General features: G+C 42.2%; 3 protein-coding genes and 1 pseudogene across 6 annotated transcripts; 3 read left to right on the forward strand and 1 right to left on the reverse strand.

Moving 5' to 3' along the window:
- Positions 1 to 34,805: 34,805 nt before the first annotated feature.
- Positions 34,806 to 59,489, forward strand: HACD4 (3-hydroxyacyl-CoA dehydratase 4). The gene is given in 9 exon segments (XM_082243190.1): positions 34,806 to 34,872; positions 34,875 to 34,942; positions 34,945 to 34,976; positions 40,694 to 40,797; positions 54,543 to 54,670; positions 56,012 to 56,124; positions 58,259 to 58,365; positions 59,166 to 59,297; positions 59,374 to 59,489. Coding segments are annotated over 9 exon segments (837 nt in total). The 5' UTR covers positions 34,806 to 34,820; the 3' UTR covers positions 59,475 to 59,489.
- On the forward strand, positions 41,067 to 41,891 carry LOC309544392 (ADP/ATP translocase 2-like; annotated as a pseudogene). Its single transcript has one exon. The product of its transcript is annotated as an ADP/ATP translocase 2-like (transcript).
- Positions 59,490 to 72,695: 13,206 nt separating the features above from the next.
- On the reverse strand, positions 72,696 to 405,860 carry FOCAD (focadhesin). The gene is made up of 44 exons (XM_082243972.1): positions 405,762 to 405,860; positions 384,862 to 384,930; positions 379,520 to 379,594; positions 372,429 to 372,583; positions 369,476 to 369,580; positions 357,005 to 357,106; positions 340,769 to 340,973; positions 301,891 to 302,097; positions 298,139 to 298,226; positions 291,594 to 291,802; positions 290,075 to 290,335; positions 250,427 to 250,531; positions 241,528 to 241,629; positions 227,582 to 227,712; positions 221,980 to 222,106; positions 217,915 to 218,049; positions 217,736 to 217,786; positions 216,569 to 216,652; positions 197,584 to 197,716; positions 195,690 to 195,878; positions 189,135 to 189,256; positions 182,924 to 183,016; positions 181,064 to 181,152; positions 180,380 to 180,421; positions 179,232 to 179,340; positions 162,562 to 162,678; positions 133,405 to 133,643; positions 132,703 to 132,792; positions 125,210 to 125,357; positions 122,010 to 122,129; positions 120,695 to 120,817; positions 120,538 to 120,615; positions 102,177 to 102,248; positions 101,143 to 101,245; positions 99,432 to 99,512; positions 94,948 to 95,076; positions 93,032 to 93,147; positions 92,258 to 92,518; positions 90,633 to 90,722; positions 90,329 to 90,506; positions 76,813 to 76,910; positions 76,482 to 76,724; positions 75,291 to 75,366; positions 72,696 to 73,047 (listed from the first exon to the last, which is right to left on the reverse strand). The coding sequence occupies exons 2-44, from the start codon at positions 384,916 to 384,918 to the stop codon at positions 72,974 to 72,976; spliced, it is 5,412 nt and encodes a 1,803-aa protein (XP_082100098.1). The 5' UTR covers positions 384,919 to 384,930; positions 405,762 to 405,860; the 3' UTR covers positions 72,696 to 72,973.
- Positions 385,222 to 848,034, forward strand: MLLT3 (MLLT3 super elongation complex subunit). 3 transcript variants are annotated; one of them, XM_082243975.1, is made up of 12 exons: positions 385,222 to 385,332; positions 473,206 to 473,386; positions 659,127 to 659,209; positions 678,581 to 678,724; positions 706,879 to 706,995; positions 712,990 to 713,589; positions 775,204 to 775,279; positions 794,637 to 794,781; positions 804,272 to 804,368; positions 824,152 to 824,223; positions 829,553 to 829,624; positions 846,363 to 848,034. In XM_082243975.1, exons 2-12 carry the CDS (start codon positions 473,290 to 473,292, stop codon positions 846,492 to 846,494), a joined length of 1,635 nt encoding a protein of 544 aa, XP_082100101.1. In that variant the 5' UTR covers positions 385,222 to 385,332; positions 473,206 to 473,289; the 3' UTR covers positions 846,495 to 848,034. The 3 variants fall into 3 exon arrangements, with proteins under 3 accessions (XP_082100101.1, XP_082100099.1, XP_082100100.1); XM_082243973.1 differs by lacking the exon at positions 385,222 to 385,332 and adding an exon at positions 460,603 to 460,636; XM_082243974.1 differs by lacking the exon at positions 385,222 to 385,332 and adding an exon at positions 460,603 to 460,636 and having other exon boundaries at positions 794,658 to 794,781.
- The last annotated feature ends 305,399 nt before the right edge of the window (positions 848,035 to 1,153,433 follow it).

Below are 1,153,433 nucleotides of genomic sequence, written 5' to 3' on the forward strand. Positions count from 1 at the left end.
GAAACATCACTTTAGACACTTGGCTCAGACAATGAACAGTCCAGGGGATTTGGTTTTTGTGTTTTATTGTAGAACTTGGATGGGAGAAGGGATGAGTGCGATATTCCAACTATGAACTATGCACAATTTCTGAGGACAATAACTGTAATGAATGTGGCAAGGCCGCTGCTTCACCTTGCCACTGAAGTGAAGTAGAAGATAGGCTCTTGAATGAATTTCTTTTCAGGGTCCTGACTTGGCACCCCCTTTCTCACTTCCCGTGCATGCTGGCCCCTGTCCACTGACTCTCGAATGGAGTGGTCCCTTTCCTGGGCAGACCCCTGGCAAGCTCCCCGGTACTCACGGACACTGTTTTTCCCTGGGTTGCTCTGCCTTCAACTCCACTTGTCAGTATCCTGGACCTCCTGGCTCAGCATCACACACTCGGTCCACTAGGTCGACTGCTTATGACCACCTTCCTTGCTGACAGGAGGAGAGACAGCCGTCACCCTCCTCCTGGGACCTGGCTTCCCGCCCAAAGGCGTCCTGTCACATGTGCCCCTGACTTTTATGACCTATTCCAGGATGCACCACTGTTGTGCCCTCCCACTGGGACAGTCACAAAAGTCTGTGTGTCACTTGCTGGGTTTCCTCCACTGTCCAACAGGCTCCCCTATTGAATACAGTGGGGACACTCCCTCAGACCAAGTGAATCACACATGGACACATGTAACATGCATAACTACTGATCAGGCTCCCCTGATAAGCAAATGGAGCAAACAATGCTTTTACCTAGCACCTACCTAGGAGGGTGCTACAATCAACATAGAGAAATAGGAATAATGTAAATTAAAAACAGTGTGTGTTTAGTATCACTTTACCCGCTTCCGGACCGCCTACGTACATATACTGCAGCTGGGCAGATCTTCAGCACGTAATCACGTCCTGTATGTCATTTTTTGTTTGGACAATTTGTGATTGGACACAGCATAAACCAATCAGCGGGTCAGGCAGACCCAATGTTTGCCAGCAACCGACGATCGTTTCCGAAAGAGGTAGAATGGCGGTCTGCCTCTGTAAACAAGGCAGATTGCCGTTCTGTCAGAGGGGAAGATGGAGATCCTGTGTTTCTGCTAAGCACGAACACGGATCTCTGCCTTCCCCCAGTCAAAGCACATCCCCCACACAGTTAGCAAGCATTCTTAGGGAACACATTTAACCCTTTGATCGCCCCTGATGTTAACCCCTTCCCTGCCAGTGTCATTGGTACAGTAACAGTGCATTTTTTTAAGCACTGATCACTGTATTGATGTTACTGCTCCCCAAAAAGTGTCACTTAGTGTCAGATTTGTCCGCCGCAATGTTGCAGTCCCACTAAAAATCGCTGATTGCCGCCGTTACTAGTAAAACATTTTTAAAAAATTCCATAAATCTATCCCATAGTTTGTAGATACTATAACTTTTGCACAAACCAATCAATATACGCCGATTGGGATTTTTTTTTTTACCAAAAATATGTAATATATGTAATAATTTTTTTATTTTTTTTTTATTGGATAGGTTTTATAGCAGAATGTAAAAAAATATTGTTTTTTTCAAAATTGTCCATCTTTTTTTTGTTTATAGCGCAAAAAATAAAAACCACAGAGGTGACCTAATATCACCAAAAGAAAGCTCAATTTGTGGGGGGGAAGGCATCAATTTTTTTGGGTACAGCGTCGCACAGCGCAATTGTCAGTTAAATTAACGCAGTGCTGTATCGCAAAAAATGGCCTGGTCATGAAGGGGGGTAAACCTTTCGGGGCTGAAGTGGTTAAAACATTTTATTGTTATTTTTCTTCTTTTTAGTCTGTAATCCAATAGCTGTTTTTTTTTTTTTTTTTTTTTTATTGTGAAAATGTGACCAGCAGAAGAGGACTAGAAGCTCCTCCTGCTTATGTTTCCCTGCAGAGACAGGCTGGGAAAGATCTGGGTTATAGCTGTATATTGATTACGAAAAGGTAATTAGATGTTTTTTTATTTTTTATTTAAATAATTACAGTGCCATCATCCTCGTACAAAAATTGAAGGGATAATGTAAATTAAACAGTGTGTGTTTAGTATCACTTTCTAGATTCTGCATCAAACACTGCTTGTGTTACAGTTGTCTTACTGTGTAATTACTTGTAGGATTTTCTGGACAACTATGCCATCTGGTGGATAAAAGGTAAAGTACATACATTCAGCCACATAAAGCATGCTATCATATTTGTTATAGTAGATCTATGGACTCCCATTGAAAAAAAAGCACATAATTATCAGCACATCTGCACTCTGCAAAAATCTCACAAATACCTGTTAAACCTGCCCATGAATGCAGGTTCCTCGGATGAGGTGGTAATGTCTGCTGTGCTACCCCTGCATTCACTAGAAGATTTGCCACTCTCATGTAGGCTGTGGCTACAGTGGGATGAAAAAAATGTTATAGGGCACATATTTACCAGCATTGCCACTGCGGATTCTCAAACTTGTAGCTAATCAATCAATCCTGTACTGACAGCACTGCTTCTGTTGCTGAAACTCTTCCACTGTGCGCTGCATTGCCTGAGAGGGGGAGTACATGAGATACAAATAAAGGAAGATTTGGATCAGTCAAAGAAGGTTTTATAATTTACCTTAAAAAGAATTTCAGTTATGGATATTTTTGAATAGTTACATTGTTTTCAACTTGGACCAATGTAACTATGTACATTTTTTCCTGCTATTGAAGGAAACTCTCAAACAATGATGCAGACAGTCAATGAAGGTGAGGAGCCGCATAACGGCTATCAGACAAGTCGTCATGTATAGTTTAGTTATATAGGGGAGTGTTTGAACCGTTATCAGTTTTTTTTTATTGTTGTTGGTTTCCCTGTTGCAGATTTGTCCTCATTTCCTGTATGTCTAAAAACATTTAGTAATTGTACACAAATACATGTATTGTGGCTAATGAATAAATTACACAAAGCAAAGCTACCAACATATTAACAACCCATGTGACCTGTGAAAAGTCGCTGCGATTGTCATATAGGAACCATGATAGCACAGTGAGTGTTTCTGGCTCACTGTGCTATCATGGTTTCTATAGGAACGTTTTTTGACATTCTTTGTTGAATAAAATATGTAATTTTATACTGTCTATTAGATTTTTTCATCAGACTGGCCATTAAAGTCCTTTTCGGGGGGTCCCTCCCAAGATATGTCCAGCTGTTTAGGATGTAGGCCATGCAATCCAATCTATCAACCTACGCTTCTTAACCTTTTGAGATGGGAACAAGGGACACCTATTAGCAAAAGCATGTAGACATAGGACACAACTCCTGCCACATTCCCTTAAAGGAGAATTATACACACAAATGGTTAGGTAAACCCTCAAGTGCTTTTTTTTTTTATCACCGCTATTCCTTTATACTGGCTTTTGAAGTTCTCAGATACAGCAATTTAGAATTTGGATGAAAGTTTTAGCACTGGGAAACACTTTTTGAAAGATAAAAAGTGAATTTTATATCCAACTATATAGATCAGACCAAAATGAGGGACAAATGAGGAGGAAAGAGGGACTTTGTTCCTAATGAGGGACAGCCCCTCGAAATCAGGGACGGTTGGGAACTATGCCAATGTAGCACACTTGTTTTTTTTCTTTTTGGTTTCTATTTGTTCTATACTTTTCACTCTCTCATGGGGCACAAAGCTGTTTGCTAAACAAATGAAAAAGATGGGGACAGAGAGGTGATAAGAGACCTCTTTACTTGTGGTTATTTACCTGAATGGTACTATCCATCAAATATAATAGGTAATAAGGTAAAAACAGCAGAGCAGGAAAAAGTATGGGACCCAATTAAGGGACTGCATAAACGGGAACCGAGGGGTCCCTATCTATAATAAAAATAGAAAAGTATGTTTGTAGTGACCATAAAGTCACAAGCAAAATATGATTAAAAAGAGGAGAAAAAGATATGAGAAGGGGGGGGGGGGGGGGAAGGAGAAAACGGGGAAGAAGGGGAGGCTACCTCATAAGATGAGAAATAGGCAATCCTGAGAGGCCGGTTGTAGGAACAATTTTAAATATATATAATGTGTAGTTCATGGTTAACGGGTAGGCCAACAGCGGGCCAGTTCCCGGGCAAGCCCGTAGAGACTCAAAACGATATCCAGACGGCAATGCCACGGTAAGGATATATCTAATGTATAAAACAAAATGAAATTGGAATATCAAACGGGGCAAGTAATCCAAGCACAATAGCATAGAGATATAGTCCCGATAGACACTTACCAAAGGATATCCAAGCAAAAGGAATGGCCATCTCGCATCTAATGCCGCCAAGGGTCCTTCCTAAATACTTCCTCAACCCGGCGCCTAGTGCACGTCATAGACGTGCGCCTCAGGCGCGGGTCAGATCCTCAACTGCGCGCGCAATTGAGTGCGTGCGCAGTGCTACACTGAATTCAGCCACAATGCGCAGCTGCGTGCAGCCACAGAGAACGGAAATGGAGGTGAAAAGACCTCGGAATTACGTGACTCTGTCCGAGGATCACACATCTGTGGGAGACTACAGGGGACACGACTCCCCCCCTCCCTCTGTAGGGGCAAAACGGGGACAAATTGTGTAGGGTACACGAAGTGCACAGTGAGCGGGGGATACAGCCACAAGCATGCAGGACCGTAGGCATAACGGCAATAACATAATACAAAATTTAAATAAACAACATTTAATAAATACACCTATTACAGCAATTAATGCACAATATTAATTAATATATATACATTATAACATGGCGGTGTGTCGTGGGAAAAAGGGAGAAAAAACCCCCACGCTCATGGCCATACTTATATATTCTGGTACTGCATATAAAGTCCAATGGGCAAATAAATTGCCCATGGATGATGCAAGGGAGTCCATGTAATGGGTATAAAAATTGTTAAACAATTTCAGAATAATGTTCCTCAATGTATGATTGCAAACACTTTAAGAATATCATAATTTACAGCACATAATATCATAAAAAGATTTAGAGATTTTGGAGAAATCTCTGTGCGCAAGGGACAAGGCCAAACACAATATTGGATGACTGTAATCTTTGGGCCCTCAGACAGCACTGCATTAAAAAACAGGCATGATTCTGTTATGGAAATCACTGCATGGGCTCAGAAATACTTCCAAAAATCGCTGTCTGTGAACACAGTTTGCTGTACCATCCAAAAATGCAAAGTAAAGCTCTATCATGCAAAGAAGAAGCCATATCTGAACATGATCCAGAAATGCAGCTGTCTTCTCTGGGCCAACGCTCATTTAAAATGGTCTGTTGCAAAGTGGAAAACTGTTCTGTGATTAGACGAATCAAAATTTAACATTCTTTTTGGCAACCATTTGTGCTGTATCCTCGACTCAGATTGAAGAGAAGAGGAACCTTCTGGATAAACGCTCAGTTCAAAAGCCTGCATCTCTGATGATATAGGGCTGTATTAGTGGAATGGGCAGCTTGCACATCTGGAAATGCACCATCAATGCTAAAATATATATCCAGGTTTTAGAGCAACATATGCTCCCATCCAGCATGCGCTAAACCTCATACTGCATCTATGACAAAAGCATGGCTCCATAGTGGAAGAGCCCAGGTGCTTAATTAGCCTGCCTGCAGTCCAGACCTTTCACCATTTGAAAATATTTGGTGCATCTTGAAATGATAAATACAACAAAGAAGACCCAGGGCTGTTGAGCAGACAGAATCCCATATCAGGCGATAATTGAACAACATTCCTCTCCTGAAACTCCAGCAGCTGGTCTCCTCAGTTCCCAAATATTCACAGGGGACTGCCCTTAATGTTAAACTTTCCTTATTTTTTTCTAAAAATTGTATATTTTTTCATACATTAATACATACATTTAAACATTTGGTATTTTTTTCTATTGTGAATAAAATAGGGCTTTATGAGATTTGCAAATCATTGCATTCTGTTTTTATGTAGATTTTATACAGTGTCCCAACTTATTTGGAATTTGGGTTGTAGTACACATATCTCATATAATGCACAACAGCAGTGCCACAACTCGACCTTCTCTGGCTAGCTGCTCCATGGCATCTGGCACAAATATCTATATAATGCACAACAACTATCCCACAACTCAACCTTTCCTGTTTAGCCCCTCAGTTGCATCTGGCACACGTAACTTATATAATGTACAACAACTGTCCTGCAACTCTTTCATTTCTTTACAAGTTCTCTCAAATGCATTTTAGCACTGGGAATACCCTGTTGGTGCTTCAGAAAAAGCCCACAGATTTCACAAAATGCTGTTTGTGTTCCCTCAGCAGCACTGCACACAACAAAATGATAAATTATGTAACTTGTCCATCTGGCTTTTTATTAATAAATATAGGAACACAGTTTCGTAACTGACACAGACTGACAGACTTTCCTCAGGGTCTGCTTGTTGAAGGGAAGGAAGCAGGAGCTCTTTTGTGGTGTTTTTCAGCTCCAATATAGTATAGAACCCATTTAGTTGCATAACTAGCAACTACCCCTGATCTAGCAGCTGGTAATCTGGTTCATCTGTCCTTTACCCGCAATGATCAAACTAGTGCAAAACCCATCACCACACTTTGTGGGGTTTGACGGGTTTTATTAAATGGCAAAAGTTTTCCAAAGGTAAAACAAATGATGAATAAACATATGAATATGCAGAGACAAGGCTAACAAGCACATTGAATAATAATAATAATAATAATAGTTCGGCCCAATTTCTGAGAATGCTAACACACTGAAATGTGATGGGCAATGATGTAACAAAGCTTATCAGAAATGTAACACTTTATACCATGATCAGACAGGAAGGCACAATTATCGAATATGAGGACACCAAACCAGCCCCTTCCCAATGACTCTGGGTTAACCAGTGTCTCTCACACTAAAACAGGGACCTAATTCTAGGGTATATTGCCTCACTAGTCCCCTGGTCAGTGGGTTACTAACTGAGGTCTGCATGCGTTAGGGTCCAAAGTCTTTTGTTGGAACACTCAGATAAATCCGTAATCCCAAAAGGGAAACATAGTCCAGCAGAACAGGCAATGAAGGAAGTCTGTGGCCAAGATGCCCCTTACTGGTCCCGTCATCTTCAGGCTGCCCATCGTTGTAGCAAGAAGTTTAGGGGATCCACCTCCAAAGCCAATAATGATGGATATATGACTTTTCCTTCACAGGTAACAGGTCCGGGGCCAGGTCTGGAACATAATACTCTGGATCCACAAGAGCTGGACATAGCATGCTGTGGTCTGCACTCAGTGCAGCAACTCATGCAGCAGAACCAGACAGAGATCCGCCTAACTATGCTACCCAAATGGGACTGTCCAAAATCTTTTCTCTTTTTACGCCCATCATATGTGTACTCTTTTTGCTATATTATTATCTGCATACATGCATCTATCTATATTTTTTGGTGATTTATAGAAAGATTCTTTCTTTTCTTTCTTTGTTTATTGATTTTACATGTATTGTTGATACAATGTCTGTTTGTTCTTTTATTGAATGTTGTGGATTTTTCATACACATGCAATCTATATGCTGCTTATGGGGACACTCTTTAAATGAACTTGTTTGCATATATATGAACACCTGTTAAAATTAGAGCATTGCATGTGTATGGTTAGCATTATATTATATTCTTTTGTTGGAGCGGGGCGTTCACGTCCTGGAAGCTATTCTTTGATTGGATAAGGTGATTTTCCCCGGTCCATAAAGGAAGACACATATCTAATTACAATTAGCAATGATTAAGCACATGGTGTGAAACGCGTCTGCTGATCCAGTTTGTCTTGTACAATAAACTCGAGTTTCAAGTTTCCTACAACTGGAGGTGCCGCTTTCTTTCTACAAAACATATGAACTGTCCATTTGCAGCCTACTGCTAGCAGCACTCTTCTTCCATGGCCCCCTAGGAGCTTTAGTCCTGCTCCCTTTCACTGCCAGCACCATGCCAGTTCAGGCTACATTTCCCAACATTCTTTGCACTCTGCTCAGTCTCTGGGTGCAGTGCAAGGGGTTTCCTTACACAGAGTAGGCAGCAAGTACTGTACATTCTTTTTTTTCAGCTGTGCAGCAGCACCTGCCCCCCCCCCCCCTCCTCCCTTTAAAGGCTAAGGTACAAACTGTGCTCTACATATGTATACAAGTACCACAAAGGTCAGTTAAAAGTGTATATTTATGGCACTTTTCCACTGCAACTACCGGCTCGGCTCCACTTGGCCCAGCTTGGCTCAGTTTGCTTTTCCACTGCGTGGTACGAGTCGGCACCTTTCAGCACTGTATAGGCTCTACTCGGCTTGGTTTGCTTTTCCACTGTTGTAGTACCTAGTACTAAGTGGGTGGGATTACAACGATTCTCTGACCAATCAGTGGCTAGTACTGACAAACAATCAATGCTGCATGCAAAGGATTGTGAGATTTGGTATCGGTACGGCCTGCTTGGAACCCCAACCGAGGTGGTACTGTTTAAGCGAGCCGTACCATGTAGTGGAAAAGCGCCGCTGTACCAAACTGTACCGAGCCGTTCTAACCCGTACCATGCGGTACCATGCATTGGAAAAGCGCCAAACCGAGCCAAAACGGTCCGTACCATGCAGTGGAAAAGTGCCTTTAGGCTGTGTTCACACTGATGCGAATTGGATGCGGGTTTCTCCGCATTCCAATTCGCATGACAGGAGAGTTAGACGTCTCTCAACGGAGCCGGTTCACAAACCTCCGGGCGGCTGCAGTCTGAATTGCAAATGGGTCATGTGCATCTTCTGGTCTATTTCAGGTGCGACTTCAGCCAAAAATTCAAACCTGATTCGCACCGTAAACAGTGAACAGACACGCACTGGACACCCTGCTGTTAGCCGCAGCGGCAGCTAGTATGAACTCAGCCTTACTGTCAGTGCCTCTTTGTTATAAATGTTTCCAGTCTTATGAGCTTAATAAAAATAATGATTCATAGAGTCAGTTTGACCGGACCAACTGTTATAGACCAATTGCACAACATCCCTATTTTAGATTAGAAAAATGGGCAATGGGACTTTTCAGCTGCTGTTTCATTTGGATTCACACAGAGATTTAAAAAAAAAAAAAAAAAGTAAATTTATGAAACATGCAAGAAATCCATAAAAATGCATGACAAAACTTTTATACACTATTTAAATATATAGAAGAACTTAATTCAAGATTAAACAATTAGACAAAGGCATAGACATGTTTTAAAGCCCAAGTTAAGTTCATTTTTTTTAAATCATCACAAGAGACTATACTTACATTTAATAAGAAGTGCCCCTTGTGCCATCAATGAAAAGGTTTCTTTGAATGGAGAATAGGGAGATGAATGAAAGGTTCACTTCCTCCATTAGAGTGCTTTTCACTGATGGAAGCTATAGCACAACATCTTGTATGAAGGAGGAGGGCAAATCCCCCCTGCTGTCCAGGCCACCCTGTGTGCCAGGGTCCCCTACAGGGGGCTCGGTAGCGCACCCCTATTTTTGATGAGTGTATATGAAATGTCCAGCGGCTGTATTCAGAGCCGCCGATAGGAGGATACCACCAGGCCTCCTATGGGGGGCCTGGGAACCCAGGGGGACTTGGACAGCAGGGGGGATCAGTGCGGCGCAATGGGAGGGCGATTACAGAATGATGCACTGTGTCTCCTTCTCCAGCAGCTGAAAGCCAGTTTCTCCCCCTCTCCCTCCCGCTGGCTTTCAGCTGCTTGAACTATGCACAGTGCATAGTTCCTGTAATTGTCCTCCCATCCCACCACACTGATCACCCTTACTGTGCTGCCCAAATCTGATTCCCCCCTGTACCCCCCTCCCACAGCGCTGCCAGCTTTCCTGTCTAGCCGGCTGCTGTGGGAACACCCGCTGGCTGCTGCGGGAACACAGGCAGATGGAGAGTGGGGCAAGGGGCCAGAAAGAAGAAAGGAACTAAACAATACGTGCTCTCAATTCCTGTCAGGAGTCTGATATTTTATCCAACCCTCCCCAACAGCATTGTAAAAAAATAAAAAAATAAAAAATTTTTAGATTAAAAATGTTTTAAATTGTGGAATTTCAGCTGAAACCACGCAATTTCAAAGCTGCATCTCAGTGCGACTCCGGGGGTGACATTGAAGACATCTGGGCGGCTTCATGAACAAATGTCTACTGAAGTTACACCATAAATCGCCAAAAGTAGTCCATGTATTACTTTTTCAAATCGATGCGGCACAACAAAGTTGGTGCTGCATCAATTTAAACACTGCCATTGCTGGCAATTGGAAGCGACTTGTCATGCGATTTGACCTGGTGCTGAACAGGTGCTTAATGTAAGTATTTTGCTTTGTGCTGATTTTTTTTTTTTCCTAAACTTGCATGTTTACTAACTTATTGTATGTTTATTAAAAAATGTTTTTTTTAGGCTTTTTAAAAATACTCTCTGTGTAAACCTTATTGAAGAAGTAAATGAAAAGTCAGACTGCCTTTTTTTTTAAATATTACAATTTACATACAGGATTCCTTATTTGGAAAAAAAAAAACAAGCTGTTATGATAGATTTCCTTTAGGCCCAAGGTCCACTTAAAGAAAATACCTCCAGGGTAATGTCGAGGTTGTGAATCCATGCTCTGTTAAGAATTGTTATATAGCAGGCTTTCTTGCTTTGCTTCATTGTAAGATTATCCCTTTCCGCCATAAAACAATTGTTAATTTGAAATGGGTTTACAATATAATGCACTAGCTAAAACCAACCCATATAATTAGTCATTTTATGGTGCTGCATATCATTCCTTCCGTATGAATGTGTAGGAAATCACCTTATCAATTTCAGCACATAGTCTAAATTCTTATCTAGCTCCGCATTCCTTCCTTTCGCTTTATAAAAAATAGTGGTTACTTGGTTACCAATACAGAGTATAGCCATTCTGAATATCCTGTACTTTAAACAAAGGCTTATTTTCGTGTTACTTCTTTGGATAATTATTTGTCTTTCTTTAGGCCTTTGAAACAAATCACTAAAAGGAAAATACAAGGCAGTTAAAAAAAAGTTAGGACATAAAAAGAGATAAACCAAAACTGTGAGGAAAGACCTCAGTACTGCAGAGAGGAAGGAAAAAATACAGCAACGGCTTTTACTTATTACATTCATTATGCCTTATAAATAATCCAAGCTGGGATAGCAGCAGTTTTTGTGCTGATTATAGGTGGATATTGGTGGGCTGACCTCTTATACTCTAAGTAAGATCTCCCTGCTATTATTACCAACTCTGTTCCTGTCTTCACGGTAGCCTAACCCCCTTCCCTTACAGCCATATTTTGATTATAGCTGAGGTCCCACCATCCCTAGACCCTGGCTCAGAGTAGAGACACACATGTAGCACATCAAACTGGGGGCTGGCTGTTTTCCATGCACCTCTTTTAGTCCCCTCTATCTTCAGTTTTTTCATATGCAGGGATGGAGACGCAAAGCATTACCTGCTTGTGCCTCATTTAAAGTCCCAAACTGTCTATATTTTTCACATGTAGCGCTACCTCCATGGTAGTTGCTTGTAGTTGTATGTTCTTCTGTGCCACTTTGACCCTGTGAACTGTCCAGCCCTCCTAGATTCGGACATGTTGTGTATTCCTTTAAATGACACACTGACACATAGCAAATCTGTATTAACTCTTTAGATTTACTTTATTCAAAAAGAAGGCTTAAAGGAGGTATTATTCAAGTAGGCCCTATATAAACCGCCAAGGCTCAGTTTAACTAATACTAAGAGAACAGTTAAATAACCAGTTATAGTAACAAGCAAATAACATCAATATACACAGTAATTGACAGTAAGTGAATGAATCTCAGGATACCAGGATATTACTGCACCCACTCAGGTCAGGTTCTAGACACAAGAAATCAATGCACACCAGTTCCATTGGCCCTTGACTTCGTACATGGCCCATTGGGGCAGCCTTGCTGGGCAAAGTCTTTCTTTGGATGCACCGAATACAAGACAATAACTTTCAACTTCCGTCCTCATGGATGGCCAAAAGAAACGATCCCTAACTAGCTTAAGGGTTTTATCTGGTCCCAGGTATCCATGATCATCATGAAGAGCTGTCAACAGTATCAACCTGTGCTTTTCAGGAAGAAACAATTGTCGAACACATTCTGGTTCTTCAGATGGACACTTTCGATATACAAGCCCATCTTCTAACTGCATTAGGTCTCATTCTTTGTAAACTACTTTAGCACCATCAACCAAACTTTACAGCAGCATCTGAGAGTTTTGAGCTACTTGACAAGGTCACATAGTTGATCTTCCTGCTGATCTTCCCGCTGATCCCTTCTCAGATCCTTGGCGATTCTTGACTGCATACTTGAGTCATGTCACAGTAGTACTGAGGTACTCCAGCAGGGGTAACTCCCACAACTTCAGCTCTCATGGCTCCCTTATGACGATGTTCTACCCCCTGACACACTGCATGAACTTCTTCGGAAGTCAAGTGTATCCAATTCCTGGCTCAGTCATCTGAAACATACGGTCTTCGGGATAAAGCATCTGCATCCTGATTCCCTTTCCCCAGCCGATACTTCAGACTGAATTGAAATTCAGACAGTGCAGTCCAGCTTAGCAGAAGACAACAGATAGGTCAAGGGATTGTTATCCATTTCAACCACAAATGAAGCTCCATACAAGTAGTCTCACAGCTTGTCTACTACTGCCCACTTGAGGGCCAGAAACTCTACCTTGTGCACAGAGTAGTTCTTCTCAGACGGAGTAAGACCTTTGACTCACATCAGACGAAGCTTTCCTGCCATCTCTTGATACAAAACTCTTCTGAGCCCATGTCGGCTAGTGCCCACACGCAACTCGTAAGGCCAGAAGTGAGGCTTCCGTAAGGCTCTCCTTCAGGCGTCGAAAAGCCTTTTCACACTTCGAAGTCCATTGATCCTGAACAGACTCATGCAGTCTTCCGGGCCCCAATGACAATTTCAGCCCCTCTGCATGAAGCCTCTGGAAGACCTTTCTGAGTTGTGCCATGTGTTCCTCTAGGGTCTTGCCAAACACGATGATATCATCCAGGTGCACAAGCACCTCTATCAAATTCATATCTCCCACTGTGTTCTCCATTAACCTCTGAAAGGTGACTGGGGCTCCTGCCAATCCCCGTGGCATGAGATCAAACTCAAAGAATGCCAATGGATGATGAAGGCCGTCTTTTCTCGGTCATCAGGTTGCATTGGCATCTGCTAATATCCGCTCTTCAGATTTAACTCACTGAATCACTTCACTCCAGACAGGCACCGCAAAGCATCTTCTATCCGAGGGGTGGTGTACTGATCAGGTATTGTTCTTCAATTTAGCATTCTATAATCGATACACATCCGAATGATTCCATTTTTCTTGCGCACCACCCCATTGGGGGACACATAAGGGCTTCTGGATGTCTAATGAACCTAGACTTCTTCAGCCCTGCTAATTGCTCCCGAAGGTCTTCATTGTCACTTAGAGGGATCCGCCGAGCTCTCTCCCGGAAAGGTTTGTCTTCACTCACCTGAATTCGGTGTTGGGCACTCTTGGCACAACCCACATCAAAGTCATTCTTAGAAAACACCTCTTCCCATCTTGCTAGCTGGGCTTTGATCCTTTCCTTCTACTTAAGAGGCATAGCAGGACGTTGAACTTGAAATTCACCTTCCTTGTCCTCACCGGTGGCCTTCTGAACCAAATCATCCAACCGCACCCACCCATCCTAGCACCATTCGAGGCTACATGCTGACAGGTTGACCTGTAACATTTCATACACTGACCGGGACTCTCCCCCCCCCCCCCCCGGTATTCAACATCTTTGTAGGCATGATTTCTGGGACCAATTCTATCCCTGTCTCTTCTCCCAATGGGTCAGCTTCCAGGACCACGAATAGACTTGGCTGGTTCAAACACAACTTGACAATAGCTTTCATACATACTCTCTCTCCAGGCAGCAACACCTTCTCTTGAGTGTCCAATCGTCACAGCCTTCCTACTCCTTCAGCTGGTGCCCTTTGTTCCTGGACCACACGCTGAAAGGCTTGTCTCAACTGTGGGTGTATCCCTTCTGCAACCAAGCCCTTTGCAACTAACAGGGTGAGTAGTCTTCGCACTAGGTCAGTGTTGGTTCCTATCAACAAGGAATTCTGTCCTGCTCCCGGAGACCAAGAACAAACAACCGCTAGTGTATGTCTATGGCTTCCCAGCCAACAAAGGGTCGAATGTTATCTTGATAGGTATGTATCCATCATGTGGAAATTTTTGGGTTCCAATGCCCCAAGTCTCTAGCTCTTCCAGCTTGCACAGAGGGATATGTTTCAAGTGCTTGTCATAGAAATCCCTGTACAATAGTGTCACTTGGGCTCCGGTATCAAGCAGAGCTTTAGTGTAGATTCCCTTCCACTTGCAGTGAAACTATTGGAGAGGGCCTTACCAAGTTCTTCGGCACGTTTCTGGCATGTGCACCCATAGGCTGGGTCCTAACTAGTTTCCTTTGTGGCGATAGAGTCCGTTATACAACTTTTTTCGGCACATTTCTAACTTTTGACTCCGTAGCCTGAGCCCTAACTAACTTCCTCAATGGTAATAGAGTCCTTTTTATTTCACTCGTTTAGGAGAGGGTGCATTGACCTCTTGTGTGTATTTTCCCCCCAACCAGGGTGACTCATTTTTAGATACAGGCAAAGAGGTAGAAGGACAAACAGAAGACTTCATCCTCTGCTTTTTCTTCAATGCTGATGCTGGAGCTCTGTTTGGTTTTGGGACGCTCATTGGCTCCTTCACTGAGGTCCCCGGAAGTTTCCCTCCTTCTTTTAAAAGAGTATCTTCTATAAGGCTTTCAACACTTTAGCAACCCTGGACTGACTTCCTTTTTGGGGCATTTAGCCTTGAAATGCCCAACTTCTCCACATTTAAAACATCTCCTTTCTCTGATTGGAAATAGCCCTGATCCTCCAAAGTTGAATTTTTTGTTCATGCATTTTCCCTTCAGTTCTCATCACTGGCATCAGAGTCTGATATATCTGAGTTTGAACTTAACCACTCTACTACCGCTCACAGTAATACTACTGCGGCAGAGTGGCTCGTTCCCGTCCAGTCACGTAGTATTAACGTGACTGGACTCCTCCCCTTCTGGGCGGCGCTTGCGCGCCGCCGGAGGCTCGCTCCCGCTGTTTTCATTCACAGCGGGAGTCGGGCCAGGGGAGGAGCAGCGGCGATCGCCGCTGCTCTTACCCGATCGTCGGGGATCGAGTCTGGAGATCCGCCCGCTGTGTGTAAACACAGCGGGCGGATCTCCATAGTGACAGGGAGTGACAGATCGGACTGTTCAGCATAGCTGGACATCCGATCTGTCCATGAATCACATAGTCACCTCCCCCCCTACACGTCAGTAAGCACCAGGCATACATTAACCCCTCCCTCTCCAATAAAATTAACCCCTTCCCTGCCAGTGTCATTTTTACAGTAACAGTGCATATATATAGCACTGATTACTGCAGTAATGTCACTGGTACCCCCAAAAGTGTCAAAAATGTCAGTCAGGGGTCCGGTCTGTCCGCCGCAATGTCGCAGTCCCGCAAAAAAAATCGCAGATCGCCGCCATTACGCGTTAAAAAAAAAACACCAAAAATGACAGAAATCTTTCCCTTTGTTAGTAAACGCAATAACTTTTGCGCAAACCAATCAAAATACGCTTATTGCGATTTTTTTTACCAAACATATGTAGCATAAAACAAATTGGCCAAAAACTTTTAAAAAAATTGGTTTTTACATCTTTTTTGGGGGGAATTTCATATAAAAAAATGTGAAAAATATTGTTATTTTTTCAAAATAAACGCTCTTTTTTTGTTTATAGCGCAAAAAGTAAAAATCGCACAGGTGATCAAATACCACCAAAAGAAAGCTCTGTTTGTGGGAAAAAAAGGACGTAAATTTCGTTTGGGTACGGCGTCGCACGACCGCGCAATTGTCAGTTGAAGTCGCACAGCGCCGAATCGCAAAAAGTGGCCTGGACGGAAGACAGCAAAATCCTCCGGTTGTAAAGTGGTTAAGCAACTTGAGTCATCAATTCTGTCGGTTTCGGAGCGTCACCTGACTTCTTGCTGTTTGGACTTTCACGCCCTTCCTGATCTGCTTTGGTCTCATTATCCTCATCTGAGAAACTAGGTTCCGCATGGACAACTCAGGCAGAAGATTTCTCCTTCTTCTCCCCTCCTACAACCAGCTCTTTCGCCCCTTGACTCTTTTCTTCCAACAAAGCTTCTTCCTCCCTTACTTCTCTCATCAGTTCCGGGTAGGTAGCGACTGTCCGTGCTCCTTTCAGTAGTAACTTGAACACTAGTTGAGATGATTTGGTTGGGCCCTTTGCAAGACCTGATCCAGTTGAGCCTGGTCTGCATCCTTGTCCCTCTTGAGGATGATCTGGTGTAACATCCTATCCACTCAAGAAATGTATTCAGAAAGTCTCTCCCCTCTTTGTTGGTGGGTGTAGTTGAACTTGTACAAAAGAGCCGGGGGTCTTCTCTACCTATCCAAAAACAGCATACAAAGCATCTTTGTAATCCATAGCTACACAGTCCGTTTTTTCCCATCCGCAAATTATAGATCACTTTGGCCACTGGACCTATGAGGCTAAGCCGCTGTCTCTTCACAGCCTCTGGCACACTCCATTCTTCTACTGCCTGAGTGGCCTGACCCATCCATTCTCAAATTCCTCTTTTCCAAACGGACCTCGCAATTGCCCTGAGAAGAACTGGAGTTTCCTATATCCATGGTTCGCATTATCGGAACCATTCTTCACCAAACTCTCAACTAGCTGACTCATGTACGTATAGAATGAAACGGGGGGCACTGGCCCCACAGGAGTCTGCACCAACTCGCCCTGTTATCACCGCACTGGCTTGCTGTGGTGATAGCCCCTCTGTGGTCTCTTCCCTCTCTTGCAGTGAGACCACCCGAGCAATTACCCCTTCTGTCAAGGATACCTCTTCTTCCCAGAAACAGACAGGTATATCTTCCTGCCACTCCATCAACACCCACACATAGTCCAGAGTAAACGCTGCCTTCATATCCAAGATGTAGGCCCTCTGCTCTGGCACAAAGGCCTGCACCCACTGTCGGATCTCCTTCTCTGTACACTCACTTCCTGAGATCTCTAGAACAGTGCTTCACTCCATCCAAGCTCCTTGAGCCCTCCCCCAGGTGGCTTCAGCAACTGGGTCCATCTCTTTCTCTCTCAATGGCTCGTAACTGGGCTGACTAGGGCCTGCAGCAGAAAAGAACATCCCAGACGAGCCCCCAAAAGTAGCACTGCCCCTTTTGGGAGTTGTTTGTAGTGGTATGTTCTTCTGTGCCACTATGACCCTGTGAACTGTCCAGCCCTCCTGACACTCTAGGTTAAGACATGTTGTTTACACCTTTAGATGACACACTGACACAATGCAAATCTGTATTAACTCTTTAGATTTACTTTACTCAAAAAGAAAGCTTAAAGGAGGTATTAATCAACTAGGCCAAGATCCTAGGTAAACCACCAAGGCTCAGTTGAGATAATACTAACAGAGCAGTTAAATAACCAGTTATAGTAACAAGCAAATAACACCAATATACACAGAATGACAGTAAGTGAATGAATCTCTCAGAAAGCTATAAATTGCTATATGAAATACTCCAACTGAAGGGGAATCCCAGGCCGGCCTATAGTACCCATATCCTAAAGAGAGATGAGGTAATCTAGATACCAGTAGTGTGTCCCCCTTTAAAAGCAATAAGATAGCAGTGATGTCCCTCTTATAACTTCTGGAAGAACAAGCAAAGTCAACTCTCCATGCTGTGAGACACTGAGATGGCTGTGCTCTGTTGATTCAGTGAGTCCCACTGACTCCAATTCGATCAGCGATGCTGCAGGGATGTCCATGAGGTAGCGAGTATCATCTGTCCCGCCTGGGCTGAGTCTGCAGACAGCTGGATGGCGTGCAGAAGGCCGCAGTCCTCCCTCTCTGCTGCAGACCGATGCACATACAATAGATCCTGGGAAGCATGAGAGCATGGGCCTGGTCAGCAGATCCCTTTATAGTCTCTCCTACAATTCTCCCCTGGAGCTAATGGCCTGCACGGTGGTGTAGTTTAAAAATAGTTCAGCACTGCATTAATATTATTCCAGAAGACTACAGTTCCCACAATTCATTCTTCCAGTATCAGGAGTGTGATGCATGAAATACGAGACCAACACTAGGGGAGCACAGGGACAGTCTGATAGAGCAGAGAATAAGTCTGCAGTGTCAGATAATTGTAGTCCGCTCCCAGCTACACATACTATATTGCCAAAAGTATTGGAACACCTGCATTTACACGCACACGAACTTTAATGGCTTCCCAGTCTTAATCCCTAGGGTTCAATATCAAGTAGGCCCATCCTTTGCAGCTATAACAGCTTTACTTCTTCTGGGAAGGCTGTCCACAAGGTTTAGGAGTGTGTCGATAGGAATGTTTAACCATTCTTCCAGAAGCGCATTTCTGAAGTCAGGCACTGATGTGGAAGAGAAGGCCTGGCTCGCAGTGTCTACTCCAATTCATCGGGTTGAGAAAAGGACTCTGTGCAGGCCAGTAAAGTTCCTACACCCCAAACTCGCTCATCCATGTATTTATAGACCTTGATTTGTGCACTGGTGCGCAGTCATGTTGGAACAGATAGGGGCCATAGCCAAACTGTTCCCACAAAGTTGGGAGCATGAAATTGTCCAAAATGTCTTAGTATGCTGACGCCTTAAGAGTTCACAGGAACCAAGGGGCCAAGTCCAACCCCTGAAAAACAACACCACATCATAATCCCCCCCATCCATTAAATGATTTGGACCAGTGCACAAAGCAAGGTCCATAAAGACATGGATGAGTGAGTTTGGGGTGGAGGAACTTGACTGGCCTGCACAAAGTCCTGACCTCAACCCAATAGAACACCTTTGGAATGAATTAGAGCGCAGATTGCGAGCCAGGCCTTCTTGTCCAACATCAGTGCCTGACTTTACAAATGCGCTTCTGGAAGAATGGTCAAACATTCCCATAGACACACTCCTAAACCTTGTGGGCAGCCTTCCCAGAAGAGTTGAAGCTATTGTAGCTGCAAAGGGTGGGCCAACTCAATATTAAAACCTACAGACTAAGACTGGGGTTCCATTAAAGTTCATGTGTGTAAAGGCAGGTGTCCCAATACTTTTGGTAATAAAGTGTAGCTTGACATCCACTGCAGCCTCCCGGCCTGAGCAGGAAGACCTATGGCCCATACACATGACCAGAAAATGGTATGAAAAATACTGCTTTTGAAGAGATCGTACGATAATCCAATTGATAGTACAGAGCTTTCGAGAGCTGATCACACCAGCTCATCTGATATTATTCAATGGGTCAAACACAAGGGCATGTAGAAAAAAAAAGTTTTCTATGTGTCCTGTTCACGCTACAATGCTGCAGTGATATTCAGGGCAAAGAAATGTAGACATGCTGCGTTTAGTGCATCAATCAAATGCCACCGCAGTTCACTACAGGGTATTGCCCTGTACTGCGGTGTACATTTATACACTCTCAATAAAGTTTTAAAGAAATAGGAGAAAGAGCAATGCACTAAAACAGCTCATCACAACGGCCCCTCCCTGCCAGGCAAAATAGACACCAGCCTACACACTAAAATGGAGCAGTTTAGCGTACGGGTAGTGTAAATGTAGTGTAAATGTGTCTGAAGGCTTCATTTGCACTAATGTGATTCCTTTCTGTGGGTTTAACATACACATGGTAAGGCCTAAGTGCAGCCAAAAGAAGGCACAAGAGACTTTACTTACAGTCAGTAGGATGTATCCCTTGTGCTGATGCGTTCCTCTGTCAGACAAAATCTTCTTCCATCCACACCCCCACTCCCACGCCAGCTTTTGTAATCTTCCAATGCCGTAGGGGCTAATACAACTAAGGGGCTGTCACAGGCTCTCATCAAGAGATCCCAACTATGCCCATCCTTCTCCCCCAGCTGCTCCATTCATAGAAGACATACTACAGCTTGTATGAATAAAACATGATCTATGAATGGACGATGAAGAGCTATCTGCCCATGCTTCATTCTTAGGCTTGGTTAACACCTATGCAGTTTGCTTTTGATCCATTTCTGCAGTTGTTTTTGTGGTGCATTTTGCGTTTTTGCACAAGCGTTTTTGATGCATTTTTCACACGTTTTTTGATGCTTTTTTTTTCCTTTTTGACCAATTTGTTCTTAGGCAGATTAAAAAACGCAAACTGCAAATCGTGGCAAAGTTGCGGAAAAAAACAGCTGAAAAAAGCATAGATGTGAATGTATCCCATAGGAAACAATGTTAAATGGACTGTAGCGCGTTTCTGCAAAAAGCACCTAAAAAGCAGGTGGTACAGTATGTGTGAACCAAGCCTGAGATCCTCTTTCATTCATAAAAGCTGTAGGGCTGTATGGCTTCTGTGAATGGAGCAGCTGGGTGCAAAGGGTGGGCATAGTCGGCCTCTCCTGATCAGTGGCGCCCCCTGCCCCTAAAAAAAAAAAAAAAAATCAAAACAAAACGAACAAATAAAGTTGTACAATAAAAAAATTGGGTTCGCCGGCCTCGCCTGAAGGAACTGGTGGCTAGGGGGGGGGGGGGGGGAGGGTGGGGTTACGTCCCAGAAGAGGCGCCGATTGGCTGCCTTCTGGGGGGTAGGGGGGTAACCTGGGCGCAAGTCTTTGCGATTAGACACCCACACTTTATGATATCCCCGCTGTGATTGGTCCAGTCTACAGCCTGGACCAATCATCATCTAGGATATCGCTGACGTCGCAATGGGGGCGGTGCCGGTGCGTGCGTCAGTCACTCACCGTCACCGCCGTTTAGAGAAGAGGAGAGGCCGCCCGCCGGTTCCCGCCGCCGAGACGAGGGAGAAGGACCCGCCGCAGAAGAGGAGGAAGAAGCTGAGCCGTGCCGCTGCCAGGTAAGTTTGAAGGGAGCACGCACGCTGGTCTCTGCATCGATTGGGGTACAATGCTGTGGGCACTCTGCAATAATTGGGGTACAATGCTGGCACTCTGCAATCATTGGGGTACAATGCTGGCACTCTGCAATCATTGGGGGACAATGCTGGCACTCTGCAATAATTGGGGGACAAAGCTGTGGCGCTCTGCAATCATTGGGGGACAATGCTGGCGCTCTGCAATCATTGGGGGACAATGCTGGCACTCTGCAATAATTGGGGGACAATGCTGTGGCGCTCTGCAATCATTGGGGGACAATGCTGTGGCGCTCTGCAATCGTTGGGGGACAATGCTGTGGCGCTCTGCAATAATTTGGGGACAATGCTGGCACTCTGCAATAATTGGGGGACAATGCTGTGGCGCTCTGCAATCATTGGGGGACAATGCTGTGGCGCTCTGCAATCATTGGGGGACAATGCTGTGGCGCTCTGCAATCATTGGGGAACAATGCTGTGGCACTCTGCAGTCATTGGGGGACAATGCTGTGGCGCTCTGCAATAATTGGGGGACAATGCTGTGGCACTCTGCAATAATTGGGGGACAAAGCTGTGGCGCTCTGCAATAATTGGGGTACAATGCTGTGGCGCTCTGCAATCATTGGGGGACAATGCTGTGGCACTCTGCAATAATTGGGGGACAAAGCTGTGGCGCTCTGCAATAATTGGGGTACAATGCTGTGGCGCTCTGCAATCATTGGGGGACAATGCTGTGGCGCTCTGCAATCATTGGGGGACAATGCTGTGGGGCTCTTCAATAATTGGGGGACAATGCTGTGGCACTCTGCAATCATTGGGGGACAATGCTGTGGCGCTCTGCAACCATTGGGGTACAATGCTGTGGGCACTCTGCAATCATTGGGGGACAATGCTGTGGCGCTCTGCAATCATTGGGGGACAATGCTGTGGCGCTCTGCAATCATTGGGGGACAATGCTGTGGTGCTCTGCAATTATTGGGGGACAATGCTGTGGCGCTCTGCAATCATTGGGGGACAATGCTGTGGCCCTCTGCAATCATTGGGGTACAATGCTGTGGCACTCTGCAGTGATTGGGGTACAATGCTGTGGCGCTCTGCAATCATTGGGGTACAATGCTGTGGCACTCTGCAATCATTGGGGTACAATGCTGTGGCGCACTCTGCAATCATTGGGGACAATGCTGTGGCGCTCTGCAGTGATTGGGGACAATGCTGTGGCACTCTGCATTGAAAGGGGCTCGCACGCTGAACTCTGCATTGATGGGGGCACGGAACAGTTGCATTGAAGGGGGCACGCACGCTGAACTCTCTGCACAGTGTTTATTGCATTGAAGGGGGCACAGCACAGTTGCATTGAAGGGGGCATGCACGCTGAACTCTGCATTGTTGGGGCACAGCACAGAGTTCATTGCATTGAAGGGGGCACAGAACAGTGTTTATTGCATTGAAGGGGGCACAGCACAGTGTTCATTGCATTGTGGGGGCACAGCACAGTGTTCATTGCATTGAAGGGGGCACAGCACAGTGTTTATTGCATTGAAGGGGGCATAGCACAGTGTTCATTGCATTGAAGGGGGCACAGAACAGTGTTTATTGCATTGAAGGGGGCACAGCACAGTGTTTATTGCATTGAAGGGGGCATGCACGCTGGACTCTGCATTGTTGGGGCACAGCACAGTGTTCATTGCATTGAAGGGGGCATAGCACAGTGTTCATTGCATTGAAGGGGGCACAGAACAGTGTTTATTGCATTGAAGGGGGCACAGCACAGTGTTTATTGCATTGAAGGGGGCACAGCACATTGTTCATTGCATTGAAGGGGGCACAGCACAGTTGCATTGAAGGGGGCATGCACGCTGAACTCTGCATTGTGGGGGCACAGCACAGTGTTTATTGCATTGAAGGGGGCATAGCACAGTGTTCATTGCATTGAAGGGGGCACGCACGCTGAACTCTGCATTGAAGGGGGCATGTACGCTGGTCACTGCATTGAAAGGGGGCATATACCATCTCCTGTACCATGACCTGTGACATGCCTATACCATATCTGTGCCATGCCTATACCATCACCTGTGCCATGCCTGTACCATCACCTATGCCATGCCTATACCATCACATGTGCCATGCCTGTACCATGACTTCAAAGTCACGCAATTTTTTACTGCGTTTTTTGACGCGAAGCAATACCTATTACATTTTTCTTTTTGCGCCCCCCCAAAAATTTTGAGCACCAGCCGCCACTAATCCTGATAGTGATGGCACCAGGGATGTTTGCTTGCCAGGGACTGACACCTCAAAATGGGGACTGTCTCCAGCAACTTTGGATGAATGGCAAACTTACTTTACAGTGCAAAGCCCTTCCATGTGCACCTTAGTCTAAAAGCTAGTTATAAAATCGATGCTGTTGGTATTATTGTTTACCTTGCTGGATATGGCACCTGGGCACATTGGAGGTCTCTAGCTGCTATTGTACTCTGCTTGGCTTCTGGTGTGTCCCTGTGCATTTAAAGAGGAATGAGCTGCCTCCAGGCACATCTGCCCGCATTTTATCCATTGCCATATATGGTGCAACATAGACTTAGGACCATGCTATACAGAGGAGCCTTGACAAGACAGTGCGGCTTCCACATACAGTATATTTGCAAATGTTGTGCAACTAAAACCTCCAGCTGGGAAAGTTGTTTGGATATGCTCTGTGCAAAGCCCTTCTATCTGCACCTAAACCTGCATTCACACTTGGGCAGAGCACATTCCTACTGATTATAAAGCATGCCTATCAGTCTTTTTTCAAGCAAATTACAGAAGTTTTTGCATGTGTATGAAGCTTCGGGAGTTTCCTGGGCTTGACAAGAGGATGAGAACAGTTCAATTGGAATTCTTCAGGTGTAAAAATGTGCATATTGCTTGTTTACAGGCATTTTCATTGAAGTTTATAGGATCAAAAACGTCTAAATAAGTTAAAAAAAAAAACTCATGTTTTTGGAACATAGCGTGTAGTGCAACCGAACGTACAAGTTTGAACAGGCAAAATTAGAAAGAATAGGATTCTGTGTAGTCAGGTGCAGGAAAACCAGCAGAAAAACTAATAGGAGCTAATTCTAGAACAGGGTTTCTCAACCAGGGTTCTATAGAACCCTGGGGTTCCTCCAGCGGTGCTAGGGGTTCCTTGAGCAATGGGCAATTTCTGCCTCTCAGATTAGTTCCCACTGAAACCATTGATCTTTTTAGCTATCTGTAAGGTGGTAATTTTTCCCAGTGACCTTAAGTGTAAGGAGCATTCTTCCCACTGACTGTCACACTAATGTATCATGAGTTGTAGATATATTCATTTTTAGCAGGGGTTCCCTGAGACCAAAACGTTATTTAAAGGGTTCTTCTGAGAGGTGAAGGGGTAGAAAGGCTGCTCCAGAAGCTGTTTATCAATTGGGATGGGTACCATTTTCTTTAGCTTACTTATGAGAGAAATGCAAGTGTAGCGCCCTCCTGGGTGGGTGCTAGGCAAAGCATATACAGTGCCTTGCAAAAGTATTCGGCCCCCTTGAACTTTGCGACCTTTTGCCACATTTCAGGCTTCAAACATAAAGATATAAAACTGTAATTTTTTGTGAAGAATCAACAACAAGTGGGACACAATCATGAAGTGGAACAAAATGTATTGGATATTTCAAACTTTTTTAACAAATAAAAAACTGAAAAATTGGGCATGCAAAATTATTCAGCCCCCTTAAGTTAATACTTTGTAGCGCCACCTTTTGCTGCGATTACAGCTGTAAGTCGCTTGAGGTATGTCTCTATCAGTTTTGCACATCAAGAGACTGAAATTTTTGCCCATTCCTCCTTGCAAAACAGCTCGAGCTCAGTGAGGTTGGATGGAGAGCGTTTGTGAACAGCGGTTTTCAGTTCTTTCCACAGATTCTCTATTGGATTATGGTCTGGACTTTGACTTGCCCATTCTAACACCTGGATATGTTTATTTGTGAACCATTCCATTGTAGATTTTGCTTTATGTTTTGGATCATTGTCTTGTTGGAAGACAAATCTCTGTCCCAGTCTCAGGTCTTTTGCAGACTCCATCAGGTTTTCTTCCAGAATGATCCTGTATTTGGCTCCATCCATCTTCCCATCAATTTTAACCATCTTCCCTGTCCCTGCTGAAGAAAAGCAGGCCCAAACCATGATGCTGCCACCACCATGTTTGACAGTGGGGATGGTGTGTTCAGGGTGATGAGCTGTGTTGCTTTTACGCCAAACATAACGTTTTGCATTGTTGCCAAAAAGTTTGATTTTGGTTTCATCTGACCAGAGCACCTTCTTCCACATGTTTGGTGTGTCTCCCAGGTGGCTTGTGGCAAACTTTAAACGACACTTTTATGTATATCTTTAAGAAATGGCTTTCTTCTTGCCATTCTTCCATAAAGGCCAGATTTGTGCAGTATACGACTGATTGTTGTCCTATGGACAGAGTCTCCCACCTCAGCTGTAGATCTCTGCAGTTCATCCAGAGTGATCATGGGCCTCTTGGCTGCATCTCTGATCAGTCTTCTCCTTGTATGAGCTGAAAGTTTAGAGATACGGCCAGGTCTTCGTAGATTTGCAGTGGTCTGATACTCCTTCCATTTCAATATTATCGCTTGCACAGTGCTCCTTGGGATGTTTAAAGCTTGGGAAATCTTTTTGTATCCAAATCCGGCTTTAAACTTCTCCACAACAGTATCTCGGACCTGCCTGATGTGTTCCTTGTTCTTCATGATGCTCTCTGCGCTTTAAACAAACCCCTGAGACTATCACAGTGCAGGTGAATTGATACGGAGACTTGATTACACACAGGTGGATTCTATTTATCATCATTAGTCATTTAGGTCAACATTGGATCATTCAGAGATCCTCACTGAACTTCTGGAGAGAGTTTGCTGCACTGAAAGTAAAGGGGCTGAATAATTTTGCTCGCCCAATTTTTCAGTTTTTTATTTGTTAAAGAAGTTTGAAATATCCAATAAATTTCATTCCACTTCATGATTGTATCCCACTTGTTGTTGAGTCTTCAAGAAAAATTACAGTTTTATATCTTTAGGTTTGGAGCCTGAAATGTGGCTAAAGGTCGAAAAGTTCAAGGGGGCCAAATACTTTCGCAAGGCACTGTATGTGGCTCTAGTCTGCTTATCAGGAGGGCCTGATCTGTTAGTTAGCCTGGCACATGCTTACAGGTGTGACCTGTTGAGTCTGGGGAGTCTCCCTACTGTATCCAATGAGGGACCTTGTTGGACAGTGGAGGAAACCTAGCCAATAGCACACCAGGGTTTTTGACTGTCCCAGTGGGTGGGCATTGCTGCAATGTATCCTGGGATTGGGAATAAATCAGAGGGGGGCATGTGAGAGGGTGTCTTTTGGCAGGAGCAAAGTCCCAGGAGGAGGTGGACGGCTGTCTCTCCTCCTGCTGAAGTTAGGAAGGTGGCCCAGGCAGTCGGCCTAGGGACCAGGGGTTAAACTGAGCTTACAGGATCCGGTGTGCTGACCGAGTGGAGCTGCTGGGCAGAGGACTTCAAGAAAAACAGTGTCGTGAGTACTCAAGGATCTGCCCAGGGGTCTGCCTAAGAGAGGGGACCACTCCAGAGAGGTCAAAGGGATCAAGGAGCCACTTAACCCAGAGTGTTACAGTAAAGGGGGTGCCAAGTTGTTGAGCCCTGAAGATTAGGGATAAAGGGGGGTGCCAGGAAGGGCCCTGAAGTTATACAGTACAGTCTACCTCAAGTAATAGCTTGCCTTAGGACAGAATTACCTCAGGAAGCTTAAAGAGAACCTTTCATAGCCAAGGGCAAAGTGACGCAGCCGCCTAGCTGTGGCTAGCTCAATTTCAGTGTATTCAGCATTACTTAGGGTTAACCAGCATCCTGTACCATGCCCGCAGCCCCGCATTCTCCTGTACCATGCCCGCAGCCCCGCATTCTCCTGTACCATGCCCGTAGCACTGCATTCTCCTGTACCATGCCAGCAGCCCCGCATTCTCCTGTACCATGCCCGTAGCACTGCATTCTCCTGTACCATGCCCGCAGCACTGAATTCTCCTGTACCATGCCCGCAGCACTGCATTCTCCTGTACCATGCCCGCAGCCCTGCATTCTCCTGTACAATGCCCACAGCCCTGCATTCTCTTGTACCATGCCCGCAGCCCTGCATTCTCCTGTACCATGCCCGCAGCACTGCATCCTTCTGTACCATGTCCACAGCACTGCATTCTCCTGTACCATGCCCGCAGCCCTGCATTCTCCTGTACCTTTCCCCGCAGCACTGCATTCTTCTGTACCATGCCCGCAGCACTGCATTCTCCTATACCATGCCCACAGCACTGCATTCTCCTGTAATATGTCCGCAGCCCTGCATTCTCCTGTACCATGCCCGCAGCCCTGCATTCTCCTGTACCATGCCTACAGCCCTGCATTCTTCTGTACCATGCCCGCAGCCCTGCATTCTCCTGTACCATGCCCGCAGCCCTGCAGGGCACTGTGGCACTATAGACAGTAGAAAGCCCGGTGCGCTCATCTGCCCAGTGTCTACTGCTCTGTCCTGCTCCTGCTGTCACTCCATACACACTCACACTCCTCTGACTGCTTTCATAGTCCTATAGAATGTGGGGGCCTCTTGGAGGGCGTGAATTTTTTTTTTTTTTTTGCTGGGGGGGGGGGGGGGGGCAGCATTTCATTCTCGGACCCAGGTAGCACAATGTCTTGGGCCAGCCCTAGTGGCAACAGTGCTGACTACATGTAGCAAAGACTACTACAATAAAATTCTGCATCCCCAGCGACCCTCTGGATGTGAGATATGTAAAATTTGATGTAACTGAGTGGGATCTTTGTAAGATTTAAAAGATCATTTCTGTAGTTCAGCTTTAAGGGGTGTGGTTTAAAAAGGGAATTTATAAAAATGCAAAATAAAAAGGAGATGTTTAGCAGACATAGGAAGTTGTGCAGCAACTAAGAACAGATGCCAAGGATTACTTTCAGCATGTGAAAGAAGTTCTATGCTGTGGCCATGTATAGATGATCAGGTTGATTTACTAAAGTATTAGCATGTTTACTTTCCAAAATTAATTTATACTTAGGTTAGTGAATGAGGAGAAGCTAAGTGATAACTGACTGTACAAAGAATACCCAATTGTGCTAGGAAAATTAAAAAAAACAGGACTTTTGCTTGCACATGATTGGATGATTGAAGTCACAGCATCACCCCATTTACAGCAGAACACAGAACCCTGCATGAGTTGCCATGCATTGACGTTAAATGGATCAGCTGAAATACTGCTGGTGCTGGTACACGGCATTTCTGCACATATAGTTCATTATTTGTGTTGATTAGCGCTGTACTTTTGTTTGTATATATAATTTTTTGGGTTTATCTATCGGCCTGTGCTAGTAGCTGTCAAATAATTATTTTTTACGTATTTAGCACAGATCTTGCACAATTTTTATGGTCTTAAAATACTCTTTAACCACTTAAGCCCTGTAAGGTTTTACTCCTTTAATGACCAGGCTATTTTTTTGTGATTCGGCACTGAGTTGCTTTAACAAACTGTGCAGTTTTTGGGTGCCGTACCCATATACAGTTGATGTCCTTTTTTCCCCACCAATAGAACTTTATTTTGGTGGTATTTGATCACCTCTGCGGTTTTTAGATTTTGCGCTATAACCAAAAAAAGAGCGACAATTAAAAAAAATATATATATATATATATTTTTTACTTTCTGCTATAACACATTCCCAATAAAATAAATTAGAAAATATAATTTTTTTTATCAGTTTAGGCCAATTTGTATTCTGCTACATTTTTTTTGGTAAAAAAAAAATCACAAAAAGCATATATTAATTGGTTTGCGCAAAAGTTATAATGTTTACAAACTATGGGAATATTTTTGGACTTTTTATTTTGTTGTTTTTATTAGTAATGGTGGCAATTAGCAATTTTTAGCAGGACTGCGACATTGCGGCGGACACTTTTTGGGGACCAGTGACACCAGTACAGTGATCAGTGCTAAATAATATGCACCGTTACTGTATAAATGACACTGGCAGTGAAGGGGTTAATATTGGGGGTTGATCAAGGGGTTAAGTGTGCTCCTAAACTGTGCTTGCTAACTGTGGGGGGGGCTCTGTGACAGGCACACAGAGATCGGTGTTTTAGCTTAGCTCAGACACACAATCTCATTGTGCCTGTCTGATAGGAGAGTCGCCTGCCTTGTTTACATAGGCAGGCAGCTCTTCTGTCAATTTCCCCAAAGATTGCGGGAGGCCAGTGGCGATCGCGCCCGCTAATCCTGTGGTCTTGCTTGCTCTGTGTCTAATCACAGTGGGAGTGCGGCTCCGGTGGCGCGCGCATGCCGCCGAGATCACATGCACATAATCACGTAGCCGACCCGCCACAGTAAATCTGCATGGGGAGGTCGGCAAGTGGTAAATGCATGAGAATCAGGCACAGGCTGCTTTTTTTTTTTTTTATGCACACATGGATACCGTGTGTTGTGTTGCACTGCATTGTAGCACATGCACATTTTGGAGGTATGCTGGGGTGTCATTTCCGATGAGGGGCATTGCAGCATACCAACAAATGTAATTTGCCCTGCAGCAAAGACCTGGTGTGAATGAGCCCTGGTATGGACAGAGTCTCCCACCTCAGCTGTAGATCTCTGCAGTTCATCCAGAGTGATCATGGGCCTCTTGGCTGCATCTCTGATCAGTCTTCTCCTTTTATAAGCTGAAAGTTTAGAGGGACGGTACAATCTACTGTGTTTCCAAGTGTGACGTTGCTCTGTACTGCTTCCCCAAACTTCTGTTTGATGAGTGTGCAGTCATGACTGTATAGAAAGCCCCATGTAGTTTCGCTTCCAGGAGCATGCACAAAACCATGGTTCAATAGGACTCCAAAAGAAAATTTAGCCATCTGAGAAGAGGAAACTTGCAGCAGGGATCCTTTGATTGGCTCAATGAAGAAGAAAGGCACGCTTTTAAAGAAGACGCAGTACTTAGATAAGGTAAGTGCCCAGGTAAGCTGTTATAACTGCTACTAAAATGTTAGGGTCCATCTATGCAGTAACTTGAGTCCATCTATGCAGTCAAGAAATTAGCATTTTCATCAGCAATGGTAGCTTTCATTTGTCTCATAAGACAAGTCTCTTTTAAAGTTATGTTGTTATATCAGATATTAACACAGCAATCAATGGTATCATATAGGGCCCTTCTGAAATGAGCCTGCATACAGTAAGGGTCACTGTTGCTTCTCTGCATTTTTCATCATGCTTTGCCCCTTGGCATTGGGCATACGGATATAAGTGGCCTCTCAGCAATTGGGCCTTGATGTCAAATCTGTATTCCGGTATTGCTCCCTACGTGCTCCCAGCACGGTAGCCGGTGGGGATTGTGAGCTTTCTACTCATGTGACCACTGTGAAAGCCAATCACTGTGGTCACACGAATGCCCACCTCCCGGCTTTTAAAACTTTTACAGGGCACAGGATGCGGTTGGCAGGAAGGGGTTAAAGAATGTTGCCCCAACAATTCATATTCCCGATATGTGTCTGTTGTACCATGTACTTCTATTAACCACTTCTGGATCGGAAGGATTTGCCCCCTTAATGACCAGGCTATTTTTTGCGATTCGGCACTGCGTTACTTTAACGGACAATTGCGCGGTCATGCGACACTGTACCTAAATAAAATTGATGTCCTTTTTTTTCCCAAAAAAGAGCTTTCTTTTGGTGGTATTTGATCACCTCTGCGATTTTTTTTTTTTGCGCTATAAACAAAAATAGAGCGTCAATTCTGAAAAAAAAAAAAAATAATTATTTTCACATTCTGCTATTCCCCAAAATAAAATTTTTAAATCAAAATGTTTTTTTAACATTTTAGGCCAATTTGTTTTCTGCTACATATTTTTGGTAAAAAAATGCAATAAGTGTATTTTGATTGGTTTGCACAAAAGTTATCTCGTCTACTAACTACGGGAAAGATTTATGTAATTTTTATTTTTTTTTACTAGTAATTGCGGCGATCTGCAATTTTTTTGTGGGACTGTGACATTGCGGCGGACAGATCGGACCCCTAACTGACATTTTTGACACTTTTGGGGGTACCAGTGACATTACTACAGTAATCAATGCTAAAAAATATGCACCGTTACTGTAATAATGACACTGGCAGGGAAGGGGTTAACCTAGGGGAGATCAAAAGGTTAAATGTGTACCTAGGGGGTTGTTTCTAACTGTATGGGGATGGGGCTTGTGAAATGATCACAGAGACCTGTGATCCTATATAGAAGGATCACAGGAGCTCTGTGATCACTCCAGAGAGAAGAACGTTTAGCTGTTTTTACAGCAGCTGACTGTTGATCTCTCTCAGCGGGGAACGATCGCGGGTGTCAGGCGGCAATCGGGGGCACCTGACCCCATGCATCGGAGTCCCCGCTGCCCAGTGGGGGGGGAGCACGCCAGCGGCGGCACTCGCGCTCGCACCCTAGCTGCAGGCACGCGACCGATGTATACCTATGCCAGTTTGCGCAGGAGGGCCAACCTGCAGCGGTATTTCTGCGGCGGGTGGTCCGAAAGTGGTTAAAAGCATCCTACTCTCTTTGGTCCTTTTTGTGAAATACATGGCCAATCCTGACAGTCCACCTGCTTTCCTATTGCTAACTGACCACACTAGGCTTGGAGCTCTTCCTTTCAAAATGTAGTCAGTTTTCTGGCTGTGCTGGGAACCTTTTCTTCAATAGCCATTGGTTCTGCCGACATAACCCCCTGCATTGCCATTCACTGGGAAGATTTGTAAACTGCTGTTTCTCCACCCCAACCTCTCTAAGCCCCTTATACAGCTGAAAACAGAAGTTATGTGATCATTTATAAAGAAAAAAAGGTATTTATATATCATTCTTAGATCCTGTTGCATTCATACAAGCTGTTTGCTGTACAGGTTCTATGAATGAAGTAGCTGGGTTGAAAAGGATGGGCATAGTTGGGCTCTCCTGATGGTGACAGCACCAGGGTTGTTTGTTTTCCAGGGACTGACACCTCAAAACGGGGCCTGCCCCAAACAACCTGGGGTGAATGGCAAACTTACTTTGAAGTGCAAAGCTCCTCCATGTGTGCACCTTATTCTAAAAGCTATAAATTGGGAAAGAGAGAAAGAGAAAAAGTAAGAAAAAGAGATAGAGAGATAGAAAGAAATGTATAATGTAAATATATATATATATATATATATACACATACACAAATGTTTTGCCTTTTTCTATTTTGCACTAAATGAGTTGTTTTACAAGGCAAGAGTTCACATACTGTATACTTTAAGGGTCCATTCACACTAGCACAACTTGACAGGCGACTTGGTCGCCTGACAAGTCCCGGTCGGTCGCTCGCCATTGAATAGCACAGGACCCGTTCTAATAGGAGCGAAACAAGTCGCTCTGACATAGAAAAAGGGTCCTGTACTACTTTGGGGCGACCTGGAGGAGACTTGCATTGACTTCAATTATATGAAGTCCGTGCAAGTCACGCCGAGGTCGCGGTGCACGCTGTGCACCGTGACTTCACAGGTCGCCCCACAAAATCCTGTCGCGGCAGTGTGAATGGGCTGTTAAGCAGTATGAAATCCCAAAAACAAAAATTTTACATACTGCAGCTTACCAATCCTTAAATGTGGTGGCTGCATTCGTTTTCTTTTTTAACCACTTAAGCCCCGGAGGATTTGGCTGCTAAAAGACCAGGGTTTTTTTTGCGATTTTTTACTGCGTGACTTTAACGGATAATTGCGCGGTCGTGCGACGCTGTACCTAAACGAATTTGACATCCTTTTTTTCGCACAAACAGAGCTTTCTTTTGGTGGTATTTGATCACCTGTGCGATTTTTTGATCATGCACTATAAAAAAAAAAAAGAGCGTAAATTTTGCAAAAATAACAATATTTTTCACATTTTTTTATATGAAATTCCCCCAAAAAAAAAAATGTAAAAATCAAAATTTTTTAACATTTTCGGCCAATTTGTTTTATGCTACATATTTTTGGTAAAAAAAATCGCAAAAAGCGTATTTTGATTGGTTTGCGCAAAAGTTATCGCGTTTACTAACAAAGGGAAAGATTTTTGTCATTTTTGGTGTTTTTTTTTTTAACGTGTAATGGCAGCGATCTGCGATTTTTTTTCGGTACTGCGACATTGCGGCGGACAGATCAGACCCTTGACTGACATTTTTGACACTTTTGGGGGTACCAGTGACATTACTGCAGTAATCAGTGCTATACATATGCACTGTTACTGCAAAAATGACACTGGCAGGGAAGGGGTTAACTTTATTGGAGAGGGAGGGGTTAAGTGTGTCCTAGGGGCGTGTTTCTAACTGTGCAGGGACATTGCTATTGGTGTAAAAGCAAAGATCCACGGTTCTACATAGTAGAACGGTCAGATCTTCACTTTTACACAGGGAGAACTGACAGGCGGCTTGTTTACATAAGCCGCTCTGTCTTTCTCCCTTCACAGGAGCGATCGCAGTGTGACTGGCGGACATCGAGTCCGCCGGTCACACGCACTGACTTGTCTGTGAACGAGCTGCGGCGGGCGCGCGCCCGGCCGCAATTGGCTCGCAAGTCAGTGACAGGCGAGTGACGTACCGATACGTCACTCTGCCTGGCCGGGGCTGACCGCCGCAGTATATAGTCGTGCGGCGGTCGGCAACCGGTTAATGCCCCGTACACACGTGCAGATTATCTGAAGACTTTTGTCTGCAGACTTACCTTTTCTATGTAGTGCAAGGGCCTGCCGGATTGCATACAAATTGAAAGTGTTTAGGTTTGACCTCATATTATATGGTTTTGGTAAGTCTGCAGACAAAAGTCTGCAGATAATCTGCACGTGTGTACGGGGCATAAGGCTGTTTTCACCTTGTTATGTAGCCAGTAACACACCACCTGTATTAGAACCCCCACTTTGAATGAGAGAGCAACAGAGACACCTTTGGACATTAGTATTGTCTGTCGGGGGTAAGGGTAGCGTTAGATGGACTAATCGTTGTAGGTACACTAACAAAATGAAGGTAAAGTACAATTCTTTCTAAGCAGTTACAGCAACAGGTTTTTTTTTCCTTTTTGATAAATGTTTTACAAAAATAATAAAACAACTAAATAATAAACAATAAAACAACAGACTTATTGGCCAGATCATCAGGTGAAAATAAAAGAAAGAAAGCCTACAAAAGAAAATGAATGGAGCCACTACAGAATTGATAAGCTGCAATACAGTATAATGTTTGTTTTTGAGTTTAATACCACTTTAATTTGTAGTCGTTTTAGTGCACTTGCAACATCACAGTTAAGTACTGTCCGTGATACTTTTTTACTTTTTTTAGTTTTTTAGTTTATTTTATGTATGCATAGTTTGAGTAGAAAAACACAAATGAGTCCGTTGTACTTTTTTGTTTATTAGCATAAACAGTTACATTTTTAAGACAAGCTTCTGAGATGTTCCCCCTTGAAGTCCAAGCAATCTTTTCAAATATTTTGCTTTTGTGTATCATTACTGTTTAAATCTTTGAAACCTGCTTGTCCTGAAAATGTAACTGTTAGTTTAAATGAAAAAAAAAAAAAAGTACAACGGACTCATTGGTGTTTTTCTACTCAAACTATGCATAAAGCTGCCAAAACTCTGGGAGAAGAGGAAAGTAGGAGGGAGGGAAGGAGGTGGTACAGATTTTAGCTGCTCTTCCTCCTCCTCCTCCTCCTCTGTCTCCTTCATTGCACTGTATAGATCTGCATGGCCTTGTGTCGAGTACTCTATACTAATCTCTGATCACCTCCACTGTATGCTGCTCTACCACCCAGAATGGCGAGGAGGACATCTCCTGGAGTGTGAGGAATGCTGAGCTGCCTGCAGGCTGTATCTGAGAAGACTGGACACACAAGTGAGGCCAGAACTACACAGCTTATGTCTGGGCAATCACCTGTTATAGGGGTAACATGTGAGTCCACATTTCTGTCTGCGCTAAACTATTACCTAGGGGTTACGAGGGGCATTACTTCTGGTGCTCCTCACTAGCGATGACCAACATGTTAGGGTCCTAGTCCGAACCCACCTGTGTGATCCCATCAGGAAGTGGTCATTTGTACTGGGCTGATCATATGTGGCAGGGGCATTCCCTGCCCTAGAGCCTCAATATTACAAGAGGTGGGCAATGCCTTGGCCACTTATGGTTGCCACCAGGGCTTTTTTTCAGCGGGAACGTGGGGGAACGTAGTTCCGGCACCTCCAGCACTTAATGTATGTAATGGCAAGGGGTGCTGTGATGTGCTACAGTGTCTATTGATGCTGGCTGCTGAGGGACCTATTATTGCTGTGTGGGATCTATTTCTGCAGGAGGGTTTACTGCAGCCGAGGGAAGTCTATTGTTGCTGCTGGAGTACATATTGTCCCTTTAAGGGATCTAGTTTTGCATTGCGTGGTCTATTGTTGCTGGTGGGGATCTATTGTTGCTGGGGGATCTACTCTTGAGGGAGCAGTATGTTGTTGCTGCTGGAGGGTCTATTGATGCTGTCTGCAGGGAGATCTGTTGTTGTTGCCAGGGGTCTATTTTTGCTAGGGGGGTGTATTGTCACTGGTAGGTTATTGTTGTTGGCTGCAGGGGATCTATTTCCTGCTTTTCTTGTTATCGTTAACAAATTCCATACAAAATACTTAACACCAAAAATGTTACTTGGTTCTGTATTCTCTAAAAGGGGCCATACTGGGAGGTGGGTAAGGGTGGAGCGAAGGAACGGTGCTCGGAGGTTGGTAGTGGTGGAGACAGAATAGGTGCAGGAGCTCCCGAAAGGGAGAGTTCCTGCACCTATTCTCTGAGAAAAAAAGCCCTGGTTGCCACAGAACAGATGAAAGCTTTTAGTGGGTCTGGACCAGGATCCAAACACAACTGATCTCTTCCCTAGTCATCACACGATGGCAAGGCAGCTGAGGCTTGGCTTCAATCCAAGGCTCATGTAAGGCTACATTCGCATGGCGACTAGCCATGGTGCAAATTATCACTGGCTTTGTGGACAGCCACAGATAGCTCTGACTGCCGCCGACCTGTCATTGAAGTGTACAGGGCTCGGAGACCACAGCTAGCCTTTCCCCAGGTGGCAAAAGCAGCTGAAAGAATCAGCGGACTCCTGCTGCTGTCAGTCGCCCATGCGAATGTACTTTTACAGTCTGCCTGCACAATCTTTGTACAATCAACTTTAGATTTTCCAGAACAATGTAATATAAGGACAGACCTAATCTATCCGATTGATTTTTATCCATTTAGGTAGGCCCTTGCACTCTATGTTGTTGGTATATCTTAGGGTCAACATGTTACAAACTAACCATATAATCTTTGTACAATCAACTTTGGATTTACTATAACTATGTAGTATGAAGATCTACCTAATCTATCCAATCCATTTTTATGCAGTCAGATTGCACAAAATACTTTTTGAAAGATCTAAAGCAGATTGTACAATTATTACAATTGTAACGTGTGTGGTGCACGTTAAAGCGGCGATCCACCCAAAAGTGGAACTTCTGCTCTTTTGTTTCCTCCCCCCTCCAGTGCCACATTTGGCACCTTTCAGGGGGGAGGGAGGAATGGGTACCTGTTTTTGACAGACACCCTTCCCCACTTCAGGGATACGGCGCCATCCCTCGGAAGTTTGCCCCCCTCCTCTGCCACCGAGCCAATAGGATTGCGCAGCATGCTTCACGCATGCGCAATAGGGACCCGCCCGTGAAGCCGCAAGGCTTCACTGCCGGGTTCCCTTACCGGCAATGGCGGCAGCACCCGACAACCGATGGATACATCGGCTGCGGTGCCGACATCGCTGGACTCCAGGACAGGTAAGTGTCCTAATATTAGAAGTCAGCAGCTACAGTATGTGTAGTTGATGACTTTTAATTTTTGGAGGGGGAGGCGGAACTCCGCTTTAAGAATCAGACTTTATAAATGAGTAATACCACTTTTCACTTTATGATGACAATCATAGAGGAATACTAGAGTGTGTAATCAGAGGATACCAACAGTCAGTGTAGGAAGATCAACAGTTCAGGTACATGACATGCTGCACGAAGCAGAGACAATACCAAGTGTATCAATATCCAAAACATCCTTTCTCTTTTAGTTTTGTATTTAGCAGGGAAGGGTCGGAACCCCTGTTAAGTTTTACTGCTGTCTGGGACTCCAATAGACAGATTTTACACTCTTTTAGGGCCCATTCACACGCACTGCTGGTGTGTGATGTGAAGGATCCATGGGATGCATATATAACACTTTGGGACTGTACTGGGCAAACACTGCCCAGCACAGCCCAGAGCATATATTGTGAAATGGCCCTTACTGTCACAGTGACATTTTCACTAAACAGGAAATGAGGGAAAACCTCCAAAAGCAATACAGAAAGGAATATTTCTATTTTTTTTTTTTTTTTATAGACCAAGGTTAGACTAGAACCCCTGTTAACGTTTTATTGTTTGTAACCCTGGTGCAGATTTCCCAATCCCTGTCTGGTAACAAAATCAAAAGACAAGGAAAGTGAGGGTAAAACTCACAAACAGCGCCCTGAGCTGCAGTAAGAACTTGACAGAGGTTCTAATCCTTCCCTACTCCATCTGAAACTAAAAAGAAAAAAACGTTTTGGCAGACCAGTATTGTGGCTGCTCAGTGTAATTTTTTTCTATTGAAAAATGCGTTTGTTTCTTGAGGATATGTATAGAAAGCCTAAATACCGTGTTTCCCCGAAAATAATATATACCCTGAAAATAAGACCTAGCGTTATTTTCGGAGAGGGCTGCAATATAATCCCTACCCCAAAAATAAGCCCTAGTTTAGTGTTTCTAAAATCCTGGAATCCACTTTATTTCTGTTTTAAATAATGTCCAGTGTGTGTTTCTGTGATATAATAGTGTGAAATACCTTCAGTACAGCGCTGCTCGGCGCTCAGCTGATCTCCCGCTCTGCTCTCCTTCTCTTCTCATAGCTGTCAGCAGGGGATCTCAGCCCCTCCCCTCTGCAGTGGTCAGAACGGGTCACAGAAGCGCCGAGTATTAGATTAGAATTGTGTGAAATACCTTCAGTAGAGCGCCGCTCTGCGTTTCCATGACCCCCAACTGTCAGCGGGAGGAGAGGAGAAGGACAACAGTGGGAAATCAGCTGAGCGCCGAGCAGTGCTATACCGAAGGTATTTCACACTATTATAATATATTACTCAGCACTTCTGTGACCGCTCTGAACACTGCAGAGGGGAGGGGCTGAGATCCCCCACTGACAGCTATGAGAGGAGAAGGACAGCAGAGCAGGAGATCAGCTACCAAAGGAATTTCACACTATTCTATTACAGAAACACGCATTGGACATTATATAAAACACTAATAAAGTGGATGCTAGGATTTTATAAACACTAAACTAGGTTCACACAGGAGATTCCTGATAGGCAGGGACGGAGAGAAGACAGCACATTACACATAAGACCTACCCCGAAAATAAGCCCTACTGTGTCCTTTGGTGCCAAAATTAATATAAGACCCAGGCTTATTTTCGGAGTAATACATTAGGAATATTATAATATGTAGCCTGAGGATACTAATGGCATAGGAAGACCAGCAGTTCACGTATACAGCATGTTGCACAAAGCAGAGATTCAGAACACAAGTAGGAGGAATTCAATAAAGCATTTGCTCCACTTTTGGCCCTTTAAAATGTCCTTTATCAGTATTCTAAAAATCCTACTGCCAGTTTTGGTAGCTTTACTGAAACGTGCAACAGCTTCAGGAAGTTCTTAATAGTGCCACTTTTACAAAGTAGAACTATGGCTGCACCAAATTTAAAAAGAGTTTTCTCCAGTTCTTAGATAATGAAATTGGAGGTAATTAAATAAGTTCATCTTTAGCAGGTAAAAAAAATGTGCATTTTTTTTTTTTTTTCTAAAGGAGCCTGCAGAGCATTGCAGCCTGATCAGCAGATCAAATGTGCAATTTCACCTGCAGACTCTCAGCATAGCTGTCTGCTTGTACCTCATACAGGCGGCCAGTTACCTGAGAGCAGGAAGATCAGTGGACTATGAGGACGCTCACCGGCACCCTCGTAGTTCATTGAGAACTGCAAGCCATTACCCACAATGGCTGACAGTACTGATAGGTATTCAGTCACAGGAAACTGTAAATGAATAATGCAGTCATGTAGGCGGAGATCCACTCAGCCATGCTGTTTTTTACATCGTGACAGCGGCTGTGGGGAGAAGATTTCCCGCCTGCAATCACAGGGAGGGGGATCAGGAAAGAGAGGCTTCAGATGCTGGAACATGTTACATGTTCCACCCTAAAAACGGGAACATGTTTCAAAGGTGAGCTTTTCTTTTTAGACCAACTCTATCTTGGCGTACAGAGATAGGCACTGCATCATTCCCAATTACATTTTTTTCAGGGCATGTTAAAGAAATGGGCATGATCAGTAGGGTGTCCCTAGATTTCATTTTAAAAATCTGGTAACCTTTGTGTATGGTGACCCAACTCAATGAAAACTGTGACAGGAATAAAGTAGTATTCAGATGCTGGGAATGGTGGCCACATAGAGGCATGTGGATGACATCACAATCTATGCCACAGCCAATCAGAGGATGCTTATTTTCATTTGTCAAATACAAAGCTCCTTGTGAATGGCTGAGCAGTACACACACTAACTTAATTTTGTTCCGGGAACTGGACTGAAAGTCCCCTTTCTGCTGCCAAAACACAGGGCTGTATACTGTACATAGCTGAGGCTACTTACAGTTCATGCAGTGCTGACAGCTGATGCATTTGTTAACAAAGGAAATACAGGCGGTTCCCGGGTTAAACAAGATAGGGACTGTAGGTTTGTTCTTAAGTCGAATTTGTTTGTAAGTTGGAAAAGCTACGTTTTTTTTAAGTTTAGCTTCAGCCAAAAGAATAATTTTTAAGTTTTTTGGATAGCATAGGCAGGGGCAGACTGGTAACTTTCAGGCCAGGGGGCACATACAAACCAGAGGCCCATGGTGCAGCAACTCGGCCCCCCTCCCACTTTCCCTCTTCCCATCCTCCTCCTGACCCCCATTCCAAGCTGAAGCCCTGCTCCAGGTACTCTCTTTTCACTGGCTGAATCCGGGATCCCAGCCTGGCCAGCAGGGTTTGGGGGAGCTGGTATAGCTCGAGTGGGGCTGGCCAGGGGAGGAGAGTCTCCAGTGGGGCATGGAACTGGCCTCTGCTCAGACACAGTTTACACCATCCATGCTGGGGAGGGAGGCCTGGGCTCTGTCCTTGTCTTCAACCCACACTCAGCACTAAAGTTTCAGTGGAGATACCTTTTTCCCATGATATTTTTCCTCTCTTCCTGTTGCCTCTCTCCATTTGCAAGTAGGAGTAGTTTGTAAGTCGGATGTTTGTAAACCGGGGACCACCTGTAGTTCACCAGCGTGGTCCAAATTAAGTTCACCAAAACATGGAGTTGGGCTTTAATATCTTGCGTTGTACAATTTAATTTTTCGTAAAATTATCACTTTAAAATCTATTACTACTTTCAGATTAAGGTCAAGGTCTTTGCTATGGAAGCTCACAATAAAAATTTTCAGTGTGTTTATATTAAGACATTTTACCATATTTATTAAGGGCCAGGCCAGCTATGAATGGATGGTTATGTTTTACTGTTTGCCTTTGCAGATCCAAGATGAAGAACTATATTTCCTTTTATTATTTTTTACAATTTTGTGGTCATTCCTGGATCTTTACCAATATGACAGCTAGGCTTCTTTTCTTTGGAAAAGGTAAGCATTTTGTATGCATTTAGGAATCATAAAAATATGACAATATTTATCTGTTTTTGCCAAATTTCTCTCATTCACCTACACTTATACCTACTAACATGCCAAATGTATCACCTATGCAGCTCTAAAGTTTATTTATTCAGTGATAATTTCAGAGTTTACATGTTTGTCAGATGTGACAAGCTTTAGTGCGGTTCCATCTCAAAAAAGGTAATGAAAACAGCAACAGTTTAGTGATCCAAAAAAAGCCCAGCCCAGCCCTTGGATGCTCAGTGCTGCAGCAAAAGCCACTCTCCCCAAACACAGACCGCCATCATGACCGACGCAGCAATCTCCATTGCCAAGGACTTCTTGACCGGCGGTGTGGCTGCTGCTATCTCCAAGACTGTAGCATCTATTGAATGAGTCAAGCTTTTGCTGCAAGTCCAACATGCAAGCAAACAAATCACATCTGACAAGCAATACAAAGGAATCATGGACCGCATTGTTAGCATCCCCAACGAACGTGGTTTCTTGTCCTTCTGGTGTGGTAACCTCGCCAATGTGATCAGGTATTTCCCAACCCAGGCCCTCAACTTCAAAGTTTACCTTCAAAGATAAGAACAAGAAGAACGTTGACCCAGTTCTGGCTTTACTTTGCTGGAAACCTGGCCTTGGTGATTGCCTTGCCAAGATTTTCAGATTGGATGGGCTTAAGGGTCTCTACTAAGATTGTGTCAATGTGTCTGTCCAGGGAATCATAATTTACAGAGCTGCTTATTTTGGAATCTACGACACAGCTAAAGGTATGGCTCCAGATCCCAAGAACACACACATAATCTTCAGCTGGATGATTGCTCAGACAGTAACAGCAGTGGCTGGCTTTGCCTCTTGCCCATTTGACACATGCCGCCGTCGTATAATGATGCAGTTTGGAAGAAAAGAAGCTGAGATCATTTACAGTGGTACAACGGACTGCTGGAAGAAGATTGCAAGAGATGGGGGTAGCAGGGCTTTCTTCAAGGGTGCCTGGTCCAACATGCTGAGAAATGGGTGGTGCTTTTGCCTTGGTCTTGTACAATGAGCTCAAGAAATACAAGTTTATCCTTGTTTAGTTGTCTGTGACCTGGCATGCTGTATTACGTAACAAACCCTGAATGGACTTTCTATTTTTTTTTTTTTTTTGGCAAGCACACCTTTTATTTATAAAATGTAATTGGTAATTTTACTGGCTGATATTTGGGGAAACAAGTTTATTCCATTTCACCAGCTTTCCACATCAACATAAATCATTCCCTTATACCCACCAAATACCAATGGGGCCTGCATTGGTAGTGCACATTTGATAGTAGGTGGGCTTACCTGATGGGACTCAATTCAACATTCCTTTATTTTTTATTTCAGTCATTTATGTTTTTGAATAACCAAGGTTGGAGGAAATAATAAATATGGATCCAAAAAAAGAGATTATTTTAAAACAGACATCTACAATACATTTTAACCATTACCAGTCTTTCTGAGATTACCCGAAAATACTCTGACCAGTGAAATATGATTTATTGTATTTTGTGACTTTCTGCACTTTGAAAAGTGCTCTTTTTTCCAATTTAAGTGAACTCAATGTAGCGCTACTCTTGCAGGAGCCGCTTGGATATTGTTGGTTCCTTACTCTGCCTTTTCAATCCCAAGAACAGACTCAACCCCACTGGCACACCTGGCAACAATATTAGTGTATATACTGAAGAAAATGGACACAGGTTGTGGTGAACCCAGAAATTATCTTTCCGGTGAACTTGCTTAAGGAGGGAAATAAAACAACAGTAACAATAATATTGAGTAATAAGCAGATATGTATGGGTGAAACAAAGAATAAAGGGCTATTAAAGGAGCCTCAAAGATCAAATCCATCTTCCTTCAGGGGACTCCTTTTAGGGAAATAACCCCAAGAGCAGAAGTAAACACACAAAAATACCCAATTATAGTAGGGATATTACTTCTGTGAAATAACTGCCAACTCTACTTACATTGGGCTATATGAGTCCAGGTGTAATGTTCTGGTACCTCTGGTACCCTTGTTTCCATATTTCTCCTCTGCTAACTGCGTCCCATCTTGTGTAACAAGAGACGCATATACCTTTAAGACCGGATGACATCATTGCCGAGCGCTGCTATGAGCGGCTATTTCAATCGCCGGCTTGCTCTCACTCATAGCTCGTTCAACCGCCATGGTTGGAGCGTCCCGCTCTCTGAAGTCAACATACCAGATCTACACGTTCCTGTATCTCGCTACCTGAACCTGTTTTCGGATCCTGTGTCTCGCCACCCGATCACCCCTGGCATGCTGTTTTCACCTTCACCCTTTCAGACCACATGTTCACCGCACCTACTCCTGTGAAGTCGGAGCTGCTGACATTTCCCCTTGCTGAACTGAAGCCGGAACCTCGCTGGTGATCCGTATCTCGCTACGGGATCACCTCTCTCTAATAGACACTGTTACTACTAACCTATCTAAGTGATAAGTACCCCACAGGGGATTCTTACTAACCAATCTCCTACTGTCATCTACTGCAATTACCAAGACTATCTGTATCTATCTATTCACTATCATCTGCATAGACTGTTAGCTCTTGGGACTACCTTCAACTATCCTTGCACTAGGTTACTCTGTCTAAGTATACTCCATCTGTGTCCTCTTACCATCTGCACTATACTTGACATCAGAACCTATCTGCTTTACCATCACCTGCAACTCTCCTAATACTACTTCTAGTGCTCACCATACAATAGCCTGTCTCTCATCTATACATCCTCATATATTCTATCCCTCCATTAAACATCTAATTAAGTATATATATGGTATATAACAGGCTGTGCACGGTGATGAAGTCCTGAGAGTTGGATATGTTTGTTCAACAGAATCTCTACAAGGCTACTGAGTGTAATAATTCTGCAGCTGTAAATCCATCCACTAACAAAAACGCATGAACGTTACACCAGGCATGCGGAGGGCAAAGAAATGACCTTGTTCTCCATATCAGTTCTCTCCCTTTTTCACTTCAGCACCACAGTCCCAACAGACCTGTTTAAACAGGTTTTACCTGATTCAGTGCACTGAATTAACCCACAACCTGAACCTGCTCATATGATGACTAGAGTCCTCAGTGTAGATAGGGCCATCAGACTTTAGAAGATTTTTTGGTGGTGCACTTGCTGAGATTTTTTTAATGGAGAGAACAAAGTACATCCAAAGAGGGCTTGGTAGATAGAAAGGACTCGAATGGTGTTGGTACTCTTCAGGTAAATCAGGCAGGTACTATCACTTCCAAACAGAGTGTAACAGCATCACAGATTCTCTAAATTAAGTAACAGCAGTTCAGTGTTTTGGCTTAGGGAAGATTGGGCAAGCGCCTTCTCACCAATCCTGTGTCCAGGGACCCAAGGGGGAAATATCCTAGGATCGATCCCCCAGATTTTCCCAACTGGCCAGCTCCACATGGAAATGTCACACACTGACAGGGACACCTGAAGATGCATTCTCTCTGTAGCCCTGGATTTCTACCGCCGACCTCGGAGCAGTAGCAGGAACAATCACACGGACTCAGGACCCCAGCACCCTTCTCCAGCGTCCAGTCCGCCTTACCCTTTGTGGTAAATTTGCCTTCTCCCAGGGGGTAAGATTCCTCCTGTCCAGCAATGGCTGCTGGGATGTGTAGTTCTCCCTAAATGGATTACAACGAAGCAGCCTGTGTTAAGGACTACATGTCCCAGAGTTCCTTGCTGTTCCTCCAGTCCTCCCTTGATTGGCCAGCTTCCCTCCTGCCAATGAAAAAACCGGAGAAAGAGCAGAGTGGGTGGCCATATCTGTGAATATGGTTCTTCCTCACTGCACAGTGAGAGGAGAGGGAAGGGGGGAAATTCCCCCACAGTTGCTGACATGCCGATTATGTCTATGTTAGCTTGTTGGTTTCCTTTATTGCAAATCCATTAAAAATAGAGAAGGACAATGCACAAATCGCTCCCAAGAGGTTAGCAAACACGTTTCACACTGCTGTGCTTAAACATTGCCCCAATGATTAAGCACACCATTATAAAATGTGTTTGCTTACCTCTTGGGAGCGATTTGTGTATTGTCGTTCTCTATTTTTAATGGATTTGCAATAAATGATTATATTTTTTATGCTGGAAGTGCCGCCACTTTGTCTTCACCTGGTTGCTATGCCTTCAGTACTTTCTGCGTCACGGACTAGGAAAAAGCATGTATATCGGTAAGGTCACATCATGGCCAAAAATATTGGCACCCCTGCATTTCTGTCAGAAACAGCACCAGATCGCCCAGAAAATTTTTGCAATTACAAATGTTTAGGCATTCTCATATTTATTTCTTTTGTTTGTATTGGTATGACACAAAAAAGTGGAGAAACAAAAAGCTAAATCTGACACATTTCACGCAAAACTCCAAAAACGGACTGGACAAAATTATTGGCACTGTTAATTTAATATTTGATAGCACACCCCTTGGGGGAAAAAAAACTGAAATCAGTCGCTTACTGTAACCATTAATGAGTTTCTTACACCTCTCTTCTGGAATTTTTGACCACTCTTCTTTCGCCAACTGCTCCAGGTCATTCATATTGGTAGGGTTTCTTTTCCCAACTGCTGTTCTGAGATCTCTCCATAGGTGTTCTATGGGATTTAGATCTTGATTTATTGCTGGCCACTTTAGTACTCTCCAGTGCTTTGTCTTAAACCCTTTCTGGCTGCTTTCTGATGTGTGCTTTGGGTCATTGTCCTGCTGTATGACACATGACAGAAACCCAACTTTCTGACACCGGGCCCTACATTGCACCCCAGAATTCTTAGGCAGTCTTCAGATTTAATTAGAAAAAAGGGAACTGTGAGGAATTGTGGGTTGGAAAACCAAACGGCAGTTGATTCTTTTCACATATGACTGGACTTTCTAAGGCACACCATAGAATGAATCATAGCGAATCATATGATTAAAAAAGAATATGTTTATTGATTACAACCAAAATAAAAAATGAGGAGAAATGGACATATTTTCCTCATATGGACATACAACACATATAACTAGCAACTAGGCAGATTTAAAATCGAATAACCCAAGACTATTTTTTACCCATACATAGTCAAGAGAGCATGGGAAAAATGTGTGGGTTATTAGTAATTTCACAATATTGAATATAGTATATATATGTATAGTTTATATCTGATCTTTGGGTCGACGCGTTTCGCAGCGTGCTTCTTCAGGACCACAATTTTACATCAGAGATTTCTGTAACTGGGTGTAGCCAATGTCTCCCGGGTGGACATAGAGGGTGCGAGAGAAGATATGTGAGGCAGAGCAGACAGATATAATAGATCTTTTCACTTTTATGCAACTATTTGTGTGAAAAAGTTAGTTAGATAGGGTTAAACAGGTAAGTCGAACCCGGATCAGTAAATCATGAATCCTCAAAATATCTGCAATAGTGGATATGATGGTGAACAGGACAGCCTATTTATCGTTCGCAATCCAAGGAGGGGAGTAATATTGTAGGTCTCTTAGGAGTTGCCAGACCTTTTAGGTACATGAAGTATGTATTTTGGCCAGCATCTTGGGCTTTAATTAGTATAGAAAACGAAATGGCGGCGAGACACGAGGCAGATGCTTTCTCACAGGACTTAACATCTAGCCTTGCATCCAGGCTAGTGGGGAATACCCTCCACGGATATATTACATCTATTGGGCTTGACCAGACATATATACTTTGACAAGTCCGGTTGCTCTAGGGGGGACTAAACCGGAAGGTCAATCAAACCAGTTTTCTATACTAATTAAAGCCCAAGATGCTGGCCAAAATACATACTTCATGTACCTAAAAGGTCTGGCAACTCCTAAGAGACCTACAATATTACTCCCCTCCTTGGATTGCGAAAGATAAATAGGCTGTCCTGTTCACCATCATATCCACTATTGCAGATATTTTGAGGATTAATGATTTACTGATCCGGGTTTGACTTACCTGTTTAACCCTATCTAACTAACTTTTTCACACGAATAGTTGCATAAAAGTGAAAAGATCTATTAGATCTGTCTGCTCTGCCTCACATATCTTCTCTCGCGCCCTCTATGTCCGCCCGGGAGACATTGGCTACACCCAGTTACAGAAATCTCTGATGTAAAATTGTGGTCCTGAAGAAGCATGCTGCGAAACGCGTCGACCCAAAGATCAGATATAAACTATACACATATATATACAGTGGGTACGGAAAGTATTCAGACCCCCTTAAATTTTTCACTCTTTGTTATATTGCAGCCATTTGCTAAAATCATTTAAGTTCATTCTTCTTCCTCATGAATGTATACATAGCACCCCATACTGACAGAAAAACACAGAATTGTTGACATTGTTGCAGATTTATTAAAAAAGAAAAACTGAAATATCACATGGTCCTAAGTATTCAGACCCTTTGCTGTGACACTCATATATTTAACTCAGGTGCTTTCCATTTCTTCTGATCATCCTTGAGATGGTTCTACACCTTCATTTGAGTCCAGCTGTGTTTGATTATACTGATTGGACTTGATTAGGAAAGCCACACACCTGTCTATATAAGACCTTCCAGATCACAATGCATGTCAGAGCAAATGAGAATCATGAGGTCAAAGGAACTGCCTGAAGAGCTCAGAGACAGAATTGTGGCAAGGCACAGATCTGGCCAAGGTTACAAAAAGATTTCTGCTGCACTTAAGGTTCCTAAGAGCACAGTGGCCTCCATAATCCTCAAATGGAAGACGTTTGGGACGACCAGAACCCTTCCTAGAGCTGGCCGTCCGGCCAAACTGAGCTATCGGGGGAGAAGAGCCTTGGTGAGAGAGGTAAAGAAGAACCCAAAGATCACTGTGGCTGAGCTCCAGAGATGCAGTCAGGAGATGGGAGAAAGTTGTAGAAAGTCAACCATCACTACAGCCCTCCACCAGTCGGGGCTTTATGGCAGAGTGGCCCGACGGAAGCCTCTCCTCAGTGTAAGACACATGAAAGCCCGCATGGAGTTTGCTAAAAAACACCTGAAGGACTCCAAGATAGTGAGAAATAAGATTCTCTGGTCTGATGAGACCAAAATAGAACTTTTTGGCCTTAATTCTAAGCGGTATGTGTGGAGAAAACCAGGCACTGCTCATCACCTGTCCAATACAGTCCCAACAGTGAAGCATGGTGGTGGCAGCATCATGCTGTGGGGGTGTTTTTCAGCTGCAGGGACAGGACGACTGGTTGCAATCGAGGGAAAGATGAATGCGGCCAAGTACAGGGATATCCTGGACAAAAACCTTCTCCAGAGTGCTCTGGACCTCAGACTGGGCCAAAGGTTTACCTTCCAACAAGACAATGACCCTAAGCACACAGCTAAAATAACGAAGGAGTGGCTTCACAACAACTCCGTGACTGTTCTTGAATGGCTCAGCCAGAGCCCTGACTTAAACCCAATTGAGCATCTCTGGAGAGACCTAAAAATGGCTGTCCACCAACGTTTACCATCCAACCTGACAGAACTGGAGAGGATCTGCAAGGAGGAATGGCAGAGGATCCCCAAATCCAGGTGTGAAAGACTTGTTGCATCTATCCCAAAAAGACTCCTGGCTGTATTAGATCAAAAGGGGGCTTCTACTAAATACTGAGTAAAGGGTCTGAATACTTAGGACCATGTGATATTTCAGTTTTTCTTTTTTAATAAATCTGCAACAATGTCAGCAATTCTGTGTTTTTCTGTCAGTATGGGGTGCTATGTGTACATTCACGAGGAAGAAGAATGAACTTAAATGATTTTAGCAAATGGCTGCAATATAACAAAGAGTGAAAAATGTAAGGGGGTCTGAATACTTTCCGTACCCACTGTATATATATATATATATATATATACACTATATTCAATATTGTGAAATTACTAATAACCCACACATTTTTCCCATGGTCTCTTGACTAAATATGGGTAAAAAATAGTCTTGGGTTATTCGATTTTAAATCTGTCTAGTTGCTAGTTATATGTGTTGTATGTCCATATGAGGAAAATATGTCCATTTGTCCTCATTTTTTATTTTGGTTGTAATCAATAAACATATTATTTTTTAATCATATGATTCGCTATGATTCATTCTATGGTGTGCCTTAGAAAGTCCAGTCATATGTTATTGTGAAAAGAATCAACTGCGGTTTTGTTTTCCAACCCACGATTCCTCACAGTTCCCTTTTTTCTACTTAACTTTGGATGATGGCACAACATGGGTAGTTCAATTTCTTTAATCTTCATATTTAATAATGCCATGTACACGGTCAAGACATCTAGTGCCTAAAGCAGCAAAGCAACCCCAAAACATCAGTGACTCTCCACCATGTTTGACTATAGGGACAGTATTATTTAATTTAACCCTTTTGCTGCCAGTCCCTGTGCTCCAGTTTTAAACTCAGCTGACCAGGCCATTTTTGCAATTTTTCCATTGTTTTTTATTTTTCACTTACAGCTTTCAGAGTTTGTAATAGAACCCCAAAACCATATATTTTCTGAAAGCACCACCAGTAGAATAAAAATAAGGTGCTACTAATTTTTAGGGCTTCGTGATATTTGCGCAAGTGTTTCTCAAATCAATATTTTTGCTAAAAATACACAAAAATCATTAGTAGCAGATACAAACACAGCAATTTAAAAAAAAATCCTACTAAATATAAAAGTTTAACCTGTATTGAGTTAATAAATAACAAATATTTGTAAAATTTAAACTGCCTTTTTACGAAATGGTGAAAATCGAAAAACTGTAAATAACCAAATTTCTCTAAATATCAAGAGGTTTTAATTTTTCACTTACAGCTTTTAGAGATTTTAAAAGACCCCCCAAACCATATGTTTTCTGAAAGCACATGATCAGTAGAATAAAAGGAAGGTGCTACTGTAGGGGCACAATAGTTGCGCAACACAAATGTTTATCAAATTGCTGTTTTAACTCAGAAAACATTAATATCTTTATTAGCATACAAAATACAACATTTCTTACAAATTTCCTGCTACATTCCAATTAAGTCATTGTTCACATGGGGTGTACTAAAGTGTATGTCCATGGAGAGCCATATGGAGAGCCGTGTTTACCTGTACAGGGATGCAGAGGCGCTCTGTGCATCCCTGTGCAGGCAGTCCCATTCATGTCATTTGGGATGCAGCGGCTGTAAGGACAGATCTGACATCTATTCAGGTGTAGGTGTATGGTCCTAAACGCAGACAGTGTGAGTTCAGGGACATTCCCCCCCCCCCACGGATTTCAAGTTGGGAGCAGTGGCTGTGTCCATACTAATTGGGGGTAATGGTGCAAACGGATTACCAGTAGAGAGAGAAGTGGCTCTGTCATGAAACACAAGGCGAGAGAACCAGAAGGGCCAATATGAGTGTATTATAAAAGCACTTTAATATGTGGTAAAATCAATGTTACTCACAAGAGTAGCATAAAAACAGGCATCAAACATGAGTGGGAGGTCCTGGGCATCAGGCATCTAGGGGGTCCCTCTGTGACCGGGTGAAGCTTGTGCAGGGGAGCGGAGGTCTCCTGTATGCTGAGAGGAGGCTATCCTGGTCCGTGGGCTGCTGTAGCTTCGATCGTCCGAAGGGCCGTGACTTCACTTCCTGAATGCCGAGCTTACAAACAAACTAGGACGCGTTGCGGAGCATGCCCTCCTTCTTTAGGCCGTCCGCAATGCGTCGCCGTTTGTCTGTAAGCTCGGCATCCCGGAAGTGCCGTCACGGCCCTAGAATCAGTGCTGTAGGTCTGTACGCCATATGGACCTGGCAGTGAAAGGGGTAAAGGCCTAATTTATTTTTCTGAAAACAGTAGAATAATATCCTTCACCAAAAAGCTGTCATTTTGTTTCATCTGTCCACAGCACATTCTCTCAAAAGGATTTTGGCTTCCTGAGGTAAGTTTTGGCAAACTCCAATCTGGCTTTTTTATGTTTCTGTGTCAGCAGTGGGGTCCTCATGGGTCTCCTACCATAGCGTCCTTTTCATTCAGATGGCGATGTATAGTGCAAGCTGACACAGTTGAACCCAGTGCCTGAAGGTCAGCTTGAATTTCTCTGGAAGTTATTTAGTTTTCTTTATCCATCATTCAAACAATAATTTTTGCAATCTTTGATCAATTTTTCTCTTTTGTAAACGTCCAGGGAGATTAGCTACAGTGCCATGGGGCATAAACTTCTTGACAAAGCTTGGCACAGTGGATGCAGGAACATTAGGATCTCTGGAGATAGACGTGTAACCTTGAGATTGTCCATGCTTTTCCACAATCTTTGTTCTCAAATCCTCAGACAATTCTTTGCTGTTCTTTCTCTTCTCCATGCTCTGTGTGGCACACAGAGACACTCAACAGAAAGGCAGAGTCAATTTTTTACCATTTTAACTGGTTGCCGGTGTGATTTCTATATTGTCAGCTCCTGTTAATTGATACAGGTGAATTTGATTGCAAATTACAGGAGCATCACAACTTGGAATGCAATTGTTTCTTACAACGTTGAGAAGGTGCCAATAATTTGTCCAGTCCGTTTTTGGAGCTTTGCATGGAATGTGTCAGATTTGGCTTTTTGTTTCTCCACTTTTTTGTGTCATACCAATACAAATAAAAGAAACACAAATGAGAATGCCTAAACATTTGTAAATTGCCACATTTTTCTGGGCAAAGTGGTACATTATCTGACAGAAATGCAGGGATGCCAATATGTTTGCCCATGACTGTATGAGTTAGATCAGAACCCTTTATTTGCATACTTGTGCCAAGTCAATGATTGAAAAAGCTGAGCATGACTACCAGGGAACTTGCATGTTTGGGAGAACTCAGTAATTAACCACTTTACCACCGGAGGATTTTCCTGCTTTACGTCCTGGCCACTTTTTTCAACTTGGCGCTGTGCGAATTTAACTGACAATTGCGCGGTCATGCAATGCCGTACCCAAACAAAATTGACGTCCTTTTTTCCCCACAAACAGAGCTTTCTTTTGGTGGTATTTGATCACCTCTGTGCTTTTCATTTTTTGCGATATTAATAAAAAAAGAGCGACAATTTTGAAAAAATAACAATATTTTTCTACTTTGACAGTTAAAAAATATCCAATATATTAAATTTTTGTCATATATTTAGGCCAAAATGTATTAAGCTACATATCTTTGACAAAAAAATTCTCAATGAGCGTATTTTTAACCACTTTAAGACCGGAAGATTTTACCCCATTCCTGACCAGGCCATATTTTGCGATTCGGCACTGCATTACTTTGCAACGGTCGTGCAACGCTGTACCCAAATTAAATTTATGTCCTTTTTTCCCCACAAATAGAGCTTTCTTTTGGTGACCTGTGCGATTTTTTACTTTTTGCGCTATAAACAAAAAAGCAACAATTTTGAAAAAATAACAATATTTTTCACATTTTTTTATATGAAATTCCCCCCAAAAAAACGTAAAAATAATTTTTTTAACATTTTAGGCCAATTTGTTTTCTGCTACATATATTTGGTAAAAAAAAAATCGCAATAAGCGTATTTTGATTGGTTTGCGCAAAAGTTATCGCAGCTACTAACTACGGGAAAGATTTATGTAATTTTTATTGTTTTTTTTTTTAAACTAGTAATGGCGGCGATCTGCGATTTTTTTTTGTGGGACTGCGACATTGCGGCAGACATATCGGACCCTTGACTGACATTTTTGACACTTTTGGGGGGACCAGTGACATAACTACAGTAATCAGTGCTATAAATATGCACTGTTACTGTAATAATGACACTGGCAGGGAAGGGGTTAACTTTATTGGTGATCAAGGGGTTAAATGTATGCCTGGTGCTTACTGACGTGTGTGGGGGAGGGGATTGTGTGACACAGACAGAGATCGCAGGTTCAGCTATGCTGAATCCTGTAATCTGTGACTGCCTGTCACATAGGAGATCCGCCCGCTTTGTTTACACAAGCAGGCGGATTTCCTCACTCGATCCCCGACGATCGGGGAAGAGCGGCGGTGATCACCGCCTCTCCTCCCCTGGCCTGACTCCCGCTGTGTCTGAATTCAGCGGGAGCGAGCCTCCGGCAGCGCACGCTTGCCGCCCAGAAGGGGAGGAGTCCAGCGACATAGGTCTACGTCGCTGGATGGAATCGAGCCACTTTGCCGCAGTACCCTCAATGTGAGCGGTCGGCAAGTGGTTAAAGTCTCAGTGTTTCTCATGATGGATGTCCATTAAATAGGGCCTCTGCCTGTGCATACACTGGCTAGGTTCTCCTTTTACCATCTTGGAATTGAAGATAGGTCAGGAGAAGACCCAGTAACTTATGTGCACATTATTTTATGTTTATTGTTTTAGCAAATAAACCATTACAAAAAATGGGTCAGGAAGAGACCACAGAACATACACTAAATCTTATATGAACTGTTTCTTCTCCTTTCTTTAAAGCAGAAAGACAGTCCTTTCCCCTTTGATACTAAGGATGTAAGGGTTACGCCAGAGAACAACCACTTCCAGTTGGCTAGCTCAACATTATGTCATTTACACTTCCTTCTGCTATAAGCTCATGGTCGCTTCAGTGACCATGACCCTTTGACAGAAGGGTTCCCTGAACTCTGCTGATTAAATAAATGCTGTGATTAGAGCACTCTAGTGTCCAATCCTAAATTTAGAGATTGTAAACATGCCATTTACATTACCTATCTCTGTTTGTGAATTAACAGTAAGGATTCTTTACAGAACATTTTCTGTTTAGTGAGTGCCAGGTTTGCAGAGAAGGAATTTGACAGTAAGTAAAAGATTTAAAATAGAATTAAATACGGTAAATGAAACAGTGCCTAGGAAAACCTTTACCATTTGCAGTGTATGAAAAGACCCATCTTGTCATCTCAGCCACCCAGGTACATACTAGAAAGGGTGGTAGATACACTATTATCAAAAGTATTGTGACACCTGCTTTTACATGTACACAAACTTTAATGGCATCCCATTCTTAGTCTATAGGGTTCAATATTGAGTTGGCCCATCCTTTGCAGCTATAACCGCTTAAACTCCTCTTAGAGGAAGGCTGTCCACAAGGTTTAGGAGTGTGTCTATGTTTGACCATTCTTCCAGAAGTGCATTTGTGAGGTTAGGCACTGATGTTGGACAAGGAAGCTTTGCTTGCATTGCAGTCTCCCAAAGGTTTTCTATCGGGTTAAGGTCAGGACTCTGTCCAGGCCAGTCAAGTTCCTCCACCCCAAAAGCGCCCATCCATGTCTTTATGGACCTTGCTTAATGCACTGGTCCAAATCATTTGGTGGAGGGGGGATTATGGTGTGGGACTGTTTTTCAGGGGTTGGGCTTGGTCCCTCAGTTCCAGTGAAGGGTGCTTTTAAGGCGTCAGCATACCAAGACATTGATATTATGGGGATTATGGTGTGGTTTCTTTTTTTCAGGGATTGGGCTTGGCCTCACAAATGCGCTTCTGGAAGAATGGTCAAACATTCCCATGTACACACTCCTAAACCTTGTGGACAGCCTTCCCAGAAAAGTAGAAGCTGTTACAGCTGTAAGGGTGGACCAACTCAATATCGAACCCTATGGACTAAGACTGGGATGCCATTAAAGTTTATGTGCGTGAACAGGCAGGCATCCCAATGCTTGACAATATAGTGTACATTTACCCAATGATTGTACTGTATAAGTGCTAAATACGATAACTCTTTAACCATATCAGGAAATGTGTTGTGTTTTTGTGTGCAGATTCTTTTGCTGATACTTTTTATACGATTGGGCTGGTGATGCAGGTCTGCCAGTTACTGTCTGTCTTGGAGCTGTTACACATTTTGCTGGGCATAGAACAACAACCTTTCATGCCAAAGTTTTTACAGGTAAGGGATATAATAGGCAGGTCATTTAGGTCTTACATCTGTAGGGTCCTGTATAAAACAATATTGGTACCCAGGTAATTTCTGATGGTCCAGAAACAAACATGGAATCCTCTTGCTATCCATTTTTTATTTGCTGGATTATCAGAAAAACTGAATTTTTGTAAAATCTTACCGTAAAATTCCTTTCTCTGAGTCCTCCGACAGTCGCTGCCTAGCTACTCCTGCGGAGCGGAAGTCAATACCCAATAGTGATGACTTAGAGGTGGCGGCGACTGTCGGAGGACGTAAGAGAAACATAAAACTGCTTTGTGTAGATATGTTTCATAATACTATTGTAGAGTAGGGAAATAAAAGATGTGTGATACAGCCTGATTTCCTGAAAGTTGTTCCTTATTCATTTAGTAGCTTAAAAAAGCTTACAGCTTTTTTTTTTTTTTTCATCTCGGCACAGAAGTGTCACATTTATTAAGTCAAAGGAATGCACACATTTCCCTTTAAGAATGGAATTTGTTTTTGAACCCTTATTGTCCATTTTCTTCAAATCATCAGCCTACAACCCTGTGCTACCCAACTCTCTAACGGAAGACTAAAGCGGTCTGAAAACGACATTATCAGGGACAGAACATTTACTGACCGACTTGATCTTTAGAATATATTATGAATTCTTTCACAAGATACGAAGCGGAAGAAACCTGAAAGCATTTTAAACCATAGATTTCCTCTTGTCTTTCAAATGGAGAAGTACTCTTAGAACATTAAAACTTTCGTTTTTGGTGCTAATAATATAAGTAACATGCACAAGTCTGAAATATTGCCACACTCCTTGATATCTTTATCGAAGCTTTAAAATGACATCACAAGTATGACAGGAACAGTAAAAGGTGACGCGTTTCACACTAAATTCAGTGCTTACTCAAACCTCATGAGGTTTGAGTAAGCGCTGAATTTGCGCGAAGCGCGTCACCTTTTACTGTTATAGTTGTGATACCATTTTAATGCTTTAATAAAGATACCAAGGAGTGAAACAAAATTCCGGATTGTGCATTTTACTAAATTTTATAGATAGCTGTGCAGCACCCTGGGTTCAAGTTCACAACATGGGGGAGTCAGTCACTCACCTAGAGTGGCATCATTTTTGCTTTGCGAATACTATTACATGTCACAAAATGTATCCAGCACATGTAGAAAAAAGAACAGATGACCTTTAGCCTGCAAATGCTTGCTATATCCCAGGATTAATACCTCCAATGCTAAATTAGTAGCACAAATAAGTTACTTTACTCGCAGACAGATATCAGGCTGTGTATGACTATTACTAATACTATTCATATTGCTTTACAGATAACAGAAAGGTTTGTTATCCTGTTTGTGGTCATCAGCAGCCAGGAAGAAATGCAGAGCAAATGCATAGTGTGTTTTCTCTTCTTTCTGTGGAACCTTTGGGATGCCATAAGGTAACACTATTTTGTATCCTATGCTAATAATTTCCTAATCATATTTAACAGCTATAACATCAGGCAACAATACGTTGCTATTCTGATCATATTGCAAAGACTAAACACTTAATTTAGTAACTATTGGACCAGTCTTTTTCAACCAGGGTGCCCAGGCACTCTGAGTGCCTTGAGGTTTCCTCATAGGTGCCTTGGCAAAATGCCTAAAAATAGTTTTTTTAAAAGGTTTTCATTGTACATCATTACAACCTTCTAGCTGCCAACTTCCTAATGACCAATGAAATCATCAGTTGATAAGAAGGATGTCAGTTGCCTGCATACCATCCTTGTTTGACCCTCCCTTGTCTCTCTTCTTCAGCTTTGGGGTCTCATTAGCCAAATGATGGAGAAAAACTGAGGGAGAAGAGAAACATTGGAATACTAGTCAGTACCAGCTTGCAAAAGTGTATTTGCTTTGGAAGAATAAATCACCGTTGACGTTAGGTGTCTTAAGTGTATTGATGTTGTTGCATTATGTAAAACTTATGCAAAAAATAAGTTGCTCTGAACGTGAAAACAAAATAGATATTTTGCCAAAAAACTACAAAAATTAAACTAATAATAAAGGACAAATATATCAATGAAAACAAACACCCAAACTGTGATAAAAAAACAAACAGTGAACGTCCAAAAGTTGATTAGGTATAAGTCCAACGATAGGATATTCAAATTCAGGTTGAAACCGTGAAAAGGTAAAATTCCACCACCAGTAAACCGTATCCGCCACCACTCAGAGGACCTGAGTGGTCAAGGGACCACAAGGGTCAGCAACGCTGGGGATATTCTATGATACGCTGTAGTGTCCTATAGCACAAACTAACCTCTCCTCCGTAATTCTCCAAGTAATGGGCAGCTTGTCAAAGGGTAACGATCCCCAAAAGATATAACAAGGGATGCTCCATAGTGTGATAATGTGGTGCCCCAGGATGACGTCATCTGTGATGAAATGCGTCGGATTTGCGATGTTCTAACGTCACGGTGTGTGACAGATCCTGGAAGGACGGGCGTTGTGTTTTCAGCCGGCCGGCTTTTTTTTATGCCTGTGACTACTATTGTTTTGTAAGTGCAACCCAATTCTGTTTTCAATAAATTACCATACGTTATCACACTATGGCACATCTCTTGTTATGTCTTTTGGGGATCGTTACCCTTTGAAAAGCTGCCCATTACTTGGAGAATTACGGAGGAGAGGTCCATTTGTGCCATATGACACCACAGCATATCATAGTATATACCCAGCATTGTTGACCCTTGTGGTCCCTTCATTCTGGTAAGCAGATCCTCTGAGTGGTGGCGGATACGGTTTACTGGTGGTGGAATTTTACCTTTTCACGGTTTCAACTTGAATTTGAATATCCTATGGTTGGACTTTCACTGTTGTTTGATTTTTTTTATTACAGTTTGGTGTTTGTTTTCATTAATAGATTTGTCCTTTATTATCAGTTTTAATTTTTGTAAATTTTTGGTAAAATATCAATTTTGTTGTCATGTTCAGTGCAACCTATTTTTTTTGCATATGTTTGAACAGTGTATATCTCACTTTTAACTTGCAGCTTTAATTTTTTTATTGAGCGCAGTTTACTTGTGTGATCATTATGTAAAACTATCAGAGTAATTTTTACATTTCAGATTGGGGCACCTCAAGACTGTCCATAATTTTGGAGGGTGCCTTGAGATTGTTTATAATTTTAAAGGATGCCTTTGCAGAAAAAAATGTTGAGAAACACTGTATTAGACAACAATGGATATATACCAAAAATAAGTCTATAATACTGTTATGTGCCCTGTTAAATGTGTATGGATTATGTGGTCCAAAAAACAAGATGGTGGTAGCAACACATTAATGCATACCTGTGTTGCACAAGTATGTACACCCCATGTAGAAGCCATGATCAAGAACTGCTCCAGAGCAGAATCAGTGCTCTGCACATACATTTCTGGGGGATCCCCCATGGCATCATGAACAACCAGTTCTATTGAATAATTTTTGATATTTTGTGGATGACAACAATCAATACAATCATTGTATTAATTTAGTTCATGGCAGGTAAACTCATACTGAAAAGTTTGCTGGTTATTGCTTGTGTCTTTACAGATACCCATACCATCTGTTATTAGCTCTTGGAACAGATTACCCGGCTCTTACTTGGCTCAACCACACATTATGGATCATAGTTTATCCATTGTCATTTCTGGCTGAAGGTAACCCCTTTTTACTGGGCTTACAACTTGTTCTAGAAGTGGCTTTAATAAATCTCAACAATGTCTGCTTTGTTTAATTTCTTCGAAATGGGGGAAATACGGCTTCCTGTAGTTTCTAATGATACAGAAGACAACAGGAAGAGACAGTTTCTTATTATTAAAGTAAACCTGTCACAAGAAAAATATGGCAATAATGCCATTGCTAAATTTCTCCTTTTGAACATGATAGTTGTCTAGCTGTTGGTACAAATGTTTTAATACTGAGTCACTGACATGGAACAAGCTTACAGCAAGAAGAGTCAGAGGAAAGCCAGAAATCCTGATTTGCATATTTATTCCAGCTCTTTGTTAATTCAAAAGTTTCAATAGGCTTTGGGTTAGCCAGACAATTTGCATTTTTAAAATGAAAGTCAGTAATGGCAGCCTGTATTTTTTTCTCAGTAAAGGCCCCATGTACCACCCCTTTCTTAATGGAGTAAATCTATCTAAAGAGGGGCTGTGGGAGGTGGGAAACCTTTTATGTTATCATATGGAAGACTTAGCCACAGAGGACTTCATTTTTCTTGGAAGTCCCATTTAAACATATTTGTTACAGTTTTCACATTCATCATAGATTTTAAGTTTATGTTGTACATTTTTTTTTTTTTTTAAATGACAACTGTGCTTGAAATCTATACAAATTTCAATTTTAAGCATCTAAGGAGGACTAGAGGGCAACCAAGTAAACAAAAAAAAAATGTACAAATCCCATTTAAGGGTGCAAGTGAAATGACTAAAGCAAAAACATATTTGTCTTGCAGTGTACACAGTCTATGAATCGTTGCCTTATTTTGAATCCCTTGGCACATTTTCCTACAATCTAGTGTTGCCATTTGCTGTATCTATTCATTTCCCATATATTTTAAAGGCATACTTGGCTCTTCTACCCGCAGGTAAAGTAACTGGGTAATAACAAAGTTTTAATATACGCTCCATAAACCAGTTGACTAAAATGTACATATTATTTAGGCGTGCTGTACACATGCAGTCATCTCTTTTTGGAAAGAAGGCTTTATCTCAAAGTACAGAATGAAAAAAATGAAAATAATATAATATTAAAAGGTAAGTAACATGATTCCACAAAGGTATTTGAATATTGTTGATTTATCGTTTTTTAGCCATTGCAAAAGAGACAATTTCCTACTTACTGTTTAACAGTGCAGACATTAAACCAAAATCCATAAAAGAGGTCAAATGCACCACAGAAACAGTTGTCAAGAGACAACTTGTGTCTAACTGGAGGAAAGAGAAAGCAGCCCTCCTATATGGGCCATGCCACTACAGTTGTCAAGATAAAAATGTCAGTTAGGACCCTTTCACACGGGTGGGCCGATCCGATCAGGTCTGCCTAAAAACTGTCAAGCAGACCCAATGGGCCCATCCCTTGCCCTCTATGGCACGGAAGATGTAAACGGACATGTATCCGCTGATACCCGCCAACATCCAATCCTATCCACCAAAAACAGATGGATGGGGATCCGATTGGATGACAGTCGGAGGGACAAGGAACAGGCAGTCCGTTTACATCTGACCACCCAAAAAGGAAAGCAAGTTGTGTCTGTGTCCGCTCTGTAGAAGGGGAGCGGACACAGACACAGACCTGTGATCCACCTGCTCTGCAGGGATCAGTGGACAGATTCCCCACTAAGCAGGCGGATCCACTGGCAGAGTCCCCCCTTCTGAAAGGGGCCTTACATAATGAATAGTAACATTAATTCTGTTGGAAAAGCATCAGGATTTAGCATGCACTTTACAAAATTATATTCCAAATCCTATATTTTCAAACACATCTGCTTTAGAGGGTTAAAAAGGTTAACACATTCTAAAAACCATATTTCAGTTAGAGGTGGACTAAGGCTATAGATTATGCCAACCACAGGTTGAAGGAAAGAAAATTGCTTGATTCCCCAATCAACACAGTCAGTATTGATGGGGGAATCTCTCCCCCTGTGTTATTGTATTCTGACAGCATGAGGTCTCCCTGACGTTAGAATACAATGATTACCACTAATGGCTATAGCCGGCAGCAGTGATCATGCAAAAAAAAAAAAAAAAAAAACCAGACAGGCTGGTTGTTCTGAGGTTGATCAGTTGACCAGCCTGTCCATAGATGGATCAAAATTCCACTGGTTGCTGCTGAAGCATCCAAATTTTGATTTGTCTAATTCTATCTTCTGCTATAGTTCTTACTCTGTTCCCACTCCTCCTGTTGTATTTTCCCTAATATAAAGGCAGCATATGGTTGTCACATGTGTGGATATGGGGACTAAAGTACAGGAATGTTACCCTGAGAAACATAAAACTATCCAGATTTAGACTTAAAAAAAAGTACCAAAAATTATAATACTAACTATGGTTGGTGCGAACCTTTCAAATTTTTGAGATGTCTAAATGTGTTTTCTGTTTAGGGTTTTTCTTCCTGACACAAAAATCTGTAGATGACTTAATACATCTAATAACTCCTCAATAAGAAGTATTGCAAGAAAGAACCCGTCACGATAAAGACAATGCAAGAGCCAAGGATTTAGGTCAAAATAGCCTTGTTTCTTGCACCTAAAAAAAAAAATAGTGCCAAAGAAAGTATTACATTTATCTTTGGTACATTGTCCTTGCCTGGGTGCCTATACTTGACCTTTTTCATGTATGAATTAGTCATTAAAAGGTTATTTCTACCTATTACAGAAAAATAATAAATTACATATATCTGCATGAAAAAAAATGTGCAAATGTGCAATTATTTTTTGGCACTGGAGCTAACACAGCATTGCACCTGCAATCAGTGGATCATGGGTGCAATGCCAGGCTCCTGCAGACTCTTCCTCCAGTTTTATATCCGTATCAAGCTGCAGAGCTGGAGGAAGTATTCCATTAAGAACTAAAAGTTCATCTGCTGTGGTGGAAGAGGGACTTCATTCATTCACAGATCTCTGTAAATTAATTAAATGGCCTCATGAGTGGAGAAACTCACAGCCGTTTTGATTATAAAAGTGACAGCTGCTGCTGGATTGGTCCCATTTGCTCATGGTTAAACCCTAAAAACGAGGGCAACATGTAACATTATGAAAAACTTGGACCAGTTTTTTATTGTTAAACTTGGTGGTCTGTTTTAAGTTTATCTTACGCGTTTCTTTTGTGTTCCAGCTCCATTAAAAAAAAAACTGTAAAGACAGTACAGACTGAAGTTTCATCGCTAACCATGTGACTACTTTTGAACTACAACTTCCAGCAGGCATTGCACAAGTTCTGCGTTGAGTGACAGATAAGGTGGAAGAGAGGATGCTGAAATAGGCTAGGAAAGTCCCTTGCATGTCCCTTCTTTTCTACCGTTGGTGAGACAGATACTTATACAGTAATACCTTGGTTTGTGAGTAACGTGGTATATGAGCATTTTGCAAGACGAGCGACATTTTTAAAAAATAGTAACTTGACAGTTTTATTGTAAAACAAAAGTGGATTTACACTCACAATGTATATCCCGCGTTAAGGAGTCTGGTGCTCATCCATGTAAAGCTGCTGGTGTATACAGTACTGTATGTGGCCAGAGGTCCAGGGGCACTGGTGGCACCCAGCACTTCCTGGGGAACTCGAAGACACTCCCAGCTGGGTGGGGTGGGCGTAACGTGCGTACGGAAGCACCTGGAAGTGTTAACAGTTCCCGAGTGTGTCCGAGTCCCTCAAGAAGCACTGGGAGTCACCAGCGCCCCCCGACCTCTGGCCACATTCAGTAATGTATACACCAGCAGCTTTACATGGATGAGCACCAGACTTCTTAATAAGGGATATTGTTTTTAACATTGTGAGTGTAATTACACTTTGTTTTTTTTACATTAAAACTGGGGTCCTTCTACAGCTCGTATTGCCCCTTGACCTCTAGGCCACATACTGTATACACCATACACTTTATACTGTACTGTATTTTGTATTTCTGTAATCATTTTTATATGAATAAATGGTCGTGGAAGGAATCATCTGAGTTTCCATTATTTTTTATAGGAAAATTTGCTTGGATATACAAGTGCTTTGGATTACAAACATGTTTCTGGAACAAATTATGCTCACAATCCAAGGTATTACAGAATTATAAGTGGGGTTTTATGTATTAAAGGTCAGGAGCCAAGAAAATCATTGGATATTTGTAAAAATGTAATTTACTGACCAACAATTATTTGTTTAGCTATGATTTTTGAACATATGGGCTCAAGGCCTCATTTGTAATGGTTTACATGTTATTCAGTTAGTGATAAAAGTAACTTTATTCACAAACATATTACAACGCCATTGTAAAATCTTTAGATTTACCATGCTTCGCTTTTTTAGTCTAAGAGTTCTGCTTTAACACTCAACAGCATGACTGATGAGGATTATAGATAAAAGTAGAGACATACATTAAATGTTTCAATTTGACAGAAGCATTATTATAGAATTTCAGAAATAAAAACACATTAACAACACGTCTCAGCCAGTAGCTTGCAGTATGCCTTGTGTCCCATTCTGACTGAATAAAACATTTTCAAAAGAGACTATAAGGCTTGATTCACACCTATGCATGTTGCTTGGTTTCAGTAGTGTTCTTTGCCACAATTTTACCATGATTTTGCCGCAAATTCCTGTGATTTTCTTTTTTCTTGTTTTTGGAAAATTTGTTGCTGGGCAGATTTAAAAACTCAAAAGGTGGCACAATCACGGTAAAAACACACTGCATGCTTTTCTGCAGCTCCTTCATTAAAGTCTATTGATCCAAAAAAAAAAAATCTAAATAAAAAAGCACAGTTTTGCGTTTAAAAAAGTCCCTGATCCTTTCCAAAAACACAGAGGTACAAAAATGCATTGATGTGAACGTGTTCCATAGGAAACCATGTTAACAAAATTGTCCTGTATTTCTGCAAAAAGCATGAAAAAACGCATTGGTATGAATGGAGCCTTTTAAGGCCCGTACACACGATAAGAAAATCGGAAGTAAAATTATGTCCGACGAACGATCTGCTGATTTTCGGATTGTTGGTATAGTGCTTTCGACAGCCGATTACGAATTTTCGTACAACAAAAACTGGATGTGCAGGCTATAAAATATTTATCGTACGTCAACATAACGTCCGATTTTCTTTTAATTAGTACAATTTTCATCCAAAAAAAAATCATAAGATCAAGACTAGGCATGCTCGGAAATGAAAGAACACATACAAAGCAATTCAACACATGACATCAATTCTGAAGTTGAATTCTGTCGTACGAGAATTTTCATATGAAAGTATCCTCTTCACTTTCCATATGAGACTAGCATGCAACAAAAAACGAAAGAAAATTTGTCTGATAATCTGATTGTGTGTACGAGGCTAAGTCCATACCTTACAACTTTCTGAGATGAGGACACACCCTTGCACCAATCTCTCAGCTAGATTTAATATGCAAAAAATATTGGTTAAAACCAAAAATTGTTTTTCACCACTCTATTTCCAGGTTCGGGTAACAGTTTAAAGTGTTACTAAACTTCCCTCATAAAAAATTACCATATTGAAGATTACCAGTCTTATGTATTGGCTGCAATAATTGTATTTTTTTATTGCTTGTGTTACTCCTCCACTGTATCTATAGAGAGAACCATGGATGTCACACAGGCTGGACTTCAAGCATGTCTGCCTTTGTTCATTTTCATTACATGGTGGATTGATGAGACTAGTAGTCAACACAATAAAGATGAGGTCCCATCTGGTTTCTTTTTAGCTCACAGGAAGTGACAAGCACACTGCATTTCTGGCAAGATCAATAGGTACTTTCTGTACGTGCTAAAAATTGTCTTAGTATTATTTAAAAAAAAAAAAAAAAAAACACGCTGCCACAAGTTCTAAAACCTGGTAAGCTGCAATGAATTAAATTTTTTGGGAAATTTAGATATGCTTTCATTTAGTATAACACAAATGTACAATTTATTTTTTAGAATATAGTGTCATATTCATAACTTTAGAAAATTATTTGTTACCCTTACAATTATTTGTTACCCTTACAATAAAACAATTTCAAACAAATTATTTTATTAATTTTCTGCGTCCTGCAATAACAACGTGATCTTCTTTAACCACTTGCCAACAACTCATGTTGCTGCTACTGCAGCAGAGCCGCTTCGCTGGGTCTGGCGACGTAGACCTATCTGTCTGTTAACTGTCAGTAACTGTAGTATGTCACTGGTCCACCCAAAAGTGTCAAAAATGTCAGTTAGGGGTCCGATCCGTCCGCCGCAATGTCGCAGTCCCGCAAAAAAAATCGCAGACAAAAATTGAATATATTGGATATTTTTTAACTGTCAAAGTAGAAAATGTAAATTTTTCGCAAAATATTCGCTCTTTTTTTATTAATATCGTAAAAAATTAAAAGCACAGAGGTGATCATATACCACCAAAAGAAAGCTCTGTTTGTGGGAAAAAAAGGACGTAAATTTTGCTTGGGTACAGCGTTGCATGACCGCGCAATTGTCAGTTAAAGTCACGCAGTGCCAAGTTGAAAAATGAGGCCTGGACGTTAAGCAGGAAAATCCTCCGGTCTTGAAGTGGTTAAATATACAAAGATGTAAATATACGACATCCAAACAAACAAGAGTAGGGTCTTTAAGGTGTGTGTGTGTGTATACAGTATTTGACACCCCTCACATTTTTGTAAATATTTTATTATTATTTTCATGTGACAACACTGAAGAAATGACACTTTGCTACAATGTAAACTAGTGAGTGTACAGCTTGTATAACAGTGTAAATTTGCTGTCCTCTCAAAATAACTCAACACACAGCCATTAATGTCTAACCTGCTGGCAACAGCAGTGAGTATACTCCTAAGTGAAAATGTCCAAATGGGGCCCAAAGTGTCAATATTTTGTGTGGCCACCATTATTTTCCAGCACTGCCTTAACCCTCTTGGGCATGGAGTTCACCAGAGCTTCACAGGTTGCCACTGGAGTCCTCCTCTACTCCTCCGTGAGGACATCACAGAGCTGGTGGATGTTAGAGACTGCGCTCATCCACCTTCTATTTGAGGATGCCCCACAAATGCTCAATAGGGTTTAGGTCTGGAGACATGCTCAGCCAGTCCATCACCTTTACCCTCGACTTCTTTAGCAAGACAGTGGTCGTCTTGGAGATGTGTTTGGGGTCGTTATCATGTTGGAATACTGCCCTGTGACCCAGTCTCCAAATGGAGGGGGATCATGCTCTGCTTCAGTATGTCACAGTACATGTTGGCATTCATGGTTCCCTCAATGAACTGTAGCTCCCCAGTGCCGGCAGCACTCATGCAGCCCTAGACCATGGCACTCCCACCACCATGCTTGACTGTAGGCAAGACACACCTAACCTGGTTGCCGCCACACAAGCTTGACACTATCTGAACAGCATAAGTTTATCTTGATCTCATCAGACCACAGGACATGGTTCCAGTAATCCATGTCCATAGTCTGCTTGTCTTCAGCAAACTCTTTGCGGGCTTTCTTGTGCATCATCTTTAGGAGAGGCTTCCTTCTGGGACGACAGCCATGCAGACCAATTTGATGCAGTGTGCGGTGTATGGAGCACTGACAGGCTGACCCCCCACCCCTTCAACCTCTGCAGCAATGCTGGCAGTGCTCATACGTCTATTTCCCAAAGACAACCTCTAGATATGACGCTGAGCACGTGCACTCCAACTTTTTTGGTCGACCATGGCAAGACCTGTTCTGAGTGGAACCTATCCTGTTAAACCTCTTTATGGTCTTGACCACCGTGCAGCAGCTCAGTTTCAGGATCATGGTAATTTTCTTATAGCCTAGGCCATCTTTATGTAGAGCAACAATTCTTTTTTTCAGATCCTCAGAGAGTTCTTCGCCATGAGGTACCATGTTGAACTTCCAGTGACCAGTGTGAATGCTCCCCATTCATACCTGAGACCTTGTAACACTAACGAGTCACATGACACGGGGAGGGAAAATGGCTAATTGGGCCCGATTTGGGCATTTTCACTTAGGGGTGTACTCACTTCTGTTGCCAGCAGTTTAGACAGGAATGGCTATGGGTTATTTTGAGGGGAAAGCAAATGTACACTGTTATACAAGCTGTACACTCACTACTTTACATTGTAGCAAAGTGTAATTTCTTCAGTGTGGTCACATGAAAAGATATAATAAAATATTTACAAAAATGTGAGGGGTGTACTATTTATTTATTTTTTCAAAATTGTCAGTCTTTTTTTATTTATAGCGCAAAAAATAGAAATCGCAGAGGTGATCACATACTGCCAAAAGAAAGCTCTATTTATGGGAAAAAAAAAGGTCATCAATTTTTTTTCGGGTACAGCGTTGCATGACCGCGCAATTGTCAGTTAAAATAACACAGTGCTGTATCGCAAAAAATGGTCTGGTCATTAAGGGGGTAAAACCTTCCGGGGCTGAAGTGGTGAATATAAACTGTACAGGATTCTGATAGCTACAGTTCTGATAGCTCAGTTCCTAGCTACACCTCATTGTTTTAAAGCGTAGACTGTAGGCTAACCTCGAAAACAAGATCTGTATAGCCCTACACATATTTTTGAGTCCTTTTAGGATTCTAAACAGGAAATACCATGAATGACAATCCACAGTTACAAATGCAGCTACAGTTTGCAAAAAAAGTTTAAAAAAGATATAAAACAATTTTTAAAAACACAACTTACCAGCTGAAGAATATGCATTTTACATTAGATACAATAATGGCTAGTTAAATACAGTTTTAAGTAAAAAAATGTTTATGGTATATTTTTACAAATCTGTCAGATATATGCCCAGCTGTATAATGTACAGTGATCTGAGCACAACTGTATACCTGTAGTCTCTCATGTCTTTCCTTACACCTCCAACACATTTGTGGATTCAAGATGCATGGTAACATGTTATAACAGGAATTCATTCTGGCAAGCAGATTTTTGTACCATTCCTGTTCTAACATACCATGCTGTAGAAGTATCAATTTGGAAACATTCTTGGCAAGACATACAGTAAGACCGCATTCACACTGCAGCGACACGACTTCTGCACGACTTCAGGGGTGACCTGTGAAGTCCTGTGCAAGTCGCTCCGAGGTCGCCCCGAAGTAGTACAGGACTTGTGTCGCTCCTATTAGAATGGGTCCTGTAGCACTGCATGGACCGCGACTTGTCAGGCTAACAAGTCGCCTGACAAGTCGCGGTAGTGTGAATGGAGCCTAATACAATATTTTCAAAAGCATCATTTTTATTTTACTGTGAGATGATTGGACCCACAACTATAGGCCTGACATTAACTGCCACGCTAAATTATTATTGAGGGCTGACATAATGATCACCCCTCAATATCAGCATTTAAAAGAGAAAATAGTCCTATCGTAATGTGGGTGCGGCCAGGAGGAAACGCTGCGACTCAGACCGAAACCAGTTCATATGCGCCCTCGCAAGACGTTTAACTCGCATGCCAGCCACCCGTCCAGTGGGGCTATGTCGCGGGCCCACCTAGCACGGAGCTGCGGTCTGCATGCGCTCACTGGCCCGGACTGGGGGGACCCTAAGGATCTAGATTATCCAGTTTGTCACCCATTTCAGCACTTGATTGTAGCTCTCACAGGAAAAAAAAAATGAAATAGGAAAAAATTCCATGTAAAAAGAAACAATTGCCAGGACCAGAGATCCTAGCAAGGAACTAGGTCCTTACTCCTTACTAGGCCAAAAAAAAAAACTGAATACCTATAGCAGGAAGTGGGAGAATACCCCCAGGGACTGCCCATAGGTGTGTTCAAGCTTTTTCTCTGCCTAGTGTACTCCTCCTGTAGGAGGCAGTAAAGCTCTACGGTCAAGAAGATGGAAGAGCTGTGTCCATCAATGAACGAAAGAGAAATAACTTTTTTTTAAAAGTACTGTGTAACTAAAGGCAAGTTTTGAACAGAGTGGAGATGGATTAGAACACCTGTCAGGTATTTTTTTTCTGTCTGTGCCCCTATTAGGAAGACTCACCCTTTCTATTTGTCATGTTTACCATTATCATTGAAAGTAAAAGAAAATACCAAATTTAGGTTGCCCCTAGAAAAGTAATAGCAGGGAAATATTCCAATGAGCACACTAGTTCTGGGCCCCAATGGATTCTCTTAATTAGCAGGGGTATCCTCTCACTTCCTTTTTTGGCTATGGAACAGAACGTGAAGGTAAATCTTCCTAATGGGACACAGATGGCAAAACAATTTGACAGGGGTTATAACACTCTCTTACTCTATCCAAATTGAAAAAAAAGTTTTGCCTATAATCCTACTTTACATATTATTACAATATACATACATGCCTATTAACCATAGAAATGTTTACATTTCTGCTATGGGTTTGTTTATCACATCTGCTCCCTGTGTTTCCACATATATAAGATATGCACAAATAATGTAATTTAATAGTATAATTTTAAAAGAAAATGTGGTGCTGTGCTATTAGAGTGATTTAGGGTCCTTTCACACAGCCGCTCCGTGTGTCCGCAAATCATCCAATCCGTTTGCGGATGACTTGCGGACATAATGTAAGTGAATGGCACTGCGGATGTCAGCGGAATACCATCCGCTGACATCCGATTTTCCTCCTTTCAGTTCTGTTCCGTTTTTACGAACGGAACAGAACCCCATTTTTCCTTCCGTGTAAAAAACGGAAAGGAAGGAAAATCGGATGTCAGCGGTGTCATCCGCTGACATCCGCAGTGCCATATACTTACATTATGTCCGCATATCATCCGCAAACGGATGGGATGATATGCGGGCACACGGAGCGGATGACAGAAATGTCATCCGCTCCGTGGAAAAAAAAAAAAAAAGTCCCGCAGCGGACCTTTCACACGGAGCGGCCGTGTGAAAGGAGCCTTACAGTGAATATATATGCAAACAAATAATACTAATAATCATATAACATAAATCCAAACTGCTCAAAATAATACAGTATACATAAACACCCAGTGAAACAAGTAAAAATATATTCAAGTGACAGAAATTCAAAAAATCTAAAATCCCTCTATATGTTTTAACGTAAACAATAGTGCTAATGGTGCCACCTACAAAAAAGCAAATAAAAATCAGAATAAAAAAAAAGTCCTTTGGAATGTCTGTATTTTATCAATTGTGTCCCTTGACCATGTGATGTGGATGGTTGCTACACAGTGAAACAAACATATATTTAGTGTAGTAACACCTCTGTGCTCACATGCCGCTCACCTTACTGCTGTAAGGTAACAGCATTGGGTCTGTGTGTCTTTAAATGTGAGTCCTTGTATCTACGCTCTCATCTAGGGGGTCTTTGCTCTTTTTTGCTGGTTTCAGAGCCTCTAAAATTGATATATCATCTCTGCAGCCCTCCCTTAATTCCTTCTCAGATTGCTCCATTGAATGCGTGGGTATAAAAAGGGGTCTCCATAGTGTATTATTGTTTTTAAACCGATTTATTAGTTAAAATAACTTGTATACTCACTTCTTACAAAATACAAACAATCGCATAATCCATGAGCACCGAGCTTGTCAAATGGCACTTCCAGGATGCCTCTGCCTTACGCGTTGCGTCACGCCCATGTGACTTTATCCCCTGAAGATGAGAGCCCCCCCTTCCCCTCTACCCTGCTGATAGGATGACAATGTCAGGCAGGCGGGGGAGCTGGGAGAGGACACAGACTGAGCACAGCTTTTAGTCCTGTGCAGGGGAGGCAGAGGTTAGAATGAAGTAAGAGATGAAAGGGGGGGGGGGGGCAGACTGCAGGAGAAATGTAAGGGGGCATCAGTATCTCAACAGTACTGCATAGAAACCTAAATATGGAAAAACACAGAATCATCGAGGTTCATTTAAACTAAAGGCAAAACGTTTTTTTCGTTTTGGATAGAAGGGGGATTTATAGGGATTTCCTCTGACTTACTGAATGGGAAATCTCCCCCAATGACAACGTTGTCTTTTTGATTGGTGAAAGAAAGGTATTTATATATGTGTGTGATTTTTTTTTCATACTATTTTCATGTAATATTTTACATTTATAAAGATATTTTGTATTTACCTAATTTAGCTTAGCTGTTTTTCATATACCACGTGTGTCGTTTGAAAGCAGCTTCCCTTTGAATGGTATTCTAATCACTTTTTTTCTTTTGTATTAAAGTAGTTGTAAAGTCACATCAATAAGGCCCCTTTCACACGGGGGGGGGGGGGGGGCGGATCCGATTTGACAGACTCCGCTTGCTCAGCAGGGTTCGCTCTGCTGATCCCCGCTGAGCAGGAGGATGACAGGTCCGTGTCCGCTCACTGTGCAGATACAGACCTGTCAGAGTCCCACTCTCCTCTATGGCGAGATTGGATGAAAACAGACAGCCTGTCTGTTTTCATCCGATCGGACCCGCTGGATGGATGGAAAACATATCCCCATCCATCTGTTTTCAGTGGATCTTGTTGGATCGTATGCCAGGTGGGTGTGAGCAGACATATGTCTGCTGACATCCACCTCCCCATAGAAGAGAATGGGTGACCCGATCGGCCCCGCCTGATAAACGGACAGATCATGTAAAAGCCTAAAATCCTCTGATCCTCTTTTTTGTAAGACAATAGTAAGTGTGGTTATTTGTTTATAATCACTGCTAAGTACCTTTTTCTTTAAGAGCCGATCCATAATAGCGTGACTTGTCAGGTGACTTGTCAGCCTGACAAGTCGCGCTCCCTCGCGGTCCATTGACCGCTACAGGACCCATTCTAATAGGAGCGACACAAGTCGCTCCGACTTATAAAAAGGGTCCTGTACTATTTCTGGGCGACCTCGGAGCGACTTGCATAGACTTCCATTATGTGAAGTCCATGCAAGTCGCTCCGAAGTCGTGGTGCATGGCAATGCACAAGTCGCCCCCGATGTAGTACAGAGTCGTGTCGCCTTAGTGTGAACCGACTCTAAGAGTGCTTTCTTAGTCACATGGTGTCCTCTCCTCTCATTGACGATCACAGGGAGTCCAGTGGGAGGGGCGGATACTCCTCTCTGCGCACATCACTGTGACCTTGTGTCTGCACATCTCAGGGAAACACGGCAGTTTTTACACAGAGGAGGGGAAGATTCCAGCTGCACAGGAATGCTCAGTCATTGAAGGCAGGAGGGGAGGGGCTGGGAGGAGAGCTGCTTCACAAACAGACCACAGAAATGAGGGAGGGGGGGAGAGAAGGAGATGCAGGCGCTTCACAGAGAACCTGATGACAGACCCTAGCGTGCCTTAAAGAGACAGGGACATTATCTATATATTTTTTTTAGGTTTACAAACACTTTAACCTGTTGGCACCAGCCAAATGCAAAAATGCGGCCTCTTGCAGGTGGGCCTTGGCGCAGAGCGGTCGAAAATTTAATAAATTAGTGAAATACAGATGTGCCGAGAGCGCGTGCCCCGCTCCAGTGAAAGGAACACTTAAGGCGTCAGCATACCAATGTCTTGGTATGCTGACGCCTTAAGATTTCCCTTCACTGGAACTAAGAGACCAAGCCCAACCCCTGAAAGACAACCCCACACCATAAACCCTCCCTCCACCAAATGATTTGGACCAGTGCACAAAGCAAGGTCCATAAAGACATTGATGAGTGAGTTTGGGGTGGAGGAACTTGACTTGCCTGCACAGCGTCCTGACCTCAACCTGATAGAACACCTTTGGGATGAAATAGAGCGGAGACAGTGAGCCAGGCCTTCTCGCCCAACATCAGTGCCTGACCTCACAAATGCGCTTCTGGAAAAATGGTCAAACATTCCCAAATACACACTCTTAAAGCTTGTGGGCAGCCTTCCCAGAAGAGTTGAAGCTGTTATAGCTGAAAAGAGTGGGCCAACTTAATATTAACCCTACGGACTAAGACTGGGATGCCATTAAAGTTCATGTGCGTGTTCATAGTTTGTATCTAAAAACCTACCATGGCAGGCAGAAGAGGTTTGTACACATGCCACAGTTGTGATGCTTTGCTTCGTGGATGTGGCAAATTTAACTCAGCATTTCAAGTTTGACAGCTGCCACAACCATATAGTATTTAAATGCAAAATCCCACTTCAGCTGAAAAAAAAAAAAAAACAGGCATTCAGGAGATGACAGCATCACTTCCTCAAACCTCTGGAAGCTTCTGCTGATCCCATGATGGATCACTTTGCAGAAGGGCGATGGAGACTGCTGCTTGTGTAAATGAGGCAACACAGACACAATATCAGCCTGCCAGGGGTTCTAACCCTTCCATACTCCATCCAATTCTAAAAATGAATACTGAAATAATAAATTACATCGTTTTCACAGTTAAAGTGAATTGACACAAGTAGTAGTAAATGCTTTAATAAACTAAGATTTTAGATAACACTACAGAGGCAATGTGGAAAGTAAATGTAAACATGCTTTTAAATAAGCAAGGTTTTCCTGACCAGAGAAGATGTGCCCTTGGTCAGTGTAACAGTTTAATCATTGTAACTTTTTAGTTGAAAAATCCAACAGTCTTCACTGGTATTTAGCTCAACCAACTAGATGTGCATTATAGACATTTATTATGGAACTCCACTGTATTGTTCCTGGCCCAACAGTTCTGTGACAAAGGAATCCATTACCATCCGAAGGCTCTTGTCCACACTGCTTTCCTTTTAAACTCTGGAAGGCCCCTTAGGTTAACAAGTGTAGCTAAAAAGAAAAAAAATCCAAGCTCAGAAGCAACACATACAGTAATCATTGTGATATCCATTACAAGGAAAAACAAGGATCAATCAGAATATCCAAATTTTTCCAGGCTACGTTCATATAACAGAGATGAGTGCACCAATCTAAACTGATCTGCCTATGACCAATTACAGTGATCCACTGATTGGTCCATATAACTCCACTTTTTTACACAAAATATATAATTGTAGCCATAAAACAACTAGATTCAAATGTGTGGAAAGCATCAACATGAACTGATCCTAAGGGCCCCTTCACACTGAGGAGTTTTTCAAACGCTTTTGTGTTTGAAAAAAAAAAAAAAAAAAGCGCCTGAAAAGTTCAAGAAAAATGCTTCCCTTTAAATAAATAAACGTTTTCACACTGGGGCGGGGCGCTTTTGTTTTGGTGAAAAAAATCGTGCTTGCAGCATGTGTGGGGAGTAAAAAAAAAAGCACACCAAAAACACTCCTCTCCACCAAAAACGCCCCCACTAAGCATTTTTGGTGCAGCTTTTGAGTCACATGTCCTTTAAAAACTGCACCAAAAGCGCTCCATTAACGCATAGGAGTTTTACTGGCAGTTTTGAAGCAAACCAGTGTGAAAGTGCCCTACGCGTTTTTGTTGTCCATGTGTAAAATATGATATCATGGGGTTGATGTACTAAAACTGCAGTGCGCAAAATCTGATGCAGCTCTGTATAGAAACAAAATCAGCTTCCAGGTTTTTTTTTCATTTTTTTTTTTTTTTTTTTAAAACAAGCTGAGTTTATAAGCAGATTGGCTACCATGCACAGCTGCACCAGATTTTGCACTCTCCACTTTTAATAAATCAACCCGCATGTGTAATAAATTATTCAACTTCATATGTAAACATAAAATGTTCTGGATTACTGGCATGTAAGAGTCATGGGGGAAGATTTATTAAAACTGGAGCACTCAGAATTTGGTGCAGCTGTGCACTGTAGCCAATCAGCTTCTAACTTCAGCCTGTTCAATTAAAGTGGTTCTAAAGGTTTTTTTTTTTACTTAATGCAATCTATGCATTAAGATAAAAAGCATTTAGTGTGCCCCAGCTCCCCTTAATACTTACCCAAGCCCCATCTTGATCCAGCAACGTTGCACGAGAACCTCGGCTGCCTGGGACTCACCTTCCTTATTGACTGAGACACAGCAGCGGGCACCATTAGCTCCTGCTGCTGTCAAAGTCAGTAAGCCACAGAGGAAAGAAAGGTTTTATTAGATCATCAAATAATAAGCTCCAGAGGAGCTATGCATCCTGATACATACCAATGAATGTATACAACCCTAAGAAATGCCTCCGATCCCAAGTGCTCCCCACCTTTGGCCTCATAAACCTTTAATCTTACACTGACACTTAGTGGTTGTAAATTCAGAAGTTTTTTTTTTATCTTAATGCATAAAAAGCCTTCTATGTTTAGCAGCCCCTTTTAGACCCCCTAATACTTACCTGAGCCCATCTTGTTCCAGCGATGTTGCAGGAGTATTTCGGCTGCCCGAGACTCTCCCTCTTCATTGGCTGAGATGGCAGCGTGGCGCCACTGGCTCCCGCTGCTGTCAGTCATTTTCAGTGAGGCAATGAGGAGAGAGAGGAGGCGTGGCCGGGCCGCGGCTCCGTATCTGAATAGACACAGGGAGTTGCAGCTTGACCCAGGTGCCCCCATAGCAAGCTGCTTGCTGTGGGGGCACTCAACAAGAGGGAGGGGCCAGGAACGCAGAAGAGGGACCTGAGAAGAGGAGAGGAGTATCTGGGCAAAACAAACTGCACAGAGCAGAGAAATATAATAGGTTTGTTTTTTTTAAACAAAGAAAAACATAATATTACTTTGCCAATAAAACCTGGAAGCTGATTGGTTCTAGGTAGAGCTGCACTAGATTTTGCACTCTCCAGTTTTAGTAACCCCCCCCCCTTTTTACAGTAAAAGTAAACGAAAAAAAAAAAACAAAACAGATAATATCCACTTGGCTTCCATGCAACACTAACTAATTCACGTTTGATCACAATGTTTATAACCATTGTGCTTATAGAAACACTGATTGCACATATTATAATCTTTGTGTTCAGAACTTGCAGAAATATGGATGAGTATTGATAACTGCATTTACTGTAGCCCCTAATAAACATCTGATGGAATATCCATACAAGTGCACTCACGTTAAATCACAATGTATTCCAGCCATACTAATAATAAGTAACATATACTAAACCTTTCAATGTTGTTCTTGAAGAATTTGACAATGCTCCCTCTGGACTTTCTAGAAGAGTCATTAGCCAGTCTACAAACTTCAGAAACAAAAAATAGGAAAAATAAAAGTTAAAATAATATTATCTTAGCACTTTCTTATTTTAACATGTAGTGTGACGCGGAAGTGGCGGTAAAGAGCGCGACCCATTTTGAGATGTAACATCTGTTGATCCATCTGACACCAAATTCTATATAGCTGAGTTTTTGCACCAAGTTTTAAATGTTAACACTGTATGTATAAATTAATATATTCAAAACATAGCTAGATAAAACAAATTGTATTCAAAAACAAAAAACTTTTTACTTGTAAGATTGCTTTAACAGACATCATATGCAGTTCATAGGTTACCCCTTTGATCTGCATATCAATGAAACATTGTTCCTACATTGTATTTCTAAACCAGCAAGATTGCTGCTGCAATAGACATCAAGTCCTGGTAGCAGGCATAAGGAACAGGACATGTGATGTTCCCCCTGTGTACATGTAAGAATTTTTTTTGGGCATACGTCAAATGCACAAAATCCAGAATTGATTATTTGGAAGCAGACCCAGAACAAACAAACACCAAGTGGAACAGAAAATCACGTCTGGTTTTTTTTTTTTTTTTTTTAAACTATGCTCTAGGATAGTGAACTCTGTTCTTGGTTAATACCAACTTTGTCCACTTCCACTTGAAGCAAAATTAATAATGTATAGTAAACCTTTGAAAGGTTGTATTTTCTTTCAGGTTAGGTTCCCATTAGTGCAGGCTGTGCATCCCATGTTTGCTTGGGCACGGCAGCCTAATAATTGGAATTGGCTGCTGTGCCACGTGAACCGCACAAAACAGGTACATGCACCTTTTTAAAAACATAGCTGCAGGAAAACCGCGTGATCTTTTTGGCCATATGGTTTCCCTGCGGTTCCCACAGCCATGTTTAAAATAAATGTCAGCCCCGTGTGTCTAGCAAGAGTAGTGCGATTTGGCTGCAGGTGGTTGCGGATGCAGGAATCAATGCGATTCCTGCACCTGCAACTGGAATGCACAGTGCGAGCTAGTGTGAACCTATAGTACTAAAATAAGGGCACGTTTCACCATTTCAGAAAATGATTTCCAGACACAAATAAACTATAAAATCGTTTTTTATCAGATTGAGTAACTGGAAATAATACCTTCTGTGTGTGTTCCTTCCAGGGCTCTTTGGCTAACAATAACTGTAAACTTAATGGAAGGGCAGTTAAACACTCATGTACAGTCACAATGTCCAGGGATTGATTTCCTAAACAGCCAGGGGTAAGTGTGGCTTCATTTTTACATGGAATCCAGCTACCACGTACTCCAAGTAGTAAAGGAGTTGCATGATCAGCCCAGGCCACTACAGATGCTGCAAAAACTTGCAGAAAAAAGTCCAATGCCTGCAAAAGAAATAAAGTAAAAATGTTAAGTAAACAGAAAAGTAACATTTTATTACTCTTTTGTCCTAACCCAGAGACATTCGTGTACCTCACTGAGTGGAACATTGTGCACTTGGGTGGACTGATAGGCTATATTTCTTATGTGACTAATGAGGTCAATCAGCCATTCCATCCTCTTTAGGACACCTGTAAAACAGTTGAAGCAAAAGAACATATATCAAAACTCAAAAGTGCACAAACTGATTCAACAAAATGCATTTGTGAATCTATATGAATCAAGCCAGCAGCATGCAGTGTTACATTTCATTTGACACATACAGGGACATAAAAAGACACTGATTTGCTCTATTCCTGCACACATTTTCTGAATGCATTCAGGTCATCAACTGCAATTTAAAAATGGGCTTTCAACTTGAAAAAGGAAAAACAATACCAAACACCTACAAGCACTGAATTAAAAGGTGGCTGCCCCCTAGTTACATCAACCCATTCAAAAGACAGTGATGACAAAACACATCCAGCCTTGCTCAATATCCACCTCATATCCATCCCATTTTGGTATTTGCCTTCAGGATAATGTTATAAATATTACATTAACTAATCACAAAATGTGGATATTAAACTCCAAAAAGAGATACAACGCCATTTTTAGCCTCTGGACCTCACCAAGAGTAATACATTTCAAATGAATAAAATTTAGAACAGAGGTTAAACTTTCCAGGATCGGGCAGTGTGCCAGGTGCATCCAGAAAGTCACAAAGGATCCTTAATATCCAAAACTCTATAGGTTTTTATTTATTTCAGTAAAGATTAAGGTCTATAACTATACAATCAAAGAAAAAAAATTGGGCTTTATTAAGTTGTGCCAAGGAAAAAAACAACATGCTAAGTTGCTAACCACAGCCCTAAATGTTTTTTTCTCATTTGCCTAGAGGCATCTGTATGATCGCAAAGCCTTTCACTTGCCATACACGATTTGTTTCTTTTCATTCATTCATTCATTCAGTGGGCTGAATGAAAAAAATATAGCAGATTCCTCCATCTACACAAACAAGGTGGATGAAGGAATTCCCTCCCTGCCACGACATTGCTTTCTGACAGCGGCACATGCTGCTGTCAGAATAATCAGTGGCTGCAGCTGCCAATTGTCTGAACATTTTCTGACAAGTCCCTTCAAAAGAAATTAATTAAATAATCAACTTCTATTGAGCAGAGGAGGCTAGACACTGATCAAAATTTTGCTCAGTATATAGCCTGCATTTGGCAAATTGTCGTGTGGACATATAAGACAATAGTGGAACCTATAGGGGTGAAGCAGACACAGCGTAATAAGATCATCATATTAATACGGCAGCGACGTGATGGTGTGAGAGTGTCATTACCTAGGCAACTTGACATCATAGGAAGCTTACATTCAGTTCTGAATCTGAAAATATTAGACAATCCGTACAAGAGCTTAAAGCAGCAATAAACCCAAAACCAAACGTTATATATTGCAGCTTGCCAATAGTTAGATGTGGTGGCTGCATCAGTTTTCTTTTCTTAGGCTTTTTTCCTTTTTCACCTGATGACCTGGCCAATAATGCACCACCTGTACTACAGTGCCCCCACTCTGGATCAAGGAGCACCTTTGGAAAGCAGCATTGTCAGTCTGACGAGTGTGTTTGATAGACTAACAAATTTAACCAGTTCCCATCCAGCCTATAGACAAATCACCAGCGAGATATTGTTTAGCGTTCCGAGTGGACGTCATATCCTGACACAGTGGATGTCTGACCAGTGTACAGGCCGCTGCCAGAACCATGTGATGTGATTGCTGTGACCAATCACAGCAGATCACATGTTAATTGTACACAATGGATGGCTTTCATTCATGTCATCTATTGTGTTGATTTATGTGATTGGTCACAGTGATCACATGGTACAGACAGGTCCAATCACAGCCCATCTGTACCATGTGATAAACTGTGGCCTAGTACAGCTAACCACAATTGTTAACACTGACTGAACCAAATTAATTCCGTAAAAATGGTTGCTTTTTACAGTGAAATTTACTGGTACAGTATAAGCAATCATAATGTGTAAAAAATAAAATAAAAATGACGATGATCACTTCCCCAGAATAGTACAATGTTACCATGGTAACACTGTATTGCTCTGGTCACTGTGTGTTAAAAAAAAAAATCGTAAAATAAAAGAAAAGAAAATTGAAAAAATAATTTACTTTTTTTTGTTTTGTTATTTTACATACTGTCACCAGTCAGTGTCCCTGATCACCACCACACCAGTTATATGGTGATGCTGTTCAGCACTGGTGACAGTAGGTGTAAAAAATAAAATAAAAGTGAAAAAACAATTTTTTTTATATTATTCATTTTTCCAAAGAATTGTGACAAAAAAATGACAACTTAAAAAACTTGCTATCCCTCTTACTAAATACCTCAGGCAGTCTAATTCCCAAAAAGCAGTAATTTGTTCTGTCCTGGTGTTTTCGGGCCTCAAGAAATTAGATAGGCCATCAGTACATCAGGATTAATCAATTTTCAGGTATATATACCATCGTTTGTGGACATAAAAGAGATCTTACCACTGCTGCAGTTGATCACTTGGCTGTAAAACACATGAAGAAAACGAGATTGATTTACTAAAAGCAAAAAGAATGTTCATTTTGCAAGGGAATTTTCCCTGTAGCTTACTGAAGAAGACGAAGCTCTGCTCACTTCCATTATCCAATCAAGTGCAGGCAAAAAATTGGATTTTTGTCTTACTGTAAAATCCTTTTCTCTGATGTTCATTGACTGACACAGCTCCAGAATCTTCCTAATCATTGGGTTATGCTGCCCCTTACAGGAGTAGTACACTAGGCAGGAAAAGCTTTACCACGCCTATACGGCAGTCCCAGTCCCAATATACTCCCACACTCTGCTATAGTCATTCAGCTTTGTTGCAAGCAGTATCAGAAGAAAAATAACCAAAGTCAAGAAATCCTAAGAAGGGTGGGTGCTGTGTCAGTCAATGAATGTCAGAGAAAAGGATTTTACGGAAAGACAAAACTTCAATTTTCTCTTTCGTTCATTGACGGACACAGCTCCAGAATCTTTTTAACCATTGGACATCCCAAAGCAGTGTTAAACATGAGGGGTAGAAAAAATACAGCAGAAAAAAATCCCAAAAGGCTAAACCTAGCCAACCAGGTAACATGGAGCTCAACTAGGAACAACTGGAGCTCACCTGAAAACAATACACCCTCAAAGAGGACCAGGTCCTCCCAAACAGCAACCTGCAAAACCTTGAGGTCAAAAGCAGCATCCGCAGATGCCAGTACATCCACTTTATAAAATGTTGTAAAAGTGTGCACAGACGACCAGGTGCCTGCCTTGCAAACCTGTATCACTGACGCCTGATGGTGGAAAGCCCAAGAGGCACTACGCGCTCACGTAGAAAGCGCCTTAACAGGGAAAGGAGGAACCCGACCCTTGATGGAATAGGCCTGCACTACCGTCTATCTTGTCCATCTAGAAATGGTCACGGCAGACGCGACCAACCCTTTGTGAGGTCCATCCGTAAGGACAAACAGTAAAGCTGACTTCCTAAAAGACTCAGTTGCCACAAGTTACACCCTGAGCGCCCGACCCACAGCCAGAGAGTGCAAGGTGATCTCCCTAGGATGTTTAAGCTTGAAACACAGGGAAGGCAACACAATGTCTTCATTTAGATGGAAACCAGAAACAACCTTAGGAAGGAAAGACTGACAAGGGCGAAGCACCACTTTATCTCTGTGATCCACCAGGTAAGGTGAACGACAAGATAACGCCGCCAGCTCCGACACCCTGCGTGCAGAAGTAATAGCCACCAAGAAGGCTACCTTCTGGGACAATTTAAGTACAGAAAGCTTGTGAATATCTTTGAAAGGCGGTTACTGGAGAACCGACAGCACACAATTTGAGATCTCACGGAAACCATACTGGGGAGCCAAGTGATGAACCCCATGAATAAAGGTGCGAACCAAAGAATGCGTAGCCAAATAACAGTAAAAGAAGACCGCCAAGGCCGAAAAACCTGGCCCTTGACGGTACCCAAGGCCAAACGCTGCTCAACACCACGTTGGAGGAATGCCAAAATCTGAGCCACTGAAAGGGAACGGGGATGACCTCCAAGAGACTCACACCACGCAATGTGTGTCTTTCAGTCGAGAAGGTAAATCTTCCTATTGGTAGGGATCACTGATTCAGACAACCCCCTATCCTTCAGCACATCTGGCTTTCAATAGCCAAGCCATTAAAGCCAGCGACTGTAAAGCAGGATGCTTGGGATCCCGGCTAATAGATCTTCTCCGAGAGGAAGTCTCCAAGAAGCAGCGGCGACCAGCCATACCAGATCAGAGTACCAAGACTGGCGAGGGCAGTCTGGAGCCACTAGAATGACCGAGATCCCTTCTGCCTCTATCGTGTTCAGGAGGCTTGGCAGAAGATTAAGAGGGGAGAAGGCATAATCAGACTGACCCCAGGGAGCCACTAGTGCGTCTGTGGCGTCGGCTAGAGGATCCCGAGACCGTACCTCTGTACCTTACTGTTAAGACGAGAGGCCAACAGGCCCACCTCCGGACTACTCCACCGGAGATACAACTTAAGAACACCTTCGGATGAAGTGGCCATTCCCCCTGGTCCAACACCTGTGGACTGAGGTAATCTGCCATTTTTCCCCTCCTGGAGAGTGTACAGCAGAGAGGGCTGGAACAAACATTCTGCCCACCTTAGCATGTCGGCTACTTCCCGAGCCGCCAGGAAAAATGGATTTTTGTAAGAACTTACCGTAAAATCCTTTTCTCTTAAGCTCATTGACAGACGTAGTCTTCTTGATTCTCAAGAGCTGGGTTATGTTGTCTCCGCAGGAGTAGGACTAGGCAGAATGACAAAACGTTCTGGCTCCACCCTAGGGGGCAGTCCCTGAGGGTATATCCTCCCTCTCTCTGCTACAGGGAATCAGTTCTGTTTAAAGCAGTACAGAGAAATTAACCCAACCCAACTCAATGATAGAGGGGCGGGTACTACGTCTGTCAATGAGCTTAAGAGAAAAGGATTTTACGGTAAGTTCTTACAAAAATCCATTTTTCTCTATCGCTCATTGACAGACGTAGTCTTCTTGATTCTCAAGAGCTGGGACATCCAGAAGCAGTGCCACAAATGAGGGGTGGGATTGACAAATCAAATCCAATCTAGTAGGCCCAACCGGTGCCAAACTAGAAGTTTTAAAGGCTCATTATAAACAAAGAATGAGACTAAAGAAAAAAATTTCCAACGGAAAAAAACCCTCGAGGTAGACCACTGGTCTCCTCAAATTGCGGCCTGCAAAACCTTGCGGCCAAATGAGGCATCAGACGATGCCATTACATCAACCTTATAATGTTTTGAGAAGGTATGCACCGACGACCAGGTAGCCGCCTTGCACACCTGGACCACTGACGCCTGATGGCGAAAGGCCCATGACGCACTAAGTGCCCGAGTGGAGTGCGCCTTAACAGGGAACGGGGGCTCCCGACCCTTAATAGAATAAGCCTGCACTACCGTCTGTCTGATCCATCTGGAAATGGTCGCGGCAGATGCAGGCAACCCCTTTTTTGGGTCCATCTGGGATCACAAAAAGTGAATCCGTCTTGCGAAACGAGTCTGTCGTTTTCAAGTATACCCTGATCGCCCGGACCACATCCAAGGAGTGCAAAGCAAATTCCCGAGGATGACTGGGCTTAGGACACAGGGAAGGTAATACAATTTCTTCATTCAGATGAAATTCTGAAACTACTTTTGGTAGGAAGGATGGATTCGGACGAAGAACCACCTTATCTCTATGAACCACCAGATATGGTGAACGACAAGATAATGCGGCCAGTTCTGACACCCTGCGTGCAGAAGTAATAGCCACCAAGAAGGCCACCTTCTGGGACAACGTGGGTAGAGGAATCTCCCTAATATCTTCAAAGGGAGGTTTCTGAAGAACCGACAACACTAAATTAAGATCCCAGGGGGGTAACGGCGCGTGCACTGGCGGAGCCAGATGTCGCACCCCCTGGATGAAATTCCGCACCAAGGAATGAGTAGCCAAAGGCTTCTGAAAGAAGATGGCTAATGCTGAGACCTGACCCTTGATAGTACTCAAGGCCAGTTTCTGCTCAACCCCTTGTTGCAGAAAAGCCAATATTCGACTAATCGAATAAGACCGAGGACGGAACCCCAAAGGTTCACACCATGCAATGTAGGACTTCCATGTGCGATGATAAATCTTTCTGGAAGTCGCTTTCCTTGCTTCAACTAGAGTAGGAATAACTGAAGCTGACAAACCTTTGTCCTTCAGCACCTGGGTCTCAATAGCCAGGCCGTTAAAGCCAGCGATCGTAAAGCAGGATGGAAGATCGGTCCCTGAGACAGTAGATCCTCTCTGAGAGGAAGTCTCCACGGGACGTCCGCCACCAGTCTGACCATGTCGGCGTACCAAGCTCGACGAGGCCAGTCCGGAGCTACCAGGATTACTGGGATTCCTTCCTCCTCTACCCTGCGAAGAAGTCTTGGCAGTAACGCGAGAGGAGGGAAGGCATATATTAGCTGGTATTGCCCCCACGGGGCGATCAGTGCGTCTGCGGTTTCTGCTAGAGGATCGCGGGAGCGAGCCACGAATCTCTGAACTTTCCTGTTGAATCGTGATGCCAACAGATCCACATCCGGGGTGCCCCACCGTAGGCACAATTGGTGGAAAACGTCTGGATGGAGGGACCATTCCCCCTGATCCAGGGTCTGACGGCTGAGATAATCTGCCTGCCAATTCTCCACCCCCGGAATGAACACCGCAGAGATTGCTGGAACAAATCGTTCCGCCCAGCGAAGAATGCAAGCCACTTCCTTGGCCGCTCGGACACTCTTGGTGCCCCCCTGGTGATTGACATAAGCCACGGCCGTGGCATTGTCCGACTGGATCCGAACCGGGCTGCCCTGGAGCTGCTCGGTCCAGTGAATCAGACAAAGTCTGATCGCTCTCAGTTCCAATACATTTATCGGTAATCTGGATTCTTCCGGGGACCAAAGTCCCTGGGCAGATAATTGACCGAGAATTCCTCCCCATCCGGATAGACTGGCATCCGTGGTCACTATCGTCCAATATATTGGCAGAAATGACTTTCCCTGGCTGAGCATTGGAGACCGAAGCCACCAAACCAGAGACTCTCTGGTCTGTTTGCTCAATCGTATCTGATTGTCCAGGGATTCCGGATTCCGATTCCATCTGAGGAGAATCTCTTGCTGAAGAATTCGGGTATGGGACTGGGCAAATGGGACTGCTTCGAAGGAAGCCACCATCAACCCCAGAACCCTCATGCAAGTCCGAAGGGAAGACCAGTTGTTGGACAGTAACAACTGGACTGCTGATTGAATCTTTCGAAGTTTCCCTACCGGAAGAAACACTCTTGTCCTGACTGTGTCTAGAATTAGACCCAGATATTCGAGCCTCTGGGTGGGAACCAGAAAAGACTTTTGCTGGTTCACCAGCCACCCGAATTCCTGTAAAGAAATCATAGTAATTTCTATGTTTTGTAGCAAGGTCTGAGGAGACTCTGCATGAAGCAGAAGATCGTCTAGGTAACCTAGAATCGATATACCTCTTTGGCGCAGAAGTGCCAACATTGGGGCCAACACTTTTGTGAAGACCCGCGGAGCCGTGGCGAGACCGAAAGGTAACGCCACAAACTGATAGTGGTTCTCCTCTACGGAAAAGCGTAGAAAACGCTGATGTCCTGCGAAAATGGGAATGTGAAGATAGGCGTCCTTGATGTCTATGGACGCTAGGACATCCCCTGGATGCAGGAAGGCTGCTACCGTGCGAATGGACTCCATTCTGAATCTTCTTATGTTGACGAAAGAATTGAGTGCTCTTAAGTCCAGAATTGGACGCACTTTGCCCTCTTTCCTGGGTATTGTAAACAGGTTTGAATAAAACCCTTGAAACCGTTCTGTCCAAGGAACGTGGACTACCACTCCTTGTTGTAGTAGATCTGTGACTGCTCTCCGCAGATCTTCTAGACGATCCGGAGATAGTCGGATATTGGAAGGGAAGAATCGCGCCGGTGGGAGAGATCGAAACTCGATCTTGTACCCTGACTTTATGACTTCGCAAACCCATTTGTCCGGGATTCTGGAAAGCCATGGATCCGGGAACCGGCGAAGACGTCCCCCCACCCCAGTTATGGGTGGGGGCGCACCTTCAGGCTTTGGATGGTTTATCTTCAGGTCTGGAGGGGGCGGGCTTTTGCTTGCCCGACCAACGACCCCTGACGCCTCCTGTAGGAACCTTGGAGGACTTCGTTTTTTCACCCGCTGGACGAAAAAACCTCTTGTGAGCAGAAAAAGAAGGCCCTCGTCTTTGACGAGTTCCTCTACCTTTAAAATTTTGCGGTAAAAAGGTGCTTTTTCCACCGGTGAGATCCTTAATGATCTCATCTAAGTTGGCTCCAAATAGACGTTCTCCTGAAAAGGGGATATTAGCCAATGCTTTTTTGGAACCTTGGTCGGCTATCCAACCTTTTAGCCACAGTGTACGCCTGAGAACCACTGCTGAGACTGATGCTCGCGCCATTAATGGAGTGGCGTCTAACGCCGCATCACATACAAACTGTAACCCCTGTATCATTTGTTCCAACAAATCTGATACCGCCTGAGGGACTTCTTCTAAGTCCCGGCGTAACCACTTGGTCCATTCAGTTACAGCCTGCGAAACCAGACCAATAGCAATTATTGGCCTGAAAGCTGATCCAATCAAGGAAAACATGGTGCGAGACATAGCTTCTATCTTGCGATCCACTGGATCTTTAAAAGACGGAGCGTCTTCTAAAGGAATAACCGTGGCTTTATTCAATCTAGCAATTGGTGAATCCACCACAGGTGGTTCTGTCCATTTCTTAATAAGGGTTTCCTCAAACGGATAACGCCTGTCAATGCGTTTGGAAATATTAAAAGTGCGTTTTGGCAGACGCCATTCTTCATCGATTGGATTGCCAAAACATTTGGGCAATGGAAAAACCTTTGCCACTTTGATGCGCTTTTTAGTCCCAAAAGGGATCTCAGTTTCAGCTATTTCTGATGGAATACCCTGTAACCTTAAAGTCTCTTGAACAGATACAATGAGTGCGTTTACCAACGCTTCCTCTCGGGCTATGGCAGATGCCGAAACATCCTCCTCACTGTCTGAAGAGACAGGACCCGAGACACCAATACCAGATGAAGTACCTGCAACTGCAGAAATAGGCTCAGAGTCTGAATCCGAGGTTTCAGATAATAAGGGGTTAGGCGGGGGTCGCTTTCTTGCGCCCTGTCCCTGACAAGCCACTTCCACCCGGGACACAAAAGTTTCCATAATGGCTGACAAAGATTCAATTGTCAATGGGGTGCTGGAGGATCCCGCAGACCCCTCGAGGGGATCCGGAGGAGATACATGAGTGGCAGGGTCCATGTTAATACAGGACACTTTTTGCCAGCAATAAACAAAAAAACTCTTTTTTTTTTTTTTTGTGTGTCTCCCCCTAGCGCAATAGCGCCCCTCAGAGTACCTGCTTCTCGATCCCAGAGAGAGAGAGAGGGACCCCCAAGGCTCACCAACCGATGCAGTGCAGTTTCCAACAAACTGCAGCCAGCGTCTGTCTTACACAGACTGGAAGGAGCTGTTTGCTTTTTCCCGGGCAGAAGGCGTGGCTCCGCCCCCTGTGTACGCCTTCGGGCGTTCCCAGCCCTCCACGAGGAAGCTGGGCTCACAAAACATGGCCGCCCCCATAGAAGAGACATAAGACTCCAAAAACATGGCGGCCGGCGTGACCTGGGGACATACATACATTCGGTCTATGGCAAAATGGCGGCGGACCGCCGATATCGTCTTCCCAGCACATCCACCTGCACTCGCTGAGAGGTGACATATGGATCTACAGAGATACACTGCACATAAGGTAGGATTATACCTCCTATGTTTGCTGTAATGTTACAGTCTGCTGGGTAGAGTGTTAGCTCTTGAACCAAGTCCACTTCCCACAAACACATGCTGTATTACAAGGGGGACTTGTAAGTGTCAGATATATACTGATCATATATGGAGGGGCCCATAATATATACTGCCTCATAAATGAGGAAAAAAAGGGAACGTTTTACTCACCATACCGAACCGACAGGCACCCTCTCTTCATAATACCCTCTCCACCGAGGTGGGGGTTTGTGGACGCCTCGACTCTCTGGTCCTGGCGTCCAAGCGAGCTTTTAACTCGCAAAGTCAGTCCCTTTACTGGGACTCCGTCGCGGCCGACTCAGCGCACTGGTCTGCACGCGCTTTTAGGCAGAAACCGGGGTGACCACTGGATCTCACATCCAGCCCGTCGCCCGGCCCCGCATACTTACTTGAATATGTCGCGGCCGACCAAGCGCAATGCCTGGTCTGCACGCGCTCGTAGGCCGGCTGGGGTGACCACAAGTGTCGCCCAGTCCGGCATTTTTGCTTGAAGATCTCACAGGAAAAAAACACTGGAGAAAACTACCTAAAAAAATGTCTTTTTCTTAAAGAAAAAAAGTCTTGCCAGGACCAAAAGATCCCAGCAAGGAACTTAGGTCCTTACTCCTGACTAGACAGAAAAAAACTGATTCCCTGTAGCAGAGAGAGGGAGGATATACCCTCAGGGACTGCCCCCTAGGGTGGAGCCAGAACGTTTTGTCATTCTGCCTAGTCCTACTCCTGCGGAGACAACATAACCCAGCTCTTGAGAATCAAGAAGACTACGTCTGTCAATGAGCGATAGAGAAATATAATGTGCCCCTTTGGTGATTGACATAGGCCACAGCCGAGGCATTGGCAGATTGGATTCACCTAAGACGATTGTCAAAAGATCCAGACAAGGTCTGAACACTTGAAGATCTAGTACATTGATTGGCAGTCTGCATTTATCCAGACTCCCTGAGCACAATCTGTGCCAAGAACGTCTCCCCACCCGGACAGGCTGGCATCCGAGATGACCACTGTCCAGTATAAAGGAAGGAAAGAACAGCCCTGTCAATGTGCCGGACAATGAAGCCACCAATGCAGGGACCCTCTTGTACCCCAGCCCAACAGGATCAGGTTTTCTAGAGACTGTGGACCTTGTCCCATTTGACAGAAATCCCTTTGCAGAGATCTCACATGGAACTGTGCAACAGAACCGCCTCAAAGGTAGAAACCATCAGGCCCATGAATATAGGTCTAGAAAGACGACCGTCTGATGAACAACAGCAGCAGAACTACATCCTGCAATTTGAAGTTTGTCCAGAGGCAAGACACTCTAGCTGAGGTCAAGACCAGAGACAGGCCCAGACAGTCCAACTTGGTGGAAGGAACCAGAACAGACTTCTGAAAATCAGAATCCCACCAGACCCCTTCAGAGTTCTCAGAATACTTTCCCTGTAGTCCATCAGAACTGTCAGGGACACTGTTCACAGAAGAAGATCATCCAGGTACCCCAGTACTGCAATCCCCTGCTGACGCAACAAGGCCAGCACATGGGCCAACACTGTTGTGAAGGCCCGAAAAGCGTAAATGAGGCCAAGAGCTAATGCCTCAAACAGATAATGCTCCTTGCCAATGGCAAAACAGAGGAAACGCTAATGACCGGTGTATATCGGAATATGATGGTAAGCATCCTTGATATCGGTAGAAGCGAGAAGATCTCCCTGAGATAGGGACGCAACTACCGTACGAATGGATCCCATTCGGAACTCCTGTACCCGCACAAAGCGGTTAAAGCCTTGAGGTCCAGGATTGGACATACCTTGCCTACCTCCCTGGGGACTGTAAACAGGTTGAATAAAACCCCTGAAATCGTTCCAAAATCAGAAACGGATAAACACCCCTTGCAGTAACAAGTCTTGCAGTGCCCCAAAAGACCCCAGTAAGTGGTCTGGGGACAAAGCAGGTCAGGGGGAAGGAACCTTTTGGGAAGAAGAGACCGAAACTTGATCTTGTAGCCGGAACGAAGAACTTCGTGGACCCCTTGTCCTAGACTAGGGGGTCCACGAATCCGGGGCCAGTGGTCGACATCCCCTCCAGCCAAGATATGGGTGAGGGCACCCCTTCAAGCCCGTCAACAGGTCTGGAGAGCCCGCTCATGGCTAGCCAGACAAGGTCCTGGAACCTCAGGTAGAGGCCCAGAAGGGCCTTTTGTCTTGAGATCCTAAGAGATGACAAACAGACGTCTTATGAGCCGAGAAGAATGGGCCACGTCTATGATGGGGCTCCTTATCTTTGTTGCCTGCGGAAGGAAATAATTCTACCCCCCTGAGAAATCCTTAATGATGTCATTCAGGGCCACTCCAAACAGGTGACCCCCACAAAGGGATATGAGATAAGGCCTTATAAGAAGTCTGGCCAGAAAACAAGCATTTCAGCCAAAACAACACGCCGAAAGACCGCTGCAGATACATACAGCCTAAGACCAAGGGAGCCAGAGCAAAAGGGGATCACAGAAAAAAAAAACAACTGCAGCCCCTGGACCAACCGGTCCACCAGCTCCGCAAAGGCAAGGAAAATTACTCCCCATCCAGGTCCCGGAGTAAACGTTTAGGCCACTCTTTACAGTTTATGACACCAGAGCAATAGTAATTACCGGCCTAAGTGCCAAACCAGCCACAATGAAATTCGGAGGGCTGGGGACTTCGCGCTCCTATCAGCCAGGCTGTAAAAGGGGAAAGTTTAACAACCGGGCATAAGATTCAAGCAAGCTGGAAACCGGCGAGTCCATTATAGATTGGACCGCCCACTTGCAAGCAGGGAATCTTCTGAAGGACACCGCATAACCATGACGAGTGTGTTTTGGATAACCCCACTGTTTTGCAACTGTCTTGTCAAGTAGCGGAAGAAGGGGAACACCTTTGCTGCCTTGGAGGGCCTGTAGTACTAAAAAAGGACCGACACGAACTCCATTCGCAAGATTTTTTTTTTATACATAGACCCAAAACAGGCAGGTGAGGGTCGCCGACTGCGATCCCGCAAGAGGACGCCGGCCCAGGGCCCACGAATGGACCACCTACTGGACTTTATTATGAAAATAAATGGCCCCTTAAAAGGGGCCGTGCAGGCAAGGTACCCAGATGGTCCGCAGCACTAAAAGGCCTTCTTTTCACATGTTCTCTAAGTTCTACCAGGCAGACGTTGCCACCTACAGGGTAAGGTCCTTCTGGTGGCTCTTTGACAGTCCCCAGTTTTCTGTTTTTATTGGGCCTAGCAGTATTTGTTTGCTGTATTGCTCATTCTTCAGTCGGATTGATTATGGACATCCCAAAGACAAAAGGCTTTCTGTGTCCCTAATGTATAAAAAAGGATTTTTGTACTCAGTTTTTTGCAGTTCATTGACAGACATATGTCCTATCCCTCTGTGTTTATTATCATGCTGTCAGTACTGCTTGCTACAACAATGACTCATGCTGGCAGTGGGTGAGACCATATAAGTGGCAGACTATATTAAGATATTATAATCAATTCTCCACATATTCCCTGTATAGAAAAGTAACTTAGTGTTTGTAAAATTTTTCGGAGTGAAAATAACAGCACAGTCTACCTACCTGTATTCTGGTGGCTTATAAGGCGTGCTTGATAGAAAGCCTGCAGTAACATCCAGAAAATGGTATGCTTATCTTTGTTTTCTGCAGCTACATTAATTATATCACCCAAGTATGACAATGGCAGACGTCCCTGAGAAATCAGATTTAAACGCACAAATGTAGATTTCCTAATATTCTCCTGTACATTAAAAACAGAAGTTGAACAAAAGGCAAGAAAAAAATGTTAAGTGGAGCCATTTTAGCAAAAGAATACTGCATATCAATATAGGCAGACTCCCTCTAGAAGCCTGGGATATCATTTTACCTGGGAGATGCAGATTATTCGATCAATTTCACTATCAGCCATTTCTGAGATGCATTTTGTAACTTCAATATACAGGTCCAAGTTTGTTTTCTATATCCACAAAAAAAAAAAAATTTATACATAAGAATTGCCATTATACAGAAGTGAATTAGGGGAATTCATAAGAGTGTCTAAAGCTGGCCATAGATGATACGATTGATAAGAAAATTTCTTGATTCCTCCATCAACACAGGCAGTCCCTGTCCCTAAAACACATGCTAGCATCATAAAAACCTAACATGCTGGTTGTACCAAAAGTTGATCGATGGATCAGCTTCCTGAATCTGACGTACGGGTTTGTAAACAAACTAAAACGAGCAGCAAGGATTTGAATCTGCCACAGGGTAATTTCAAGGGCCGTAGATGCCAGAGAAGTGTTGGTAAGGATTTATTGAATTCCCTACAATATGTATATTATTAGGGAATTGTTCATAAAAAAAATAAATAAAAAAAAAAAGACCTTTGAGAGAAGTCGCATATGAAAGCTATATATATATATATATATATATATATATATATACTGTATATATATATATGTGTGTGGCAATATATGTATCAAGAAAAAAAAAAGGCCAAATTTTGTTCCATGTATGGCCATCTCTGTTTGTAAGGAGTTGATCTAGTCCAAACAGGACTGTCGGTATGTTTTGACTTGAACAGCACTTGCAGCCAATCGGCTGCAGCGCTGATCCGTGTATTCTAGCAGTGGAGTAATCCCTCTGCGAGAATAGAGTAGTGCAGCTGAGGGATTCCCCTATCAACCTCGAATGTGTGGATGGGGAAATCAGTTTGTTATTTTTATTGATCAGCTGGCTGGTCAAAAAATAAAAACAATCCATCTATGACATACTAGTTCTGGGCCAGAGCTTACAATAAAGGTAATTACTTTTTACTACATTTCCCTGGAACTATTGTTCCAACACTCATTTAATTGCAGCTTTCAGCCGAAGATTCCCACTAATATTTTGCTTCCAAGCAGATTCCCTTTAAAAAAATCTGGTCTAAAAATGTCAAAGAAAGCCATGCTTTGTCCTTGTTTATCCCACCACTGGCATCTGCAGTATGCTTAGGAAGAAAGGGGCCAAAACCAGTTTCTATATTTTTTCATTCAACATTTGCTACAAGTATTATAAGCAAACTAACGCATTGATTTTTTAGAATAATGTAACCTGCACCTCTACTTTTGAGTCCTCTAACACCACAAAAGAGAGCCTAACCTACATATCTCGCTTTGGCTCAGAGCATAATCAAGATTGTATCTGCAGTGCTACCTTATATTTGTATATGATGACACATTATAAGAATAGTTACAGTACATATTTATGTCACAGTTTATTTGCTTGCAAAGAGGACGCAGAGGACACAAACCATTTTTATTCAGGAGTAAAATCTTCCCTAATCCTATAAAGAGAGTGAACATTCTCCATTGTCCTGGAAAATGCCTTTCTTACAGCTGGAAATAAAGATCAATTGCCTTCCTTTGATGTACATGTGTTTCAAGGGTTGAACTTATATTTTTGCATTTAGTTGGTTTATAAAGCTAAAAGCAGCTGGAATATAAATGCACCAAATAGAGCTGTGTGTACCTGGATAACATCTGGTAACAGCTGATAGATCCTCTCTGTGGTTTTACACAGAAAACTCCAGCAGGCCTGAGAGGGGTTGGGGAGCTTCATAGCCTGGCTCAGACCCAGCAGAATATTCCTGGACATCTCTTCATTGTAGGTCTTTTTTTGTGTCTCAAACTGTGCAATCATGAATACATCTGCAAAGGATTGTAGCTTATCTTCAGAGACATGCTTCATCCACAGAGATAGTGAGGTAAGCAGGTAGGAACAGGTTTGCACCTATAATGCAAATTGATCCCACATTAGGGACACAAGCACAAATTCAAGTACAACAATATTTCCATTAGAGTGCTCTATTTACTAGTTTTTAGGATTGAAAATGATGTTTCCAATTCACTAAATGTTTTATTACACAGTGCAGTTAGGTTTGTGCTCATATTATTGATTTTTGTGTTATCTGTATGTAATGGGGCAGTTAACAAAAATTATCACATAGGCTCCTATTCGTTCAAATATAAACTGGGGATAACCAAACCTTTTTGAAGAATTCCATATGTAGCAAAACATGCTGTGTACATGTGTATAACTATGCCGTTAATATGTGCAAATATACTGTGGTAAATTCATTTCAAATATGTAGTAATTAATTTATTATATGTATTTCTACCATATGTTTGGCAGTTTGTCTGGAGTTTATCTTTAAATTAAAATATTTTAGGCCATGGGCACAATAATATCACTGCGATACAGGGTCCTATCATGTCTATGAGTAAACAGAAAGGAAAAACTTACGGTAAGACTGTAAACTAAAGGTGGAACCAGCCACATTCCTAGGAGCACAGCTGCATTCTGGGAGGACTGGGCCTGAGTCACTGCTATCTGCACACATAGTTTCTGAATGTCTTCGCCTGGTAAAAAATACAGTAAAACAAACTCAGTACAAAAGGTCTCTCAGATCATGGTTGGTATATTTTGCCACCATCCCTTGTTAAATATAGGAATAAAAAGATTTTCTCCTCTGAGTGGGATTTTGTGGGCAAGAAAGAATTAAACATGTATATATAAAAATGTCTTAATTTTATTCAAAAATACATATACTAATTACAACATGATAAAAACTAGTTCTATGTTTAAAACGCGTTGGATTGGATCCTTACTCTACTAAGGGGTTCTATATTGTGTGCAATATTGTTCATTCATGTGTGGGAGCTCCTTCCAGTGCCCCACTACATGCATTTTTTATCATGTTGTAATTAGTATATGTATTTTTGAATAAAATTAAGACATTTTTATATATACATGTTAAATTCTTTTTTGCCCACAAAATCCCACTCAGAGGAGAAAATCTTTTTATTCCTAAAAACAAACTCAGTAAACCACTCAAGAATCAGCAACAAAGGCACTTTGTAAGAAAATAAGTTGTAACAGATGTTTGCGCAAAATACATTTTCACTAAAATTAACAACACGATTACTAGCATATCTAACTAATAATGTACAAGTCTACCTATTTCTTAAAACATTTTTTTTTTTAGCTTAACAAATATCACACTGCCCCATGGTCATGAAACTATAAATTAGACAGTGCTACAGACATGGGACCCACATTCAGGTAAAACAGCAATGTACAGCCTAATGTGTCTGTAAACAGTATTTTTATTTGCATAAATCCTTCAAAAGGTAGGAACTTGTTCAATCAGCTCATTTATGTATACCTGCCTGGCACAGTGAAGCCTTTTTAGAACAGGTAGTATTCACATGTCTCATTACATTACATATCCCCAAAATAAGAGGGTGTCCGCATCTTATTTTTTACCTACTATTTTATTAAACTTGTTTTTTTTTTTATTTAGAATGCCTGGTTGAATTGAATACCTCTGGTTTGGACTCTGTGAACATATACCATAAATCAACGTTCTAGTCACGTTAAACTACACCTGCCATTAGGATCAAATGATGTGGGCGTGTCTAAGCTATCAGATCTTACTGCATTTCAATATCATATTCCTTTTTTTATTAGTGATTGAAAATCATTGTGAATATAACTTGGAATCTTTACGATGTGAATGATTATTGTTCAAGCCTAATTACCTTGATGCACAATATTGTGTTTTCCACTGAATCAGGCATACTGTATTTCATTTTTTTTAATTAACACACTAGCTGAATATATATATATATATATATATATATATATATATATATATATATATATATATATATATATATTTGTATATTGACAGAAGGAGACTTTACAAAAAATGGCACCGCAACCCTAATAACATTATTTACAAAAATAACCAAAAATTGGGTTTTTAAAGGTGCTATATAACATAATTTGTTTTGAAAGATTATACATTTTTATTCACATCAAGTTAAAATTACATTAAAAATGTTTTTTTGAACATCAAAGTTACAGTAATGAGTTTGTTATCGCTCCATAACAGCTGAAGTCTTTCCTCGACATGTTTCCCCGACAACGGCTTCATCAGGAGGAGGGTTGCTGGTAATTAATATGCTGCATACAAAATAATACATAAGTATAATATATTCTCACTTTTATTACCCTTTCTATATTAGAACCACAATCCATGCTTACCCCATCTACCACCAATTTTAATTACACTAACCGATTAATTAATCTGGGTTACTTCAGGCAGCATGGGCAATATTCTATCAGAAATGTTCTATCTGTAAATTCTAAATTACCAAAATTGAGCCTCATTAGTGGAGCAAGAATGGATGCCCAGTTGATAGGAGGATACTGATATTCATCAGCTGCTGCAGCGATTGAAGACATGCACACCTTGACCAGAGAAGTAGGGATCAGTTCAGGACCTACAATGAGTAATACAAAAAGTGACATAACATACCAAAGATTTCTTTCTTATTTGAAAACAGACAGAGAAAGCAGAGTGACAGGGAGATGAGCACATTACTGTTCTGCCTCTCTTTGAACAGTCCAGTCATAGACTGGAGCAGTTCCAAGGTGACCTTCACTCAGAAAAAGTGGAATGATCGACGTTGTTGGCCAAAAGACTGAGGGTATCTAGTGGCAAAAAAAAGTACTACTAGGGAAATTTTTGGAATGCAGGTGAATATTGCAGAAAAAGCTAATTTTGTTATTTTATCATTTTAGCTTATTCTTGGCTGGAGTTCTGCTTTAACTTGGATACACTGTACACTGCTAATGCAGTATACTGGTCTTCTCAGGAAGTCTATGTTCCTGGCACTTTTTGATAAGCTAGCATGGAAACCTAGCTAAACATCTTGCAAAAATGTATGACCCCCTTCGCCGACTTTAACAGGAAGCTACCATAAGATTGCTTTCCTGAAGGACTGATTCACCCGTTACACTAGAATTCATTTATTAGCTTAAAGCGGTAGTAAACTGGAAAATTAAAAAAAAAAAAAAAAATCTCATTTTCCCCTGCAAGGCAACTTACCTTAAGGGCCAGTTTACACCAGATGCAGTCCAGCGCATTTTTTTTTTTCAGCATTAAAAATGCATGGAAAGTAGATTATATGGTTTCCAATGGCATAGTCCCCACCAGTGCGTAGTAAAACATGCTGCATTGTTCCTGCACTGGACCGTAACACAGTAAAACGCATCAAAAATGCACCTGAATGCACTGGAACACATAAGAAACGCACCAGACCGCAGTACAAAAAAAAAAAACAGGAAAAAAGAAGAAAAAAAGCATCTGGAATGCATCTAGAAATGCATCAAAAAAGCATAAAAATGTGCATGCAGAAATGCATCCAGAATGGATCTAGAGTGCGTTTTTGTAGTGTGAGCCAACCTAAAAAATGAATCCCTCCAGTGGCATAATGTCACCACTAAAAGGGCTTCAATTTTCACCTGGTCTTCTTTCTGGGTTGAGGGCTCCGGTCCTTTTATTGGCTGAGCCATGGTGACGTCACTGGCACGGTTTACGCCACAGAGCTCTGAAGGAACAGCACTGGTATGCCGTTCCTTCAAAGCGCATGCACTGGTGACGTCACTGGCTGCTACACAAGTAAATATCTCCTAAACAGTGCGTGTTTAGGACATATTTACTGTACTTACAGGTAAGCCTTATTATAGGCTTACCTGTAGATAAAACAAACAAATGGACATTTTAACTAAGGGTCTTCAACACTGGAAATGTTTTTATGACTTCATGTAAATGTACTTATGGCATCTACTGGCATTACAGTGACAATAATGACTAAGAATTCATTATAAAGTTCACAAAATTTACTATGAAAAGCAACCTACTGACCTTACAGTTAAAGGTACTAGCAAATGATCATTACATAGTTATCACTTAAAGAAGATGTACAGCCAAAGCTCGTTTGGCTGTAAATCTATTATGGATTACAGGAGTGCAGATCGTTCGGCACTTCTGTGACCTGTTTTCAGCAGAGAGCGGTCCGAAGTCAACTTTCTACTGACGTCACAGATGTAGGTCCAGGCACTGCGTCATCGCGACCATGGAGTCAGGATCTTCAAGGTGCCTGGACCGACACCTGGCTCAGCCTCTCAGTGAGCCGCTGAGAAGCTAAATCGGCCGCTCCCCGCCCCTCCACAGCCCAGCACTCCGATAGGAGAGGTCAGGGCGGGGAGCTGCTAACTGACAGTCAGCAGCTCTCTGCTCGGGGAGCTGTCAGAACCGAGTGATCGGTGGTGTTAGATCGCTCAGTTCTCAGTGCAGAGGCGCCGGGGGACCGATGCTGCAGCCACCTAGGTAAGTATAAATATGCAATAACCCCAAACCCAATACCTCTCTTTAAAATTAATAAGCACAACAAATAGTAAAGCGGTTACTGTGCAGGCAGATTGGCTACATCTGTAACAGATATGACCACCTACATCTTGGAGGTACAGACTGTATGCTACATTGCAATATTAAACAGTGAAAAAAAGAGATGCATGCAAGTCTTTGTTGGGCTTTCCTAATTGACCACATCTTCCATCCTAGCCATTTGATACCTGAGACACCACACAGGCTGATTATTGTTAAAAGGAAAAATCAACTAGTATTTTGCAAAAAAAAAAAAATGCTGTGCACTGGAACTTTAAATTTAGAAAAGACTAATGCTGAGCAATAAAATAAAGCATTTTGGCTCCGTTTCAAAAATTGCTCCTAGAGCATGCCTGCAGTGACTTATCAAGTACCGTTGGTAAACTGTGGTCAGGTCAAAGGAAACCATACTGACTTCCGTCACTGTCAACTTAAACATTCTAGAAAACAAAGTGTGTGGCTTAAACATGAAAAGCTGCTTGACCATTATTAACTGTACTTAAATACCTAAAGAGTTTTTTACACTGTCACAAACCCAAAATAACAGACACGCCACATAAAAAAGCAATTTACCTTTGTGACACTTTATGATAATTGTGATACAGCAACAAATTGCACAAATAAGTCATAATTTAAAAAAATAATTTTAGAGTAGTTCAACTGTAACATGACAGGAATACTTCTGAACAATTCAATAGTAACATTTTATATGCTTCTAGCACCCATTTTTTTGTGAAAAGTCATTGTGAATCTGGTGTTTAAACTGCAAATGGAACAAGCCCAAATGTATATTACAACCAAAAAGTATAAGACTATTTACAGACCGTGTCTCACAAAAACTGTTACCTTTGCAGCAGGATGATAATACCCCCAATACACACTGCTAAACACATTTAAAAGCATTAAAAAAAAAAAAAAAAACAATCATGGCCTTTTCAACTCCCTAGTTTAAATGCAATGTCAAATAGATGATTTTTTAGAAGTGCTTCCTTGCGGCTACAAATCAACAGTGATGAGAATGGGTGTGTTCAGATCCTAGTCCGAACCCGTGAGAGCAAGCCCACCATGAAGCTGTCACTGTACTGGGTCAATCCCTTCCCCGCTGCCGCACATTCACAAGGGGCGAGTATAATTGTGGCTGTGGGCCATGCCTCTGCCACTTATGATTGGGACAGTAAAATAACAGCTTCCTGGCAGGCTCCCTTACATGGGTTCAGGCTAGAATCCAAACACCCCCAAAACTAATTCCGAAATACCGATGCCAGTGATTACCATTAATTTGTAGTTAGTGACTTCATTGCTGCAGTCGCTGGTGACTTGCCAAGAAACAATATGTTGCTGCTACAAGTTAGACCAGTGCTACAAACTGTAGAAAGGCATAGCTGAATAGCTATACTGAGCGACTCAGCTACAAACTGCTGAAAAATGATCAAGTTTCTACAGAAAATACATATGATTTCCTTAACAAGAATCGCTTAAAAAAAAAAAAATACATAAAGAGAATGCCCACTATTAAATCACCTTTCTGACATGGTCCTAAACATTACTGAACATTTACAGTAAATTCTGGAAAGCAGTAGCAAATCCTTGATATTAATTAAGGATTTCTGTTATTTTTCCACTCCCTGTATGACCAAGAAGTTTCTTTATTTTTAAAAGTATGTAGGTCTCTTTATGTATTATATACATCATATAATTGTATCTCCTCCATGCTGCTGAGAGCAGAGGTACAGATACTTTGGGTACACAATGGTCTATGTTAACCATTTTTTTCTCAGAAAATATGTGCATGAACTCTCCTCCACCAAGTCCCCTATTGTCTCCGACCCTTCCCACCTCCAAGCACCGTACCTCGTTTCCACCTCCTACCCGAATCCCAGTACCTCCTTTTTTAGAGAAAACAGAACTAAGTATAATTTTGTTCTGCTAAGCAATCTGTATGAAATTTGGCAGTTATAATAGGAAAAACAGTAAAATGTTATTTTTTAAAAAAATAATAGATTACCCCCATAATAATAGACCGCTTGCAACAAATTACCGCCTCAAAAACAACAGATCCACCCCAGCAACAAAGACCCCACCAGTAACAATAGACCCCTCCCTCAGCAACAGATCCCCCAGCAACAGTGGGTTCTCCAGCAGCCAGCAATATTAGATACTCCAGCAGCCAGCAACAATAGACCCCTCCTTTAACAGAAGATCCCTCCCAGCAACAAGTGACCCCACAGCAGCTGGCATCATTGGACCCTTCAGCACAACCAACTACCCCCCTTGACACTGCATACATTTAGTGCTGGAGTAGCCGAAACTGCATTACCCCGCGTTCCTGCTGAAAAAAAAGCCCTGATGTTAACATAGGAAAGAACAGGTGTAGGAAAAGAAGGTTGTAGGGGAGATGTACTGTACCTTTCTTGCCAGCTGAAATGAGAAAATCTACAATAACTCGTATTAAGCTTCTTTCAGGCAAGTAGCTGAAATCTGGAGGAACTATAAGAGAATTAAAGAAAATGCAAATATGAAAGATGCTATGCTACAATTCGCAAAATGAAATCTTCTTTTCAAGTGGAAATGTATGCAAATATTAAATATGCTACACTACAATTAAGTGGAACTTCAACCAACACTTTTTTTTTTTTTTTTTACACTTTTAATAGTTTTGAAGTCTAGGGGTAATTTAAAACTTTTGTGTCTAGACTAAAAGTTTTTGACACATTTTAGTATAATTTTTAGCACATGTAGGACATTCAGTGAGTATTGTTTTTAAAGCCTAAAATTTGGTTAAAAAAAAAAATCAGCACAAGGGACTGTTCTTACAATTAATGAGAATGGTCCCTTGTGCTGGCACCGGCTGTCCTAGTTGAAATCGTTTAGGTTCTAAGCGCTAACAAGCAGGCCCCCCCCCCCCCCCCCCCCGATTCCACTTGTATTGAATTGTATTGTAACTATACTGCCGCCCTTCATTTTGCAAAGTGCTGCGCAAACTGTTGCCACTAAATACATCCTGTATATTAATAGTAATCTCTTTCAATCAAAGAAGCTGTATTATAGCTTCCATTAATGAAAAGTGATCTATAAAAAGAAGGGAACTCCACCAGTCACAGAGCACTTTTCATTCATGGAATCTATAGTACAACTATTAATTGAGGAGGGGGGCTGAAAGGGTGGGTATGGTCGGCACTCTTGACAAGTGCCTGTGACAAGAAGATTATGGCCATGGGGGTATGGGGGAAAAGGGGGGACAGTGGACTCCAAGTTTCAACTAAAGGAGCAGCCATCAGCATAAGGAACATTTTGCATTAACCTCCCTGGCGGTCTGATTATTGAAGGATTTCTGTGCTAAAAGCGGTACATTGTTTTGCATGGAAATCTGTTGTTTTATATCTTAAAACTCACCATCCTTCAGCCATACTCCTGCTGTTTGCTTGACAGATGCCAGCACCTGTCTTCCGGTTCCCTTCCCTGCGAACGTTGCGACGAAGGGGGGTGGAACCGACGCAAATTCAAAAATGTAGATACACTAAATGTCATGATACAAAGGTGTGATCCTAACGGATTAAACTGTATCATGCCATTTCACCACAGAATTTCACCTGGCTTTTCCAGTGCCCTGCCTGTGCTTTTCCAGTTCTTTGTGACTAGAAAATAGAAAACGACCATGGCGTCCAAAAAGCGTTCTTTTTGCGCAAAAGCGATTTTAGACAAACTGGAAAACAGCAACAGCGAAACTGTGTTACTTGAAGAACTGAGCGATAGCGATTCGTGGGAAAATTCGTCATCAGGTACGGAAAGTGACGACAGCAACGATTCTGAGGTCTCTTTCTGGCACATCGCTCTGTTGGAAATTCTGAAGAATCATTTGATATACTTCCCAAATTCCACAAGCTATGTGCCAGAAAGAGACATCAGAATTGTCGCTGTCGTCTTTCCATACCTGATGACAAATTTTCCCATGTCACATGAAAAGATATACAAAAATATTTACAAAAATGTGAGGGGTGTACTCACATTTTTGAGATACTGTATGCGCTAAATTAAGATATACTATACATAAAAATTGGACTGATTTATATAGTTAAGCATTCTCATGTCAGCCTTAAGTAGCAAATTCTCTGCTCACCAGACGTTCTGCTCTGAGATGAAGAAAGGCTGGATAAGTGAAGGTGGCCCAGAATCCAGGCAGCATTGGTCTGCAGGCCAGTCACTCCAGAAAAGGTAATGATCTGTAGGAACAAAGTGACTTTATGTTCACATAGTGGTATATTCATTTTAACAGCCACCTCTAACAGCTGCTATAAAACTGACCTGGGCCCCCAAGAACAATTTTTAGGAGTTGCACATTTTTCTCTAACCTCACCATTAATCCTGACTACCTACTCCCAGCACATGAGAATTGCCTGCTTTGTCCAGCTGCTCACAGCACATAGTGATTCTTAGCCCTGCCTAACTTCTCTCAGAACCATAGTCCATAGCTTAGGCATTGTTCATTAACGGGCCATGATGCCATCAGTTCAAAAATATGCCTGGCAAAGGTGATAACCACAAGGAAAGCCACCTTGTGGGCCAATGAAGAAAGAGGAATATATATGATGCAGTCAAAGGGAGAAGATTGGAGCAGTTAAATAACCAAATTGAAATCCTAGGGGTGAATACAGGGAATAACATAAGTGACCCCCAAAATGAAGGTCTTAAAGTGATTGTAAAGTCTCATTTATTTTCCCTATAAAAATAACAAACATGTTATACTTACCTCCTTTGTGCAGTTGGTTTTGCACAGAATAGCCTCGATCCTCCTCTTCTCAGGTCCCTCTTCTGTGATCCTGGCCTCTCCTTCCTGTTCAGTGCCTCCACAGCAAGCAGCTTGCTATGGGGGCACCCGAGCTGAGTCAAAGCTCCCTGTGTCCATTCAGACACGGAGCCCTGACCCGGCCCCACCTCCTCTCTAATGATTGGTTGGCTGGCTTTGATTGAGTCTCAGCCAATCAGGAGGGAGAATCTCGGATTTCTGAGACACTCGTGGACATTGCTGGACAGAGAGGGACCTCATGCAAGTATATTTGTGACAAGTCCAAATACAGTATTTGTGACAAGTGACAAGATCAATCTCCATATAATAACATACAAAAACATAACAACATTGTAATCCTTTCTTACCTGAGTAATTGCTTTGATGACTTCATTAAGTTTGCTTTGGAACAAGGATGACTGGATAGCTTCAGATTTCAGCTGTAAAAAGAGAGTCAGTAAACAATAATTTATGAATCAAGGGTATGTCAAATACACCTATATTGAACATCCATACTATCAACTAACAGTGACTGGATATATAAAACTCCAGTGTTTGTGCTAACCTCTGATAATCTCCCAAAAATCCTAAACAATCAGTTCATAATAGCTAAGGCACACCATCTGCTGCATGCCACAGTGCTTTGTGTTCTGACCCACCTAAATGGCAGTATACAAGTGGTAGTAGCCCCACCTACTTCTGCACACACGAGCAGTGCATAGCTATAAAGAGTTAAACACCCACACAACAGCCCATTCCTTTTTTGTTGCAGTACTTGACCTGGAATTCGAAATGATCGGATAATGCAGGAAGCCCCTTCTGTGGATCTTTTGGGGTGAAAAATCGGGTGCTAACTAGCCCCACATACAGCAGTGCAGCTAGGACTGTTTCCCAGAAGAGCTGTCAGTGTCTGGACTCTGGAGCCTGCCTCCCAGTAGTGAGCGGATCCATGGAACTGTGACAAAGCATTTCCAAAACAAGTATGTTTTTCTCATTTTTTGGAATTTGTCTGTGAATGGCCTCATACGTTGTGTGTTACATCTCCTCTCCTTCAAAGTAGACAAGGTGAGAAGATTGCCAGGAGTGGAAGGCAGGCAGAAGAGTTGAGAGACATGGGTTTAAAGACACAGCGGTTTACAGATAGGGTATTCACAGAATAGGACTGCATGCCAGCACGGCCGTAGATGCAAACCCTGTGTCAAGGGCCATTTCCTGCTACCTAGTGTGGCATTATTATTATACCTAACTAAATGTCAGTGTTCTAGCTGGCCTGCCATATGAGCTGGCTGCATAACAAAGATCCACATAGGTAAGGTAAGTATTTTGCTGCCTAAAGAGTGCATTCAGGTACTAACTGGTATCTCCCTTGGCTAAAGAGCCCAGCCTGTACCACTGATAGGAATATGCGTGAGAAGAGCATCAGAAATCCAGTCCAAGGTATAGAAAAATACTCTTCTTTACTGCAAATGCCAACACTATGGTCTGAAGGGTGCATCGGGACTGCTTTAAAGAGGCAGACAGAAGATCTTCAGCCCATTAAGCTTAGCCACAAGGACTTGCTGTAAATCCTAGGTGAAGCAACATTTACAAAGTAAATAATGTGTAAGGTTTGCTTTAAAAAGAGGGGGACAGAAGCTCTTCTACCACTATTCATAGCTGCAAAGGATTGCTGTGAGCCTGGGTGAAATTACTATATCCAAGTTATTGTAAATAACTTAAGCTGCAGTCCAATACTGTTGCTAGCAACTGCATAAATCCTCCCTCAGCAGAGAGCAGGTCAACTGCTGATAAGGAAGAACAGAGAGAATAAGCTGGTACTTTACATTCGGCCAGAGGCTTTGCTCCTGTTGGCCATTTTCCTTTAAGGTAGGTAAGTTTACCATGAGTGGAAAAGAGCCATAGGAGCCAGGTAAAAAACCAGAGGAGGCTCTAGGTAAGAAACTTGCTACAGCATTTCCTCAGTTGGAAGAAGTAGCCTGCATGGCCTTCCAGGGACAGGTTCTCTTTGAGACAGCCGAGGTCAACAGCATTAGCAATGTGGCTGAAGTTGAACACCTGTCATTACAGGCTATGGTACAGATTGCAGGGTCTTTTTCTCCTTCTAATGGTTAAGAAGGATCTTTTCTCCACTTGTGGCCTCTGGATATCCTCTGAAGGCTTTCTGGGTTAAGGTGTTTCTGCCTCAGTTGTGGTGGCAAACAGTTCACTATCCAAAATTCCATGGTGGCATTACCTGCTATGCATCTTGTAGCTTTAAGGGGCTGGGTTCAGATTAGTGATCGACCGATATTGTTTTTTTTATTGCCGATAACTATATTTTGGTCATCGGATATCGGAATTGGCCGATATTTTCGGACATTTAAAAAAATAGCTTTTTTTTTCCACAGGTACTCTGGTGGAGGTAACTGGGGATTTAAATGACCCCACACCCCTCCTCTGCATTTAAAAGCATTCAAAATGCCAAGTTTGGCTGTTTTGAATGCTCACATTTTTTTTGAATTTGCCGCAGAGTACCCGGAAGTGATGTCATGAGGTAACCCGATCAGAGCCGAATGTGGCTTTGATCGGGTCTTCTCTTCGGCGGCTGTGCAGGTAGGATGCCCGGGTAAAAAAAAACGTAAAAAAAACGAAGAGATTTACCATGCTGTCCCAGGGGGTATACTCCCACTTCCTGCTATAGGCATTCAGTTTAGTTGCAAGCAGTGTCAGAAAAAAAAATAACCCAACTCAATAGAGGGGTGGGTGCTGTGTCCGTCAATGAACATCAGAGAAAATGATTTTTGGTAAGACAAAAATCAAATTTTCTCTTTCGTTCATTGACGGACACAGCTCCAGAATCTTCTTGACCATTGGGACATCCCAAAGCAGTGTTAAACATGAGGGGTGGGAAAAAAACACACCAGAAAAAATTCCCAAAAGGCAAAACCTAGCCAACCAGGTAACATGGAGCTCAACCAGGAACAACTGGAGCTCTCCTGAAAAAACATACACCCTCAAAGAGGACTAGTCCTCTCAAACAGTGGCCTGCAAAACCTTGTGGCCAAAAGCAGCATCCGCAGATGCCAGCACTTCTAATTTATAACATTTTGTGAAAATGTGCACAGACGACCAGCTGGCCGCCTTGCAAACCTGCATCACCGATGCCTGATGGCGGAAGCCCCAGGAGGCACTAAGCGCCCCTGTAGAATGCGCCTAACAGGGAAAGGAGGAACCTGACAGTTGTTTGAATAGGCCTGCACTACCGTCTGTCTGATACATCTGAAAATGGTCACAGCAGACACGGCCAACCCCTTGCGAGGTCAATCCGTAAGGACGAAAAGTGAGTCTGATTTCCTAAATGACTCGGTTGCCACCAAGTACACCCTGTTCACCCGACCCACATCCAGAGAGGGCAAGGCAATCTCCCTAGGATGTTTAGGCTTAGGACACAGGGAAGGCAACAAAATGTCTTCATTCAGATGGCAAACAGAAACACCCTTAGGGAGGAAAGACAAGGGCGAAGCACCACTTTATCTCTGTGAGCCACCAAATAAAGTGAACGACAAGACAACGCTGCCAGCTCTGACACCCTGCGTGCAGAAGTAATAGCCACCAAGAAGGCTAACTTCTGGGACAATGTAAGCAGAGGAAGCGCGTAAATATCTTTGAAAGGCGGTTACTGGAGAACCTACAGCACCAAATTGAGATCCCACGGAGGCAACAGAGACCGTACTGGGGGAGCCAAGTGGCGAACCCCCTGAATAAAGGTGTGAACCAAAGAATGCGTAGCCAAAGGAAGGACAGTAAATGAAGACCGCCAAGGCCGAAAAAACCTTGCCCTTACCCAAGGTCAGGCGCCGCTCAACACCCCGTTGGAGGAATGCAAAAAATCCGAGCCTCACATCATGCAATGTACATCTTCCAGGCGCGATAGTACATCGTCCTAGAGGTAGATTTTCTAGCCTTAAACAGCGTGGGAATCCCCGATTTAGACAAACCCCTATCCTTCAGCACCTGGCTTTCAACAGCCAAGCTGTTAAAGCCAGTGACTGAAAAGCAGCCATACCGTCCAGCCATACCGGTTTAGAGTACCAAGACAGGCGAGGCCAGTCTGGAGCCAATAAAATTACCCCGGACTCCCTTCTGCCTCAATCCTGTGCAGGAGGCTTGGCAGAAGCTTGAGAGGGAAGAAGGCGTAATCTGAAAATACTGACGCCAGGGAGCCACTTGTGCGTCTGTGGCATTGGCTAGAGGTTTCCGAGACTGTACCTCTGTACCTTTCTGTTAGGATTAGAGGGCAACAGGCCCACCTCAGGAATACTCCACCGGAGACACAATTAAAGAACACCATCGGATGAAGTGACCATACCCCCTGGTCCAACGCCTGTCGACTGAGGTAACCTGCCAAATTTCCCCACCTGGATAATGTACACCAAAGAGGGCTGGAATGAATGTTCTGCCCATCATAGAATGCCAGCTACTTCCCGAGCCGCCAGGACATTTATTGTGTGATGATTGACATAGGCCACAGCCAAGGCATTGGCTGATTGAATTTGTCTAAGACAATTGTCCAAAGATTCAGACAAGGTCTGAACACTCGAAGTTCCAGTACATTGATCGGCATCCTGGACTCCTCCAGAATCCAGACCCCCTGAGCACAAATGTGCCGAGAATGCCTCTCCATCCGGACAGGCTGGCATCCAGGATGACCATCGTCCAGTATAAAGGAAGGAAAGAACAGCCCTGTCGACGTCCTGGAGAATGAAGCCACCAATGCAGGGATCCTCTTGTACCTCAGCTCAACAGGATCAGGTTTTCTAGAGACTGTGGACCTTGTCCCATTTGACTATAATACCTTTACAGAAACCTTGAATGGAACTGTGCAACAGAGCCACCTGAAAGGTAGAAACCGTCAGACCCACGCATGTAGGTCTAGAAAGACGACCGTCTGCTTAACAACAGCAGCAGAATTGCATCCTGCAATTTCTGAAGTTTGTCCAGAGGCAAGACACTCTGGCTGAGGTAGAGACCAGAGACAGGCCCAGAAAGTCCAAATTGGTGGACAGAACCAGAACAGACTTCTAAAAATCAGAATCCCACCAAACTCCTTCAGAGTTTGCAGAATAATTTCCTTGCAGCCCATCGGAACCGTCAGGGACACTTTTTGCAGAAGATCATCCAGGTACCCCAATACCACGATCCCCTGCTGACACAACAAGGTCAGCACCTGGGCCAACACTGTCGTGAATGCCCGAAAAGCGGAAGTGAGGCCAAGGGCTAACGCCACAAACTGATAATGCTCCTTGCCAATGGCAAAACAGAGGAAACGCTTATGACCGGCATATATTGGAATATGAAGGTAAGCATCCTTGATATCTATAGAAGCGGGACAACTACCGTACAAATGGAGTCCATTTCAGACTTCTCTACCCGCACAAAGCCTTGAGGTCTAGGATTGGACGTACCTTGTCTACCTTCCTTGGTAATGTAAACAGGTTGAATAAAACCCCTGAAATCGTTCGAAAGTCAGAACCGGGATTATTACCTCTTGCAGTAACAAGTCTTGCACTGCCCCAAGAGACCCCTTAAGTGGTCTGGGGACAAAGCAGGTCGGGGGAAAGAACCTTTCTGGAAGATAAGACCAAAGTCGATCTTGTTGACGGAATGAAAGACTTTGTGGACCCCTTGCTGAGGGAGCCCGTCCACAGGTGTGGAGAACTCGCTCATGGCTAGCCAGACAAGGTCCTCTTGGTACCTCTGGTAGAGGCACAGAAGGGCAGTTTTTCATCGCTTAGGATCTCAAGACAAACAGACGTCTTATGAGCCGAGAAGAATGGACCTCGTCTATGACAGGGCACCTTGTCTTTGTTGCCTGCGGAAGGAAAGAATTCTACCCCCCCTGAGAAATCCATAATGATGTCATTCAGGGCCGCTCCAAACAGGTGATTCCCACAAAGGGATATCAGATAAGAAGTCTGGTCAGCAGACCAGCATTTCAGAAAAAACAATACGCTGAAAGACCGCTGCTGATACATACAGCCTAAGACCAAGGGAACAACAGGAAAAGGGGGATCAAAGGAAAAAAACAACTGTAGCCCCTGGACCAACTGGCCAAACAGCTCTGCAAAGGCAGGGAAAATTACTCCCCCTCAAGGTCCTGGCACAAAAGTTTAGCCCACTCCTTAGAGTTTGCGACACCAGGGCAATAGTAAATACTGGCCTAAGTGCCGAACCAGCCACAATGAACATTTGACGGGCCGGAGCCTTCGTCCTCCTATCAGCCGGAGCTGTAAAAGGCGAGGACTCAACAACCAGGCGTTTGGGAGATTCAGGAAACCTGGAAACTGGCGAGTCTATTAAAGATGGGGCCACCCACTTGCAAGCAGATAATCCTCTGAAGGACACCGCATAACCAAGACAAGTGAGTTTTGGACAACCCCACTGTTTTGCAACATTCTTGTCAAGTAGCAGAAGAAGAACACCCTTGTCGACTGTGGAACTAAAAAAGGACCGACAACTCATAGACACAAAACAGGCAGGTGAGGGTCGCTGACTGCAATCCCGCAAGGGGAGGCCGACCCAGGGTCCACGAATGGGCCACCTACTGGACCCCGCGAAAAAAAAAAAAAGGGGGGTCGCCCTCCAAGCCCGCATGAAAATAAATGGTCTCCTTAAAAAATGTATGCTTTCCACGTACAATGGTATATCTTGCTGAAAGAGGACTTCCTCACCTTCATCATAGTAGGGATCACTTATCCAGACAAACCACTATCCCTCAGTACCTGGCTTTCAATAACTAGGGCCATTAAAACCAGCGACTGTAAAGCAGGATGGTAGATTAGCCCTTAGGACAACTGGTCTTCTCTAAGAGGAAGCCCCCAAGGAACGTTTACGGCCACCAGAATAATTGGAAGATCCTCACTTTTGATTCCCCGCAGGAACTGCGGAAGAAGCCTGAGCCGAGGATGATACTGGCCTTACCGTGGCCCTTGGACGCCTGCGGCATCTGCCAGAGAAACCCTTGATCTCGCCACGAACTTCAGTATATTCCTGTGGAGCTGAACCTGCTAAAGGAGCTGCATGTAGGACTGTGCAAACAGAACTGTCTTGAAGGTGGATACCACCAGACTCAGAACCTATATGCAAATTGGGAGAGAGAACTGTTTGTGTGACAGCAGCCGGTGAATCACAACCTGTGGTTCCTGAAACTTGTCCAGAGGAAGGACCACCCTGGTCAGAATTAAAATCAGACCTAGGTAATTCAATTCCCTGGACAGGGATGGGGGGACCCTATGTAGTTCGGACATAACCTGAACCTTTCCAGGAATTAAATTCACATAAGGAGACTCGGAATTAAAGATATTTTTTTTTTTTACATAATGTGATATACTGTGACCAGAGCACTATTACCATAGTAATACTGTACTACGCTGGACAGGTGATCGGGATTTTTTTTTTTTTAAACAAACTATGATTGCTTATGACAGTGAATTTCACTATCATAAGCAACCATTCAATCAGTGTTTAATATTGTGATTAGCTGGGATTGTCTCCAGCAAATAACATGGTACAGATAGGCTATGATTGGCCCTGTATGTACCAAGTGATCACTGTGACCAATCACAGAGCTTAACACAACAGTATACATAGTACAATAGTACTGCTGATACCCCGCTCCATAGCAACCTCCAGCTCTGCTGATCCCTCTCTCAATAATAACCCCAAACTCTGCCGATCCTCCTCCTCTCCAGTCCTTGCTTATCTCCTGCTATATTGCTCCCATGCTGCACACCACATATGTCATCTGCTAGTTTGCCCCCCCCTGGTCCCCCAGCTCTGCTGATCCTCCACCGCTCAGTCCTATCTCTCCAGTCCCAGCTCAACTTCCACTATAGCGTTCCCATGTTGCGCACCACATGTGCCGCATGCTCCACTCTGGTTCGGACTCCGCTTACCTTGCTGCTGCTTCACACTACACATCAGATGTGATGTCTGTAGCAGACACTCTCATAATATATACACATAAACCGGAAGTGACTGCTGATGATGTCTTTCTGGTTCACTTGTTGGTTTCCCAGTGTGTCCTGGGATATCTCATACCTCCAAAACAAAGTGAAGCTAACTCTGAATAAATGCCCCTCAAATGCTGCAGGTAAAAGTTACCAACCGTTGTGATAGATTTCTATGGAACTTTAAAGCACAAAGAAAGCAACATGGGCTATCATTTTTGAAGCGGGGCAAAGCAAACACATCGAAACACAGTCTGAACAGGAGTGTAAGGTAACCATTTTATTTAGTGAGAAGTGCTTTGATTGGCATTCAGAGAGCTTTAAAAAAGGGTGTCAAATGCCACATTTTAAAGCAAGTCTAAACAAGCCCTTACTGCCTCATTCACAACAAACCACATCCTATCAATAAGTGTCATGCGTTCAAAGGTCCTTTGAAGAACTCAAGGAGTTTTTAAGGAGCCGTGACATTTTATTCACGTTGTGCATCCAGAGGTCACTTCACCAGAGACTGCAAGGCTACAGTTAAGTGCTTTAAATACAACAGCAACATCTATGCATTAGCCTTACACCAAGAACCCTTTAATTAAGACTTTGCATCCACCAAAGATTTTTCACTTGTGTCAGGCCATGGCTGGGAGAGCCATGAGCAGTCACCTCCAACATATCTAAATATAGTGAACTACATCACAAAAGAGAAAAACAGTGTTAAGTGTTTTCACAAGGACAACCTAGGAAAGTGGTAAGAGTGTATGCTGTTTAAGACTTATCAAATGTCAAATGAAAGAGGGAAAATTCCTGTACGGGAAGATGCACATTACATGTATGACTTTAACATTTCAAGACACGTCTATATACCACCCTTTGTAGATAACACCAAAATCATGCTACTGGAAACAAACATCTCAGGAGTCCACAAGGCACAATAGCAGTGTACTGGTGATCTTTAGATCTATCCCTATGCTCAAAAGACCAAACTATGTTGGGTCCATTATCGGCATTCTTATTCTAGTTCACTCAGTGTACGCACTTATAAAACAATTGTTGAGAGAGTTCAAGAGATTTTTTTTCATCTGGCATAACTTATGCGAAAGGGACCCAAAAGAGAAAACCACTCCAACAACGAGACTAGTGTTTGAGTCTACCTCAGAGATTCACCTCACAGCAGCGTCAGTAACACATCTCAAGCTACTTGTTGACAACAAAACAGAACTTTCAATAGGCGTCCAGGAATCTACTGATGCTGGGATCCTGCAACCAAATACTGATGTTCATCAGTTCATGGACTGATGTTTACCTTCAACCCGTTTTGCTGACATCTAGTGGCCATTTTGGGCCACTGCTACTTGTTTTCTACAGGTTGGGATTTGGCATCTCCCTCCTGCCTCCCATAGTACTGACTAGTTCAGTTGTAGGCCCTCCATGTTTCTTCCATGTACCCTCAGTCAGTGTCAATTCTTCACAGGGACAAGGCTTAGGAAAGTTATTGTTCACATAAACTTCAAAACACTGGAAAACATCCTCTGAACTGCAATTATATTAAGTAAAATTGTGTTGGATTCAACCTATGTACCTTATTGAAGAGTTTACCTACCTGTGGATGGTGCCAAGCCAGTAGGTGATCATACTGTCCATAAAGACTGGGTCTATGGAAGTATATTAATGCATAAAGCAGCATTTGAATCAGAACACTCTGACCTGGTGCGGCTGAAACTGGAGGCATAATCTTGCACCTTTTTGGGCTGATTTCACAGAGCTAATCTGTTTACAACATGGTTCTTAACCACTTCCACCCCCCTTTATTACCAGGCCGTTTTTCGCTGTACCGCACTGCATTACTTTAACAGAGGATTGTGCGATCATGCAGAGCTATATATACATTTGGCAATTTTTTCCCCACAAATAGAGCTATATTTTGGTGGTATTTGATCACCACTGTTTTTATTTTTTTTTTTTTTTTGTGCTATAAACATAAAAAGACCGATCATTTTGAAAAGAAATAAAATATTTTCTACTTTCTGCTATAAAACCTATCCAATAAAAATGTAAAAATTCTAATTTCTTCATAAATTTAGGCCAATATGTATGCTGCTACAAATTTTTGGTAAAAAAAAAATCCCAAGAAGCGTATACTGATTGGTTTGCACAAAAGTTATAGCATCTACAAATTATGGTATATTTACTGGAGTTTTTATTCATCTTTTTAAACTAGTAATAGCGGCAATCAGCAACTTAAAGCAGGATTAAAATATTGTGGCGGACACTTTTGACACTTTGCCGGAACCAGTCACAAGAATACAGTGATCAGTGCTGAAAACATGCATGGCCACTGTAGTCATGACACTGCCTGGGAAGGGGTTAAATATCTAGGGCAGTTAAACAGTTAAATGTGTGCCTAGCCAGTGTTTTCGTGTGTACAGTGCGCTGCTTTCACCAAGGGATGTGCTGGATTTTATAAACAAAATCCAGCACATCCCCGCTGACACGACAGAGCTCTGCATTGTTTATATATATATATATATAGCTCCACCCAGTGTGTCTTTTCACCGATCAGCGGGTGCTGGCACCCTCTGATCGGCTTCTGCCTTGACTAATCGCAGCAGAGGCGGCGTGCACCCCAAACTCAGAAGAGCAGAATCATGAGTATATATATATATATATATATATATATATATATATATTGTGAGGGATTAGCTCGGTGGCGGGTGTGGATGACCCCTTTGGGGGTGCGTTTTCACAGAAAGATAGCCGATTAGAGGTTGAAAACAAGACTGATTTATTCATGCAATTTACTTAACACAATTGCAAGCATCAAAACAGCCAAAATAAAATAAAAGACAAAATAAATCCTTGCCTCTGTGGGCGGCTACCTTCTCACGCTGGAACCTACCTAAGAAGTCTTCCCAACCTACTGTTGGGCCGACACTGCTGATCCTACAGCAGACACTCAAATGTCCATTTGTTTGCTTTTCACACAGCACAAACATTGTCCATTGAACATGTCCCTTTGTTTTCTTTCACACAGCACATGTTCATTTATAACAGGATCCTTTACTCTTCAGATTCTTCATATTGAACACAGTTCATTTAACAGGTCCCTTTACTCTTCACACTCTTCACATGGAACACTTTGTCTTCTCACCTTTGAGACGTCTTCACTCGTGGTTACCCTCCTTAGCTTCACATCGCTGTAGGGGGTCTTCTCCCATGCTCACCAGCTTGTCGGGAGGCACACATCCGACTGTCCCCCTCTCCCAGCCCACACGGCGACAGGCGGCAGCAGTCCTTCTCCCATGCCCACACGGCGTCGGGAGGTACACGTATGTCTGTCCTCCTCTTCCCAGCTCACACAGCGACAGGAGGCAGCACTCAATAGATTTTCTCTGGACAAATTATAGAGTCCTTGATCTCCTCATTCTGAACAGCTGAATGGTTTTCAACTTCCTGCTGGCTCTCTCTGCAGCCAACACCCTATAGTATCAGTGAACTTTCAAAGCAGGTGGGAATGTGTCTCCTCTCAGTGACTACATTCCCAGATTTACCTGACTTCCTGTCACATACCCCCCCCCTCTTGTTTCAACCCTAGGGTTGGGACACATATTTCCAGGCACGCATGTGTCAGGCACTGCTGACTCACTGATAAGCCTCCTATTATCCTCAAGCTTCCGGATGAAACTGTTTTGTCATCTTCATTGACAGATTTCTCATAAATGCCACACAGTTTGTCTCTCATCTCATATACACATTCTTCAACTGCATTTTTGGCATCATTTTGCTCCTTCTCGTTTCTGTCATCTTCATTGACAGCTTTCTCATAAATGTCAGACAGCTTGTCCCTCATAACCGTCTGTCCAATCCACCATGGAGGACCGTGATCCATAGGCAACTCAATTGGGCTAGTCTTAATGTCTTCAACATTCTTAAGACGCCTCTCTCTGCAATCCATAAATGTTTTCCACAAAACTTTGAGAACCTTTGCTTCACTAAGCTTTGTTCCAAGTAGGGACTCTTGACATCCCTCTGTGACTTGAGTTGCCTCTCCATACATCTGTACACAATCATTGACTTTTTGTTGTAAAAGGGAATGATCTTCCTTCTTGAGCTTTGCTTGCTCTAAGATGCTGTGCAGAGGATTTTCCAATTGAGACAACAGGCTGTCACACATTTCTTCAAAGTGACCCCTGTTCCTTTTCCCAGAGATATCAATATCATTCACCAAACATTTCATATTCATAGGCAGATCGGAAGCATTTGCACTCATCAACTTCTTAAACTTTTCGCCCTCCTGAGCGAGTCGCAGTAAAGGCCTACTATTTGATTTGATATTCAGTTTATATTTCTTGCCAAACTCTTCACAGAAGTAGTCAACCAGAACATCATCAACTTTCCTTACACCAACATAGGGGTTAAAGGCAACAACACAGTTGAACCCAGCGATCTGGGTGGTATCCATTATAGACCTCCTCTTTGCATCAGTGAAGAAGCATGGAACTGCAACACATTCTTTTACAGGTTTCTTCAATGCACTTTCTGCTGAACTATTTGACCGCTCAAGGTCACCTAGTTCTTTTTCTCTATCTGAATTCCACATGGAATGCATCTCAAGATCACGATCAAACTTCTGCCACCCGTCTTTCACCAGTTCCATTTTGGAAACACTCCCTGAAAGGCACTTATTCATTTGCTTCACGTTTTCACCAACAGCCTTAGTTTTCCCCACTAGGTTTTCAGCCTGAACTGAGAAATCATCACATTTCTTACTCAGCTCCTTTGTTTGCTGAAGCTCTAATGATACATTTTCCAATGCTTGAAGTTTTTGAAGGAACGGTTTATTCCAAAGGGGTGATTCAAGCCACATGTCATCACATTTCTGAGGCTCACTCAGGACAGACCCCAAAACACTGATCCTTTTAAAAACTGCATCAGGCACACTATCCCCTCTTTGGGACAGATCCTCTGTTGCCTGGAATTCCTCTTCCAGTTCCTGCAACGGAATCTTCATCTCTTCTACTTGCTGTTCTAAGGCTCGCTTAGACTTTTCTAGCTCCTGAACTCTTTTCACAACATCATCCTTGGAGCTGACCAATTCTTCCATTTCTGTACGCAGCTGTTTGTTAACACTTTCTAGTTCAGCCTTACACTCTAGAGCTTCCTCCAAAGAGCGAGCCAAGAACAGGGCTTTGCTCTCGTTATCACGCACCTCCGTTTCTGCACGGGCGCGTTCTTCTGCATATTTTGCAGACACAGTCTTCTCTTCACCAAGCATCTGATCAAACTTCTTTTTCACATCTTCAACACCCTGTAATGAACCAACGCTTTCTTCCATGCGTTTTTTCATATCCGCTATCTGAGCTTGCAATGTTGCGACTTGCTCTGATAGGTTTTTCTTTGCTTCCGCCTCCTCTTCTAATTGTTCCAGGAAGCCATTTTTCTCATCTTCCATTTGTTTGAGCTTTGTGCTAAAACTCAGCCTTTGACACCTCTCTTCCTGTAAGAGTTCCTGCGTGTCTTGCAGCTGCGATTCCAAGATAGAAAAATCTTCCGCAATTTCTCTAGATTTGCTGTCTGCTTGAGAAAGCTGATTTGTAACATTGTCCAACTCAACCTGCAGTCGGTTTGCCTTCTCTGACAGCTTAGCACACAATCGGTCACCTTCTGACACCTTGACTTGCGATTCCAGAAGCTGTGCCTCTACTTTTTCCCTCTTATGTTCACAATCTTCTTTTCCCTGCATAAGAGCCTTCACCTCATTGGCTAGCATCTGGGAATAAGAATGTAATTCTGCCACACAGGCTTCTTTCTCCTTTAACTGCTGCTGGACACGTTGGGCTTCCCCTTTCCAACTTTCACAGTCCGCACGCCATTCATTTACCACATTGCTTAAAGTAGTGAGCTCATACACAGTACTCAGTAATTTAGCCTCTCTTTCACTTTTCTCTTTGTCGCTGAGAGACAATGTCGCTTTCAGAGCAACATTCTGTTCCTGCGACTCCTGCAGGTCTATTTTTGTAACTTCCAAACACTGAAGACTTTTTTCCAGCTGATTACGCAACTCCAACATATCAGCCATACTTTGCTTCTGCAAAGTCTGAATTTCACTTTCCTTTTCCATGAGGATGGTATCTTTCTCCATTATAGTCTCTCTGCGTTTTTGCAACTCGACCAAAAGAAGAGCAGTGGATTCTTCCCACTGTAACACATGAGACTTGAGTAGTTCATTCATTTCCTGCAAGTTTCTATGCTCCATTTTAAGCAATTCCAAGGCTTGTTCCTTTTCTTCCATTTTCCGTTGCAAGGCATCCAACTCAGCCCTGCACACATACTCGGTTTCCTCCAAACCGATGGCCTCCATTGGCTGCTGGCGTCTCTGTTTCCAGCCTGCCATGCTCTCTTGATGAGCCTTTTGTTGAGCTGCAAAGCTCTGCTGAAAATCCGCATTTGCCTGCTGTTGAGCTGCATTTGCTTGCTGTTGAGCTGCATTTGATATAATCAGATGTTTCAACATCTCCTCCATTTTGAGTTTACTTTTCATCTGAGCACACTGCGTCTCCATAGCAGTTTCATCAGTGTTGCTAGGGACAACAACCTTCCTCTTTAGTAGACTCTCTTTAGGCATGGATGGGGCTGGTTCAGACGGCAACATCCCCTCCATCCAAAGAATCCGGTCTCTCATTTCATCTATCTTTGCATTTTTCAGGCGTTTGGACCGCCCCATCTTCAATAACTCCACAAACAAATTTTTCACAGTCCAGCAAACAATTTTCAGACCACTGTCTCTTCAACACATGTAGTTTTTCTCTCTCTTGCAGGATCTCTTTTCCTGCGCACACAGTTTGTGCAGTCACTTGCACCAGACACAACAAAGTTCATCAAAAAAAATTTTGAGACCCCTGTCTCTTTAAAACACTTTTTTTTTTTTTTTTTTTTTTTTTCTGTCAGGATCTTCTCTCCTGCACACATAGATTGTGCAATCTCATGCACCAGACAAAGTTCATCAAACATTTGCACTTCCTTGCAGGGATCTTGCTGCTTCTGCCCACTGCATACCTCCACCATATGTGAGGGATTAGCTCGGTGGCGGGTGTGGATGACCCCTTTGGGGGTGCGTTTTCACAGAGAGATAGCCGATTAGAGGTTGAAAACAAGACTGATTTATTCATGCAATTTACTTAACACAATTGCAAGCATCAAAACAGCCAAAATAAAATAAAAGACAAAATAAATCCTTGCCTCTGTGGGCGGCTACCTTCTCACGCTGGAACCTACCTAAGAAGTCTTCCCAACCTACTGTTGGGCCGACACTGCTGATCCTACAGCAGACACTCAAATGTCCATTTGTTTGCTTTTCACACAGCACAAACATTGTCCATTGAACATGTCCCTTTGTTTTCTTTCACACAGCACATGTTCATTTATAACAGGATCCTTTACTCTTCAGATTCTTCATATTGAACACAGTTCATTTAACAGGTCCCTTTACTCTTCACACTCTTCACATGGAACACTTTGTCTTCTCACCTTTGAGACGTCTTCACTCGTGGTTACCCTCCTTAGCTTCACATCGCTGTAGGGGGTCTTCTCCCATGCTCACCAGCTTGTCGGGAGGCACACATCCGACTGTCCCCCTCTCCCAGCCCACACGGCGACAGGCGGCAGCAGTCCTTCTCCCATGCCCACACGGCGTCGGGAGGTACACGTATGTCTGTCCTCCTCTTCCCAGCTCACACAGCGACAGGAGGCAGCACTCAATAGATTTTCTCTGGACAAATTATAGAGTCCTTGATCTCCTCATTCTGAACAGCTGAATGGTTTTCAACTTCCTGCTGGCTCTCTCTGCAGCCAACACCCTATAGTATCAGTGAACTTTCAAAGCAGGTGGGAATGTGTCTCCTCTCAGTGACTACATTCCCAGATTTACCTGACTTCCTGTCACAATATATATATATGATTCTGCACAGCGTGGCCGTCCTGTAGCAGTAAATCTACCATGGGGCGATCAGCAACTAGAACTGCAGCCAAAGATAACAAGATAAAAAAATGAACAGGCCATAAAAGCATGGCCCCTATTATCAGTCTGACGGCCAGTACCATTCAACCCACTTTCTTTGATCCCAGGCTGTAATGGAACCACCTCAGCGTCTTTGTCTGAACAGTAAGGCAGGAACCCATGCTGCGGAGTGGCTCACAACAGGGGGTCCGGCGCGTCCCTGTTCTCAGTTTCATGGGAGAAAGAATCAGCTCCGAATTTTTGCCTGAATTCAGACCCGAAAAGGAGCCAAAGACACACAGGACTTTTCTGCAAACCGGACCATGGCCGACACGAAGCTGTGTGAACCGGCTTCTTTGAGAGCCAGTCACACTCTCCTGTTATGCAAATTGGATGCAAATTGGATGTGGTGAAAGCCATATCCGATTCTCATCAGTGTGAACCTAGCCTTAAAGGAGAAGCAGAACAGGGATATGTGTATTAATACATAAAGGGCAGCATTAACTTAGCCAAAATTAAACAAGATAAAAATGAATAGCCTGTTAAAAGGTAAAATAAGAAAACTATCTTTTTCTGCAATATTCACCTTTAATCCAGAGATTTCCCCCACAATTAAAGCTTCTGCCACTATTCTCCTCATTCTTAAAGCTAGCTTGATTTGACACACATTTTCGGGGCCCAAGTTGTCCTAGACCTGTCTTTGTCTTTCTGTGTTTGGGCAGAGGAAGGAGAAGCAGTACAGCGATAAACTTATCTCTCTATCATTCTGATTTTATCTCCTATTAGTATGCTTCCTCTCAGCACATGAACTGACTGGCTTCTTGATTACAGAGCCACCATAATTTGTGTCTTTTATATTTGCCTAGTGTTCAGCTTAATGTACAAGACTTCTTCAAATTTGTTGCTCACAAAATTGAGTACACCCTTCACATTTTTGTAAATATTTTATTATATCTTTACATGTGACAACACTAAAGAATTAAGACTGTGCTACAATGTAAAGTAGTGAGTGTACAGCTTGTATAACAGTGTAAATTTGCTGTCCCCTCAAAATAACGCAACATACAGTCATTAATGTCTAAACTGCTGGCAACAAAAATGAGTACACCCCTAAGTGAAAATGTCCAAATTGGGCTCAATTAGCCATTTTCCCTCCCCAGTGTCATGTGACTCATTAGTGTCAATATTTTGTGTGGCCACCATTATTTTCCAGCACTGCCTTAACCCTCTTGGGCATGGAGTTCACCAGAGCTTCACAGATTGCCTCTGGAGTCCTCTTTCACTCCTCCATGACAACACCACAGAGCTGGTGGATGTTAGAGACCTTGCGCTCCTCTACCTTCCATTTGAGGATGCCCCACAGATGCTTAATAGGGTTTAGGTCTGGAGACATGCTTGGTCAGTCTATCACCTTTACCCTCAGCTTCTTTAGCAAGGCAGTGGTCGTCTTGGAGGCATGTTTGGGATCGTTATGTTGGAATACTGCCCTGCGGCCCAGTCTCTGAAGGGAAGGGTTAATGCTCTGCTTCAGTATGTCACAGTTTTATGTTGGCATTCATGTTTCCCTCAATGAACTGTAGCTCCCCAGTGCCAGCAGCACTCATGCAGCCCCAGACCATGACACTCCCACCACCATGCTTGACTGTAGGCAAGACACACTTGTCTTTGTACTCCTCACCTGGTTGCCGTCACACACGCTTGACACCATCTGAACTAAATAAGTTTATCTTGGTCTCATCAGACCACAGGACATGGTTCTATTAATCCATGTCCTTAGTCTGCTTATCTTCAGCGAACTGTTTGCGGACTTTCTTTGCATCATCTTTAGAAGAGGCTTCCTTCTGGGATGACAGCCATGCAGACCAACTTGATGCAGTGCAGCGTATGGTCTGAGCACTAGCAGACTGAGTCCCCACCCCTTCAACCTCTGCAGCAATGCTGGCAGCACTCATACATCTATTTCCCAAAGACAACCTCTGGATATGACGCTGAGTATGTGCACTCAACTTCTTTGGTCAACCATGGCGAATCTGTTAAAGTGGAATCTGTCCTGTTAAACCGTTGTATGGTCTTGGCCACCGTGCTGCAGCTCAGTTTCAGGGACTTGGCAATCTTCTTATAGCCTAGGTCATCTTTATGTAGAGCAACAATTCTTTTTTTCAGATCCTCAGAGTTGTTTGCCATGAGGTGCTATGTTGAACTTCCAGTGACCAGTATGAGAGAGTGATAACATCAAATTTAACACACCTGCTCACCAGTCACACCTGAGACCTTGTAATACTAACGAGTCACATGATACCGGGGAGGGAAAATGGCAAATTGGGCACCATTTTTGACATTTTTACTTAGGAGTGTACTCACTTTTGTTGCCAGCGGTTTAGACATTAATGGCTGTGTGTTGAGTTATTTTGAGGGGACAGCAAATTTACACTGTTATACAAGCTGTACACTCACTACTTTACATTGTAGCAAAGTGTAATTTCTTCAGTGTTGTCACATGAAAAGATATAATAAAGTATTTACATAAATGTGAGGGGCGTACTCACTTTTGCGAGATACTGTATATCACACTGCATGTATTATTTAACATATTTTCTAAGTTCAATAAACATATTCACATAATAATTTCAAAGTTTGAACACAAGTATTTATGCTGTTTTTTTTTTTTTTATCAAACACATTTTTTACCCTTTTGTACATTTCCACAATTCAGTGAACTGACCTGCTTCAGTTCGTTGCCTAAATTTCATTACTTACTTGTATGAGTGCAGATTCAGAGCCTACCAATGCCACAAGTCCATTAAGAGCAGCTAAGCGTTGCATAGTAGGACAACCCTGAAAGACAATAGAAAGCTTATGTAGACAGCAATTTATCATGATTTTTGAGTTTACAGAATAGCAAACTAGCACTTACCTCTGTAAGTAGGATCTTAATCCAGGCAGGTAGCAAACGGTTGTTCAGGTCCTCTGCCTTCCCATGACCACATACAGACAAGCCATGAACAATAGCTCCCAGCGCAAGAGCTAAACCAGGTGTCTGTAGGAGTTTAAGGGTTACAGATACAATTTTAGGACACACTTAATAATAATCTAAAAAAAAAAAATCTTCAATACAAACAAATCTATGTCTATAAAATACTAAACAGGATTACATATTTGCATAGATATGCACTCACCGGCCACTTTATTAGGTACACTTTGCTAGTGCTGGGTTGGAACCCCTTTTGCCTTCAGAATTACCTTAATTCTTTAGGCATAGTTTCAACAAGGTGTTGGAAACATTCCTCAGAGATTTTGGTCCATACTGACATGATAGCATCACGCAGTTGCCGCAGATTTGTCGGCTGCTCATCTATGATGCGAATCTCCCATTCCACCACATTCCAAAGGTGCTCTACTAGATTGAGATCTGGTCACTGTGGACACCATTGGAGTACAGTGACCTCATTGTCATGCTCAAGAAACCAGATTGAGATGATTTAAGCTTTGTGACATGGTGCATTATCCTGCTGGAAGTAACCATCAGCAGATGGGTACACTGTAGCCATAAAAGACATGGTCAGCAACAATACTCAGGTAGGCCATGGCACTTTAAGCGATGCTCAAGTGTTACTAAGGGGCAAAAAGTGTGCCAAGAAAATATTCCCCACACCATTACACCACCACCAGCCTGAACCATTGATACAAGGCAAGATGGATTCATGCTTTCATGTTGTTTACGCCAGATTCTAACTCTACTATCTGAATGTTGTAGCTAAAAATCGAGACTCATTCTGATGAGTCAACGGCAACGGTTTTCCAATCTTCTGTTGTCCAATTTTGTTGGGCCTGTGTGAATTGTAGCCTCAGTTTCTTGTTCTTAGCTGACAGGAGTGACACCTGGTGTGGTCTTAGGCTGCTGTAGCCCATCTGCTTCAAGGTTTGATGTGTTGTGCATTCAGGGATTTATTCTGCATACCTAGGTTGTAACTAGTGGTTATTTGCATTACTGTGGCCTTTCTATCATCTCAAATCAGTCTGCCCATTCTCCTCTGACCTCTGACATCAACAAGGCATTATCCTTCACACAACTGCTGCTCACTGGAATTTTTCTCTTTTTTCGGACCATTCTCTGTAAACCCTAGAGATGGTTGTGTGTAAAATTCCAGCAGTTTTTGAAATATTTAGAGCAGCCCATCTAATAAAGTAGCAGGTGAGTGTATATTCAAATACACAGGGTATAAACTAACCTGCTGGTTTTGTTCAGTCAGTGTTCTTAGTTTATTCATGTGTTCCTCGGCTTCATCTGCACCAACAATTCCAGCACTAAAAGCGGACACTGAGACACAGGCAAGAGAGTATGACAGCACCTAGAATATGTAAAAATAACAATGTAAACCCAGTCACTAAAATCATTAACATGGTATTAATATTAAAAATCACACTTTTTTAAGTTTGCACCTTTTATTAAAACAGACCTAGAAATCTTGTACTATAAGGTCTTTGATTAGGTACTTCCTGCAATAGGGTGACAACCCTCTGTCACAGTTTCTCAATTGTTCTACAGGGATGTCACGCTTTCACAAGCTCACGATGGAGATTACAAGTGACTGTTTCAAAGCACATCAGACAGGTATTGTCCACTGTTGTCACCATCAGGAAACTTGCCCTAAGAAAATGTCATCACTGCAATGCATACTTCATGTGTAGAGAAAATGTGATGCTGAAGAAGTGCATAAGTAGTATCACAATGCAAACAGAAGGGAGTGATTTGTAGATTCTGGGAAAAAGGCTGCAGACAGGGGGAACGAAAAGAAAGTGTTGATAATAAAAGGCCAGGTCTAAGGGGAAAGAACTGCTAAAGATGCAGCCAATCCTAGTAGGAAAGTTGCAAAGCTTGCACTGACAGTTGGGAGAAACCTAAAGTAGCCCATACACTATTCAGAAGAAACCGAAGCCAGAAACTCCAGAATCCAGTAAAACGAAGAACATTTATTGCTACATATAAGGGGACAAAAACAGCTTACATGTTTCGGCACAAAGCCTTGATCACAGTATGTTTTTACAAATGAAAGACAAACATGTAGAGACACTATGTGCAAAAGGGAAAAATAACTGCGCTAAACTTGATAAAATAATATTAGAACAAGCTGCAACTATACAGTGAGATATCCCCCAACCAAAACAAAAATACAAATAATAGTTGCGCTAAAAAAATGAAATATGTGTACACATGACAGTCACAAATTGCTAAGTGAGCAATATAGAGAACCACAGTGAATTAAACAACAGTGATAGTCCAAATGTAGAATCCTCAGTGTGAATCTTGATTAAAAACTGTGAACTGGTATTTATCCACCACCGGGTGCAATAATCCTCCAGCAGTAAGTGAATCAGCTTACCGGAACCACTCGACCTCAAGGGTCAGTCACACTCAATGTATCCAATAGGGCACCAATTGCAGGTAAGGGGATTACTGGTCACTCATCCCAACACATCAAACGATACCTTGCAGCATGGCAGAATATGGATATACCATAGGAAGTAACAGAGAGCATACCATAGTGTAAAACATGGCACCTGACACCTTATCTGGCTGCATCAAAGTCCAGTCATCCTCCTCCAAGAACAATTTTCTATCTGCTATAGAATGATTGCGATCTTGAATGGCATTTCATGTGCAAACAGCCCAGTCTGTATAGGAAAATGTTGACCTGCAAGCCCCTGCCTTCTTTATTGCTTTGCTCTCTTCAGCTTTTTATCCCATTTACAGAGTCACTGACATTGTACTGCCATGTTCTTGTACTGCCATGTGGATGTATAGACACTACACTCCTCATTTGAGGGTGGATAATACAATAAAAGAATGAATCAATAACATAAAATCAAGTCTAATCAGTGGACAGAGAAAAAAGCAGCACTAGATAGTAATAACATGCTATGTGACCCATTCTGGGGAAAGGAAGTACCAAAAAATGCGAAACATCACCCATCCAGAAAACATTATATTGTGCCGAAACATGTAAGCTGTTTTTATCCACCTATATGTGGCAGCAAAGACTATTCATTTTACTGGTTTCTGGAGCTGCCGGATACCTTTTCTTCTGAATACCTGTTACAACAGATGGAGATCCTCTAAGCTTGTGCACCCAGTGAAAAGACTCCACTTCAGATTTGTCAGGAGTCTCCTTTGTTGTGAACGCTGCTCTTGTGTGTCGCTAGCCCATACACTAGGCATTGTTTTTTTTTGCTTAACCATGGAGTTGAACTAAAGAAATTGCTTCAATTCCCCCGTCCACACATTCGATGTGGATGGCAGAATCCCTCCCACTGTGGTAATGTATTCTGACAGCAAGGAAGCCTTTCCGTGCCATCAGAATACAATGATCAGCGTTGCCAGCTACAGCTGGCGGCACTGATCATTTGGAGGAAAAAAAATGAAAGGCTGGTTGTACACAAGTCAATCAACAGATTAACTTGTGTACACAACTAGCCTGCCCATATATGGATTCAAATTTGTCTGCTTTCTGCTGAATTGAGCAAATTTAGATCCATGTTTGGCCAGGTCATTTCTGCGTATAAGTTGTGGCGCATGTATAAATGGTAATTCCCCCAATGTGTCTGAAAGAAAACGATTACTATGTTCTCTTCAGAAAAAAAAAATACATTTTGTTGCAAATTGGATAACTAAAAAGATGTTACAAATGTGCTTAGTCTGGGAAATACACGTGATTTGGTAATTTACTGTATATTTGCCTGAGATTTAACACACTAAGTGAAGGTTCACATTTGTGCGATGCGGGAACGCTGCGAATATACAGCGTGTTCCCGTTTCGCATCCGGACCCCTGGCAGTTCACACTGCCATATGCGATAGGCTGGGGGTGTCAATTAAAAGTTAACGACACCCCCAGATCAGATCGCATATCGCAGTGCGATCTGAAAGTTCGCACAGAATCGGATCGCACTAGTGTGAACCACCACGCTATCCAATTCTGCTCCGGACCAAAAAAAGGGTCATGTGCGATTGCGGTGCAAATTCAGCTATACAAACTGTGTGGCTGAGTTTGCACCGCACAGAGATCGCATGTAATTTTAGGAGCAGTGGGCTCCGAATTACATATGATCTCTGTGATCACACTAATGTGAACCGGCACTAAAGCTAAGCAAGGTGAAACAAGGATTACACAGTCTGTTTGGGAATCTCTTCTTCTGCATCACAGGCAAATGTCCTCAGATCATTAGATTACGCACAAATGGCAGCAGGGTGGATTATTGCTCCACAGCAATGCCTAGATGAAAATCTGAAGTACTCACCAGGTACAGGAAGTAGGCTGTGCTTCCTGCACTGTATGCATTTCAGGACTTTATGTTCAAATTTGACTGCACTGTAACTTTAACACATTTATTGGCCAGAGACAAACTTCTGTATCCCAGTGATAGTGTCATACCTCTTGTACAGATCGGCTCTGGTCACCACTGTTCTCCAGACATTCATACATCTTACGGAGTGTGGCTGAGACATGGACACGATTATCTGTCTGGCTGCTCTGACTCATGAAGCAAAGAACAAGGCCCACTCCAAGAATGCAGCCAATGCTGTTGACAAATACATAATTTACAGTACAATCATCACAAGAGAATATACTTCTGAAAATGTTAGTTGCTTGGCTGCCTCTGGTAAAGATACTGAACCGCCATACTGTAAGTGAAGTCCCACAACAAGTTTTCAAAAGAAGAGGTAGGGACATGACAGATTTTCTTCAAAAAAGAGAAAATATTTTGGGCTAAAACTGTTTTTTTTTTTTTTGCTCATGCATGAAATATTTCATAAAAGTATTATGTAGCACCTCTATCCAGTTAGGAAAGCCATTTGTTGTATATAAAAAAAAAAAAAAGAAGAAGAAGAAGTTTACACAGTTCAATAACTCACCCATCTCCCACTTAAAGGATTTGTAAATTCAGGAAGGTTTTTTTTTTATCTTCTGGTATTCTATTCATGAAGATAAAAAAGCCTTCTGTGTGTAGCAGCCCCCCCCCCCCAGCACCTCTAATACTTACCTGAGCCCCCTCTCTGTCCAGTGGTGTACACGAGTCCCTCGTCCATCCTGGGACTCTACCTCCTGATTGGCTGAGATACAGCCGTGGCGCCACTGGCTCCCGTAGCTGTCAAAGTCAGTAAGCCAATCAGGAGAGAGGGTGAGTGGGGCTAATCAGCAGCTCCGTGTTTGAATGGACACACGGAGCTGAAGCTCGGCTCGGGTGCCATCATAGCAACCTGCATGCTGTGGGGGCACTCGATAGGAGGGGGGACCAGGAGCAGAGAAGAGGGACCCGAGAAGAGGAGGATCTGGGCTGCTCTGTGCAAATCCACTTCACAGAGGAGGTAAGTATAACAGGTTGGTTTTTTTTCTTTAAAAAAACAAGACTTTACAATCACTTTAAGGAAGGCAGGTAGCTTCTGCTATTCTATTCCTTTAACCCAGAGTGTTCTGAGAATAATTTGATCTGTAGTAAATTGTTTTACAAATAAGCAAACATTGTTTGTTTATAGTATAATAATGATAAAACATCAGCCTAAAAACATATAACCTTTAAAGCCTAAACCATATTAAAGGAGATGTACAGCAAAAGCTTGTTTGGCTGTACATCTCCTATGGGTGACAGAAGTGCAGATCGTTCTGCACTCCTATGACCCGTTTTCAGCTGAGACATCACAGATGTCAGTCCAGGCACCACGTCATCACGACCACGGAGTCGGGACCGACACCCGGGTCAGTCTCTCAGCAAGCCGCCCGCTCTTAGCCCTCCCACAGCCCAGAGCTCCAATGAGCGAGGAGGGAGCAGAGCGGAGAGCTGCTGACTGACAGTCACCAGCTCTCTGCTCGGGGAGCTGTCAGAACTGAGCGATCGGCAGTGTTCAATCGCTCAGTTCTCAGTGCAGAGGCGCTGATAATAATAATAATAATAATAATATATATATATATATATATATATATATATGTGTGTGTGTGTGTGTGTGTGTGTTCTTAAATTTTTTTTGGTTTTGTTTTTGTTTACTGGCAAAAGCCTTTAAGCCAAATCTTAAGCATATATGAGTTCTATAAAAATTGTGGTTTTATAAAGAAAAGATGCACTACTCAATCCTAATTATTACTTTTTGCAGTAGAACTTCTTCTATACAACATCACCTTATTTGACTAGTGTAGCATATAGATCATTTTAAATCTGGAAACAAATAAATATTACCAGGCAGTGAACAAAGAAACAAACTTAATGCGACCATTCAGGAAATGACCAGAAGAGGGCAGTACAGCAGAGCCTAACAGAGCAAGAATGGTAAAAAATTTATCAGCCAGTTATTAGGTATACATTTAAAAGAAAACATTATGTCCTTTATTAAAGCAAAGACCAGTATAAAGGAGCTTCCAAGCAGATTAGAACAAAAAAAAAAAAAGAAGCAACTACACTGTATAGAAAATAACTTCACTGACTGTACAAAAAGGCCCCTTTCACACTTGTGCGACTTGTCCTGTGATTTGGGACTGCAAAGTCGCATGACAAGTTGTACTCCATGATTTCTAATGGGTACCGTTCGTATCTGTATGACTTCAAGTCGCAACGACTTCAAAGTAGTCCCTGCACTACTTTGGGCTGATTTTAATGCATTATGAGGTCCACAGACATAGACATGCCATCAAGTCCAGTCAAAATTACGGCAAAAAAAAAAAAAAAAAAAATCGCAGCAAAATCGCACAACTTTTAGGTTGCACAAGTGTGAAAGGGGCCTTAGGCCCCTTTCATACCTCAGCGTTTTGTAGCTTAAGGCTCAAAGCCCCAAAACCCTGGAGGAGAAAAAAAAAAAAAAAAAACAAGTTATTCTCTATGAAGTTGGTTCCCATCTTGCCTGAAGCCAAATGCCCGAAGCTCAAAAAAAGTTCTCAAGCTCTTTTTGTAGCTTGAATCGGGCAGATTTGAGCCTTTTTTGGCTCATTTGTATGCCCAAAGAAATCAATAGAAACATGCCATTTGCCCGTTTTTGTGCGCATTTGCATGCTTTGTCACGCATTTGTGCGCGATTTTCTGCTCAAATTAAAAATTCTAAAACATAAAATAGCAATAATATATGAATAAATGTAAACGAAATTTACAAATAACTAAAAATCAGCATTAATAAATAAAATAAATTAATAATATGTAATAACACATAAATAAATGATAATTAACCCAGAAACTTAAATAAATTATTATAAATAATAATAATCACCCAACCCGGAACAAGAAAAATAAATATGAATAATATTAATAATAAGATTATTAGGAATTTATTTAGTTGTTGTTAGGGTGCTTAGTTATTACTTTTTTTTTTTTTTTAAGGGTTAGGGGTAATTTTTTTATTTACTACTTAGTATTTATTTATTGAATTTATTATTTATGATTATTTTTATTTGTGTATTTAATTTACATTTATTTATTCATGTATTATTATTATTAGTAGCTGTATTAGTATTAACAAATTAATGAATAAGGTGATAAACACGCCCACACTTGCGCAGAGGATTAATTTCAAAATCACAGTAATTAAACTATTATAATGTGGCAGCACGTCATAAAGCATAAGAGCCGGTTCACATTAGCGCGACTTGTCAGGCGACTTGTCACCCTGACAAGTCGCGCTCCCTCGCGGTCCATTGACAGGACCCATTCTAATAGGAGCGACAAGTCGCTCCGACTTAGAAAAAGGGTCCTGTACTATTTCGGGGCGACTTGCATAGACTTCCATTATGTGAAGTCCCTGCAAGTCGCTCCGAAGTCGTGGTGCATTGTAATGCACAAGTCGCCCCCGAAGTAGTAAGGAGTCGTGTCGCGCTAATGTGAACCGGCTCTAAAAGTTTAGCAAACAAAATATATAAGTAAAATTGACTGCGCTCACAGAGGACAATGCTAAATAAATAATAAAAAGTGACACAGTGCTCAACAAATCCCACAACACAATCCCAAAAATGTAATCAAGCTCTTCCAGGATGTTTCCCACCAAGAAGTCACCCGTAAACTTGTAAATCCCTTCTCCACCGACATTAGCATGCACGTCCTGATCGCCTCACCAGATCGGTATGACCCCCATTACAGGTAGTCTAACACAGCAGAGGTAATATTCCACAATCCTCCAGGGAGAGCCTTTCAGTACGGGTGCATATACTCAGGGTATAGTATGGTTAAAAAAAGTAGAGATAGGCCTCTCATGGCCTCTCATAGCGTAATATATCAAAACGGTTTATTAAAGTAATTAATATTCCACTTACAATAAATGAATGTTCTTAGGCATTTTAAAAAAGCAGGGGACGCCGCTCTGTGCTCCACCTGCCTTCCAAACAACGTAAGTGACGTATCGCGTCCTGGTCCCACCCTGAGCGTTCCTCGGTAAATGTCTGACGTCATCAGGGTCACATGATCACGTATGCCACCTCAGCATGACTTATATACACGACCGCTGCATGATGATCCAATCTACTTCAATCCTTCAGGACCAATCGGCATTGTTATATATAAACGAACCATACGGACTTCTCAATTATGGCTCTATTTTTATTACAACATATTGATTAAATTAGTTAAATTATAAGCCAAATTATAGATTTATATTTAGCCAAAGGCCCCTAGCAGTGAGCTATGGTAGTGTAGTACACCCAAAAGCTTACCATCTATTGTAATAGGCAACTCACTAATTAATTAAACCTAAGGCCAGAATATTGCCCTCTAGTGATTAGGTCATGTATTAACGTGTTACCACACAATACCAGACCATCCCATGGGAATGAATCTAACTGGACTATTTCCAATAAAAATATAATATGTATAATAAACTAAATAAATATATGACAACAAATAAAATTAAATTAAAAACATTATAAATGTGAAGCGTAATACATTAAAAATGTAATGATTCAAAATAAAACAATTTAAATCGATGTCTATATTCATACTCCTAGGATATACTGTATTCATCTCAAAAATCCATTCCTTTTCGTTTTAGGGTCATATTTCCCCCCTCCAATGCTGCTCTATCCTATCCATACCATAGAAGACCATGTGGCTAGGGTCTCTATTATGATGAATCCTAAAATGATTAGATATTAGTTTTTGGAAAACCCTTAATTATGTTGTTTACATGTTCACTTAGCTTGATCCCCAATTTCCTAGTGGTAGGACCAATGTACTGTAACCCACATGGACAGATAATTAGGCAAGTTACATGGGTAGACCGCCATGTGATACATTTCTTTATCTTATAGGTTTTCCGTGTGCTACTGGACGCAAGTGAAGTTACCTTCCTGGTTTTATTTTTCATAGTACTACATGCTTTACATCTTATACAATAAAAAAAAGCCAGTTTAGTCGAAAAACATTGCTTTTTTCTTCGGTGGATCAGGAATATTAGGAGCTAGACTGTTTCTCAAATTATTGGCCCAACAATATATGAATTGTGTTTTCTCTTAAGACAGTGTTCAGAGTTTTGTCACTCAACATAATTGGCCAGTGTTTACGAATAATATGTTCGAATGGCTTGTAATCACGATTAAAATTAGTGAGAAAGGCAACTTGTCCTATATTACCAACCTTTTTGGCCTTTTTGGCTATCAATTCCTTTCTATCAATCCTTTTTGCCCTTATTTTGAATGGCCACCAGAGTATTATGGTCATAGCCTTTTTCTTTGAACCTATTCACTAATATATTGGATTGTTCAACATAATCTTCTATGCATTTACAATTTCGCCTGATACGCATTCATTGGCCTTTTGGCGTACCCCCCACCCATTTAGGATGGTGGCAACTAGCAGTTGGGATATAGCTATTCCTATTTGTCTCTTTGAAGAATGTTTTTGTGTTAATAGAACCATCCTGTTTGGCCAACACCAAATCAAGGAAATTAACTACATGTTTGTCCCTATTTGTTGTAAACTTGAGACCATATATGTTATTGATCCTTTCTATGAAATGGGTCAGACTCTCTTCCGACCCAGTCCATAGAATTGTGAGATCATCAACATAACTTTTGTAGAGAATCATCTCAGGTTGCTGTCTCCGAAAAATCTAATTTTCCTCCCACTAGCTCAACAATATATTTGCGGTGCTGGGTGCATATTTTGCACCCATTGCCATGGCCCTTATTTGTTTAAAATAGGAGACATCGTGCCAAAAGTAATTGTTTACTGACAAAACGCATTGGGTGGGAACAGGACGCGATATGTCACTTCTGCTGTTTGGAACACAGGTGGAGCGCAGATCGGCGTCCCCTGCTATTTTAAAATGCCTGATAACGTTCATTCATTGTGAGTGGAATTCTAATTACTTTAATAAACCGTTTTGATATATTACGCTATGAGAGGCCTATCTCTGCTTTTTTTAACCATACTATACCCCAAGTATATGCACCTGTACTGAGAGGCTCTCCCAGGACTGTGGAATTTTACCTCTGCTGTGTTAGACTACCTGTAATGGGGGTCATACCGATCTGGTGAGTGTCCTGTGCATGTGAATGTCGGTGGAGAAGGGATTCACAAGTTCACAGATGACTTCTTGGTGGGAAACATCCTGGAAGAGATCGATTCATTTTTTGGGATTGTGTTGTGGGATTTGTTGAGCACTGTGTCACTTTTTATTATCTACTATTTATTTAGTATTGTTCACTGTGATACACTTTACTTATATATTTTGTTAGAATAACACCCTAACCCTAATAAAAAAAATAAAAATAACCCCATGTCAGGAAGCTAGTTCAGCTAATACTAATTCTCATACAGCTAATGCTAATTCTTTTGCAGCTACAGTAATGCTCATTTCCAAATAGCTAATGCTCGTGCATGTTTACCCACACACAGACGAGCTCAGGCTAATATCCAGTGTGCACTGACACGTAGGCGCCTCCTTACCACCCTGTTGTCTTACCTTGAATGACTGCAGCTCATCTTGTCTATGTCCCTGACTGTGGAAGTCACCTGCTATCAAGCTATTGACACTTGTGCTTCTTTGAGCCTTGTAACTCTGTGCTCAGGGGTGCTCGGACCAGAGCCACAGGGAAAGCCCTGTCCTTAACTCAGCCTCCAACCAAGATATGTGACAGCCTAAGCCCGAATCCTAACCGCAACTCCTAATCCTAACCCTAACCTAACATTAACTCTAACCCCTTACCCAAATGAAAATAAAAAAATAATAATAAATGAATAATAATATTTAAAAAAAGAAATAAAAGCGAAGGGAAAAGCTAAAAAAGCTAAAATACCTAGCAACAAATGATGCAACAGATGATAGTTTTCTCCATTGGCGCAGTGGCGCTCTGAACTAAGGTATTTAGTGGCATCATTTTTAAAAAACATTAGCACTGTGTATTATACATTATTTAATCAATCAGAGGGGCTTGCAGTAATGCTATTCACTGACTTTAGAACCACTTTAAATTGTGTGCAAACTTAACCCTGAAAGTCAGAGTTTCGGAAGACTTTAATAGGTTAAATAGGGGAATGAGGCCAGTATGGGGGTACTTGGCCTCGCCTCCCAAAAGTGACGGTATTCAGTGTTCAAGAAATCAATAGCGAGGCCTTAGCACTGTCCAAAGGGATGAAAATATGTGAATTTTGAATTTCCTAAAGATGGCATTTGCATAGGAACCTTTATGGCAGCATAGTAAAGCAGGGGACAGTTAACATACAGGTAGCATCTGTCACTCTATGGTGCTTATTATCAATTACTAATAACATTGACTTCTTTTTGTCATTATCTTGGAACAGTTCACACTTCTATATTATTTATATTATAATATGCAATTCATTAATGTTGATGCTACAATTGTACAATTTTTGTCTGTCAACAGAAAAACAATACTCTGATGCTTTACAATCAGTGAACTAAATCCACAAATCTACATACATTGTACCTATTACATACTTATAATCCAGGCTGGCATCAAAACAACAGCTTTCCAAAGCATCCAAAGATTTCATGATTATTAAGTTCATTTGCTGACCAGAAGTGTCACTGTAAAAAAACAAATAGAAGCACATAATATCTCATACATAGAAACAGATAAGATTCAACTATAAGTATTTGCTCAAGTGATATCCAAGTTAATGATAGTAACATACTGTAATTGTTCTTATGTGACATGTATGATTTCTATGGTGATTGGTCATTGTTTACTATGGTTTTTGCCTTTGAAGGTTACCAAATTTCTTTTTTAGAACTGGCAACCAATATCTACTCTAAACGATCACTATAATGATAACATATCTTGAAAAGGACTGCCTTGACTGCAAAAGAATCATTTTCCAACCAAGTCCATTTTCAATTTCTATTAGTTGTCAAATCTCATTATTGAAAGTAACATTTCAATAGTTTTATTGGGAACATTTTGTTGAATCATTTTTTTAAATCTGTGTATGGCTTTATGTTGTATGTAACAACATATAGACAAATACTACACAGACATTTCTGGGAACACATACCAACTGGCTTATTTTGCATAATCATGGCTGTCATGTTACAGATAAAGAATTCTATACCTGACATCCATTCTTCCTTCTTCACAAAACCCCAGAATTCCGTGTTCATTGTGGGTATGTACTAGTGTATGAGCATAACAATTAATACCTGACTTTCTCTTCACATAAACGAGAGATGAACATTCCCAGTGCCAGTCCCATGTGAATTTGGAGAGGCTGCGACTCATCTGCTTCTGGCCTTCCAGGTAATCTGGCAGTCAGGATACTGAGAATTTCCTCCACCTTCCCCTTAAAAGATACAACAAGTACTGGGACCAGCAGAGAAAGGGCTGTGGCAGCACAGGAACGGGCAATGACACTGGCTGTGTTCTCCCCAGAATAGGATTTCTAAAAAAAAAAAAAAAAACACAAGTGTCATAGTCATTCAATAGCATACATGGGTTGAATTCCAAAATAATTTTCCTTCAAAAATTGTAACTAAGAATTTTCATTTGAATTTTGCACCATTAGTGAGCTGCAGCAATGGCTGGTTTTCGTGCGGCCATCTAACTTTAGTGATCGGGCATGTTGGAAATTTTTGGAAAAATGAACGAATTTCTAATTAATAATGGGAGAATCATGCAAGAAATCTAATCGGAAAATACATGTGAAAGAGAAGAAGATTCCCAGCTGCGAAAATTATTTTCTGTAGCAACACGAGATGAAATTAAAGGCTTGGTTGGTTGAAATCAATGGTGGCACCATCGGATCACAAAATGCACAAACTTTCTGATTTTCTTAAGAAAAATAGTATATATTTTTATAGTATATAGTATAGTATATAGTCTGCATTACTCTTAAACTTATATCAAAGCAAATTAGCAGTATTTAAAATAAAAAAAATGTAATGAATAAATACTATTGTTTTACTTTTAATATATGCCTGTAGCTAACCTTTAAATATCTGATTAATTCAATGACATAACCCAGTTCTAAAAGCTATGTTGCCAATTATATAGTCTATGAGTGGGGTATTCAGAATGTGACTTTATATATTGGAGGAAGACACAGGTGTGCAACAAAAAAAAACCTTAATAAGACATCTTTTTTTAATATCACCTTTCCCAGTATTGCCGCCCAAACCTCAAGTTGCTTATAGAGGACTACCCTCATTTAGGTTATACGTTGCTCCGAGTGTCATTAATCCCCCCAAAAATGTTTCTTTTTTTCATGACAGAGGGGGTTTTTATCAGTGTAAAAAATGATCTATTTGTAAATTCAACGCTGATAAAAGGAGGAAATTAGATTCATTTGAATCAAATGCCACACATCAACGCTTTGACATTAAACCCTTCATTACGTGCACCACCAAGCACGTGGTGTACCTTTTACGGTGCCCCTGTGGGTTTGATCACATTGGCCGCACCATACGGATGCTCCATGTGAGGCTGAAAGAGCATGTGGCGAATATCCTTAAGGGATTTCCAAAACACAGCGTCTCCCGCCACTATGACCAATGCCACAATAGAGATCCAACTGGTACTATTTTTATGGGCATAGACAGGTACACTAGTAGTTGGAGGGGTAGCAACATGGGGGGTGTCCCAGTTGGAAACCCAATGAAACTATAAAGTCAAATCCTATAGTCCCCATGGAATGAACATTGATTGGGACATCAACTCTTTTATTAACAATGCCTAGTTGATGCCCCATCATTGTCCATAGATATTTTTATCTTATCTTTTACCGTATTGATTTTATTATTGTGTTCTTAGTCTTGTATTCTATAGGACATTTTTATTGCATGATTTATCTTATCCTATTGTATTCCATTTATATGATTTATGTTTTATTTTAGTGCTATTTGTATGAAGATATCCTGGGAGGTGTTCTCTGTGATTTGTTTGGAGGTTTTTAGCTGAACTCCATTCAGCCTGATTTTTCTTAATATCTTGAGTTGATATTTTCTAATTATTGTTTTCTGCCTTTGGTCATCCACAGCTTTGCTATTATCAGCATGGCTAGTTATAATTTTTATATTTTTGATAAACGTTCTATGCATATATTGTTTAAACATGTGGGATTTTTCCCTGTGTTTGTGTTTAGAAGGACCATTCCTATTGAATCAAATTTTCCTTCTTTTTCTCCCTTCTGGTAGTCTAACTTATACCGCTGCATTCATCGTCTGACCGTTTCTCTGGTTTTCATTTTTCCGGATGATTGGTTGACTCTGTCTGCAGCTGTGTTTGATCCGGAATATGTCTTTATGGGTTGATTGGCTCTCTGAACGGCTCCATTTAACCTTTGGGGACATTTCCTGGATCTTGTTACTATGTGGATAGCATTTCTGGGTGAGGTGGAGCCGGCTGGAACGCATGCCGCCCCTCCTCTTCTGCATCCTTTAAGCCATTAATAGCGAGAGACGGCGGCGGTAAGCCACGCCCCCTGATGTCAACATCTGACGAAACTGTTAGGGGAACCGGCACCGTACGCATCCCGTGCGTCTCTCCATGTTTTCACTTAGATTGGCATTTCAGCTATCCACTTCCATATATCTCTGAAGGGAACACCTCTGCAGGACGTGACTTATGCGCATCTTGTCTGTGAATAACGTGAGTGCAATATTTTTCAAGTTAATAAATTTATATGTTGCTGCTTACTTCACCATGAGGAGTTCTCTTTTTTTCTATCCTTGCTTACTCCATGATATACCTGCTCTGATGATAATATCTATGAGGGTGTAACATTATCGGTCCGGTTATTATCCATGGATTATATACGGTTTTGATGCCAGGATCCATTACCCATTCTGCTGCTGTGTCTGAGACTACGTTTACTGGAGCGAAAGTGAATCTCTGTAACAGGGATCTACTCAGTCTGGTAAGAGGCCACACTTATTGGTGTTTGGTGGAGGTTTCGCCGTCATAATCAACGTATGGTGAATGGGGTCGTCCCTGAGGGGTTTATTTCTATGGACTTTTTTACAACATTAATTACTATATTGGTTTAATGGTGTTCATTTCATTTGGGATCCATTGTTTTCCCACATTCCTTAGTCTTATTGACCTAAATTAGTTTATTTTGCCTTATTAAGCGCTGCACACCCTGTTTCACATTTCCATTAGATCAGTAGCTGTAAATGATTATTGCAAGTTTCTTTATTTAAAAGAAGATAGAAAGATGTAAGATGACATTTAAACTGAAAAAAAAAATGTTTTTTGGATAAGGCTGCGCAATGCCAAACAAACAGTTGCCCATTCAGCATCTTCAGAGCAGATAGAAAGCAGTGCTTCTCCTGGGACTCTAAAAGAAAATGCAGCTTGTTCATGAATACGTGATAACAACAACAGTATAATATGAAATCAATGTGCATGACAAAGTAACTGAGCAGCAGACATTAGCTTTGTAATCTCAGCAGACTCTGAGCCTAACACACAGCTCATGGCAGGGCAGGAGGTAACATTGTGCTGAGTCGCCTGCATTCATGATGCATCATCCTCGGAGATTTTCAGCACAGTTTAAGAATACTTCCGCTGTGTTGCTATTTTTTTGTATTCATTTTATTTAACATGGAGGTAATACAATACAGCTGAGGCATAACAGGATCTTTGTACTGGCTATAAAATCTGTTTGTTGGAATTCATTAAAGTGAACCCTCTCCAAACCTAAAAACTACAAATGCATGCTGATCAACACATACCATGCAAATGTAAAGTAAAAGATTGTTAAGTGAACTTACATTTTAATTAATTAAATATGGTTTTCTTAGGCAATGGTGATGTAGCCAGTGTCTTCCAGCTGTCCCCTGAGCAGGCTACATGAATAACACCTTCTAAGGAGAACTGTTATGTAAAATACGCAGTGGCTAAGTAGTTAGCACTTCCGCCTAGCAGCACTAGGGTAGTCGGTTTGAATCCCAACCATGACATTACCTGCCTTGAGTTAATCAGGAACTGTTCACCAGTACCTTTAGCAGGTTTACCTTGGACAGGACAGTCTATTCCCTACCCCTTACAGAAACATCTGCTCATTTGCTATACGCTATGTGAAATGGACAAATACTTTTCTATTGTCAATTTCTGGAGCGTTCACTCCCAGAATACCACAATCCTCAGCCATTCCAAATTGACCCCGACTCACACTAAAAACGACCTTTCACATATTGGTAGACAGAGGGTGATAAGGGCAAAATAATTTCTAACTGGAACCACTTAGGGTGATGTTGGAACGCTTTCCTTGACCCATAAGGTTTCCACACTTATTACCTGGCATAAATGCCAACTGTCTAACTTTTTACATTCCCTTCCTAAATTTGAACATTTTGTATGAGACTTGACGCCTTATGAAAAGCTTTGTATTTCCACCCTGTCCCTGTCCTACTACTTCCTGGTGGATGCTAAATCATGAGATGACCCAGGATTTCTTTGTTAGTGTAGGAAAGACCTATGGCTTATTCTTATAGAAGAACAGGGTACCCTTTTCACTCATAGGGCCTCTATTAGTAACAAAATAGTAACTAGATGGTACAGGACACTAATACTGGCCAAACAATTTCCTCAATAAAGTGTCCTGTCTTTGCATTGTAACACATACACCAGATCTTTCTTACATTCTTTAGGGAGTGCCCTACGTAACAAGCCAACTGGAAACCAGAGATGGGTAATGGAGCATTCAGCATCTCACAGGTTTCTCCCTGTTCAATAAACCATTAGATTTATTTATTAATCTTACACCCATGTCCCAAAGGAGATACAAGAAACCTATACGGATTCATCTATTAAAACGCAGCCAGGGTTTTGAGCCTAGTTCCATGGTTTTCCCAAGTGAATGACATCCAAGAGATGGAAGACCTTAAAACGGGCCCTCAGAGAACAGATTTCCCACTAAAACAAAAAATGTTACTATTGGGAAAAATATAAATGCTCCTCCCAGTACAAGCGAATGTCATAGAGCTTAAACTCCCTTCTTTCAGACCATGCCTAATGTCTTCTCACTTTGGTCCCCAATAAGGGGATACCTACAACAGAAAGTACTTTGCTAGTTTAAGCATGCACTCTATATCCCCCGGTCAATCCCCTAGGTGGGAGCCTGTACTTTCTTTTCCTTCTTTCTATTCTGTGACCTTACATGTTTACTGTTGGTTATGGAAATAAAATTTTTAGGAAAAATATTCTAAATCAATTGGAAAATTTTGATCAATACAGCAAGAAAAAGAATGTAAACCTATTGGAATTAACAGTTTTTCTGCAGGAATTTGTCATAAAATGTAATCTGATATTTATCTGAGTCACGACAATAGAAAAACACAATGTACTTAAGCTGATAACTTACAACCAATTCCATTTTCTTGTGTTTTATTTAACACATCCATTAAACAGTCACAGTGCAGGCAGAGAAAATAAGTGAACCCATACACTAATTACTTCAACCAAAGCTAATTGGAGTCAGTAGCTTGCACACCTGGAGTCCAATTCATGAAATTAGTTTGGAAGTGTGGTTTAGAGCTACTTTGATTGAGAAGACACTCAAACATTTTAGGATTGCTATTCATAAGAAGCATCCACCGATGGCCGATGCGAACCATGCCTTGCAAAAAGGAGATCCCTAAAGACATATGATCAAGAGTAGTTGACCTGCTTAAGGCTGGAAAGGTATACAGAGCAATCTCAAATTATTTAGGCATCCATTAGTCGACAGTTAGACACATTGTCTATAAATGGAGGCAGTTTAGTATTGTAGCTACTCCTTGTTTTATGTGTCAAAGGGATTTTATATAGTAATAAAGATGAAACACAATGAGTTCTTCTCTGTGGTCTCTTTATACATATAACTGATGCATTTGGGGCTGAGATACTTGGAGTGCAGCCAGGGGGCCAGAGTCAGTGGAATACTGGGACAGAGGTAGTACATGCATATTAAAGCGATATTTGACCCTAAATTATGGGGTCATATTTTTGGTGAACGCATGGTGTGAAGGGGGTGTGAGTCACCATCACTTTGTTGGAGCACTGGATGGTTTGTCACTTACAGGCACAAGCACAAGGAGGACTTGATTTATATTGTTAGAGTCATTTAGTTGTTTCACAAGCACACTATAAAGATCACACTAATATATAGGACTTTTTCTTGTTTTTTTATGGACTTTTGGATTGCACAATACGTTTATTACATTTTGTATTAGTACATGGATTGTATATAATTTGGCACAATTGCACTTATTAGCTTGTTTTAAGCTAAATGTTCATAGTGCACCTTTGTATGTTCTTTACACCATAGGCTTGCTTTTTGTTCTTTCTTTCCCTGAGATGAGGTCTGGCTTGTTTGGAAGAGGCCAAAGCTTTTCCACCAGGAGTCAGAATATGTCAGGGTACCAAGTTCTCCTGAGCCATTTTGGGGTGATGAGGATCACTAGAACTTGTTTCCCCAATGGAGGAAGTGTATATACCAGACTGAACGGGGTCCAGGAAATGCAAAAGGTAAAAATTCCTCTGTATGTATCTCATCCTACCCAATATCCCCCTCAAAGAGGTTAGGAAGATCAGGGTCTTTCTCCTGAATAGATTCAGGTGGTGGAGAGGCAGAAGAATGCTTTGGGCCCAGGAGACTGAAGGCTCCAGAAGGAAAAACCATTTCCTACAGAAATCAGACATAGCTATGCTAAAATCTACCCTAGTCACATAGGCCATCTGTAGCAAACCAGAGAGGGGGCTAGAATTAGAAGAAGGACGCAGTGTCATTATAAGACCTTGCTCTGGTGCAGAAAAACAGCTATTATCCTGAGAGTTTAGCTAGTTTTCCTCAAAGCCAACTATAGCCCGAGTGCTATTTGGCCCTTTTTCTAAGCTCCTTTATACCTTGTATCCACTTTTGCTAAATGAGGAAATCTCCTGTGAGATAGTCATAAAAAGGGGTATTTGCATGTCTGTGAAAAAAGCCACTAAAACCCAAGAGCTGACGGATGTCCTGTGTCTTTGGAGAAACAGGAATTCGAGGAGCAGACATGCTTCTTGAATTGTCAGTCAGCCATCCTTAATTATTATGAGTGTGCCTCACAATTGCCTGCTAAGTCTAAACACTGCATCATGGAAGGAGGTTACATACTTCCCATATACACAGAGGCACTGGGTATTTTGCAGTGGAAGCCACAGATTAGGGACCTGTAAAGGAGCACTGAAGAGGTGATTATAAGGTGGTTGGGGTGGGATTTAAACAGACTAAATGAGCAAGGTGACAGTGTCTCCTTTTTAAAGGTTTATGTGAAAGTTATCTACTTAATGTGAATAGTCTTATAAAATCACGTGAATGCTTTGAAAAACTTTTATTATGTATGATTTACTATATGTATATTGGGATAGCCATATTAACTCATACTGTACATATGTAAGCTCTACTTGTTTTGTAGTGTGGTACAATGCTAAGTCTTGCTAATACTTTTTTAACTCACTGCATGTCTACCAGACAGACTTTGGGGTTGATTTACTAAAGCTGGAGAAACTCAGAATCTAGTGCAGCTGTGCATGGTAGCCAATCAGCTTCTAACTTCAGCATATTCAATTAAGTTTTGGCAATAAAACCTGCAAACTGATTGGTTTCTACGTTTCAGTTTTTTCTATGTTTCAGCAGATTTTGCACTCTTCAGTTTTACTGAATAACCCCCTATGTCTGAAAGCAATACATTCTCAACAGTCTCTATAGACATGAAACACTCACAATGCTCCTAAAAGTCAGAGTTGTGTTGCTTAGGCTTTAATTCACATGAAAGGAGCTTGGAAGCAGCAATGTCTTAATTTTACTCCTAATATTAATTTGATTTGGATTGGTTGATCCCTCTCATTTGTGAATTTTTTTCATAGACAGTTTAAGTAGGCCTATAATGAAAATTGCCCATCATTAGGAAAAGGGTCATCAGACATAATATCTGGCTTCTTGTATCCACATATATGTGAACTTACTGACATAAAATACTAATAACTAATGGGAGTGAGCATTTTGAGGCCTTGGTGACAATTGCATTTCAATTTCCTATATTACAGGCACGTGACACAAAAAAAACAGGATCTTTTTCCAGCCATATTTACCATAAAATACACAACAGACATTATTTTGCAATAAAAGATCCAATGGTCTAAAAAAATAAATAATATTTCTTTTTAAAAATATGCAGCTGTTACAGGAGACATTAGTTGGCATCTGGCCAGCCCTATTATGGGAAAGAGGCATCCAGGCAGATGGATTATTTCCAGAGGGATAAAATAATCTGGAGTAGTAATCTGTTTTATGAAGAGGAAAATTAATTGACATTTTACAATGATAGTTATTGTGGCAATTAACCTTTTCGCTTCCCAAGCAACAAATAAATAGGGATTGTGCATTGGTTGGGAAATGAACAAGCATAGCTATTTTTTTTTTCGCTGATGAGTTTAGAGACACAGATTTATAGTAAGTACAAAAAAAGTTTTATTGAACCCACAACAGTAAAATCAGTGTGTATATGCAGTAAAGCATGCTTGTTATACTCACCGTGGAACCTAAGGGGTTAATCCTCTGCATTGTGTAAAAAGGCTATTTGATCCGGTCTTCTATGATCCTCTCCTTCTTCCACTGACTCCAATATAAATCCTGATATTTACAGAGCCAGGGGACATGCTAAACATGATCAGTTTGGTGTGTATTGCTGGAGAGTTTTTTTTTTTCTTAGGAGAATGCATGTGATCAGCACAGGGCCAATCGGCACTGTCCAAACAGAGGGTCAGGAGTCCTGCATTCTGACAGGACAGTCAGAGGAGAATGAAAATGACAACCTTTAACCAGACGCTCATAGAAGTCACAAGGCTGCTCTAACTGCTGGTGAAAAAAAGGTACTTAGCAGTTTATATTTACTAAAATAATTGCATTTCTACATTTTGTGTACTGTGGAAGACCAGATATAGTGAATGCAGGGTCCTGGGTTTAGTAACACTTTAAACAAGATTTCCAGTTTAAACAGAAACCCCCTATATGCTTCGGATACCCTATGACCCCTCCACTTTTTGCTGGTGAAGTCTGCTAGTGAGGCATAACCACACAAATGTAGTTCAATTAAAAGAGAACCATTTTACCACTCCATTTGGAGTCTCACTACTGATTACGATAGGATTGTGGAAAAAGCCACTAATAAGGAAACAGAAGATTTCCATTAAAAATTGATTTACCATAATATGCTATAATGTAATTTATAGTAATGTATTACACCCCCCAATGCACAATTATCATCTGCTGCTATACTGTAAGGAAACTCACAAGCAGATTCTCACTGAGGAATTTAAAGATGAGAATTTCCAGTTTAAACAGAAATACCCTCTCCCATACTTCTGAAGGTATGTCGGCCACAGCCCGCAACAACAAGATTCTAAGTTAAGACTCAAAAAAACCTATTCAGAAATAATAGAACTATGAGAACAGCTTTGAGTGAGAGTGGCCTGCCATAATACACTTCACCAAGAAATGATACCTGTACCCACAGCATATTTTTTTAGGATAGCATATCCTTGCCTAGCATCAAGTAAAGCACAAAGGCCAGGGCAGAATATGGCCCTCCAGGCCATTTCATGTTGCCCTGGCACCTCTCCTGCAGCTGTGGCAACCCCCTCGTTGTTGCCCCCACCTTGTCTCAGCAGAGAGGGTGACAGAACTCCTCCACCAGATCTTGCATTTCTCTATGAAGCCATGGAGAGGCTTGTATCCCCCCCCCCTTCCCAGTAGTCGGTGGCAGAGAGGAAGACAGAACTCCTCCTACAGATCCTATGTCTCTTTGTGCAGTGACAGCACCCCCTCCTCTCCTCTTCCTCTAGTCTCAACATTGAGTAGACTTCAGCCTTCCTTCGCTTGACCTTGGACTACCTGCTTCCTAGCTCTGCTCCTAGCTTCTTCCTGGCAGCAGCATAAGGTAAGGGGGTGCACTGTGATGTAAGGGAGGGTGGGGGGCCTGTTGACTTCTGATGGTGGTGGGGGCTCTTGATATCTGATGTAAGGGGGCAGGGTTACTCTGGACATCTAGTCTCACGGATACAATTGGCCCTTTGAGGGCAACCATAATGCTGATGGTACCCGCAATGAAATTGAGTTTGACACTCCTGATGTAAAGTATGCTTTCCAAGTGGGATGGTAGACCTTGTGAGAGGTGGAATGTATTGCTTTTGGAGCTTAGGAATAATTGAATCGAGTGGGCCTTATCGCATAGAGCCTGGGACTCAGTAGGCATGCTGTTAAAGCCAGCAACCCTGAAGGAGGGTGTTAAACTGGTCCTTGGGACAACAGAACTGGGCAATCTGGAACAGCCCACAGGGAGTCTTTCAAAAGTCCGATGAGGTTTGAGTTCCACATCTGCTTGGGCCACCTTGGTGCAATAAAAATCAGTTGAATGGCCTCCATTTTGATCCTGCCGAGCAGACATGGAAAGTGTTTATAGGAGGAAAGGAAAGTGATCCCACAGAGTCACCAGAACATCCACAGTTATGGCTAGCTGGAAATAAACTTGCTTCACTTGGCTTTCCACACCTGTGCAGAGGTATTTAAACCCTTAATACTGGACACTTTCACCCCTTTCCCATCCAGTCCCGTCATGCAAAACTGTACCCATATGAAATTTTTATCATTTTTTTTACACACAAGAAAAAAAGATTTTGTATGGCGGTATTTGATCACCACTGCTTTCTTCCTGATGTACTGATGGCTCTCATTTCTTGAGGTCTGAAAATGCCAGGACAGTACAAAAACCCCCCCAACTGGCTCCTTTTCGGGAAAGTAGACAGTCCAAGGTATTTAAGTAAGAGGCGAGGTGAGTTTTTCGAAGTTGTAATTTTTTTGTCATAAATGTTTTTCACAATTTCTTTTTTTCTTACATACGGTCACCAGTACAGCACCAACATAACTGGTGTTGAAGGGTCATGGACACTGGTTGGTGACCGTATGAAAAAAAAAAATAAATAAATACATTTTTTCTTTCTTTTTAAACATTTTCCTTATTTTTTTTTTTACATACTGTGACCAGAGCAGTTCAGTGTTACCATAGTGACACTGTACTACTCTGGGGAGGTGATCTGTATTTTCCTTTTTGCACACTATGATTGTTTACAACAGTGATAATAAATGTTATAAGTGATCATTTTTTATGAATTGCATGCATTCATCCAGTGTGTACTATTGTAAAGCTGTGATTGGCCACATGGTACAGATGCACTGTGAATGGTCCTGTCTGTACCATGGGATCACTGTGACCAATAACAGAGATCAACACAATACTACACAATGAATGGTATGGATGGAAGCCATTCATGGTGTACAATTGCCACGTGATGTGCTGTGATTGGTCAGAGCAATCACATGGTACCAGCAGTGGCCCAATACACTGATTTGTCATCTGCTGTGTCCGGTTGACACAGAGGGTGACAGATCATTCCGGAGTGTGTCCCACTTGGCCTTCATTGTATTATAGGCCAATTGGGAAGCAGTTAAACACCTCCGGAATGAAGAGATCTAGACTTTGCTGACTGAGGAAGTCTGCCTGCCAGTTTTATGCTACTTGCAATGTGGACAGCAGACAGGGCTTCAATGCAAAGTGTCACTCAAGCCAAAATCTGGTCAGCTTTTACTCGAGCTGCGAGACTTCTGATTCATTCCTAAATGCTGATGGCACTGTCCAACTAAATCTGGGTCCAATGATCTTACAGTTGAGAGATCCAACTTTGAAGGAATAACTGAATCTCCTTTTGTAATTTCTGTCAGGACTTCACCAGCCTGTCAGCCTGGCATCCATTGTGAGAATCTAAAACAATGAAATAAAGGATTTCCTTGACTCCATGGCTGAATCTGTGAGCTACAAGGCAATAAGTCCACCTGGCCCTGAGTGTCAGGCAAATCAATGAATGCAGAGACCTTCTTGCATGGTGCTGCAAGAATGTTGAGTTGCAATGGTCTGGAGTGGAACTGAGCATTCTGGACTGCATATAAGAAAGTTACAATCAAGCCCAAAACCCTCATGAAAAAGGAGGGGGTTTGGACAGCTTCTGAATTGCACAGTCCAACCATGAAAGCAGAGTGTCAGGACTTGTGGAGTGAAAACCCTGGACTAAAAGTCCGTTCCAGAGTTGACTTCTTGATAGTTTGCTGGATATTAACTGATAATCAGTACAAACTGTTTCCTCAGTGGGAGGTCATCCAGGTAACTTCCAGGGATAGTTCTGCAATTGTACCCTACCGCTACCAGCAACTTAGTAAATACTTGAAATGGAGTGGACAGATTAAAAGGAAGGGCAAGAAAATGGTAATCAAGACAAGTAAATATCCCCTGCGCTCAGAAAGTGCATGTAGGCCAGAGAGGCAATGGCTGTACCATGAGCATCAAAAGTCTTACTGATGATGGGTATCCACACAAAGAGCAAGAAGAGGGTTCTCCCCCGAAACGCGTTAGCCATATGGACACCTTCAAGTCTGCCTGTCACAACTAAGCATCACGGTCCTGTGGTCTCTGGACAGCTGAAGGGACTCTCTTTTTCGCTTGTATATAGCGTATTCTTGTGAGTAGAATTTATGTCGTGTTAACAATTTGTCAATAAATATTTTATGGTATTGCACTAGATCGGTGCACCCTTCTCATGTCTTTTTGCAATGAAATGGTAATGTCACATGCTCACAGAAAAATGCAGGTAGCCTTGATGTGCTGGAAAAAAAAATAGGATTTTTGTACTTCCGCTCCTTGGAGTTTTGATGTTTCTGATAGTGCTGCTTATTAAACTGAGCAGCTATATAGCAGAGAGGGGGATGTATACCAGCTAGGACTGCCGATAGCTGTAGCCAAGTGTTTTTTCTGCCTAGTCTCCAACTTCTGTAGAAAACAAACAGGCGAAGCACCTCTAAGTGCAGGAAGTTTTTAATTCAACAGGCACACAAGATATAACAACTCACATGGGGTACAAATGGTAGGCTCGATCTGATGCCAGGAATTGGTGGTAGAGTCCAAAGTCCGGGAGAAGAGGTGACCGAAGCCGGTAGATGGAATCGGAGGACAGAACAAGCCAGCTGCTGTCTTCCGGGACCGGCTCATCTCCGCGTGTCAAGCTGGAACGCAGCGTCTGCCACGTGACGTCACCAAGACCAGAGGAATTGCATGACGCGTTTCAGAGCATGCGCCAACCTCATAGTGAGCATGCGCGCTCTTTTTTCAAGTGTTAGTGCCAGGCACGCGGAGATCAGCCGGTCCCGTAAGACAGCAGCCGGCTTGTTCTGTCCTCCGATTCCATCTACCGGCTTCGGTCACCTCTTCTCCCGGACTTTGGACTCTACCACCAATTCCTGGCATCAGATCGAGCCTACCATTTGTACCCCATGTGAGTTGTTATATCTTGTGTGCCTGTTGGATTAAAAACTTACTGCACTTAGAGGCGCTTCGCCTGTTTGTTTTTTGCATCTTCCACAGAACCGACTTCCCTGTGCGGTGGAGCCGGCCCTTTGTTGCAGACTGACACTCCAGCTATATTGGCCCACCTATCTTCGTTGGTTCACTTACATGATGGACTTGATTATTTCCCATGATAACATGTCATGCACATAAAGGTATTTTGCCTTACAATGTATGTCTTTTTAACATTTTAGCCATTGATACACCTATCACACCGACTTCTCTACAGTAGACCAGAGCGCCAGCTGTTCATTTTCTTTTCTTTCCTACTTCTGTAGAGGGCAATATAACCCTATGGTTCTGAACATGGAGCGCTGTGTCCAGCAATGAATGAAAGAGAAATGGATTACATGGTAAGTACAAAAATCCTATTTTTCTTTAGTTTATTGACGGACATAGAGCTCCATATTCAGAACCACAGGGACGTCCGCAAGCAATGCCAAATCATGAGGGGTGGGACAAAAAACCCAAGGCTAAACACAAAAAGCCAACTAGGTACAGGAGCTCAACAAAAAGCAACAGGAGCCCAACCTGAACAATACACACCCAAAGAGGCAACAGACCCTGTAAAACCTTCTGACAAAAAAAGCATCCACAGTTGCCAAAACATCCACTTCTGAGAATTTTGTAAAAGTGTGCACCGATGATCAAGTGGCCGCCTTGCAAACCTGTGCCACTGACGCCTGATAACGGAAGGCCAGAAGCACTAAGCACCTGAGTAGAGTGCGCCGTTACAGGGAAAGGAGGAACCTGACCCTTAACAGAGTAGGCAACTTCAAGTGTGGAGTCAGAAACTGTGGTACTTGCAGCTTTATGTGGCATAGTAAACAGGAGATTCTAGGAACAGATGGCAAAATACACAGTTTCAAAAATTTCATCAACTGTGGGACCTCATTTGTCATATACGGTATTTTATGCCCTTGTGGCTTATTATTATATGTTGGCCGGACATCACACCCACTTGATTCGCATTAGCAAACACAAAAGCAGCAGAATCCACGGGAGAGACAAATATTCTGTCCCCTGACATTTCAAAGAAAAACACAATAAGGATTCCACAGGTATGAGAATTTTGGGTATTGAGACCATCACCGATGAACTGGACAAGAGTAGAAGATATTAGAAGCTATGTAAGAGAGAAAGTTTCTGGATTTGCACCCTAGGCAGTCCAAAGGAATTAATGAAGATATACAGTAGAAGTACACAATTTAGTCAACTAATGTTGGTCTTACATGTTGATAATCATTTCCTTTAATGCCATGATTTAAGGACCTTGCGCCCTCCCCCCCCCCCCTCCTTTTTATTTATTTATTTATTTTTTGATGCAGTAGGGCGCACCCTTGTCCACTATATCTTCCTATCCATTTTTCCCATCTTTGCTCATTTATTTTTCCCAGTCCCATAATGTCAATATAAACCTCAGTCGGACGTTCATGCATACATTCATCAAATAACCTGTATATAAACGACTAAAACCTACTATGTATAGATTTATACATATAGGTATACCAATTTTTAATGTTTTTTTTTTTCGTATAATTTTACGTAATTTTATGAGCCTCCAGCACTTTCTAAGCGCGCTAATAGAAGTGTTTATTTCACTCTTTCTCTGTTATGAACCAGGGAAACAATTTTAGTGTATAACAATATAGATTTTTTTAACAATATTATTTTTCTTTTTCTTTCTAAAAAAAACATAGAGTTTTAACTTAATCCACGTAGTGACACCTCTAGAAGTAGTTGGCCCTCTTTAGCATATTAGTTTAGCATACCATTTTAATATTTTATTAACATTAATCACATGTTCATTCAATTCAGTCTACTATTCTATATTCTTTTGAGCACATCTCCCAGTCGGTCTTTAGGCAAATGAGTAAGAGAGTGGCTTCAGGAATGGCCGAGGACAGGAAGTGCCATTTGCGCTCAACCGCGTATGCCTTCCACCTCACTTCCTGTTCCTCTATTGAGCCTGATGACGCAGATGAGCACCACCGGAAGTGACATCTTGGGTGCGTCATCAGGCCAGTGCCTGGATTGCACATCGCGGCCCTCACTAGAGCCTTCTGGCTGGCGTGTGTTCCAGAAAGGAAGCAAGGCCAACTTCCCCATTAGCCACTTTAGACCTTCAGCAACAGCATTATGGAAGTTTTGTACATCGAGCACAGTTTCAATATTGGGTGAATACAGGAACTCCACACACACTACATTGTAATCGGACTTGATATGCACCCTGAGACTGGGAGACAGCATACAGGGTAATGCATTATCAATCTAGGATTAGGTTTATGGTTCTGAATTTTTTTAAATTTAAATTTTACTCAATTTTATGTGATATCTACAGTAGATTTAACCACTTAAGGACCAGGCCTATTTCTGACACTTGTTGTTTACAAGTTAAAATCAGTATTTTTTGCTAGAAAATTACTTAGAACCCCAAACATTATATATATATCTTTAGCAAAGACTCTGGAGAATAAAATGGCGGTCGTTGCAATACTTTTTACGTGGTATTTGTGTAGCGGTCTTTCAAACGCTTACATATGTGGGTGCGAGTTGCGAATCCGTTCTCTTCTGTGCGCAAGCTTGGAGGGACGGGCGCTTTAAAATGTTTTTTTCTGATATATTTTACCTTTTATTTTTTACATTGTCTCTGTAAAATAATTTTCTGATCACATTTATTCCTATTACAAGGAATGTAAACACCCCTTGTAAAAGAAATAAGCTGTACAGGTCCTCTTTATTTTGAGATCTGGGGTCAAAAAGACCTCAGATCTCACATCAACACTAAAAAGCAAACAAAAAAAAAAGGTCATATTTATGAAAAATAAATGGGCCCCTAAGGCAGTTGGGAGGAAGCGACGTATGACTTTGCTCCGGTCCTCCAAGGTCATAGAGTCGAGTAGGGGCCAGCTTACTTGGCGGTCAGTAAGTGGTTAACTGTACTTGGTGTGCCTACTTGTGCTGGACCCTATAGGTGAATAGTCATGGTCCCAATTGCACTGTTTAGTGTTGGATGAGACACGAGCATTTGCAATTCTAATTATAGATATACCCCCATTTTTCATAATAATAATTAAAAAAAAAATAAAAAAAATATATATATATATATATATATATATATATATATATATATATATATATAGATTAAAATACAATTTTATCCTTCTGATTCATGTTTCTTTTATTTGATGTTATGGTGAAAATCTTATTGTAGTAGATTCATGGCTGTTATTGGGGTGGATGTGTGTGTGCATCTACATCGAGATACACCTAATCATGTGACCAGTCTTGATTAGCCCGCCCATGGTGGGAGGGGTCGTTGCCAGATGTCATGTGACATTCTGATTATTTATGGACCAACTACCTGCAGTCCAAATCCAGCTCTGAAGAAGAGGGGACATAGGTGTGCGCAGCCTATTGCATTAGGGTGTGCACCCCAAAGCTCAAACACGCATGCGTGTATATATTATATTATATTATATATATATATATATATATACACACACACACTTTGTACACATACACACACACTATATATATATATATATATATATATATATATATATATATATATATACACATATACATACACACACTTGTCAAAAGTATTGGGACACCTGCCTTTACACACACATGAACTTTAATGGCATCCCAGTCTTAGTCCGTACGGTTCAATATTGAGTTGACCCACCCTTTGCAATTATGCCAGCATCAATTCTTCTGAGAAGGCTGTCCACAAGGTTTAGGAGTGTGTTTATGGGAATGTTTGACCATTCTTCCAGAAGCAAATTAGTGACGTCAGGCACAGATGTTGGACGAGAAGGTCTGGCTCGCAGTCTTTGCTCTAATTCATCCCAAAGGTTTTCTATCGGGTTGAGGTCAGGACTCTGTGCAGGCCAGTCAAGTTCCTCCACCTCAAACTCGCTCATCCATGTCTTTATGGACCTTGCTTTGTGCACTGGTCCACATCATTTGGTTTGCGGGGGGATTATAGTGTGGGGTGTTTTTCAGGGGTTGAGCTTGGCCCCTTAGACTCTTAGGGCGTCAGCATACCAAGACATTTTGGACAATTTCATGCTCCCAAATTTGTGGGATGGCCCCTTCCTGTTCCAACGTGAATGCGCACCAGTGCACAAAGCAAGGTCCATAAAGACATGGACTTAGCATGGTTGGTGGAAAATTAACTTCAAGTGCAATCATTTACATTATAATAGTAACTAAAACATATAAAATTAAGTGTAGCAATCTAAAAAATAAAAATTCCAAAGTGCTCTACTGGTGTGAACCTTCCAACTAAAAAGTTTTTGCACTTAAGTTAAATTGTATGGCAAATATCTGTAGAGGGGTTCCACCATCACTGCTAAGTTTTGAAAAAGATGTATGCCTTATTTTCCTTTTGATGTGTATTACAGGTGAAATTACATGTGAGGCACTGATATGGACTGATAGGCAGCACTAATAGGCACTTGTTCTCAGCACTGACTGGCACTGATGAGACTGCACTGATGGGCACTGATTGGCAGCACTGAGAGGTGGCACTTATTGGCAGCACTGATGGGTACTGATAGGTGGCACTGATAGGCAGCACTTCTGGGCACTAATAGACATCACTGATGGCTACTGATAGGCGGCTTTGGTGGGCACTGATTGGTGGCACTGATAGGAAGCACTGATAGGCACTGTTAGATGTCACTGATGAGCACTGATGAGGCGGCACTGGTGGGCACTGATAGGTGGCACTGATGAGGCGGCACTGCTGGGCACTGATAGGCACTGATGAGGCGGCACTGCTGGGCACTGATAGGCACTATTAGGTGATACTGATGGGCACTGATGAGGTGGCACTGGTGGGCACTGATAGGTGGCCCTGATGAGGCGGCACTACTGGGCACTGATAGGTGGCACTGATGAGGCGGCACTGCTGGGCACTGATAGGCACTATTAGGTGACACTGATGGGCACTGATGAGGCGGCACTGGTGGGCACTGATAGGTGGCACTGGTGGGCACTGATAGGTGGCACTACTGGGCACTGATAGGTGGCACTACTGGGCACCACTTATGGACACTAACAGGGGAGAGGGGGAGTTTCACATTCAGCAGACAGTGAGACTTGCAAGAAGCGCTCAGTCTGCCTGCAGAAAGAATAGGGAAATATGAATTCCTCTATATGCAGCTTCCCCATCCCCCTCCTATCCAGCGCACACACTTGGGCAATGGGCACGCACTCACCTTCTTCCCGCCGAGGCTCCACCCCCTTCTTCCCGCAGAGGCTCCGCCCCTTCTTCCCACTGAGGCTCCGCCCCCTTCTTCCCATCGCGGCTCCGCCCCCCCGCTAGCAGCACGGACTGAAGGAGCTGCCACTGCAGCTGCCTTCATGCTGCGATGCGGGATCTCAGAGCACGCCGGCTGACACCCCACAGGGCTTGTCCCCCCCATTGATACCCCACTGTGTGTGTGACACTTTCATGTATGTGCTGCTTTCAGGGAGAAAGACCAGCTGTCAAAACTCAGCGGTGATGTCAGGGGTGGGCGGGATGAGCAGCTGTCAAACACCAGCCAATGATTGGGCTGCTTAAGAAAGGGGCGGAGCCACATAAACAAAGCGGCCGCCCAGACCCCATCCCATTGGCTGGTGTTCGATAGCTGTTCGGTCCCGCCCACCCCCGACATCACCCCTGAGTTTTGACAGCTCGTCTTTCCCCCTGCAAGCAGTAACATTACCTGACAGTGTCACACACACTGAGCGGCTCTGGCAAGCCTCACTGTCTGCTGGAGCCAACAGCACAGGCGCCTCTCCACCAAGTATCTCACTACCCTCAGTGGCAGAGATGGAGATCTGGCCCTACACTAACAGACACAGGGTGATTAGGGTGTGCCCAGGCACACCCCGCAAACCCCATGCGCACGCCTATGAGAGGGGACACCCTTAAAACGTGTCAGCTATTGTTGGAGTTCTTCTTTCCAGGACTATTTTTAACCATTAGATCATGCTGAATGGAGAACTCGGTGGACTTGTACTTTTTACCTAGCTTGTAATTTCTTGGTTTGTGAGAATGATGTACATAATTTTTTAATAAAAAATCGTTGCAAAGGATAATGCGCTAGGCTGGTGCACCCTCTATATTCTTTTCTTTTTAGACCTTTATAAAGTAGGCCTGAGTCACCGTCTGTCTGATCCATCTGGAAATGGTCTCAGAAGAAGTGAACAGCCCTTTTCTATGCCCATCCGTGATCACAAACAGTGAGTCTGACCTCTGAAAAGACTCCTTGGCTGCCAGATACACCCAAATCGCCCAAACCACATTCAGAACATGCAACGCAAATTTCTTGGGATGAGCCAGCCTGGGACACAAAGAAGGAAACACAATGTCCGAGAGACCACCTTAAGTAGGAACGTGGACGAAGAACCTTTGTGGACCACCAAATGGGGGGTACGACAAGATAACGCCGCCAGTTCTGACACCCTTTGAGCAGAGGCGATAATCAACAAAAAAAGCCACCTTCTGAGACAGCGTAAGCAGGGGAATCTCCAGAATATTTTCAAAGGGAGGCTTCTGGAGAACAGAGCATCAAGTTCAAATCCCACGGCAGTAGAGGAGACCGCACTGAGTCAGGTGTCGAACCCCTTGAATGAAAGCACGCACTAAGGAATGCTGAAAGAAGACGGCCAAGGCAGACACACCTGGCCCTTGATAGTACTCAAGGCCAACTTCTGCTCAAAACCTCCTTGAAAGAGGATCAAAATCCGAGCCACCGAAAAGGAATGAGGGTGAACATCAATCGACTCACACCATGAAATTTACGCTTTCCATGTACAATGGTAAATCTTTCTAAAAGGTAGACTTCCTAGCCTTCAGCATTGTCGGAATCACCAACCCAGGCAAACCTCTATCCCTTTCAATAGCCAGGCCCTCACAGCCAGCAACTGTAAAGCAGGATGGAAGATCAGCCCTTGGGACAGCTGGTCCTCCCTGAGAGGCAGCCTCCAAGGGACATCAGTGACCAATCGCACTAGGTCGGCGTACCAAGACCGGCGAGGCCAGTCCGTGGCCACTAGAGTGACTAAAATCCCTTTGGCCTCGATCCTGCGCAGAAGCCGTAGAAGAAACTTGAGAGGAGAGAAGGCGTAGATCAGAAGACACTGACCCCATGGGGCCACCAGAGTGTCTGTGGGGTCCGCCAGAGGATCCCGTGACCTTGCCACAAACCTTGGTACCTTTCTGTTGAGCCAAGATGCCAACAGGTCCACCTCGGGGGTACCCCACTTCAGACATATCAGATGAAACACTCCCCTTGGTCCAACGCCTGCCAACTGAGATAGTCTGCCCTCCAATTTTCCATGGCGGAGAGGGCCGGAATGAAGCGTTCAGCCCACCACAGAATGCCGGCTATCTCCAGAGCCGCCAACACACTTTTTGGTCCACCCTGGTTATAGACCTAATCCATCGCCCGAAGTCCCAAGACATTGATTGGTAGTCTGTCCAACAACCCTGCCGAAGACTCGGAGAGCAAAGCCACCAGACCAGGGAACCCCTGGTTTCCCAGCTCAGCCAAATCCGTTTGTCCAGAGACTTTGGACATTAGTATCATTTTACCAGGATCTCGCTCTGGAGGGACCTCAAATGGAACTGTGCAAATGGGACCCCCTCGAAGGTAGACACCATCAGGCCCAGCATTCGCATGCAAGTCCGGAGGGAGGACCTCCTGCGGGACAGCAACAGATGATTTGCAGCATGCAACTTCTGGAGTTTGTCCAGAGGAAGAAACACACTGGCCAGAGCTGAATCCAGAGTCAGACCAAGATAATCCAATTTCCTGGACGGGATCAGGTCAGACTTCTGGTAGTTCAGAAGCTAACCGAACTCCTTCAAGGTCTGGATCATAATTTCCATGTCGTTCATCAATGTAGATGAGGACTCTGCTCGCAAGAGGAGGTCATCCAAGTAGCCCAGCACAGCAATCCCCAGCTGACGTAGCAACGCCAGAACCGTGGCCAACGTCTTCGTGAAGACCCAAGAAGCGGAGGTGAGACCAAACGGTAATGCCACGAACGGATAGTGCTTCTCTCCCACAGCAAAGTGGAGGAAACGCTGGTGGCGGGCACATATTGTAATGTGCAAGTAAGCATGATGCTTTGATGTTGATAGAAGCTAGGAAATCTCTCTGATGTAGGGATGCCACCACCGTGTGAATGGACTTAATTCTGAATTTCTGTACCCGCACAAAACAATTCAGGGCCTTGAGGTTTAGAATCGGATAAGCCTTGCCCTCCTTCTTTGGGACCCTAAACAGCTTTAAATAAAAACCTTAAAACTATTCAGATTCTGGAACTGGGACAATCACTCCCTGGAGCAATAGGTCACGGCCTCAAGGAGGGCTTGCAGCTATTTCAGAGACAGACGCATGTTGGGAGGGAAAGAACCTTTCCGGAGGGCAAGAAGGAAACTATCTTGTACTCAGACAGAATCACTTTGTGGACCCATTTTCATTTACCAAGGAGGTTCACGGGCCTGGAAACCCCACCCCAGGTATGAGTGAGGGCGCACCTTCATATGCCGAAGGGGCCTTGTCCGCCGGTCTAAAGAATCCCGCTTTCAGCTTGCCAGAACAGGGCCACTTGGAACCTCCCGAGGACGGCTTGAAAGGTTTTGAACCCTTGTCAGTGGACCCTGAGGGATGAAAAAACGTTGTATGTGCAGAGAAGGAAGGGCCACATGTGTGAAGAGGCTCTTTTCCCTTCACAGACTGTGGAAGAAAAGTGCTCTCCCCCCCGTGAGACTCCTAATTATGTCACCCAGGGTAGCCCCACCACAGGCAATCACCTTGAAAAGGCATATCAGTTAGAGCTTTTTTTAGAGGTTTGGTCCGCAGACCAAGACTTAAGCCATAACACACGCCCAAGCACAACTGCCGAAACAGACAGCTTCTAAATCAAGGGGACCGCGTCCATAACGGCACGGCTTGCTCCCTCTACACATCGCGGTCCGTTCTGCAGGCGGCCACGATCTTCTTAAAGAGCTACTGCCTACGTGTGTGATCAAGATTTGCTATAAGTGTCTGTCTTTTACATTAAAGTTAATTTCAAGGATAATGCACTATCAGCGTTTATTTTTTAATTTGGGATCCATCTGTTGGTAAGCTTGCCATTGACTCAAATGAGATCCACACCTGTATGAAGCGGACAGGTTTGGGAGATCCATACATTGGGAGTCCAGTCTATGCATCCTCTGCCACAGGGTATCTGCTCACCAGTTTAAAGCTCAACCTCCCAATGACTTGGTAAGAAGTAATCGCTACTTTTGGGTGTCACTGGCCAAGTTTCACTGTCACTTTGAGTGAGAAACATATCCGTCACTTGATTCCATTGTGGTAAGGGGCCACTCATATGCACAGGATTGTCACGGGGTGCACACCTAATTTGAACTTTTGAAAACATCACTTCATCACTTTATTACAGGGCTTTATTACAACACCTCAGAAGCTGAAGAAGTCACTGGATTTGTTTATCTGAGAGACTTTATCTGTCATTTTCTTATTACTTTACCATTTCAGTGATTTGTGTATGATTATTTAACATCACGTGTATTTTGCTCACGTATATGTTTGTTTACTCATATTTATGTATTTTTTAGAAGCGCACTACTTTTTTATTAGTTTACCCATTTATTGTTTCTAGTGCTGCCTCTATCTTTTTTGTGGTTAGTGCACCCTTTTTTCTTATTTTAAAAGGAAAAATTGCCAGAACCAAAGATCCTGGCAGAAAGCCAGGTCCTTACTCCTGACTAGTCAGAAAAAAACGGAAGGCCTATAGCGGAGAGGGGGATGTATACCAGCTAGGACTGTCCATAGACATGGCCAAGTGCTTTTTTTGCCTAGTGTCCTACTCCTGTAGGGGGAGATATAACCCTATGGTTCTGGATATGAAGCGCTGTGTCCGTCAATGAACAAAAGAGAAATGCAGACAGTTCATTAGGGCCAGAAAGTGCACCAGATGGAGGGAAGCAATGACTGAACAGGTAGATTCCATGCTGAATTTTTGCACTCAAAAGAAGATATTGGGTGCTTTCAGATCCAAAATGAGGTGTATGCCCCCTGATTTGCTTTGGGAACTGTGAAGTTTGAGTAGACACCTGGAAACCTTTTCAATGGCATAACCTCCCTGAGAGTGAAGTTGTTTCAGATCCATTTAAAGATCAGATAGTCTTTTCACAGACATTGGCAGGTTTGACAACATGAAACAGGGTCTAGGTAGCAATTGAAATTCTAGCTTATATTCCTTGGACACAACTTTTTTGGCCACGCATCAAAGAGTCTTTTGGTCCAAGAGGTTGCAAAGGCTAAAAGGCATCCTGAATGATTCCGAAATAAGAGTATATTTCAACAAAACGTTTGGGGGAAGAAAAAAAAAAAAGGTTGTCTGGAGTTAACCTCTTACATACAAAACAGGTTGTAGTGCATGTACTGGGAACGTTTAGCTCCATATCTAGACATGTATATACTGGGCCAATAAGGAGGTTCAGCAGACTGACCTTTGCGCTACAAGAGAGTGGTGCATTACAAAAACGGAGGGCATGTGACATGTGTTAAAAACAGTGACAGCCCAGTACCAGAGATTGTCTGCAACACAATGAAGAATGAAGCATTAACCCCCTACTGGAGGAATAGCAGGGGAATGGAACACACACCAGTTCTGTGAAAAGGAGAAGAAGCCCCAATAATTTATTGCAGTCTTGGTCTGGAGCGTGACCTACAGCAGCAAACATAGCAAATAAATATAGAGAGGGTGAATGCAGGACCCAGTGAAGCATATCTCATTCCAGACAGTCTCCTCACCTCACCTTAGGTGGGCATACTACTCAGAGAATCTTTAGGGACTTACAGGATTATGCCAATGGGTGAATCACAACTCTAGATACTGCATCTAGCTGTTAGGCCCGCCCCCTTCCCTCATTAGTGAATGGGTTGAAGTTCGGGGAGCCCAGTGTCTGCTAGGATATGAACGTCACATATCCCAGGAGGCACTGGGGGCACCAACATCATTCGCCAAGGTGAATGACTAAGAATGGGCGGAGCGGGCCAAAAACAAAAAACATAAAGAGAAAAAAAAGCAGCGGAGGGTGGGCTGGTTGCAGAGCAGCCAAGTCATCCCAATGGATAAAGATCTGTTTAAAGGCTATTTTCTCATAGGAGAAAATGTTAGGGATAATAATATTCAATCTGCAAATGGCAACAAATAGAAGCTGACATTTAATATGAAAGGACCCCTGTGTGTCTGGAGAGTGCAGAGCCCAGTCCCTGAATTACAGGCAGGCCCGCCATCTTTATCATGGCATGTTCCTTCCAGGTATAGAACCTCCATGGCTATGCAGAGGATCAGCCAATGTGAAAAATGACAAAATGAGCTGTCATGGCGCAGTTAATTAAGAATCTGGAGGGAAGAAAAATATATCTTGATGTAAACTAAAAATTGTCTAGTAAAATGGGTCTGCATTTCTCGGAGGAGAAAAGACCTCCATTGTTCTAAGACACTAGCAAGAAACTGAATCATGATGGAGCAGAAGGGGTTACATCTGGCTGATTAACAGTTGTTATTGTTTGCCAGTTTCCAATCTCCTGTATGCCTGATCACAAATCTCTCTAACTTGCTGTTGAACCTGGATGCCAACAGATCTACGTCTGGGACCCCCCAGCGTAGGCAGATCAGTTAAAAAATCCCGGAATGTAATGACCATTCCCCCGGAAACATCTGTTGACAGCTCCAAAAATCTGCCTGCCAGTTCTCTATTCCTAAAATGAACACTGCTGTCAGGCATGGCACAAACTTCTCTGCCCAGGACAGTATAATATCCACCTCTTTCTGGACTGATCGACACCTTGTGCCTCCTTGATGGTGGACATAAGCCATGGCTGTGGCATTGTCAGATTGCACCCTAAAAGGTGACCCCGTAGTCTGTGCTTCCAGAATTTCAGAGCCCAACTGACTGCACGAATTTCCAAATTGTTGATGGGGAGATGACTCTCTACCCAAGACCATTTCCCCTGGACAGTAGCTTCCTCCAGAACCTCACCCCAGCCGGTGAGACTGGCATCTGTAGTCTTTGAAACATAACAAACATGTGGAGCACCTCTCCACAGCGCTCTTTACATTTTAGACACAAACGAAAAAACTGAGGTACTTCCTGTGTGGGAGGGGTTATATAGGGGGTAATCATTTCTGATTGGTTGCCACTGTCCTTCACCTATAGGTGGCTATATAAACCATATGTTATGATTTATGGCTCTGTGTTCTGTGATGTACGAAAATAAATGCTTGTTTTGCTTCCGCCTTCATTCACTGCAGAGGAGATTGGGGAATGGATATTTCCTGAGCTCCTCCCACTTGGCATCCTGAAGCACATCCTGAAGCACGTTAAAGTGGCCCTTCGCTTCCCGGAGGAACAGGAGAGCATGGGACCCACTGCAGTCATCAGCAGGGGGAACCCAATTCTCAATACCTTAAAAGTGACTGAGTGGCTCTAAAGACAATTGCTGGCTTTAAAAAAAGGCACCAAGCTCATGGCTGTAGCCTTAAACTTGTTTTAACCATTTGAAGTCCCCTCCATCTAAATACAGTGGGGAAAATAAATCATGGGTGCAGGGCTTTTTTTCAGCCCTGAACGGGGCAGGTTCAAGAAGAAGCCCATTAAGTTCATTGAGTGGCCTATTCAGTCTCCAGACCTTTATCCTATAGAAACTTTGAAGTGCCAAGCAATAGCCAAGAAACCTTAAGGATTTAGAGAAGATCTGTAAAGAGTGAACCAAAATCCCTCCTGAGATGTGTGCAAACCTCGTCACCAACTACAAGAAATGTCTTACTTCTGTGCTGGTCAACAAGGGTTTCTCCACCAAGTACTAACTCATATTTTGCTTGGGGATCAAATACTCATTTTACTCATTGAATTGCAACCTAATGTATAGCATTTGTTTTATGTGTTTTTTTTTTCTGGATGTTTGATTAATATTCTGTCTCTATCATTTAAAATACATCTATGATAAAACATTTTAGAACCTTTATTTCTTTGTAAGTGGACAAACTTACAAAACCTGCAGGAGATCCAAAAGATATTTTCCCCACTGTACAGCGGCAGCAAGTGGTAATAAATTAGTAGGAAATAAAATAGGTACTCATTTTTTAAAAAACTTGATTATTTTGATGTCCTGGCTTAAAATATTAGCCTAGTCAAAGAGTGTTTACAAAGTGTAGTTTCCCTTTAACTGTAGTTTAATGGCTTAAAGTGTTACTACACCCACAACATTAAAATCAGTCTGTATATGCTGTAAAGCATGCTTGTTACACTCACTGTGGAACCTAGGGGTTAATCCTCTGCATTGCGTAAAAAGACTGTTTGATCCGACCCTCTCTGATCCACCCCCTCTTCTTCCACGTTCCCCAATCCATCTCCTGATAGAGCAAAGGCTAGAGGACAAGCTGCACATGCTAAGTTCGGTGTGTATTTCTAGAGCGTTTTTTTTTTTTTTCTTGGGAGTGCGCATGTGATCAACACAGCACAGGACCAATCAGCACTGTCCAGACAGAGGGTCCGGGGTCCTGCAGCCTCATAGGAAAATCAGGGGAGAATAAAAACTCCTTCTACAAGCTTTAACCAGACACTGACAGAAGTCCCAAGACTGCTATATACTTCTGATGAGAAAAGGGATTTAGGAGTTTATATTTACCAAAACTATTGCATTTCCATGTTCTGTGTACTGTGGGAGACCAGATATAGTGAATGCAGGGTCCTGGGTTTAGTAACACTTTAAAGTCATGTTTCCAGACTATCTGTACTGTGCTGTGCTGTGCTTCAGAGCTGCTGTGTACATTTCAGAACTACATAGACAACAATACAAATCTTTTGACAATTAAAAATGATCCTATTTATGCACTTCAATTATACATTTAGCCATTTTCCTGGCCTTCAGCTTCAACTTAAAGCAGGCAGCTAAATATATATATATATATATATATATATATATATATATATATATATATACATACACACACACACACACACACATACACAGTATGTGAAAAATAATGTAAATGAACTGTTTCACCAGCCAAAGAATCTGTAAATCTGTGCAGCCAATTTTGTGATGCAAGCCCTCCTGCCAGCATAATCCGATCCCTGATCTCTACTACAGAAACACAGCTTGGTCAAAACACACACCCAGCCAACTACATTGCCAATGAGGGATGAGGGAGTAGTAGCACAATAATGAAGTCATCTCTGTCCACTTTCCCGTCAGTCCATATTCATGGAGCAGAGTCTCACATACTAATAGACAGTAATGAAATTTTGAAATCTCTCATTCAAGCTGTGCGGCTTATTTCTTGTGATTGTGATCCATTGATACTCAACAACGGTCAAAGGTTTCCCCCAATAACCATGCTTATTTCCCATTAATGCACATGCCTATGTGTAATACAAAGACCAACAGTGTATCACTGTTATCTTGGGTGAACAAGTTATCAGGTGACAAATTTCAGACTAGCTAATAACCTTTTCCCTTGGCAGCACAGATACCTATGCTTCAGATAGTTTGGTCATGTGTGACAGTTCACTGATCATAGCATTAAATAAAAAAAGTACTAATTTTTCCTTTTCAAATTCTTTAAAATGAACAACATGCAGGAACAAACGATATGATTATGGTTTGAGGAAATAATCGCAGGAAAGAGGATCAGGAAATTACCACTGAGGCTTTCTGGATTAAATATGATCATAATTGTAAAATAGTGTTGAATGAAATCCAGCCCAGCACTAGAATAAATGTGCTTTTTGATTGTAGGAAATACGAACCTCTTGGTGCTTAGTGTCTTGATGTTTTTGAACCAGAGAGCCCTGGGACTTGTCTTCCTTGTTATTTATGTCTGGGTATTGTTCATTAAAATGAATTAACCCCCTATAGGAAATAAGCCATCTGCTTCTACGTTCTCCCACCAGAGCCTAGTGGAAAGCTGCCAACTCATTTTCTGCAAACCACACTTCTCAGACTGGCAAGGCATCAAATTAGGCATTAAAGGGGTAGTCTAAATTCTAAAAGTATAGCTAATGCTGAGTATCATGAAAAAGCCTTTGCAGTACATTAAGATGCATGTAAATTGAATAAGTTAACAACTGCTTTGCTATATTATGTTATTTCATTCAAATTACAGTGGCCACCCAAAGTCTAAATCTAAAATCAATTCTTGGTTTCTTGGTTTTAGTAAAAACTGAAATAGGACTGGAGCCACTAGATTGTGTACAGACGCCAATAATATTGCAGACTTCCTATTTAACTTTATCAGACACAAAGCTGCCTGCCACCTGATTGGATGCTATGGGTAACATCTACATTTTTTTTAGTTAAAGTAGTGATGATCTGGATTGATTTTGATATACAGGTATGTTTTAATTGCTGGTTTTAAATGTGTACATCTTAGACCTGGTCAGGGGTATGTTTTAAACTGCTGCCATGCTAATGCAGTCCACTAACGGAAAGATTTACCAATCAAGATGCATATAATAAAAGTCTATCTCAGATAATGCCTCCTCTTTCAATTCATTATAGCTTTCCTAATAAATTAATCCCAAGTTGTTATTCAGTCTGAATCATAAAGTATTGCAAGACTAATACTCCATACAATTTATCAAAGAAGGTTTACATAGACACAACATTTAGAAAATATTTGTGCAAATTTGCCCTTTTGCCAGGTACAAAAAGACAAACTTCTATGGAACTTTGAAATTTAGCTGCTACAGAAAATGAAAATGCTTTATGATTAACATACAAAAGTTAGTGAAAACAGAAGCAGTAAAATGGTGGGCACACTTTGATTTTTTTTTTTCAAAATATACAGCAAACTTACCTGTTGGAACCAAGGAAAGATTCTGCCCTTAGGATAATAATGACTGTTGACAATAATAAGAAGAGTGTCCAGCACCATACAAATCCAAGCTTGGGTGGGAAGGATATCAGGTCCAATCTGCAGGTAAACAGAAACCAGTTCATCCTAGAAGAGTCTTAATATTTAGAAAGCGAATGCATGCAACCTAAGACACGACATACACTATGCGAATTTCAAATGAAAATACAAATCAAAAGTAAAATTGCTCGTCTTTCATATCGTTAGTGTGATATGTGCGACACAAGATTTGCGTACGACTGCCAAAATTAACTGTTGGGTTTTTTTGCGAAAAATGGCCACATTTCGTATCATTAATGGGAGAGTTGTATGATTTCACCTAACAAAACACATGATTCCCAAAAAGTTTGAACCGGAAGGAAAAGATAGCGAAATAAACACAGGAACGATTGTTCGTCTACAACATATAATGATAATAATGCAGGAAATACTATAGGTTACAGCAAAGTCTGCTGAGGTGCCAACATGTCTGCAAGAAAAGTAGAATAAACACAAATGTATGTGCATGTATAATGGACCTTTCACACCTTTTAAGCAATGGCAGGAAAAAAAAAGAAAGCAGCCAATAATGACCTACTGCAGTGTTTTACACCTCATTCACTGCAGAAAAAAGGGTACAGCAAGTCTGCTTCATACAGGAGGTGCAGACATGTCTGCAAGTAAAGTGGAATAAACACAAATGTCTGTGCATGTTAAATGGACCTTTCTAAATAATCTATTACATAAGAAACCTGTTGTGAATACAGTTGGTATCACAGTAGAGGTGTGGTTAAAAGGTCAAAACAACATTGCATCATTTCCCATACTGGCATAAAAAATAGTGTTTGGAAGTACGATTTTCGAATCTCATTGATGGTACACTCACATGCTGTATGTGAGCGCCGCTTTTGTTTATCGATCGACAGATCCTTTGAGATTTGCATCATGTATGGCCTGCCTAAGGCAGGCCTTTGACTGAGCCAAACTTACATGCACATTACCGTCTGCTCTATGACCTATATAGTTTGAAGTTTCCACTTCACCTTTACTGTGTATGTTACATGTCCAAAACGAAACATTTCGACTTTACTAAATAATTCCACAGTGCTTTTCCACCTTGTCATCAAGTAGTGGTGTATAAATGCTTCATTCAGGTTTATCAGGGGGCCCAATGTAACCCAGTAGGATCATAACTTTGGAGAAGATATAGCTTTATTTACCCATACTCCTTGCCATGCGCAGGAGATAGAACTTTTGTATACATTTTCCAGAGAAATAAAACTGAACGTCAGCCAAAAGAAACAAAGGGGGGAAAAAAAGATGGCCAAGAACTATCAGATACTTTTAATGAAGATACCATTAAATTTGGCTCAGAAAAGAAAGAAATGTCACAAAAACAACATCCAAACCATACTATCAATGTACCAAGACCATTGTAAGCACTGCTTTATGGCTCAGGTTAAGTTACATAGTTAATCCAGTTGAAAAAAAGACACAAAATCCATCTGGTTCAACCAATAAAAAGGGGAAACAAAACAAAACTTTTTTTTACAATTCTATATACACAATCCTATACCCACAGTTGATTCAGAAGAAGGCAAAAAAACCCAGCAAAGCATGATCCAATCCGTGAAAGCAGGGGTAAATTTCCTTCCTGATCTGATCCCCCAAGAGGCAATTAAATGATCCCCGGATCAACTTTACCTATAAATGTTAGTAACCAGTTATGTTATGTACATTTAGTAAAGAATCCAGGCCTTTTTCAAACCAATCTACTGAACTGGACAGAACCAGCTCTTAACAAAGTCTATTCAACATTTTCACAGTTCTTACTGTAAAGAAGCCTTTCCGTATTTGGAGAAAAAATAGCCGTTCCTCCAGATGTAAAGAGTGCCACTTGTTCTCTGTGATGATCTTAAAGTGAATAACTCAACACCAAGTTAACTATGTAGACCACTTTTTTTTTTTTTTATACATGTTGATCATATCCCCCACTTAATCACCTCTTCTCAAGACAGAGTAAATTCAGTTCCTCTAATCGTTCCCCATAGCCGAGTTCCTCCATGCCTCTTATCAGTTTGGCTGCCCTTCTCTGCACTCTCTCAAGTTCCCTGATAGCCTTTTTGGGAACTGGTGCCCAAAACTGAACATCTTATTCCAGATGAGGTCTTACTAATGATCTGTACAGGGGAAACATTATTATCTCTCTCTCTGGAGTCTATGCTTCTCTTAATACAAGAAAGGACTTTGCTTGCTTTAGAAACCACAGCTTGGCATTGCATGCATTAAGCTTATGATCTACCAGAACACCCAGATCCTTCTCCACCACTGATTCCCCCGTTGTATTCCCCCCTAGTATGTATGCCGCATGCATATTCCTAGCCCTCAAGTGCATAACTTACATTTATCAACATTAATCCTCATTTGCCACATAGTTGCCCAATTAAACAGTGCATTGAGGTCGGCTTGTAAGTTGGAGGCATCCTGTAAGGACGTTATTCCACTGCAAAGCTTGGCGTCATCTGCAACGACTGAAATGGTACTTTTAATCCCAGACCCTATATCATATTTATATTTATAAATGTAAAAAAGGAAGGGTCCCAACACTAAACCTTGGGGTACACCACTAATAACCTTAGACCATTCAGAGTATGCATCATTAACCACTACTATCTGAATTTGGTCTTCTATCTTTTTCCAAGCCTGTAGACTTTATATTACACACTAGCAGTGTGTAGGGAACTGTGTCAAATGATTTTGCAAAATCCAAGTATGCTACGTCCACAGCCACTCCTTTGTCTAAGGTTTTATTTACCTCCTCATAAAAAGAAATCAGATTTGTCTGACAACTTCTGTTTTTCATAAATCCATGCTGTCTGTTGGCTATTTTCTTTTCCAGCAAGGGGAAACTCATCTATGTAAACTTTTATTAAACTCTCCAGTATCTTCCCAACTATGGAAGTTAAACTAACAGATCTAAAGTTACTTGGTAAAGACTTTGATCCCTTTTTAAATATAGGCACCACATTTTACTCCAGTCCAGTTGTACTATTCCAGTCCTTAAAAAGCCCCTACAGTTTACCAGTTGACAGAAGGTGACCTGGACAAATAGACATACTTTAATATAAGTCTTGGAAGGTCTCCTGTATCTTAAATGGAAAAATTGTACTTTAAGATCAAGTAGAGGACACCACATGCTGAAGTATATGAAAGATCCAACTAGCAAACCTGCACTTGCCTTAAAATTATGATATTCTGAAGGGGTGGTCATTACAGCACTTCACACATTTAAGGGGTACAGTCACATGATTATCCAAAGACAAGCAGAAGTGGAAGTCATTTGTCAATACCCTACATGATAAGGATGTACAAGTGATGTAACAAGTGAGGCTTAAGAACAATATGCTACACTTTTCAAAGTTAGAGGCTTCCATGACCTACAGTGCTTGCGAAAGTATTCGGCCCCCTTGAACTTTTCAACCTTTTGCCACATTTCAGGTTTCAAACATAAAGATATAAAACTGTAATTTTTTGTGAAGAATCAACAACAAGTGGGACACAATCATCAAGTGGAACGAAATTTATTGGATATTTCAAACTTTTTTAACAAATAAAAAACTGAAAAATTGGGCGTGCAAAATTATTCAGCCTCTTTACTTTCAGTGCAACAAACTCTCTCCAGGAGTTCAGTGATGATCTCTGAATGATCCAATGCTGACCTAAATGACTAATGATGATAAATAGAATCCACCTGTGTGTAATCAAGTCTCCGTATAAATGCACCTGCACTGTGATAGTCTCAGAGGTCCGTTTAACCACTTTACCACCGGAGGATTTTGCTGTCTTACGTCCAGGCCACTTTTTGCGATTCGGCGCTGTGCGACTTTAACTGACAATTGCGCGGTCGTGCGACGCCGTACCCAAACGAAATTTACGTCCTTTTTTTACCACAAATAGAGCTTTCTTTTGGTGGTATTTGATCACCTGTGCAATATTTACTTTTTGCGCTATAAACAAAAAAAAGAGCTTTTATTTTGAAAAAAATAACAATATTTTTAACATTTTTTTATATGAAATTCCTCCCAAAAAATATGTAAAAATATTTACTATAGTTAATTTTTGGCCAATTTGTTTTCTGCTACCTATGTTTGGTAAAAGAAATCACAATAAGCATATTTTGATTGGTTTGCACAAAAGTTATTGCGTTTACTAACTAAGGGAAAGATTTCTGTCATTTTTGGTGTTTTTTTTTTTAACGAGTAATGGCGGCGATCTGCAATTTTTTTTTTTGCGGGACTGCGACATTGCGGCGGACAGATCGTACCCTTGACTGACATTTTTGATACTTTTGGGGGTACCAGTGACATTACTACAGTAATCAGTGCTATAAATATGCACTGTTACTGTAAAAATGACACTGGCAGGGAAGGGGTTAATTTTATTGGAGAGGGAGGGGTTAATGTATGCCTGGTGCTTACTAACCTGTGGGGGGGAGGTGACTGAGTGAGCCAGGGACAGATCGGATGTTCAGCTATGCTGAACACTCCGATCTGTCACTCCCTGTCACTTACGAGATCCGCCTGCTCTGTTTACACAGGCGGGCGGATCTCCAAACTAGATTCCCCAACGATCTGGGAAGAGCGGCGGCGATCGCCGCCGCTCCTCCCCTGGCCCGACTCCCGCTGTGAATGAAAACAGCGAGAGCGCGCCTCCGGCGGCGCACGAGCGCCGCCTACAGGGGGAGGAGTCCAGCGACATAGGTCTACGCCGCTGGACGATAACGAGCCACTGTGCCGCAGTAGCAGCACAGTGGCTGGAGGTAAAGTGGTTAAAGCACAGAGAGCATCATGAAGAACAAGGAACACACCAGGCAGGTCCGAGATACTGTTGTGGAGAAGTTTAAAGCCGGATTTGGATACAAAAAGATTTCCCAAGCTTTAAACATCCCAAGGAGCATTGTGCAAGCGATAATATTGAAATGGAAGGAGTATCAGACCACTGCAAATCTACGAAGACCTGGCTGTCCCTCTAAACTTTCAGCTCATACAAGGAGAAGACTGATCAGAGATGCAGCCAAGAGGCCCATGATCACTCTGGATGAACTGCAGAGAGCTACAGCTGAGGTGGGAGACTGTCCATAGGACAACAATCAGTCGTATACTGCACAAATCTGGCCTTTATGGAAGAGTGGCAAGAAAAAAACAATTTCTTAAAGATATCCATAAAAAGTGTCGTTTAAAGTTTGCCACAAGCCACCTGGGAGACACACCAAACATGTGGAAGAAGGTGCTCTGGTCAGATGAAACCAAAATCAAACTTTTTGGCAACAATGCAAAACGTTATGTTTGGCGTAAAAGCAACACAGCTCATCACCCTGAACACACCATCCCCACTGTCAAACATGGTGGTGGCAGCATCATGGTTTGGGCCTGCTTTTCTTCAGCAGGGACAGGGAAGATGGTTAAAATTGAGGGGAAGATGGATGGAGTCAAATACAGGACCATTCTGGAAAAAAACCTGATGGAGTCTGCAAAAGACCTGAGACTGGAATGGAGATTTGTCTTCCAACAAGACAATGATCCAAAACATAAAGCAAAATCTACAATGGAATGGTTCACAAATAAACATATCCAGGTGTTAGAATGGCCAAGTCAAAGTCCAGACCTGAATCCAATCGAGAATCTGTGGAAAGAACTGAAAACTGCTGTTCACAAACGCTCTCCATCCAACATCACTGAGCTCGAGCTGTTTTGCAAGGAGAAATGGGCAAAAATGTCAGTCTCTCGATGTGCAAAACTGATAGAGACATACCCCAAGCGACTTACAGCTGTATTCGCAGCAAAAGGTGGCGCTACAAAGTATTAACTTAAGTGGGCTGAATAATTTTGCACGCCCAATTTTTCAGTTTTTTATTTGTTAAAGAAGTTTGAAATATCCAATACATTTCATTCCACTTCATGATTGTGTCCCACTTGTTGATTCTTCACAAAAAATTAAAGTTTTATATCTTTATGTTTGAAGCCTGAAATGTGGCAAAAGGTCGCAAAGTTCAAGGGGGCAGAATACTTTCGCAAGGCACCGTATGTCAGAGATCTTAAAAGCATTTTGTTTGAATCTAAATTGATAAACCTAATATTGCCTACTTAAAGCTGGAGATTTTAATGTAATGGTTCAATTAGTATTTTTAGCTCTAAACTCCGTAAAAAAAAACTTCTTACATCTTCACAAATTATGTCTGCCTATTAATGCTCCTTCATACCAAATGATTCTACATTGATCTCTGACATAAGCCATTTTAGTTCTGTCATCTGTTTTTACCTCAAATGATCTGTTATTTATTGCATTTTGGCCCCACCATACTTTGCTTTTTTCGCTTTGTAGAAAACTCCACATTTGAAGAACAGGCCCATTAGATGTGCTTTACAAATTTAATACTGTGTTAAAACTGTCTTTCCTTTATCCACTAGCCTATTTATGACACTTGTTGTTTACAAGTTAAAATCAGTATTTTTGCTAGAAAATTACTTAGAATCCCCAAAAATTATATATATTTTTTTATAGCAAAGACTCTGGAGAATAAAATGGTGGTCGTTTAAATATTTTTTGTCACTCGGTATTTGCGTAGTGGTCTTTCAAACGCAATTTTTTCACTAAATTTAAAAAAAACGTAACAGTAAAGTTAGCCCAGTTTTTTTTTCTATACTGTGAAAGATGATGTCACGCTGAGTAAATAGATACCCAACATGTTACTGCTTAAAATTGCGCACACTCGTGGAATGGCAACAAACTGCGGAACTTAAAAATTTCCATAGGCGACCTTTTAAAAATTTTAAACAGTTACCAGTTTAGAGTTACAGAGGTGGTCTTTTGCTAGAATTATTGCTCTTGCTCTGATGATCGCGGTGATACCTCACATGTGTGATTTGAACACCATTTACACTTGCGGGTGGGACTTACGTATGCATTTTTTTTGGAGCGCAAGGTCACAGGAATGGGGGCGCTTTAACCACTTTACGACCGGCGCACGACGATCTACGTCGGCACTCAGCCCCGGCCAGGCAAACTGACGTAGGCCTACGTCAGCACTTTTTGCCGGCCCTGTGCACGCTCCCGCGCGCCCCCGCCGCCACCGATGGCTCGATTGGGTTCAGAACCGATCAGTCATCAGGTCCAGGCCAATCATTTTTGGTCTGGACCTGTTGATCGGTCCTGCCCAATCAGATCACCCTCTAAGCCTGTGAAATGTAAACACAGGCTTAGAGGAGATGTGCCCTCCCCCCACAACGGTCTTTTTGGATCCAGCGTGAGAGGAGAGCACATCTTACTGTGAGTAATTGCACCAAGCACCCACACACAGCTAGATAGGCACATTTCACCCCAGATCGCCCCCCCAAATTAACCCCTACAGCACCTGACACAACACACACTATATACAGCATATAGCAGTTACCTATATACCTGTATAAGTGTGATTTGTGAACAGGTGTAGCACTTGCGACCCCCCCTTTTCCACTCAAATTACCCCCCACCCCCCCTAATAAAGATTTAACCCACTGTTCTCCCCTGACCCCCCCCCCCCCCTGATCACCGCCGTTAACCCCTACACCCTCTGTCACATCAGCACTAATACAAACGCAATATACGGTGTTATTGTATTTTTGTATTAGTGTCATTGTGATCAGAATTAGCGCAGGCGACTAAGTTTCTGTCCCAAAAAGGTTTAGGGTCCCCGCCACCCGCCCAATAAAGATTTAAGCCCCTGACCCCCCCCCTGATCACCCCTACACCCCCTGCCATAACACACACCGTATACAGTATATAGCATTTTGCTATATACCCGTAAAAGTGTGATTTGTGGTCAGGTCTAGCGCTTGCGACCCCCCTTTTTCCACTTGAATTACCCCCCACCCCCCCCTAATAAAGATTTAAGCCCTTGATCCCCCCTGATCCCCTCCTGATCACCGCTAGTTAACCCCTACACCCTCTGTCACATCAGCACTAATACAAACGTAATATACAGTGTTTTTGTATATTTGTATTAGTGTCATTGTGATCAGAATTAGCGCAGGCGACTAAGTTTGTGTCCCAAGGAGGTTTAGGGTCCCCGCCACCCGCCCAATAAAGATTTAATCCCCTGATCCCCCCCTGATCACCCCTACACCCCCTGCCACAACACACACTGTATACAGTATATAGCATTTTCTATATACCCGTATAAGTGTGACTTGTGACCAGGTTTAGCGCTTGCCACCGTTCCTTTTATCCTTAGGATACCCGCCAGTCCCTTCCAATAAAGATTTAAACCCCTGATCCCCCCCTGATCACATCCCGTTAACCCCTACACCCTCTGTCACATTAGCACTAATACACACATAATATACTGTTTTTACTGTATTTTGTATTGGTGTCATTGTGACTTGAGGTTGCGCTAGCGAGCTAGTTTCTTTCCCAAAGGAGGTTTAGGGTCCCCGCCACCCCCCCCAGATCCCCGGCGCATAGTTTAGAAGTAACCCCTTGATTACCACACACGCACGCACGCACGCACATACACTTCCATTTCTAGTATAATGTTTGAACAGATCAATATCTGATCTGATCAGAACTATACTAGCGCCCCCATAGTTTAGGGTTCCCAAAACGCGGTGTTTGCACGATCAGTACTGATTCCGGCCAGCACCTGCGTTTAACCCTTTCACCCAGGCAAGTGTAGTAATCAATAGATTACTGTCACTTGCAAAAAAACACAAGACACAAAACCGCTGTGTTAGCAGAGTCAGGCCTGATCCCTGCTAGCATTAGCAGTTTTTTTTGTAGCGCTTGAAATAATCTTCGACAACCAGGTGCTTTTATTACCTGTGAGTCGCATCACTGTACGGGTAAATTTAGTTACCAAAATGTCTAAACGTTCGTACAGTGATGAAGAGCTTCTCAGTTATATGCTGACCGGGTCATCTGATAGCGAAGGGGAAGCTACAATGACCGAATTAGTGTCAGTATATAAACCTGATGACAGCAGCGGCTCCCTGACAGATAGCTCCGACGACAGATGGGTCCCTGTTAGACCCAGGCGTACCCGACCCCATTCTGAAGTTGTTGAGATGCAGGAATCGCAGGGTGCTCGTATGGAGCAGAGTGTGGGTACTAGTGCCGCTCATCCTTCTGACGACCTGGCAAGCGCCAGCGGCCTAGTACAACCTGGACCTAGTACAACCAGCACTGCAGTAAGACCTGGTGACGTGGCGAGTCCCCTAAGTGCAGTTGAAGCTGGTGCGGTGGCTAGCACAAGTAGTGGCCCGCAGCCACCGCGTATTCGAAGACAGGCCCGTAGAGCCCATAGTGCCCTCCCTGATGCGCTGGCATTTCCTAATTGGCAACCCACTGATACTACAGCGCCAGTACTTCCACCATTCACCGCCCAACCTGGAATCCACGTGGAGACAGCTGGTTTTACGCCCCTGAACTTTTTTGAGCTGTTCTTCACGGAAGATCTTTACAGATCTATTGTGGATCAATCAAATTTATATGCACAACAATTCATCGCCGCCAACCCAAATTCACACCTTGCCAGACAATTCGGCTGGAAACCTATAACGGTTTCCGAATTTAAAATCTTTCTGGGCCTTTCCCTCCACATGGGCATAACTAAACAGAGTGAATTGCGGCTATATTGGTCCACTAGCCCAGTTCACCATATGCGCATGTGCTCTGCCTCTATGTCCAGGACGAGATATGAGCAAATTCTGCGATTTATGCATTTCATCGACAATGAAATCTGTCGTCCTCGGGGAGACCCTGCATACGATCGGCTCCACAAAATTCGGCCCCTCATAGACCACTTCAATCAGCGGTTTGCAGCCTTGTTTACCCCCGAACAAGTTGTCTGCGTTGACGAGTCCCTGATTAAATTTACTGGCTGCCTTGCTATGAAACAGTACCTCCCCAGCAAGCGTGCCAAGTACGGGGTCAAACTGTATAAATTGTGTGACAGGGCCACAGGCTATACAGTTAGTTTCTGGGTCTATGAGGGAAAAGATAGCTGTGTGGAGCCCCCCAACTGCCCAGACTACATAGGGAGCAGCGGTAAGATCGTTTGGGACTTGGTGTCACCCTTATCCGGAAAGGGGTACCATTTGTACGTGGACAACTTTTACACAAGCGTGCCACTATTTAGTCACCTTCTCGATTTACAAATTGGCGCATGTGGCACCGTGCGACCTAATCGCCGGGGCTTCCCCCAACGGCTTGTAGATTCCCGTCTTAGTCGGGGGGCGAGAGCCTGCTTGAAAACGGACAAATTGCTTGCGGTGAAGTGGAAGGATACACGGGATGTTTATGTTCTGTCCTCCCTTCACCCAGACACGACGATCCAAATTCCTACGGCAACTGGCGTTATGGAGAAACCCCTCTGTGTCCACGAATATAACCTTAATATGGGAGGGGTGGACCTTAACGACCAGCTTTTGGCGCCGTATTTAGTTGCCCGTAAAGCCAGACGCTGGTACAAAAAAGTGTCTGTTTACCTATACCAATTGGCTATGCTGAACGCCTTTGTCCTATACAGGGCGTCAGGACGAACTGGATCTTTCCGGGAATTCCAGGAAGAGATCATCCTTGCCTACCTGTACCCAGGAGGCATGCCTGCCCAACTTCCCCTTCCAGATGCAGTGAGCCGGCTGCATGAGAGGCATTTTTCACATGTCCTCCCGAGTACCCCTACCCAAAGATGGCCCCAAAGAAGATGTCGTGTCTGTAGCAAGCGCGGATTTAGGCGTGACACCTGCTATTATTGTCCCAAATGTCCTGACCAACCTGGTCTCTGCATCGGGGAATGTTTCGAGCGCTACCATACACTAGTGGATTATTAGCGTAGGGTACAGCACGACACAGTGTAGGGCACACAAACACAGGGTCTCGAAGGATGTTGGATGTCCATCGACATTTTGAGAGACCCAAGCTGGAAGAGAAGATCGCAGAAGATCGCAGTCCCAAATCAAGAAATAAAGGAACAGTTAGAAAGAAAAATAAAAGAATCCAAAAACTGTTGTGGTGTCAGTAATTTTATATGTCCTTCTACTCCTTCCTACTATACTTTTTTCAATGTCCTTTGTTTGTTTTTTCATTCTTTTGTGACCTGTTTCTCTTGCAGGTACTCGTCGGCTACCACGCATTGATTTTATATATTCTGACACAAACAGCGTTTGCGCTCAGCATATATGGATACCTTTGCTGATAGCAGCTGTGGTGATTTTCTGATTTCAGCACTGCAGTTAAAATCCTATTTTGGTATACGTGGATAGTGTCGTGTATACCCATCATTAAATTCAGTGGGTGGTTGTTTGGGCGGTTAATGATGAGTAATACTACGCATTATTCCTGTGCTGATTTCTGATAGGTTCTCTTTTTTTCCGTTCAGCCCACAGGCTGCATGAAAAAAAAAAAAAACCTATATGCCATATGCCAAACAAGGACCAGCAATGTACTGGTACGTTGCTGGACTTTGAGTGGTTATACCAGGATGATGCCTGCAGATTTAGGCATCATCTTGGTATCGTTTTTTACAGCCAGCGGTCGGCTTACATGTAAAAGCAATCCTAGCAGGTAATTGGCCGCTAGACTGCTTTTACATGCAGTGGGAGGGGCCTCCCCCCCCCCACCGCCGCCTTCCGCAGCCTTCCGTGGTTTTTCTCGGGCTCTCCTGTCCCACCGGTTAACCCGAGAGTGCAGCCGGTGGTTCAATTATCTAACCATAGAGCTAATTGGAGATGAGAATGGCTCCAATCATCTCTATGGCCTAAGATGCCGGAGGCTACGAGCATTTTATGACTTCTGTTTCGCCAGAAATAAACAGGGCCATTGGGAAATTGGGAAAGTATTTTATCACACCAATTTTGGTGTGGTCAGATGCGTTAAGGTCAGAGGAGAGATCTAGAGTCTAAAAGACCCCAATTTTTTTAAAAAAGAGTACCTGTCACCACAGATTGCTATCATAGGGGATATTTAAATTCACTATGATAACAATAAAAATGATTTAAAAAAAAAAAATAATTAAAGGAAAGGTGTCAAAATAACATAAAAAAGCAAAAGAAAAAAAAAAAAAATTGAGCCCCCCCCCTTCCCCCGGTGCTTGCGCGCAATGGCGCACGCAAGCGGTGGTCTAGTGTCATATGTAAGCCGCAATTGCAGCATGCATGTGAGGTATCGCCGCAATCGCCAGATCGAGTGCAGTAATTCTTGCAGTAGACCTCCTCTGTAAGTCTAAAGTGGTAACCTGTAGAGACTTTTAAAGGTTTTTAAAAATGTACGTATGTTTTTGCCGCTGCGCAGGCATGCGCAATTTTTAAAGCATGTCATGTTAGGTGTCTATGAACTCGGCATAAGATCATCTTTTAAATTTTACCAAAAAATTGGAATTATATAGTGTATTTGTGCAATAAATTAAAAAAAAATGTATTTTTTTCGCAAAAATTGCGTTTGGAAAATCTGTGCGCAAATACCGTGTGACAAAAAAATTTGCAACATCCACCATTTTATTCTATAGGGCCTCTGCTTTAAAAAAATATATAATGTTTGGGGGTTCAAAGTAATTTTCTAGTAAAAATATTTTTTCATGTAAACAAAAAGGCACAGAAAAGGCTTGGTTTTCAAGTGGTTAGAAGAGTGGGTGATGTGTGGCTAAGATTGAGCAAAAAAAGGCGGGACTGTTCAAACACCCCCCAAATGACCCCTTTTTGAAAAGTAGACACCCAAAGCTTTTTTCTGAGAGGCATGGTGAGTCCATGGAGTATTTTATATTTTGCCACAAGTTTCGGGAAAATTATTATTTTTGTTTTGTTTTTTTACAGAAAGTTGTCACTAAATGATATATTGCTCATGCATGCCATGGGAATATGTGAAATGACACCCCAAAATACATTCTTTTGCTTCTCCTGAGTACAGGGATACCACATGTGTGAGACTTTTTGGGAGCCTAGCTGTGTACGGGACCCCGAAAACCAATCCACATCTTCAGGTTTTCTAATGGCGTAAATTGCTGATTTTACCCCTGACTACCTGTCACAGTTTCAGAGGCCCTGAAATTTCAAGATAGCACAAAACCCCCCCAAATGACCCCATTTTGCAAAGTAGACACTCCAAGCTACTGGCTGAGAAGCATGGTGAGTCCATGGAATAGTTTATATTTTGCCACAAGTTTCGGGAAAATGTTTTATTTTTTTACACAAAGTTGTCAGTAAATGATATATTGCTCACACAGGCCATGGGTATATGTGAAATGACACCCCAAAATACATTCTGCTGCTTCTCCTGAGTAAAATGATACCCCATGTGTGAGACTTTTTGCCAGTCTAGCCGCGTACAGGACCCGGAAAACCAATGCGCACCTTTTGGCTTTCTAAGGGCGTAATTGTTGATCTCACTCCTTACTACCTATCACACTTTTGAAGTCCATAAAAAGCCAAGATTGCACAAACCCCCCCCAAATGACCCCATTTTGCAAAGTAGACACTCCAATCTATTTGCTGAGAGGCATGGTGAGTATTTTGCAGCTCTCATTTTTTTTTGGAAAATGAAGAAAAAAAAGGAAAATGCATTTTTTTTCCTCTTTTTTCAATTTCCAAAACTTTGTGACAAAAAGTGAGATCTGCAAAACACTCAACATGCCTCTCTGCAAATAGCTCAGGGTGTCTACTTTCCGAAAAGGGGTCATTTTGGGGGGGGGTTGTGCTGTCTTGGCATTTCATGGCCTCCAAAACTGTGATAGGTAGTCAGGAGTGAAATCAACAATTTACGCCCTTGGAAAGCCTGAAGGCGATGATTGGTTTTCGGGGTCCTGTACTCGGTTAGACTGCAAAAAAGTCTCACACATGGGGTATCCCTATACTCACGAGAAGCAGCAGAATGTATTTTGGGGTGTCAGTTCACATATACCCATGGCATGTGTGAGCAATATATCATTTACTGACAACTTTGTGTAAAAAAAAAAAAATATATATATATCCCGGAACTTGTGGCAAAATATAAAATATTCCATGGACTCACCATGCCTCTCAGCAAATAGCTTGGGGTGTCTACTTTCCAAAATGGGGTCATTTGGGGGGGTTTTGTGCTATCTTGGTATTTTAGGGCCTCCGAAACTGTGATAGGTAGTCAGGAGTGAAATCAACAATTTACGCCCTTGGAAAGCCTGAAAGCGGGGACTGGTTTTCGGGGACCTGTACTCGGCTAGACTGCAAAAAAGTCTCACACATGGGGTATCCCTGTACTCAGGAGAAGCAGCAGAATGTATTTTGGGGTGTCATTTCACATATACCCATGGCATGTGTGAGCAATATTTCATTTACTGACAACTTTGTGAAAAAAAAAATATATATATATATATATGTATTTCCCAGAACTTGTGGCAGAATATAAAATATTCCATGGACTCACCATGCCTCTCAGCAAATAGCTTGGGGTGTCTACTTTCCAAAATGGGGTCATTTGGGGGGGGTTTGTGCTATCTTGGAATTTTAGGGCCTCCGAAACTGTGACAGGTAGTGCAGAGGTGACATGCACAATTTACGCCATTAGAAAACCTGGGAGTGTTGATTGGTTTTCGCGGTCCTGTACACAGCTAGGCTCCCAAAAAGTCTCACACGTGGGGCATCCCCATACTCAGGAGAAGTGACAGCATGTATTTTGGGGTGTCATTCCACATATACCCATGTCATGTGTGAGAATTTTATCTTTTAGTGACAACGTTGTGTAAAAAAAATAAATAAAAAAAAAAATAGTAATTTTCCCAAAAGTTGTGGTAAAATATAAAATATTCCATGGACTCACCATGCCTCTCAGCAAACAGCTCGGGGGGTCTACTTTCCAAAATGGGGTCATTTGGGGGGGTTTGTGGTATCTTGACATTTCAGGGCCTCCTAAACCGTTAGAGGTAGTGAGAAAATGCAATGAAAAATGTACGCCCTTTGAAATTCTGATGGTGGGGATTTGTTTTTGTGGTCCCGTACACAGCTAGGCTCCCAAAAAGTCCCACATATGTGGTATCCCTGTACTCAGGAGAAGCAGCAGAATATATTTTGGGGTGTAATTACACATATACCCATGGCATGTGTGAGCAATATATCATTTCAATGACAACTTTGTGTAAAAAAATTTTTTCAAACACCTGTGACAAAAAAATGAAATATTCAATGAGCTCAACATGCCTCTCAGAACATTCCTTAGGATGTCTACTTTACAAAAAGTGGTAGTTTGGGGGGGTTTTGTACTGCCCTGCCATTTTAGCACTTCATGAAATGAGATAGGCAGTCAAAAATTAAAGCTGCGTAGATTTCAGTATTTACACCATAGTTTGTAGACGCTATAACTTTTGCGCAAACCAATAAAAATACGCTCATTGAATTTTTTTTGTCAAAGACATGTAGCTAAATATATTTTGGCCAAAAAAAAATACATAAATTGAGTATATTGGATATTTTTTAAAAGACAAAGTTGAAAATGTAATTTTTTTGCAAAATTTTCGCTATTTTTTTATTAATATCGCAAAAAATAAAAAGCGCAGAGGTGATCAAATACCACCAAAAGAAAGCTCTGTTTGTGGGAAAAAAAAGGACGTAAATTTTGTTTGGGTACCACATTGCATGACCGCACAATTGTCAGTTAAAGTCACGCAGTGCCGAGTCGTAAAATACCCCCTGGTCGGAATGGGGGTAAAATCTTCCGGGGCTTAAGTGGTTAAATTTATTTTATTTTTTTCCTATTAATTATTTTTTAACAATGTTCCTTAAAAAAAAATCTGAGTACTTTTACTGCTGTCACAAGGGATGTTTACATTAATAGGCAGTCAAAGTATTCAAAACACCGAAATCAGCATTTTTGAATACTGTCAGTTTTTTTAAATGAACGCCGTTAGCAGCCGAGTAAACAGGAAGTGACGTTGTGACTTCGCTCCCGAATTACTTGATCAGAGACCCGATCAAAGCCGAATCAAAGCAGGTTGGTTACTGGTAGCACGTCCGCCGACTGGTTGCTCGGGCAGAGCGGCGGAAGGCGGCGGGAGGGGGACGTTGGCTCACTGAATTTGATTGACCGCAGCGGGAGCCAATGGCGCCATGCTGCCATCTAAGCCAATGAAGAGGGAAATTCTCGGCCAGCCGAGACACTTCTGCAACATCGCTGGATCGAGATGGGCACAGGTAACTATTAGGGGGGCTGCTGCACACAGAAGGTTTTTTTTATCTTGATGCATTCTGACTTCACAACCACTTTAAGTGTCAGTGTAACATTAAAGGTTTATGAGGCCAAAGGTGGGAAGTACTTGGGATCGGAGGCATTTCTTGGGTTTTTTACATGATATGTATCAGGATGCATAGCTCCTCTGGAGCTTATTATTTGGTGATCTAAAATAATTAATCACTTCTGCAAACAACATGTGCTTATGTACTTAAAGCCTAAGTTCACACATATATGTTGGTCAGAGAACACATGCTAATTGCACATGTTTCCACATATGTGTGAATCAAAGGCTTGTCCACACCAGGTGTTGTTAATAGTACTTCAGACCCTGGAAACTCCAGGGAATTGTTCCTAATAAAACATATAGAACAAAAAGAAGGCATAAAAACAAAGACACAAACACGCACCTCTGGGGCACCTTCAGTTTCTGATGGAAGACTACTTTCATATTTGGAGACTGTAACAGCTAGGCCAGTGAGAGCTAGGAGTGCATTCCCCTTTACCACAGGGCTGTCTCTGTAAAAAGAAAGAGATGGGAACAATGCTAACTTTAGCATGAAATCTCTTTGTTTAGAACTCACTTAAGCACTCCCTAAAATCTTAATTGCCCTGCTTTCATGGCAAATAAAACTGCACCATTTAAGAGTAAAATGTAAACTTCTATGGGTTGTATTTAAACTTGCATTTTTAAAGACCTTTAAACTGTTAATTGTGATATGTCCACTGATAACCGTTTGTACACCAATGGACCATCCAACATTATACACTGTCCATGAACACCTGAAAGTCCTGGAATCAGGATTTTTTTTTATATGGAAGCCCATGTTAATATTGTAGGAGTTATCACCTTAAAGGGGAAGTTCTGCTTTATGTAGTTAAAGGAAAGCCGGCAGCTCGATCTTCTGCAATGAACACATTTATTAATCCATGAAACACGTCAGCCCTGTATTATTTTGTACCACACTTGGATTATTAAATGTATTTATTGCGGAAGATCAAGCTGCCGGCTTTCCTTTACCTACATGTTTTCTTGAGTGCTGGGAAGACACTACAGGCCAGGCACCGACCGTTCACCGCCTCGGGGAATTGCTGCAGGTGCTTTCTATTATATTGAAATTCGGCTTTATGCCCTCCTCGCCCCTTCCTCTTTTATTTTTAGCACTTTTTTTTTTTGGAGGGGGGAGCGGGTACTTGGTTTTGACAGACACCCTTTCCCAGTTCCTTTCAGATCGCCACAATGATCCACCAGAAGTTCTCCATTGTAGCTGCTGACTTTTTACAAATAGGGCAAAGAACCGCTTTGGGAGCATCTGCATTGCTTTTAGGCATTAGTCAGATGTTATGAGGCAGGCTGTTAAAAGAAAATGTGCCCTCTAAGCAGTGGTACCCCTGGAGTTACTCAGCAGTGATGCTTAAACAGTAGATAACTGGAGAGATGCCTAGTTGTTAGACCCTGCCCATTAACTGCAAACAAGAGTTTAGCCTGCCTCCCCTGTAAGTGGATACATGAGGATTAACAAGTTAGTAGCTCATTTTAAAGAGGTACATAGCTTACTTTATAGCAGATCTTATTACATCAGTCAGCGCATCTCTTACCCTGAAATACAAAATTACAAACTGTCATGAAACACAAAATGTTCAAAAGAAAAAAAAAAATGTCTAAGCCTCTACTCCAGCAAAAAAAAATGTTTGTTTATTTTGGATTGCAAGTTTTTAGGATTTAGAGTGGGGAAGGGTTGCAACATTCATTGGGTTTTTATTGTTGTCTCTATTGATTTGGGGATATATGCCCTTAGTTCCTGTTCTTTCTGATAGCTTGATAGGAATTTGGGGATGGATCCAGAAAGCAATAAATTCCCCACAGAGGTTCTAACCCTTCACTAACCTACTAAAAATAAAGTTATTGTGGTCTATGTAACTGTTGGGAAGTTTCCCCTTAGTCCTTGTTTTTTTACGACCCTTGTCAAACAGGAGGTGAAGAGAAATCTCTCTAACAAAGACACACATAGCAATATAAACTGGAGAGAGCTACTAAGTACTCTCCCCGCACTTATCAAACACTAGAACAAAGTGACAGCAAAAAGACTGTCTGGGCTCCATACGAAGGAGTGATGCTATTTGCATGACATCAAGAAAAAAGGTGCGGGTCTGAAAATGTTGTATTTGCCAACTTCTAGAATTACAACAATAACTGGACTATCTTGTTAGGTGACATAAGAACCCATAACCTGCTCCATACCAGAGCCATGCTGTGTGAGCTTTATACTGGAGTTCTTGTGGGTCGTCCTTTCCATGTTTCAGCTGCATCTCTAGCTCAGCCTGCCTACCCTAGAAAAAAATAAAAATAAACAGCAAAATCACGATAAAGATAATAGTATGGGGCTACCTGCTCTACCTCTTTGGAAAATGTTACCTGCCTGGCATCAACACTTTTCAGTCACTGACCCAGAATAGGTATGCTGTAAGTGAGTGTCGGAAAAGTATCAAAATTCCTAATCTCTATACTTGTACCAGGTCACAGACTCGGAAAGCAACAGAACTAAAACTTCAGCAGGACAGCCTTACAACTAGCATTTTCAAAGAGGTCAGCAGTGGCACCCCCAATTCATGATAAAGTATATTTGAGCACACAAAAGAATGAACTACCAATTATAAGGCAAACTTTTCAAAACTCCTAATCTTGCAATGTTATTCAACTTAATATAAAAGGCAAACAGGCTACGACAAAAGAGCTCCTAGTAACAAAATATCAGATTCCAAGGCAAAAATAAACTCGTGCACTCAACTGCATCTAAACAGTCAAGGTACAGTTCTCTATTTACTTTTAAAAATAAGTATCAGTAATGTAATTACTGGAGTATCAACCTGCATGAAAATGTCATGCCTTCCTGAAGTTGGTTATAGAGGTTACACAAATTCATTTCGATTTATCTACTGCCACATAGTGCAAGGGCCTAACTGACCGGATAATAATTGAATATATTGCTTGGGTAGGCCCCTGAACTACACCGTTAATTGGTAAATCTAAAGGACATTGTACATTCAGCCTGTAAGTTGTATGTATGTATGTATGTATGTATGTATATATATATACATACATACACACACAACCACACACACACACACACATATTACCAGAAATATTGGAATCCCTGCCTTTACACGCACATGAACTTTAATGGCATCCCAGTCTTAGTCCGTAGGGTGCAATATTGAGTTGGCCCACCCTTTCCAGCTATAACAGCTTCAACTCTTCTGCGAAGGCTGTCCACAAGATGTGGGAGTGTGTCTATGGGAATATGTGAACATTCTTCCGGAAGTGCATTTGTGAGGTCAGGCACTGATGTGGACGAGAAAGCCTAGCTTGCAGTCCCCGCTCTAATTTATTCCAAAGGTATTCTATCAGGTTGCAGTCAGGACTCTGTGCAGGCCAGCCAAGTTTCTCCACCCCAAACTCTCTCATCCATGTCTTTATGAAACTTGCTTTTTTCACAGGTCCAAATCATTTGATGGAGGGGGGGAATTATGGTGTGGGGTTGTTTTTCAGGGGATGAGCTTGGCCCCTTAATTTCAGTGAAGGGAACTCCTACGCTGTCAGCATACCAAGACATTTTGGACAATTTCATGCTCCCAACTTTGTGGGAACATTTTGGGGATGGCCCCTTCCTGTTTCAACATGACTGCGCACAAGTGCAGAAAGAAAGGTCCATAAAGACATCAATGACGGAGTTAGGGGTGAAGGAACTTTATTGGCCTGCACAGAGTCCTGACCTCAACAGGATAGAACACCTTTAGGAAGAATTAGAGAACAGAGTAAAAGCCAGGCCTTCTCTCTAACATCAGTGCATAACTTCACCAATTTCACTTCTGGAAGAATGGTCAAAAATTCCCATAGACACACCCCTAAACCTTGCGGACAGCCTTCCCAGAAGAGTTGAAGCTGTTATAGCGGCAAAGGGTAGAATAACTTAATATTGAACCCTACAGACTAAGACTGGGATACCATTAAAGTTCATGTGTGCGTAAAGGCAGGCATCCCAATACTTTTGGTAATATGGTGTATATACACACACAGCATTTTCTTTTGACATAAACATACCTGAAGCACAGCATGATATGTCCTTCCCATGAAGCCAAGCCATGACTGAGGCAACAGAATAGAGCGATGCCATTCCGAGGACTGGATATTTACCTACAGGAAACAAATGTGCAGTTGGTAAGTTGTCAAAACAATCAGTGTATCTTGTGATACAGGCACTGAAGTTATATGCAAAGTTGAACTTTTTCTGTAAAATAGCTTCATTATATGCACAGTCTGAACTGCTGAGGTCTGTAACAGGTTTGTCTTCAAGAGACACAGTTGTTAGGAAACATGTATCGTTTGACAAAACATGCAATATATTTACAATTAGCGCCTCTGGTAAATTCAAACTTCAATGTCTTGAATGCTAATGCTGTCAGAAAAATTTTCAGCATTCAATACTTCTGGGTGTGTTGGATACTTGCATCTCCCTGTGGCAGGCTGTGGCTCCCCTGGCTAGCTGTTACATCATCAGTGTAACCATACATTTCTGAAGTGGCACACTAGTTATATAGTGGCTAATAGGTGGAATCACAGCGGGCAAACATCTGACACAACCAGAAGTGAAGAATCTAGCTCTGCAAGAGAACAAAGATTGGATAAACTAAGGCAAGGCTGATAAATATAGTACAAGTGTAATAAAGAGACCTTATTGTAAGAATAAATGTATACTAACAACAATGTCTCTTTAAAGATCATATCAATCATACTATGAATAACTTGATTTTTGTCTTACGGTAAAACCCTTTCTCTGATGTTCATTGATGGACAAAGCACCAGCTCCATATCTTCTTGACCGATGGGTTTATGCTGCTCTCCATAGGAGTAGGACACTAGGCAGGAAAAAATTTGACCACGCCTATAGGGCAGTCCCAGGGGGTATACTCCCTCTTCCTGCTATAGGACTTCAGTTTTGTAACAAGCAGTGTCAGAAGAACATAAAAACCAACTCAATAAAGGGGCGGGGTGCTGTGTTCATCAATGAACATCACAGAAAAGGATTTTACGGTAAGACAAAAATCCAGTTTTCTCTTTCGTTCATTGATAGACACAGCTCCATATCTTCTTGACCGATGGAACGTCCCAAAGCAGTGTCAATTTGAGGGGTGGGAATAACACAGCAAGAAAAAACACACTTCCCAAAGGCTAAACATAGCCAACCAGGCAAAACAGGTGGAGAAGGTGGAGACCATCAGCCCCAGCCCATGCATGCAAGTCCTGAGGGATGATCGCCAGTTGGATAGCAGGAGCCATCTTGCATCCTGCAACTTCTTGAGTTTCACCTTCAGGAGGAAACACCCAGGATAAAGTCGTGTCCAGGGTCAGGCCCAGATAGTCCAGTTTTGTGGATGGAACCAGAACAGATTTTTGGAAATTCCGTTTCCATCTGAACTCTTGCAAAGTTCGCACTAAACTGTCCAGATTGTCTTCAGGACATTCGGAGACTCGGCTTGCAAAAGGAGATCATCCAGGTACCCCAGCAATCCCCTCCTACCTCAGTAAAGCCAAAACCGGGGTCAACACTTTTGTAAACACCTGAGGAGCAGAGGCGAGACCAAAGGGTAATGCCATGAATTGATAGTGCTCCTCGCCCACTGCAAAGCAAATGCTGGAGGCAAGGACCGAAACTCGATCTTGAACCCAGACCGAATCAACTCCTGGACCCATTTGTCTTGAATCCAGGAGGTTCATGGATCCGTAAAGAAGCAAAGACATCCCCCCAACCAAAGTACGGGTGAGTGTGCCCCTTCAGGCAGAACCAAGCTTGTCTGCCATCCCAGAGGGGCCCGCTTTTGACTTACCCAGCCAGGGCCTCTTAGAACCCGCTGCGGCTTTACGGGTGGATTTTGATCCCTGGTGTTTAGATCCCGAAGGACAAAAGGACCACTTATGGGCCGAGAAGTAAGGACCACACTTACGACGAGTCTCTATATTCCTGGCAGACTGTGGAAGCAGAGTACTCTTACCTCCTGTTAGATCCTTAATGATCTCCTCCATGGAAGCTCCAAACAAGCGGTCTCATACAAAAGGGAGATCAGTCAATACCTTCTTGGAGGCCTGGTTCGCAGACCAGTATTGCTGCCATATCATGCGGCGTAAAGTCACTGCTGAGAGGGACACCCTTGCAGGCTAAGGGGGCCCCATCCAGAGATCCTGCAACCCCTGGACCAACTGGTCTGCCAGCTCCGTCAGGTCAGGAGGAGGTTGTACACCTTCCAAAACCTGGCGCAGGAGCTTAGCCCATTCCGTTAAAGTCTGTGAAACCAAGGGTATGGCAAACACGGGCCACAGAATGGAACGGGCCATAGTGAAAAGGTATCGTACCAGATATTCAGCTCTCTTGTCAAATAAGTCCTAAAGGATGGAGAGTCCTCCACAGGAAGGAGCGTGGCTTTATTCAACCTGGAAACCTGAGAGTCCACCATGGGTGGTACTGTCAGTTTCTTTAGCAGGGACTCTATAAACAGACACCTTCTAGCAAAGCGCTTAGGGACCCCCGACAGTGTGTTTGGGGGAACCTCACTGACTTGTGACAATGTTGTAGAAATAGGCGGGAAAGAGATATACCTTTGCCGCCTTGGAGATTCTGTGGGTACCAAACTGCACCGTCACAACTGATGCAGTAGTAGCTGCGTCCTCCAATTTTAAAGTTTCCCACACTGATACAATCAATGCATTCACCAGTGCCTTTTCATGCGTGACTGTAGTGGAAGAGGAATTATCCTCACTATCAGAGTACTCAGGGTGCGTGGACGCAGACCCAGTAGGGTGACTCACATCCGCGGCGGCCAAATCCACCTCAGAATCTGGGGAGGCAGAAGATGCAGGTGAAGGCGGAGGATGCTTTTTACTTGTTGTATTTTGGAGGGTCAAATCTACTTTAGACACCCGTGACTGCAAGACCGCTGTCATAGCAGACAAAGCATAATGGGACCCGCAGGTCCCGCAGCCTCAGAGAGGGGCTCAGGTGGTGACGTGCTCCAGGGACTCCATGGGTTAACCTGGAACTGCCAACAAAATGTGTAAAATTGCTGTGAAAAAAATACCAACCCACCACTGCACCAGCAGTACTACAAGTCCCAGCGCATCAAAATCGCTATAGCAGCAAGACAGAGAAAAATAACCTCAGCAGGGACACACCACCCCCTTCTCAGATGCGGATGCACAGTGTCAGGCTGCACGCCGTGTGATGATCAGAGAGGAAGAGGAAGTTCATAGAAACTGCTACTAGAGGCCCACCACCAAATCACCTCCCCAAAGACATCAAAAATATGGCCGCCGATTAAAAGACATAGGAAACTACAAGAAAATGGGCTCCGGGCTACAAAAACATGGCCGCTGATGGATAAAGCAGCCATCCATAACAAAATGGCGGCTGCACACAGCTCCCGGGACCCTCCAAGGACCACCAGGTACATTTGGACAGCAAGGGTGTGGCACCCGCTAGGGACCCCCACCAGGACACATCCGGTCCAAAAAAGTGATGTGTTTGTGCCCCCGGCTGTGTGCCCCCCCAGCACCCGCTCGATACCCCCACCATGGGGTATGGGTGAATGGGGGGGTGGTCCGCAGAGGGAACCCGATATTGAGGAGTGTAAAAGTGGGAAGGATGGGCACTCGGGGGTCTGACTAACCCATGGGGGCTCACTTCCCCCTCCGAGGGGCCACCAGAGGGTGGGGGGACACCTCTTACCGCACCATGGGACCAGGCGGGCACCACTCCAGGCAGACCACCCAACATCTTGACATGGGGGTTCTGCGGGCCAGAGGTACGTTGCGACTCAGGTCAGGACTAGGATTGTGACCAGGGCTATGCGTCCTCGCAAGATATTTAACTTGCTGGCAAGCCTCCGTCCAGTGGGGCTATGTCGCGGCCAACCCAGCACGGAGCTAAGGTCAGGTCACATTCGCTGGCCAGACTGGGAAGACCGTAAGGATCTAGGATATCCAGTCCATCGCCCAGTCCAGCAGTTGACTGTAGTTCTCACAGGAACATAATTAATTGTAGTTCTCACAGAAACAAAAAATAATAAAAAGAAAAAAATTTGTTTAAAAATGAAAAAATGCTAGAACCAGAGATCCCAGCAAGGAACTAGATCCTTACTGCTGACTAGGCAGAAAAAAACTGAAGTCCTATAGCAGGAAGTGGGAGTATACCCCCTGGGACTGCCCTATAGGCATGGTCAAATTTTATTTCCACCTAGTGTCCTACTCCTATGGAGAGCAGCATAAACACATTGGTCAAGAAGATATGGAGCTCTTTCTGTCAATGAACAAAAGAGAAAATGGGATTTTTGCACTTACCATAAAATCCATTTCTCTTTCGTTCATTAATGGACACAGCTCTCCATTATTCAGAACCATAGGGTTATATTACCCCCTATAGGAGTAGGACACTAGGCAGAAAAAAGACCTGGCTACGCCTATGGACAGTCCCAGGTGGTATATTCCCCCTCTGCGATAGGTCTTCAGTTTAGTAACAAGCAGTGTCAGAAGAATTACAACTTCATAGAGGGGTGGGTGCTGTGTCCATCAATCAACTCAGAGAAATGGATTTTACGTCGTGCCAGTAGCACCGCCGGGTCACCAGCAAGCAGAGCACCCCACAACCTGCACCAGAGAAAGGGAGGGACCCCACCAGACTCGCCACCACATTATCAGAGTAGCACCGGTCTGCGCTAGGAAGCACTGCTCCACTTGCGGTGTCCAAGGGGAAGGAAAAAACCCAGGAGTAAACTCCAGGGGAAAGGAGGAGCCCCAGAGGCTCCCTTGTCATTGCCACCACCAATTAGCAAGCTGGACCAGCTAAAAATGGCCGCTGGACTACACAAACACGGCCACCGGCCACTTAAAAACATAGGCTACGACAAAATGGGCACTGTACGTGGCTCCAGGAGATCTAGCATTTACCCAGCAAGGAGAGGCACAGGACCCCAGTAGCAGCCAGTTCCCCTCCCAGCCAAAAAGCCGCGCCACCAGCGGAATCCCCCCCCCTGCCTCCCCCCCCCACGGTCAGTGCAGCCACCAGCCCCAGTCACTATCTCAAACCACCACGCTAACACAGATAGGGGGTGGGGTACCAGATAGCCCACAGGGGCCACCAAAAACCAAGGGGGGGGGGGTCTGAGGGAAAGGAGAGGAACCCACAGGTCTGACATACCAGGGAAGGGCACACATCCACACGAAGACCCTCCAGGGGAGAGGGGGGATAGCTACACCATACCAGGAACCAGGTGGGCACCGCTCCAGACCGAACCTTCACGCCATTGAATTGGGGGGCTGTCGGCCAGGAAGAACTCTATGAAGCAGGCCGAAACATGGTCGTATGCGACCTTGCGAGGCGTTTAACTCGCAGGCCAGCCCCCGTCCAGTGGGGCTATGTTGCGGCCGACCTAGCATGGAGCTGTGGTCTGTACGTGCTCAATGGCCAGACTGGGGTGACCATTGGATATAGATCATCCAGCCCATTGCCCAGTCCGGCAGTTAATTGTAGATCTCACAGGGAAAAAAACAGGAGAAAAAAAGCCATTTAAAAAGGAAAAAATTGCAAGGACCAGAGATCCCAGCAGAGAACTAGGTCCTTACTCTACTCCTGACTAGGCAGAAAAAAACTGAAGGCCTATAGCAGAGAGGGGGAGTATACCATGTGGGACTGCCCATAGGCGTAGCCAAGTCTTTTTTCTGCCTAGTGTGCTACTCCTGTAGGGGGCAATATAACCCTATGGTTCTGAATAATGGAGAGCTGTGTCCACAAATAACGAAAGAAAATATTTTTCAGCTTTTGAGAAAAATGTAAAAAGTGGCTTTATGTCAATCAGCTGCATAGAAAAATGGTTTGGCAATTCCTATCCTATTTCTTCTCTTATAACTAAGCAAAGATAACTCAATGCTCATTAATCAGAAAAGTGCTTGTTTGAGAAGCTGAGCATAGGAGAAGGAAAAAACAATTTTAAGTAGTGTGAGTGAATTGCTCAGAAGCTCTCATTAATTACATCTTAACAAAATAATTAGATATTACCATGCAAATAAAATATTACAAAGGATTCAACATTTGTTTTTTATTTCAAAATGAATAAAAATCCCCAAATTATTTTTCCTCTTCCTAAAACACAAAATGTGTTAATAACAGTAACACAGCAGTAGCGTGGTGCACATTATAACCGTGTGACCATATAAATCAGTCAAAGCCAGATCAGTATTGCCATCATTAGAAGTTCTTAACACATACCTCATGTATAAGGGCTGTTAACATCTGCTGGTAACTGCGGCCCCTGCTGGCAAGGAAGCGATTGATAGGTCTGCCATCTCTGTCCGTCTGAACAGGCAGGTCATAGCACAGCAGCATGCCGGCTGTAAAATGTTACACTCGGTGAGAAAACCCATAAAGCATGTATGATGTCTACATGACAGAAAAGCTTTCTTCATACAATGAATGCATTTTTTTTTTTTTTTTTTAATGAGTAAATGCAGATTTGGACAGATAAGTATCATGGTAATAAATTATGTTTATGCTCATTACATCTGTTTGATATAAAAATCATAAGAAACTGGATATAATCACTGTTTTCTTGGAAGAGTGGGAAATCAGCGGGATGTTTATACCGTATGATTCATTCACAGTTGTTTTCTCATGTCTGTTTTACCATGACCACTGCCAGTAATATAGTGAAATCATCTCTTTGTACTGACCTTATTAAATTAACAGAATACATTCAACATAAAACAAAGGACATGAGAAACCTACTAAAATGTGCATAATATAGTGTCTTATTTTAATAGGCGCTACTAAGGCTACATCATTAAAAAATGTAATCCAACCCTTTTCACAACTGCACATATCCTAGCACAAATGGGTGAGATCATTAGTAGATAGCAGGTATCTTTTATTGTGTTATGGTGGAACTGGAATGTCTTTTATGTTCATTGGGACATCCTCCAAGTTTACGGTTATTACTATTGTCTGTCTGCAGTGGCTTACAATTATCCACAGTTGACCATGGAATTATTTCACAGATATACTGGGCTTTAGGCATAAACATAACAAGATAAGTTAGTCATAATCTTCCTCTCAGTCCTACATAATAAACTAGAAACATAGAACTAGGGCCAATGCATTAAAACTGGTAAAAAATGCATAAGCACAAAATTGAACTGGAGTTCCCGTTATGGGAAAAAAAATACCAAGAATTCTAGTTGGTTGTTATGGTTAACAACTCCAATTTTGTGTTCATTTGCCTTCCTCCAGTTTTTATTAAATCAGCCCCATTACATTCATGTGGTTATTTAGCTGTCAACGGTTCAAGTAGATTAACAGTAGACCATATGCTAACAGACTGCAGGATCAGGTTGAGCATAAAAGTATAACGGAAAGCTAAATTGTGTTAATCATTATCTACCCTGCCTTACATCATCTGAAATACAGAGAAAAATTGGATTTTTGACTTACTGTAAAATCCATTTCTCTGATGTTCATTCATGGACACAGATCCTAATCTTCATAACCATTGGGTTATACTGCCCCCTACATGAGTAGGACACTGGGCAGAAAAAAAATCTGGCTACTCCTATGGGCAGTCCCAGGGGGTATTCACCCTCTCCCTGTAATAGGTACTCATTTTTGTTACAAGCAGTGTCAGAAGAATTACAACATCACAGAGGGATGGGTGCTAAGTCCGTCAATGAACATCAAAGCAATGGATTTTAGTAAGTAAAAAATCCCATTTTCTCTTTCTTTTATTGATGGACACAGCTCCTGATCTTCATAACCATTGGTTCGTCCCAAAAGCAGTGTTAAACATGAGGGGTGGGAACAGCAAAAAAATTCCCAAGGCTAAACAGTAGCCAACCAGGCAACAGGAGCTCAACCAAAACAACTAGAGCCCATCTGAAAAAAACAATACACCCTCAATGAGGATCAAGTCCTTTAAACAGCAGCCTGCAAAACCTTGTGCCAAAAGAAGCATCCGCAGATGCCAACACATCCACATATATATGTATACATATATATGTATATATATATATATATATATATATATATATATATATATATATATATATAGATGATACATATAGATGATACTATATATATATATATATATATATATATATATATATATATATATAACTTTGTGAAAGTGATACCGACGAGCAGGTGGCCTCCTTGCAAACCTGCGTCACTGACGCCTGATGACGGAAGGCCCAAGAGGCACTGAGTGCCTGAGTAGAGTTCGCCTTGACAGGGAAAGGAGGAACCTGATCCTTGATGGAATAGGCCTGAATCACCGTCTGTCTGATCCATCTTAAAATGGTCGCAGAGGAAGCGGACAACCCTTTCCAAGGCCCATCCGTGAGCACAAATAGTAAGTCTGACTTCCTAAAAGACTCCGCAGCTGCCAGGTACATCCTAAATTGCCTGGACCACATCCAAGGCATGCAATGCCATTTCATTCGGGTTGTTTCGGCCTGGGATACAGGGAAGGCAACACAATGCCGTCATTCAAATTAAAGGAAGGAACGACAGACAGGGACAAAGAACCACCTTAACTTTGTGAATCACCAAGTAAGGTGAACGACAGGATAACGCCGCCAATTCAGACACCCTGCGAGCAGAGGTGATCGCTACCAAAAATGCCACCTTCTGAGACAGCGTAAGCAAGGGAATCTCCCGAAGATTCTCAAAGCAGGCTTCTGGAGGACCAAAAGCACCAAATTAAGGTCCCAAGGCAGCAACAGAGACCGCATTGGAGGAACCAAAATTCAGACACCCTGAAGAAAGGTACGCACAGGGGAGTGTATTGCCAAGGGTCATTGGAAAAAGACCGCCAAGGCCAACACCTGGTCTTTGATGGTACTTAAGGCAAATTACCGTTCAACCCCCCCCCCCCCATTGAAGGAGCGAGGATGAACCCCAAGAAACTCACACCATGCAATGTACGTCTTCCACATACAGCGGTAGATCTTCCTAGAAGTAGATTTCCTAGCTTTTACCAATGTTGGAATCACTGACTCAGATAAACCTCTATCCATCAGCACCTGGCGTTCAACAGCCAAGCCAGCGATTGTAAAGCAGGATGGAAGATTGGTCCTTGGGACAGCAGATCCTCCCTGAGAGGAAGGTTCCAATTAACGTTGACGACAAGTCGCAACAAGATCGGCGTACAAAGCCCAACGAGGCCAGTCCGGAGCCACTAAGATGGCTGGAATCCCTTCTGCCTCGATCCTGCGTAGAAGTCTTGGCTGAAGCTTGAGAGGAGGGAAGGCATAAATCAGACGATACTGACCCCATGGGGCCACCAGCACGCCTGTGGCATCTGCCAGAAGATACCGTGACTGAGCCACAAACCCCTGCATCTTTCTTGAGACGCCAACAGATCCACCTCGGGGATGCCCCACTTAAGACACAACTGATGAAACACCTCTGGATGAAGGGACCACTCCCCGTGGTCCAACGCCTGCCGACTGAGGTAATCCGCCTGCCAGTTTTCCACCCCGGGAAATTACACGACGAAGAGGGCTGGAACTAACCACTTTGCCCAGCTTAGAATGCCAGCTACCTCTCAAGCTGCCAGGACACTTTTTGTGCCCTCTTAGTGATTGACCTAAGCCACGGCCGTGGCATTGTCCGATTGAATGCGCACTGGGCATCCCTGAAGACGATCCGTCCAATGGTCCAGGCACAGTCTGAGCGCTCAGAGTTTCAAGACATTGATCAATAGTCTGGACTCTTCCAGTGTCTAGATCCAATGAGCAGAATTCTTGCCAGGGACGGCTCCCAAGCCGGACAGGCTGGCATCCATGGTGATCACTGTCCAACACAAGGGGGAAAGGATTTGCCAAGCCGAAGTGCTGGAGAACGAAGCCACCATCTCAGGGACTCCTTCGTTCTCCAGAATCTTTCTTTGCAGGGACCTCGTATGGAACTGTGCAAACAGAACCACCTCAAAAAGGTAGACACCATCAGGCCCAGCACCCGCATGCAAATCCGGAGGAATGACCATCTGCTGGACAGCAGGAGACAAATTGCACCCTTCCATTTTCTGGAGTTTGTCCAGAGGAAGGAGCACTCTGGCTAAGGCCGAGTCCAGAGTCAGACCCAGATAGTCTAGCTTTGTGGACGGAACCAGAGCAGACTTCTGAAAATTCAGAATCCAGCCAAACTTTCCAGGTTTTCCATCAGAGCAGTAGGGGACTCTGCTCGCAGAAAGAGGTCGTCCAAGTAGCCCAGTACCACGATCCCCCATTAGCGTAAAAACGCTAGCACAGGGGCTAACACTTTTGTGAAGACCCGAGGAGCTAAGGCGAGATCAAAGGGTAATGCCACAAACTAATAATGCTCCTCTCCCACGGCAAAGTGGAGGAAGCGCTGGTGACCAGCACATATTGGAATGTGATACAAATGAGGGCGCAGCTTCATGCTGAAGGAGCCTTGTCCCCGTGTCTGGAGAAGCCTGCTCTTGGCTTGCCTGAGCAGATTAGTTTGGATCCTCCAGAAGAGGCCCTGAAAGGCTTTGAGCCCTCGTCAGTCGACCTTGAGGGACGAAAAAAACTTCTTATGAGCCGAGAAGGAGGGCCCACGTCTAAGATGAGGTTCCTTGCCCTTAGTAGCCTGCGTAAGTAAAGTACTCTTTCCCCCTGTGAGACCTTTAATGATGTCATCCAGGGTAGCCCCAAACAGGCAATCCCCTTGAAAGGGGAGATCAGTCAAGGTCTTTTTAGAGGTTTGATCCGCAGACCAGAATTTAAGCCAAAAGACACGAAGAAGGAACACTGCCGAAACAGAGAGCCGAGCCACTAGGGGAGCCCCATCCAAAGAGGCATCACAGATAAAATGCAGCCCCTGGACAAGCTGGTCCGCCAGCTCAACAAAGGCAGGGGGGAGTTGTTCTCCCTCTAGGTCACAGCGTAAAAGCTTAGCCCAGTCGGTCAGAGTTTGCAACACGAGGGCAATAGTGAATACCGGCCTCAGTGCCGAACCAGCCAGAGTGTACATATTGCGGGCCACAGCCTCCGCTATTCCTGTCAGGCCAGGGACTCTTCAATTGGAATCATGGTTGCCTTGTTCAATCTGGAAACCGGAGGGTCCACCACTGGTGGCACAGTCAACTTCCTAATAAGGGACTCCTCATAGGTGTAACGCCTATTGAATTGCTTAGGGGCCCAAAAGGATGCTTTGGTCGTCCCAACACTTTAGCAACAATTCTGTCAAAATAAGCAGGGAATGAAACACCTTTGCCGCTCTGGGTGGCTTGTGAGTGCCAAAGGGACCATGCACCTCTGCCGCAGCTGCAGCTGTGTCCTCAATCTTCAAGGTCTCACACACAGAAAAAAAACAGTGCTTCCACCAGCTTCCGGTGTTTAGGAAGTGAAAAGATCCAGGAGTCCGCACCAGGGGATGAGGAGGGGCTCCCCACCGTTGAAATCGCCACCCACAGGGCTCCACTGTTATGGCCGCCGCTATTTCCAATGGCAAACCACTGCAAAATGGCTGCCAGACTACACAAACATGGCCGCCATGCATAGAAACACAGGCATAGAAACACAGGCAGGACGAAGGGCCCTGGCCCCCACACACCCATTCGTCCGGTCGCTGGCTGCACATCCCCTTGGCCCCCATCGCCAGCACAGCGCCCTGCCTCCACACCAAGAGGTGGACTAGACCACCTATACAGCCCCAGCATAAGTGGAGTGGGTGGTAGGGGACAGTAGAAAGGGGAGGTGCCTGATGGGAAGGAGGGGAACCCAGGGGTCCAACCGTCCCAAGGAGGGGCCCACGTCCACCCCAAAACCCTCCAGGGGGTGAGGGGGGACAACTACTCCCTATATTAGGAACCAGAGGGGAACCGCCCCAGACAGAAAACCTTGCCATCGAAATAGGGGGCTGTCGGACAGGAGGAACGCTGCAACTCAGGCCGAGACCCTGTCAGATGTGACCTCGCGAGGCATTTAACTCGCAGGCCAGCCCCCGTCCAGTGGGGCTTTGTAGCGGTAGACCTAGCGTGGAGCTGAGGTCTGTGTGTGATCGCTGACCAGACTGGGGTGACCATTGAATCTGGAATATCCAGCTCGTCGCCCAGTCCGGCAGTTGATTGTAGATCTCACAGGAAAAAAACAGGAGAAAATTTCTATCTAAAAAAGATGTTTGCCAGGACCAGAGATCCCAGCAAAGAACTAGGTCCTTACTCCTGACTAGGCAGAAAAAAAACTGAGTACCTATAGCAGGGAGAGGGAGTATACCGCTCCAAACAAAATAAGGTGAAAGAACCACCTTTCTCCTGCGCTCAGAAAACGAGGCTCCCCGACTGCTCTTCCCACAGGACTTTGCAAAAGGCGTCTCGGATGGATATGGTCTTGCTGCCCTAAAGGACTGGGGCAGTCCAACAATACTGCAAACAAAAAACACAAAAAAGGGCGCACCGACCTAGCGCATTATCCTCAATAATGGCTTTATTGTTGTAACATAAAAATGGCTACTCACAAACGCAGATGAAATCAATCATATCGGACTCAGAAACCTGAGTGTCAGAAGTAGTCCATACGAATGTCCATTGTCCTATTAGGATGACGGCTGACCTCAGAGGAGGCGTATGCCTCGAAAACGCGTTTTTTGTTTGCAGAGGGAGTATACCACCTGGGACTGCCCGTAGGCGTAGCCAGATTATTTTTCTGCCTAGTGTCCTAATCCTGTAGGGGGCAGTATAACCCAATGGTTATGAAGATCAGGAGCGGTGTCCGTCAATGAACGAAAGAGAAGATAAATGATGAGGCAGACTAAGAACATCATTACCTGCAAGTCCTGGTTTCAGACCAGGCTGTTTGTTCTTCTCATACATCCTCAGCATAAAGCTAGGAATTCCTGCAACTGTTTTGCCCTGGTCAGAACGCATTGTTCCACCCCGGAGGGCATTATGATATATGCCACGAGGCATACGACTCATTTCTTGCTTCACCAGAGACAAGAGGAACTCTTCATAGGCTAAAAAAAAAAAAAAAAAAGATTACATGCATCATTAGGAAAAGCAGTGGCTCTGAAGTGGGCCTTATACCATTAAAAGCTGTAAAAGAATATTCTTACTTTATTAATGTGATTTATAGATTAATCCGAATATTCAAATTGTTATTCAAAGCGCATTGAGCTTTTTTTCTTATTTAAATAAAAAGTGCAATGACCTCAGGGAATTTTTGTCATTTTTAAAAATGTAGGTCAATGGTAGTGGTAGGTTCTCTTTAAAGCTAGTGATACCAACCCCTCCTGAGACTGCTGGCAGAGGTGTCCTGGAATGTCTGTTTGTTTTTTTTTGGCTTTGGGCAGCCACAAATGTTCCCTTAACTATGCCAAGCTGCCCAACATTTGAGATGGTGAACTTTTAAACTCTTTTAGTCAGGTCCTGTGGCAAGTATAAACCTGGGATAATACTACAATTACTCTAGATAAAGAAGATTTCACAATTCTTCAATATGATTTGTTGATCAAGGTTAGCAGAATATGTTTGGAAATTTAAAGTGGTTGTAAATCCCAGACCTTAAGTATGAACAAAGCAAATACCTCTATAGTGTGTACGTGTCTCAATTAAGAGCAATAAGTGTAATTTCTGCCTGCTGCCTCCTTCCTCTACTATCTGAATGAATCACTTCTGACAAGTTTTCCCGACACCAAAAAAAATGGTCACAGGGGAGGGATCTCCAGCAGACTGACTGCCTCAGTTCTATTCCGGTTCGCTGCGTGAAGGGGGGTGTGTCTCTCCCATTCAATCAGCTCTAAGAAATCTCCACCCCCTTTTTTCTTATACAAGCTTTAAAATTCAGGACTTTGGATGTAGTGAAGAGAAGACTGTAGATAGATAGATAGATAGATAGATAGATAGATAGATAGATAGATAGATAGATAGATAGATAGATAGATAGATAGATAGATAGATAGACAGACAGACAGATCGACCGACCGACCGACCGACCGACAGACAGAAAGCAACTTCAACACATTTTTCTTGTATCTTTTTTTTCAAAAGGGAACGCTAACTGTGTTAAAGAATCAAAACAAAAGATATCATTACTATACAAGCCATTTCGTAATTTAAAATAATGAAAATGACCATTCAAGTGTAATCTGCAGCCAGCTGTGATTTCCTAAAACACGGGTACCTTGTATTGCAAAGATCTATACAATATTCATGTACAGAGCTCCCTTTGAAATATATTTTTCTGCTCAGCAGTTTTACTCTCATTACAACAATGGGACATCTCCTGTGACTTCTGAAGAAAGACAATCCCACTCAGGACACAAGAAGCTGCAGGAAGTAGAACGTAAGTAGAATCCATGTATGTTCTTCAATACAAATGGCTACAGGTTAGACTGCCATAGACCCTGCTAAAATTTTAGCAAAGCATATAGCTGACCAGTGGAAGACTGCTCTATTTTAAGCACAAGTGGAGTTATATTTTAATTTTAAACAGAACGAAAAGGCATTTTAAGGTTAGATGCAGCCCTCATTTTCCTATGTATCACTGCCTACAATAAAGTCAGTTTTAATGTGACTGTGATTCAATGGGCTGCGATGAACCCCCATGGGGATTGCTATGTGACCTCTGCAACTGTCAGAACAGTTTAAGAAATGGAATGCAAATTAGGGTAGATGAATTTATTTTTATTCCTTTGAATTAAGCAGAGAGACATTTCTTACCTGGTAACACAGGTGAAGGCGTTAGTGCCATTAGTTTTATATATGAGGAGCCAGGTACAGAAAGGTCCACTTCCTTTTCCTCTTCTTCTCCAGCCAAATCCGACTCATCTGGTGGGATTATCTCTGGCCTAGCCTAATTCAAACCAAATGAAGTGAATTGAAATGATGATCTGAACATATAAATGGATTTATTTTGTGTGAAAAGGAAACAGCTCTATGTTTTAAAGTTCAATCAATACAGTATTTAAAGTGTAAAAATTAAACCAAATAAAATGTGGTAAACATTTAACTAAAGTATGAATGTAAACATGCAAACACAAAGGTAATTAATCATCATGGAAACAGTGCCTAGGCATGCAGCAGTACAGTAATTAATAGCATGTTAGCACCATGGCTATCGCTGAATTCATTCCACAATGTGGTTGAATATAGATGCTGCCATATTGAATAATTATATACACAAAACCCCATCCAGACTGCCTGATTGTCTGCAACAGAAAAGCAAGCCTGGGCTTTGCTTACTTCCAGTGGATGATTGCAGTGGTGGTAGAGCAAGCAAAAGGAAGACAAATATAAAAGGGTCAGTGGAGTCCTGCATTTAAAAGGAACCTGCTGCTTTGCCCTACATGGGCAAAATATTGCTTCACTAAAAGCCATCAAGTCACAAGATTTATATGGAAGAAGTCAAAATTAATGGTTGCTCTGAAGTGCGACAACAAAATGGCAATATTTCTGCAATTTTTTAGCCTACTCTGCAACATTGTGGGTCTTGTTTCACACGTCACAGAATTATTTTGTACAAATAATGCAAACAGGCAGAAACATCATATAGAAAAGTATCTAAAGTGTCTGAAAATGTACTAGAAAATTGGCTACAGTAAGTCATTTTTAAAGGTAAATATACAATGGTACCAACTATATGGTGTATGGGAATCTTCTGCATAGCAGTGGCTTCATGATCAAGCAGAAGAAATACTGTATATCTTGGGTTCAAAGCATAACCAGGCACATGACAATATCTCTCCCCCACCAATCCTTGAACTCAGGACCAGAAGTTATTCATTATTTTTTAGCCATAGCTGTAATTGTAAAGCTCTACCCAAAAAGTGGAGACATTTTCCTAGAGGAAGTGAGAGTAAATCAGCCAAACAGGAGCAGAGTACTAACCCTTCCCCTCCATGTAACCACATTCAACATGAAGAGGAATCTTTCCAATGAGGACACAGACAACAATAAAACATCTAACACAGGCTTTAACACTTCCCTACTCTAACCTAAATAAATCAAAACGATCTGGCCAAAGTTGGGCTTTAGAGGCTTTTTCACACCAGATCTCCATGCTTCTCTCAGGAAAGGTTTTAAAGCACCCTCGGGATTTGGCACCTAAATCCATAGTAACAATCAATGCATTTTTGTACAAGTTACACATTGCAAGAATTGATTTGAACTATTTTACCTTCCCAAACTTTTAACTAAACTAGGGATGCACCGATCTGACTTTTTTGGTCCCGATCCCGATGCCGATCTTTTGCTTTGTGAAATCGCCGATCCCGAGTCCGATCCGGAAGTACTGTTTTGTGAGCTTATAACAAAATAATACTTCCGGATCGGTATCGGCAGATACCTTATAACATTGTGCATTTAAGAGGTTAAACTTCCCTCCTCTGGCAGACGAAACGAAAAGATACATTGTATGCATTGTGTTTACTTAATTGGGAGACTGACAGGCATTTGCAGGAGGCTCTTTTTTTTTTTCTCTTCTCCCTCACAGCTATGTAAAGAGCAAAACCGGATCGGCCCGTGGATCTGTTAATTTTATCGATCACCCGATCCAGCTATTATGGCCATATCGGCGCCGGTATCCGATCCTAATATCGGATCAGTGCATCCCTAAACTAAACATTCTACACGTCACACTCAGTGGCCTTCCTATAAAGAAAGTGTAAAACTGACCATACATTATACAATTTTCTTGTTCATTTTCCTTTAGATTTACCTTCAACTATGTAGTGCAAGGGCCTGTCTGATTACATACAAATTGAAAGTGTTTAGGTTTGACCTTACTTTATACGGTTTTGGTAAATCTAAAGAAAAGTTATACAAGAAAATTTTATAATGTATGGCCAGCCTAAGATTAATGACTTCACACAAAAGTCAGCATCTACAAAAAAAAAAACACAACTCCAATATCATGCTACACAGTACATGATGAAATAGTGACTAAACATATGGTAAGCACTCTTACAGTACTATCAGCATATGCTTTCATCAAAGGTGTACTTTAAAACCTGGACTTCTCATTAGATATGCATCACCTATAACATGCACACACAGATCCTAACCCAGCACTAACCTAGCTCAATTCTCCATCTGCATGCAATGAAAACTACTAGCAAAACCCATTTAGCATAACTGTATTTGGAAAAGTACTCTTTTATGAATACCACATGTAGGTTCTTCTCCATGTAATCATTTAATGTGTCAGTTATTTCTGAATTCAGCATACACATGTGCCAAGGAGAGCCTCACATAACATATTATATTACAGAATGCAGGGCTCCAAATGTGTTCCCACTGTGGTTTCCCTGGTAAAATGTGAACAGAACAAGTATATTTTGAAGATGATTTTATTTTGCTGCCTGCGTGTGGCTAAATGTTGACTGAACTATGGACTCATCTAGAATTTCTCTTATAGCCGAACAAAAGCCAAAAGAAACAACAGAGGAGCGTTAGTTATAAAACCCGCACCATAATGTACACTAGGAGAAACACTATAGCCACTTAATTAAGAGACATGTGATAAACCTGGTGCCCTGAACTAAACAATCTATGCAAAACAAAAATGCATGCAGTATAGCTTTGGGAAACACACTGGGAAATTCATAAAGAGTGTCAGACACTCTTTATACAGTTGTGCACCTAGGTTTACATACCCTGGCAGAATTTATGATTTCTTGGCAATTTGGAGAATATGAATGATAACAAAAATTTTTCCTTCACTCGTGGTTAGTGCTTGGCTAAAGCCATTTATTATTAATCAACTGTGTTTACTCTTTTTAAATTATAAGGACAACAGAAACTACCCAAATGACTGATCAAAAGTTTACATACCCTGGTGATTTTGGCGTGATAACATGCACACAAGTTGACATAAAGGGGTTTGAATGGCCATTAACCACTTCAATACAGGGCACTTTCACCCCCTTCCTGCCCAGGCCAATTTTCAGTTTTTAGCACTGTTGCATTTTGAATGACAATTGCGCGGTCATGCAACACTGTACCTAAACCAAATTTATGTCATTTTTTTCCACAAATAGAGCTTTCTTTTGGTAGTATTTGATCACTGCAAGGTTTTTCCTTTTTTGCTAAACAAATAAAAAAAAAGACCGAAAAGTTTGAAAAAAAAAAAAGTTTTTTTGTTAATGTTATACAATTTTGTGAATAGATACGTTTTTTCCTGCACTGATGAGGCTGCACTGACAGGCACTGATGGGGTGGCACTAATATACGGCGCTGATAGGCACTAATGTGGCACTGATATGCAGCATTGGTGGGCACTGATAGGCAGCACTACTGGGCACTGATAGGCGGCACTGATGGGTACTGATAGGTGGCACTGGTGGGCAATAATGGGCACTGGTGGGCGGCACTGATAGATGGCAATGATGGGCACTGGTGGGCAGCACTGATGGGGAGGGCACTGGCGGGCAGCACTGATGGGGAGGGCACTGGCAGGCTCCCTGAGCCCTGATGCCATCCCTGGTGGCCATGGTGGGCATCCCTGGAGTCATGGGTGGGCATCCCTGGTGGTTCTAGTGGCACCCCCCCCCCCGAGGGTCTGCACTGGTAATTAATGATCTGATTACCAGCACAGCCCCCCCCCCCGTCAGGAGAGCCGCAGATCGGCTCTCCTCTACTCGTGTCAGGCACGACCTAAGGAAAGCCGATCAACAGGTCTTACTGTGTACTATGTGACCAGCTGTGATTGGACACAGCTGGTCACATGGTAAAGAGTCTACGTCAAATTTCCGGTCCCTTCCCACCCCCCTCCTGCGGCCTTCAGGAACACTCACAGGTCCCAGAAGACAGCAGGACCATTCAGAAAGCTCAGCACGACTTGAGCATGCGCAGTAGGAAAGCGGCTGTGAAGCCTGAATGCTTCACTGTCGTTTCCCTTACTTACAATGCTGGCATCTGCACCTGAAGCCAATTGACAAATCGGGTCGGGGTTCCGACATCGCAGGATTCCTGGACAGGAAAGTGTCCTTATATTGAAAGTCAGCAGCTACAGTATATTTGTAGCTGCTGACTTTTCTTTTATTTTATTTATTTTACAGACTGGAGTTCCTCTTCAAGCTTAGATTAACGTTATACTTCATTTAAGGTGTATATACTGACAAAGTTGTTTTTTCCTAGCTTTGGATAGAGTGGGGAAGCAATAACACAACTGCTGGATGTTTATTGCTATCTGGTTCCCTGATGGGTAATTAACCCTCTTGATTTTACCTGGTGACCACTGTCCACATGAGTAATAGTGATGGGAAATCCAATGTTTTGTCACCAGAGCAGGAGGTGAGAGGAAATGTTCCAAAAGAGCCATCTGTTTGGGTGAAACTTTCTAAGAAAGAAACTCCACTAAAATTGGATAGGCTTCATCTTAATTCCTTTTGCATCTTCGGGACATGAAGTGAAGGGAAATCTCCCCAACCGAACAGACAGAAAAAATAAAATGACACAGGTTTCCTTACCTAAAACTAGAAAAAAATGGCTATACCAAAAACATTCAGAGCACATATTCTTTATTCTCCTAGCTGTTCATTACCTGGATTTACATTGCCACCAATTACAAAATTCTTTGTATTTCTGGCTATATTTTTCAAACGGCTTTGAGTTTTAGATCCTCCCGGAGCAACAAAGATGAGATCTGACAGTAACTGCAGTCGGATAAAAGGCAATGTCAGATGTAGTTTTTCATGTTCGTTCTGTTTATATGAGAAAATCGCTGTCAGGATTATCACTATACTGGTGTTCCAGAAGAGGAGAAGAGTAATAATGTCAGAGTTGAAGGACAATAACAAGAATAGAAAGTCAAGCTAAGTATCATGCCCAGATCTAGGGGGGTGGTGGGGTGGGCTGCACCCCACAAGATTTCAGTTGTACCCCCACCTTACCTTCCCCTTTCCCTCCATCTGGGACACTGTGCCCAGCCTCTGAGCCCATCCCTGCACTGCACATAGCCAGGACCGCCGATATCAGAAGTGTACAGGGAGGGTGATTGAGGTGGCGGGGCGGGCAATTACAGAACCAATTCTCGATCTCTCTCTAGCAAGTAAAAGCCAGCTTCTCCTCTGCTCCCTTTAGCTGGCTTTTAGCTGCTGCAGGGAAAGCCACACAGAGGATAAGAGGATACTCTATGAGGACAGAGTAGCTGTATGAACAAAGCCACAGTTCCAAATTTGATAGGTATGCAAGTGTGGGTGAGTGACTTTGAATGCACAGTGTCTGTATTTGGGATCATACACCTGCATTTACACACCTGTCAGATCAGGATCTGTGGCTGTGTTTGTAGGCAGTAGGGATGAGCTTCGAGTTTGAGTCGAAGCCAAGTTCGACTCGAACATCGGCCGTTCGATTGTTCGTCGAATGACGAAAAATGCGCTTCTTTGCCGGAAATTTGAGTGCCCATAAAGCACTGCATGTGCGCAGAGCGTGCAGTACGTTATGGGATTGGCCAAAGCATGCAACCTGACCTCCATGCTTTGGCCAATGAAATCATCTGTGCCACGATTGGACAAAAGGCAGGCTGCCTTTAGCCAATCATGGCTCAGGGGCTAAGTACATGCCCCACACTATATAAGGCTGCTCGCGCAGCCGCAGCGTGTAGTGTGATTGTGCAGGCAAGGGGACAGGGAGAGGAACGGGTTTGAGGCGCACTGGGTAACTCTGCTGGCAGCTGGGAAGGATGCAGGACAGGGTTCAGTGTTGCAGCTTGTTTTGCCACCATGCCTCCAAAAAGCTGGTGCTGGTTCTGCCACATCTGGCTACTCCCCCACCTCCTCCATGTCATCTTCTGCTCAATTGTCCTCTGAGGCAGCAGTGCTCCCTAAGCATTCAAGGGCCTACGCAAGCAGTCAGGTAAAAAGATGCCATGCAGTGCTTCAGTTGGTCTGTCTAGGGGATAGGAGACATACCGGGGCAGAAATTCTGTCAGCTCTGCCGGGGCAGGCTCAGAGATGGTTGACCCCACTACAGCTTGAGCCAGGAATGGTTGTATGCGACAATGGCACCAACCTTCTCTCTGCCCTCCGTCAGGGACACTTGACACATGTTCCATGCTTGGCACATGTCCTGAATCTGGTGGTGCAGCGTTTCTTGACCAGATACCCGGGCTTCCAAGATCTCCTGAGGCAGGCTAGAAAAGTCTGTGGCCATTTCCGGTGTTCATACAATGCCAGTGCTCACTTATCTGACGTTCAACGAGAATTCAACCTGCCCTCCAACCGCCTCATTTGTGACATGCCCACCAGGTGGAACTCAACCCTGGCAATGCTGCAGCGGCTGCACGTGCAGCAGAGGGCCATTAATGAGTACCTGTTTGAGTATGGCACAAGGACAGGGTCAGGGGAACTTGGCTTTGTTTTGCCACGCCAAAGGCTTTTGATAAAGGATGCATGCATCGTCCTCTCACCATTTGAAGAGGCAACAACAGGGTTCATACACATTTTTACCAATAAAATTCCATGACCTTTCCATGACTTCACGTAAATATTCATGACCTAAAGTTTCATGAAATGTCTATGTATACATGTTAAATAAGAAGAAAATCCATGTCACACCCAGCATATTTTTACTAAAATAAATGACAATCTTTGTAATGTACAGTACCTCTGCAGTTAGGGTTTCATTTCTGGATACAGCGCGACTCAAAATGGTGCCTTGTTTTACAGTGGATGAGATGGAAGCACCACTGCCGCAGCTGGGAGCGGGTGTCACTTCAGGCGCACGGGTGAAAAAGCTGAGAACTCTGATGTAGGGGGGACTCTGGTGACAAGAGACCACTTTCCACACAGTGAATGCACTAAGGAAGGGAGGGGGGGGTCCTGATATAAGGAGGAACCTTTATAACAGTGCCCGATTACATCAGTGACCCCCCCCCCCTCAGACTGGCCGGGCAGCACTGTCACTGACCTCCTCTTAGGTGCACCATGCTCTGGTTTTATCCTGTAGTCTCCTCTCCCCAGTCCACACATGTCTGACTTCTCCTGTGATCCCCATCCCGACAGCACTCCCACTTTTGACTCCTCTCCAGAACCCCTCAGAGACTGCAGACATGATAAAAGACAAGAGATGGTCAGAGATTACGGACATGATAGAAGAGATGGTTAGAGGCTGTGGACATGGTACAGGAGGTGGTCAGAGGCTGTGGACAAGGTACAGGAGATTTTAAAAGGCTGTGGACATGGTACAGGAGGTGGTTGGAGGCTGCGGACATGGTACAGGAGGTGGTTGGAGGCTGCAGACATGATACAGGAGGTGGTAAAAGGCTGTGGACATGGTACAGGAGGTGGTCAGAGGATGCGGACATGGTACAAGAGATTTTCAAAGGCTGCAGACATGGTACAGGAGATGGTCAAAGGCTGCGGACATGGTAGAAGAGAAGGTCAGAGACTGCGGACATGGTAGAAGAGATGGTCAGAGACTGCGGACATGGGGGATGGAGAGCACAGGGGGAGGGGGGGAACTGGAGAGCACTGTCTGGGGGGAACAGGAAATCACTGAGGGGGGAGCCAGGGAGGTGGAGAGCACTGGGGGAGCCAGACTAAGAGCACGGAGGGGGCTAAGAGCAGGGGGGAGGTAAAGAGCACTGGGGGGGGGGGTTAATAGCACTGAGGGGGGCCAGCAAAGGAAGTTGTATAGGAGGGGGATGGGGCAGCTGCATATAGATGAATTGAACTTTCCATATTCCTAGTGCAGCTTCTGAGGAGGAGGCGTAACAAGCATTCAGCGACATGAGGCATGAGGAATATGGAAAGTTCAATTCATCTCTATGCAGCTGTCCCATCCCATCCCCCTCCTCAGGCACTCTCACTGACCTTCTTCCTGCCACTGCAGCTGCCTTATTCACACGGAGATGCGGGCGGCCCGACGGACACCAGCCTGACACCCCCCCCCCCGTGCCGAGATGCGGGCGGCTCGGCCCTGACACCCCCCAGTGTACGCACCCCCCCCCCCCCGCTGGTACGCCCCTGAGAGCGGGACAGTAGGTGCACTATTTCTCAGTTTCAGGTTTCAGCGGATCAATCCGCCGCAGAGTTCCCAGCCTGTCACAGTCTATTCATATTGAAGAGACCAGTGACCAGGCTTCAGCTGTGCAGTGCACTGCGGTAGATTTATCTGCCTAAACCCGAAACAGAGAAAAAACAGTCCACTTACTGTCCCCCGCTCCCACAGAATACAGGGGGCCCGGAGACAAAATTAAATAGTTGCACAACACAATTCCATGACTTTTCCAAAACTTAGTGGGTTTACTCATTTTCCAGGACTTTTCCAGGCCTGGAAAGTGTCATGTCAAAATCCCATGACTTTTCCAGGATTTTCATGACCGTACGAACCCTGTCAACAAGGATGGTGAGCCGGGATGATGCATGCATCAGTGACACTATCCCTCTAGTCTACCTGCTGGAGCACAGGCAGGACAGGGCACTTGAGCAGAACAGCGGGAGGAAGAGGAGGACTTCTTTTACTCACTTCCTTTACTGCCGCCTTTATGCAGATATCATCCCTGCAGGGACACAAAACACACAGGAGGAAGAGGAGGATTGCAGCAACATGGATGTAGAGGATAGCATACAGCAGTCTTCAAGGGACAGTTTTGATTCTCCAGAAACCCCAGGAATTGTAAGTGGTTGGGGAGAGGTTGCTCCTGCTGACAATGTCATCCTTAGTAACCCAGAGGGCTCAGAAGCTCATGCCTCCTCCAACTTACATTGTATGGGCTCCCTAATTCTGCAAAGCCTGCAAAAGGACCCGAGGATTTGTGCTATCAAAGAGAGGGATAATTACTGGTTGGCAAGCCTTCTTGATCCATGTTACAAGGGTAAAGTTGTAGAGCTCATCCTGCCTTCACAGAGGGAGCAGAGGATGAAACATCTTGAGAAGGCCTTTAAAAAAAAATTGTGTACCACCTTTGCAGACACTGGGAGGTTGACATTCTCTGGACGTGTTTCTGAGGCATCTTCCAGCCAAAGGATGAGCGGCGGAGAAGGCGGCCGGCTGACCGATGCCTTTAAACAGTTCTTTAATCCTCAGCAGCACCCAGGGCTGTTAGGTTTAAGCAACCATCGGCAGCATCTCCATCATATGGTGCGTGGTTATCTAAGCGCAAGAGCAGATTTGGAGACCTTTCCAGCTAAGCATCTACTGGGTTATTGTGTCTTGAGGATGGACCACTGGCCAGAACTAGCTCAATATGCAATGGAGCTACTGGCCCGTCCTGTTCACAGCGTGCTTTCCGAACGGACGTTCATTGCTGCTGGAGGTTTTGTGATGGACAAAAGAGTGCGTCTGTCCACAGACTCTGTTGACCAGCTGACTTTTATCAGAATGAAAACAACAAGAGAAGGGCGCAACGACCTTGTGCATTACCACTTAAAGGTTTATTAAAATCAAAGAAGGGTAGCGTACAATATACTCACAAACGTAGCATATGAACAAGCATATAGGAAATGGGCACCGCTCGCTTTCAGGACACTTCTCTACTGCTGGATAGCGTGATGGCGTCCTCAAAACCTGATGTAGCTTACGCGTTTCGAGGGAGGACCCTCTTCCTCAGAGTGGCGATTTTTGGCTCTGAGGAAGAGGGTCCCATCTCGAAACGCGTAAGCCACATCAGGTTTTGAGGACGTCATCACGCTATCCAGCAGTAGAGAAGTGTCCAGGAAGCGAGCGGTGCCCATTTCCTATATGCTTGTTCATATGCTACGTTTGTGAGTATATTGTACGCTACCCTTCTTTGATTTTAATAAACTTTTAAGTGCACAAGGTCGGTGCGCCCTTCTCTTGTTGTTTTCGTGTAGTGCCTTTTGGATACCCTTGGTCCTGATGGGGGCAGCAAGACCACTTCATTTGTGTCATAAAACCGCCTAGAAGATTCACCTTCCCGCATACCACTTGAGCGCAGGAGAGATATTGTTGTTTTTTTATCAAAATGAACCAGTCCTGGATCAACAAGAGCTATCAAGCCCCTGATGCTGATGTAACTGATTGTATTTGCTAGGGGTCTGCAATCCCTTGAAGACTGCATATGCTGCCTATCCTATTCCTCTACCTTGATTCTGCTATCTTCCAACAATGTTTTTGGTTTAGGTTATCACCAACCCCCAATGCCAAATTTTTCTGCACTTGTATGACGGGTGCATACAATTTAAATGTCGTATGTAATTTTTAACAGCAGGCCCTGTCCCTGTGCCCTGTGCCCAGCAAGAGTAACAGTAAAGGTTACGGTGTTCAGGCACAACCAAAGGCACAATTTTTGGCACCTGTATGACAAGTACATGCGATTTCAAAATTGTATGGAATTCTTACCAGCACTTGATCTTTGCCAATTTCAAATTGCCGTTCCTGCGCCCAGCAAGAGTAACTGCGAGGGGTTGCGGTGTTCAGGCACCACCAACACCCAATTTTTTTTGCACCTCTATGACAACTGACAAGTACATGCGATTTCAAATTTGTATGGAATTCTTACCAGCAGGTCCCGTTCCTGCGCCCAGCAAGAGTAACTGTGAGGGGTTGGTTATGGTGTTAAGGCATCACCAACAGCAAAGGCCCAATTTTTGGCACCTGTATGACAAGTACATGCAATTTCAAATGTATGGAATTCTTACCAGCAGGTCCCGTTCCTGCGCCCAGCAAGAGTAACTGTGAAGGGTTGGTTATGGTGTTCAGGCACCTCCAACAACAAAGGCCAAATTTTTGGCACCTGTATGACTAGTACATGCGATTTCAAATTTGTTTGGAATTCTTTCCAGCATGTCCCCTTCCTGCACCTAGCAAGAGTAACTGTGAGGGGTTACGGTGTTTAGGCACCACCAACACCAAAAGGCACAATTTCAGTTTCAGTTCCTGCTGATACTAACCTTCAAGGTCGCCATCACTCCAGCTGGTTTGCATAGCCACCACCCAAACTTGGCCACGTCAGATGACAGCACAGCGATAAGAACACTGACAAGAACACATACAACACTTGATGTTTGCCAATTTCAAATCTGTATGGAATTCTTACCAGCATGTCCAGTTCCTGCCCCCAGCAAGTGTAACTGTGAGGGGTTACGGTGTTCAGGCACCACCAACACCAAAAGCCCAATATTTATGCACCTGTATGACAAGTACATGCGATTTAAAAATTTGTATGCATTTTTTTAGCAGCCGGGCCCATTCCTGCGCCCAGCAATAGTAACTGTAAGGGGTTACAGTATTCAGGCACCAACAACAACCAAGGCCCAATTTTTCTGCACCTGTATGACAAGTACATGCCATTTGAAATTTGTATGTATACACCCTGTTCCAAATTATTATGCAAATGATATTTTTCTCATTTACCTAAATTATTGTTGTAAATAACAGTCAGCATAATTCTCATGGTTTGAACTATTAAGAGTACAATTCACATTTTTTTGAACAAACCTCCTTATGATAACAGTATTTTTTTAAATTAAAAACTTACAATGCACTGTTCCAAATTATTACGCACAGTAAGTTTCAAAACACTTTATCGGTTGTAAAGAACTGAAAATTGTCATTTGTTGTGTTTGCCGCATATTTACTGAAATCAAAAGCTATTTCAATCAAACTTATAACACAATTTTAACAGGTCACGTTACATGTAACATGGGACCCCTTATTTGATAGCAGCTTCACAAGTCTTGCATCCATTGAACTTGTGAGTTTTTGGACAGTTTCTGCTTGAATTTGTTTGCAAGATGTCAGAATAGCCTCCCAGAGCTGCTGTTTGGATGTAAACTGCCTCCCACCCTCATAGATCTTTTGCTTGAGGATGCTCCAAAGGTTCTCAATAGAATTGAGGTCAGGGGAGGATGGAGGCAACACCATGACTTTCTCTCCTTTTATCCCCATAGCAGCCATTGATGCAGAGGTATTCTTTGCAGCATGAGATGGTGCATTGTCATGCATGAAGATGATTTTATTACGGAAAGCATAGTTCTTCCTTCTGTACCAGGGAAGAAAGTGGTCAGTCAGAAACTCCACATACTTTGCAGAGGTCATCTTTACACCTTCAGGGGCCCACCAGCTCTCTTCCCATGATTCCAGCCCAAAACATGACTCCACCACTGCCTTGCTGACGTTGCAGCCTTGTTGGAACAGGGTGGCCGTTCACCAACCATCCACTACTCCATCCATCTGGACCATCCAGGGTTGCACGGCACTCATCAGTGAACAGGACTGTTTGAAAATTAGTCTTCATGTATTTTTCTGCCTAATGCAGCCGTTTCTGCTTGTGAGCATTGGTTAGTGTTGGCCGAATAGAAAGTTTATGCACAGTTGCAAGACTCTGGAAGACTCTACAGAGGCACCAGCAGCTTCAAATATATGTTTCCTGCTATGTAATGGTATTTTAGCAGCTGCTCTCTTGATCCAATGCACCAGGCACATTCAGGGGACCCCACAGGCACGATATTTGAAGAAATTTTTCATTTTTATAGTTTCACTTTAAGCCTCCTTAAAATCAGTAAATCACTTATACACCAGACTCACTGACTCCCCCGACCGTACTCCTCCCACGTTTACTACTAAGTGGGAACAAGATCTAGGGTCCGCCACAGATGTTGAAGATTGGTCCAAAATCTGGCAATCAACGAAGACGGCCTCACAAAATATAGTAGCCTCGGAAACGAACTACAAAGTGCTGATGCAATGGTATTTAGTACCCGCACGCATTGCAAAATCTTCACCCTCCTACTCTGCAACATGCTTTCGGGGTTGCCTGGAGACGGGCACACACTTGCACATTTGGTGGACTTGTCCATTGGTGCAAAAGTTTTGGCAGGCCGTCTTCCATATTCTCTCCACCCTGATGGACGTTCCGATCTCGTCTGACCCCCTACTGGCTCTCTTGAATGTAAAACCGGATAATGTGTCCAAATTCCGCCACAAACTGTTCCTACAGGTCACAACAGCGGCTAAAGAAACAATTGCGAAAGCGTGGAAATCCCCACACCTGCCGTTGACTGAAGTGAAACACCGAATCACCAACGCTATGATTCACGCCAAAATCTATGCTGTTTTGACGGATACAGTCGAGAAGTATGATAGAATCTGGCAACCTTGGGTTGACAATTTTCTTCCCCCCAATTTTGATAGCTCCCTATTGCTGCCCTGAACCAAACCTGGGGACCCAATACCCCCACTCCTTATGTACTGTCCCCCCCCCCCCCCGGCGATCCTTCCCCTTCCTCCCTCTTTCTACCCCTCCCCCTTTTATCCTTGTCCCCTCTTGTTACCCCCTTCTCCCTGTTCCCCCCCCCCCCCTGCCCTGCTTCCTTCCTTCTGCATACATATGTTGTAGCACCTACAACGTCTGAGTTTATTCTACCTTGTCATTTTAACTACAGTTTAAAGGTTACCCGTTCGACTTGTTCCCTCATTCTGGCTGACTGTAGCCCATGTTTTTCCTGTTTGGTAGATACCCGTGAGGTTCCTATCATCCCCATGCCTCTTCCCACACGATACGGTAGACTTGGGTACTGTTCCCTTTTAGTTTAACAATTGGTTGGTTTTGCCTCCCCACCTAGGCACAGTGTGCTCCCTATATGGGGTGCCAGTGGGTTGGTGATACCACTACTCTCTCATGACCACCCATTTTACCGCCCCTTGTCTACTAATCCTCACGATTTGCTGTAGTTAGTTATTGGTCATGCTCTGTTACCAAGCTTTGTTTACATTACCTTCAGTATCAGTAAATCACTGCTCATTTAACCACTTAAGGACCAAGCCCATTTCTGACATGTTGTTTACAAGTTAAAATCATTATTTTTTGCTAGAACATTACTTAGAACCCCCAATCATTATATATATATATATATATATATATATATATTTTTTTTTTTTATTTTTAGCAAAGACTCTTTCAAACGCCATATTTTTTGAAAAATTAAGTTTCACTAAACAGTAAAGTTAGCCTATTTTTTTGTATACTGTGAAAGATTATGTCACGCCAAGTAAATAGATACCTAACATGTTACGGTAAAAATCGCGCACACCCGCGGAATGGCGACAAACTACGGTCAATAAAAATCTCCATAGGCGATGCTTTAAAAGATTTTAACGGTTACCAGTTTAGAGTTACAGAGTAACTCTTTTACTTACATTATTGCTCTTGTTTTGGCGATCGCAGCGATACCTTACGTGTGGTTTGAACAGCGATTTTCTTTTGAGGGCGCGACTTCTGTATACATTTTCTTTCGTGCGTGAGCTCACAGCGATATGGGTGGTTGAATTTTTTTTTTTCCTATTTATTTTATTTATTTTTTACATTTTAGCACAGTTTAAAAAACCTGATCACTTTTATTGTTAATGTAAACATCCCTTGTGACAGCAATAGGCAGTGACAGGTACTCTTTATGGAGGGATAGGGGGTCTAAAAGACCCTAGACCCCTCCGCTGCACTTCAATGTATTCAAAATGTCAAAAACTGCCTTTTGGAATACAGTCACTTTTTAAATTTGGCGCCTTTACCCGCCGAGGAACCCGGACATGACGTCATGGACGCTGTCTCCAGGTTACATCATAGGAGACCCGATCAAAGCCTCTTTAAACGAGATGCCAACCAGCCATCGGAGGTGCTGGCTGGCTGCTCGTGTCTCCCGGTGGGACGGGAGACCCGGGGAGAGCCTCGGAAGGCGGCCGGAGGCGCCCCCTCCCGCTCGCTAGGGTAACGATCGAGCGGCTCCCGAGACGCATCGGTTGTTACCGCCTGAAAGCCAACTGCCGGCTCTAAAAAAATGGTACCAGGATGATGCCTCTAGCTGCAGGCATCACCCCGGTACAGCCACTTATTGCAGCCGACGTAGAGCTACGTCGATTTGCGGTAAGTGGTCAAAAACGATCGCTTTTGAAATTTTTTTTTGCATTGCTACATGTTCCCCAGGTCAGTACCCGCACCCCAATACACTTTTTTGGGGCAATAACTTGCATTTAAGCCTTCAAAATGAGGCCATTTGATTGTTGATGTTCGAGTCCCATAGACTTCAATGCAGTTCGTTTGTTCGAACAAACTTTTCCTCTGTTCGCGGTGTTCTGGTGCGAACCGAACCGGGGGGGTGTTCGGCTCATCACTAGTAGGCATGCTATGTTACACTATGGGAATACAGCGACTGTACAAACAGCCCCAGCCACATACAAAATAAACACTGATTCACATTGAACAGTCCACAGCACCCATGTGCATGAGCCTCAAAATCTCATTCACACATGGAGCTTTATTTATTAACTCAAGTTTTTATCTTCTATTTTTAGCAGAAAAATTGTAAGTTAAGTTGTGTTTGTGCCCATTAATATTTTAGTGTATTTTTAGCAAAATGGTTTTGAGATTTTGGGGGGTGGGGGGGGGGGGGGCCTGTCAAACGAATAACCTCTGTACACTGCTGTACTAAGTGCTAACCTCATCCTTTGCCCTGTACAACCTGTACACTGCCCAGCTGATCTCCCATCCTCTTCCCCTCTGACATTTATTTACGGCACCCACACATCAGACAGGCTAGATGAGGCCCTGCTGAGTATATAAGTATCGAACCAGTTTAGCAGTAAGATAAATTTCGATGTGTGTACCCCTGCCTGTTTAACAGAAGCTGGTCAAATGGTCCTGCTAGAAAACCAGCAATTGGTCAGCACTTGCAGCCAATGGCTGCAGAGCAGATCAGTGTATTCTGACGGGAGGTGGGGGGAAAACAATAGTGTCGCACATCGCTTGTGTAGATGCAGAGATCTGTCTTTTTTTTTTAATTCATTATTTGAAAATGTATAAGTAAAATAGTACTAAAATATATTTTCACAAATTAAAATAGGTATAAAATGCTAGTCTATTTTCCATTCAATGGCTAAATGGATTGTACAACACTATGAGAATGACAAGTGCAATGAAGCCTATAAGCAAAAATGCTCACTCCCCACTTACATGACTCTGCAGATCCTATTAAAATTGTTAGAAGGCATGTTACAGAGTGAACTCTTCAACTCTATTAAGTCCTCCTCACTCAGTCTATAGAAGGTGTGCGCTATGTGGCAAGGTTAACATTCTGGTAATTAGAAAGGAATTATGATGGAGTAGGCTGTTGAGATAATCAGTCTGAGTGATTCATTTACTACTAGACCTTGTGAAAAGCTTCCTTTGGTCTGTAAGCAGCAAACACATTTCCCCAATTAAGGATGCTATTGTTGGTGAACACAGGCTTGCTGACAGCAGCTGAAGATGTGTTTACACGAGACGAAAAAGGAAAAAAAAACCTGCACTTTTTAATGGCAAGAAATTTCAGCACCTTCCTCAGCCATTGTACTTGCAAGACTTCCCATGCAGTCAGAATTCTCAATTGTAAGATTCAGGTTTTTCTAGTATTCCTTGGATAGAAATATAGGCATGAGCAAACACAAATATTTGTTGAAATCTTATACAATGAAAAATGGCAAAAGCCTCTACCACAGACCAATGTTTCAGAGGCAGCTTCTAAAATTCATCACTAATGTGAAGGCGTTTTTAACATATCCAAAAAAAAAAAAAATCAATCATAAAACCAGACTGCCTTAGGTCCTAAGATCTGCGGAGGCCACAATCTCTAAATCAGATTTGAAAAATTGGGCTACTGTGCAATATTCCACTGGACTGCTTAAACAAACATTTTTAGCATGATGGAAAAGGGTCAAATAAAACCAGTAATGCACAAATGTTCTTGGTGCATTACTATTACCATTCGGGGCAGAATGATAGGGTATCTTTAAAGGCCTCACCTCCACACATACTAACCATACTTATTTTTCACAGTGTTTTTCACAGTGTTCCACCACCACTCTGTTCACCTTGCAGAACCCTGAGATATACCTTTTATTTAGGAGTATAGCAACATGTGATCTTCGTTGATTCACAAAATGCAGTGCTTGGGCCTGAACAGGCAACTGCAAGGCTTAAACACTGTCATATGAAGGATAAGGAAAGAATAAGAAAAGACTCTGTCACAAAACTTACACAGGGTTGAAACTCAAGGCTCTTGCAGGTGAATGGTTTGGAGGGGGAGCATTGGGAAGGTAAGTATCTGTAGGCATAGAAAAGGGGTGCCCAATCAAAGGGAACCTATCAATTTTCCCCCGCATAGGCAAATAAAACCACTTAAAATTATATCAGGGGTTGCACATTTTTCCGTAAATAATTACAGAACTCACTGAAAAATGTAAGAATGTGCACATTCAGGTTATATATGTTTTTACGTTCAATTGTTTTTATTGAATATTTCACATAAACACATCAGAAAACAAGGTACAAACAAGAAAAAAAAGCAGAAAAATAAGAACAGTAAGGTTGGAACATGGGCTTAAAATTGTCGGTTCCAAATGACCACACATAGGGGCCTCAGCCCACATCTGGAAACAATGAATCAGTAATAGTAAGGTTAGGAAGTTGTAGCCGAGCTCCAACCAACGTAAGGAGAAGGAAATAACAGGAGTCAAAATTACCATTAACCATCCATATCTTGATGAGTATATAAATGTGTTGATACGTTCTTAACAAATCGTCTTGCCATTAAAGTGTAAGGTTATATATGTTTTAAATGAAAGCTTTATTTTAAAATTTGTTTAACTGTTTAATAGTTTAGATTAGAAACAAGGGTAATTTTTAAACACCTTTAACAGAGCAGTCAGGTAAGTTACCTTTGCCTAACCCCTGCTATCCCTTACAGATCAGATTGAAAACAATAATGGCCCAATTATTTCAGATTTCTTCAATTTAATGGTAACACATCAGGCCCATGCGAAGGAGGATGATATGGTAGCTCCTGGACCTTAAAGTGGTTGTATACTCAAAAAAAAACAAACAAACCCTGCAGAACAAAGGCATAATGAGCTAGTATGCATCGCATACTAGCTCATTATGAAATATTTACCTTAGAACGAAGCCCTGGCACGGTCCTCTGGACAACGCTGAGGGAGCTAACATGCTCCCTCTGCGTCTCTTCCTGGTTCGGCTGCTCCGGCGCTGTGAGTGGCCGGAGTAGCGATGACGTTTCACTTTCCGGCAAAATCCGGCAAGGAGCTCTGAAGGTCCGCCGGACCTTCAGAGCGCATGCGCCACAGACGTCAGCCTTATTATAGGCTTACCTGTAGGTAAAAGTCATATAGCAGAGTATACTATCGCTTTAAGTCTCGTACATACTATAAGAAAATGGGGCAAACATTTTAATTTAAGGAACTTTCACACCATTTTTGTATAATGTGTGCACAACTTTCGACAGCCAGATCGGACTTTTGATACGAAAAGGGACAAACTCCAAAATTTTTCTCGCACGGGAACAGAATGAACAATTTACATTTAATGTGTACCGTTTTCAAGAAAAATCAGAAAAGAAAGACATGATCAGAAACAATAAACAAAAAAAAAAGGCCTTTGTCGTACGAGAATTTTCGTACAAATTTTCATTCATCGGTTCTGATTTTCTGTGAAACAGCGAGGAAAATCGGACAAATATTCGCTTAATTTTCTTATAGTGTGTACCCCACTTAAGGGTTCGAATGTGGGAGTGAAGAGACTGAAGCATTCCTTGGAAAAGAAAGACCCTGAGGGCCTGAAGGACAAGGTCAAGATACTACAAATGACAAGTAGGTTTTGTAGGTTCTGGTTATGGTTGAAAATTCATTATTATATCTTAATTTTTTTTGCAATAAAAGCTTTAATTCACGCACAAACAGAAACAGATCGGCAACTGACCTGCTCAGGCAGATGAAGGATACTGTGATCATCAGAGTTAAACTGGCACAGGGACTTGTATGCTGAAGAGGACACAACGACATCCTAACAGAAAAATTTATTAACATATCTTGAAACAGTAAAACTTTATCTCAAATTATCTTTCAATTTAATAGACTGATTAACCACTTAGCGACCGCCCCCCCGCAGATATACTGCGGCAGGCAGCCACTGCTGGGCAAAGTGACATATGGGTACGTCATTCGCTCAGCCGCCTGTTGGGGGCGCCCCCGCTCGTTCACAGGCATCCCCGCACGAGTGACCGGCGGCTCCGACGTCCGCCGGTCACTCGTGATCTCCCGCTGGAGAGGGAGAAAGGCAGGCGGCTGATGTAAACACAGCCGTCTGTCATTCTCCCTGGTGTAACTGCAGAGACTGTACGATCCTGCTATGTAGGATCGTATGTCTCTGTGGTTACATCACAAGCCACGCCCCCCACAGTAAGAATCATGCCCCTAGGGATACATTTAACCCACTTTTTACCAATAAAGTTAACCCCTTCCCTGCAAGTGTCATTTTTACAGTAACAGTGCATATGTATAGCACTGATTACTGTAGTAATGTCACTGGTACCCCCAAAAGTGTCAAAAATGTCAGTCAAGGGTCCGATCTGTCCGCCGCAATGTCGCAGTCCTGCAAAAAAAAAAATCCAAAAATATGTAGCAGAAAACAAATTGGCCTAAAATTTTAAAAAAATTAGATTTTTACATTTTTTTTTTGGGGGGGGGGGATTTCATATAAAAAATTTTTTAAAAATATTGTTATTTTTTTAAAATTGTCGCTGTTTTTTTGTTTATAACGCAAAAAGTAAAAATCGCACAGGTGATCAAATACCTCCAAAAGAAAGCTCTGTTTGTGGGAAAAAAAGGACGTCAATTTCATTTGAGTACAGCGTCGCACGACCGCGCAATTGTCCGTTAAATTCACGCAGTGCCGAATCGAAAAATAGGCCCTGGTCTTTGAGCAGCCAAATCCTCTGGGGCTTAAGTGGTTAAAGGACTGGTTACATATATCTTATCTACAAAGACCCGTCACATATTATGTCCATACCTGTACAACAATTTAGAAATTATATACCCGAATAACATTTTCAAAGTATATAAAATATAGGCATCTGATATTTCTCACCTTACTCTGAGTGTGACTCCAGAGAATGCTGATCACTTCAGCTTTAAATTTCTGGAGAAAAACAAAAAAAGAAGGCAAAACAAAATATTTTCAAATTTATATGGCAAATAAAATACGAAATGACAGAAATAAATAAGTACAAAGCAGTAACTTAAAAAGATTATGAAAGATGTGTATACCTCATAGTCTTCTGTGTTAACAATTAACGAGGGAACCAAGGCAAAGAGTTCATGTAATACTTTAAGAACATGATGCCGCTTCTCACATGCTAGCTTAGGAGATAAAGCATTCCAGGTAGAACGAATGTCCACTATCTGAGGATAATATGCAAAAAGAATAATAAATAAAATGACAATTTACCTATATTCAACAATAAACAGTTTTTTAAATAATATTAGCAAAAAGTACAACAATATAAAAATAAGGGTAAACTCATGTTTTAATGGTTGTCTCTTTTTAGAAATTCAAATCAGCTAACTTTATATAATCCTATGAATCCTACCTAAGTACAGTACAGGACACAGGCAACGTATTCATAGACCCTGGGTTAGGCTCATATCTTCAGGTGATTTGACACTTGCAAAGCTTTTGAGGACACACCCCCTAGGTGATTCCCATATAACCCTACCCCACTCCGTGGGTCCTCCGTTTTTTAGTTTTAGCAAGCAATGCGGAATAACCAAGGAATGGAAAGAAGGCAAGCCTGTGACCTGTACTGTACTCCAAGATATGGAAATTACTGGTAAATCACAACTTATCTTATCTGAGGCCTTGTTCACATATGGGCAATTTGAAATCCTGGGCAGAACCTCTGTGATTTTGTCAATGATTCTAAATTGCATCAAAATGCGCAACACGTGTTTGAGTGCCATCCATGGTGAATAGCACCCCAAACGCAGTGTGATTTTGCAGCAATTGCTTGAGCGACAAAAAGCATGAAAGTGGAGGCAAAACGAGAGTGCAAAATCGCTTCTGACTCAGGGACAAAATTTGGTCCCTGAGCTTCTTTGGAGCTACAATCACGTATAGGGCAGCCCATTCAAGTGAGGTGCTTTTAGCTGTTTTTCCAAAACTCTGTTTTAACCCAAGGCAACAACCAATTTATATTGCACAAAACTAATGTAAGCTACTGTATACAGTCATTAATGTCAAATGTGGCATTGATGGAGGTCTCCCAAAACTAATTTAATCATGACAAATATATTGCATGTTTTTAAAAATATATACTGTATAATGCTGGATTCATGCAGAAGTCATTGTCATGTTCAGTTATATAGTTTAAGTTAAATATATTAGAGTTACTTAAAAAAAAAAATTTAAGAGCATGAATGTGTATGGAGGGTACACTGCATCCAATGAATGCCACCTGTTATATCTTAAAACTGAAGGGTAATCAACCCAAATATTAATATGCACAGAAAAAGAAAAAGAGGATTGGGCGTTGAAGGATAACCCTTTAGTGCAGTCATATCCACGCATAACATATGTAGTAGAGCTGCACGATTCTGGCCAAAATGAGAATCACGATTTTTTTCCTTGGAATAAAGATTCTCTGTGTAACATCTTTTACATTATAAAAAAAATTGGGATAACTTTATGGTTTTGTTTTATTTTTTTTATTTTTTTTATTCATTAAAGTGTATTAATTGCGTTTGAAAGACTGCTGCGCAAATACAGTGTGACATAAAAATTTACAACAATCACCATTTTATTCTGCAGGGTCTCTGCTAAAAAAAAAAATTATATAAATGTTTGGGGGTTCTAACTACTTTTCTAGGAAAAATAAACTGATTTAACTTGCAAGCAACAAGTGTAGGAAAAAGGTTTAGTCTTTAAGAGGTTAAACTTCCTTCCTCCGGCAGAGGGAAAGAAAAGATACAATGTAATCATTTGTGTTTACAGTTCAGTGGGAGACTAATGCTGATAGGCTTTTGCGGGAGGCTCTTTTTTTTTTGACAGCTGCTTCCTCACATCTATGTAAAGAATCGAGCAAGTGTCATGTTAAGAACGTCAGGGGGAGTGAATCGCGATCTCGATTCTGTTACGATTAATCGTGCAGCTCTAATATGTAGTAAAAAAAAATGTCAAAACTTTATTACAACACATCAAAAATTAGACATTCTACAAATATTAAAAAAATGTTTCCATAAGGTAATGGTACAATAAAAACCATCAGAGGCCAATACAGTCTATCCTACGCGTTTCACGGTCACAGACACTTCTTATGACTTAGAGAATTCTTTATCTGATATAATGTCTGGTATTACCAGCTTCAATCTATAAATACAACATACAGGTACATATTAGATGCATATAAATTTTATATTAAATGGTACAATGGTATTTATATCTCCTCTCTCACAGGGCACAGAGGAAGTCGTGAAAAAAAAAAAAAAAAAAACTCAACACCACTAGTAAAATAATCTAAACATTCCAGATCAAGTTAACATGTTTGTCTGCACTATGGGGGGAGGGGGGGGTAGGCAAAAAGGAAAGATGTCTGGTAGTAGAAACTTCAACCAAGATAGTTAAATCTCCACATCAAGGGAAAAGGGCACACAACACAGAACATGGAGCATTGGCTAAGGTTCAAAAATGGAAGGTACATACCATAAGATAAAAGTATAAGGTGTATATCCACACAGCTGCTTTAAGGGCTTCCCAGTCTCTATATTGCCTTAATATAAACGATAGGAAAAAATATACCTAGTGTGTGGCCAAACAGATACTCTGATCTCTTAACCACTTAAGGATCAGAAGGTTTTACCCCCTTAATCACCAGGCCATTTTTGGTGATACGGCACTGCATTACTTTAACGGACAATTGTGCGGCCGTGCGACAGTGTAACCAAAAAAATTGATGTTCTTTTTTCCCACAAATAGAGATTTATTTTGGTGGTATTTTGATCCAATTCTGGAAAAAAACTTTCTGCTATAAAACATTCCCAATTAAAAAAAAAAAAATGTAAAAAAATCAAGTTTTTTCATCATTTTAGGCCAATATGTATTTTGCTACATATTTTTGGTAAAAAAAATCCCAATAAGTGAATATTGATTGATTTGCGCAAAAGTTATTGCATCTACAAACTAGGGGAAAGATTTGTCATTTTTATTTATTTATTGTTTACTAGTAGTGACGGCGATCAGTGATTTTTAGTGGGACTGCAACATTGCGGCAGGCAGATCGGACACCTGACACTTTTGGGTACCAGTGACATTACAGCAGTAATCAGTGCTAAAAATATGCACGTTACTGTACTGACGCTGGCAGGGAAGTGGGTTTACACCAGGGGCGATCAAAGGGTTAAATTTGTTCCTAGGGGGTGCTTTCTAACTGTGTGGGGGATTTACTTACTGGAAGAACACAGAGACCTGTGTCCCTAAATAGGAGGAACACAGGATCCGCAGAAAAGCGGTCTGCTGTTCTGTCTCCATGGGGAGCAATCGCGGGTGCCCAGCGGACAGAGTGTGCCGGACCCACTGATTGGCTCCCCCTCTAGCCAATTGGCACATGCGTGCCCCCACTAGCTGCTACATGAGATGACATACAAGTACATTGTTTCACGTAACAGAGCCAACCTGCCGCAGTATACCTACGGCGACTGGTCGGCAAATGATTAATCTAACTTTTTTGATCAGTTGCTGATAGGGCATTTGCCTGTTTAGCAACATAGTGTTGCAGTTATGAGGAGATCAGAGTGTCTGCTTGGCCGTTCACTAGGTAAATTTGTTGACTTGATCCAGCATGTTTAGATTATTTTATTAGTGGTGTTGTGTTTTGTTTTGTTTTTTCACAACTTCCTCTGTGCTCTATGAGAGAGGAGATATAAATACCATGTGTAATTTATATGTATCTAATATGTACCTGTATGTTGTGTTTATAGATTGAAGCTGGTGTAAGCAGACATTATATCAGATAAGGAATTTTCGAACCCTGAAAAAACGGCTGTGACCACGAAACACGTAGGATAGACCGTACTGGTTTATGATTACTGTCTGATTGTTTCTATTGTATTATTAGCCAATGGAAACTAATTTTTAATATTTCTACAAGGTCTTATTTTTGATGTGTTGTAATAAAGTTTTGAAATTTTTATACTACATATGGTATTCGTCAATAGAAATGAGCTGAAAGATCATCCTTGAACACCCAATCCTCTTTTCTTTTTCTGTGTAACAAAAAAAATATTATACTTAGCAACTACAAAGGTTCCTGTTTAGAGAAGAAATTCACTTTCACTGACCTCAGCTTGGCAAAGAGCATGGAGTCCCTGCATTACCAGGGCAACTGGAGTGGCTTGATCAGGTTTTGGGCATTCATTCAAAACTTGAGTGATAGCAGCGAGCATGTCTGCCCCGTGTTGGTAAGGCCTGTGGAAACAGAAACCCATAATAAACTGTACGACCAATAGGCCAATAAGTATTATTTAAATGATTGAATATATTATAAACAAGAGGCGATCAATAAGTCACACGATAAATTCTAGCAACTTGTGGGTGTTGCCTTATATTTCTTGGTTATAAAGGATAATCCTGCCTCAGAAGAGATTTAGAATGCATTGGAAAATATTTAGTTTGCTTGTTATAGGCCAACAAGTAAATTAAGTTGTTATGGGTACAGTGGTTACCTGGAATGTTAAAGTTACTGTGTTTTAAGAATTCTGGCTGCAGTTGTTGGTTCTCTTTTGAAAATGCTAGCTGCCTGGTTGTATCTGGTTTCAGCACTTTTGGGTCAAATACCCAGAACAAGCATGCTGTAAGTGAATGTCAAACAATTATCTGATTTTAAAAAGTCAAATTTATCTGTAAAATGGTTAGAAAATGTATCAGAGATTTAGACAGCATTGAAGCGAACACATCAACAAGAGAGATGAAAAATTAACATTCTAATATTCTCAAAGGAGAGGTCAGCAATGGCAAATTCCCCTTACAACGCTACTTTTAAGGAGAGGGCATAGGGATTTTAACTGACCATCTGCAGCAAATGTTTGGCATAACAAGGGGGGGGGGATACATTTGGTGCAATACCTTTACCACGGCTGAAAGATCACGATAAATGTTTCTTTTTAAATGCGATTTCTAAACTGGCTGAACTAATACACTCAGGTACAGGCGATGTAGAAACATAGGTTTACATAACGTAAAATTGCCTTTGTGTCGCTCTATGTAAGGTTTCAAAGCTCCTTGTATACTAGCACAAACAGAATTTGTGCTTACCAAGTGACAGCGCTGTGAACAATTAATACTATTATCAGAAGTCTAATTAGTGCATGTCACATCTATGTGTGAACGTGCTTTATAAATCTTTTACAAATTGGTGCATGAACCTAAATAGTATGTCCCATCTGTGTATTACAAAGGAATATGGTGTGAAAATGATTAAATAAATAAGCTTATATAAATCTATCACACTGATAAAGTGCTAAAGTGCTGTGCAACAAAAATCACTAATAGCATGCAATGTTATAAACCATATAAAGTGCTAATGTAGTGCAAAAAAGCCACAATTACAGGTCCAGCATAGCGTAATAGCAGCACAGAAGGGCGAGGTTTGATGTGCTGCCATCACGCTACAGTGGACTTGTGTTCGTGAAAATCTGCTTTATTGAAGAAATAGTGTTGTTTAAATGGACTACACATATTATCCCTGACAGAAAAAAAAAAAATGTGGGGACTGTTTGAAATTGCTTTGTTCACCCAGTGATGTTTTTATTTTTTATTATTAATATGTTTTTATTAAATTTTTTTTCGACAATACATGAAATGAAAAAAAAAAAAAGAAACAACAAATAACAACAAGTAAAATTAGGTTTATACCTCTATACATCTGTGTCAAATACCAGCTTTACTGCACCTTAATAGTTCCTAAACCAAAGGGAAGGAAAAAAAAAAAAAAAAAAGGCCCCAAGAGGGTCTCTCTTGTGATATTATTATCAAAACATTTTGTGAAAAATTTCCCAAGAAGTCAAAAAATGATTGTGAAGGATGAAGGAAAAACTTGTGAAAAAGGAAAAAATAAATAAATAAAAAAAAGGGGTAAGGAGGTCTCTCATCACCCAGTGATGTCAAATTATTTTCCTTTTTTTTTACTTTTTTTGCGACTTTTTTGCACTAGATTAGAACTTTATATGGTTTATAACATTGCATGTTATAAGTGAATTTTGTTGCACAGCACTTTAATACTGTGATAGATTTATATAAGCTTATTTATTTCATAATTTTCACACATCATTTTTGCATACATAATTTGCGTTAGTAAAAATAATAGGGTTTTTGTACTTTGTACTGCAGATTTAACTGTTAGCTAACTGTAAATGTCCTTGGAGTTCATTGAGGGACACAGGAAGTTATTACTGTCGGGTTATACTGTCACTTACAAAAAGGATTAAACATTGGCAAAAAAAAAAAAAGACAAGCTCTGGATGACCCCACCCACCTCAGCATGCCTCAGTTTTGTATGAACATGTACTAAGAAATGATCATAAACACAGAGAAGTGAAACCTGTGTCTCTCAATATGAAAATAATTTTACAGTTAGTAGAAAAATCCTATTTTCTTGCTTGTCTATAGAAGAGGCACGAAGTTAGTAGTGTCAAGGCATCCAAAGCAGATAAACTGAGGGGTGAGTGACAGCAAAAAACTAACAGGCCATTGAAAAAAAAAAAAAAAAAACAGATTTGGGGACTGCCTAAATTTCAGAAAGCCTCCTGAAGAAACGTATGCCCCCAGTTGGCCTAAGAGAAGGCCTGCATCTAGTAGAGTGAGTCTTGACAATAAAAGTAGTAATTCAATCCTTGAATATTGATCTGCTTAAACCACCAAGAGATAGTGAAATGAGAAGCAGGGACCATCTGGAATGACTAAGAGAATGTGTTTTTATGAAGGAACCAGTGGCTGAGAGAGAAACTTTCCCAGCCAAAACTACATCCATGCAATGGAGGAAAATATCCTTCTGATAAACTGAAGCTGGAAAAATAGAAAGAACACCAATATCCTGATTAAGGAAAAACTACCTTAGGTAGGAAGGATGTTCTGGCCTCAACCCCCCTTGTCCTTGTGCTAGCTCAGACACTAATTATTTTAATCACAGAATTAATTCTAGCAACCTCTGACCTTTGCCTTATGTTTTATAGTTATGCAGGACAATCCTGTTTCAGAAGAGATTTAAAATGTCATGGAAATGGTCAGTGTGCTTGTTATAGGGCAACAAATGGTTGCAATTGCTGCCTCTTATTTGAAAATACTCGCTGCCTGGTTGTACCCAGCTGCAGTACTTTTCAGTCACAGACCCAGGAAAAAGCATGATCTAAATGAGTGTCTAAAAAGTGTTTTATTTCTGTATAAGGTAATTGCTGTAAGGAACACTGCCTTAACAGTAAGGTTGAACAGGAGAACATCCCTGATGAGTTCAAAAGATGGTTAATGAAGTGCTAAGAGAACCACATTCAGAATCCAAGGAGTAACAGGGAAACAAACAATAAGAGCCACATGGAAAACCCTGAACTAAGGTTTTTAGTTGAAGAATGAGAAGCCAGTGGTCTCCTGAACAAGATAGCCAGAGCAGAGGCCTGACCCTTGTTAATGCCAGATGATGGTCACGACCCAACTGTAGGGATAAGAGGATTTGTTCCAAGGAAAACTTCCTAGGGTGAGAGCCTTGCGCCTCACACCATGTGTAGTATGCCTACCACATTCAGTGAAAGACCTTACTAGAAGTAAACTTCTAGCTTTAAGCATCGTGGGAATGACCATTTTACAGATGCCCCTGTTTTTTAAAACCTGGGCTTCAACAGCCATGCCAATAAAGCCATTGACCATGAAGAAGGATGGCAAGTCAGCATTTGAGACAGACTATCCAGGTGATCTAAAAGAGCCCATGGAGTGTTCACCAACAGTCTGACCAGGTCAGAGTACTTCTGTCTGGGCCAATCTGGAGCAGTAAGGAAAACTGAAATTCCCTCAGTCTAAATCCTTTGAAACAGATGAGAAGTTTCGAGGGAGGAAAGGCAGAGATAAAGTTGCACTGATCCTATGGAACCACCAGAGCATCCACCAAAGGATCCCTGTACCTGAAGACAAACCTGTCCAGTTTGATGTTGAACCTAGAGGGCCAGGTGTAGAGATCTCTTCTCTCGATCAAGGCTCTCCCAGAAGAGAAAGTCTGGAAGCCAATTGTTCACAGCTGGAATGTGAATGGCAGACCAGGCTGAAATGTTTAGAATCTGATCAACCTCATTTGCTGCAGGGAGACTTTTGGTTCCCTAATGGTTAATGTATACTACTTCTGTAGCATTGTCTGGATCCAGATCAATCTGGTCCAGTGCTGCAGAGACAGCCAAATAGCCACAAACTCCAAGAAGTTGATCTGAAGACGAGATTCCGCCAATGTCCAAGTACCCTGTATCCATATTAGGCCCAGGACTCCTCTACAGCTAAACAGGCTGTTGTCTGTCATGAAGAACTTTTAAAAGATTGGAAAGAAAGACTTTTGTTCCTGACCCACCAGGCCTGACACAACCTGTGTCCTCAGTGCTAGACGAATCCACGTGTCCAGAGGCTAGACTGACTTGTCCCACATAAAATAAAGATTATGCTGAAAGGGTCAGGGCAAAATGAACTGCTTCAAAGGGGACCACCATCAGACCTAGAACTTTCATGCAAAAGCGGAAAGTCAGATTACTCCCGGACTAGAGAGTAAGAGTGTAAAGTGTCCTATGGAGGAACTCTGGCTTAAGTTGTGTTTAGGACTAGACCCAAATAATCCAAGCAATTAGTTGTTTCCTGTTCCTTCTGGAGGTTCAGGATCCATCTGAACCTCTGCATGGTCTGGACAGCCAGGACTATGCTTGTCTGCCAAAACCGGAGGTCATCTAAATTTCCCACAAATGGAATGCTCAAAAGCACAAGACCAGTACTGAGGCCAGCACGTTGGTGAACACCTTGAGGTGCAGAGGAAAGAGGAAAGGGCAGAGGACCCACAGCAAAGCGCAGGGATCGCTGATGCATTGAAAAGAAGGGAAAATGTAGGTGTACAGTATGGTGGTCATTGTCACTGAAAAAGAATAAGTGTAGGGAATCCAAAATTTAACAGCTGTCATTGTTTTTTTCTGTTTTTGTGGCACTGAAACATAGGAACGGTCAACTTTAAGGATACAGATAGCAGTAAAAAAACGGACAAAGGTTCTACTCAAAATCTCCAATTCCTTAAATGTATTTTATTTACACAGAAAATCAGAAATAAATTATATTATGAAAGATCATAAATTATATTTGTTTTGTATACTTTAATTTGTTTTTCAGCAAAGTAAACCTAAAAAGTAAAAAAAAAAAAAAATTAGCAAATGCCCAAGGCAACACATTTTTTTAGGATCAATAGCAAATAAGGGTATGAAGACCCCCAAAGCAAATTCAGCATGCTTTCAGGTGCAAAGATTTGTTTGAGATGCTTTTGAGTGGCTTTGGCTTGCTTTTTTTATATACTTGTTGACTTCTTAGGGGGTGGAGAACCAGCTCAAAGACAGTAGAAAAGAACATGGTGCATTTAACATAAACAGAGTAAAGTGAGACAAAGTCAATGCAGCAATAAACCCAAGTAAACATTGCTCCATCAGATCCAATGTAAAAGTCAAACACTACATGCCAAGTCCTTTGAAAGTGCAACCAAAGCACTTGTCATACACAGAAAACAGTGATTCCTGTAAACATGCTCTAAAGGCTTCTATTTCCACTTTGCTAACACAACCTCACACCAAAGGAACAAATGCACAACTGAACTCTAGGTAGGTCTTGCTATAACTTTGGAAATTTTTTTGGCTGCTCACAATAAGCAGCTAAGAACACGTTTACCTCTGTCTGCATATATCTCGGATAGTGGCTGCTTTTGCAACAGTTTTCTCCCATTGGGTTTCTTTGCTAGTTGATAAACACTGGGAATCAGCAACAGCAATTAGCTTCTGGAGCTCTGGATAGACTCTGTCCTGGAACAAAATTTGCACAGAAGATTACTCTAGACTTCAATTACCAAAGTGCCAGAGGGAAGAAATATCAAAGAAAATTTGTATTACCCCACAGAAAACGGATTCTACCGTCAATTTTCTCATCACTTCATGAGAAAATGGAAGAGAGAATAATGGCAACACAGACTGTTTGAGACTACAAAAACCACAATTCATGTCTAAAACATGAACATCTGAATTATTTTATCACAAATTGTTAATTACACAGAATAGTTTTAGGTTACAACTTAGTAATGGGTTACATCTGGTTGGCTTTAAATATACTCAAATTTTACTGGAGAGTTCGAAGCAGTGGAAGGAAGGACCAACCCACAAAGAAATGGAAGAGTACAAAAAGGCACAGAGTTTAGGGGGACATGGCTACGAGTTCAATTGTATCCAAAGGAAATTTGTGTCCATGAACTTATACCGGTTGTGTGCTTAGTTGAGGTAGGAGGTAGAGAAGAAAATATTAGTCAGTTAAAGGCCGTACACGGGGTGAATGTCGGGCAGGATCGGCCAGTTCAATAGAAACCAGCTGACATTCGGCCTGTGTGTATGGTAACCAATCCGGCAGACGCCATGATAGAAAAAAAACCGGCTGACCAGTGTGTTCTGGCGGGGGGGGGGGGGGGCATCCTCCTGTCTGAAGACAATTACTCAGCTGGGGAGATCGCTGTATTAACATTGGATAGTTAGTACAGCGGCTTCCCCCGAGCTCTTCAGTTTTTTTGTTCAGCCCACTGGGTTGAAGAAAAAAAAAAAAAAACTTAAGCTTGTACTAGGCCGAAGGATTATATTTCCCCCCACACGTTGTATAAGAGTGTAAAGAGATTACAGCACGTCTTTATGATAAAAAACAGTCTCTGCCAGATGTACCAAGTATGGTAGATTAGTATAGTTAATAGATGGTATGTAAAAATGGACCCAACAGGATTGATGTGGTTCTGCTGGTTTTCCACCTGTGTACTCCACTCAGTGCTCTCAGGCTTTATGCTCACTGGACTTAACAAATGTTGCTTATACAGGCATTTGGTGTTTTTTTTCTTTCAGTCTGAAGAAGCAACTCTGTTAGCCTATGTGTCCATGCATATTTGAGCACTGATAAGAATATTGTAGGAGGAGTGTTTACAGGGTTAAAAAATAAAAAATAAAACCCCATCAAACACGTTTTTGAGAAAAGCTTTCAGGCAGAAAAAAACATTGTGCCGTTTAGGTGCGTTCAGCGTTTTTAAGTGTATATTGAGTATAGTGAAAAATGAGCAGAGTAGAATGTTTTGGAAAGAATACATATAAAGGCAAATGTGCATAAACACATGTGCAATACAAGCCATTATGAGCATTTTCTCTGCTGCTTTTTTTCTGCTAGAGGTTCTGGCATTTTTTCAGTTGCCTAGTGTACATGGACCCTCATGTTCCAGATGCCAGATTGCACATTCCAGGCAGTCGTGCCTCCCACCTAAGCACAAGCAGTCCCTGACTAACTATCCAGGAGTGTATGGACTGGATTTGTAAGATTAGATATCTCTTGCTCTATATACAGGTGCGTAGTTACATTGAGCTGCTGAGTTCTGTAAAAAGTCTTTCCTCCACAGATGACTAGGAGAAAGCAGAAAACCTGAAACCGAGCCCAAAGATCAACCTGCTAGATGCACAAAAGATCAACCGAAATCATAAGCATTATTTAATATATATATATTATATATATATATATATATTAGAGCTGCACAATTAATCGTATGATAATCGCAATCTCGATTCAACCCCCTGCGATCTCAATCCCCAATTTTCCTGATACTCGGTGCAGTGGGTTAAGTGTTATGAGTCTGGGTACGACACATAGCCAGACATCCCAAGTCTCCGGCATGGGGGCTGCAGCTGCCTGACACCCGAGCGATATCCCAGTTGTCTGTGTCAGAGTTCAGCTGTCAGAATGGAGCCGATGCTTCCTGTGTAGTTGCGGCTCCGTTCTGTCACAGGCGGAGTGATATCAAATGCACTCCGCCTGTGAGAGGAAACCGAGGAGAGCTACAGGAAGCATCGGCTCTGCACCGCTCCTCACACTCACTCTTCACCAGCAGTAAAAAGAAAAGAGAAGGCGCCTGGCCCTTTAAATAAAAGATTGTTGAACCTGCTGCCCTTTTAATTGTAATAAAACAATAAATAGGTATATATCATAGGTAAAAAGGCGCTGGTAATCTTAATATATCACGTGTTATAAAAATTAATAAGTGATTTAAAGTGTAATATATGTGATTAAAAATTGCTACAAATATATATATGATCTACTATTGGTGCAATTAGCAAAGAAAAGTGCATACCAGTGCAATTTCAATTCAGAAGTGTTTGTGCTTCTCAAAGTAAATTAATCCACAAAGGTGTGGATCAGTGAACCAATAAATAAATATATAAAGAATTCCATACAAAAATCACATAAGGATATATAAAAAAATCACATAAGAATATATAAAAAAATAAATATATAAATGTGCTCCAAGCAGTGTTTAAAAGTCCAAGCAATAGCATGCAATCAAAATTGTGCTTGGTGAATTCTTATTAATCCATTCACAGTGCTCCAGGTGCTGGGATGTGACAACCGTGGCCTCTTACCAGCTAGCAGCAGGTCACAAGGACCCCCAACGCCTGTGATCCCTTTATTGGGTGGATCAAACCTCTCCTCGATTGCTTGGATCTCTGGCTCCTATATTACTCGAGTTGGACCATGTAGTCCCCTATTTGTTGTGCCCTCCTGGCACTGGGCAATTCGGCAGTACAAAATCGTTTTTTTGGGTCTTAGGAAGATATTCTCCGGGGATCTGCAGCACCCTGTATCTCCTTTCCCCCTTCTTTGTATTACGGCGGTGGATGTGTATCCCAGCCTCTGTTCCGAATGCCTCTGTGTGTTACTTCCGGGTTAGCATTGACCACAATGCATTTCGCTTAACGAGCGTCCTCAGGCAGTCTATGCTGGCCCTGTCAGTCACATCTTAAGTATCGCTATCTCTATTATGATTGGCCGGTGTTTAGTTTTGCTTTTGTAGCGCCATTCATTTATTTTTATTGACATTAAGTGCCGATCTGTATATTTAACAGGATGGTATCGATTTATTACGTGACCCTTTTATTTTATGTGTATTTGACATTTGCTGCAAATCGCCCGGGTATATTCCTATTCCCCGCATTATACAAACAGCAATTCACATCCAATAATTCTTAAAAACACATAATATATTTCCCACAATTATAAAACTATTTATATCTAGTATTAAATCTTTATTAATAAAACATTATAAATTAAAATTAAAATTAGACATTATAAAATAAAAAAATAAAAAAATATATATCTTTAATTGACGCCATCTAGTGGTCATCTAATTTTTCCTACATTCTTTTTAGTGTAATTCGGGACTAGAACTCCATCTAGTGGCCATATATAGGAACAATTATTTTTTATTTTATCATTCTTATGGATATAGATATTAATTTATAGGGACATATACTTATTAAAAGGTACAGTGTACATTATACATTTTTTTAAAATAATATTATCTATATAAAAATCCATAATTTGTATTAAAAAATATATATATAAAATGGATATATAAAATATAAATATGAGATATATTATCTAAAGGCAAGGGATATATTCAATGAAATTCCTAAAAATTATTTAAAAAGCAATTAAGGTCTATGTCTGCATTTAACCCCATGGGTTTTAATGTTTTTAGTCTATGGATCCATGCGGTTTCGTTCTGCGATATCATTTTTCGCATATCTGAGCCTCTCCAATGACTGAATATTTTGTCAATTCCACAGAACCAAAGGAGGGAGGGATCTTGGTTGTGGAAAATTCTGAAGTGATTGGACAGGCTGTGCTTTTTGAAGCCTTTCTTTATGTTATCGACATGTTCTCCTATCCTAATTGCTAAAGTGCGGGTCGTGCGTCCGATGTATTTTAATCCGCAAGGGCAAGTACACATGTATGTAACAAATCTAGTATCACAGGTGATGAATTTTTTAATCTCAAATTCCCGATTATCCGCGGAGAAGAACTTGTGTTCAATCCTTTTCTTAAATCTGCTTGTCCTGCATGCTTTACATCTTCTGCACCTATAAAAGCCATTTTTGCGAAAAACATTTGTGGTTTTTTTGGTGGGTCTGGAACATTTTTTGATAGGATATTCCGTAGTCCCGGGGCTCTTTTATAAATAAATTTTGGATTCTTTGGGAGGAGTGTTTTTAAAGTGTCATCCCTTAATAGGATGTGCCAATTTTTCTTTATGCATTTTTCAACCTCTTTGTATTGGGTGATGAATCCCGTAATAAAAGCTAGTTCAAAGTTTGGGTTTTCTTTCTTCTTTTTCTTCTTATTCTTTAGGAGGTCTTCTCTCTTCAATTCGGATATTTTCTTTTGTGTGATTCTCAGGTCTTTCTCTTTGTATCCCTTTTCTCTGAATCTTTCTATTAATTTATCTGTCTGTGTATTGTAGTCTTTTAAATCTGTACAATTCCTTCTAATTCGGGTGAATTGCCCTTTTGGAATCGCTTGTATCCAAGCCGGGTGATGGAAACTCCTCTTAGAGATGTAGCCATTAGTATCCACCTTTTTAAAGAAGGTTCTGGTGTTTAAAGTGCCGTTGTGCTTAAAGATCTCCAAGTCGAGAAATTGCACTGTATTTTTGTCCATATTACCAGTAAATTTGATCTGATATTTGTTTTTATTCATTTTCTTGAAGAAATGTTCCAGGGATTCTTGCGATTCTTCCCACACAACCAAGATATCATCAAGATATCGGCGGTAATACTTCAGTTGTTGTGGAAGTTTTGAGTAGATATCCTCCTCTTCCCATTTGGCTAAAAATATATTTGCTACGCTGGGAGCATAACGTGCTCCCATAGCTACACCCTTTATTTGGTTATAGTACTCATTCTTATACCAAAAATGGTGATTTGACATAGCCATATTCAGGCCTTCCAATAGGAAATCTCTTTGTGGTTCCTTTAAATTGGTGTATTTTTCTAAGGCCCATTTGATAGCCCTTGATGCATCCTTCTGTCTGATGTTCGTATATAATGATTCCACATCGATCGATGCCAATATTGTGTTTTCGGTGATATTTATGTCCACTAGTGAGGTTAATGTTTCCTTGGTATCCTTTAAAAAGGATTTTCCAATAGCAGCTATAGGCTGAAAAAATGTATCCAAATATTCACCCATCCTAGCATATAAAGATTCTATGCCACTGATTATGGGTCTTCCCGGTGGCTGCTGTAGATTTTTATGAATCTTGGGGATTTGATATATCACCGGCATACGAGGGGCTTTAATATTCAGGTATTTTCCTTCTTTTTTCTTCAGGAGGCCCTTTTTCATCCCTTTATTAATCCACTGTATCATTTTGGCTTTCAATTTATTTGTAGGATTTCCAGGTAATTTAACATATGTATCTTCATCATTTACAATACGATCCAGTTCCTTGATATAATCTTCTTTTTTGAGAATCACTAGACCCCCTCCTTTATCAGCTGCTCTAATAATGATATTCTTCTTTTCTTCCAAACTTCTGATGGCTTCCCAAACTTCCTTTGTATTTTTAGTTGGCTTCCTTTTCATCATCTGTACCTCTTTTTGAACAATATTCCTGAACACTTGGATATATTGGTAGGTACTGGATTTAGGATTAAAAACTGATTTATTCCGAAGTTGGGTATGTTGGTATTCTGTTTCTTCCTCTCCTCCTATCCCTTTCTTGTGTTGTTCCGCAAAAAATTTCTTAATATTAAGTTTTCGTGTAAACTTTTCTAGATCGATAAAAGTCTCAAAATGATCTAGAGATTTAGCAGGGGCAAATTTCAGTCCCTCTTGTAATATTTTCAATTCTGATGGTGTAAGTTCCACCCCTGCTAAATTGAATATCCCTTGCTCTAGACGTCCCTTTTCCGTTTTCTTTCTCCCTCCTCTTTTTTTGCGTTTTCCCGCATGTTGGCCCAATAATTGTCTTTCCAAGACCTCTCTTCCCCCTGTTGCTTGAATTGTCCCGAGGGACCTGGCTTTTGTCCATCATTGGGATGGGGGTAGATATAGTGTTCTGAAGGTCCTGGTCTTTGGCCATCTGAGGGGTATGGGTAATGATGTTGGTTGTTCCTATATTCCTGATGGGAAGGGAGTCGTTCTCTCTCTCTATACATTCCCGAGGGTTCCTGTCTTAATCTGCCCGGCGGTTGATAATATTCTTGGTCATTTCTATATTTTGTCTGTCTTTCTCCTCCTCTTTGTTGTTGGTAATTGTTATAATTATCATATTGATAGTTATTTTTCTTATATCCTCTCCCTCTTCCCCGTCCTCTTCCTCTCCCTCTGCCTCTCCCTCTCACCGGCTTAAATTGGGGTTGTTGGAAGGTATGTTGGGGTGTATAGGGTGTAGAGTTGGAGTTCCTCCGTTCATAGTTATGATTTTCCCTTATTTTTGGGTGTTCCATATATCTAGGAGTAGAGAATTCTTCTCTATTCCTTAAGGGTGAGAATCTATTACTTGTGGGTATCAAGATGGTATTGGCAGTAGTGTCCCCCTCGTCATCTTCACAAATGATGGGAGTCATCTCTTCTCTCCTTATATTTCTATGTGGTGTTACCCTGAAGTCTTTCATAAGGTTGTATCTTATGTCCAGGCTATTAGGTTCCCTTTCTGGGGATGATTCCCTTGAATTAGTACCTATTACTTCTTGCCATTTGTAAACCACACCCTTTTTGTAATCTTCTATGTCACGTTGGTATTTCTTTATTTTTTTCCTTTTTATCTCAATGTCATATTGTGCGATATGTTTTTGCATCATTGTTATTTTATCTTTATATTCTTGGGTCTCGTTGAGTGGAGCTAGTTTTTCTTTAATATTCTGTATTTTTGATTCTATAATACTGAGTATGGTTTTCCTCCTTTTAGTTAGGAGTTCCATTAGTTGTTTCTCTTTATTATTGAAAAATTTGAACCATTCCTCCATAGAGGTTTTGTCCTCTATTCCATCATTGGGATTGACATCCCATCTAAGGCGTCTGGGGGTAATATCTTCCTCTATGTACCTATCAAAGGGAATCCCTGGAACATTTCTTCAAGAAAATGAATAAAAACAAATATCAGATCAAATTTACAGGTAATATGGACAAAAATACAGTGCAATTTCTCGACTTGGAGATCTTTAAGCACAACGGCACTTTAAACACCAGAACCTTCTTTAAAAAGGTGGATACTAATAGCTACATCTCTAAGAGGAGTTTCCATCACCCGGCTTGGATACAAGCGATTCCAAAAGGGCAATTCACCCGAATTAGAAGGAATTGTACAGATTTAAAAGACTACAATACACAGACAGATAAATTAATAGAAAGATTCAGAGAAAAGGGATACAAAGAGAAAGACCTGAGAATCACACAAAAGAAAATATCCGAATTGAAGAGAGAAGACCTCCTAAAGAATAAGAAGAAAAAGAAGAAAGAAAACCCAAACTTTGAACTAGCTTTTATTACGGGATTCAACACCCAATACAAAGAGGTTGAAAAATGCATAAAGAAAAATTGGCACATCCTATTAAGGGATGACACTTTAAAAACACTCCTCCCAAAGAATCCAAAATTTATTTATAAAAGAGCCCCGGGACTACGGAATATCCTATCAAAAAATGTTCCAGACCCACCAAAAAAAATGTTTTTCGCAAAAAATGGCTTTTATAGGTGCAGAAGATGTAAAGCATGCAGGACAAGCAGATTTAAGAAAAGGATTGAACACAAGTTCTTCTCCGCGGATAATCGGGAATTTGAGATTAAAAAATTCATCACCTGTGATACTAGATTTGTTACATACATGTGTACTTGCCCTTGCGGATTAAAATACATCGGACGCACGACCCGCACTTTAGCAATTAGGATAGGAGAACATGTCGAAAACATAAAGAAAGGCTTCAAAAAGCACAGCCTGTCCAATCACTTCAGAATTTTCCACAACCAAGATCCCTCCCTCCTTTGGTTCTGTGGAATTGACAAAATATTCAGTCATTGGAGAGGCTCAGATATGCGAAAAATGATATCGCAGAACGAAACCGCATGGATCCATAGACTAAAAACATTAAAACCCATGGGGTTAAATGCAGACATAGACCTTAATTGCTTTTTAAATAATTTTTAGGAATTTAATTGAATATATCCCTTGCCTTTAGATAATATATCTCATATTTATATTTTATATATCCATTTTATATATATATTTTTTAATACAAATTATGGATTTTTATATAGATAATATTATTTTAAAAAAATGTATAATGTACACTGTACCTTTTAATAAGTATATGTCCCTATAAATTAATATCTATATCCATAAGAATGATAAAATAAAAAATAATTGTTCCTATATATGGCCACTAGATGGAGTTCTAGTCCCGAATTACACTAAAAAGAATGTAGGAAAAATTAGATGACCACTAGATGGCGTCAATTAAAGATATATATTTTTTTATTTTTTTATTTTATAATGTCTAATTTCAATTTTAATTTATGTTTTATTAATAAAGATTTAATACTAGATATAAATAGTTTTATAATTGTGGGAAATATATTATGTGTTTTTAAGAATTATTGGATGTGAATTGCTGTTTGTATAATGCGGGGAATAGGAATATACCCGGGCGATTTGCAGCAAATGTCAAATACACATAAAATAAAAGGGTCACGTAATAAATCGATACCATCCTGTTAAATATACAGATCGGCACTTAATGTCAATAAAAATAAATGAATGGCGCTACAAAAGCAAAACTAAACACCGGCCAATCATAATAGAGATAGCGATACTTAAGATGTGACTGACAGGGCCAGCATAGACTGCCTGAGGACGCTCGTTAAGCGAAATGCATTGTGGTCAATGCTAACCCGGAAGTAACACACAGAGGCATTCGGAACAGAGGCTGGGATACACATCCACCGCCATAATACAAAGAAGGGGGAAAGGAGATACAGGGTGCTGCAGATCCCCGGAGAATATCTTCCTAAGACCCAAAAAAACGATTTTGTACTGCCGAATTGCCCAGTGCCAGGAGGGCACAACAAATAGGGGACTACATGGTCCAACTCGAGTAATATAGGAGCCAGAGATCCAAGCAATCGAGGAGAGGTTTGATCCACCCAATAAAGGGATCACAGGCGTTGGGGGTCCTTGTGACCTGCTGCTAGCTGGTAAGAGGCCACGGTTGTCACATCCCAGCACCTGGAGCACTGTGAATGGATTAATAAGAATTCACCAAGCACAATTTTGATTGCATGCTATTGCTTGGACTTTTAAACACTACTTGGAGCACGTTTATATATTTATTTTTTTATATATTCTTATGTGATTTTTTTATATATCCTTATGTGATTTTTGTATGGAATTCTTTATATATTTATTTATTGGTTCACTGATCCACACCTTTGTGGATTAATTTACTTTGAGAAGCACAAGCACTTCCTAATTGACGGTTGTCACATCCCAGCACCTGGAGCACTGTGAAGGGATTAATAAGAATTCACCAAGCACAATTTTGATTGCATGCTATTGCCTGGACTTTTAAACACTACTTGGAGCACATTTTATATATTTATTTTTTTATATATTCTTATGTGATTTTTGTATGGAATTCTTTATATATCTATTTATTGGTTCACTGATCCACACCTTTGTGGATTAATTTACTTTGAGAAGCACAAACACTTCTGAATTGAAATTGCACTGGTATGCACTTTTCTTTGCTAATTGCACCAATAGTAGATCATATATATATTTGTAGCAATTTTTAATCACATATATTACACTTTAAATCACTTATTAATTTTTATAACACGTGATATATTAAGATTACCAGCGCCTTTTTACCTATGATATATATCTTCACCAGCAGTACCCGCAGCAGTACCCAGCAGCAATGCTCACAGCAGTACCAGCCAGCAGTACCCAGGGGTAATCCATGACAGAGGAGTCACAGCTTTATTTCAAGTGGTTAAAAAAAAAAAAAAAAATATTTATTTATTTATTTATTTTTTAAATAAAAAAGATTTTGAGAATCGAGAGAGAATTTATTCCATTTTTGCCAGAATCGTGCAGCTCTAGAATCGTTTTGCCAGAATCGTGCAGCTCTAGAATCGTGTAGCTCTAAAATATATACAGTATCTCACAAAAAGGAGTACACCCCTCACATTTTTGTAAATAGTTAATTATATCTTTTCATGTGACAACACTGAAGAAATGACACTTTGCTACAATGTAAAGTCGTGAGTGTACAGCTTGAATAACAGTGTAAATTTGCTGTCCCCTCAAAATAACTCAACACACAGCCATTAATGTCTAAACTGCTGGCAACAAAAGTGAGTACACCCCTAAGTGAAAATGTCAAAATTGGGCCCAATTAGCCATTTTCCCTTCCCGGTGTCATGCGACTCATTAGCGTTACAAGGTCTCAGGTGTGAATGGGGAGCAGGTGTGTTAAATTTGGTGTTACCGCTCTCATTCTCTTATACTGGTCACTGGAAGTTCAACATGGCACCTCATGGCAAATAACTGAGGATCTGAAAAAAAGAATTGTTGCTCTACATAAAGATGGCCTAGGCTATAAAAAGATTGCCAAGAACCTGAAACTGAGCTGCAGCATGGTGGCCAAGACCATATAGAAGCTTAACAGGACGGGTTCCACTCTGAACAGGCCTCGCCATGATCGACCAAAGAAGTTGAGTGCACGTGCTCAGCGTCATATCCAGAAGTTGACTTTGGGAAATAGACATATGAGTGCTGCCATCATTTCTGCAGAGGTTAGGGTGGGGGGGGGGGTCAGCTTGTCAGTCCTCAGACTATACGCTGCACACTGCATCAAATTAGTCTGCATGGCTGTCATCCCAGAAGGAAGCCTCTTCTTAAGATGATGCACAAGAAAGCCCGCAAACAGTTTGCTTAAGACAAGCAGACTAAGGACATGGATTGCTGGAACCATCTCCTGTGGTCTTAAAGACCAAGATAAACTTATTTGGTTCAGATGGTGTCAAGTGTGTGTGGTGGCAACCAAATGGGGAGTACAAAGACAAAAGTGTCTTGCCTACAGTCAAGCATGGTGGTGGGAGTGTCATGGTCTGGGGCTGCATGAGTGCTGCTGGCACTGGGGAGCAACAGTTCATTGAGGGAACCATGAATGCTAACATGTACTGTGACATACTGAAGCAGAGCAGGATCCCCCTCCCTTCAGAGACTAGGCCGTAGGGCAGTATTCCAATATAACGACCCCAAACACACCTCCAAGATGACCACTGCCTTGCTAAAGAAGCTGAGGGTAAAGTTTATGGACTGCCAAACAAGTCTCCAGACCTAAACCCTATTGAGCATCTGTGGGGCATCCTCAAACGGAAGGTGGAGGAGCGCAAGGTCTCTAACATCCACCAGCTCTGTGATGTTGTCATGGAGGAGTGGAAGAGGACTCCAGTAGCAACCTGTGAAGCTCTGGTGAACTCCATGCCCAATAGGGTTAAGGAAGTGCTGGAACATAATGGTGCCCACACAAAATATTTACATTTTCACTTAGGGATGTACTCACTTTTGTTGCCAGCGGTTTAGACATTAATGGCTGTGTGTTGAGTTATTTTGAGGGGACAGCAAATTTACAGTTATACAAGCTGTACACTCACTACTTTACATTGTAGCAAAGTGTAATTTCTTCAATGTTGTCACATGAAAAGATATAATAAAATATTTACAAAAATGTGAGGGGTGTACTCACATTTGTGAGAAACTGTGTGAATATATATATATGAAAAATCATGTGAACCCCTTGGAATGAACTGGTTTTCTCCATTAATTTGCAATATAATGCGATCTGATCCACAAGTCACAAGAATAGAGAAATACAATATACTTAAGCTGATAACGCACAAACTATTCAAATTTCCTACGTCTTTATTAAACACACCCATTAAACATCCACAGCGCTTGCAGAAAATGTAAGTGAACTTTTGGAGTGAATAGCTGGTTGAATCTCCTTTGGCAACAATGACTTCCAGCACTTCAAGTACATTTTGTGAAAATATTTTTGTCATGTTGAATATCTTTGTAATAAAATGATTTTGATTTTATATGGTCTGACATTATTGGCACCAAGAAAATCCTCCTCCCCTCTTTTTGCATTTGCAATGACTTCAAGCAAGTGCTTTTGGTAGCTCTGGATCAGACCTGCACTATGTTGGGAGGACTTTTTGACCATTACTCTTTATAAAGCTGTTCTGGTTCAAACACATTTGTAGGATGTCTAGTATGAATGGCTCTCTTGAGGGCATTCGCAGCATCTCTATGAAATAACAGTCTGGGTTCTGACTGGACAGCTCCAAAAGGAGTATTTTCTTTTTCTGAAGTCAGTGTGTGGTGGATTTACTTTGATGTTTAGGGTTATTGTCCTGCTGCACCTGCCAACATCTGCTAAGCTTCATCTGGTGGACAGCTACCCTGTCATTATCCTGTAAGATATTTGGGTAAACTTGGGAATTCATTTTCCCCTCGATGATGGCAAGTGGCCCTGGCCCTGAGGCAGCAAAGCAAGCCCAAATCAAGATGATCCCCCACCCTACCTTAACATTGGTATGATGTTTTATCAGTTCACAAAACATTTTCCCAGTAGCGTTGTGGTTTGCCAAGGTGCTTTTCGGCAAACTACAGGTGCACAGCAATGCTTTTTTTTTTTTTTTTAGTGAGCAGTGACTTCCTTCATGGTGTTCTGCCATGGACACCCTGTCATTTAAAAAAAACATATGTATGGAAGACTCATGAACAGGGATGTTTGCCAGTTCCAGTGATTTCTTCAAGCCTTTAGCTGTTACTTGTTGGGTTCCTCTATACCTCACTTAACCTCATTGAGGATTCTGTATTATACCTTGGGAGTCATCTTTTAAAAATCAAAGGGAAAAATAATGGGCTTCATAGGAACGTAGATATAGAAAATTTAAACAACTTATTGGTCTGCATTGGGAGTCATCTTGGCTGGGCACCCACTTTTAAGAAAAGTAGCCACAGTACTAAACTGTTTTCATTTATAGACAATGTGTCCAACTGTCAACTGATGGATGTGTAAACACTTTGATATTGCATTGTATTTCTTTCCAGCCTTATGCAGATCAACTCTTGATCACATAGCTTTAAAGAGCTAATTTTTGCAAGGCATGGTTCACATCAGCTGATGCTTCTGAACAACAATCTTAAAATGTTTAAGTCTTTTATCAATCAATGTAGCTGTAAACCACACCTCCAAACTATTTTCATTAATTAGGCTCCAGGTGTGCAAAATACTTGCTCCAATTAACTTTTGTTGAAGTAATTATTCTATGGGTTCGCATAATTTTTCCCCCAGCAATGGGAATTCCATGGGGTTCACATACTTTTTCTTGCCTACAAACAAAATATTTTTTAACCCACACCGGTCCAATGATTGCCAAAATTGTTTGCAATGTTCAGATTTTTGCTGTTCTTTAAACCAAGTGTTATACATTAGCCAAGTTGTATATTGTGGCAGCCACATAGCTAATATTTATCCTGGAACATAACATTGAGAAAGAAGAAAAGAAAAGAAAACCGATCACATGTAGAGCCAGTCCAATCAGAATGTGTAAATGCCCCAGAATATTAGCATATCAAAAAGGATGTATTATCTATACCACAAGCTGCCTGATATTTATTTTGATTAGTAAAATGAACAGATTAATGAAAGTTATAGCCTCCTTAATGTACATCAGCATACTCTTAATACCTGTTTCTCCCACAAAGATGTCATAAGGCGCATGACAACTGGTTGAAGCTTTGATGTGCTGCCAATCATCTGCAAGGATCGAAGGATTTGAGGCACACATACCTATGGGTTAAGAATGATACTGTATTATTATGCCATGTCATTTTGGAATGTCAATTTACTGTGAGACTTTGGGTTCATTTAATAAACCTACCACCCAGGTGATTTGCATAACTGTTGTTAGAGCATTACCTTTGTGCCCGACTTGTTTTATTCTTGTGCTATTTTTTTTTAATAAAAACTGCTTGTCAAGTTCTGAAATCGACAAGATTTACAGGAAATCTGATCTGTGGGCATTTTCCGCACCGCATGCAAATCACACTGCAGTCTTCTGCAAAAGCAGGTCACAAACACAGTGTGCTTGCCTGCAACGTATTGTATGGTACAAACCAATCCAGTTGCAGTGCTGCTCAAAAAAAGGTGCATGCACTTCTTTGGAGCGATGCAGTGCAATTTGAGCCCATTAAAAACTGCACTGAATCGCATTTGACTTGAACAGGAAGGCGGTGTAGTTTCTGTGCAATTCACATGCAGTTCCCAGTGTGAACCGAGCCAAAGTCTACCAAACCTAAAGAATATAAGTGGCACAAATGAATATCTGTTTCAAAAGTAACTAAACCGTGGCAACAGTGGTTGGCAGTTTCTTTTTTAATTTTGTGATTTGTATTTATGATGATTTTAGAGAATATGATACAAACAAAGAACATAGAGATGACGAGTGGCATGGACCACCATGTAAAGAATACATAACAATGGCATGCATGTGTAACATGCAACATATTAAATAGTCCGTTCTACTTCATGGTTGGATTATTCTGGCATCTTTCTATTTAAATTGTGGGTCTCTGGTATTTTGGAAGTTCATGTTTATTCCGAAATGGTAAAGATGCGGTATGGTATTTTAAGGGTGCTAGGACAAGCTTTTAAGGGTCCATATAGCTAAATGGACACAAGATCTTACTGGGGTGAGTGGCAATAGGAAAACTGAACGTTAATGGAGTGATGGGGACATGGAGACAGGGATATATGTATGTAATCACTTAAGAGGTAGCGCTGCATCTTTCTCCTATTTGTTTATGGTTTTATTGATTGGCTGAACACCATTCGATGCAAGCTACAACCCATCATTAATGTCACATTCATTTGTATGTATATGCAATATGTTTTAAATTAGAGCACTAGTGGTAGCACAGGAGTTTTACACCATTACACATCTTCCGGAGACACAGATAGGTGTTGCTTGACAATCATCACAAAGTTAGACCAGTATTTCTTGATCCCGATCACTAGGTCAGAAACCTGTATAGAGGAACGCGATATCCTTTTCCATGATCATTTGGGAACAGATGATCGCTCTCACTGTAGAATAATTTTTTGGCCCTCCAAGCCCTTTAGATCCAGTACACTAACTTCGTGGGTTACCCATGCCAAAAACAGCTAAACTCAGTACCAAGCTGATAAACCATGTTTTGACTGCAGCTAGATGCCTGACAGTGTAAAAATTAAAACAACCACTACTACCCTCCTCAGCAGATCTCTACAAACTTATTTATGATGCTTATAACATGCGATATTTGACAGCTCGACTCAACAGGACCATTCCTAAATGTAATAAAATATGGCAGTCCTAGCATATTATAGACTTGCTCTAACACTAAATGCAGTGCTGTACCATCTGTTACTTCCTCTCTTTTTTTTTCTTTGTTCTGTCAGGATTATTGGGGGTAATTAAATAAAAGAAAAAAAATTGAATTATTAAAAGCTACATATCACATTGCATTTATTGGTTGAAGTTTGTATTTTATGTAAAGTTATCTTTTTATTAGGGATGCACCGAAATGAAAATTCTGGGCCGAAACCGAAACCCGAAAATGCAGGATGCCCTTGGCGGAAAACCGAAACCGAAACTGACTTTTTTCCCCCAAATAATTTTAAAATAGATAGAACAGGGGCATACAACAAAAACAGGCAGGTGTACACTTGTAGCTGCCACCCTGTCGCAGTATAGTGGTTAATTTAATTACCAATGGTATTTGTATTATGCAGCATGAGGGGGTTAATGTATTGCCACTGCTGGTCACTGATGAATTAGTGACCGACCAGTGGCAGTTAATTAACCCCTTTGTGCTGCATTAGTGCAACCAGTATCAGTGTTAATTAACACTGGTTGCACTGATACTGGTTGCACTAATGCAGCACAAAGGGGTTAATTAACTGCCACTGGTCGGTCGCTAATTCATCAGTGACCAGCATTGGCAATACATTAACACAAATACCATTGGTAAGCTCGCCTCAGCGTACCCCCCCCCCCCCCACCTCAGCGTCCCTGCCGCCCCTGCCTCAGCATCCCTCCCCCCCCTGCCTCAGCAACCCTCCCCCCCCACCTAAGCGTCCCTCACCATCCCAATGCAATCTCCTTACTTTCACTCGGCTCCTCCGGTGTCCTTCCTTTCAAAAAACCCGCCTCTGGCCGGCGGTCCGCCTCCCGGTGATGTCACTACTACTACGATCTGTGCATGAATGAACTAACACACCGGGCGGGCGGGCGAGCGGCTGCTAATAGCTATAACTATGTGATCGCTTCACTTCCCTGTCAGCGGAGATACATGCCTGACAGGGAAGTGAAGCGCTCACATAGTTATAGCTATTAGCGGCCACTCGCCCGCCCGGTGTGTTAATTCATTCATGCACAGATCGTAGTAGTAGTGACCTCACCGGGAGGCAGGTTTTTTGAAACACACTTTTCTGATGTACTTTGACAGGGGAGAATTCCCCCAGCACCTGGCAGACAGTTCACTTAGCAGTCACTGAGAGTCTCCAGTACAAGCTATCAGATGTTAGATCTCACTAGTGTAGGCAGGCATGTATCTCCGCTGACAGGGAAGTGAAGCGATCACATAGTTATAGCTATTAGCGGCCGCTCGCCCGCCTGCTCAGTGTGTTAATTCATTCATGCACAGATCGCAGTAGTAGTGACATCACCGGGAGGCGGGCCGCCGGCCAGAGGCTGTTTTTTTTAAACCTGCGCTGTGCCCGCGGCAGCCATCTTTAGTATCGGCATATTTAACCCATTTTCGGCCGAAATGGAATAAGCCCATTTTCGGTCGAAATTTCGGTGCATCACTACTTTTTATGTTACCTCCATTTTGATCATTTATTGTGAATACATGTCTTGTGAATAAATATGCTTATATATATATTCCTTACTGTAGACTGTTTTCACTAAGATTGGTATATGCTTTTAAAAAGACATTAATCAATTAAAAAGAATTCGCTACATATTGATTTGTGGAAATAAGTTGAGATTCTCCTACCTTACAGATCTTTGCTTATTGACATAAATAGACACTGTTATATTCAGAGCAGTATAAATATTCTGACATAATGGAGGCCCCAGCGAGATATTATTAATTTCCTACATATGCCAATCATAATTTTGATCATGGTGACATAATTAATAACTTTTTTTTTTTTATTAATTGTGAATATTGATAGAAATGCCTTAAAAATGTCTACAGCAGGTAAAGTTCACGCTGCCAACTCTGGCAAGGTGTGAGTCCCTAGTGGTAATGCCACAACCCCATTAGATTTGGCACAGATCAAAAATGTGTGGAAACACCTCTCTGAGTCTGGAATGGTGGAATATGTAAAAGCTGGTTAGAGTCATTATATCAAAATCCTCAGAAGTCAGGACGAAAATGGGCACCTGACATGGGTAGAGGAAAACCCGATGTATGAACTCATCAATAGCTTCTTTAAAGCGGAGTTCCGGCCACAAAATCGACATAATCGATTTTGTGGTCATCCGCTTGCTTTTCTTCACCTGAAAAGGAAATGGATAATTAGGATTTTTTTTTTTAACTTACCTGGTTATTGTAGAAAGAAATACTCACCTTTCTTCCACTTCCTCCCTCGGCGGCCGCGGGATTTGCAATGATTCCTGGGAGCTGAACGTCATCGCTCACAGGAATCAATGCGACGGCACCAGCCCCGCTCGACACTTCCGGGTCGATGCCGCATTCGCTGCTAAACAGCTTTTGGGCATGCCCAGAAGCTGTGGAGGAATGCGGCGCCGCACCGGAAGTGACGAGAGGGGCCTGTGCAGGCGCATTCTGGGAGAAGAAGACACGGAAGAAGACGCAGAAGAGGATCACGCTGGCTTCAGCTGCCCACACCAGAGATGGCAACGCTGGAGAAGAAATTTTAAAAGTGAGTATTTCTTCTTGCAGATAAGTGCGAACCGGGACAGATCAGAGGCTAGCCATTGTGGAATTTACTAGCCCTGACTGTCCCGGGGGTATGTTCATTGAAATTTTTTTTGTGGCCGGAACTCCGCTTTAACACCAAAGACGTCAGGAAGTGTGATCACATACTTTTAGAGTCATGGCCAATCTTACTGTATCTCTGTGAGGAACTGCACCAGAAGGCTCAGCAAAGAGGAATTTAGTAAAGTTCCAATCTCAACTGCAAATAAAAGAGTGTGAGATTAGGAACCTCCTTGAGCGGGTGAAGGAAGCCTCTATTGGGACACATCAGTTAAGAGACTGTAGCGTGAAACTGCAGAATGAAGTAGAACTGTGGCAGAAGTCTTATCAAGAAAGCTGTAATGAAAGCAATCATTTGTAAGAGTAATGTAAATGCTTAATGCAAGAATTAGGAAGTTTTGAGCAAGGAAAAATGTTTTCTAGCGAAAGTTGCCGAGTAACCAGCAGTGGAAAAAAAAAAGTGTAACAGTTCAAATCAGAACAGGAACTCATTAGTAAACAAACATGAGAGTTCCAAAAGGTCATGGTGTACATGCAAAAGGGTAATGCTAATTAGTTCTGCATTAAATATGAAATAATTATTCATATGACTGAGTCTGCAATGAAGAGAGAGGACTCCCAGTCTGATGGTTATGACCCAGACAAAGGGGGGGAGTCAGGCAGAGAGTCCATGTCCCACCGCAGCCATCTTCCAAAAATAGGAGGGCAGAAATTGGGCAGCCAAGCGTATATAGGTATGAGTCATATCAAAGACACTGCAAAAAGACTAGCACCCCTAAAAAGATACCATACACCTCCAGAATTAAAAGTTTTAAAAAGAGTACTGTCCCGATTTTTTTTAAGAAAGGGTCCTTAGACATTACTGATCATCTTGAGGCCTTGAAAAACACCCTTTCTGTGTTGGGCCTGTAGGATGTCATTTAAAATTCAGCCCATACAAAAACCTCACCGCTGCTATCTACAATCTAAAATGTACACAGCACCAAAGCCCCATTGAATTTTTTTGGCTGTACTCAAAAGTGCCCCACACCCTTCAATGAAGGAGCCTGAGTACAACCACCCGGAATTTAAATACCTGTGCTTTGAGGCATTGCCCATGTACATAAAAATAAGTTTGGCAAAGGAGCAAGACTTATACTAAGGTAGTCAAAGGAGACACGCCACCTAGGCCCCAAGGGGAACACCGGATACCTCAAGGAGGACACCGTACACCCCACCAAAAAGGGGTGGGACTCCCACAGATAAATAGGGATTTGCCCCATCTTAGGGCTCCCCAAAATCCTCGGGAAGATCGAGAGCCATTAAGGCCCAGACCTCACACCAGAACCGAGTAAGTGGTTCTGATGGGGATCTGTCCCATCTGTCTGAACCCGAGAGACATAGGCACCGCAGGAGGCGGAGCCAACAATCTAATTCTGAAAAGGTTTTCAGCAGAGTAGATGCCAAGTTGGATCAGATGATCACTTGGTTCACTCTGGGCGCTGCAGCCCAGAACCAAAATAAGCCATCTTTAGGGACAAATCCTGTGGCCAGCCAAGGGCCACAAAATCCTTAAATGCCCAAGTGGTCAGGAATCAGAGGGATACACTGAATGGAGGTATAAGACATAGAGGTTCTAACACCATTTTATCACCAAGTTACAGTATCGAGGATTCTGAAATCCCTGCCAGGGGATCTTGGTTGTTAGATACTAACTACCCTCCTATTTTTCAGTGGTCACTTCATCCCTCTGACTAAAACAGGTCGCTCAAAGTGGACACATTTTGAAAAATCGCCAATGACGGTGATACCAAGGAGGATCAAACTCTAATGATGTAATGAAGTCAAGAGGTTAAAGGTTGTATACGGTAACCAAGAAGGAATCCTCAATGCCAGGTAGTTTTGTTGCCTACAATAAATTGCATTGATGCCCCATAGGGGGAGATATTATATTTTTCCTCCCAAGTAGAAGGTACATTTTAACAAAATATTGTATCATTGTTCAATTGTTCAATGCCTAGTATCCATGGCGATAAATACAGTCCCCATGTTAGTGAGCCCCAGAAGTCAGTCGCCCCTAGGAAAGGTTGCATATATAGTCTCACCTTCCATGATGATCATATAAAAGGCTGATCATACGGTGGACTAAAGGAGAACTCTGAGAAAGCTTAGGGTACCAACATCACATTGAAATGTCAATTGATAAGAATATATATTCATACTGTATGTTTCATCTAATAGAGGGAGATCAACCTTCCATGCCAGGTCGTTGATTGGTACAGACGATGATGTTTACCAAAAATGCAGCGATCGGATGAGTCATCTCACTCCTTGGAGCCCAGCTCAAGAAGGAACCCCTCATTGAATCGGGTCCTTCTTCAGGAATCATGCTGCGAGATGCCCCAGATTCTTGTTAACGGAGAGGAAGATTTGTTTCAACAGAACTTTGTGCATTTGATCCGAGGAAATCCATTAAGAGGAATCACACTACCTCCTGTTTTCAGTTGAAGGAGATGTGAGAATGGTGCAGTGCATATGTGAGCAAAAGTGTATGACACTCTAGACCATGCTGAAACCATTCATTATTCAACCAACGTCCAAAAGAGATTTCTCGGATTTCTGATTGCCACATTGTTTTACTGCACTTTGAATGGTAGTGCCATTGCAGCAGTTAATTTCTGTCTCTATCAAGACTTTGCAAACAAGAGATTGAGATTTCAAGGAAAATTTTAGTTTCTTTACTAGGAGATCGAAATTCAAGAGACTAATAAGGAACAGTTTGTGACATAGCTAACACTAGCAAAGTCGCTACGAACTGACATTTGGAACTGACCTTTTTCATTTTCACCTCTTTACTTAATAGTTGAACAATTCCCAATATGAACTATTCTCTTATAAAAAGAGGACAAGACATTTTTTTTCTTTTCTGTTTCTTCTGACCCTCTTCCCAGATATGTCTAGGCTGTTTACCTGCATACTGGGAAGAAGGGGGGGGGGGGTATGTCAGGATTTTTGGGGGTAAATAACTAAAAGAAAAAAAATTGAATTATTAAAAGCTACATATCACATTGCATTTATTGGTTGAAGTTTGTATTTTATGTAAAGTTATCTTTTTATGTTACCTCCATTTTGATCATTTATTGTGAATACACGTCTAGTGAATAAATATTCTTATATATATTCCTTACTGTAGACTGTTTTCACTAGGATTGGTATATGCTTTTAAAAAGACATTAATCAATTAAAAAGAATTCGTTACATATTGATTTGTGGAAATAAGTTGAGATTCTCCTACCTTACAGATCTTTGCTTATTGACATAAATAGACACTGTTATATTCAGAGCAGTATAAATATTCTGAGAGTTCTCTATCTTATCTTTCCTTTTCTAATATTCCTTTAAGTTTTAATTATACTAGTTCTGTTATAGTACTAACTGGGGTTCACCAGAGTTCCTGAAGGTGGAGATGGATTTTGCTGCATGTTAGCACCAGGTCGCGGTGCTCAGTATCGCTCCACCAGGAGGTGAGCAAGCCAGGGTCCAATAGAAGATATAGCCGGTACGGATCAAGCAGAAGCGTAGTCAAGGAATAGCCAAGGTCGGTAACGAGTAGTTGCAGGTTGGGATTAGGGAGAAGTGAAGTCGAGGAACAAGCCAAATGTCGATAACGAATGGTAGCAACGGACGGCAGCAGGAGAGAAGCGAGATATTAGCTGGAGAAGGTACAATTTTCTGGCGACCAGGAAGTGTAGAGACATGGCTTAAATCAGGCAGTTCATGGGAGGAGCAAAGGGTTCAGGGTTCAAGGTTCAAGGTAATGAAGATTTAAAGCAGGATCATTCAAGGATTTGTCCAGTGAAATGTCCAGCATTCCAGGTGGCTCAGCAAGCAGAGACATTGGCAGTTCTTTTGGTAATAACTTTATATACCCAGGTATATATATATATATATATGCAATTACACCGGGACTCTTATTGGGTTCATTTGGGTTCATGTTACATGCTTGTATATTGCTTGTCAGAGCCCTGACTTAAACCCAATTGAGTATCTCTGGAGAGACCTAAAAATGGCTGTCCACCAACGTTTACCATCCAACCTGACAGAACTGGAGAGGATCTGCAAGGAGGAATGGCAGAGGATCCCCAAATCCAGGTGTGAAAGACTTGTTGCATCTTTCCCAAAAAGACTCCTGGCTGTATTAGATCAAAAGGGGGCTTCTACTAAATACTGAGCAAAGGGTCTGAATACTTAGGACCATGTGATATTTCAGTTTTTCTTTTTAATACATCTGCAACAATGTCAACAATTCTGTGTTTTTCTGTCAGTATGGGGTGCTATGTGTACATTCATGAGGAAGAAGAATGAACTTAAATGATTTTTGCAAATGGCTGCAATATAACAAAGAGTGAAAAATTTAAGGGGGTCTGAATACTTTCCGTACCCACTGTATATAGAAAAAAAATGGTTCTCCCATAAATAGACAAATACTGCATTTAAAACCATATATTTTGATTTAACTATGAAACCTCAATATAAAAAAAAAACACAGTATAAATATGTTCATGCACTTCATGAAATCTTGGCGGATAACATATAAACAGAAATTACATAGGCACCTTGTTTGTTCCCAGCGTAGGAAGAGTGTATAAAATTTCTCGTAATAATTCAGGTTTCAATGGATGCCCAAGTCTAAACATCAAAACTGGCACCAAGTAAGGAACCTAAAATAAAGCATGATAAATTAGAAACCCAGAATACTGTACTACTAAAGGCAGATACTATATATACAATTATATAACTCATGAAAGAGATAAAAGAAAAAACATGAAAAAGAGGGCATGTGGATTGTCAAATACTAATCAGATCATGTACAGTATCTCGCTAAAGTGAGTACACCCCTCACATTTTTGTAAATATTGTAACATATCTTTTCATGGGACAACACTGAAGAAATGACACTTTGCTACAATGTAAAATAGTGAGTGTACAGCTTGTATAACAGTGTAAATTTGCTGTACCCTCAAAATAACTCAACACACAGTCAATAATGTCTAAACCGCTGGCAACAAAAGTGAGTACACCCCTAATGTGAAAATGTACAAATTGGGCCCAATTAGCTATTTTCCCCTCCTCCATGACAACATCACAGAGCTGTGGATGTTGGAGACCTTGCGCACCTCCACCCTCCGTTTGAGGATGCCCCACAGAGGCTCAATAGGGTTTAGGTCTGGAGACATGCTTGGACAGTCCATCACCTTTACCCTCAGCTTATTTAGCAAGGCAGTGGTCGTCTTGGAGTGTGTTTGGAGTTGTTATGTTGGAATACCGCCCTCCAAAGAGAAGGGATCATGCTCTGCTTCAGTACGTCACAGTACATGTTGGCATTCACGGTTCCCTCAATGAATTGTAGCTCCCCAGTGCCGGCAGTACTCATGCAGCCCCAGACCATGACACTCCCACCACCATGCTTGACTGTAGGCAAGACACACTTGTTTTTGTACTCCTCACTTGGTTGCCGCAACACGCGCTTGACACCACCTGAACCAAATAAGTGTATATTGGTCTTATCAGACCACAGGAGATGGTTCCAGTAATCCATGTCCTTAGTCTGCTTGTCTTAAGCAAACTGTTTCGGGCTTTCTTGTGCATCATCTTTAGAAGAGGCTTCCTTCTGGGATGACAGCCATGCAGACTAATTTGATGCAGTGTGCGGCGTATAGTCTGAGCACTGACAGGCTGACCCCACTGATTCAACCTCTGCAGCAATACTGGCAGCACTCATACGTCTATTTCCCAAAGACAACCTCTGGATAAGACGCTGAACACGTGCACTCAAATTCTTTGGTCGACCATGGCGAGGCCTGTTCAGAGTGCAACCTGTCCTGTTAAACCGCTGTATGGTCTTGGCCACCATGCTGCAGCTCAGTTTCAGGATCTTGGCAATCTTCTTATAGCCTAAGCCATCTTTATGTAGAGCAACAATTCTTTTTCTCTTACGTCCTCCGACAGTCGCCGCCATCTTCATATTCGTCACAATGGGGTATTAGACTTTGCTCCGAAGGAGTAGCTAGGCAACAGAATATGTTAACATTAAAGCTTTTAACATATCCCACCCCCAGGGGGTGGTCCCCTCAGTCAATACCCTCCTACTTCCTGCATCCATATCTCAGTTTCAATGTCTAGCTTGTCAGGAGTAGCTGGATCTCTCTATGCTGGGGCTTTTTGCCTCAGCCTTTCTCTTCTTTTTGATTTTTTGTTTGAGTTTTTTCTCTCTCTTTATTTAGCTGTTCTTTTTGTCAGCATTAGTTAGTTCTTCTTATGAAGAGGATTCGTGCGGGCTGGGTCTCGGGCTGATCCCCCTGGTCGCAGGTCGTGGGTCAGTGGCTTCCCAGCCTGCCTTCGAGCGTTCAGCCAGGTAACGCTCCTGGCACAGTGAACGACCCATCCCTGTTCGGTGCAGGGATGATTGGTGAGGTGGCTACCTCACTGGACGCTGTGCGGTTTCTTAACCCCGATTTTGTGAGTCCTGGATGCGACTCTCCCTGCCTCATGTGCAGCGGCTTGTTCGCATGTGCGGGTTCCCCACGCCATTAAGAGGTAAGTGTATCTATGTGGGGACCTGTCTGTCGGGGAGGGTGTCAGTCTGGGACTGTGTAACCTGCCTCTGTTCACACCGTTTGGCTCCCTATCGCTCTGGCTGCACGCTGTGGGCTGCAGGGGGGGGGGGCTGTGTGACACTGTCTGTGTCAGCCTGTGTGAGGTGTGAAGGGCTGTGTGCTGTGGGGCATGTTTTGTCATGTTTGGGGCACGATACAGCGATCGCTGCGGCGATCCGCCATGTTTTCTACATGTGTGGTGTTATATGCATCACAGTAGTGGGGGAGCGGCGGTTTCGGCGCCAAACGGCGCCATTTTGACTGCGCTCGCTCCGGCCGCATGTTTTCACTGCGGGCGGCCATTTTCTTGTAGCCTTCCATAGGCTTTAATAGAGCGCCCTGATTTCATCACTTCCTCTTTCCTGGGTGCACCGATCGAGGCGGCAGCAGCAGCAGTGGTCTCTTCAGGTTTTATCCTTCTGTTCTTCCTATATCCATTGCCTGTGTTCAGTTTTGTCCCTGTGGGGGTCTCATTGTGCTTGTGTGTGTGTGCGGTGGGCTGCGCTCGCCACGCTTGTTAAAGGGGCAATTAACCCTTTATTCTCCGGCATATTTTTTTTTGGGGCAATGGATTCTCAGGAGGGCAAATTTCCTGCCACCTTGGTGGGAAGCCAGGGGACTGCTGTTTCCCCCCCAGGGGGGATTTAGCAAAAGTGGTGGCTAACCTTGCTGCTCAGGTGCAGATGCTGGTGGCTGCTCAATCCACTAAAAGACCCAGAGTTTTCTGTTTCCTCTGATTATGAGGGTGATGGGACTGCTATGGCTGGGGTCTCCTTATCGGGGTCCCGTTCCTCCCTGGATCTCGTGGGGTCCGAGGTGGAGGCTGAGGTTGAGGGGGTTGATAACTCTCCCCCTGGCTCGCCTGAAGAGCTTGCAATCATGGATGAATTGGTTGCTTCTATAAAACAAACGCTGCGTTTGCAGGATGAACTGTGTCCTCCTGCTGCCCTGGCGGCTTATGGGACGCAGAAAAGACGCAAGACATCGCAGGTCTTTCCCTGCACTGATGATTTTCAGCGCGCTGTTAAGGAACAATGGCGCAATTTACGCAAGCCTTTTGCTGTGCCAAGTAGGTTCAGGCTGTGTTATCTTTTCACGCCTGCCACTGATGAACGGTGGTGTGTGCCACCCCCGGTGGATCACGCGATTGTGGTTTTGAATAAATCCACTGCGATTCCTGCAGAGGATACTCCGGTGGTCCGAGATGCCACGGATAGGAGAATGGAGTCTCTTGCCCGTCATACTTATTCTGTTACGGGTTCGATGCTGAAAGCTCTGTTTGCCTCTCTTATGGCAGCCCAGGCTGTCGCAAGTTGGACGCAGGTGCTTAGGCGCGTCCTAGTGGCTGATTCGGCCTCACCGGCGACATTGGATATGGTGGATCAAATCCATCAGGGTGTCATGTATCTGTGTGATGCGGACTTGGATTTGGTGCCGTTGGCTGCATGTGTACAAAGCGTGGCGGTGTTGTCTCGCCGCCTGGTTTGGTTAAAGTGTTGGTCTGTGGACCAATCTTCGCGCAAGACCTTAGCCAATCTGCCTTATGATGGATCTCGCCTTTTTGGTAAAATCCTTGGATACGTTGATAAAGGGGATCACGGGCGGTAAGAGCACTCTCTTGCCCCACTTCCCCAAGGCTAAGGGGGCTCCTGGTAAGAATCATACTAATTTTCGGCCTCCTCAAGGGTCCTTTCGTGCCTTTCGGTTGCACTACAAGGGCAAACCATTCAAGGGTCAAGGCTCCCAAAAGAAGCCGTGGTCTGGTAAACAGAAGTCCGGTCAGTCCGGACCCGCTGCCCATAACAATGCGGCCTGAAGGGGCGCCCTCACCCAGTTCTGGGGTGGGGGGACGCTTGCTCGGTTTTCTTCAACCCTGGCTGGCCCACGTGCGGGACCGGTGGGTTCAGGAAATCGTTCGATCTGGCTACAAGATCGAGTTTCTCTCTCTGCCAGAGAGCAGATTCTTTCCCTCAAATCTTCAACTGTCTCCGGAGCGTTTGCGGGATCTGCACCTAGCGGTGCGGGACCTGAGGGCTCAGGGAGTGGTGGTTCCGGTGCCTCATCGGGACAGATTTCGGGGGTTTTATTCAAATCTGTTCACCGTGCCCAGGAGGGCAAGGTTCGTCCAATTCTGGACTTGAAGGCTCTGAACCGCTTTGTGCGGGTTCGCAAGTTCCGCATGGAATCCCTGCGGTCGGTGGTGGCTGCCCTGGTTCCGGGGGAATTCATGGCCTCCATCGATTTGAAGGATGCGTACCTTCACATCCCGATTTTCGAGGGTCACCAGAGGTACCTTCGATTCGCCATTGCGGAGGATCATTACCAATTCGTGGCGTTACCTTTTGGTCTCGCCTCGGCTCCACGGGTTTTCACCAAGGTGCTTGCACCGTTCTGGCTTTGTTGAGAGCCCAGGGCATCTCTGTCCTGGGGTATCTGGACGACATTCTGGTTCGGTCTGCGACCAGCCGGGGTCTGGAAAAGAACCTGTCCGTCACGATGCAAACTCTGCAGGAGTTTGGTTGGACGATAAATTTTGCAAAGTCGACGCTGAGCCAGTCGGTTCGTCTTCCCTACCTGGGAATGATCCTGGACTCGGTCCAGGCGAAGGTCTTCCTGCCGGAAGACAAGCTCAGGACTCTTCAGGAGGAAGTCAGGTCCCTCAGGGACGTTCCACACTCGTCTCTGCGGACGAGCATGAGATGTCTGGGATTGATGGTCTCGGCCTTCGAGGCAATTCCCTTCGCACAGTTTCACACGCGGGGTCTCCAAGCGGAGATCCTGTCCAGGTGGGACGGGCGACCTCAATCTCTGGATCTTCAGATCTCGTTGAGCCATTGCACCAGAAGGGATCTTCTGTGGTGGCTCCAGTCCCCGATGGTATCGGGGGGCAAGTCCTTTCGTCCTATCTCATGGACAGTGATCACCACGGATGCCAGCCTGTCGGGCTGGAGTGGCGTTCTGTCCGCCCAGGGAACTTGGACGGAGGGGGAGTCCTCCCTTCCGATCAACATTCTGGAATTGCGTGCGATAAATCTCTGCCTTCGTCGCTGGACGGACAGGCTGCAGGGCTGTCCGGTTCGGGTGCAGACGGACAATGCCACGGCGGTGGCCTACATCAACCACCAAGGGGGCACCAGGAGTGCCCGAGCGGCTCGGGAAGTGGCCGACATTCTGTCTTGGGCCGAGACTCATGTCCCGGCGATAACGGCAGTTCACATTCCGGGGGTGGAGAACTGGCAGGCGGACTATCTGAGTCGCCAGACCCTGGATCAGGGGGAATGGTCTCTCCACCCAGCTGTCTTCCAGATGTTGTGCGCGAAGTGGGGTCTTCCAGATGTGGACCTGTTCGCGTCTCGTCTGAACAACAAGGTGAGAAGGTTCGTGGCAAGGACGCGCGACCCTCGGGCAGACGCGTCAGACGCGTTGGTGGTCCCGTGGCATCAGTACAGACTGATGTATGCGTTTCCACCGATTCAATTGCTGTCCAGGTTCCTTCGCAGGTTGCAATCGGAATGCAGCACAGTGATTCTTGTAGCGCCGGACTGGCCTCGCCGGTCCTGGTACGCAGACCTTGTGAATCTGGCGGTCGACGCCCCATGGCGTCTGCCTCTTCGAGAAGATCTCCTGTCTCAAGGGCCGATATTCCATCCTGCTTTACAGTCGCTGGCTTTGACGGCCTGGCTGTTGAGACCGAGTTCCTGAAGGCTAGGGGTCTCTCCCCTGAGGTCATTCGCACTTTGATCAACGCGAGGAAGCCTTCCTCAGGGAAGGTCTATTACCGTACTTGGAAGGCCTATTTTGCCTGGTGTGAGTCCAGGGGGTTTTCACCTTGCACGTACTCGGTTTCTCGAGTGTTGTCCTTCCTTCAAACGGGTGTCGACCAGCGTTTGGCGCTGGCTACGATCAAGGGTCAGGTGTCTGCGCTGGCCGTTCTTTTTCAATGTCCTGTGGCTTCTAACTCCTTGGTTGGCACCTTTGTTCAAGGGGTGCGGCATCTGGTCCCTCCTAGGAGGGAACCTCTGCCTCCTTGGGACTTCAATCTCATTCTATCTGTGTTACAACGTGCTCCTTTTGAACAGATCAGGGAGATCTCGTTGTCTATGTTGTCCAAAAAGGTCGCCTTTTTGGTGGCGATCACTTCAGCTCGCAGAGTGTCGGAGCTGGCGGCTTTGTCCTGCAAGTCTCCGTATCACGTCATTCACTTGGATAAGGTGGTCTTGCGACCTAATCCTTCTTTTCTTCCGAAGCGAGTTTCGGAATTTCATCTCAATGAGGATATTGTCTTGCCTTCGCTTTGCGCGAAGCCTAAACATCCGAAGGAGGTGAGGTTGCACTCTTTGGATGTTGTTCGGGCGATAAGGGTTTACCTTAAATCGACTGAGTCTTTTCGCAAGACGGATTCTTTGTTTGTTCTTCCGGAAGGTCCTCGGAAGGGCTTGGCGGCGTCGGCTTCCACCATCGCCAAATGGATCAGACAGACCATTGAACAGGCATATGCTTTGCAGGGAAAAGTTCCCCCTATGCCTGTGAGGGCGCACTCTACTAGATCTCTGAGTACGTCTTGGGCATGTCGTCATGGGGCTTCTGTGGCCCAGGTGTGTAAGGCGGCGACCTGGTCGACTGTACACACTTTCACAAAATTCTACAGAGTGGATGTTCAGGCATCGGCAGATGCTTCCTTTGGCCGCAAGGTTCTTAGTGCGGCAGTTCCTTAGGGTCCCTTGTTTTGGACCCCTGGCGTTTTGGGATATGTTTTTTATCCCTGGGTTATTTGCTTTTCCTGGGTTGTTGCTCCTGTTGAGCAAGTTTTTTTCATGTTGCCCAGCTGGTTTCCTTTCTTTGGTAAGGTTCCTTTCTTTGATGTGGAGACTGCGTTGCCTTACGGCGCGGCTGCGTTTCCCACCCCTCATGTTTGCACTGCTTTGGGACGTCCCCATTGTGACGAATATGAAGATGGCGGCGACTGTCGGAGGACGTAAGAGAAAACGGAATTTTTGAAAAATCTTACCTGTAAAATTCCTTTCTCTGAGTCCTCCGACAGTCGCCGCCCCCGCCCCTCTTTTGGGGTTTGGTTGTATACTCTACTGCTATTCCACTGAAACTGAGATATGGATGCAGGAAGTAGGAGGGTATTGACTGAGGGGACCACCCCCTGGGGGTGGGATATGTTAAAAGCTTTAATGTTAACATATTCTGTTGCCTAGCTACTCCTTCGGAGTAAAGTCTAATACCCCATTGTGACGAATATGAAGATGGCGGCGACTGTCGGAGGACTCAGAGAAAGGAATTTTACAGGTAAGATTTTACAAAAATTCAGTTTTTTCAGATCCTCAGAGAGTTTTTGCCATGAGGTGCCATGTTGAACTTCCAGTGACCAGTATGAGAGAATGAGAGTGATAACACCAAATTTAACACACCTGCTCACCATTCACACCTGAGACCTTGTAACACTAATGAGTCACATGACAACGGGGAGGGAAAATGGCTAATTGGGCCCAATTTGTACATTTTAACTTAGGGGTGTACTCACTTTTGTTGCCAGCGGTTTAGACATTAATGGCTGTGTGTTGTTATTTTGAGGGGAACGCAAATTTACACTGTTATACAAGCTGTACACTCTCTACTTTACATTGTAGCAAAGTGTCATTTCTTCAGTGTTGTCACATGAAAAGATATAATAAAATATTTACAAAAAACGTGAGGGGTGTACTCACTTTTGTGAGATACTGTATATATTAAGGGCCCATGCACACTGGCTTAAAAATCGCCGCTTCTACAGATGTTTTGCCTGTAGAAGCAGCTTGAAGTTATCTTATATGTCCTTGCACATTAGGATGATTAAAAGGCATATTTTAAGCTCAGTGTTTAGGGGTAGGAAAAAATCTTTTTGATTGGAGCTTTCTGGCAGAAAAAAATTATAAACTCTCCTAAATTGTGTACAAAAACAATCTATATGAGCGTTTTTTTCTGCCAAGGGAACTGGCAGTTTTTTAAGCCTGGTGTGCATGGAGACCTTAAAGAACAAAACTTTCTGAAAAGTGACTGTGTCTGTTAAACACACACGAAAAAGATTGGTATCTATATTCAGGCTCGGGCAAGATGGCGACAATGGAGTCGTGATCCACCCACATTCCTAGACGGGCACCAGCTTAGCCTCTCAGCAAGCCGCTGAGAGCCTGAGCTGGCCGCTTCCACCCCCTGACTAACGGTTAGCAGCTCTCCGCTAAGGGAGCTGTGACAACCAAGAGATCTGTGGTTTTAAAATGCTCGGTTCTCATTGACAGAGGCGTCAGGGGACAGATGCAGCATCAGACCGATGCTTCATCCACCTAGGTAAGTATGATCCTTAAAACACAAAACAAACTCATACTTTTCTTTTAACAAGACAACCAATGCTGTTACGTTTTTATTATTTTGTTTATGACTGCTGTGTAGGTTATATTTGAGTATCAGGTTCTGATGGTTTGCCTAAATTCAGAGTGGAAGAAACGTGTTGACTGTGGGGTATCCACGGGGTTCCCGAGTGCCTCTGTTGACATACAGTGAGGCAGCTGAGTGTTCAACATTACCGCCAGTAGATTACGGTGAAACACCTACTGTGCATGTGAAGACAGGCAGGCTGAGACAATGAGGCAGAGGTTCTGTGAATTGGAGACAGATGAAGACACCAGCCATGGTCTGTGATGGCCACTGGGAGAATTGGGGCTCTAGGGACACCTCAACCTATATCCTGAACCATGAGTCTCAGTACAGCAATGACTGGATTTAGCTACTCTGACAATTATATGTCAATATCAGCCATCTAGACTTTACTTATGGTATATCTGCAGCACGGTAGTGTTTACTTGTGTTTTCAGTAGTTGCAACAGATGGATTCATATTCACTTGGATTGAGTATTAACTTTGATCACTACCGATCCCTGAGTGAAAGTATCCTAAAGTAGATGCTTTATTAAATCAAATACATTGGAATACATTTCTGGGATATCTCTCAATGACATTTGATATATGAGTGTACAATAGTCCACTATAGACACTCAGTCTTCGCTCTCCAATCTACTGGCAAGTTTATAGCTTGCTTGTCCTCAGAAATATTTAGGATCCACACTGCTCAGTAAGTTGGTACCTCTCTGTCATTTTGATACTGCATTGATCCTTACATTATATAGCTCAGTTGAGCTTTTTACATTGATTAGGCACTTAGTCTGAGTGGCAACATATTTATGTACAGTTAGGTCTATGCGAGTCTGAGCCCTGTGTTGCTTTTCTAGTGTCGAGTTGAGGTTTTTCAATTTTCATATATTATTTTTTAAGTCCAATAAAGCTTACTCTTTTGTGTTTTCGCATACCTTCTGGGGTCGCTTTATACCTACTTTTTTGTTGAATCTTCCCCACTTCCTTTTGCTATATTATTTTTGGTATGCTGACCAACACCCACATGGTGGAATGACAGATGATTATCATCTCAGTTTCTTGATGCCTACTGTCATTTAGCAGCATCCCCCTCCCTTTCCTTTTGCTTTATATTGGAGTATCCTTTGGGTAACGGAGTATCCATGCCCTATGAGTGCGCTCAGGCTATCAGCTGGTATATCTGCAGAAACATTATCCTGGGCTGCAGGACTCCAGTAAGCACCACATACAGAGGAGAATTTTGATGCAAACACAATCATTTTGCTTAGTGCTTTTTTTTTTCAGTTGATTGTCGGTTCACCAAGAAGCCCCTTGAATCATTAAGAATATATCCTAAATTTTAATTATACTTGCATGGGCTCCTCTAAGGCATTTTAAGGATGTGCAATTGCAGTTGAATTGAAATGCAAATTAATTCTGTAAGACAACACTAGAATATTCCAGCAGCCGGGGAGCTGTAATACCAATTCTAGTCTGAAAGTCAGGGACTGGGATGTTGCAGGGTCCAGTTATTTAAGATAATTGCAGAGAAAGGGAAAAAATTTACTCTGCACTGTAATGTATAGCAATCACCAGCATTCAGTGTGCTTTACTGTTCCCCTTAACTAGTGATTTACCCCAAATGACTGGCTGATTTTATCTCAGTTGTTCAGCAAGGATGATGATAGTATTGCCTGAAAAACAGGTAGGCACTATATAGAGAATCCAGGCAATAAAAATCCATACATTTCTGATATAAAAAACATGTTGAGTTCCAACAAGAATCTACAGATCTTGATATAAAACACCATAATTAAGTAGGACAGACCTAGCACACTTCACCTTAAAAAGATGACATTAAAAAGATGACACCTAACCAATACCAATCAGTAAAGATTACCAACAGTGATTCAAAAACAGGTAAAATTATACATTTCCTTTTAAAATGAACAGATGCCAGTGAATATTTATGAAGTAAAAAAAATATTTTCCAGGGCCACTTTCATTTAGTAATTTATAAAACTGGTAATTCCAACATAGAGGACTTTCATGGCTATGCTCTTCCTTGAAACTGCTTGGATTTCCCCATATTTTCCCCTGTTATTCTAACTTTCATGGATTTTCGAGTGTAAGCTATGTGCACAGGTACGGTGAGGGAAAAAAGTATTTGATCCCCTGCTGATTTTGTACGTTTGCCCACTGACAAAGAAGTGATCAATATATAATTATAATGGTGGATTTATATTAATAGAGAGAGACAAAATTAACAACCGACAGTCGCCGCCCACTCATACAGTCTTCACCAATGGGGTATTGACTTCATCTCCTTAGGAGTAGCTAGGCAAAAGACTTGTTAAAACAAAAGCATTTACATAAACACACCCATGGGGGCTGTCCCACTGGTCCATTACCCCCCCCTGCAATAGCCATCCCAACTCAGTTATGTAGCAAGCAGTTAAGTGTATAAGAACCCCAAAAGAGGGGCGGGGGCGGCGACTGTCGGAGGACTCAGAGAAAGGAATTTTACGGTAAGATTTTACAAAAATTAAGTTTTCTCTTACGCCCTCCGACAGTCGCCGCCCACTCATACAGTCTTCACCAATGGGGATGTCCCAAAGCAGTGTAGACATGAGGAGTGGGAAACGCAACCATCAGAAAAGGCAACGCAGTACCCATATCAGAGAAAGGAACCTTACATGAACAGCAAGGGAACCTTCTGGGCAACAAAAAAGGTCAACAGGAGCAATAACCCAGGAAAGCAAAAAACCAAGGGGATAAACAAACCCAACAGCCAGGGACCCACTTTGCGGACAAAGGAGGCATCAGCTGATGCCAGAACATAAATTTTGTAGAATTTTGAAAAAGTGTGCACCGACGACCAAGTTGCAGCCTTGCACCCCTGGGCCACCGAAACCTGATGCCGGAGGGGCACAGGACATACTCACCGACCTGGTAGAGTGCGCCTTGACAGGGAAAGGTGGTACCCGTTCCCTTTAACGAATAGGCCTGAACAATTGTCTGTCTGATCCATTTTGAAATGGTCGCCGCAGACGTAGCCATACCCTTCCGAGGTCCCTCAGGAAGGACAAAGAGAGAATCTGATTTTCAAAAGGATTCAGTCGACGACAGGTAAACCCTGATCGCCCTGACAACATCCAAAGAATGCAACGCAATCTCTTTAGGATGCTTAGGATTCGCACAGAGCAAAGGTAAGACAATGTCCTCTTTGAGGTGAAAATCCGAAACCACCTTTGGAAGAAAGGACGGGTTAGGTCGCAAGACCACCGTATCCCTATGAACCACCAGGTAAAGGGAAGCGGCAAGACAACGCCGCCAACTCCGACACTTTGCAAGCAGAAGTGATCGCTACCAGAAAGGCAACCTTTTTAGATAGCAGAGGTAATGAAATTTCCCTGATGTTTTCATACGGGGAATGTTGTAACACGGACAGAACCAAGTTCAAGTCCCATGGAGGTAGAGGCTCCCTTCCAGGAGGGGCCAAGTGACGCACACCTTGAATAAAGGTGCGAATCAAAGAATCAGACGCCACAGGGCGCTGGAAAAGAACAGCCAGTGCAGATACCTGACCCTTAATCGTGGCCAACGCAAGGCGCTGGTCCACACCAGACTGGAGGAAAGCCAACACTCTCGCCACCGAGTAAGAACGAGGAGAGAAACCCCTGGACTCACACCAGGCAAAATAAGCTTTCCATGTACGGTAATAGATCTTACCAGACGAGGCTTTTCAAGCCTTGAGTAAAGTAGGAATGACCTCTGAGGAGAGACCCTTCTCTCAGGACCTGGCTTTCAACAGCCATGGCGTTAAAGCCAGCGACTGTAAAGCAGGATGGAAGATCGGTCCCTGAGACAGCAGATCTTCCCGCATCGGCAGCCGCCATGGAGGTTCGACGGCCAGGTGAATGATGTCTGCGTACCAGGACCGGCGTGGCCAGTCCGGCGCCACCAGATTCACCAGTGTTTGATCCGAGGCCAACCTGCGAAGGAACCTGGACAACAACTGAATAGGAGGAAAGGCATAGATCAGACTATACTGATGCCAAGGCATCACCAGCGCATTCGAGGTGTCTGCCAGAGGATCGCAGGTTCTTGCCACGAACCTTTCCACCTTGTGGTTTAGCCAAGATGTGAACAGATCCACATCCGGGGATCCCCACTTCGCACACAGCATCTGAAATACCTCCAGGTGCAGGGACCATTCCCCCTGGTCAAGGGTCTGGCGGCTCAGATAATCTGCCTGCCAATTCTCCACACCCGGAATGTGAACTGCCGATATCGCCGGGACATGAGTCTCGGCCCAAGACAGAATACTGGTCACTTCCTGGGCCGCCTGGGCACTTCTGGTGCCCCCTTGGTGGTTGATGTACGCCACCGCAGTGGCATTGTCTGTCTGCACCCGTACAGGATGGCCCTGAAGACGATCCGACCAATGGAGCAGGCACAGCCTGATCGTTCTCAATTCCAATATGTTTATCGGAAGGGAGGATTCCTCCTCCGACCAAGTGCCCTGGGCAGATAGGTTACCCAGGATGCCACCCCAGCCCGACAGGCTGACATCTGTGGTAATCACCGTCTACAGTAACGGCCGGAAGGACTTCCCGTCCGAAACAGCCGGGTACTGAAGCCACCACAAGAGATCCATTCTGGTTTGGCGACTCAGAGACACTCTCACGTCCAGGGACTGAGGTAGTCTGTCCCACCTGGCCAGGATCTCCGCTTGGAGAGATCGCGTTTGAAACTGTGAAAATGGTATCGCCTCGAAGGCTGATAACATCAACCCCAGAGACCGCATACAGGTCCTGAGTGACGAGGATTCGTTGTCCCTGAGGGACCTGACCTCGGACTGCAGGGTCCGGAGCTTGTCCTCTGGCAAGAACACCTTTGCTTGAGCAGAGTCCAGAACCATTCCCAAATACGGGAGACGAACCGAAGGAGACAAGGTCGACTTCTGAAAGTTGATGGTCCAACCGATCTCCTGGAGCGTCTGAACCGTAGTGGACAGATCGCGCAGTAGGCTCTGACTGGCACTCGATCTTAACAGGAGATCGTCCAGATATCCCAAGACCGCAATGCCCTGTGCCCGTAACAGGCGCCAACACTTTGGTAAAGACCCTTGGAGCCGAAGCAAGACCAAAGGGTAATGCCACAAACTGATAATGATCCTCCGCGATAGCAAACCGAAGACATCTCTGATGACCCTCGAAAATGGGGATGTGTAGATACGCATCCTTCAGGTCGATAGAGGCCAGGAATTCTCCCGGACTCAGAGAGGCCACCACCGAGCGGAGCGATTCCATGCGGAACTTTCGAACGCGCACAAAGCGGTTCAGAGCTTTCAAGTCCAGAATCGGACGCACTTTGCCCTCCTTTCTGGGCACAGTGAACAGATTAGAGTAAAACCCCCGAAACCTGTCCCGATGAGGCACCGGGACGATTACCCCCTGAGCGAGGAGATCTTGTACCGCTTGATGCAGGTCTTGTAACCGCCCTGGGGTCAAATGAAGATTGGAGGGAAAGAATCTGTCTGCCAGCCGTGAAAGAAATTCGATCTTGTACCCTGATCGAATGATTTCCTGAACACACCTATCCTGAACTCGGAGCAGCCAAGGTTGGAGGAAACCGCGCAAACGTCCCCCCACCCCTGAAATGGGTGAGGGTGCCCCTTCAGGCAGAGGCGGACTGAGCCACCGCACCAGCTTGGCCGGATTTTTGTTTGCCGGCCCAGGGCTTTTTCTGGCCACCCTGGCCCTTGAAGGGTTTCCCCTTGTACTGTGTCTTGAAGGCACGAAAGGACCCCTGATTAGGCTTGCCGCGGAAAAACTTGCCCTTAGGATTCTGGGGCAGCAGAGTGCTCTTGCCCCCAGTGACCAATTCATCCAGGGCAGGGATTCTCCAAAAAGGCGAGACCCCGCATAGGGAATGTCAGCCACCGCCTTTCTAGATTTCTGGTCAGCCGACCAGCTCTTCAACCATATCAGCCGACGGTTAAGCACCGCGACACTGGACAGGCGCACAGCCAAAGGGGCCTCATTTAAGGCCGCATCGCACAAATATATGACCCCTTGATAAATCTGGTCCACCATCTCCACGGTAGTGGGGGGGGCAGAATCAGCCACGAGTGTGCGTCTGAGCACCTTGGTCCAGTCCGCCACAGCCTGAGCCGCCATGACAGAGGCGAAAATAGGCTTGAGCATGGAACCCGTCACCACATAGGTGTGGCGGGCAAGTGATTCCAGCCTCCTATCCGTAGAATCCCTAAATACCGGAGAATCTTCGGTGGGAACCAGGGTAGACTTGTTCAATCTGGCTACAGTGTGATCCACTTGAGGAGCAACACACCAGCGTGCAACCGTAGTAGACGCAAAAGGATAGAGAAGTTGAAACCTTTTAGGCACCGTGAAGGTGTGTTTCAAATTGCGCCATTGCTCATTCACAGTGTGATGAAACTCAGCGGGGCAGAGAAAAACCTGCGCTGTCTTGCGGGTTCTGTGTGTATCAAAAAATGACACAATGCCCGGAGGATTGGGCTCATCCTCTAAATGTAGTGTTTCTTTGATGGCAGAAATCAGCGCATCCATAGCTGCGCGTTCCTCTGGCGTCCCAGGGGGGGAATCATCTACCCCTTAACCTCCGACTCCCCCTCAGACTCTTGCGGGTCCTGAGAAGAGCGAGACCTTGAAAGCAACCATGTCACATTCAGAATCAGAAGAAAAATAAATCCTAGGCCTTTTTCTAGCAGCACGTTCAGACATCAGCACATCCATTTTGGACACCAAAGTCGCCACAACAGCAGCCAAATTAGTCAGAGTAGAGGATTCAGAAGAACTTGAATCCCCCACCAAGGCTGGAGGGAATTTGCTGTCCTGGAATTCCATTGCAAAAAAAGTTTTTTTTTTTTTAAGGTACTGGCCCTTTAAGTGCGCCGCGGACCCCGCAGCACACCGCTACAATGACTGTGGAACACAGACCCCCCGCAGGGACAAACTGAAGCCAGGAAGATTGCACAATGGAGGAAAAGAAAGGACAGCAGGACAGAGCCCCACAAGTGTGTTACCAGCTCCTTCGGTCGCTCCTGAGTAAAAGAAGGAAGTGGTGGCACCGCAGAGACTGAACTGAGGCTGCAGGCTAAGGAAACATGGATGCCTATGCAAAGCAATGGGAGGCTTCGGCAAAATGGCCACTGACATGTGCTCGGAACGATCGTTGCCACACACAAGATGGTGCCGCAAGGCGCCAAAATACACTACATACAATGCTGTATAAGCGCCCACAGTGAAGCCAGAAATGCTGCCCACACCTAAAATGGCGGACCGGCGTTTTTTAACCCCGCAGCGGTCGCCGCACTTGTCTGTACCTCCGAGCACCCTTAGGGACACAGGAGAGGGATCCCCCAAACCCTAAACAGCGCTGGCTGTGAGAAAATCCCCACAGGGACCGGGATCAGGGAGCCCAAAACGCACAGACATAGGGGACACCACAGACACACAGGACTGCCGACCCCAGACAGAGGCCCCACACAGAGTGTACTTTCCTGTACCCAATGGCGTGGGGTGCCTGGTATCAAACGGAAAACCGCCCACCCTCAGATGGCAGGGGAGTGCCACCAGCCAAAAACGCAGGACACCAGGAGTGCACGGACGAACCGTGCATGTGTCCAGTGAGGTAGCCACCTCACAAGGCTGCATCCCTGAGGACAGGGATGGGTCGTTTGTGAGGCCAGGGCGAACACATAGCCTGCGAAACGCTCGATGGCGGGCTGGGATTCCATCTGATCCTCTGTCCTGGATAACCAGGACGACCAGTCTGATTCCCAGTTCCGCAAACTCCATCTTCATCCGAAGATCCGACTAACTAAAAGCTGACAAAATAAACAGCTAGTAATGTAAAGAAAAAATGACATTTCCAGAAAATAAAATCATAAAATAGAAGAAGAAGGCTGAGACTGTAGCCCCAGCACAGGGAAGCCTGACTACTCCTGAACTAGGCAGAAGACAAACTGAGTTGGGATGGCTATTGCAGGGGGGGTATTGGACAAGTGGGGCAGCCCCCATGGGTGTGTCTGTAAATGCTGTTGTTTTAACAAGTCTTTTGCCTAGCTACTCCTAAGGAGAGGAAGTCAATACCCCATTGGTGAAGACTGTATGAGTGGGCGGAGACTGTCGGAGGACGTAAGAGAAAAAGCATTTAAAAAAAGTTATAAACTGAATTGCATTTTACATTCAATAATTTTTTATTGAAATTTTCAAAAAGATAACAGAAGATCAATAACAAACGAGGCATAGTAATAACTTGCTTACATATGAACTGTTGTGCAGAACAGTACAAGAACTAATAGACATGGCAAGAAAACAAGGCCAGCAAGTGCTGGAAAAACTGCTGATCAATAAAAAACATTCTCATTATGGCTGAATTCCAAGATAGATAGAGAGCCGATCGCCCCGGGGCACCCCTAATGGGCTCATACTGTGCCCCAAAGAGAAGTGGCTAAAGACAGCTGAGAGAAAACCGCCTTTGTCTCTGAAAACCTAAAGGGAGGAAAGGCAACATCCGCCAAACCCCAATGAAAAACATGTATTAGTCAATAACTACTAGTGTAATTATGGTACGAGGTACCACATATGCCTCATAAACAGACTTAAACGTGGAACAGGATAGAACAAGTGGTAGGAAGAAGAAGAGTAGAAAGAGAGATATCAGAGGGGGAAGGAGAAAAGAAGGGGATGAAAGGGAGAGAGTAAAGAAAGAGTTGAGGAGAACAATCCCATGGTCCGACCCCACCCAACCCATAGATGAGTATCAAAACGGAAAGAAAAGGGGGAAACCCCAAGGAAAAAGGCGTCCTTCCGACCGAGCCCATCTTAGAGTGTTACATTCACAAATGTCGCCCAGGGTTCCCAGACTGACTCAAATATAGCCCTAGAATCATTCAAGATACTGTACATCTTTTCTTGTGTCATCATCCATGAAATTTTACGCTTCGCAACCAGGAAGGGGACCTTAGACTGTTTCCAATGCTTAGCTATTGTGATTCTAGCTCCTAGGAATATATAAGAAATGAGAGTCCGAGTGTGCTTGGGGACCCTGGGAGGATGGTGACCTAGGAGGGCATATAAAGGTGATTGCTCAAGGGAAACCCCCGTAACGCGTCGTATTGTGTGGAACATCCGATTCCAAAAAGAACGGATTTTTGGGCATTCCCAAAAAACGTGTAACAGGCTCCCCATAAGATCACAGCCTCTGAAGCAGACCGGGGACGAGCTAGGGAAAATTGTCGCCAAGCGAGAAGGGACCATGTACCATCGCAGCAAAATTTTAACATTAGCCTCCATGAGGCCCACCATGTGGATCCCACGAAAGGCTCTTCCGACACAGGTATGCCAAGCATCCAGGTCCCAGTCTACATTCAGGTCTTGTTCCCATTTCAGCATGTAGGAGGTTTTATTTTCGGGAGAAATTAAAGAGGCATAAATGAGGGAAATCCCTCCCTTGATGTCTTGAATTTTGGAGCACCATTGTTCGTAGGGGGTTACTGTGAGGGGGCCCGAAGATCCCCTCTGGAGCATGCGCAAAAAGTGTGAGATCTGAGAGAAGCGAAATCGCTCCGCAGGCGGCATCTTCAGATTAGCTAAACAATGTGAGTAGGAAAGAGGACCTCTGGCATCAAAAAAGTGTCCAATTCTATAAAGGCCTTTATCCGTCCACCATTTGAAAGCCTCAATGTTAGTTCCAGGAGGGAAGTCAGGGTTATGAAAAATATGTTTGAGAGGACCCCAGGGGGAGGAAATCTTTATGGACTTATGAATAAGGTCACAAAGAGCAAATGAATGTGAAAGAGTAGGAGCCAGGATTGGGGGGCGGGAGGCAGGAGGGCTCCAAAGTAAGAAGTCCACAGTATGGAGAGGGATGGCCTGTCTTTCCATGTAATACCAATCAGGTTTTTCTCCTTTAACATATATAACAGAAAATTGTGCCAGTTGGGCCGCTAAGTAATACTTCCAAATGTCCGGTACCCCGAGACCCCCATTTTTACGAGACCTAAAAAGCGTGGATTTGTTGATCCTATGACCCTTCCTGCCCCAAATAAATTTAAATATGTGTGATTGAAGGGAAGTAACTTGTGACTTCACTAGCGGAATGGGGAGAGCGCGAAATAGATATAAGAGACGCGGGAGCAGGGTCATCTCGACTGCGTTGATTCTTCCCAGCCAAGAAATGTTAAATTTTGACCAGTCCTCTAGGTCCTTTTTCAGTTTATTAATAAGTGGTGGAAAATTGGCTGAATGCAGATCAGAAATCGAGGCAGTGATATGTACCCCCAGGTAGGGTATTGAGTCGGAATGCCAGGAAAAAGGAAAATGTTCTTTTAGGCGAGTGACCAGGGATTGTGGAAGGTTGACGTTCAGAGCCAGGGATTTGCTCATATTCACCCTCAGTCCCGAGACCGCCCCAAAGCTATGGAGGAGTGATATGATGTTGGGGAGCGAGATCAGGGGGGACGTGACAAACAGCATAAGGTCGTCGGCGAACAAAGCGCATTTATGCACTGTATTGCCGCAGTGTATGCCACGTATATCAGGATGGTGACGGATGGCAATAGCTAGGGATTCCAAGGCAATAGCAAAAATAAGGGGTGAAAGAGGGCACCCCTGCCGTGTACCCCTGTGGATGGAAAAGGAATCAGAATAAAGGCCTTGCAGCCTGACTCGTGCTGAGGGGTGGGAGTACAAGGCCCGGAGAATGGCCAAAAAGGAGGGGCCAAAACCCCATCTCTCCAATGTGGAGAAGAGAAACGGCCAAGAGAGCGAGTCAAAGGCCTTGTGTAGGTCTAAGGATAGTAGGAAGCCCTCTTGGGGAGGGGCTCCATCCCAGCCCGAACGCAAGAGAGTAGCCGCATCAATCACTCTTCTAATTTGGTCGGTCCCTTGTCGGCCTGGGATGAAGCCTACCTGGTCCTTGTGAATATAAGAATGAATGAAGCTGGAGAGGCGAGTAGCTAAAATTTTCGTTAGGAGCTTGAGATCATTATTAATAAGGGAAATGGGTCTGTAATTACTAACGTCTGTGTGATCCTTACCCGGTTTTGGGATGACCGATATAAAAGCTGCATTCATGGATTGGTCCAGAGGTTCCGTGCCTCTGAGGGAGTTAAAGAATCTTGCCAGGTAAGGGGCAAGTGTATCAGCATATGTCTTATAATATATGTTAGAGAAGCCATCGGGACCCGGGGCGGAATTGGTGCGTAGAGCTTTAATGGCGATTAGAATTTCCTGCTCGGAAAAAGGTTCTTCTAGCAGGGAGCGTGCTTTCTTGCTAAGTTGTGGAAGAGGGACCCGTCCCAGAAAGGACTCGATATCATGTTCCTGGGAAGGCTTAGGGTCAGCATACAGGGTAGAATAAAAGGATTGGAAAGTAGCCATAATCGAGGCAGGATTCCTCGTGAGTTCCCCGGACCTAGCCTTAATTTTGGGCATAGAAATAATCCTATATTTCGGAGTCAATTTAGAAGCAAGCCTAGGTCCTATTTTATCCTGCGTGGCCAGCAGGCGTGCATTTTGCCACTGTAAACTCTTAGCTGCCTTGGTGGTTAGAGCCAAATTAAGGGAAAGCTTAACCGCATCGAGTTTGCCCAGAGAAGTCAAGGTCGGGTTACGTTTATGCTCCCCACTCAGCCTTTTAAATTCCCGTTCCAGCTCAGTAATTTCGAACTGTCGTTCGCGCTTGAGTTTAGCCCCCACTTGAATGAGATGGCCCCTGATGACAGCCTTGTGGGCTCCCCAAAGGGAGGAGGGAGTTATGTCTTGTGAGTCGTTAAGGGCGAAATATTCTAGGATCATTTTTCCTATAGTGGATTTCCACACCGGTTCGTGGAGAAGAGATTCGTTCAGTCGCCATGGGGACTGGCCAGTACGCAAGGGTGTGCTCTTGAGTTTAAGGAACACTAAAGAATGGTCAGACCAGGGTATGTCTCTAATTACCGAAGAAAGTGCTGAGGGGATGTCCATGGTAGGGACAAAAATATGATCAATTCTGGCGAGTGTATTGTGAGGAGCTGAGAAGTGGGTGTAGTCCTGAGCGGAGGGGTTAAGTTCTCGCCAGATGTCCACTAAACCCAAGGAATGGAGAAGCTTGGCTACTCGAAGACTTTGCTTAGGGGGTCTGCGCAAGCGTTGAGGTCCTCGTTTAGATTTATCTAGAGCTTGGTCGAAAGCTAAATTGGAGTCACCTCCCAAAATGAGTCTACCTTCGAAATGGGTGGAGAGAAGAGGGAGCACCCTAGAAAAAAAAGCCGCCTGACCCTTGTTAGGAGCATAGAAGGAAACAAAGGTGTATAAAACACTGCCAATGTAACCCTTCACCAAAATGTACCTCCCCTGGGGGTCCGCTATGGTATGAGTATGAGAAAAGGCCACAGTTTTTGAAAAAAAAATTGCTACTCCCTTCTGTTTAGAGGGTGCATTAGCCAGGAAAAAGACTGGATATTTATGGTGGACGTATTTAGGCCTATAAGACTCCGGGAAATGGGTTTCCTGAAGCAGGAGAACCTCAAGTCCCTGGGAATGGTAATGTTGGAATGCCTTTCGCCTTTTCACTGGAGAATTGAGGCCCTGAACATTGTGTGATGCCACCTGTAGAGAGAAATCGGTACTCACGGTTGCCGTCATTGGAGAAGCGAGGTTCGGGCGCCGCGGTGTACAGCTGCGGAACAGTAGTCGGTGGAATCGGACTGGAGTCTAGAAGGCTGCGACAAGAACAGAGAGCTCAATTGAACGATGGGATCAGACCATGTGATGCTGAAAAAGAGAAGGAGAATTAGAAAAGAAGGAAAAGGGATAGTAAGGATGGGAGAGAAAGGCAAAAAACATGCCAGGACAGAGCCTAGCATGGTGTTAGGGAGGCAGGGGATAAGTCCCATGCCCCCTAACCAAAATCGTAAAGGCACCCTATACCAGATAGGGTGCTGTCCTGTAGGGGCCAGGAAAAAAAAAGAAATTTTCCAAGCTCCTACTGGGGTGTGTGCACTAAAACCTCTCCGGGCATGGAGCCCCCACCCGGACAATTATAAGAAAAAAGAACAAACATGGTGGTCACCCCGACCTGAGGCAGAGCAAAAGCGCATAAAGGGGAAAGGGGAGGGAGGAGCAAGGGGGAGGGAGGGAGAAGGTAAGGGAGGGAGGAGGGAAGGGGGGGACTAAGGAAGGGGGGGAGGGAAGAGGAAGGGGGAAGGGAGAAACAGGGAAAGGAAAAGAACACGGGGAGGGGGAGGCCTCTGCCACCATAGTATGTCAAAGGGAAAAGTGAAGGCAAGACATGCGATCACGGCACAATAACTTGGGACCGGTCAATATGAAAAAAGAGTAACAAACATAAATCGGTACCCCCAAACTGTAAGGTAATACACAAATGAAAATCAGGCACAGGATAAAAATTCCGACAGACAATGTCCAGCGAGAGAGAGAAAAAAAAAAAAAAAAAAAGGGGGGAGATGAGCAAAAAAAAAAAAAAAAAAGGGGGGGGGGGAGAAGGGGCTGAATGGTCAACTCATTCCAGCGGGGAGTGACAAATCCACTAAGGATGGTTGGAGTAACAATCTGGATCAATCAGGAACATCAGGGAGGCTTGACATCACGGTGGCGTTTATGTTGTTGCTTGTTCCAAACAGATGATGAAGGACTGATTGGCGGAGGTCGCTTGGAGGATTCCCGTGTCGGGTGAGAGGAGGAGGGGGAAGGATCTCCGGAAATGAGTCCCAATTGAAGAAGCAGGCGTTCCCCATCTTGAAGGGACGAAAAGCCGTAGGTTTTGTTCTGTAAGAGAAAGTTCAGTCGGAAGGGAAAGGACCACCAATATTTCAAAGATTTTGCAGAGAGAATTGACAACAGCGGTTTCAGGGCTCTGCGACGCTGAATGGTCATAGGAGACAGGTCTGCAAAAAGTTGAATCTTGTGACCCTGGATGGAGAGGTTTTCCTTGTCCCGGCTCTTCCTCATGAGCTCCTCTTTAACCCCATAGTAGTGGGTTTTCACAATGACATCCCTGGGAAGACCGTCCTTACGGGGCAATTGGAGTGCTCTGTGTGCTCTGTCAAGCTCCAAGCGGTGGTCCGGAATATCTGGGAGAACGTCTCTGATAAATGTTTTAACTGTATCGGGGATATCTTTGACAGACTCAGGGATCCCCCTTATTCTGAAATTTAAACGGCGACTCCTGTTCTCCAAATCATCCAATTTGGATAAAGCAGTGTCCAATTGTTCCTGAAGAGTCTGGATACAAGCAGTGTTTTGATTGGTTCTTGTCATGGCATGGTCGACAGTATTCTCTATGGCCTCAATCCTGGAGCCTAAATTTTGTAGGTCAGCTTTGATAGATCCTGTGATCTGCGCGGCATTATGAGCCAGTCCAGTAGCCAGCATCTCAGAAAATCTATGCATGAGCATGGAAATGTCAGGGAAGTGGCTCTGAGAGTGGAGGCCTAGCTGATGCTGTAGAGCCAGGGCCTCAGGTGATACTGTGCCAGGCTGCCCAGGGGATTGTTCCATGGCTCCGCTCAGCAGGGATGCAGTGGAGGCTGGTGAGAGGAGCTGTGCTTGAGGGAGACTGGTGGGGGTCGCTGGGGAGGGCCAGGGCTCTGGGGTGGCTGGTCTGATAGCAAAAGGAGTATTGGAAGTGTCCCCTACCTCCTGGTCACTGCGGATGGCTGAGGGAAGAGAGGAGACGGCCGCCATCTTGTCCGGATCCCCCTGTGAGGAATTGAACAGCAGCCGGCGGGAGACCTCCCTGCGGGGTTCCGCAGACATGCAGGGCCGGATCGCTGATCGTAGCTGCGGTGGTGGTGTAAGTGGCGGGGCGACCGAGCGCAGTGTGCCGGAGTAGGGGCTGACACTGTCCGGAGAGGCGCGGAGCTCCGGGACTAAGCCGCCATCTCGGAGCTCCTGCGCATGCGCACTCCTGAATTGCATTTTAAAGAGTAAAATAGGTATTTGATCCCCTATCAATCAACAAGATTTCTGTCTCACACTTGTCTTCTATACAAGTCTTAATGGGAGTGCTCCTAATCTCATCTTGTTACCTGTATAAAAGACACCTGTTCACAGAAGCAATCAATCAATCAGATTCCAATCTCTCCACCATGGCCAAGACCAAAGAGCTGTCCAAGGATGTCAGGGGAAAGATTGTAGACCTACACAAGGCTAGAATGGGCTACAAGACCATCGCCAAGCAGCTTGGTGAGAGGGTGACAATAGTTGGTGCGAATATTCGCAAATAGAAGAAAAACAAAATAACGGTTAATCTCCCTCGGTCTGGGGCTCCATGCAAGATCTCACCTCGTGGAGTTTCAATGATAATGAGAACGGTGAGGAATCAGACAAGAACTACACAGGAGAATCTTGTCAATGATCTCAAGGCAGCTGGGGCCATAGTCACCAAGAAAACAATTGGTGACACACAACGCCGTGAAGGATTGAAATCCTGCAGCACCTGCAAGTTCCCCCTGCTCAAGAAAGCACATGTACTGTGTTTCCCCAAAAAGAAGATGGGGTCTTATATTAATTTTGGCTACAAAAAACACACTAGGGCTTATTTTCAGGGGATGTCTTATTTATTTACGGAATGTAAAATATTCTACATTTATTTAAATACAGCTATGTCATGACGATCTTAAAGTGGTTGCAACCTCTAAAATATAAAAAAAAAATATCCTGAGCCTTTAAATCATGATAGACAGCATGGCTCTTGCGCTGTGTCATTTAACCCTTTTCTAAAAAATCAGAAATAAAAAAAATAAAATATTTTTTAAAAAGTTCCTGTGTCCCCTGCCTTCTCTCCCCCTCTCCCCTTGTCAGCTCAGGAGTCTGCATTATGACATTCTGTAATCCCAAAAATAAACCTTGGTTAACGCATTGTAAAATCATGTAATCTGTTTTGTAAAAAGATTATATAATGTGCAATGTGTCCTTTTGTAACATTATAGTGGAAAATACCTTATTTACAGCGCCACTGTGCACTCACGTGACCCGCTGGAGATATTCTTCCCGACACTGAGCACTGTAGAGGGAGGGGCCGCTGATGTCAGCGGGGAGCCGTCGGGTCATGTGAGGGCCCAACTGCACTGTAAAACGGAATTTTTGTAAAATCTTACCTGTAAAATTCCTTTCTCTGAGTCCTCCGACAGTCGCCGCCCACTTCATATTCATCACCAATGGGGTTATGTCCTTTATTCCGTAGGAGTAGCTAGGCAATAGAATATGTTAATACAAAGATTTTTAACATATCCCACCCCCAGGGGGTGGTCCCCTCAGTACATAACCCTCCACTTCCTGTATCCAACTCAGTTTCAGTGGAATAGCAGTAGAGAGTACATCAAAACCCCAAAAGAGGGGCGGGGGCGGCGACTGTCGGAGGACTCAGAGAAAGGAATTTTACAGGTAAGATTTTACAAAAATTCCGTTTTCTCTTACGTCCTCCGACAGTCGCCGCCCACTTCATATTCATCACCAATGGGGAAGTCCCAAAGCAGTGTAAACATGAGGGGTGGGAAGAACACAGCCGCGCCCAAGGCAACGCCGTCTCCCCATCAGAGAAAGGAACCTTACCAAAGGAAGGAAACCAGTTGGGCATAAGAACAAAACACTCGCTCAACAGGAGCAAGAGAACCCAGGGAAAAAAACAAAAATCCCAAAAAGCCAAAGAACCCGTAACAAGGGCTCTAGGGAACTGCCGCACTAAGAACCTTGCGGCCAAAGGAAGCATCAGCCGATGCCTGAACATCTACTCTGTAGAATATCGTGAAAGTGTGTACGGTCGACCAAGTCGCCGCCTCACACACCTGGGCCACAGAGGCCCCATGACGACAGGCCCAAGACGTACTCAGAGATCTGGTAGAGTGCGCCTTCACAGGTACAGGGGGAACTTTTCCCCTCAAAGCATAGGCCTGATCAATGGTCTGTCTGATCCATTTGGCGATTGTAGAAGCCGACGCCGCCATGCCCTTCCGAGGACCTCCCGGAAGGACAAACAAGGCATCCGACTTGCGAGAAGACTCAGTCGATGTGAAATAGACTCTAATCGCCCGGACAACATCCAAGGAGTGAAGCAACACCTCCGTCGGATGCTTCGGCTTCGAGCAAAGCGAAGGTTTGACAATGTCCACATTGAGATGAAAGTCCGAAACCCTTTTTGGAAGAAAAGAAGGGTTAGATCGCAAGACCACCTTGTCCAAATGCACAACCAGACACGGAGACTTGTAGGACAAGGCTGCCAGCCCCGACACTCGTCGAGTCGAGGTGATAGCCACCAAAAAGGCGACCTTCCTGGACAACAAAGACAGCGAGATCTCCCTGAACCTTTCAAAAAGGAGCACGCTGCAATACTGACAGAACCAGATTCAAGTCCCAAGGGGTAAGAGGTTCCCTCCTAGGAGGGATCAGATGACGTACCCCCCGCACAAAAGTGCTAACCAAAGAATCAGATGCCACAGGCCGCCGAAAAAGAACGGCCAAAGCAGACACCTGACCCTTGATCGTGGCCAGCGCCAGACGCTGGTCAACACCCGTCTGAAGGAAGGGCAACACCCTAGACACCGAATAAGTGTCAGGAGAGAAACCCCTGGATACGCACCAGGCAAAATACGCCTTCCAAGTACGGTAATAAACCTTCCGAGGAAGACTCCCTCGCATTTATTAAGGTGTAAATGAACTCAGGGGAAAGACCCCTGTTCTTCAGGACCTCGGTTTTAACCGCCAGGCCGTCAAGGCCAGCGACTGTAAAACAGGATGGAAGATCGGTCCTTGCGACAGAAGATCTTCTCGAAAAGGCAGACGCCACGGGGCGTCGATTGTCAGATTTACGAAGTCTGCGTCCCAGGACCGGCGAGGACAGTCCGGTGTCACAAGAATCACCGTGGTCGGTTCCGCGAAGGAACCTGGACAGCAATTGAATCGGCGGGAACGCATACATCAGATGGTACTGATGCCACGGGGCAACCAACGCGTCCGACGCGTCTGCCCGAGGATCGCACTCCTTGCCACGAACCGTGGTACTTTGTAGTTCAGACGAGACGCGAACAGGTCTACCTCCGGAAGACCCCACCGCGCGCACAACATCTGGAAGACAGCCGGGTGAAAGGACCATTCTCCCTGGTCCAGGGTTCGACGGCTCAGAAAAAACCGCCTGCCAAATTTTCACCCCCGGAATGTGACCTGCCGATATTGCCGGGACATGCGTCTCGGCCCAAGACAGAATCGCGGACACTTCTCGAGCCGCCCGGGCACTCCTGGTGCCCCCTTGGTGATTGATGTAAGTCACCGCCGTGGCATTGACCGTCTGCACCCGAACCGGGTTCCAACGACGAAGACAGAGGAGTATCGCTCGCAGTTCCAGAACGTTGATCGGAAGGGAGGATTCCTCCGTCGACCAAACACCCTGGGCGGACAGAACGCCCAGAACACCACCCCAGCCCGACAGGCTGGCGTCCGTGGCGATCATCGTCCACGAAAGGGGACGAAAAGACTTGCCCCCCCGATACTGAGGGGGATAGAAGCCACCACAGAAGATCCCTTCTGGTCTGAGAACTCAATGACATCTGGAGATCCAGAGACTGCGGACGCCCGTCCCACCTGGACAATATCTCCGCTTGGAGATCCCGCGTGTGAAACTGGGCGAAGGGAAATCGCCTCGAAAGCCGAGACCATCAATCCCAGACACCGCATGCACGTCCGAAAGGACGAAGATGGAACGTCCCTGAGGGACCTGACTGCTTCCTAAAGAGCTGCGAGTTTTTCTTCCGGCAGGAAGACCTACGCCTGGACAGAGTCCAGAATCATACCCAGGTAAGAAAACCGAACCGATGGGCACAATGTCAACTTTGGAAAATTGATCGTCCAACCAAACTCCTGCAGAGTCTGTAACGTGAAGGACAGATCCTCCTCCAGACCCTGGCTGGTCGCAGACACCAGATATCCCAGGACCGAGATGCCCTGGGCTCTCAACAAAGCCAGAACAGGCGCCAGCACCTTGGTGAACACCCGCGGAGCCGAGGCGAGGCCAAAAGGCAATGCCACAAACTGGGCATGATCTTCCGCTATGGCGAATCGAAGGTACCTCTGGTGCCCCTCGAAAATCGGGATGTGAAGATACGCATCCTTCAAGTTGATGGAGGCCATGAACTCCCCTGGAATCAGGGCAGCCACCACCGACCGCAGAGATTCCATGCGAAACTTGCGCACCCGCACAAAGCGGTTCAGAGCTTTCAAGTCCAGAATCGGACGTACCTTGCTCTCCTTCCTGGGCACGGTGAACAGAATGGAATAGAACCCCCGAAACTGTCCCGATGAGGCACCGGGACCACCACTCCCCGAGCCCTCAGGTTCTGCACCGCTAGATGCAGGTCCCGCAAACGCTCCGGGGATAGCAGAAGATTTGAGGGAAAAAATCTGCTCTCCGGCCGAGAGAGAAACTCGATCTTGTACCCAGATCAAACGATTTTCTGAACCCACCTGTCCCGAACCCGGGACAGCCATGGCTGAGCGAAAACCGAGCAAGCGTCCCCCCCACCCCTGAGTCGGGTGAGGGCGCCCCTTTAGGCCGCACTGTTGTGGGCCGCGGAATCGGTGTGTTAGCCTCGACCTTTGGACGGCTTGCCCCTATAGTGTGACCGAAAGGCACGAAAAAAGACCCCTGAGGGGGCCGAAAGGAGACATGCTTCTTACCAGGAGCCGTCTTAGTCTTGTGGGATCGAGGCAAGAGCGTGCTCTTACCACCCGTGACCCCCTAAATTAGGGCATCAAGGGATTCACCAAGAAGGCGAGAACCACCAAAAGGCAGAGTAGCTAAGGTCTTACGCGAAGATTGGCCACCGACCAACACTTCAACCAAACCAGGCGGCGAGACAACACCGCCAAACCATGTACACGTGCAGCCAACGGAACCATATCCAGGTCCGAATCACACAAATACATGACACCCTGGTGGATTTGATCCACCATATCCCAAGTCGCCTGGAGGGCAGAATCAGCCACCAGGACACGTCTAATCACCTGCGTCCAGCTCGCGACCACCTGGGCCGCCATAAGTGAAGCAATAAGGCTTTAAACATAGAACCCATAATAGAATAGGTATGACAGACAAGGGACTCCATCCTCTTGTCCGTGGCATCCCGGAACACCGGGGTGTCTTCAGCAGGAATCGCAGTGGACTTGTTCAAAACTGCTATCGCGTGGTCCACCGGAGGGGGGACACACCAACGCTCATCAGTAGCGGTCGTAAAAGGATAGCGTAGCTTAAACCTACTCGGTACAGCAAAAGGTTTGCGTATATTACGCCAATGTTCATTCACAGCGCGTTAAAAACATCAGTGCAGGGAAACACCTGCGACATTTTGCGCCTTTTCTGCGTCCCATAAGCCACCAAGGCAGCAGGGGGACATTGTTCATCCTCTAAACGCAGTGTTTGCTTGATAGAAGCAACCAATACATCCATGAGTGCAAGCTCTTCAGACGAGCCAGGGGAAGAATTATCAACCCCCTCTACCTCAGCCTCCACCTCTGACCCTACAAGGTCCAGGGAGGAACGGGACCCCGATAGGGAGACCCCAGCCACAGCAGCCCCATCACCATCCCCCTCCGAACCAGAGGAAATTAAAACTCTGGGCCATGTGTGGATTGAGCAGCCACCAGCAGGTGCACCTGAGCAGCAAGATTAGCCACAAACGCAGCCAAAACCCCCCCCCTGGAGGGGGGGGGGGAGAGAGACAGCAGTCCCTTGTGAGCCCACCAAGGTGGCAGGAATTTTGCTTTCCTGAGAATCCATTGCCCCCAGAGCAGATCGGAAAAGAAAGGGTTAACAGCCCCCACAACAAGCGCGGCGAGCGCTGCCCACCGCACACACCAGTTAGCCCAATATGAGACCCCCACAGGGAGAAAAGGCTAAACTTAGGTAATGACACAGAGATAAATAAAACCTGTAAGGTCCAATGCTGCTGCTGCTGCTCCGATCGGTGCGCCCAGGGATGTGATGCAATACAGGGCGCTTCTGTGTAAGCCTATGCAAGGCTACAAGAAAATGGCCGCCAGCAGTGTTACCATGCGGCCGGAGCGAGCGCTGACAAAATGGCGTCGTTTGGCGCCGAAAACTCCGCTCCCTCACACAGTGAAAAGCACAGTAAACATGGCGGACCGCCGCAGCGGTCTTAGAAATGTGCCCCAACACGATACATGCATGTTATACAGCACACAGTCTGACACACAGATCCAGTCTGACACAGAAGTGCAGCACAGCCCCCCTCCTTGCAGCCCACAGCATGCACCAGAGAGATAGGGAACATTTACAGTGTGACAGAGGCAGGGTAACACAGTCCCAGACTGACAGCCCTCAGACAGACAGGTCCCCACATAGATTTACACTTACCTCATAGGTGGCGTGGGGAACCCGCACAGGCGAACAAGCCGCTGTACATGAGACAGGGAGAGTCGCATCCAGGACGCAGCAATGGTGGGTTGAGAAACCGCACAGCGTCCAGTGAGGTAGCCACCTCACCATAGCATCCCTGCACCGAACAGGGATGGGTCGTTCAGAAACTTCAGGAGCGGTACCTGACTGAACGCTCGATGGCGGGCTGAGAAACCACTGACCCACAACCTGCGACCAGGGGGGTCAGCCCGAGACGCAACCCGCATGATCCTCTTCATCAGAAGAACTAAACTAATGCTGGTAAAAAATAACAGCTAAGTAAAGAAAGAGAAAAAAACTCAAATAAAATCAAAAGAAAAGAAAAGGCTGAGACAAAAGTCCTAGCATAGAGACATGCAGCCACTCCTGACAAGCTAGACATTGAAACTGAGTTGGATACAGGAAGTGGAGGGTTATGTACTGAGGGGACCACCCCCTGGGGGTGGGATATGTTAAAAATCTTTGTATTAACATATTCTATTGCCTAGCTACTCCTACGGAATAAAGGACATAACCCCATTGGTGATGAATATGAAGTGGGCGGCGACTGTCGGAGGACGTAAGAGAAATAAGGTATTTTCCACAATAAAGTTAAAAAAGGAGACACACTGCACATTATATAATCCTTTTACAAAACTGATTACATGTTTTTACGACGACTTTAGGGCTTATTTTCAGGGTAGGGCTTATATTGCAGCCATCCCCGAAAAGAACGCTAGATCTTATTTTTGGGATAGGGCTTATTTTTGGAGAATCAGGGTACAAGCCAGTCTGAAGTTTGCTAATGAACATCTAAATGATTCAGAGGAGAACTGAGTGAAAGTGTTGTGGTCAGATGAGACCAAAATCAAGCTCTTTGACATCAACTCAACTCCCTGTATTTGGAAGAGGAGGAATGCTGCCTATGAATTCCAGAGAACACCACCCCCACTGTAAAACATGGAGGAAGAAACATTATGCTTTTGGGGCTTTTTTCTGCTATGGGAACAGGACAACTTCACCGCATCAAAGGGATGATGGATGGGGGCATGTACCGTCAAATCTTCGGTGAGAACCTCCTTCCCTCAGCCAGGGCTTTAAAAAAGGGTCATGGATGGGTATGCAAGCATGACAATGACCCAAAACACACGGCCAAGGAAACAAAGGAGTGGCTAAAGAAGAAGCACATTAAGGTCCTGGAGGGCCTAGCCAGTCTCCAGACCTTAATCCCAAAGAAAATATGTGGAGGGGGCTGAAGGTTTGAGTTACCAAACATCAGCCTCGAGACCTTTAAGGGGTTGTAAAGTAAGAAGGTTTTTTATCCTAATGCATTTTATGCATTAGGATAAAAAGCCTTCTGTGTGCAGCAGCCCCCCTCCCCCCCAATACTTATCTTAGCCCCCTCTCTAACTAGCAATGTCCACAACAGGCTCAGTCATCCGGGACTCTCTCGGCTGCTGCCAATCAAACTAAGCCAATCAGGTGAGAGGGGGAGCGGGGGCTGAACGGCGGCTCCATGTCTGAAAGGATACATGGAGCTCAAGCTCGACTCGGGTGTCCCCATAGAAAGCTGCTTGCTGTGGGGGCACTCAACAGGAGGAAGGGGCCAGGAGCTACAGCCAGGGACACAAGAAAAGGAGGATCGGGGCTGCTCTGTGCAAAACCAACTGCACAGAGCAGGTACAGTGGGTACGGAAAGTATTCAGACCCCCTTAAATTTTTCACTCTTTGTTATATTGCAGCCATTTGCTAAAATCATTTAGGTTCATTCTTCTTCCTCATGAAATGTACACATAGCACCCCATACTGACAGAAAAACACAGAATTGTTGACATTGTTGCAGATTTATAAAAAAATAAAAACTGAAATATCACATGGTCCTAAGTATTCAGACCCTTTGCTGTGACACTCATATATTTAACTCAGGTGCTTTCCATTTCTTCTGATCATCCTTGAGATGGTTCTACACCTTCATTTGAGTCCAGCTGTGTTTGATTATACTGATTGGACTTGATTAGGAAAGCCACACACCTGTCTATATAAGACCTTCCAGATCACAATGCATGTCAGAGCAAATGAGAATCATGAGGTCAAAGGAACTGCCTGAAGAGCTCAGAGACAGAATTGTGGCAAGGCACAGATCTGGCCAAGGTTACAAAAAGATTTCTGCTGCACTTAAGGTTCCTAAGAGCACAGTGGCCTCCATAATCCTCAAATGGAAGACGTTTGGGATGACCAGAACCCTTCCTAGAGCTGGCCGTCCGGCCAAACTGAGCTATCGGGGGAGAAGAGCCTTATTGAGAGAGGTAAAGAAGAACCCAAAGATCACTGTGGCTGAGCTCCAGAGATGCAGTCAGGAGATGGGAGAAAGTTGTAGAAAGTCAACCATCACTGCAGCCCTCCACCAGTTGGGGCTTTATGGCAGAGTGGCCCGACGGAAGCCTCTCCTCAGTGTAAGACACATGAAAGCCCGCATGGAGTTTGCTAAAAAAACACCTGAAGGACTCCAAGATGGTGAGAAATAAGATTCTCTGGTCTGATGAGACCAAAATAGAACTTTTTGGCCTTAATTCTAAGCGGTATGTGTGGAGAAAACCAGGCACTGCTCATCACCTGTCCAATACAGTCCCAACAGTGAAGCATGGTGGTGGCAGCATCATGCTGTGGGGGTGTTTTTCAGCTGCAGGAACAGGACGACTGATTGCAATCGAGGGAAAGATGAATGCGGCCAAGTACAGGGATATCCTGGACAAAAACCTTCTCCAGAGTCCTCTGGACCTCAGACTGGGCCGAAGGTTTACCTTCCAACAAGACAATGACCCTAAGCACACAGCTAAAATAACGAAGGAGTGGCTTCACAACAACTCCGTGACTGTTCTTGAATGGCCCAGCCAGAGCCCTGACTTAAACCCAATTGAGCATCTCTGGAGAGACCTAAAAATGGCTGTCCACCAACGTTTACCATCCAACCTGACAGAACTCGAGAGGATCTGCAAGGAGGAATGGCAGAGGATCCCCAAATCCAGGTGTGAAAGACTTGTTGCATCTTTCCCAAAAAGACTCCTGGCTGTATTAGATCAAAAGGGGGCTTCTACTAAATACTGAGCAAAGGGTCTGAATACTTAGGACCATGTGATATTTCAGTTTTTCTTTTTTAATAAATCTGCAAAAATGTCAACAAATCTGTGTTTTTCTGTCAGTATGGGGTGCTATGTGTACATTCATGAGGAAGAAGAATGAACCTAAATAATTTTAGCAAATGGCTGCAATATAACAAAGAGTGAAAAATTTAAGGGGGTCTGAATACTTTCCGTACCCACTGTAAGTATAACAGGTTTGTTATTTTAAAAAGACGAGACTTTACAATCACTTTAATGACTTGGAGAGGATCTGTAAGGAGGAGTGGGACAATATCCCTCCAGAGATGTGTGCAAACCTGGGGGCCAAGTACAAGAAACGTCTGACCTCTGTGATTGCCAACAAGGGTTTTGCCACCAAGTACTAAGTCATGTTTTGCGAAGAGGTCAAATACTTCTTTCACTCATTAAATTGCAAATCAATTTAGTAATTTTTTGAAATGCGATTTTCTGGATTTTTTTTTTGGTTATTCGGTCTCTCATAGTTAAAATAAACCTATTTTTAAAATTATAGACTGATCATTTCTTTGTCAGTAGGCAAACATACAAAATCAGCAGGGGATCAAATACTTTTTTCCCCTCACTGTATGCTGGCGGGCTCCATTTCACTCTAATCTAAAAATAAGAGGTAGTGCTCACCAAATGAAGGTTATATATGAAATATAGCTGTTGCACTGTCAAATCCTTGTCCCAGAGCAAACACACATAAAATAAGGCAGCATTGGACATTGTGGGATTTATGGCTAAATTGTAAAGACAGTTTTGTTGCCACTTTTTTAATTTTATTTAATATAGTGAACGTTTAACTAGAAAGGTTGTGATGAAATGGGCTAAAAGGGAACAAAAAGCCCCCACTAAATCAGCCTTTCTGGATACACAGTTGGCCCGGGGGGACACAAAAGCAATGATTTGCATGCCTCTACCCACTATACTAATAAAATGAGTAAGCCCTTTCTTTTTGTGATATGTTACAAAAGTGAGACATGCAGATACCTTCTGTTTGAGGACAGCTCTACATTTCTTTGTACTAAAGTAGCACCCTCCTAGGTAGGTGCGTGAGAAAGTATAGTTTAAGCTCTGTCTGCTTACCAGAGGGGCTGCAGGTAAATCTATGTTGTTCTCTGCCTACCAGAGAGCAGGATCTGTTAGTGAGGTCTGCTCACTGTGCCCAGAGTGTAACTCATTCTGTCTAGAGAGTGTTTCACACTGGTCCAATAGGGAGGCATGTTGAACAGTGGGAGGAAACCTGACGAATGTGTGCATGGGCTTTTGATACAGTTCTGATGATTGGCAGAGGGCAGGTCGCCTCGGTGCATGTTGGGATACTGTATAAAAGCCAGGAGCACATGTGCTTAAGGTCTTTCCTTGGAAAGCGGAGGGAGCGGCTGCCGCCTCCTCTGTAGAAGTGCCATGCAGCCTCAGGGGGGTCGTCCTGAGGGCCAGAAGAGTAGCAGAGAGGAGCTGACTTCAGAGGTCCAGGGAAGCTGGCTGAGAGGGGAGACACTGGAGGTCCTGTTTCTGCAGTATTGGGAGTACAGGAACTCGTGTCAAGGGGCCTGACCTGAGGGGGGCCACCCCTGCTCCTAGGACAGTCAGTGGAGGGGTGTCAACTGAGAGGGGATGCTAGTGAGAGTGTCCTGAAGAGACTTAACCTCATCTACACTTGTGGCAGTGTGGATTAACAGCCTGGTTGTTCCTAAGGATTAAAGAAGTCCTGAAGGTAGAAGTCCTCATCTATGTGAATAGTTCAAATGGAGTATCCCCTTCCCACTATTGCCTTCTCTTATCCCAATCAACAATAAACAACCAAAAAAAAACAAACCAACACCCCTAGAATGTTTATTTTTGTGAAGAGCCAACAGGAGCAAGGAGGGATTCAGGAACTTTATCTAATTATAACCATGTGCTGGTAACCAGGGAAGCCCGCAAAGTCAATATCCATAAGTTCCTGCGAGGGCAGTGCTTCACTGATTTAGTGGAGGGGTTTGTTGTTTTCTTTAGCCCATCACAACCTGTCAATTTATACTTGTTGGTCTCCAAGACCAACTGCATTGAAAATCTGGTTTGCACACACTGCACTGATGATGGGCAACAAATCTGAAACCGTGTTATCTGAACTATTGATTTCATTATATTCTATCTGTGGTGTACACCAAGGAATATGGATGCACAGATGACCCAAGGGCATAAAGGAATGATGTGAATGGCTTCATCCACTATAATAAAATGAGGAATAAACCTTCTATTTTGGGGTTTTATTGGAAGGGGGACATACGGACATCTTCTGCTTTACAAAGACTACTTTGCTTAGTTCAGGATTGTCTACTTCTATGGAGAATTTCATTGTTTGCTATAGAAACTGGAACAAGTTTTTCACAATTTGAAGCTAGAGGGTCACTGTAACCATATTCACTAACAAAGGTGTGCACCAAAAGCACAATTCCATCAAAACTGTGACAGAGAGTTCTGTTTGGCATTAAAAACAACAGTATACATTCCAGCAAGGCAGAGGTAGTCATGGATGAGAAAGGGTAAACTGCAAACACTTGCAAACCCTGAATCATCCAACAGCTGGATAAGTGCACAGGACGAATCATTAGGTTTAGACATAAGTGGACCACTCAGGAGATGGTAAAACATGTTGCTAAGCAACTAGGGGCATTTTGCGTCCCATCTCATCCCTAAATATTCAGCAGCTAGGTCATCGGTCTAATTAATATCATGAAAGTGTGTTTTATCCTCACATCCTCCCCTCTGTCTTTTAACTGCATGTCATTTTCCACTGCCCATTGCTTCAGACAATGTGTGTGAAAATGCAGTCCCTGGGAAGAAAAATAATAACATAAATGCTGAGTGCGAATTGTGTGTGCTGACTATTGTGACACATTTGCTGAAGAGCACAGAATAGGTGGTAGGGAATTTTCATGGCATAGGGAGAAAATAAACTCCACACACACAATTTAATTCAATGCCTCCCAAGCAGTGGTGTACCTAGACTATCTGGCACCCAAAGCCTATCATTTTTTTACCTCCATCTGCCTCATCAAATTATATTTTATGGTGCAATAAGGTACAGCAAGATGAGGTGCAAAGTCAAAACAAATATACAGTACTGTGCAAAAGTTTTAGTCAGGTGTAAAGAAATGCTGCAAATTAAGAATGCTTTCAGAAATAGGTGTTAATAGTTTATGTTTATCAATTATTAAAATGGAAAGTAAAAATCCAAATAAAATCACAATTTGGTGCAACGACCCTTTGACTTCAAAACATCATCAATTCTTAATTTTTCTAGGTACACTTACACAGTTTCTGAAGGAACTCAACAAGTGGCTTGTTCCAAACATCCTGGAGAACTAATCACAGATCTTCTGTGGATGTAGGCTGCCTCCATTTCTTCTGTCTCTTCATGTAATCCCAGACAGACTCAATAAGATCAGGGCTCTGTGGGGGCCAAACTATCACTTTCAGGACTCCTTGTTCTTCTTTTAAGCTAAAGATAGTTCTTAATGATATTGGCTGTATGTTTGGGGTCGTTGTCCTGCTGAAATATACATTTGGGGCCAATCACATGCCTCCCTGATGATATGGCATGATAAAGAAGTATCTGCCTGCATTTATCATCATTGAGGACACCATTGATCCTGACCTAATCTCCAAAACCATTTGCAAAAATACAGCTGAAAACTTGCAAGGAACCTCCACCATGCTTCACTGTTGCCTGTGGACACTCATTATTGGACCGCTCTCCAGCCCGTGTGTGAACAAACTGCTTTTTGCTACAGCCAAGTATTTTACATTTTAACTTATCAATCCTGATCACCTGCTGCCATTTTTCTTTTTCTTGGACCCCAGTACCTATGTTTTTGTGCATGGTACATGGAAACGAGGCTAAATGACTCAAATATGCATGAAAACATAGGAATGCGGGTGCAGAAAAATGGCAGCATGTGCTGTGGACTGATTAGTCAAAACATCTGAAGTGTAAGGAGTCCTGGAAGAAATAGTTTGGCTCCCACAGAACCTGTGATCCATGAGTCGAATTTGAGGCAGCCTATATCCACAGAAGATGTGTGGTCAGTTCTTCAAGATGTTGGAACAACCTACCTGTTAAGTTCCTTCAAAAACTGTGTGCAAGTGTACCTAGAATAATTGATGCTGTTTTGAAGGCAAAGGGTGGTCACACCAAATCTTCATTTGATTTGAGTATTTCTTCAGTTCATTTACTTTCCATATTTTTAATTGATAAAAATAATCTATTGACACTTCTATTTATTTCTAAAAGCATTCCTAATTAACAGCATTTTTTCACACCTGCACAAGACTTTTGCACAGTACTGTACATCCAACAATTTATGCAAATACCCATATAAAATAAGCGCTTCAAAAAATACCACGTGTTTAAGCAACCAAATATCAACATTAATTATAAATACACTTTCCTTGCATCTGTGTGCGGTGCTTCTTCTCACTTTCTGACAATAGTGCTTAACACCAGGTCCCATCTTGAGCAGATCTACTTAGAACACCCTTAATTTTAATTTCTGCTTTGCCCTGTTACAGTGTCCCCTGACAGAAGCCATGGGTTCTAAGGGACAGTTGATCCCGACCAGAGCACATTGCAAGAGATGTTGGGGCTGGAGAACCTAGTGGTTATTGGTTTTCTTTGCTGCAAACTGATCACCCCACCAAAGGGAGGCTGAAACAGGAAGTCTACAATGTGGAGACTGTTGGGAAGATGTTAGAGCGAGAGCAGTCAGAGCAGAAATTACTCTGTAAGCTTCCAAACCTCCCTATTTCCCCTCCACTTCCATTTGTTTGTAACAAGTAGTGCGCATTCATTGTGGACATGTGCACTGCTCTATGCTACAAATCCCATTGTCCATGAGTCCCTTTTAAGGAGTGAAAAGGAGATGGTGGCTATGGTCCTACATAAAATGGGACCATGGAGAATAAACATAGCCACCCTCCAACAGGAAGTGTGATCGCAGCATAAAAAAAAAAAAAAGGTATTTGGAGGAGACTGAGAGCAACAGTAGGTACTCTACGTTAAGTATACATACTTGAATCAAATTTTTTTTTTTTTTTTTAAACCAGAGTTTAGTGTAACTTTAATGGCGGAAACCTGAACCAGTTGGATGGGTAGTGCATAAGCCTTGAAACTGAGCGGAAAGCCTAACTGATGGGCAAGAGACTTGTCCAGAAAGCAGGTGAAAGCACCCAAATCAATGGTGACCAGAACTTTAGTGGCGATTTCCTTACTCTAAAGGGACAAAGGCCATGTAACATGAGTAGGGAAAGTCAATGGGGCCAGGGTAAGCTGGGAGGGGATGATTCCTTCCTTACCTGATGGGGCAATTGTGAAAGAAATGACACAGTGATGGCAGGTGTGGCAAGCTGGCAAGTTATTTTGTTGATAAAGCAGCCACTCTTTGGGGGTCAAAACTGGTCTGGCTAGGTACAGCTGCATTGGTTCAGGTATGTCTGTAAGCAACGAGGACATTGAAATGATTGTTGCCTCAGGCGGAGGAAAATGGGCAACCCTTCAGGATGAGAATACCCCCCCCCTTCCTTTTCCTGTTTCCACTCTCCAGGGCAACTGTCATTTTGAGTAGCAAGTCAGGCAAGCTCCTACAGCAGGTCAGGGATTTTTCAACTCTAACTCGCCTTTTTTGTAGCTGTTCCGAGAGTCCGAGGTGAAACTGATGCTTGAGGGCAGCAATGTTCAATTAATTGTACCACTCCATCTATGAAGTCAAAGATATGCTCCTTGACTGGGCTGGGGTCTCTTGCCAAGAACAGGGTTGGGATACGCTGGTCAGAACCTCATTTCCCTGTTCAATGGGACCGAAAGTTCATGGTTTTGAAGTGTTTTGGCTGCAGTGTACGTTGCTACATCATACTCTAATAGCATCAGTTACATACACTATGGTGGTGCTGTTTTCCTTCTATTTACTAATTAAAGTTAGTCATTCAGGAGAAGCCTTCCCCAGACTGGGCTGAGGTGGAAATTATAAAGCCATCTGCCTGCCTCTTCACCTCAGCCATTCAGAGGAAGCGTTGTACTTTTTTAATCAAAAAAAGCAAGGCTTCTTCTGAATGGAAGAGAAGCATTTAGGCTGACTACATTTCGCTCTGGCAGCATCATCATCATCATCTGTATTGCTGTGGAACACAGTGCTGCATACTAGCTGTACTACAATATGATACAGCACACACATAGTGGCCAAATCACTTAGTAATGGGAAAACTTTGTTTGGTCCAGCTTGGCCTAAACAAACTATTTACCACTTTAATACTGGGAATTTTCACACCCTTCCTGCCCAGGCCAATTTTCAGCTTATAGTACTGTTGCACTTTGAATGACAATTGCGTGGTAATGACAAACTGTACCCAAATGAAACTTTTATATTTTTTTAAGAACGGAGAGAGCTTTCTTTTGGCGATATTTAATCACTACTGGGTTTTTTATTTTTTGCTAAACAAACGAATTAAGGAGCCCTGGATAGCAGTAAACTCTAGAGGAGTTCTGATACTTCCTCACGCTATCCAAAACTAGAAAAAAAGTTTTGGACTTGGGTTTCAGTTGCAAACCTTAACATCAATCATATATCACATTATTTAAGGTATGATTATTTACCTGAGAAGAGTCAGCCTTGGCAACATCACTGGTGACTTTAAGTGCTTTGCTCAGACCATGTCCTGACTCATGAATCAGAAGATATCCCAGCAGCAGTGATATATGCGCAGGGACACATGTAGTGAATGGCAGTATCGATGACAAAGAGGACAACCAGTCAAAGGAAGCACTACTATCTTCTTTAAATTTCTTTAACATGGTCAAAGTAACAGTTATTGTATAGTGCCAACTTGATACAGGCAAAGACAGCATTTCTACGGCCTAGAATGAAAAGAAAGGAAAAAAGAAAAAAAAGAAAATATTGAAAAAGCAATCTAAGCCTGGCTCTACAAAATCAAGTACTTTTAGTACCTGGTTGTCTTACCTATATATAAAATAGGTGCTGTGAGACCTCCAGTGAGGTGTCCCAGGAGGCTGTGGGCAGGGTACAGGAAGGGCTAAACATTCTAGTTGTAAAACATTCAGGCGAGTATGGAGGAAGTGGGAGTGGGTACCTGCCCCCCCCCCCCCCAAAAAAAAAACTCTGAAAATCTGTTGGTGGGGAGGAGGGGAGAACAAAGGGTGAGTGATACTTTCACTTTTGAGTGAGGGTCTGCTTCTACTCTTATCCACATGACAAGTTTTATCTGGCCGTTGGGTAATCAGGACTGAGTAAGAAGAGAAGGTCAAAGATTCCCCCGTACCTGGAAGTACTAGGTATATTTAGGACTCCAACAGAGCTGCCAACAGGAGAAGAAAAGCTATCAGCTGGGAGTAGAGGGTGTTCTTAAAATAATTTGTCACTTTGCCATGATTTGGCAAAGTGCCAGTTTCGTCTGAAGCAGAGTGGCATTGCTGGTGCCATGTATTTGTATATACAAGGTACAGAAGGTAAAGAAGAAAACAAAAGCATGTACATACAGCAAAGGAAGCAATTCTTAGGAAAAGATTTTGAGCTACTTCTTCATGCACTGGCTGGCTATGATGTCCTAATTGCATTAAGCCAGTGCTTCTCAAAGAACAATCTAAGGACTTTATCATCTCTTGGTGCCAAAGATGCTGATGCATCTCTGATCATTATTAAACATATGCCCAGCATGTACACTAGGAGCTAAACGTAGTGAGCTCCGAATATCACTTTCTTGGCACCTTCATCACTATGAGATTTTTATTGGTGTCTTTATGAGATAAAGAAAATAAACAGTTAGTAATCTTAGGAATATAGAAGCAAACAAAAATAGATAAATCCAGCTAATTTAAAGCATGATGTGAGGTTTATTTAGCCCATCTGCAAAGTATACAACTTTATTTGTAAAAATTAGATCGACTGTATTAGTCATATGCTGGCAATGGGGATGTGACCAGAGAGTATAAACCGTTTTGCAGTTAGAAATAGGCAAATAACTATGTAAGCATAGGAATGCATGTGGTACCTACAATGTTTTGTGTATTTGTATGCCAACAATTGTGCATACACCAGCTAATTTACTATAATTTCAGAGCTGAATATATATATACAGTATATATAAATATATATTACCAGTTTCTCTGTCACCATCTCCTTGTTGTCTACATTTTGTATTTTTTCCAAGATTGTTAGGGCCAGTTGCTGTAAAGAAGATCCTCCATCCTTCACGCTAAAGCAGTCTGCCAAGCCTGAAGATGAAACTACCAGCAATACTGGCATGACTAACAGTTGGCCTAGGTGTACCATTTTCTTTTCGGCTGGCGTTTCCAAAATTTTAAGAGCTATGAAGAAATAAATGACAATAATACATTAACTGTCATACAGTATGTGGAATGCAAAAATCAACATGAACACATTAATGAGGCAAGCAATCAATGAGCATGGAGTTATTACAGCAGTTACCTTTACGAACACTATGTTTATTCGTTGCTGCAAACATCTGTTTTGCTCCTGTGTATAGGTATTCTCTGCTTCTCTTATTTTTAACTAGCCCAGTAACAATAGTAGGTCTGAGCTATTTGCTGAGAGGCATGTTGAGTATTATGCAGATCTCGCTTTTTGTCACAAAGTTTTGAAAATTGAAAAAAGAAAAAAATTTCCTTTTCTTTCTTAATTTTCCAAAACAAAATGAGAGCTGAAAAATACTCACCATGCCTCTTAGCAAATACTTTAAACCTGAAGGCGGTGATTGGTTTTCTGGGTCCTGTACGTGGCTAGACTGCCAAAAAGTCTCACACATGGGGTATTCCCTTACTAAGGAGAAGCAGTAGAATGGATTTTGAGGTGTAATTCCACATATACTCAGGGCATGTGTGAGTGATAACTTTGTGTAAAAGAAAAAACATTTTTAAAAAGATTGTAATTTTCCAGAAATTTGTGGCAAAATTTAAAATATTCCATGGACTCAACAAGCCTCTGAGAAAATAGCTTGGGGTGTCTACTTTCCAAAAAGGGGTCATTTGGGGCGTGTTTGAACTGTCCTGGCATTTTATGCCCCATATTAGAAGCTTATGCCACACATCATCCACTCTTCCAACCACTTGGGAGACCAAACCTTTTCTGACACTTTTTGTTTACATGAAACATTTTTTTTTTTTTTTTTACTAGAAAATTACTTTGAACCTCCAAACAGTATATATTTTTTTAGAGCAGAGGCCCTACAGAATAAAATGGCGAGTGTTGCAATTTTTTTTTTTTGTCATTTGTCACACAGTACTTGCGCAGAGATTTTCCAAACGCAATTTTTTTGGGAAACAAAAACCTTTTTGAACTTTAATACACAAATACACTATATATTGCCCAATTGTTTGGTAAAATATAAAAGATGATCTTATGCAGAGCACATTGATACCAAACATGACATGCTTTAAAATTGGGCACGCCTGTGCAGCGACAACAAACTACGTACATTTTTAAAAGCCTTTACTAGGTCACCACTTTAAATTTATCTAGAATTACTGCCCTAGATTTGACGTTCGTGGTGATCCCTCACATGCATGGTGCAATTGCTGTTTACATATGACACGAGACCGATGCTTGCGTTCGCCTTTGCACACAAACCCAGGGAGACAGGGGTGCTTTAATTTTTTTTTTTATTATTATTTATTTTGCTTTTTTATTTTATTTTGACACCTTCCCTTTCATTTTTTTAATCATTTTTATTGTTATCACAGGGAATGTAAATATCCCCTATGATAGAAAAAAAGTAGCGACAGGTACTCTTTTTTGAAAAAATTGGGGTCTATTGGATGGACTCTAGATCTCTCCTCTGTCCTTAAGCACCTCAAGATTGGTGTGATAATATGCTTTCCCAATGGCGCGGTTTATATCCAGCAAAACAGAAGTCATGAATTGCTCATAGCTTAGGTAGCATAGGTATCTTAGCCAATAGAGATGATTGGAGCCATTCTGGTCTCCAATCCGCTATATGGCAAGCTGAAGGAACCACCGGCTTCCGTCTCGGGTTAGCCGGTAGGATAGGAGAGCCGGAGAAAACCGTAGAAGGCGGCGGCAGGGGGGGGGGGGGGGTTCCCATCCCACTGCTTGTTAAAGCAGTCTAGCGGCTAATTAGCCACTGATTGCTTTTACATGAAAGCCGACCGCCAGCTGTAAAAAATGATAGCAAGATGATGCCTAAACCTGCAGGCATCATCCCGGTATGACCACTCAAAGTCCAGCGACGTACCAGTACGTTGCTGGTCCTTTTTGGGCATATATTGTAATGTTCTTTTATTTTCATGCAGCCTGTGGGCTGAACGAAAAAAGAGAACCTAACAGATTCCTCCATTCACATTGATCATATCGATCAATGTGAATGTAGAAATCTCTGCCAAGAAAAGTGTTAAAAAATATATGGCGAAGCATAGGGTAGATCTGAGTCCAACCCATCCCCTATGCTTCGCCATATATGGTCTTTTTTTTTTAACTGCGGTGTTGAATTTACCTCCTACAGCGCTGCAATCATTGATTTATGTATATGCTGAGAGCAAACGCTGCTGCTGTCAGGATAAACAAATCAGTGCTGCAGCTGTTGGGCATACCTGCAAAGCAAACAATGGTTAATAATAAAACACAGTAACAATAAAACATTACAATATAATAGTATACAGTACAGAAAAACAGTATAATGGCAGTATCTGCAATACAAACTATGGTTAACAATTAAAAACACAGTAACAATAAAACATTACATTATAATAGTACGCAGTACAGTAAATCAGTAGAATGGCGGCATCTGCAAAGCAAAGCATGGTTACAATGACAAACCCTAACAATAAAACATTGCAGTGTAGCAGTGTATTATAAAATGTACAACAGTGTACTAAAACATGAAAAGAAACAGAAAATTACCTCAATAAAACAACAATGATTTTTGGCTTTTTTTTTTTTACACTTTTTTGGTAACTAAAAAAAATTTGAACGCTCCAGGCTAGGGTCTCTCAAAATGCAATAGCCATTTAACATCTTTCCAGACCCTGTGTGCCCTAGACTGTGCCATGATGTACCCTATACTATAGTTTGCGGTAGCGACGGAAACAGTCCCTGATGCAGAGACCAGGTTGGCCAGAACAGGAGGGACAAAAAAAACAACGGGTGTCACTCTTATATCCGTGTTTTCCACAGGCACGGCATCTTCTTTGGGGTGTTCTTTGGGTAGAGGTACCAGGGAGGGCATCTGGGAAATGCCTCTGATGCAGCTAGCTCACTGCATCAGGATTGTGAATTTGGGCCACAGCACCTTCTGGATACAGAAGGATTGTGATGATCTCTTCCTGGAATTTTAAGAAGGATCCACTTCTTCCTGACGCTTTGTATAGCAAATAAGCGTTCAGCAGAGCCCTATGGAATAAGTATACAGACACTTTTTTGTACCAGCATCTGGCCTTGCGGGCAATTAAGTACAGCGCCATCATCTGCTCATTGAATTGCACTCCTCCCATGTTAAGGTTGTATTCGTGGACACAGAGGGGCTTCTCAACAACACCAGCCGCCGTTGTAAGTTGGACAGTCATATCTGCCTGAATGGAAAACAGACGAAAAACATTCCACGTGTCCCTCCACTTCCCTGCAAGCAATTTATTACACTTCAAGCAGGCTCTCTCCAGGGTCCCCCGAGAACAAAAGAGTTCATGGTCATTGCAATGTATGAACTGCAAGATTTGCTTGTATCTAGTCTTGGCCATGGCAGCAGAGAACATGGGCATATGATGAATTGGGTCAGTGGACCAATATGACCGCAACTCGCTAGTTTTAGTAATGCCCATGATGAGGGATACGTTTCCATACATATTGTCTGGCAAGGGTCAAATTTGGGTTTGCGGCGATAAATTGACCGGCATATAAATTGCTTTGGTCCACAATAGATCTGTACAGGATTTGCAAGAACATCAGGAAGGACACTATGGGCTCTATGGGTTTGTCTTCCAATTCTTGGTGGCTGGGGACACTACTTGTGCTAGCCACCCCACCAGCTTGAACTGCATTTATGGGACTCGCCATGTCACCAAGTGTTACTGATGTGCGGGTTTGTCTATGACCAGGGTGTACTAGGCCACTGGTGCTTGCCAGTTCACCAAAAGGTTGAGCGGCGCTAGACACTCTGCTGCATATGAGAACTATGCAATTGTTGCAACTCAGCAACAGAAGAATGGGGTCAGGTACGGCTGACCTTAGCAGGAACCACTACTCTGTCGTCAGTTCTATCTGTCAGGGTGTCTCTGCTCTCTACAGGTTTGAATACTTAGCCGGATTCTGACAGTGAGGCTTACCCATTGCTCTCATCTTTCATTCTCAGCATCGTGTAGGCCTCTTCATAAGTGTACCTCTGTTTGGACATTTTGGCAAATAAATTTTTAGGTACCTAATGTGACTCACAGGTAAAAAGCACCTGGTTGCCAATGACTGTTTGAACAGCTACCAAAAAATGTAACTGACTCAGGCCGATCAGGCCTGACTCTGCTAATGCTGCGGTTTTGTATGCTGTGTATTGGAAGTGACAGTAATCACTGTACTAAACTATTGGGGATGCTAGTATAGTTCTGATCAAAGATATTGATCCGTTCAGACACTATACTAGTAATGGAGGTGTTTAGTGTATGTGTGTGTGTCACTGGAAAACAAAGGGTTAAAATGCATTACTAAATATGCGGCGGGCAATTTGACACTATGCTGGATTGACGCTAACGGTAGTGCTAAATGATGTCATGCGTGACACTAATACAGTGATCAGAAAAAAGATATGTAAACTATAATAGTGACACTGTGACAAGGCAGTGAAGGGGTTAACTGGGGGTGATCAGGGGGTTAAATCTTTAATAGGGGAATATATAGCGGGTACCCTAAACCTATCTGGGACTGACGCTACCACTACTTGCTGCTCACACTAACTGCTGTCACCAGTGACTCAAATACATTCTGTGAATCGCCAGAACTGATCAGCAGGTCCAGGCCATAAATAATTGGCCTGGACCTGACGAGTGATCGGTTCTGGAGCGAATCCGATCACCGCCTGGTCGGCGGGTGTGCGCCCCCTACCCACCGACCAGGCGGTGATCGGATTCGCTCCCCTACCCTACGTCGATTTGCACAGCTGAGCCACCTTGTCACAGTAAATCTGCGGCGAGTGGTCGGCAACAGGTTAAATAACAATATAGAGCATAACAGGAGACACAGGTCATGCTCATTACATTTTACAATACACAGGTATTAGGTAACGGAGTGACTCAAAGGGTATGTAACATTTTCGAGAGGGAATGACCGGCCATAAATTTTTCTTTAATTTAAGTGGAACTTTAGTCAGAAAATTAAGTCCCACTAGGTGACTTCAGGCTGGCCCCTTTTGCAGGTATAGCTATGTAAAACATTAAAAAATAAGTGTCTATACTGTTTAAAATCCAGTAATACACTGTCTCACCCTGCTCCGCACATACTCAGTTGCTCTGTATTTTTAGGTAATGTGCCAAATTTGTAAAGACCGATCTGCTGACAGCCTTAAGATTTACTGCTGCTCGGGGACTCTGGGCTTTAGCAAAATGGCAGCCTCCAGCAAGAAGAAACAGGAACAATGCTGGAGGCAATTTACTGCACACACTAATTTTGGTAGCATTATTATTAATGTGGAATGTATGTGTCTTACTAAAAAACATTTTTATCAAGTTGTAATGAGTTCCCTATCAGAAAATATAAGATAGCCATGAATGAACCTGGACACTAGGGCAACCTGGGAAGCTTAACACAGTTAAAGGGAAGATTTGAAAATAAAAATATGGGAGCTGCCATTGTTGAATTGATTTCAAAGGTACAAGACTTTGCGACTATCATTCATAATTTGACATCAATATATTGTAAGTCAACGAAGTTGAAGAAGCACACAGCCAGTAAAACCGGAAATTGACTGGACTCCTTTCTTGTATGTTTGGTTAAAGCTGGTGAATCATTTGGTATTGAAGTCAAGATCAGGATAACCACCACAAAGCCTTCCCCAAAGGAATGATTTGTATTGCATACTTACGTTGGTTAAGCATGGCACAATATAAGTATGCATTACTCATACCTGACAAACCAATGGGGAAGAAAATTCACTGTAGTACTCGGTGCTACTACAGTGACAACTGCAATCTTTAGGGTCCTGCTGATGTTCTATACAAGTGGCTGCTCAAATGCACACTGGCCACATTTAAAGAACCAAAAAGGAACCAGGTGTTCTCTGAGTGGACAAGGTTGAGAGGAGGGCTATTCGGCATGAGCAATGCATATTACATTGTACCACACTGGACAAATGTAAGTATGCAATAAAAATAATTCCTGTAGTTCAGGTTTAAGATTAAAAAAGATATTACTAAACATGGAAGAAGCAAACAGGCACTAGAAAAAATATGTATGACAGACACTGCAAGTTACATAAACAAGAAGATTGACAGATCAGGCTAATCTAGACCGAATCTGGTCATATCATCTGGTGATCCCTGTAACAGGGACAAGAAATGAGGGGAATCTGCACAATGAGGACCCAATAAAAACCTGACAGAGGCCCCAACTCAATGTCAACCTATTAAAAAAAAATGTTTCACTAGATTTGCGATTTAATAAGAAAAACACCCCATCTGAAAGAATCCTACCTAGTTTCATCATCTGTCTTTGCTGACTGGTAGGAGCCTGTAGTAAAAGCAGACTGAGTCCAACTAAAGTCTGCTCTATTGGAAAACTCTGGAAGAGAAAACAAAGGCAACATGTGATACAATATAGTAGGTAAGCCAAAAGGAGCTTTTGCAATCTATGCAATAGTGAAACACACACTTGAATTACAAAAGTCTAAAAGTGTACCAGGAACTGGACTCATTGTTGGACTCATTGGGCCGCTTCGTATTTTTACACTGTACATTTTAACGCTAATCCTAGCTTATGTTTTTATTCCTCCTCCATTCTCCAGGGAAATCCTGTGATTGCTGCTGTGGTATCTGGCTAACAAACCTGACATACCAGTTCTGACCATGGGAGATTAAAATTATCGTCTCAATCCTCAGTTGGATAGGCACCCTCCAATTCCAGCTACCTCTCGGGGGAGGGGCATTACCCTCTGTAGTCTCTTGGTGGAGGTGGGCTGGCTTGACATCTGGTGTCTTCGGAACCCTAACACCCGGCAGTTTTCCTGCTTTTCCAAGACATTCGGATCGCTCGCACGCATAGACCTCTGCTTGGGCACGAACCACATACCCAATTACACCTCTAAGATAGAGTACTTCCCCTGTGGGGTATCGGATCACCCCTCTTTAATATGGCAGAACACCAGGCCTCCATCCACTATGTGTAGGGCCCCTGTTGAAGCTAAATGCTTTCTGGCTTAAGGAGTTTCCCACTCATGACCGCATAACCCAGCAAATTGACCAATTTTTCAGTACACACATGCAAAGTGAAGATGTCCTGTTGAGGTGGGAAACCTTTAAGGCCTTAGAGGTACATTCATCACGGAAATGAATGTTATTAAATGCAATTCCTCCATACTCCTTGAACAAGTGGAAAGCCAGGTACGAGGGTTGGAATTATCATACGTGTTGGACCCATCTGATTCCGCAAGGGAGGCATGAATGTCGGCCCAGGACTCTCTGGATCGCCTGAGATCCTCCGCCCCAGAACGGAAAGGTTTTTTCACAAAAATGGCGTTCTATGAAGAGGGGGAGAAAACAGACCGCCAGCTAGCAAAAATTGCTAGGTTACAACAATCCTCACCAACTATTGGAGCCTTTCCCTCCTCCACTGGGCGGGTGGTCAGTGACCCAGATCAAATCATTTCTGAGCTATCATCCTTTCATTCAGACCTATACTGTATGGTTCCCGAGATGATTATTCTTCTGAGTCACTGACAAGTTACCTTAATGACCTGACCATGCCCACTTTATCCCCTGCAGACCGTCTAGCATTGGACGCCCCGCTCATTCTTGATGAGCTACAAATGGCGACCTGTTCCATCCCCACATGTAAGGCCCCTCAGGATGATGGTATTCCCATGGAGGTATACACCACCTAAAGGCAGATAACATGGGATGGAGGGCACTCCTTTCCCTGGATGCAAATAAAGTGTTTGACAGTGTTAGTTGGCTATAGCTCTGGCAGGTACTGTCTAAGTTTGGTTTTGGTGCTCGGTCGTGGGTACGCCTTTTATACAGCTCATCGCAAGCAGCGATTAGGGTGCCCGACAGAGTCCAGACAGGGTTGTCCCCTGACACCCCTGCTCTTTGCCATAACCATTGAGCCTCTGGCTACCTTAGTGCATAATAGCCCACATATTAATGGGTTTCAGTATGGTGACTTACATGAGAAGATCATGCTATACGCTGATGATATGTTGCTATTTCTAGGTGACACTTCCTCATCCTTGACCAGTGCTATGTCTACAATTTTGGAGTTTGGGTGGCTCTCTGGTCTCACTATTAATTGGATCAAATCTGCATTAATGCTTTTAGATAACGTGCCTGGACAGGCAGCATCTATCCCCTGCTCCATCCCCTTAGTGACCTCTTTCAGATACCTGGGTATCCAAATCTCCCCCTGTCATTACGCACTACTGCCGTCTTAATGTGCACCCCCTGATGGCCCGGTTCAAAGATAAAATAAATATCTGGAATAGGCTCAAAATGTCCCTGGACAGGAAAACTGATCTAATTAAGATGATACTTATGCCCAAACTTTTATATGCCCTTCATAATTCCCCCGTGGTAGTTCCCTTGAAAACATTTCGGGTGGTTAATTCTCTTTTTAAGCTGTTACTTTGGGGTGCCGTCCTCCCAGAATTAAGTTGGAACAGCTGCAATTTCCTAAGGATGGTTGAGGCTTTGTCCTCCCAAACCCCTGGATTTACTACATAGCTGCCCAACTCCAACACTTTATAGGTTCCATGTCTCCCGCCCCCGAAGGTTCTTCTGCTTGCCTCTTACTTATTGGCACTGGTGCGGACTCCATCACGGAGTCAAGCCCAATAAGCAAAAGCCTACCTATGTACTAATCCAAAAATTTGAAATAAATCAAAGCAACTGTAGCGAGTGACAGGTTATACTGCAGTCTGCTTTGGGGAAATAATACTTATGCTGAACTGGCCAAAATCCAGCAGGGGCCCAGATGGCGTGTCTGTGGGGTAACTCTCCTCTCCAGGTGTTCCAAAATGGGAGGTTAATGCCTTTTCTGGACCTCCAACACAAATTTGCCCTACCGGCTTACATGCCTTATTTTTACAGCTATCCCATGCATTTAAGGCTCAGAAATATGCAATGGATTGGTCACTTTCACCCACCCCCATTTTTCATCTACTCCAGTTTTCGACCGAAACAAAAGGTTTCATATCCCAGTGTTATCATATTCTCTTGATGGAGTACCTAAGGGCTTATCCAAACAGGGCAATGTCCCAATGGGAGGAGGACATGGGAACTTTGACAGGAGACCAGTGGGAGGAGGCTTTTCAGTCGCCTAACATGTGCTCGCCTAATGTCTCACAGAAGGTGTTACAACTTTATATCTTACTCAGAGTACATTATGACCCAGTGAAACTCCACAGGATGGGTAGACTTCCCGACCCCTATGCGGTAGAGATGCAGTTGAACATCTGTGGATCTTATTAATCTCTGGCGATGCCCTAAGTTACATTGCTACTGGAGTGAGGATCTCTCTACGCTCAATAGAGTCTTCCAGGTTAATGTTCCCTTGAACTCTATCCACTGTTTACTTGGAATCCTCTAAGAGGTTATACCTGAGGAAACGACAAGAGTGGCTTTCTCCAGGGCCTTATTTCAGGCTAGGAAGGAAATTCTTTTAGGCTGGAAGTCTATAACTCCCCCATGGTTAAAATGTGGTCCATATGGGGCACATGCTCCTCTTGGAGAGATATATATATATCAACATGGGAACTGACTCAATAAATATGAGAAACTCTAGTCTCCATGGCTTAATGTCCCTTGGTTATCCCCAAGGGAGCTTGTTCTGATAAAGGTATTGCAGTGTCCCACGGGCTTCGTACACTCTGGGTGATCACCGGAAATGTAGGTGTGATGTAGGTGAGACATATAGCCTCACACAGGTTCTACAAACCACTTACTCAATTCCTATCTGTTTGGGAGTATGGACAGGGTAGGTCTAAGGGGAGGTGATTTGTTTAATGTTGCAGGATAGAGATGCCGCTTATTATTGTACCTTATTTGCCTGGACTGTGAGTTGTTTACAGCTGTATTTACTGGTATACTGGAATGGAAAAAGTTTTTGTACCTGTTCCTTTTTCTTTTTGTACCTGGCGTTCTAAATACAAACCAATTCTGATTCCAAAAAAAAAAAAAAAGTTTAAAAGTGGCAGATAAATAGAAAACTACATAAAATAATTTTGACTTACATCTTTCAGCAGGTCCAAGTTTTGTTCCAGTATGTGTATGAGTGTGGAGCAGTCTCCTGTGGTCTTCAAACTGACATCACATGCACACAAGATTTGAAGAGATAACAGATAGAGCTCTTTTTTAAAGAAATCAGAATGTAGCTGGAAGTTGGCACACACATCCTTCATGTACATGGTCAACTCTGTGATCTGGGTCCAGTCTGCAAGCTGTGTAATAGAAAGCATGGATTTGGTGCAAGACATATAAAAGCCAAATTCATATATCCGTAAAAAGAGGAAACAAAACACCACCAAATGTGTGTGAGTATAAAATATATATTTATCTCTATTTTTTCCTTTTACACAATATAAATAAAACACTTTAAAAATGTACTCTATTCTTAGCAACTGTTTTACCAATTTAGAAAAAAAAAAAAAACCCTTGGTGAAGCAAAATTTTCCAACTGCGTTATTTGACCAGTAAAGAATCCTGCCAAGCAGATTATGTATATTTACTGACCATGCCAGCTCTGTTTTATCTCTGGCCTGCTTCCTCCTACCCTTTCTGACTGGACATTTGTTTATTTAATTTGATATCGGATATGGAAGCGTCAGGACAGACCATGGTTTCACTTGTCTTTAAAGTATTCACATAATGGAGCACCCTGATCAGGAACAAGATCAGGTTCAATGTATCGAAGGATACATGTATATCCAGTTGGTGGCCACTATATTGGTGGCCACTATACCTTCTCTACAGCATGTAGCAGAGAAAGTCTGAATCAGGATCAGATACAATGATGATATAAAAGTCTTTCCAGCCTGATGAAGTGGAGAAGGGAAAGAAAGATGGGACAACTTATAAAAAGGCATGTGAACTCATCACCTCTAAACACTGAACATTTACTAATTAACAATATACCAAGGAAATGACAAGGGTTAATCAATGACACCATAATAATGTCATTATATCCAAGAAGCAATCACGACATTGTCCTTGTTTAAAGAAGATATCATTTCATGCTAAAGCTCATAAAAGTATGACTGTACCTAAACACCTATGTTTTTTTCCATTTTAAAATACTGTGACAAGTTAGTGTCAGGGATACCACATGCAGGCATCCAGCAAGGGTGATCAGATCAGTTGGCTGCACCAAGGAATCAGGACCCAGATGGATAAAGATGTAAATAAGTTTATTAAGCAAAATGACACACTCCAATACCAACACCAGTGACCATAAACAAGTAAACAAAATATAAATGATAACAGTACAAAACCCCAATAGAACCTAACAAACTATATACAAAGGGATGGAGCAAACAATAGCAGGACAGGACAGGGACAGGAGACAAGGAAAGCAGGGAGCCAGGTACAGGAAGCAGGATGCAGGGAACAGGACTCAGGATCAGGATACAGGTTTCAGGATACAGGTTTCAGGATACAGGTTTCAGGATACAGGTTCAGACAGGGACACGGCTAGCAGAGAAAATACTGAAGCACTGAGCCTCAGTGAAGGGCGGGCTTATATTCCCTCAGCAGTCCTCCTCAGGTGCAGCTTAATTAAAAGAACAGTCCAGCTGCTGGGAGACACCCGCTGGTGGGCCCTGGAACTGCTCCCCTCAGTTCCAGGAACAACAGTGCCACCAGCAGGTGACCCATGTAATGACACAGATCCTGACAGTTCCCCCCCTTTAAGGAGCGGCCTCCGGACGCTCCATTGTGCTTCTACCCCAAAAGTCCAAAAAGGTCTCCCCTCCATGTCTGCGGGTCTTCTAGCACTCTCTAGGCCAAAGTCCTATAACTTGCCGGAAGGCGTGCCACCAGAGTCCAGCAATTGATCATGCGCCCCACCACCAGGGTCTGGAAGCCGTCTTGGCACCCCACAGGTCAAGTTCCTGAAGAGGCGTAACATTAGGGATACACCTGCCCTCATTGCAACACATGTCCCAACACTGGGACTGAAGGCAAGCTGGACATCAAGCAGGGGAGCGCCAGCGGCATGCAGGATATCCGGCAGTGGCACACCAGGCTGGGCAACAGACAGTGGCACATCAAACAGGGCGGCAGACCGTGGCTCAGCAGGCACTGGATCAGCAAACACTGGGTCAGCAGGCACCGGAACAGCAAGCACTGGGTCAGCGGGCACTGGAACAGCAAGCACTGGGTCAGCAGGCACAGTAGGAGGCACCGGATCAGTGGGCACTGGAACAACAGGCATCAGAACAGCGGGCACTGGATCAGCAGGCTCAGTAGAAGGCACCGGATCAAAGGGCACTGGATCAGCAGGCTCAGTAGGAGGCACTGGATCAGAGGGCACCGGAATAGAAGGCACTGGATCAGCGGGCTCAGTAGGAGGCACCAGATCAGCGGGCACTGGAACAGCAGGCATCAGAACAGTGGGCACTGGATCAGCAGGCTCAGTAGGAGGCACCGGATCAGTGGGCACTGGATCAGCGGGCACTGGAACAACAGGCATCAGAACAGCGAGTACTGGATCAGCAGGCTCAGTAGGAGGCACCGGATCAGTGGGCACTGGATCAACAGGCTCATTAAGAGGCACCAGATCAGCGGGCACTGGATCAGCAGGCATCAGAACAGCAGGCACTGGATCAGCAGGCTCAGTCGGAGGCACCAGACAAGCGGGCACTGTAACAGCAGGCATCAGAACAGTGGGCACTGGATCAGCAGGCTCAGTAGGAGGCACCGGATCAGTGGGCACTGGAACAACAGGCGTCAGAACAGTGGGCACTGGATCAGCAGGCTCAGTAGAAGGTACCGGATCAGTGGGCACTGGGTCAGCAGGCTCAGTAGGAGGCACTGGATCAGCGGGCACCGGAACAGCAGGCACTGGATCAGCGGGCTCAGTAGGAGGCACCAGATCAGCGGGCACTGGAACAGCAGGCATCAGAACAGTGGGCACTGGATCAGCAGGCTCAGTAGGAGGCACCGGATCAGTGGGCACTGGATCAGCAGGCACTGGAACAACAGGCATCAGAACAGCGGGCACTGGATCAGCAGGCTCAGTAGGAGGCACCGGATCAGTGGGCACTGGATCAACAGGCTCAGTAAGAGGCACCAGATCAGCGGGCACTGGATCAGCAGGCATCAGAACAGCAGGCACTGGATCAACAGGCTCAGTAAGAGGCACCAGATCAGCGGGCACTGGATCAGAAGGCATCAGAACAGCAGGCACTGGATCAGCAGGCTCAGTAGGAGGCACCAGATCAGCGGGCACTGTAACAGCAGGCATCAGAACAGTGGGCACTGGATCAGCAGGCTCAGTAGGAGGCACCAGATCAGTGGGCACTGGATCAGCGGGCACTGGAACAACAGGCATCAGAACAGCGGGCACTGGATCAGCAGGCTCAGTAGAAGGCAACGGATCAGTGGGCACTGGATCAGCAGGCTCAGTAGGAGGCACCAGATCAGCGGGCACTGGATCAGCAGGCTGGGTAACAGGTATAATTGTATGTGTTGGGAAAAATCTCCTTTTCTTTTTAGGTTTAGATACAGAAATCTTGCTAGTGGTTGCAGGGCTATGAATAGATTGTGAAGTAGATGGAAGCGAAATGGCAGTATTGGGAGATGGTGGAAAAGGAGAGACAGTTACAGAGGAGAATTTCTGAGAGGTTGCTAGAGGCAACAGAGTAGTAGAGGAAGTTTTCACAGAGTTAAATGCAGGAAAAGTGCAACTCGTTAAACCAGGATATGAACAAGCAGTGGAAAGCAAACCATACCTAACTGCAGCTGTGGTTGCTACGGGTAACGGAGAGGATAAACTTTGAGAAAACTGGTGTCCAGAGGCAGAAGTGGATTGGTGTGAGTTAGCTGATGCTAAATTGGAAAGATCTGACCAGGTTTGCAATAAGGCCTGAACAAAACTCAATTTACAACCCCCTTGTCTGATTAGAGAATATACAGCATTCATGCAATCCAACAGGGCCTCTGGAGAATACACTGAATAATGTTCAATAAAATAGGGTTTATCATCTTCCAAGAGCCACACAAGAGATACCACCTGAGAGACACTAAAAGGAGGAGAATAATCATCACCACCCTTAGGGGTATTAGATAAAGCCAACTCTGCACAGAGCTGAATAAGTGGCTGAATCTCTTTGAACAAAACTCTGCCTTTGTCAACAAACGAGTGGGCCAGACGGATGCATTCCAACAACTGCTCGCTAGTGTAAGTTTTCAAAATTTGGCGACAATATTCCCTGTCTTCTGTTACAAGCAAAGAAAAATAAAAGACCTCCTCTGACTGCATCTTGCAACAACCAGAAAATTCCTAATTCCCAGGTGCAACCGATCTGATCGTTAGTGGCTTCAGTATTCTGTCAGGGATACCACATGCAGGCATCCAGCAAGGGTGATCAGATCAGTTGGCTGCACCAAGGAATCAGGACCCAGATGGATAAAGATGTAAATAAGTTTATTAAGCAAAATGACACACTCCAATACCAACACCAGTGACCATAAACAAGTAAACAAAATATAAATGATAACAGTACAAAACCCCAATAGAACCTAACAAACTATATACAAAGGGATGGAGCAAACAATAGCAGGACAGGACAGGGACAGGAGACAAGGAAAGCAGGGAGCCAGGTACAGGAAGCAGGATGCAGGGAACAGGACTCAGGATCAGGATACAGGTTTCAGGATACAGGTTTCAGGATACAGGTTTCAGGATACAGGTTTCAGGATACAGGTTCAGACAGGGACACGGCTAGCAGAGAAAATACTGAAGCACTGAGCCTCAGTGAAGGGCGGGCTTATATTCCCTCAGCAGTCCTCCTCAGGTGCAGCTTAATTAAAAGAACAGTCCAGCTGCTGGGAGACACCCGCTGGTGGGCCCTGGAACTGCTCCCCTCAGTTCCAGGAACAACAGTGCCACCAGCAGGTGACCCATGTAATGACACAGATCCTGACAGTTAGGGAATTTGCAGCTTATTGGTAGCGCCAAACAGTGAGTTTACTTAATTCCTAAAGTATGTTTCAGGGCTTTATTCTGCCCACTTTTATTTAAAACAAAGCAAAAAGTTCACTCTTGAATAGTTTCCCATGCAGGGCGTTCTCACCATCAGTGCAACAAAACACAGAATTCAGCCTCATGGCTCTCTTTGCAGCTTCACTGCTCAGGCCTCATGCCTTGGTCCTCCAGATCATCAAACACACAGTCCCAGTTCTTGTGCACAAAACGATGTACCTCTGTCAGCTTGACTGTTTCTCCTGCAGCTCCCAACTGCTACATCCTCACAGGCTCGGGCCTTTGTCTGTCCTGACCTGGACCGTACGGTGCAACGTGCACCTCATTTGTGACCTTTCACACACTGACCAGCTTGGGAGGGTGGTGACACTGACCTCTAAATATGGCTCTAACATGAATGCAGCACACACCTGCATCATTAGTGTACTTGCTTCCCAGAAAACCTGGCCCAGACTGCCATTTTAAACAGTGGCACGGGCTTGCCCTGCAACAATACATACTAGGTCACATTAGGTCGCTCCGACTTCGGGGGCGACCTGTGAAGTCGCGTGCACCGCGACTTCGGCGCGACTTGCACGGACTTCATCTAATGAATGTCTATGCAAGTCGCTTCCAGGTCTCCCCAAAGTAGTACAGGACCCTTTTTCTAAGTCGGAGCGGCTTGTGTCGCTCCTATTAGAACCGGTCCTGTACTACTCCATGGACCCGACGGTGCGCGACTTGCCAGGCTGACCAAGTCGCCTGGCAAGTCGAAATAGTGTGAACCGGCTTAGGGGATTCAAAATATCAAAACAACAAAACACACTTACATTGCTACATCAATCTTTTCGGACATTACATACATGGTTAATAAGACCGCCAAAGTAGGGACAGGGCTCTCAGGAGGTTAGTGTCTTCAAATTCCCCCATCTACATGAATTATGTATTGAATATTTTTTTATATAAATCTTTTTATTAAATTTTCATCACAGAAACATTGACAACAGGGGAATACAATTCCCAAGATAAACAAGGAATGCAAGTAATACTGTATCACATAACAGATGCAAACATAGAATTAGTTGAATTAATAACAATGAGTAGAAACGTAACTATATTCACGAACCCTGTAGTCATAGGACTTCTTCCAAGGGAACCAGATAACACACAAAGTAAAAATCATCCTAGCTGCCACTATATGTCGTCAAAAGCATATCACAGTAAAAGTATACCCCTTTGTTAGATCAAACACTTCCGAAACCCCTACGACCCAGGAAAGGACACCCCCATTGGGATCCATACTGTGTCCAAGCCTGGGCCGCCAGGGCCCGGCCTGCTAGACTCGAAATTCTTCAGTAGATTCGGGGCGGGTTTATGATCTATTAAGCCAAGAAATCCAAGGTTGCCAGAGCTTAGTCATACGGGCAGTGGATTGATTTTTCAGTGATAGAGATCTCTCGTAGGAGAAATTGGTAGAAACCATGTCAATCACTCCCTTGATTGGTGGCGTCTCTGCCTGTCTCCAAGATCGAGCTATTAGTAGTCTTGCCGCAAGTAAGCAGTGGGTCACAGTATGTCGCAGATCATAGTGAAGGTGCTCACCTCCTATGGATAGGAGGGCCATACCCGGGTCTGGGTTGATACGAGTGTTAGTCACGTCTGAGATTAATGAGAAGGTGGCCTGCCAAAATGGTTGTATATGGGGACATTGCCAGAAGATGTGGAAGAGAGTACCTACTCCTCCACATGCTCGCCAACATTTACCGTCATTATTCACGTCAAATTTATGAAGCCTGTCTGGTGTGAGATACCAACGAAGCGAGAGTTTCAGAGTCAGTTCCCACAGGTTGGAGTTACAAGTCGATGAATATATTAATCTCAGTGCCTCTGTCCATTGTTTGTCCGTGAATTCCATCCCCAAGTCCCTCTCCCATTGAACATGGGGGAGTGACCTGGAGAAAACCGATTTTTGTTGTAGAATATTGTAGAAAGTAGTGATGCCCTTGACCCTTGGGGGTGAGACAGAGGAAAGAAAGTTCCAAGCCTGAGTCTGGATTTTTAATGGCCATTGTGGAATAGAAGACAAGAAATGGCGTGTTCTAAGGTGTAGGAAGAAGTCAGCATCGGGGAGGTGATATTTAGCTTGCAGGATAGGGAAAGGGAGAGCTATACCGTTGTCATAGAGATCATTGATACTGTTTATGCCTCGGGATTGCCAAGATTTGAAACAGGAATCCGGTATTAATGAATGGAGGGCCGATATAGGTATTGGAAGGTCTACAGTATCTAGGCCTACTTCGTTTTGGGATACCAATATTTTCCAAGCGGTAGCCGAAGCCACCATAGGGGGAGGAAAATGGGAAGGAATTTTTGTCCCCAAGGACGTAGCCATCAGCCACGCCGGGAGGTCCGATCTGCTACAGTAAGAGGCCTCCATAGTCCGCCATAAAGTATGAGATGAGGGATCAAACTATTCATGGAGCTGAGTCAGGATAGAGGCTAAATAGTAGTCGTAAATATCCACCATTCCAGCCCCCCCCTGAGATCGATGTTTAACGAGTCTAACATGAGCGCATCTAGGTCTCCTACTCTGCCAAATATAAGAGGAGATAAGTGATTGAACTGAGCGAAAAAACGTTTTTGGGACTGGGATCGTCACGGTCCTGAAAATGTAAAGGAGTTGTGGAAGGTACATCATCTTAAACGCTGCTAGCCTCCCTAGCCACGAGAAACAATGAGATTGCAAATGTTTAAGGTCAGCTTGAAGTCGGTCACGAGCAGGGATGTAGTTATGTAGGAAGAGTGTTTTCGGGTTCGCTGTTAGTTTAATACCGAGGTATGTGATAGTGTGTTCTGCCCACAAGTAAGGGAACTGAAGTTGCAACAGTGCACTAGTAGAAGCATCCACACCAACATTAAGAATATGCGACTTGGTTTCGTTGACCTTATACAAGGATACTTCCCCAAACCATTGCAGGATCTTTTGGATTTCAGGCAGGGAACCAGTAGGATTAGCGATCATGAGGATAACATCGTCTGCAAATAGACTTATTTTATGTTGAACACCCGCTACATCAATCCCCGATATACGAGAGTTTGATCGAATGTGTTCAGCTAAGGGTTCCATAACCATATTAAATATTAGGGGCGATAGCGGGCACCCTTGCCTAGTGCCGTTGGTGATTGTAAAAGGGGTGGAGATCGCATCCGGAGTGCGGACCATTGCCGAAGGTTTCGAGTATAAGGCCATTATGGCGCCATACAGGAAGCCATGAAATCCAAATTTGCGCAGGACCGCTGATAAAAAGCCCCAGTGGACCCTGTCGAACGCCTTCTCTGCATCCAAAGACAGGAGCAGAGAAGGTGTTCCGTTGTTCCGAGCGTGGTGAATGGCATTGATAACCCTCCTTGTTGCGTCAGAAGCTTGGCGACCCCTAGTAAAACCTGATTGGTCTTTGTGAATAATTGTCGGGAGGATATGAAGTAACCTGGTAGCAATAATTTTAGCGTACAATTTTGCATCCATGTTCAGGAGTGAGATTGGCCTAAAATTTTGTGTCTGAGTGGGTTCTTTCCCAGGTTTAGGTAAAGTCACTATCATGGCGCTAAGCATTTCCTTTGGGAAGGAGGAGGAGGTAGCAGCAGAGTTGAATACTTTAGTCAAAAGTGGCGTGAGTAGATGAGAGAATTGTTTGTAATATTCCGCCGTGTACCCGTCCGGGCCAGGGGATTTCAGGTTGGGAAGGGATGAAATTGCTGTACCAATTTCCAGCTCAGTGAATGGCTGATTAAGGACCTCCAGTTTGTCGGGGGGAACTGTGGGAAGATCTATAGTACCAAGAAAGGCGGCAATATCTGCCGGACAAGGTTGGTGACTACCCGGATCAGCCTGGATATTGTAGAGGGTTTCATAGTACGCGCTAAATGCGTTAGCGATAAGATTGGGCTTAAGAAGCTTTTCTTTAGAGTGGGGATGGTAAACGAATGGTATTATAGCTTTAATCCTCTGTCCCTTAATCCGAAGGGCCATGGCTTTAGAAGCCTTTTGCCCAGTGGAGTAAGAAGTCGTTTTCCATTTCTTAAGGGAGTCGCTATATTTTTCTAAAAGCATGGTTCTTATTTCCTGTCTAAGTGAGAAGATTTTATTGGTGAGGTACCCTGAGGGGTTTTGCTGGTTTTGGGAATCAAGGGAAGAGAGTTGTTTTGTCAACTCGTCCATACGCTGCAACCTCCTTCTCCTTTCTCTAGCACCTATTTGCATAAGCACCCCCCTCAAAACTGCCTTGTGGGCATTCCACACTACCAGCGGGTCTGAGTCATCCAGTAAATTATCCGATAGGTAATTCTGCAAGTGTTGCTGCACTTCTGACAAGTAGGTGGGGTTTTTTAGTAGATGATTATGCAGCCTCCAAACAAATGGAGATTGGGCATGCTGACCTAGGGTCAGCGTGGTAGTCAAAGGTGAGTGGTCAGACCAGGTAGCAGTGTGAAGTTCCACCGAGGACACATATTCCAACATTTTTCTGTCTGTTATACACAAATCTATACGTGAGTATGTGCCGTGACGCGGGGACAGGAACGAAAAGTCCCTCTCCGACGCATGACAGCACCTCCACACGTCATACATTTCCTGAGACCAAAGATATTTCGACAGAGAAGCATTAGGACGTTTAGGTTTGGCCGTTGAGTCCATGTTGCTGTCAGGAGTGAGATTAAAATCACCACATATAAGGAGATTCCCAAAATCAAGGGCCTTAGCTTTGGCCACTACTGATCTAATGAACGAAAGTTGGTGTTGATTCGGGGCATATAAGTTCACGATGGTAAAACGTTTACCCAAGATCGTGCACTGAAGTATGATGTATCTCCCCTTGGGGTCAAGTATATCGGCATGGTGGTGAAAGTCTATGGAGTCTTGACCGCAATAAGAACACCCTTCCGCTTCCTCTTGCAAGATGCTAGGTACATGTATGGATAATTTTTATGGGTGCACTTCGGTGTAGCATCCTGTGCAAAATGGGTTTCTTGAATACAAAGTATGTCCCCCTTCAGAGATGAGGCCGTAGCCCATAGAGATGACCTTTTGGCAGGGTGGTTCAGACCACGCACATTCAGTGATACTATGTTAATGGACATGGTAAGTGATGAGGTTGCAATAAGACTTCAGTGTGAGAAAGGCACCAGTGAGCACGTTATGTGGAGAGGGTGATCTCCAAAGAATTGACAGTACCTGAAGGTCCAATGCTCATGTAGAGGCGGCAATCTATTTGGATGTGAACTTTTTGCGGTCCAGGAAAAAAGCAGACACTGGCGGGTTTCACAGAGGTTCGGTATCTCTGGGTTATCTGGTGACGATAGAAAATGTCTCAGATGTAACGACCAGCAGGAACTTCCGATATGTTCAGATGAGGGTGGAAGATGTCTCTACTCTGCAATAAAACACGTAGGGAGAGAAAACAACAGAACAAGTGGAAAAAATGTGAGCTTGCGTTCAAAAATGACAAACGGGTAACAGGTGAGAATCAGCAAGTGGTATCCTGGGTCAGGCTTGCTGATATAAACAGGGGGTAAATCCACCTCTGGTGGAAACAAAGGTGCACAGAAATCATTCAAAAGTGGGCCGGCCGGGCCATGTGTTGCTCAGTATGGGAAACTCAGTAGAGTCACAGTGTGAACCTTTGCCTGGAGCTGCTATGATGATGCCCCTGGGATGGAGGCGGGGTACGATGTGGGAAATCCGGAGGGCCCCTCGGAGGGTCGGGGATAATACCCCAGGAATGGAGCAGTTTCATCCCTCCTTCCATCGTGGAAATAGTGTGAGGTATCCCATTGTACGTGACCAGAAGGGTAGCTGGGTGGCGCCATTTATATGTAACTTTGTGGTTCGCCAGGGCCTTGGTAAGTGTTTTAAGCTGCCTGCGTTGTTGCAGCGTGTGCTGGGATAAATCAGCGAACAATTGTATTTGCGAGTAGGGGGCTGGGAGAGTGCCCAGTGCTCGGGACGCTTGCAGGATTTGCTCTTTTGCAGGATAGAAATGAACTCTTAAGAGGACATCCCTGGGAACTGAGGCTTCCAGAAACTTGGGGTTAGGCAGTCTATGTATCCTGTCAATAGTGAGCTCAATAGGGGTTAATGCAGGCACTAGAGAGGAGAACAGGGCGGTAGCATATTGCTGCAACTCTGCTGGAGGAATATCTTCAGGAACGCCCCGTATTTTAACATTATTGCGGCGAGAGCGATCTTCTAGATCTGCCAGCTTGTTTTTGATCCATATATTGTCATCTTTCTGTTCAGTATATGCGTCCACAAGATCGTTAATAGTATCTGTACAGTCCTCCATTCTCTGTTCCATGTAGTGCACCCTGCTCCCCACACTCTTCATTTCCAGTGTAAATCTATCCATGATAGAGGATAGGTTAGTCATCATTGAGGATTGAAAAGAGATAAGCATGCTCTTTAGGGTAGTGTCCATGACAGGTTGCCCTGTAGTAGGGAAAGCTGATATGGAGGACTGCAGGGATGACAGGGAGTGAATGGAGTAAAGGCTGTTACTCACTGTGGATCCTGAGCTGCCATGATCATCAATCCGCATCCTCGTTTTGGCAGGACTCCCCGAGATCGGCGTCGCTGTGGCGGAATCCGGAGGGGAAGGAGGTGGGGGTCCATCTGCCGATGAAGTGGGGTCAGCATCAGGGAGATCTGTGTACGCCGCCGGATCGTTGCGGCCTGCTGGCGCGGCGGCGCCATCTTGGATCCTTCCTGCCTGTGAGGGCGGCCTGGAGAAGAAGGCCGTGAGCTTCGTGGGGCCCCGATTTTCTTTCCTCTTTCTGGTGGACATTGTCCCAGGGCTTCGGGGTATCAGAGGAGGTAAGTGGTAGCGCTGTGGCGATCGATAAATCCCCGTTTTTTAACGAGTTCCCGGCCGGTCCCAGAGAGCTATCGGCTCAAGCAGCCATTCAGCAATGAGCGCAAGCCACGCCCCCTATTGAATATTTTTTGACACAAACTGTCAAAGGTATTCAAAAGTATTTTGAAAGACTGTATATTACTATAGCCATTAATATCAGCCATTGTAGCTGACACTTTTGTTTATAAAAGTGTGAACATTACCATTTGTCTGTACTAAACCACCCTGGGTGATAAACATTTTCTCATAAACATGTAAGGTATTCTAGCGCACAGCATTACACAAATGCGCATTTTAGCCACAGATCCTACATGTATATCCCACCGCGACTTTGAAGAGGGTAATAAGCAATATAGATTTCACACATCCTTTTCACCTCCACAATAATCCCTTTCTACGTTAAAGCAGGCTGGCTTTTTAATCTTCTTTTTTAAATAAGCCTAATTGTGGATAAAATGTAAAACTTAAAAGGACATCTTTTTTAAGCAGTCAATCTAACATTTTCCAAACGTTCACTGCAGGTGAATCTTTCTAGACATGTGTTTTGACCTTTTCAGCTCCTTGTGTTTGTCTAGTATGTTGAAAGTCTGAGCTCGCAACTTCAATTTTGCTCAACAGATTCTAGGCTTTAATGTGAAGTGATCGGAGAATTTATACAACCACCTGATCATTTTTATGTGCTTGCGGGTTGCTGCACCTACCCCACCAGCCCTCATCCTTGGTGGCTCCGGGGCTCTCCCTCTTCTCTTGGGACCATAACAAATGACAGGATGGAGAGCAAAAAGGAGATTGGGGAACATCCGTTCATCCATCGCCTGATCTCCTCTGACTGTGAACCTAGAAGCGCTCAGCTCTAAAAAATTTTGGGTTCAGAGCTGTCAACTTCCCAGCGGAAAAGCCAAAAGCCAGGTGCACAGTGAACAAAGCTGTCACCTGCCCAATGCTATCACAATGTTAATAGAAAAAGAAAAAAAAAATGTGTTACATGTTCAATGTAATATAATAAAACATTTTTTTTTAAAAGCACTCCTGTCGCTCCTCCCACATACAAATGCAAGCTCAAATGTATATATAAGCAATTTTGCCACACGTTATATAGGTTACCACACACGCCGGGTGAAAGGAATAAATTATAGATTCCGCATTTAAGATGAGCTACAAAGGCAATAAAACCATCACCTATTGATAATTTTGAGTACTGTTACTTCTTTGCCATTTCTCAGGAGCATACAGTTTTAAGAATTAACATATTTGTTACCTATTTACTTGACACAACTGTACGTATAAGTTTAACCACTTGCCAACCATATACTGTATATATACAGTGGCAAGGTGGCTCTCCTGCGCAGGATCACATACCTATACGTGATCCTACACTTCCAGGGCCTAGGGCGCGCACGAGCACAACCAGCAACCCGCTACTGTTGTGATTGAACACAATGGAAGCCAATCAGCAGGTCCAGCGGACTCGATGTTGGCTGTGATCCGTCGATCATTCATGAAAGAAGCAGAATGGCGGTCTGCCCAAGTAAACAAAGATCGCCTTTCTGTCAGGGGAAGGTACTGATCCTGTGTTTCTGCTAAGTAGGAACATAGATCTTTGCCTTCCCCTAATAAAAACACCTCCCCCACAGTTAGTAAGCAAAACTTAGGCATACATGTAACCCTTTGATCGTCCCTGATGTTAACACCTTCCCTGCCAGTGTCATTAGTACAGTGACAGTGCATCTTTTTTAGCATTGATCACTGTATTAGCGTCACTGGTCCCCAAAAAGTGTCAGTTAGGTGTCCATGTTTTCCGCCACCATATTGAGTCCTGCTATAAGTCGCTAATCGCCGCCATTACTAGTAGAAAAAAAAAATATCCCATAGTTTGTAGACGCTTTACCTTTTGTGCAAACTAATCAATGTACCCTTTTTGGGATTTTTTTTTTTTTTAACAAAAATAAGTAGCAGAATAGATATTGGCCTAAATGAAGAAATTAGATTTTTTACATTTTTATTGGGTATGTACTATAGCAGAAAGTAAAAAATTTTGTTTTGTTTTATTTTTTTTGTTTATAGCGCAAAAAATAGAAACTGCAGAGTTGATCAAATACCACCAAAAGAAAGCTCTATTCGTGGGGTACACACAACCTCGCGATTGTCAGTTAAAGAGTAACGCAGTGCCGTATGGCAAAAAAAGGCCTGGTCATGAAGGGGGGAGGGAACTTTCCGGAGCTAAAGTGGTTAGTAGGGTAAAACAGTTGCCGATTAAGCTTTCCGCCGAATACATTCATTGACTACTTAACAGAAATTGTCTGTAATCCTGAGTGCACAAAATCCATCCAATAGTACCATGTGTTTTGAAATGTTTCAGCTCTATGGTATAATGTTGTTGAAAGTCTTTAATAAGTTCATTTTAACATGTGTGTGAAAAACTAAACATTTGCCCCAACGGGGAATCGATTGACAGAACCACCACCAGTGAATGTTTAGTGAAAGTCACATTTACTGCTTTATAAATATGCCCCAAAAGGTATGTATTGCTAAAAGCAGAAGTGAGTGGCCAGGTTACACTTTTCTGACTATGAACTACTGTTTCCCTAAGACAAAGTAGGCACCAGGAGGGTCTGCTCAGTGTGAAATCGTTCGTGTTTAACCAATAACAACATACATGTTTATGCCATTATCATTCCAAAGAGCAACCTTTTAACAACTGCATCTTCCAGCAACTAGGCCCCTTTCACACATGCTGTCCGTTTGTCCATTTTTCATCCATCTGTTGACAGCTGAAAAATGGACATCAATGCATCTCAATGGGAAAACGGATGTATATGGATGATCATCAGTTTACATCTGCATTCGTTTATGAAAACCTATCAAAGCTCTATTTTTCTTCCGTTCTGATTGGATGAAAAATGGTTGTAAACTGACTAATGGTCAGTTTTTCATCCATTTTGCATTGGTAGCGGATGTAAAAAAAAGCAAAAAAAAAACTTATAAAAACAGATGAAAAAAGGATAAAAAACTGATGAGCACTGATGAAAAACTGATAAATACTTCATCCATTTAGACGCGACTGAACTGATAAAATGAACGGAGCGTTGTGTGAAAGGGGCCTCTTTTATAAACATTTTGATAAAGTAAATTGTACGCAGCTTTTGTTATTTCATATAGTTAATGGTTCATAAAAGCAATTAACTGCCATAATGGAGAAGAAGTTATATATTGCCTAAAGATGCTAATTAACCCAATTGAATTCCCAAACCTACCGGTATCTACAGAGCTAATCAATATCGATATGAAAATGATTATGTTTGAATAAGAAGTAAGCAAACGTCATGAGGGAGGTGTAAATGATGGTTGAGAGTGCAAATGTATTAAAAAAAAGTTGCAGAAGTTAGTAGGTTGTTGCAGTGCTAGATGTCTGCAGGAGGAGGATGAGAGAAAGAATTACATGTTTCTCATTCAAAGAACAACATTTTATAACATTGCAGCTTTTCAATCACTCTATATGGTGGTTGCATAAGCTTTCCTTTTTTTCCATTTTCACCTGGGAATCTTGCCAGTAACACACTCCTATCCAAAGGTAGGGATGCACCGATCCGATATTCGGATCGGATATCAGCCCCGATACTGGCAAAATAGCTGGATCTGGGATCGGTAAAATTTACCAGACCCATGGGCCGATCCGGGGCGTCGCTACTCTCCAGGCTTCTGACCCTCCCTCAAATCACTTCAATAGGATAAAAAAAAGCTTTTACTCATCTAAATCTACAGTTGCAGGCATTCTTCTTCTGTTTATGGGGGGGGGGGGGGGTCGTCTTTCTTTCGGTATCCACATCAATGGCTGTGTGATGTGGACATTTCCTAGGTATCTGCAGATCCCGATACCGATCCGGAAGTATTATTTTGTTATAAGCTCACAAAACAGTACTTCCGGATCGGAATCGGGATCGGCGATTTCACAAAGCAAAAGATCGGGATTGGGACCAAAAAAGGGTGACAACACTCAACATAAAGAGGAGCAGCATTACCATCCATGACACCTACATTTAGCATAAGTGTCTTTAATCCTCCCTCTTCCCCATTCCAACACACTTATACCCACAATCCCTGCACTCCCCAATACCCTGTTCCTCTGCAGCCCTAACCCCATGGAAGCTTTGCGTCAGATGTTATCAAAGTTTCCAAAGTAGATAATGTAATACCCTATTTCATGTGAGTGTTCAGGCTTTGCAAAAGACTGAATTGGCAAAGAGACTGAGTCACTGAACCTTTCCCTAAAATGTAATCAAGCACACATGAACCTTAAAAACCTGGTCCTTTGATCCCAACACTAACCTAATGAAATACCTAATCATTTTTTAACCCCTACACTAGTACTTCCCATATGGGATAGTTGTTCACAAAAGTATTAAAACCTACCAGTCCGTCATTAAGAGCCGACAGGTCCAATATCAGCGCCTATCTTGGAGCAAAGCACACGTGGTAGAAAGCAAACAATAACTGGTATTAGTAATACATAGTAAGCGAAAGTGTTACTAAACCCAGGACCCTGCATTCACTATATCTGGCCTCCCACAGTACACACAACATGGAAATTCAGTTATTTTAGCAAATATAAACTGCTAAATACTTTTTCTAATCAGCAATATATAACAGTTTTGTGACTTCTCTCAGTGTCTGGTTAAACCTTTTCATTCTACTCTTGACTGTCCTATGAGGCTGCAGGACCCCTGTCCCTCTGTTTGGACTGTGCTGATTGGCCCTGTGCTGATCACACGCACCCTCCCAAGAAAGAAAAAAACTCTCTAGAAATACACACCCAACTGAGCATGTGCAGAGTGACTCCAAAGGCACTGTATTATCAGGAGATGGATTGGGGACAGTGGAAGAAGGGAAGGATCAGAGAAGCCAGGGTGAAACAGCCTTTTTTATACAACGTGCAGGACCACCCCTTAGGTTCCACAGTAAGTATACCAAGCATGCTTTACTGCATATACAGACTGATTTTACTGTTGTGGGTTTAGTAACACTTTAAGTTAGAATTTTGGCAGCTTCTGCAAGTGATTCACAGTTTTAGAAGAAATATCAAAGAGTCTGGAAAATGATAGCAGAAGCATTAAAAAAAACCATTAAACTATCAAGACATGGGAGTGATCTCCTAAAAGGCCAGCTGCAGCCAGAACACTAAACCATGAGACAAAAGCTATTTACAGCGACCTGTTAAAGCAGATGTGATGTGTCATGACCATACCAGACAGATGTTAAAGAAGCAACACTAATGTCTGTTAAATGCAGAGACTCTTTTTTTTTTTTTGCACTTGGATTACAGATCTATTAAAAGTTATCATCTATGCTTTACTAGCTGGGCTAGTAAAGTGGAAAGTAAAAGTAAAGTAGGAAAACAGCTCCATCATTGGGATACAGCACCTGAACAATGATGGGATTTTACATTAGCAAGACCCAGACAAACCAGCTGACTTGTGAACTTTAGTGTGAAATAGCTGGAAGTCAGTTATTTAGAATCAAAGTGAAAGTACCCTTTTAACAAGGTTCTCGCCATTTTTCCCCCCACCACAATTACCATGGATGAGGCCTATGTATAGTTTTACCCCTCTCTGCTGCTTAAGGTATGCAGAAACACTGCATTGCTGGTAATTGCAAATTAAATTGTTAAAAAATAGTTGTCTTTGATGCAAAACAGTCAGCCTAAAGCCTCGTACACACGCGTCGAAAATCGGCCGGGAATTTTCGTCCGACGACCGATCTGCCGATTTTCGGCTTGTTAGTATGATGCTTCCGACAACCGACTCCGACTTTTCGGCCGAAAAAAGTCTGGTGTGCAGGCTATAAAATTTTTGTTGGCCGTCAAAACACGGCCGATTTTCATGCAGTCAGTACAGATTTCGACAGGGAAAAATCTGATGAGCAAGTCTGGGCATGCTCAGAGAAGAAAGAACACAAAGAAAGCAAACCAACACATGACATCACTTCTGAAGTAGAATTTGGTCGGGCGAGAAAAGTTGTGTGCAGTCTAGGCACATTCCAACCAACAAAACACCACTCTGGACAAAAGATGGACGATCGGTCGGCCGATAATCGTTGCGTGTGTACTAGGCTTTAAACATATCAATTGACAGGATGTGCCATTGACATAGGAAGCAGACAAAGCATAACATTGCTTTTCCCATCGAGCGACTTGGTCCCCTTCCACTACTCCCGTGTCAGACACCGAGCAGCGGTCACCATTTGGAGACGCTATGTTTTATCAAGTTCCAAGCTGATTTGTAAGTCCCTTTTTAGAACATCAATATATAAGGTGGTGGCACCCCCCGCCTTTCTAGGGAGTGCGTTAATACAATTTATGCATCTGTTTTTTAGTACAGAGTCCTGTTGTTGGAGGCATCTACTCCTAAAGAAGTGAAAGTATTCACAAAAAAGTGTTGAATCACAAGATGCATTCCTCTCCCATATTGCAATCATGCTGGTTATGTAAGGCGTGTACTTAAAAATATACCAGCTTGATCTACATTATATATTGTTATGTGTATCCCATTGGCTTGGTATGCCAAACATTTGTTATGTGTACTTAATACATTTATGTGTCAAATATTTGTACAATAATTTGATATTTTATGACTTTTGTACTAAGCCTCATTTAAAGTCCCATGGGCGAATATTAGTTGTGTGTATGTTATACAGTAAATGGGATGATAAGTTAGGCACCTGGTCACACTTCTTTTCTACATTCTGAAACTAACTGGGATTAAGTAATAAACAATTCCATAAATAGAGGAGAAAAAAAAAACACAAATAGTGAATGTGTGCGGGTTTGTGCAATGCTTGTTTTAAATTAACCACTTCTGGACCAGAAGGATTTTCCCCCTTAATGACCAGGCCGTTTTTTGTGATTCGGCACTGCGTTAATTTAATGGACAATTGCGCTGTCGTGCGACGATGTACCCAAATAAAATTGATGCCCTTTTTACCCACAAATAGAGCTTTCTTTTGGTGGTATTTGATCACCTCTGTGATTTTTATTTTTTGCGCTATAAACAAACAAAAAGAGCGACAATTCTGAAAAAAAAAACAATATTTTTCACTTTCTGCTATACAACTTTCCCAAAAAAAAAAAGAATTAAAAAATCTACATTTTTTAACACTTTAGGCCAATTTGTTTTCTGCTACATATTTTTGGTAAAAAAAAAAAAATCGCAATAAGCATATTTTGATTGGTGTGTGCAAAAGTTATCTACGGGAAAGATTTATGCCATTTTTTGTGTTTTTTTTTGTTTTTTTGCTAGTAATGGCGGCGATCTGCGATTTTTAGTGGGACTGCGACATTGCGGCGGACAGATCGGACCCCTAACTGACATTTTTGACACTTTTGGGGGGGACCAGTGACATTACTACAGTAATCAGTGCTAAAAACATGCATTGTTACTGTAATAATTACACTGGCAGGGAAGGGGGTTAATCCTGTGGGTGATCAAGGGGTTAAAAGTGAGCCTAGGGGAGTGATTCTAACTGTGGGGGCAGAGCTTGTGAAATGATCACAGAGACCTGTAATCCTACATAGAAGGATCACAGGCGCTCTGTGATGATTCCAGAGAGAAGAACGGTCAGCTGTGTTTACAATAGCTGACCGTCCTCCTCTCTCAGCGGTGAACGATCGCGGGTGTCAGGCGGCAATCGGAGCCACCTGCCCCATGCATCTGAGTTCCCGCTGCCGAGTGGGGGCTGGAGCAGGCTGTCGGCGGCGTGTGCTCACCCCCTAGCTGCAGGCGCGCGATCGACGTATACCTACGTTGGTTTGCGCAGGAGGGGCTGCCTGCCGCAGTATAAATGTGGCGGGCGGTCCTTAAGTGGTTAATAAATGTTTTTGATGATCATGTGCTTTTTTTCTCAGAATAGGTGAAGAAACTCAACAAGGTCCCCCTCTCCCGCATTAAATGGTGGGTGTGGCCAAATTGCAACAATGAGAGGAACGTAAAGGGGCAATAAACATCAGGAGTATGTTATGTGCAGCGTTCAGGAGACCAATACGTCCACAGAGCAGTGTTAAGGGGTACGCTATGTACAGAAGGCAGTTTCTGGCATGCCCTATGTGTAGAATTCAGGGATGTGCTATGTACAAAGTTCAGGGGTGCACTGTGTAAAGAGTGCAGGGTTGAGAAGTGCGCTACATAGAGCAGAGTTTAGGGGGTGCAGGGTTCAGCTCTCTTTTGCAGGCTGTTCACATCTCACTTCCACCTCTATTCAGCTCTGACCTCTGCTCCACTCTTCCCCATCCCCAATCTACCTAGCGTGGCTCCAGTACCTCCCAGCAGTGTAGGCGGATCCGCCTCTATCTCACTTGCAGGGAGATCATTGGTCAGCATCTATGCACAGAGATCACAGTGCAGCTTGCCACGTTACGCCCCATTCCACACTGCACCTGCATCTCCCTTGTCCCCACCATGAGTGCAGGGCAGGCAGGCATCTGTGGGATCTGCTACAAGGAAAGTTGTTCTCGCAAAATACAGAAGGCTTCTGTGTTTACCAGTAACACTGCTGAGTGCAGAGCAGAGAGCGGGAGGTGGCGAAACGGCTGAGAAAAAAAAAAAAGCCTCGAGTGTGAGGACCACATGAAATGGCCTGGCAGGCCGCATATGTCCCGTGGGCCTTATGTTTGACACATGTGTGCTAGGTCTTTTACACCTAATTTTTATGTTTACATTTTTTTTAATGACCACTTGCAATGTACCCTGAGCTATGAGGACTACACCACACTCATAAAGCTTGATGCATTAACTTTTTGCATTTTTACATCAATATTATACTATGTTACACCTTATATGTGTGTAACATGTAACATGGTGAGTACTACCACACCTGTAGACATTTCCTTCAGATTAATAACTTAAAGTCAGCATATCGGCACGGGCATGGAGCTAGAGAAAAAATACTGGAACTTGTGCATTGCATCTGTGATCCATGGATCATAGTTACTATGCATTGCAGGCTCATATATATTAAAAAAGAATAGCGCACACATGCAAAAGAAATGACTATCAAATATGGAGACAATCCATAAATAAAAATGGGGATTTAGTCCCACCATATGGCCATATCGTGCTCAAGCTCACCACTACGTCAAAGTACCCCATTATCAGTGGGTCCTACACTATCCATAAAAAAGGGGTGAATCCAGCCTCTCTAACCCTTGGAGACAACATTTCTTGCTGGGATAGATGTGCTAATGCACTACAAGGAACTCCTCCTATATCTACTTGATAGTGGACACTGATAGAGTACAGGCGTGTGTGGGGGGTGGGGTGCTCAACCTCAGAAGTCTGGTCAGACCGAATACATAATAAACAAGCAAAAAATTGGGGGAGCAAACCCTAAACATGTATATCTAAAGCCGGTGCAGCTATGAACCAAGCGACATATATATTAAAAAAGAATAGCGCAACCATGCAAAAGAAATGACTATCAAATATGGAGACAATCCATAAATAAAAATGGGGATTTAGTCCCACCATATGGCCATATCGTGCTCAAGCCCACCACTACGTCAAAGTTCCCATTATCAGTGGGTCCTGGTGGGACTAAATCCCCATTTTTATTTATGGATTGTCTCCATATTTGATAGTCATTTCTTTTGCATGTGTGCGCTATTCTTTTTTAATATACATGTCGCTTGGTCCATAGCTGCACCGGCTTTAGATATACATGTTCAGGGTCTGCTCCCCCTATTTTTTGCTTGTTTATTATGTATTCGGTCTGACCAGACTTCTGTGGTTGAGCATCCCTCCCCCCACACACACCTGTACTCTATCAGAGTCCACCATCAAGTAGATATAGGAGGAGTCCTTTGTAGTGCATTAGCACATCCATCCCAGCAAGGAGTGTTGTCTCCAAGGGTTGGAGAGGCTGGATTCACCCCTTTTTTATGGATAGTGTAGGACCCACTGATAATGGGGTGCTCTGACTTAGTGGTGGGCTTGAGCACGATATGGCCATATGGTGGGACTAAATCCCCATTTTTATTTACGGATTGTCTACATATTTGATGGTCATTTCTTTTGCATGTGTGCGCTATTCTTTTTTAATATACATGTCGCTTGGTTCATAGCTGCACCGGCTTTAGATATACATGTTCAGGGTTTGCTCCCCCAATTTTTTGCTCGTTTATTGCAGGCTCATATGCAAAAAAAATAATACATGCACTTTTTTTCTGCAAGTGTGAGTGCATTTACTTTTTTTTGCAAAAGCATTAGCCAAATGGAAAGAGGATCCAGTTGTATCTGATAAAGCCAAGGAGGCCTTTGAAGACAGGAGACATTAACTTCAGAGAACAACATGATTTAAAGGATGCACTAGGAGTGTTAAAAGCATTCCCCAACCTGTTAGTATAAAATGAGGTGGATATAACTGGTTCAGTGGGACTGTCGTTTCCCCCCCCCCCCCCCCCCATGTCTAAAATCATGCGTGCTGTGACCGCAAAGCAAATAGACAATATGCAGGCTCAGGGTAAGAGGCTATATCTCAGGTACTCTTGAAATTCAGACAGCTAGTAGCAGGTGAGGGTTAATGACCGAAAGCTTGGATTGTTGGTGACCAAAGTCATTGTAAGCAGGTGGCAGGAACGGTTGAAAAGTTTAAGTCCCACATGGCTCTTTGCAACATGAGCATCAGGGAAGAGATGCATTCCCTATACTGTATGACTAGAAAGAAAGCAAGAAGGGTGTACCTGCAATGCGTCCCCTGGCATATGAGGTCAGGGTTCAGTCCCACAGCACAAAACCCCTTCCACAGCAAAGTCGGCAAGAAGCAGGGACATATGCCGCTCAGCGCCCACAGCATTTAGGAAGCACCAGTAACCCAGTCCAATTAGCCTGCTTACTAAGTGAGTTTCCAGACACAGTGTAAGCTCAAGTGTATTTCCAGCAGCTCTGGACCTGAAAAGTGCTCCACAGCTAGCTTTTACAAGATCAGTATTTAGAAAGCTCCCAATGTGGAATACAATGTCTGAAGGGCATTTTCAGGCTAGCCCTGCATTGTCCAATACAGTGGGGTACAGTGGGGATGACTACCCCAAAGAGCTGCAAAGTGAAGAAGAAACCTTCAGCTGCAATATAGAGAAGATTAAAAAATATTGTAAAAAATATTGCTGGAAAAAAAATAAATAGTTACGACTGAAGAGCTAAAGAAATGATGTCCATCCCCCAGGACACTAGTAAAACCGTAGGCATGCTGGAAGTAGGAGGGGTTATACCCTGGTAAGGCCTACCATTTTTTTTTTTTGCCAGTGTCCAATTCTCCTGTAGGTGACAGTATACCCCAAAGGGTTAAAGTCTTTGTGTCCCTAAATGGACCAGAACATTGTTTTTATGATTACATAACTGAAGCAGGAAGATCTAGGAATGTAGACCAGATAAAATTATAATAAACCTAATCACTAAAACCTCATACAAGTCTTTAACATGTTAATGTAATTTCAAAAGATTCTATCAATCTTTTTAAATAGGCAGATTTAATAAAGAGGTCAAAATAATACACGGTGATCCTGCCTTTAAAGGTACTTCTTAGGTACTATTGGTTATTGGGTGATGCGTTTCCCAACTGTGTTTCTGTGTTGTCATCCTATGTCACGATCTGGAGTCAGGCTCGAAGACCAGCAGCTAAAGCAGCTTACACGGGAGCCAGCTCTATAAGAACACAAGCAGGTCACTCTGGCAGATGACACAGGCTCATCTGAGGTGCAGAATCTAAGTACTAACCGGTGTTCACCAGGGCTTCTACTGGTGGAGATGGATTTTGCTGCATGTTAGTACCAGGTCACGGTCCTCAGGATCGCCCAACAGGAGGCGAGCAAGCCAGGTTCTAGGAGTAGCCAAAGGTCGGTAACGAGTAGTTGCAGGTTGTGATTAGGCAGAAGCTTAGTCGAGGAACAAGCCAAGTGTTGATAACGAATGGTAGCAAAGATATGGACGGCAGCAGGAGAGAAAAGCGAGATATTGGCTGGTGAAGGCACAATATTCTGGCAATCAGGAAGTGCAGAGACATGGCTTAAATCAGGAAGTTCATGGGAGGAGCAAAGGGTTCAAGGTTAAAGGCAATTAGGATTCACGGCAGGATCATTTAAGGATTTGTCCAGGTAACTGTCCAGCATTTCAGGTGGCTTAGCAAGCGAGTCATTGACAGACACAGAGGTCCCAGGTTCAAGTCTGAGTCCTGACACCCTATCACACAAGCCTTTGGTTGAGACTACAAAAGACTGTGCAAACACTGAACAGTATATGTGCCTCCATTTTACCTTTTACCTGATTTGGATGTAAATACCCTCAAATTAAAGCTGAAAGTCTACAGTTAAAGCACATCTTGTTTGTTTCATTTCAAATCTATCGTAGTGGTGTATAGCGCCAAAAATATTAGAATTGTGTCAATGTCCCAATATTTATGGACCTGACTGTAAGTCAATTAGCATTTTAGAAAAAAAAAAAAAACCTGACAGCTCAGGTTGGAGGCACTGTACTAATGATCAGATGTTAGTACAGTTATATCCCCTCCTGAGCTATTGTGTTCCGACATCCCCCTGCCAGAACACTCCACTCAGCGGTGATCAGAAGCCGGTCGGATGCTGGTTTTCCGTCATTTTCGTCTGACAGAAGCCGACCGGCCACCATACACACAGACCGAATGTTGGACGTTTTTTTTTTTGAACCAGCCGATGCTGCCTGATATTCAGCCGGCGTGTACTAGGCTTTAACTGCTTTAGTGAAATGTGTAATTGAACAGCTATTATTACACTCGAAATATCAATGACAATGAACACAAATCACGTTGCAACCGTAAATTATACGTGGGGAAAATCATTTTAATTTGTAGAAGATCTAAGCACATTCTTTGTGAAAATAATCCACACATTACCCTCTTGAAAAACAGAGTTTTGAAGAGAACTAAACAAACATTCACAAATTCATTGGATGTCTAGATTTCGTTTATGTACTGCATGCTTATACTCATCCATCATTTCTACATAGTGGTACAAGTCACACACAGCTAATAGCCATATCTAGAGTGACCAGCTGAAGCTAAAATGGCTGACAATGCCATGCATACCCTGTTCTGGCGCTGTTTATTATGATCAGAGTGCTTTCCCATTATGCTACAAACATGCCAGTCTCTGCAAAACAGTTGCTTTGTCTACAATGGTGCATGTTTCACGTGCAGCTGGCAACGAAACACAGCAGCCAAAGAGATGTATGCCAATGACAGCCATCTGACCGATATGCCGGATGGCGAGAATTCCCGCCATCCAAGTTGGACTGCTCTGTGTGGACCAGCTGCTCTGTTGGGAAATCTGGAATCAATGCTATGCATACGCTACCCAACATCCCTGTGGCCCCTGCAAACATTAACCCTTGCACAGCCACAATGTATAAAACAAAGAAGAAATTAACGAAAGTCTGCAAACTGGTTTACTTGTTCCATGCACTATGCTAAAGCTGTGTCAATCAATTAGTCTTAAGAACTGTAACACAGAAGCAATGTTAATATGGGGTAACTAGAACCATTCACTGTTCTGATGACACAGAATGGCAGCCAATAAGTAGTTCTATGCTAACTAGGCGAGGAATGAACATGTTTCTAAAGTCACCACCAGCTGTGGGCTGATGTTTAATGTGTATTTCCCCTGATAACATTACAGTAGACAGGATAAAGGCTGCGTTATGGTATCACTATGCATTTTAGAAAAAAAAATGATAGACTGAACATGATCACACTGAACAAATAAATAAAGCATGTTTTAAAAATGACCTTGTGGAAAAGTATACCTATCCCCTGTAAGTGCAGCTCCAGTGAAGTGTGTTAGGAAATGCAGTGAGTGACACAGTATGTAAGAATTATTCATTGACAATTGTATTCAGAAAAAGAAGTGCAGGTTCTTGAAGCATTCAATATGTACTTGGGAAATGTTTCAAGTTTTTACCTTTCAGTGAGTGATGTAGGGGAAGATATCAATGATCTGTTTGCATACACATAGGTATAAGTACATCCCCAGATGTCAGATAAAAATTAAAATATAGATGCAATTTGACTTTCGTGTATTCTGTATATTTGACTTTTGCATAAACATATGCCATCTTTAGACAGATTCATGACTAAGGTTGCATTTCTTGCAAATGCATGTCCACAGCAGAAGGACATGCCTAGTAGAAGATCCTACATCATTACCTTAGATGACAAATCTAAAAATACGTAGTAGAACATATATCCTATCAATCAATTTTCTTTTTTATCTGAACCTGTTTCACAGGCATCCCGATACATACCCCCCCCCCCCCCCCTGCTCAAACTCGGGTGGTTGGGCACCTTATGGAAAAAAAAAACTGTACACTCTGGAGAGGGCATCAACGTTAGCTTGTTGGCTACCTGGTCTATGTCTGGTAACTTGCATTTTTCTCCTTTTGGGCCATCCATTTGAGAGGGGCATCATCAGTTAAGAGCCTGAACTGTCGCCCTAACAGATAGTATTTTAAACTCTCCAGAGCCCATTCGATAGTAAGACATTCCCGTTCCACAATAGCGTATCTTTTTTATACTTTGGAATGCTATGGGGTGTTCCTCTCCATTCACCACTTGAGACAACACTGCACCTAATCCCACTTCTGACGCATCCGTCTGCACTAGAAATTTCTGTGTAAAATCTGGGGTAATTAAGACAGGGCTATTACACAGTGCTGTCTTTAAGTCCTGGAAAGGTTTCTCAGCTTCTGGGGTCCAAGTTACCGCTGTGAATTTCCAGCCCTTGGTAAGATCTGTAAGGGGAGCAGCCAATGTAGCAACATTGGAGACAAACCTATAATAGCCTATTAACCCCAAAAAGGCCCTCACCTGTTTTTTTTGAGGGGTCTTGGCCAACTTTGGATGGCATGGATTTTTGTAAACTGGGGTTTTACTATCCCCCGGCCAATAATGTACCCCAAATATCGGGGCCTCCTCTAATCTCACAGCACACTTCTTAGGATTAGCAGTCAAACCCTCACCACGGAAGGCATTAATAATAGGCTGCACTTTAGGTAAGTGACTCTCCCCCAGGTATGCACTAAAAATTACCACATCATCTAAATATGCAGATGCATAGGCTCGTGGGGTTTAAAGGAGTTGTAAAGTCAGAAGGTTTTTTATCTTAATGCAATCTTTGCATTAAGATAAAAAGCCTTCTGTGTGTAGCAGCCGCCCCAGCACCCCCTAATACTCATCTGAGCCCCATCTCTCTGCTGCGATGTCCACAAGTCCCTCAGCCGTCTGGGACTCTCCCTCCTGATTGGCTGGGACACAGCCATGACACTATTGGCTCCCACGGCTGTCAAAATCAGTTAGCCAATAAGGAGAGAGAGGGGCGGGCCGAATGCCATCTCTGTGTCTGAATGGACACACGGAGCTGCAGCTCGGCTCGGGTGCCCCCATAGCAAGCTGCTTGCTGTGGGGGCACTTGACAGGAGGGAGGGGCTAGGAGCAGCAAAGAGGGAACCAAGAAGAGCAGGTTCTTGGGCTGCTCTGTGCAAAATCAACTGCACAGAGGAGGTAAGTATAACATGTTTTTTATTTATAAATAAAAAAGAGACTTTACAATCACTTTAAGGACACTATCCATCATCCGCTGAAAAGTGGCAGGTGCCCCATGTAGGCCAAATGGCATTTTCTTATAGAGCCAGTGCCCCTCAAGGGTAGAAAATGCTGTCTTCTCTTTAGCACGATCTATAAGTGATATTTGCCAATGCCCTTTCCTAAGATCCAGGGTGGTGATATATCAAGCATGTCCTAGACGCTCAGTTAGCTCATCTACCCTGGGCATTAGATGAGCATCAAATTTTGACACCTCATTTAGCTTTCGGAATTATTACAAAATCGGATGCTGCCATCCGGCTTGGGAATAAGGATGATTGGACTACACAACTCACTATGGGATTCTTCTATTACATCAAGATCCAACATCCTCCTTATTTCCTCTGAGACTACTTGGCGCCAAACTTCTGGGATATCGTAGGGCTTTAAGTTAACTTTCACCCCTGGCTCGGTCACAATATCATGCTTTATCATTGAAGCTACCCCAGGAAGATCAGAAAAGAACTCCCCTATTTCTTAGCAGAAATTCCAGGGTCTCTTGTTTTTGGCTTACTGACAGTGCCACAGTGATCTCTACACCAGGCACCATAGAAGGACCTGTGGTAGTCATGGCCAAGGGTGCTTGGCATATAAGAGATTCTCTGTCTTTCCAGGGCTTCAATAAATTGACATGGTAGATTTGGAAGGGCTTCCTTTTCCCAGGCTGGCATACTATATAGTTAACTTCCCCCACCCGTTTTACAACCTCGTATGGCTCTTGACATTTCGCCAGAAATGTACTCTCCACCGTAGGTACCAACACAAGAACCCTGTCACCAGGGTTAAAGGTTCGGATATTGGCTGAACGGTTACAGACTTTAGCCTAAGCCTGCTGAGCATGTTGCAAGTGGGATTTAACAATGGGCATGACTTTTCCAATACGGTCTTGCATTTGAGCAATATGCTCCACTACCCTTTTGAGCAGGGTTGCCTTTTGTTCCCAGGTCTCTTTTGCTTTATCCAATAGGCCCCTCGGATGTTGGCCATAGAGCAACTCAAAAGGAGAAAAGCCGGTGGAGGCCTGCGGTACCTCCTGCACAGCAAACATGAGGTAGGGCAGGAGGCAGTCCCAGTCCCTGCCATCTGCTGCTACCACTTGCTTTAACATTTGTTTCAAGGTTTTGTTGAACCTTTCCACTGGACCATCCGTTTGCGGGTGGTACACAGAAATGCGTAAGTGATTAATAGTAAACAATTTACACAATTTTTTAGTAACCTTTGACATGAAAGGTGTGCCCTGGTCAGTTAACAGCCCCCCAGGTATACCCACACATGAAAATATAAGAGAAAGTTCTTTAGCAATACTCTTAGTTGAGGGGGGTACCGGGCAGCATAGTCCAAGACAACCAGGATATACTGGTGCCCCCTAGTGGACTTAACCAAGGGACCTACGATATCCATGGCAATCCTGTCAAAGGGCAACTCAATGATGGGAAAGGGTGCCAGTGGACTCTGGAAATGTGAGGCCTGGAGCAGTGAGCTGACAAACTGGGCATGATTCACAATACAATTTGACATCTTTGTGCAAGCCTGGCCAATAAAACAGTTGCAATAGTTTCTTTCCTTTTATCCACACCCAGATGCCCCCCTAGAACATGAGAATGTGCAAAGTCTAGTACCACGCATCTAGGAGGTTGAGGTACTAGCAACTGTTCCTTTCTCTCTCCCCATATCTCATCCACTGTATAACAGGTCATTTTCCATAGAAAAATGTGGGAATATAACCTCTTCCCCTGGCTCTAGGAGTACCCCATTTACCACTTTTACCTGTTCCCTGGCCCTGGCTAAAGTGGGATCCCTAAGCTGGGCCATGCCAAACTTTTCCCGGGTGGTGGGCAGGTCTGGAAGGTCTATCTCCAGAGGGTGGTTCTCTGTGTCACCTACGAGGAACTTTGGAGACTCTTTCTCCTCATTTTGCTTCTCCAGCGGTTCCGGGCAGCAGGAGACAGATCCAGCTGGGGGCCTTGCTCCCTTGACATTTTCCAATAAATCCCAGAAAAAAGGGAAGTCCAGACCAAGGACAGCATTAAACACTAGTTCTGAGACCACTCCCACTTTATGGTTCCAGGTGCCACAGGGAGATTCGATAGACACAATGACCGTGGGGGTAGCACTTGGTATCCTCATGAATACAAACAGCCCCCATTAGCTGTCGCTGCAACTTATGGGGGTTCAATAGACTGGCGTAAACTAGAGTGACTAGATTGCCGGAGTGCAGCAAGGCAGTCATCTGACAACCATCCACTTTACCAACACAAATATGTTTCTCTGTGCCGCCTGGCTGTTGTGGGGCACACCCTTGGTGTAGTAACAAAGGAGATTTTCTTGGTCAAACTGCAATTCATAGGTTCCTGGTTTAGGGGACAACTGGCGGCCAGGTGTCCTGGTTCTTGGCAATGCCAGCATACTATAGATCCTATGGTCCTGTTGGGTACCCCACACTTTGCGCATCAGTGTCTTCAATGTCCTCAATCGCATTTACCTCCTTTATCCCCACTTTGGGGCGGGAGGGCTTTTTCCCAGGTTGGTGGGCTTCTGTCTTTTGGAGAAGGATTCTTTGGGTGCTACACCATGAAGAAAGCCCTCAGTACACGCGTATCCCTTCACAAGGGCCAGCAACTCATTGGCATCTTTAGGATCTGCTCTCCGGCATATTGCTGAATAGGGATTGGAAAGGCTTTCACAAATTGCTTCACTACCAGTCTCTCCATGATCTGCACTGGGGTGGTGACCTCTGTTTGTAACCACATCCATGTGAGGTGAGTGAGGTCATACATCTGGGAACTTGCAGGATGGTCCACCTAAAATTGGCAAGCATGGATGCGCTGGGCTCTCAAGGCCATTGTTACCCCATTTGTGCACTGGTGCGCAGTCATGTTTGAACAGGAAAGAGCAATGTAACGGAACCACGATAGATATAGATATCAGATATTCTAGCCTCCTTACATACAAAGCTAGCCGACAACTTAGCTTGTATAAGTTCTGGAACCATCAACTCCTTTATTGAACAAGAAACATACTTTTTATACACTTGAGAGGTATGTCTGTCACTACATGGACAATGACCCAAATATTTACCCAAAACATCCCACAATGATTAGATAACGAGGTACAGCAGACTCATGGCTAATCCCATCTAGACAATGTTATCATTGACATGCTAATTAACTCAGCGCACTTAAACCAGCCTGGGTGACCAGACTGCTGGCAACACGGCTAAAACAAAAACCAAAATGACACATTATCCAAAGAATAAACACAGAACACCTTATTATACAGACAATAGCAAGAGACCTCCGTAGCAGTCTGTCCGTTTCCTACATTGAAGCACATGGAATACACATGTAAGCATTGCTTTGATTATTTAGGAGTCACAAACTTCATGGCAACAGTCAATAACTGGCTATAGGTCTCACAGTGTAAAGTGGAATTAAATCTTCATATTTATTGAGAGATATTGTTGATAAATATTACTGTCCCATTTTAAGTGATCCAAGCCATATTCTAAGGGTCCATTAAGTACCTGTCCATCATTTCTTTGGTCACCCTGTGTCCCTAATAGACACAGGGTGACTTACACATAAGAGGGGCTAGGGGGCTGTGTTCCATGGGCCCCCCAACCAAAGTGACTCCCATCACAGGAGCCATCCCTAAACTGTTCCCACAAAGTTGGGAGCATGAAATTGTCAAAAAATGTCTTAATATGCGGACACGTTAAGAGTTCACTTCACTGGAACTAAGGGGACAAGCCCAAACCCTGAAAAACAACCCCACACCATAATCCCCCTCCACCAAATGATTTGGACCAGTACATAAAGCAAGGTCCATAAAGACATGGATGACCGAGTTTTGAGTGGAGGAACTTGACTGGCCTGCACATAGTCCTGACCTCAAACCGAAAGAACACCTTTGGGATGAATTTGAGAGGAGAATGTGAGCCAGGCCTTCTCGTCCAACATCCGAGCCTGACCTTACCAATGCGCTTCTGGAAGAATGGTGACAGATTTCCATAGACACACTCCTAAACCTTGTGGACAGCCTTCCCAGAAGAGTTGAAGCTGTTATAGCTGCAAAGGGTGGGCCAACTCAATATTAAACCCTACAGACTAAGACTGGAATGTGCGTGTAAATGCAGGCATTCCAAAACGTTTGACAATATAGTGAGTGTGTGTGTGTACATATATATATACCCCTCACATTTTTGTAAATATTTTATTAAATCTTTTCATGTGACAACACTGAAGAGATGACACTTTGCTACATTGTAAAGTAGTGAGTGTACAACTTGTATAACAGGGAAAATGTGCTGCCCCCTCAAAATAACTCAGCACACAGACATTAATATTTAAACCGCTGGCAACAAAAGCGAGTACACACCTAAGAAAAAAAAGCCCAAATTGGGCCCAATTAGCCATTTTACCTCCCAGATGTAATGGGACTCACTAGTGTTACAAGGTCTCAGGTGTGAATGAGGAGCAGGTGTGTTAAATGTGGTGTTATCGCTCTCTCACTCTCCCATACTGGTCACTGGAAGTTCAACATGGCACCACATGGCACCTCATGGCAAAGAATCTGAAAAAAAATTATTGTTGCTCTACATAAAGATGGCCTAGGCTATAAGAAGATTGCCAAGACCCTGAAAATGAGCTGCAGCACAGTGGCCAAGACTATACAGCGGTTGAACAGGACAGGTTCTACTCAGAACAGGCCTCGCCATGGTCGACCAAAGAGGTTGAGTGCACGTGCTTAGCGTCATATCCAGAAATTGTGTTTAGGAAATAGACGTATGAGTGCTGCCAGCATTGCTGCAGGTTGAAGAGGTTGAAGGGGTGGGGTCAGTCGGTCAGTGCTCAAACCATACGCATCAAATTGGTCTACATGGTCCCAGAAGGAAGCCTCTTCCAAAGATTATGCACAAGAAATCCGCAAACAGTTTGCTGAAGACAAGCAGACTAAGGATATGGATTACTGGAACCCCGTCTTGTGGTCTGATGAGATCAAGATAAACTTATTTGGTTTAGATGGTGTTAAGCGTGTGTGGCGGCAACCAGGTGAGGAGTACAAGGACAAGTGTGTCTTGCCTACAGCCAAACATGGTGGTGGGACTGTCATGATCTGGTGCTGCATGAGTGCCGCGGGCACTGGGGAGATACAGTTCACTGAGGGAACCATGAATGCTAACATGTACTGTGACATACTGAAGCAGAGCATGATCCCCTCTTTTCCGAGACTGGGCCACAGGGCAGTAGTCCAACATGATAACGACTCCAAACACACCTCCAAGACGACCACTGCCTTGCTAAAGAAGCTGAGGGTAAAGGTGATGGACTGGCCAAGCATGTCTCCAGACCTAAACCCTATTGAGAATCTGTGGGGCATCCTCAAATGGAAGGTGGAGGAGCGAAAGGCCTCTAACATCCACCAGCTCCGTGATGTCATCATGGAGGAGTGGAAGAGGACCCCAGTGGCAACCTGTGAAGCTCTGACGAACTCCATGCCCAAAAGGGTTAAGGCAGTGCTGAAAAATAATGGTGGTCACACAAAATATTGACACTTAGGGTCCAATTTGAACATTTGCATTTAGGGGCATACTCCCTTTTGTTGCCAGAGGTTTAGACAATAATGGCTGTGTGTTGAGGTATTTTGAGCAGACCACAAATTTACACTGTTATACAAGCTGTACCCTCACTACTTTACAATGTAGCAAATTGTCATTTCTTCAATGTTGTCAAAAGATATAATAAAATATTTACAAAAATGTGAGGGGTGTATAAATACACACTTTTTAATCAGAGTATAGCATCAAGTTAAGTAAACTCCTGGGATATTGATCTGGTCAGTTAAGTAGCAGAGGGGGCTGTTAATCTGTTAATCAGTTTCAGCTGCTTTGGTGGTAATGCAATTAACAGGTGCCCTAGATGGGCAACAATGAGACGACCTCCGTAACAGAAATAGTTTTACAGATGAAGGCCACTGACTGTTTTATCCCTACTCATCTTTTCTGACTGTTTTTCACTAGTTTTGCATTTGGCTAGGGTTAGTGTCCGCTAATGGTAGCATGAGGCAATGCTTGGACCCTATAGAGGTTCACAGGTAGTCCAACTCCTCCAGGATGGCATATCAATACGTGCCATTGCCAGAAGGTTTGCTTTGTTTCCCAGCACAGTCTCAAGAGCATGGAGGAGATCCCAGGAGACAGGCAGTTAGGGGCATATATGTGATTATATGATTTAAAAGTCAGTGATAAAGTCCATATATAAGCACGTCAGGTGAAATAACTGTGCAGGTACCGCTTACCGGAAACAAATATTGTAAAGGCCAAAGTAAAACAGGTGACTCCAGAAGTCCTCAGATTGGTTTCTGCTGTAAGTATTTACAGCAGAACCAGGCTGCTGGCAGTGCGCAAGCCCCTGGGTGGAAGTGCAGATTTACGCGCGCACGCCCTGCAGCAGTAAATCTGCTATGGGGTGGTCCTTTAGCAGTTAATGTGTTCTCCCAATTGTGTATCCTTCCAGGGATATTGTTTCTCTCTCACTCCAGAGTGGATGTAGAAAATACCCAAAAAGTACAAAAACCTAATATAGTGTAATACTGCTCACAAACAAACGCTATTGGAAAGAATGTAAACCTCACTTAATATGGCTGTCACAGCACTTCTCAATGTGTGTGATGATGTCACTTCTGGCGTCTGATATCACTGCCGATGCATTTCCTCAAATGGGTTTCTTCCAAGGATAGAGTTTGTTTGTGAGCTCATTTTTAATGGAATAAATATTGTTTTTCTTTTTATGGAAATGACTACACCATGGAGTTATTATAATATCTTTTTCCTGAGGGAGCTTGCTCTAAGCATAAGATGAAGAAATGAACCCATAGTTTTTGGAAGAAATGGAGAAAAAAAATACTGATATTTATATATGTTTGGTAAGGTACATGGAGTGTTTCTTGGTTGGATACTGGGACCTGATGTTCACAACACAGGGTTTAAGGGATATGCACTGCGTTGCATGGTTTAATGTGAGTGTTTAGGTAATCTGGCTGAGTCAACTAATTAAATTGGGCCATTTGGATGGATCAATGCCTAGGAGTGATGGAGTCATAAAGCTCAATGTTTTGAATCTGGTAAGGAGCATGGGGTGAGAGTGGGGAGAACATTCACATGCAATGGATATTTTATCTGGTATAAGGGATAAGCACATTATAATATACTTTAATGTGAGTAGCGGAATATCAGAGTGAGTTTTCAATATTTAAAGCAATTTTATACTTGATTAGGTTTTTGTTCTTTTTGGGTATTTTTTACATCCACTCTGGAGTGAAAGATGAAGAATATCCCTAAAAGGATACACAATTGGGAGAACACATTAGGGAAGAATTACCAGCATTGTTACACAGAAGGCTCTATTATGATGTTGGAGGGGTAGTATATAGGAAGTGACTGCAGTAGAATATACAGAAAGGTTTTTGAACATATTTCAATGTGAGCACATAGAGGATAATTTTGAGGGTTGATTTCTGAGGACACATACTACACTATTTAGTTTTCTGGGGGGTTTTTGGAGATTTTTACCTGGAGAAGGAGCAATCATCTTGCAAAAGTGGGGCTCCATTTAAAGAAACAAGAGACATTTTGAACTTGCATGCATACACTTTATTGGATTAAAAAATACATTGATTTATGTTAAAGGGGTTATGCCTTATTGACTATACATACTATTGGTAAGCGCTGGTTTTGAACGTATAACTGATTTCATGGGGGTAGCGGATTGGTTCGAGCTGCTCAGAGCGCTCCAGTCACGTGACCTTCCCAGCAGCCCGCTTCAGGGGAGAGCAGAGAGCAGCGATGACATCACCCACAGGCTTAATATGGGGCATCTGTTGTCGGCTATCTCTCCTGTACCCTTAGAATAAAGAAATATATGCATCTTTCTTCTACAGTGTAGTTAGTAGAGGTGTTAGAAGTGGGGTGGCAGCAGTTTTAAGCTTCGTTAGTTGTAGCCTGGAATTCCACTTTAAATACAAGTCAGTAATGGCAGTTTTAAGGACTGTTGATATAAACTCTATCATGTAAACATGTCTATCACTCCTCCTTTAACCACTTAAAAACCATTGTGTTAAACCTCCATTCCTGTCTAGGCCATTTCCAGTTTTTAGCACTGTGATACTTTGACGGACAATTACTCAGTCACTTAACACTGTATCCAAATAAATGTTACATAATTTCTTTGAGAAATATCATTTATTTGTAAACAAATAGTATCACTGCATAAATCCAGGCTGAGATGTATTCTTCTACTTTTATTTCAGGAAAAACAAATACGTGTATAATACTTAGAAAGTTGTGTGAAAGTTGTAGAGTCTACAAATTATGGTAGGTACAATATATTTGAAATTTGTCAGCTCTAAAATGCCACAGCAGTACAATCCCATCCCCTTTTTGTAAAGTATACACCACAGTAAGGATCGACTGATTATCGGCAAAGCCGATATATCGAGGGCCGTTATGCACTTTCCCCGATATATAGGAATCGGCCGGTGGCCGATATTACCGATTTTTCGGGAAAGTGCTTGTGCTGGAGTGATGCCTGCAGCTAGAGGCATCACCCCAGTACGGGCCTCCATAGCCGACGGTCGGCTGTCTTGTAATGAGAACCAATGCGGCTGAGAAGCCGCTCGGCTGTCATTACAAGGAGAGGGAGAGGACTGCAATCTTGGTGTTTTAAATGCTTTTAAGTGCAGAGACCCCCAGATCCCTCAAAAAATGTACCTGTAAAAAAAAAAAAAATTTAAATGTACAAAAATATCAGCCAATACCGATATGGATTGGCTAAAATATCAGTATCGGCAACCACAGTATTTAAAAACAGGCATGGTTAAAGTTTTCAAAGTTGTATTTTTGCTACACTTATAAGAAGAAAGTGACTAAAGTAAATATAATGTGGTTTTCTTTTCACATAGTTGTAATTTTATTCATTTATGCATAGTTTTGTATTTTACAGTATATATTTGCATATTATAATTCAGCAGACTCTCCTTTAACCCCCTCCCATCCGCGCTACAGCCTATATACGGCTGCAGCGCGGACTTGAATTTTCGGGAGGCCGTTTTTAAACGGCCTCCAGTGACACGCCCCCCCCCGCGCGCTCCCGCGAGCGCACATCGGGGAGAATCTGTGTCGGCCATGTCACCACAGATCGTGGTGAATGGCCAATCACAGCGGCCATTCACCACGTGATCAAGCCGTCCAATGAGAGATGATCTCATATGTAAACATATGAGATCATCTCTCATCGCCGGCGCTCCTTCCTCACACAGACACTGCAGTGTGAGGAAGGAGGGGGAGCCGACAGCCGCTGGGGACACAGACAAATGTAATCAGGGCACTGATCACCAGTGCCCTGATTACTGAAGGTAAAAAAAACACACACATTGCCCCCCCATCAGTGCCCGCCATCAGTGCCCCCATCAATGCCCACAATCAGTGCCCATAGTGCTGGCAGTCAGTGCCCATCAGTGCCTGCTCATCTAGGCAATGATGAGCACTGACTGGCAGCACTATGGGCACTGAGTGTGGGCACTGATGGTGCTGCCCATCAGTGCTCATCAGTGCCGCCCATCAGTGCTCATCAGTGCCACCCGTCAGTGTCCATCAGTGCCATCCGCCAGTGCCCATCAGTGCCGCCTATCAGTGCCCATCAGTGCCGCCCGTCAGTGCCACCTCTCAGTGCCCAGCAGTGCCACCTCTCAGTGCCCAGCAGTGCCGCCTCTCAGTGCCCCCTATCAGTACCGCCTATCAGTGCTCATCAGTGTGGCATATTAGTACCTCCTCATCAGTGCCCATAAGTGCCACCTCATCAGTGCCCATAAGTGCCACCTCATCAGTGCCCATCAGTGCAGCCTATCAGTGCCCATCAGTGCCGCCTCATCAGCACACATCAGTGAGGGAGAAAAATTTATTTTCAAAATTTACTCGCAGAAAATAAGAAAAACTTTTTTTTTTTTCAAAATTTTCTGTCTTTTTTCTTTTTTTTTTGTAAAAAATAAAAAACACAGAGGTGATTAAATACCACCAAAAGAAAGCTCTGTTTGTGTGAAAAAAATGATAAAAAATTTCATATGGGTACAGTGTAGCATGACCGCGCAATTGTCATTCAAAGTGTGCGAGCGCTGAAAGCTGAAAATTGGCCTGGATGGGAAGGGTGTTTAAGTGCACAGTAGGCAAGTGGTTAATGCCACTTTTATAAATCATATCAACATTTCCGGATGACCATATTTTACAGTCCAACAACCAACATAATAGTAAACAATATTAAATTACTATTAAAAGACCAAATATAATGTCTGTAAAGGTTTCCATTTATCCAAGTCATGGTATATCTAGTAGTCACATTCAACTGGGGTCTAAACAGATCTGATGTTCCACCTTTGAGACAGAGAAAGGAGATTGAGGACATAGCCGTAAATCTCCTCTGCGGCCCAAACTGCACTAAATGCATGAATAGGAATAGCTCTGTACAGAGCTTCCCCTTCATTCACAAACTGAAACATATTAAACACAATTCACTATATCAGTTAATAATGGACAAAGCCAGTGATCAGTATGGATCGCCGACTCTTCATTTGGAAAAACAAGGGACCAGTAAATTATACATTTACTGGCCCCTTCCCCACTCTTCATCCTGACAGATAAGACAGATCCCTTGTGGCAGCAGTCAGAGGGGGAGAGAGGAGGGGGGAACCCGGCAGAGCTGTGGGGATCATGCCCCCTAACCAGCAATGGAGAATGGGTTATTGCATGAGGATTGATGGAGGCTTCACCTCTCTCTTATTCTAAGACACAGGCTGGAGGAGCGTGACACAGCCTGTGGTTGGCAGAAATCTGTCCACACCATGTTATTTCCACAAAATAATAAAGATTTGGTTTCAAATATATATTTTAAATAACAATTTTAATCATATTATTTATTTACTTTTAATCTGTATTCCAAAGAATTTTTTATTTTTTATTATGAAGTGGCCAGCAGCAGAGGACTAGAAGCTCCTCCTGCTAACGTTTCCCTGCTGACAGGTTAGGAAAGATCTGGGTCATTTGACAGCTGTATATCAATTAGGAAAAAAGGTACTTAAAATGTTTTTTCTTTTCATAAAATCACAGTGCCATCAGCCATATACACAAACAGAAAGGGCAATGTAAAATAAATAGTGTGCGTTTAGTATTACTTTAATTTAAAGTTGATAACAGATACATTATAAAGTTTTTAACAGTCTGTATACACAAAGCATGCAGAGTTAAAATTAGCATGCACTGGTAAAATGGCTATGCTTTCAATATTCAACTATCAATAAACTGGGATCAAAATTACAAGCACTTACTTGCATGTAGCTTATCATGTCAAGGAACAGGCGGAGGATTTGCTCTTCTAATTCTGAAGGTCTCTGGGTGCTACAACCACTTTTTGATTGTAGAAGGGCTTTCCAGATTCCCAACCGGAAGGTAGAGTACTCTCGTAGTTGTGATGGCTCACAATACAAATACCTCAGAAACGGTGTCAAAATATAAACACTGGAGGGCTCGTCCCTGCAATAAAATAGATGCTTAAAGTCAGTTCATTTATGAAATTTTTAACATACATGCTGTTTTCACTGGGTGTTATTTTGTGTCTATATAATAAAATGCAGCAATAAGATATTTTGTTTGTTTAGTGAAAAATGCTCTATAAATCAATACTTCAAGAAAAGCAGGGTTTATAGATATTCTAGATAATTTGCTATCACCAAAGTCTTATGAAGTTTAACATCAATATTTAACCACTTGCTGACCTGCCTTTTTCTGACATTTGTTGCTTACAAGTTAAAATCTCTATTTTTTGCTAGACAATTACTTAGATGCATACACAGTTTATGTATGTGGGCGTGACAGGGGCACTTTACATTTTTTTTTTTTTTTTTACACTGTCCCTTTAAAAAAAAAAATGTGATCACTTTTATTGCTATCGCAAGGAATTTAAACATTCCTTGTGATAATACAGCATGACAGGTGCTCTTTATTGAGAGATCTGGGGTCTAAAATACCCCAAATCTTTCCTCTACCCTTAAAAGCACAAGATAAAAAAAAAAAAAAAAATTATCTTTTGCTTTAACCACTTCCCGACCGCTCACGTTGAGGGTACTGCGGCAAAGTGGCTTGTTATCGTCCAGCGACGTAGACCTACGTCGCTGGACAACGCCCCCTCTCGGAGGCTCGAAAAATACGTAGCAGAAAACAAATTGGCCTAAAATGTTAAAAAATTTAGACTTTTAAATTTTTTTGGGAATGTTATATATCAGAATGTATAAAATATTGTTTTTTTTTTTTCAAAAGTGTTGCTCTTTTTTTAAAAAATGTAAAAATCGCACAGGTGATCAAATACCACCAAAAGAAAGCTCTATTTGTGGGGAAAAAAAGACATAAATTTAATTTGGGTACAGCGTCGCATGACCGCGCAATTGTCCGTTAAAGTAACGCAGTGCCGAATCGCAAAATATGGCCTGGTCAGGAATGGGGTAAAATCTTCTGGTCTTAAAGTGGTTAAAAATATGCTCATTGAGGATTTTTTTTGTCAAAGACATGTAGCTAAATACATTTTGGCCTAAATATATGACAAAAATTGAATATATTGGATATTTTTTAACTGTTAAAGTAGAAAATGTCAATTTTTTCGCAAAATTTTCGCTCTTTTTTTATTAAAATCGCAAAAAATGAAAAGCGCAGAGGTGATCAAATACCACCAAAAGGAAGCTCTGTTTGTGGGGAAAAAAAGGACGTAAATTTAGTTTGGGTGCAGGGTTACATGACCACGCAATTGTCAGTTAAAGTTGCGCAGTGCCAAGTTGCAAAAAGTGGCCTGGACGTAAAGCAGGAAAATCCTCCGGTGGTAAAGTGGTTAACAAAAAAGAAAAAAAAAAAAAACACTGTAAAGCAGAGTGCCACCCAAAAGTGGAACTTCCACTCATCTGCTTCCTCCCCCCGTCTGGCGCCACATTTGGCACCTTTCAAGGGGGAACCTGTTTTTGACAGGTACCTTTCCCCACTTTCAGGAGACAGCGCTAAGCAGCGTTCCTTTAGGAGTTCAGCTCCCTCCTTCCTCCCCCGCTGCTGGGCCAATTAGAAAGCACAGCACGTTTCGCGCATGTGCAACAGGGATCCGGCTGTGAAGCCGAAAGGTTTCACTGCCGGTTTCCCTTAGAATGAATGGCGGCGGAAGCACCTGGCAGCTGATCTCAAAATCACTTGGGGTGCTGACATCATGGGCTCCCTGGACAGCTAAGTGTCTTTATATTAGGAGTTAGCAGCTACAGTATTTGTAGCTGCTAACTTTTAATTTTTTTCTCCCCAGCTGGAACACCTCTTTAACATGGCTCAAGAAGTCGAAGTGACGTCAACATATCTCTTGCCTTCCAAGGGCATTGAGATGAGCGGTGGCCATCTAGCCATCGCTCATCTCTATGGAAAAACCCTGGCGACGCCAGAAGGTTCCCTGATCTACCGATCGGTAAAGTTAGCCCGGAAACCACCGGGAAGCCTGTCTCTCCCCCCCCCCCCCCCCCGTCTAAAAGTGATCTTGCGGGGAATCAGGAGCTGGGATCACTTTTGTCGGAAAGCCAGCCACCTATGTAAAAAAAAAAAAAAAAGGACACTAGGATTATGGCATCTAGCTGCAGCCACAACCCTGGTATTTAACACCAAAATAATGATGTATATTTACAGTTAGGCTGACGGCAAGCGGATAATATAATTTCAAAAGACATTTTAAATATCTTTAAATCTTCGACTTTCATTACAATACCCAATAGTCCTATGATACAAAGTTCCTTGTACAGGCACTTACTCTTATAATGTTAAAATGCATAGGCACCATCTTCCAATTGTACTCCTGCATTGTTATACTGTCACACAGGTTTCGATGAAGACTACAAGTGACCATTTCAATGCAATTACACATGGTCCACTGTTGTCACCATTAGGAAAGCTGCCCTGAGAGCTGCATTACAGCCATCAGTGGAGTACATGCATGTAGACAGGAGATGGCTGCAAAAAGCTGCACATAAATTTAAAAATGTACAAAACAAAAAAAAAAAAAAAAACTTTGTTTCTTCTTTCCACAAACTCCTTCTGCAAGCAGAAAACAATGAAACTTGATGGATTTATCATGTTTGTGAAGATCTAAGACCACCACTTTCCTCCAGCTATACATGTCATGTGGAGAGGTAAGATCCCTAGGCAGAACTCAGCCTGCTTTGTAGTGTGTGCCAATTTGTAGACTGTATGTGGAGTTGATTTTGGCAGCTTCGGACAACAACAGTGGAGCTGCTTCTAGAGACCCCTCCCCTTGATAATCCCTGACTGTGTACATTGGGCTTGATGTCATTCTAAACTGCATATGGGAAGCCTCCAAGAAAGGAAAATGAAACCTGGCCAAAAACAGAAACAGGGTGGTTTAGAACTTACAACCAAAATTCACACTTCCCTGGAAAATAAGCTTCAGCTATATATATATATATATATATATATATATATATATATATATATATATACACACACACACAGTATATAAAAAGTATTATGAATGATTAATGGCAATAGGTTCAGTTAAAACAAACAATATGACTTTACTAGGTTTACAAAAAAAGACTGATAATGCAAAGCAAAGGGTATTATACTAAATGAAGGTCACATAAAATAAGAGTGCTAAATTTGGTAGATTAAAATACAATTCCTAATTATTCCTATATGATTTATAATAATCCTCCATGAAACATCACCATAGAGAAAAATATACTGTTACGTATGAAAGCAAAAAGAGGAAGAGAAGAAAAATAGGAAGGAAAAAATGATATAACAAATGGTCTGACACCAGGTCACCATGAACAGCCATCTATTCCTGAATACATTGTACCCGTGCTGATGGTGACACAAATAATTCAAAGGAAAAACCCAAATTCAAATTATTTGTGAAGAATAGCTAGTTGTTAAAGCGGAGTTCCACCCTGGTTATACATTTTTTTACAAAAATACCCCCGGGACAGTCAGGGCTAGCACATTCCACAATGGCTAGCCTCTGATCTGTCCCGGGTTGCACTTACCTTTCAGGATAAATACTTACCTTGAAATTGTCTTCTCCAGCGCTGCCATCTCAGGTGTGGGCAGCTTGAAGCCAGCACGATCCTCTTCCGCGTCCTCTTCGGTCCTCTTCCTCCTTCTTCGGTCCCACGATGCACTGCACCGGCCCCGACGTCACTTCCGGGTCGCGCGCGTCATCCCTCCACAGCTTCTGGGCATGCCCAGAAGCTGTTTAGAAGGGAATGACGCGCGCGCCCCGGAACTGACGTCGGGGCCGGTGCAGGCGCAATGATTCCTGGGAGCGATGACGTTCAGCTCCCAGGAATCATTGCAAAATCCAGGAAGTGACGAATCGCCGTGGCCGCCGAGGGGAGGAAGAAGGAAGTAAGGTGAGTATATTTTCTCTAAAAGGTAAGTGAAAAAAAAAAAAAAATTGCGATTATCCATTTGTTTTTCAGGTGACCGGGAGCGAGAAGATGGAGGTAAGTATAAATTTCGGGTGGAACTCCGCTTTAAGGAGCGGGCTGGGAAGAAGGCCGCCAAGTCCTTAACAACCGATGACTTATCAGCTGTCAGTAAGTTTCCCCAGTGACAGCTAATAGTAAAAAAAAAAAAAAAAAAAAAGAAGAGGAATGCCGGCAATTTAAAAAAAAAAAAAAATGAAATTTTTGGAGTGGGGTTCTTCCCAAAATCCATACCCGACCATTATCAGAGCATGCAGGCCAGATCAGGAAAGGTCAGTTTTTGTTTTTTTTTCGGTGCGGTAAGCAGCGTGATTGATGATGGATCTTCTTCAGGGGACATTGTTTTTTGTATTTTTTTAATAAATAATTGTTCAAAAGGAAAAAAGAAAGAGGAAAAGGTGGGGTTTTAATGGCCAAATGAAGGAATGGTCACAATTACATGACACTCAATTTGATAAAAAATGAATTTATTATTCAACAATTGATAAAACAATGTACACAAACATACATATAAAAAATAAGAAAAAACAAGAAAATAGTAAGCATATGTAAAGGATTACTCCTCTAAGGGAGTGCTGGTGTCTAGACCATCTTTGAGACCATTATTGCCATTGGTCTAGACACCAGCACTCCCTTAGAGGAGTAATCCTATACATATGCTTATTATTTTCTTGTTTTTTCTTATTTTTTATATGTATGTTTGTGTACATTGTTTTATCAATTGTTGAATAATAAATTCATTTTTTATCAAATTGAGTGTCATGTAATTGTGACCATCCTTTCATTTGGCCATTAAAACCATTTTTTATTTATTTATTTTTTTATTTCCGGCATTCTTTTTTTTACATTCAGCTGTCAGTGGGGAAACTCACTGACAGCTGATGAGTCATTGGTTGCTAAGGATGTGGCGGCTCCTTCTTTACCAGCTATTCTTTACACAGAATTTGAATCGGTTGATCAATTGTTGACCGATTCTAATCCCGATCCTTCTGAAAATTTGGAATTTAGAAAATAAAAAATCAACAAATTTTTAATTTCTGCACAAATCGCTCTTATCCCAAGTCGCACGTCAAATTCACAAAGGAAATCACACCGATTTTAAAGTTGCGCATATGTGAATGGAGCCCTAAGCTCAATATGCAGAAAGTAGGTCACCTGTCTAGAAGGTTCCCTCTAGTGGTGGTCAAAAACAGCTTGATGGATGCAAACATAGAACTAGGCTATAATGCTGAATATGCATGGCCTGGCATGCATTTATATTCTGCAGAGACAAGTAAAAATTAATAGTCTTTAGTCAATGTGCCACTGTACTGTAAATGTATTTTTGATGTAAGTAACTGATTACCTGATTCTTTTAATCCCCTAATAGTACACAGATTGGAGGGATTGCCAGCACTAGGAACCAATCAAATATGCTGCTGGTGCGGATGCAATGAAAATCAAACATCTGGTGGTGCGATCTAGCAAGATTCTTGTAACATAATAATGTCTGCACATATGTACAAATCCTTTGGCAGGTACAACAGTTCCCATAGATGTACAGTATCTAAAAAGATCTATTAAGTTGTTGGAATACAGCTTTAATAAACAAATGCTTGCATATCTTCCTTACATAAACCCAATATGGAAACTAATGCTACTCTAAAAGTTTATATCTCACTTCTTAAAAAAAAAAAAAAAAAAGTACATGCGCTCTTTAATTTGCCATTCGGACTTAGGCCTTGATGAGCATTTTTCAATCAACAGGATGGTTAATTTTCTGTGTAGTTTATTGTGTCATATGGTTTTTGTGTTTCCCAATGTTAAGGTAGTGATCGAACGATATCGTTTTTGTAATGCCGATACTGATACCGATATTTTGGTCATCGGTATCGGCCGATATTTTCGGACATGTAAAAAAATTTTTTTTTTCCCCAGGTACTCCTTGTGGAGGGATCTGGGGGTGCAAAAGACCCCAACCCCCTCCTCGGCACTGAAAACCATTCAAAACGCCAAGTTTGGCTGTTTTCAATGCCATCCGTTTTTTTTAATGTGGCGCCGAGTACCCGGAAGTGATGTCACAGGATTCAGCATAGCTGAACCTGCGATCTCTGTCTCTGTCACAGAACCCCCCACACACGTCAGTAAGCATGAGGCACACATTTAACCCCTTGATCCCCAACAGTGTTAGCCCCTTCCCTGCCAGTGTCATTATTACAGTAACAGTGCATATTTTTAGCACTGATTACTGAAGTAATGTCACTGGTCCCCCCAAAAGTGTCAAAAATGTCAGTTAGGGGTCTGATCTGTCCGCCTCAATGTGACAGTCCCGCAAAAAATCGCAGTAGTAAACGCGATAACTTTTGCGCAAATCAATCAAAATATGCTTATAGCGATTTTTTTTACCAAAAATATGTAGCAGAAAACAAATTGGCCTAAAATGTTAAAAAAAATTTGATTTTTAGATTTTTTTTGGGAATGTTATATAGCAGAATGTGAAAAATATGTTTTTTTTTTTCAAAATTGTCGCTCTTTTTTTCAAAAATTTAAAAATCGCACAGGTGATCAAATACCACCAAAAGAAAGCTCTATTTGTGGGGGGGGGGGGAAAGGACATAAATTTCATTTGGGTACAGCGTCGCATGACCGCGCAATTGTCCTTTATAGTAATGCAGTGCCAAATCGCAAAATATGGCCTGGTCAGGAAGGGGGTAAAATCTTCCGGTCAAAGAATCATAAACACTTAGAGTTGCAGTTAAAAAATTATGAGCTGGAGCCAGCAAACAAACCGCCGATGCGGTGTACACAGAGAAGCCAGGTGACGTCACTTCCGGCCTACGGCAGAGACCGGAAGCATCTGTGTACACCGCATCGGCGGTTTGTTTGCTGGCTCCAGCTCATAATTTTTAACTGCAACTGTAAGTGTTTATGATTCTTTGCTATATTATAAACTTACCTACTACACTATGAGAGCCCTCTCTTGTCATTTGGATGATTGAGTGGCATAGGAACACGCCAAAATACAGGTCCTTAGGAGGAGAGGGAATATCCACTGCAGACATCCATCTAAGGTCTGAGGAGACAACCACATTCCAATTACATCTATACTTCGTAGGATAACCCCCTGATGTCCTTAATGGTGATTAAATACAGCAAAACGCTCATTTGAGTGTTAATGGAGGTGAGCGGCCATTGCACTTAATTTAGGATAAAAGCTCACGAATTAATCGCACACGATTGCCACTGGATGTGATTTTCAGTTCATTCACCAGATCACCTTTAAATTTTCCCTTTTCTGCCACTTTATTTATTATTGTGCACATTGCTTAGTGGCACATGGACTCCTGCACTCCTTTGAATAATTGCTGCTAGCATTGTCACAGTTTTCTTGTGCTGTTTCATTGCACTATTTGCACCTTTATTATTGATTGTTTATTGATCACTTTATAAGCACTCCAGCACTTTTTTGCCTATTTATATATCTTGGTAATTATTTGATTACTCTACCAGCACTGCAGCACTTGTTTTACTATTTATTATATGTTGAATTTGTAATATTGTTTATCGAATATTATACACACATATTTTTATTGTAATTTCCCATTTGTTTGGGATACTTTTCACCTATCAAATTATTCAATTTTCTTGTGGCCCACCATTTTTAGTAATTGAGCGCTGATTCCCCCCTCTTATTTTTGGCATTTATCGATGTTAGAGCATTTTTATAGCTGAAAAACGCCACTCAAAAAACAGTTTTAGTTTTTTTTTTTACAGCCAGAAAATGCCCCCGCCAAAAACTGCTGATAAAAGCCTATGCGTGCATGGACACATAGGCTAACATGCTGGGGCGTTTATTGGCTGCAGAAAAAAATGTCTGACGCAAAAAACAGCAGCTGTAAAAACGTCCAGTGTGCATGAGGCCTAATACTTACCTGAGATCCATCTAGCTCCAGCAATGTTGTAGGAATGTCTCGGCCGTCCGGGACTCCCCTCCTCATTGGCTAAGACAGCAGCACGGCGCCATTGGCTCCTGCTGCTGTCAAAGTCAGTCAGCCAATAAGAATAAAGAATAGAAAGGGAATGGGGCCGGGCCACAACTCCGTTTCTGAATGGACACACGGAGCAGTGACTCGGCTCAGGAGCCCCCATAGTAAGCTGCTTGCTGTGGGGGCACTCAACAGGAGAGAGGGGCCTGAAGAGCCGATGAGGGACCAGAGAAGAGGAGGATCCGGGCTGCACTTTGCAAAACCAACTGCACAGAGGAGGTAAGTATAACATGTTTGTTTTTTGTTTTTTTGTTTTTTTTTTAAACAAAAAAAACAAGACTTTGGGCTACATTCACACCTGAGCGTAGCGTTTTCGCGTGTTTTTTACCGTGATTTTACCGCGATTTACAGGCGTTTTTTGTGCAGGCGTTTTTTGATTGAATAGATACCAATGGAAAACGCCTGTAATCTGCCCAAAAAGAAGCTCATGTACTTTTTTGAGCGTTGGGCGTTTTGCTTACAGCGTCAAAACGCTCAGATGTTAACAGGGGCCATTGAAATGAATAGGATTTGTCTTGTTGGGCGTTTTGAGAGCTGATCCTAGAGCAGAAAAACTCCCCAAAAACGCCCCAAAACGCCTAGATGTGAACGGAGCCTTACAATTACTTTAAGTTTGTATTTGACCATTCAGTAATCTTATCTGTTTCTGTAGGTTAAAAAAAAAAAAAAAGCAATATAAATGTGGCAAGCACATAAAGCAAATTATAGCATAACCTCCAATCATAATTGCTGAGGGCAAATAAGGATTGAGATGGCTTCACTACTCAAAAAGCTTTGAGACTATTATTGAGGCTATTAGAAGACAGTTTTTGTTGCCTTCTTCTGGAGCCGCTACATTGGTTCTTGTCAATACAATTCAATAAAACTTTTGAACAAGAAATAATCATATTTTGCTTCTGGGGTCTGAGTGCCCACTTGAGGAATTTCCAATTATTTTAAAATATGGGCTGTAGCCTTCATCTCCTTCATTTGACAGCAGATACGTTTTGGTTTAGTTAGCCGTTTTCCTCTTATTCATACACCATTCTCACTTTTTACCAGATAACATCTAAGAGCTTGTAACTTGACAACCATGTTTTTGGTTCTTTAAATGGTCTTTGAACAAGAATAAATGTTATTTATAGGCACTTTTCAAAACACCCAAGGTCACCTTAAAAAAAGATCACAATGATCTTGCAGTCCCGTTTTAAAATGGTTGTAAAGTCAGGTTTTTTTTATCTTAATGCATTCTATGCATTAAGATAAAAAGCCTTCAGTGTGCAGCAGCCTCCCTAATACTAATCTGAGCCCCATCCTAGATCAAGTCATATCGAAGATGGAGTGTCTCGGCTGCCCGGTACACTCCACCTTATTGGCTAAGACAGCAGCGTGGTGGCATTTGCTCTCGCTGCTGTCAAAGTCAGTTAGCCAATAAAGAGAGAAAGGGGCGGGGCCAGGCCACAGCTCCATGTCTGAATAAACACAGGAAGCTGCAACTCAGCTTTAGTGCCGCCATAGCAAGCTGCTTGCTGTGGGGGCACTCAACAGGAAGGAGGGGCCAGCAGCACCATAGAGGGGCCCAAGAAGAGGAGGATCCAGGCTGCTCTATGCAAATCAACTGCACTGAGCAGGTAAATATAACATGTTTGTTTTTTATTTAACTTAAAAAAACAAGACTTTACAATCACTTTAATTTTTAGCTAGTAGTTCGACCAGGGAAGGCCGAATGTCCTTGAGTTGCCTCTGGTTTCTTGTCATAGAGGAACAAAATGCTTACTCCTGAACAACTAAAACAGTAATCCTATGCCATTAGAAGGTTTTCTACTCGAGCATTGTAATGTAAAGATCTCCACTTTGATTTGCCTTTGATAGATGTTTGACAACCTTCTTAATTAGCACAGTACATGTAGTTAGAGATAATTAGAACTCAAAGCCATATTCAGAAAAAGTAATGGCTTTAATTGTGCCATATTGAAAAAAATGTAAAGACTTTCGAATTCTGTTGAATAAAATGCATGGCAAGCATCTAATATGAACTCATTTGGAATTCAAGTCTAGAGAAAAACTGCTTTCCATTTCTTAGTTAACAAGGCATTTATGCAGTTTTATTAAAAGGTACTATTAAAAAAAACTCCCCTGACAATCCACAGCCAGAATATTTGCATAATATGGCATAACTTTTATGTGATCCTAAAACTGTTGCATGGGGATCACACATTCTCTAGCACCATGCTGCAAGAAAAAATAGACATTTTTTTCCTAAATTACCACAATCATTTTTGGCCAGGAGTATACTTTCTGCTACATTGGAGCATTTATATCAACAATTCACTTAACATGGCTTAGGAATAACTATCATTCCTATCTGCAGATTAAGCATTAAAACAACTTTATAGCAAAACCAAAGCTCCAAAGCACTGCGATCGGAGAGGACTAGGATTCAGCCAAGGTAGCTGCTTTGACCCCCTTACCCGCGTTCCTTCAAATGACATTGATAAGGAGGCACAGAAAAGCTGCCTCTTTTGCACTAAGTGTACTGGAATGGTCCCATTAGACATCACAGGTCTAAAATTGCATCCTCCCTTGTAAAGTGACAGACAGGTGCACAGCTTTAACCAAGTGCTCTGTCCCTATGGTTTATTTCAGGAGAAGGAGTGTTGTAGTTGGGCCCCATGAACATTGACCAGTTTCTAGGATCCTGTCTAGGTTGCCGTTGGATGATCTGGCTCTGACTGCTACTCTTATGGGGCATGCTTTACCTTTGGCCAACCATTTAGCATAATATTTTCAGAGCTAAAAGTTGAAGGACATCAAATGCGTGACACTTATTTTGTCTCATTTCAAAAACTGATATGAAAAAGATGGAAATAATACCTGGAAAACTTTACTTTTGCTATTGATAAAAATGTTACTAATGGGAACACTAAACTCTGTGCTGCTACCTTCTTATCCCCTCTCCCCTGTTCAGTCCAGTAAACCACTAGATTGGCTTGTCTAAACCTTGTAACTATATTGCAATTACTGTTACGCATGTATGATGTATTTTAGTGAACAGATATGTTCCCCCTATTTGAAATGTATGCCATTGCACTGTACCCCATTTTGGACAAACAAAATAAAAAAAAAAACTTGTGAAACAGTTAAAAACTATACACAGTTAAGCTTCTTTCACATGGGCGGTGCGCCGGACGGAGTCCATTCAGCTCAAAGGGGGATTGATCCGCCAATGCCCGCTGAGCAGGTGGATGACAGCCTCATCTCAGCTCTGTGTGCAGAGACAGAGCTGTCAGATCCCCGCTCTCCTCTATGGGGAGATCATATGAGAACGGACCGCCTGTCCATTCTCATTCGATCCTATCCAATCCAATCCTCCAGACGGATGGAAAATAGGGTTTCCATCCACTGGGATTACACGGACAGGACAGGATCAGATCGGACCAGATAGCAGCGGGTGTCAGCGGGGATGTCTCCGCTGACACCCGCTGCTCAATAGGGCTGCATGGAGCATCCGATCCGGTCCGCCTGAAAAACTGACAGGCGGATCGGATTGTAAAGCCCATGTAAAGGGGCCTAAGGTATCTAGTGGCAGGGGGATAGAAATAAACTTCCTTGCAGTGTGTAAAATGTTGTAAGCACAGAACTACCAATATTTAGTTTTTTTTACCAATATCGTAACTCACAATGAAAGGCCCTGTTCACACCTGACCATTTTTCAGCTCGTAAAAACGCTCATCTCTGAAGTCTCAAAATGCCCAACAAGAAAAATCCCATTAATTTCAATAGCTGCTGTCCACATATGAGTGTTTTGTCGCCTGAAGCTCAAAAAAGAACATGAGCTTCTTTTTTGGCAGATTACAAGCGTTTTCCTTAGAGGTCAATGCCTGCCTCCAAACACCTGTAAAAAAACACATTAAAAAATGCCTGATAAATTCCCAGAAAAGTACCTGAAAATGCTCAGGTGTGAATGGAGCCTAAGGCTCTGTTCACATCTAAGCATTTTTGGGCGATTTTCTGCTCTAAGCCTCAGCTCTAAAAATGCCCAACAAGACAACTCCCATTCATTTCAATGGCCCCTGTTCACATCTGAGCCTTCTTAAGCAAAACGCCCATCGCTCAAAAAAAAGTACATGAGCTTTTTTTTTTTGGCAGATTAGACGTTTTTATTTTTTTTCATTGGTTACTTGGCAAGCTAAAAACCTCCTCACGAAAACGCCTGAAAAAACGCCCACAAAAACGCCTGTAAAATGCCTGTAAAAATAGCAACGCCTAGATGTGAATGTAGCCTAAAACAGCTTGCTAGTTAGGTGTTCCAATATATATACATTTTATTTTTTATTTGCCCCTACTTTATACATTCTTCTAAAGTGTCTGGGGTCCAAACAAATCTGAAGTTTGCCTGTACATGGTTTTTCAAGTATCACCATTTCATTTTTTTTCATTATAAAGTTTTATTGAGCCCTTTGGCAATGAACAAATACCATGAAATTAGGGAAACAATTTGAATAAATTGACAGGAAATTTGCAAATAAAGGTCATGAAAACAAAGTAACAATACCACGAGTTATTTCTCAAAAGCACTGTAGCCTGCCTTTCCATCTACTTCCCAAAGAATGACTGAAATGGTAAATACATCCAAAAATTACAAAAACAAAGAAAGGGGACTTCAAACTAATACTAGGCTAAATACAAAGATGCTGGGCGGCTATATATCAAAGTCAACCAACATTTTGTGGTATGAAGGACTCCAAAAGGACCTTCTTTTTTCATTTTATGTAGAAGAATATGCTAGATGACAAGTAGAAAAAAACAGTAAAATGTAGAAGAGCCCAGTGGGGATAAGCTCTGCAAAATAAAGACTGAAGAAATGAGAAAAAGAATAAAAAAGGAGGGGGGGGGTTAAACAATTTTAACTAAAACACTAACAAGCAGGATGTACCTATAGTGCCCATGATACACCTTTTATACCACTGAATTTTTTTAATCTTGGTCTTGTCATCTGTTGCATCAAATGTAGATTTTTAGACTGTCAAGTTCGTTTGCAAGTCTTCCTTTCCAGGCTACATTTTCCATGTACTGTAGATTATCCATTGATGGACTAACTGTTTTATCCACCAGAAATTTGTATTTTCTAGGGATGTATCCAAAGAAATACATCCCTGTTACCAAGAATGTAAGTTATTCTATACTTTATTAGTTTTAAGGGGAGTCAAGCTCTTAGCCCCATACCGGTGTTTACATTGTAATGCTTAAACTTTTCTCTGTGGAGTCTATACACAGAAGTCAAAGTGTACATCTTCAACATATAATGCTAACAAACTATTTGGCAGAAGAAACAATTGACTGCTGTCCGTGATACTTTATTTATTTGCACTAACATACAGCTTTTCAGGACAAGCTTTTAGGGTATTCCCCGTCTTCAAGGTCCAAGCAGTACTACATGGATCTTGAAGAATGGGACATACACTGAAAGCTTGTTCGGAAAAGTTGTATGCTAGTGCAATTGGTGCACAAATATGGCTACAATCACCTCATGCTTTTTGGCAGAAACAAAGATTTCTGCATGTTCATTCAGATAAAACATATTCAAAAGTATCCTCTTAACCACTTTACCACCGGAGGATTTTGCTGTCTTACGTCCAGGCCACTTTTTGCGATTCGGCGCTGTGCTACTTTAACTGACAATTGCGCGGTCGTGCGACGCCGTACCCAAACGAAATTTACGTCCTTTTTCTCCCACAAACAGAGCTTTCTTTTGGTGGTATTTGATCCCCTGTGCGATTTTTACTTTTTGCGCTATAAACAAAAAAAGAGCGTTTATTTTGAAAAAATAACAATATTTTTAACATTTTTTTATATGAAATTCCCCCCAAAAAAGATGTAAAAAACAATTTTTTTAAAAATTTTTGGCCAATTTGTTGTTTTCTGCTACCTATGTTTGGTAAAAAAAATTACAATAAGCGTATTTTGATTGGTTTGCGCAAAAGTTATTGCGTTTACTAACTACGGGAAAGATTTCTGTCATTTTTGGTGGTTTTTTTTTAACGCGTAATGGCGGCGATCTGCGATTTTTTTTGCGGTACTGCGACATTGCGGCGGACAGATCGGACCCTTGACTGACATTTTTGACACTTTTGGGGGTACCAGTGACATTACTGCAGTAATCAGTGCTATAAATATGCACTGTTACTGTAAAAATGACACTGGCAGGGAAGGGGTTAATTTTATTGGAGAGGGAGGGGTTAATGTATGCCTGGTGCTTACTAACATGTGGGGGGGGGGGAGGTGACTGTGTGAGAAAGGGACAGATCGGATGTCCAGCTATGCTGAACACTCCGATCTGTCACTGTCTGTCACTTGGGAGATCCGCCCGCTTGTGTTTACACAGGCGGGCGGATCTCCACACTAGATCCCCGACGATCGGGGAAGAGCTGCGGCGATCGCCGCTGCTCCTCCCCTGGCCCGACTCCCGCTGTGACCGAAAACAGCGGGAGCGAGCCTCCGGCGGCGCGCAAGCGCCGCCCAGAAGGGGGAGTGTCTGACGACGTAGTACTACGTCGTCAGACGATAACGAGCCACTCTGCCGCAGTAATATTACTGTGGGCGGTGGTAAAGTGGTTAAAGTATATACCAGTGCAGTATGAACATGATTCACTTTGCTTTTTTCCTCCTTGCACACCTTTGGGTCAACTTATCTTATCTTCATAATTACTCTTTGACTATGACGCATCTGACCTTTTACAGGTCTGTCTAGGAGCAGTAGGTGCCTTACCAACCCCATGCATTTTGTCTAAATAAGCCATTTGTTTTGGAACAGAAGAGAATGAGTTTTTTGCAGTAACAAAGGGTTAAAATCATCACCATAATTTTCCATGATATAGTGAAGAAACAGAATGGCTGAATTGATATACAATTCCTTTTTGATATAAAAAGGTAATATGTATGTATGTATGTATGTATGTATGTATATATATATATATATATATATATACAAACCCACGCACATTTTTTTTTTTTAGCAGGTTATGAGAAGTTAAACTATAACCTACAATATGCACACCTTTAAAGGGTAACCCCACTTTTGTGGGGGAAAAAAGTTGAAAAAAATAATAATAATAATATATCATATACCAGTGATGGCGAACCTTGGCACTCCAGATGTTTCGGAACTATATTTCCCATGATGCTCAACTACACTGCAGAGTGCATGAGCATCATGGAAAATGTAGTTCCAAAACATCTGGGGTGCCAAGGTTCGCCATTACTGGCATATACAATTGTGACTCAACTCATATTGTAATTGAATGTTATTAAAAAGGACCTTTCCTTTTTAATCTGCATCTCTGTAATTTTTAGTAACATGCAATGCAATATGGTCACCTGGACAATGTGTATAGAACACCCACCAACAAACATTATTTCCTGCTTCTGTGACTGGCTTACTGATTCTGCACGAAGATACAAATCAGATTTTAGGCATCCCCTGTAGCAAAAATGTCATTTTTGTTGCGATACTCCCAATAGGTAATCATATCTAAAAGGGAAGCAGACCCTGCAATTTTGCTCATTAGAGCCCTGCAAGTGCAGCAGCTGGCTGATAAATATGAAACCACTCCCATTAGATCCACTTTCCACGTGGACACGGACAAACCCACAGGGATTTCTTCAGAATAACAAAAGGTAGGAATATGCAAAAAAGTTTGTTAAAATCCTTGTAATGTACATAAATCACCTAGAGGAGAATGTATTTTTCTCAACTAAAGTGTAGTTACTCTTTAACTTGCAAACAAAATTCACTATATACACTCACTTACATTTTTACATACACAATCTTATTTGAATTACAGTTGGTTTCCTTTTCTAATATTGCTTATATTGTACTTCAAACCTGAACGTCATTAGGTCTATTTGCTTGCTCAAAAATTATCCACCAAATTGTTGTTTTTTTCTCCCCACAATCATTATTCTTTTTCCACTGGATATTATCTATCTAGATTTCATATTTTTGTGAAGTGAGGATAACTGCTGCTATAGATGGTATTACCGATCTGAACACTGTGAAGAGATAGCAGACATCTGCTGCAGGAGGGCAGGCCAGCAATCAGGTCTGTTTTCCAACATGCTGATGAATGGATGAGGAGGATTCCTGGAAAGAAAGAAACAATAGAAATCTAAGCCAATAAAAATGAAGCGGAGACCTAAAATTAAAGTAGCTGGTTACATTTTTAGATACCAGTGTAAGAGCCCTTTAGAGACCTTACCATGACCACAGCAATTATCAATAGCCACAGCAATAAGAAAGTGCATGTTCACAAGGTCTTGTATATGTCCAAAAACAAAAAGATAAATTATATATTGTCTAGAAACAAAGAAAAATGTATTGAAAATGTATGGATTTACGCAGTTATAGAATACTTGATGTCACTTACTACTCCATTTTCCTTTAAATTATGGTTTAAACTAAACTTAAAAGTAACATTCCTTACACTTGACAAGATAAGGATGTCTACCCATAAAAAAAAAATTAAGAAACGATTTCCTATACCCTCAGGGTTTTGTCTAAATCCAGGTTGTCCCAAAAAAGAAAAAAAAAAACTGAATGTTCTAGACCATGGGTCTTCAAACTTTATAATAAAGGGCCAGTTTACTGTACTTCATTTAGACTTAAAGTAGAACTAAAGGCAATTTGTTTTTTCATTTTGGATAGAGTAAGGGAAGGCTATATCCCCTTTCAGGTTTTTGTTTAGCTATCTGTGTCCTTTTGCAATGATTTCTCTTCACTTCCTGTCCCATAGCCAAACAGGAAGTGAGCAGAAATCCCTGCAAATTAAGGGAATTCTTTAGGGACCCCCACGTCACCAGAACTAGTGTCCCCATTGGATGATTTATCCTCTATTATTTTTTTGGAGACAACCCCAAATTTGGGATTTTCTTTTACTTTCAATGATAATGGTAAACAGGACAAAAAGAGAGAGTGAATCGCACAGACAGTAGTAAAAACTGCCAAGCATTCTAATCCATCTCCAATCATAAAAAAAAGGTTTTGCCTTTAGTTATACCTTAAGGGGGGCCTGACTGTGGTCAGTGGGAATAGATTTTTTTTTTTTTTTTTTTTTTGCTTCAGTGGGAATAAACAGTGCACTAGCTTTTGTGTTCAGGGGAGGATTAGTACCCCATTGTTGGTGTCAGCAGAAGAAATAGCACCCCAATGCTGTCGTCAGTGGCAGGAATTATGCCCCATTGACAAGCAAAGGGCAGCTTCTGGCCTAAAGGCCACAGTTTGCAGACCCCTGTTCTAGACAAAATTTTAATTTATCAAAAACTACAGAAATACAAAAAAGGAATAAGCAAAACACCTACACAAAAAGGAGAAATAAAGGGAGGAAAATTAGGTCTTCATCATGGAACCATACTATAAGTTATTTCATTTGGTAACACAGGTCCTGAACACTGAAGAGAAGTCAATGTAGAGAATGAAGAGAATATCTCTGCTCTTGCCAAGGAAACACAATACTACTCTGTAGTGAAATAGAAGCAATGGAATACACACATTTTAAGGGTTCTGCCCGTTTGTCATAACAGTAATCTTCATCATTTCAAATTCATTTTACTACCTAATGAATTTTCTGAAATGCCACAAACACAATAAATAGGAATTTTAAAAAATTCAATGTCAGATTAGCCACCCTACTATAAGCCTACATAGGTTGGAATAAGTATGGGATTTTAAATGGTGATAGCCAAGACACTTGCCAGTGCTGCAGTCAGATGGAGCTCTTGTGATCTTTTAAAATCTGTATCTTTTGTTTGGTGTAAATTAACCATACACAGCACAAAAAAAATGTAACCTCACCGTGTAAAGGTAACAAAGGAGAATCTCAAGAGACTGGCATTACACAGAACATCAATCCAGAAAAAAAATTCTGGCATATTCTACATTTTCCTTTCACATCTGTGCTTAGACAGCCTACACTGCAGCAACAGGTTAAAACGTTTAAGGCCAATTCCAGTTTTATTTAAACTATACACAGTGAATCCGGAAAGTATTCACAGCGCTTAACTTTTTCCACATTTTGTAATGTTACAGCCTTATTCCAAAATGGATTACATTCATTCTTTTTTTCAACATTCTATAAACAATACCCCATAATGGCAATGTGAAAGATGTTTGTTTGAAATCTTTTCAAATTTATTGAAAAAAAAAAAAAAAAAAAAAATCACATGTACATGAGCATTCACACCCTTTGCCGTGACACTCAAAATTGAGCTCAGGTGCATCCTGATTCCACTGATCATCTTTGAGATGTTTCTACAATTTGATTAGAGTCCATCTGTGGTAAATTCAGTTGATTGGACATGATTTGGAAAGGCACACCCCTGTCTATATAAGGGTCCCACAGTTACCAGGGCTTTTCAGAGCTAAAACCAAGCCATGAAGTCCAAGGAATTGTCTGTACTCCGAGACAGGATTGTATGGAGGCCCTGATCCAGAAAAATTTCTGCAGCATTAAAGGTCCCAATGAGCACAGTGGCCTCCATCACCCGTAAAAGGGAGAAGTTTGAAACCACCAGGACTCTTGCTATAGTGGGCCACCCGGCCAAACTAAGTGTTCAGGGGAGAAGAGCCTTAGTCAGGGAGAGGACCAGGATCCCAAAAGTCACTCTGACACATCTCCAGCATTTCCCTGTGGAGAGAGGAGAACCTTCCAGAAGAACAACCATCTCTGCAGCACTCCACTAATCAGGCCTGTATGGTAGAGTGGCCAGAAGGAAGCCACTCCTCCATATAAGGCACATGGCAGCCCGCTTAGAGATTGCCAAAAGGAACCCGAAGGACTCTTAGACCATGAGAAACAAAATTCTCTGGACTGATGAAACAAAGATTGAACTTTTTGGCCTGAATGGCAAGCGTCATGTTTGGAGGAAACCAGGCACCGCTCATCACCTGGTCAATACCATCCCTACAGTGAAGCATGGCGTTGGCAGCATCATGCTGTGGGGATGTTTTTCAGTGGCAAGAACTGGGAGACTAGTCACAATTGAGGCAAAGATGAATGCAGCCATCCTTGACAAAAACCTGCTCCAGAGTGCTCTGGACCTCAGACTGGGGCACAGGTTCATCTTCCAACAGGACAATGACCCTAAGCACACAGGCAAGATAACAAAGGAGTGGCTACAGGACAACTCTCTGATTGTCCTTGATTGCCCCATTTAGAGCCCAGACTTGAACCAGATAGAATATCTCTGGAGACATCTGAAAATGGCTGTGCACCGATGCTCCCCATCCAACCTGATGGAGCTTGAGAGGTCCTGAAAAGAAGAATGGAAGAAACTGCCCAAAAATAGGTGTGCCAAGCTTGTAGCATCACACTCAACAAGACTTGAGGCTGTAATTGGTGCCAAAGGTGCTTTAACAAAGTATTGGGCAAAGGTTGTTAATACTTATATGTGATTTTTGTTTTTTTTTTTAATAAATTTGCAAAGATTTTAAACAAATTTCTTTCACATTGTCATTATGGAGAAGTGTTTGTAGAATTTTGAGGAAAATAATGTTTATTCCATTTTTGAATAAAGCTGGATTCACTGTAGATATATTGAGTGCAATTAAAAAAGAACTTTATAAATATTTTTTTGGCCTGCAAATCAGATTTAGTCAAAGTACAAAGTCCTTTCCTCCATGCAACAGTCTACCAATAAGACCATGCTGCAGCAGTAAAAAACCCCAACTGAGTCAAAGCTAGAACTCTGCAATTAACATGCTAATAATCCCTGCTGACTGGAGAGCTCTAGATGTGACTCTGCAGGGGTGTGTCAGATCACTGCAGTAACTGTTGCACTCAGAGCTCACATATGCAGAGTGCTGACTGGGAAAAAATACTATTTCCAGATGAAAAAAGTAGTCAAACGTCACAAAGTCACGTATACAGTAGATAAAAGTTCCGCGAATAGAGATTATCCAAAAAATGGATTGATTTAAAAAAAAAAAAAGTCCATAAGTGATAAGATGAGGAATCCTTAATGTGATCAACACCGCTATCTGTCACCATAGGTAAGCTGAGATGACAACCACCAATGGCTGAAATGGTCTCTTACAAACTCCTATTGACCCTGTTTTATGAGGTCAATGGCGCTTGTGGCTTAATATCCAGCTGGGGCCTTTATAAAGTCCAGGGTCCTCTTACATCTCCACACACCGATAATCAAATGGTAACCTGATAGAGATACCCAAAAACATAAAGAGCTCCTCTGCAACCACTTCCAGCAACGTACCACATGGAACTACCTGGCTGTGCTTTTGACAGGGTAGCTCTATGATCTCTATGATATTGCCATTTGATTATCAGCGTGTGGAGAAATAAGAGGACCCTGGACTTAATAAAGGCCGCGGCTGGGAATTAAGCTACAAGCGTCATTGACCTCTTCATACGGGGTCAAAAGTAGCTGGTAAGAGACCAATTTCAGCCTTTGATGGTGGAGTCATCTCAGCTTACCTATGGTGATGGATAGTGGTGTTTATTAAATCAAGGTTTCCTCATTTTAACCATTAATGGACTTTTTTAGATATCAATTATTTTTTATGGATACTCACTATTAGCGCAACTTTTATCTACTGTATTTTTGTATTGTGTAAATCTTACAAAATAGTTGCAGCTCACTTAGTTTCATTGTTTTTGCACTAGGGCGGTTTTTCCTTTTTGTATTTTACAAAGTCATGTATGCTGCTACAATAGGACTCCAAGTATACAACCCACTGCACTGCCAACTTTTGTAGTCTAGAAAAGTGCAGGAGGTGTGGCCATAGCTGCCTATGCACAGAAGGAAATGGATAACGCTGAGAGACATTTAACATGTAATTGTAAGGTCTCGTGTTTTTTTCTAATAAAATAAAATGTTATACTTACCTGCTGTGTGTAGTGGTTTTGCACAGGGAAGCCCGGATCCTCCTTTTCTTGGGTCCCTCTTCGCTGCTCCTGGCCCCTCCCTCCTGTCAAGTGCCCCCACAGAAAGCAGCTTGCTATGGGGGCTGAGCTGCAGCTCGGTGTGTCCATTCAGACACAGAGCTCACATTCAGCCCCACCCATTCTCTCTCCTAATTGGCTGACTTTGATTGACAGCAGCGAGAGCCAATGGCGCCGCTGCTGTGTCTCAGCCAATAAGGAGGGAGAGTTCCGGATGCCAAAGGACTCGTGGACATCGTTGGGGCTCAGGTAAGTATTAGGGGTACTGGGGTGGCTGCTACACACAGAAGGCTTTTTATCTTAATGCATAAAATGCATTAAGATAAAAAAAACCTTATGCCTTTACAATTCCTTTAACCTAGAGTTAGAACAATGGATAGACATTCACAAAGAATCACGCAGCTAGGGAAAAATGGGTAGTTCAAGTTGTCATTCTTGAAGGACTGGAAAACAGCTGCTGAGGCTGGAGTTGGGCTCCATTACTTATAATGCAGTTCCATCCAAGTGTGTTCTGCCCCATAAATAACTTGAGACTAAAGCCTGGTCCACACAATATGTTTTTTTTTTCGTTCAACCCAGCATGCTGAAAGAAAAAAAAAAACCTAAGACAGGCAATGCGAGTACAGCGATCTTCACACAGTGCTTTCGTGTTCGGACAGGGGAATACCCGAAGGATGCCCCCCACCCCCTGCCCAGCCAGAACACACAGGTCACCACTCGCAGCCATTGGTGGTCAGTGCTGATTGGATGCTGGTTCTCCAGCATGCCCATTTGACAGAGAGACCAGCTTCTGTTAGACAGGAAACTGTACACAGGGGTCGAACATCTGCCGGTTTCCTCTTTACCAGCTGATTTGGGCCGAATCTTGCCCCATGTGTATAAAATAATAATATATTATATAAAATTATTTTTGCACAAATGTCATTACATTATTAATTGTTGCACAAATGGCACTTTTTGCACCTTGTCACTTTATTGATGTTTTCAGCTGATTTTTTACATATCCTGTTATCTTAACACTGCTTATCATCTATGATTATTCATTTTTACACTATTTGTTGCACTTTATTTCTTTAGTCATATTGATTGGTGAGACATATTTATTTTTCATTCATTTTTCATTGGTTCCCACTCCTTCTTGGATCAGGCAGCGTCATTTACCTCCTTTCTTCCTTAAAGAGGTTGTAAACCCACCTCACAAACTTTTACCTATAGGTAAGCCTATATTAAGGCTTACCTATAGGTGCTATAAATATCTCCCAAACTTGCACCGTTTAGGAGATATTTAGAGTGCATACTGCCGATGACGTCATCGGCGCATGCGCTCTGAAGGAACGGCCACCCGTGCCGTTCCTTCAGAGCTCACCGCCGTGAGCGGCGTCTCCCGCGCGCAGGCGCGGGAGTGATGTAATCGCGCCTCCGGCCAATCAGATGGCCGGAGGACGCGAATCCGGAAGCAGGACGGCCGGACATGTCGGCCGTCCTGTCGCTGAGCGACAGGACTTAGTTTTAAGGTAAGTACTTCATAATGAGCTACTATGTGATGCATACTAGCTCATTATGCCTTTCTCTTTACATGGCTTTTTTCTTCTCATTTTTTTTGGGACTTTACTTCCTCTTAAAATAGTTGTATCTCTTTGTTGGGATTACATATGAGGTAGGCTGCAGCTGGGTAGGCACACTATAGCGTGGATTTTTTACATACATTTTAAAACTCCCCTCCCCCCAGACTGACAATGCTGCTGTCTGATGTGCCCCCTGTGTTCATTCATCCAGAGTGGGGGCACTCAAACACAGGAAGTGTGTTACTGGCCAGGTAACCAGGTGGAAAAAAAGGAAAGAAAGCCTAAGAAAAGAAAAAACGGATGTAGCCACCACATCTAATGGTTGGTAAGCTGTAAAATGTTACATTTTTAGTTTTGGGTTTAATACCACTTGAATGAAACTGAAAAAGCACACAAAAGCAAACAATTGAAGAACAGCTAAATAGTTAGTCTCATTAAAATGGCTGCCAGTTCTTATGGGCCAAATTAGACAGCAATCACTTGGCTGGAGCTGCAAAGATAGCGAGCATTAAACTGCATGGCACAGGGATAATTTAGTAGGCGAGCCAGTCTCTTTGTCCAGCAGATAAAGCATTTCACATGGAAAAATGGGACTATGCTGTGCAGCGAAAGGAAGAAAAAAAATAAAGCAGCAAGGAAACAGGATGTTACACTTGATTAGCGACTTAAGTTAATAGCAGACCTTCTAGTTATGTGCTGTAAATTGGGACAAAGGTTTGTGTACTGTCATGCTTGACTTCAGAAGGCTTCAGGACACACTGAGCTAGTCTGTAATTCATTTTACCTTTATTCTTTACAGAAGTAATGTACATAAAACTGAAGTGAATTGATTGTGGCCTCAGGCTGTGATAAACACGTAATAACCTTGAAGAGGTAACGCTGGCAGAAATTGCAGTTTTAGCTAATTTCACTTTTCAGCTGAATACATGTTCTCATAATACACATCGGACAAGAAAGGACACTACAGAGAAAGGTGCACTACCCCAGCTCCTCTTTGTGTCTGCTTTCAGCTTGATGCCTCTTTACTGCACCCTGCTCCAGCAACAGTCTCCTGTGAGGTTTGCATATTGTATGGGAGCGGTTACATTGCCTCCTTCTATACTGTTGCCTTTGACAAAGCTTCAGACAGAAATTGCGTATCTGCTAATCTCCACGTATTGCGCCACCTTTTTTGACAATGTACACTGCTCAAAACAATTTAAGGAACATCAGAGTATAGCCTCAATTCATCAAACTCCTGGGATATCCTGAGACTCCTAGTCAGTTAGGTAGCAGAGGGGGTTGTTAATCAGTTTCATCTGCTTTGCTGTTAATGAAATTAACAGGTGCACTAGATGGGCAACAATGAGACGACCTTTCAAAACAGAAATGGTTTTACAGGTGGAGGCCACCGACATTTTTTTCCCAACTCATCTTTTCTGACTGTTATTTACTAGTTTTGCATTTGGCCAGGGTCAGTGTCACTACTGCTAGCATGAGGGGATACCTGGACCCTATAGAGGTTGCACAGACAGTCCAACTCCTCCAGGATGGTACATCAATACATGCCATTACCAGACGGTTTGCTGTGTCTCCCTAAAGACCATGGAGGAGATTCCAGAAGACAGGCAGTTACACTAGGAGAGCAGGACAGGCCTGTAGAAGGTCCTTAAGCCATTAGCAGGACTGGTATCTGCTCCTTCGTGCAAGGAGGAACATAATGAGCACTGCCACAGCCCTACAAAATGACCTCCAGCAAGCCACTGGAGTGAATGTCTCTGACCAAACAATCAGAAACAGACATTGTAAGGGTGGCCTGAGGGCCCAATGTCCTCTAGTGAGCCCCATGCTCACTACCCGGCACCGTGGAGCTCAATTGGCTTTAGCCATTAAACACCAGAATTAGCAGGTGTGCCACTGGCGCCCTGTTCTTTTCACAGATGTGAGCAGGTTCACCCTGAGCACGTGACAGACATGCAAGGGTCTAGAGAAGGTTATGCTGCCTGTAACATTGTTCAGCATGACTGGTTTGGTGGTGGGTCAGTGATGGTCTGGGGAGGCATATCCATAGAGTGAAGTACATACCTCTACAGGCTAGACAATGACACCCTGACTGCCATTAGGTATTGGGACAAAATCCTTGGATGCATTGTCAGACCCTTTGCTGGTGCAGTGGGTCCTCAGTTTCTCCTGGTGCGCGACAATGCTTGGTCTCATGTGGCCAGAGTATGCATCCAGTTCCTGGTGGATGAAAAAATGTATACCACTGAACGGCCCTCACGCTCGTCTGATACAAATAGAACCTAAATCCAATAGAACACCTCTGGGACATTATGTTTTGGGCCATCCGACACGGCCAGGTTGCAGGAGCTCAGTGATGCCCTGGTCCAGATCTGGGAAAGAATACCCCAGGACACCATCCGTCGTCTCATTAGGAGCTTGCCCCGATGCTGTCAGTCATGCATACAAGCACATGGGAGCCATGCAAACTACTAAGTACCGATTTGAGTTTCTGCAGTGAAATTTCAGCAAAATGGACTAGCCTGCTGCATCATTTTTTCACTTTGATTGTCAGGGTGTCTTTGAATTCAGCTCTCTGTAGGTTAATAATTTTCATTTCCATCAAACAATGTGGCATCCTTTTGCTCCTAACACATTACCCAGTCTATATCAGTATAGATATCCAGTATGATATTTTTCCCCACTGAGATCTGATGTGTTTTTAAAGTGTTCCTTTCATTTTTTTGAGCAGTGTATTATAAAGCAGAGCAATGAGAATGCCTTTTGTAAGCAACCTGTTCTGTTTAGTAGCCTATATAGGCTACTAAACAGAACATGAACCGTGGAAGCTCCGGACAAAAAAAGGCAAGCAGAGGACAAAGGGCTAGTAATCCACATTACCTGTAGTCTCCCTGCAGCTGAGCTTCTTCCCATCACTGACTTTTCATGGCTTGTTCTACATAGTTATCTGCGTGGTGGTGGCCATTCTGGTAAAGGTAGGCCTTGCTTTCTCATATCAGAGCTCACCCCTGAGGACTGGTGGGGAAATGATTAAGAAGCAGCAGGAGAGAAGGAGAAGTCACAGATCCACATAATGAATAAAGCACAAGTAGGAAGATGCATGCATTGCAGATCCTTAGCTACAACCTTCTCTTTGGCAACATTGAGCAGCACACTAGCGATATCCTCAAATCTCACTTAACCACTTCTCACCAGCCATATGCATATATGCGGCCTTTCAGCACCGAGAGGCCACATGTATGTGGCCCTAAGAAAACACATCACTGTGCTGAGCACACGCTCCCAGCACAGTACCTCCCGGGTACCAGAAAGCTTTCGGATCATGTGATCGCAGTGAAAGCTAGTCACAGCCATCGAATGTTCGCAATGCCAGCCTCCCGGCATTTAGAACCTCTTTTAGAAAGGCAGGAAAGGGGTGCAGTCACAGGCACCCTGCCTTCGATAATATTACACTGTAGAGATACAGCAATGAGGCCAAAAACAGGAATTTTTTTTGAGACAAAAGGTACTTGAGAAAAAAGGTAGATTTGACAGGCAAAATTTACATCTCTACATGTTCTCTTTAAAGTGGAGTTCCAGCCTGTATTAAAAAAAAAAATAAAAGTCAGCAGCTATAAATACTGTACCTGCTGACTTTTACTTTAAGGACACTTACCTGTCCAGGTATCCTGCGATGTCGGCACCCCTAGCCGATGCATCCATTGGCTTTGGGTGCAGGCGCCAGCATTCTTACTAAGGTAAAAAGAAGTGAAGCCATGCAGCTTCACAGCCTGTTTGCTACTGGGCATGTGCAAGTTGCTCTGCACTTTCTGAATGGTCCTGCTGTCTTCTGGGACCCATGTCTCCCAGAAGACAGCAGGGGGGAAGGAGGAGGGGCCAAAAATTACGTAGATCGCCGTGGGGACCTTACACGGAAGTGAGAGCGGGTACCTGTTTTTGACAAGTATCCGCTCCCCCCTCCCCCTCCCCCTCCCCCTCCCGAAAGCTGCCAAATGTGGCACCGGAGGGAGGAAGCAGATAAGCGGAGCTTCCTTTTTTGGATAGAACTCTGCTTTAAGTCAACAAGTTTGAACTTTTTAAGTTCAAGTCCAAGTTCAAAGTTTATAGTATCTACTGTGTCCATTGCAAAATGCTTAACTCATTATTCTCCCCTAGGGTGGTAGGCCTATGTTAAATTTATGAAAACTATGGAAAGCTTGCATTAAAGCAGCACAGCATGCGTCTATGGATCAAACATAGCAGTAAATAAAACCTGAATAATTTTTCAGAGGTTAGTTCAAAAATCTGTTCGGTAAGATGCTTAGGGGCTGATTTGCTAAAGGCAAATAAGATCTTCACTTTGCAAGGGAAATACACTTTGACAGGCATTTTCCTTTAGCTTACTGAATGTGGAGCAAATAAAATAAAATAATGTGCAAGGTAAATCAAAAACAAATTGCTTGTACAGTGGAAAAATAATTATTTGATCCCCTGTAGATCTTGTGTTTGCCCACTTACAAAGAAATTAAGGGTCTATAATTTTTTATTATAGGTGTATTTTAAATGATAGAGACATAATATCAACAAAAATCCAGAAAAAACACGATACAATTGGTATAAATTGAGTTGCAGTTCAGTGAGTAAAATAAGTATTTTATCCCCAAGCAAAACATAACTTAGTACTTGGTAGAGAAACCCTTGTTGGCAAGCACACAGGTAAGATGTTTTTTGTAGTTGGTTATCAGGTTTGCACACATCTCAGAATGGATTTTGGTTCCCATCTTCTTTATAGACCTTCTCTAAATCCTTAAGATTTCCTTGCTGTCACTTGGCAACTCAAAGTTTCAGCTCCCTCCATACATTTTCTATAGGGTTAAGGTGTGGAGACTGGCTAGGCCACTCCATGACCTTAATGTGCTTCTTTCTGAGCCGCTCCTTTGTTGCCTTGGCGGTATGTTTTGGTCATTGTCATGCTGGAAGGCCCATCCAGGACCCATCTTCAGTGTTCTAAGATTTTTAATTACATGGCCCTGTCCATTGGCCCCTCAATGCGGCAAAGTCGGCCTGTACCTTTAGCAGAGAAAAAGTCCCAAAGCATAATGCTTCCAATGCTTCTGGGCATGCCCAGAAGCGGTTTAGCAGTGAATGCCACGCCTGCACCAGAAGTGACGAGCGGGGCCGGTGCAGGCGCATTGATTCCTGGGAGCGATGACGTTCAGCTCCCAGGAGTCATCGCAAGCCGGAAGTGATGGCGTGGGCCGCGGCCGCCGAGGGAGGAAGTGGAAGGAAGGTGAGTATATTTTCTTCAATATCAAGGTAAGTGACCAAAAAGAAATATTGGGAGCATCCATTTCTTTTTCAGGTTGCCCTTAGCAAGCGGATGGCCCAAAATCGATTTTTTCGATTTTGAGGCAGAAACTCTGCTTTAAGTACAGGATTACAGTACATGGGATGAAAAAGATAACAGAACAAAATAAGGAAAGTAGATTTTAGGAAGGTAAAACTAACTTAAGCAGGGAAATAAGTTAAAAGAAAGTGAGATAACGATATGCATGTGTTGTGTACAATTCCCTCTATCCCCCATCTTGGATTTAGAAACAACTACACATGGGCATAACATACTCAAGCCAGGCTGGTCGGCCCCAAATTGATACCTAGCTGTTCTAAAGTGTCTTTAGGCTAGAAGCCAGGGAAGGCCCAAAATAACATGATCACAGATGATAGGACTAAGAAGGAGAAAATGGTTCTAATCGCACAGTAAAAAAAACAAAAAAACAAACAAGTGCAATACTATTAAGTGATTGAAAGGTAAGCTCACATTATTCCATGTTTTGCTAAACTTTTTCCACAGGTTTTCATAGGTCATTGAAAAATGAATTATTTTATTTTATTTGGCCTTTATTGACAGACTCTAAATATAATTACATTTTATTTATTACAGTACAGATCTCCCACTGATAAAAGGTGCTCTAGTCCATCCATCCATGATTCAGTAAAAAAAGAAACTCTTACCAGATTTTGTAAATGCTTTTCTGTATATGATCCTTGCTTTTCTCTGCATTCTTGGCTTCACTGTGATGCAGTTGCCAAATGCATTTTACCAATCCCTGGACATTTCTGTAACAAAAGATATAAATTATATATACAAAAAAAAGAAGATGCAGAAGAGCTTTGTCTACATAGGCTTTTTCCTAGGTAGACAAGACTTTTTTTTTTTTTTTTAAACATAACTTTGTCTTTAATTAGGTCAAATACATAAAAAAAAAAAAAACAAAAAAAAAAAAAAAAAAACACTGGCTTTCTATGATTTTTATCTTTTTAAGCTAATATAATACAAATATTTCAAAGTAAACGTAATCCTAGACACCCCCCCTTATGACTGTAGCATAATATGTTATATCAGGTTGACAAGTTCTAAGGACAAAAGGTCTTCATTATATATATAGAACAGTCTGAACAGATCCAAGATCCAAACTATACTTAAAGTGGAACTTAAAGTGGAGTTCCACCCTATTTTTATACTTACCTCCATCTTCTCGCTCCGGGTCACCTGAAAAAGAAATGGATAATCGCATATTTTTTTTTTTTTTACTTACCTCGTAGCGAACAAAATATACTTACCTTACTTCCTTCTTCCTCCTTCCTCGGCCGCGGCCCGTCGTCACTTCCTGGCTCTGCAATGATTCCTGGGAGCTGGACGTCATAGCTCCCAGGAATCATTGCGCCTGCACCGGCCCCGACGTCAGTTCCGGGTCGCGCGCGTCATCCCCTTCTAAACAGCTTCTGGGCATGCCCAGAAGCTGTGGAGGGGTGACGCGCGCGACCCGGAAGTGACGTCGGGGCCGGCGCAGAGCATCGTGGGACCACAGAAGGCGGAAGAAGACGCCGAAGAGGACGCGCTGGCTTCAAGCTGCCCACATCTGAGATGGCAGCGCTGGACAAGACGTTTGCAAGGTAAGTATTTCGTCTTGCAGGTAAGTGCAACCCGGGACAGATCAGAGGCTAGCCATTGTGGAATGCACTAGCCCTGACTGTCCCGGGGGTATTAAAAAAAAAAAAAACAAATCCAGGGTGGAACTCCGCTTTAAGTAGAAAATTATTTCCTGCTAGTTTACTTAAGACTGGCCCCTTTTGCAGGTATAGCTATGTGAAACAGTAAAAATAAGTGCCTATACTGTTTAAAATCCAGTAATACACGATCTCACTCTGCTCTGCACATGCTCAATTGCTCTCCATTTTTAACCACCTCAATACTGGGCACTTAAACCCCCTTCCTTCCCAGACCAATTTTCAGCTTTTAGCGCTGTTACATTTTGAATGACAATTGCGCGGTCATGCAACACTGTACCTAAACCAAATTTATGTCATTTTTTCCCCACAAATAGAGCTTTCTTTTGGTTGTATTTGATCACCGCCAGGTTTTTTCTTTTTTGGTGCACAAATAAAAAAAGACCGAAAAGTTTGAAAAAAAAAAAAAGTTTTTTTGTTTAGGTTATAAAATTTTGTAAATAGGTATGTTTTTTCCTGCACTGATGAGCACTGATGACGCCGCACTGACAGGCACTGATGAGGAGACACTGATGGGGTGGCACTGATATGCAGCACTGATGGGCACTGATAGATAGCACTGATATGCAGCACTGATATGTGGCACTGATAGATAGCACTGATATGCAGTATTGGTGGGCACTGATAGGCAGCGCTGATGGGCACTGATAGGCAGCACTAATGGGCACTGATGGGCACTGATAGGTGGCACTGATCGGCACTGATGGGGAGCACTGATAGGCAGCACTGGTGGGCAATAATGGGCACTGGTGGGCGGCACTGATAGATGGCAATAACGGGCACTGGGGGGCAGCACTGATAGATGGCATTGGTGGGCAGCACTAATAGGGGGGCACCACTGGCAGGCTCTCTGAGCCCTGTTTGCCATCCCTGGTGGCCATGGTGGGCATCCCTGGTGGTCATGGGTGGGCATCCCTGGTGGCTCTAGTGGCACCCCCTCCCCCCCAGGGCTGCACTGGTAATCAATCATCTGATTACCAGCACAGACCCCCCCTGTGATCAGTGAGTAATTAGAAATACTCACTGATCACCCCAGCTGCAGAATCGATCCTCTGCTCTTCTCCTCACTGACAGGATCTGTCAGGAGGAGAAGAGAAGAGATCGAAGCCGTTACAACGGCTGTATTGACATTACATGACGGCTGTGATTGGACACAGCCATCATGTGATCAGGAGGGCCAATCACAGGGCCCTCCTGCCGAGGCTTGTTGCTTTGTGTCCTAGGGACACAGGCACATCGGCGGCGCGATCTCTCTCCTTCTGAAGGACGTTCCGGAACGTTCGATCAGAAGGAGGAGACTCCCAAACAGCCGTATATTTACAATGGTCCGGGTGGGAGGTGGTTAAACACTGCTGAATTTGTAGAGGCAGTTTTGCGGACAGCCTTGAAGTGGAATTAAACCCTCCTATCCTTTACAAGTAAGCAGTTTCTGTTTGATCTGCAACTGCCATGGTGCAGCACGTGTGGTCAGTTATGACAGTTTGGTTGAGGACGCAAGCAGATGTGACAGTTCGCAATCCTGGCATTCCAGGAATAGAATTGATTTTTAAACCAATAAATCAGTGAGTTTAGCTCGGTTTTATGATTTACTGCTGTTCAGGGGCTCTGGGATTCAGTAAAACGGCAGCCTCCAGCAAGCAGAAACAGGAGCAATGCTGGAGGCAATTTACAGCACACGCTAATGTTGGCGGCATAATTATTAATATGGAATGTATGTTCATTGCTAAAAAACATTATTTTGTACCAAGTGGTTATGGGTAAAGTTCCGCTTTAAGCCACATTTCAAAAAGATCACAGATGTAATGGACCAAGATTGCTGTAGGGGAAAAAAGGGGAAAGGTTGTGGGAAACACAAAAAAGAGCATTCTACCACAGGTGATACTCATTTCAAACCTACTTTGCGGAAGGGAAGAGGTTCAGAATTCCATTGAAGACATAGGTGAAGTCTGCATGTTTCTGCTCTACCAGGGTCACCAAGGCTTCACAACATGCTGTTCTCACAACCACATCATCACAGCAGCATTTTTCCCAGAGAACATTTAGGGCAGGAGTCTGCAATTAGAACCATCACATAGAAACCATCACACATCTGAAATGTCAATGTATGTGAAAAATCACTTTTGTAGCCTTTGAATTGCTCCAAGAGGGTGCTAAATGCAACAACATTAAGAATCTGTTCACATATTGGCGTCTCCAATCATGGCGATTCTGCCTGCGATCCCGAATCATTGCAACTTGCAGGACGTCCGTGCAATTCGCGTGACTTGTAATGGCACCCCAAATGAGGCGCGATTTTGCCGCAATGGTCGCCCAACGAATCACGGAAAAATAGTGCAAACAGAATCACGGGACGCCTGTTGCATAAAAGAAGTTCTTGTACTGTTTTTTGGGTGACAGGCGTTCCGCAATTCTGTTTACGCAATTTTACCGCGATTCGTTGGGACAATTGCAGCAAAATCGCACCTCGTTTGGAGTGCCATTTCAAGTCAGGGGAAATCGCACAGGTGTCCTGCAATTTTCAATAATTTGGGATCGCAGGTAGAATCGCTGAGAATTCTACCCGCAATCCGTGATGCCAATATGTGAATGGAGCCTTATACTAAAGAATGGAGCAAATGTAAAGATTATAAGCATCTTACAAAACTCGAAATAGATTGTGTGGGCGTAAACTTTTAAGATACACCTAGCATCAAATGTCTTTTTTTTTATCTTAGGTGCATGCATGTTATGTAATGTGTAGTTGTAACACAGGTATTTACTATTTACTATGCCTCACAAAGATCACAACACTCCTACTGACAATGCTTTTATCTTCTGTACTCTCTGATTACAGTGTAATCTTTATTTGGGCATCATCACAAATGTCTATCCTAATTTATTTTTATGGGCTAGCTGGCTGATACTCATTGGCCATAGGTTTTCACAGTGGGGGTTTGCACACTGGGTCCCCGCTGGCAGTCAAATACAGTGACCTCTTGTGGGTTTGACTGTGGGGACACTTGGTCTGGGAGATGCTCTTTGGCAACATGGGAGAGCACTACCTCTTAAATATAAGTTAGATGACTCTGCAAGTGCAGAAATACTGTGTATGATATATAGCATTGTACTATTTTCCTGATATAATTTTTTGTACATGTTTCTTATTGTCTTATATTGTTTTGTAGAATTATCACCCGTTACCCCAGAGGAAGACTAAAAAGCTTAAAGCGGTAGTATCCCGATTTTTGACACTTTTACCTACAGGTAAGCCTATAATAAGGCTTACCTGTAGGTACAAATAATATCTCCTAAACCGGCATGGTTTAGGAGATATTTGCAGTGCATGCAGCCGCTCGCGACCGGTTTTAATAGGAGCGACACAAGTCGCTCCGACTTAGAAAAAGGGTCCTGTACTACTTCGGGGCGACCTGGAGGCGACTTGCATAGACATTCATTTTATGAAGTCCGTGCAAGTCGCGCCGAAGTCGCGCTGCATGCTACTTCACAGGTCGCCTCGAAGTCGGATCCGACATAGTGTGAACGGAGACTTAATGTTTTGTACAATAACATTTTTTTTTTTTTAATAAATACTGTGTTGCTGCATTAACTTCCCATGGGAGAAAATTCTTGCTTCATCACAAATGTCTGGCACATGTCTGACACAGGATCATCTGCTGATCCTCCTGCATTTACAAAGTGACAATGTCGCAATCGGATTACTGGGGAACTGGTGACTGAAGAAATGCTTCCTCCTGCCTGCAGCACAGATTGCATCATCTCAGCTTAGACAAAGTTGCATGAGTGGAGTTTAAGGACTTGTATTTATTGATAAAATGAACCACAAATATACTGTTGCTGTCAATCGTAACATGTCACAAATTCATTCAAACAGATAAAAAATTATTAACCAGATCTGAAGAGAACAGAAATATGAGAAGCGAAGATTGCTAGAAAAACATTAACAATTACATAGATAATACAGCTACAATATAATCATTTCACTGAACTCAATAGGTTGAATGGGTAATAAATTCCTCTTTCTACATTAAAGCGGGAAAAAAATTAAATAAATAACACCGGCATATAAGAGCTCATACTTAAAAGTGCCAGGATAAAGCACTGTTTTAGTTCTCCCGTCATTCCACTGCACTCTGTGAATTTTAAGCAGGGACTTTTGAATGGGGAAACTTAAGCACCCTCACCCCACAAATGCAGTGTGTGGTGCCTGAGTAAACCTACCTACAGGCAGATCCAGGCAGTGCCACATGGAAGGAGGGTCATGTATACTTAACAGCCATGTCACAGTCCTGACAATCAGTGGCTGAAACAACATTCTGCAATGTTTTTACAGACAAGGAAACCATGCCCATTGTAATGGTTTTGTTGGTAGCGAGCAGTTGTCAGTGTCAGAACTGCTAATCTGCAATGGCCCTATGTCTGTACAAACAATTGAGGAAAATTTGTATTTTCACCGGATTTTTCTGAGGTTCTTGGCGGTATGTAGAACATAGCTATAAGTATTTCTTGACAGGCTTCTCTACCCCATAAATGTTTCCCAGTAAAGGGAGTTCTATTGGTTTTACATCCACTTGCAGTCAGAGCAGGTTTCCTAATGCACCATTGATTAGAATACTTTATGACCCATGCGTTAACAGCTTCTTCCACATGTTGGTTTAGCCCCATAGAGCTTATTTATTGGTATTACACCCTGACCCATTAACTGAATTAAACTGACATCAGTGGATATTACTGTAATCAGTTATCAGTAGCCCATACTCAACTTTGCTTTACCTGTAAAGGGTAAAATAGCAGACAAGAAGCATGTTCAAAAGACATGTTGGAGGTTCTGTTAACATCTTAATTTTCAGGATTTTCTGAATTTTTATTTAAGCAGACACACCACAATTAAACATGCAGACCAGGCATTACTCACTTGTCTCTGACTCATATTTTCTGTGCTATGGGTTTACCTAAACAACTGGCAATTGTCTGAAAACCTTAAAGTGATAATGGTAGCCTACTAGCAACACTGAAAAGCAGGCAACTAGATATAACAACACATACTTCTATATAGTTTGCAAGGTTTCCAAACGTCACTTCTGCCAATAAGATTGGCTTTTGCCTTGCCATCTGATAGATGGGGTGTTCAGGCCTCATAGCTAAATATGAGATTTACTTAATTGGGTTTATGGGCTCCTGACACTCCTTGACATGTCTAAAGACAATTACTAGTTGTGTGCTTCCTTTTAAATTAGCCTAGTGCTATCTTATATATGCACTCCAATACGGAGTGAGGTTGTAAAGCATGGCGATGGACCCCAGAGATGGGGCACACATGAAATCACCAGGGATCTGAATGTCTCACCTGGTAAGTGAGATCATAGACTATAAGGGTCCGGTGATAACTTCTAAGAGAGACAGTATGTCATTGCATGAATGAATGACGAGGGTTACCAAATACAGTCTATATATGCATGTTGTTGGCTGACATGGATATCTCTTGGCCCCGCCCAGTGCACACGGAAGAGCGGGAGGGATTTGTGGAAGTATAAATTTGTGCCTGGTGAAAGATGGACCTTGTTTTGAGGAAGGGAGTGTGTCTTCCGAAACACATTAGTGGTCCTAATACAGGGACATGTCCCTTTCCAGATGTGGTGGACTCATTCCATTCTATTTTTGCTCTTCATGTCTGTGAGTATGTTTTTGGCATTTTAATAAACATTTTAAAGGTGTCCAAGGGTAATCATCCACTAGGTGCTTGCACCTCCTTTTTTTTTCATGTCACAAAGTAATCCACACTAACATTCTTTGTGTTAATGAACTGCAAAGGTGGGTACATGGCCTAAGGCAAGATTGTAACTTCCTGTTAGTCTGAAAGATGAGCACATATTTTTTATATATATATATATATATATATATATATATATATATATATATATATATATATATATATATATATATATACATACATACACACACACACACACACACACACACGACACACGTTAACTATTTGGATTTGAGCTCCGATATATCTTCTCTATTTCTTTTGCACATTGCATGTCAGTGACCCGACCCGAGTCTGTAGCGCTCCTCCAACTGTGTTTGTCTATAGATATACATATTGGCACTATATGTTCATTAAAGTATACGACTAGCAAGTATTTGCCATTTTGCACAGTAGGGATTACTTTTACTGGCCAGTTTGAACAGTAATGTCATAGATCTGAGTCATATATCTGAATCATAAAAACAATGCATTTATGAAAAAGTTTACTAAAAATATGTAAAGGTGCATATTAATGTGCAAATGATTATTTCAGAAAAGTCTAACGCCGCCACCTCTACACACCTGACCAGACTGCCAGCAAATTAAGTGCTTTTCCTATTTGGCTTTACGTATGGGCCATCCCCCTTCTCTCTAATCCAGCTAGTGAATTTGTGTGTGAGAACACGGCCCCCCCCCTTTTTTGGGGTGACTTTTGCCTGATGGTTGATACTCCCTTCCCCTACTTGAATTTAAAATACGCTGATTTAAAGTGGTTGCTACCTTTCAAACCCCTTTCACTGGCAGCACCTCTGTTTTTCCCAGGGATAATTCACTGATTAAGTGTTTTTTTTATAAACGATGCCTCTAAATACTTTTTTTGCAGCTACATTCAGGCCAGTCATGTGACTCCCAGCTGCTCTGCTACTCCAATCCAGGGCTACAGCGGGAGGGGCCGAGATCTCCCTTCGACGTCAGCCGGGGAGGTCACATGGCCACTTGGCTCCTCCCACTCACTAACTAGGGTGCCTAGGACGCAACGCGTTTGGGGAATAGGAGCCATACCCTTGAATGTCTTCCTGCAGCCACTGCTAACTACTAGAAGCACGCTGGGATGGAGCTTTTTAGCCTATGTACTGGCACGGTTTAGAGCCATATATGCGAGTTCCCATCTCATATTTTACTTGTTTTTAATAAAGTATATACAGAAGTGGAGGATATACTGAAGATTTCTTAACACTATATGCTGAAAGGAGCACAAGAACTGCGGCTCTGGAGCAGCTCATGACTGTATAACATTGTTTAAATTTTTTTGGACACTGACTTATTTTATTGGACACATTGTTTATCGTTTAATCATTTTTTACACTTTGTATTTTTTGGTCATTACATATCACAATGCAATTTTTGTTACCATTTGCGCTGAGGTTTGTGTTATAGATAAGGGAGTGAAACACTTATTAGTGCGAGCAGCAGTTGGGGTATTTATTGCTAATTGGGCGAGTTTATTATTGATAATAAGGTGAGAAAGGGCTGCGCTGGTTTATTTTGTTATTTTGGTTAATAAATATTGTTGATTTTACTTCACTTTTGCTTTTGTATAAAATCATATTTTTTTTGTTTTTGGCACACTAAAATCCCCTTTCTCCCCATACCTATCTCTTTCTGAGATTTGGGTTGACCTCATTCTTTGCCATAAAAATAAATGTATTGCATTATCTTGTAACAAAATCAGGATTCACAAATTCTGAGTGCCATATGTGACAAACGGGGCTTTATAATTTTAGTGAAAAATAAAAAGTCTCGTAGTCTATTTAAAAAAGATTCATGTCTTGGTGAACAATGACTGCATGTGTATTATAAATCAGGAAAATGACTCATTAGCTAAAGTGTATCTAAAGCCAAAACTATTTTTAGTTTTGGAATTTGGTATAGCATGGTTAGAACCTGTGTGGTCTTTATTGCCATTTGTGTCCCTGCTTGGGAGATGCACTCCTTCTGTATTCAGATGACCAATGTCTTCTGAATAGAAAATTATGGGATATACATTTTACAGTTTTCACTGGAACAAGAGAGGAACTGTTGCAAGGGGAACACTAGTGACCACAACCATTAAGACATGTTTTGCCTTTTGGTACACTTTAAAACAGTTTAGACTATAGGCAATCTGACATTGGACTATTTAGAAAGAGATTTAAGATTTAAGACCTTAGGATCCTTTAGAAAAACAGCAGTATGGCCTTCCAAAAAAAAAAAAAAAAACCGCACAGCGTTATAATATGGCATCAAAATGCTAGTGGTTAGACTGCTTGTGCCACATCTCTTTTGGACTATGCAAAATAAGGTTTACCCCAAATGTTTGGGAGTTTTTGGCACTTTATATTTATTTAGTTATGCAAGTAGAGCAATATTTGCACTTTTTATTTATGTAACAATTTACATTTTTAAATACGTAAAAATAAAATATATCGTTTCTTTTTCAAATATTTCTCTTCTTGCATAACTAAATATAAATGGACAAAAAAAGTCCCAAACATTCAGGGGAAAGCATCTTTTGCATAGCCTTACAATATAGAAATCTGCTTAGGGCATTGCTGGCTTTAGGGCTAGCTAGTGGAGTGCTTTAAAAACGGACAAGTAAAAAAAATAAAAAAATTGGCCACCTTGTGCCTGCCTCTTCTTTAAATATAGATTTTTACAGACTTTTCCCTGCTGCGTTAAGCACACAGAACTCAGTAGCACATTGCTGACTGCAGACTCTATACAGTGCCCTGAATTTTAAGAATGGGGCTCAAAGTGCAGGCCCCCCAGTGTGAAGCAACACTGTGGAATTTGGCATTTATGTTTTTTTTAATGTGTACAGTGCTTTTTCATTGAATAAATAGCAGCTTTACAACTTCTAATTATAATCATCAAAGCCCAAAATTGATATGATCTACATGTGTTTACTTGCTTGCTTTTTCCAAACTGCACTTTTTTTAGTCTATAATTATCAGAAGAGAAAAAAAAAAAAACAATGTAGTATAAAATGGAAGTATAAAAGCCCGGATCAGTTGAAGTTGTTTTCTGTTACAATAAAAGGAAAATGGAAAATGGAACAGGCCATAATTGCATTAAAAAAGGATATACTACAGAAAAGAACAGGTCATCATCACATACAAAAAAGGATGTACTAGATCTAAGTTTTTTTTCTTGGAACACGATTGAAATCTTTTCTGCAACCCAAAGGATATTATTCTTACCTGATTTGACGATTGTCTTATAATGGCCAAGGAAACATTTTCTTTAAGCACAGAAGCAATTAAATGACCGACAGCCTGCAATAAAAAGGACAAGAAATACTTATCTCCTGTTAACACAAATATAAAGCAAACTGCACTGTAATATCTGCAGAAAATGTACTTTTAACAGCAAATTACACCTTGCAGGTATTTTTGTGTCATACAATATAATGATTGTGAGGTACTGGCTGGCAGTATAGTAGATAGTGTAAATGAGTCAACTAGGTTTCTCACCTACATATGGTGAGGGGCTCCAGGGTTTATGCTTGATAAAGTTGGAAAAAGTTTTCTAAGATTCTTAAATCCTATTCTGTGTCCTGGAGCTGAATGCTTTGTAGAACTTTGGGTGGGAAAAACTGATAGGCTGGTAGAACAGTTCAATAAACTGATCAGCTGGTAGAACAGCTCAATAGTACCCTAAAATGTATGCTAAAAAAAGTGGCTAAAGACAGAAAAGATTGGAACTACCCATTACCATACCAGAAAAGACTAGGACTACCTATTATCATACCAAAAAAATAAAAATATACTGAATTTCCCTTTTAAGAATCATACTCCTCTAGGTGGATACAGTATCGGTACGATGCTGCATCGGTCCCCCCGCCTGCTCCAAGAATAAGAACCGAGCAATAAAACACCACTGATCCCTCAGTTCTCAGAGCTTTGTCAGCAGAAAGCTGGTGGAGCATTGGGCTGTGGAGGTGGGCGAGAGCAACTGGCTTAGCTTCTCAGCGGCTCGCAGCCTGACTTCTGGTGCCCCCTTTATAGCTTATGTAGGCTACTGCTGTGGCACTGTCCAACTGCACCCTGACTGACCTAGCAGAAGCGAGGTCCATTATTGTAAAGCTAATTAGATGGCTCTCAGTTCCAAAGGGTTGATGGAAATTTTCAAATCCTGTGGGGGTCCCCTGGACAGTCAAAGAATTGTAAATTCAGCCCCAGAGTTTAGGGTGGCATCTGTTAGCACCACCTTTCAGGGCATATGAAGGAAAGCCTTTTACAAATCCAGACTGTGTGATGACTGGTGACTGTTGAATTGGAAAATTGATTATCCAGCCAAAAGATTTAAAGAACTGAATTGTCCATGAAAGTTGGCAGACAAGGTTGTGGCTGAAGAGTCCTTCAGTAAGAGATCATCCAAGTAACCTGTGATGGGAATGCCCTGGGTTCGCAGAATAGCCAGAAGCAGGGCCAGCACTTTTTTGAACACTTGGGGTGCAGAGGAAAGCCTGAATAGTAGTGCTACATTTTGGAAGTGTTGGGCTCCCACAGGAAAACATAGAAAGCATTGATGTGAGGAGAAGATGGTAATAGGTGTCTTGAATGTCAACTGATGACAGAAATTCCCTTTGTCTGGGACAAACAAAGACAGATCACGTTGATTTCATCTGGTATTATGGTACACAGCAAAATCTGTTTACAGATTTTTTGTCAAGTATTAGAGGGATACCTCCATTTGGTCTCACGGTCTGAGTAGAAACTTTGAAATTGTTGTTTGAAAGGAATGGGTAAAACCGCTACTTGTACCTGAAGTTGGTGTAAGTCAGTCATTAAATCTGCCTTCTTTTGTTTTGAAGCTGGCAGACTAAAAGGAAAAAAGCAAGAAGGGGCAAAGATAGAAATTATTTTGTATCTCTCTGAAATAACAGATTGGACCAAGAGGTCCAGGACAACATAGATCCAGACTGGCGCAAATGCCAACAGATGTCCCTCCATTCTGAAGAGTGGTGGTTCCCCTTCACTGTGAGGAGAGATTCTGGGCAGGCTTGGTGTACTTGGGAGTCCAAGGCTTGTGACAAAAGGAGATTGTAAACCTTGGTTTGGAAGTTAATGCCTGGGGAGAGTGAAAAGATCTGCTGAGCAGAAGTTGTACTCATAGGAGGAGTAAGAGACCCAGGATTTTTCTTCTGGGACAGGAGTACTCTACCCTAGTGATTTCCTCAATGGGTTTCCCCAAAATACGTGTTCACTGTGAAAAGGCATGCATAGTATAAATCAGAGCAGGTTTTTAACCACAAAATCCTACGCATATGTACAAAGATAAGGGACATTCCAGAGACCTGTCGAATTACATTCTCTAGAGCAGCGGTCCCCAACCTTTTTGGCATCAGGGACCACCTTTGATGTAGCCAATTTTTCCAGGGACCGGGGGGGGGGGAAACCTTTACATCACAGTTCCCCCTTTAAAGCAGTCCCGCAGTCCCAAGGTGACTGCACTGTAATGATTATAATTCAGTGTTCTTTATATCACAGTGCCCCTTGCAGTCATGCTCCCCCCCCCCCCGCCAATCAGTGTGCCCCTTGCAGTCAGGGCCTTCCCTCCTCCCCATCACAGTGCCCCTTGCAGTCATGTCCCCCCCTCCCCATTACAGTGCCCCTTGCAGTCATGGCCACTCGCTTATTAACAGGCCACAAACCGGCACCGGCCCACAGCCTGGAGGTATGGGACCCCTGCTCTAGAGAATAAACCCAAAACGAAAATGCTGAGGGCATCAGCAGTAATTGTTCTATGAGAGTAGGGTCCTCAAAGACATCCTGGTCCCTAATAATGTGTCTTGTCCAGTAAGCAAATCATCTGGCAAATAGGAATGGCAACAATAGCCAGCTACAGGGCATGATCTACAAAAGGCAAAGAAGGGCTTTAAAGGGCATGTGTAGCAATGTTGGCCTCTGGAAACCAAAGGATCTCAAAGTGCCAAGAGTTTTCCAAAGAATTTAGACAAAGTGGCATACAAATCTGCATTTTTCAGACAGGCTGCATACTGCATGCCTGAGTGGGAACTAAAGCAAGAGAAGGAGAGTGGTGTCAAATTAGGACATTGCTCCAGGACAAGGGAACCGCTATCACCCTGAGCAGTTGTCTGAGCTTCCTGTAGGATGCGTTCTATTTGGCTCGTTTGTCCCAGCTTCCTTGTGCCTGTGATCTCCCATTACTAAGTGAGGGAATCCTCATTGGGGTCGTAGGTCAGATTGGATGGAGTTTTAAGTGTCCACATACAGGAGGCTCGAAAACCTAGGTGCTGATCGTGCTGCTGTGGCTGTGTCTCTGTAGAAGATGGTAACAGGAGTACATCAGCCTTTGTCACCATGGAAATTGGGCCAGGTCCCTCCATAAGCATGGCAACAGCTGGATCCCTTTGTCACCAAAACAGAGAGGTTACCTCCAACACTGCTCCATGCAGAAACATGTCCTTGGCCCAATTCCTTCACTATGGGAACAGATCCCTCTATCAGAATAGCAAGGGCCAGATCTCTTCATCACTATGGGAACTGGGCAGATCGTGATGGACCCATGTCTTCAACTAGATCTCTCCTTTTCCATGAAGTATACACATAATTCAGTCCCCATGGATATGAGGCCAAATATTTAATTATAGGACAGAGTTAACAATCCCTCCTTCACCATGGCAATCCCTCTGTCAGCATTGTATAGGACAGATCCTTCTATTGTCATAGCAATGGGGAGATTATCCCCAAAGCATTGGCAGTGGAACCAATCTTTGGGCCAATTCCTTCCTTGCCATGGCAACAAAGCCAGATCATGACATCACCATGGCAACAAGGCCAGATCCTGCTGTCCGTATGGAAACAAGGTCAGTCTTTCCATCACCATGGCTCCTGGGTATCCATTGCAGAGGGAACAGATTTCTTGTTTATCATTTAATTTTTTTTTTTCAGTGATGACTTGGTTCCACACATTATAACCTTAGGTGTTTCTAGTTTACCCAACTTATTATACATTGTTCCTTTTTATTTATTTATTTTTATTTTTTTTTGGGGGGGGGGAGACCATAGACCTTTAATTTGGCAGCAGATTTGGATACATATATTTTTATTTCCCTGTTTGTTTTTTTAAATAAATATAAAAAAACTGCTTTTCCTGTCATTTCTCCCACTGCAATGTTTAGGTAATTTGCATACCCCCATAAATTTTCCTTCACAATATTTAACAAAATCTGCTGATGAAAATAACATCACATTAGTGCAACTTTTATGTAATGTAGAGGAATTGTAAAGCTTAAAGTGAACTTACGCTTGTGATAAGGGAGCAGAGGTGGGGTCAAGCCACGCTGTCTGTGTCTATTGACACAGGCAGCGTGGCTTGGTATCGAGCCTGAATAGGAAGAAGCTTTTTATGGTGGCACACCGAAAAGAGGAGGAGCAAGGAGCGCCAAAGGGGGACCGGAGAAGAGACGTTTAGGCTGCACTGAGCAATTCTTTTGGCAAGTATAAAATGTTTGTTATTTTTTTATTTTTTATGTGTTTACAAAGTATATGTGTATAACCTATTTTTGTGCAGGGAAATGTAAGAATGCCTGTCAAGATTTGTTTGCTGTCTGTGTCCCTGCAACTTAAGTTTACCCTGTTTATCCTGATGAGTAACGGCGACAACTATCTAGAATGGGAGTCACCCTGGTTTTGTAGGGACTTTCTCCTACTTCTTGTTGTATCTCCTGAACAGGAAATGAAGGAAAATCCCCTAGGCCACAGACCATAAAAAATCAACCGATAGGAGTTATAACTATTCCCAACTCTCAAGGTCCATGCATAACGGCTTAAAAATCGTGTTTAGTGTTCTGCCTGTAGGAGCAGCGAAATGTTATCCTATGTGTCCATGCACATATTTTAATTTCAGCGTTTAGAGGCAGGAAAAAAAAAAACCCTTCTGGTTTGCATTACTGATTGGAGCTTTCTGGCAGAAAAAGTGCTAAACTCTCCTAAGCTTTGTACAAATATGCTCCACATAAGCATTCTTTTTCTGCCAAGGGAACTGGCATTTTTTAAGCCCAGTGTGAAAGTAGCCTAAAACTTCAACAATATACATGCATACACTATAGCAGTGATGGCGAACCTTGGCACCCCGGATGTTTTGGAACTACATTTCCCATAGAGCTTAACTACACTGCAGAGTGCATGAGCATCATGGGAAATGTAGTTCCAAAACATCTGGGGTGCCAAGGTTTGCCATCACAGGCCTAGGCCTATAAGAAGATTGCCAAGACCCTGAAACTGAGCTGCAGCACGGTGACAAAGACCATACAGCGGTTTAACAGGACAGGTTCCACTCAGAACAGACCTCGCCATGGTCAAGCAAGGAAGTTGAGTGCACGTGCTCCAAAACCTCTAGGGTGCCAAGGTTCGCCATTACTGCACTATAGCAACAGGTAAATACTGTATAAGCAATAAAGGAAACATAACAGTGGCAAAAATTCGAACTCTGATTTCCAGGGGAAAAAATTAAATTCTCTACTCCCATAACCAAATAGGTATAATGAAGAAAAAGCACTAAATAAAATACATACCTGAGTCTGAATAAGTGAGTTTGGAAACTCTAATCTTTTCTTCAAATCTTCTGACATTTTCGGATGGTACTAAAAAAATAAAACAAAGTACATGCTTTTGTTAAATGTCAAATAATGCAGATGAAAAAATGGACAGCTGATAAAGGTATCCAAACAAGCTGCTTAACAGAAGCATTTGTCAATTAAACTGTAAGGATAATAGTTAGATCAAAAGTAAGCTGGGTGTGTTCATGAGGCGCATGAAGAAGGAAACACTCCCTCTCCAAGCGCTTATCTAATAGTAGCAGTATGGGTGTTTTCGCTTTCATGTAAGTTGCTAGCTGACAACAGAGGAGTTAATAAGCAGAGACAATCCGCTGGCCACAAGGTGTGGATGTGAACCAAACTCATGTCACTTACTGAACAGTATGTTTGAAGCAAAAGCTGCTGGCTTGCCAAATTGCATGCAAGAGAACAGGAATTCTATCAAATGTGAGTTACTTATTCAAATGTATTCACTGCAAAAATTATATATGGCAACTATGTATGGGAAATATTCAATCTAAAAAGGTTTATGCATGCTCTTTCATTTTTTTATTTTTTTCTACATTTCTAGGAGTGTGAAAATATTCCTCTGAATTCTATTTTAAAGATAAATTTTGCCTGAGTAGAAAAGGCTTTCCTTGCATTTCTGGCTGGCACTCTCTCATCCTAAAGCTGGCATAGATCGTAATTTTCAATGAACGCATGTCAAAAAAGGAAGTGTCCTCAAGGTGTATTTCAGCCATATTTCCTCCATTCTTTGAATTTTAAAATGTAACATTTTTTAAATCTAATCTTTAAAAGAAGTGCTCTAGGTTTGTATAAAAACCATGCCCTGCACTGGGTATTTAAATAACCAGTTTTAAATAAATTACTTTAAATATGATTTTATTTATTACATTTTTTCCTAACATAATTTTCCTAGATTTTACCCCCTTCCTGACCAGGGGTTTTTTTGCGATTTTTTACTGCGTGACTTTAACAGGCAATTGCGCGGTTGTGTGACGCTGTACCTAAACGAATTTCACGTCCTTTTTTACCCACAAACAGAGCTTTCTTTTGGTGGTATTTGATCACCTGTGCGATTTTTTGATCATGCGCTATAAACAAAAAAAGAGCGTAAACAATATTTTTAACTTTTTTTTAATATGAAATTCCCCCAAAAAAAAAAAAATTTAAAAATCAAAATTTTTTTAACATTTTCGGCCAATTTGTTTTATGCTACATATGTTTGGTAAAAAAAAAAAAAAAATTGCAAAAAGCGTATTTTGATTGGTTTGTGCAAAAGTTATCGCGTTTACTAACAAAGGGAAAGATTTTTGTCATTTTTGGTGTTTTTTTTTTAACGTGTAATGGCGGCGATCTGCGATTTTTTTTGCGGTACTGCGACATTGCGGCGGACAGATCGGACCCTTGACTGACATTTTTGACACTTTTGGGGGTACCAGTGACATTACTGCAGTAATCAGTGCTATACATATGCACTGTTACTGTAAAAATGACACTGGCAGGGAAGGGGTTAACTGTATTGGAGAGGGAGGGGTTAAGTGTGTCCTAGGTGCGTGTTTCTAACTGTGATGGGACAGGTCTCCTATTGTAAAAACAGAGATCAATGGTTCTACACTTTTACACAGGGGAGAATGACAGGCGGCTTGTTTACATAAGCCGCCCGCCTTTCTCCTGCTCTACCGACGATCGTAGTGTGACCAGCGGACATCGGGTCCGCCGGTCACACGCCTGGACTCCTCTGTGAACGAGCCGAGGCGGGCACGCACCTCAGTGGGCGCGCGCTCGCCCGCTATTGGCTCAAACCCCGGTGACAGGCTAGCGATGTAGATCTACGTCACTCTGCCTGGCCGGGGCTGACTGCCGCAGTAAATATACTGTGCGTAGTCGGCAAGCGGTTAACAGAGCATTTTTTCCTTCTTTTTTTTTTTTATTCATCTTCTTTGCTGTATGAAAAGCATTGAGAGGAACAAGCAAATAATTCAGTATAAAGTTGATAGCCAATGTACAGTAACCCCAATGCAAGCATTCTTTGGAGATCCACAATTAGATGTGTATACAGTTGGTTGCCAGTCCACTTCAGTGTAAAAAAATACACTGCCCAGCAAAAAAAAAAAGTTGCCACCTGGAATTACCTAAGCAACTAACTAAACTAAGCATGTAGTAACTATCCTATTGGATAGTTACTGCATGTGCCCAAAGAATTAGGGTCAGCTGACTACCTGAATGACCAGGTTATTCAATCAATGATTTTTTCTTCCCGATGGCACGGGCATATTCCGAGATGACAATGCCAGGATTCATTGGGCTCAAATTGTGAAAGTAGGAGCAGTAGGTGGGCAAAACGCGTTGACGCACTTCCGGTACGGCTCTGACGCATCGTCATTTCCGGCTACACTTCCTGGATCGGCCGTGAACAGCGGCGTTCACAAGAATTTGTATATTAAACACTGCTCATTTTTTAACCCCGTTTGTGGGTATGTTTTCTCCACTTGGAGGATTCTAATTAATTATTTTAAAACGTACTACACCATATGCGGCCGTTCTTTGTCAATTTGGGGTACATGAAGGTGATTAGGACCAGCTCTATATAAGGAAATACCTGGTACTACACAGCATCCTACAGGAGAATTCCATGTGCAATATCTTGATCTCAAGCCATTTATATCTGCAGTTCTGGTGAGTGGGGAACCGAGAGGGGTCACCGTCACCTGGAGCACCTTATATATATTTTATAATTTCTGCACTGGAGCACTTTGGATTTTATTGATCACTTTAATGAAAGGACTTTATTTATTTATTTAAATTGATTTACACACTTGCATATATTTATAGAACTATTTGCACATTATAAATATCAATGTTTTAGAGTTTTTGTATATATGCTAGCGCTGTTTTAATTTTACTACCTATCTAAGTTTTTACTTAGCGCAACAGCAGCTGCATCACATTTTGATTACACATTTTAATTTATCACTTTTATTCCTTGATAAAAAGCACGGGTTTAAATTAATATTTTTATAATCAAATTGTGAAAAGAGTGGCTCAGGGAGCATGAAACATCATGTTCACACATGAATTGGCCACCACAGAGTCCAGAACCTAACCCCATTGAGAATCTTTGGGATGTGCTGGAAAAGGCTTTGCACAGTGGCCCGACTCTCCCATCATTTGGTGATAAATGAATGCAACACTGGACGGAAATAAATCTTGTGACATTGCAGAAGCTTATCGAAACAATGCCACAGTGAATGCACGCCGTAATCAAAGCTAAAGGCTGTCCAACAAAATATTAGAGTGTGTGACCTTTTTTTTGGTGGGGACTTATTTTTGGCCGGGCAGTGTAGGTAATGATCTATCCATACATAGTCTGCTATTGTGCTAGTTTGCAGGTTTTGCTAATGTCTATCTAGTGCAGGGGTGTCAAACTCAGTTTTATCGTGGGCCACATCAGCATTATGGTTGCCCCCGTAGAGCCAGTTGTATCTGTAAGACTATTTATTGGAAACTAGTCAGACAGAACACCATGGCAGAATCATGTTCTGTCTGAGCAGCCTCCAATATTGTTTCTTGTGGATAATCCAAGTGGTGTGCAATCCTCCTTTTGAACTGGCATAGAATTGTATTATTCGTATATTAATTAGAAGTAGATGTTCAGAGCCCCTTCCCCCTTACATTAGGTATCAAGAGCCACCCCACCATCAGAAGTCAAAAGTCCTTCACCCTCCTTTACATCACAGTGCACCCACATATGCTGCTGCCAAGAAGAAGCATGGGGCAGAGCTGAGCAGCAGAATGTGCAGGGTCTGAAGCAGGACCAGAGGAAGGCTGAAGTCAGCTGCCAGAGTCTGCTGAATGCTGAGACCAGGGGAAGCGGAGACAAAGTGGTTTTGGGGTTTCACAGAGAGGAGCTGGATCTGTAAGAAGAGTTCTGTCACCCTCTCTGCTGCCGACTGCAGAGGCAGAGGGGTGGTGGGTTCAAAGATGAGTCTCTCCTCATCTGCACAGAGAAGTACAGAATCTGTTGAAGGAGTTCTTTCCTCCTCTCTGCTGTCGACTGCTGAGACAATGTAGGGGATCAGAAACAAGGGGGGTGCCCCAATTGCAGGAAAGGTGCGAGGACCACATGAAATGGCCTAAAGGGCAAAATTTTGACCGCAGGCCTTGTGTTTGACACGTGTGATCTAGTGTGATTAGACCTAAAACTGTAATGCAAGTGTGCCCCATCTAGTAGCTGGGTTCATTTACTCTAAGGCAACACTGACATACAGTATCTCACAAAAGTGAGTACACCCCTCACATTTTTGTAAATATTTTATTATATCTTTTCATGTGACAACACGGAAGAAATGACACTTTGCTACAATGTAAAATAGTACAGCTTGTATAACAGTGTAAATTTGATGTCCCCTCAAAATAACTCAACACACAGCCATTAATGTCTAAACCGCTGGCAACAAAAGAAAAAAAAACATTTTTACTTAGGGGTGTACTCCCCCTAAGTAAAAATGTCCAAATTGGGCCCAATATGCCATTTTTCCTCCCCAATGTCATGTGACTCCTTAGTGTTACAAGGTCTCAAGTGTGAATGGGGAGCAAGTGTGTTAAATTTGGCGTTATCGCTCTCACTCTCTCATGCTGGTCACTGGAAGTTCAACATGGCACCTCATGGCAAAGAACTCTCGGAGGATCGGAAAAAAAGAATTGTTGCTTAACATAAAGATGGCCTAGGCCAGTGATGGCGAACCTTGGCACCCCAGATGTTTTGGAACTACATTTCCCATGATGCTCAACTACACTGCAGAGTGCACGAGCATCATGGGAAATGTAGTTCCAAAACATCTGGGGTGCCAAGGTTCGCCATCACAGGCCTAGGCCTATAAGAAGATTGCCAAGACCCTGAAACTGAGCTGCAGAACGGTGGCCAAGACCATACAGCGGTTTAACAGGACATGTTCCACTCAGAACAGGCCTCGCCATGGTCAAGCAAGGAAGTTGAGTGCACGTGCTCAGCGTCATATTCAGAGGTTGTCTTTGGGAAATAGACATATGAGTGCTGCCAGCATTGCTGCAGAGGTCGAAGGGGTGTGTGGGGGGGGGGTCAGCCTGTCAGTGCTCAGACCATACCACACTGCATCAAATTGGTCTGCATGGCTGTCATCCCAGAAGGTAGCCTCTTCAAAAGATACACAAGAAAGCCCACAAACAGTTTGCTGAAGACAAGCAGAGTAAGGACATGGATTACTGGAACCATGTCCTATGGTCTGATGAGACCAAGATAAACTTATTTGGTTCAAATGGTGTCAAGTGTGTGTGGTGGCAAACAGGTGAGGAGTACAAAGACAAGTTTGTCTTGCCTACAGTCAAGCAAGGTGGTGGGAGCATCATGTTCTGGGGCTGCATGAGTGCTGCCGGCACTGGGGAGCTACAGTTCTTTGAGGGAACCATGAATGCCAACATGTACTGTGATATACTGAAGCAGAGCATGATCCCCTCTCTTCAGGGACTGGGCCGCAGGGCAGTATTCCAACATGATAAGGAACCCAAACACACCTACAAGACGACCACTGCCTTGCTAAAGAAGCTGAGGGTAAAGGTGATGGACTGGCCAAGCATGTCTCCTGACCTAAACCCTATTGAGCATCTGTGGGGCATCCTCAAACTGAAGGTGGAGGAGCACAAGGTCTCTAACATCCACCAGCTTGGTGATGTCATCATGGAGGAGTGAAAGAGGACTCCAGTGGCAACCTGTGAAGCTCTGGTGAAGTCCATGCCCAAGAGGGTTAGGGCAGTGCTGAAAAAATAATGGTGGCCACACAAAATATTGACACTTTGGGCCCAATTTGGACATTTTTACTTAGGGGTGTACCTTTGTTGCCAGCCGTTTACACATTAATGGCTGTGTGTTGAGTTATTTTGAGAGACAGCAAATTTACACTGTTATACACAGGGCTCGACAATTCCCGGCGCCAGGTCGCATTGACGACTAGAAACTTAGCCCGGGCGCCTAGGATTTCAGTCATCTGCTGTCAGGCATCGGGACGCCGCTCTGTGATGCAGAGATTTGAAATCCCCGCGGCTCCTATCCATAATTCTCTGTGTCCTGACAAGGCATTTTAATTGGTCAGGACCGTCACATGGACGGCGCTGACCAATCAGAACCGGCTGCCTCTTCTCCACTTTCAGCACATCCATAGGACGCACTGCTCGACTTCTGCCACTGTCAGCCCTCCTCGTTGCGGTCACCCTGGCACACATCCATCTGACACCAGGTAAGAGTGCTGGGTCCGCGGCTCAGCGGTGTGTGAGGTGGGGAAATGGTGCACCAGGTCTTGGCTCTGCACTGAATTTCATGTGTCAGCCGCTCCCCATCCCACTGCTCCAGCCTGCCTGTGCTTCACTGCATCCTCAGCCCCTGGGGGAGGTGGGAATGCAGACTGAGCCCATCCTGCCGTGGCTAAGGGAAGGGAACCACCTACAATTAGTTGGGGGGCACAGTTTACCTTTTATTGGCCAGGTGTGGGAGCCCCCCCCATAGACAAGTGTGTGGGGGAGCAGAGCAGGCCATTTTCTGAGTGTATAGGAGGAAGGTGGAGGTGGGGGAATGCCACACTTCTGGAGAATTCTTCTGTACACACCATAGAGCTGTACATATACACATCTGCCTGAGACTTTCACTCTCTCCCACCCTCTATCTCCCTCCCTCTCACCCCCCCCCCACCTCCCCTTCTTTCTTTCTGCGCGGGGCAGCTTTTTTTAAAAAAAACTGGCTCCTAACTTTTTTAGCTGGCTCCTAGATTCAAAGAAAATTTGTCAACCCCTGGTTATATAAGCTTTATACTCACTAATTTACATTGTAGTAAACATGTCAAACTTACCTGCACTGTGAAGTGGATTTGCACAGAGAAGCCCAGATCTTCCTCATTTGGAGTCACTCCTGGCCCCTTCCACCAGCCGAGTGCGCCCACAGCAAGCAGCTTGCTATGGGGGCACCCGAGCCGAGCCGCTGCTCTTTGTGTCCATTCAGACACGGAGCTGCAATTTGCACTGCCCCTCTCTCTCCTCATTGGCCCACTGCCTTTGATTGACAGGGCCATTGGCTCCCACTGCCATGTATCAGCAAATCAGGAAGGAGAGTCTCGGACAGCCAAATCTCTCCTGCAACATCGCTGGATCGCGATGGGGCTCAGGTATGTATTGGGGGGGGGGGGGCTTATGCATAGAATGATAAAAAAAAACCTTATGACTTTTCAACCACTTTAAAAAATGTAACCTGTTCCAAATTACATACAAATTAAACTTAACTCCTTTACTACCGCTTGCAGCCGCTCCTGGGCGAATCGCCGTACATTTACAGGGTCTGATCTGTCCGCCGCAATGTCGCAGTCCCGCAAAAAAAAATGCAAATCGCCACCATTACTAGTAAAAAAAAAAAAAAAATCAATAAAAATGACATAAATCTTTCCTGTTAGTAGGCGCGATAACTTTTGCGCAAACCAATCAAAATACACTTATTGCGATTTTATTTTACCAAAAATATGTAGCAGAAAACAAATTGGCCTAAAATGTTAAAAAAATTTGATTTTTACATTTTTTTTTTGGGAATGTCATATAGCAGAATGTGAAAAATATTGTTTTTTTTTTTTTTTTTTCCAAAATTGTCGCTCTTTTCTTGTTTATAGCGCAAAAAAAAAAAAAAAAAAAAAAATCGCACAGGTGATCAAATACCACCAAAAGAAAGCTCTATTTGTGGGGGAAAAAGGATGTCAATTTTATTTGGGTACAGTGTCGCACAACCGCACAATTGTCCATTAAAATAACGCAGTGCCGAATTGCAAAATAGGGCCTGGTCAGGAAGGGGGTAAAATCTTCCAGGGCTGAAGTGGTTAAGAAAAAAAACCTAGTAACCCAGGGACTGCCTGTATTTTATATGTCTCTGGCCTGCTGGACAGCTTTCTGAGGTTTTTACTTTAAAGAGTAACTCTACTTTTGTTGAGAAAAAAACATTCCTTTCTGTGGGGGGATCTATGTACTTTGCAAGGATTTTAACAAACGTTTTAGCAGATTGTTACCTTTTGGTATTCTGAATAAATAGCTTTTTGTTAGTCTGTGTCCATGTGCAAAGTTAATATGAATGGGAGTGACCTTAAAATTATAAATCAGTAGCTGCATTTGCAGGGCTACACTGAGGAAGGTGGCAGGGTCTGCATCCTTTTAGATGTGATTTCCTTTTGGGAGTATCTCACCAAAAAATGACATTTTTGTTGCAGTGGACCCCCAAAATCTGACTTGTATCTTAGTGTAGATTTTTAATAAATCAGTAAGCCAATCACACAAGCAAGAAATTCCTTTTCTGGCAGACGTTCTGTATACCATCTGTGTACAGAACCCTTTCAGGTTACTATATTGCATTTTACAGAAAATGACAGCATTACAGATTAAAAAGGAAAGTTAATTTTTTTATAACATTTAATCACAATATGACTTGTGTAGCAATTGTATTTGCTATGTATTTTTTTTCCCATGAAAGTGGAGTTACACTTTTAAAGGATAAGCTCACCTTTTACCTAACCACTTGCCGACCAGCCGCCGCCTATATACGGCGGCAGGTTCCCGTGAATCACCGTATCTGTACGGCGGTTTGCGGGAGTGATCTAAGGGGCGCGTGCGCCCACTCGCCAGCGAGAAAGCAGATCCACGGAGTCTCGATTGGTGACCCATGTGAAGAGAGAACAGCGGTCTGCTGTTGTAAACACAGCAGACCGTTGTTCTCTCAGGAATCAATGCAGAGCTTCTGTATTCCTCCTATTTAGGAACACAGGTCTCTGTGTTGATTTCACAAGCCCAACCCCCTCACAGTTAGAAAACACCCCCTAGGCTCACATTTAACCCTTTGATCACCCCTGGGTTAACCCCTTCCCTCCCAATGTCAATATTATAGGAACTGTGCATATAGTTAGCACTGATTACTGTAGTAATGTCACTAAGTGTCAAAAATGTCAGTTTGGGGTCACAGTCGCACTAAAAATGGCAGATCACTGCCATTACTAGTAAAATGCATACATTTTATATTTATATATCAACATAGGTTGAACTGGATGGACTGATGTCTTTTTTCAACCTTACTAACTATGTAACTATATATATATATAATATAAAAAAGGACATAAATATTTCCCCTAGTTTGTAGTTTGTACACACGCAACGAATTTCCGCCGACTGGTCGTCCGTCTTTTGTCCAGAGTGGTGTCTGTTGGTTGGAATGTGCTCTAGACTGCACACGAATTTTCCCGCACGACAGAATTCTACTTCAGAAGTGATGTCATGTGTTGGATTGCTTTCTTTGTGTTATTTCATCTCTGAGCATGCCTAGTCTTGCTCATAAGATTTTTCCCCATCGAAATCTGTACTAATGAGATGAAAAATCGGACGTGTTTTGTCGGAAGCACCATACTAACAAGCCGAAAATTGGCAGATCGGTCGTCGGACAAAATTTCCCGGCCGAATTTCTTCTCGTGTGTACGGGGCTTTAATGGAATTTTTTTTTTACCAAAAATTTATAGCGGAATACAAATTGGCCTAAAATGATGAAAAAATTTCATTTTTAAATTTTTTTTTTGGGTCGTCGGACGAAATTTCCCGGCCGAATTTCTTCTCATGTGTACGGGGCTTTAATGGAATTTTTTTTTTTACCAAAAATTTATAGCGGAATACAAATTGGCCTAAAATGATGAAAAAATTTCATTTTTAAATTTTTTTTTTGGGAATGTTATATATCAGAAAGTGAAAAATATTAGGTTTTTTTTCAGAATTGTCGCTTTTTTTTGTTTATAGCGCCAAAAAAATCGCACATGTGATCAAATACCACCAAAAGAAAGCTCAATTCGTGGGAAAAAAGAACATCAAATTTATTAGGGTACAGCAAAAAAATGGCCTTGTCATTAAGGGGGAAAATCTTCCGGTCCAGAAGTGGCTAAAAAATATAAAAATGCACATATTTTTGCAGGTTAAAAAAGGTGCATTTATTATTTTTTTAACAGGAGTCTGTATAGTATTGCTCCAGTGATTAGAAATGTACTACAAACATGTTAAGCAGTGCGCTCGAGGCTCCTTTAAACTACAAGTTCTCCTGCACATGATGGCAGAAGGGACTTGTGGATTTCACATTCACAGATTCCTGTGAATGAATGATGCAGCTGTGTGAGCAGTGGGTGTGGGGAAAAGATCCCCCACTGTCACAGGATGGGCGGGGATCGGGGGTGCCAAGGGTTGCTGAATATGTTGTTACATGTAACATGGACAGAAGGTAAACCCAGCATTTGAAGACCCACTCAGGGACAATCTTCACATATCAACTAACAACGTAAGAAACACAGAAAGGGAGATGGCTACCTCACATGTGAAGGGCAATTACAAATTTATCCCCAATTATCCAGTTACTAGGATAATACATACTGCAGATTGTCACTCCACCAAAGACCTGATCACTTCTTATATATGGCTCCAGATGTAAGATCTCCGTGCTTGAGTTCTAAGGCCTAAACAACTGCCAATATGAGGGGGGGGGGGGGGGGGCAATTCTCTTTGCTGGAATTTTATTTCATATTATACAGCGAAGAATGCAGCAGGAGGAACTGGAACCCACAAAACCTAGGGATTTCCCAAATGCACTAAATCTTTTATACATGCTTTGACCTGGATTATGCGGTCAACAGGAGGAGTTTAAGACCCCGTTCACACTGGGGCGATCCGACTTGCCGGGGCGACCTCACAGGTCACGGCGCGCAGCTCGCACCGCGACCTCGGAGCGGCCGGCACAGACTTCATAACATTGAAGTCAATGCAGGTCGCTCCGGGTCGCCCCAAAGAAGCTCCGGACCCTTTTTCTAAGTTGGAGCGACTTGTGTCGCTCCTATTAGAACGGGTCCACAGCTTCTCTATGGCAGGCGACCAGGTCGCCCCAGTGTGAACGGGGTCTATGAGTGACAGTGTTTTGGGCAGTGGCAGTAATCAGAGCAAGGGGGGGAATCTTTAGAGCAGTGATTCTTAAAAGGAGAAGTACAGCCAAAACATGTTTGGCTGTACTCCTCCTATGGATCACAGGAGTACAGTTCCTTCGGCATTCCCGTGACCCATTTTCAGGAGACAGCGGGCTGAAATCCGCTGTCGGCTGACATCACAGAGCCAGGCCAGGCCAGGCTCGGGCAAAATCGTGACAATGGTGTCATGATCTACCCACATGCCTGGACCGGCACCCGACTCAGCCTCTCAGCAAGCTGCTGAGAGCCTGAGCTGGCCACCCCCACTCCCTCCACAGCTCAGCGCTCCAGTGTGCGCAGAGGGGGGGGGGGGCAGAGAAGAGAGCTTCTGACTGACAGTCACCAGCTCTCTGGTCACGGAGCCATAAGAACCGAGCGTTCAGTGGTGTTTGAACGCTCAGTTCCCAGTGTTAGAGCCAGTAGGGGACAGATGCAGCATTGGACCAATGCTGCATCCACCTAGGCTTCTGATAAAAAAAAAAAAAAAAAAAAATCCCATGCATCCCTTTTAACCTTTTTTGAGTCACGGACCCCTTTAAGAATCTGATGAAAGCTATAGACCCCCTCCCCAGAAATATTCACATAAAAACAACTTTGCATGCAATTAATATACGTACTTTATTTTATTGAAAGTTGATTGCCACATACATATATGACATAAACAAAGTTTTAATAAAGTAAACGTCCTCCTTTTCTTAAAGAAGTAATGGTCAATCATTAAAAAAATTAAATACAATCATTCTGTGCAAATGAAACAAAGCAATTGTAATCCTTCTCAAATCTCCTACTAGTACTAGAAAATTAGAATTAGGACTTGCTATTATGAAGTGGCACAAGATGGCAGTTGTGCAGAGACCGATGATACAAATTTAGAAATGGTAACATGGGCCAACAACGAGTCAAGGGATGCTTAGCAGGTGGTGATATAAGCAGCGGCAAGGTGAGTTTTCTTTCATTTTTTTTTTCCAATAACTCAATAACTGTACTTCTAATCTCTAGAAGTGTCCAGGGGCCCTAAAAAAAAGAAGCCATCTACTACCTACTCCATGGGTCCTTTAGGACCCACAGACAATAGGTTTCTTATTCTGAGCACAATGTGGCCCTGTCAGTACTGCAGGGATTCACTTACATCAATACAGTAAACCCCCCTCCATTGCGGGCAGGGCCGGTTTTAGACAAAGTGTGGCCCTGGGCAAACCTAAAAGTGGGGCCCCAAATTTTTTTATATTCTTCCAAAAATATTGGCGCATTTAATCAATTTAGCCAAATAAAACATACAACTACATAAAAATATGCTTTAATTAAATAACATTAAATTAATTATAATCATAATCATTATAATTACAACAATTATAATATTCTATTATGTTTACTGCTCCTCACCCAGATCTATTATAAGTAGGCCTGGGTGAGGAGCAGCAGAGCCATATAAAGAACATACACAGCTCTGCACATAGCGCTACTCATTTACACTAAATAGAAAGCCCCAGGGCAACAAATATAGAATAAAAACTCTAATACTATCACCATTGACGGATTACACTGTAAAAAAATTGCGTGACCAAACAATCATTAGGTTGGTTCAAAAATGACCAGCGTGTCCCCATTCAATGCCCAGTGACCAGCATGTCCCCATCAATGCCCAGTGACCAGCATGTCCCCCATCAATGCCCAGTGACCAGCATGTCCCCCATCAATGCACAGTGACCAGCATGTCCCCCATCAATGCACAGTGACCAGCATGTCCCCCATCAATGCACAGTGACCAGCATGTCCCCCACCAAAGCACAGTGTCCAGAATTCCCCCATTCAATGCACAGTGTCCAGCATGTCCCCCATTAATGCACAGTGACCAGCATGTCCCCCATCAATGCACAGTGTCCAGAATGCCCCCATCAATGCACAGTGACCAGCATGTCCCCCACCAATGCACAGTGTCCAGAATTCCCCCATTCAATGCACAGTGTCCAGCATGTCCCCCATTCAATGCACAGTGTCCAGCATGTCCCCCATCGATGCACAGTGTCCAGCATGTCCCCCATCAATGCACAGTGTCCAGCATGTCCCCCATCAATGCACAGTGACCAGCATGTCCCCCACCAATGCACAGTGTCCAGAATGCCCCCATTCAATGCACAGTGTCCAGCATGTTCCCCATCAATGCAGTGACCAGCATGTCCCCCATCAATGCACAGTGTCCAGCATGTCCCCCATCAATGCACAGTGACCAGCATGTCCCCCATCAATGCACAGTGACCAGCATGTCCCCCATCAATGCACAGTGACCAGCATGTCCCCCACCAATGCACAGTGTCCAGAATGCCCCCATCAATGCACAGTGACCAGCATGTCCCCCACCAATGCACAGTGTCCAGAATGCCCCCATCAATGCACAGTGACCAGCATGTCCCCCATCAATGCACAGTGACCAGCATGTTCCCATTCAATGCAAAGTGACCAGCACAGCATGTCCCCCATCAATGCGCAGTGACCTGACCAGCATGTCCCCCATCAATGCACAGTGACCTGACCAGCATGTCCCCCATCAATGCACAGTGACCTGACCAGCATGTCCCGACTCCCTGGTGACCATGCTGCTCGGGAGTCGACTTCTTCCTCCTCCATGGCGTCGCGACTCGGTCGGACTGGTGTCCTTCGACTGGACACTGGACTATTCTTCCTCCATGCGCGCCGCCCACTGCCTCTTCTCTGACGGCGGGTGGGAAGGTGACGTCGGGACGGGGGGGGGGGGGGATAGGTAGTAGTGAATGATCAGGTCTGAAGGGGATCGCATATTGGGATGGGGGGGATCACAGTGTTGTGTTGAATTTGGGGGGAGATCATATATTGGTGGGGGGGGGGGGGGGCAGTGCTGAATCATCAGCCCCGAGTGTCAGTGGTGAATTGTGTGTTGGGGAATGAGAGCAGTATTGAATTTGGGGGAGATCACATTTTGTGGGGTGTAAGGGGGGGGGGTGACACAGCAGTGGTGAATTTGGTGGGGGATCACATATTAGGGTGGGGGGTGTCAGTGGTGAATTGTGTGGTTTTGGGGGGGCTACACCACCATTGTATCATACCCCCCCCCCCGCACACAATTCACCGCTGATCTCCTCACCAAATTCACCACTACTTTGTCATTCCCTCCGAATGACAAAGCAGTGGTGAATTTGGTGAGGAGATCAGCGGTGAATTGTGTGTGGGGGGGTATGATACAATGGTGGTGATTGGTGAATTTGGTGGGGAGATCACATGTTGGGGTGGGGGGGGGGGTGTCAGTGGTGAAATGTGTGGGGTATGACAAAGCAGTGGTGAATTTGGTGAGGAGATCAGCGGTGAATTGTGTGTGGGGGGGTATGATACAATGGTAGTGATTGGTGAATTTGGTGGGGAGATCACATGTTGGGGTGGGGGGGGGGGGTGTCAGTGGTGAAATGTGTGGGGTATGACACAGCAGTGGTGAATTTGGTGAGATCACATATTGGTGGGGGTGTCAGTGGTGGTAAGGGGGGGGGGGGATGACACAGCAGTGGTGAATTTTGTGGGGAAATCACATATTGGTAGGGGGTTTGTGCCACAGACCCCCTACCAATATGTGATTTCCCCACAAAATTCACCACTGCTGTGTCATCCCCCCCCCTTACCACCACTGACACCCCCACCAATATGTGATCTCACCAAATTCACCACTGCTGTGTCACGCCCCCACCCCCGACACCACACAATTCACCACAGAGTCTGAGTCTAAAAAAAAAAGCAATTCCAGAGAGAGAGAGGTTGGAATTGCTTTGACAAAATTTGTTTCCCACCATATTAAGGGCTGCTTCCAAAGCCTATGTAGCACACTGACACCCCCTCCCCCCTCCCCTTGCTACTGTGCTTCAGAATCGGAACTTACACAGATAAGCACAGTAGCAGAGCAGCAGACTCTTAATCTCCATTCTCCTGCACGAACTTCACAGAAGCACAGTAGCAGCCAGCAGAGCAGACTAGAAATCTCCACGTACCTGTCACAACCTGTGGGTGGCTGCCGGCTGGGCTGGCTGAGAGATGTCTTCCGCTCTCTTCTCTCTGCACTCTGGCTGCCCCCCGCAGCGGGAACGTGTGGCCCCGCCCCTCAGCTGAGCAAGATTGTGTAGGCACCTCCAGGGACAGACTGCAGTGCCGCCCGACTGCCCGAATGATCAGTCTTCCCCTTGCCCGCCTGCATATAGTGTCACGCTGCCTCCGCTCCGCTGACAGGGGGCGGCTGGGGGCCCCTGGACACTCGGGGCCCTGGGCAGCTGCCCAGTTTGCCCCCCCCCCTAACGCCGGCCCTGATTGCGGGGGTTACGTTCCGGACCCAGCCGCGAAAAGTGAAAATCCGCGAAATAGAAAAACCCTATTAAAATGCATTGTAGGCATGGTTTTTTTACTGTCACTGTACGTGTAAAAGCATTTTAAGGTCTTTAAACACACTTTTAAAACAATAGAAACTCATTTAAACACATAAAAGATACTTAGAGACAGAGCAAGAGCTATGAAAAACACAAAAATCTTTCATTTTTAATGATTTATATAGTAAAATAAGATTACAAAAAAAACCGTGAATTACCGGGACCGCAAAAACTGAACCGCGATGTAGCGGGGGATTACTGTACTTCCTGAATCATTTATTTTTTGTCAGAGCAAAGTCAAAGGTTCCTATCTGCATGCAAAGTTTTGGGCTACTTGGCATTTGCTGGGAGATCTCCCAAAGGATGCTGACATTACCCCCGCAGCATTGATGCTATGGGCTGAAGCAGGGTAAAGAAAGTTAATTCTGCACTCCTGTGAGAGAGCGTTTTAAGCAGACAGCGAGCTGAAGCCCCCTGTTTGCTCACGTCACAGAGTCGTGCCAAGCTCGAGCAAGATCGTGGCAATAAAGTCAGGATCCCCCCACATGCCTGGACCGCCACCTGCCTCAACCTCTCAGCAGACCGATGAGAGCCTGAGCCAGCCGGCTTCCACCCCCTCCACAGCCCAGCGCTTCAGTGAGCATGGGGGGCAGAGCAGAGACCAGTGACTGACAGTAACCAACTCGCTGCTCAGGGAGCTCTGAGAAGTGACTGACAGTCACCAGCTCGCTGCTCAGGGAGCTCTCAGCAGGGACTGACAGTCACCAGCTCGCTGCTCAGGGAGCTCTCAGCAGGGACTGACAGTCACCAGCTCGCTGCTCAGGGAGCTCTGAGAACAGAGCAATCAGCAGTCTTGGCATGCTCAGTTCTCAGTCTTAGAGCCGGCTGAGGACTTATGATGCATCCACCTAAGTAATTTTGCTCAGCGGGGATCGATCCGCCGATCCCTGCTGAGCAGGCGGATGTCAGCTCCATCTATGCTTACTGTGAAGCTATGGGAAATCAAATGAAAATGGACCGCCTGTTGGATGAAACCAGGTTTGCCTATCAGTAGCAGGGTTTTCTCTTTCTAAATGATTTGTATACCATATAACTAACTATAACTTTTGAAAAAAGATAAGGCATATCTAGTACAGTATGAGGTTTGCTACACCAAGTAAGGACAGTCAGTCCTGGCAATTCTTAAAATGACATTAGTCATCAGAGTTGCTGTAGCAGAATAAGTCACTTGAATCATGTTAAAGATTACATTTTCGCTCCTTATATTTTGCCTTGTTTCATTCCTCCTGCTCCCATCAACTTGTGGAACTTTATGCTAGATAATGAAAATGGGCAGACAAGCAGGATTTGTAATGCTTTATCTCTTCTGCATTAAAGCTACTTACTTGCCTGTGCCCCCCTGTACAGTGAGCTACACACATACAACTCACTGCACAAATTTGGCAATGCTGAAGCTGACAGAACTTCTGCATGACGTCATCTCAGCCTGGCCAATGACAGCGGCTGGTGATCGAGAACCAAAAGCTGTCAGTGGCCAGCGGGGAGTTCCAGGACAGCTGTATTGAAGGGAAGTATAGTCCTGCTTAAACTGGAGTTTCCCCCAAAGGGGGAGTTCTGGTTTAAGTCTTCCTCTCACCCTCCTCTAATGTGGCAGGCCTTTTTTTCAGGGGGGTAGGAGCGGATAACTAGTTTTGACAGCCCAGGCAATCTGAGCGGAAGTTCTCCTCTCCCTCTCCCTTTCTGCAGGCTTCAGAGCACATCACCGGTCCCAGAAGACTGCGGGACCATTCACAAAGCACAGGGTGGCTCGCGCAGTAGGCAACCAGCTGTGGAGTCACAAGCAGCAAAGCCAGCTGCTCACAGATAAAATGCTGGCACCAGGAACCTAAAGGCTAGTGAAGAACCTGCATGGGTTAGGATGACGCTGGCTCTTTGGATAGGTAAGTGTCCTGTTATTAAAGTGGTAGTAAACCACAGTTAAAGCGGAGTTCCGGCCACAAAATCGACATAATCGATTTTCGGCCATCCGCTTGCTATTGGTCACCTGAAAAAGAAATGTTACGATTTATTTTTTTTTGTTTACTTACCTTGTTTTAGAAGAAAATATACTCACCTTACTTCCTCTTCCTCCCTCTGCGGCCGCGGCCTGCTCCGTCACTTCCTCTTTGCATTGATTCCTGGGAGCTGAACGTCATCGCTCCCAGGAATCAATGCACCTGCACCGGCCCCGCTCGTCAGTTCCAGTGCGGCGCCTCATTCCCTGCTAAACAGCTTCTGGGCATGCCCAGAAGTTGTGGAGGGATGACGCGCCCCCACCGGAAGTGACGAGCGGGGCCCGGTGCAGGCGCATTCTGGGAGAAGAGGACACGATGGCTTCAGCTGCCCACATCCGAGATGGCAGCGCTGGAGAAGAAATTTTCAAGGTAAGTATTTCTTCTAAAAAGGTAAGTGTGACCCGGGACAGTACAGAGACTATCCATTGTGGAATGTACTAGCCGTGACTGTCCCGGGGGAATTTTATTGAAAAAACAATTTTGTGGCCGGAACTCCGCTTTAAGGAAAAAAATTAATAATAATAATCCCCTGCAAAGCAATGTCATAATGTGCTAGTTTGCATGCTGTCACCGCTGAGAGGGCTTCCAACTTTTCCTGGTCTTCCTTGTGAGTTTGTGGCCCCTGGGTACATGAGTGGCCAGGGGCACGATGATGCAAGCATGGGAGCCCCCGTTTACGGCACAGGCTCTGAATATCTGTATGTCAGACCTTCACAGCTCATGCGCTGGTAACATCACCAGCTGCATGCACTTTGAATATCTACTAAACAGTGCAAGTTTAGGTAAAAGATAAAAAAAGTGGGTTTACTACCAGTTTAAAAGTCAGCAGCTACTGGATTTGAAGCTGCTGACTTTTATTTATTTTTTTGCCAGAGTGGAGAACCGCTTTAAGGAGATTTTTAAATAAAACCTGTTATCATTACATACTATATTTTACACCTAGTGTTGTCATCACTGAGTCTCTGTGCTTCCAAATAAAGGCTGGTGGGAGGGGCAGTCAAGAGTTCCTATCTGCATGCAAGTTCTGAGCTGATCTGCATTCACCCATGGATACCAACATCACTGTCATTTACTGTTAAGCTGTGAAGCCTTCATGAAGGAAAGAATTGAAATCTAATGAATAAAAGAGGCATGCGAGGAAAAGTCAGGCTAGGGAGGAAAGACTAGATATAGCTGCATGTCCTACAGCCAGGAAATTAGGAGGGCTCTACGGGACTTGCTGCAGCTTCTAATGCACACTGTGAGAAGCTCAGAGGGTGCAGTAAAATCAGGGAAAGCCATTTTAGTACAGGAGAGGAGTCTGTACAACTGTGCAAGACTGAAGGGAAAGCTGAGGTCAACTTTAACCCCTAGCCGCCGAAAGTATGCGGCCTCTCAGCAGGTGGGCCTTGGCACTGAGCGGCCGCATTTTTGTGTGCCAACTAGCAGACACGGCTATACCAAGAGAGCACACCCTGTACGCTCCCGCCACCGTTAACAGAAAGCTTTCCAATCATGTGGTCACATGATCATAAACCCCACCTCCCAGCATCTTAAACCTCTTAAAAGGCGTGAAGGCGCCAGCGCAAAGAGGTTTGTTGCTACTACTGTCCTAACTTTTTGCTGCCAACACACTGCAATTGTTTTTGTTCTTCATTACAAGTGTAGCACCCTCCTAAGTAGGTCCTAGGAAAAAGCATATATGTGGCCCGGTCTGCTTATCAGGGGGGGCCTGATCATTTAGTTAGGCTGTCACATGTTTCCAGGTGTGATCTGTTGAGCCTTGGGCAGGGGTCTTCAAACTATGGCCCTCCAGTTGTTCAGGAACTACAATTCCCATCATGTCTGTCAAAGTTTACAATGCCTCATTGGATGTGTAGTTCCACAACAGCTGGAGGGCCGTAGTTTGAGGATCTCTGGCCTAGGGAGTCTCCCCACTGTTTCCAATGAGGGCTCTTATTGGACAGTGGAGGAAACCTAGCCAATAGCACACCAGGGCTTATAGCTGTCTAAGTGGGTGGAGTTAGCCACAATGCACCCTGGGATGAGTTATAAGTCTGAGGGGAGCATGTGACAGAGCGTCTTGGGCAGGAAGCAGAGTCCCAGGAGGAGGCTGTCTCTCCTATCAGAGCAAGCGAGGGTGTCCTGGGCAGTCGGCCTAGAGGACCGGAGGTTGAGCTGGGCTGCAAAGAGGGATCCAGAGTGCTGTGGACCGAGTGGAGCTGCTGGGCAGAAGTTTCAGGGAAAAACAGTGTTGTGAGTACTTGAAACTGCCCAGGGGGTCTGCCTAGGAGAGGGGACCACTCCAGAAGGACAAAGGGATCCGGGAGCAAGCTAACCAGTAGAGAGGTTTAGAGAAAGGGGGTGCGAAAGTCTAAGCCCTGAAGATAAGAGAGTGAAAGGGGGTTCCGGTGAGGGCCCTGAAGTGTTGAGCAGTGTATACAGATAGCTACCTCAGCAAGGAGTGCTTAGAGGAGCTTAAAGAGGACTTCTTCATTCAGGAAAGCAGTCACAAGTCAGTTCAGTGTTAACAGGCAACAGGCCAGAGTAAACCGGTGTTGACTGGCATCCAGCCAGCGACAAGTCAGCGCCAAACGGCATTTTTCAATTGTCCCTAGCAAGTTGTACATAGTTGAGCCAAAGGAGTATGCCACTCATCCCTTGCCCTATCCAAGTTACCAAATACATACAAAAAAAAAACAAAGATACTGGACTGGTCATTGTCTCAGTGCTCACACTTGGAGAAACATGCACAAAGGTACTTTTGTTGCACCCGGTGTCCCAGGGGGACCCATATCAAGTAAAACGGCATGGAATTGTGCTACACAAGCATAGAAACAGACCATTAGTACTAAAGCTGGCCATACACTGTTATGTAAGCGAGGTAAAGGGATCCCCCCTATCAGGGTAACGTATTCTGACATCAACACCCGCAGCTGTCAGAATGCAATGATCAGCAGCTGTCAGAATGCAATGATCAGCAGCTGTCAGAATGCAATGATCAGCAGCTGTCAAAACGCAATGATCAGCAGCTCTCAGAACGCAATGATCAGCAGCTCTCAGAACGCAATGATCAGCAGCTCTCAGAACGCAATGATCAGCAGCTGCAAATCTTCAACATTTCCTATAGACAGAAGTTGATCACAGCCTGAAACAGAAATCTAGAAATGACACGTGCATCTGCTACACTGTTCTGTACTAAATGAGCCGCTGATATGAAAATTACACAGCTCCCGCTCTGCTAAGCTGACCTATGAACTCTGGCTCTGCAAACTAATGAGACTTGGGCACATGATGTCATTGGAGTCTAGCATCTGCTTGCAAAAATAGCATACTATAGGGAGCAACCCACTAAACACACTGCACCAATCAACAACATCCACAAATCAGCAGTATTCGTTGTTCTCCTTCATCACAGACACTACCTGAAAAGCAGTTCACTCTTCCACTGCTTCCAGACTGACTTCACACTGAATTCTCCCACGATGCCACTCTGTCAGCTCCTTCCTGAAAGCCAAGCCTCGCTTTCATTTCCCCCACACTGCCTGGAGCGCAGACTTCCTTCCTGTTGCTTGGCAACCATCACTAACAGGAACAGAGATGACTCTCAATGTAATCTAAATCAACCAACTTTATTTAAAACCAAACCAAACGTACATTTGAGTTGCCTGAGTCCAGCATCGTGTGCTAAGATGATAACCACTTTTATCGCGATCACTGACTGACAGTGCTGGTTCAACTAGTGTGATTTTAGATATAACTTGAGTTGCACAGAATTGCAAGACCAAGGAAATCATATTATTTTCACTGCTTGTTCACATCTGTGCGACTCCAGGCAGTGAAATTTTTGGAAAAGGTTCCTATACTACTTTTGTGCAATTTAAAATGCAACTTATCCCCATAAATTATGCAAAATGCAAACAAGTTGCATCAGAGTCGCATTACATAATTGCACTGCAAATCGCATCACAGAGTAGTGTGAACTGAACCTCAGTCTAGTAGTTTGTACCATGTCATCCCTCTCCCCAACGTGTCCAGAACTATGGATGACTAGGAAGAGAGATATACATTATACACAAATCATATATATATATATAGTGTCTTAAAAAAATTCCGCATTTTTTTTTAAATTAAAAAAACTGCAGAAATCTTTTGAAGAACATATATACACATACACACACATATATATATATATATATATATATATATATATATATATATATATACACATACACTGTTAAAAAAAATGACAGTTAAGTAGCAGAGAGGGTTGTTAATTTGATAATAAGTTTCAGCTGTTTTGGTGTTAATGAAATTAACAACAGGTGCACTAGATGGGCAACAATGAGACAATCTCCAAAACAGGAATGTTTTTGCAGGCGGAGGCCACTAACTGGTTTTTCCCTACTCCTCTTTTCTGACTATTTTTTACTATTTTTGCATTTGGCCAGGGTCAGTGTCACTACTGGTAGCATGAGGCGATACCTGGACCCTATAGAGGTTACACAGGTAGTCCAACTCCTCCATGATGGCACATCAATACGTGCCATTGCCAGAAGGTTTGCTGTGTCTCCCAGCACAATCTCAAGATTTTACATTTTACAGATGAGATCAGGTTCACCCTGAGCATATGTAAAAGACATGAAAGGGTCAGGAGAAACCGTGGAGAAGGTTATGCTGCCTGTAACATCTTTTAGCATGACATTTTTGGTAGAGGGTCAGTGATGGTCTGGGGAGGCATATCCATAGAGTGAAGTACAGACCTCTACAGGCTAGACAATGGCGCCCTGAGCGGAAGTTCTCCTCTCTCCCTCCCTCCCTGCAATCTTCTGGGACATGTCAGAGGTCCCAGAAGATTGCCGGCCAATCACGACGCATAGCGCAACTCGCGCATTGCGCAGTGCGTACCCGGCTGTGAAGCCACAAACTGTCACAGCCGGGTGCCTACATCAGTGATGCCGGCGCCGCGGAGCAGAGAGGGAGAAGACGGCGCATCGCTGGACCGTGGGACAGGTGAGTGTGCGGTTAGGCTGGAACTCCGCTTTAAGGCCACAGTAGCAGAGTTGGAATAATTCGCCCATTCAGCTGCACTACTTCTGCGTAACATTTATGGGCAGCCCGATTAACAAGCGCTTCCAGGGACAATATAAATTACCTGGGACAGGCTCCTATTTCCAAGGACTGTCCCTGGAAAAAAGGGACAGTTGGCAAGTATGGTGTGTGTGTGTATCACCAAAAGATTATGAATTTTCTGAAAACAGAGACCCTGGAGGATGAAATGGTAGCAGTGGCAATTTTTCACGTGACACGATATTTGTGCTACCGTTTTTCTGTTTACTATTTTTAAATCCATAAAAAATACACTAAATTTAAAGTGGTATGAAAGGGTAACTCCACTTTCATGGGGAAAAAAGTAAAATAAAAAAGGTAGCATATGCATAGCCTTTTCAATTGTGACACAAGCCATACTGTATTTGAGTCCCTGTTCACACTGGTGCAATGTGGGAAACCCTGCGATTTAGTGCCGGTTCCCACATCGCATCAGAATCACACAGTGGTTCACACTGAGATCTGCGAATTGCTGGGGGTGTCAATGTAAAGTTAATGACACCCCCAGATCGAAGTGTGAACTGTGAAATGGTGCAGGAATCCGATCACATAGGTGTTGACACCCATGCCATCTGATTCCAGTGTGGACCAAAAAAAAGGGTCCTGCACCAAATTACCTTTCCTTTCCAATATGCAGTGGTGTCGTTTTCTGTAAAATGCAATGCAATGTGGCTACCTGGAGCCCTTCTGTACACAGATGGTGTACAGAACACCCCCAGAAATGTCATTTGTGTGATTGGCTCACTGATTTTCCCAGAAGTCTGCCCTAAGATACAAGTCAGATTTTTGGCATCCCCTGCAACAAAAATTAAATTTGCGTTGAGATACTCCCAAAGGGAAATCACATCTAAAGGGATACAGAGCCTGCCCTTTCTGCATTAGAGCCACGCAGGTGCAACAGCTGATTAATCATTTTAAAACTACTTTTTAAAACAATGTTTTTTTTTTTCTCAACAAAGGTGAAGTTACTCTATAAACCAAGAAGCAAACATTTGTTATACTGCAGCTAACCAATTCTTAAATTTAGTGACTGCATTCATTTTCTTTTTTAGGCTTTCTGTATTCTATTTTGATCTACTGATCTGGCCAGCAAGTCTATTGTTTTTCAAAAGACAGAGCTCTACAGCAGATGTAGCAGTTGGAGGGTTGGGACAAACCATTTACCACTGACAAGGGTGCTTACAACAGTCAAATGTTATTAATTTGTATAAAACCTTTACAAGGTGCGGGATATTAAAAATAATAAACATCTATACTCACCTATGTGATTGCAGCTCTGATCCAATGCTGCAGCTGTGCCCCACTGGCTCTAAGACTGAGAACCAATCGATCACATTACCACTGTTCGATCATTTCTCGGCCTTAGTGAGCAGAGAGGCGGTAACTGTCAATCATTGGCTCTTTGCTCTGCCCCTCCAGTGCTCACTGGATTGCCCGACTGTGTAGGGGAAGCGAGCAGCTGGCTCAGACTCTCAGCGGTGCACTGAAAAGCTGACCCAACTGCTGGTCAGGCATCTGGGTGTATTATGTCATTTTTGTAAAGATCCCTGCAGAGCCTGACCTGGGTCTGGAACGTCTGCCAACAGTAGACTTTAGCCTACTGTATCTGGGTCACAGGACTTCCGAACTAAGTCTACTACTGTGACCCAGAAAAGAAGTAGGGCCAAAGGAGCTTTGACCAGACTTCTCTTTATCCCCAAAGGTAAAAAAAAAAACAATGTTTGCTGTAACTGCTTATGTAGCACCCTCCTAGGTAGGTGCTAGGCAAACCATAGTTGTGCCCCTGTTCTGCTTATCAGGAGGGTCTGATCTGTTAGTTAGCCTGTCACATGCTTCCAGGTGTGACCTGTTGAGTCTGGGGAGTCTCCCCACTGTATCCAATGAGGGCTCATGTTGGACAGTGGAGGAAACCTAGCCAATAGCAGACCAGGGTTTATGACTGTCCCAGTGGGTGGGTATTGCTGCAATGCATCCTGGGATTGGAAATAAATCCTGAGGGAGCAGCATGTGACAGAGTGTCTTTTGGTGGGGAGTAAAGTCCAGAGAGGAGGAGGATGGCTTTCTCTCCTCCTACTGAAGCAAGGAAGGTGGTCCAGACAGCTGGCCTAGGGACCAGGGGTTGAGCTGTGCTGCAAAGGATCCAGTGTGTGCTGACCGAGTGGAACTGCTGGGCAGACTGATTCTGGAAAAACAGTATGGTGAGTACCTAAGCATCTGCCCAGGGGTCTGCCTAAGAGAGGGTACCACTCCAGAGAGGTCAAGGGGATAAAGGAGCCAGTTAACCCAGTGTGTTACTGTAAAGGGGGTGCCAAGTTGTAAACCCTGAAGATTAGGGACAAAAGGGGGCCCCAGGAAGGGCCCTGAAATTGCTCAGCAGTACAGTCTACTAAAGTAAAGCTACCTGAGGAAAGGAATACCTTAAGAAGTTTTCAGGACTCTGTTACAGTCTAAGGAAAAGTAAAGTAAGCGGCCTAGCATCAGTCAGCTTTAACCAGCGTCAGCCAGCATTTTTGTATCATCCCTGCCTATTGTGCATAGTTCAGTTTGTTTGGAGTATCCCACTCATCCCTTCCCCTACCCAAGTTCTCAATAACACTTAAAAAAACAAAGAAACTGGACTGGTCCTTGTCTGAGGTGAAACACTTGGAAATACTGTATACCTGAATGTTCTACTGTTGCTAATGGTAACCCAGGGGAACCCATGCACAGCAGCTCCCATGGGAGTAGTGCTACACTTATAAGGTGTGAGCTGGAGTTTGGCTTTAATTTGTTATTGTATTTAACCACTTTACCACCGGAGGATTTTGCTGTCTTCCGTCCAGGCCACTTTTTGCGATTCGGCGCTGTGCGACTTCAACTGACAATTGCGCGGTCATGCGATGCCGTACCCAAACGAAATTTACGTCCTTTTTTTCCCACAAGCAGAGCATTCTTTTGGTGGTATTTGATCACCTATGCGATTTTTACTTTTTGTGAGGAAAGGGGAGGTAATATGGCGCTGTCAGGCTAATAAATAGGAAAAAATAAATAAATATGTCTTAAAGTGCACTGGTGATAGGTGAATAAGAACCAGAATATATAAAACTTCATATGGTGAATCCTTAAAAAGTGTAAATAAGTTTGAATAAATTGGTAAAAAATGTGTATCTATATAATGATAAATAGATAGAAAAATTTAAGATATAGGTGATACAAAATCAATGTGTAATCTTAAAAATATATGTATAACTATATAAAAGATTTAAAGTGATGTTATAAATATCTTCCATATATACTTAAAGTGCTAATCAATCAGATATATATTGTGCTAATGGGCCAAACGGTAAATAACTTTGTATAAATCTGTGCACATACAAATCATAAATAGTGTCCAACAAATTAGATAGCATAAATAAATAAATAAATATAAAGCGAATATATAGGAAAATTGTCCATATAAATAGCCAAATATTAAATGATGCTACAAATATAATTGAGTCCCAAAAAGGGTGATGAAGTAGGGATTTGACAGGATAAAATGGATTACAGGACTTCCAGACTGATGGGGGTGCTCAATACAGGAATCAGTGCTCCCCTCCTATTATTCCCGCACTCACCAGATGGTGGTACCCCCACAGGGGTAATCAGCGTTTGGGGTGACTCTTGGAGGTCCCTCCGAAGGTTGGCTAGTAATCCACTTAATCCCGACTTCGTATCCTACTCCAGGGAAATTTGATGAAAAATCCCTCCTCTTAGAGTACTCCAAAAAAGTTTGAGAGATCCGGATGAGGAAAGAAAGAAGGGCTCCAATAGTGAAGTATTGTAAAAAATTGGTGCTTTATTAATATAAAATAACAATACTCACATTAAATAGAAAAAACAGTGCATGTATGTCCTAGGGACCGCAACACCCTCGTGTGGCGGTAGTTCCGGGACGCGGTGCGTTCCACCGGCCGGATGTGCGTCTCAGTCAACAGGAAGCGGAACTGACGTAACCACGCTCTACGCGTTTCGTCATCAATGACGTCATCAGGAGCAGCGTATGGTCACGTCAGGTCCGCCTAGTGTTATACTTCCTGGTTGCCAGGCAACGTTAATAGCAAATACATGACCGCCAATAGGAAAAAACCTCTTCGGCGCGTCATGAGTTGCCGGGCAAGGACATATTTGAACATTTAGAGAAAAAGAATTAAAACAGACATAAATTCTATTGGTTAAAAAATAAATAAAGCATCATCTGTTACTAAGTGGAATTGAAGTGTCTAACAATGGTAAAATAGGATACGGTGTATAAGTGTCGACGGAACTATTATATATTTAAAAGGATTAATGGAATATAAGCGATAAATACTAGAAATTTATAAAAGTGTATGTAAATTAAATATAAAAGCAACTTCATTATTGATTACTAATTGGAGATATCTTAACACTAAGTAAATGGATACTAGAAATAAATAAATGTAACTGGACCAAAGTCCATTAAAGGTGCGTCCGTGCAGTTATAAGGTAATAAGACAAAAATCTATAAATTCAATTAACGGGAGGAATATATTATAGAAAATAGCTTATAAATTAACATAACTAATATTATTTAAATATGTTTTTAGAGGAGGCATGTTTATATCGCATCTATACAGTGGGAACTACATATTAATCATCTTTATATATAAATTTGGACCAACTACAGAGATCATTTATAGTACTACAGCCTATTATATAAGTGTGGTGTTTTGCATATTAGCTTAGATTTCTTCCCAATTTTAAATAGATATATTGTACTCCAAATGGCATGTGAGATGATAAATATAGTTAATAGGAAAATTAATATCGAGTTAATAAATTATGTGATTCCTAAATTTGAGGGAGGATAAAAATACATATCTAACATGTGTATATGATTAAGGGAGCTATGAGGTACAAAGAATTAAGAAGGTCTTAATATAAGCTTATGTATCTGATATAAAGCAGTTTAAGTCTATATCCAGATTGAGTCCCCCCGGCTGGAGGGACTCAAGCTGGTATATCCAGCGTGTTTCATTTTGTGAGATCTTACGGGTTTTGTTCTCCCCCCTCCAATGTTCTTTAATGGAGTCGATAGCATAAAAGATAAGACCCTTTGGATTTTTTCCATGTACATCACGGAAGTGCCTTGACAAGCTATGTTTCGGGAAACCTCTTTTTATGTTTCCTATATGTTCCCTGATTCTCACTAGTAGAGGCCTTGTGGTTCTGCCCACATACTGAAGTTTACACGGACATTCGATCACGTAAGTGACGTGCGTGGTATGGCACGTGATTAGGTCCCTTATTTGGAAAGTTCTTCTGTTTACCGTAGACTTAAAATGTGTGGTTTTTTTCTTTTGTGCAGGGTTATTTTTACAGGCTAGGCATTTCCGACATCGAACAAACCCCTTCAATTCAGGGAATATTTTAACTTGTTTAGGTGGATCTACCACATTATGTACAAGTTTATTTCTTAAAGTGGGTGCTTTTCGGTAAATAAATCTCGGTTTTTTTGGTAAAATCTTCGTTAAAACTTTGTCAGATTTTAAAATAGGCCAGTATTTCCTAAAAATCTTCTCCACTGACCTGTATTGTTTATTAAAACCGGTAATAAAAGCACAATTAAAATCCTCATCTTTATTCTTGTCCTTTTTTCTTAATAAATTCTCCCTTGGTAAATCTCTGATTTTATTTTTAGTTGTCTCTAATACTGTTTTATTATATCCTTTCTCCTCAAATCTTTTGGTGAGCTTTTCTGCTTGTGTCTCATAGTCTTCTAATTCTGTGCAGTTCCTTCTGATCCTCATATACTGCCCTTTTGGTATATTCTGGATCCATTTTGGGTGATGGCAGCTAGCCGTGGGAATGTACCCGTTCTTATCCGTTGGCTTGAAAAAAGTCTTTGTATGTACATCATCCTTAACTTTAAAAATCTCCAGGTCTAAAAATTCAATTTTTTCTGTATTAAAATTTGCAGTAAAATTAATTCCATAAGGATTGCTATTTAGTTGGTGTATAAACAATTCCAGATTTTCCAATGGTCCATCCCATACCATAATCAGGTCATCAATGTAACGACGGTAGAATACCAACTCTGGTGGATTTTTATTATATATCATTCTTTCCTCTAACATATTCATGAAGATGTTAGCAACACTGGGGGCATACCTAGCCCCCATGGCAACACCTTTTGTCTGTACGTAGAAGGTCTTGTCGTACCAGAAATAATTTTTTGCCATGGCTAGTTGTAGGCCTTCTAAAATATAATTTATTTGGACATTTTTAAGGTCAGTCTCTTCATGTAACGCCTTTCTGACACTGTCCAGACCGTCCTTTTGGTCTATACTTGTATATAATGAGTTTGCATCGATTGTTGCAAGAATACATGACTCCCTGATTTTTACTTGTTGTAACTCTGTTAGTAGCTGTGTGCTATCTTTCAGGTAAGATTTACCTTTGCATACCAGGGGCTGAAGAAATTTATCTAGGTATTCACCTAGTCTAGAGAAGAGGGATCCAATCCCACTAATAATAGGTCTTCCTGGGGGTTTCTCTACTCTTTTATGTATTTTTGGAAGGTGGTAAATCACTGGGGTTTTTGTTGATTTTGGTAACAAGTACCTGGCTTCCTTTTCAGTGAGTATTCCTAGATCTTGGCCTTTTTTGATATACATCTCTAGTTTCTTGCGATATTCTTTCCTAGGGTTTTTCTTCAGCTTTTTATATGTGTCTGGAACACTTAAAAGATTTTTCATTTCTTCTTCATAGTCACGTTTATTTAAAATAACCAGACCTCCACCCTTGTCAGCTGGGCGTATTACAACTTCTTTCTTCTTTTCAATGCTCTCGATAGTTTCCCATATCTTGTTTTCTTTATTATTACGTATTTTCAGATTTTTCAAATCATATTCTACCATCTTTTTAAAAGCCTGAATACATTCATTGTTTGGTGTTTTCGGATTAAAAATAGATTTGTTCCTTAGTTCCGTATGTCTAAAATGGGTATCCTTTGTAGATTTGGAATGTCCTTTTATGTTAAAAAACTTCTTTACATTCAGTTTCCTTAAAAACTTTTGAAGGTCTATGTATGCCTCAAACTTATCAAGGTTTTTGTTGGGGGCATATTTGAGTCCTAAATCCAAAACCGCTAATTCTTCTGGTGTAAAATCAATTCCACTTAGATTAAAAATTCCCGTATTTAAAACTCTCTCCTTCTTTTTCTTCCTCCCGCCCCGTTTACCTCTCCTCCGTTTCCTTCGTCCCATCGGTTGTTCCATGTGTATGGCCTCCCAGTAGTCTGTTGATACCTGTAGGGGTTCCTCCAGTTCCTCTGATAGGGGGTATTCTGGTCGTAATCTGTTGGTCTTTGGAAATGCATTGATCTTGGGGGTCCTCCCCATCCTCCTCCTCTCGGGGGGTTGAACCATCTTCCCTGTCTGGGGGGTCTCCCTCGGTTCATTCCCTGAAAAAAACTATTATCCCTATGGTCTTGGAATCTATCGTTCCTTCTAAATTCCCGTGGGGGATAGACTCTCCTATTATCCATTAATGGAGAGAACCGATTAGAGATGCTAATTGGATATCTGGGGGATTCATATCTCGAAGGTGGTGGTCTTCTAGGTCTGATGTTTCGGGGGCTTCTTGGTGGGAGTTCATAGTTGTCTGTTCTCCTTGGTGTCTCTTCTTCCATCTGTATGTTTTCTCTTGTTGGCCTGAATGAAAAATTCCTAGCTAGACTAGGAGTAGGAGTTTCAGCTTCTTCCTCTTGTTCATCTTCATCTGGTGTGGTCTCTCTTGATGTATGTATCGGAGTATTAAGTGCTGGTATTTCCATAGCTTCATCTCTTATGGAATCCTGCCATTTATATACTTTATCATTCTTATAGTCAAGAATATCCCTATTGAATTTCTTTTGTTTCTTTAGTTGTAAATCCTTATCATATTTAGATATGATTAGGGATAATTCTCTTTCTTTCTCATTGTATTCATTGGTGGTTGAGAAGGGAGTAAGGAGTGTTTTCAAACGAGTAATATTAGTTTCAACCTCCTTTAATTTATGTTTCCTCCTCCCGATAATTTGTCTGAGGAGTTCTGATTCGCATCTATTAAACAATTTAAACCAATCTTCCATGAGTCCTTGGTCAGTTATACCATCATTAGGATGTAATTCCCATCTTAGTTTGCGTGGGGTCATTTTTTCTTTTATATACATCTCTAAAGTGGAGATATCCCACCATACTCTTAATTGCTTTTCAAGATCGTGTCTAAGTTGTCTAAATAGACTATTAAGATCATGATTAGTGGTGGCCCTCTCTTGATTGAATACATCTTCTATATTAATTTCTCTATTTCCTATATAGCTAAAAATCTCCATAGCAGCAGAAAAAACACCTTTTCAGGGGTGTCAAATAAATATAGGGGGAAAGTTTCCGCGCTATTGGAGAAAATTAAGTAAATAAATGACTGCAGCCTACCTCAAAAATATAGATAACTATATTTGGTAAATGTGAGGAAAGGGGAGGTAATATGGCGCTGTCAGGCTAATAAATAGGAAAAAATAAATAAATATGTCTTAAAGTGCACTGGTGATAGGTGAATAAGAACCAGAATATATAAAACTTCATATGGTGAATCCTTAAAAAGTGTAAATAAGTTTGAATAAATTGGTAAAAAATGTGTATCTATATAATGATAAATAGATAGAAAAATTTAAGATATAGGTGATACAAAATCAATGTGTAATCTTAAAAATATATGTATAACTATATAAAAGATTTAAAGTGATGTTATAAATATCTTCCATATATACTTAAAGTGCTAATCAATCAGATATATATTGTGCTAATGGGCCAAACGGTAAATAACTTTGTATAAATCTGTGCACATACAAATCATAAATAGTGTCCAACAAATTAGATAGCATAAATAAATAAATAAATATAAAGCGAATATATAGGAAAATTGTCCATATAAATAGCCAAATATTAAATGATGCTACAAATATAATTGAGTCCCAAAAAGGGTGATGAAGTAGGGATTTGACAGGATAAAATGGATTACAGGACTTCCAGACTGATGGGGGTGCTCAATACAGGAATCAGTGCTCCCCTCCTATTATTCCCGCACTCACCAGATGGTGGTACCCCCACAGGGGTAATCAGCGTTTGGGGTGACTCTTGGAGGTCCCTCCGAAGGTTGGCTAGTAATCCACTTAATCCCGACTTCGTATCCTACTCCAGGGAAATTTGATGAAAAATCCCTCCTCTTAGAGTACTCCAAAAAAGTTTGAGAGATCCGGATGAGGAAAGAAAGAAGGGCTCCAATAGTGAAGTATTGTAAAAAATTGGTGCTTTATTAATATAAAATAACAATACTCACATTAAATAGAAAAAACAGTGCATGTATGTCCTAGGGACCGCAACACCCTCGTGTGGCGGTAGTTCCGGGACGCGGTGCGTTCCACCGGCCGGATGTGCGTCTCAGTCAACAGGAAGCGGAACTGACGTAACCACGCTCTACGCGTTTCGTCATCAATGACGTCATCAGGAGCAGCGTATGGTCACGTCAGGTCCGCCTAGTGTTATACTTCCTGGTTGCCAGGCAACGTTAATTGCAAATACATGACCGCCAATAGGAAAAAACCTCTTCGGCGCGTCATGAGTTGCCGGGCAAGGACATATTTGAACATTTAGAGAAAAAGAATTAAAACAGACATAAATTCTATTGGTTAAAAAATAAATAAAGCATCATCTGTTACTAAGTGGAATTGAAGTGTCTAACAATGGTAAAATAGGATACGGTGTATAAGTGTCGACGGAACTATTATATATTTAAAAGGATTAATGGAATATAAGCGATAAATACTAGAAATTTATAAAAGTGTATGTAAATTAAATATAAAAGCAACTTCATTATTGATTACTAATTGGAGATATCTTAACACTAAGTAAATGGATACTAGAAATAAATAAATGTAACTGGACCAAAGTCCAGTATTAGAGACAACTAAAAATAAAATCAGAGATTTACGAAGGGAGAATTTATTAAGAAAAAAGGACAAGAATAAAGATGAGGATTTTAATTGTGCTTTTATTACCGGTTTTAATAAACAATACAGGTCAGTGGAGAAGATTTTTAGGAAATACTGGCCTATTTTAAAATCTGACAAAGTTTTAACGAAGATTTTACCAAAAAAACCGAGATTTATTTACCGAAAAGCACCCACTTTAAGAAATAAACTTGTACATAATGTGGTAGATCCACCTAAACAAGTTAAAATATTCCCTGAATTGAAGGGGTTTGTTCGATGTCGGAAATGCCTAGCCTGTAAAAATAACCCTGCACAAAAGAAAAAAACCACACATTTTAAGTCTACGGTAAACAGAAGAACTTTCCAAATAAGGGACCTAATCACGTGCCATACCACGCACGTCACTTACGTGATCGAATGTCCGTGTAAACTTCAGTATGTGGGCAGAACCACAAGGCCTCTACTAGTGAGAATCAGGGAACATATAGGAAACATAAAAAGAGGTTTCCCGAAACATAGCTTGTCAAGGCACTTCCGTGATGTACATGGAAAAAATCCAAAGGGTCTTATCTTTTATGCTATCGACTCCATTAAAGAACATTGGAGGGGGGAGAACAAAACCCGTAAGATCTCACAAAATGAAACACGCTGGATATACCAGCTTGAGTCCCTCCAGCCGGGGGGACTCAATCTGGATATAGACTTAAACTGCTTTATATCAGATACATAAGCTTATATTAAGACCTTCTTAATTCTTTGTACCTCATAGCTCCCTTAATCATATACACATGTTAGATATGTATTTTTATCCTCCCTCAAATTTAGGAATCACATAATTTATTAACTCGATATTAATTTTCCTATTAACTATATTTATCATCTCACATGCCATTTGGAGTACAATATATCTATTTAAAATTGGGAAGAAATCTAAGCTAATATGCAAAACACCACACTTATATAATAGGCTGTAGTACTATAAATGATCTCTGTAGTTGGTCCAAATTTATATATAAAGATGATTAATATGTAGTTCCCACTGTATAGATGCGATATAAACATGCCTCCTCTAAAAACATATTTAAATAATATTAGTTATGTTAATTTATAAGCTATTTTCTATAATATATTCCTCCCGTTAATTGAATTTATAGATTTTTGTCTTATTACCTTATAACTGCACGGACGCACCTTTAATGGACTTTGGTCCAGTTACATTTATTTATTTCTAGTATCCATTTACTTAGTGTTAAGATATCTCCAATTAGTAATCAATAATGAAGTTGCTTTTATATTTAATTTACATACACTTTTATAAATTTCTAGTATTTATCGCTTATATTCCATTAATCCTTTTAAATATATAATAGTTCCGTCGACACTTATACACCGTATCCTATTTTACCATTGTTAGACACTTCAATTCCACTTAGTAACAGATGATGCTTTATTTATTTTTTAACCAATAGAATTTATGTCTGTTTTAATTCTTTTTCTCTAAATGTTCAAATATGTCCTTGCCCGGCAACTCATGACGCGCCGAAGAGGTTTTTTCCTATTGGCGGTCATGTATTTGCAATTAACGTTGCCTGGCAACCAGGAAGTATAACACTAGGCGGACCTGACGTGACCATACGCTGCTCCTGATGACGTCATTGATGACGAAACGCGTAGAGCGTGGTTACGTCAGTTCCGCTTCCTGTTGACTGAGACGCACATCCGGCCGGTGGAACGCACCGCGTCCCGGAACTACCGCCACACGAGGGTGTTGCGGTCCCTAGGACATACATGCACTGTTTTTTCTATTTAATGTGAGTATTGTTATTTTATATTAATAAAGCACCAATTTTTTACAATACTTCACTATTGGAGCCCTTCTTTCTTTCCTCATCCGGATCTCTCAAACTTTTTTGGAGTACTCTAAGAGGAGGGATTTTTCATCAAATTTCCCTGGAGTAGGATACGAAGTCGGGATTAAGTGGATTACTAGCCAACCTTCGGAGGGACCTCCAAGAGTCACCCCAAACGCTGATTACCCCTGTGGGGGTACCACCATCTGGTGAGTGCGGGAATAATAGGAGGGGAGCACTGATTCCTGTATTGAGCACCCCCATCAGTCTGGAAGTCCTGTAATCCATTTTATCCTGTCAAATCCCTACTTCATCACCCTTTTTGGGACTCAATTATATTTGTAGCATCATTTAATATTTGGCTATTTATATGGACAATTTTCCTATATATTCGCTTTATATTTATTTATTTATTTATGCTATCTAATTTGTTGGACACTATTTATGATTTGTATGTGCACAGATTTATACAAAGTTATTTACCGTTTGGCCCATTAGCACAATATATATCTGATTGATTAGCACTTTAAGTATATATGGAAGATATTTATAACATCACTTTAAATCTTTTATATAGTTATACATATATTTTTAAGATTACACATTGATTTTGTATCACCTATATCTTAAATTTTTCTATCTATTTATCATTATATAGATACACATTTTTTACCAATTTATTCAAACTTATTTACACTTTTTAAGGATTCACCATATGAAGTTTTATATATTCTGGTTCTTATTCACCTATCACCAGTGCACTTTAAGACATATTTATTTATTTTTTCCTATTTATTAGCCTGACAGCGCCATATTACCTCCCCTTTCCTCACATTTACCAAATATAGTTATCTATATTTTTGAGGTAGGCTGCAGTCATTTATTTACTTAATTTTCTCCAATAGCGCGGAAACTTTCCCCCTATATTTATTTGACACCCCTGAAAAGGTGTTTTTTCTGCTGCTATGGAGATTTTTAGCTATATAGGAAATAGAGAAATTAATATAGAAGATGTATTCAATCAAGAGAGGGCCACCACTAATCATGATCTTAATAGTCTATTTAGACAACTTAGACACGATCTTGAAAAGCAATTAAGAGTATGGTGGGATATCTCCACTTTAGAGATGTATATAAAAGAAAAAATGACCCCACGCAAACTAAGATGGGAATTACATCCTAATGATGGTATAACTGACCAAGGACTCATGGAAGATTGGTTTAAATTGTTTAATAGATGCGAATCAGAACTCCTCAGACAAATTATCGGGAGGAGGAAACATAAATTAAAGGAGGTTGAAACTAATATTACTCGTTTGAAAACACTCCTTACTCCCTTCTCAACCACCAATGAATACAATGAGAAAGAAAGAGAATTATCCCTAATCATATCTAAATATGATAAGGATTTACAACTAAAGAAACAAAAGAAATTCAATAGGGATATTCTTGACTATAAGAATGATAAAGTATATAAATGGCAGGATTCCATAAGAGATGAAGCTATGGAAATACCAGCACTTAATACTCCGATACATACATCAAGAGAGACCACACCAGATGAAGATGAACAAGAGGAAGAAGCTGAAACTCCTACTCCTAGTCTAGCTAGGAATTTTTCATTCAGGCCAACAAGAGAAAACATACAGATGGAAGAAGAGACACCAAGGAGAACAGACAACTATGAACTCCCACCAAGAAGCCCCCGAAACATCAGACCTAGAAGACCACCACCTTCGAGATATGAATCCCCCAGATATCCAATTAGCATCTCTAATCGGTTCTCTCCATTAATGGATAATAGGAGAGTCTATCCCCCACGGGAATTTAGAAGGAACGATAGATTCCAAGACCATAGGGATAATAGTTTTTTTCAGGGAATGAACCGAGGGAGACCCCCCAGACAGGGAAGATGGTTCAACCCCCCGAGAGGAGGAGGATGGGGAGGACCCCCAAGATCAATGCATTTCCAAAGACCAACAGATTACGACCAGAATACCCCCTATCAGAGGAACTGGAGGAACCCCTACAGGTATCAACAGACTACTGGGAGGCCATACACATGGAACAACCGATGGGACGAAGGAAACGGAGGAGAGGTAAACGGGGCGGGAGGAAGAAAAAGAAGGAGAGAGTTTTAAATACGGGAATTTTTAATCTAAGTGGAATTGATTTTACACCAGAAGAATTAGCGGTTTTGGATTTAGGACTCAAATATGCCCCCAACAAAAACCTTGATAAGTTTGAGGCATACATAGACCTTCAAAAGTTTTTAAGGAAACTGAATGTAAAGAAGTTTTTTAACATAAAAGGACATTCCAAATCTACAAAGGATACCCATTTTAGACATACGGAACTAAGGAACAAATCTATTTTTAATCCGAAAACACCAAACAATGAATGTATTCAGGCTTTTAAAAAGATGGTAGAATATGATTTGAAAAATCTGAAAATACGTAATAATAAAGAAAACAAGATATGGGAAACTATCGAGAGCATTGAAAAGAAGAAAGAAGTTGTAATACGCCCAGCTGACAAGGGTGGAGGTCTGGTTATTTTAAATAAACGTGACTATGAAGAAGAAATGAAAAATCTTTTAAGTGTTCCAGACACATATAAAAAGCTGAAGAAAAACCCTAGGAAAGAATATCGCAAGAAACTAGAGATGTATATCAAAAAAGGCCAAGATCTAGGAATACTCACTGAAAAGGAAGCCAGGTACTTGTTACCAAAATCAACAAAAACCCCAGTGATTTACCACCTTCCAAAAATACATAAAAGAGTAGAGAAACCCCCAGGAAGACCTATTATTAGTGGGATTGGATCCCTCTTCTCTAGACTAGGTGAATACCTAGATAAATTTCTTCAGCCCCTGGTATGCAAAGGTAAATCTTACCTGAAAGATAGCACACAGCTACTAACAGAGTTACAACAAGTAAAAATCAGGGAGTCATGTATTCTTGCAACAATCGATGCAAACTCATTATATACAAGTATAGACCAAAAGGACGGTCTGGACAGTGTCAGAAAGGCGTTACATGAAGAGACTGACCTTAAAAATGTCCAAATAAATTATATTTTAGAAGGCCTACAACTAGCCATGGCAAAAAATTATTTCTGGTACGACAAGACCTTCTACGTACAGACAAAAGGTGTTGCCATGGGGGCTAGGTATGCCCCCAGTGTTGCTAACATCTTCATGAATATGTTAGAGGAAAGAATGATATATAATAAAAATCCACCAGAGTTGGTATTCTACCGTCGTTACATTGATGACCTGATTATGGTATGGGATGGACCATTGGAAAATCTGGAATTGTTTATACACCAACTAAATAGCAATCCTTATGGAATTAATTTTACTGCAAATTTTAATACAGAAAAAATTGAATTTTTAGACCTGGAGATTTTTAAAGTTAAGGATGATGTACATACAAAGACTTTTTTCAAGCCAACGGATAAGAACGGGTACATTCCCACGGCTAGCTGCCATCACCCAAAATGGATCCAGAATATACCAAAAGGGCAGTATATGAGGATCAGAAGGAACTGCACAGAATTAGAAGACTATGAGACACAAGCAGAAAAGCTCACCAAAAGATTTGAGGAGAAAGGATATAATAAAACAGTATTAGAGACAACTAAAAATAAAATCAGAGATTTACCAAGGGAGAATTTATTAAGAAAAAAGGACAAGAATAAAGATGAGGATTTTAATTGTGCTTTTATTACCGGTTTTAATAAACAATACAGGTCAGTGGAGAAGATTTTTAGGAAATACTGGCCTATTTTAAAATCTGACAAAGTTTTAACGAAGATTTTACCAAAAAAACCGAGATTTATTTACCGAAAAGCACCCACTTTAAGAAATAAACTTGTACATAATGTGGTAGATCCACCTAAACAAGTTAAAATATTCCCTGAATTGAAGGGGTTTGTTCGATGTCGGAAATGCCTAGCCTGTAAAAATAACCCTGCACAAAAGAAAAAAACCACACATTTTAAGTCTACGGTAAACAGAAGAACTTTCCAAATAAGGGACCTAATCACGTGCCATACCACGCACGTCACTTACGTGATCGAATGTCCGTGTAAACTTCAGTATGTGGGCAGAACCACAAGGCCTCTACTAGTGAGAATCAGGGAACATATAGGAAACATAAAAAGAGGTTTCCCGAAACATAGCTTGTCAAGGCACTTCCGTGATGTACATGGAAAAAATCCAAAGGGTCTTATCTTTTATGCTATCGACTCCATTAAAGAACATTGGAGGGGGGAGAACAAAACCCGTAAGATCTCACAAAATGAAACACGCTGGATATACCAGCTTGAGTCCCTCCAGCCGGGGGGACTCAATCTGGATATAGACTTAAACTGCTTTATATCAGATACATAAGCTTATATTAAGACCTTCTTAATTCTTTGTACCTCATAGCTCCCTTAATCATATACACATGTTAGATATGTATTTTTATCCTCCCTCAAATTTAGGAATCACATAATTTATTAACTCGATATTAATTTTCCTATTAACTATATTTATCATCTCACATGCCATTTGGAGTACAATATATCTATTTAAAATTGGGAAGAAATCTAAGCTAATATGCAAAACACCACACTTATATAATAGGCTGTAGTACTATAAATGATCTCTGTAGTTGGTCCAAATTTATATATAAAGATGATTAATATGTAGTTCCCACTGTATAGATGCGATATAAACATGCCTCCTCTAAAAACATATTTAAATAATATTAGTTATGTTAATTTATAAGCTATTTTCTATAATATATTCCTCCCGTTAATTGAATTTATAGATTTTTGTCTTATTACCTTATAACTGCACGGACGCACCTTTAATGGACTTTGGTCCAGTTACATTTATTTATTTCTAGTATCCATTTACTTAGTGTTAAGATATCTCCAATTAGTAATCAATAATGAAGTTGCTTTTATATTTAATTTACATACACTTTTATAAATTTCTAGTATCTATCGCTTATATTCCATTGATCCTTTTAAATATATAATAGTTCCGTCGACACTTATACACCGTATCCTATTTTACCATTGTTAGACACTTCAATTCCACTTAGTAACAGATGATGCTTTATTTATTTTTTAACCAATAGAATTTATGTCTGTTTTAATTCTTTTTCTCTAAATGTTCAAATATGTCCTTGCCCGGCAACTCATGACGCGCCGAAGAGGTTTTTTCCTATTGGCGGTCATGTATTTGCAATTAACGTTGCCTGGCAACCAGGAAGTATAACACTAGGCGGACCTGACGTGACCATACGCTGCTCCTGATGACGTCATTGATGACGAAACGCGTAGAGCGTGGTTACGTCAGTTCCGCTTCCTGTTGACTGAGACGCACATCCGGCCGGTGGAACGCACCGCGTCCCGGAACTACCGCCACACGAGGGTGTTGCGGTCCCTAGGACATACATGCACTGTTTTTTCTATTTAATGTGAGTATTGTTATTTTATATTAATAAAGCACCAATTTTTTACAATACTTCACTATTGGAGCCCTTCTTTCTTTCCTCATCCGGATCTCTCAAACTTTTTTGGAGTACTCTAAGAGGAGGGATTTTTCATCAAATTTCCCTGGAGTAGGATACGAAGTCGGGATTAAGTGGATTACTAGCCAACCTTCGGAGGGACCTCCAAGAGTCACCCCAAACGCTGATTACCCCTGTGGGGGTACCACCATCTGGTGAGTGCGGGAATAATAGGAGGGGAGCACTGATTCCTGTATTGAGCACCCCCATCAGTCTGGAAGTCCTGTAATCCATTTTATCCTGTCAAATCCCTACTTCATCACCCTTTTTGGGACTCAATTATATTTGTAGCATCATTTAATATTTGGCTATTTATATGGACAATTTTCCTATATATTCGCTTTATATTTATTTATTTATTTATGCTATCTAATTTGTTGGACACTATTTATGATTTGTATGTGCACAGATTTATACAAAGTTATTTACCGTTTGGCCCATTAGCACAATATATATCTGATTGATTAGCACTTTAAGTATATATGGAAGATATTTATAACATCACTTTAAATCTTTTATATAGTTATACATATATTTTTAAGATTACACATTGATTTTGTATCACCTATATCTTAAATTTTTCTATCTATTTATCATTATATAGATACACATTTTTTACCAATTTATTCAAACTTATTTACACTTTTTAAGGATTCACCATATGAAGTTTTATATATTCTGGTTCTTATTCACCTATCACCAGTGCACTTTAAGACATATTTATTTATTTTTTCCTATTTATTAGCCTGACAGCGCCATATTACCTCCCCTTTCCTCACATTTACCAAATATAGTTATCTATATTTTTGAGGTAGGCTGCAGTCATTTATTTACTTAATTTTCTCCAATAGCGCGGAAACTTTCCCCCTAGATTTTTACTTTTTGTGCTATAAACAAAAAAAGAGCGTTTATTTTGAAAAAACAACAATATTTTTAATATTTTTTTATATGAAATTCCCCCCAAAAAAGATGTAAAAACCAATTTTTTTTTAATTTTTTGGCCAATTTGTTTTCTGCTACCTATGTTTGGTAAAAAAAAAATCGCAATAAGCGTATTTTGATTGGTTTGCGCAAAAGTTATTGCGTTTACTAACAAAGGGAAAGATTTCTGTCATTTTTGGTGTTTTTTTTTTTAACGCATAATGGCGGCGATCTGCGATTTTTTTTTTTTTTGCGGGACTGCGACATTGCGGGGGATAGATCGGACCCTTGACTGACATTTTTGACACTTTTGGGGGTACCAGTGACATTACTGCAGTAATCAGTGCTATATATATATGCACTGTTACTGTAAAAATGACACTGGCAGGGAAGGGGTTAATTTTATTGGAGAGGGAGGGGTTAATGTATGCCTGGTGCTTACTGACGTGTAGGGGGGGAGGTGACTGAGTGAGTCATGGACAGATTGGATGTCCAGCTATGCTGAACAGTCCGATCTGTCACTCCCTGTCACTATGGAGATCCGCCCGCTGTGTTTACACACAGCGGGCGGATCTCCAGACTCGATCCCCGACGATCGGGTAAGAGCAGCGGCGATCGCCGCTGCTCCTCCCCTGGCCCGACTCCCGCTGTGAATGAAATCAGCGGGAGCGAGCCTCCGGCGGTGCGCAAGCGCCGCCCAGAAGGGGGAGTGTCTGACGACGTAGTACTACGTCGTCAGACGATAACGAGCCACTCTGCCGCAGTAATATTACTGTGAGCAGAGGTAAAGTGGTTAAATCTGCTAATACATCTAACAATCCCCTCCCCCAAGACTGACAATGCTGCTGTCCAAAGGTGTCTATGTTTCTCCTTCATCCAGAGTAGGGACACTCTTATACAGGAGGTGTGTTATCGGCCAGATCACCAGGGGAAAACAGAGAGGAAAAAATAAAATAAAGAAAACTGAGGCAGCCACCACATCTAATGATATATTACATTTTTGGTTTTAGGTTTGATGCCGCTTTGGTTTATTACCACTGCTGTGGTAATTGCATCCAGCAGAGATCGCCACAGGTAGTCGTTGGCAGTGTGAACAGCCACGAATAGCTGCGACTGCCAACAACCTATTATTGAAATGTATGGGCACAGCAGCTGCACCTAGGTGACCACACTTGTCAAAAACAGAAGCAGGAATCAGTAGATTCTTATCACTGCAGAATGCCTGTGTGAACGCAGCCTAAGAGATAAATACCACATTCATTTTTGCCTTTATTCATGTGATACGGTATATAACAAATTCATATGTATATTTATATACTGTACAATATCTCACAAAAGTGAGTACACCCCTGACATTTTTATAAATAGTTAATTCTATCTTTTCATGTGACAACATTGAAGAAATGACACTTTGCTACAATGTAAAGTAGTGAGTGTACAGCTTGTATAACAGTGTAAAATTGCTGTCCCCTCAAAATAACTCCACACAAAGCCATTAATGTCTAAACCGCTGGCAACAAAAGTGAGTACACCCCTAAGTGAAAATGTCCAAATTGGGCGCAGTTATCCATTTCTCCTCCCCGGTGTCATGTGACTAAGGTCTCAGGTGTGAATGGGGACCAGGTGTGTTAAATTTGGTTTTATCATTCTCACTCTCTCATACTGGTCACTAGAAGTTCAACATGGCACCTTGTGGCAAAGAACTCTCTTAGGATCAGAAAAAAAGAATTGTTGCTCTATATAGATGGCCTAGACCAGTGATGGCGAACCTTGGCACCCCAGATGTTTTGGAACTACATTTCCCATGATGTTTATGCATCATTATGCATATTGTGCATGCATCATTATGGAAGGTTCCTTTCTCCACTTGTGGTGGATTAAAAGATTTTGGGACGATATCTACCCCTGGATACAAAAATTAACCCTACGCCCTCTGGAATTTACACCCCTCAGGTATCTCTTCCACGACATGCCCTCTTCCCTGAAGCCGTACAAACAGAGTGTGATCCCCTATCTACTATATGCAGCCAAGGGCCTCATTCCTCGCTATTGAAGGCAGATAACTTGCCCTACTTTGGAGGACTGGAAGAGGGAGGTGGACAGGATTATGGAGGCAGAACATTGGGTATATATTAGCCAAGGCAGGGAACAACAATTCTTAGACGCCTGGTCCAGTTGGATGTGCTACTCACTGAAAATGGATAAAACCTGCTGATGCCTGACACCGGGGAAGGGGGAGTAGCGTTGGCAGGGATCATGTTAATGGTGTAGGTCAGGAGGTGTGCTGACACTGTTCAACTCTAGTTACTCCCTCACCCATGGGGGATGCCAGGAATCCATGCTTCAGTACAGAATGGATCCACCCAGCTTAGTGCCACTTTGTTCTAGTTTATTTTTCTTTCCTTTCTCCCCCCCCCCCCTTTTTTTTTTTTTTTTGGACGGGTCCTCATACAGGAACACTTTAAGAGTTGGGAGATGTCTACTAATACGCAATCTCGCAGTGTAACGTAGAGCCAGTGACCGGTGTCCTGCATCATATATGGGTATGTTGCGGCCCTTCGCTCTGGGGGGCAGTGGGAGAGCTCCCTTGGGAGAGGTGGGCCTACAGGTGTCAGTGTACTAGTCTCTTGCAACCAAGTATTAGAAATCTGGGTCATGACCCAGGTAAACATAGCCAATGGGACCTGTCCAGGGGGGGTTTGGAGTCTCTCTTTCTCTTTCCTCCTTTCTCTCACCATCTTGTTGATACTCTTGTCTTTTCTTCTGTCCACGAAGTCTTCTTCTTTTTATTATTTTAATTATTTGCATGTTGTTTGAAATTGCCTTCAACCTCATGTGATATCTGATTTTGCACCACACATTGTTCTTGGTACACAAACCTTATTGCATTGTTGTATTGTGGTTGTTTGTCTGTTGAAAATTAATAAAAATGATTATACAAAAAATAACAGGACAGGTTACACTCAGAACAGCCCTCGCCATGGTCAACCAAAGTAGTTGAGTGCACGTGCTCAGCGTCATATCCAGATGTTGTCTTTGGGAAATAGACGTATGAGTACTGCCAGCATTGCTGCATTGGTTGAAGGGGTGGGGGGTCAGCCTGTCAGTGCTCCGACCATTTACCGCACACTGCATCAAATTGGTCTGCATGGCTGTCGTCCCAGAAGGAAGCCTCTTCTAAAGATGATGCACAAGAAAGCCCGCAAACAGTTTGCTGAAGACAAGCAGAGTAAGGATAAGAATTACTGGAACCATGTCCTGTAGTCTGATGAGACCAAGATAAACTTATTTGGTTCAGATGGTGTCAAGCGTGTGTGGCGACAACCAGGTGAGGAGTACAAAGACGAGTGTGTCTTGCCTACAGTCAAGCATGGTGGTGGGAGTGTCATGGTCTGGGGCTGCATGAGTGCTGCCGGGACTGGGGAGCTACAGTTCATTGAGGGAACCATGAATGCCAACATGTACTGTGACATACTGAAGCAGCATGATCCCCTCCCTTCGGAGACTGGGCTGCAGGCAGTGCAGTATCTTGGCCTAGGCCAACAAGGCCCAGGCCTAGGGCAGCACTTTGCAGGGGGGGGGGGCAGCAAAAAAGCAGCACCCCACACGGAAAAAAAAAAAACAGCCTTCTCCTGGCTCCCGCACGAAAAGGGTCCCCACCGGCTTGCCTTACACTTTTAGTATAGTGCCAGTCCTATAGGGCAAATCAGTCTGGCACCCCCATAAAGCGGTCACATGGCTACCTGCCAGTACTGATGGGCACTAATAAGCTGCACTGATGGCTACACTGATGGGCACTGATAGGCTGCACTGATGGCCACTGATTGGGCTCTACAGATGAGGCCGCACTGATATGCTGCACTGATGAGGCTGCACTGATGGGAACTGATATACTGGTTGTGGTCTGTGGTTTACAGATGACAGGGCGGGTCATAAACAGGAAGGGGTCTGGCCTTTAGAGAAGAGGTGGTTCATATTTAAATTAGGGGGTGCACAAGTTTAGTCCGGCCTAGGGCAGCACAAAACCTAAATACACCACTGGCTGCAGGGCAGTATTCCAACATGAGAACGACCCCAAACACACCTCCAAGATGACCACTGCCGTACTAAAGAAGCTGAGGGTAAAGGTGATGGACTGGCCAAGCATGTCTCCAGACCTAAACCCTATTGAGCATCTGTGGGGCATCCTCAAACAGAAGGTGGAGGAGCGCAAGGTCTCTAACATCCACCAGCTCTGTGATGTCGTCATTGAGGAGTGGAAGAGGACACCAGTGGCAACCTGTGAAGCTTTGGTGAACTCCATGCCCAAGAGGGTTAAGACAGTGCTGGAAAATAATGGTCACACAAAATATTGACAATTTGGGCCCAATTTGGACGTTGTCACTTAGGGGTGTACTCACTTTTGTTGCCAGTGGTTTAGACATTAATGGCTGTGTGTTGAGTTATTTTGAGAGAACAGCAAATTTACACTGTTATACAAGCGGTACACTCACTACTTTACATTGTAGCAAAGTGTCATTTCTTCAGTGTTGTCACATGAAAAGATATAATAAAATATTTACAAAAATGTGAGGGGTGTACTCACTTTTTTGTGAGATACTGTATATAAAATATTTTACATAATAAATAATATATTATACATTTATATACCTTATATAAATAATTCATGTGATACTGTATATAACTCAAAAGTAGTCAATTCACTAAAAAAACGCGCCCTATTTAACAAACGCTGTAAATATTTATGCCTTGTGATATTTAGCTTGTGTTATTTTTACAATATTATATTGCAGTTTTTTTTTTCTCAGGCTAACACTTTAGTAGAGGGAAATTGTTCTATGAATGAAGGCACACAGAAATATTGTGAAATTATGAAAAAAACATCCTGAGGCCTCTTACAAACTATAGAAAAGGATTACCCCCCTTTACATTCTGTTGCTTTGCAGCCTGAAATGAAGACAGATACACTTTTTGTTTTATCCTTATAAGAGTTGCCTGTCAGTATTTTTAAATGCAAATACACATGTGCACATGTAAAATGGTGATTTTAAGAGCTTAAAAGTCCACTCTGAGAGCTAGAATTTATTTTACACGTCTACACACAAATATGCACACAAATACATGCAAGAAATTTTTTATCAGGAATACCGATGTTCAAATATCTGTACTGTGTGCAAGTGCTAGTGTGTCATAATTTACAAAAAGACCTCCTTCTGGTGAAATGTTACAATGTATTTACATTCCTGAGCTCCAGGCAGAACACTTAATGATACATTGTATATTTTTTCCTTACTAATCAGTACAGAGTTCCTCTATTGTACATTCTGAAACTCACAGCAGTAAAATCAGTCCTTATATGCAGTAAAATATGTTTGTTATACTCACTGTGGACCCTAAGGGGTTAATCCTCTGCATTGTGTAAAAAGGCTGTTTGATCCTGTCTTCTCTAATTCTCCCTTTTTTTTCACTGTCCCCAAATCTATCTCCTGATAAGACAGAGCCTTTGGGGTCACTCTGCACACGCTCAGTTTGGTATATATTGCTAGATAGTTTTTTTTTTTTTCTTGAGGGGGTGCATGTGATCAGCACAGGGCCAATCAGAATTGTCCAGACAGAGGGTTAAGGGTCCTGCAGTCTCATAGGACAGTCCGACGAGAATTAACACTCCTCCTACAAGCTTTAACCAGACACTGATAGAAAAGGTGTTTAGTTTATATTGACTAAAATAATTGCATTTCCGTGTTCTGTGTACTGTGGGAAACGGTGAATGCAGGGTCCTGGGTTTAGTAACCCTTTAAGCCGTGGTGCCACTGATGCGATTTCGGATGCAAGAATGCATTGAGCCACATGAGAAAATGAGATAACATGTATCGCTATAGAGGCCATTCACGTATATGCAGTCTGAAGGCGATGCGGTTTCAAAAAGGGTCCTGTGCATGTGTGATGCAATGTGGTGCGATTCGTAGCTCTATGTAGATGAATGGAAACTGCATTGAAAATGCATAGGTATTCAAAAACAGTGTGATTTCGCTGTGTTTTCTAGTACTCAGTGCTGTGTTTCCATAGTGCTTGAGAGAGAGAGAGTAAAAATCGCTGCTGCAGCCAAATTGCATGGGAATCGCAGATGAACTCACAAAAGGTTGCACTGGGGTTAATTTGCTAAAACTGGAGCGTGCGTGCAAATTCTAGTGCAGCTCTGCATAGAAACCAATAAGCTTCCAGTTTTCTTTCAAAGCCTAAAGTGATATTAAAATCTCCTTTTTGTTTCTATAAAAATACCAAACATGTTATACTTACCTGCTCTGTGCAGTGGTTTTGCACAGAGCACCCCCCCCCCCCCCATCCTCCTCTTCTCAGGTCACTCATTGGCTCTCCTGGCCCCTCCCTCCTGCCGAGACCCCCACAGCAAACAGCTTGCTATGGGGGCACCCAAGCCGAGCCGCTGCTCTGTGTGTCCATTCATACATTGAGTCGCTGTTCAGCCCCACCCCTTCTCCTCATTGGCTAGCTGACTTTATATAACAGCAACGGGTGCCAATGGCACCACTGCTGTGTCTCAGCCAATCAGGAAGGAGATTCCCAGACAGCCAAAGCATAGAATGCATTAAGATAAAAAAAAATCTTCTGCCTTTACAACCACTTTAATTGAACAAGCTTAAGTTAGAAGCTGATTGGCTACCATTTAAAGCTGCACCAGATTTTCCACTCTCCAGTTTTAGAAAATTAACCCCACTAGCTGTGATCCTTCAAATTGCACAACACAACTTAATAAAAATGCACCGAATCAATGTGAACCTAGCCTGAAATATTAACTGCCTGGTTCATAAGATAAATTAAGAATGTGTGTTTTTTTCTTTTTTTTTTTTAGTGAATTTATTTTAATGATTTTTCTACTTTTTTTATTTTTTATTTTTTTGTTTTGTTTTGCGGTATTTACCTCAGATTTTTATTAAATTTGTGGTATTTACCTCAATTTCTTTATTTTACTTTGATGAATTGACTTTTATTATTGCATGCTATAGGCTCAATTCAGATATTGCATGTGATATTTGTGTTTTTTGTATCTATTTTGAAAATACTGCATGAGATAATAAAAGACTAAGGCCTCTTTCACACGGAGCGGACCGTATTGCGATCCGCTCCGGCACTTTTTTTTTTTACGGACACGGATGACACTTGTGCCATCCGGTCCGTATGTCCGCATATCACCCCAATCCGTTTGCGGATGATATTCGGACATAATGTATGTCTATGGGATTGCGGATGTCAGCGGATGACACCGCTGACATCCGATTTTGCGTCCTTTCCATTTTTTAAACGAAAGAAAAATAGGGTTCTGTTCCGTTCCAAAAAACGGAAAAGAACTGAAAGGACGCAAATCAGATTTCAGCTGATGGTCATCCGCTGACATCCGCAATCCCATCGACAGACATGCATTATGTCCGTATATCATCCGCAAACGGATGGGGTGATATACGGACATACGGAACGCCCGTGTGAAAGAGGCCTAATGCTGGGCATAAACTCAACAAAATGATATGTTGGATTTAATTAACTTTTTTATGTTAACAAGTTGCACATAACTGGGTACTTAGGTTTACTGAAATAGACCATGTTACTTAAATTCAACGTAACCCAGTTATGTGCAACTTGTTAACATAAAAAAGTTAATTAAATCCAACATATCATTTTGTTTAGTGTACACGTGTAGATTTTCATTCGGAAATTTTTGTTTTAAGAAAATTCGTTTGATTTTTTTAATTGTTAGTGGGGTCAAATCAATGTCTGTTTTTGACTGCAGTGATGGGAAAATTCAAGAGGGCAGGAGTGAAAACTTTTCTCGGTTATCGCTCAGAAATGACATTCATTTTAAAATTGAATGTTAAAAGCAAAAGACAATTTTCGAACGACATTTGTCCATTCATCGAATGTTCAAAGAATCTTTGTACAAATGTTCTATGAACATTCTCGTCCAAAAATCTATATGTGTATGGCCAACATAAATTCAAAGTAAAATATCGAATGTGAGTTAAGCACCGCACATTTGTTAAAATGTGAAGTAAATACTGCAAAAAAATATATAAATTAGATAAATCATTAAAGTAAAAAAAAAAACACATTTAATATTCATCTCATGGTACAGGCAATTAATATTTTAGTAATATACAAAATAATGATAAAGAGATCTCTGCACCAACAAGTAAGGTAAAAGTATAACCAACCAAGCGCTATAATAATAAAGCCAACTCTGATGAAGTCCTGTAATGATGCAACTCATCAGTTAGAGCTATGCCACTGACGTCATCATGCTGATGAGGAGTTAGCAGAGTCTTATCATTACAGAGTGATAGAGTGCTTCTTCCACATCACATCTATTTATATCTATGATGTGATTTTACTCTTTACCTTATATAAGTGTTTTTAATCAGCTGATGACAGTGAGCCAGAGAGTTAATCCTTTATGGGAATCATACAGTTTAGACCTCATTTAAGAGGTCTGATTGTGAAGGTGAGCAGAATTGTTTACCACTGGGTGGAGAGCCTGTGCACCTCACAAAAAGCATGAACAGTACAGCATGAGAAGATCACATGGAAGAGCACTGGAGTAGAACTGAGTTTACATGGACATTCAATGCAGGGCCGGAACAAGGGGTGGGCAGGAGGGAGGGGGATTGCCCTGGGCGCAAGTGTTTATTGCAGGGATGGGGGGCACCTTGACCCTAACCCTAAGGGAAGGGGGGGTGCAGTGTGGCATCCTTGCCCTGGGTGCTGGATGACCTTGTCCTGACACTGATTCAATGGGCTATTTCTTTTTCACAATTTTTTCATATTTGCTTTAGCTTTTTGTTTGGTTGTTACACAGAATTGCATTTGTTTAATATATATTACATCTGAGATATACACAACTTTTTCACATATTGCACATTGGAAAGGTATATTAGTGTATTACCGAGTGTTATTGCACTGTTGAGATGTCACATTATAATTAATGTAGTGGATTTTTATTTGGGTTTATTCCTATAGCGCTGCACTGGTTAGTTATTTGTAGCATTGGTGTGAAAAACGTAACAAACAGGTTTATACTTAGCTGCTCTGAAAAATGGAATTGCACAGAGAGGCTTGGAGTAAACCAGGCCTTAGCCTGTAAAACAAATTGTGAAAAAAAAGGAAATAATAATATAAATGCTAAATTTGGGTGTTAAAGTGTTACTAAACCCAGGACCCTGCATTCACTATATCTGGTCTCCCACAGTACACAAAACATGGAAATGCAATTATTTTAGTAAATATAAACTGCTAAATACCTTTTCTCATCAGCAGTATATAGCAGTCTTGTGATTTGTATCAGTTCCTAGTAAAGCTTGTAGGAGGAGTTTTCATTCTCCCCTGATCCTCTGTCTGGACAGTGCTGATTGGCCTTGTGCTTATCACATGCACTCTCCCAAAGAAAAATAAAAAACTCTCTAGTAATACACACCAAACTGATCATGTGCAGCCCTTCCCCTGGCTGTGTAAATATCCGGTCATTTTTTGGAGACAGTAAAAGAAGAGGAGGATCAGAGATGATACATGATCAAACAGCCTTTTTACATGTAGCAAGGTTTCCAGGCCTATGGGCTGATGTGGGTCTGCCATTAGTACCGGTAATCTCTCCAGCCCATGTGAGCTGAGTCCCCAGGTGTGACAACTGAAACAGCAACAACTCCGGCATCTTTGTTTGTAGTTTTTATTGGAATAAAGGGGATATGAGAAGGGAATGAGTGGGATACTGCATTAGGCTTAAACTAATTACAATTAGGACTTTTCTCCTAAAATGCCCGTTGGCGCTTCCCTGACGCCAGCCAACGCTCACTGACTCTGAGAACACTCTGTATAACAGAAGAAGTGTTGAATCCCCGACTTATAGTCCTGTAGATCCAGGACTGAGAACTGTAGAACTCCTGACACTGTTGAGCACTGAATACTTTCCCCCGCCTGGCACAGCTTGAGGAAGTATTTTGTAGAACTCGGTATAACTGTCACTGTAACTGGTACGCTCTGTACAATTCAGGGCCCAAGCTAGAGGTGTCCCCTTTAACCTTGAACTCTTCAGGGTCTACTGACTATGTACCCCCTTTACAACTTCAGGGTCCTCAACCTAGGTCTCCCTTTACAGCTAGCTGACACTGGATCCCAAAACCTGTTCCGGAGTGGTCCCCTCTGACTTTAGGCAGACCCACAGGGGCAATCCACAGTACTCGCGACCTGTGTAGGCTTTCCTGGGACTGGACCCCTCTCTCTCTCTCCACAGGCTCTCGGCACACCGGATCCCCTCAGTTCAACTCAGCACTCTCTGGATTCTCAGGCGACACCCCGACACATCCACCTTCCTCAGACAGGAGGAGAGACAGCCGCACTTTCCCTCCTGGGACTCTGCTCCCGCCAAAGACCCCGTGCCACGCACTTACCCCCCAAACTTATACCCACTCCCAGAATCCTTTGCAGTCTAATGTCTTCTGGGGTAGTTACAAGCTGGGATGTGTCCCCTGATTGGGCTTCCCACACTGCCCTATGAGAAGCCTCTCCCAGGAGCCAGTGGGGATACTTCTCCCCTCAGCAGGCACATCTGGAAGCCCTGATACCCTAACTGAGTAAATCACAGCCCTGCTGTTAGGCAGACAAGGCCCACTTTACATTTACCTAGCACCTACCTGTAGGGTGCTACATACACAATATATATAAAGTATTAACCTTTCTATAATATATAAAGGATTAACACCTTAGGTTCCACAGTGAGTATAGCAATCATGCTTTACTGTATATGCAGACTGATTTTACTGTTGTGGATTTAGTAACACTTTAAATATCACAAAATATTAATATTTATTGCATTTGCTAAATAACATTTTTTTAAGGCTGGGTTCAAACTGGGGCGGCTTTAAAGTCGCCCGACTCTGAAGCCGCCCCATGCAGTGCGATTTCAGCGTGGCTTGCAAAAGACTTCTCTAAAAAATTCAGTGCAAAAGTCGCCCCCAAAGTAGTGCAGGAACCTTTTTCTAAGTCGGAGCGATTTGAGTTGCTCCGATTAGAATGGTTCCATTGCACTGACTGGAGGGCGACTTGTCAGGCGGCTAAGTCGTCTGAATAGTTGCCCCAGTGTGAACCGGGACTAAATTGATTCATGCAGTATTTATCTTAGTGAATTGACACCATTGGTCAAAATCAAGTAGGAGCTTCATTTAATGGACAGCAAATTGAAGATTGTCTGCCACGTTCTCCAAGTTCTCTGTCATTTTTTTCAGGCAGCCTCAGTTTTTAATAAGTAAACATTTTATTAATCTCTGCTTTCCAGCTTGGGTTCACTCCTTAGCCATCAGCAGTAAACAATAACTCATGCAAAAACATGCCCAGATAAATGTCTAATTCTGAAGACCCAGGAGGTCCCAACAAGCATAGCCGAGGGTCTAGTTGTACTGGAGGACCCTGGAGATCATGCAAAAAGGTTTTCATATGCTACCAGTAAGTCTGTATCTGTGGGCAGGACCAGAGCAGGTAGAAAAATGAGCCATGGACCTTGTGGCACTCAGGGCATATTGGGTGATAGGGAAGTTTATATCTTTCTAACCAAATTGGCATTAAATAGGTGCAATAAATATAAATAGATGATAGATCGATAGAAATAGATAGAGGTATAAATAGATGAGCGTGTGTATTAGTGTAGTTCAGAATTCGTAATATAGAGCGTACCTGTAAACGTAACATGTGAGCATGCTACTATGCATATGTTATAATCTAACTATTTACATTAGGCTATTATATTTTTACTTTTTTTTTTTTTTTTTAATACATAAATTTACAATACAGTAAAGTGCAGATGCTGTGCACTGTCAATAAGTAGTAAAATAATAAGAAATACTGCTAGCTCCACCAAATGCAATCCCACACCTCCAAAAATCTAAGCTAAATAAATATTGTGGTCGCGCTGCTAGTACATACACACCATTCAAATGCAAGTGAAAAGAAAAAATACCAAGGAGTATAAAAAAATCTCTTATCAAGTGTCAACTAATATATATAACATGCTTTTTATTCCCACAAATATATGTGTATAATTGATAAATATATTATTATATGTATAAATATACATTCCTATCTACCAATATAAAATCCTAAAAATGCAATAAATTTCAAAGATCCATATAAAGTGCAAAAAAGGGTGATACTTCTCATTTAAACAAACATAAATACAATCACCACAAATATAAAGAGAATCATGAGGCCCCGTTCACATAGGGGCGATCCGACTTCGTGGGGCGACCTCAGAGGTCATGGTGCGAGCAGTGTGCCGCAACCTCGGAGCGGCCGCCACGGACTTCATAACATTGAAGTCTATGGCGGTCGCCTCCGGGTCGCCCCAAAGAAGCTCCGGACCCTTTTTCTAAGTCGGAGCGACTTGTGTCGCTCCTATTAGAACGGGTCTGCAGCTTCCCTATGGAAGGCGACCTACGGCGACCTGTGAGGCGACCAGGTCACCTCACAGGTTGCCTTAGTGTGAACCGGGGCTAAGAGAAAATGAGTCCTGCAAATATTTACAATTTGCACTTTTAATTTATAGACTTTTGGGACTCACTTTCTCTTATGATTCTCTTTATATTTGTGGGTATTGTATTTACGATCAATTAAATGAGAAGAATCACCCGCTTTATATGGATCTTTAGGATTTATTGCATTTTAAGGATTTTAAATTGGGGGATAAGAATGTATATTTATAATAACACCATTTTATCTGCAATACTGAGTAGAAATTTTGCAGACTACATTGTGCTGTGTGCATGCACTTATGATTTTAGTGTATTTATTTTATTGAAATATTAATGTTGATAAACATTTTTTCCAGCTATCATGAGCCATATAAAACAAAAAATTCTCCAGATTCTTTGCTGTCTGAAACTATTCAGTCTTTGAAGCCCCGTACACACGATAAGAAAATCTGTAGGGAAAATTCGCCCGACGAACGATCTGCCGATTTTCGGATTGTTAGTATGGTGCTTTCGACAGCCGACTCCGACTTTTCGGCTGACAAAATCCTGATGTGCAGGCTATAAAATTTTTGTTGTCCGTAATACAACGTCCGATTTTCGTCTCATTAGTACAGATTTCGACAGAAAAAAATCTTAAGAGCAAGACTAGGCATGCTCAGACGAAAGAACACATACAAAGCAATCCAACACATGACATCACTTCTGAAGTAGAATTCTGTCGTACGGGAAAATTCGTATGAAAACCTCTTCACTTTCCACATCAGACTAGCATGCCACAAAAAACGGACGACAGATCGTTCGATAATCTGATCGTGTGTATGGGGCTTTACTGGTATGTGAATTTTGTTGGTGGATATATTAAACAAAAATTCAGTAAAATTATAGATGTAAAATTGGAGGCAGCCCTTAACAGTGAAAGTGTAAATTGTAACTTCCAAGACTATGAAGTGACCTTTTCCATTTATTAGCATATTCTTTCAGATGTTTGTGTATAGGCATATGTTTAATTGTGGGTCCTTACTGAGCTCACAACAGGAAATCAAGCATCTTTTTCTGTGCTTAGCAAAGTTCATAGCACACATTGCAGGAGCCCTTGATTTGCCCTATTTAACTCTTCTTTAATTCAAAGCAGATGAATGCTCTGCAGGCAAGAAAAACAAAACTAGCATTCTAAAATATGGTCAGAATTCAACAATAAACATAAATTAAAAAAATAAAAAATTAAGAGGCAGCCAACACACTTTTTTTTGTTTTTAAGTTCTATATCTAGCATTTCATGTACTTATAGTAATGGATGCCGACAGCGCATTTGTAATGGCTAAATTTCAGACATTAATGCTGCCCATTCGGCTTGTAAACCAGCTTTATACATCTATTATCACTCTGCAGTGTTTATGATACTTTTGCCAGGGTTACATTTTGCACTTAGTTTTTGGCTTTGGCCATGATCCCTGACATTACAAGTCAGGCATTTATCAAATTATAGAGGCTAACGTTCTTATATTTCCAAAATAAATAGAAAATGTGTAGACATCCATGTACAAATGCTGGGATATATTCATATACACTCACCCCATGATAACTGAATTAGGTTATACCGCTGTAACACATCATTAAACAACTAATGATGTCACCAATGTTAGGTGCCCGTCATTGTTCCTATTGTTTGTTTCATTCATCTAATGACTAGCAGAGTGTATGTGCAAAGCCTAGAAGGCACTCTTCCCCAGATTATTAAAAAAAAAAATGAGCTCTTTTATGACAAGGTCAAATAAGGACATTTCTACAGGACTTAATGTGCCCTCTAGTGGTCAAAGAGTCACTTTAAATCAGAAATAAACTGCATCTGACATCACACACCAAAAACACTATTTAATTCATTTTAATATTCAAAGCAAACTCACCCATCCATCCCTCCATGCTTTATATCAACGAGAATTCAATTTAAGAAACACTCCCTAGCATTTCTGGCTGTGACCATCATGAGTAAGGGCAGATGATTCATGTAGCATTTACATCCAGAATCTGTCTGCCCTTAGTTCAGTCATACAGACTCCCCTATTCCTCTCCTGAAGACTCCTGAGGTTTATGACATCATTTGCCTAGGCCTGGAAACCAGAAAGTAATTGAAGAAATGTAAAAAAAAGGTTTAACCAGTTCTGGACCGGAAGGATTAGCCCCTTAATGATCAGGCCATTTTTTGCGATTCGGCACTTCATTATTTTAACTACTTCCGGTCCGCGCTATAGCCGAAGTACGGCTACAGCGTGGACTCGAATTTCCGGGAGGCCGTCTTTAAACGGAATAAAAATTTTGAAGTTATGTATTGTGTTGTAATGTATTTGTATTGCATTTTCGAATGACAACGGCACTGATTAAACAAAAATCGTATGATTTGGTATTATACGAGAAACATTTTTGTGCTTGTCCCATCAGATATTATCCGATGAACTGTCGTGATCAGCTCTCAAAAGCACTGTACCAACAATCAGATTATCACATGATCGCTTTGAAAGCAGTATTTTTTGTATGATTGTCTGATTGGGTGTCTGGGCCATAACGCTCATAACATTAACACTGTACGTTACAGTGTTCAATCAAAAATCAACCGTTTTCTTGTTATATTATTCGAATGTGCTAGTGAAAAAGACAGCTTTATTATAATCACTTTCATTTTATCTATTTTTTATGAAGTGGGTATATTGTGTACACCAGTGTTTTTCAACCTTTTTTTCAGTCAAGGCACCCTTTAAAAATATGGACAGTCTTGAGGCACCCAATTCCAAAATGTAAAAAACTATTCTAATAGTTTTATAGAATACATCAACATTCACACATAGACACCCAACGTTAGCGATGATTTATTCTTCCAAATCCAATACACTTTTTCCCACTGGTACTGACTAGTATCCCAACGTTTCTCTTCTCCCTCAGTGTGTCTCCATCACTCAGCTAATGTGACCCCAGTGCTGACAGAGAAGGTCATTGGTTGTTAGGATGCAGACGGCTAGAAGGTCTTAATAATGCGCAATGAAAACCTGTGGCTTTGTGTAACTAAAAGGCTTCATCCACCCTCTGGCTTGTATACAATTTTGGGGCAATTTTTAGGCATTTTGCCAAGGCACCCCTGAAGAAATCTCAAGGCACCCCAGTGTGCCTGGGCACCCTGGTTGAAAAAGGCTGGTGTACACTCCTTTTATCGTGTATGTAACATTGCTTGGTGTAGGCCAAGTGTATCATTATTGTAGCCTTTATAAGCTATTTTGTTGAAGTGCAGAATTGGTAAAAAAACATGCTTGTCCAACTTCCTTAAAATGACTACAATCAAATTAAGGGGTGTATTTATAATAAAAAAATCATACAGGGAAAGTGAAATTCGTTTTGTGCAAATGAGACAAAAAAAAAAAAATGAATGTTAGGCTATTTCAAGTGCTAGATAAATGTTTAAATTAATTGAAGATGGAACATTTGGCCACTAGATGGAGCTAAATATTATAGGAATTTCCTATGAAGCTTAGCACCATCCAGTGGCCTTTCATGATATTTTCAGTTTTAAATCAATGAAACACGTGTCCAATACAGGATTCATTTTTTGCCCCATTCGCACAGAATGAATGCATATGCACTTTCACTAGATGAATCGCTATGCAATTTTTTTAATACACCCCTAACAGTGATGCAGCTTAAAAATGTAATGCTTAGTGCAGGGCCATCTTACCGAATGGGCACGCTGGGCAGTTGCCCAGGGGCCCCACTTGTCCGAGGGGCCCCACCTGCTCAGCCCCAGCCAAGCATTAGTCCCGATTCCCGTGTTCATCCCGCCTCCGAACTTAGCAGGTGGCAAGCGCCAATCGGCCCTGCACTGCTGTCTGGCCACAACTGCAGGAATTCCTGTCCGCCTCCACGGGAACAGGCACACACGGGACAGTTGACTGACTCCTGTCCATGTGTGTGTGTTCACTGGACCCAGCTGCCTAACTTGGAGGCTGTCATTAGCCTGGCACTGCTGTACCAATAAACATTGCCTTATCGATAACTTGCATTTTTATTCTCATGGTTAATTGTGTAGGCAGGGCCCTAGTGCACTGCATTGCCTAATGCTCTTAAGATGGCACTGGCTTGGTGCACATTTAGGCAATCCACCCAGTTACAATGCTGCGGGGCCTCCAACATTAGCAGTGTATATAAAATGTAATAGCTGCCCCCTATTAGTTTAAATAGGACCAAAAAGTATATCCCATGTGCATTACATGTACAACCAATGTCATCAAAGTAGAATGTTAGGACACAGTAGTTTGTATGTACCTTTAGGGCTCAGTCACACCATTTCTGTTTAGCTGCACTGATCTGCATGGATCAGTTGTTTTCTATGTGCCCTGTACACACCATAAGGCCGCTTTCACATGGGCGGTTGTTCTGCCGCTGGTAAAAGCATGTTTTGTTATTTTGAAATTCCAACACTCCTGGCACAAAGATTATTCACATTTGTACATTACGATTATGTGCGACTACTTGCGTTTAAATGCGGCTGCGTTTAGCTGCAGTAGTAAATTTTGTATAGCAACCGTTTACTTATTTTTTCTTTGTACTGCGATTAACTGAGATTATATACAGATAGCTGCGGTACATCGCCCCTGGACGCTGTCAACTTTAATTTTTCTAAATGCACAAAAAAGTATGTTATGAAAACGTTGCTAAACGCAATGTGTGAATGGGGCAATAGGGATGCATTTAGCTGCGGTAAATAAGTTCCTCTTTCCGCTGCTAAAAGCTAAATTCTAACCGTTGGTGTGAAAGGGGCCTAATGCTACATAGAGGTGTGTTGTGGTAAAATGCAGGATGTTTACATTTTTGCACAATACACCTCACTGCATAGCACTTCTCCATGTTGCAACATGATGGGGTGCATAGAGTTGAATGAGGTGTCATTTTGTTATACTTCAATAAAGTTTAAAAAAATGTCAACAATGCAATACGATTTAACAACACATCGCGCATCAGCATGCACGTGGTTAACCATTTGCCTACTGGCCACCTAAACCCCCCTCCTGCCCAGGACAATTTTCAGCTTTCAGCGCTGTCGCACTGTGAATGTCAATTGGGCGGTCATGCAATGCTGTACCCAAATGAAATTTTTATCTTTTTTTTTCAAACAAATAGAGCTTTCTTTTGGTGGTATTTAATCACTACTGGGGTTTTTATTTTTTGCTGAACAAACAAAAAAAGTCTGAAAATTTTGAAAAAAAAAACAAAAAACAGTTTTTATAGTTTGTTATAAAATTTTGCAAACAGGTAATTTTTCTCCTTTATTGATGTGCGCTGATGAGGGAGGACTGATGGGCACTGATAGGCGACACTGATGGGCACTGATAAGGCAGCACTGATGGGCACTGATAAGGCAGCACTGATGGGTGGCACTGATGGGCAATGATGGGTGGCACTGAAGGGCACTGGTAGGTGGCGCTGAAAGGCACTAATATGCGGCACTCATGGACACCAATGTGTGGCACTGATGGGTGGTACTGATGGGCAATGATAGGCACTGGTAAGGGACACATAATGGGGCACTGATAGGTGGCACTGGGGAGCACTGATAGGTGACACTGGTAGGTGGCGCTGGTGGGCACTGGTAAGTGGCACTAGTGGGCACTGGTGGGCACTGGTAGGTGGTGCTGGTGGGCACTGGTAGGTGGCACTAGTGGGCACTGGTAAGTGGCACTGGGGGCACAAATTATCCCTCTCCTCTTCAGGACTGATGTCCCTCTGACAGCAGCCAGCGATCGTTGTTTTTTTCTCCTCACACTGACAGTGTGAGGAGAAAAAAACAGCTGATCGCTGGCTGCTGTTTACTTTGGCTGACAGCTGATCACGTGGTAAGGGGGCAGGATCACCCCCGATCACCGATCTGTGATCAGGCAAGTCTCATGGACTCACTGATCACAGAGCGAGCCGGGCTGCTCCTCAGGAAGCGCGCAGGCCGCTTGTTGCAGAGAGAACGTCATTGTACGCCCTCCCGGCAATTCAGGTCCGCGCTGTAGCCGTCATTCGGCTATAGCGCGAACGTCAAGTAGTTAAAAAAAAATGTCTAATTTTAAAAAGGGCATCGCTAGTTTAACATTTCTTTTTAGCTGTGGATAGAGTACATGAGCTTTTTTTTTCTTTTGGGCTCTTTCAGACGGCCGCTCCGCTGCGGGACTTTTTTTTTTTCACGGAGCGGATCACATTTGTGTCATCCGCTCCGTATGTCCGCATATCATCCCATCCGTTTGCGGATGATATACGGACCTAATGTAAGTCTATGGGGATTGCGGATGTCAGCGGATGACACCGCTGACATCCGATTTTCCTTCCTTTCCGTTTTTTGAACGGAGGAAAAATAGGGTTCTGTTCCGTTCCAAAAAACGGAACAGAACTGAAAGGAAGAAAATCGGATGTCAGCGGATGGTATTCCGCTGACATCCGCAGTGCCATTCATTTACATTATGTCCACAAATCATCCACAAAAAAATAGGATGATTAGCGGACAAGCGGAGCGTCCGTGTGAAAGAGCCCTTTGTCATGTCTTGTTGAGGATATTTTTTGTCACTTCCTGTCCCAGACACATAACAGGAAGGGAATGGTAATCTCCCCAAAAGGAGAGGAAATTCCTTCATAGACAGAACAGGTGTCCCCATTGGAAGATTTTGCCTCACCACCAGTCTAGTGACAACAGTAAACTTTTGCATTTCCCCCGACTTTCTGTTCAGGTGACTAAGGTCACAGAAAGCATTAAATACCTGACAGAGGTTCTGTCTCTTGTCTCAATCCAAACCTAAAAATAAATGTTTTGACTATTTATAAAGTTTAACTGTCATTTGCCCTGAGCGCCCTTTAGTTGCCAGTTCCCAAGCAGTCATGGAGGTCCTGCTAAGGCTCCATTCACAGTTTGGTGTGTATTCTTAGAGAGTTTTTTTTTTTTTCTTGGGAGAGTGCATGTGATCAGCACAGGGCCAATCAGTACTGTCCAGATAGAGGGTCAGGAGTCCTGGATCCTAATAGGACAGCCTGTGCGGTATGAAAACTCCTCCTACAAGCTTCACCAGGCACTGACAGAAGTCACAAGACTGCTATATACTACTGATAAGAAAAGGTATTTAGCAGTTTATATTTACTAAAATAATTGCATTTCCATGCTCTGTGTACTGTGGGAGACCAGATATAGTGAATGCAGGGTCCTGGGTTTAGTAACACTTACTTTTCTGACAGCCAGTGAACCCTCATTTTCAAGAACAACATTTTCCAACAGAAACTTTACATCCCATACCTCCCAGGAAAGTTGGATGCCTGCCCCTCCCCTTGTTGGGCTCTGTGGTTCCTCTAACTCATGCCACTTTTGCCTCGACAAAACCCAGGTTCCAGGTTGCAATGGCGACTGGAAATCGCGGCCTGGAGCCTGGGTTACACCGCAGCAGTGGCTGGGATCCTCCCATGTGGCCCATCCACGGGTGATCGGACTAGTGTCTTGCTGGCCGATAATTGAGGCCGTGGCTTTGCGGTCTGCTGGAGCGGGATACACGCTCCTATGTGTAAACAGGCGCCCTCTGGTGGATGGTGTTGTGATGAGCACGGCCTGCTCTCGCTGCCTGTCCCCCTCCAACATCATCTTCCCAGGTTGACAGCTAGGCTTGATTGGGAGTGTGTCAGTACCACATCATCAGTGCTTATCAGTGCCACCTGTCAGTGCCCATTAGTGCCACCTGTCAGTGCAACTTATCAGTGCCACCTATCAGTGCTCATTGGTGCCACCTGTCAGTGCAGCTTATCAGTGCCACCTAATAAATGCAGCCTAATCAGTGCCCATCAGTGCTGCCTGTCTGTGCCCATCTGTGCTGCCTATCAGTGCCCATCCGTGCAGCCTATCAGTGCTTATCAGCGCAGCCTCATCAGTGTAGCCTGCCAGTGCCACCTCATCATTGCCCATCAGCGCAGGCTCATCAGTGCCCCCTTTTTTTTTTTTTTATCACTTGGCACCAGGCACGATCAATTCTTTCTGCCTGACACCCCGGACATGCAGTTCTGGGCGCTCCTAACTTTTTTTTAGCTTACTCCTAGATTCTAAGGAAATTTGTCTAACCCTGCTCTAGCTGATGTAATAAAGCCACAGCACACAGAGGAAGGCCATGCATCTTACACAACCAGAAGTGTAAAGATTCTACTGGAAGGCTCTATCTAAGTAAGAAACCAAGTTGTGGCTAGCTGCCCGCTGAGATGTGTTAGGAGCCTTTTTGTTTTTTTTTTGTTTTTTAGGCTGCCTTTACATTTTCAACTCTTAAACCCCACTTCAGACTGCTGTTAAATTTAGCAATGCAGTTGGGGGCCCCCCTGGGCCCTGCACTACATGGGTAAAGTGGGGAAAATAAATACATTAAAATACTTAAAGCCCAGCTCCAGGCAAAAAAAAAAAAAAAGTTTTCCCTCGTGCTGGGGCTGTGATCGCACTGCATTAACCACTTCAATACCGGGCACTTTCACCCTCTTCCTGCCCAGGCCAATTTTCATCTTTTAGCGCTGTTGCATTTTGAATGGCAATTGCGTGGCCATGCAACACTGTACCCAAACTACATTTTTAACCCTTTTTTCTCACAAATAGAGCTTTCTTTTGGTGGTATTTGATCACCACTGGGTTTTTCTTTTTTTCTAAACAAATAAAAAAAGATAGAACATTTTGGAAAAAAAAATTTTTTTCTTCGTTTTATGTTATAAAATTTTGTAAATAAGTATGTTTTCTTCTGCATTGATGAGCACTGATGGGCACTGATGAGGCGGCACTAATATGCAACACTGATGGGCACTGATAGGCAGCACTGATATGCAGACCTGATGGGCACTGATAGGTGGCACTGATAGGCAGCACTGATGGGCACTGATAGGCTGCACTGATGGGCAATGATAGGTGGCACTGATAGGCAGCACTGATATGCAGACCTGATGGTCACTGATAGGTGGCACTGATAGGCAGCACTGATGGGCACTCATAGGCCACACTGATGGGCACTGATAGGCTGCACTGATGGGCAATGATAGGTGGCACTGATGGGCAATGATAGGTGGCACTGATGAGCAGCACTGATGGGCAGTGATAGATGGCACTAATAGGCAGCACTGATGAGGAGACACTGACAGGCATTACTAATGGGCACTGATTGGCATCCGTAATAGGCACTGAGTGGCATCTTTGATAAGCAATGATTGTCATTCCTGGTAGCCTAGGGTTGGCATCCCTAGTGGCATGGGTTGGCATCCCTGGTGGGGCTCTAGTGGACATCTCTGAGGGGTCAATGTGCTGATTATCAATGCACACCCCCTGTCAGGAGAGCCACCAATCAGCTCTCCTCTACTCACGCCTTGTCAGCGCGAACTGAGGAAAGCTGATAAATGGCACTTCCTGGTTATCATGTGATCAGCTGTGATTGGACACAGCTGATCACATGGTAAAGAGCCTACGTCATGGGCTCTTTACCAGGATCGGAGATGCGGTGTGTCAGAGCTACAGGATAACTTAACCACTTTGCGTCCGTCATTCTGTTATATGGCAGGTGGGAAGTGGTTAAGCCTAGTACACACAGGCTGAATGTCAGGCAGCATTGACCGGTTCAAGAGAAACCAGCTGACATTCAGCCCGTGTGTACTGCAGTCAGGCTGAGTTTGGCCGGCTTCTGTCAAAGGGCCATGACCAAAAAATGTTCTGCTGTTCTGGTTCCCAATTAATGTTCACAGTGTTTACAAGGCTTTAGAGAAGGGAGATATACCTACCTAAGCCTCTGATCCTCTCTGCACAAGACCAGTCCCTGTGGCTCCTGCTCGGCAACACCCCCCCCCCCCCCTTAGTCTAGCAGTCTTGAGCGGTGGACTGTTCCTGACATCATCAAGCCCATAGACCTGCTCTGGACATTAAGGCGTCAGGAACAGTCCCCCTCTGGATTGTGGGGGAGCGCTGTTTGTCACTGAAACAGAGGATAGATTCTGTATCTTTCTGGTCCTCCTGCACAAGCCAAGCAGAAAACCGTAAATGCATGCAGTGCGAGCAAAGCCCCACTGCATGGGAGTTGGGCTTTAAACCTACTGCTATGCATGGCTCACATTTTGGCTAATTCCTACTGAATTGACTCAGATTTGAGCCATAGGTGACCCTGTCCGCACCACGCAGAGTGACTAAAGTCAATGTTTGTCAGCTAAACAGTGCCTACATCCAATCAGATGCAGCCAATATTCAGGTATTTGGCAGTCGCAGGTGCTGGCTGTCAGGGAAGATTCCCACATCTACACTGTTTAGCATTGATGGAGGAATCCCTTAAGTCTAGTACAAACAATCAGAAATTTGGATGAAAAATACGGCTTTTGAATCAAGATAGTTAATGCAAAATTATCTTAACGGATAAACAACATTTTTTTCTCCTATGATACCAGATCGTAAGATTTTTGTTTAATCAGTACAGTGTTCGTCCAAAAATCTGAAGACCAAGACTTTGCATGCTCAGAAACGAAAGAATTCATTACAATACAATACAACACATTATATCACTTCCAAAGTTGTATTCAGTCATACGGGAATTTTTGTAACTTAAATCCCCGTACACACGTACCGATTGTCGGCCGATTGTAGGCTTGTTAGTATGATGCTTCCGACAGCCGACAGCGCACTTTCGGCCGAAAAGAATCTGTCATGTAGGCATTAAAATTTTTGTTGGCCAACACCAGAACGGCTGATTGTTTGCCAGTCACTACAGAATTCGGCCGACAATCAGCAGATTTGCAAGACTGGGCATGCTCAGAAAGAAAAAAGACAAGGAAAGTTAACCATCACATGACATCACTTCTGCAGTCGGCTGTTGTTGGCCGACAAAATTTGTGTGCAGTCTTTTGCAGTTTTCAACAGACACGACAGCCCTGGACAAAAGACGGCCGATCGTTCGGCCGACGATCGGTACGTGTGTACGGGGCTTTAGTAACCTCTTCATTTTCGATATGAGACTAGCATGCAAAAAAAGAGAAGATCATTCATCCAATATTATCATCATGTGTCAGGCTTTAGGTTTCTCTTGTTCAACCTGTGTTTTACTTGCTCAAAAAATCCTAAATTCTCCTTGCTTTGCAATGTTAAGGAGGGGTCTTTGGAGTAATGTTTAACATTTTTATCCTTGTCTATACTGTGCTGGCATATCTCATTATCAGTTGTACCTGAACACCATCTGTCCTAACAAATGGTTACAATTTGGAAATGCACCTCTTGCATTGTACTGTATGTTAATTGGGGACTGCTCAGTGAGACCCTCCAGAAACACTTACTACCTACCATGAGGCCTTTACCTCAGGAACATCTGAAAGGTAGGAAGTAATTCATTTTTTTGCTGGTATGCTGTGTAAATAAGAACACACAACAAATATATAGTAGGGGTTGACTGCAAAAGTGTAAACAGATGGAACAGATATCCAAAAAATGGTTAGGAGCAGCTTAGACATTTAGCAGTTTTTAACGGAGGCTGAAGAACCCACCTTGGATTACTTTTTAAAGTGGTTGTAAACTGCTGGGTGTTTTTTTTTTTTTTCCAGACCTGCAAGGTAAACCCATGCATACTAGCACATTATGTGAAACTTGCCTGAAAACGAACACCTAACTGACATGTTTGACACTTTTGGGGAAAGCAGTGATTTTACTAAATACTAAATATGCACTGTTACTATACTAATGACACTGGCAGGGAAGGGGAAATCAAAATGTGTGCCTATGGGGTGATTTATAACTGTGTGGGGGATGAACTTATGGAATGAACACAGAGACCCCTTAGGATCCCTGTGTTCATTTCTAACAGAACAGCTGTCTGCCATGTTTTTCAATGGCAGACCGCCGTTCTGTCTCCATGGGGAGCGATCGCAGGTGCACGATGGACATCGCGGCCGCCGGACCCGCTGATTGACTCCGCCTCTAGCCAATCAGTGTGTGCGTTCCCCCACACTAACTCCTACTTGAACTGAAATACATGTATGTCATTTCGTGTAACAAAGCCGATCTGTCACAGTAAAACTATGGCAGCTGCTCGGCAAGTGGTTGAAGAGGCTGTAAACTGCAGGGTGTTTTTTGTTTTTTCTCAGACCTTCAAGGTAAAGCCATGCATACCAGCACCTTATGTGAAACTTACCTGAAAATAAAGCATTCGCTGGAGGCCGCTTCCATCTTCCTGCCGCGATGATGTCACTCCTGCACATGCATGGGGGAGCCGCCATTTATGGCAAGCGACGTAGTACTACGCTCACCCAGGAGCCTCTAGGCTCCTAGCCTCTAGGAGCCTGAGGCGCGCTCCCGCCCCCGCTCATTCACGGGCATCCCCGCGCGAGTGACCGGCGGCTCCGATGTCCGCCGGTCACTCGTGATCTCCCACTGGAGAGGGAGAAAGGCAGGCGGCTGATGTAAACAAAGCTGCCTGTCATTCTCCCTGGTGTAACAGCAGAGATAATACGATCCTACTATGTAGGATCGTATGTCTCTGTGGTTACATCACAAGCCACGCCCCCCACAGCTAGAATCACGCCCCTAGGGATACATTTAATCCACAGATCACCAATAAAGTTAACCCCTTCCCTGCCAGTGTCATTTTTACAGTAATTTTTGCAAATTTTTAGCACTGATTACTGTAGTATTGTCACTGGTACCCCCAAAAGTGTCAAAAATGTCAGTCAAGGGTCCGATCTGTCCGCCGCAATGTCGCAGTCCCAAAAAACAAAAAAATCGCAGATCGCCGGCATTACTAGTTAAAAAAAAACCCAATAAAAATGACATAAATCGTTCCCGTAGTTAGTAAACGCAATAACTTTTGCGCAAACCAATCAAAATACGCTTATCGCGATTTTTTTCACCAAAAATATGTAGCAGAAAACAAATTGGCCTAAAATGTTAAAAAATTTTGATTTTTAAATTTTCTTTTTTGGGAATTATATATAACAAAAATGTGAAAAATATTGTTATTTTTTCAAAATTGTCGCTATTTTTTTGTTTATAGCGCAAAAAATAAAAATCACACCGGTGATCAAATACCACCAAAAGAAAGCTGTGTCTGTGAGGAAAAAAGGACGTCAATTTCATTTGGGTACAGCGTCGCACGCCTGCGCAATTGTCCGTTAAAGTCACACAGTGCCGAATCGCAAAATAGGCCCTGGTCTTTGAGCAGCCAAATCCTCCGGGGTTTAAGTGGTTAAGGAATGACATTGGCTACATATATAGTAAATATTAATAAAGATTATTACAGTACCTATAGGTAAGCCTTATTATAGGGTTACCTATAGGTACAAGTACAAGATTGAGGTTTAAAACCACTTTAAGCAAGACATACTGTACATTATACAATTTTCTTTCCTTTAACCATGGGTTAAAGGAAAGAAAATTACTTGATTCCCCCATCAATGCAATTGGTGTTGATGGAGGAATCCCTCCCTCTGCGTTATTGTATTCTAACAGTAGAAAGTTTCCTTGCTGTCAGAAAACAATGATCACTGATGGCAGCTATAGCCGCTGGCAGTGATTGCATGAGGAAACTCAAACAGGCGCCTGTACTGAAGTTGATCGATAGATCAATGCAACCAGCCTGCCTATAAATGGATCAAAATTCAGCCAGTTTCTACTTAACAAGCTGAATTTGATCCGTCTATGGCTGGCATTAGAGGGGTGGTAGAAAAGTGGCTTGCAGGTGTTCAGGAATTGAACGGTTTTTACTTTTAGGTGAACTGTAATTTTTAATGGGATTACCGCTCCATAACTTTGAGCTGAGTGTTTGACTTGCAGTTACAATGACTTCTATAGGCAACTTTGACAGGTAGTTACAGCAAGTCAGGGTACATTTGCCCCAGCCATGTGTACAGCCACCTTTTGCTATATTATCTTTTGGAGGGGCGGCTGGGGAGCTGTAAAACTGTGGCTTAAACACCTGTTTTTTCTGCCCATCTCAATCAGCCCTTAACCACTTAAGCCCCGGAGGATTTGGCTGCTAAACGACCAGGGGGTATTTTGCGATTCGGCACTGCGTGAATTTAACGGACAATTGCCCGGTCGTGCGACACTGTACCTAAACGAATTTGGCGTCCTTTTTTTCCCACAAACAGAGCTTTCTTTTGGTGGTATTTGATCACCTGTGCGATTTTTTGATCACGCGCTATAAACAAAAAAAGAGCGTCAATTTTGAAAAAATAACAATATTTTTCACATTTTTTTTATATGAAATTCCCCCAAAAAAAAATGTAAAAATCAAAATTTTTTAACATTTTCGGCCAATTTGTTTTATGCTACATATGTTTGGTAAAAAAAATCGCAAAAAGCGTATTTTTATTGGTTTGCGCAAAAGTTATCGTGTTTACTAACAAAGGGAAAGATTTTTGTCATTTTTGTTGTTTTTTTTTTTTTTAACGCGTAATGGCGGCGATCTGCGATTTTTTTTGTGGTACTGCGACATTGGGGCAGACAGATCGGACCCTTGACTGACATTTTTGACACTTTTGGGGTTACCAGTGACATTTCTACCGTAATCAGTGCTATACATATGCACTGTTACTGTAAAAATACACTGGCAGTGAAGGGGTTAACTTTATTTGGGAGGGAGGGGCTGTGTGTGTCCCTAGGGGCGTGCTTTCTACTGTGATTGGCTGTGGCTTGAGCTGTAAGGACACTGATCAACGGATCTACATACTAGATCCGTGTGATCAGTGTCTTTACACCGAGGAGAATGACAGGCAGCTTGTTTACACAAGCTGCCTGACTTTCTCCCTCTCCCCCGCCGATCGCAGAGTGGCCGGCGGACATCGGGTCCGCCGGTCACACGCGCAGGGGGGTCCGTGACCACGCGGGAGCGCGCCGCCGGCGGCGCGCGCTCGCTCCCCAGACCCTCCCAGGCTAGTGACGTACCGCTACGTCACTCTGCCTGTGAGGGGCTGACCGCCGCAGTATATAGTCGTGCGGCGGTCGGCAAGCGGTTAAAGCTGTATTAAACCCAAAAGCAAACATTTATTATATTGCAGCATACCAATTCTTAGATGTGATGGCTTCATTAGTTTCCTTTTTTAGGCTTTCTCACTGCTATTTTTTCTGGTAATCCAGCCAGCAAGTCTGTTTTTTTTTTTTTTTTTTTCAAAAGCACAAATTCTCCAGCAGAATGTATCAGTTTAAATGGATGAGACAAATAAAAAGCACAAATTCTCCAGCAGAATGTATCAGTTTACATGGATGAGACAAATAAAAAGCACAAATTCTCCAGCACAATGTATCAGTTTACATGGTTGAGACAAATAAAAAGCACAAATTCTCCAGCACAATGTATCAGTTTACATGGATGAGACAAACAATTTAACATTGACAATGGTGAATAAGATGATCAGCTTTTATTTATTCATGCAAAATATTTATCTGAAAAGGAAAAAAACTGTTGGCTGTAACAAATTATAAAGTGTGAGCTACAGTTTGGCTGTGGTTTGTCAGTGTATCTAAATCTGCTAATACATCTAACACTCCCCTCTCACCCAGACTGACAATGCTGCTGTGTCTCCTGTGCTCATTCCTCCAGAGTTGTGTCTCACTATCATAGGAGGTGTGTTATGATCAGATCACCAGGTGAAAACAGAGGGAAAAAAGCCTAAGATAAGAAAACTGATGCAGTCACCACATCTAATGATTGGTAAGCTGAAATATTATACATTTTATGTTTTGGGTTAATTACTGCTTTAAAGTGGAGCTAAAGTTAGAATCATTTTAGTTCCAACATTCTAATGGCAGCAAATTCCCTCATTGGCATCTTCTACCGGGCTTCTCCTGGGTGCTGGCCTTCACCTGCCTAAATTGACCAGTGTGGCAAGAGGTCGCTATTACACATGGGCAGAAATGCAGTCATCCTGACACACAGGATGCCTCCAGCAGCTGAAAGCGTTTTCTCTCCCTTCTGCCAGCTGTCAGCTGCTGGAGGGAGAGACACAGACACAGTGCATAGTTCTGCACTTGTCCTCCCCTGTCCTGCCGCACCAATCCCCCTCCCTGTGCTGCCCACATTCCCCCCTGTGTGCCTGGGCCCATTCTCGTCACTCTGCAGTGCTGCCAGCTTCTCTCTCCTGCCGGGTGAACAGGCAGATGGAGAGTGGGGAAAGGAGCTGGTAAATATGTCATATGTCATTTACCAGACCCTCCTCTTTTCTGAACTGGACAAGGTGAGTGATTGGTACAGATCACTTCTATGCCCATTCATAACTGAGCATAGTAAACTCTGTTTACTATGTTTCAGTGTATGAATGAACATGAGCCTCTGTCTCCTGTTCATTCATCTTCAGTGCAACTGGGGCTGCAGGGAAAGGAACTGGGGCATCTGTGTCCTCAATTCCTTTCTCTGTCTCAAAGGTGAGATGTCAGGGATAGGGATTGACCGATTATCGGCAGGGCCGATATTGACTTTTGCCGATATGTCTGTATCAGCCCCGGAACTGGCCGATATTGCCAATATTCCAAATATTGCTCATGTAAGGGTAAAATTATGTCACATAGCATAATTCTGTTTACAAATGTTATTGAATATGCCACTCACATATGTACAAATTAAAGATATAAGCAATTCCACATTAGCAGATCTGCTGGCAGATCGGTATCTCTCACCCACTTGCCGTAAATAATACTCCGGTGATACCGCTCCGTTCGTCACCTGCTCGATACCGATCCGTCTCTCACCCACTTGCCGTAAGTGACACCCGGGTGATACCGCTCCGTCCGGCATACGATTTCGGAGGTCACTTGGTCACGCCATATATCTTTAAATTTGTACATATGTGAGTGGCATATTCAATAACTTTTTTAAATGCAACTATGCTATGTGACATCATTTTACTCTTACATGAGCATCACCACCTAATGGCTCTAAAGAAGAGTCTTGGACCCTGACATATGATGTACAAAATATCGGCCCATATCGATATGCGATGGCCAAAATATCGGTATCGGCAACGAAAAACCGATATCGGTTGATCCCTAGTCAGGGGTCCTGATATTTCATCCAACTACTATGTAGTACTCATGACCATCATCCGTGTTGTATATTTGTAGAGGCCAGACAAGGAGTGAGCAAATTCTCTATAAAAGCAAAGCAATATGTATCCTGATAGTTAAAAACAGTTATACAACAGTGCCAATGGAATACATTATGTGTGTTTATACAAAAAGATGTCACAAATATTAGTGCTGGTGGTGAAGGTCTTCATTTTCTGATGCGTTTCGCCAGATATAGCTTCATAAGGGATGTTCTGTCCAACAGACTTCTATTCTGATTACTTGTGTTTATGTTGCTTAAAATAACATGGGGTTTCTTGATTCACACAAGTTAGTTATATGAAGAGCACAGGTGCCATCTACTGTTCTTTTTTGGTATAGCTTCAGCTGTTTCTGCAATAACTGTAAACTCAGAATGTGTTTAAATACATCCGGACCACCCGCCACAGTTTTACTGCGGCAGGCATTCCCTCCTGCGCGAACCGAGGTAGCTCTATGTCGGACGCGCGCCTGCAGCTAGGGGGTGAGCACACGCCGGCAGCGGCGCGCTCCCGCCCCCACTCGGCAGTGGGGATTCCAATGCACGGGGCAGGTGGCTCCGATTGCTGCCTATCACCCCTGATCGCTCCTAGCTGAGAGAGAAGGACGGTCAGCTATTGTAAACACAGCTGACCGTTCTTCTCTCTGGAATTATCACAGAGCGCCTGTGATCCTTCTATATAGGATCACAGGTCTCTGTGATCATTTCACAAGCCCCACCTTCATACAGTTAGAAACACACCCCTAGGTACACATTTAACCCCTTGATCACCCACTGTGTTAACCCCTTCCCTGCCAGTGTCATTATTGCAGTAACAGTGCATATTTTTAGCACTGATTACTGTAGTAATGTCACTGGTCCCACCCAAAAGTGTCAAAAATGTCAGTTAGGGGTCCAATTTGTCCGCCGCAATGTCGCAGTACCGCTAAAAAAATCGCAGATCGCCGCCATTACTAGTAAAAAAAAAATTGCATAAATCTTTCCTGTAGTTAGTAGACGAGATAAGTTTTGCGCAAACCAATCAAAATACGCTTATTGCGATTTTTTTTTTTTTTACCAAAAATATGTAGCACACAACAAATTGGCCTAAAATGTTAAAAAATTTCGATTTTTAAATTTTTTTATTTGGAAATGTTATATAGCAGAATGTGAAAAATATTGTTGTTTTTTTTTTTTTCAGAATTGTCACTGTATTTTTGTTTATAGCCCATATAAAAAAAAAAAAAAAAAAAAAAAACAGAGGTGATTAAATACCACCAAAAGAAAGCTCTATTTGTGGGAAAAAAAGGACATCAATTGTATTTAGGTACAGCGTCGCACGACCACCCAATTGTCTGTTAAATGAACGCAGTGCAGAATCGCAAAAAATGGCCTGGTCATTAAGGGGGCAAATTCTTCTGGTCCAGAAGTGGTTAATAAACTTGTTAGGATCCAGGTGCATTATGGGTAGAATTTCTACAGGAAGTGAATCCGCCACCATTTTGAGAAGATACAGCAAGGCAGCAAGACGTGTTTTTCCTCCAATCTCTCGCCATCACCCCTGAGAGAGCTTGATCATTGTTTCTTTATTGTATGCAATATTGTACTGATTGATGTTATTTTTATCTATTTGTAGTTTCACCTGGCTTGTTCTAATAAATTTTAGATCAAAGAAATATGGTATCTGACGTTTATGGAGCAGGAAGGTTTAGCTCTCTGTCCTGGAGACAAAACAAGGGCTTATGAAACCAAAATGGCACTTATCTACAAAAGACCGCAACATTCAAATCATATTGTTGGTGCCTTTTGGTTGACAGGGTATGTGCCACATAATATATGCACAGATATTTTGTAATAATATGTATATAGATATTATTTGGATAGTATTGTCTTTTGTAAAGAGGTGCCATTTTGGTTTCATGAGCCCTGATGAAGCTAAGTCTGGCGAAACGTGCCGGCACATGAGACCTTTACCATCAGCACTAATGTTTGTGACATCTTTTTGTATAAACACATATAATGTATTCCATTGGCATTGTTGTATAACAGTTTTTACCTATCAGGATGCATAATACAATGTATGAATTTTAATATTTGGTAAAGAATAAAAATATATGCTTTTATAGTGAAGTTGCTCAGTGCTTGTCTGGCCTGTACAGTCTGAATTTTTCTTTAGGTATTTCAAATATACAACACGGATGATGGCCATGAGTACTACATAGTAATTGGATGCAAATATTAGTGCTGGTGATGAAGGTCTTCATGTGTTGGTGTGTTTCGCCAGATTTTGCAAAAGACAATAACATTCAAATAATATCTATATACATATTATTACAAAATTCAAAAATCTGTGCATATATTATGTGGGACATATCCTGGCACCAACTTTATTTGAATGGTATTGTCTTTTATAGATAAGTGCCATTTTGTTTTCATGAGCCCTGATGAAGATAAGTCTGGCGAAAAAAGCTAGCCCATGAAGACCTTCACCACCAGCACTTATATTTGTGACATCTTTTTGTATAAACACATATAATGTATTCTATTGGCACTGTTGTATAATTACCAGGATGCATCTTAACTAACAGCTTCTGCCCCCACTAGGCAGTGGGGATGCCATTGCGCGGGGTCGGCTGCCGTGTGTAATGTTCCGGTGCCTCTGGTACCCTTGTCTCCATATTTCTCCTCTCCTAATTGCGTCCCATCTTGTGTAACAAAGGACGCATATACCTTTAAGACCGGATGACATCATTGCCGAGTGCCGCTATGAGCGGCTATTTCAATCGCCGGTTTGCTCTCACTCATCGCTTGTTCAACCCACATGTTCATCGCACCTACGCCTGAGAAGTCGGAGCTGCCGACATACCTCCCTTGCTGAACTGAAGCCGGAAACCTCGCTGGTGATCCGTATCTCGCTACGGGATCACCCCTCTCCAATGGACACTGTTATTCCTAAACCTATCTAAGTGATAAGTACCCCGCAGGGGATTCTTGCTAACCAAACTCCTACTGTCATCTACTGCAATTACCAAAACTATCTGTATCTATCTATTCACTATCATCTGCATAGACTGTTAGCTCTTGGGACTACCTCAACTATCCTTGCACTAGGTTACTCTGTCTAAGTATACTCCATCTGTGTCCTCTTACCATCTGCACTATACTTGACATCAGAACCTATCTGCTTTACCATCACCTGCAACTCTCCTATACTACTTCTAGTGCTCACCATACAATAGCCTGTCTCTCATCTATATATCCTCATATACTCTATCCCTCCATTAAACATCTATTAATATATATATAGTATATAACAGGCTGTACGCGATGATGAAGTCCTGAGAGTTGGATATGTTGTTCAACACATTCTCTACAAGGCTACTGAGTGTAATAATTCTGCAGCTGTAAATCCATCCACTAACAAAAACGCATGAACGTTACACCGTGATTGCCATGAGCGCCCGCAATCGCTCCCCGCTGAGACAGAAGAACGGTCAGCTGACAACTATTAGTGCTGGTGATGAAGGTCTTCATGTGTCGGTGCGTTTTTGCCAGACTTTGCTTCATCAGGGCTCATGAAACCAAAAATGGCACTTATCTACAAAAGACAATAACAGTCAATTAATATCATACTATAACAAACTACAAAAATCTGTGCATAAACAGTATTATGTGGGACATACCCTGGCATCAGCAATATTAATTGAATGTTATTGTCATTGTAAATTGCTGCGCAAACTGTTGGTGCTATATAAATCCTGTATAATAATAATAATAATAATAGATAGGTGCCATTTTGGTTTCATGAGCCCTGATGAAGCTAAGTCTGGCGAAACGTGCTGGCACATGAAGACCTTCATCACCAGCACTAATACTTGCATCCATCTACTATGTAGTACTCATGCCCATCATCTGTTGTTGTATATTTGAAATACCTAAAGAAAAATTTGGACTGTACAGGCCAGACAAGGAGTGAGCAACTTCTCTATAAAAACATATATTTTTATTCTTTACCAAATATTAAAATTCCTATATAATTGAATATGCATTCTAATAATTAAAAACTGTTATACGACAGTGCCAATTGCCATGTTTTTTTTTTTTTTTGCATAAACACATCTAATGTATTCCATTGGCACTGTTATATGACAGATTTTAATTATCAGAATGCATATTAAGTTATATAGGAATTTTAATATTTGGTAAATAAAATTTTTTTTAGAGAAGTTGCTTACTCCTTGTACAGTCCGAATTGTTTTGTCTCTTTACCTGATATTTCATCTGAACCCCCCCACAGCTTTTAAAAAAACAAAAAAATTGTAAAAATAAAGAAAAATTTAAAAAATGAAAATGAAATTTTTAGAATTGTAAAAAAAAAAACCATTTTTAATAATTGTAAAAAATAAAAATGTTGAATGTTTGTGATATGTGCATAGACCCAGTCCCCCCAGTACAGGTGAGCAGTCTCTTGTTCTCTAGGATCCATTACTGCTGTCTGTCTGCTTCTTCCTCCTCCATTGATGCTGGTTATCACTCTCTCCATTCCATGCCCTGCTCTCACTTCCTCTGCACTCTCCCCTTCTAAGAAAAAAAAAAATGCACGCTGCGGCTTTGTTACTTTCCAGTGTGCCTTCCCAAACCTGCACAGCCCTATAAACCCCCCTTTTTTTTACCCCCTTCTTCTATTCTTCTCTCCCTCCCTCCTGCGCCGTGCTCTGTATGGCAGCGCGCTGGAGTGCGCATGCGCGGCCCCACTGCCAGCCGCCGGGTCTAGTGTAGAGCCGCAGACTGATAGAGAAGGCATTGCTGGCTGGCATCGTCTTGTTGCCCTCTACCTCCTTGTGATTCTCCTTCTCTGTTGGTGAGGGCAGCATAGACCCATCTTAAAGGAGGAGGAATAGAAAAAATAGCGAGGAGGCTGCCCCGTCCCTCCTAGGCATGGTGAGTAGAGGAGGTGAATAGAGACCGGCGGCGCTGCTGCCATCTCTGTAGAGGAGTGCCGTCCGAGCAATGGGATCCCCCGGAGGACTAGAGGGCTCCATAGAGCGTCATAGGAGGGGCCCCGCACCTGAGGGCGGCATGGAGATGGATGATTAGAGCTGCACACGTATCGGGACTTCTACCTGTACTCATAGGGATGACCCGGCCATTGTAATTACCGCACCTGCCGGCCGGCCGCTACGGACACAGGAGCTTCTACATCACAATAGAGGACAACACGAGCTGTGCTGGAGCCCTACGAGGCGCCGCTAGTATGGTGTGTATTCTCATCATCTCTATGTGTGTGTGCGGGCATCCGGGGGTTAAACCTTGCCACCCCCTCTTCATCATTACTAACCATACCTGTGTGAGCTGGGTATCCAGGGGGTTAAACCTCACCAATGACAGACACCTCCCCTGCTCTTCATCATTACTAACCATACATGTGTGAGCTGGGCATCCAGGGGTTAAACCTTGCCAATGACAGACACCCACCCCCTCTTCATCACTAACCATACCTGTGTGAGCTGGGTATCCAGGGGGTTAAACCTCGCCAATGACAGCTACCTGCCATCCCTTATCATTAATAACCATACACGTGTGAGCTGGGCATCAGGGGGTTAAACCTTTCCAATGACAGACACCCACCCCTCTTCATCATTACTAACCATACCTGTGTGAGCTTGGCATTGTGGAGTTAAACCTTGCCAATGACAGATACCTCCACCCCTTCTTCATCACATGTGTGAGCTGGGCATCAGGGGGTTAAACCTTGCCAATGACAGATACCTCCCCCCCTTCTTCATCACATGTGTGAGCTGGGCATCAGGGGGTTAAACCTTGCCAATGACAGACACCCGCCCCCTCTTCATCATTACTAACCATACATGTGTGAGCTGGGCATTGTGGAGTTAAACCTTGCCAATGACAGACACCCCCCTTCTTCATCACATGTGTGAGCTGGGCATCAGGGGGTTAAACCTTGCCAATGACAGACACCCACCCCCTCTTCATCATTACTAACCATACATGTGTGAGCTGGGCATTGGGACCTGGCCAATGACAGACACCTTCCCCCAATTCATAATTACTAACCATACATGTGTGAGCTGGCATCGGGGGGGGGGGGGGGGTTAAACCTTGCCAATGACAGACCTTCCCCCCTTCCTATCATTACTAACCATATATTTGAGCCAGCAATCGGGGGGTTAAACCCTGCCAATGACAGACACCGCCCCCTTTTTTTCATTACTAACCATACATGTGTGAGCTGGGCATTGGGGGGTTAAATCTTGCCAATGACAGACACCTTCCCCCCTTCTTCATCATTACTAACCATACATGTGTGAGCTGGGCATCAAGGGTTAAACCTTGCCAATGACAGACACCTCCCCCCCCCATCCCTTCGTCATTACTAACCATACATGTGTGAGCCGGGCATCGGGGGGTTAAACCCTGCCAATGACAGACACCCCCCCCCCCCATCCCTTCATCATTACTAACCATACTTGTGTGTGTGAGTGTGTGAGAGAGTGAGTGTGTGAGTGCTGTGGAATCAGGGGGGGTGGGTGGGACCTGCAGCGTGTCTATCTATAATATTTATGTATATGTGTATGTGTATATATATATATATAGGTGCGTGTACCTATGAACCCTCCTATTAATGTCTACACATGATCTTGATTAAACCATGAATTATTGGGATGTATGTCAATCACTACTTCCACAAGCAGATGCAAATTCTATTCAATAATCTTCATCTTAAAAAAAAAAAAAAAAAAAAAAAAAAAAAATGAAAATGTGTACTGTATAGATACAGTATATAGATAGTGTGTGAAATGGTGTGTGTACTTGTCAACTCCTGTCCTACAGATGTCTTGATGATCCTGATTAAACCATGAATTATTGGGATGTATGTCAATTACTACTTCCATAAGCAGTTGTAAATTCCATTCAACAATCTTAATAAAAAAATAAATAAAGTATGTGTGTGTATATATATATATATATATATATGTGTATTTATATATATATATATATATATATATATATATATATACACACACACACACTGTATATAGTATGTGAAATGGTGTGGATTAAACCATGAATTGTTGCAATGTATGTCAATCCCTACTTCCATAAGGAGATGCAAATTGCATTCAATAAGCTTAATTTAAAAAATAAAATAAATATGTGGATATATAGATTGTATGTATACAGTATATAGTTTGTGAAATAGTGTGTGTGTACTTGTCATCTCCAGTCGTATGGATGTCTTCCTGATGATCTTGAGTAAACCATGAATTGTTGATGTGTCAATCATTACTTCCATAAGGAGATGCAAATTCCATTCAATAGGCTTCATCTTGGGGGAAAAATATATAATGTGTCTATCTGCCAGCTCCTGTCCTATAGATGTCTTGATTAAACCATGTTTGTTTGTTTGTTTGTTTTACTGTTAAAAAAAAGAACCATGTTTGTTTGTTTTACTGTTAAAAAAAAGAACCATGTTTGTTTGTTTTACTGTTAAAAAAAAAGAACCATGTTTGTTTGGATGTATGGCATTCACTTCTTCAATAAGGACTTTCAAGTTTCTTTCAAAGCACTCAATCTAAAAGAAAGAAACTAACGTATGTAATGTATAGTAGGTGTACCTGTAGACCCCCATCCTACACAGTTAGGGCTCTTTCACACACTCCGTCCGCTGGACGGAGTCCGTTTTTCTTAGCGGGGGATCGAGCCGCCGATCCCCCGATGAGCAGCAGGAGGACAGCTGTGTCTCCGCGCTGTGTGCAGAGACACAGCTGACAGTTCCCCATGCATCTCTATGGGGGAAATCGGATGTCAAAGGACCGTCAGTCCGTTCTCACCCGATCCCATCCGATCCGCTGGACGGATGGAAAATAGGGTTTCCATCCGTCCAGATTTGACGGATCGGATCGGGTCGGATGTCAGCGGACATGTCTCCGCTGACATCCGATGCCCCATAGGAATGCATGGGGGGACCGTTCAGATCCGCCAAAAAAACGGACAGGCGGATCTGAACGGTCCGCCTGTGTGAAAGGGGCCTTAGGCCCCGTTCACACCTGATCGTTTTTCAGCTCATAAAACGCTCATCTGAAGTCTCAAAACGCCCAACAAGCAAAATCCTATTCATTTCAATTCAATGGCCCCTGTTCACATATGAGCTTTTTATCACCTTAAGCAAAACACTTGAAACGCAAAAAAGTACATGAGCTTCTTTTTTTGGCAGATTACAATGCCTGCCTCTAAACACCTGTAAAAAATGCCTGAAAATGATACACTCAGGTGTGAATGGAGCCTTAAGGTTAACAAGCTTGGTGTTAAACTATGTATTGTAATGTCGTAGGTTAGTCACTCCTTCCATAAGGACGTTAATCTTTATCCAAGTTTGTATTATACATTTGTGTGTGTAGATGTATTAAAGTGGTGGATGTACTTGTGAATCCCTGTCCTGATAGAGATATAGATGTTCAGAGATTAGGTTGATGATCTTAGTTTCTTAGTAAAACCCTGAATTGTTGGGGTGTATTTTTATTCAGGAGCTTAATCAAATGTGTATGTATGTATGTATGTATGTATTTATGTGTGTGTGTGTATATAATATGTTTGTGTGTCTTTATGAAATTATTTATATACCTGTGACCCCTTCTGTCCTATAAATGTCTAGAGATTAGGTTGACATTCTTGGCTCAACCATCATTTTTTGGGGTGTATATCAGTCACTTCATAAGAGTGAGCCTAGTGTGCGTTTATAGATAAAATATATATATCTCAGACACACATATATTGTGTGTGTGTGTGTGTGTGTGTGTGAACCCCCTGACCTATGGATATCTAGCAATAGGGTTTGTGAAACCATGAATTGTTGAGGTGCATAGTCAGTCACTTAATGTGTGCATGTATGTATAAAATGTAAAATGAGAATCCCCTGGCCCATGACTATCTTAAAAACAAGGTGGATGATCTTGGTTAAACCACAGATTGTTGAGGTGTATTTTCAATCACTAATTCCATAGGGAGATGCAGTTTCCATCCAGTGAAGCTTAATCCAATGTTACTCTTCTGTATCTGCAGTAGAAATCACATCAATGCCTCTGGGGTATAATGTAACAGTGTGTTTTTTTTAAACACTGAATTGCATCACAGTCTATATTTCATAGGTATTATCCCTAATCTCATTGTGTTAAGTGTTTGCTTTCTTTACACAACCAATTCGGTACTGTTTGGTGACAGTTGGGCAGAAACAATGTGTGAAAACAGCTGCGAGTTAATAGATGGCAGGATTGACTAGGTCTAGTTAAACCAAGCATTTTTAATTGTGTGTGTGCGTGTGTGTATATATATATATATATATATATATATATATATATATATATATATATATATATATATATATATATATGTGAGTGTTGTGTGTGATGCATGTATATGGTGTGTGTGTGTGTGTGTGTGTGTGTGTGGATATATATATATAATATACATTGTGTGTGTGTGTGTGTGGATATATATATATGTGTGTGTGTATGTATGTATGTGTATATATATATATATAATATGTGTGTATAGATATATGATGTGTGTATATGTATAGATATGTGTATATATAATATACACCTCAGGCTGTTGCTGCCTATGTAGCCTTTAACACCAAAAAAAACCAAACAAACCCTACCTCATAGCACATAGAGTGCCGGGTCACACTTGTGCGATGCGGGAAGGCTGCATGTTTGCAGCCTGTTCCCGCATCGCATCCGCACATCTGGCAGTTCACACTGCCATATGCGATACGCAGGGGGTGTCAATTAAATGTTAACGAAACCCCCAGTTTGATCGCATATTGCAGTGCGATCTGACAGTTTGCACAGGATCAGATCGCACAAGTGTGATCCACTGTGCGATCCAATCCTGATGCGGCTGAAAAAAAGGGTCATGTGCGAGTTTGGTGCGGATACAGTGCGAATTCAGCCATACAAAGTGTATGGCTGAACTCGCACCGCACAGCCGATCACATGTAATGAAAGAGCAGTGCGCTCCGAATTACATGCGATCGCCGCAGCTGCAATAATGTGAACTGGCGCAGAGAGTCTTCAATGATATTGTTTTTATTTTCCATTTGCTGATTAGGAAGGATCAGCGCTCCATGTGATATGCATATATGGCAATGCACATAGCTGCAGAAAGTACATTTGGAAATGCAGATTTAAAACCATTGAAAGATGGAAATGTAAAATATACATGAAATCATCCTCACAAACGCACTGTAAAAATGCATGCTGTATGGGTCCTTCTTGTTGATTATGTCAGCACAGTTCTTTTTTTTTCTTCTCTGTACAAAGTCCTGCACAGCATATGTTCTTTGAAGGGTTCTTGAATGTGTTTTAAATATTAAAACACTGGGGAACAATTGAAAGAAGGTTTGCACAAGCTCTGTTACTAGAAACGTACTAAAAATGTCTTGTGCAGATGTAATCTGCATTGCTGAGAAGAGTAGTTTGTAGGTTTTTATCAATGAAATTAGGAATATAAATGCTTCCTGTGTGCACTGCCCCCACAGTTCACAATACTAACTGTCATGTATCATGTCGTGAAATGTGATAGAGATACTCAGCAGTATGGTATAAACGTTAAGTAGGCTGTTATGATCTTTTTCCGGGTGATATTTTCTGGATAAGGACCATAAATCAAGAGAATTTGGCCAATAACTGCTCTCCACTTCCTCATTGCTAAGCATTTAAAGATACACATAAATGTATTTTCCAGTTGGATTTTGCCCTGTAGAGTTGTGCTTGTCAACCCTTTTCATATTGATTCCCAGAAGGGTTCAAGTTAGCTCTACATAGATGGCATTCCTCCACCTTCCCAAATGCTACAGAGGGGGTCCCTAGCACACTTACAAGCTAGCCAGCAAAAAAACAACTAATCTGTCTCAACTACTCAGCTTTTTTGATCCACCTTCCAGACACTAGTCGTGTTTGTTTTGCTATTAATGGCTTATTTGCTTTGGGGCTGCCTGTGCTTGTCAAGCAGCATTTAGTTTGCATATTAAAGTTGTAACTGATGCCCTCTCTTTGTTTTTGTTAGGTCTGCACTTAAGTACAAAAGAGCCATTCAGTAAGAGAGTAGAAAGTGTGGTGATAATAGGGAGAATACACAATTGTTTAAAGCCCCCGAGGCTTTTAATCAGCTATTATGACAATTAGGATAGCACACGGCTAATGCGTTAACCTACCACCATGACTTGTGGTAATCACCTTGAACTCGTATGCGGCATTTGCAGTTGACTTAAATAACTCGTGCGATTTCTTATTAAAGGCGATATTTCAATTATTTTAGTTTAATGTTTTAAAATCAAATTTTTATAGCAAATCATAAAGTAGATTTTTTGCAAATGTATCAGACATTTTCTAAGAATTAGAAGAAAATGGCCAAAAGAGCAATAAATAAAATGCAATATTAATTAAAAAAAAATTATGTATAATCCTTAATGCAATTATTTACCACAGGAGTCTGTATATTTTTTTCCCACACAAGCTCTCCCACTTATTTCACATATTTTCTTTTTCAATTCCATTGGAAAAATGTGTTAGTTATGGGTAAATGTTGTGGAAAAAAAAATAATAAACCTACTCCCTAAGTATACATTTGAAATGAACGAGAAAATAATCAGTGATCTCATCAGGTTTAGAAATTGTTAATTTTTAATATATGTTTTATATATTTTTTTTTTCTTTTGCACTTTTTACATTTTCCTGAAGGCCTAAGTGCAGGCAAAATATTAAACAGAAAAATCAGCACAAGGGACATGACTTATAGTCAGTACAATGTGTTCCTTTGTGCTGATGCCTCTTCTGTTAGCTGAAATCCTTCTCTGTACATGTCCCCCCATAGCTTACAGTCAGTTCAATGTGTCCCTTGTGCTGATGCCTCTTCTGTTAGCTGAAATCCTTCTCTGAACTGACTGTAAGCTATGGGGGGACATGTACAGAGAAGGATTTCAGCTAACAGAAGAGGCATCAGCACAAGGGACACATTGAACTGACTGTAAGCTATGGGGGGACATGTACAGAGAAGGATTTCAGTTAACAGAAGAGGCATTAGCACAAGGGACACATTGAACTGACTGTAAGCTATGGGGGGGACATGTACAGAGAAGGATTTCAGCTAACAGAAGAGGCATCAGCACAAGGGACACATTGAACTGACTGTAAGCTATGGGGGGACATGTACAATGTGTCCCTTGTGCTGATGCCTCTTCTGTTAGCTGAAATCCTTCTCTGTACATGTCCCCCCATAGCTTACAGTCAGTTCAATGTGTCCCTTGTGCTGATGCCTCTTCTGTTAGCTGAAATCCCCCTCCCTCCATGCTCCACCCCCCTCCCCCTACCCAAATAACCTAGTCAGCACAATGTGTCCCTTGTACTGATGACTTTCTTTAACTGAACTCCTCTTCCATCTATGCTCCCCCCCCCCTCCCAGCCGACAAAATCTTCTGGTGTGGTAGGTGTTAATACAACTGATTAATTGTTAAAAACCTTTAGGTCCCTCTCACTTATTTTCACTCCAAATTAGGACTCCAGATCACACATAAAAACTTGGTTTATACACAATACCCCATCAAACATCCAATATGAATCTGTCCCAAGTACTTAAAGTAAAACTAAAGGCAAAACCCCCCTTTTTTTTTTTTTTTTTTTTTCTTTTTTTTTTTAGTTTTGGATAGAGTGGAGATGGATCAGAACACCTGTCAGTTTCTATTGCTGTCTGTGTCCCCGTTAGGGAGATTCCCCCTCTCTGCTTACTTTTATCATTGAAACTGAAAATAAAGAAAATCCCAATTTCTGGGGTGTCCCCAGAAAAGCAATGGAGGGGAAATCTTCCAATGGGGTCACTAGCTCTTGTGAATTGGGAGTCCCCAATGGATTCCCTTAATTTGCAGAGATTTCCTCTCACTTCCTGTTTTTGGCTATGGGACTGGAAGTGAAGGGAAATGTTCCCAATGGGACACATGGCAAAAAATGAATTGACAGGGGTTATAACCATCCATCAGGCCCCTTTCACACATACGGTCCGTTTTTCATCCATCCGTTGACGGATGAAAAACGGACATCAATGTATCTCTATGTAAAAACGGATGACAACGGATGATCATCCGTTAACATCCGTTTTCATCCGCTTCCGTCAAGGTCTGTTTTTAACGGATGAGTGCCCTATTTTTCATCCGTCAAACGGATCGGACAAAAAACGGATGTAAACGGACAAACGGTCCATTTTTCATCTGTTTTTGCATTGGTAGTGGATGTAAAAAAAAAATGGATGAAAACGGATGAAAAACGAATGGAAAACTGATACATTTGATGTGACTGAACTGATTAACTGAATGGACCGTATGTGTGAAAGGGGCCTTACTCTATCCAACTCTATCTTAACATGTATATACATGTAGTCTATATGAATCAATAATGGTAATACAACTAATCAATAAGAGAGTCCTCCTGTGCCTGCCCTTGTCACCCAGCTGCTCCATTCATAGAATCAGCACAATGACACATCCTGCCCTTTATAATATATGCCCCTTCTGCTGATTTTTTTTTTTTTTTTTTGCTGCTCTTAGGCTAAAAAGTACTTATTTTGAATGACACTAAACCATATCCTTCTTCCCCCAAAAACAATCCATACACATCCACTACTTAATGGTCCTGTAATCTATTTGTAATTAAATTGTTTCTCACTGAGTTTTTCTGCCACTTTGTAACATCTTCTGTGAGCTCCTGAACCTCTTCTTTTCCTACCTCACATTTGTTTGGAATGAACAATGCATGGTAATTGTGGCCATGTGCACCATTCTACAAATCCAAAAGTCCATCTTGGGAGCAAGTAAGAGGGTAGATATGTTCCTACATACAGTGTAACCATGTAGAACAGGAGTGTCAAACTTAATCATGGGCCGCATCGGCATTATGGTTGTACCTAAAAGGCTAGATGTCCAGAGCGTCCTCACCATCAGAAGTCAAGTCCCTAACCTTCCCTTACATCTCAGTGCTTACCTGCTGCCTGGAGGAAGCTGGGGCAGAAAGTGCAGGGCCTGGAGGAGGACCAGAGGAGGCCAGGAATTCCCTACCTGAGTGTACTGAATGCTGAGACCAGGGGCGGTGGAGACAAAGGGGTGCTGTGGCTGCACACAGATGAGCAGGATCTGTAGGAGATCTGTTCTCCTTTCTGCTGCAAACTGCTGAGATGGGAGCAGATAGAACCCTCTCCGCAGCTGCACAGGGAAGCGCAGGATCTGGCGGAGAAGTTCTGCACTCCTCTGTACTGCCATGCTGAGACAAGGTGGGGGGCAGAAATGATGGGGGTGCTGCAGGATGTGCTAGGACCACATAAAATAGCCTGGAGGGCCAGATTCGGCGTGCGGGCCTTGTGTTTGACACACGTGATGTAGAACAAACACACCAACATCTAACAGGAAGTCAGATCACGGTATAATCTTTTGGGAAAAGTAATGAGGCTTTAGTTGCTTCATAAGGACAGCACAGTCCCATTCATCCAGATTGTTTAAAATGAAGCTATACATTTTTACATCAGATCTTACAAGGAACAGACAAATAGACACAATGATGAGTGGCAGTTGCTAAGAAAAAAGTAATTTTGCATGCTTTGTAAATGAAATGATCATCTGCAAACATTTGGTACATGCCTAACTATGAACAGTGAACAATAATCATGTTGTGATGTAAAATTCACCATTTTAAATCAAAATATAACATGAAGATAGAAGCTTTAAAGCCTACATAGGCACAATTTAAATCCCTGAAATAACCTAAAAAAGAGTACTGTGCAAAGCTTCCTTTACAAAATGTTTAAAAATCCAAATAGTTACACTCACAAATATCATGCACCTCAGAGGCTGATGAAGGGGATGTTGCCTGAAACACGTCCTTAACAACAGTACTCCCATGATCAACGATGGATGGTTCCAGAACAGCTCTGCGATCCCTGTGCGCTCCAATCAGCTGGAGCCATTTTTTTTACCATTCCCCCTTGGATGACCCCCAACCAGGAGGAGAGAGAGAAAATTAGTGCAAGTTAAACAAGTATTTGTAGCTACAACCCCAATTCCAAAAAAGTTGGGATGCTGTGTAAAATCTACATAGAAGCAGAATGCAATGATTTGCAAACCTCATAAACTCGTATTTTATTCACAATAGAAAATATATTAAATGTTTAAACTGAGAAAATGTACAATTTAAAAAAATTTGATTTTTATGGCCCTATCCCAACTTTTTTTGAGATGTGTTGCTGCCAACTGTTTCAAAATTACCTTATTGATTTCTTAAAATGGTACATTTTTTCAGTTATAACATTTGATATGTTTTCTATTGTGAATAAAATATGAGTTTGAGATTTGAAAATCATTGCATTCTGTTTTTAGGTTGATTTTTACACAGGGTCCCAACTTTTTTGGAAATAGAGTTTTTTATTTGGGGTGGTCAATGTCCTTTCTAGAGGTTGGTTGGGGTATGTAAAATCTAGATATGATAAAGATTCTCTTTTCCTGCTGGCCAGAAGGAATGTTGCAGATCTTTCTGGATAAAAAGCCACCAACTAGAAGTGTAATGGGACAGTAGGCAGGAGATTCAAAACTATAGCCTAAATAACGCAGACACCCCACTTCTTTTGGAAAATAATTGACCGCGGCCGTTTATTTTATTGGTTTCAACATTTTATTAATAAATCACAAACAGTGATTGAGTTTGAGGGTTTTGTTTAGGGGATAATTTGAGAAGAGGCAGAAATGAATCAAGCAATAATAGGACAGGAATAAAGAAGAGGAGAAAAGAAGCTAATTGAAAAGTATGGAATGTTAGAGATTCACAATTGTTGAAATAAGAATGTGGGTTATTTATATTGCAGAAAAATGATTGGGTTTTTTCTTTTATGTTTTTTGATTATCTATTGTAACATAAACTAAATACCTTATGACTAAAGAGAGAAAATGTCAAAAGAAATGACCTGTATTATGGAGATAATGTATGAGACCCATATTTCGAACCTCTGTTTTAAACTGTTGGATAAAAAACTAATAAAATGATATTTGAAAATAAATCACAAACAAAACACACTATAAAATTCATAACTCCCAACTTAGTAAACTTGACACAACTTAATAATAGCAAAGCCCCCCCTTTGTTTAAATACAAAGATGACCCACCACATAACAACAGCCACAACATAAAGGGAGGGAGGGATAGGGGAACACCACAGCTATGCCTTCTGAGGCGAATGAGCCCCGCTAGGACGGAACCCCCTCTATATGCCCCTAAGGCAGTTCCAGAAGCTTCTCTAGCTGTCACGTGTCCCTGCAGGTGATCCCAGTCACCTGCAAAGCCACATGACGGTCTACTTCACAGCTGACTGCCCCGGGGGACTAACACTTCTCTTCCCGCTCTTTTTCCCTGAAGAAAAAAGGAGGGAATCTGCCTGACCTAAACTTGACCTCCCTCCATTCTAGAGTGTTCAAAATACACTGAACAAAATATAAACTCAACACTTTTATTTTTGCCCCCATTTAGAGCTGAACTCAAAGAGCTAAGACTTTTTCTATGTAAACTAAAGGCCTATTTCTCTCGACTATTGTACACAAATCTTTCTAAATCTGTGTTAGTGAGCACTTCTGCTTTGCTGAGATAATCCATCCACCTCACAGGTGTGGCATATTAAGATGCTGATTAGACAGCATTATTATTGCACAGGTGTGCCTTAGGCCACATGTATCAAACACAAGGCTCCAGGGCCAAATGTGGCCCTCCATGCCATTTCATGTGGCCCTCGTATCTCTCCTGCAGCTTTGACCCCAGTTTCTTCCCAGCAGCAGCACCCCCAGGTAAGGGGGTGCACTGTGATGTAAGGGAGGGTGGAGGACTCTTGACTTCTGATGGTGGGGGGGCTCTTGACATTTGATGTAAGGGGGGTGGGGTGCTCTAGACATCTGCTTATAAGTATTATGAGAATACTACGATTCTATGCCAGTTGAAAAGGAGGGTCGCACACCGCTGGTATCATCCACAAGAAACTTTATTGGAGACTTCAGACAGAACATCATGGCAGAACCATGTTCTCTCTAAGCAGTCTCCAGTAAAGGTTCTTGTGGATGATACCAGCGGCGTGTGACCATCCTTTTCAGACTTGTAGTACATATATTTATATAGTCTTACAAATACAACCGGCCCTTTGAGAGCAACCATAATGCTAATGCGGCCCGCAATGAAATTGAGTTTGACACCCCTGCCTTAGGCTGACTACAATAAAAGGCCACTCTAAAATGTGCAGTTTTATCACACAGCACAATGCCACAGATGTCTCAGGTTTTGAGGGAGCGTGCAATCGGCATGCTCACTGCAGGAATGTTCACCAGAGCTGTTGCCCGTGAATTGAATGTTCATTTCTCTACCATAAGCCGTCTTCAAAGGCGTTTCAGAGAATTTGGCAGTACATCCAACCGGCCTCACATCCGCAGATTTATAATTTTGTTCAGTGTACATTGGGGCCCATAACTTTTACTCCGTCATGGTCATTAAATAATACACTCTAGAACTGTGGTCCCATCTAAAAAATAAAAAATGTTGTTGCTTACATCATAAGTAGATGAAAATTCCACTGATACCCCTTCCTAGTGGCTATGGTGCTTGGGGGGGGGGGGGGAGGACTTGTTGGGATGCCTGAAAAATATAAGAAATTGTTGAAACCCACACAGACCTAACCACCTCTTTTTCTTAAGTAAGGGACTTTCTGGTATATTCATGGTTTGTTCTTGTTTTGCAGTGTGCTGTACAAGTAAAGCTGGAACTGGGTCATCGAGCCCAGGTTAGGAAGAAACCAACACTTGAGGGTTTTACCCATGATTGGATGGTATTTGTCAGAGGACCAGAGCACAGTAACATTCAGCACTTTGTGGAAAAAGTTGTATTTCACTTGCATGAAAGCTTTCCAAGGCCCAAGCGAGGTAAGGACCATTGGCTTTTACCTTACATTAAACTGCGCTATAATATCTCATTTTTCACTGTTAAATGTTGGTGAAAAATTTGGATGCTGAAATTATGGTGTAGGATTTCAATTTGTTTTTGGTTTACCTCCCTTCTGTATATGTTTTGAAACATTTTGCGGACAAACAGTGGTCACTATGTTGCCTCCAGGAATGCTAGAGTAGAAACCCCATGGTCAACCCAGGTAAAATAACTAGAATTCTTGCTTGTTTAATGCCTTGTTTCCACTGAGTGGTACGGTTCGGTACGGTACGCAATTTTTGCTATTTCCATTGTCAAAAGTTGTAAATGGTACCCTAATTCCGAACCGTACCATTTTTTTGGTACCCTTTAGTTCGGGTATCAAGCACCTTAGTACCGTACCAACAGGGTGGAGCAATACTGTTGAGGTACTGTTGGCAGTGGAAGCGCAAGCCTGATCAAGGTGTACCGAACCGTACTGAACTGTACTGAACCGTACCGTACCGCTCAGTGGAAATGAGGCATTAGTAATTATAATTAGAAGCTTATCTAACTAGGGTTTATGTTGATCTCCTTGAACAGGACAGATATCAAGGCATCAGTTATATGGTTGGATTTGGTCACACTAATTTGCTAAACCCACTTGCCGTTGATGCAGAGCAACAGTGCCAAATTATGTGGCTAGATGTATGCTTGTGTTTTTTTTGTGCTTTTACTGCAGGGTATTACTTGGGGTTATTGAAGTACATTGGTGAAAGAAGTAACAATTTTGTTTCTTGACCTGTTTTGACCATTTATCCTGTGGGACATTTGAAAAATGCAAATTGTACTTGAAGAGCCTTCTAGGGAGACTTGTTCTATAGCTTTCTCAGGTGGAACAGTAGTATAAATTTTAGTATAGTATCTGAAAACATGGATAACTGTGATGTGATGTCATTTTTTTTGTCATGCTAAATATTTTCCATATGTCTTGATACCAATTTTTTAATTGATTTTTTTTCATTGTGTTGCTGGTAAGTGTATTTGCATCATAGGCATACATCTAACATCGTTGGTGTTTCCAAGAGTTGAAAATATCTGCCACGTCGAGTTGGACTTTTGGCTTTTTTTGTAACCCAACTCTATTTGTTTATATACTGATAGGCCTATTGGGCATGGTTGATTCCTGTGTCTACCCATATTGCTTGTACTGATTGGGACTTTTTGGTACCTTGAGTTGTAAATTCACCAGCAGTTTCATTTTTTCTTATTTGGGTATGTAACTGAGATGTGCATTTCGACATTTCGACTTTATATCTGCATATTCTATTATACTTGCTGTATTTTTGGTCTCTCATTATGTACCGTGTTTCATGCCTTTTGTTTATAAAACGTAATAATGATACTGTTAGAAAATATCTGCCTCAAAAGGTTTAAAGTGGCTAGTATAATTTAGTAAGGGCTTGGCATCTAAAAGGAGAACAAGACTGAACTCATTAACATTATTTCTGGACCCTATTTTATATACTTGTGCATTTTAACTGCTTAATTGCTTTTAAAATAGTAAGCATATTTTCTTTTATGAGTGTATATTTACTCCAAAAACCACCATACACAAGAAGTAGCCTGGTTATTTAAACATTGGCCCAAACGTGTATTCTACCATATTGTCTGGTGGAGAAAAGTGTTTTAATTAATTGGCTATTATGGGAAATGGGGGTGCATGGTAGGTAATGTGCCCCAGACACCATGTCCTCCAAGAATGCTTTAAAGTATGAAAGTCCCTATTACAAGTGGAACCATGGGTTTGTTACAAAATTCAAATGTGATTTTAAAAAGTACGTACATCCAAAAATATCAGCACAAGAAGTTGTATTCCATTTTTCTGTCAATGTTGTGTTTGGTAGCCATGCCTTTTCTGCCTCCATAACCACCTTACTGGCCATTGAGGCTGCCCATCACCTTACATGCCCTAATAGGGAGGCTTGGTGGGTTAAAGAGAACAGGACCAAGTTTAACTTTTTTTCTACTAAGATTTGCTATGCCTTTAGCTATAGTATTTATGTCTTCAGATTGGCTGATCAGTTTCATATTTTAAAAAGGACATCCTTGGTAGATGTATTTTTCATCATATGCTCAGTTTATTTTGTCAAGTTTTGTGATGGGCTTGCTCTAACCTTCAACCTTGGTTCTTAGTTTGATGCATCTCTTTTGGTTGCTTTATTTTTTTATATTTTTTGAGATGTTCCAAATAAGCGAAATCTGTTCTTTGTGTCTCAAAGCAATTCTCTCATCTTCTCTGTTTACTGAATGATGATACTGTTAGGCCATTGACTGCTGGCTAGTTTTGCAGAAGGAGCCTGATGAAGACATTTGAAGCTCACATATGGAACGTTTAAGCAGAAAACTGTTTATTTTTAAGAGTTGTGGAGAAAAGACCTCCTGTCCTGATTTAATGTATACATTGTGCATTTCAGTCTTTGATTTGAGTCTCTGTGTAAATAGATATCACTAAAGCCTCCATTTGTGGGAAGTACATTAGTCTCTTAGTGGTTTGTATATGTTTCTGTTGCTCCCTTCTAACCTTTTTCGCTAGCGACTGATGCAATTGATTCCTGTGATTTATAGGTGTGTATATGTGTATTTTATCTTTTGTCTGGCTCTAAAGTGAATCTGACACTTCTAAAGCAAAAAGCCACAGCAGAATTCAATTTTTACTAAAAATTCTACTTTATATTCAGCAGTGGGAATTCCACATGCTAATAGTTTTTAATCTTTACTACTTTTGCAAAAAGCTAAATGAAGTTAGGAGCTCTGCACAATGCTTAAAATTTGCAAATAATGTTGATGGCCAAAATGAGATGTTGTATTTAGTTGTAAGAAAAATCCATGCACTTACATTATTGTTAAACAGATGTTGGTGTAGCATCACCATGTTTTACAATCAGCCTGTGGGTTTGGGTTTGTGCTGGGGGTTAGGATCAAGTTGAGAGCTACGTATAAGGAGGTGCGATGAAGTTAACTTTGTGGGTTTCATTTAAGCTAAGAGTATATAAGTAAATAACTATCAATATTTCAGTATAAAGAATGTTCCTAAAGTTTTTTTTTTTTTTTTTTTTTTATCTTAAAGTGGTTGTAAACCCCATTCATGAAATTTGAGTTAAGCACATATATCTGTAGTGTTTACTTGTATCTCTCCAAAGCTGTAAATGCCATGTCTTTCTGACTGCTTTGTTCCTCTGTTATCAGCAGAGTCACTTCTGATAAGTTCTCCAACACACAAGATAATAGCAGCTAAGAATTTGTGTCGGGAGGGATCTTGGAGGTAGATTAGCAGAGAGCTGGTCTATTCATAATACAGTTCTGCATGTTCCTTCGTTCCTCTGCCTATGTGGAGGGGGGTGTGTTCCTTTCCTCCAATCAGATCTCACACAGTGTAAGCCCAGACTACAACCACTGCTGAAACCGGAATAAAGAGTTTCATCAATTATCTGCAATTTCTAAAGAGTGTAGAAAAAGAGACAGCAGATATACAAGTAAAACTTATGTAGGGAGATTTGTTTCATCTCTGTGTATCACCTGAGGCTGTATAGAAGAGGGTGTACAACCACTTTAAGTTTCTTCAAATGCTAACCAAAATGGATACATGTGTTATGTAACCAATGATCTACTGCAGATCCTCAATGGTTTGTTACAAAACACTCTTTCCATTAAATAGTGATAATGATACTCGCGTATTTGATAAGCTACTATATGTGAAAAATTGCTGGTTAAATTCTGATTTCATAGTCGCTAGAATACCTGTTATGTGGTTATGTGTTAATAAATACAGAGCTGCAAAATTTGCGTCTTCTACGTCTGCATGGAGTTAAAGTGATTGTAAACGATCACCTTGTAAAACAACCCATTCAGTATAAAATAGAAATGAAATGCAACATTTTTTTTATATAGGTATAAAAGAACATAACATACTGTTTTTTCCTTTTTTATAAGTGATCACATTCTCTCTGTTCTCAGCTGCATAAGAGCTGGGGGGAGGGGAAGCAGCAGCACACTGAGCTTCCCAGTAAATTGCTGTGCAGTGGGGGCATGTCAGGACAAGTCCAATCATTGGAGGAGAGTAGGCTGAGTTCCCAGCATAGCTAGAGAACTGATCACGTTGTGCTCTCCTGCATAGTGTGGTCAGTTTTTAAAAGGAAAGTAGAGGGACTTGCAGGATCACCAGGGATTTCACACAAAATAAGCAATACAAAGAGTACAGGATACTTATTCATACAAGTACATACATGGTACTGCAAGCACATATTAGGAATATGAAGTGTTGGGGTAACAAATGCTTTAAGCTTTAAAGAGTAAAGTCAGCTATACATGGATATTTCAGCTGGTTCAGCAGTGGTCAGCCAAAAATTCAATCCAGGAACATGCACCCTAATTGTATAGGAGTCAATCTACTGGTCAACGTCTGAACAACCAGCCTGTTGGGTTTTCCCTAATGGCAGCACTGGTAATTGTATTCTGATGGCAGGGAATTCTCCCTGCTTTTAAAACACAATAGCACAGCGGAAGTGATTCCTAGGAATTGGATTTTTTTGTTTTTCATTTAACCTGCTGGTTGAACGACAAAAAATGATTAGTGTATGGGCTGCTGAACTCTGTTTTTCCTGAGAAAAACAATCCCCTCTGGGTGATCTTTGTACACCTGTTTCTGTTTACACACTATAACTAAAGATACATTTTTTTTTTTTAGTTTTCGATACATTGTAGAGGCTATGGGACAGGAAGTTAAGGTAAATCTCCGCAATGGGACACAGATGGCGAAAAAAAAAAATCTGACGGGGTATAACCCTCCCTTGCTGTATCCAAAATTAAAAAAAAAAAAGTTTTGCCTTTAGTTCTACTTTAAGAAAAAGCTGTATGTTCTACTTGTAAGTCTGATTCCTGAATGGGAGTGTCTGTGTTCAATCTAATCAGCTGATAAACTTTTTTTTTTTCTCCAGCAAAAGTTAGAGTAAGTAAAGCCTAAAGAATAATTTGTACCTATAGTTAAGCCTATAATAAGGCTTACCTATAGGTACTGTAAATATCTCATAAACTTGTACGGTTTAGGAGGTATTTACATTGCATGCCGCCAATTGACATCATTGGCACATGCGCTCTGAAGGAATGGCCACCCGTGCTGTTCATTCACATACCTGTGCCGTGAATGGCGGCTCCCCTGCGCATGCGCGGGAGTGACGTCATCGCGTCTCTGGCCTATCACCCAGAAGGAAAACCCGGTGAAAATGGACGCCGTCTCCAGCGACTACATCGCATCACTGGAGGGCTTCGTTTTCAGGTAAGTTCCACATAATGTGCTAGTATGCGATACATACTAGCACATTATGCCTTTACATTGCAGGTGGAAAAAAAAAAAGTAGCCAGTGTTTTACAACCACTTTAATGTAATGGTCAAAAAGATCTTGAAAATATTTTTTTAGTGTCTAATTTTTACTTGACTTACTACAAGCCTTTTATTTAAATGTATTCCTTTTGAAAATAAATACATATTGGTGACATTTTTCAGAAATCAAGATTTTATATAGAAATTGTTCTTCTGTCTGGGGTCCTACTCTGATTAGTTCAGGTAGTAGTTCTGACACAAAGCATCTCATTGTTATTGTGGAGAGGGTTTATTTGTCTTAGCACAGCTCACAATGGATATGTCTCAGTCTTCCATTTGATCGGTAATCTTTATTGGCATCTTGAACTCCTGCAGTTCCTTAGAACAACATTATAATAAATCCATTCTGCTCATAGCTATGTGGGAATACTTGGATCCATCAGTGAATGAAAACGGGCTATTGCTTGGGCCACAGCTAGGATTAAAGTTGTTACAGATAAAAGCTCCACATCTAAATCTGATGCTCTTCAGGCTTCTATCAGACAGGGTATTTCCTAAGCGTTTTCTCTTCTTTCTAGTAAAGTACGTGCACAGTTTAGGAATGTGTATATAATAGGTATGATTTAGGGATTTCTATACCTCACCTTATGCATTGGCAGTAGCTCTAGGCCAGTAGAAGCAGTGGAGTACTAATTATTGCAATGGTTTTCAAAGAAAAAGACCCTTATGGGATTATCGTGTCAAGGATCCTATTCTGAATTTCATCTCTGTATTGTATACTCTCAATGCCTTGTTTGTTCTTTATTGCTCTTCAGTGTGACTTAATGGGGATTGCGCCTGACTCTATCATTTCCATTAAGGTAAAGCCCCAGCTCTAAATGCTGAAAATAGGCCACGGAAATACCTCTTTACTAGTTTGCTGAGTAATTCTTTGTCTTTTCTGCATGCGTGGAGGTGGATATCAAACAATGTGGTTGTAAAGCTGATAAATAGAATGTTTTCTGGAAAATCCCACAGCAGTGACAAAATGTGACAAGCCCCTTGACTTTTCAGTATTTTACATATTGCCTGTGTGGCTTTTAAGTGCAAAATACTAGTGTGAGATCAGTTTGAACACCATACATGGTTAGAGGGTATTGATTAGCAACTTCACTTCACACACTCTTTGATATACTTCTCTGCAGGCAGCGCCAATCACTTCACCTCTTTTCTATTTATTTATTATATAACCCTTTTTAGGGCTATATCCTGAAGTGGGCTGCAGCCTTTTTTTCACTTCTATTCCCGAGCGCGGATTTCCCCCTTTTCTCTGTGTGGCTTTTGGTCGGCAATAGCATTTTTCGTGATTGACTAGAATATGATGCTTCATATTTACGTTTCCTAGTGGAGATAATAGTGCTGTGCTTTTGGTATGAATTTGTGGCAAAAGCTGAATTTTCGTCTAGATTATCTTCATCTGCTTATGATCGATCTTTCATTCTTTGTTTTCCTTTTTTTTCTTTCATCTGTAATATTTAGTGTCTCTGCATGTATATATGATGATTCTATTTATTACTGTGTATTATGTCTATACAATGCTTGACCTAATACGGATACATGTGTAGATGTTACCCTATTCATTTATTATTATCATTTTATTATATACACATGAAATTGGGTACTTTATATTTTCAGCTATCTGCCAGATGTTCTTTGATCTTTTTTTCTTTTCTTCTTTCTTTTCCTTATTTCTTGTCTTTTTCTTTCTTTTTTTTTCTTTTTCTTTCTTTTCTTTTTTCCTTTTTGGATTGTTTTTTATTATTTTTTGTTTTTATTTGTATTCTTTTTTGTTTTTTCTTCCATGTGTGAAAAAGATTTTTGTCAGAAGCCAATGTTACAATTAGCTCTCATGGTTAGCAGCCTTTCATTTATCCAATTAACGTTGATTGGTTTTTCCGTTTTTTTTGGCTGCAGTTTCATTATTTAGTTGGCATCTCCACATGTATCCACATGGTTATGACTAAGCGAACATAGTTTCGTGAAACGCGTCAACTGTTTTTTACCCTCCTGTCCCTGGTTTGTTGTTTTGGATTTTATGGATTTCAAATAAAAGGTTTTTTTTATCATCAATTATCACTCTCAAGTTTGTGTGCAGTTGCCTTCTTCTAATTGGACAGCTGTCGGGACTACGGACCTAACCTGCACCCTTCTGATTGTGAGGACATTCTAACACCAGGTCTCTGTTCTCTCATATCTATTTGGCTGCAATTTAGTTTACAGAGTCAACTGTAATTGTATGTGTAGAACAGTGAAAGTAGAACTCTGGACCAAACAACACAATAGCAATGAAATTTGTACAGCTGTGCTCAAAAGTTTGCATGGTTTGCTTCCATCTTGCTCCTTGCATGTGTACGCGCTCAGTGCCGCGGCTTCCTGGAGGCCTTTAAAGCCGCTGAGTGTCCACACATACCCGCCTGCAAGCTGCGGAAGATGAAAGAAACAGTCGTGAATCAAGAAAAGTTAGCCAAACTGCAAGCACAAGTGTGCATTGGTGGAAAGCATGTTTATGAGTATCAAGAAGTGGATTTAAGGTGACATCTGGTTGTGGATCCTGATTCGGTTAATCTGGTCAGAGTTAGTTGTTTGCAAGGCCTGATACCCTCCAGAGGGGACTGAGCTCTGGTAAATGAGGGACCATAAGTGGAAGCATGGCTTGCGGAGCACCACCAATGTCATGGATTTTACTTGGAGCACTTTGAAGAGCACTTACCTTATATTTTAGAGCACTTTTCCTGCATATGATACTGTTTACATTTTGACATAGCCTTCTGAGGTTTTGTGGAGCACTTTAATATAGCACTTGTTACTTTATAACCTTATTTGTACATGATATTGTTTGTCATATAGTCATGGTCTTGTGATTTTTGAGGGTTTTGAGCACTTTTTACAGCACCTGTCACTTTATACATTTTTATACATTTCAAATCATTCAAAGTATTTCCATCACATGGATTTAATGTTGTAAAGCACTCAACACTGGATCATAGCACAAAACTTTACATATATTTTTACATATATTTTTATTTTTTACATATTTTCACGTTTGATTTTTATACCTCAATTACGGTATGGCTGTTAATACACCATGTACTTGGCCAGGTGTAGTATTTTATTCACATACACTTATAGCTATTAACACTTTTTTCCTATTGCACTATAGACACTTATTATTACATTACTATTTATTTTTTGCATTCACATGGTGATCACACCATTAATCAGTTATTAGCATGTTGTCTTATTAAGGTGCAATACCTAGCAGCTCCAGACAGAGCATTCATCTTCAAAAGTTTGTATACCCTGGCTGAAATCATGACATTTTGGCATTAATATTCAAAATATGACAGATCATGCCAAAAAACTTTTATTTAAGGGTAGTGATCATATCAAGCCAAGTTGTTTTTGGCTTCTTTATATTGGTTATTAAATGCCCAATGACCTTTGCACTGCTTACCAGGGTTTTTTGTGGCATTGATGCAGTAAAGGATTCTTTCTGGCAACTTGACCACGCAGCTCATTTTTGTTCAAGTATCATCGTATTGTGCTCCTTAAAAACAACCACACCTTTTTTTGTTTTTTGTTTTCCCCAGAACAGCCTGTATTTCTCTTGAGGTTACCTGAGAGTTTTTCTTTGTATCCTGATAAACTTTTATGGCATTTGTGGCTACAATGTTTCTTGGTCTACCTGACCTTGGCTTGGTATCAAGATATCCTCAAATTTTCCAATATTGATTGAATATAGTGATTGAATTGTACTAAACGGCACATTCAATCCTTTTCCATCTTTATAAAGTTTACTTTGTTACGCAGGTCTTTTGACAGTTCTTTTCTGCTCCCCATGTCTCAGTATCTAGCCTGCTCAGTGAATCCATGTGCGAGCAAACAAACTCACTATTTTTAAATAAGTAAAGTTCTGAGAGAAGGAGTTACACCACTATTTTCCAGTCTGTCTATGCTGCAGTACACATGCTGACAATGAACACACAGGCCAGGGGAGAGTGTGCAGAAGCAATACTTCATTACCATGTTGTTGTGTTTTTTATGCATAATCAGCAAACTGTAATTTGTTTTTACTAGGGTCACACTGATATCGGTACTGCTACTAAGCATTTGCACCTAACCCACTATTTTATATTTTGCATCTCTAAATTGAGCATACTTTTTCTCCCCTATGTTTTGGGGTTAGATTGATATATCTCTAAAAAAAAATGCTTTAATCTTTGTATAATAAAAACAATTGATTTCTTTATCTACTATATCTCCGTTCTGTAGCCGCTATAGTTCGCTAATGTAGGATACTGGGGTTCCAGTCTGGTATTTACCTAACATAACTTTAAGCATTTGCACAAATATTGGTAATCGTGCTCTGACACCTGAAAACTATAAAAAAAAATTGAATGTGGGGATGCCAGCACCTACCAACAAACTCATAGCCTGTGAGGGAGGTGTATAGGCATAAACCCACCAAGGTTTGGGACTTTATAGGCAAGGACATAGATAATATGGACCAAAATGTAATAAAAACTATACTTTCAGACCCGATTTTTTTTTTTTTTTTTTTCAGCTGTCAGCGGGATTCACCCACTGACAGCCAAAATGTAGAAAACTAAAGTCTGCAATTATCGGTTGTTAAGGTGCTGGGCAGTTGCATCCTTAACAAATGATTCAGCTGTCAGTGGGGTTCACCTGATAACAGCTGAAGTGTAAATGAAGTCCCAGAAATTGGAGCTGTTTAAAAAAAAAAAAAAAAAGGCGCTGGGCAATGTTTATCAACAACATTACTCAGCCGCTGAGACCCCGTTCACACTGGGGCGACCTGTCAGGCGACCTGGTCGCCTGACAGGTCGCCTTAGGTCACCTGCCATAGAGAAGCTGTGGACCCGTTCTAATAGGAGCGACACAAGTCGCTCCGACTTAGAAAAAGGGTCCGAGCTTCTTTGGGGCGACCTGGAGCGACCTGCATTGACTTCAATGTTATGAAGTCCGTGCTGGCCGCTCCGAGGTCGTGGTGCGAGCTGCGCACCGCGACCTGTGAGGTCGCCCCGGCAAGTCGGATCGCCCCAGTGTGAACGGGGTCTTAAAGAGAAAGTTCTAAAAAAGAAACCTTGTTTCTTTTTGTATCTTTCTGTTTGTTCATCTACAGATCAAATGGATGAACTTCGATCTGCAAATGAAGTCAGTTTAAAGCAACCTGTTAAGTTAAAAAAAAAGTTTTTGTTTTTTATTAAATGTTCCTCTGTTTAACCCCTTCTTAACCCTTCATTTACTTTAATCAGCCTTAACTCCTTATTCTCCTTCTCCATTTATATTTTTCCTTTTGATTTTTTTTTTTTTTTTTTACTTCTAAACTTAATAATTACAACTTTTTTTGTTTGCTGTGTTCGTTAATATTTTTACACCTTTAGCATATATTTACATGTTTCACATTAAAAAAAATAAATTTATTTGTAAATAACTTTTCAATGCTTTGTCCCATTGCTGACTGTTGAAGTATAAACAAAACAGTTGCAGTAGGTGTCGATAATTGGTATCGGTGAGTACTAAAAAAAATATCAATACTTGTAAAAAAATGGTATCTGTGCATCCCTAGTTTTCACCCTGCGTTGTTTACTAATCTGTGTTTCTGTGGGGAGGTTGAAGACCTGGCAATACTAACTAATCCAGGGGGTGCCTGAACCATATGTTTGGCTCCTCAGAATTAAAAATAATTGTATATATTTCAATAATGTCTTTTTTTTTTTTTTTTGTTTTGTTTTGTTTTTTTTGCACTAAGCAGCAACCCTCTATCCCAGGTAAACCGTAGTAACTGGTTGGGCAATCCAACTCAACTGCTAAACTGTTTGCAGGGGATGCCATTTGGGGAAGGAGTTAGAACCTCTTTCAGTTTGTGTTCCTTAACTTGAAATGTAACCATAACAACCTGTCATAGAAATGTTTTTATTTATTTCAGGTAATTGTATAGCACCGTCCATTTTTCGCAGCGCTTTACATATACAGTGGGTACGGAAAGTATTCAGACCCCCTTAAATTTTTCACTCTTTGTTATATTGCAGCCATTTGCTAAAATCATTTAAGTTCATTCTTCTTCCTCATGAATGTACACATAGCACCCCATACTGACAGAAAAACACAGAATTGTTGACATTGTTGCAGATTTATTAAAAAAGAAAAACTGAAATATCACATGGTCCTAAGTATTCAGACCCTTTGCTGTGACACTCATATATTTAACTCAGGTGCTTTCCATTTCTTCTGATCATCCTTGAGATGGTTCTACACCTTCATTTGAGTCCAGCTGTGTTTGATTATACTGATTGGACTTGATTAGGAAAGCCACACACCTGTCTATATAAGACCTTCCAGATCACAATGCATGTCAGAGCAAATGAGAATCATGAGGTCAAAGGAACTGCCTGAAGAGCTCAGAGACAGAATTGTGGCAAGGCACAGATCTGGCCAAGGTTAAAAAAAGATTTCTGCTGCACTTAAGGTTCCTAAGAGCACAGTGGCCTCCATAATCCTCAAATGGAAGACGTTTGGGACGACCAGAACCCTTCCTAGAGCTAGCCGTCCGGCCAAACTGAGCTATCGGGGGAGAAGAGCCTTGGTGAGAGAGGTAAAGAAGAACCAAAAGATCACTGTGGCTGAGCTCCAGAGATGCAGTCAGGAGATGGGAGAAAGTTGTAGAAAGTCAACCATCACTGCAGCCCTCCACCAGTCGGGGCTTTATGGCAGAGTGGCCGACGGAAGCCTCTCCTCAGTGTAAGACACATGAAAGCCCGCATGGAGTTTGCTAAAAAACACCTGAAGGACTCCAAGATGGTGAGAAATAAGATTCTCTGGTCTGATGAGACCAAAATAGAACTTTTTGGCCTTAATTCTAAGCGGTATGTGTGGAGAAAACCAGGCACTGCTCATCACCTGTCCAATACAGTCCCAACAGTGAAGCATGGTGGTGGCAGCATCATGCTGTGGGGGTGTTTTTCAGCTGCAGGGACAGGACGACTGGTTGCAATCGAGGGAAAGATGAATGCGGCCAAATACAGGGATATCCTGGACAAAAACCTTCTCCAGAGTGCTCTGGATCTCAGACTGGGCCGAAGGTTTACCTTCCACCAAGACAATGACCCTAAGCACACAGCTAAAATAACGAAGAAGTGGCTTCACAACAACTCCGTGACTGTTCTTGAACGGCCCAGCCAGAGCCCTGACTTAAACCCAATTGAGCATCTCTGGAGAGACCTAAAAATGGCTGTCCACCAACGTTTACCATCCAACCTGACAGAACTGGAGAGGATCTGCAAGGAGGAATGGCAGAGGATCCCCAAATCCAGGTGTGAAAGACTTGTTGCATCTTTCCCAAAAAGACTCCTGGCTGTATTAGATCAAAAGGGGGCTTCTACTAAATACTGAGCAAAGGGTCTGAATACTTAGGACCATGTGATATTTCAGTTTTTCTTTTTTAATAAATCTGCAACAATGTCAACAATTCTGTGTTTTTCTGTCAGTATGGGGTGCTATGTGTACATTCATGAGGAAGAAGAATGAACTTAAATGATTTTAGCAAATGGCTGCAATATAACAAAGAGTGAAAAATTTAAGGGGGTCTGAATACTTTCCGTACCCACTGTATATTGTACATTCACATCAGTCCCTGCCCTTATGGAGCTTACAATCTAAGGTCCCTAACTCACATTCATACATACGTCTAGTAATTTAGACAGGGTCCATTTAGCCGACCAGCCTGTCTTTGGAGTGTGGGAGGAAACCTTAGTACGCGGAGGAAACCCACGCAGGCACAGGCAGAACATGCAAACTCCAGGCAAGTAGTGTCATTGGTGGGATTTGAACCGATGAGCCTAGTGCTGCTAGACTGAAGTGCTAACCACTTAGCCACTGAAATAAATAAAAAAAAAAAAAAACTGGCGCTTTGTCACACCACTAAAAAAAAAGTTAGTATCTGCTCTTCTATAAGTGAGAGTTTGCACACTTCCTGTCTTAGAGACTGACTGGGAAATGGGGAAAAATCTCCTCAATGGCTGTATATAAATGCCTGATGGGGGATCTACCGCTGGTCATACATTAGGCTGAACAAAAAAACAAACAGTTTCCTCCATTCACACAAATGAGGTAGATGGGAGGGACCCATCCATCCTTTCCCCACTGGGACAATGTATTCTGACAGAGGCACCTAGGGCCTCTTTTTCACACGGTCGCACCGCCCGAAGGAGTCCGTTCTGCTCAGCAGGGGATTGATCCGCCAATCCCCGCTGAGCAGGCGGATGACAGCTCCGTCTCCGCTCTGAGTGCAGAGATGGAGCTATCAGATCCCCGCTCTCCTCTATGGGGAGATCGGATGAAGACGGATTGTCCGCCTGTCCGTTCTCATCCGATCCCATCTGATCCGATCTTCCTGACGGTTGGAAAATAGGGTTTCCATCCATCCGGATTTCACAGGATCAGATCGGAGAGCAGCGGGTGTCAGCGAAGATATCACCGCTGACACCTGCTGCCCCATAGGGATGCATGGAGCATCCGATCCGGTCCCCCTGAAAAACTGACAGGCGGATTGGATCGGATCCCCCATGTGAAAGGGGCCTAAGGCTGTCAGAATATACCGTTTAGTGGCTGCAGCTGCTGACTGAAAAAAAATGGTTAAACATGTCCCTTTGCCAGAAGACGTTAAAACGATTGACTTGTGTTAAATGGGAACAGCCACACACTGATGGAAATTCGGCTGCTCCCTGCTACATTGGCCAAATTTCAGTCCGTGTATGGCTAGCTTAATTCTTCCATGCATTGTCTAAATTTTGAATTTAAAAAGGTTTTGGCTTGATTTGTACATTAGAGGTCTTTAATAAACCTTTTATCCAGATAAAGCTGAATAAATCCATTTATCTAAGTAGCCAAAGTAAAAATTAGTCCATGCTAATATTCTGAAAGGTGCCATATGTTCCCTGACTCACAAAACTGTAAGACTAAACTAAAACAATTCAACTCCTAACCATGGTTTTACCAGCCTGGACCAGAAGGTTTTACCCCCTTAATGATCAGGCCATTTTTTGCGATTTGGCACTGCGTTATTTAACTGATCGTGTGATGCTGTACCCAAATAAAATTGGTGTCCTTTTTTTTCACACAAATAGAGCTTTCTTTTGGTGATATTTGATCACCTCTGCTGTTTTTTTTTTTGGGGGGGCTATAAACAAAACAATTAAAAAAAGAAAAGAAAAAGAAAAACAAGACTTTACAATCACTTTAAGATAAAAAAACCTGGGTGCAGCAGCCCCCCAATACTTACCTGAGCCCCATCTTGATTCAGCAATGTTGTATGAGAGCCCCGGCTGTCCGGGACTCTTCCTCCTCATTGGCTGAGACACGAGCAGGCGCTGCTGTTAATCAAAGTCATTGAGCCAATGATTAGAGGGTGGGTGGGTGGGCTGAGTCACAAGTCAGTGTCTGAATGGACACACAGCAGCGGATCAGGTCAGGGTGGATAAAAATTGATTATTTAAAAAAAAAAAAAAAAAAAATCTGAATTAGTTTTTTTATTTTCAAACTGATTTTTTTTTGGGTGTAAAAATCTATCTAAAGATAGTTTTCTACTTAAAGCGGAGTTCCACCCTGGTTATACATTTTTTTTATAAAAATACACCCGGGACAGTCAGGGCTAGCACATTCCACAATGGCTAGCCTCTGATCTGTCCCGGGTTGCACTTACCTTTCAGGAGAAATACTTACCTTGAAATTGTCTTGTCCAGCGCTGCCATCTCAGGTGTGGGCAGCTTGAAGCCAGTGCGATCCTCTTCCGCGTCCTCTTCGGTCCTCTTCCTTCTTCTTCGGTCCCACGATGCACTGCACCGGCCCCGACGTCACTTCCGGGTCGCGCGCGTCATCCCTCCACAGCTTCTGGGCATGCCCAGAAGCTGTTTAGAAGGGAATGACGCGCGCGCCCCGGAACTGACGTCGGGGCCGGTGCAGGCGCAATGATTCCTGGGAGCAATGACGTTCAGCTCCCAGGAATCATTGCAAAAGCCAGGAAGTGACGAATCGCCGTGGCCGCCAAGGGGAGGAAGAAGGAAGTAAGGTGAGTATATTTTCTCTAAAAGGTAAGTGAAAAAAAAAAAAATTGCGATTGGAGATGGAGGTAAGTATAAATTTCGGGTGGAACTCTGCTTTAAGATACTTCCTATTTTAGTTTACTTAGCATTAAATGGAGCTTAGTTATGTTGTGTATGTATATATATATATATATATGTATATGTGTGTGTGTGTGTGTGTGTGTGTGTGTGTGTGTGTGTATGTGTATGTATATATATATATATATATATATATATATACACACACACCTTTGCTGCCTATGTGCTTGCTTTGTCCATGGCACCCCCTCCCCCTTTTGGGGGAGAACTGGGCTACCTCCAGGCCCACCTGCCCCTCATCTATCTATTGGAATGCATGTGCTTCCACTGTGAGACTCCCATAAATTAGTAGGAGTTAGGACTGCAAGTAATACAGGGTGCTGTAAAGGGGCCTTGCAGCTTATGCATGCATTTGCAAATGTGTGCTAACTAAACCCCTGTTTTTAATGCATACTGTTGGACAGGTTCATTTGGTTGGTAAGCAGACTGGTTGGTGAGTTGAGCTGGGAATTTCCTCTGTTTTTGTCTTTCATGTGTTTGCCCGTCCATGTGCTCCTTGCTGTGAAGGCCAGTTATAGATGGGGGCAGGGGCCATTTCTTTGTTACTGGAGTATGTGTGTGTATGTATGTATATATATATATATATATATATATATATTTTTTTTTTTTTCATCTTGGGTAAACTCATTCAATGAATCCAAGCTCTGCTAGCTGAGATAACATGCACTGCATTGATGTATTCACACAGTTTCATAGTACCTGCCAGCAAGAATGAGTCCTTACATCTAAAGAGCACCTGTCATCAGATCTATCATGGCAGCGCCTGTTAGCAGGCATCCACTCACCTGCTGCCGCCACGTCCCTCACCTTGCTGTGTCACTGCCGCATCACCGGCCGTCCCATTAAAGTGAATGGGACTGTCGATGAGTCAACAGCGGGTCGGAGGAGGAGTTGCTGCGGGACAGAGGTGACAGTTGCTCTTTAAAAATTATGATTTAAATCAAGCTTTTTTACTGGTGATTTAAATCCTAATTGAAATCAAATCCACCCTGGCTCAGGTGCCCCCATAGCAAGCTGTTTGCTGCACGGGCAAGAAGGAGGGCCAGGAGCACCGGTGAGAGACCAGAGAAGAGGAGGTTCGGGGTCACTCTGTGCAAAAGCACTGCACTGAGCAGGTAAGTATAACGTTTATTTTTGTAGGAAGAAAATGCAGGACCTTAATATCACTTGAAGTTACAAAGTTCCTTAGAACTGTTTTTGTAAAATCCCTTATTGATGTATTAAGTCACATTGCTCCCTGCTTTCCCTATGTCAACGTTGTTCCAGTCATTCCGTTTTCCATCCTCAGGGGATGAATTACTAGGCAGACTTGGGAATGGTTGCTAGGTGGGGTGAAGCTGCATGTGAAGTAAAGTATGGCGCTTTCCTTTTGTCCCACAAGCTTCTGTTTCTCCTGGAAAGAAAACTAGTTGATCGTTTCTTTTCTTTTGCCATGTTATTTGGGAGTTGAAGTTTTTCTGCTGTGTGTTTCCACAAAGTGACAAGTGCTGGGAAATGTGCCAACTTACATGGCCCCACAGAGACCTTGTCATATTATAATTACACATGACTCAGAGCATTTTCTGTTTGCTAGGAGCTATTGCATGCTGAAGTTCAGGTTACATTAAACATGTCGCTTGCTTCTGATTCATTTCATCTAACAGATTTACAGTAATGAAGCCAGGGCAGACACCTTCACCATCCCCTAATCGTTGTGAACCTTGTAGAGGCTGCGGTTTAGCCCAGAAGTGTTAGTAAGCTTATAGGTCCATCCAGAGCACTTGTTTGTATAGACAAGTTAACGTGAAGTCAAGGAGCTGGTCGGCTCACACTAGAAACCAGTGGGTGTAAATTTAGAGTTCACGTGAAGGATGCATGTTGTGTTTGTGGCAGCTCAGGAAGGCTGAAGCAGTGTCTTAAAGGAAACATTCTATGTTAAATTCATAGAGGTTTCCATTACTGCCCATTCCTTTGAAAATGTTGATTGCCTTGCTGTCATGCTGATGTATAAGCTTCCATTTTTTGAGTAGCCAACCTAAAAAAAGTGTAGTAATAAATAATTCTGACACATTTATAGCATGCATGTTTTAGGTCTGTGACAACCGTAACTTCAGACGTAGCCAGTTGACAAGCTTTTTCAGATGGAGCTCAGAAATAGCAGTCCGTAGTGGTTTAGATGGAATGCAATGCCAAAGACTGACTTTATTTACTATTCGTCACCAATATATCATTAAGCCTGACAGTTCTAAATGTGAGGTGTGGGATGGGCACACTACCCATGGTAAAATAAAATTATGCTGGTCTTCCTCTACCCCCCCTTTTTTTATCCCCAAACTATTTAGAGAAATGTTGTTGAGATCTTGGGGAACCCCTGAAAAAATGTTCTCATCTACAGCTTGCAGTACATTAGAAATAGCAATAAATATGTATATGTAACAAACACCGGAGTCACTTTGGTTGGGGGACCCGTGGAATCCAGCTTACCTTTGAGAGGTTGAGAAATCCCTCTCTCCGCTCCCTAGGCCCCTCTTATGTGTAAGTCACCCTGTGTCTATTAGGGGCACAGGGTGACCTAGAAAATGATGGACAACTACTCAGTGGACACTGAGAATATGGATTGGATTACTTCAAATGGGACAATAATATTGATCAACAATATCTCTCAAGAAATATATGAAGATTTAATCCACTTTACACTGTGAGACCTATAGCCAGTTATAGAGCGTTGCCATGAAGTCTAACTCCTATATATAAAGCATTGTTTAGATGTGGATTCCATGTACTTCATTGTAGGAGCCGGACAGTCTGCTACTGGGGTCTCCTGCTATTGTCTGTTTAATAAGGTGTTCTGTGTTTATACTTAAGATAATGTGTAATGTATTTTGTTTTATCCTTGTTGCAGTGCTGAGTTAATTAACATGAATTATAACATTGTCTAGATGTGGATTCCCATTCACCTATTGTTTCTGTCCAGATGGCTAGGTAATTAGTTCAGGTTTATTCTATTTCTCTACACAATTTCATCTGCATAGGATAATGTAAGCAGGCACCTGACCTTGTGGGGTAATCCTATCAGGAGGGGGATGTCCTCCTGTGTGGTATATATTGTGTGTGAGTTTGTTCAATAAAGGTTCCCGATCTACAGGATACAGGATGTGTTGAAGCTCTCTTCCCCATCACTGTTTTTTTCTTGGTGTCTAGAAAATTTGTCAGAAGTGACTCCTGCTGATAGAACTAGACAGCAGAGAGTAAACACTCTTTGGATTGAGGCAAATATACAGTATAAAAGGATATGTTTTTTTCATATATCCTGTCTGAGGTTTACAACCACTTTAATTTTATGTTCAGGGCCAGCCATACACTGGCAGGTAGTCCATCAGATAAGGCTGGCTGGAGTTGTGGATTTACAGTCTGAATAAATCAATCCTCCTTGGGCTATCTTTTGCTGAAAAGATGGATGAAATATAGATCTTAAGCTGGCCATACGCGGTTAGATTTTTGGTTGAACCTTCGTAGAATCCTTGTTTGTCAGAACAAGGTTTTCATTGAGTCAACATATTTAGGCCTACAATTCTGTCCAGACATGCTATTTAACCACTTGCCTTCTGTGCACTTAAACACCCTTCCCATCCAGGCCAATTTTCAGCTTTCAGCGCTGTCACACTTTGAATGACAATTGCGCGGTCATGCTACACCGTACCCATATGAAATTTTTATCATTTTTTTCACACAAATAGAGCTTTCTTTTGGTGGTATTTAATCATCTCTGGGTTTTTTATTTTTTACAAAAAAAAAGAATAAAGACAAAAAATTTTGAAAAAAAAAAAGTTTTTCTTATTTTCTGCGAGTAAATTTTGAAAATAAATTTTTCTCCTTCACTGATGGGCACTGATAGGCTGCACTGATGGGCACTGATGAGGTGGCACTTATGGGCACTGATGAGGTGGCACTTATGGGCACTGATGAGGAGGTACTAATATGCCGCACTGATGAGCACTGAGAGGCGGCACTGAGAGGCAGCACTGAGAGGCGGCACTGATGAGCACTGATAGGCGGCACTGCTGGGCACTGATAGGCGGCACTGCTGGGCACTGAGAGGCGGCACTGCTGGGCACTGAGAGGCGGCACTGCTGGGCACTGAGAGGTGGCACTGCTGGGCACTGACAGGTGGCACTGCTGGGCACTGAGAGGCGGCACTGATGGGCACTGATAGGCGGCACTGATGGGCACTGGCGGATGGCACTGGACACTGACGGGTGGCACTGATGAGCGGCACTGATGGGCAGCACCATCAGTGCCCACACTCAGTGCCCATAGTGCTGCCAGTCAGTGCTCATCAGTGCCTAGATGAGCAGGCACTGATGGGCACTGACTAGCAGCACTATGGGCACTGATTGTGGGCATTGATGGGGGCACTGATGGCGGGCACTGTGGGCACTGATGTGGGGGCACTGTGTGTGTGTTTTTACCTTTTAGTAATCAGGGCACTGGGGATCGGTGCCCTGATTACATTCTCCTGTGTCCACAGCGGCTGTCGGCTCCCCCTCCTTCCTCACACTGCAGGCTCCGTGTGAGGAAGGAGCGCCGGCGATGAGAGATGATCTCATATGTTTACATATGAGATCATCGCTCATTGGACGGCCAGATCACGTGGTGAATGGCCGCTGTGATTGGCCATTCACCACGATCTGTGATCGGCTGTGTCCAAGGGACACGGCCGACACAGATTTTCCCCGCAGCGCGCTCGCGGGAGCGCGCTGGGGGCGTGTCACTGGGAGGCCGTTTAAAAACGGCCTCCCGAAAATTCGAGTCCGCGCTGCAGCCGTATATAGGCTGTAGCGCGGACGGGGGGAGGTTAAGTATAATCGCACATGTGTTAAACAGGTTTCAGTACAATATGTGCAATTTTCCTGACCAAGAATTTAATTTGTTCAAGAAATATTTTCTATCCTGCTCCTTAAAATTTTCTCATCCCTTTGTTTGAAAATAAATATCAATTTCACCTCAATACCTATTAGAAAATTAAATTCTCAGAAAGCAAAAATTCTGATACCAGGTTTTGCCGGTATATGGTCAGTTTTATTTTCATGTAAAATATTGAAAAATACTTGTCCTTCACATCATATTCTCCTTTTACATGTTTCTGTAATTCACAACAAACCGGAGAATGGTTTAAAGCATGGGTGTCCAACCTTTTGGCTTCTCTGGGCCACATTGAGTGTAGAGAAATTTTCTCGGGCCGCAGATAAAATATATACTATAGTTAAGGTATACAAGTAATAAAACGCCGCTGTGCCCTTCCTGTGCTGCTGCCCCCCCAGCACTAATTTAACACAACTAGAGGGTGATCCCTTCCGAGGCAGCCTCTGCCTACAGTTAGCTGGAAGCCGCTGTGGCCGTGCTCCCGACCCAAATTCCTTCTACCCCATGAAAAAAAAAAAATTGTCAGGGGGCAGTGGGCCGCATTACATGGGGCTCTGGGCCACAGGTTGGACATGCCTGGTTTAAAGGAACTCCTAGTAACCAACACATACGGTTCTTCCCACTGCCTGGGTTCGGAAAAAGAGAGAGAGGCAGCGGTTGGATGTCAGAGGAATGGAGACAATTGGCGTGACATCATCAGAGAGCTGGAACTTTAAGCCTGTGATTGCGAGTCTGTCTCTTTGGTGATGTCATGCCACGTGTCCCATCACTCTGACAGGCAACAACTGTCTAAAGTCTGCGCACCCTTAGGGGAAAGGGAAGCCACTTGTTGGGTGGTTATAAATCTGCAGCAACAGCAGCCTAATCACTGAGCACCTCTCGTCGAACCCAAATGTTTCATGGAACCCTGGTTGAGAAAACCTGATCTATACCCTTGCACCATGTGGTTGTTTCTTCATCTAATAATTTACATTTCTTCTACTAAAGGTCTACTTTAATTCCTCACTAAGCTTTAAATCCGCCCATTCCAAAATAACTAGTAGCTCTTTCTTATTGTAACGTTAGGGACTCTCATGTATGTGTTAAATGATAATAGAAAGTGGCTGGAAACTGTAGCCATGAAACAATTGTATAAAGTATGTGTAACTGAATGACAGCACATGCTGAATGGATTATGGGCAGACATGTCTAGGGAGGTGAACTGGCCTGATCTCTGAAAACAGCAATGTAAAAATGTTAACTTGTCCAAACACCTCATTCAGCTTCTCTGATCCTGGAAAGCCAGATACCTTATCTCCTCCTCTCCAAACCCTGAGCAAAGGAATTACATTTGGGAATGCTCTGTTTTTACAATCACTTTGTAGACTTGGTTTCACAAAGCAGATCACCACATTTAAATCAAATTTTATTACCTTTTTGTAATGATTTGTTTAGGAAGAATATCCTCCTCTGTTTGCCTTGAGATAAGAACCAACAGCAAACATACCAAAACAAAGGTCCTTATGGTCTTCTTTTTTTATATTAAGGTGCTCTGTGATCTGAATCAGCAGACAATGTCTGCTATTACGTAACTCCCTCCTTACCAGGCCATAGTCAAAAGGCATCCTCAGTAGGAGGTGAAATACTGGGGTAATGGCTGCAGCAATATGCCATAACCCCAAGATTGTTTGTTTGTTTTTTGTTTTTTTCAGCTGGCGATTCTCTAAAAGTGGTTCCGACGCTTCCCAGAGTTTTTTGGGCTTACCTGGTGGATCAGGAAGCCCGAAAACCGATCTGGTGTTTGTGGGGATGATGGTTACAGAGTTGAGCTGAGGAAAGATGGCTTCTGCTCATCTCTATGCCCCAGGAGGACTGGAGCGAAGTCTGGTTCGGGCCCAAAGTAAACGAGTCCATGCATTAGAACAATGTTTTTTTTTAATCCAATGCTTTACATTGTAGAGGATCTGTCGCTGCTTATTTCTATCACAAAGAATGTTTACATTCCTTGTGATAGGAATAAAAATGATAAAAACAACAGTGACTGTGTAGAAATACAAAAAATTTATTAAAATAAATAGTAAAAAAAAAAACAACTTTTTTTTGGAAACTGCCCCCAATGCTCGTGCGTATTGGTGAACGCATTGATAGGTCATGTCCTCATATGTAAACGGTGTTCAAACTACACTTGTGAGGTATCGCCACGAACGTCAGAGTAAGAGCAATAATTTTAACACTAGATATCTGTAACTCTAAACAGTTAACGTGTAAAAAAATTTGAAAACGTCGTCTATGGAGATTAGGTACCATCGTTTGGTACCATTCCTCGAGTGTGCGTATTTTTAAAGCATGACATGTTGAGTAACTATTTACTTGGTGTAACATCATCTTTCATATTTTACAAAAAAAATTGGGTTATATATTGTTTTTTGTATTGTTTTTTTAATTCATTGTTCATCAGCATTCAAGTGTATTTTTATTTTTTTTTAAATTGTATTTGAAAAATTGCTGTGCAAATACAGTGTTATATAAAAAATTGCAAAGACCGCTATTTTATTCTCTAGGGCCTATTCTTAATTTATATATATATATATATATATATATATATATATATATATATATATATATAATTTTTGGGGTTCTAAGTAATTTTCTAGCAAAAGACACTGAAGAGAAGTGCCATAATTGGCCTAGTTAAAGCAACATCCCAGAATAAGCAAATATTGTCCAACTACAAGAGCCATGTGCATTCCTACATTAGACTTGGTGCATTTTGTGTATTTCAGATCTGTGCAGTAAACCTTTTGTCTCTGTGAAGAAGCTTCCTGTAATAAAGACTGCTCACTGCTGCTCTCTGACTGTGCAGAATGACTGGTCTTGTCTCCGCCCCCTCTCGTAGTTATTTGTAGGCAGCCTGTAGTAGGTGAAGCTGCTGGTTCTCTCCCACAGTTCTCTCTGCACAGGCTCGCACAGCTCAGTCATTATATCACCACGACTACCACAATGTAATACCTTGACTTGCAAAGGCAGCTGGTGCATGCAAAGTACATTTCTATCCTTGTGCCTATTAATAAATATATTTAAATGAAAGTTTTTTTAATGCCTGGAGCTCAGCTTTAATATAGATATATCGTGTATGATCCAAAATACTCCCACAACCTTTCTGTTATAAGCTGCATTTTCAGGTGGTGTGTTTTGTTGGCTTGTAGTCTAAAATGCAACTGATAAGATTTTTTTTTTTTGTTCCTCTTTTGAGGCAAGTGTTTTTATCTATTTCTTTTTATTTATACCTCCAGCTTTTATTCTATACCTTCTTTACATTCCATTATTCTTAGGTGAAATTTCTATACTGGAGGCGAGCTCTCAGAGGCTCGCACAAAAAGGTGACACATCAACCTTATAATAAAAATAAACCAAAACATTGTGCAGCGCTTCAATGTAAAATGTATGAAAATATGATTTGAATAGAATAATAAAGTGCAAAAAAAATTACAGAAACATTAAATTGCCTCAATCTATCGCCATATATAGCAATATACAGAAAACACATAATGTGCAAACAAAGTAACTATAAAGTGCCAGTACTCTTCAAATATCCAAAATTCCAAGTCCCAGGATCATATAAAACCTTCAGTGATAGTGATTTCAAATGTAGTAATTTGTTCACTGTGCCACCAAAGGGCAATATGTGCACTCACCAGAGAGCTAATGGGCATTCAGCCATTCATACTAGCAAATGAAATCCACTCTCAGATCCCCACTCCAGATGGTTTCACTCCAAAAGGGGTCCTATGCAGAAAATGCTTACCACACGGAGCCCAAAGATAAGGTATATATTACAGTATTTATTTTATAAAATGAGCCAAAAAATATATTATAGAATGAAAGAAAAAGGGGCATTTTATATACCCCCCTTTTTCTCATGGGATAAGTGGCAGGTCAGATTATTTCCAGTCAGATTTAGGTGGGTAAATAGCAGGTAGAATTTACCTCAGGGAACCTGCCTGGAGATATTGTGGTTAAGGGTGGAGTTTAGGCAGTCTGTCAGGTGATGGGTCAGTTAGATAAAAAGTGGGAAGGTATCTCAGGATTTTCTAGAACATTCCAATAGGTTATATAAGGAGCTTGCATTACCTGAGGGGCTCATTCACCTCAGAGCACTCAACATTGGAGTTTCCCAACCCCCCCTCCCCTTATGTCGTGGCTGTTTGTTAGGCCCCATTCACACTAGTGCGACTTGTCCCGCGATTTTGGACCGCAAAATCGCATGACAAGTCGTTTTCCATTATTTTCAATGAGCCCCATTCATATCAGTGCGTTTTGAAGTCGCACCGACTTCAAAGTAGTTCCTGCACTACTTTGCCACGATTTTAATGTGTTTTGAGGCATATAGCCTTGCCATTGCTTTCAAAATCGCGGCAAAAATCGTGCCGCGAAATCGCGGTAAAATTGCATCGCAATAGTGTGAAAGGGGCCTTATGTGGAAGGTCACTCTTGCAACTATGCAAGGGGGGACAAGTATGTTATTGAGTATGGGAGTTGTCTTTTGAAAAAGAGTTGTTTTATTTATTGATGCAGCCTGAGCTGTAATGGCTGGGTTGTCTGGAGTTTTTAATAAAATTGATTAATTCGTTATCATTGAATTTTAACCAGTAATAAACGGCCGCGGCCGATTTTTAAGCCAATTTTCTGAGTCTTTGTCTTTTTTATAAAGTAGAAGCATGTATATAAGTTTTTATGCTAAATTTTAGAGGGTATATCAAGATCCTGACTACTGTCCCATCGATATGGAAACAAACACAATAGAAAACATCCGGACTTACTAAGATGGCCGCCGACCTGGAACCTGAAAGTGGCAGTGTGATATTAGTACATAAGGCCTCACCTAATGTGTTTCGTGCACACACAGATCCTCAGGGGATACACCTACACTTATAACCTGTACTCCTTATCTAAGACTTGGTTCACATATCTGCATGTTGGGAACATGCACAAAACCAATGAGCTTCTCATGTGGTTTGGTATGGCGCAGCTTTCCAAAAGGGTGGGGGTCTTCATTACCTACCTTTCTCGCTGATCAAAATGAATGGGCTGCCCTACATGCAGCACAGAATGTGAAACAAGGCTAAGGCAAACATCAGTGATCTTGGTCTGCCCAGTTGAGACCACCCTTTTCCCAACAGTAGATGGCTAGGCAGTGTTGGGAGCTTCTCGTCACATGATCCATTTGGATTGGCTCTTCACATGACTAGAAGTAGCTTTACAAAGCAGGAGCACCTACAATGAACCCGCCTGGGCAGGGCTGAAGAAGTCCTACAGAGGGTACTGGTAGGTATTAGAAAATAAACCGTGGCCTGTACAACTTTCCTTGAAACAGTTCTCAATAGAATGCTAAAAGCAAGGAAATGGATTGGTGTTTATGGTTTGTGTTTTACCATCCTATATTATGCTGTTGAAGCTTAAGTTTAGTTAATTTTCTTTATAATTGCTGTTGCAGTCACACAATTTACCTGTAATAAAGTATACATCATGTTCTTCAGGTTGATGGTTCCTATTGAAATACTTTCTCCAGTGATGACTGGTCCTCTTCAAAGGGCTGAAGCACTGCAGGGGTTAGCTTTGCCAGTCTGTGAAAACATTTGAAGGGACCATGGTAGATCGTTGTCTATGGTAGATCAGGGAGGAAGAGATGGGTAACCGGAATAGACACCTGCAAAGGTAGTGTAACCTGAAGAAATTCAGCAATATGAAGAGGACTGGGCATCACTAGAGAGAAGATGTCTATAGGAATCATTAGCCTGCAAGGATGTAGGATATTCTTCATAATATTCTCCATTATAGGTAAAGTATGTGAATGCAGCTGTAGCCAGAAAAAAGAAGAATAAAGCTCCACTTTATTAAGGAACTCCAGACAGAAATATGTATTTGCTTCACGGGATATGTACGTATCCTTCTCAGTAGATGAGAGCAACTCCCTTGGGTCCATAATGAAAAATGTTTTGAAAATTAAACCCTTCTCAACAATGTAACATTTAATTTTTTTTTTTTTTTGTACAGATGGAACAGTATATTCTGCTTTTTTTTTTTCAACTCAAATCTGGATCTGGTAAACCTCTGTGTTATATCCTTAACAGCGTGCTATAAAACGTATCTAACTTTGTGTTGCCTTTTAACCTGGAATTCTGTCTGTCTAGGGCATCCAAGCTGTGGATGCCTTATTCTACTGTCCAGGTTGTGGTGATTGTTCTGCAGCAGCCTCTCCTCAGACATGCATACATGCTCATTTCTAGGGGGCCTGCAGTGTTCACATTCTTTCTGAAGGAGAGCCCATAAAACAAAATTGAGTTACGGTTGACTGGATGCCTGTGACCCTTTCACACACTCATCTCCCAGTGTTTCCACATAACCTTGGTATACCACAACGAGCAACCCCAGCCAGGATTTTCACAGTGGTACCCGCAGACATTTCCCATTTTTGTAATCCGCTTTTCCATAAGGGTAAACTTGTATATTGAAAGCACATAACGTGTTTATTACAACCTGTTTTTTTTTTTTGTTTTGTTATTTTTTAGTAAAAATGATATTAATGATAGACATGGATCAGCAGTCTGTCTCGCTTCCCCACTTATTTAACTGAATCCATTTTCTGTCTAGGCAAATATGTTTTAAATGCACGCAGGAATAAACTCTGCTTCTACAAATCTGCCTCTGATAGTAAAGTAATACTAACAGAGGCAATTTCAGACCGTACTCCTAAGCAAGCATTCGGCTTAATTTGTATAGTAAACCCAACAAGGAAGAGAACCTAAAGGCTGCTTTCACACTACTCCATTGTAAAAATGCATTAAAAACACACACACACATATATATGTATGTGTGTGTGTGTGTGTGTGTGTATATATATATATATATATATATATATATATATAGATATGTATTTTATATACGCGGCAAAAAATACATATTTTTGCAGCGTTAATACATTTTTCGCTAAATTTCCGGTTCATTTTGCACCTGTAAAAAAATGACGTGTGACTCCAAAAACGCACCTGTGGGTGTGTTATTGCCATGTTTGATGCATTTTCCATTCATTTCAATAGGGAAGTGCATTTTTTTTGCATGTTTTTTTTTCGGAACCAAAAATGCAGCACGCAGGACTTTTAAAAACGCAACAGACCCAGTGAAGGGCTTTATAGGGTTTAATGGTGATACATTTTTTTCTGCTTTTCATAAGGCAAAAATGGTAAAAAAAAATAAATAATAAATTATTTGTGTGAAAGCAGCCAAAGTGGAAGCTGCGGTCAGCGAAGGCAAGGGAGTAATCAATAGTTTTGCCTGTGGTCTCCTTGTAGCTGATCTTTCCCTATTACTGATGTACCATGTCTTGTTTCAAATTGTGATTTTGTGTGGAGGCTGCCATCTTGGTAAAGGAGCAAGGCTTTGAATCCTCATGTCAGAACTGCTGCTGATGACTGGTGATCTGATGATTGGTGGGGTATTAATTATCAAGAAGCAGAAGTCACAGAATGAATGAGGCAGATGCTGGGAGATACTTGCATTCGATGTCCTTAAACCGCTTTCTCTCCAGCAAGGAGAACAAAGAGCAGCACAGTAATAACATCACTAGATTTCACACTTTTTTTTTTTTTTTTTTTGAGAGGCTAGCAGTCCCTGCTGAAGTGGAATAATTTTGATCTATCTGTGCCCAGCTTTAGATGATTTCACACTGCAGATATACAGCTATTAGGATCAAGAGCAAAAAACATTTTGTGTTCTCATGAGATTTCCTTAAAGTTCATATGCAAAATAGGCTCATGTGCAAAAAAAGTTTATAATAATGTGACTTCTTAGTGATGAAAGTTCAAAATAAAGTGCACAGTGAATAGTGCTTAGTGCTTCATAATAGGTGAATCCACTCTCTCCCTGGTGTTCCACCGTGACAAGATAGATGAATTTCACACTCACCAGATTACGTGGGTCCTATGTGCCTTATGACACTAGGACCGTATGAGCTTTAGTGACCCACCAGGGTCGGAATGCGTTCCCTCCAGACAGGTACTTTTTCCTGCAGCAACACTCCTCCTGTTATCCACCTCCAATAAGGGATGTATGAAAAGGAAAAATCCAGATAGTGCAGACCTCTGAAGACGTCTAGCCAATGACGAAACGCGTTAGAAGTAACGCACGTCGTGACGTGACATGAGCTTGGTGGAACGCAAGCCAGAAGTGCCGCTCTCCACATCGTAGCTCACATGTGTGATGGCGTTTTATTGGTTTTATTCCTGATTACATTTGTTTTATTTTTTATTGGGACTTGTTATGGATTATCTGGACTGTGTGCATTAAAAATATCAGTTTTAAACGGTACTGCACTATCTGGATTTTTCCTTTTCATACATCCCTTATTGGAGGTGGATAACAGGAGGAGAGTTGCTGCAGAAAAAGGTACCTGTCTGGAGGGAACGCATTCCGACCCTGGTGGGTCACTAAAGCTCGTACGTGTCATAAGGCTCATAGGACCCACGTAATCTGGTGAGTGTGAAATTCATCTATCTTGTCACGGTGGAACACAAGGAGGAACACCAGGGAGAGAGTGGATTCACCTATTATGAAGCACTAAGCACTATTCACTGAGCAGGTGTAAAAGTTGTGGATTGTAAAGGTTCTATTTTTCGTAGTGAATTGTTTAAGCCCGTGTTAAACGTGCTTGCAGGTGATGCATTTGGAACATTCCCTTCATATTGGAGTTGGTATATTTCATTTTGCTGGGGACTATCATACTTTTGATGTTTCGTGCCTTTCTATATGTGATCTTGGAAACCTCTGAGATGGATTCTTTTAGATGGGGGTCTTGGCGGAGTATCCCCCAATGTCTTCGGAAAATACATTCCATCTTCTTGTATTGGCTGTGGAATTTTGTAACTAATCTAACTGGTTGGGATTTGGTGGTGTTGGAATTTTTATTGTACGGTTCTTCTGTCAGGAAGGTAGAGAAAGCATTTTCAACCAAGGAAGCTGGATATCCTTTTTCATCAAATTTCTTTTGTAGTAAATGTCCTTGTGATGTGATATATATATATATATATATATATATATATATATATATATATATATATATATAATATAGTCTTCAATGTGTATACAGTTGTGTTGAAGGTGACAGAAATTACTTTTATGGATATTTGTGATCCACCTGGGGGGCGATTGGTAGCTGTGAAAATTAAGGAAGGAGTATCCCGCAGTTGGCTTGACTTAATGTTTGGCAAATATTTCGATTTCTGTATGGCATAATTATAGGTCTAGGAATGCAAGATGTTTGGGGTCACAGGCAGATGTAAAAGATAGGCCAAGAGTGTTGGAGTTGCAGTAGGTAACAGTCCTCTACCAGTGTATGTGGGCTGTCCCAGATGACAAGAATGTCATCAATGTATCTGCCAAAATATACCAGGTTTCTGAAGAATGCACTGTTGTACCAGATAGACTGATGTTCCCACAGGCCCATGGTTAAGTTTGCCCCATAACCGTGCCCTGAATCTGCAGGTAATAATGGTCATGAAAAAGGAAGGACTTGTGATTGAGACAGGAGTGTGTGGCATCAAGTATGAATTGGGCCTGTCCAAGGTTGATGAGTGGATCCTGGGTGAGGAAATGTTGTACTGCCTGCAGGGCTACCTCATGGTGGATGGAGGTATATAGCAAATTTAAATCCAGGGATACCCATAGGTAAGTGGGTTCCCAAGTGTAATTCTTCAGGGTGTTTATAAGCTGTATATCATGCTTTATGTACCGTATCAGCCGACTTTTCCAGCATTTTTTGTTATGTTAAAAAAGCCCCTCTCTCGGCTTATACTCGAGTCACCTACCTGTTCTCCCTGAGGCTGACCGAATGGCGGCCGGCCGACATGTACACTGCGCATGCCCCGCCGCGGCTCGGGAAAGCCCGTACGCACTTGGCCATTCTCGGGCAGAGGGCGCATGGGCAATGAAGTGTGGCGCCGGGTGGCGCCATTTTTAAATGTAAGGCACCTCGGGGATGGGTAAGTAAGACCCCCCCTCTGCATCTCCTGCACCATGCCCTCAGCCCTGCATCTCCTGCACCATGCCCTCAGCCCTGCATCTCCTGCACCATGCCCTCAGCCCTGCATCTCTTGCACCATGCCCTCAGCTCTGCATCTCCTGCACCATGTCCTCAGCCCTGCATGTTCTGCACCATGCCCTCAGTCCTGCATCTCCTGCACCATGCCCTCAGCCCTGCATCTCCTGCACCATGCCCTCAGCCCTGCATCTCCTGCACCATGCCCTCAGCCCAGCATCTTCTGCACCATGCCCTCAGCCCTGCATCACCTGCACCATGCCCGCAGCCTCTGCATCTCCTGCGCCATGCCCGCAGCCTCTGCATCTCCTGCACCATGCCCGCAGCCTCTGCATCTCTTGCACCATGCCCTCAGCCTCTGCATCTCTTGCACCATGCCCGCAGCTTATTCCTCTCCTGTACAATGCCCGCATCCTCTGGTATCTATTTTTATTTTTGAAATTTATCAGTAGCTGCTGCATTTCCCACTCTAGGCTTAAACTCGAGTCAATACGTTTTCCCAGTTTTTTGTGGTAAAATTAGGTGCCTCGGCTTATACTGGAGTATATACGGTATGCCGGTAGCTGTTGGACTAGGGGTTGGAGAAAGTGGTCTATGTACAATAAAATAAAGTTTGTGATGCTCTCCATGGCTGCCACGATGGGGCGTCCAGGAGGATTATCAAGGCTCTTTTGGATCTGGGCAAATGATAGAAGTAGGACGTACAGTAGTAATCTCTATGGAGAAAAGAGGCCTCTGCATTATTAATGCATCTGTTGGCTAGGGTGTGGGTAACCAATAGTTTGGCTTCTTTGCTGAATTGGGGTAGGGGATCCTTGGGTAGTCGCGAATAGGTGTTGGTATCCCGATCAAAGTCTGTAGACCTCTTTCAGATATTGGTCCTTGTCTTGTACTGTGATTTTTCTGCCCTTGTCAGCTGGTTTTATGGTGATGTTGGAGGAGTTGGAGAGTTTGAGGGCTTCTTTTTTCTTTTATAGTGAGGTTAGAGCATATGGGAGATGACCAGGAGTGGATTTGCCCATGCATAGATGACTGGATAAAAACTTTTGTATGTATGGGCCTTTAACATGGGTGGGATTGAACACGTACTTGGGCTTGAAGTGAGTGTGTTGCACCGGGGCTGGGGAAGGTGGGTAAGTGTGGCGTGAGTAAGGTAGTGTATGTGTCGTCATCGTACAAGTACATTTCTTCCAAGAGGTCTAGAGCTACAGAGTCCATAGTGTGATGTGTAGGGCTGGGTTTGTTCGTACTAGTGACGTCCAAGGTGGTTTGGGTTTCTTTTGCCTCTTTGATGCTGATGTATCATTTTAACAGTGAGGTTTCTGACAAACTTGTTCAGGTCTACAAAAAAGGGTTAAGAAATTGGGACGGGCTGAGATGGTGAAGTTTAGGCCTTTACTCACGCAGAGTCCTTTTAAATTAGAATAGAAGGCTTGCTATGATCTTCTGAACATGCCTTATGTCTGTTTAAATTTTCATATTGCTTAAAGGGTAACTAAAAAGAACAAAAGTATAACCGTGCTAGTGAACAAAATACAAAAGCAGCAACTTCCAGTGAGATAACACAATTAGACAAATATATAATACAAGCTGCGCTAGAAAATTTGATACATAAACTGCGAATAGAATTGAGTCACAGAAAAACATGCATATAAATGTAACTGAATGTCTATGCATATAATAAATTATAATACAATAAACTGAATATCAGTGTCAACAATAATTATTCCAAAAGTCCCAAAACATGATGAAATAGTCTTAAAGTGAAATACACCAATATTGTATAATGAATAAGTGCTATGTAGTCATCCACCGCTAGTGCATTGATCCACCACCGCATGCAAATCTGCTTACCAGAAAGCATAAGTAATGGAGCCAAAACAACCGCTAGGGATAAATCGATGTCTGATCTCTGCAGGTGTGTGATCAAAAATCGGAATTCCTGTTTTTTTGCTTTTTTCACCTTTTTAACTAAAAATATGTATGCACAGAAAGAATCTTGTGCCTGCAAAGGAGTAGATTTATGGTCAAAATGTAAAATCTTATATATTTCATTTCTCATTGAATTTCACTTATTTCCGGTCTGCTCCTACTTATCTGAGTGAGTTTACAATTGTACTTTTATGACGTTCCCCACACATTTCTCTTTTTGAATTCTGTGACATGTAATCTCTATGCCCTGTGAGTACACACTGCTGTGTCACACATTTCAGTGCTGGGAAGAGAGTTTCAGGAGGTGGAGTCAGTACAGGAATCACATCTTGCAGGCAGCAAGGTACCATGGGATATGTAGTCGTTAGAAATTAAAAGTAAACCGCACAAGAAAAGCTGCAAAGCATGCAGGTGATTTGGAAAGTTGTGGAAAGAGATGACCAGCAGACAAGCAGTAATCACAACGTGAAAGGAGATTTTGTTTTAAGTAAGCTTATATTGGATCGTCAAAAGTTGCCTGGGGTTCTATGTTACTTCAGCTCTTTACACAATTTGGTATATAAAAAATGACTATGTTTTACATTGTATTACAACATACTGTTACTAATAGTAACTGGTGGTTAGATTAAAAGATGGTTAGATTAGACATTACCTGTAAATTAGACCTACCAATAAAATAAATCTTTATGTGAAGCAGTAGGGTACATGCTGGCTTTTGTAAATGATGATATTAAATAAAAAAGGAAGTATTTAATGCTTTAAAGGCTCACATGTGCCTTTTCATATGTACTAAATTGTACATTGGTAGTTCATGTGGAGTGATCCCTTGAGTGCCACATCCCGAATATATAATCAAAAAACCGGTTGGTTCCCCTGTGGGTGGGACTTTTTAGGCACTTAAAATTCAGAAATTGAACATAGGTATAGATAAAAAGATATCACTTTATTGACATTGTTTATACAAAAAGATAAAAACAAGGGCAAGCAAATTCATACGTCACATTACAAGGTTGAACATCCACCATAGGACCCCCGGGTAAACACCCGACGCGTTTCGGAGATACACTCCTTCTTCAGGGGTGCCCTGGGAGGGTGGTCTGTAAATAATTGGTATATATACACATGTTATAGATATTGCATATCCAATCTAATTGACAGAAAAGATTAAATCAGAAAAAACACACTTGCATAGTTCACTGTAATGGTTGAAGGAAGAATGCCTGCCTGCGAGGCTAAAAACAGGACATCAACAGTGCCGATATACATCTATGGTATGCTGTTTGCAAGTAGTAGATTTTGCTTCATGCAAAATGAGATTCTGATTTGTACAGTTTAAATTTAGTCGAGATTGCTTGCTACCAGACACTTGCATGCGTCTGGGTGGGAACAGCTGAAATCCTAGAAGTGGCAATCCTGCTGGACAAAAAGCCAGAGAAAAAGGGAAGGGTTCATGATATATATCATGTACAAAGGTAAGAGTGCCAAAAGCAATCATGAACCCTTCCCTTTTTCTCTGTCTTTTTGTCCAGCAGGATTGCCACTTCTAGGATTTCAGCTGTTCCCACCCAGACGCATGCAAGTGTCTGGTAGCAAGCAATCTCGACTAAATTTAAACTCTACAAATCAGAATCTCATTTTGCATGAAGCAAAATCTACTACTTCCAAACGGCATACCATAGATCTATATCGGCACTGTTGATGTCCTGTTTTTAGCCTCGCAGGCAGGCATTCTTCCTTCAACCATTACAGTGAACTATGTAAGTGTGTTTTTTCTGATTTAATCTTTTCTGTCAATTAGATTGGATATGCAATATCTATAACATGTGCATATATACCAATTATTTACAGACCACCCTCCCAGGGCACCCCTGAAGAAGGAGTGTATCTCCGAAATGCGTCGGGTGTTTACCCGGGGGTCCTATGGTGGATGTTCAACCTTGTAATGTGACGTATGAATTTGCTTGCCCTTGTTTTTATCTTTTTGTATAAACAATTTCAATAAAGTGATATCTTTTTATCTATACCTATGTGCAATTTCTGAATTTTAAGTGCCTAAAAAGTCCCACCCACAGGGGAACCAACCGGTTTTTTGATTTCATATGTACTAACACCAAAATCCACAGCTGTGTTGCAATTAAGCATGATTTGTAATTCATTGTATACAGTATTTCAGAAAAGTCAGTACACCCCTCACATTTTTGTAAATATTTTATTATATCTTTTCATGTGACAACACTGAAGAAATTAGTAGTGAGTGTACAGCTTGTATAACAGTGTAAATTTGCTGTCCCCTCAAAATAACTCAACACACAGCCAAATAATGTCTAAACCGCTGGGAACAAAAGTGAGTACACCCCTAAGTGAAAATGTCCAAATTGGGCCCAATTAGCTATTTTCCTTCCCCGATGTCATGCGACTCGTTAGTGTTACAAGGTCTCAGGTATGAATGGGGAGCAGGTGTGTTAAGTGTCATTTCTTCAGTGTTGTCACATGAAAAATATATAATAAAATATTTACAGAAATATGAGGGGTGTACTCACTTTTGTGAGATACTGTATATCAACGTATCTCAAGTTTCTGAATAAAAATATTAACCAAGAAAAAAGGAAATATCAGGCTGATCCTATTAATGAGCTTAGAGGATAAACCAAGCCTGTGTATGTAATGAGCAAATCTAACTACCCTCACAGAATGACAAACTATATACTAGAAACAAGATTTATTTAAACATTACCACTGCCAATTGAAGTGTACATAACATATGGGACTGAGATTTTACCCCGGCTACTTCAGGGTAAATGAAAGATACAAAGACAAATCGATGCCTTCCCCAGACTATGACTAAAGCTACTATTATCCTTTGAAGCCTGGGAAGGATCCATTGGATCCAGGATCCTATAGACCCGTTTCGCTTTTTACAGAGTGACATTAAAATATTTGCGAAAACCCTGGCTCTCGGGGTAAACAAGGTATAGCATCTATTATAGGTGCCGATCAAGTCAGCTTCATGCCCCAAAAATCTACATCTATGAACCTACGTAGGTTGTTCTTAATCTACAATCTCCAGGGGATAATGATGGAGATAGGGTGGAGACAGGGTGTTGCTGTCACTTGATGCCCATAAAGCTTTTGATAGCATTGAATGGAAATATATGTAGACAGTAATGCGTAAATTTGGCTGTGGAGAGGGTTTCATTTCATGGATCCATTTACTTTACCAAGCTCCAAAGGCAGTCATTAGGGAAGTGGGTAGGATCTCATCCAGTTTTGATCTACACAGGGGAAGAAGACAGGGCTGCCCCTTATCCCCGCTCCTTTTGCCCTTGCTATTGGGCCCATGGCAGCACTTATTCGATCCACTGCGAATATTTGTGTTTTTTTAATATGGGAGTCTACAAGAGAAAATAGTGTTATATGCAGACGATACCATGCTCATGCTAGGTGATACCACATCTTCTCTTAAAGAGGTAATGACAGTAATTACTAATTTTGGCACATACTCGGGCCAATTTTTTAATTGGTCTAAGTCCTCCCTGATGCCTCTGGATGTGGAGACAGACTTGCTTTCTCAGGTAACAGCGAATAAACCTATTTCCTCTGCATTCAAATACCTGGGTATTCAGGTGACACCTCGCCCCTTAGACTATATAGGCCTAAACTTAACACCACTTACTGTGTAGGTTCCGGGACAGAGTTAAGGTATAGGCAAAACTTAAAATGTCTCTGGTTGGTCGGACCAACCTTATTAAAATGATCCTCATGCCCCCACTATCCTCCACAATTCCACGGTGGTTATCTTGCTGAAAATGTTTTGTAATATAAATGCCATTTTTAGATCCCTGTCCAAAAGCCCAAGGGTGAAATTGGAGCAATTTCAGAGACCCAAAGATGCTGGGTCTGGCTCTCCCCAACCCCTGGCTTCCTAAATGCAACATATAGCACGTTCTATGCACTCCACTAATGGGATAATTGAGAGGAAGGGGGACCCTTCCACTAGACTACTTACACATATAGTCAGTGTGGAAAGAATTTAAAGTGGATTAGAGGGACATGCCTTTTGCAAATCAAATAAGTTGTACCCCCAATACGCCCTAATGCAAAAAACCTGTAATAAGGTTAAACAGTTGTACAGTTAAGTAGTACAGGCTGTAGCGAGGGCACTGTTCCAAGCCCGCAAGTTAATACTTAGGCCACTCTTAAGTCCCGGTTCACATTTGTGCGATGCGGGAACGCTGCGAATATGCAGCGTGATCCCGCATCGCATCCGCACCCCTGGCAGTTCACACTGCTATATGCGATACGCAGGGGGTGTCAATTTAAAGTTAACGACACCCCCAGTTGCAATCGCATATCGCAGTGCGATCTGCAAGTTCGCACAGAATCGGATCGCACTAGTGTGAAGCACTATGCGATCCGATTCTGCTGCGGATAAAAAAAGGGTCAGGCGTGAGTTTAGTGCGGATGCGTTGCGAATTCAGCCATACAAAGTGTATGGCTGAATTTGCACTGCACATGAGATCGCATGTAATTTAGGAGCAGTGCGCTCCAAATTACATGCAATCTCCACGATCGCACTAATGTGATCCGGGGCTCAGGGAATGGATAGCCCAAATAGAAGATACCTTCCAACTGACAAAAATATCTTTCAACATTGGGGCAACTTTGGAAAATTTGATAAGCTATGGACTCCTTGGTTAGACACACCAGGCTTCGCGCCTTTTGACCTTATTATTGGTTCGCCTGATAATTTTCTGGGGATGATAACGATCCTGGTATGATGGTATCCTTGGGCAATGAAGTATATAGATATACACATGATTTACTAAGTATGCTTTCTTTCATTTATGTTTTAATCTCTTTATAAGTTGACTGTTGCACTATAACATTTACTGCTGAGATGCATTTATGCTTTGAAAACAGTAAGTTCTATTGTGATGTATTTGTTATCAATTCTGTACTGCTGGCACGATCTGTTTAATAAGGCCCCTTTCACACTATTGCAACGCAATTTTACCGCGATTGTGCGGCGCGATTTTTGCCGCGATTTTGAAAGCAATGGCAAGGCTATATGCCTCAAAATGCATTAAAATCGTGGCAAAGTAGTGCAGTGTAGTGGTCATAGATGTATCAAAGCTGTGCAGGCTGAGCAGGGATGGGCCGACATTTGATCTATTTATGGGCAGGCAGGTTGTACTGAGGTCAAACCATCACTCGACTTCAGTACAACCAGTCTGTCAGATTTTTTTCATGCGATCACTGCTGGCGGCTGTAGCTGCCAAGAGCGACCAATGTGTATTGCTGGCCAGCAGAACACAATAGTGCTGCCAGAGGGATTTCCCCCATCTGGCACTAAATGTGTTGATGGGGGAATCGAGCAATTTTCTCAACTTCCACCGCAGTTGGAAGGAAAGAAAATTCCATAATTTATGGGCTGCTTTAATGTAGCCCAGAAAGCCTGCCTATGCACTTAATAGATATGCATGCCTCCTTATACATATGTGAAGCCTGGTTCACATCTACGTGTTGTCCTTAAGTGTGTTGCGTTTTAGGTACATCCCCATTGAGCTCTATATAAAGTATGTTATGAAAGCAGACCTAAAACGCACAGGTGTGAATAGGGCCTTTGTTCTAACAATATATCAAAGCAAGTAATTCAGATATTAACGTATTGAGAAACTCATTATTTTCATTGAAAATGGGGTTTTCCTTTGATTAAAATCTGAATTTTCTTGGGTTCTAAAACAAAATGTTTAGTTTTGAATGTTTTTATTTAAAAACAGTTAGGTTTTGGAAAACCTATTATTCTAATGGGATGCTTTAGTCTTTATTTAGAAGCAGAGATTTAACCAAACAAGCAGATTTTAATTAACAGATCGTTTGTTTCCTTGAGCAGGACAATCCTTTAAGCTGACGATGAAAGCACACATCATATTCTTCCAGGCCCGCTGCAAGGTTTACGCTATTCCTTTGAGTGCATTGGGAAATGATTTTTAAATTGAGCATTATTAATGTGCCGCTGTTCCGGGCTGTCATACATCAAAGTGAGATGGAGTTGGAGAAAGCAGGAGGGTGATTCACTTGCTGCTTTTGTCACTTTTCTCCGTACCCGTTATCTCCATCTTGTTCTGACAACAACTGTGCCTTTTAGAGAGGTCACTGTACACCATAGGTTATTTGATGGGGTTATGCACGCAGTAAACACACCAGTTCTGCGTTCTTGTGAGATGCCTGATAAATCCATTTCAGAAGTCTTTACGCTGTCATTATTAAGCCGAAGATTGATTGTCTCTGCTATGGAATCTGCTAGGGACGTCATTTTTGTAATGCTAATGTGCCTAAACGTTATCTGCCAGCTGCAATATTCATTCATTCCTTTTAAATGCTCATTTGGTTAAAATTTCCACAGTTCTTTCAAAGACTGGCTGCCTTTTTATACTAGTCTAGTGCAGCAGGGATCATATGTTAGGAATTGTTTCTGGATTAGCTTAGTGGTGTACTTTTTGAGGGTGCCCTTATTGGACATGGAGGCACTCTTGTTGGACATTGGAATAGCAGTTTTTTGAGCTTAGCCATGAACTGAGGTAGTCTGGGCTCCAGAAACAAAGTGAAAACTTAATTCGATACAGGAAGAGAAGAAACCTTTCTGGCTAGTTAAGGCATCATTTGGTGTCTGGCCTTTGGCTCCTTTTCCACTGGCGGAAGGGGTGGTAGGATGCAAGCGGACTTGGGTCTGCCTTTATCTGCCTTCCTCCAGGTTTGTTCAGGTCCATTTTACTAATACTTGGATTTATGAAAAACTTTACTATGGCAGGACCACAGATGAGAAGCATTGTTGGCTAGCTCTCAACCTCTTGTCACTGTTTTCAGATGATCACAAAAAACCCAAAACCAAAAATCTAATACATTGCAACTTACCAGTCTGTAAGTGTTGTGGCTGTATTCATTTTAAAGTGACATTAAAGGTTCATAAAAAAAAATTAAAAATAAGAACAATGAATATGTTATACTTACCTGCTCTGTAAATTGTTTTTGGACAGAGCAGCCCCGATCCTCCTCTTTTTATGGTCCCCCGCCAGCTCTCCTGGCTTTTCCTTGACCAGTGCCTCCAATACCAGGCCGCTTGTTCTGGGGGCACTGGTGCATGCTTGCTCCCGAGACCCACTCTATGTGTCCATAAGACACACAGAGCCGTGGCTCTGCCCAGCCCCACCCCTGGTCTCTCTCGTCATTGGCACACTGGCTGTGATTGATAGTAGGAGCTGGTGGCTCCCACAGCTATTGTAGCCAATGAGGAATGAGATCCGGGAGAAGCTCAGCTCTCATGCACATGGCTGGACCTCTGCATACAGAAGGTTTTTTTTAATCTTCATGCATAGAATGCATGACGCTAAAATACCTTGAGTCTTTAAAATTGCTTTAAGCTGGCCTTAGATGCATCTAAAATCTGCCATTTCAGCAGGGAAATGCCAATCTTTGCTCCATCTATGGTTCAAGAGAAGTCAATTTAATGCTCCGTTTTTCTCAAACAGAAATGTTGGAAAATTGACATTCGTTCAGCACGTGCAGCCAATCCACTGCAGCACTGATCATTGTAGTCTGACAGCGGTGGAGCCCACACTGTCAAAATACAATAGCACAGGAATTTATGGCTGATCAAAAAAAAAAAATGTATCTATGGCCAGCCTTGATTTAGATTTGTTTTCTTTTTGGTTGATCCTGACAGTAAAGACCCATTCATACTAGGAACTACATGCAGTTCTGTGTGGTGCAATTTCAGCCCATTTCTTTTAAATAGGCGGAAATCGCACTGCACCAAAAGTAGTGCATGAACTACTTTTAGAAATGCACTGCAACTGGATCACATGGTATATTTGTACTATGCGTACTCCTGCATTTGGAGTATCGTTAACTTTCCATTGACGCGTATTTCAGATCGCAAGGGCAGCGCAATTTGAATGCAGTGTGGCAAACTGACATGGAGTGTGGGTTTACCACATGGCATTCTAGTGTGAATGGGCCCTTACCCTTTCTGCCCTGGGGTGACCACGCTTACTGCACTGGATCTATAGAGCAGAATAGTCACTCTAGGCTGCTCTTCCGATCTGGACTACAAAGCCCTCCTCTTCCCTTTACCTATGGTAGAGGTATTCTGTAGTTCATAGATGTATGGGAAAGCTGATAGTGTTTTTAGATAATTTCAGTGCTGTGGTTAAGCCCTTGTGGCATGGTGGACATTTTACACTTTCCTTGTATGTGTTGTGTGTGTCTTTGTGTGTGTTAATATGGAGTATATGTTTATGTCTGTATTTTTTACTTCTAATTCATTGGGCAGTAGTTGCCATTGCTGCTACAAAATCTACAGTGGAATGAAGTAGTATTTCACACAGTTTCACCCACTGTTAATGCTGGCAATATCAAGATTGTATGTCAAAGTAAGCAATCAAGAAAAAAGCTCTGCGAGGAGCTCGGAGGACAAGTATAAAACGTATAATAAGACATACTCTGCTTTTAGAATTCTGAAGACTGTGCAATAATCTGCACAGTAATACTGGAAAGGTGCTTGTTAGACTTGGCTTTGTAGCTCCAATCCACAGAGCACTCCTAATCGCTCACCTTCAGGAGAAAACACAATAAATAAATGATACAATGTCAGGGTAGGAGGAAACGACAAACAAAGGGAAATCTATTTGTGAGCATGTAGCTTTTCCAGATTCCAAATGTAAGGCACAAAGCATTGTGCCGTGTCCTTTCTTTTCCCCATGGTGTAAATAGTCTACATGCTGATAAGTAAATGCTTCCTACTCAGTGGGAGTCTATGTACATTGAAATGGAAATCAACAGTGAAAGTACATTACATTTTGGGTCTTGCTTCAGTTTTTCTTCCTATTTTTTTTTTTTTCTTTGTCTGGATGGTTCGTTTTTTTTTTTTTTTTTTTTTTTTTTTTTTATTATGTGTCTGTGCATATGAAATTCAGTTTAAATTTATTTATTTTAATAAGGGCGAGAGTTTAGGTGTAACTCGGGAGCTCACACATGGGTACCTGTGTTTTTATCTACCACTGTGCAGGAATAAAAAGCAAATCTGAAAACGTGCAGCAAAAAGCAATCCAGATATGTGCGTGTCAGAATTGTGTTTAGACGCCATATTTATTTTTATATTGGGTAATGCATATTTGTTTTACTCAGGTAAATAGCATACTGTTATTGTATAATGTTTATATGGGCAGGCAGTGCACAGATGTCATCCTATTAACAATGAACAGGAAGGCTACTACTGCATTTTACTCATAGTTCCATGATTACTACGGTTTCTTACACCAAAGTCATGTATTTCTTCTCATTGAGGCAAATATAAAGGGTATGCCAAGTGAAATAGGTGACGACAAACATGCTCCTTCTTGAGATATTATTTTTACCTCAAAACTATGTTCTCTGCCCAAGCACTACATTGGATCATTGTATTAAAGTGACTCTAGTATGAGAGAAGTATGGGGGCTGCCACTGCAGGCCACCTTCTCAACATGCTAGATGCATGGCTGCATCTCACTTATGTATAATTCAGTCACAGTTCCAGAGCAAGCATGATGTAAATGAGGTCAAAGTAGCCGAATGACAGCCAGATAACTAGCGTTTAGCCCCCGTTCACATCATGTTGTTTTGACATGCAATATACCATGTTACATAGTTACATAGTAGATGAGGTTGAATAAAGACAATAGTCCATCCAGTTCAACCTGTGTAGGTGTGTGTGGCTGTAATCATCTCACATAGCCCTGAATGTTCTGATCCTTGAGATGTGCGTCTAAGAGTCTTTTGAAAGCCACCATACTTCCCGCAGAAACCACCTCTTGTGGTAGAGAATTCCACAATCTTGTAGCCCTCACAGTAAAGAACCCCCCACGTTGCCTGAGGTTAAAACGCTTCTCCTCTACTCGCATTGTATGCCCTCAAGTCCTCGTGCAATCCCTTCGATTGAACAGCTTTTTTTCTAAGCTGAGATCCCCATTGAGATATTTGTAAATTGCTATCATGTCCCCCTTCAGGCATCTCTTCTCCAGGGAGAATAAATCAAGCGATTGCAGACGCTCTTCATAATTAATGTGATCCGGTTGCAGTCCATACAAAGTGCATAAGAAAACATGAAGCACATAAACTTACATAGTATGCCACCAAACTGACTTCAGAATGGAGGAAAGACCTCTGGCATAGAATTCAAGCTTAACATCTTTTTATTTTTTATTTTTTGAGTTTAGTAAAAGATGCCTCCACTAATCACTTAAAGTGGGAGTTGACTCCGATGTATGATTTTTACCTATAGGTAACCCTATAATAAGGCTTACCTATAGGTGCTGTAAATATCTGCTAAACATGCACCGTTTAAGAGATATTTACTTTTAGATGCAGACGGTGACATCACCAGCGCTTGCGCTCTGTAGGATCGGCATGCCCGTGCCATTCCTTCAGAGCTGTGCCGTAATCAGTGACTCTCACGCGCATGCATATGAGAGTGACATCATTACCGGCTTTGCCATTCATATTGCTGAAGACTGGGTGAAGGTGGAAGCTGGAGGTCTTCCTTTTCAAGTAAGTCTGTCATAATGTACTAGTATGCAATGCAATACTAGTACATTATGAATTTTTTGATGCGGTTTACTAGTGCTTTAACAACCGCCACATAGCAGATTTACTGCTACAGGGTGGCTGTTCTCTGTGCCAAATTGTGTGTGTGTGTGTGTGTGTGTGTGTATATATATATATATATATATATGTGTGTGTACACTGTGTGTATATATATAAATATAATTCTGCACTTCTGCCTAAGGGACATGTGCCGCTTCTGCTGTGATCAAGTCACAGTAGAAGCCGACTAGCGGGTATTTATAAAGAAATATGATTTTTTACTTTTTTTTTTTTTATTGGATGTTTTTTAGCAGAAAATCATTTTTTGGTTTCCAAATTCTTTTTTTTTTTCTTTTTTTTTTATAGTGGTGATCAAATATGACTAAAAGAAAGCTCTATTTATTTGATAAAAATTGACTGCGCACTTTTCAGTTTAACAAACACTGTGCCATATCATGGCAATGAAGGGGGTAAATCTTCCAGAGGTCAAGCAGGTAATCCCTCTGACCATTTCTCTTGGTATTGAGCGGTTGGTCCTCCTATCTCATAATATTTGAAATAACACAACATTTAGGCTCCGTTCACATGTAGGCGTTTTGGGGCGTTTTTGGGGAGTTTTTCTGCTCTAGGATCAGCTCTCAAAATGCCCGACAAGACAAATCCTATTCATTTCCATGGCCCTTGTTCACATCTGAGCGTTTTGACGCTGTGAGCAAAACGCCCAACGCTCAAAAAAGTACAGGCGTTTTCCATTGGTCTCTATTCAATCTAAAAACGCCTGCACAAAAAACGCCTGTAAAAACGCCTGTAAATCGCGGTAAAAATCGCGGTAAAAAAACGCGCGAAAACGCTCTGCTCTGGTGTGAATGTAGCCTTAAGATTTGAGAATACGGTAGTCAAATAATACATTGAATTTGTTGCTATAGATTAGTACACTTTTGCACATTGTCTTTTATGATTACATAATATGAAATGGTATGTTTCTCTGTTGGAAGTCCAGACTGTATTTGTAAATTAACGTAATCTGGCTACTAATGCAGACGTCAAGCAAAATGAGAAGTTTGGGGCTTGGCATTTGCAATAGGTTCATGTGACTAGGTTACTCATTATAGCCATTAACTTGAGTAGGGGCAATTGATCCCCTGTGTCTTTATGACTGGCACCCAACTGCACATCCTTTTTCTCTGAAGTCCTCTCATTTCCTCTTCTCATCAGTCTTCAGAAGCACATGAATAGTAAGGCCCCATAAAGCTATGATTGCTTTCTGCAGGTGCCAGACAAACAAGAAAACCTGATTCTCACAGAAAAAGAAAACCAGTTTATAGGGTCTTGTCGCTGGCTAGCTGGAAAATGTAATGGCCACTTAGGATTCTGAAGTGACATGACATAACGATGATGAATTTACATGGCTTCTGCCTTTGCAGTTCAGTAGGTCTGAGCCTTAGGCCTCATGCACACAGGACGTTTATTTAAATCTTCTTAAAGCCAGCAGCGTTTTTGCAGAAAAAATGCCTGACACATTATAAAGCTTTTACAAGCCTTTAGGAACTTTTACAGGCGTCAAGCCCTTGGGCGTTATTAAATTTATTCAGGACTTTGAAATGGATAAATGCTTGAAGTGGTTGTTAAGCCACTGAGTCTTCTTGCTACAATCTTGTCTGCTATAGCAAATTATGTGCCCCAATGTATGTGTTTTGTAAAAAATAAGACTCTATATACCTCCTTTTAAAGCTTAAGTTACCGTTCGCCTCTCTAAATCTGAGAGCTACAGCGGAGCGGGGCTGACATCATCCAGGAGGAGGAAAGGAAAGGAGGAGACCGGTGGCTGGTCATGTGAGCGGTGCTACAAAATAAGGTATGCAGGTATTTTAGCAGCAGGAGGGGAGGGCCGGGGAGCGGATGACGAAGGCACATAAACTGACCATGGTGTCAGGGCTCAGCAGCCATGATAAACCATGGTCACTTTACAGAGGGGAGGGCAGAACAGGCAGGATCAGCCAGGTATTTCAGGTTATACAGGGGGCCAAATTACATAGCACAAGCACAGTGCTGTATAACATGCTTTAAAGGAACAGGATCTTTTTTCTTATTTTAGGGCTAAGCACTTCAAGCATTAAACAGGCGAGTTTAGCAGCTTTTAGTAGCGTCAAGTGTTTTTTTCTGCCCAAATTCTGCTGCTTCTGGACGCACTAGCAATGGGTTTTTTTTCCGCCTCTAAAAGCCCTTGTCACTAAATGCTGCTAAAAGCCTGTGTGCATGCACACATAAGCCAGCATGCAGGGGGGTTAAAGGCAGGGGAAAAAATGTAAGATGTTCCTAGGAGCAGCTTTAAAAATGTCCTTTGTGCATGAGGCCTTATAGACACAATATAATTGACATTCAATATTACAAAATCTATAGTATATATGGTTAAATTCAGGCCTGTACATGCTGTATGTGCATGTGCTGTGCATGCTGTATATGAACACAGAAATACATTATAAAGGCACAAAATATGCCTAATGTATAAGAAAAAAAAAAATCTCTGCATTTTGCTCTGACTGTGTGTTAGCAGCTGGAGTGTACAGTTGGTCATAGAAGTGAATGGCTGTACACCCCTGTAATCCTATAAACGCTGATGATCTTTTGCATCAGCATTTACAGTGCCTTGAAAAAGTATTCATACCCCTTGACATTTTCACATTTTGTCATGTTACAACCAAAAACATAAATGTATTTTATTGAGATTTTATGTTATAGACCAACACAAAGTGGCACATAACAGTGAAGTGGAAGGAAAATGATAAATGGTTTTTAACATTTTTTCCAAAAATCTGAAAAGTGGGGCATGCATTTGTATTCAGCCCCCTAATTCAATAATTTGTAGAACCACCTGTTGCTGCAATTACAGCTGCAAGTCTTTTTGGGTACAGTATCTCACAAAAGTGAGTACACCCCTTACGTTTTTATAAATATTTTATTATATCTTTTCATGTGACAACACTGAAGAAATTACATTTTGCTACAATGTAACATAGTGAGTGAACAGCTTTTATAACCGTGTAAATTTGCTGCCCCCTCAAAATAACTCAACACACACCCATTAATGTCTAAACCGCTGACAAGAAAAGTGAGTACACCCCTAAGTGAAAAAGTCCTAAAGTGTCAATATTTTGTGTGGCCACCATTATTTTCCAGCACTGTCTTAACCCTCTTGGGCATGGAGTTCACCAGAGCTTCACAGGTTGCCCCTGAAGTCCTCTTCCACTCCTCCATGACAACATCACAGAGCTGGTGGATGTTAGAGACCTTGCACTCCTCCACCTTCTGTTTGAAGATGCCCCACAGATGCTCAATATATCTTTTTTACCTTCAGCTTCTTTAGCAAGGCAGTGGTCATCTTGGAGGTGTGTTTGCGGTTATGTTGGAATACTGACCTGCGGCCCAGTCTCCGAAGGTTCTGCTTCAGTATTTCACAGTACTTGTTAGCATTCATGGTTCCCTCAATGAACTGTAGCTCCCCAGTGCCGGCTGTACTTATGTAGCCCCAGACCATGACATTCCCACCACCATGCTTGACTGTAGGCAAGACACACTTGTCTTTGTACTCCTTACCTGGTTGCCGCCATACACACTTGACACCATCTGAACCAAATAAGTTTATCTTGGTCTCATCAGACCACAAGACATGGTTCCAGTAATCTATGTCCTTAGTTTGCTTGTCTTCAGCAAACTGTTAGTGGGCTTTCTTGTGCATCATCTTTAGAAGAGGCTTCCTTCTGAGACGACAGCCATGCAGACCAATTTGATGCAGTGTGCTGCGTATGGTCTGAGCACTGACAGGCTGACCCCCTACCTCTTTAACCTCAGCAGCAATGCTGGTAGTACTCATACGTCTGTTTCCCAAAGACAACTTCTGGATATGATGCTGAGCACATGCACACTTCTTTGGTCGACCGTGGTGAGACCTGTTCTGAGTGGAACCTGTTCTGTTAAACCACTGTATGGTCTTGGTCACCGTGCTGCAGCTCAGTTTCAGGGTCTTGGCAAATTATTTATAGCCTAGGCTATCTTTTTATATAGAGCAACAATTCTTTTTTTAAGATCCTCAGAGAGTTCTTTGCCATGAGGTGCCATGTTGAACTTCCAGTGACCAGTATGAGAGAGTGAGAGCGATAACACCAAATTTAACACACCTGCTCCCCATTCACACCCGAGACATTGTAAAGCTAATGAGTCACATGACACTTTTGTTGCCAGTGGTTTAGACATAAATGGCTGTGTGTTGAGTTATTTTGAGGGGGCAGCAAATTTACACTGTTATACAAGCTGTACACTCACTACTTTACATTGTAGCAAAATGTAATTTCTTCGGTGTTATCACATGAAAAGATAGAATTAAATATTTACAAAAATGTGAGGGGTATACTCACTTTTGTGAGATACTGTATGTCTCTACCAGCTTTGCACTTGTAGAGATTGAAATTTTTGCTTATTCTTCTTTGCAAAATAGCTCAAGCTTTGTCAGATTGGATGGAGAACACTTGTAAACAGCAATTGTCAAGTCTTGCCACAGATTCTCAATTGGATTTAGGTCTGGACTTTGAGTGGGCTATTCAAACACATGAATATGCTTTGATCGAACCCATTCTGTTGTAGCTCTGGCTGTATGTTTAAGGTCGTTGTGCTGCTGGAAGGTGAACCTCCTCCCCAGTCTCAAGTCTTTTGCAGACCCTAACAGGTTTTCTTCTAAGATTGCCCTGTATTTGGTTCCATCCATCTTCCCATCAACTCTGACCAGCTTCCCTGTCCCTGCTGAAGAAAAGCATCCCCACAACATAATGCTGCCACCACCATGTTTCACAGTGGGGATGGTGTGTTCAACTTGATGTGCATTGTTAGTTTTCCGCCACACATAGCGTTTTGCTTTTAGGCCAAAAAGTTTCATTTTGGTCTCATCTGACCAGAGCACCTTCTTCCACATGTTTGCTGTGTCTCCCACATGGCATCTCGCAAACGGGACTTCTTATGGCTTTCTTTTAACAATGGCTTTCTTCTTGCCACTCTTCCCTAAAGGCCAGATTGGTGGAATGCAGAACTAATAGTTGTCCTGTGGACAGATTCTCCCACCTGAGCTGTGGATCTCTGCAGCTCCTCCAGAGTTACCATGGGCCTCATGACTGCTTCTCTGATTAATGCTCTCCTTGCCTAACCTGTCAGATTAGGTGGACGGCCATGTCTTGGTTGGTTTGCATTTTTGCCATACTCCTTCAATTTTTGGATGATGGATTGAACAGTGCTCTGTGAGATGTTCAAAGCTTGCCATATTTTTTTTTATAACCTAACCCTGCTTCAATCTTCTCCGCAACTTCATCCCGGACCTGTCTGGTGTGTTCCTTGGCCTTCATGATGCTGTCTGTTCACTAAGGTTTTCTAACAAATCTCTTGAGGGCTTCACAGAACAGCTACTAATACTGAGATTAAATTTTACACAGGTGGTCTCTATTTACTAATTAGGTGACTTCTGAAGGTAGTTGTTTCCACTAGATTTTAGCTAGGGGTATCAGAGTAAAGGGGGCTGAATACAAATGCACGCCACACTTTTCACATATTTATTTGTAAAAGATGTTAAAAACCATTTATCATTTTCCTTCCACTTCACAATTATGTGCCACTTTGTGTTGGTCTATCACATAAAATCCCAATAAAATACATTTACATTTTTGGTTGTTACATGGGAAAATGTGAAAAATTTCATGGGGTGTGAATACTTTTTCAAGGCACTGTACTTGCACAAGGTCGTAGCAGTTCTGCATTCTGAAAAATGTTGTTGAAGGCACATGTGTGGGTTGACACTGGTGCATTTAAAGTGGCGTTCCACCCAAAAGTGGAACTTCCGCTGTAAGTTCTCCTGACCCCCTGACATGCAACATTTGGCATGTCATTTTTTTTTGGGGGGGGGCGGTTACCTAGATTTGAGAGGTTTTACCAGCTCCCACTTCCACTCTGTGTGCTGTCAGATCCCTGCTGTCCTCTACGGGGGAATCGGATTGGAACGGACCGCCTGTCCTTTCTCATCCGATCCGCTGGACGGATGGAAAATAGGCTTTCCATTTGTCCGGATTTCACGGACAGGAGCGGAAGTGGATAGCAGCGGGTGTCAGTGGAGATGTCTCTGCTGACACCCGCTGCCCCATAGGAATGCTTTGTGCATCCGATCAGGTCCGCCTGAAAAACTGACAGGCGGATCTGATCGGATCGCCCGTGTGAAAGGACCCTTAACCTGTAAAAACGCCTGACGCTGCTAAAGGCTGCTTAACGCCCCATACAGCGTTAGGTCACGTCAGACCTTTTTAAGCTGTAGTAGTTGAGGTTGGAAAATAGAAGAGGGTAGAGAGAGGCTGCTAAACGCTAGCGTGGCTAAAACATGCATTAACGCCAATACAAAACGCTTCTAAAAACATGTTTTTACAGCTGCTTTTTCTCGCGTCAGTACTGGCTTTGCAGCTCGTTTTTCAAACGCCCTGTGTAAAAAAAAAAAATAATACCATGTTTCCCTGAAAATAAGCCCTACTCTGAAAATAAGACCTAGTAAAATCCTTGATCTCAGCCCCTCCCTCTGCAGTATTCAGAGAGGGAAAGTAGAGCTCCAGAGGGTCACGTGAGCGCCCAGCGGCGCTGTAAATAAGATATTTTCCACAATAAAGTTACAAAAGGAGACACACTGCACATTATATAATCTTTTGACAAAATTGATTACATAATTTTACAATGACTTTATCCAAGGTTTATTTTTGGGAATGAATAAACATAAGCATTGGACAGAATGTCATAATGCTGATTTCTGAGCTGACCGGGGTAGAGAACTTTTTTTTTAACATTATATTGTTTTATTCTAGGCTTTTTAGAACATAGAGAGGGCTAAATAACACAGCACAAGCACTGTGCTGTCTATCATGCTTTAAAGGATCAGGATATTTATTTAAGCCCCCATTCACACTGGGGCGACGCTACTTCGCACCGCGACCTCCGAGGTTGCGGTGCGAGCAGCGCGCCGCAACCTCGGAGCGGCCGCCACGGACTTCGTAACATTGAAGTCTATGGCGGTCGCCTCCTGGTCGCCCCAAAGAAGCTCCGGACCCTTTTTCTGAGTCGGAGCGACTTGTGTCGCTCCTATCAGAACGGGTCCGCAGCTTCCCTATGGGAGGCGACCTGCGGCGACCTGTGAGACGACCAGGTCGCCTCACAGGTCGCCCCAGTGTGAACGGGGGCTTAGGGTTACAATCATTTGAAGATAGTCATTGTACATACCGTAAATAAGACATCCCCTGAAAATAAGCCCTAGTGTGGTTTTTGAAGCCAAAATTAATATAAGACCCGGTCTTATTTTCAGGGAAACACGGTACTTAAGGGTTGCATAATATGTCACTTTGAAACCAATACAGAAAATAAATAAGCATGCTTGCTTGTCCCTGTGATCAAGAATTCACCCTGCTAGAGGAAAAAGGAAAAACTTTTTGTGCTTACTGTAACTTTGTGCCTAATGTAACTTTTACTTGCTTACTTTTGAATGAGTCAGTGTATGTGCGCTCATCACATAGCAGTTTTCCATCAGATGTGTTTTCTCAGGTGAAGGTGGGTATCATATTTATGTTGCCAACACCCATCCATTGCCTGTGTCACATCCCAAACGAACCATTTGGATTATCAGTGTTCTGTAGCATGGGGATTGGGGTGTTTTTGCACTAACTGTAGGTTCAGCAGGGAAATAGGAGGCCCATGAAGGAGTGACAAGTGTGCAGCCAGTCTGGAAGATTTCTAATAGGCTGTTGATCCACTGAGAGAGCCGAGTTGCGCTTTTAAGGTGCCCATACGCATGGTAATTCATTGAACGTTTAAACTTTCCATTTCATTTTTGGCAAAATGGCAAAGCAGTTGAAAACCTAAAATGGTAGTTTTAATTGACTGCAAGGAGATGAGATTGAAATTTCACTGATAAAAGCCAGTGGAAAAATCAAGCAGATTTTGATGGTAATTGATCTGAAACACTGCTAATGTACTGCTATTGCCTTCAATCAGATCTAAGATTCCCAGTAGATCGAAAGTGGTTGAAATGAACTAAAAATCCTATGACCTACTTTAGTGTCTGCAAAGGAATATTTGTGGCATGCTAGCTTGCATGTTTTTGTTGATATTTATAGGAAGGCTAATGGCACTTTTCCACTGCAAGTACCGGCTCAGCTCTACTCGGCCCTGCTTGGCCCGGTTTGCTTTTCCACTGCTGGTACCGCATGGTACGGTGTTGGAACGGTTTGTTACGGTACGGTATGGTTTGCTTTTCCACTAAAGTAGTACTAAAGTTAAGTGGGTGGGATAACAACGGGGTGGGTGGGATTCTCTGACCAATCAGTGGCTAGTAGTGACTGCATGCAAAGGATTGTGGGATATGGTACCGGTATGGTACCTCTTGGAACCACAATTGAGGTGGTACTGTTTTTGAGAGCCGTACCGTTCAGTTCCATGCAGCGGAAAAGCGCCGCCGTACCGTACCGTACCGAACCGTTCCTACACCGTACCATGCGGTACCAGCAGTGGAAAAGCACAAAAGCGAGCCGAACAATTCGGTTCCAGGCAGTGGAAAAGCGCCATAATAGTGTGCTGCCCGTTTTCATGTAAGTCACAGTAATAATGAAATATAATATGAAGAATTCTAGAAACATTTTTGTGGATACTGTATGTAATGACCTGAATACAGGTGGGGAAATACTTTTATTAATGTCACAACAGTTATGGTCTGGTACGGTTTACCATGGTCTGGTAAATATACAGTTGAAAGTGTTTTTTGTTATATTGTTCCTAGTTCTCACTGAACTACATAACACCTCCCTCATATTTTATGCAGAATAGATGAGAGGGTGAAGTGTTTTGTAGTTCTAACACAATGGAGTATGTATGTATAAAACAGTACAGTCACATTTTAAAGTTATTTATTTACCAGAGTAGAGGTTAAAGCACCTTGGGCTTGGAATGATAAACTGGCTTGGCTGGCACTAGTAGGATTGCCTCTAGCAGTGCCAAGCATCTGCCACCTGCTGTTTTAGTGTCATGCTGTTTAATATCTATGCACAGAAAAGAGTGTTTCAGAAGCTGGGCAGACTGCCCAATACATGGATAATTTTAGTCAGTTCATGCTCTTGAGACAGGCATTTCTAGCCTTTTTGGAAGATTTTTGCTTGCTCATAATTGTTTTTAATATTATCTACAAAGACTTGAATCTAAATGTTCAGACTGGTGCAGGAAAACCATTCTTGCTCTAGAAAGTAGGGCTGGCAATGAACAGAATTATTTTGTGGCACCAATATCATTTGGAAAAACAGTAGCTGGAGGTACCTGCTCTATTCAGTAAGTGCTAATAGATACAGTGGATATAAAAAGTCTACACACCCCTGTTAAATGATCAGGTTTCTGTGATGTAAGAAAATGAGACCAAGTTTTCAGAACTTTTTCCACCTTTGTTACCTATAAAGTCTACAACTCAGTTGAACAACAAACTGAAATCTTTTATAGTCGGTTCACACTGGGGCGACAGGACTCCTTACTACTTCAGAAGGCGACTTGTCAGTCCCGTGCACCACGACTTCGGAGCGACTTGCAGGGACTTCACATAATGAAAGTCTATGCAAGTCGCTCCGAGGTCGCCCCGAAGTAGTACAGGACCCTTTTTCTAAGTCGGAGCGACTTGTGTCGCTCCTATTAGAACGGGTCCTGTAGCGGTCAATGGACCGCAAGGGAGCGTGACTTGTCAGGCTGACAAGTCGCGCTAATGTGAACCGAGTCTAAGATACTAAAATAATATGGTTACATAAGTTGCATAAGTGTGCACACCCTTAAACGTATACTTTGTTGAAACACCCTTTGATTTTATTACAGCACTTACTTAGATCTTACTTAGGTCTGAGCTCTGGCTGGGCCATTCCAAAATGTTATTCTTCTTCTGGTGAAGCCATTGCTTTGTTGATTTGCAGGTATGCTTTGTGTTGTTGTCTTACTGAAAGATGAAGTGCCTCTTCATGTTCAGCTTTCTAGCAGAAGCCTGAGGTTTTCTGCCAATGTTGACTGGTATTTGGAACTGTTGACACCCCTGACGACGTCACTGTATGACGAAACACATCGGGATTGGCTTAAGCATGCGCAGACGAGGGACGCGGCGGCCATCTTGTTGGTGGGGAAACCAACGAATGTCTGTTAACTTGCTGTGAACTTGTTATAACAGAACACTGAAACTCGGCTACATAAATGTAAGCTGCTTTCTCTATTTATTTAATAAATGATGATTAAGACTTTCTATACTATGAGGGGCATCTCTGTTTTTCTTATGAGTGGCGAGGCTACCAAGGATTAACATCGATTACCATAGCAGGAAGTTGTGGGGGAGAAGTGGAGTTTACCTGCATTCCAGTATACCTGTATTGTTGGCGCTGCATTACCCCTTTTGGGTCTGGGTTGATGGTAAGAGTATTTAGTTACTCCATTTGGTGGCGGATTCTTTTTCTCTCCCTGCACTTCTGATCGGCTGGTGTGGACACAATCCCTCACGTGGACTCTCATATTGACGGACTGGTCTGCTTACATTTAGGATTAGCGCGACACCTCCCCTATAACATTACCTATAAAGTCTACAACTCAGTTGAACAACAAACTGAAATCTTTTACATACTAAAATAATATGGTTACATAAGTTGCATAAGTGTGCACACCCTTAAACGGATACTTTGTTGAAACACCCTTTGATTTTATTACAGCACTTACTTAGATCTGGCTGGGCCATTCCAAAACTTTTTTTCTTCTTCTGGTGAAGCCATTCCTTGTGTTGTTGTCTTACTGAAAGATGAAGTTCCTCTTCATGTTCAGCTTTCTAGCAGAAGCCTGAAGGTTTTGTGCCAATATTGACTGGTATTTGGAACTGTTAATAATTCCCACAACCTTGATTAAGGCCCCTGTTCCAGCTAAAGAAAAACGGCCCCAAAGCATGATGCTGCCACCACTAGGGCTGCACTATATTGAAAAAAAATCACATTGCGATATTTTTTTCCCCAACGATATATATTGCGATAATTTTTTGTGACGGATCCTCTTCATTGTGCATTTTTAGTAGTGCAGAGTTACTACAGCGTGCCCCCATTCGATGCAGAGTTATTACAGCATGCCCCCATCAATGCAATGACCAGCGTGCCCCCCCCATCAATGTATTGACCAGCGTGCCCCCCCATCAGTGTAGTGACCAGCGTGCCCCCCCATCAGTGTAGTGACCAGCGTGCCCCCCCATCAGTGTAGTGACCAGCGTGCCCCCCCATCAGTGTAGTGACCAGCGTGCCCCCCCCCATCAATGTAGTGACCGGCATGCCGTGTCCCCTTCAATGCAGGGAGACTTACCTAAGGTAGAAGAACACAGCCTGACGTCCATCCCACATGTTCAGTCTGCCCCACAGCTAGTTCTCTTGACCGAGCGGTGAGCGCGGCACAGCGAACCAATCACGTCGTGAGTAGCGGCACAGTGAACCAATCAGGTGTGCAGGCACCCTTTTTTTTTTTTTTTTTGCCGGATTGCGGCGGGCAAATCAGACCCCTGACTGACATTTTTGACACTTTAGGGGTACCAGTGACATTACTACAGTAATCAGTGCTATAAATATGCACTGTTACTGTAAAAATTACACTGGCAGGGAAGGGGTTAACTTTATTAGTGATCAAGGAGGTTAAGTGTGTCCCTAGGGGCGTGATTCTAACTGTCAAGGGGCGTGGCTTGTGATGTAACCACAGAGACATACGATCCTACATAGCAGGATCATATAGTCTCTGCAGTAACACCAGGGAGAATGACAGACGGCTTTGTTTACATCAGCCGCCTGCCTTTCTCCCTCTCCAGCGGGAGATCGCGAGTGGCCGGACATCGGAGCCGCCAGTCACTCGTGCGGGGATGTCAGAGAATGAGCGGGGGCGGGAGGGCGCCTCCGGCGGCGCGCGCTCGTCCCCTAGAGGCTCGTGGGCGAGCGACGTACTGATACGTCGCTTTGCCCAGGAGGGGCTGACCGCCGCAGTATATGTACTTGCAGCGGTCGGCAAGTGGTTAATGTATAGAACCTTGTGCCTCAGTTTAAATAAATGAGATGTGCGAATCTCCGCAAATCCTGTGCGTTTCTTACACTGCATGTTAAATAAAGACACCCTAAAACTGCTTGCAAAACGAAGTGCGTTTGCCTTAATCGAATCCGATGAATGAATGGTTTAGATCACACCACACAGACATCACATGTTATTTGCACAGGAATGCAGTGTGATTCCTGTGTGAATCACATGCGATGTGCTGCATTGCGGCAGTATGAACCTAGGCTGAGCCTTCAGAGCCACTTTCTAACATTTTCAGAAAATGTCAACATTGGCAACCTCCATACTTCCTCAGTCCAAGTTTCCTTTTAAGTAGTGGTGCAATGCAATCTAAATTCCAGTACTGAAATCGAAAATTCAGTATGCACTTTGCCGAAAACCGAAATTGACTGTTTTTTTTTTTTTTTCTTTAATGTTTTTTATGTGTATTTGTATTGTATTCGACTTTTAATTCAATATAAATTTAAGTGAATATTAATTTCTTTTTGGCCATTATTGGCACCGATAACCCTATTTTCGTCCATTTTCTGCACTGATAATGCTACTTTCGGCCATTCCTAGCACCAATAACCCTATTTTCGGCCGATGGTTTTCAAACAAAAATGATCGACACCTTTTTTTATAGTGCCAAACCGTAGATAACCCTATTTTGGCCGATTATTTATTTATTTTTTTTAATCGGTGCATCCCTACTTTTAAGTTTATTTGTTTTACATCTTTCTGGTATTTAGGCTCTGCTGGGAATCACAGGTAATGTAGCCGAAGATGATAATTGCAATACATAATGCTGCAGCACAAGTATATGCGCATCCTATTTTCCATCCGTCCTGGGGATCAGATCAGATGGGATCGGATGAGAGTGGACAGGCGGTCCGTTCTCACCTGATTCCCCATCGAGAGCAGCGGGGCTCTGACACCTCCCTCTCCGCACACAGAGCTGTCATCCGCCTGCTCAGCAGGGATCGGCGAATCGATCCCTGCTGAACAGAGAACGGTCCGCAACCGAATGCGGACCGTGTGATAGGAGCCTTAAAAAAAATAATTTAAAACAAGTAAATATGATATACTTTACTATCTGCTTACTAATGATTGAGAGAGTGAAGTTCCACTTTATGTAGTATAGGTTTGTGCAATGCAGCAATTTCTGTTAATTAAAAAATAAAAAAAAGTCAACCATTAGGCTATGGTTCCTGCATGCAGTGCAAGAGATCATTTTCCATTTTGCCTAACATATACCTTTTACTTGCCATTAATGTAATAAACGGGGCCCTCTGATTCCTCCTGTATTCAATTGTATTGTAACTTTACTGTCTGCCCTCATGTTGTAAAGCTCTGGGCAATCTGATGGCGCTATATAAATCCTGTATAATATTAATAAAAGCCTGGCAATTAAAAAAAGGAAAAAAAAAAAAGTCAGAATGACAACCAAATGAAGAAATCTGGTGGTGTAGTATTTGTTTGAAAACAGATGCATCACAACCTGTCATTCATAGTGAGACTTCAGGTGGCCATAAATGAACTGACTCCTAACGATCAATTTATGTAGTACAGGGATGTTGGGAAAGGTTTCTTGGCTGCAGCACTGATCACTATATCCTGACAGAGGAGGAGTCTCAGCGTCAATAGCACAGTATTTCTCTATCCATCTCACTTGTTTGATGGGGAAATCCATTTATTTATTTGATCAGCTTGCTGGTTGATCAAAAAAAATGAATGATCTATAACCAGCTCTATACTTATCTCTGGCTAACTTAAAATGAGGGCACATTCTAAACCTTAATTGTGTATGTTTGGAGGATGTAAATTTTACTGAAGTGGGCTCTAACTGTATTTTTTAAATCTATCCCTCTGCAGTTATTAAAACATACTAAGAGGCCTATTAATCAATGTTTTCACCAAGTTTTCTTGTACCTTTTACCATATTAATTGAATCTGTAAATCTTAGATGAAAACATTGATAAACTGAGCGCTACATGTCATTTTTCAGGGGGATTCTTGCAGCAACAGTGTTTTTTTTTATTTCTTTTTTATTTTTTAAAGTGGAAGTTATCTTCCATCACTGACTTTTACGTAAAGGTAAGCCTATAATAAGGCTTACCCTACAGGTATAGCTGTACGATTCTGGATAAAATGAGAATCACTTGCTTTGAATAAAGACCACGGTTCTTGGTGAAACATTATACAAAAAAATTGGGCTAACTTTACAGTTTTGTTTAATTAGAAGTATATAGATAGCTTACACACAACCCGAAACCAACACTAGTTTGCAAGCAACCAAGCGCTTAAAGAGGATACCTACCTCTAATATAGTGTGATAACAAATGCTGCTACTTGATAAAATAACATGAAATAAGAGAATATATGTAAATACAAGCAATATGTAGATACAAAAAATTCTAGTAGCGCAAAAAAGAATGATAAGCTCACTCCCCAATCACATTCACTGAAAACTTGTAAAGACTGTAGACATAAATATAAAAATATAAAAAATATATATATAAAAAATAGTCCCAGCATGAATCAGTCCACCAAAGCAGCGTTGAAAAACATATGACAAATAGCGATATTCACACTGATGTATCCCTTGAAAGATCCTAATCGGTGCAGAAATAAAGGATCACCTTGACCACCACCACTGTGCTCTGAAGGGGGGAAGGTAATGCACACTCACCGACTTCACTGGCCCAGTGATTCTCACCACTGAGCAAACAAGCCACAATACAGCCACTACCACTCGGGCTTCCGGATTGGGATCAATCAGACCAATGACAGGCTCTGCTGCATCCACTTGGGGTTCCGGGATGGGGCCGATAATGGGCTCAATCAAGTAAATGGACTCCCGCCAGCCGCACTCACAACCTCCATATAGTCTCTGCAGTAACACCAGGGAGAATACACAAATTAGAAGTGTATTTTTTCTCAAAAAATTGCTTTTGAAAGACCACTGCGCAAGTATGTTGTTTAAATGATTTATTACAACAGTTGCCGCTTTATTCTCTAGGGTCTTTGCTAAAAAATAAATAATTTTTTAGCAAAAAAATATTGATTTTAACTTGTAGGCAACAAGTGTCAGAAAAATGCTTAGTCTTTAAAGAGGTTGTACACCGAGAAATTTTTTTTTTCTCTTCTTTAAATCCTGAAAGAGAAACCCATAATGAGCTAGTATGCATCGCATACTAGCTCATTATGAAATACTTACCTTAGAACGAGCCCCCGCCGTGCCGTCCGCTTACCTGTATGACGGGCGACATGTATAGTCGCCCGTCTTCCGGGATCGCGGCATCCGGCCATCTGATTGGCCGGAGCCGCGGTGACGTCACTCCCGCGCACGCGCGCAGGAGCCGACGGTCACGGCACGGGGCTCTGAAGGAACGGCACGATCTGCCGTTCCTTCAGAGCGCATGCGCCAGTGACGTCACTGGCTGCATTAAAGGTAAATATCTCCTAAACGGTACATGTTTAGGAGATATTTACAGTACCTATAGGTAAGCCTTAATATAGGCTTACCTATAGGTACAACTTCCTGAGGAGGGTTTACTTCCTCTTTAACCACTTCAGCTCCGGAAACCCCTTTAATGACCAGGCCATTTTTTGCAATTTGGCACTGCATATTTTAACGAAAAATTGCACGATCGTGCGACGCTGTACCCAAATACAATTGATTTCCTTTTTTTCCCAATCTCAAGCTTTCTTTTGGTGGCATTTGATCACCTCTGCGGTTTTTAGATTTTGCGCTATAAACGAAAAAAGTGCGACAATTTTGAAAAAAACTAACAATATTTTTTACTTTCTGCTATAAAACATTCCCAATAAAAAAAAAATTAAAAAAATTAAATTTTTTTATCAGATTTGGCCAATTTGTATTCTGCTACATATTTTTGGTAAAAAAAAAATTCCAAAAAGCGTATTTTAATTGGTTTTGTGCAAAAGTTATAGCGTTTACAAACTACGGGATAGATTCTTGGACTTTTTATTTATTTAGAAATGGCGGCGATCAGGGATTTTTAGCGGGACTGCGACATTGCGGCGGACCCCTAACTGACATTTACTGTTACTGTATAAATGACACTGGCAGGGAAGGGGTTAACTCTGGGGGTGTTCAAAGGGGTTAAATGTGTGCCCTATTTGTGCTTACTGACACTGGGTGTGATTAAAGGGGTTAATGTATGCCTAATAATGCTTCCTGACTGTGGGGGAAGGGCTCTGTGACAGGCACACAGAGATCGGGAGGGGGAAGGGGGGTTTCAGCTGAAACTCCTGATCTCTCTCTGCCTGTGTGACAGAAGACTCACCTGTTTTGTTTACATAAGTAGGTGGGTCTTCTGTCAGTTTCTATAAGAATGTCGGGAGTCCGGCGGCGATTGCCGCCGCTCCTCCCGCTGCCTGACTCCTGCTGTGTCTAATCACAGTGGGAGCGCGGTGTCGGCCGCGCGCACACAATAATTGCGTAGATCTATGTGATTATGCGCAGCCGAGCCGCCCTTCCGCAGTAAATCTGCGCGGGGCGGTCGGCAAGTGGTTAAATGCTTAAACTGACCGAATTTTCAGACCGATGTTTATCCCTTTTGATCTAAAAGAACCAAATGATACAATGTTTCTTTTTATCTCAGAGCTGAGCAGTGTTGTGATGAACTTTGCTGGTTGCCTTTTCTTTGACAACTCTGAGCAGAGAACGGCTCTGCACTTGTTTAACATGAATTGCAGATTTCCCGGATTAAGATTGTGAGGGGGGGTTGAATTGAGATTGTGATTTTTTACTGATCGTGCAGCTCTACCTATAGGTAGTGTAAATATCTCCTAATCTTGCACTGTTTAGGAGATATTTACTGTACATGCAGCTGTTCCTTCAGAGCCTGCTCCGGCCGGTCATAGAGCCAGAGTCCTCGAACCCAGAAGAAAGACGGGTGAAGATGGAAGCGGCCTCCAGCTTTGATATCTCAGCACTTGAGGGCTTCATTTTTAGGGTAAGTTTAACATAATGTGCTACAATGTGATGCATACTAGCACATTATGGCTTTACTTTGCAGGGTTAAAAAACATCCATTGGCAAACGACAATAATCTGTGTTTATTACACAACACTGGGAATTCTCTGTGAATATATGTGCAAACTTTAGTATCCACCTACAGGATTCGCTACAAAAAGAAACTTTAGTGGTTCAATGCAGTAATTTTAGAAGTACGACTTTGACCGAACCAACTTTCTCAGAAGAACACGTAGTGGTGAGTAATTTTGAGATCTGTAGGAGGTTGTTTTTAGTTCCTTTCTTGCGATGAGCATGTTTAACCTGATTCCTATAAATTGAAGTCTGTTAGAAAATAAAATGAGGGGTATCAGTCCTGGTTCACACTGGTGCGATGCGGGAAACCCTGCAAATCATCGCACCAGAATCGCACACTGGTTCACACTGAGATCTGCAAATCGCTGGGGGGTGTCAATGTAACTTTAATGAAACTCGCAGATTGGTTTGCAGATCGCAGTGCAGGAATCTGATCGCATAGGTGTGAACATCCATGTGATCCGATTCCAGTCCAAACCAAAAAAAGGGTCCTGCACCATTTTGTATGGCTGAAATCGCATCACACAAACATTGCATGTGATCTGCACAGCAATGTGGTGCTAATCACATGCGATGTCTGGCATTGCACTAGTGTGAACCGGCACTGTTTAATTGCTGTTGCACTATAGTAGAGGAATGTCTTTCATCACCTTTTGCTGTCTATTCTGGATTATATAAGTTTTGAGTAAATGCTTGTAGTATGAATTTTCATGTGTTTCATCCAGGTTCACTCACCTGACTCTGCTATATAATCGGGGGTTCACTCTCCCTCCCTTCCTTTAACTACAACCTTGCTAGAGCAAGAAGACGACTTTATGGGGCAAACCAGAATTAGAGCCACTCACCCAATTTTTTTTTTTTTTTTTTAGCTTTAGGGCACTTTCACACTGTTCTGTAGCAAAATCGTTTTTACCACAATTTTTCTGTGTTTCATATGCGTTTACTGTGCGTTTCTGGTGCGTTTTTGAGTAGCCTGCACCTGTCAAAAATGAAGATGTGAATTAAAAAATGCACAAAAAACGCAAATCGCAGTGCATTTCTAATGCGATTTTGCCTTGATTTCCATTCATTTCAATGGAAAGGTGCATCAAAGCATGCAGGACTTTTTAAAACGAACTGCTCCCACAGTGCAGTGATGTGAAATGTCCTCTAGGATTTAAAGGGAAATATTTTTCTTGCAGAGAAAATACGCAGGAAAAACGTATCGGTGTAAAAGGGGCCTAAGTCTTTTAGCATCAACCCGTAACACAATGAGTTTTGGGTCGATAAACCCTTTAATGTTTGTAGTGCAGGAGGATTGTTCCCACCACGCATACCCTTGGGTCCCTTTTCACGTATAAGTTTTTCCTGCGTCTTTACTCTGCAAGAAAAACGTTTCCATTTAAATCCTATGGGACTTTTCAAACTACTGCGCTGTGGGTGAGGTGCGTTTTGAAAAATCTTGCATACTGCATCTTTTTTGCGGCGTTAAACGCACCAAAAACGCAGCTTCCAATTGAAATGAATGGAAATCGCAGTAAAATCGCACCCCGATTTGCATTTTGGTGTGTTTGAGTGGCATCCATTTTTACAGGTGTAGGCAACCCAAAAAAGCCCCAAAAACGCATAGGAAATGCATATGAAACACAGCAAAATTGCAGTAAAAAGGCATTTGGGATTTTAGCGCAATTTTGCTACAGAGCAGTGTGAAAGGGCTCTTACAAGTGCTGTCAGTCATTGCAGATATACTGCCTTCATATGTGAAAAATTAGACTGTAAAGAACAGAGCTGCCATTTTTTTTTGGTTTTCATTAGAAGTCCTTTGTGATGGGGAAATGAAATTAAAACAATCTGTGGAGTAAATCATAGAGCTGTAGTGAGGTCACTTCCTCCAGCTTTAACACATTTGCCTTTTCTCAGGCTATAGAAATGTTCAACAGGGTTTTCAATTTTTTAGCATTTGTGTTTAGAATTTCTTTTTTAAATGATTATCTTTTTATTCCTTTTTTTTTTTTTTTTTTCATTTTTAGTTGTTTAATTTAGGAGCCATATTAGAGAGTCACCTTCTGTAGCTGTAAATGAAAACTATACACAATTAAAATACTTTTTTTTTTCTTAATTACTTCTGGACTGGAAGATTTTCCCCCCATTTTTTGCAATTCGGCACTGTGTTACTTTAACAGACAATTGCGCGGTCGTGCGACACTGTACCCAAATAAAATTGATGTCCTTTTTTTCCCACAAATAGAGCATTCTTTTGGTGGTATTTGATCACCTGTGCGATTTTTTTATTTTTTTATTTTTAGCGCTATAAACAAAAAAAGAGCGACAATTTTGAAGAAAAAAAAAAACAATATTTTTCCCTTTCTGCTTTACAACATTCCCAATAAAAAAAATTTAAAAATCAAATTTCTTCATAATTTTAGGCCAATTAGTATTCTGCTACATATTTTTGGTAACAAAAATCCCAATAAGTGTGTATTGATTGGTTTAGGCAAAACTTATCGCGTCTACAAACTAGGGAAAAGATTTATGTCATTTTTATTTATTTATTTTTACTAATAATAGCGGTGATCAGTGATTTTTAGCGGGACTGTGACATTGGGGCGGACAGATCGGACCCCTAACTGACATTTTTGACACTTTTGGGGGGGACCAGTGACATTACTACAGTAATCCGTGCTAAAAAATATGTACTGTAATAATGACACTGCCAGGGAAGGAGTTAACCCAGGGGCAATCAGAGGGTTAAATGTGTTCCTAGATCAGTGTTCTTCAACTCCGGGCCTCGGGGCCCACTAACAGGCCAGGTTTGCAAGATAACTGAAATACATCACAGGTGATATAATTTGCTGCTCAGTGATTGCAGTATTCTAGTCTGTATCTCCCCAAGGTGATACTTAAAATCTGGCCTGTTAGTGGGTCCTGAGGTCCGTAGTTGAGAACCACTGCCCTAAGGGGTGCTTTCTAACTGTGTGGGGGGTGGGCTTATGGAATAAACACTGATACCTGTGTTCCTAAATAGGAAGAACACTGGATTCCTGTGTTCATTGCTGACAGAACAGCAGACCGCCGTGTTTACAACGGCAGACCGCCGTTCTGTCCCCACGGGGAGCGATCGGGGGTGCCCGGTGATAATCGTGGCCGCTGGACCCACAGATCAACTTCCTCTGTTGCGAATGGGTGAGCGCGCCCCCACTTGCGGTTCCGTGAAACAACGTACAATTACATTGTCTTGCGGGACAGAGCCAACCTGCTGCAATTAATGTACTGCTGGCGGTCGGCAAGTGGTTAAACATTAGATTTTATTACAATTCATACAAATACAAACTATAAAAGAAAATATGCAGAAAACTGACATAATATACACTTGTATCATACAGTATTTAAGCAGACCACATTAACAAAATAAGATGGTCATGTATAGAAGAATGTCACAATCCTATAATTACAAGTAAATCATGTCCAAAATACTAATAAGCAAATCTGACACAAGAAAAAAAGAAAGAAAATAACGCAATGAACACCTAAAACTATACATCCTCACACATTCTAAAAAATCCTTTTTTTTTTTTTTTTTTCGCCTATATTTGTTTTTTTTGACCATGAGGGGAATTGACTGTGGCTGTGATGGATGTCAAATCTGTTACTGGAGCCTTCCAAGTCCTTGTTGGTATTGGCTAAAAACCAGTAGAGGTGCTAGTGGCCTAATGCATACAGAAATGCATAAGGTTGCCCACAACATTTTCTCATTGTAGGTCCCATTTTCCTACACACCCCAGACTATCCCTGCCTTGAGGGGGGGGATGGGCTTTTTAAATGATCACAGAGACCTGTGATCTTATATAGAAGGATCACAAGCGCTCTGTGATCCTTCCATAAAGTTTACAACAGCTGACCGTTCTTCTCTCTCAGTGGGGAGCAATCGCGGGTGGCTGTGCATCGAAGTCCCTGCTGCCGAGTGGGGGCGGGAGCGCGGCGGCGCACACTTGCCCCCTAGCAGCAGGCGTGGGACCGACATAGGGCTATGTTGGTTCACGCAGGAGGGGCTGCCTGCCGCAGTAAAACTGCGGCAGTCGGTTCTTAAGTGGTTAAAGTGTAACTCCACAATGCCCCATATACCCCTGTCCCCTATCCGAAGGCCCCATTCACACATTCTCAATCAACTATCTTTTGGCAAGTCTACTGTAGACACCTGCGGTAGGTATACCAGGTGCTCCGATCAGCAACTGCCGCTCAGTTTGTACAGGCCAAAGACAGATTGAAAGCATGTATCTACATGTATTTTTATATTTTGTGCTTACTTGCAGTTATGGACAGATGTCCAACCCCGGAAACAGATAGCATCTAAAACATGACCCTTTGCCTGGTTTGTGTTTGGGTGACCCATTGGTGATACACCAGTAAATGAGAGAAAATGTCTCCAAGCCGATAGAGTGGTCATAGAAGAGTTCCCATTGGAGTATTTTCCTTCAACTCCTGTTAAAATGACAACTATATTTTTGATTTCTCCTTAGTTTTTGTAGTCACTAGAACAAATGATGAGGGTAAGCCTTTCCAGGGTGCACGGAAGCAATAAAAATCTAGGAGGGCTACTATGCCCTCCCTACAACATGAGAAATAGTAATTTGGAAGTCAGAACTCCTGGTGTGACTGCTTGCCCTTGTTCAGTGACTTAGGGCCCGTACACACGATAAGAAAATCTGAAGTAAAATGTCGTCTGACGAATGATCTGCTGATTTTCGGATTGTTGGTATAGTGCTTTCGACAGCCGATTATGAATTTACGTACGACAAAAATTGGATCTGCAGGATATAAAATTTTTGTCCTACGTGAACAAAACATCTGATTTTTGTTTTAATTAGTACAGTTTTCGTCTGAAAAAAATTGTAAGAGCAAGACTAGGCATGCTCAGAAACGAAAGAACACATACAAAACAATTCAACACATGACATCACTTCTGAAGTAGAATTCTGTCATACGGGAATTTCCGTATGAAAGTAACCTCTTCACTTTCCATCTGAGACTGGCATACAACAAAAAATGAAAGAAAATTTGTCCGATAATCTGATTGTGTGTACGAGGCTTTAGACTCCATTCACACCTGTGTGTTTTAGGTGCAGTGTGTTAAAAAAAACAAACCCTGCTTGTGACATGCCCTTTCATAAAAACACGTCATAAAGAGTTCAAAGGTAACACTCCTACGTGGTTCAAATCTTGGCCAGTTCCGCAGGATCAAACCGTTAACGGGCAGGCTGACTGTACCAAGATTATCAACAAAAAGGTGGAATGACCCCCCCATTCACACTAGCGCGACTTGTCAGGCAACTTGGTCGCCTGATAAGTCGCGGTGGGTCGCCTGCCATTGATTAGCACAGGACCCGTTCTAATAGAAGCGACACAAGTCGCTCCGACTTAGAAAAAGGGTCCTGTACTACTTTGGGGCGACCTGAAGGCGACCTGCATTGACTTCAATGATATGAAGTCCGTGCATGTCGCGCCAAGGTCGCGGTGCATGCCGTGCACCGCGACTTCACAGGTCGCCCCAGCAAGTAGCGTCACCCCTGTGTGAACGGGGTCTAACTGTCTTAAAATTTTAGTATTAAAGTTTTACACTATGTAAGTGAAAAACATGTGTATGATAAAAATGTATTTTATTAGAAAAAGGCAATAAGATGATCAAGACAAAGTATGCAACAAAAATGATATAGACATATACATGGGTGGCTAGCCCTAAAATGACATCATGTGATAAACCGTACACTACAAGAGGGAAAGTATGGTTATACACCCAACGCGTTTCTGGATAAACCATCCGTCTTCAGGGGTGTTGTGGATTATAATGTAATGTTTGGTCTTGCCCCAAGTCTCCATGTCTCCTCAGTCAGTCCTATTTTCTGTACCAAGATTATCGATCAACTTGGGTACAACCAAGCCTGCTGGTTTTACTTGCGTTATTGCAATCGGCTGTGGGGATTCCCCTGTCAACACTGTGTGTGTCGATGGGGGAATTGCCGTAGTTGCTGGAATGAAATTTGCTCTGTATATGGCTTGCCTAAGATGCAATGCACCCAAAACTGCACAGATGTAAACCGTCTCTTAGGCCAGCCCTATACGGTTCGAAGCTTGGCTGGTTCAGCAGGGACTAGCCAAGGTTCTTATCGTTAATGGGCAGGCTGGATGTTGGGTGCAACCAGCCTGCCAGATTCTCTTGCGATTACCGCTAGTGCGTGCTTTAGCCACTAGCAATAATCCTTGTCTTCTCTCGGCAGGGATTGGTTCCCCGCTAGGAGAATACAATGTCTTGGCAGGAGGTATTCCCCTGTCAGCACTGCCTGTGTTGATGGTGGAATTGTGCAAATTTATTTTACAGGAAAGAAATTTGCACTTTGTATGACCGGCCTTGAGTTTTGAAGCCATTCGATCTGCTCGGTAGCCTAGCAGCTTGCATATAACTTGAAGGTTACACTGGTAAACATGTGAAAAGCAACCATTATTTTTTAGTCTGAAGCCTAAAAAAGAAAGAAGTTGTATATAAATTGCCTGTTTTTGTCTGTGGCCACCACAGGCCTCCTTTTTCTCAGTAAGCTAGATTCTGCCTGGTAACAAGGATTTCTTGATATGAGTGGCATTTCATGTTCTGAGGTCTTTTGTACTGAATAGAAATTCCCCTGTGAGTGTTACTTGTGCTTTCACGGCTTGTACCCCTTATCAGAAGAGCTTTATCTACATTTAGATCTGCATCACAGGCAACTCTCTGTTAATACGCTTTCTTTGATGCCGCAAATGGTTCTTTCTGTGATCAAAGGAATGTTTAGTTCAAGCATGGCACGTTCTAAAAAGTTTCATTAATTCAGTGACAAATTACTCTTTCGTGTTTTCAGCTTTTATTACATGTGTCTGAATTTGTGTATGTGTAAGTTCTATTGGGCAAGACCACCACACACACAGCTATTATAGAAAGCTGCTTGATGTGAAGAACCATATTGCTTATGCCAGGGTTTCTCAACCTGTGCCAGTTTGCCCTAGATCTGTGTCATGAATTGCCATGGTGCAAGCAGGTCGGCCGACAGCTCTAGAACAACCAAGTATGGTTCAGGGCAGTACGCACAATGTCATCTGTTAATCTGTTATGGTGTTGGCCATCCCGCCTGCACCATGGCAGCTCAAGACACTGATCCTGGGCAGGTGGCATGCAGAGCTGCCCCAGCCATTTTGGTGGGGGGGTGGGGGGGGGGGGGTTGGCACATAAGTCTAGCTGACCTTCTCCATCTCCCATCCTCTGCTGGAACCAAAAGTAGGGCTTTGATTTTAATAGGGGACTATGTGATGAGAGGGCTCGGTTATAGGGGGACTGTGACATATGGGGAGCATTATGATGGCATGAGGAGACTTCTGACGTGGTAGACTTTTGATGTCAAGTTCATTTCATCGAGGTGGTTGTGTGTTGCAGCTTTCCCATTGATAAGTTACAATTATGTTTTTTAAATGTAAAGTGGGGTACACACTAGTAGAAAATCTGCCGAAAATTCCCATCCGAGGTAAAATCGTACGACTAGTGTGTACACAACTTTCTATAACAGTTTTTAGTTGACAGTGCATAAATGTTCACGAAATTTCTCGTCTGATTTTTTTTTTTTTGGGACGTTTGTTCCTAGACTTCCGGGTTGTCAGCAACTTCAGATCATGCGCGGTCTTTCGTATCCGATTTTTCACGGATGTACTGCATACACATTAAACGAAAATTGGTCGTCTGGGGACAGACGATAAACATTTTGGTGTTTGTCCCTCCGTTTTTTTTTCGTTGAAAATGTCGGCAGCGGCTGCTGAAAGTTGTGTACACACTAGCCGAAAATCGTACGATTTTACTTCGGACGGGAATTTTCGGCAGATTTTCTACTAGTGTGTACCCCACTTTAGTCAGGGTGATCATTGTAACAGATGCACGAATTCAAGGAAAATCAAAAATTGTACAGTTGTTACTGAAGAGAATAGAGGGGGAATCTTCTCTCTTGGAGGAGGGAACTATACTGTTCCCTTATTTTGAAGTGAGGTCCTCTCATTTCGTGACAGGGCTTGTAAACCCATCCCTAGTCTATCCAAATATCGTAGGGTTTTACCCAATTAAATAGGGTTTTAACCTCATACAGTAAATACTTGTATTTTCTTTTAAAATCTGATAATTCTTATTGGTTTTACATTAAAGTGATTGTAAAGCTTTTTTTTTTTTCAATAATATAATAAACTTGTTAAACTTGCCTGCTCTGTGAAGTGGTTTTGCACAGAGTGGCCCAGATCCTCCTCTTCTCTGGTTCCACGCTGGCCCTCCTGGCTCCTCCCTCCTGTCGGGTGTCCCCCAGCTTGCTATGGGGTCACCAGAGCTGAGCCGCTGCTCTGGTTGTCCATTCACACACGGAGATGTGGCTTGGCCCTGCCCCCTCCGTCCTGATTGACTTACTGGCTATTATTGACAGCAGCGGGAGCCAATAGCCAGTATGGAGCGAGAGTCCCTGGAGAGACAAAGCTCTCGTTGACATCGTTGGATCGAGAGAGGGTTTGGGTATGTATGGGGGAGGGTGGCTGCTGCACACAGAAGGTTTTTACTTTGATGCATAGAATTCATGAAGTTAAAAAACCTTGTGCCTTTACTACCGCTTTGATGTAAAAAACAGTCAATTACCATCCAATTACCATTTTTCTGTTCCACATTATAATTCCCTTTTTTATATACTTTAATGTCCAGCACAGTGGAATATTATGACATTATAATATATTGTAAAATATGACATACTATTGCAAAAGTGAACTACCTGAATTTTTGAATGGGGATAACAGTCCCTGATTTCTCTTTATTATTTATGAATGTATTTTACACATTAGCATGCGTTTTTTTTTTTTTGTCTTTTTAGTGATGGTAATCATGTGTGCAGATACGTCAAGTTAAGGCCCGTACACACGTACCGATCGTCGGCATACAAACGTTGGCGGACGAAAGATCTGCCGATTGTACGCTTGTTAGTATGGTGCCTCCGACAGCTGTCTGCGCACATTCTGCGGACAAGAGTCTTTCTTGCAAGCATTTAAATTTTTGTATGCCGACACCAGAACGGACGATTGTTCGCCAGTCAGTACAGAATTCTGCCGACAGACCGCAGATTTGCAAGACTGGGCATGCTCAGAAAAGAAAAAACACAGGGAAAGTTAACCATTACATGACATCACTTCTGCAGTCGGCTGTAGTCGGCGGACAAAATTTTTGGGCAGTCTTTGCACTTTTCAACAGACACCGACATCCCGGGGAGAAAAGACGAACATTTGTATGCCGACGATCGGTACGTGTGTACGGGGCTTAATGAATAGCTTTGCTCCTTCCTGATTCTGCCACGCCGATTGAACACCCCACTAAAAGGTCTTTAGTCTTGTGATAAAAATTTAACGATATTATGTTGTATTTTTAAGCAGTACAGGGAGCAAATCATACAGAAATAATGCAAGTAATAATGTAAGGCCCCGTTCACACTGGGGCGACGCTACTTCGGACCGCGACCTCCGAGGTCGCGGTGCGAGCAGCGCGCCGCGACCTCGGAGCAGCCGCCACGGACTTCATAACATTGAAGTCTATGGCGGTCGCCTCCTGGTCGCCCCAAAGAAGCTCCGGACCCTTTTTCTAAGTCGGAGCGACTTGTGTCGCTCCTATTAGAACGGGTCCGCAGCTTCCCTATGGGAGGCGACCTGCGGCGACCTGTGAGGCGACCAGGTCGCCTCACAGGTCGCCCTAGTGTGAACCGGGACTCCAGGAAGTATTGGGCTGTGAGAAAAGGGCTACAATCACAAACTGATGAAAGCTTAAAAAAATCCCAACAAAAACAATTGAGTACTTTCTGTGATACTTTTATTATTTGCACTAACAATCACATTTTCAGGGCTAGCTTTTGGGGAGTACTATTTGGACCCTAGGAGGTGGTTCACCCCAAAAGCTGTTGATTGATGGTGCAAATAAAAAAAAAAAAGCATCACAGGCAGTACTCAATTGTTTTTGTTTCAAGTGCGCTAATATGGCTACAATCGTCTTGAAAAAAAAAAAACTCCCAAGTAGCGCTTGAGTGATAAAAGCTTTGGGAATTGTGTGTAGAAATGTCCCCAGTGTGCCTGTGTTTCTTGTGTGGCAGTTTGCTGACTTGCATGATTCTATCACTGGATCATATAGTATACATGTTGGCTTTTCAGGCTCCCTTGGGCCAGCTCTGGATATCAAAGCACTACAGGAATTCAGCAGTAAGTGTTTTATTGCTTGCCAGAAATCAGACCTATTGGTAGAGGTAGCACACAAAATAGCTGGGGGTTTGACAATTTGCTGATATTTATACCCTGCCATAAAAGACTGAAGGGAACAATAGAAAAAAACAGTTAAATTGTATTTTGGAAACAGGAACTAGGTCATAAATGCAAATTGCTCTGCTGGTCTCTTAACCCCTTAGTACTGTGGTTGTATAGTCTCCGCATTGTATGGTGCCTGGGGGCTGGGGAAAGGGTGACATTAGGAAGTATCTTGTTCATGCTAGGTTAACAAGGGTCTGTCTGCCTTTTTTTTTTTTTTTTGTTTCCTTCTGTTGAGCAGCTTCACACAGTAGTTTTGCTGAGACCATACAGTATGCCATTTAATCTTTTATGGACCTGATGTACAATAAAAACATTCAAACCTTCCTGGAAGTTACGCACAGAATGTATTTTTATGGTAAAAGGCCGGTTTCTGTTACTTTTTGCTTTTTACTACTGCAGCTGAAAATATTTTTTTTTTTTTACTTTTATCTGTGGGCTATTTTTATCTCATGCCTGTTTAAAGTGCAAGTTCATTTTTAGTAACTTTTTAAAAAATTCCCCTCTGTATTTCCTGATCTCAAAAATAGAACATACAAGTGATCCTCGTTTTAAAACTCCTACTGCTTTTTATTTATTTATTACAGGCACTTATATAGCGTCAATGTATGCAGTGTGGTTTTTCATATATATTGTACATTCACATCAGTCCTTGCCATCACGGAGCTTACAATCTAAAGTCCATGACTCACATTCATACAGTGCCTTGCGAAAGTATTCAGCCCCCTTGAACTTTTCGACCTTTTGCCACATTTCAGGCTTCAAACATAAAGATATAAAACTGTAATTTTTTTGGTGAAGAATCAACAAGTGGGACACAATCATGAAGTGGAACCAAATTTATTGGATATTTCAAACCTTTTTAACAAATAAAAAAACTGAAAAATTGGGTTAATACTTTGTAGCGCCACCTTTTGCTGCGATTACAGCTGTAAGTTGCTTGAGGTATGCCTCTATCAGTTTTGCACATCGAGAGACTGAAATTTTTGCCCATTCCTCCTGAAAAAACAGCTCGAGCTCAGTGAGGTTGGATGGAGAGCGTTTGTGAACAGCAGTTTTCAATTCTTTCAACAGATTCTCGATTGGATTCAGGTCTGGACTTTGACTTGGCGATTCTAACACCTGGATATGTTTATTTGTGAACCATTCCATTGTAGATTTTGCTTTATGTTTTGGATCATTGTCTTGTTGGAAGACAAATCTCTGTCCCAGTCTCAGGTCTTTTGCAGACTCCATCAGGTTTTCTTCCAGAATGATCCTGTATTTGGCTCCATCCATCTTCCCATCAATTTAACCATCTTCCCTGTCCCTGCTGAAGAAAAGCAGGCCCAAACCATGATGCTGCCACCACAATGTTTGACAGTGGGGATGGTGTGTTCAGGGTGATGAGCTGTGTTGCTTTTACGGCAAACATAACGTTTTGCATTGTTGCCAAAAAGTTTGATTTTGGTTTCATCTGACCAGAGCACCTTCTTCCACATGTTTGGTGTGTCTCCCAGGTGGCTTGTGGCAAACTTTAAACAACACTTTTTATGGATATCTTTAAGAAATGGCTTTCTTCTTGCCACTCTTCCATAAAGGCCAGATTTGTGCAGTATACGACTGATTGTGGTCCTGTGGACAGAGTCTCCCACCTCAGCTGTAGATCTCTGCAGTTCATCCAGAGTGATCATGGGCCTCTTGGCTGCATCTCTGATCAGTCTTCTCCTTGTATGAGCTGAAAGTTTAGAGGGACGGCCAGGTCTTCGTAGATTTGCAGTGGTCTGATACTCCTTCCATTTCAATATTATTGCTTGCACAGTGCTCCTTGGGATGTTTAAAGCTTGGGAAATCTTTTTGTATCCAAATCCAGCTTTAAATTTCTCCACAACAGTATCTCGGACCTGCCTGGTGTGTTCCTTGTTCTTCATGATGCTCTCTGCGCTTTAAACGGACCTCTGAGACTATCACAGTGCAGGTGCATTTATATAGAGACTTGATTACACACAGGTGGATTCTATTTATCATCATTAGTCATTTAGGTCAACATTGGATCATTCAGAGATCCTCACTGAACTTCTGGAGAGAGTTTGCTGCACTGAAAGTAAAGGGGCTGTATAATTTTGCATGCCCAATTTTTCAGTTTTTTATTTGTTAACAAAGTTTGAAATATCCAATAAATGTCGTTCCACTTCATGATTTTGTCCCACTTGTTGTTGATTCTTCACAAAAAATTACAGTTTTATATCTTTATGTTTGAAACCTGAAATGTGGCAAAAGGTCGAAAAGTTCAAGGGGGGCGAATACTTTCGCAAGGCACTGTACATACTTTGCATCCAGAAAGTATTCACAGCACTTCTTTTTCCAGATTTTGTTATGTTACAGCCTTATTCCAAAATGGATTAAATTCATTATTTTCCTCGAAATTCTACAAACAATTCCCCATAATGACAATGTGAAAGAAGTTTGTTTGAAATCTTTGCAAATTTATCCCATGTATATAAGTATTCACAAAATTGAACTCGGGTGCATCCTGTTTCCACTCATCATCCTTGAGATGTTTCTACAACTTGATTGTAGTCCACCTGTGGTAAATTCGGGTTTCAATTGTACATGATTTGGAAAGGCACACACCTTTCTGTATAAGGTCTCACAGTTAACAGTGCATGTCAGAGCACAAACCAAGCTATGAAGTCCAAGGAATTGCCTGTAGACCTCTGAGACAGGATTGTATCAAGGCACAGATGTGGGGAAGGGTACAGAAACATTTCTGCAGCATTGAAGGTCCCAATGAGCACAATGGCCTCCATCATCCGTAAAGGAAGAAGATTGGAACCACCAGAACTCTTTCTAGAGAGGGCTGCTCGGCCAAACTGAGTGATCGGTGGAGAAGGGCCTTAGTCAGGGAGGTGACCAAGAACTCAATGGTCATTCTGACAGAGCTCCAGCGTTTCTCTGTGGAGAGAGGAGAACCTTCTAGAACAACCATCTCTGCAGCACTCCACTAATCAGGCCTGTATGGTAGAGTGGCCAGACAAAAGTCACTCCCCTGTAAAAGTCAAATGATAGCCCACCTGGATGTTGCCAAAAGGCATCTGAAGGACTCTGACCATGAGAAATAAAATTCTCTGGTCAGATGAAACAATAATTGAACTCTTTGGCCTGAATGGCAAGCGTCATGTCTGGAGGAAACCAGGCACCGCTCATTACCTAACCAACACCATCCCTACAGTGAAGCATGGTGGTGGCAGCAGCATCATGCTGTGGGGATGTTTTTTAGCAGCAGGAACTGGGAGACTAGTCAGGATTGAGGAAAAGATGAATGCAGCCATGTACAGAGACATCATTGATGAAAACCTGCTCCAGAGCGCTCTGGACCTCAGGGTTGGGCGAGAATTCATCTTCCAACAGGACAATGACCCTAAGCACACAGCCAAGATAACAAACGAGTGGCTACAGGACAACTCTGTAAATGTCCTTTAGTGGCCCCGCTAGAGCCCACACTTTACACCAATTGAACATCTTAGATCTGAAAATTGCTGTACACAGAAACTCCTCATTCAACCTGATGGAGTTTGAGAGGTCCTGCAAAGAAGAATAGGAGAAACTGCCCAAAAATAGGTGTGCCAAGCTTGTATCATCATACTCACTAAAAAAGACTTGAGGCTGTAATTGGTGCCAAAGGCGCTTCAACAAAGTATTGAGCAAAGGCTGTAAATACTTATGTACATGGATTTTTTTCCTTTTTTATTTTAAATAAATGTGCAAAGATTTCAAACAAACGTTTTTTACGTAGGCATTATGGAGTATTGTTTAAAGAATTTTGAGGAAAATAATGAATTGAATCCATTTTGGAATAAGGTTGAAACATATCAAAATGTGGAAAATTGAAGCACTGTGAATACTTTCCGGATGCACTGTACACATGTGAGCCATTGTTCACATTGAAATAGTCCGACTTCATCTGAAATGGCACAATCAGTGCAACATTGAAGACATCTGTGCGCCTTCATGCACAGATGTCTATGCAAGTTGGTCCTGAAATCGCCGAAAGTAGTGCAGGAACTACTTTTTCAAATCGATGTGGCACCGCAAAGTCTGCGTTTTACTGATTAGAACAGTGCCATTACCCACAACAGGGTGCAATTGAAACAATTGCATGGCAAGTTGCTCCAAGGTGAACGAGGGCTGAGGGCCCATTTAGACAGGAGCCAATTAACCTTCCAGCATGTCTTTGGAGTGTGGGAGGAAACGGGAGCACCCAGAGGAAACCCACTTTTCTTTACATATGCAGCTGTGGGGGCTTCTCAGCAGAAACTATTAGCCGCTTGATCCCCTTCCGTCCTGCCATTTCAGGACTTGCTGGACACTAGAAGTGCGTGCCCCCTGTCAGGCTCTCCAGCCCATTCAGAGTGCGCATATGCGCAGTGCACTCATGGGAATGTAGACTGCAATTTTGTCATTAAACAATTTAAGTATTTTGAACATACCTTCTTCAAAATAAAATAAATCAGACCACTCAATAATGAATACCACTCATAGATGGATAAAAATTGGCCGCGGCACCTTTATTGGTTTCTTAAATTATTTAAAACATTTAATCATCAATAAATAAATAAATATTAATAAATATTATTATAATAAATAAACCATGAATAATAATAAATTAAAATTCAGCAACACCAAATCACTCAGTCATAGAACTCGAGTGATGACCAGTCAAAATATATATTTTTTTAAACTTCAAACAAGTCCCCCCTTGATCCAAGGGTGACAGACCACATAAAAGTGCCACGACAGGGATGGGGGGGTGGGGAGCTCGCCAAGCCGCTCAGAGACACTGAGGAGACCGAAGCCGCGCAGCCCTTTTTATATGCCTGAGTCTCTGACGTAGCCGCACGTGGCTCACGTGTCTCCCGCCCAGCTGACGCGTGACTTTCCCGCCTAGCTAGGATTGAAACTAACCAATCCAAGCGCTTCCCGCCGAAAAATTCAATTCAAAACGCCGCTGCTAAAAACAACTAGCGGCGATTCCGCTACACTAAAGCACTAATTTAAAACCTGACAGCGATACCCGCAGCCACACTCCCATGCCGTCTAGGCATATATTATGCCCAACTGACATTCCCTCTCTAGTTGCAGCTACAGTACTTGGCCACTCTAGCTAGAGAAGTAGAGATCGCACTGTACACATGCACAGCCTGAATGGGCCAGATCGGCTGCTAGGGGCCACACATGTAGCATCCAACAAATGGCAGGATTGAGGGGTATCATGGGATTAGCAGTTTCTGTAGAGAAGCTCCACCGTAGCTGCATAGGTAAAGAAAAGCAGGAGCCACGTTTTAAAATGAGGACTGCTGGTATGTACTATTTATAGGCTTTGGAATTGCATAGGGGGAATTTTTGTAAGATGAACTTGAACTTTTAAAAACAAAATCTGTTTGCCTCCTGGGTGCCATATTTCCACATAAGCTGTGCAAAAATGGCCCCCATGCTACCAAATGTCATCAGATGTTTGCTATTGTTTCTTTTTTATGCTGCCTACTGCACACTAACTTTCTCTGCACATGACTAATACGATTAAATTAGCATACACACACTCCGCAATTATTTTTGCTGTGTATGACAGTTAAGACACTCTAAAAAAAAATAAGTAGTGTCTGCAAAATATGGACATATGTTGTAGCTCGTGATTACTCTTTTACCCGGATGTATACTTCGTACTCAGTAGTTAAGGAAAAAAAAGCTCTTTATAGCTGTTGATTATTTTATTTATTTCCTATTAACATACAAGGAGAGAAAGGTAAGGCTGACACCAGATGCTTGATTCTGCGGCTAGAGACAAATCTCCAGTGGCAGAACCATTACATAGGCTGCCTGTCTTTCCCTATAGAATGGTTCCCTCTGTAGCATGCAGCATGATGATATTGATCTGAATGCTGCTGAACCTCGAACAATTGCACCGTCATGCGACTCTGTACCTAAATTACATTTATGTCCTTTTTCCCCCCCACAAATGAAGCCTAATTTTGGTGGTATTTGGTCACCTCTGCGTTTTTTTTATTTTTTGCGGGGCAAACAAAAATGTCCGATTTAAAATTTAAATAAACAAACAATTTTTTACTTTCTGCTATAAAACATATCCAATAAAAAATTGAAAAAATCTAATTTCTTCATTAATTCAAATTTAGGTCAATATACAGTGGGTACGGAAAGTAATCAGACCCCCTTAAATTTTTCACTCTGTGTTATATTGCAACCATTTGCTAAAATCATTTAAGTTCATTCTTCTTCCTCATGAATGTACACATAGCACCCCATACTGACAGAAAAACACAGAATTGTTGACATTGTTGCAGATTTATTAAAAAAGAAAAACTGAAATATCACATGGTCCTAAGTATTCAGACCCTTTGCTCAGTATTTAGTAGAAGCCCCCTTTTGATCTAATACAGCCAGGAGTCTTTTTGGGAAAGATGCAACAAGTCTTTCACACCTGGATTTGGGGATCCTCTGCCATTCCTCCTTGCAGATCCTCTCCAGTTCTGTCAGGTTGGATGGTAAACGTTGGTGGACAGCCATTTTTAGGTCTCTCCAGAGATGCTCAATTGGGTTTAAGTCAGGGCTCTGGCTGGGCCATTCAAAAACAGTCACGGAGTTGTTGTGAAGCCACTCCTTCGTTATTTTAGCTGTGTGCTTAGGGTCATTGTCTTGTTGGAAGGTAAACCTTCAGCCCAGTCTGAGGTCCAGAGCACTCTGGAGAAGGTTTTTGTACAGGATATCCCTGTACTTGGCCGCATTCATCTTTCCCTCGATTGCAACCAGTCGTCCTGTCCCTGCAGCTGAAAAACACCCCCACAGCATGATGCTGCCACCACCATGCTTCACTGTTGGGACTGTATTGGACAGGTGATGAGCAGTGCCTGGTTTTCTCCACACATACCGCTTAGAATTAAGGCCAAAAGTTCTATTTTGGTCTCATCAGACCAGAGAATCTTATTTCTCACCATCTTGGAGTCCTTCAGGTGTTTTTTTAGCAAACTCCAAGCCCCGACTGGTGGAGGGCTGCAGTGATGGTTGACTTTCTACAACTTTCTCCCATCTCCTGACTGCATCTCTGGAGCTCAGCCACAGTGATCTTTGGGTTCTTCTTTACCTCTCTCACCAAGGCTCTTCTCCCCCGATAGTTCAGTTTGGCCGGACGGCCAGCTCTAGGAAGGGTTCTGGTCGTCCCAAACGTCTTCCATTTGAGGATTATGGAGGCCACTGTGCTCTTAGGAACCTTAAGTGCAGCAGAAATCTTTTTGTAACCTTGGCCAGATCTGTGCCTTGCCACAATTCTGTTTTTGAGCTCTTCAGGCAGTTCCTTTGACCTCATGATTCTCATTTGCTCTGACATGCATTGTGATCTGGAAGGTCTTGTATAGACAGGTGTGTGGCTTTCCTAATCAAGTCCAATCAGTATAATCAAACACAGCTGGACTCAAATGAAGGTGTAGAACCATCTCAAGGATGATCAGAAGAAATGGAAAGCACCTGAGTTAAATATATGAGTATCACAGCAAAGGGTCTGAATACTTAGGAAATGTGATATTTCAGTTTTTCTTTTTTAATAAATCTGCAACAATGTCAACAATTCTGTGTTTTTCTGTCAATATGGGGAACTGTGTGTACATTCATGAGGAAGAAGAATGAACTTAAATGATTTTAGCAAATGGCTGCAATATAACAAAGAGTGAAAAATTTAAGGGGGTCTGAATACTTTCCGTACCCACTGTATATTCTGCTACCGTTTTTTTTTTTTTTTTTTGTAACAAAAATCCCAATAAGTGTATATTGATTGGTTTGTACAAAAGTTTTATAGCATCTACCTCATATGAGGTGAGGGCATTGGTGTGCTTTCTGGTGGAGGGAGATCACTGGTTGGAATCGTTTCTTCCTACATTCTTTTCAGCACCTTAAGTGGAACTAAGGACTTTTCTTATCATGTGTTTTTGGGACCTTTTTCTATTATACATGTATGACCTATGTATATAACATCATGTAGGATTTGCGCTGCACCAATTTGTCATGTATCACATACTAGCTCATTATGAAATACTTTATAACGAAGGCCCCGCAGTGCCGCCCGCTCAGCGACAGAACGACCGACATGTTCGGCCATCCTGGTTCACGTCCTCCGGCCATCTGATTGGCCGAAGGCGTGATGACATCACTCCCAGGTGTGTGCGCAGGAGCTGCCGTTCATGGCAAAGTGGCTCTGAAGGAACGGCACGGATGCGCCGATGACGTCATCGGCTGCATTGAAAGTAAATATCTCCTATACAGTGCAAGTTTAGGAGATATTTACAGTATAGGTAAGCCTTATTATAGGCTTACCTATAGGTACAAGTTATAAGAGAGGGTTTACAACCTCTTTAAGTAAACTTTTGGGGAATCTGGAATGTATGGAAGTCTCGACCATGGCACAGAGCCCTGAAGGAATGGCATGGGTATGCTGTTCTTTCAGTGCGCAGGCGCCAGTGACATCACAAGCTGCAGAGACACTGAACATCTCCTAAATGTATGTTTAGGAAATATTCCTTGTAGGTGAGCTTTATTATAATCTTACCTGTAGGTACAAGTGTCCAGTGGGAGTTTACTACCACTTTAGCTGTTCCACCACACAAGAGTGTCGGAATGAGGAAGGGAACCTTATTTGCTCGTTTTTAGTTTTGCACCAGGTTTGCTTTGAAGGTCTGTTGTTATAGTATGAACAAAGGGAACGTTTGGATCTTGCTTCACAGAAAAACACAATCCATGTGGGAGAGAGCCGCTGCTCTGATTTGGGATATTGGTGCCTCTTTCTCTCATCCTTTCATGAGCAGCAGAAATACATTATTCATGTTTTCCCTAAAACACCATCAGCGGTATGGAAATGTGATCTAGGTTATTAAAAGAAAACTCCTGCCAGACAATGATAATTTGAGCTGTAGAGAAGCAGCTCTGCCAATTAGATGAATGGAGCTTGGGAAATCTTCCTTCACGCGTGTGACTAGAGAACAGTATAATATTGCAATCTATCCCAGTATGCCACTAAACGTGTATGATGGGTGATCACTGTCTTGCACTGATGAAAAAAAATTAAGTCAAAAAATGTTTTTTCAAACATTGTAAAAAATGACACCCAAGCACATAAAATCCCCCCCCCCCCCCAGGTTAGTACCACTTACTGTGCCAGCTTTTTGTTGCCCTGTACCAACTTCAGTGGGATGTGATTCTGCCATCAATCTAAAAATTACCTTTTTTTTTTTTTTTTTTTGTTTAAATGGTACATTTTTTCATTTGGAAACATCTGATATATATTTGAAATATATATGTGTATGTATATAATCTATATATACTGTGTGTTTATGTGTGAAAATATATATGTATGTATATATATATATATATATATATATCTACTGTGTGTGTGTGTGTGTGTATATATATATATATACATATATACAGTGGGTACGGAAAGTTTTCAGACCCCCTTAAATTTTTCACTCTTTGTTATATTGCAGCCATTTGCTAAAATCATTTAAGTTCATTCTTCTTCCTCATCAATGTACACATAGCACCCCATACTGACAGAAAAACACAGGATTGTTGACATTGTTGCAGATTTATTAAAAAAGAAAAACTGAAGTATCACATGGTCCTAAGTATTCAGACCCTTTGCTGTGACACTCATATATTTAACTCAGGTGCTTTCCATTTCTTCTGATCATCCTTGAGATGGTTCTACACCTTCATTTGAGTCCAGCTGTGTTTGATTATACTGATTGGACTTGATTAGGAAAGTCACACACCTGTCTATATAAGACCTTCCAGATCACAATGCACGTCAGAGCAAATGAGAATCATGAGGTCAAAGGAACTGCCTGAAGAGCTCAGAGACAGAATTGTGGCAAGGCACAGATCTGGCCAAGGTTACAAAAAGATTTCTGCTGCACTTAAGGTTCCTAAGAGCACAGTGGCCTCCATAATCCTTAAATGGAAGACGTTTGGGACGACCAGAACCCTTCCTAGAGCTGGCCGTCCGGCCAAACTGAGCTATCGGGGGAGAAGAGCCTTGGTGAGAGAGGTAAAGAAGAACCCAAAGATCACTGTGGCTGAGCTCCAGAGATGCAGTCAGGAGATGGGAGAAAGTTGTAGAAAGTCAACCATCACTGCAGCCCTCCACCAGTCGGGGCTTTATGGCAGAGTGGCCCGACGGAAGCCTCTCCTCAGTGTAAGACACATGTGCCCGCATGGAGTTTGCTTAAAAACACCTGAAGGACTCCAAGATGGTGAGAAATAAGATTCTCTGGTCTGATGAGACCAAAATAGAACCTTTTGGCCTTAATTCTAAGCGGTATGTGTGTAGAAAACCAGGCACTGCTCATCACCTGTCCAATACAGTCCCAACAGTGAAGCATGGTGGTGGCAGCATCATGCTGTGGGGGTGTTTTTCAGCTGCAGGGACAGGACGACTGGTTGCAATCGAGGGAAAGATGAATGCGGCCAAGTACAGGGATATCCTGGACAAAAACCTTCTCCAGAGTGCTCTGGACCTCAGACTGGGCCGAAGGTTTACCTTCCAACAAGACAATGACCCTAAGCACACAGCTAAAATAACGAAGGAGTGGCTTCACAACAACTCCGTGACTGTTCTTGAATGGCCCAGCCAGAGCCCTGACTTAAACCCAATTAAGCATCTCTGGAGAGACCTAAAAATGGCTGTCCACCAACGTTTACCATCCAACCTGACAGAACTGGAGAGGATCTGCAAGGAGGAATGGCAGAGGATCCCCAAATCCAGGTGTGAAAGACTTGTTGCATCTTTCCCAAAAAGACTCCTGGCTGTATTAGATCAAAAGGGGGCTTCTACTAAATACTGAGCAAAGGGTCTGAATACTTAGGACCATGTGATATTTCAGTTTTTCTTTTTTAATAAATCTGCAACAATGTCAACAATTCTGTGTTTTTCTGTCAGTATGGGGTGCTATGTGTACATTCATGAGGAAGAAGAATGAACTTAAATGATTTTAGCAAATGGCTGCAATATAACAAAGAGTGAAAAATTTAAGGGGGTCTGAATACTTTCCGTACCCACTGTGTGTGTATGTATGTATGTATATATATATATATATATATATATATATATATATATCTATCTATCAAGTCTGCAGACTATAAGACTGGGTTCACACGTGCAGGACCTGTTTCAGTGCAAATTGTAAAAAGAGTCCGGTGTGATTTCATTCAGCGGTTCAAATACAGTTCAGTTGCAAATTTTTACAGTGTATCAGTGGAAATTGCACCTGAGCTGGACTGAAAATCCTACCCGACTCATTTTAAAATCCTGTTGCGGTCGGCCTGCACATATGTGAACTGGCTTCATATATGTGAACCGGTGTTTAAGTGTAGTGAAGTAATAATTTTTTATTAGTTTAATGAAACTGTCACATGACAATAAAAATGGGTATCGGTGAGTACTTGAGAGAAACTATAGGTACTCGTACTTTGTACTAAAAAACTGGTATCGGTGCATTCCTAATAAATAAATAAAATGAGTGTATGTATGTATGTATGTATGTATATATATATATATATATATATATATATATATATATATATACACACAGTGCCTTGCGAAAGTATTCGGCCCCCTTGAACTTTTCGACCTTTTGCCACATTTCAGGCTTCAAACATAAAGATATAAACTGTCATTTTTTGTGAAGAATCAACAACAAGTGGGACACAATCATGAAGTGGAACGAAATTTATTGGATATTTCAAACTTTTTTAACAAATAAAAAACGCAAAAATTGGGCGTGCAAAATTATTTAGCCCCCTTAAGTTAAAACTTTGTAGCGCCACCTTTTGCTGCGATTACAGCTGTAAGTTGCTTGGGGTATGTCTCTATCAGTTTTGCACATCGAGAGACTGACATTTTTTCCCATTCCTCCTTGCAAAACAGCTCGAGCTCAGTGAGGTTGGATGGAGAGCGTTTGTGAACAGCGGTTTTCAGTTCTTTCCACAGATTCTCGATTGGATTCAGGTCTGGACTTTGACTTGGCGATTCTAACACCTGGATATGTTTATTTGTGAACCATTCCATTGTAGATTTTGCTTTATGTTTTGGATCATTGTCTTGTTGGAAGACAAATCTCCGTCCCAGTCTCAGGTCTTTTGCAGACTCCATCAGGTTTTCTTCCAGAATGGTCCTGTATTTGGCTCCATCCATCTTCCCATCAATTTTAACCATGTTCCCTGTCCCTGCTGAAGAAAAGCAGGCCCAAACCATGATGCTGCCACCACCATGTTTGACAGTGGGGATGGTGTGTTCAGGGCGATGAGCTGTGTTGCTTTTACGCCAAACATAACGTTTTGCATTGTTGCCAAAAAGTTTGATTTTGGTTTCATCTGACCAGAGCACCTTCTTCCACGTTTGGTGTGTCTCTCAGATGGCTTGTGGCAAACTTTAAGCAACACTTTTTATGGATATCTTTAAGAAATGGCTTTCTTCTTGCCACTCTTCCATAAAGGCCAGATTTGTGCAGTATACGACTGATTGTTGTCCTATGGACAGAGTCTCCCACCTCAGCTGTAGATCTCTGCAGTTCATCCAGAGTGATCATGGGCCTCTTGGCTGCATCTCTGATCGGTCTTCTCTTTGTATGAGCTGAAAGTTTAGAGGGATGGCCAGGTCTTCGTAGATTTGCAGTGGTCTCATACTCCTTCCATTTCAATATTATCGCTTGCACAGTGCTCCTTGGGATGTTTAAAGCTTGGGAAATCTTTTTGTATCCAAATCCTGCTTTAAACTTCTCCACAACTGTATCTCGGACCTGCCTGGTGTGTTCCTTGTTCTTCATGATGCTCTCTGCGCTTTAAACGGACATCTGAGACTATCACAGTGCAGGTGCATTTATACGGAGAGTTGATTACACACAGGTGGATTCTATTTATCATCATTAGTCATTTAGGTCAACATAGGATCATTCAGAGATCCTCACTGAACTTCTGGAGAGAGTTTGCTGCACTGAAAGTAAAGGGGCTGAATAATTTTGCATGCCCAATTTTTCAGTTTTTTATTTGTTAACAAAGTTTGAAATATCCAATAAATTTCATTCCACAGTCCAAGGGGGGCGAATACATTCGCAAGGCACTGTATATCTCCAACATGACGATGATCCTAAACACAAAGCCAAGTTGACCTGTCATTGGCTACAGCAGAACAAAGTGAAGGTTCTGGAGTTGGCATCTCAGTCTCCTGACGTCAATATCACTGAACCACTCTGGGGAGATCTCAAACGTGCAGTTCATGCAAGATAGCCCAAGAATTTACAGGAACTGGAGGCTTTTTGGCAGGAAGAATGGGCAGCTTTACCATCTGAGAAGATAAAGAGCCTCATCCACAAATACCACAAAAGATGTTAAAGGGGGCAATACAAAGGGCAATATTAAGAACTGGGGTACGTAAACTTTTGATCAGGGTAATTTGGGTAGTTTCTGTTGTCATTATGATGTAAAAAGAGTAAACACAGTTGATTGATAATAAATGGCTTCAGGCAAACACTAACCACGAGTGAAAGAAAAGTTTTTGTGGTGTTATTCATATTTGTCTCAAACGAATGTTAGAAATGTGCTGCATTTAGCAGTGGATTTTTTTTTTTATAATTAATTTGCTTGAGGGCTTTTTCACTGCAGAACCAAACTGCATGGCCACTGGTGTACCCTGTGATTAGCACGTCTTTTCTTTTTCTTAAATTTTTTATTGAAATATTATTATTTGGGTCATTTTTTTTTAAACCACAGTATGTTGCATTGCCCTTCACTGAAAAAAAACATACTTCATAGTCTCAATGCATCTGGTGTAAAACAAGACCTTATCATCAGTGTGTTTTAATCCCCTGTATAGTCTAGAAGAGGCAGAGCCAGCATTAAGAGTAAGGCTGAGTTCACACTATTGCGATGCAGGACCCAGCGCAATTCCAGTGCGGGTTCCCGTATCGCATGTCTCTGTTAGGCAGGTCACACTGCTTTATGTGAACCGCTGCGGGTGTCAATACAAAATTAATGACACCCCTAGATTGGTTCACAGAATGCAGTGCAAACTGTCAAATAGTGCAGGAATCGTATCGCATGGGTGTGAACACCCATGTGATCCGATTCCAGTGTGGACCAAAAAAAGGGTCCTGCACCATTTTTGTCCGAATGCGATGTGAATTCAATACAAATACAATCTGTATGGCTGAATTTCGCATCCCAGAGACATCACATGTGATCTGCACAGCAATGAAGTGCGAATGAAATGCACTGTTTGACATTGCAATAGTGTGAACCCAGCCTCAAGCTCTGCTGCAGTGAAAATGTTGACTGGGAAAATGCAGATAGGGAGGAAGAACAGAGTTACTGCTGCTCCCTTGTTGTCCAGTCAGCAAGCTAGAGGCTGTTTCAATTTCACCTCTGGACAATCTGATCTAAATGGGTGCCCATTTTAAAAGTGTTCTTACATGTTGGGACCAAAAGGTAGTGGTAGAGGGATATTGGATGCAGATTTTCAAAGGTAATTAAGGGCTACTATACAGTATGTTAACTTGTGTGAATGTCCTCCACTGCAGGAATCCTGTCTTTGGTGATGAACTGCAGAATACAGGCCAATTGGGACTGTGTAATCACTTTGTCCACAAAGTCTTTACTTGGGCCCAATTGGCCTGTATTCTGCAGTCCATCAGCAAAGATGGGGATCCCCCAGTGGAGGACATATTAGGAGACCCTGATTTGCCCACATCTTTCTGCATTTCATAGAATGATGGCTTTGTGAGTTTGTGCAAAGTTGATCAGATTTGGAAATAAAGGTCTTTGTCTCGTGTGCGGACAGGTTGTTAGGCTAGAAGTTGCCAGCCTGCTTTAGTGAAGTGAATGTGAACATAATTTTGAGCTGTACAAAACCTGGCTATGATTACTACAACAGTCTGGGAAATGGGCCAAGGTAAATATTCTTGCACTTATTGTGAGGTTGCTTCATTACATTGTTAAAAGCCAAGTACAGGAGAAGGAAAAATGTTAACTGGTATGAGTAAATGTCACCAAGATAACAAATTCTGTTAATGTGGTGACTTTCTTTTTCCACCTTTTTGCTTTGTAAAATCAGACTGGAATGAAAGCTGCCGCTTGTCTGTCTTTGGAGAGCTAGAATAAGGAAAGAGTCTAGAACCAGAGCTGTTCAAAAGCAAGCTTAAAAAATGTATTCTGCAAAGATGAATAATGTACTGCAAAAAAATCAACTCACTGAAATACTGTGAGATACAGAACTGCAGCCTTAGGGTCCATGTACACGGGACGCTGGAAATGGTCGTTTAGGAGCAGTTGGGCGTTTTTTTCAGAAGCCCCTGAACCCATCTACATTTTATCTTATCTGTCCATGTACACCAGGTCATTTACAGTCATTTGCAGGCAGTTGCGTTCAGGGACTTTTTTTAGAACGCAATTATTTGCGTTCGAACGCGTGTTTCCCGGCGTTTCAAACGCACGAACGCGTACGAACGCGTCTAAACGTGTCTAAACGCGTCCGAATGCGTCTGAACGCGATGACCCGCGTTTAGCATTCGCGTTTTTCCATTTTAAAGGGGAATAATTTTTTTTGACCTCTAGGAACGCTTCTAAACGCAAACGCCCCCAGACGCCGCTAAACGCCCGCTAAACGCGGGTAAAAACGCGACCGAACGGACGTTTCAAACGTCCTAAAAATTCCAGCATTCAAAGGGACTTTTAACAATGTCCCGTGTACATGGAGCCTTAAAGTGTTATTAAACCCACAACAGTAAAATCAGTCTGTATCTGCAGTAAAGCATGATTGTTATACTTCAAGTGGAAGTTAACTCTTTCTTCTTTTTTTTTCCCTGCAAAGTAAATGCATAATGTGTTAGAATGCATCGCATACTAGCACATTATGTGACAATTATCTCCAAACTAAGCCCTCGTCATCCCCGCTGCCGTCCACATCCATCTTCAGCCTTCTTCCTTCCTGGTGTGCGGATTCCGGCTACTGGCCTTTAACCCCCGGTCACAGCACAGGGCTCTGAAGGAACGGCACGGGCAGCCGTTTCTTCAGAGCGCATGCCCCGATGATGTCATTGGCTGCATGAAATGTAAATATCTCCTAAACGGTGCAAGTTTAGGAGATATTTACAGTACCTGTAGGTAAGCCTTATTAAAAGCTTACCTATAGGTAAAAGTTATGAGTGGGTTTACAACCACTTTAATGTGGAACCTAAGGGATTAATCCTGCGCATTGTGTAAAAAGGCAGTTTGATCCCTTTTTCCACAGTCCCCAATCCATCTCCTGATAGAGCAAAACCTTGGGAGCACTCTGCACATGCTCAGTTTGGTGTGTATTGCTAGAGAGAGCATGTGATCAGCACAGGGCCAATCAGCACTGTCAAGACAGAGGGTCAGGAATCATGCAGCCTCATAAGACATTTAGAGGAGAATGAAAACTCCTCCTACAAGCTTTAACCAGTGCTCGGCTGGACACTAATGTAAGTCACAAGACTGCTATGTGCTGCTGATGAGAAAGGGTATTTTGCAGTTTATATTTACTAAAATAATTGCATTTCCATGTTGTGTGTACTGTGGGAGACCAGATGTGAAAGCAGGCTCCTGGGGTTAGTAACACTTTAAAGGGACACGGTCAACTTGCCCATTCAGGGAAAAGTGATAGTGTCTCCATAAAAGAGACTGATTTCCATTCACCTGAATGGGGAAAAAGGCTACTAATGCTGACCCTCTTCTGGATAGGCATATTTGCCTGGATGTCTCTAGCTTTAAGATTTGAGTCACTTGCCAAAATAAATTAGAAAAATTCCTTATCTGCATACCTGCATACTTATTAAAGATCAGTCACTAAGAAAAGACGAAAGCATAAATCCGGGTTTACAACGATGCGAGTTCTATGCAGATTACGTCCGATCCGAAAGGCATAGATTCTAGATTTATTGTGGATTTGGTGTGAATATTATCTCCCGCTATGCCATATTCCCTCCAAAATCACATTAATTTGCATTAGAATCGCACCTGTCAACAGAAATCGCACTGTGAAATTGCATCAGATTTGCACTGCATCCATGTAAACTGAGACTAAGGGTCAGCATGATAGCCAATCAGCCAGCTTTTTTTTGTGTGTGTGTGGGGGGGGGGGGGGAATGGGTGGCGGTAGGCAAGTCATCCTCCATGTGTTTCTTATGACAAGTTTTCCAAAGATTTTTTATACATAATTGCTTCCATCATAGATCTAAAAACCAAAGGGGATGATCCCTTACATAAGGAGCATAGGCAGAACCACCTCATCTGTGGACAGCTGCACATCATACCATTATACATTTACACCACCTTATATACAGGCATTTTATGGTTTTACCTATGCAAGCCAAGAGTAAAGCTGACCAGGTGTATTAGAATTCAGCTGGTTCTGCAGTTTCATTCATCTATGGCTGTTCCCGCTTGACAGGAGTCGATGGAGGATGTTGGAAAATTTTTATTCATTCAGTATCTGCAGCCAATTAGCTGCAGCGCTGATAAGAGTATTCCGACAGCATAGGAGTCCCTGCTGTCAGAATACAAAAGCACAGCCAGATTCCTCTGATCACCTCACTTGTGTGGATGGGGCAATCCATTTGTTTTTTTGTTTTTCTCCTTTTTGTTGTTTTTATCTATCAGCTCGATTCTTCTATGGTCAATGTGTGGGCTTAATTACAGCTGTGGGCTTTTCTGCAGGTAACCTCCCTTTATTTTGCTTCAATGCAGGTAAACCTTTGCACACTAGTAGTGATCAGTGGAGGGTAGTACCAAATATTTCACCTTAATGCATAGAATGTATTAGGCTCCATGTACACGGGACGCTGGAAATGGCCGTTTAGGAGCAGTTGGGCGTTTTTTTCAGAAGCCCCTGAACGCAGCTCCATGTTATCTTATCTGTCCATGTACACCGGGTCGTTTGCAGGCAGTTGCGTTCAGGGATTTTTTTTGGACGCAATTATTTGCGTTCGAACGTGTGTTTCCCGGCATTTCAAACGCGACCGAACGCGCCCGAACGCGATGACCCGCGTTTGCGTTTTTCCATTTTAAAGGGGAATCATTTTTTTGACCTCTAGGAACGGTTCTAAACGAAAACGCCGCTAAACGCGGGTACAAACGCGACCGAACGGACGTTTCAAATGTCCTAAAAGTTCCAGCATTCAAAGGGACTTTTAACAACGTCCCGTGTACATGGAGCCTTAAGGTTAAAAACCTTAAGGCATTACAACCACTTTAATAGTGCTGTGTGCAGTAAATATATATCCAGCACACCCAGCCTTAAAACTGCGCGCCTGTGAAATAGTGTAAAACCATGGCACCAAAAATTGTCCACAGGAGCCACTTTAAATGCCTTTACAGGTTAGCAATTTATAGTTTAGCGGCTCTAGAGCTATTGCTCTAACTCCAACGTTCGCAGCGATAGCTCACGTGAGTTTGGGCTAGCTTTACTGTTTTCTTATTTTTTTATTTAAAAAAAGTGAATTTTTTCCAAAATAATTGGGTTTGGAAGACCGCTGCGCAAATATGGTATGATAAAAAAATGTTACAACAATCTCCATTTTATTCTCTAGGGTCTCTGCTAAAAATAAATATGTGTGTGTGTGTGTGTGATGTTTGGGGGTTCTAAGTAATCTTCTAGCACAAAAAACTGGTTTTAACTCGTAAACAACAAATGCCAGAAATAGGCCTGGTCCAGAAGTGGTTAATTAGACCTGCTATCAGCTTCTTGCAATCCCAGTATAGCGGGGCTGGAGTTTTTTTTTCAGTTGCATAATAATTCTGCACACTAATAGCTGCCCAATAATTGTGCACACATAGATATTCTCCTAAGAAAGCCAAAGCCTCACTTTTATTTTCTTAAGGGCCCTTTCACACAGCTTTCCGATCCAGTCCTCCTGTCGGTTTTCCAGGCGGACCTGATCGAATGCTCCATGCAGCCCTATGGAGCGGCAGATGTCAGTGGAGACCTCTCGGCTGACACCTGCTGCTATCCGATCCTGTCTGTGAAATCCGGACAGATGGAAACCCTATTTTCCATCATTATCATCCGTTTTGGAGATCGGATCGGATCAGAAAAGATCGGATGAAAACGGACAGGTGGTCCATTTTCATTTGATCTCACATAGGGGAGAGACGGACCTGTCATCCGCCTTCTCAACGGGGATCGACGGATCCATCCCTGCTGAGCAAAATGGAGTCCGTCTGGGGCATCACCCATGTGAAAAGGGGGGGGCCTAAGAGGATAAAGCAGTACAAGGAGACAATCGGTTCATATGCTGTCAAGAGCTCATCACTGTGCTGCTTCTCTTTTACTGTCAAGTCTACAGGATGACCTGGGCTCAGGGAAAGGGAGTTGAATGATGCTGCCCATCTCACAGAGGACAATCTAGCATCAGAATAACAAGTACTGCAGGGAAAATCACTGGTTGAAGAATAAAATTGAAGCAAGCAATGATTGCTTTATTCATTTTTATGTTTTTGTTTTTGGCTGAATCTTTGCTTTACCCAGGTACAGTTGGTCTGATGGAGTGCTTTGCCTGATTTGAGATATAATTCCATTCCAACAATACTTCCAGAATCCCCCTTTGGAATGTCATTCATTTTTCTGGGGATGAGTTAATGAATGGAGGTATATCTAACGTTTGCCCACACCGGGATGCACAGGTGTTCTATGCAGGCAGTCTCATTCATGTCAGCCAATTGACCTGAATAGGACAGCCTGCTAAGGGATGCATAAAACACCTGTGCATCCACATGCGACCAAACACAGCCCATGCCCACATGTATGCACTCATCCTTTTAAAACTGAACACCTATTAATGTACACAGGTTTTGTGGCTGATTAAGGTGGTAGTTAAACACCCTTAGTGCCTTATCGGCAATCGATTAGCCTTGGAACCTGTGTTATTAATATGTGTTCCATTTTAAAGGGATGAGGTGGCAACCCTAGCTGTTGTATGACTGTGTGAACGAGGCCTTAGGCTGTGTGAACGAGGCACTTGTTCATCGCATGTGATCTGCACAGCAATGCAGTGTGAATCACATGCGATGTCGGTGTGGTGTTCACACTTATGCAATCCAATTCCTCCACCATTTGAGAGTTCGTACTGTGATCTGCGAACCGATCTGAGGGTGTGAATAACTTTACATGACACCTCCAGTAGTTTGCAGATGTCAGTGCGAACCACTGTGCGATTCAGTGCCACATCGCATCAGTGTGAAACTTTTTTTTTTTTAGAGTGGAGATAGAGAGTGGATTAGGGCTTGTCCGTTTTTATCGCTGTCTGTGCCCCTGTTAAGGAGATTCACCCACTCTATTTGTCCTGTTTATCATTGAAAGTAAAAGAAAATTCCGAATTTGGGTTGCCCCCATAAAAGTCAGAGGGGAAATCTTCCAATGGGGACACTACACTGTGTGCACAATCATTGGGCAAGTTGTATTTTTCAGGATTAATTTCATTATTACTACAGCACTCTCGGTGAATCCAAAACGTTACTAAGCCCCCGTTCACACTAAGGCGACCTGTGAATGACCTGGTCGCCTCACAGGTCGCCGTAGGTCGCCTTCCATAGGGAAGCTGCGGACCCATTCTAATAGGAGCGACACAAGTCGCTCCGACTTAGAAAAAGGGTCCGGAGCTTCTTTGGGGCGACCCGGAGGCGACTGCCATAGACTTCAATGCACCGCGACCTCGGAGGTCGCCACCCGAAGTCGGATCGCCCCTATGTGAACGGGGCCTTAACCTCAAACCTAAATATTTAAAGTCGAACTATTGACAAAACATTTTTTTTTTCATTTTGGATAGAATAATGGAGGGTTATAACCTCTTTCAGATTTTTTTTTATCACCATCTGCGTCCCATTAGGGAGATATTCCTCTCACTTCCTGTCCCATGGGACAGGAAGTGAGAGGAAATCCCTGCAAGTTAAAGTGATTAAGTCTTTTTTTTTTTTTTTTCTATTAAAATAACAAACCTCTTATACTTACCTGCTCTGTGCAGAGGTTTTGCACATGGCAGCCCAGATCCTCCTTTCCTTGGGTCCCTGGCTGAAGCTTTTGGCCCCTCTCTCCAGTTGAGTGCCCCCACAGCAAGCAGGTTGCTATGGGGGCACCTGAGCCAAGCTGCAGCTCTGTGTGTTCATTTAGACACAGGGCTGATTGGCTAACTGAGTTTGATTGACAGCAGCGGGAGCTAGTGGCACAGCTGTTGTGTCTCAGCTGGACTGCTGAAGCACTTGTGGACATCGCTGGAAAGGGATGGGGCTCAGGTAAGTACTAGGGAGGCTACTGCACACAGAAGGCTTTTTATCCTAATGCATAGAATGCTTTAAGATAAAAAAAACCTGACTTTACTACCCCTTTAGGGGAATTTCTTGGGGCCTGCATTGGAAAATGTATCCTTTTATTACTTTTCTGGGGACAACCCAAAATGTGGGATTTTGTTTTACTTTCACTTTAAATGGTAATGATAAAAAGGACCAATAGAGAGGGGTGAATCTCCCTAATGGGGACACAGGCAGCAATAAAAAATGACAAGTGTTCTAATACCTCTATGCTGTATCTAAAACGAAAGAAAACGTTTTGATCCACTGATCCCCACTGAGCAGGCAAATGACAGCTCCGTCTCCGCTTACTTTGCAACGACAGACCTGTCAGATCCCCGCTCTCCTCTATGGTCCATTTTCATCCAATCCATAGAGGTACACGGAGCATCCGATCAGGTCTGTCTGAAAAAACTGACAGGAGGACTGGATCGGAAAGCCCGTGTGAAAGGGGCCTTAAGAAAATAAAAGTGAGGCTTTGGCTTTCTTAGGAGAATATCTATGTGTGCACAATTATTGGGCAGCTGTTAGTGTGCAGAATTATTATGCAACTAAATAAAAAAGGAAATGTTCGCATCTTACTTGTTTATTTTTATTTGTTAAAAGCGGAGTTCCACTCATTTATGTGTTTATTAAAAGTTAGCAGCTACAAAAAAGTGTAGCTGCTTAAGAGCCGGTTCACATACAGGCGACCCAACTTGCCGGGGCGACCTCGGAGAGACATGCACGGACTTCATATCATTGAAGTCAATGCAGGTCGCTCCAGGTCGCCCCAAAGTAGTACAGGACCCTTGGACTTGTGTCGCTCCTATTAGAACGGGTCCTGTGTTAATCTATGGCAGGCGACTTGGTCGTCTGACAAGTCGCCCCAGTGTACACACACTCACCTGTCCCACAATCCAGCAATACAGCCAGCTTTCCTCTCCGTGGCACCGGCATTGCAAGCTTGTGGCTTGGTCGGGCAGTCTCCTGGGAACTCTAGATGTCCTAGAAAATTGTAAGGAGGGAAGGGAGAGGAGAACTTAGGTGGCTTGAGCGGAAGTGGAAGCAGGTACCTGTCAAAACACAGTTGCTACTGTGCAGTAGCAACCACAGCCTCCCAGACACTGTTCAGAGAGATGTACTGTTTTCCTTCACCATAAAAGGGCCCATAAGTTCTCAATAGGGTTTAAAAAGGCGTTAGAAGGGTGCGCTAATAAATTTAAATAAGCTGCAACCAAAGATCCAAATACCTGATTTGGAAATATAAATGCAAAATAAAGTGGTCTGGCTAAACAAAGGTAAATCACTAATGTGATATAGGCCACAAATGTAACAACATGTGACACTAGTAACACAATATGACAAATAATGTGACAGTGGTAATTCCCACAAACAATCAAAAACTATTAATGTGAGGTGCCCCAAAAGGGGTGTGATCAGGGTCCAATAAATAATGTCCGAAAAACCTCAGATTCTGGACAAACGCAAAAACACTGATAACTCCAAGTGATGAGATTAAATCAAACGGTGAGTATTCAAACCAAAAAGTTTCTGTAAATATATTGTGAATCCCACCACCTTCAGGATTAGCTTCTTACCAGCAGGTAGGAATATAAGCTCAAAATAGCCACCCAAGAGTGATGACTCCCTGTGTTATGAAGGGGAAAGTGCACTTCTCCACACCTCGTGGAAGAAATAAACAAAATAGCCTCTTACCAGATGGATACCGTGTGAAGCATGTGTCTGCCCCTTTAAGGTCCTCTCCCCATCAGTCACAATGGATCAACGCTTGGGTCTCTCTCATGGATGGGTCCCCAAGGAATTTCCCTAATTTGCAGGGATTTCTTCTTACTTCCTGTTTGGCTATGGGACAGGAAGTCAAGGAAAATTACCGCAATGGGACACAAATGGCAAAAAAAAAAAAAAAAAAACATTGACAGGAGTTATAACCCTCCTTTACTCTATCTAAAATGGGAAAAAATGTTTTCCCTATAGTTCTACTTTATTATTTCACTAATTTTGCATTGAAAGAATGTGCATATCCTGCATTTGAGCAGCAGCTATGATTGTGATTTTCCGGAATGCTGGCCTTCTCTCATCAGGGATACTGTCTATGCTGAGTTAGTCTTCATTTACATGGGATGGGATGTCTAAAAACCTCTCCTGAACACTGGAACTTGACAGCTAGTAACCGACGGTTAAAAACGTCTGTTTTGCCACGTTTACATGCCATGTTTACATGCCAAGTTTACATGCCGCGTTTAGCTGTGTTTACGTTTAGAAGTGTTTTTACATTGTAAAATGGTCAGAAATGTATCCCCATTGAAAACGCCTATAAACAAAACGCTTAGTCCCCGTTCACACTGGGGCGACCTTGTGAGGCTACTTGGTCGCCTCACAGGTCGCCGTAGATCGCCTTCCATAGAGAAGCTGCGGACCCGTTCTAATAGGAGCGACACAAGTCGCTCCGACTTAGACAAAGGGTCCGGAGCTTCTTTGGGGCGACCCGGAGCGACCATCATAGACTTCAATGTTATGAGTTCCGTGCCGGCCGCTCCGAGGTCGCGGCGCGCTGCTCGCACCGCGACCTCGGAGGTCGCCCCGGGAAGTCGGATCGCCCCAGTGTGAACGGGGCCTAATAAACGCGAGTTACCGTGTTTAGACACGTTTGCACACTGTTATTGGCATTTGAAACGCCAAATGCTTCTAAATTTCTATCTGAACGCATTTTTTTGCTTTAAAAAAATGGCACTAAATTCAATTGCCTCTTAACTACTATAAACGTCTCAGTGTACATGGACAGATAAGATAACCTAGAGGAGAGTTCAGGGGCTGCTGAAAAAAACGCCCAAACTGCTCCTAAGGCCCTGTTGACACCTGAACGTTTTTCAGCTCGTAAAATGCTCATCTCTAAAGTCTCAAAATGCCAAACAAGCAAAATCCCATTCATTTTAATGGCCCCTGTTCACATATGACCGTTTTGTCGCCTGAAGCTCAAAAAAGTACATGAGCTTCTTTTTTGACAGATTACAAGCGTTTTTGTTAGATGTCAATGCCTGCCTCCAAACGCCTGCAAATAACACCTGAAAAACACCTAAAAAAATGCCCAAAAAACACCCAAAAAATTGCCTGAAAACAATACGCTCAGGTGTGAATGGAGCCTAAACGTCCATTTATCAGCGGCAGTGTACATGAGGCCTTAGTATTTTCTTCTTATTTTTCTACAGATCTTTCACTGCACACTCTGGATTCAGTCTGCATTTCAAGCTCAAGCTTGTAAGTTAAAATAGTAAAAAGAAAACCCAAGTACTTGCTTTATATGGCTGGATGTAAGTAGATGAATACTACAGATAATGACTAGTTTATTATGAATGCTGTGCTTTCATGTGGCAGCCAATCAAAAACCTTATTTAACTTTCCTAGATAGTAAAAAATGAGAAGGATTGCTCGCTATGGACAAATTCTCCGCTCCACTAAAGAACGTTCTGTTCTCCAGTACTTCTAAATAGGCCCCATAGTGTGTATTTCTTACAATTTGTGATTAAATTGCCATTGTGTCATTGGTCTTTTTGTTTCTTGAAATCTTTGCTTGGAGCCTAGTTTTGTTCCTTTTATATGCCCCATAGGAAAATAAGGAAGACTGGCCTTTTAAGGCCTATCACCTGCATTGTCCCTGCTTTCATTATTCATGAGATCTGTAAAACAAGAACAAGCAACATGTGGCTTGTGATTGTTTTCCATGTTTCAAAGAACGTACAATATCCCAGCTGTAGATTTGGCTAACAAAGGTCTTCTGCTCAGAATAATCTTCTCGCTCTTGCTTTGTAATGGCACACTTAAAGGTTGCAGGCTACTTTGTGTCCACAACCCTGTAACCCTGTCTTTTCCAGGCTATAGAAAGCTGCTGCTTGTAAAGGAAGTGGAACTTTATGAACTTAATGGGAATAAAAAGTCTGTGGAGAAGATCATCAGCCAGATTTAGTATGTGTGTGGCAAAGGGGCCCAAGTAAATACTACCAGCTGTGTATGAATCTTGGGTATCGGCAAGAGAGCAACACTGTTCTGGAGCTGAATTACCGAGTGTTTCGGACTTGACTCAGTTGCTCGCTTTAAAGGTTTTAAGCAGCTCCCCTAACAAGCATTCCATAAATTTGACAATTATCTAGTTATTTCATTGAGACCTAAGCACTAGGAAACCTAACACTTCTCTAGATTTCAGTGAGTTGTGTGGTCTTCTGAGATTCATATGCTGTATTTTCTATGCATTTATTTATTTGCTGGCTGCGTATAGAAATGATTGTGAAGTCCGCTTTCAATCGTACGTCACGGTGCTGGCTTTGATTATCACTAAGTTGTATATACATGTCAGATTTTTTATTAAGGCAGGCTGCAATGATTATGTACAGTAAGCCATACTAACCAATCAGATTTTTCTCATCTGTTTGAGGTATTTGGGATCACAGAAGCTAATTGGTGATTCCGATTGGTTAGACTGGATTTCCCTCTTTTCGTGTGTTGTAAATCAGGCTTGGACTACAGCAGGGATCCTCAAAATACGGCCCTCCAGCTGTTGGGGAACTACACGTCCCATGAGGCATTGTAAAACTCAGATATTCATAGACATGACTAGACATTAGGGCTGAACGATAGTCGATGTGATATCGACTAACGTTCTGCGGGCGTGGGCGATATTCATATCGCCGAAGACACGATATTTACCATTAGGCAGGGAGGCAGGGAGAAGTCGGGACTCGGGGGGGGAGGAGGAGGACTCACAGTGCTGGCAGCCGTCCCACATTTTCAGCGGTGAGCAGCGCGCCGTGAGCAGCTGCACAGCTAACCAATCACGCGTGCCTGCACACCTGTTTGGTTACCTGTGCCGCTACTCACGTGATTGGTTCGCTGTGCCGCGCTCACCGCTTGGTCAAGAGAACTAGCTCCAGGGCAGCAGAGGGAACGTGTGGGACAGATGTCATGTCGGGCTGTGTTCTACCTCCTACCACAACTGTGAGTCCCGACTCTGTCTAATCCGTCTTCTGCATTCCTCCCAGAGAAATTTCCGCGGTATATATAGTTGAAAACGAAATATCGCAATGTTCTTTTTTTCCCAATATCGTGCAGCCCTACTAGACATGATGGGAATTGTAGTTCCGCAACACCTGGAGGGCCATAGTTTGAGGACCACTGGACTACAGGATGGATATTCTGCAGGTTGTCTCTTGCCAGTGAGATTGATGCCTCCCTCATCTAGCAACCTGTGTCAATAGGTGAATATTTCTCCTCTGTGCCCTTGCCTGCATAGAATCCTTTTTATTCTGCACCAAAAAGACATAGACAGTTAACATGGTTTCCAATTGAAAACTGGTGAGGGGGGACAGTTTTGCTGCCATTGTGCTATATGTTCGGTGTCCAGTGCACCCCTGTGCCTTTAAGGGGGGGGGGAGGGGGGCTGCCTCCAGGCTCACCTGCCCTCAGCCTATATATTATTATTATTATGCACGTGCTTCTAATATGGAAGCTCTCAATATGTTGAGTTAGGACTGCAGATAATACTTGGGTGCTGTGAAGTGGCTCTGTAGCATACACATGTATTTGCAAATGTGTGCAAACGAACCCCCTGTTTTTAACGCATACTGTTAGACAGGATAATATGGTTGGTTGGAGGCTGGTCGGTGAGTTGAGCTGGGAGTTTTCTTTGGTTTTGTTTGACACGTCACCCTTCCATGTGCTGCAAAGGCCAGTTATAGGTGGGGGCAGTGGCCATTTGTTTGTATGGTTTCCAGTGGTCATAGTTCACACCAGTTCAGTGCATTTTAGTGCAGTTAAAGAGGAAGTAAAGCTTCCTCTGTAATTTGTACCTATAGGTAAGCCTACGATAAGACTTACCTATAGGTAGTGTAAGTATCTCCTAAACATGCACCGTTTAGGGAATATTTACTTTGCAGGCAGTCAGTGACATCACTGGCGCATGCGCTCTGAAGGAACGGATACCCGTGCTGTTCCTTCAGAGCCCTGTGCCATGAACGGCTGCTCCTACGCGCATGGACGGGAGTGGTGTTATCGCAGCTCCGGCAAATCAGATGGACAGAGGAAGCGAATCCGGAAGTAAGGCGGCTGAACATGTCAGCCATGTCACGGGTGAGCGGGCGGCGCTGCAGGGGCTTCGTTCTAAGGTAGGTATTAACTCAGGTTTTTACAACTACAGTACAGCATGAGTTCATAAAATAACTTTTTTTAGTGAATGCTAACAAAAATATTTTGAAAAATGCTATGCAGTACCTTACCGCATACTCAAATGCAGTAAGATACTTCTTTGTGAATGGAGCCCACCGTTCTATTTCATTTATTAGGCACTGTTATGATTACATAGAAGAGATTTTTACATTTTTGGTGGTTTTGGAACAGCCAGACTGCAGTTTACAATAAATAGCTAATTTTTTTTTCGCAATAAATTAAAAAGTGGCTTGTGTAGCAATAAGAATTAGAGCGGAGACTGTGACTTGAGTGGTGTCATTGCAGTCTCCACCTTGTCCAATCAGATGACGCCTTGTATTCATTGAAAAACATGCAAAGTGCTCTGTAAATGATGCCAGTGCCAAGTGAGGACTGTTTTTCCACTGGGTAATATTTAAGATTCATTAATCAGATTAATTTTATTAATTCAGATTAGGTTTGAAAGAAAAGTGTGAGATTTAAAAAAAAAAAAAAAAAAAACAAATATATGTGCTCACCTAGGTGGATGCAGCACAGGTCCCCTGCTGTCTCTAAGACCAAGAACTGCAAGTGGTTGTAAACTCTCCCCTATAAGTTTTGCCCATATCAGTCATCACATCAAACCGTTTAAATCCCTGTATGTAAATGTCATCTTACTTCTCTTGTCCTCTGGAGTTCTTTTTTAATCTGTCCCGTTGCATTTGCTGACGTCACCGGCAAATGCGTGTCTTTTATCTGATTCATGGCACACTCTTTGTGCCGTCAGTCCATAAAGATTTATGCTGCGTTTGTCATATCCGCTCTGTACGGAACAGCACTGTAACCCTTCGATATTAGTCTCCTGATGCACCCCGTGTGACCTTACAAGTCGCATTGGGTATAAACTTCACAGCACACTGCGGTGGGGATGAGCCGTGGGATACGATTACCATAGTGATCCCGATACCTGGAACAAAGCTTGCTAAGATCTCAATGCGCATGCGCGAGATTAATAGTCGGGCTAGCAGAAAGGGCAGATGTAAATTGCAAGAATGACTAAGAAGACAGTAGTTAAAATGGCGCTGACTTATCCCCAGAGGGAGGATTTTTAAAACTGCTGCAAAACAGTAAGAAACAAACGATTGGGGGTTATTTTTAATGTGGAATGTGTTGGAATACATTGCTACACTGGCTTCTTTATAAAACAGCTTCATGGGGGTGGAGAGTTTACTTCCTCTTTAAAGATCCACAACCACTGATTGCTCAGTTCTCAGTCTTCAATGAGCATAGAGCCAGTTAGCCAGCAGCTCTCTGCTTTTCCCCTCCCGTACTCACTGGAGTGTCGGTCTGTGCACAGGGCAGGAGTGGTTGGCCATAACCCCGTTATATTTTTAAATGGCGGGCAGTCCGCTTTACATAAAAGTGGTCCCAGCGGCCGATTCGCCACGGCATCACTTTTATTGGCGGTGAAGTGCCCACCCCTTCCTGCCGCTTCCTGGTCATTTTCTCTGCTTACCACCCTCTGGCCTTAAAGGACTCTTTTTTTATTTTTTTGCTTTTAGGTGTAAATGTGAGATCTGTGGTCTTTTTGACCCCAGATCTCACATGAAAGAAGGCCTGTCCTACTTATTTCTATTACAAGGGATGTTTGCATTCCTTGTAATAGGAATAAAAGTTATCGTTTTTTTAAAAGGACAGTGTAATCAAAAGTAAAATAAAAAAACAAGAACATTTTAAAGCGCCCCCTCCCTCCGAGCCTGTGCGCAGAAGGAAACGCATACGCATGTCGCGCCCACATATGTAAACGGTGTTCAAACCACATGTGAGGTATTGCCGCAATTGTTGGTGAGAGCAAACATTCTAGCACTAGACCTTCTGTGGTAACGCTATGTTCAATGTGCCCCGTCCCTCCAAGCTCGCGCGCAGAAGCGAAAGCATAAGCAAGTTTTGCCCACATATGTAAACGGTGTTCACACCACACATAATTATTATTATACAGGATTTATATAGCGCCAACAGTTTGCGCAGCACTTTACAATGTGAGGGAAGACAATACAGTTACAGTACAATTCAAAACAGGAGAAACTAGAGGGCCCTGCTCGTTAGAGTTTACAATCTAGAAGACACATGTGAGGTATTGCCTCAACCGAGTGAGAGCAATAATTCTAGCACTAGACCTCCTCTGTAACTCTAAACTGGTAACCTGTAGAATGTTTTTAAGCATCGCCTATGGAAATTTTTAAGTACCAAAGTGCTTGTTGCCTTTCCACGAGAGTGCACAATTTTAAAGCATGACATGTTGGGTATCAGTTTACTCAGCGTAACATTATCTTTTCAATTATAGAAAACAAATTGGGCTAACTTTACTGTTTTTTATTTTTTAATTTAAAAAAAGTGTTTTTTTTTTTTTAATTGCATTTATAAGACCGCTGCGCAAATGCGGTGTGACATAAAGCATTGCAGCTAACTCCATTTTATTCTCTAGGGTCTCTGCTAATTATATATATATATATATATATATATATATATATATATATATATATATGTATATAAAATGTTTGGGGGTTTCTACCAAAAAAAAAATGATTTTAACAACAAGTGCCAGAAATAGGCCTGTTTTGGGGAGGAGGCCAAAAAGTGGAACTTCCCCTTTTGGGTGTAGTTCCGCTTTAAGCTCCCTTTATCTCTTGATCCGCTGATGTTTCCTCAATTTGTAGCGGATTTCTAGCTTAAACATATTCTATTTTAATCCAGTTTGGTTTGGGACTGTAAATTAGAAGAAATGTTTGACCTGAAACATATTACTGTTCAGAATAAAAATATTTAAAAAATGAACAAGAGCGCCCAGAATAGATTCAAGATTTGTTTTGCTTCTTTACATGCTTTGATGGGTTATGTTGTGAGTACAGTGTGTATTTACTTATAGTGTCTGCATTTGACAGTACAATGATGCCGAGCAGTGCGTAATATCCCCTACTGTTCTTTTCTTTCATCGTGAATATTGAGAATTTAAATCTATAAAGTCCCAGATTTAACAAAGAACCTCCATGCTTGGCAAATAATTACTTTGAGCAGATTAGGAGTGACACATTTTTGTATTTTAGATAAAAAGGTGGATTACGCATTTCTTTCATGTGGTCTGTCGGATTTCTTTTTTCTTTTCCAAATACAAACATGCTGTTTCCCACCAATTCTTGGTTAGTGACTTTTGTCGCAAAAAAGACTGGAGGACCTTTTTCAAGCTTGACTCGGTGCACAGAAGTGCAAAACAAGAGCAATGAGCCTGATTAATGGTGTGGCTGCAATTTGGTTCTCCCTAAAGTTGAAAAATATTAAAAAAGTTTTTTTTGTTTTTTTTAAGTAGCAGCTAAGCCTGCTATGAAATTCAGTATTTGAGTTGTAGTTATGAGAAAGAACTGAATTGCCACTTGTTCTCTATTGACAAATGATAAGGAGAATGCCAAAGCAACGTTTGTTAACACTTTCTTTATTTGAGAAAGCAGGAACAACCACTGAAAACTTTGTTAGAAACATAGGCATTTTAGGCTAGGTTCACATCTATGCAGGCTGTGATTGATGTGTTTTTCTGGTGCACTTTTTGTGACATATGTTTCTGATGCATTATTTGTGTTTCGTTTTTGTTCATGCAGTGGAACTTTGATGTGACTTTACACTTTCTGGCACTCAAGTAGCATCAAAGTCACATCAAAGTTTTGCAGGAACATTTATGTGTCCGAAGTTGCATGTTGGGGTTAAATATTAGAGATAAGGCTAAGGTTCGATTACACACACAACGCAATCTGCTGCGGGTAAAAAATTCCCGGGACCTTTCCCAAAAATGCACCAGCCTAAAATTCACAGATGTGATCTAGATCCACAAGAAACCATGTTAAATACACTGTAGTAAGTTTCTGCAAAACGCACTAAAGCACAGGTGTGAAACAAGGGTTGGGCTTTATTGGCTGCATTTTGTGTGCTTTTTTTCCTGTTACCCCATTTTGTGTACACTGAAAAGATGACCTATAATTTGGTGGTGTTAGGGTCCTCTATAGTGTGCAGAGCAGTTGATGTTTTTGCACCAGTCTGAACTGCGTGCAGCAGTCCATATACGAGAATGGTTACACATCGGCTCTAAAGACTCATCTGCAAAGCTGAGGTATGCAGGAATAGGTGCATTTCACCTATTGCAGAGCCAGTGCATCCAGGGCAGATCACCCATCCCTGCATACCTGTCAAGCTCGGTTGTATGGGTTACCCATTCCTGAATACCTGTCAGACTCGGGTGTGCAGGTGAGTCTGCAGAAACAATGTGTTTCTATCTATTAATACTCTGCCTGCATGCTTGTACAAAAAGATAAACTGTTGTATGTGGCTGAGCACCCATATGAATAAGCCTGTACACAGGACCATGTACGTGTACTGTGTGCACTGAATACAGTGGGGAAAATAATTATTTGATCTCTTGCAGATGTTGAAGGTTTGCCCACTTGCAAAGAAATGAAGGGTCTAGAATTTTTATCATAGGTGTATTTTAAATAATAGAGACAGAATATCAACCATAAATTCAGAAAAAAACACAATAGAAATGTTATAATTGAGTTAGTGTTCAGTGAGTAAAATAAGTATTTGATCCCCAAGCAACACATGACTTGGCACTGGGTGGAAAAAACGTTGTTGGCAAGCACAGAGGTAGCATGTTTTTTTTAGTTGATTACCAGGATTGCACACATCTCAGAAGGAATTTTGGGCCATTCTTTACAGATCTTCTCTAAATCCTTAAAGTTTCTTGGCTGTCACTTGGCAACTCAAGGTTTCAGCTTCCTTCATAGATTTTCTATAGGATTAAGGTCTGGAGACTGACTACCACTCCTTGACTTTAATGTTCTTCTTCTTGAGTAACTCCTATGTTGCCCTGGCGGTATGTTTTGGGTCATTGTCATGCTGAAAGACCAATCTTCAGTGTTCTGGCTGAGGGAAGAAGGTTCTCATCCAAGATTTTGCAATACTATACATGGGTCCATCCTTTGGCCCCTCAACCCGCAAAGTCGGATTGTACCTTAGAGAAACAGCCCCAAATGTTGGTCTCATCTGGCCACAGCACTTTCTTCCAATCCTTCTCTGAATCATTTAGATGTTCATTGGCAAATTACGGATGGGCCTGTACACGTGCTTTCTTGAGGAGGGGGAATTTCTGGGCACTGCAGGATTTCAATCCATGGCGGCGTATTGTGTTACTAATGGTTTATTTGGTGACTGTGGTCCCAACTGCCTTGAGATCATTCACAAGTTTCTCCCGTGTAGTTCTGGGCTAATCCCTCACTTTTCGCGTGATCATCCTTACCCCATGAGGCAAAGTTTTGCATGGAGCTCCAGACCGAGGGCGATTGATGGTTATTTTGAATTTCTTCTATTTGCATATAATCGCTCCAACGTTGGTCTCCCAGCTTCTTGCTGATGGTCTTGTAGCCCATTTCAGCCTTGTGCAGGTCTACAATCTTGTCCCTTACATCATTTTGACAGCTTTTTGGTCTTGCCCATGATGTTAAGGGTTGAATGGAAGAAAGATTGCGTGGAAAGTGCCTTTTTACACAGTTGTTGTTAGAAGCACCTACTTAAATTGACAAGACTAATCTTTGTACCACATGAACACATACTGTAGCAAGTCTGTGGGAGCCAGAATTGTTGGTTGGTAGGGGATCAAATACTTATTTTACTCGCTGAACTGCAACTCAATTTATAACATTTGTATAATGTGTTTTTTTTGGTTGATATTCTGTCTCTATCATATAAAATACACCTATGATATAAATTATAGACCCTTAATTTCTTTGTAAGTGGGCAAACGTACAACATCTGCAGGGGATCAAATAATTATTTTCCCTAGTGTATGTAGCACCCTCCTAGGTAGGTGCTAGGAAAATGCATATGTGGCCCTGTCTGCTTATCAAGGGGGCCTGAATTGTTAGCTGTCACGTTTCCAGGTGTGTCTATTGAGTCTGGGGACTCAATAGACACTGAACAATGGCTAGACAATGGCACCCTGACTGCCATTAGGTATTGGGATGAAATCTTTGGACCCATTATCAGACCCTACAGTGGTGCAGTGGGTCCTGGGTTCCTCCAGGTGCACGACAATGCCCGGCCTTTTGTGGCGAGAGTATGCAGCCAGTTCCTGGAGAATGAAGGAATTAATACCATTTAATGGTCCCCATGCTCACCTGACCGAACGCCTCTGAGACATTGTTTTGGTCCATCTGACGTCACCAGGTTGCACCTCAGTCTGTTCAGGAGCTTAGTGATGCCCTGGTCCAGATCTGAGAGGAAATACCCCAGGACACCATCCGTCATCTCAAGAGGAGCATGCCCCGACATGGTCAGGAATGCATACAAGCACGTAGGGGCCATACAAGCTACTGAGTACCATTTTGAGTTGCTGCAATGATATTTTGGCAAAATGGACTAGCCTGCTACATAATTTTTTCACTTTGATTTTCGGGTTGTCTTGGAGTTCAGCCCTCTGAAGGTTGATAATTTTCATTTCCATTAAACTATGTGGCATCCTTTCGTACCTAACACATTACCCAGTCCATATCCAGCATGATATTTTTCCCCACTGAGATCTGATGTGTTTTCAAAGTGTTCCTTTAAATTTTTTTGAGCAGTGTAATTTCCATGCTTGCTTTCAGTATTATTTGTATTAAAGTGGACCTGAACTGAAAAGTAGAGAAATCTTAAATGTGCTCAAGCAGTGACCTGAAAGATTTACCTTTCTTTTTTTTTTTTTTTTTTTTTTTAATTCCCTTGAAATCGAGCAATGCTCTTTGGCATCTGAGGGTGCCTAGTCACTCCTGTGCCTACAGTCTCATAGCCGTATATTTACAGTGTGAGATCCTGTGACTATTAGTCTTATGAGATTTGGTGAGGTCATTTACTGTGCTGCTCGCTATTCTCCTGGAGAAAAAGCTGTATCTAAAGAACAATCAGTTCAGTGCTGTATTCACACAGTCTGTAATGTGGAACAGATCGTCAGCAGGGAGCCCACAGGCAATACTGGTGACTGTCATTGCATGGCAAGGCAAAAGGAGGGCAAAGGGTTAAAGTTGTGGAAGTGATGTAAAGATAAATATTGTGCTAATAAATAAATTATACATGTGTTTTTACTAAATGTACGCTCTATTTCCCCTTTGAGTTTTTTATTTTTAGATTTCACATTTTCACATTTTCCTAGTTTGTGTGTGTATTGCCTTAAAGTTTAAAGCAGAGTTCCACCCAGTGAACGTTTTTTTAAATAAAAAATACCCCCGAGACAGTCAGGGCTAGTGCATTCCACAATGGCTAGCCTCAGATCTGTCCCGGGTTGCACTTACCTGCAAGAAGAAATACTTACCTTGAAAATGTATTCTCCAGCGCTGCCATCTCAGGTGTGGGCAGCTTGAAGCCAGCGCGATCCTCTTCTGTGTCCTCTTCCGTCTTCTTCGGTCCCACGATGCACTGCACCGGCCCCGCCGTCACTTCTGGTGCCGCAGCGTCATCCCTGCACAGCTTCTGTGCATGCCCAGAAGCTGTTTTGCAAGGTATGACGCGCCTACACCGAAACTGACGTCGGGGCCGGTGCAGGCGCATTGATTCCTGGGAGCGATGACGTTCAGCTCCCAAGAATCATTGCAAAGCGGAAGTGACGGCGCGGGCCACGGCCGAGGAAGGAGGAAGTGGATGGTAAGGTAAGTATATTTCTCTAGCGCTCATTGACAGACGTAGTCCTCGGTGATACACCACCTTCGGGTTATGTTGCCTCCACAGGAGCAGGACTAGACAGGAAATTAAAAAGCTCTGGCCACACCCCAGGGGCAGTCCCAGAGGGTATATCCTCTCTCTCTCTGCCTCAGCAAATCAGTTATTTTCTGTCTAGTTAGGAGTAAGGACCTAGACACCTTGCTGGGATCTTAGGTCCTGGCAAGATTTTTTTCTTAAAGGATTTTTTTAGACAGCTTTTTTCTCCAGTGTTCCTGTGAGATCTTCAAGCAAGAAAGCTGAACTGGGCGACGGGCTGGATGTTGAGATCCGGTGGTCACCCCAGTTCAGCCTACGAGCGCGTGCAGGCCATAGCTCCGCGCTGGGTCGGCCGCGACAAAGTCCCATCAAAGGACTGTCCACGCGAGTTAAACGTCTCGCTGAAACGCCAAAGACCATGAGTCACGGCGTCCGTATCGGTCGACAGCCCTCCCGCCCCGGTGGAGAGGGGTACTGTCAGGAGTTGGTGCCCGCCTGGTTCCGGTATGGTGAGTAGTATGTTCCCCCTTTCCCCCTGACGGGTTTTGTGGTGAACGCGGGCCCCTCTCTGTATGGTAAGATAGAGTCCCTTTCTATCCTACAACATGACACAGATCCTCCTACTTTGAGTGTGATTTTATGTGTGCAAAAAGCCAGGAGGCTTGGTTTGGGAGCTAACAATCTAATTGTATACATGTTTTAAAGATGTAATCTGTGGCATTCTGGGAATCTTATGAGTTAAGAATAAGCTACCTACCAGTCAGAAGCCACGGACATGTAGACTGCCTTCCTAATCAGATCTCCAGCTATTAGCAGGCCTCCCGAACGGCCATGCGGTCCGCCAGGGCCGGTACCGCCAACCACGCCATATCCCCATGCAGTGAGAGTGTTGTGTGCCCTGCAGCACACCGCTATTCAGTACGGGCCGCCGCCATTTTTTTTTTTTTGCTGGATCGCACGAGCCGCCATTTTGGCGTAGCCTCGTGTCTCCAGCATGGGGGCGGCCATGTTTGAGGTGATCCAAACACCTCGTGGAGCTTGGGGGAGGCGCCGGAAGGCGTACAGAGGGGCGGAGCCGCCTCCTTTCTTCCTGGGCAGCCAGCCAAAAGACTTCCTGTTTGTTAAGACAGCGCTGTAACCTGTTGCAGTTTAACTCTGAGCATCAAGTGGTGAGCCTGGGGGTCTATCTCTCTCTCTCTCGATCGATAGGGATCCCTAGCAGGTAACACTAAGGGGCTTTTGTGGCGCTGGGGGTCGAAAAAAAAAAAAAAAAAAAAAGAAAAGTTTTATTTTTGAATTATATTATCCAGGAAGTAACTGGAGTTATCATGGACCCTGCCACACATATTCCCCCACCTGTTTCCCTTGAGGGGGCCACGGGACCCGCCGGTGCACAGAGTATAGAGTCATTTACAGCAATTTTGGAGTCTATGGTGGCTCGGGTGGAGGCGGCCTGTCAGGGACGGGGGTCAAGGAAGCGACCCCCGCCTACCCCTATACCATCTGACACCTCTGACTCAGATTCAGAGGTGGTCACGGCAGTTGCAGGTTCCTCTGCAAGGGCTGTTATCCCAGGTAAAGCCCCCTCAGACAGTGAGGAGGACGCTTCTTCTCCTGCTATTATTCAGGAAGAAGCATTGGTGGACGCACTAGTGCAGGAAACCTTAAAACTTGAGGCTTTACCGGCAGAGGCAACTGAAACAGAGATTCCTTTTGGTACTAATAAGCCCATCAAGACGATGAAGGCTTTTCCTGTACCTAAATGTTTCGGTAATCAGATTAAAGGAGAATGGGAGCATTCTAAACGTACCTTTTACTATTTCCAAGCGTATTGCTAGACGCTATCCGTTTGAGGAATCCATCATTAAGAAATGGACGGTACCACCAGTCGTGGATCCGCCTATTTCCAGGCTCAATAAAGCCACGGTTATTACAGTGGAGGACACTTCGTCCTTTAAGGATCCGGTGGATCGAAAGATGGAAGCAGAGTCCCGCACCATCTTCTCTCTGATAGGGTCAGCTTTTAGACCAGTAATTGTTATTGGTCTAGTTTCCCAGACACTTACGGAATGGGCGAAAATGGTACGCCAAGATCTTAGGGGAAAAGATATTCCCCAGGAGACATCTGATTTGATGGAACAGATTATACAAGGGCTACAGTTTATCTGTGACGCAGCCTTGGACACTACTCCCTTATTAGGGCATGCATCTAAGACAGCGGTGATCCTCAGACGTGTGCTGTGGTTAAAATGCTGGTCAGCTGACCTAGGTTCCAAGAAGACCTTGACAAATCTCCCCTTTCAGGGGAATCGTCTATTTGGGGCCAACCTAGATGAAATCATTAAGGATGCCACTGGGGGCAAGAGCACTTTTTTGCCACAGGCTGCTAAAGCTAAGGGACCTCGCAACAAGCGAGGACCTTTCTTTACCGCCCATAAAGGGCGCCCGGCTGGTACTAGCGGGAAAGGCAAGACTCCTCCAGGAGGGTTCAAGAAGGGCTGATCGGACAAGCAAAGGACCAACCCAGCCAAACCCGAAGCAAAGGAGTACACAGCCTGAAGGTGCGCCCCCACCCGGTTTCAGGGTGGGGGGACGTTTTCACCGGTATTCAGGACATTAGATTGAGCATCAACCTCTACTACCGGTGCGATTCTTCCCTTCCAACATTTAAGTACTACAGGAAGCGGTAATTACCGTTCCCTGAATAGATCTTTTCCTTTACCTTTTCCTAAGATTAGTCCCGATACCTCACAGGAATCGGATCTGGTTGACCAGATAGGCCAAGTAGCCTCTAGTCGGGTGACTTCGGTCCCTGAGGTTCAACCAGAAAAGATCACCTTTCCTGATAACTATCAGGTATCTGATAAATGTGTGGGAACAGAAAACGACCAGACTTTCTCGGATGGTCGGGGCCAGATACCTCTAGGGACGCCTGGTTCAGATCCAATCAGCGCCAGTGGTCCTAGAAATTCTAGGCTGGCCTCCTCAAGCCGGCCTGGCCGACTTGGACATGTTAGTCGTAGACGTTCCGTGGGAACTTCGTCTCAGGGAGTGTCTGTGGTCTCAAGGACCAATTTACCATCATGCTTTACAGTCGCTGGGTTTAATGGCCTGGCCATTGAGACCCAAGTACTGAAGGACAGAGGTTTGTCAGCTTCAGTCATTCCTACCCTTATTAAAGCAAGGAAAGCGACTTCCAGCAAAGTCTATTATCACACATGGAAAACTTATATTGCGTGGTGCGAATCTTTAGGATTTCCTCCACGTACCTATTCGGTGTCTCGAATATTGGCCTTTTTGCAACAGGGGGTTGAGCAGAAGCTAGCCTTGAGCACCATCAAGGGTCAAGTTTCAGCATTAGCAATCTTCTTTCAGAAGCCTTTAGCTACCAAATCCTTGGTGCGGAATTTCATCCAGGGGGTGCGGCACCTGGCTCCTCCAGTCCGCGCGCCCTTACCGCCTTGGGATCTTAATTTGGTTTTGTCGGTTCTACAGAAACCTCCCTTTGAAAACATCAGGGAGATTCCCTTGCTTACTTTATCCCAGAAGGTGGCCTTCTTGGTGGCTATTACTTCTGCTCGCAGGGTGTCAGAACTGGCTGCATTATCATGCCAGTCCCCATACCTAGTGATTTATAGGGATAAGGTAGTACTTCATCCTAAGCCAGCCTTTCTTCCTAAGGTGGTTTCAGATTTTCATCTGAATGAAGATATTGTACTACCTTCCTTGTGTCCTCAGCCCAAGCATCATCGGGAACATGCGTTGCATTCCTTAGATGTGGTTCGGGCAATCAGGGTATACCTGAAAGCTACGGAATCATTCCGTAAGACGGATTCACTTTTTGTGATCACGGATGGCCCCAGAAAGGGTTTGCCTGCATCTGCCGCGACCATTGCCAAATGGATTAGACAGACGGTGGTACAGGCTTATTCTATTAAGGGTCAGAGTCCTCCGTTCCCTGTTAGGGCGCACTCCACTCGAGCGCTCAGTACTTCCTGGGCCTTTCGCCATCAGGCGTCAGTGGTCCAGGTATGTAAGGCGGCCACCTGGTCGTCGGTACATACCTTTACAAAATTTTATAAAATTGATGTCATGGCATCGGCGGATGCCTCATTTGGCCGCAAGGTTTTGCAGGCCGCAATTTGAGGAGACCGGTGGTCTACCTCGAGGGTTTTTTTCTGTTTGAAAAAAAAAAAAAAAAATTGTTTTCTCTTTTTTTGTTGAGTCTCATCATTAAGGATGAGCATTGTAAACTTCTAGTTGGCACCGGTTGGGCCTTCTAGATTGGGATTTGATTTCCATTTTCCCACCCCTCAGTTGTGATACTGCTCTGGGACGTCCCGAAGGTGGTGTATCACCGAGGACTACGTCTGTCAATGAGCGCTAGAGAAAAATGGATTTTTGTAAAATCTTACCGTAAAATCCTTTTCTCTTAGCTCATTGACAGACGTAGTCCCCGCCCCTCTGTTTTTTTGAGTTGGGTTAAAATCTCTAAAGACTGCTTTTTCACATAACTGATTTGCTGAGGCAGAGAGAGAGAGGATATACCCTCTGGGACTGCCCCTGGGGTGTGGCCAGAGCTTTTTAATTTCCTGTCTAGTCCTGCTCCTGTGGAGGCAACATAACCCGAAGGTGGTGTATCACCGAGGACTACGTCTGTCAATGAGCTAAGAGAAAAGGATTTTACGGTAAGATTTTACAAAAATCCATTTTTTCTTCTAAACGAGGTAAGTAAAAAAAAAAAAATGAATTGCGATTATCCATTTGTTTCTCAGGTGACCTGGAGCGAGAAGATGGAGGTAAGTATAATTTTAGGGTGGAACTCCACTTTAATTAAACCTAGACTATGAAAAACTTTCATTACATGCTATATAATAGAACGTGCATACTCAAACAGCCATTAAAGCATTTGTTTTGTGTAGAGTGAAATATACCTGGTTGATCCTTCCTTCAGCTGTTCCTCCATCTTCTGTGTCCTCACTGTAGCCTGAGATTGCATAGAACAACTGGTGTCCTTACTGAGCATGCTTAATTTCTGTTCCCTTCTAAGCACTTAATTTCCTCCTCCTTTTTTTTTTTTTGATCTGTGCAGCCCACGTGACTATGGATTCACATGTGTGGGAGTATATACCAGAGGTAAATGGCATTCCCCTTCCTCCCTCCCTCCTTACCAGTATAAGGGCATGAATATAGTATGATGATAGATTACATTCACTAAGAAACTGACAAAAAAGCTTAGTTATAACATAAATCAGTAGGAAATATATTAAATGTAATTGCAAATACATGTAAAGTGAGAAAAGGCCTTGGATGCAGATGTTGTCTGAACAAAGTAAAAGCTAGTGTCAGTCATCTTTCACTCTGCCTACACCATATTCATTCACAAACATTTTTTTAGTCCTGTGACTGGCACAGCACCAATCGGGGCTGGCCAGACACAGACTCACACTGTAGAGAGCATACATCAGCAGAGTAAAAAGCCCCTCCTAAAGATCTTTCCCAGCAGATGCCAAAGAACAGGGAAAGATCATGTGACCACACAACAGCGCTGCAGGAATATGGTACTTAGAGGATTTAACCACTTAAGGACCAAGCCTATTTCTGACACATGTTGTTTATAAGTTAAAATCAGTATTTTTTGCTAGGAAATTACTTAGAACCCCCAAACACTTATATATTCATTTTTAGAAAAGACACTGGAGAATAAAATGATGGGCGTTGCAATATTTTGTGTCACGCAGTATTTGCACAGCGGTCTTTCAAACGCAATTTTACTGCATTTTAAAAAACTAAACAGTGAAGTCTGCCCAAGTTTTTTTTTATATATTGTGAAAGATAATGCCATGCAGAGTAAATAGATACCCAACATGTTACAGTTTAAAATTGCGCACACTTGTGGAATGGCGACAAACTACTGTACTAAAAATCTTCATAGGGGACGTTTAACATTTTTTAACGGTTACCAGTTTAGAGTTACAGAGTAGGTCTTTTTCTAGAATTATTGCTCTCTCTCTGGCGATCGCTGCGATACCTCGCATGTGTTTATTTAAACACCGTTTTCATTTGCAGGCTTGATTTGCGTATGTGTTTTCTTTTGTGCGCGAGCTCATGGGTACAGGGGCGCTTTAAAATTATTTTTTTTCCTATTTATTTTTTTTACATTTTTATTTTTTAACATGGTTTTAAAAAAAAAATAAATAAATCTGATAGCTTTTATTGCTGTCACAAGCAATGTAAACATCCCATGTGACAGTAATAGGCAGTGACAGGTACTCTTTATGGAGGGATTGGGTGTCTCCTCCACTGCACTTCAAAGTATAATATTGTGACGTCACTTCCGGGTTACATTATCGGAGACCCGATCACAGCTGAATCCGGCTTCGTTCGGGACTCCAACCAACCGGCGGACGCGTCGGCTGGTTGCTTGGGTCTCCCGGTGGGACGGGAGACCTGGGCAGAGCCACGGGAGGGGGCGGAATGTCGCCTCCTGCTCACTGGTATAGACGGCATCGGCTGCTATCTCCTGAAAGCTGACTGCCGGCTCTAAAAAAGCTGCAGGAATCATACTGGTACAACCACTTCTGCAAACCGACGTACAGGTATGTGGGTTTACGGGAAGTGGTTCACCAATTCAATACTGGGCAGTGTCACCCCCTTCCTGCCCAGGCCAGTTTTCAGCTTTTAGTGCTGTCGCACTTTGCCAATTGCGCGGTCATGCAACACTGTACCCATATAAAATTATTAGGATTTTTTTAAAATCAGATAGAGCTCTTTTGATGGTATTTATCCACCACTGGGGTTTATTTTGCTAAACAAATGAAAATTTTTTGAAAAAAAAAAGCTTTTTTTATTTGCAAATAAGTAATTTTTCTCCTAAACTGATTTGAGCTGATGATGCTACACTGATGGGCGCTGACAGTGCCCTGATTATCCGTGTAAATGTGTACTGTCAGAATTTCTGGCTATTCTCTCATGCTGTGACAGCACGTGAGGAAAGGAGTGGCGATAACTGGCAAGTTTGTTTACATGTGATCAGCTGTGATTGGACACAGAGTGCGCCATATGAGCGCCCCGGGGGGGGGGGGGGGGGTTCTGGAAGGACATCCATGGGTGCCCTCCAACAACATGAAAGCTGCTCTGTGGATGAATTATGGCAATTAACACTTCTGTTTCAGCAGCACTGTATACAAATATCTCTTATATAAATACAGTTTGCTATTTACAAAAACAGATGACTTGCCAAGCACTAGTTAGACTCTCAAGATTCTTCTGTGTTAAACAAAAGAAATGAAAAGCCGGCCGGTGCAGGTCTAGATTGCTACTGACTGCCATAAAAGAGGTGGGGAAGGCCGACCTTCTAAAATGGCATGCAAAATTCCCTCTAGTTTTATTAGGCCAAAAGAGTAGCCAGGAAACTTTTACTTGTGATTTCACTTTCCAAGCTTCGGACAGATATTTTTAGAAGAGAAAGTCGATGGAGATCCGGGTGAGATATTTGTATAGTGATCGTCTGCACTATGTCACACTGGTGTTTTCTGTATACGTATGGCCCTCCCACATCCTCTTTGTGGACCCAGGAAAAGAAAAAAAATATACACTACTGTGCTAAAGTTCTAGGCATGTTTAAAAAAAAAAATGCTGTAAATTAAGAATGCTTTCATAAATAGAAGTGTTCATAGTTTATTTTTGAACCAAAATCAATATTTGGTGTGACCAACCTTTGCCTTCTAAATAGCATCAATTCTTCTAGGTATGTTTGCACACAGTTTTGAAGGAACTCGTGGGTACGTTGTTCCAAACATCTTGGAGAACTAACCACGGATCTTGTTAAGATCAGGGATCCGGGCGGGGGGTTGGCAAATCATCAATTCTAGAACTCCTAGTCCTTTTTACATTGATGCTGGGTTCACACTGATGCAAATTGGATGCGGGTTTCCCCACATCCAGTTCGCATTACAGGAGAGTTTGAACGGCTCTCAATGGAGCCGTTTCACACACCTCTGGGGTCAGCCGCGATCTGAATTGCAGAAGGGTCCTGTGCGTCTTCTGGCCTGTTTCAGATGGGAATTCAGCGAAAAATTTGGACCCCCTGCTGTGAGCCCCAGCTACTGTCGACTCAGCCTAAAGACAGTTCTTAATGACACTGGCTGTATGTTTGGGATTGTTGTCCTGATGCAGAATAAATTCGGGACCAATCACATGCCTCTCTGATTAGGGATGCACCGAAATTTCGGCCACCGAAATTATCGGCCGAAAATGAGCCTCTCTCATTTCGGCCGATAATGGGTTAACAGTGCCGAAAATAAAAATGGCCGCCGTGGGGAAGGAGGAGGGCGCAGCGCAGCGCAGGGCAGGTTTCAAAAGTCCCGCCTCTGGCCGGCCGTCCGCCTCTTAATAATGTCCCTACTACTCTGTGCATTATGAATGGACATACTAGGCGGGGGGCGGGGCGAGCGGCCGCTATAGAGAGAACTATTGTGATCCTTCACTGTCAGCTCCTCACGTCTATGTATGAATGAGAACTGAACTGAGCTGACACCGGGCGGGGGGGCGGGCGGAGCGGCCGCTATTAGCTGTGACTATGTGAGAGCTTCTCTTCACTGACAGGCACGTATCTCCGCTGACAAGGAAGAGAAGCTCTCACATAGTCACAGCTAATAGCGGCCGCTCCGCCCGCCCCCCCGCCCGGTGTCAGCTCAGTTCAGTTCTCATTCATACATAGACGTGCTGAGCTGACAGTGAAGGATCACAATAGTTCTCTCTATAGCGGCCGCTCGCCCCGCCCCCCGCCTAGTATGTCCATTCATAATGCACAGAGTAGTAGGGACATCATTGAGAGGCGGTGCCGCCGGCCAGAGGCGGGACTTTTGAATGCAGGAGAGGACACCCGAGGAGGAGGACGCTGAGGCAGTGGGGGAGGGGGGAGGGGAGCTGAGGCAGCTTACCAATGCTATTAGTATTATGAGGCATGAGGGGTTAATGTATTGTCACTGCTGGTCACTCATCTATTAGTGACTGACCAGTGGCAGTTAATTAACCCCTTTTGTGCTGCATTAGTGCAACCAGTGTCAGTGTTAATTAACACTGGTTGCACTAATGCAGCACAAAGGGGTTAATTACCTGCCACTGGTCAGTCACTAATAGATGAGTGACCAGCAGTGACAATACATTAACCCCTCATGCCTCATAATAGAAATACCATTGGTAATTAAATTAACCTCTTGCCAACCCATCACAGTACATATACTGTGACAGGGTGGCAGCGACAGGTTTAGGTGTACGTCGCTGCCTGTTTTTGGTTTATGTCCCTGTTCTATCCATTTCAAATTTTTTTGGGGGAAAAAGTCATTTTCGGTTTCGGTTTCGGTTTTCGGCCAAGGGCATCCTGCATTTTCGGTTTCGGCCCAAAATTTTCATTTCGGTGCATCCCTATCTCTGATGGTATGGCATGAGGAATAAGCATCTACTTGTGTCCTCAATGCTGAGATTTACAATTGATCCTGACCAAATCTCCAACTCCATTTGCAGAAATGCAGCCCCAATCTTACAGGGAACCTCTACCATTGTTGCCTGCAGGCACTCCTTACTGCTCTTCAGCCCTTGACAAGCAAACTGTCTCCTGCCACAGCCAAAATATTTTAAATTTTGACTCTTTAATCCAGAGCACCTCCTGCTATTTTTCTGTACCCCATTTCTTATGAGTCATTTAGCCTTGTTTCCATGTCAGAAGTATGGCTTTATGGCAAAAATTCTTACTTGAAGACAACTTCTGACCAGACTTCCCTGGACAGTAGATGGGTATACCTTGGTCCCACTGGTTTCCACCAGTTCTATGCTGATGGTACTCCTGGACATCTAATGTTGAAGGGAAGTAAGCCTGATGTGTCTTTCATCAGCAAAGGAAACTTAATGCAGCAGAACATTGTGTCTACGGTCCTCAATGCTGCCCGTTTCTTTGTGTATCTTCAAATGAGCTTGAACCACACATCATGAAAACCCAGTCTGTTTTAAAATCTTTGCCTGGAATTGACCTTGCAGATGCAGTATAACTACCTTGTTTCTTGTTGCTGTGCTCAGTCTTGCTATGGTGTATGTCCTGTGACATGAAGCGGTCTTCCACAACCTCACCTTAGTAGCAGAGTTTGGCGGTCCCTCACCCAGTTTTTAGCCACCTCCACAGCTGTTTTTGTTTCAGTTAATGACCGTGTTTCAACCTACATATGAAATTGATGATCATTAGCACCTGCTTGGTATAATTGGTTATGCATACACCTGACTACATCCTATAAAATCTTTGACTTTGTTCAAGTGTACAAAGTGTGCAAGTGTAAAATTGATGCTGGTTTGCAGCCAAAGGGTAGTCACACCAAATATTGATTTCGATTTGTCTTCTGTTTGCTCACTTGTAAATTGATAAAAATATAAACAATTAAATATACATTTTGAAAACATTCTTACTTGACAGCATTTCTTCACACCTGCCTAAAACTTTTGCACAGTACTGTTTGTGTGTGTGTGTATATATATATTTATAGTTATTATATAGAAAAAACGTACTCTATAGTAGTGATTGACTGATTATCGGCAAAGCCGATATATCGAGGGCCGATCTGCACTTTCCCCGATATATCGGAATCAGCCACCAAGGTGGCCAATATTACCTATGTTCCGGAAAGTGCTTGTACCGAAGTGATGCCTGCAGCTAGAGGCATCACCCTGGTACCGGCGTCCATAGCCGACGGTCGGCTGTCTTGTAATGACAACCCATGCAGCTGAGAAGCTGCATTGCGGCTGTCATTACAAGGAGCGGGAGGGGACGTCCCCCTCCCGCCACCTTCCGTGGCTTGCCCGAGTCTCCTGTCCCACCGGGAGACCCGGGCAAGTTGCACCTACATAGTACCCCTACCCATTCACCAAAAATTCACCAAAAATGTGTAAAAAGTGAATAAACGCAGTACACAGATTTTTGACAATTCCCTTATTAAAAAAAATACAAAAAATAATGTTCCCCGAAATAGATCCAAAGACACATCAAAGTCCTGTCAAGTCCCTCGGTAAGTTGCAATGGAAATCACACCGATTTTAAAGTCGCACAAGTGTGAAAGGAGCCTTTAGTCTGCTACTGGAATGTAATCCTGCTTTTTAAAACTGAAAATACTTTGTTCCTGTGATCATTTAACCAATGCCATTGTGAGGGATGCCCATGTAGCACTTGTATATTTCTGCTCTGCTGTGATATTACAACTCAATGACACAGAAAAATGTGTGAAATGGCGATAACGTCATAAAACTCCAAGGGACCCCCCATATTACTGCCTCTGTCATTAGGTTCTACATCCACCCTATCCTTTCTGTAATAATCTATATTGCATAAAGAGAAAAGGCAAAATCTGTTTTTTTTAGCTAAAGAAGATTTTGCCAACAACCTACCACTACAGAAAGCTTGAACTTTTTTTTATTTTTTTTAATTTTTTACTTATAACAGTGATCACTCAATGCCTTATAATTGCTGCAGTCTTGGAGATCTCTAATACCACTTAACACCATGTTATTATTTATTTTTGCACACTCCTACTTACCCAGTACCATCACCACTTGGAAATCCTGACCACCATCACCTTCCATTTTTGTCCTCTCACCTGATTCTCCTCCTGTATATCCAGCTAATATTTTTTCTATCCATCCTATTCAGCTGTTATTAATCCTACCCTAACCTGCACCCAGTCCACCTCTCAATGACTTGAACTTGGATCACTTGCTTTACCCATGCAGCTTTCATTCACTTGCCCTGATCATTGTCTGCTACTTCTACACCCCCCAAGCATCTTTTTTATTTTTATGATCCGTTCTATTTGCCCACCCTTTGTACCCGTGTCTTTTTAGCCCTGCATCTTTCCTCCAATATTTTCTAAGAGCCTATTCGCACTAGAAACTGTACATTTACTGCGTGTTTTTTCATTGCATTGGATGTGCAACTACATGCAGTTGATGTGCGTTTTTCTATCTGCATATGTCCAGTGAGGTCACTTTCTTCTGTGTTTCCCTGGGCTTCTATGTGCACTGTTATGCTTGCAGGGTGTTTGCGGTGCTGAAAAATTAAGCATGCTATACTTTTTTTGACTGCACTGCACTGCAATAATGTAAACTATGCCCATAGGATTACATTGATTTTGGACTGTCTATGCAGTCCAAAATGCATCCAACTGCATCCCACTGCATTAGGTAGTAAAGTACCCTTAAAGTGGTACTAAAGTCAATTTTTTTTATAATTAAAAGAAAACATGTTATACTCACCTGCTCTGTGCAGTGGTATTGCACAGAGCGGCCCTGTTGCTCCTCTTCTCGCCCCGATCTTGGCGCCTCCTCTTCTCCGTGTATCCCCCGTAGCAAACAGCTTGCTATGGAGGCACACAGTGTCTGTGTGTCTATGGAGCCAGGCTCCATAAACTTACACAGTGGAACTTAGCATCAGCCCCCACTTCCTCCTCACTGCATTTGATTGACAGCGGCAGGAAGCAATGGCTCCTTCTGCTGCTCAAGTGATGTGTAAAAAGGAAGAAAGGGGAGAAGTGATGCAGCCATGCACAGCACTGGATCTGTTCTCCTCTCTTTTCCCCCCTCACACAGGTAAGGTTGGGGGGGGGGGGGGGGCAGGAAAGTAGAAAACATTTTTTTACCTTAATGCAAGGATTACTTTTCCAATGGCCCTTCTTAAGCATATTGTCTTGTCTTTGAACTTCTTTATTGTTATATTGTATTGACCCTGCTCCACTCCAAATGTTCCTACACAATTTGCATTACATGTGAATGATCTTTTTACCATTCAGTACCCATAAAACTTTAAAAAAAGTTTAAAAACTTTTCATATGCAATTATGCACTGTACATTTATCTTTACTTTATTTTTTGTAATTGTTGACTGTTTATTATTCCTTTCCTGTTTGACATACGTTTGCATTTGTATTTAAGCAGTTAATCATATTGAAATTGAATGTAACCTGTGCTGAGAGAAATATAATCTTCCCTTTAAAATGTTATGGTTCCCGGTTTGTCCCCTGCCATGTTATTTTTTAAATCACAGTCCTAGGACAAGCAAGTAGTATACCCTTACACTACTGAATTTTGTTGAAGGAGCCAGGTGGAAAATTTGCAGCTACGCAGTTCCTGCATCCAATTAGATGTATTCTGTCGGCCATTCTGGGTGCCAGCCGTCAGAAATCACTACAGATTTGTCCATCTGTGGGGCTGAACTAAAGAAATAATATTGTGTATGTGCAGCCTAAATGTTAGAACACCTGCATGCGTTCTGTTATAGGGCAGTAACTCAAAGTTATATCACCAGGTATACCAATCAGCCAGCCAACCAGCAAAAGAGTTCAACAATTGCGGTCTACATTTTTCTTAGTAAGGGTATGCTTTAACGCTTGGTTGTATATGTTGTATTCACCCCTTAAGCGTTTCCACAATTTTCTGTCTTATTACCAGGAGTTAAAGCTCTGTTAAACCCGAAACCAAAAATGTAATATATTGCAGATCACCAAACATCAGTGTTCTTTTGTTTGGCTATTTTTAACCTCTGTTTTCACTTATTCATCTGACCAGTAAATCACCTCCTGTATTAGTGAGGCACAACTCTGGAGGAATGGGAATAGGAGGTACAGCAGATAGCGGCATTGTCAGTCTGTGGGGGAGGGGAGTGTTAAATGTATTTAGCTGGTTTAACGCCACTAGAAAATTTAAGCCAAATCACCCCTGTCCTGCAAGTGAACCGGCTCCCCCCCCCCCCCCAAAAAAAATAAAAAATAACATGCCAAATGTGGCATGTAAGGGGTGAGGAGTGCTTAAAGCAGAAGTTCCTCTTTGTTTTAATTGAGATATCACTGTATGTTACCAGTCTACATAAAATGGTCCAAAATGCCAAAGTAAAAGAAAAACCTTTGCAATTTTCCAACTGATTTACAAATAAATAAATAAAAGTCCAACTCCTCCTCCTTTGGAGTGAAACCTTCACATAAACCCTGTGTAGCCAACTAAAAAAGAACATGATTAGTTGGATGGAGTCCACAGGTGTGCAATTAGAGTGTGGCATAACCTCAAAATAAATACACCTGTTTCTGGAAGGCCCCAGAGGTTAATGAACAGATCTGAAACATCCCGCTCTCGCAAAGTGTCTGTCAAGATTGAGTTATTCAAAACATAGTTTTTAATAATGCCTTTAAGCACCATTTAAATCCAATAGTCACAAATTGAAAGAATATGTAAAAACGCATGACTGCCTAGAAAAGCATTGGGAAAAACAGAATGAAGGCTAGTACACACGAGAATATCGGACGATAATCGTCCTTTTTTTTTTTTTGTATGATAGTCTCATATCGTAAAGGAATAGATTACTAACGTTACAAAAATTCTCATAAAAGAGAATGCTAATTCGGAAATTATGTAATGTAGATTATTGAAATGTAGTCTTTGATTTCCGAGCATGCATAGTCTTGGACACATAATTTTTTCTTTACAAATATTACACTAATTACACGAAAATCGTTCATTCTGTTATTTTACGAGAGAGATTTTTGTGCTTGTCTCTTTGAATATTTTCGCATGAACTGTTATGATTGGCTAGCAAAAGCTGTGTAGTAATGAATAGATTACTGGATGATCCCGCCAAATGCGTATTTTTCATCCAATATTCTCATTGTGTGTACTATGCCTAACTGAGTAAAGAGGGCCCTAATCAGAGAAACAACCAAGAGGCCATTGGTGAGTATGCATGAGCAAATCATGCTAAACCTGAACATATCACTGAACTCTATTAAAGCGGATTATCACTGTATCTGAGCACTACAAACCAAAAACACTATTTAATTCATTTTTATTATTCAAAGCAAACTCCCCCATCGATCCATGCCTCTAGGCTTTATTTTGTTGAGAAATCACTTTGAAAAACACCCCCTAGCATTTTTGGCTGTGACCATCTTGAGTAAGGACAAATAATTAATGTAGAATTTACTTCCCGGGAACCAACTGCCCTTAGCTCATGAATGCATGCAAGAGAGTGTGCTTAGATGAGTAAACCCCTCCTCCTCTCCCCCCTCCTGAAGACTCCTGGGTTACTTAAAAAGTAACTCAGTTGTTGACCCTCTTGAAGACTTCTGGGATGTGTGACATCATTTGCCTAGGCAAGAAACCAGGAAGTAACTGAAGAAATGTAAAATAAAAATCTTAAAACAAGAAAATAGTATATATTTTCCTATTGATTTACTAATGCTAGCAGCATGAGGATTAAAAATAATAAATGTTGGGCAGAGTGAAGTTCCACCTTATTGGAGTTGAATCTATTTGTTCCCTTTTTGAAAGGCAAATTGCAAGACTGGTAATGGTATAAATGGCCAAAAATGGTATGGGTAGCTGTGCACTGCCACAAAGGACAGGTACAAATGCAAGAAAAAAAAAAAAAAGGTTTAAAATACATTTATTAGGGTATTTTAACCTCTTTTGGACCCGAAGGATTTACCCCCCTTAAAGATCAGGCCATTTTTTGCAATTCGGCACTGCGTTATTTTAACTGACAATTGTGTAGTCGTGCGACGCTGTACCCAAATAAAAATTGATGTCCTTTTTTTCCCCACAAATAGAGCTTTCTTGGTGGTATTTGATCACCTTTGCAATTTTTATTTATTTATATTTTTATAAAAGATCGTAATTTGTGGAAAAAAAAAACAGTATTTTTTACTTTCTGCTATATAACATTCCCAATAAAAAAATAAATAAATTCAAAATCTAATATTTTTATCATTTTCTCCCACATTCTGCCACATATATTTTTGGCAAAAATAAATCCCAATAAGTGAATATTGATTGGTTTGCGCAAAAGTCATCGCATCTACAAGCTAGAGGAAAGATTTGTCATTTTTATTTATTTATTTATATTTAGTGGGACTGCAACATTGCGGTGGACAGATCGGACACCTAACTGACATTTTTGACACTTTTCAGGGGACCAGTGACATTACTACAGAAATCAGTTCTAAAAATAATGCACTGTTACCGTCCTAATGACACTGGCAGGGAAGGGGTTGACACCAGGGGCAATCAAAGGGTTAAATGTGTCCCTAGTGGGTGCTTTCTAACTGTGGAGGGGATGGGCATTCTGCATGAAAACAAAGACCTGTGTTCCTAAATAAGAGGAACACAGGAGCCCACGTTTTTATAACTGACAGGACAGCGGTCTGCCGTGTTTACAGCAGCAGACCGCCATTCTGTCTCCACAGGGAGCGTTCGCGGGTGCCCGTCGGCAATCGCGGCTGCCAGACCCGCAAATCGGCTTCCCCTGTGGCGAATGAGCACACGTGCGTTTCCCCGCTAGTGGTCCCGCAAAGCGATGTACAGTTACTTCATTTCGCAGGACAAAGCCGACCTGCCACAGTAAAACTGCAGCGGGCGGTCGGTAAGAGGTAATGTGGCTTAAAAGGTAATGTTATATAACATGCTTTAAAGCTGCCTTAGCTCTTCCAGTGAAATTGTATGTAGCAGTACAGTTTACTCTGGGATTTTTTGTGTAGTGGCTGTAGTATTACCTCTTGGGACATCAGATAGGAGGATTAGGCCCTTGTAGGTATCCTCCCAATGTTTGAGGCAGGATATTTGGCCTGGGTATGCTTCAGGATGGGGGAGTACATAATGCTGCATGCTTTAAACATTAGGGGGGGGGGCAGCAAAGTTATGCAAGGGTGGGAGGGGAGGTTGGACTTTGACAGGCAGAATGACCCCGATCCAAAGCTCTTGCCTAGTGGTAAGTCAGAAGGAGCTCTTGAGGTCCAAAGGTTAGTTTGGAAAAGACATCCATGGGGCAACTATAACCCATGTCACAAAGCTGAGTTTTAGGAAAAAGTGATGAGGAAAAAAGTTATTTCAAATGCTGTAGATCACCAAAATCCATGTGTCAGATGCAACATGTGGAAAAAATGTTCCTTTGTGTGGTAAAATCAAAATGGCAAACATGCCCATCACCCTGAAAATCCCATTACCACAGTGAAGCATTCTGTTGTGCAGTTGCCTTTGGCTCAAAACTAGTCAGGATTGAAAGTAAAATGAGTGGGTTCAAATATGGGATAATTTTCCAGTAATCTTCTGACTGAGACTGGGCTCGTGGTTAACCTTCCAGCAGGAGTATGACCCTAAACACATAGCTAAAACTACACAAAGTGACCTAAAAACCTAAACGTTTTAAAAAGATCTGGTCAAAGTCTAGCTCTCAATGGAATTGAGAATTTGTAGAAGAACTTGAAATGTTCTGTTTACTATATGGACCTAGGGAAATTCTGCTTAGAAGAATGGGCAAAGTTGCCCATCTGAGTCAGACTTCTAGGACAGCCTTTCTCAACCTTTGCAACACTGCAATAACTTTCCGGGTCTCAGGGAAACCCTGCTAATAATTAGGCCTCTTGCACACGATACTCCTGTTTGAGCATCTCCTTTTGGCCTCTTGCACACAATACTCCTGTTTTGAGCATCTACTTTTTTCCAGACCTTTTTTTTTGTATGTATTTGCGAGTATTTGAGAGTATTTGCGAGCATTGGGGCTTAAATTACTGACCAAAAATGCAGATTTTTCTATTTTGTTCTTACTGAAGAATGCACAGCGCTTGTTTACGTGCTTGTGTGCAAAGGCACATTACAATTAATGGGCTGTATTTTAGCTCAAAAAGCTGTACTGAGCATTTTCAAGCCACGAAATGCTCAAACAGGAGTATCGTGTGCAAGAGGCCTTACTATATCCACAGCTCACAGTACATAAGCGTGATGGTCACTGGGAAGAAAGTTCCTTACATTGTGATCATTGGGAAGAATGTCCTCCCTTACAGATGGCTAAAAAGATCATTGTTAGTGGTTTCATATCTGAATGGCAGAACTCATATAAATCTCTGGAGGAAACCTAGTTGAGAAAAGTTGTTGTGGAGTCTTGCGCTAATTACAGCCAAAAGTGGTCCTACTTAGGCTGGCCATACATAAACAATTCTCTTGTACAATTTTCCTTTTAGATTTACCAAAACCATATAAAATGAGGTGAAACCTAAACACTTTCAATTTGTATGCAGTCAGTTAGGCCCTTGCACTACATAATTGAAGGTAAATCTAAAGGAAATTGAAAAAAAAAGTTGTATAATATATGGCCAGCTTAAGCATTTACTTATGTATAAGTAGTTAACCAATCAAATATGTCAGTTTTTTTGTACTTCTATGGTATTATAAAAAAAAATAAAATACTCTGAACCTGCAAAGTGTTTAGTGTATCGTAAACTCCCAATTTAAATCGGTTGTGCTCTTGCACTAATTCTTGCAGCCCTAAAACATAGAGGGGGGGGGCGCAAATGCTTGTTTCAACCACTAAATGTAGTAAAGTTTATGATGAGATTCACGCAAACATTTTTTTTTAGGTTTTTTTTTTGCCCCATGTAACAATTTAACCTTTGCATGACAGATTTTACAGCCAACAGCTAGACAAAAGTTTCTTTTTACAGCCGTTGCCCATGACCATGGCAATATGCCAACTTGAATAGTAGGAACCTTTGGACAAATAACACGGCAGCTGGAACAAAGGTATTTCTTTGTTTCTTCTTTAAATGTAGTGCTCCTGAGGTCAGATCCCCAGGACCCTCAGGAAAGCAAGAGCTCTCCAGGCAAGCCCCTCTGCGCCAATTAAGTAATTGAGAGTTCATGAGAAGCACCTTTTTATACTTGATTTATTTCAGAACATGTCAAAAGATGCACAATGTTTCACATCAAAACTGTCCATTTTTCAGGTGTTAGGAGGAACAAAGAATCACACTGTTCACCTTTCGACTTTCGCATGAATTCATTGTATAAGCAGTCTGCAGTTTTGTCTATACTTATTTCTGCAGATATCTTCAGACAGCAAAGCAAGTCTAAACAATATCCTTATTCTCCAAAAAGAATATGTACACATCTACTGCTTAATGGCCTTGTAATCCTATTTTTCATAATCCTTTTTCTCTTTTTCTTGTAACCTCATCTGTAAGCTCCTGAACCTCTCTCCACCCCCCGTTGGCTATGTTCTCACATACAGTGGGACAACAGAGAGTAAACATAACCACCCTCTAACAGAAAAACTGGTCATAGCAGAAAAAATTTAAATTTTGAGGAGGCTAAGTGCAATAAAAAGTACTTTTTGAGTTAAAGGCTAGGTTCACCTTTAAAAACATGTTACGATTTCCACCCGTAATTTAGGGTGGAATATGTTACATGTTCCGGCTCCTGCCTCCTCTCTAACTGATCTCCCTCTCCCTGTGACAGCGGCCGGGGGATTCTCTCCCTGCACCTGCTGTCACCATTTAAAAACAGCACAGTTGTGTGGGTCTCCACCCACATGTCCGCATCATCCATTCACAGAGTTCTGTGAATAAATGAACTACAAGTAGTGTTGGCCTCTGAGGCTGTCGGCTTGTAGTTCTCAATGAACTGGTGAGTGTTCTCGTAGTTCATTGATTCTTCCTGCAATTCAGTAACTGCCTGCCTGTATCGTATGTGGGGCAGACAGTGTACTGAGAGTCTTTCAGAATCCTGGCATTGCTCCCGTGATCTCCTGATCGCAGGTGCAATACTTTACAGGCTCCATTGTTAAAGTATTTAATGCACCTTTTTTTTTTCACCTGGAAAAAAAATGGTAATTTATACATTTTTTTTTATAAAAGGTGAACTGATCCTTTAAAAATACGTACTTGAATGGATTTTTTTTTTTTTTTAAACCAAGTCCAGTGACACTTTAAAGTGAATTATTCTACACCAAGTTCACTATATGGAAATGTATGTATTTATGGTGGCTGTATTTAAAATATATATATTTCTTTTTTCTTTTTGCCTGTGAAACCTGTCAGTAATCCACTGTCCTTGCAAATTCCTATGCACTGAACTGAAATCTCATACAAAATTATGGACTTCCCAGCTAAAAAAAACCCCAAAAACCTCTCACCCTTATGTAATGGTGATGAAGAGAAGAGGGAAGTGCTTGTATTCCACATTAGGAGACCAGCCTTGGGTGACAACACTGCCCCTCCATAGGTAGTTAGCAAGCCTTGTTATCCTAGCACATGAAGTGTTACTGACCACATTACCAGGTAAAAATAAAAGAATAATGGGGTGAAAAGCTAAGGACTGATAGGCTCCAATATACACTCACCTGCCACTTTATTAGGTACAACTTGCTAGTACCGGGTGGGACCTCCTTTTGCCTTCAGAACTGCCTTAAATATTTGTGGCTTAGATTTAACAAAATGTTGGAAACATTCCTTAGAGATTTAGGTCCCTATTGACATGATAGCATCAAGCAGTTGCTGCAGATTTGTCAGCTGTACATCCAAGGTGTAAATCTTCTGTTCCACCACATCCCAAAGATGCTCTATTGGATTGAGATCTGGTGACTGTGGAGGCCATTGGAGTACAGTGACCTCATTGTCATGTCCAAGAAACCAGTTGGAGATGATTTGAGCTTTGTGACATGGAGCATTATCCTGCTGGAAGTAGCCATCAGAAGATGGGTACAGTGTAGTCATAAAGGGATGGACATGGTAAGCAAAAATATTCAGGTAGGCCATGGCGTTTAAACGATGCTCAATTGGTACTAAGGGACCCAAAGTCTACTTAGAAAATATCCACCACACCATTACACCATCACCAGTCTGATCCGTTGATACAAGATACGTTCATATTGTTTACACCAAATTCTGACACTACCATCTGAATGTCACAGCTGAAATCAGACCAGGCAACATTTTTCCAGTCTTCTATCGTCCAATTTTGGTGAGCCTGTGTGAATTGTAGCCTCAGTTTCCTGTTCTTATCTGACAGGAGTGGCACCTGGTGTGGTCGTCTGCTGCTGAAGCCCATTTGCTTCATGGTTCAATGTGTTTTGCATTCAGAGATGGTATTCTGCATACCGTGGTTGTTACGAGTGGTATTTTGAAATTCATTTATTGCCATTCTATCATCTCAAACCAGTCTGCCCATTCTACTCTGACTTCTACAAGGCATTTTCCTCCACACAACTGCTTATTGGATATTTTCTCTTTTTCAGACCATACTCAGTATACCCTAGAGATGGAGATATATGTATATATAAATATATATATATATATATATATATATATATATATATATATATATATATATATATATATATATCACCCAAGCTCTACTGCCATATAAATCATGTGAAGACAGAGTGCCGGTGCTGAGGCCAACCAGTCCACTATACTGTAGATAAATCCAACAAAAAGCCAGCAACTCAGTGCTTCTTCTTAAAAGATCCTTTATTGATGCACAATAGCAAATACAATGTCCATTGATGCTAACGCGTTTCGGCCTCAGCCTTCCTCATATCAACCCTAGAGATGGTTGTGTGAGGTAGATCAACAGTTTTTGAAATACTCTGACCAGCCTGTTTGGCACCAACAACCATGCCATGTTGAAAGTCACCTGAATCCCCTTTCTTCCCCATTCTGATGCTCTGTTTGAACTTCAGCAAGTTGTCTTCGCCACGTCTAGATGCCTAAATGCTTTGAGTTGCTGCCATATGATTGGTTGATTGGCAATTTGTGCTACCAAGCAATTGAACAGGTGTACCTAATAAAGTGGCCAGTGAGGGTACATTGAGGGGTGTTTATAAATAAAAGACATGATAACAGATGTGATAAAACCGAGTAATACTGGCCATGCGCTATACGAAAAATTGTTCTAACCCATTTTCGAAAAATGAAGACTCGGCGGTGAGAGCAAACGATAGTGCTATCAGGCAATGACTGATCGTTCAATGGACATAAATGATTCAGTTTTTTGTTGTTTTTTTTCACATTTACCTAGTGCAAATGGTTTGGAACGAGAAACACATTAACCTTTCAATTGATAGTTAGTTTGGCAGAAAATTTCCAAAATTCTCCTTCGTTTTTTCGGCTCAAAAACGTCACAACCGATTTGTGCCCCTATAACTGGATAAAAAACGAAAGAACTGTCGAAATGTTGGAATTTAGGCCAATTTTTCGTATAGTGTATGGACACCATTAGTGTAATTACCGTATTTATCAGCGTAACACAAACGCAATTAACATAACACGCACATTTTCCTCCTAAAAATGGAGGAAAAAGCAATAGTGCGTGTTATACGCCGATATTAAAAAAAAAAAAAAGGCCAGGAAGCAGCGCCGAGAGCAGAAGAGGGTGGGCCGGGCCGAGGAGAAGGAAGGACGAGCTGTCATAGGAAGTTCCGCCTCCTCGGCCGAGGCGTGTGACGTCTATCATAGGCGAGACTTCCTATGACAACGAGCGCTCGTTCTCCCTTCTCCTTGGCCTGGCCCGCCCCCTTCTGCTCTCGGCTCTGTTTCCCGGCCTTTTTAAAAATGGATTTGGATTGTGTTAATGGCGCTTGCGAGCCTGCATTGCTGGAGACTGCGCTGGCGGGGCTGCATTGCTGGAGAGACTGCATTGCTAGAGAGGGGGCATTGCTGGAGAGACTGCATTGCTGGAGAGACTGCATTGCTGGACAGACTGCATTGCTGGAGAGGCTGCATTGCTGGAGAGGCTGCATTGCTGGAGAGGCTGCATTGCTGGAGAGACTGCATTGCTGGAGAGACTGCATTGCTGGAGAGACTGCATTGCTGGAGAGGCTGCATTGCTGGAGAGGCTGCATTGCTGATGAGGCTGCATTGCTGGAGAGGCTGCATTGCTGGACACTGGTGAGATGTCATTTGATTTAAAAAAAATGTTCTGAGTTCAAAGCTGTTTATTTAAAATTTTAGCTTTTTTCCTGAAATTTCTCTCCAAATATTGATGTGCGTGTTATACGCCGACGCGTGTTATACGCCGATAAATACGGTATTATTAGTATTTATGAACTATGGCAGCCATGTGAAATTACGTTGCTTTCTTTTTTCAAACTGTGTCCTGTTTTATAGCCAGTGTTTTATAGTCCGTGGTTCATTTTGGCCAGAGTAGAACTCAAGAGAATATTTTGTTGCATTTATGTGAACTCTATAAAATATTAATGATATGCCTCATTTGAAGCAGTAAATATGTGTAGTCATAGCTGGTGAGTATATCTACGCTTTTTGTTGACAAAAAAGCTTCAGACTTTTCAGATGCACACTGCTTGGATTTACGTTAATGTGTGGGTTTCTGCTTTCTTCTGAACCCCGGCAAACAAATTCATATGCTAGTTCACAAGACACGGACCCTAGGGGGCCTAAGCAGGAACAAAAGATCAGCCGTAACTGTGTTGGACAACCTGGTTAAAACAAGCGTTTAGATGGACATTGCACACTACTAGTACTTTTCCTTCCATTATTAGGGCAATATGGGTTGTGAATGAATGCAACATATAACTTAATGATATAAATGCTAAACTCTAGGCAGGAGAAGGAAAAAAAAAACACACCAATTAATGCAGGTATTCACTAAAAAATTAAGGCCAAATTCAGTGTGTGTTTTAACGCGTTAAATGCATACTGTATGTCCTGGTGCAGTGCGCTGTCATGCCCCAAATGCATCAGCTGCTAACAAAAACACATGACATTGCACATGCCACATCTTATGGTATGCATTTGTGCCAAAAAAGTGCCATGTCTGTTTTAGGGCCTTAGCGGGTGACATAGTTAAGCGAACAAGACAAGTTTGAATGCAGCTTAAAGCCTCATACACACGGTGAGAATATCAGATGAATGATATTCCGTTTTTTTTTTTTGCTTGCTTGTTTAAAAAATTATTATATTGAAATTAAAGAGGTTACTCAACTTACGAATATTCTCGTTTGACAGAACACAACTTTGGAAGTGATGTAATGTATTCTTTAGTTTCTGAGCTTGGGTAGTCTTGCTCTTTGGATTTTTTCAGACAAAAACTGTACTGATTAAACGAAAATTGTACGATCTGGTATCGTACAAGAAATTTTTTTCATGCTTGTCCCTTCAGATATATCAGACGAACTGTCGTGATCGGCTCTGGAAAGCTGTGTACTAACAATCAGGTTATCGTACGATTGTTTCGAAAGCGGTATTTTTCATCTGGTTTTCTGATCTTGCTTACTAGGCATTAGTATTTTTAAAAGCATCTTCTGTAAGTACCTGAACTTGGCTTCTTACAAGCCTCTTGCAGTGTCCTGGACAGCAGAGCTCAGAGGAGGTGGGAAAGTAATGGTGCCAGGAGCCACTCCATTGTCCCGCACTGCTCTTGTGCTAAAAATGAGCATGCTGATGGGATAGGTAAAAGAGCATAGCGAAAGAGATGAGGTTATCATGCTGCTGCTACTCCCTTACTGTCTAATAACAGCCTCCGTACAGGTTCAAAACTTAGTTGTATACTAAAGAGGTTGTAAACCCTTACATATATCCACTGAAGTGACCAGCCTCAAGTTATACACGCAGGTTAAGAAAATCCTCCTATATAAGTTGTGCCTGTTCACCTGCCGTCCTTTCGTCTTTATAGACTTCTAAAACACACATTTTACACAGCATTTCTGAGCTCCAGAAGGCAGAGAGTGGGGACCTGATGTCAAACACTGTGCACAGAGCGGAGAGCTTAGTGTAATCTGAGATGTGAGTGGAGGGAATAGACACACTCCTACACTGTCTCATAGGGAAATATGCACACCTGAGGTTATCTATTATCTGCTGTGTTGTGGGAGAGGATGGATTGTCTGGTGTCAGCATAGACTGTCAGAAGTGACTCATACAGCTAGAAGATGGAGGACCGAAATCACACTCTGTGCTTTTGATCAAGGCGAGGCCACACTACAAAAGAATATGCTTTGTTCATTTTTTTTCAGAGGATTAAAACCACTTTAATTGCAGTTAAATAGAATCTGATTTCCTGGCTGCCTGAACTTTGTAATTTTAAGAATAAATGGACAGCAATACAAATCCTCCAGTAGATAAAGCAGGTCTTACATACAGGAATTTAAAAAAATATGGAAATAAGTATGATAAAAGAACAAAATTCTTACCTAATATGGTGCTGCACCGCCTTTGGCATCTAAGACTGCCTGAATTCTCCTGGGAATTGACAAATATGTGTTAGATGGTGGATAATGGCATCTGATACCATTCTTCATGCAAAAATCCGGGTCACAATCCTGCACAATGTCCGTTTGTCTCTTTCGGTCAGTTGACCATTTGGACCGCGCTTATGCTTATCAGAAACCATTTTTCCCAGAAACCGTATATGCCGTCATAACCTTTAAAACTGTACCTCATGACGCCGCAGATAAATTGGCAACTTCAATCACAGAGGTTCCAGCTAAGCAGGCACTAACAATTTTCCTTCTTTGAAACGCCGTAAGTTCTGACCTGACTCTATATTACTAGCAGTGTATGCAGTAAAAAAGGAAAGTGAAACCTCCCACCTGTTAGCTAGGTGTCTCATCACACAGTAGAAGTAAAAGAACTTCCGCATTCAAAATGCGAAACATGCCGTCCCTTTCACACCCGCAAATCATGTAGTTTTTCCATATTTTTGTCCAACCCTTATATGTATTTCAGCAGTGTATTTAGCCGTTTGCCAGCAAAAAGACTAAGCATAGATTGTCAGATCTTTATATTGATGGGATGAAAGATCGGCAGACCACTTGTGCTTACCTTATTGCCAAATGTAAATCTAAAATTATATTTAGGGTTGCCTTTTTGTTAGGTGTACACACACACACAGTTAACCTCTACATTGCCAGGTACTGCAAGTAATGCTACCTGTCAATATATTGCCATCTGCCTGAAAGCTGGCAAAAAGGCTCAAATTTCATTCCACTCTTGTGAATCTGCTGGCATTCGAGCCATGTTTGGCCCTGCTGCTACCACTTGGCAAACTTCAACTATGAAACCAAAGGATACGGGCAGGAAAAAAGTAGTTGAAACAGTGACTGAAGCCTCTTGGCTGCAGTTATGGTTCAAGTATTCTGTCAGCCACGGGTGCTGTCTGTCATAAAACAATAAATGGCAGCAGGAGACTTGTCCATCCATGCTCTTCAGTGTGCGTGGAGGAATATATGGATTACTCTCATTCAGGCCAGCTTTAGGTTGCTCTATGACTAGTGGTTATCTTCAAACATGCCGACACCTTCTTCTCCTGGATAGTGCCAGGTCCTCCTGCTAATAGCTACTTGCATAATCAGAAAAAGAACTGAAAGGGGCTTTACGCACCTAATTTCTTTTTTTTTCCTAGGAAAAAGGGAAGGCTTGGTCTATTTTCCCTATTTACTTTTCTTTTAAAGTTGAAGATTATTGCATACAATAACAACAAGCATTTTAGATTTTCAAAATTGTCCATTAGGAAAACCCTAATGATTGTAGCTTCAGGCCATCCTATTGGTACAGAATCCCGCTGTATGTATAAAGCAACCTTAGAACCCTTTTTGTAGGAATTACAGTTATGTAGTTTGACTTGTATTGTGTGAAATTGTCAAAACATAATGAGACTAGGAAGTAGGAACATTCTATTGATGTAGGTTTTCTTGAACAGTACAGAATTAAGTGGGTACACAGTATCGGGCGAACAATCGTCCGATTTTCCTTGTTGTTTCACAGTAATGAAAGCTATAAAAGAAAATTGTACAAAAATTCTTGAACGACAAAGGCTTTCTTTTTTTCGTTTGTTTCTGATTTCTGAAAACATTCCATATTAAGTGAAAATCATTTGTTCTGTTCCCATACAAGAAAAATTTTGGAGCTTGTCCCTTCTGAAATTTTCATTCATAAGCTCGGAATCGGCTGTAGAAAGTTGTGTGCACACTATGAAATTTGTACGAAAGTTCTTGCCTGATTTGCTTATAATGTGTACGAGCCTTAATGCTTTGCATATATTTGGAAAATATAAAAATGTATCTAAAGTTAAAAGCATATCCCTTTAAAATTGTTAGTTACCCATCCATTTTCACAGTCTTTTTTTTTTTTTTTTCTTTATCACGAAGTGCAGTAAACTGCTGTCCTCTGTTGTTTCTACCCTTCTAACATTGGCAGGATAATGCTGCAGTGTGGGCTATAGACAGATGAATGAACTGAAGGTGGGGCAATGTGCAGACTGCGTACAGAAACAAAGTGAGGATTTCTGAACCCACCTGGGGGAAGAACAATTACTGAATCTGTGCTTGCATGCAGTCCCTACTTAAAACCATCCCGGGACAGAAATAATTGCTGTGCAAACAGTTGCAACAAGCCGGCATGTTTGGAAGTATTATAAATCTCAGCGCTGAAAGACAAATGGTGCTTGTAACTGTGGAGGCGGACACTGGATAATATGCCTGTAGGCTGTGATTAGACAGTTATGACATGAGGCAGTTATATGTTTCAAATTATAGGCAACAGTTTGTCTTCGAACTGTAACATATATGAGACAAACAGTAATCAATATACATCTGTGCCATGCATAAATTAGGAGACACAGAGACAATCCTCCTATTACAGCATGACAATTTAATTGTTGCTCTAGCACCATTCATCAGAAACTGTAAGAAAGTTATTTTTGGCAGTCGCTGGAGAGACATGCACGTCCCTGCGTAACTCTGAACTGGATCTGTTGTTGAGTCTCTTCTTTGTCTTTAATATTCAGGCTGTTGCACTTGTGGCCTTTGAGGCAAATATTGCAAGTCAAAGAATGTTCATCTATTTAAACATTATTTTCATTTTGTTTTCTTGTGACATCTAGATCTATATTTATAGTATGCTTTATTTTAGGTTTTGCTTTTGCTGTAGACTTGCTTGAGGATTGAGGCAAGGAAATATTTTATTGTATGCTCTTTCCTCGATTAACAGGTGCAGTGTGGGTTTTGTTTGGATCTGTAGGTCCAGTCTTGTGAAAAAGTACGTACACATCTATGGAAATTGTTGACTTTTTCATCATATTCGAACAGGCAAACATTAGGTTTTCATTCAAATAGTGCTTACAGATAAAGGTGATATACTTACACTATTAACAGATAAAATTGACATGATGTAGTCCTTCTCTAAATCAGGGGCCCCCAAACTTTCCAAACAAGGGGCCAGTTTGTCCTTCAGACTTTAGGGAGGCCATCAGGAAAAGGAATTGTGTGTCCTCTTTAGGGTCATTGGGCCTCATTGTTGTTGTCATTGGTAGGAATTGTGCATCTTTGTTGTCATTGGGAGGAGCTGTGTCCCTTCGTTAGTGTCATTGCAGGAAATAGTGCCCCAAGGGCCATATAAAAGCAAGCTAAAGGCGGCATCTGACTCCTGGGCCACAGTTTGGAGATCACTAATCTAAATTAATAAAAAGATAACATATGCAGGTGTAACTTGTGTTATGCAAACTTCAGAGATCTAGTGTCCGGTGTTCTATTTACCATTGACCTATGTGATTTCATGATGACAAGAAAAAAAGAGCGCTCTAAGGCTTTCATAAAAAGGGTGGTGGATGCCTGTAAGTCTGGCAAACGATTTCAAAATATCGCCAGATTCTCTGAAATGGATCATTCTACTGTAAAGAAAATAGCAAGCAGTGTCGATTTTTAACATCTACTAAGTTGTCCAGAACTGGGTGGCCCAGCAAATTCAACCTGAGAGCTGACCGTTTAATCCTAAATAAAATATCCAAACATTTCATTGCAAGGTGTTAAGTTAACACAGTTTGGTTTAGAGCCGGTTCACACTGGGGCGACTTGTCAGGCGACCTGGTCGCCTAACAAGTCGCAGTGGGTCGCCTGCCATAGATTAGCACAGGACCCGTTCTAATAGGAGCGACACAAGTCGCTCCGACTTAGAAAAAGGGTCCTGTACTACTTTGGGGCGACCTGGAGCGACCTGCATTGACTTCAATGACATGAAGTCTGTGCATGCCGCTCCGAGGTCGCGGTGCGTGCTGTCGGGTCGGGTCGCTCCTATGTGAACCGGCTCTTAAAGGACATGCATCTCCAATCAGAAATAGATTGTATCAATTCCTACATGGGAGGTGGGCCAGAAAAAAAAACAACTTTGTCGAAAAAGAACATTAAAACAAGACAACAGTTGCCATTGAACATATAGGCAAAGACCAGTCAGAGACTGAAGGGCAGCTTTACAAAATTTCTGTGTGAAGTTATTTTTTCTAAAGTTAACAATACCAGTTCCTGATACCAGGGGTGTAGTTACATTTTCTTCCTTTTTTCCATTGTTTTTATTAATGTGCATTATATTTATCTGTAGGCACTGTCTGACTTAGGATTGAATTCTTGCCAGTTTAAATATGTTGAAAAAGTCAATAATTTACATGGGGTGTATTCAATGTATATATAGTCTTTTCTGGTTGTACCCCGGCTAAGGCCCTTGTCACTGTGTGTGGTGTTTTTAAAATATAATTGTATGGTGTTTTAATAATAATTAGTTATCAATATGGTAAGATATGTAAAATATTCTTACAGAAAGATTACATTAATCTACATACATTATTCTGTGTGTTTATCCAGCTTCCTAATATAAGGTTACAGATGTGCACAGAAAATGGGAATATGAAAACGACTTAGTACATAGCCTAACCCGGCTCGACTACTCAAATCACTCCATTTTTGTTTTAAAGGGTTCGTTCACATTTACTGAAAAACTAGCTAGGCAGAAAAGGGGTATCTGTAGATATAAAGCTTTGCATCATTGACCAAAGTTTCATAATGCCCTTGTTATAGGTGTAGGCCATTTACAGTGCCTTGCGAAAGTATTCGGCCCCCTTGAACTTTGCGACCTTTTGCCACATTTCAAGCTTCAAACATAAAGATATAAAACTGTAATTTTTTGTGAAGAATCAACAACAAGTGGGACACAATCATGAAGTGGAACGAAATGTATTGGATATTTCAAACTTTGTTAACAAATAAAAAAATGAAAAATTGGGCGTGCAAAATTATTCAGCCCCTTTACTTTCAGTGCAGCAAACTCTCTCCAGAAGTTCAATGAGGATCTCTGAATGATCCAATGTTGACCTAAATGACTAATGATGATAAATAGAAACCACCTGTGTGTAATCAAGTCTCCGTCTAAATGCACCTGCACTGTGATAGTCTCAGAGGTCCGTTTAAAGCGCAGAGAGCATCATGAAGAACAAGGAACACACCAGGCAGGTCCGAGATACTGTTGTGGAGAAGTTTAAAGCTGGATTTGGATACAAAAAGATTTCCCAAGCTTTAAACATCCCAAGGAGCACTGTGCAAGCGATGATATTGAAATGGAAGGAGTATGAGACCACTGCAAATCTACGAAGACCTGGCCGTCCCTCCTAAAATTTCAGCTTATACAAGGAGAAGACTGATCAGAGATGCAGCCAAGAGGCCCATGATCACTCTGGATGAACTGAAGAGATCTACAGCTGAGGTGGGAGACTCTGTCCATAGGACAACAATCAGTCGTATACTGCACAAATCTGGCCTTTATGGAAGAGTGGCAAGAAGAAAGCCATTTCTTAAAGATATCCATAAAAAGTGTTGTTTAAAGTTTGCCACAAGCCACCTGGGAGACACACCAAACATGTGGAAGAAGGTGCTCTGGTCAGATGAAACCAAAATCAAACTTTTTGGCAACAATGCAAAACGTTATGTTTGCCTTAAAAGCAACACAGCTCATCACCCTGAACACACCATCCCCACTGTCAAACATGGTGGTGGCAGCATCATGGTTTGGGCCTGCTTTTCTTCAGCAGGGACAGGGAAGATGGTTAAAATTGATGGGAAGATGGATGGAGCCAAATACAGGACCATTCTGGAAGAAAACCTGATGGAGTCTGCAAAAGACCTGAGGCTGGGACGGAGATTTGTCTTCCAACAAGACAATGATACAAAACATAAAGCAAAATCTACAATGGAATGGTTCACAAATAAACAAATCCAGGTGTTAGAATGGCCAAGTCAAAGTCCAGACCTGGATCTAATCGAGAATCTGTGGAAAGAAGTGAAAACTGCTGTTCACAAACGCTCTCCATCCAACCTCACTGAGCTCAAGCTGTTTTGCAAGGAGGAATGGGCAAAAATTTCAGTCTCTCGATGTGAAAAACTGATAGAGACATACCCCAAGCGACTTACAGCTGTAATCGCAGCAAAAGGTGGCGCTACAAAGTATTAACTTAAGGGGGCTGGATAATTTTGCACGCCCAATTTTTCAGTTTTTTATTTGTTAAAGTTTGAAATATCCAATAAATTTTGTTCCACTTCATGATTGTGTCCCAAAAAAATTACAGTTTTATATCTTTGTTTGAAGCCTGAAATGTGGCAAAAGGTCGCAAAGTTCAAGGGGGCCGAATACTTTCGCAAGGCACTGTACGTACCTCATGAAGCCTGACTGGAATAAAGAGCTCACTTCTGTAATAATGAATGTGAGCAGTAACACCAGGCTTCTCTCCTCCAGCACTATGGTATTCGTGGTCTTGGTAGTCACGTGGTGCTTCCATCTTTTTCCAGTCTTCCTTCCAGGTTCGGACTCTTCATCAGCCAGGCTGTGATGAAACCACCCTAGTGCTTAAATCACGGCACAGAGTGGTACCATTAATATAACCAGTATTAATTTAGACGCCAAATTTTGGATTTGCGTTTTCGTCATAGTCTTTTGACTAAAGTGCCATTTTAGTTTGTCGTATTTTATTCATCTTAGTTGTTTTAATTTAAGTTGTATTTTAGTAAACGAAAACATTTTCATTGTCAAAAATTGCCATTTTTATTTTTTAAATGTTAATTCTGCTTTAAAAGAAATGCCCAGGGGGTCAGATTTTTAATCTTTGCATATCTGATTTTAAGGCTAGGTTCACAGTGAAGGCAGGTTTGAAATCGTGCGAGTTCAGTTGAACTCGCACGATTTCAAGTCGGCATTTCAGTGCACGTTCAGGGGTGATTTGAGAGACATCTGTGTTGGCTCATGCACAAATGTCTATTGAATTTGCCCCCGAAGTCGCCAATAGTAGTGCAGGAACTACTCTTGGGAATCGGTGCAGCATCACACAGATTTTGATAGTGCCATTGCCGGCAATAGGCGCTGATTTGGCATGCAAATCGGTTGTCAAATCGCCCCCGATGTGAACGGGGGCTAAGGTCTTGCATAAAAGAACAGATTTTACATCCTTTTCTCCCTTTCTGTAATAAAAAAGGAGATTAATACAGAGCTGGCACGTAAGCTGTCCAACACCCAGGATGCACTAACAGGTCTTGGTTATTTTGTAGTTAATCCCTGCATGGTCCACTGACCTAGTAAGCTAGTGATTCTAACATGTTAGCTTGCTAAATTCAGTCAGGAGGATGTCTTTACTGGTCAGGTACAGATGAAAAGACATAACTTGGATTTCCTTTTTAACGCCTCAAAGGAAGTGATTGAAAGATATGTCAACGTGCAGTGCAAACTTTCCCCAACCTTCCTGTAAATTCTTCATTTTTGTGTGCCTGAACTCCTTTTGATTTAAAGACCAACTCCAGGATATTAGCAACCCCCCTCCCTCTGAATAACCACTGGTTACTGGTCTCTTTACTTCTTGTGGCCCTTCAGGTGTGCACATCACTGCCTGCATGATGGGGGCACGTCATATTGGTGGTGTGATCACTTCTACTGGCCAGGTCCTCTCCCATAGGCTTAAGAGGAGAACTCATGGGGTGGTGAGGGGACCAGTACCCAAGAAGATCATAAGCAGGGAAAAATCCTTGGTCCACAATGCAGGAAATAAACTTGTCTCCTGTGAATTTAATCCATTAGATTGCAGGAAGGAAGAAGTGTTTGGAATCCAGAGTGAGAAGTAAGGGAATTGATGCACAGTACACTATTTAAATTTCATTTTTGCCTAGAGTTGGGCTTTAAAAAAATATCACAGTGGAATGCTTCTGGTGGTGGAGGTTGCCTTAGTTAATCCAGTTCATAAAATTAATAGTGTAGATTCCTTTAGCTCACCACACTAAAGCCAGGTGCACATGGGCCGGATGTCGGGAAAACATTTTCCGGTTAAAAAAAAACGTCGGAAGTGCGGCCCATGTGTATGTTGGTCTGCTTCTGTCAGATGTGCATTCTGGAAAACCAGCAGCCGACCGCCTCCCGATTAGCGGTCTCAGCCAATGTCGTAGATCGGAGTTTTCTGGCAGGGGGCCATCACCCTGTCAGAAGACAACAGCTCAGCGGGCCAGCACCCTGTCAGAAAACAACAGCTCAGCGGTGGAGATTGCTGTACTAATAGTTGAATGGTTAGAACAGCAGCTCCTAACGGAGCTGTCGGTTTTTTTGTCTGTTAGTGTGTACCAGGCTTAAGGGCTTGTTCACACCAGGTTTGTTGAGCTGTGCTGACCTGCATGGCTAAACTCAAGGTCACATACAAAATAATTATTTTCTTTGTACCCAGTTAACACCATAATGCTGTCCTTGGCGTGCGCAAGGGGTGTACTGGGTGTGCCTGGGCACACCATAATCGCCCTGTGCTCATTAGCATTATCGCTGTGTGTGCTGGTGGGGAGATGGGAAATATCCAGTTGTGCCATTAATTTTTTTTTTTTTAAATAATCTTTATTTAACAAGTTCAAAATAACATACAGATACATAGAACAGCAAAGGAGTACACAAGTGCATTTAGAAAGGACATAAAAAAGGCACAATCGGCATCATGAGCAGTCCGGACACCATTAGTGAAACAGGAACGTCCATAGAGGTCAATCAATCAGGCATTGTGAAGGCGTGTGCCAATATCGGCCAAATAGCAAGTACATTCGAGGACCCCCAGGATGCGCTGTGTCTGTCAGTGCCGCCCAAAAAGGGTCTCCGCAAATGGAGCCGGAGAGCCCGACAGACACCACGCATCAGTTGTGCCATTAATTTTTTTTTTTTTTAACAAACATGTCATACTTTGCTCAGTGGAAAGCTAACTGCACATAGTTATCTGGATCCTCCTCTTCTCGGGTCCCTCTTCGCTGCTCCTTGCCCCTCCCTCCTGTCGAGTGCACCAGAGCCGAGCTGCAGCTCCAGGTGTCCATTCAGACACGGAGCTGCCATTTGGCTCCACCCCCTCTCTCCTGATTGGTTAACTGGCTTTGACAGCCGCAGGAGCCAGTTGCGCCACTACTGTGTCTCAGGAGTGAGAGCCTGAATGGCTGAGGGACTCGTGGACATCGCTGAATGGAGATGAGCCTCAGGTAAGTATTAGGGGGGCTGCTACACACAGAAGGTTTTTTATCTTAATGCATACAATGCATTAAGATAAACGAAAACCTTCTGCCTTTACACCTCCTTTAATGCCAATTCACACTTCAGCAATGTCAGACATCGCATGTGATTCCCGTCAATACCCGTAAAAGCAGCGTTTTTTACACCCAGTGTGCATAGTCCTAATATTCAGGCGGTGTTCCATCTGCATGCCGAACGCTCTTCCAGTGCCAGTGGAAATAAATACGTACAAAAATACAGTTGCATAAAATGTTTGGGAGCAGATAGGGTCAAATTCTTGCTTTCTGGTAGAGTATGGTATTTGCATAATACCCCTTTCACACAGGCCCATTCGGCGTTTCAGCAGTCTGTTTTCTGACCTGTGATGATATGGATCAAAATGGACTGCAGTGTATCCCTATGGGTTGCCAGATGTAAGCATATGTGCAACTGCTTTTATCTGCCCACTTCCAGGTCCATTCACGTTCATTGGAATAAATGCAGTAAGTTTGTTTCCAGGTCCACATTTACTGACCTGCCTTGAGGTGGGCAAGTTTGGGCAGATGCAAGTCTGATGTTAAAGTTCACTGAAAGTTACACATCTAACAAGACCACCACGTTTTTGGGCACACAGGTCCCTTTTTTTCTTTATGACCGACATGAACCTTTCTGCCTGGCGTGCTGAACATTAGAACTATATGACCTCACCATTGGTTAAGTATCCAGATACTTTGTCCAGGTGGTACCTTTGTGGAGTGCATTGCTAGAATATATTTTTATTGGTCTTCGGTCTCATTGGGTGGATTTTCCCTCACTCGCTCCTTATTTTGGAGACAACATTTTCAATGAGACAAAGTGAGGAGAAATGTTAGCGAAGCCCTGGGTAGCAATAATAAGATTGAAATACATTTTCAAAGAGAACTACATTGAGGTTTAAAATCACTAGAAAGCATTGTGAGGGATTTGCTCAAATGTAGTGCTTTTCAACTAAATCAGTCCAGCCAGAGAAGTACATTTTCAGGCTTTATGACCCTTTTTTTTTTTATTTATTTTTTCAAAAAAATAAAATAAAAAAAACCTCACAAGATTATCCTTGCAGGAGTTTTCAGTATTATCACGACAGTACATACATTTTTCAGCCTCCTGTTTATCGCAACTCTACCTACCTTGGAGTACACAGGTTCCTTTTCAGTTACACACACAGTTTTTTGGTATCAATTTAAAGTGGATATAAACCCTCACATATACCCAGTGAAGTTAACAGCCTCAGATGATACAGAGATGAAACAAATCTCCCTGCATAAGTTTTACATGTATATTTGCTGTCTTCAGCTTTTTATATTCTTTAGAAAGTGCATTTCCTGTTCAGCACTGGGAGTTTAGTCTTGGCAGACACTGTGAGACAGCTGATTGGAGGAAAGGCATACACCCCCTCTCCACATAGGCAAAGGAAGAAAAGAATGTGCTGTGAATAGACAAGCTCTCTGCTAATCTATAGCACCCACCCAACACAAATTTCAGCCTGGTTTTATCTCAGATGACAAAGAACTTTTCAGAAGTTATTGTGCTGATAAAAGAACAGAGCAGGAGAAAGGCTTGGGACTCAGGGCTTTGGAGAGAGATAAGAAAACACTGCAGATATATGCACCTAGGTCAACGTTTATGAATCAGATTTACATCCACTTTTAGGGTCACTGCCTGGTCAGATCTGGCCACCTTTCCTTGAGACCAGGGTAGACACTTCCCTTCTAGTGTCTCTCCACCTGCAGCTTTTCTCCAGGAGAGGGGAGCACTGAATCACAGATGGGCACCTTGGTAAAAAAAAGGCGCTGCACACCTGCACCATCAGGCTGCTTGGCTCCAGTAAGATGTGGACACTGTGTTAGAGGCTTTATAGACTCTTTGTAGCCTCTGGACTCCAAAACTCAATCCAGGCGTTACCAGTTCTGGAGAAAACTGCAAAACCACTTTCTCCACTCTGTATAGCCTTCAACCTGCATCAAGTGCCATATACTCCTTCTGACACCATGACAGGGCATGATACTGCCACAGCCTATATCAAATGTTGTCTCCTGTACTTCATTCCCTTTTTTTTCCTTTCAAAAATACGTTGATGTAACACTAAAGTCTTGTAGAAATGTGTACTCAACCAGATGTGGGGAAGGTAAATGTACTTACGTTGGATTAGGTTGCATGAATTTCTCTTTCTAGTGTACTACAGGAATTTACATTTCGACTGAGGTTTTCTTTCAACAGTGCGTATATTGGGTGTTAGAGGTGAGCGGATTAAAGAAAATCTGTCCCTAAGCAAAACACCTGGATGATTAGGCTTTAGAGCAACTGTTTCCTGATTCACGTACAATATCCTTGAAATGAGTGTAAACTTTTTCAATAAGTGTGACTTTAGGAATGCTTTATTTTTCTCCTTTCCTCCTGTAGCACATTTTACTGTGTGTGTTCTTCAGTTCCTAAATAATCAAATCTCTCAAAGTAGTACTACAGTTGTAGGTGATAAAATGTCGGTGGTAAAAGCCCTGCAACTTGTTTTACCACGTTCACACAACTAGCACAATCCAGTGCAAGAGCACTTTACTTTTTCTGACAAATTCTATTTCTTAATATTCAATTAAAACTAGTCTAGCAGAAGCATTGAGGCTCCGAAGCAGAGGTAGAAACTGTGATATGGGTTGATGGGGAGATATTGTGGTTTTCCTGAGAGATATATGGCCCCATGCACAACCAGCGCTTGCCCAGCTCTTCTGAACACCTTTCTCTTGGCAGGAGAAAAGCTGAGTAAAAAATAAGTTAGTGGACCCCTGTGGACTTAATAGGCACTAGATTACACAAATTTGTTAAAAAATATATTTTAATACAATTCCTCTAAAACATAGTAATGAATTTAAAAATCTCACAGTAGCCTACTACCTAAGTTTTATATCATAAACATCAACAGAAACACCAGAAATAGCACCAATAGATTACGACTGTCAGTATCTGGGCAGACATGGTGTAAGTTGATGTGGCAAATTCGGACTCTACATGTTTCATGCCATTGTGCTTCTTCAGGAGCTTTGGTTAAGTATTAATTTGTGTTAGCACACTGTGGAACTAAAGTAGCAGTTTAAAAATCACGTAAAACACACCATCGGGGTGAATGGAATGCAAGGTTGCCAATGTTGTACATGAAGACGCTGTCACAAACACCTAAAACCTGGCTGGCTTGCTTTTGGGACACTGTTGTGCTGGAGTGTCTGGCCTAGGGACTTGGGGGAGCCTATGAAGAGGTTGTTTGCCCTGCACCCTAGACCCATTTGTATCTTATTTTGCAATGTATGTACTTAAACCTTATCATGTTGATATAAACTTACAAGCTACATCAAGGCTGCGATACTAGCCAGTTACCCTGGCCTTCTATTTTTCATGGATACCTGATATGACCGTCTGCACATCTATTGCTGCTCCAGATTTTTAAGTCTGAATTTGCCACATCAACTTACGCCAAGCACGCTCGGATACCGACAGCCGTAGTCTATTGGCACCTTAACTATGGACTAGGATGGTGTCTTTCTGTTGTTTATGTTGATGTTTATGATATAACTTGGGTAGTAGGCTACTTGAGATTTTGATATGTATTACTATGTTTTAGAGGAATTGTGATAAACTAACAAATTTCTATTCTGGTGTCTATAATGTCCATAGGTGTCCACTAACCTATACCAATTTTACTATAGTTTTTGGGACTTGACACTTTGTTATTAATACTCGCATCCACAGTACCACCCTGTGAAGATGCAAAATACTTATTCCTTTTTGCATAAAAAATACACCTAAACCTTTTTAGATGCTTTCAGGCAGGTCAAGTGTTTTGGAGTTCATTCATTTCTGTGGTCAGAATAATCATTTATTTCGGCCATTGAAATGAATGAAAAGAGAAGTACAGCCAAAGCCGGTTTTCAGCAGACAGGGTGCTGAAATCACAGAGCCAGTCCAGGCTGGGGAAAAATCATGATTATATGGTTGAAATCCACTCACATACCTGGACTGCCACCCGGCTCAGCCCCTCAGGACTCCCGTCCCCTCCAAAGCCTAGCGCAGAATGGTCACCAACACTCGTCAGCTCTGAGAACTGAGCGATCAGCAGTCTTTGATCTCTCAGTTCTCAGTCTTAGATCCAGTGGGGGACCAATGCTGCATCCACCTAGGAAAAAATTCCCACATACTACTATGAATGCTCAAGTAATAAATATGCCTAGCAGTTAGGTGCGTTTACACACATTTAGGTGCATCAAACATTTTTTTCAAATGCCTCTCCAGAATGCTTAAGCAACTTATCTTTTGAAAAAGGCATTTATGCCGAAACATGTAAAGAGGACTTGGTCAGCCCAACTGTTTTACATCTTATATGCCTGTCTTTCACGGATGTCTGTAAGTGTATCAGCTTTATTGATATTAAATTGATTTTAGCAATATTACGCTATATGTCCCTCCATTTTTTTCGGTTTTACCACCCACCATGTGGAAGGGGAATCTCTGAATTATTTCATCTACCGGAGATTTGCATGGTTGCCGTTGGAATCGGTGAAAAATCTGTGGGGATACTCCATCATTCTTAAGCCTGTTTGACTCCTACACTATAAGGTGTTTTGGGGTCCCATCCATCTGGTGAGCGCAATATATTTCTACCTTCACTGGTGACGGGATTTGCTGCACTTATATATGATTTGCACCATTATATATTGGACTTTTTCTCACCATCCATTGTTTATGCTTAAGCAATGGGTTTTTTCTGCCTCGAAATGCCTGTGTGTGCATGGACTTCTAGGGGGAGGTTTACTAAAACTGGAGCATTCAGAATCTGGTGCAGCTGTGAATGATAGCCAATCAGCTTCTAACTTCAGCTTGTTCAATTTAAGCTTTGACAATAAAACCTTAGAAGCTGGTTGGTTTCTATGCAGTGCTGCACTAGATTTGCACACTCCAGGTTTAGTAAATCTCTCTTATAGGTCAACATAGAGGGGCATTTAGAGACAAAAAAAAGTGGCTATTTTGATGCCCAGTGCGCATGAGGCCTAAGAACCAAAACATTATTTAGGCTAGTGCAATGTTACCTCAACGTATATCTTTTATTCATGGTGTAATAATTTGATACATTGTATTATTTTTGTTATTAATAATCTTAAAACTATATGGGCTACATATAAATGGTTAGACATGCTCAACCATTTTGTGTTATGTCCCCAAGGTTCTGGCCAAAAGAAAAAAGGCCTTTGGCAGTTGTTTATGATACACAGCAAACATAAATGTCATTTAGTTAGGTTTTTGGTCTGCTTGAAGGCCAATTTCTTCTTATTAGAATTTACAAACACAGGGGAATGTTAAAAAGACATTGATGCATTGTGGTGTTCCAAAGATATGAAATGTTAATACTCCATCAGTTTGAAAAGGAATATTTAATAGGGCCTAGCAATTTACTGAATAAAGAAAGAGGTATTTGTTCTCTTTGACCTTGGAACTCATGGAGTTATTTTTTTAGTGATTTCACATGAATGAGTTGCAGACCATCAAAATAAAAAGCATGTGTAAAGTGGATACTGTTACATTTAATGGCTGGAATGAAAACAAGGATGTTGCATTTCTTTTGAAAATTTCACTATTGGAGATGTCATTGGAACAAAATGCTGCAAAACATTAGAAGTCACGCTAAATATGACCTTTCTTTTGCATGTTTTTCTTACCAGAAGAAGACTTAAAAGTATTTTTTTTTCTTTTTCACTGTGCTCCGATAAATACAAGATCTTCCAAACCTGACAGCACATCATGTATTTTTAAAGTTTACCCTGCTCCAAAAGGGAGGAGCACGGATCAAAACTGTATCCTCAGGGAACAGAAACCACATTTAAGGGATACAAAGCATCCTACTATATTAAGATTTAAATTCAATACCTTTGATATAAAAACACTGGGATTTTTTTTTTGTAAAGTATTCATAATCTAAAGAGGACCTTCACCTGCTCCCATTAGTTTTTTTTTTTTAACTATTCTAATTTGAATTGATTGCATTTGATGATTTGATATATTTTTTATCACGGGTCATTTGAGGTTATTTATTTTACAGTATCAGTTTATTTTTCTGGTATGTGCAAACCTTATTCATTTTTATTGTATCATTACTGGTGGGAACACAGTACAGGGTTTGCAGCAGCCACACTTGGCAAATACAGTTAGGTCCATATATATCTGGATACAGGCACAATTTTTTTCAGGTATTTACCAAAATATATTCAAGCTATAGTTCTATAATAAGTATGGGCTGAAAGTGCACACTCTCAGGTTTTATTTGGGGGTATGCAAAAAGTGGTCACCGCCTCCACCTATAACCGGTCTTAGTGGTAAGGAGCACTGGAAGGGTGGACGCAGATCAAAAAAACGAAGAGATTTCCAGTCACAACTTACCAACCAGCCAGCGACCATCCGAATTGACCTGTCTAACAGTATGCGTTAAAAACTGGGGTTTGGTTGCACACATTTGCAAATACATGCGTAAGCTGCAGGCCCTGAGGGGGCCAAATTGGTGGAAGGGTTTAGGAATTACAGCTCTTAAGAATAACCGCCCCCCATTTTTCAAGGGACCAAAAGTAATTGGGCAATTGAAGCTGTTTCATGGCCAGGTGTGGGCTACTCCTTCATTATTTCTCCATCAATTAAGTAGGTAAAAGGTCTTGAGTTGATTCTATGTGTGGTATTTGCATTTGGAATCTATTGCTGTGAACCTACATCTTGCGGTCAAAGGAACTGTGTGCATGCTAGTGAAACAGGCCATTGTAAAGCTTTAAAAATTAAACCAATCCATCAGAGAGATAGTAGCAACATTAGGAGTGGCAAAATCAACAGTTTGGTACATTCTGAGGAAAGAAGAACTGGTGAGCTTAGTAACATTAAAAAGACCTGGACGTCCATAGAAGACAACAGTGGTGGATGATGGCAGGATCCTCTCTATGGTAAAGAAAAACCCATTCACAACATCCTGACAAGTGTAGGACACTCTCTAGGAGGTGGGCGTATCATTGTCAAAATCAAGAGAAGACTTCACGAGGGCAAATAACAGAGGGTTCACCACAGGGTGCAAACCATTCATAAGCCTGAAGAATAGATAACCCAGATTAGACTATGCCCAAAATATCTAAAAAAGCCAGACCAGTTCTGAAAAAGCATTTTTTTGACAAATGAAACTAAGATTAATCTGTACCAGAATGACAGGAAGAAAAAAGTGTGGAGAAGACTTGGAACAGCTCATGATCCAAAGCTCACAACGTCCTCTGTAAAACATGGTGGAGGCAATGTGATGGCATGGGCATGCATGGCTTCCAATGCAACTGGGTCATTGGTGTTTATTGATGATGTGGCAGAAGACCGAAGCATCCGGATGAATTCTGCAGTGCTTGGAGATATACTGTCAGCCCAGATTCAGCCAAATACAGCAAAGTTGATTGGATGGCACTTCACAGTAAAGGTGGACAATGATCCAAAAACATACTGCAAAAGCAAACCAGGAGCTTTTAAAGGAAAAGTGGAATATTCTGCAATAGTCAAGACAATCACCTGATCTCAACCCAATTGAACATGCATTTCACTTTCTGAAGGCAAAACTAAAGGCAGAAAGACCCACAAACAAAGAACAACTGGGGAATGCTGCAGTTAGAGCCTGACAGAGCATCAGAAAGGAGAAAACCCAGGCTTTGGGTTCCAGGCTTCAGGCAGTCATTGCCAGTAAAGGATTCTCAACAAAATATTAAAAATGAGCATTTTATTTATAATTGTATTTGTCCAATTACATTTGAGCCCCTAAGGCCTCATGTACACTGCTACTTGTAAACGGACGTTTAGGAGCAGTTGGGCGTTTTTCTCAGAAGCCCCTGAACCCTCCTCTGTTATCTTATCTGTCCATGTACACAGGGTAGTTTACAGTCATTTAGAGGCAGTTGAGTTCAGTGTCGTTTTTTGGAAAGCAATTATTTGCGTTCAGGATGTTCAGAATGCGTGTTTACTGGCGTTTCAAACGCAAAAACCGACCGAACGTGATCACCCGCGTTTAGCGCTTGCATTTTTCCATTTTAAAGGGGAATGATTTTTTGACCTCTAAAAATGGATCTGAGAGCAAACACCCGCTAAATGCCGCTAAACGCGGCTGCAAACGCGACACAAGGGACGTTTTAAACGTCCTTTACATAGCTGTAAAATTCCAGCGTTCAAAGGACTTTTTAAAACGTCCTGTGTACATGTAGCCTAAAAAGGGGGGGGACTGTGTATAAAATGGTTGCAGTTCCTACAATTTGTACTTGATATTTATGATCAATCCCTTGAATTAAAGCTAAAAGTCTGCATCTCAAATTAATTTGGATCGTTTCATTTTAATTTTATTCTGGTGCCATACAGAGCCAAAATATGAAAATTGTGCCTGTGTCCAAATATATATATATATATATGGACCTAACTGTATATATAGTTTGAGTTGATTTATTCTACACATTAGTTTGCGCACTGTGTATATTAATACACAGAGGCAGCGCAGAAGTATTATTTCTTATTTACTGTTTATTACATACAATATGTATTGTTTTAAACAGATTACTCTTTAATCTAGGACATGGTTTCTTAACCTTTTTATAAGGACAGGCCTTCCATGGATTGCCCAGCATGTTTGCATACCCGTTTCCTCAGACTTTCAAAATCATCATTATCATTAAACCTAAGTACCAGTAGGATGGCCATATATTATTCAAAGTTCGGCTGGTTCAGCAGGGACTGGTCCAATTTCAATACATGAATGGGCAGGGTGATTGTACCCAAGTTGATCCATTGATTGACTTGGAGACAACTAGCCCTGTCAGATTTTTTACTTTAAATTTTTGCTGGTGACTATAGCCGCTTAGCAGTAATTATTGTGTTCTGCTAGCCGGGAAGACTTTCAATGCCCACCCGCCAGCAGAATGCAATAGCATCTACACTGAATGTGTTGATGGGGGAATCAAGCAAATTTCTTTCCTTCCACCCATGGTGGAAGGAAAGAAATCCCAAATCCTTTATGAAGGAAAGAAAATTGAATCATCTATGAAGGAAGGAAAATTGAATCATCTATGAAGGAAGGAAAATTGAATCATCTATGAGCTGCCTTTGAAAGATATTAGTAGCTTAGCTTTACTTTTCATACAATATGTATAGGTAGAACAAAACACCTGAAAGAAATCAATAAAGGTGTACATATTTATAAAAAAATTGCAATCAAATACATGAGCTAGCAACAACTGATGAGGTTTTTTCTTTTGTTGATGCACATGAAATCAGGATTAGGTTACCTGCAATGTTCTTCACATATTATCTGATACGTCAGATCGATTTCTCTGTGTTTTCTCATTCTAGTATGCTTGTGGTCCAAATGCTGACCTAAAATCTGGGTTCCTAATATAAAAGAATATCAAGCTTCTAGATATGTTCTTCACATATTATCTGATACGTCAGATCTATTTCTCGGTTTCCCATTCTAGTATGCTTGTGGTCCAAATGCTGACCTAAAATCTGGGTTCCTAATATAGAAGAATATCATGCTTCTAGATATTTCTGGTTACCAAGTATTCTACAAGCAGAATGTATTATGAATTTCTGCTCATTTCATAAATAAGATATTGCACACACAAGTCCACACCCAGAGAAGTTTGGGATTGTGACATACTCCAAGTGGTTAAATGCACACCAATGCTCAGCAACTAAACCTTTACATTGGGCTGACTTGAACTTATGAACTAAAATAGCAGTCTGAATGTTTTGTTCTATGTGTGAACTGGTTCACCAGGGAATGGTGCAGGAGGGGGTATCTTTTATCTTTATGGCAAAAAAATTACTATGTTGGATTTTTTTGTGTAATTACAAGGAGAAAAAAAATTTGATTCTATGTATTATTCTGCCCAAATAAAAAGTATGTTTTTGCTTAAAAGGGTCTATATTCTTTATCGTATAAAACGTATCTCCGTCTATTAGAAAATCACAGTTTTGCTTTATGTAGCAAATATTAATTAACTGTGTGCAATGTTTTATAGGCCACACACAAGGCTGATTTAAGACTGATGGCTCTGAATTGAAATGTAATCAACAGAAAAAAATAAAGCCACTGAACTAGGCAGAGATTTGCGGCAGAGAACTGTAAATCAGGGTACTTTGAAGATCTTTGGTTTACTTGGTATTTGGCAAAACTGTTTTTAGTTTAAATGACCCATAAAAAAGTTAAATTGTGAAATAAAACTGCTAAAGATGTGGAAGACTAAAGGATGGCTTTTGTGCTTGTATACTGCACACTGTAAATATGTTCGCTTTATTACTGTTCATTCTGAGAGACAAGCTTGAAATGCCAGCTCTAAAAAAAAAAATGGCACATGGCATTTACTTTACTTTTTCCCCCCTATGCAGTTAGACTTTTTTCCCCTCTGCAGATATTTGCTATATAAAGCAACACAAAAGCTTTGTGGTTTTTTTATTTTTTTACTACTATATCTGTTTTTTTTTAATTGTAGTGTAGTGTATCTGAATCCAAAAATTAAAATGTGCTATACTCCAATGTCAGTTCTTAGATGTAGTGGCTTTATTATTATTATTATTTTTTTTTTTTTTAAAGCTTTTCTTCCTTTATTTTACCTGATGATCTTGTCAGCGACATTCTCTATCCTACTAGGTCAACAATGCTCTTTCACTGTACTGTATCCATAAAGGAATAGTGTTTTCCCATAGGAGGTCCTACATTACACCTTCCCTTTTTCTCCATAATCTAGGGAAGGTGTTCTGTAGTTCAACTGAGAACAAGGATGGCTGTTAAGAGTCAGAAGCAGCTTAGAAGATTTCTGTTAGGATCAACAGGCACATATTAAACCCAATTGTAAAACCCATGTCAAACCCATGTCATTCAAAGGGTTTTGTTATGTAACCAGACTAAAAAGGAGCAAAGTGAATTTCACTGCTAAGCTGTCAAACAAGTGCTTTTGCAGATAGTGATTCTGCCTCTGGAAATTTGTCTAAACCATCAGTGGCAGAATTGCTAGGAGGCCTTTTTGTACCTATGGAATCACGTCTCTGTAGCTGAGGCGATAAGGTGTTGGTCTTATCGCAAGTGATCGAGATTCAGCAGCATTTAAGTCAGTGATAGGGCAACATCTGGCTTCATCTGGTTACATAGTGAATCATTCCATAGGGACAGGCAGACAGACAGGCAATCCCTGCCGCTGGAAAATTGTCTCTAGTGGCAGTGACATATTCTTTTATATAATTATTTGCAATTGTTTTTTGTTTTGTAGCCATTGGGATTATAGGCCACACTTTCATCCATTCAAACATCACTTTAATTAGTAAATAACCAGACTTAACAGCAGTATTGGCAAGAAAATGGCCGCGGCACGCTTTATTGGTTTTAAATATGAAATCAAATACTCAGATGATCAATAATCATAATAATAATAATAATAATAATAATACTTCAAACCAAAATCACATAGTGAAAATAAATTGTACTAGCTCAGTTATTTAGAACTCGAGCAAGCGTTAACTTCATAATCAATTAACAAAAATACCGTCCCCCCTAGAATACTAGGGTGACCCTACCACACAAAGTGTGCACGCGACAAGGGAGGGGGGGTGGGGAACTTTCCTTCTTGCTCTTCGGATGCAAAAGGAGGAAGCAGGGCACAGGCACTTCCTTATAACACCTTGCACCTGTCTTCTAGAAGCCTCTAATTACCCCATTGGCTGATACCTGCCTCAGCTCCAAAAGGTAGAATTAACCCCATAATAGCCCACCTGCAACCATCCCACTAAACCTATGGCTATTCCTGAAGCTATATTGAAGGTGGCCATAATCCCAAGCAAGTGGGCGCTAAATGCACCCCCTTTTTATTCATCAGATAGTGCCGCTTAGAGTTTCAGAAAATCTCAGGCCAGCCCTAACCTGGCAGGTAGGTGTCTTATGATTATCAGTCTAAGCACCAATGTGTATCTACGTTGGTTATTATAAAGTGTTACATCAAATTTTTTAGCCTTAAAAATAAAACTTCTGCCTAAGTGCAACATTTAAGCCAATTTAAGTTTGATAAAAGATCTTGACCTCAGGGCTAAGCCCGGTTGGCTGCTATTCCCTTATTTATTGCTTTTTACTAGACATGAAGGAGGGTTTTTGGCTACCAAACGTCATAACAGATGGCATGTACTTGTGACTAGGCTATGGACATCTCAAGTATTTACATATTTCCGAAAATTAGTAAGCATTAAAACAAGCCCTCACTGACCTCTGTAGCTGCAGGCACTATGGAACAATTAATTCTAAAATAACACAGCTGATTGTCTGTCAGGTCTGTTTCTCAGCAGCTCTATCCAAACCCTGGTAGACACTATATAATTTTTTTTTTTTTGTTCAACCCCCTGGGCTAAAAAAAAAAAAAAAAAAAAAACATGAGGAGCTCGCTGTACTAATTATGAACAATCGTGACTGCCAGCGCTGATTGGCCCCAGAGCAAACAAGCTGGCTGCCAGCGCTGATTGGCTGCTGGTTTTCCAGCATGCCGTTCCTAAGACAGGCTGATGTACACATGGGCTGAATGTCAGCCGGTTTCTGTTGAACCAGATGATATTCAGCCCGTGTGTACAGTAACAGGCTTTACTCTGCAGGTGCTCTAAGCTGTGGAGAAATGGACAGCAACCAGCTTTAATGTCTTTGTTTTGAACTTTGAGGATGAATTTCTCCCAAGTTTCTGCATTTAAAAGAGTCCTTGAGTATTTGTATTAACAATCATTTACTTATTCATAAAATTATGTAAATAATTGATTGTCCATAGCCTGGCCACGAGTTCATTTTAAGATGAATCAAGCGTTTAATGATTTGGGGCAGGCACAGAACTGAATTTACCTCTTATTGATGTTGAATGTCTGAAAGGGAAAGCATAGACCTATTACAGATATGATTTTGTGATTTTGATTATTTAATTTGTATTTTAAGGTCCCTTCTATGTTCAGAGGCTGAGATAAAATGTTTTAATGGGTATTATTTAGCACACTAAACTGCCATTAGAAGCTATTGTTAAGATCTTGTTTAAACTTGAGTTATTCATTAAACAGTTGCCGAGCTGTTCCAATATGTTTGAAGGTCTCTAAAACCAAGTACTTCACTTATATTTGTTTGCGGACTCCTTCAGGGACACCTTACTTGAAGCGATGTTTGAAATGGTAACACCGCTAGAGAAAATCATGCTGCATTTGGCTGAATTGTTCACCTTGTTTACAGCAAAGATGGACCACCTTGATGGCATCACTTCCAGTCATGGTAACCTGTCAGGACACGAGTCCTACACTAGTGCTTTAGCAGCCAGTGGTCGGTAGGCCTTTACTCGAGTTGTACAATAAATGAGTGCTGATATCAAGAAAGATGTATGCAATGTGGTAACCTGTCTCATCTGCTCACATTTTAGTTTGCTATAATGCAGTTTTATATACAGGAGTTTGCATTGAAAACTGTTGATGCTGCAACCTTGGGTACTTGGTTACATAGTTCTCGGAATGCATTGACTGCAGATCAATGATGTCCCCAGTCTGCACTTGTGTGAACTTCTTCCAGTTGTTGGATGCTGCATCTGCATTATTACATCAATTTGCTCTTTGCCCTTCTCAGGAAGCCTGTCTCAAGGAAAAGCAATGCTCTTGACATGTCCAATGTGTGCATCTTGCCAGTGTATTGTAAATGGATAACGCATGCAGGCTTAATTTATTATTTATATTATTCAAAATCCTATTGGAAGTCTTGTAATCTTTTTGCCATTCTTTCCATCATTGCTTGTTTTCTGTTTTTGGTTTTGGAGATCATTACGTTTTGAAGTAAGCATGACCATAACAAAGATTAAATGCCTGCACAAAACAAGTGACATAATACATCATTATTTTGCGTCCCTGGCAAATGATTGAACATTGCTAGAATGAATCCAGCTCTCATTGAAAGCAAATAAACATGGCCTTCCAATTAAACCATTTGTCATGCCCGGATGAATTATTGTGTTTCTACATTAGTTTAAAGTGCCCGTTTTTTTCCTTTCATAAAAAAACAAAATGTTTAGTTAGTAATTGAGTTTCCAATTAATCAGAGCCGCTTCCTAGTTAGTGTCTGCTGATTACAATATATTTAGTTCAAACAGCTTCCAGCGATACTTCCTTCCTCCATATGTTTACCATATGCTAAGTGAAACCCAGCGAATTAGATAATTGATGTGGCAAAAGCAGGATTTTGTTCAATTCTTTTACTAGTTACTATGTCCTGAAGCAGATGATTTTACATGACTTGGAAAATTTGTGGCATTTGTTGCTGTTTGTTCAACTCATTTGCGTTATTGCAATTTGATTTTTACTGTTTGTGTGGATGGAAATATGGTATTTGCCTTTTTTGACAAAGGTTATCCAGTTTAATTTAATGTATATGTAGCAAGATTTCCAGGCCTGTGACCTGATGTGGGTCTGCCATTGTTACCAGTTACCTCTCCAGCCCATGTGAGCTGCGACCCTGGGTGTGAGAACTGAGACATGGACAACTCCGGCATCTTTGTTTTGTGGTTTTATTGTAGATAAGGGGATGTGAGAAGGGAATGAGTGGGATACTCCTTTAGCCCCGGTTCACATTAGTGCGATCACAGAGATCGCATGTAATTCGGAGCGCACTGCTCCTAAATTACATGCGATCTCATGTGCGGTGCAAATTTCAGCCATACAGTTTGTATGGCTGAATTCGCACTGCATCCGCACTAAACACGCACATGACCCTTTTTTTTATCCGCAGCAGAATCAGGTCGCATAGTGGTTCACACTAGTGCGATCCGATTCTGTGCGAACTTGCAGATCGCACTGCGATATGCGTTCGCAACTGGCGGTGTCGTTAACTGTTAATTGACACCCCCTGCGTATCGCATATGGCAGTGTGACCTGCCAGGGGTGCGGATGCGATGCGGGATCACGCTGCATATTCGCAGCGTTCCCGCATCACACAAATGCGAACCGGGACTTAGGCTCAACTAGGTACAATTTGGCACTTTATCCAGAAAAATGTCTGTCAACGCTGCCTTGACGCCAGCCGACGCTAGCCAACGCTCACTGACGCTTAGGACACACTGTAACTTGAAAGAAGTGCTGAATCCTCGACTCTAGGTCCAGAAGACTCAGGACTATAGAGCATAGAACTGCTGACACTGCTGCACTGCAAAGTCACTCACTACCCCCTCCAGCCTGGTACAGGCTAGAGGTAGCTTGTGGTGAATTCCAGTATGGCTGCAACTCTCAACTGATACTCTGTACAATTCAGGGCCCAATCTGCAGGCGCCCCCTTTACACTTTTAGCTCTTCAGGGTCCACTGACTATGTACCCCCTTTGCTACTTCAGGGTCCTCAACCTAGGTACCCCCTTTACTACTAGCTGACACTGGATCCCAGAACCTCCTCCGGAGTGGTCTCCTCTAACACTTCAGGCAGACCCCCAGGGGCAATCCTGAGTACTCACGACCTGTGTAGGTTTTCCTGGGACCCCTGTCGCTCTCCGCTGGTTCTTTGCACGCCAGATCCCCTCAGCTCAACTCGGCACTCTCTCTGAATCCTAAGACGACACCCCGAGACATCCACTTACTCAGACAGGAGGAGAGACAGCTGTTCTCTCCCTCCTGGGACTCTGCTCCCACCAAAGACGCCGAGCCATGCGCCCCTTCAGACTTGTATCCTCCACCAGAATCCTCTGAGGCAGAATATGCCTCCTGGGGTAGATACAAGCCTGATTGTATCCCTGATTGGGTTTCCTCCACTGCCCTATCAGGAGCCTCCTTTAGAGCCAGTGGGGAGACTCCCCTCCTCAGAAGACACACTTGGGAGTCATGACAACCTACCTGACAAAAAGAAACATGGCCCTGCTGTTTTTTTTTTTGGATCTTTTGTTTCTAAAAGTAAAAGAGAGATTTGGGGTCTTATTTATCCCAGATTTCTCCATAAGGAGGACTTGTCATCTCTATTCCTATTACAAGTGATGTTTACATTCCTTGTAATAGGAATAAAAGGGAAAGAGGAAAAAAAAGATTTTAAAGCGCCATTATTCCTCAGTACTCGCGTGCAGAAGCGAACGTATACGTAAGTCGCGCACACATAAGTAAATGGTGTTCGCACCGCATGTGAGGTATTGCCACAAACGTTAGAGCGAGAGCAATAATTCTAGTCCTAGTAACTCTAAACAGGTAACCTGTAAAATTGTTTAAAGCGTCGGCTATGGAGATTTTTAAGTACCGTAGTTTGTCGCCATTCCACATGCGTCACATGTTATTAAAAGATGATGTTATGCCGAGTAAATAGATACCCATTTTACAAAAAAATTGGGTATACAATGTCTTTTGTTTTAAATCCATTAGTGTATTTTTTCCCAAAACAATTGTGTTTGAAAAACTGGTGTGCAAATACTGTGTGACATAAAAAATTGCAACAAGCGCCATTTTACTCCTAAGGGTCTCTGCTAGAAAAAAAAAAAAAACACTAATATATATATTATCTCACAAAAGTGAGTACACTTTTTCACATTTTTGTAAATATTTTATTATATCTTTTCATGTGACAACACTGAAGAAATGTCCTTAGTCTGCTTGTTTTCATCAAACTGTTTGCGGGCTTTCTTGTGCATCATCATATTTAAAAGAGGCTTCCTTCTGGAGTGACAGCCATGCAGGCCAATTTGATGCAGTGCGGGGTATGGTTTGAGAACTGACAGGCTGACCCCCCCCACCCCTTCAACCTCTGCAGCAGCGCTGGCAGCACTCGTATGTCTTTTTCCAGAAGACAACCTCTGGATAGGACGCTGAGCATGTGCACTCAACTTCTTTGGTCGACCATGGCGAGGCCTATTCTGAGTGGATATTCTCCTGTTAGACCGCTGTATGGTCTTTGCCACTGTTCTGCAGCTCAGTTTCAGGGTCTTGTCAATCTTCTTCTAGCCTAGGCCATCTTTATGTAGAGCAACAATTCTTTCTTTTCAGATCCTCAGATAGTCCTTTGCCATGAGGTGCCATGTTGAACTTCCAGTGACCAGTATGAGAGAGTGAGAGCGATAACACCAAATTTAACACACCTGGTCCCCAATCACACCTGAGACCTTGTAATACTAACAACTCACATGTCACTGGGAGGGAAAATGGCTAGTTGGGCCCAATTTGGACATTTTCACTTAGGGGTGTACTTACATTTTTGCCAGCAGTTTAGACATTAAAGGCTGTGTGTTGAGTTATATTGAGGGAACAGCAAATTCACACTGTTATACAAGCTGTACACTCACTATTTTACATTGTAGCAAAGTGTCATTTCTTCAGTGTTGTCACATGAAAAGATATAATAAAATATTTACAAAAATCTAAGGGGTTTACTCACTTTTGTGAGATACTGTGTGTGTGTGTGTATGTATATATATATATATATATATATATACAGTTGTGCTCATTAGTTTACATTCCCTGGCAGAATTTGATTTATTGGCCATTTTTCAGAGAATATGAATTATAACACAAAAACGTTTCTTTCACTCGTGTTTAGTGTTTGGCTTAAATCATAATGACAACAGAAACTACCCAAATGACCCTGATCAAAAGTTTACATACTCTGGTGATTTTGGCCTGATAACATGCACACAAGTTAACACATAGGGGTTTGAATGGCTATTAAAGGTAACCATCCTCACCTGTGATCTCTTTGCTTGTAATTAGTGTGTGTGTATAAAAGGTCAATGAGTTTCTGGACTCCTGACAGACCCTTACATCTTTCATCCAGTGCTGCACTGACGTTTCTGGATTTTAAGTCATGGGGAATGCAAAATAATTGTCAAAGGATCTGCTGGAAAAGGTAGTTGAACTGTATAAAACAGGAAAGGGATATATAAAGATATTCAAGGAATTGAGAATGCCAATCAGCAGTGTTCAGACTCTAATCAAGAAGTGGAAAATGAGTGGTTCTGTTGAAACCAAACCACGGTCAGGTAGACCAATTAAAATTTCAGCCACGCACAACTGTCAGGAAAATTGTTTGTGATGCAAAGAAAATCCACAAATGACTTCAGGTGAAATACAGGACTCTGAAAACATGTGGTGTGGCTGTTTCAAGATACATAATAAGGAGGCACTTGAAGAAAAATGGGCTGCATGGTTGAGTCACCAGAAGAAAGCCATTACTATGCAAATGCCACAAAGTATCCCGCTTACAATACATCAAACAGCATAGAAACAAGCCTCAAACCTTCTGGCATGAAGTCATTTGGAGTGCTGAGACCAAAATTGAGCTTTTTGGCCACAACCATAAATGCTACATTTGCATTTGCGAATGAGTGGCGTGGCTGGATGGGTGAAATCCCTCCTTGGCCACACTTTTTCAAAGAATGACAGTGGGCACCTAGAGAAGATCCTGGGCCGTTGTCACTGGGGGAATGGCTGCAGCTGCTAGAACATGTTACAGGTTCCACCATAAATATGGGTGGCACATGTAACATGTTCCGAAAGGTGAACGTATTCATTAAGCAGAAATTGGTCAAAATGTGAGATGTGTATGGTCAGCTTTAAAAAGAAAGTTAAACGGCATTGGTTTTGGGAAGTACACTTTTAAATTACCCAGTAAGGAGATGTGCGTCAGAGGCTGGGATACCAAAAATGACATTGGTATAGTTACCATTTTTTCTGGATCGCATTATTAGTCTCATGATTGATTTCATTTGTTGTCTGGAAGTCTTTTTTTTTTTTTTTTTTGCGACAGAAGACCTAATGAACATCTGCTGTAACTTTTGTTTCAAGAATTTTTGTCTTGAAGAGTCAAGAATTTCAATTTCTTGAAGAGGCTTTGCTCTCACAAGGTTATTATATTGTGCTACTTCCGTGTAAATGTATATTAATAAAGAAGTCTAATGGGGTTCTCGTTCACATTTTGTGCTACTTCCGTGTAAATATATATTAATAAAGAAGTGTAATGGGGTTCTAGTTCAGATTTTGTGCTACTTCCGTGTAAATGTATATTAATAAAGAAGTCTAATGGGGTTCTAGTTCAGATTTTGTGCTACTTCCGTGTAAATGTATATTAATAAAGAAGTCTAATGGGGTTCTAGTTCAGATTTTGTGCTACTTCCGTGTAAATGTATATTAATAAAGAAGTCTAATGGGGTTCTAGTTCAGATTTTGCCTGGAGACCCAGAGGAACTTGGTTGTAGCTCTACTGATAAAGTTTGTATTCTGCCTTCTAATTTCAGGGCACACAAAGCAGATAGGATTTTGCGTGACTGGTAGCTACACAATGGTTTCTTAACCCCTTTCCAGACTTGTCTCAAAAAAGCAGAGGTCGCCAGACTGGAACAGAGAAATCACTTGACTTGTATTCAATGGTTCACCAAAAAGGAGACACAAAACAAATCCTTGCATTCATAGAAAAGAATATAATGAATAAAATGTTAAATTGTCACCTATTATTTCAGTAACAAAATTATCCTTCGTTTAGCAGTGTGTGTTAAGCTGGCCCTTTAAGCATGGCAATAATTCCGTGTTCCCACATGACCCTCCAAGTTGAATTTGATATTTTTTGAAGACGTCTGCTGCCACAGTGAAAGACCTTTTAATAAGCCACTTACAGCTTTGCCATTTTTGAATGATATTGTTTTAAGTTGTACCCCCCCTTCTCTCAGCCCCTCACATCAATAAACTTAGATTTTTCCCACAGGAGGTTTAATGCCTACCATGTGTGTCTGTGCTCCATTCACAGTAGTCTTAAAGTCTGCAGGTTTTTTTGTTTTTTAATTTCTGTATTTACATCCCAGAGCTGAAGGTTTGTTTCTTATAAAAAAAACCCTTCCAGGGGCTGTTTTAGCCCTATTACTGCATACTGCTTTTCATCATGAACCATGTTAGTGTTCCTTATACAGTGACTAGGTTTGCCGAGACCCTGCAATCATTTTATTAACGTTAGAGTGTGTGACTCGTTTAAACCCCAGGAACAAATAAAACCACATGATATGCCCTGCTGTGAATAGGTTCAACTAAGAGGCTGAATATTTAGAAAAGATGTTGCTGAATTCTGAAAAATGGAGTTGCAAGTGCACTAATATGGCTACAATCACCTTAAGAAAAATGGAGTAAAACTAAAGTGCAGCAGTCAGGGATAGTCTATTTTTTGTATAGTATTGGCTCGAAGCTCTACTATCTTGTTCTGGTTTATGAAATATGCTCCAGAGTCCTTTGTCCTCCTACAACTTATATATTAGTGCTGGGGCCTCTTCATACTCATGCATATGTTAAAATCATGTTTCTCTAGCGCTCATTGACAGACGTAGTCCTCGGTGATACAGCACCTTCGGGTTATGTTGCCTCCACAGGAGCAGGACTAGACAGGAAATTAAAAAGCTCTGGCCACACCCTAGGGGCAGTCCCAGAGGGTATATCCTCTCTCTCTCTGCCTCAGCAAATCAGTTATTTTCTGTCTAGTTAGGAGTAAGGACCTAGATACCTTGCTGGGATCTTAGGTCCTGGCAAGATTTTTTTCTTAAAAGATTTTTTAGACCGCTTTTTTTCTCCAGTGTTCCTGTGAGATCTTCAAGCAAGAAAGCTGAACTGGGCGACGGGCTGGATGTTGAGATCCGGTGGTCACCCCAGTTCAGCCTACGAGCGCGTGCAGGCCATAGCTCCGCGCTGGGTCGGCCGCGACAAAGTCCCATTAAAGGACTGACCCCGCGAGTTAAACGTCTCGCTGAAACGCCAAAGACCATGAGTCACGGCGTCCATATCGGTCGACAGCCCTCCCGCCCCGGTGGAGAGGGGTACTGTCAGGAGTTCGTGCCCGCCTGGTTCCGGTATGGTGAGTAGTATGTTCCCCCTTTTCCCCTGACGGGTCTTGTGGTGAACGCGGGCCCCTCTCTGTATGGTAAGATAGAGTCCCTCTCTATCCTATAAATGACACAGATCCTCCTACTTTGAGTGTGATTTTATGTGCAAAAAGCCAGGAGGCTTGGTTTGGGAGCTAACAATCTAATTGTATACATGTTAAAAAGATTGTAATCAGTGGCATTCTGGGAATCTTACGGTGATAAGAATAAGCTACCTACCAGTCAGAAGCCACGGACATGTAGACTGCCTTCCTAATCAGATCTCCAGCTATTAGCAGGCCTCCCGAATGGCCATGCGGTCCGCCAGGGCCGGTACCGCCAACCACGCCAAATCCCCATGCAGAGAGAGTGTTGTGTGCCCTGCAGCACACCGCTATTCAGTACAGGCCGCCGCCATTTTTTTTGCTGGATCGCACGAGCCGCCATTTTGGCGTAGCCTCGTGTCTCCAGCATGGGGGCGGCCATGTTTGAGGTGATCCAAACACCTCGTGGAGCTAGGGGAGGCGCCGAAAGGCGTGCAGAGGGGCGGAGCCGCCTCCTTTCTTCCTGGGCAGCCAGCCAAAAGACTTCCTGTTTGTCAAGACAGCGCTGTAACCTGTTGCAGTTAAACTCTGAGCATCAAGTGGTGAGCCTGGGGGTCTATCTCTCTCTCTCTCGATCGATAGGGATCCCTAGCAGGTAACACTAAGGGGCTTTTTGTGGCGCTGGGGGTCTGAAAAAAAAAAAAAAAAAAAAGTTTTTTATTTTTGAATTATATTATCCAGGAAGTGACTGGAATTATCATGGACCCTGCCACACATATTCCCCCACCTGTTTCCCTCGAGGGGGCCACGGGACCCGCCGGTGCACAGAGTGTAGAGTCATTTACAGCAATTTTGGAGTCTATGGTGGCTCGGGTGGAGGCGGCCTGTCAGGGACGGGGGTCAAGGAAGCGACCCCCGCCTACCCCTATACTATCTGACACCTCTGACTCAGATTCAGAGATGGTCACTGCAGTTGCAGGTTCCTCTGCAAGGGCTGTTGTCTCAGGTAAAGCCCCCTCAGACAGTGAGGAGGACGCTTCTTTTCCCGCTATAATTCAGGAAGAAGCATTGGTGGACGCACTTGTTGTGGCAGTGCAGGAAACCTTAAAACTTGAGGCTTTACCGGCAGAGGCAACTGAAACAGAGATTCCTTTTGGTACTAATAAGCCCATCAAAACGGTGAAGGTTTTTCCTGTACCCAAGTGTTTCGGTAATCAGATTAAAGGAGAATGGGAGCATTCTAAACGTACCTTTACTATTTCCAAGCGTATTGCTAGACGCTATCCGTTTGAGGAATCCATCATTAAGAAATGGACGGTACCACCAGTGGTGGATCCACCTATTTCCAGGCTGAATAAAGCCACGGTTATGCCAGCGGAGGACACTTCGTCCTTTAAGGATCCGGTGGATCGAAAGATGGAAGCAGAGTCCCGCACCATCTTCTCTCTGATAGGGTCAGCATTTAGACCAGTAATTGTTATTGGTCTAGTTTCCCAGACACTTACGGAATGGGCGAGAATGGTACGCCAAGACCTTAGGGGAAAAGATATTCCCCAGGAGACATCTGATTTGATGGAACAGATTATACAAGGGCTACAGTTTATCTGTGACGCAGCCTTGGACACTACTCCCTTATTAGGGCATGCATCTATGTCAGCGGTGATCCTCAGACGTGTGCTGTGGTTAAAATGCTGGTCAGCTGACCTAGGTTCCAAAAAGACCTTGACAAATCTCCCTTTTCAGGGGAATCGTCTATTTGGGGCCAACCTAGATGAAATCATTAAGGATGCCACTGGGGGCAAGAGCACTTTTTTGCCACAGGCTGCTAAAGCTAAGGGACCTCGCAACAAGCGAGGACCTTTCTTTACCGCCCATAAAGGGCGCCCGGCTGGTACTAGCGGGAAAGGCAAGACTCCTCCAGGAGGGTTCAAGAAGGGCTGGTCGGACAAGCAGAGGACCAACCCAGCCAAACCCGAAGCAAAGGAGTACACAGCCTGAAGGTGCGCTCCCACCCGGTTTCAGGGTGGGGGGACGTTTTCACCGGTATTCAGGACATTAGATCGAGCATCAACCACTACTACCGGTGCGATTCTTCCCTTCCAACATTTAAGTACTACACGAAGCGGTAGTTACCGTTCCCTGAATAGATCTTTTCCTTTACCTTTTCCTAAGATTAGTCCCTATACCTCACAGGAATCGGATCTGGTTGACCAGATAGGCCAAGTAGCCTCTAGTCGGGTGACTTCGGTCCCTGAGGTTCAACCAGAAAAGATCACCCTTCCTGATAACAATCAGGTATCTGATAAATGTGTGGGAACAGAAAACGACCAGACTTTCTCGGATGGTCGGGGCCAGATACCTCTAGGGACGCCTGGTTCAGATTCTATCAGCGCCAGTGGTCCGAGAAATTCTAGGCTGGCCTCCTCAAGCCGGCCTGGCCGACTTGGACATGCTAGTCGCAGACGTTCCGTGGGAACTTCGTCTCAGGGAGTGTCTGTGGTCTCAAGGACCAATTTACCATCATGCTTTACAGTCGCTGGTTTTAATGGCCTGGCCATCGAGACCCAAGTACTGAAGGACAGAGGTTTGTCTACTTCAGTCATTCCTACCCTTATTAAAGCAAGGAAAGCGACTTCCAGCAAGGTCTATTATCACACATGGAAGACTTATATTGCGTGGTGCGAATCTTTAGGATTTCCTCCACGTACCTATTCGGTGACTCGAATATTGGCCTTTTTGCAACAAGGGGTTGAGCAGAAGCTAGCCTTGAGCACCATCAAGGGTCAAGTTTCAGCATTAGCAATCTTCTTTCAGAAGCCTTTAGCTACCAAGTCCTTGGTGCGGAATTTCATCCAGGGGGTGCGGCACCTGGCTCCACCAGTCCGCGCGCCCTTACCGCCCTGGGATCTTAATTTGGTTTTGTCGGTTCTACAGAAACCTCCCTTTGAAAACATCAGGGAGATTCCCTTGCTTACTTTATCCCAGAAGGTGGCCTTCTTGGTGGCTATCACTTCTGCTCGCAGGGTGTCAGAACTGGCTGCATTATCATGCCAGTCCCCATACCTAGTGATTCATAGGGATAAGGTAGTACTTCATCCTAAGCCATCTTTTCTTCCTAAGGTGGTTTCAGATTTTCATCTGAATGAAGATATTGTACTACCTTCCTTGTGTCCTCAGCCCAAGCATCATCGGGAACATGCGTTGCATTCCTTAGATGTGGTTCGGGCAATCAGGGTATACCTGGAAGCTACGGAATCATTCCGTAAGACGGATTCACTTTTTGTGATCACGGATGGCCCCAGAAAGGGTTTGCCTGCATCTGCCGCGACCATTGCCAAATGGATTAGACAAACGGTGGTACAGGCTTATTCTATTAAGGGTCAGAGTCCTCCGTTCCCTGTTAGGGCGCACTCCACTCGAGCGCTCAGTACTTCCTGGGCCTTTCGCCATCAGGCGTCAGTGGTCCAGGTATGTAAGGCGGCCACATGGTCGTCGGTACATACCTTTACAAAATTCTATAAAATTGATGTGACGGCATCGGCGGATGCCTCATTTGGCCGCAAGGTTTTGCAGGCCGCAATTTGAGGAGACCGGTGGTCTACCTCGAGGGTTTTTTCTGTTTGAAAAAAAAAAAAAAAAAAAAAAGATTTTTTCTCTTTTTTGTTGAGTCTCATCATTAAGGATGAGCATTGTAAACTTCTAGTTGGCACCGGTTGGGCCTTCTAGATTGGGATTTGATTTTCATTTTCCCACCCTTCATTTGTGATACTGCTCTGGGACGTCCCGAAGGTGCTGTATCACCGAGGACTACGTCTGTCAATGAGCGCTAGAGAAAAATGGATTTTTGTAAAATCTTACCGTAAAATCCTTTTCTCTTAGCTCATTGACAGACGTAGTCCCCGCCCCTCTGTTTTTTTGAGTTGGGTTGGGTTAAAATCTCTAAAGACTGCTTTTTCACATAACTGATTTGCTGAGGCAGAGAGAGAGAGGATATACCCTCTGGGACTGCCCCTAGGGTGTGGCCAGAGCTTTTTAATTTCCTGTCTAGTCCTGCTCCTGTGGAGGCAACATAACCCGAAGGTGCTGTATCACCGAGGACTACGTCTGTCAATGAGCTAAGAGAAAAGGATTTTACGGTAAGATTTTACAAAAATCCATTTATTGTCATGCACAGAACTGCGTTTTTTTTGCCAGTGCTGTGCACCACAAAACCATGGTACAGTCACATCTGTGCATTGAGCTGTGCTAAAGGACAGTTTTTAATTTTTTTATTTTAAAGCCCATGGTGTGTGAAACACAGACTAACACGTGCAAAAAAAAGTGCACACACAAAAAGTGAGAACACAAAAAAGTGCACAGGGTGTGCGACTGGTTCACCTCCAAAGAGGACAGACCCTGATCCGCTGGAGCACAAGACTCCAGACGGGGACTGAGGTACTCACTAGTCCACCTGGCTCCCCTGAAGGGAGACCCCATGAGAGAGGGCGAATGAAGCCAAAAAGCCATTTCCGCCTCCTCCCAAGACTTTCAGGGTAGGCCCGAGGACCTACACCCTACTAATCACTGTGAGTAAAGTGCACACATGCAAAGTGACAAACACAAAAAAGAATACGCACACACAAAAAGTGGGGAAGGGAAAGTGGAGAAGTGCTTAAAGTGCCAAAGTGCAATACCTTGGCAGGCCCTTCAGCCAGGAATAAAAAAATTCCTCTGGTCCCGGCCAAAAGGCAGGTGTGGAAAAAGTGTAGGTGCAGTGACCAAAGTGCCAAAAGTGCCAAAAAACTCCAAATAAGCTCCCCCACCTGTGAGAATTAAAGCACCCCTGGGGCATGCCTACCAGGGGCACCTACACCATGGGCTTCTCTCACAGCCGGGCCTTCGGCCAGACCAGTGCAGCCCCCATCCCTACCAGAAGGTATTGGAATTTAGACAGCTTAGGGAGAGCCTTGCCTAAAACTGGGGACAAGCCTTTTGCAAGGCCAGATTCAACCCAGAAGGAAAAAGGCCCTCCCACCACCATCACCACTCCATACCAATTACATCATAGAGGGATACTAACTAGTGCTAAAAACAGTTTTTTTTTTTTTTCTTAAACCTGTATGTCGGCATTGGATCCCCAGATAGAATGGCAATGCACGTACATCATGTGGTGCGCACATGTTAATGTGTGGATTGGTGTGACGCTACCCTCAGGGAAAGATAAGACCTTTCACTCAAAATTTCAGTTATTGAAAAATAAACCCTCAACAGCTGCGTAAAGATTTTATTAATTGAAAAATGTGCTCAAACAAGTGATATTCTTATTGTTTCGTACTTGTACTTTTGACAAACTCAGACCGTACCTGCATAAGGTAATGAAAAAATGCCCACATCACACTGATGATTCTGCTGCTGACAACACCCCACTAGCCACAGTATCACCAAGATGCAACTGCCATTTTTACCTATGTCTTCTCTTTAATAGACCTAAGCCCAGCAGAATCTTGCTTCATAGGGAGACAACAATAGTTCTATGGTTTGATCATTGAGGGAGTGACCCCATAGGAGAATGCAGCTAGACTCTTGTTACATGGACCTAACTACAACCGTTTTGGAATATGAACACCTTATATGTTCTCGTGTATTGGCGCTGCAGTATGGGGGGGCTGTTTAAAATTTTTTTTTATTTTGCACTACTGTTCCCAGGGGATGAACCACTTCTCATTTCTGAGAGAAGCTTACCTTCTTTTATGGAAATTTCACTCTACCAGACCTGTTAGCACTTCATGGACGGATGTTTAAGCCTTCTCTGATGTTCGTTTCAGGCGTAAGGTGCTACAAGTTGCTCACTGAGTATGTATAGACTCCTTGGCATGTTTGGTACAGTGCCTTGAAAAAGTATTCACACCCCTTGAAATTTTCCACATTTTGTCCTGTTGCAACCAAAAATGTAAATGTATTTTTTTGGAGTTTGTGATGAACACAAAGTGGCACATAATTCTGAAGTGGAAGGAAAATGATAAATGGTTTTCAATTTTTTTTTTTATTTTTAAAAAATGTCAAAAAACATTTATTATTTTCTTCCACTTCACAATTATGTGCCACTTTGTGTTGGTCTAGCATAAAATTACAATAAAATACATTTACGTTTTTGGTTGTAACATGACAAAATATGGAGACTTTCAAGGCACTGTAAGTGGCCTCTTGGTGGTGTTTGCTGTGTCACCCACCCCTTAGTTGTACTGCTTTTGAACATTACCATTGGTATGATTTAGGCCCCTGCACTTGATGATTTGGAATCGATGGCAGAATTGGCACCATTCACAGGGAGAAGAGGCTGCTTGGACTGGTTTTGCTTGTGGGGGGTGAAGGATCGGAGAAGTAAAACTTATTTTCCTGCTCCTATATTCTAAATGAGTATTCATCCCTTGAAATGAGAGGACAGTTCCACTACAAGAGCAGATTTTTATTCTCCGCATTTAGCTTTAACCACTTGCCGACCGCCCGTCGGCTTTTTACTGCGGCAGGGCAACTCAGCTGCGCCCAGTCACGTAGTACTACGTGACTGGAGTGCATGTGGTTTCAGAGGCGGGCCACGGGAGGAGAGGCGGCGATCGTCGCCTTCCTCCCACGATTGTCTGGGAAACGGAGAGAAGACCCACCTGCTTATGTAAACAAAGCAGGCAGATCTTCTCTCAGACAGGCAGGGATTGATCAGCAGTTTCAGCTAAGTTTTGCGCAAACCAATTAAAATACGCTTTTTGGGATTTTTTTTACCAAAAATATGTAGCAGAATACAAATTGGCCTAAACTAATAAAAAAATAAAATTTTTAAAACATTTTTATTGGGAATGTTTTATAGCAGAAAGTAAAAAAATATGGCTTTTTTTTTTTTTTCTTCAAAATTGTCGCTCTTCTTTTTTGCACAGCGCAAAATCTAAAAACCGCAGAGGTGATCAAATACCACCAAAAGAAAGCTCTATTTGTGGGAAAAAAAATGACATAAATTTTATTTGGGTACAGCGTCGCACAACTGCAATTTTCTGTTAAAGTAACGCAGTGCCGAATTGCAAAAAATGGCCTGGTCATTAAGGGGGCAAATCCTTCCGGGGCTGAAGTGGTTAAATAAACTGGATAAAAATGTATTGGTGTCAAGGGTACTATTGATTTTAATGGCACAGATCTCATTGTGTGTTTGCTGAAGCGCAAGATTTATGTGGCCAGTTCCAAATTAGGGTTTAAGAGATAATCATGGTGCAAAGGTTCCCAACCTGTGTTTCACTAGTAGGATATGCATAAAGGTATGCATGTGTTCATGTTTCTTATCTCTTAATAAATATCTTGTAAACCCTGTTAAAGAGGAACTAAACTCTCTCATTCACTATTAACTATTTTCTATAATCTATATCCATAATATCTTAACTATAATCCTTCTGCTGCTACCATTAGTAACTAGATAGGAACATTTATTATATACTTGGTGTACCGAGCAGAAGTCGCATTTTAAGCCATGTACATTCAGGGACATATACCCCATATGGAGAATTCCACAACAACACCTGAACACGTTAAACAAATTCATGTTGACATACACTGACATGTATTTTTTACTGCCCTATGTTACATCTGTTGCAATATATTTTTTAAATGCTTCTCTTGATTTGAAGGGCTCTTTATTTAAAAGAACAATTCCTGTGAGGTCCCTTCGTCCTCAATGGACTTCTCTTTGGTAACTTTGTGGAATCCCTTTGTAGAATCTTCTTTGTTCGTTTATGATGTCTGCTCTTACAGGCAATATCTTAGTACTTGTCATTGCGATTTTAAGAAGACCTACTCAGCAGAGGTGATGTTTCTGGGTGCATCCTTAAGATGATAGTAAAGAAAATCATTGAACCCCGTGCAATGATTTTCAATCTCATTGCAAGATGATTAAACCCAGTTGTCAATTGAACGGTAATGTGATGTTTGCACTATGTTGTGCCTTTTATGCTTGCACGTTTTGATGTAGGTAACAAAATTTGAAAATGTTCAAAAATGTATTGCATTTATATTAATCCTTTCATGACCAGCCATTTCTCAGGTTTTAATTGTGCTCTCTTCACTCCCAAACACTATCCATCTAGCCACTTAAAGGTGACTTCAGTTTTCCAACTGAAGAACAAGTGTAAAAACATCACTGATCATCCCAGAGCAAAATAGTATTGGGTTTTCCTTTTCATGTCATTTTTTTGGTTCACATATTTGCATGAATATGAAAATGAATGAGATACTGTAACTAGATTTTGTATTCAAAGTATTGCTTCTGTAAGTGACAATGACACAACAGTGTATTTGAATGCATGAGAAAAACATGTTATCTTGGGCTGTCTCCATAACCAGCAAACTTCAGAAAGTGGCCAGAGGGATCCTCTGTGGAGCTGTTATATATATACAACCATCTTCTGGTAAAGACAGTAATTGCCTTTAAGCACTAAGCAAACAGTCCTCACTCAGTACACACAAAGGTTTCACTCAGTTGGCCATTTCAGACTGAATGATTTCTACTTTCCAGGTACTTTTTTCCTTTTATCATCCTTGGAAAGCTGCATTGCAGTTGGCACATAACGCCCTCTTTTAGAAGTAGTAAAGTCACATGAATCTGTTTTTGCCTATGCTGCGTATACTAAAAATGCAAAAAACGTACAATTATTATAAAATGCGCACTCTTTTTTTCTTTTTGGACCAAGTAGAGAGGGATAAAAATCTCAGGCCACTTTATCCTGAACACCATTGAGATAGGAAGTGATGGGGAATACACATGAGACATCATTCAATGGGTAAACCCGTTCAGCCACATTCAAAGAAAGTTTCTAAGCACATATAAATGCATGTAATAATTGTAAATGATTAGTGCAGACTGTGTTTACTTGCATTCAGGTGCATCCAATTCTGTTACATTTAGAAAAAAAAAAAAAAAATACATACATACCTGTGCAGATGATTTCATGATTCTGGGAAGTAAATAGAGCTTGGCGGAAAACATCTGTATGGAACATACGTATAGAACCGATTTATAGATAAATGCATATATACTGTGCATATAAACACAAAACAAACAGCTACTTCTTCTCCGATCGGTTTCTCATACATTTTAACCACTTTAAGACCGAGCCTATTTTTGACACTTTTTGTTAAAATCAGTATTTTTTGCTAGAAAACTACTTAAAACCCCCAAACATTATATGTATATTTTTTTAGCAAAGACTCTGGAGAATAAAATGGCGGTCATTGCAATATTTTTTGTCACACGGTATTTGTGCAGCGGTCTTTCAAACTGCATTTTTTTGGGGAAAAATGACGAAAAATCACATTCCACTGCATTTAAAAAAAACTAAACAGTAAAGTTAGCCCATTTTTTTGTATATTGTGAAAGATGATGTCACGCCAAGTAATCGGATAACCAACATGTTACGGTTTAAAATTGCGCACACCCGAGGAATGGCGTCAAACTATGGTCAATAAAAATTTCCATAGGCGACGCTTTAAATTTTTTTAACAGTTACCAGTTTAGAGTTATAGTGTAGCTCGTTTTTTTTAAATTATTGCTCACACTCTGGCGATCGCGGCGATACCTCACATGTGGTTTGAATATGCAGTGACAGGTACTCTTTATGGAGGGATCGAGGGTCTAAAAGACCCTAGACCCCTCCACTACACTTCCATGTATTCAAAACTTCAAAGACGGCATTTTTGAATACACTCACTTTTTAGAACTGCCGCCTTTAGCAGCCAGGTAACCCGGATGTGACGTCATGGACGTCGCCTCCGGGTTACGTCATCGGAGACCCGATCAAAGCTGAATCCGGCTTAGATGGGGACTCCATCCAGCCGGTGGGACAGGAGACCCGGGCAGAGCCGCGGAAGGCGGCGGGTGGGGGGGCGTCCCCTCCCGCTCGCCGGGGGAACGATCGAGCAGCTCCCGAGCTGCATCGGTCAGTATTGCCGGAAAGCAGACCGCTGGCTCTAAAAAGCGGTACGGGAATGATGCCTCTAGCTAGAGGCATCATCCCGGTACAATCACGCACAGTCAGCCGACGTAGGTCTACGTGGCTGGTCATAAAGTGGTTAAGGGTAACTTCACTTTGGTGGGGGGGGGAATAGCAAATAAAGAAAAAACAATATAGCGTATACAATTGCGGACAAAAATGACCATTCCTTTTCAATCCGCAGCTGTTGTAATTTTCTGAAAACGCAATGAAATATGGTTGCCTGAAGCTCTTCTGCACACAGGTTGTGTACTGACCACACCCCAAAAACCATAATTTCCTGCGTGTGTGATTGGCTCACCAATTTTCCCCGAAGTCTGCCTAAGATACAAGTCAAATTTTAGGCATCCCCTGCAACAAAAATGTAATTTTTGGTGAGTTACTTCCAATAGGAACACATCTAAAGGGATGCAGGCCCAGCAGCTTTCCTCATTAGTGCCCTGCAGCTGCCACAGCTGATAGATAATTATGAAACCACTCCCATTAGGCCCACTCAGCACAGAGGCAGAGGAACAAAGAATGATTTCTTTAGAATAACAAAAGGTAGGAATCTGCAACAAAGTTTGTTAAAATCCTTGCAATGTACGTAGATCACCCAGAGGGGAATGTTTTTTTTCTCAACAGAAGTGGAGTTACGCTTTAAAGAATGTGTTACCCCAACGTTTCATATTCCTGATGTGTTTTTTTTTTCCTGTCCCATGAACCTGTGTTTTTGCATTGCTTCCTTTGTGTGAAATCCATGGTGATGCTGCTAGTCTATTTCAAACTGACCACATTAGGCATGGTAGCACATCTATCCCAGGGTGGTCATCGGGGGGCAGCGGTGGCAAGGGGAAAGGACAAGTTCACCTTTTTAGAAAAAAATGAAAAGTTGAACTAACACCACCTCTTGTCCTTCTTCCTTTTGCTGGGTTTCTGGAATGGGTGGTCAGAGTGGTTGTGATTGGTCAGCACCAGCACAAAGCATCGCTCTAATTCATCCTGGAAGCCCTGCAGAAAGGAGGTGGGAGAAAAGCAGGGATTTGAAATCCCTGGACCTTCTCTGTCAGGGAGGGTTGGTGGGGCAGGCGTTGTAAAGGTGGGAGGGGGGTTGTAGGGTGTTAGTACACCTTTTCATTTTTTCTGCAAAGGTGGACTAACTCTTGAAAATAACTAGCTCTTTTTAAAATTATAGCTATCCTCTTGTGTGACGTGTGCTGCGACTTGGGACTGCAAAGTTGCATGACAAGTCGTACCCCATGATTTCCAATGAGTACCGTTCATATCTGTGTGTCTTTAAGTTGCAACGACTTCAAAATAGTCCCTGCACTACTTTGGTCCAAATGCGACAGGCATTGCTTCATGTCAAGTCAAAATCCCAGCAAAATTGTGCAACTTTTAGGTCGCACAAGTGTGAAAGGGGCCTTAATCAGAGCCTGCCTGTGATATGATCCTGCTTCTGTGTTTTGCGCTAACAAACTAGTCATTGTCTGTGCTAGAGTTCAACACAGGCCTCATCCACAGTTGGAATTCTTCACTCACCTGCAGGGAGTAAGCTGCAGTGCAGACTTTCTGCAGCGCCAAGTGCAATTTTTTTATTTTGTTACTAACACCACTTACTCCTTTTATTTGAGTGACGTTACCCTTTTAGCCTATAGTTTATACTACAGATGCTGGCTTACTCTGAGAGATTTCCTAATGCACCCAAAGTACTCGCTGTCCTTTTGTAACCTTCATTTAGGACCTCACACGTTTCCCAGACAGATGTGCGCAGGGCGCAGAACGTGAAGTCATAATACAGGTTATTTAAAGGGCTGATGGCATGTTTGTTTTAATGGCTTGTAAGCCTTACCCTTTATCTGAAGGGGAGTGCCTGACTTATGTCACAGCAGCTCTATTCTGCAGAACAATCACATCCAGACTTGTTCACATCGCTTCCCATTTATCAGATAAGGGGTAATCTCAGTCCCATAAATACCAAGTTTTTCTGATACATTTTGGGATGTCTGCCAGCTCCCCAGTCTCTGATGAATAAAACAAAGACTTGTTGTGATAAGCATCTGATATATATAAAATAAGGGAAAGCTTTCTTCAAGGTAACGTGACCTTTTTTTGTTACTGTAGCAGCAAAGCAACTGCACTTTATCATTTGAAGTTAAGGGTTTACATTCTATTATATGTAGCAAGTAGTAAGTGGCGATGATTGAACTATGTTGTAGACAGCTAAACATATTTCTCTGCATCATTGATTGTACTGTATGAATTTGCCTAAAGGGTAACTCCATTTTAATGGGGGAAAAAAGCAAATAGTAAAAAAAAAAGTAATAATATAGCGTATACAATTGCGACGCAAGTCATATTGTAATTGAATGTTAACAAAAAAGGCCTTTCCTTTTCAATCTGCAGCTGTTGTAGTTTTTCTGAAAATGCAATGCAATATGGCTACCTGGAGGTGTTCTGTGCACACTTGTGTGTTAACAGGTTGTGACATTTCCTATCAATCATAACATGACGACCGGTGCACTTCCGGTCATACAAAAAATGACTGTAAATTATGTGTAGCCTACTCCTTTTAATCTGAATGATCTTGAAGTATGTAAACTTTGTGAATCTCCCCATACATTTACTTCCTTCAATTCTGTGCCACATAATCACTATGCCTTGTGGGTAGGCACTGATGTGTCCCACATTTCACAGAGCCTGCCTTCAGATCTACAGAGGTACTTAGAGGAAGAGTTTAAGAAGGCAGGGGTCAGTACAGGAATCACTGCTTGTTGGCAGCAAAGTACCATGGGATATGTAGTCCTTAGAAATTGAAAGCAAATAGAGGAAGAACAGTTTTAAGTTTGACATCAAAATTTGATTTTATTTTAGTCATAGTCTTAATCATCTTTTAGTTTTAGTCCCATTTTAGTCACCTGAATTGTTTTAGTCATATTTAGTCGACTAAAATCTGCATTACATTTGAGTCGATTAAAATCATTTTAGTTGACTAAAATCGAATGGGTTTCGTTAAATTGTAATGCATTATTTAAATATTTCTCTTGAATCTCCAAACTCGTGATATACTCAAGGAGTAAAACAATCTAATATGTTATCATTTATGGTATTAAAGTTTGAACAAACTCACAGATACAGATTTAGCTGCTTTGGATGGTCTGAGGAGGCCTATAATGCTGCACAGTGGTCTGAGGAGGCCTATAATGCTGCACAGTGGTCTGGGGAGGACTATAATGCTGCTCAGTGGTCTGAGGAGGCCTATAATGCTGCACAGTGGTCTGAGGAGGCCTATAATGCTGCACAGTGGTCTGAGGAGGCCTATAATGCTGCACAGTGGTCTGAGGAGGCCTATAATGCTGCTCAGTGGTCTGAGGAGGCCTATAATGCTGCTCAGTGGTCTGAGGAGGCCTATAATGCTGCTCAGTGGTCTGAGGAGGCCTATAATGCTGCTCAGTGGTCTGAGGAGGCCTATAATGCTGCACAGTGGTCTGAGGAGGCCTATAATGCTGCACAGTGGTCTGAGGAGGACTATAATGCTGCTCAGTGGTCTGAGAAGGCCTATAATGCTGCACAGTGGTCTGAGGAGGACTATAATGCTGCTCAGTGGTCTGAGAAGGCCTATAATGCTGCACAGTGGTCTGAGGAGGCCTACAATGCTGCACAGTGGTCTGAGGAGGCCTATAATGCTGCACAATGGTCTGAGGAGGCCTATAATGCTGCACAGTGGTCTGAGGAGGCCTATAATGCTGCACAGTGGTCTGAGGAGGACTATAATGCTGCTCAGTGGTCTGAGAAGGCCTATAATGCTGCACAGTGGTCTGAGGAGGACTATAATGCTGCTCAGTGGTCTGAGGAGGACTATAATGCTGCACAGTGGTCTGAGGAGGCCTACAATGCTGCACAGTGGTCTGAGGAGGCCTATAATGCTGCACAGTGGTCTGAGGAGGCCTATAATGCTGCACAATGGTCTGAGGAGGCCTATAATGCTGCACAGTGGTCTGAGGAGGCCTATAATGCTGCACAGTGGTCTGAGGAGGCCTGTAATGCTTTAATCGGTGAACGAAAATGTGATGACCAGCAGACAGGAAGAACTTAGAAAATGAAAGGAGATTTTTCACATAAGCTTATATTGGATTATCAAAAATAACTATTTTTTGTATTGGTATTACAATGATGATGATCTAAATCGAACGTGTGTATGGTGACCATAGATCTCCTGTATTTACCAAACCTGTATTTAGTTCATACTTAGCAATTGATTCATTACATCGCAAGCACTGTAAGCTGCCTGTGCCTACTTTGCCTGTGGTCTTCGGTGATCTATTGCCAGAGCTTTGAGAAAAATCCTGGACTTCCAGGCATGAGCTCCCTGACCCTGCTTCTACGGAGTCCGCTTTTAGGTGCTTGAGCAGTCAGTTGCCAGACTTGAGCATGGTCAAAGGGTATAACTTGCTGGGCCTCATGCATATTGAGACTTTTTGTATAGGAATTTTGGTGGGTTCCTTGTTCAGGGTGGCAAAGGAAGCATGGTGAAAGGTACTTAAAGGAAATTTTTGTTACTTGCGTTTTTGCCTTATACTGGTAGGAAAGGAAACTGGTTTGAGCAAGTATAAACTCCAGGTTGGGACGCTTAACTCCAAACTCTATTGACTGTAAAATATGCTTAAGAGATGGACACCCAGCTTCCTAGGAAGGTTTATATTTAATGCTGTTGTATGTTGTATCTACCTTATTGGTTATTTTTTTATTTTTTTAGCTCTTTAAATCCAGTATAGAGTTAATATTTAGAAAAAATATTATTTTTAGCATTCTTGATACCACCACATATAGTAAGCCCTGCTAATCTTCCTCTGGGTCACACTACCAAAAATCATAAGGTAAAATCATAAAATTGTGTGCAGTAGTTTGATTTTCCATTTTCTTTTGCTATTGTGAACAGTAAATGTTATACGTTTGTTTATTGTGTTTCATTCTTTATTCCTTGATGTAGCTTGATATTAGGTTATTTTTGTATCTTTGTATAGTATATATAGATTTTACATCAGGGGATATGTGGGAAGATGTGGCAATCCTGAGAGAGTAAACCTGTCCCTGAACCATATATACACATGTGATGTGTTTTCCATTACCAAATTTATTAGGTAAGGAGAGCTCCTTTGTCAAATACTGAAAATCATACCAGCTGATTTTTATTCTACTTGCCCAACATAAAAGCAAACAAGGGAGAGATGGAAGGGCACACCGAAAGTCACTCAATTGCAAATATGACAGGAAAACTTAAGCTCCATCCCTTCCCAAGCCATGCCCGCTAATGCATTTCACCCATCATGGGCTTAATTGTAGAGGTCTTCTTAAGCCCATGATGGGTGAAATGAGTTGAGGGTGTCATCCCGGAGGTGATGGAGCTGAAGCACTCCTGTCATATGGAATGGCAGGAAGGATGCTATACTTAAAATATAAACCGAAATAACGTAACTATCAATAAATAACAAAAAACAGGCACAACAGACTCTTGAGCTATGGCAAAATAAGGCCGCGGCCGTTTATTACTGGTTTAATATAATTAAACAAACATATCACAGTAAGACCCCGTTCACACTGGGGCGACCTGTCCGGCGACCTGGTCGCCTGACAGGTCGCCGTAGGTCGCCTGCCATAGAGAAGCTGTGGACCCGTTCTAATAGGAGCGACACAAGTCGCTCCGACTTAGAAAAAGGGTCCGGAGCTTCTTTGGGGCGACCTGGAGCGACCTGCATTGACTTCAATGTTATGAAGTCTGTGCCGGCTGCTCTGAGGTCGCGGTGCGAGCTGCGCACCGCGACCTGTGAGGTCGCCCCGGCAAGTCGGATCGCCCCAGTGTGAACGGGTCTTAATCACATAACCAAACAACCCAGTCATCACAACTCGGGCCATATGAACACATAACATATTAAATTAATTTATCCATACAATAAAACCAAGAATAACTTTGTCCCCCCTCAAACATAGAGGTGACCTCACCACGTAATAATTATGGCCGCGACAAACAAGGGGAGGGAGGGGAACATTTGGATAAGAGGATTTCCAGAGATAGATTGACCCTCACAGGATGAACAGCTAATTGTATAGCCCCAAAAGCTGGTCTGAGCGGGCTTTTGGGGTGGGAAAAAGGATCGGGAATAACTCCCATTCGCTTACAAAAATAGTGGTAAGCCTAATCTACCTAGCTACCTGACTAAAGCTACCCAGCTACTAAAAAAGCGGGAATTAGAAGCGGGAAAAAAGGTGCTGCTCTAGCTAAGTGGTCAAAAGTTCAGCTTGCCAATGCCTCAGTCTCCTACACTAAAATCCCTATAACTAATATTACTAATTGATCAATAACTGGGCTTAACATGACCCCTTCCGCCATCCCATAAGAAAAGGGGGGGCTAAAAGCCCCCCTTTTCCCATATTTGCAGATGTGTGATCTTCCATCTCTCTCCGTATGCTTCTGAGTATCGGCAAGACGAGCCCTATGAAAGCTGCACTTACCAGGGGTGGAATCACCAGGTGACTGAATTGGTGGAGCCTGGAGGGGCAATTTCATGTTCGATTGGGGTTTCACATGTCCAACATTTAATACAGCAATATACACTTTAAGAGCCACATTAAAATAGTCCTTTGTCGGTCAAAACTGAGATATGGGGAACAGGATTTTATTTTATTTTTTCTATAAAATAAGTCTGCTGTACTGATATACAGTCTGTTGATATTTGCCTACGGGTCTAAAATAGGAACATGCTGGGTCACATTATATGAAAAGTGTTGGGTGACCAGAACTTTAATATCTGCATAACAGTGCTGCACTATTGAAGGTGTAAAGTAGGTGCACATCCTCACTGAATGTTATTTACATTTTTTATAGTACAGTGTAGCATAAACCATTGCCCTAAAAATAAAATGAATAAACTTGTTTTCACCTATTATTATTATTATTTTTTTTAAATCCTATAATTTTATTGGTGCAAATCTCTTGCAGCCACTTGCTGTCTTCATGCTGCACTCCAAAGATGGCTAAAATGCATTTCTCATGGCATGTTCCCTGAAAGTGACAACAGTGGACCATGCGTTGAAACAACCACTTGTAGTCTCCATGTAGAAGCCTGTATAACAATACAAGAGCACAACTGGGAGATGGAACATTGTGCGTTTTAAAAAAAAGTATATAATGTTTGCATACCTCCCAAATTTTTGAGATGAGAAGGAACGAGGGATGCCTATTAGAAAAAGTATGTGTCCGTAGGATGCCCCCTTAACCACTTTACCACCGGAGGATTTTGCTGTCTTCCGTCCAGGCCACTTTTTGCGATTCGGCGCTGTGCGACTTTAACTGACAATTGCGCGGTCGCGCGACGCCGTACCCAAACAAAATTTACGTCCTTTTTTTCCCACAAACAGAGCTTTCTTTTGGTGGTATTTGATCACCTGTGCGATTTTTACTTTTTGCGCTATAAACAAAAAAAGAGCGTTTATTTTGAAAAAATAACAATATTTTTCACATTTTTTTATATGAAATTCCCCCCCAAAAAATGTAAAAATCAAATTTTTTTAAAATTTTTGGCCAATTTGTTTTCTGCTACCTATGTTTAGTAAAAAAAAATCGCAATAAGCGTATTTTGATTGGTTTGCGCAAAAGTTATTGCGTTTACTAAGGGAAAGATTTCTGTCATTTTTGGTGTTTTTTTTTAAACGCGTAATGGCGGCGATCTGCGATTTTTTTTTGCGGGACTGCGACATTGCGGCGGACAGATCGGACCCTTGACTGACATTTTTGACACTTTTGGGGGTACCAGTGACATTACTACAGTAATCAGTGCTATATATATGCACTGTTACTGTAAAAATGACACTGGCAGGGAAGGGGTTAATTTTATTGGAGAGGGAGGGGTTAATGTATGCCTGGTGCTTACTGACGTGTGGGGGGGGAGGTGACTGTGTGACAGAAGGACAGATCGGATGTCCAGCTATGCTGAACACTCCGATCTGTCAGTCCCTGTCACTATGGAGATCCGCCCGCTGTGTTTACACACAGCGGGCGGATCTCCAGACTCGATCCCCGACGATCGGGGCAGAGCAGCGGCAATCGCCGCTGCTCCTCCGCTGGCCCGACTCCCGCTGTGAATGAACACAGCGGGAGCGAGCCTCCGGCGGCGCGCGAGCGCCGCCCACAAGGGGCGGAGTCCAGCGACGTAGGTCTACGTCGCTGGACGGGATCGCGGCACTTTGCCGCAGTAGCCTCAATGTAAGCGGGGCTAAAGTGGTTAAAGGAGAACTGTAAAAAATTATTAGTTGATGATGATGATGATGATGGTTAAACCCACAAGTGCTTTTTATTTATTTATTTTTAACCACTACTATTTCTTTTATATTGATTTTTGAAAACTACAAATGCAGCAATTTAGAAACTGGATGAAAAGTTTAGCACTAGGAAACACTTTTTGTAAGATAAAAACTGTATTTTATATCAGGGTGGATTTAATTTAAATCAAGTCGATTTAAACAATGATTTAAATCACTAGTAAAAAGGCTTGGTTTAAATCATAATTTTTGAAGAGCAGCTGTCGTCTGTCCCGCAGCGGCTCCTCCGACCCGCTGTTGACTCACCAACAGTCCTATTCACTTTAACCACTTTACAACCGGAGGATTTTGCTGTCTTCCGTCCAGGCCACTTTTTGCGATTCGGCACTGTGCGACTTCAACTGAAAATTGCGCGGTCGTGCAACGCCGTACCCAAACGAAATTTACGTCCTTTTTTTCCCACAAACAGAGCTTTCTTTTGGTGGTATTTGATCACCTGTGCGATTTTTACTTTTTGCGCTATAAACAAAAAAAGAGCGTTTATTTTGAAAAAATAACAATATTTTTCACATTTTTTTATATGAAATTCCCCCCAAAAAAGATGTAAAAACCAATTTTTTTAAAAGTTTTTGGCCAATTTGTTTTATGCTACATATGTTTGGTAAAAAAAATCGCAATAAGCGTATTTTGATTGGTTTGCGCAAAAGTTATTGCGTTTACTAACAAAGGGAAAGATTTCTGTCATTTTTGGTGTTTTTTTTTTAACGCGTAATGGCGGCGATCTGCGATTTTTTTTGCGGGACTGCGACATTGCGGCGGACAGATCGGACCCTTGACTGACATTTTTGACACTTTTGGGGGTACCAGTGACATTACTGCAGTAATCAGTGCTATATATATGCACTGTTACTGTAAAAATGACACTGGCAGGGAAGGGGTTAATTTTATTGGAGAGGGAGGGGTTAATGTATGCCTGGTGCTTACTGACGTGTAGGGGGGGAGGTGACTATGTGATTCATGGACAGATCGGATGTCCAGCTATGCTGAACAGTCCGATCTGTCACTCCCTGTCACTATGGAGATCCGCCCGCTGTGTTTACACACAGCGGGCGGATCTCCAGACTCGATCCCCGACGATCGGGTAAGAGCAGCGGCAATCGCCGCTGCTCCTCCCCTGGCCCGACTCCCGCTGTGAATGAAAACAGCGGGAGCGAGCCTCCGGCGGCGCGCAAGCGCCGCCCAGAAGGGGGAGTGTCCAGTCACGTTAATACTACGTGGCTGGACGATAACGAACCACTCTGCCGCAGTAGTATTACTGTGAGCGGTTGCAGAGTGGTTAATGGGTACATATACACAACGTTCGACCTGCGAGCACCCCCCTGCCACTATTGGATGTAAGCCTGGATACTGAATGCTGCCAGAACCACAGGAAGTGTCGGACTCCACCGGCACAGCCAGGACCACGGCCGCCACAGTGTACTTCCCGAACATCCCTGCAGTGTGGCAGATGAACCATCACCATTTGCTGATCAACGATTTCCTCTGTGTGAGTTACTACGTTGTTTTTATGTGATAAATAACCTTTTAATCTACACTGAGGTGGCGCTGCTTTTCTTCTCCTACCCCTATTCACTTTAATGGGATGGCTGGTGAAGCGGCAGTGACACAGCAAGGTGAGGGACGTGCTTCTTGCTTGTAGTTAGAATCTTTAATATTTGCAAACAAAATTAAGGTTTCCTATTTAGAATAATAAGCTGTCAGGTTAGTAAAACAGCGATATCAGAACCGATTCAATCATACAGTTTGTAGTTTACTTAGATTTGCAAAACAATGGGATATAGGAATATTCCTGAACTTTGTTTTATCTCATGGGTACTGTGAAATTGTGTGACTGCATCAATGCAGTGCATGTAATCTTAGCTTGCTTGTTGGATTCATTGAATGAGTTTACCAAAAATTTAAATATTGCAGAATATACATGCTACATAACTAAGCTTCATGTCACGCTGAATACATTAAATAGAAAACTATCTTTTGATAGATTTTTACTCCAAAAGCATCTCATTAAAATAAATTTGATAAAAAAAAAAAAAAATCAGATTTAAATTAAAAAAAATACAAATTTTTATTTTTTTATTTATTTTTTTATATCATTGATTTTTATCCACTGTGTTTTATGTACAACTAAAATGAAAGACAACTCATTTTATGTACAGACCCAAATGAGAGACAAATGAGGAGGAAAGAGGGACAGAGAAACTTTGTTCCAAATCGGGGACAGTTAGGAACTATCTGTTTGGGGGGTCTAAGTAATTTTCTAGCAAAAAATACTGATTGTTGCATGTATGTGAGAGGTGTCAGAAAAAGGCCTGGTCTTCAAGTGGTTAAAAAAAAAAAAAAACCCACATGTCTGCACATGGTGTGAACACGTTCAAAATATTCTGTGCATGTCCAGTCTCTACGTTTTTTCCATCAGTTTTTCAGCATATATGGTGTGAATGAGGTCTTAGGCTATGTTTCCACTAATGCGACTCCAAAGTTTTGCAATTTAGAGTGCGACTTTGCAGTGCAATTTTGATCTGACTTTACACACTCTGACTCAGTCGCATCAAAATAGTGCAAGTACCTTTTCAGTGTCGCTGCAACTTTTGGCGCTTTTCCACTGCATGGAACCGAACGGTTTGGCTCGCTTTTGCGCTTTTCCTCTGCATGGTACCGCATGGTATGGTGTTGGAACAGTTCGGTACGGTACGGCTGCGCTTTTCCACTACATGGAACCGGACGGTATGGCTCGCTTAAACAGTGCCACCTCGGTTGTGGTTCCAAGAGGGCCGTACCGGTACCATATCCCACAGTCCTTTGCATGCAGCCTTGACTGTTTGTCACTACTAGCCACTGATTGGTCAGAGAATTTTTGTTATCCCACCCACTTACTATTAGTTGAAAAGCAAACTGTACCAAACCGCACTGAACCATTCCAACACCGTGCAATGCGGTACCATGCAGTGGAAAACCAAACGGAGCCAAGCAGGGCCGAGTGGAGCCTGTTCTTGCAGTGGAAACGTGCTATTTAAGTCATATTGTTTGTAACGGGTGCCATTGAAATCCATTAGCTGTGACTTGTCATGTGACTTTTTGTGTCCAAAGTCGCGTGAATAGTCGCTGTAGTGGAAACGGAGCCTTAGTGAGATGTATTAGTCGGAAGTTGTACTCTACTAGAGCAGTTTTTTTTGTTTTGGAAATAATTACAAAACGTTGCACTGAATGTTATGGGGTAGAATTGCGTTCTATATCTTTATGATAACCTGTTTTAAGCCTTTGCATGTACAATCCTGTTCTTTTAATTTCTCTTTTATTCGCCTAATAGCGCGGTTACATTTTGACGTGTCACTAAGACAGCAGTGTGGTTTGTTAACAGGAAATGTACTCTGAGCCCAGCATTGTTCTCTCGGTTCACAAGGCTTACATGCACATAGTAACTGTCTTTTATTCAATGGCTAAGAGAAACCAAAGGTGTTTCGACATAAAAGAAATGCTCATCACGTAATCTTTAAAATCTGTTGCTGGTTTCTGTGGAACTGTGTATGTGAACTGTTTCAAAATGTGTCAAGGATTTCTGCGTAACAGTAGAATTATAAGAATGCTATACAGGCAACATGGCAAGGCCAATGGAGCCTCTGTTACCAATCCAAAAGGCCTAGAGTGGCTATATGCTGATCTGGGGACCAGTAGTAAATCAAAAGAACATGCATCGTCATGCCAAATAAATGTTACAATGCATGCATTTAACAAACTTGGAACTGTGGACCTTTTTTTTTAATTTGGTACAATTTGGTGTTCTTCGGTATTCTGTCATAGAAAAATGCTTTTATTAATATTGCTTTTGTGGGTCATGTATTTCTAAATAGCAAGCTTATTTTCCAAACCTATCCATAAGCTTTGGGAAGAGTGGAGAGGGATTAGAACAACTGTCAGGTTTTTATGAATGTTTATGCCCCTCGTTAGAGCGATTTATCCACACTATTTGTCCTGTTTACCATTATCACTGAAAATTAAAGAAAATCCCAAATTGTGGGTTCTCCCTAAAACAGAAATAAAGGGGAAATCTTCCAACAGAGATGTTATTTTTGGGAATGCTGACAACCAGGAATTTCCTTACTTTGAAGGGATTTCCCTTCACTTCCTGTTGTGGCTTTGAACAAAAAGTGAGGGGAAATCTCCCCAATTGGACACCCATGGAAAAAAATAAATAAAATACTAACAGGTGTTCTATCCCTCCTTTAGGCTTAAAAGGGTTTTCTTCTATTTTAAATTTAAACAGTTTTTTCAGGCATGATGAAACCAGTGACTCCACTTCCTCCCAGTGCTGGATGCCTATATGGCCAACAACCAGGCACCATTGTGGTCACATGGAGGAGGCGTTCAGCGAGAGATTCTATAGCTGTTTGTAAGCTTTGACCAAATTAAAGTGGTTGAAAACCTCAGAAATGAAATATAAACAGAGCATATCCCTCTATAGTGTGTAGATCTATGCTCAGATGAAAAACCTAAGGGGAAAAAAAAAAAAACAAGAAAGAAAAAAAACGGGCATACCCTATGGACTACTTGTTTTTTTTTCTGCATTCTCTTTTCTATGTCTCATAGTAAGTTACTGTCATTTCTGTCTGCTGCTTTATTCCTCTATCAGCATGAATCACTTCTGACAAGTTTTCCTGGCACCAAGTGAAAAATGGTGACCGGGGGGGGGGGGGAGATCTCTAACTGATTGACAGCCTCAGCTCTGTAGTGTGTGCTGTTTGAAGGGAGGGGGCAGTGTGTGTGTGGGGGGGGGGGGGTCCCTTGCCTCCCCTCCCCTCCCCACCCCTCCCCACCCCTTCCCTCCCCTAACCTTCCCTCCCCTCCCCTAACCTTCCCTCCCCTAACCTTCCCTCCCCTAACCTTCCCTTCCCTCCCCTAACCTTCCCTCCCCTCCCCTAACCTTTTCTCCCCTAACCTTCCCTCCCCTCCAATCAGTTTTCAGACATCTCCTCACTGACCTATGCAGTGTGTTATTTTTAGCTCTCCACCCCTTTTTTCTGATGTCTCAGACAAGCTTTAAAGATTCTTGACTTTGAAGAGATGTAGAGAACACTGCGGATTACAGCTTATGTAGGAGGATTTGTTTTTTTAAATCTAAAATTATAATAAATTATATTAAATAAAAAAAAAAAAAAAAGCCAAAACCCCTGTTGCCCCGCAAATCTGCGCAAACGCAAGCCCAGGGTGTGCACACATTTAAATTTGCTTTTGCAGCACAGCTGTGACATATCGCTGTGAATTTTAGAGTGAGAACAATAATTCTAGCACAAGAGCTCCTAGTTAACTCTAAAATGATGAGCTGTCAAATGCTTTTAAACACTTATGGAGATTTTCGGGCACCATAGTTTTTGGCGATATCGCGGGCACACATTTTCAAGACATAGAATGTCTGGTATCTATTTACTCTATGCAAAATTTAACCAAAAATTGATATATTGTTTGTTTTTGCATTAAAATGCATTTTATTATATTCTTTTCCTGAAAATTTGCATTTAATAAAGTGTGTGCAAATATTGTGTCCTATAAAAATTTGCATCTATCCCCTTTTGATTCTACAGGAGCTCTGCTTTCAGAAAATATATAATGTTCTGTGGGTTTAGGTAATTTTGTTGGTAAAAAATTACATCTTTTTTTACATGTATATGAAAAATAAAAAGTTACTCTGGAGCCAAACTGGATAAAAACCATGTGGGGCCGTTGTTTGAATGAACATTTCTGCTTCAGTCAAGTGTGTTGCTGTGCTGTGGATACAGAATAAAGGTTGAACTTTGAGTAGTTTGTGCTAAATAACTTATCCACCATGAATATATTCAAAGCCAAAACAGGAAGGATTTTCCATATGCTCTTTTTTTTTTTTTTTAAATATGAATAGGCACTTGCTTGATTGTACTCCCATTTAGATAAGCTTCTCCAAATATAGAAGGGGCTAATGGGTAAATGCCATATTTACATGTGTATGTGAATTTAGGACAGCACATGGCCTTTGCTGATACAGTATACCCTTCTATGGAGAGATCTGTGGTGGTGCTTCTGGGTGTTCTGTGTCAGCACAGGCTAAAAGGGCAAGGAGTGAGATGTTCACTGGGCCATTGACTGACTGTCTGTCTGTGTACCTGGACTCATCCCTTTATGTGAACTGTTTAAGTAATATTTTATCTGTGAATGTTATGTGTAACTGAATATTAGAAATATAACACATGTATACCTATAAAACCCATACAGTTAGTTAACAAGGTAAATAAGCTAATTTTATTTTGCATTTGTATTTCAGTGTGCAAAGACCCACCATATAAAGTAGAAGAGTCTGGTTACGCTGGTTTCATTCTACCCATAGAAGTCTACTTCAAAAATAAGGTACTTTGTGACTGAAATTATGTGTAAAAAGTAGGAATAAATCATGTTTTCTTTGAGTGATGGTGGATACTTTCTGACAAAACCATCTTTCCAGTCTGATTTTTTTGTCTTGAAAATTAGCATCAAGGTTTTTTTTTTTTTTTAAAGACAACAATCCTACTTACAGCAGGTACATCATACAAATATGGCCATCTCTGTTTTACATGCACATTTCAAATAAAAATGTATAGGGTCCCGGAAACACAATCCGAAAATTAGACGACAGATCCTCCGTTTTTTTTTTTTTACATGCTAGTCTTGTATCGAAAATGAAGAGTTTACTAAGTTACAAAAATTGTCGTATGACAGAATAAAAAATCAGAAGTGATGTAAAATCACTGACAACTGTACAGATTAAACAAAAATCGTACGATCTGGTATCGTGCCAGAAATTTTTTTGTGTTTGTCTGATCGGAAAATATCGGATGAACTATCCTGATCGGCTCTTGAAAGCTCTGTACTATTGATTCAATTATCGTACGGTGACTTAGAAAGCGGTATTTTTCGAACGATTTTCGGATTGTGTGTATGGGCCATAACTCTTCAACTTAAATCATAGAGTAAATGTGCTTTGACAAAGCAACAGGTGTGCTGTAATGCTCCCTCCACAGCAGCATAACATGCTCAGTTCTACCCCAGTGTACCCCAGTGTTGTTTTTTTGTCATAGGCATTCTGTTTTGTAAATGAGAGATATGGGTTTTCTACCTGAAGAAGTTTGCTGTATCAAGGTGTATGTCTTCTGCCATTATTAAGTTTACTTCTTAGGCCTCTGTCGGGTCCGCCTGTCTGTTTTTCAGGCGGACCTGGTTGGGCCACCCATTGACCTATATGGGGAGGTGGATCTCCTGCTGAAAACAAATGTATGATGATACGTTCGCCCATCTGTCCAACGGGTGGGATTGAATGAAAACACAGGCTGTCCATTTTCATCTGATCTCCCCATAGAGGAGAGCGGAACTCTTGACAGTTCCGTCTCTGCAAAGTGAGTGGAGACAGACCTGTCATCTGCCTTCTCAGCGGGGATCAGTCTGCTGCTTGGTTCCTCTGCTGTCAAAATAGATTCATGCTGATAAGTTTTCCTGACACCTAGAGAAAGATTGACAGCCTCTCCTCAATGAGCTCGGCAGACTGTAACTCCACCCCTTTTTTCTGACTGTTCAACCAGGTTGTATAAATTCTGCACTTTGAATGGATGTAGAGTCCATCAAGTTTCATTGCTAACCCACTAACCTAAATTATGTGTCCAGCCAAGTCTAAATTCTTGGCTTTTAGGCCCCTTTCACACTAGTGCGACTTGTCCCGCGATTTTGGACCGCAAAATCGCATGACAAGTCGTTTTCCATTATTTTCAATGAGCCCCATTCATATCAGTGCGTTTTGAAGTCGCACCGACTTCAAAGTAGTTCCTGCACTACTTTGCCACGATTTTAATGCATTTTGAGGCATATAGCCTTGCCCATGCTTTCAAAATCGCGGCAAAAATCTCGCCGCGAAATCGCGGCAAAATTGCGTTGCAATAGTGTGAAAGGGGCCTCATAGTTGTTCAAAGCAGTGAGTCAAAGAACTTAAAGTATATGTCAAACCAAAACTTTTATTTAGTTTTATGTACAGTGAGGAGAGATTGAAGGGGTTTTAAAGTCGGAAGGTTTTTTATCCTAATGCATTCTATGCATTAGGATAAAAAAAACTTTCTGTGTGCCGCAGCCCCCCCCCCCAAGGCCTACCTGAACCCCCTCTTGATCCAACGATGTCCACGACTATCTCAGCCGTCTGGGACTCCCCTCCTCAGTTAGCCAATGAGGAGAGAGAGAGGGAGCGGGGCCAAACCACAGCTCCATGTCTGAATAGATACATGCAGCTGCAGCTTTGCTCGGGTGACCCCATAGTGAACTGCTTGCTGTGGGGGCACTCAAAGGGAGGGAGGGGAGGGAGGGGTCAGGAGAGCCAACGAGGGACCCGAGAAGAGGAGGACCTGGGCTGCTCTGTGCAAAACCAACTGCACTGTGGAGTTAAGTAGAACATGTTTGTTATTTTTATTGAAAAAAAAAACAAGACTTTACAATCACTTTAAGTCCCGGTTCACACTTGTGCGATGCGGGAAGGCTGCGAATTCGCAGCCTTTTTCTGCATCGCAAACGCACATCTGGCAGTTCACACTTCCATATGCGATACGCAGGGGAAGTCAATTAAATGTTAACTACACCCCCAGTTTGATCGCATATCGCAGTGCGATCTGACAGTTCGCACAGGATAGGATCGCACAAGTGTGAACCACTGTGCGATCCGATCCTGATGCGGCTGGAAGAAAGGGTCCTGTGCGTCTTTTGTGCGGGTGCAGTGCGAATTTCAGCCATACAAAGTGTATGGCTGAATTCGCACCGCACATCCAATCGCATGTAATAAAGGAGCAGTGCGCTCCGATATTACATGCGATCGCCGCACTCGCAGGAGTGTGAACCGGCCCTAAAACCCCTTGTAGGTTTTACAGTAATCTAGGGCTCTGTTACTCCCTCCCACCCTCTGCCCACCTAAAGCCAGAGGGGGCTGTACGTATGCTGCAGCAGAGATGCTTTGTTCCACTGCAAATTTAAAGTAGAACTATAGGCAAATCTTTTTATTTTTTTTCATTTTGGTCAGAGTAATGTAGGGTTATAACCCCTGTCAGATTTTTTTTTCACCATCTGTATCCTGTTGTGGGGATTTCCCTTCGCTTACTGTCCCATAGCCAAAAATAAAGTAGGAGGAAATTCCTGCTAATTAAAGGAATTCCTTGGGGCTCAGCATAACTGGTGTCCCCATTGGAAGATTTCCCCCTCTATTACTTTTCTGGGGACAACTCAAAACTTGGGCTTTTCTTTTACTTTTAATGATAGAGGTGAACAGATCAAATAAAGAGGGCAAATCTCCTTTATAGCTTTTTTTTTTTTAACAGGGGGTCTAATCCCTCTGTACTCTATCCAAAACTAAAAAAAAAGTTTTGCCCTTAGTTTTTTATTTCCCAACCACAGCATGTATCAGAGCGAAACCAAGTGTTCAAAAATGTTAAAGTGATCATTTTTCTTTTTACACTGCGGTAACCTGCGCATCGGTACTCTGTTGCCATCCATTTGTAGTGGCCCTTCATCACTCATGTAGGGTATGGTAATGTGTTGTAGTGTGCCGTGTAACAAAAAATAGTTCTTGCATCTTTTTTGTGTCTGTTAGGCAACTCTTTCAGTAAGTAGGTTACCTTAATGTGGTAGCAGGTCTGGTGCACGCCACAAAAACGCAGATCCGTTTCTGATGCTTTTCTTCATGTGTGTTAACACATTTCTGATCTTTTCTCGGCCTTTTGGCTAAGATCAAGTGTAGTATCTGTTCTTATCAGTTGGTATGGACCTTAATGGTTAGTATCGGCAGGGGCTGAAATGAACCGGGGCACCCTGGGCGTAACTGGGGGACCGGGAAGTAGGCACTGTCAGAGAAAGCCGGATGGGTCCACTGCCTTCTGATTTGAATGGGTCTGCCCCTATCAGTTTGAAGGGAGCGAGAAAGCCGGCTTGTCCGACCGGTTAGTACTGCTCCTGGATGTGATTGGTAAGGAATGGTGGATGGCGGTGGGAGAGCCTTTCCTCCTAAGTTGAATCTGGCCTTGCAAAAGGCTTGTCCCCAGTTGAAGGCAGGTTCTCCCTAAGCTGTCTAAAGTTCTGATGCCTCCTCGTAGGATGGGCTACACTGGGTCTGGCCGGGGGCCGAGACCGAAAAAGCCTGTGGTGTACATGCCCCTGGGGTGGCAGCCCACGGATGCCTTAATTCTCACTGGTGAGGGGCAGCTCGCCTTGAGTTTTTCGGCACCTTGGTCACTGCACCACACACACCTTTTTCACACCTGCCTCTTGGGACAGGCCTTTTGGCTCAGACCAGAGGAATCTCTTATTCCGGCCGGAAGGCCTGCCTTGGTACCTCACATGGCACCATAGCACTTACCCCACTTCCCCTTCCCCCACTTCTTTGTTTGTGTGTGTGTTTTTTCTTTGTTGTTTTGTCACTGCACTAACACTTTTTTTCCTGCACGACTTGTAGGGTGTGGGTCCTCGGGCCCAGCCTCGAGAGTCTTGGGAGGGGATGGATATGGCCTTCTGGCTTAGTTCGCCCTCTCTCATGGGGTCTCCCTTCGGGGGAGCCCCACCTAGTACTTGGGGTGGGCTGTTTCGGCAGTCCCCCTGGAGAACAGGGTTTGTCTGGTTTCCGGCCAGACAGACCATAGTCCCTGCCAGGAGTCTTGTGCCCCGGGGGATCGAAGACTATTTCGCACACCCTGTGTACTTTTTGTGTTTCTCACGTTTGCGTGTGCGCACTTTTTTATGCATCGGGTGTTAGTCTGAGTGTGTTTCACACGCCAAAAAACCCATATTGGATGAATTTTCAGATGCATTCCAGATGCTTTTCTTTTTTCCCTGTGTTTTTTTTCCCCCACTGTACTGGGGTCCAGTGCATTTTTGCTTTGTTTTACTGCACCCCCCTACAGGAAAAATGCAGCATGTTTTTTTACTACTTTTTTTCTGTAACTGTAACGCTCTGAAACTGACCGCACTGGTGTGAACTATGCCTTTGGAAGCCATATAACCTACTTTACATGCATTTGATGCAGGAAAAAAATACACTGTAGCTGGCCCCTAAACCAAAAACGAAAAAAGTAGCATATTGCAGCTCACCAATCATTAGGTGGTTGTCTGCATTAGTTTTCTTTTTTATTTTTATTTTTCCTTTGTATTCACCTGGTGATCTGGCAAGTAACACACCCCCTGTATTAGGGTGCCTACATTCTGGATGAAACATCATTGTCAGTGTGCAGGGGGGTGGGGTTTTTTTGGGCGAGTGTTGGATGTAATAAAAGATTTAAATACACTAACAAAGTGAATCCAAACTCCAGCTTACACTATAAGCAGCAACGGTGTATTCCCCTTTTAAGATCAAGGTCCTACATAATTAACTAAAAACCGACTAACTATTGTAAGCACTCCTGTCAGTGTTAATTGGTTTGTCTCAACCCTCTGTTGAAAAACAATAGACTTGCTGGCAGGATCACCAGGTGAAAATAAAGGAAGAAGGCTAAAAAAGAAAAATAATGCAGCTACCACATTAAGTGCCGGTTCACACTAGGGCGACCTGTGAGGCGACCTGGTCGCCTCACAGGTCGCCGCAGGTCGACCTCTCATAGGGAAGCTGTGGACCCGTTCTAATAGGAGCGACACAAGTCGCTCCGACCTAGAAAAAGAGTCCGGAGCTTCTTTGGGGCGACCCGGAGGCGACCGCCATAGACTTCCATGTTATGAAGTCCGTGGCGGCCGCTCCGAAGTCCGTGGCGGCCGCTTCGCTGCTTGCGAAGTAGCGTCGCTGCAATGTGAACTGGCGCTTAGGAATTGGTAAGCTGCAATAAAATAAATATTTGGTTTTGTTACTACTTTATACACTTCGGCTCTCACACTTGTTTACCCCTTAGGCTCCATTCACACCTGAGCGTTTTCAGCTCCAAAAACGCTCAAAAGAAACGTTTCCAAAACGCCCAACAAGTAAAACCCCATTCATTTAAATGGCCCCTGTTCACATCTGAGCGTTTTGCAAAACGCCTGTAGCTGAAAAAAGTACATGAGCTTCTTTTTGGGCTGATTACCAGCGTTTTTGATAGATGTCAATGAAAAACGCCTGAAAAAATCGCGGTAAAATCGCGGTAAAAATCGCGGTAAAAAACGCTACGCTCAAGTGTGAATGCAGCCTTATGGACCAGAGCAATTTTCAGATTTCTGATATGAGCCTATTTATTCGGCAATGATTTTGTCATTACTTAACATAACATAATACATACATTATTTTTTTAAGTAAAAACAAGACTCTCTTTTTGTTAATATTGTCCTGCAACAATCATTTGTTTTCACAATCCTTAGACAATTAAAAGTAATAAAACAAAACAAAAGGCAATTTCTCTTTCGTTCATCGACAGACACAGCATTTTATGAATCGTAGCTACTTGGTTATATTGCCTCCTCCAGGAGTAGGACTAGGCAGAACAAAAAACACATGGCTACGCCCATGGGCCGTCCTCAGCTTGGTATATAACCCCCCCTCTCTGCTCTAGGTAATTTAGTTTTAATCTGTCTAGTCAGGAGTAAGGATCTAAGCTCCTGGCTGGGATCTCTGGTCCTAGCAATTTTTTTCTCCTTCCTTACATCTTTTTTGTTATTTCTCTTGAGAAGCTACAATCACTGCCAGGCTAGGCGACATGCTTTATAAGCGAGATCCAGTGGTCCCCCCAGCCCAGCCAGCGAGTGCGTGCAGACTGCAGCTATGCGATAGGTCTACTGCGACATAGCCTTATGGACAGAGGCTGGCCCACAGGGTAAACATCTCCCAGGGTCGCATACGAACGGCCTTGGGTCTGAGTCACAGTCGTCCTTTGCTGTCCAATCTTTCTGTTTCAGCGGTGGTGATTAGGCAGGTGCTGTGGTTTAATATATTGGTCCACAGACCAAGCCTCTAAGAAAGCTCTCATTGATCTGCCCTTTCAAGGCGATTGCCTGTTTGGGGCTACCCTGGATGACATCATTAAGGGTATCATGGGGGGGGGGGGAGAGTACCCTCCTCCCATAGTCCAAGAAAGGGAAGGAGTCTCATAGCAGACGGGGCCCTCCTTCTCAGTTCCAAGCATCCTTGGTCTGGTAAGCCTAGAGCTAGCTTCTCCGGACCCACAGACAAGACCCCCTCCATTATTGGGACAGACCAAGAAAAGGGCTGACCGGTTCTTCGGCTGCCATATAGATCAGATGGATCATATAGACACTCAGCACAGACTAATACCTGAAGTTTAGCAAAAAATACCAGACTGGCAACAAACTGAAGCAACACTGAACGAAGAGAACGTTCCCTTACGCACCTTAAACCATAGGTATATAATTTTTTTAAATTCCTATAAAACATTGTCTGCACTGTTGCATAAACCCAACCCCCTAAAAAATAGGGGGTTGGGTTTATTGGTTGGCCAATAGTGTACTGATGATTGAAGGCACACAATGATGAATTATCAAACCGAAAGAGTAGACACTTGCCCTCTCCTATGGAATCTCGAATTGTGCCTGTCTAGACAAAATGGTCTATAAAAATCTAGGTAGCCACACACCACTAGTTATGCTTGCTCCTCTTATTTATCAAGTCAATCTCTCAGGCTCATATCCTAAATATCTACTCTTATAGCAAAGCTATCCACTGACGCTAGCATCTATATGTTCACTGCTCCCAAAACGTAATAACTGTCTAACATTTGAAATCAAATATTACCTGCCTGGTCTTAATCTGAAGGGTAGAAAAGCTGTTCAAACTTGCCTCATAAGAAATCTCTCTCTAATAAGCTCTCTCAAATTTGTCTCAGAGAATATAGCCTAACAGTATATTGATAGCTACACACTATTACATTTCCTGGCTACTCATTGCTCATCAAGCCTTTCTAATATCTACTGCTCTCAAAGTAGGATGGCTGGCTAACAAATAGACTGACAAATGTTGTCCTGCATAGTCTAATTCTGAAGGCTAGAAAAGCTGATCTTGCCTGCCTCATCAAAAACGAAATGCTATTAGCACTGGTAAGCCTGTCAGCCCTAAAGAAACACCCTCCCCACAAACCATACTGTACCCCAAATCCTAATAGTGCTCCCAAAAAACTAAAACTCTACATGTTTTGCTTAGTAAATAAGCTTCGTCAGGAGTGAAAAATAAATGCACCAAAGTAAAAGTGTCAAAAGATAAAGAAAAAAAATGGAGAACAAACTATCCCCACATGGTTGGAGTCAAACTGGCACCCCCCCTCCCTCTATTTATAGGGTTTTCCCGTGTTATTATTTCCGCATTTGCGTCATCACGCACATCCCGTCTACGCAAATCTGCATCATGACTTAATATTACATCATGGCGTTACCGCGGAATCACATTATGACACAAATATGCGTCAAGATGCAATTTCCGTGGGGAATGTCCCCATCTATCTGGGGAAATGTCAAAAATTCACCAAAATTCCTATGTCTATCTCTAAATACACCTTAAAAAAAAAAAAAGGTCTCAGTACTGTCAAAAAGTGATGCACCTCCATCCCGTGTTGCACATAGCCAAAAAAGAGAAGGGTTGCCCTGTGGGACTTTACATGAGGTGCACACATAAGTCACTTAAGATATGAGAGATGTATTTATTGAAAAATAACGCAGATAATAATCACTGTGACAAATGAACAAAAAGTTACACAATTTCCAGAGATCAAACAATACATAGTAGTCATGTTATAAATTAGTAGGAATACATTGCATAATGAGTCTAAGCATCATCAGAACTCAAAAGAGGTAAATGTGATGATAGAAACAATGTGTCCAATAGGTAAAAGCATTGTTGGAACTCAACGCGTTTCATGGGTCGTAGTATGCCCATTCATCAGGAGTAGATGCATATATTTGAAAAACATATGTAAAAAAATGGTAAAGTGGCAATATGCAGGGTAGTAGCAAGTGATGCATGGTAACTCCAGAGAGCCCACATGGAGAAAAACCATACTTATACTGCCACTAAGGCATCTGTGTTGGAACGGCGCTGTCGCATGGCGGCAGTGAATGTGTCCGGTTCGGAAACCGAAGGGACGGAGCCAGAACATTGTCCCACCGGAGAGCAGGTGGGGAGTGGATGTGGGTCACAAAGAAAGGGGTGATGCACCTAAATACACCTTCTTACTATTCCCAGTCTTCTCTAACCATTTTTAACAGTCCAGAACAATATAGGCTTGTATTCAATTTCAAGGGGAGCTCAGAATGAACACTGAAAAACCTGATTATTTCTTAATAAAGGGCATATAAGTAAAACCCTCATTTAAGCCTGATGGTGCACGTGAGTTTAACCAGAAAATCCACCTTGCCTCTGTTTTTAATAAATACTTATCCAGATTTCCCTTTCTTACACCCAGTTTTGATTGTTCAATGACCCAGAACTTGAGTTGGTATGGTTCCTTACTATGCACCTGTCGCATAGGTCTAGCCAAGTTTCTAGCCAAGTTTCTATCTCTATTGAGTGTTCTATCCCCAATGTGCTCCAAAACCCGTCGCTGCAGCTGACAAATTGTTTTGCCCACATATAATTTGGGGCACGGATACTTGGCTGCGTAGATCACTCCTTCAGGCATGTACACTTGGCTGCATAGATCACTCATTCTGAGCTGCAATTATAAAATGATTTTAATTGGATCATTGTATCATCCTATGGATTTACAAATTCCTTAGTTGTCAGGATGTATATGCTTGTCTTGCAATGACCGCATTTAAAGCAGCCAATGGGTTGTCGCGGTAGCCAAGTGGAAGTAGATGGTTGTGCTGGATTTCTGTCGAGATGGCTATGTACTAGTATATCTCTTAGATTTTTCCCCCTCCTATATGTGATTATTGGATTCTGGGGAAGGACACCATGTAGGTCCTTGTCGCCATGTAAGATATTCCAATATCATTCTATGACATTGAAAATCTGTCCCTGGGCATCCCTTCTGATCGTGGAGTACATGCCAATCTCGTTTTCATTAAGACAATTCACAAACTCCACAAAAGATTCTTTCTGGCCCTTCCACAAGATGAATATATCATCTATAAAACGTACCCAGAGAAGGATCCTTTATGTATAATGATCCATAGCATGCTTCCACCAGCCCAAAAATAGGTTGGCGTACGTCAGCACACATGACGGTGCCTTTCCACTGCCTGTATATTTTTCCATCAGATAGAGGTTGTGTTCCAGTATGAACTTTAAAAGTTCCAAAAGGAACTTTGTGTGTGTGACCGGGAAGCAACTCTCGCATCCAAGAAGAATCTGCATGCCTGTAAGCCCAAATGTTGTCTGATATTGCTATATAGGGCTTCAACATCCAGGCTCGCTAGCCATGTATCCTCTTCCAAGACTGTTAGTCAGCTTGCTCACAAAGTCCCTTGTGTCCTTTATAAAGGATATGAATTTGTGGACGAATGGACGCATGACAAAGTTTATATATTTGCTAGCTCCCTCTGTCAGATTCCCATTGCCGGTTGCAATTGGACAACACGGAGGTCTGTACTGCTGTTTGCACACTTTAGGAAGAGTGTAGAAGGTTGCCACAGTAGGGTGATTATTGATAATAAACGCATGTTCATCCTTGGAGAGTATGTCCCTATCAAGTGCTCTTTTAAGAATACCTCTCAGTTATTCTAGGTATTCTGGTGTAGGATCTTTTAATAAAACTTCATAATTGACTTCATGACACATCTTGAGGTAGAAGTGTCTCTGCATCAGGACAACGTTTCCATGCTTGTCTGCTGGCTTAATCACCAGTGACCTAATTATTTCCCAATTGTTCTAGAGCTTTCGATTTCTGCACACGATAAATTTAAGGATTTTTGCCTACCTCCCCACTTTTCCCACAGTAACTGTAAGTCCCTCTCAACCAGTTTAACAAAAATTTGAATGTGGCCACCCTGTGGAAATGGTGGAGTATAGATACTACTAGGTTTAAATTGAGAGAAGGGGCCCATCACATAACCACTTCCTCCCTCACATTACTTTTGTAGTGACTTCAACAGTCTCAAGGCCTCAATATCCTTTGCTGTCATATCAGTTTGCTGGATCGGGTTATCTTTATACTCTTTTCTTAGTGCTGATTTACTGGCAAATAGATTTATATCCTTTACCCATTCGAATAAATCAAAATCTTGAGTGGGTGCAAATGATAGGCCTCTTTTAAGCACCGCTAAAAACGCTTCTGTAAGTCTCATATCAGACAGATTATAAACCTGCAAATCAACCTGGGTGGATGTTGATGGATCTATTGTTATTTGTTCCACCCCCTCTTGGTTCCCGTGTTTCCCCATTTTTCCCGATTCCTCAGATGTTGCAGTTGTAAAATTATCCTCTCTATTTCTTTGGGGTCTTGTTCTGCCCCTCCTACCTCGACCTCTAAACTGGGTTTGTCTATAGCCAGAATGTGACTCCTCCAAGTCACTAGGTCTCTCTCTCTCCCACCCTTGGTGCCTGAAAGCTTGGACTCACAAGTGGTCTCTAAGTCTAAACTATAGGTGGGTTTTGGGGTCCCCCTCCATTTTCCATGCCCAGCTATAGACCCTCCCATTCTCAAAGTCTTGGGAGTCCCTAATTAATTTTTTGTTTTTTTCCGCTTTAATTCACTCTTTATGTTGTTCAACCTGTCTTTGTAATTTCTCTTCCAGTTTCTTGAAATCTGGATGATCTTTAAATTGGAGGATATTAACTTATTCGGCTTTCAGTTGAGCATTCAGCTCATCTGACTGGGATTTTTTAAAATCTAACAGATATTGCATCATTCTGAGAGTATTATCATAGGAGAGAGCAAGTGTCTTCTCTTTCCTCATTATCTATCTTCTCGTTTGGCTTGATTATTCATCATTGTGTGCACTCAATCATCAGTACACTATTGACCAACCAATAAACCCACCCTCCCCTTTTGTACATATAACACAGTCCAGACAATGTTTTATACAGTGGGAAACAAAAGTTTGGGCACCCCAAGTAAAAAATGTGTATTAATGTGCATAAAGAAGCCAAGGAAAGATGGAAAAATCTCCAAAAGGCATCAAATTACAGATTAGACATTCTTATAATATGTCAACAAAAGTTAGATTTTATTTCCATCATTGACACTTTCGAAATGACAGAAAACAAAAAAATCTGCAAAAGTTTGGGCACCCTGCAGAATTTATAGAATGCGCTGCCTCCTTTGCAAGGCTGAGACCTGCCAGTGTCATGGATTGTTCTCAATCATCGTCTGGGAAGACCAGGTCAATCTCAAAGATTTTAAATGCCCAGACTCATCTGACCTTGCCCCAACAATCAGCACCATGGGAATCTTCTAAGCAGTTCTCTAGAAAACTGAAACTGAAAATATTTGACGCTCACAAAGCTGGAGAAGGCTATAAGAAGATAGCAAAGCATTTTCAGATGTCAATATCCTCTGTTCAGAATGTAATTAAGAAATGGCAGTCATCAGGAACAGTGGAAGTTAAAGCAAGATCTGGAAGACAGAGAAAAACCCACGTTTGACTGCAGGATTCCTCCAGAAAGATGTGGCAGACACTGGAGTTGTGGTACACTATTCCATTATAAAGAGATACTCATCAGAAGAAAATCTCTTCTATGTCCTCACCACAAAAATCAGCGTTTGAACTTTGCAAATGAACATATAAACAAGCCTAATGCATTTTGGAAACAAGTTCTGTGGACCGATGAGGTTAAAATTGAACTTTTTGGCCGGAATGAGCAAAGGTACGTTTGGAGAAGAAGGGGCACAGAATTTAATTAAAAAAACCTTTGTCCAACTGTTAAGCATGGGGGAGGATCAATCATGCTTTGGGGTTATATTGCAGCCAGTGGCACAGGGAACATCTCACGAGTAGAAGGAAAAATGGATTCAATAAAATTTCAGAGTTTGGATGGTAACTTGATGCCATCTGTGAAAAAGCTGAAGTTAAAGAGAGGATGGCTTCTACAAATGGATAATGATCCTAAACACACCTCGGAATCCATGGGGGATTACTTCAAGAGGCGTAAACTGAAGGTTTTGCCATGGCCTTCACAATCTCCTGACCTCAACATAATTGAAAATCTATGGATAGACCTTAAAAGAGCAGTGCGTGACAGACAGCCCAGAAATCTCAAAGAAATGGAAGACTTTTGTAAGGAAGAATGGGCAAAGATACCTCAAATAAGAATTGAAAGACTCTTGGCTGGCTACAAAAAGCGTTTACAAGCTGTGATACTTGCCAAAGGGGGCAGTACAAGATATTAACTCTGCAGGGTGCCCAAACTTTTGCAGACGCCATTTTTTTGTTTTCTGTAATTTTGAAAGTGTAAATGATGGAAATAAAATCTAACTTTTGTTGACATATTATAAGAATGTCTAATCTGTAATTTGATGACTTTTGGAGATTTTTCCATCTTTCCTTGGCTTCTTTATGCACATTAATATAAATTTTTACCTGGGGTGCCCAAACTTTCGATCCCCACTGTAGGAGTTATAAATGATATTTTTTAAATACCTATGGTTTATGGTGCGTAAGAGAATGCTTACACATTGAATGGAGAAGGAGAATACAGAGTAAATTAGTGCTGATTAGAGTAAACTAAAGGGTTAATAAGGGGTTCAACAGATGAGCATTTAATTAGGAAGAAAAAAATATATATTTATTTTTTTTTTACTTGTGAAGGTTGCTTTATCTGTAGATGTAAAACACAGAATGTTACAAATGATACAATGTGGGAGATTTACTAAAACTGGTGAGTGCAAACTCTCTGGTGCAGCTTTGCATAGAAACCAATCAGCTTCCACGTTTTATTGTACAAGCTGAAGTTTGAAGCTGATTGGCTACCAGTTTCCAGTTTCAATGTAACTTTCTGTATTCCCACCTGAGCAATGTTGTTGATAAACATTGCATGATTGCTTTTTTTTTTTTTTTTTGACTGCTCCTGCTGCCAACCTTCTCTGTGTACTCTTCAATGCAGCTGTGATTATTCAGAGCTGAATTGCATTGTACTGGGGCAGGGGAAATCCTGGAAGCAGAGCAGAAGGAGTGGATAGTACTAGACATGCACTGTGTACAATGATGACATGTTTTTGGGTGTGTCTATGTCTAGTATGCCCAAAGTCTTTAACTGAATAAAGTAGCACACACAAACTTGCTATATGGTGCAAGTGCCTCAAAAGTGTTAATCAAGCCTGAACTTTTAATGTATCTCCTACAAGATTCAGGTTCTGCCTCTGATTTGTTTCACTCTTGATTAGGATGGATTGTGTATGCAGCTGCTGATCTTGCTTAGGAGCCAAATGTATCATTTTTTTGTACTGGAATGCACTTTATGACCAAAAATGAGCTTATGTCTAGTTTTATTAATTGGGAGATGATTAAACTTTTCATCATAGTGTCATCTGTCATATGAATATATTTTCTACAGCTAATTGAGCCCAATGTTTTAGTGATTTAGCGGCTTCTGAATTGCTGTCAGACAAATGTTTCACAAAATGTTTGCAGACATCAATCAACTTTATAAATGCTTTCTTGATTTTACTGTGACTTGTATAGAACCTGAACTTGTTTTTGATTTATTTAAAGTGATACTGATGCCTCATCTTTTTACCTACAATGAAAAAACAAGTTTACTGACACACACACAGCACAGCTCACACCCACGTGCCCACTCCCTCCTCACAGGATTTGATTGACAGCTCCCTCTGGTATCAGTCTGTCTTCTGAGAGCAGGGCGAAAGACCAGCGCTGCTGCAGACAGGAACATCGCTGGATCGAGAAAGGTAAGTGTTTGGGGAGAGGGGGAAACAAACAACAAGGTGAAGGTTTTTTTTTTTTTTTTTTTTTTTACCATAATGCAGGTAATGCATTAAAAGAGAAGAATAGGCAAAGCTTTTTCGCCACTACATCTTCTATGGATCGCAGGAGTGCACTTCATTCTGCATTTCTGTGACTCGTTTATATAGTCCGCTGTAGGCTGATGTCACTTTGCCAGTCCAGCCTCTGCATGGATCCAGACTTCAGTCAGTATCCACCAAGATGCCTGGAACAGCAGCTGGCTTAGCCTCTTAGCAAGCCACTGGGAACTTGGCCTACTCTGCTCCAATGATCAGACCTGAGTGCTGACACGCTCCTCTGCACAGCCATTCACTGGTCTGACTGGTGTACTGCTGTTTATCCTCCCTTAGCTCACTAAGATCTTTTTCCAGCAAAAAACAGATTATGTGATCACTTCTAAAAAGGGGAAAAGGTATTTTTTTTTTTATATCTATAAACAGATGTTTTTGACTCTCATTCCTATTTTAAATGGAAGTGATTGTTTTACAAGATGGTTTACATACACTTTTTAAGGGATTCTGTAGAAAGGAAGTGTGGAGACTGCCATCACTTATGCCTCTTAAAATACTGGTTCCCTGGCTATGATGCTGGTTCAATTGCTTCAGTACTTTCTAAGTTCAAAGCTTCCTAAAACAAGTATGAAGATTAGAAGAATTGGCTTTACTGTGACATTACTAATCCGTATAATTGTCCCAGATCAGCCTCATAATAAAGCTGTTGGCAATATTTCCATTTCAGAAAAGGCAGCCTTTGTATTTTCCACCCTCAGTACAGGTATTTTTTAAACCTAAATTTAGGATTTTAAATTTATATTTTATGATATTTGTATAGCACCATCCAAGGGCCCCAGCGGCCTTTAGATGGAATGCTGGGAATAATTTTTGTTTCTAAGATGCTCTATAAAGTACTAAATATGTGCAGGTACCGTGGAGGAGCCTCCTAATGTAAAAAAAAGACATCTTATCACTATGAAACAACCTAAATTCAGGATTTAAAATGTAGATTTTATGATATTTGTATAGCATCATCCAAGGGCCCCAGTGGCCTTTAGATGGACCTAACAGAAGCGCTGGGATTTATGGTTCTAAGATGCCCTACAAAATACTAAATATGTGCAGGTACCTGGATGAACTTCCTAACCTGAAAAAAGACATCTTAACACTGTTGAACAACCTTTTAGTGCCGGTTTCCCCCCTCTCCAAATACTGTACTTCCAAATATTTACTCGAGTACTGTATTGATCCATCATTGGGCTCATCTGCAGGTCTTCTTCCCTCTCCGCTTTCTCACAAGTTTGGCTGAGAGCAGCAGGAGCCATTTACTTCTGCCTCTGTCAGTCAAATCCAGTGAGGAGGGGGCGGACCTGAGCCGTGCTGTGTGTGTAAGTGGATGCACACAGCCTGGCTCAGGATCAAGTACACACATGTGCCACCATAGAATGCGACTTACTATACTGGCACACACAGCAAAGGAGGACCTGAGAGCGCTGGTGGGGAACCGCAGAAGCCAAAACCATTGCACAGTGTAGGGGACTATAACATTTTTTATTTTAGGAAAAAATAAATAACTTTACAACTGATTTAAAGTACAAATAAAAGCAAAACTGGTTTCTTTCCTGTTTGGATACAGTAAAGGAGGGTTTTAACCCCTGTCAATTTTTTGCCATCTGTGTTCAATTAGTGAGATTTTCCTGTCCCACAATCACAACAGTGTGTAAGAGGAAATCTCTGCAAAGTGAGGGAAACCTGTGGTTGTCACCAGGGTGAACAGAACCAATGTCCCCATGGGAAGAATTCCCCTCTGTCCTTGTCCTGTGGACCATTCAAAATTTAGGATTTCCTTTCAGTGGCGATAGGCTAAATCTCCCTAACAGAGAGACAGACGGCAATAAAAATCAGACAGGTGTTAAATACCCTCTTCACCCTACCTTTAGTTATACATTAAGCCATTGAGTTTCATAGTCAGATCTGGTTGATTTTTACATCTTTGACACTGCCATTTGTTAATGGAAAAACTTGTTTGTGTAGATCTTTGGAAAATGATTGTTTTTTTTTCTTCTATCTGAATTTTAAAGTACAGTTTATATTTCTGTATATTAACTACTTCCCTACTGGGCCAATTCTGGCACTTTTCTCCTACATGTAAAAATCATCATTTGTTTCGCTAGAAAATTACTCAGAACCCCCAAACATTGTATATACAGCGCTCTGCATAAATGAGTACACTCCTTTTGAATATTAAGATTTTAATCAATATCTCAATTGATACAAGAACAATTTCCAAATTTTTGACAAAACTGAGTTTTATAGAACATTTGTTTAGCTCATTACATGAAAATAAGGTGAATAATATAACTTGGATTTGAAAATCTTCCACTTTACTCAAATTAGTTTATGTAAAAATGAATACATCCCACAACAAAAACTACTACATCTAGTATTTTTGTATGACCTGCATGATTTGTAAGGACAGCGCCAAGTCTTCTAGGCAAGGAATGAACAAGTTGACGACATATTGCAACATCTATCTTTTTCCATTCTGCATGGCCTAAGATGGCCTGTACAACAGTGGCCTTGGATGTATGTTTAGGATCATTGTCATGTTGGAAAAGTGCACATTGACCAAGGGCACCCAGTCTTGGTAGCATCTTCTCTCTTAATATAGAGCAGCACATCTGTGAATTCATGATACCATCAATAATATTCTGCTCCCCGACACCATGCAGCCCCACAGGAGGAAACTGCCACCACCATGTTTTACTGTAGGCACCATGCATTTTTCTTTGCACTCCTCACCTTTGCAACGCCATACAGCTTTGAAGCCATCAGTTCCAAAAACATTTATCTTGGTCTCATCATGCCAGAGTACAGAGTCCCAGTACTCTTCTTCCTTTTCAGCATGGGCCCTGGCAAATTCTAGGCGAGCTTCTTTGTGCATGGGCTTTAGGAGAGGCTTCCTGTGTGGATGATACCCATGCATGCTATTCCTCTGCAGTATACGCCGTATTGTGTCACAGGAAACAATCACCCCGATTTGGCTTTCTACTTCTTTAGCTAACTGCAGTGAACTTGCATGGAGATTTTCTTCAACCCTTCTCATCAGAAGACACTTCTATCATGGTGTTAACTTTTGTGCACGGCCTGGATGTCTCTGTGAGATGGTTGCAGTTCCACCTTTTTTAAATCTTTGTATCACTTTTTCTACAGTATTCTGACTAAGTAAAGCTTTGCAGATCTTCTTGTAGCCTTCACCTTTCTTGTGTTAAGAAATTATTTTCTTTCTCATGCTGTGTGACATTTATCTACTATGTGGTGCCATTGCTGTCAGCATGAAATGAGAAGAGGTTTTCTTTGTTAAGTATTGCCCTTTTATAATCAACTGTCTGCTGGACACCTTTTAATGAATAATTAGACTCACCTGTAGTTGAATTCTTGTTAATTAGGATTTTGTTGTCTAAAATTTAGCTTTGCTCCTAAGACTTTCATTGGGGTGTATTATTTTTGCAACATGGTCTTCAATAAATTTGTTAGGAAAAATACTTTTTTGTGTGTGCAAATTAACAAATCTTGGTTGCAATCAATGGCCCGCATTTGTGGAAGTATTTTGTAGTATAGTGTCCCATAGAAAATGTTGGTTCTGAAAGGAAGGTAAAGGTTTTCTGACACATCTGTTGGGGTGTACTCATTTATGTTGTGCACTGTACATGTAAAAGGAATCAGGTTGATATGAGTAAACTTATTGGTGTGTTAAAGCATAGCTCCACCCAAAAGGGGAGGCTCAGATTATCTGCCCCCCCCCCCTCAGCTGCCACATTTGGCACCTTCTGGGGGGGAGGAGGTACCTGGTTTTGACAGGTACCCGCTTGAACGGAGACAGAAGTTGAGCCCCCCTCCTTCCTCTGCAGCCTTCTGGGACAATTTAAGGTCCCAGAAGGCTGCAGCCCATGCACAAACTGCAGCGCGCTTTGGGCATGCGCAGTAGGAAACCGGCTTTGAAGCTGGTTTTTAATCTTTGTTACCCAGGATGTGAGTAGGCAGTAGGAAACCGGCTTTGAAGCTGGTTTTTAATCTTTGTTAGCCAGGATGTGACTCTTTAATACCTTTTGTGGGACTCTCTGGTCCCAGCAGCTGGAGTCAAGTATTCCCTGCCTAAGTGCTTACTCAGGCTAGTGAACAAAGGATAGCTGATTGGCTTCTAAAATTTAAAGTTTGTTTTATTTCTTTTACAATTTCTTTTTTCTGTGCTGTCTGTTCTATATCTCTTTGTATTCACTTTTTTCCTCTGATCTTTTGTGTCTTTCAGTGGGGAATATTGAATAATCTGACAGCAGTTATTGAGTAGCTGTAGGAGCACAAATATGGCAGCAGGGAAATTGCTGCCTCTAATGTCAGTAATCACTCATAATCTCTTGTTACATCCTCAGTCTCCAACCACTCTAGATGCATGCTCAAAGTCTGACGGTTTTCTGTAGAAATACATTACATGAATAATATGGGTGGCCGTTTGGTGGTGTTGGGGGTCACACTTGAGGAGCCCTATAGCTATAAATTGCCCACCACTGCATTAAACACTTTATTCCTATGTATAGTTTGTAATTCTATATGTATAGCAGGACAGTCCTATTTTCTTATTACTTCAGCAGACTAGTCTTCCTGCTTGGCAGTATTAAACAAAAGACGTGTTGTACTACTCTTCACAAATTAAGTCTATAGTTCCAGTCCTCTTCTCTCATTTGTTAAGCAGGGAGACAGATTGTTTGCAATGAAACACAGAGCTCTCTAATGGTTAGGATTTATACATCTTTATTTTTATGGATGACTGAATTATCAGTAACACAAATCCGAAAAGGCAAAAAAAAATATATATATATATATATATACTTTCTTCCTGACTATATTTCGCCTTTCCTTCTTGTAGGAAGAACCTAAGAAAGTGCGATTTGACTACGACTTGTTTCTGCACCTTGAAGGTCATCCGCCTGTAAACCACCTACGCTGTGAAAAACTCACCTTTAACAACCCTACTGAGGAGTTTAGAAGGAAACTGCTTAAAGCCGGAGGGGTGAGCCTCATAGTTATGTTACTGTATACAATACTTTTCATTCATCCTAAACTAAGATGTGCTTGTATAGAACAGGAATCACAAAAATATGGCAGTTCAAGTGCTTAGGACTAATGGTAAATTCAGAATTGGCTCTTAAAGTGTCCACTGTTGTGGAGCAGCTATAGACGTCACTTATGTTTTTGTTTTAATTCCTTCCAACCTTGGCGCCAAATCTTTTTTGAGTAGTTGTACAGAATAGGACAGTGCAGCTTGATGATGTATGATAGTAAGTGATAAAGCTCTTTTGATTGCATTTTAATGCTTGTTTCCATGACGTTGCATTTCAGACTGTGGAATATCCATTGAAAGAAGTATATTTGAATTCCAAATGAAGCTTCTGTATTTATTGCTGCAGTGCAGTCAGGCTGCATATACAGTACTAAATATGCTCCTTTTTTTACCTTCCTTTGTGCTGCAGCAAGGGTCACAAAACTCTGTGTTGGCAGCAGCTAGAGAGCTAGACCGCTGCTGACACACAAATCGGTGTCCTGGGCCTCCAGTAGTCTGACGTACCCAGTGCTCCAATCAACTGCGCTAGAGCTGCCTTTTTTTCCCTTAATACGTTGACCAGAATTGTGTAAAGCAAGAAGAAAAAACGCTTTTGCAGCAGTGCTAATTTTCACCCCAGTGCCATCTCCTGTGGTCCCACTGTTCAGTGGTCCAGTGCCAGGCCTCTTGTGTGTTGAAGACATCATTTAAAGTGATTGTAAAGTCTCATTTTTTTCCCTTTAAACATAACAAACATGTCATACTTGCCTCCTCTGTGCAGTTGGTTTTGCACAGAGCAGCCTGGATCCTCCTCTTCTTGGGTCCCTCTTCGGTGCTCCTGGCCCCTCCCTCCTATTGACTGCCCCCACCGCAAGCAGTTTGCTGACTGGGCACCCAAGCCGAGCCACAGCTCTCCGTGTCCACTCAGGATGGAGCCCCGCCCCCACTCTCACCTGATTGGCTAGCTGAATTTAAATTGGCAGCAACCAATGGCGCTCCGGCTGTGTGTCAGCCAATCAGGAGGGAGAATCTCGGACGTCTGAGACACTTGTGGACATCGCTGGACAGAGAGGGACCTCAGGTAAGCATTAGGGGGGCTGCTGCACACAGAAGGCTTTTTATCTTAATACATGGAATGCATTAAGATAAAAAACCTTCTGCCTTTACAACCCCTTTATAACCTTAAAATCATTTCACCTACCACATGTACCTTGTTCCTTGAGCTTAGGGTGTCATGATTCTGACCCCAGAGATTGTCTCATCATGGGTTCTCTCACTCAATGTATAATGCTACAGAGAATATTGCTGACATCATTCCTTTAGTGATGTTCTTTCCATTATCGAGGACCGCCCATTACTGGCCAAGAGAAGAAGAGGAAGAGGACACTGCAGGATTATTAACTAAAGGCAAATAGGCTGTGCAATTTTTAAGGGAAGTTGCAAGGGGAATTTTCCCTAAAACCTAGTAAATGAGGCAAAGCTATGCTGACTTCCATGATCCAATCATGTGCAAGCAAAAATGTTAAAGTATTGTTTGCTAAGTGAAACTCCACCACAATCACTTAGCTCTGGGGAAAATTGCTTTGCAAAATGAACAGCATATTCACCTTTAGTAAATTAACTCCTGTGTGCCAAGTGACCTGACAGAAGGTCTGAAATCTTATCTGGCAATAGCCAGGGCTACTGTGCGTCACCTGGGTCGAAGGAATGTATGTGAGTTGTGTATATTTTGTGGGGGACAATTGGTTTCTGAATAAAGTTCTAGGCTTCAATTAAGTCATTTGGATATTAATTTAGATATTATCTAATTTTATGTGTTTTCTATTACAAATTTAATTCAAAAAAGAATATAGTGAAAAAAAAATGCCTCCACTAAAGCGGAATAACTATTTTATAACAGCAGGTATGTACATGTCTGTCTATCGCACATTTTAAAAAATAGTTGGATTATTCTCATTTCTGGATATTGGTTGGACCCATGCAAATCATTCCTTTTTTCCTCAATAGTCAACTGCAAATTCAGAACTGCTGGTGTATAGAACAGCTGTAGCCTAATATTATAGAGACATTTATTCTGAAAAAATAAACAGTAGTTCTGTATGTGCAGTTGGCCATTGCAACAAAAAAAGCATGGCTTTACCTGCTATCCTGTAATAGGGAATAATGCTCCTATTTTTGAAATATGTGATAAAATTACATGTGTGGTATAGTTTTTAAAAGAAGGCTCTACTGTGCTACGCCTATATTAAATTCATAAAAATGTATTGACTTGACAAAAAAAAAAAAATTATATTACTTTGTTATATAATTAATCAAAGGATAAAATGGAAGCATGTTCATGCAATTAGGGATTTCTTATCCCAGCATGTCAGGGCTGAAATGTAGAATAACATGCCATAATAATTAAACATTTTGAAACACCTTTGTTGGAAGAAGGCCTAATCAGCCAGCCTGGGAAGCTGGCCATACATCAGTATCATTTATTTCAAACCGTTCATCGGATCATTTAATAGTGCCATTATGGACTCGAACAGTTTTGTATAAAAATGCTGAAAAGATTCCTTTAATTATCATACAAATGTTTTGCATTCGACTACCAATTTTAAAATGTATATATGCATAACAATAATTAAGACTTTTTGTAAACAGGAACCAAATTCAGAATTTATTCGAAAAAAATAATTCCATCCTCCTTTGATCTTTCTTGTCACTACAGTGGGAAACAATCAATGATTTGACCCAGTTCACTTTGAAAAGAATAAATGAATGTACCCAAAGCTAATTTATTTCATGCAAAATTGTACTGGTGTACAGTTGTGCTCATACGTTTACATACCCTGGCAGCATTTATGATTTCTTGGCCATTTTTCCCCAAGAATATGAATAACACAAAACAACTTTTTTCACTCATGGTTAGTGTTTGGCTGAAGCCATTTATTATCAATCAACTGTGTTTACCCTTTTTAAATTATAATGACAACAGAAACTACCCAAATGACCCTGATCAAAAGTTTACATACCCTGGTGATTTTAGCCTGATAACATGCACACAATTTGACTCAAAGGGGTTTGAATGGTCATTAAAGGTAACCATCCTCACCTGTTATCTGTTTGATTGTAATTGGCGTGTGTTTATAAAAGGTCAATGAGTTTCTGGACTCCTGGCGGACCCTTACATCTTTCATCCAGTGCTGCACTGACATTTCTGGATTCTGAGTCATGGGGAAAGCAAAATAATTTTCAAAGGGTCTGCGGGAAAAGGTAGTTGAAATGTATAAAACAAGAAAGAGATATAAAAAGATATCAAAGGAAATGAAAATGCCAATCAGCAGTGTTCAAACTCTAATCAAGAAGTGGAAAATGAGGGGTTCTGTTGAAACCAAACCATGGTCAGGTAGACCAACTAAAATTTCGGCCACAACTGCCAGGAAAATAGTTTGGGATGAAAATAAATACTCACAAATAACTTCAGGTGAAATACAGGACTCTCTGAAAACATGTGGGGTGGCTGTTTCAAAATGCACAATAAGGAGGCACTTGAATAAAGATGGACTGCATGGTCGAGTCGCCAGAAGAAAGCCATTACTATGCAAATGCCACAAAGTATCCTGCTTACAATACGTCAAACAGCACAGAGACAAGCCTCAAACCTTCTGGCATGAAGTCATTTGGAGTGATGAGACCAAAATTGAGCTTTTTGGCCACAACCATAAATGCTACATTTGGAGTCAACAAAGCCTATGAGGAAAGGTACGTCATTCCTACTGTGAAACGTGGAGGTGAATCGCTGATGTTTTGGGGATGTGTGAGCTACAAAGGCAGAGGAAATTTTGTCAGAATTGATGGCAAGATGAATGCAGTATGTTATCAAAAATATTGGAGGGAAATTTGCATTCATCAGCCTGGAAGCTGTGCATGGGACGTACTTGGACATTCCAACATGATAATGATTCTAAACACAAAGCCAAGTCGACCTGTCCTTGGCTACAGCAGAATAAAGTGAAGGTTCTGGAGTGGCCATCTCAGTCTCCTGACCTCAATATCATTGAGCCACTCTGGGGAGATCTCAAATGTGCAGTTCATGCAAGACAGCCCAAGAATTTACAGGAACTGGAGGCTTTTTGCCAGGAAGAATGGGCAGCTTTCCCATCTACAAATACCACAAAAGACTTCAAGCTGTCATTGATGTTAAAGAGGGCAATACATGGTATTAAGAACTGGGGTATGTAAACTTTTGATCAGGATCATTTGGGTAGTTTCTGTTGTCATTATGATTTAAAAAGAGTAAACACAGTTGATTGCTAATAATTGGCTTCAGCCAAACACTAACCATGAGTGAAAAATAGTTGTTTTATGTTATCATTCATATTCTTGGGGAAAAATGGCCAAGAAATCATAAATTCTGCCAGGGTATGTAAACTTATGAGCACAACTGTACACCCGTACAATTTGCATGAAATAAATTAGCTTTGGGAACATTCATTCATTCTTTTCAAAGTGAACTGGGTGATTGTATCTATCGGCTTTGGGGTGTGCCGCCGATGGAGCCGCACTCCTGCTGTGATTGGACACAGCAGGAGCCAATCAGCGGGTCCAGTGGCCGTGATGGCCGCTGGCCACTAGCGATCATTTAGAGAAATGACAGAACGACAGTCTGCCTGTGTAAACAAGGCAGACCGCCGTTCTGTCAGACTGGAAGAGAGAGAGAGATCTTATGTTCCTACTAATCAGTTCCCCCACACAGTTAGAAAGCACTCCCTATGAGCACACTTAACCCTTTAATAGCCCCTGATGTTAACCCCCTTCTCTGCCAGTGTCATTTATACAGTAACAGTGTATTTTTTAGCACTGACCACTGTATTAGTGTCACTGGTCCCCAAAAAGTATGACTTTGTTTCAGATTTGTCGTAGTCCCACTAAATATCGCTGATCGCCGCCATTACTAATAAAAACAATAAAAAGTCCATAAATCTATCTCATAGTTTGTAAACGCTATAACTTTTGTACAAATCAATCAATATATGCTTTTTGAGGTTGTTTTTTTTTTTTTTTTTTTTACCAAAAATAAGTATCAGAATACAAATTGGCCTAAATGGATGAAGAAATTAGATTTTTTACATTTTTTTAATGGATCTGTTTTATAGCAGAAAGTAAAAAATATTTTTTTTTTGTTTATAGCGCAAAAAATAAAAACAGCAGAGGTGATCAAATACCACCAAAAAAAAGCTCTATTTGTTGGAAAAAAGGCTATTTTATTTGGGTACAATGTCACGCAACCGCGCAGTGATAGTTAAAGCAACGCATTACTGTATCGCAAAAATGGGTTGGTTATTAAGGGGGTAAAACCTCCTGGGGTTGAAGTAGTTAAAAAAGGCAGAGTTCTGCTGGAGCTATAAGGTAGAAGTTAGGGTGAAAGGAAAGCTGTGAGAGAAATACAGGGGATGCCATCAATGACCTATTTCCAAAAATACTACCGTAGTTGCACGGTTGTCTCTGGCTTCTTTACTTTCCAGGTCAGATATTGGATCAGCAAGAAAGGCAAACACATGGAGAGTCAACACTGGCATCATCTTCATTCAGGTTTTCTTTTAGCCAATGGCTCCCTCAGCTGTCAATCAAAGTCAGTGATCCAATGAGGAGAGAGAGGGGGCTCAGTGAATGGATACACAGAGCAGCAGCTCGGCTCGGTGCCCCTTAGCAAGCTCTTTCCTGGGGGTGCACTCGGCAATAGGGAGGGCTTGAAGCACTGGCTTGGAACCCAAGGGTAGGATCCAGGCTGCTCTGTGCAATGGTTTTGCATAGAGCAGCATGTTTCCTTTTTGTAAACCAAAAAAACAAGACTTTAATATCATTTTAAGGAAAAATTCCAGGTATGGATGTTGTTACATAGTTACACTTATACAGCTTAGGCCAGTGCAAAAATATATAGAAGATGAAGACTACTGTAATAGACATAGCTACTTAAGTGATCTCTAATTGCTTCTGGGTTCTGAGGTCTGCTGATTTCTGAACACAGGAGGTTGGCCGCTTGGCATGGGCACCATGCAGAGAATGCTTTGCATTTTCTCAGTGAATGCAAAGCATTCTCAGATTGGACAGGTGGAGAGCTTGACATCACCACCCTGCCTCTCCACCTTATCCAGTCAGAGAATACTTTGCATTCATTGAGAAAATGCAAAGCAATTTCTGAATGTTGCCCCTGCCAAGCAGCCAACCTCATGTATTTACAATGCAACAGGCCAAGGGCTCGGCACTAGACCCGGAATCTAGTGGAGATCACTGGAGTGGCTGTGCCTACTACAGTGATTTCCAGCCCCTAGAGCAGGGGTCTCCAAACTTCCTAAACAAAGGGCCAGTTTATTGTTCTTTGGACTTTAGGGGGGGTGGACTATGGCCAGCGGGAGTGGAAAGTTTCCTGGCATCAGTGGAAGTAAACCACACCACACCACATTTGGTATTAGGGAAAGGAGGAATGCCCCGTCATTGGTATCATTGGGAGGAAGAGTGCCTTATTATTGCCGTCAGTGGGAAGATATTGTGCTTCATTGTTAGTGTCAGTTGGCAGAATAGTGTCTCGTATCAGTGGGAGGAGTAGTGTCCCAAGGGCTGGATAAAGGCAGGTAAAAGGCCAAAGTTTGGAGACCATTGCCCTAGAAGGGATCCCACAGGTAATGGTGTGTATATATATATATATATATATAATTACATTGGCCCAAGCAATAGCAAAGTGACTATTTAAAAAATGCCATACCTGGAATCCTTTAATGTTCTATAGTTCCCAGGAGCTGTAAATGTATTTTAATTCAATGAAACTATTCTGATGTTACAAATCAGCTACTGCCAGGAGCAGCAAGATCTTCTTATGGAAATGTCTCGGAGGGCCTTGTTGACATGCAATAAAATGGGCTCTTAGTGCAGCATGCGGTGATAAGCTGAATGTGTGCTGTTTGTAAAGGAACAGGTGAGCAAACACAAGATGCTTTTTCAGAAAGTGTCCAATACAAAGTACACGGGAGTTGCTGCATTTTCCATTAGTCTTTTGGTTAATGTTTCTCTGTAATGGAAATAAGCTGCTATGTGTGTTACATAATGAGTCACCTTGTTGTGTGCACTGATGAAACTTCACATTAAAATGAAAGGAAAGATTAACTGAGCCATATTAAGGGACTTGGGGACTCATCAAGACATCTGACTGGTACAAATCACATGGGACTATGAAATAAAGTAGAAAGCAGTATATGAAGTTCAGATCTGTCCTCATTAAACTATACATCATCTGTTGTACCGTTTATTGCTATCTGTCTGCGGTGCTACCATACTATGAATTCTATTACTAGTGACAAATCAGATTTCATTTGCTTATGGATGTATATTTCAGGAGTGACTCCTGGTTTATGTAGACAGGGTATACTCAACCTGTCAGTGTATCATTTTCTTCCTTCCGTTTAAAGCATAGGTTTTGGAGAAAAATAATTGCATAAATCAAGATTAATATGTCATTTCTTTTGGATGACACTGCAGCAACCTGATCCATTATTCTGTAGCAATGGATTTATAGTTTCTGCCTGGTGATAACCGGCTTACAGTTGGAGAATGAGTCTTGTTTTAATTAAACATGAGTCAGCATAGTGATAAAAAGACATACTTGTGTGCTTGTTCTAATTCTACACCTTATTATTACACAGGCCTAGTGCAATGTTTTTTCTGGAAGAGACAGTTGATTATAGATATATAACAAAAAGTCCTATATCCATAGTCATCTGCCTCTTCCAGTGCAAGGACTGTCTAATAATCCGTTTGATTTAGAACAAGCACAGAAGTTGCATATTTTGAAGTAAGTGTATAAATCTGGAGCGGGGTGGGTTATGGTTATTGACCCTCCCAGAAATAGAATATTCTGTTAAATCTGTAGGCTCGCCATACAATTTACAATTTTCTTGTACAGTTTTCCTTTAGATTTACTAAAACCATATAATATGAGGTGAAATAAGGGGTTTGATAATTACGTTGTCAGTGCCTCCACCCAGGACAGGGCTTCTGTGAACAGAGGGGATTCCCTTTCTGGGAAATTAACAAGTATCCTAATCAAAGTAATTGGGAGCAGAGGGACTACTACAACCAACCTATAATATTACCATAAGTAAATCGATGCACACAAGTGTGTAAATAATAAAAGCTTTATACAAGTTAAGATTAATACCAGTACAAACATTCAATGTACAAACAGATATTACCAGCGAAGGTCCAGATGGGAGTCCTGGGAAAATTGGGGTGTAGCTCTGCCCCCGTAGGGACTGCTAAATATCCACTCTGCTGGTCCCCCTGGTTACCAACACACGGCTATAAGCAAATGCAATTCTTGCATTCCTCTTGGCTCTCTACTTCAATAAACAGTCCAGGGGCATTTGGTTGTTTCTCTTACGTCCTCGCCGCACACTCATACAGTCTTCACCAATGGGGTATTGACTTCATCTCCACAGGAGTAACTAGGCATAAGATTTGTTAAAAAAACAAAGCATTTACATAGACACACCTATGGGGGCTGTCTCACTGGTCCAATACCCCCCTGCAATCAGCCTGTAAGATTCTGGTACCTCTGGTACCCTTATTTTCTATTTTCTTTTCAAATATGCGTCCCACCTTTCTAATTAGGTGGTACGCATACACCTTTAAGATGGATGACGTCATCGCCGAGCGCCGCAGAGCGGCTATTTCAACCGCCGGCGTTCTCTCTCGCATTGTTCGTTCAAATTGCCTGTGTGTCCACATGCTTACAAGCTTGTCTTGCTGCCGGAACCTCCAGCTACTTTATTTTACTTGGAAAAGACCGGAACCTCGCTACCGATCCCTGTATCTCGCTACTGGATCACTCCCTTACTACTGGACCCTTCTACTACTAACTTACTAGTGATAAGTACCCCACAGGGGAATCCTCCATAACCTTACTTACACTATCTACCTCTGCACATAAGGACTGTTACTATCTATGCATACTAATTCTATCATCTGCACTGTTACATAGATTGCTAGCTCTTGAGTCTACTACCATCTATCCTTGCACTGGGTTAGTCTATCCTGTATTTGTCATCTGCTGTCCTTACCACCTGTTACCATACTCGATTACTAACCTATCTGCATTCTACCTAATACCATCTAATACTCTCCTGAACAATTCTATCAAGTGCTTACCATCTCTGTCACTGTTCACACCTGTCCCTTCAGCACATCATCTTCATACTATCATATACATCCTATCACTCCAGGAACATCTTATTGAGTGTGTATATCTGTATGCTGAAGCTGACAGGCCCACAGTGATGAGTCTGGAGAGTTGGATCTGGTTATTCAACACATCTCTACATGACTACTGAGTGGAGATTCTGCAGCTGCAAATCCAGCCTACTACAAAAACGCAGGAGCGTTACACAGCCATCCCAACTCAGTTTGTCTTCTGCCTAGTTAAGGAGTAAGATAGGCTTCCCTGTGCTGGGGCTACAGTCTCAGCCTTTCTTCTTTTTTATGATTTTATTTGCTGCAAATGTGTTTTTTTCTTTGCACTACTAGCTGTTTATTTTGTCAGCATTAGTTTGTCGGATCTTCGGATGAAGACGGCGCTTGCGGAGCTGGGAGTCGGACTGGTCGTCCTGGTTTTCCAGGACAGAGGGCCTGATGGAATCCCAGCCCACCAGCGAGCGTTTAGCGGGCTATGTGTTCGCCCTGGCCTCACAAATGACCCATCCCTTTCCTCAGGGATGCAGCCTACGAGGTTGCTACCTCGCCTGGACGCCCCATCCACAGTTCTTCCATGCACTGCTAGCGTCCTGCGTTTTTGGCTGACGGCACCCCTGCCATCATAGGGTGGGCGGTTTCCCGTCGATGAGAGGCACCCCACGCCACTGAGTACAGGTAAGTACATTCTGTGTGGGGCCTCTGTCTGGGGCTGGCAGTCCTGTGTGTCTGTGTTATCCCCTCATTTCTGTGTGTTTTTTGGGCTCCCTGATCCCGGTCCCTGCGGGGGTTTTTCTCACAGCAATGCGCTGTGTGGGTTTGTGGGGGTCCCTCTCCTGTTTCACATTAGAGTGCTATTTGGAGGTACAGACACGTGTGGCGACCGCTGCAGGGTTAAACACCGCCGGTCCGCCATTTTAGGTGTGGGCAGCATGTCTGGCTTCACTGTGGGCGCTTATACAGCATTGTATGTGGTGTGTTTTGGCGCCTTGCGGCGTCATCTTGTGTGTGGCAAAACGATCGTTCCGAGCACATGTCGGCGGCCATTTTACGGAAGCCTCCCATACTTTCTATAGGCAACCATTTTTCCTTGGCCTGCAGTCTCAGTTCAGTCTCCTGCGGTGACATCACTTCCTCCTTCTGTTCAGAAGAGATCGGCTGCGGTGGTAACACTTGTGCGGGTCTGTCTGCTGGCCTTTTTTTGTGTGCAATTACTTCTGGCTATCAGATTATCCTGCTCAGGGGTCTGTTTGTCACAGTCTTGTAGCGGTGTGCTGCGGGGGTCCACAGCGCGCTTAAAGGGCCAATACCTTCCAAAAAAAAAAAAAAAAAAACTTTTTAAAATATGGAATCTCAGGACAAAAAATTTCCCACAGCCTTAGTGGGGGATTCAGGGTCCTCTGAATCTTCTGCTCTGTCTACCTTGTCTGCTGCAGTGGCGACTTTTTGTGTCCAAAGTGGATATTCTGATGACTGAACGTGCTGACAGAAAAAGGCCTCGTTTTTCCTTGTCTTCTGAATCTGATATGGTTGCCGTAGGTGGCGTGCCCCTTGAAGGGTCTCGCTCTTCTCTGTCTGAGGGGGAGGCAGAGGTTGCAGGGGTGGATGATTCCCCCCCTGGGACGGCCGAGGGCCACGCAGCTATGGATGCGCTAATTCTTGCCATCAAGGAAACACTACATTTAGAGCATGAGCCCAATCCTCCGGGCATTGTGTCCTCTTTTGGTACACACAGGACCCGCAAGGCGGCGCAGGTGTTCCCTTGCCCCGCTGAGTTTCACGCTTTTGTGAATGATTAATGGCGTCATTTAAAACTCACCTTTGTGGTGCCCAAGAAGTTTCAACTCCTTTATTAATTTGCGTCTCCTACGGATTCGCGCTGGTGTGTGGCCAGATTGAACAAGGCCACTCTGGTACCCACCGAAGATTCTCAGGTGTTTAGGGATCCTACGGATAGGAGGATGGAATCCCTTGCCCGCCATGCCTACATGGTGTCCGGTTCCCTGCTAAAGCCTATTTTCCCCTCTGTCATGGCGGCTCAGGCTGTGGTGGATTGGACCAAGGTGCTAAGACGCACCCTCGTGGCGGATTCTGCTCCCCCTACTACCGTGGCGATGGTGGACCAGATCTATCAAGGAGTCATGTATTTGTGCGATGCGGCCTTGAATGAGGCCCCATTAGCTGCGCGCCTGTCCAGTGTCGCAGTGATTACCCTTCGCCTGATATGGTTGAAAAGCTGGTCGGCTGAAATCCCCTATGCGGGGTCTCGCCTGTTTGGGGAATCCCTGGATGAATTGGTAAAAGGGGTCACTGGGGGCAAGAGCACTCTGCTGCCCCAGAATCCTAAAGGCAAGTTTTTCCACGGTAAGCGGGGCCCCTCCTTTAAACCAAACCAGGGGTCCTTTTCGTGCCTTCAAGGCACAGTACAAGGGGAAACCCTTCAAGGGCCAGGGTGGCCAGAAAAGCCCTGGGCGGGCAAACCTAAATCCGGCCAAGCTGGTACAGCGGCCCAGTCCGCCTCTGCCTGATGGGGCGCCCTCACCCGTTTCAGGGGTGGGGGGATGTTTGCGTGATTTCCTCCAACTTTGGCTGCTCCGAATTCCGGACAGGTGGGTTCAGGAAATCATTCGATCAGGTTACAAGATCGAATTCCTTTCGCGGCCGGCTGGCAGATTCTTTCCCTCAAATCTTCATTTGACCCCAGGGCAGCTACAGGACCTGCATCAGGCGGTACAAGATATTCTTGCCCCGGGGGGTGATCGTCCCGGTGCCTCATCGGGACAGGTTTCGGGGGTTTTACTCGAATCTGTTCACTGTGCCCAGAAAGGAGGGCAAGGTGCGTCCTATTCTGGACTTGAAAGCTCTGAACCGCTTTGTGCGCGTTCGGAAGTTCCGCATGGAATCGTTTCACTCGGTGGTAGCCTCCCTGAGTCCAGGCGAATTCCTGGCCTCTATCGACCTTAAGGATGCGTATCTACACATCCCCATTTTCGAGGGCCATCAGAGGTACCTCCGATTCGCTATCGCGGAGGAACATTATCAGTTTGTGGCGTTACCTTTCGGTGTCGCTTCAGCTCCAAGGGTGTTTACCAAAGTGCTGGCTCCCATTCTGGGCCTGTTACGGGCACAGGGCATTGCGGTCTTGGGATACCTGGACGATCTCCTGTTAAGATCGAGTGCCAGCCAGAGCCTGCTGCGCGATCTATCCACTACAGTTCAGACGCTTCAGGAGTTCGGATGGACCATCAACGTGCAGAAGCCGACCTGGTCTCCTTCGGTTCGCCTCCCATATTTGGGAATGGTTCTGGACTCTGCTCAAGCAAAGGTGTTCCTGCCGGAGGACAAGCTTCGGACCCTACAGAACGAGGTCAGGGCCCTCAGGGACAACGAATCCTCATCACTCAGGAACTGTATGCAGTCCCTGGGATTGATGGTGTCAGCCTTCGAGGCGATACCGTTTGCACAGTTTCACACGCGGTCTCTCCAAGCGGAGATACTGGCCAGGTGGGACAGGCTCCCTCATTCCTTGGACCTGAGGGTGTCTCTGAGTCACCAAACCAGGGTGGATCTTCTGTGGTGGCTTCAGTCCCCGGCCGTAGCGGAGGGGAAATCCTTCCGGCCGTTGCTGTGGACGGTGATTACCACGGATGCCAGCCTGTCGGGCTGGGGTGGCGTCCTGGGCAACCGGTCTGCCCAGGGCACTTGGTCGGTGGAGGAATCATCCCTACCGATAAACATCTTGGAATTGAGAGCGATCAGGCTGTGCCTGCTCCATTGGTCAGATCGTCTTTAGGGCCGCTGTGTACGGGTGTAGACGGACAATGCCACTGCGGTGGCTTACATCAATCACCAAGGGGGCACCAGGAGTGCCCGGGCGGCTCAGAAAGTGACCAGTATTCGGTCTTGGGCCGAGACTCATTTCCCGGCAATATCGGCAGTTCACATTCCGGGTGTATAGAATTGGCAGGCCGATTATCTGAGCCGCCAGACCCTGGACCAGGGGGCATGGTCCCTGCACCCGGAGGTATTTCAAATGCTGTGTGCGAAATGGGGATCCCCGGATGTGGATCTGTTCATGTCTCGGCTAAACCACAAGGTGGAAAGGTTCGTGGCAAGAACGCGCGATCCTCTGGCAGATGCCTCGGATGCGCTGGTGGTGCCTTGGCATCAGTATCATCTGATATATGCCTTTCCTCCGATTCAGTTGTTGTCCAGGTTCCTTCGCAGGTTGGCCTCGGAAGCAACATTGGTGATTCTGGTGGCGCCGGACTGGCCGCGCCGGTCCTGGTACGCGGACATCGTTCACCTGGCCGTCGAGCCTCCATGGCGGCTACCAATGCGAGAAGATCTACTGTCTCAGAGACCGAGGTGTGCGTCACTTGGCCTCTACTCGTAGGGAGCCCTTACCTTCATGGGACTTGAACTTGGTTCTGTCCGTGTTACAACGTTCCCCGTTTGAAAACATCAGGGAAATCTCGTTAACTCTGCGACCTAACCAGTCCTTTCTTCCAAAGGTGGTTTCTGATTTTTACCTTAATGAGGACATTGTTTTGCCTTCGCTCTGTGCGAATCCTAAGCGGCCCCACCCCCCCTGGACCATACCAGGCCACATGCCCTCAACATGGGGGGGTGTTGGTGCTTTGGGGCAGGGGGAGCTCTGCACCCCCACCCCAAAGCACCTTGCCCCCATGTTGATGAGGACAAGGGCCTCATCCCCACAACCCTGGCTGGTGGTTGTGGGGGTCTGCGGGCAGGGGGCTCATCGGAATCTGGAAGCCCCCTTTAACAATGGGGCCCCCCAGATCCCGGACCCCCTCCCAATGTAAATCGGTATGGGGTACCCCTACCCATTCACCCCATAAAAGGCAGTGTATGGAAATAACGACAGGAGACGTTTTGGAAAGTTTATTAAAAATCTTCATCTGTTCTTCTCTGCTCTGGTCTTCTCCCTCTCCTGGTCTTCTGCTCTTTTGCTGTCCGCTCTTCTGGCTCTTCTCCGGTCCTACTCCGACGATGTCTCCGGTGATTATGCCGGTCTCTGTAGCTTGTTATATAGCCATTGTGGGCGTGGCCCCCGATGACGGCATCTGCGACATGAGGGGGTGGGGCCTCCCGATGATGTCATCAGGGGGCCACGCCCACAATGGCTATATAACAAGCTGCAGAGAACGGAGACCGGACACATCGTCGGAGGAGGACCGGAGGAAGAAGAAGAGAAGAGCCGAGGGCAAAAGAGCAGAAGAGCGGACAGCAAAAGAGCAGAAGACCAGTGCAGAGAAGAACAGATGAAGATTTTTAATAAACTTTCCAAAACGTCTCCTGTCGTTATTTCCATACACTGCCTTTTATGGGGTGAATGGGTAGGGGTACAGTGTACCCCATACCCATTCACATAGGGAGGCGGTCTGGGATCTCGGGGACCCCCTTGTTAAAGGGGGCTTCCAGATTCCGATGAGCCCCCTGCCCACAGACCCCCACAACCACCGGCTAGGGTTGTGGGGATGAGGCCCTTGTCCTCATCAACATGGGGGCAAGGTGCTTTGGGGTGGGGGGTGCAGAGCTCCCCCTGCCCCAAAGCACCAACACCCCCCCCCATGTTGAGGGCATGTGGTCTGGTATAGTCCAGGGGGGGTGGGGCCGCTCGCTCGGATAAGGGTCTGGTATGGATTTTGGGGGGGACCCCACGCCGTTTTTTCGCCGTGGGGCTACCCTCAAATTTCATACCAGACCCGAAGGGCCTGGTTTGGAACCTGGGGGGGACCCCCACACAGTTTTTTTCCCCATTTTTGGCGTGGAGTTCCCCCTCAAGATTCTCACAGCGCAAGTCGGATCACCCTGATCCGACTTGCAGTACGACTTCCATTCAAATCAATAGGCTCCCATAGGGAACCATTGATTTTGAATAGAGGCAGAAAAAACGCTGCTAAAAGCAACGTGGCCAAACGTGCAATAACGCAAATGGAAAAAGCTACTGAAAGCACGTTTAACAGCTGCTTTTTCCCGGTGTCGTTTTTTCTAACGACCCGTGTATATGGAGCCTAACTACCTTGTGTCTTCTTTCTGTGCTCAGTCTTGCTATGGTATATAACCTGTGGCATGAAATCGTCTTCCACAATCTGACCTTAGTAGCAGCATTTTGCCATTCCTCACCCAGTTTTAAGCCACTTACACAACTGTTTCTGTTTCAACCTTCAGATTCCTTCAGAATACCTTATTAATCCCAAAGGGAAATTACTAAAATAGTTACATTCAACAAAGACAACACAAATATCACAATAGAACTAGACAAGACACAGCAATAGTGTTGAGCGAACACGGACTGTATTATTCGTGTTCGTACCGAATAATTGGATTTTTTTTACCCGAACACGGACACGGACACTTTACTGTATGTTCGGGTAAAAATCCGTGTTCGGTCGTTTTATTTCCGGGTTTTGCATGCTTTGGCGCTCTTTTCATGGCGGGCTTTCAACAGCCAATCAACAATCGTTTAACTGGTGTGCCTTAAGCCATCCCAGCCATGCCTGCAAATGTCTTAGTAGCTGTGATTGGCCGTCTGAAGCATGTGACCAAGTCTTTATAAGTTCGAGGCAGCCGCCGCAGCAGCGTCATTCTGCTGCTTAGCTAAGGGACAGAGCACACATCAATGTGCTGGCTGCTGATTAGGGAAAGATAGGCAGGAAAAAACCATTTGTGTCCGGATAGAATTGAGGGACAGGTCGGAGTGTTTAGGCAGGGCGAGTTGTAGGCATTTTAGGGATAGAGTCTGCTGAATTATAGGGTCAGTGTCTTCTACAAACTACAATCGATATTGCTGTGTGGGGGGTGGGGTGAATCTGCACTCAATCCTGATCTACGATCTCTTCTCAATCCTGTTAGGGACAGAGTCTGCTGAATTTTAGGGAAACTGTGTTCTACAAACTACAATCGATATTGCTGTGTGGTGTGGGATTGGAGATAGGCAGGTGTCAGTGATCCACATCCATTTTTCTGTGTGTGAGCTGCAGTGAACACAATCTTTTTGGGCTGCAGTGAACACAATCTTTTTGGGGTGCAGTGAACACAATCTTTTTGGGGTGCAGTGAACACAATCTTTTTGGGCTGCAGTGAACACAATCTTTTTGGGCTGCAGTGAACACAATCTTTTTGGGGTGCAGTGAACAAAATCTTTTTGGGGTGCAGTGAACACAATCCTTTTTGGTGTGCAGTGAACACAATCTTTGTGGGGTGCAGTGAACAAAATCCTTTGTGGGGTGCAGTGAACACAATCTTTTTGGGGTGCAGTGAACAAAATCCTTTTTGGGGTGCAGTGAACAACATCCTTTTTGGGGTGCAGTGAACACAATCTTTTTGGGGTGCAGTGAACAAAATCCTTTGTGGGGTGCAGTGAACACAATCTTTTTGGGGTGCAGTGAACACAATCTTTTTGGGGTGGAGTGAACAACATCCTTTTTGGGGTGCAGTGAACAAAATCCTTTTTGGGGTGCAGTGAACAAAATCATTTTTGGGGTGCAGTGAACACAATCTTTTTGGGGTGCAGTGAACACAATCTTTGTGGGGTGCAGTGAACACAATCTTTTTGGGGTGGAGTGAACAACATCCTTTTTGGGGTGCAGTGAACAACATCCTTTTTGGGGTGCAGTGAACACAATCTTTTTGGGGTGCAGTGAACACAATCTTTGTGGGGTACAGTGAACAGAATCTTTGTGGGGTGCAGTGAACACAATCTTTGGGGGGTACAGTGAACACAATCTTTTTGGGGTGCAGTGAACACAATCTTTGTGGGGTGCAGTGAACACAATCTTTTTGGGGTGGAGTGAACAAAATCATTTTTGGGGTGCAGTGAACAACATCCTTTTTGGGGTGCAGTGATCAAAATCCTTTTTGGGGTGCAGTGAACACAATCTTTTTGGGGTGCAGTGAACAAAATCCTTTGTGGGGTGCAGTGAACAGAATCTTTGTGGGGTGCAGTGAACACAATCTTTGGGGGGGTACAGTGAACACAATCTTTTTGGGGTGCAGTGAACACAATCTTTGTGGGGTACAGTGAACAGAATCTTTGTGGGGTGCAGTGAACACAATCTTTGGGGGGTACAGTGAACACAATCTTTTTGGGGTGCAGTGAACACAATCTTTGGGGGGTACAGTGAACACAATCTTTTTGGGGTGCAGTGAACACAATCTTTGTGGGGTGCAGTGAACACAATCTTTGGGGGGGTACAGTGAACACAATCTTTTTGGGGTGCAGTGAACAACATCCTTTTAGGGTGCAGTGAACACAATCTTTGTGGGGTGCAGTGAACAACATCCTTTTAGGGTGCAGTGAACACAATCTTTGTGGGGTACAGTGAACAGAATCTTTGTGGGGTGCAGTGAACACAATCTTTGGGGGGTACAGTGAACACAATCTTTGTGAGGTGCAGTGAACACAATCTTTGTGGGGTGCAGTGAACACAATCATTGTGGGGTGCAGTGAACTCAATCTTTGTGGGGTACAGTGAACACAATCTCATACTTCTGAAGATTTGAGGGTGCTGCCTGTTCCATACTCCCCCTACTCCTCATCTAGCCTTTTAGGGGTACAAACAATAGTAATTGGGGCCTAGTGTGGTTGTGTACGTGTGATATACATACACTTTTTTTGGATCATATTTTCTATTCCGCTATTTAATCAAAAACCTTTGGGGATCAGTTAAATTGGGGGATAGTCTGTGTTGGTACGTGTGAGAGAGATCCACCTTTCCAAGTTGTTGGGGTTCATCTCATACTTCTGAAGGTTTGAGGGTGCTGCCTGTTCCATACCCCCCCTACTCCTCATCTAGCCTTTTAGGGGTACAAACAATAGTAATTGGGGCCCAGTGTGGTTGTGTACGTGTGATATACATACACTTTTTTTGGATCATATTTTCTATTCCGCTATTTAATCAAAAACCTTTGGGGATCAGTTAAATTGGGGGATAGTCTGTGTTGGTACGTGTGAGAGAGATCCACCTTTCCAAGTTGTTGGGGTTCATCTCATACTTCTGAAGGTTTGAGGGTGCTGCCTGTTCCATACCCCCCCTACTCCTCATCTAGCCTTTTAGGGGTACAAACAATAGTAATTGGGGCCTAGTGTGGTTGTGTACGTGTGATATACATACACATTTTTTGGATCATATTTTCTATTCCGCTATTTAATCAAAAACCTTTGGGGATCAGTTAAATTGGGGGATAGTCTGTGTTGGTACGTGTGAGAGAGATCCACCTTTCCAAGTTGTTGGGGTTCATCTCATACTTCTGAAGGTTTGAGGGTGCTGCCTGTTCCATACCCCCCCTATTCCTCATCTAGCCTTTTAGGGGTACAAACAATAGTAATTGGGGCCTAGTGTGGTTGTGTACGTGTGATATACATACACTTTTTTTGGATCATATTTTCTATTCCGCTATTTAATCAAAAACCTTTGGGGATCAGTTAAATTGGGGGATAGTCTGTGTTGGTACGTGTGAGAGAGATCCACCTTTCCAAGTTTTTGGGGTTCATCTCATACTTCTGAAGATTTGAGGGTGCTGCCTGTTCCATACCCCCCCTACTCCTCATCTAGCCTTTTAGGGGTACAAACAATAGTAATTGGGGCCTAGTGTGGTTGTGTACGTGTGATATACATACACTTTTTTTGGATCATATTTTCTATTCCGCTATTTAATCAAAAACCTTTGGGGATCAGTTAAATTGGGGGATAGTCTGTGTTGGTACGTGTGAGAGAGATCCACCTTTCCAAGTTGTTGGGGTTCATCTCATACTTCTGAAGGTTTGAGGGTGCTGCCTGTTCCATACTCCCCCTACTCCTAGCCTTTTAGGGGTACAAACAATAGTAATTGGGGCCTAGTGTGGTTGTGTACGTGTGATATACATACACTTTTTTTGGATCATATTTTCTATTCCGCTATTTAATCAAAAACCTTTGGGGATCAGTTAAATTGGGGGATAGTCTGTGTTGGTACGTGTGAGAGAGATCCACCTTTCCAAGTTGTTGGGGTTCATCTCATACTTCTGAAGGTTTGAGGGTGCTGCCTGTTCCATACTCCCCCTACTCCTCATCTAGCCTTTTAGGGGTACAAACAATAGTAATTGGGGCCCAGTGTGGTTGTGTACGTGTGATATACATACACTTTTTTTGGATCATATTTTCTATTCCGCTATTTAATCAAAAACCTTTGGGGATCAGTTAAATTGGGGGATAGTCTGTGTTGGTACGTGTGAGAGAGATCCACCTTTCCAAGTTGTTGGGGTTCATCTCATACTTCTGAAGGTTTGAGGGTGCTGCCTGTTCCATACCCCCCCTACTCCTCATCTAGCCTTTTAGGGGTACAAACAATAGCAATTGGGGCCTAGTGTGGTTGTGTACGTGTGATATACATACACTTTTTTTGGATCATATTTTCTATTCCGCTATTTAATCAAAAACCTTTGGGGATCAGTTAAATTGGGGGATAGTCTGTGTTGGTACGTGTGAGAGAGATCCACCTTTCCAAGTTGTTGGGGTTCATCTCATACTTCTGAAGGTTTGAGGGTGCTGCCTGTTCCATACCCCCCCCTACTCCTCATCTAGCCTTTTAGGGGTACAAACAATAGTAATTGGGGCCTAGTGTGGTTGTGTACGTGTGATATACATACACTTTTTTTGGATCATATTTTCTATTCCGCTATTTAATCAAAAACCTTTGGGGATCAGTTAAATTGGGGGATAGTCTGTGTTGGTACGTGTGAGAGAGATCCACCTTTCCAAGTTGTTGGGGTTCATCTCATACTTCTGAAGGTTTGAGGGTGCTGCCTGTTCCATACTCCCCCTACTCCTCATCTAGCCTTTTAGGGGTACAAACAATAGTAATTGGGGCCCAGTGTGGTTGTGTACGTGTGATATACATACACTTTTTTTGGATCATATTTTCTATTCCGCTATTTAATTTAACTGGGCCTCCATGCGAGACCTGTGTGCCTTGTTGCGCTGTTTTGAGTACTCCACCAACATGGCCAGTGGCAATGACGCCGTTCTCAGCTTAACTATCCCACTTCTATGCCTCCTTGAAAAAACAATTCGGGCGATGATGGAAGAGGATGTGGCACAGGATGAGGAGGAGGAGGAGGATGAAGAGGTAACATTTCCAAGGCTTTCAGGGCAGTCATTCGCAAGGGGCTCCGAGGGTGGGTTCCTGCACACGCAAACGCCAGGGACGCAATTGTCCAGCAGGGGCACAGTTCTGGAGGATGAGGAGGATGAGGAGGAGGAGGAGCTGGAGGAGGAGATGGAACCATGTTCACAGCAGGGTGGCACCCAGGCCAGCTCATGGCCATCACTGGTGCGTGGCTGGGGGGATACAGAGGACACGGACGATACACCTCCCACAGAGGACAGCCTTTCGTTGCCTCTGGGCAGCCTGGCACACATGAGCGATTACATGCTGCAGTGTCTCCACAACGACCGCCGAGTTGCCCACATTCTAACTTGTGCTGATTACTGGGTGGCCACGCTGCTGGATCCCCGTTACAAGGACAACGTACCGTCCTTAATTCACTCACTGGAGCGCGATCGCAAGATGCGCGAGTACAAGCGCACGCTGGTAGACGCCATGCTGCTGGCATTCCCATCTGACAGCGGGGCCACAGTGGAAGCACAAGGCAGAGGAGGAGGAGGAGGAGGTCGCCAACGCAACCAGGGCACCGCCAGCACCTCAGAAGGCAGGGTTAGCATGGCCGAAATGTGGAAAAGCTTTGTCAGCACGCCACAACAAACAGCAGCACCAGCAGCTCAGATGGAACGTCTTAGCAGGAGGCAGCATTTTACCAACATGGTGGAGCAGTATGTGTGCACACGCCTACATGTAGTGAATGACGGGTCTGCCCCCTTCAACTTCTGGGTCTCCAAATTGGGCACATGGCCTGAGCTTGCCCTTTACGCCTTGGAGGTGCTGGCGTGCCCTGCAGCCAGTGTATTATCTGAACGGGTATTTAGCACGGCTGGGGGCGTTATAACAGACAAGCGCAGCCGCCTGTCCAGAGACAATGTGGACAAGCTCACGTTCATTAAAATGAACCAGGCATGGATCCCACGGGACTTTTCCGTACCTTATGCAGAATAGCAATGGATACCGACCTTACCCACCCATTGTTCCATTTTTGCTCTTTCTCACTCTTTTGGGGTGTACCCTCATTTAAAATTTTTGAAAAGAAGCAGTGTTGGCTACCTCGTCCTCCTCCTCAGGGCCAGATTAATGTAGGGGCTATTGGAGCTGCAGCTCCAGGCCCCTACCTTTTATATAGGCCCCGGGTTGGCCATATTCACTGTTACCGCTCTTCTGTCACTTGTAAACACAGAAGTCTGGCTTCTATGCTCGCTTCCCCAGGCAGCACCCTCAGAACCTCCCCACACAGCGTGAAGGCCGGACAAGGAGGGACAGTTGGCGATGCATGGATGTGTTTATGGGCTTCAGAGACAGCATCCCATGTTGAATTAGGCATGCATGGCTGCACCCTTCCTCCTCTGGGTGCATGGCAAGGCACGGCCCTTAAGGCCCTTCAAAATCCTCAGCACCAAGCCCATGATGCTGTTAATCCGGCCCTGGTCCTCCTCCACCGCCGCTTCCACCTACACCGCCCATAGGTGTGTGCAGCCTATTGCATTAAGGTGTGCACCCCAAAGTTGAAATACACATGCATGTGTTTGCCAGCAGGGAGAGTAATGTATCGGGGCCATGTACCTGTAGGCAAGGAGAAATAGAGCAGAGCAGGTCCCAGGGAGATCTTTCCCATCTCCTCACTGGCAATGCTATGTGCCCTAGGTGATTAGGGTGTGCCCAGGCACACCCAGCACACCCTGTGCGCACGCCTATGTCACCGCCACATCCACCACCACCTCAACCTCCCTCCTACTCCATATGGGCCTCGTCCTTCAGAGATGAAGAAGAACATTGTTTTATTTTTCTGTTTTTTTTTGTTGTTTTAAGTTATTTCCCTATCCACATTTGTTTGCAGAGCACTTGCCATGCTCTTAATTACGTTTTGCTGCCATTTGCAGCACTCTAGCCCTTTCCTTTGGTGTTTTAGAGCCATTTTAGTGCCTTAAAGTTCGGGTCTCCATTGACTTCAATGGGGTTCGGTGTCCGGGAAAAGTTCGGTAAAAGTCCGGGACACGGACCCGGACTTTTTTTTAAAGTTCGGCCGAACCCGTCGAACACGGACATCTAGGTGTCCGCTCAACCCTACACAGCAACAAAAAAAATTACAATTAACAGCAATTGATACTAAATAAAACTAAATTATTAATGTACTGTAGTCAACCATACCATCCTATTAAAATACTACATGGAATAAATAGCACAGATTGAAAAATAACAGAAAATCCAACTACTAAAATGCAACTATTACTCCACTTTCTCGAATATTACCAAAAAATCATTACACATAGTTAACCCAATACCAACATATTATAAAATATACATACAAATTTGAATCATAAACCAGATTAAATATTCATATCCAGCACTCTCTGAGAAGAATTATATAATTTGATGGCTATAGGCAAGAATTATTTCCTGTTTTGCTCTGTGGTGCATCGTGGTTGTAACTATCTAGCACTGAAGGTACTCACACTGACTAGTGTATTGTGGAGTTGGTGAGAGGAGTTGCCTAAGAATGAGTGTACCTTGGATAGCTTTCTCCTCTCTAACACGGTTGTTAAAGACTCCAACCCCAGTCCAACAACCTCACTGGCCTTGAAAATCAGTTTGTTGAGTCTGTTGGTGTCAGCCACCCTAAAGGCCCGTTCACACGAGTCGAAATTCGGCCGGGAATTTTCGTCCGACGACCGATCTGCCAATTTTCGGCTTGTTAGTATGGTGCTCTCGACAAACGACTCCGACTTTTCGGCCGAAAAAATTCTGGTGTGCAGGCTATAAAATTTTTGTCCACCGTCAAAACACGTCCGATTTTCGTGCAGTCAGTACAGAATTCGACAGGGAAAAATCTTATGAGCAAGACTGGGCATGCTCAGAGATGAAAGAACACATACAAAGCAATCCAACACATGACATCACTTCTGAAGTAGAATTCTGTCGTACGGGAAAATTTGTGTGCAGTCTAGAGCACATTCCAACCAACAAACACCCCTCTGGACAAAAGACGGACGACTGGTCGGCGGAAATACGTTGCGTGTGTACGAGGCTTTAATCCACTTCACCTGCATGCAACCGCACTGGACACAATAGACTCCTAAAACATTTTCAGCATCATTCAGCAGATGTTAAAATACCTCAGCCTCCTTAAAAAATTAGGGGGCTCTGACCCTTCCTATAGAGCACTTCATATGAAATAAATGATCATTAGCACCTGCTTGATTTTGGTTAATCATTGACCTGAATCTAATCCTACAAAATCCCTTACTTGTGCAAGTGTGAGAATTGATGCTGGTTTGAAGCCAAAGGATGACACCAAATATTGACTTGATTTTGATTTTTCTTTGTTTGTTTTTGCAGAAAAAAAATGTTTTTTTTATTTTTCATTTATATAGCAAACAAAAACCCAGTGGTGAATAAATACCACCAAAAGAAAGCTCTGTTTGTCTGAAATAATATTGTATTCGTTTGGGTACAGCTTTGCAAGGGTAATTGTCATTCAAAGAAAAACAGCTCTGAAAACTGTAAATTGGGTTTGACTGGAAGGGGTGAAACAGTCCAGACACGAGGTGGTTAAACATGTGTATCTTAATCTGGACAAAACCCTGAAAAAGCAAATAATCTGAGATAATTTTATTTTAATTATATTTACTGCATGATTGGCCATGTTCTATTTTTCCCATTTATCTTGTGTTATGGAAAACTGAAAGTGCCCATATGCAGAGCCAAATTGGTGAACAACTTAGATGGAACCTTGTGACAGTCTGGTCCTGTTTAGAGGACAAACAGGCACAGTTTATCACTGTGGCTATCACAGCTTCACTGTTTTGGAAAATATAATCATACTTGGTGATATAAAAATTTTACAAAGAGCTTTCTTAGCATGTGCTGTCCAGCGGATTGCTGTCCAGTGATTGTGCAGGTGGTGTGGAGATCTGATTGTCCAAATGCTATGCAGGTTTATACATAGGATGCTATAGGTAGCTTGACCTCATTCAGAATAGTTTGCAATTTGCAATTAGAGGGGCATATTGAGTGACTTTCTTTTTTAAGTGCGTTAATATGTAATGTGTTATCCAAGCCTTGAGATCTTTACCTTTTTGTTAGGATAGGTTGTGTCCATTTAGTATAGAACTAATAATGAGATTTGCCAGAACAGTACAGACAGGGTTAATTGTTGTGAACATAACTACCTAGCCCCCTCTTAAAGATGACCTAAAAGGGGAAGGCTGGGTAGGAGGGCAAGTAAGCAGCAATTGTTACTTTTTTTTTTTTTTACTTTTATTTAATCTTTTATTGAGCCTTGTGGAAATAGCATTTTGACTCCTTCTGATTAGTGGCTTTGCTCCGTAAATAAAAGCTCCTCCTTATTTTTGTTAAGGCCTCTTTCACCAATGTGCAACCTAAAAGTCCTGTGATTTTGCCACGATTTTGCCTAGACTGAAGCAATGCCTGTGTAATCTTGAGGTCTTTGGCCCTCAAAACGCATCAAAGTTGGACCAAAGTAGTGCAGGGACTACTTTGAAGTCGCACAGATATTAATGGTACACATTGGAAATCCCATCCCATGTGTCTGCAGTCCCAAGTCGCAGGACAAGTCGCACATGTGTGAAAGGGGCCTAATACTGACTTTTGCTACTCCCCAGTTTGAATCTCAGTTTATAGGTGTTTGGGGGGGGGGGGGTGAGGGGGGGAGTACAGCCAGCACTAAGAACCTGTCCTCTTTAAACTGATGTTTTACTATTTTGAATGCTCATTTTTAATAGTGAAAGCTTGCTCATCCCCACAGGGCTCTGTGATCTATCTGCAGGTGCTCTGGATGTTTACAAGTGTCTGGATGCTGTACTGCTCTTACAGGCATTTAGGACCGCATGTGCTTAGGGATGTATGGCGTTAATGTAGAATTCCTGCATTGGGACATACAGACCCAAATGCATATGTCCCTATTGTAAGTTTTATTTGATACAGGGTCGAACTAGCCAAGTATTTGAGCCTGTGGCCTAACTCACTGAAAATAAAGTTCTTGCTTCCATTTGGAGCCTAGGACCATAACAATTAATGCTAGCATGGCGAGCAGCGGGAGATCTGGAACCATCCTTTTCCCTGATCTCCTCTGCAGCAGTGTAAACCTGAAGTGCTCGCCTATGAACAGTTTTGTTTCAGAGCTGACAAAATCCCGAATGCACAGGCTGAGTGAACATACTCCTCCTGCTGGAGCAAAGAGCTGGTGAGACATTGGGGGTCTAATAGACTAGTGATGTCTCCACAAAATCTGTCAAATCTGTTTGCAGGTCCTTGGCAGCAGGTATAGTGCAGGGTCCATAGCCTTGCTTTGAATGTGAGAATCCCAAAGGATGGTCTACCTCCAGAGCATAGGGGATTAGGGGAGAATGCTGACTTTTGGAGAAATGGGGATTAGGTAAATAAAATCGCTTTTTCTGGTACCCTAGACATAAACAAGCATTCAGCCCCAATGCAAGGGAGAATGTTTGTTCCTCCCAGAGATATGCTTTATAAGACAGAGCAGCATTAGGAGGCTGTTTTTGAGCTTTTATTTGTCCAAATCAGTGGTCTCCAAACTGTGGCCTTTGCTTGCCTTTTTTCGGCCCTTGGGACACTGGTACGCTCGCTGATACGAGACCCTATTTCTCCCACTGACACCAACAATGGGGCAGTATTCTTCCTAATGACACCAACAATGGGGCACTATTTCTCCCACTTAAATCAATGTCCGGCCCCCCTAAAGTCTGGAGGACAGTAAACTGTTTCATTCAGACCCCTGGTCTAAATTAAACTTTGAACCTTTAGACCCACTCTTTAAATAAGGGATGTGCCACGTGAAAGAATATTCTACCAGTGCACAAGACTTTCACCGTGAGCTATTTAGGTCTGTGAACAACAGGCTTTTTTTCAAAAAGAAAAGAGGGAAAGTGCCACCTGCTGCTTAACTACCTCCCTACAAGGAAATTCTGGCATTTTTCTCCTACATGAAAAAATCTTTTTTTTTTTTTTTCCAGAAAATAACTCCGAACCCCCAAACATATATATTTTTAAGCAGAGGCCATAGAAAATAAAATGGTGGGTGTTGCAATATTTTATAGTAAAATATAAAAGATGATGTCAGGCCAAATAAATAGATACCTAACATTTCGCACGCTCGTCGAAGGCTACCCAACTTCGGTACTTAAAAATCTCCATAGATGACACTTTCAAATTTTTTACAGGTTACTAGTTTAGAGTTACAGAGGAGGCTTAGTGCTAGAATTATTACTCTTGCTATAATGTTCGTGGTGATGCCTCACGTGTGGTGCGAACACCATTTACATATAGGGGGTGACCTACGTATGCTTTCACTTCTGCACAAAGGGGTACTTTAAATGTTTTGTTTATTATTCATTTTATTTTATTTCCTTTTTACATGGCTCCCATCATTTTTTTTTTTTTGAACCCCAGATCTCTCCTCTTTCCTGGCAAGCATGAGATAAAAAAATAAAACCAAAAAAATGTTGATGCTTTTTTGGGGGGGGCCAGATCTGTCAAAACATGAAGTGACGTCGCTTCCAGCCTCCCAGGGTCTATGGTAAGCCAGCGGGAGTAACGCATCGCATACCGGGCCCCCTGGTCACACAGGAGAGCCCAGAGAGAGGCGGTGAGAGGGGGGATGTCTACTGCCTGTAAAAGCGACTAGAATAGCTTTTGAAAAAAATTTAATAGACGGTATAACCACTTCAACCTAGGGACCTAAAGTACCAAATGTTATTGTACAATATTTAATATTTACCTGACCTAAAAGAAATGGTGGTGCGGGAAGAATACATACAAAATAATTACACATTCCCTTTAAATGGTAGCACCTAGAGAAGTCAGCTGGCTGTTGAAAAACATTTATCTTGCGTACCATCAACTAATAAAAATGTCAGAAGTAATAAGCATTGCATCCTGCTTCAGAATGTTACTCGTCATTTATATATATATATATATATATATATATATAAAAAATAATTTGTAAGGCAGAGCTACCGGTTCTTGCAAATGCGGAACAACATCAACTACTTTTGGCAGTTACTTTATCTTAAATCAGAAATATGTATTTTGCTAACAGATTACCAGAAATTGGTGTACAACAGGTGGTTAGTGTAATTTAAGTTGCTTCAAAACCTACAAGCAGTGAAAGTGTTGGCACGTGAAAGCTTTTTTTTTTTTCCCTTTTCATTATGAATGGGGGAGCTCAGGACTGTCCATTTCCCTGCTCCTGTCAATCATTGCATAAAGTTTGTGCTGATACATTCCAAAACACGAAGAAAGTGGAAACCATTTAACTATTTTTTTTCTTCTGCTTATTTAACCCTACAGTACCCTGATAGTTGCAAGCGATAGAGGAAAGATAACAAAATTAGTCTTTTACAAGTTAGTGATTATGGGTCCGCAATGTGTCCTGGAGCTCCAAGAGTTTTGGAGTGTATAGGCAGAGGTGTCACTGCCCATCACTGTGGTATGGTATGGAAGTAGAGAACTAAAAGTAATCATACATGGCCCTAAAGCTGCATGTAATGTGATGTAATCCCTAAATATGGGCAAAACTGCACATTGTAGTAACAATGATATTTTTACAATTTTGGACATTCGGAAAAACATAAAGTTAATGTATTCTGTATTCTGAATGATGTTGTGAGTCATACTAATCTTTTTTGTGTGTGTATGAATGTTCCGTATTTAATGTTTGTCTTTTCTTTTATTTCTGGCAATAGATAATGGTTATGTCAGAGGGTTCATCTTCAGGCACCAGTCTTCATCTTCCCAGCCTTCCCAGTAATTCCCTATCATTCTCAGATGTAAAGAAAAGCAAATCATCTCATGGATCCAAGGTGAGTGAAATTATAAACAGGTGTTTACCATCAATAAATAATTGACAAAAATAGTAGGGTTTATAAGGTGCCAATGAAACAAATCGGTGTCAATTGATAAAATTATTCAATTTTTATTATTAAATGTTAAAAACATCTTTAAAAAAGCAATTTTTCCTTTTAACATACCAGTAAAGCATAAAATCCAGTCATTCCTTCACATGTTTCGCTATACATACATAGCTTCTTCAGGAGCTAGTCTGGGTATTGCTCATGTAAACTATTGAAAACTAAATAGCTGTGTGTACATATATTTAACACAAGAATCCTCCCAGAAATATCCATACTCGCACATAGGCCAGACTTGAAAAAGACGGCTCAACCGTTTGTTTTGTCTTCCCCAACCGCAAGTGTAAACAAGACTGATAGAAACATTTGCTTTTTCATATCAATTAGCATTTTAGCTCTAAAATTAAAAAGGCCAAAGATGAACGTTTTCCAGGTTTCATAGACCTTCTAATCAATCCATCTTTTTTTATTGTGAAATGTTTATATGCCTCGCACCTGATTAGGTATGAATGAACCGGGCAAGCTTTGGTTAGCTGAATGTTCATTTTTTTCAAATTTTTTTAACCACTTAAAGACTAAGCCTTTTCTGGCACTTTTTGTTTACACATTTAAATCTGTATTTTTTGCTGGAAAAAAAAATGGTATTTGTGCAGGTGTTTTTCAAACGCATTTTTTTTTTAAGAAATACATTTTAATGAATTACAAAAACAAAACGCAATATATACTCCAATTTTTTTTGTATGGAATGGTGATAAATTATGGTACGTAAAAAACCATTGGCAACATTTAAAACGCCTTTACTGGTTACCGGTTCGTTCGCGGTGATACCTCACATGTGTGGTGCGAACACTGTTTACATATGCGTGCGTGACTTGAGTATGTATTCACTTCTATGCACGAGCATGAAGAGATGGGGCACTTTACATTTTTTTTTTCTTTATTTTATTTTTACACTGTCCATTTCATTTTTTTTTTAATCACTTGTATTCCTATTACAAGACCTCTGATCTCTTCTTTACCTTTAAAAGCAAAAGATCAAATAAATAAATAAAAAAATATTTTTGATCTATTTCTTTAAAAAAAAAAAAAAAAAAAAAAGAAAATAGGGTACTTCCACCCTGGACCGGAAATTACGCCATGACGTCGCCTTGTTCTTCCAAGGCCATAGAGGCGATCAAAGTGGATCTACCCTTTGATCGCCTGGTGCACTGGGTGAGCTGGCGGATGTGGCAAGTCGGAGGGCCACCGGCAAGCGGCAGGAGAGGGGATGTTCCCTCCTGCCGCTTCTGAAAGTGTTCCAGCCGCTTTGGAACACTTTCAAAGGAGAGCCAGCCGCTGTCTGAAAAAAACAATACTGGGATTATGGCTGATCTCTTCAGGCTATAATCCCAGTAAGCCACTTGCAAAACGCAATGTATACTGTATATACGGATTGCGGTCGGTTTTTAAAAAAACGGCATGGGTTAACTGGATACTGCCATGGGAGATGTACAATGTCAAATAAAAAAAAATTACAAATACGTTTCAGTAGGGAGAGGACGTTTTATTGCCAAGGGGTAAAAATTAAAATCCTTTAACATGTTTGAGGGGTGCAAGTTTTAAAAGTGACATTAAAAAAAATAATTTATACAAGACCCTTATCTAGGGATGCGGACTGGGCAACCAGGAAAGGGGCCTCTTCCCTCTTTCTAAACCACACCAGGCCCTTTAAAAGAATGATGTGGGATTTCCCTTAACTCGCTCCATACCCTTTTCAAGGCATGCAGCCTGGGAGGGTAGCACTGGCCATTTTTGGTTTGTGGCATCATCCAGGATTCGTACCTGGTTTGTTAGACACCGCAACCGGTAATTTGTGCACATGCATATATTGCATATTTGACCAGTTTGTGTGGTTCACCAAACTGTGAAAAGGCTGGATTCAGGTCAGATCTCAAAGTTCATTCCTACACCTAATCTGCTTTTAGTGCAAATTGCCATTTCAGTTATCAAAAGCAGCAAAGTGTATAACCGTAAGATAAAACAGGTGGACAATAGATTACAGAGCTATCCTTATTTTGCTGTTGAATAGTGAAGCTCCTAAATCTAATAAAAAAAAAGAAAAGATATATAAAGTAGATAAAATAAAGTGATCTAACTAATTTATTGTGTGATTTGAAATAGATTTGCCATTCTATGGTTATGGCTTAGACCCAAATAAGTGTTGATGTCGAATTTAGAACTAACCACAGCAACATTTCTGTTGTGTTCAGAAATACATTACTTTGTTAGTTGCATGAAAATGATTAGTATGTGTTGCCAACCTCAAATCTTTCAAATGCAGTAATTATGAAAAATATGGCAAACAATATTGCTGCATCAATTTTAAAATTCATCATTAAAAAAAAACGTGATTCTTCGAGATCAAGCGTTACATTTTTCTTTTTTTTTACTGTCTGTATTCTATGAGATTAATATGTATAGTACTTTGTCTTTTATGTTGCTAGGTGCTTTCTAAAACTTGCCATAGATGGGTCGAATTTCCGGCTGTTCAACAGGCGGCGGCCGAATTTTGATCCACCTATGGTTGTTCCCATTCAAGAGCAATTGATCTAAGAAACGACTGCTCTCAAATGGACATGTTGGAAAGTTTTTCTTTGATCAGCGCTGCAGCTCTGAACAGTGTATTCTGCTGGCTGGAGAGGATTTACCTTGAATGTGAATAAAATAAATTGGTCTTTGCCGAGTTGTATATTGCACTACTTCCATCATCTCTCACATTACTACAAACAATTAGATTTTCTCCCCCTGAACTTTAAAAGCACTTAAGAAAAATTATAAAAAATATAAGTATAAATCATTTACACTATCCACAATGGAATTTCTTCATTAAGTGCCCTTTGTCAGGGGACCTAATGCATTTCAGTTTATTTCCTCTAAATCTTTTTCTGGGGGATGGGGCATTTTTAACTAAAGAGGAACTGTATGAAATAACATGAAAATTTTTATAAATTATCTTTAAGATTTAGTTCACACTAATGTGATGTGAAAAATGCACAAACTTTGATGCGTTTCCCCACATCGCACTCCAAAGCAATCGCACGGCATCCATGCGATCTGCTGCAGGGGTCAATGTTAGATTACGACACCCCGAAACAGATCCGAAAATGAAGTGTGATTGCTAGAATTGCATTGCATGGGTGTGAAAACCCATGTGATGCGATTCAGGTGCGCGGGGGGAAAAAGGGTCCTTCACCATTTTGGTGTTGATGTGATTTGAGCCTTACAAAATACATGGCTTAATTCGCACCGCACAGACATTGCATGTGATTTGCACAGGAATGCAGTGTGATTATTGTGCCAATCACAGGCGGTGTTTTGCACGTACCAGTGTGAACCTAGGCTAAACCCTCATGTCAAGGCAAGTACACCTACATCTTCAATATTTCACTCTGAGATATAACATTTAAACTGAACATTTTTTAAAAGGATGCCTTTTTCTTGCAACCAAGTCCCAAGTGCCCACAAGGGCAGCCAGTGAGCACACAAGGGACCTCGTGGGTATCAGTAACCAGCTCACAGGGTGAACACTGGCGGCAATAACCTAGATTAAAAATGTGCCTAATCAGAATGAAAAAAAAGTATGTATAGAAGTACCACCGAGCATACATAAACTCTGGCCATGGAAACTAGCGGTACCACCAAGCATGCATGAACTCTGGCCAGAAAAAAAAGCACTTTCATTTTTTATAATGAGATACATAAGCTTTAAAGCTTGTAAAGATGATTATGATGGTTATTTTTGTTATTTAGTTGCTCCACCCTGATAGACCAACATTTTGGTAGAAGAAAATTAACACACAGTCCGTGAGATACATTAGGAAATTGGAAGCATGTTTCCCATTTGTGGGATTTTTGGCTGCCACCTATAGCGATAACTGCAAAATACACATAGAATCAAGTTTTATTTGGAAACATTTCAAAAATTATATATGTTAAATAATCACCATTCGGTCCTGTGCTATAATTAAAGAGGGAAATGTAGGTTCTAAAAATGCTAAATTTACTGCCCGCAGGAAATGTGAGCAAGGGGAATCACTCCATTGCAGAACCACAGTTTTTGAGTTGCAGGGACTTATTCAGTCTGCAGCTGTGTAAAGATTGGTTATCACTGTTGTTACATAATAGGTTTTTATAACCATATCAAATTGCAGCAGCATCCTCTGATCCTAGCCATTGTAAAAGGTTTAAACGAAAATGTTTTTGCAGTGAAAAAATTAGGTGGAAAAACACCACTTGCTGCTAGTTATCTGAATATGAGACAAAATATATAAAACACAATAGGTGTGCTATACCTTTTAAAATCAATAACAAATCAGTGAAATGCAAATGTACATGAATAAATGCATTAAACATGATGTGCCAAAACACACTACACTCACTGATTTGTTATTGGGGTTAAAGGGGTAGTGCACCTAATGTGTTTTATATGCTGTAAGGGGTTAGCCTAAAGTAGGTAGTTAATTTCTAACCAAATTCTACATTTGGTTTTTTCGGAAAATGATTGGAAGATATTAAGTAAATGGTGAAAACCCTGCATTTGATGGATGGTGAGATAAATAAACGTATTTTATCCCTAAATCTTAATATTCTAATCTCGGTATATAAACAGGTAAAATGAACACACATTAGTGCCCTTAAAGTGAACCTGTGGCAGGGCTATGACCAATTAAGTACTTGCATATTCTTAACAAGCAGGAAATGTGCTTTCCAACGAACCCTCATTAACCTCTGGAGCTGCAGGCACTGTGGAACAACTCATCCTCACAGTTCACAGCACTGGAGTTTTCCAAATCCCCTCAGAAGCTCAGCTCCCCCTGCTCTCTCTTTCAGACATTACTTCTGATCTGTGATGCAAACACAGAACACGCACCCTGGGCATGGGAAAAGGGCGTAAGCTGAGCTGCTGTGAGAACTACAATTCTCATGGTGCATATAAATCAACTAGAATGACTCTTTTTCAGTACAATTGTCTTTATCTTCATAAAAATGGCTTCCCCTGACACAATTTTTAGGTGCAATTTACATTTTTCAGTTCATTATAGCAGAGACAACCAATCAAGAAATACCAAGAATGATACAGGATTTGGCTTGTTAGTTGCACCAGTTTATTGCAAAGTGGAATGACTAGGGTCAATTTCCATGTATTTTACCAGACACACTAGCTGGATGCGTTTTTAAAATGTCCATCTCTATATAACTTATGGCATAAGGATTTGTTTTTGTTTTCAAGAGATTTAATGGTTATCCATTGTCTGTGCAATTAGACTTTTTAACAGGAAGTTGTCACTGTAGACTGCCAATCATAAGTGGCCAAGGCATTCACCACCCTGCAGCTGCACGTATACACACCCCTTGTATATGTGTGGAAGGTAATGCCTCGACCGCTGATGTTTGGTGGTCTAATGGGACAGCTTCTTAGCAGGATAGCTCAGGTGGGTTCAGGCTAGTATCCAAACACACCTGAGATCGTCTAATGTTGGCTTTGTTGGTGGTTGACTTTCAAATGGAGCATTCATTGATTTTTTTTCACTAAGGTGAACATTCTTGTTGCTTGATATGATGGCATGAAAATTTTAATTTATACAGTACAAATCTTGGTTTAGTTCCCATTGCAAAATACCTTTAAAGTTCTGGTATAATATATATCATTGAAATTGTCTCCTTAATGAATCATCAAAACTAAAAGAAGACTCAAGGCTCAATTTAAAAAGCTACCACACCACAATAAAGATCATTATTTTAAAATAGGTAAGTTACTTTATTTCTAGCTGAGTCCAATTTAAATTTGAAAATTATATTTACACGGCTAAAACAAAGATACTAATCCTTGCGTTAAAGCTTTGTAAATTGAGCCTATATTTTTGACTCATTATGCTGAAAGTGATGGCTTGTTTTGACTTCTTTCAGGACCCTAATAAATTGGTTAGTGTAAACAGTAGCAGTAACACACTTAGCTTATCAAAGCCACATAAATCTTCAAAGGAACATAAGGAGAAATCATCAAAAGACTCAAAAGAGCATAGAAGTGCCTTTAAAGAACCTTCCAGGGATCATACAAAATCTTCCAAAGAATCCTCCAAAAAACCCAAAGAAAACAAACCACTGAAAGATGAAAAAATTGTCCCTAAAATGGCCTTTAAGGAACCTAAACCCATGACAAAGGAAACCAGGTGTGAGAACAATAATATTCTTACTATATCAAGTGGACATCAACAAGAAAAAAAAGTGTCTAGTAAAAGGCCGTCTCACATAGACTCTGAAGATCCACTAACCAGAAAACGAAGGAAAAGCAACTCCGAGTCATCTCTTAAAAGTTTTCCCAATTCCTCACTTCTAATATTGTCCTCTGAAAAAAAAACTTTGAAAGACAAAGCTCAGACTAAAACTGGAAAGGTAAAGATTGAAAGTGAAGTCATAGACAAGAAGAAGGTTTCATTACCACCTTTTGAAGACATTGTGGATCCCAATGATACAGATATGGAGGACAACATGTCATCCAAATCTGAGGTATTGTATATCTACTTATTTTCAATTTATGGGCCTTGATATATTTATTTGCTTAATCGAGATTATTCTGCTCACTATGAGTAATCAAAGGTAATTTTTGCCAAGGTCACACAGACTCTGTAATATGTTATATATCTTGTGAATACTGTGGCTCTGCTGAAATTATGGCTTTGATTTTGAAGGCTGTTACTTCTAGTTTAAATTAAAGGTATATGCCTCAAAGCATTTTACAGTCTGTATGAAATCAGAACATGGCCTGATTAATTTGATCTAGAATCTGATATGCAGATAACTGGAGAACAGGCAATATTTCTAGTCCTTTTATTTAATAGAGAAGGTTGCTAAATAAAGTAATTGAATGTTATGTGAAAGTGTTCCCTGGAGCACTGTAACTTTCACATACTGCTCTTGTTTTGTTCACTTCTTATATGTTTAGAAGTCAAAATGATTTAGCAAAAAAAATGCAGAAAGTTTCAATGTATGAAGCCTGAAGAAGGGATCTAAGACATCCTGAAAGCTTGCATCTTTAACGTATAACACCATTGTTTCAAATGTGCAGCACAGGCTACTTTAATTGGAGCATTACTATAGTTTCTTTTAAAGATTGATGGTTCTGTCCACAAAGTTAAGCTGCTTAGACACTGATGGAAATTCGGCTGGTTCAGCAGGGACTGGCCGAATTTCAAGCAGTGTATGGCTGTCCCAGGAGTTGATTGCTCTGTCAAAGGGACATGTTGGAAAAATGTATTTGATCTACAGCCATAGCATATTCTGACAGCGAGGGGGGGGGGGGGGTATTCTTCCATCCACCTTTCTTGGCTTGCTGGGGAAAAAAATATATCCGTTTCTAGTCAGCCAGTTACTTTTGGGCTTGATTGTGGTGTTGATTATTGGTGCATATTGTGTGGGCTAGGCCTTCCAAGAGTCATTATTAAAATAGATTGCCTAGATATTATCAAGGTTATATTATATTCTGCTGAGATTCTTTGTAACAGTTTGTAGAATAAAACACTGAAAATACAACAATTAGGGACCACATAAAGATCTAAATTTGCGGCTGAGAAGTGGACCAGAATGATTCATCTCTATTGAAGTAGATGATAAATTAAACAGGGTAATTGTTACAAATGGTGACTGGACATAATGTATGTATGCATGCGCACATACTGTATAGGCATGTAACTGGTGTTTACAAAGTAAAATGGTGCAACACTGTTTTTTTAAATAAGTTTCACTTGTTATGAAGTTTGAACAAAGCATGTGAAAATGCTACAATGAATGTTTAAAACATTACTTAATGTTGCTGAGCTGCTCACAGGCATTTATGTAGGTCCACAGACAACCCATATGGCCTTTACCAAAGTTGTCAAAGTGTCAGTTCACTTTGGAACACACATAAATATTAGAGCCATTTCACTCTACTAAATGTGTTCTGTGGCTGTGGTCGGTCTCCTTCTTGAAAGTACATTTCACAAACAGTGTGATTATCTTTGACACATTGTTGGGCAAGCATAAACAGTTTGTACAAATAAGCATGACATAACTGAGAGCTGAATTGGGAAATCCTTCTAATTCTTTTTGATGATATTTTACTTAGTTACTACATTACGTGTTGCTCTGCCTTTTACTTTGTAGTTTTTCAATCTCTTGTTTTGCCAAGTGCTTAGTCTACAGTAAAGCAAAAAATAGAATGTTGGACAGTATTTTCCACTAGAGTATTTTTTCCTGGACAGTACAAGTCAAATGAAAGCCATAATATTTTCCTGGAGACTTTGGTTTAGCCAGTGACCACTGTAGTGTTAAGGAAAATATCCGTGATGTGTTAATTACTTTTGTTTCACATTTTTTCTTGAGATAACGCAATGGTTTATATATCAAAAATATTTTTTCTTTGCTCTTTTGAAAGCACTTTTCTTTGCAGTCGTTGAATAATACTGTGTCACCTTAGACAGTGATTGTGAAATTACTGTCACACTATTGCATATAGTTTTTTTCAATGGTAGCACTTGCACTTTGTTCCTACTGTGCATAGTCCCCATTATATGATATTTATTTATTTATTTGTAATATCACTTTATTATTTCCTTTGGCACTGCATTATTTTGAATATTTACATCTATTTGTGTTATGTGGAAGCACTGAATGTATGCTGCCATTGATATTGTCACATAGTTTCATTTGAGGTGAATTTTGGTTTAGCGCTGATTTAATTTACACTTTATGTTGAATGATAAGGTTCCCATTTTCTAACATGAACTAAAGCTACACCCAGATGCAAAGTCTAAACATTGAACCTTCCCCCTCCCCAGGCCAGGTCATTGATGTAGTTCTCTATCATATGATTACAGCACTAGCCCACCCTAGCACCATCTTTAAGCAGGTGCACTTTATGACAAATGTCTGTTAGAGAATCCATGAAAAAGAAACTCCTCCCCAGGTAAAATTTACAGACCGCAAAAAAAAAATGTACAGATTTTATTTCAACAAAACTGAATGATCTATCGTCTATTGTTTTGTTTTACCACTTCTGGACCATGCCTATTTCTGACACTTGTTAAAATTCAGTATTTCTCTTTCGTTCATTGACGGACACAGCTCCTGATCTTCTTAACCATTGGGTTTTACTGCCCCCTACAGGTGTAGGACACTAGGCAGAAAAAAGTCTGATTACACCCATGGGCAGTCCCAGGGGGTATACTCCCTCTCTCTGCTATAGGTACTCAGTTTTTTTCTGCCTAGTCAGGCATACGGACCTAGTTCCTTTCTGGGATCTCTGGTTCTGGCATATATTTCTTTTTAAAAATCATTTTTCTCCTGGTTTTATCCTGTAAGATCTACAATCAACTGCCAGACTGGGCAGCGGGCAGCGAGCACGCGCAGACCTCAGCTCCGTGCTAGGTTGGCCTGCGAGTTTAACCCCTCACGGGGTCACTTGCGACCGGGTCTCGGCCTGAGTTGCAGTGTTCCTCCTGGCTGACAGCCCCCATTTCGATGGTGAGGGGTTCTGTCTGGAGCAGCACCTAGGACCTGAAAGGACCGGATCGCATTCCCTGCTACCGACAGCTCCGGTAAGCAGGGAAAATGACCAGGAAGTGGTGGGAGGGCACCTCTCCCGCCGCACATAAAAGTGATGCTGCATTGAATCTGAAGCTGGGGCCACTTTTATGTGAAAGAGGCCTGCCAGCCAAGTACTAAAGTACCCGGCTTATGGCAGCTATCTGGTGCTCCGGAAGTGGTTAAAGGGGTTGTAAGGTCAGAAAGTTTTTTCTATCCTAATGCATTCTATGCATTGAGATAAAAACCTTCTGTGTGTAGCAGCCCCCCAATACTTACCTTAGCCCCCTCTCTATCTAACAATGTCCATGACTGCTTCAGCCATCCGGGAGACTCTCTCCTGAATGGCTGAGACACAGCAGCGGTGAAATTGGCTCCCGCTGCTGTCAATCAAACTTAGCCAATCAGGAGAGAGAGGGTGCAGGGCCGATCAGCTGCTCCCTGTCTGAATAGATACACAGAGCTGCAGCTCAGCTCATGTGCCTCCATAACAAGCTGCTTGATGTGGGGGCACTCAACAGGAGTGAGGGGCCAGGAGCAGTAGTGGGGGACCTGAGGAGAGGAGGATCCAGGCTTCCCTGTACAAAATCAACTGCACAGAGGAGGTAAGTATAATATGTTTGTTATTTTTATTAAAAAAAAATCAGAGACTTTACAGTCTCTTTAATATACCAATTTGTGTTTACATTTGTAAGATGGTGGAACGTTGTTTTATAAGCCTAAATGGTTTTGTGGGGTTTCACAAATTTTTTCCTTTTCTGTATTTTGGCATAAGTATTATTAATAGATTTTGAACACACATGTTCAGAGCTCATTTCAGTTTAATTAAAATTATTGTTAATCTATATTGGCCAGTAAAAATCCTGTTGTGCAGATTGTTTGTTTTTCCCAAGTATCATGTTCTGCTTGCAGGCCTCCCATGGAGTAACATGCTTCATTATATATTAACATTTTGGCTTGAGAATGTCCCAGTGGTGCTTTTCAGACATTGCCATTGAAAGTTCATTACTTGATGGACATTCAGCAGTCCTCATCCGCATAATGTAACACATAGTAACATCATTGTGGTGGCAGCTGATTCATGACTTTTCTGTTAATATAATGACAGTCACCTAATGCCTGCAATTTCCTGACATTGCTTCTTTTGTGGAGATCAGCAATGAACAAAATATGCCCCAGGGATGTGCAATTACGCTGACTGCTTTAGCTGCCTTTGGATTTAAAACTTTTCCTTTAGCCATCTTTCGCTCTGACTGGTAAGCTGTAAAATCTAGCATGCAGCTGAATTGATTGGCACAAGGTCTGATGCAACTAGCCATGCATTATCTTTGAGAGAATTTTTACTTTAATGATTTTAAATATTTTCTTTATAGTATATAAATAGTATGCAATGTAAAAGTACAGACCTTCTGTCTTTGATAAGGTAACCTACCACACTGCAAAAAGTAAATATTCTTTTATAATAGCTACAATTATATAATTATAGTTTTATAAACAACTAATAATGAATAACTTTTGTTATCATCACTAGAAATTGTACAACTATTTATATGCTGAAATGACATAAAGTGAAAGTGAGGTATTAGAATGGTTTCAGCAAACCTAAATTCAGTATTTTAATGTTTCCTAATATTAGTGACCCTGTCACCTTGCCCATTCAGTATAAAGTGTCTTTGACTCCTAAATGAATGAACCTTTTTAAACTGACTTTGACATCAGGGACATTAAACAGTATTGCAGATATATAGGAGAAGGTTTATGTGCAACCCATTTAGCACTAATCCGAAAAAATAATAAAGTAACTCAAAAAAAAAAACCATTTCAGTAATTTATTACTAAATATAGTATGATAGTGTTCATGAGGATTATCTATCTTCCATGCTATTACTCTTCATTATGGTGGCCATTTCTTTGAAATTGTAAGGTTTTATGAGCAGGGCCCTCTTAACCCTCTTGAAGTTTATTGTATTGTCACTGTACTGTCTCTCTTTTATAATTGTAAAGCGCTGCGCTATATAACTCCTGTATAATATTGATCATTTTTAAAAGAGCTTTATTTCTGCAATTTAAAAAAAATCTTCTTTGTATAAATAATAATCAAGTTTATTGATGTTCTTATGTTTTTTTTTTTTCTTAGCCACAATGTAAAACCCAAACAGGAGTCTCAGGTGCAAATTGCCATACTGGTGACATGCCTAAACTTGTATTTAGCTTAGAATTAAAGAACAGCTGTTTCTGTCTGAGACTTCTTACAGTTTAATTTTATTTTTCTTTGTGATAAATTACCTTTAAAGACCATCTCTAAGCAAAAAACACAATAATTGAATGACCTGCTAGTGCTTCAGACTCTATTTGTCCCTTTCTAGGTTTTGCAGTGACTTAACCTCTGGGAGAAGTGGGAGTTGTCCCCACATGACTTGCGTGACCCCTGCTCTGGACAACGCTGAGAGAACTGGCCTCATTCTAACTGTCCTTCTGAAGGACATTGCCTTGGTAACTTGCGCTCCTCAACAAGTAGCATTTGCACCCATGGGAAATGTTTGTGCGCCAAGGTATGCTTCATATCCTGTGCGGCTGGTGGAGGGCCCTGTGCCTGACTGACTGAATTGTCAGCAGGTAAGACACCCTAGCTTCCTGTTGGGGACAGAGTATGTCTAAAGGAGTCATACATCCGCTTTAAGTATAGGAAACAAAGACACTGGGGATAATCCTCCAGAGGATTCAGAAGTGTTTTTGAAAAGGTTGCTATGTTCACTCTCCTGTGCGATAAGTCTCAACGTGGTGTCAAACTCCTATGTTGACATCTTACTACATGTGGATAATTTGCTCCTCGCTGCTCTCAAAAGACTGGGGACCTCTGATATGGCTGTAAGTATAGGAAACAAAGAAGGCGCGAAGGCCTAGCGCATTATCCTCAAAACATGTTTTATTAAATGGTATAAAATGGAGGTGAATGTACTCACAAACCAATGCTTGCATCATAACTTAGACATAACATCATCTGCTTAAGTCCATATACGTAAATTCACAATGCTTGTAGACACATCGGCTAATCTTTTTATACATGGTGATGTATCACCTTTAGTAAAAACATCACCATGTATAATAAGATATGGAATGGGCATGTGCTTTAGGCTCTGGAGAAGAGGGTAACCTCGAAACGCGTTAGCCGATGTGTCTACGAGCATTGTGAGTTTACTTATATGGACTTAAGCAGATGATGTTATGTCTAAGCTATGATGCAAACATCGGTGTGTTAGTACATTCACCTCCGTTTTATACCATTTAATAAAACATGTTTTGAGGATAACGCACTAGGCCTACGCGCCTTCTTTGTTTCCTATACTTAAAGCCATATCGGATGCACCCAGGCTTTTGAGGGCAGCGAGGAGCACATTATCCCCATGTAGTAAGATGTCAAGATAGGAGTTTGACACCACGTTGAGACTTATCGCACAGCGTAGGAGAGTGAACATAGCAACATTTTCAGAAACACATCCCCCTTCATTCTTGGCTGATCAGCAGCTGCCTTGGCAAGGTCCTCCAGATGCCATTCCTTGTCCTGCCCTAAACCAGGTAAGTGGTTTTAGCATTTCTGTCTCTCACTCCTGACCTATGCATTTCTGAGCCCAGGGTGATAAGAAACTTCCTAAAACCATCGCTGTGGTCAGGATTATGCTGGCTCTACAGCATTCTAATGCAAACCCCAAGTGTCACCCAGGGGAGAGAATGTTTTAGTTTTCATCCTTTGCTGCTTAGCCTTGTTGTGGGTTCTTTCTTGCCCCACCCTATGTCACATTGGCTTTGTGGGATTGAACCCTTGCATTCTTTAGTTGGCTTAGGGGTCTCTTCATGTCCTTGTGGGCTAATGGGTTTTACTATTGCCAAACATTCTCTGGTGTTTCACACTTAGGGGGTTGGATGCCTGACTTGCAACCTTCTTTAGTCACTAAGTTTTATGCCCTTGTCCCAAAGGGTTTAGGGATGTTAGGCCTCAGCCTTCCCATGTAGGCTGGCTGATCTTTCTTGCCTGGACCTGTTGTTTGTGCTAAGTCTTTGGGACTTGTTCCTCTGGAGGATTATCCCCAGTGTTTTGTTCTAGTAATCATATTAGGTTGTGGGCCCCTTTTTCCCTGTCTGGAATTTTGTACTGTTCCACCTCTTTTTAATGGGTTGGTTGAGCAGCTTCTCTATGGTTCAGGTTTATTTTTTTCCTTCTGCGTGAAGTCTTATCCATCTGGTGGTGACTTTGCAACCTGGTCTGGAGCCGGAGGTTGTTTCTTCATGCTCTCCCCTTTGGCTGTGTTGGCAGGTTCACCTGTCTAGTAGGGGCCCCTACCTCATCTATTTAGATGTGTATGCTAGTTCTTCAGGTAGCTCCTGAGCAGCAAGCACTCCCCAGTCCTAAGGGGCCTGTTGGTGTTTTTTTTTTTTTTTTTCTGTGATGCCCACCCATCACTTTGACTTCCTGACTGTATCTAAATTCTTGTGCCCCTTTAAATGGGACTTTTGTACTTTCTGCAAAATCAATTTCTAGAAGTCCTTTGAGGGACACAGATTTCACCCCTCTGTGTTTTTGTTAATGCCCTTGGTACTCCATCACCACAAAACTAAAGCATGCTGGGTACAGGATAGTGGGGGCTGGGGTCAGCAACTGTGCCAAATTCATTGTTAATTTTTGCAATCAAGAGTCTGCTTCAAAATTACCAAGAGATATTTGTTTTTGTCAGATAGGAAGTAAAAAATTATTATGCTTCACATTTTCATTTTTATTATGCTTCACATTATTATGCTTCACATTTGACTTCCATTTGAATGAAGACATTGTGTTGCTTTCCTTGGCTGGCTCATCCTAAGGAATTTGCTTTGCATACCTTGGATATTGTTCATGCGATTCTAAAGTTTCTGGCATCTACTGCGTCCTTTTGGAGGTCCGACTCACTTTTTGTGGTTACGGATGGACCAAGAAAAGGGCTGACCGCTTCTTCGGCTACCATCTCCAGATGGATCAGACAGACGGTGACTCAGGCCTTTTCCATTAAAGGTCATGTTCCACCTTTCCCTGTCACGGCACATTCTACTTGGACGCTGAGTGCTTCTAGGGCTTTCTATAATCGGGCATCAATGTCGTGACTTTGGTTTCGTGACCACTTGGTCTTTGGTGCACACCTTCACAAAATTTCATAAGGTAGATACTTTGGCATCTGCGGATACCTCTTTTGGACGCTAAGTTTTGCAGGCTGCTGTTTAAGAGGGGCTGTTCCCTCTTGAGGAGTGTTTTTCTTTGAACTTTTATTTTTTTCATATGGCGCTCCTGTGTCCTGGTTTAGGGCACTTTTGTTAAGCCTTGGGTTGTTTTCCCCACCCCTCATTTTCCTTTTGGCATTGCTTTTGGACGTCCCAGTAGTTGATTTATGGAGCGCTGTGTCCGTCGATGAAACAGAAAATTTGATTTTTGTACTTTCCGTAAAATCCATTTCTCTGAGTTTATCGACTGACACAGCACCCACCCTGCTATGAAGTTCTGATGCTTCAAATACAGCTTGCTACTAAACTGATTACCTAGAGCAGAGAGGGGGTTATATACCAAGCTGAGGATGGCCCAAGGGTGTAGCCAGGTGTTTTTTTTCTGCCTAGTCCTACTCCTGGAGGAGGCAATATAACCCAGCAGTTATGATTTATGGAGCGATGTGTCCGTTGTTGAACTCAGAAATAGATTTTATGGTAAGTACAAAAATCCAATGATAAATGGATGATAAATTAAACTTGTTGCTGGTAATTTAGACAGTATAAAAAACAAGTCCCATGAAGTTTTTTTGTCAGCCTTAATCTGTCTTTGCCTTGGACTGTTGTTCCAGTGTTCGGTAAATTTTGACATCTCTAGTTTTCTTTTTTTGATTTGTTTGTGATGTGTGGGATTTGTTTAATATCAAATCTAACAATATACAAAAATACTTTGTCTTGTAAATTATTATACATTTTTTTTCTCTTGTTATGTCTTTTGTTTCACAAGGTGTGAATGTTCTTTTACTTAACCTCTCTGGCAGTATTCCCGAGTGTGGCTTGGGGTGGGATTTCAATGCCATTAGCGGTAACCACACTCGGGGGACCGCCAGGGAGCATCGCTGGATCCTGGTAGAGGTTACTTACCTTGTCCCCGGGATCCCGCGATGTGTCCCTGCAGCATACGGCGGCCGGATCTTCCGCCCGATGTGGCGTGACGCTCGCAGGGGGGTGGAACCGGCGGCAAATTCAAATAGTAAGACACACATTACAAAATAAAATAAATTGACATTAGTTTGCCCCCCCAGTGCCCTGTCCTGCAGTTTTACTGTACATATATATATATATATATATATAGATAGTTAGATAGATATACACATATATCTATCTATATATATATATATATATATATATATATATATATATATATACTTTAACTTATTTATAGTTATTTATTATATTATAATTTTTTATTTTGTGTTTCAAACTTTATCATACCCGAGATGTTATAAAGAAGAACGCACAGTAAAAAACAAATCATATGTAAAGAGTTGGTTTGGGCTGCTCGTCCTTAAGAATTATTAGCAAATAATGGTACCGCTTTCAGCACCTAAAATCCGAAACAATCATAACGCCAGGGAGGGTAATGTAATCTTTTTCACAGACTATTCCCTACTTAATATGTCTAGGATGTCTACTTATAAATATCCTATTTCTCAGTCCTATTGATAAAGTTATTTATTTCCCTGCAATGTCATCTCACTCTATCTACTGTTTGTTCACTGGCCACCCTCAGTGGAATACATGATCATTGCCCTTAAAGCTTTGACTGACAAGGCTTACTATCAATGGCATGGATGAATCATGAAGCAAATTAAATTAACTGTGGAACAAGTGGGTCTCCAATCAGGAATGTTGATACTCTGTTGAGTAGCTAGCAGTCTAGACCAGTGTTTCTCAACCTTTTTTCAGTTGTGGCACCCTTAACAATTCTGCACAATCTTGAGGTACCCCATTCTAAAATGTAAAAAAAACTCTAAACTAATAGTTTTACATAACGCAGCAACATCTATACACATGGGCCATCCAACATTAGAAGTGATTTATTCCTCCACTATTGCAAACTGGTACAGACTAGTATTGTAGGATTTCTCTTCTCCCTCCGTTTCTCTTCTTCTATTTGCCAATGTGACCCTAGTGCATATGGAGAAGGGATGAGGAGGAGTAAATAAGGATGCTGTGCAAGCGCCCGTCATTCTCCTTATCAGCCAGTGATGTCACTGGTTGTCAGGGTGCCAGTGGCTTGACCCGCACAGTGCCCAGGGTTGTCATGGTACCAGTGGCTTGACCAACACAGTGCTCAGAGTTGTAATTCTACAAAGTAAAATAAAAACCTGTGGCAATTTGTTGCCATTATTAGCCATTTTGCAAACGCACCCCTGAAGAATCCAGGAGGCAGACCAGAGTGCAACGGCACCCTGGTTGAAAAAGGCTGGTCTAGACCCTCTGGTTGCTAATTACTTCTTAAAGAACTTCTACATGCTTTGTGAAGATAAGAAGCAGTTTGGTTCAATTTAAACATAGGTGGTACAGAGAACTTTATACTGTAGCATGTCATCTTTGCACAGTCATTCATTCAATTGCAAAAGTTCTTGGCTTTTCCTTCAAAAATGGTTTGAAGGAAATTATATAAAATATTAGGTCTGTGTGCTTTTTTTGAACAAATGTTCATTCATATTGTACCCAAGTAAATACCAAAAGGAATCATATAATTTACTAGGCGTGGAACCTAAAAGTGTTCTAATATAATAAAGGCAGATTAGCTGTAAGACTAAAGTGGATAGAATCTATTAAGATGTAATAAGGTTTTTTAAAGGATACCCAGTTATTACTACTGGTAATGTAGAAAAGTCTTAGGCAGGCCATGGGTTGCGGGAAAGAAATTTGCACAATTCCCCCATCAACACAGACAGTGCTGACAGAGGAATCCCTCCTGCCAAGCCATTGTCTGCTGCCGGCGGGGGCAGGGGAAGCCATCCACCCCAGGAGAAGACAGTGATTATTGCTAGCGGCTATAGCAGACCCTAGCAAAAATCAGGAGTGAATCCGACAGGCTGATTTGTACCTAAGTTGATTGATCAATCAATCTTGGTACATTCAGCCTTCCCACACACGGTTCGATTTGAACCGTCTGAGGCTGGCCTTATTTGTAAACAGGAGGTATTCAGTCATTTTATGTAAACTTGTCTAAAACATGGGCAAAACAAGTTGAGCATAAGCAAGACAGTATCTTTAGTGAAAGACAACACAAGTAAGTTGGGTTCTCAAGAATTGAGATACTAGAGTATTGCACTAATGAACTGATTTAGGGGACTTATTCCAAAGTGAGAATTCCCTAGAATCAGACTCTATGTGCTAGACACCACAAACTAAAAAACTGCAAAAATGTAGGGAAGAGACAATAGCCTCTCTAGGTTCAGCTCAATGAAGAATGAATAAACGAAGGTGCTGTCGTCCCCTAACACAATACACATTCATTTAATTTGGCATACAATATGTAATGATATTTTAGCTTTATAAAATTAGCAAAAAGGGAAAGGTATACATTTGCAGAGCAATATACAAAACAGTGCAAAGGTAGTCCCGCACACTTTCATGCCAGCTGGCAAAAAATAGCTAACTAATCTGTTTTAACTACTGAGGAACACTGAGGGTAAAAACAGAAGTTTTAGTTGCATACATTTGAAAATACATGTGGAAGTCACAATGATTGGGCTTCTGGTGTGTTGTGCCTTTAAAGGATAGGAGGAGGAGCCTGCTCTGTATTTGTGCATTGGTTTAAAAGTCCCATAGTTTGAAAAATCCTTTTACAGTTACGGACCACATTTGTCAGAGGTGCCTTAAAGGGATTGTAAAGTATTTTTTTATTTTTTTTAGTTACAAATAACAAACATCTTATACTCACCTGCTCTGTGCAGTGGGTTTGCACAGAGCAGCCCTTATCCTCCTCTTCTCAGGTCCCTCTTTGGTGCTCCCTGCCCCTTTCTTCTGTTGAGTGCCCCCGCAGCAAGCAGCTTGCTATGGGGGCACCTGAGCCAAGCTTAGAAAAGAAACCCGCCCCCTTTTTTTCCTCATTGGCTGACTGACTTTGACAGCAGCGGGAGCCATTGGCACTGCTATCTCAGCCAATGAGGAGGGGAGTCCAGGGCAGCCGAGATACTCTTGCAACATTTCTGGATGTAGAGGGACCTCAGGTAAATATTAAGGGGGCTTATGTACACTGAAGGCTTTTTATCTTTATGCATAGAATGCATTAAGATAAAAAATGTTCTGATTTTACAGCCACTTTAACTTGGCAGTGAAACGTCCATATTTATTTGCAAATATATGCAAAATAAGCAACAGCATTACTCCTGACAGCCACTAACACATCAATTTAGATATCTGCACTGCAGTAATTTACTAGAAAACAAGGAACCAACAGATGAGAATATGCAATTATAAATATGTATCTCTGGCATAATAATTTTGTGCCCCTAACTGTGGTTCTGTTATCTATATCAATGCATTGCTGGTTGTCAGATGTAATATTGTTGCTTGTTATTTTATGCATGCTATTTTTTTTTTTTTTATTGTAAATAACATCACTAACATTCATTTTTGGATGAGGTATTTAAAGAATAAATTTACCTTTCGTAACATGTTAAACCCATATTAAGGTTGTAACATGTTACTGTAGCTCTGGTCTCCGCATCCGACACCTCACACTCCCCACCCCCCTACCCACCGATCACCCGTTGTAACAACGAGAGATCTTTTCTCTCCGTTCGCTGTCACAGCTATCCATGTCATTCATTCACAGAACTCTGTGAATGTGAAAACTACAAGTACTGAAATCCTTTGAAGCTGTCAGCTTGTAGTTCTCGATGAACTACCAGGACATTGTTAAGCTCTCTAGTAGTTCATTGAGTCTTCCCATCGGTGTGAAACTGACAGCTTACACTGACAGTCTGTAGGAGTCCTACATGGCACCAGCGATTGCGGGTGCCATGCTTTCCAGGTTCCCACAGAAGAAAAAAAAAAAGCAAATAGTAAATGCACATATTTTTTTACCTTAGCGTTACCTTAGTGAACTCATCCTTTAACATTTATCAAGGCAAAAACAAGAACACAAGCCTTAAAGGATAAGTTCAACTTAAAAAAAAAAAATAATAATAGTAATCAATGGTAATTTTTTTGCAGGTAAAAAAATGTGCATTTATTTTTCTTTCTTATAGTGGGAGCATGGAAAGCACTACGCCTGCGATCAGCAGATCATGGGTGCCATGCAGGAGTCCTACAGACTGTCAAATGACATCACTGCACTTCCTTTCAGTAGTTTCTTAAGCATTAAAGCCCAAAACCTTTGTACTTCAGGGATGGATTGTTGTATGTCAGCCTCGCTTTCCTCCTGGCCATTCACAAAATGAAGCCTGTTGCTGTGTGTTTTGTGAAATGCCTGTTTGGGTCTATGAACCAGTGTGAATGAGGCTTAAATTGCAGGAGGCTGCTTTTAAAGCAAAAGAATGTGTATTGTGCCCGAAGTTGGGCTTTAAAGTGTTACTAAACCCAGAACCTGCTTTCACTATATCTGGTCTCCGACAGTACACAGAACATGGAAATGCAATTATTTTAGTAAATCTAAACTGCTAAATACTTTTTCTCATCAGCAATATATAGCAGTTTTGTTTCTTCTATCAGTGTCTGGTTAAAGCTAGTAGGAGGAGTTTTCATTCTACTCTGACTGTCCTATAAGGCTGCAGGACCCCTGACCCTCTATTTGGACAGTGCTGATTGGCCCTGTACTGATCACATGCACCCTCCCAAGATAAAAAAAAAAAACTCTTTAGCAATACACCCCAAACTTAGCATGTGCAGAGTGACTCCAAAGGCTCTGTCTTATCAGGAGATTGATTGGAGACAGTGGAGGAAGGGGAGGATCAGAGAGCCGTTTTACACAATGCTGAGGAATAACCTCATAAAAAGTAGAGTATAAAAAGCATGCTTTACTGCATTTACAGACAGATTTTACTGTTGTGGGTTCAGTAACACTTTAAGCACAGTTTACACAAAGATGTCTGTTTTGGTATGAGGTACAGGTGCATCTTATAAAATTAGAATATCATCAAAAAGTTAATTTATTTCAGTAATTAAATTCAAAAAGTGAAACCTGTATATTTTATACAGATGCATTACACACAGAGTGATATATTTCAAACATTTCTTTCTTTTAATTTTGATGATTATGGATTACAGCTAGTGAAAACCTGAAATTCAGTATCTCAGAAAACTAAAATATTACATAAGACCAATAAAAAAAGATTTTTAATGCAGAAATGTTGGCTTACTAAAAAAAAGTTTGTCCATGTACAGTATATTTGGTCAGGGGTCTTTTTGCATGAATTACTGCATCAATGCAGTGTGACTTGGAGGTGATCAGCTTGTGGCAGTGCTGATGTGTTATGGAAGCCCAGGTTGCTTTGATAGCGGCCTTCATCGTCTGCATGGTTGGGTCTGTTGTCTATCATCTTCCTCTTGACAATACCCCACAGATTCTCTATGGGGTTTAGGTCAAGCGAGATTGCTGGCCAGTCAAGCACAGTGATACCATGATCATTAAACCAGGTATTGGCACTTTTGGCAGTGTGGGCAGGTGCCAATACCTGCTGGAGAATGAAATCAGCGTCTCGATAAAGCTGGTCAACAGAGGGAAGTATGATGTGTTCTATTATTTCCTATTATTTCCTGATAAGAGGGTTGCACTTTGGACTTGATAAAACACAGTGGACCAACACCAGCAAAAGACATGGCTCCCCAAATCATCCCTGACTGTTGAAAATGTTGCATTTCATTTTAAAATCAAGATTCCAGAGTCTGGAGGAAGAGTGGAGAGGCACAGAATCCAAGTTGCATGAGGTCCAGTGTGAAGTTTCCAGTTAATGATGATTTGGGGATGCATGTCATCTGCTGATGTTGGTCCACTGTGTTGAAAGTCAGTGCAGCCCTCTAGCAGGAAATTCTAGAGCACATTTCAGTAAGCCAACATTTCTCTATTAACCGGTTGCCGACCGCCGCACGACTATATACTGCGGCGGTCAGCCCCGGCCAGGCAGAGTGACGTATCGGTACGTCACTCGCCTGTCACTGACTTGCGAGCCTATCGCGGGCGGGCGCGCGCCCGCCGAGGCGCGCGCCCGCCGCGGCTCGTTCACAGACAAGTCAGTGCGTGTGACCGGCGGACTCGATGTCTGCAGTCACACTGCGATCGCTCCTGTGAAGGGAGAAAGACAGAGCGGCTTGTGTAAACAAGCTGCCTGTCAGTTCTCCCTGTGTAAAAGTGAAGATCTGTCCGTTCTACTATGTAGAACGGTTGATCTTTGCTTTTACACCAATAGGAATGTCCCTACACAGTTAGAATCACGCCCCTAGGACACACTTAACCCCTCCCTGTCCAATAAAGTTAACCCCTTCCCTGCCAGTGTCATTTTTGCAGTAACAGTGCATATTTATAGCACTGATTACTGCAGTAATGTCACTGGTACCCCCAAAAGTGTCAAAAATGTCAGTCAAGGGTCCGATCTGTCCGCCGCAATGTTGCAGTACCGAAAAAAAAATCGCAGATTGCCGCCATTACGCGTTAAAAAAAAAACACCAAAAATGACAAAAATCTTTCCCTTTGTTAGTAAACGCGATAACTTTTGCGCAAACCAATCAAAATACGCTTTTTGCGATTTTTTTTTTACCAAACATAGGTAGCATAAAACAAATTGGCCGAAAAATGTTAAAAAATTTTGATTTTTACTTTTTTTTTTGGGGAATTTCATATAAAAAAATGTGAAAAATATTGTTATTTTTGCAAAATTTACACTCTTTTTTTGTTTATAGCGCGTGATCAAAAAATCGCACAGGTGATCAAATACCACCAAAAGAAAGCTCTGTTTGTGGGAAAAAAAGGACGTCAAATTCGTTTAGGTACAGCGTCGCACGACCGCGCAATTGTCCGTTAAAGTCACACAGTAAAAAATCGCAAAAAAACCCCTGGTCCTTTAGCAGCCAAATCCTCCGGGGCTTAAGTGGTTAAAACTCCTTTTTTTATTGGTCTTGTGTAATGTAATTTTCTGAGATACTGAATTATGGGTTCTCACTAGCTGTAAGCCATAATCATCAAAAATAAAAGAAAGAAATGCATGAAATATATCTCTGTAATAATGCATCTATATAAAATGTGTTTCACTTTTTGAACTGAATTCCTGAAATAAAAATAACTTTTTGATGATATTCTAATTTTATGAGATGCACCTATATACAGAAGCTGCCACTGCTCACCTGTTATTAAAGGTGCAGGCTCCAGTGTGTGCGCGCCTATTCCAAATTGGGTAAATCTAAAAGAAAATGTACATAGATTATACAATCAGATTGCATATTTTATGGCCATCTTTATATACGTACATAGGAATGAGCGGATGGAAACACTCAGTTGCCAGGCCCCTTTCACATCTCCACGTATTGAAAACTCACAATACCGCATGCGTTTGTTTTGGGTGTTTTGGAGCGTTTTCACTTGTCACGCATAGGGCAGCCCATTTACTTGAATGGCATGCTCTACAGGCAACAATCGCCCCAGAGAAGCTCCAGAACTTTTTTTGGAACGGAACGTGGTGCATTACCACAGTTTTTGGTGCGTTTGCCGAACTTGGGGTACCTTTTAATGTGTTAAAGTGTTTCTGAAACGCATGTCAAAGTGCACATTTTCTGTGCAGTTTGCCATGCATTTGGAAACACACAGATGTAATTGGAGCCCTTGTTGTGTAAACACACCAACTTCGCTTTCAGGCCCAATTCAGACCTTGAGTAGTGGGAAAACCTGTTTTTTGGCTCATTTTTCCAGTTACTACCATAGGGGAAGTCTATTGATTTCAATGAGCTGCGCTACACTTGGCAAAGTAGCTCATGGGCCATTTTGGCGTGGTGGTTTACTGTGTTTGTCACTTTTTTTTTTTTTTCATTTGGGGAAAATGTGTGTTTGTTTCTGTGTTTGGTGTGCTCTTAACAAGTATTGACACTGAAAGCACTTCTAAATGTGGCCATACACTATTACAACCTCCTTTAAAAAACTATATAATAGGACAACACACCATCAATCCAATCAGGCAGGTCCTTGCACTGAATCAGGGGTATTCTGTGGGCTTTATGGGGCCCAAGAGAGTTTGGCATGCATTCTAAACACGTCTTAAGGGACCCTGAGGAAGCTGGAGAAATGCCAGGGACACTGTGAAAACTTAGTTGATGGGTGAAGGTGTGCTAATGAGGTTAGCTGGTAAACTTCTTACTGGTTCCTCTGTCTCCATACCAGTGAAGATTTCTGAGAAATATAGCAAGGGCTAAGGTAAGGCTTTGTTCTCAAAATCAAAGAACGCTTGTATTTTTCTGCCACCTAGGTACATTAATGGTATATTGGAACATACAGCTGGATTTTTAGAAAAAAAGATGTGAATTTGCCCTTTAACTCTCTATTTTCCTGCTTCTATTAGCCAACATAATCTATCACACTACCACAGTGACTAAAGGGCAAATATATTCTATGGCATGTACTTTGAAGATTGTATTGTGCTGTGTGCCAGAATAAGAAGAAGCTAAATACACAAATTAAGCATGCTGTCTTATTACAAATGACACTAATTAAAGAGAGTGTTTAAAGAAAATCGGCATTAAGTGCTTCTGGCAAATAATTATTTCATTATCCTGACTTCTTCCAGGTGCCTTTGTTGTTTCTTAGCCTGTTACAGCTCCACAGTTGTTGTTTTTTTTTGCTCTGTGAATTGTTCGTTCTTGAGATGTGCACTCTTTTGTGTTTGGGGAACAGATGACTTGAAAAAGGCTTTGGTTCTTCCAGAGGTCTTTGGTGATTTGGGGTGTATTGTTAGTGTGTTCCATTTTTGTTTGTAGAAAATACACAAGTGAATATGAATTCATCATCAGATATACTTGTATGCCTCTAGTGGCGGGTTTCTGTTCTTTAGCAGTTTAATGAACTACTATTCACCACATTGGAATCCATCTACCAGCAGATAGAAGACTTCCTTGGGGACTTCATCTACTGTGTTAGCTGATTCATCAGTGAGAGAAACTGGTGTGTGGATGTTTTGTTGTACAGCCTAATGAGTTCTGCACCAAAAGTAGTCAGATAGAAAAGCAAATAGTGCATTTTTTCTTTTACAAGTCAACAATATGTTGGCTTATATTAAACACAGTTATGATATAAATGAGAGCTACTATTGCTGACCTGCTATTATAGGTGCAGGCTTCAGGGCTGTCTCTTTCTTCACTACTTAGGCCCCAATCACACCTCAGGGTTTTGTATCTTGAAGCTCCAAGCTCCAAAACGCTGGAGGAGAACAAAAATCAATTATTCTCTATGGGGATGGTTCACATCTCTACTACAAGTCGCCTGACGCCAAACACATGAAGCTCAAAGTTCTGGAGCTTTTTTTTGTAGCTCGAATTGTTTTTTTTTTTTTTTTTCTTTGCGTTTTGGCATGTTTTTATTCCCATAGAAAAAAATGTAAACTCGCCATTTGCGCATTTGTGCGCATTCGCACATTTTGTCGTGCGTTTTTGCACGATTTTCTGTTCAAATGAAAAAAGAACATAAAAGAAAAAGTAGTATACGAATAAATAACTGTAAAATAAATACACACATAACTAAAAATTATCATAAATAATAAAGTAAATTAATAATATGTAATAATACATAAATAATTAACCCCTTACCTTTAAAATGTTTGAAATAAATTAATATTAATAAGAATAATAAACACCCAAACCCTAAAATATATATATATATTATTGCTAATAATGATAATAATTTATTTTGTGTTAAAGTTAGGGTGTTATTTATTATTTTATTATTTTTTTTGAGGGGTAGGGGGTTAATTATTTAATATTTCATAGTATTTATTTATGATTATTTTTTTGTGTATTTATTTTACATTTAGCCCCCGTTCACATAGGGGCGACGCTACTTCGCACCGCGACCTCAGAGGTCGCGGTGCGAGCAGCTCGCCGCGACCTCGGAGCGGCCGCCACGGACTTCATAACATTGAAGTCTATGGCGGTCGCCTCCTGGTCGCCCCAAAGAAGCTCCGGACCCTTTTTCTAAGTCGGAAAGCCGGTAAGTTCCGGTATGGTGAGTAGAATGTTCCCCCTTTCCCCCCTGTCGGGTTTGTTGGTGGACGCGGGCCCCTCCTTAGGATGGTCAGACGCTCAGGTTTCTGGGTCCCCTCTCTATCCTGTAACAGGTCACAGATCCCCCAATTGAGTGTGATTGTGTGAAAAAAAAAAAAAAACAGGAGGCTTGGTTTGGGAGCTGACTATCTAAAGTCACTGTAAGTGGGCACTGTTAAGGGACCATGACTGAAGTCAGTGGCATTACGGTGATGATGGCCATGTATAAGGGTGATAGCATCCTACCTGATAAGGTTACAATACAGGCCGATGCCTGTGCCTGGACTACCGCCATCCGCAGGCCGCCATCCTCCCGCAGACCGCTATCCTCCCACAGGCCGCCATCCTCCCACAGGCCGCCATCCTCCCACAGGCCGCCATCCTCCCACAGCTCCCCAAAGGCCGCACAGGCCGATAGCGCTTCCGCAGGCCGCTGCCATCTTCCACAGGCCGCCGCCTTTTCCCCGCAGGTCGCGCGGGGCCGCCATCTTGGCGTAGCCTCGTGTCTCCAGCATGGGGGCGGCCATTTTGGAAGTGACCAGTTACTTCGTGGAGAAGCATGGGAGGCGCCGGAAGGCGTGTAAAGGGGCGGAGCCGCCTCCTTTACCCGGGAAAAGTGCCAAAAGACTTCCTGTCTGTAAGAGACAGCGCTGAGGCAGGTTGATAGAAACTTCTGTGCATCAGGTGGTGAGCCTTGGGGTCTCTCTCTCTCTCTCTCTCTGTGGGGTCCAAAGCAGGTAACACTGAGGGGCGCTGTTGCGCTGGGGGATTACAAAAAAAAGTTTTTTTCTTTGCAATTATTTTTTTGTTTGCTGGCAAGTGTCCTGTATAATCATGGACCCTGCCACACATGTATCCCCACCTGATCCCCTCGAGGTGGCCGCAGGACCCTCCAGTACCCCACTGGTTATTGATGCATTATCAGCAGTTTTGGAGTCTTTGGTATCCCGGGTGGAGGTAGCCTGTCAGGGACGGGGGTCAAGAAAATGACCCCCGCCTACCCCTATTTCATCTGATACTTCAGATACGGATTCTGAGCGGGTCACTGCAGCTGCAGGTCCCTCTTCTGGGGCTGCTGTCTCAGGTACGGTCTCCTCAGACAGTGAGGAGGACGTTTTTGCCTCCGCCATAGCACAAGAAGAGCATTGGTGGATGCACTAGTTGTGTCTGTCCGGGAAACCTTAAGTCTTGAGGTTACACCGGCAGAGGTAGCTGAGACTGAAATTCCTTTTTAGTACTAGTCAGCCTACCAAAATGGCGAAGGATTTTCCTTTGCCCAAATGGGGTCGTCTGAAACGTACCCCTGCTATTTCCAAACGCATGGCTAGGCGCTATCCGTTTGAGGAATCCCTCCTTAAAAGATGGACGGTACCACCAGTGGTGGACTCACCAATTTCCAGATAAAGCCACTGTTATCCCGTTGGTGGACGCTCCGTCCTTTAGGGATCCGGTGGATGGAAGAGTGAAAGCGGAATCCCGCTTCATTTTTTCCCTGAGAGGGTCAACCTTTAGGCCAGTGGTTGCCATTGGTTTAGTTTCAAGTAGGGGCTAATCTCCCCTTTCAAGGGGATCGCCTGTTTGGGTGAGATTATAAAGGATCTCACTGGGGGGCAAGAGCACTCTCTTGCTAAGACAGCCTGATGCGCCCCCACCCATCTCTGGGGTGGGGGGGACGTCTTCACCGGTTTCCAGATCCAGGGTTTTCCTGAATCCCGGACAAAGGGGTTCAAGAGGTCATATGGTCGAGATACAAGATCGAGTATTCGATCACTTCTACCGCTGCGATTCTTCCTTCCCAACATTCGTATGCTACAGGGAGTGGTAGTTCCCGTTCCTTGGATAGAACGTTTTCAGGGGTTCTATTCGAACCTGTTCACAATGCCCAGGAAAGAGGGCAAGGTGCGTCCAAATTCTGGACTTGGGAAAGATGGAGTCCATCCGAACAGTGGTGGCCTCCCTGCATCAGGGGGATTTCCTGGCGTCCATAGACATTTAAGATGCCTATCTTCATATCCCCATCTTCGCAGGACATCAGCGTTTTCTTCGCTTTTCCCAAAGATCATTCCTGGTTCCCACCAGGAGACTGAACTATCTGGGCCTAATTTTGGATAGATCCTTGGCAAGGTGTTTCTCCTTGCGGAGAAACTCCAGAAGGTTCAGTCAACGATTCGGATGTGGCTGTCCGTCAACTGGCAGGGACTGATGGTGGCCTCCTTAGAGGCAGCATCGTTCGCCCAATCTCATACCCAAATTCTCCAAGAGTAGATTCTTCTCAAATGGAATCGGAATCTCGATTCTCTGGACAATCGGATCCGGCTGAGCGAGCGGACCAGGGAGTCTCTGGTCTGGTGGCTTCGGTCTCCGATGCTCAACCAGGGGAAGTCATTCCTTCCGATAGTATCCAGGTTACCAATAAAGGTATCGGAACTGAGAGCGATCAGACTTTGTCTGATTTACTGGACCGAGCAGCTCTAGGGCAGCCCGGTTCGGATTCAATCAATGCCACGGTCGTGGCTTATGTCAATCACAAAAGGGGCACCTAGAGTGTCCTGGTGGCCATCAAAATGACCAGCATCTTTCGTTGGACGGAACGGTTTGTTACGGCTCTCTCCGCAGTATTCACTCCGGGGGTGGGAAATCGGCAGGCAGATTATCTCAGCCGTCAGATTCTGGATCAAGGGGTATGGCCTCTTCATCCAGAGGTTTTTCACTAGCTGTCCCTTCATGAGGGCATCCCGGATGTGGATCTGTTGGCGTCTCGGCTCAACAGGAAAGTGCAGAGGTTTGTAGCTCGCGCCCGCGATCCTCTAGCGGACGCAGCAGACGCGCTTATCGCCCCGTGGGGGCAGTATCAGCTACGGTATGCCTTCCATCCTCTCAAGTTACTGCGGGAACTTCTTCGCAGGATAGAGGTGGAGGGGATTCCAGTTATCCTGGTAATTCCGAACTAGCCTCGTCAAGCCGGACACGCCGACTTGGGCAGACTGGTCGCGGACGCTCCTTGGAGACTTCCTCTCAGGGAAGATCTGCGGTCTCAGGGACCGATCTTCCATCTTGCTTTACAATCGCTGGCTTAATGGCCTGGCCATTGAGACCCAGGTACTGAAGGACAAGGGATTGTCAGCTTCAATTATTCCTACTCTAAATAAAGCAAGGAAAGCGACTTCCAGCACATGGAAGTCTTATATTGCGTGGTGTGAATCTCTTGGATTTCCCACACTTACTTATTCGGTAACCCGAATCTTGGCCTTTCTGCAACAGGGGGTTGAGTAGAAACTGTCCTTGAGTACTATCAAGGGTCAGGTTTCAGCGTTAGTAATCTTCTTTCAGAAACCTTTGGCTACTCATTCCTTGGTGCGGAATTTCATGCAGGGAGTGCGGCACCTGGCTCCCTTGCTTACATTATCCCAGAAGGTGGCCTTCTTGGTGGCCATTACTTCTGCACGCAGGGTGTCAGAACTGGCCGCATTATCTTGTCGTTCCCCATATCTGGTGGTTCATAGGGATAAGGTGGTTCTTTGTCCGAATCCATCCTTCCTTCCTAAAGTGGTTTCAGAGTTTCATCTGAATAAGAATATTGTGTTACCTTCCCTGTGTCCTAAGCCTAGCCATCCTTGGGAGGTTGCATTACACTCCTTGGATGGGGTTCGGACAATCAGGGTACACTTGACTACTACGAACTCGTTTCGTAAAACGGATTCACTTTTTGTGATCACGGATAGCCCTAGAAAGGGGTTGCCTGTTTCTGCCGCGACCATCCCTAGATGGATCAGACAGACGGTGGTACAGGCTTATTCTATTAAGGGGCGGGATCCCCCGTTCCCTGTTAAGGCGCACTCTACTTGGGCGCTTAATGTTTCCTGGGCCTTCCGCCATCAGGCGTCAGTGGTCCAGGTTTTCAAGGCGACTACTTGATCGTTGGTTCATACCTTTACAAAATTTTATAAAGTTGTGATGGCATTGTCGGATGCCTCTTTTGGCCGCAAGGTTCTGCAGGCCGCAATTTGAGGAGACCGTTGGTCTACCTCGAGGGTTTGTTGGGTTTTTCACTTAGGTCTCATCTTTTTGCTCGATGAGTCCTTGATGCTTCTGGTTGGCTCCGGTTTGGCCTTCTGGATTTTGATTTCTGTTATCCCACCCCTCATTTGTGGCACTGCTTTGGGTTGTCCCAATGTGTTATTAATCAAGAGGACTGCGTCTGTCAATGAGCGACAGAGAAAAATGGATTTTTGTAAAATCTTACCGTAAAATCCTTTTCTCTTAAGCTCATTGACAGACGTAGTACCCGCCCCTCTACTTTTGAGTTGGGTTGGGTTAAATTCTCTGACACTGCTTTGTGACATAACTGACATCCTGTAGCAGGAAGTGAGAGTATATACCCTCTGGGACTGCCCCTAAGGTGTGGCCAGAACGTTTTCCTTCCGTCTAGTGTCCTACTCCTGTAGAGGACAGTATAACCCAATGTGTTATTCATCAAGAGGACTGCGTCTGTCAATGAGCTTAAGAGAAAAGGATTTTACGGTAAGATTTTACAAAAATCCATTTTTATGGATGGTGATCTGTATTGGATTTCTGCCAGACATAATGTTTGGCGTTGTTGAAACTAAATCATTTAATTTTAGTTTCATCTAGCCATATCACCTTTTTCCATGTGGCCACAGAATCTTCAAGGTGGGTTAAAGGTGGCCAGATGAGATGAATCCAAAAGCAAAAATATCATCTATTGTAGTTTATCGACCCTTCGATATGGTGGCTGCATTTGTTCTGTTTTTTTTTTTTTGTTTTTTTTGTTTTTTTTTTTGTAACAGAAGTACATTTTACCCCAGTACAGAAAATTACCTGTGAATCCTTATAGAATGTCATCATCCTTGTGACTTTCTGTATACTGAAATTGTATCCCAAACAATTTTATGTTTTCCTAGCTATCTTCTGACAGAACTACACAACCTCTTCTTCTTATGTAATGGAAATGAGAGGTTCTTTGTAGTCTAAATCAGCATAGGTTGACAACACTTCTACTTTATAGATACTGTACAGTGCAGTGTGTGGTGTTACCATAGAACAGGTAGTGGAATGCCTGACATGTACCCTGTGTTAAAAAAAAAAAACTTGTCTTATGTTTAATATGCTTAAGGTGTGCTGCCGGCCCATTCAAAATGAATTCCTTAAGGCCCCTTTCAGATGGAGCAGATCCGTCCAAGCAGAATCCACCTGCTTAGCGGGGGGATCTCTCTACTGATCCCCACTGAGCAGGCGGATGACAAGTCCATGTCCGCTCCACTATCCAGAGCAGACACAGCCCGTTCTCGTCTATGGCCTACTCTCTGATTCGATCCACTAAACGGATGGTGAACGCATCTTTAAATGTCTGTTTTTAGCAGATTTTATCGGATCCGATGCTCGACAGGTGTCGGCAGACACATGCCCGATGACATCCGCCAGCCCATAGAGATCAATGGGTGGTCCGATCGGTCCGCTGGTGTGACAGGGACCTAACTCACAGTAAAGCAGATGAGCCAGCATTTCATCTGATTGGCTATATGTGCTTATGTCTACATTTGATTCAACAGCTAGGTCATGGGTCTTACGCCTTCACAGCATAAAAAAAATTGTGAAAGTGCCACGCAAATTTTAAAGAGTATTTCCACCTTTGTAAGTTTGAGAAACCCCCCTACTGTATGTTTTTTGTGTGTTCCTATTTACACAGCATGCCTGATGATGATAATTATTAACACCTGGCTATTACCTATAAATGGAAGTAGTAAGGTTGCAAGTAGCAAGGCAACCATCTGTAAATTTAAGGACAGTTTGTAAAGATCAGCTGATTAATATCTTTTTTCCTAGATTACATTTTTGGCTGTGCAGGAGAGATGTGGTTTTGAATACACATTCTTTCTTAAATTTTTATCCAGTAATTCTAAAATATTGCATATTTATTATTTTATACTAGGAAAAGAGAGAGAACATTTCTGCATGCCCAAATAAGTCATTTTCAGAAATCAGATTTTCCCTTTTTGCTTTTTACTGTGTATTGCCATATACCTGTATATGCAGTTATTTTTTTACATTTTAGAACTTTACCTAAAGAATTCCACTTTGTATAAGACAGGAACTAGCTATTAACCTGGCTAATGGTAAATGTGAAATACGCCACTCGAGAAATTCAGTGGTCTTGTAAAACTCTCAGGAAACGTTAAGCCACAAATCCTTGTGATTTAGCAGGCAATCAGCCAAAACAAGATCCTATGCTTTGGCTTTTTAAGTTAGAACATTTATTCAGAAATGTCTAGGTTTTGTTTTCTGACTTAATAAACAGGGTAAAAGATTACAAATTTCTCTTATGTTCATTGACGGACACAGCTCCTTATCTTTATAACCATTGGGTTATACTGCCCCCTGCAGGAGTAGGACATTAGGCAGAAAAATAATCTGGCTACGCCTTTTGGCAGTCCCAGGGGATATACCCCCCTCTCCCTGCTATAGGTACTCAGTTTTTTTCTGCCTAGTCAAGAGTAAGGACCTAGTTCCTTGCTGGGATCTCTGGTCCTGGCAAATTTTTTCCTTTTGGATAGAAATTTTTTCTCCTGTTTTTTTCCTGTCAGATCTACAATCAACTGCCGAACTGGGCGACGGGCTGAAAATCTAGATCCAGTGGTCACCCCCGTCTGGTCAGCTAGCACACGCAGACCTCAGCTCCGCGCAAGGTCAGCTGCGACATAGCCCCACCATCTGGGGGCTGGCCTGTGAGTTAAACGCCTTGCAAGTTCACATACGACCGGGTCTCAGCCCGAATCGCAACATTCCTCCTTGTCGACAGCCCCCCATTTAGATGGCAAGGGGTTCTGTCTGGAGCGGTGCCCGCCTGGTCCCTGTTATGGTGAGTAGCTGTCCCTCCTCTCCCCCTGGAGGGTTTTGGGTTGGACATGAGCCCCTCCTTGGGACGGTCGAACCCCCAGGTTCCCCTCCCTCCAGTCAAGCACCTACTTTTCATCTGTCCCCCATTCTACCCACTCTCCACTTATGCTTGGGCTGTTTGGGTGGTCTGGTCCACCTCCTGTGGTGGGGGCAGGGTGCTATGCTGGCGCTGGGGGCAGGGGGAGTGCGCCGCCAGCAGCCAGACGATCACCTGTGGGTGGGTGGTGGTTGTACTTTGTGGGGCTCCTGCCAGGGCCCCCTGTCCTGCCTGGGCCTGTCCTTGAGGCATAGGGATCCCTCCTGGGTTTCTCCATTTTGCTGTAGCCTTTGTGTTTTGTGTTTCTATGCACAGTGGCCATGCTTGTGTAGTCCGGCTGCCATTTTACGGTGGCTTGCCATTAAAAAATAGCGGCGGCCATGACAATGGACCCCTGTGGGCGGTGATTTTTTGTGGTGGGGGCCCTTCCTCATCCCCTGGTGCTGACTCCTGGATCTTTTCACTTCCTGATCACCGCATGTGGAGTGCAGATGATCCTGGTGGCTGCAGGTGCCTGTTTCTGATGGGTGGTGAGTCTGGTGGGTTTCTCTCCCTCTCTGCTGAGGATCGCTTTGTGCTTGTGCCCAGCGACCGGGTGGTGCTGCCAGCACGGTAGGGGTTGTCCCTTGCAGTGTTTTACACTTTTTGTGGGGTCCCCATGGAGTCTTTGGAGCACATCTCCCCGCCTGGCCCCTTCTCTGAGGCTGCGGGGTAATCCGGGTGCCAACCATCTATCGAAGCACTGACGGCGGTCCTGGAGTCCCTTGTGTCCCGGGTGGAGGGGGCTTTCGGGGCAACGGGCTAGCAAAAAGTGCCACCCGCCCTCCCCTGCCTCATCTGTCTCATCAGATCCTGAATCTGATTCGGCCCTGTGCACCCTGCTGTGTCTGCAACCACGCGCCCGGAATCCTCAGATAGTGAGGAGGATTCCTCCATGCCTGCAACCATGCACAAAAAGGCGCTGGTGGAAGCACTGATTGTATCTGTGCGCGAGATCTTAAAGATGGAGGATGCAGCTCCGACTGAGGCGCAGGTTTTCTTTGGCACTCACAAGCCATCCAGAGCGGCAAAGGTGTTTTCTTTCCCCACCTATTTTGACAGAATTGTCGCTAAAGAGTGGGGACGACCAAAGCGTCCCCGTAGGGTCCCTAAGCGCTTTACTATGCGTTACCCCTATGAGGAGTCCCTTAGGCAGGCGTTGGACTAAGGAAAGTTGTCCCTTCATCTGGAGGTGTTTCATCATTTGTCTCCAGTGGGGCATCCCCAAGGTAAATCTGTTGGCGTCTCGGCTCAACAGAAAGGTGCAGAGGTCTGTGGCTCAGTCACTGGATACTCTGGCAGATGCCACAGACGTGCTGGCAGCCCGTGGGGTCATTATCATCTGATTTATGCCTTCCCTCCTCTCCAGCTTCTGCCAAGACTTCTATGCAGGATCGAGGCAGAAGGGACTCCTGTCTTCTTAGTGGCTCTGGACTGGCCTCACTGGGCTTGGTACACCGATCTGGTGCGGCTGGTCGCCAACTTTCTTTGGAAGCTTCCTCTCAGGGAGGATCCTGCTTTATAGTTGCTGGCCTTGACGGCTTGGCTGTGAAATGCCAGGTGCAGAGGTTGATCTGAGTCGGTGATTCCTACACTGTAAAAGCTAGGAAATCTACTTCTAGGAAGATCTACCATTGTACGTGGAAGACGTACATTGGTGTGAGGCTCTTGGGGTTCATCCTCGCTCCTTCTCGTGGCTCGGATCCTGACCTTCCTTCAATGGGAGGTTGAACAGAAATTGACCTTGAGTACCATCAAGGAAGTCCTGATGACGTGACTTTGCGAAATGCATTGAGGTTGGTTCGGTGATCACTTCCGGTTCGTCATTTCCGCCTGCTGTTGGAATGCATTGTGGAATGCACGCTGTTACTGAGGTGCGTTCACACACTATTCTGCTCTCCGCTTTTTAGATGTGCCGTTTGGCACAATTAAATGTGAGTGCACTATTCAATATTGTATATAATAAATCGTTTTAAAACGTTATTGCGCAATCCTATACTTTTATTTTCTTGGAAAACGGCAACAATATCCTAATTGAGGGGATAAGTGCATAGCAATCCAATACAAGGAGACCATCTACCTACTATATATCTAAGGAGCCCGATACAAAATTTAGAGCAAACTGGGTCCTGGAAGCCCTGGGATTTCTGGCGATTCACCCCCGCACTAATGGGTAAAGGAACATTTTTAGCACAAGCACTTTTTTAAGAAGATTTGTTCAACACCTTATGTCACTTTTTGTGATGGAGTTTCCTGCATGGAATTAATACTGTTGCACCTTATGAATTTAAGGACAGGATGTATTTTTATATGTAGTTTTTTTATATAGGTTTCTTAATTGGATGGATTTTTTTGCACTATATGAAATATTGGTATTTATTATATTTAATATTTATTTATTACCACCAAATATTTATTTAGCACTTTTGAATTTGGCGCCTCATATTGTCACTTTTATTTGTTTTTTTGGTTATCCAAAATTGATGGCAGCTGCATCTTTATATTATATTTAACATTTATGTGCCACACATCACAGGGAGGCACCATTTTTTAGTTTTTTACATTGTAAAGTGGATGTGTTGGCATCTGCTGATGCTTCTTTTGGCTGCAAGGTTTTGCAGGCTGCTGTTGTGAGGGCCTCATCCTCTTTGCGGGTGCATTGTTTTTTTCAGGTGGACTCCAGTTGTTTTGGTTGAGCTCCTGTTGTCTGGTTGGCTACGGTGAAGCCATGGGAATTTTTTTGCTTTTTCCACCCCTCATGTTTAGCACTGCTTTGGGACGTCCCAATGGTTAACAATATTTAGGAACTGTGTCCGTCAATGAACAAAAGAGAAAATGGGGTTGTTTGACTTACCGTAAAATCATCCATTTCTCTGATGTTCGTTGACAGACACAGCACCCACCCCCTATGGAGTTGTAATTATTTTGACACTGCTTGTAACAAAACTGAGTACCTATAGCTGGGACAAGGGAGTATACCCCAATGGACTGCCCATAGGCGTAGCCAGACTTTTTTTCTGCCTAGTGTCCTACTTCTGTAGGGGGGCAGTATAACCCAATGACTAGGAATATCAGGAGCTGTGTCGGCCAATGAACACCAGAGAAATGAATTTTACGGTAAGTCAAAAATCCAATTTTTTTCACTTCTCTAACTCAGCTCAATTCATTCTGACAGCTTTTTCTCAGAAGTTGATAAAAATTATGCAAGTAATACTTCAAATGTCTTGCCAAGGTAAACCAAGTTTTAAATGTGATGTATTAGAATGGAGTTTTTTTTTCTGCCAACCAGAAGAGAACGGTTTATGCTTGTGACAAATAAGGGAGTGAAGTGTGCTATAAAATAAAGTAGATCAATTTGCTGAACTGTGCTTGGAGCTATTGTACTGATGCCCAACTAATGGTTGGGGATTCAATCTGGCCATCTCTCACTGTCGTAAGTCTAACCTGTTGCCAAATGTGGCAGTGTGGAAAGATTAAAGATGTTTCTTTCAAGATGATTTTATATTACAGGATGAAAATTAATAAACGTATAAAAAGTAGTGAACACCATAAGCCATACATGAATGATACAAAAAAGAAATAGTGGATCTTTGGAATCCCATTAATAGACTATAATGGGGGTGCTTCCCACAGGGTAAATGTGTAGGTGTCATCATGCCCACTGTACCAAAAACAAAAAAAGAAAAGGTATAGACACCATTCCAGCTCCCGTCCAAAATATAGTTTATTGAAACCAGGTAAAATGTAAAAAATACGAAATAAACTTCATAATAGCCATACATGAATGATATGAGGCATGGGGGAGATGTTTAACTGCCCAGTAATTCTACAAGATGGCTCACAGGAGGAAAGGATTGTATGGTGGTGAGTCAGAAGCTTGATAGAGGCACCCAAAGACGCCAGACAGTGGTGCAGATATGAGCTGACCTCCAGATGATTTTTCTGATTAAAGATCTTTCCATGAATATTCGTGTATCTATGTCACAGGAGCAGAAACACATCCTTGTAGCCAACTTCTCTCATGGGGGAAAAAAATAACCATTGGCTGGGAGAATAAATTCTTGCCAATTAATTATTTCACCAAGAAGGGTTGCCCAGGGATTGTCTGGAGAGGTCAGAATGTGCCTGGAGTGATATTTTTCCTAATCTGACCTTAAAGTAGTCAGCTAAGCCCTTACACAGAGATAAAAAAAAAAAAACTTCCTACATAGGTTTTACTTGTTTTAATCATGTTAAAATCCTTCTTCATCTGTCAGGAGCAGAGAGGAAGGGGTAGAGAGGCTACAGTTAGTGTGTGAGAGCTGATTGGACGAAAGGAACACACCCCCAGCCACACAGCAGAATAACTGTGTTGTGAATAGGCAAGCTCCATGCTGAGCTCTCCCTCCCCAACACAAATTTTATCTCATGGGTCTAAAAAACTTACCATAAGTGACTCATGCTGATAACAGAGGAACTAAGCACCAGGGAGAAATTACACTTAGAGCTTTGGAGAAAGATATGTAAACCCTACATAAGTGCCTTGCTCAGATTTGATGACTGAAGTTGACAACCAGTTTACACTGCACATGAAATAAAATCAAATTAAAACAGATCTGTGTTTTTCTTCTAAGCAGGGCAGAGAAACTGGTTCATTTAAATGAACCAATAACCTCTGATGTAGAGGTAGGCCCCTTTAAAGAGTAACTCCAATTTGTTGAGAAATAAACATTCCCCTTTGGGTGATCAATGTACATTGCAGGGGTTTTAATAAACGTTGTAGCAGATTCCTACCTTTCGGTATTATGAAGAAATATCTGTTTGTCTGTGTCCATGTGCACAGTGAATCTGTATGGGAGTGGTTTTATAATTATCAATCAGCAGGGCCCTGATGAAGGTGGCTGGGTCTGCATCCCTTTACATGTTATTTCCCTTTGGGAGTATCTCACCACAAATGACAACTTTGCTGCAGTGAATGCCCAAAATCTGACTTGTATCTTAGTGCAGACTTCTGGGAAAATCAGTAAGCCAATCATACAATCAGGAAATTACATTTCTGGGGAGTGACCTGTACACCATCTGTGTACAGAACACCTCCAGATAGCCATATTGCATTTAAAAACATTCAATTAAAACATGACTTGTGTCACAATTGTATATGCTAGATTATTCATTTTTTTATTTGCTAATTGTTTTTTTTTTTAAGCTAAAGTGGATTTACCCGATAATGCTTTTGTTTCTGAACATGCCCATGCAAGCAAGTTTCGCCGCTTCTCTCCCTCATAGTGGCCACACCTGATGAGACAGCGGTAGCTGGGCACTGGGCCTTTAACCGTTGTTTACAAGTGGCTGGGGGAGCTTAGGACCATTATGAGTTACTATGAAGAACCAATTATTATGAAAAATAGATTTTCATGTTTTCTGAGCAATAGAAAACAGACCTCTGGTGAACAGAGCAGTTATATTTATTTTCTGAGACTATTCTCTGAATTTGTATATATTTAACATTTTTATAGTTAGATCATATAAATAAACTCAATACACAATTAATTTAGAAGGAATAGCAATTACTGAAAATAGCAAATGATGGCAGGTTTGCTACTTGCTGATCACCAGCACTGTAGGGAGACTTATCATCTTGCAGATTTCTCATGAATAATTCATGTATTCATCCAAAGCATCCTGTGTATGTGCATTCCTGTGGGCACAGAGCTTTGTTGTGACAACAGTCTTCTACTCTAGTTGTATGTGCAGCCCCATCGTTAAAATGATCGCTCACACTTACTATTGCAAAAAAATAAAAATAAAAATGACACTAAGCTGCAGAAAATGTGACAGGAGCCTGCAAATACAGTGCATTATTCCTACCTTTTCCCCAGTGTTATGGGTTGCATTTGGTTATGTGAATTAGAAAGAATTATTGCACAAACCTGTCATCGTTATGCTGTATAGACACGATGTACTGAGGATTTGCCATCTGTTTTTTTTCCCCAGTAATTACATATGACATAAATGATATTCCTTAGCCATACATCATCCTGTCTTTTGCTTTTAAACCTCTTGGAGGCTTCCTCATTAGCAGAGAGTACTATGGGAAAGGAGGTTGCCTGTTGTCATATATTACCATCCAAGTCCCTAGAAGATGCTACAGTTGTCTTAAAACACAGACATTGGGCATTTTCAAAATCATGACAGTGGACTCTGTGCCTCTTAGCTTGGTACAGTGTTCATCTGATTAACCTTGGTTGTAAGGTTCTGTTAAAATAAATTCCTGCTCTTTAAATTGCAGTGATGGCAGGATGCTCTCCAAATTTGGTGAACCATAATATCTAAAAGGTCAGTTTAGTTAGGTGTGTTATTTAATAGTACATTATAATGCTGTTTACAAAACCTAACCCTTTTTTGTAATCTATTCGCAGTGAGTAAGATATGCACTATATTACTAAAAATATTGAGACACTTGCCTTTACACATGCATGAACTTTAATAGCATCCCAGTCTTAGTCTGTAGGGTTCAATATTGAGCTGGCCCACCCTTTGCAGCTATAACAGCTTCAACTCTTCTGGGAAGGCTGTCCAGAAGGTTTAGGAGTGTGTCTATGGGAATGTTTGACCATTCTTCCAGAAGCGCATTTGTGAGGTCAGGCACTGATGTTGGGCGAGAAGGCCTGGCTCGCTGTCTCCGCTCTATTTCATCCCAAAGGTGTTCTTTCGGGTTGAGGTCAGGATTCTGTGCAGGCCAGTCAAGTTCCTCCAACCCAAACTCGCTCATCCATTATTTCACGGACCTTGCTTTATGCATTGATCCATATCATTTGGTGCAGGGGAGATTATGGTGTGGTTGTTTTTCAGGGGTTGGGCTTGGTCCCGTAGTTCCAGTGAGGTGAACTATTAAGGTGTCAACATTCCCAAACATTTTGGAAAATTTCATGCTCCCAACTTTGTGGGAACAGTTTGGGGATGACCCCTTCCTGTTCCAACATGACTGCGCACCAGTGCACGAAGCGAGGTCCGTAAAGACATGAATGAGTGAGTTTGGGGTGGAGGAACTTGACTGGTCTGCACAGAGTCCTGACCTCAACCCGATAGAACACCATTGGGATGAATTAGAGCAGGGACTGCGAGCCAGGCATTCTCTTCCACATCAGTGCCTGACCTCACAAATGTGATTCTGGAAGAATGGTCAAACATTCCCATAGACACACTCCTAAACCTTGTGGACAGCCTTCCCAGAAGAGTTGAAGCTGTTATAGCTGCAAAGGCTGGGCCCTACGGACTAGGACTGGGATGCCATTAAAGTTCATGTGTGTGTAAAGGCAGGCATCCCATTACTTTTGATAATATAGTGTATATCATAGAGCCTTAATCACCTAGACTGCGTACTCTGAGAGGATGACAAGAACTACTGTTGATTTTAGGTGTTTTTTATGAGTTATAGGCAGTGGAGAAATACACTACCAATACTTTTGGTAATATTGTGTATTTAACCCATGACACAAGGAAGGTTATATTATCATTACAGCAAAGAAGCTAAGTAGTTAGCTTTCCTACCTTTGCAAAGACTACTTTCTATGTTTGACACATGACAGAAACTGTATCTGTTTATTAGCTTATGACTAAACTGGCCATAGAGGTACAGTCAGGTCCATAAATATTGGGACATCTACACAATTCTAATCTTTTTGGTTCTATACACCACCACAATGGATTTGAAATGAAACAAGATGTGCTTTAACTGCAGACTTTCATCTTAAATTTCTTTAATTTGATGATATTTACATCCAAATCAGGTGAACGGTGTAGGAATTACAACAGTTTGTATATGTGCCTCCCAATTTTTAAGGGACCAAAAGTAATGGGACAGATTAACAATCATAAATCATAAACTTTCACTTTTTAATACTTGGTTGCAAATCCTTTGCAGTCAATTACAGCCTGAAGTCTGGAACGCATAGACATCACCAGACGCTGGGTTCCATTCCTGGTGATGCTCTGCCAGGCCTCTACTGCAACTGTCTTTAGTTCCTGCTTGTTCTTGGGGCATTTTCCCTTCAGTTTTGTCCTCAGCAAGTGAAATGCATGCTCAATCCGATTCAGGTCAGGTGATTGACTTGGTCATTGCATAACATTCCACTTCTTTCCCTTAAAAAACTCTTTGGTTGCTTTCGCGGTATGCTTCAGGTCATTGTCCATCTGCAATGTGAAGCGCTGTCCAATGAGTTCTGAAGCATTTGGCTAAGTATGAGCAGATAATATTGCCCGAAACACTTCAGAATTCATCCTGCTGGCTTTGTCAGCAGTCACATCATCAATAAATACAGGAGAACCAGTTCCATTGGCAGCCATACATGCCCACGCCATGACACTACCACCACCATGCTTCACCGATGAGGTGGTATGCTTTGGATCATGAGCAGTTCCTTTCCTTCTCCATACTCTTCTCTTCCCATCACTCTGGTATAAGTTGATCTTGGTCTCATCTGACCATAGGATGTTGTTCCAAACCTGTGAAGGCTTTTTTAGATGTTGTTTGGCAAACTCTAATCTGGCCTTCCTGTTTTTGAGGCTCACCAATGGTTTACATCTTGTGGTGAACCCTCACTCTGGTGAAGTCTTCTCTTGATTGTTGACTTTCACACACATACACCTACCTCCTGGAGAATGTTCTTGATCTGGCCAATTGTTGTGAAGGGTGGTTTCTTCACCAGGGAAAGAATTCTTCGGTCATCCACCACAGTTGTTTTCCATGGTCATCTGGGTCTTCTGGTGTTGCTGAGCTCACCGGTGCATTCTTTCTTTTTTACGATGTTCCAAACAGTTGATTAGACCAAACCTAATGTTTTTGCTATCTCTCTGATGGGTTTGTTTTGTTTTTTCAGCCTAATGATGACTTGCTTCACTGATAGTGACAGCTCTTTGGATCTCACAGGATCTCATATTGAGAGTTCACAGCAACAGATTCCAAATGCAAATAGCACACTTGAAATGAACTCTGGACCTTTTATCTGCTCCCTGTAAATGGGATAATGAGGAAATAACACACACGTGGCCATGGAACAGCTGAGCAGCCAATTGTCCCATTACTTTTGGTCCCTTAAAAAGTGGGAGGCACGTATACAAACTGTTGTAATTCCTACACCTTTTACCTGATTTGGATGTAAATACCTTCAAATTAAAGCTGAAAGTCTGCAGTTAAAGCACATCTTGTTTGTTTCATTTCAAATCCATTGTGGTGGTGTATAGAGCCAAAAAGATTAGAATTGTGTCAATGTCCCAATATTTATGGACCTGACTGTATATATTGACACTTAAGCCCTGCCCTCCCCAACATGGGGATGTCATTTCTACCCTACTCCTTACACCAGAATCTTAACAGTGACCCCCCCCCTCCTGCACCAAACACTTGACCCCCTCTAACTATTAATCCCTAAACAAGCGCCTAAAATTCAACATTCATCTCTTAATGTTAGCCATTAGCACTTAAAGGGACTGCAAAGGCAGAAGGTTTTTTTATGGTAATGCATTCTATGCATTCTGTGCCCCCTCAGTCCCTCTAATACTTACATGAGCCCATCTCTTTCCAGCTATGTTGCAGGAGTGTCTCAGCTGCCCTTGACTCCCCTCCTTATTGGCTGAGACAGCAGGGCTGCGCAATTGGCCCCCGCTGGTGTCAGTCAGTCAATCAGGAAAGGAGAGGGGGAGGGCTGGGTTGGGGCTCTGTGTAGGAATGGACACAGGGAGATGTGACGTGGCTCCGGTGCCCAGATAGTAAGCTGCTTGCTGTGGGGGGCACTCAACAGGAGGGAGGGGCCAGGAGCTCTGAAGAGGGACCAGGGAAGAGGAGCATCTGGGCCACTTTGTGCAAAACCTACTGCACAGAGGAGGTAGGTATAAGATGTTTGTTGTTTTTTTTTTTTTTTTTAAACGAGACTTTACAATCACTTTAATCTCCCCTCAACACCTAACCCATAAATGCTATGCCTAATCATAAGCCTTAAGGTGGTATTAAACACAAAATGTAAAATATTGAAGCTTTGAAGCTTACAAATCGCCATATGTGGTGGCTGCATTTGTTTTCTTTTTTTTTTTTTTTAGGTAAGGGACACTTTTGTATATATAGATATGAAGTCCCGCGCCATGGAGTAACAAGGGAAAAAGGGGCTGCAGCCTCCCTAAAATATAGCAGTATGCTATATCTAGATATTAGATGTATAGGGGAAGGGAATTGGCGCTGCCCAATGGGGTATGATCTAGTAAAGACGCACTTTAGTGGGGGTCACAGATGAAGTTAATGCATATATATATATATATATATATATATATATAAAAAACTCCTCTGAAAATTAGGTAATATATTCAAGTTTTGCATAAATCTACTTATTACCACTATATAAATAAATACATAAATAAAGTGCTTCATATGGTCATCTGTTATAATAAGGTAGCTAAGTGGCATAAAATAAGGTGATAAGGTGACTTGTGAGAGGTACAAATAAATATATTAATATTATAAATAATAGCCAATAATTGATAATAGTACAAACTGGTACAAATTGGTGGTAATATGTGAATAAATTATATATAAAAAAGATAAATAAATAAGCAGTGAGTGCAGCAGTGTACTACCCACAATAATAAATAGCCAATAGTTGATAATAGTACAAATTGGTGATAATATGTGAATAAATTATTTATAAAAACGATAAGTCGTGAGTGCAGCAGTGCACTACCCACAATGGGTATATACAATGGGTACGGAAAGTATTCAAACCCCCTTAAATTTTTCACTCTTTGTTATATTGCAGCCATTTGCTAAAATCATTTAAGTTCATTCTTCTTCCTCATGAATGTACACATAGCACCCCATACTGACAGAAAAACACAGAATTGTTGACATTGTTGCAGATTTATTTAAAAAGAAAAACTGAAATATCACATGGTCCTAAGTATTCAGACCCTTTGCTGTGACACTCATATATTTAACTCAGGTGCTTTCCATTTCTTCTGATCATCGATGATGATGATGCGATGTACTCTCAGCACAAAAACACATACACACATATGCAGGCCCATGGAAGAAGATACACTATCATGAGGCCACGTATGTGTGCATGCTCTGTGGTAGTGGGTTAAACTTCCAGTTATATAATTACATGATTACATTTAAATTGATGCCTTTATATTAATAAATGTAAAATAAATAGAATCCATGTATATTTGAACTCCTACAGAAGCTTTTGTTCCTAATGCATAGAATGCATTAAGATAAAACCCCATCTGCCTTTACAACCACTTTACGGTTTTGTGAAATTTCTCCATTGTTCTTTGCGCACAGCTTGAGAGACTTGTAGAAAGTCTGTGGGCAGTACTGCAATCTCTTGCCAATCATTTTGTTTTTTTGCAGTCTTCCTTGCTTTGAAGGACTGCAGTGGGGTAAGTGGGCTTCAAGTATGAAGAATATTTTCAGAATAAACAGGGGCATGCATAATTAGAATGGACTGGTCTTGGGTGCACATAATTAAAACATAGATGCCTACTGAGATGTATGCTGCTGCTGTGTTTTCAGATTTTCCAATTCAGGCCCAGGAAGATCCAGCTAGAAATGATCTGCAGAACTTGCAGCTTGGCACACAGCATCAATGCCAAGATAAAATATGGACTCATAATCAATGGTAACCTTCTGTGTCCCATTAAATGGAAACTTCTTAGGTGTTTGTGGAGTTCTTGGTCATCAGTCTCCTCCTAAATCCCTCAAAAGCAGGGCACTCCAATAGACCTTTGTTTTGTCTGCTAACTGAAGCCTTTTAAAACCCATGGCTCATGATAGTGCGCCGAGCTAAGGAAGTATTTAAAGAATTAATATAGTAGTGATGTAGAGACGTTTAGAGGATTGCATTTCTTCTTATGATTCCTATGCTTGAATATTGTGATTTTAATATTTCTAGATAGTAAAAGGCATAATTACTTTACTTTAGTATTGTTAAACCTAAGGTATGCTATACATGCTTCTTCAATTAATTTATGTATTCGGTATCACAATAGCTGTCATTAGGGTCATCTGATAAAACTGACCAATCATGCATGCAAGAGTATATTTGTTTGTTCAGCAGCTTGTCACATGAACAGCAGGAGGAATCCACTGAAGCATATATGCTTGGCAGTTGTGCTATAAGAGGTTTGCTTATTCATTTGGTTCCAGTTTGCTTATGCTGCTATTTTCTTTCACTTTAGCCTTTTTTTACTGCAGCACTGTTAGCTTGTCAAGCATGCACAGAATTAAATACGGATATCTTCACTTTCTTTGTCTTCCTTTTTTTTTGCTTTGCTTGTAGATTAATTAAATGCCGGTATACTCCCAAAATGATTATTATATGTACTCTGCTGATAATGCTGGAAATAAATTAAAGTAACACATAAAATACTTTCCTTGGTATTCATACTTGGATCCAAAATTAAATTCATTTGAATGCCCACTGTGACCAAATGCATTCAATAAGTAGTAGTATATGACAGCTGATGAACCAGTAGCCTTGTCAGATTCCTCCCACCTGACATTGATTGATTGAAAAAATTGAAGGAGACAAGCAGAAATTTGTTGGACGAACAGTGGCTGCATCTAATCGGACCCAAAACCCTTTTCGGGTATTCTGACATTCACTGTTACTGGCATTTAAAATACAATAGGCCAGCTGGGAAATTTGTATTTTTGCACTGTAATCTAATAATGTATCGCCAGCTTTTAGATGGCTTGAATTTCAGTTGATTCCTGATAAATTGACCTAAGTTTGAGCCATGCCTGGCCCTGCAAGCACCACCTGGCTTGACCAACTGGCAGCACAGTGCCTAAGTGGTTAGCACCTATGCCTGGAGGCACTAGGGTCATTGGTTCAGATCCCAACCGTGGCACAATCTGCCTGTAGTTTGCATGTTCTCCCTGTGCCTGCATGAGCTTCCCCTGGGTTCTCTGGTTTCCTCCTACACTCCAAAGACATGCTGGTAGGCTAATTGGCTCCTGTGTAAACTGGCCCTTTTATGTGTATGAATGTGAGTTAGGGACCATAGATTGTAAGCTGTTTGAGGGCAGGGACTGATGTGAATGCTAAATGTATATGTAAATTGTTATAATATAATCAAAATTTATAAATCGCCTTAGCAAGGTAAAAATGATAGCCAGACACGTACTGCATCACTGTTCATGTATTCAGGCAGCCATGGTGCCACAACTGCTGAAAACAATAGCCAAACATGGAGATTCCACATTGTAAGCGTGGAATAGGGAAATCAGTTGACCTCACTCATTGAGCCTGCGGGACCGAATGAGAGAAATGGGGCCTTGTATACAATTCACTTTAGATTTTTTCCTTTAGATTTACCAAAACCATATAATATGAGGTCAAACTTAAACACTTTCAACTTGTATGCAATCAGGCAGGACCTTGGACTACATAGTTGAAGGTAAATCTAAAGAAAATCTAACGACAAAAGTTGTATAGTGCAGCATAAGCAAACTGGCACCAAATAAATAAGCAAACCTCTTATAGCACAACTGCCAAGCATACATGCTTCTGTAGATTCCTCCTGCTGTTCACATGACAAGCTACTGAACAAACAATTAAACACACTCTTGCATGCATGATACACACTATACAACTTTCTTTAGATTTGTTCCTTCAGACTTACCAAAACCATATAATATGAGGTCAGACCTAAACACTTTTAATTTGTATGCATTCAAGCAGGCCCTTGTACTACATAGTTGAAGGTAAAGCCCCGTAAACACGTACCGATTGTCGGCCGTAAATATTCGGCCGCCGACCGATCGGCCGATTGTAGGCTTGTTAGTATGATGCTTCCGACAGCCGACAGCGCATTTTCGGCCGAACAGAATCTGGCGTGCAGAATTTTTGTTGGCCGTCACCAGAACGGCCGATTGTTCGCCAGTCAGTACAGAATTCGGCCGACAATCATCAGATTTGCAAGACTGGGCATGCTCAGAAAAGAAAAAACACACGGAAAGTTAACCATCACATGACATCACTTCTGCAGTCGGCTGTTGTTGGCCGACAAAATTCGTGTGCAGTCTTTTGCAGTTTTCAACCGACAGGACAGCCCTGGACAAAAGACGGCTGATCGTTCGGCCGACGATCGCTACGTGTGTACGGGGCTTTAATCTAAAGAAAGTCTACTAACAAATGTTGTATAGTGTGTATCCAACTTTAGTCTGGCCATAGATGGATTGAAATTTGGCTGTTTCAGCAGGGAACATGCATATTTTGATCCATCTATGGCGGTTCCTACTCAAGAAGAGTTGATGTAATGATGGACTCCTCTCAAGGACTGTTGATATTTCTTCCTTCCATCAGTGCTTTCAGCCAATTGGCTGTAGCGATGATCAACATATTCTGACAGCAAAGGAATCCCCGCTGTCAGAATATAATAGTGCAGCGGGGAGGATTTCTTCATCCACCTTGAATGTGTGGATGGGGGAATCCATTTTTTTTTCTTTTCTTGATCAGTTGAATGGCTGATCAAAAAATGAAAAAAAAAATGCAATTTATTGCCAGCTTTAGTCTTTCTCGTCTTCTAGCAGCTTGCCTTATATAAGTTGTTTCTAGCTGTTTTTTGCAGTGATTAAAATACCCGTAAAGAGGCTGAAATATTTCACATTGTCTTAGCAACTGAAAAGGACTGCAGTGTCCCTCAATGGGATTACAAAACAGGAATGCTTCTTGTACATGGGCACAAGGGATCTGCCGTCACAGACGTCTATTCCCTTTTGGTATTGATGTTGCAACAACACAGATATTCTAGAAACCTCCACGATAATAGGCTGCAATACTCACATACTACAGCTCAGCAAACAAAGCGTCTCATCATGTACAATAACACATGGATCTTGGAAATAAAGGTATTACTATAAAACACAAAAGTGCTATTTATAGCTCTTCTATATATGCAAGGTTCGTTGTTTATGTTGGCCTGGAGGCTCACAGCTGTAATTTTAACAAATGGCAGAAATGCTGGTGCGTGGGTAGTATTTGTGAGCAGGATCTAATTGTTCCCATTGCTGGTATATTTTGTGGGTGGTCATGCTAGAGCACACACATTATGGTAACAACTCTCATTTGTGTTTGTTACTAAGCCCAATGGATCAATGATGTGTATTCACTGGATAACTGGGAGTGATTTTTATTTTTTTTTATTTAACTGGGGTTGCTGTTCAGCCCAGTCCAGTAGGATCTGGGTAACTAAAGTTGAACTAGTCCTGAAACCCAGTGCTGTGATGCAATTATGTTAATCAGCACTGCATGGTGAGATACAATTTGGTGTAACAGCTGTTTTACTTTTTTTAATTGTTATTTTTAATGAATTGCCTAAGCCAAATTTTTTAGTTATGTAACAATTATACACCCAAGTAATGTTAGACTTACAGCTACATCCAACTTGCACCCTTTGATGCTGAGAGAATATGTATTGATTTAGGAGCTTCTGAAATATGTGTCTCATGGGGCTACAATTAATTTAACTTGGCAGGAGTTTTGTGTCCAGCGTTGCAGTCTAACTGATACTGAAATACAATTGATTAATTGTAATTAAAATGCCAAGTATGGAAAGATGGAGATGCCCGCAGGTTCTCATAAATGAGATCAGAGTTGGATTACTTAAAAGCAAATCATGGGAAGTAGAAAATGACCTATAAATGTGTTCACAGTGAGGTTATTCAATCATTTGGAGAATGTGTGTTTTGAATCCAGGGTGTCTTGTAAGTGCTTTTATTCAGAATGTGTCTGCTTTAGTTGGCTGCTGATTAGCTGGAGAATGTGACACCATTAAAAAGATGTGTTGTTTTCAAGGGATCTTGAATGAGGCTTTATTTCAATGACTACAAGCGGTACAGCAGGAGAAGGTCTCTATGGTTTGATAAGAAGTTCCAGAATGGTCAAAGACATTTGCTACTTCAAAGTCCTGTTTATTTTAAGAGACTGTCTGGCCACCTCCTGTTCACAGTGTAGGTCTTCTGTGTGTGTGATAGACTTCACATTTAGGCTGTGTGTGCATGAGTGGCTTTTCAGCACCGCTTCACAGGCACAACAAGAAAAGATGCTAAAGAAATTGTATGCCATCTGAATAAATGGCAGATGTTTGCACATATGGATATTTAAAGGACCCAGAAAAAAAAAAAAAAAAACAGTGCATGGCAAAATTAAAAGCTTCTTAATTTGTTTTCAATCGCTTGCACAATTATAATACATACTTCACGTAATTTATAGTATTTTTTCTTTTACCCCTTCTTATAGACCCATAACCAGTTACTTTCTTGGGAATAATTGAACCTCTGGACCTATGGGTCAAGCATTATTTTACTCTCCACCAAAGTCGTGTGCTTTTTTATCCCCCCCCCCCCCCCCCCCGTTTCATCTTTTTTTTTTTGTCGTAATGATAGAGTGGAGAAAGGTAAGAACCCCTGTTAGGGTTTTTCTTTGCATTGTATGACTGTTGGAAAGATTTTCCTTCACCTAAAAGAGAAGTGTGGGATAAAAAAACACATTCAAACTTGCCTAGGTGGATGCAGCATTGGCCCAATGCTGTATCTGTCCCCTGCTACCTATAAGACCAAGAACTGACTGCTGATTTGGAGAGTTTTTGGTCTTCAAAGGGCTGGTGACATTCAGTCCCTGGTTTTCTGCTCTGTCCCTCCAGCGATCACTGGGGTGCCAGACTGTGCAGGGAGCAGGAGCAAACTTCTCCTGTGGGTCAGAAGAGTGCACTTTGTTCTTCACTTCTGAGACCCGTATTCAGCAAACCGTGTCTAAAGTCCGCTGTTGGCTGACGTCACTCAGCCAGGGAGAAATCCCAACTTTAATGTCGGAAAGTACCCAGATGCCTGAGCAGCAGCTGGCCTGGCCTCTCATTGTGCCACTAAGAACCTGAGCCAGCTGCTGCTCAGGCATCTGGGTATATTCCGACATTAAAGTTGGAATTTTTCTTTGATTCAAAAATCTTTGATTCAAAAAAAAAAGTTGGAATTTCTCCCTGGCTGAGTGATGTCAACCGACAGCGGACTTTAGACGCTGTTTGCTGAATACGGGTCTCAGAAATGCAGAACAAATTGCAAATTTGTGACCCACAGGAGAAGTTTGGCCAAAAGAGCCCTGGCCCTGCTCTTTTATGCCAGCCATACATGGATCAAAATTCTATAAACGACAACAAATTGTACTGAATCCACTGAGTCTTTGTTCATTGTCCATATATAAAGCATGTGTTTAGACATGCTCTTCAGGCTCTGAGGAAGAGGCGCTGCCTTGAAACGCGTAAGCCTGCACAGCTTCAGGGGACGATTCAATCCCGATCTTGTTGCTGAGGATTTTATTCTATTTGATGTGCTTTTTATCAAGAAACTCGTTTGTGAGTATTTTTAATCTATTATTTTAATAAACCTGTCTAAGAGATAATGCACTAGGCCGGTGCGCCCTTGTTTTGTTGTCATTTATAGTGTTTTCCGGACCACCCTGGTCCAGCGAGGGGCTGCAAGGCTGAAGTATTATCAAGTTGCCGTGTCATCTGTTCTCATCTACAAGCCTACAGTCAGGTTGGACAACAGGATTGCACCACTCAGAGCGCAGGGAATAGGTGCTGCATCGACGGTACATTTGCTTGTTTGTATGGATCAAAATTCTGCCAGTACAGCAGGGACTGGATGACCCATATATGTACACAGGTCAGTCTCTTGATCAACTGGTGTACAACCAGTCTCAGTTTTTTCCAGAACAATCAGTGCGGCTGACTATAGCCAGAGTCAGGGATCATTATGATCTGACAGTGGGGGAAGGCTCTCTGCTCTCAGAATACAATAACTCAGCAGGAAGAATTCCCCTATCCACCTCGAATATGTGGATTGGGTGTTTTTTTTTTTTTTTTCTATTTCATTTAACCCACTGGTTGAGCAAAAATAATGATTCACCAGAAGCCAACCTTACTGTTCCTGTGACAACTGTTGCATCAGACTAAAAGTGAGTTTTTTCTTGGTAGCATAAAAAAAAAGATTAGAACCCCTTGTCAGGTTTTTTTTTTTAATATTGCTTAGAGTGTCCCTTTTGTATGTTTTCTTTCACTTTCTATCAGATGAAACTGTAGCTTCTTTGACAGTAATGGCTAGTTCACACATACTGCGGTGACTGGTGGTGTTCTGCACTGGATCAGCACCAGTTACTGCAAGGGCACACAGAAAACATTTGTTTTCTTTGTGGTCAGTTCAAACCACAGTGCTGGTGTGATGAGTGATGCAGTGTGGAAAAATGCTGACATACTTAATTTTTCTGCATCATAGGGCATTGCACTGCTGTGCAGAGACCTGAATGGAGTGTACACTTTGTACATTTTAAATAAAGCAAAAAAAAAGATAAACAGTGCCTTACTAAACAGCAGCCACTAGCTGCACAAGAACAGTTTTAACTTGCAGCTAGGGCGAATGAGTCCTAAAGAAGAGGAAATCACTTTAATGAAGTTCTGGAAAGCAGTAAGAACCAGACAGGGATTCCAATTTTATGTACCCTATACAAAATGAAACATTTTCAGAGATTTGCATTTTGTAAGCGATAGATTTTAAAGGTGCAAAATAAAGTACCAATTTGAGATTGCAAAGCCTTTGAGAGAGCCATAGTTGGAATGATTTTCTTTCCTGCAAGTTGAACATGTGGCAGTCGCAGGACCTGCACTTGCATATCATCCTGGACCCTCAGGCCTACCCCGGATGACCCAGGACTCCTTTGGGTGAGATTTTTCCATGCAATTATAGGGTTTTATATGAATGACATACACTATATTGTAAAAAGTATTGGGAAACCTGCCTTTACATGAACTTTAATGGCATCCCAGTTTTAGTCCGTAGGGTTCAACATTAAGTTGGCCCACCCTTTACAGCTATAACAGCTTCAACTCTTCTGGAAAAGCTGTCCCCAAGGTTTAGGAGTGTGTCTATGGGAATGTTTGACCATTCTTCAAGCGCATTTGTGAGGTCAGGCACTGATGTTGGACAAGAAGTTCTGGGCCCCAGTCTCAGCTCTAATTCATCCCAAAGGTATTCTATCGTGTTGAGGTTAGGACTCTGTCATGTTCCCCCCCAAACTCGCTCATCCATGTCCTTATGGACCTTGTTTTGTGCACTGGTCCGAATCATTTGATGGAGGGGGGGGGGGATTATGTTGTGGGTTTTTTTTTTTTTTTTTTTTTTCAGGGGTTGGGCCTGGCCCCTTGGTCCCAGTGAAGGGAACTCTTAAGGCATTAGCATGCCAAGACATTTTGGATAATTTCATGTTCCCAACTTGGTGGGAACAGTTTGAGGTTGACCCTTTCCTGTTCCAACATGACTGCGCACCAGTAATAATGAGGTTTAGGTCAGGACAGTTTGCTGGCCAATCAAGCACAGTGATACCATGGTCATTAAACCAGGTATTGATACTTTTGGCAGTGTAGGTAGGTGCCAAGTCCTGCAGGAAAATTAAATCAGCGTCTCCATAAAGCTGGTCAGCAGAGGGAAGCATGAAGTGTTCTAGAATTTCCTGGTAGAGGGCTGCGCTGACTTTGGACTTGATAAAATGCAGCTGACTAACACCAGGAGATGACATGGCTCCCCAAATCATCACTGACTGTGGAAACTTTACACTGGACCTCATGCAAATTTGATTCTGTGCCTCTCCACTGTGTGTGGTGGCTCTTGAAGCACTGACTCCACCTGTAGTCCACTCCTTGTGAATCCCCCCCAAATTCTTGAATGGCCTTTGCTTCACAATCCTCTCACGGCTGGGGTTATCCCTGTTGCTTGTGCACCTTTTTCTACCACACTTTTTCCTTCCACTCAACTTTCTATTAATATGGTTGGATACAGCACTCTGTGAACAGCCAGCTTCTTTAGCAGTGACCTTTTGTGGCTTACCCTCCTTGTGGAGGGTTTCAATGACTGTCTTCTAGCCAACTGTCAAGTCAGCAATCTTCCCTATAATTGTGTAACCTACTGAACCAGACTGAGAGACCATTTAAAGGCTCATGAAACCTTTACAGGTGTTTTGAGTTAATTAGCTGATTAGAGTGTGCCACCACGAGTCTACAATATTGAACTTTTTCACAATATTCTAATTCTCTGAGATACTGAATTTTGAGTTTTCACTAGCTGTAAACCATAATCATCAAAATTTAAAAGAAAAAAAAATGCTTGAAACATACCACTCTGTCTGTAATTTATATACAGTGCCTTGAAAAAGTATTCATACCCCTTGACATTTTTCACATTTTGTCATGGTACAACCAAAAATGTAAATGTATTTTATGTGATAGATCAACAGAAAGTGCCACATAATTGGGAAGTGGAAGAAAAATGATAAATGTTTTTCACATTTTTTTAAAAAATTCTGAAAAGTATGGCGTGCATTTGTAGTCAGTCCCCCTGAGTCAATACTTTGTAGAACCAACTTTCACTGCAATTACAGCTGCAAGTCTTTTTTGGGGTTTATCTATACAAGTCTTGCACATCTAGAGAGTGACATTTTTGCCCATTCTTCTTTGCAAAATAGCTCAAGCTCTGTCAGATTGGATGGGAGCATCTGTGAACAGCAATTTTCAAGTCTTGCCACAGATTCTCAATTTGATCTAGGTCTGGACTTTGAATGGGTCATTCTAACACATAAATATGCTTTGATTTAAACCATTCCATTGTTGTTTTGGCTGTATGTTCCGGGTCGTTGTGCTGCTGGAAGGTGAACCTCTACCCCAGTTTCAATTCTTTTGCTGACTCCAACAGGTTTTCTTCTAAGTTTGCCCTGTATTTGGCTTCATCCATCTTCCCATTAATTCTCACCAGATTCCCTGTCCCTGCTGAAGAAAAAAATCTCCACAACGTGATGCCGCCACCACCATGTTTCACGGTGGGGATGGTGTGTTCAGGGTGATGTGCAGTGTTAGTTTTCTGCCACAAATTTGCTTTTAGGCCAAAAAGTAAAATTTTGGCCTCATCTGACCAGAGCACCTTCTTCCACGTTTGCTGTGTCCTTCTTGCAAACTGAAAACAGGACTTCTTTTGGCTTTCTTTTAACAATGGCTTTCTTCTTCCCACTCTTCCATAAAGGCCAGATTTGTTGAGTACACAACTTATAGTTGTCCTGTCGACAGATTCTCCCACCTGAGCTGTGGATCTCTGCAGCTCCTCCAGAATTACCATGGACCTCTTGGCTGATTCTCTGATTAATGCTCTCCCTGCCTGGCCTGTCAGTTTAGGTGGACGGCCATGTCTTGGTAGGTTTGCAGTTGTGCCATATTCTTTCTATTTTTGGATGATGGAATGAACAGTGCTCTGTGAGATGTTCAAAGGTTGGGATTTTTTTTTATACCCTAACCCTGCTTTAGACTTCTTCACAACTTTATCCCTGACCTGTCTGGTGTGTTCCTTGGCCTTCATGAGGCTGTTTGTTCAATAAGGTTCTCTAACAAACCTCTGAGGACTTCACAGAAAAGCTGTTGTTATACTGAGATTAAATTATACACAGGTGGTCTCTATTTACTAATTAGGTGACTTCTGAAGGCAATTGGTTCCACTAGATTTTAGTTAGGGGTATCAAAGTAAAGGGGGCTGAATTCAAATGCATGCCACACTTTTCACATATTTATTTGTAAAACAATTTTGAAAACCATTTATCATTTACCTTCCACTTCACAACTATGTGCCACTTTGTGTTGGTCTATCACATAAAATCCCAATAAAATACATTTATATTTTTGGTTGTAACATGACAAAATGTGCAAAATTTCAAGGGGTATGAATACTTTTTCAAGGCACTGTAATAGTTTCACTTTTTGAATTGAATTACTGAAATAAATGAACTTTTGATGATATTCTAATTTTTTTGGATGCACCGGTTTAATTCAAATACACCTCCTGTTCTATTTGGTGCATGGAACCTGTTAACTTCACATCTTTTTATATTATTATTACAAATTTTTTTTCAAAAAGAAAGCAGATGTTTTATATGGACCACTCTTTTTGATCACAATAAAAGTTTTCACAGACCATTTTTTGCATGAAACTTTTTGACCTATTTTTTTAGTTGGATTGAAGGTATATTTTTCTACTTCGGTTGTACTCAGTATTGCCATTTTTCTTTTGCTTTGAGTTGCCTTCAAGCTATCTTAGATAACGGATAATATGGCTGTGCAGTGGTGTTTGAGATACTTTTAAATATTTGTCTGTGGAGCTTGTGGCCCTAGGCCATTCTTTTATATATAATCTTTTCAATAAAGCTGAGCAGCATGGCCCAGTCATTTTATTTATAGGAAAGAATATTCATTGTAAATCTGAAGGAGCTTTGACAAAGCCTATAATTAAGGAGAGACATTCTAAAACAACATTGTTCTCCTTTAGACCTCTGTTCAGTTATGGGTTTGTGTCAGACATCAGGAATCAGTGTCCTGGCCAAGGGTATTTTATAAATCAAACAGTGTATTATTTAGCAGTTACAGTTATCCTTAAATAACATTACAGTGCTAGTTATGAGCTAGAGAAAATGAAATCAGAGGTTTCTTTTCAAATTGATGTGTTTGTGCAAAACCTCAGTATAATGGGAAAATAGCAACCATCCAAAAAAAAATATACAGGGTAGAAAAAAGTTATCTTTGTTTCAGCCCTTTCACTTATAATCTAATGAACTGCAGGCCCATCTGCATTGCTTACTAAATTTTTATAGTCAAAAAGGATCCTGGCAGCATGGTATTGCAGGGATCAGGGTTCCAGGCATAGATGTACCCTGGCCAGCTGAACTGATGTAATGCAGTACCAACCTTTGCTGTTGGATTTAGGCTCATCTCTGCTCATGTTTTTTCTTATGTAGGCCATATGGGCATGTATTCTTATGCCATGATTTTTCTAATATTGTTCATTACATTTTTTGAAAAGCGATCTCCCAACTATGGGATAGGAGATAGAGCTGCTAAACAGAGGCTAAAGGCCCGTACGCACAATACGAAAATCGGAAGGAAAATTTCGTCCGACGAACAATCTGCCGATTTTCGGATTGTTAGTATAGTGCTTTCGACATCCGATTACGGATTTTCGGACGACAATGTGCAGGCTATACAATTATCGTACGTCAACACAATGTCCGATTTTCGTTTAATTAGTGCATTTTTAGTCCGAAAAAAATCGTAAGAGCAAGACTAGGCATGCTCAGAAATGAAAGAACACATACAAAGCAATTCAACACATGACATCACTTCTGAAGTTGAATTCTGTTGTATGGGAATTTTCGTATGAAAATAACCTCTTCACTTTCCACATGAGACTAGCATGCAACAAAAAACAGATGAAAGATCGTCCGATAATCTGATCGTGTGTAAGAGGAATTAGGCTCGGTTTACACAGGTGTGATGCAGGAACCAGCGCGATTCCTGCATTGCATATGACTGGCAGGCAGTTCACACTGCTCTCTGCTGCGGGTGTCAATGTAAAGTTAATGACCCCCGCAAATCGGTTCACAGAACGCAGTTCAAACTGTGAAATCAACGAGAATCGGATCGCATGGGTCTGAACACCCATGTGATCTGATTCCAGTATGGACCAAAAAAAGGCTCCTGCACCATTTTGCTGTGAATGCGATGCGATTTCAGCCATTCCAACTGTATAGCTGAATTTGCACCGCACCAACATCGCATGCGTTGTGCACAGAAATATGGTGAGAATCTCATGGGATGTCTGGCATTGCATTAGTGGGAACCAAGCCTTAGTTTTTAGCACTAATGCTTTGAAGCATTGAGGTCCTTGGTTTGTGCAAACCAGGACACTATCTGCAAGAAATTTCCGTGTTCTCCCTGTGCATGAATGGGTTTCCTCTGGGTAATCTGGATTTATTCCACATTCCAAAGACATGCTGGTAGGTAAATAGATTTCTGTCTAAGTTGACCCTAAAATGCGTGTTTGGGTCTAAAAATCCAACTGCAGCCTTCTATGCAGACCTTGGTAACACTTTGTGAAGTGGCTATTGTGGCTCTGTTACTCGTAAAGTTACAAAAAAAGTAAGGTTCCAAGGTTTGGAAGATCTCAGCACAGTCATGTTAGTGTCCACAGCTGTCAGGCTGTGTTATTTTGTCACCTGTCTCAATCCATCTGCTTTGACAGCTGTGTGTAGTAGATCAGCTTTTCTGCCATTTAAGTGTCTGTTATAGCTTTGGAAGCATGCATTATTAGGGATGGCAATAGGCAGAATCAGTAGTGCCAATAACAGTACATCATTTTTGGCATTTAATCCTATGCATTGTAATAGTGATGATGATAGTACTTTTTTATTCTTGGAAATCAGGGCTCATTCACACATCCCTATAGAACCAAACACTGTAAAAACAAGCATATCCTGGGAGTGACAGATGTGGTGTGTACAGCCGCCTGCACAAATCAGTTTCAGGTTGCGTGTGTACTCTCGTAACTGCATATCCAAGCTGTTATTTGCCCACAGCGATGAATAAGTGGCCCTCGACATGAACTGTATCCAGGGGAGCAGACAGGAAGTATTGGGATGCCTGCCTTTACACGCACATGAATTTTAGTTGCATCCCAGTCTTAGTCCAAAGGCCTCAATATTGAATTGGCCCACCCTTTGCAGCTATACAGTTGTGCACATAAGTTTTCATACCCTAGCAGAAGTTATGATTTCTTGGCCATTTTTCCGGGAATATGAATGATAACACGAAAACTTTTCTTTCACTCATGGTTAGTTTTTGACTGAAGCCATTTATTATCAATCAACTGTGTTTACTCTTTTTAAATCATAATGACAACAGAAACTAACCAAATTAACCTGATCAAAAGTTTACATACCCTAGTTCTTAATACCGTGTATTTCCCCCTTTAACATCAGGGACAGCTTGAAGTCTTTTGTGGTATTTGTGGATGAGGCTCTTTATCTTCTCAGATGGTAAAGCTTGTCCCATCTTCCAGTTCCTGTAAATTCTTGGGCTGTCTTGCATGAACTGCACGTTTGAGATCTCCCCAGAGTGGCTCAATGATATTGAGGTCAGGAGACTGAGATGGCCACTCCAGAACCTTTACTTTATTCTGCTGTAGCCAATGACAGGTCGACTTGGCTTTGTGTTTAGGATCATTGTCATGTTGGAATGTCCAAGTACATCCCATGCACAGCTTCTGGGCTGATGAATGCAAATTTCCCTCCAATATTTTTGATAACATACTGCATTCATCTTGCCATCGATTCTGACCAAATTTTCTGTGCCTTTTGTAGCTCACACATCCCCAAAACATCAGCGATCCACCTCTGTGTTTCACAGTAGGAATGGCGTACCTTTCATCATAGGACTTGTTAAATCCTCTCTAAATATAGCGTTTATGGTTGTGGCCAAAAAGCTCAATTTTGGTCTCATCATTCCAAATGACTTTGTGGCAGAAGATTTGAGGCTTGTCTCTGTGCTGTTTGGTGTATTGTAAGCAGGATACTTTGTGGCATTTGCGTAGTAATGGCTTTCTTCTGGCGACTCGACCATGCAGTCCATCTTTCTTCAATTGCCTCCTTATTATGCATCTTGAAACAGCCACACCACATGTTTTCAGAAAGTCCTGTATTTCACCTGAAGTTATTTGTGGGTTTTTCTTTGCATCCCAAACTATTTTCCTGGCTGTTGTGGCTGAAATTTTAGTTGGTCTACCTTACCGTGGTTTGGTTTCAACAGAACCCCTCATTTTCCACGTCTTGATTAGAGTTTGAACACTGCTGGTTGGCATTCTCAATTCCTTGAATATCTTTTTATATCCTTTTCCTGTTTTATACAGTTCAACTACCTTTTCCCCCAGATACTTTGACAATTCTTTTGCTTTCCCCATGACTCAGAATCTAGAAATGTCAGTGCAGTACTGGATGAAAGATGTAAGGGTCTTTCAGGAGTCTAGAAACGCATTGACCTTTTATACACACACACTAATCACAAGCAAACAGATAACAGGTGAGGATAGTTATCTTTATTAGCCATTCAAACCCCTTTGTGTCAACTTGTGTGCATGTTATCAGGCCAAAATCACCAGGGTATGTAAACTTTTGATCAGGGTCATTTGGGTAGTTTTGTTGTCATTATAAGCACAGTTGATTGATAATAAATGGCTTCAGCCAAACACTAACCATGAGTGAAAGAAAAAAGTTTTTGTGGTGTTATTCATATTCTCTGAAAAATGGCCAAGAAATCATTAATTCTGCCAGGGTATATAAACTTATGAGCACAACTGTAACAGCTTCAACTCTTCTGGGAAGGCTGTGCGCAAGGTTTAGGAGTGTGTCTATGGGAATGTCTGACCATTCTTCCAGAAGCGCATTTGTGAGGTCAGGCACTGATGTTGGACAATGAGGCTAGATAAGACTAACCTATCTTGCCCTGTAAAGAAGAAATGGCTATACATACATTTTCTGAAGCCTCTCCAGTCCCACGTTGAGCTGTTCAATGCACAGCTGCTTCAATGTTTTGGAGTGTGCAGAAGAGGCACCCAACAATGTAAGCCCTCTATGGGTGATATCACGTCCCAGGCATTTCGTGCGGGAGTTGTCAGCTGTCTCCTGCATAGAGCTTCTGCTGCTGGAGACCGGACCGGACCGGCTTCAGAAAAGGTATGTATGGTGATTTTTGTCTTACAGGGCTAAAAAAGGTTAGTCTTAGATTGTGGTTGCCAGTGATTTAGAGATTTTAGTTTAAGGCCCCTTCCACACAGGCGGACCGTTCAGATCCACCTGTCAGTTTCTTTGGCGGATCTGAACGGTCACCCCATGCATCTCTATGGGGCATCGGATGTCAGCGGAGACATATCTGCTGACATCCGATCCTGTCCGTTCCCATTCGATTCCCCCATTGAGATGCATGGGGACCTGACAGCTGTGTCTCCACACACAGCGCGGAGAACAGCTGTCATCCTCCTGCTCAGCAGGGGATAGGCGGATCGATCCCCCACTGAGAAAAATGAAGTCCGCCCGACGGACTCCATGTGTGAAAGATCCCTTTGGGTGAACTTCTACTTTATTTGCTTTTCATTTACTCAGCCCCCCTTTTTATAATATTAATTTTCATTTAATAGCACAATGATTAATACAAGGTATCTAGTAATTGTATGTAAACTATACATGAAGTGTGGTGAGCCTCATTATTTATTCACTTTTTTTTTTTTAATAGGGTTACTTTTGTTTGGGTCCGGTATTAAAGGGATAAGTTCACCTTTGGGAACATGTTACATGTTCCAGCTGTTTTTAGGGAGAAGTTCCCAGTACTAGCTGTCACTTTTTGGAAACATCATGGTCATGCAGGGCTCCGCCCACACGGCCGCATCGGTTATTCACAGGGTACTGTATATGAATGAACTACAAGTCCCAACATCCTTTGCGGCTGTCAACCTTAGATGAACTATCACGGTGCTTTTGAGCGCTGAATGTTGAGTCTTCCTGTCAAGTGTGAAACTGCCTGCCATACAATGTACAAGCAGACAGCCTACACTGACAGTCTGCAGGAGACCTGCATGGCATCAGTGATCTGCTGACCTCTGGTACAATGCATTCCAGGCGACCAAAAAAAAAAAAAAATAGTAAATGCACTTTTTGTTACCTGCAAAAAAAATGTGCATTTATACATTTATGTGAACTTATCCTTTAAATCTTTAGGAAGTAGTATGCTGATTTATGTTCACTCCATATCATTCTTATCACTAGGTTATAGCACACTGACATTGCATATTGTGTTGGCCAGATAACTTTGCTATTGGTGGGTACTACATTTTCTACTTTCTACAGTCATAAAGCTTTGTAAATTATGATTTCAAAAGAGAAGGAACAGATTTGTGTTCCTATATGGTAGAAATGTAGACAACATTCATTTACAAAGCAGGCATCTTCCTAATTGTGAGAAAAGGGCAGCAGAAAGGCTATAAATCTGCCCGCTCATTATAAAGAGTAACAATGAATTGATTTACAGGGTGCAGCAACTGTTCTAGACTTCTGTAGTGTAGATGCTGAAAGATGCAGCTAAGCCCCACAGCTTTTCACTACCTCTGTTACTCGGAGCTGTATGGCTTTGCTGGGATTACTGACAGTATAATCCTAATGATAATATTCCTCAAACAGGCTGGTGAGTAGAGTCTGAGCAGCAGAGATTTAGGTGTAAAAAGACAGATTTGTGTGACAGAAGCTTTACATTGGGGGTCATTTATCAAGGCAGTTAAAACTCTAAATGCAATAAATTCCCAGGCCAAAAGTGTCATTTTTATTTTTTATTTTTTTTCCAGTTGCTAGTACTGGAATCATTTACACTACCCAAAGAAGGATCTAATGTCTTACTAAACTAACTGTATGCATTTTCCAGCCATCATCATCTGTAAATGGCCCTAAGGGTTTTTGCAAATGGTATTGATGTATGAACATCAGATGTTCTTGGCAGAAAGTTCCTGTGTACAAATGCAGGGATGGGCTGTATAGTACATATATATATATATATATATATATATATATATATATATGTGTGTGTGTATATATATATATATATATATATATATATATATTATATTTATGTAAGTGTATGCACATATACATACACAAGTAAAAATTCTTCTAGCTGTTATTTGTCAAGGGGTGTGTTGTACGCATGTATATGCATATCATATAGGCGCATAAAATACCATCCAGCAGCAAGAATTCTTTTTTCTTCCCTTTTACTGATTTGTACGCAGCGCAAGTTTGTGTGCCCAGTTAATAATAATAAAAAAAGTGCCTGATTGCCCGAAAATATTTGTGTGCAAGATCTCTGAATCTCATTCTGTTACCAAAAATTTCTGTAATTGCCGAGACTCATTGAGGCATATTTAAAAAAAAAAAAAAAAAAAACAGCAAATGTGACATTCACTGCAGGTGAATCACTCGCTGTAATTTAAATCACATGAACCGAGGAATATTCACCGGCAGGGACTGTTTTCTGAATGCCACTGCTTCTCAAATATACCTCATAGGTTTCTCCTTGGGGGTTTTCTCCTAACAGTAATCCACGGCTCTTTAAAGATTTATTACTGCTCTTTGTAAAACGCTTGTTTACCTGTTTGTTTTGTTTATAAAATATCATGTCATGTAATCCACTTTGTTTTGCAATGTTTATTTTCTACAAAATTAATAATTGTTGCTTATCAAAAATGGTTTTCCCCAAAATGAGTTTTATTTGCACAAACTGGTTATTTTTTTCCAATGCATTGTACTTCCTTTTTGTAATTTAACAGACAATTGACTTTCACCTATGGATTATGGTCCATTTACCTTTTTTTTTTTTTTTTTTTTTCTTTTACAGTAAAAGCTTTTTTATTTTAAACATTCTGTTATGTTGAAAATCTAAGAACATGGTACTTACCCCATGGGCAGCAAGCTTGTAATAATGTCCCCTTCCCAAACACATTTCAAACATTTCTAGCCCTACCCATTTGTATCATGCCATGCTGTTTTTTTGTTTTATATTGCTTAGAGCAGTGGTAATTTTGGTAAAATATATTAGAGTGAATTGCGGTTCTTGGTGTTGGGGAATTGTTGCGTGCTTGTAGTGTATTGAATTCAGTTATGAATGTATTACCTCTTTAACACACATCTACTTTGCTGGGTATACCTGAGCTGAACCATTTTATTTGTCAGCTCAAATATAATAGTTTGTTTTACTTTTTCTGACTTTATGATTGCTAGTATTCTGACTACACATGTGGTTTACAGGGGGTTCAAAGTATAGCAATATGCATAGCCATAGCACAGAGTAACAGTTATATTCAGGCTTTATTTGCTTTTCAGAAAAATAGCAATGAAACAGAATTCATGATTGGTTGTTGTTGATTATTAAGGGAGAAGTATGGCTAAAGCTTTTTTGCCTATACTTCTCCTATGGGTCGCAGGAGTGCAGTTAGTTCTGTATTTCTGTGACTCATTTGCAGCTGACGGGGCTAAAGCTCGCTGTCGGCTGATGTCACTGACTTGGTCAAGGCTCTGAAAAGATATCAACCATATGGTAGCGATTTGCCCAAATGCCTGGAATGGCAGGAGGCACAGCCTCTCAGCATGCTCAGCCCCTCCATAGCTCAGAACTCCAGTGAGCTTCGGAGGGGCAGAGCAGAGAGCCACTGATGGACAGTCATGGCTCTCTACTCTGAGCTGAGGGAAGAACTGAGTGATCAGTGGTGTTTGATTACTCGATTCTCAGTGTAGAGATGGCAGGAGACAGATACAGCACCAGATATATGCTGCATACACTTGGATGAGTATAATTTTTTAATTCTTTTAGACTCCTACTTCTCTTTTAAACTGCGTTCTTCCTAAATGAGTGGCATTCCTTTTTTTTGCCTCATATGACACTGATAGCTAAATGAAGGCCTTAATGCGTGGCTGCTGTTGGAATGTGAATTATCTGTGACCTGTTAGTAATATTTTCCAGTTGCACATATTGTGTTACTATGTCTTTGTGGCACATACCCATTCCATGCCTAAATAGAAATTTTAGGGAGTAAAATGAGCATACAATGTTAGATTATACAATAACTTCACTGTATGGGTTCCGTTGTCTTTTTTTTGTTCATAAAGACTGCTTAAAAAATGACAAGTGGCTGAACTCATCTGATTTGAAAGCTTGTGTGTGGCCTGATTGCACATTAATTGAGCCTTTCCTTGCTGAATCTGATGAATCATAATCTGTTTTTCCAGTCAGATTCAAGTTTTCTTTTATACGTGATAACCACCTGTGCAGTTTATGGTACAGCCTTGTTATACTTCACTCCTGCCGCCCTTTGCATCTCAAGCCAAAATATTTGATTAGTTTTGGATAGAGGGCAATGTAGTGTTGAAACATTAAAGCAGAGTTTCTGTCCCCCCAAATACTTTTTTTTTTAAACACTCCTCTGTACTTGTCTAACATATACAGCAAAATTTAGAACATGTCATATGTGTGGTTGTTGTAGTTTATGTTAAAATACTTGATTACTAACCAGATCTCGGAAGCAGGCCGGTTCCATGTTAGCTGTAGGAGCTGAAGCCCTCTTCTCCATTTCCAGGATTTTGGTGCAGCTGGCTACCCTGCATGCATCTCCCAATTTCGCACCTGCGCATTAATGCCACTGTGCGGCGCTCCCTATAACGTGAGATTTTATAACTAGGCAATTCACATTGACTCCTGGGATACATGACGTCGCTATTTCAGGAGTCCTTGCGAATGGCCTAGTGACCACTTTGCCTAGGCGGCCGCAGCCGGAAGTGCTGCTTATAATACAAGCAAAAAGGGATTTACTTTAAAAAAAATTAACCATTTGCCTAACGACCATTTACGTCGGCAGTCAGCCCCTCACAGGCAAAGTGACGTAGATCTACGTCGCTAGCCTGTGAGGGTCTAGGGAGCGAGCGCGCGCTCCCGGAGGCGCGCTCCCGCACCCCCCCCCCCCTGCGCGTGTGACCGGCGGACCCGATGTCCGCCGGTCACTCTGCGATCGCCGCTGCAGAGGGAGAAAGTCAGGCGGCTAGTGTAAACAAGCCGCCTGTCATTCTCCCCTGTGTAGAAACAATGATCACACGGTTCTAGTATGTAGGACCGTTGATCATTGTTCCTACAGCCCAAGCCACAGCCAATCACAGTTAGAATCACGCCCCTAGGGACACACTCAGCCCCTCCCTCTCAGAAAAAAGTTAACCCCTTCACTGCCAGTGTAATTTTACAGTAACAGTGCATATGTATAGCACTGATTACTGTAGAAACGTCACTGGTAACCCCAAAAGTGTCAAAAATGTCAGTCAAGGGTCCGATCTGTCCGCCCCAATGTTGCAGTCCCGCAAAAAAATTGCAGATCGCTGCCATTACGCGTTAAAAAAAAAACAACAAAAATGACAAAAATCTTTCCCTTTGTTAGTAAACGCGATAACTTTTGCGCAAACCAATCAAAATACGCTTTTTGCGATTTTTTTTACCAAACATATGGAGCATACAACAAATTGGCTGAAAATGTTAAAAAATTTTGATTTTTTACATTTTTTTGGGGGAATTTCATATAAAAATATGTGAAAAATATTGCTATTTTTGCAAAATTGACGCTTTTTTTTGTTTATAGCGCATGATCAAAAAATCGCACAGGTGATCAAATACCACCAAAAGAAAGCTCTGTTTGTGGGAAAAAAAGGACGTCAAATTCGTTTAGGTACAGCGTCGCACGACCGTACAATTGTCCGTTAAAGTCACGCAGTGCCGAATTCAAAATACCCCCTGGTCAGGAAGGGGGTAAAATCTTCCAGGGCTTAAAGCGGAGTTCCACCCGAAATTTATACTTACCTCCATCTTCTCGCTCCCGGTCACCTGAAAAACAAATGGATAATCGCAATTTTTTTTTTTTTTTTCACTTACCTTTTAGAGAAAATATACTCACCTTACTTCCTTCTTCCTCCCCTCGGCGGCCACGGCGATTCGTCACTTCCTGGCTTTTGCAATGATTCCTGGGAGCTGAACGTCATCGCTCCCAGGAATCATTGCGCCTGCACCGGCCCCGACGTCAGTTCCGGGGCGCGCGCGTCATTCCCTTCTAAACAGCTTCTGGGCATGCCCAGAAGCTGTGGAGGGATGACGCGCGCGACCCGGAAGTGACGTCGGGGCCGGTGCAGTGCATCGTGGGACCGAAGAAGGAGGAAGAGGACCGAAGAGGACGCGGAAGAGGATCGCGCTGGCTTCAAGCTGCCCACACCCGAGATGGCAGCGCTGGAGAAGACAATTTCAAGGTAAGTATTTCTCCTGAAAGGTAAGTGCAACCCGGGACAGATCAGAGGCTAGCCATTGTGGAATGTGCTAGCCCTGACTGTCCCGGGGGTATTTTTATTAAAAAATGTACAACTAGGGTGGAACTCCGCTTTAAGTGGTTAATAAAAATTGCCATTGGTAACAACATTTTTGCAATGGCCATAAGACACATTGCAAACGTAAAAAATGGGTGGAACTCTGCTTTAAAAACCTTGCCAAATTTTTTTTGTTTTCTGTGACCCTGCTGTAAAAATCCCTATAGTTTTAGAAGCTATTGTCACCAAGGTAAAAAATTAAGATATCCTAAATTTTACAGTTGTCACCAGAAAAGGACAAGAATAGAAATCTTCCTATAGGATGCAGGGCACCCCTGCATTTCTGTCAGATAATGCACCACTTCGCCCAGAAAACTGTTGCAATTACAAATGTTTAGGCATTTGCATGTTTATTTATTTTGTTTGTATTGGTATGACACAAAAAAGCGAAGAAACAAAAAGCTAAACTGCCACATTCCACGCAAAGCTCAAAAAGCGGACTGGACAAAATTATCGGCACCCTCAATTTAATATTTGGTAGCACACCCCTTGGAAAAAATAACTTAAATCAATCACTTCCTGTAACCATCAGTGAGTATCTTATACCTCTCTACTAAAATTTTGGACCACTCTTCTTTTGCAAACTGCTCCAGGTCATTCAGATTGGAAGGGTTTCTTCTCCCAACTGCTGTTTTGAGATCTCTCCACAGGTGCTCTATTTAGATCTTGGCTCATTGCTGGGCAGTTCAGTACTATCCACACTTAGTCTTAAAACATTTCTGGGTGATTTTTGACGTGTGCTTTGGGTCATTGTCCTGCTAAGACCCATGACCTCTGACGCAGACCCAACTTTCTGACACTGGGCCCTACATTCCCCCCCAGAATTGTTTGGTAGTCTTCAGTTTTCATAATGCCATGCACACGGTCAAGAAATCCAGTACCTGAAGCAGCAAAGCAACCCTAAAACATCAGTGAACCTCCACCATGTTTGATTGGAACTGTATTTTTTTAAAGTCCTCATTTCTTTTTGTGAAAACAGTAGAATCATGGTCTTTACCAAAAAGATGTAATTTTGTTTCGTCTGTCCACAGCACATTCTCCCAAAACATTTTTGGCTCTCTTAAGTAAGTTTTGGAAAGCTCTTTGATTCATTTTTCTCTTTCGTCCACATCCAGGGAGGTTAGCTACTTTGCCATGGGCCGTAAACTTCTTGACAATGTTGTGCAGTGTGGACAAAGAAACATTAAGATCTCTGGAGATGGGCTTGTAACCTTGAGGTTGTCCATGCTTTTACACAATTTTTGTTCACAAATCCTCAGAGAAAAATTTGCTGTTCTTTCTCCTCTTCATGCTCTGTGTGGCACACAGAGACACTCAACAAAAAGGTTGAGTAAATTTTTCATCATTTTAACTGGTTTCCAATGTGATTTCTATATTGTTAGCACCAGTCAGTACAGGTGATTTTAATTACATATTACAGGAGTATCACGAACTTGGATTGCAATATTTCCTTACAATTTTGAGAAGGTGCCAATAATTTTGTCTAGTCCTTTTTTTGGTGTTTTGCGTGGAATGTGTCAGATTTGGCTTTTTGTTTCTCCACTTTTTTGTGTTGTACCAATACAAACAAAAGCTATAAACATGAGCATGCCTAAACATTTGTAATTGCACTGATTTTCTGGGCGAAGTGGTGCATTATCTGACAGAAATGCAGGGGTGCCAATATTTTTGGACATGACTGTAGGTGCTGTGTTATATTGTAGCCAGTAGAAGAGATATTTTACCAACACACTAGAGTCATGATGCACTTTTATGGAGCCATCAGTGAAATCCTTCCTCAAGCAGCAGTGACCAATAGGAATCCTAGTTCTGGTGGCAACTAAAAGGATAATTCTGCTTACTTAGGTGAGACAAAACAAAGTGAGAGGAGATCTCCCCAATGAAACATACACTTAGCAAAATGACTGAGTCTCTGCAAAGGGCCCCCAGACCCAATTGTAATCCCCTTGCCTGCTGCTGCTTATGTAGCAGCCGGCACTAAAATGTCTAGCACTGGCTGGGGTTAGAAGCCAGGGGCAGTAGTAATGTCACTCCCTTGGTTATGTGGCAGTGCTCCTACCCAGTAATTGACTTCTAGACCTGAGCACTGACACAGAAAAGCAGGTCACAAGCCTTAATGCTTGGAAGAGCCAGGTATTATCGCTTGCTGCGTTGGAGGCAGGAATAACCGTGGAGCCCTGATAGGGCATCAAAGGGTTGGTAGCTAAGGAAGAGAGGGGTGCACACAGTCAGAGACAAAGACACGGTCACTTTGCCCCACATGGAGAAGGTGACAATTTCTGTATAACTTATCAGGTAAAGCTACACAGGTAGCAGGCTGGAGCCTGTTTTTTTTATTTCATTGAAAGTGCTAATCAGTCTTAACCTGTAAGAACCATCTCAAGGAATAGAGAGTCTTATAACAACTTTATCTTTTCTTTTTTACAGTCAGGACAGCCAAGCCCAGCAAGTTCTACATCCAGCTCAAGTTCCAGTTTGGCACCACCACATAACCATAGACAAGGTATTGAACAGATAATAGACAATCACTGTTATAATACATGTGCATGTTTACAGTGTTTGATAGATTTTGGATGGATCACACTCATTTTAGAAAACATTAACGATAAGGAGTTATGCTTCAAATTATGCTTCAACCAAGACTTACAGAGGTTGGACAAAAAAAAAAAATGGTAACATTGCATGATTTGCGGGTGTGGAAGTGACAACATTTGGCTTTGAAAGTGGAAGTGATGTAACATACTCAAACATACAAAGAGCACTAGACACACCAAACTGGATTAAGAACGGCCTTGGCCTTGTTTATTGGTTTTCACAAATATAAACAATTCACCATAACTCTTTTAATCAATAAATACTTTTAAACTGTAAACAGTTAATGGTGGTGGTTCTCCATCCGGGGAAGGTGTATGTCCGTAGCAGCATCTGCTATCTGTGTAGTCCTCTGACTGTATGTTCAGACTCTGTTCTGCCGTGGCCCTGTATACTATTGCATCTTACTATTCCTTCTACATTAAGCTATACAGGAATCTAATATGGTCTTAAGATGGCGGCATCTATATCCAATCTGTTTCCAATATAAACCTTTACCAGATAAACATCTATACACCTGGTACTTACTTTGATGCTGCTCGCAGACCCCACACCTTCCTCGTTAGTTCTATGCTTGTGGCATTCACCTGCTCTACTGAATTATAACACTATACAGAGTTACATTATAAGCTCCCGATGAAGCTAGCGAAACATGTTGAGCATGTAAATTCTATCCTCTATATACGACATCATGGGATCCTGATGGACAGCAGATCCTTCCATGTCACTCCTCATGAGACCCACTATTTGTGATGCAGTATGACAACAATTTTATATTTACTACAGAAATGTCTAATATATGTATATCGCATTACTAGTTGGATGCCGTATTGGCCTCCCTTTTCTTTCACCCCCAGATTTTGTTCTTTTACCTTTTAAATGTTTTTGTCCAACCCCTGTATATATCTCCTAAGTATCAGATGAAAAAAAAATGGTCACAAAATAAGGATGCTGGTCATTTAGCTTTGTAAATTGAGCCTTTGGTTTTTAGAATGATAACATGAGCTATCTGCAGAAAACCGATCAATTACTGAATATGCAGATCACCCTAGGCTGCTTGAAGGTGCTGGGTGCTTCCCATCCCCTGCAAACCTAAAGTTATTATTTATAAATCTTCTCCTCACAGCTCTCTAGTTTTTTTGTTGGGAAAGGTGCACTGCTGGATTGAATTTAATGGTATGCTGTACATAATTTGTTATCCAGAATCCACAGACAGAGTGCTGTATGAGGCAATTTCTTTTTCTGCGAGAAGAACTGGGTTTTGAATGTATGTTAGCTGTGTTCAAAGCATCATTGCAAGCAGCTTGCCAAGAAATCCTCTACAAGCATTTCACTGATTGAAGGTTTGGCAGCCCTGGATACTTGTTTAGTAGTGTAACATCAAGCAATCCTAAAGCACAACTTACAAGCTAAGTTTACTTATTCTAGAAAATAGCCTATGCAGTCAAGGGGCCACTGTAAGTATTAAAAAAACTGTGCAGCTTGGCTAAGATACTCTGTTAGCAATCCCTGTTATTTACCTCATTGCTAGGACATGAAAATCATTGGTTTTTACTACTGTTTTTTTTTTTTTTTTTTTTATTGTTTAAAGTTAAAGATATTGCCATCTTGGCCTCTAGTTAGATCTGCAGTTGATATGTTACTATGTGATCATCTATGATGCCAGCCATTTGAGGGCTCGAAGGATGAAAGCTGACATGAGCTCACTGGCAAATGTCACAGTGATCACAGTGCCTTGAATGTAACGGTTTTGGGAAACCATTAATTCAGATGGTTTAGTTCCAATTTGAAATCTATTTCCACTTTGGCAATCAAATTTGAGAAAACCCTACTATATGTTACTAAGGGCTAGTTCACACCAGATGTAGTCCAGTGCATTTTTTATTCTGCATCAAAATGGATTCCAATGGCCCCAGCTCACACCAGTTCCAGTGCAGTCAACAAAAGTAGAACATGCTGCAATATTTATATAGGAAATGCATCTGGGAATGCAGCAAAACGCATCAAAAATGCACTTGAACACATATGTCCTCAATTGTCCTCAACCGGCAAAAAAAAAAAAAAAGAGGGGAAAATACACTGGAATGCGTGAATGCGTGAAAAGCACACATACAGGGACACAGAAATTGTGATGTGAACTGGACCTCAGACTGGAAAGATAGTTAGCAATTCGCTACCAACTTCAGCTTATTCATTTAAAGCTCGCTTTGGCTAATGTCACAGAGCTGGTCCAGGTTTGGGCAAGATTGCGACCATATGGTCGAGATCCGTACACAACCCTGGACCGGCACCCAGCTTAGCCTCTCAGCGGGCTGCTGTGAGCCTGAGCTTAATGCTTCCCTTCCACAGCCCAGTGCTTTGAAAACCGAATGATCGGTGGGGTTTGATTGCTCGGTTCCCAGTGTTGGAGCCAGCAGGGGACAGATGCAGCATCAGACCAAATTGGATCTACCTAGATATGTATGGTAAGTATAACTAAGGGCAACACTTTTTTTTTTTTTTTTTAGTTTTGATAGAGTTCCTGTCCTTTTGTATTGCGGTCTGTGCCCCCATTGGGGAGATTCAGCCTCTCTATTTGTCCTGTTTATCATTCTCTGTGAAAGTGAAAGTGAAAGTAAAAGCAAATCCCAAATTTTGGGTTATCCCCAGAAAAGTAATAGAGGGGAAAACTTCCAATGGGAACACAAGTTCTGATGACCTGGCGATCCCCAAAGAATTCACTTAATTTGCAGGGATTTCCTCTCACTTCCTGTTTTGCTATTAGACAGGAAGTGATGGGGACACAGATGGTGAATAGCACTTAATTACAACCCTCCCTTGATCTATCCAAAATGAAAAAAAAAAAGTTTTGCCTATAGTTTTACTTTAAACTTTGGCAATAAAACCTGGAAGCTGATTGTTTACAGAGCTGCACCAGATTCTTTGTTCTCCAGTTTTGGTAAATCCCACTTTTTATTCAAATTGCCTACCTAAAAATGTATTTTTTTTTTTTAACTTTCTTACCTTTTAGATGATTTTATGATGCTGGCCTCTGGATGGCAAGTTTCTCTGAACAATTTGAAATGAGAGGAAGCTCCATCTGTCCCCCAGTGACAAAAGCCAGCCTAAGGCCCCTTTCACACGGGCGTTCCGTATGTCCGTATATCACCCCATCCGTTTGCGGGTGATATACGGACATAATGCTTGTCAATGCGATTGCGGATGGCGGCGGATGACCATCTGCTGACATCCGATTTGCGTCCTTTCAGTTCTGTTCCATTTTTTGGAACAGAAGCCTATTTTTCTTCCTTTTAAAAAACGGAAAGGACGCAAAATCGGATGTCAGCGGTGTCATCCGCTGACATCCGCAATCACATAGGCACACATTATGTCCGTATATCATCCGCAAACGGATGAGATGATATGCAGACATACGGATCGGATCCGTGTCCATAAAAAAAAAAAAAAGTGCTGCAGCGGACTAAATAAACTGAGCGGCCGTGTGAAAGAAGCCATAGATGGATCAAAATTTGATTTATCTATGGTCAGGCTGGTTGTACTGAAGTTGATCTATGGATTCAATTTCAGTACAACCAGCCTGTCGGGTTTTTTGTACAATCACTGCCACTCCCTATAACAGAATTGTATTCTGACGGCGGGGAATACTTCTGCTGTTAGAATTTAATAGGGCAGTGGGAGGGATTCGCGCATCAACAGTGACTTTGTTGTTTAGGGAATGAAGCGATTTTCTTTAATTTAACCCCTGATTGAAGAAAAGAAAATTGCATAATGTATGGACAGCCAAAGAGGGGCACACTGAGTTTCCCCTCATTGACATACAATAACTAAATCAAGCTTGTAGATCTTTAACCGTTGGTGCTACACAATATATATATATGGACTATATAGTACATTGAAGAATGCCTTTATACCTTTTCAGTGCCAGTCATTTATCCCTTTCCCTGTCTTTTCATTCTATATAAACAGCACAGGTTATGAAAATCTACTGGCGATCTAGCATTCTTTTTAATTAAAAAAAAAAAAGAGACTTTATACATGTGTGCCTTATAACTGTTTTCAAAGGAAAATAAAAAAAGAGAAGCTGTAGTAGGAAATCATGTCATCTCCTATAATAATTCATGATATTGTTTCTGACTTAGTTTGCAGAATGAAAGTTAAAATGGTATTAGTTTGCTGTAGACAGCAGGCGTCATATTTTTCCTCTTTGCGCATGCATTTATAAATCTGGTTCATAGTGTACTTCAGCTTTTGGGGTATTGCTGCCTACTTGTTGAATGTAATGAGGACCAAAGGGCAGAGGGAGTGATATGGAAGCACCATAGAACTCACATTACATTTTGAGAAGAGTGCCTGCTTGACCAGAATTTGACCTTGAACTCAAAGAAGCACATTAAAAACTAAATAGATCAAAAACAGGCAAACAAAAGGTGCCGCTTCAGAGACATCTACAATCAAATTGATTTGTTATCCTGTTTTTTTTTTTTTTTTCACTATTGAGCTAACATTAACACTTTTGGTGTAGATAATAGACGCTGGGTATCATATTTCCTTTGGTTTTGTTATATACATTTATGGATATACATCTGCAGCGTATGGGTAGGTTAATGAATTAAAATAAAGGACGTTTTAGGTTTATGCGAATATGCATTTTGTTAAACTGGTTAAAAACCTTCGGGTTTTTAAAAAAAATAACAAACATGCCTATACTTACCTGCTCTGTGCACTGGTTTTGCACAGAGCAGCCCCAATCCTCTTCTTCTGGGGTTCCAAGCCTTTTCGCTTCATCAGGTGACCCCATGGAAAGCCGCTTTTACTGGGAGCACCTGTGGGGGCTTGCTCCTGAGTCCTGCTGCTGCGTCTATTGACACAGACAGCAGGACTTGACCCCGCCCTAGCCGTTCGTGTCAAAGCTTTTGATTGACAGCAGCTGGAGCAAATGGCTCCTGCTGCTATCAATCTGTCCAATAAGCAGAAAGACTGCGGCTGGAGCCGCTGTGCTTGTGCACATCGCTGGATCGGATCAGGCTCAAGTAAGGAAAAGGGAGTCGGGGCTGTAGCACAGAAGGTTTTTCACCTTAATGCTTAAGGTGAAAAACATTAAGGCCCCTTTCACACAGGGAGTCCGTTCAGATCCGCCTGTCAGTTTTTTTTGGCGGATCTGAACGGACGCCCCATGCATCTCTATGGGGCATCAGATGTCAGCGGAGACATGTCCGCTGACATCCAATCCGTCAAAACCGGACGGATGGAAACCCTATTTTCCATCCGTCCGGCGGATAGGATGAGAACAGACAGACGGTCCGTTCCCATCCGATTCCCCCATAGAGAAGAATGGGGACCTGACAGCTGTGTCTCCGCACACAGCGCGGAGACACAGCTGCCTTCCGTCTGCTCAGTGGGGGATCTGCGGATCGATCCCCCGCTGAGAAAAACCACCTTCCTGGTCCTGACGGACTCCGTGTGTGAAAGGGGCCTAAGGCTTTACAACCACTTTATTGTTTAAATGAGGTGTAGTTTATTGCAAGTGAACAAGGGGTAAAAAAAAAATGAATGGAAATACATAAACTATGTATAAACCTTTTGAAGTCTTTGCATTAATCTGCATCTGCTTTCTATTTCATGATATTTTTTATTTTTTTTAAAGTTGTTAGGGCTGAAAATAACACTGGCTATGCAGTCAAACCTTAGTAGAAGCAAAGTTCTAAGGGGTCCCCCCTTGGATTTTAACAGACTGCTTAAGGGGTGTTGCTGCATTACATATTGACTTTGACCAGTTGTTTTGCATTAGGAACATTGTATTCGCTTTAATTAATCCTCACAATCTCTTGCACTATTACACCAATAACAGATTTGTTAAAAATAACAAACCTATTATACTTACCTGCTCTGTGAATTGGTTTTGCCCAGAGCATCCTGGATCCTCCTCTCCTTGGGTGCCTCTTCGGCTCTCCTTGCCCCTCCCTCCTGATGAGTGCCGCCATAGCAAGCAGCTTGCTACGGGGGCACCTGAGCTGAGTCAAAGCTCCTTTTGTCCATTTAGACACAGAGCCCTGGCCCTGCCCCCCCCCACTCCTCATTGGCTTACTGTGACAGCAGCGGGAGCCAATGGTGCCATGCTGCTGTCTCAGCCAATGAGGAGGGAAGAGTCCCGGGCAGCCGAGACACTCCTGCAACATCAGGAGAATGAGAGGGGCTTAAGTATTGGGGGAGCTGACAGGGGCTACTGCACACAGTAGGCTTTTTATCTTAATGAATAATGAATAAAACCTTCTGACTTTACAACCACTTTAAGTAATCCCATAAAAAGGAAATAAAAAACTGTGCTATAAGCTTCAGCAATGAAGCTCTATTTTACCATTGTGCTTTAAATAATAGGCCAGTAGAAGCACTGATATTGTTCACTACCAAAATATATTACACCCAGAAATTTGGGTCATTCGTTTTCCTCAAATACAACTGTAGCAACCAGGCAGCAGTTAGACAAGGCAATTAACAACGTTGAGAAAAACAAGTTGTGGAAACCAAGTAGACAAAACGATCTCTCTGCTACAATACTATCCAAAGATGTAGTCACTACTGGCTGAGACAGATGGATCTAACCGAGGTAAACACACTTTCATAAACAGCTGCTTAAGTGCCGCTTCAAACTAACGCGGCACGACTTCGGGGGCGACCTCATATAATGAATGTCAATGCAAGTCGCTCTGATGTTGCCCCGAAGTAGTACAGGAACTGCTTTCTAAGTTGGAGCGACTTGAGTCGATCCTATTAGAACGGTTCGCATAGCAGTGCATGGACCGCGACTTGTCAGGCTGACCAGTCACCTGACAAGTCGCGGTAGTGTGAATGGGCAATTATAGTCTGATTTGTGACAGCCCTTGCTGCTGTTTTATGGAAAAAAAGCAATAATAGCAATCCAACTACTCTCAATCCTGTCATCTATTTCTGTTCCATAAGGTGAAATTATAATCATCTCTTCCTTAACCACTTGCCGACCGCCGCACGACTATCTACGTCGGCGGTCAGCCCCTCACAGGCAAAGCGACGTAGGTCTACGTCGCTAGCCTGTGAGGGTCTAGGGAGCGAGCGCACGCCGCTGGAGGCGCGCTCCCGCGTGGTCACGGACCCCCCCGCGCGTGTGACCGGCGGACCCGATGTCCGCCGGTCACTCTGCGATCGTCGGGGGAGAGGGAGAAAGTCAGGCGGCTTGTGTAAACAAGCTGCCTGTCATTCTCCCGGTGTATGAAGGATGATCATACAGTTCTACTATGTAGAACCGTTGATCACCGTTCATACAGCTGAAGCCACAGCCAATCACAGTAGAAAGCACGCCCCTAGGGACACACATAGCCCCTCCCTTTCAAAAAAGGTTAACCCCTTCACTGCCAGTGTATTTTTACAGTAACAGTGCATATGTATAGCACTGATTACTGTAGAAATGTCACTGGTAACCCCAAAAGTGTCAAAAATGTCAGTCAAGGGTCCGATCTCTCCGCCGCAATGTCGCAGTACCGCAAAAAAAATTGTAGATCGCCGCCATTACGCGTTAAAAAAAAAACAACAAAAATTACAAAAATCTTTCCCTTTGTTAGTAAACGTGATAACTTTTGCGCAAACCAATCAAAATACGCTTTTTGCGATTTTTTTTTTTTTTACCAAACATAGGTAGCATAAAACAAATTGGCCGAAAATGTTAAAAAATTTTGATTTTTACATTTTTTTGGGGGAATTTCATATAAAAAAATGTGAAAAATATTGCTATTTTTGCAAAATTTACGCTCTTTTTTTTGTTTATAGCGCATGATCAAAAAATCGCACAGGTGATCAAATACCACCATAAGAAAGCTCTGTTTGTGGGAAAAAAAGGACGCCAAATTCGTTTAGATACAGCGTCGCACGACCGCGCAATTGTCCGTTAAAGTCACGCAGTGCCGAATCGCAAAATACCCCTTGGTCAGGAAGGGGGTAAAATCTTCCGGGGCTTAAGTGGTTAATTTTGAGTGCTCTAAACATTTTTTTTTACATTTTAATTTTATAAAATAATCAAGAAAAGGCATGTCTAAGCTATAAGACCATACAGAATTGATTGTTCTCAGCTGTTTTGTACCAGTATTAAATATTTTTCAAAAGAACCTTCAAGCAGTACTAAAATGGAATTCCAGGCACCACTTAATTTAGAAACACTCCCTCACTCCCTTCTCCGAACACCTATTCTAGCTAACCTGTGCAAGAAAGTGCTGTATACTTACCTGTTTTAGGCTGCTCTGGTCTTGCTCCCCTTTGTCAGCCAGAGCCTCTGCAGAGGGGGAGAAGGGTGCTCTGAAAACAAATGGGCCAGTGAGGCCTAAGGGTGGAATCACCCTAGCAGGTTTTTCCAGACATTGTCAGAGCACTCTCTCCTCCCCTCTGCACCTGGCGCTGGCTGACACTGGGAGACTATGTGACTGGCCTAGGGCAGGCTGAAATAGGCAAGTATACAGCACTTTCTTACACAGGTTTGTCGGAATAGGTGTTTAGGGGAGGGGGGGATGCATTTTTAAGCTTAGTCGGTGCCTGGAATTCCACTAAACCCTAGTAATCTTTTTGGTTAAGCCCAAAAAAATAAACATTCTTCAATAAACCTAAAACTTTTGCCCCAGCACTTGCAATTTACAAGTTTCAAACATAGAAACATAGAATGTGTCGGCAGATAAGAACCATTTGGCCCATCTAGTCTGCCCAATATATCTGAATCCTATGAATAGTCCCTGGCCCTATCTTATATGAAGGATAGCCTTATGCCTATCCCATGCATGCTTAAACTCCTTCACTGTATTTGCAGCTACCACTTCTGCAGGAAGGTTATTCCATGCATCCACTACTCTCTCAGTAAAGTAATACTTCCTCATATTACTTTTAAACCTTTGCCCCTCTAATTTAAAACTGTGTCCTCTTGTGGTAGTTTTTCTTCTTTTAAATATGCTCTCCTCCTTTACCGAGTTGATTCCCTTTATGTATTTAAAAGTTTCTATCATATCCCCTCTGTCTCTTCTTTCTTCCAAGCTATACATGTTAAGGTCCTTTAACCTTTCCTGGTAAGTTTTTTCCTGCAATCCATGTACTAGTTTAGTAGCTCTTCTCTGAACTCTCTCTAGAGTATCTATATCCTTCTGGAGATATGGCCTCCAGTACTGCGCACAATACTCCCAAGTGAGGTCTCACCAGTGTTCTGTACAGCGGCATAAGCACTTCTCTCTTTCTACTGCTTATACCTCTCCCTATACATCCAAGCATTCTGCTGGCATTTCGTGCTGCTCTATTACATTGTCTTCCCACCTTTAAGTCTTCTGAAATAATTCTCCTAAATCCCTTTCCTCAGATACTGAGGTCAGGACTGTGTCAAATATTCTATATTCTGCCCTTGGGTTTTTACGTCCCAGGTGCATTATCTTGCACTTATCCACATTAAATTTCAGTTGCCAGAGTTCTGACCATTCTTCTAGTTTTCCTAAATCCTTTTCCATTTGGCGTTTCCCTCCAGGAACATCAACCCTGTTACATATCTTTGTGTCATCAGCAAAAAGACAAACCTTACCATCGAGGCCTTTTGCAATATCACTTATGAAGATATTAAACAAAATTGGTCCCAGTACAGATCCCTGAGGTACCCCACTAGTAACATGACCTTGTTCTGAATGTTCTCCATTGACTACAACCCCCTCTGTTGTCTGTCACTCAGCCACTGCCTAATCCACTCAACAATATGGGAGTCCATGCTCAATGACTGCAGTTTATTGATAAGTCTTCTATGTGGGACAGTGTCAAAAGCCTTACTAAAATCTAGATATGCAATGTCTACTGCACCTCCACCGTCTATTATTTTAGTCACCCAGTCAAAAAAATCTATAAGATTTGTTTGACATGATCTCCCTGAAGTAAACCCATGTTGTTTTTCATCTTGCAATCCATGGGATTTAAGATGTTCCACAATCCTATCCTTTAATAGGGTTTCCATTAATTTGCCTACTATTGATGTCAGACTCACTGGTCTATAGTTGCTCGATTCCTCCCTACTACCTTTCTTGTGAATGGGCACGACATTTGCCAATTTCCAATCTTCTGGGACGACTCCTGTTACAACTCCTGTTAGCTAATTTACGTGCTGCTTCCTTGAACATCTGGCTGTCACAGGAAAGAGTTAATAGTGGACAGAGAAGTCTCCAGCTTGGAGAAGGAAGGAGGGTAGAGGAGGGACTCATACGGGAATGCCTCACCATCCTAGGCTACAGGGCTGTGTGTTTCTATTGATGGACACCGAGCGGGGAGACAAAGCTCTAGTGCCTGCATGCACCAATGGCTCCATAGGATGCTGCCAGAAAAAGAGCCATCCTGCAACAAGAAACCTGTTTCAGCAGTCATGGCACCACCTTAAACTTAAAGGATTAAAAGACAAAGAAGCTGCGTACATAAGCTAGCCATAGGTGGTTTGAATCTTCTATTCAATATTGAATATTCAATTCAAACCATCTATGGGCAGTCTGAACATACTCAAGTCGACCACTTGGGTACAGTCAGCATGTCTAATTTTCAGCATACAATTATTGCTAATGGCTATAGCTACTAGCAATAATCACTGTGTTCTCCCGGCAGGGAAAGCTCCCCCCAGTCCTGCAACCTGTTGTAGCAGGAAAGAAATCACACCATCTATGGGCCTGCCTTAGTAAGTTATTAAATCAGTTCCTGAAAGTGCTGTTTACATAATCAATAGCCCATGGTAGATTGATAAAATAATGTTGTATAACATCAATGTAGTCTCTGTAGACCGATTTGACTGGAATAAAGAAAAGCTATACTTCATCTAGTGTTTTTACTTTAATTTCTTTAATAGAAGAACTGCCTTTAGCTTTTAATATTTGTTACTGGTTTGGAATGCCTTAAGGACCTAAAGACGTCAAAAACGTTCCTGATACACACATTACTCTCAGACGGCTTATGCGGAAACTCCAAATAATCTATTTATACCTCCCAATTTTTTTGCTGCTCAATAACGAGGAGTTGTTTATTACAAAGTTGACCTGGCAGTGTCAAGTCTTAATAGAGTTAATCAGAGTTTAAGGATCCCATAGATAAATGTTTGAAGATTCCTTTGAAAGCCTTGTTTTCTCTGGCAGAACCTACTTTGCAGCCTGCCAAAACTGTGATGTTAGTCTGTCAAACATTAGGGGAATAGATTTAACTCCTAAAAAGAGATCCTGTTTCCTTCTTCGCAATTGCAAAAAGTCTTCTTATGCGATGTTTCGTACTTTAAAAAATTTTCAATAAAAATCAGTTGAAAGTCAAAAGTGATCCAGTTTCCATCCACACTGATCGCCTATTTGTAGAGCACTTGGAGCTCATGCCTGCTGACCCACACTACTATGTTAGACAGGTTAGTGGACATCTCCTTTCTTATTTCCAGAATAAGTCTCCCATCATTAAACATGTGGAGAACTCTCTGGTTAAAATGTTAGTCCTCAGAGCAGGCTTGTAAAAAGCCTATTTTGCACATGCCCTTCAAGGGTCACTGTCTTTTTTGGAGCTGCTTTGGACATCTTCATCAAGGATGTGATGGGAGTACTTCCCTACCCCAGCAAAAGAGACCTAGACCTCAAGCTGGAAAGTCCCTCCCCTCCCTCCAAAGCCAAGAAGGGTTTCTTTAATTATTTCTAGGCTTTAGCCTCTAATACCAAACCCAAGGCAGGAGCCCAGTTCATCTGCAAATCTGATCTTCTAAACCCCCCAGACCTGCAGTGCCCTTTTTATCATGATGCATGCCCCCACCCCCCTTCCCCACTTAGTGAATGGGGGGAAACTCTGTTAGTCTTTGCAGACATCTCTGATGCCTTTGTATAGAAGGTGTTTTCCAAGGACTAGAAACTGGAGTTTCGTTGTCAGCACCCTTCCTGATTCTTGTTTTCCAGCCTTCACAGGTTAGAGGACATGCAGTCCTGCAGAGGTCTTCTTGATCAGGGGGTTATTTCCTTGCTTCCTGTGGTGGGAAGGTTTTAAGAATTTTATTTCAACTTTTCACAGTTCCTAAACCAAAAAGTATAATTTGCCTGATCTTGGATGACAAGGGGGTACGAGTCTTGATTCTGACCCAAAAATTCTGGATGGATTCCACCAGGTCTGTCATAGCCCTTTCTCCATCATAGAGACTTTCTAGCCTCCTTAGATACCAAGGACATGTACTTGCATGTCCCTTTTTTTCCAGAATATCAGCAATTCCTTCGACTTCCCCAACACTTTTGGTTTGTGCCCTACAATTTCATCTCTTTTCCACGCTCCATGTGTTTACCAAGGTTATAGCCCCTGTGCTTTCCTTGTTCTGCTCCCAGAGCATTGTGGGATATCTGAAAAAGAACCTTGTGAAGGAGTAGTCAGTACACGTCATGACTGATAATGTCAGACAGTGTAAAACCCCAAAATGGTAAAGTTGGATCCTGAATTTTCAGAAGTCAGCGTTGGAGTTGACTAATCAATCGGAGTATTTGTCTTATCCTGGACACAGCTCAAGCAAGAGCTTGTTCTTCCCTTTGAGAAAATGTAAACACTCTGCTTCCAGGCTTGGACTCTTTTGTCTAAGAGTTGATTTAAATCGTCATTTTTGCATGAAAGTTTTGGGGCTGATGGCAGTCCCGTTTGCCCAATTCCAATCCAGATTCCTGCAACTCAACATCTTGTCACTGTGGAACATAGCAATTCAGTCTCTGGACAAATAATTTTGCCTGTCACTGAGGACCAGATTGTTTCTGTCCTGTTGTTTTATGAAATTGTCTTAGGAAGTTGAGGAAATTTTTCCTTTCGATCACTTGGAGGATCCCGACAGCAAATGCAAGCCTGTCATGCTAGAAAGTAGAGCTGCATGATTTTGGATATAATGAGAATCACAATTTTTTTTGCTTAGAATAAAGATCACGATTCTTGGCGTTACATTATCTTTCACATTATATAATGGGCTAATTTTACTGTTTAGTTTTTAATTCAGTAAAGTGTATTTTTTCCCAAAAAAACTGTGTTTTAAAGAACGCCGTGCAAATACAGTGGGAGATAAAATATTTCAAATGACCGCCATTTTATTCTCTAGGGTCTCTGGTTAAAAAAAAAAAAAAAATATATATATATGCACAATGTCTGGTTGGTCTAAATAGTTTTCTAGCAAAAAATACTGATTTTAACTTGGAAGCAACAAGTGTCAGAAAAAGTTTTTAAAGTCATTGTAAAGTCTTGTTTAAAAAACAAAATACCAAACATGTTATACTTACCTCCTCTGTGCAGTGGTTTTGCACAGAGCAGCCCGGATTCTCATCTTCTCTGGTCCCTCGTTGCTGCCCCTAGCCCCTCCCTCCTGTTGAGTGCCCCCACAGAAGGCATCTTGCTATGGGGGCACCGAGCTGTAGCCTTTTGTGTCCATTCAGACTGAAGCTGCTGTTCGGCCCGCCCTCTCTCCTAAATGGCTCACTGACTATGGGAGCCAGTGACGTTGCGGTTGTCTCTCAGCCAATCAGGAGGGAGAGTCCCCATCGGCCGAGGGACTCGTGGACATCGCAGGACAGAGATGGACTTCAGGTAAGTATTAGGGGGTGCTGGGGAGGCTGTTACACTCAGAAAGTTTTTTTAAATCTTAATGTAATGCATTAAGATAAAAAAAACCTTCTGACTTTACAACTCCACAAAAGTGGTTAAACTTACCTTATTTACAGACCCAAGTTCATCCCTTTAATCCAAAAGAACCAAATGATACATTGTTTATAGTGATCTCTCAGCGCTGAGCAATGTTGATAAACTTTGCCGTGGGCTCTTTTTTAAATTTATTTTTTGACAGCTGTGAGTGAGCAGAGAATGGCTCTGCACTGTATGAATTGTGGAAATGCTGGATTAAGATCGTGAGGGGGGTTGAATCGAGATCTCGATTTTTGTAACGATTAATCATGCAGCTCTACTAGAAAGGGGTCCTAGGTCCTTGGTGCAGGGGGCTTGAACACCAGAGGAATCCCATCGACATTCGGGAGCTCCAGGTGATTTAGTTGTCCCTACAATGCTGAACATTCTAAATATTGGGTCATCCAATGAGGATCCAGTCAGACAAAAAGCCACAGTATTCAAAGCCATTAGAGAGGTAGAATGGATTCTATCCTGAGCAGAACTTCACTTTCAAGCCTTGTTCACTGTTTACATGACTGGCATATTCAGTTGGCTGCCAAACTTCATCAGCCCGCATCATCTAGATTCATGGTGAGACCCAGGAGAGTTCCAGAACCTGTGTCACAGATGGGAAATTATGTATGTGGATCTCATGTCCCCCAGGTGCAACAAACTGGACTGGTTTGTCTGCAGGTAGAGAGATTCTCTGGCAGAAGTGGATGCTCTAGTGGTCCAGTGGGTTCAGTACATCCTAATTTTTGCCTTTCCCCTCTGAAACTCCTACCTCGTCTGGTCAGCAGAATCAATATGGAGGACATTCTAGTAATCCTCATAGCATTGGACTGGCCCGGGCAGATGTGGTACCATCTTGCTTTGCATTTGTTGTCTTTAACTGCATGGCTGTTGAAGCCCAGATCTTCAGAAATAGAAGCCTCTCTGAACTGATAACTCCTATATTGCTAAAATCTTGGATGACCATTTCCTGAAAGTTCTACCATCACACATGGAAGATACCCTAACCATAACATCATGACTACCCACCATGACTAGGCATGGACTCCATTAGACCTCTGAAGGTATGCTATGGTTTTTGGCACCAAGCCATCAGTAGCAGATCCTTTAAGTCCTGTAAGTTGCCTAGAGGAGAAGGAGCTGTGTCCGTCATGTCACGCAGCCACCGAGATGCATGTGGAGTGGTGACCAGACAAACAATGATAGACATTTACAAGTGCTTTTTAACTATATATCTTGTAAGTGTGTTTCATGGGGGCATTTTAATAAAATTGTTGAAATGGAGAGCACTGTGTAGTCTGCCTTTTTGATTACATGAGGTTCGCTGAGCTTTAAGGTGAGCTTACAGAGCTGGATTCCTGGAGGGGAGGAAGGAGATTGCAGTAGGATATTGCTGGGGTGATTTTTGCATAAAGCTGATTGAACTCCTCTTTGAGGTGAGCAGGTTTTTCAGCCGGTGGTGGTGTGCACCTTCTGGTGTCATAAGTTGAAGGGTGCTTGAAGAACACTGTGGAAGTTGAAGGGTGATTGAAGAACACTGCGGTGGATCACATTCATTTATGGACTTTGTTTTGGGATATTTCTTCATTTATTTTCTACTATTATGCATGTAAATGGACTTTGATAAAGAGCACACTGTATATAGGAGCTTGAGGTGGTGTATTTGGTTGTGCTGCAATGTATGAGTAAGTTTATGTAATTTGTAGTGTGATGAAATCACTGGGAGTGTACAGCAGCAACTAAACATTCAAATAACAGACATCGATACAGGATTTGATTATATACAATTTAAAGAGGTAGGGGTGGCACATGAGAGGTAGTGCTGATTGTACCCTATACACTGATATTTTTAGCACTGATCACTGTAATAATGGGCACAATTCACTAAGCGATATTTTACCGCATTTGCGTATGCAGTAACATGCCTACTATTTAAACCAATCACTGGTGCGGGGGGGGGGGGGGGGTGGACGGGTGTCTTACCATTTCCACAGGTATCGAAAGCTTGGACCAGTACCCAGTTAACGAATGCATTTGTTTATTTCGTTACGTAAATTGACTTTAATGCCTTTTTATGCAGTATTTAACAAATGTTTTTGGTGTTTGCGCTAAATACCGCATACAAGCAATAGTGAATTTACATTTTCATTATTACATGCGTTAAGTGGTCACGTGACCGTCATAATGCATGCGATAACCTTTAGTAAATTGTGCCCAATGTCACTGGTCCCCAAAAAATTTTAAAAAGTTAGGTGTCTGATTTGTACGCCGCAATAATGCAGTCCCTGCTATAAGTTGTTGATCGCCGCCATTACTAGTAAAAAAAAAGATAAATGTCCTATAGTTTTTAGATGATAACTTTTGCACAAACCAATCAATATACGCTTATTGGGCTTTTTTTTACCAAAAATATGTAGCAGAATACTTATTGGTTTAAATATATAAAGAAATTCGATTTTTTACACTTTTTTTATTGGATGTGTTTTAGAGCAGAAAGTAAAAAAAAATATATATATATTTTTCATCAAAATCGTTGGTCGTTCTTTGTTTATAGCGCAAAAAATAAAAAACGCAAAAGGGAATGAAATACCACCAAAAGGGAATATTGCTATTTGTTAAACCGTGCTCTCAAGCACTAATAATAAATATTGTGTTCCAATAATAATATATGTGTATATATATATATATTAAATAAAAAATATTGAAAAATATTGTCCATCAACACCAAAGTGCTCCAAAATTGGGACGTGATCATGAATGGTAATTAAACTCCTCCAGAGAAACCGTGAGCAGTGATAAGTGTTCTTCCACTTACCCCATCTCATAGAGACTCACCAAAAATAATGTTACTGCCACCTAATGGTTAATTCAATCAATACATGTATTAAGAATATTAAAACTATATATATATATATAATAAAATATATATACCAAATAAAATTTAATTATAAATATGCATACCAAAATATAAAAAAAATCTAATATAAAATATAAAATGATTAACAAATTAGTTTAAATAAGACATGCACATATAGGTAGGATTGAAAGAAGTTGGAACACCTTTACATATTAATAGCCGGAAATATAACCATTTCAATCAATGTCCACATTCATTCCTGTCTGACTCAAAGTACACAACTCAAATATCCATTCTGTTTCATTCCTAGACACTTTCTGTTTCATGTTCTCCAATGGGGTTCAATCAAATCCTTTCCATAAAAAATTGCTAAACTGGGATCTCTATTGTGGTGGATCTTAAAATGATTGGAGAGGCTGTGTTTTGGAAACCCCTTTCTGATGTTATTCAAATGCTTATTAATTCTAGTAGCTAATTTCCTAGTTGTTTGCCCTGCATATTGTAACCCACATGGACATGTGATGACATATGTCACATGTGTGGAGTCACAAGATATGAATTTCCTAGTCTTATATTCCTTCCCTGTTACAAATGACGTACATTTCTCTTATTTTCTTTTTTCCAATTTTTTTTGTCGTTTTTCATGCTTTACACCTCTTAAAGTGAAAAAACCTTACTATCTAAAAATGTTACATTCTTTTTGGGTGGGTCATAAATATTAGGTGCTATTTTATTCCGGAAATTAGGAGCTTTGCGGTAGATAAACCTTGGGACTTTAGGGAGTAAACTAGATAACGTTTTATCCCTTAGCAACATTGGCCAATGTTTCTTCACAATATGTTCAAAAGCCCTAAAGTCTCTTTTAAAGTTGGTCAGAAAGGCTATATCTTCTATTTTGTCCTTGTATTTATGTTTATCTTCTAATAAATAATTTCCATCCATACTCATAATCTTAGCCTGGGTGGAGGCCAAGGTTTTCTCACAGTACCCTTTTTCTTTGAACCTACTAAGCAGGATATTAGACTGTTGGATATAATTATCCATATTTTCAAAATTTCGTCTTCTCCTCATGAGTTGACCTTAATCTTACCATTGAAACATGCCTTAGGTGTGTTTACTTTTGGCCACCTCTAGAGGGAGCCGATTTAAGTTTTTTAAAATAATAAAGATGGGCGGTAGAATATACCTTGGAAGTGGAAATTCAATCTGTTTGTTGAATGGTATTGATTTTAATAACATTTTATGAGGTTTGCAAGAGATTGGATATCCTGGCTTGGTGGTGGTATAAATAGAGCACACGATGTGTCCAGTCGTGTGACCCCTGATGACATTGGACGTACTAACGAAACGCGCATATGGTAATTACAACGTGACACTTCATTTCCACTAGTCTGGAACGCGGAACGGCCTCCCTGGTGTTTGAAAAGCTTCTGTGTATCTATTGACTTGTAAGTGCTTTTATATTATTATGCGCAAGCAATGAAAGGGTGAACACTACACTATGAAGGATCTATTATTCTCCTCTACACTTCATGCCTAACATCTTGGAGTCCAACTGGAGTAGTGCTAGTAGTGGGGAGTATCTATTGGAATGAGGGAGACTGATAGGATATGCGTTATAATTCTACCTCTGGTAAGTAGGCATTTCATTTGCTGGTGGTGGAACACTTATCACTGCTCACAGTTTCTTTGGAGGAGTTGGATTACCATTTATGATCACGTTACCATTTTGGAGCACTTTGGTGTTGATGGACAATGTTTTTCAATATTTTTTATTTATCATCTATACACATATAATATTATTAGAACACATTATTTATTATTAGTGCTTGAGAGCGCAGTTTAACAAATAGCAATATTTACTTTTCAGTTATTTTGGCCTATTATGGCTTAAAACCAGCTGCTTCACTTTGTTTAATTTTGTATCAATTATGTTTCACAGTGATATATTGAATGTTTAAATTAATTCAGGTTGTGCAGGTATAAGGGTATTGGTTATACTTTAAAATATAAAAGAAAGCTCTATTTGTGGGGGAAAAAAAAGACATAATTTTTTTTTTGGTACAGTGTCAGTTAAAATAACACAGTGTTGTATTGCAAAAAATGGCCTGGTCAGGAAGGAGGGTACACCTTCCAGAGGTGAAGTGGTTAAGGTAGTGTTGAAGCCTCCTTCCTTTCTTCCTAGGGTGGTTTCAGCCCTTCACCTTAACCAAGACATTGAACTGCCATCTCTTTGTCTGGCTCTGGTACATTAGATGGAGATTTGCCTGCATTGTCTGGATGAACGTTGTGCTGTACGGGTCTACCTCGCAGCCACTGCTTCCTTTAGAAAAATAGACTCCTTTTCATCCCATATGGCCTTGGTAAATAGCAAAACCCATGCAGTATACCAGAATGCAGAGGTCTGAATAGACACCTAAAATTACAGTGGAGATTGTGGATCCCTTGACAACAGCAGTTGTGACATAGTAGTAAGCTTTTGTATATTTTAACTAGTTTTCTCTTGAGATTTGTCAAAGCCAGCCTAAGGAGTGATGTTTATTACCATTACTGCTCTTCTTGCCAATGGTTTAAGGAATTGTTCAGAAAACTAGAAGCACTATTTGGCTCTTTTAATATTTTTCATTTTGACAAGATGAAACTTTTTATATGCTAATATTCTGACATAATGCAGCATTTTCATGATTCCAAGAAGAATATAGCTCAAAATGCCTTGCTAACATGTTAATTTGCCTAGATTTCTTTATGTCTTGTACAGGTTCCCTGAGGTCTATAATGAAAGACTTAAATTCCGATGAAAATGAAGAATCTGATGATCCTGAAGACAATGACTCGGAAAGTGAGAGGACTATACATATTCATGGAGGAAGTCGAGCTCGCAGGTATATCATGAATCCAATTTACTACATCCCTTTGTATCTGAGTTTATGGCTTTTTAGTCGAGAAAAATAAATAATTCTATTTTTGTGGTCTATGTACAGTATATGTCTCCTGAGTATTCTGACAGGAGAGATTGCCATGAGCTTTTGTTATATATATGTTTTTCTGACAGGATCTCAAGGCCTAATTATTTACTGATAATGATTATCAACCAGAAATTTCTTGTCCAGTTTAGGTAGAAAATCTCCAAGGCTTTATACCCCCCTTCCCATGATTCTCCTATAGAGACAAATGTGAAGAGTTGGGAACCTTAAACATATCCTGATAAGATATTTTCTTCACGGACCTTAAATGAACTTTTAAAACAGCCGTTCACCAGAGCATAGGACAATATTAATTTAAATTTACTTGAGCCATTTACTTCAATTTACATTAGAGATTTAGTTTTGCAATTAGATTGACCTTTCCAACCACACAATTCATTTATTGAGAAAAAATAAGTTACTATTAAATGAGATCATTAAAACCTTATGTACATTAATAATTCTTAGGCTTTCTGCACACTGGACGTTTTTACAGCTGCTGTTTTTGACTTCAGCCGTTTTTTTTTTTTTTTTTCTGCAGCCAGTGAACTCCCCAGCATGTTATCCTATGTGTCCGTGCACACATAGGCTTTTATCAGCATTTTTTGGCAAGGGCGTTTTCTGGCTGGATAAAAACCCAGAACTAGTAGGTTTGAAGAGGAGTTTTTCAGCTGTAAAACTGCTTTAACTCATAAAAACATTTTGATCAACATTTGAGCCATAAGCTTTTGTAGGGGTATAGTTTTGCTATATAACACAACCACTAAAAATACACTAATGCAAAACGCGGGAAAACTTGCATTTTTAATGCATCATTTTACAGCTAAAGCTACTGCTGTTTTTATAACGTCAAGTGGGCATGAGGCCTTAGAGCAAAAACTATTTAAAGGATCACTTTTGTGCAAAAATGCATTATTATAACTGTGTGTGATGAACAGGTGATAGTATTCCATATATTGACAATTTTTTTATTTCAGATGTCATTATTTATATATCCCTCTACATTTCCAAACTGTTCAACTTTTCTCGGTTTTTAGATCTCTGTAGGCTGTAGGGATACAACAGTTGGTGCCCAAAATTAATATTCTTTCCACTAGAATCAGCTCTGTTACACAAAGCACTGTTTTATTAGTGCTAACCTGGTTGTAAGCATCTCTGGCAGTGTAAAAAAAATAGAATTTGTTTAAAGAGGTTGTAAACCCATACAACTTTTTTTTTTTGCAACCTGTAAGAGAAACACATAATGAGCTATTATGCATCGCATAAAGTTTAGTTCCCCAAGCCACTTAGTTCTCCATCATGCTGGAAAAGGCATTTTTCGTCACCAAACTATTCTTGGATGGTTGGGGGAAGTTGCTCTCAAAGGATGTTTTTGTACTATTCTTTATTCATGGCTGTGTTTGTAGGCAAAATTGTGAGTGAGCCCACTCCATTGGCTGAGAAGCAACCCCACACAGGAATGGTCTCAGGGTGCTTTACTGTTGGCATGACACAGGACTGATAGTAGTGCTCACCTTTTCTTGTCCGGAAAAGGCTTTTTTCCGGATCCCCCGAACAATCGGAAAGGGGATTCATCAGAGAAAATAACTTTTCCCCAGTCCTCAGCAATCCAGTCCCTGTACCTTTTTCAGAATATCAGTCTGTCCCTGATGTTTATCATGGAGAGAAGTGGCTCCTTTGCTGCCCTTCTTGACACCAGGCCATTCTCCAAAAGTCTTCGCCTCACTGTGATGCACTCAAATCTGCCTGCTGCCATTCCTGAGCAAGCTCTGCACTTGTGGTGTCCTGATCCCACAGCTGAATCAACTGTAGGAGATCTGGCACCTGCTGGACTTTCTTGGGGGCCCTGAAGCCTTCTTCACAAATGCAGTAGAAAGGTTTTGGGATTAAGTTCATTTTCATGGCAAAGAGGGACTTTGGAAATTAATCTCATAACATTCTAAAGTGTATGAAAATTGCCATCATAAAAACTGAGGCAGCAGACTTTGTGAAAATAATATTTGTGTCATTCTCAAAGCTTTTGGCTACAGCTGTATGTAAATAATAGAATAAAATGTAAAATATTATGACAGTATTAAAATTGGGTATTATTGAAAAAATTTGTTAATAAAAATTAGCTGACCAGCTTGATTCTATGTGGGAAAAAAAGAAGAATTTACTGATGAATGTCATTGAGAATTTAATTTTAAAATTCCAAAAAACAATAATATTGATAAAATGATATACAGTGTATGCCCACAAATAAATAGGACTAAGAAAAACTTGTTATTATATACATTTAAATGACAGAATATTAGAAACTAATTTGACAAATAATACATTCATTATATACCTTCTAATTTAAGACAGTTATTTAAACGTACTCAGGAAAATTAGAACAAGGAATTGTAAGGAAAAATAATGAGCACAAAAAAGACAGCTTACAGTATGTTGTAGACAGGTATTTAATTTAAACTTCAGACTGTGTTGAACTGACCAAAAGTTTTGGCTTTATGTATCTTATGCCAAAATTGTATTGATGTGTACAGAGGAATTCTGCACCCATATCAAGTTTTTGGGTATATTATTAGATCATGTGACTATGTAATATGTGACACAGCTTTTGACAAGTCTAAATCTGCATATGCTTATTGGTGCCGGCAACTTCATTATGTCAGACTGACGAGCTTGGTTTATTCCCAGACATTGGTTTTCTGCACAATACTACATTATATGTGCTTTCCTGTAGGAATCAATTTTTTGCCTTCTTTCCTATACAGCAGGTAAAATAGGTATTGAATATGCCACCATTTTTCTAGGTAAATCTATTTCTAAGGGTGCTTTTGACATGAAATGTCCACCACATGTCGGTAACAACCCATGCAATCTATGCATACAATGAAACCAAAATAAATACGTTCAGAAATTTTTATGTGTAATAAAATGGAATGACATAGGGAAAAAGTATAGGTAAGGACCATTCTTCGACACAGTCTTCAAAACTTGAAGTTTCTGTGGGCCTCTTCTATGAACTTTGATATTTAGTTCTTTCCATAGATTTTCTGTTGGATTCAAGTCAGGCAATTGGCTGGGCCTTTCTAGCAGCTTTATTTTCTTTATTTGAAATCAGTTAAGAGTTTCCTTGGGGGAATAGGGGTAGTGGAATATAGGGGGTATTATGCTGTATTTGAACTGTGTTTGAAATATGTGGAATATTTTTATAACCATTTATATAATTGAATTGAAAATTAATAAAAATTGTTGAAAAAGAAAAAAAAGTTAATAGTTTCCTTGGCTTTGTGTTTGGGATCATTGTCTTGCTGAAATATCCACCCTTGTTTCATCTTCATCATCCTAGTAGATGGCAGCAAATTTTTATTAAGAATATCTTGGTAAATGTTTCCATTCATCCTTCCTTCAAAGATATGGTTTGCCAGTACCGTATGCTGAAAAACGATGATGTTCCCACCTCCAAACTTCACTGTTGGTATGGTGTTTTTGGGGTTAGGTGCAGTGCCATTTAACCTCCTGGTGTGTATTTTGGCATCCAAAGAGTTACATTTTGTTCTCATCTGACCAGACTATATTCTCCCAGTATTTCACAGGCTTGTCTAAATGTTGTGCAGCAAACCTTAAACGAGCTTAAACATGTTTTTTTCCCAGCAATGGAGTCTGGTGTGGTGAGCATTTATACAGGCCATGGCGGTTGAGTGCATTACTTATTGTTTTCTTTAAAACGATTGTACCTGCTAATTCCAGGTCTTTCTGAAGCTCTCCACAATTGGTCCTGGGCTCTTGGACATCTCTTCTGATAATTCTTTTCATTCCTCTGACAGAAATATTGCATCGAGCACCTGATCATGGCTGGTTTATGGAGAAATTATGTTCTTTCTACTTCCGGATTATGTCCTAAACTGTGCGAACTGGAACATTCAGAAGTTTAGAAATCCTTCTGTAACCAGTGTTATCAGTATGCATGTTGATCATTTGTCTTCTCGTCATAGAAGACTGATGTGTTTAATGCTCCACCAAGTTTGTGTCTTGGTGCTCTGTGTGATGAAGCTAATCTTTTTAAGTGAGAGTTCTAGCTGACTGCAATAAACTAGAGTAAACCACATTCATACTGCATAGAGAAAAGTTGGTTTAGTAAATGCATGAATATTTATTGTAGTGGAAAGAAGGTTTGAATGGGAAAACTTTGAGGATTCTGCTGCATGCATTTCTACTCCTGAAAGTGAAACTCCAAGCAAAACCTTTTCTTTTTATTAAAAGTTACATGTTGTAAGGGTATAGTTTTATAGGTTTTTTTGTTTTTTTAATTGATGCCTGCGTACATATTCAGGAGCATTTTATTCACTTTCTGCCCCACTGATGGTGGTCACAGAAACAGGAGGTTAGGGGAAGTCTCTCTAATAGATACACAGACAGAAAAAAAAATGCAATAAGGTTGCAAAGGTTCTGAGAGAGCTCTTTGCTTTTACCCGTCATGAGATGTTTGTGTGACACCTTTGTAATTAGGGATGATCAAACTTTTGAAAAGTTCGGTTCGACCAGAACACCCGAACTTCCCAAAAGTTCGGCCCGGATTTCAGAACCCCATTGAAATCAATGGGACCCGAACTTCGGTAATCAAAAAACACTATTTTGAAGCCCTAAAACCCAATAAATGCCCCTAAAAAGTGCCTAGGGTTCTGGGTCATGCCCCAGGGACTATTAACCACTTTAGCCCCAGCCCTATTTCGGACACTTTTTGTTCACAAGTTAAAACCAGTATTTTTTCCTAGAAAACTACTTAGAACCCCCAAACATTATATATATTTTTTTAGCAAAGACTCTGGAGAATAAAATGTCGGTCATTGCAAAATTTTTTGTCACGCGGTATTTGCGCAGCGGTCTTTAAAACGCCATTTTTTTGGAAAAAATTTGAAAAATCACATTTCACTGCATTTAAAAAATACTAAACAGTAAAGTTAGCCCATTTTTTTTGTATATTGTGAAAGATGATGTCACGCCGAGTAAATAGATACCAAACATGTTACGGTTTAAAATTGCGCCCCCCCGTGGGATGGCGACAAACTACGGTCAATAGAGATCTCAATCTGCGACGCTTTAAATTTATTTAACGGTTACCAGTTTAGAGTTAGAGTGTAGCTCTTTTTTTTTAATTATTGCCCACGCTCTGGCGATCGCGGCTATACCTCACAAGTGTGGTTTGAACAGCGATTTCATTTGCGGCTCGACTTGCGTATACGTTTTTTTTTGTGCGCGAGCTAACGGTGACGGGGACGGCTAAATTTTTTTTTTTTTTTTTTTTCCTATTTATTTTTTCTTTTTTTTTAAACTTTATTACAGGTTTTTAAAAAAAAAAAAATCTGATCACTTTTATTGCTGTCACAAGCAATGTAAACATCCCTGGTGACAGCAATATGTCGTGACAGGTACTCTTTATGGAGGGATCGAGGGTCTAAAAGACCCTAGACCCCTCCACTACACTTCCCTGTATGCAAAACGCCGAAAACGGCATTTTTGCATACAGCCGTTTTTCAAATCTGCCGCCTTTTGCAGCACAGTAACCCGGACGTGACGTCATGGACGCCGCCTCCGGGTTACGTCATCGGAGACCCGATCGATGCCGTTTCCGGCATTCATCGGGACTCCATCCAGCCGGCGGACGTGCCGGCTGGGTGCTCGGGGCTCCCGGTGGGACGGTAGCCCCGAGCAAAGCCGCGGAAGGCGGCGGGAGGGGGGGGACGTCCCCTCCCGCCCCCCCGGGTAACGATCGAGCGGCTCCCGAGCCGCATCGATCGTTACCGACGGAAAGCCGACCGTCGGCTTCAAACAACGGTACCGGGATGATGCCTCTAGCTAGAGGCATCATCCCGGTATAACCCCGCAAAGTCTGATCACGTAGAGGTTACGTGACTGGTAGTAAAGTGGTTAATCACACCAAAAAAAGTTCTTAAAAATTGTCATTTTTGATAGAGAGCCAATTATTGAAAAAATTAAAAAAAAAAAATGAAATTTTTTGATATGGATTTAGTGTCTAGGGGGTCTAAAAAGTGTACCTGTGAAGTTTCCGCTCTGTAGCATGTCCAGAACCATAAAAAAAAAGATTGTTTGTATTATGTCACGTATAGAACTGGGATATGGCTCCGCTATTTTCACACCTTGCCGGTTTAGTATCAAGCGTTTTTTTGGGCATTTTTTGGGGGTTATTGGAGGCAGGCAAAACATCAGAACTTCTGTGTAGGGGTAAATATACACACATACTTATATGTATATATACCCATACACATATATAGGTGTGAAAGTAGCAGAACACTATACTTGCGCTAATTAAATAATTAACACCAATATGGCTCCGCTCCTATCACACCTATATATGTGTAAGTGTAAAATACATATAAGTGTGTGTGTATATATATACCCCTACACAGTTCTGATGTTTTGCCTGCCTCCAATAACCCCCAAAAAATGCCCAAAAAAACGCTTAATACTAAACCGGCAAGGTGTGAAAATAGCGGAGCCATATCCCTGTTCTATAAGTGACATAATACAAACGATCTTTTTTTTATGGTTCAGATGTTTTGCCTGCCTCCAAAGAGCACCAAAAAAATGCCCAAATAAAACGCCAGCGCCAAAAAAAAAACGCCCAGGTGTGTTTTTGCAGCAGGTGTTTTTTTGGGCATTTTTTTGGGGTCTTTGGAGGCAGGCAAAACATCTGAACTTCTGTATAGGGGTATATATATATACACACACACTTATATGTATTTTACACTTACACATATATAGGTGTGATAGGAGCGGAGCCATATTGGTGTTAATTATTTCATTAGCGCAAGTATAGTGTTCCGCTACTTTCACACCTATATATGTGTATGGGTATATATACATATAAGTATGTGTATATATTTACCCCTACACAGAAGTTCTGATGTTTTGCCTGCCTCCAAAAAAATGCCTAAAAAAACGCCTGCGCCAAAAAAAAAACGCCCAGGTGTGTTATTGCAGGGTTTTTTTCTGGCATTTTTTTGGGTTCTTTGGAGGCAGGCATGGCATCTGAACTTCTGTATAGGGGTATATATATACACACCTACACATATAAAGGTGTGAAAGTAGCAGAACACTATACTTGCGCTAATTAAATAATTAACACCAATATGGCTCCGCTCCTATGACACCTATATATGTGTTAGTGTAAAATACATATAAGTGTGTGTGTATATATACCCCTATACAGAAGTTCAGATGTTTTGCATGCCTCCAAAGACCCCAAAAAAATGCCCAAAAAACCCCTGCAATAACACACCTGGGAGTTTTTTTTTTGGCTCGGGCATTTTTTGGGCATTTTTTTGGGGTCTTTGGAGGCATGCAAAACATCTGAACTTCTGTATAGTGGTATATATACACACACACTTATATGTATTTTACACTTACACATATATAGGTGTGATAGGAGCGGAGCCATATTGGTGTTAATTATTTCATTAGCGCAAGTATAGTGTTCTGTTACTTTCATCACCTATATATGTGTATGGGTATATATATACATATAAGTGTGTGTGTATATATATACCCCTATACAGAAGTTCAGATGTCATGCCTGCCTCCAAGGAACCCAAAAAAATGCCCAAAAAAACCCCTGCAATAACACACCTGGGCGGTTTTTTTGGCGCAGGCGTTTGTTTGGGCATTTTTTTGGAGTCAGGCAAAACATCTGAACTTCTGTATAGGGCTATATATACACACACACTTCTATGTATATATACCCATACACATATATAGGTCTGAAAGTAGCAGAACACTATACTTGCGCTAATGAAATAATTAACACCAATATGGCTCCGCTCCTATCACACCTATATATGTGTAAGTGTAAAATACAAGTGTGTGTGTATATATATATATATATATATACCCCTATACAGAAGTTCAGATGTTTTGCCTGCCTCCAAAGACCCCAAAAAAATGCCCAAAAAAAACGCCTGCTGCAAAAACACACCCGGGCGGTTTTTTTTTGGCGCTGGCGTTTTTTTGGGCATTTTTTTTGCTTTCTTTAGAGGCAGGCAAAACATCTGAACTTCTGTATAGGGGTATATATATATACACACACACTTATATGTATTTTACACTTACACATATATAGGTGTGATAGGAGCGGAGCCATATTGGTGTTAATTATTTAATTAGCGCAAGTATAGTGTTCTGCTACTTTCACACCTATATATATGTATGTGTATATATACATGCATGTGTGTGTTTATATACCCCTATACACATGTTCAGATGTCATGCCTGACTCCAAACATGTCCTCAAAAAATCCCTATAAACGCCTGCAGCCAAAAAGCAGGCTGACAGGCGAGAAGCCATATCAGTGCTCTGAAAGTGACCTAAGAGAAACAATCTTTTCTCTATAGCGGTCACCCTGATATGGAAGGGTTTTGTCACCCTGCCATAGCAGTCAGCGTCAGTTAACCCTACACTACACTACGGTCCCTTTACACTTAACACTTTCCCTACAGAAACTAAATTATTAAAGCTAACTAAAGTGGAAAATAGCACCCTATCTACACTAGATATCCCTTTCCTCACACTAAAAATTCCTAAATAACACTTTGTAGCAGAAGTAATAGAACTGCTTCCACTCTCTTCCATGTCCCTGTATAACAATGCTAGGAATTTGGCGGGGGCTATCTTATATACTGGGGGGCGTATTCACTAATGATTGGCCTAGGGACCCCCTAGTCACTCCAATCACATTCCTAGCATTCTCCTGCCCCATCAATTGGCTTTTACTAATGGTTCTGGTACAATCACGGGCTTTTAATGCCCATTTCCTGTCCCATTGCATTTTGGTCGGTTCTGGTTGCCGAATTCCGAACTTTTTCAGCAAAAAGTTCTAAATTCGGCCGAACCTCAAACAGCCAATGTTCGGGTCAAACCGATGGTCAACCCGAACCGTTCGATCATCCCTATTTGTAATGAGAAACCTTTTTATAGGCCATCAGTTGAGACTAAACCAGCTAATATTAAATTGCACAGGCATGGGGCAGGATTTCTTTCTAAATACTAATAGATTCCAACTGGTGTCTTGGCTTTTCATGCCTTTACACCTCCCTTTCTTCATGCGTTCAATACTTTTTCCCTGTGTCATTCCATTTTTTTTACACATAATTTCTGAAAGTATTTGTTTTGGTTTCTTTGTATGCATGGATTGTATGGGCTGTTACAGACCCGTGGTGACAATTTCATGTCAATAGCACCTTTAGAAATATATTTACCTAGAAACATGGTGACGTGTTAAATACTTATTTTACCTGCTGTATACAACACTGTTCTTTGTTTTATTAAGCAAAAAGGCAATAGTTGCTAGTTAGACCGTATACAATAAGCACTTCTAAGCCTATCATTTGTCTTCTTTCTTCAAAGAATTAGCCTAAGTGATGGAAGCAATAGTGAAAGCAGTTCGGTTTCATCTCCGTTACGAAATGAGCCTCCCACTTTATTAAAAACGAACAATAATCAGGTAAGATTCTTTAGACCAACTTCAAACGCATTCTTCTAATCGGTTATAGTCTTGTATTTTTTGCACTGTTAATGATACTGGAAACCATGTCTCATTGCACCGTGTTAGGTTACCTAATGCACTTTGTAATTTTTTTGTCACACCACATCAAGGGCTTGCTATTGCTGCATTTCTTGAAATCTGTTAACATTTCAATGGCTACAAAAGCACATGAGCTTCCTACACAACCCTTTAATACACAGTGACGATTTAGCCTCTCATATGGATACAATGCTGCCTACATTTTAATAGTGCTGCTGTAGCAGCAGGATCGCCAAGTATGTATATTTAACTGCGTAATAGCCTTAACCAAGCAGTATGTATCCAATGTGTTTCCCTCAGCCGCCAGTGAATACCTTAGAGCACATTATTATTTTTGTGTGTCTGAGTTATTTTGATCATTTGTCTTCTCCTTATAGAAGACTGATGTGTTTAATCCTCCACCAAGTTTGTGTCTTGATCCTCTGTGTGATAAAGCTAACCTTTTTAAGTGAGAGTTCTAGCTGACTGCAATACACTAGAGTAAACCACATTCATAATGCATATAGAAAACTTGGTTTAGTAAATGCATGAATATTTACTGTAGTGGAAAGAAGGTTTGAATGGGAAAACCTTGAGGATTTTGCTGCATGCATTTCTACTCCTGAAAGTGGAACTCCAAGCAAAACTTTTTCTTTTTATTGAAAGTTACATGTTGTAAGGGTATAGGTTTTTTTTTCTTTTTTAATTGATGCCTGCTTACATATTCAGGAGCATTTCACTCACTTTCTGTCCCACAGAAACAGGAGGTTAGGGGAAGTCTATCTAATGGATACACAGACAGAAAAAAAAATGTTTTGGGCTTCACCCCCTTTAGGTTTTTATAGTATTGCATTCTAGTTTTGGTAGTAGGTTTTCTTTAAGGCAATTAGGTTGATAAGAAATGGTTCTGATGTTTAACAATTTTATGCAGGTTTGAGTACTAAATAATTTCCAGTGTCCAGTTACTTGCAGCGTATGGAAGATCTGCTTAGTTCACCTTGAAACCATAACCAATTTTTGTAATTTTTCCATTGCTTTTTTATTTTTCCCTCACAAACAGCATTCAGGGTTATGTGTGGAGGAGAGGCTGGGATCGCGAGGTTGGATCTGTCCTGGGGGCGGGGGGGCGGTGCTGCGGGCAATGAAGCGGCAAGGAAAAGGGCATAAGATTGGGGTGGGGGGGATGCGGCCATTTCAGCTGTCAATCACAGGATGCACAGGGCAGAAAAGCGGAGGGGGGCAAATTTTTGACTAACAGCTGTGAGTGACTGTAAGCTTATAGCAGAAGGATGAGTGCCAGGTCCGTACATTGTATGAGCATGGCAGCAAAGGGGTTAATACAGGTTAAAATCATATTGCAGACTAAATTAAGTCTAAAAATGCATAGCAGGGAAACTTTGAATTTGCCCACAGTTCCCACAGCACCATTTATTTGAAAAGGTGTCCCTCCGCTCCAAAAATGCTCACAAAGAAGCTCATTTACCAAATCCTTGCACACAGCCAGGAGCATTTGCTGTCACGATTTTTGCCGTGATTGTACCAGGATTTGTCGCTCAAAAATCGCTGCAAAATCCCCCCAAGCGAGTTGTGCCACGATTCTGGAATCGTGGGCAGAATCGTGGCAAATGCCCTTGCTCCAGTGTGAACAGAGCCTCAACTGCACAAATGATGTGACTAGATCCTGCCATTCCATCTAGAAACCCTTTGGGTAGTTGTTAAAACAGGTTGCATGTGCGTAATATGTCATCTGGGACATTAGGGAACGGGGTCTCCTGATGACGTCACAGGGAGGCCACACCCACAATGGCTATATAACAAGCTGCAGAGAACGGAGACCGGCATAATCACCGGAGACATCGTCTGAGGAGGACCAGAGGAAGAAGAAGAGCCGAGGGCAAAAGAGCAGAAGAGCGGACAGCAGAAGAGCGGACAGCAAAAGAGCAGAAGACCAGAAGAGCGGAGAGAAGACCGGATGAAGATTTTTAATAAACTTTCCAAAACATCTCCTGTCATTATTTACATACACTGCCTTTTATGGGGTGAATGGGTAGGGGTACAGTGTACCCCATGCCCATTCACATAGGGAGGGGGTCCGGGATCTGGGGGGCCACCCTTGTTAAAGGGGGCTTCCAGATACAGAGAAGCCCCCTGCCTGCAGACCCCCACAACCACCGGCCAGGGTTGTGGGGATGAGGCCCTTGTCCTCATCAAGATGGGGGCAAGGTGCTTTGGGGTGAGAGGTGCAGAGCTCCCCCTGCCCCAAAGCACAAACACCCCCCCATGTTGAGGGCATGTGGCCTGGTATGGTCCAGGGAGGGGGGTGGGGCCGCTTGCTTGTCCCCTCCCCCTTCCTGCCCTACCGGGCTGCATGCTAGGATAAGGGTCTAGTATGGATTTTGGGGGGGACCCCATGCCGTTTTTTCGGCATGGGTCTACCCTCAAATTCCATACCAGACCCGAAGGGCCTGGTTTGGAACCTGGAGGGGACCCCCACGCAGTTTTTATTCCCATTTTGGCATGGAGTTCCCCCTCAAGATTCTCACAGCGCAAGTCGGATCATCCTGATCAGACTTGCGGTGCGCCTTCCATTCAAATCAATAGGCTCCCATAGGGAACCATTGATTTTGAAAGGAGGCAGAAAAACGCTGCTAAAAGCAACATAGCCAAACGTGCAATAACGCCAATGGAAAAGGCTACTGAAAGCACGTTTAACAGCTGCTTTTTCCCTGCGTCAGAACTAGCTTTGCAGCTCGCTTTTTTCTAACGTCCCGTGTACATGGACCCTTATACTATGTATTTGGAGAGGCACGGACAGCTAATGGGACGCAGAGCCTGGCGCTGGGTGGGCGTGTATATGAGCGGATTCCCGCCCACCTTTTAACATCCGCCTCAGATGTGTAAGGAAACGTACCTATGTGGTGGAGAAGACCACGGCTCCGGTATGGAGAACACCGTGGCTTCTGTCTGATAATGCCTCCTTTGAAACAATCCATCTTACAGGGTGTCCTGGATTGAGAAGACCACGGCTCTATAATGCCTCACGTTTGCCTCCACTGCGCATGCGCAGCTGCTCGGGAAAGGCCGTACACGTTCCGCTATTCCCGGGAATAGCCGAACGTATACGAGCTTTCCCGTGTGGCGGCGGCACATGCGCAATGACGTGTTGGTGCCATTTTTAAATCTAAGGCAACTGATCAGAACTCCGCCTCCCCAGCACATATCAACCTCAGGAACAGGTAAGTGAGACTCCTCCACTGCCGCACTGCCTGCCATTATGCGGGGCTGCAAGCATACTACAAGAGATGCAGTGCTGCAGGCATGGTACTCCTGTACCATGCCCACAGCACTGCATCTCCTGTAGTATGCCCACAACCCCGCATTCCCCTGTACCATATCCGCAGCCCCACATTCTCCTGTACCATGTCCGCAGCCCCGTATTCCCCTGTACCATGTCCGCAGCCCTGCATTCCCCTGTACCATGCCCGCAGCCCTGCATTTTCCTGTACCATGTCCGCAGCCCTGCATTTTCCTGTACCATGTCCGCAGCCCTGCATTTTCCTGTACCATGTCCGCAGCCCTGCATTTTCCTGTACCATGTCCGCAGCCCTGCATTCTCCTGTACCGTGCCCGCAGCCCTGCATTCTCCTGTACCGTGCCCGCAGCCCTGCATTCTCCTGTACAGTGCCCTCAGCCCTGCATTCTCCTGTACCATGTCCGCAGCCATTGCAAACTTATATTCTGAGGTTTTAATTACATTATTTTAATATAGTCAGTCGTGAACTAAAGTGGGCCGGTCTAAGGCATGAAACTCCAGGGCTGAAAATGAGTCCCACACTGGCCCTGCCGGAGAGTCTACTCTCACCCGCATGCTGGAGCCGGGCAGGAGCACCCGTCATGGGTCAGGAGAAGAGGCAGGTGCCAGGGGGATCTGGATAGAGCCGCTAGAGGCCATGACCGGCCACACACACAATCCGCACACCGACCGACCGAACTCACTGACAGCTCCGAGTCCGGGCAAAGAGCAGCAAGACTACAACTACGGAGAGCGGCCGGAGGCAAATCATCTCCGCCTGAGGAAACCAACGCCATCTACTGGCCAACTGTGAGTATTACAACTGGGAATTCACCTCACAGGGCTGAGGACAGAAATCACCTCATCATATATTGTGATATCCTACATACTATACACCCCAATATAATCACCTCATCATATACTATACACCCCAGTATCATCAGGATATCTGATGAGGTGATGATACTGGGGTGTATAGTATATGATGAGGTGATTATATTGGGGTGTATAGTATATAATGAGGTGATAATAATGGGGTGTATGTAGGATATCACAAGATGGCGGTGGTTTCCTCAGGCAGAGATGATTTGTCTCCGGCCGCTCTCCATAGTTGTAGTCTTGCTGCTCTTTGCCCGGACTCGGAGCGGTCAGTGAGTTTGGTTGGTCGGTGTGCGGATTGTGTGTGTGGCTGGTCATGGGCTCTAGCGGCTCCATCCAGATCTCCTGGCGCCTGCCTCTTCTCCTGACCCATGGCGGGGTGCTCCTGCCCGGCTCCAGCATGCGGGTGAGTGTAGACTCTCCGGGTAATATGGATCTGGTCTGGAGCTGCCTGCTCAGAGGAACTTCCCTGAAGAGCACCATTATTGGGGTGACCCCCAACACCCGGGACCCGGCCTCCGACACTGAGGAGCTCCCCATCCTACACAGGTCAGTGTGACTTACTTCTGGGGCCCCTGACATGGTGCCCGCCCCCAGTCCCAACGGCTGTCGTGGGGCACATGCGCAGTAGCGCAATCCCACAGACACAGGGACGGACGCAGAGACACTTGCATATTATTAATATAGAATAGATATCCTACATACACCCCAGTCATGCGGCCAGCCAAAACTCTTGAAGCGGCGGGTGTGCGCGGGCACGCGGCGCGTACGCGCTCGCACGCAAGAGCCGCTCGGTCAGCTCTGCACGTGTCTCTGTTGCTAGGGCAACAGGGACACTATGTGCAGAGCTGGCTAAGTCATGCAGCTCTCGTGTTGTTAGAAAAAAAAAAGAGATAAGCAAGAGCCGCTCAGTCAGCCTATGTTCTAGCGCCCGTTAATTTAACGGGCTTAATGTCTAGTTGCATATAAATTGAAAGGATTGTTTAGGTAGGCACAATATCAAAAGGATATTGCGCCATCAGATTGTGATATGTATGAATTTTTTTTTTTTTTTTTTTTTTTTTTTTTTTTTTTTAGCAGTGGAAAGAAAAAAGGAATTAGCAATGCACACTTTGCATTTATGTAGGTTGTAATTGTAGTGAGAATCAGGCTGTGTATGATCAGTGTGAAGGAAAGGCTGAAGGAGAAATAGAACTGAATTCCCATGCTTTGAAGCAGATTTTTGTTTCACTTGTCTCAGTAGAAACAGTGTAACATGCTTTGTCCTAGCTGTCAGAAAAAGACATATATCGGCTATATTCTTAAACCTAGCTATTGTCCTGGAATAAAAGCTGTCCACGAGCTTCTTGTAAGTTCCTTTGAACGGTTTGTATACTGCTTTGACACCCCTTTTGTTCATGCAGCGTTTCACAGTTTTGGAGTATTTGATGCTCTGCCAAGCCTTGGCCAGCATAAATAATGTATAAATGAAAAACATAAAGGGGCTGATGTATAAAAAGGGCTTAGAGGACTTTTTCTTGTTGCCTATAACTTCCAAACTGTTCAGGTTACAAAATGAATCAAGGTTTATGATTGGTTGCTATTGGCAGCAAGAAATGTTCCTTAACATACTTTTCATACATCAGCCCCTTTGAAGTGCACAGCAGACTGTCCTTTTACATCTCATCAAGCTAAAAAGGAGCAAAAGCGTGCATTTATTCTTATTGATACCAAATGGTAAATATGTGTTAACCAATACAGCCTTACAGATTCATGCTGTTGTTTTCCTTCTCTGTGTTATAAAATGAAAGTTTACATATGTGTATACAAGATTATGACAACAACACACTTTGGTGCTACGGGGACAATACATCTAGACATATTCTAGATGTATTTAGTGCTGTGGTAGGCTACTACTGTAACATCATGACGTTGGCATCCACTGTTTGGTGAGAAAATGAGGCAGCATCGGCTTCCTCATGCAGACCCTCATTGGGCCCACCTGGTGATTTTAGAGCCTCACCTCTGATGCAGCTAGGGTCCAGCAAAACTGGTCAGGTGTTTATGGCTTACAGTCTCCCTCTTTCCTCCCAGTCTGGATGCACAAATATGACATTTTGGATTACAATGACCATCAAATATTTTTCCGTAGTATGTGCTTGACTTACCAAGATGCATTCATCAGGACTCTTTAAACTGGATAATAGGCTGTCCACTGGAAAAGTAGGACTGAACTTACGTTATATGTAGAGGTGCGCATCTTCAGTGGTCTCGCGATTCAATTAGGTTTATTCTGTCAACAATTTGATTCAATTCCGCGATGCATCAGGATGTATCACGTTTACTGCCCATGTCTTTCATCGACAAACTCAAGCAGTTAGAAGAACTGAAGGATGGAAGAATCAAAAGCAGGATGGAGGAGTCTGGGGATAGGGAAGGAGGAATCTATGAATAGGAAAGGAAGAATGGGAGGAATCTGGAGATAGAGAAGGAGGAATCAATGAATAGGAAAGGAAAGATGGAGGAGTCTAGGGATAGAGAAGGAGGAATCAATGAATAGGAAAGGAAGGATTGAGGAGTCTGGGGATTGGAAAGGATGAATCAATGAATAGGAAAGGAAGGATGGAGGAGCCTGGGGATAGGAAATGAGGTATCCATGAATAGGAAAGGAAGAATTGAGGAGCCTGGGGATGGGGAAGGAGGAATCCATGAATAGGAAAGGAAGAATGGAAGAGTCTGGGGATAGGAAAGGAGGTATCCATGAATAGGAAAGGAAGGATGGGAGAGTCTCGGGATAGGAAAAGAGGAATCCATGATAATGAAAGGAAGGGTAGAAGAGTCTGGGAATAGGGAAGGAGGAATCCATGAGTAGGAAGGATGGAGGAGTCTGGGGATAGGGAAGGAGGAATCCATGATAAGGAAAGGAAGGATAGGGGAGTCTGGAGATAGGAACTAAAGGATGGAAGAGTCTGGGGATAGAACTGGAGGATGGAGAGCTCAAGGGATAAGAATTGAAAGATGGAGGAATCCATGAATAGGAAAAAAAGGATGGAAGAATCTGAGGATAGGAATGGAAGGCTGGAAGAGTCCAGGAATATTATTTGATTGAGGAGTCTAGGGAGGGGGTGATAAGAACTGAAGGATGGAGGGGTCCAGAGATAGGAATGGGTGGGACCTTAGATTGTTCAGGGTTGCATGGGGTGGGAAAGGGAGACTTTGAATGGAGGTGGTTTGAATAGGGAGGTGGAAGAGGAATGGGCTGGGAGCCATGTACTTTTAAAGTGGAGTTTGGGTGATCTGGGGCTATTGTCTGGGAGCAGTTTGGGATTTATAAAAGGGGGGGGCATGCTTTCATATCTGCATTAAAAACAAAATAAAGACAGCGCTGTATGATTAGTTAGCAGCTAGCACACAATGAATATATATAACCTTTAATAGGCAATAAAACAAAAAATGGTGTGTAGTGCTTTGCGGTGATAAATGTACAAAAGTGTCTTATGTAGTAAACAAATATAGTACAAAAAAAAAAATATATATATATGTATATATATTTATATGTGATATGATTGAAGGAAATCTTCTGTGTATTCAAAGTAATTCCAATGTTTAGTGTACTGTGTTCAAACCATTCACCAGAAAATGATTTATGGTGAATGGTTTGAAGTTGAACACAGTACACTATTTTCAAGGTGGAGAGGGATGAACATTTTGAAATATGAATCGGATTCTTGTCATTAGTTACAACTGCACACATTGTTTTTATCGCTATTATGTTCTTTGGATAATTATTTCAAGATCAAGGGGCATTCACTGTCAGGTGTTTGTTGCGGACACGGCTGCCATGCTCATTTAATTTGGCACTTCTAATCCAGGTGTGGATAATCAGCAATGTCCAAAAATCACCCTTAGGGTCCTTTCACATGGGCTTTGCGACCAGGGGACTCAGTTTTGCTCAGTGGGGATTGATCCGCCAATCCTCGCTGAGCAGGCGGATGACCGGTCCGTCTCCGCTTACTTTGCAGAGACAGACCTGTCCTATCCATGGGAGATTGGATGAAAACGGACCGCCTGTCTGTTTTCATCCGATCCGATCCTCCAGACGGATGGAAAATAGAGTTTCCATCCGTCTAACTTTCTCGGACAGGATCGGATCGGATAGCAGCAGGTGTCAGTGGAGATGTCACTGCTGACACCCGCTGCCCATAGGGGTGCATTGAGCATCCAATCAGGTCCGCCTGAAAAACTGACAGGGGGACCTGATCAAAAAGCCTGTGTAAAAGGGGCCTTAGTGTCTTGCCTCCACGAAAAATCGAAGTGCAAACACTTGCTGTCTAAAATATAGGACAGCAAAAACGCATTCATTAATCGCTGGTCTTCCTTTCAGAGGCGCATGTGATCCGACCCTGAACAGAAGAATGCAGGAGAGTAAAACAGTAGACCTCTAAACTTTAAGGAATTTTAACAGATCTGTACCAGCACTATTGGTGATTCTTCTGTTCTGGGTCAGATGGAAGTGAGCAGTTCCCCTGATGGCTCCACCATTGAGATTGAAGGGCGTGTCCAAAGGGTGGTAATAAACAGCGCATACTCAGACTGGTCTGAGGTAGTACGCGGGGTCCCCCAAGGATCAGTCCTAGGACCAACCTTGTTCAATTTATTCATAAACAGCATTGAGGACGGGATCAGTAGTTCAATATCAGTTTTTGCAGATGACACAAAATTAGGCAGGGCAATAACAGCGCAGCATGAAGCTGATATCCTACAGAATGACCTGGACAAAATAACGGAGTGGGCAACGACTTGGCAAATAAGGTTTAACGTGGAGAAGTGTAAGGTTTTGCACTTGGGGACTAGAAACATAAAAGCACAATACACGTTAGGAGGGGAACCCCTGGGAGAATCAAAAATGGAGAAGGATCTGGGAGTCTTGGTTGATGATAGACTAGGCAACAGCATGCAATGTCAAGCGGCAGCTGCCAAGGCTAGCAGAATATTAGCATGCATAAAGAAAGGGATGTATTCCAGAGATAAGACTATAATCCTTCCACTTTATAAAACTCTGGTCCGACCGCATCTGGAGTATTCTGTCCAGTTCTGGTCACCAGTCCTCAGAAGGGATGTGTTGGAGCTGGAGAGGGTCCAGAGAAGGGCAACTAAACTAATTAGGGGATTGGAGGACCTGGATTATGAGGAGCGTCTGCAATCGCTTGATTTATTCTCCCTGGAGAAGAGACGCCTGAGGGGGGACATGATAGCAATTTTTAAATATCTCAATGGGGATCTAGGCTTAGAAAAAAGCTGTTCAGTCGAAGGGATTGCATGAGGACTCGGGGACATACAATGCGATTAGAGGAGAAGCGTTTTAACCTCAGGCAACGTGGGGGGTTCTTTACTGTTAGGGCTACAAGATTGTGGAATTCTCTACCACAAGAGGTGGTTTCTGCAGGTAGTATGGTGGCTTTCAAAAGACTACTAGACGTACATCTCAAGGATCAGAACATTCAGGGGTATGCGAGATGATTACAGCCACACACACCTACACAGGTTGAACTGGATGCACTATTGTCTTTATTCAACCTCACCTACTATGTAACTATGTAACCATATATTATCACATGTACCTCTGAAAGGAAGACCAGCGATTAATGATATTTTTTTTAAGTAGATGATTCAACACTGTGTATTACACATCAGGTTTCTTTTGAGTTTATAGCCCAGGAATATTTTTATATATTGAGTTTAGATATTAAAGTGATTCTAAAGCCTAATCATTTTATCGCATTACCTGCATTAAGGTAAAAAAAATGTTTAGGTTTTAATATAGCCCCTTCACCATACTTACCTGAGCCCTCACTCGATCCAGCAATGTGCCCATCTATGAAGGTTCTCTCCATGCTCACAGGCTTTGCTGAGAGAGTGGGAGCCAATGGCCCCCGCTGCTGTCAGTCAAATCCTGTGACAGGGGGCTGGGGCCAAGTCGTACTATGTGAATCTGTGGCCACAGGCAGTGTGGCTCAGGGTTGAGCCCACACATGCACCCCCCCATAGGAAGCCACGTTAACATTGGACAGTCAAATTAATGGATGGCTTTATTATCTTTTCTAGCACTTTCAAGTAGATATTGCATCTAGGATCCAGAAAATAGTGTGATATTATAAAGTATATGGTTTAATAATAAATGCACCAGTAAGAGGGAGCAAGGTATTTTATGGGGTTAATTTCCATAGCTTTTAATTATGTTTTTGTAGGTGGTGTACATTGTGTACAAAGAACAGTGGCAAAGATTGATTATTTAAGGAAAGTAGGTGTTTTTTCAGATGTATTTTTCATGATGAACAGGTTTTGTTGTGGAGAAATGTAGCGGTACTGTACTGTGCATACTCCCTATAGATCCAATTACACCAGTGTTGAGACATGCTGTAGCAGTGCTGATTAAATTGCTTGTCATAAAAGGTGTGTATTGTGTACTGATGCCGTTGTTATGTGGTTTAAAAAAAGTGGTTTAAAAAAAAAAAACGGGGGAAAAATATCCACCGCACTAATTTTTTCTATAGTTGCTTTAAAGTAAACTTGTCATGAGAGGACCATGGTGAAGTCATTGCTGAAAATGTTCGTTTTCTGGCTTTTATGCCAACTACTGGTGTAATGATATCCTGCACTGGACACACGAAAAGCTGTAGCAAGCGGCCATGTTGCTCAGTCATTATTGGTCAGCCATGACAGTCTTGCAGTTATACACGCAGCAATATAATCCCCCTCGCCACCTCCTTTAATTCATGAAATACATAGGTTTTACACTTCAAAAGAGCCGTTGTATCAACTCAGAGACATCAAAACCCAACACTTAGGCCTGTGCAGAGCTGTAAACAGCTAATTGAGTCCTGGCAGGATGTCTGTTTCTTCCATCCAGGCCTATCGTAAAACTTTGACCAAGTCCATTAAGGATAACCAGAATTAATGGGGATCGTAAAAGGTAATCATGGAGCCCTGCCCAATTCAAAACGTAACAAATACACACACGATTTATTCATACCAAACAAATTAAGGTCATACATGACCACAGTAGCACATATAGAAGAGAAGATAGCTGTCAGATATTTCCTGGGTGACACATTTATCTGAGATATTCTGTGTCTAGCATCCCTGGATATGAAATTACATGCTGAACGATAAACTATCAGTTTAAATAATGTAACTGGTACATATTGGAGGATATGAATAGTGGTAAAAAACTGTCCAAAGAGGAGGGACCGGATATTGGCATAAACCCTGGACAGCCCATGGACACTCCGTTTTATTGGTCAGGGGCATCTGTCAACACCCCTTTGATCCCAGAGAAAAAGGGAGACCTCTAACCAGATATCAGTTCTCATGGTAACATCAAAACAGGAACATCAAGCTTGAGAACCAATCACACCTGGCTCATCGATTGAACTCTGATAACACCCAGGACATTGACTGCAGGTATTCTTCTTCCGGCAATTCTACCTTATTTTTCTGTTGCTGAATTGTGTCTCTATTTCTTTGAAAAGCCTTTTTCTGTAAGTATTTTATGTGCACCAACTTTGACCTTTTCATTAATAAAACCTTATTATGAAAAGTGTTAACCTTGTCCCTAATCTCTTAATGCAAGCTAACAACTGGCACCTAGATTGTGGTCCCACGAGCTGGAAAATCTTTGTGCAGGGTGCAGCTGAGAGTGGCATTGTTACATAAGTGACAACAGAGTGTGAGATTGGCTGGTCCTTTGTCACGAGTTGTCCGCCAGGCGGACTCCGTTTTTCTCAGCGGGAGATGGATCCGCCGATCCCACGCTGAGCAGGCGGATGACAGCTGTGTGCGGAGACACAGCTGTCAGGACCCCATACATCTCTATGGGGGAATCGGGTGGGAACGGACCATCTGTCTGTTCTCATCCGATCCGCCAGACGGATGGAAAATACGGTTTACATCTGTCCAGTTTTATCGGATCAGATGTCAGCGGACATGTCCCCGCTGACATCCGATGCCCCATAGGGATGCATGGGGCGTCCGTTCAGATCCACCAAAAAAACTGACAGGCGGATATGAACAGACTCCCTGTGTGAAAGAGGCCTAAGTGAGAAGGACAGGGAATCTGATACCTGCGTCCGTCACAACTGGTCTCCCTACTTTCCTAGTCACTGACATAAAGCAAGCACAGGGATAAGAAAAGTCAGAGAGAAGTCAGAAATCCTTATCTGTCTTTTTGTTACAGATAAGTAGCTTTGAGAATTTAAATTCAGCATTGGTAGACCCCGTGCATTTCTCATGACATATTTCCTTTAAGAAGTGCTTTCCCCTGTTTAAATTGAAATACAAAATGTATACCTGACTTGAATTATATAAAATTTAGACATTGCTGCTAGTTGAACCTAGCTCAAAAGATTTGATTGTTTCAGATACATGGAAGGTATTTTAAAACCTGAAATCTGGTATGTAAAAATGTCAGAACATAATGCACTGGTTTTTCATTGTCTTTTCCTCTGTCTACTCTACATTTTGCCACTTATTATGTAAGGTAAATTGCCAGAAATAACGCTCCAGCCTTAGCATTTAGCCACAGTTAATAACATATGCGCTTAGCTGTTTTGGAGGCAAGAAATCAGATATGGGAGCTTTTTGAAGGCTGCAGTTTCCTGCCTAGCAACTAGGATTCATTGTGCTGTAAGACCAAGATCAAACACGGAAGGAAGGAATAAAATACTCGGCGATAAGCTCAGCACTGCTGAATGGACAGGCGATGGGGGCTAGACCCTGGAAGTAATTCATATGAACGGGCTACTTTATTTTTCTTATTCACTAAATTAATATCTATGAAAACGTCACAAAGTAGATATTTCTTAGTGATTGTAAAGGTTCGTTTTTTTTTTTTTTTGTAAATAACATGCCAATACCTACCTGCTCTATGCAATGGCTCCCACTGCTATCAATCTGTCCAATAAGGAGAGAGACAGTGGCTGGAGCTGCTAAACTTGTGCACATCGCTGGATTGGATCAGGCTCAGGTAAGAAAAAAGGGGGGGGGGGGTCTGGGGGTGGGAGCTGCAGCACAGAAGGTTTTTCACCCCAATGCATTGAATGAATTAAGGTGAAAAACCGTAAGGCTTTACAACCACTTTCATTTTCTAAAGTATCTTTTGCCTATTGACCTCTCTGAATGAGATATAATTGTCATATTTCTTTTATTGTTCTTTTATTTCTTCATACATTTAAGGGGGCACAATAATTTGTTGCAAAGTATACTAGTAACTCTTACATGGAAATCTAGTGTAGCTTTGATGTAGCTTTGATGCCCACATCTGGAAAACAGAGCAGTTTCTGTGTCTTATTGGAAAAGGGAATGATTTACTAAAGGCCAATAGGCTGTTCATTTTGCAAGGCAATTTGCTCCAGAGCTTAGTAAATGAGGCGAAGCTCTGCTGAATTCCATCATCCAACCACATGCAAGCAAAAATGCTGTTTTTTTTTTTTTTTTTCCTTGCAGGTGATTATATTCTTTGCAAACTGAAATCATACCAGGTTCAATAAGCATTAGGGAAAATTCCCTTGTAGAGTGCAACTTCCCTTGCAAAGTGAACAGCCTATTTGCCTTTAGTAAGCCAACCTCATATTGTTTAGCTGTGCAGTGCTTCTGGAGCAAATAACTTCACAGCACTAAGCCTAAGGGTAAGATATGAGATTAAATTGTTTCCACATCTTAAAATTTAATACTCTGGGATTTTGGTAGCTATATTTAGCTGGATTCAAATAAGGACTCTAGTACCTTAAAGAAAGAAAAGAAAATGGTTTAATTCTTTTTTTTTTTTTTTTAAGCACCTCTGCCCAGTTTTAGGAGCTCCCCATATACACATTTAACACATTTTTCTGATATGTGGCAAGTTTAGTCAAACTATGTGTTTGCAATATATATCACTATAATTACATAGAGTTATCTATTCTTTTTAGAAACTGTTAGGGCTTTTGCACACGGGTCGGGTGAGCATGTTTAACATAATTGCAGCCTGTACAGCCTGTCATTGACATGAATGGCTGTGGGTACTCTACTCCTGTATATGGCTGTGCTGACGTAAACAGTAGTACAGTGTATGAGTAAAAAATAAAAAAGTGCCCAATTAGAGTACCTATCCTTTATAGGATAAGTTTACCTTTTCAAAGAAAATAAAAAATAAATGCAGGTAATTTTATGCATTGTTAGCACCCAGCAGATCATGGGTGTAATGCCACGGTTCTGCAGACTGTGTAGCTGTCTTCCCATTCCTCCAATACGGGCAGCCAGTTGCACTCTGACAGACTTAATGAGCTACTAGAGCCCTCATCAGCGCTCTGGTAGTTCATTGAGAACTACAAGGCGATAGCCACAATGGCTGACGCTACTTGTAGTTTTCATATTCAAAGAACACTGCGAATGAATGATGCGGCTTAGCAATTTTATAAAATTGTGGCAGCAAGTGGGGGAGGGGGGAAGATCCCCTGCTCCCTGTCAAAATGGGGGGGGGGGTGTGATGGGGCTGTTGCATCTGGGTGTAACATGTTACAAAAGCTGAACATATCCTTTTATCCTTTAGGTAGGAACATTTCAGTGTCATGGTACATTATAGGCGTCATCCGATCCAATACTTCTGTAATGTGGGTCAATTAGGAAGACTAATGAGAGAGAAAGAATTGCTAAATGTGCAATGTTAGTATGGCTGCTTAAAGAAGTAGTGCAGGAATATGAAATAATAAACATAAATACTTACATGTCTGCTGCAGAATCAATCCAATACTGCAAGCTGCCCCCTACCATCTCTAAGCCTGAGAACTGTGCGATCACATGACTATCAGTTACTGCTCTGTGCTCTGCCCCTCCAGTGCTCACTGAAGCGCCGAGCAGGAGAGTGGGCAGGAGTAGCTGGCTCAGGCTCTTAGTGGTGTGCTGGAGGGGCAGAGCACAGAGCTATAACTGACAGTCATGTGATTTGGTGTGCTGAAAGGCTGAGCCAGCTGCCTGTAAGGCATCTAGGTGAATCGTAAAATTATTGTTGGGATCTCTCCAGAGTCTGGAGTGGCTCTGTTACTTTAGCCTGCTGTTGGCTGATACTGGGTCACAGGAGAGCAGAACTAAGTGCAGTTCTGTGACCCACATGAGAAGTATGGCCAAAAGAGCTTTTACCATACTTCTCTTTTCATGAGAAATATCATTACAGTTTACTGTACATGCATATTATAGTATGTGTATATACTGTACAGTACTGTGCAAAGGTTTTAGGCAGGTGTAAAGAAAAAAAAAGCTGTAAAATAAGAGTGCTTTCAAAAATATATATTTTAATAGTTTATTTCTATCAATTTACAAAATCCAAAACTGAAGAAAAATCTCAATCAAATCAATATTTGGTGTGACCACTCTTTGGCTTCAAACCAGTATCAATTCTTCTATTTGTTGTAACCATAAATCTCCTGTGGCTGCAGGCTGCCCCAAATCCTTCTGTCTCTTCATGTAATTCCAGATAAACTAAATGGTGTTGAGATCAGGGCTTTGAGGGGGGCTAACTATCACTTCCAGGGCTCCTTGTTCTTCTTTATGCTGAATATAGTTCTTAATGACATTGGCTGTATGTTTGGGGTCGTTGTCCTACTGCAGAATACATTTGGGGAAAATCACATGCCTCCCTTGTGTTATGGCATGATGGATAAATATATGTCTGTATTTCTGAACATTGAGGACATCAGCATAGATCAGGTAAATTTGAGGACCTTAGATGCAGTAATGGGCCAAGGAAACGAAATGCAGTAGATGAAAGGCACTTTATGCTTACTTATCTTTGACATCAGAAGATGTCCAGCAGTGCCATTAGTACGGAACTGGTGGAAATCAGTGGGACCCAGGTAAATCCATCTACTGTCAAGGGCAGTCTGAGCAGAAGTGGTCTTCATGGAAGAATTGCGGCCTAAAAGCCATACCTCCAATGTGGAAACAAGGCTAAGCGACTGAACTATGCACAAAAAGATAGGAACTTGGGTGCAGAAAAATGACAGTAGGTACTCTAGACTGATTGGTCAAAATTTGAAATTTGGACCTTTTTTTTTTTTTTTGACAGGTACCTGCTCCCACTTCCACTCAGATCACCTAGGCGATTGGAGCGAAAGTTCTCCTCTCTCCATCCCTCCCCACAGTCTTATGCAAGCAACATAGCCGGCTGCCCACAGTTAAAATGCCGGTACTTGAAGGATAGTAAAGGGCTTGCCTTGGTGAGGATGGCGCTGAATCCCCTGGACAGCATAGTGTCCTGTTATTAAAAGTCAGCAGCTACAGAATGCTGACTTTTCATTTTTTTTCTAGAGTGAAGACCTTCCTTTAGAACTATGTTCAGCACAAAAAAAAAAAGAACAAGGAGTTCTGGAAGTTACAGTTTGGCCCCAACAGAGCCCTGATCTCAACATCATTGAGTCTGCCTGGGATTACATAAAGAGACGGAAGGATTTGAGGCAGCCTACATCCACAGAACATCTATGATTAGTTCTTCAAGATATTTGGAACAACCTACCTGCCAATTTCCTTCAAAAACTGTGTGCAAGTGTACCTACAAGAATAGATGCTATTTTGAAGGCAAAGAGTAGTCACACCAAATAGTGATTTAATTTGAATTTCTCTTCTGTTCATTTACTTTCCATTTTGTAAATTAAAAAAGTAACTATTAAGGCTTCTATTTCTGAAAACATTCTTAATTTACTGTGACTTTTTCCTTACTGAATGAGTAAGGTATATAGAGCCACAAAGCAAATTATGTGCTATGTCTAGCTAGCCCTATCACTAGCCCATCGTGCTGTGGGAAACCTTAGCCATGTAAATCTAGTTGCTGTGAATTAGGCTAGCCGGGTGGAAAAATATGAGCTGAACATCGACTGCAACCACCAGTTGTTCGAGGCAAATAGCCTGGCCAGGGAGATTTTGATCCATCCACTTTTGGCAGGAAATCGAGTTATCTGTCAGATATTTTTCATTCAGCCCACAGGCTGCAAGAAAAAAATGATCAATGTATGGCCTGCTTTACTTTGTGCTTCATTAGTAACCCTACTAACAACAAATATATGTGCTGGTTTCAAAGACACAAAATAGCCCTAGCCATGAAGGTGGTAAATAATGCATGTGTTACAGAAACACATTTTGAGAATATGATTTAAAGTTTGGTTTAATAAAACTAAAATATAGTTAAAATATTATTTCTTTTTTTTAAAATAAAGATTATAAATGAGTGATTCTCTTTTTTTGGACCATACAAATATTGGCTCCTATATTTGCTGGAATAATAAACTGTGAGATGATTACATTGTTGGCAATGTTATAGAATCTTTCCAGAAAAAAAAGCTTTATAAACTTGGCAGATACATTGAACACAGTTACATAATGCCTGTCTTGTATACTAAAAAAAAACCGTAAGGATTTTTTTTTTTTAATTCCAATATTCTAGTATGTTGTAATTAAAGCATATCTTGAGTTTTTTTTAATTTTGAAATGATTAAATGTATTTTTTTTGCCATTCGTGTCCTATTGGGGAGATTTCCCTTCATTCCCATTGGAAGATTTCTCCACTAATCATATTCTAGTGACAACTCAATTTAGGATTTTCCTCCACTTTCCGTCCCTGTGATAGTGGTTAGCAGGATAAATGTAGTTGGTAAATCCCCCTGTTCCACGGCTTATATGTGGCAGTTGAAGGTTGTACAAAGCCAGGTAGTAGAATGAGTCAGCTGATTTTTCCATTAATAGACACCTGGAATGTGTTAAAGTGGAAATAAAGTCTGAAGATAAAAAAAATGCAAGCAGACAGGCTCTTTTTGCAGAAGAAACAAACTCGCCTGCCTTCCCGGTCATCCTTAAAATGTACACTGAGCTGCGCATGCATGCTTAATTGTCATTCCAGCACTGTAACTGTGCCGGAATGGCTGAACGCCTGGGAATTCACAGGATTTGCATCATTTCTCACCAGCCAATCAGGATGGAGGAAGACTGGCGCCCAGAAGAATCTGGCAATAAGATACCAGCGAGGGACCTCATGGGCATCCGATCCTTAAAGCGAAGAGAAGTATTGTGGACTTTGATTCCACTTTAACTCATAGCTTATTAGCTGTTTGTTTTAATATGAACCCTTGTTCAAGCCAGCAGCGAATGAAAACTCAAAGAATATGAGAGGTTTCATTTTTTTTTTAAACATTAAATAGAAATTACCCATTGACTTAGGGAACCTTGGTATACTAGTGCCCCCTCCACACAGCTTTCAGATGTTTTTCAGATTGGAAGGCACAGTTTTAGTTTTCACCTGCTGGGTCATTTGCTGATCAAAGTTTATACTGTGCAAATAGCCTTTCAGTTATTGTTTCTCTAAAAGAACCAATATAGCTAAATAATAGGATGCCTGATTATCAAGGCATTCACACAGTTGAACAATGGGTCCATTGAGTGTTGACATAGTGGTTATGGGAGGGGGTAACTGCAGAGAAGGGTCTAAACCAGGTGGGGTCTGCTTTGAAGCAAACATGTCATGTCCATTAAAGTACATATACTAGTATTATTAGTACAGGCTAGTCGTTGTGGTGCCTTCAGGTGTGTGTATTTATATCAGGTCCTTTTGCTTCTATGAAGGTTCCGAGATGTATGCAGGCCCAAAACTTGTCTCCAAGTCAAAATCATGTGCTGCTGACTCTAGAGCTTGCCACCTGTAATTTAGCTGATAGGGAACCTCTCATTGTGCTTATGCCACAGAACTGCTGAAGGACTGGGTTTGTGAATGTAGGAGGGCAAGACTAAATATGGAGAAGTCAAAGCTCTGTGTAGAGTATGGGATTAGCAACACAGTTTTCTTCCCATGCACAAAGGAGCTAATATGAAGACAAGCACAGCTGCTGCCAGCAGTTTACTAGTACTGCTGGTTTATTAAATTTGGTGAAAATGAAAGTGAAGCATTCTTACAAATTCAATTTGATGATTTTGTCCAGCTCAGCTTCTTTACTGCCATGGCATACTTCAGACATGTACATAGTCTGCTTGTATACATAAAAATACAGCATATTTTCAGGGTAAACGTTATCCAGAATGAAAATTGGTAAACAAAGGGCATTATAACCTGATACACTCAAGGTTTCAGTAAAAGGTGATCTACTATTAACAATGCCTGTTCTTTCTGAATCTCCTGCTCTTATTTGTCAAGATGTTACTTGTTACTTTACAAAAGGCTGTAAATTCCTAAAAGTCTGGCTCAAACCATAAAGTGCAAGACCAGAGGTCAAGAGCTTTTATCAATCTCACCAGAGGTCAGACTGGGAATTTACAGTTTATGGTTATTTACCTTTTTTTTTGGGTATCTAGCCATATTTCCTCACTCTGAGCTTCACACATCTGTCTAGGACTACGGATACTTGTTTGCACCTTTGGTGTAAACTCTAATTACTATTCCTAATACAAAATGATGACAGCACTGCCTAGAGTCTCACATCTGTAGTATGGGCTGTATTTAAACTGACAATACACTGTGTTTATTACTAAGATAATTACTTTTTATTGGTGTTTGGCTTGTAGATCCTGGAAGTAAAGAGTCCGATTAAACAGAGCAAATCAGAAAAACAAGTAAAAAATGGAGACTGCGATAAGGTAAATATATTTTTGTAGTTTGTGTCTACAGTTTTATTGGAGATAATTCCTACAACGTTTTGAAGTGCATTTGGGTGATCCATGTACCTACATTCATGGCCAAAAATATTGGCATCCCTGCATTTCTTTCAAATAATTGTACCACTTTGCGCAGGAAAAGACAAAGTGGAGAAACAAAAAGCCAAATCTGACACATTCCATGCACAACTCCAAAAATGGACTGGACAAAATATTGGCACCTTCTCAAAATTGTAAGAAATAGTTGCATTTCAAGTTTTTGATGATCCCTGTAATTTGTAATTAAACTCACATGTATCAATTAACAGGAGCTGGCAATATAGAATTCACACCAGCAATCAGTTAAAATTGTGAAAAATTGACTCAACCTTTCTCTTGTGTGTCTCTGTGTGCCACACGGGCATAGAGGAGAAAGAACAGCAAAGAATTGTCTAAGGATTTAAGAACACAAATTGTGGAAAAGCATGTACAATCTCAAGGTTACAAGTCCATCTCCAGAAGTCTTAATGTTTCTGTGTCCACTGCACAACATTGTCAAGAAGTTTACAACCCATGGCGCTGTAGCTAATCTCCCTGGACGCGAACAAAAGAGAAAAATTGATCAAAGAGTTACCTGAGGAAGCCAAAATCCTTTTGGGAGAATGTACCAAAAAGCTGTATTTTTGTTTTGTCTGTCCACAGCTAAGCCCATTATTCTACTGTTTTCAGAAAAAAAGAAATGCGGCTTTTAAAGAAAATAATAGAGTCCCTACAGTCAAATATATGATGGAGGTTTTCTGATGTTTTGGGGTTGCTTTGCTGCTTCAGGCTCTGATTGTCTTGACCGTGTGCAAGGCATTATGAAATCTGAAGACTACCAAAGAATTCTGGGTGCAATGTAGAGCCCATTCTTAGAAAGTTGGTCTCAGTCAAAGGTCATGGGTCTTACAGTAGGACAATGACCCAAACATCAAAAAGCACCCAGAAATGGTTTAAGACAAAGCACTGGGGAGTACTGAACTGGTCAAAAAATAGTCCAGATCCAAATCCCATAGAGTACCTGTGGAGAGATCTCAAAACAGTCGTTGGGAAAAGAACCCTTCCAGTTGGCAAAAGAAGAGTGATCCAAAATTCCAGTAGAGAGGTGTAAGAAACTCATTGATGGTTACAGGAAGTGATTGATTTCAGTTTTATTTTTCCAAGGGGTGTGCTACCAAATATTACATTGAGGGTGCCAGTAATTTGTGCAGTCCATTTTTGGAGTTTTGTGTGGAATGTGTCAGATTTGGTTTTTTGTTTCTCCACTTTTTTGGGTCATACCAATGAAAACAAAAGAAATAAACATGGTAATGCCTAAACATTTGTAATTGCAACAATTTTCTGAGCGAAGTGGTGCATTATCTAACAGAAATGCAGGGGTGCCAATATTACTCAATATGACTGAATATGTTGTGTTTATTGATTGTTGCGCTGCTCAGCTCTTCAAAGTGCATGTAAGGGGCAAGGAGGAAAGAAGGAATAAAGACAACATTGTGGGTACATTCATAGAAGTCACAGTGCATGGGTCTAGGTTTTAATTGAGTGGCTTTCTTCCAAATTGATCCTACTGTTTTTGTAAGATTGTGGTAGGTATCGGTATTAGACTGTAAGCTATTTCAGTACTTTTACTTTTACTGTCCGTGTCTGTACATCCAGGGGTCTGGTCCATTCTGTCAATGTGCTAGAGCATGACCCTTTTTGCTATAATTAGGTATGCATCCCTTGCAATGGCCATGCACACAGGCCTAGGAGGGTAAATAAAGTTTCCCTTATAGTGTCTGGTGATGTGACTCGTTTGCAGCTACTTTGTAAATGAGACTGCACATTTCTTCTCAAACTCTCTCTCATCTTCCAGTTTTACTTTCACCTTAACCTTAAACATAAACACATTTTTACAGCCGGTTCACATTTTTAATTAATGAAAATGCATTTCAAATTTCAAATAACAGATTCAATCTTGGAAGACATGGCTGGTAAAGAAAACTTTGCACTATAAATCAGGGTCTGTTTATTTATGCAGCCCAATTCCAAAATGGTGAACTAAGATGAAAAGAAAACTACTTCTGCACTGCAGGGGGTCACATTTCCATCTTTTAATGACAGGTGTAAAAATCTTTTAAAAAAGCTAGCACTGCTATCTAGAAAAAATACATATAAATTACAGGAATATAATACTCTGTGAATCACTGCACCCTCTATACCAAGTGAAATATATCACAGTTTGTGAATAAATACAAAATCCACAGGATATCTGCAAAACGTCACTCATGCTCAATAAAAAACAAAAACACAAAAATCCTCTGAACGTAGTTGATCTCTTTACCACTGTGAACGTAGAAACACGCCAACTTCACCACATGCACTCCCACTTCTTACCCTGCATATATGACCTATGTTAATATATATTAAATGGGTCATATGGGCTGTACAGCTTTAAGAGGAATGGCCCATATCAACAGATAACACATGGAGAACCCATAACTTCTGGTCCTGACCCAGAGAGAAACAGAGGCCAATATACAATGTAAAATCCTCCCATTTATTTATTTATATGAAAATGTACTTCCAGAATAATTGCTTGTGCTCACAAAGTGTCATACAGTCCTTCCTGTTCCATCCTGGACTCCTGGTCCTCAAGCACTGATCTGAGGCTGATTTCTAGTGTATGGTTAAGCCGGCCATAGACTGTTCCTCCTGAACTGGCCGAGATTCAAACCGTCCATCGGCTGGCTCATTGTACCCAACTTGATTGATTGACAAACTTGGATACAATGAGCCAGCCCATAGACGGTTCGAATCTCAGCCAGTTCAGCAGGAACAGTCTATGGCCGGCTTAACCATACACTAGAAATTTGGTTGATCGATCAACTTGGGTACAACCAGCCTGACAAATTTTACATGCTATTATCGCTAATTACTGTTATACTCGTAGCAATAATCACTGTCTTCTCCTGGCGGAATACGGCTTCCCCTGCCAGGAGAACACAATGGCTCAGCGGGAGGGATTCCCCTGTTAACACGGTCAGTGTATTGAGTGAATTTGCTCCATCTATGACTAGCCTTTGTCTGCAGAATCCATCTGAGAAGATCCCAGGAAATGCTAAGTCCTCAAAATCTCTCAAGATAATGCTCTTGCAATGTGCTAAAATATAATTTACTAAAACTTGGAGTACTTTCTATTCCCTGGGATCTGGCAATAAGGATTGTAATGCAACCCTTACTTGGGCAAGGTAAGTATATTTATTTCCCCACAAAGTTTGTGTTTTTAAACTTTTTACAGCATTTGGCATTTAATGTTTGTTTTCCTATGGGACACCTTCCTTGATCCTTGACCGACTTGAACACACCACCCCTCCCCTGGTGTTATGTATTGATGTTAATTGCAATTAAGTATGCACCGCCCCTAGTCTTAGGAGCAGTTTTCACACTATATAAGTTTGATTTTATTGTACATGTACATGCTATGAGGAAGGCGTAAAGCCGAAACGCATCAGCATCTGTCATGTTGTCACCGCTATCCATGTTGGAATAAAGCATTTTACTTGGAAGAAGACTTTTCGTGTGCCGGCTTTATTCATATAACATTTGGCATGGAGGTGGAGACTTCAGCACTTGTTTGCATGCCTAATTTTCATTTTTTTCCCTATAGTTTCTATCATTTCCAACTCCTAATTGCTCACTTCCCTGGTTCCTCTTTTTGGATGGCTCTATTTCCTTACAAGGTCCCCTGGAGTCACCCTTTTTGGGTGTTCCCAGCGTACTCTCTGCTGACCCTACAGAGGAGTCTCCCCACAGTGCCTTTAGAAAGAGATAGCCCTAGGCTTAGAGTGACAAGCCACTCCCCTACTCCATCCTCCTCACACCGCCAAGCTAATTGATTGACAGCAGCTTCACTGCATTCAAGTGATGAGAACAGTGCATGGGCTATCTGGGAGTGTGGGAAAACAGCATTGAGTGCTGGACTTGACCAGCTTTGTAACATAGGAACTGTAAAGACTCGGACATTAATGATATTAATAGGCTTTTTATTGGTGAATGTTGTTTAGTAAATCTGAATGTATTAATGCAAAAAACTGATTATTACTACTTTAAGTATTCATGATTGTATATATTTTATCTTATTTGCCTTGTTCTCTTGCATTTTTTTCCTGGGTCTTAACCACTTAAGCCCCGGAGGATTTGGCTGCTAAATGACCAGGGGGTTTTTTGCGATTTTTTACTGCGTGACTTTAACGGACAATTGCGCGGTCATGCGACGCTGTACCTAAACGAATTTGAAGTCCTTTTTTTCCCACAAACAGAGCTTTCTTTTGGTGGTATTTGATCACCTGTGCGATTTTTTGATCATGCGCTATAAACAAAAAAATGCGTCAATTTTGCAAAAATAACAATGTTTTTCACATTTTTTTTATATGAAATTCCCCCCCAAAAAATGTAAAAATCTAAATTTTTTAACATTTTCAGCCAATTTGTTTTAGGCTACATATGTTTGGTAAAAAAAATCGCAAAAAGCGTATTTTGATTGGTTTGCGCAAAAGTTATCGCGGTTACTAACAAAGGGAAAGATTTTTGTCATTTTTGGTGTTTTTTTTTAACGCGTAATGGTGGCGATCTGCGATTTTTTTTTTTCCGGTACTGCGACATTGCGGCGGACAGATCGGACCCTTGACTGACATTTTTAACACTTTTGGGGTTACCAGTGACATTACTGCAGTAATCAGTGCTATACAAATGCACTGTTACTGCAAAAATGACACTGGCAGGGAAGGGGTTAACTGTATTGGAGAGGGAGGGGTTAAGTGTGTCCTAGGGGCGTGATTCTAACTGTATAGGGACATGGCTATTGGTGTAAAAACAAAGATAAACGGTCCTACATAGTAGAACCGTCTGATCTTCATTTTTACACCAGGGAGAATGACGGGCGTCTTGTTTACATAAGCCGCTCCGCCTTTCTCCCACTTTCTTGTCAGTGAATGAGCCGCGGCGTGCGCGCGCCTCGGCGGGCGCACGCCCGCCCGCAATTGGCTCACAAGTCAGTGACAGGCGAGTGACGTACCCATACGTCACTCTGCCTGGCCGGGGCTGACCGCCGCAGTATATAGCCGTGCGGCGGTCGGCAACCGGTTAAAGCATCCTTTGAGCTCAGTAAAAAAAACCTGAACCAACTGTCTTACTGATGCATAAATAATAATTAATATTCTTGCCTGTGCGCTTGTCTTGATGTCGTCCTGCGTTTCCCTGCTGTTTTTTCTGAGCCACATGCATAGTATTTAAAATTGTTCTCTTTTTCCAGGCATACCTAGATGAGTTAGTTGAGCTTCACAGGCGATTAATGACTTTAAGAGAAAGGCACATACTTCAGCAGGTAAGCTAAAGTATATGCAGGAATGCTGATGACAGAAAATAAAAAGAGAATAAAAAGGAGTAAAAGAAATGACATGCTATATTGTTAATAGTTGTTTTTTTATCGCTGGTATATTATGTTAAATATAAGCATAAATAATAATGTTCGAGATGCACAGAGCCTTAGAAACTTGGCAACTGTGTGCATTGAGTAGAATAAGTACCTGGTGTATGAGACTGTCACACCTGCCATTTCTGGTTTATGGATACGGTATGTTTCTGGAATATAAAGTCATGGAATGCCATGGGAATAGTAGATTACAGATGTATAGTAAGAAACAGGCAGCTGTGTTTCTTAATTGTGAAAAGAAAGAGTTATACTAAGCCATCTAAGCACAGATAAATCTCCCCTGTTCTGAGTGGCCAGGTCTCCCAAATGTAACTACAGATCCTTCTGTCCATATTTTCTCAAAATTTGCCATCTGTTTGCTCCTGCTGCTGATTTGTATACATACAGTGCCGTGCATAAATGAGTACACCCCAACAGATTTGTCAGAAAACCTTTACTTTCCTTTCAGAATCAACATTTTCTTTGGGACACTATACTACAAAATACTCCCACAAATGCGGGCCATTGATTGCAGCCAAGATTTGTTAATTTGTACACACAAAAAAAGTATTTTTCCTAGCAAATTCATTTAAGGCCATGTTGCAAATCTGAATACACCCCCAAAAAAAGTCTTCGCACCAAGCTAAATTTAGACGACAAAATCCCAATTAACAAGAATTCAACTACAGGTGAGTCTAAATATTTATTAAACAGGTGTCTAATAGACAGTTGATTAAAAAAGGGACTGCTTCAAGGGATTGTACAGAGGCATCACCCCGTTATGTTTTTTTTCAGCGCCGATGGTCGGCTTTCTTGTAATAACAACCGAATGAGCTTCTTGACTGTGACTACAAGCAGTGAGACACAAGAAAGTCCCGCCTTCTGCGGCTTGCTCGGGCTCTCCCACCCCACCGGGAGGTCTGAGCAACCAGCTGGCACGTCCACCGGCTGGCCGGAGACCCGAACAAAGCTGAAATCAGCAGTGATTGGATCTTGGATCTAGTAACCAGGAAACAATGTCATGGCATCACTTCTGGTTAACTAGTATTCAAAACAGCCAAACTTGGTGTTTTGAATGATTTTAAGTGCAAAGGAGGGATTTAGGGTCAGATCCATTCATAAAGAGTACCTGTCACTGTCTACGACTGTCACAAATGTAAAGCGCCCCTTCCGTCTGTGCTCGCGCGCAGAAGCGAACGCATATGTAAGATGCGCCCGCAAATGTAAACAGTGTTAGCTATCACCGTGATCATTAGAGTGAGACATCAATTATTCTAGCACTATACCTTCCCTCTAACTCTAAACTGGTAACCATTAAAATTTTTTAAAGCGTCGCCTTTGGAGATTTTTAAGAATTGTCATTTGTCGCCATTCCACGAGTGTGCACAATATTAAAGCATGACATTTTCGGTATCTATTTTCTATTCTTATCTATTCGGCGAAACATCATCTTTTACATTATACAAAAAAAATGGGCTAACTTTACTGTTTTGTTTGTTTTTTTAATTCATGAAAGTGTATTTTTTCCCCAAAAAAATTGTGTTTGAAAGAGCGCTACGCAAATACAGTGTGACATAAAATATTGCAACGACTGCAATTTTATTCTCTAGGGTCTCCGCTAGAAAAATATATATGTTTGGGGGATCTAAGTAATTTTCTAGCAAAAACTACTGATTTTAAGTTGAAAGCAACAAGTGTCAGAAAAAGGCTTAGTCATCAAGGGGTTAACAAAGAAAACCCCCTGCCATTTCATGCTGTCAGCCATGCCACCGCATGGAAGAAAAATGTCACAAGGCCTGAGAAAGAAAATGTATTTACACAAGAAAGGTGAAGGCTACAAGAAGATCAGCAAAGCTTTAGGCCCCTTTCACATGGGACGGATCTGTTTTGAACGACTCCGCTTGCTCAGCGGGGTTCGCTCCGCTGATCAACAGGTCCGTCTCCACTCACTCTGCAAAGACAGACCTGTCAAGAGTCCCGCTCTCCTCTATGGCAAGATCGGATGAAAACTGACAGCCTGTCTGTTTTCATCCGATCCGACCTGCTGGACGGATGGCGAACGTACCGCCATACTTCTGTTTTTAGCAGATCTTGTCGGATCGGATGCCAAACACATGTTCGCTGACATCCGCCTCCCTATAGAGGTCAATGGGTGGTCCACTTGGGTCCGCCTTAATAACCGAAAGGCGGACCTGATTCGTCCGATCATGAAAAAGAGGCCTTACTTATCAGTCAGGATACTTTAGCAAAAGGGATACAATAATGTAACAAAGATGGCACTGCAACCATCTCACAGAGATGTCCAGGCCATCCACAGAAGTTAACACCCCGACAGGAGTGTTTCTGATGAGAAAGGTTGAAGAAAATTGCCATGCTAGTTCACTTCAGTTGGCTAAAGAAGTAGAAAGCCCAACTGGGGTGATTGTTTCCCATGACAGAGTGACACAATACGGCGTACACTACAGAGGAATGGCATGGATGTCATCCATGAAGGAAGCCTCTCCTAAATCCCATGCACAAAAAAGCCTGCCAAAAATTTGCCAGGGCCCATGCTGAAAAAAAGAAAAAAAGAGATAAATGTTTTTGAAACTGATGGCTTCCAAACTGTGTGGCGTCCCAAAGGTGAGGAGTACAGAGGAAAAATGCATGGTGCCTACAGTAAAACATGGTGGTGGCAGTGTCCTTCTGTGGGTCTGCATAAGTGCTGCTAGTGTCGGGGAGCTGCATTTCATTAATGGTATCATGAATTCACAGATGTACTGCTCTCTATATTGGAAGCGAAGATGCTACCATCACTCCATGCCCTTGGTCATCATGCACTTTTTCAACATGACAATGATCCAAAGCACACATCTAAGGCCACTGTTGCATTTCTGAAGAAGAACAGGGTGAAAGTGATTCAGTGGCCAAGTACTGTATGCCTCCTGATCTGAACCCAATCAAACACCTATGGGGAATTCTGAAGAGACAAGTTGAGCATCACTCTCCACCCAGCATCCAGGCTCTAAAAGAGGTCATTCTTGAAGAATGGAAAAATATACTTGTTCATTCAATGCCTAAAAGACTTGGTGCTGTCCTTGCCAATCATGGAGGTCATATAACATACTAGATGTAGTAGTTTTTGTTGTGGGGTGTATTCATTTTTGCATCAACTATTTTGAGTAAAACTGAAGATTTTGTATTCCAAGTTATATTATTACCCTTACTTTCATGTAATAAGCTAAACAAATGTTCTATAAAACTCAGTTTTGTTAAAATTTTGGAAATTCTTGTGTTCATGGAGATATTGTTTAAAATCTTACTTTTCAAAAGGGGTGTACTCATTGATGCTGAAACAACATCTGGTTTGTCCTAAACAGTACACTTTTTCTGTAACCGTTTGCTGTCATGTGCTCCTTATAACGGAGCTATTCAATGGCACTGAAAGCTGAACTATGAACAAAATAAAAAATACGGTATATGATGCAGTCTGTCACTAGCTTACTTGTGTTGCTAACTTGTTTTCTGGCTTAATTTTTATAATTTATGAGGGAATTGGTCTTTGAAAAAGTCCATGCCATGTATTATATGTTTTTAAACTAGAAGTGATGTGTTATTGCCCAAAATATAATGTGTTGATAAAAGCCCTATTATACTCTACTGCTATATAATTCATCAAGAGATGAATAGAGATTTTTTTAAGCTCTAAAGCTAGCCATCATGGATTAAAATTTGGCTGGTTGGGAAAAAAAAAAACGGATTCATCCATGGGCTGCCTAACACTAACAGCAAATCTTTGGTTGAAACCTTTATCATGATGGCTAATTTGACTTTTAAAAATATTTTGGACATTTGAAATTTCTGAGAGAGGTGTGGCAGAGCTTGGCCTTTTGAACTCCATACTTTTGTCTTAAATTAATGATCAGGAATAATAGGTTAGGAGCAGACTAAAGGGACAGAAATGTATGCAACCATATTTTACATTAGCTATCACATTATTGGCTGGCTTAGCTCCTCATAAACTTCTAAATCTTCTGCAAACTTCACATCATACCTGCATGAATTTGTTACAATATGTCATATCTCTCTACCTGTAGTCAAATTGGGCTACGTTGACAGGCTGGATGTGTATGGGTCCCATTAATCCTAATTGCACGCAACACACACTGGAAATTGCATCCGCACTGGGCACCACACTGCATTTGCAGTTCCCGTGCAGGCTGCAAATTAAAAAATTCTGCAGGAAATTCTGCAATTCAGGAGGCACAGCAGCCCATTCAAATAAATGGGCAGCTGTGCCCACGCAAAATTCTGCTTTCAGAGCCACATATGTGGGAACCTAGCCTGAAAGCATTTGTGCTCAGTAATTTACACATCACTGCAATGTTAAACCACAACACTTAAAAATTGTTTTTTTCTTATTCTGTCCATGGAATTGAAGAAAACTAGGGATGTTGATGTTCGGAGGTTGCCATTGTTTTTTTAAAGCAGCTCTTAGTCATTTTTTCATCTTTCCATCTATTAAATCCTCTGCCCTTGTTGTTTTGACTTTGGATAGTAAAACATTTTTTTTCTGCCAGTAAATACTTTATATAGCCCACTATTTCTCCACCTCTTTCTTGTCTGGTCATAAGCCTAGATTAAAAGAGGCAGGGATGAGCCATAGGAGGGCCAGTGAGAGCTGCAGAGTTGGAGGGGGCTGAATGAGGGGGAGATAACAGGAGACTGCAGAGATCCACGAGTATTCATCAAGAGAGGAGAAATGTGCAGGCAAGCAGTGGTGTGTGTGTGTGTGTATGTGTGTATATATATATATATATATATTTACATATATGTGTGTGTCTGTAAATAACATCTTTGCCATTCTGAAGCTTCCCGCCAACCACTTTGCATATTATTTTATATATACTGTGAATCTGTACTTGCCAAATATGCTGCAGAAATCTCTTTCCACTAGATCTGGCTGCAGCCACTTTAACTGTGGGCAGCTGCAGCTACTGCCTTCACTTCCTGGATTTAAACAGACACACAGACACACACATATATGTATATGCGTGTATGTATATGTGTGTATGTATATATATATATATATATATATATATATATATATTACAAATTATGTGAGCAGGCTGCAGTTCCTCTTTAAATTGACATTAAACCCAGACCATGAAAAACTCTTTTAAACTTTTATTAAAAGCTGTAAAACAGATATTTTATATGTATAATTTAAATTGATTTTAAACCCTATCATATACCCAGTGAAGTGAAAAGCTTCAGTTGATAAACGGAGATCAATCAAATCCTCCTACATAGGTTTTACTTGTTTATCTGCAGTCTTTTCTTCCCTACACCCCTTCAAAAGGGCAGAATCGTGTTACAATCCTTCTTCATATTTTAGAATCACTGATCAGGGGGCGGAGAGGCTGCATTTACACTGTGCGAGAGCTGATTGGAGGAAACAAACACACCCCTTTCCACACAGCCTACAGAAGCAAAGAAAGGATACAGAGATGTGTTTTCCTGAATAGATAAGCTGTGTGCTGAGCTCTCTTCCCCCATCACAAATGTATTTCATGTGTGGGGAAAACTTCTCAGAAGTGACTCATGCTGATAACAGAGAAACAAAGTACCAGAGAGAAATAACACTTACAGCTTAGGAAAGAGATAAGTAAAAGCTACAGATTTAGGTGCTTGGTTCAGATTTCATGACTAAGGTTTACAACCACTTTTATTTGAATTGCACTTCTGAAACTGTTTGATTTTTTATTTTTTTTTCAGTCTGGTGCTGTGCCAGTCACATATCATGGCTGGGCAGACAGACTCACACTGTAGAGTAATAGAAGTGCCTCCCAAGAATCTTTTCCTGCAGATGCCAAAGAACAGGGAAAGGTCATGTGACCACGCAAGTGCTGCAGGAAAATGGTACCTAAAGGATTTTTTAAATAAAACAAAATACAGTGGCATGATATTTAGAATTTATGTGAATAAATTATGGCAAATAACACTTCTCTGTCTATTATCGCTTTAAAGTGACTGTTTTGCCCTGATTGTTATTAGCAGTTTTTTATTTTAAAAGAAGTATGGGAATACTTTTTTTTTTTATGATCATACTTACCTAGGTGGATGCAGCATCCGTCCCCCACCGGCTCTAAGGCTGGGAACTGAGCGATCAAACACTGCCGATCGCTTGTAAAAAGAGTAGAGGAATGGTCACACTTCCCATAGGATGCAATCAGAATTTATTATTAAAGTAAAAAAAGGCACAGGATGTAACAGGCATCATGCAGGGAAAAAAAGGATGATGCTTTTCACACGACTAAGCGTGCTTTATCAAACCATCTGTCAGTCAGCAGCTCTCTGCTCTGCTTCCCCTAACCTCGTTCACTGGAGCACTGGGCTGTGGAGGGGCAGCAGCGGCCGGCACAGGCTCTCAACTGCTTGCTGAGAGGCTGAGCCAGGTGCCGATCCAGGCATGTGAGCAGATCCTGCCCATATGGTCTCGATCTTGCCTGAGCCTGGCCCGGCTCTGTGACCTCAGCTGACAGTGGGCTTTAGTCTGTCTGCTGAAAACAGGTCACAGTAGTGCAAGCATCTAGAGGTCTTGCCTCATATACTGTATATCACTACCGATGAGTAACGCAGGCCATTATAGTAATAGGCTCATAAGAATGTATTGGCGCAGGGAGAGAGTTTAGGCAATGTAATGAAGAATATCACAATAAAGCGGAGTTTCACCCAAAAGTGGAACTTCTGCTTATATGCTCCCCCCCCCCCCCTCTGGTGCCACATTTGGCACCTTTCAGGAGGAAGGGGGAAACGGGTACCTGTTTTTGACAGGTACCCTTCCCAACTTCCAGGAGACAGCGCTGCGGTGCTATCCCTCGGAAGTTCAGCCCCCCTCCTTCTTCCTCCGCCACAGGGCCAATTAGAAAGTGCAGCGCGCTTCGTGCATGCGCAGTAGGGAACCAGCTGTGAAGCCAAAAGTCTTCACTACCGAGTTTCCTTACCCTGGATGGCGGCAGCAGCACCCGAGAGCTGATATGAAAATCAGCTTCGGGTGCTGACATCGCAGCAGTGGCGGAGCCAGAGGGTTAGATGGGATGGCAATTGCCACCCCAAAAGAAGTCCTTGCCACCCCAATCCTGAGCGGGTGCACGGCAGCAGAGAAATCACAGGGGATCGCCGTACGGGAGCTGCGGAGGGAGGCGGATGGAGAGCTGGTAGGCAGAGGGAGGGAGGAGGAGCGGAGTAATCACAGGGGAGCACAGATCCATCCCACACCAAGACAGGAAGACCAGACAATCGTCCTGTATCTTACTTTGTGTCCTCCCAATTCTGGGTGATCATGTCATGAGGGAGGGACTAAGGAGAGAACCTCAAATACCCATTGGCTGGGGAGGCAGCAGGAGTCGGTGCAGCCTAAATCTTGCAGGCTGCACCGCCTCCTGCTACTTACACAGCCAATGGGTGCATCATCGGAAGCGCTGTCTGTCAATCACATGCCTTAAATCTTCATCCCGATTCCCGCGGTCTTCCTGTCTCTTGGTGTGGGATGGATCAGCTCTGAAAGGAGTTCCTGGCCTGGGCAGCCTGCAATGATTGACGGTTTGCCCAAATAGTAGAAGCGCCTGTTCCTGAATCCTGTACAGTCTATGCTCCTTACCAAAAATGTTTCCTTTAATAAGTCATTGTAATGTCACCCAGGGCCATATTCTTGCCCTTTTACCAGGGTGAAAGTACCCGAACACCTGTGCAGCATTAGTGTCAGCTTACTGTCAGTCACCCTGTTTAAAAGGACAGGAATATGGGTGGCATTACAATGATTTATTAAAGGGGGCAAACTTATTTATAATAATTTTACTAAATCCTGCTTTTTTTTTTTTTTTTAGCAGAGTGGCAGATTTTTTATGGGGCTAATAACATGTAGAGGGGTTCCAGTTGTGATCTAGACCAGCCTTTCTCAACCCCTGTGCCTCGGCACACTGGTGTGCCGCCAGAGGTCCTGAGGTGTGCCGTGCAATCATGGGAGAGAAGGGCTGTCAGATGAGCCCGATCTCCCGATCCCCTGCCGAACTGTACATCGGCACTGTGAGGGAGCTCTGTCAGCTTCAAAAGTGAAAGTAAAGGGAGGGGGAGTGTGCTGTGCTCTCTGATTCCCCCTACAGTGCAGTACCCGGCAGAATGAGAAAAAGGTACTGTGCTAGAATGTTTTAAAAGGGCTTTATACATGTGTGTGTGTCTGTACATGTGTCTGTGTATATATGTATGTATATATATATATATATATATATATATATGTGTGTGTGTGTGTGTATGCACATGTGTGTGTATGTATGTATGTTTATATATATAATATGTGTGTGTATGCACACGTGTCTGTGTACGTGTGTGTGTGTGTGTGTGTGTGTGTACATGTGTGTCTGTATATGTATGCATGTGTCTATTTGTGTACGTGAACACGTGTCTGTATGTGTGCATATATACATGTGTCTGTATGTGTGTGTGTACACATGTGTTTGTGTGTGTTCATGTGCATGTGTGTTCATGTGTGCGTATGTATGTATGTTACTTTTAATCCTGACCCCCCCCCCCCCCTATTCTCGTACCATCAGAGAAATGCTTTTTTAGGTCTTGTTTGTGATGGCAGCAATGACTGCTGCTCCTCTGAAAAGCAATCCATGCTCATATTGTTTTTCAGAGTCATGTGGCAGGCGGTAAAGAGGCAATATGTTGCCTCCTCACCACCTGTTTTAAGCCTGTAAATGCAGCATCACTACACACAACCGTGCAATGCACTCAGTTGCAGGGTAGTTGCAGTGCAGCCCCATTTACCCTGGGTATACCTCCAGCTGCAGCCACAGCATGTGTACACCCCCAGCTGCTGCCTCTGCAGCTAAAGGGGAAGAAGTTGGGGGTGTAAAAACAGCTCAACCATGTGGTTTTACCACCCCTCCAACCTGACATGTGAACAAGCCCTTGGTTCACATCTGCATGGCTGCGTGTAGGGCAGCACATTCATTTTAATGGGCTTCCCTACCCGCAGAAATGCAGGGAAAGAAGTCCCTGTCCCTCCGCACCAAAAGCACCCCATGTTTTCCAAGTGTGGGGTACAATTAAGAATTATTGGCACCCCTAAAGAGCAGAGCAGTGTGTCAGGATTGAGCATGATTTTACGTGTGTTCCACGAAATACAGTAACATGAACTGAACCTTGGACAGGGGTGCCTCGAGACTGAAAATACTTTTCAAGGGCGCCCCAACTGGAAAAGGATTGAGAAACACTGATCTAGACTAAGAGTTGCCTGTTACCATCCCCTGACCACTCAGAAAAAAAGTCTTAAATGGGCAAAATTATCTGAAAAAACTGACTCTTTAACTACTTCAGCTCCCCCTTAATGACCAGACCATTTTGTGCGATACGGCACTGCATTGCTTTAACTGACAATTGCGAGGTTGTGCGATGCTGTACCCAAATACATGTATTTTTTCCCCACAAATAGAGATTTCTTTTGGTGGTATTTGATCACCTCTACAGTTTTTATATTTTGTGCTATAAACATAAAATTAGTGACAAATCCTTTTTTACTTTCTGCTATAAAACATTCCCAATGAAAAAAATCAAAATTTTTCATAAATTTAGGCTAATATGTAGCCACATATTTTTTTGTAAAAAATCCTAAGTGTATTTTGATTGGTTTGCAAAAAAGTTATTACATCTACAAACTATGGAACTTTTTATTTTTTAATTGTTTTTACTAGTAATGGCAGCGATCAGCGATTATTAGAGGGACTGCGACATTGCGGTGGACAAATCTGACACTAAATGACACTTTGTATATTGACCCCCAAAATAATACCTTGCCACTCCTTTGCCACCCCTGTTTTAAAAGTCTAGCTCCGCCACTGCATCGCGGGAACCCTGGACAGGTAAGTTCTAATATTTAAAAGTCAACAGCTACAGTATTTGTAGCTGCTGACTTTTAATGTTTTTCTGGGGGGGGGGGGGGGGGGCAGAACTCCTCTTTAAGCCACATGCTAAAAGAGACTCCCTACTTTTTTCTTGGTTAAAGTTAGCATATTTTTAAATCTCACATTTAAGATTTGCTTAAGGCCTCACATTCTCCAACACACATGATCCCCCTTGCGTTTGTCATGTAGCAGTCACAGAGTGCCACATTTTTGCCAGATAATTTCTGATTCTGATGTGCTAAAGGTGTTTTATGTTAGGCACAACATTTCTTTGCTGAGGTTCTTTTGAACAATAAGCCTTAAAACTATGTAATGTATACAGATACCGCAAAGAAGTAAAAATATGCATAAAACAAGCTTACCAGGTGCTGTTAAAAACCTTTGGGGATAGAAGTACAGATTGCTTGTTGACAGGCAGAGAGAAAATCCCTTCCCGCTGGCCTGTAGACACAAGTTGATATGGTTGTTTCCAGATTACAGTCATTCAGAACCAAAATAAACTAATGACACATGTAGACTTAACGAGCTGTATCATGACAAAGCATGTATTCAAACAGTATGACAGGTATGTTTTCTGTTATTTCTGTTTTAATGTATGTTTAAATAAAAAATTGTTCTATTTTTGCTTAAGGGAGATTATTTAACTTAAAGCGGTATTAAACACCCCCCCCAAGTAAAAAAAAAAAAATATATATTGCAGCTTACTTTTAGACTTTTTTTTCCCTCTGTTTTTACCTAATGATACTGCCAATAACACACCTCCTGTCTTATTGCGCCCCCATTTTAGATGGAGCACAGGAGACACCTTTGGATTGCAGCTTTGTCAATCGGGGGGAGGGGAGTGTTATGGTGTCCAAACACGCACAGAATTCCGGCTGTTTGTAGACTAAACAAATATTCGTCGTTCGAAAGTGAATTGTTCACTAACTGATAGCATAAACTCATTTATATGATTGTTTCCATGTTCGTAGTGATCATTTGATAACAAAAAAAAAACATAGAAGACAGAATATTCTTTTTGTTTCGATTATAAGAGATATGTATACACTTTAGTTTAAACTAAACGTTTTCGCTTAAGATTGATCAACATTAGCCGGCCCCATGGTCGAAGTCGTCGGTAAGTTGGGGTCACTAACGACATGAATGTCGAACAAAGTTTCCGAAAATGACCAGTTTTGGCCGAAATTCTGTGTGTGTATGGCTAGTATTAGATGTACTAGCACATTTGGATGCACTAACAAATTGAACCCATACTTACATGCAGAAGATGAAGGTGTAAAAATAGCTCTGTGTACTAATGTTCATCCGCTCTGTTCCGTGATCTGTATCGCTCTAAGTGTGGACGCGATGCTAGTATCTCCCAGCACTTCTAGGTATCTCAGGTATCCTCGGAAGAAGGATGGGGTCACTACCAGGTCCAGGATGAGTGGGCAAGTCTAATCATTGGAGGAGAGCAGGTTAAGTTCCAAGCATAGCTAGAGAACTGACCACGATGTGTTCTCCTGCTCAGTGTTGTCAGTTTTAATAGGAAAGCAGGAACACCAGTAATTTCATAAAAAGAAAGCAATACAAACAGAACATACTATTTTTTTTATACAAGTACATGGTATAGCAGGCATGTATCAGGAATATAAAATGTTGGGGTAACAAACACTTTGATATCTTCAAACTTGTTTTTAAGAATGTTTTATTTTCTACTGTTATTATTTTAGAGCTGTTTACAGAATATGTACTGTAGATGCAGGCACATCAATCCCTCATAATGTCCCTACCCCCCCCCCCCCCCCCTCCTACACACACTGGAGGCAGTTGGGGAGAAAGACAGTTAACATACCATCCTGCTTTTGGATTGTGGGAGGACACCTATGCCAACAAAGAGAAAACATAAAAACCCCATGGAGATTGGGACCCAGATTTGAATCCATAGCTTTAAGGCAAGAATGCTAATTACTTACTTACATGCTGCTAAGTTGTAACTGAACATTAGTTGTAAAGTATGGTAATGGAACTTTACATTTTGAACTAATGTTTCAAAGGACTGTTTTTTTTTTTTGTTTTTTTCTAATGCTTATTTTTTTTGCAGGTAAAAAAAATGTGCATTTATTATTATTTTTATTTGGAATCTGTAAAGAATTGCACCTGTAATCATCAGATCATAGGTACAATCTCAGGCCCCTGCAGACTATGTAGCTGACTGCCCATACCTCGTACAGGCTCACAATTACCGAAAAACTGAAAGCACCAATAAACTACCTAGAGTGCTCACCAGTGCCCTTGGTAGTTAATTGAGAATTACAGGCCGTCAATCGCAAAGGCTGTCGGTCTTTGTAGTTCATTCATTTACAGAACTCTGTATATACAGTAAATGACATGGCCGTGCCCTGCATGGCCACATTCTTTTCAAATTGTGACTGTGGGTGCAAGGAGAAGATCCCTGGCCCGCTGTTACTCTTAGAAGGGGAAACAGGGAGAGGCTGCAGGAGCAGGAATAAGTTACATGTTCCACCCTAAAAACAAGTAGAACATATAACATGTTCCCAAAGGCGAACTTATTCTTTAAAGCAAAATCTACAGTATGTGACTGGTAGCCTCTATAATGTCCTTGTCCCTATCAGGGGCTTTGTCAGTTTTGTACATCTGTGTGCCTTCCAATAGACTCAACACAACACAAACACAACTTTTTGAAAAATCATGTTAATAGGAGAAGAAATGCCTGGTGAAGTAAACAAATATGTTCCTACAGAGACAAAGTAAATACAGTTTTTCGCTAACTGCTGGACCACACATTTGAAGTATTTTAGGCTAGCAATGTAATGTATGTCTAACAACTGTTTGCCAATAAATATTAGTATGTAATTTTAAATAGAGGTGGTAATAGAACTGTGGTTGTTGAAAAGTGAAAACTGCAATTGTGTTCAGCTGAATGAGCGGATTTGTAAATACCATCTCCCTTTCCAAATAGGTGATAATTAAAAGAATGTTGGCATTGAGACACAAACTGCTACAATATTCAATTCCAGGGTGTTATATTAAGGTTTATTGCCCCCATGGAATAATAGATATTTTACAGACGCCTTGTCCTTGAATTCTTTGTCTATAGGGCCATTTAGTTCCTGTTTTTTCTAGAATGTATGGTGTGCACATGGCTTTCTCACTTGTCTTTGATCTAGTTTTCTTCTTGACATGTTGTTGTCGGGTTATTTTTTGTCCTTAGAACTTTTTTTTTTTTTTATAAAGAAGAAGAAGACATATATTTGTGTATATAGAATGGACTTAATTAGGAGCTGTGTGCACAATTTGTAAGTTACCTTGTGAAGGACCACCACTTTCATGTTTGACATTGTCACTGTAGCTTATTTAAATGAACAGAGACTTTAGTCTACAAGGAGTTTAAAAAACATTTCAGTAAGACAAAGAATTAGAGGACAAAGATTTCTTTGTATGGTGCTTCTTATACTTCAATTGCATTAGTATTAAAATAAGCCTGTCACAAACCTAAGCAATTCAATGTGGTTTTATAATAAAGACCTATCTAAACAGAAGTAGACATTAATATGTACATTTTATTTATGCTACCATGTGAGAAACATTTTTGTAGCATATGCTGGGTTTTCTTGAAAATACTATACATGGTTGACATTCTGAGTTTTTGCTTCAGTATTTAGTCTCTGTACAGTTAGTAATATTTTAAAAATTGTATAATTGTATCAGATAATGTGTTTTATCTTAATTAAATTAATATATATGTGTAATTTCTTATATCAATATATCTTAATTGAAGTTAAACACAAAATTATCGCAAGTGCAGAGCAGTTTAGCAAGAACAAGGAAAAAACAGAGTCTCGCAGGGCATTATAGTGTCGATAGCATCCAGCGCACATAAATAGAACATTTACATAGGTGTTCAGAGCTTTATCAGGGTTTCACAGTAGTATGGTGTAAGGAATACCAGAATGACCAATGTGGCCAAGCAACTTCAAAAGACTTCAGTTAGTCTAACCTATATGCCATGAGTTTCTCAAAAGAATATATTGAGTGGATGGTGGTTATGACCTCAGATAGATTGGGTACTTGGGCTCCCCTCCAGTATCTGGTGATCGATAGACTAGCTGGCAGCAAAATGCCAGTAGCCACTCTTTGTTGCAGCACAGCAAAATCATCTATACCAAGATTTAGGCAAAGGATCTGTTAAGATGCCTGTTACACTGGAGAGGAGCAGGAACACTCTCCTCCAGAAACGCCTCACATTTTTACAGGACCAAAAAATATGAAAAATATTACCCACTTGGCTACAACCTCTCCAGCATAGGGGGGGGGGGGGAACCTATCAGGTGAAAAACAAGCCATGCAATGTGGCATGAGGTACCATCAGGTCAGAATTGTCTGTGTGAGCTCCCAGTAATTAACATAATGCCACACAGCAAAGCGCATCGCATTACAACAATATGTGTAATTTGTATTATTTATATATATATATATATATATATATATATATATATATATATATATATATATATATGTACATATGTGTTTAGTTCTGAAGAAGAGGGATCCTTTCCAAAAAAAAAATAATAATTGGCTGTATCTGACTTTCTAGTTCAATAAATATTTAAAAGTAATTTAAAAGATGTTAATAGCAATTCTTCTGATGTAATCGGGGAGACGGCAGCCTAAACCTGAACCTGAACGAGTCCTATATGCACTGCACTGTTATCACTCACCCCTTTAGGGAGAACATCTCATCTTTTGGATTCACACCAACTCCAAATCTCATCCCTTCTGATCTACATATCTACCTGATCCTGAACATGTAGACCAGTAAGGAGCTCTGATTCTTTTTTTTTCCATATCAGGGACTCGAAGAACAAGCAAATCAACAAGCAGAGCAAAGGATCTGTATGGCAGCCAGATAACATATTTTCATTAAGGCTACATTCACACCTGAGCGTAGCGTTTTTCGCGCGTTTTTTACCGCGATTTTACCGCGATTTTTACCGCGATTTTTGTGCAGGCGTTTTTAGATTCAATAGAGATCAATGGAAAACGCCTGTAATCTGCCCAAAAAGAAGCTCATGTACTTTTTTGAGCGTTGGGCGTTTTGTATACAGCTTCAAAACGCTCAGATGTGAACAGGGGCCATTGAAATGAATAGGATTTGTCTTGTTGGGCGTTTTGAGAGCTGATCCTAGAGCAGAAAAACGCCCCAAAAACGCCCCAAAACGCCTACATGTGAACGGAGCCTAAGGGGTTGGCAACTACAGCCACATATTTTTCATGACCAGTTTCTTTAAAAAAAAAATAAAAGAAAATTTAAAATAAATAAATACATATATGTGGTTTGTGTGTGCTTTATCTGTAAAGTCATTAAAATGTAAAGCTAAGGCAGTCCATACATTACTCATCTTACTTTTTCGTTCAACCAGAAGGTTGAACGAAATAAAAGAAAAAAATGACCCAATTCCCCCATCCACACATTTGACGTGGGTAGGGAAATCTTCCTGCTTTGCCTTTGTTTTCTGATAGTGGAGAGACTTTCCCCTCTGTCAGAATACACTGATCAGTGCTGCTGGCTGTAGTCTGCGACACTGATCAATTGGGAAAACCCTAACAGGCTGGTTGTACAGATATCAACCAGTTAATCGACTTCTGTGTCAGCCTTGCCCATACATGAACTGAAATTCCGTCTGTCCCTGCTGAACCAGACAAATTTCAGTCCATCTATGGCCGGTTTAATCTGTGAATCTGGGCATTCTTTAGATAGTCAGTTTGGTCAAGAGTTGGGGAGCCTCTTCCACTAGTTATACTTGTATTTCTTCCGGAATGTTCCTAGAGGTAGTGTCGATGAAAGAAAAGACAGAGTTTGTGGGCATACTAAATGCTCCTAACACCAATGAATGTTATCACAACATTCATGAAATCTACACAATATTGTAATTTTAATTATCAGAAGTTTGTAAGATTTGTTTAAAAAATAAAAAATAAACGTACTTGGTAATCACCTTGATTAACTTTACTATATTTTGTTTATTATTACCATAATAATACTTTAAGTTTTAGGCTCGGGTCACACTATTGCGATGCGGGAAGGCTGCGAATTCGCAGCCTTTTCCCGCATCGCACACGCACCCCCGGCAGTTCACACTGCCATATGCGATACGCTGGGGGTGTCAATGTAATCTTAACGACACCCCCAGTTTGATCGCATATCGCAGTGCGATCGTGCAGTTCGCACAGGATGGGATCGCACAAGTGTGAACCGCTGTGCGATCCGATCCTGATGCGGCTGCAAAAATGCCTCCTGTGCGTGTTTGCACCGGGTGCGATGCGAATTTAGCCATACAAACTGTATGGCTAAACTCGCACCGCACAGCTGATCGCATGTAATGTCGGAGCAGTGCGCTCCGACATTACATGCGAACCCGGCACTCGCATGAGTGTGAACCGGGTCTCAATAACTCTAATATTATGATTTGGAAATTTGAGATGTGTTCTGAATAAGATTGTTTTCCCTATTTTATATTTATTTTATTGATAATAGTAATATTTGACACATGGACCATTTTTATTTTTACATGGTCAATTATGTTACCCTGAAGGGACCCACGTGGCAAATATACCACATTGTCTTAATGATAAAACTGTGATAACTTCTGTAATTTATTCTTATGCTAATGTTTTCTCTTATGGACTATTTATTTTTTTAGATTGTGAACCTTATAGAAGAAACTGGGCACTTCCATATCACAAACACAACTTTTGACTTTGACCTTTGTTCCCTTGATAAAACTACAGTCCGCAAACTACAGAGCTACTTGGAAACATCTGGGGCATCCTGAGAGTATACCATGGACCTGCCTTTTGTGGACAATTAGACAGGAGTCAGTACAACTGAACTACTTGTATTCATTCAGGATGTTAAAAGTGGGTCTGTTACTCTAAAGAGCGACAAGAAACAAAACATCTTTTGGATGGTTAACTTCTTTCTAGTTGTTTTTTTTATGCCCAAAGTGGAAAATGATGAACCACAATTAAAAAAAATCATCCTTCATATTAATTATACATTTTTTGGAGATTAAACCTGGAAAGCCTTGAAAAAGAAGACATAGACAACATGACTTATTTCATTAACTAATGTGCTCAGGATCATGTGTCTCCGTATGACACACTTATGTTGAGCACACACTGCCTTACTACTTGACTGATCTATTTATTACCGTATATCTAGGTTCCAATCATCAGTATGGGAATGACACTACCACATGCTACAAGGTCCAGTTCGCCCATCCCAATATACACACTCCGCTCTAAGAGCAGGACTGCATCAGAAACATGATGATGACTCTATTCACAAGGACATTTCTCAACTTACACAGCAAATACTTGGTTTCTCCTTCCACTGGTATGTTACATGGACAGGTAGACACAAATAGGAAGACCCAAAAGTGGACCAAGCTCGGTTTTTACCGTCAACTCTGTTTAATTTAGGATTCTTGTTTCCATGATGTCATCGTAAGGATCTTCCATGAATGCACCCAAACACCGTTATGTGACTTGTAGCCTTACTAAATGAAATCATAGGATGTTCAGATACAAGAATAGGTGTTGAGCTGATCTGAATCCTAGCAATGTTTATCTACTTAATGTGCTTGTGTCTCTAAATGTGATCTATTTCTCTCCCTGTCTCAATTTTATATATATATATATATATATATATATATATATATATATATATATATATATATATATATATATATATATATAAAAAAAATTTGTTTGTTTACAAAAGTAGGGGCAGCCTACAGTTTCTTTGTTGAAAAGGACCTTGACTCTCCATTCTTACCTTAAGAAATGGTGTAGAAATGTCTTAATTTGGGACTATTTATTACATTTTCACTGTCTATAGTTGACAGTTGTGTTAATTATTGCTACCATGGATGAAATGGCATTTAACATTTTAGGTTTTTTTTCCATATGTTCATCTATTTGTTTATGGTCATTAATGTTAATGTTTTTCTATTCAGAAATTAAATTTCCTTTCCTTTAAGAAAGTCTTATACCGTACTCTGTCGGGATCAGTTCTTTTGTACCTATTTGGATTAGCTTCAGGAATCCATGATATTGTTTACATATAAAATGTGCATACAATGAGATGCTGGTGTTTGTGTCTTGAAAGTAAACACAAGTTACTTAGTTTTGCTTTAATATAGTTTCATCGGATTGTTTCTGTAATGAAACCATTGAGACTGGAACGTACATGCAGTTTTACACCTACATTGTGCACTAACAAAACAAGCAACTGTGTCTATTTATATAGTTTGCACTGTAAGTAAACCTGGTGTTAGCTAATCATTACACTCGGCTACACTCTTACTGAAGTCCCCCCTTTCATATAAAATGAAAGATCTGTACACAAAGGGTGGCTAGCAATAGACAAGGAGAAAAAAAAAAAAATCACGTCTGTTTTCTGAATTCCAGTACTGCCATAAATGCTTGATGACTACAACAGTAGTCACTTCATTTGCCTATCTTGCTGGTTTGGCTGTAGTTGTGACCATGGGGAAGCCAGCAGGCATTGGTGCCCCTGTTGAATAAGCAGTTTACTACTATCAGGGCAGGTTATAAGTGTTGATTATGTTAACATTTTTTTTTCAGTAGGTGCATATATTATTTTGTTAAAGTTTTTTACAGCCTCAGTCAGGTTTTATTGCTGTCTGTGGCCCTTTACGGAAAATTTCCCCTTGCATCTATTGCTGATAAATATATCATTATTGGGAAAGGAAGTGAAAGAATAGCTTCAAAGCAGGGGCACAGGCAACAGCAGGAAGCCTTTTTCTAGAAGAGTGGAGAAGGCAAGATCCTTCTTTTAGCTTTTATATTTCTTTTCACTGCTTGCCCTGTGACAATAATTTTACCAGGTCAGAAAACAAGGGGAATCTTCTTAGAAAGGTGGATAACAATAAAATCAAGATGGAGATTTATAGCCTTTCCAATTTATTTACTGGTAAACTGGAAAAAATAGTTTTTCCTGGAGTTACACATTATTTAACTAACTGCAGAAAAGTTTAGTGATCAGTTCATTTGGTCATTGAATATTCACATTATTTTTAACATTCCAGAATATATTGATTAATTATAAAATATTCTTGTTCAAATACTCCAACATTCCTAATAAGCTTGCTGTCAAAGACCCACAATAATAATTGGCATGGCTGCAGCTGGAGGAACTCTTAAAAAAAACAAAAAACTCCCTGTGTCTGCCAGCTCCACTGGTAATCTTCATAAACTATATTATAATCATTGTCAGTAAAACACTACCTGTGAACTATGAAAAATGATTGAATTCACATTTCCTATTAATTGCCTCTGTGACCTACCGTAATAAGTCATTACAATAATATATAATTTTTATGATTGCGAAAATAGACACATTGCCTACATTTGCATTTCTACTGTTCTCCAATGCTGCATCCAGTCTATATATTCCTCCTAACTAGTTTTGTGCCACTTGTCACATGTGTTTACTTGGTTACTATATACTTTTAGTGTGGTATATTTTTTCCCAACATGTTTCGATATCTTTGCATTTCTTTCACCCAAAGAGTTAATATTTTTGTATTTCTTTTTTTCCCCTACTTTTACATGTATGTTTTACCATGGAAGGACTTGAGTTGCTTCCTGAACAAGTGTACTTTCCAGTAATGTTATGACTCTATAGGATGATTGGCATGAAGCATACTTGAAGCATTTTGTTGTATAGTCTACTTATCAATGTGCAATTTATATCAAGGAAACCGTAAAATTTAAAAATGGCGCATGTGTGTTGTTTCTTGTTTCCTGTTTATTTGGTTTTGTTTGATCTGTATGAAATTATCCAAACAATCTACCATTTTACTAGCTGGTGCACAATCTACAGTTTCTGTCATTATTAAATCAATGTGTATGTACTATTTGGTGCATAATTACATTCAAAAATTGTGTTATTTGATTGTAGATCATATAAAAGGTGCCAAGTTTTAACTGTTACCTATAATGTTAAATGTAAGATATTTTAGCAAGCACGGCATCACTGAAATTTTTTTAACATTTGTTCATCAAATATATATGATTCATCTCTGCTTAGAGGTATTGAATAGAATGCATCTCATTTTAATGTTAAACTCTAAGGTTAGAAGTTTTAAACAGTAGTCTAGTAATTGCAAAGCAAATGACCACTTCACATGACCTCCTTCTATGGAACTGAAAATGATTATGATTAATAGTCAATGATTGCTTAGTTTTTGTAAGAGTCAGCAATGAATTTGAGGTCATGGACTAAAACCAGTGGCGAACCTCAATGTTCTTTCACCCAGGGCAAAGAGTTTGGCACAATCCTCCTTCCTTTTCTAAAAAAGATGGCGTCAATAGGGCAGAGGTTGGTGTCATTAGGGCAGTAGACAGTGTCAGTAGTGTTTTTTTTTTATTATTTTTAACAAAACATGGAAAATCTGACAGAATGCATTTTTTACTGAGAACCTGAAATATGACAAACTCCTATTAGAAACCAAGAGAAAGAGGGGGTGGAGGGAGAGAGAGGAGGAGAGATAGAAATAGGAGGGAAAGAGAGAGATGGGAAAGTAGGAGAGGGATGAATGAAGGGGAGAGAGGGGGGAAAAGAGGTGAAGGGAGAGAGAGGAAGGCAAAAAAGAGGGGGTGAGAGAGAAAGGGGCGGTGAAAGAGGTGTGAGAGAAAGCGAGAGGGGGGGTCATAGAGAGAGGGGAATGAGAGAGAGAGAGAGAGATAAAGGGGATGAGAGCGAGGGGTCAGAGAAAGTGGGGGGGGGGGGTCAGGGAGAGATGTGAGCATTGGGAGGGGACTTCCCTATCCCCCCATACTACACCAGAAGATTGCCCATCCCCCTTGAAATTACAGCTGTAAAATGTTATATGACTTTCAGATGCTAGTAATTCCTGGATCCTATCAGCAGGGTTCCCTGATCACTACATTATCCGTGATGGAGTCCATATTCATTGATCTAATATCCGACTCCTTTCACCTTCCCCCTGGCTCCATCAGCAGCTGTATGTAGCGCTCACAGGTGAGCTACTTCCAGGATCAAGTAAACAACAACTGAAGGGCAATAGTTTGAAAGACCCCTGCCCTAGGGATTAAAATGGAAATTTGTTATGTCATGCAGTATTTGCACAGTGGTTTTTCAAATGCAATGTAAAAAAAAAACTTTAATGAATTTTAGTGCAAATAAATACAATAATATTACACACTGTTTTTGTAAAATAATAGATGACTTGACACCAAGTAAATAGATACCTACATGAACATGTCACAATTAAAATTGTACACCCCTGTGGAATGGGGAAAACTACGGTACATTAAATTAGCCATAGGCAGCGCTTTAAAAGCCTTTACAGGTTAGAATTATTAAAATTATTATTAAAATTAAAATTATTGTTCTTGCTCTGATGTTTACAGTGATATCTCATATGTGTGGTACGATCACTGTTTATATATGCGTGAGGGACCTAGGTGCGTGTGAGCACAGGGGGACAGGAGTGCTTTAATTTTTTTTATTTTTTTTATTTAAATTTACTTTGACACTGTACCGTTATCATTTTTTTATTTAAAATTTCTAGCAACTTTAGTGTTATCACAAGGGGTGAGCAACATCTCGTGTGATAGCATGAACCATGATAGGTCCTCTTTATGGAGAGATCTGGGATCTTTTAGACCCCCATATCTCTCCTCTGGTCTCCAAAGCATCTGATCAAACCGAGATTCGTTTGAGCAGATACTTTCACAAGCCGGTAATGATTTGTTTACAGGAGACCAAAACCGGAAGTGACAAAAAAAACATCCGTTGCTCTCTCTTTCTCTGTTCGGGGTACTGGATGCCGCCAGTTGAAGCAGTCCCAAGATCCCGCCAATGGGAGAGGAGAGCCATTGAATGGCAAGAGTGGGGTGACACCCTTCCACCTGTAGGCATGATTAGGCTGTATAGCAACTTGAATCGCTTCTACAAAAAAGAGAATCGCCTGCTTAAAATTGTAATACTGGGATGATCCCTGTAGCTGCAGGCATCATCCCAATAAAACCACTTCAATCCTAGGACATCATATGCCATCCTGTGGGTGGGAAGTAGGTAAGGACAAACAATGCTTTATTTTGGTGATATTGTCTTGCAACAATAATTTTTTTTTTCGCAGTCCTTAGGCAAAAAAATGCAAGAAAAAAAACTATACAACACTTTTTTTTTTTTTTTTTTTAGCAGTGTTAAAAAATAAATACTGTTACTAAAAAATAAATACTGTTACTGCAGATAAAAAGAAGCACATTTTATTATGTAATTTGTCCTGTTAAAAATTACTCTAAAATGAGGATTCTGGTACAAAGCATTGCAAAGACATTTACAAATTCATTGGAAGTGTTTTTTGTTTTTTTTAATTTTACGCTTTTTAAAATGTGAAACGTATAAATATGTTAAAGGTGCAAAAATAATAAAACACAAAAAAGTTTAAATATTAATGGTTAATAAAATAGAAAAGAACAAAAAAAAATCATCAGGAAAATAATAATTGAATGGTGAAGGAGAATAAGGAGTTAATTAGAGCTGAGTTAACGAAGGGTTAATAAAGAAGATAATTTATTAAGGTAAAAAAAAACTTTCGAATTAAATTCCTTACATTGAACCTCAAGTGAATAAATCCTTCAATCATATTTAAATATTAATTAAGACTGAGATAAAAGATTTGAGTGAAGAATGGAAGAAAGAGAGAGAAAAACAAATTGGTAGAGGGGAAAAGTAGTATGAGAGTCGTTGGGTTAAAGGAGAAAAAAAAGAAAAGAGATGGGAAAGGGGGGGGGGGGAGAATCCACAGAGGCCACTTAGTGTCCTGAAGGTGGTTAAGGAGAATGGGGCTTCTTTTGATCAAAGCAGAGAAGTAGATGCATGGTGTGATGAGAAAGAGAGGGGTTATCAAGCCAAAGTCACCATACTAAGAGAAGCTTACCATGGGTATCCTGCAAGATCGCGGTCACCGTGTCATTACCCAGATTCCTGGATTTAACCTCTTCAGAGCTAGGGGTTGGAGTCTTCCATGCATGATATATTGATATGAAAATGTGCATAACGAGGATGTGGCCTCGTTGTTTTCTAGTGCCCCCATAGAAGCAGTGTATCCAGATTGGCACAACCTTGGCAAAACCTTGAAAGCTGTGGGGCTAATTTTGTATTGTTGTTTAGGACACTGAATCCTACTTGGGCACTCACCTTGGCATTTGGTGCTATGAAGGGTGCTAAACAGGTCCAGGGCCATTGTTCATCACTGTCCCTGAAGACCTCTTTGGGGGTATGCTGAACGTTACAGGTGAAGCCTGGACTTTATTTACAGTGCGGCATTATGAACAAGTAAGATATCCTGTATCTGTGACCATTACTGTAAGAACAGGTTTTTATTTGCAATGCATTCTCCTCAGTGTAAACTTTTTAAACGCAGTGCCAAATTTCAACCACTCAGAACTTAGCATTTGGTGGATGATCAGGTGTTACATCACACCACTGGTCTCGCTTTCTTTAATGCCACTTCTGCCTAGAGCTCATATAAAGTATTCAGGCACTTCCTTCCACCCTTTTGCCACAAGGATTAGTTAAAGGATGGTCTACACCTAGGTTACTGCATACTCCTTATGGATTCGCTTACCCTATGCTCCGCACCCTATTCCAGGAGTACCCCACAGGGGAATAACCTTAACTTGTAGCAGTGGCAGAGAACAGGCAAAAGGGAGTCAATGCAAAATCGCAGGCAAACAGTTGCTCTGCTGAAGATTTCAAGCATACAAGCAGCGGCCTATTTGACTAAAATAATTTTTTGCATCTGTCAGATTTCCTTAGACAGGTTACAAGTTTAATATAGCCATCTCCATCCAGACCCCAAAAACACCATGTCTCTTCTACTCCCATTTCTCAACTGGAGTTGGATCCTGATATGCAAGCCCTAGAGCAGTGATGGCAAACCTTGGCACCCCAGATTTTTTGGAACTTAATTTCCCATGATGCTCATGCACTCTGTGATGTAGCTGAGCATCATGGGAAATGTAGTTCCAAAACATCTGGGATGGCAAGGTTGACCATCACTGCCCTAGAGAATGCAGACATAGAAGGGAATAAGGTATTGAGGCAGTATTTAAAAGAGATGCAAAAGATTTTTCTCCCCCAGATTGTCACTGTATTGAAAAGGGAGCTTCACATAACATACTTCCTAATGTTGAAAAGATTATTGCTTCTGTCCGCAAAAGCTTTGACATTGTGCAAGCTGACTTTCCTCTATCTCCCCACTCCTCTTTAGGTATAAAGAGACCTACAAATCCCTGCAAAACATGCTCTGTTTAGGAACAGGTAGAATGTGCAATCTATGATGAATGGGTCACTCCTGAAAGAATTCTCACTCTCCCCAAAATCTTTACTGAATTCTATCCAGAGGAAAATAATTCACAAAGCAACTGGCTATTCCTTTAGATAATCCTGCTATCTCTGTCTAAAGCAAACATCTCGCTGTTCCTATTGAGGATCTTCCTTCTTCAAAAGGTCCTGCAGATAGCGATTTTCAGAAGCTTCTTAAAGCTTTCTTTAATCTTGCAGGCCCAGCCCTGCAGTCAGCATTTGCTGCAGTTTCAGTATGACCCGGTATTTCAGTTTGAGCAACTGCCTTATGCCCTGCTTTTATGTGTAGATGCCCTAAAACATGTCATGAGACAAATTTCTAAAATGGCTCTATTCTTCACTCTTGTGCAGAATCTTATGACTAAAGCCCCGTACACACGTACCGATTGTCGGCCGTAAATATTCGGCCAACGACCGATCGGCCGATTGTAGGCTTGTTAGTATGATGCTTCCGACAGCCGACAGCGCATTTTCGGCAGAACAGAATCTGTCGTGCAGGCATTAAAATTTTTGTTGGCCAACACCAGAACGGCCGATTGTTCGCCAGTCAGTACAGATTTCGGCCGACAGACAGCAGATTAGCAAGACTGGGCATGCTCAGAAAAGAAAAAAGACAAGGAAAGTTAATCATCACATGACATCACTTCTGCAGTCGGCTGTTGTTGGCCGACAAAATTCGTGTGCAGTATTTTGCAGTTTTCAACAGACACGACAGCCCTGGACAAAAGACGGCTGATCGTTCGGCCGACGATCGCTACGTGTGTACGGGGCTTTAGAACTTGAATAGGTAAAGCTGCCTGCCAAAGGCACCTCGCACGTATGCCTTTCCAAGGAAGACATCAGTTTGTGAGGTACTTGACCTATTCGTCAAAGAGATCACAGGTGGAATGGTTTTACTTCCACAGTGCAGGTCTTTCGGTTGTAAGGATTGGCTCCAGGCATCCCCCTAAAGCCCTTTTCACAATAAAGGTACCCCCTCACTCATAAGAGTGGGGGACATCTGTTGCAGCTTGCCCCTCTCATGGGTCACAGACATGCCAGATCGGTAGTTTCAAAAGTGTGCAAAATAGCGTTCAAAAACACTTCAACGCTTTCTTCTTTCAAATCCATCAAAAACTGTCCAAGAACAGTTAGATTTGAAGAATGCCCTGAACCACCTTTTTTTCCTAGGTATACATTGTGTCAGTACTGTCACAAGACCGGTTTAAAGGATTCTACTGTTCACAATATCAAAGCCCAACATGTTATTTATCCTATTCTGGATTTAAAATCTCTCAACCCATACATACCTTTAAATTCCAAAATGTCCCTTTAGATCCACAAGGTCAGTATTTGCCTCACTGTGACTAATGGAATGCATGGCATCTTAGGACATCCAAGACACCTATCTACTGTAGTACATTTTTCCATTTATTTTTGTTTCCATCCCACCTCACCAGCACTTTCTGCAGTGGTTGATCGATTTCAACTAATCTGCTCTCCAGCCTTCTTTTCACCTGGAATACTTGGGTTTAGTTCTGGACACATCCCAGAAAAAGGGCCTTCTATCAGAAAAGAACGTTCTTTTTCTAAGAACACAAGCTCAAGATTCCCCAAGAGAGTTGTAGGCCTAATGATAGCGTCCTTTGATGCAATACCATTCACCTCATTCCATTCAAGCACTCTCCAACAAAATATCTCAGTGACCTGGTAAAAGCCAGCTGCTTCTCTCAATTTGTTCATTCTCCTATCAAGCCAAAGAATTCTCTGTCTTTGTAGATCAGTATCCCAGCCTTAACCTTCCAGTGATAGGAAAGGAAGGACGTCCCCCACTGTTATCAAAAAAGACACAAGTCTCTGTGGGCAGGAATGTGTCAATACTTAATAGCCCAAGGAATATGGCAATTGAGGGAAGCCAAGCTCCCCATCAACATCTTAGAGCTCAGAGCAGTCAGGTTGGCCTTGCAGCACTGGACCCCCCTTCTGAAGGGGCACCCAATCAGGATGCAGTCAGACAATACCACAGCCTACATCTACTGTCAATGGGGAATCGGTAATATTGCTACCTTAAAGGAAGCAAACCAGATCATCTCATAGACAGAAATTTTCTGGCCAGTAATCTCTAATGTTCACATCCCAGGTTTATCTCAGCTACCATCACCTGGATCAAGGGTTATGGGCCCTGCATGCAGATCTCATTAATCTTATATGCCAAAAATGAGGAATTCCTGATGTGGACATCCTAGTCCTAAGTTTCAAGAACAACAGCCTCTGTTTGTGGCCAAAACCAGGGATCCTCACGTTTTTAGCCCCTAATGCCTTGATATTCCCCTGGCCTCAGTTCAGGCTAATTCAAGCATTCTCTCCAGTGCGAATCCTACCTTTTATTCTCAGGAAGATATAGCAAGAGAGGAAAATGGAGATTCTAACTGCACTAAACTGGCAAAAAAGAACCTGGTACACAAACTTAGACTTAAGAGACGACCCCTGGGCTCTTCCTAACAGGCAAAATTTGCTATCTCAAGGCCCTCTATTTAATCCTGCTTCTCAGTCTCTTGCTTTAACATAATTGGTTGTTGAAACCCAGATATTAAAGGATAGGGGGTAAGTTCCATGTATGTGATTCTTAACTTGCTAAAAGCAAGAAAGTCACTTCCAAGAAGATAATTATCACACCTGCAATTTAATTATTTTTTTTGCCTAGTGTGAACACAGGCACTTCAACCCCAAAGATTTTTCTGTACCACACATTTTGACCTTCCTACAATTGCGTCTTGACCAGAAATTTTTCGTATTCACCTTTGATCACTTTTTTTTTCTAAATTCCAGCTCCTCTATGTACCAACATAGCTTTAACCACTTGCCGAACGCCGCACGACTATTTACTGCGGCGGTCAGCCGCTCCTGGGCAAACGGACGTAGGGCTCCCGCCCCCGCTCGTTCGCAGTGATCCCCATGCGAGTGACCGGTGGCTTCGATGTCCGCCGGTCACTCGCGATCTTCCGCAGGGGAGGGAGAAAGGCAGACGGCTGATGTAAACACAGCCGTCTGTCATTCTCCCTGATGTAAGTGCAGAGACTATACGATCCTGCTATGTAAGTGAAATAAAATCCGCGCTAAGGTTATCAGAGGATTAAAAGGATATATGCACAGATCAGCTGCAGCCTACCCTAAACTATAGTCCGAGGACTATATAAAATGGTGTATAAAAATTGGGGTATTGGCGCTGCTTGATCTATAAAGTGCAACGGAGTGGAATAAATAAGTGTAAAAACTGTGGATGTGTTGTTGACACACACAAATATTGATATATAAAATAGATAAATAATAAAAAATATATATGTGACCAGCAGGAGGTGTAACCAAGTGCAAAAAACAGCGTCTCAATAAATAAATAAATGTTGAATAAATAAAGAAAGTGCTTGGGTGGAATAAATGTGGACGGTAAGTGCTAGATAGTAGCCTTAAAAAAAGAGAAATAAAATATAAGCATAAAAGTATGCTAATAAAGGATGTGTGGTGAGTGAATAAGCATAAGATTATGCTATAGAACTACAATAAGTGAATGATACACCAAATAAATACAAATTAATGTGCAGAAAATTGATTCGAAGAGTGTGGCAAGAGATAATGTCCAATAAGCCAATAATTTAGAAAAAAGAAAAAACGAAAAAGAAAATAGTCCGTATATTGGTGAATGTGCCAACAAAGTGAAAAATGACCTTACGGTGACCCCCAAGGTGGGTGACTGGCGATGTGTGGGGTGACCCCTAGTAAAAAGACCTACTAACCAGAAATACCCACCCCACACAGGTGTATAGAGCGGGTATTTATGGATATAGCTGGATGATCCTTCCTCTGGCTTCTTAATTCCCTTCTGTATAGGGGGAGATGTATTGGATGGCCAGTGTTGATCCCAGATGTCCCAAAGGAGAACCAGGTTATATGGGGTCCTCTCCTAGTGGTATGGGGTCCGGCGGTCCGTGGGTGAAAATCACTCGGAGGTATATGGGTGCGAGGGTCACATAGGGCAAAGAAAGGCTCGATAGTGTGATATCGCTGAAACTCCTTTATTCAATCAATAAGTAAAAAATGGGTACTCGCAATCAAAAATACAATTTCAGAGCGTGGTAATGGCGTCCTGGAACACAATGCGTTCCACCAGGATACCGGAACCGGAAGTGATGTGACGGCGCTGTAATCTTATGCTTATTCACTCACCACACATCCTTTATTAGCATATTTTATGCTTATATTTTATTTCTCTTTTTTTAAGGCTACTATCTAGCACTTACCGTCCACATTTATTCCACCCAAGCACTTTCTTTATTTATTCAACATTTATTTATTTATTTATTGAGACGCTGTTTTTTGCACTTGGTTACACCTCCTGCTGGTCATATATATATATTTGTTTGTATTGCATTTTACTAGGTGCTGTATACACATCATATTTTTCTAATTTATTAAGTAATTGGTCTTGATAAGCACCTTGCACTTTTTGGCACGCCTTTGTTGGCCATTCACTACTACTGCACTATATTTATTGTCAATTGTATTTATATTGTACATATATATTTTCTATTATTTATCTATTTTATATATCAATATTTGTGTGTGTCAACAACACATCCACAGTTTTTACACTTATTTATTCCACTCCGTTACACTTTATAGATCAAGCAGCGCCAAGATCCTGCTATGTAGGATCGTATGTCTCTGTGGTTACATCACAAGCCACGCCCCCCACAGTTAGAATCAAGACCCTAGGGATACATTTAACCCACTGATCACCAATAAAGTTAACCCCTTCCCTGCCAGTGTCATTTTTACAGTAACAGTGCATATTTATAGCACTGATTACTTCAGTAATGTCACTGGTACTCCCAAAAGTGTCAATGTCAGCCAGGGGTCCGATCTGTCCGCCGCAATGTCGCAGTCCCGCAAAAAAAATCGCAGATCGCCACCATTACTAGTTGAAAAAATAAATAAATAAAAATGACATAAATCTTTCCCGTAGTTAGTAAACGCAATAACTTTTGCACAAAACAAATCCAAAAACGCTTATTGCAATTTTTTTTTACCAAAAATATGTAGCAAAAAAGAAATTGGCCTAAATTGTTAAAAAAATTAGATTTTTACATTTTTTTATTTGAGAATTTCATATAAAAAAATATAATTTTTTCAAAATTGTCGCTCTTTTTTGTTTATAGCGCAAAAAATAAAAATCGCACAGGTGATCAAATACCACCAAAAGAAAGCTCTGTTTGTGGGGAAAGAAAGGACGTCAATTTAATTTGGGTACAGCATTGCACGACCGCGCAATTGTCCGTTAAAGTCACACAGTGCCGAATCGCAAAATAGGGCCTGGTCTTTGAGCAGCCAAATCCTGCGGGGCTTAAGTGGTTAATGTACTAACTTTGCAAAAATAAAACTGCTTTCCATTTTTTCTGCACAGGCTTACCTTACTCTCTTCCTAGCTGTTTAAACACACTGCTCGATTACTTATGCCTTACTTCCTGGTTACACTTGAAGTCATGACACAGGAAGGAGTTGACCAGCTGAGGGTAGATGATGCAGGGTGTGCGGTAATGAGATCAGTTGGTCAACTCCTTTCTGTGTCATGACCTATAGTCTGCCCAGGAAGTAAGGGAGAAGTAATCAAGCAGTGTGTTTAAACCACTATGAAGAGAGTGAGGTAAGCCTGTGTAGAAATAATGGAAAGCTGTTTTATTTTTGCAAAATTAGTATTGGTACATAGGGGAGCTGGAATTTAAAAAAAAAAAAAAAGATTAAAGGTGAACTTAACCTTTAAACACTTATAAAGGTCAGATCTCGGCCTTTTTCAAAGTGTTTCCTATATTAAGCTCCCCACTTCAGAACCCTTTGCTTCCTTGAGATCTCAACTCTGCCCCTCAGAAACCACATTTCGAACCTATCGCAGGCTTTTCGCCTAGAGGATCTGCCAAGCAAAGTAGCCTTTCTGGTCACTATCACATCTGCCAGACGTGTTTTTGAACTGGCAGTTATTTCCTGTAAAGAGCCTTTCCTTATGCTTCGCAATGACAAGGTTGTCTTATGCCCAAGGTCAAACTTTCTCCCCGATAGTGGTTTCAGCATTCCACCCTCATGAGGACATTGTTCTCCCTTCCTTTTGCCCTGCACCTAAGCATCCAAAACAAATATCTTATCATTGCCTGGACGATAGAGCCATTAGAGTATACCTCAAAGCTACTGCTCCACTCATATAGATGGTTTCCCTGTTTGTCTTGTTCTTTGTACACCGACAAGGGACACTCTGCTTTCAAAGTTTTACCAGGTAAGAGTCCAGTCTTCTGCTGATGCAGCTTTTGGCCACAAGGATCTCACGATCGCTCTCTGAGGTTGAGTCTTCTGACCTTTTTTGTTGGTCCTGTTGCCCTCAGTGTTGCGCACCCTGCCTATTCATTGCTTGGAGACATTATTTATGAGTACTCCGTGTCCGGTTCTGTACAATTTAAAAAGAGGAATTTTCAAATCTTGGAGTACAGTACAGGACTCCCTCCCTTTCCCTCTTGGTTTATTCTCCATTGCTTGGTAAAAAAAAAAAAAAATGAGGTCTCACTGAATGGGGAAGGGTTGAAGAGGATGCTCACAGAAGGTGTGTCCTCTAAAGCTTTGCCAGTGGGCAATCACCCAAAGGTACCCATCTAAAACCCATGGTGTACAATCACTCTTCCTGTGTCGTGTACTGTACTTCAAAATTTGGAATTTACAAGCAAATCAAAATTCCTCTTTTTGTTTTCCTGACATTTACCCTTTTTTTATCTTCAGTTCTGCCCATATACAACTTTTGTTTCCTCAGTGATCAGTTCTTATTATACTAGATGTATATAGAATCAACAGTTTTCACAGTACTTTACAATATAAAGAGAGACAATACAGTTAAGATTAAATACAAGAGTGTTAGGAGTGCCCAGCACGATAGATCCTACAATCTAATAGGGAGCAGCAGGTGGTACAAAATAGTAATAACTGTGGGGATCAGTTTACGAAGAAAGAAAAGTTCAGTTGTTACGCAGAGGTGGGATAGGTTTCCTTCAAGAAATGAGCAATCTGGGATAAAACAGACAGATTAAGGTAGGGAGTTCCAGAGAATGGGAGAGACTCAGTATTATTACAAACTTTATACCCAAAATGTGCTGCGCTAAAAAAGTGAATAATAAATGATAAATAAACATAGAGCATCAAACCCTAAAGAATATAAAGCAAATAACGTGACTTTAAACATGGAAGTGTTATAAATATGAGGGACTAGCAATCCCAGCATGTGAGGTGATGCATTACTCAAAAAAACTTTAATACAAAAAGTCCAAAAAATAACATAAAAGTCCTTAATTGAAGAAAAAGGAGGGAGTAGTGAGTCTCAGGTGAGAAGAACCTCAAGTCCCAGTAGTAGCAGAATGTTCAGCAGAGCTTCCCCTGGATGGCACCCATGATCAAGGAAGGTGTAAATTAAGGCTGCTTACCAGATTTCAATGGTCTTCTAATTCAAAAGAAAGACCACGGGGCACTTATCAGATAGGGGCAAACCAGAAAAAAACATCCCATATAGAACTCCTTCAGATCCACAAATCCAAGGAGAGCTGGAGCAGATACTAGCAAGCCAATCCGCATATATGGAAGGGGAGGGCCCATAGGAGATATTCCATGAAGGAAAAAAGGTACATAGCGTAATACCGTAATAAAATGTAAATTTATTAAAAGAATTGCACTTACTAGAACATGCAAATAAGAGAACAATATATCCAATACATCTGTGTCAAGCTGCGGCATCCGGCATGTATCAGAAAGGAGTCTCCGGCTGGTGTTGGGGGCATGGCTATGTCGTGTCTAGAACCGCCCACCTGAGTCGGGCGGTACTAGACACAACGTAGCCACGCCCCCAACGCCGGCCGGAGACTCCTTTCTAATACATGGGGATGCCGCAGCTTGACACAGATGTATATATTGTCCTCTTATTTGCATGTTCTAGTAAGTGCAATTATTTTAATAAACGTACATTTTATTACGGTATTACGCTATGTACCTTTTTTTCCTTCATGGAATATCTCCTATGGGTCCTCCCCTTCCATATATGCGGATTGGCTTGCTAGTATCTGCTCCAGCTCTCCTTGGATTTGTGGATCTGAAGGAGTTCTATATGGGATGTTTTTTTCTGGTTTGCCCCTATCTGATAAGTGCCCCGTGGTCTTTCTATTGAATTAGAAGACCATTGAAATCTGGTAAGCAGCCTTAATTTACACCTTCCTTGATCATGGGTGCCATCCAGGGGAAGCTCTACTGGACATTCTGCTACTACTGGGACTTGAGGTTTTTCTCACCTGAGACTCACTACTCCCTTCCTTTTTCTTCACTTAAGGACTTTTATGTTATTTTTTGGACTTTTTGTATTAAAGTTTTTTTGAGTAATGCATCACCTCACATGCTGGGATTGCTAGTCCCTCATATTTATAACACTTCCATGTTTAAAGTCACGTTATTTGCTTTATATTCTTTAGGGTTTGATGCTCTATGTTTATTTATCATTTACTATTCACTTTTTTAGCGCAGCACATTTTGGGTATATAGTGATTTGGACTTTGTTCTATGAGTCTGTGCATGCAGCTTGTTCTTGTTCAACACATTTATAATTTTTTTCACTTAGCGCAGGAATTTTTGTGATGTATATTATTACTAACTTGTTTTAAATGTTGTGAACTCTTTAGTGGGTATTATAGGCAGGAAGTTAGCAATTTAAAAAAATGATCAGCAAAGGCAGATCCTTCATTGCTGTCATGAAAGGTTTTTTTTTTTTTTTTTTCTAAAGGGTCATACACACTATGCGATTTTCTGAAGACTTTTTCCTTTAGACTTACCAAAACCATATAATATGAGGTCAAACCTAAACACTTTCAATTTGTATGCAATCTGGCAGGCCCTTGCACTACATAGAAAAGGTAAATCTGAAGGAAATCTAACCAAAAAAGTTGGATAGTGTGTATCCAGCTTAAACCTCCAATGAGCACACGGTGTATCTGCTGTACTTCTTTGCAATTCTAATAAGCTGCCAAGTTTGTTTTTTGCTTTTTTTAAATCAGCAGCTACACAGGTGCTACTTAATATTTGAGAGATAACCATCTTCATGACAATTAAGAAGCTGAATAGTAAACATTTTAAACTAGAATTATTTCACACATGAATATTATGCTAATTTATACAGAAACAAGTGATAATTAAATTGATTTAACATATTTACACTTATATCGTAGGTAAACTACACCTTTTCTCTTTGTTACTTTCATAATAGATAACTTGGTCATTTTAATGCTCTGAGTCCAAATGCCTGCAGGATGGGCTAGCATTGCAAATGTTCTAAAATGTTCTCATTGACTACACTCATGTTTAAGCATCTTTTATCACTTGTATGACTGTCTACCAGGTTTTTGGTAAATACACGGTGAAATGCAATCTTTGCAACAGCAATATGTACATTTGCACACCCTTATATTAATAAGTAGTACTCTGCATATATGTATATATACAGTATCTCACAAAAGTGAGTACTCCTCTCACATTTTTGTAAATATTTTGTTTGTCATGTGACAACACTGAAGAAATTACACTTTGCTACAATGTAAAGCAGTGAGTGTACAGCTTGTATAACAGTGTAAATTTGCTGTCCCTTCAAAATAACTCAACACACGGCCATTAATTGTCTAAACCGCTGACAACAAAAGTGAGTACACCCCTAAGTGAAAAGTTCCAAATTGGGGCCAAAGTAATATTTTGTGTGTCCACCATTATTTTCCAGCACTGCCCTAACCCTCTTGGGCATGGAGTTAACCAGAGCTTTACAGGTTGCTACTGAAGTCCTCTTCCACTCCTCCATGACAACATCACGGAGCTGGTGGATGTTAGAGACCTTGCGCTCCTCCACCTTGTCCCACAGATGCTCAATAGGGTTTAGGTCTGGAGACAAGCTTGGTCAGTCCATCACCTTTACCCTCAGCTTCTTTAGCAAGGCAGTGGTCGTCTTGGAGGTGTGTTTGGGGTCGTTATCATGTTGGAATACTGCCCTGCAGCCCAGTCTCTGGAGGGAGGAGATCATGCTCTGCTTTGGTATGTCACAGTACATGTTGGCATTCATGGTTTCCTCAATGAACTGTAGCTCCCCAGTGCCAGCAGTACTCAAGCAGCCCGAGACCATGACACTCCGACCACCATGCTTGACTGTAGGCAAGACACTTGTCTTTGTACTCCTCACCTGGTTCCCCCCCACACGCTTGACACCATCTGAACAAAATACGTTTATCTTGGTCTCATCAGACCCCAGTAATTTCATGTCCTTAGTCTGCTTGTCTTCAGCAAACTATTTGCAGGCTTTCTTGTGCATCATCTTTAGAAGAGGCTTCCTTCTGGGATGACAGCCACAGCACTGACAGACTGCTGGATGCCTGTTTAATATTTAGACTCACCTGTAGTTGAATTCTTGTTAATTAGGATTTTGTTGTCTAAAATTTAGCTTTGCTCCTAAGACTTTCATTGGGGTGTATTCATTTTTGCAATATGGTCTTGAATAAATTTGTTAGGAAAAATACTTTTTCTCTGTCGCTCATTGACAGACGTAGTCCTCGTTGATTAATAACAACTCGGGTTATACTGCCCTCTACAGGAGTAGGACTAGACAGGAAAGAAAACGTTCTGGCCACACCCTAGGGGCAGTCCCAGAGGGTATATCCTCTCACTTCCTGCTACAGCAAATCAGTTTTTTTCTGTCTAGTTAGGAGTAAGGACCTAGATGCCTTGCTAGGATCTTCGGTCCTGGCAGGATTTTTTTCTTAGATTTTTTTTAGACAGCTTTTTTCTCCAGTGTTCTTGTGAGATCTTCAAGCAAGCAAGCTGTAACTGGGCGACGGGCTGGATGTTGAGATCCAGTGGTCATCCCAGTTCAGCCTACGAGCGCATGCAGGCCATAGTTCCGCGCTGGGTTGGCCGCGACATAGTCCCACTGGACGGGGACTGACCCTGCGAGTTAAACGTCTCGCTTGAATGCCAATGACCAAGAGTCACGGCGTCCCTACTGGTCGACAGCCCCCCCACCCCGGTGGAGAGGGGTTCTGTCAGGAGTGGCGCCCGCCTGGTTCCGGTATGGTGAGTAGTATGTTCCCCCTCCCCCCCCTGTCGGGTTTGTGGTGGACACGGGCCCCTCTCTGGAATGGTAGGATGGGTTTCCCCTCTATCCTATACAGGTCACAGATCCCCCAATTTGAGTGTGATTTTTGTGAACAGAAACCAGGAGGCTTGGTTTGGGAGCTGACTATCTAATGTCATTTTAAAACTGTAAAGGTGACTGAAGTCAGTGGCAGTACTAGAATGGGCATTACTAATGAAGCAAGGGGTATCTTACCTGTCAGAGGTGTTCACAGGGCGATGCCTATGCCTGAATCACTGCAGTCCAGATCGCCATTCCTCCAGCAAGGGTAGAGTGCTGCCTTCCGACGGCCCACGGACCGCATGCGGCCCGCCAGGATCCGGTATCGCCGGCCAGGCTTATCACCATCAGGGTGAAGGTTGTGGGGCCGAGATACTCCCGCAGGCGAACATAGAATCCTGTACAGGCCGCCGCCATTGTCTGGCAGATCGCACGAGGCCGCCATATTGGCGTAGCCTCGTGTCTCCAGCATGGGGGCGGCCATGTTTGAGGTTACCAAACACCTCGTGGAGCCAGGGGGAGGCGCCGGAAGGCGTGTTAAGGGGCGGAGCCGCCTCCTTTACCGCCTCCTTTACCCAGGAAAAAGGGCCAAAGACTTCCTGTCTGTAACAGGACAGCACTGAGCAAGCTGATAGAAAACTTCTGTGCATCAGGGATGAGCCTCGGAGTCTCTCTCTCTCTCTCTGTGGGGTCCAAAAAGGCAGGTAACACTGAGGGGCGCTGTTGCGCTGGGGGATTACAAAAAAAAAAAAAAAAAAAAAGTTTTTTACTTTGTCATTTTTTTTTGTCGCTGGTAAATGTCTTGTATAATCATTGACTCTGCCGCATAGGTATCCCCACCTGATCTCCTCAAGGTGGCCGCAGGACCCTCCAGTACTTCACTTGTTTTTAATGCATTTTCGGCAGTTTTGGAGTCTTTGGTATCCCGGGTGGAGGTGGCCTGTCAGGGACGGGGGTCAAGAAGTGACCCCCGCCTACCCCTACTTTTTATCTGATACTTCAGATACGGATTCGGAGCTGGTCGATGCAGCTGCAGGTCCCTCTTATGGGGCTGTTGTCTCAGGTAATGTCTCCTCAGGGGAGACAGGGGAAGTCATTCCTTCCGATAGCATCCAGGTTACCAATAGGGTATCGGAACTGAGAGCGATCAGATTTTGTCTGATTTACTGGACCAAGCAGCTCTAGAGTAGCCCGATTCGGATCCAATCGCACTATGCCACGGTCGTGACTTATGTCAAGAAAGGGGCACTTAGAGTGTCCTGGTGGCCATCGAAACGACTAGCATCTTTCATTTGACGGAACGGTTTGTTCCGGATCTCCCCGCAGTATTCACTCCGGGGGTGGGAAATCGGTAGGCAGATTATTTCAGCCATCAGATTCTGGATCAGGGGGTATGGCCTCTTCATCCAGAGGTTTTTCACTAGCTGTCCCTTCATTGGGGCACCCCGGATGTGGATCTGTTGGCACCTTGGCTCAACAGGAAGGTGCGGAGGTTTGTAGCTCGCACCCGCGATCCTCTAGCGGACGCAGCAGAAACGCTGATCGCCCCGTGGAGGCAGTACTGCGGGAACTTCTTCGCAGGATAGAGGTGGAGGGAATTCCAGTTATTCTGGAAATTCCGGACTGACTTCGTCGAGCCTGGTACGCCGACTTGGTGACTTCCTCTCAGGGAGGATTTGCGGTCTCAGGGACCGATCTTCTATCTTGTTTTACTATCGCTGGCTTAATGGCCTGGCCATTGAGACCCAGGTACTGAAGGACAAGGGAGTGTCAGCTTCAGTTATTCCTACCTCTAGTTAAAGCAAGGAAAGCGACTTCCAGCAGATGAAAGTCTTATATTGCGTGGTGTGAATCTCTTGGATTTCCCCCACATACCTATTCGGTGACCCGAATCTTGGTCTGTCTGCAACAAGGGGTTGAGCAGAAACTGTCCTTGAGCACATCAAGGGTCAGGTTTCAGCGTTAGCAATCTTCTTTCAGAAACTTTTGGCTAATCATTCCTTGATGCGGAATTTTATCCAGGGGGTGCGACATCTGGCTCCGCCAGTGCGTGCACTGGGTGCATGCACCCTTACCGCCTGGGATCTTAAGTTAGTGTGGTCGGTTCTTCAGAAACTTCTCTTTGAAGATATTAGGGAGATTCCCTTGCTTACATTATCCCAGAAGGTGGCCTTCTTGGGGGCCATTACTTCTGCACGCAGGGTGTCAGAACTGGCCGCATTATCTTGTCGTTCCCCATATCTGGTGGTTCATAGGGATAAGGTGGTTCTTCTTCCGAATCCATCCTTCCTTCCTAAAGTGGTTTTCAGAGTTTTTATCTGAATAAAAATATTGTGTTACCTTCCCCGTGTCCTAAGACTAGCCATCCTTGGGATTACACTCCTTGGATGGGGTTCAGACAATCAGGGTACACTTGACTACTACGAACTTGGTTCGTAAGACAAACTCACTTTTTGTGAGCACGGATAGCCCTAGAAGGGGGTTGCTTGTGTCTGCCGCGACCATATCCAGATGGACCAGTCAGACGGTGGTACAGGCTTATTCTATTAAGGGTCGGAATCCTCCGTTCCCTGTTAAGGCGCACTCTACTCGGGCGCCTAGTGTTTCCTGGGTCTTCCGCCATCAGGCGTCAGCGATCCAGGTTTTCAAGACAATGACTTGATCGTCGGTTCATACCTTTTACATCATTTTATAAAGTTGATGTGATGGCATCGTCAGATGCCTCTTTTGGCCGCAAGGTTCTGCAGGCCGCAATCTGAGGAGACTGTTGGTCTATCTCAAGGGTTTGTTGGGTTTTTCACTTAGGTCTCATCTTTTTGCTCGATGAGTCCTTGATGCTTCTGGTTGGCTCCGGTTGGACCTTCTGGTTTTGATTTCTGTTAGCCCACCCCTCATTTGTGGTACTGCTTTGGGACGTCCCGAGTTGTTATTAATCAACGAGGACTACGTCTGTCAAGGAGCGACAGAGAAAAACGGATTTTTGTAAAATCTTACCGTAAAATCCTTTTCTCTTAAGCTCATTGACAGACGTAGTACCCGCCCCTCTGTTTTTGAGTTGGGTTGGGTTAAATTCTCTAAACACTGCTTTGTGACATAACTGATTTGCTGTAGCAGGAAGTGAGAGGATATACCCTCTGGAACTGCCCCTAGGGTGTTGCCAGAACGTTTTCTTTCCTGTCTAGTCCTACTCCTGTAGAGGGCAGTATAACCCGAGTTGTTATTAAACAACGAGGACTACGTCTGTCAATGAGCTTAAGAGAAAAGGATTTTACGGTAAGATTTTACAAAAATCCATCTTTTGTGTGTGCAAATTAACAAATCTTGCTTATAACCAATGGCCCACATTTGTATGAGTATTTTGTAGTATAGTGTCCATTAGAAAATGTTGATTCTGAAAGTAAAGGTTTTCTGACAAATCTGTTGGGGTGTACGCTGAGCACTGTCTATATATATATATATATATATATTGTAACAGGAAGTCAGCTAAATCTGGGAATGTAGTCACAGGAAGGAGATACATTTCCACCTGATTTAGAAAGTCCATTAATTAATTTAGGGTGTTGGCTACAGAGCTAGCCAGCAGGAAGTTGAAAGGCCTTCACCTGTTCAGAATGAGGGAGTTAAGGCTCTATAATTTGTTCAGAGAAATTCCTATTGTTTGCTGCCTCCTGTCGCCGTGTGGGCTGGGAGAGGAAGGCAGACATACGTGTACCTCCCGACGCCGTGTGGGCATGGGAGAAGGACCGCTGCCTCCAGAAGCTGCATCCTGAAGCCATGTGGGCTGGGAGCAGGAGGACAGTCAGCGTGTGCCTCCCGACAGGATGTGTGGGCCTGGGAGAAGACCCCCCGGAGTGATGTGTGCCCGGGACGGTAACCAAGGGTGAATACGTCTCAAAGGTGAGAAGACGAACTGTTGATGTGAAAGAAACAAAGGACTGTGTTGCCCTGTGAAGCTATTATAAAAGGACTATTGAGTGTCCGCTGGAGGACAAGGAAGTCTGCCCGACGGTAGGTTGGAGACAGACACTTAGGCAGGTTCCAGTTGTGAGAAGGTAGCCGCCCACAGAGGCAAGGATTTATTTTCTGTTTTATTTTATTTTGGATGTTTTGCTGCATACAGCCTGGTGAAGAAAACACCATTTAATAAACCACACTGTTTGTTTGCAAGCACTTGTCGGCTACCTCTCTGGGAAAACGCACCCCCCAAGGGGTCATCCACACCCGCCACCGAGCTAATCCCTTACATATGGTGGAGGTATGCAGTGGGCATAAGCAGAGATCCCTGCAAGGAAGTGCAAATGTTTGATGAACTTTATCTGGTGCATGAGATTGCACAATCTATGTGTGCAGGAGAGAAGATCCTGACAGAAAAAAAAAAAAAAAAAAGTGTTTTAAAGAGACAGGGGTCTCAAAATTTTTTGATGAACTTTGTTGTGTCTGGTGCAAGTGACTGCACAAACTGTGTGCGCAGGAAAAGAGATCCTGCAAGAGAGAGAAAAACTACATGTGTTGAAGAGACAGTGGTCTGAAAATTGTTTGCTGGACTGTGAAAAATTTGTTTGTGGAGTTATTGAAGATGGGGCGGTCCAAACGCCTGAAAAATGCAAAGATAGATGAAATGAGAGACCGGATTCTATGGATGGAGGGGATGTTGCCGTCTGAACCAGCCCCATCCATGCCTAAAGAGAGTCTACTAAAGAGGAAGGTTGTTGTCCCTAGCAACACTGATGAAACTGCTATGGAGACGCAGTGTGCTCAGATGAAAAGTAAACTCAAAATGGAGGAGATGTTGAAACATCTGATTATATCAAATGCAGCTCAACAGCAAGCAAATGCAGCTCAACAGCAGGCAAATGCGGATTTTCAGCAGAGCTTTGCAGCTCAACAAAAGGCTCATCAAGAGAGCATGGCAGGCTGGAAACAGAGACGCCAGCAGCCAATGGAGGCCATCGGTTTGGAGGAAACCGAGTATGTGTGCAGGGCTGAGTTGGATGCCTTGCAACGGAAAATGGAAGAAAAGGAACAAGCCTTGGAATTGCTTAAAATGGAGCATAGAAACTTGCAGGAAACAAATGAACTACTCAAGTCTCATGTGTCACAGTGGGAAGAATCCACTGCTCTTCTTTTGGTCGAGTTGCAAAAACGCAGAGAGACTATAATGGAGAAAGATACCATCCTCATGGAAAAGGAAAGTGAAATTCAGACTTTGCAGAAGCAAAGTATGGCTGATATGTTGGAGTTGCGTAATCAGCTGAAAAAAAGTCTTCAGTCTTTGGGAGCTACAAAAATAGACCTGCAGGAGTCGCAGGAACAGAATGTTGCTCTGGAAGCGACATTGTCTCTCAGCGACAAAGAGAAAAGTGAAAGAGAGGCTAAATTACTGAGTACTGTGTATGAGCTCACTACTTTAAGCAATGTGGTAGATGAATGGCGTGCGGACTGTGAAAGTTGGAAAGGGGAAGCCCAACGTGTCCAGCAGCAGTTAAAGGAGAAAGAAGCCTGTGTGGCAGAATTACATTCTTATTCCCAGATGCTAGCCAATGAGGTGAAGGCTCTTATGCAGGGAAAAGAAGATTGTGAACATAAGAGGGAAAAAGTAGAGGCACAGCTTCTGGAATCGCAAGTCAAGGTGTCAGAAGGTGACCGATTGTGTGCTAAGCTGTCAGAGAAGGCAAACCGACTGCAGGTTGAGTTGGACAATGTTACAAATCAGCTTTCTCAAGCAGACAGCAAATCTAGAGAAATTGCGGAAGATTTTTCTATCTTGGAATCGCAGCTGCAAGACACGCAGGAACTCTTACAGGAAGAGAGGTGTCAAAGGCTGAGTTTTAGCACAAAGCTCAAACAAATGGAAGATGAGAAAAATGGCTTCCTGGAACAATTAAAAGAGGAGGCGGAAGCAAAGAAAAACCTATCAGAGCAAGTCGCAACATTGCAAGCTCAGATAGCGGTTATGAAAAAACGCATGGAAGAAAGCGTTGGTTCATTACAGTGTGTTGAAGATGTGAAAAAGAAGTTTGATCAGATGCTTGGTGAAGAGAAGAATGTGTCTGCAAAATATGCAGAAGAACGCGCACGTGCAGAAACGGAGGTGCGTGATAACGAGAGCAAAGCCCTGTTCTTGGCTCGCTCTTTGGAGGAAGCTCTAGAGTGTAAGGCTGAACTAGAAAGTGTTAAACAGCTGCGTACAGAAATGGAAGAATTGATCAGCTCCAAGGATGATGTTGTGAAAAGCGTTCAGGAGCTAGAAAAGTCTAAGCGAGCCTTAGAACAGCAACTAGAAGAGATGAAGATTCCGTTGCAGGAACTGGAAGAGGAATTCCAGGCAACAGAGGATCTGTCCCAAAGAGGGGATAGTGTGCCTGATGCAGTTTTTAAAAGGATCAGTGTTTTGGGGTCTGTCCTGAGTGAGCCTCAGAAATGTGACGACATGTGGCTTGAATCACCCCTTTGGAATAAACCGTTCCTTCAAAAACTTCAAGCATTGGAAAATGTATCATTAGAGCTTCAGCAAACAAAGGAGCTGAGTAAGAAATGTGGTGATTTCTCAGTTCAGGCTGAAAACCTAGTGGAGAAAACTAAGGCTGTTGGTGAAAACGTGAAGCAAATGAATAAGTGCCTTTCAGGGAGTGTTTCCAAAATGGAACTGGTGAAAGACGGGTGGCAGAAGTTTGATCGTGATCTTGAGATGCCTTCCATGTGGAATTCAGATAGAGAAAAAGAACTAGGTGACCTTGAGCGGTCAAATAGTTCAGCAGAAAGTGCATTGAAGAAACCTGTAAAAGAATGTGTTGCAGTTCCATGCTTCTTCACTGATGCAGAGAGGAGGTCTATAATGGATACCACCCAGATCGCTGGGTTCAACTGTGTTGTTGCCTTTGACCCCTATGTTGGTGGAAGGAAAGTTGATGATGTTCTGGTTGGCTACTTCTGTGAAGAGTTTGGCAAGAAATATAAACTGAATATCAAATCAAATAGTAGGCCTTTACTGCGACTCGCTCAGGAGGGCGAAAAGTTTAAGAAGTTGATGAGTGCAAATGCTTCAGATCTGCCTATGAATATGAAATGTTTGAATGATATTGATATCTCTGGGAAAAGGAACAGGGGTCACTTTGAAGAAATGTGTGACAGCCTGTTGTCTCAATTGGAAAATCCTCTGCACAGCATCTTAGAGCAAGCAAAGCTCAAGAAGGAAGATCATTCCCTTTTACAACAAAAAGTCAATGATTGTGTACAGCTGTATGGAGAGGCAACTCAAGTCACAGAGGGATGTCAAGAGTCCCTACTTGGAACAAAGCTTAGTGAAGCAAAGGTTCTCAAAGTTTTGTGGAAAACATTTATGGATTGCAGAGAGAGGCGTCTTAAGAATGTTGAAGACATTAAGACTAGCCCAATTGAGTTGCCTATGGATCACGGTCCTCCGTGGTGGATTGGACAGACGGTTATGAGGGACAAGCTGTCTGACATTTATGAGAAAGCTGTCAATGAAGATGACAGAAACGAGAAGGAGCGAAATGATGCCAAAAATGCAGTTGAAGAATGTGTATATGAGATGAGAGACAAACTGTGTGGCATTTATGAGAAATCCGTCAATGAAGATGACAAAACAGTTTCATCCGGAAGCTTGAGGATAATAGGAGGCTTATCAGTGAGTCAGCAGTGCTTGACACATGCGTGCCTGGAAATCTGTGTCCCAACCCTAGGGTTGAAACAAGAGGGGGGGGTATGTAACAGGAAGTCAGCTAAATCTGGGAATGTAGTCACAGGAAGGAGATACATTTCCACCTGATTTAGAAAGTCCATTAATTAATTTAGGGTGTTGGCTACAGAGCTAGCCAGCAGGAAGTTGAAAGGCCTTCACCTGTTCAGAATGAGGGAGTTAAGGCTCTATAATTTGTTCAGAGAAATTCCTATTGTTTGCTGCCTCCTGTCGCCGTGTGGGCTGGGAGAGGAAGGCAGACATACGTGTACCTCCCGACGCCGTGTGGGCATGGGAGAAGGACTGCTGCCTCCAGAAGCTGCATCCTGAAGCCATGTGGGCTGGGAGCAGGAGGACAGTCAGCGTGTGCCTCCCGACAGGATGTGTGGGCCTGGGAGAAGACCCCCCGGAGTGATGTGTGCCCGGGACGGTAACCAAGGGTGAATACGTCTCAAAGGTGAGAAGACGAACTGTTGATGTGAAAGAAACAAAGGACTGTGTTGCCCTGTGAAGCTATTATAAAAGGACTATTGAGTGTCCGCTGGAGGACAAGGAAGTCTGCCCGACGGTAGGTTGGAGACAGACACTTAGGCAGGTTCCAGTTGTGAGAAGGTAGCCGCCCACAGAGGCAAGGATTTATTTTCTGTTTTATTTTATTTTGGATGTTTTGCTGCATACAGCCTGGTGAAGAAAACACCATTTAATAAACCACACTGTTTGTTTGCAAGCACTTGTCGGCTACCTCTCTGGGAAAACGCACCCCCCAAGGGGTCATCCACACCGCCACCGAGCTAATCCCTTACAATATATATATATAGATAGATATAGCGTAATATATAAAGCATACATTCCCAAAAGGATTATTCTAATTCTATTGATACACATTTTGCTACTGGATAATAGTTAGATACCACAATAATTAAGTTCTGCCTTACTTTAGAAAAGCCCTAAAGTCCCTTGTAACACTTTGGATATGAACAATAATGAGATGATGCATAGGGAGGAACAGACATCTTTTTGAAAGGATAAATCAAAAGCCTAAAAAAATATATATTTTTTTTATTGGATAAAACTCTCCCAGTCTGAGGAATGTGTGAGCCATTAGAAAAAAATGTAAGTACAACAGGTGTGGAGTATTGTAATAAATTGGAGGAGTCCTTTTTAGGGTCCTTAATGGCCTTCACATCCCAAACTGCCACAGCTCTTTCTTTCCTTACCACTCTTTTTCCTTCTGCTGTTGTATTCTATATTTGTTTTACTCTTTTACCTTCTAGGTTGTGTCCCTCTAGTCATTCTTATAGAACCATATCACTCTTAAAAAATATTCAGTCCCACAGTCTGGTAACCATGGATACAAGGTGTTACCATTTTTTAATAAGGTTACCTCAACACATGTATTGTATTTAAGAGAATGTTCCTTATTTTTTTGTTCCTCTGTTTTGAATAAAAAATAAGATTAGGGTTAAGCAAGACAAATTTTATTTTAACATTAAAAACATACACAGTCTTTCTTTCCATCACTTGCCCATATTTTAGCTGTCAAATTGTTGACATTAGTTCTGAGCTAACAAAAAAAAATAAAAAATCAATAGTTAATCTATTATGGTTCAATGGTGGAACAGTGATATGTTCACCCATGTGTTTAAATACTTAAGAGCAGCCATGTCTGTTCTTCATTTAACATCTTTGCTAATAAACTGAGTGATTGGGATTTCTGTGTAGAACAACCCATTCCCCTAATCCTCCTTATTTTATGGCTGCTTGCAAGGAAAAAAAAACATGACCCAGTCTATTCTTACTGTAGCTTATCTTTTTACAACCATAACATTTAGCAATGCTTCCATTTATCAGTTACGCAGCTGTGCTTTTTTTTTTTTTTCCTCTGCTTAAAATGAAAGCTCCTAGCTAAACCATTCTTGACTAGCATTCATAGTTTTACAATGTCTCTCCTATATTACAGGATATGTAAACCCTTACATACATACACTATATTGTCAAAAGTGTTAGGATGCTTGCTTTTACATGCACATGAACTTTAATAGAATCTCAGTCTTGGTCCGTAGGGTTCAATAGTGAGTTGGCCCACCTTTTGCAGCTAAAACAGCTTCAACTCTTCTGGGAAGGCTGTCCACAAAGGAGTGTGCCTATGGGAATGTTCGACCATTCTTCCAAAAGTGTATTTGGTAGGTCAGACAGTAATGTTGGACGAGAAAGCCTGGCTCTCATTCTCCGCTCTCAATTTATCCTGAAGGTGTTCTATTGGGTTGAGGTCAGGACTCTGTGCAGACCAGTCAAGTTCCTCCACCCCAAACTTGCTCATCCGTGTCTTTATGGACCTTGTTTGTGCACTGGTGCGCAGTCATGTTGGAACAGGAAGGGGCCATCCCCAAACTGTTCCCACAAAGTTGGGAGCATGAAATTATCCAAAATGTCTTGGTATGCTTATACCTTAAAAATTTTCTTCACTGGAACTAAGGGGGCAAGCCCAACCCCTGAATAACAACCCCACACCATAATCCCCCCTCCACCAAATGATTTGGACCAGTGCACAAAGCAAGGTCCATAAAGACATGGATGAGCGAGTTTGGGGTGGAGGAACTTGACTGGCCTTACCATGTTACCTTGCCATGTTTACAACGGAAGACCACCGTTTTGTCCCCAACGGGGAGCGATCGTGGGTGCCCAGGGGCAAACGCGGCCCCTGAACCCGCAAATCTGCCTCCCCTTTGGCGAATGGGCTTGCACTCCCACTCGCAATCCCGCGAAGCGACGTATAGTTACGTCGTTTTGCGAGACAGAGCCGAATTGCTGCAGTATATATACCTCTGGGGGGTCGGCAATAGGTTAAGCTAGCCAAAGATGAGTCCTTTCAAAAAGTGGGTTAAATGAAAAAAACTGATCCAATTCAAGGTGGATGGGGAAGCCTCCATGCTGTGTCGTATTCTGACAGTGGTGAGACTTTCATGCCGTCAGAATACACTACATGAGTATGTGCTTATATTGGTGGAGGCTTGAGACAAATAATGAGGTTGTTTTAGTTCTTTGTCCAGTGGTCACCAGAATAAGGAAAGTAAAGTGAAAATGTATTTAAACAGAAAATAGCTGCACAAGGCATATAGATTGGGTATGGATCAAGAAAAGTAAGAATTCCACTGCATGTAGTTGCTTTGATATCCTGTGAGCTATCTATAGGTAAATAAATGCCCTATTAGGCCTGTATTTGACTTCTCAAGTGCAGCTGAGACTAGGGCTAAGGCCTTGTTCACAGTTGGGTGATAAAGAATCGTGGAAGAATCGTCGCAATTCTGGTTATGACTCCAAATCATGGCAAAACACATGACATGGTGCGATTTTGCGACCATTGTTATGCAAAAAAATGTGGTCCCTGAACTTCTTTGTCGCAACAAATGTGCAAAGGCAGCCCATTCAAGTGAGTAAGCTGCCCTATGCGTGACATACGGAATCACCTGAGAATTGCTCACATAAAATTACGTGTGGGAATGCAAGTTCCCACTATGCGCAGTGTGAATGGGGCCTAAGTTAAGTCTGCGTGAATAACACTTTAAATGATAACTTGTAAAGGAATCTATATTTCTCTTTCGTTTATTGACGGACACAGCTCCTGATATTTTTAACCTTTGGGTTATACTACCCCCTACAGGAGTAGGACACTAGGCATTAAAAAGTCTGGCTACTCCCATGGGCAGTCCCAGGAGGTATACACCCTCTCTTTGCAATAGGTACTCAGTTTAGTTAGAATTAGTGTCAGAAGAATTACAACTAGACAGAGGGTTGGATGCTGTGTCTGTCAATGAACATCAGAAAAATGGATTTTATGGTAAGTCAAAAATCCCATTTTTTCTTTTGTTTGACTAAGGCAGCTCCTGATATTCTTAACTACTGGGGCATCCCAACGCAGTGTAAAACATGAGTGGTGGGAACAGGGAAAAATAAATGCTGGGATCTTTGGTCCTAGCAAATTTTTTTCTTTCTACATAGAACACCCCAGTGTTCACCCCAGTCTGGCTAGTGAGCGCGCCCAGACCTCAGCTCCATGCTAGGTTGGCCATAACATAGCCCACTGGAGAGGGGCTGGCCTGCGAGTTAAACGCCTCACGAGGTCACATAAGACTGGGTCTCGGCCCAAGTTGCAGCGTTCCACCTGGCCGACAGCCCCTCCCCCCGTATTTGATGGAGAGGGGTTCTGTCTATAGTGGCTGCCCACCAGGTTCCTGATATGGTGAGTAGCTGCCCCCCTGGAGGGTTTTGGGGTGGTCGTGGGCCCCTCCTTGGGATGGTCAGACCCCTGGGTTCCCCTCCTTCCCCTCTGGCACCACCCCTTTCCAGTATCCCCCATCCTACCCCCTCCTCTACATATACTGGGCCTGTTTGGGTGGTCTGGTCCACCTCCTGGGGTGGGGGCAGGGAGCTAGCTGGCGATGGGGGCCGTGGGTGTGCTTCGCAAGCGACCAGATGATTGACTGTGCAGGGGGGTGTACCTGGTAGGGGCTTCTGCCAGGGCCCCCTGTCCTGCCTGGATCTGTCATTGAGGCCTGGGTTTCCTCCTGGGTTCCTGTAAGCCTCGGGCTGCCATTTTGTTGTAGCCTGTGTGCTTCTATACACGGCAGCCATGTTTGTGTACTCCGGAGGCCATTTAGCTGTAGTTTGCCATTGAAAATAACGACAGCCATGACAGTGGAGCCCTGTGAGTGGCGATTTCAGGGGTAGGAGCCACTCCTCATCCCCTGGTGCTGATTCCTGGATCCATTTACTTCCTGATCGCCGCAAGTGTAGTGTAGATTATCCTGGTGGCTGCAGGTGCCTGTTTCTGCTGAGTGGTGAGTCTGGTGGGGTCCTCTCCCTCTCTGCTGAGGATTGCTTGGTGCTTGTGCCTGGCAACCGGGTGTTGCTGCCAGTGTGGTGGGGGTTGTCCCTTTGCAGTGTTTTTACACTTTTTGTGGGGTCCCCCTGGTGACTCATGGAGTCTTTGGAGCACATCTCCCAACCTGATCCCCTCTCTGAGGCTGCGGGGCCCTCCAGGTCTCGACCATCTATCAATGCACTGATGGTGTTCCTCTACTCCTTGGGTTTCACAAAAGTGTTAGCCCCAGTGCTAGCCTTGTTACGCCGATGGGTGATCAGAGTATTGGGCTACTTGGATGATCTCCTTCTGCGAGTGGAGTCTTCTTCTGCTCTGGTGGAAAATCTAGAGATCACAATGCGAACTCTGCGGGAGTTCAGCTGGATTCTGAATTTTCAGAAGTCTGCTCTGGTTCCGTCCACGAAGCTGGACTATCTGGCTCTGGACTCGACTTTAGCCAGAGTGCTCCTTCCTTTAGACAAACTCCAGAAATTGCAGGCTGCAATTCATCTCCTGCTGTCCAGCAGATGGTCATCCCTCTGAACTTACATGTGGGTGCTGGGCCTGATGGTCTCTACCTTCCTACCTCGGGGAACGAGGGAGTCCCTGATATGGTGGCTTTGTTTTCCGCCGCTTTGACTAGGCAAATCCTTCCTCCCCTTGTATTAGACAGTGGTCACCATGGATGCCAGCCTGTCTGGCGGGGGAGGCCTCCTCAGCAAGCATTCTGCTCAGGGATCTGGATGCTGGAAGAGTCCAGACTACCGATCAATGTCTTTGAACTCCGAGCGATTAGACTGTGTCTGGACCATTGGATGAATCCTCTACAGGGTTGTCCAGTGCACATTCATTCGGACAGTGCCACAGCCGGGGCTTATGTCAATCACCAAGGGGGCACAAGAAGTGTCCTGGCGGCTTTGAAGGGAAACCAGCATTCTAAGATCGGCAGAACAGTTCGTTCAAGGCATTTTTTCGCCATACACTTTCCTGGGGTGGAAAATTGGCAGGCGGATTACCTCAATCAGCAGGCGTTGGACCAGTGGGAGTGATCCCTTTGTCTGCAGGTGTTTCATCAACTGTCTCCCCGGTGGGGCACCCCTGAGGTGGATCTGTTGGCGTCTCTACTCAACAGAAAGCTGCAGAGGTTTGTGGCTCAGTCAAGGGAACCTCTGGCAGACGCCACAGACACGCTGGTGGCCCCGTGGGGTCAGTATCACCTGATTTACGCCTTCCCTCCCCTCAAGCTTCTGCCAAGACTTCTCCACAGGATCGAGGCAGAAGGGATTCCGGTCATCTTAGTGGCTCCAGATTTGCCTCGCTGGGCTTGGTATGCCAATCTGGTGCAGCTGGTCCCTTGGAAGCTTCTTCTCAGGGAGGATCTGCTGTTCAATCCTGCTTTATATTTGCTGGCTTTGACAGCTTGGCTGTTGAACGCCAGGTGCTGATGGGTAGGGGTTTATCTGAGTCAGTGATTCCTACTCTGTTGAAATCTAAGAAATCTACTTCTAGGAAGATCTACCATCGTACACGGAAGACGTACATTGCGTTTTGAGAGTCTCTTGCGATTCATCCTCACTCCTTCTCGGTGGCTCGGATCTTGACCTTCCATCAATGGGGGGTTGAACAGAAATTGGCCTTGAGTACCATCAAGGGCCAGGTGTCGGCCTTTGGCCACACACTCCCTGGTGCGTACCTTTCTTTAGGGTGTCTGACATTGGTTCCTCCAGTGTGGGCTCTGTTGCTGCCTTGGGATTTCAATTTGTTGCTTTTGGTTCTCCAGAAGCCTCCCTTTGAGAATCTTTGTGAGATTCCCCTGCTTACACTGTCCCAGAAGGTGGCTTTTTTGGTGGCTATCACCTCTGCGCGCAGGGTGTTGGAAGTGGCGGCGTTATCCTGTCGTTCACCTTACCTGATGGTTCACAGGGATAAGGTGGTTCACCCCTGTCCGTCGTTACTTCCAAAGGTTGTCTATGTTTTTCATTTGAATGAAGATATTGTGTTGCCTTCCCTGTGTCCCAGGCCTAAACATCTGAAGGAATTTGCCCTGCATGCCTTGGATGTGGTTCGGGGCAATTAGGGTGTACCTGTCAGCTCCGGAATCTTTCAGGAAATCAGACTCTCTATTTGTTCTCATGTATGGACCTTGTAAAGGGTTGTCCACTTCCTCTGCAGCCGTTTCCTGATGGATCATACAGATGGTGATTCAGGCCTATTCTATCAGGGGTCAGGTTCCTCCTTTCCCTGTCAAGGCGCACTCTACCTAGGGTGCTTAGTGCCTCCTGGGATTTCCGTCATCAGGCATCAGTGACTCAGATTTGTAAGGCAGCCACCTGGTTGTCTGTGCACACTTTCAAGTTCTATAAAGTTTGCACCTGCGGATGCTTCTTTTGGCCGCAAGGTTTTGCAGGCTGCTGTTTAAGAGGACCTGATCCTCTTTGAGGGTGTTATGTTATGTTTTTTTTTTTTTCAGGTGGGCTCCAGTTGGTTTGGTTGAGCTCCTGTTTACCTGGTTGACTATAGTTTAGCCTTTAGGAATTTATTTTTCGCTGTTGCCACCCCTCATGTTTTACACAGCTTTGGGACGTCCCATTGGTTAAGAATATCAGGAGCTGTGTCCATCAATGAATGAAAGCGAAAATTGGATTTTTGGCTTACCATAAAATCCATTTCTCTGATGTTTGACGGACACAGCACCCACCCCTCTGTGGAGTTGTAATTCTTCTGCCACTGATTCTAACTAAACTGAGTGTCTATAGTAGAGAGAGGGAGTATAGCCCCTGGGACTGCCCATGGGCGTAGCCAGACTTTTTTTCTGCCTAGTGTCCTACTCCTGTAGGGGGCAGTATATAACTCAATGGTTAAAGAATATCAGGAGCTTTGTCCATTAATGAACACCATAGAAATAGATTTTACGATAAGTCAAAAATCCCATTATCAGCTTCATGTAAACCCCTGCTCAGCAAGCCTTCGATTGGGTAACCTAGGGGCCAGCAGTTTACACCAGTCAGGCTTGGCTACAATACAGTTTTTTAGGCTTGCTGAAAGGAGGAGAGGCCAGAGTTATGATCTAATAAATGTTCTGTTGCCCAGTGTAGGCAGTGGGGATATTTGAGGTCACAACTTGTTTTTTTAGGTCTTGCAGTAATGCCTGGATTACAAGACTGAGCAGAAATACAAATAATTTTGCATGTAACTCTATTCACATATATGCATGGGAACTGTTTTTTAACCTGTTTAACTAGAGTTTCAAAGATCTTTTCATCCCTGCTTTATCTGATATTATGTGTGATGCAGTTACTGAGATATCAGTTCAAAGATTTGTTTTAATATGTTTTGAGAAAGAGATCGTTGTTGTTTTTCTCCATGTGGTAAAGCACTTAGGCCTATGCAACTGATGTCTGTTCTTCATCAAAGAAAAAATACAGTTCTCAAGTGGCAATGTAAAAGAAATTGCTAGTGCATGACTTTTCAAGAAATGTAAGTCTTTGAATAGTTTATAGTTTAGATCAAGACTGAATTAAAGGTCTAAGGCGCTTGGTGTTAGAAGTGACACACAAGCATCATTCGATTCTTATTTTTTTTTCCTATAAAAATAGCAATTTGCCATGGAAGGTAATCCGCTATTTAAAGGAAATCACACATTAAAAAGTGCATTACCTAAAACAATCAGTATAAAAAAAGTATATTGGCTATATAAAACTGTATGATTCTCTCTGGTTTACTGACATATACAGTATAGTGTATGTGCAAACCAGATGCTATGTCTGTTTCGTGGTGAATGTGTCTATATAATTATTATAACTGTAAAAAAAAAAAAGATGATTTACAAACTGTGCTGCTATACAGTTATTGCTGATATAATTGATTACAATTCAGTGACGCAAGGAATATAATTCATTGTGGCATACAGTACTTGTAACCTCTAATTAAGGTAGCCTCCTTGTTAATCATCGTAGTTGTAGTTTCATGCCAAAGCATGCAGTCTAAGTGCCTAGTAGTTGGCCTTTCACCATATTAGCTGACTGGAGGTACATAAAGTGCTAGTGACAACAAAACCCTTTGTCTTCTTTAATAAGTTACTTTTTTTCCTTTTAGGACATCGACTTCAAAGTTTTATGGAATGCAATAACCTATGCAATGGTAATGTAGTGTTATAATATTCTAACTATTCTGTATATAAGAGGTATAAGAAGCTTCTAAACATGACTTTTCAGCCATTAAAGATCAAGATTAAAAACCACCCAAACCCAACTGAGCCTCTTCTTGCTTAGTTGTTTCCATGCTTTACATATTATTCTATACATTACATATAGGAACTGTATTAAATCCAGTGATGAATCTGCTCTACCCTGGATAGTTTTGCCCTGTCCACCTTAAGAGACTTCTCAACATAGGAGACTATTTGTGTCTGGAAGCTTAGAGCCAAGCTAGACATGCATTATTTGTGCTGACATTCCACAGTTTGGTTGTGGAAAAAAACATGTCCCCTTGAAGTGGTATAAACCTCTGAATTGAAATATGAGCAAAGCATTTGTCCCTATAGTGTGTACTCGCCTCAGTCCAGAGCACCAAGTGTCATTTCTGTTTGCTGCCTCGAAATAATAAACACAATCACTCCATTTCTCTAAGACTGTTTTAAATACTGTATACCTTATGGAAACACACTGCATGCTATTTAGTAGAAAAACAGTGGACGCTCAATTTGTTTCGGTCGGAATATAAATTCAGACAAATTTTTGGTAATTCGGAGATCCAAATGTTCCTGAATCTCCAAATGAAATCATAACGAATTTTGTTTCGTATATTAGTTTTCTAATGAATTCCAAATTCCGGAACAATTTCGGGTCAGTCGAAAAATGTAGAATAGCTGGTTGTGGGATCCCACGCCAAAATAAAAAAAATTATCGTGGGCCCCCCCCCCCAAGATCTATACCAAATCCTTATCCGAGCATGCAGCCTGGCAGGCCAGGAAAGGAGGGTGGAAATGAACGAGCACCCTCCCTTTCTGAACCATACCAGGCCACATGCCCTCTACATGTTGATAGGGACAAGGGCCTCTTCCCCATAACCCTGGCTCGGTGGTTGTGGGGGTCTCCATGTGGTGGGCTTATTGGAGTCTGGAAGCCCCCATTAACCATTTCTGGACCAGGCCTTTTTCAGACAATTGTTGTTTACAAGTTAATATCATTTTTTTTTGCTAGAAAATTACTTAGAACCCCCAAATATTATATTTTTTTAGCAGCGACCCTAGAGAATAAAATGAAGATTGTTGCAATATTTTTTATCACACCGTTTTTGCGCAGCAGTTTTACAAACGCAATTTTTTAAAAAAAATAAAAAATTTTTGAATTTAAAAATAAGAAACCTGTAAGGTTAGCCCAATTTTTTTCTATAATGTGAAAGTGAAAATGTTACACAGAGTAAATAGATACCCAACATGTCATACTTCTAAATTGCGAACGCTTGTGGAATGGCGACAAACATTGGTACTTAAAAATCCCCATAGGTGACAATTTAAAAATTTCTACAAGTTACCAGTTTAGGGTTACAGAATAGGTCTAAGGCTCAAATTATTGCTCCCACTGTAACGATCGCGGTGTTACCTCACATGTGTGATTTGAACACCGTTTACATATTTGGGCATGACTTGCGTATGCGTTTGCTTTTGCGCGCGAGCTAGCGGTGATGGGGCGCTTTAATTCTTTTTTTTTTTCCTATTTATTTTATCTTTTATTTTTTATTTTTACACTTTTTAAAAAAAAAAAATGTGATCACTTTTATTCCTATTACAAGGAATGTAAACATCTCTTGTAATACAGTAGAAATAAGCATGACAGGACCTCTTTAATGTGAGATCTAGGGTTAAAAAGACCTCAGATCTCACATCTACACTAAAAAAGACAAAAGAAAAAAAAGTCATTTTTCTTCATGATAAAAAAAAAAAAATGGGCTCTTTAAATCCGTTGCTAGGAAGCGAGGTATGACGTCGCTCCGGTCCTCCAAGGCCATAGAGTCGAGTGAGGGCCATCTTGCGACCGGGAAGCGGTGGGGGCCCTCTCCCGCCACCCATAAAGGTGATCCTGCCGCTATCTGCAGCCATAACCCCGGTATTTAACGCCAATACCAACGTAACTATATGGTGGACGGTCCGTACGGGTTTAACAAGAGGGCCCCAGATCCTGCCCCCCCCCTATTGGAATGAGTATAGGGGAACATAGTACCCCTACTCATTCAAAAAAGTTCATAAAAACACACGGTATAGATGCATCGTCAATCACGACGCCACCACGAAAAAAAAAAACCTCAGTTCCTGACGAAGGCTCCTGCTGTCTGAAAGTTTTTAAATAGCTAAGCCGATGCCCTGGTTGATGATGTTACAAGAGGGTGGTGTCACCTAATGACGTCATCGGTTGGCTCCGTACCTTAGTTACTTAAGAACTGTCAGACAGTGCAGCTGTCTTTGTGGGGACTGGAGATTTTTTTTCTGTTTTCAGGCCAGCAGTGGCGGCGGGTGTCGTGATTGACGTTGGGTCTACTTCGGAGGGACATTTATTTTATTTGAATTTTTTTGTTTTATGTCAAGGACTTTGTACTTTATCTGTGTTTTTATTTGCTTTTTACACCTTGGTAAATGAGTAGGGGTATGTACTCCACACTCATTCACATAGGGGAGGGTCTGGTTCTGGGGGGCTTCCAGAATCTGATAAGTCATCCCCCTGCACCCACAACTAGCAAGCCAGGGTTGTGGGGAAGAGGCCCTTGTCACCATCAACATATATCTATGTATATGCTGGAATTGGCTGGTAGTGTCCAAATTGTTTACCACCCTTTCACGGCTGGCATACCATGGCAAGTGGTGACTTATCATGGCAGTGAGTGTCAGTCCTCCAAAGTGTGATATACTTAAAGTGGTTGTTAAACCACTGTGTATTCTTGCTACAATCTCGTCTGTTATATCAAATGATGTGCCCCAGTGTATGTGTTTGGTAAAAAATTATCCGCTGTATACCTTATTTTATAGTGGCGCTCACGTGATGGCCGCCTCTCTCCTTTCTCAATCTGACAGCTATAGCAGGAGGGGCTTTGAATCTTCCGCTGAGGTCAGCCAGGAAGAGGAGAGGAGGAAACTAGCGTCTGGTCATGTGAGTGCTGAGCAGCGCTATAAAATAAGGTATACAGCGGCTTATTTTTTACAAAACCCGTACACTGGGGCACATCATTTGCTATAACAGACGAGATTTTATCAACAAGAAATTGTTATTTTAGCAGCAGGAGGCAGGGCCGGGGAGCAGATCAGCGCTTACAGGCAGGGAGGGCGGGAGAGAGGACAACGGAGAGCTTCAGATGATGGAGGCACGTAAATTGACCACACTGTCAGAGCTCAGCAGCTGGAGAAAAATACAAGGCGAGGAGGAGGAGAGCGTTCCAGTGTGCGAGGCAGCAGCAGCTGCAAGTAAGACGGGGGGAGAGAGCTGTGTGGAGGAAAGCCATGGGTGACACGTGCAGGGAAGCTGCACAAGGAAGCTGGTTGCGGGTACAGAGGACTCAAGGGACCAGTGACAGAGCGGCGGTGGAGGACTGAGGGACGTGAGTAGGGGGACTGATCGGCTGATGGGGGGGTAACTAAGTGACTGTGACCTGCGACTGACTGACCTGTGACTGACGGTGCCTGCGACTGACTGTGCCTGCGACTGACAGTGCCTGCGACTGACAGTGCCTGCGACTGACAGTGCCTGCGACCGATGGTGCCTGCGACCGACGGTACCTGTGACTGATGGTGCTCTGCAACTGACTGTGCCTGTGACTGACGGTGCCTGTGACTGACGGTGCTCTGCGACTGACGGTGCTCTGCAACTGACTGACGGTGCTCTGCGACTAACTGAGGGTGCTCTACGACTGACTGACCGTGCTCTGCGACTGACTGACCGTGCTCTGCGACTGACTGACCGAATGTGACTGACTGACCTGCTCTGCGACTGACTGCGACTGACTGACCATGCTCTGCGACTGACTGACCGTGCTCTGCGACTGACTGACCGTGCTCTGTGACTGACTGACCGTGCTCTGTGACTGACTGACCGTGCTCTCTGACTAACTGACCGTGCTCTGCGACTGACTGACCGTGCTCTGCCACTGACTGACCGTGCTCTGCCACTGACTGACTGTGCTCTGCGACTTACTGACTGTGCTCTGCGACTGACTGACTGACTGTGCTCTGCGACTGACTGCTCTGCGACTGACTGACTGTGCTCTGCGACTGACTGACTGTGCTCTGCGACTGATTGACTGTGCTATGCGACTGACTGACTGTGCTCTGCGACTGACTGACTGTGCTCTGCGACTGACTGACTGTGCTCTGCGACTGACTGACTGTGACTGACTGACTGTGACTGACTGACTGTGCTCTGCGACTGACTGCTCTGCGACAGACTGACTGTGCTCTGCGACTGACTGACTGTGCTCTGCGACTGATTGACTGTGCTCTGCGACTGATTGACCGTGCTCAGTGACTGACTGTGCTCTGCGACTGTCTGACTGTGATCTGCGACTGACTGTGCTCTGCCACTGACTGTCTGTGCCCCTTGACTGTCGGTGTCCCTTGACTGTATGTGCCCCTTGACTGACTGTGCTCTGCGACTGATAGTGGTCTGTGACTGACTGACTGCTCTGCGACTGACTGTGACCGACGTGCTCTGCGACCGACCGAGCTCTGCGACTGCCTGACTGTGCTCTGCGACTGAGTACCCGGGAGGACTGGTATGTATCTTAGCGACTGGTGAGTATCTTAGTGACTGGTGAGTACCCCAGGTTTAGTACCAGGGGAGATAGAGGTAGAGTAGGTAAGGAATAGTAGGTTATTACTAATTATCCCCATAGAGTAGAGGGTAATAATGTCCGACAGGATTGGGGATGCCACTCAGTGCACTTCTTGCTCCATGTATGCGTTCCTTGATGAACCAATCGAGGGCAAATACTGCTGTGCAGGATGTGTGTGACTTGTTTCTCTGGAAGCCCAGATCCTGGATCTAGAAAACATAGTGGCAACACTGCGTAGCATCAACAACCTGGAAAGGAGCTTGGAAATTACCCATCAGGCGCTGACAGGGGCCGGCATAGAGGGGGGAGGAGTAGAGGAGATGCAGGCATCAGAGGTAGGCAGTTGGGTGACAGTTAGGAAGGGTAGAGGGAAGAGTGCCAGGGAGGACAGTCCTGAGTTGGTACACCCTAACAAATTTGCCAAGTTGCAGGTTGATGGGGATATCGGCTCAGGGGTGGCAGTGCTGGAGCAGGCGCCCTCCCCCAGCTGCCAGGGGAGTGGCGGCTCCAGGAAGAAGGGAGGACGAGATTCAGGAAAGGTTAGACAGGTTGTGGTAGTGGGGGACTCAATCATCAAGAGGACAGAGAGGGCAATCTGTCGAAAAGATTGCGGTAGCCGGACAGTATGTTGTTTACCGGGCGCTCGAGTTCGGCACATTGCGGATCGGGTAGACAGATTATTGGGCGGGGCTGGGGATGACCCAGTCGTCATGGTGCATGTGGGCACTAATGACCAAGTAAGAGGAAGGTGGAGGATCCTAAAGAACAATTTCAGGGACTTAGGGAATAGATTGAGGAATAGGACCTCCTATTCCTCTTTCTCTGAAATACTGCCGGTACCTTGAGCCACACAGGAGAGGCAGAAGGAGATTAGGGAACTTAACAAGTTGGTATGGAGTTGGTGTAGGAAGGAGGGGTTTGGGTTCCTGGAGAACTGGGCTGACTTCTCAGTCAGCTACTGGTTCTTTAGTAAGGATGGGCTGCACCTTAATGGGGATGGTACAGCTCTTTTGGGGAGAAAGATGGCCACCAAGTTGGAGCGGCTTTTAAACTAGGAGACGGGGGGAGGGCTCAGAAGTAGAGTCAGGAGGGAGGGAGCAAAGGACAGAAGGCAGTATTGAAGTCAACGGCGACAGTAGTTCCATAATGTCAATGGGGGGGGGGGGGGGGTTCTGTGCGGGAAAACCTCAGACCAAACAGGAATAAAAATAATCACCATTCACTATCAACTTACACAAAACTGAGAGGGGTATATGCAAATGCCAGGAGCCTAGCTAATAAAATGGATGAGTTGGAAGTGTTAGTACATGAGGAGGACATAGACCTTGTGGGAATAACGGAAACTTGGTTCGACCCCTCACATGACTGGCTGGCCAATATCCAAGGGTATTGGGTGTACCGAAAGGACAGGGTAGGCAAAAGAGGGGGAGGAGTATGTCTCTATGTCAAGAAAAATGTAAGGGTGATAGAGAGGAGTGATATTACGGAAGGGATGAGTATGGAGTTAGAATCCCTATAGGTAGAACTCCACAGGGAAGAAGAAAAGAGAAAAGTAATTGTGGGGGTTTGCTATAGGCCACGCAACCAAAGGGAGGAGGTAGAGCTGGAATTTATATCACTGTTGAGAAGAGTGGCAAAACTGGGATCAGTCATCATATTGGGGACTTCAATTATCCCGACATTGACTGGGAAGAGGGGACTACACACTCACAGAAGGCCCGTCTATTCATGGAAACCTTACAGGTCAACTACATGTCTCAGTTGGTGGATTCTCCTACTAGAGAAAATGCAGTCCTGGATCTATTGATCACTAATGACCCAGACCTATTCTCGGAGGTAGGAGTCCAGGACAACCTGGGCTCTAGCGATCACAGGATGATCACATTTAGCGTAAATAACAATATAACAAGGCAAGTGGGGAACTTAAGAACCCTAAATTAAGAAGGGCAAACTTTCCCAAATTATGCTCCATGATGGAAAGGGTAAACTAGGACCAAACCCTAGTTACACTGACCACGGAGGAAAAATGGGATTGCTTTAGGAACATATTAAACAAATGCATCTCGCAGTGCGTTCCTATGGGAAATAAATTTAGAAGAGACAAAGCCAAACATGGCTGGCTAAACCGTACTGTTAAAAAACGTATTAAGGGAAAAAAATGGCCTTCAAGAAATATAAATCAGAGAGCACAGTATCGGCTTTCAAGCAATACAAGGAGGCAAATAAGAAAAGTAAATACAAAATCAAAATGGCTAAAATCAACGTTGAGAGACAAATAGCGGAGGATAGTAAAAAGAACCCAAAGAAATTCTTTAAATATATCAACAGCAAAAAAACTAGGGCAGAGCATATTGCACACATAATTAACGATGATGGGAGGATGGTTACAGAGGACACTGAAAAGGCAACCGTGCTGAACGCCTTTTTTCTCATCAGTCTTTACTCAGGAAAAGGAAGGGTACACTGACCATGACTGTATGGTTAGTAGTAATACACAGGACTTGCCACTATGGCTAACAGAGGGTGAAATTAGGGAAAGGCTGGATAAAATTAACACAAATAAATCACCAGGCCCGGATGGCATACATCCGAGAGTACTCAAAGAACTTAGTAAGACTATATCTAGACCACTGTTCCTGATCTTTGCTGACAGTATTATGACAGGAAATGTGGATGTGGTGTACCTGGATTTCGCTAAGGCATTTGATACAGTTCCCCACAAGAGCTTAATTTATAAAATAAGGTCTGCAGGCATTGACCGCAAGGTTTGCTCTTGGATACGGAACTGGCTAAAAGGGCGTGTCCAAAATGTGGTAATAAATAGCGCATACTCTGACTGGTCTGAGGTGGTAAGTGGGGTCCCCCAAGGCTCAGTCCTGCGACCAACCTTGTTCAATTCATTCATAAACAGCATTGAGGACGGGATCAGTAGCTCTATATATAGCCTCATCAGCGCACATCAGTGAAGAAGAAAAATTACTTATTTGCAAAATTGTATAACAAAATCGAAGAAAAAGGTTTGCTTTTTTTTTTTTTCAAAATGTTCAGTCTTTTTTAATTTGTTTAGCAAAAAATAAAAAACCCAATGGTGATTAACCACTTGCTGACCGCCCCACACAGATTTACTGCGGCAGGGCGGCTCGGCTGCACAAAATCACGTAGATCTATGTGATTATGTGCATGTGGTCTCAGCGGCGTACAGACGCAGCTGGAGCCGCGCTTTTACCCTGATTAGACACAGGGGGAGCTAGACCACGGGAGGAGCAGGTGCAATCGCCGCCAGCCTATCGCGATCTTCAGAGAAACTGACAAGAGAGCCGCCTGCCTATGTAAACAAAGCAGGCAGCTCTTCTGTCACACAGGCACAATGAGATCGTGTGTCTCAGCTAAGCTGAAACCCCGATCTCTGTGTGCCTGTCACAGAGCCTCCCCCCCCCCAGAGTAAGCACAATTTAGGAGCACAGTTAACTCCTTCCCTGCCAGTGTCATTTATACAGTAACAGTTATTAACATATTATTTAGCACTGTTCACTGTATTGGTGTCACTGGTACCCAAAAAGTGTCACTTAGTGTCAGATTTGTCCGCCGCAATGTCGCAGTCCCATTAAAAATCGTTGATCGCTGCCATTAAAAACAACAAAAAAAAATAAAAAGTCCAAAAATCTATCCCATAGTTTGTAAACACTAGAACTTTTGCGCAAACCAATTAATATACGCTTTTGGGGATTTTTTTTTTTACCAAAAATATGTAGCAGAATACAAATTGACCTAAACTGCTAAAAGAAAATTGATTTTTTTTTTTTTAAAAAAATTATTGGGAATGTTTTAAAGCAGAAAGTAAAAAATATTGTTTTTTTTTTTTTTTTTTCAAAATCGTCGCACTTTTTTTATTAATAACGCAAAATCTAAAAGCCACAGAGGTGTTTAAATATGACCAAAAGAAAGCTCTGTTTGTGGGAAAAAAATTACATCAATTTTATTTGGGTACAGCGTTGCACGACCGTGCAATTGTTAGTTAAATCAACACAGTGCCTAATCACAAAAAATGGCCTGCTCATTAAGGGGGTAAAACCTCCTGGGGCTGAAGTGGTTAAATACCACCAAAAGAAAGCTCTATTTGTCTAAAGAAAAATGATAAAAATGTCATTTGGGTACAGTGTTGCATGACCATGCAATTGCCATTTAAATTTTGACATTGCGAAAGCTGAAAATTGGCCTGGGCAGGAAGGGGGGGTAAAAGTGCCCGGTATTGAAGGGGGTAATACTACTTTAACCACTTGCCGACCGCCGCAAGTACGTATACTGCGGCGGTCAGCCCCTCACAGGCAAAGTGACGTAGGGGTACGTCACTAGCCTGTGAGGCTCTGGGGAGCGCGCGCCGCCGGACTAGCGATCATACGGTTCTACTATGTAGGACCGTTGATCACTGTTCTTACACCTCAAGCCACAACCAATCACAGTATGCCAGTGTCATATTTACAGTAACAGTGCATATGTATAGCACTGATTACTGTAGTAATGTCACTGGTAACCCCAAAAATGTCAGTCAAGGGTCCGATCTGTCCGCCGCAATGTCGAAGTCCCGCAAAAAAATCGCAGATCGCCGCCATTACGCGTTAAAAAAAACAACAAAAATGACAAAAATCTTTCCCTTAGTTAGTAAACGCAATACATTTTGCGCAAACCAATCAAAATACTCTTTTTGCGATTTTTTGCCAAAAATATGTAGCATTAAACAAATTGGCCTAAAATGTTAAAACATTTTGATTTTTACATTTTTTTGGGGGGGAATTTCATATAAAAAAATTTGAAAAATATTGTTATTTTTGCAAAATTTACGCTCTTTTTTTGTTTATACCGCATGATCAAAAAATCGCACAGGTGATCAAATACCACCAAAAGAAAGCTCTGTTTGTGGGGAAAAAAAGGACGTTCGTTTAGGTACAGCGTCGCACGACTGCGCAATTGTCCGTTAAAATTACGCAGTGCCGAATCGCAAAATAGGCCCTGGTCAGGAAGGGGGTAAAATCTTCCGGGGCTTAAGTGGTTAAAAATTTCATCTACCACAATAAAGCATGTATTTGTCTGTTGGTCACTTGGTTCACATATCCTAACAGAGATATGGTGAAGTAAAAAGTGGATGATGCTGCCAAACTCTGCACTAACAAGAATGTAATGCTTATCCTTTTCAGAACACAGTGCTTGTGTTAGAAAAACATGTGTTTTATATCCAAAACGTGGGTGGTCCAGGGTGGTAGAGAGCTGATTATCATTTGATAGCTTCATTTAGGAGAGATGTCAGGAAATTTGTGTGACAAGCATAGAACTTTTTTTTTTTTTTTTTTTTTTAAGCTGACAACAAATTGGTTTCTTGCAATTTAGTGAGACACTGGCTTATTTTGGCTTATTTGTGTTGTCAGTATTTCTCAGTGTAGAAAGAGTAAAGCATTTAATAATTGTAAAACGTTTTTATTTCTCTTTTTCTTTCAGTTTTAGCAGAGAGATTTATTGGGAAAATGTTTTTCTTTTATAACTTCTATTTATTGGATGTTTTTAGAGTCCAGTATAAAACACAGCCTTTGGGGCATTTCCCGGCTCATAAGTACAATAAACAAAATACAACTAGCAGAAAACAAAACTACTACCTACTTTAGATCTATTGCTTAGGTCTACACCAGTAGAGAGAAATACAGTAGAACAAATGAGTCACAATGATGTTGCGCCCCATTGTGTACGTAAAGGACAGCATACAAGGATCTTGGCAATCCCTTTAAAATACTTGTGGATATATACAGTGCCTTCAAAAATGATTCCTACCCCTTGACATTTTCCAAATTTTTTCATGTTACAACCAAAAATGTAAATGTATTACACAGACCAACACAAAGTGGCACATAACTGTGAAGTGGAAGGAAAATGATAAATGGTTTTTAACATTTTTTACAAATAAATATCTGAAAATTGTGGTGTGAATTCAGCCCCCTTTACTCTGATAACCCGAACTAAAATCTAGTGGATCCAATTGCCTTCAGCCACCTAATTAGTAAATAGAGACCACCTGTGTGTAATTTATTCTCACTATAAATACAGCTGTTCTGTGAAGCCCTCAGAGATTTGTTAGAGAGCCTTAGTAAACAAACAGCATCATAAAGGCCAAGGAACACACCAGACAGGTCAGGGATAAAGTTGTGGAGAAGTTTAAAGCAGGGTTAGGTTATAAAAAAAATATCCCAAGCTATGAACATCTCATGGAGCACTGTTCAATCCATCATCCGTAAATGGAAAGAGTATGGCACAACTGCAAAAATACCAAGACATAGCCGTCCACCTAATCAAGGCAAGGAGAGCATGAACACACCATCCAGACCTTGAAACATGGTGGTGGCAGCATCATGTTCTGGGTATGCTTTTCTTCATCAGGGACAGGGAAGCTGGTCAGAATTGATGGGAAGATGGATGGAGCCAAATACAGAGAAATCTTAGAAGAAAACCCGTTAGGGTCCTCAAAAGACTTGAGACTGGGGCAGAGGTTCACCTTCAACCTGGACAATGACCCTACATATACAGCCAGAACTACAATGGAATGGTTTAGATCAAAGCATATTCATATGTTAGAAATGGCCCAGTCAAAGCCTAGACCTAAATCTAATTGAGAATCTGTTGCAAGACTTGAAAATTGCTGTGCACAGACACTCTCCCTCCAATTTGACAGCGCTTGAGCTATTTTGCAAAGAAGAAAGGGTAAACATTTCACTCTCTAGATGTGCAAAGCTGCTAGAGAAATACCTGCAGGTGGTTCTACAAAGGAGGGCTTAATACAAATGCACGCCATACTTTCCAGATGTAAAGAATTTGAAAACTATCATTATCATTTACGTTTTTGGTTGAAACTTAACAAAATGTGGAAAATTTCAAGGGGTATGAATACTTTTTCAAGGCACTGTATAATTTTAGAAGTAACTTTCAGAGGTATATCTTTAAATCAGGGTCCAGTTAACTGTTGCCTGGAGTTGAGGTGCCTTATTAGTAAACTTTAATGGTTTGGAACAAATTTATTTTTTTTAACATTTATATTTTTTTAAACTAATATTTATTTTCTGTATATACACAGATTAGTTTTACAAATAACAATTATTACCTGACAAAAAATTCCCAGAGCACTACAGGTTGTGTAAAAGGCTAACACAGTGGTAGTTATCTCCTTTCTGGCAGTCTGTCTCTAACTGAAACCTTTACCATTAGGAGGGAGGGCATAAGTTACTGCTTTGAGCTACTGAGCTTGGTAAACAATAGGCTTATGGCAACAAAGGGGCAAAAACTAATGCATATAAAAAGGAGCTCAAAGTACAACCTGCTAGTTTAAAGAGGTTGTAAACTCTGATTTTTTTTTTTCACCCTGCAAGAGAAAGACATAATGAGCTAGTATGCATCGCATACTAGCTCGTTATGCAATACTTACCTTAGAACGAGCCCCCGCCGTGCCGCTCACTCACCTCTATGACGGGCGACATGTCCAGTCGCCCGTCTTCCGGGATCGCGGCATCTGGCCATCTGATTGGCCGGTGCCGCGGTGACATCACTCCTGCGCACGCGCGCGAGAGCCGGCAGTCACGGCACGGGACTCTGAAGGAACAGCACGAGCGGCCGTTCCTTCAGAGCGCATGCGCCAGTGACGTCACTGGCTGCATGTAAGGTAAATATCTCCTAAACGGTACATGTTTAGGAGATATTTACAGTACCTATAGGTAAGCCTCATCAAAGGCTTACCTATAGGTACAAGTTGTAGAGGAGGGTTTACTTCCTCTTTAAGAGTAGATTAGAACATATAAATATGCAATGTTTTCCATGATTCAAGATTTTTGTGATAAAAAAGATGCTTTTGAACATTTTTATTGAGAGATGAGATGATCAGCGCAAATTGTAGAAAGTGCTGATGTGCCAATCAATTCGATAAATAATTTATAATATATGAAATATAAACAAAGAGAAACAATATACCAAAAAAATATATATGTGTGACTCCCAAAATATCGAAATTGTAGAGAGTGCTGATGTTCCAATCAATTAAATAAATAATTAATAATATATAAAAATGTAAACAAAGAGAAACAATATACTAAAAAAAATTGTTTCTCTTTGTTTACATTTTTATATATTATAAATTATTTAATTGATTGGCACATCAGCACTCTCTACAATTTAAATATTTTGGGGGTCACACACATATATTTTTTTTGGTGTATTATTTCTCTTTGTTTACATTTCATATATTATGAATTATTTAATTGATTGGCACATCAGCACTCTCTACAATTTAGATATTTTGGGAGTCACATATATATATATTTTTTTGGTACCGTATATACTCGAGTATAAGCCGACCCGAGTATAAGCCGAGGCCCCTACTTTTACCACAAAAAGATGGGAAAAATCATTGACTCGAGTATAAGCCTAGGGTGAGAATGCAGGGCGGCGGGCATGGTACAGGAGAATGCAGGGTGACTGGCATGGTGCAGGAGAATGCAGGGTACTGGCATGGTGCAGGATAATGCAGGGTACTGGCATGGTACAGGAGAATGCAGGGTACTGGCATGGTGCAGGAGAATGCAGGGTGACTGGCATGGTGCAGGAGAATGCAGGGTACTGGCATGGTGCAGGAGAATGCAGGGTACTGGCATGGTACAGGAGAATGCAGGGTACTGGCATGGTGCAGGAGAATGCAGGGTGACTGGCATGGTGCAGGAGAATGCAGGGTACTGGCATGGTGCAGGAGAATGCAGGGTACTGACATGGTACAGGAGAATGCAGGGTACTGGCATGGTGCAGGAGAATGCAGGGTACTGGCATGGTGCAGGAGAATGCAGGGTACTGGCATGGTGCAGGAGAATGCAGGGTACTGGCATGGTGCAGGAGAATGCAGGGTACTGGCATGGTACAGGTGAATGCAGGGTACTGGCATGGTACAAGAGGATCCGGGGTTGTGGGCATACTACAGGAGATGCAGTGCTGTGGGCATGGTGCAGGTGGACCATGCCCGCAGCACTGCATCCCTTGTAGTGTGCCCACAGCCCTGCATAATGGCAGGTAGTGAAGCTGTTTCACTTACCTGTTCCAGAGGCGCCTTCATTTTAAAAATGGCGCCGCCACGTCATTGCGCACGCGCCGCCGATGCTCGTATAATTTCGGCTATTTCTGGCCTCTCCCGAGCGGCGGCGGCGGCATGTATGCGACGGGCGGCGCCATTTTTAAAGCTTAAGGCCGTCGGAGCGGCCAGGGACTTTTTTTTTTTTTCCTTGACTCGAGTATAAGCCGAGGGGGACGTTTTCAGCACACAAAAAATGTGCTGAAAAACTCGGCTTATACTCGAGTATATACGGTATATTGTTTCTCTTTGTTTACACTTCCTATATTATGAATTATTTATTTAATTGATTGGCACATCAGCACTTTCTACAATTTAGATACTTTGGGAGTCACACAAATTTGCGCTGATCACCTCATCTCTCTGTCTATATGTAGCACACCTCCAGCAGATTAGCAGCATTTTTTGTTCCCTTTTTTTTTTGCTAATTTAACCTCTGATTTCCTGGGCGCCTGATCTCTTTTTTATACATGAACATTTTTACTGTTTAGCCCTGACCATAATAATTATAAAAAAAAATTAGAAATCTGCTATACATCTATCCTTTACCCCCAGCCTAAAGCTTCGTACACACGCACCGATTGTTGGCCGACCGATCGGCCGTCTTTTGTCCAGTGTTGTTGTGTTGGTTGAAATGTGCTCTAGACTGCACACGAATTTTGTCAGCCAACAACAAAAAGTCGCAGTCGGTTGTTGGAAGCATCATACTAACAAGCCGACAATCGGCCGATCGGACGTTGACTAAAAATTTACGGCCAACAATTGGTGCGTGTGTACGGGGCTTAATAACAGGGTAGCCCTTTGCATCTTCTAGATCCTCATTCCATTTGCTCTGATTCCTAAATTGTTTGAGGGAGATGGAGCAGCAAAACTGTCTTCAATACGTATTGCAGGTCCAAAACGTATGATGACAGTGGAAAAAATATGCACTATGCTTTTATCCAGTTTAACAAAAGTATCTCTATTTAAATGTACATACATTAAATCTGTGCAGCAAGTTTCATTCCTTTTCCAGTGAAAATGTAAATAAGGAATATTCTACCTAGAGGTAGCAACTTCATATTTTATAAAGCTGACCTCCAGGAACACAACTGAGATATACACATATGAGCTGTCTTATTTATCAAAGCATTTGTATTTCTGTTTAGCCCATTGTAGAATATCTACACCTTTGCCAAAAAGAACAGTCAGGAAGGTGAAACTTTCTCTGTCAGAGTAAAGCCAGGTACACACTATTCATTTTTTTCCATTCAACGTGGAGGGTTGAACGAAAACAAAATTGTCAACTCTGGTTGGGTTTTCTTTACTGTTTTTTGTTTTTTCATTGGTTGAGCCAGATGGACTTGTGTCTTTTTACAACCTGACTAACTACAGGCTCTCCTCACTTAAGGACCAGGTTCTGTTCCAGCGACCAGGTTTTTTAAACAAATTGGTTGTTAAACGAGGAGCCACCGGTAATCAATATTTTAAGCATTCCTAACTACTGTACTGTACTGTATTCTAAAGAAGAAAAAGGTCTAAACACAAAACTCCAACTCAATAACATTGTTTTAATTTGGATAAGTACAGAAAACAAAAATATTAATAACAAAAATCCTGTACTGTACTGTACAATACAATGATGTACAGTGCCCAAAAGCTGATCGTAAGTCTGAGCGGTCGTTAAACAGGTAAGTCATTAAACGAGGAGTGTCTGTATGTTACTATGGTCAGAGCCGCTATACCAACTAAGCAATGTTAGTACAGGGATCTTCCCTAATGAGCTTTTGTGTTCTGACATGGGGACACCCCCCCCCCCCCAGAGCACTCCAATCAGCACTTTCTGCCATTGGCTAAGAGCGCTGATTGGGAGTCGGTCGGCTGCTTGTTAACCAGCATGCACTTCTGACAGAAGCTGGCCAAACGACCAGCCTCTGTTGGACAGACCGACATACACTTAGAACGAATGTCGGCCATTTTTTGGGGGTTTTTTTTAACTGGAAAATGTTTCCAACATGCGGGCGGTGTGTCCCCGGCATACAGGACTACAGTGCTTTCAGGGTCCTAGCCTGATGTTTGGACAGTATGGGAGCAGCAATGCTGAAATGTATTCAACCGTGCTGTCTCCCTCCCATTATTATGTTCCTGCCCAATTAGCTACAAACATAGAAACAAAGAAGAGTCATAGCAGAAAAAAGACCAAGCAGTCTGTCGAGTCTGCCCCATATTTATTTATTCATATTTTTTTACTTTTTTCTCTGAGTATAAATCTATGGTTGTCCCAAGAATGAATTGAATTCACTTAAAGCCCATGGGCAAAATGTCGGGAGACAGTGGCTGGTTACAAAAAAATGGCCGACGTGTGTAAGTTGGTCTGTCCGACAGAAGCTGGCCGTTCGGCCGGCTTCTGACGAACATGCATGCTTGAAAACCAGCATCTGATCGACTCCCGATCAGGGCTCTCAGCCAATGGCTGAAGACACAACAGCTCAGTGGGGGAGATCACATTACTAACCTCACATGGCTAGTACAGTGGCTCTGACTGGAGCTGACCTTTTTTTTTTTTTTTTAGTTCAACAAGCACTAAAAAAAAAAACGAATAGTGTGTACCCGGCTTAATGTTGACTGACTCACTACCTCTGCTGGAAGTCTATTCCAATCATCAGCTACTCAGTAGAAAGCCTATTCAATGATCAACTACTCTATTAGTAAAATAATACTAGTGTTACCCCTCCCTTTCCTAGCCTGAATGCAATGAAATGACATGAGGCAGATTTCAAGATTCAGGTACTTTTGCTAGTTGTAGGTGTTTTTAAAAGGATACATGACTTCATAAAATTGTTTAGATATTTCCCTGTAGTTCATCTTTAACATACTTTTTGTTAGTTTTTTCTACATTTAATATTATGCATTTACTGTATATATTTATTTGCACAGTAGCTTGTGGTATTTTATAGAACACAATAACCTCATGCCTCCTCCTTCCCTGCTTCCCTTTTTCTCATGTTTTTCACCACACGTTCTCTAAACGTCTACTGTATTAGATAAAGAAATGAAAGCTTTCAAGCATCAATATAATTATAATATTATTGGCATATTACCATGTGGCATATTCAAGCAGTACTAATCTGTGAAATCGGAGCAGTTCATTATTGCCTGTTTAGTTTTTCTTAGCATACTGGTAATAATGGGCTGCCAGGTTTAAAAACGGTTTTTAATCATTTATGATGCCTGTAATGTTTCTGTTTGGAAAAAAAAAAAAAAAAACAATGACCCCTTTCCATAACTGACGCAAGGATAGGAACTCTGGGTATTTACCACCAGTATGCTTTTTTCTTTTAACACCTGTCTGGAGACCACCATTTTATTCTCTAGGATCTCTGCTAAAAAATATATATAATTTTTGTTTTTTCAAGTATTTTTCTAGCAAACAATACTGATTTTTAACTTGTAAGCAACAAGTGTCAGAAAAAGACTTAGTCTTTAAGAGGTTAAACTGACCTTTGTTCATCACTTTGATCTTTAAAAAAAAAAGCAAATGATACAATGTTACTTTTTATCTCTTAGCACAGAACAATGTTGATAAACATTTGCCAGGTGCTATTTTTTTTTTGACAGCTCTGAGCAGACAACAGGCACGTGTTACATGAATCGTGGAAATGCTGGATTAAGATCATGAGGGGGGGTTGAATTGAGATTGTGATTTTTTAACAATTAATTGTGCTGGAGTATTAAATCTATCCTATGTAACCACTTAAGCCCCGGAAGATTTTACCCCCTTCCTGACCAGGGCCTATTTTGCGATTCGGCACTGCGTGACTTTAACGGACAATTGCGCGGTCGTGCGGCTCTGTACCCAAATAAAATTGACGTCCTTTTTTTCCCACAAACAGAGCTTTCTTTTGGTGGTATTTGATCACCTGTGCGATTTTTTGATCATGAGCTATAAACAAAAAAAAAGCGACAATTTTGCAGAAATAACAATATTTTTCACATTTTTTTATTTGAAATTCCCCAAAAAAAATAATGTAAAAATCAAAATGTTTTAACATTTTAGGCCAATTTGTTTTCTGCTACATATGTTTGGTTAAAAAAATCGCAAAAAGTGTATTTTGATTGGTTTGCGCAAAAGTTATTGCGTTTACTAACTAAGGGAAAGATTTTTGTCATTTTTATTGTTTTTTTTTTTAAACGAGTAATGGCGGTGATCTGCGTTTTTTTTTTTTGCGGGACTGCAACATTGCGGCGGACAGATCGGACCCTTGACTGACATTTTTGACACTTTTGGGGGTACCAGTGACATTACTACTATATGCTATACATTTGCACTGTTACTGTAAAAATTACACTGGCAGGGAAGGGGTTAACTTTATTGGAGAAGGAGGGGTTAAGTGTGTCCCTAGGGGCGTGCTTCTAACTGTGATTGGATGTGGCTTTTCATGTAACAGCAGAGATCTACGGTTCTACATAGCAGGACAGTATGATCTCTGCTGCTACACAAGGGAGAATGACAGGCGGCTTTGTTTACATTAGCAGCCTGCCTTTCTCCTGGTGTAACCGACGATCGCGAGTGAGCGGCGGACATCGGGTCCGCCGCTCACACGCGCGGGGGGGTCCGTGAGCGAGCGGGAGCGTGCCTCCGGCGGCGCGCGCTCGCTCCCTAGAGCCTCACAGGCTAGCGACGTAGTACTACGTCACTTTGCCTGTGAGGGGCTGACTGCCGACGTAGATAGTCGTTAGGCAGTCGGCAAGTGGTTAAATATGCAAATATGCGTATTTCAAGGTAAGTACATAGATGCAATGACCATTGCAAATTGGTAGAAATAGAATTATTTATGTAAAAACTTTTCTGTCACAAATGGCATTATATGCAATGGCATAGATCATAGACCAAGGGTGCTCAACCTGTGGCCCATTGCGGCACTTCAAGTTCCTTGATGCATTGCAAGACGCTGGCAGTTACAAGCATGACTCCCAAAGGCAGAGGCATGATGGTATCTGTAGCTCCACAACAGCTGGAGGGCCACATGTTGAGCACCCATGTCCTAGACCCAGTCTGTGTGGACAGTTTTGCCACTTGCTGACTTGGCAGAATCCACAGGCAGCGTAACTCTACAATAAGACCCAGAAGTTGAATCCCACACAGTTTTCTTCAAGTAAGTGCAGTACAGAGGATATTTCCAGTCTTTTGAATTGTAAGAACACAATAACTTATCTAAGCTCTGCTCCGCTTGGAAAGGGAAATTAGACTAAACATTACAGTGAAAGGCAGGTAGTGTCTAGCTAAAGATTGTACTACCCAGGACCAAACAGAAGGGGGAACATACCAAGTAAAACAAGAGAAAAGAAAGCGGTTGTGGCAGTGCAAAAAAATATTACAAAGATCTTATATATAATGCCTCTAAACCAAATAATTTTACTATGAAAACAAGATCTATCCTACTATGAACTAAGGCAGTGCTTCCAAAACCGCTCCTTTATGGGCCACTGATGGCTCATGTTTTCAATGCTTCATCACACAGGCACAGATAAACGACTCACAATCTTTTAAATTGTCACTGGTATAACACATTTGTGCAAGACCTGTTGTGGTCCATGAAAACTGGAGTTGAAAAAACCTGAACTGGAGTAATCTTTTATCCAATGTCACCATTCAGGGTTCCATCTTTCTCCTGCTTCTATATGTAGTAATGTCAAAACTGAATTTGCACAGTTTCCTCATTGTGAACTGGAACATAGGTGTCCATATTCTTTAGTAAAGAGATCCAGTTTTGCATTGTTGTAAGACCCCAAAAGCTGTGGTTCTTTAAAAATAGCAAGTTGAAATCAATAGAGGACATTCTGCAGACTCAAAATTCTGGGACTCATTTGGTTAATGGACCTAGAGTTTGCATACATTTTAAAGTGACGTGTTAAAAAATATGGGTAAAAAATGACATCAGTTTTCCTTGCAAATGAGAAGTGCAAATTAATTCATACTGCAAAAAAAAAAAAAATATAGATGAGAGAATAAAAATACTGTATTTCACACAAAGGTATGGCACACAGTACATTGAAACTATAAATCAGTGCAGTGCTTGGTTGGCATTTGTTCCTGTGTGGTTGAAAATGTCCACAAGTTCGAAATTGTAAACCAATGTTCTGTCTTTTTTCAGTCTGTTGTGTTAGAACAAACCCTTCCAATTGCTCTATTCAAGCAGGACTATAAGTAAAAAAACAATTATATTGTTTAATTAAAGAGATTAGAATGCTAAATGATTAGTAAAGTAGATTATTTGTTTCATTATATGTGATCAAAGCCTTTTCAGAATTTTCATTGTGATGGAAAATAAAGGGGCCAGCTACTAGGTTTCGGTAGCTTCTATTAATTTTCATTCTACCAGAACTTTATTACTTGCCAACTCCTTGTGCTTGAACTGTAATACTTGTAAATGCATCATCTTAACTGAAAAACATTGTCCAGCTCCCAGATATTTAAACTATATTGATTGATATTTTATGTTCATATGAATACTTGTATGTTTAGGTTAAAGAGTATCAGTGGCCCTAGAGAAAAATGTAAAGTAACGTTAGGCTAAAAAGCAAACATCTCAATATACCTGTACTATTTTAGTTACTATCCAGTTTTTGATTGCTAGCACTAGACCCACTTTGTCCTCTTTCCTTTTAGTTAGCAAGATCCTCACATGTAAATAGAAAGGTAAATGAGGTAGGAAGGGAGTAGTCAGCACTAGTGACCAGGAAGCTGGCAAGTAATTACAAAACCACGTGACCCAGGTTTAAAGGATACCCAAGAGTTCTACAGTGATTCAAAGCTTGTATACAGATGAGATACTCTAGGCCTTCTCTACTTCATACTAGTTCTAGGGCATTGGCACTAAACCTGCTTAGTATTCTCTGTTGGACCTCACTGTTATGTTCTGATTCCGTAGAGATAGGAAATAGCTATGTTATTCTACTTATAGGGGAACTTGCCCAACAAGTTTTGAATACTAGGTGTGCACACGGGATAAATTAAAGATCTCTCAAAGGTGTGATCAAATGGAAATGAATAATCATGTTCATGTATTTGTACTCATGGATGAGTTAGGGATCTAATAAAATTCTTGTATTAGGAAGAAGCCCAAGGCAGCCTAATAATGCAATTTTGCAAACCGTTCTCATCAAAATTCCACAAAATTACAGCCCAGAGAATAACAACCTTTGTAATGATTTTGGCCGTCATCCAACATAAGCACATTTACAGCTCCAGTCCAGTATACCGTTGTAAGTGGGTTTAACAAACTTAAAATCTTCAAAGCCTGGATAGCCAGTTACTTGAGGACTAAATCAGTCAGCGCTCTGCATTCGCTTCGATGCTCCCATGACATGATATTTAAAGAGCAATTACTGACAGCCAGAGTGTTAACAGCACACATTTTTTCCAGTTGAAGGATTTAAAATATGGGATTAGAGTTAATCTGCTATCAGGAAAATATTGATTCAAAAAGATTTGTTGGAAACTCTAAGTAAACATCATCTTTCCATCTATATTTGTAAAACCTGTTCATTGCCAACCTTGATGTAAGCTTAGATTGACCTGTTAAATAAACAAAAATATACAGTATTTTTTTTTTTTTTTTTTTACAGGAAATATTAGGTTGTAATGATATAATTCAGAACTTCATCTATTGCTAATGCCCAGTACACACGATCCGAAAATCGGACGACTCTCCATCCGTTTTTGTTTGGTTGCTAGGAACTCTCAATTATATTCGCAAATGGGAGAGGTTACTTACGATACGAATTTTCTCGGACGATGAGTCAAAAGCTTCCGGTATGCGTAACCACGCTGTAGCGTGTGAGGGGAAAATGATGTCTACTGCTCATGCGCTGTCTACTGCTCACCATTTTTTTCGGACGAACAACATACTGATAATACGATTATCGTACGATGTGTTATAATACGATCAAAATTTTTATGCTTGCACGACCGGATAATATCGGGCGAACTGTCGTGATCGCCTCTCGTAAGCTGTGTACTAACGATCAGATGATCGTCCGATCCTTTCACAAGCGTTATTTTTTGTCCGATTTTCGGATCGTGTGTACGGGCCATTAGAGTAGGCACTAATATATGTATTTACAAACACTGGTGAGTAACTGGGCTATCTGTAGATTAAAGTTCCCTGTGATACCATACGTTTACCAAACACAGAGAGTTGGTTGCACAAAATATATCTCAGTGAGATGATAAGATCCAGTCTGATAATATGTTATAATATAGCACACATAAAAATATAAGGAAACTATATCATCGATTACAAAATGTCTTCAGTCTCACAGTTTAAACATGGTATTAAACCAAAAACCAAAAACATAATGTAGCACCCCCTGATCCCTGGAAGCATAGTGGTAACCCCTAGAGACAGGGTGGGCTGTTATTTCACCTTAAGATGATTACTTAGGCAATAGTGGGATATGAACAGATGGGTGAGAGTCACTTTAAGATGCAAAACAAAAAAGAAGTTTATTGCTCACACAGAAAACTCCAGGGAGCGAGAGGTAGGGGGTTTAGAAATTCCGTTACTGGACTGCAGACTCAATAGCACCTGGCTGTTTTAATTCCTGATATTGCCAGTGTTTGAGCATTGTGTATAAATACACTCCTATGCATAACATAAAGTATGTGTGAGCACCAAAATCCAAATTTATTTTTTAATCTGTTAGTCACTGTTGCTGTTATTTCTCAAAAAAGAGATACACTAATTAGCCATCACTGACAGGTAAAGTGAATAACATTGATTATCTCATTACAGTGGCCTCTAAAAGTTGGTGGGACATATAGAAAGCAAACACTTTGTCCATAAAGTGTATGTGTTGAAAGCTGAAAAAAATGGGCATTGCAGTTTGTTGTGTATGGAGCTGCAGACTGGTTAGGGTTCCCATGTTGACCTGTGTCCACTACCAAAAGCACCTACATGTGAGCATCAGAACCATGGAGCATTGGAGGAAGGTGGCCTAGTCTGATGAATCCATGTTTTCTTTTACATTATATGGATGGCCAGGTACAAGTGCGTTGCTTACCTGGGAAAGAGAAGGCATCAAGATGCAGTATGGGAAGAAAGCAAGCTGGTGGAGGCAGTGTGATGCTTTGGGCAATATTCTGCTAGAAAACTTTAGGTCCTGTCATTCATGTGGATGTTACTTTGACACGTACCACCTACCTAAACATTGTTGCTGACCAAGTAATCCTCTTCATGGAAACAGTATTCCCTGATGGCAGTGGCATCTTTCAGCAGTAGAATGTGCCTTGCTACACTACAAAAATGGTTCAAGAAAAGGACACAACAATGAGTTCAAAGTGTTGACTTGGCTTCCAAATTTTTAGGTCCTAATTCTTCAAACATCTGTGAAATGTGCTGTAAAAAAAAGTCAGACCCATGGAGGCCCCACCTTGCAACTTACAAGACTTAAAGCTTGGTGTCAGATATCACAGCATATCTTCAGAGGCCTAGTGGTATCCATGCAGCGACAGGTCAGGGCTTTTTTGGATGCAAAAGGGGGACCTACTCAATATTAGGTGGGTCACTATAATATTATGGCTGATTGGTGTAAATTCATAAGCACAAAATATGAAAGGTAAAAATATCAGACTAGCAGATGTAATCATGGGTATTCTAGGCAAAGAGCTCTTATAAGATAATACATATACTGTATAATATCAGTTTGTAAGTAAATATCCTCACCGTGGGGACCTACTTGAGAAAGGGGTTACTATAACCAAAAACATTGTATACCATTCCACTCTCTCTACTGTACCTGGTTTGGTATTGCTCTTTTTACTTTTTTCCTGATTGCATTATGTTAACTATTTGTGAAAGTTGGATTTAACGATTATTTTACATGCTCAGTATTGGTGACTATTGGCTTCCATGTTCAGCAGTTCATCTGAAAGAAATGCAGTGCAAACTTTCTTAGCTTTAATTCTGGGTGAGCGATGCTGTCCCCACTGAGCACGCTTCCATCTTCAGTGTGGGCATCTGAAGCCTACTGGCATCTCCTCCTGGGATACTGCGCTCCAGGCTACCCAGCATGCACCTCCCGATCTTGCGCATGCGCAGTGCATATAAAGAATGTCGCACTTATTGAAGCGGAGGATGCTCATTGACTCCTGGTATTGATGACACCCGGCTTTTTTTCAGGGGGAACGCAGTTCCGGCACTGAATGTATGTAATGGTAAGAGGTTCTGAAATGTGCTGGAAGGTCTATTGATGCTGGCTGCTGGGGAATCTATTGTTGCTGGGGGGGTCAATGTTTGCTGGGGGGGGGGGGATCTACTGTTAGAAGAGGGGTCTATTGCTGCTGGCTCCTGGGAGATCTGTTGTTTCTGGTAGACGAATCCTCTCTGGGTGTATGTTTGATGTGGTGGATCTATTGTTGCTGGGGGTGGGGGGTTGTGGCCAGGAGTCTTTTGTGGGTTGCAATCTATTATTGCTGGGTGGGTGGGATCTATTTTACTGCTTTTCTTGTTATCAATAACAAATTCGATACAAATAACTTGTAAGCACCACAACATTATACTTGGCTCTTTATTCTCTAAAAGGGGAGGTACTGAAAGGTGGGTAGGGGGTGGAACCAAGGTACAGTGCTCAGAGATGGGTAGGGAGTAGGGATGATCGAACGGTTCGGATCTACCATCAGTTCGACCCCAACATTGGCTGTTCGAAATTCGGCCGAATTCCGAACTTTTGCGGTAAAAGTTCGGAATTCGGCAACCAGAACTGCCCCAAAATGCAATGGGACAGGAACTTGGCTTTAAAAGCCCGTGATTGAACCAGAAACATCAGTAAAAGCCAACTGAGGGGGCAGGAGTCTGCTAGGAATGTGATTGGAGTGACTAGGGGGTCCAGAGGCCAATCAGTAGTGAATACGCCCCCCAGTATATAACATAGCCCCGCCAAATCTCTAGCACTGTAATAGAGAGGCTGTAGAATAGAGTGGAAGCATTTCTGTTACTCCTGCTGCTCCAGTGTCATTTAGTCAATTATTAGTGTGAGGAAAGGGATATGCAGTGTAGTTAGGGTACTATATACCACTATAAATAAATAAATAAGTTGCGCTAAAAATGAATAATATTATTTCAAAAATATTAGTCAAGTTATGAAATAAAGTGATGGTGATAAACCATACACTAGGCTGTGTAAACCACAAATAACAATGTTCAAATGTTCATTGAAAAATAAATCCAAAAATCTGGAGTCTGTATAAATCCAAGATGAAACTGGTGAAGCCACTAGATGTACAAACTTCTTACTAAATGCAGGTAAATAATTCGCCCAAATCTCAAGATAACAATTCTGGTCGAACGGCTCCAAAATGACCCCTCAGATTTGCATGATGTCTCAGTAGTCAAATGCCAAGTGCATGTAAAAAAGAATGATAGCTTCCATAGCATAATACTGTATCACCCAGTAATGTCAATGATAGTGTAAATCACCCGAAGTGTGTACCACCACCGATACTAACTGCTTACCAGACATGCAATGAATCAAAGTGAATAGTAACACCCTTAGATCCAATCTGCTTACCAAAAGGATAGATATAACTAGCCAGAAGTCAGGAAGGGAGCAACCCAAAATGGCCCAATAAGGTTCAAAGGGACCACCACCAACACCACAGCCGCTTACCAGACAAAGGTAAATTAGATGCCAATATCAGTCTATTGGGGATGTCCTCCAAATATGGCCAAGGTGACTGAGCAAGATTCTTTCCTGCTTGAGCCAAATCTGCCTTCATTTGTATCTTACTATACCACTATAGTTAGATTCAATAATCTAGTTTCTGTAGAAACCAGAACCAGAAAAAAAGATCATTTTTCTTAGAATTTTCAGTAGCGCAGGGATAGGGTTCCGCTCCTTTCACACCTGGGCGTTTTAGTTGCAGGCGTTTATTGGGAATTTTTTTGGGCGTCTTTGGAGGCAGGCATAACATCTGAACTTCTGTATAGGGGTATATATATATATATACACACACACATATATATATATATATATATATATATATATATATATATATACATACATATATACACATCACATACACACATATAGGTGTGAAAGGAGCGGAACCCCATCCCGGTGCTACTGAAATTATGTCAGTAGCGCAGGGATGGGGTTCCGCTCCTTTCACACCTATATGTGTGTATATATATATATATATATATATATATATATATATATATATATATATTTATGTGTGTGTGTGTGTGTGTGTGTATATATATACCCCTATACAGAAGTTCAGATGTTATGCCTGCCTCCAAAGACGCCCAGAAAATGCCCAATAAACGCCTGCAACAAAAACGCCCAGGTGTGAAAGGAGCGGAACCCCATCCCTGCGCTACTAAAAATTCTAAGAAAAATTATCTTATTTTTCTGGTTCTGGACATGCTACAGAACTGAAACTTCACAGGTACAATTTTTAGACCCCCCAGACACTAAATCCAAAGAAATCTCTTTTTTTTTTTCAATAATTTTTTCAATAATTGGCTCTCTATCAAAAACGACAATTTTTGAGAACTTTTTTTGTGTGATTAATAGTCCCTGGGGCATGACCCAGAACCCTAGGCACTTTTTAAGGGCATTTATTGGGTTTTAGGGCTTCAAAATGGTGTTTTTTGATTACCGAAGTTTGGGTCCTATTGATTTCAATGGGGTTCTGGAATCCGAACCCGAACTTTTGGGAAGTTCGAGTATTCTGGTCGAACCAAACTTTTCAAAAGTTCGATCATCCCTAGGGAGCGGAGACAAGAGGGTGACCCAGAAGGAGGGAGTACCTGCATCTATTCCATGAGAAAAAAAGCCCTGATGACACTCATATCCCAGGAGCCAATGGGCTGGACATTACGTACCTCACCATAATGCAGAAGTGGAGGATTTACAACTCCTCTAATAAAGCAGCAGAGGCTGGTCATTTTGCAAACTGTGTTTCTAGTAAATTAGTAATTAGTTAATACAACAGACCTTTGTTCACTTTGAATGCACAGCCATATGCAAGGTGAAAAACATATTTTTTGCTAGCGCATGATTAATTGATCAAGGTGAACACCTTTTTTACATACTTTCACTTTACAAAGATAACAGTCTTTGCTTCTTTAATACATCATAGTTTGCATGGGTGCCAAGCAGTCAATTAATCTTCTTCTTCTTATTATTATTATTATTAATTAAACTTATTTTCCAATGCAAGGGAAGGATGTAAAAGGAATAAATTGTTATAACTGCAATAGTTGCTGGTTTCAGCAGCTTCATATTTTAAAAATACTATTTTTTGACATGTCATTATTACACGCTCTTCATCTTTGACACACATATACTTTTCCTGTGGCCAGTATGTATACAAAATGGAGACAGGCCACAGGGGTTCAACTAGGAAAGAAGAAGCTTTTTCTGAAACCTGCAGCCATTGAAATCCAGAACAAATAAACCATGAGAGTTTGATGAAACACAGTGCTCCTAAAATAAATTGTATTATATAGCTTTCAGAGTGCTTTTTAACATAAATAAATCATTTAACCCAAATAAAATTCACAGTCTAAAATAAATTCCTAAGCATGCTGGGCTCTGCAATCGTGAAACAATTTCACTGGGAGGACAGTAATTGCATAATGGAAGTGAGAGTGGGAGTGAAAATGGCTTTTTGTAAAGGGAAACTATAGAGTAGTCAGCAAATAAACATACAGGGGACTTTATCAAAGCTGAAGCAGACAGAATCTGGAACAGATGTGCATGGCATCCAATCAGCTAAAACCTGTCATTTTCAAAATTTCAAAACTGAAGCCAGCAGCTGATTGGTTGCCACACATAGCTGCTTGAGTTTTGATAAATTGCCCCATTGTGAGTAATAAGTAGAATGTTTACTTAACAATAATGCTTAACTTTCAATATTGTTTGATATTATTTTATATTTATAGTTTTACATTGTCTAGTGCCTGTCTATGTCTGCTTTGCTCCCAACATCTGAAGTTAAGGAAGAGAGACAAACTAGAAAGAAAAAAACATACAGTGCATGTTGTGCGACACAGAGAAAATTCCTGAATATTGGCATGACCTAAACTAACATGGTTAAATACATTCATACACATCAGCATTTTTTTTTGCTAGAAAATTACTTGGTTCCCCAAAAATTATGTTTTCTGAAAGTCGAGGCCCTGTAGAATATAGTGGTGGCAGTTGCAATGTTTTATGTTGCACAATATTTGCACAGCTGTTTATCAAATGCATATTTTCAGAAAAAAAAAAATACACAAATGAATTTTAGTGCATATAAATGCAATATACTACCCACATTGTTTGATAAAATATAAAAGACAAGGTTGCGTCAAGTAAATAGATAGCAAACAAGACTCAAAATTGTGAGCCTGTGAAATTTTCTTTCATAGAGGTGATGCTTTAAAAGCCTTTACAGATTATCAGCATGGGAAGAAACTGGAGTACACCCACGCAGGCATAGAGAGAACATGCTAACTCCAAGCAGGTAGTGGCGTGGTTGGGATTTAAACCAACAACTCTAGTGCTGCTAGTCGGAAATGCTAACCAAATAGCCACTATGAGATGATAATGAATTATGATATAGTCAAATACCTCTGCTCTTATTAAATTAATTTGTTCAAATAATTTATTTCCCAGCTGCTGGATAATATCATCCCCCAGATAATTAACACGCATTAATAAAAATACAATGCTCGCCTTTCCCCCGTTTCAAACTCAATAAATATCCCATCATTTTCATCTGGTGGTCCAGTCAGCAAGTCTGTTGTTTTTCAAAAGCACAAACTCTCCAGCAGAATGTATCAGTATACATGTATGAAACCACTTAACACTGGCAGAGGTGATTAAAATGATCAGCTTTTATTTTTTTCATGCAAAACTTGTATCCCAAAAGAAAAAAAAAAAAAAAACCTGTTTGCTGTAACTGATTATAAGGTGTGAGCTGAGTTTGGCTTAAATCTGTTAGTGCATCTAAATCTGCTAATACAATTAACACTACCCTCCCCTCAGACTGACAATGCTGCTGTCTGCTGCGCTCACTCCTCCAGAGTTGTGTCTCACTAATATAGGAGGTGTGTTACTGGCTAGATCACCAAGTGAAAACAGAGGGGGGAAAAAAGGCTTAAAGCAGAGTTCCGGCCACAAAATCGACATAATCGATTTTAGGCCATCCGCTTGCTTTTGGTCACCTGAAAAAGAAATGGATGGTTACGATTTTTTTTTGTTTACTTACCTTGCCGTCACTTCCTCTTTGCATTGATTCCTGGGAGCTGAACGTCATCGCTCCCAGGAATCAATGCGCCTGCACCGGCCCCGCTCGTCAGTTCCGGTGCGGGCACTCATTCCCTGCTAAACAGCTTCTGGGCATGTCCAGAAGCTGTGGAGGGATGACGCGCCCGCACCGGAAGTGATGAGCGGGGCCGGTGCAGGCGCATTCTGGGAGAAGAGGACACGGAAGAGGAGGCAGAAGAGGACGCGCTGGCTTCAGCTGCCCACATCCGAGATGGCAGCGCTGGAGAAGAAATTTTCAAGGTAAGTATTTCTTCTAAAAGGTAAGTGTGACCCGGGACAGTACAGAGGCTATCCATTGTGGAATGTACTAGCCCTGACTGTCCCGGGGGTATTTTTATTTAAAAAAACATTTTCGTGGCCGGAACTCCGATTTAACCACTTGCCTTTTGGGCACTTTTGCCTCCTTCCTGCCCAGGCCAATTTTCAGCTTTCAGCGCTGTCACACTTTGAATGACAATTGCGCTGTCATGCTACACTGTACCCATATGAAATGTTTATCATTTTTTTTACACAAATAGAGCTTTCTTTTGGAGGTATTTAATCACAACGCTGTTTTTTTTTTAAATTTTTTGCTAAACAAACGAAAAACATTGAAAAAATAACAGTTTTCATAGTTTGTAAGAAAATAAACAGGTCATTTTTCTCCTTCATTGATGTGATCTGATGAGGCGGCACTGATAGGCTGCACTGATTAGCACTAATGAGGCGGCACTGGTGGGCATTGATCAGGAGGCACTCATAAAGCTTCACTGATAGGCAGCACTGATAGGTGGCACTGATAAGTGGCACTGATTTGCAGCACTGATAAGTGGCACTGGTGGACACCGATAGGTGGCACTGGTTAGGAGCCTTGGTGGTAACTGTGTTTGACCGAAGTCCCTTTTACACAATTTTGCTGATTACCGGCTTCTGTTTACATCATGTGATCAACTGTCATTGGCTGACAGCTGATCACATGGTAAGGGGTCTGGTTCAGCCTTTATTCCAATCTGTGATCAGCTGAGTCCCGTAAAAATAAAATATGGAGGCTGACATGGCCATGCCTGGAAATTCTACTTGCTTGATTGTATCTAGCTTCTTTACTTTATTAGACACTGACATAGGCCAGCCATAGATGGTTTGACACAGGTATGGGTAGGCTGAATGTACCCATGTTGATCAATCGATCAACTACGGTAAAATCAGCCTTTTGGATTTTACATGCGATTATCACTAGTGGCTGGTATGGCTGCTAGCAATAATCACTATGTTCTCCTGGTAAGGATGGCTGCCCCTGCCCACCCCCACCTGTCCACCCCCACCAGGAGAATACAATGGCTTGGCGAAAGGGAATCCCCTGTCAACACTGTCTGTGTTGATGGGGGAATTGAGCGGTTGCAGGAAAGAAATTCCTTAGAGCCAGCCTTAGAGCAAGTACTAATTTCTATCATGTGCCATCAGCAAATGGTAAGTAAGGCAACAAACCCACCTAAGCAATATGTGCATTCTTCTATCCTGTAAATAGCCTGGGTTTTGAATTGAATAGCAGAAATTTACACACACACACCTGAATGACCTAGCAGAAAAAGTGGCTGTGTGGATATTTTCTCTGTAGACATTGCAAACAAGTGCAGCGTTAGTGCTGGGCCTTCTTCTTAGTAGGTGGCAGTTCCTGGTCCAGTTCACCAGCCAATTTGAGGTCTATAGTGGGGCATATGAATAAAAAAGCAAGCCAAGGTTAATGTTTAACCAGTTTAAAGGTACTGTAAGGACACAGTAGTGATGCGGAGGTCAGTGGGAGGAATCATTGAGTGATGTGGGGATTCAGAAGATTGACACAACCAGAAGGATAGAAGACAATTGCTCTTCAGCAGAATGGTGTCTGACAGAGTGGACAGCAGGTAAGGTTTACATACAGTTTAAAGCAAAACTTCAGACAAACATTAGTCTAAATACCGTTATTCTTATTGTTCTCTCTGCCAAAGGTTTTGTAATTTTATAACAAATGTAGCTGGGACTTGATGCATAGGACAAGGCTGTCCATAAAAATGATAATGACATGGTATTATACTTAGACGAGGCATCATGAGCTCAACAATCTTCCTCTTCAGAGCTGAACTGGAAATACGTTAAGCTGGATCCTTGTAGAGCTAAAATATTTAAGAGTATATATAGACTTACGTAAGCTTTGACTGGGCTGATCAGAATTGATGCTAAGCTGTTCTTTGTTCCAAATTCTGTACGGAGGTTCTAGGTTACATACTGTTCTGCCCCCTGTTTTATGTATTTTTAAAATCTTGTATTATACTGCATGATATTATAATTTTTCTCGAGTATGCTGCCATTTAGTAGTGGATTTAGGCTATCGCTACTTTTTTTTTAAGTCTTTCCTTCCTGTTAAGGGCAAGTTTGTTTAGTCTTAGCTAGACCCTCCCTACTCATCCATGCTCCATCAGTCTGTGGTAATTGTTCACACAGGCAGGGTTCATTGTCTTTTTACACTTCAAAAGACTGGAATAACATCCTCTGCTCTGCAATTATCTGAAGTAAAATTGCCTTTGATTCAACTTCTGCGTCTTATTGAAGAGTTAAGCTGCCTGTGGATGGTGCCAAGTCAGCATGTAGGCGGGTCCCAGGACAGCATAGGTGTGCACAGCCTATTGCATTAGGGTGTGCATCCCAAAGCCTCAGCTGCACAGGGAAGTGAATAAATGGGAAGTGCTCTGAATATTTACTAGCCCCTTCCTCCATTCTCCATATTGAAACATCCCCCACAGCAGCTGGGGAAGAGGAGAGGAGGGAAGCCAACAGCACTGCGGGGCAGGGGGGGGCAACAAGGAGGGGGGACCTGGGCAGTAGGGGGAACCAGCACTGCATGTAGGGATTAGGGTGTGCCCAGGCACACCCCCTGCGCACGCCTAAGCAGGACCGTGACTGACGAACCCAACATGTCCCCACTTGGGCTTGCCTAATACAGGACAAACTAAGGCCTAACTCCAGGTTGCACAATGTCCACAGCCCTCTAAGTACTCTTCCTCTCCTCTACACCTGCACGTACAGCATGCCAGAGACAAGGTGTGCCATATGCACACACTCATCCTACTCCTTGTCTCCCTTGACAATCACCCAACTCTGGCTGGGGACACTTCTTGCAAGGGGCCTGAGTCTTCACGTGGTTCCAAGATAGGCTTCCCTTTCCCCATCCACCACCATACCCTAACCCAACTGGGTTTGCAAACAGATGTGTACAGGAGTATTCCTCTTCACCATGTTTGTGCTTCTTGAGATGCACTGCCTAGCATGGATTAACGGTGTGCTACATCACTTCACAAAAACCAGGTTACTGCGGTTCCACTTTAGACACACGTAGCAGCCATAGGCTCAGTCCAACTCGATTTTATTTGAACACGTTCTTCAACAGTCCATTAAATCATAACTCAGTTGTAATTTTAATCATTATTTCTCAATTATTTAGTCAATCAATAGTTCTTGCTTAGATAATGGTGTAGCTTAGTGTGCCCAGTAGTAAGGGAGTCCTTCCCTTGGGTTGACAAAATAACGTTTTCTTCCTAAATCATGGCTGTCTCTGGTTGCTCTTCCTATTGCTCAGGCTGGTAAAAGAAAATGTATGCTCCTGCGCTTAAGGGGTTGCTGTGCGACTTGATCTTTTGCAAACACGACTCTGCTGGTTTAGTCGCCATTTCAGCTGTGCTGCCACTCCCAACAGGTCAGGGGAACCCAGATAGAACTCTAAAATGAAAAAAATACAGAGGGCGACCAGCCTAGCGCAACAATTTATTTTTTAAAAGTGTATACATCATACTCACAAAGGAGATGAAATAACAGGGGAAATAAAAGTGTAGGTCCACCAGAAATCTTCACTTAGCATAGTCCGCTAGTACAAACAGTAGTGGAATGTAAACCTCCAAATGTAGCTGATGTGTTTCGAGGGTGTCCCCCGTTCTTCAGAGCTCTGCCCTCTGCTAAGCTACACCCCAAGTATTTATATGATCCTGCCAGGAGGAAATAATTATTTTTCCTGGAAGGATTTTAAAGGAATGTTACGCTTAAGTGGGTAACATAGTGACCATTGCCTGCAGGCAGGTTACCATACTGTTCAGGCAGACTGGGTCCAAAGAAGTATATCAATGCATAAAGTGACATTTGAAACAGAACACATACATAGTAGCTATAAGAATGCCAAAGCACACATTTCTTAATGCGACTGTTTTGAATATATTTGTGATCGGAGAAATGCTTAGTACACTGCATATGGACGATTCAGATAAGCAATATACCCTATGATGCTTTGTTGAAAAGCCTCAGTAGTATAACTATAATTTGACTGGGAAACACAAAATATTCTTGTATTTCTAACATGACATAATTGATATTTTAGAAGAATTAATCTTTTTGTGTTCAGGATGATATTCTATAGCATGCAGAGAGGTCTGTAAAACCGTCATTTTTACATACACCTGCAATTTGAAAACAAGCTTTTACTGCCCCACATTTATAGTATAAATCACCAAAAATGGTTTATGTACACACTTTTATTATGTGAACCGCTAAAAGAGTTACTATTGTACATCTGTTATGTATTGTTTTATTCATTGCCACATATTGACAGCTTTCCCTCAGAAAAGGATCTGGAGAATCAGTAACAAAATCCTGCTGCTATGGTTAAATATAGCTAAAACATATGGTAGTCTGCTTGGCATTCACATACACAACTTTGTTGTAATATACAAGCTTGTAGTCTTAAACATGATATCTGACTTGAGAATTGATGGCTCTGTCCAAGTATACAGCACACGTGGTGTTATTCTGGTATTGCTCAAGCCAAGCAAGTAAGTAGAACACTGCTACATTAAATTGGTCTCAGTGGACACATAAGGCTTATAATATTCAGCCAGTGTGTAATCATCCTCCATTGGAAACAATGAAGGTCCTGGGAATTAGAGGCAGGTGCTAAACACCCAGTGCCTGATACCTCACTTATCACTGATAAATTGGTCCCTGAACACATATGACTTTTCTGTCTCACAGTAAGAGATATCCACTAGTCATAATAATGATTTATTACTGCTCTGTTGCTGTAATCCATGTATCTATACTTTTTTGAATAACATTATATGCATAATTATTTGTCTATTATAAATATTAATATACAGTACATGTTGTGATATGAATGCTTATCACCATACAAAAAATCAACACAACAATGAGGACTCCCCCTTTTGTGTCCCTATTAGGTTACTCATAAAAAGTAAAAGATTGAGAGAGCCTAAAATGGTTATATTTTCAAATTTATTGTACATTGAAAGTGTATCTAAATCCAGAGCTTCTGTTAGGTTTTTATTGCTATCCATGTTCTTGTTAGGGAGATTTATTCTGTCTTTTTGTCTTGGTAACCACAGTTACTAGGACAGAAAGTGAGGGAAGATCTACACCAGAACAAAAATAGAGGGCAACTCTTCCAATAAGGACACTTGTTCTGGTCACAACCAAAAGGTCATTTCCCTAACCTTGGAGAAATTTCTTCTCACCCTGTTGTGTGTGTAGTACAGAAAGTAATGGAAAATCTCCCCAAGAGGACTCCGATTAAAAAAAAAAAAAATTAACGGATTTTTAACCATTCTTTATTCTATCCATATTATGAATATTTTATAAGTTACAAGTTTTAATATTTTTTTTACTTTTTCATATAAAAATGAAATACACAGTAAATCCATTAAATGTGGCCTGCAAAACATTCTTGACTTTCTAACTTAAAAAATAGGCCAGTCCTGCCTGCATGCATGCCCCAAATGATCTCAACAAAAAGGGTTATATTAGAGCACTGATCCTTTCCTTAAGCCAGCAAAAAATAGATTGAAATCCCTACCAAAGTGGTATTTTTGATTCCATCTATGGTAAGACTGGTTGCCCATTGACTTCAATGCAACCAATCTGCTGTTTTTTTTTTTTTTTTTTTTTATGTTCGATGGTGGGGAAACCTTCAGCTTTCAGAATACAATAGAGCAGCAGGAAGGATCCCCTCAACAATACTGACTGTGTTGATGGGGGAATCAAGCAAAATTGCATAATCTTTTCCCAGTCTTAGACTCATTGAATATTTGGTTATGAGGCCAAGCCGGGGTAACAGTGGGTAGCTGGGTAGCGAACAGGAATTATACACCTGGCAAAGGTGTTTATCCTCTCCCACTCTACCCAAGAGATTATGCAATTTACCCAACTTAACTGCCGTACACACGGGCCGAATGTAAGACATCAGCCAGTTCAAAAAAAGGTCCAACATTTGACCCGGGTGTATGCCAGCTGGGCCGACTGGCTTCTTTCAGATGTGCATGCTCCGATCATTGACTGACAGGGCTGCTTGGAGTGTCAGCGGGGGGAGGGGGGGGGGCTGTCAGAACACAACAGCTCAATGGGGGATATTGCTGTACTAACGTCAGTTCATTAGTACTGTGACTCGGACCAGAGCTGAAAGTTTTTTTTCATTCAATCCACTGGGTTGTGTACCTTGGTGTGCACCAGGCTTTAAGTCAAGTTGACATGTTATTTCCATTTAGACCACTACACTGCTGTTTAAAAAAGGTGTGTTTGAGCTGAAAAAATTGGTAATGATTTACTCAATTCAAACATTCATTTTTTTCATATAAATAGAAAATAGAAGAAAAATCTTACCTGAATAGTGCCTTTAATTTATAGTATGTTTTGGGACCAGGCTGGGTATTACGCTTGTAGAAGATGCAAGGCATGCCAGCAGGTTAATACACATTTGAGGGGGTTAACTTCATTCACATCCAGTGCCAATGGTAGGAGCTTTGAAATCAAAGATTTTATATCCTGTACCTCAACATATGTGGTTAATGGGTTGGAATGCCCATGTGGCCTTATTTATATAGGGCACACAAAGAGAACCTTAGGTAAGAGGATATCTGAGCACATTCACAACATATTGATAGGGTACAAGGACCACAGTGTATCACTGCATTTCAGGAAAAAAACATGGTAGAGATCCATCAGGCCTGAAGTTTTGGAGTATAGCCAAGATGTTTCCAGTATGGCGAGGTTCCAATCGAGTTCGGGAATTGTCTAAACGTGAGGCACAATGGATTTTTATGGCCAATACTTTGTATCTGAACGGTATGAATATAGAATTCGATCTGAACTGTTTTCTCAGTGATTACTGAACAAGTGCGATTATCCAATTCGATTTGGAATAGTAGAGGAGATGTTAATCCCAATTTTAGCCCCCGGTGGTAGTGGTGGGTATGAGTTATTATGGATCCCTTATTATGAATCATCAATATCAGAAATATATAGATAGTGGGATATATGGGATGGTTGTAGATCTAACTATATATATTTTAATTTTTATTTATTTTAATTTATTTAATCTTGACTAAGTAGTGCTGCAGTTTGATTTGAGAGCTATTTTCTATTCCCTTGTGGGAATGTGAAGGGAATAATTCCGAATTTATATATATTTTTATTGTAAGATTGATATATACTTTATTTATATATGTTAGCCACTTCCCGCCCGCCCTATAGCAAAATGACGGCGGGAATGTGGTTGTGTTATCCTGACCGGACGTCATATGACGGCGGCAGGATAACACAGCTCTGGGCGCCCCCCGGGAGCGCAGAGCGGCGATCGGTGATGCGAGGTGTCAGTCTGACACCCTGCATCTCCGATCTCGGTAAAGAGCCTCTGACGGAGGCTCTTTACCATGTGATCAGCCGTGTCCAATCACGGCTGGTCACATAGTAAAACAGGAACAGCCGTTGATCGGCTTTCCTTAGTTCGTGCCTGACAGGCACGAGTAAAGGAGCGCCGATCGGCGGTTCCCCTGACAGGGGGGGGGGGTCGGCACTGGTAATCAGATCATTGATTACCAGTGCAGACCCTCGGGGGGGGATGCCACTAGATCCACCAGGGATGCCCACTATGACCCCAGGGATGCCCACCATGACCCCAGGGATGCCCACTATGGCCACCAGAAATGGCAATCAGGGCTCAGGGAGCCCCCCATTGCCCTCCCCATCAGTGCTGCCCACCAGTGTCCTCCCTATCAGTGCTGCCCACAAGTGCCCATCATTGCCATCCTTTAGTGTCACCCACCAGTGCCCATTATTGCCCACCAGTGCCACCTATCAGTGCCCATTAGTGCCCATCAGTGCCCATCAGTGCCCATCAGTGCCCACCAGTGCCGCCTATCAGTGACCATTAGTGCCCGTCAGTGCCACCTATCAGTGCCCATCAGTGCCACCTATCAGTGTCCATCAATGCCGTCTATCAGTGCCCAGCAGTGCCGCCTATCAGTGCCCACCAATGCTGCATATCTGTGCTACCTATCAGTGCCACATATCAGTGCCGCATAGTGTCGCCTATCAGTGCCACCCCATCAGTGCCACCTCATCAGTGCCTGTCAGTACAGTCTCATCAGTGCTCATCAGTGCAGGAAAAAACTTATTTATTTACAAAATTGTATAACATAAACAAAAAAACTTTTTTTTTTCAAACTTTTCGGTCTTTATTTATTTGTTTAGTAAAAAGGAAAAAACCCACAGGGGATCAAATACCACCAAAAGAAAGCTCTATTTGTGAGGGGAAAATGATATAAATTTGGTGTAGGTACAGTGTTGCATGACCGCGCAATTGTCATTCAAAATGCAACAGCGCTAAAAGGGGAAAATTGGCCTGGGCAGGAAGGGAGAGAAGTGCCCTGTATTAAAGTGGTTAATTGTAGGACTGATATATGTATTAAGCTGTGTACTGATGGAGTATGAGCAATGTACAGTCTCCATTCTATAGAAGTTTGTGAGATTGGGTTCAATTTGTTGCTCAGTGATTTTCCTTATGACCTGAGACCCTTAATTTACATGGAGATGGTTCCATTTTGACAACTCAGTTAAACCGTTGTTGGTTTGGCTGGTTGAGCGCATATCTGATATATTGGAACAGACAATGTTTATCCTCCATTTAAAACAGAATACAATTTAAAGTTGATTTTATTTTCAAACACTTTAGGTAATACTATAATGTGTGAGAATATTTGACCTCCGTCCGGCCATCAGCTGTACTGGTGGCATAAAGGGGTTAATCGTTTGAATAAGAGGAGGATAAATAGAGGTGACCGTGCTGCGTGACCACACCCTCAGTAGGTCTAGATGACGAAATGCGTCAAGGCATGAGCACGTGGTTACCTGGACAACTGGACACTGTACACACCAACCGGGAATCACTGTGGCTTCCATCGGCTCCGAACGAGCTGGATGAGTGGTACAGCTGTACCAGTCTGAGTTGTGATGTCTGATACGAGGGGTTTACCTTGGGTGTTTTGTACCTTGTGCTTTTAATTTTTTACATGTGTAAGCGCATTTTATGAGGGGAGAAGGGGCACAAACTTTTTATATTTAATAAATATTTTAGCAATATTACATTACTAGCCCCCTTTCTTTTTCCTAATCGTTTATGGAAGCTCCGCTTGTGGAAGAAAAATATACCCTAATCTTGGAATGACAACTTAAAAGGTGATCATATAACCGAGCATTTGAAGTTTGCTCTGGAGGTTTATGAAGGAGTGGAGACTGATACCTAATTGAGCTGATTAATTAAAGGCACAGTGAACCTTTGTTCTGGTCCATTGCCTTAAAGGGGAGCATGAGAGGTTTGGTGAAGGTGCATGGTGTGAGCCTTGTTATATCTGAACACCGGTAAAAGAAAGGACTTTATTGGAATTTCCTCGCCAATCTTTGCTCAAACACTTTTTTTTTAAAAAAAATGACATTTTAAGCACTGCTAATGTTATTTTTCCAGTTTTATATAATGATTTTATACTAGCATATACTGGGTAAGGTAACATATGGATTTTTTGTTATAATATACAGTATTTTACTTTTTACTGAAGCTAGTTATTCAAAACTCAAAAACACTTACTAATTACATGTATACTTTTCTTGGAGCATGTACACTAAGCACTTTATTAGGGAAATCTCTACACCTGCTTATTCGTGTACAGTAATTATCATATCAGTCAATCATTTGACAGCAGTGCAATGCAAAAAATCATGTCGACACAGGCTAGGAGTTTCAGGTATCGTTCACATGAAACACCAAGATGGACATAAATATTATTTCAGTGATTTTGATTGTGGAATATAGGTTGGTGCCAGACAGACTAATCCAGTGTCATTCAGTCAGTGGTTGTTCTGAAAATGGAAAGACCTTGTTAATGAGAAAGGTCACAGGAGGTTGTCTTGAGCTGACAGAGAGGCTATGGTTACTCAGCTAACAACTCTGCACAACTGTGGTGAGCAGAAAAGTAATGTATCTCAGAATGAGCAAAATATCAATCATTGAGGCTAACTGGCTACAACAGTAGAAGACCAAATCAGTTTCCTTTCCTTCAACCAAATAAAGCCAAACAATACAGCTGAGGCTGCATTGGGTCCCGGCTTACCAATACTGGACAGTTGAAGACTTGAAAATATGTAGCCTGGTTTGCTAAATCTTGATTTCTGCTGAGACATACAGAACACCTTTGGGGTATTTTTCAACAGGAGATTTACATGATAAATATGCAGCTGACAAATCTGCAAAAAATGCATATTGCAATTATGTTATTATGGATCATTGGCATTGATTGTTTAAGGTGGAATCCATTAGGTTTTGAGAGAACAAAGGGAAGCCCTTCTCAGTACTGGCATAGTGTTCCTTATTAATTAGTTGCTCATGTGTCTGTTTATCTTATATTTTTACCGTATATGGACCCATTTACCCTACAGTGAGGGAAACAAGTATTTGATCCCCTGCTGATTTTGTACGTTTGCCCACTGACAAAGAAATAATCAGTCTATAATTTTAATGGTAGGTTTATTTTAACAGTGAGAGAAGAACAACAAAGAATCTAGAAAAACGCATTTCACAAAAGTTATAAACTGATTTGCATTTTAATGAGTGAAATACATATTTGACCCCTTTGCAAAACATGACTTAGTACTTGGTGGCAAAACTCTTGCTGGCAATCACAGAGGTCAGACTTTTCTTGTAGTTGGCCACCAGGTTTGCGCACATCCTAGGAGGGATTTTGTCCCACTCCTCTTTGCAGATCCTCTCCAAGTTGTTGAGGTTTTCGAGGCTGACATTTGGTAACTCCAACCTTCAGCTCCCTCCACATATTTTCTATTGGATTAAGGTCTAGAGACTGGCCATTCCAGGATCTTAATGTGCTTACATAGTAGTTGAGGTTGAATAAAGACAATAGTCCATCCAGTTCAACCTGTGTAGGCGCGTGTGGCCGTAATCATCTCTCATACCCTTAATGTTCTGATCCTTGAGATGTACGTCCAAGAGTCTTTTGAAAGTAGCCATACTTCCTGCAGAAACTACCTCTTGTGGTAGAGAATTCCACAGTTTTGTAGCCCTAACAGTAAAAAATCTAATCGCATTGTATGTCCTCTAGTTCTCATGCAATCCTTGCAACTGAATAGCTTTTTTTCTATGCTGAGATCACCATTGAGGTATTTATAAATTGCTATCATGTCCCCTCCAGTGTTAATTTTGTCGACTAAAACCGACTAAAACGTTTTCGTCGACTAAATGAACACAATTTTAGTAGACTAAAATACGACTAAAACTAAAACAATTCAGATGACTAAAATACGACTAAAACTAAAATGGCATTTTAGTCTTAAGACTAAAATACGACTAAAACTAAAATGGCATTTTAGTCATAAGACTATAACTAAAACTAAATTGAAATTTGCTGCCAAAATTAACACTGGTGTAGTGCTGTGCTAGTGCATGCTCAAAGCTTAATACCATAAATAATAACATATTCGATTTTTCACTCCAGGACCAGCAGTAGTATATAATGAGTTTGGAAATTGTAGAGAAATGCTTAAATAATGCATTACAAATTACAATTGAACTACACCCATTCGATTATAGATGACTAAAATGAGTTTTAGTCGACTAAAATGTAAGATGTTTTAGTCGACTAAAATGTACTGGAGTTTTAGTCGACTAAATACGACTAAAACTAAAACACTTGCAGAAAACTAAAATGGGACTAAAACTAAAATGCAATTTTAGTCCTAAGACTAAGACTAAAACTAAATTGAAATTTGCTGCCAAAATTAACACTGGTCCCCTCTCAGGCGTCTCTTCTCCAGGGAGAATAAATTAAGCGATTGTAGACGCTCTTCATAATTAAGGTCCTCCAATCCCCTAACTAGTTTAGTTGCCCTTCTCTGGACTATCCAAAAGGATAGTTGTTGCATGCTTAGTTTAGTTAGTTGCTTAGTTAACTCCAGGTGGCGACTTTTTTTTGGCCAGGCAGTGTGTATATATATATATATATATATATATATATATATTATTTTTTGGGGACAAGACTGAAAGCTACCAGGCTACAAGGATTCCTTTGGATGCCATTGTTTTAAAACATTGATTTAATATTATATAAATTTCAAAAGTAAGATGAATGCAGAAATTTTGAAATTGAAGTGATGCCTTTTATTGGCTAGGTTAACTTATTAAAACAGTAGTAAAGTCTTCTTTTCCACTTGTACCTACAGGTAAGACTATATTAATTGTACCTGTAGGTACAGTGAATATCTCCTAAACGTGCAACATTTAGATGATATTCACGTTTGTAACAGCCGGTGACTTCACCAGCACATGTACACTGCACTCTGAATGGATGGCATACTAGAGTATACCATCTATTCAAAGTGCTGTGCCACGACTGTGACTCCAGTGCGCATGCATGGGAATGACGTCATCGCTGCCTGGCCATTCAAACTTGCCTGAGCACTCGAACCTGGAAAGTGGGCGGGTTGAAGATGGAAGCCATGTCAGCAGTGACAGCATGCCGCTGGAAGGATCTGCTTTGCAGGTAAGTCTGCAGGGGGACCATTTTTTTTCTTGCAAGAAAGTGTTTACTACCACTTTAAAGATGAAAAACTTTGGGAAACCTTGCATTTCCTCTTCAGGCATTATGCATTATGTAATAAGCCTGAAGAAGGTATCTATGTTTTCCCAAATACTTGTATACGTAGTGTACTGTGTTCAAACCATTCACCAGAAAATGAAGTTGAACACAGTATACTCAGCATTGGAAGTACTTTGAATACACAGAAGATTTCGTTCAATCATATCACGGATATATATATATATATATATATATATTTCAGGACTATATTTGTTCACTACTTAAGACACTTTTGTACGTTTATCACCGCTACACACCATTTTTTGTTTTATTGTCAAATCTGCATGCTCGCTGTGTAGAGGTGCTGGGGTGGGGACAGAGGACTGTGTGGATGCTGGTCAATAAGGATGGGAATTGGTCTGTGTTGACACTGGGCAAGCGAGCCCTATGGTAATGAACAGGGGTGGCAGCAGGAACAGTATAATATGGTGACAACCAGGTTGGTGAGGTAGGGTATTGGCTTGGGCAGTACAGTCTGGCACCTCCCTCACCATGTCCAGTCCACTAAGTGCCCCCCCCTGCAGCACCCTCACCTGGCTCTGCCACTCTCCTGATTCATCCTCATCGTCCTCCACTGTCACACCTGTGTCTGTGAATGTTGCAGCCGCCCTGAACCCTCCAGGGACCAAGGTACGGATGGCTCCAGTCTAATCCTGGAGATCCGTGTGCCACAAGCCCAGCTGCCACCACTCTCATCAGCAGAACAAGAAAATTGGCCCGCGGGACTTTGTATGAGGTACGTGCTCAGTGGCTGGAAATAAATGACATGCACAGTATATGAATAAAACAATATTTGATTTTATTGCATTATATACATAAAAATGGCAACGTATGCTCAATGGCACATAATATAGCTGAATAGCTCAAATACAGATGACATGTAGCATGAATAATATAATATCACATTTTGGTAGACATCTTGGTGTAACCTCTTGGTTTTGAAGGTAACATAAATGATATAATGAGATGACATGGCAGTAGAATATATATTGTGAACTGACGCGTTTCGGGAGAACATCTCCCTTCTTCAGAGATCAATATATTCAAGGTGTCTCTATAAGAAGACAATATATTACAGTATGCAGTAGGAATGGAATTTAAATGAAAAAAGGTAAGTAAAATAATGAGAGCTAAAGGAGTACTAAATACTCACAGATCAATGAAGCTCAAATGGCAAAAGTGAACTCCTATATGGCAGCGGTGCGTCGTGTCTAACCCGGGAGCTGAAGGGTCCCAATGTGACAGCAACCAGAGAGGGGGGTCCATGGCAGGCAAGGCAAGTGTGTATGTGTGAAAAAGAACCTTCCAAACTTGTTGTAGATGTATAAATATCATAATAGTGAAAATGTAGCATGTGTGCTACCAATGGTAATAACCTTGTGTGATTTTATACCAGGTGGGAAGGGCTGGTGTGATGGGAATATGGGGTTCCCAAAAAGGGTATAGGAAAGTGAGAAAAGGAAGTCAGGGAGGGGGGGAATGGGGGGAAGGAAGGGAAGGGGGGGGGGAAGAGGGAAGGAGGGAAAGAGGAGGGGGAGCCCAAAAAACAAAAGATGCTTGGGGAAGATGGAGAGGCAGTGTGTGGTGAAAAAATGATGTGAGGGGTGGAAAGAGTGAAATAGGGAGTGAGTGAGGTACTAGCCTGAGAAAAGTAAGTGTAAATAGAGGATAAGACCGTGAAGGGAAAGGTGGGAATGTCCCAGTGACTGACCTGTCAGGTTACTCCGTGGCTGGCAGCAAGAAAGGGACCCTAGCGTCATGCAGCGGGTAAAAGCAGATCAGACAGAGCCGAGGCAACTGTGATCTCGTGAAGGCGAGGAACGCTGAAGGCGGACATCCCCGTCCCGCAGATATGACGGCACGCAGTAGCGCAGGTACGTCAGTGGAGACACTGACGCACAGCGCTAAAGGTGCCACATGACGCCGATGTACAGGTGGACCTACTCATCCCAAAACAGGGGAGGGGCGGGGACAGCAAGGGGGGCGGATCCTCCCTCTTCGTACATCGCAGCTCCCGGGATAAAGACCAAAACACCACCTGGCACAAGGAGCCACTATGTCATAAAAATATAACATCAATTAATTGTTCCCACCAAAGCACTCCTCCATCCCAAAATATATATCAAAACAAGAAAATTGGCCTGCGGGACTTTGTATGAGGTACGTGCTCAGTGGCTGGAAATAAATGACATGCACAGTATATGAATAAAACAATATTTGATTTTATTGCATTATATACATAAAAATGGCAACGTATGCTCAATGGCACATAATATAGCTCAATAGCTCAAATACAGATGACATGTAGCATGAATAATATAATATCACATTTTGGTAGACATCTTGGTGTAACCTCTTGGTTTTGAAGGTAACATAAATGATATAATGAGATGACATGGCAGTAGAATACATATTGTGATCTGACACGTTTCGGGAGAACATCTCCCTTCTTCAGAGATCAATATATTCAAGGTGTCTCTATAAGAAGACAATTTATTACAGTATGCAGTAGGGATGGAATTTAAATGAAAAAAGGTAAGTGAAATAATGAGAGCTAAAGGAGTACTAAATACTCACAGATCAATGAAGCTCAAATGGCAAAAGTGAACTCCTATATGGCAGCGGTGCGTCGTGTCTAACCCGGGAGCTGAAGGGTCCCAATGTGACAGCAACCAGAGAGGGGGGTCCATGGCAGGCAAGTGTGTATGTGTGAAAAAGAACCTTCCAAACCTGTTGTAGATATATAAATATCATAATAGTGAAAATGTAGCATGTGTGCTACCAATGGTAATAACCTTGTGTGATTTTATACCAGGTGGGAAGGGCTGGTGTGACGGGAATATGGGGTTCCCAAAAAGGGTATAGGAAAGTGAGAAAAGGAAGTCAGGGAGGGGGGGGGGAATGGGGGGAAGGAAGGGAAGGGGGGGAAAGAGGGAAGGAGGGAAAGAGGAGGGGGAGCCCAAAAGACAAAAGATGCTTGGGGAAGATGGAGAGGCAGTGTGTGGTGAAAAAATGATGTGAGGGGTGGAAAGAGTGAAATAGGGAGTGAGTGAGGTACTAGCCTGAGAAAAGTAAGTGTAAAGAGAGGATAAGACCGTGAAGGGAAAGGTGAGAATGTCCCAGTGACTGACCTGTCAGGTTACTCCGTGGCTGGCAGCAAGAAAGGGACCCTAGCGTCATGCAGCGGGTAAAAGCAGATCAGACAGAGCCGAGGCAACTGTGATCTTGTGAAGGAGAGGAACGCTGAAGGCGGACCTCCCAGTCCCGCAGATATGACGGCACGCAGTAGCGCAGGTATGTTAGTGGAGACACTGACGCACAGCGCTAAAGGTACCACATGACGCCGATGTACAGGTGGACCCGCTCATCCCAAAACAGGGGAGGGGCGGGGACAGCAAGGGGGGCGGATCCTCCCTCTTCGTACATCGCAGCTCCTGGGATAAAGACCAAAACACCACCTGGCACAAGGAGCCACTATGTCATAAAAAATATAACATCAATTAATTGTAGAGAAGAACTCTGTATTGGTTAAATACTGCATACTGTAAAGAAAAGAAAAAATAATAATGAATAGAACATAAGCAAAAAAGAGGGAGGGGCCACCAAGGTTGCATTACCAGCCGGGAGGAACCAGATCATTGATGGGCACAGTGGGTGTCTTCCACCCTATATATAAATGCAAAAAGGGTAATGGTCTGGTTCCCACCAAAGCACTCCTCCATCCCAAAATATATATCAAAACAAGAAAATTGGCCCGTGGGACTTTGTATGAGGTACGTGCTCAGTGGCTGGAAATAAATGACATGCACAGTATATGAATAAAACAATATTTGATTTTATTGCATTATATACATAAAAATGGCAACGTATGCTCAATGGCACATAATATAGCTCAATAGCTCAAATATAGATGACATGTAGCATGAATAATATAATATCACATTTTGGTAGACATCTTGGTGTAACCTCTTGGTTTTGAAGGTAACATAAATGATATAATGAGATGACATGGCAGTAGAACATATATTGTGAGCTGACGCGTTTCGGGAGAACATCTCCCTTCTTCAGAGATCAATATATTCAAGGTGTCTCTATAAGAAGACAATATATTACAGTATGCAGTAGGGATGTCATCTCATTATATCATTTATGTTACCTTCAAAACCAAGAGGTTACACCAAGATTTCTACCAAAATGTGATATTATATTATTCATGCTACATGTCATCTGTATTTGAGCTATTGAGCTATATTATGTGCCATTGAGCATACGTTGCCATTTTTATGTATATAATGCAATAAAATCAAATATTGTTTTATTCATATACTGTGCATGTCATTTATTTCCAGCCACTGAGCACGTACCTCATACAAAGTCCCGCGGGCCAATTTTCTTGTTTTGATATATATTTTGGGATGGAGGAGTGCTTTGGTGGGAACCAGACCATTACCCTTTTTGCATTTATATATAGGGTGGAAGACACCCACTGTGCCCATCAATGATCTGGTTTCCTCCCGGCTGGTAATTCAACCTTGGTGGCCCCTCCCTCTTTTTTGCTTATGTTCTATTTATTATTATTTTTTCTTTTCTTTACAGTATGCAGTATTTAACCAATACAGAGTTTTTCTCTACAATTAATTGATGTTATATTTTTTATGACATAGTGGCTCCTTGTGCCAGGTGGTGTTTTGGTCTTTATCCCGGGAGCTGCGATGTACGAAGAGGGAGGATCCGCCCCCCTTGCTGTCCCCGCCCCTCCCCTGTTTTGGGATGAGTGGGTCCACCTGTACATCGGCGTCATGTGGCACCTTTAGCGCTGTGCGTCAGTGTCTCCACTGACATACCTGCGCTACTGCGTGCCGTCATATCTGCGGGACTGGGAGGTCCGCCTTCAGCGCTCCTCTCCTTCACGAGATCACAGTTGCCTCGGCTCTGTCTGATCTGCTTTTACCCGCTGCATGAAGCTAGGGTCCCTTTCTTGCTGCCAGCCATGGAGTAACCTGACAGGTCAGTCACTGGGACATTCCCACCTTTCCCTTCATGGTCTTATCCTCTCTTTACACTTACTTTTCTCAGGTTAGTACCTCACTCATTCCCTATTTCACTCTTTATTTCCAGCCACTGAGCACGTACCTCATACAAAGTCCCGCGGGCCAATTTTCTTGTTTTGATATATATTTTGGGATGGAGGAGTGCTTTGGTGGGAACCAGACCATTACCCTTTTTGCACTCTCATCAGCAGCAGCGCCTGCGTGGACAGGCTGAGCCGCCCCCAGCCCTGGCTCTCCATGTCCCTGTAAACGTGCACATAGCGTGGCTCCTCATGGACTCATTATACCCTGGGGTTACTTTGTATTGGCTGGTAAGGAGGGGGGGGAGGGGGTTGATAGAAGGTGGCAACACATAGTTGGCCAGGTTTGAGTGTCTTCTAAGCCGCCATTAAGATGAATGTGACAAGGGGGAGCAGCCGAATATTTTCAACACCCCTACAATTCATTGAAAATTAGATGCATGTATTCTTCTTCCATTTTAAACTTAAATTTTTGGGGGTAATGCTACACAAACAAGTGAATTAATTGAGTAAAAGCATAGAGTAGTCTGCACTTAAGAAACGAAAAAAGCTAAGAAAAGGAATTGAGTAAGGAGTTGATTAAGACTATTTAGGATCAACAAGGGGTTAATCATGGGTTAAACAAAGAACATTTTTTTTTTTGAATGGCAAAGAAACACTTCTATTAGGCTTAGACTGGCTACTGTAAAAACGTTAAGACCAGTTAAGCTAATAAAAGAGTACTTTAAATACATTCGTTTTTTTTTTTTTTTTCATCAGATATCCTGTGTTTAAAGCTGATCTACTGAAGAATTCCCTCAAAATAGGAAGAAAAGATTGGTGAAATACACAGATCTCTTTTTACTGTCAATAAGTAGCCTTGCAAAGTAAATCCCTGTTTGATATCACCTTTCAAAACATGAATGGGAACAGGATCACTTTCCTTATATCTTGTGGTGACTTCCAGTTGAACTCTACATGTACCCCTGGGAAAGCTGTTCATCTGAGATCCTTGACATCATGCTGTTTTTAATACTTTTTTTTTTTTAGTTTGTTACTGCTCACCAAATTTAACAGATAATAGGTGGCTGTTTGAATCGGCCATAATACTGACTTGTACATTATCATTGTGGTCTTTGAATTAATCATTTTAATACTTAGATAGGGCAGGTAATCATTTTTATATTTTATGTAAATAGTAATTTTACTGGTTAGATAGGGCAGGGAATATTTTGTATATTTTATGTAAATGATCCTCTAAGCAACTTTTTTCAACTGCTTTGTTATTAAACGTTTGCTACTGTGTTACTTGAGTATTTAAAGGTACACTGCAGTCAAAATTAGAATGTAAACCTTGAATTTGCAAATAGTGAGCACAGCCTACCTGCTGAGTTGGCCATATTTTCCTTCAGACATTTCCCTTCATCATCTTTTTTTCCCCACCCTCTTTTGTCTGCAATATTGTGATTGTGAAATATATGTGTTGATAAAGCTGGAATACTTTTCTTGCTGTTTCTCATATATAAAAAGCCTGATATTGAAACAATTTAGTGCTAAGAGGTTCCTCATAGCCTTCTACCAGATTCAAACCTTCCCGATGATCCAGAAAGCATAAGGAGAAAGGAAGTTGCATAGCACAGGCTTCAGGAATTATGCAACTACTTTCCTCCAACCTCCTTTTATTTATAGTGCCTTGAAAAGGTATCCATAACCCTTCAAATTTTCCACATTTTATCATGTTACAACCACAATTGTAAATGTATTTTTTGGAATTTTATGTGATAGACCAATACAAAGTGGCACATAATTGTGAAGTTGAAGGAAAATGATAAATGGTTTTTAAACTTTTTTACAATTAAATATCTGAAAAGTGTGGGGTGCATTTGTATTCAGCCCCCCTCCCTGAGTAGTCAATACTTTGTAGAACCTTTGCTGCAATTACAGCTGCAAGTCTTTTTGGGTATGTCTCTACCAGCTTTGCACATCTAGAGAGTGATATTTCTGCCCATTCTCCTTTGCAAAATAGCTCAAGCTCTGTCAGGTTTGATGGGGAGTGTCTGTGAACAGCAATTTTCAAGTCTTGCCTCCATTGTGTAATTTAATCTCAGTATAAATACAACTGTTCTGTGAAGCCCTCAGAGGTTTGTTGGAGAACCTTAGTGAACAAACCGCATCATGGTGGCCAAGGAACACACCAGACAGATCAAAAATAAAGTTGTGGAGAAGTTTAAAGCAGGGTTAGGTTATAGAAAAATTATCCCAAGCTATGAACAACTCATGGAATACTGTTCAATCCATTATTTGAAAATGGAAAGAGTATGGTACAACTGCAAGCCTACCAAGACATGGCCATCCACATAACTGACAGGCCAGTCAAGGAAAGCATTTATCAGAGAAGCAGCGAAGAGGCCCATGGTAACTTTGGAGGAGCTGCAGAGATCCACAGCTCAGGTGGGAAAAGCTGTATGCAGGACAACTATTAGTCGTGCATTGAACACATCTGGCCTTTATGGAAGAGTGGCAAGAAGAAAGCCATTGTTGAAAGAAAGTCCTGTTTGCAGTTTGCGAGAACCCATGTAGGGGAAACACAACATGTGGAAGAAGGTGCTCTGATCAGATGAGACCAAAATTTAACTTTTTGGCCTAAAAGCAAAATGCTATGTGTGGCGGAAAACTAACACTGCAGATCAGCCTGAACATGCCATTCCCACCGTGAAACATGGTGATGGCAGCATCATGTTGTGGGTATGCTTTGCTTCAGCAGGGACAGGGAAGCTGGTCATAGTTTTTGGGAAGATGGATGGAGCCAAATACAGGGCAATCTTAGAAGAAAACCTGTTAGAGTCTGCAAAAGACTTGAGACTGGGGCGGAGGTTCACCTTCCAGCAGGACAACAACCCTAAACATACAGCAAGAGCTACAATGGAATGGTTTAAATCAAAGCATATTAATGTGTTAGAATGGCCCAAAGTGATGGGAACTGGGAGAGTTTGAACGGGGTCAGTTGGAGGGAGGGGCCTGAACATGGCGCCAGCAAGGAGCCAGTGCTAGGCTCACCAGAGGACCCCACCTAACATGTAAGCGGTGGTATAGGCAGAAGCCGTCAACTCACCCGCTACATATGAGGAGACCCACTGATCCCTAACGCTGAGAACCCGGGGAGCTCGGAGAGCCTGGGGTAAACAGTCTGGTGAAAAGAGTGGAGAGGCAGTGTGAGAGAGGCGTTGTGAGAAGGCGCGCACCCAGTGTTCGGCTCAGATTGGCTCGGACCCACTCAGATTGGCTTGGTTTGGCTGCACGGGTACTCGGCCGCAAACTCAACCCCCACAGCTCCACAGCCAGTCCCTGGTCACGTAGTTCGGGCTGGGGAGACCTGGCCCTGGAATGGAAGAGCCAAAGGGGCTAGAGGGTCTGGAGGGACCCCGCAGAGACAAAGTATAAAGCCATATGCAGAAGCTGGAGGCACGCAGATACCAGCCCCCATTTCTGGACACAGGAGAAAGAGAAGAAGCCCCCGGAGTAAGAAGCTATAGCATCCATCAGAGCGGTGAGTCTCTCCTTTCCTCTTCTTGACCTCACTTACAAGTCTTACATACCACATATGATATACAAACATTGTAAGAAAGAAAAAACTGAAGGAGCTGTGTAAAAAACAAAAAAAGGTGAGCAGGGACATATTGAATAAAGAAAACTGTGAAAGGGAGATAGAGGGACAATACCTCAAAAGGGTGCTCCCTAAACAAAATAACAAGCAATTTGGACGGGAGGGAAAGAAATATGCTATGAGAACTGGAAACAGTTAGGAAAGGACCGAAGCCCATTAAGGAAGGTTCGGGAAAAGCTGATTTGAACTACCTAGAAGTGGCCAATATATAGAAAAGAAAAGCAGAGGGGGGAAAAAAATGAAAACAAGAAAAACAAACGAAGGGAAACCTAACAATGAGGGGCAAACCAGCAAAGATTGGGGGGTCCCAAAAATAAGTTAGGAACAGTTAAAAAATATATGACCCATGACAGCATAACTACTGAAAAACAATTAGGAGCTAGAGGCAAACAAGCCATAGGGACCAACAAGAATAAGCAAAACAGACAATCAATGGGAGCGAATAGCCCCAATTATTCAAAAGATGAAGTACAGATGGAAAGTGATTCTGAAGCAGGGCATGTAGAAGAGCAAAGGATAAAAGCACAATTGCTCACTAAAACAGAAATGGCTGATATGCTTGCAAAATTGGAACTTTCCCTTAAAACAGATATGGCAACAATACATGGCGATTTGGGACAAATATTGACAAGGGTGGAAGAAACAGAAGGAAGAGTCGATAATCACGCCTGAGAAATAAAAGAGCCTAAAGAACATGAAGAACTTACAAATAGAAAAAAGGAATTTGAGGTAAAAAAATGAAGACCAGGAAAATTGCAACAGAAGGAAAAATCTGAGAGTCCAAGACTTACCAGAAACATCACGAGAGGAGAAATTAAAGGACATAATGGAAAAAGTGTTTAACTCCTTATTAGGAAGAGCAATAACAGAGACTTTGAAGATTGAAAGAGCCCATAGGATCAGGAAACCTCAAAATGTGACAGCGGAAATACCAAGAGATGTAATAGTGAGATTTCATTATTACGAGGACAAAGCACAAATATAGGAAAAACTTAGAAGAGCACCATTGTTAAGTTTTGAAGGAACAAACCTGCTGGTGTTTGCAGATTTAACACCAGAGAACTTAGCAAGAAGGAGGCTCCTTAAACCACTACTAGAACAAATGCAATTGCAGAACATTCAATATCCTTGGGCCCTGTTTGGTCGGACAGCAAGAGTAAAATTCCCTGAAGAGACACATGAGTTTTGTAAGAAACTGGATTTATCTATCCCGGACATACCTGACTGGACAGATATAACGAGAAATAGGATAGAGTCAGAAGACCAATGGCAACTTGCTCCTGAGAAGATCCCGATGTCTAAAAGAAAGTAGAAGAGATGAACGAAAGACTTAAAATAGGAGGGGAATCAGGAGCGGGGAGGGAGGGGAGTTGGGGGCTGAGGTATAGATAGTAGAATATAGAAGGATGGGACCCCCAGTGACTTAACGGGCCCTGGACCTGCTCCTCAATACAAGAGGCGTTTAGCTCAGCTGGCGGGCAGAGACAGAGCCCGACCTCAAGAGGAGAAAGTCGACAGATGCGGTGATAGGATGGAGGGAGGGAGAGTCGGCTGGAAGGCCAAAATAGGGTCATAGCAAATAAAAATTTAGTTAGGAGTATGGGAGGTGTAGGGGAGTGAGAGAGGGTGGGCGTAAGGGGATGTGGGAAGGAGAAGGGATGGGGAAATCGCTTATAATATGGGTTGTCTCTGCCAACATTCAATGTCTTTCCTCTCGCCCCCATTAATATCCTGGGCTTACATCCAAATGGCAACATTTGCCAGTGGACGGGTGCGGAGATTGAGAGGGGATGAGAGGGAAGTATAACATCTCAAGATGACAGTAATACATTTTCTAAGATAAAATGTTCAAGGGCTAAATACACCGGAGAAGAAATATAAGATACTGAAAGAAGTAAAACATCATGCCGCAGAGGTGGTGTACCTATCTCCCATGCCGCAAAAGTAAAGCTATATTCAAAAGATCATCCTATATGGTATTACGGGGACTCTACAACAAGAAGGACAAAGGGGGTGGCCATTTGGGAAAGGATGGTGGACCCTGAGGGAAGATACCTGTTCCTAAAGGGAAGAGCGAGGTCACGGGGAAGGTAATGGAGTTTAAAAAAGAGTATTTGGTGATGGCAGGAGATTTAAATTTCTGTTTGGAGCCAATATTGGACAGTATGTCTGATGTGCAGGGGATGAGGAAGTCACAAATGAAGATGAGAAGGAAGAAGATGCATATGAAAATAGAATAAATACATGGAGAATAAATGAGGAGCGAATACAAGATAAAGAGGTGGGGGGGAAACTTGAATAATATTTTGAACTAAATGATACCCAAGATACGACAGAGGCTACGATGTGGGAGGACCATAAAGCCTAATTTAGGGACTTTTTAATATCTATAGGTGTCCAAATGAAAGAACAATAAACATGGATATATTAATAAAGAAATGTATGAACAAGAACAACAGCATAAGAAAACAGCCAACTCAAAAGTTCAACATACATTGGTGATAAAAAGGGATAAATTAAAAGATTTAATGGAACAGGAGACTAGATGGGTCTTTAAGAGAGTAGCTAAGGAAAGATACCAAAGGGGGGAAATAAACCAAGGAAAATATCTAGCAAAGATGTTAAAAAAGAAAAAATCAGCAAATATACATAAAAAAATTCAAAATAGTGCTGGTAAGTTGGTGTATTCGACCCCTAAGGTTTGCAGGAGCATTCCAAAAGTATTACGGGTTGCTATACGCAGTAAAACGAAAGGGGCAACAAGGAATTGAGGATAAAAGGATAGAAAAAATAAAAGAATATCTAAGAGATGCTAGGTTACCCAAAGTATTAGAGGGAAAATTATCATCCCTAGACAAACCCATAACTGAAGATGAGATAAAGGCAGCATTAAAAGACTCGGCAATGGGGAAAATCCCGGGCCCAGATTTTCGATTGGCTACTTTAAAAAATTCAAAAAAATTTTTATACCAAAACTTTGCTCATATATTAATGGATTAAGAACAAGCTATGAGGTGAAAAGAGAAGCATTAGGAGCCGATTATACCAAAAGAGGGAAAAGCTGTAACCTTATATTCGAGTTACTGACCGATATCCATGTTAAATACAGATACAAAATTATTCGCGAAAGTACTGGACACTAGGATGAAGGACCTGATGTCAGAGTGGGTACACACAGACCAGGTTGGGTTCATTCCTGGGAGAGAAGGAAGGGATAATGAGGTGAGAACATTACTCCTACAGCAAATGAGTGGAGGAAAATCCCCAGGTATACTGCTGTCAATAGATGCTGAAAAAGCAATTGACAGGGTAGACTGGGGATTTATGATGAACACACTATAAGCACTTTGAATTGGCCCAAGGATGATCCATTGGATTAAAACATTATATAACGATCCCAAAAAAACAGTAAAAATTAATGGGACCTCATCTGCACATTCAAAATGTTCAACGGAACAGAGCAAAGATGTCCCCTCTCACCCCTTCTATCCGTGTTGTCGCTGGAAACTCTGCTGGCAACTATTTGAAATAACCAGGACATAGAAGGGATAAGGATTGGGGATGAGGAACATAAGGTAGCGGCATACGTGGATGACATATTGTTCTATACCTTAGAAGAACCAAATCTAATGAAAGCCCTGAAATACTATGGAGAACTTTCCACCCTAAAAATGAATCCCTCAAAATCAGAGATCATGAATATAAATTTGAGCAAAGAAGCACAGGCCCTACAACGAGAATTCCCATTCACGTGGAAGAAATCAAAATTAAATTACCTAGGAATAAAACCAACAACGTTGCTAGGGATACTCTACCAAATAAATTACATCCCGCTATTAATGAAATAAAAATAGAAATTAAAAGATTAACAAGAAGGACAAATAAATATTATAAAGATGGTAATATTACCGAAAATTATGTATAAATTTCAAATGTTGCCAATTCCCATACCTCAGACATACTTTAAAACACTAAAAACAATAATATCTAAGTGAATTTGGCAGAACAAGAAACCAATAAAACAATATTCTGTATTAGGTAAAGGAAAAAGGCAAGGAGGGCTCTCAGTACCAGATGTAAAAAAATACTATTATGCGGTAGTAACATGTCCAAATTGGGCCCAAAGTGTCAATATTTTGTGTGGCTACCATTATTTTCCAGCACTGCCTTAACCCTCTTGGGCATGGAGTTCACCAGAGCTTCACAGGTTTCCACTGGAGTTCTCCTTCACTTCTCCATGACAACATCACAGAGCTGGTGGATGTTAGAGACCTTGCGCTCCTCCACCTTCCATTTGAGGATTCTCCACAGATGCTCAATAGGGTTTAGGTTTGGAGACATGCTTTGCTAGTCCATCACCTTTACCCTCGGCTACTTTAGCAAGGCAATGGTCGTCTTGGAGGTGTGTTTGGGGTCATTATCATGTTGGAATACTACCCTGCATCCCAGTCTACAAAGGGAGGGGATCATGCTCTGCTTCAGTATGTCACAGTATATGTTGGCATTCATGGTTCCCTCAATGAACTGTAGCTCCCCAGTGCTGGCAGCACTCATGCAGCCCAAGACCATGACACTCCAACCACCGTGCTTGACTGTAGGCAAAAAGACAAACTTGTCTTTGCTCTCCTCACCTGGTTGCCGCCACACACGCTTGACACTGTCTGAACCGAATATGTTTTTTGGCCTCATCAGACCACAGGACATGGTTCCAGTAATCCATGTCCTTAGTCTGATTGTCTTCAGCAAACTGTTTCAGGCTTTCTTGTGCATCATCTTTAGAAGAGGCTTCCTTCTGGGATTGCAGCCATGCAGATCAATTTGATGCAGTTTGCGGCGTATGGTCTGAGCACTGACAGGCTGACCCCCCACTCCTTAAACCTCTGCAGCAATACTGGCAGCACTCATTCATCTATATCCCAAAGACAACCTCTGGATATGATGCTGAGCAAGTGCACTCAACTCCTTTGGTCGACCATGGCGAGGCCTGTTCTGAGTGGAACCTGTCCTGTTAAACCGCTGTATGGTCTTGGCCACCATGCTGCAGCTCAGTGTCAAGGTCTTGGCAATCTTCTTATAGCCTAGGCCATCTTTTTTTTAGAGAACAATTATTTTTTTAGATCCTCAGAGAGTTCTTTGCCATGAGGTGCCATGTTGAACTTCCAGTGACCAGTATGAGAGAGTGAGATTGATAACACCAAATTTAACACACCTGCTCCCCATTCACACCTGAGACCTTGTAACACTAAAGAGTCACATGACACCAGGGAGGGAAAATGGCTAATTGGGCCCAATTTGCACATTTTCACTTAGGGGTATACTCACTTTTGTTGCCAGTGGTTTAGACATTAATGGCTGTGTGTTGAGTTATTTTGAGGGGAAGACAAATTTACACTGTTATACAAGCTGTACACAAAGTGTTATTTCTTCAGTGTTGTCACATGAAAAGATATACTAAAATATTTACAAAAATGTTAGGGGTGTACTCACTTTTGTGAGATACTGTAACTCACCTTTGATTCCACTGAGGGAACTAATTATGTTCCACCGGGAATGGGAAGTTATTCGGGAAATGGATAATAAATGAACACGCACAGTTGAAGGATATAATGGAGAAAAGGGAATTATGCACACTACAAGAATTAAGGCACAAGAAAGATAATTGGAAGATCAATGAATGGCCGTACTCCCAGCTGAAGCACATTGTCTCAACACTACCTCAACCAATAAGATCTAAAGAGGATATACTGCCTTTAGCAAAGCTATGTATGTCAACAAATATAAGAAAAGGTATATCTAAGATCTATAAGATATTGTTGGCAGGAGCGGGACCAGAAGTATTGCCATACATGAATAAAATGGGAAAAAGAATTGGGAGCACAGGGGAGTGATCAACAAATAGGAAAAATTTTGAAAATGGTACACTGCTCAGCAGTTGACAGTAATACAGTCAAAATGAATTATACGTGTCTGACTAGATGGTATATAACACCAGATAAAGCACACAAGTATCAGACAGGGAAATCACCATACTTTTGACAAGGATGTAAAGAGGTGGGAACTATGACCCATATATGGTGGGAATGTCACAAAATAAAAAAGTACTGGAGGGAGGTGTTGGGACAAATAAAGGAGATTACAAATATAGAGATCCTCGAAGACCACTGGCAATGTCTTTTTCATGGCATAAACGGCCCAGTAAAATAGTATTGGGGAACTGTGATACCCCACCTGATAAATGCAGCTAAAAGTTTAATTCCACAACATTGGCAAGAAATAGAATCTCCTACAATAAGAGACTAGATTAAAAAAGTGGAAAATATATACAATATGGAATATTTTCGATGCAGCAGGTAAGAGGAGATGAAAAAATGTATAAACATGTGGGACAGCTGGATAGAATTTAAGAAAACTAGGAGATACCAAAACGGTGGGAGGGGGGAGGGGGAGAGAGGCGAAGCAGAAGAAATGGAATTATAAGAGAGAAGGGGAAAGGGAAATTGGGGAGGGGGGGGGGGGTTCGAGAAATGGTAATATTTTCTGTGAGTTTTTTTTGTGTTTCCACATTCTGTATTTTAATATTTGGAAAGAAATAATAAAAAAAAGGATGATCTGAAGTCCAGACCTAAATCCACTTGAGAATCTGTGGCAAGACTTGAAAATTGCTGTTCACAGATGCTCTCTATCCAACCTGACAGAGCTTGAGCTATTTTGCAAAGAAAAATGGGAAAACATGTCTCTCTAGATGTACAAAGCTGGCAGAGACATACCCCAAAAGACTTGCAACTGTAATTGCAGCGAAGGTTCTACAAAGTATTGACTGAATACAAATGCACGCCACACTTTTCAGATATTTATTTGTAAAAAATTATGAAAACCATTTTTCATTTTCCTTCCATTTCACAATTATGTTCCATTTTGTGTTGGTCTATCACATAAAATCCCAATAAAGTACATTTATTTTTTTGGTTGTAACATGACAAAATGTTGAAAAATTCAAGGACCTTTTAATGCCTTTCATGCAAGCATTTGAGAAAATAAAAAGCAATCTAACTGATGCTTCCAACCACACAGTGCAGCATGGATGGACAGATCTCTCCTTCTAGCTATTGTATTCTAACAGCCGGTGCTGGCGAACTAAATACCTTTTTTTTTTTTTGCACTTGTCGAACAGATATATAACAAAATGCTTTCAATAGTATATTTAACAGACCATATTGGAGTAAGTATGAAAAATCTGCATACACTTTAAGAACTGGTAAGCTGCAATATAGTGCTGTGAAAAAGTATCCCCCCCCCCCTTCCTGATTTTTTGTTTGCATATTTGTCATACCTAAATGATTCAGATCATTAAACTAATTTTAATATTACACAAATATAACCTGAGTAAATACAACATTTTTTGGAAAGCAAAGTTACATTTCACATCCAGGCCTGATTACTGTCAGCCATTTTGAATCAAGAAGTCACTTAAATAGAAGCTGTCTGTCAAAGAAAAGCACAATAAAAGATCTCAAAAAGCAACACATCATACCACGATCTAAAGAAATTCAAGCCATTTCTAAGGCTTTGGGACTCCAATGAACCACAGTGAAAGCCATTATTCACAAATGGAGAAAACTTAGGACAGTGGTGAACCTTCCCAGGAGTGGTCAGCCCACCAAAATTACTTCCAAGAGCACGACGACGACTCATCTAGGAGGTCAAAAAAGAAACCAGAACAACATCTTAAGAACTGCATGCCTCACTTGCCTCAGTTAAGGTCAGTATGCATGATTCAACAATAAGAAAGAGATTGGGCAAAAATGGTATTCATGGGAGGGTTCCAAGGCGAAAGCCACTGCTGACCAAAAAGAACACAATGGCTAACCTCACATTTGCCAAAAAACATCTTGATTATCCCCAAAACTTTTGTGCTAATATTCTGAGGACTGATGAGACAAAAGTTTAACTTTTTGGAAGGTGTGCATCCCAGTATATCTGGCATAAAATAACACAGCATGTTATAAAGGAACATCATACTAACATAGCGGTGGTAGTGTGATGGTCTGGGACTGCTTTTCAGCTTCAGGACCTGGACCACTTGCCATAACTGATGGAACCATTAATTCTGCGCTGTACCAGAAAATCCTGAAGGAGAATGTCCGCCCATCAGTTTGTGACCTCAAACTCAAGCACACTTGGGTTATGCAGCAGGGCAGGCAAAAAACACCAGCAAGTCCACCTCTGAATGGCTCTAAAAAAACAAAAACTAAATTAAGATTGTGGAGTGGCCTAGTCAAAGTTCGAATTGAAATCCAATTGAGCTGTTGTTGAATAACCTTTAAGCAGCCCGTTCATACTCGAAAACCTTACAATGTGACTAAATTTAAAGAATTCTGCAAACGCTTGATTGCAGTTTTTGCCACCATGGCACAACCAGTTATTAGGGGCATATACTTTTCACATAGGGCCAGGAAGGTTTGGACAGCTTTTTTTCCCTTAATAAATGAAATTATCATTTAAAAACTGCATTTTGTATTTAATTGGGTTATTTTTGTGTAATTATTAAAATTGGTTTGATGATCTGAATCAAATATGCAAAAAAAACAATCATGGAGGGGGCGAATAATTTTTCACAGCATTGTATATTACATTTTATGGACATACAGGAAAACTATTTTCACTGGCCAACCCAAAAAACCTGATATGGTTTGGTCAGAGATTGGACATATTCTGTCCAAGCGAAACTTAAAAATAGGATTCTTTTAGAAATGCTTTGACAAATAGGTGTAAATCCAGAAAATGTATTGTGTTTGATGTTTAGAACATCTGAAAAGTTTTGTAAAATGAACCAAACATCATGAATTGCAGCTTGAAAACATGATGTTTTGTTCAGTAAATATTTGTGTCATACTATTTCAGTTTATGTATGGAGCTCTAAATAAAAACAATTTAGATCAATAGAAGAACAGATAGATTGATAGATAAAATGATAGATAAGCTATATGGAGAGATAAACTACAGCTGTGTGTGTGTGTGTGTGTGTGAAGAATGTAATTAATGCATATCACATTCACACTCTAGCTGCATAATAAAAAGCAGACTAACAGAATAATACATCCAAATTTTGCCTCTGTATTTTCCGACTATAACTGCTATGTGCTGATGTATGAGACATCACTGACATATTCTGACATATCTTAGACCGTCAAAACCAGCTTCAATAATGCATCTTTTCTAGGCTAGAGAAACCTGAAAATCTTTCTTCCCGTTATTTTACATTTACAGCATCTTCCCTATTATTAAAACTGGCAGCAATCATTGGTTTACCAATAGAATATATAGTGGTACTTGTATAATAAGTGTTAGCTGTGTTTGGTGTAGACAATTTTTAATATTTCATTGTAAATATTTTTCATAATGATTGAAAGAATTATAGTACATGGATGTACATTTTTGTATTATCTTTTTTAGTTAAAGTATAAACACAATAAAACAAAAGACAGCGAAAACAGCAAGTATGGTGCTCTGTACAATGGATCTGATAAAAAACCTAATCAAAAAATATCTTTATCATCTTAACCCCTTTGCGGGGTAAAACAAATGTTAATGCCTAAGCACAATTCTGAAACTTTGACATGTGTTAGTAAAACCATCCATATTATCACAACTACTTTATGCATCCAGGTGGATTATACTGCGTTTTTTTTTTGCCAGGACAAATTGGGCTTTCATTTGGCTATTAATGGTAATAGATATCTCCTGATTTTTATTTTTATTATCAAAGGAAAACTGGCCCAAAATAATAATAAAAAAAACCCAAAACAAATTCTCCTGCTCCTGGCGATCACAGCAATACTACATATGTGTTAGTTGTTGTTTGTACCCATAATATAGCCCAGAAACAATAGTGCGCATTTTGCCTTTTTTTTATATCCTACCTAAAACACACTGACACTACTAATAATAAAAAAAATACTTGCACAAAAAAAACTTTCTTTCTTTTGCAGAAAGGATATGAGAAGAAGGGAAAAATGAGTGGGTAAGGGAGAAGGGTAGGGAAGGGAAATATACATTTGGATGGAATAAGAAATGGTAAACAAATAGGGAAATAATATGATCAACTAAGAAATTAACAAGTCTGTTTGCCAAGAGCATTGTTAGAGAAAAAAGTAATAAAAGTTACATTTTGTGAATTATCATATATGAGTCAGTAACCCAAAGTAAACAAAGCTTTCATTTTTAGCTTGTCATTAGTTGAATGAATTGTCTAATTACCCCTATATGTTTCTTAGACAGTTGTGTGCAGTAAACAGGCAGCTCAAGGATACGTGGCTCATGTGTCAGCTAATCACAATGGTCACATGAGCCAAATGCCCACCTCCACGTCCTGGCATTTAGAACTCTTAAAGGGTCAGGGGCACAAAGAGGTTAATAAATCAATTTCCTACTACTCTGCTTATGATATTTAGTAACTGACTCAAAACTATATGGAGGTCTTTTATTTCAATTTGAGTGCATATACACGTGTCCGTACATGAAAACTATGCAAAAATGATGTGCAAGTTAATTTAAATTTTCAGCAAGGTATTTTATTAAAAGGAAGGACAGATAAATAACATTGGGAAGCACACAGCTTAATTGTGGCATCATTTAAGTCATACTTTGCATAATTTTATAAGCTATTAGGATACTCATGTCACATCATATACAATGAAACAAACAGGAAAAAGCTGTCAAATGGTCCAAGGGCTTAATTTGAGATGTTAGAAAGCATCCAATCCAATGTACTCCAAGTGACCTATAAGGAGATATGAGAGTGTCTCTTTATAAAAAGTGTTAAACAGTATATAGAAAGAAAAAAAAACTACATGAGAAAGAAAAAACGATTTACTCTACATTCTCATTTAAAGACATTAGTACTATTTAGATGTTAGTACTATGCCACTATATTGCCCATCCCTGTGTGGCTCATTTGCTTAAACACATACATTCACACAAAGAAGAAGCTGGTATATAAAGCCATATTAATTAAACAGAAACAAAAATTTGCTATTTTTTTTCTTACCTTGTGAACCTGCTAAAATCACACTTCCTATCATAGTGTGACAATGCTTAAAGTGGTTCTAAAGGCAGATTTTTTTTTTTATCTTAATGCATTCTATGCATTAAGATAAACCTGTGTGCAACAGCCCCCTCTCAGCCCCTCTAATACTTACCTGAGCCCTATCTCGTTTTAGCGATGTTGTGCAAGGGCCTCGGCTGTCCAGGATCTCCCTCCTGATTAGCTGAGACACAGATGCAGGCAACATCATTGGCTCCCGCTGCTGTCAATCAAAGTCAGTAAACCAATGAGAAGAGAGAGGGGATTTGGGCTGCTCTGTGCAAAACTAACTGCACAGAGCAGGTAACTATGACATGTTTGTTAATCAATAAATTATCTCTTGCGCTAAAATATATGAAAAATATATATAACGAATGCCGCTGCTTAAATTAATAAATAGAACTGTATATAAAGTGAAATCGCAGCTATTTATGTGAAACCACCAGCAGCACAAGTAAAAAATGAAAACCACAATGTGAATAATTGTAAAAATAATAAACCAATGTGCTAACCAATAAGAGAGTGAATACAAGTGAGAAGATTGTGTAACAGAACCTAATAGCAGCCAATTTTTGCAGTGTCACCACATGCAATAATAGAATCTAAAAAAAAATATATAAAATATATATAAACAAATCAGCGCTATAAATCCATAGCAAATTATATATATCATGAATCCAATAATACAATTATGTGCATAAAGATCAATTAATAATAAAAAAATCTTAATTACATCAGACAGTGTCCATAGTGCACAAGAATGTGTCAAATCCCCCCAAAAAAACACTGAAATATAAAAATAAAATTATATATAAAAGTGACAAGTGTCTACTGTCCAATCCAAAGGGAGAACATTCAAGGCATAAATGAATGGGTGTCTTCCTTCAAATAGGAGGTGAGGGAGATCCCAGAAAGCCAGCAAACCATAAACACCAAATGTGTGCAATGGCCGCTCACCTTAATGACAAGGTAATACTCACAGTCAGATAAAGCCTGAGGTTATAATGATCCTCCCCAGAGATAATAATTTGATCAGTCATAGAATGGATAGCTTCTAACCAGGTGAAAGGATCCTCCCCAACAACATTCCGCTCATGAAATGATAATAAACGGCTCCATAGTGTAGTGTATCAATATCAAATATTTATTTAAAAAATATAGTAACTCACACTTTAAAATGCAGCATTCAATGTAAAATAGGCGACCGTGGGGTCCCCAAATAGTGTACAGTGTCTCGATCCTATACTTCCGGTCTCGACCGATAATCGGAAGTGACGTCACCCGGTTCCTCCCAACGTGTTGCGTCACAGCAAATGTGACTTTATCAAGGGTAATCTTACCCTTAAATCATTACCCTTGATAAAGTCACGTTTGCTTTGACGCAATGCGTCGGGAGGAGCCGGGTGACGTCACTTTCGGTTTTCGTCCGAGACCGGAAGTCTGAATGGATCAATATCTTTGATCTGATCAGAACTATACTAGTGTCCCCAATAGTTTGCTAGCAGTTATTTATTTTTTTTGTAGCAGTTCAAACAGTTCTTGACAACCTGGTGCTTTTTTACCTGTAAGTCACACAAGGTACCTATAAATTTATTTGCAAAAATGTCAAACAAAAGTTACACTAGTGAAGAGGCCTACAGGATACTGAGCATGACAGATGAGATAAATTGGGAGTCCTCACTGTCAGAATCAGCCTCAGTTTACGAACCTGTAGAGAGCAGCAGCACCCTGACAGATAGCTCTGACCACGGAGCAGAAGTCCCTGCTAAGGTCAGGCGTACCAGACCCCGTTCTTCTGTTGCTGAGGTGCAATAACCGCATGATTCTTGTATGCAGCAGAGTGTCGGTACTAGTGCCGCTCAACCTTCTGGTGAACTGGCAAGCACCAGTGGCCTAGTACACCCTGGTCATATACAAACCAGCACTGCAGTATCACTTGGTGACGTGACAAATCCCATAAATTCAGTTCAAACTGGTGCGGTGGCTAGCACAAATAGTGGCCCACAGCCACCAAGAATTTTAACGCTGGCCTGTAGAGCCCATAGTGCCCTTCCTGATGTGCTTGCAAATCCTGATTGGCAGTCCACAGATTCTGCAGTGCCCATACTTCCCCCATTCACTTGCCAACCCGGATTTTAGGTGGAAGCAGCCAATTTTTCTCCCCCTCCCCCTGTACGAATCTATTGTGGACTAAAGCAATTTGTATGCTAATCAATTTGTCACCGCTAATCCAAATTTGACCCTTGCCAGACAATTTGGCTTAAAAAACCTATAACGGATCCAGAATTTAAAACCTTTCTGGACCTATCCCTCAACATGGGCATTACTAAAAAGAGTGAGTTGCGGTCTTATTGGTCCACTGACCCAATTCATCAAATGCCCGTGTTCTCTGCTGCCATGGCCAGGGCTTGATACAAGCAAATATTGCGGTTCATGCACTTCAGTGACAATGAACTCTGTCGTCCTCGGGGTGACCCTAGATGTGACGGGCTCCACAAAATTTGGCCCCTCGTAAACCACTTCATTCAAATATTTGCAGCCTTGTTTATCCCAACAAGTCCCTGATTACATTTTCTGGCCGCCTTGCTTTCAAACTGTTTCTCCCCAGCAAGAGTTGCCAGATATGGGGTCAAGATGTATCAAGAAATGGGCAATTTGGGACTTTATATGAGAACTGGCGAGCACTGCACAGTGTCTCCATCCCTGTCGATTGAAAAACAAGATGGGATAAATGAGGGTGTGTGAAAAACAGCCGATCCCTAGTTTGAAATACTTACCCACCAGTCTGGTAACAAACCAAAATAAACCTGTCTAACAAATAAGTTAAAAGCAGGAGTTTAGTTAACACATATTTGCAAATGCATGCGGAAGCTGCAAGGCCAGCGACAAGGCAGCCTGCGTTCTTGCAGAACCTAACACTAAATAACACTGCTCAACCTGAGTGTATAAGTGTCTTCACAAAGGGAAGTACATGCTTGCTAATAGGTGGATTGGAAACAGATGGGATTGGAGAACGCCCAATCCTCCCCCACCTGCTCCAATCCACGACTGGCAACGAAAAACGCATGGCTGCACAAAAAAGCCATGGGGTGCAAACTAAATGTGATCAGCTAGAAGACACACACCCCCATCCCTTTAGTAAAGATGCCATAGGCAAATGGGGACTTTGAGTGAGACACCCGCCTGTAAAGCAAGCGTCTCCAACCCTAGTACGATACAAGAAATGGGCAATTTGGGACTTTATATGAGAACTGGCGAGCACTGCACAGTGTCTCCATCCCTGTCGATTGAAAAACAAGATGGGATAAATGAGGGTGTGTGAAAAACAGCCGATCCCTAGTTTGAAATACTTACCCACCAGTCTGCTAACAAACCAAAATAAACCTGTCTAACAAATAAGTTGAAAGCAGGAGTTTAGTTAACACATATTTGCAAATGCATGCGGAAGCTGCAAGGCCAGCGACAAGGCATCCTGCGTTCTTGCAGAAACTAACACTAAATAACACTGCTCAACCTGAGTGTATAAGTGTCTTCACAAAGGGAAGTACATGCTTGCTAATAGGTGGATTGGAAACAGATGGGATTGGAGACCGCCCAATCCTCCCCCACCTGCTCCAATCCACGACTGGCAACGAAAAAGGCATGGCTGCACAAAAAAGCCATGGGGGTGCAAACTAAATGTGATCAGCTGGGAGACACACACACCCATCCCTTTAGTAAAGATGCCATAGGCAAATGGGGACTTTGAGTGAGACACCCGCCTGTAAAGCAAGCGTCTCCATCCCTAGTACGATACAAGAAATGGGCAATTTGGGACTTTATATGAGAACTGGCGAGCACTGCACAGTGTCTCCATCCCTGTCGATTGAAAAACAAGATGGGATAAATGAGGGTGTGTGAAAAACAGCCGATCCCTAGTTTGAAATACTTACCCACCAGTCTGCTAACAAACCAAAATAAACCTGTCTAACAAATAAGTTAAAAGCAGGAGTTTAGTTAACACATATTTGCAAATGCATGCGGAAGCTGCAAGGCCAGCGACAAGGCATCCTGCATTCTTGCAGAACCTAACACTAAATAACACTGCTCAACCTGAGTGTATAAGTGTCTTCACAATGGGAAGTACATGCTTGCTAATAGGTGGATTGGAAACAGATGGGATTGGAGAAGATGTATAAGCTCTGTGACAGGGCAACAGGCTATACATGTAGTTTTATGGTTTACAAGGGAAAAGATAGCAGCGTGGAGCCCCCCCAACTGCTCAGACTACATAGGGAGCAGGGGAAAGATTGTTTTGGACTTGGTGTCACCCTTATTCGGAAAGGGGTACCATTTATACGTGGACAAGCGTGCCACTTTTTAGACGCCTCTTTCAATTAGGAATTGGCGCATGTGGCACCGTGTGATCTAATCACCAGCGCTTCCCCCATCGGCTTGTAATTGCCCCACTTAGTCAGGGGGAGGGAGCTTGCTTGAGGTGCAATGAATTACTTGGAGGGACAAACGGAATGTTTTCGTTCACGCAGACACGGCAGTCCAAATTACAACAGTGACTGGTGTTGTTAAGAAGCCCCTCTGTGTCCATGACTACAACCGTAAAATGGGAGGGGTGGACTTCAACAACCAGTGATGGGCCGTACTTAATAGCACGTAAGGCCAGACGCTGGTACAAGAAAGTGTCTGTATACCTTTTCTAAATGGCTATTTTTAATGCTTATGTACTATACAAAGCGTCTGGAAGTAAATCATTCCTAAAATTCCAGGAAGAGCCCATCACAGCCCTTCTGTATCCAGAAGGTGCTGTGGCCCAATTTCCCAATCAAGATGCAGTGAACCAGCTGCATGACAGTCATTTTCTGGATGTCCTCCTTGGTACTCCTACCCAAAGAACACCCCCAAAAAAACACAGTGTCTGTAGCAAGTGTGGGTATAGGTGTGACACCTGCTATTTTTGTCCCTCCTGTCCTGGCAAACTTGGTCTTTGCATCGGAGACTGTTTCCATCGCCACCACACACTAATGGAGTATTAGTATGGGGTACAGCAGGGCACAGTCTAGGGCACATTTTCACACAGGGTCTCGAAAGATGTTAGATGGCTTTCACATTTTGAGAGACCCTAACCTAAAAAAAAAAGCCTTAAAAAAAAAAGACAAAAAACACATTAAAAAATAAAAAAATAATTAAAAAATAAAGCCAAAAATAGTTGTTGTTTTATTGTTTCTAACGTTTTACTGTATTTTATCCTATACTGTAATGTTTTATTGTTACTGTGTTTTGTTAACCATTGATTGCTTTGCAGGTATGTCATTCTACTGTTTTACTGTACTGTTACTGTGTTTTATTGTTAACCATTGTTTGCTGTGCAGGTATATCATTCTACTATTTTACTGTACTGTTTTTATGTTCTTTTGTTAACCATTATTTGCTTTGCAGGTACGCTATTCAGCTGCAGCACTGATTTGTTTATTTTGACAGCAACAGCGTTTGCTCTCAGAATATGTAAACTCAGCGATTCCAGTGCTGTAGGAGGTGATTTCACCACCACAGTTAAAAAAAGAGCATATATGCTGAAGCATAGGGGCAGGGGTGGACATAGGGCCCGATTGCCCCTTTGCTTCGCCATATATTTTTTACTCTTTTCTGGCACAGATTGCTATAAAAAAAACTTGTTTTATTGAGCTAATGTTTTATTGATACTATGTTTTATCGGTAATCGTTGTTTGCTTTGCAGGTATGCCATTCAGTTGCAGCACTGATTTGTTTTCTTTTTACAGCAACAGGGTTTGCTCTCATGATACATAAATCCGTGACTCCAGTGTTGTAGGAGGTGATTTCACCACCCCAGTTAAAAAAAAAAGCATATATGCTGAACCACAGAATGCTGGGCACAGAGGGCGGATCTCACCTATGCTCCTGCATATATTTTTATTTACTTTTCTTGGCAGAGATTTTGTCATCCACATCGATCAATGTGCATGAAGGAATCTGTCAGGTTCTTTTTATTTGCTAGGTTCTCTTTTTTCGTTCAGCCCACAGGCTGCATGAAAAAAAGAACATTACAATGTATGCCCAACAAGGACCAGCAACATACTGGTATGTTGCTGGACTTTGAGTGGTTATGCTGGGATGATGCCTGCAGGTTTAGACTTTATGTTGATATTGTTTTTTTCAGCCGGCGGTTGACTTTCATGTAAAAGAAATCCCAGTGGCTAATTAGCCGCTAGACTGCTTTTACAAGCAGTGGGAGAGGTTGTCGCCCCCTCCCCCCCACCTTCCATGGATTTCTCAGGATCTCCTATCCCATTGGGAACCCGAGAATGCAGCCGGTGGTTCCTCCAGCTGACCATAGAGCTGATCGGAAACCAGAATGACTCCAATCATCTCTATGGCCTAGGATATCGGAAGCTAAGAGCATTTCATGACTTTGGTTTCCCTTGATATAAACAGCACCATTGGGAAATTGGGAAAGCATCTTAATACACCAATCTTAATGTGGTCAGAGGCTTTAAGGGCAGAGGAAAGATCTAGAGTCTAATAGACCCCAAATTTTTCAAAAAAGAGTACCTGTCACTACCTATTGCTATTATAGGGGATGTTTACATTCCCTGTAAAAACAATGAAAATGATGAAAAAAAAAAAAATATGAAAGGGACAGTGTAAAAAAAAAAAAAAAAAAAAACTAAAAAAAGGCAAAGTAAATGTTTAAAAAAAAAAAAAAATTAAAGCACTCCTGTCCCCCTGTGTTTGCGCACAAAGGCAAACGCAAGCATCAGTCTTTTGTCATATGTAAACAGCAGTTGCACCATGCATGTGAGGTATCACTGCGAACGTCAGATTGAGGGTAGTTATTCTACCCGTAGACCTCCTCTGTAAATCTAAAGTTGTAACCTTAGGCTTTTAAAGGCTTTTAAAAATGTATGTAGCTTGTCGCCGCTGCACAGGCATGGACAATTTTAAAGCATGTCTTGTTTGGTATCTATGTACTCGGCATAAGATCCTCTTGTATATGCTACTAATTATCTAGGCAATATACTGCAATTTTGTGCATTAAAATTCAAAAAAGTGTTTTCTTTCCCCATAAAATTGCGTTTGTAAAACCGCTGCACAAATACTGTGGGGGAAAAAAAATTGCAACATCCACCATTTTAATCTGTAGGGCCTCTGCTTTAAAAAAAAATCAAATGTTTGGGGGTTCAAAGTAATTTTCTAGCAAGAAGAATTCATTTTTACATGTATACAAAAAGTGTCAAAAGGGGCTTGGTCTTCAAGTGGTTAGAAGAGTGGGTGATGTGTGGCATAAGCGTCTAATAATCAGCATAAAATACCATGACAGCTTGAGCCCCCTCGCCCCCCCCCCCCAAATGGAAAGTAGAAATCCCAAGCAATTTGCTGAGAGGCATGTTGAGTCCATGGAATATTTTATATTTTGGGAAAATTACACTTTTTTAACACAAAGTTGTCACTAAATTATATATTGCTCACATATGCCATGGGTATATGTAGAATTAAACCCCACAATACATTCTGCTGCTTCTCCCGAGTACAGGGATATCACATGTGTGAGACTTTTTGGGATCCTAGCCATGTACAGGCTCAAAGTCGGATCCTGTTCATTGAAGTCGGACATGAAGTAGCAGAGCAAAGTCAGATCAAAAGTCGTACTACTTTCGTGTTGGATCAGTGTGAACATGGTCTTAGACAATTCTGATCATTTAGGCTCGGCTCACACGGATGCAACATAGGATCCCACTTGTGAGATCTCAAGTTGAATGACACTTGAAATTTTTTATGTTTCCCTATGCGATCTATCTTAACTGATACTACACAAATCTGTCCGAATTTAGAAAAGGTTCCTGCACTACTTTGGTCCGGCTCTGATACAACTTTAATGCCACAGAGTGTAAAAAGTCACATCAAAGTCGGACTCCAAATTTGCAATAAAGTCGCACAAACTTTAGAGTTGGGCTAGTGTGAACTGAGATTGAAGACTAATTTCACATGGACAATGAGGAATGAACAGCCAATTCCTGAACGCCCCTGTGAATGTAGCCAACCCTTTAACAACGCATGCAGAGGGGTTCTGTGCTAAACAGTTTTCTTTATTATTGACAATAGTTTTTTTTCACCTACATAAAAGATGTTTTTTTTCTTTTTATTATATTTGTCCATATTTGTGCCGCAGGTTCCATATTACAACAATATACCATATGTAGCAATATCAGTATTATTTAATGTATGCCCTGTTTGAAAGCTCAAAGTATGTTTTGGAAATAACCATGATAGATGGCTGGTGATGGAATTCCCTGCTGTAAGCCACTGGCACGAGTAACCATTATAATTTAATTTTTCAAATAAATTATGTTTGCAGTTAGGAATACCCATGAGCACTGCAATGAATGTCCTGAACACTAAGGTCATCATACAGTTTTTCATATACAGTTTTGACTTCAATACTGAAACATTGTAAAGGCAGTATTACTCACAGGTTCTAATGTCTTGGAAATACATATAAAAAAACAACAGCCCAGTCTTTCTGGATTAAACTAAACCCTCCTGCATGGCTTGCAGATCCGATGAAATGAAGCCTCTCACAGCCAGAGACACCAGCAGGACATCCTGTTTCAGTTAAGAATGAGCCAACTTTCTCCCCCACCCAGTCATAAAACAAAGAAACCTGAGACGTATCTCAGACAGAGGAGACTGTTCAGGCAGTGATTGTCACACTGGCAATATGCCAAATTAGTGTGCCAAACACACACACAAAAAAGGAAGCAAGGGACTGGGAACTACTGGAAAGCTGCTAAACAGAACCTACAGGCAGGCCATTAAATCCTTTCTCCCTCATCTTAAAATATCTGAATTGCCCACAATGTTTTAGATGTATGTGAGAGTACTGTACATAAAAAAATGGCCTAAAGCATTTGACACAGAGGTTAACCAAACTCAAGAACATCTTGTTCCGGCTATCCAAACTATACCACAATACGTTTAAGGGTTCATGTCCATGGACTTTGGAAGCTGAATAATTATGGACCACCCTAAAGATGGCATGTTTTTTATAGAATGCATTCACATACGGTATTTAAATATTACGAGATATTAAGGCATATTAACTTGTTTTAACATACATTGTTAACTTTCCCTTGTGCTGTAAATAAATATGTACAGTACACGCATTACAAGTATTAGCAATTGCTAATAGGTCTTTATGTAGAACCTCTGTGAACCTGCTTTAGAAATGTTTTTACAAACTCCATTTCCTATTGGCAAGAATATTTAGAGACTTGATTCAGAATTGATGGCCTTGGAATTTAGCAGCTGGATTATTATGAATGAACCTAATCATCTCAAAACTGATACAAATGTATATCTTTAACCACTTAAGCCCCGGAAGATTTTACCTCCTTCCTGACCAGGGCCTATTTTGCGATTCGGCACTGCGTGACTTTAACGGACAATTGCGTGGCCGTGCGACGCTGTACCTAAATGAATTTGATGTCTTTTTTTCCCACAAACAGAGCTTTCTTTTGGTGGTATTTGATCACCTGTGCGATTTTTTGATCATGCGCTATAAACAAAAAAAGAGCGTAAATTTTGCAAAAACAACAATATTTTTCACATGTTTTTATATGAAATTCCCCAAAGAAAATGTAAAAATCAAAATTTTTTAAACATTTTAGGCCAATTTGTTTTATGCTACATATTTTTGGTAAAAAAAAAATCGCAAAAAGCGTATTTTGATTGGTTTGCGCAAAAGTTATTGTGTTTACTAACTAAGCGAAAGATTTTTGTCATTTTTGTTGTTTTTATTTTTAACGCGTAATGGCGGTGATCTGCGATTTTTTTTTTCGGGACTGCGACTACGTCACTTTGCCTGTGAGGGGCTGACCGCCGCAGTATATGTACTTGCGGCGGTCGGCAAGTGGTTAAATATTAAAAGTAGATGCACTGTTACTTTAAGTGTTCTCAAATGAATCAATCATATACAAAACAATCCTTTTTTTTATGGTTCCTGACATGCTACAGAGCTGAAACTTCACAGGTACACCTTTTAGACCCCCCAGACACAAAATCACACAAAAAAAGTTCTTAAAAATTGTCATTTTTGATAAAAAAAAAGCCAATTATTGAAAAAAATTAAAAAAAAAAGAGATTTTTTGATTTTTACTTTGGATTTCGTATCTGGGGGGTCTAAAAAGTGTACATGTGAAGTTTCAGCTCTGTAGCATGTCCAGAACCATAAAAAAAAAAGATCGTTTGTATTAGAAAACTTTCAGCACAGGAGTATGGCTTCGCTGCTGTAACACCTTGCCGGTTTAATAGAAGGCATTTTTTTGGGTTCTTTGCAGTCAGGAAAAACATCTGAATTTGTGTATAGTGGTACTGTGCACAAGTTCTGATGTTTTGCCTGCCTCCAAAAACCCCCAAAAAATGCCAGCAAAAACACACTTGGGCATTTTTTTTTTTTGACGCTAGTGTTTTTTTTGGCATTTTTGGGGTTCTTTTGAGGCAGGCAAAACATCTGAACTTGTGTATAGTGGTGTATATACACACATACATATATTTATATACACACCTAGACATATATAGGTGTGATAGTAGCAGAAATATATGCTTGCGCTAATGAAATCATTTACAGTAATATATTTCTGCTACTATCACACCTATATATGTCTAGGTGTGTATATAAATATATGTATGTGTGTATATACACCACTATACACAAGTTCAGATGTTTTGCCTGCCTCAAAAGAACCCCAAAAAATGCCAAAGAAACGCTAGCGTCAAAAAAAAAATGCCCAGGTGTGTTTTTGCTGGCATTTTTTGGGGGTTTTTGGAGGCAGGCAAAACATCAGAACTTGTGCACAGTACCACTATACACAAGTTCAGATGTTTTTCCTGACTGCAAAGAACCCAAAAAAATGCCTGCTATTAAACCGGCAAGGTGTTACAGCAGCGAAGCCAACCTCCTGTGCTGAAAGTTTTCTAATACAAACAATCTTTTTTTTTATGGTTCTGGACATGCTACAGAGCTGAAACTTCACATGTACACTTTTTAGACCCCCCAGATACTAAATCCAAAGTAAAAATCAAAAAATCTCTTTTTTTTTTAATTTTTCAATAATTGGCTTTTTTATCAAAAATGACAATTTTTAAGAACTTTTTTTGTGTGATTAATAGTTAATGGGGCATGACCCAGAACCCTAGGCACTTTTTAGGGGCATTTATTGGGTTTTAGGGCTTCAAAATGGTGTTTTTTGATTCCAGAAGTTCGGGTCCCATTGATTTCAATGGGGTTCTGGAATCCGAACCGAACTTTCCTGAAATTCGGGTGTTCTGGTCGAACCAAACTTTTCAAAAGTTCGATCATCCCTACTGACAATATCCTATTCATTTCCAGAAATAATCCTCCTTTTTTTTTTGTTTCAATCTTGGTTTTATTAGCATTCAAAAATTTAAAGATTACAAACATACGTGTACAGTGTTTGTGAAAGACACACATTATCTAAAACATTTAATCTCGAAACCGTCAACGTATAGTTCTTAACAATATAAATTCATTTTTGTAAGAGTAATTTGTGTTTTGTCTGGTGTCTCTATTTTAAAGTGGACACAAAGCAAAGTCAAACAACTTATCCAAAATCCCTTATACATGGTATAATCTACAGTACTCTATGGTCAGCTACAAAGTGAGTGTCCCCCAACCTTATATTCTTGTTTATTCCCTTAAAACCCCTCATTATCCGAGGGTACAGAGAAAATGTGGCGAGAGGAGGGTAGATGGGGGGGGAGGGAAAGACAAAAAGAGAAAGAAGACGGGAAAAGAGGAACGAAGAAGAGAAAAAAAAAAAAAGGGAGAGGAAGGGGGGGTGTGTGTAAAGAATCACATCCCCCCTTATCCCTCCCCTAACACCTTATATTCTTAGTGTAATATTAAATGTGACTCACATTCCACCATCTGTGTCAGAGGATTAAAAATCCATATTTATATTTCTCGTGTATTCGCATGTCTCGTGAGAAAGGGAGAAAAAAAAAAAAAAAAGGGGGGAAAAGGGAGAAAAAGAAGGGAGGGGTAGAAGCCCCCCTCTCCACACCTCTGACCTCTCTCCCTTTATTATTGTGTTTCTCAAAATTCTCTTTGTGCTCATAAATCACACCTCTCCATAAATACAAAATTGTGCATATCAATAACCACACACCATTGCCACCATCACACCCAGAAAAAAAAAAAAAAAGAAAAACCCAACCCCAGATAGTACTCTGCCTTAAGAAAAGAGTATCTAGGTTCCAAAATCACAGAGTGGCTAAATGTCTGTGATTAAGTTTCAGAGAAAGGAAAGCGGGGGTGTTACTCGGTTCTCAATTTAGAACCGAGCAAAACCCCTGGTGGGGGTTAGTGGGAGACTAACACGAGTAGAAAAAGCACTCAATACGAGTGCTGATGGATCCCAAACAAAAAAAAAAAAAAAAAAAAAAGGGGAAAGGGAAAAAGGGAACACAAATCCCCTTTCATACTCCACATCAGCACTGACTCACAAATTATTCTATATATAATAGCTCTAACACACGGGAAACAGCTCCTTCAAAAAAAAAATAAAAATTGTTTACGAGGCAGACGGTGAATCAGAAAGGGACGGGGGGGGGAGATACAAAGGGAAAAAAAAAAAAGGGGGGAAGAGGGGGCCGGGAATCCCCCCCCCCACTCACCCCCTTCATCTCAAAAAAAAAAGAAAGGGTCCCTTCCCTCCCGTCTCCTTCTATACTTGGCTACTTCAAAATATATATTCTTTTTTTTCCCCTATCTTCTTTTTACTGCAAAGCGTCTTTGTTTCTATTTTCCCGTTCTATTGCTCCTGCTTTTCTTGTTCTGGGGTCTTTTTTCTGGTGATTGTCTAGGTGAACGTCCATCATCCTCGTTTAATACGGGTAGTTTATATTCCTGGTACCACTCCGAGAGTTCCATTATTGGAATCTGTAAGCCTTCACAGAATTCGCCCAAATCATTGGGAGATCTAAGAGTATGCATTTTGCCCTGTAAAGTCACTGTTATTGCAAAGGGAAACCTCCATTGATATTTCAAATCTTTTTCCCGCAAAACTGTTAAGAGGGGACGTAAAGCTCTTCTGTTCCTCAGAGTGATCTGAGAAAGATCCTGAAATATCTGCACCTGTATTTCTTTATATTTAATTTCTCCTTTTTGTCTTGCTTTATACATAATCTCCTCTTTCACTTGAAAGCTTTGAAAACAACATATAATGTCTCTAGGAGGCCCACTGTCTGCACCTTTGGCCCGCAGTGTTCTGTGTACTCGTACAAAATCAATTGTTGCATCTTCATGTCTCTCCAATAATGAATTAAACATTTTTTGCAAGGTATGATATATTTGATCCTGCATAACATCCTCCGGGATACCTCTTATTCTTAAATTACAGCGTCTCCCTCTGTTGTCCAAGTCCTCAAGATTCTTATTGATCTCAATCAGATGCGCCGCATGGGAAACAGCTATATGTTCTAATCTTCCAATTTACCTATCTCTATGGGCGCCCGCCTGTTCAACCACCAAAAATTGCTCAGAAAGTTTAAGGAAGTCCGTTTTTAAATCGGTAATGGCCGCTGACAAAGTGGACTTAATATCTGTTGCAATGTTATTCATCACGGTGAGTGTAAGAGGGGGATCCTCCATGGACCCTTTGCTTACCCCTTCCTCCGATGAGTGCTGGGAGTACTCACTGTTTTCCTCCTCTCCGTCGGTCAGCGCCATCTTGTCCACCCTCATGCCGCTCCTCATGGCTGTTTGGGACTTGAATAAGTCCGAAATGTTGCGGTTTGCCATCGCCGAGGATGTCCGCTGCTGTTTGCTGCTCTGTGCAGTGTAGTGTGTGTGGCGGGACACCCTGCCCATTGTCCGGGGCCGTCTATGGCGCCAAGCCTCATGCCTCTGTTGTGGAGCTGCTCACCTCCCGCTACTCCTCAGTGTGCTGCCTTCCGCATCTGGCGTCATAATCCTCCTTTTTAAGGAGAAAGATTCTTCCCCCTTTATTGGCAGCGCATATTACCCAATCCCTGTGTTCGCGAATGGACTTAATATCTAACTGAACATCCTTGTCTGTCCTTTACTAACAGTTTATATGGACTAGATATTCAATGAATAGATCCCTACATACAGACAAACCTGGTGGTATGTTTCTTGAAGGGTTAAAGAGGGAGGCGTTTAAGAGACCCATATGTTTAGCTGTTACTGTTACATCAAACCTCTTATCAGGTACAATAGGGTTACTAAGGAAATGCCTTTTGATATTGAGTTTCCTGACATACTTTTGCCAATCTATAAAAGTTTTGAATGTATTTCAATTCTATGAGGGAGCATATTTTAAAAGCATTTTTAAACTAAGAGCGACACAAACACCTGGACTTAATGACTATATCAGCTATGGTCCTTTTCAGGAATAAATATCTATGAGATAATTTAATACACATGAATTTCAACACTAAGAGAAATTCATATTCAAGAAACATCACTGTATACAGCAAGGTATTACAGAAATATGGCAAATACATATCATATTCATATGAAAATAACAAAAATATAAATACAAAGAAGAAAGACTGTACATACTGCTCACAAAAACAAACAAAAAAAATCCCCCCACAAAAGAGACATATTATATAAATAGCAAGATGCATCACTGTCCCACATAAATGTCAGACCAAGACCAAGTTTGTGGGAGGGAACAATCTCCCCTAGCCTATACCCTTTGCACATAATCCTTACCATAACCTTTGCAATGACATTAAAAAAATAAGTACCTTTTACATTCAGAACTGCCCTAATTCTTCGTGGCATAGATTCAACAAGGTGTTGGCAACATTCCTCAGACATTTTGGTCCATATTGACATGATAGCATCACGCAGTTGCTGCAGATTTTTCGGCCGCACATCTATGACGTGAATCTCCTGCTCAACCACATTCCAAAGATGCTCTATTCGATTGAGATCTGGTGACTGTGGAGACATTGGAGTACAGTGAACTCCGCCGGCCACTCTGCGATCGGCGGGGGAAAGGGAGAAAGTCAGGCAGCTTGTGTAAACAAGCTGCCTGTCATTCTCCCCTCTGTATGAGAGCTGATCATCTGGATCTACTATGTAGATCCATTGATCACTCTGCATACAGCTGAAGCCACAGCCAATCACAGTTAGAATCACGCCCCTAGGGACACACACAGCCCCTCCCTCTCAAATAAAGTTAACCCCTTCACTACCAGTGTATTTTTACAGTAACAGTGCATATATATAGCACTGATTACTGTAGAAATGTCACTGGTAACCCCAAAAGTGTCAAAAATGTCAGTCAAGGGTCCGATCTGTCCGCCGCAATGTCGCAGTACCGCAAAAAAAATCGCAGATCGCCGCCATTACGCGTTAAAAAAAAAACAACAAAAATGACAAAAATCTTTCCCTTAGTCAGTAAACGCAATAACTTTTGCGCAAACCAATCAAAATACGCTTTTTGCGATTTTTTTTACCAAACATAGGTAGCATAAAACAAATTGGCCGAAAATGTTAAAAAATTTTGATTTTTACATTTTTTTTGGGGGGAATTTCATATAAAAAAAAAGGGAAAAATATTGCTATTTTTGCAAAATTGACGCTTTTTTTTTTTTATAGCGCGTGATCAAAAAATCGCACAGGTGATCAAATACCGCCAAAAGAAAGCTCTATTTGTGGGAAAAAAAGGACGCCAAATTCGTTTAGGTACAGTGTCGCACGACACTCCGTTAAAGTCACGCAGTGCCGAATCGCAAAATACCCCCTGGTCGTTTAGCAGCCAAATCCTCCGGGGCTTAAGTGGTTAAATTGCGTTAAAAAAACGCTGCGCAAACACAGTGTGACATAAAAATTAGCAAAACCCACCATTTTATTCTCTAGGGATTCTGCTACAAAAATATATAATGTTTGGGGGTTCTAAGTAATTTTCTAGCAGAAATACTGATTTTTACTTGTAAGTAAAAGTGTCAGAAGAAGGCCTAAAGTAGATAATGCCTGAAGGTAATCCACGGATGTTGAGCCTCTCTATGTGGCTAGGCTGTGAAAAAGTGAAAATGTATGAAGAAAAATTACTTATTTGCAAAATTTTATAACAGAAACAAAGAAAAACACATTTTTTCAAAATTTTTGGTCTTTTTTCATTTATAATGCAAAACATAAAAAAAGTGGTGATTAAACAACACCAAAATAAACTTTTATTTGTGTGAAAAAAGATACAAATTACATATGGATAGAGTGTTGCATAAATAATTATCATTCAAAGCGCGATAGCACTGAAAGCTGAAAATTGGCCTGAGCAGGAAAGGGGTGAAAGTGCCCAATATTGAGGTGGTTAAACAGTATAGGGGCTTTTTTTTAATGTTTTACATAGCTACACCTACAGAATGGGCCAACCTGAAGTGATCTAGCAGGACTTCATTTTCTTAATAAATTTCTACTTTAAGTGTAAGTTGTTCTTAGTATAAAGTTTTAGATTTTAGTGAACAAGATATGATTTTAGTTTAGTGAAAAAGTATGTTTAACAGTTTTAAAATTTACTTTTAAAACACATTAGGCTTACATATCAGAGTATTATGTGTTATTCATTACCTAGGCTCATATATGGTAAAATAATTACATAAAATTTGATTGGGAATATTTTAAATCAGCTTTGAACAAAAACACACATATATACTTTACTAACTATAACCACCCGAGCTACCAATATTGCTGAATTAGAGGAGGAAACAAGAGTAACTGGAGCAACCAAACAAGGCAGAAGGAAAACACAATTCTTATATGTCTGCTGCAATTTGGGCCAGAGACATGCTGTATGCCTCAGAATAATTATGTTCTAGAGACCCTATAGTTCTACAAAACATACATTTACCAAAAAAATGAATACATATACCTAGAACTGAATAGGCGGTCATGGACAGTACAAATATTCTGGAACTGTTAAAAGCTGCTTAAAGGACCATATAAGAATGTACATTTCACCCAGGAAGCAGTGTTGGAATCAACATATTTATCAGCGCAAAGGACTGGAAAGGAAAGGAGATTTATATCTGGGAATCTGGATGTGACATAAGGTTTAGTAACATGTATAAATGTTTTTCATATTGCTACCTTATATCGATGTTTACCAGACTTTGATCAGTTGTGTAATAACACCACAACAATTTTAACGTAGAACTAAAGGCAAAACTTTTTTTTTTTTTTTCATTTTGGATAGAGTAAGGGAAGGGTATAACCCCTTATCTAGTTGTTTTTGTCATCTGTATGCCCAGGGGCGGCTGGGCCAGGGGGCAAAGTGGCAATTTCCCCCCAGGCCGCTCTGATTCCCTGTAAAATGGGCCGCTGTACAGGCAGCTCAGGACTGTGCATGTGCCGGAGCTGACCGGGTGCTGCTGCTCGGGCGGCTCTGGCAGGGTTACAGAGTGGAGGAGCAGTGAAAGAATGTCTCTATCTTCCACTGCAGCTGCGAGCCGGCGATATGTCCTGTGACAGGGATGTTAGCTGTACCTGTCACACAGGACTGAGAGTGTTTGTGTTCCATTCTTACGGAGCAAAGCCCTCCCCCCCTCCTCTGTAGAAATGAGAGAACAGATCTGCTCTGCCTCCTCCCGCCCCTCTCTTCCTGTGCCCGCCCACACATTCTGTTCACATCACACGGGCTGTCTCGAGTGTGGGCGGGTAAGTTTAAAGTTGTCTAGTCGGGAGTGCACAGTGCTTTTCTAATCCTGCATATGCATGCTTTTGGATGAGTTTGTGTTAGGCAGTCTGCAACTGAGAGTTGTTTTCCTGGCTTTGAGTGGTGTTTCTAAGTCTTAGTACCCAGCTTACAAAGAACTGTTCTTGTTGGCCATAGAAACCAGTCAGACTTTCCTGCTCCTCTTTAGCCCCATGTCAAATGAGTGTTTCTGCTACTAATGACAAATCCCAAGACAAACCACTGATAGAAGTGCTCCTTTGCTGGGTCTAAATGCTGTAGAAGTTCACTCACTTACTTGGAAGCAAAGAGCGACATTTCACTGATCAAGTGAGGGAGCCACTCCATAGGAAAAGGTAAGTGGTTTGTTACTGGTGAGTTGTAGAGGATTGCTGGTCTAACATGGCCTTCATTCTCCTGGACTTCTACAATGGACACTCTGATTACTATGGGACATGTGCTGTTTTTTCCTTTTCACTTTTATGTATGGAGCCCAGTATTTAGATCTCCACTGGATGTACGGTCCTCGCTGTATGTCCTTTAAAACCACTTCTGGACCGGAAGGATTCCCCCCCCTTAATGACCAGGCCATTTTTTGCGATTCGGCACTGCGTTATTTTAACTGACAATTGCGCGGTTGGGGCGACACTGTACCCAAATACAATTGATGTCCTTTTTCCCCACAAACAGAGCTTTCTGTTGGTGGTATTTGATCACCTCTGCGATTTTTATTTTTTTGCACTATAAACAAACAAAAGAGCGACAATTCTGAAAAAAAAAAAAAACATTTTTCACTTTTTGCTATATAACTTTCACAATAATAATTAAAAAAAAATTAAAAATCAAACTTTTTCATAATTTTAGGCCAATTTGTATTCTGCTACATATTTTTGGTAAATAATAAATCCCAATAAGCGTATTTTGATTGGTTTGCGCAAAAGTTATCGTGTCTACAATGTCAGTTAGGTGTCCGATCTGTCCGCCGCAATGTTGCAGTCCTGCAAAAAATCGCTTATCGCTGCCAAATTGCCAATACTAGTAAAGAATAAACATGACATAAATCTTTCCCCTAGTTTGTAGACACGATAACTTTTGCGCAAACCAATCAATATACACTTATTGGGATTTATTTTTTACCAAAAATATGTAGCAGAATACAAATTGGCCTAAAATTATAAAGAAGTTTGATTTTTAATTTTTTTTATTATTATTGTGAATGTTATATAGCAGAATGTGAAAAATATTGTTTTTTTCAGAATTGTCACTATTTTTGTTTATAGCACAAAAAAAAAAAAAAAATCGCACAGGTGATCATATACCACCAAAAGAAAGCTCTATTTGTGAGGAAAAAAAAGGATATCAATTTTATTTGGTTACAGCATCGCACGACCGCGCAATTGTCCATTAAAATAACGCAGTGCCGAATCACAAAAAATGGCCTGGTCATTAAGGGGGAAAATCGTCCGCTCCAGAAGTGGTTAAAACATTTTTCTAGGTGGCACTGATGTGGAGACACTAATATGGGGCACTAATAGGTGGCACTGATGCAATGATGGGCTGCACTGATGAGCAAGCACTGAAAGGTAGCACTGATTGGCGTCACTTGCTGGGCATTGCTGAGGCTGCACTGTAATGCTGTGCTCTGATTATCTGTACAGGTCTCCCCTGCGAGGAGATGCCACTGATCTGGCTCTCCACATTTTACACATGATCCACTGTGATTGGACACAGCCAATCACATGTGCAATGAGCTGCGGCATCGGCTCTTTAACGAGATTGGGGTCATATTGGTCTTGTTTCATAACAACATCAATACCTGCTATAAAAACCAGATGGGCATGGATGGTGAGCTGATTCGGTGGTTCAACGGGCCACTTGACGAGACTTGCCCCCCAGGCCTAAGGCTGCCAACCCTCCCCTGTGTATCCCATCGGGTAGCATTCCCTTTACTTTCTGTCCCATGTCAAAATAGTAAGTAAGAGGAAATCAGTCCAAAGAATGGAACTTCATTAATGGTTATCACCAGGGTCACCAGAATGAGTGTGTCCATTGGAAGAATTCCTTACTACCTATAAGTGAAAGTAAACCCTCCTATCCTTTTCAGCCAAGGAAACTGGCATCGTGGCCTCTGTTTAATCTTCAACTGCCATGATGCTGCACATGTGATCAGTTATGATTCCAGCCATTGGATGACTTGACAGTTTGGTTGAGAGCACAACCAATGTGACAGTTACATTCCCAGTACGTGCCAAGGATGTAACTGTTTTTTGAAACTGTAAAATTGATGGGTTTACTTTAATGCATAGAATGCATTAAAGCGGAGTTCCACCCAAAAGTGGAACTTCCGCTTTAGGTGGTCCTAACCCCATGACATGCCACATTTGGCATGTCATTTTTTTGGGGGGGGGGGGGGAGCGGGTACCTAGTTTTGACAGGTACCCGCTCCCACTTCCGCTCGGAGCGCCGCGGCGCCCTGAGCGGAAGTTCTCCTCTCCCCTTCCTCCCTGCAATCTTCTGGGACATGTCAGAGGTCCCAGAAGATTGCCGGCCAATCACGGCGCGCAGTGCGACTCGCGCATGCGCAGTGGGTACCCGGCTGTGAAGCCGCAAACTGTCACAGCCGGGTGCCCACAGCAGTGATGCCGGCACCGAGGGAGAGGATCGAAGCTTCGGGCGGCCGCATCGCTGGACCGTTGGACAGGTGAGTGAAATGGCTGGAACTCCGCTTTAAGGTAAACAATCTTGTAGCTTTAGAACTGTTTTTAATTTAATTTCTTTTTTTCAAATTCTTTATTTAAGTTTTCAAAGTCAGCAGTAACAAGTGTCATACATGGTAACAATAGAAAATGCAGTATAACAGAAACATAACTGACAGCAGGTCAGTGAGAAAAGCATTATTGAACAAAGGACGTGGACAATCAGCATGTCAAATGGAGAAACAGTAAAAGGGGAACTTGTGTAATAACATAAGCGTACATTCCATCGTAGTGCGGGTACAATTCACATCAACACAGAAACAGAGTTGTAGGTCAGTAGATCCACATAATGATGAGTATCGAGGTAAGTATGCCTCGGTATCCAGTGCGTGAGGTAAATACACAGAGAAATCTTTTCTCACCGGTAAGACAAAAAGATGAGTAGAAGTCACATAGGGGTAGTATGAAGTTATGTAGTGTATATTAAATTTAATTTAATTTCTAACCAGATGTTTTTTAATTCATATAAAATGAATTGCTATGATTGAGAACAACAAGCACAGTTTACGGAAAGTACAATGCAATTTATTTAACATTTTTATTGCAGGCTATGCTAGAACTATAAATTTGTTTCAAGCTAAATTTTGAATACTTACTTTTAATTGGCTGGAAGGATAGGGTAGTCTTGATACTATTCATAGGCCATGAGAATAGTAATAAACATAAAGATTTATTTACATTTATTATGGGGTGAATCAATAATGGTTGGTTTGCATAGAATGTTGGGCTCCCTAATGCTCTGTTCATACCTTGAAGGTACAACGAAGGGCAAGCTATTTTTGTGTGTTTCTGTGCGTTCTCACATGTCGCATTTAGGGCAGCCCATTCATTTACATGGACTTCTCTACATAGGAAAAATGAGAAAAAGAAATGCCTGATCCATTTGAAAAATTGTGCTTCAAAAAAAAAAAAAAAAAAGCATGATACTACATAACCGTGTGCGTTAGTAAGATGAATGGGGTGCCAAGACTCAATGGCCCACTGCCCATTTGCAAAAGGTCAGAGAGTTTTAGTGCATTGCAGGAAAACGTGCAATTTCGCAGGGAGTGGTTTGAATGACTTCAGTGCTTCTGCTGGGAACTTTAAAAATACATTGCTTCAAAGTTCCTGCGGCTACAGAGGTCAGTGAAGGCTTGTATAAACCTTATTTACTAACAAAAAACAAATATACATATAGAATATCATCAAGTCAATATATATAGTATAACATCAAGTCAAATAAACTCCTGGGATATTGATCTGATCAGTTAGGTAGCAGAGGGGTTGTTAATCAGTTTCGGCTGCTTTGGTGTTAATTAAATTAACCACAGCTGCACTAGATGGGCAACAACGAGACAATCTCCAAAACAGTAATTGTTTTACAGGTGAAGGCCACTGACACGTTTTCCCCTACTCATCTTTTCTCACTGTTTTTCACTAGTTTTGCATTTGGCTAGGGTCAGAGTCACTACTGGTAGCATGAGGCAATACCTGGACCCTTTAGAGGTTGCACAGGTAGTCCAACTCCTCCAGGATGGCACATCAATACGTGCCATTGCCAGAAGGTTTGCTGTGTCTCCCAGCACAGTCTCAAGAGCATGGAGGAAATTCCAGGAGACAGGCAGTTACTCAAGGAGAGCTGAACAGGGCCATAGAAGGTCCTTAACCCATCAGCAGGACAGGTATCTGCTCCTCAATGAAGGAGGAACAAGATGAGCACTGCCAGACCCCTTACAAAATGACCTCCAGAAGGCCACTGGTGTGAATGTGTGTGAATGGCAAAACAATCAGGAACAGACATTGTGAGGGTGGCCTGAGGGCCTGACATCCTTTAGTGGGCCCTATGCTTACTGCCGGGCACCGTGGAGCTTGATTGGCATTTGCCATTGAACACCAAAATTGGCAGGTCTGCGACTTGCACCCTGTGCTTTTCACCAATGAGAGCAGGTTTACCCTGAGCACATGTGACAGACGTGAAAGGATCTGGAGAAGCCGTGGAGAATGTTATGCTGCCTATGACATCGTTCTGCATGACCCATTTGGTGGGAGATCTGTGATGGTCTGGGGAGGCATATCCATGGAGGGACACACAGACCTCTACAGGATAGACAATGGCACCCTGACTGCCATTAGGTATCAGAATTAAATCCTTGGACCCATTGTCAGACCCTGCTGGTGCAGTGGGACCTGGGTTTCCCCTGGTGCACTACAATGCCTGGCCTCATGTGGTGAGAGTGCAGCCAGATCCTTGAGGATGAAGAAGTTGATACCGTCAAATGGCCCCCATGCTTGCCTGACCTAAATTCAATAGAACACCTCTGGGACATTATGTTTCCATCCATCCGATGCTGCCAGGTTGCACCTCAGACTGTTCAGAAACTCAGTGATGCCCTGGTCCAGATCTGGGAGGAAATACCCCAGGACACAATCCGTCATCTCATTAAGAGCATGCTCCAACATTGGCACGCATACAAGACATGCATACAAGCATGTGGGGGGCCATACTAACTACTGAGTACCATTTTGAGTTGTTGCAATGAAATTTCTGCAAAATGGACTAGCCCGCTGCATCATTTTTTCACTTTGATTTTTAGGGTGTCTTTAATTTCAGCCCTCTGCAGGTTGATCATTTTAAATTTCCATTAAACTATGTGGCATGCTTTCATTCCTAACACATTACCCAGTCCATATCAGTATAGATATCCAGCATGATATTTTTCTATATTGAGATCTGATGTGTTCCTTTAATTTTTTTGAGCAGTGTATATATATCATTCAGCGCATACAATTAAGTAAACCAGATGGCGCAAATACAAATTGCAAGCTGAACACTAAGAGGCTTCTGCTACTCCTTAAAAGATGATCGAAATATAGATAAGTTCAGATCAATTACATCAGCATAAGTCCTTCCTCTTTAAGGGGTTCCCATAAAAGTCCATAGAGTCGTTAAAATTGATACACCGGTGCAAAGGAATAGAGAAAACAGGACCACTTGAAGTGACTCAATACCACACCAATAGAGAGACTAGCTGCTCACCTCAATCATTTGACACCTGAATGAACAGGATGGTCAAAAGAGATTGTTCCCCCTCTGGGTATGTGCACTACAATACGTCCCAAACCAGTCAGTTACCACACTCCACCACATTAAAACTTCTTGTTATACAGCATGCCAATCCAACTCACGAATTATTGGAGTGCACATACCCCGAGGGGGAACAAGCTCTTTTGACCATCCTGTTCATTCGGGGGTCAAATGATCAAGGTGAGTGGCTAGTCTCTCTATTGGTGGTGGTATGGTGGTGGTATTGAGTCACTTCAATTGGTCCTGTTTTCTCCATTTCTTTGCAACAATGTCTCCATTTTAACGACTGTATGGACTTTTATGGAATCCCCTAAAGGGGGAGGACTTGCTGATTTAAATGCGCTGCACTTATCTATATTTTTCAAAAACCGAATTTACTGTTTGATAGAACTATGTAAATACTTGAATGTTAATAACCCGGCCACATGTTCGCTTTAAATTGGAACGTGAGCCAAAACAATTTTTGAGTTGGAGTTATTGGCCATTCCCATCCATACAGTATTGTATGGTAAAAGAAGCAGTATAAATGACAATTCACTGGTATTTCCTGTGGTCTCCCCTGTGTCTCTGTGGAGGCATCCCTCTTGATAGAGGCAGGATTTTGCTTCCCTATGACAGGGTCTCCAGCAAATAGAAGAGTAAGCAGCATAGTAGTCTACAATATAATAGACATCATCAAATCTCACTTCTAATCTCCTATGACTAGCAGTCAGGGGCAACAGTGTCTTAGATCTCACATTCTGCAGATCTACAGTTATGTGACTGTAGGCACAGGAGTGCCTAGGCACACTAAAATACTAAGAACATTTCTATTATTTTTGAGGAGCACATTTTAAAAGAAAATGTATACTTTTCAGGGTACTGCTTAGGCATTATTATTGTTTCTAGATTTTTCTTATAACACAGCATATGCTAACCTTTATTACCCTAGTATATGTATGTATGAATGTGAGTTATGGGCCTTAGCTTGTAAGCTCCCCAGGGCAGTAACTGATGTGAATGTACAATATATATGTAAAGTGCTGCGTAAATTGATGGCTCTTTAAAGTACATATGATAAATAAATAATGAATGTTTTAAAATATTGCATAATAAAAGTGTTATAAAGGTAAGTTTTTTTTATTTTTTTTTTTTAAATAACAAACATGTTATACCTACCTTCTCTGTGCAATAGTTTTGTATAGAGCAGCCCGGATCCAAGTGCCTCCAGAGAAAACAGTTTGCAATGGGCGCACCCAAGCAGGCTTACTTCCAAACTGCTGCTTGCATCACTGTCTGTTTCAACCCACTGGGACAACTACAAAAGCCTGTGTGTCACTGGCTGGGTTTTCTCCACTGTCCAACAGCCCTCCCTATTGGACACAGTGGGGACACTCCCTCAGACCAGATGAATCACACATGGACACATGCAACAGGCATAACTAATAATCAGGCTCCCCTGATAAGCAGACAGAGCAAACTATATTTCACCTGCCTAGCACCTATCTAGGAGGGTGTTACATCTTGTATCAGCAACATGGCATCTTTTACTTGGCAACTTTCTTGGCTTCTCGATGCTTACATGCTTCAAAAGAAAGTGGTTTACCTTGATCTATGGAAGACTGTTTAGTAGGCAAACAAAATGAGTGCATTTGCAGACTTTTTAATCCACATCAAAAAACCAATGCCACTCTTATCCATATCTGAATGATGCACTGCAACATAGTAACTTAAGCAGCCACAAAAGCCACAGGTGTGCACCACATGAGTAGGTGAAAATGCGATTCTAGGAAGCAAGATGACAATTCACTGTTCATATCGCATTCATCTTCAATTGTAGTAAAAACATCTGTTCTAAATCAAGTTTAAATTTCCTGTTTTACAAGCACAATTTACCCTATGTTTGTCTTCTTTTACCTTGTTTCTGTAAGTGATTGCAAAACACTAGATTTCAAAGATGTTATAATAGAAACATATTCTTTTAAACTTTGGAATCCAGTAAATTAGTACAGCATGTTAAGTACAAAGCAATAAAGAGTAGCAATCATGAGTAGAGATGAGCTGAACGTACCAAAGTATGTGGGTGAATGTTTTTGAAGTTCGGAACCCAAATCTGAACCTCGATGACTTCAGTGAAAGCTGAATGTTAGATGTTAGTAATGGTCATTTTCTATCTTAATAGGCAAAGAGCTGTCTAATAAAGGCCATAGGGAATTTGGCAGTGGCCTAGGGAACATGTACCAAAGTAAAAAAAAAAAAAAATGAGTTGCTGGGGGAGCGCTTTGCTGGAGGAGGACGTTGCAGGGCATCTTTCCTTAAGGCTTCTTTCTCTAAGTGATTCTTTCTACAAGTGATATGCACTTCAAGCTCTGCTTTATCTGAACATCTCTTCTCTGTCCCTCCACAGGTATGTGTATGTGTAAGCTGAAAGACATCCACCCTTAACTGCAACTGGAACCTGTTTACTCACTCTATGTATCTGTGCTTTTTGGTATGTGTATGTGTAATCTTAAAGACATCCCCCTTAATTGCAACTTGAACCTGTTTACTCTCTCTATGTATCTGTGCTTTTTCGTATCTGTATGTGTAAGCTGAAAGACATCCACCCTTAACTGCAACTGGAACCTGTTTACTCTCTCTGTGTATCTGTGCTTTTTGGTATGTGGCCTTCTCCTCTATCTGTTGCCCTGTGTGCATTACCATGATGTTTTTGTTGTTCTGAAGTGTCTTACCATGTTTTATGAGCAGATCTTATCTTTATAGCCATTCTTGCCTCTTACTACTCTGACTTTAGAAGTGAAAGGTCCACTCTGATTGTTAGGCATCCTTATACCCACTCAGGATTAATTAACAAATGTCCACCCCCACCCTTATACCAGTATAAATTTAGTGCACCCTTAGGGGATCAGCACGTTGCAGGGAAGCTTTCCTTAAGGCTTCTTTTTCTAAGTGATTATTTCTACAAGTGATATGCACTTCAAGCTCTGCACTTCAGAGCATACACAGCAAACTACACCAACAAGCACCAAACAGGCTGCAGGTGACCCTGTCTCTCTACTCAGCTCTTTTCACACTCTGTAACATGCACACTCTATCACTCCTGCTGACAGTTGTGTCCTCTCTTCTCAAACTCACTCACTCACCTTCACCCCTCTTCTCCTTTCCACAGCTTATATACTGTATATCACCCTGTCTTTTGTACTCTCCCTATTACTGCTTCCACCAACGCTTGCTAATTTTACATCCGCATACTTAGAAAAACTCCAGGACTCTGGTGCATGTTCTTCGTATAAATCCCACTCCCACATTATCTCCCTCAACCTCCTCCTTCTCCTTTCCTCTGGTGACATATCCCCAAACCCTGGGCCTCCATTTGGCTTTTCACCAAGCTCCCACCACCCTACACCCTCTGCCAGCAGCTGCAACCCACAGAACCTAGTCTCCATTCCTCTTCTTCCCAATAGCAGCCTCCCCTTCTCCTGTGCCCTCTGGAACGCCCGTTCTATCTGTAACAAACTCACCTCTCTCCACGACCTCTTCATCACAAATTCCTTTAACCTACTCGCCATCGCCGAAACCTGGCTTCATAATTCCGATACTACTTCTCCAGCTTCCCTCTCCCATGGTGGCCTTCTCTCGACTCACTTTCCTAGGCCAAGTGGATGTAAGGGAGATGGAGTGGGAATCCTTCTAGCCTCATGCAGCACCTATCAGGTACTTCACCCACCTCCCTCTTTGACATTCTCCGCTTTTGAGGCGCATTGTATTCATCTATTTTCTCCTGTTTCTTTAAGAATTACTGTAATCTACTGGCCCCCTGGACTGGTATTAACCTTCCTTGATGACTTCTCTGCCTGGCTACCCTACTTTCTCTCTTCTGAAATCCCCACAAACATTCTTGGGGACTTCAACATCCCTGTTAATGCTAATACTACTACTGCTTCTAAACTTCTCAGTCTAACCTCATCTCTTGACCTGAAGCAATGGATACAGTCTCCTACACACTTCAAAGGCAGCACCCTTGACCTCATCTTCTATCTATGCACTCCATGCAACCTCTTCAACCAACCTCTCCCACTCTCTGATGACCACCTTATTAGTTTTGCTTTCTCCCTGTCTTCCACCTCCTCTCCCTCCAACCAACTATCAGTTACCTGTAGAAACCTTTGCCACCTCAACCCTTCTCTTTTCTACTCTGCTACTGACCATCTATATGACAAAATCTCACCCCTGTCATGCCCCAATCTAGCCACTTCCATCTATAACAGCTCACTGTCATCCTCCCTGGACAAGCTCGCTCCCCTCACTACCGCTACATCCCTGACCAACAGACGACACCAGAAGTTTTGGAAAAACGTAGCCGCGGTCTTGAGCACCTGTGGCGTAAGACTAAGTCCCCAGAAGACTTCAACCAATATAAATCTGCCCTCCTAAAATACTATTCCTGCCTCCTCACTGCCAAGCAAACCTATTTTATCACGCTCACTCAAACATTCTCATCTAGTCCCTGTCATCTCTTCTCTACCTTTATCTCTCTAATCTGTCCTCCACCAACTCCACCCTCTAATTCACTCAGGAGATCGCCAATCACTTCAAAAATAAGATCGATACTATTCGCAAGGATATCTCCAATGTGCAGAAACCTCCCCCACTTAACAACCCATGTCACAGGTACAATCATCACTTCCCTCGTTCAACCCTGCTAGTATGAATAAGGTTGCTGGACTTTTATCTAACACCCATCTAACCACCTGCCCCCTGGATCCTGCTCCTATGCAAATGCTACTCTCACCCTCTGACTCTATTCTATGCTCTCTAACTCACATTTTCACCCTCTCCCTCTCTTCTGGCATCTTCCCCAACTCTCTAAAACACATGCCAATCACTCCCATCCTTAAAAAGCCGTCACTGGACCCCACCAATCTTCACAATCTACGCCCCATCTCCTTACTCCCCTTCTCCAAACTCCTTAAACGATTGGTCTACAACCGACTGAGCAACCATCTGACTAAGAACAAACTTCTTGATCCCCTTCCCCTTCAGTCCGGATTTCGCCCTTAACATTCCACTTATATTGCTCTGCTTAAACTCTCAAATGACCTACTAACAGCTAACACCAATGGACACTATTCTGTACTACTCCTCCTGGACCTCTCTGCTGCCTTTAACACAGTGGACCACCCCCTCCACTTCAGAAAACTCCACTCCCTTAGTCTCTGTGACTGTACTTCTCACTGGCTCTCATCCTACCTATTCCAGCGCACCTTCAGTGCTACTTACAACTCTACTACCTCCTCTCCTCTTCCTTTCTCTGTTTGGGTCCCCCAAGGTTTGTTTCTGTTCTTGGACCGCTCCTTTTCTCAATCTACACCTCCTCCCTGGATCAGCTGATTGCATCCCATGGCTTTTAATATCATCTCTACGCTGATGACACCTAAACCTATCTCATCACCCCTCAGCTTGCTCCATCAGTCTCCTCATGCTTCACTAACTTACTAACAGACATATCAGCTTGGATGTCCTATCACTTCCTCAAACTTAACCTATCCAAAGCCGAGCTCATGATATTTCCTCCCCCACGTTCCTCTTCCCATGATTTCTCTGTCAAAATCAACGGCTCAACTATCAACCTGTCCCCCCATGCCAAGGTCCTAGGTGTAATCCTGAACAATCCTTTTGGCCACACATCCAGTCAATATCCAAAGCTTGCCGCCTAAACCTCCACAACATCTCCAAGATACACCCCTCCCTAACCAATGACACCTCGTCTAGATTACTGCAACTCCCTTCTTATTGGCTTACCTTTAAATAGGCTATACCCCTTAAAAGCAATAATCACAAACCAGGCGCTCCTGGGATGCCTTTAGGGTGGAGGGATAGAAACAAGCATGTGAGGCTCCCCAGCGTTTTTTCTGCTGCTAGCCAACGAGCATAGGAAGTGTGCTGATACGGATAAAAGTACATGAGGAAGGCCGCGCATGAACCACACCGGGATGCAATAGATAAGGAAGTCAGGTGAACATCTAGTATAGAAAGGGTTAACAGTTTATTGGTATTGATAACCGAAAAACAAAGTACATAAAATGCTTACATCCCCCTGGGCTGGAGTGGACAAGGGCACCTGGCAGCAAGCAACACGAGTGCGAGGAGGTCAGTCTCCCAGGACTGCTGAGCGGTGTGTGTGCACAAAGCCGGAAACCAGCCGGCGCGAGGATGAAAGGACTCTGCTGTAGTTCCGTAGCGGTGACATCAGCCGGACAGGCGCCAATTGTGGGGAAATTTGCGCCACACCACTAAATTAAAAATAAGTGTCTTGATTCATAGAATGATGAGGACGAATTTTACAGTTTTGTTCTACTGATATTAAACCTTTATGAGCAGACTGCAAATACTGAGTGATTGGTAGGTATATTGCATTTGGAAATAAAAATTTAGTGTCTTGATTTAGATACTCAAGAGGGAATTATTTTACAATTTTGCACCTCAACTATTAACCTTTTTTGGCTAGGCTGTAATTTATTTGGCACTGAGCAGGTATACTGCAAATTAAAATAAAAACAATTGTGTCTATTTGTTTACAGTTAAAAAAAAAAAAACGTACAGCACACCTTTGCAGACTTTTTGGATAAGCTCAATTTTTAAAGGGATTGAGTAGGAAGATTGTAGATTAAAATTACAGTTTTGTTTCTGAACCTGAAAATAGAAATATGTTACAAATTTGCACCATGAGTATTACGCCTGTATGGATATGCTGCAATTTATAAATGACTGAATTGGCATATTACATCTACATATGGAAAATTTGTGTCTTTTTATGTTTTTTAAGAAAAACATTTAATAGATTTAAAGTAAACCCTTTGAAACCTTTAATGGATAGACCACAATTTCTAGGGGGCAAAGCAAGCAGCTTGCAAGTAGTAATGAAAAAATAAATTTGTGTCTTGTTTCAGGGACTGAAGATGGAAAAAGGTTACAGATTTGTACCACAGCTAATAAGCATGTATTGACAGGCAGCATTTATTGAGTGATTGAGCAGGCATTTTGAATCTGAAATATTATTTTTTTAGCTTTTTGTGTTAAACTGAAAAAGAGAAAAAAAACGAATTTGCAGCACACCTTTGAAGGCTTCATTGGAAAGGCCACAATTTAAATAGGAGAAAGCAGGCAGGCAGATTGCATGTGGAAATACAAAATGAATGCCTTATTTCAAAGACTGAAAATAGAAATCGGTTGCAGATTTGAACCACAGCTACTAAGCCTGTATTTACATGTTGCAATTTTTGAGTGATTGAGTGGACATATTGCCTCCTGAAATAATAACATGTTTAAAATTGAAATGATAAACATTGTACAGAATCCCAGCACACCTCTGAAGCCTTGATTGAATAGGCCACAATGTATGAGGGAGAGAGTAGGCAGATTGCATCTCCAACTAAAAAACTGCCTTATTTTTTCACAGACTGAATATAGAAAAATGTTACTGATTTGCTGCTAAGCTTGTAATTCTTTTTGGCCAGGCCACTTTTACTGAGGGAGAGAGAAAGTAGGTTCAGCTGGAAATAAATAGGTCTTTCTTTATTTTCCAAGAAAGAAAAAAAAAATAAAAATAGCTCCTATATCCTTTTGGACAGGCTGATAATTCATGTAGACAGCAGGCAGTTTGCATTTGGAAAAAAATACTCTATTTGTTTTTGAAATGTATGAGGGAGTGTAATGTTCTGGTACCTCTGGTACCCTTTATTTCACTTCCTATTCATGTATGCGTCCCACCATTCTCTTTTGGTCGGTGCGCATACACCTTTAAGACCGATGCTGTCATCACTGAGCGCCGCAGAGAGGCTATTTCAACCACCGGCGTTCTCACTCACATGTTCGTTCAACCTGCCTTGAAGCTCATATGCTCACAAGCGTACCTCGCTGTCGGAACCTCGCTACTGATCCCTGTATCCCGCTACCGGATCACTCGCTCATACCGAACCTCTCTACTACTGCTTGCTATTAGTGATAAGTACCCCGCAGGGGAATCCTCCATAAACCTTCCTACTAAGCTTACACTATCTAGCTCTGCATATTAAGGACTGTTACTATCATCTGCACTATTATTTAGATTGCTAGCTCTTGAGCCTACTAACATCTATCCTTGCACTGGGTTAGTCTCTCCTGTATGTCATCTGCTATCCTACCACCTACTACCATACATGATTGCTAACCTATCTGCATCCTACCTGTTACCATCTATACTCTCATGAACATTTCTCTCAAGTGCTGTTCACCTATTGTCACTGTTCATACCTGTCTCTTTAGCTCATCACCACTATACTGCTATATACATCTATCACTCCAGGAACATCTTATTGAGTGTGTATATTTGTATGCTGAATCAGACAGACCACAGTGATGAGTCTTGGGAGTTGGAATTGGTATTTCAACTTATCTCTACATGACTGCTGAGTGGAGTTTTTCTGCAGCTGCAAATCCATCTTGTTTCAGAAAACGCAGGAGCGTTACAGATTGAACGAACCCAAAAATGGATTCAGCAGATTTACCCACTCAAGTGACACAATTAAAACAACAAGTGACTGCGTTAATACACGCTCTTACTGAATTAAAAGAAGACAATCAGGCTCTGAAGCAGCAGGTAACCCGTCTATCACAACTTGCCGCTGCTCAGCCCCCTGAACCCAAAATAAATCCTCCTCTAGTGTTTACAGGTGATCGCAAAAAATTTTGTGAATTCAAAAACGCCTGTCAGTTACTTTTCTTGCTAAAACCTCGTACCTACCTTACTGATCATATCAAAGTCTGTACTATTATTTCATACCTAACGGGTGATCCACGGGCCTGGGCAGACTCTCTCTTTGAGAAAAATGATCAGCTTCTCAACTCCTATGCTTTATTCCTAGCGGAACTCGCTAGTCTATATGATGACCCCAATAGGCAGAGTACTGCCGATATTCAATTGAGGTCCTTGAAACAAGGTAGGAGACCTGTAGAAGACTTTGTAGCAGAGTTCAAAAGATGGACCCTTGATTCAGGGTGGAATGATACATCTCTGAGAACTCAATTTAGACTCGGCCTATCAGAAGCTGTTAAAGACGAGCTCGCCCGAGCGGATTTACCGGACACCCTGGATGCTTTGATACAACTCAGTATCAACATAGACAGGAGGCTGCGAGAAAGAAAGGCTGAAAAAATGGGAATGGCATTGTCCAGTCCTTCTCGGAATTCGGCCGTTGACCCTACTTCTATGGAGGTAGGAACCATACGCCCACCTTTATCAACTACTGAAAGAGCCAGGAGACGATGCAGTAATTTTTGCTTGTACTGCGCATCCCCGGATCACATGATAAGCGTCTGTCCCCTTGTCCGCAAAAAAGAGGGTGAGTGTTCACATGTCCTCCTAGGGGGATTGACAACTTCATTTACTAACCCTTATCTTTTTGTTCGTTTGACATTGCAGTGGGACCAGACTAGGATTACCACTAAGGCCATGATCGACACAGGATCTTGCGGAAATTATATCGATATACGTTTTGCTACTTTAAATAAAGTACCTATTATTTCAAAACCTAAGCCTGTCTCTGTGAGTCTTATTAACGGTATTCCGTTATCTTCTGGCCCAATCACTAATCAGACACAAGCACTCCTAGTCACCACTAACGAGTCTCATACGGAGACCACTACCTTCGACCAATTATCTTCGCCCCACTTTCCCATTGTTTTGGGACTTCCCTGGTTACACACACATCAACCAACCATAGATTGGAAGAAACGGACCCTAACCTTCCTCTCTTACTATTGCGAGAGTACGTGTAACCTCCCGTCTTATGGAAAGATCCTGTCTGTGGTGTCAGATGAGATTGCACCACTATGCTATCAGGATCTGTCCGAAGTTTTTCTTTAAGAAAAATGCTCAAATACTGCCTCCCCATAGGGATTATGATTGCACTATTGATCTACTCCCAAATAGTAAACTACCTTTTGGTCATGTTTATCCTCTTTCGCAGGATGAACTTTCCCATCTCAAGGAATACTTGGATGAGAATTTGACAAAAGGTTTTATTAGACCTTCCACTTCTTCCACAGCTGCAGGACTTTTTTTTGTCCGCAATAAAGACTCAAGTCTCAGGCCTATTATCGACTATAGGCAATTGAACGCCATTACAGTAAAAGATCGCTATCCTTTGCCGCTTATCCCTGAACTCATTGAACAAGTGCGTGGAGCTACCTACTTTTCAAAATTGGACCTGAAAGGGGCATACAATCTAATCCGAATCCGTGATGGAGATGAGTGGAAGACAGCATTCAGAACCAGATACGGATTGTTCGAATATCTTGTAATGCCATTTGGGCTATGTAACGCTCCCGCAGCTTTCCAAGGATTCATAAACGATATCTTTAGAGACTTACTTGATGTCTGTGTTGTGGAATATCTGGACGATATACTTATTTATTCACGATCCCTGTCTGAACGTATAAAACATGTAAGACTTGTGTTATCCAGATTACTCACACACAATCTATACGTGAAACAAAAAAAATGCTTATTTCATAAAGAAGAAGTATTATTCCTAGGATACATCATATCCAAAACAGGAATCAAGATGGATATGAGTAAGATATCCTGTATTCAGGATTGGCCTATACCAACCACCCGCAAAGCACTACAGCGATTCCTTGGATTTTCAAACTTCTATAGGAAGTTCATCAAGAACTTCTCTGCCATTGTGAGACCTCTCACACAACTCACAAGTATTAAGAAACCATTTAAATGGTCAGATGAAGCAAATGAAGCTTTTCGCTTGTTAAAAACAAACTTTACCTCTGCTCCCATACTACGCCATCCAGACCCATCCCTCCAATACATTCTGGAAGTAGATGCGTCAAATATGGCAGTAGGAGCAGTACTCTCCCAACGACCAACGAATACTTCACCACTCCATCCAGTCGCCTTCTTCTCTAAATCTCTAAGCAGCCCAGAGGTGAATTACCCAGTGGGTGAAAAGGAACTGCTTGCTATAAAACTGGCTCTGGAGAATTGGCGACATCTACTTGAAGGCACCCGATTACCAATACTCATATATACAGATCATAAAAATCTTCAATATCTTCAGACTAACAAAACCCTCTCCCACCGGCAGGTACGATGGTCACTATTCTTCCTAAGATTTAACTTCCTAGTGACCTACACACCTGCAGACAAGAATAAAAAAGCGGATGCGCTATCACGATTAACTGAAGATAATTGCTCCGAAATCCCTTCCGTTCCTATAATACCCTACAAGCGTATTATTGGGTTTGTCCGTTCCTTGAAGGAAGAGATTCTGCACAGTATAGGTTTGGATTCACCTCCACCACAACTAAGTGCTGATGCAGAAGGCTTCCTCTACTACAACGACAAACTCTACATACCCCCTACTATGCGCACCAAAATCTTGGAATTGTGACATGATGTGCCTATGGCAGGACATATGGGTATGACAAAGACCCTTAATTTGCTTACCAGGCAGTTTTGGTGGCCTGATATGAAGACATCTATACAAAAATTTGTCTCTTCATGCAACGTCTGTGCCAGGTCCAAAATTGACACTACAAAACCATCCGGTCTACTATGCAGTCTACCAATACCCCAGACTCCATGGGAAGTTGTGTCCTTGGACTTTATAGTAGAACTACCACCTTCCAAAGGATTTAATACCATTTTAGTGTCAGTGGACCATCTGACAAAGATGGCACATTTCGTTGCTATTCGCAGACTACCTTCGTCCAAACAAACAGCGGAACTACTGATGAAACATGTCTTTAAGTTACATGGAATTCCAAAAACTCTTTTGTCTGACCGTGGATCACAATTCATCTCCAAGTTTTGGCAAGAACTATGTCACATACTACGAATTGAGCGAAAGCTCACTTCTCCCTACCATCCTCAGACCAACGGACAGACTGAAAGAGTCAACCAGTGCATCGAGCAATATTTACGTTGCTACACATCATACCTACAGGATGATTGGGTGGATCTCCTCCCTCTGGCAGAATTTGCCTACAACAACGCAACCCACAGTACGACCAAACAGAGTCCATTCTACTTGAACTATGGGTTTCATCCCACTATTCTTCCACCACGCATCCTTCCATCAAGTAACCCAGTAGCCTCAGACTATCTTACCCAAATAAAAGACTCTCTGGGTTTACTTAATACTACCATCTCACACGCTCATAGTCAACAAAAAAAGTACTATGACCTTCGTAGAAGACCTTCTCCTCAGTATGCTATTGGGGACCTCGTTTGGCTATCAACAAAAAACTTAAGATTAAAGATCCCTAGCAAAAAGCTTGGGCCTCTATTCTTGGGACCCTTCCAAATCAGGAAACTTATTGGAAAAGCTGCAGTACAGCTCACATTACCAACAAACCTCAAGATACATCCCATCTTCCATGTGTCGCTACTGAAGCCCCATGTTCCTGACCAAGGAATAAGGCCTACCATCCCACCTCCACCTCCTGTACAAGTTGAAGGCGGAGAAGAATATGAGATAAAGGAGATTCTGGATTCTCGTATCCACAGAAGAAGACTCCAATATCTAGTACGATGGAAGAACTATGGGCCCCAAGACGACACCTGGCTGGATACCTCTGATATACATGCCCCTAGACTGATTCACAATTTTCATGCGAAATACCCGGAAAAACCAGCTCTAGAGGCCTTCAGGAGCCGGCCTTAAGGGGGGGGGGGTACTGTAATGTTCTGGTACCTCTGGTACCCTTTATTTCACTTCCTATTCATGTATGCGTCCCACCATTCTCTTTTGGTCGGTGCGCATACACCTTTAAGACCGATGCTGTCATCACTGAGCGCCGCAGAGCGGCTATTTCAACGCCGGCGTTCTCACTCACATGTTCGTTCAACCTTGAAGCTCATATGCTCACAAGCGTACCTCACTGTTGGAACCTCGCTACTGATCCCTGTATCCCGCTACCGGATCACTCGCTCATACCGAACCTCTCTACTACTGCTTGCTATTAGTGATAAGTACCCCGCAGGGGAATCCTCCATAAACCTTCCTACTAAGCTTACACTATCTAGCTCTGCATATTAAGGACTGTTACTATCATCTGCACTATTATTTAGATTGCTAGCTCTTGAGCCCACTAACATCTATCCTTGCACTGGGTTAGTCTCTCCTGTATGTCATCTGCTATCCTACCACCTACTACCATACATGATTGCTAACCTATCTGCATCCTACCTGTTACCATCTATACTCTCATGAACATTTCTCTCAAGTGCTGTTCACCTATTGTCACTGTTCATACCTGTCTCTTTAGCTCATCACCACTATACTGCTATATACATCTATCACTCCAGGAACATCTTATTGAGTGTGTATATTTGTATGCTGAATCAGACAGACCACAGTGATGAGTCTTGGGAGTTGGAATTGGTATTTCAACTTATCTCTACATGACTGCTGAGTGGAGTTTTTCTGCAGCTGCAAATCCATCTTGTTTCATAAAACGCAGGAGCGTTACAGGGAGAAAGTGTAACGGACTCCGGACACCCCGACTGGGTATCTCCACCAAGAAGCTGCTTCTTAAGTTCTGGAACACAAGATCCATTAATCTGTCTATAGTTACCTCAAGAACAGTACAAGTCAGTACAAGTTTGGAAGTGAACCAGAAAATAAACTATTTATTCACACACAGACACAAAGCGATGTACACTTTGGGACAACCCCCCCTCCCCCTTAGCAGCCAATCCACATACACATATACATCCCATAATAGGTTGATCTTAAGGCAGACAGAAACAATAGAACAATGGAATACAGGTACTTAACAATAACAAACCCCACCCCACCTCACTATCTAGCAAGGGTCTATGAGACACTCCTGCAATATTCTAGCAATGTGAAAAGTCAAATTGTTTATCTTTATATATTTCCTGTGGGATATTTTCCAGACATATTATTGTCCCAAGTGAAAGAGGCCCTTCACTCCAGTGTTCAGTGTGGTTGTACAGCGAGTCTGATTAGTGCAGGCCCGACTGGGGTTTTTGGTCACCCTGTGCCCCTAAAAGACACAGGGTGACTTACACATAAGAGGGGCTGGAGAAGCTGGATAAGGAGTTTCCTGACCTCTCTAAAGTAATCTGGGTTCCATGAGCCCCCCAGCCAAAGTGACTCCTGTCACAGAGAGTTAGCAGATTGCATCTGCAACTAAAAAATGGGCTTATTTTTCCACAATTCATTTTGGTAATTCTATTTATATTTGAAATGTAAAACAGAAAAATGATAGTGATTTAAAGTACACATTTTTAAACCTTTTTGAAGAGATTACTATGTCTAAAAAAGATAGAGAGAGAGAAAGCAGGCAGTTTTCAGCAATAAATATAAAATTAGCATTAATCTTTGCACAGACATAATGTAAATATGGTACAGATTTTCTGCAGAGAATTTCATCTTTACTAATAGAAGGAAAATGTTGAGGCAGACTTTAGGTCTATTTCAGGATACCTGAACCTGAATATTTTCAGAAACATGTCTTGATAAATGTACATATTTTCAGAATCATATTCTTTTAATAGCAGTTAGTTGGCTTTTTTCAGCCAGAAATATGAATTAAAAATGTATTTTCTATAAAAACAGTATATAAAACCACATTGATTTGCTGAACAGAATCTCATCCATTTTAATTGGAGGCAAATTTGGAGACAGACTAGTGTTATTTCAGCATGAAAAATAAAATATAAATGTAATTTTTAAAAGAGATAGAGACTACCCAGAACAACAGAAGAAAATGTTGTTCTTTGCTCACTCTTTAGTACATTGTTCAATCGCTAAAAAAATCAAAGAATTAGGGTTCAGACTTATGACCAGAGTACCCACACTCCTACATAAATTCTGCTTTCAAGTTTTCTTGTTGGTGGTGTAAACAGCAAAAGGACATATTTTTTGGTCCTGTCCTAAATTAAAACCTTTCTGTAGCCACAAGTCATGGAAGATCACACATAACTGACCTATATTGACAACCAAGCAACTTTTTCCTTCATCTGAACTACCTATCTAGCAAACATTACAAACAATCTCTACTGAGTCCCGTGGTGAATGCAGCCAGAACATGTTTTCCACTGATCTGGAGACAGTAACCCCCCCAACATTCAACTATGGTCATTCAAAATCACAGAGATCCACCAAGTGTAGGATCGAACAGTGCCATTATACCACCGAGATGATGGTGTTATTGAATAGACTTTGAATATTCTTAGTACAAAAATGGAGTTAGGTAGAGTTGGTAGCCATTTTTACTTATAAACGCCCCCTCCCCCATACCCCCCCCCCCTCCAAATGTCCTTATTTTTTTCCACTCATTTACTCCCTCTCTTAACCTGTTATTAATTCACCCCCCACGCTCCCTTTTTTTTAATCTTTTCTTCTTCTTTATTTATTCATTATCATGTACTCCCCTTGAAAGGCCTTTTGTTTAAAGATATATGGTAAAAAACGATTACAAAAGTTCAACGTTCATGCATTTTTATTTGAAATTAAATTTCATTGCATTTTTGGTTAGATAACCCAAACACCAACTCTAAAACACAACAAGCAAAATAACTGATGAAAAAAAAGGATGTAAATACTAAATACAGTAAAAGAAAAAAGAAACAAAACTCCCCTCAAAAACAAAAAAAACAAAAAAAGGAGCATCCAGCAGAAACACAATAACAGGACTTCCCACTAAAACAGACAAAAAAAGGAAAAAAAAGTAGTCCCAAAAACGAATTTGGGTCAATTCTAACCCCAGTGAATTCATGTGGGTTTACTCTCCCTAGCCACACAAACTGCAATTTTCTGCAAAGCATCAGTAGCAATATACAGCTCTGAATATAGTACTGTACTGTATATATAACTGTACAGCTGTAGTAGCACACTACCCTCACAACTCTCCCAGCAGCACTGTCAGTTGTCCTTTCCTTTTGCAAAACTCCAGCACATTGACAAAGGGATGCTGGGAGAGCAACCATTTTTAGTGTGGGGTCTGGGACTTAGGACAAACCATCACTGGCTAAAGCCTTGCACCTGACCAAAGACTAGATGTAACAATCTTGTCAATTATGGCTGTTTGCATGCATTATAGAATATTTGGCTGAGTTCAAATTAATCCAAACATCTGAATGTCGGATGTTCAGTCACAACTAACATTTGGACCGAACACATAGCTCATCCCTAATCACAAGGTATTTTACATATTAAAGAATAGGTAAATTGAATGCATACTTAGCATATATACATACATCAATGCATTACTTTCAGAATATGAAAATATGTATGGTTGTGTATATAGATATGGCAATCTTATACACAGCCTGAAAGAGATAAGCAGTAATAGAACTGCAGTTCAAATCTGCTGATTCCTAGTTATTATTGCACTTGCTTATTTTCAAATATTTGCACCTCCGGAATCAGTACACAGCAGTGATGTGAATATCCCGTCCCAGCACATCCCAAGGGTTCTCTATTGGATTGAGATCTGGTGACTGTGGGGGCCATTGGAGTACAGTGAACTCATTGTCATGTTCAAGAAACCAGTTTGAGATGATTTGAGCTTCGTGACATGATGCATTATCCTGCTGGAAGTATCCATCCATCAGAAGATGGGTACACTGTAGTCATAAATTGATGGACATGGTCGGCAGCAATACTCAGACAGGCTGTGGCATTTAAACAACGATAAATTTACCTATGATATATAACGATAAATTGGTACTAAGGGGGTCCAAAGTGTGCCAAGAAAATATTCCCCATAGCATTACACAACCCCCACCAGCCTGAACCGTTGATACAATGCAGGATGGATCCATGCTTTCATGTTGTTTTTGCCAAATTCTGACCCATCGGAATGTTGCAGCTGAAATCGAGACTCATGAGACCAGGCAACGTTTTTCCAATCTTCTATTGCCAAATTTTGGTGAGCCTGTGTGAATTGTAGCCTCAGTTTACAATTCTTAGCTGACAGGAGTGGCACACGGTGTGGCCTTCTGCTGCTGTAGCCCATCTGCTTCAAGGTTTGATGTGTTGTGCGTTCAGAGATGTATTGTGCATACCTTGGTTGTATTGAGTGGTATTTTAAATTACTGTTACCTTTCTATCATCTCGAACCAGTCTGCCCATTCTCCTCTGATCTCTAACATGAACAAGGCATTTTTGTCCACAGAACTACCCACTCACTAGATATTTTCTCTTTTTCAGACGATTCTCTGTAAACCCTACAGATGGATGTGCGTGAAAATCCCAGAAGGTAAGAAGTTTTTAAAATACTGTGTGGCACCAACAACCACGCCATGTTCAAAGTCACTTAAATCTTTCTTCCCCATTCTGATGCTCGGTTTGAACTTTGGCAAGTGGTCTTCACCACATCTACTTACCTAAATGCATTAAGTTGCTGCCATGTGGTTGGCTGAACTTGAACAGGTCTACCTAATAAAGTGACCAGTGAGTGTAATTGGCAGAAGTACAGCTTTAAATCAAATCTCTGTGATATTGTTACCCCCTCCTTCCCTCCCAACACTCTCTAACTGATCAATGGATTTAAAAAAAAAATTTATTTTTTCTTATGTAATTCCACAGTCCTGGGATGCTGAAGTCCAGAGCCTTCACTCCTGTTTACATCTGGTGGGGTTCCTCTTCTGGTGTCCATGTCACTGTCTGTGAGTTGTGGACCCTTCCTATGTGCTTTCTGGATCCAGAATAGGAATGAAGGCAGTTCAAGGGGACATTGAGGGACCAGCTGGTAAAGGACCATCTGCAGTGCTGGGTTAGTGGTGCCCTGAAAAGGAAACAGCCTCAGGAAGGGGCCTGGACTGTGAGCTTAGGTGGGCATAACTTGCTTCACCAGGTAAGAAAAAACAAAAACAAAAAAAAAAAAACCTTAGCAGGAGGTAGGAGGGAGAGGATTCTTATTTTGCCTGGAATAGGGCTTTACAACTGAATTCCTCTTTATCTAGTTTTTGAGAAAGAGGAGATGCTTACAGCTTCTGTCAGGTTTTTATTGCCAGTTATGTCACTCCTGGGAACATTTTCCCTCACTTCTGCTGATGACCATACCCCCATTTCTTGGACAGGCTTAAATGGGACAGAAAATTAAGGAAAATCTCCCAAATGGGGTCAGAAACAAAAACTTTAAAGACATTCTCTTTCCCATTCTATCCAAAACTCAAAAGAGAAAGATGGCTAAAGAAATGTTTTAGGAATATGGTAAGTAAAACAATTAAACACAAGAATGCACAAAGACCGTGTAAAAAGGTACAAAATGCCATTGCTAAGGTGTAAATAAAAAAGGCTGAAAACATATCCAAACATTAAACAGTCCAAAACAAAATGAAATAAAAAAAAATAGAATAAATGTGATCAAGATTACAAAGTTAGAAGTTATCAAATATCTCTATAAGTTCAGCTAAACACTGACTACAGATTTCCACCACCATGTGTTTTTTCCAATACTAAAAGTGCTCCCTCCACCATGCTCCAGGATTGCCCTTACCAAAAGTAGATGCCTATCTGGCAAAAGACTAGGAAAACACAGTGTATATGAACCCAGGGAAAATGGTGTTCACACTTGTCCTTTAAATTACTGCCCTTACCACATTCCACTCCTCCACTACTTGGATTGGCATAAAATACCAAAAAAGATTCCAATAGAGTGATATCATTCAAATAATTGTATTTAGATGTAATAAAATGTACTCACAATAAATTCATATTCACCAAGCATGTAAAAGAAACAAGAAACTGCAGTACAGCACTTTTTCGGCAGGGGAATAGAGCGATTAGCCCGTCATCTGTCACTCAACCCCTCTACCGTGTATTATGAAATTCTGATTTGTAATGATGCTTACTTTTGATTATTATTGGCTTTGTGATTTATGTATTTATTTAGAAACATGACTCATTTTTGTAATGTTGAAATTTGTTAATTGCCTTTATAAAATGTACATAAACCTATGTTGTACATGTGCTTACTATATACAGTACCTGTAAATGTACCTATGTTAGTACTAATGATGCTGTTAAAGCACAGCCTTCATATTCAGATACATTAAGCCTTAACATATTTCTAAAACTATATTCATAAGCCCATAGCTCATGTTGGCAACTGCAATATATTTGTTTCTCTAAATTTCTGTTTAATGTAATATTATTCTTAAATTCGAAAGTAAAAGTGCTAAATACAGATTTAGTAATGTTAATACTGCCTTTTTTAAAGAAATCATCAAAAGACTGCCAAATCATCAGACCCTTTTAAAAAAACTATAGAAGTTAGTGAATAAACCTTTTCTTATACTGATTAATTGTCTTTCTTTGCAATCAAATTCCTATCACTCTTTCCACTTGTATATTTACTCTTTGACCTCCATGAGCAAACTATACCCTGCCATGACCAATGGATTACCCTTGAACTTTAGGGGGTGATCTATTCATCCGCTGCTCTGTTACCAAGGTTCAAAATAGAACAATATGGGCAATACTGGGCAATGGTCAATTTGCTTTTTTAATCTGCTAGCTCTACTTAGGCGCTGCCTATATTTGTAGTGTATTCTGCAGAAAGACAACCCATCAATCCTTCTTTGACTGGGGAATGTTGAATAAATTCACTTTATACTCTGAAATACCAAGTACATTTTTATATGTATTTATGATTAGAATATCTATCAGTTTTATTTATTTATTTATTTTTTTCTTTATTATGTTTTAGTACATTGAAATATTCTTTACAGTTACCTGTGCTTCTTATATTTGTAAGGCAGTTTTACTTATATTCTACCACATACCAGTTTACTATGTGCTAAATTACTTCAATTTAAGAATATTATCAATAACACATTATTTATTTCTCTGTTGCATGATTATATTTATAATTCTATTCTTTTATTATTTTGCTATTATGTAAAACGTAGTTGAGTTTCTATTATAGTTCACTAACTGCAATAACCAAATAACCCCAAAATGTGCTTTTACAAAGCAAATAAAATCAGATATATTACTTGCTGCAGAAGAAACCATGCAGCATTGATACTCTGTATACCTAACACCACTGATGGTGATGGTGAACCTTGGCACCCCAGATGTTTTGAAACTACATTTCCTATGATGCTCAACTACACTACAGTGCATGAGCATCTTAGGAAATGTAGTTCCAAAACATCTGGGGTGCCAAGCTGCGCCATCACTGCCTTATACAATGATCTGAATACTATAATACTGAATATTATTAGGACAGACTAAATAGGGGTTTTAACAATAATAAGGAAGTTAGAACTTTATCTTGTTGTGCCTTTTGTATTTTCATACCGAATACACCTCATGGCATATATATAATATACTGTATGTAGGGCCATAGCTTTAAATAGTTCAGCTTTGAGATATTCTCAACATACTGTATGATGTTGGCCAAGGAAATCTGAACCCTACAGCTATCACCAACAAAAGATGCCAGTGGTTTATACTAATTGATTCCTATGACCAAAAAAATTGTGAGCAATACATGTGGAAATAAACAATAAATGATTTTTCTGTTTTTGTCAGATGTGTTGTACATATTTACAAAAAAAAAAAATCGTATATGTGCTGTGTTGTCTGAAACAAGTAAAGTCTGTAAACAACAGACATGCTACTAGTACCCTGTAAACATGCAGGTCCACCTTCTGGCTCAAAACTAGAAATGCAAATTATACATATACAATATTTCATATATACCTGATTAACATCATTTTTTTTATTGTTCTAGACCATATTAACTAAATAAAATATATAAAGAACCACTAAGCATTTTATTTAAAACACAATCGAGCTGTTTCTAGAGAAGCAAACATTTTTATTATTATTACTTTTATTATTACTATTATTATAATTGTATTTGCATTGCTATACCCATGGCTATCATGCACTGAAGTGGTCCTGAGCTGCACTTGCTTTTGTTTATTTTTTTGCTTCCAGCTTCTTTCTGAAGGTTTATGGCTAAGACTCCTCCAATTTTAGGAAGAGTCTTGTGACTCCATGTTAATTAGACAGTGCTGTGATGGTGACAGTGGAACATTCAGCACAGGAAGTCCCCAAAAGAAGACAGTATGTAATTTTTGAGTGGATGGGCTCTTTATACTGTGTTTATAATGCCAGATTCATATTAAAGGTAAAAATAAACAAATAAATAAATACATTTAGCCATCCTCACATTAATAATTACAGCAGTAACAAAGCCACTGGTTTTGTAAAATATGAGGCATATTTTGAAATACCCATAAAACAATGAGAAACAAAATTTTGAAATACAAAAGGGCAGCGCCAAAAGGCTAAATAATCAACAATAAAAGTTCATATAAAAAGTCCATATGAAGAGTAAGCAAGAGAATCCTCCACACACCAGGGAGTGACAATATGGATGAAATCGTGTCACCAAACACCAGGTGAATATAGGTAATCTGCTTACCAGATAGTGTTGACTCTCATGTTATAGAAAAGTCAACACCAGCATAAATATACAGGAATTAAGAATATTCCAGCAAAGACCTCAAGGTATTGATCTCGATCCATGGAAATGCAGTAATAAACACCAACGAACCTCTCGAGTCCCCAAGGATCCAAGATTACTTCAGAATACAAATGGACTACAATAGTGTAGTAGGTCTAAACAAGCTTGTCATTTATTAAAGTAGTGCATTTACAAATATCACAAATAATGAATGTTCCGACCCTCGGGCTAACAGCCGGGGCCTTTCCTTATTGTGTATGCACGCTTCTTTTATTTGTGATATTCGTAAGTGCGCTACTTTAATAAATTACCAGCTTGTTTAGACCTACTACACTATTGTAGTCCTTTGGAATTCTGAGGTAATCTTGGATCCTTGGGTACTTGAGAGGTTCATTGGTGTTTGTTACTGCATTTCCATGGATTGAGACGGATACCTTGGTGTCTTTGCTGGAATATTTTTCATTCATGTATATTTATGCTGGTGTTGACTTCTCTATAACATGAGAGTCAACACTATCTGGTAAGCAGTAGGGATGATCGAACGGTTCGAGTCGACCATTGGTTCGACCCGAACATTGACTGTTCGTGGTTCGGCCGAATTCCGAATTTTTTGCTGAAAAAGTTCGGAATTCGGCAACCAGAACCGACCAAAATGCAATGGGACAGGAACTGGGCTTTAAAAGCCCGTGATTGGACCAGAACCATCAGTAAAAACCAATTGAGGGGGCAGGAGAATGCTAGGAATGTGATTGGAGTGACAAGGGGGTCCAGAGGCCAATCATTAGTGAATACACCCCCCAGTATATAAGATAGCCCCGCCAAATCTCTACCATTTTAATACAGAGCTGTGGAAGAGAGTGGAAGCAGTTCTGTTACTTCTGCTTCAAAGTGTCATTTAGCAATTATTAGTGTAAGGAAAGGGATATCTAGTGTAGTTAGGGTACTATTTTCCACTATAGTTAGATTTAATAATCTAGTTTCTGTAGGGAAAGTGTTAAGTGTAAGGAGACCGTAGTGTAGTGTAGGGTTAACTGACTCTGACTGCTATGGCAGGGTGACAAAACCCTTCCATGTCAGGGTGACCACTATAGAGAAAAGATCGTTTCTCTTAGAACACTTATAGAACCGGATAGTGGTTTCGCCCCTGTCACCGGCTTTTTGTTGCAGGCCTTTATAGGGCTTTTTTGAGGACATGTTTGGAGTCAGGCATGACATCTGAACTTCTGTGTAGGGGTATATATACACACACACACATGTATGTATATATACATATACACATATATAGGTGTGAAAGTAGCAGAAACCTATGCTTGCGCTAATGAAATAATTAACACCCATATGGCTTCTCTGCTATAACACCTATATGTGTGTATGTGTATAAATACATATAAGTGTGTATGTATATATACCCCTATACAGAATTGCAGATGTTTTGCCTGCCTCCAAAGACCCCCAAAAAATGCCCAAAAAAAACGCCTGCTGCAAAAACACACCTGGGCGTTTTTGTAGCTGGCGTTTTTTTGGGCATTTTTTCGGTGTCTTTGGAGGCAGGCATAACATCTGTACTTCTGTGTAGGGGTATATGTACACACACACATGTATGTGTATATATATATATATATATATATATATATATATATATATATATATATATATATATATACACATACACATATATAGGTGTGAAAGTAGCAGAAACCTATGCTTGCGCTAATGAAATAATTAACACCCATATGGCTTCTCTGCTATAACGCCTATATATGTGTATGTGTATAAATACATATAAGTGTGTGTGTATATATACCCCCATACAGAATTTCAGATGTTTTGCCTGCCTCCAAAGACTCCCAAAAAATACCCAAAAAAAACGCCTGCTGCAAAAACACACCTGGGCGTTTTTGTAGCTGGTGTTTTTTTGGGCATTTTTTCGGCATCTTTGGAGGCAGGCATAACATCTGTACTTCTGTGTAAGAGTATATATACACACACACACATGTATGTATATATACACATACACATATATAGGTGTGAAAGTAGCAGAAACCTATGCTTGCGCTAATGAAATAATTAACACCCATATGGCTTCTCTGCTATAACACCTATATATGTGTATGTGTATAAATACATATAAGTGTGTGTGCATATATACCCCTATACAGAAGTTCAGATGTTATGCCTGCCTCCAAAGACCCCCAAAAAATGCCCAAAAAAAACACCTGCAACAACACACCTGGGCGTTTTTCTTTGGCGCAGGCGTTTTTTTGGGCATTTTTTGGGGGTCTGTGGAAGCAGGCAAAACATCTGAAATTCTGTATAGGGGTATATATATACACACACACACTTATATGTATTTATACACATACACATATATAGGTGTTATAGCAGAGAAGCCATATGGGTGTTAATTATTTCATTAGCGCAAGCATAGGTTTCTGCTACTTTCACACCTATATATGTGTATGTGTATATATACATACATGTGTGTGTGTATATATACCCCTACACAGAAGTTCTGATGTCATGCCTGACTCCAAACATGTCCTCAAAAAAGCCCAATAAAATGCCTGCAACAAAAAGCCGGGTGTAAAAGTAGCGAAACTACTAACCTGTTCTATATTAATTCTAATACAAACAAACTTTTTTTTTTTCTGGTTCTGGACATGCTACAGAGCTGAAACTTCACAGGTACACTTTTTAGACCCCCCCAGACACTAAATCCAAAGAAATCTCATTTTTTTTTCAATAATTTTTTCAATAATTGGCTCTCTATCAAAAATGACAATTTTTAAGAACTTTTTTTGTGTGATTAATAGTCCCTGGGGGATGACCCAGAACCCTAGGCACATTTTAGGGGCATTTATTGGGTTTTAGGGCTTCAAAATGGTGTTTTTTGATTACCGAAGTTCGGGTCCCATTGATTTCAATGGGGTTCTGAAATCCGGGCTGAACTTTCGGGAAGTTCGGGTGTTCTGGTCGAACTGAACTTTTGAAAAGTTCGATCATTCCTAGTAAGCAGATTACCTATATTCGTGTGGTGTTTGGTGATACGGTTTCATCCATATTCACTCACTGGGGTGTGGAAGATTCTCTTGCTTACTCTTCATATGGACTTTTTATATGAACTTTTATTGTTGATTATTTAGCTTATTGGCGATGCCCTTTTGTATCTTATCTATTGTGCTGGCTGCCTTAGGCCTATTTCACACGGGCGTTCCGTATGTCCGTATATCACCCCATCCGTTTGCAGGTGATATACGGACATAATGCATGTCAATGGGATTGCGTATGTCAGCAGATGACCATCCGCGGACATCCGAATTGCGTCCTTTCAGTTCTGTACCGTTTTTTGGAACGGAACAGAACCCTATTTTTCTTCCGTTTAAAAAACGGAAAGGACGCAAAATCGGATGTCAGCGGTGACATCCGCTGACATCCGCAATCCTATAGACATACATTATGTCCGTATATCATCCGCAAACGGATGGGATGATATGCGGACATACGGACCGGATGACACAAGTGTCATCCATGTCCATAAAAAGAAAAAAAAAAGTGCCGGATCGGATCGAAATACGATCCGCTCTGTGTAAAAAGAAAGGCCTTACTCTGTCCTTTTTTTCCAAGCGCAGATATTTTTTAATATTTTTTGAATATTTTGAAAAATAATCCCAGAAAAACAGTTTAAAAGGGATGTATTCTTTTTCAACTTCTTTATACCCCTTCCCATGTTTTCCATGTCAAAATAACAGACAACTCTTCTGCCAGCATTAAATGGAGCTGTACTTTTCTTACTGTAATGACATCATCTGTGCTTGCAAACTCTCTTAGATGGAATTGTGGGTGGCAGAAAGTACCAGGGCTGAATACAAATTACTCTGTGAAAAATGGCATCGTGTTAGGTAAAGAACAAAAGAAAAAGTACTTCAAAGGGCCAGGACCAAGAAGAGTCTCAGTTTATTTTCCGCATAAGGATTTTAACAGGATTGGGTAAACAGGTGACAGTGCACACAGTTATTGGGTTCCCCTTTTCTTCTCCATCTGCATCACACAGGAGACGCTTTTGGAAAAAAAAATCCTGATCAAAAACCTCTATTTCTTTGATACTGGGTTGTGCCATGACTGCTGCTCACAGCACATTGTTTCTGCTTATATTTCTCAGCAGTTCATTGAGGCGTGAGAGTTCCCTGTGCCCTCTGTCTGGCGCAGCTTACTACAAAACACACACTGCTAAATAAAAAGAATAAAGAATTAGGGGGCGAAATAAAAAAATCACTTTGAGCAAAATTCTGCTGAGTTGTTATACATAAATTTAGACCATTCCTCAAAGATTAGAAATCCACTCTGGTTTCCTCATTGCTTATTATATTTCACACTGTTTCTGTTTGGTCACTCATGTGTGGCTGTCCTGTGAGGGGCTCGTGAACTAGCAAGCAGGCACTCTTTTCTAGCATAATCTTATAAATGTACATAAAGGAAAGGGAAGGCTAACAAGGTTTTTTTTTTTTTTTTCACACTGTGATACCACCTATTTATAGTTAATTGCACCATACAGAGAGAGAGTTAATGAAGAGCCACGACGGGGAATAGGTGATAACTGTGTGATGCAGAAAAGAGGTTGTTATCCAGAGGGAAAAATTTGACAGGGACTCTAAAGTGAAATATATGATCAACATCATAAAGAGTAAATATCCTTAAGAGTCTTGAAGTGGAGCAGATTGGGTAAAATGTTACATTTTAATGCCAACACTATTAGAGTCTGGATTAATTAACATGCATTAAAAAGGGTATTTTCCCAAGAGATAAAACTATAATTCATACACTTTACAAAACTCTGGTTCGGCCTCATCTTGAGTATGCCATCCAGTTCTGGTCCCCAATCCTCAGGAATAATGTGCTGGAACTGGAAAGAGTCCAGGGAAGGACAACATAAGCTAATAAGGGGGTTGGAGGACCTCAGTTATGAGGAACAACTACAAACATTAAGGCAGGGTTCATACTGGATTGTGGATTGGCTCGCAGCAGGAGGTCTAGTGCATTCTGTTCACTGTTTCAGGTCCGAATTCGGTCCAAATTTTTGGCTGAATTCAGACCTGAAACAGACTAGAAGACGCACAAGAATTTCTTGCAAAACCGCTCCACAGCTGTCCCGGAGCTATGTGAACCAGCTCTATTGAGAGTCCGTCACAGTCTTCTGTGAATCGGATCTGGGGAAACCCGCATCCAATTTGGAACAGTTTGAACCTAGCCCAAATGAAGAAGAAACACATAAAAGAGGATATGACAGTGATATACAAATCTTTGAATGGTGACACTAGCATTGGGAGGAAACTATTTAATCTAAGGTCTCTAAAAAGACACCTCAATCACACAATGAAATGGGGCGTGAAGCAGTTCAATCTTAAACTGCATAAGAGGTTCATTATTGTTGGAGCATAACGGATGTGGAACTCTCTTCCACAGTTGATGGTGACAGCAGGGAGTGTTGATAAATTCAAAAAAACTTTTAGGGTCCTTTCACACGGCCGCTCCGTGTGAAAGGTCCGCTGCGGGACTTTTTTTTTTTTCCACGGAGCGGATGACATTTCTGTCATCCGCTCCGTGTGCCCGCATATCATCCCATCCGTTTGCGGATGATATGCGGACATAATGTAAGTATATGGCACTGCGGATGTCAGCGGATGACACCGCTGACATCCGATTTTCCTTCCTTTCCGTTTTTTACACGGAAGAAAAAATGGGGTTCTGTTCCATTCGTAAAAACGGAACAGAACTGAAAGGAGGAAAATCGGGTGTCAGCGGATGGTATTCCGCTGACACCCGCAGTGCCATTCACTTACATTATGTCCGCAAATCATCCGCAAACGAATGGGATGATTTGCGGACACACGGAGCGGCCATGTGAAAGGACCCTTAGATGTATTTCTTAGTGAACACAATTTACAGAGATATATAAAATATTAGTCCTATACAGTCACACCCACAAACACACACAAACAGGTTGTGGTGTGTTTATTCAACCTTACCAATTATTTAACAAATTGGTATATTCAGGGTCAAGAGAGTCCACATTTTGCATAGTTATCTTCAATGTCCAGAAGCAGAGTGGTGCCAATCACTCTGCAGATTTCTGCAGAAGTTGTTAACATTTATGTAGACGGTGAAGGTGCTCATTTTCAAATATTGTATATATATTATTTTCTTTAAATTTTTTCAGGGTAGGAAAAGATATATCATTGCCCTTGTTATCAGATACTGCCATGTTTTAGAGCAACCTTTATATGTATTGAAGACATCAACATTTTTTCAGCAGCTGATAGGCAACTGTAAAAAGTGTTTATTTTTCTTATTTGCAATGTTTTGTAATGTTTATACTTCTTTGCTTTTTTAACTTTATTTTCATTTGGAGTGACTGGATTGAGTCAGAGCGGATCTTATTGATTAAAGGACCCGCTCTCGGTAAACCAGACAAGGTCCACATGTAACATCCAGAGGAGGTCTTTCCAAGTAGGCTAAACAGTAATATAAAAAAACGTATTAGGGAAAAAAAAAGTGGCCTTTAAGAGATATAAATTGGAGGGGACTTTATCCACATTCCACCAATACAAGGAATCGAATAAGAAATGTAGAAGAATCGAATACGAAATCAAGAAGGCTAAAATCGACTTCAAGAGACATACAGTATAGCAGAGGAAAGTAAAAGGAACCCTAAGAAATTTTTTAAATATATCAACAGCAAAAAAACAAGGTCAGAGCATGTTGCACACATAATTAACAATGATGGGAGGATGGTTACAGAGGACACAGAGAAGGCAACTGTGCTAAATGCTTTCTTGTCCTCAGTCTTTACACAGGAGGGGTATTAATGACTGTATGGTTAGCAGTACTTCACAGGACTTGCCGCTATGGCTAACAGAGGATGAAATCATGAAAAGGCTTGATAACATTAACACAAATAAATTATCAGGACTGGATGGCGTGCATCCGAGAGCACTCAAAGAACTCAGTAAGGTTATATCTAGACCACTGTTCCTGATCTTTGAGGCTAGTATTTTGACAGAAACTGTACCAGGTGACTGGAGGAAAGCTAATGTGATACCAATATTCAAAAAAGGGCAGAGGCATATCCTGGGCAATTATTGGTCGGTCAGCCTGACGTCAAATAGTATGTACATTACTGGAAGGGATGATATCCAAGAATTTGCTGAAGTCAACAGTATCAACAGCAGTAATCAGCATGGGTTTTCAAAGGGACCTTTTTTTCAGACCAATCTGTTAACATTCTACGAGGAGGTGAGCTATAAGCTAGATAGGGGGAGACCTGTGGATGTGGTGTATCTGGTTTTGCTAAGGCATTCGATACAGTCCCCCACAAATGAATAATTTACAAAATAAGGTCTGCAGGCTTAGACCACAAGGTTTGCTATTGGATAGAAAACTAGTTAAAGGGGCATGTCCAAAGGGTGGTAATAAATAACGCGTACTCAGACTTGTCTGGAGTGATAAGTGGGGTGCCCCAAGGCTCAGTCCTGGTACCAATTTTGTTCAATCTATTCATAAAAAGCTTTGAGGACGGGATTGTTAGCTCAATCTCAGTTTTTGCAGATGGCACAATAACTTCAGGCAATAGGGTCACAGGGGATAACTTCACATCATAACCGGCTCCAGGGGAGAGTGCAAAGGGTGGTGATTAAAGGGGGAATACTCGGATTGGGCGGGTGTGCAAAGTGAGGTCCCCCAAGGTTCTGTCCTGGGGCCAATCCTGTTTAATTTATTCATAAATGATCTAGAGGAGGGGATATCTAGCACAATCTCAGTATTTACGGATGATACTAAAATAAGCATGCCAATATCTTCTATGCAGGATGTGGAAAACTTACAAGCGGACCTGAACAAAATAATGGGGTGGGCAACTACATGGCAGATGAGGTTTAATGTTGAAAAATGTAAAGTAATGCACTTGGGTGCCAGAAACACGAAAGCAAGCTACTCAATGGGGGGGGGGGGGACCTGTGGGTGAGCCTAGGATGGAAAAGGACCTGGGGGTACTGGTAGACAACAGGCTTGGCAGTGGCATGCAATGCCAAGCCGCTGCAAGCAAAGCCAACAGAATAGTGGGATGTATAAAAAAGGGGATTCACTCCAGAAATAGAGAGATTATTCTCCCACTCTACAAGACTCTGGTCCGACCACATCTGGAGTATGCTGTCCAGTTCTGGGCACTAGTCCTCAGGAAGGATGTGCTGGAACTGGAGATAGTCCAGAGAAGGGCAACAAAAATAATTAGGGGAATGGAGGACATCAGCTATGAGGAAAGACTACAAGCACTGAACTTATTCTCTCTGGAGAAGAGACGATTAAGGGGGGATATGATATCCATGTACAAATACTGTACTGGCAACCCTAGCATAAGGAACAAACTATTCAGAGAAAGGGAATACAATAAGACATGTGGCCACTCACTAAAACTAGAGGAAAGGCGGTTTAACCTTAAAATACGTAAGGGGTTCCTCACTGTCAGAGCAGTAAGGATGTGGAGTTCCCTTCCGCAAACAGTCGTATCAGCAGGGAGCATCGATAGTTTCAAAAAACGATTAGATGGGCACCTTAAAGACCACAACATACAGGGGTATACACTGTATGGTTAACAGAAAACACACGCACACATAATAGGTTGAACTGGATGGACTGATGTCTTTTTTCAGCCTCACAAACTATGTAACTATGTAACATCATGATGCAGAAATCTTACAGAATGACCTGAACAAAATAACAGAGTGGGCAACTATGTGGCAAATGAGGTTTAATGTGGAGAAGTGTAAGGTATTGCACTTGGGGACTAAAAACATAAACGCAAAATACGCGTTAGGGGGGAACCTCTGGGCAATCAAGAATGGAAAAAGATCTGGGAGCCTTAGTAGAAGATAGACTAAGCAATAGCATTTAATGTCAAGCTGCAGCTGCCAAAGCCAGCAGAATATTGGCATGCATAAGGAAGGGGATATATTCCAGAGATAAATCTATAATTCTGCCACTTTATAAAGCTCTGGTCTGGCCACACCTGGAGTATTCTGTCCAGTTCTGGTCGCCAATCCTCCAAAAGGATGTGCTGGAACTGGAAAGAGTCCAAAGAAGGAAAACTAAGCTAATTAGGGGATTGGAGGATCTAAATTATGAAGAGCGTTTACAAGCACTCTCACTCCCCTGAGAGGGGACATGATAGCGATTTATAAATACCTTAATGGTCATCTCAGCATAGAAAAAAAACTATTCAGTTACAAGGAGTGCGAGAGAACACAAGGCCATTCAATGCGATTAGAGGAGAAGCGATTTAACTTCAGGATACGCAAAGGGTTTTTTTACAGTAAGGGCAATAAGATTGTAGAACTCGCATCCACAAATGGTAGTAACTGCAGGGAGTATGGCTACTTTTAAAACACTCTTGGACATACATCTCCAAGATTAAAACATTCAGGGGTATGGGAAATGAATATGTCCACACACACCTACACAGGTTGAACTGGATGTACTATTGTCTTTATTCAACCTCAACTACTATGTAACTATGTAACTTTTTTAATGAAGATAAGGTCAGTACATAATCAGTACTACCATGGTAGCACAATATGCAGTTGCTGCATCAAATTGTTGTGCAATGCAGCATGCTATTTTAATCATAGCTCATAAATACAGGTTGGTGTGTGTTAGATGTAATTTTTATCTTTTTCTTCCACCATGAATTTGCATGAAACAGCCATTATTCTGATATGTACAGTATGTGTGTCCTATTATTTAATAAAATTATCAGACCATATTTTCTACATGGTCACTGACATTTAGGACCATTGCCAGCAATTGAAATGTGCATTACAGCCCCCGAAATGGCTGTATATACATAGTGTTAATTGTTAAAGCTCATTCATTGAAGGTGATAAAAGCTGAGGGCAGGATATACATGTGACCCAGTGGTCATTTTTATTGATCCTGTAGTTTTAGTGGGACATATTTCAGTTTTACATGACTGCTCTGTTTGAATATATTGGTGAGCAGGATACTACAATACATAGATTTAGTAACTGGAATAATAGAAATAGAGATAGAACCGAACATGGTATAGTTAATAATGTGGCTGTGGTTGTCTTGCAGAATTTAAACTTCTACAAATTGGTAGGAGACGACCCCTGAACTCAGTATAAAAGGTGAATTCAGTTCATACATGAAGCAGATAAAAAAGAGAGCAGCGGAATTGTATAGAAAAAGTCTCCTCTGATGGCCGCAGCCCTACAAGTTACTTGTTAACACCTTGGGTTCCAAAGAAGCAAATGAAAGCAGCAAGAACGGCATATGTGTACTACAATGTCCTCTCTCATGTGTCCAGCCAAGGGTAGAAAATAAGTCAGCTCTCATAAAAAGGTTGCTTTTCATAGCCATTGGGAGCCTGCTAATGCTAAATCTTAGTAGCTTGTTAAACTGTACAGAGTACAGAAAAAAAGATTAAAGAAAGAATACAATCCATGTGAAGAAATGGCTGTGACTCCAAAGAAATAGATGATCTAAAGGAAGGAAGAGATTCCCTTTAATCTACAGACTCTCCATGCAATGCAAATGATCCCACATGCAGCTGGCATTGGCAGCCAGCCATCCTTCTGCCTATGAATAAAGTCAAAAGAACAAGCCCTTAAGCATAGACCTTAAAGGAGAGAGAGAAAAAAAAAAACAGAAAAGACATTTTGGTTAACATTTTCTACTAGTAAAGCTGATGAGATCTATGTTTCTTCAATATACCGATCAATTTAAAAATAACAAAAATGCTTTACAGTAAACCAGTCATATATCAGGGCCATTCATCAAGATGTAAAAATGCATACATTTATAATGAAGGCACCTGAACTGTTGTGCAGATATCTGCTTTTCCTGTAAAATAAGAGCATAGTCCAAACTTCTCCAACCTCTTAAACCTCCCTGTTGATCAAATGGCTGCACATGCCATTGAACCAATAAAGGGGCTTAGGAGATGGGTAGGACTGGGAACAAGCTTGAATTTCACAGGCATTAGGTTTATCAGCAGCTGACTGCAAGGGGTAAATATAAAATCATATGTAATTTCCAATATTTACCTGTTTGACAAGAAATAAAAATGTAATTTATTAGTACTGAAAGCAAAGAAACATGTTAAATAACACTACACATGCTTCTGGGCCAACTCAATAGGAAAATAAAGACTAAAGCATATTATTATGAATGCCAGGAGTTTTTCTTAATGACGTGTGGTGTATACAAGCATATTAGCACCAATACAGTAAAAAGGATCCTAGGTCTGGATTGAAGTGGTTTACTTACCAAATCTCTCATTCATGCCAGAATGTACCGTCAGTGCTATACTTCCGGTGCTGTAGGGATGGGAAAATAAAGTGCTGCTTTCATCTAGTTTTCCTTTCCTCTCCCCTTGTCTATTCACAAGATGCTTTGTATGGTTTTCACAGAATTCTGTGAATTGGACTAGGGGAGATCATGGACTAGGGGAGATCATGTCATTTATTCCCACCTCCTCTCCCCTTGTCCATTACCATCACAATTTAAAATAATACAAGGTGAACAGACAAAGGGAGAGAACAGGGAAGCTGGATGACAGGATCACTTCACTGTCACAGCTGCAGCTTCCATCCCCAGTGTCAGAAGTATAGCAGACAACAAATAGATAAGAATAAAAATACTAAAGTGACCTGAAGAAAAAATCTGAAGAAAAAATCTCCTAAGGGAAAACCAAGGCTGTAACCACTAATAATTCTTCTACTGCATACAATATAAAAAAAAAACAAAAAAACTCAACAACAGTGCTGCGCCAAAGTGTATCTAGTGCAAACAATAAATGTAATACTGATAAAAATAACGTGAAAAAAATGATTAAGCTATTATTTAAATTAATAGGTACAAAATACCATAATTATCAACAGAAATGAAGTGTGGTTAAAAATGCTTAAAACGGTCCATAAGGTGCAAAGAGTGCTGAAGTGAAAAATTCCTTTCAGTGCTGAATAAATAAGGTGATTGTGCTATTATCCACCTGAAGAAATGGCCGCTCACCTCCCGCTCCGACACCCTGTGTTATCAGCGGGTCAGAGCTAGCAGATCCCCTTAGGGGACAGGTGCAATCCAAACTCGGTAAACCAGGGGAAGTTAGGACCCGATTAATCCTGCTCACCCAAAGTCCTCGATGTAAATGTATTAAAAATAATGGGAAAATCTAGTGCTCTCTGTTTAAAAGTTTAATGGCCAATAAAAAGTTTGTACATTTTCTACCACTTTTTATTGGCCATAAAACTTTTAAACAGAGAACACTAGATTTTTTTAATACAATATGACCTTCTAGCTGCCGGCGTTCTAACGACCAATGTCATCATCAGTTGATAAGGAGGATGTAAGTTGCCTACACAGCATCCTTGTTTGACCCTCCCCTGCCCCTCTCCATCACCGTTGGGGTCACATTAGCTGAGTGATGAAGAAAAACGGAGGGAAAAGAGAAACATTGGAATACTGTAAGTCAGTACCAGTTTGCAAAAGTTTATTTGCTTTGGAAGTATAAATCACCACTAACATTGGGTGTCCTATGTGTGTGGATGTTGTTGCATTAAGTACAACTATTAGAAAAGTTTTACATTTTAAAATGAGGTGCCTTAATACTGTCCATAATTTTGGAGGGTGCTTTGAGATTGCCCATCATTTTTAAAGGGTGCATTGACTGAAAAAATGTTGAGAAACAATGGTTTAGGCAACAGTGCCTTTTGAAAACAAAACTTAAAGATGGTGTGTGTTGCAATTACATGAAAAGTTCTTAAAAATAACCTCTCCCCCTTGCCCTTTTATGCAATAATGGCTTTTACTTTATTTAAATTAGCTTTCTGTGTGGGCCACAGATCATTTGATGCTAGTCTCGTCTGATTACACAGATTCAATAAGAAACCTGTTTTAAAAACTGGCCTATTTCCTACAGCTTGATAATACAACTAAAACTTTCAATAAGATAATAATAACTGCATCATTAATACTCATAAATATTAATTCCTGGCTGAAAAATAGTTACCTTCTTGTCCTAAAGATAAATTGCTTCCATTTCTAACTTTTATTTTGAACATCTGTTACATTTTAAAAAGTGATATAGAAGCAAATCATATTGCATACAGTAAATATATCTTTAACACTGGAATATTTGTTTTATATAAGTACACCATATTGCGCTCTCTAGAGTTCAAGGAAAACCATAAATTTCACATTTTGTCAACATTTCAGTTTGCTGAAAATGTTGCTTTCACTATTTTGTAATGCATAAGGGCATTAAGATGAACTAACAGTGCTTCTAATAAATTAATCCTCAGCACTTCCTATTGTGTCTTCCAGAAGGAGGTACGGAATCCTAAAAAACCATAGCAGAATCATAGTCAGTAGCTCATATAGCTTAAATACATTACTAGGCACTACAGTAATGATAGGAAGCTCTCAAAGATAGAATGTCTTTTCCCTAGCACCTAACTCCTAGTAACTAAGCTTATTGTCTGCTGCTCCTAGGCCATACCATGCTATGTTAACTGTAAAGCTTGGAAAAGCTGGCCTTTCATGAAATCCTTTCAAATGAAGAGAAAGATTCATGGAAGGAAAAAAAAAATAATGCCAAAATAATTTCATGGCACACACAGATCTGACATTGCTCCCTTTTTTCCAGGGAGCTGTCAGTTTTTACCGTGCAAAAAATTTCTACAGTTGGTCTTACAGAAGGGATTAGTTCATCAAGAGGTGGTGGAGCTTAGCACTGTCTGCTACCCCAGGAAGTTTCATTTCATTGCTATGACGACTTGTTCCCCACTGAGATGTTTAGTTCATAAGGCTGCTAATTTACTCAGAAGAAGACATCTTAATAGGAACCTCTAGAAAACCATTCTCCATTGTCATTGTGCATGTTTTTTTGTATGTGTATTTACTCCATTTCCTCAATGCATATGTGTAGATCACTAAGGGCTAAACATCAGGATATACAGAAGAATTACCACATAAAGAGAAACTTCACATTATGTAACATTTTTAAACACTAAGAAAGAGTTAAATAGCCATGATTCAATTAGCCCATAGATGAGTCCGTTTTTTCGTTCAACCAGTGGGTTGAATAAAAAAAACCAACCCCAGTTTCCCATCCACACTTTCGAAGGGTGGATGAGGGAAGCCTCCCCACTGAGCTATTGTATTCTAACAGATGGGAGACTTCTGTACAACAACAGTGCCAATAAATGGATTGAAATTCAGCCAGCCCCTGCTGAACTGGCCAAATTTCGATTCATGTATGGCCAGCTTAAAGTGTAAGAAAAGGCAATTTTTTCTAATTTGGATAGAGTAAGGGAGGGTTATATAACCCCTGTCAGTTTTTTTTTTATCTGTGTCCCATAGGGGACATATCCCTTAATTTCCTGTCCTGTTGCCAAAACAGGAAGTGAGAAGAAATCCCTAAAGAGTAAGGAAATCTTGGCTTATTATCAAGGTCAACAGAACTACTGTCCTGATTGGGAGAATTCCCCTCTATTACTGTTCTGGTGTCCTCAAAAAATGTGAGATTTTTTGTACTTTCAGTCTCCATGATAATGGTAAACAAATAGAGAGGGATTATTCTCCAACATTTCTACTGTGTTATAAAGAGCCTAAATAGTTGTTGTAATACATTGCCTGGCCAAAAACAAAGTCACTATCTGGAATTAACTAAGCAACTAACTAAACTAAGCATGCAGTAACTATCCTATTGGATAGTTACTGCATGAGCCCAAAGAATGAGGTCAGCTGACTATCTGAATATACTGAATCACCAGGTTATTCCATCAATGGATTTTCTTCCCTGATGGCACGGGCATATTCCAAGATGACAATACCAGGATTTATCAAATTGTGAAAGAGTGGTTCAGGGAGTATGAGACATCATTTTCACACATGGATTGGCCACCACAGAGTCCAGAACTTAACCCCATTGGGAATCTTTTGGATGTGCTGGAGAAGGCTTTGCACAGTGGTCCGACTCTCCCATCATCAATACAAGATCTTGGTGAAAAATGAATGCAAAACTGGATGAAAATAAATCTTGTGAAATTACAGAAGCTTATCGAAACAATGCCACAAAGAATGTGTGCTGTAATCAAAGCAAACAAAATATTAGAGTGTGTGACCTTTTTTTTTTTTTTTTGGTGGTGACTTTTTTTGGCCAAGCAGTTTATAATATCCTGCTACTTGCAACACAAATACAAAATATGCTGAAACAGCTGATTTCAGGCACAACCCATTTCTTTTGCAAGCTCATGTCTGCTAATATGGATTTTGTGCTAGGAACAGGCAGTTAGGAAGTGATAAAGAAGTGTTATGCTATGAAAGACTAATGTGCATTGCAAACAATTCATAAAATATATTTGTAATAATAAAGAGTTTATACAAGTAATGAAAATAACAGCTTTTAAAGCTGAACTACAACTTTGTTTTCAATAGAACTGAATGGAATGATCAGTCCTAGCATAGATCATACCTCTGTACCATGTTGCTCTGTTGTTTGCAGATCCCCTGATATTCTTGGTTTAGATTAGGGGTTGACCGATTATTGGGCAAAGCCGATATATCGGGGGCCGATATGCACTTTCCCTGATATATCGGAATCGGCCCTTGAGGTTACCAATATTGCTGATATTTCGGGAAAGTGCTTGTACCGGAGTGATGCCTCTAGCTGCGTATCGGCGTCCATAGCCGCCGGTCGGCTGTCTTGCAATGACAACCGATACGGCTGAGAAGCTGCTCGGCTGTCATTACAAGGAGCGGGAGGGGACGTCCCCCCCCCGCTTCCTTCCGCGGCTTGCCCGGGTCTCCCGTTCCACCGGGAGACCCAGGCAATCAGCCTGCATGGCCACCGAAGAGAAGACCCGATCAATGCCGCATTCGGCTCTGATCGGGTCTACATGTAAAAACCCGAAAGTGATGTCATGATGTACTCGGCGCCAAATTCAAAAAAGTTAAAAATAATTTTAAGTGCAGAGGAGGGGTTTGGGGTATTTTAGACCCCCAGATCCCTCCACAAGAGTACCCGTCAAAAAAAAAAAAATGTTTTTAATGTAGGAAAATATCATCCAATATTGGCCGATACCGATATGCGATGACCAAAATATCGGTATCGATATCAGCAATAAAAAAACTATATCGGTCGATCGCTAGTTTAGATGTGGCTTTGTATTATGTAACACTCTGTATATCTTGCTGATAGACTCTGTCTCTTCCACAGCCACTTCCTGCAGCAGATATAGTCTGTAACACACCCCTTTGTAGTCTTTCAGACTGTGCAAATGATATAACTTACTTCACAGCTCTGATGGTGGGTGGGATGGGATGAATTCTAATTAGCATTCAATCCTGCCCAGTAACACCTACAGGAAGAGTCCAAACCTCCCAAGTCCCGCCTCACAGATCACAGCAGAGGGATAACACCTTCATACACAGCCTGTTTCTTAAAGCTGGCTGTGCTGCTGCTGAGCAGGATGGAATGGATCACAGTTAGAATTCAACCCTGCCAAGTTAAATACTCTGACCAGTGTGAACAGGGTGAGCGACACCCCTCAGATCCCGCCCTCCCAGAGCCCTGCTCTCTGTGAAGTCATTCATTTACATATGAAGGAAACACCTTCATAATACCTTCCATAGCCCTTCCTCTGTAGTCCTGCAGTAAGCCATTATTCTTTGGCATGCTGCAAGACAGGAATGTCACAGGAGGAGGAATGACACATTTACACCTTTCAACACCCACAGTAACCTCAGGCCCACCCACATCAACTCCCAGACCTGGTACAAGTTACTCCCATAGCCTGTCCTAAAGCTACAGAGGTTCAAAGGATCATGGGACATTAGTATCAGGACTGGAAAAGGAAAGAAACAGGAAGTAAGATAACTTTGAATTTCAGCCAGGAGGAGGAGTGACATCACAAACACAGAAACCTGATGTATACAGCTAAAGGAAGTAAGTTACACATAAACTGAAAGTGCAGCTGTCATTCACTCACATATACAATGTATCTGTTGTTTTGGGGAGGAAATGCTGGCATTCTTCTTTAAATATTAAAGGGCAAATATAGTAAAAAAAAAAAAAAAAAAATGACATACAGTATCCCACAAAAGTGAGTACACCCTTCACATCTTTGTAAATATTTTATTATATCTTTTTGTGTAACAACACAGAAGAAATGACACAATATAAAGTAGTGAGTGTACAGCTTGTATAATAGTGTAAATTTTCTGTCCCCTTAAAATAACTCAACACACAGCCATTAATGTCTAAACCGCTGGCAACAAAAGTGAGTAAACCCCTAAGTGAAAATGTCAAAAGTGGTCCCAATTAGCCATTTTCCCTCCCCGGTGTCATGTGACTCCTTAATGTTACAAGGTCTCAGGTATGAATGGGGAGCAGGTGTGTTGAATTTGGTGTTATCGCTCTCACTCTCTCATACTAGTCACTGGAAGTTCAACATGGCACCTCATGGCAAAGAACTCTCTGAGGATCTGAAAAAAAATTGTTGCTCTACATAAAGATGACCTAGGCTATAAAAAGATTGCCAAGGCCCTAAAACTGAGCTGCAGCAAGGTGGCCAAGACCTTATAGCGGTTTGTTAGAACATGTTCCACTCAGAACAGGCTTCGCCATGGTCGATCAAAGAAGCTAAGTGCAGGTGCTCAGTGTCATATCCAGAGGTCGTCTTTGGGAAATAGATGTATAAGGGCTGCCAACATTGCTGCACAGCTTGAATGGGTGGGGTCAGCCTGTCAGTGCTTAGACCATATGCCGTACACTGCATCAAATTGGTCTGTATGGCTGTCGTCCCAGAAGGAAGACTCTTCTAAAGATGATGCACAAGAAAGCCCGCAAACAGTTTGCTAAAGACAAGCAGACTAAGGACAAGGATTACTGGTAGTAATGGAGAACATCGGCCATGAGGCAGTTCACGAACGTCAGCCACGCATTTTCTCAAAAGTCCGTGAACTGCAAGTTCGCAGAGGGCTCCATTGACTTTAATGGGAGGCGAACCTTAAAAACCTTTAGGTCATATTTGCAGCCACAAAAGACGTACTAGCTGTGCACAAATAGTCCCAGCACATGGACAATGCCATAACAGAAGTATTGCAATTGGAAAATTTGCCATAAATTATTATTTTTTTTTACAGCAAAAAAATATTATTTTTTTTTCAGTAATCAGCCAGAACTGACGGAGTCGGTAAATACATGTCAAATACATATAGGGTCCATTCACACATCTGTAAAATGGGTCCGCATCCATTCCACAACTTTTACAGACCCATTGTTTTTCATTTCCATTCTGAAAAATTAGGCATTCATAGGATAAAGAAGTAAGTGTCGGCCATTCCAGGCCCCAAAAATTAGCCCACATGCGTTTACCTGACAGCTAAGAACGTAGTATTTTATGGCTAAAGGTACATTAGGCATTCACAGTATACAGAAGTAAGTGTCGGCCTGTATAGGCCCCAAAAATTAGCCCACATGGGTTTAACTGACAGCTAAGAACGTAGTATCTGATGGCTAGAGGTACATTAGGCATTCACAGTATACAGAAGTAAGTGCCGGCCTGTAGAGGCCCCAAAAATTAGCCAACATGGGTTTAACTGACAGCTAAGAAGGTAGTATTTGATGGCTTGAGGTACATTAGGCATTCACACAGGATACAGAAGTAAGTGTCGGCCTGTATAGGCCCCAAAATTAGCCCACATGGGTTTAACTGACAGCTAAGAACGTAGTATTTGATGGCTAGAGGTACATTAGGCATTCACAGTATACAGAAGTAAGTGTCGGCCTGTATAGGCCCCAAAAATGAGCCCACATGGGTTTAACTGACATCTAAGAACGTAGTATTTAATGGCTGGAGGTACATTAGGCATTCACACAGGATACAGAAGTAAGTGTCGGCCTGTATAGGCCCCAAAAATTAGCTTACATGGGTTTAACTGACAGCTAAGAATGTAGTATTTGATGGGTAGAGGTACATTAGGCATTCACACAGAATACAGAAGTAAGTGTCGGCCTGTATAGGCCCCAAAAATTAGCCCACATTGGTTTAACTGACAGCTAAGAACGTAGTATTTGATGGCTGGAGGTACATTAGGCATTCACACAGGATACAGAAGTAAGTGTTGGCCTGTATAGGCCCCAAAAATTAGCCATTCAATGGACATAAAATGCCTTTTACGCCACTGTATGTAGCGAAGCCAAGGACCAGGAATTGCTGTGGGTGGATGGCGGTCTGGCGGATATTTGTGGCCTGGCATGAGGAATTTTAATGAAACATGGTCTACTGGTCACATGTGTTGAATTCCTCAGAGATCCATGCCTCATTCATTTTTACAAATGTGAGGTAGTCTACACTGTCATGAGCTAGGCAAGTGCGCTTATCGGTCACGATCCCCCCTGCTGCGCTGAACGTCCTTTTGGACAGGACACTGGATGGGGGGCAAGTCAACATTTTCATTGCAAATTGTGCAAGCTCTGGCCAGAGGTCAAGCCTGCCCACCCAGTAGTCCAGGTGTTCAACACTCCTCAGAGCGTCCACATCGGCCGTTAACCCGATGTAGTCGTACACCTGTCGGACACCTTTTTTTCCGCTCCAACATTTGGGCCACAGAAGCCTGCCTTTTTCCAGAACAACGTGACGACAGCATCATGGAAGGTGGAGTGGAGGACAAATGTGAGGAGAGAGGAGAAGGAGAAGAGGCTGCACGATGAGAGCCTGAATTGTGGCTTTGTGGGTTCTGACTGTGTTGCTCCCACTGGGCTCGGTGATGGGATTTCAGGTGCCTTCTTAAAGCGGTTGTCCCTAGGTGAGTGTTGGGCTTACCGCGACTTATGCGTTGACTGCAAAGGCTGCAGATGGCAACACTGTTGTCAGCAACGGACGCATTAAAAAAAAGCCCACAATGCGGAGCCATGTGCTGGCGTCCTGGGAGCACCAGATGTGACTGTACATGGTTGATGGCTCGCTCTTGATACATTTGCAGTCTGCTTTGTACCTCTTGTGCAATGCAAGTTTTGCCTGCCTCTCCTCCCTATCTGCCGGTCCATCAGTCCGCCAGTTCTACGAACAATTGGCCAGTAACTGTTGTCACTGTGTGTAGCGCAGTTAACACAGCAAAAGAGGCCACATTTTTGCAGGACTAAAATACAATCTTAGAAAAGTATACTGTTAAATAACACCTCACTTCAATCTGTGGTATTGGGGGGCCACAGGTTTATCACACCAGTTCTACAAATAATTGGCCAGTAACTGTTGTCACTGTGTATAGCACAGTTAACAGCAAGAGAGGCCACATTTTTGCAGGACTAAAATACACTCTTATAAAACTATACTGTTAAATAACACCCCACTTCAATATGTGGTATTGGGGGGCCACTGGTCTATCACACCAGTTGTTCAAAAAATTGGCCAGGGAGTTTGGCACTGTTTGTACCAGACTTAACTCAGCAAAAGAGGCAATATTGTTGCAGGACACAAATTCACTTGTAAGAGTATACTCAGATAACACCCCACTTCAATATGTGGTATTGGGGGGCCACTGGTCTATCACACCAGTTGTTCACAAAATTGGCCAGTGAGTTTGGCACTGTGTGTACCAGACTTAACTCAGCAAAAGAGGCAATATTGTTGCAGGACACAAATACACTTATGAAAGTATACTCAGATAACACCCCACTTCAATATGTGGTATTGGGGGGTCACTGGTCTATCACACCGGTTGTTCAAAAAACTGGCCAGTGAGTTTGGTACTGTGTGGACCAGACTTAACTCAGCAAAAGAGGCAATATTGTTGCAGGACACAAATACACTTATGAAAGTATACTCAGATAACACCCCGCTTCAATCTGTGGTATTGGGGGGCCACAGGTTTATGACAGCAGTTCTACAAATAATTGGACAGTAACTGCTGTCACTGTGTGTAGCACATGTAACACAGCAAGAGAGGCCAAGTTTTTGCAGGACTAAAATACACTCTTAGAAAATTATACTGTTAAATAACACCCCACTTCAATATGTGATATTGGGGGCCCATTGGTCTATCACACCAATTGTTCAAAAAATTGGCCAGTGAGTTTGGCACTGTGTGTACCAGACTTAACTCAGCAAAAGAGGCAATATTGTTGCAGGACACAAATACACTTGTAAAAGTATACTCAGATAACACCCCACTAAAATATGTGGTATTGGGGGGGGGGGCCATTGGTCTATCACACCAGTTATAATACATTATAAGTGCTTTTGTCACTGTTTGTGGTATTGCTGCAGCAACGCTCAGTCACCACACCTGTCACAATGCTGCACAGTGCACAATAATACTACTTATCCACTATAATATGCTTTCTACAAAGTATATTATACCGTGGATTACCCCCCTCCCCCCCTAACTGCCCCTAAAGTACCGACTGGATACCTGCCCCTAACCTGAAAAGATACTAGTAGACCTATACCGAAATACCATCCCTGAAAAGGACTTTCGTGGATCTTAACCACTTCCATACAGAGCAGTTAGACACCCTTCCTGCCCAGACCAATTTTCAGCTTTCAGCACTCTCACACTTTGAATGACAATTGCTCAGTCATGCTACACTGTAACCAAACAAAATTTTTATCATTTTTTTCACAAAAATAGAGCTTTCTTTTGGTGGTATTTGATCACAACTGGGGTTTTTTTTTCGTGATATATGCAAAAAAAGAGCAAAAATTTTGAAAAAAAAACACTTTTTTTTAGTTTCAATTATAAAATTTTGCAAAAAATTAATTTTTCTTCATACATTTGGGCCAAAATGTATACTGCTACATGTCTCTGGTAAAATTAACCCAAATTAGTGTATATTATTTAGTCTGTGTGAAAGTTATTGAGTCTAGAAGCTATGGTACCAATTACTGAAAATTGATCACACCAGATGTACTGACGGCCTATCTCCTTTCTTGAGGCCCTGAAATGTCAGGACAGTACAAATACCAACCAAATGACCCCTTTTTGTAAAGTAGACAGTCCAAGGTATTTAGTAAGAGGCATGGTGGGTTTTTTGAAGTTGTAATTTTTTCCCACAATTCTTGGGAAAATGAAGAAAAAATTTTTTTTTTCTTTTTTTTCCCACAAAGTTGTCAATTTATAAGCTATTTCTAACACATAGCATGTACACAGCAAAAATGACACCCAAAAATACATTCTGCTACTCCTTCCGAGTATGGCGATACCACATGTGTGAGACTTTTACATAGCCTGGCCACAAAAAGAGACTCCACGTCCAAGAAGCACATTCAGGCGTTCTAGGAGCATAAATACACATAAAACTTTCTTACTACCTATCACACTTTTCAAGGCCCTAGAGCACCAATACAATGGAAAAGTCCACAAAATGACCCCATTTTGGAAAGCAAACACTCCAACGTATATTCTATGAGGCATTATGGGTCGTTTGAACATATCATTTTTTTCCACAGGTTTTTGGAATATGTGGGAAAAAAAAATGAAAACTTTTTTTTTTTACACAAAGTTGTCAATTTATAGGATATTCCTAACACATAGCATGTACACAGCAAAAATGACACCCCAAAATACATTCTGCCACTCCTCCTGAGTATGGCAATACCACATGTGTGAGACTTTTTCAAAGCCTAGCCATATAGAGGGGCCTAACATCCAAGGAGCATCATCATGCATCCTAGCCACTTGCCTAGGCCTATTTTTGACATTTGGTGTTTACAAGCTAAAATCAGTTGTTTTGCTAGAAAACTGCTTAAAACCCCCAAACATTATATATTTTTTTTTAGCAGAGACCCTAGAGAATAAAATGGAGATATTGCAATATTTTTTATCACACCGTATTTGCGCAGCGGTCTTCCAAACGCAATTTTTTTGGAAAAAATTCACTTTTTTTAATTAAAAAATAAGAAACCAGTAAAGTTAGCCCAATTTTTTTCCATAATGTGAAAGATAATGTTATGCCGAGTAAATAGATACCCAACATGTCATGTTTCAAAATTGCGCACGCTCACGGAATGGCGACAAACTTTGGTACTTAAAAATCCCCATAGGCGACAATTTGAAAATTTCTACAGGTTGCCAGGAGTTACAGAGGAGGTCTAGGGCTCAAATTATTCCCCTTGCTCTAACGATCACGGCGATACCTCACATGTGTGGTTTGAACACCGTTTACATATGTGGGCGGGGTTTCTGTATGCGTTCGCTTCTGCGCGCGAGCTCACGGGGACAGGGCGCTTTAATTTTTTTTTTTTTACTATTTATTTTATTTATTATTTTTTATTTTTACACCGTTTAAAAAAAAAAAAAAATTATAATTTTTATTTCTATTAAAAGAAATGTAAATATTCCTCGTAATAGAAATAGGCACGACAGGACCTCTTTTTTGTGAGATCTGGGGTCAAAAAGTCCTCAGATCTCACAAGTACACTAAAAGATAGAAAAAAAAAAAAAATTATTATATAAAATGAAAAAAAAAAAAGGACCTTTAAACCGGTTGCTAGGCAACAACATTTTCCGTAGCTCCGGTCCTCCAAGACCATAGAGTCAAGTGAGGGCAAGCTTGCCCTCACTCGACATCCTGTCTGTGAGGATCCGGGACCGGATCGTTTGCCCCGCTGCCGGCGGGTCCGGTAAGGGGGGAAAAGGACCGGAGCGCGGCGGGAGGGGGGGGGGCGCATCTTCCACCATCCCGGAAGGGTGATCCCACAGCGAATCCGCCGCTGGGACCACCCTTATCGGAAAGCCAACCGTCCACCGTTTAAAAAAATACCAGGGTTATGGCAGCTATCTGCTACCATAACACCGGTATTTAGGTTTAAACGGAGGAAGTATATAAACCTTTTTGGACTTGGACATGGTGGCTGTATGAAGGGTGACAGGTACTCGGATACTTTGTTGGGCAGGTGGCAGGTACTCGGGTACTCCGATAGGCAGGTGGCAGGTACTCGGGTACTCCGATAGGCAGGTGACAGGTACTCGGGTACTCTGATGGGCAGGTGACAGGCAGGTGATAGGTACTGATGAGTAGTACTGATACTGATAGGTGATACTGTACTGATGGGTACTGATGATCAGTACTGATACGTGATAGGTACTGATGAGTACTGATGAGTAGTGATGGGTACTGATCAGCAGGCGGCAAGTACTCGGGTACTTCAGGCGTCAGGTACTCTGATGAGCAGGTGGAAGGTACTCGGGTACTCTGATGGGTAGGTGACAGGTACTCAGGTACTCTGATGATGGGTACTCCGTTGACAGGTACTCAAAGTACCCGAGTACCTGTCATCAGAGTACCCGAGTACCTGTCATCAGAGTACCCGAGTACCCGTCATCAGAGTACCCGAGTACCCGTCATCAGAGTACCCGAGTACCCGTCATCAGAGTATCCGAGTACCCATCATCAGAGTACCTGCGTACCCGTCATCAGAGTACCCGAGTACCTGTCATCAGAGTACCCGAGTACCCGTCATCAGAGTATCCGAGTACCCGTCATCAGAGTACCCGAGTACCCGTCATCAGAGTACCCGAGTACCCGTCATCAGAGTACCCGAGTACCCGTCATCAGAGTACCCGAGTACCTGTCATCAGAGTACCCGAGTACCTGTCATCAGAGTATCCGTCATCAGAGTACCCGAGTACCTGTCACCAGCCCATCAGAGTACCCAAGTACCTGTCATCTGAGTACCTGATGGGCTGGTGACAGGTACTCGGGTACTTTGATGGGCTAGTGACAGGTGCTTTGATGGGCTAGTGACAGGTGCTTTTTATTGGGGGGGGGGGCATTCAGTGTGTTTAGGGTGAACTGTAGTTGGTAACTAGCTGTTACCACAATCTCCTCCTCACACAGGATCAGTGTGTGAGGAGGAGAACACGGTGACAGCTAGTTACCGTGTTCTCTGTTGACATTTGTGACCGGCTGTGATTGGACACAGCCGGTCACGTGGTAAAGAGCCAATTTCATTGGCTCTTTACCTAGATCGGGGATCGACTCTGTCCGAGGGACGAGCCTCGTCCCCGATCGCTGCTCTGCGCGCCCCCGGGGGCGCGCATTGCAGAGAGAACGAGCGGCTCGTGCTGGAGCCGCTCATGTGATCGGCTGTGATTGACACAGCCGATCACGTGGTAAACAGCCAATTTCTATTGGCTGTTTACCTTGATCAGGGATGGGCTATGTCCGAGGGACGAGCCTCATCCCTAATCGCGCCGCTGCGCGCCGCCGGGGGCGCGCATTGGCTGCTAGAACGGGCCGACGTCATATGACGGCGGCCCGGATCTAGACAACCACTTTGCCGACGTCATTTTACATGACTCGGTATGGAAGTGGTTAACAGAGCTATTTGTGTCTGGCAATCTCTCCCTGATGCATACAGTTGACCTCTCCCTACGCTGACAAAAAGCAGAATGTGAAATGGCCGACAGCTCAGGTCTATTTATAGGGTAGGGGGCATGTCCATGTGCTGAAATGTTTTAATTGACTGTCCCGTTCCACCTGATGGCTGTGCAATGGGTCAAAGTTCTCCCCAATGTAAACTAATATGGCCGCCGCAAACAAGGCCATGTGTTTGCAAATTTGGTGGGTAGCGAACAAGCAAATTTCGCCACGAACCAACCGCTGGGCAAACCACAAGGCCATCTCTAATTACTGGAACCATGTCCTGTGGTCTGATGAGACCAAGATAAACTTATTTGGTTCAGATGGTGTCAAGCGTGTGTGGAGGCAACCAAGTGAGGAGTACAAAGACAAGTGTGTCTTGCCTACAGTCCAGCATGGTGGTGGGAGTGTCATGGTCTGGGGCTGCAAGAGTGCTGCCGAATTGGGGAGCTACAGTTCATTGAGGGAACCTTGAATGCCAACATGTACTGTGACATACTGAAGCAGAGCATGATCCCCTCCCTTTGGAGACTGGGCTGCAGGGCAGTATTCCAACATGATAAAGACCCCGAACACACCTCCAAGATGACCACTGCCTTGCTAAGGAAGCTATGGGTAAAGGTGATGGACTGGCCAAGCATGTCTCCAGACCTAAACCCTATTGAGCATCTGTGGGGTATCCTCAAACGGAAGGACTCCAGTGGCAACCTGTGAAGCTCTGGTGTGCTCTATTTCCAAGAGGGTTAAGGCAGTGGTGGAAAATAATGGTGGCCACACAAAATATTGACACTTTGGGCCCAATTTGGACATATTCACTTAGGGGTGTACTCACTTTTTTTGCCAGCGGTTTAGACATTAATGGCTGTGTGTTGAGTTATTTTGAGGGGACAGCAATCTTACACTGTTATACAAGCTGTACACTTTACATTGTAGCAAAGTGTAATTTCTTCAGTGTTGTCAGATGAAAACATATAATAAAATATTTACAAAAATGTGAGGGGTGTACTGACTTTTGTGAGATATTGTATATGTGTCATGTTTAATTCTCAATTGTTTCAACCTGTTTCTTTTGGATTCTCTGTAAATATAATCCCCATAAATCATTCCAGAGATCCCCATCTTCATTCATTTCCTTTATGCATGTGTCTAAAATCTATTCTGCTCTCTCGGTAACTTCCTTTGTATTCACATTCAGATGCACAGTGCAGACAGAGTGATCACAAGTAATGAGCCGGAATTGAAGAGCTCATCACTAGATGGTGCAGACTTTAGATTTGCTGTGCTGATTAGTTACTTGATCCCTGTTCCTGAAGCAGGTCTGAGAAGTAATAGAGCAACTGATGGGCAGACTGCATAAGTAAAGTCTCTATACCATGCAGTGGCCAGCTCCTTCCCTGGAACATAGATGTTTAAGGGTGTCCAGGGATATGTTTTTTTCACCTTTTCAATCAGCAGAAAGTTCATGTATCACTCCCACTGCTGCCTGTTATGAACAGCCAAAAACAGCAGCTGCAGCCACAGGGACGGACTGAGGATATGCACACATTTTCAAAGTAGGAAAAATATTTCAACATTTTGTTTCAGTGATTATTGCTCTTTATTAATACTTAAGGTAATGAATTTATTAGCAAACTTAGTGAAATTAATTTATTGAATGTAGTACTCCTTTAAAGTTTTGGTCAAAACCAGCTATAATTTTTCTTTAAATTGACATCATTTTGGCAACACATAGCATATATTCAGAAATATGACTCCCTAGCCATTCTCATTTAATAGATAACCAATAGCTAGAAGCTGTGGTGCTATGGGTATCCCGCATCATTATGAATTAATTACTCTTAATTGTTTGGTATAAAACATGCTTGCCTATTGATCCTTTTGATTGTTGATCAGAGATCAGTTAGAGTGGGACCCATGCTTTGGAAGGATGCAAACTTAAAAGTTCAAGTGAGATCCCATCACTAAATCTAGTGTATTGCATAAAATATACACTGGGAATCAATTATGTGACTTTTTTGCACTCTTTTTTCTATTTACAGTATATAATAAGACATTCTTTCTAATTAGTTTTAGTATATACTGTATAATGGTATAATATACATTACAGCCACAAGAAAGTTACTAGTTAGGTCTGCAGAGGCTTAACCAGGATATGGAATAATTTACTGCTGTTATAGTAAATTAATTAAAGGAGTTGTAAAGGCAGAAGGTTATTTTTCTTAATGCATTCTATGCATTAAGGTAAAAAAGCCTTCTGTGTGTAGCAGCCCCCCTAATACTTACCTGAGCCCCATCTCTGTCCAGCAATGTTCACAAGTCCCTCTGCCTTCTGTCTCCCTCCTGATTGGATGAGACACAGGAGCAGCGGCACCATTGGCTCCCACGGCTGTCAATCAAAGTCAGTTAGCCAATCAGGAGAGAGAGGGGGTGTGGCAGAACAGCAGCTGCATGTCTGAATGGACACACAGAGCTGCAGCTCGGCTCGGGTGCCCCATAGCATGCTGCTTGCTGTGAGGGCACTCGATAGGAGATAGGGGACAGGAGCAGCAAAGAAGGACCTGAGAAGAGGAGGATCCGGGCTGCCCTGTGCAAAACCAACTGCACATGGTCCAGGGACTGGTAGCCTCCAGGATCGGTACCTAGGAACTGTCTGTAGATGAGTCGGTGGGGCTCTCCTGTGGATTAGCTGGGGCCTGGGCTCAATGGAAGGCAAATATCACTCAAAGGGGACTTCTTGGACTGTAAGGAATATCCATGAGGTCGTCATTCCCTCTGTTTTTAGCATGCTTAGTGGAACAATCTCCACTTAGTACACAAGGTCACAGCAGATTGCGGTGGTGCCGATTTTTGATAGGTTCAGGGCCTTCTGACATCATATTATACACTGGAAAAGGCTTTTTCTCCACCCAATAGGGGGTGCACTCCCACTTGGGCTCCAACTTGCTGCCTCTTTCTCATTTAATTTTTTTCACCAGTACCCAGTCCTCACTGGGACTTGCCAGTAGCTGCTCGCCAGTTCAAGTGTAAATAAGTATTGAGCATGGCCCAATGCCATGAGTGACCCATCCATCCTGGGCAGGGGATAGGCATGCAGGTGGGTGCAGGCATTTAGCTTACGATAGTCCACACAGAACCGCAAGCCACCCTCTTTTTTTAGTATTAGAATGACAGGGGTGGCGCATGGGCTGTGAATCTCGCTGATTATCCCACTCTGCACCATTTTATGGATCAAGTCCTCTACCTCTTTGCAAAGGGCTGTAGAATATGTCAGTTTTGCTCCTGGATGGGAGGAACGTCCCCCCATGGGAATTGGGTGGCTATTGCCTCAGTGCCTTTTGTATTTCTGGGACATTTTTCCAGTGACTGCAGGGCCTGTATTATCCAGGTTTCATGCTGTTCTTTCCCAGTAGGCATCAGTTGTGTCCCTGAGACCTCACCTTACCATGCTTGACTTTAGGCATGACACACTTGTCTTAGTACTCCTCACCTGGTTGCTGCCACACACGCTTGACACCATCTGAACCAAATAAGCTTATCTTGGTCTCATTAGACCACAGGACATGGTTCCAGTAATCCATGTCCCTAGTCTGTTTGTCTTCAGCAAACTGTTTGCGGGCTTTCTTGTGCATCATCTTTAGAAGAGGCTTCCTTCTGGGATGACAACCATGCAGACTAATTTGATGCAGTGTGAGGCGTATGGTCTGAGCAGTGACAGGCTGACCCCTTCAACCTCTGCAGTAATGCTGGCAGAACTCATACATCTATTTTCCAAAGTCAACCTCTGGATATTACGCTGAGCACGTGCACTCAGCTTCTTTGGTCGACCATGGCGAGGCCTGTTCTGAGTGGAACCTGTCCTGTTAATCCGCTGTATGGTCTTGGCCACTGTGCTGCAGCTCAGTTTCAGGGCCTTGGCAATCTTCTTACAGCCTAGGCCATCTTTGTGAAGAGCAACAATTCTTTTTTTTTTCAGATCCTCAGAGAGTTCTTTGCCATGAGGTGCCATGTTGACCTTCCAGTGACCAGTATGAGAGAGTGAGAGCAATAACACCAAATTTAACACACCTGCTCCCCATTCACACCTGATACCTTGTAACACTAAAGAGTCATGACACTGGGGAGGGAAAATGGCTAATTGGGCCCAATTTGGACATTTTCACTTTTGTTGCCAGCGGTTTAGACATTAATGTCTGTGTGTTGAGTTATTTTGAGGAGATAGCAAATTTACACTGTTATATAAGTTGTACACTCACTACTTTACATTGTAGCAAAGTGTCATTTCATCAGTGCTATCACATGGAAATATATAATAAAATATTTACAAAAATTTGAGGGGTGTATTCACTTTTGTGAGATACTGTACGTATATATATATATATATATATATATATATATATATATACAGTGGGTACGGAAAGTATTCAGACCCCCTTAAATTTTTCACTCTTTGTTATATTGCAGCCATTTGCTAAAAATCATTTAAGTTCATTCTTCTTCCTCATGAATGTACACATAGCACCCCATACTGACAGAAAAAAACACAGAATTGTTGACATTGTTGCAGATTTATTGAAAAAGAAAAACTGAAATATCACATGGTCCTAACTAGTATTCAGACCCTTTGCTCAGTATTTAGTAGAAGCCCCCTTTTGATCTAATACAGCCAGGAGTCTTTTTGGGAAAGATGCAACAAGTCTTTCACACCTGGATTTGGGGATCCTCTGCCATTCCTCCTTGCAGATCCTCTCCAGTTCTGTCAGGTTGGATGGTAAACGTTGGTGGACAGCCATTTTTAGGTCTCTCCAGAGATGCTCAATTGGGTTTAAGTCAGGGCTCTGGCTGGGCCATTCAAGAACAGTCACGGAGTTGTTGTGAAGCCACTCCTTCGTCATTTTAGCTGTGTGCTTAGGGTCATTGTCTTGTTGGAAGGTAAACCTTCGGCCCAGTCTGAGGTCCAGAGCACTCTGGAGAAGGTTTTTGTCCAGGATATCCCTGTACTTGGCCGCATTCATCTTTCCCTCGATTGCAACCAGTCGTCCTGTCCCTGCAGCTGAAAAACACCCCACAGCATGATGCTGCCACCACCATGCTTCACTGTTGGGACTGTATTGGACGGGTGATGAGCAGTGCCTGGTTTTATCCACACATACCGCTTAGAATTAAGGTCAAAAAGTTCTATTTTGGTCTCATCAGACCAGAGAATCTTATTTCTCACCATCTTGGATTCCTTCAGGTGTTTTTTAGCAAACTCCATGCGGGCTTTCATGTGTCTTACACTGAGGAAAGGCTTCTGTCGGGCCACTCTGCCATAAAGCCCCGACTGGTGGAGGGCTGACTGCATCTCTGGAGCTCAGCCACAGTGATCTTTGGGTTCTTCTTTACCTCTCTCACCAAGGCTCTTCTCCCCCGATAGCTCAGTTTGGCCGGACGGCCAGCTCTAGGAAGGGTTCTGGTCGTCCCAAACGTCTTCCATTTGAGGATTATGGAGGCCACTGTGCTCTTAGGAACCTTAAGTGCAACAGAAATCTTTTTGTAACCTTGGCCAGATCTGTGCCTTGCCACAATTCTGTCTCTGAGCTCTTCAGGCAGTTCCTTTGACCTCATGATTCTCATTTGCTCTGACATGCATTGTGATCTGGAAGGTCTTATATAGACAGGTGTGTGGCTTTCCTAATCAAGTCCAATCAGTATAATCAAACACAGCTGGACTGTGTAGAACCATCTCAAGGATGATCAGAAGAAATGGAAAGCACCTGAGTTAAATATATGAGTGTCACAGCAAAGGGTCTGAATACTTAGGACCATGTGATATTTCAGTTTTTCTTTTTTAATAAATCTGCAACAATGTCAACAATTCTGTGTTTTTCCGTCAATATGGGGAGCTGTGTGTACATTCATGAGGAAGAAGAATGAACTTAAATGATTTTAGCAAATGGCTTCAATATAACAAAGAGTGAAAAATTTAAGGGGGTCTGAATACTTTCCGTACCCACTGTATATACTGTATATAGAAGATTTTTTTAGATTTTATTTACTACCACTATGTTACCTAATAACAGCATATGTAGCTAATATTTGTGGACTGCTAGAATGGTTGTGTTTTAAGTGGAAAAATGTTACATACCTATCACAATATGACAGATCTCTACAGCATCTGTAGAGATAACTTCCATTTAACTTTGAACCAAACATATTTTCTGATTTTACAGCTAAATGTTAACAGGCTGCTCAAATTCCGTGCAGAAAGATAAGGAGCAGAATTCTTCTCAGATGTATGTGTAGATGAAAGTAATGGTCTGCTAGTACCAGCTGCTTCATTTCAGTTGAAATCCAAATAAAGCACTTTGATTGTCACCTAGTGATGGACACAGCATGTTGTTTAAATGTCTGTGGTTTTTGTTTAAATTTGTTTGAATTACTGGGAGAAAATGCTTCTTATATAGTTATAAATGCGTTTTAAACAAGAGAAATCAGTGACCTCTGTAAACCATCAGAAAGATAAAGAACTATTGCAGGCGTGGCTTTGTCTAGGTCTATGTTGTATTTATTTTATCTTGACATGATGGTTGTTATTTTAGTGTGAAAACACAATGAATATGATTAACATACACCCTTTCCTCCTAGTTCACTTACCAAGGTGATTTATAACCAGAAAAATATACAAACACAAAGGACATGTCATTTTGAACAATGTGAAAATTTGCTTATGCTCAAATCACACCTACTCTTTAGAGACTATCTTAGTGCAAACATTTGTTAGCAGTTAATTGCAGTGCTACAGCTGACCCTATAGTACTGTTTCGTTCCAGAGGGCATTGGTGGGAGGTGACACTGTCCTAGACCATTGTGAACCAGACAAGCATCATGGGAGGCTTAAAGGCTGCAGTGATTCCACAAAACAACGTATATGTCACCCCCTTGATTTAACTTTTTCTATAATTTCTTAAATACGCAGATGACACCCAAATCTATCTCTCTACCCCTCAACTCACTCCATTAGTCTCTACAATCATCATCAACTTCCTAATATACATATCAGCCTGGATGTTACAACACTTCCTCAAACTCAATCTATCCAAAACCAAACTCATAATATTTCCTCCCCTACCCACCTCTTCCCCTGATGTCTCTGTCAAAATCAACAGTTTAACTATCAACCCGACCCCCCCCCCCCTTGCCAAGGTCCTAGGTGTAATCCTGAATTACCCTTTCGGCCCCACATCCAATCACTGTCCAAAGCTTACCACCACAACCTCAGTAACATCTCCAAGATGCGCCCCTTACTAACCAATAACACCACAAAGCTTTTAATCCACTCCCTGTTTATCTCTCACCTCCACTACTGCAACTCCCTCCTCATTAGCTTACCTTTAAATAGGCTATACCCCTTCAGTCAATCATGAACATTGCTACCAGGCTCATCCACCTTACAAACTGCTCGGCGTCTGGTACCCCTCTCTGCTAATCCCTCCACTGGCTTCTGCTCATCCAACAAATTAAATTCAAGGTTCTAACAATAACTTACAAAGCAATCCTCAATTTGGCCCACAGTTACATCACTAACCTAGTCCCATAATGCCAACCAAATCATTTTATTTGTTCCTCCCAAGACCACCTGCTCTCTAGCTCTGTCACTCCATCTCATGCCTACCTCCAGGACTTCTCCAGAGCCCCTCCCATTCTCTAGAACTCTCTACCCCAATCTGTCCAACTTTTTCCTACTCTATCCAAATTCAGAAGAGCCGTGAAAACTCTTCAGAGAAGTCTATCTGGCCCCCATCTAACAACTGTACATTTATTTTCTCCATCATTAAATCCCTCACAGTTATTACCTTTTTTATCTCTTGACCCTCCTTCTTAACCACTTTACAACCGGAGGATTTTGCTGTCTTCCGTCCAGGCCACTTTTTGCGATTCGGCGCTGTGCGACTTCAACTGACAATTGCGCGGTCGTGCGACGCCGTACCCAAACGAAATTTACGTCCTTTTTTTCCCACAAACAGAGCTTTCTTTTGGTGGTATTTGATCACCTGTGCGATTTTTACTTTTTGCGCCATAAACAAAAAAAGAGCGTTTATTTTGAAAAAATAACAATATTTTTCACATTTTTTTATATGAAATTCCCCCCAAAAAAGATGTAAAAACCAATTTTTTTAAAAGTTTTTGGCCAATTTGTTTTATGCTACATATGTTTGGTAAAAAAAATCGCAATAAGCGTATTTTGATTGGTTTGCGCAAAAGTTATTGCGTTTACTAACAAAGGGAAAGATTTCTGTCATTTTTGGTGTTTTTTTTTTAACGCGTAATGGCGGCGATCTGCGATTTTTTTTGCGGGACTGCGACATTGCGGCGGACAGACCGGACCCCTGACTGACATTTTTGACACTTTTGGGGGTACCAGTGACATTACTGCAGTAATCAGTGCTATATATATGCACTGTTACTGTAAAAATGACACTGGCAGGGAAGGGGTTAATTTTATTGGAGAGGGAGGGGTTAATGTATGCCTGGTGCTTACTGACGTGTAGGGGGGGAGGTGACTATGTGATTCATGGACAGATCGGATGTCCAGCTATGCTGAACAGTCCGATCTGTCACTCCCTGTCACTATGGAGATCCGCCCGCTGTGTTTACACACAGCGGGCGGATCTCCAGACTCGATCCCCGACGATCGGGTAAGAGCAGCGGCGATCGCCGCTGCTCCTCCCCTGGCCCGACCCCCGCTGTGAATGAAAACAGCGGGAGCGAGCCTCCGGCGGCGCGCAAGCGCCGCCCAGAAGGGGAGGAGTCCAGTCACGTTAATACTACGTGGCTGGACGGGAACGAGCCACTCTGCCGCAGTAGTATTACTGTGAGCGGTAGTAGAGTGGTTAAATTGTTCTGTAAGCTCTAGCAAGCAGGGCTCCCAGATTCCTTTTGTATTAAATTGTATTGTAATTGTACTGTCTCTCAGTGCTGGGACAAGGTCATCCAGCACCCAGGGCAAGGATGTGAAACTGTGCCCCCCCTCCTTTAGGGGTTAGGGTCAAGGGCCCCCCCATCCTTGCAATAAACCATTGTGCCCAGGGCAACCATCCCCCTGCCCACCCCTTGTCCCGGCCCTGCTGTCTCTCCTTGTGTTGTAAAGCATTGCGTTATATAAATCCTGTATATTAATAATAATAATCAAGAGTATGGTGCCCATCTATAAGCCATGCAACTCAGTGTCTGGTACCAACTCTAACTGTATAGGAGGGATTAGAGGAGTGATTTCAGTCAAATTGATTTCGTCACAAAATACTAATTTTGCTGCTGCCAAAGTTTTGCCAATGCAGAAACTCTCAGTTTGGCTTATTGAGCTGCTTAGGCAGTATTAGATCTACACTTTTATTCCCTTACTTAAAAGGTGTGTTTTTTGGTAGTTTAGTTTATTTAATGTAGTATTTATTGTTTTTTTTTTTTTTTTAAAGTGTCATTTTTGGATAGAGTAAGGGAGGGTTATAATCATTATTTTTCTGCCATCTGTCCCATTGGGGAGATTTCCCTACACATTCTGTCCCATAGCCAAAGCAGGAAGTGAGAGGAAATCCCTCCAAAGTGAGGAAATTCCAATGTGTCACCAGAACTAGTGTCCCCATTGAAGGATTTAGCCTCTATTACTGTTCTGATGTCAACCCAAAATGTTGGACTTTCTTTTACTTTCACTTTCCATGCTAACAGTAAATGGGACAAATAGAGAGAGTCAATTTCCACAATGGGGACACAGACAGCAATCAAAACTGACAGGGGTTTAAAACACTTTCAGCTCTATCCAAATCTAGAAAAATAAAAGTTTTGCCTACTTTCTAAGATTAGGTTTGAACTTTCCTACTGCTAGTTTGAGGTCGTGTTTCTGTGTTCTTGACCTTAGCTTAATATTAAAAATATTGCCCTCTTAAACCTTATTCATGTTCATATTCATACACCCCTTGATGTACTTAAAGGTTTCAGTCATGTCTCCCCTTTCCCTTTCTTCTTCCAGAATGTAAATATTAAGTTTCTTAAGTCTTTCCTGATATGTTTTATTCCTCAGACTTTTCACCATTATTGTTACCCATCTCTGGGCCTGTTTCTTATCAATTTCTTTATCATACAAGTTAATATATTGTCTGCTGGGCCCCAACTTTGCTAGCCAGTGTTTTTTTTTTTTTTCATCATTCATTGGCCAGTGTGACAAAACTTTATATATTGTTGCTAGATAAATGAGGTTCAGTTCAGTTAATTACTGTTATTCAGAATACTGTAGGTGTTTAACCATATCTTTCAGAGTATCATTATTGTCCTATTGGTTGTTTGTATAGGTATACTTGCTACTCCTTTCTTCTTTTAGGATTTGCTGGCCCTAATACAAAGAAGTCTTCAAAATGTTTCTGCACTTTTATATTTTTGTTGGAAACGGTGAGGGCGGGTAGAGTAGTAATTGGTTGTGTCTGAGAGTATTATGTCACTAATCTGTCTGGTAAGCCCCTCTGACCTTGCAGTTTAGTCTAAGGCTGGCCATACATGGGTCGAATTTCGAAAGAATTTTCTTTCGAAAATCTTATCTAAGAATTTTCTTTCTAATTTCATACCATTAGCGGGCCGCAGCAATGGCCAATTTTATGTTCAGTTATCGAGTTTGAGTGATCGGGCATGTTGGAAATTTTTGGAAAAACAAACAATTTTCTAATCAATGATTGGGGAGAATCGTGCGAGAAATATAATCAAAAAATAAATGTGCATGATTGCAATAAATGAAAATTCCCAGAAACAAAAGAAGATTCCCAGCCACGAAAATTCTTTTCTGTAGCAATATAAGGTGAAATTGAAGGCTTGGTCGGTTGAATTTCAAAATCAATGGTGGCACCATCGAATCACAAAACACACAACATTTCTGTTTTGCGAAGGAATGTTCTTTCGAAATTCAACACATATATGGCTAGCCTAAGAGTTGTCACGCTGTAGTGAAGATGGCTGGGAAGCTTATAAAAAAAAGTAAGGAAACTTTTTGAAGAACCTTTGTATATATGGCCCATGAGCTGGAAGCCTTTAATGGACAGGAGAAAATGATGGATGGTTGACAAACCTAACTAGTGACAATACCACTGGTTCTAAAATAAAGTATATAATGAAAACAGTAATGTTTTATTTAAAAATTGTATTAGCCTATTGGTGAGGGCAGAAAGGAGGAACCAGGGTTGGCAACATATAAGCCGAATAAACATTAGCTTTAAGTTAAGTTTCTTTCATATCAAATGGTCTCTATGTCATATCCTAGCAAGACAGAAAAGTGTTAAAAGTATAAGAAGTTACACAATCCAAAAATTAATACTCTAATTTGCAGCTTTGATTCAGTGGAAGTCTGGACTACTGCAATTTAAGTGATAGAACTCGTATGGCTTACAAATGTTTTAAATAGTCTTTTTATTTTGCAAACACCATGTTCCCCTTAATTTATGCTGTCACAAATTAAAAGCCATAGAATTGTTTGTTTTATTTTCAAAAGTCCAGAAACATTTTGAAGAACCCTTGTAAATTTTTTGAAATACCTCAGTAAGTGCTGGGGAAGCCAGGTATGTCACTTATAGGCATGCAGGAAAATCACAAAACAATTCAGCGGCACTTCTGGGGGTAGCACTACACTTTTGCCATATGCATTTTGGAATAGGAGTGCATAGCATGTATGTATAAGGAACAGATATGGGCATGCATGCTTTTTTCCTAACAATCCTAATTATTTACTGTCAGACGTGGATGGAGGAATTTGACAGATTTGTTTAGTTCACCCTGCAGACTGAACAAATTAAATCTGTATTGAGGGCTAGTTTTACTTTTTTGTTATCAGTAATGGGAAAGTTCATTTTATTTTGTTTCCTTTTCTTTTTTTGCATTATTATGTTGTCGTCCTGTAGATGTGCCTCAAATCCTCCTCCCTTTGATAGCAGTCTAGGAAACCAGGTATGTAGACTGGGATGCTAATGGCAAGCATACAGATAGCTAAACTCTTAACCCCCTTCAATTTGGGGGGTTTAAAGAGCTCGTACATGGCCCCCAGTTTCATGGTAAAGAGCTAAAATTAAAAAACAGAGATCTTTTTTATTTTGACCGTAAAGTTCTTCTAGTACATTCAAATGTTCCTTCGTAAAGCAGCACAGTTGCTAAGTGGTTAACACTTCCACCTGGCAGCACTTGGGTCATCAGTTCAAATCTGAGCCATAGCACCAACTCCCTGGAGTTTGCATGTTCTCCCTGTGCCTGTGTGGGTTTCCTTTGTGTACTCCGGTTTCCTCCTACACTCCAAAGACATGCCAGTAGGTTAATTGGCTCCTGTTTAAATTGGTCCTAGTATGTGTATGTATGAATGTGGGTTAGGGACCTTAGATTGTAAGCTCCTTGGGTGGCAGGGACTGACGTGAATGTTCAATATATATATATATATATATATATATATGCAAAGTGCTGTGTAAATTGACAGCGCTTTATAAGTATCTGTAATAAATAGATACAATAAAATAACGTCTCATCCTGTTTTTGCCTAATGAGAGAAGTGAAAGGGATCCTAGCATCTCAAAGGAATTTAAGAAAAATAAACTTCTTGGAAGGTGTTTCCCTGTGACATCACTGTTGGTAAGTCTATATTTGCTATTAGCCCAAATATAACCAACAATGCTGGCATAGGAGTTCATGTCAAAGGGATATTTACCCAAAACCGAAAATGTAATGTATTGCAGCTTACCGATCATTAGATGTTGTGGCTACATCTGTTTTCTTATTTTAGGCTTTTTTTCCCTCTGTTTTCTCCTGCTAAACCGGCTACTTACACACTTCCTGTACTTGAGTGCTTCTACGTTTGATGAAAGAGCACAGGTAGCTCATTTGGACAACAGCATTGTTAGTCTGTGGAGACGGGGATGTTGTATGGACTAGCAGGTTTAAAAACATCAACAAATTGAAGCCAAACTCCAGCTAATACTTCATAAGCAGGGTGACAGGAAGCCAGGAACTATTGGTTGTGTACAGGATGGAAGATATACACTCACCAGCCACTTTATTAGTTACATCTTGCTAGTACCAGGTTGGACTCCCTTTTGGATTCAGAACTGCCTTAATTCTTCTTGGCATAGATTTAACAAGGTGTTGGATGAGATCTCCTCAGAGATTTTGATCCATATTGATATGATCGCATCACGCAGTTGCTGCAGATTTGTTGGCTGCACATCCATGATGTGAATCACCCATTCCACCACATCCCAAAAGTGCTCTATTAGATTGAGATCTGGTGACTGTAGATGCCATTGGAGTACAGTGACCTCATTGTCATGATGGGAATGTTTGACCATTCTTCCAGAAACACATTTGTGAGGTCAGGCACTGATATTGAATGAGAAGGCCTGGCTCGCAGTCTCTGATCTAATTCATCTCAAAGGTGTTCTATCAGGTTGAGGTCAGGACTCTGTGCAGGCCAGTCCAGTTCCTCCCCCCCCAAACTCGCTCATCCATTTCTTTATGGACCTTGCTTTGGGCACTGGTGTACAGTCATATTGGTTGGAACAGGAAGGGCCATCCCCAAACTGTTCCCATAAAGTTAGGAGAATAAAATTGTTCAAAATGTCTTGGTATGCTGACGTCTTAAGATTTCCCTTCACTGGAACTAAGGGGCCAAGTCAAACCCCTGAAAAACAACTCCACACCATAATCCCCCCTCTCCACCAAATGGCCATCTACTCAGTCTGTCCTACACAGAAATCTGGTTCCAGGATGGATCATCATCCCTAAGCAGCCTGGGAGTTTAATAGGAGCCCAGAGTACTCAACCTGTTACACCTGAGCTTACTACACAGCACAAACAGGAAAACAGTTTGTATACAGCATGAATCTGGGACAAATACACTCACTGGCCACTTTATTAGGTACACCTGTTCAATTGCTTGGTAACACAAATTGCTAGTCAGCCAATCACATGGCAGAAGCTCAATGCCTTTAAGCATCTAGACATGGTGAAAACAACTTGCCGAAGTTCAAACCAAGCATCAGAATGGGGAAGAAAGGGGATTTAAGGGACTATGAACATGGCATGGTCATTGAACCTTGAAGCAGATGAGCTACAGCAGCAGAAGACCCCACCGGGTGCCACTCCTGACAGCTAAGAACTGGGAAAGGAAACTGAGATTACAATTTGCACATGCTCACCAAAATTGGGCAATAGAAGATTGGAAAAACATTGCCTGGTCTGCCGAGTTTTGATTTCATCTGCAACATTCAGATCCTAGGGTCAGAATTTGCTGTCAACAACATGAAAGCATGGTTCTATCCTGTCTGGTATCAATGTTTCAGGCTGGTGGTGGTAGTGTAATGGTGTGGGGGATATTTTCTTGGCACGTTTTTGGCCCTTTAGTACCAATTGAGCAGCATTTAAATGCCACGGCCTACCTGAGTATTGTTGCTGACCATTTTCATCCCTTTATTACTAGTGTACCCATCTTCTAAAGCCTACTTCCAGCAGTATAATTCACCATGATACAAACCTCAAATCATCTTAAACTGGTTTCTTGGTAGACACACTCCTAAACCTTGTGAACAGCCTTCTCAGAAGACTTGAAGCTGTTATAGCTGCAACGGGTGGGCCAACTCAATATTAATCCCTACGGACTAAGACTGGGATGTCTTCATAGTCCATGTGCTTGTAAAGGCAGGCGTCCCACACAATATAGTGTGTATGTGTATGTGTATGCGTATATGTATATATATATATATATATATATATAGACAGTCACAGTATTTGTTTTCTTCTTACATGTTACTTGTTTTAATTTCCCTCAACAACAACATATAATTTTAGATAATAGTTTCCTAAGTGTGTCTTTTTTTTCTCTAGGTCATATAATGCCAAGAGTTTTGTTTGCCAGAAGTTGGCAATGTGAGCATGTGTTGTTAAATTTGGTTTCTTTAGTGTGGGAAAGGCTTAATATACCATACATCTTTTCTTTCAATTATATCACTCATGCTAAGTATGAGGGAGGTCAAAGTGAAACATGATCCAGAGTGCATGTTATTGACACTAGAGCATGTATTTATACATCCTGTCACTAACTCTGTAAGGATGCAGAACAGCCTGAGAAGCTTGGTGAGAATCACAGATAAGTAATGAGGCTGTAGAAATTGGGGGGCTTTATTAAGAACACAGTGTGAAAGTGTTATTTCAGGCTGCCAATGTACAATGAAGCAAAGATACATGGCAAAGAGATCAGCATATAAGCTAAGTAGCTGGTATTTTAAATACAATGGAATGTGAAAAGACCACAGAAGGCAATCACGCTGGTCTGTAAATTGGTTTCCATTTCATTAAAGCAAGCCTAATATTTAAATGTAATAAAATGTTTCTGTTTAAAAGGATTGAAGTTCCCAATCAATCTGCTGCAGCTGGAATCATAACTGAGTTTGTTTAAAGAAATGTCTGTATGTCAGTAGTTATTCACATTTTAATAAAGTTGTCAGCATACAAGGAAATCTCTCAATCAATGGATTTAAAGGACATTGAAAATTCTAGGAATGATGGTAATTCAATTTCCAATTATCCTTTCTCCGTACATACTCTGGTATTGTAATCAAAATATCACTCTAAAATGTTCTCAGTTACTATGGTATTTCCAGTGACAAAGCTGGATATTGACCACTATAACTTTGTTTTGTAACAGATATCACATCATAGTTACACGCCTAATGTTTACATTTTGTTTTTTTTCTTTTTAACATTTGCTGAAACTAACCACTTTTCCAGGTTTTAAATCAAATGTGTTCATTACCTTCACTTTGATCTTTGCAGGATACAAAACGCCTTATGAAAAAGCAGACATTGGTGATGAAACCTGTGAGGACAAAACAAAATAATCTCCTATGAATGTTCTAGTGCAGTGGTCTCCAAACTGTGGCCCGGGGGGCCAAATTATGCCCTTTGCCTGCTTTTATCCAGCCCTTAGGGTACAATTTCTTCTACTGATACCAACAATAGGACATAACCCCCCCCCCCCACTGACACCAATGAAGGGGCACAATTTCTTCCAATTACCTTAACCACTTAAGCCCGGAAGATTTTACCCCCTTCCTGACCAGGGGGTATTTTGCGATTCGGCACTGCGTGACTTTAACGGACAATTGCGCGGTCGTGCAACGCTGTACCTAAACAAATTTGACGTCCTTTTTTTCCCACAAACAGAGCTTTCTTTTGGTGGTATTTGATCACCTGTGCGATTTTTTGATCACGCGCTATAAACAAAAAAGGAGCGTCAATTTTGCAAAAATAACAATATTTTTCACATTTTTTTATATGAAATTCCCCCCCAAAAAAAAGTAAAAATCAAAATTTTTTAAAATTTTCGGCCAATTTGTTTTATCCTACCTATGTTTGGTAAAAAAAATTGCAAAAAGCGTATTTTGATTGGTTTGCGCAAAAGTTATAGCGTTTACTAACAAAGGGAAAGATTTTTGTCATTTTTGTTGTTTTTTTTTTAACGCGTAATGGCGGCGATCTGCGATTTTTTTGGCGGTACTGCGACATTGGGGCAGACAGATCGGACCCTTGACTGACATTTGTGACACTTTTGGGGTTACCAGTGACATTTCTACAGTAATCAGTGCTATACATATGCACTGTTACTGTAAAAATACACTGGTTGTGAAGGGGTTAACTTTATTTGGGAGGGAGGGGCTGTGTGTATCCCTAGGGGCGTGCTTTCTACTGTGATTGGCTGTGGCTTGAGCTGTAAGGACACTGATCAACGGATCTACATACTAGATCTGTTTGATCAGTGTCTTTACAGCGAGGAGAATGACAGGTGGCTTGTTTACACAAGCTGCCTGACATTCTCCCTCTCCCCCGCCGATCGCCGAGTGACCGGCGGACATCGGGTCCGCTGGTCACACGCGCGGGGGGGTCCGTGACCACGCGGGAGCGCGCCTTCGGGGGCGCGCGCTCGCTCCCTAGACCCTCACAAGCTAGTGACGTAGCCCTACGTCACTTTGCCTGTGAGGGGCTGACTGCCGACGTAGATCGGCGTTAGGCAGTCGGCAAGTGGTTAACAAATGGGCCCAATGACACCAACGTTGAGGCAAAATTCTGGACTGAAGCTGCTATTACATAAGGAGGAATTTGTGGGAATAACAGAAACTTGGTTTGACAGCTCACACAACTGGCTGGCAAAAATTTAAGGGTATTCCTTGTATCAGAAGGACAGGGAAAGTAGAAGAGGGGGAGGGGTGTGTCTATATATCAAAAACGGTGTAAGGGTGGTAGAGAGTAGTGATATTGTGAATGGGATGAGGGGGGAAGTTCAATCAGTGTGGGTAGAACTCCAAAGAAAAGAAGTAAGAGGGAAATTGATAGTGGGGGTATGTTACAGCCCCCCCCCCTCAACCTAAAGGAGGAGGAGGAGCTGGACCTCCTATTACAGTTAGAAATGGCAGCGAGGCAGGGAAATGTCATCATAATGGGCGACTTTAATTATCCCAATATCGACTGGGCAAAGGGAACAGCTTGTTTATTAAAGGCCTGTCATTTCATGAATGTATTGCAGGACAGCTTCACGCCTCAATTGGTGGATTCTCCAACTAACAACTAACAAAAATGCATTGCTAGATTTATTAATTATGAACGATCCAAGTCTGATCTCAGATGTGACAGTGCAGGACAACTTGGGATCTAGCCATCACAGGATGATCAAGTTTTAACATAAATCATAGAAAAGGAGGCACGAGCACTTTAAATTTCAAAAGAGCCAACTTTTTTGAACTGTTCTTAATACTACAAGACATCAATTGGGACCTAATCCTAGAAAATATTGAACACCGAGGAAAAAAGGGAATGTTTTGGGAACATATTAAACAAAGGTATCACACAGTGCATTCTAATGGGAAATAAATATAGGAGAGTGAAGGTTAAACCTGGGTGGCTAAACTGTAATGTAAAAATTCTGATTAGAGAGAAAAAAATGGCCTTTAAAAAATATAAAGCAGAGGGGGTATTGTCAGCATTACAATACTACAAGGAATGCAATAAGAAGTTTAACAATGAAATCAGGGTGGCTAAAAAAGACTACGAGAGATACATAGCAGAGGAGAGTAAAAAAAATCCCAAGAAATCCTTTAGATATACTAACAGTAAAAAAGTGAAATCAGAGCATATTGGCCGGAGAATTTACATTTGCACATTCCCCCACTAAGTTGCCTGGTAACCGCTTAATACTTAAACAGACGGAATAGACGTGGTCAACGCTTCTCCAGATGACGTCAGTGTGACGAAACGCGTCGAGAACGTGACCACATCACTTCCGTCTGAACGATCCCGAGGCTAGGAACGCACGCTGATCCCAGGCGAGCACCGCGAACGAGGTAGTTGCGGACCCTATGCCATACGGATGCGCTGCATGTTGATTTTATGTGAGTACATGTCTTTTTTGGAATCTAAATAAAAGTTTTAAAGGCAATCCTGCACTATCGGAGGCTTCTGTTTTTCCCCTTTTTCATATACCCGGGAATTGTACTGGAGCTCTCTCCCTGATGCTTTAACCCCTATGTGTACCGGAGCAAGGAGTGGATACGAGTGGTAATAGGAAGGATAGGACGGAACCAGATTGCCGGTGTATGGGAGCGATCCCTGTTATCGACCCGCCATTTACCCCTGTAGGGGTACGGACATCCGGTAAGCACAGGACCCCAGGAGAGGGGGAGCACCCTATCTTCCAATCACTCACTGCACTCCCGGCTTCATAGAAAAAAAGAGCACCTTACTCCATCCTTATATGGACTATAGAACTTTATGATTTCTGTACCAACTCTGATTGCACTATTTTTGGACAATTTTAAAATACACAGAACCTGCTTTTTGAGCCTTTGAATTTATATGGTTCTCACTTTCATAATTTATATAGTTATTTGCACGGCTGCACTTATTTATTTACTAGTGTTTATATTGTCACCAGTGTGGGATGCACATAGTTCACCCACTTATTTATTTTCATTGCTTATGAGTATGCAGTTGCACTTTATTGAATAGATGGTTATGACTATTCGGAATGCACCTTATTTAGTTTGATTAGTGCACTATATTTATTTTTTAGCACCTTTGCACACTAACTCTCCATATCTCCATAATTTATTAATACTATCTTTATATGCTTTTATATTTTTATACCTACATTTACATATATTTGCATATTTATGTTGAGTCTCAATAAGCCGTTTAGGTATTGAACACATTTATTTATTTATTGATTTGGTATCAGCACATAGTGTTAATTTTACACACATATTACACACCCATTGTGTTTTTATATCCTATTACTTATATAGTTCTCATTCCCACATACATTCTATGTGCATTTGCATGTGTTGAACTTGGTCTTGAACTATAGGAGCCTAACCCAGATTTCCCATTAACCTACTTTCCTGGCAGCGCCAATCACTCCCCTTTTTGACATTTACACCTGACGCTCCCCCATTGGGGGTGCATCTTTTGGAGTAGGCAGCAGCCATTAGTGTTTTATTTATAGAAATTTTACGCACTATTTTATAGATAGTTTATCCTAAGCGCGGATCTTTCTTCTTTTCTTCATATTGCCCACATAAAAGACATTGAAGGGAGGATGGCTACAGTTGACACAGAGAAGGCAACTGTATTAAATGTTTTCATAGTTTTTTATAGTATTGCTAGTAACACATCACATGATATACCCACGTGGCTAACAGAGGCCAGAGTCAAGGAAAGACTAGATAAGCTTAGCACAAATAAATCACCAGGACCAGATGGCTTACACCTGATAGTCCTCAGTCGGGTTATAGCTAGGTCATTGTTCCTAATCTTTGCAGACAGCATACTGACAGGAATTGTAACAGCTGATTGTAGAAAAGCCAACATGTTACCAATATTCCAAAAAAGGTCAAGGGCATTAGTGATGAGCCGAACACCCCCTTGTTTGTTTCGCACCAGAACATCTCAAACATACGAACAATCACAAGTCCTCATTTTAAAGGCTTAAATGTATGTGACTATTAATCACCCGCTGGCCAGGGGGATTCAAACCCATAGTCTCTAACTTGCAAGCCCGTTATTCTATCAGGTATGCCACCAAGCCAGCTGATTAACCTAAGACTCTCTCTGCCTAACTAACTTCTATCTATGTTGACAGCTCTTTTATAGGGCTCTGATGTCACCAGCGCCCCATAGTCCACTGCTCAGGTGCAGTGAATAAATTACTGACTCCACGTCAGAAGGGGCTGGGACAATTAATAGGTTTTAATTAAAATCCATAGTTAATATTAATCACCCACTGGCATTCGAACCCACAGCCTCTCACTTACAAGCCCGTTATTCTACCAGCTACACCGCAGAGTAATTTATTCACTGTACCTGAGCAATGGATTATGAAAAAAAAAGAAAAGCGCTCTAAGTGTAGACAGTCTTTATTAGTAACAAGGCCTAAGTGAAAAAAACTCACTAGAAACCAAGATTATGGAGCTGTATCGTATCACGGACGTGAGAAGATCCTCTGGGGGGTGCCATCCATTCGTATGTAACAGTCTGTGGCTTGATCGCCGGTCACAGGAGAGAAGGAAGCCGGCTACCTCCTGCAGCGGTCAGCGGTCAGCGTCTAAACCAGCAGCTACAATGTGCAGTGGAGGATGGAATGCAGCCCCGTCACCAGGGAATGTGAGGTATGTGGAATATGCACGGTATGCACTACATACATACATCTTTTTCTTTCTTTTGTTCAATCCAGAATTCCTCCTTTCTGTGGAGAGCAGCTCAGTGCCTTGGACATTTCCTTTCAGGACTATTCATCTATCAATTTTATGGTATTTCTCCCATTTTGTGTATTTTCTTAGTCTTGTGATAGTTACCATCCCCCATCCTCCCCTTCCCCTCCCCTACCCATTTATTTACCCTTCTTATGCTGGTGGTTTGTTAGAGATCTAATATTGTTGTTTTGAGCAATGGATTATGGGGTGCTGGTGACGTCAGAGCCCTATAAAAGAGCTGTCAAACTCAGATAGAAGTTAGTTAGGCAGAGAGAGTCTTAGGTTAATCAGCTGGCTTGGTGACGTAGCTGGTAGAATAACAGACTTGAAAATGAGAGGCTGTGGCTTCGAATCTCCAGGCTAGCGGGTGATTAATATTAATTATGGATTTTAATTAAAACCTAATAATTGGCCGAGGTACAGAAGCAAAGAGCGAAGTTTATTGATGTGAAGCAGCGACTTCGCTGCCTTGGCCTGGTATATGCTATGCTGTATCCTGCTTGCCTGCGTGTCACGGCTGAGGGAAAGGCACACTTTTTTGACACGGCCGCGGACGCGGCGAATTGGCTGGATGTACACGAGCCCGCTCTCCGATGCAGACGCCTTGAAGATCCAGGAGACTGAGTAGGAGTGACGGCACGATCGGTACCTGTTGAGTTGGGGTTTACTCCCCTATGGATGTGATTACAAGTATGGATTCCAATTGGCCCGGCCGGGGACGTTTACAGTTGCTCGTTTGGATAGTGAAGCTCTACGCAAGGTATGCAAGGTATGAATAACTGGGCTTTGCTGTGTCTACCCACACTTTTGGTGTGGTACACCATGGTTTCTCTGCACGGTTGTGAGTTTTTGGGCGGGCGGTCATCACTGAACTGTTCGGCCGTTGTTGGGTTCACCGGGACTGGTCCGCCCGCCCGCTTTCAGTTTTGTGACGAGGCACCGTTGTGCCTTGTTGTACTGAGACTTACCATCTTGCTCTCCATTTTTGTTTTTGAGAGAACTCCACCCACACTTGATTTTTTGGATTGTATGCCTAAACTCACCATACCTCTACTATTTTTCTTGCTGGACGTTGCTCACTGCTCTGTTGCACGAGGGCGGTGTCGGGGGGCCAAGGCCCCACACTATTTTTCTCCCTTACTATGGCTGAAGTACCTGTAATTTCATGGAATGTCCGTGGCCTCGGGTGCCCAGTAAAATGGCCATGATTGCTAAACAATTGAAGAAACATCACCCGGCCATCATAGGTCTACAAGAGACACACCTGCAGGGGGATACTGTAGGCTGTTTTCGATATTCTTGGGTGGGTTGGGGGATATCACTCCACCCACTCCACGTATTCCAGGGGAGTCAGCATTCTGGTTCACAGGTCGTTGGCTTTCTGGGAGCTGGGGGTGCAGGTGGACACTGAGGGGAGGTTTCTCTTTTTGCATTGTGTACTGTTTCAGTTTACATGTGTGTTGGCGGTGGTTTACATCCCGCCTCTGTTCTCCTCTTCTGTTCTTAGGGAATTACTTAACTTCACGCTGGACAAACTAGGCACCCCGCTGATTGTTATGGGGGACTTCAATGGTATTTTGGACCCCGCTTGGGATAGGCATCCGCCGTCCCCCTCCTCGGTTGCTGGTAGGGGCACGGCCCTTTCCCGTTGAGGTTTATCAAACCTTCTCGGGGCTGTTGCTGCCGAAGTTGCTGGAGGTGTTTCGGGCTGCTAGAGAGGCTGGGACACTGCCGGATTCCATGTCTAGGGCGAGCATTGTGCTTCTGCTTAAATCTGGGAAATCACCCACGGACCCGGGATCATACAGACCCATTTCACTGCTTCAGGCGGACGTTAAGTTGTTAGCTAATGTTCTGGCACGGCGGGTGAATTCAGTGATAACTCACATTATCCATGAGGATCAGGCGGGATTCATGCCCAATAGGTCCACGGCCCTTAATCTTAGACGATTGTTTGTCGCAATTCAGACACCTGCAGATAATACGGGAGAAAGAGCGCTATTGTCATTAGACGCCAACAAGGCATTTGACAGTGTGGAATGGGGCTATCTGTGGGCGGTGATGGAGGCGTTTGGTTTTGGTCCAGTGTTCATGTCATGGGTGCGGTTGCTGTACCATCAGCCACAGGCATCAATCCGATTCGAGAGGGAGGTAGGATCTCAACAGGTTTCCGCCTAGGTAGGGGAACGCGGCAGGGGTGCCCGCTTTCCCCTCTATTATTCACCCTTGTAATTGAGCCCCTTGCGACGCGTATCAGACACAGGGATTCAATCATGGGTTTCAAGTACGGACCCCTTCAGGACAAAATACTACTTTACGCGGATGACATGCTCCTGACGCTGGGAGACACGGGTGGCTCCCTGCGGGCGGTCATGTCTGAGATTACTGAGTTTGGGAGGTTTTCGGGCCTCACCATCAACTGGTCCAAATCGGCGCTGCTGCATCTAGATGCGGACGCCACTCAGCCTTTGGGCTCTCAATGTCCAGTTCCGGTAGTTGATAAATTCAACCTGACCCACTATAGCGTGCTCAATACTAGTCCTCTTCTAACAAGGTTCTGGCGTAAAATTAGGATTTGGAATAAGCTTTGGCTCTCCCTAGCGGGAAGGGTAAATCTCATTAAAATGATTTTGATGCCTCAATTGCTGTATTTCCTGCACAACTCCCCAATTGTTGTTACTTTACAAACCTGTCGTATCGTGAATACCTTCTTTCGGTCCCTGCTGTGGAAGGGAAAGGCGGCTAGGATCCGCCTGGAACAACTGCAGAAGCCTAGGGAAGGGGGGGGGGGGCTTGCCCTACCTAACCCCTGGCTGTATTATCTGGCCTCCCAAATGCAGCACCTAGTAGGCGCGGTATCGGGGACACGGGTCGGCGCAGCGTTGGCGGTTATGCAGGGATTTACGGGGCGAATGGGGTACTGGAGGGACTGGAGGCACAGCTGTTCACCAAACCCAATCGGCGATACCCGACGTATCGCCTCCTACAGAAGGTGTGGGACAAGACCAAACAATTGCAGCAAGTGACGGGATACACCAAATTTAGCCCGATCTGGGGTAATCGCACTTATCCGGAATTGTGCAAGTTGGACCAGGCTGATAGATGGCGTTCTCTGGGGGTGACTCATTTGCGGTAAATCCTCTGTGGAGGGGTCCTGTTATCTTTTGCGCAGCTACAGGAGCGTTTTTCCTTAGCCGACAACATGAAATTTTAGTATTTACAATTACAGCATGCGATGCGGGCTCAGGCTATATTCTACCTTATGCAACAGTTCACTGATACCAACAGGTTCATATCCAGTTGCTATGCCTCACTGTTATGCACGTACTTAGAAAAATACCCTGGCAGGGCGTGTGACCAATGGAGCGTTGATGTGGGGGAGATCCCAGGTGAGCAGTGGGAGGAGGCTCTAGAGTCGGTCCGCACATGCTCTTTGAATGTCTCGCATCAGGTGTCTCAATTATACATTTTACTTAGGGTCCACCATACTCCTCTGAAATTGTATTCTATGGGTGTCCGGGATGACGACCTTTGTGGTCGTTGTCAAAGGGAGGTGGGTGACTTGATTCACCTGATGTGGCGCTGCCCAAAGTTACACAGGTACTGGACTGCGGTGCGCTCTGCTGTTAATAGAACCCTGGGAGTGGATATCCCTGGGGACCCTAAACACTGCATTTTGGGAATCCTAGACCAACAAGTGGAAGATAGATTCATGCGGGAGGCGGCCTCCCGTGCCCTGTTCCAAGCTTGCCTACTTATATTGCGACACTGGATTGCACCTGAACCTCCCACTTATAGGATTTGGCTGGAGCAGATGGGGGGCACTCTCAGAATGGAAAAGGTTATATACCAACATAGGGGATCTCCGCAAAAATTCTCTAAAATATGGGGTGCTTGGTTGAATTGCCTGGGAATGGCTCCTAATGACCTCATCCTGGACCGTTTGTTATCTTAAATGTATGTATATAAGTTGGGACTGCTGTGGAATGATTGCTTGATGCATTGGGGGCGGATTGGGGGGATCTATTACTGTGCTTGGCATTGTTGTTGATGGGCTGACTACTCTGAAAGGGTCTGTGTCGCATATGTTCTGCATACTGTTTTATGTGGGGATGGTGATTTCTTTCTGTGCTATGATACCTGTACACTGTTTTGATGTTTATTGTGGTGATGTGAGTTTCTCTTAATAAGGCTTTTTTCTGATTTAAAAAAAAAAACGAATAATTGTCCCCGCCCCATCTGACGTGACATCAGTAATTTATTCACTGCACCTGAGCAGTGGATTATGGGGCGCTGGTGACGTCAGAGCCCGATAAAAGAGCTGTCAAACTCAGATAGAAGTTAGTTAGGTAAAGAGAGTCTTAGGTTAACCAGCTGGCTAGGTGCTAGAGTAACGGGTTTGCAAATGAGAGACTGTGGGTTTGATTCCCTGGCCAGCGTACGATTAATATTAATTATGGATATTAAATAAACCTATTAAATTAATTATGGATGCAGGGACTCGAAGTTCCCGCGAAGAAGCCCAATTGTTCGCCGTTCGGCGAACAGGTGAACAGGCAGTGTTCAAGTTGAACTTAGGTTCGACTCGAACATGAAGCTCATCACTAATAGGCATTTTCCGGGGAACTGCAGGCTGGTCAGTCTAACATTAAAAGTAGGTAAATTATTGGAGGGAATGATAAGGGACTATATCCAAGAATTTGCTGATTAAAACAATATTAGTAGTAATCAGCATGGGTTTACGAAGAGTCGTTCTTATCAGACCAATCTGTTAACATTCTACAAGGAAGTGAGCTGCCATCTAGATAGGGGAAGGCCTGTGGATGGGGTGTATCTGGATTTTGCAAAAGCATTTGATACTGTTCCCCATAAACGCTTAATCTACAAGCTGAGGTCTGCAGGCATGGACCATAAGGTTTGTTCTTGGATAGAAAACTGGTTACAGGGGCATGTCCAAAGAGTAATGATAAATAATGTGCACTCAGACTGGTCTGGAGTGGTAAGCAGGGTACCACAAGGTTCTGTCTTGGGAACAATTCTGTTTAATTTGTTCATAAATGAAATAGAGGAAGGGATACATAGCTCAATCTCAGTTTCTGCGGACAATACAAAAATAGGCAAGGCAATAACTTCACAGCAGCATATAGAAATTTTACAGAAACATCGAAATAAAAAAATGGCGTGGGCAACTACATGGCAAATTAGGTTTATTGTGGAGAAATGTAAAATAATGCACTTGGGGGCTAAGAACATAAACGCAAACTGCTCACTGGGGGGCAGAACCTCTGGTGGAGTCAAGGATGGAGAAAGATCTGGGGGTTCTAGTGGAAGACAGACTGCAATAGCATGCAATGTCAAGCTGCAGCTACCAAAGTTGGCAGAATATTAGCATGCATAAAAAAGGGGATATACTCCAGAGATATAAATATAATCCTGCCACTTTATAAAACTCTGGTCCGGCCACATCTGGAGTATTCCATCTAGTTCTGGTCACCAGTCCTCAGAAGGGATGTGCTTAAGCTGAAGAGAGTCCAAAAAAGGGCAACTAAATTAATAAGGAGACTGTAGGACCTAAAATGCAAGGAGTGACTACAAGCACTAAGGGGACATGATAGTGATTTACAAATACCTCAATGGTGATCCCAGCAAAGAAAAAAATATATGCACTCTCAGCAGGTGTAAGAGGACATGGTGCCACACAATGAGATTTGATAGCAACAAGCAAGCTCCAATACTTACTAAAAGTTTTGGAGCATTGCCTATTTGTCCCATCTCCCAGTTCTCAAGAGCCTCACCAAATCTATGGCCATTAGACTTCATCTAGGAACCCAGTCTTACTCCATTTTAACAAATCCTAAATTTCAGCCTGGCCTCTTACACATTGTTAGCACATACCCTGTTTTGTTTTTTAATTGGTTGACTCTGGATAAGCATATTATTACATTTCAATTAAGGTTTATATTTCATTTCATTTTTTTAACTTCCCATCTCCCCAGGTTAGATATTTAGCTTATGCTCTCATAAGTAACCTCTCCCACTAACTAGTTTTGTTCTACTCATTAAAAATTGCTCAAGACAAAGGGATTTCACATATTTTCACAGATTTCACATATTCTCAGTTTTGTTTCCCATTGATGTTTTTAATTGCCTGAGTTTTGCTTTTCCAGAGTGGGGTTCTACCTTCAGTAGTGATTTCTCCTCCTTCCTCTTCAACTATCCACCTATTCCACTCTATAGACCAACAGAGACTATGACTCATGTACAATGCATTTCTCTGATCAGTGCCCCCTTCTAATCCACTAGTATCCCAAGTGCTGCTTTCTTTCCTCTGTCACTGTCCAGCACAGGACAACGCAACATACCAGATTCTAACACTCTCCTTACCTAAGTGCCTGGGGAAGGGGGTGGGGGCAGTGCTGTATCTTGGCCTAGGCCAACAAGGCCAACAAGGCCCAGGCCTAGGGCGGCAATTTGCAGGGGGCAGCAAAAAAGCGTCACCCTGCATGAAAAAAAACAGCCTCCTTCCGGCTCCCGCACGAAAAGGGTCCCTTTAGTATAGTGCCAGTCTTATGGGGCAAATAGGGCCAGAGGGCATGGTCCAAGAGGCATATCAGTCTGGCACCCCTATAAAGCAGTCACACTGCTACCTGCCAGTATGATAATACCGACGGGTGAGGACATTCGGACAGACTGCAGGCTGCCGACCACACTTAATACAACTGGCCCAACGGCCCCCAATGCTAATAAGTGTGGCACTGCAGCCTAATGCTCCGTCCACCTTCCCCGCCCCCAGTTATGGCAGGCATCATGTTATTAAAATAATTTCATTTCTTCAAACATCCTTGTCCTTGAGCAAGCATATTGAATTGCATCATATATAATTAAGACTTTTAATTGTATATGATGGCAATAATATTTTGGACCTGCTCACCTCATATGTGCTATCGCAATATGTCACTGGGTTAGTAAGATTACTCCTATCTTATAAGATATTTGGACTTGTTTTCGCTTCCACTGATTGTTTCACTTATTTGTATAATGACTAGGGACTTCCCAGTTATTATACAAATAAGTGAAATAATCGTATGATTACAATCAGTGGCAGCAAACACAAGTCCAAATATCTTAAAAGAAAGGAGTAATCTTACTAATCCAGTGACATAAGGCTCCACTGATGGCCACTGATGAGGTGGCACTGATAAGCTGCACTGATAAGTCTGCACTGATATACTGCACTGATGGGCACTGATGAGGCTGCTCTGATGGCCACTGATGAGGCTGTGCTGATGGCCACTGATGAGGCGGCACTGATAAGCTGCACTTATAGGCTGCACTTGTGGCCTCTGATAGGGCTGTACTGATGGCCACTGATGGGGCTATACTGATGGCCACTGATGAGGCCGCACTGACATGCTGCACTGATGGGCACTAATAGACTGTGGTTGTGGTCTGTGGTTTTACAGATGACAGGGCGGGTAACAGGAAGGGGTGTGGCCTTTACAGGAAGGTGTGGGTCATATTTAAATGAGGGGGTGCCCAAGTTTAGTCAGGCCTTGGGCAGCACAAAACCTAAATACACCACTGGGTGGGGGAGGTATGGAGGTGGATTACATGACAGTCCCTCTGTAGCCTCCTGACTGTCATTGTCTGGAGACAGGAGGAGGCTGTTGAACACAGGGGAGATTCCAGGCCAGCATTTATGACACCAATTCCTTCTTCCAGTTCTGCAATGGTGAATGTACAGGACACAGATGATGTGCTGGTACCCTCTGACTGTGCTTCATTGCTGGCACGCCAAAGCTACACAAACAAGCCAGAGGACATTAGTCTGGTACCACTTGGTGTTCAGGAAACTGGGAAAACATTACAGTCCCACTGACTTACTACTGCTCTGGGAGAATTCTAAAAAATCTATGTGTACAGAAAGGTCTTTAAAAAAAAATATTTATTTAAAATTATTTTATCTGTGTATATACAGAGCACACTGAACATGTCATATCAGAACACACTGGCAAAAAATATCAGTTCTGCTCTAACTTATTTTTTCTGCATAAGTCACCATTGTTTCATATAACTGCTGGGTAAATGCATGCCAAACATTAACGTGCTGAAGTCCAAAAAGCTGGATCAGTGCATGCCAAGTATAGTTCTTTACAACTTTATTCAGTCCATTAATAGCCAGTTACAGCATAAATCCACAAAATAATTAGCAGGTTACATGTTATTGCCATAATGTGTTTCAACCTTCTCTGAGTCTTGTGCAAATCAAAAAAGCTACTAAACTTTATTTTTACTGTGTTAAGTCTAATAATATCCGCACATTGAAAATCCCCTAACTCCCCAGCCTCTCTGTGTACTTAATAAAATCTTAATGAACTGTAGATTGTACAGAGTTGCTATACAATTGCATGACAGTGTGAATACACTGGGGTCTCCATGCCCATTCAAGCAGTATACCTAGCTAAAGTTTGAAACCAGTAGCTATAATAGTAGAGAGGCTCCAACTGACCTGCAGGATAGGCATACAAGCAGGCCACCCTGGCAGATGACTCGGACTCACCTGAGGTGCAGGGTCTAAGCACTAACTGGTATTAACTAGAGCTACTGATGGTGGAGATAGGTTTTTCTGCTTGTTAGTATCAGGTTGTGGTCCTCAGGATCGCCCCACCAGGAGGTGAGCAGGCCAGGGTCCAGTAGCAGATGTAGCAGGTAGGGGTCAAGCAGAAGCGTAGTCAGTAAACAAGTCAAAGGTCAGTAACAAGTGGTTGCAGGTTGGGATTAAGTGGAAGTGTAAATGAGGAACAAGCCAAAGGTTGGTAACGAGCAGTATCAAAGATGTGGATGGTAGCAGAAGTGACAAGAACAAGATATTGTCTCGAGAGAGCATAATAATCTGGAAAACAGGAAGTGCAAACCATGGCTTAAAAATGAAGTTCATGGGAAAAACAAAGGGTTTAAATTTCAAGAGAAATAAGACACAAGGCATAGTTGTCTAAGGAATCAGGCTGGGAGCTGTCCAGCAGCTCAGGTGGCTCAGCAAGAGGAGATACTGCCAGACACAACAGAGGTTAAAGGATCAAATGCTGACACCTTGCACCATTACCTGGAGGGTTGCTATTCCCTACCATTCACAATCCATAGGAGGCACTGGCAAAAAGTGTAATATCTCTTTGACATAGCCGAGTACTACTTCCTTTTATTAAAGGTAAGTGCATTCTATTAATAAAGTATTGCTTGTTGGTAATGCTCTAGTGCATTCATTGAGTTTTCTTTTCATACAGCCTTGGAGCCTCTTGATCCAGGTGTACACCACCTGTCCCACAGAACAAGTTCCTATTGGAATATACTCATCTTGAGCTGTCCATATGTTTGGATTTGTTACAGGAAGACTGTCTGCATGAGGGACTTGTAATAATTCAAATTAAAGGCTATTTATGGAGGTCAGTGTGTTACTTACATGTGCTATTATTTTTCTGTGCTTGTAAATATCATGTAATAATTTTAGCCATGGTAATTGTCTCTTTTAAGCAAATATAACAAAATCTGCCCCCACCAAAAAATACAGATGTGGTAAAATCATTGGTGATTATTAGGATAAGCTTGCCCGGTTTCATATCAGCTTGACTGGCATATTGTTAAGTTATGTAGCAAATTCCTTTCCTATACTTTTGTACACTGAAATAGAAAAACAGGCACTAAGATTGTATGCTTGATATTATGCATCAATACTTTAATATCGATAATGATAATAGATAAAACATGAAGGGCCATCAAATATAATTATTTTTACATGATTGCAAATTTTAAAGTATAAATTACAATTTTTATTTTAAACAATACATATTTTAAGAAATTATATAAATCAGTGCTAAATATATATTTATATACTGTAGATATATAGTAAGGTCTAAGTGTTGTTGGTATGTCGGCGCTACCACAGTAAAATTAAAATGACATCAATGTCATAAAGATGAGAGAAAGTGCACTGTGCGTTCAAGTGATAAATGAGCATAAAAATGGCATAAAATTGCAAATATAAAATATCATAGAAAGTGCACTGTGCGTTTTTATCGTGTGGACCTATAGGGGCCGAGGTGCCACAACATAAAAGACATAAAGTGCTATGTGCTAAGAAGTACAATAAGATTGTGCCAGTGCACTGAGTGCTCACATCATATATCGTGCAAATATATAAGAGGTACTGTTACCCGTGGCCCCCCACTAGGCAAGAGCACTTACCACACACTTGGTGTAAGGATAAAGCTGTACCGGTACTTAAGACCCACTACCTCTGCACTTTTATTTTCCCTAATATCGGACCCGGAGGATTGAGTTCACCCAAGGGAGCGATCCAGAACCACAGGGAACCACAAGGCCCAGCAGTTACCTTCCAGGCTCAGGAAGCCACAGGCTCTAAAGGTCTTTTTACCGTAAGGTACTTAAGACCCACTACCTCTGGTGAGTGCATACCCCCACTGTTCCAAGTCACGCCCAAGTACCAGCAGTTGGAGCACTTGCACTTGCACTTTCCCTTACCTGGCACTGAAATTTTGATTCATGCACTAAAGTCACCTATGAACTGTTTATTTGGACATTTTTGGCACAATTTTTGGCACTATTCTGCACTTTATGCTAATCAAAGTATTTATTTAAGGTTGATGTTTATTGTGATTTATTTATGCATATTAATTGTGAATATCACTGGTTTACTACCACATAGTTGTGTGATCTACACAAAACCTTTTATTTATTTTTACCACTTGATTGCCAATTTTACTACCCAAGGTATGAACAAGCAATTGTTCACCCCTGAATAGTATCAGCAAGCGCTATATTAATCCCACTATCCTGGGATTTTCACTCACTACATATCATATAGCAGCTGCTATCATCACCCCTCACCCACTTCTGTTTATTTAACCCATTCTTCCCCAGTTAGGACCTCCATAGGCACGAGGGATATACACCTATTGGAGTATATATCTCTTACATTGCTTAGTATTGTTGTAGATACAAGGAATATGCTATAGCCATTTACAGTTGGGAAGTTCACCATCAGCGTGCAGGGTCCGCCAAGCTCGAGCGCTTCCGCTATACTGTAGATATTTATCTATATATATATATGTAGATAGATAGATAGATAGATAGATAGATAGATAGATAGATAGATAGATAGATAGATAGATAGATAGATAGATAGATAGATAGATAGATAGATAGATAGATAGATAGATAGATAGATAGATAGATAGATAGATAGATAGATTTTTTTTTATATATAAATACATTTATATACTGTTGTGCTAAATTATTTAGTGCTTATTAGCATTGTTAATAAGTTAAATGAATAAATAACAACTAGAAACAAACATAAACACTTGTGTAGGTGAACGTTCACCTACAGTACATGTTCAATAAGAGTTTGTTAAAATTTGGTTGAGATATTAAATGCATAGCCCAAGGATTTGAAGCAAATTTCTGTGCACACAGAAAAACGGTGATAGCAAATAGCTAAAAACCAGCAACAGGCTTTTGCATGTCACATCTGCTTCCCTTACCACACAAGTTAATGGGAAAGAAAAATGAATTTTAAGCAGGATGATCCAACCTAGGAGGTTAACTGTTGGCCAAATGCACCTGCAAAAGAATTGTAAATGATCTCACAACTGTCTCAAACTGATTTATATTACAAGAAGAATGCACCTGAAAGCAACCTATAGTTGTCCATTGACACTGGCCATAAGCTGTTAGACTCATAAGCTGTTAGACCAGCCTTTCTCAACCTTTCTACTCTTGAGTAACTATTGAAAAAAAATTTCAAGTCTCGAGGAACCCCAACCCATAAAATATTTTTTGACTCTTGAGACATGCATTGTAAATACTACATACATGGATCAAATTCCAAAATACTTTTTTTTAGGAAAATCGTATCTAAGAGTTTCTTTCGAATTTTCCCACCATTCCCGGCCACAAAATTATTTTCTGTAGCAACATGAGGTAAAACTGAAGGCTTGGTTGAAATTTGAAAGCAATGCTGGCACCATTGGATCACAATACACAAAATTTCAGATTTTTGAAAGGAAATTAGTTCAGCATTAGACTAATGTATTATCGGCTTAACAGTGTTAAGGCTAAGTACAAAAACAGAAACACATGACCACAGAGTACACCTGACCATAGAGTACACCTTCCCAGACAAGCACCTTTTTTTCCGAGCAGGGGAAGACCAAAGCAGGTGATCACTATTTTTATTATTTTATTTTAAGAATATATTCAGTTTTGAAGCAGTAGTCGACTTGGGTAATTTGAAAACTTTGAAGAAAGTTTGGTGAACAATGACAGCATTATGGTGTTACATTTTGCTGTCTGCAAAGCCACATCTTCAAAGATATTTAAAAGATTGTGAAAAGACAAAAGTCAGGTTACTTGATGTTAGGAGTAAGTCTAAGTATCGCATTCAGTGATTGAGCAGCTCCTGTAATATACATTTATAGTGATTAATCCCCCCATGGTATGCAGCTACAGCAGTGGTGGATTTTAATGGATGTCAGTCTGATGCAGTAACAGCCTGCAGCCTGCAAGAAGGGCACTGAGGACACCATTGAGACCTGTTCACACTTGAGTGTTTTTTTAGCTCAAAGCTTGATGCTCAGAAACGCTCAACAAGCAAAATCCTATTCATTTCAATGACTCCTGTTCACAAAAAAGTACTTGAGCTACTTTTCAGGCAGATTTGAGTGTTTTTGTCCCCAACGACTTCAGTGGAAAATGCCTGAACAGCAAGAAATTAGCATTTTTTTCAAGTGTTTTTTTCAGGTGTTTTTAGCTCAAACAGCAGCTCCCCTCCCCTTATCTAGCATCACTCCACACCTTACATAGGTTTCTATTGGCCACAGTAAAAACATCTAAATAGAAAATGAACTGAAAAAATGCCTATAATATTTGCAAATCTGCTAAAAAAAATGTTTAAAAATACTAACCTTAAAGCGGAGTTCCACCCTAGTTATACATTTTTTAATAAAAATACCCCCGGGACAGTCAGGGCTAGCACATTCCACAATGGCTAGCCTCTGATCTGTCCCGGGTTGCACTTACCTTTCAGGAGAAATACTTACCTTGAAATTGTCTTCTCCAGCGCTGCCATCTCAGGTGTGGGCAGCTTGAAGCCAGCGCGATCCTCTTCCGCGTCCTCTTCGGTCCTCTTCCTCCTTCTTCGGTCCCACGATGCACTGCACCGGCCCCGACGTCACTTCCGGGTCGCGCGCATCATCCCTCCACAGCTTCTGGGCATGCCCAGAAGCTGTTTAGAAGGGAATGACGCGCGCGCCCCGGAACTGACGTCGGGGCCGGTGCAGGCGCAATGATTCCTGGGAGCGATGACGTTCAGCTCCCAGGAATCATTGCAAAAGCCAGGAAGTGACGAATCGCCGTGGCCGCCGAGGGGAGGAAGAAGGAAGTAAGGTGAGTATATTTTCTTTAAAAGGTAAGTGAAAAAAAAAAAAAAATTGCGATTATCCATTTGTTTTTCAGGTGACCGGGAGCGAGAAGATGGAGGTAAGTATAAATTTCGGGTGGAACTCCGCTTTAAGTGTGAATGTAGCCTGAGTGGATAGGTATCATCTGCAACGGTGGAGGTGGTGGAACACCTGGGTTCTGAGGAAACCTGTTAGAGAAACCCTAGCCTAGAACTTCACTACAATTCCTTTACTATATAGCAGAGATTAGACACGTCTTGGTCCCACAATAATTGTCTGACCGATTGGCAAAGTTAGGCATTATCCCACTAAGGGTTAAAGAAGTGTACTTATGTTTCTGCAATTAGCAACTTTCCAAGAGCCACTACTCCCATAGCTGGTCAGATTTGAGCAATGTTCGGGGCAGAGTTTTAAGAGGAAGGTATTGTTTGACAGTGTATCTTCTCCTTTGTAGTCCTGTTCTCTCAGTTCTTCTTAGAGTCTGCCTTCAACAAGACTGTAATTTTATAGATTATCAGGTGATCCATGCAGATTGTGTACCACCGCCTGATGGTGGTTAGTTACACCTCTACCTTTTGGTTCTGAAATGGTAGAGCACTGGTAAATGTGATTTGCTAGCATGCATGTAAGCAGGATGTTACCACCTATCCTAATTGTTTTCCTTGGGAAAAAAGTATGTTATCACTGCCATCACAATATTACAGTTTTCTGGATAAACCTTTTAGATTAATTTCTTACTTAAACACTTGCATGTTATTTTTGTAGAAAACTTTTCTGGTAACATGCACGTAAAACACCATATTTTCAGTTACTTTTGTTGGAAAGAAGTGTTTGGCACTGAAGAGTCATTTCTAGCAAAAACGTGAAATATATGAACTGGCAATGTTATTCTGAAAACACTTAAACTGTGCTAAAGATAGAACCTTTGCCCTAATTTAGGTTTTATCTAATCTCCTACATCCAAATTCCATTATCTCCTCATGGCAGGTAAGTAATCTAGTTCACAGAATGGAATATTCATATTTGGAGTCTAGCTATGCTTATACAAAATAACACAGAACAAGGACGCTGTAGTGGATGACAAAATAAATTAAGGCATTAAGCATGTACATTACATATATATATGTATATATATAGCAAATAATGGTATTGACCACTGGGCCTACAAAATTAAAAGCCACCCAAGCCAGTTTAAACAGTAACACTGTCTCCCAGTGTGCAGCAATCAGCAGTAGTAATGTAGTTAAGTCTATACCCCTGAAGCTATAATACCCACAAATGCACTGGGATGACCATGCTAGGCCCAAGTCTGCCTGAAGGCTACCACCTGGCCAGTCTCTAGCCAGGGAGAAAATAGGTCACAGAAGTGGGATGAAGAAAACTGAATAACGAAGACTGTCTTTAAGTTTCTTCTTCTGCTGGCTATCGTTGAGGAATCTAAATGTTGGTGCACTTACAAAGGTATATAATCAACCTGCATCCAGTTAGCGTATAGTGAAGTGCAGATATATTCCTTGAATTGACTGTAAAGTAATTGGGGGCACAAGGAGGAAGTAGGGATGAGTTAAATATAGTGTCAATTCACAAAGCAGCTGTACTGTCTTGAATAGAAGTTAGGAAGGAGGTCTATTGCAGATACTTGTGATGAATCTAAATGTATGTAAAGAGAGTGTGGCACACTACCAAATTTGGGGCGGCTTAGTTCTTGCCACACAGTGTGGATAGTAGGTTAATCACCCTCTCACCAGTTCTGCAACACAGCATCAGTTGTAGATGTAGGAGGTGCCTACATCAGTCTCTAGGTCCAGCTCCGCTGAACAGCACTGTAGACAATGATGGTGAATGATCTGACTGTCGTTCACTCTCACAATTTGGCGGCAGCAGAGCAGCAGATGCAATTCCACTTCCTGATGGCGACGGCTGACTCCCTGGCAATGCCTCTGACTGAGATCCCTGAGAAGCTAGACACTGGGGTTGATTTACTAAAACTGCAGAGTACAAAATCTGGAGAAGCTCTGCATAGAAACCAATCAGCTTCCAGGTTTTTTTTTTTTTGTCAAAGCTTAATTGAACAAGCTGAAGTTAGAAGCTGATTGGCTACCATGCACAGCTGCACCAGATTTTGCACTGTTCAGTTTTCGTAAATCAACCCACTGCATGAAAGTCTGCTCTCTCTGTCATCCTGGGGCCAACTGCCTTGAACTTTTCTGGGCAATCTGCTAAGAATCCATCTGCTCCCCTTTCTCCTCCTGTCGCCTCCTGGGAACTGTAGTCTTTCTCTGATCCAACATAATACCACTGCCCTCTCCTCAGAACTAGATCTCCTACAATGCCATTTGCGGCCATGCTTTCTCTCTTCCTTGAGTCCAGAACCACCCAATGGGAGAGCAAGAAAAGGGGGCGGGATAAGGCAAGATGGTGAGCAGGGGCATTGAAACTTGCAGCTCTCATATTGCTAATATTCCCAATCCCAAAGCATTTAATAAGAACAACCTGCCAGCACCTGGCTACAATGATCTTTAGGTATAACTTTATCCACAATGCTGATGGTTAATTTTGCTATCACACCAAAAATGTATTGACTTAAAACAAACCTGTGCCATGGAATATCAACAAAAAAAAAAGGGTTTTGCAAGAAATATTTTAAATATATCAAATATACCCATGAGTCTAAAGTTTTTCATTTACAAAAGGTTTTATTAACATTCAATCAGACGAATAGAGCCAACAGTTAGATGGTTACTCTGCATAATAAGCATATACAGACCAAAGAGATATGTATACTCACAATATTTGGAGTTATAGAATAAATTAATGCAATGACTCCAGGTTCATGCCACAGTGTGGGAAATAATATTATAGGGGCATCCAATGATATGGCTGAATGTGGCTAGGCGAAAACCCTTGTGAGATGAACTAAGGTATTGCTGTATATAAAAAATCAGGTAAGTAAAAATAAAATGCAAAACGGAAAGAGAAAAAAAAAAAAGAAAAGCTGTGCTAGCACTGTACCCATCCAAACCAGGACAATACCTGGTGGCCAGAATGGACAGAAATGGTGAGGCAGAAAGGTAAAGAGAGACAGAAAAGAACAAGATGAAAGAGGAAGAGGGAGAAGGAAGAGGGGTCCCGCGGGGTAGAGTCAAGACTTTTTAAATGTATAATTTCACATCAGATGTTTTTTTTTAAATCTGCTATTGGTAGTAGAATCAAATCTAACCTCAGGCATTTTTGTCTTTCTTAGGGAGTAGACATATACACAGAATTGGATGTCATTCTATCATGCTAGATAGATCCTTTAACAGTAGGGGAAGACAAAGGTAAGAAAGTCAAGTGTTGCAACAAGTTTGTCTGCTGTTTAAAATGCAGGAAGTTTCATAAGAATTATGGCTTTTTTAGGAGGCTCATCAACTTGATTTTACTTTGCCTTTTTATTACATGTTTTCATCTGTGTGATCCACATGTAATTTAAGCAGGGATTCTCTTGGGAAAGTGAGGTCACATGTCTTCTCTTTGACATTTTTTTTTTCTTTTTCAGACTAGATTTCATGTTACGCACGATTAATCTGTCGTTCAGATAGGTTCTCGCTGGATATTATGTGAGTCATTAGAATTTTGCTACTTTGCTGTGGTGAAATAAATCATCCAAAAAAGAGTTGAGATTTTTATGCCACAGCAAAAGCGAGTGCGATCACAAAAAGGTGACCCAGATCTTAGCATATCTCTCAGTTTTATTTCTTGCATTCATAATATCTACAGGAGTGTGTTATCTAAAATAAATATATCAGTAGTACACATTTATTATGTTAAAACCAATCGAAGACTATAAAAAAACTATAGACATCACATGGGAGTTGCTTGCTCTAGTGATGGACCTATGCCTATGGGACTCAGAACCCTAAACCCCCCCTCCCCCCCTTCCACGGCCAATAATAAAGCTTAGGAGAAACAATTGAATGGGCAGGGGTAAGACCAACTTCTGTAGAACCAGCCTGTCAGATTTTCTCAGTTCGATCAGCACCGCAGGCTATAGCAGGCAGTGCTGAACAGTGCATTCTGACAATGAGGAAGTCTCACCACTCTCAGAATACAAGGCTAAGCCATGCCCCATAGTTTCCAGGAAACCAGCCTGTCAGTCATTGTCTGTGGTATTTGGTTATTTAGGAACAGGTGGGTGGGGCTGATCAGGGAGAGGGAGTCAGGAGTGTCAACAACTGAGCTAATGGATGGGCTTAACTCATGATGCATCATGACCTGTGAGTACCTCATAAAAAGGAACTACCCTTGAGAATGAGAGAACTGACAGAAGAGAGTCAGTTCATCTGATCATTGGGAATATTGTAGCAGCACACTATGTATTAGGATCAATGCCTTATACCACTCTATGGCCTCGTTCACACAGGGCATACTACAGTGTACGCCCGTGCAAGGGCCATGTTTATCCACATGGGGATGCACACGTGTTCCATGCATTCCCATGCAGGCAGTGCCATTCAAGTCAATTGGGACACAGCAACTGCATGGACAGCTGCTGCTCCCAATTTTACATATGTGCAGATGTGTGTGCATGGCCCTGAACACAGACAGTTCCCCCCATGTAGATGAAAATATCCACATTTTGTGTGAACAACGCCTCAAATGGAACGTTTTGCCACTATATTGGAGAAGAGAAAAAGTACCGTATTTAACGACGTATAACACGCACCTTAATTTTAAGAAGGAAGTTTCAGGAAAAAACTTAAATTTTAAATGAAGAACTTTGAAGCAAAATAAGGGTCAGTGCCCATCAATACAGCTTTATCAGTGCCCATCTGCAGCCTCAGTAGTGCCCATCAATGCAGCCTGATCAGTGCCCATCTGCAGCCTCACCATTGCCCATCAATGCAGCCTCACCGTTGCAGCCTGATCAGTGCTCATCTGCAGCCTCACCACTGCAACCTGATCAGTGCCCATCTGCAGCCTCACCGCTGCAACCTGATCAATGCCCATCAATGCAGCCTGATCAGTGCCCATCTGTAGCCTCACCCTTGCAGCCTGATCAGTGCCCGATTTCAGCCTCATCATTGCAACCTGATCAATGCCCATCTGTAGCCTCACTATTGCCCATCACTGCAACCTGATCAGTGCCCATCTACAGCCTCACTATTGCAGCCTGATCAGTGCCCATCTGCAGCCTTGCCATTGCAGCCTGATCCATGCCCTTCTGCAGCCTAAAATCGGATTACACAGAGCGGGGATCTTCTGTTTATTCAGTGGCCTCTTTAATATGAAGTCCCGCCTCCTGACTCCTATGATAGACAGGGCCGTCTTTAATACTGATTAGACCTTGGGCAAACATTTTCTTTGGGCCCCCACATGCAATTTTGCTTTCCACCTGCTTTGAGACATACAATAAATAGCAGCTAAACTGCTAGAGGTTACTGCACATCATTACTGCCCAACCATTGGTTGATAGGGTGAGGGGGGGGGGTGTAGCATCAGTGGCATTGCTGGGGGGGATATGTAAAGACAGTGCTGGTGGGAATGGGATGGGAGGGATGGGATCAGTGGCAGTGCTTGGGGGGGGGGGGATCAGTGGCAGTGCTTGGAGTGGATGTGATCAGTGGCAGTGCTAGGTGGAGATGGGATCAGTGACACTCACTTGCTGTCACCTATCAGTCAGTGTCCACTCAGTTTCCCCTGCCTGCATGCAATAGAGGGAGGGGGGAGAGAGAGTGGGCATGGGGGAAAGAGAGAGAGAGCAGTGAAAGAGAGGGAGTGATAGAGAGAGAGGGGTGTGAGAGTAGGGGGTAAGAGAGAGAGAGAGAGATACAGTTGGTGAAAGAAAGAGGGGGAGGGTGAAAGAGAGAGAGGGTTAAAGATAGAGGGAGTGAAAGAGAGGGGGTGTGAGAGAGAGAGAGAGAGAGAGGGGGGTGAGAGAAAGAGAAGGTTAGCAAGGGGGCGTGAGAGAGAGGGGGTGAGAAAGAATGGGCGTGAGAGAGAGAGTGGTGTGAGAGAGAAGAGTAAGAGGGGGTGAGGGGGTGGGAGAGGGGGTGAGAGAAAGAGATGTGAGAGAGAGAGGGGTGGGTGAAAGAGAAACAGGGGGAAGAGAGAGGGGGTAGGTGAAAGAGAAGGGTGTGAGAGAGGGGTGTGAGAGAGAGGTGGAAGAGAGAGGGGGTGGGTGAATGAGAGAGGTGGGTGAGAGAGAGGAGAGATTGGGGATAAGAGAGAGAGAGGGGGGATTAGGAGAGAGAGAAAGGGTGGATTGGGGAAGAGAGAGAGAGGGGGGTGAGAAAGCGGGGGTTGGGGATGAAAGAGAGAGGGGGGAAAGAGGGGATTGGGGATGAGAGAGAGATGGGATTGGGGATGAGAGAGAGGGGATTGGGGTGAGAGAGAGGGGATGGGGTGAAAGAGAGGGGATTGGGGATGAGAGAGAGAGGGGGGATTGGGGATGAGAGAGAGAGAGGGAGTGATTGGGGATAAGAGATGGGGGGTGAGAGAGAGGGGGGATGAGATAGAGAGGGGGGATGAGAGAGAGAGGGTGATGAGAGATTGTGGATGAGAGAGAGAGAGGGGGGTGAGAGAGAGGGGCCCCTAGCCCTGTCTGCAGTCCCTTCTGTGCACCCCCTGTCCCAGTCTGTGGGTAGGTGTGTATGATGCACGGTATCTCCTTCCATAGGACGTTCAAGCTGGCCAGCAGTGAGCAGGGCCCTTCTCCTTCTGGCTGGTGAGGATAGGGGTGATCTGCTCTATGTCATAGACCACTGACTGTCCCGGGTAGCAGTCCTGGGCTACATGCGCCTTCTGCCGGTCCTTGGGGGGCCCCCCATCCACCTGTCTTTTGGGCTGCTGTCGGAGCTAGGTATGGAGAGGAGGTCGGGTATCAGTCCTTGGCTGCATGCGCCTCCCTCCGGTCCTCAGTTGGCCACCGATCTGCCTGTCCTTCGGGCCGCTGTCGGAGCTGGGAGTGGAGAGGAGGTCAGAGGAATCCAGCCTCTGGTTGGCACCACCGCATCGGGGTTGCTGCATCTGCTGTTCCCCACCTCTCTGGTGGTCAGGGAACTCTTCTACCCCTGGGATCCCACTTCTCCCTGCTCCCACTGCTCCACTGCTACAGGTCCAGGATTCCCCATGACAAGGGGCTCAAAGGGCAGCTGCTTTGGGCCCCTCAACAATGACAGGGCCCTGGGCGGCTGCCCCTTTTGCCCTGCGTTAAAGACGGCCCTGATGATAGACAGAACACAGGTCCAATGCTAGTCCAGGAGACGGCACTACGTAAACAGGAGATTCTCGCTCTATGTAATCCGACGGCACTCAACCCCCCCCCCCCCTTTCCCCTCCGAGGCAGCCAAATGCAAATATCGCAAATAACACTATTTGCACCTGATTTTCAGGGAGAAAAAGTTGTTGCTATACGCCGATAAATACGGTATGTTCATTTATTGTTTCTTCTGTTAACGGCCAAATTTTGGAGTTCTGTTCTGCTTATCCAAACCCAACTGGACATTCTCAATTCTGTGCTGGGATGATGAAAAGAGAGTGACAAAGTGACTAGGCTAAACTATAGACAATGCCTGGGTTAATATGTGTATAAGAATCCAGTGAATCCAGCCTATAACCTGCAGAGGCTGTCCTGGAAGAAGGAGCTCCAGTGACTAAAGCCTTTAAGTGACTGTTGGTAATTAGAAGTGTGCTTCTTGGGCCAAATAAAACTAGGCAGTACCCTGTAACCACCTAAATTGTGTTCTTTATCCCAAGCACAAGGGGAAGCAGGCCTTCCGCTTGCTCATATGAACTTTGTATCTGTGCTCAAAAAAGGCTACACAGAGCTTAAACCAGAAGGAGAACAGGCAAAATTCATAAAGAAGTCTAAACCTGCTTTAATGAGGAATGAGACAGCCAATGCATTTTGGGGGCAAAACACACTCTCCCTTATCAGCGCTTTTGTCCCAGAAATACATTGGTTGTCTTGTAAATTATTAAAGCTCTTTTGGACTCTTTTATGAATTTGGTCTGGCACTCTTTTTGTTTTAAGGTCCTACTAATGTTCCTGGGTACACTTTGGAGGGTAGTCCTGGTTGCATATGACAAACAAACTGGATGTCCAGTGCACCCCTGTACAAAATATAAAAAGTGTTGTGCTATATACAAATTAATAAAGTGAATCCAAATATCAAATTCATATGACAAATAAAGAGTCCAAAAGCTGTGATGATATAATAAAGGAATACTGCTTTCCAAAACGAAATCCCTCCACCTTGTGTGTTAACCGCCACCACATGTATGGATGTACTCATACCATTGAGTGTGGACCTCCTATCACGGGAGATCAACTGGGCTAGTGTGTTTCTACTGATGTTATTCCAGCATGGAAAATGAAAGAGACCATCTAAGACCTTCCACAGACTTGACAATATTCCAACACGCGATGGTACTGTAAATCATAGTTACATAGTTACATAGTTAGTGAGGTTGAAAAAAGACATCAGTCCATCCAATTCAACCTATGATGTGTGTGTGTGTCCGCTTTTAACCGTACATTGTATACCCCTGTATGTTGTGGTCTTTAAGGTGTCCATCTAATAGTTTTCTGAAACTATCAATGCTCCCTGCTGATACGACTGCTTGTGGAAGAGAATTCCACATCCTTACCGCTCTTACAGTGAAGAACCCCTTACGCACTTTAAGGTTAAACCGCCTTTCCTCTAGTTTTAGTGAGTGGCCACGTGTCTTATTGTATGTCCTTTCTCTGAATAGTTTGTTCCTTATGCTCGGGTCACCAGTACAGTATTTGTACATTGATATCATATCCCCCCTCAACAGAGATGTATAGTAACGAAGTAGAACTACTTAAGTACTGTACTTAAGTACCGAAATGCGGTATCTGTACTTTCCTAGAGTAGAATTTTTTTCTCCTACTTCTACTTTTACTTCACTACATTTTTTCGATGATTTCGATACTTCTACTCAAGTATTTTTTTTTTGTGCTGCATAGTTACTCGTTACTTTTAAAAAAATTACCACTGCCAGAACAGTAGATGGCAGGTTGCATAAAGCTCAAAAAAATGTGTATAATGTCATTTGTAAATCAGCGCATACGAAAATAAAGGCTGTGTATAATAAAAGCTGCTATACCAAATCTTTCCAATAAAAAGAAAATATGAAACAAACAAATAAATGGTGCTACAGCGCTTAAAGTGCATCAAGAAACTACTAACAAACACAGGTTAATCATTTGAAATAATAAAAAACAATATGATGTTCAAACTTTTTACTTCTTTCTTTAATAACTACATAACACAGTACTTGTACTTCTACTTTCAGTACTTGAGTAGAATTTTTTTTTCAAAACTACTGGTACTTTTTACTTTTAGTACTTAAGTAGCAAATTTTTTGAAAAAACTACTTGCAATACTTAAGTAAAAAAAATGTTGAATACTTTAGTACTTCTACTTAAGTAACTTTTTCTGCGAGCACTTCCACTTCTACTCAAGTCACTTTTTGATCGAGCACTTGTACTTTTACTCAAGTAGAAATTTCGAGTACTTTATACAAGTCTGCCCCTCAATCGTCTCTTCCCCAGAGAGAATAAGTTCAGTGCTTGTAGTCTTTCCTCATAGCTGATGTCCTCCATTCCCCTAATTATTTTTGTTGCCCTTCTCTGGACTTTCTCCAGTTCCAGCACATCCTTCCTGAGGACCGGTGCCCAGAACTGGACAGCATACTCCAGATGTGGCCGGACCAGAGTCTTGTAGAGTGGGAGAATAATCTCTTTATTTCTGGAGTGAATCCCCTTTTTTATACATTTCAGTATTCTGTTGGCTTTGCTTGCAGCGGCTTGGCATTGCATGCCACTGCCAAGCTTGTTGTCTACCAGTACCCCCTCTTATGAGTATTCTTTCATAAAAAAAGATTGCACCTACATGGTTCATATTATAAATAGGTATGCAACAAATCCAATAGAAATGGCGACCGCTAGCACTGCTGGGTAGTTGCGATGACAAGTATATGTAACTCCGTCCGACTGGTTTTGTCACAACAGCACTTCTCCTGGGGCACATGCTGGTGCCCCTTTGCCTTTAAGGAGGGATGGGCTCCCTCCAGGCTCACCTGCCCTCTGCCTATCAATTATAATGCATGTGCTTCTACTATGGAGGCTCCCAAAATTTTGAAGTTAGGATTGCAGATAATACTGGGGTGCCGTAAAGTAGCTCTGTAGCTTACACAAGCATTTGCAAATGTGTGCAAACTAAACCCCTGTTTTTAACGCATACTGTTAGACAGAACAATTTGGTTGGTTGGAAGTTGGTTGGTAAGTTGAGCTGGGAATTTTCTTTGGTTTTGTCTGCTTACATACAGTATGATGTTCCTAACCAGAGCCAGTAAGCTTTTTAAATGATTGTTTATTTTCCCTTTACTAGTCTGTATCAATAGGCATTGAAACCACAAAGACACGTGAAGGTATCCATTTTGAATCAATATAAATAAAAAAGCCAAGAAAAGGTGGTGGCCCTCTTGATAGAGGCAGGGCTTTACTTCAACAAGTCAGAGCCTCCAGCATGTATAAAAGTGAGCAGCATAGTATTAACATTACCAAATGCCACTCAAAGAGGAATTCAAGACAAAAGGTAACATTTTCAGGGTACTACTTAGGCAAAATAATACTTTCAGATGTTTCTTTTAACACTGCAAATCTTCAAAGTTTAAATAAAAGTGAGTTCCGAGCAGATAAAATAGACTCAAAATATAGCAGCTGTGTATTCATTAATACATTGTTAACTGTGCTTTTAATAGGACCAATGTAAGTACATACATTTGACCTAGTACAGCAGAATGCAGAATGGTAGAGGGCAAAGCAGCACAAGGAGACATTCAAGTTTGCTGCATTGCTCATGTGAAATGCTTAATGGGAGAAACAATAGAGTGACAGATAGATGAGCTAATCAGTCTACTGCTTATCCTTTTACTATCTAGTCACACGTTGGGGATAGAAAAGACCGGCAAGTGTTAGGCCAGTCATAGATGGATTGAGACTCGGCAGGTTTGGCAGGGACCAGGCACTTTGGCTATGGCTGGCCTTTTGATGCATCTATGGGCAGGCTGGTTGTACTGAAGTGAATCTATCGATCAACTTCGATCGACTTCAGTAAACCAAGCCTATTGGGTTTTTCTTGTGCAATCACTGTCGGAGGGTATAGCCGCCAACAGTGATCATTGTATTCTGATGACTTGGAAACCTCCCACTGTCAGAATACAATAGATCAGAGGGAGGGATTCCTCCATCAACACTGACTGTGTTGATAGGGGAATCATGCAATTTTCTAAATACATTTTCAAATAAAATTTTATAATGTATGGCCTGATTTACTCTACTGCCGCAAAGAAAAATCAGGTTTCCTGACAGACTCAATGGCATCATACGTATGGGGTTAACCCCACCTCCTCTCCTACCCTGTAGGACCCTACTCACATAAATCTTTGCTCTGAGCTAGCGGGCGTGTTCCTTTTGTCGTCCTCTGAAGGACCAAGATGGTTGAAGTTCCTACCTGGGTTTGACGTTCCCGATCAAGGCCTGGCAAGCGGTGACTGATGGATGTGGAGACAGGTTGCAATACTCCAATAAGCCCTGGCTTTTAGTGGGGTATGGAGTGGGTAATGGAAAAAGGGCTATGAAGAGCTAGCCTAGCCCTCTGGCAGGCAAGTGGCATTTGGCAAATGTGCCTAGCTATTAGCGGGCAGCCTATAAGTGTCCTAGATCGGTGCATTGCAGAGTCCAGGCTCGACCGTGGCAGAGGTGGTAAGATTCTTTTCCATGGCAGCAGTTTTTTTGCCTTTCCTTTTCTCCCTCTTTTCCTGGTGCTAGTGCTTCTGGTAATGGCGGCGGGCCGCTCCTGCGTTCCAGACCGTAGTCTCATTTCCGGCTGATTTCTGCGGCCGGACCTGCAAATGCTTGGCTCGGGGCAAAAACATGGCCTGGTTTGCACATGCGGTGACATCGGAGAAGGAGGGAATTTAAAGAGATGTAGAGATATTCAGCCCTCGGGAATGCTCGCGGGCCGTGCAACGACTTCCCCATACACCTAGCTGTGGTGGTAGAGGTGGGTGCTGGACACTCTCGTTGTTGCATGAGTACCTCTCTTTTTTTCCTTCTCCCCCTCCTCCTGGTGGCGTGAAGTTTTTTTCCCTTGCAGTTTCCCCCTCCAGGCTCTGTATCCCTAATTATGGATGTTTCACTGCCTCCCTGTGGCCAGCTCTCTCTCAGCAGGTACATATAAGTGTTGCGGGAGAGGGGGGAGCACTGGCATGTTCTTGTAATGAATCCTTTCTCTCTCTCTTTCTCCTTGTCAGCTCTTCTAGGTCAGATCCTCAAGGCAGCACACACAGGGAAGGAGACCCTCCGAAATCGCAGCACCGGCATTCCTCTTTCAGGTCTGGGCACCACAAGTCACCTTCCAGATCAAGGCACCACAGTAGAGACTCAGGGCCTTCACCTAGGTCTTCTCACCATCTCAGCCACTTCCGTAGAGGGGCCTGCTGGGGATGCAGTTCCCAGATCCCAGAAGGGAAAGCCCTCTGTGAGCCCTGCCCAGATTGCAAACAAAAGAGGTGGTAAAGACCGACAAATGGATTTCATGGTCAGGCGGGTTCTTAGAGAATCCCTGAAGGAAATGGGCACTAGCCACACATGCAGCCCCCCCACTGGGCCAACACGCTCTCCATCTGGGGATATTTAGAGCCAGGACATGCTAAAAGTGTAACAGCTGAACCGCCCATCGGTCACAGTCTCTAACAGTGAGTCAGAAGCAGAGGATCCCTGTGTGGGCTTTGATTTTGCCCATGTCCCCCCCCCCCTAGTAAGGGCAGTTAGAGAAGCTCTGAACTGGGAGGAGCTGGAGGTATCCTCCCTCCCCTCCAAGCAGAGGAAATTCTTCAAGCAGCTGAATAAAGAACGTCTGAATTTTCTATCACAAATGAATGGGACAAAATTGAGAACTCCATACTGTCTAAAATGTGAAACTATATCATTTCAAGGGTAAAGAGGTTTAACACCTGGAGTCAGCTCCTCTGGTGGATGCAGCTATGATGAGACTGGTAAAGCACTTTACACTTCCACTGGAGGACACAGTGTCCTTCAAAGACAGTCTGGAAAGGCGGATCGATGCTAATCTTAAGTGGATCTACCTAACAGCAGGTATGGCCTGCAAGCCAGCTCTGGCCCTTGCCGCAATGTCTAAAGCAATGGAGGTTTGGACGGATAGTGTTGATGATGAGTCCTTGAAGAGTGTCTCTGAAGAGTTGGCCATTGGTTCGGACATTCAGGAGCTGAAGCTGGCGTCGGCTTTTCTGGGGGAGGCTTCTGTCAGAATATTTATACTGCTCTGAATATAACAGTGTCTATTTATGTAAATAAGCAAAGATCTGTAAGGTAGGAGAATTTCAACTTATTTCCACAAATCAATATGTAGCGAATTCTTTTTAATCAATTAATTTCTTTTTAAAAGCATATACCAATCTTAGTGAAAACAGTCTACAGTAAGGAATATATAAAAATATTTATTCACAAGACATGTATTCACAATAAATGATTAAACTTGAGATGACACAAATAGATAACTTTACATAAAATACAAGCTTAAAACGATAAATGCAATGTGATATGTAGCTTAATGATGAAAGTAAAAATAAAACAAGATTACCTTTTTTCCCAGGTTTAGCATAAACCATAGATAGGTGTTCTATACAATCAGACCACAATTGTCTGCGAATTGTGCAGCCAACAGTCACTTCACTGCAGATGAAGTGAGAACAGGCTATGCAAAACGGGAGACTAAAATCGCTAATAATGCGCTGAATCTGATATTAATAAAAATGTATAAAAGCAAAAATCAGCTCTTAGAGAAAAATCTACTATGGTTCATACGGCTGGGATTGTAATCTCATTACCCTTAAATATGCAATTTAAAACATATAAGGAAGGAAATAAACAATAGTAAATAATAATCAAATAAACAGCAAGGTATATTTACCACACTTAACCGGATGCCGGTCAGCCCCGGCCAGGCAAAGTGACGTACCGGTACATCACTAGCCTGGGAGCCAATAGCGGGCGGGCGCGCACCACCGGAGGCGCGCTCCCGCCTCGGCTTGTTCACGGACACCTCCGTGCGTGTGACCGGGGGACCTGATGTCTGCCGGGCACTCGCGATCGTCCGATGTGAAGGGAGAAAGGCAGGCGGCTAGTGTAAACAAAGCCGCCTGTCATTCTTCCCTGTGTAAAGGCACTGATCTAATGGTCCTGCTATGTAGGACCATTGATCTGTGCTGTTACACACACAGCCACATCCCTGCACAGTAAGAAGCACGCCCCTAGGGACACACATAGTCACTGCATCTCTAATAAAGTTAACTCCTTCCCTGCCAGTGTCATTTTTACAGTAACAGTGCATATGTATAGCACTGATTGCTGTAATAATGTCACTGGTACCCCCAAAAGTGTCAAAAATGTCAGTCAAGGGTCCGATCTGTCCGCCGCAATGTCGCAGTCCTGCAAAAAAAAATCGAAGATCGCCGCCAAACAACAAAAATTACAAAAATCTTTCCCTTAGTTAGTAAACGCAATAACTTTTGCGCAAACCAATCAAAATACACTTATTGTGATTTTTTTTACCAAACATAGGTAGCAATAAACAAATTGGCAAAAAATGTAAAAAAAATTAGATTTTTCCATTTTTTTGGGGAATTTCATAGAAAAAAATGTGAAAAATATTGTTATTTTTGCAAAATTGTCACTATTTTTTGATTATAGCGAATGATCAAAAAATCACACAGGTGATCAAATACCACCAAAAGAAAGCTCTGTTTGTGGAAAAAAAGGACATCAAATTCGTTTAGGTACAGCGTCGCACGACCGCGCAACTGTCCGTTAAATTCACGCAGATCCGAATTGCAAAATACCCCCTGGTCAGAAAGGGGGTAAAATCTTCCGGGGCTTAAGTGGTTAAGATGGCTGCTAGCTTAAATGGTCGTTACCAGAGTCCTTAAGATGGCTGCCTTTCCAAAATGGTGGCCAGTTAGGGAGGAGTTTCGTTTGGCGTCCTTCAAAGTTACAGATAAATGATGGAGCAAGATGGAGTATGTATAGATGAGTATATGTCAGGAGTCATTCCAGAGGTTGACTTATTTGCCTACCCATGCAACAACAAACTGGAGAAACACTACTCGAGATTCCAAGATCCCCCTTACGGATCAGTGGAGGTTTCACAGGTCCTTTGCATTTCCTCCAGTACCGGTAATCCCCCAATTTCTGCAAGGATTCAGGACAGAAGAGGTGGAGTTAGTGGTGATAATCCCGTATTGGCCAAACAGGCTTTGGTTTCCCCTCTTAACGCAGCTCAGTTGCCGGGATCCGGTTTCTATGCCTTTCAGGCCAGACCTTTTGACTCAGGGTGCCCTACACCCTTGCCCAGCTCACCTGCAGTTGGAGGGTCTGGTTCTTGAGAGGAGAAGGCTGGAGGCCCTAGGCTGCCCTGAGCATGTCATCTCTACACTATTAAATGCCAAAAGAAGAATCACTAACAAAGTTTATGAGAGAACTTTGGCTAGATTTATGGAGCATACCTCCACCAGGGCCAGTTCTTACAGCACCCCAACAGTCCAGGACATCCTGAGTTTCCTACAATGGGGTCCAGAATTGGTCTTGTCAGTTAGTTCTCTCAGAGTACAGGTATCAGCCATATCGGCTTTCACAGGAGTGTCATGGGCTAGACATCCTCTTGTCCATCAGTTTTTCAAAGAAGCAGTGAGACTCCCCAGAGGAAACCAAGATTCCCCAAGTGGGACCTTCTGCTCTTGCTTGACTTTCTCCCAGGTCTTAGGCTGCAGCCTGAAAGCCGCTCTCTGTTAAAGAGCATTCTCTCAAGACTGCCTTCCTAGTGGCCGTCACATCGGTGAAGAGGATCTCCGAAATCCAAGCCCTGGGTTGGAAAGAACCATTGCTACCCTTTTTCCCAGTTCTAATCACTATGTTGGGATCAAACCCTAAGGTTACTTTCGTCTTCCATGAGAATCAGAAGATCGTTCTACTGACCTTCAGGTAACCTGATGATTTTGACATCCATCTGCTAGATGTGGGGGAAACCCTGAAGCCATATCTGAAAGCCACGTTTCCTTTTCATTAATGCGAATACTTATTTGTCCTTTTCCATGGGAAAAAAAAGGGGATATGTACCTTATCTAGATCCATTGCTGTGTGGATCGTCCACTCCATCCAGTGGGCCTACATAGTGAAGGGCTTGGAACCTCCGGAGGTGGTGACCGCACACTCGACCAGAAGTATCCCAACGTCGTAGGTGGCCTCACGGCATGTTGCCCCTGCAGTGATTTGCAAGGCAGCCTCTTGGTCTCCAATCAACACGTTTATGGCTCACTACTGTGTTGAGCCGGCCTCTTTGTTTTCAATTAATTTCAGTTTACAAATCCTGTCTGTTGGTGGTGTTAGTTAAACTTTTTTTTGCTCAGCAATTTCCCACCTGGGTGTGTACGGCGAGTTATTTCCCATACGTATGCTGCCATGGAGTCTATTGAAAAAACTGAAAATTTCCTATCAAATACTTACCGTAATTTTCCTTCCCTGATGGACTCCATTGCTAGATATGGAACACGGCAGTTCTCAGAGCAAATATTTATGGGGTTGGGGTCCTATAGGGTAGGAGAGGAGGCGGGGTTAACCCTATACATATGCTGCCATGGAGTCCATCAGGAAAGGAAAATTACAATAAGTATTTGATAGGATACATGTGACGCCCTTCTGAGGCTGGTATATATATCCATCTGCGTCCATGTGGGGAGTCATTTGGCGCCAACTGCCGACTTGCATAGGCGATCCTTATTCTCCCCATCCTCATGATTGATGCTGGCTTAACGTTGGGGGGTCCGTTGGACTGTTTTTTTTTGGTGACACTTATTGCTCTTCTTTTGGGAACCTTGCACTACCCTAAATATGGCTTGTATGTTGTTACATAAGGTATCACCTTCTTATTATCACTTTCTTCTACATTTAATCTCCTTCTCCCCTTTTTATTATTGGTTATTTTTTCACACCAGTGAATTATGTTTTTTTCATCCTTTTCTTTAGTAGTTTTCCTCACGTTCACTTTGGAATCACTGTCACATTCATTTTACCTTGATCACCGTCTCTAATTGAGTATACAGTATATGTCACCACACTTTTTCACACCTTTTTACTCTTCCGAATCTCCTTTTTGATATATTACTCATACTCTTTATCTCACTATTAGGGACTACCATACCTCTCTAATGTACACCATGTGTCACCAGTATCGAGTGACTTCCATGAACCCCATTACCACAGCTCCCAGAAAAGCTGATCTCCATGCACCATTTATTCCCCCATGTCTTTATAATTTTACATTGACAACCTTGGTAGTTCTGTAAGTATTATTGGGGGTAGTCCTCTATTCCTTTCTTCTCCCCCATTTTGTTTCCCCCTTTTTTCTTCTTCGGCCCACTGACATAGTAACCTAATTAGTTTGCATCTTTTTATAGATATGTACATTTGTACGCATCGCATCTGCTCCTGATGAGTGAATATATTTACGAAACGCGTACAGCTATTTTAGATGCCACGCTTTACCATCATATGTTTATTATAGTATATCTCTATGAAATTTAATATATTTTTTAAGTATTATTTATTCTTTATGTTGTTATTTATTCAGAGAGACACCTAGGTCAACATTGACAAATAATGTGCAAATTAATGCTATGCTATGTACCATGCATGGATATTCATGTATTATCTGTGATAAATTGTTACCTGATTATTATTATTATTACCATATTGTATGTCATGTTTCTTCATGAATTAAATGCAATATTTTATATGTATGTTTGTTGTGCTATGACTTTACACATGGACACATTAATCATACATATGATATTACCCATTTATTCAACTTCCCTGGATTGCACCCGTGGTTTCATGCAAAGTCACAATTCCCCCTTGTTTTTATTCAATTGATAGGGATGGAGGTATATGACCTTACCAAGTCATGTCCTCATGTAAAGTCCCAACATCCCCCCCCCCCCTATCCTTCTTCACTACTGTTTCGAATCGGCCTCTTTGTTTTCAGTTAATTTCGGTTTACAGACCCTGTCTGTTGCCGGTGTTAATTAAAGTTTTTTTTGCTCAACAATTTCCCACCTGGATGTGTACGGAGAGTTATTTCCCATACGTATGCTGCCATGGAGTCTATTGAGAAAACGGAAAATTTCCTATCAAATACTTACTGTAATTTTCCTTTCCTGATGGACTCCATGGCAAAAGGAGTCCTCTACGTGTGTCTTGAGTAGCTGGATATGGAACACGGCTGTTGGCTCAGAGCAAAGATTTATGGGGTTGGGGTCCTATAGGGTAGGAGAGGAGACGGGGTTAACCCCATACATATGCTGCCATGGAGTCCATCAGGAAAGGAAAATTACAATAGGTATTTGATAGGAAATTTTCAGTTTTCCTGCCCTACCGGACAGGGCTGTGCTGTGTGGCAAAGCTATCAGAATTAGATGGATAAAAATACAAATCCTTTTGGCAGATACAATAGCTCCTTTATGTATATTTTTCATGTTTTTGCCTTAAATTCAGATTTAAACCTTCATTTTTGTTTTTATTAAATGACATATTACTGTCAATTAATTTAACTACAGTAGGTTCATAAAGATCACATTTTTGCAGTCTACACTGATCCACTGTGGAATATTTTAACAGCAGCTGTTTGACCGTGACCAGGCCCATTTCTGAGTCATAGTTCAGGTCACGGAAAGCCACACATTAGAAATATATAAACACTGTAAAACCACAGTAATGGTACACTTCAGTGTGAAAGAAAGCATCTCTCTTGGCAGATACCATAAGTACACTTTTTAAATAGTTGGCTGTGTATGTCAGCATAAATGTAGAAAATTTTACAACTTCATTAGGAAATTTAATTTGGCTTTGCACATATTGGCTTAAGTGTTAAAAAGTTATGATGTAGTGCATTTTTTGTGATCCAAGATAATACAGCTTAGTATTGAATATATTTTTTTACCTCTACAGCAAAATAATTTTTTCTTGAAAATCTTTTTAAACCCCACCTATTTAAATGTCAAACCACAAACACCTTGGCATACTTTAACTTAAAGAATATTGAGTAAACTTCATAGAAAATGTAAACGCCTAACTTTTCCCATCACTTCCAGCCCTAAAAGGAACTCTACCTAGTTCTGGCTAAAGTTGGGTATTAAATTGGTAGTAAACTCTTACATATACCCAGTAAAGTGACTCGATGATACATGGAGATGAAGCAAATGCACCTGCACAAGTTGTACCTGTTTATCTGCACCCAGAGCCTCCAAATGCACACATTTTACACAGCAGTTCTGTGCTCTAGCAGACAGGGATAGGGATCCGATATCACACACACTGCATGACTGTTAAGTCATCCTAAAGAATGGTGAAGAGTTAGCAGCATGTCCCTACTCTGCCTTACTTAGTTTGGCAGCTTCCGCTGGGTTCAGCCTCTCCCAGAGGCAGTCCCTGCTCTTGGGTCACTCATAGCACTAATAAGGCAGGGAACCCCTTCTGTGGATCTTTTGGGGTCAAAGGCAGAGTTTCCTCATAGGAACGCAGTCTGCACTTTCTGAAAATTACTGATGAGTCTTGACTTCAACAGCCGGGTCGGTGTTCCCCTTTATTCCTTTTGTTTCATTTATATATTTCACTTTTTTCTTTATGGAGGGATGTTGTATGTATTGCCAATGTCTTATCTTCCATTTTTTGTTTCCCCTCTTTAGACAATTGTCCCTAAACAATGATATTAATTGGGCATTTTTTTCCCTTATGTCAGGTATTGATGCATTATCTTCCCCTAAAATGACCTGTCCGCTTACTGTGCAAAGGGCGCTCGGCCCTCCTTCCTTGGTCGCAATGTTTCTTCCGGCGTGCGGGGACGAATGCGCGCTCTTCGGAGTCCTCGTGGAACGGCGTCGGGTGCGCGGGCGCATGCGCAGTGGATCCAAGCGTCTCCGAGGGTAGGCGTATCCAAGCGTCTGCTGCGTGATGCCGCGGGCCATATTTGTTAAGGGAAAGCGATACTCGCTTTCCCTAACAATCTTAATAAATTAAAAACAGGAGTTTTCCCTCTAGGCCCTCCCCTTCCCTGGTAAAAAACATTTATAAGGAGGCATCCTGCTCAGATGAGTGGGAACTGCCTCTGAGAGAAGCTCTGCAGGTGCTCCTTCCCAGGCCCTTAGGTAGAGCAATTTTTCTTTTAGTATATATATATATATATATATATATATATATATATATATATATATATATATATGTGTATATTTTGGGGGTGTAATGTGTATATATATATGTATTTATATATGTGGATCCGTAATAAGGGGGGGATGTGTGTATGTGTGTATATATATATATATATATATATATGTGTGTGTGTGTATGTATGTGTATGTATATATATGTATATATCTGTCTCGTTTAGGTCTAACAAGTTTTCTCTCTCTCTCTTTTCCTTCTTTTTTCCCTGTTATCTTTAAAAAAAAAAAAAAAATGGGTATTTTTCTCTCTCTCTCTCTCTCTCTTCCCCTTAGCTGACCCTGCTGCTTGTAAGCCATCATGAGTCGCTCATCTCATGCACAAGATCCTCACACTTCTGATAGGTATGGGACCAACTTCACGTGAGTATTTAAAAAAAAAGAAAAAAAAGAGAGCATGTTTCTTTGAGTGATGGGAATTTTTTCCCTCTCTCATCAGCCCTGCCTATTCCAAAAGATTGGAAAAATCCTCAAGACATTGAGATGACGAGAGTCCATATAGATCCCGATCCTCACACTATAGATCTGGAAGATCAAGATCAAGGAGGCGGGACGATTCCCCATCTTCCCCTCCTCACACTTCCAGGAAGAAGTGTTGGGCTTGTGGCACAACTCCCCTCCCGGATAAGTTAGTGTGCAAGTACTGCTTGAGAGATTATGCGGCCAATCGGGAGCAAGAAAGCAAACAAGTAGTAGACTTGATCAAACAAACAGTTAAGGATTCAATTTCAGAACTGGCAGCCTCGGCTCCGGCCCAATCTGTTTCCGAATCTCCTGCTTATGTTCCAGATACCGAAAGGCCCGGTCCTTCTGCAACTATTACTACTTTGCCGGCAGAGCATCCAACCAGAGAGTCAGACTCTGACGGATCTTCAGATGAGGGGGATCCATCTGGGTTCCAGTATTCCTTAGTTCAGCCCTTCATTCAGGCCGTTAAAGAAGCCATTGCCTGGGAAGAAGTGGAAGATCCCGCCCCCCACAGATCCAAGTCTTACTTTCCATTCCTTAAAAGGAAACAGATTTATTTCCCTTTAATGGGAGAAATTAAGGAGGTCATTGAAAACGAATGGCGAAAGACAGATAAAAAATTCTCGGTGGGTCGCCTCAATAAGCTGTACCCTTTGGCTGAACAAGATATGTATTCCCTATCCTCTATGCCGGTAGTAGTGGTCCGCCTGGCAAAAAATGTCTCCCTGCCCATGGAGGACTCAACTTCCTTCAAGGACCCCTTAGACAGAAGGATTGACTCTGATCTGCGAAAAAGCTATCTGGCGGCAAGCGCAGCGTGCAGACAAGCAATTGCCCTCACCTCGGTTTCTACCGCTATTAGATCTTGGACAGTAAACATCGAGACCGCTTTACGTCAGGACGTTCCGAAGGAGGACATAATCAAAGCCCTTGAAGAGCTCAAAATTTTAACAGATTTTGTAGGAGAAGCGGCGATTGATTCCATACGCTGCTCAGCCAGATCTATGCTCCACTCTGTGATGGCAAAAAGAGCTTTATGGCTTAAACCGTGGGTAGCCGATCTTGCATCCAAGCAAAACTGGTGCAAGATTCCATTTGACGGGAAGAATTTGTTTGGAGAAAAACTGAATACAGCTATCTCTAGAGTTTCGGGCGGAAAATCGGGCATGCTTCCACAAGACAGAAGAGCTCGCAAGTCAAGGCCATTTACAGCAAGATTCCGTCCATTTAATACATGGGACTATAGACCGACCAGAGAGGGTAGGAGGCCCTGGAGAGGCACTCAAGCTTCTTTCCTAACCTCCAGAAAGAATAAGGTTCTTACCACTCCCCAAGAGGCGTCAAAACCTTTTTGACGCCAATTTAGCCTTGCCCCCCCCCCCCCCCAGTAGGGACCAGGCTAAAACTTTTTTTTCCAATCTGGGCCGTCCGCTGCCGGGATCCTTGGGTTCTGTCAACCATTCGCTGGGGTAACTTTTGGAGTTTTTCGGGTCATCCTCCTCAAGATTGGTTCCAACAAACAAGGTGGCCGACCTCCCATCAAAAGGCGCAAACACTATCTCATTTCCTGACATCTCTCCAGCTTCAGAAAGCAGCCATTCCTGTTCCCTTGGAAGAGCGCTTCAAAGGATTCTATTCTACCCTTTTTCTAGTCCCAAAGAAAACAGGCGGTTTGAGACCCGTTATAGACCTAAAGAGATTAAATCGATACATTCTTCTCGAAAAGTTCAAAATGGAGTCCCTGCAAACGATTATCCAGGCCATTTAACCGGGGGATTGGATGATCTCTATCGATCTACAGGACGCATATCTGCATGTCCCGATTCTCCCCTCTTTCCAAAAATACCTGAGGGTCGCAGTGGGACAACTGCATCTCCAATTCCAAGCCCTTTCCTTCGGTTTGTCCACCTCCCCACGGGTTTTCACAAAGATCCTGATCTCATCCTTGGCCCCACTTCGAGTAAGAGGTCTAAGAGTCTCCAACCCAAACCAGCTCATAGCTCACAAAGAAATTTTACTGCAGGCACTAGCGGAAATGGGATGGTTGATAAACTTACAGAAGAGCCAGTTACTACCTACTCAAGAGATGATATATCTGGGCACCTTATTCAACACCAAACGAAGTTCGGTTTCTTTACCTCCTCAGAAGAGGGAAGCCATTATACGGAAAATGATCCGGGTTCGGCAGTGTTCTTTTCTGACAGCCTCTCAGTGTCTAAGTCTAATAGGCACAATGTCGGCCTGCATCCCTTTAGTCCCCTGGTCTCATTGGCATCTGAGGTATTTTCAAGTAGCCTTTCTGGCCCAGTGGAAGAAACTACATCTTTCTCAAAAAATCATTCTGTCCGCGTCAACAATCAGAAGTCTACACTGGTGGACAGACACAGCGAATCTTTCCAAATCACATCACCTAGGCTCTCCCTCATGGATCACAATTACATCCGAAAGAACTTCACTCCATCTCTCACCACCACCCTAAATTTAGATGGATAGAGCATAGCATACTGTATATACTGTGTATAGCTCTCTCATTCTCCTCTTCACCTCCCCAAACTTTGCCCTCTGCTTCTGCACTTCCGCCGAATAATCCGGGAAAAGGGAGACTTTAGAGTTATTAACCACCAGCTTTCCCTGCATTCCTCTTGCCTTGGTCAGAATGGCATCTCTATCTTTATAGTTTAGCAGTTTAAAGACGAAAGTGCGCGGCGTAGCTCCTGGGGGGAGAGGGCGCATGGGGACCCTGTGTGCCCGATCAACAGAGAACATAGGAGTGAACGGGTCTTGACTAAATGTGGCTATCAACCAGTTTTCAATAAAAGTGATAGAGTTCTTGCCTTCAGCCCTCTCTGGTATGCCAATTGCTCTAAGATTGTTGCGCAGCATTTTGTTTTCAAGGTCTTCCAGCCTTGTGGCCTGTTGTGCAGCCAGGAGCGCTGTGTGTTTAACCTCCCTCTATAATGGCAGCATATCATCCTCCAGTGAACTGACACGGCCCTCCACGGCTGTGATCCTCTCTAAGCTTCTGCATATCATGCCTGAGAAAGGTGATTTCAGCTTTAACCCCTTTCAATTCCACAGTGAGTGCAGTAATGGAGGTATTACAAGTGGTGACCGCAGCCATAATGTCTCTCAGTGTGGGTTCCACAGTGTGTGCGGGGGAAGGAGGCTGGAGAGGGCAGGCTGAGTCCTAGTTTAATAGTTGTGCAGATAGGTCCCCTAATGGGGCAGTATCATCGGCATCCGATTGGGAGTCTGGGGAGGTGGTAGGGGTGGCAGCCGCAGTGGACATGGATCGTGCAGCGGGCTTTGTGAAAAACTTTTGTGCAGCTGTATGTCTCCTTCTGGGAGACACGCTGCGGCTGGGTGCCATCTTGGGCCTGCATCTCGGCAGCCGGCCGTCCGTTCGTCTGCTGTTTGGACATGTCAATCATTTGTTTCGTTACATCAACTTGATTGCTAGTGTGTATGTGTATATATATATATACAGTATATATATATATATATATATATATATATATATATATATACACAGTATCTCACAAAAGTGAGTACAGCCCTCACATTTATGTAAATATTATATAAATATATATATATATGTAGCACCACCCCCGCAGGAGCTGCTGATTATATTATTGGGTCTACACCCTGCCTAACAACCCAATCAAATTGGCTCGATCCCTCCTCAGGCACAACTGACCCAGAATAGGACTGGACTATCAAATAGATACACAGGTTGGAATACAATACTTCACTATGCAACAATACCTTGTTACCTTCTTGAATAGTAGTCCTTCTGGGTGACACAATGGAACAACGCACAAGATTGTAATTAACCAAACTTAGTTTACTATATATCAAATTGAATAGGGGAGATACAATACAATACAATACAAAGTCCATAAAAGGTTATTTAAAACAGCTTTAAAAAGGTAAAAGAATACCCCCACACTCCTCCTGCATTAAGGCTAGACACAGTACCAGGTAGGTGGGCCTATCTGAGTCCCTCCCCCAGAGTTCTCTTCTTTCTTGTTGATCTTCGCTAGCAAGGTTATTGAATAGAGCTCATTTGTAATCCAGATTAGGAATAAAGATCAAGAGAGAGAAAACAACGAGCTGTTAGTTGTCACCGCAGGGTGTCTGCGTAACTGAGCAATAACTTCTGCGAGAGAGATAAGCCTCTGGCGACTCCTTTACAGACCGTATTGTTTGTCTATGAGTCTCCTGAGAGAGTATGGTGATAAACCCCGGGGTTTTATCACCTCCTGCTGCGCTACCGCTATCTGTAGATAAAACTGTCTCTTCAGCAGATAAAGTCAGTTATTGGGCATGTGCCCTCTCACCAACAGAAGTTTCTCCTTCGCGCGCTTCCACTGCGGTCTCAGTCCTTTGGCTATATGCCAGCCGCGCGGGGTCCTTCTGGCGGATGACTTCCGGTCTCGGCAAACAGCAGTATGACCTCCAGGAATGTGCCTCGTGCTTGAGATGGGACGGTTCCACGTCGTCCCTCCAGGCTAAAAGGCTCTGGCCCAATATCCAGTGTCAGTCCTTCACTCTCGCTCGCTGGTTCCTCAGAGTCCAGCGCAGAAAGGCCCCCCCCCTTCGCGCGCTTCTCTCTTCCTTTAAATAACCTCCCCCATAGTGCCGTGCGGTGCAGCCGTGCACCCTGGATCTTGCAAAGCAGCCTGGGAGATGTAGTTTCTTCATCTTGTGAAAAGGAAGTCACAGCCCGGGAAATTCCATGCAGCTACCACTAGAGGGAGCCTAGTTCCTGGATCTTGCAAAGCAGCCTGGGAGATGTAGTTTCTTCATCTTGTGAAAAGGAAGTCACAGCCCGGGAAATTCCATGCAGCTACCACTAGAGGGAGCCTAGTTCCTTCCCACATATCAAACAGTGTCTTTAGGCATGTTTAACCCCGCTACACACTCCCCCCACTTGAGAAACTTTGGTCCCCAAAGAGGTCAACAGTATGTACCCTAGTGCATAGGTTGGCATTATACAACAAAAACATTAACATTTTGCTGAAATAAGTCAATCTGAATATATCCAATTTTGTATTCTAATAGCAGTGCAACAGTAAAACGATAAAGTGCAATTAATAAGCAAATAAGTGATTTCTACAGTGTTAATATAGTGCTGATTTCTAGTGCTTTTATATAGTGCTCCTTTAAAAAAGCACTTGTGCCTTTGCAATTTCTTAAACACTTACATCTTAAAGTTTGTGTTGAAAAAAAAAACATCAAAAGGTGAGAAAGAGAAAAAAACATATAGTGAGGTCAGAGCAACAAAATGTGCGCAAACATTAACTCACAAAGTAAACCAAATTGTGAACATCAAAAACTGTGCTTATTATAATAGCCAAACCCAATATCCTTATGTACAAACTTAAATGCAAACGTTTTCTACTTCAATACTTTGTTCTCATGATCTCTCACAGACCCCCCAAAACTTGGGTGGCTTGTACAGTTGTGCCTGGGGGTGAGCTAGGGTTGTCCCCCACCAAATCTACAGTGGAGGAACTAGGCTGGTCAGGAGACCTTTTGGAGATAAAAACAGCTTCTTCCGAACATTCACCCAATTGATCATAGGTCAGTCTCTTAGGTGGGTGAATGACTCTCCTTTCCCTCTGTTCCCGTGGAGGCATGCTCTCAGAGGTACTAGGATCAGGCACTTCTGAGGATTCTTCCATGTCCCCCTCCTCATGTTCCAACACAGAGGCACCTGATGGTTCAAGAGAGGTCAGTTCTTCTTCAGAGAAGGGTGCAACCTCCTCCTCAGGATCTTCATCCTCAGCTGCTTCTTCTGGAAGCATATGAAAGGGTATGAATTCAGGGGCTTCTGCCCGAAGGGCTCCTCTATCAGCCAAGTCAGACGAAGACAGGGAGGCAGGTGTGGGTTCTGGCAACTGAGATGACCACAACCAGTCGGGTACCTCCTCTTCATCTTCCAAATCTTCAGATGGAGAACTTCCCTCTCCCTCATCTGGGAGCATCGTCTGAGATCTGGTAACTGGTCTGGACCGGCGAGAAGTCGAAGGGGCCGCTGACAAGTCTTCCACAGGCGGCATACGAACCGCTTCAGAGAGAGGCAGCAAATGGTTCCGATGCCAAGCCTTCAATGGACCCACACTTCCCTCAGGCCGAATTTGGTACACAGGAAGGTTTGGCAGTTGCTTACAGATAACATAAGGTTGGGACTTCCAGCGGTCTGCCAACTTGTGTTTTCCCGGGACACCCAAGTTTCTCAACAAAACCCTGTCCCCTGGTTGCAGGTCATGGATCCGAACTTTTAGGTCGAAATTTTTTTTATTCCGCAGTCCACGTTGATCAGATGTGGCCTGAGCCTTGTCATAGGCCGCTTTCAGACTCTTCCGCAGTCGGTCCACATATCCTCTATGCGATGCTGAAGAGGTATGATCAGGCGAAATGCCAAAGGCCAAATCCACTGGCAACCGAGCCTCCCTTCCAAACATCAGCCGATAAGGGGAATATCCAGTAGCATCACTGACAGTGCTGTTGTAGGCATGCACAATGGCAGCTACGTGCCTGCCCCAATGCTGTTTCTTCTCTGAGCTCAAAGTCCCCAACATATCCAAAAGAGTCCTGTTAAATCGTTCAGGCTGGGCATCCCCCTGTGGATGGTAGGGAGTGGTTCTAGTCTTTTGAATGCCTAACATATCTAACAGTCTCTTGATCAGTCTGCTTTCAAAGTCCCTTCCCTGATCAGAATGGAGGCGCTGTGGTAACCCATAATGTACAAAGAACTTCTCTACAAGAACTTTGGCTACCGTTGAGGCCTTCTGATCCCTTGTTGGGAATGCTTGAGCATATCTGGTAAAATGGTCTGTTACCACAAGGACATTCCCCTGGCCACTCAGATCAGGCTCTAAGCAAAGGAAATCAATGCACACCAGCTCCATGGGTCCCTGACTTTGTAGATGGCCCATTGGGGCTGCTTGACGTGGCAGAGTCTTCCTCTGTATACACCGGACACAAGAATGACAGTATCCTTCAACTTCGGCCCTCATACAAGGCCAGTAGAACCTGTCCCTGACAAGCTGAAAGGTTCTTTCGGGCCCCAGATGGCCATGATTATCATGAAGAGCGGCCAGAACTCCCTCTCTGTATTTAGCTGGTAAGAACAGTTGCCACTTCTCCTCCAGATCTTCAGATGGACCTCTCCGGTAGGCCACTCCTTCTCTGATCTGTAACCGGGTCCACTCTCTATGCAACAGACGGGCCCCCTGAGGGGAGTCAGTTAGAAGCAACTCAGGGCTCTGGATCTCCAGAGCTTCCAAGAGAAGTTTTCCCAAAGGGTCTTCCAACTGCTCCTTCCGCAAGTCCCTTTTGGACAGCCGGGGCAAACCCTCCCCTTCAACTTGGGTCACCTGGCAGTAGCATTTGGGTACTCCGATAGCCGAAACCCCAATCTCTTCTGCTCTTGACCCTCCTCGGGATCGAAATTCAGTTCCCTGATATAGGGCACGCACCCCTTCTGGAGCCAAATGAGTCCATTCTTCCGCAGGTTCCTGTGGAACATGCAACCTTCTGGATAGGGCATCTGCATCCCTATTTCCGATTCCTGGCCGATACTTCAGGCTAAAATTGAAGCTAGAGAGGGCAGCCAACCATCGATGTCCTGTTGCATCCAGCTTGGCCGTAGTCAACAGATAGGTGAGGGGATTATTATCTGTCTTGACAATGAATTCAGCTCCGTACAGGTAGTCTTTCAATTTGTCAACCACTGCCCACTTCAAGGCCAAGAATTCAAGTTTGTGAGTAGGATAATTCCTTTCAGCAGGCAATAGGCTTCTGCTCACATAGGCAACAGGTCGCAGATGACCCTCATGCTCCTGATAAAGTACCCCCCCCAGCCCATCTCGGCTGGCATCAACATGCAGTTCATATGGTTTTGTGGGGTCCGCATAGGCCAACACAGGGGCAGTGGTTAGGGTTTCCTTCAGCTGGACAAAGGCCCCTTCGCATTCCGGGGTCCACTGATCCTGGATGGATTCCTTAGCCTTCCGGGGGCCTATGGTGGACTTCGCCGGCTTTACCAACTCAGGGACATCATCTTCTTCACTCTTCAGGAGCTCATTTAGGGGTCGGGCAATCTGGGCGAACCCCTCCACAAACCTCCTGTAATAGGAGCAAAAGCCCAAGAATGACCGGAGTTCGGTCACATTTGTGGGTCTCGGCCAGGAAGCAACAGCATCCAGCTTGTCCGGGTCAGTGGCCACCCCTTCTTCAGACACGATATGGCCCAGGTAATGGACCGAGGACTGATAGAATTGGCACTTCTCAGGAGAAAGTTTCAGACCTTCTTCATGTAGCCTCTTCAAGACCTTTTCCAACCTCTCCTCATGTTCTTCTAAAGTTCTGCCAAACACGATAACATCATCCAAGTATACCAGTACCTCTATCAAATTCATATCTCCAACGGTCCTCTCCATCAGCCTTTGGAAGGTAGCAGGGGCCCCGGACAACCCCTGAGGCATGCGATTGAACTCAAAGAACCCCACAGGGGTGATGAAGGCTGTTTTCTCCCGATCTTCAGGGTGCATGGGGATCTGATAATACCCACTCTTTAAGTCCATCACACTGAACCACTTCGCCCCTGACAGACTCTGTAGGGCATCTTCGATTCGAGGAGTGGTATACTGGTCTGGGATGGTTCTTCTGTTCAGCGTTCGGTAGTCGATACAAAGCCTCAAAGATCCATTTTTCTTCCGGACTACCACTATCGGGGAAGCATACGGGCTCCTGGATTCTCGGATAATCCCGATCTTTTTGAGCTCTGCCAGCTGTTGACGTAGATCTTCTAAGTCACCTAAGGGGACTCGCCGGACTCTCTCCCTGAAAGGCTTGTCCTCACTCAGGCGGATCTTATGAGTAGCGCTCCTGGCACATCCCACGTCAAACTCGTCCTTAGAGAATATTTCCCTACATCGAGCAAGTTGTGCCTTGGCCCTCTTCACCCATTCCGGCGGGAGGGCAGCGTTTCCAGAGCAAAGCTCCTCTATAACCGCTTCACCCTGTTCCTTTTCTTTGAAATCAATGGGGGCAACTGGGGTAGCCGGGTTGACTTGGCCCAGGAGCACTCTGGCCGGTACCTTCACTGGTGTAATAGAGGTGTTTCTGACACTCACTAAAACCCTTCCACGGTTTTCCTGTAACACCTTCAAAGGGATCACCTCAGGGATCACTTCTATCCCTCTCTGTCTCTCCTTTTGACCTGATTCAAAGATAACGAAGGGACCCGGCTGTTGCCATGTGAGTTTAACAGAAGCCTTAAAACAGGCCACCTCTCCTGGCTGTAAGACCTTTTCTGCTCTATCCAGCTTCCAGAGTCGTCCAACTCCTTCTGCGGGGGTCTCTTGCTCCAACACTAATCGTTGGTAGGCCTGCCGTAGCATGGGATGGATCCTTGGCGCCTGAGCATCTTGTCCCTGGACCAGTTGTATCAGAAGGCGCCTTACCAGGTCAGTGTTTGTTCCTACGATGAGAGAGCTTTTGTTGGCCCCTGGTGGACGAGGACAGACCACCGCTAAGGTGTCGAAGGTTTCCGCTTCACCAGCCACTGATGGATCAAAGGTCAACTTGATTGGCAGATACCCGTCATAGGGAAAACTTTGGGTCCCAATACCCCATATCTCCAGATCTTCCAACTTCTGCAAAGGTAGATGGGTAAGATATTTATCATAGAAGTCTCTATACAAAAGAGTCACCTGGGCCCCTGTGTCAAGGAGGGCTCTTGTGTAAATTCCTTCCACCTGAACCGAGACCACTGGGGAGGGCCCGACCAAGTTAGTTGGGAATTCTCTTGATGTAGCCTGGTTGTCTGATTCAGTTCTCTGTACCCTGGCCCTCTTCTCCTTTTTCTTCCTTGATCTGGGCCCCCGCTGAACCCGGTGTGCATTGACTTTCCTTCCCTCAGTAACCCGGAGTCTAGAACTGGGGGTATTATATTTGGGTCTGACCCCCTGACTCAGTTTCCCTGATCCTGCACCACTTCTGGAGTCCCTTAAGACTGGCGGACACCCGGTTGACTCCTTCACCGGTGTCCTCTGAAGTTTCCCGCTGGCTCGCGAGGTTTCGCGGCAGCATTTCCTGAGCTGGGACATACCCTTCTAACATGCCCAACTCCCCCGCAGTTGAAACAAATTAACAATCTTGCAGGCCGTGGCTCTGGATCTGTGCTGAGACTAACAGGTTCATCTGGCCTCTCCGATATACTCCCCTTGGGTAGAGTGGATACCTGACCAGTCAGGATGGACACCATTTCTATCAACTGAGACACTTGGGTCTTTAGGAGTTCAACTTGAGAGTCACCCTCTTCCACACTTATCACTCCAACCCGGGCAGTTGAGTCAAACTGCCGACTTTTCTTCTTGTTGTCCAACATAACCTCTTCCTCTCTGACCATTCGAATCAGATCGGGGTATTCTAGAATGCCGCCATCTCGACGAGTTCGTAACAGTATGGCAATGGGATCTAAAGGTTGAGCCCCTTTCAGAACCTGTCGTGCACGAGTCTCATCTATTTTCCGGTGGTCTATTCCTTTCTTTAACAGAATCTGGTGGATAATCCTATCCAGACGTTTAATGAATTCGGACAACTTCTCCCCCTCTTCTTGATAACAGTGGTCCAACTGGTAGAGAAGTTCAGCCGCGTTCTCCGTCCGACCAAACACATCTTGCAGAATGTCCAAATAATCCTGTGCAGTGCAGTTCTTCTTGCTAAGCTTTAGATTACGTACAGCCTCTAATGCAGGTCCCCTTAAACTCTCTGTGATTCTCTGCTTCTTGTGCTGTTCTGGTACCTCCCATTCCTCCAAAGCCTGAGTGGCGGTATCTAACCACTCTTCGAACCCATCTTCTGCTGAAGGCACAGGCTGTTTCCCAGAGAATGTCCGGAGCTTCCTATATCCAGTCATCAAATAGCTCGAGGAGTCCCTACTACATTTTGCCACAATCTCCCCAAGAACAGCACACAGTTCTGAGCTAAAAGTCGACAAAGGTGATGACTCAGGATGCCCTTCTTGGACACCTTTTTCTTGGCTGGATACCCCAGGGGTGGTGGATGAGGGACCCGCAATAGGAACTCCTGGATGTATCAGGAAAAGTTCTGTTTGGTCAGTAGTTTTTACACTGTTTCCGTTGAAATAATCAGGGACCCCCTTCCTCCACTCACACAGTGCATACGTGTGTGGGACAGTGGTGTCAGTTTTCATGTCAATCACCCAAAATTTCCTGTCTGTGGATAGTGCCCTCAAAACAGGGAGGAGCTTTTCTTCAGTCCAGGCTTCTCCCTTGATTTCAACCACCAGGCCATTTTCCACTATGACATTCTCTTCCTTGCACCACTCAGCAGCAGCGACAGGATCCATTTCTGCATGGGAGGGGATTCTATGGCTGAGAGGGTTGTGTTGCAGGACTGTAGAAATCCCGGACGAGCCCCCACGTGTAGCACCACCCCCGCAGGAGCTGCTGATTATATTATTGGGTCTACACCCTGCCTAACAACCCAATCAAATTGGCTCGATCCCTCCTCAGGCACAACTGACCCAGAATAGGACTGGACTATCAAATAGATACACAGGTTGGAATACAATACTTCACTATGCAACAATACCTTGTTACCTTCTTGAATAGTAGTCCTTCTGGGTGACACAATGGAACAACGCACAAGATTGTAATTAACCAAACTTAGTTTACTATATATCAAATTGAATAGGGGAGATACAATACAATACAATACAAAGTCCATAAAAGGTTATTTAAAACAGCTTTAAAAAGGTAAAAGAATACCCCCACACTCCTCCTGCATTAAGGCTAGACACAGTACCAGGTAGGTGGGCCTATCTGAGTCCCTCCCCCAGAGTTCTCTTCTTTCTTGTTGATCTTCGCTAGCAAGGTTATTGAATAGAGCTCATTTGTAATCCAGATTAGGAATAAAGATCAAGAGAGAGAAAACAACGAGCTGTTAGTTGTCACCGCAGGGTGTCTGCGTAACTGAGCAATAACTTCTGCGAGAGAGATAAGCCTCTGGCGACTCCTTTACAGACCGTATTGTTTGTCTATGAGTCTCCTGAGAGAGTATGGTGATAAACCCCGGGGTTTTATCACCTCCTGCTGCGCTACCGCTATCTGTAGATAAAACTGTCTCTTCAGCAGATAAAGTCAGTTATTGGGCATGTGCCCTCTCACCAACAGAAGTTTCTCCTTCGCGCGCTTCCACTGCGGTCTCAGTCCTTTGGCTATATGCCAGCCGCGCGGGGTCCTTCTGGCGGATGACTTCCGGTCTCGGCAAACAGCAGTATGACCTCCAGGAATGTGCCTCGTGCTTGAGATGGGACGGTTCCACGTCGTCCCTCCAGGCTAAAAGGCTCTGGCCCAATATCCAGTGTCAGTCCTTCACTCTCGCTCGCTGGTTCCTCAGAGTCCAGCGCAGAAAGGCCCCCCCCCTTCGCGCGCTTCTCTCTTCCTTTAAATAACCTCCCCCATAGTGCCGTGCGGTGCAGCCGTGCACCCTGGATCTTGCAAAGCAGCCTGGGAGATGTAGTTTCTTCATCTTGTGAAAAGGAAGTCACAGCCCGGGAAATTCCATGCAGCTACCACTAGAGGGAGCCTAGTTCCTTCCCACATATCAAACAGTGTCTTTAGGCATGTTTAACCCCGCTACATATATATATTGTGACAGGAAGTCAGCTAAATCTGGGAATGTAGTCACAGGAAGGAGATACATTTCCACCTGATTTAGAAAGTCCATTAATTAATTTAGGGTGTTGGCTACAGAGCTAGCCAGCAGGAAGTTGAAAGGCCTTCACCTGTTCAGAATGAGGGAGTTAAGGCTCTATAATTTGTTCAGAGAAAGTCCTATTGTTTGCTGCCTCCAGAAGCTGCATCCTGAAGCCATGTGGGCTGGGAGCAGGAGGACAGTCAGCGTGTGCCTCCCGACAGGATGTGTGGGCCTGGGAGAAGACCCCCCGGAGTGATGTGTGCCCGGGACGGTAACCAAGGGTGAAATCGTCTCAAAGGTGAGAAGACGAACTGTTGATGTGAAAGAAACAAAGGACTGTGTTGCCCTGTGAAGCTATTATAAAAGGACTATTGAGTGTCCGCTGTAGGACAAGGAAGTCTGCCCGACGGTAGGTTGGAGACAGACACTTAGGCAGGTTCCAGTTGTGAGAAGGTAGCCGCCCACAGAGGCAAGGATTTATTTTCTGTTTTATTTTATTTTGGATGTTTTGCTGCATACAGCCTGGTGAAGAAAACACCATTTAATAAACCACACTGTTTGTTTGCAAGCACTTGTCGGCTACCTCTCTGGGAAAACGCACCCCCCAAGGGGTCATCCACACCCGCCACCGAGCTAATCCCTCACATATGGTGGAGGTATGCAGTGGGCATAAGCAGAGATCCCTGCAAGGAAGTGCAAATGTTTGATGAACTTTATCTGGTGCATGAGATTGCACAATCTATGTGTGCAGGAGAGAAGATCCTGACAGAAAAAAAAAAGTGTTTTAAAGAGACAGCGGTCTCAAAATTATTTGATGAACTTTGTTGTGTCTGGTGCAAGTGACTGCACAAACTGTGTGTGCAGGAAAAGAGATCTTGCAAGAGAGAGAGAAAAACTACATGTGTTAAAGAGACAGTGGTCTGAAAAATTTTTGCTGGACTGTGAAAAATTTGTTTGTGGAGTTATTGAAGATGGGGCGTTCAAAACGCCTGAAGAATGCAAAGATAGATGAAATGAGAGACCGGATTCTATGGATGGAGGGGATGCTACCGTCTGAACCAGCCCCATCCATGCCTAAAGAGAGTCTACTAAAGAGGAAGGTTGTTGTCCCTAGCAACACTGATGAAACTGCTATGGAGACGCAGTGTGCTCAGATGAAAAGTAAGCTCAAAATGGAGGAGATGTTGAAACAACTGATTATATCAAATACAGCTCAACAGCAGGCAAATGCAGCTCAACAGCAGGCAAATGCGGATTTTCAGCAGAGCTTTGCAGCTCAACAAAAGGCTCATCAAGAGAGCATGGCAGGCTGGAAACAGAGACGCCAGCAGCCAATGGAGGCCATCGGTTTGGAGGAAACCGAGTATGTGTGCAGGGCTGAGTTGGATGCCTTGCAATGGAAAATGGAAGAAAAGGAACAAGCCTTGGAATTGCTTAAAATGGAGCATAGAAACTTGCAGGAAACGAATGAACTACTCAAGTCTCATGTGTCACAGTGGGAAGAATCCACTGCTCTTCTTTTGGTCGAGTTGCAAAAACGCAGAGAGACTATAATGGAGAAAGATACCATCCTCATGGAAAAGGAAAGTGAAATTCAGACTTTGCAGAAGCAAAGTATGGTTGATATGTTGGAGTTGCGTAATCAGCTGAAAAAAAGTCTTCAGTGTTTGGAAGTTACAAAAATAGACCTGCAGGAGTCGCAGGAACAGAATGTCGCTCTGAAAACGACATTGTCTCTCAGCGACAACGAGAAAAGTGAAAGAGAGGCTAAATTACTGAGTACTGTGTATGAGCTCACCACTTTGAGCAATGTGGTAGATGAATTACGTGCAGACTGTGAAAGTTGGAAAGGTGAAGCCCAACGTTTCCAGCAGCAGTTAAAGGAGAAAGAAGCCTGTGTGGCAGAATTACAGTCTCATTCCCAGAAACTAGCCAATGAGGTGAAGGCTCTTATGCAGGGAAAAGGAGATTGTGAACATAAGAGGGAAAAAGTAGAGGCACAGCTTCTGGAATCGCAAGTCAAGGTGTCAGAAGGTGACCGATTGTGTGCTAAGCTGTCAGAGAAGGCAAACCGATTGCAGGTTGAGTTGGACAGTGTCACAAATCGGCTTTCTCAAGCAGACAGCAAATCTAGAGAAATTGCGGAAGCTTTTTCTATCTTGGAATCGCAGCTGCAAGACACGCAGGAACTCTTACAGGAAGAGAGGTGTCAAAGGCTGAGTTTTAGCACAAAGCTCAAACAAATGGAAGATGAGAAAAATGGCTTCCTGGAACAATTAAAAGAGGAGGCGGAAGCAAAGAAAAACCTATCAGAGCAAGTCGCAACATTGCAAGCTCAGATAGCGGATATGAAAAAACGCATGGAAGAAAGCGTTGGTTCATTACAGTGTGTTGAAGAGGTGAAAAAGAAGTTTGATCAGATGCTTGGTGAAGAGAAGACTGTGTCTGCAAAATATGCAGAAGAACGCGCCCGTGCAGAAACGGAGGTGCGTGATAACGAGAGCAAAGCCCTGTTCTTGGCTCGCTCTTTGGAGGAAGCTCTAGAGTGTAAGGTTGAACTAGAAAGAGTTAACCAACAGCTGTGTACAGAAATGGAAGATTTGGTCAGCTCCAAGGATGATGTTGTGAAAAGCGTTCAGGAGCTAGAAAAGTCTAAGCGAGCCTTAGAACAGCAAGTAGAAGAGATGAAGATTCCGTTGCAGGAACTGGAAGAGGAATTCCAGGCAACAGAGGATCTGTCCCAAAGAGGGGATAGTGTGCCTGATGCAGTTTTTAAAAGGATCAGTGTTTTGGGGTCTGTCCTGAGTGAGCCTCAGAAATGTGACGACATGTGGCTTGAATCACCCCTTTGGAATAAACCGTTCCTTCAAAAACTTCAAGCATTGGAAAATGTATCATTAGAACTTCAGCAAACAAAGGAGCTGAGTAAGAAATGTGGTGATTTCTCAGTTCAGGCTGAAAACCTAGTGGAGAAAACTAAGGCTGTTGGTGAAAACGTGAAGCAAATGAATAAGTGCCTTTCAGGGAGTGTTTCCAAAATGGAACTGGTGAAAGACGGGTGGCAGAAGTTTGATCGTGATCTTGAGATGCATTCCATGTGGAATTCAGATAGAGAAAAAGAACTAGGTGACCTTGAGCGGTCAAATAGTTCAGCAGAAAGTGCATTGAAGAAACCTGTAAAAGAATGTGTTGCAGTTCCATGCTTCTTCACTGATGCAGAGAGGAGGTCTATAATGGATACCACCCAGATCGCTGGGTTCAACTGTGTTGTTGCCTTTGACCCCTATGTTGGTGGAAGGAAAGTTGATGATGTTCTGGTTGGCTTCTTCTGTGAAGAGTTTGGCAAGAAATATAAACTGAATATCAAATCAAATAGTAGGCCTTTACTGCGACTCGCTCAGGAGGGCGAAAAGTTTAAGAAGTTGATGAGTGCAAATGCTTCAGATCTGCCTATGAATATGAAATGTTTGGTGAATGATATTGATATCTCTGGGAAAAGGAACAGGGGTCACTTTGAAGAAATGTGTGACAGCCTGTTGTCTCAATTGGAAAATCCTCTGCACAGCATCTTAGAGCAAGCAAAGCTCAAGAAGGAAGATCATTCCCTTTTACAACAAAAAGTCAATGATTGTGTACAGATGTATGGAGAGGCAACTCAAGTCACAGAGGGATGTCAAGAGTCCCTACTTGGAACAAAGCTTAGTGAAGCAAAGGTTCTCAAAGTTTTGTGGAAAACATTTATGGATTGCAGAGAGAGGCGTCTTAAGAATGTTGAAGACATTAAGACTAGCCCAATTGAGTTGCCTATGGATCACGGTCCTCCATGGTGGATTGGACAGACGGTTATGAGGGACAAGCTGTCTGACATTTATGAGAAAGCTGTCAATGAAGATGACAGAAACGAGAAGGAGCAAAATGATGCCAAAAATGCAGTTGAAGAATGTGTATATGAGATGAGAGACAAACTGTGTGGCATTTATGAGAAATCCGTCAATGAAGATGACAAAACAGTTTCATCCGGAAGCTTGAGGATAATAGGAGGCTTATCAGTGAGTCAGCAGTGCCTGACACATGCGTGCCTGGAAATATGTGTCCCAACCCTAGGGTTGAAACAAGAGGGGGGGGTATGTGACAGGAAGTCAGCTAAATCTGGGAATGTAGTCACAGGAAGGAGATACATTTCCACCTGATTTAGAAAGTCCATTAATTAATTTAGGGTGTTGGCTACAGAGCTAGCCAGCAGGAAGTTGAAAGGCCTTCACCTGTTCAGAATGAGGGAGTTAAGGCTCTATAATTTGTTCAGAGAAAGTCCTATTGTTTGCTGCCTCCAGAAGCTGCATCCTGAAGCCATGTGGGCTGGGAGCAGGAGGACAGTCAGCGTGTGCCTCCCGACAGGATGTGTGGGCCTGGGAGAAGACCCCCCGGAGTGATGTGTGCCCGGGACGGTAACCAAGGGTGAAATCGTCTCAAAGGTGAGAAGACGAACTGTTGATGTGAAAGAAACAAAGGACTGTGTTGCCCTGTGAAGCTATTATAAAAGGACTATTGAGTGTCCGCTGTAGGACAAGGAAGTCTGCCCGACGGTAGGTTGGAGACAGACACTTAGGCAGGTTCCAGTTGTGAGAAGGTAGCCGCCCACAGAGGCAAGGATTTATTTTCTGTTTTATTTTATTTTGGATGTTTTGCTGCATACAGCCTGGTGAAGAAAACACCATTTAATAAACCACACTGTTTGTTTGCAAGCACTTGTCGGCTACCTCTCTGGGAAAACGCACCCCCCAAGGGGTCATCCACACCCGCCACCGAGCTAATCCCTCACAATATATACACACAGTATCCCACATTTTTGTAAATATTTTATTATAGCCTTTCATGTGACAACCTGAAGAAATGACACTTTGCTACAATGTAAAGTAGTAAGTGTACAGCTTGTAAAACGATGTAAATTTACTGTCCCCTCAAAATATCTCAACACACAGCCATTAATGTCTAAACCGCTGAAAACTTTACGGAGCTGGTGGATGTTGGAGACCTTGAGCTCCTCCACCTTCTATTTGAGGATGCCCCACAGATGCTCAATAGAGTTTAGATCTGGAGACATGCTTGGCCATTCCATCACCTTTACCTTCAGCTTCTTTAGCAAGGCAGTGGTCATCTTGGAAGTGTGTTTGGGGTCGTTATGTTGGAATACTGCCCTGTGGCCCAGTCTCCAAAAGGAGGGGATCATGCTCTGCTTCAGTATGTCACAGTACGTGTTGGCATTCATGTTTCCCTCAATGAACTGTAGCTCCCCATTGCCGGCAGCACTCATGCAGCCCCAGACCATGACACTCCCACCACCATGCTTGACTGTAGGCAAGACACACTTGTCTTTGTACTCCTTACCTGGTTGCCGCCACACATGCTTGACACCATCTAAAGAAAATACGTTTTTATCTTGGTCCCATCAGAGCACAGGACATGGTTCCAGTAATCCATGTCCTTGGTCTGCTTGTCTTCAGCAAACTGTTTGTGGGCTTTCTTGTGCATCATCTTTAGAAGAGGCTTCCTTCTGGGATGACAGCCATGCAGAAAAATTTGATGCAGTGTGTGGCGTATGGTCTGAGCACTGACAGGCTGACCCTCCACGCCTTCAACCTCTGCAGCAATGCTGGCAGTACTCATATGTCTATTTCTCAAAGACAACCTCTGGATAAGACGCTGAGCGCGTGCACTCAACTTCTTTGGTCGACCATGGCGAGGCCTGTTCTGAGTGGAACATGTCCTGTTAAACCGCTGTATAGTCTTGCCCACTATGCTGCAGCTCAGTTTCAGGGTCTTGGCAATCTTCTTACAGCCTAGGCCATCTTTATGTAGAGCAACAATTCTTTTTTTTCAGATCCTCAGAGAGTTCTTTTCCATGAGGTGCCATGTTCAACTTCTAGTGACCAGTATGAGAGCGTGAGAGCGATAACACCAAATTTAACACACCTGCTCCCCATTCACACCTGAGACCTTGTAACACTAACGACTCACATGACACCGGGGAGTAAAAATGGCTAATTGGGCCCAATTTGGACATTTTCACTTAGGGGTGTACTCACTTTTGTTGCCAGCAGTTTAGACATTAATGGCTGTGTGTTGAGTTATTTTGTGGGGACAGCAAATTTACACTGTTATACAAGCAGTACACTCACTACTTTACATTGTAGCAAAGTGTAATTTCTTCAGTGTTGTCACATGAAAAGATATAATAATATATTTACAAAAATTTGAGAAACTGTGCATATATATATACATACAGTATCTTACATTTTTGTAAATATTTTATTATATCTTTTCATGTAAATAAAATAAACAAGCTGCGCTATAAAGTGAAGTGACAATATAATGTCACCCATTCAGTAAAGGTATAAATTATATGTAAACCATATATAATGTCCAAAATATGTTATATAAGTGAATAATTCAAAGAAAAGTCTCTCAATTAATCCAGAAAATTCCCAAGAAACCATGAATGAAGTTTTAGGTATTCACCAAAATGTGCAGTTACCGCCACCAGTGGTATATACTGCTTACCAGAAATAGGTATATTCAAGCCAAAGGGTATCACTCAGGAAACACTAAGGACAATCCAGGGGTAGCTCTCCGCTATACCTCCAGGGCTTAGACAATATGCCAGCATAAATGATTAGGGGCATCCACCATCAGACCGTATTAGCATGTGGAAAAAATATAAATGGTCCCATAGCGTAAAACCGTAACATTTATTTAAAAGAAAATGGTAATGCACTTACAAGTAGAAGGTAAGGTATGAGTATGTACAATATTGCACACAAGCCGCCAGCCGGTCGGCTCTTCCGCCTGCCCTTCGTCCCGCTCCAGTGATGTCAGCACGGCGTGACCGTGAAGTACGGGCGGCGTGCTGACGACACCGCTTAAATAGACACAAGAAGGAAAGGGATCCACCCTGATCTGACATCCGGGATCATCTAAATCGGCCATGTTGGAAAAGGGAGAGCTGCCAGCTTATCAACACACATTGCTGTCATTGCTGTCAACTAAAGCAAATATCCATTTTGAAGCAGATTAGATAAATTAAACTAAAAAGACTATATCAGCAATGACTGCAAATAAATCTATATAATAAAAGGCCAGTCTATGGCCAGAATAAACTAAAAATGTGAACCACATATATTAAAAATAGCCGATCAAATTGAATAGAGGGCCATATATTGGATGCTGTATTAGCATATTAAATAAAATTATATTGTAAAGGAGAAATACATTTTAATCAAGTAATATTAAATATTAATAACAATAGTGACTGTAAATTAACCAACTGAATAAGGAATATTACAGTAACTATAGAGAACCTATAGACCACATAAAGTTTACATCATAGATCCCACTTCATAAAAATAAAAATAATGCGCTAACAGACAGTGCGCATAACAACATTACAATAACTGAAAAGAACGCATATGTCACATTAAGTTTAATCATTATCCCACTTCACAAAAATAATGTGCTGACAGACAACGTGCATAACAGCCATTACGCATTGTCTACGAACGCATTTACATCAACGTTCAGTCCAAAGGGAGTATATGTCCTGGCCCTGTATATCCAAGCCATCTCTAATTTTGACAAACCTCCTATTAGAGGTTCCCCCCGCCATTTAGGGCAGAATTTATCTATACCCAAAATGTTTTTGGGTTCTTTATTGTGGAATATTAAAAAATGTTTAGACACTGAGTGGTTCTTGAAACCTGTGGGTATATTCGCAATGTGTTCATTAAGTCGCACATGTAATGGACGTTTGGTTCTTTCTATATATTGGAATCCGCACGAGCACTGGAGGAGATAAATAACTCCAACGCTGGTGCAGGAAATAAAGGGATTAATTTTGTGTGACTTTCCAGTGCTGGATGCAACAAAACTTTTTGTGTTTTTTTGTTTGATGTAATTCAAGGTGCAAACTTGGCACCTGTTGCATTTATAAAAACCTCTTAATTGATGTAAAAAGGTGGGTTTAGCCTGAGGTGCCTCAATAACATTAGGAGCCACAATGTCACGTAAAGTGGAAGTACGTCTAAAAATAACTTGTGGTTTTTCTGGCAATACCTTTTTAAGGAAAGGGTCGTTATTCAAGATGTGCCAATGGCGTGTCAACAAATGCTTGATACCCATAAATTGATTTGAAAAGGTAGTGATGAAAGGTGGACTAGATAAAGGGTCCCCAAGTTTATTTTGAGGGTGTGCTTGTAATAACTGGGTCCTATCCGTCTGACTAACCTACTCCAGGGACTCACGGAGGAAGTCATGATTATAACCCTATTTAATGAATCTCTCTGTGAGAACCTGGGCCTGAGTCAAAAATTCTGTATGGTCAGTACAGTTATGCCGGATACGCATATACTGACCCTTGGGAACTGATCGTAACCAAGAGTCATGGTGGCAACTATCTACCGGTATATATGCGTTTCTGTCGTTCACTTTAAAATATGTGGAAGTAACAAAACTACCATCTTTGATGGCAATAGACAAATCCAAAAAGTTAATGACAGATTGACTCTTGTCATAACTCAAATGCATTCCCCCTTCTGGGACAACATCCATGCCAGACAAATTTGATGCAGTGTGCGGCCTATGATCTGAGCACTGACAGGCTGACCCCCTTTGCAGCAATGCTGGCAGCACTCAAACGTCTATTTCCCAAAGACAGCCTCTGGATATGACACTAAGCACGTGCACTCAACTTCTTTGGTCAACCACGGCGAGGCCTGTTCTGAGTGGAACTTGTCCTGTTAAACCGCTGTATGGTCTTGGCCACCGTACTGCAGCTCAGTTTCAGGGTCTTTGCAATCTTGTTATAGCCTAAGCCATCTTTATGAAGAGCAAAAATTATTTTTTTTCAGATCCTCAGAGAGTTCTTTGCCATGAGGTGCCATGTTGAGAGCGATAACACCAAATTTAACACACCTGCTCCCCATTCACACCTTAAACCTTGTAACAATGAGAAGTCACATGACACCAGGGAGGGAAAATGGCTGATTGGGCCAATTTGGGCATTTTCACTTAGGGATGTACTAACTTTTCTAGACATTAATGGCTGTTTAGACATTAATGGCTGTGTGTTGAGTTATTTTGAGGGAACAGCAAATTTACACAGTTATACAAGCTGTACACTCAATACTTTACATTGTAGCCAAGTGTCATTTCTTCAGTGTTGTCACATGAAAAGATAGAATAAACTATTTACAAAAAATGTGAGGGGTGTACTCACTTTTGTGAGATACTGTATATGTATGTTTTTTTTCTATTATTTTGTATATGTTGTTGCTATTATACAATGATTTTGAATGATGTGTCGAGTTTGCTCCGAGTTCAATTGGTGAATCAGATTCTTTCTGGCAGTGGATCTGGACGATATCTTCATATAAGATTTGAGTGTATGTACCGTGTACTGCAGCCGGGTTTTCTTTGTGATACTAGCTAAGTACTGTTTTTAATTGCTTAGTTCACCTTTAACCTAATGACGACACATTAGAGCTGTATATAGGTGATTGTGGTGACTAGTTCCAATAGGTAATGACTAGAGTTGAGCGGACACCTGGATGTCCGTGTTCGGCGGGTTCGGCCGAACTTGAAAAAAAAGTCCGGGTCCGTGTCCCGGACTTTTTTCGAACTTTACCCGGACACCAAACCCCATTGAAGTCAATGGGGACCCGAACTTTCAGGCACTAAAATGGCTCTAAAAAACAAATGGAAAAGGCTAGAGTGCTGCAAATGGCAGCAAAATGTAGTTAAGAGCATGGCAAGTGCTCTTAAAAAAAATTCCCCTTTAAATTTGTAATTTTTAAATAGCAGATTAGAACAGCACTCTGTAGTGAAAAATATAGCTGAACGCTGCACACAACAGACTGATAAAAATATATTTTTTTCTCCCTCCTCCTCAGTGGGCTCAAGTGAGGGCAAAAAGATTGTTCACTGCACCACCCCCCACACAGCAAAATCGATGTAGATCGCTAACGGACGATTGTTCTGTCCTGTGTCTCCTAATCTCTCCCTGCCTAATCTCTCCAGCCTGTCCCAAAAATGCTCAAATATCTTTCCCTGCCTGCATTCTTTTCAGCACAATGTTGTTTTACCCTGTCTGTCCCTAATCAGCAGCAGCCAGCACCATTCTGTGTGCTCTCTCCCTACACTACAGCAGACTGACGCACCGCGCTCTGTCTCTCGAGCTTATAAAGACCTGGGTCACATGCTTCAGCTGGCCAATCACAGCTACTAATACATTAGTAGGCATGGCTGTGATGGCGCACACCAGTTAAACGCTTGTTGATTGGCTGTTGAAATCCCGCCATTAAAAGCGCGCCATTACATACAAAGCAGGAAATAAAATTACCGAACACGGATTTTAAAACCGAACATACAGTAAAGTTTTCGGGTCCGTGTCCGGGTAACAAAAATCCAATTATCCAGTACGGACCCGAATAATACAGTCCGTGTTCGCTCAACACTAGTAATGACTAAGCGCTAACATTTGTGACAAACGCCTCTACCTCTTTGTCCCCTGCTCCATCTGTCAACCACTTGTCATATGAGGCTTCAATAAAAGGATTTTTGGAAGTGCAGCCTTCTGGAATCATTTCCTTATGATATACAGCATGCGAGCTGGGCTAGCACCTAACTAGTGTGTGTGGAGATTAACCAGAGACTCACTCACCTGGAACAGCTTTTTTTGTTTCATTGTAGACTCAACAGAGTTATTCAAACCATCATACATCCAGATCAGTCTGACTTTATACCTAACCGATCAACCAGTTTAAAAAAAAGACACGTATATCTGAACTTACAAGTTCCAACTCTTAATATTGGGTTGAGAGTATTACTTTCTCTCAATGCTGCCAAACTGTTTGGCAGCGTCAGATGGCATTATCTCTAGCAGGTACTCTTAACCCTCCAGTATGGTCCATCCTTCATAAACTGGGTAAGACTATTCTATGCAGCCCCTAGGGCACAAGTGTGGCTTAATAATGAATGTTCGGATCTTTTTACCTTGGCCAGAGGGACAAGACAGGGGAGTCCATTGTCACCCCTGCACTTTGCCCTTGCGATGGAACTCTTGGCCATAGCTGTTAGAACTTCATTAGATATCTGGGGTTTTCAGAGGGACACCTGGTAAGAGAAAATAACATTTTATACTCATGAAACACCACCACCACCAGAGAGATTAGACACTCACCAGATGATGTTGCTACCATAACAGTAGCACAACAGCCTTAAATGTAATGAGCCTGAATTCCAACAGAAGGAATGAACCTCAGACGGACCACCACACCAGTATCCAACTGTTACTAATGGTTCTGTCCAAGAGCGTAATACTGCCCTCTCCCTATCTGCCCATCTCCAGTCCCAGGCTCAGCTTTTATATATACTACATAGTTCCCCAGTTTGGATCCCTAGACTGTGGTTTAGAAAGATAGATGTCCCTTTTAAAAACTTAGTGTGGAAGAAGGGGCAGGCTAGGATACGCCATAGTACACTACAGTTACAATATGGGGGATTAGCTTTTCCTCATTCCTGGAGCTACTTCTTAGCCGCTCATTTGTAGCACCTAATAAACTGTGCCTCACTACCTGGCATTCACTCTAGTAGACCCATACTGCTGACATGCACCTGACATACCCAACTGCTCGAGGCCCTGGAAGCAGGCTTCCCTAAATTTACTTCACAGTATCCTATACTATTCTAATTATTGAAATTATGGAATACAATACAATCTTTACTACACTTTAAGGGATTTACAGAATTCTCCCCTGTTTGGGATAATGAACATTCACAGGAACATAGAAGTTTAGGTACTTTTAGCAATTGGAAGAGATGTGGGATTACACAGCTTGTCTAATTATATACCTCGATGACGCGGAAGTCCTTCCAAGTACTGAAGGATGAATACTTACTCCCCAAATCAATGCTTCTATCATTTTTTTTAAATTTGGTATGATTTAACAACACAGTTTAAAGAGACCCCACCTTAAATGGAGTAAAGCGCAACTACTATACTCTGCAATGTATCCTACTTGTACTAAGGGCAAATCTCAGATCTTTACTCCAAAATACACCTAGCAGTGCTGGGTAATACTGCTGACCTTCTTTGCAGTGCTGTATTCTGGCCTAGGCCAACAAGGCCCAGGCCTAGGGCAGCACTTTGCAGGGGGGCAGCAAATATTCTAAAAGAGTAATCTTACTAATCCTGTGACATAAGGCTGTACTAATGGGCACTGATAAGGCTGCACTGGTGGCCACTGATGAGGCCACACTGATATGCTGCACTGATGGGCAGTAAAGAGGTGGCACTGATAAGGCAGCACTGATGAGGCTGAACTGATGAAGCTGTGCACTGATAGATTGTGGTTATGGTCTGTGGTTTACAGATGACCGGGTGGGTCATAAACAGGAAGGGGTGTGGTCTTTACAGGAAGGGGTGGGTCATATTTAAATTAGGGGGTGCACAAGTTTAGTCAGGCCTAGGGCAGCACAAAACCTAAATACACCACTGCTTCTTTGTAGAGGGTATTGGGTAAAGAATGTTGGTATTTTAATGGGGGAGAAATGGAAATATGTTTTAGAATCAGTCCCGCTAGTCTCCTTGGGGTTGATTTTCTAAAACTGGATAGTGCAAAATCTGGTGCATCTCTGCATAGAGGCCAATCAGCTTCCAGGTTTTTTTTGTCAAAGCTTAATTGAACAAGCTGAAGTTTTAAGTTGATTGGTAGAGATTGACTGAACACCTCCTTGTTCGGCTTGCACCAGAACTCCCAAACAGTGAAAAAGTTCTGACCCAAATGGCAAACCCAATTAAAGCCTATAGGACCCAAACTTGAAAAATAGAAAGTCCCCATTTTGAAGGCTGATACTGCCCTGGGGGACATGTATCAATGCAAAAAAAAAAAAAATGTAAAAACAGACTGTTTTTTTTTTTCAGGGGCAGTGATTTTAATGATGCTTGAAGTGAAACAATAAAAAGGTATATTCCTTTAAATATAGTGCCTGGGGGGGAGGGTCCCTCAGTATGCCTGTAAAGTTGTCCATCTGTACCATAGATAGAACCTGCTGCAGCAAAACTGACATTCCTAAAGGAAAAAAAAAATGAAATGACATTTAAATTGCTGGCAATACAATACCAATGCCAAAAACGGGTCTGGTACAGATGTTAAAAAATCGGCATGGGGTCCCCCCAAAATACCCTTATCCGAGCATGCAGCCCGGCAGGTCAGGAAAGGGGGGGGACAAGCAAGCACCTCCCCCTCCTGAATCATCCTAAGCCACATTCCCTCAACATGGACCCCCCCCCCCACCCCAAAGTACCTTGCTCCAATGTTGATGGGGACAAGGATCTCTTCCTTGCAACCCTGGGCTGTGGTTGTGGGGGTCTGCGTTTGGAGGGCTTACCAGAATCTGGAAGCCCCCTTTACCAAGGGGGCCCCCAGATCCTGCCCCACCATGTGACGGAGTATGGAATACATAGTACCCCTACCTATCCCTACCTTACAAAAAAAGTGTAAAAATAAATAAAAACAGGAGGCAGTTTAGCAACAATTCCTTCATTTAAAAATAAGAAAAAATGTCCCCCATTGTAGATCCATTGTCAATCACGACGCCACTGCCGTCGCCGGACCCAAAAAAGAACAAAAAAAACCCAGCTCCGCCGTCAAACAAGGCAAACCGCCTTAGCTTGCTGTTTGTTTCTTTTATAGGTAAGGGCTGGGCCACCTGGTGACATCACCTGGTGGTACCTCCCCCTTGTGACATCACCGACCCAGCATGCACCGGTTGCTGATGTCTCAAGGGGACGGTGCCACCAGGTGATGTCGCCAGATGGCTCTGCCCCTTACCTATATAAGAACTGTCAAATGGCAAGCCAGGCATTCAGTGGCCCCCGGTCAGGGTTGTGGGGATGAGGCCCTTGTCCCCATCAACATGGGGACAAGGTGCTTTGGGATGGGGAGAGGGCAAAACCTCTCCTGTCACCCTCATTCATATGTTATGGAGGTGTCCCAAACTGCAAAGATATTGGGTGACTATCCTCTATAAAACATAAACATTGTCTTTGAATTATCTTTTTCATTGTACCCCATACTTTTGTTTGTTAGGCTATATGGGTGGAGAAGTTTTACCATCCATTATGCAAATCCCAGTGCTTCGATGTCTTTTCTAGGCTTTTAAACTTATTGCTCAGAGATAGTTAGCACCCTTACCACGCACCCAGTCAGACTAGCTGGAGGCCAAGTTGGCCAAGTGGGGATGTCCTACGAAATTTGATAAATTATGGAAGCCCAGGTTGAACACTACAAGAATAGCACTTGTGTTGGATAGGATACTAGCATAATCAAGGAAGGTTGAATATTGTTCCTCACGCAAGAGCTGTATATGAACTCATACTCCTCAGAGCTCTATTCCTTAATATCCCCTTGCAAAGGGAAAATGGTCCTTTATAGGGGATATGTTCTGGGGAGATTTTGCAATTTCTCTCTTTTGAGGCATACTATTAAATGAAATAACTTGAGTTAACTGGTTGCATTACAAATTGATTATTAAATGACCAAACTATACAACACAATTGCATTGTTTTTTTTGCCTTTTTGTAACAAATGATGCTGCGTACTGCAGTACAACAGCATTTATTTTGTATATTTGGTGAATGTTTTGTCCTTGACATGGGGTCTTTCACTGTTCTGGGAACCCAGGGAGGATGGGAGGGTGGTTGGTAAAGGGTGGTAAAGGGGGGTTTCTTTTGTATGTGATAAAAACTTTCAGTAAAAAATGATCAGTTTTTTTTTTAATTGGTTAGTCTTTGGATATTTAACTGTTTTCTTTTCTTTTCGCTACCATTCACCTACAGTTACCATACCCCTATACCTTAGTTCAGTTTGTACCTGTCATAATAAGCCCACTGCACTTAATTTTATAAAGGGTATGGTATTTATTTGTTCCTATTAATAGTAGTATTTATTTCTGTGGTATCATCAATACAGACTACTGGAGATTTGAAAACCTGTAAGGAAATATAACTTGTTCTATTAAAATGTTCATACAGTATTTGTAGTTTCATCCCTGGTGTAATAGACTTCAGTAAAAAGAAATGAAGATTCACATTGGGGTGATTTTCTTAAAGAAATATATTTTTTCACATAGACAGCAACTTCACATTGCGGTACCATGTGGTAAAATACATATTTTGCTGTGCCTAACCACAATGTGCATTAACACATAGCAGTTTGTGCAATGCATCAAAACTCACATACAGGGCCTTGTGGTGTGCTATGTATTTATCTGCCATTACGGTTGCAGTAATATATTGCAACTGACTGCATAGGTGTGAAGGGAGCTTTATTATATGAACTTTATTGTTATTTCCCTGTCCTAAATACGTTAATAATGTGTACTTTACTATCCTAAAAGGCATATTTTAAAGTGAAATGAAAATAACATTCATAACTTAACAAAATAGTCGTATTTCATAAAAAACTTTCACTAAAAAGAAATTAGAATCCATAAATCTATACACATATTTGATTTGGGAAATGCTGTATTTTTCCACCTGCATGTCTCTTTTTTTAATGTTCCATGTGCTTGTATGAAGTAAGAGACTTTTTAATAATTGTACTTAGTTGCTGTAATTAATACCATTACTCAAAGCACCAAGGGCTAATTATAGAACATTTTACATCAACTACTGAGCCAAACCTCTTTTATATCAGTGTTTTTATTCCTCTTTCTTACTTGTTAAAATATTTTTAGTATTTATTACATTTTGTTCATTTTTCCAGAAAAAGGATTTTAAACACCTTTTGGAAAACTCAGGGCACTGGTGTTCTACAAAGTAAAACAAATACCCGTCCTGTTATACTGTAAATGTTCACTGGCAAACCAAGCTTACTGCATTTCCTTGGTCACCAAGAATAGTACACATAGGAAAAGAATTTTAAGAAAAGTGAATGCCGTGTTTCAGCCTACTTGGCAATATGCCAAACTAAAGCGTGAACCTGAGGCAATATGGCACACTTGGTTTGCCAGTAAACTGTGGTTTAAACAGATTTATAAATGGAAAATTATTACAGGGGATTTACTTTTCAGCAGATCCATATGAAAGTATGTTCTTTAAAGCTTTGGATCATATTCACGGAATGATTCACAGAATTCACCTTTAAATATTGCAGATTTAGGAAATACCTGATTAATGTACGTTTGTGCTTGCTTGTTACATGCTCTATAATGTATTTGAGTATGTGCTTTTAATAGTAACTTCAGTAGTAATACTCAATTAACTTCTGAAAGGTTGGCCTTCAAATAACAAATCAAGTGATTTAAAGGGAATCTGTCACTGGCAAATTAGGGTCTGTACAATACATGGAGCAAATTACTAATTAGTTAAAGTAGCATGTTTCAGCCAAGTCTGTCAGTGACTAGATTAATATTTTAGGGTAATTCAATCTGGGCAAGTCCATGCTGAATAATTATTTGCAGAGTCCATATGCAGAGCACTGTGAAGAATGTTGATATTATGTAGCTTCTTTGCAGAAATGTTGGAAACCCAAATTAAAAGTGCTAAAATCAGCACATTTTCCAGCATTAATTACTTGGCAATGGCAGAAGTGCTATAAAGAGTAAAAATGTCATCCTGCATTAACTTAATTCAACTTACAATGCAGTGATCTTGCACTTGAGATAAATTATGTAAAGTTAACCTATGCTTTGCCCATACATTAAAAACCAAAATTTGATTCTCAGAAGCAAAGAATTGCCTTCCTTTTGCTCAGCTGAGCTTTGGGGAGCAAGGGAAAACAGCACTTGTAAAACTAATTTCCACTCGCAGCTGTGCAATTAACAAGGATTATCACTGTGTTATGGAGTGCATCATGTCCTCTTCCATATCTACAGGTACTGAATATTTCCATCATTCCTTTCTGGTTTATGGATTCATTAGCAAGCAAGGAAAAGTGAGTATAAGCTTTAGGAAGACTGGACTTTAACATTAACTTATTAATTTGTCCTGCCAAAGTGAGGTGAGTGACCGACTCTCACATGTTGTGAACTGGAACCCAGGGTGCTGCACAGCTCGTCTGTGCGATTCAATAACATGCACAAATCCGGAATATTGATGCACTCCTTGGTATCTTTATTGAAGCATTAAAATCATATCACAGTTTGAGTTTGAGTAAGCACTGACGTTAGTGCGAAACGGGTTGCCTTTTACACTGCCTGGCCAAAAAAAAAGTCACCACCTGGAATCAACTAAGCAACTAACCAAACTCCCTTGGATTGCAGCCATGGTCTTTGTGGGCCTTTACCTTGTTATTGAGCTCCTGCTCTTGCTGCGCCGCTCTGGCTTGGGCACTCTGCCAGGTCTTGCTGGGCTCCATGGCCTATGACATCTGCATGCGCTTTCTTGGCCACTGCTCCTTTAGATCCACTGGCATGGATATAGCAATACGTTGATTTTATAACATGCTGGCTATTCTGTGACTCTTTGCATCATAAGTGTTGTCTTTGATTATAATACTCATACACCCCTGAAGAAGGAATCATAATCCAGAAACACGTTGGATGTGCAGCTATGTTGAATTATGAGTAAATTTTTCATATACATTACATATGCATTAATGTCTGTACATACAGTGACAACTATGCTGGAGTCTTTTTAGGGCTAGCCACCCCTATTTGTATGTTTTACACTTTTTTGTCTCTTTTGTAATAATAAATATATAATCAATTTTACTTTTCGTACTATATATAATTTATTAGTTTATTATTTAACCAATAGGATAAAGACCAATAAAGTCCCAATAGGGGGGTCTCTTCTCCGTTTTCTCTGTTGTATCAGGGATGTGGGTCTTATCCGGCACTTCCTCTATACACTAGCCGTTTCAGTTTTTCCAACTAACTAAACTAAGCATCCTATTGGATCGTTACTGCATGTGCCCAAGGGATGAGGTCAGTTGACTACCTGAATATACTGAATGACCAGGTTATATCATCAATGGATTTTTTCTTCCCTGATGGCATGGGCATATGCAAAGATGACAATGCCAGGATTCATCGGGCTCAAATTGTGAAAAAGTGGTTCAAGGAGCATGAGACATCATTTTCACACATGGATTGACCACCACAAAGTCCAGAACTTAACCCCATTGAGAATTTTTGGGATGTGCTGGAGAAGGCTTTACGCAGTGGTCCGACTCTCCCATCATCAATACAAGATCTTGGGGAAAAAATGAATGCATCACTGGACGGAAATAAATCAGAAACGTATCAAAACAATGCCACAGCGAATGCTTGCCATAATCAAAGCCAACAAAATATTAGAGTGTGTGACCTTTTTTTTTTTTTTTGGCGACTTTTTTTTTGGCCAGGCAGTGTATGTTCCTGTCATACCTGTGCTGTGATTTTTAATGCTTCAATAAAGAAACCAAGGAGTGCAGCAATATTCCGGATTTGTGCATGTTACTTATTGATTTGTCCTGTGAGTAGGCAAATCATAGGTTTGCTTTAATGAGATTTCTTGAAAATCAACAAACCTCTCCTTGTTTGTGCTTTCTGTATGTACTAATAGATAAGTTCACCTTTGAAAAAAAAAAAAAAAAAAGAAATGTACATCCTTTTGTAGGTAAAGAAATTAGCATTTGTTTTTTTATTTTTAATTGTTATTATTATAAGAAGCCTGTAAAGCATTTCTCCTGCAATCAGCAGATCATGGGTACAATCTCAGGCTCCTGTAGACTGTCAGTGTATCTGTCTGCTTTTACCTTGTATGAGCAGGCAGGTACTGAATGACAGAAAGCATCAATGATCTGCCAAGAGTGCTCATCAGAGCCCTGGTAGGTCACTGAAAACTACACGCCATTAGCAGCAATGGCTGATGTTAGTTGTAGTTCTTCCATTCCCAGAACTCCATGAATGAATTTCATGGCTGCGTCGGTGGAGCTCCGCTTTGCCGCAGTTTTTTTTAAATTCTGTTAACAGGTGCTGGGTAAAGATCCCTGGTCCACTGTCACAACGGGGAATCAAGGGCTGCGGCATTACTAACTTGTTACATGTTACACTATGAATACAGGTGTAGCATGTAGCATATTAGGAAAGTTGAACTTATCCTTTAACCAAGGCTTTTTTTCTGGCCAGGACATGGCAGTACTCTGGCAGTGGCCTTGTGCTCACCCATCACTGCTGTCACTTGTAAACACAGAAGCACAGCTACCAAGTACCTACACCTTTTCTTTGACAAAAGAAGCCATGGCATTAACACAGAGATCCCAACCTCACACACACAAATTGTGGGTTTTATGTGGGCTTGAAATTGTAATTTCCAGTTTTAATAAACCGTGTCATCTACTGGTGAAATCCATTATTTCAGCATGTCTATACAATACAGCCATCTCTAAGAGGGCCTTTGTATTTCAATGGCTAGGCTTCAATTCACCAATCACCCTGAATGACTGAATCATGAAGATCATCATACTATTGTTTGCATAGGAGTTGTAGTAAATCAAGACCTCTTTTTGTTTCTACAGAGAAAGTTCCCTAGTAAAGAGGGAATTTCTTTTTTCTTGCAATTGCCCTTTATAGCAAAATAGTTAACAGCTCTAAACACCACAGTAAACCTATATCTAAACAGATACAGTTTATAATTAAATCTGTGTTATTACAACTAAGCAGATATAAAGATTCTTGAGTATCTAACAGAATGTCCACACCCTGATTAAATCCTTATGGTCGAGTATACCCCATTGTTGTAATTATCATAGTATTTCTTGCATAGTAGAGGATCAGTTATGGAGCTGATCTAGGACATTTGGCTTACATTTACATTAATTAAACTGTGCAAATTAACTTTTACTAAGGACAGAGATTTTCAGTTTTCGTATGAGAGGATTTCCACTGACTCACTCAATTGAAAATTACACATTTCATTGGAATGTATTTAAAATTCAAAATTCACAACATAAACACTCTTCTTCTGTGATGCCCTTGGCTGTCTCTTTCATCTGCCTTCTGTTTATTTTAAAATTTAGTCCAGAGAGAAGAAGAGACACCATTTTTTTTGTAATACACAGGAAACTTCCATCACTGGGGTTCATTTACTAAATGAACAATGAATTTGTACTGAGTGAAGCTGTGTGCATTTTAAATATCCAGTCGTGAGCAGGGGAATTAAAAAGTGGCTTTTACCTTCCAAATGATTGAACATTAGTGAAAAACATTGGGATAGAAAAAGGCGGGGCTTTGCGGGCCAGTGGGAGTAGAAGGATCAGAACCAAAACCAATTGTAAAATCAAAAATACATTTTATTAATATAGCAAGTAAAAAACAAGCATGGATTACCATGCATGTATGATAGCAACAGAATAACATACAAAATTGTTAAAATCAAATTCTAACGTCACTGTTTGTATAGAAACATATCCCACAAGGGATTAGAGCGAAAAACAAAGCCTGTGTAGGTGGATGATGGGTCTCAAGCTGAATTCGGTCACGGTAGGTCCCCAGCAAGCCACAGGGGTAAGGGCCTATTTTACACGGCAATTTTTTGTTTACATGATTGAACATTCTCTATTTCTTTTGGTAAATCAATTCCTCTTTGTCAGTGCATTGCTTCAGATTTTAAACTCAAGACAATTTTTTGCTTCTTGGAATTTTTTTTTAAACCTCTTTATTTGTCCCGCTGAGCACTGTCATGACTGAAATGGATGGCAAATCCAGGATCTACAGCTGACATTGAAACAGGAGATGGGGGTGGGGGTAGGGGAATCTTCCAATGAGGGCACCTGTCTAGGGATTTGTTCACACCATAACGTTCCGTGCAGGTTTCCCGCACTGGGTGTGCGATCTCCTGCAAGTGTCAATATAATCCTAACATCACTCCAAACACAGATCGCAAATGCAATGCATTTGCCTGCGAAGGATCGCATAGTACCAGAGTACCATGCAATCGGATGCAGTGCATTTTTTAAAAGTAGTGCATAGCTCCCAACTTTCCCTGATTTTGAGGGAATGTCCCTGATTTTGAGGGACCGTCCTTGTTCTGGAACAAAGTCCCTCTGTCCCTCTTTCCTTCTCATTTACCTCTCATTTTGGTCTGATCTATATAGTTGTATTTAAAATTCACTTTTTCTCTATCAAAAAGTGTTTCCCAGTGCTAAACCTTTCATTCAATTTCTAAATTGCTGCATTTGTAAATGTCAAAAGCCAGTATTAAGGAACAGTACTGGTAAAATGAAAGCAGTTTTGGGTTTTACTAATAATTTTTTTCATATAATTTTTCTTTAAGGGGGTGTGGCAGGAAGTATGTCCTATGCCCGCACACTTTTGCTAATAGGTGTCCCTCATTCCCATCTAAAAAAGTTGGGAGATTTGGTAGTGCATGCTCTACTCTTGGTGCAATCCAGTGTGATTTCAGCCCATGGGCTGAAAACTGTGTAGCACTGAGTCCCATAGGAATCACACAGGAATGCAGACAACATTCCTGCACGATTCAGGTGTGAACCGACTCTTAGAAATGTTTTCAAACACTTCAAAGATTGATTTCCTGTCACTTGTGTCTCTGGGACAGAAAATCCCCTCTATTGGGCCAAACAACAAAAAAAAACCCCAAAACTGTCAAGAATAAACATACACTATATTACCAAAAGTATTGGGACGCCTGCCTTTACATGCACATCAACTTTAATGGCACCCCAGTCTTAGTCCGTAGGGTTCAATATTGAGTTGGCCCACCCTTTGCAGCTATACCAGCTTCAGTTCTTCTGGGAAGGCTGTCCACAAGGTTTAGGAGTCTGTCTATGGAAATGTTTGACAATTCTTCTAGAAGCTCATTTGTGAGGTCAGGCACTGATGTTGGACAAAAAGGCCTGTAGTCTTAGCACTAAGTCATCCCAAAGGTGTTCTATCGGGTTGAGGTCAGGACTCTGTACAAGTTCCTCCACCCCAAACATCTATGTCTTTATGGACCTTGCTTTGTGCACTCATCCAAATAATTTGGTGGAGAGGGGGTTATGGTGTGGGGTTGTTTTCAGGGGTTGGGCTTGGCTCCTTAGTTCCAGTAAGGTGTCTGCATTAATGCTCCCAACTTTGTGGGAACAGTTTGGGGATGGCCCCCTCCTGTTCCAACATGGATGCGCACTAGTGCACAAAGCAAGGTCCATAATGACATGGATGAGCGAGTTTGGGGTGGAGGAACTTGACTGGCCTGCACAGAGTCCTGACCTCAACCGATAGAACACCTTTGGGATTAATTTGAGAGGAGACTGCGGGTCAGGCCTTCTCGTCCAACATCAGTGCCTGATCTCACAAATGCGCTTCTGTAAGAATGGTCAAACATCCCCATAGACACACTCCTAATCCTCGTGGACAGTCTTCTCAGAAGAGTTGAAGCTGTTATAGCTGCAAAGGGCGGGCTAACTCAATAATGAACCCTACAGACTAAGACTGGGATGTCATTAAAGTAAAGTGTAAAGGCAGGCATCCCAATACTTTTGACAATACAATGTATATATATATATATATATATACACACATATATATATATATATATATATATATATATATATATATATATTTTTTTTTTATTATTTATTTATTTATTTATTTTTTATGTTACCATAGTGACATTGTACTACTCTGGGTGGTTAGAAGGATTTTTTTTCCACACAGAGGGTGGTTAAGTGAAACTGGTGGGTTACATCCCTAGCAGCATGCTCTTCCTTAGACAGGGAGAGCTGGAACCAAACCTCCGGCCGCCTTACTAACTGCGACACCCCTTTTTTATATGTCTTCTGCTGGTGTTTGTCCACTGTGTTTTATTAAGTTCAAAGTCAGTGCAGCCCTCTACCAGGAAATTCTAGAGCACTTCATGCTTCCCTCTGCTGACCAAATTTATGGAAATATTGATCTCATCTTCCAGCTGGACTTGGCACCTGCCCACACTGCCAAAAGTACCAATACCTGGTTTAATGATCATGGTATCAATGTGCTTGATTGGCCAGCAAACTCACCTGACCTAAACCCAGTGGCGGCCAGTCCATTGGGGGCGCAGGGCCCCCAATCTACATGCAGGGCGCCGGACGCATGGATTCCAATAGGGGATTTTTTTTTAAGCAAGTGATTAGAGCCAGAGGCTCTAATAGGCTTCAAAAAAGGATGGGCTCCGGACGCAGAGCACTGCGCCCTGAGCCCACCCAGTTGTATGACAATAGCGAATGAATATTTGCTATTATCACACTGATGTTCCTCCCAGCCAATCAGGAAGCGGGTCGTGAGATCCTGATTGGCTGAAAAGAGAAGCAATTTTACTGGCTATTGGCCTGGAAGAGGGAGGAGACGTACGGCCGGAGGAGACTCACAGGCGCTCGGGAAAGGAGCAGGTAAGGATGCTGGCTGTCCCGGGAGGGGGGAGAGGAGGGAGGGGGTGGTAGATTTGATTGATCCTGCCAGGGGGGGGTGTTGGTTTTGCCGCCCCCCCCCCAAATTTTCAGTCACCAGCCGCCACTGCCTAAACCCCATAGAGAATTGACAAGAGGAACATGAGAGACACCAGACCCAAAAATACAGATAAGCTGAAGGCTGCTATCAAAGCAACCTGGGCTTCCATAACACCTCAGCAGTGCCACAGGCACTGTATTTATACAGTATCCCACAAAAGTGAGTACACCCCTCACTATTTTGTAAATATTTTATTATATCTTTTCATGTGACAACACTGAAGAAATGACACGTGGCTACAATGTATAGTAATGAGTGTACAGCTTGTATAACTGTGTAAATTTTCTGTCCCCTCAAAGTAATTCAACACACAACCATTAATGTCTAAACCGCTAACAACAAAAGTGAGTACACACCTAAGTGCAAATGTCCAAATTGGGCCCAAAGTGTCAATATTTTGTGTGGCCACCATTATTTTCCAGCACTGCCTTAATCCTTTTGGGCATGAAGTTTACTAGAGCTTCACAGGTTGCCACTGGAGTCCTCTTCCACTCAGGACTGCGGCCCAGTCTCCGAAGAGAGGGGATCATGCTCTGCTTCAGTATGTCACAGTACATGTTGGCATTCATGGTTCCCCCAATGAACTGTAGCTCCCCAGTGCGGGCAGCACTCATGCAGCCCCAGACCATGACACTCCCACCACCATGCTTGACTGTAGGCAAGACACGCTTGTCTTTGTACTCCTCACCTGGTTGCATCCACATGCGCTTGACACCATCTGAACCAAATAAGTTTATCTTGGTCTCATCAGACCACAGGACATGGTTCCTGTAATCCATGTCCTTAGTCTGCTTATCTTCAGCAAACTGTTTGCAAGCTTTCTTGTGCATCATCTTTAGAAGAGGCTTCCTTCTGGGACGACAGCCATGCAGACCAATTTGATGCAGTGTTCTGCGTGTGGCCTGAGCACTGACAGGCTGACCCCCACCCCTTCAACCTCTGCAGAAATGCTGGCAGCACTCATATGCCCATTTCCCAAAGACAAACTCTGGATATGACGCTAAGTATGTGCACTTAACTTCTTTAGTCGACCATGGCGAGGCCTGTTCTGAGTGGAACCTGTCCTGTTAAACTGCTGTTTAGTCTTGGCCACTGTGCTGCAGCTCAGTTTCAGGGTCTTGCCAAACTTTTTACAGCCTAGGCCATCTTTATGTAGAGCAACAATTTTTTAGATCCTCAGAGAGTTATTTGCCATGAGGTGCCATGTTGAACTTCCAGTGACCAGTATGAGAGAGTGAGAGCAATAACACCAAAATTTCACACATCTGCTCCCCATTCACACCTGGGACCCTATAACACTAACGAGTCACATGACCCCAGGGAGGGAAAATTACTAATTGGGTCCAATTTGGACTTTTTTACCTAGGGGTGTACTCACTTTTGTTGCCAGCAGTTTAGACATTAATGGCTGTGTGTTGAGTTATTTTGAGGGGACAGCAAATTTACACTGTTATACAAGCTGTACACTCACTACTTTACATTGTAGCAAAGTGTAATTTCCTCAGTGTTGTCACATGAAAAGATATAATAAAATATTTACAAAAATGTGAGGGGTGTACTCACTTTTGTGAGATACTGCATACAGTAAAACCTTGGATTGTGAGCACAATTAATTCCGGAAACATGCTTGTAATCCAAAGCACTCTTATATTAAAGCAAATTTCCCCATAAGAAATAATGGGAACTCAGATGATTCATTCCACAAGCCAGTTATTAAGTCCTTCAGTTTATAGTCCTTGAGTTTATAGTCCATATAAAAAGATTATAGCAATGTGATAGGTTGTGTAACCATAAAATGTCCATGAACAAATGGCAGCCTCCACAAGGGGATTAGAAGCAAAATCCAACACGAGCTACAGAGTATAAAAGAGAAAAGAGGCGCCTCTAAGTGTAGCAATATGATTATATTAATGAAGGTTCAACATTTAGCAACTCACATGGTTGATGATTAAAAGAGGCACATCTAAGAATGCAGGCATCTGGGGTACGCTATCCATGTCCACATAGACCATCCTCCGCACCACCTCCCACCGAAATCAGTCTGCAGTTATGACTGGAAAGACTACCCTGCAGTAAAGCGATCTGAAAGCGAGGCTTGAAACTCTCATGGAGCGCAATGCGGAAGGGATGACGTTGATGGCGGTGCAGAGGACGGTCTATGTGGACAGCTTTACCCTGGATGCTTGCATACTTAGATGAGCCTGTTTTAATCATCAACCATGTGAGTTGCTAAATGTTGTACTTTCATTAAATGTAACCATAATGGTACACTTAGAAGCGCCTCTCTTCTCTTTTATACTCAGTTGTGACATAACGCCACTTGTATATCAAGACATCGCTTGTTTATCAAGTCACAATTTATAAAAATATTTTGCTTTTCTTGCAAAACGCTCTCAAACCAAGGTCTTACTGTATATATATATATAGATATATATCTATATAGATATATATCTATATATATATATTGTGACAGGACGAGACACTGTCACTGTAAAATTGGTAATTTAAAGCAGTGTTTCTTGACTCCGGTCCTCAGGGCTCACTAACAGGCCAGATTTTAACCACTTTAGCCCCGCTCACTGTGCCTCTACTGCGGCACAGTGGCTCGTTCCCGTCCAGCGACGTAGACCTACGTCGCTGGACTCCTCCCCTTGTGGGTGGCGCGCACGCGCCGCCGGAGGATCGCTCCCACTGTATTCAGTCACAGCGGGAGTCGGGCCAGGGGAGGAGCGGCGGCGATCGCCGCTGCTCTTCCCCGATCGTCGGGGAATCAAGTCTGGAGATCCGCCTGGTTGTGTAAACAAAGCGGGCGGATCTCCTAAGTGACAGACAGGGTCAGATTGCAGGGTTAAGCATAGCTGAACCAGCGATCTGTCCCTGTGTCACTCAGTCACCTCCCCCCACACACGTTAGTAAGCACCAGGCATACATTAACCCCTCCCTCGCCAATAAAATTAACTCCTTCCCTGCCAGTGTCATTTTTACAGTAACAGTGCATATGTATAGCACTGATTACTGTAGTAATGTCACTGGTACCCCCAAAAGTGTCAAAAATGTCAGTCAAGGGTCAGATCTGTCCGCCGCAATGTCGCAGTCCCACAAAAAAAATCGCAGATCGCCGCCATTACTCGTTAAAAAAAAAAAACACCAAAAATGACAGAAATCTTTCCCTTAGTTAGTAAACGCAATAACTTTTGCGCAAACCAATCAAAATACGCTTTATGCAATTTTTTTTTACCAAACATAGGTAGCAGAAAACAAATTGGCCAAAAATTTAAAAAAAATTTGATTTTTACATTTTTTTGGGGGGGAATTTCATATAAAAAAATGTGAAAAATATTGTTATTTTTTCAAAATGTACGCTTTTTTTGTTTATAGTGCAAAAAGTAAAAAGCACACAAGTGATCAAATACCACCAAAAGAAAGCTCTGTTTGTGGGAAAAAATGGACGTAAATTTCGTTTGGGTACGGCATTGCACGACCGCGCAATTGTCAGTTAAATTCGCACAGTGCCGAATCGCAAAAAGTGGCCTGGACGTAAGACAGCAAAATCCTCCGGTGGTAAAGTGGTTAAGTATTACCTTGGGGAGATGCAGACTAGAATACTGCAATCACTGAGCAGCAAATGATATCACCTGTGATGTATTTCAGTTTTTTTTTGCAAACCTAGCCTCTTAAGGCCCGTACACATGTACCGATTGTCGGCCGAAAATGTTCGGCCGCCGAACGATCGGCCGATTTTCGGCTTGTTAGTATGATGCTTCCGACAGCCGACAGCGCACTTTCGGCCGAAAAGAATCTGTCGTGCAAGCATTAAAATTTTTGTTGGCCAACACCAGAACGGCCGTTTGTTCGCCAGTCAGTACAGAATTCGGCCGACAGACAGCAGATTTGCAAGACTGGGCATGCTCAGAAAAGAAAAAACACACGGAAAGTTAACCATCACATGACATCACTTCTGCACTCGGCTGTTGTTGGCCGACAAAATTCGTGTGCAGTCTTTTGCAGTTTTCAACAGACAAGACAGCCCTCGGACAAAAGACGGCCGATCGTTCGGCCGACGATCGGTATGTGTGTACGGGGCTTTAGTGTGCCCTGAGGATTGGAGTTGAGAAACACTGATTTAAAGGACACAGAGTGTGCACATTGGCTCCGTGCAGGACTAGAGCAGGGCCGGTTTTAGACAAAGTGTGGCCCTGGGCAAACCTAAAAGTGGGGCCCCAAATTTTTTTATATTCTACCAAAAATATAGGCGCATTTAATCAATTTAGCCAAATAAAACATACAACTACATGAAAATATGCTTTAATTAAATAACATTAAATAGAATAAATAAAATATAACAAAATCAATGCAACTATGAATTTTTCATCGAGAAAAAATCCAGTGTAGACAAGGCTTTAAGGCCACAGGCAGCACAGCGCTGCGCAGCGCATTGTATCCGCCCGCCGGCACATAGTGGAGCGGAGGCGGCTGGGGGCCCTTTGGAAGATGAAGCCGGCTCCTGACAGTGACGGGGCCCCTTTGTAAAATGGAGCCCGCTGCTGACAGTGACACAGGGCCAGGGCCGGACTGGGTATGAAAACCAGCCCTGGAAAAAATTACATACCAGCCCCATAGCATTACGTCGTCATACCAGCACAACGTTGATTTCTTGTTTATAAAAGGTAAAATCATGCAGTGCGTGCCCCGTCAATGCAGACTGACCACAGCGTGCCCCCTTTCAATGCAGACTGACCACAGCGTGCCCCCTTTCAATTCAGAGTGACCACAGCGTGCCCCCTTTCAATGCAGACCGACCACAGCGTGCCCCCTTTCAATGCAGACTGACCACAGCGTGCCCCCTTTCAATGCAGAGAGACCACAGCGTGCCCCCTTTCAATGCAGGGAGACCACAACGTCCCCCTTTCAATGCAGACTGACCACAGCGTGCCCCCTTTCAATGCAGAGAGACCACAGCATGCCCCCTTTCAATGCAGACTGACCACAGCGTGCCCCCTTTCAATGCAGAGTGACCACAGCGTGCCCCATTTCAATGCAGAGTGACCACAGTGTGCCCCATACAAGCCGGTCCCCAATAGATCCCCCTTTAGAGCAGGCCTGACCAGGGTGAGGGTCCCCCATATTTATACATCCCTCTTTAGAGCAGGTAAGGGAGGCAGGTCCCCCATAGATCCCCCTTTAGAGCAGGCCAGAGTGAGGGTGCCCCATAATTATACATCCCCCTTTAGAGCAGGCAAGGCCAGGCAGGCCCCCCATAGATCCCCTTTTAGAGAAGACAAGGGCAGGCAGGTCCACCATCCCCCATAGATCCCCCTTTAGTGCAGGCAAGGGCAGGCAGGTCCCCCATAGATCCCCCTTTAGAGCAGGCATAGGCCAGGGTGAGGGTCTCCCATATTTATACATCCCCCTTTAGAGCAGGCAAGGGACTCCCTTGCCTGCTCTTAAGGGGGATGTATAAATATGGGGGACCCTCCCCCTGGCCTGCTCTAAAGGGGGATCTGTGGGGGACCTGGGATGGCTGACCTGCCTGCTCTAAAGGTGGATTTATAAATATGGGGGACCCTCACCCTGGCCTAGGCCTGCTCTAAAGGGGGATCTAGGGGGGGGACCTGGGATGGCTGACCTGCCTGCTCTAAAGGGGGATTTATAAATATGGGGGACCCTCACCCTGGCCTAGGCCTGCTCTAAAGGGGGATCTAGGGGGACCCCCTAGTACCCCCTTTAGAGCAGGCCTAGGCCAGGGTGAGGGTCCCCCATATTTATAAATCCCTCTTTAGAGCAGGCAAGCGCAGGCAGGTCAGCCATCCCAGGTCCCCCATAGATCCCCCTTAGAGCAGGCCTAGGCCAGGGTAAGGGTCCCCCATATTTATAAATCCACCTTTAGAGCAGGCAGGTCAGCCATCCCAGGTCCCCCATAGATCCCCCTTAGAGCAGGCCAAGCAGGGTTCCCTTCCCAGACCTCCAGTTCAGTGAGTCCACACAACCTACCATTACCATCCTCCTTTTCTTCTCCAGGTCAGAAGTTCTCCTGGTCAGTCAGACGGTCCCTCCCCCAGCCAGCCCAGAGTCAGTCACAGAGAGAGAGAGATCACTGCGCAGCCGCGCACGCAGGTCTCTCTCCAGTCTCCCCCACCACTCGACTTTGTGGGCGGTGCCAAGAGGTAGAGCCAAGCGGGAGGCGGGAGCGGACAATCGAGGGAGGCCTGAGGCTCCGCTCCCGAGCGTTCGCATCGCATCGGGGATTGAACTGAGATTCTTCTCGGCAGATGGGCAGAGTGACACTTGCGGCGCTGCGGACACTGCAAGGACCGCTCACGGACACCAGTGTCCGTGTGCGGACACCTTGTCGACCCCTGCCGATTGGCCAGTCCGGCCCTGCACGGGGCCCGGGGCCCCTGGACATCCGGGGCCCTGGGCAGTTTCCCAGTTTGCCCCCCCCCCCCTAACGCTGGCCCTGGACTAGAGTGTAGCTGTGGTGTGGCAAAAACTGCTTTTCAACTTTCTTCACCTTTTGGTATACCTGGCTGGAGCTCTGTCGTTTAGAGATTCCACATTGTCTTGGGTGGAATGGAATCTCCGACCCTGTGTCCAGGTTTTGTGGATGACCAGCAAGGTGTGCATAGGCCTTATAATGGAGGTTTAGAAATACCTCAGGGCTCCCTGTTGGAGACTGCTCCACCTAACAGACAGGATGTCTGTGCATGGGAGTCAGGAGGACTCCAATCCTCTCCAGGAGTCAGAGGCTTCAGGTGGCAGGCAGAGTGTGTGTGTATATCTGCAAGAGGCAGTAAACGGCCTGAGGACTAAGGCTAGAGCAGAGCTGTGGATGCTAGAGTAAAGTGGTCTGCACAAAAGCACCTATGGTCAGGGTGACCAGCATACAGAGCCAGGTGGGCTAGCATTTTCTGTTTGTGTATTTACCGGGAGAAGAACCCCTGCCTGGAAAACCTATATGTTACAGAATATAAGATTGAGTCTCTACTATCTGCCACATCCAAGTACAATAGATACAAAAAAATTGCAGAACCCCAGTTCTGCCTGTCAAGGCGGACTTTACTGGCAATCTATAGAGACCAAAATTGTATAAAATTTTAACTTTTATTCACATAGTTTAAAACAAGACAAAATGTAATTTTATAATAATAGGGACATATAGTGATATCCAGGGCAAGTATACATAAACATATATCACATATTACACAGTATAAAAACAACTTGCAAAAGGACATAAAAGGAGAGGGTGCCCTTTGTTTTAGTTCCTTTTATGTCCTGTTGCAAGTTGTTTTTATACTGTGTAATTTTGTGATTTTTAAACTAATTGAATAAAGGTTACAATTTTATACAATTTTGGTCTCAATACATTGCCAGTAAAGTCCGCCTTGACAGGCAGAACTGGGGTTCTGCAATTTTTGTGTATCTGTTACAGAATTTTTATGTTCCTTTTAGCAAAACTGGGCTACCATGCCCTTAAAATATAGTTCCTGGTTCCTGACTGCTGTGTATCACTTGAAAACGCATCTACCGCTAGAGCTAATGGTCCTGCATGTTACTATATATATATATATATATATATATATATATATATATATATATATATATATATATATATATATATATATATATATAGAGAGATAAATATATCTATCTATCTATCTATCTATCTATCTATCTATCTATCTATCTATCTATCTATCTATCTATTATTATTATTATTATACAGGATTTATATAGCGCCAACAGTTTGCACAGCGCTTTACAATGTGAGGGAAGACAATACAGTTACAATACAGTTCGAAACAGGAGGAACTAGAGGACCCTGCTCGTTAGAGCTTACAATCTAGAAGGGAGGGTCAAGTGAAACAAATGGCAACAACAATCTATCTATCTATCTATCTATCTATCTATCTATCTATCTATCTATCTATCTATCTATCTATCTATCTATCTATCTATCTATCTATCTATCTATCTATCTATCTATCTATCTATCTATCTATCTATCTATCTATCTATCTATCTATCTATCTATCTACAGATATATATAAAAAAACATTTTTCTGTGCTATTATTTCTTTCTGCTAAGTTTAGAGTAATAGGGTCACCTTAATGTGTTCTCTTAAAATTATTGTTATCTATTATAGCTTCCATGCCACAAGGCATGTTCATTTCTAGTCTGATTTAGAGCCAGGATTTCTAGAAATAATATTTCCATTCAAGCTCAAGCCACATGGTCTGAACAATAATTCTCCTAACCGGTTTTAGAAATTCCTTCCAAAGCTAAATGAATGCCCCTTTCCTCTCTACTGCCTTTTTGCTTTTGCAGTTGACTTAATGCCATAAAACCCAGATGGTCAGTCTGGGAAGCAGACTTTGGCTAGTTTCCTGCAACAAGACTGTCTTGATTTTCTCTAAACCTCTATTGATTTTTTTTTGTGCATCTATACAATCTTCAGCTAGGAAAAAAAATATTCATATGGAGGTGCTTGAAGACAGACTGACTCAGCCTGGGATGTAGCAAACTGGGTGAATAAAAACCAGTGAGGATACTGGCACAGAGACCCACTAGGCTTGATGCCTTTTGGTTGCAGACAGCTGTCCCCACTATGCTTCACTGAGAATTACACAAAAGAGGAGAATGATTTAGGAGAAAGATAGAGAAGATGAATTAGATGTTATTTTAAAACAGGAAATACATTCAAACTGTATTATGCTATGTTATCTCTATTGTCATCATGAGTAAAATCTGGCAAATACCTGTGTAGAGCCCTTCTAGGTAAATGCTAGGATTGGTGTATAATAGTTTTTGGTTTCTCTGCTTAACAGAGACAGCTAGGTAAATTTAATTGCTGTCTGCTTAACAGAGAGGGGTTATTGACAAGTGTAGTCTGCTCAGTGTGCTCTAGTGCTGTTCATGCTGTCTTGAAGTTTCACTGGATTCTAGCAACTATGGAAAGTGCTGGATAATAGGTGGAAACCATGCTGATGAAAGCATGAATATTCATACAGCCCTGGCCAATTACAAGTAGAAGTGCCCCTATGCATGCTGGATGGCTGTATTTATATTCTAGATGCACATGAGCTTTGGGTCTTTACTAGAAGAGGATTTGCACCAGCTGAGGGAGAGGCTCTGCCATGTGAGCTAAGGTGGGCGACCTGAAGGCCTGGTTTAAGAAAGATTGTGCTGCCATGCAGCCTCAGGCGGGAGTCCTAAAGGGTCTGAAGTTCGTGAGAGAGAACCCTGGTTCTACAGAGAGCTAGCTGCAGGGACTCTCTATTCAAAATCTGATCTAGTATCACTGGTATAGAGTGTCGCTTGAAAGTTGGAAGGAGGCTACCAGCTGTCCCTGGACATTTTGTGAATACAGACAACCTAAAGGATCTATAAACTTGTGGATTTAACCCTTTCTTGTGTGCTATATAGTCAGCTGAGGATCTGGAAGAAGGGAACACTTCAGTGTTCTGTAGGGTAGCCATCAGAAAATGTAGGGCCCCTTACACAGCTTTAGGCCTGGGTCCCTCAGGCCCAACCCCAACATTCCCCAGGGTCCGCCCACTGGCCTTCATAGCACAGGCCCACATCCAGCAGCATTGTAAATTTACTATTGTGATGTCTAACAACTTGTTTCCAGACCAGTCTACAGTGAGCACTGAGCAGTCATGCAGGCTACACACAGTGCAGCTCTTCCATGTGGCTAACCTGCCACTGGCGTGGCGCCCAAACCAGCATCCGGTCAACAGGTAGAAGCAAAGCGCAGATGATCTCTAACTAAATGAACTAAGTGAGCTGCATCTGCTCACTCCATGCCCACTCTGCTTTAGCAATTGTTAGTTACTACAGCAGCAGCAACCAGCAACCAGCAACCCGGTTTTGTTGGTTGGGCCCAGGAGGCTTGGCCCCTCAGGGTGCCTGGGCCCCCTACATGATGGCAGACCTGATGTTCTGAAGAGCTTGTTGAACTATGCTAACTAACTATTTCTATGCTGATGACACCCAAATCTACCTCTCTACCCCTCAGCTCACCCCATCAGTCTCCTCCCGCATCACTGATCTACTAACAGACATATCAGCCTGGATGTCTCACCACTTCCTCAAACTGAATCTATCTAAAACCGAGCTCATAATATTTCCTCCTCTACGTGTCCCTTCCCCGGAATTCTCTGTCAAGATCAATGGAACAACTATTAGTCCTTCCACACATGCCAGGGTGCTAGGGGTAACCCTGGACTCTGCACTGTCCTTTCAGGCTCACATCCAATCCCTGTCCAAATCATGCCGCCTTAACCTCCGCAACATCGCTAGAATACGGCCCTTTTTAACCAATGACACCACTAAGCTTTTAATTCACGCCCTGGTTATCTCTCGCCTCGACTATTGCAACTCCCTCCTCATTGGATTACTCTTACATAGATTATCCCCCCTTCAATCCATAATGAATGCTGCTGCAAGACTTATCCACCTTACCAACCGGTCAGTGTCCTCCAACCCTCTCTGCCAATCCCTTCATTGGCTTCCACTCACCCAACGAATAAAATTCAAAGTGCTAACAATAGTTTACAAAGCCATCCAGCTACATCACTAACCTGATCTCAAAATATCAACCAAGCCGCTCTCTTCGGTCCTCCCAAGACCTCCTGCTCTCTAGCTCCCTTGTCACCTCTTCCCATGCTCGCCTCCAGGATTTCTCCAGAGCTTCTCCCATTCTTTGGAACTCTCTACCCCAATCTGTCCGACTGTCCCCTAATCTATCCATCTTTAGACGATCCCTGAAAACCCTTCTCTTTAAAGAAGCCTACCCGGCTACTAACTAATAACACTGTTTCACTTGCTCCATCAGCTCATCCCCCACAGCTATTGCCTTTTGTATCAATTGACCCTCCCTTTTAGATTGTAAGCTCTAACGAGCAGGGCCCTCTGATTCCTTTTGTTCCAAATTGTAGTGTAACTGTAACGTCTGCCCTCATTTTGTTAAGCGCTGCGCAAACTGTTGGCGCTATATAAATCCTGTATAATAATAATAATAATAATAACTGTTTGCTACTGCACAGGACTTTGTTCAGTTCTACTACTTTTGGGCTGCCAAACAGTCTGCCATAATTGGCTGGTATCTGAAGAGCTTTGCCCTGCTACTACTGAGGGACTTTGCTGTAACCTGAACTACTTTGTGCTATTTCTAAGAAGTCTTCTATCAGCTACATGTCATCAACTGTGAATAGTTATTTTTCTTGGAGTATCCCATAATAAAACAACAAAAACAAAACCCCTAGACTGATTATTGAAGACGAGTAGAAGTGTGTGTGCATCTGGCTGTGTGAATCTACAGTACATTGTGCCTGGCTACGGAGCAAACGTAGGAAGACCTGGGCAATATACCAGCTGCTCCTGCGGGGGTAACGCTACATCTGCAACAGTTACACACTGAAAAAGTCCATCACAGTTCTCTTGCTGTAAAGGAACAAATTATTATAATAAACTGTCATTTCTGAACATAAAACTGTGTGTATTTAGTTAGAACCTGGTTGCCCAGGTCAGAGGGAAAGGGTTAATATTTTACTGCCTTGTTCCTGGTATGTTCACGGGCCTTCGCTGTGGTCCAGCCTCCCCCCCCCTCCCATGTTCTATGAAGGGCAAGAGGTCCAGATCCTAGGGGGGCTCTGGGGAAACACTGGGGAAATGCATAGGGAACCTACACTAAAGACTTGCTGGGACCTCTAGTCTGCTCTGGAATGCCGATTATCTGGAAGAAACCTGGAACATAGACTTCTCTGTTAGTGCACTGTCATGTTTGGACTATTCTCTAAGACACTTTGCCTGTACCCAATTATTTAGGCAAAATACGTTACTGCATGTTATACATGTCCTGCTGAAAGTTCAGTAAAGTTGTTTCAACTGCTCAAGGCCTGGTTTGAAATGACTCAACGGTGCATGTGGGGTCCTGGCGTCTCTTCCAGGAACCAGGGTCTAAAATAAAAGAAATTAAAATGGGTAACCACAGAAGGAAAAAGCAACCAGGCGGGGGGTTCGGTATTTTGTCTTATCTTTGGGGGACTGCCTTATTGTTTGGCTTTTCACATGACCATGGCCCTGGCCTGGTCCCACGCATTGGTGTGCATGCCTTCAGGTGAGGTGTTACCTCTGTGCTAGCATGATTGACCCTGGACACCTACCGGCGTAGCCCAAAGAACCCCCCTACTTCCCCCTAGGGTAGGCCTTTCATTTGACCCACACTAGACGCCCAACGAGACGGGAACATGGAGATAGTGTCACCCTCCTACCCTACAAACTGACATCGTTTTCTTAAAACCAGGACCTCAAAACTGTGATGTGCTAGAAATAGTAGAGAATCAAGGATTTTCCTTAATGGCTAATGTGTGGGTAGTCTATTTTTTTTAAATAGTAGCAAGCATACACTAACATTTGTTTTAATACATCCTTTGTCATAACGTAGATTGTTAAGTCTACATGTGCCATTAGTTTAGTTTGATTCTGAATGACTGTATTCTGGCAAGGACCTTATAAACTTGTGTATACAGGCCAATGCAAAACTATTTTCATTCGGATTGTCAACAAGCAATCTGAGGTACCATACTAGAAGATTTTTTCAGTCAAGGTGCCCTGTAAAATTATGGATAATCTCGAGGCACCCTCTAAAATTATCGGCAGTCTGGAGTCACCCATTCTAAAGTGTAAAAACTGTTCTAAAAGTAATGCAGCAACATCCACACATGTAGGACTCCAAACGTTAGAGGTGATTTATTCTTCCAAAGCAAAAACACTTTTGCAAACTGGTACAGACTAGTGTTCCAATGTTTCTCTTTCACCTCAGTTTTTCTCCATCACATAGCTAATGAGACCCCAAAGCTAATAGAGAGAGTCAGGGGAGGGTCAAACAAGGATGATATGCAGACAACTGACATCCTCATCAACTGATGTCGTTGGACGTTGGTCGTTAAGAGGTTGGCCGCTAGAAAGTTCTAATAATGTACAATGAAAACCCGTGGCTTTGTGTAACTAAAAGGCAGGCTTCATCCACTCACTGGCTTGTATACAATTTCGGGACAATTTTTAGGCATTTTGCCAAGGCACCCTGGTTGAAAAAGGCTGATCTATTTCATTATAGAGGCTTTTTAATGAGTGTTATTTGTGGTCTTTTTCCCACAATAATATGTGTTATTTAGGTAATTTGTCTGTTAGGCTCCATGCATACTGGGCTTAAAAAAACAGTTCCCTTGGCATAAAAAAATGCTCATATATGTTCATTATTTTGTACATAGTTCAGACAAGTTTAGGACAGTTTTGCGCTTTTTCTGGCTAAAAACTCCAATCAGAAACGCAAGCCAGAAGGATTTTATTTCCTGCCTCTAAACGTTCAGCTTAAAATCTGCCTCAAATCGTCCTTATGTGATACTTATTTGTAGAGAAGAAAAGGTTATTACACATTTTTCACCAGAGCACTATGAATTGGGACTGTTTTCATCACTTTATGTGATATGGACTTTAAAGTATTGGTATAGTTTTATAAAAAAATAATTTTTCGATTACCATGTATATTGTTCAATTGAATATTGGTATTGAGTTATGTTGATGTACTAGCACCTGCCTTTGCATTTTTATTAGTTACAGGTTCTGGATTAATGCTCGTAATGTGATGAATTGGAACACTGGCACCCACACTACAGTACCCAGTTTCTAGGAATGGAGTTGGGTCTCACAGATGATTGGGACAAGCTGCAATATGTCAGTAACGAAACTGACCTGATCCCTGAATTCTTGGTTGTGACCCCTGAATTCTCTATATTACTTAATCCTGACCTCTGAACTCTGAGTGTTCCTTGAAACTGTGCATGGTCTAATTCTAATACTTGAACTCTCTGTGTTGCTTAATCTTGACTTCTGAACTCTGTGCATTACGTAATCCTGGCCTTTGAACTCTCTGTTACCTAATCATAAGCCCTGAATTCTGTGCATTACTAAACCACTCTCAGCCTTTAGGTGGGGGTGATTATACCAGGATCATGACTGCAGCTGCATGTTAGTGAGCACTTCTCCTTTGCTGAGATAATCCATCCACCTCACAGGTGTGGCATATCAAGATGCTGATAAGACAGATTATTGCACAGGTGTGCCTTAGGCTGGCCACAATTAAAGGCCACTCTAAAATGTGCAGTTTTATCACATAGCACAATGCCACAGATGTCGCAAGTTTTGAGGGAGCGTGCAATTGGCATGCTGACTGCAGGAATGTCCACCAGAGCTGTTGCTTGTGAATTTAATGTTCATCTCCAAAGGCGTTTCAGAGAATTTGGCAGTACATCCAACCGGCCTCACAACCGCAGACCACGTGAAACCACACCAACCCAGGACCTCCACATCCAGCATCTTCACCTCCAAGATCATTTGAGACCAGCCACCCGGACACATGCTGCAACAATCGGTTTGCATAACCAAAGAATTTCTACACAAACTGTCAGAAACTGTCTCAGGGTCACAGGTGCATTTTATTAATGGCATTCTGAATGCACAGAGATACCATGACGAGATCCTAAGGCCCATTGTTGTGCCATTCATCCACGACCATCACATAATGCACGGCACCATGTTGCAAGGATCTGTACACAATTCCTGGAAGCTGAAAACATCCCTGTTCTTCCATGGCCAGCATACTCACCGGACATGTCACCTATTGAGAACGTTTGGGATGCTCTTGATTGGTGTATACTACAATGTGTTCTAGGTGCTGCCACTATCCAGCAACTTTGCACAGCTATTGAAGTGGAGGATTCTGCACACGCTGTAGCACCCATATCTCTGTCCATGGCCGCACTGGCTGAGTGCCAGTTCATATGAGTGTTTTGCTGTTTTATTTTACCCCAATAAACAAGTCGTTTCAGAGAGCACTACATCGCTGTGTTTATTTTATACATGTATCATATCATGATGGTGGAGAGAGGAGTGTGGGGAGGTGACCACCCTATCCCCTTCACTGTTTCGGCGACACTGCGGATCTGGCCATTTTTATCTTACCTGAAGCACCTTTATCCAGAGGGAGGACAGGCGGAAGCTACCTATCCATACCTATTGGCACCTGTGTGTGCAATAAGCGGGTTTGACTCATTATATTTTGTGAGCCAAACCAGGAGGTGAGAGGCCAGCTTTACTATTTATGCACCAAGGCATTAAATTATTCAAGCACCAGCACTTGGTCTCTTGATACCAACACAGCATAGAAGATATTATCCACTTTTATGGACTTTTGCACCTATTTCTATTTACACTAGTGTATGCATATGTGTGATCTATATTTATTTGCACGCAGTGGCGGCCCGTGCATAGGGGGCGCCAGGGCGCCGCCCCCCTACCCCTAAAAAAAATAAAAAAAAAAATTACAAAACGAACAAATAAAGTTGTAAAAAAAAAAAATTGGGTTCGCCGGCCTCTGTGATGGAACTGGTGGCTAGGGGGGGGGGGGGTGGGGTTTACGTCCCAGAAGAGGCGCCGATTGGCTGCCTTCTGGGGGCGTAACACGGGCGCAAGTCTTTGCGATTGGACACCCCCACTTTCTGATATCCTGGCTGTGATTGGTCCAGTCTCCAGCCTGGACCAATCATCATCCAGGACATCCGATCCCTGACGTCACAATGGGGGCGGTGCCGGTGCGTGAGTCAGTCGCTCACCGTCACCGCCGCTCAGAGGACGAGGGAGAAGCCACTCACCTTCCCGCCGCCGCCGCAGAGAGGACGAACTGGATCGAGGAGGGAAGAACCCGCCGCCGCAGAGAGGACGAACTGGATCGAGGAGGGAAGAACCCGCCGCCGCCGCCAGGTAAGTGCATTAAATCGAAGGGAGCACGCACGCTGGTCTCTGCATTGATTGGGGGACAATGCTGTGGGCACTCTGCATTTATTGGGGTACAATGCTGTGGGCACTCTGCATTTATTGGGTACAATGCTGTGGGCACTCTGCATTTATTGGGGTACAATGCTGTGGCACTCTGCATTTATTGGGGTACAATGCTGTGGGCACTCTGCATTTATTGGGGTACAATGCTGTGGCACTCTGCATTTATTGGGGTACAATTCTGTGGCACTCTGCAATCATTGGGGTACAATTCTGTGGCACTCTGCAATCATTGGGGTACAATGCTGTGGGCACTCTGCATTTATTGGGGTACAATGCTGTGGGCACTCTACAATCATTGGGGTACAATGCTGTGGGCACTCTGCATTTATTTGGGTACAATGCTGTGTCACTCTGCAATCGTTGGGGTACAATTCTGTGGCACTCTGCAATCATTGAGGTACAATGCTGTGGGCACTCTGCAATCATTGGGGTACAATGCTGTGGCACTCTGCAATCATTGGGGTACAATGCTGTGGGCACTCTGCAATCATTGGGGTACAATGCTGTGGGCACTCTGCAATCATTGGGGTACAATGCTGTGGCACTCTGCAATCATTGGGGTACAATGCTGTGGGCACTCTGCAATCATTGGGGTACAATGCTGTGGCACTCTGCAATCATTGGGGTACAATTCTGTGGCACTCTGCAATCATTGGGGTACAATGCTGTGGGCACTCTGCAATCATTGGGGTACAATGCTGTGGCACTCTGCAATCATTGGGGGACAATGCTGTGGGCACTCTGCAATCATTGGGGGACAATGCTGTGGGCACTCTGCAATCATTGGGGGACAATGCTGTGGGCACTCTGCAATCATTGGGGACAATGCTGTGGCGCTCTGCAGTGATTGGGGACAATGCTGCGGCTCTCTGCATTGAAAGGGGCATGCACGCTGAACTCTGCATTGTGGGGGCACAGCACAGTGTTCATTGCATTGAAGGGGGCACAGCACAGTGTTTATTGCATTGAAGGGGTCACAGCACAGTGTTTATTGCATTGAAGCGGTCACAGCACAGTGTTTATTGCATTGAAGGGGGCACAGCACAGTGTTTATTGCATTGAAGGGGGCACAGCACAGTGTTTAATGCATTGAAGGGGGCACAGCACAGTGTTTATTGCATTGAAGGGGTCACAGCACAGTGTTTATTGCATTGAAGGGGGCACAGCACAGTGTTTATTGCATTGAAGGGGGCACAGCACAGTGTTTATTGCATTGAAGGGGGCACAGCACAGTGTTTATTGCATTAAAGGGGGCACAGCACAGTGTTTATTGCATTGAAGGGGGCACAGCACAGTGTTTATTGCATTAAAGGGGGCACAGCACAGTGTTTATTGCATTGAAGGGGGCACAGCACAGTGTTTATTGCAATGAAGGGGGCACAGCACAGTGTTTATTGCATTGAAGGGGGCACAGCACAGTGTTTATTGCATTAAAGGGGGCACAGCACAGTGTTTATTGCATTGAAGCGGGCACAGCACAGTGTTCATTGCATTGAAGGGGGCACAGCACAGTGTTCATTGCATTGGAGGGGGCACAGCACAGTGTTTATTGCATTGAAGGGGGCACAGCACAGTGTTTATTGCATTGAAGGGGGCACAGCACAGTGTTTATTGCATTGAAGGGGGCACAACACAGTGTTTATTGCATTGAAGGGGGCACAGCACAGTGTTTATTGCATTGAAGAGGGCACAGCACAGTGTTTATTGCTTGCATTGAAGGGGGTACAGCACAGTGTTCGTTGCATTGAAGGGGGCACAGCACAGTGTTCGTTGCATTGAAGGGGGCACAGCACAGTGTTCATTGCATTGAAGGGGGCACAGCACAGTGTTCATTGCATTAAAGGGGGCACGCACGCTGGTCTCTGCATTGAAAGGGGGCATAGCACAGTGTTCATTGCATTGAAGGGGGCACAGCACAGTGTTTATTGCATTGAAGGGGGCACGCACGCTGGTCTCTGCATTGAAAGGGGGCACAGCACAGTGTTCATTGCATTGAAGGGGGCACAGCACAGTGTTCATTGCATTGAAGGGGGCACGCACGCTGGTCTCTGCATTGAAAGGGGGCATGTACGCTGGTCTCTGCATTGAAAGGGGGCATGTACGCTGGTCTCTGCATTGAAAGGGGGCATGTACCATCTCCTGTACCATGACCTGTGCCATGCCTATACCATATCTGTGCCATGCCTATACCATCTCCTGTACCATCACCTATGCCATGCCTATACCATCACCTGTGCCATGCATGTACCATGACTTCAAAGTCACGCAATTTTTTTACTGCGTTTTTTGGCGCGAAGCAATACCTATTACATTTTTCTTTTTGCGCCCCCCCAAAAATTTTGAGCACCAGCCGCCACTGTTTGCACGAGCACTTATTGTGACATTAGTCATTTATTACATAAATTGTTTTATCCACTTAAATAGTTCTTATCACCTGGATTATTGTATTATCACATTATTTAAGAGCACTTGTACCTTTTATTGTGATACATTTGTATATGTATTTATTTATTCACAGATATATATGTTTTGTCATTTGACACATTTTGCATATATTTATTGTATTTATCCTTTGGCGCTACATTTTTTATATATTTTTGGATCGTTTTGGTGTTAGGTGAATGCACTTTTATGTTGGCAGCCATCGGTCCCCTTATCTGGCTATTTAGCAATTATTTGGGGTCACTAGTTTTTTATTGGTTAGCGCTGATTAATCACTTTTATTAACATTGAAGAGGAGTGGACCAACATTCCACAGGCCACAATCAATAACCTCATCAACTTTATGTGAAGGAGATGTATTGCACTGCTTGAGGCAAATGGTGGTCACACCAGATATTGACTGGTTTTCGGACCTAATAGGCCAACCTTTACCTATTAGTACCTGTTAAACACTCTAACCCTATACTTTATCTATATTTTCTGGTTAACCTCTTACCTCTGTTCAGTTTGCTCAGAAACAGCGGGAAACACCATACACTTACAATGGAAGTTGGTATGATGTTCAAAGTTTATTTCCGCATACAATCATCTTATACAAAACTAGATATCACATGACAATTTAAAGGTGGCACTCCATTATGGTATCTCTTGATAGGATACAATTCCCTCCCAGGGGTGGGTGAATTAACCCTTCTAGTTACCTTCCCCTCTGCGCTCATCTTACCAGAATCTGATTATAACCTATTCAAAATTATTGCTAAACATTGCTAAATATTGCTTTGAATACCTTGTGATGCCTTTCCGACTTTGCAATGCCCCGGCCCCTTTCCAACACCTCATAAGAGAATTTCTGGATCACTTCCTTATAGTCTATCTCGATGATATTCTCATCTTCTCTGCATCTCTTGAATTGCACCGTGTGCACGTAAAGAAAGTCTTGTCTACCCTCAGGAAACATGGAATTTGAGAGACAAACCCTCCAGTTCCTAGGATTAATCAAATCCACTGATAGTATCGCTATGGACCCCCAAAAGGTGTATTCTATCCGGGAATGGCCTGCCCCAGTGGAAAAAAACTTTTTCAGGAGATTCATTAAAGGGTTCTCATTCATTATTGCTTCCATTACCCAGCTCACACGTCAACACTCTCCATTCCAGTGGCCCCAGGAGGCCCAGGCGGCATTCGACAAACTGAAAGCTCTTTTCACCTGCACTCCAATACTTCGGCATCCAGACCCTACTCTGTCTTACATCTTGGAGGTGGATGTCTCAGAGGTCGCCACTGGGGCAATCTTGTCACAGCGTATGGGGCCTAAAGTCTTGCTCCATCTGGTAGCTTTTTCTTCTCGGAAGCTGAGTCAAGCAGAAAGAAATTACAATGTCGGTGATCGGGAGCTACTGGCTATCAAAACAGCCTTAGAAGAATGGCAACATCTTTTGCAAGGAGCGGCCCATCCAGTGATGATATATACCGATCACAAGAATTTGGAATATCTCAGGACTGCTAAACGTCTTAGGCCTCGGCAAGCACGGTGGGCTTTGTTCTTCTCCCGTTTTAATTTTCACATCACCTACCGGCCAGGGTCAAGAAACGGCAAGGCTGATGCACTTTCACAAATGTTTCCAGAGACCCCTGAAGTGGCTTCCTCCAGTACCATTCCATCACCACAACATTTTTTGCTGTTGCAACCTGATTTAAAATCAGCCATCCAACAAGCTTCCACTCAGTGCCTGGAGTCTTAAGTTCGTTCTTTGAAAAAACAAGACAATTTTTTCTGGCAAAATGACAACATTTTCATTCCACAAGAAGCAAGGACCCTAGTCCTGAAGGCATGTCATGACCATCAATTGGCAGGTCATTTCGGGGTACACAAGACCATTGAGCTCATTCAACGATCTTTTTGGTGGCCAGGCCTGAGTCAGGACTGTAAAGATTATGTTGTCTCCTGTACTACATGCCTTCACAACAAGGGAAGTAAAACCAGAGCCTGGGGCCTGCTAAGGCCATTACCAATTCCTGATTTGCCCTGGAAGATGTTGTCCATGGACTTTATAGTGGACCTGCTCCATAGAAAAATTCCCCTGGGAGGTGGGACTTTAAAGGCAATGACCAGGACTTGAGTATATCATGAGTATAAATGGTTTATTTAACACATATGATACAGAATATAATTGACAAACAAATGGAAAGAATAAAGCATGGCATTAAAAACTGGTGGCCATAAATACGTCTCATGTATGGTGAATGACTGAGATGTCCAGAGGAGACCAGATGCGTTTCGGTCAATCGCCTTTTTCAATAGTCCAAAAAAGACAGATCTCATAGTAGTATGAACAATGGTACTGGAAGGAATTTTATACATATAAATTACAAAGTGTCTATTGTACCACAGAACATGAGATGTATGATTCAAAGATCAGTTGTTGTAATGAATAAATACATACCAGATGAGAGCATCCTCTGTGAGACGGGGAAGAAGGCCACATCGAAGTTAAAATCAAACGGTTTTGGAAACCTGTGTTTCCAAGAGCAGCTGCTGGTGTCTATATGATTCTGATTGTTTCTTTTTTCCTCCAAGTATGTAAATATCTATATAGTTATAGATTGAGGGAGAAAAGAAGTCAGGGCCCCAACATAATTGTCACGGGACAGGGTAGAAAGAACCCCCAGCAGCCAAGGCAGCCAAGGCAGCCGCATCTATCCAACAGAAGTTCCCTCAAGGATCCCAGGCATCGGTCGGCAACAAAGGGCGTCTATAGAAGGAAGAGATGGAGTAAATTATGTGTGTCCCTTATGGGAGAACCACTATCGAATATCAATGGCCATAGTTAGTGAGAGTAAATGTACCGTAAATATTCTGTGGGATCCTATGTCTCCATTGGATGGTATCAATAGGAGATAGATTGTATGTCAAACTTGGAAGGTGACATATTCTTATAGGTCGATTACCTAAGAGAGAGGATAGTACCTATTTTTGAGTAAGGCCATGAGTTATATTATTAGATTTTAGATAGTGAAAGATGGAAATACCACTACCGGAGATGTAAAAGGCAGAGCTGTATATAGAATATACACTAGTGCCCTCAGAGTAATATAAGTAAGTGGTCATGCAAAGAAGATCTTGGCAAGGAGGAAGTAGTACCAAGGAGTGAGATTAGAATGAACAAGGCAGAAGCCACTTGTGTAAAAACCTGAGATCAGATCGTAAAAGAAATAAGTTCAATAGTATAGATATCAGGACTAAAGTGCTTCACCCAAATCCATGTCACCGATGAAAGAGAGAAGCATGGTATCCACTCCAAAGTCCGGTCCTTACCTGAATTTCCAAGGGTATATGAATAATGGCGCTGCGCTCTCCGGGTGGAGAGTGTCCGCCATTTAAGGATGCCGGCACATACGCAGAGACCCGAAGGGAATCTCCGCCCATGGTCTATTGTGCGGACCAATCAAGATCCCTCGTGCCCGGAGCGCACAGACACCGCCCACGCAGACAACGTTGGCCGCGCCGTGCATTCCGGGCACGCCGGCGCACAGCATCCAGTCACAGAGGTCCATCAAATGATGGAATCTCAGGACCAATGAGGGGCCAGAACTGCCCCTTTGTGCACCGGGGGGAAAAGAATGAAGGAGTGGCGGTGCTGCCATGGTGATATTGCTGCAGGAACATAAACATGATCGAATGGCAAACAGACACTTTGTTTACAAATAGCATAGAATGTATGACAAGGAGGATATAAAGGACAACAATAGCATCAAAGATTAGATGTATAATAAGAAAATTTTTTGGTGTTAACGGGCAAACATCATTATCTTATTATATTATAGTGGACCTGCCTCCTGCTGAAGGATTCACATCTATCTTTGTAGTCATTGATCAAGATGTCGCATTTTGTGCCTATGGTGGGTACGCCTTCGCCACGGACAAGGCTCAGGCTTTTATTAAAGAAGTAGTGAGACTTCACGACCTGCTCAAAAGCATTGTGTCAGACAGAGGCGCGCAGTTCCCCTCACCATTCTGGAGAACCCTTTGCAAAGCTTTAAATATTAATGTATGCTTTTCCTTAGCCTACCACCCACAAAGCAATGGTTATACATAGAGGACCAACCAGACCTTAGCGCAGTATTTCCGGTGTTTCTCCACCTTTTCACAGGACAACTGGGTATCTCTGCTCCCCTGTGCTGAATTTGCCTACAATAATTCGGTGCACGCAGCCACCAACCAAACCCCATTCTAGGCTAACTATGGCTTTCCTCCATGCTTTTTTCCAGATTCTCTGCGAGAAACTTCTGTGCCCGCAGTACAAGAAGGTAGATTAACCTCCATCTCTACGAATTACCAGACCCTGAAGGAGGAAATACAAAAGGCCCAGGATGACTATAACCATGCCCTATTTTGCGATTCAGGACTGTGGGATTTTAACGGACAATTGCGCGACACTGTACCCAAATGAAATTGTCGTCCTTTTTTTTCCCACAAACAGAGCTTTCTTTTGGTGGTCTTTGATCACCTGTGCGATTTTTACTTTTTTGCGCTATAAACAAAAAAAGAGCGACAATTTTGAAAAAATAACAATATTTTCCAAATTTTTTTATATGAAATTCCCCCCCAAAAGATGTAAAAATCAAAATTTTTTAACATTTTAGGCCAATTTGTTTTCTGCGACATACCGTATTTATCGGCGTATAACACGCACTTTTTCCTCCTAAAAATGGAGGAAAAAGCAGCAGTGCGTGTTATACGCCGATATTAAAAAAAAAAAAGTGCCAGGAAACATTGCCGAGAGCAGAAGGGGCGGGCCAGGCAGAGGAGAAGGAAGGACTAGCTGTCATTAGAGCAGAAGGGGGCGGGCCGGGCCGAGGAGAAGGGAGAACGAGCGAGCACATTTATTGGAAGTCCCGCCTATGACAGACGTCACACGTCTCGGCAGAGGAGGCGGGACTTCCGATGACTGCGCTCGCTCGTTCTCTCTTCTCCTCGGCCAGGCCCGCCCCGCCCCCTTCTGCTCTTATGACAGCTCGTCCTTCCTTCTCCTCGGCCCGGACCGCCCCTTCTGCTCTCGGCGCTGCTTCCCGCCCATTTTTAAAACCTATTCGGACTGTTCCAATGGCGCTTGCGAGGCTGCATATATTAAGGCTGCATATATGGACCCTGCATATATGGACCCTGCAGATGGCCTGCATATATGGACACTGCTGATGGCCTGCATATATGGACACTGCATATATGGACACTGCTGATGGCCTGCATATATAGACACTGCTGATGGCCTGCATATATGGACACTGCATATATGGACACTGCTGATGGCCTGCATATATGGACACTGCATGTATGGACACTGCTGATAGGCTGCATATATGGACACTGCATGTATGGACACTGCTGATAGGCTGCATATATGGACACTGCATGTATGGACACTGCTTATGGGCTGCATATATGGACACTGCTGATGAAGATGCATTGCTGGACACTGCTGATGAGGATGCATTCATGGGCACTGGTGAGATGTCATTTGATTTTAAAAAAAAATGTTCTGAGTTCAAAGCTGTTTATTTTAAATTTAAGCTTTTTTCCCTGAAATTTCTCTCCAAATATTGAGGTGCGTGTTATACGCCGGCGCGTGTTATACGCCGATAAATACGGTATGTTTGATAAAAAAAATCGCAATACGCGTATTTTGATTGGTTTGCGCCAAAGTTATTGCATTTACTAACTAAGTGAAATATTTATGTCATTTTTATTGGTTTTTTTTTTTTTTAACGAGTAATGGCGGTGATCTGCGATTTTTTTTGCGGGACTGCGACATTGCGGCGGACAGATCGGACCCTTGACTGACATTTTTGACACTTTTGGGGGTACCAGTGACATTACTACAGTAATCAGTGCTATACATATGCACTGTTACTGTAAAAATGACACTGGCAGGGAAGGGGTTAACTTTATTAGTGATGCAGGGGTTAAGTGTGTCCTTAGGGGCATGCTTCTAACTGTAAAGGGGTGTGGCTAGTGATGTAACCACAGAGACATACGATCCTACATAGCAGGATCCTATGATCTCTGCAGTTAGATCAGGGAGAATTACAGGCGGCTTTGTTTACATTAGCCGCCTGCCTTTCTCCCTCTCCACCGGGAGATCGCGAGTGACCGGCAGACATCGTGTCCGCCGGTCACACGCGCGGACCTGTCAGGGAACGAGCGGGGGCAGGAGCGTGCCTCCGGCGGCGCGCGCTCGCCCCCTAGAGGCTCTCAGGCGAGCGACGTAGTACTATGTCACTTTGCCTGTACGGGGCTGACCACCGCAGTAAATAGTCGTGCCACGGTCGGCAAGTGGATAAAAGGAACTATGATAAGAAGAGAAGGGAGAACCCGGCCTTCAAGGTTGGTGACAGAGTCTGGCTGTCTATGGCCAACCTAAATTTCCCCTGTTCTTCTCGTGAGCTGGGACCAAGGTTCATTGGACCTTTTGGAATTAAAAGAATGATCAATCCTGTGGCTTTTGAACTTTCTCTTCCCCCAATCTTATCAATCTTACAAAATCCACCCAGTCTTCCATGTGTCTCTTCTTAAACTGCTGTTTCATTTCCCAGGAAGGGAGGACCCACTGCCACCTCCAGTTACTATTTGCGAGGAAACTGAATTTGAGGTGGAAGCAATACTAGACTGCAGAAAGCAAGGAAGACATATTCAGTATCTTATCAAGTGGAAGGGATAGCCACCTGAAGAAAATTCATGGGAGCCCGAGGAAAATGTGCATGCCCCCAGGTTACTGCAAGCTTTCTTCAACAAACTGAGAAGGTGTCTTGTTTGGGCATCCAGAGGCTGCCCATAAGAAGGGGGGGCACTGTCAGGGAACTAGCCGGTGAATAGTCGCTCACAGACCTGGCACATTAGCCAACATGGCCGTGCCCGCACAAATACACGCACAGTTATTGCAAACGCTCGTTTGCTAGGGCAAAGTTATGTGTGCACTGGCGCAAGAAATGGACATCAGGTTTCAGCACCCTGAGGCCTTTAAAAGGATGTCTGTGGCACATGGACATTGCTGACTGGTCTTCAGCTTCCTGCTCCTGTGTTTGCTGCTGCTTCTTATCACTTGTTGTCAACCCGGCTTGCTCTTGGATTCCTCTTGTCTCCCTCCTAGCTTTGACCTCGGATTGTTCACGGATCTTCTCTAGTCATCTGCTCTGTGTATGACCCCGACTTGCCTAACCATGACTCTGCTATCTGATCTGCTGACCACTGGCTTACTGACCTCTGCTTCCGTCCCCGACTATGCCTTCTCCTGTGCCTTGTCTGCTGTGATCCGCCTCAGTGCCCACCTACTGTACCCAGCCTGCAGTACCTACCTTCAGTACTTACCTGTTGATCCTGCCTGCTGAACTTTCCATTAAAAACTACTTCCAGCCGTGTGCAGTCTGCACCATCCTCAGCACTCCTGGGTCCTAGTGCTCACCTACTCTGGTGTTCACCTGCAGAGAGATCTCTCTACCACCAACCCTCATCTGGGACACAGCTGGCAATCCCTGCTACTTTGGGCTTTATGCTTCCTGTTACCACCTTAAGGGACACAGAGCCCTCTCAGCATTTTGGCTTCAGGACCAGGTATGTGACAGACGATTTAAAGGCTCAGGAAACCTTTACAGGTGTTTTGACTTAATTGGCTCATTAGAGTGTGACACCATGAGTTTACAATATTGAACTTTTTCACAATATTATAATTTTCTGTGATACGGAATTTTGGGTTTTCACCAGCTGTAAGTCATAATCATCAAAATGAAAAGAAAGAAATGCCTAAAATATATCAATCTGTGTGCAATGAATCTATATAATATAAGTTTCACTTTTTTTAATTGAATTGCTGAAATAAATTACTTTTTGATAAAATTCACATTTTGTGACATGCACCTGTATTAGCACTACTGATCTCCTGCAGCCTCCTGAAATGTACCACCTGTCTGCATAAAGCAACTTCAGCCTGGCATTTCTAAAGGATTAATTTATTAGTGGTGATAACTGTGGAATATACCTGTGCACTGTGCATCAGTACAACTCATTGTAGTCTCCCCGGGAGAGACAGAACTTTATTGCAGAAGAACAATTGAGAAACAGATCATTGACACCCTACAACTGGACGTGCCTTCACAAGGACCATTATTATAGTATTGCTCTATACTATTTTAATAAAAAAAAAAGTATATGCAAAAATATTTTAGTGATTTTACATGATAAACATGTACTATATAAAGCTTATGTAAGATTTTAGTGTTTAAGTATACTTTAATTCTGCAATTTTATCTTTATGCAACAAAAAATGGACAGGATAAATGGCTTTGAACTGTATGACTGTCATCTGTTTTACATATACTGTAGTGATTAACCACTTATGGACCAAGCCTATTTCTGACACTTGTTGTTTACAAGTTAAAATCAGTATTTTTTGCTAGAAAATTACTTAGAACCCCAAACATTACATATTTTTTTGTTAGCAGAGACTCTAGAGAATAAAATACACCATATTTGCGCAGCGGTCTTACAAACTTAATTTTTTTGGAAAGAATACACTTTTTTTGAATAAAAAAATAAGAAAACTGTTTTTTTCTATAATGTGAAAGAGAATGTTACGCTGAGTAAATTGATGCCTAACATGTCATGCTTCAAAATTCCGCACGCTCGTGGAATGGCGACAAACATTGGTACTTAAAAATCTCCATAAGCGACACTTTAAAAATATCTACAGGTTACCAGTTTAGAGTTACAGAGGAGGTCTAGGGCTAGAATTATTGCTCCCACTCTAATGATCAAGGCGATACATTACATGTGTGATTTGAACACCGTTTACATATGTGGGCATTTGCTTCTGCACGTGAGCTCGGAGGTACAGGGCGCTTTAAATTATTATTTTTTTTTTTTCTTATTTATTTTACCTTTTGATTTTTTATTTTAACACTGTCCCTTTAAAAAAAAAAAAAAATTGATCACATTTATTCCTATAACAAGGAATCTAAACATCACTTGTAATAGAAATAAGCAGGACAGATCCTCTTTAATGTGAGATCTGGAGTCAAAAAGACCTCAGATCTCACATCTACACTTAAAGCGGAGTTCCGGGCACAAAAAAGATATTTTTTTTTTGTGCCCCTCCGCTAGTTCGACATTACCTGAAAAGGAATTGGATAGTTATTTTTTTTTTTGTTTACTTACCTTTTAATTGAAGATCGTAAATACTCACCTCAGAGTACTTCCTCCCTCAGAGCCGCGGCTCACCCCGTCACTTCCTGTCTCGCTATGATTCCTGGGAGCTGAACGTCATCGCTCCCAGGAATCAATGCGACGGCATCGGCCCCGCTCGTTACTTCCGGGCGACGCCGCATTCCCCTGCTAAACAGCTTCTGGGCATGCCCAGAAGCTGTTTAGGAATGCGGCGCATTCTGGGACAAGAAGACGCGTAAGAAGACACAGAAGAGGACCGCGCCGGCTTCACCTGCCCACAAGAGAGATGGAAACGCTGTGGAAGAAATTTTATAAGTAAGTATTTCTTCTAAAAGGTAAGTGCGAACCGGGACAGATCAGAGGCTAGCCATTGTGGAATGTGCTAGCCCTGACTGTCCCGGGGGTATGTTTGTTAAAAAATGACTTCTGTGCCCGGAACTCTGCTTTAAATCAAAAAAAAAAGTAATTTTTTTACTGCAAGAAACAAAATGGGCCCTTTAAGGCCATTGGGAGGAAGCGACGTATGACATCGCTCTGGTCCTCCAAGGCCATAGAGTCGAGTGGGAGGCCACCTTGCCCTCACTCGACTTCCTGCCTAGGACCTGAAAGGATCGGATTGTTTTCCCCACTACCGAAGGCTCCGTTAATCAGGGAAAATGACCGGGAAGCGGCGGGAGAGGGGTTGGGCACCTCTCCCGCCCCCCATAAAAGTGATCCAGCCGTAAATCTGCCCCTGGGTCCACTTTTATGTGAAAGAGGACTGCCGGCCATGTAGAAAAATACCAGGGTTATGGCAGCTATCTGCTGCCATAACACCGGTATTTAATGTTTAAAGTACCAATGTAAATACGCGGTGGGCAGTCCGGAAGTGGTTTTTTAAATGTGTTCCTGACATTAAAATATATCCACTAGCAGCTCACAATAATTTATGAAGTTGCATATGCGATGACTAACTTTAGAAAATGCCAGTAAACATAAAGAGGTGGGGCGAGATTATATCTGCTGTATCTTAGATTACACAGAGGAATGTCGAAGTTCATGTTGCTATGGCATTATTAGAGAAACTCTGCAGGCGCCTGAATCCTGCTCTAAATCTGAGGATTAAGAGCCATAAGTGAGATTGCTGGCAAATGCACTGACAAATCACACGAATAACTAACAGGAAAAAAAATACACATAAATACCTTCTGACAAGCTGGATGCATTTTTGATATAGTATAATACTGAAATGTATGTTCTTTTCCTGATTCACTACAACGAATTAATTGCATACATTTTTAGGAATTAAAGTGCTACTAAACCCACAATAATAAAATCAGTCTGTATATGCAGTAAAGGATGCTTGTTATACTCACTGTGGAACCTAGGGGGTTAATCCTGCACATTGTGTAAAAAGGCTGTTTGATCCTTTCTTTTCTGATCCTCCCCTTTTTCCACAATTCCCAATTCCTCTCCTGATAAGACAGAGCCCTTGGAGTCACTCTGCACATGCCCAGTTTGGTGTGTATTGCTAGAGAGTTTTTTTTTTTCTTAGGAGGGTGCATGTGATAAGCACAGGGCCAATCAGCACTGTCCAGACAGAGGGTCAGGGTTCCTGCAGCCGTTATAGGACAGTCTGAGTAGAATAAAAACTCCTCCTAAAAGCTTTAACCGGGCACTAATAGAAGTCACAAGACTGATATATACTGTTGATGAGAAAAGGTATTTAGCAGTTTATATTTACTAAAATAATTGCATTTCCATGTTCTGTGTACTGCATGTAGTACCCTCATAGATAGGTCCTAGTGTAGGTGTATATAGTTTTTGGTTAATCTGCTTAACAGGGAGACAAACAGGTAAATCTAGGAGCTGTCTGCTTAACAGAGAGCTGTGATTGTTGAATAGAATCTGTCCAGTGTGCTCTAATGCTGCTCATCCTGACTTGATGTTTCACACTGATTAAATAGTGATACAGTGTATTGGACAGTGGGAGGAAATTACACTTTGCTACAATGAAAAGTAGAGAGTGAACAGCTTGTATAACAGTGTAAATTTGCTGTCCCCTCAAAATAATTCAACACACAGTCATATATGTCTAAACCGCTGGCAACAAAAGTGAGTACACCCCTAAGTGAAAATGTCCCAATTGGGCCCAATTAGCCATTTTTCTTCCCCGGTGTCGTGTGACTAGTTAGTGTTACAAGGTCTCAGGTGTGAATGGGGAGCAGGTGTGTTAAATTTGGTGTTATCGCTCTCACTCTCTCATACTGGTCACTGGAAGTTTAACATGGCACCTTATGGCAAAGAACTCTCTGAGGATCTGAAAAAAAGAATTATTGCTATACATAAAGATGGCCTAGGCTGTAAGAAGATTGGCAAGACCCTGAAACTGAGCTGCAGCATGGTGGCAAGGACCATACAGTGGTTTAACAGGACAGGTTCCACTCAGAACAGGCCTCGCCATGGTCGACAAAAGAAGTGGCGTGCACGTGCTTAGAGTCCTATCCAGCAGTTGTCTTTGGGAAATAGCTGTATAAGTGCTGCCAGCATTGCTGCAGAGGCTGAACAGGTGGGGGGTCAGCCTGTCAGTGCTCAGACCATATGCCGCACACAGCATCAAATTGGTCTGCATGGTTGTCGTCCCAGAAGGAAGCCTTTTCTAAAGATGATGCACAAAAAAGCCCGGAAACAGTTTGCTGAAGACAAGCAGACTAAGGAAATGGATTACTGGAACCATGTCGTGTGGTCTGATGGGACCAAGATAAACTTATTTGGTTCTAGTTATGGTCATGGTCTGGGTTTGCATGAGTACTGCTTGCACTGGGGAGCTACACTTCATTGAGGGAACCATGAATGCCAATATGTACTGTGACATACTAAAGCAGAGCATGATCCCCTCCCTTCAGAGATTGGGCCGCAGGGTAATATTCCAACATGATAAAGACCCCAAACACACCTCCAAGATGACCACTGCCTTGCTAAAAAAGCTGAGGGTAAAGGTGATGGATTGGCCAAGCATGTCTCCAGACCTAAACCCTATTGAACATCTGTGGGGCATCCTCAAACGGAAGGTGGAGGAGCGCAAGTTCTCTAACATCCACCAGCTCCGTGATGTTGTCATGGAGGAGTAGAAGAGAACTCCAGTGGCAACCTGTGAAGCTCTGGTGAACTCCATGCCAAAGAGGGTTAAGACAGTGCTAGAAAATAATGGTGGCCACACAAAATATTGACACTTTGGGCCCAATTTGGACATTTTAACTTAGGGATGTACTCACTTTTGTTGCCAGTGGTTTAGACATTAATGGCTGTGTGTTCAGTTATTTTGAGGGGGACAACAAATTTACACTGTTATACAAGCTGTACACTCACTACTTTACATTGTAGCAAAGTGTCATTTCTTAAGTGTTGTCACATGAAATGATATAATAAAATATTTACAAAAAGGTGAGGGGTATACTCATGGATACTACCTAAATTGACTCACCCTTTACAGGTACGCCTGGGTAGCCACAGAATAGTTAGTTAGAAGTTGGACTGTGTTGCACTTAGAACTGTAATGTTCTAATGTTCCTAAAGCATTCAATAAAGATTTAATAACTGTTCTTGTGCCTGGTCTGAAGTTATTCAAAGGGTGCATGGTGGTACATGGCTTATCAGAAGAGCGAGGCATGTAAAGCACACCTGGAGTATGAAAGCAAGGCCACTACAATGGGTTACCTAAGCATAAGAGTCAGAGAAAGAGTAGAGTTACTATGGGTAACCATGAACTGGTGGGAGTGAATAGCAGCCAGTCAATACGTGTGGTACCTGGAGTAGGTGACAGGTCCTCTGGCAGCAAGGGGGTTGGATGTTCTGGCTCTCTCCCTAACGGTTGCTTCTCCCAAAGCACTAGTATCCCTCCTAAATTCAACCTACAATAAGGAAGGTGTGTATTAACATGGGACAGAATTCTTCACAGAGGAACTCTGTATGTTGCATTACTACACACAATGTATGACTCATCTCTAAGAGGGGTACCACCATAATGTTGACTTTCACATAAATCTGGCCCCGTCTGGTCCCAGGCATTAATGAGCATGTACGCGATAGGAGAGCTACTGCTGTGTGTGTTAAGGACGAGGCGGTCCTGCCCTCACATGCTTACCTTCAGTAAAGTTGTTTAAACAACATGAGAATGATTGGGAGTGTTGTGTATTGAAGTTAGTAGCATGTAAAATAGGCGCATCTGCTAAAAGGCTTCAGGCAACAAGGCACAAAAGTAGGGCAGGTCTGATCAAGGTTTCAAGGTATCTCAGTGCACAGCTAACACCTGGATAAATCTTTGTAGTAGCCGGTTCTGGCTAGTAGTGGCGATGGGATGGTCAATAGCTGGTAAGATTTTTCTGCTGTTGGTAAAGATGTCTGGGCCCCAGATGTGGTGTGGGTGTGACTGCTTGTAAATTGAACCTGTAATCATGGAAATAATCAAGGGCTCTGAAGGAAGTGTGTCCTATGCTGGCTAATGGCCTTAGAAGATGAACTGTAAAGTCTCTGTACTGTGGAACCAGTGGGATGAGGTAGAGCTCCAGCTCACCATCCCTGAAAAACTGCTGAGTGAGGGACCCCCTGTAGGTCAGGGAACTGGTTTAACAAACCAGACACTATGCAGCCCTCTAACAGGCAAGTCTGAAGACAACCTGCTTTAGAGGATGATTTGATCAATTTCTTTATTATAAAGCAATCTTTCTCACCTATTTTACTCTTGGGAAACTCTTGAATAAATTCTCAGTTCTCAGCGAACCTCTGCTTATTACAGCGCACAGGTCAAATAGTGTAAACCAGCCTTTCTCAACCTTTTTACTCTTGGGGAACCCTGAAAAACATATTCAGGTCACTGTGAACCCCCTCTGACCGACATCTTATAGGACATACAGCATAAACCAGCCTTTGTCTACCTTTTTATCCCTGAGGAACACTTGAAAACATTTTCAGGTCTCTGGGAACTCTTGAAATGCTTTTCTGACCTACAGCTCAGCTCAGCCATCAGTAGGTTGGAGATTAAAATATAAATAGATAAACAAGAAATGTAGCCTACTTAGTGAAGCACCTCCCTAACCTCTAAAGGCATATGAGGAGCCTTAAAGGCGGGGTGAGCTAGCATTTCACCTCAGGGTCTTGCCCTCAGCAGTAGAGGAGCAATGTGCACTCATGGGCACCAGTCAATTCATAGTAAACAAGACCTTTATTGACTATTACCCAACCTCCTGGGAGGGAGATTTAGGGACACCCGTGGATGGGGCAGACTTCAGTGGAGGGACAAACAAATACTTAGTCTTCACAGATAGAAGACATTTAAGCCACCCTGTAAATTCAGCTACTGGCTACAAAATACTGGATGGTTAAGTTACTGACTCTTTGGTGAGATGACAAATGAATGGTGTGTACCTCTGTGCTTGTAAGTGGCATAAAGTGATAGGAAAATGTATAGAATGCAAACTCAATCTCTAACTTTTACGTATCCTGTTGCTGCAGCCCCTGTTGTGTTCCGACAATATCAGTGATAATAAAGTGTGATGTGGGGTTGCGCAGCCTCACAATAATAAAATAAAATCAAAACAATTAAATGTGACTTTAAATACTGCAATTCAGTAGTGTGAAAACATTCCATCAATTCCATAAATCAAACCCAATAAATAATGCAAATAAAATAATAATAATATATTGATTGAGCATCATAAAAATAAAAAAGAACCAAGATGTTCTGGAGTAGCGGGGAACTCAACCCCATCTAGGGGAGTTAGCCCATATTATCTTCTTAAGTTTGGGACTTTAAAGGCTGTGAGGTTGTCATAAACTGGAAAAGCACTATATATTTAAAATAACATCTTTATTCCAACATCAAAAAAAGATAAAAGCAGTATATATAAAGTTGTACAACCATGTTTTAGGCTCACATGCCTAGTTACATTCAGTGTAGATACAGTACTGTAAGGTCTTACGCATTTAGTTGAGCATTCTGCTCATTCAATTGCTTCTTCAGGAACCACATGTAGTACTTAGAGACTGTTTCTACAAAGAATAATCAAAGGATCAGTCGCCAAGCATGCCAGGCATTTAAATTGACCCTCCATGGTATAGGTGGTGGGCAAACATCCAGTGGCCCCAACACCCCCCCCCCCCCCACACACACACACGAACCACATGAACCAGCGTGGAGATTATTTATCTGGTGCAGTCTTATCAGCATGACGGTAAGGGTCAGTGTGTTTGGTGACATCTGGTGGTGGTGATATGTTTAACCCAGCAATACCATCTTGGAATCACAGACATTTGCTGATTTAAACCAAATAGGACTACACGCAGATTTTTGGAACTTTTATACACTTGTTCTCTAGCGCTGCACCTATTATTTTATTTAAGTACATGGACATACTTTTCTGTAAGCCAACATTTCTGTATTAAAAATCTTTTTTTTTTTTTTTTTTATTGATCCTATGTAATATTCAAATTTTCTGAGATACTGAATTTGGGATTTTCACTGCAGCCTGTACAGCTTTAAGCCATAATTATAAAAAAAAAAAAAAAAAAAAAAAAAGATATACCTAAAATATATCACTCTGTGTGTAACGCATCTATATAAAATATATGCGTTTAACTTTTTGAATAGAATTACTGAAATAAACAAATTTTTTGATGATATTCTAATTTTATGAGATGCACCTGTATAAGATTTGGTAATCTGCAATACAATATAAATGTTTGCACTTGAGTTTAATACCACTTAAAAGTCAGTGCTGGGTAAAAATCTTTTTTAATGCTTGTTAGGTCTACGGGGCTGGGAAAGAGGCTGTATTACATACCTGCTCATCTCTCTAGCAGGCCGCCATGATCTGCTTGACCGATCCTCCTCTCTAAGCCGTTATAGTAAGTTCGACCCCTCCGCATACAATGCAGGACCAATAGCCCTGCAATATCTATTTTGATATCAAAGGACCACCTGGAGCTTCTAGGAGAAGGGAACAGCATTGGAGCTGCTGGAGTAGAGGGTCAGGTAAAAAATGTAGCCTCCTGTTCTTCCCCGTATACCTTGGGGAGAATAGCATCAGAGGACACTTCCATTAGGGAGGTGGTCTGAATAGTGTTATGAGGAAATATTTGATGGGGTGTAAAGAAAAAGAGTAATCTAGTTCTGTAGGGTGTGATTCTCAAAAGGTGTCAGCCAAACCATACCTGTTCAATGAGGATTGAAAGTGTTTGGAAGCTGGGGAGAAGTTGTTGTAGGAAAAGATGATGGTGCTTTTTTTAGGTGTCAGGACCAGGGAACAAAGTCCGATTTGAATCTTAGCAAAGAACGAGTGTGTTTCGGCAATGTTTAAATGTTACTTCTAACAGATGGGATAAAAGGGAACATGAAAAATAGAGTGAGACAAAGGGTGCCACCATTTAAGTGTAGATTCATTAAAACATACGGTTAAAATAGCATATGCACTCACATGTAGCTTAATAAAAGTAGGCACAGCATCCTGGCTATTGGCTAATCCTGATAAAGAGGCTTCAATAGATTACAGTTGAATGGTCACAAGAGTATATGCAGAGTTCACCAGGGAAGTGGCCAGGTACTGCAGAGTGACGCCAAGAAGAGGCTGTCGATGTATAGCAACCAATTGAGCAAGCTTGGAGCACACAGCGATGTAGGAAGTCAGATTGTGATTCTAGGAAAATGGATGATGTCAGATGTCAACGTGGGCATGGTTAAGTGTTTCAGGGCCATAGACACATCTTTCTCAAACCCAATGACAAAGGAATACCATGGAGATACAGTGGGTACAGAAAGTATTCAGACCCCCTTAAATTTTTCACTCTTTGTTATATTGCAGCCATTTGCTAAAATCATTTAGGTTCATTCTTCTTCCTCATGAATGTACACATAGCACCCCATACTGACAGAAAAACACAGAATTGTTGACATTGTTGCAGATTTATTAAAAAAGAAAAACTGAAATATCACATGGTCCTAAGTATTCAGACCCTTTGCTCAGTATTTTGTAGAAGCCCCCTTTTGATCTAATACAGCCAGGAGTCTTTTTGGGAAAGATGCAACAAGTCTTTCACACCTGGATTTGGGGATCCTCTGCCATTCCTCCTTGCAGATCCTCTCCAGTTCTGTCAGGTTGGATGGTAAACGTTGGTGGACAGACATTTTTAGGTCTCTCCAGAGATGCTCAATTGGGTTTAAGTCAGGGCTCTGGCTGGGCCATTCAAGAACAGTCACGGAGTTGTTGTGAAGCCACTCCTTCGTTATTTTAGCTGTGTGCTTAGGGTCATTGTCTTGTTGGAAGGTAAACCTTCGGCCCAGTCTGAGGTCCAGAGCACTCTGGAGAAGGTTTTTGTCCAGGATATCCCTGTACTTGGCCGCATTCATCTTTCCCTCAATTGCAACCAGTCGTCCTGTCCCTGCAGCTGAAAAACACCCCCACAGCATGATGCTGCCACCACCATGCTTCACCGTTGGGACTGTATTGGACAGGTGATGAGCAGTGCCTGGTTTTCTCCACACATACCGCTTAGAATTAAGGCCAAAAAGTTCTATTTTGGTCTCATCAGACCAGAGAATCTTATTTCTCACCATCTTGGAGTCCTTCAGGTGTTTTTTAGCAAACTCCATGCGGGCTTTCATGTGTCTTACACTGAGGAGAGGCTTCCATCGGGCCACTGTGCCATAAAGCCCCGACTGGTGGAGGGCTGCAGTGATGGTTGACTTTCTACAACTTTCTCCCATCTCCTGACTGCATCTCTGGAGCTCAGCCACAGTGATCTTTGGGTTCTTCTTTACCTCTCTCACCAAGGCTCTTCTCCCCCGATAGCTCAGTTTGGCCGGACGGCCAGCTCTAGGAAGGGTTCTGGTCGTCCCAAACGTCTTCCATTTGAGGATTATGGAGGCCACTGTGCTCTTAGGAACCTTAAGTGCAGCAGAAATCTTTTTGTAACCTTGGCCAGATCTGTGCCTTGCCACAATTCTGTCTCTGAGCTCTTCAGGCAGTTCCTTTGACCTCATGATTCTCATTTGCTCTGACATGCATTGTGATCTGGAAGGTCTTATATAGACAGGTGTGTGACTTTCCTAATCAAGTCCAATCAGTATAATCAAACACAGTTGGACTCAAATGAAGGTGTAGAACCATCTCAAGGATAATCAGAAGAAATGGAAAGCACCTGAGTTAAATATATGAGTGTCACAGCAAAGGGTCTGAATACTTAGGACCATGTGATATTTCAGTTTTTCTTTTTTAATAAATCTGCAACAATGTCAACAATTCTGTGTTTTTATGTCAGTATGGGGTGCTATGTGTACATTCATGAGGAAGAAGAATGAACCTAAATGATTTTAGCAAATGGCTGCAATATAACAAAGAGTGAAAAATTTAAGGGGGTCTGAATACTTTCCGTACCCACTGTATATAGGAGGGGACATGGGTGGGCCAGACCATGAATTTAAAAGACAAGACAACATTTAAGGAGAAGGGCCAGAACAAACGAAAACAGCTTAAATAGAGACTGGAACATAAATAGTGGCGTAAATGAAACAAAAGCAGTATAAATGAAAAATACATAAATTACAAAACCAATGCCAAAAGAAATAAAAAAAAATGCAATGAATGTTTAAATAATATTAAATGGTAAATAATATAATTGAATGAATAAATGCATAAAAATAATAATAGCAAAAAAATGACAAAAATAACAATAACAGAAAGTACTGAAAAAAATAATAAAATTAATAAACAAAATAATGAACTGCAACAAATATTTAGAATTTTTTGACCTGGCTGAAATTAGTCAACTTGCTGTGTTGGTTTCTATTTCTTCATTGAGCATTGTGGGGGGGAAAGAGAATATCCAAAAGTTTCCTGCTTACAGAGGTTTTTGAATCTTTCAGCTTTAGAACAGGTATTGGGAATATGATTTATCACCCACACTTGTAATCCTTTTGTTGATTGCCCATGTACAGTACATCTTTAAAATGTTTTGGAACACTATAATTGGTGCTGCCCTGTTCAGTGGCATGCCGATGTTCCCCAAATCTCGCTCTTAACATCCTAATGGTCTTGCCAACATATAGCACACCACATGAATATTCTTGAGTATAGATAAAAAGTTCTGTGAAACAATTATAAAAGGTATAAATGGGGACTTTGGCATTGGCATTAAAAGATTTTTGGCCATGTGGGCCCACAGGCCCTAAGCAGATATCAAATGAGTCTCTGTTATAATAGAAAGAGGCCAGCTGTAGGTCTCATTGATGTGAAGTCACAAAAAGCTGTCCACCAAAAACAACATAAATAGCTCTAGGTTTAAGGGGTTAGAGACAAACATCCATGCCTTAGTCCTTAATGGTGGTTTTAGTTGGCCAAGTATATGAAACATGTTGAGGAAGTGGCTCCCAAGGCAAATATTTCAGCATCACAGAAACTTTAATTCAGAGTCTTTAATATATTCTGATACAGACATAGGAGTAAGTCACACATGTGCAAGTCACAAGCAAGTCTCAAGTCTTAACTTTCAAGCCTCAAGCAAGTCCCAAGTTACTGTGGCGAAAAGCAAGCAAGTCAAGCCGAGTCCCTGCTAGAAGTCAAGCAAGTCAAGTCAAGTAATTTATTTTGGTCAAGTCACAAATCAAGTCAAAATACTGATCTACCCCAATTTTCACCTTTAAATCAGTTAAGTCAGTGGTCAGGAAAGGTTTTGTTTTATTTTCAACATTAACAAAACTGCTTAGTGCTTTTTTCTTGGCATTCTAAAGATTAAAAACACTTTGAATGCCCAAAACAGCTCAAAATCCTTCGTCCGGCCATGTTTCAACACCACAGTCACTAAAAACATGTTAAGTATTTCCATTGTTAAACAGCCAGTGTCCTAAAAATCAGAACACACTGAGGTGTTTTAAGTGACTGTGGTGTCAGAAACATAACAGGCACATTAATTTTGCTTTAACACATCTTGAGAAAATGCAAATATTTAATAACTTAAAAAAGTAAAGTCATTTCAAGTCATATGTCTCAAGTCAAAGTCAAGTCTCAAGTCATGAATACCAAGTCAAAGTCAAGTCTCAAGTCATGAATACCAAGTCAAGTCTCAAGTCATGAATACCAAGTCAAAGTCAAGTTGAGTATTTTATTAATTTTAGTCAAGCAAGTCTCAAGTCCTCAAACTGGTGACTTAAGTCTGACTTAAGTCAAGTCATGTGACTCAAGTCCCCCACCTCTGCTGATACAGGAGAAGTTAAGAAATATGGTTAGTGGCCACATGTGAGAAGTGACGTTCATCTTATCCCTCAAAGAGCAGCTAAGACGAACCTAAAGGGGGAAGAAAAGAACAAGCATTTTTAACTCACAGGGAGAGTGGTGGCTTAGAATAAATCAAGGAGACTTTAGGAAGGCTGAGGAATGGAGATCTAAAATGGATTCAGAGAGACCCCTCAGGCACAAGTTAGGGCAGCGATCCCTGTTCTTAGTTCCTTCCAGCTGCATGAGCAATAACAGATTGGCTGATTTTCAAATGCTCAATCACCTCCTTGTGGCCCTTCTATTCTGTGATGTTTTATCTATGGATAGTGTCTTCAAATTGTTTGAGACATTTTTGTCTGTTTGGAAGGATGTGGCAAATACAGCGATAGTTTCCTGGGAATCAACAGTAGATTTTCCTGGGAGTAAAGTCTGGAAAAGGATCCCATTCTTCCTGTGTCACAGTTGGTGTTGCAATGTTTTTTTTTTTTTTTTTAAATCAAATATTTTTTTTTAAATTTACATCACTTTAAAAAAAAAAAAAAAAAAAATCAAAACACTACATGCATGTACAGTGGAGATCGAAAGTTTGGGCACCCCAGGTAAAAATTTGTATTAATGTGCATAAGGAAGCCAAGGAAAGATGGAAAAATCTCCAAAAGGCATCAAATTACAGATTAGACATTCTTATAATATGTCAACAAAAGTTAGATTTTATTTCCATCATTTACACTTTCAAAATAACAGAAAACAAAAAAAATGGCATCTGCAAAAGTTTGGGCACCCTGCAGTGTTAATATCTTGTACTGCCCCCTGCCCCCTACCGCGTTTTGAAGCCAGCCAAGTGTCTTTAAATTCCTGTTTGAGGTATCTTTTGCCCATTCTTCCTTACAAAAGTCTTCCAGTTCTTTGAGATTTCTGGGCTGTCTGTCACGCACTGCTCTTTTAAGGTCTATCCATAGATTTTTAATTAAGTGGAGGTCAGGAGATTGTGAAGGCCATGGCAAAACCTTCAGTTTAAGCCTCTTGATGTAATCCCCCGTGGATTTCGAGGTGTGTTTAGGATCATTATCCATTTGTAGAAGCCATCCTCTCTTTAACTTCAGATTTTTCACAGATGGCATCAAGTTACCATCCAAAATTTGCTGAAATTTTATTGAATCCATTTTTCCTTCTACTCGTGAGATGTTCCCTGTGCCACTGGCTGCAATACAACCCCAAAGCATGTTTGATCCACCCCCATGCTTAACAGTTGGATAGAGGTTCTTTTCATTAAATTCTGTGCCCCTTCCTCTCCAAACGTACCTTTGCTCATTCCGGCCAAAAAGTTAAATTTTAACCTCATCAGTCCACAGAACTTGTTTCCAAAATGCATCAGACTTGTCTATATGTTCATTTGCAAAGTTCAAACGCTGATTTTTGTGGTGAGGACTTAGAAGAGGTTTTCTTCTGATGACTCTTCCATGAAGACCATATTTGTACAAGTATCTCTTTATAGTGGAATAGTGTACCACAACTCCAGTGTCTGCCAGATCTTTCTGGAGGGATCGTGCAGTCAAACATGGGTTTTGATATTTGTCTGATTATTTTTCTTGGTCTTCCAGATCTTGCTTTAACTTCCACTGTTCCTGATGACTGCCATTTCTTAATTACATTCTGAACAGAGGATATTGACATCTGAAAACGCTTTGCTATCTTCATATAGCCTTCTCCAGCTTTGTGAGCGTCAACTATTTTCAGTTTCAGTTTTCTAGACAACTGCTTAGAAGATCCCATGGTGCTGATTGTTGGGGCAAGATCAGATGAGTCTGGGCATTTAAAACCTTTGAGATTGACATCACCTGGTCTTCCCAGAAGATGATTGAGAACAATCCATGACACTGGCAGGTCTCAGCCTTGCAAAGGGTACAGTGCTATAAATTCTGCAGGGTGCCCAAACTTTTGCAGACGCCATTTTTTTGTTTTCTGTAATTTTGAAAGTGTCAATGATGGAAATAAAATCTAACTTTTGTTGACATATTATAAGAATGTCTAATCTGTAATTTGATGCCTTTTGGAGATTTTTGCATCTTTCCTTGGCTTCTTTATGCACATTAATACAAATTTTTACCTGGGGTGCCCAAACTTTCGATCTCCACTGTAGCAGAGTTATTCCCATACCCACTCACCCACCCCCCTCCCCAATCCTAAGGCCTCAAAACTGAGGAGGCCTGAAACACAACAAACTGTCTATAACAGTAAAACAGAGAAACAGTTGGTGTGCTATGTAAGTTCTGATCAGAGCACTATACCAGAGCAGTTAGAACTAAACAATGTATTAAATAACATGAAACATGTCACAGTACAAAAGAAAGATACTTATATGCAACCCTCTCAACTGAAGTCTGATCATTCATTCGCCTCAACAAAACGCCTCCCATGATACAGATTTCTGATGTTGCAATCTTAGAAACCCATGACCTCCTGCAGTGTTGGTATGCCCAATGTACCTCTTTATCTGAGCACTGGGCTGTCAGGATTGCTACGTTCTTCATAATGTCTGCTGACAAATAGTGAATGTATGGTCTGCTGGGATGTATAATCCCCAAGTTGTTGTGGAACCAACTAAGGCATTCCCATCTCTATAGCTTAATGCGTATGTATCATCAATCAATATTTTTTCCCTATCTGGTAAAAAAAAAGTATAGAGAGGCTGCTTTAGAACAATGTCAAATCTTGGTATAGTATCATTTAGCTGTGAGTAAAAAGTAAAAATCCTTAGCTGTGAGTAACGTAATTTTACTCCGCTGAAGACAATCTATTAGTTCTCTGAGATGGGAATTTACTTCACTCTCTGTGCTTTAGACCTTCATAAAAGGTACAATAATGTTAAGATCTGGTGAGTTCATGGAAGGTGCCTGACTTTGTCATGAAACTGCCCCTGAAATAGTTCAGCCAAGTGTATAAGCTATTGTTTTTATGGAATGCAGGGAATGAGGGAACTTTCCTTGTGTCTATTTATTTATTTATTACAAGTATAGCGCTGTCAATTTACGCAGCATTTGTAAATACAGTGTACTATATATTGTACATTCACATCAGTCTCTGCCATCAAAGAGCTTACAATTTAAGGTCCCTAAAGCCTAGTACACACGGGCGAATGTCAGACGGCAATGGCCGGTTCAATAGAAACCTGTTCATACTGCAGCCGGTCCGACAGAAAACTGCTGCTCAGCTAGGTTCTGTCAAAGGGGTATGACCGAAAAAGGTCTGCCGACCAGCTCCTGATCAGCTGTCTCAGATCAGCCAATGGCTGAGAGTGCTGATCAGAGTATTCTGACAGGGGGGGGCTCCCCCTGTCAGAACACAATAGAACAGCAGGGGAGTATGCTGTACTAACATTGCATAGTTAGTACAGTGGCTCTGACTTGATCTGTCAGGTTTTTTTTTTTCATTCAGCCCGCTGGGTTAAAGGAAAAAACGATTAGTGTATACTAGGCTTACCACACATTCATACATACACATACAGTGCCTTGCGAAAGTATTCGGCCCCCTTGAACTTTGCGACCTTTTGCCACATTTTAGGCTTCAAACATAAAGATATAAAACTGTAATTTTTTGTGAAGAATCAACAACAAGTGGGACACAATCATGAAGTGGAACAAAATTTATTGGATATTTCAAACTTTTTTGAATGTAATAGAGCAGCACGAAATGCCAGCAGAATGCTTTGATGTATAGGGAGAGGTATAAGCAGTAGAAAGAGAGAAGTGTTTATGCCGCTGTACAGAACACTGGTGAGACCTCACTTGGAGTATTATGCGCAGTACTGGAGGCCATATCTCCAGAAGGATATAGATACTCTAGAGAGAGTTCAGAGAAGAGCTACTAAACTAGTACATGGATTGCAGGAAAAAACTTACCAGGAAAAGTTAAAGGACCTTAACATGTATAGCTTGGAAGAAAGAAGAGACAGAGAGGATATGATAGAAACTTTTAAATACATAAAGGGAATCAACTCGGTAAAGGAGGAGAGCATATTTAAAAGAAGAAAAACTACCACAAGAGGACACAGCTTTAAATTAGAGGGGCAAAGGTTTAAAAGTAATATGAGGAAGTATTACTTTACTGAGAGAGTAGTGGATGCATGGAATAACCTTCCTGCAGAAGTGGTAGCTGCAAATACAGTGAAGGAGTTTAAGCATGCATGGGATAGGCATAAGGCTATCCTTCATATAAGATAGGGCCAGGGACTATTCATAGGATTCAGATATATTGGGGAGACTAGATGGGCCAAATGGTTCTTATCTGCCGACACATTCTATGTTTCTATGTTTCTATGTTTTTTAACAAATAAAAAAACGGAAAAATTGGGCGTGCAAAATTATTCAGCCCCTTTACTTTCAGTGCAGCAAACTCTCTCCAGAAGTTCAGTGAGGATCTCTGAATGATCCAATGTTGACCTAAATAACTAATGATGATAAATAGAATCCCCCTGTGTGTAATCAAGTCTCCGTATAAATTCACCTGCACTGTGATAGTCTCAGAGGTCCGTTTAAAGTGCAGAGAGCATCATGAAGAACAAGGAACACACCAGGCAGGTCCGAGATACTGTTGTGGAGAAGTTTAAAGCCGGATTTGGATACAAAAAGATTTCCCAAGCTTTAAACATCCCAAGGAGCACTGTGCAAGCGATAATATTGAAATGGAAGGAGTATCAGACCACTGCAAATCTACGAAGACCTGGCCGTCCCTCTAAACTTTCAGCTCATACAAGGAGAATACTGATCAGAGATGCAGCCAAGAGGCCCATGATCACTCTGGATGAACTGCAGATCAATTTAGGCAAGAGCCAATTAGCCTACCAGCATGTTTTTGGAATGTGGAAAGAAACTGGAGTACCTTGAGGAAACCCATGCCACAACAGGGAGAACATGGAGTAGTGGCATGGTTGATTGGAAAACTCACATATCAAAGTGCTAATCAACAGATGACACTGCTAGCTAGCAATTGGCGTTCACCTTTGCAGCTGTGTTTGTAGTAAGGATTTAGCAATTTCAAAAGTTAAACTTTTATTCTATGTGGTGTCTTTGTCCACCACTGTAATTCGGCCCTGTTGTTCAGTCGGGAGTCTCTTTCATACTGCAAAAATCGTTTTAACTTTTTGCTGTATATGCCAAACAAACAGCATATAAAAGATTAAAAGAATCAATTTTCAAAGAGGGATTTTCTTGGTCATTATTCATCATGTGACAAAACCCCCTAAAACTTCCTTTAGAAGAGAAAGAAAGAAGAAGAATTTCTTTTGGACTTCCAATAAAATCTGAATTGCATGTAGAATAACTTCTTTTAATCTTTGGTCGTAAAACGTGGGTGGGCAAAATTCCCTTCGTCCTGAGAGACTTGACTGTTCTGAGGTTTTTATGAGGATGGATATAGTGATCTGTCTTTAGAAAGTGCTATTTTATGCCTTGACCAGCCTTCTTCTATAGGCAGCACACATCCTTCTCCAAATCTTCCTTCCCCTACTTTAAACATTTATGGAAGATCTTAGTATGAGCCAAGAGCTGCCGACCTATGTGGTACTATCTTCTTGAAAGGGTCACAAATCTCCTTTCGTTATATATGTCTTTTCTCTGTGTCGCTTTTCCTTCATTAGAAATTAAATGATTCCTGGAAATGGACGGACTATCAGTGTTTGCCCTTTTTTTGAAAATTGCTTTAGTCAGAGAACAGAGTTGATCTTGAATGCATTTTTTTCTCTAGTATTGTAACTAATAAATCTAAGTAAAAAGTAATGTTGCAGTGAGTGAAGGTTTGAAAACCAAAGAAAATTGATAGTTAGCCTGCAATTTGAAAAGAGTAAACATTAAACATCCACTTCAGCATCAACTGGTACTGGCAGATTATTTTTTTTCGTAAAAGCACATCTCTGCATATTTGCTGGGCAAAGACATTTGGAAGAATCTGATGCCCATTAGTATCATGCTGGTTATTTTATGGAATTTGAACATTCCTTTTTTGTCCTTTTGATGTTAATTTAAGAGCAGCTTGGAATTTATGAACATTTGCTAGGGAATTGGCAGGAAAGGCAAAATAGTAAATACAGTACATCCGGAAAGTATTCACAGCGCTTCACTTTTTCCATATTTTGTTATGTTACAGCCTTATTCCAAAATGAATTAAATTAATATTGATTCTCAAAATTCTACAAACAATACCCCATAATGGCAAGATGAAAGAAGTTTGTTTGAAATCTTTGCAAATGTATTAAAATATAAAATGAAAAATCCAGAGGCGTAACTAGAACCTTCAGGGCCCCGGTGCAAGAAACCATGAAGGGCCCCCCCGGACCCCTGGCCGGGGCCCTTCCCTTCAAGCCCGGGGCTCTTCCCACTGATCCTGGGGCCCTTTACTCCGCTTGCGGGGCCCTTTATTGCGGTCCCACATCGGGTCCCTTTCCTGCCATCTTGGGGCCTCCCCACGATGGTGGAATGCCGGGGCCCGGTTGCAAGTGTGACCTTTGCGATCCTGGAAGTTCACCCACTGGTGTCAGTAGTTTTTATTTTTTGGTATTTTAATTGTATTATTTTTTATCATTTTATTTTATTTTTTTACAATGTCACTGACTATGACTCTGTCCATTTAGAGAAGCAAGGAGCTGGTAAATTACATATTTACCGACCCCTTCCTGGTTCTCTATTGTTAAACATCCCCTGCAGCAGCCGGCAGGAAAGGGGAGGGATCACAGTGGGGGGGGGGGAGACCAGAGGAGCACACAGGGGCCCAGAGACAGCAGAACACAAGTGAACTGGATAGGAGGAGTGGCGGGGGCAGCATACAGAGGATCCAATCTCCTCCATTTTCTTTCTGCTACAGGAGGAAAAAGGAGGACAGTGATTTCTCTACATGCTGCCCCCGCCTCCCCTCCTATCCAATGCTGGGCCCCCTAGAGCATTGGGCCCGGTTGCAATCGCAACCCCTGTAGTTACGCCCCTGGAAAAATCACCTGCACATAAGTATTCACAGCCTTTGCCATGACACTCAAAATTAAGCTCAGTTGCATCCTGTTTTCACTGATCATCCTTGAGATGTATCTACAACTTGATTGGAGTCCACCTGTGGTAAATTTAGTTGATTGGACATGATTTGGAAAGGCACATGCCTGTCTATATAAGATCCCACAGTTAACAGTGCATGTCAGTGCAAAAACCAAGCCCAAAAAATAAAGTCCAAGGAATTGTCTGTACTCCGAGACAGGATTATATCGAGGCACAGATGTGGGGAAGGGTACAAGTGTGCAGCATTGAAGGTCCCAATGACCACAGTGGCCTCCATCATCTGTAAGTGGAAGAAGTTTGGACCAGGACTCTTCCTAGAGCGGGCCGCCTGGTCAAACTGAGTGATCGGGGAGAAGGGCCTTAGTCAGGGAGGTGACCAAGAACCTGATGGTCACTCTGACAGAGCTCTAGTGTTTCTCTGTGGAGAGAGGAGAACCTTGCAGAAGAATAACCATCTCTGCAGCACTCCACCAATCAAGCCTGTATGGTAGAGTGACCACACGGAAACCACTCCTTAGTAAAAGGTATGTGACAGCCCGCCTGGAGTTTGAAGGACTCTCAGACCATGAGAAACAAAATTCTCTGGTCCAATGAAACAGATTGAACTCTTTGGCCAGAAAGGCAAGCGTCATGTCTGGAGGAAACCAGGCACCGCACATCACCTGGCAAATACCATCCCTACAGTGAAGCATGGTGATGGCAGCATCATGCTGAGAGGATGTTTTCAGTGGAAGGAACTGGAAGACTAGTCAGGATCAAGGGAAAGGTGACTGCAGCAATGTACAGAGACATCCTTAATGAAAACCTGCTCCAGAACGCTCTGAACCTCAAACTGGGGCGAAGGTTCATCTTCCAACAGGACAATAACCCTAAATACACAGCCAAGATAACAAAGGAATGTTGTGAATATCCTTGAGTGGCCCAGCCAGAGCCTAGACTTGAACCCGATTGAACATTACTGGAGAGATCTGAAAATGGCTGTGCACCAATGCTTCCCATCCAACCTGATGAAACGTGAGAGGTCCTGCAAAGAAGAATGGGAGAAACTGCCCAAAAATAGGTGTGCCATGCTTGTAGCATCATTTTTAAAAAGACTTGAGGCTGTAATTGGTGCCAAAGGCGCTTCAACAAAGTATTGAGCAAAAGGCTGTGAAAACTTATGTACATGGGGTTTTTTTTCATCTTTTAAATGTAATAGATTTGCAAAGATTTCAAACAAACTTCTTTCCCGTTGTCATTATGGCGTATTTTTTGTAGAATTTTGAGGAAAATAATAAATGTAATCCATTTTGGAATAAGGCAGTAACATAACAAAATGTGCAAAAACTGAAGTGCTGTGAAAACTTCAGGGTGCACTGTAACTTTGAATTGGTAACCAGGTTCAAAGGATTTTAAAAAGTAAACCTGGACTTTTACAATTCAGCCCAGCCCGGGAAAAAGTGAGCTTGAATAGACTGACCTATCCCTATGTATCTCTTCAGCATTTTTTGAATGAAAATGTTTTAAACTACAATTGTCCTTAATCAACTTAATAATTTATCTACATTTGGAAAGCAAAAGTGGCGGCCCAGATATGTATTTGCAGTTAATAGGAAAACAAATCATTTGTTGAGCTAATAAAATATCTGCTATGTAAGCCAAGATTAATACAAAGAGTAAAACAAACCTTGTGGGTAGCATTTAAACATCTTCATCTGGAAAACACTTAATGCTGACCTCCATCATTCAGAAAAGCTTATAGTGTCCCACGTCATCTATCTCATTATTCCATCTAACATTACATATTTATAATGGCTGTTGAAAGCTTTTTTTTTTCTATTTCTTGCTGTCTCATGTCACAGCTCC

Source organism: Pelophylax lessonae (genome assembly GCF_965119305.1).
Source record: "Pelophylax lessonae genome assembly, chromosome: 1".
Classification (NCBI taxonomy): Eukaryota; Metazoa; Chordata; class Amphibia; order Anura; family Ranidae; genus Pelophylax; species Pelophylax lessonae.

Excerpts from the sequence above, each read along its gene's own strand:
- FOCAD (XM_082243972.1), bottom strand. The coding sequence starts at position 384,918 with ATGTCAGAAGATTTGAAGAAAAGATTAGAGTTTCCAAACTCACTTATT. Across the intron at positions 241,630-250,426 it reads CTACGCTGGGAACAAACAAG|GTATGTGTGCCTCAAATCCT; the intron begins GTGCCTATGTAA and ends CTTAACCCATAG. Across the intron at positions 189,257-195,689 it reads TCTGAAACCAGGACTTGCAG|CCGGCATGCTGCTGTGCTAT; the intron begins GTAATGATGTTC and ends AACATTTTACAG.
- MLLT3 (XM_082243973.1), top strand. Across the intron at positions 713,590-775,203 it reads ACATGTCATCCAAATCTGAG|TCAGGACAGCCAAGCCCAGC; the intron begins GTATTGTATATC and ends TCTTTTTTACAG. Across the intron at positions 829,625-846,362 it reads AAAGGCACATACTTCAGCAG|ATTGTGAACCTTATAGAAGA; the intron begins GTAAGCTAAAGT and ends TTATTTTTTTAG.